At 40.2% G+C, this 1,153,433-nt stretch overlaps 3 protein-coding genes across 22 annotated transcripts; all 3 read right to left on the reverse strand.

Moving 5' to 3' along the window:
* Positions 1 to 64,715: 64,715 nt before the first annotated feature.
* UST (uronyl 2-sulfotransferase) lies at positions 64,716 to 241,386 on the reverse strand. Of its 3 annotated transcripts, none has more exons than XM_052784767.1 (11): positions 240,732 to 241,386; positions 175,193 to 175,236; positions 158,167 to 158,322; positions 150,440 to 150,519; positions 134,841 to 134,994; positions 108,216 to 108,313; positions 105,871 to 106,028; positions 75,618 to 75,897; positions 69,499 to 69,558; positions 68,395 to 68,950; positions 64,716 to 67,410 (listed from the first exon to the last, which is right to left on the reverse strand). In XM_052784767.1, the coding sequence occupies exons 1-10, from the start codon at positions 240,994 to 240,996 to the stop codon at positions 68,929 to 68,931; spliced, it is 1,317 nt and encodes a 438-aa protein (XP_052640727.1). In that variant the 5' UTR covers positions 240,997 to 241,386; the 3' UTR covers positions 64,716 to 67,410; positions 68,395 to 68,928. The 3 variants fall into 3 exon arrangements, with proteins under 3 accessions (XP_052640727.1, XP_052640729.1, XP_052640730.1); XM_052784769.1 differs by having other exon boundaries at positions 64,716 to 67,406; positions 68,391 to 68,950; XM_052784770.1 differs by lacking the exons at positions 64,716 to 67,410; positions 68,395 to 68,950; positions 69,499 to 69,558 and having other exon boundaries at positions 72,179 to 75,897.
* A 45,306-nt stretch (positions 241,387 to 286,692) lies between these two features.
* Positions 286,693 to 861,768, reverse strand: LOC128140631 (SAM and SH3 domain-containing protein 1-like). Of its 5 annotated transcripts, XM_052784771.1 has the most exons (21): positions 861,685 to 861,768; positions 860,061 to 861,210; positions 390,345 to 390,473; positions 351,601 to 351,651; positions 351,429 to 351,478; positions 339,958 to 339,998; positions 338,329 to 338,415; positions 336,873 to 336,985; positions 334,486 to 334,587; positions 319,553 to 319,685; positions 314,664 to 315,499; positions 310,634 to 310,705; positions 308,074 to 308,217; positions 305,736 to 305,871; positions 304,560 to 304,729; positions 303,240 to 303,449; positions 302,355 to 302,505; positions 299,530 to 299,643; positions 292,068 to 293,206; positions 291,363 to 291,494; positions 286,693 to 290,537 (listed from the first exon to the last, which is right to left on the reverse strand). In XM_052784771.1, the coding sequence occupies exons 2-21, from the start codon at positions 860,538 to 860,540 to the stop codon at positions 290,277 to 290,279; spliced, it is 4,551 nt and encodes a 1,516-aa protein (XP_052640731.1). In that variant the 5' UTR covers positions 860,541 to 861,210; positions 861,685 to 861,768; the 3' UTR covers positions 286,693 to 290,276. The 5 variants fall into 5 exon arrangements, with proteins under 5 accessions (XP_052640731.1, XP_052640732.1, XP_052640734.1 ...); XM_052784772.1 differs by lacking the exon at positions 861,685 to 861,768 and having other exon boundaries at positions 338,329 to 338,406; positions 860,061 to 861,318; XM_052784774.1 differs by lacking the exon at positions 861,685 to 861,768 and having other exon boundaries at positions 315,153 to 315,499; positions 860,061 to 861,314.
* Positions 861,769 to 899,372: 37,604 nt separating this feature from the next.
* Positions 899,373 to 1,023,243, reverse strand: STXBP5 (syntaxin binding protein 5). Of its 14 annotated transcripts, none has more exons than XM_052784777.1 (29): positions 1,022,710 to 1,023,243; positions 1,020,790 to 1,020,887; positions 989,873 to 989,954; positions 988,904 to 989,004; positions 976,310 to 976,444; positions 975,133 to 975,196; positions 971,554 to 971,637; positions 958,265 to 958,388; positions 956,880 to 956,958; positions 950,618 to 950,772; positions 949,481 to 949,553; positions 947,107 to 947,254; positions 946,634 to 946,701; positions 945,512 to 945,552; positions 943,196 to 943,416; positions 941,490 to 941,668; positions 938,397 to 938,522; positions 937,769 to 937,920; positions 936,177 to 936,260; positions 929,224 to 929,286; positions 925,549 to 925,608; positions 925,404 to 925,451; positions 918,191 to 918,241; positions 913,748 to 913,987; positions 911,939 to 912,308; positions 909,129 to 909,294; positions 908,203 to 908,314; positions 905,728 to 905,948; positions 899,373 to 905,019 (listed from the first exon to the last, which is right to left on the reverse strand). In XM_052784777.1, the coding sequence occupies exons 1-29, from the start codon at positions 1,022,860 to 1,022,862 to the stop codon at positions 904,978 to 904,980; spliced, it is 3,540 nt and encodes a 1,179-aa protein (XP_052640737.1). In that variant the 5' UTR covers positions 1,022,863 to 1,023,243; the 3' UTR covers positions 899,373 to 904,977. The 14 variants fall into 14 exon arrangements, with proteins under 14 accessions (XP_052640737.1, XP_052640736.1, XP_052640741.1 ...); XM_052784776.1 differs by having other exon boundaries at positions 929,224 to 929,289; XM_052784781.1 differs by lacking the exon at positions 936,177 to 936,260.
* Between the last annotated feature and the right edge of the window lie 130,190 nt (positions 1,023,244 to 1,153,433).

The following is a 1,153,433-nucleotide window of genomic DNA, read 5'->3' on the forward strand; positions in this document are numbered from 1 at the left end:
GGCGGCAGCGGCGGCGGCCCAGCATCGCGAGAGCGGGCCCGAGTGCTAACGGGATGCGGCGCCCGCCAATGGGCGCCGGGGGGGAGGTGGGCCGCGGGGGCGGGGTCTCCGCCGCCACCGCCCACAGGGTGGGGCGTCGGCGGGGGTGGGGGCTGCGCCGCGCACGGGCCGTGCCGGGCCGGGGGGGCGCGCGCGCCCTCCCCGCTACGCGGGGGCGGGCGGCCGCGCTGCACGCGGGTGGAGCGCGTGGGTTAGCGGCCGCTGCCCGGGCGACGGCGGACCCCCGCCTTCCCCCCCGGGCTGCGAGGCCACCGGAGAGCCGCGGCCCGGCCTGGCGCAGCGACCCTCGGCACCGCGGTGTGAGGAGACTTGCGCCCCGCCCCGGCCCCTTCAGCCGCTTCTCCTCCCTCGCCCCTTCTTGCCCCACCGGCTGGCTGCCGCCCTCCTCCCCCGCTGGCTGCGGCCACCGCTCCGCCGGGCCCGGCGCCAGCGGAGGGAGGCGGTGGCAGGAGAGGGGGCGGGGGGGTAGGTGGGCCGCCCGGCGGGGAAAGGGGAGGGCGGCGGGAAACGAAGCAGGGTTTAAGAGAGCTGAGGGAGGAAGGGCAGCCACCACAGAGGGTAGCGTCTGCAGGGGGAAAAAGAGACTAAGGCAGGCAGGGTTAATTAAAAAAACACCCCTATATCCGAAACAGTTGTTCTGAGGGGGAATTGCCAGGCGATTTCTGTCAGAAATAACTGGGGCTCGCTCTAAATTTCTTCATGCTTTAAACAGAGTACGTGATTTCCATCATCCCTCTGAGGTATAGCTCGGCTTAATCCTCCTTCCAAAATGCTTACTGGCGAGCGGGGACCCGTACGCTGGCCAGTGAAGCCCTCTTGCCCGCTCAGCTCGGTGGCCGCCAGCACCTGCAGAAGGGATCCCCGACCCAGTCCGCGGGGCCAGCGAGGCCACAATCCGTAGGTGGGGAGCCTTGCCAGCCTCAGGGCAGGAGGCCCCGTGGGTCCTAACGCGCAGACTTGAAAATAGGGATCAAATTCCTCCTACGATAGAAAGGCGGGCATCCTTGGTTTTAGCAGGACGTTCAAGGAGGTCTTTGTATTTCCATAATTCAGCAAGTTTCATCTTAAATGAAAAGACAAGTTTTAGATGAGTTTGTAAAATCATCCAGTAAATCAGTTGGGTTTTGGGGGTGTGATACCTTACGCCACTTACTCTTTATCACTCTTCCTGAATTTCCTTTCTTCCTGCATCTCTTGGATCCTCCTTCCTCCCTGTAGTGAGCGGGTGCTGCCCGTGCTGTCTTGCAACACACAGTCCATCCATCCATTCTTGGGTAATGCTACTCTGCAAAATACAGTCAGAAACAGAAACAATTTAAAAGTAATCTTTATTGCCTGTAGCGGAAGGAACCTGTCTGAAGCCTTGCAACTTAGAATGGGGCCTGGCGAGGAAGGGGATGTGGTGGGCCTTTCAGATCTCCCCATACAGCAGTAGTACTGGGCTGAAGAAATCAGTAGAGAGAAAGATTTTTTTTTTTCCCCCACCCTAACTCCCAGAGGCACCAGTGATTTCCATCACGCTCTAGTGTATGAAAGGAACTACAAAACTGCCAGGCCATAGTAATCTCAAACCTTAAAATCTGCGCTATTCATTGCAATGGTGTGATGAGAGAGGGTCGTACTTCTTCACAAGACATCAGCTGTCAGACTAGCCAATTGACAACTGTGAGATAAAATGACATAAACTAACAAAGAACTAACACGCGCTAGGTGGGAACTAAATTATTTGTGACAATTTAGGCTAAGTGTTCTTTGCCATTGCAAGAATGGATGTTTTCAGAAATGATTGAAAATGTTTTCCAAATGAAAGTATTAACAAGTGAAAAAATACCCCTCAACTGCGTTTAGTTAAACAGAATCCCAGGGTAAGCAACTGCAGAGACTAGCTTTGCTTGTAGTAGGCAGGGGGAGAAAGAGCACAACACCAATGAGTCTAATAGTGAGTTGTTATGCTGGGAGGAAGAAAAAAGCAAAAAGGGAAAAAGGAAGACAGTTTTTTTTCCCTCACAAAGTGTGGAAATGTAGGTGTGTGTATATACATTCCAGTAAAAATCAGTCATTTTCATAAGCTACAACAGAGAAGTCTGCAGTTCTTTTGTATATCGGCAGCACGGTGCATGAAACGCATGTGTCCAAAGTTTATTACTCAGCCTATCTTGAGTCAAGGTTATACAGGGCTGGGAATCTGCTGAAATTTGTTTGTTTATTGTAAACAAAATAGTATTTCCCCAAACCCAGCCAGAAATTAATATAGTCCCTTACAAAAATGGGTAATGGGGCATCTGGAAAGAAGACGCAATGGAAACATCAGATCACAGAGAGCTGTACTGGGGTTGCTCCACTGTAATTGTTCAGGTACATTAATCAAACCTTTCTCTTTTGCGACCCATGCTGTAGACAATTCATGATCTGCCCAGTCATCCGCTCAAGCACACTGCTGTTCAACTCTTCCAGCATAACTGTTTCAAACTTTGCTAAGCCATACCTGACCTTTTAGACAGATAGGATAGTATGCTTACATGAATACATTTTGTGCACTGGAAACTGAGTTTATTTTGCTAAGTTTAATACCAAGTTAAATATTTGACCCTTTTGCCTACAGTTGCTAAAACAGGGATTTGCCACAGGAAAGTGAAAGACCACCTCTCACTGCTCCATCAGCAGTATTTACTGCAGTGCTTAAGCACTGGGATCATGGGAGTGAGCTGCACGGTCCTTTCCTCCCTCTCCCAGACTCTCCACACTGCATCTATGCCTGAGCCCGTTGCTAAAGTTGCTCTTCTCTCCTTTATAGCAGCTAATTTTGAATAATTTTTGAACACCTTTCCAAAGTCAAGGAACAATGTATTTAGGAAAATAGTTCTGTGTACTGAGAATTCAGGAAAGGACTCTTTTCCTATGTATCTGTAACAAGACCTAGGAGGGTCTATCTAATATTAAAATCTGGATGTAACTCTTATCGTGGTGCAAATCAAGGCTTCAGTGACCAGTGAGGCACAGGAAGCTGCCTGCCCAGCAGTCCTGTCGATTCAGAGCCTTTCTTCTTCCCCTGCAGATTTTAGATATTACCCATTTTTTTGGCCATACAAGGTATGAGTTCATGTTTTTAAAACCTTCATCAGACTGTTTATATTCTTCACTGCTAGAAAGTGAAATTATAAATAGGGTTGAGGAACTATTATAAACATATTGTACGGGGAAAACTGTTTCTGCAAGTACAGTCAATTTTGTCAGCTTGGTACTGACACTTCTGATGCTGAAGTTTTCTGAGAATGCTTTTTAGAAAGGGTAAGAGAACAAGTCCAGATAAAACCAATCCACAACAACTGGCATCATTATTTCTGAAATTCAGTTTAAAATTAGTTTTCCGCAGTGGAAAAAGGTGGCATTGGCAGCTTTAAAAACACCACTTTTCCCTTGAACATTCACCCGGCAATTTCTTTTTCATTCTTCTAGACAGAAGGTCTGTCAGTCTTCAGGTTGACAAAACCAGAGGTAGCATTCACTGGTCAAAGGACAGTCCTTGGAAGCTCCCAGTCTGAGGTTACATTCACAGCTTCTCCTAATAACGTGACAAGGAAATACAGAAATTCACCTTATTTCACAAGATTCATGCACTGTCCTTTTCCTGTTCTATCTAGAAGTTACCAGCTGTGTGCCATAGTACAATAATTTGACCAGCCCTGTGTAGAGAAGTGGATAATGCTGGATTTGGAAGTAAATTCAACTGCAGAAACTCAGCATAAAGCCAAAGCTGTGATCAATACGCAGCATAGCTTTGCTCAAGTGAAGGTTCTCAGCATCTCAGCACTTGTCTCCCCCACCCCGCTATGAGTGCTTATACTATGTAATAGCTTTAAAAAAACCCTTTTTGTTTCCACTGTAGGAGTAGTCCAGCTATTGATGTTTATTTGGAGGAGTGCATTGGAAACTGCAGTGTCAATATTCTAGTTTACTGTCTTTTCCTTCTGTTTCAAATGTCAGCGTAATTCTAAGTCTGGTTTAAAAAACAAACCCAACCCAAAACACTCTTCTTTAATCAGAAACATCAGCTCTAGGAGCTCAGTATTTATGAACAATCCTAAAATAACAAACAAGTATAATCATTCAAGTTGAAGAAAATGTTTTGGTAAAGAAAGGGGTTTCAGGTCAAATTATTCAAAGACTACAGTGAACTGCAGTTGCTTAGATTGCATGTGTGCAGTTACAAAAAGCTGTTGTGCCCTGATGTTTTTCTTTTCAATCCATGGTACACAAACAGCTCCGCTATCACTGTTGAGACTCCCTCGTTTTCCAGGTTGCTCCCTTCCTTTCTTCAAGATAGCACCAGCTTTTTTACTTCCTAACAGCTCATCTATTCAGGAGTAGAGAGCAAACATGACATTTGAGATAAGGATATGATTAGAGGTGCCTTAGTGGTTCATGAGTTCTAGCAGCCTCACAAGATTTGAATAAGGCCTTTGCATAAGGGAAATACATTGAGAGAGACAGCCTACCCTGGCATTTCAATTTTAAAAGCATAGTGAGCCGTGTTACAGTGGAGTGTTATTGTAGGCTATGCATTAATCTGTCATACCAAAATAATATGTTTTTGGAGACTTGGTAAGACCTTTTTTTTCCCCCCAATATCTTAAAAAACCCATTCATTTATATTGATCTTGAGTGTCTTAGAAGAATGTTTACACTTGAAGGAAAATAGCTTAGCTTAGCCAAAGCAATTCCAAAGTTTTTTAAATAATTGTTTTCCAACTGGGAAAGGCTGCCGTATTAAATCAATCTTTTGACTAAGTCGGAAAAAGTGCATTGTTGAGACCATCAACAATTTACAGATCTTTCAGTGCTCTGAATAAGTGAGTTAAAAATGTATGAATAAAAGCTTATATATGTTCACATAACATATGGTTGAGTCAATACCTACTAGGGAGACAAATTTAGTATTATTTAATGCCACCATATGCCTCTTTTATGAAACTATATTTTGATAACTCAGTGACATAAAATATAGAAAGCCAAGCCCATCTGAGGCTCCAGGATACTTCAGAAGAAGTATTGGTTATGTTTCTTCCCAAATCCACTGTTTCCTATGCTTTGTGGGAAATTCAGCAGAAAGTAATGATAAAAATAGATTTCTGCTTTTCTTAAGATTTATATAATACTGGTATATATTCACTGCATGTCTTTAGAGTCTTGATTCAGCAAAACACCTAGTCTCTTGCTAAAGTCCATCTTTATTCAGGATACCTTTCAACCACTTGCTTAAACTTTATGCTGTGTTGAAACCTGTGGCAAAGAATGGGCTTAAGTGTTTTTCTGGACAGGTATAACTTGCTGATTTGAGACAGGAAACCTACCTTGAAGTCCAAACAAATGACTTTCCTGTTCCAGATTCAAATCAGGCATGAATGTTTTCATAGTAAAAACTCTTGCAGAATGTCTTACAGCTCTTTCATTTTCCAGCTACTGATTTTAACCTCTTCTGTCTCATTGACTTCAGCCAAATCCTTTTCCTTTACACACTTAGTAAATGTGAGAGTGCAAACTGCAATATACTTAATCTTATTATACATGTTAACACACAAGGTGCAATTGTTATATTGTGTTTAAATTCCCCCAAATGTGGAGGAGGTTATTGGTAGGTAGCTAGTACATTTTAAAAAAATAACCCAAAGTACTCTCTAAACCTAAATGGTTCATGGTATTAGATTTCTCCATCATCTTCTGGCCTTCTGCCCCACTGCTGTAATTACCTTAACTCCTCACCCAGTAATAAAACTCTCTGAACAAATCCTGTGCCTGCTATTAAGTAAAATTAAAGCTTAGCACAAATTCTCTGCATTCCTTCTTCTCTTCAGCTGTGGTGCTTGACAGCTTGCATGGTACAGATGAAACACACAAAGCCTTTAAGCCATCCCATATTAAAAAAAAAAAAAAAGTAACTCAGAGCTTTCTAATGCTGATGTGTATTAGAAACAGTAAATTTTGATGAAGAGTGGCACCGGATTCTCCATTTCTGTGGAAAACTCACTGGTGTAACAAACCAGAATCAGTCATGTAAGCTTATATACGCACTGTACTGGTTTGTTTCCTCCTGGATCTCATGCAAGCCCTTGTAAGGAGAAGGCAGCTCAGATTCCAGGTCCACTCTGTCCTGGGTCTGGCTGAGATTGCCAGCAGGAGCGAAAATAGCAGGAAGACTTTTCGCTATGTAACCAGCTATCCTCTAGCTACTGCATCAAAATCACCAAGTTCCTGTTCTACCTGTGTGACTTTCATGTTCAAAGTTGAGCTATGTTTCATTCATCATCTCTCAAGGTTTTTACCATTTCTGTGGGAAAAGATCACTTGTATGTACCCACAGTTAAAAATGTTTCAGTATCACAGAGCAAAATATTAAGAAATACTGAACTTCTATCTCATCAGCTCACTAGAATTAAGAAAGGTCATGTCATCTCCAAGCTAAAATACTCAATACAACTAGGAAAACCAATACAGCAAATTTTGGTGGTCATTCATGAAAACAGTCAGCTAGTATTTATCATCTCAGCTGTTTTCAGCTACTACAATATCACGTAGAGGTAGAAGAGGAAATTGTGGGAAGTTTGTTAGGAGTTGCATAACATATGTATTAAGGAATACATTAATGTCCAAAAATTTTAGTGTTTGCTTGTTGGCACTTTTTTCTTCTCAAGATCTTCTGATTAATAAAAAAATACCTTAAAAACCCATGAAAGTCTGTTCTTCCATTAGGAGAATGCCCATTCTGCAAAATACACACAATCCTCAAGAACATAACCCAGGAACTATAACCCCAGCTAAGCCAAATGCAAATTTGTGCTTAAATATAGGCATAGTAGAGTTCTGTTGGTTTTACTCACATGCTTAAAATTAAGCATATGTTTTAACACTTTACTGGATTAGGGCCCATGTCAGCAAAATAAATTTCTTGGGAAGAAGTAATAAAAACGTAGCTTGCAGTGAGGACAGCAGAGCCATTCACAGCTACAGAAGCTTTAAAACACTAGCTGGTATTTATATATTTAAAGAAGAAATCAGGTGTTAAACAAAACATTTATTTTAGATAGCTATCTAATTAGTCTGCTACAGAAGCACCTTCATTTCTCTTAACTTGATGAAAAACATTTTTTGCGTCCTTGCATCCCCAAAAGCAAATTAATCTACACATCAAGGAAAAAATGTCTTGCAAGGACAAGCTTCAGAAGCAATTTTGCTACTGTTTGGTAACAGCCTGGCTGTTCCAGAGATACCATTGCATTCCTTGAAGAAGGGGACAGACAGGAGGCCAGGCTTTTTAAACACTGAGTTTCATTATACACATGCACCTGAATTTGCTCATTCAGGTGTATGTAATTGTATATAATTGCATATATACAATAAATGTCAGCTAACTAATTCTCTTGTATGCATTGTGCACTGATGTGTATTTATTTTTAATGCTAAGAACCTCTCTAAATATTTGGTATTGTACATCTAGCCTTTAAAGAGAACTTACATCATTTGCAAAACCAGAATGGATACAATTCTACTAGACCGTGTCTATGTTAATTTTATTTTTTCCAGCAAAAACTTTCTGTTGCTAACAAAAGTGCAGCAAAGTATGAATTCTAGTGTAGATATAGCTCCTTTGGTGTTCTAAGTGCAGTGCTATCTGGCCCCCTTCAGAACAGCTCTGTCTTGTATATTGAGATGCCAGTGCTCACAGCAGCTTACTCTGCACTAGTGCTTTGGCTCTTCCCGGTAGCGGCGGAGCTGTACCAATGGCAATCCTCTCACTAATATCCTTACACAGAAAATGTGTTAAAACTCTTTCACAATAACAGCATCATTTATTCCTTTAGCATTACTTCACACCTGAATCACCAGACAATGCGTGTGCATTGTATTTTCTGCATTTTCAAAAGGAAAATCCTTCATTCAAAAGACAAGACATAATAATTTGTTTTCAAGTTAGCTTTTTCTCCCATCTTTAGTAGCCCTCTCCTTATAGCCAATTTTCCGAAAGGGACAAGGTTGCTGAGTACACAGCCTGCAGGTGTTTGTGCTCATCCCTCATTCCCAGCCACAATCTCTGAGCCCATTCGACAGTTACAGACAGACACATTTGTAATTCTCAAGTTTTTCTGAATATAAGTGTCTGGGGTGCAAAGAGAGAGACAGTAGTGTCCCTGCAAAAGGGAAGAATAAAGGTGGGTCTTCTCTCACCCTGATGACATGAGAGAATCCACTGGAAGCCCCAGCCTTGAGACACAGAAAAAACAGGTTTCCAAGACTCCACTGTTACCAAATTCCTGATTTCATTGAGATTCAAAGCTCAGGATCCTCAGTCCTGTTTTCATACTTATTTGCACAGTCCACTGCTCAGTGAAGACCTGGTCAAGGTCCCAGTGCCCTACAGTACAAACAAACATTAAACAGTAAATTTATTGACTGCATAAAACATATGAGATCACAGATGGGAATTAAAATGGTTCCAAGAGAATGTTTTCTCTGGTAATTCTTATGGACAGTTATGGGACTCTAATTAGCAGGGTTTGTAAAAAAAAAAAATCTGTTCTTCTTTCTACCTCATGTCAGAGGTTGCCTTTTCTTCAAAATTCATCCGTTTACCAACACTTCTGAGGTCCCGTTTTGATTTCTGCAGTGATGGCAGTGATGTATACGGATACCATTAATCAGGTTAAAGTTTTTAATCGTATTTTAAATTGCACACTTCTAGTAAACCACTGTGCTACCTGTTCAGCTGGAAATAAGCACTGTGGAGCTCATAGCACCTACTTCATCTTACCTCCATTGCCTGTCATCTTCCACTTATGGGCAGGACACCTGAGCACAAATTGAAATTGTGTTGTGCTGCATGTGTGCGGGTTTTGTGTCAAGACAGTGCTGCAAAGAAGCCTTAGCACTCACCTGCACATTGAACAGAAGTGTGGGAGAAAGAAAAGTTTGATTTATTGACAATAGCAGCAAGGTTGGGGCTAAGTCAAGCTGGCCAGCTAAGCCGAGATGTGCTAATCTGTATGAAGAAAACAGCCCCATATACCAGGCTAAGATATGAGATGGCCAGAATGACAGTTCAGATTCGCCAACAGTTAACTCAGTGCTGTGCCTTTAAATAGCTGTAGTAATGGAACCATAAAAACTCCCACCAGGTTGAGGTCTCCAGTTTGGGAGCTTTTTCCTAATGTACTACATATTTTAAAGCTTAATCATCAGCCCTTCTCCAAGCAAAACTCCTACCAGTTTCAGTTAATCTTTGTCAGAATCAGTGCCGGTACTGAGTAACAGGCTGCAGTTAAAGTAGAAATTCAGAACAAGTTTCTAATCACAGAAATAACATTCTGAAATAGTCTTCTAACAGTAATGGGGAGTGAAAACCAGTTTCAAAATGGAATAAAAATGTATTATTGCAGCTTCATGGAACTTTGTTCAATGAACCATAGAGGTCTCATGTGGTTCAATTTCCTAGCTATCAAAATCCGATACCTGGTAGTCATCTGAAACTTGTACATGCATTGAACTGTTACTGATTAAAATAATTGTTGCTGAGTATTTATTTTACTGAGACCATCACCCTCAGAAAAACAGAAGATTTAAACCACTATTAGTAACTGGTTTTTTATAATAAGCCCCTTGTCAGCTCCCTTGTAAATACCTGATGCCCAACAGCATAAACAGACTTAGTTTTTAATTTGGAGAGTTTCAGTTTTATTTTTAGGAGTAATATTTCTATCCAGAAATATTGCTACAGTATTATGCACAGATTTTTGTTCCAAATAATGAAGGTCTACAAAGGCAATGCATATATTAAATTACAAAAGCACCTGTACATTTCCAAGGTGATAAATATTCAAGTAGTAAGTGTGTTTCAAGTATGATTAGTCTTCTTAGGAACTTTGGGGTTAGATACCAGTACTTTTAAATCTAAACTAGCTGCTACCCATCGGCTTATATAGGAGAGAAAAAAAACCCCAAATAACATACAACAAAGGACCCAGAAAAGAAAGTTAGATTTTGGTTATTATTTTGATTATAATTATCCTAACCCTGAAAAAACAAAGGAAGATCACAATGAAAGAAAAACAGACGTGGAAAACAATTAAGACACAGCTGCAGCTGAGACTTATAAGGTACCTGTATAAAGAACAAGTAAAAACAGCATGCTGCACAAGAGGAGGTCAGATTTTGAAGTGTCTAAGTCAAGGTGCCCTAGATAACAGGTTTACTTTTGGTTGTTCATCTGTGATAAATCATTAATTTAATCTATCCAACTTTTAGGTTAAGAATGTATAAGCCATTCATTTTGAGTCACGATTCCGTCTACTTTAATCTACAGCCTTTATTTCTCATACCTGTAGCATAAGTAAATTTGTAGTTTGCAGCCATGTAACTGGGCAATGTAACTACAAGCGCTTTCTGTTTCCTTTAGAGGTATGATGAGTTGTGCAGGAAAATTATATATATGTAGTCACCCTGAAGCAATGTAGGGATGAAAAAACAGTACCTGGTATCATTTCAGAATGGAATCAAATAGAAATGTTGTAAAAGGGAGGGGAAAAAAGTTGCAGTACTGTGTGTAATTTTCTGCTGAAATGAAAGGACATACTGTCATAGATGATGCAATAAAATAATAGTGTACAACATTAAAACACAATGCATTGCAATAAAGGAGTTGGCTTGCAGAAAGTACACCTACATTTCTTGTAAGGTGTTTCATATTGCTGTTGTCTCACTAAAATGAAGAACTCTTTCATGAATATCATGGGGCAAACATTGCCTCTTACTCGTATTGATTTGTAACAATTCCTAGAAATTGCTCTAACCATCTTATAATAGAGAAACAATAAAAAGTGGATAATTTTGAAACAGCAATAATTTGATACAACTTTTAAGAAAAAATGTGTATATTACTTTGGGAAGCACTTCTAGCAGTACTGTGGTGGTACCACTTCTAGGCACTGAAATTAAGCTGAAAATAGCTATTGAAATATAGGAGAGCTGCAGTATCCGTATCAGTTTATGTCTTCTTGAGATAATCTAGTGCCCTGCTTTAAATATGCAGATTGGATAATCAGAGTGTTCAAACATACACTTAAAACGTTTTGCTGAGCACAGCTCCAGTGTCGCTGTAATGTAGCTGGCAGAGATTCTTTCTGTTCTGGTTACCTGGCCAAGCATTAAGTTAAAACACCTTTTAATCTTTGTATTTAAGGAAAAGATCAGTAGTTAAAAAGAACTTGTTTAACAAATCATTTATGTATTATAAGAGGCCTCATTACTGTGTTTTTGGTACAAATAATACATATTTTAAACTCCACAAAATCTGTGGTGCTGTGAGCATTAACTCCTGCTTTAGTACTACCTAGGAGAGCATTTCAGATGTAAATCTGAAGGTTTTTGGTCATTGACCTTGTGCAGCTGGCTAGTGTAGATTGTAGTGAGGTCCTGTGTTCGTGGCATAACTCCAGGTAATATTAGGCAAAATTGTTTGGAGCGTCATACCGGCAGCAATGTGTGCTATGTCAAATCATTCTATGCAAGCAGAAAATCTCCCATCTGGCTTATAACAACGTATGCAGAAGTAGAGGGAGGAACACAAGGCTGCAGAAAGTGCCAGGCAGCGGTTTGTGGCACACAGCTACAACCCCAGGTGGCTCTGCAGCCCATCTCGAAATAGACCCCTTATTAATCAAGATACTTTCATGAGCAGAGTTCTTTAATGTCACTACTTAACACACGGTACCTGAACCGTGGTGGCAACACGTGCCTTCAAGTTGCCCTGCTTAAGAGTGCGTAATCAACAGATACTGAAAGCTGTACGATGTGTCTTTTAATCACATCGCATAATGCAGAGCAGTTGTTCACATGTGCTCTAAAGCAAGTACTGTTTATATTGCTACCCTGGCAAAGTAAAGGGGAGCGGGGGGAGATGTAATGCTGTCATCTTATTTTTATGGGAAAAACAGAGAATAAGAAGTGAGCAAGAGGTTCCTGTCAGGACTAATGCCTGAAACGCTGTTAATAAAGACATTTGTTGAGCACTGTAATTCCGAACATTTTAATTCTGTGGAAAGATGCTCACCTGTAAAATATTTATTTCCTTGTGTGGTAAGAAAAAAAATAAATAAGGTGCCATCCACCTAACTCTGGAGACATTACAAGTGTCTTAATTAAAAGGCAAACATGTAGGACAGCACAGCAACAAACAGATTTGTAACAACCAAACCTACATGTAGAGAAACCTCTCCAAAAACACAAAGAGCAGCAGAATTACCTGGGCAAAGGATGGGTCCTTCTCCCTAGTGCAGAACAGGTTCCTTGGCACACGGGAAGGAAACCCAGGCTGAATGGAGGCACACTGGGAGCATGGAGCCATTGGCATTTGGCATGTGTACAGCACAAACCAACCTGAAAACACAGAACTCCCTCACCCCGACAACAGCAAAAGCTGGGAAATAAATCAAATGCATCACTGAATTATTTCAAAGTACAGAACAGTTCCATTATATGAATACTTTTTCTCTTCCGTGATACTCTCAGCATAACATTTCTGCCTTGTATTAGATACAATTCTAACCATTATTAGAATTCCTTTAGTTTCCAACATGCTTAAAGCAAAAGAAATTAAAATTTCTACTGATGTTTACAGGTTCATTTCTACCAGTGTATTCTCCCTTGGCAAAGTTCTACAATTCTTAGACTGAAACTTATGAACAAGCAACTCTCCTTGTTATTTGTGCTTATGTGTTTCCTTCTAAAACTCAAAACCTATGCCTTTTAGTTGTGTGGGTTTTTTTTTCCTTATTTGCAGCTTATTAAAAACATTTCTGCGAAGAGCCAGTTCTTGGTCATCATTCACATTAGTTTCAGTTCTTTTTTTTGAAAGTGTCTGGCTGACACGTGTTCTCACCTTCATGAAATGATCCTTTTTTAAAACAGGAAGAACTTCCAAGTAAACAATGTCATATTAGGCTTTATAAACAAGAGTAAAGTCAGCAAGTTACAGAAAGTAATCTTGCCCTACTCAGCACTGGCTTTCACAGTTCAGTATGGCTTTAGATCAGTTTTATTGAAACCAGAGAAGAGCAACAAGGAAGGATTAGAAGTCAGAAAAATGCAACCTATGAGGAAAAAGATTGAAAGAACTGGTGCTGTTTGATCAAGAGAAGAAAAGGCTGAAGGCAGATAAAATTACAATCTTCAAATATGGAACAATTGTTAAAAAAAAAAAAGTTTCAATTTCTGCAAGGTTTGTGGCTAGACCTTAAGCGAACCTTTCCAAACAGTGAGTGCAACAAAAGCATTGCAATAGCTATGGGAGTTCACACAGTTCTGTCACTTTGGAGATTTCTACAACCAGGTTAACCTATAAACATCTGTCAGGAATGCTGTAGGGTATAGTTCATCCCGCAGGGGATGGATTAAATTACTTCTTGAAGTCCCTCCCCAGGCCTATTTCTACTATACATGATTCTGGTTATACAATAAAAATTTGTAATTAAGATACAAACATTTTTGTTAACGTATCACAATTTTTTACCATTGTGATCAACTCCTTTATCAATGTAAAACTCTACCATGTTAGACACATGCAAAACAATGTTGTTCAATGTAAACAGAAAAAAGATCTGCATTTTTACAACTTCTTATGGTTCACAAAAGGCTATGCCTCTCTTTTTCACCTCTTCCCTCAGATGATAAGGGAACAAGTCACTTTTTATTTAATGCTGTTTGGTGTTAAAAATGTTCATCTCATGCATTATCAGTAAGAAGACTGGTCCACAAATATTCCAGCTCCTGTTTTCCAAATTGTATACAAAGGATTGGAAAGAATCCCCTGGGTCATCAAGCCCAGGTCCCTGTTATCAGAGTCAGCCCCGTAGTCTGTAATTTATCAAGCTTAAATTTGTTTGCAAAGTTCTGTCTTAAAACGCTGCTTCCATTATACTGGCTGGGCAGCTGTTCCAGACCTCTATCCTCTGATGTTTCAAAACTTCTTAAGTTTTCAATGTAAACTTAATTAGGGCAGTTTATACTACTTTGCTCTTGTGCCAGCACTGATTTTTACCTTAAATATCTCCTTTCTGTCCCCCAGTGACAGCAATCTTATCCCCTCTTGGTTTTTAGGTTAAATTTTTTTTGTCTTTTTAGCTGGTCCCTTAGCCACCTTTCATTTTCTCCTACTAATTTTCATTTTTGCTACATTAACTCTTGTTTTCCCTGATGTGTTTCTTTGACATCCAGATGAATTGGATCCAATGCTTTCCTTGTCAGCCAGAAGATCCATTGGTAAAGACGTGTACCTCATCAGTATGGCATAATCTATTCCTGAAGTATATGATGTATTTTAACTTATTTTTAATTTTTCTCAATATCTTCGATATCTTGCATAGTGTTGGGATATGATCAATGGATCCAACTGCTTATGTTGTAGTCTTGCTTCATCCTAATCATAGGCACAATATTTGCTGTTTATGTCCTTTCCTCACTATCTGGCCAAGACATAGCTATTTATTCAAAATCTTTACTTCTGGATTCCATTTCACATGCTAGTTCTTCCAATATACTGGTTATTTTAAAGTGTTATCTCTGTCCCACCCTTCAAATGAGCACACTCTGGTCTTTCAACTTTGCTGCCATCTCAGGTATGCTCATTTCCATTTCTCGGTGTTAAACACCCTTCTCCTGAAACTGCGTATTCCTCAGTAACTTAGAGGCAATACCATTTTCTACCTATGGTTTCACTCCCTTTACTTGTTTCCATGCTCCATCTTTCATCAAATGGTTGGTTATTGGCACTTATTTAAACCAGAGGACACCAGTCAATATTCTCACCAGCTACATTTTGCATGGTAACCTACAGCACTTGCCAGAAAGGAGACAACTAGGATTTGGCATCCTCTTCGACCAGAGAGGGTCCAAGTCATTCCTTCACACATGCTCTGCTCACCCACCCCACTACAGGCAATTCTCATGTAGGGCCTCCCGCATCCCATCTGTTAGCCTGACTTACTGCATAGTTCAGATAAAAAAAACCTCTTGGGGCAAAAGTGGAAGGAGGAAGAGCTTGTGTCTGCAGCCCAGTGTCAGGGTTTTGGGCAGAGGTGACTCCTGAGATGTAGTCCCCAGGCTGTTAGTGCTTTTCACTCAGAGGTGGTGTAGTGCACAGCACTCGCTGTCCGCACCAGCTCTCCGTGGATCTGATGCAGAGGTGGGTGCTCCAAGATGAGATTCACAACAAAATCACCCTAAGCAAGTGGGAAATCCTGCGTCTCATTCACGTTTCAGTGCCTGCTGATGGTGCAGGAGAGAGAAACCTGCCGCTGTGGTGTGAATTAGCATGCCTTTGGATGGAGAGGCAGGTCAGGAAGCAGGCTGGGTGTTTTGCAGGCTGCATGGCTACAGTTAGGCACCTAAATTCCATTTTAATCCAAATGTAAGCACTTTGGTGCTTACAAAGTTACTTATTTATCAACAATTTGCTGATAAAACCTGAGTCCAACAGAAATTAAAGAGAAGCTTTATGGCTGTGGACTACCTGACTTTTCTAACTACTTCAAACTCCCTAACCTCAGCAGCTTGAGGGTCTGTAAAGGAGCAGTAACACCATAGCAGAGTATATGTAACTGCTACTCAGTATTGCATTAAGCTTCCTCTATCTGACATGTAAAACTTCCACCTGCTCAGTCACCCAAGTCCTGACTTGAACTAACGACTCTTGATACTACAGTGCTATATTTGCTCCCAGCAGGCTGATAACAAAGTGTACGAAGGAGCGCCTGATCCAATCTATGCTATAGCCTGAGACGATAATTGTTTTACGCTGGCTGTTATCACCTAGCAGCAGGATCAGTCTAAGTTTGTTGCTCTCCAGAGAAGAAGGAAACCGCAAATAGTGAGAAATCCATGCGCTGTGGTGTTTTAAAATGTCAGAGAGCCACTGCTGTATCATTAACTATAATTCTAAGCTTTGACAATGCTGTCAATGAACCTTGTATTTTGTCATTGCTGTACTATTTGTAAAAATCTGTTTCTCTCCATTGGCTTCTTCTTTCATCTCTGCGGTTGGCAGCCTTGTTATTTGTTTTTCTGTCTAATGGAAGTTCTGGAACTACTGGTAGAAAGAAAAGTGTTGCTATGAAAAACACATGATAAACATGCCCCCCCCCCAATACCTCTTTCTTTCTCTCTGTTTAAAAATGAATACTTTACAATGTAAATGAATACTGTTTCCTCCCCCTCCCAATTTGTTCCAAAGGCAGCAGGAGCTTTTAAAAAGCTGTTTCTCTCTAAGCTTCCCACTGAGATAATTCTGAGTTACTGTGAAAAGTTTGTTTCTGTCCACCCCCTTCCCTTTTACATAGAGACATTTTCACAAATCTCCTCTTATCAGGCAGTGCTGAGAGTAGAGCAACTGTGGAGTCTCTAAAATGCCAGCAAAGATGATTGAGTTTGCAGTGATAAAGTGCAGGAATAAACAAAACATTGTAGCATGCTTTAAAGATTCAATCCTGCTCTTCATTTGAGCATTTTCTTTGCCTCATCCACACAAAATAAATATTAAAAAAGGCCAGCAAACACAAAATAAGCCTCTGTGTTCCACTACAGCAGAAAAAAGCAGCTCATAGGCTTTCTGTTTAAACAACTTTGTAAAGCTCTGGTTATCAGCGAGGCTTCCAGACTTCTAAATCTGGCAATTTTGGTTACTACCTTTATGCTTATTTACAGGTCTTCTACCTCCAATTCAGCGTACCCTTATGAAAACAAGGCTGTTGGATGATCAGGGATACTTACTTGGTGAATTCAGGTTGTGGTTAGGTGGAAGCAGCAGTGGAGATGTTCAGCTACACCAAAGGGCAGCCATCCTGAGCAGGTGTCAGCAGAACCTGAGGGTATACAGAAAACTAGAAATGCCTAGGGCTCCTCAGGTGCTAAAAAGCAAGGTGTGTTTTGTGGATGGCTCATTAAATTCCACTTCAGTCCTGGTTTAGATTTTCTTTTTGTATGTGGCATTGGTCCAAAGGAGCAGCAGTTTTTACCTAGTCTGAGAACTGCAGGAGAGAGGTGAGGTAGAAGGTGGTAGCATCACTCTGGCTTGTTCTGCCTCACAGGTCATTTACTGCTGTGCACTCAGGGGGAATTTTAGCCCCAGGTGGTGCCACAAGTGCAGCAGTCCCGTCCCCAGTGGATACCCTAAACTCAGCTCTTCCAAAGAGCAACTGGAGACTTCAGTTCTGACCCACAGCTAAGCACAGAAACCTTGCAGGTGGTTTTAAACCTGTCCTGGGGACTTTGGTGTAACCATTGGCATAGAGGCATCAACGTGAGCAGAACACATCGAGATGCCTCAGGGAGGTCGGATGTCTCGGACACAGCGTCTCTGCTTATTGCTGAGTGCTTATAAGCTTCTGTGTGTCTGTGAAAGAAATTGTCATCATTGTAAGGCCAATAAGCCTCTCTGTCTCCGAGGTTTCTTCTGCCTCTAAAATCCATCACAGTAGCTCTATTCTGATGCCGACATTTGGTGGAAAACCTTCCCCTTTGCAAGAGAAACCTTCCTCAAATTGTGAGAGAAACTAGCTCTAAAGGCTTTATTCAGCCCCTGCGCTTATATAATATAATAAAGCATCTGTTCATTACATTTTCACTCTCAATTTGAATGATCAAACATGAGTTTTTAAAATGGGGGGTGGGGGTGGGGACACGGGCAGGAAAGCAAAGGATTGAACTTCTTGATTCATCCAGTGCCTCAAGAAGGTGTTCACCACAGTGTAGCCAAGCATTGCCATTATCAACAGACAGCTCTACCTCTTCCAGGGTGCAAGTGATGAGGGACGCATATGCAAGGTGGGTTGTGAAAATGTCCAAGAAAATTCAGAAGACAGAAGTTCAGGAAAAATGAGAAGGCACGTGCAGAAAATGACACAAAATGCCTGAGTGCTGGATTTCAGCTTCAGAGCTCCAATTTAGGTTATGAGTTTGGTGATACCCTACGTAACCACACAATCTTCTGTTGGGAAGCGTATGAACAACTAGCAGATAGGATTAAAACAAGTGATCTGTAATGAAGTGCCAACTTACTCTGTTGGCATTAGCAAGGACTTAATAAAGAAAGATTTTATCTTGTTAGAAGAAGAGTTTTGTGCCCAAGTTACTTCTAAAGCGTGAAATGTATCTATATCTCATACTGAATGTGTGTGTCTGTAACCAAAGGCCAGAATGAGTATTTAAGAGAGAAAAACATAAATGCAGCAGTTTGAAAAAAGGGACTGAGGAATTAGAGTTTGCTTTCCTTTTCTAGAGGCACAATGAAACTAAGTGCTTTGCATGAGCTACCCTGTCAATAGCTTAAAAAGATTAGGAGAGGGGCATTCTTTTCGTGCACACGACCTTTTCAGCAGCATGGCAAATAAAATAAATAAAGAGAATAGGCCAATGCCAGAGGTGGGTTTATATTTAAACACAAAGTTTACATTCAAGTTTCCAGGAGGAGTTGGAACAATGTGGAGTAAGCTTGGATCTTCTCATTCTCTTAAGATCAAATTGCATAGTATTTTTAGATTTTAGTACTATACATGTTTTGACCCAAAATGTAGTTAAAGTCTTCTTTTGTCTTGGATCTATTGTGAATTATTAGCACTTGACATTCTATAAACTGGGGCTGGCATAGACTTTCATAGACATAAACCCAGAATCGGAGTGGGGCTGTTGGGTTGGGTTTTTTTTCTTTTCAGTAAACACAGATTTATAATGTGCCAAAAACTCTACAGATCCCTTCAATCAGAAATCAAGGGGGAGGCTTTCAAAACATTCTAGGCTTTTTTATTTGAGCTACCTCATAGCTTTTTGTGCAGGCATTCCTTCCCAGCAAATAGCACAAGAGCTAACATGCTGAACAAATAAATATACAAAGGTTACTGAATGTATAACCCTTTCCCTCCAAGCAACCTCCTTCTACCTTGCATGCACACACTACAGGTTTAAATCGCAAGCATAATTTAATTCCCTCAAACCAAACCAAACCAAACCAAAAAAACCCTGTAAGGATTCAGAAAAAAAGATTATTGAGTCATGGCAACTTGTTTCATGTGTGAGCTTACTGAAGACCAAACACCTCCAAAAGTAATTTGTTTGTTGAAACATTTGTTTAGCCCTCACCTTAACATTGATGAGGGGCTCCTGTGCATCCCGACCCCTCCACACAGACACGTGAAGATTACTGTTGAGAAACACCAAATTCATCTTCTTGTGACATTTTCTGACTTGTAGCAAGTTTCTAATAACTGTACCTAGCCCTAATGGCATCTTGTTCAGTGTTCAGGTTATATGCATGGGATAAACATGACTTAATAAGGCAAATAGTCCATGCAATAAGGTAAGTTTTTTTCCTAATCTTAAATACATAAGGCGGACTTCATGTCTTTAAAAGTGAAAAAACCAAACAGCTCTCATGAAAGAGTTGCTTTGAAAATGCTTTTTGCTAGTGTACCTCAGGCTTCACTTACAGTGTTACAAAGCCGCACCTCTCAGTCTCAAAACCAAGCTACCTTTTTCATAAGTAGCCATCTCTGAAGCAGGTAAACACACCCAAGGAATTAAAATCACCTGCTAGTTACCATAAGTGGACTGGTTCACTCTAGTTGAAAGATGAATTTTTGTGCCATAACATTTATATACTTTGGGGCTCCCAAGGACTACACCAGCATTCACCAGCTTAAAAAAAAAAAAGAGAAAGAAATAAATAGAAACACCCTCACCACAGTATTTCACAACACAAGGTTCATAGCCAGTCCAAGTCCAATGGTAAGGGGTGAGTGGTAGCGTGCTCTGCATCATCATGCAGCCAAAGCCACTTCCCCGTGTGCGTGCCCGCAGCCAGGCCAGCTGCTTCTCCTGCAGTGAGCCCTGTCCCAGCTTGCATAGGAAGGGAGGTGAATGGGTTAAGCCTCTATTTCCACGGCTACTCTTCAGGTCATACGAAGGCTGAACGTCTTAATGAAGTTTTTCTAAGGTTTTATGTCAGATCTTGGCTTCTTTTTTACATTGTTTACAAATAGAATTAAATCTTTAGAAAAGATATTTTTATAAAGCTTAAAACACACGGTTAGAAGAATCTGACCCAGAATTTAATGTTTCATGTAGAACTGATAAAAGCAGACTCTTTTTTGCCTTTTCTTCCTTCTATGAAGGTGGCATTAGGGATGCATTACATGTGAAGAGGTGATAAAGATCCTTTATCTACTACCTAAAGCACATTCACTATCTCCTCTTTCTCCAAGGAGGGCAGTACCATTCCCTCCTCATGTCCACTTGTTTGGATGGTGGACATCACTGACAGGGCAGGCGTGACTGGCAGAGGAAATTCTCTATTACAGCAGTCACCCGATGCAATACACCCTGTGATTGCCTTGGGGGGGATGGCTGTATGCACAGGAAATCCTTAGTGTTTAGGGTTTGTCGTTACATTTTCCCATGAAACCAGAACTGAAAGAAGCCCCAGTTATCAGGAACCTTTCAAAGTTGACCTTATGATCTAGTAAGTCAAGCATTTCTCTGGGACTTGAAAAGCATTATAATGCATCAGGCAATATATAAAGGTATATAAATAAAGCCTACACTTTACTTATCTCTATATTCACTCTTACACTGCAACTTTTTCAGAGTAAGGACTGGTAGGGGCTTGCCATAGTACAGCACAGCCATTTAGAAAAAGTGGTAGCAAAAGTTAAGGGCGATAAGGATGTAAAATCAAACCCATTTTTCACCTGTCAGCTAAGAGAAAATACTGCCACTAGCATCTTGGGATGGATTTCTCATCTCCTTTGCCACGTTAGTGTTGTTCACTGATTTCTTGCACTACTTTCCTTACGTAAGTTTTCTGTTTCATTTATTCTCTCACCTTGTATATTTGCCAAGGCTCAAGCTGTTTATTCTTCCTTTAACCAACAAAAATATTAACTTTATTTTCATTTTCCATTCTCACTCCATTTGTCTTCTGTTCACAAGTTCATTTCTTGCTTCTGAGTTCTCTACTTCCCATTTCTGTATCTCAGTTCCTGGCCTTTGTTTCTGTCTCATCTTGGTCTGTAATCTTGGCTTCTTTTCCTTCTCTCACCTCTTGTTTTCAGAGCCTCTCTTCTTGATGTTAGCGCAGTCCTGTGTCACTACAAATAGCCTGCTAAACTCTTGGTAGCTGTGTGGTTTTGCATGAGGGGACACTCCCCTTTACTAATTGCCTTTGGGCTATCTTGGGGGTCTCCCCCATTCTCCATGACTAATTCAACTGCACAGTCACTTTGGGACTCTTAAATATGCTAAGGAGGCTGGTTCTGAGAGTGCCCATAATAAAAAAATCCTTCAGCTTTTCCCCTTCCACAGAACACAGTTTTTTGCCTGTCAGAGCCATCTTTAAATCTGTGGGTGCCCAGACGGCCTGCTCCCTGATCTCCTGTACTGTGCTGGTACAAGTCTCTCCTCAAATGCTACCTGTACATGGTACCCACCTTCAAAGGAACGTATGAGAAACACACACTTGCTTCTCAGCTGAGTTTATCTGGGGTTTCTGATCCATGCAGACTAAGGAGTAGCTGTGAAACAGTCTAGTCCACAGTTCACATCAGTTCTCTCCCTCTGAAATCCTCCAAGTCGTCTATTTGGGTTTGTCCACCTGCTGTCTCGCTGTGGAGCCCTGGACTCCCTGGGAAAGGCTGCGCGGTGCCTGGCCACAGCCAGCTCCCAATCCCCCTGGGCTCCCAGACACCCCCGCACTGGGAGCATCCCTACTGCTATGATTAGAAATGCCCGTCACTATTTTGTCACCACGTTCATCTCAGCTATTCAGAAATGAAGGCCACCCCAAGAAGAATCGCTAGGTCCCCATTCAATCCTTTGAACTCAGCGTAAATACAGCCCGGTTGGAGTGAGAGCTGGATCTAGTCCTTAATCAGGCAGTAGTATGGCTAAGTATAGTAACCACTTAGTTTACAGTACAGTGACCCAATAATTATGCAAGATAATACCATACGCACTTAGCTCGCCTGTACCATTCAGAGCACTTGCCAATAATACACGAGCGCATTTCATTATCTTCTTCCCCAACTCAGGGCTCTTTATAAATGGTCTGTTTTCTTCTGAGATCTCTACGGCTATGGCACGGAGGACTGTCTAGGTATATTTAACCCCACGGATCATTCCAACATGCTTCTTTAAAAGAAGATCATATTGTTTTTCCTGCTTTCCATTTTTGAAAGGCTAGGCTTTGGCCAGAGGGTACTTTACATATCTGGCTGCAAATAGACTGCTTGGAGCCAAGCAATGCGGTGCCTTGACTAATTTCAGCATTCACTTAAGCTAAATTATTTATGATACTCTCTGCACAGGCCTTTCTCTGTTGTTGTTGTTTTAATGTTGTAATCTCAGCCAGAATAAAAGGATAATTTGCATGCATTTTCAGCTACTGCAGTAGCTCACACATGGCTCTGAAGACTGAAGCCAACTGCAATATATTCAAAGTTTGAACTGAGTGGCCAGAAAAGGGAAATTTTGATGTGCCAGTAAATCATGTCCCTAATGGTGAGAAAGCTTAACGTTTTTACATAAGCAGCTGAAACAACATCAGAAACATTTTCCAATGATACAGTTATTCACTTGTATCAAAAGCTCATCACCTTTGCTGCAGTAACATAAATCAGGAGGATGTTAAGCTGAGAATGGTCTATTTTCACCTCCGAGCTGGTGTTATGAGTCCAAGTTCATTGCCAGCAGAGCGTGGCTCCATCATCGTGAGAAGGTAAAACGCCACGCAGATAGAGGGAAGAAATACAACGGTGTTTTTAAGGAGCCTTCTAGTTTCCAGCCGGCACAAGGCACAAGAGATAAGAAACAGAATTAAATTTACAAGGCAATGCAGAGCAGAGAGGTACCCCCCGCTTCACTGGCTGGTGGCTTGCCAAAGAAAACAACAGAAGTGGGGATTAGAGGTTGTGACGTGTGCATTAGAGCAGGACTACCTATTCCCTGCCTTTTCTCCTCTGAAAAGCTGCCATGTGAGGAGAAACATTCCTTTTATTATTTATGGGGACAGCCACTCTTGTTTATTATGCTCATGTTACTATGCTACATGCCAAGTACAAGCCCTCTTTTTCATAGAGAGGTTTTTCTTTGTACAGAGGGGAAAAAAAAAGAAAAAAAAAAAACCCAAACCCACAACCTCTGTTTGCAGGATTAGTGAGGAAATTAAAGCCAGGATAGAGAAAGGAGGTCTTTCTACAGAGCTGTGATTTTGCTCAGAAAGGTGGTAGGAGCAGAGCACTGCAGTGCCCCCGACACCATGGTGCTCCAAGGGATTAGCAGGAGATCTGCCTCGGGAGCGTTCCTGCTTGCCCCAGCACCACTCAGGCACCCACATCCCTTAGCAGCCCAAGGAGTGGAGAACTCCCAGCGGAAGACAGATTAAACAACCGATAATCTGAACATCAGTATTTGTGCAGCTTGTAGGAGATGGGCATTTTTCCCCCTCTGGGTTTGGAACAATGTTGATAGGAAGGAAAGAAAAACAACTTTATTCCTCCTCCCCCCCCCCCCCTTTTTTTTTTCAAGGCAGCTGAAGGACAGCTGACCTATTTTCTGAGCTCAGCAACACAGGAGGCTCCCCAGCACCTGATCACTTCTTTGTCCCTGTCCCCTGAAGCATGTTTAATACTGAACGGACTGGCCCTGGTCAGCGACTGCAAAGGAGGAAACCCTCAGCTGCTCTTGGACCGCAGCCTTTGTACCGAGTGCAGGCAAGGATTTGAAACAATCTGCTGAATGCAAAGCAAATCCCAAGGCAGAGGGAAGGGAAACCAGGCAACAGTACTTTCTGTGGTAGATGGCAGTGGATTTACCACCTGGCAGTTCACAAACTGCCTACAGCTGGGGGAAATTGCTAGTTCAATTCTCCCACGTTTAATGCGATTACTGGTACTAGTTCATAGGCTTAATTTCATTCCTTTGAATTCCTCTCCACTAACAAAAACAAAACAATCAAACAGAAAAAAGTGCAATAAAAATCTCTTCCAAAAATACAGAATATAAAATGCATTTTTCAAACCAGGAACCTTCACTCATTCTGTCTTCAGAAGAAATTATTTTATTTTTAACCAAATTATACACAAAAAGAGCTTATTCTGGAAAATTAATATGCATGTTGTATGGGAGGAAGAGAACTCTTTCTCCTTTCCCAATGGAGTTTTTAAAGATGACCCTGACTAATGCTCCTTGAGTGTATAATCTAGGAATTAAAAATTTGGATATGGGAGAAAGCAAAAAGACAATAGATTTGCAGGGGCCACGTGAAAACTTGCCTCAGTTGGATGGTGAGACGGTACAGCTCTCCCCAGCTAGAAGACTGGGATAAGTACGAAGCTCCAGACTTCAGCATTGTAGCTCCCACACAGAGGCTTGGTTCTGCCAGGAGGGTATAAGAGAGTGAACACGTTAAAAGAACAAAAAGACTCCTATCTCACACATAATTTTTCAGATTCTAGCCTTAAAATACAGGCTACAGCAACTTAGTTCCGTTTCAGAAACCACTTATTGCTTCACGATGTCCTTACAACAAAATGCTGAGCAAACATTTTCCTGTTTATCTGCAACACAAATACCATGTGACAACAGCAATACTTCAGGTAGAGTCTTTTCTTTATCAGCATGATCTGAGTTACAGGGCAATTCCCAACAGCCAAAAGAAACATACCATAACAAAATGTATTCCAACAAATTGCATTTTTCACAGTGCGAGCCTGCTAATACAAACACTGTGAGTTTGTGCCAGGTTTAACATACCAATTTACCCTTGCTTGCAGTAAATTGCTGAGCTTACTCAGATTTCATCCTTAATGTAGTATTAATAGTTGTTGCAAATAATTTAATACATGCCCAAGGCAGGTATCTCCAGATCATTGAATCAAAAAGAATGATAACTTGCCATGCTCTTTCAGACTTGCCTTGGTGAATTTTGCAGATATGGTTTCTTTCATGGACTGAACATGGATGTTTTAGTTTTCATTTTTCTCCTAAAGAGGCAGAAATCATGGCTATGTTATAAACAAAACATCTGATACATGGCAATGCAATACTGCTCTCCTAGTCCCTGTATTATCTTATTATTCTGAGTCCACTGCAGAACGTTTTTGTTTGCTGATTTTACTACCTGTTAAATATATCTTCTCTGTCACTAAGACTGTCCATTTAACTTAATTTACATCTTGCTCTGCAACTACTACATTATTTAAACATTTACAATCATGCTTGCCAATGATTGTCTCTAATTTGTTAATTAACATTTATTGCATATCTGATTATATTTTACTCATTGTTGGCTTAATTTATGTTGAATAAGCCATAAACAGTTCTTACCAGTTATTATCAGTTTTGCTCGTTACAGGATTAGTGTTATGCCATTGTTGACATCATAAAACTACAGTTAATAATTCACTTCATTCCCTTCAGCCTCAGCACCATGGCAGCCACGGAGTTATTCTCCTGCTGTTGGTACCCCTGACTGCATGGCCCTGCCCAAGCCAGACATTATCCAGCAGGTTTAGAGATGAGTTATGTTCCAGAGCTCTCTTTTGCATCATCTTCGTCATCTTCTTTCATCCCCTCGCTGTCCTCACTTACTGAATGCCAAACCGAGTCCATTAGCTTCAAGGGAATTACTTTTATTTATGGCGGGAGATGGCCGGGCTTAGTGAGCTCTACCCACCTGCATATCCCAACAGACACATCTCACTCCAGTACCCTAGCAGCCTTAGTTTCTTTACTCCTTCATTTTCTTGTACTTCAGGCTTACTTCTGGCTTCCTCCCCTTGTTGTTAGTTCAGCCCTCCCAGTCCCACCCAGCACTTCTTTTACTGCAAAGCCATCGATGCCCTCTGTGCTACTCACTCCTGAACATTTCCACCTGCATTCCTTCCGCTTGACAACTTTATAACATTTTTAGCCACTATCATCTAATAGAGGGTGTCTGCAGCCTCCTTATGCCTTCCTCCCAATCTCTGTGTATTTACAAAACCCACAGGTTTCAATTCTGGTGTACTACCTGAGATGATTATTTTCCTTCCAAGTGACTAGACTGCTCCCAGCACGGTGGCTGTACCTTGTCCTGCCCACCTAGGGCCCTGTCCCTGGGGAGGGGGTGACACGCTGTGGGGTGGCCATCAAACTTAGCACCTGCAGCTGCCAGGCCCCAAACTGGGGCTGCTGGGGACCCGCTCACGCACTCCAGACCCGCAGTCTGAAGGTACAGGATAAGCCCTCTCCAGAATCCAGTTACTGGCCATTTCTGGAGGATGAACAAAAGCCTTTATTTTGTCTGAGAAATGCCCCTTCCTCTTCTAAGAAGGTTGGATATACCGGTGTCCACAGCATGCAGATCTGAGTCCCCCAAACTGTCTTTGCCTGCAGTCGTTCAAAATCCTCCCTGCTCACGACATGCACCCCAAAGCCTGGATGCGATTTTATTGTATCGCTCTTCTTGGCTCCAGGTCGGTTGACTGTGTGCTGGGAGCGTAAAGTCTTGGTGGGAGAAACGGTATCAACTCATCTGTTTGTAAATCATGCTGCAAAGTGTAGTTATGATCGTCATGGGGAGGCTCTGAGCACCACTACTGTACTAATAAATGGTCGGTAATAATAAAAATAAAGGAATAAACTAAAACCAAATAGCAGCAGCAGGAGCTGGCAAGAGCCAAGAGACTCGGCTGTTTTCTTTTCTTTGACTTTTTATTAAATTTAGTCAAAAATTCATATATGAGAAGTTTTTTCCAGCAGAAAATGCCTCTTTCCCCCCCCCAAGTGAAAACTCACCAACAGAAACACAGAAGTTTCTGTACCACCATAGTCAAATTTACTCAATCCACAGGTATGTTCATTTACTGAAACAAACCATTTCAGGCAAATGCAAACATTTGATAGAAATTCAAAGAGGACTCTAAAAATGTTTAATAAAAATGACGGAAATGCTGAAGAAACCTCAAAACTGAATAATTTTGAATACTGTCACACAGATCCAGTTGCACAATTTCTGCTAAAAAATTGCAACCTATTTGAATATAATGAATACATAAGTGTGTGTGCATGTATTCTTATATGTGTATAAATACATACAAATACCTATATGTGCTTCACCATTTAATGGCCTTAGAAAAATGTCATGACCCTCCCAGGTGCCCATTCACTGCGCTTGCTCCGAAGCAAAGTTTCTGGAAAGACAGTACTTGCTAGGCAGTTGTACCATGGCTATCAGGGGTACACAGAGCCCAAATGGGTTGTTATTTGTCAAAAGTTCATCTGTCTTGAAACAGAAATAGGAAATGCTTTGCTACATTGAAACAAAAGCTACTGGTTTTCCACTCTGTTTCTGAAAGTGCCTCAGTTTCCTTTGCTTGGGAGCTTTTCTTGCAGCAAAACCCTGTGAGGGCCACCCAGCAGCCAGTCTCTGCTCTATTAGAGTGGTGCTTTTGCTCCTGAAGTGCAATAGGTCACCGGCTTTAAAAAGTTTCACATTCCCACCTTGAGTGAAGCAATGACTTTTCCTTGTTATAAATAATGTCATTGTAATTTCGGTGTAAATTAAGGACCCTGATGATTAGTTTCTAATATTTGTTCTGCATCCCCAAAGGAAAAAAAGAACCTGGTAAGGAAAACAGGTATCCAATGAATCACTCTTCTGTTGATTGAATGAGGTTACTATTATTTCTAAAGACTTTAAAAAACATGACCTGTGCTTCTATGTTTAATTTTGTTATTCCTGACACTTCTGGTCAACTTAATGCAATGTTAAGGCCTGCTGATTCTTTGGAAAAGAGTTCTTATAAATAATGTTCACTTTCTGATTACATTCTGGAGTGTTACTTAGCTCACATAATCGGTGCAAGCCTGGACAGTATGAGTATCTGTACCAGTTGGTCTGATCCAGTATCCTGTTTCTTATCGTGGACCATAGCAGATGCCTAGAGACAGAGCAGTAGTATGGACAGGGTGATCCTTTCTCCCATACACCTTTCCAGCTTCCAGCAGTCAGCAGGTAGGGGATTTCTGGAGCAGGAGATGGCATCTGGATTGTTGCATCAATAGGTCTTGATTGAGCTATTCCTTATAAATTTCCCAATATTTTCTTTTGAATTAATTTATTCTTTTGGCTGCTGGGGTATCCTGCGGGAATGAACTCCACAGCATAATTGTGCTCTGTGTGTATTGACTTAAACCTGATGCCTGATCATTCAGATGACACCTAGTTTTTCTGACGTAAGACATAATGAAAAAGTGTTTCCTATGTATCTTCTCTGCCTTCTCTGGTTTATAGCTATTATGTCTCCTCACAATTATCTCTTTTTCCAGGCTAAAAAATGGCAACCTCTTTAGTTTCCCCCCCCCATTCCATACCTCTGAGCATCCTGTGTCTCTTTCCTAACCTTCCTCTCATTCGACCAGCTCTTTCTGAGACAGGGCAACAGAACTGCCTGCAATAACCACAGTGTAGGTGGATGATAAATTTACACAGTGAAACAATGATGTTTTCTGTTTCACTCTCCTTTCCTTTCTTAGAGACTTTTTGACTCTTTCTGAGTCTAATGCAACCATTTTCAGAGAATTAGCCACAGCGACTCCAAGGTCCCCTTCCTAAGCAGCAGTAAGTAATTTAGTACCCAGCATTCTGCATAGGTAGCTCAATTTCTCATTCCCTGCATGCTCTGGTTTGTATTTCTCATCACTAAGTTTCATCTGCCACTTTACCCCCATCATTCAGTGCACTCTGTACATGAAAGAGTTAATCCTGGATACATGGAATGGGAAAGAACAAATAGTACGTGCATTTCTGATGTGCGCACGTATGCATCTTGTCTTTTAATTCAAACTCGGTTTGAACAACGTACTCCCCCCCCTTGCTAAAAAAGCCACGCTGATCTCTCACTGCCATCCCCAAATCAGAAGGAATTGCTTTGTTTTGTGCCGCATAGACTGCACAGCCCATTACAAGCTCTACTATGAACAACTTGCTGTTTATTCTGTCTGGGAAGTAACCTATTGTTTGAATATCTGTACTGATGTTTTATTGATAGGACAGAAAATGTCTAGTACATTCTGATTAACATTGCTCAGTTAGTTTTCCATCTGAAACAGGTAAGACTTGGACCTGTTATCATAGCCAAATAATGTACAATATTTTTAGCATCGTCTTAGAGTTATGAGATCTATATCATGATGACCTGCTTTTTATTCCATATTTTTAAAACTTTAGTGTTGGATACCTGTTCCATGCAATGTTAAACAAGAACAGTAATAATTTATTGATTGGGTATTAACCAGTTGAACTAGTGGGCATGGACTTCACCCTGTTTGAATGCTTTCCCTGCAGGCTATCGGCAGCACATAAATCTCAAAGCACCCTTAGGTGACTACTTCAGCTTGTGTCCGAGCTTTGTTTGGAAGGTCGTCTCCAGAAAAATCCCACATGAATAATTTTCTGTTGCCAGTTATACATTGTTAGATATACCATGTTTTCTACCAAAGCACTCTTCCTAGTTTTATTCTGTCCTTGTCTTTCCTTTGTGTGTCCCTATGGGATAACTTAATTCTTATTCAGAATTCTGCACACCAAGGAAAAAGTTATGAGAGTGAAAAAGTAAACATTAAATTTGTAACAAGAGGACATAGACCCAGGCAGTAAAACCAAAATGCCAGCCAAAATTAGGAGTAAAATCCTGGTAAAGAATAAAATTGTTAGGCAAACTGCTTCCTAAGTAATTTCCTTCTTTTATTACAGCACAACCACCACAGATCTTCAAATCTGAGGGATCTTTGGGAATTCCTGTGGCTGAAGGACTTTCCTGGCATAAGCTCGTATCTCTGCGCTAGGTGTGTTACCTCCCTGGCTCCTTCACCACGTACCCCTTTAGAGTTGAGCTGCTTCCCTAATACCTGTTTGCAGCACCTGACTATTTTCTGCACAGCTGCAGCGAAATGACACATTGCACCCCTCAGTTATACCTCTTGCCTCACATATAGTTTTTGGCCCTTGTAGAGGGTTAAGAGATCTGTGAGGAAAGAGTGATCTCAGCAGCCACTACTCAAGAATTTAGGTGACAAATGAACATGATCTGGAAAATTGGTTTCAAAACCCACCTCCCTTCTTTGGTACATATTATGAAAATACAAATAAAAAATATAAAAAAACGTAATCCCAGAACTAGTGGCTATGGATAGCTGCAAGCTGAGATGACCTGAGGCAACCCCCAGAGCTGGAGGTGTATGCAAAGTGTCAGTGTCCGAGGGCTGGGATCCCCAGGTGTCGAGTTTTGGGGAAATCCCTCCTGCAGGCACAGACCAGGTCCTCCTCAGCAGTTAGCAAGCAGTAGTTCGCAAGCAGGGAAACCAGGTTGCCACATATTCTAAATATATATTTTAAAAGGGGTTTTTTAAGGGTATACCCTCATTTTTGGATAGTTAAAGCATAAGACTAAGGGGTAAGACCTAATTATCATAATTATTATGTGGCTTAGTTTCTTGTAACCATTTCTTTAAACAGGAACCCCTGAGACTGTTTTTGAAGGAATTTCTCACTGGGTAATTTGTCAGGACATCAGGTTATTTCAGAGACTTTGAACTCAAAAAAGTTACCCCTTGTTGTGGTTTAATCCCAGCTGGGATTTAATCTCCCAGCTGGCAACTGGGGAGAGAATCGGAAGGGTAAAAGTAAGAAAACTCGTGGGCTGAGATAAAGACAGGTTGATAGGTAAAGCAAAAGCCACATGTGCAAGCAAAGCAAAACAGGGGATTCATTCACCACTTCCCATCGGCAGGCAGCCATTCAGCCATCTCCAGGAAAGCAGGGCTCCACGCGTAACGGGTACTTGGGAAGACAAACGCCATCACTCTGAACGTCCCCCCCTTCCTTCTTCTTCCCCCAGCTTTATATGCTGAGCGTGATGTCATATGGTCTCGGATATCCCTTTGGTCAGTTAGGGTCAGCTGTCCCAGCTGTATCCCCTCCAAATTTCTTGAGCACCCCCAGCCTACTCGCTAAGGTGAGAAAGAAAAGCTAAGTTTCACAGCCATGGTTATCCTACATGGGACCTAGAGGAAACCCAGACCAAAGGCAGTAGTACAGCATGGATGCAGCCACCCCACTCCAGGGCAGACAAACCTCGAGCAGTGTGAATTTGAGCCGGTCTTTACCACTTGGCTGTGGAATTATAATCTGGAGTTAAGGTTATTACAGTATTTGTACATAACAAGAAGATATGTTTTGTGTCTTTACAGCCTTTCAGGAAAGACTCTTAAAGCAATTTATGAACACTGAGTTTCCAGGGAGCCCAGTGAAATTCCTGTTAAGAGTTTTGGAGATGAATGAAGCAATGTCCTGTAAGTTTAAAGTACTCATTCATCATCACACAAGTTATTTAGCAGCAGAAACCCAGAAGCCTTTCTGATGCTTGGTAAGCCCATAATAAATGTTATGAGATGACAGAGGGTTCCCAAGGCAGAGGCCAAGACTGATAAGGCAAGAGTTGCATTCCAGCCTCCTATCTCATGTTTATTTCAATCTGATCACTGGGCAGCATTCTTTCCAGTGGAAGGAATAAAGCGGGAATCTCCTTCTTTCCTTCCTTCTGAAGGGCTAGGCTCCATTTCTGGGCAGACCATGAAGGTTTACCTTATCAGGAGAAATTCCTGCATGGCACAGCCTGACAAACAGCTCAGCTGTGTGCAACATGCATTCACGTGCTGCAGCGAGAGGAAGAGCTGGCGGAAGGTGCACTGCTCTGCAATATCTTGCGGACAGCTAATACTGTAACGACAACACGATCAAGTCTGAATGGTCTGGGAGCTTTAATGAGTTGTAACAGGGCTCTCCTGTTGGGATGATGTGGTGACAGAGGTTGCATGGTCTGCACAGTTCAGACCATTCCCCAGTACCTCAGCCTGTGCCAGGCAAACAACGCAAGTTTTAAACACTCTAGAAAGTCCTTCCCATGTCAAAGTCACCGGCCAGGGTTTCCCGCTCTGTTGTTTGAACACAGGAAGGGATGGCAGCTGCTGCTGATAGCAGGAATAAGTCTTGGCTTTATGAGGAACTGTTTTTCTCAGAGCTGTCAGGAAATCCTAGCAAAGGCATCAGCAGCGTGGCACCCTAGAAAGGCCCAAGGCAAAGGACGTGCTGCTGCTAATGTGTTCAGACAGACAGTGCCAGGCCCTCACAGTGCGGGAGGTGCTGAGTGTCTCAGGACATCAGTAAGAGGACAGGCTCCCACCAGCTGAAACACAGCCCATGACCGTGGGGACCTGTGGCCAGGACCGCTGCACCTACACGCTGCCTTGTCACCTGGGTGAGTTGGGTCAGCAGCTATGGTATTAGTGTCATCGGCACCTGTCTGCTTCATCTGGTGCTCTTGTTGACAGCATCCTGAGGGGGAATAAGGAAATAAAGGCACCTTCAAGCTTTACTTTTCCTTTTCCCTCAGAGGTGAAGCCCTGCAAGATCCAAATATCCACTGGCAGGGCAGCTTGGGGAAGCTTCTCTCACAGCTATGCTTGCTATATATGCCCTGGGGATGCCCAAAGGATTTCAGTCTCCCTCTGGCTCCTTTAATAAACATTACTTCCAATGCAAACAATTTAGAAGAAAAATTTTTGGACCGCAGGCTCAGCTTACTGGGGAGGAACAACATGCTCAAACGGAGGGGGAGTCCTGGGATGCGCTCTGCATGCAGTGGATCCAGCTGGTTTGGTTGATCTCACTCTAGCCATAATCTACAAGGGCTTTTGCTCAGCTGGGAGGAAACAATCCTGCTTGAAGCTCTGTTCCAGCTGCTTTTTAGGACCAGCACTGGAAGAGCCCCTGTCTGCATCACGCCACACTGCAGAGTCACTTACATCTGCCCACTCTGTATCCAATTAAATCCCTGTATCAACTACTATGTCCCAGTCAGAAAGGAATGATGTTTTCGTTTAATGAATGCATGTTTTTACTACTCTCTCTGGATTTTTTTGTCAGTTTGGGGGGTGGGGGTGCGGAAAGGACTAAATTTTCACCTGTATTTGAGACTGTGCAAAGATTAGACTTGATTTCAGCAGGAGCCTGTGGGCTCATGTAACGCTGATAATAAATAATTGGGCACATTGGGAAGGGCAAATAACAGCAGTTTTCTCTCAGGTTGTACAGTGGTATCTGTCAGGCAGGTAGGATCTTTTCCGGATGTAGAGCATTTTTGTCTACAGGTGGGATGCTCTACAAACAGTAACAACTGCATATTCCTAATACCTTTTGCAAAAGTCTCCAATATCATCTGTTAAAAAGCATCTGGAAAATCCACCTTAAAAAAACCCACACCAATGAAATGGCCTGCCAAGCTGCAGCTTTCTGATCCTTCCATTATAAAGAAATTTGCTTATGGTGCAATTTATGTAGGCTCCATATTCCAGCAAAAATACATCAAGTGGTATCAGGTTACCAGAATCAGTCCTAAAGCAACTGTTTCCTAGAGGGGAGGAAAAAAAAAAAAGCAGCAGCAGCAGCTTGCTTCACATTCAGTAAGTCGTTGTGACACAGAGCTCTCAGGAAAGTTAACAGGAACATGAGAAACGAGGGGGGGGGTGTTCTTATGAAAACCTAATATGGTAACTAAAAGCAGAGGAAACACCCACTTTTCAAAACTGAACCATAATCAATTTTCCAGCAAGGACAGTGTCTCCAGACAGCAGTCTAGCTGCTACAACAGAACCACAACAACAATATCCCTCCCTCTTCTTTGAGAAATTTCTTGGAAAAAACATTTTTATCTCTAAATCTTCAAATGCTGTAAACCCCCTTGTTTGGGGGGTTTGATGGCCAAAATGCTTTGACCCTCTATTTGGGGTCAAAGAGTCTTCCTGAAAGAAGATCTAATACTACAACCTCCCACTCACTACAGATAAGCTTGTGTTCCATTTTCCAGCAGAAACTCACGTTTCAAAGACATGATTTGGAATAAAAATAAAGGGTTTTCATCTTTTGCTGAACTGCTTAGGTTTTGCTGTAAGGGAAGCAGATATTAGCAGAAGCCAATGCAGCTGCTACAGAGGTGGTTTTTTTGTTTTGTGTTTTTTTTTAAAGAAGCTACATAGCTACATGAAACCACATGTTCAATTAGTGGGAGTTAGAATAATTTCTCTAGAATCCACAATCATACATTCATTAGCTGAAAACACCAATTTTTACACAGGGATTTTCTCCTTACTTTTGCCCACTTATCTGGAGCAGCAATGGCAAGCACACAAGGAAACTTGAGCCCAGACAGTTCCTTATTTCAGACGTTAACCTGACTACTAGAAGAGCACTTTTACACAAAGTGGAAGTGACCTATTTAATGACTGTGACTCATTTTCCTCTTTTTTTAGGCTGGTAGTTAGCTGCCATGCCCCCGTTCCTCTCACCCCCAGAGGAAGGGATCTTGTTTTGCTGAGCATATGTGTGTAGCTTTAACTGTGAAGTATTGCAAAATGTGCTCTGGAGGTGAGGGTGAGCCTGAAGGACCAGGATCTACATAAAACTTCAGCTTTACAGAAGTCTTATTTTGGCAAGCAGTAATCCTGTAGTTACACAGCTGGGTATTGTCTTACAGGGTACATCCAGGCAGGCACATGCTTGTTTAGAACATTTTAAAAAATCAGAACTGCAGAAGATACTGGCTTGTCTACTTACTCAGCTGATGTGATCACCTGCTCCCATTGCTTCACTTGGAGCCATAAGAACAAGGTGATCCTGAAGAGGTGACACCCATGTGAGGTATTTTGCTTACATACTGGCAACAGCAATTGAACTTTTAGAGCTGATGCTGCTTTATGAGTTTGGATAAATGAGAGTAGGAGTGCAACACTGAGTATGTGATCTTTTAAGTTTCTTTTTGGAAAATGTGAACAAGGCTGCATCTTGGTCTTGCTATCCAAGCTTGCCTGTGACTTTTATTCATGTAGCCATGAGATCCTAAACATGCCGTTTAGTTTCAGGGCACTTTAGAGTAATCCTCTCATGAATAGTCACTATGCATGCAGAAGAAGAGATTAAAACTCAAATGGTTGACTCATGCCAATCTAAAGACTGGCACACTGCAGACTCATTAAGGAATAGCTCTCTGAGCTTCCTACACACATACTTGCCGTGTGACGCTGCCCTTTCTGGGGCTCCAACCTGCCCCTGTGACTAGCAGCTGGGTGCTGTGCTCTCCTCTCGCACTCAGACCTTCCTCCCAGTATAAACTGCCGGGAACCCACCATCTCCCTAGCCTGACCAGGTCTTTGTCTTGCCACCAGAGCCACTGGTGGTGTGGCATGTATTCTGGTGGGCTGTACAGCCACAGATCTGTTATTGCTAGCGGACTCAGAGATGGGCCTGGGTTCTCCTTTGCACGGCTGGCTGTGGCTCCGAGTGGAATGACCAAAATACCTGCACCATTTTCTATGCACACAGTCCTTTTAAAAGCAAAAGAATAGAAAGGTATTTGTATTTTTTTTCCTCTCTGTCCATCTGGGAACCATTGCTTTAAATAGGTATTGTTAGAGTCTTTGATAGTTTAGTTTCACAATTCCGGATTAAAAATAGGTAAGAGCCAAAACAGGGGCTAGACCAGCCTTATGACAACCAGTGGCATTACATGGCATTAAACTGAAGGAACTAAATCTTTGAAAAACATCTGTATGCCTCTTGCAGTTTTCCATTAAAAAAAAAATTGCCTGTGAGCAAAGCTACTTTCTTATTTTAACTTACATTTACCAGATAACTTTCTTTCCTACATGCAACTTACCTTGCTAGAAGAGCCTACGTACAACACAGGGTGAAATTTCTTATGGTATTTACAATATTACTACAAAACAACATCTTATCATATGGTAAAATAATCTCTCCGTTTTAGTTTCTCTTTCTGCTAGTGCTTGATACTTCTCCACCTCTTGTAGCTTTTCTTACCTTGTCTCCTATAGCCCTTTCTGAAGATCTTCATTATTCTGCCCTTCTCTGACAACCACAGCAATCTCCTCTATGGGCCAGTTCTTCCAATCATGCCATGTGCAATTTATATGGCATTAAGCATCAAAGCTAAAGAAAAAAGCAACAAAGAAACCAGCCCTAAAAACTTGGCCAGAGACTTTTTAAATGGTGTTCTTTCACCACATATGTTCAGTGCCAAGCTGGTCTTAAAATAAACTTCCTTTGACAGTTTATATCCTCCAACCTCCTCCCACCCTCACCAGATAGTTCCCCTCTTACCAGCCTCTTTCATTTTTCAGGTGAGTTTTTAGATACTGTATAACCTAAGAATCCAATTAAATAGCAATCAAATTAAAATACTTCATCACTGAGTAAAATGTGTAAGGACTCATGCTGAGGGTGTGAGGAGAACTCAGCAAGCACAGAGCAGAGACTGGCAAAATGCTCAGAAGAGCAGACACACAACCAGGCGTTGGTGATGGGGCGGAAGATACCTCCTAGAGTTTCAAAGAAGGTCTTCTCAGAGGAGATTTTGTTGCAATACAGAAAGTTCCTGACTGCTGAACTGAGAGGAAGCCTGAAAAAAAGGACCCTTCCTGCCAGGACATAGTGGGCAAGAAGGAATTCAGTTTCCAAATGCTTTCATTTCTGTTTTGTCTCACTCTAAGTTTTATCTGTTTTAAAGCTTTGGGAATCTAGTTTCTGTTAAAATAAAACTTGGGTTTGAGTTTAAAAGGTCTTTTGCAGTCTTGGGAATGCTCAACTTAAGAAAAAACTTTGGCAGATCTGCCTTAACGTTCTGGTCAACTTGGAGTCTCATCACACCACCTTAGGTTGTGAAGAACACACCCATTTCAGTAGTGAGTAACAAGAAATAAGCATTTCAAAATGCCACACTTTGTCAAAATGCCTTGCAATATTGTGACAGACACCTACGTCCTGCCTTCAAAGATCTGCATGTTATTTTTACTTGGGGAAGAGACGTTTGCTTCCTCTAGTAAAACAGAACACAGAATCTGTCTCAAAACTTTCAGAATAACTAAGATGTAACACTGTACAAAGCACACAACCTTCTGGTCTGCATTGACTTGCATGACTCTTGCTGATCTTTGCTGTCATATGAGATTTATATCTCGATTGTGTTACAGTGGGGAATCAGAATAAGCTCCATAGGAAAAAAGGTCATTGGAAGAATGAACAGATGAATCAAATGGCTTATTCAGACAGTTAAAGAAAATGGAAGGGACTGGGTCTTGCAATACCATTTTTGCACAGAAGGGCAAAAGGATGATTACTGTTACCTGATACACTACACAATTCCTTGCTTTGCAAACACAGAGTCATTGGTACTGGGCTTATCGCCATCATACTTGAATATCAGACAGACTTTTCTTTTTAACTGGCAGCAGCATATCCAGTTCAAACAATGGCTGGGAGTCTTCAATTTGTTAACTGAAAAGAATAAACCTTTTTAATACGTACGCATTAAGGCACAGCATAAACATAAAAAAACCAGAATAATTTAGGTTGGAAGGCACCTCTGTACCACCCCACCTTTGCTGCACAAAGCAGGCATAACTTTCAGGTTGCTCAAAGCTTCATCCAGTTAAGTTTGGAAAACCTCAAAGGATGCGTTTTATTTCAGTCAGGAGTTCCCTGTTCCCAAGCCAGTCCCCTGCCAGGACGGCTCATTTCCTTGCCCACTGGAATGGACCATTCTGGTGCTCCAAGGAGACTCTTCTTGAAGATCAAACAAATGTGAACCTCCTTCACACTGCACTATGGCAGCCTCCTGTGGTATCCTGAAGAAGATGGAATCTGCTCTCCTCAAGTCCAGGATTATCACCCTGCCTTCCTTTCTTTCCTTGGGAGCTTAAATTTTATCATCTCACGGTCACAGTAGTGTCAAATTGTGATCTAAAGGCAGGTTGTCAGGTAAACAGCAGAACAGTCAGAATATCAGCTTATTTAATAGCAAATAGTTTCAGTGCAATCCTTTATAATGCAAATATGAAGCTCAGATAAAAATGTTACTGTGATGTGAGGCCAAAATGAAATGCCAGTGAGAGTGGCTAGTGTATATCTTCCTATTACTCATCATTTTAGTTTTTCCTTGCAAGTTTTACCCAGCAATGAAATAACAACATGAAACTGTATATTGCTGCATGACTTAAGCAATAACATGCCACTAAAATGAATGGCAAAAGTTCAGATCTCTGAAGATCTTGCTCTGCCTGCCTGTGGACACCTTTGTATTGCTTATCTTTAGCTTACATTTTCAAAACCATCCCTACAGCCATTTGAGGCCCAGCAGGATGTTTGTAAAACATTAAAGCCGGGGGACAGAGCACAAAGTGGCATCCTCTGCGAGGCAGACTCGCCTTGTACTGCCTGTGAGCCAGCTCAAACTGCCCACACAGTATGTGTCCACATGATTTGTATGCTTCTCCTGGGTCATATACTCCCTTCCTCCTCCCTTTGTCTTCTGTATCTTTTCATAATTACTTTAAGAACCCTTCGTGCAGACGGAACAGCAGAAAAGGAACACTTAGAATTGACATGGCCTTATCTCACTTGTAAAAATAAACACGTGTATATGTATGTGCATGCATGTATGCTTGTATGTGTACACACATTAGAGTTTAGTTTAGTGTTTCTTGTTTTTCTGCCTTCCCATTCCTGCCTTCTTGACATCCAGAAAGAAGTTGCCATTAACAATAGTTTGGAAACTAGTGAGCATGAATTTATGAATAGAATTTCATTTGCTGTGCTATTTTGTCAGTCATTAGTACTTCATTTTACATGCCATCCATAACATCCCAAACCAGAATCTCATTGACTTAATATGTTTTGGCTTCAGCTAATAATAACTATTCTATTTTAGAGACATAAACCATTGCTGCTAAAGTGTGGTCCTAATGAGGAGTTTGTGTTGAGGAAATCAAGGTCTCGATTTGACCATGGCAGAGAGTTACAGCCAAAACACTTTTAATCTTTTATTCAGTCTGCCAAACAAGATGTCGCTGTATTTAGGCAGCCAGGCAAAGAAACCTCTAGAATTTCAAGTTACTTCCGATGCATATACCACATATAAACCAGAATGCAGATATTATGCTACAGTAAATAAAAGCATGAGAAATTCCCAATAGCGCTAACATCCTGAAAAATATTGACAGCTCAGCCTTTCATGGATCCTCTCAAAACAGATGAAGAGCAGTCTGTCGAGAAGCAGCTTAGTAGACCGCCAGCTCCTTTTCTGTCTCTCCAGATTGTAGCCAAGATCCTAAAAGTTATTCAGCCACCTGGCTCTCACTTGAACAGCTTTGGGGGTCTGGGCCTCAATGTCTTCTGTCAGGGTCATGCAGATCTCTTTAGAGTTCCCTTTACTCTGGGCTCCCCTTTTTCTTTTCTTTTTTTTTTCCCCTTCTTTGTTTCCTATTAGAGTTAATTACTATTACGTTTATCACAGCAGCATTTAGGTTAGTCAGTGCAGAGCTCTACTGAATATAAAGATACAGGTTCACCTTCTTTCCTCATCCAGCCTGTGACTAATAGTGCTGCTCCTGCACCCTTCCCAAGTCCCGCGGTAGTCATGGATGGATTGAAAGCCCTCACTTTAATGAGGTGTCAGCTGCCCCCACAGCCCACCTCTGTCAATGCAATAATCTGGACCTGCTTTGCTCCCAGCAGCTCACAAAGTACTTCATCTATATCATCGGCTCTCATCTGCAGAATGGCTCACAGTGTAAGCTTTCAAATCTATTATTGTAATACGATCCTTCTAGCAATTGCTATTGCTTTTAAAACCAATTTGTTCTGCACTCAAAGGCCTCTAAGCTCCCATAATGTTAGGATTGGTGCCTGCACACTAAACTCTGCTTGCTAACAGAGGTCTCAGAAAACTATCTGGTTACATATCAGGCTGATGCGGAAACAGTGAAAAGAGAAAAGGAGAGAGACACATTTAAATTACACTTACTAGTCTTTCTTCCAGAATTGCAAAATTCCCTCTGTTCTAAATTAATGATGAGCAGTTCTCTACATACTTGTGCAGTGTAATAGCTGTTTGAAAGCTCTTTCTTATCATAACCCAGTGTAAAATGCTGATCTTGCACAGTAGTTCTGAAAGCAGAAGGTAGAAAGCTGTCATTTAAAAATATTTTTAAATACACTTAATACGCTGTTACAGTTGTTGCTGGATGAATTTGAACTAAACAATGAGGAAGGTAAAATAACTCCACTCCTTGAGCACTTCAATCTCACTTAATAATGCAAGAGTTCAGAGGAACGAGAGGTTATGCAAAGCCCATCTATCTATCAATCAATCAGCCCTTTCCCCAGGTACTCTTGAACCCAGTGGCCAGTTTCAATCATGTTTGAGAGTGCAGCAGCCTCTTAATGTTTCACATTTCACAGAAATCCATGAGGGAAGAGGAGGGGGGAAAATAGAGAAACCTAAACTAGTGCCCTTCCCAAGGGAAGGGCAGCCACTACCTGTGGCTTTGGTGGGCATGCAGCTCTAGCCTTGTCCTTGCACACACAGCCTCTTGCTCACCTACCAGGCAAAAATGGTGGATGGTGAAAATATGAGGAAATATTTGAGTTGAGGAGGAGGATGGAGTTATCACTGTAAAGGAAAATGCTGAGGACATGGGATGAAGCAGAGTCTTAAGGGAATCAGAGAAGGAATTATTCTAGGGACATGGGAAGAGCCTCGGGACATTGTTATGAGGAAGCCTTAAGAGACCAAGAAGAAGATGTGGTTATTTTGGTGGAGACCATAGGAGACAGGGGATGCAGATACATGGGAAACCAGAGCTTCCTATTTATCCCTCTTATGGGTCAGCGTGGCGTATACTAACGTGCTACACGAGTCTAGAGATTACTTTTACGAAGTCCAAAGCTTTCAGTAGAAAGGATTCAAAGCTATCACTCATATGGCATTTCAATGTCTTAGAAATGGGACTGATTTCCAAAGCTAGACCTAAATGTATAACTACACTGATAGAGAGGCTTGGCCTTGACATTACTTTTAACCAAATGGCCCGAACTGCAGTTCTGCACCCCATCACACTGCATTGTTCAACCCAAACTATCCACACGGCGGGCCTCATTTGCAAACCAGAATCTCTCTGGAAATCTCTCTAAGGTTTACTTGCCCTTCCTGACAAGTTAGTGTTTAGTGGTGGGCCTTAGAAAGAAATAACACAGTGAAAAGGAATGAGAGGGCAATACAAATGGACTGCTGCTGACAACTTCTCCTGTTCAAGGCCAGCAGTTATCAGTGGACACGCACTGGGAAGTAAGTTTGAGTAACAATGGGAGGAAACTGGGGAGCTTCCAAGGTGACCCAGGATATTGCCAGTGGCAAGCTCAAGGACTGCTGGCAGAGCTGGCCACCAGCCCACAGACTGACCATAAGGGTCAACACTGGCATGGACTGGTGTGCCTGAACTTTGAGCTTTAGCATAAAGGTATTACCTCTGGCTCAGGAGGTTCCTCAGACAACGGCTGATGAAATTTGGCAGCATAGGCCACTTACACTCTTCTGTAAGCATTGCCTACCAGCTACCGTGTGACAAGAATACTGCACTGGAGGACTCTTGTTCAGATCTTCTTAGCCATTTTTATGCTCCTATAAACCTAAAAGTAGGTCTCAGTGTCATGGCACCACACAGGCCAGCTGCTCCCTAAAGCAAGGTGAGCCAGGAGGTGATGGGACCCCAGGGCCAGCAGTGCCTGACCTCCCCCAACCAGGGCCCATCCAACAGTATCTGAATGAGGTAAGCAGGGCAAACCTGGAGATGATTGCCAGAACCAGCCGAGAGTCCAGATCATAAGGCAATGCAACAGGTCTGAGGTCAAGCTGGAAATTCCATCTGTATGTCAGGGTTAAGACCAGGTCTAGTGATGGCTGGGAAGGTCCACAACAACAAGGCTTGGCTGAGGTCTAGCTAGGATGTCAATCTGCAGGTTGAAGTCTGGAACAACAAGGCCCATGGTGAAACAAAAGTACGGACATGGACGTGGACAAGCTGGAGAGCAGCACTCCTCCAATACAGCTCAGCCAGGGACCAATAGCCCTGGGCTGTGCTGAAATGGGGCTTCTGGGCCCATGGGTGTGGGTGGAAGCCTCAGCTGAGGCTAATCAAGGCCATTAAGGCTTATTAGTGCACTCAGCGGCCTGACTTATACAAACTTGATAAAGAAGATGGGGTGTGGCTCAAAACAGTCCTATGGGATATCTGAATCTATTCAGCAGTAACAAAGAGCCTGTGACAATATCCCAGCAGCAGCAAATACGTACTTTATTCTGGCCCAGAGGCTGGTGTGGCTAGGCTAAAAACATGCACTGAGGATGGCTTGCTGCAGGGGTGGGAGTTGCATTCCCTTGCCCATGCTATTGTTGTTGTCTTTGCATTTCACCTGTAAAAACATACTGGGAAAAACAGGGCTAGCATCTTGTTAGCTTTAAGACTTCCTCAGACCCACCTGAATTTAACTGAGGAAAAAAAAAAACCAACAGTCACCTTGAAAGGGCCAATGTGCTGAAAACACATACATACAACATACACATGCACTCACTTTTTATTGAACTTAGATCTACAAATCTTATGTTAGGCAAAGCAGACAAGTGTCTCTTTGCGGGACTGCTTTTCTATCGCAATTAATTTTGGCATCTACTGAAAGGATAAGAATTATATTAGTACTATGAGAGTGATTATGCCAGCCAGTTGATTATACGAAAGCGACTATGTTAAAGCTTTTGGTAGGCCACTGAGCATTCCTAGTATGAGCTCCAGAAACATGAGCAAATTCAGGCTCAGATGAATTGCTGATTCCATTATTAAAACTGCAGTGCCTCCGTGTCAGCCAAACTTTGTGCTTAGCAGAGTGTTCACCATCTGCCCCCCGTGCAATATTCATAAATGTTGCAATCAATACACAATTTGGGAGGTGTGGGCAATGCTGGAAGGTAACAATATTCTTTCTTTGCCAGATACATGTTAATTGGTGATTTCATTTTGCACATACGGGACAGTAAAATGTATTTGTTTTCTTGCCAATAAAGGAACATTTTCCTAACTCTCCTTAGCCACATTGTATCTACAAAAGGAGAAGGCTCTGATATTTCCTGTTGGGTTTATGGTTTACATTACAATTCATACACAAATGCTTTTTGGCATCTAAATCTTGAGCTAGATGTATTTTTAAAATTATGTCCTGAAATAGGAACTTCAGAACACTGTGTCGGCATCTGGCAGATATCTCAAGAGTGTCATGAACTGTTACTGCTTGAGGAACTTGGCAGGCACTCCATGAGCCCTGTGCATACCTTAGAAGTGTGTAGGAGTCCACTAACGGCATAATTGTTGAGCATCTGTATAGCTAGTCTCTGTAATGGGCATATGTCCACCCACCAACCTCAAAACCATGTGGTGGTCTGTACATGATATATCTGAGCTGCTGAGCAATGAAGGCTACTCAAACACAAGTGACAGCAGCCCACTATTTTATAAAAGCAAGCATTTCCTCACTAATCAATCTCACTGCTTGAAAAATTTGGCATGTGTGTTTCCATCCCTGTGTGTTTTACAAAGTGCTGATATGCATGCTAAAGCTGAAATCACTTTATAAAGTGTTTGGGCTCTCAGGTACAATAGTGTTTCCTGGTAGGAGAGCACAGGGAGCATTGCTGAGGCCCTAGGTGAGGGACAGTGGTGAAGCCAGTGGGCCCCAGAGTATGAACACGTGGCTGGCCATGACCACCATTGTTGCCCCAGGATGGAAAAGATAACCACTCCTGGTACAAAGCGGTGCCACATTGGGACCTACGGGATGCTTGGTCATTTTGTAGGACTTTGCCCCTAACCTAATTGACATTGTAGCCATGCTTTGTGACTGCTCAAGAACAGTAGCAGCTGTGCTTGTAGACTGAAGTTTGCCTGGAAAGCAGATTTCGTATCTGTTTGCTTAGCTAGGTCTTTGCAGATGTCTTTTGGTGGGAGTTGTATACGTGATGTCCTTCAGAACATCCCTGGTCTGCAAACATGCTCTTTCTGGTCAAACTTTTGCTGCTTTAAGAAGACACACATGTACCATACACTTCCCTATGGTTAATGACAAGGCAAAACTTTTGCCATTTTTGAGGGTCTTCATGGAAAAAGTTGCATAAGTCTACACAAAAATGTTAGTATTTTTTCATGGTTTACTTACAGTTCTGGCACAGAAACCGCATAGTAGCTCCAGCACAAAAAACAATGGCTTTGGCACTGTGTGAGCCAAGGAACTCATGGCTGGAAATCCAGGAGCCCTACTGGGTCGAGCGGCAACATCAGGGACCTAGGAAAGGGAGCTGAGGCAGATGACCATTTTTAACCTGGGCATGCATGCCACAATGAAGTGTAAGACAGCTTTTCTCAGATGCCTTAGAGACACTTAATTCCTTTGCCTCCTGTTTTTTAACAGAGCAGAGAAATCCCCCAGACTGGGAAGACTGCAGAGAGAGGTGCAAAGATCAAAGTAAAGACCATGGAGTAAGTCAGTCCCCCAGCCCACCTCCCGCATGGAGCAGGAGAGAAGTAAAAAACCGGAGTGTCAGAAGAATAGGGCCTGAGGTGAGAGGCAAGTGCTCCTTTGAGGCCTGTGCCACGTGTGCTTATTTAAGACACCAGCTTTCCTAGAGCTGAGCTCCTTGTCAGACCCGTCCTCTCTAACAGTAGCTGGTATCTGCCCTGGGGCTGTTAAATTTTTACAATAGTTGAAATGAACCAGAATGCTCCTGCTGTCTATCTCTGGGCCTGAGCTGCTGGGACCAGGCAGGAGAACTCGTCCCCCTGGGCCCTTGGCTCCAGTATTTATTGCTTCTTGCCACGCAGTTTGGACAGTTGTAGAATGTGTCACAAGACGAAACTTTTAACTCTGGCCTTTATTTAATTTGACACTGGGTGAGGCCTTTATTCTACATCTTTCTTTAGTGGATAGAAATGTGTTTGGTCTATATTAATTTTTTGTTCTTTACCAATGGTTGGCATTGATTGGTTTCAGCTTTTTTGCACTATAAATGTTAAAATAAACAAACCAAGGTCCCAAGTGGTGGTCAGGGATTTTGCCAGACCATGGGAAGTAGTGGGTCCCGAGAGACTCTGAAAACCACCCAGAGAAATACAGTACAGAAAATCTGCACCGAGCAGGGATAATAATCTGTTCCAGAAGCTAGAAAATATTTTCCAGGAGACTTGGCAATTGTGGCTTGAGATGGAGAAAGAGAGAAAGAGAGAGATGGATAGAGAGAAACTGCCCCTTTTCCAGGAAAAATGGAAAAGTCTGAGAAAAGAAAAGCCCCTGCTATTGCAGGGTACTTAGCTACAAGGAGAGATTCACTCAGAAGAAGGTTTGCAGCTCCAGAGATACAGAGACAGTTCTTCACCCACCCATAGAGTCCAGACAGGTGAAAGCTGCCAGAAGTCTTTGTTTATGAGAGAGATGACAAATAAGGCCGGTAGATAAGAATAAAAAATTTAAACTAACCTGTACCAGTCTCTTAGACCTACAAAATGAGGGCTAGAGAGGTCAATAACTCATCTGGTCTGAGCCTCCCAAAGCCAGTTAAGTCTCAAGTTAAGTCCTTAGGATGAGCCATTAGGTTTTGGACAGTCATTCTCATAAGGAGCCCAATGGCTTGTCTAACAGAAACTCATCATTTAGAAAGGCCTGGAGCTTTGATGTGACGATAACTTGACATGAAGAACTGACCTCTTTCTTTGGCAATTTGTTTTAATGCTTACTCGCACTGTTAAACATTTCTGATTATTTTCTCATTTGAATTTGCCAGCCTTCCCCTTTCAGCTCTTGGCTTTTGTTGCGCATTTCTCTGCTAGATTAAGAGTTCTTTAGTCCATGACATTTTCCGCCAGGAGGGAAGCATCCTCTGTAATCGAGTCATTTCTCATTATTTACAAGTCTTTATTAAACTCAACAGACTGACTTCTTCAAGTCTTTGCTATGGCCTTTTTCTCTAGACCTTGCATAATTTTTGTGGCTGTTTTCTGCACCCACTCCAATATTTCAACAACCTTCTGAAACTGTGGGCATTGAAACAATCTCCCTAATACTGTACACAGCGATAAAAGCACATCCCTGCTCAAACTGGATTGGGGTAGTAAAATTTTCTGTTTCTTATTCTGAGGTGATTTTTTTCAGTCGCTACCAGAAGCTGACCTGGATTCCAGTCACTAATGAGGTCCCACTCCCTTAGGAGCTTTGCTGGTGTCTCTTGCTCACATGCTCAAAGTCATACTGATCACCTGACTTGGCTTCGAAAGGTCAAATCATCAAGGACCTTTGTGAAGTTTTCACCTCTTTTTTATAGCAGAGATCAGCCATGCATCTCTCACCTGAACAGTTCCTTGCCAATGTGGCAAGATAGATTCTACCTCGCTTTTACCTGTGACCCACAGCTGATGACTGAGATGCTGTAGTCAAACTACAATATAACTGCTTGTTGGTTCCGCCTGGTCATATCTAAGCAGCATTGAATAACCTGCTGTATATGGATAGCTATCTGAAGGGAGCCAGCTAATGAGCTCTTTGGAGTGGCTTCAAGCCCTATGTTAATTCTTTTGGAAGAAACCACACAGACATTGTATGTCATTAGTTTCTTACAAGAATGCTATGTTGTAAACCAGTGTAGACTTCTAGTGACTGTGTTCCCATCTAATTTCATTAACAATTCATTTTTCTGCTGCCTATGATCCTTCATTAGGCAAACTAAGCTGCAGTACTGTCAAGTGTGCTGGTGACCTACTGTGACATTGGCTGAACACTCTGCATTGTTCTAGTGTCCTTCTGGTGTTTCAAGATTCACTAAAAATTAGTATTTCTAGGCCAGAATCTTCTCCATCATCTCTGTAGGTCTGTTGACTGCAAGTTTTCTAGGTCTGCTGATTTTCAAAATATTAATTCTGAGTCAGTGTGGTTTAATATAGTTCTCTTTTACGTGTGGAAAGAAGGCATTTATGCTCATTAGTGTTCTGGCTTTCAAATACAGATAAGAATGGAATAAGTCTATCTTTTCTACATGACCATTGATAATTTTATAATTTTTACCTATCAAGGGACCAATTCCTTGCGTCAAAGCGGTCATATTGTTGCTTATGACACAAACACATCTGCCCCATTTTTACCTGTCTTCAGCTGCTTTTTACGTCTTCCATGTTACTAAAGCTCCAAACTTTTTTTTCTCTCTTATTAATACATAGTTAATTTCACTTGAATACTGCTCCTGCTGACTGGAGACAATTTTCTGAGAGACACTAAAATATTCATATGGTCTGAAGTTTTGGCATCTGGGTCATTCTCTAGAAGAATCTATCTCATCTCCTGCAGTAAGGAATTCAGGCTCTTTTGTGATGTGCTTTGAATTTCTAAATTTTGAAAACTTGAATGAGGGTGAACGTTGCAACTGTGTGGATCACTTTAGATCAGCTTTTACTTCCTTTTAACTCAAGCTTTCTTTTTCTCTTCAGTTTTACCAAATTACTAAATCAGTTTTATACAAGTGTCGAATACATTTGTCTCTAAGTTAATAATCATTAGTCTTCTACCTACTTTTTTTCTCCCAATGCCTTTCAGTTCCGGGAAACTCTTTTTATGAAAATATGTCTACGACTTGTCAGCAGTGTCTTCCATTTGCCCCTACTGACTCTCATGCTGCTACAGGCAGGCTACTATCAAGTTTCAGTCCAGTGCCTAATTATCTTTATCTAGTATGAAGAAAACCAAAAGATTTACCTCTATGGGCACAATACCCTTTTGTTAGAAATTCTTTTCAGACAAGGATTATCTTGTAAGGGAATCTTACCTCTTCAGAATTGTTTTAAAAATAAAGCAGTTAGTTAGTCTTATCTGCTCCTCCCCAGCCCTCCCAAAGTCTCCATCTGTGGCCTTGTGCTCGAAACAAGAGCAAAATGGGAGGAGGGCTAGAGGCAGACAGACAGAGTAAGGCTGACTGAGAGGTAGGCAAATCAGTGAACTTACTTCATGGACACTCTTCTCAACCCTAATCTATTTCCACTGTATTAAGCAGTGTATTTTATTTTGATCTCTGGAATGCCTCTGCCTCTTTTCTACTTAATGAGACATAATTAACCAATAGCTGTATTTACCCTAACCCCTTTTTATTTGACACTCCGTTATTAAAATCTTGAAGCAGTATTCCTTAGAGTATTTTCAGTGTTGAGAGTATTTCTTCCAGTGTACAAAACTCTAATACTGGTGCAATTAGACATCATGTGGAATGCAGTATTCCGATTATAACCCCCCACCCCAATTTACCTATGTGTAGTGTTTTTAGTTTTGTTTGTCCTGTAACAATATATTCTTATCAGAATGGGGAGAGCTTAAAAAAAAGTTGCTGTTTACTTGTGTCTGAGTTTTAAGTCCCCATTCTGGAAAGCAGAAGAAATAGAACATGCTGTTTGATGGCAAGAAATGACAAATGGAGTTCATCTATTTTTTTGTGTGAATAGACAGAGCTGGTCAGTGATGCCTCTGGCTGAATAGTTTTCTTAGTTTCTGTTGAAATTGAACATAAAATTGTCTCCTGTACCTTGTGTATCAATATTTTTTCTACCGTGGTGATGATAGTTAGGGAGTCATTAAATTTGAAAACAGGAACATAACTGGATAAATAAACCTAAGGGATCCCAACCCATAGAGGATTGGTATCCAGGTATTCAGCCAACCCAAACTGAAAATGTTTATGTAAGAAAAGGACTTGTATTTCCTGTTCTGCGCCAGGGCCCTCAGTAATTAATGTTCCAATATAAAACTCTTCATTCACCAACGCCATGCACACATTGTGTGGAGCTCTTGCAAAAGTCCTGAGCAGTCCCGAGCTCAGTAACAAGCATAAGCTGGAGTTGTCCGAAGCAGGTTTAGCCGGAGCCAGAAGAAGCAGGAATGGATAGGTAGTAGAAAAGGGAAGGGAGACAGTACAAAATGTACGGTTCAGGTATGAGGCAGCTGAAAGTAAAGAGCCTGTAGCTAACCCAAAGCAACAAAAACCATTAAATCCTGGCACAAGGTCGTCTCCAAAGGAGCGGACTGTGTTCCACACACTTGCTGATTAACAGTTCACACTGAAAAGGCCAGGGAAGACCACTCAAACACTCACACCCAGACAACAGGCTGGTTGACAGGACTCCACAAAGGAGAAATCAAAGCCGGGAATCCCAATGCCAACTGCAGATGTACATTTGCATTCTTCCTCCAGCCTCCGTCCTAAATCCTGAAGGCAGCAGATCGGATGGTCTGGCAACACCAGAGAGCACCATCCGAGATGGTTGTTCTATTGCTGAAAAACTGAATGGTATTTTGAAACAAAGCTTTTGTTTTGTCCTAGCCAAAACTGAAGGCACTGAGAAGACTTGTCAGAGCCAAGGAAACTCTGTCACAATCCCTTATGCCAAGTACTTTGCACATCCAAAGTAATCACAGTGCTGTATCCGTAAACACACATGGAGGGTGTGCAGGGCCTCGGGGCGGGAATAAGGAAGGAAGGGAAAGTCACTTACTGTGTGACCAACAGTGCTTGCTGTCTGGCAGATATAGTCTAAAACAATCCTGGAATTGAGAAATTTATCTATTGTGCCTTTTTTGTTTGTTTTAAGAAGCTTTTGCCAAAGAAGATGCCACGTTACCAGGAAATGACTTTTTGATGTGCTACCATATTTTCTGCTGAGTTGTTCTGGACAAGTGACTGGACTGAATGCCTAGCTCCATGAAAACAGTTCAGATCAGGCCTCCTGATACATGGGAGCTGTTTTCCATTGACACAGGCTGCTTTTTAAAAATATTTATGAAGGTGCAGTAAGCATAAGCGACGCTGGAAAGACTGGTGCCATGAACGTTTCTAACCTGTGTTGGTATGCTTTTCTCAACATAAACTTCTTCATCGCATCCCGAAGCAAAGGTGATGTGGGAACAACCATTCTCTCTCCTCATTTCACATGAAGTTGCTCTCTGAGCTAGACCCCAGGCACAGGGTGGTACTAGCAAGACCCTGATCAGAAGACCTCTCCACACTGCACTTTGGGCAGAATTTGGCCCATTGAGTAGGGAGGGAGCAAGATGGGCAGGCACCTAGGCACATCTTCGCTTGGTGTTTTAATTTGGCCAGTCCCTCAGATGAATGTAAACAATCACTAGCCAAGATGAGCCACGGAAAGAAGAAACATGCTGACAGGAACGTGGCTTTATCTAGGCTGCCTGTAAAGGGAGGCAACGTGACCGTTTTCAGTATCAGATTTGTTTACTTCCACCTTGTGTGGGTGAGCCAGCGAGCCCCGGCTGTGCTTGCAGAGACAGTCCCACACCGGGCACGTGGATGGGACCCACACTGTGCTGCTTGTGGAAATACTGCCTCACAGGCACCACATCAGCCTCCTCCCATGTCTGCTGTGGCTGAATCCCAAAGCACGTAACAATCCCCTGGTTCATGGGCAAAATCCAGCCATTCCTGTGGGAACATGGTCCACCTGCAAGCTACCATCCACAGGGAGGGAAAGACACTTGCTCTGTAAAGGAGTGAAAAATACGTTTGTCTCTCCTTTAAAGATAAAATACTGACTTATTAGCAAAGTATTCGTAAAAAGATTTTGTTGATCACTGCTTTGCAAAACATGAACTGAGTTTCAGTAAAAATTTTCATAGGATCCATTTGGGGCACATCTATCACATTTTCAGTAAGTTATTAAAGAGATATCTATTCAGCGCAGAGGTTGGTTCTGACACAGTTTGCTTCCCACAGATCAGCCATCACTTGGAAAAAAAAAAAGCCAACCCTAAAAATCTCTTTTCAAGATTAGTGCAGTCATGATGCCCATCAAGGGAGCAACAAGGGGAAAGCTTTAAGGAGATGGGAGTTTGAATTGGCATATACTAACAGTAAGACTGACTGTAGTTGTGTATCTTTTGTATCTTTGCAGTGAAAGAAAAGTTATTTGAGTGCTTTGCTGTGTTTCACCATAACTTCATAGATTTTGAAGTTGAAAGAGATGGTTAGTTTTGACCTGCTCCATCAGGAGTCAGCTATTTCTGAAAAATTTCTTTGGATAGCTTGCTCCAGTAGCTTATTTGGCTCACTACAAAAAAGGATCATTTACACATGAACTTGGCAAATGTCAATTGCTTCCATTCCAGTTTGGGAGGTTTTATTGCACTCTTTTGAGAAGAGTGACAGTTGTGTAAATGAGGCCTTTTTAAGTCCCATTGGCAGCACAGAAGGGGCTAAATTTGCCCTGTTACAAAGAGCAGCAATTTTCATGATTCTTAGAAGCAGATCTGTCCTCAGTCTTGCAGGCATATCCAAGAAGTCCTGCTGGGCTATTATTTCCAGATTCTGAGATAATAGCTTTGAGGAGGTGACAAGTGCCTGCTGGTCTGGAGCATCAACCAGCAGTGCGTGGCCGGAGTGGTGTAGGTTGGGCAGGTAGAGCCGGACACGTGCCGCGGGCTCCAGAGGCGAGGGGGTGCAGGCACGGGAGCATGAGTGAGAAAAGGGTGGCAGGGACACACACCTCCATCTGATCAGCAAAGAGATCAGCTGCAGATGATCATGGGCTGGTATAGTCTGTCTCATCTGTTAACTGTTTTTTTCTGAGCTAAACATGGTGCTGGCGGACAAATAAGAGCCCCTGGAGCAATGGAGAGAAAAGCCTCACTGGACATTAGAAGTTGGCTTTCAACCACTGTGCACAGTGAGATTTTTTTCCTGATACTAATTTAACAACTCAGGAAACGTAAAGCCAATGAACAGATGAAATATGACAAATTTCCTAGACTAGCTAGAAGTGAAACGCAAGCAGTAGTGTCTGCGGTGTAGGAAGCAACCCTCTATTGTAGCAGCTCCTGCAATTCGGTTAATGTTTGTGGGGGGCTCCAGTCCAAACCCTGCTCTGTCATACCTGGGTTTACTGGCACGTCCGAGATGTCCTAACCATCACAGCAGTGAAGAGCTCACAGGCCAGATCCCAGCCCTAGGACTGCTTCTAACTTCCAGCAATTTCTTGTTATTGATAGGAGCCAGAGCAGCAATACAAACCATTGTGGCTCTGAGAATGAGAAAAATGTTCACACAACAATGGTAGAAAAATATTTTGGATTCCAGCAACAACTATGAGAATATGAGTTTTCTAGGGGCATAAATTTGTTAGTCCTCTAGGATAAGTATGCCATGATAAAATACAGCGATAAAAAATTACTGACTGCATTGCTCAGGATGGCGCATGGAGAAGGGGGAAGGCAGGAGAAGTAATGTTAATAAATCATTGCCCTGTCCAGCGGGCTTCCATTATTGAGAGAGAAGGGCAATTACCAAGGCATACCGCTGCCCCACTTTCAAAGTTTAACATTCCTGTTTGATATCTGATCTAGCAAACAGTGTTAGGAGGTATCCAAGCAGCATGCACAGCACTTTAAATGATTAAGGGAGTAGGGTGCTTGAGCACGTTGGCATTCTAGGCCATAGCTCTCCAGCAATTAAAGACATACATACATACGCACCTCCTTAGATACTTACTGATACAGCCCAAATTTGGTTTCACTGAGAAGGGGAAACCAAATTCTAGGCTCAGTCTCACCTGTGTGATATCTGAGGCTGCTGCATCCCTGAAGCAGGTGGGCTTATGCTGCCAAAATCAGAAGCAGCCTCTACTTCTTTCCTTTCTAAAGCGATGGTTGTGCTCCCACTGGACTCCAGCTCTCCACTTCCAGAGAAAGGTCACAGAAGTGTTGGCAAGATCGGGTGGGCAGTTCAGACACAGCCACTTCTTTGCCCTCCCCAAATAACAGGCTGGCTGGCTCCAGATCCAGTGACTCCTATTCCACTGAACAGACTCAAACCTAGAGATAATTTGTGCTCAACTCAGTGAGTGTAATGCCTACCCTTGAAAATAAACCACAAAGCTACAAACTTGCTTCAGCACAAAATTGCAAATAATTCCATTTCTGCATTTGCGTTTATCCCCTCCTACCTCCAGTGATCATTGGGGGACTGACTATGAATTAAGGAAACAAAAATCTTTCATCTGATTGCATGTTTGTCTGTCACAACCTTGCTGCCACCTTCCACAATGGTCCCAGTAACCTCTGATAAATTGGAGAATGCTGTGCCATGGGTTGGGGTGTTAATTCCTACCTGGGGGCACTCACTGACCTCTTGTCTGAGCCTGGCACCCCACCTTGACTCTGAAGCCCAGCTACAAAATAGGGCTAATGAGACTGACCTGGCTCACTCAGGTGGGGGCTGTGTGTGTGTGTGTGTGTGTGTGTGTGTGTGTGAACACAAGGCTAAGGACTGCAAATGAGATGCAGCAACACTAGAGTTAACATCTTCTGGTGTTGTACATTGAGAAGAGAGAAAGGAGTTAGATGGACTAATTGAGGCAAATTTTTATAAATATCCACTGGACACAGAGTCCAACTGAGTGTACAGCCCGGTATGACCTGGGTGTTGAAATATCAGTTTGGCTTGCTTGACCTTTAGACTCGCATCTTTATTTATGGTTTGAACCACCCTCGCCTCCCCCGAGTACAGTCAGGGTTTAATCATTTGGAAGAAGAGGGAGGCAGCACTAGGAATAGCTCTAGCAGTGATGGGGTGAGGATAAAAGCCAAGCAAGCTTTGCAGGGAGAGCTACTTACTATGTGTATTTGCTTTTGAATCATGCTTCAACTTTCCATGCCACTTCTGTGTCAATTATCAAGCCTCTTGTAGGTTCAAAACTAATTTACAGAGCAGGGAGGAAGCTTACTGGAGCCAGCATCTCTATACTGCAGGTAAAATGCTCCGTTGTTTTCACTCTGCTTGGTCAGTAGCACAGCCCTCCCCTTGCTGCTGTGCTGTACAAGGGAACCTGGAGTGGAAATATGCAGAGGGATAGGCAGGGTTGCAGCCTGCTAACCCTCAACTAGTTAAAGCTGACATATGCCTTTCATAGTACTTCACATCAGCTTGGGTTATCAAGTTCACAGGCTAAAAGTTGTCATTTGTTCCCTGACCAAGATACCCATTTCATTCAGGTGCTACGGCTTTCTTGTGGCTTTTAGGGACGACCCACAGAAAAGCTTCTTTCCTGTGGAAAGACCCACTGATGTACCCGACCTATGTTGATTCCCCATAGCCTGTCTGTTGTGGATCTCCTCTCCTCAAGATTTTAGTACAAGAAAGCATGGGACTGACTCCTCTGCTCCTGCTGACACAAATGTTGATGGTTTGTAACTCCAGGGACTGCACAGAACTGCATGGGTGACTGCCAGGCCCCAGTACAAATGAGTCTCCACCTTCCTTCAGCTGCCAGGCCACAGGCTGCTTACTGAACATGATGGTCACAAACAGGCAGGTGTCCTGGCAGCATTTCCTCCTTCCTCTGGGTAGCATTTGCTCTGTAAGTTTATAATGGTGGTCCTCATCTCAGTAGTTACTGTCTTATGGGCTGTAACATTCTGGCATTCAGAAGAGAGATGCTTTCATTTTCAGCAGAGAAAAATACACTGGATCAAGGCAATATTTGGTCAGCAATCTGCCATCTTCATCCTCTCAACCATCCTCCCGTCTTCCTTGAAGAAGTTCTAGTAGCGAACGCATCTATCTGGGTGGTTTGTGATGGATCCGAATATCCCACCAAAGAGACTCCCAGAAACCAACTCTTTACAAAGAGAAGCAGCGCACAACTCCTGTTAGTACCACTATTACCTCTGAGCTACAACAGCAGACCTTGCAAATGTGATCCTTAGCTCCTCTCCAATTTTTTTGCCACCTACCTCAAGTGGCATTTTGTTGCAAGCAGATGTGAAAGGCTTTTGAACAACACATGGCGCAGTCCAACAATCCCAGTGGATTTGCCTGCACACCACTCAGGAGGCTGGGGAGCGTTCTGGTCCGAGGTCTTATCCCTACTAGCAACATCCAAGGGTGGAGATCAGTGGATCAGGATGCCAACAGAGCCCATATCTTTTGCATTTGCACCTACTGATGACTGTGTTAGTGCCAGCTGGAACTTGTGGCTGAGCTATCAAGGGGAAGGACTGACATGCAGCACCTGAAGGGAAAGGTTTCATGATCCTAACGACAAAACCATGAGTACAGCATCTCATATCCAGATGGGGTATGCAGTCTAACCCAAAGCAACCTTGAAATATGGACCGTCCAGGTCAAACCTTTATGTCCAGTGGAGACATTCATGAAATCACATGTCCATGCACCCCCACACTACTAATAAAACAGCATTAGTTCTCAGATAAAACACTACGCTGAAGGAGCACCCTTTCATTATGCTTAGGCTCAGAATGCTAAAAACTCCCCAAAAGACTTAAATGTGACTCATAAACTGTTCAAGATCAGTTATCTTGTCATTGGCTATTTCTGTGTTGTAGTGGTGGTACCACTGTTGCCACTGTGCGGTGCACAGTGCAATAGCTGAAGACCTCTTCTATGCTGCTGTGAATTGTAGATGTTCTGTGCTTGGGAGCTCACTTGCTAGGGCATGCTGCTGAGCCCTGGCCACCGAACCACCCAACAGAACTGCATGGATTTTAACAGAAGGCAAACTGTTCAAGCTCTTGAGTTATCCTCTCTCTTTTGTGCCCCAGGAAAAAGTGCTGGTTTATATCTCATTTTCTCCAGTCGAAGAGTGTGTTCTGCAAACTAGCCTCCGAGCACTTCTGTTTTAACCACTGCTGACCTCCAAACCCCAAAGTATTCACTCAATGGATATTTGAAATGCTTAAGTGAACTGCACCTAGGAGGAATGCAGGTATGGGCACTATATTCCAGGCTACAGAATATTAACTGGTTTTACCCAGCTGCCACTGGCTATTTGGTTTTCATCACTCAACATCTTTGCCTCAGAAGAACAAATGCACAAATTGAATTTTGGCAATGTGCACCAGAGCCCCATTCTAGAAGACGTTTATTAGCTATCTTACCAGCAAAAGAGCAGAAAGAGGCTTTTCAGAGCGGTTGCATCCTGTCCTCTTGAGCAATCCTTGAGTCATTATCTCAGGATCTCACATTTCAAATACTATACTAAATGAAACCATTCATTAGGAAACTGGCAGTCCATGGTCACCTTCTGATATGTCTAACAGGATTCTCAGAGTGGGCAGGCTTAGTGAGTCTGTGGTTTAGATGGGGGAACCTTTTTCCACAGTTGTAATAGACCCATTCTGATAGTGAAGATCTGTCTGGACTGCCAGTATTTTCTTGGAGATACAGGCTCAATATTTTCCTTACAGTAGTGAAGAATTCCCTGTTAAAGATTTGGAAAGTCCTCTCTCTCTAACATCCTGGAGGCTGGACTCCCCTAATCCACCTTTACCTTGGATGGCCTTACCACAGTCTGGTGAAGTGCCACCACCTGACCAGAGTTTCGCAGGCACAGGGGAAAGCTCATCTTGTCCCAGTGCTAGCAGACCATTTATCCTGGAGTGACCTGGGGAGGAAGGAGAGGCCTGCAGTGCCCTAAACCTACCGCTCTTGTCAGAGATGTACTTGCGAACCTGAAGCCTGAGAGACATCTGGGTCTGTCAACCTGCAATGAGTAGTGATGTTCTGAGCTGCAGAGATAGCTCCCATTTCTCTATACAGCAACATAAACTACTAGGAAAAACTGGCCACTCACCACAGCACCGCATGCGCTTTAAGAACTGACCTGCCACATGCATTGAACAGCTTTGTCACTCCACTGCCAGCCACCACCCTCCCAGCTGGGCACATGTCAAATTGTTTCTGATGTGAAAATTTTTCTCTTTAACTCCTCCTTATCATCCCCATCCAAGCCTGTGGTCACACCATGCCTTTTGTCATCAGCTTTGGGAGAAAACGTGGCAAGGTAAGGGAGATCAGTGGGAGCTGACGTCCTGGCTCCTGGATTACCTGGAGTGTGCAGCTTGGTGCAAGGAAGGACTTTGTGTCTTCCTTCTAACTAGGCAAAAATCCTACCTACTGTAAAAGTAGCTGCAAGTGAAGAAGTGCTCAGGTGAGAGGCAGTGCTACTCTACTACTGCTCCTGTGCCAGGGACAGCAGCGGGCTGAGGGCACGGGGAGAGCAATGGGAGCTGCCAGCACGCTGCATCATTTTCAGCTGAGGAGGTCTCTTCCTCAGGTCCTGCACAGCGATCTCTTTGTTTCCAGAGTAGGTGCAAAAGTCATCATATTTTCTTAGCACTGATTTTCATAAGGAAAGGGCTTTATGGAAACCACATGCAGTTGACTTAAAGACTGATGCTACCAACACCTGCCATTCCTATTTATGTCTATTTTTAATATCTCTTCACAGAATGCTGATGCAGCACAATCTCTATTCTATAATATCCTTCCTAAAAGCTGAATTTTGCCAAGAAATTTCACACAACCACATGTAGAAATAACCAGATTAAACCTCCAGCAGAAATGGAGGAAGCCTTCTGTGTACTTTTTGGTGGCTTGAAAGGTTCTATCTGACCTTAACCCCTACAGGTGTGCCAGCATCTTATGAAAAGAGAGGAAAGCTCACAACATATCGTCTGCCCATGGGCACACTCTGATGCATAGAGCATGCCCAAGCCTCTGACCACTGCAGCTCCTTGCAGCGAACGACAGATTTAACTGCTTGGGAATGTGCTGAATTTCTCTGTACTGATCAATTACATCCCACGTGCTGTGAATGACCAACCTCTTGAGCCATTAGATGCAGGACTGCCCTGTTTTCCTGCAAAGGTCAACACTAATTCTTTTTCCCAACCTGAATTCCAAATCTTGACTACTAGCCTACACTAATTTATAGTAACCTAAATAGCAGGACTCACAAGAGTGTTACTTTTAAATTAAAAAATTTAAATGTGCGTGAAATAACCTGTATTTGAGCTACAGTGAAACTAGCAGCTTATTAATGCTACGTGAATGAGATCCTTGCAATGCATGCAAGTAATCTGCCTCTTTCTTCCTGAGAAAGCAGCTTTAATACATTCTTGTTAGGTACTTGTTGAAGACGAGACTTAAAAAAACCCTGAGCTATTTGGATCATCTGCCTCAGTACATCTGAACTATGTGATTCCCCTTTCCTGCTCCTGACAATGGAATCTCTTTTGCTTGTTACCCTCACTTTGTTGCCACAGATAATTCTATGTAGCTTTTGGATATCAACTGTGTAAACCATGCCAGCTTCTCCAAAGTAGGTTTTGTTGGTAGCTTGTCACAATTCACTGGTGACACAAAGCTCAGTTTCATTCCTGCATTTTGGAGCAAGTTAAAACACTATTTGATATTTAAGGGGCCTTTGTTCTTTAACACATAGCTGTTTGCCATTGTACTTTGGCAGCTTCTTTGGACACCAGCACAAGAGGGTTGTTTCTGTGGAAGGCTTAAAGTCCTGAATTCCTGCTGCTTGTTTCTGCCGTGCCGTGGTGGAAGATGCTGTTGGGCCTTGCCATGTCTGGGTGAATCCGACACTTGCTAGGAGCTCTGGCTCTCTAGCTGCTGCAAGCACATGCCCTTCTTTCCAAAGTCCTTTCCAATCCTTTTCCCCCTGTGCTTCTGGCCCATGTTCAGACTCCTTCATATATCGCCCATGTCCAAGAGCACTTTTTAAGCAGCACCCAGGTGACCCAGGCCCCCAGCTGCCTCTAAGGTCTGTAGAGAGGCTGGTGTGACAGCCCTATACCTCTTGGTTTAGTTTCTCTCTCCCACCTTCAAAATTCAAGCAGTCCTGCTCACCCCTCTCTTTCTTGTGGTCACCTATCCCCACCTCAGGCACATCATGCTGCTTCCATGCTCATGGTCTCTGAAAGGACTGGTAGCAGAAGTGCATTGCAGGGTGTGCTCCCAGCAAACAAGAGAGCTGATCCCACAGGGCATCCCTCCCACCACGTGGATCAGATGACAAGAAAGAAAAACAAAACCAAACCCCCACCTCTTTAAGACCTGCACCCTGCAGAGACAGACCCTACCCAGGTCCTCCCTCCTGTCATTCCTGCAGGCATGGAGACATGCTTCCATGTAGAGAAGTGGGAGATAGGGGCTAATGGAGAAGGAGAATCAAAGCCCTCTCCTCCTGCTCAGGAAATTAATCCTGTGTATCACGGAGGCCATGAAATACGTGCCTCTCAAAGGCAGACATTGCTAACACATTCATGCCTAAATCATGTCCCATTACCATACACCAGATCTTTCTGATATTCAATATATTGTACCAGCTTCTGCTTCAATAGGGCTCTCTGAGGTCTCAGATGCTGGCAAGTTGCTCTTTAGTACTCGGTGCCATTGATGCTTACCATAGTGTGAGAGATGAGTGGCTGCTCTACCCAGATCCCACCTCACTTGCATTTCCATAGCCACGTCAGGAAAATTACAAGCAAAACAGAACACCTTTCAGCACAAATTCCTTTTGTTAACAGGCGACCGTAGTCTTCCCGTAATGTCTGAGCAAGAGACGATCACTGCCACAACTGCTTGGGTGTTGCCTCTGGAATTTGGAAGGATGAAATCATCACACGTCCCACCACCCCACTCACTTTGAGACATTTCTGACTAGGCTCATATGATGTGGTTGCCTCCAATTAGAAGGGACCGGGATCAGTGATTCAGGAGGTCACATCCAGTCCTGCAGCCCTTAAATAGTATGGAAAGAGTTAGTCTGAGGTTGCCAGTAGAAGGCAACAATAATTGTTAAAAATGGCTCAGGGCCTGGTAGTGTGTGACTAGGGCAGGAGAGGGGAGATTCTGGTCCCAGCTGTTGCTTAACTCAATTCATGAGTTTTGGCAAATCTTTAATCCCACTGTCCTTTATGTTCCAAGTAACTTTGTCGTCTGGGAGAAATGGCTCTTCCCAGACTCTGTAAGGCCCTGTGATCTGTGTGTATCATTGACTCATGCTGGCTACTGACAGTCAGTCTGGTTCGGCAGCAATATACTGATTGACAGAATGATTCAGTGTCATTAGAAGTGGCCGGCATACAGTGTTGTACTATATACAGTTTTGCATCAGTTGTACCTACATGGAGATGGATGTACTCATCGCGTACGTAACTATCCCTTTCCTGCACTTGAATTCTGTCCTGGGAACGTCTCTTTGGAGGATGCAACAGGCACCGTTGCATCTGCTGGTCCCACCCTCTGCAGGGCAGTTACCGATTCAGGAGTATGCTTTTATAATGCAGCTAATTGTTTGGGAAGGCTGCTTTAAGACCCTTTGCTCCTTTAAAAAAACAAAAGTCAAGCAGTCTAACTGACTACCACAAAATAAAGCCCTTCCTTTCTTTCCCATGTGGGAAACATTAAATAACATCCTCTTGTCCAAACTGGGACAGACCCTTGCACACCGAGAGCCTCAAAGGAACTTTCTTACACAGGGTGTTAGACCCAAAATATTTATGCAGAAATATGTTTATGGATTTGTTTATATTCACACATAATTATGCAGCAGCGAGGCATTTTACAGGCTTGCCCTCTCTCTATCTCCAACAAAGATTGTCTTTAACGTCTCAGTGATGTACCAATTCAATGTTTACATCCCTTTTTATTGTGAAAGCAATTGTATGGTGTTTGACAGCAATATTTCCTGTCTGTTATAAGCAGCACCAACAACTGATTTTCATTTCCTTAAAGAAGAAACCCACATTTGTGTTCTCTGAAGGCAAAAAAATGTATAAAACGTGTTTCCTGAGGAATAATTTCTGGGCATGATGCTATGCCAGTCTCGAGCCCTGATGCTGAAAATTGTTGTTCTGTAAGTTATTACTGCTAGTTCCTCCTTTAGCCCGCAGATGAGAGTGCACGTACTAATAACTCAGCAGAATAATACATGTGGTAAGATATTCAGTAATATTCAGCTTTACCCATGCATTCTTTCTCCTCTGTTTTCGTACAGAGTTCCCCTTCTTCTTACAGTTAAGCCTGGACATATTTTTCTATTTTAAATTTTCCAATGATTTGTACAAGAGAGTATTAAATTGCTAAAGGGCATATTAAGTATTACAGCTCTGTTAAACTTGAATGAAGCAATGCAAGTCTGGAACGCATTTAATAAATCTGCAGCTTGATAAGCAAACTTTCTTTGCCGAATCTGACATTCCTTTGCACTAATCACCTACGTGAAAGAGCTGCCTGTAATTCTTTTATTCTTTTAACTTTCTTACCCCAGGACTAAAACCAGCTGCAGGCCTCCCCTTCTCTTGGCACCATATAATTTAAAACCCTTTCCATAGCCTTCAGAGGAAGGTGTGCAGGAGCCGGGTGCTGCAGAGCTGTCCACACAGCCTCGCTGGAGCACCCCTCGCTTACATTTTTCCAGCCTTTTTTTTTTTTTTTTTTTAAGTTGGAGAATGAACACATAGCATGCTCAGCTCTGAGGAGGACTCACAGTGAGTGTGTGGAAGCTGTATCAAGAAAACACCTATGTCAGCGAATGCAGCGGGAAGAGATCAAACCAGGCCACCCAGAATTGCCTGGGAAAGCTTGGAGACTTAAGACTGAATTTGTTTTTTAACCTTTTTTTTTCTTTCACTTAAAAAGCCCACATGTCATCTCCAGGGTGATTCACCTCCTTAATTTCAGCCACGGGGCCAGTGGCCATTGGATTAGGCTCCGTGAGGAAAAGCTTGCGAAATGTGAAACCATTACAGTGGCGACGTAAGGTGGCAAATCAGTCTGATGGATGACAACTCTTCTAGAAGGCTTTGCATTTCAGTTTCTGCTGGTGGTGTATCCCCCCTGCGTGTCTCCTTCTCACTTGCTGTACCTTCTCGCCTCACAGAGTTGTTCTGGCCTATTTGCTGTGTGCTACGCTTACGTTGACCATATTAAATGAATTAAGTCGGGAGGATTATGAAACCCACTTCAACAGAGATTTCACCCCTTATGAGGAGTCTGTATAAACTCTCAGACCTGTTGATAAAACTGTAAAGAGAAAAACCTCCAGGCCTGTATGATGAAAGCTTCTGCTTTCTCGTATCGTATGATAAATAGCCTTATTATAGTCAACACTTCTTGCCTGTGATAGCCTCTTGCACAGCCCTAGACTCACTCTTGATCCTAAACTGGAGGGGAAGGCTGATAATGGCAGAGCATGTACACAGCTACAGTGCTGCCGTGCTCCTGGAAGAGCTCCTGACAACTGCTTTATCCTTAGAGCTGCACCTGTGGCAAGTCAGTGAGCTGAGAAATTCTCTGATGAGATTTAATTCCTCTATTTAACGTCCCCCTTTGCAACATCTCGTAGTAGCTTCATTTTAAGTGATGTGAAGAATGACAATAAAACACGTGAGCACTCTTTTTTCTGGCCCTCCAGCCAACAACGCTTCACAAAACAGAAGCACTTTTCTTTGTGGAAGTCTGTCTGCTAGAAGATGCTGCAATGGCTGATGTTGCAGGGCTGGCAAACTCAAGGAGAGTTTCTTAAGTCCCTTGACAGCCGTCAATCAGGACAGCAAAATTCATGGCTACTGCCTGGGGTGCAGCATGGTGCAGTCGTGTCTGCAGGGACTCCCAGCTCCTCCTCACCGGGCTGTTAGCAGAATGACGTTTGTGCAACAGCCATTTCTCACTGCTCATCCACTTGACAGTCTGCCCAGCTGTGAGTCACCGTACCCAGGTACAAGCACAAGCACTCAGCTTCATGCCCAGGAGGAGCCGGGAAACAAGGGAGGAGGGTGAACAGGCAGAGGAGATGATGGGGTGCCTGCCAGGTAGCAGGCAGGATAGGACACAACCTTTTATACAGGAGGAGAGAAGGACAAATGGCGATGGCAAAATGGTAGCTGCAGGATTGATGGTTGAGTCCTTGAGCTTAGCGAGAGGAAACTGGGTGTCCTTCTCCTTTAACATGAATGTACAGTAAAGGGCCAGGACAGAAAAGGAAAGCCGGTCTGTGTGAAGAGGGCAAGTACTGTATTGACAGTGGGAGCACAAGGCTCCTCATGCTTTTCTGATGACACGTTTCAACCCAGATCAAGCTCTTTAGGAGCGAGCTGCCTCATGTGTCACAGCCCTCAAATCCTTGGCCTCTGCACTGAGACTACCAACGAGAATGCCAGCTATGATGGTGGGTTTATTTTCACCAGACTGAATGGACTTCCCTCTCATTCCACAGAGAGCACGAGACAGCTGTAAGTTAGCAACAGCTTTTCCTTGGAGAGGGGCCCGAGGCATAAGATTTAAACCACCTAATCTCTCTCTGTGCCCGTGGCCCAGGATCTATGTTCTGTCCGGACCAAAATAGCGAACAAGGAACCACGGGCGAGTTCACCTAATGATAATTGCCTGTACCCTGTATGGTGCCGCTTGCTGGAGGAGAGGCAATAGGAAGGGGTGAAAGTATGGGGGGACAGGACACACGGACACACACAGGCTCCTGTTTAAAGCAAGGTGCTAGGAAGAGACCTAGGCTCCCGTTCCTAAGTGTGAGACAGGGTAAGCCATGTGCTTCTAAACGTGCCTGGCAAAGCTGGGATTATAATAGTGAACGATCTCTCGAGAGAGCGATAGGGTTTAGGCTATTCATCTTTTCTGAGCTTTGATGTCACCAGTAGAAAGGTACCATCTGTGCAGATGTTTAACTTGTTCTTCCCACTGCCAAAAGTCAACGGGAATATGTTTTTGCAGGTCTGACGTTTGTTCAGCAAAGATTGTTACAGCCCCAGCCTGGAAAGGACGTTTCACATACTTGGTTTCTTTGGTTGGCTCTTAAAAGCGAGCTGTATATTATCATTTCAGTATGCAGCAAGGCGCTTCCTCTCTCCTCCAGCAGCGAGCCCGTCCTTGCTGCCATCTCCAGAGACGCGGCCACTCCCTGGCTTTCCTCTTCTAACACCCTGCCACATTTCACATCGTCTCCCGCCTGTAACCTCTTGCCTTTCTCGGTGCCTGGATGCTCGCTGCCTTCCAGAACCGTTTGTTTGGCAGCCCCGGCTCCGTCCGCGCTCTCTCAGGCTTCTTCTGCCGACAAGCCGGTCCTCCTCCTCCTCCTCGCCGGCTGCCCCAGGCTTGCCGCGGCCCTGCAGGTACCCGGGGCCCGGCAGCTGCAAGCGGGAGGGAACGAAGCAAGCCGGGGGTGCTGCCGGCCCCGAGCCACAGCCGAATAAAAGCGCTAATCCGAAGCGAAACCGCGCAGCCAGCTCCGGCAGCGAACTTCCCGAGGTTGTTTGGTGACCGGGAGCCAGCCCCGGTGCTGCTCCCCCGGCTCGGGGGCCGGGGCCGGGCGGCGGCGGGGGCTCGCCGGGAGCGGGGAGGGCCGCGGCCGCCGCTCCGGCTCCCTCTAGTGCCCGCCCGGCTCCGGGCCGGGGGAAAGGCCCCGACTGAGCCGGTACGGCTCCCCAGGAGAGCCCCCTCCGAGCCGGCTGCCGTTCTCTCGGGCTGCGGCTCGGCAGGCGGAGGGCACTGCCGGGCCTGGGCCGAGAGCGCGGCGGGGTTTGTCCCCTGTTCTCTCCGGGCGGGAACTCCGGGGAAAAAGTAAGGGTTCACCCCCAAACCAGAAAAGAGGCCAAGGGGGAAAGGAAGACCTTTGCCCCTGGCACGAAGAATCATTTGTTCACTTTCCCCCCGCTTCTCATTATAGAAGCTGTTCTTCCTAAAACAGGATGTTGGGCCGGGGAGAGGTAATATAAACAGATGCATTCTTTGAAAGCTTGCCGCCCATATTTGCGGAGCACAGACTCCCCTTTGAAATGCGGAGAGCCATGAGGTGTGGGAACAAGGGACCGCAGCAGCAGGAGGAGGAAAAACCCTTCCTCTGAGAAAACTGAGCCAGCCCAGAGCCTCCCTTGACTTTAGCACTCCTTTTTGGAGAAGCAGAGGGCACAAAGTTGAGATTGAGAGGTGAAGAAAACCCTTAAACAAACCTGATATTGACCAGTTGCTAGAAGAAAGCGTGGAAAAGTATTACAGGCAGACTTGCTTCCTTTCATAAATGTGCAGTATTAGTTAATTTGCACCAGCAGTGGCCTTCGCTGATGAGAACCAAAAGGAAGAAAGGATCCTGTCTCTACTCACCTCCCCTCAGATTGGCTCCAGCACCTGAAAGGCAGTGGCTTCCAGGGTTATTAAGCAGTTTCACCTGGAACCCATCACTAGGTCTGGACCCAGGTTGAATCCTTTCCCTGTTGCTGTGTGCTCCTGTCTTTTATCAGACGTGGGCTTTTCATGAAGCGTGCCTACAGCAGAGGGGCAGGGAGAGCGGAGCCAGAGAGGCTGTGACTGGCCTTTCTGCCAGCTCCCTTATGGATATCCAGCTGCTTAATAATACCTGCACTGGGATTATCTATCCTTGCCTTCCCTTGAACAGCATTCTGCTCCTTACACTTTGCCATGCATCTCACCTCTTTTCTGGTTTCTCTGCTCTGGTCTCCAAACTTCTTTCAAACTTTACAGAAGCAAAACCCTTCTGCGTTTCCTGTCTAAAAACCCTGTGGAGCTCCAGAGGGCCATAGTTAAGTGTTTTGAAGCTATATGCACACACCTGCGTATGTTCCTATACAGTGCAGAAACCTAACACATGCTAACTGCATGTAACTGTAGTGCTACGGTGGGAACTTGCCATGGCTGCGTGTGCCAGCCCGGTTTTGCTCCACTTGGTTATTTCAGATTGCAGTTCCCTTTAGGGTGGCACCTTCACGCAGGCTCCGTTGGCCCTGAGCAAATAGCAACAACCATTTACACAGTCTCCAAGCCTGAAGTCCCAACAGCTAATGTGGCGCTTCCCCAAGAATGAGCTACCAAGTCCCCATACAAGCTCCAGGGCTTGTGCACATCGTTTCTCTGCCAGGTCTCCTCTTGAGCAATGCAAATGGGAATGATGAGTAAGGGAGCAGTACCTTTTGACTCACTGGACTAAAGCAAACTGCTTTTGGAGCGACGGGGTGGAGAAAGCAATGGATACTTGGGTTTGGCTTGGCTTACTACTTTTTCTAAAAGGCTGTTCAATCTAAACTGAAATGACTGGCATGCACTAGAGGGCAAGGAAGAAGAAAAAGCTAGCTACGCCCAGCCGTCGAGCACTGCAGTCTAGGCTGCCTCAGCAAGAGGCTCCTGCAGTTTAAGCTGCACTCATCCACTTCTTGCATAAGGTTTCCTCTGCATATGAAGCATTTTTTTGGTTGGTTTCAATTGCAGCATCTACTACTCAGTTGAACATTAACACTGTGAGGTAAACACATTATTATCATTACTATTAGTCATTACTATTACTGTTTGATCCTAAATGTTGACTGTAAGAGGAGTCTTCCAGGATACGACATGACACTGCTGGCTTCACAGTACATCAGGCCTGGCCAAAACCTGAAGGGATATTTGGGGGAAGGTGGGGATTACCTGTCCTGCTTCAAATTACTTTTCGCAGCTCACCATCTGGCAGGAAAATGAGGAGGTTTTCCCCATGGAAAATTTCCCCAGGGAAATTCTCAGCGCCTCCTTTTTATTTCCAGAGGAATATAAACTAGTGCAAAGTCCCCAAGTGGTTTAGAGAGCTACATCCCGCTGCCTTCCAGTGGTACCTGGGCTCCTTGCTGGTGCCCGGGACTGACACAGAAGGAGGGAGGTGGAGGCTGAAGCACGCTGGGCAGTTGCACCTCAGCTGGATTTTGAGTGGTCTGGGGCACTTGCCGCTGGGATCGGTGGGAGGCAGAGGAGCGCAATTCCTGCCTGTAGAGACTGCATGTAAATCAGGCAAACAGCGCAGGCGTTTGGGTTTGCGAAGTCTGGCTCCACCGCAGCTATTGTGATCCCTGTTATTCAGGAATTCTACAAAACCGTACCAATTCTCATAAAAGTTTTGCAGAGTAGATAAATACTACACTCCGGCCTTCGCGGCAAAGGGAAAAGGAAAGCTTTAAGCAATTAGGCCAGGCCACACAGCGATTCGGCAGCAAGCCGGGCCGCCTGCTGTGCGGGGCTCCCGAGGCAGCCGGGCCGCTGCGTCCTCTTCTGCCGCCGGCGACAGCACCGGCACGGCTGCGGCAGCCCAGGCAGCAGCCGTGAAGGGGGCCGGGGTGGGGGACCACGTACATTTTTTAAGGAAAGAAAGGGCCTGACCTTCCTCATGTTAGCAAGGAGCAGCAGCTTGCTTAAAAGATGCTGACCTGCGGCTAGATGCGTTTTCCCTGGATTGCTCCAGTGAGCTTTGCTATCTATTTTGCGCTTTTCTATCTGTTTTGCAGAGAAGTTAGAAGCTCTTAACTTCGGTCAGAGCTGTTCTTGGCCAAGGTTTTGGCGACGCCTCCGTTCCCTTTCCCGTCAGAGAAATGGGTTGGGTCTCATCTCGCCTTCCTTGCAGGAGCCGGCTGCCATGGTGCTCTACCTACAAAAGATGAAAATGCTTTAGGCTCCTTTGGGGTGACTGGTACCTGCCCATGAGGGATCAGAGTAAGTTTGAGAAGAGCCCCCTTCCCCCAGGCAAAAAGAGGACATTCTCTTTTCTTTCTGAGAAGCAAAAAGCTGTTTTCCTTTGACTCAAAAGATACTGTTTTGGAAAATCAGAGCTGACCACATAATAATTCCATCTCCTTCTCCCAGTTTTGGAGTGATAAGACATGCACGATGCTGCTTGACACTGTGATATTTAAAAGACAAAGTAGGGGTCAAATTTGCTGAACGTTTTCCAAATTCCAGTGACGTTTATCACAAAGAGCCCCATGCACGGACCCAACTGGCGTGACTGACAAGGGCTGGATTGTGGAGTCACTAGAAAGCTCAGTTTCCAGCCAACGCTGATGGGCCAAATCACGTTCTTTGGGGCAAAACCTGCTGGAAAGCTACAATTATGCAGAGACCCCAGGGAGTTTTCACAGCAGAGTTTCTGACAAGAAACCCCATTGTGAGGAGCTGGGTTTTCATGCTTCAAGGAGCAACTAACTGTCCTCTATCAGCACCGTCCTGCCTGGGTCTGGTGAGAAACAGCCCGGAGCTCAGCCCTCCCATGGGGCAGGCAGGCAGGCAGGCAGGCAGGAGGCTGCCGCTCTCCCTCCCTTGCACCCTGACATCTCCCCTGGATTCCTCCAGCCTCCTTGGAAGAGGCGCTGCCGGGCTCTCCTTGTCAGCTTTCTGTCCCAAGAAGCACAGGAAGAAAGGTTTTTCCCACAGCAAGTGCTGACAGGACTAGCACGAACTTGTCCAAGGGAGATTTGGCAGAAATGCCCACCAGCTAGCTACGACTGAGAAACTGGCTCCATTTCTCTCGCCCCGCTCAGACACTGGCCTCCGGGGCTGCTGCTGACACGGAGCGTCTCTGCTCAGGTCGGAGGACTGACACTGCGGAGACTTCTTTGCACCCTGATGCACTCACCTGCCAGCGCATTTCAGCCTCCTGGCCCGAAGCCAAAGGGGACGGATTTGGCATTGCTAAGCCTCAGTTATTTCAACAGACACAGGCCGGGACTCGCCCTAATACTCAGAGCAGAAACTAGATCTGGAGCAGGAACGAAGCTGACACCTGCAAGGTGGGCTCAACCTCAAGAGGCTTCCCCCAGTATCAAAGTTTAAAGCAAGGCTCAGCCGCTCATGCTCCTCCACAAAGCACGGGCACTCGGACAGAGGAGTTTGGATTATGTCCACGTTTGCTCAGTCTTCCTTAAGATGCTCCCCAGAAGACGTAGGCAAACGCTTCAACAGTGTGTACTGTCCAGGTAAGGGAGGGACTGGGAGGAGATGACGGGAAAGCACCAGATCTCTCAGCTGAGAGACATATACCCCTGCCTGACAGCTGGAGAAGCCTTCTGGTTTATGGATACACCAGACAAAACCAACTACTTGGTGAGCTGAGCAAGAACTGTCTTTTCACTCCGTGTTGGCGTAGGTTGCTGAACAGTAAGGCATTGCTTCATGTTGTGGGTTTCCAAGCACTGTGGAAAACCAAAGGAGAACACAACTTAGACCACATACATGAACACTGGTTTGATGACTTTTCAGGTAGTCTACAAGCACCGCATATTGCAGGAGAAAATGTGACCATATTCTTGCGAATAGCTAAATTTGCAAGATGTGACTTCAGCTACCCATCTATCTGCTTATCTGCTCTTACTGCTACAGAATCACCTTTCCCAAACACAAATCTGCCTTGCAGCCATGCCATTTCTGCAGGTGTTCATTATGCAACTAAACAGGTAAGACTAGGAATTAATCTTTTTCCCAAAGGGACAAAAATGGTCTGCTGAAGGGCTAGAAAGTCATTCATATCGAGGAAGTTACCTGAAAAGTCTGCAGAGTTTTAGGAAAAGATAAGGGGAGACAACTCCATGTAACTAAAATTTTCCATGGTACTTATTTTGCCTTCTAAAATCTAGGACTGATTTTAGAGCAGGAAAGGAAGTTCAAGGATTAAGACACTTTGCTAAATTATAATCAGTGCTTTTTCACAACCTTCCTGTGTGACATTGGGAATATCACTTACCCACTTGCTGTATCCATTCCCAATGTATGAAATGGGGATAACAGCACTTCTTTACCTCCACTGTGGATCAAAAGGATAAATATATTAAATCATCTTCCAAGATGCTCAGACAATATGGTTAGTGAAGAAATGCCCTACACAGATTGACCTTGGGAAACACACCAAATATGGCCTATGGTTTGTTCAAATACAAACAAATGGAGAAAGTGAAAATGAAAAAGGCTCGCGGCTCTTCAGTGAGGCATAGGTGCCTCATTGCCTGCTGCTTCTTCTAGCACATCTCTCCAGCATGATCTTGGGAATCTTGTTGTCTTTGGGCAATCAGAGACTAACGACTACAGTTGATTTGCCCTCCCTGAGCTTACCACCACACAAACTAAATCGGAGGCTCCAAGAAGAGAAATTCCCATGTGCCGTGGGAAGCCATACCCTGGACTGTTGCTCTTGTGTCTGCCACAGACTCTAACCGCCTCTGTTTCTCTCCTGCACCAAACTGGAGAGAATCACAAGTTCAAAACTGGGAGATGCAACTGGCCTTTGCTACCTGACAATGATCCCATGAGCCCTGAGGTTATCCAAAGTCTCCTGTATCGCCCTGGCAAATGAAAACTGCAGGAATGCTTTCCCTTGTGGCACAGGAACTAAAAATTACTCGGCCCAGTAGCAGCACCGCCGTGCTGAGAAGGATTCGTTTCACTCGGCTCATTACTTGCACTCAACCTGGAGAGAGGTTGGCTGAAGGATCAAATCTATGTCTCAGATCAGCTCCTGCACATCAGGTACAGGTATAGGCTGTATGCTTACACTCTGCCAGGTTTCTGAGATAGAGTAGCAATTTGGAAGTGCATGGATAAAGCCCCCCAAATGCTAACTTAATACAAAACACAAATCTGAAGCAGCATTTGATTTTGAAGCATGGTCTCAAGTTTTCCAGATGAGCCAAAGCCATAAAGAGAGTGAGCAGTCTGTGTAACGCTTCTGCTGGGTGCTCTATATTATCCTAGTGTTTAGACCATTATTCTTAACCCTGAACAGCATTGCCTCCATGTACTCCTGCTAATCTCTACTTTTCTACCAATTCCCCTGTGGTGTAGCAGAATTCTTTGCCACCAGCCTTTTTGCCCATCGGATCCAAAGAAGGGAACAGGATGGCAAAAGTTTGCATAAAGCACACTCCTACCATGCCTGCCTGACAGCAGTGGCATTAACTTACCCTTTCAGCCACAATCAGTTAAATACTAACCCAGACTTGCATTCTTCCTTTACATACTCAGAAAAGGAAATCCACGTTTATATTCAAAACCCACATTCAAATATACCACTGGTCAAATCTTACCATCTTACGGTGTCTGACAGGCCCAAACTGTCTTTGCAGAAAACCTCCCCCCTTCCCCATCCCCTGTTGCCCCTAGAACAACCTTCCACCCCATCTCCAGGCTCTTCTAATATGACAGCATCAGACATCGGTGCTGGGACGCAACTGTTACGGTGTGCTGGTGCTTCCATTACACACAGCTATTTTCTAAAGCTTACAACTGAGCTTTGAAGTTCACTTCATGCTGCAGCTTGGCATCCAGTACCATTTCTGGGCAAACCGAAGAAAAGGTATGACAGTTTTTCAGTCGCAAGTGACACATCAGCAACTGAGTTATGCGGTTGAGATTTAACTTTTGACCTTCAAAATAAGATCCCTTCCATCCACTTCCAACATTTTGCAGGGGATTTTTTCACCCCCCAATGCCTGTTTCTCATGGAGCTGCCTTCCAGCACCCTTCCCCCCATACCTGTGGGCACCTAAGCAGAGCCTGACTTTGCAAACGCTCCCTTGGGACAGACAGACCCTGCAAAAGTGGTCCCAGTGATTCCAACACCACTAGACAGGCACTTCTTGGTACCACGCTTGGTAACACCTTTCTTGTTTTTCCCACAGTCTGTGTATGGAGGTCTATACGTAACAACGCTCAGTTCTCTTCTCTGGTCTTGGCTCATGCAAGCAGATTGATCAACAGTGTTTTATATGTTTGCTGAGCTCTTTGCAATAAAGGCTGATTCCTTAAAAATAAAACAGAAGGAATGCTGTGGTATTGTATTACAGTATTCTAGCTCTCAAAAATGCTGCTGTGTTGTTTTAGGCTATGGTCTAACGTCACAGATGTTCCCTTTCTGAAAATGGAGGGAAAGATCAAAGCACCATTACCCTTAACTGGGAATTACAGGCCTTTATTTTTTAAGAGGATGTAGAGCTTTATTCTTTGGTGGACAATGTTTTTTCATTTGATAAGAGGACCCAAGTTGGCGTGCAGTGTGGTTTCCTTTGTTAGTCAAAACAATCTACCTTTAGATTAAATATTTTTATTACATGAAGAATTGAAAGGAGGAAGAATTTAACAGCTGGAATCCACAGATCTGTTCTCCAATATTTAGAATTTGTGGTTTTGTTTGTGTCTTTATGATACTACGTACCATTCTATATTATAACATTAAAACAATTCATCAAAGGTCCTATGATAAAGAATCGCAAACAAATTGAAATGCTTCAAATATACCATCAGTTCTGCTGAGCTACTTCTCTACATATAGGTAGAGAACATTTCAGATACTCAGACTTAGCCTTGCATCATCAGCACAATTTATATAGAAGAGAACTAAACAGGAACAAAAAACCCGCACCATTTGTCACTGTCACTTGAAACTTAAGACTAAAATTTATTTTTTCCAGAATGCTGCATTGTAACAATGGTTGATTCTCTCTTTAATGTGAGAGCACTGACGTTTCACTTACTTACATTACAACATCACTCTCGGCTATTGGAGCTTTTATACCTGGCCATCAAATACCACACCTAGTAAAATGCAGTGTATGGGGACCATGCCATTTCTCTCCTGGATAAAACTTCTTTCCACTTAGCAGCCACAAAGCACATGAGACAATGTACTTCAGGATACTTACTGCACATCTCAGGTGAGTAAAATAATTCTGCCTTCACTCTCACACCTCCAGACAGTTCAGGACATAGAATAACCCAGGAACAACCTGCCCAATCTTGCTGCTAAAGTATGACTTTCAGATGATAAACTGCTGTATGCAATCCTGTTCTGCTAGGTGCAACTCCAACATCTTACCCACAGCTGCTGTACCCAGGCAAGAAAACTAGTGTAAGCAAGTGGACTATGGTGCTAGGAAGAAATGCACAAGTTTTATTTTTTAAACATCACTGGACTGAAAAATAAAGAGTCATATGGCTTATTTATATTTCAGGAGATGGTAGTGAATAAGTTAAAGAATATTTCATCCCAAAACATACGTTGCTTTCATTTATAGCTAAGCTAATGTACACATACGTTTTCTTATTTTCATAATTGTCAAGCACTCACCTTTTCCCCCCCACAAAGATTTACAAGTACATGCATGGCACTTCCTACAAAGCTGTCGTGGGCTAAAGGCTTACAAATGATTTTTTTTTTTTTTGAATAAGAAATATCCGTCAGACCAATAGATAATCATTTAAATCCAACTTCTTCCTGAGCAACTTAAAATTTGGAATGTGCTGAAAAGTTTCAATAAATAAGTCAAAGATTAACCAGCTTAAAACGTACCTTTTAACAATTAAGTAAAATATATTTCGTGACAGACAAATAGGCCATAGGACCAGGAATCTTAGATGCTATGTGCCAGATAAATTTATGAAGTACCATTCAAGGAGGAGAGGCCAGGTTGATTGTTAACAAAAATACAACAACATTAAAACCTAGCGAGTAAATCATTAAACAGGTTTTGTATTTAGGTTATAAGTAGTGATGGCTGAAGATACCATTAAATAAACAGATAAAAATAGACTTTACGGTAAGCGGCAGTGAACTTGCAGGAAGGGTGAATGTGTTAAGTGTCTGATTATTCTGTTACAACGTTGGCAACAAGGATTTAAACAGAATTTCAGAAAGGTGAGAATATTAGTTTTCTTTCCAAAATATAACAGCTCCACAGTGTGTAAACTAATCATTACTCTTTCAGTGTAATTTCATAGAAACCACTTAAAATATACAATGCAGCAGATTCGTATTTTAGCTAATATGTTAGTTGTTATCTGTGCCATTTTCAGCTTTCTTTAATGTGCTCCCCCACGGTAGTGCATTGCTACCACCAACCTGGCATGTTAATAATGAGAACAGAATCTTCTACATAATATTTTCTGTAAGTTAACATCTTGTCTTAACACGATTACGCTTCTTTATTTTCGTTCTCTGCATGTAGGTACAGTAAAGACTAACTGGTGATGAAAATGGACCATAATGTTTATTGGCTCTCAGCAGCCTCATGGAAGAGGAAACCCTTGGAAAGCACATTCGAGCTTAGCCCGAGTTTATATGCCTCGTCCATCACAAAATAACTTTTGCTTGTTATTGCAAAAAGAAGTATGACCTTGCAGATGGCAGACACGCTACTGAGGGAGCCACAGAATAGGAAGCAAAAATTGCCTGGTAGATGTTTGAGACAGGACACGAGTTAGACAGAGGTGCATTGCCCCTGATGTGGTACTGGGACTCATCCTGGGAAGGAGCTGCAACTCCTCAGCCCTGCTTCTTGCCTGTGCTCTAGGACAGGAATTTATTGCTATTATCCTCTACTAGTCCAGCCTCCTCTGGCAACAACGGTGCACAAGAGGCCAAAGCCGCATCAAGACCCCCAAATCCCCCCCATTCTGCAGATGGCCAAACAGCTCTGCCCATTGCTGCCCGCAGGTCTGTCACTTCTGCACCACCAGTCCTGGCAGGCTGTTGAGTAGCCGGCAAGCCTGCACGTCACAGGGAACCCCAGGGACACCCACCTTAAAGACAACACCATGTCACATATTGGAGCTATTGTCCCTTCCTCTCCCAGCCTCCACCCATCCCCTTTCTAGTGTTTGCTGATAATACGTGTAGTGATTGACAAGGGTAACTTTCACAGTGACTCTCTTAATAACGTATCATTGAATGGGCTTTGGTTTCACAGAGCATACCTTCTTTTCTTTGTTTTATCATTCTGAAATATTGCAACTAGAGAAGTTGTGTATGTCCATATTGTTAATTTTACTTCTAGCCATGCTAAAGGCAGGCATCTGGTGTTTGCGATGGTGGCGCAGCTGCGTTCAGCTTCAAATGTGAACAACTAAATTCTGTGATTGCAGAAAAACAGGTCATGCTTAAAAGGAGTTCCAGATCATCTATGTTTTTTCATGAATGACTTCTTCTGTATCTCTTTGGATTTGTGACCCATAAGAAGAATAAAAATCTACAAATACCCCTCCTGAACATAAAACCCATACGCTGCACCTTTTCCTTCAGAGTGTAATAGAGATGTACTCAACTGCAGAAACCAAACTCTACCATTTAGGTAGCCCTGCCTTGCACTTTTCATCTGTTGTGGCCATTCACTGACTTGGTAACTTTTTCCACTCTATGAACTAGAACGGTTTACCAAAACCATCTGGTTCTTGTACCTTGCCTTATGTCCACTAATATTAATTTGCCAGAATAGCAGCCTCGCTCCTCCCACAGAGGGTAATTCAGAAGCCATTATCTAGGCCCTTTCTGAGCCTGTTATCCTTGGATGTGCACAGACACAGCAATGGCTCTGACCATACCACTGGCATACCAGTGCGCTCTGGGCAGAAAGAGGCACTCTTCCCAAATGGCTCACTGCCCGCAGTTCACATTGCCGGTAGGTAATGCCGCAGTGTTATGCAATGAGGACTTGTTTCTGGAGAAGGAGAGAGACGAGAGTCTGTAAAATTCACTTTTCAAGACCGCCTAATCTACTCTCTTACATTCTGCAGGTTCCCAGAGGACTACTGTATATTCCAAAAGTTATTTTGTGATAGACAGTAGATAGATACTTCTCTCTTGAACTATGCTATAGTAAGGATGCTATAGAGCCAACACCGTATACTGAATCAAACCTGCAAAACCAGGTATCTCCCCATGGCCCCAGCACGTGGGAATGGTCTCTTCTGTTCTGTTTCAAATGCTGCTGCGCATTAACTCAGTTCCTTAAGGAATTACTTTTAATAATAATTAAAAAAATCTTAAAAAGCTGGAGGGGTCACCAGAAGAGACAGGATAGCTCTTCCATCCATCACCTTTTATAGATATCCTCTAGCCACTTTTCATCATCTTCTTCCTCATCATCTATTGGTTCCTCTGTTTCCAGGGGAGAAGGAATGAAAAACTCAGGTCTGGGACGTGGTTTCCTGATATGAGACTTCAGTCCAAACTTGCGCTTCAGCAGGTGGAACTGTTCTTTGACATAGTAATAAAACTCATATTCGTATCTCATGCGTTGGTAGAGGATCTGTATTGCTTCTGGAGAGGGGACGGTCTTTTTCACTGTCACAGTCAGATTGCCAAGTTTCCTATGTTCTGTAAAAAAGAAAACAAGCAACATGGTGGGTGCTGATTAATGAGACCAGACCTAAACTGTTTTTTAAAAGATTAAGGCATGGCCCTACTGCATTACTGATACAAAAGAGCTCAATCTGCCTCCTTAATAATGGATTTACTTTTAACAAGAGATGAAAAAATATAGATGTTTGAAGTTAGACTTGCATATTTAAATATGGCTAGTTCATACACGGCATTTGGCATTGCATGTAGTCACTGAGAATCTTAACTGGCAATGGTTATCTGAAAATGCAAATTAGGTCATACCAATTATGAGCATAAACTACACGTACAGAAACCCATAACCTTGCCTAGCTTTGGAAATTTTGCCTGATGCATGTGAAGCATATATCCAGCACACAGCTGAGCTGAACTAATCAATTATTTCCTGTGTGGCATACTACGCTGTGGCTTTATTATTGTTCAAATCTAAACAGAAATTTATCAACCTGAATCCATCCCAGGCTAGCACCGAAGCATTTTTGGCATCGCCACATGACACCTCAAGACTGAATGTGCCCATTGACTTTCTCATCCCGTTATACCTGTTAATTAAATTAGACTCATCTTCCTGTTGTGCCCTGGGACTGGAAGATTTCAGTATGTTTTTCTTCACCTGACAACTTTTGCTTTGGTAAACTGAAATAAAACACCTTTATTGTTGATAAAGAATTAGAGTTACTAACAAAAATACTGAATTGCCTCTTTGCCTCCTCTCTCAATAGATTATTCTACCATTGGAGATGAATGTATTTGAACAAGATGTAAAGCAAACTCTCAAGGCAATCATTTTGCTGTTTTCTACCAGATGTCAACAGGCTGCCAGAGCATCCTAAGAATTTTCTTCTTCTCCAAGACAGAAACGTAACTGAAAGTCAACTGTGAAGAAAACAACAGAAAAAGCTGGAAGTATTGACCTGTAGCATCGCTGTATCCCCCCTAACAACTGCAGCTTCTAGGAGAAGTGGAGATGAACATTACACTGATGAAGTACTAGCTTCTATAAACAGGTTTTCTGAAAGCTCAGTGCTCCAATCCAGTAAGCATCATGTGTTACTCTGAGAGAACGTGATGCTCATGGAACTGACTGTAATAGCCTTGGAATACACCTGGGTCCAGACACGGCAAGATGAATGGGCTTGCATGGAAGCAAGGAGATGCCAGTTAGACGTCAGTAAAAAACCTTTTTCATGGCAAGGATAGTTAGGCAGTGCAGTAGAGCATACAAGTTAGAAAAGCTGTATCTCTGGAGGATTTTAAGAGCAAATTAATTGATTCTCTCCTGAGGGAAGCCACTTGACTAAGGGGCATCTTAAGGACATCTTCCATGACTCTAAAACCAATAGATGAATTTTAATCTTGCCAGTCCTTACTTCACTTCCTTGCTCTTTGCTACAACAGCAAGGTCTGCAGGAGAACTGTGTTTTTTTGTTCCAGGATAATGTCTTGGCTTCTGCTGCTCATTCTTTCCTTAATATTTATATCCTCTATTTGTGCTGCCTCAAATGCCAAACAGAAATCCCTGTATTCTGCATGACCACACAGATAAACTGTTGCAGTGAAGAAGAGCTCGATTTTGATATAGAAACCTAATTCTTATTGCAACAGCAGTTCTGCAGGTTCGAGGATTTCAAAAGGGTCAGGCCATGAAGCACGGCAATAAAAAAAACTTACAAGGAGGAAGCAGACAACAAAGACCATTTCATGTTTCCAGCTGGTTCCCAGAGGCAGCAACCACCCTTGCTTCCAGAGGGAGTCCCTGAATCAAAATGGGGTTTTACCACGGGCAGAGTTTTGCTCACGTGAACAGTCCAAACTGAAGTCTTCTGAAGCACGTGCCAGCAAGGCTAAACACATGCTTAGCAGATCTACAAAGAAACACATTTTCACAATTGCTTACGCGTAAGGCTAAGGGATGGATCAATGGTTCCTAGTAGCAAAAGTGAGCTGTTCTTGGGAGTCCACAAGCAATACGTTCATCCAAGAGAAATAATCAAGAATAACTTTTTAGGGAAGAGAGGAATTTTAAGCAATGGCAAACCCATTTATTTCAAAAGGTAATAAAAGATGAGTAAGTCCAGCTAGCAAACACAACAGCACTGATCTTTAGACAAAAAGTTGGTATTATGCAAGATTTGAAATCTTGAGAAGTATGACAGGACGGTAGAGCACAGCTATGTGTACATGAACGGCTTGCTTTACATTTTAAAAGATTGATGTTCATATAGCTTAGGGTATCCACACCTATAAACACTGCAATTTTCAGACAATGGACACACCTTTTCCTACTTCAGAGTAAAGGAATTAAAGAAGAACAACTGAGAACCACACATTTTAGTAACACTACATGAGACAGCAAGTGCTGCTGCGCTGGACATTCTCATGTTCATTTGACTCCATTGCGTCACATACATCTGGTGCAGAAGAAAAGATTTGTATCTGAAAGAGGTATTCTCCCTCTCAGTTTTGCTTACCAATTACAGCAGAGTAATCTGAAATGTAGGAAGAATATGATACAAAGAGAATAGGTTGACTAGCTTACCAAACGTAATGCTGTTCTAAATCACAAAAAAATTATTTAAAGCATTAATTCTATTTTGAATTTGTACTTTTACTTCCTTCTCTAATGGAGGACTGGTTTTCATTAGTTGGTAAAAATTAAAACATGCTGCTCTGTAATTAAATGGAGCTTTTACACCAAACTTTGTAGTTCTTTACACTGAAATCTATTTCTACTCATATATCTACGTAATTAAACAACTTGGTACACAGAGTTCTTTGTTCTTTAATTTTAGCGATGTATGGCGATATATGCTCTATACTTACTGACTGTTCACAGTTTATCATTTTATAGTTTTGTTTAGACAGGAGTAAAATGATGAAAACATACAAAAAATGAATTAAAAATAAAGAAGCAATCTTTAGCATGCTGTCTAGCAAAAGGGTAGAGGAAGGATCATGAAATGCTTGGATTTAAAATAGACATCAGCATAGAAAGCACTACCTGTAGCTAGTGAATGGTGTGAAATATTTTTGGTGAAAATATTTGGGTTCCCAAGAGCTTATTCTCTTCTACACCACCTTTAGCCATAGACTGGAATAGATTAACAAATGTCTCATCTTTTTAAATTTTCAGTCAGTTGTTCCAGTTGCCATTGATGGGTATTAGATGAATACACTCCAGGAAGGACCCTGTACTGGGTCTGTCCTTGGGTGAGAAGGCAACTGCTGCCTCACGATTATTGAGCACTTCAAGACATTCCTCTTTCTGGTGCTTAGTTGGTAGCTCCCACCAGCTTTGCAGTCTGGTTTTCTTTACAAACTCAGCAGCAAACGTACACTACTAAATATTGCATTTATTAAGCCTAAGCCTTTATACTGCTTGCCAACTTCATTTTTATTTTACATAGGTTATTTCTGTTACAGAAAACTCCATTTACATTGCTGGAAAAAGCCCTTTACTTATATGATCCCTCCAGGACTCTAAGCGGGAAAAGCCACTTCTTACAGCTCCAGCTCCCTTTGGTGGCTGCTCCTCCCAGCAGAGAGGGGCACTTGTGTTTAGCCCAGGAGCGCTGCCAACGATGACAAGGTGAAAAGCGCTAGACTGTTTTCTTGGGGGGGCGGTCAGTGGGGGGCAAGACCAGCCAAAGGGGAATTTACTGGTGGTGGGCCAGGCAGGGAGCAGCCCGCTGGCACCCCATCTGCCAAACTGGCCAGGTCCTGCACGCCACCCTCGTGGCGGGCGGCGAGAAAGCAGCAAAATACTCTCCTCCTCTGAATTTGCAGTAGTCATGGCATAGAGGACTCCTGGATGCGTGCAATTCCTCGCTCTACGCAGACACCTATGTCTATAGTTGTATACATACGTACAGATAGAAACACCCACACTCTGGAAGGCTACGGGGAGCAAGGTAGATTTTCTGGCTTCCGTTGGTTTGCCTCGCAGTATAAGCATCAGTAACTGCAGTGCGTAAATAGCTGTGAGGTGCTGGTTGTCAGATGGCACGAGTTGGGGCTCTGTGCCTGGCGGCAGGCTCAGCCTTTTGGTAAAACAAGTGAACTCGCCTTCTTTGCACTTGAATTTTTAGACCGGTTTCTAATCTTAAATACTCTTAAAAGGCTCTTTAATACAAATATGAATGAAATCACAGAACTGTCGCTTCAAGTCACCTTAACCACCTCTCCTCATCATGGAAGCAAAATGGAAAAATTAGGTAGATCTGGCTTAAAGCCAAAATAACAATCTGCATATGCTACATAAACCCAGCTGCCCCACCAAAGGACCCCCATTTTATGACCTTTGAGACAGCTAACCATATGGAGGGCAACAAACCACACCATTTACTTTTTAGGGTTATTTTTTTTAAACTGTGTTTGCTTTGGCATTCTTTTAAATTACTAAAAAGAATGTCCTATAGAGTAACCCAACCTCCCAGTGCAGCCTGCTCATGCCTTGAATTAAGACTAAATTGGTATGCAGATATGGATGAAGAAAATTAAATTCTTTGGGTTACCAGGTGATGAATATTTACAATGACTTTCCCCACTCTCACTTTTTTCTTTTCTTTTTTTCTTTTTTTTGAACTAAGAAATCAGCATTACTCACTGTAGCCATCCAAGCCATAGGGAAAAGTGGGTTTTATACTTTGTGGCTCAAAAAACCTTGGATTGCCATATTTAGACAAAATGATCCTAAAGGCATTCTCCACCTCAGAAGAGAATTTCGGAGAGACGCCCTCTCCAGCGCCCCACCGTTTCGGCGGGTACGACGCAGAGGCTTGCTCCCCAGCGCTGCTCCGCTGCTCCTGGACGAAGCCGCAGGGAGCCCAGCGTCCTCGGGGATCCGGCGGGGAGAGGTGAGCCAGGCTGGAGCCAGCACAGGACGGCTGCAGGCGAGCGTAACCGTGGGCTTGCCCGGCTAACGCTCACGGTGGAAAAACTGCACGCCGAGCTCTGCTGCTCTAAGGCTGTGTGAACATGATGGCTGTCACAGATACAGTAAACTCATTTCCTGGAACTACACGGGGAGGCCCCGCATTTCAATCGTACGCAGCTGAGCTGCGGCACATACCTACTTCTCCACAGTTTTAAATGGAAATAAATGTATGTCACTGTGGTTAGACGTGACGTACGAATCGGCGAGGGTCTCTGCTTGATATGCCACTCAGACGATTGCTGCGGTGCTAAAACAGGGCTCTGATGGCTATGCTAGAAATGCTCTCCCCCCAGAATATCTAACTGCAGCTCAGCAGAAAATTCTCTGGCACAATTGCTCTGCTTTTCAAACTTGAAATTTTTAGCCAGGCTCTTGAAGGATATCTGGGAAAGGACGGGTTTGGGAGAACAGATGAGACGCCGATGTGTTTGGCTCGCGTGCCATCTTTTCGACAGCCATGGGGCTGCTACCGCTCAGGAGCATGCTGGGCCCGGGGCAGGTCCCAGGTCCCCGGAGGGAGGAGGGATGGGGCACCGTGCCCGTACCGCACGACTGAGCACCTCGTGTAGGCCCACGTTTGCTAAAGGACAGCAGGGTCGGTGGAGAAAACCTAAGAGAGTCACCGACCGGGAAGAAGTGTATTAAAAACCAAAGTTGATGAAGAAGTAGGTGGTAATTTGTCCCATAGCATCTACTAGCTTTGTCTGTCTGAAATACTATGAATCCCAATTATGAACCTCCTTACTGCTAGTTTACTCTCAGTTATTCGCATCCACAAAATAAGGTGCAACTTTTAACAACGTGTAGATAAAGATGAGACGCTCATGCGCATGCCGAAGACTCACTAGCAATGCTTGCGTTGTTTTAGCATTTCTGTCCTGAATTATTGTGCTGCTTTGATGACACGGAACAACTCCCAACTCCAGGAGATTAGGAGAACTCTAGCCCACTGGCACACAGCAATGTCCCTTCTCCTGAAGGTCAGATACAGATCTCTCTGAAAGGACAGCTCTCCAGCGGTCACGGAAACACCCAGAACTCGAGAGACCTGCAATCGTAGGCAAATCGGATGTCCTATTTGTCAAACAGGGATCTTGGGAGCAAATACATCAGACCGTAATTAGCATGGACACTGCAAAACCATGGTTGCCAATGACAGCGACTGAACTAGGTGAGACAGTTACAGCAATGCTCTTTCTTTTTTCTTACCACTACAATGAATAAGGAAACCAGAGAGAAGAATAATGTCACTGTTAACCTAATATAATTTCATTATTAACATTAACATGGGCAAAATGCAGGGAGCTCAGAGAATGATAACCTGGCAGAGAAAAACGGAGGGATGCCAAAACAGACATTAGCCAGGAAGAGCTCACAGAGATAATCTGTAAGACACATAATCAAACAACTACTAATGCTCAAGGATGTAAACACCAAGGAGGCATGGCACAAATTCAGAACAAGGAAGAAACATGAGGGGAAAAAAAAAAGAAAGAATAATGTCAGTAATAAATGTAAGTAGTACCTTGGGCCAATAAGGCTGAAAATAACAAAAGAAACATCTTCCTACAGCATGCAAGTTAACATATGTTGTGAATATATTGCAGAGGTCAACACTGCACTGGTCTGGCTGTCAACTGGACAGTGTAACAGTGATATGCATTCAACAGTGCTCTGAAATACTACTTAAGCTATTAAAGGCATCATATCGCTATTATGAAGCGCTCACCTTATAACACACTCAGCAATGCAAATATATAACTTTCTTCATACTTTGTAAACAGCTACCACCTTCTGAGGTCTCTTCTCCAGCCAGTAAGTATTTATCATGAAACATCCAACTCTCCTCTTGGAAACTTCACAGTGTTATACCTTTGCTCCTACCAGTTCAGAGCTGTGGATCCAACAATGTGGATTTCGAGCCGCATGGGACACCTCAGCTGACCCTCCTGTACCACACACTGCCTCTGCTGCTGCCCCAGCCAGCCTGGAAACATGCTGTATCTCACGCATGATCAGATAACAAATCTCAACAGGATCTTCTAAAAGACTCCTCTATTTGGTGCACTTTAATGTTGCATTCCCAGTTAAGGTAAGTTAACACAGAAGGAAAAAAAAAGCTGAAAATTAACCCACATTGGTGGAGCAAAAAGGCGGATTCTTACGAGAATGTGGTCAGGTACTTTCATTGCTGTTAAGCAACTTCTAAGTTGAACTAGACAGAGTTGGAGGTGCCAAAACCAAAGTCATCTGCAAAGGAAATGCCAGGATTCTCTAGTTCGGGTTGCCGAAAGAATTGCTATGGTTGCAGTTCATATGCAATTTCTAACCTATCTTTTCTAGATGCGTAAGTATTATTGAATGGATCCAGTAAAATCTGGATCTGACAAAACCACAATTTAAAAATAGGTTCTTACAGATCGCTTGTGAACAGTGTTGCATAGTAGGTTATGCAGATACTATTACTTTTTTGCAGAGAGAAGAGAAAGTTGCAGTGATCGAGACAAATTTCAGCAGCGCCCACAAGCAGGAAAAGCTTCACCACAGGTATGTTATGCAGAAAATCTGCAGAGATCTAGCCTGGGACTGGAGAACCTAGAGCAGGCATCTTGCCTTTGTGCTTTGAGTCACAGTAGACTGCTATCTGTGATTTTTGTCCACAAAAAGGAAGCAATGGAAGAGACGTGCTGTGCAAGCTTAAGATGTCTAAGAGGGATGGAGCGAGGTGGAGGTGTCTTTATTTCCATATATAGTATTGATGAGTGCAACACTGGCACATAGCATCCAGTTTTGTAACCACATCCTAAATCAGACAGGGTATGAAAACAGCCTCAGAATGAATACTGGGGTTGGAAGGGACACTTTAGAAAAAGATGATAAATTCATTCTGGTCAGCTTACCAAAAAAAGAAGATTGAGAGGTGACTTGTTTACAGCATCTGCATATTTTCATGGTGAGAAAACTATGGATACTGAAGGGTTGGAAGCAGAAACCAGAGAAATGAGGACTGGAAGTAAGGCACAGCTTTTTAAAGTGGTGAAGATGATTAATCACTAGAACAAACCAAAAAGAGTTGATTTGCTTTCACTTGATATTTTTACGTCAATGCTGGATAACTTAACCAACTCCTGTAGCATACAAGAAGCCAAGCTGAATGACCCAATGGTCCATTTAAGTCTTTCATAGATGAAAGTTCCAAACGTCTTGCAGGTGTTAGCTTCCAAGTCGGGAGCACCAGTAGCGAAAGCCTTTTTGTCAGTGCCTTTGAGATACCTCAGTGTGAATGTCATTTTTGGAAGATGTCTGAACACATAATTTGCTACTCTTTCCAGTCGTTGGCTGTTCAAACCTAGTGGTCACCACCCTGCAGTATCAGGCCTTGCAGGAATGTGAAGTAACATTACATTTTTAAAAAAAAGTGTGAGAACAAAAAAAAAAAAAAAAAAAGGCGTGAGAACAAAAATTGTTAATGCTAAGTGCTGCCTCTTCCTGTCTTCCTAGAGCGTACACATGACTGCTTATTGCTTTATATAAGAATAACTACTGAAATGAGAAATGAAAGCAAAAATACTAGCTAGGACTAAAGTAACGGCCAGTAATAAAATTTATGCACTGCCAAGGTAAAACCGCTACTGATAGGGTATACAGGACTGGAAAGATGTACATTATTGTATGAAAGCTGCTATTAAAATGGAGGAAAAAAAAAAAGCTATCAGTTCTCTTCTCCCTTGTGAGAAAGTTGCCAGTTCTAAGAAAATTTTCTCCCAACTATGTCTGCACAGACAACTGAAAGCCCTGAAATTGTTTTATTTCTTATTATTGCAAGTTACAGGCGGCCAAGAGAAAATTCTCTCTTTTGCCCTTAGGTTCTTTTGTGTATAATGAGCGACTGAAGGCGGCCAGGGGCTGAGGCACTGGTGAAGAAGGAAGAATGCTACCAGAGCAGAAACAACACACTGTTCCTTTCAAGTTCACCCCCTCCTGGCCCACAGCCCGACTGCCTTGGCCAGCTGCCAGGGTATCAGGACAAAGGCTTCCTCCTCTGGCCAAAATCGAGGAAAAGGGTCCGTTGTTTAACACAGGCAGACTTGTTTCAGCAAGAGAAAAAACTAAAAAGAAGGGGAATTATGTTAACTAGAAGTCCTGGGAGAGGAGAGTAATCTCCTAGTGTGGCTAATGCAATTCTCACCCCATGCTTTTACTGGAGAGGGAATGTCTTGATTCTCTACCGTTCAGGCTAGAAGGCAAAATATAATGTCTCAACAGGGCTAAGCCCTAAGGCTGCCAGCGTCTTTGCGTCCACCGAGGTTACTATGAACTAGAAACAAGAATGCATCTTTCCTCCTTGCAGGAAGCCCCCGGCGACCCACTGCTCCCCTCCATGCCTGCCCTAATAAGTTCGCATGGAGGGCGAGCATCCTCACTCATAAAAAGACAGAAATTTCCATGCACCTAGCAGACCTTGAAGAGTCTGACAGATGGATAAGCCAAACATTTAGCTATCTCAGGACTTCACAGTGACTCCTGCTGGATTTCCACAAAGTCATTAAGCCCCAATTCAATTCACACCTGGGCTTTTTGCCGTCTCTGTAACAGAGCCTGCAGCCCTGGTCTGCGATGGGGACACTTGGGACACTTGGGGTTCGCTGTAAGCTGAGAGGTCATGGCCCTCCCTGAAACCTCCGAGGCAGATGCTGTTGCAGAGGTTACACAGAGATGCAGTGGCTCTTCATGCCAACCTCATCACTTTTTTAGCAGCACAGCCACAGGTGAGGGATGAGGACTTGAAAATCCCTAGGTCTGGTGTGACCCACTTGACTCTGAGCACTGAAGTGCTTGGGTGAGGTGAGCTACCTCAGAGGCTGTATCGCAGGATGTAGTGAGCTGTGGCAGGAGACTTCCCCTAGGAATTATTTATGTGTCTGAGAGTTTTCAGAAGGAGGCCCCAGTTCAAGGAGAAGTGTGATTTTAACCTGCTCGGGTTAATATAAATGAATACAGGACATTTTTAGGTGCTTAGATACTGTTCAAACACCATCGAGATTTACACATGTATGTACTTGCTCTGTATTCGAGGCAATAGATTCTTCCTCCTGAAGGAGGGGGCAAACGGTATTTCTGACACATACTTATGAGACCAAGATCTTTGTAGACGAAGGCCTCCCTATGAACCCCACGCATCTGTACCAGCCAGCAGCAAAGACAGCCTCCCCGTAGTACCTCATCTGTCTTCAGTGACTTACATGATCAGCTCCAGCACACCTTGACCATTCTCGCTCATGCGTCAGCACCAAGAGCAATCCATTGAGGAAACAGAGTTTGCTCAACGATCCTTTTTAATTCAACTCGCATTTAACATTACTGTGCTGACAGGGAAGAGATACATGGGCACATCGTTCTGTCATCTATCACCTTGTTTACAGGAAGTATATTCTCAGTAGCCTTAACTCTATTGCAGGTTAAAGGAATTAGCAGAGTACTGTGAAAACACCCATGAATCAGGACAGGAGATTTACAGGGTATGAAAAGCCACTGCTCCTGCACTTAGTCCTGCAAATTGTCTTACGTCTGCAGTGTCTCAATCAGTAGTTTCATTTCAGTGTTAGAGAGACTGGCTAGTATCAAAGTTTCCAGGATGACTGCACTGTTTTGATTTAACGACAATATTAGCCCTGACATAACAGCTACCGTGCTTCAAGGTTATACTGCACAAAACCTTCCCTTGTGCTTAAGAAAACAGGAGATAAAATGACCTGCTGCCTTTTTCCATTTCAGTATTTATGGGCACACATAAACATTAACACCTCTGAATGAGGATAAAATGGGACAGAAACCGGGAAGGATGTGACAGCAATTAGGAAGAGCTCTTCAAGAAAAATCCATTTTGGAAGGGAGCAAGGTTACTAAAAAGAACACTAAACCTGCAACAAAACAGGCTTTTGTTGGAAGAACATTGCAATTTTCCACTCTGCCATCTTCAGGAGTGGTGAAATAAAGGCCCCCAACATTATTCAGGAGACATGCAACATTAAGACTTGCATCAAGATAAAGAGAGAAATCCTGTTGTGGTGGGTTGACCCCAGCCAGCAGTCACTTGCTCACTCCCCCTTCCCCCACAATGGGACGAGGGAGAGAACAGGAAGAATGAAAGTGAGAAAACTCGTGGGTGGACATAAGGACAGTTTAATAGGTGGCGGGGGAAAAAAAGCAGTACAAAGGAAATCCCTCACTACCTCCCACAGAGAGACCAATGCCCACCCAGTCTCCGAGCAATGGTCACCTTGGAAGCCAAACCTGCTGTTCTTCCTCCTCCACCCCTGCTTTTATTGCTGAGCATGACGTTATATGGTATGGACTATCCTTTTGACCAATTTGGGTCAGCTGTCCTGGCTGCCTCCCCTCCCAAGCTCTTGCCCATCCCCAGACTACTGACAGAGAGGGCACCGCGAGAAGCAGAGAAGGTCTTGACGCTGTGGGTGCTCTGCTGAGCAACAACCAAAATACTGGTGTGTTGTCAGCTTTGTTTTAGTCACAAGTCCAAAACACAGCTCTATATAGGCTGCTATAAAGAAAATTAGCTCGAACCCATCCAGAGCCAGCAGAGTAAAAATAGCTGCTGTCAGGGCTGGGCAAACCTGTCACACCTGTCTCTAGGAAGTTTAAAATATACACACAAAATACATACATAATGCATATAACAGGCACAACGGATCCGATGAAGTACCCACTTAGTCACTATACTGAGTATTTGAATGGTGGCCAGTAGTGGATGCTTGGAGGAGGAGTGGCAGAGGCACAGACCGTGTCCTCCCCCAGTGCCGTCTCGCAGCTTCTGGTGCTCAGCAGCCGCGCACCCCTCGAGCCAGAAGCTGCATGGGTGGCTACTAAATGTAGTGACACAATGAACTTCTCCATGAATGCAGCAGTTCTGCAATCCTACCAAGGTTTTGGTCATCAGCATGGTGTGTTGCAGGGAGTTCCACACTATAGTTATTTATTGGTTTAAAACCCCAAACCCACAACTAACACCACCCAACACTTTATATCTATTTTAAACTTTTAAAAACTGATTGTCCCTGAGAAATTAAGACTAATCATTCTGCATTCAATCTCTCTGCATGGCTCATTTTTTGTTTCTAGCATATCCCACTTCAGTTGCCTCTTTTCCAAACTCAGAGGTCTATTTATTAAATTTCTTTTCCTATGAAAGCCATTCCATGCCCCTGACCATATCCCTTGCTCCTGCTTTGCACCTTTTCTGTTAGATCCTTTTTGAGATGGTGTGATTAGAGTTACAAATAATTAATGGAAAACACTGCAATTTGCAGTTAAAAAGCCATACAACATAACTAATTTTAACTTTTTTTCATACTTAAGAATCAGAAGTAAATGATAACCTATGTGCCTTTACCACAGATTTGAACTGTTGCTTGTCCCAAAGCACAGACTGAGAATACTTCTTTAACAAAAAAGGCAATTCACTGCAAGAGATTTCTGCAACTTCATAGGCTAATTCTAAAAGCAAGAGGGGAACCTATAAGTAAATGTCTTATCTGGTAAAGTAACACAGAAAATATAATTAAGAACCAAGAGTTAACATTTCAGTGCCCAATTTCAACAGATATTCCTCAAAACAACAAATCTGATACTGAATCTATGAAACCCTATTCAATTTGCTAAGCTTACCAGAAGAATAAATGCCTAAATTTCACTCCTGCCCAACAGTTCAAAGAAATCCTGAAACCATAAATGATCAGCTTTTTAAAATCTGCAGACAGAATGCACTACTGAATATATATTTTTTTTTTTTTTTTAAAATGGAATATTTTAATGAAGTTCTGTGGAAAACTTGATGAAAAAGTTATCTGAGAGAATGGTACATTCAGGGTTTCCATAGTAACCAAAACAATGAGGGGAAAAAAAAAAAATCAAGGGAGCTTTGTAAAGGCCTGTCCAAAAAATCAAAAATTCATCTCTGGGAGGCTTGGCGTACGTTTACGTAGAAGGGACACATACCGCGATGGATGTGTGTATGCACTTACAGATGCCAACAGGGCCTTAAGGTGCATGTTTTGACCTAGGCTCAGCACTCATTGGGAGACCAATGCATGCAATCAGGTTTTGTCTTAATGCTGAGTATACTGGTCCCAGAACTCAGTTCAGTGTCTAGATGGAGCCCAAGTTCTCCTGTAAGTCCACAGGTGCTGGCAATACGAAATTGTGACTCCGAGCTCTTTAAAACCACATTCCTCACAGGCTACTTTGGTGTGGCCAGTGACTATGGTCATCAGTTTCTAAACAAACGCAGTAACCCGGGCATATCACGTTCCGCTGAAACTTCATCCATCTGCTTGCCACAGTGGTTGACAGCATTTCTGGCACATTCCCAGAGCATTTAATTTTGTTAAGTACATTTATTGAAGAAACAAAACCCCCTAAACTGAGCAAATATAGAGTCCTCATAAATATAACTGCTTCTTTTTTTTTTTTTTTTTTTCCATTTGGTCTGAATAACAGTGGGAAATGAAAAACCACAAGGCTGAAGGAAGTGAAGGGACTATTTATGTAGCATGGGAAAAATTAAACTGAGATTCAACACTTTAAAGTGGGTGACACCTGTTTATCAAAATACTTTTGTTGTATCTCTTTTGCCTTTGATTATCCAGTCTGTCTGCTAAGACTCAGAAGCAGGGATGCAGTGCTAGATTCGTCCTTTGATTTTAGTGGCAATCTGTGTAAGTTCTGTCACTATTTTGAAATCAAAATGTTGGTCTGGCATTGCCAATTGCTAATAAAATATACCAATGTATCATGTGCCATTTCTTCACAAAATTACTCACACATGTGTGTACAATATGAAAAGATGTGTGGGACTTGGAGTTTTTCCCTTTCTGCACGTGAGATACAAAGTGTCCACGCACTAACTTTTTATTTCCATTAAAACAAAACCTGTTGAACAAGTGGGATGTATACCAAGATGTGGTCTGGAAGGGTAACAGGAGCAGCCTGTGAATTGAATAGCTGAATTAAGCAGGAACTCAAACCATTGATTTCTACAAGTAGCTTGCAAAAACATGCACCAAGGAAAATAATTCTCAGCGATTCAAAGCAGAACCTTTGGCTAAGCAGTGAGTCTGCCCTTAAAATAGCTAAATAATGTGTTCTGCAACTGCATAAAGTACTGGAGCCTGCCAGGGACCCCATGCTATATTCCACCAGCAGCGGAAAGCAGTGCCAAGTAAATGCTGAAACTCTATACACGGACAAATATACTTTGCAATTTCATTGCTCTTCTGTTAGTAAAAGTTCTAGATGAACTGGGCTGACATTTTTGATAAGCTGTTTGCTAAAGTATAAGACGACAGACTGAGGTTTCTTGCTATCAGCCACCTGCATTGGCATAGCTGCACCAAACAGGCAAAGTTGTACAAGCTGTAATTTGTTCCTGTTATTTTCAGCTAATAAGAGCTGAAAACAGTTGACTACAAAAAGGGTTTGCAGTGCCACGGGAGCTGTTCTTGGTATATCAGGATGTATATATAAGTGTATCAGGATGTGTGTGTATATGTGTGTATACATATATATATATATATATATGCGCCTATCAGGATAATGTCTTTCTTTCAAGGGCTTAGACACCAATAGCCCTCATCTCACCCTTTTTCACCATGCTGACTGGGAAGAACAATTTGCCATTTTCAAACAAAACAAAACAACCTTAACAAGAGAAATCTGTTTCATTGTGCTTAAAAAGAGTATACATCTGCCCATACTAAGCATCTCACCTGGTCATTAAAGAAAATCAATTGGTTTAACACTCAAAATCATCAGCTAAACTATGTACTCAAAACCAGGAAAGACCATGACTTCTTCAAAGTGCTATTTGGCATCCAGGATTCCCAGATTATACCCTGTCTCTAATGATTTTTAATTGCCATCACAGGCACTCAAAATTTACCACTGAATTTACCACTTACTGAACTAAATTAAGAATGGGAATGGGTAGGGTAAGAATCTAGAGGGAAAAAACTCCCCACACCTGAAAGATCCACAAATCCTGAAATAATAACCCTAAGGAAGACATGGAAAGCACTACTACCTGATACCTTTATGGTGAAACTGGACAAACACTAGTCCCTGTGATTCAGTGCAGAATCAGAACAGATTGAGGACTTCTCAAACACTGAAACATAAGCTGTGGACAGTGCAAGACCAGAGACTCACCTCACATGCGCTGCATCCAAAAAACCTTGGCGAGAACATGGAGTAAGCAACTGGTGAAATTCCCTTGCTGCCAAATACCTGAGCAGGTTTGTTTGACCACCATCCCCTACCCCAGCTGGTCCTGCCATGCTTCGCCCTTTTCAAGATCCCTTCATAGTTTTACTATCCAAACTTCTTCCCCAGGTTTCCTGTCTTCTATAGTTCATTTGCTCTAAGCACTCGTCTAGCAGCTGCTTTGGTCACCACGCAGGGGTTTCTCGAGAGTTTATTAGAATAGATCTTCCTCTTCATTCATCTCCTTTGCTCTTGGCAAGGAAGTCCTGGGCTTCTGCTGTGTTTCTATGCCCCACAAGGAACTATGTCATAGACTTTGCTCCTGGAAACACCGCAGGAAAAGACACTACCAAGGGTGCTCAAAAACCCCAAACCACCCCCCTGCCAAAACCCCAAACAATTCCACCAAAAGCTTAGCCCAAATAGCACTCAATGATGCACAGATCTATGTATTGCATAGACAAGGTGAGCACTAAGAAGTCATGATAAAAACTTTGGTTTTATATGCATACTTCATCCTTGCTCCTACAAACACTATTCCATGCCAACTCCTTGACAACATCCATCCCTACCCAACTGTATACCAGTATACAGCACAAGTGAGAAATATTCCTGCTGCTGAACTCCAGGCAGCCACTCAGGGCATCAAACAAACCCCCAGAGAGCTAAACAGCCATTTACCTCTCTTCACTGATCATGCAGAGAGTTCAGATTCCCTGGTACGTAACTTAAGCACCTGACATTAAGTAAAACAGGTTTGTCAGCTGCCTGAAGACCCTTCAAAGATCAGTCACAGCTACTTTGAAACTGGCAGAGCACTTACAGGGACAGTGAAGAGTGGAAGAAAACTTAAAATAAGACTTCAATGCCCAGCAAAATATTTAGCGGTATTTAGGCTAAAACAGAGTTCTGTGAATATTTTCATTCAACATTTTAAATAAATTTGCTTTGGCTACACTCTCATTCCTGTCATGTCCAATTTCCACTAGCTTTTAGGAGATGTATATTATATATCAGCCACACATTAATCCCCCCACTCTCACTTTATGTAACAGAAAAAGCACATGTTCTTGCCCAAGCAGCAAACTTCCTAACATCCTGAAAGCCCTGAGAGCACAGCTCTGTAAAACACCGGGGGCTCTGGCCAGACTGCGCACGCACATGCTCCTTGCAAGGCAGGCATACACCAAATACTCTGCTGCAGCAATGTCAGCGTGCTTCACGTCTTCCCTCAACACAGGCACAACAGAACCAGCCACTGGGCTCTCCCAGAAAGTTGTGTTGTACTTTTTTCTGGCTAGAAACAAGCAAACCACGAAACAATCCACCCCCTCTCTCCTCTTTTTTGGCTAGGTCCAGCAGTGCTCTTTATCCATCTCCTTTTCCCCCTTCCACTCCACAAAAAGCAAGAAATCAAATAACGTAGCTGATTGTTTGGAAATCAATCAAAGCAGTCAAGCAGCAGGAGAAACAAAGACTGAGACAAGCATACAGATTTTGTTCTAAGCCCCGCATTTGCATGCTCTATAATACCAAAGATGTAATACTCATAATGACTTACAGGTATGTGTGTACCCTAAGTACAGCAATACATCACACAGTAACACAACTTCATAGACCCTCCAAAACTCAACTGAAAGAAACACCATGGAAGAAGACAGACCACTACAACTACCTCGTTTAAGATTTTCACTACACGAAAAGTATGAGATGGAATCATACTGCAAAAGGCATAGGAACAGGCTATATTGTTTTATCATTGATCTGGCAGATCACAAGAAATAAGGTTTCTTCCTATAGTGGATGCACAGAGCTGATTAATCCCATAGTTACAGGGAAGCCAGACCAGAGGAGTCAAAGCAAGCCATGGGGAAAGCAAACCAATTGTGAAGAGAGAATATTTCAGGGCCTGAAAACAGAGCAGGAGCGCTTGCGTGGGCAGACAACAGATGCTGCTCCAGACTTTCAGCAAGCAGCAAAGCAGGGAGGGAAGGGTAAATGCTGGGGTTTACTTTTTGTTTTAACTTGAGCAATTGGAGGAAGATGACAATTTAAGGCAGTACCCCCTGGATAGCTCTTCTATTTCTCCTGAATCTCCAATTATTATATTTTTCTTTCTCTTCAATACCCTCATTTCCCCTGAGTATGCACTCATCAGCAAGTTGCATTCCCCAGAAATCCTCCCACCAGCTATCTGGAAAGACATTCATGCTAGAGGGCATAACACTCTTCTAACATGTAGATGCCTTTAAAACCACAAGTCATCTTCAGAAACCAAATTGCACAGAGGTGCATGAAGAATTCCTCCAAGACCTATTTTGGAGGCAAGTGAATTCAGCCAACTCACAATCAGCAGTAATTTCAATCCAGTAAGCATGTTTGGTATTCTCAAAGCCTTCCCCCAAACCACACACCTCTTTGCACGTGCACTTCTTTTAAAAATATTTTTTTCTTGGTCTGTTTTTATGCTCACTTTTTGCCCTCAGCCTGTATGATAAAAATGTTTTCTGGGCGAGCCCTGGAGAACCAAGCAGACCAAACAGTAATGCTCATATGGAATTTATTTAGAGGGGGGGAAAAATCCCTTAAGTTGAGTAGTTATGTTATTTTGAACTGGTTTTATATTTTATGCGTACATAGTGGAGCTGGAATTTCAGGGCTGGCTTTTGTTTGCATTCATCATGAAACATTTGTTATATGAGCTGCTGCTACTGCTACCAAAACAGCTGCTGCTCACTGCTAGAAAACCAGAGACCAACTCAACAGTTTCTTTCTTCCTCTGGTAAGTCTAGCTGGCAAACGAGGCCTGGTGTTTCTACAGAAAATTACCTTTGTTTGGCTTCACTGTCACCCTTGCCACCTTTTGCCCACCCAGAACACGGACTTGAAAGAGAACTGATAAATCAGAGCTGAATCACCTACAATTAAACGTGGATCAGAACTACAGCTGTATGAACTCCCTGCTTTGCAGCTAGGGCAGCACCTCAAATGTGAACGTCTTTCCTTCAGCTGCTCTTGAGATTTAGCCAGGATTTAGCCTTTCTGTCCTGCGTCATCATTTTCCGCCATCTGGAAAAACTGAGCCATGGCTTGATCTAGCTTCTCATAAAAATTTCTTCTGTAGGGCACTGCTTCCCTGCACAGAAAAGAATACCCACCCATCTGACAATCTGTGCACTTTCCTACCAACCTGGACACAGACCAGGACCCAGAGCATCAGTGTACTGCAGTCCTGAGTGCCGAGGACAGACCTTCTCAACTGCACAGAAGCTGAATTTTAATGCGTTGCTTTGTTACGATTACTAAAACACTTCAGTGTTGTTCTTGTTGCTTCCTGGTAATTTCATATTGACAGTGACCTCTCTCACCTCAGTCTCATCTTTTTAAGAGAACGTTTATCCCAGGCTGGAACACAGTCCCTGCAGGACTCCTGTGCTTGTTTAAAGTAAGGGGAGGGTACCAAACAACTAAAGCCTACCTCTTCAACCAATTTCATCCTGCAGGAGAACATTCTCTCCCATATCCTGACAACTTATTTTCTTTAAGAGCTTTTGGACAGAGATCCTGCTGAAAATCACACCTGTACCATCTCATATCCCTGTGCTTGCTGTCTCCTTCAAGGAACTAGTTGATTTGTGAGGCTCTACAAACACCATACTGACTTTTCCCAACTGTCTATTAATCCCATTCTTTATTATAGTTCCTACCAGTACATAAATTGGATGCTTTCATCTGTTGCTGTTCAGGGGACCACTGCAGCCCTTTAAAAGCTTGGAGTCATGTCAACTACCTTCCATTCTTCCAAAATAGCTGCTGATTGAACGACAGGACACACCGCAGAGTTGGCAATTTCAGTTTCAAAGACATCCTTGGTGAATACTAGCTCTGACAGCAGCACTCCTGACATTGCCAAGGAGTAAAGATCACTGAGGAGAAAAAACCACCACACCCTAACACCAAATCTGTTATCTGTATTATAGATGGCATCTGCAAGTAACTGAGAAGTTATTCAAATTGAGTCCAAACAGTACAACTCAAAAGATGAGATTTATAAAGTGCAGTAACAATTGTGCAAATGTTGGGAGAGAGAAAAAGCAGCCCAACTGGAAAGAAGATACTAATTAAAGAACACAATGGGAATGCAATTTGGAAGAAAGGGAGGAGACAGGGAAGATGAGCCTAGAGAGCAGCGGAGGGGAGGACACTCTTTCTTACCACACTTGTGAATTTGTGATTCCACTTCAAGAACAGAGAAAAAGCAGAAAAAAAAGGAATCTTCCTAGCCATATTTAGTAAAACCCTCTTCTCTTGCCATAGCTTCTTGGAGAGCAAGTTTTCAAGAGGGACAGATCAAAAAGCCTGGGAAATTCCAACCGGGAAAGGAAATAGGGACCATAAACTCTAAGAAAGACTCACTCTTGGAAGAGCAAGGGGTCAGCTCTCCAGCGCCACAAACTGCCTCCAGGGCAGGTAAAGCAAAGGGGCTCGGAGGAAGGAGCACAGCCATGGTGTGAAGCTATGCTCAAGTGAGCAGATTACCGCCTCAGGAGTGACGGCTGGGAGACATACCAAAAGGACTCCTGTGTAGCAGCTGAGAGCTATGCTGCTAACGTATTTCCTTCACTTTAATTCTTGTAACTTTGTAATCAAGGGCCAACCCTTGCACTTTGCGGAAATTTGTTCTAGTAATTCTTTCCCTTCTTTTCTAATAGTAATAACAGTGGTCTTAAGATGACTTGGAGCGCAATACACTGTGTCCCCTGGGAGTAACTGGTCTATTTACAGATGTACTCTGGGGATGTCTCTTCCCTGGGAGTGTCTCCCTGCCACCTCTCCCAGCTACCCACTGTCTCCCTCTCCCCAACTCTCTGGCAGGCCACCTAGTTCTGATGTGGTTGAAAAAAACCCTTTTGGTATTAGCTTCAATGCCTTTAGCAAGCTGCATGCCAGAAAGCGCCTTGCTATAATTTCACACCTAACTTGTCAGAATTTATGCTCTTTCCTGTTTTCCTCATTTTAATTATTACAGCATTTTAATTATTATAGCAGCTCATTTGTATCACCGTAAAAACTCAATTTTAAATTGCAATGCTTATGTGAAAACCCAAGTAATTCCTTAGGAATGGCTGCTCATCTCTACTGTACAAAAATCACAGGTAAAAGTGTTTTTATAACTAAATTTCTTTTCTGTAGTTATTTTACCTTTAGTATTTTTCAAAACATTTCTGAGCCATCAAAGATTCTGTCTCACAGTACTCGCATTGCTCTTGCAAGATGCCTCAGGGATAAGAATAACCAGTTTAACCTGTAGCCTATTCTATCACTGATACAATGGGCAGGACTTACGATTAGTCTGAGGGAAAAATACAATAGCCTCCTTTGAAGACTAAAAATGTGATTATGCTCCTAAAAGCAAAGTGAATAGTCAGCTCTGGCATTTGCACGATATTGTTCCTGTGTCTTCAATGCCAAATATGCTCAGTCTTCAGTTAAAAGATGCTTCTCCCCAAACACTGACCCTGAAAACATACTGTGGGACACAATGATAACCGAGCTAAATTCTCAGTTGTTTTGGTCCTATTATTAACGAAAGTTTTTCAGCCTCAGCCACCTTGTGCAACTTGCTTGTTTCCATGTAGGTGAAATGAAGACCTGTGCAAATGTACTGGAGCTGCAGCTGGGAATGGAACTGGGATTTACTGGCCATCTGCCTCCTCCTCTATGCCTTCTGTTGCCTGAATAGAGGTCAAAGTTGTCAAAGAAGCAATTTGCATAATCTGTTACTGCTATAATTTTTATTCAAATGCTATTTTTAAAGCAGAAGCAGTAACAGAGGTTTAGTTGGAATGTTACTGATTAAAATAGCATTATGATTTTAGCTAGTAATTTAGTCAAGAAGGAATGAACTGTCGTTGCAAACTTTAATTGTCTGTCATTAAAATGTTTGTGGTGTTTTGACCCTGGATTATTTATGAGATATAGCTAATGCTGTATCTGAATGCAGCTTTCCCTCTGTGCCAGAGCTTTAACAAAGCTGCTTGCCCATGGGTTTTTTGTTATACTAGGAACAGGAAACATTTAAAAGATGCATCAGGGAATCAACCTCAGATGAATAGCAGGAGCACTGTTATAAACCATAACATCTTTAGTGACTGATATGCTTACTAGATAAACATGACAATTGCTTGAAAGATACCAGCATCAACCCTTCAAAATGATCTCCTGACACACACACACACAAAAAAAATACACATGAACTCTTGATACATGGGATGCAAGGGTTTGGCTGACTAGCCCCTTGGGATTTAGACCACAAATAAGTTTTATTTTTACTGCAACAAAGTATGAAATTACATCTGTGTGGGTTTAGTCCAAAACCAGACAGCCCACCAATAGATCTGATGAAAGGAAATTGAAACAATGCAAGCATAATGAAGATGTGGGATGAAATGCAAAATCTGGAGGCTGAAGTCTTTTGGAATTGCACTGAGAGGAAGACAATGCCATAGGTGGTCTCAGCCTTCATAATCCTACAGGTATAAATGCATTACACAGAAAGTTTAGAGAGGGGAAACTCTCCTCATGATGGAGAGACTCAGACAAGAGCATGCAAAAAAGTAAAGTGTGTTTGGCTTCAGGCAAAGACCTTGCCTGTTGATGGGAAAGAGCCATATGAAAAAGGTGGTGGAAACGAATAGGAAAAGGGTAGCAGACTGCAGAACACAAGCTCTGTATATACCATGTGTATTACAGCACAAAGAAAGGAAAAATTCAGTAATTTATGAAAAAAATACTTAGCCTATCTCTACAATACATTGTAGGTTGTCAGAGCCAGACTGTGAGCTTACGTGTCCAGAAACTTTAGTAGAAGAGAAACATTTGATCTAGGTTTTTTAAAGGATGATTTAAGGGAACATGGACTTCACCTTCCACTACAACTCATTCTAAGCAAAGCCTTTACAAATTCAACTCCCATGAAAATCCAAGCCTAAAATAAGGATTTAAAAATCTGCATTGTAACTGGCAAGCAGAGGAACTGTATCCCCTTCTTTGCCATATTCAGTGGTGAGACCGGGAAGGTGGCCAACTTTCTCAAATGCCAGAAGCGCTGGGCAGGGACACTGCGGATCAACACTGGCCCTCCTCATTCCTCCAGTTCATGAACCATGCCCACCATCCCAACCTGCCAATATGAAATACATCAATTTCTCACCTGATATAAGCAATTATTGTTGGTCCTGCTGTACTTACAAAGTCAACCACTCATCCTGAGAAAGCAGAACCATATTAATATGCTTGGCAGATGGACTTGTAAATCACACTTGCCTGCACTATAAGCTCAGGGAGCAGATTTACCCGGAGTGACTGTCATTGTCATGTCAGGCTGTCAGCTACCTCACTTTTTGTATCAAAATGCGTCATTCATTTTGGGTCACAAAATGTATTTATAGGCAAATGCTCTGCTGCGTAACCACGCACATATGAGCTAACTCCAATCTAACAAGTACATGCTAGCAGGGAACAGTAAATACAGCAGACTTGAGCTTGGATGCGTACAAGCTCCACGTGGGCTTGGAAAGCCACACCAAACTCTCTTGCCACACCTTTACTGTTGCTCGTAGTTTAGCAATGAGACTGATACTATCTTGGATAAATCTTTTGGTGCCACAGTTATGTCCCTCATGCAACGCACACATAGTCTGGAGTGGCTCCACCTTCCTCAGCAGAACGAGAACCACAGCTGTTATAAGCTGCCAATCTTTGCTGCAGAATTTGCCACAGAGAAATTTAGCTTCTGAGACAAATCTTCCAAAGACCTGGCGGATCTTTTGAAAAAGAGAGTCATGAGAAAGCCCAGAAGTGCTCAAATCCTTCCAAGAGCTCATACGCTTAAAACTGCTTAGTTTATTCACAATGGGATTTGAAACCTCTGAAAGACAGAAAACAACGTATCTTCCTTTTATTGAATTGGAAAAAAAGGATATTTCCACTGATTGCATTTATCGCTGATTGGTGCATCCGCTAACTTCAAGGTATCCCAGATCAGGCAGTCCAGTTTTGTCCCTGCTCTCCAAACCTTGTATTTTCATGGCTGAAGAGCTAAATAATGTATCTACAGCTTTTGATACTACCTTCAGCTTTATAAAACAAACCAAGAAGCAGATGAGTTGTGCAGAGTGTCCTAGACGCTATCAACCTAATTGGGAACAAACGTCCTCAGGGATATGCACTGTGACTCTTCTCTTTCCCTGCCTTTCTTGCACACAGAGAACTGGGAATTTGTTTTACAAGAAACAAAAATACAGTTAAACACTCCTCCTAGAGCTTAAACTGCCTGTTTTAGCTACCCATTGTTTTAGAGTGTTCTTCTATGTAATTTTGAAAGATCAGACTTCGGAGGGAGAAGAAAGGAACAGTTTGTTCACACTTCCTATTTTTATTTTCTATTTTCAGAACAGGATGTTGGGTGATAAAGAAGAAAATGCCACCCAGGCAGAATGTAAATTCACATGTGCTATTACCACTGGCACGATGTTCCAGTCCCCTGCAAGTCCTGAACAAGCAGGGAGATTACACCACCTCCTGGACAAAACTTTTTAAGTCGCACATACAGTTGGCTTCACATAATGGATGGGAACGTGCCACGGATGCATTACGCAGTTAATAACTTCCCAAGTCCAACCTCATGTTCTACCTCCACATAAAATTTAGAATTTTCCTCTTCTGTAGAAAACTTTCATACACGGTGATTCCTCTCAAAAGTATTATTTAGGGAAAGCACAAAGCTGTTTTAGAGGCAAAAGAAAAGACAGCATGTTTGGAGTCTCCAAAGTTCTTGAACATCTGAATGTGTTCCAAGTTTTCCCAAATTCTGTTTTAAGAAAGTAGCAGATGCAAAGAAGTGAGGCAAAAAAGTCTCAGCATTGGAATTGAATCTAATCCAGGCTGCTTTTATTCTCACATCAAGAGTGCAGATGCTTGTAGGAGAGAGAAGGGTTGTGCATTTGTGCGCAAGAGATGAGCCAATATATTCCCTCTCCCCATACCAGTCACAACCCTCTCCAGAAAGTACAGCTCACGAGAAGCAGGCAGACTATTAGAAGCTGCAGATCACTTGTCCTAATTTTTTCTTTCATTTCATTTTGTGCTGAACAAAGGCAGAATATAAGATGATCACTGCTTAAGACTGCACAAAAAGCACTGCCTCCTTCCATCAGATTTCTTTCAACATTTTTTACCGAGAGTTTTTGCTCTTGGAGGTTGTGCCTGCAGACATCCATTCCAGTTTCTCAGAGGGAAAAAAGAACAATGGGATCTTCCCACCCTCCCTTTGCTTTCTTCATATCACAGCAACTTTTCCAGCAATGACCCTCAGTTCCTGAACATTTCCAAATGCATAGCATCCACATCTTGCCAGAGCAGCCCAAGAACAGGGTGGGACAAAGGCTGCCACAAGAATTTAGTACTAAAGTAGCAGCCAGACCATGGGGAGCACCGCTAACAAACTGATGGCCTGGAAGGTGGGATAAGGAAAGAAAGAAAAGCCTCTCTCAGCCTTCTCCACTTGCGAAGAGTTTTATTTTGACAAGGAGTGGGGAAAATGGTCTTTTCCACTTCCAGTGCAGGAACCATCTGAAGGCATGCCCCACCTTCAGGGCTGCCCTGGCACAGGAGCAATCTTCAGCATGGTGCAAAGACTTCCAGGGTTGATCCCACCTTTCTCCTAACTCCATCAAAAAAGGCTTCATCATCTGCCTCATGGGACCTCAGCCTTGCAATCAAGATAAATGGCAGCATCTCCCTCCTTACTGGGTTTAAAGAGAAGGGGAAGCTTATAAATTGAAAACGTCAAGACCGGGTCACTAGCATTCATGAACAGAATGGATTTAAAAAATCAGGAGGTTTATATTACCTGGGATAATACTACTACTACAGTTTAAAATATTCCCTGTAAATGTGATTCTTAAGGAGAATCACATTTTCGTTGCATTTTCAAAAAAAGCACATTTTACAGTTTACCTGAACAATCTATTTTCTTCCAGCTGACAGCATGAGTAATTTCACTGCACTCAATAAAATTCACTGTTTGAAAAGCTTAAGTCAGTCCTCTTGCTTTAGAGCAAGATCTACACATTCTCCACGCAAAATGTAACTTCAGGAAACAAAGATTTTTTTTTTTTTTCCTGATATTGGGAAGAAGTGTTTTTATAGGGCTTCTGGTGCCAAAGAAAATTTATGAACTCCTGCAGAAAGGTGAGAGGATATGGCCTATTTCTGAGGTGCTAAAAAACATTTTATTACCTATTCTTTTACATTAGATGCTGTTAACTTTTATCCCATGACACAGAAGGTGACAAGGCAGAAGAAAATTCTATGTTTTGCTGTATATAGTGTGTATTTTCTGCCTCTTAAAAACACCAAAGAAGTGAAACCCACACATGCCCATTTCAAAAGAAACTCTGTAAGTATTCTCTGCCAGGCTACGGAAGTGAGCTGTAGCCAGCAAAAATGAACAGGACTGACCAATTATTTTTCCTTCAGTTGTGCTCCTGAGAGTGAGGAGAAATTTTACATGTAAAGTTACGCTATAGGTATTTCAGGCCTTTCAAAGAGTTAAGAAATACTTCCAAATTTTGAAGCAAATACAATCCAAGGCTCTGCAGTTGGACCCTATCTGCTCCAATACGGGGGAAAAAAGGACAAAATTTTTAGCAAATTTTACTGTGTTAGCAAAGAAATTTAGTAAACACGGTAAATTTTTTTTTTTTTAATTTATTCTACCCATCTATTGATCTGTCTATCTATTCCACAATCCGTTCGCTGCCACCACCTGCCCCTGCCCTTCCCTTTTGATCTCTTGTCAAAGGCAGTCCTGGCTGTCAAGGCAGGAAGAGTTTGTCACTTTGGACAAGACAGGCATCAAAAAAGAGAATCCTTTCGCAATTCCTTGACTTGGTATCAATGTTAAGAAAATACTTTTTTTCAAGGAGAGAGTGGAAAAGGAGAAAACCAGGAAACCTGTAGCTCTAAAGTATTCTACAAGATAAAACCAGATTGGTTCCAATGAAAACTTTAGCACCACAAAGAGCTTTCGCATTTTGTTGCACATTGTTATAAAACACACAAGTCAAAATATTTGGCATATGGATTAGCTGAAGGCAACATTTTTATTAATGCAATGAAGAGAATTATCCTCCTAGTGTCCTCTGACCCTAAAATTTCCTGTCATGCAGAATTGCCAAGTGTTTTAAACTCACAAAATTTGAGAAAAATTGGAGTGCATTTCAAAATGTGACACCGTCTAAAAGAAAAAAAAAAGCCAGCACGGAACAAATACATAGCAGCTGGCAAGCAAAATATATTAAAAATCTCAATAACCAACTGTTAGTGATAGTGTCTGAAGAAGTCAACTGCATTTCACTCTTTTTTTTATATTTTACCTTTCTTCACAGTTTCCTTCTGCCAGCTTATGTAAAACAAATCATTAGCATCACTGACAAAAGCACTCAAGTCATACTGCATTAAGCAGTTATCTGTGTCATTACATATACAGACAGACACCCGCACTCACATTTCTGTCCTCTCTGATGTAAACCTCCCCCTATCTACCTGATCAATAGAGCCACAGTTTTACCAATCTTCTGCTTCAGAACAATAGCAGCAAAGTGTTTTTGAAGGTAAAAAGGCTACAGGCTTTGTATTCTAGCTAGGAGGAGGACACTGAGCAAGAGTTCCTCAAAAAATGTTGTTATATGCTGTCTCAGATGAGAAATTTTACTACAGACACAGAAGAAACAAAGAAGCTTGAATACAGCTTGCACGGTTAAAAGAAACAGAGATCAGACAAAGCTTCCAGATTTCCTGATTTCTATTAGCATCAAGCTATACTGAAGGCTCCTGAAAATAAGAAGTGTGCTTGGATGGGAGCTATAGTGATCTGGTGCCCACCCAAAGCACCTGTAATGAGGGAGGAGCATCCCAACTTTGGGAAGAAGAAGTGGTTTAACCCAGAATTCCTGCAGACGTATCTTAAATGCACATGTGATTTTATTGGTTTGATAACATCCAGCAGTTTGCTTCCTACAGCAAGAGGTAGGTGCTTTTAATTTGGTTTAGATTATGACGTTAGTGGGACAGCAATCACCAGCTTCCTACTCTGCTTTCTAATCTACGTAATCCACTAAAGCAACACTGGATGGAAATTGCCTGCCTTCAGTTACTTTCTGCTTCAAAGCAGCTCTACAAATCCAGTTTTTGAATTGTGTCTAATCCAGAACCGCTTACTGCAGTAGACTCTGGCGCAGAGATTCACTGACGTGGAAGTGAATCACCTTTCTGTACACGGTCCTTCACTGTGTTCTTCTCATCTCAATATATTCAACTGATAAAAGATAAGTTCTGGAAAAGCTTTACTTTCTTTATACAAAAAGAGGAAAGACTGCGATAAGAGTATCGCAGGTGGAGCAGCAGGTCAGCAGACAAAACTGTGAAGTGTACAGATTTAATCTGCATGCGTTAGTTGCAACAGAAGTTCAGTTTTGGCCCAAAGCATCTGCTGCTTTGTGGGATCACCACACAGCTGGGCAGAGTAACATCTCTTCTTCCCAGCATTTCATGATGCAACAGCAGAGGGTGTTGCAGATCAGGTCTAAGGTGCCCTGAGGAGAACGATGTAGGATTTCTTACACAGCACTTGAATTTTTTTTTTTTTTTTTTTTTTTCCTTTCTGGCTGAGTCTGTTTATTATTTTGTAAGCATTAGCACCAACTCAGAAATAACCTGAAAAAATTATGATTGGAAAAAACCCCCAAACATATGCATGCATGAAAGGAGGAGGAGAGAGTTAACACAAGGAAACTGTTTCCTTTCTATTCTTCCTTGTCAATAAGTGAACTGGAAAAATGAAACAAAAATTTAATCCTCACGGGGAATACTGAAGGAAAGAGGTGAATCTTCAGACATGACACAAGACCAGCCTTACACATGAAATCCTAGAGGAAATCACTGTCCTGAAATAGGGGATCAAATCTCCCCCAGATACTGGAATATACACAGAGAAGAAAAAGATTATCCAGCATGTAACAATTCTGGGAGATTGCTTATTTCACACCTGACTAATTCTAGGGCACCCCAGTGAAAATTGAGACCCTCTGTGCTGTTCATTAGCTTCCCCCATTGTAAGAGAAGTGAAAAATCGATGGTGCACAGAACAGCTGAGGAAGTGCTACTGATTCCCAAAGAAAAGTCTGCTCATCGCAAAGAGAGCATCATTCTATTGATCCCCAGCTTCCCTCTTGTCTAACATCCCCATGGGAAAACCTTGGAGACTGAATTGTGCAAACATTTAGGAAGACCTCCACATACTACAAACATATGTCTTTTTAGTTTTTAATTTACAAAGAGAAATAACTGATCCAAAATTGGGCCCTGCTCTCATGTCAATACCATACCACGCTCTCCTTATGTCTGTTATTGAGCAAATTAGCTCTATGTCTGGATATAGTACCACAACAAATTAACACTCATACCTTCTAAAGAGCTGCCTTAACTGCCTTATTGCAAGCAGGTAATGACCTACTGAAATCATGTTCAGAGGAGGAATGCCACACTTTCCCTATAATATCTGTATCATCACTAAATACAAAATTTTCAAAGATGCATCCTGCAAGCAGGGATTGGTGCACAGTCACCCGTAATTCCTGGCTACGGACAGAAACCCGTAATTTCTCCAAAGTGACTGATTACTGTGATAGCTGCTCTCAGTCAAAAGCCAGCCATCAGCTGCATGCATTACAAACAAAATTCAATCTTTGATCCACGTGTTTTTAATATACAACTTGGTACAAAACACACATTTCAGTGGCTGTAGGCGTTTCACACTGACATGAACGTAACCGAGTCACCAAGCAATAAGGGAAGTTTTACCCCTCCCTGGTTCACATGATGCTGATGGCCCAGCCAAATATGAGCAGGAAATCAGTTCTGCTGGAATGACATGCACAGCCCCACAGAAGCATCATATGTCTTGGTTTAGGCATAGGACACAAGACTGCCTCCTAAAGAAGTTAGCAATAAATAAGCGTTGGGAGGGATGGACTGATGTAGAGAAGAGAGAACCCTTTCAGATTGACTGTGGGGTGCAAATTAAGGGGTAGATTAAGAGCTCTCTGTTTTCATTTCTCTACTCAAGTCTCCCAAGCTTTTTTCCTCAGCATGCTTTGTACTTAAAGTGCTGTAAATACATGTTCTTATTTGTACTTTACCTAAACTCAGTTTAACTGAATGTTGATTTCATTTCAACTCTTAGTTAAGGCTGAGGGAAAAGAAATATCCTGGTACTGGAGAATCTCCAAAGCATTCAGCTCCCCAAACCATTTCTTGAAGGTTTACTTAGGCAGATATTACTGACACCATTTTGAGAATATTTTGACAGTATTATTTGAGAGCTGAGTATGACAGAATTAAAAGAAGAAAAGGCCACTCCGGTGGTAAACGGGAAGCCTTCTGGCATGTGGCAAGACCACTGGAGCACCAAGTGCTTGCCCAGGAATGAAAACTACACAGTAACATTAAGAATAAAAGCAGAATAAGTAGCCTTCCCCATCAATCAAATCTGCTCCCCAAAAGGGAGATAAATCTCTTCATTGAATAAGCAAGACAACACGTACCTTTCAGCAGCCATGCAGATTTTGCCAAAGTTTCTGTAAGAATAGCTTTTTAATGGAAAAAGTTACCTGGGTTTTTGTAGATGCTAAGCACATCCTTGAAATAATGAGGTAAGAATCTTTCTAATAAAAGCAGCACATCCTCCAACTCCTCCAGAATGCCCACAAGCAGAAAATTTTCATTAACGTTCAGCTTCGCTCTTTCAAGGGCCCATTCACCAGGCTCCCTGTATGACATTAATGGAGGGAGAGAGAGAGGGAGGAGAGAAAAAAAAAAGTTTAAAGATGCATTTACTTCAGAAATTCAAGCCAAGAACACAACTGAATCAAAAAATATTCAGTGCTGTACTTCTAACAGAACATAAACCCCCCCCCCCAAACCCGAGTGGCTTACTGAGCTTTTCCACACAACATCTAGAATTGGTTTGGCATGTAAAAACAAGATCGCATTAAAAGGAAGTGAATCACTGCATGGAAGTACTCCGTTCTGAAGACGTCTTTCACCAAGTTATTTATAAGCTCAAACTTGTGAACTTCTGTATTTCGACTTGGAAGCCATGACCTGTCTCACGGGAGGAATGACATCCTTGGGTGATGAAGGGTGCTAAGGGGTGGCAGTGTCCTTGAACCACCTCAGGAGAACTGCTGCAAGCAATCATTGCTTGCTGTTACCCAGCGAATACCACACAGGAGGCTACCAGGCTGTTTCCCACCTTGTCCTTCATTTTAACTTTTGCCAAAGTCTCCATGAGCTTCCCCTTCCCTGCCATCACCCCTGACTGCCCTGCGGCTCTGCTACAGGACTTGCATTTGTTTGTTCTGACTGACACTGGTTTTGAAGATCAGTTTAGGGTTACTCTATCTTTTCCCCCAGTGGGAGAAGCTGGCAGGACACCAGTACATCTTTATGCTTCTCTCATAGTTTCTTAGAAGCACAATTTAGTTAGACGAGCATATGAATCCTAAATCCCTTAGACTAACTCATGTTAATTATGTCCTGGGAGCAGCAGTCAGCATTCGTATTGATAGGGGATATAATGCCAGTGCCCCAAACTAAAGGAAATCAGCTTTTTCACAGGCTCCAGCTGGTATGATGAACATCTGAGTCACACATGCTACCTGAGAGTGGCTGGTGATCACACCTCTTCCCTAACTCCATTAGGCTATTGCAAACTCTATGCAACAGGGAATTCAACAACATTTGTCAGAAGCTCTTTTGGTGATGTGGAAAAACTTATTGCTTTACACACCTACTAGAGCAGACTTGGAGCAGGTTTTTCATTCTCTTCCACCTTCTGTGCAGTGATCCATTTTCTGGAAGAGCAAAGTGTCCTAACAAATACTACAAACCTCCTTGCAGCTCCTTGTGTGACTTGGAATTAGCTGAAGGAAGTGCAAGGGCATGATAGGAGACAGATCTATAACAAGCTACAAAACACTACTTCAATATACTGCTTGGGAACCTCGTAGAGGTATGTTGTGGAAGTATTCAGGTATGTGAGTGTTGTTAATGGGATTACTCATGACACAAGTTCAATGTGCAACCATAAGCATTTGCAAATGAGGCCAAAATACATTAAGAAAAAAATGTGTAATGAAAATGAAGTCATGAATCTGTTTTGCTTCTTAATCATAACTTCGCTTATGTCAAAAAACTAAAGCAGGATTTTACAGCAAAGATACTTAGAGATGTAAGAAGGAAGACACTTTCACTTGTTATTACTGCTACAAAGAAGTATGGCTTTAGAAAGAAATTTTTGAAAACATGTGCAGTTGTTCCACTATGGAGAAGCAGTAACAATAAATAAATAGAATACCTTGAAGTTGAACAAACCTAATAAAGAACATGCTGTGACCAACAATACAAAAGTATTTGAAAACAAGAAGGTATTTAAAATTATTCAGACATGTACGAGAATGGTGTAGACAGACACATTTAAAATGAGCTAGCTCAATTACAGAGTAGGAAGCTGCACTTTACATAGTTCTAAGCATGATTAGTATTTCTTACATGGACATAGAAACCTGGAATTCCTCATGTATAGACCTGATACGAGCATCTGAGCAGAGCTAAAACACGTATTACAAAATTACAGTGAGGTAAAACGAGTAACAAGCACATATGGTCACTGCAATTCTCACCTTGCCAACCCAGAAAAAAAAAGAATCCACGTAAACACATCCAGATTTGAGGAATTATTCACGTATTAAATCAAGAAAAAAGAATAGTACTACATTTGCCCTACCCTCCTTATTCCAAACTATATGCATGCAGTTACCACATACAGTGCTACACTTGTACTTACACTTTTCTCTTGTACTTCAAACAACTGCTGCCTCTTTATTACCAGGTTCTGACAAATTGTTGGCAATAGCTATTGCTGAACAAATTGGGATACCTTGTATATATTTACCTGCATCTTGGATGCTGTCCACAGAAATACGGTATGATGTAAAATAACCTGGGATTGGAACATTCAGGGTAGTTTTCAAGGATACATACATTAATGTCCTGTGGGGGAGGAAAGAAAAAAAAAAAAAAAAAAAGAAAGAGGTTTAATAATGCATTTTCCTTTCTCTATTAACAAGTTTTTTTCTTTATCTCATATTTTATACAGTCATCTCAGAGACAAAGAATTGTGCTGAGGCTATAACAAATACTTTAAAAGTCATCTACAGGTTCATCTATGCACTTCTAAATATCATTAGAAAGTTTCGGGGTGGGGGGGGGTGGGGTGGGAAGCCATTTTGTCCTAGCATGCAAAAAACCATTTTTTTTTTCCTTGCTGCAAATAACACAATTCTTATATTGAGATTACTGCATGATTCAAAGCGGGACACGTGGATCAACTTGCATACTGAGTTACATTTGAAATATTCAGGAGATTATTTTCAGACTCTTCTTTCTTCTAAATACACCCTGGGGGAAACCTGAAGTAGCCAGAATAAATGAAATTGAGACAACAATTATTTTATTTTTTTTTTTATTCTGCTTCATTCAATGACTGGAATGAACAAACATAAGCTCTAACTCGCACAGCTTACACTTGATATAAAAACATACATCACTTTTGATTACAATTCTGTACATTCCTCAGATGTTCAGAATTGAGCCTGTTGTGTAAACTCCCACTGAGAAAAGGGCTTATTAGAAAGTATTTATCATTTTCCTGATTTGTTGTTCATCTAATTAGGAGCTATTTATCATTTTTCAAAGACTAGGCATAGCTACTGAACCCCAAGGAACTATATTCCATTTCTAGCTTTACTCTAGCACAATAATAAATGTACCTGCAAGCGGGATTGAATTCCACTATCCTTATCTAGTCTAACAGACCCTTACTCTGCAAGCAGACCCACTGACTCTGAAGAGACATACAGGGCAAAAAAAAAACCAACGCAAGACAACATAAGCAAAGATGAAAGGAGCTCATCTTTGCAAAGCAATCTTCATTCTCATTTAAAGACGCGTGCTTTTATAATGCAATAGGCTTGATGCACATCAATATCAAATCAATGACTAATCAAATCCATACTTCATCAAGTAAATAAAATGCAATGGAGAACACTTCAGTGGGCAACGTGCCCCTGGCAAGACAGAAGTGCTCAGCAGCGGGGGAGACATGGAGAGCATCCCCTGCTCTCCTGGGGCCGCGTGGGGTACCGGCCTCCAGCTGCAGCATCCGCTTCTGAGACCTCAGTGCAGAAAAGCTCTTCCCACAAGTGTCACATTTGGGTCCATAAGCCTTTTAAAGTACATTCCTGTTTCCTCGTCTGTCTTACACTTATGTGATTCAGATTTTATAAGCACATCAGAAGATCCTGGGCTGGGAAGTAAATCACATGGTGAGGAACCATCAAAGAAAACAACATAAAAATTGCCAATTGGGATACAAAGAACCCATCTCCCCTGCTCCCCCGTGTATTCAAGCATACTGAGAAGGGCTTGCCTTAAATACATACCAGAAGATTTATGGTCAAGACCTGAATTTTGACATTCAAGCTTCTGAGCTGAAGCTAACCAGCCCCCCATTCTCAATGCTATGAATATTACTAAGAAATCTACTGGTGGGACAGTAAGGTGGCACAGGCAACGTGTCCCTCCTATCACCCCAATAAGGGTTTTTTAACATGAATTAAAAATTGCACTTCTTTAAAGGTTTATTGTACTTTTACTATAGACACCACCAGAGATGTTTTCAGGGATACATATTTTTGGTTTCTGTAAGAACCTGCAGAGACCTGCAATGAATTCATAAATTGCTTGGATTTTAAAAAATCTGAAATATTGTCCTGGCAATACTTTAAATTATGTCTAAGCCAGCTTGCACTTGATTGACGGATTGAGAGGCAGAAACACCTACGTAAGATTTAAAAACAATTAGTAACACCCAACCAAGAACCATTCCTCTTTTCTTACTCCCATACAAAGATGAACAGACATTACCTCACAACAAAGAAACTTATAGTTTCTTTGCAAGAATAATGAATGCAGTGAGTCAGAAAATATTCCCTGAGATAAGTAAGTATCAATACCCAACACAGAAGTGTAAAAGAGACCTTCTTGTCATTCAGAAAACAATATTTGATTAATATGGTCCGAGAAACATCCACACAATAAAAGCAATGTAAATTCACGTGGAAAATCCTGCAGCTTTAACTAGTGATCAGCTTATATTTAGTCAAAAAGAGATTTTTAGTATTCCTTTTTAGGGTAGACTGTTGTAGGATCACTGAAACAACTGGGGCAGCACTAGTCTAAACTATCGAGTGGCAATTCCATTCGAATTTGATTTATGGAAGGAATGCCGAAGGGTGAGAGGGAAAAATCTTTCCCTTCCTTGCTGATACACTCAAGGTTTAAGATAAAAGCCAGGTATGCTTTCATACAAACCTACAATTTTTCACCACACAAGGGCACACATTTCACGTTCCTGACATCAGAAGCACCAGGTTTTCTCCACGGTAAAAGCACTGCCCCTTTCCAGTCTCCGTTTACCACCACTGCTGTGATTTGTATTACTGCTGCTGGAGGGTCCTGATGCATTTGCAGCACCTGCTTGCCTTTCTTATTTTACCATATTCATAATCTGTGAAATAAATCACCAGCCACCATTCACCCCCTCAGAGAAGATTTTACTTGATGATAATTATGCAGCTCCATGAGATGTGAAATCAGTTTTTAACCAAGAGGTGGGGCGAAAGAAAGGTTGGCCTGAGGTGTGCTAGTCATTACAAAACTTAAACATACCTACAGGAAGCTGCTCTCTGGTTGCTAGCAGGACTTACAGGAATTTCTGGTTTTTTTCTGAGCACGGAAAGCTAAGGTGAAATGACATTATTCTAGGCGGTGTTATTCTGTTATCCTAAGCAACATTAATGCCACATTCCCCAGTAAGAGCATGTTTTCCCAGCAGGACACAGATCTTTCAGGGCAGAAAGGTTTTTATGTGAGACAAAAAATTGCAAGGTGACAGATGACAGCCTTGCTCATTTAAATCACTGGAGTGATTTACGCTGGAGTGTAAAAAAAATTATATTCTAACACAGCCAGGAAAGATACAGAAAGAAACACACACAGCTACTTTGATCATACCCCTCCACAATAAAGAAAGAGGAATTTTATATTATTCCTCAGCTGCTGGCTACGATCCACACTGCTCATGTCCCGCTGGGCTTCTGTCTCCAGCAGGGCAGAGGGACACACAGGAACCGGCCCTGGGGCTGCAACTAACAACAGAAACCATCTTTCTTTTTAATAGTACTATATTTTTCTGTTGTTGTTAATAATTTTAGCTGAAATGGTAAATTGGTAATGTCTACTATCTTCTTGTGTAAAATTGTCTTTTACATAAAAATCACAATGTGCCCTAATCTATTAATCTGTCAACGAGCCAGACTACTGATCTATCAGAAATATACCAAAGGTGTGTTATTAATATATTTTTTTAGAGTTAATAACAAACTGTTTCATTTGCCATAGTGAGTTCATACATGTCATAAGAGGCAGTTGGCACATGATTAAAAAAATTTCATGGATATGAAATTCCTTTGGGAATTTTAATGCTATCACAAAAAGAGTGAACTTTAAAGTATTTTTTGTAGAACAATAAACAATTTACTTAAGTTAATGTCTTTAACTCATGGCAAATACTGTACCATATACAAAAAGATGTGACCTTAGATTTGAGAGCTTGATTTTATTTCCCCCTCCTAATATAAAATCTTAAGAGTACTAGGGGAATTAATAACTTTTTTGTCCAGCAGAAGGAACACCTAAGTTTTTTAAAAGAAGAGATAACTCTTGGGCTTCAAAGCATTCCCTTTTTCTTAATCCTCAACAGAAACACCAGATTCTGCCACAGATGTACGGCAATTCTTAGTATCCCTAACAATTTAAAATGAGGAATCGTAACTCAAATACATACATGCCTTGCAAATATTTTTCCATTAATCATCCATTAATCTATGGAAAGCCATAAAAATGGCCTTTCTCTCACAATCAAAATGAAAAATACAACATGTTGTCTTTCCATGCCCTGCCCTTGTGGGATACTGCAACTTCTGTGAAATCAGGAGACCCTGCTTACAGCCCAGCCATGGTGCATGCTCCTTCCTTAAGTCTGAAGGTTGCAGATGTGAAGTTGAAGGGTGTCATGAAGGCTACAGAGGAAGTAGTAACCTAAATAAATATCTTTCAAGTTTCCATAAAATGAAATGAGATAAAACGATGTGGAAAAAACAGTGAGTGAGCCCAGTCTGTGGTGACTTTTGCTGTTTACAAGGCTGTTCTTCATACGCTGCTACGGTCAGCGGCACAGTCTAGTCCTCACTGTCGCCGGCCAAGGAAAATTATTCTGCTCTGCTGAGAGCCCCCAAGAATCCTCTCGTGGCTTGTAAAATGTTTTCTCACATATTTGCTCAGTGTTTGTAAGGAGGTCAAACTGACCGTTACATCCTGAGGACAGCATTGCATCATACAAACTAAATACCACCACACTGGAAAAAAAAAAAAGAAAAAAAATCCACCGCTTTCTCTGACCCCACTAGGGAGCTCTGGGTGGCCACAGAGAGAAGGGAAAGAAAATGTAAACATGATGGCTCAGAAAAGGGCTCACGAGCATAAATATGACATGAAAGATGGAAAAGCACAACTTTCTACTTTGTAAGGCTCCAGAAAGACATTGAAAAGTCAAAGTATAGTTGGCATGAAGGTTTTCAAGTACCATGACTTACTAAATCTCATTTAGAAGCACTAATTATTTACATATTTTTATGGAAAATAAACTATAACGCAATGTATTTTAAAGCCTAATTAGAGAGGTTTTTACTTCATCAGGTGACATTTAATGTTTCTATTCAATCTCAACCAAGTATTTGGGTAACTAGAACCACACAGCAGCAAGATGACCTCTTTCTTTCAAATTCTGGTGGCATTTGGTACTTCTTCGTGCACCTATGCTAACGGCACTGGCAGCAGATTGCTGTGGGGTGAGTGGGTGCTGGGCATCACTTCCCAGACCAGCACTTGACAACACAGCCAAAGCCAAGTGTTTCCCAGCCCATGCTATTGTGGTACCGAGCCCCTCCAAGCAGGGCTGCCAGGTGGGGTGGATTGTGCCAACCTGGGTGGGGTGATGGTCCTCTGGAGATGACAGCGAGCTGGACAAGTCTATTGGGACACCAGTGGCAGGCTGCACAGCGAGCAGTGGGCACTTTGGGGAGAAGCTCCATGAGATGGCAGAGCTGATCTAGCTAACTGAAACACGGGTTTCTGTCCCCAAACAACCCCTGCACCAGCTGTGATTGCCCCTTCACTCCTGTGCAGGCTCCGCCAGCTCAAAAAGCAACAGAAACCCTTTTCTTTCCCTCCGTTGCCTTCTCGTCTTCTACCAGAAGAGTGAACAACACGGGGCTTGCTCATGGAAATGCCACGATGCCACTGCTGCTGCACTCCAGCTGTGCAGGGCAGGTCCTCAGGGTGACAAAGGCCATGTTTAATGACTTCAGTTGCCACGTTCGTTTCTTTTAGTCATTTTGCCAACATGGTCATTGCAACAACTGGGAAACAGTCACTAGAGCGTGCGGCCATTTCACCCCAGCACCGACTGTCCCCCTACGCCCAAATGCTGCTGCTGCCGCAAGAGCCACCCATGCTCCCAGCATCATCTTCTGTGGCACTGTGAAATCCACGGGTGCCAGGGACTTCTCTATTTTTAGCTACCTAGCAGATCTTGTGTAGTTACTGATGAGACAGCAGAGGCAGGCTTCATGTTTCATCCTGAAGAGGATCTCAACTGCTGCGAAAGAGACGACCACAGCTATGAGAGCCATCCAGTAAAGGCTAATCCTCTGGTGGGTCCATGCAACAGGTTTAGGTCTGCCCTGTGAAGACAGATGCTACAGCAGACTGGAGCACGAAACAGGGAAGTGCCTGGGGCACCAAAGAGCTTGGGCTGTGCTCCCCAAAGACAACCCCTTCTAGCTGGCTTTAACCATCACTTTCCTGCTTAAAGGTCAAGAGGTATCTTGCTTTACCTTCGACAAATAGTACATTTGAAAGCTGAGCTAAGGTTTGCATTTTAAAACTAGTTTTCAGTCACAGATAACATTCCTTTCAACTCTTTCTCGCTTGGCATGTCTGTTTTTGAAGAGATACACTTCTGAAGGCTTTTGTACAGCTCTTCAAAGGCTGCACAGACATTTCACACCTTTGCAGGTATTCAAGTTTCTTTCCTCCACAAAATTGTCAGGAGTTGAAACGTGCTTTTAAAAAAAAAAAAAATCCTTGATCTCTAATTCCCAGAAAACCCTCATTACCATTTCTTCAACAAAATGCTCTTTGCCTTCAGCTAAATCATGTATTTGATAAAAAGCAGCAGCAAAAGCAACTGGAGAATGAAGAGAAGAAAAGAGCCCTCTCATCACCCATACTTCTGTGAGGCCCAGTGCACTACTAGAGGAGACAGTGTAACAGCCTACGCAGGAGACCAGAAGAATATCCTTTAGAAAGTTTCAGGGACTCCTAGCAGCAGCGTGTTGGATGAGCAAAATCACCTCGTAGAGCCAGCTCATTTGATTCAAGCTGCTGTCCTCCAGCTTTCTTATTTAAAGAAGCTGTCCTGTAAAACAAAGCAGTGTGCTCTTATAAATGCATTGGGGTTTTTTGCCCCCGAATAATTTTTTGCTTCATATTATCTGGAAACAGACTCTCTTCCCTTCTCTTTTCCGATTCTTCAGATGCTTTCTACAACCACCTCTTCTGTCAGCAAATCATTAGTCAGCCACTCGCTTTGACACGTGGGGGTGTTTACCTATGAGTTCCGATAAAGTCTCTCTCTTGCAGATGACTGGCTTTCCTGCAGGCGAACGAAAGTCCCAGGGACTGAGCACGCTGTCAGTAGCCAAGGGCTACAAAGGCCAACCCGGCGTCTTGCAGAAAGCCCCCAGGGAGTCCCCGAGGAAGCAATGAGGACAACTGGGAGGACTGGATCCTGCTATGTTTTCCTGATTGTTCACTGGGCTATTTTTGAAAGGACTCTTATCAAAAGTTAACACATACACAGTTGTCCTGGGGAAACAACAGACACCTAAGGACAGAGGCAACTTTCGAGTGCCCATACGTCAGCTCTTCTCCGTATCAGCCATCTAGCTAGGCTACTGCAAGCCAAAGGGCTCCAAAGACATTTTGTTCCCTCTCTGAGGGCAAGCTCCCTCTCTGGCATTGCTGGTCTGGGTAGCAAGTCACACCAATATGTTGGCTTGAAGCCAGTCAACCATGTATACAAGAAAAAAATATATTAAAAATGTGGGGAACATAAAGGTCTCTGCTTTGAAAAATCTTTCTTAAAAGAAAAATGCACTTTAGAAACTTGAAAAAACCCCTAGTTCTCCAATGTTTAACCTAAATAAAATTAAAGGAAAAGAAGCATTTTTGTTCATTCTCTAGCACGGCACTCTCTCTCATGAGCAGGACTGCTACACTTACCTCTTATGAGTCTCCAGCTCAGAGACCTGATGGATGGAGAAGACAGGCTAGAGAGTTCTCCTTCCCTCCAGGCAGGGGTAAGTCCACCAGCCATCTTGAGAAAGGGTGGAGGGAGCTGCCTGCAGGTGCTTATTTGACTTGAGAAAATAAAATTTAAAAGTATTTCTGGTACTTGCGATAAAACATTGGAAAGCCTGGAAATATATGGGTTTTTTTCAATTTCATCTCCAGGGAATGAGTTTTCACCAATTAACTTGTTTAGATGGAAACTGAACTTACCTCTGTACCCAAAACAGCATCCAAACTTAAAGGTTTGAGTAGATGTGACTGCTGTTCTCACAGACAAAAATGGCTTTAATCTAAACACATACGGTCACCTCCTTGCTGCCCCGTTTCTTTGGGGTGTGCAAAGCACACCACCACACTGCACCACCGAGTAGCAGCAATGCCATAAATCCCCATAGCTTTCTGCTAAGCTTTCTTCACCTATGGTTACAAGGACAGCTTACAGACTTATACTAAATATTTCTATTTCACACGCTCCAGGGTAGCACATTAATGCTGCATTTGAGAGAGGGGATGGGAAGCTTACAGAACCCTTGGCAACTATGGATGACCTGAGATCAACCCTAAATATCAGCAGAGAGAGTATAATAAGGAATATATACATCCTCTATTCCTCTCCGCAAAGCTTGATACTTTCCCCGAGTAACTGCATCAGTAGCCTAGACTTTTATACTTGCAAGTTAATGAAACTTCATTTTGTTTCATAGTATGAGATATTTTTTCTATAATTAAAAAAGCCCATACTGTAAGAGTACGATTATTCAAGAGAAAATTCTATTATGAAAATCTGGAGAAAAAGATAAAAAAGTATTTTCAAATGTTAGGATACAAAGGCTGGTTCAGTTAAGTCTTCTTTTAATTGTGCTCTAATGAGGAAACTTGACTTTTTAAAGCTAGGTTAGGGTAGCCTATGGCTTGCTTAGATTCAGTTTGTGCTGTCCTGACATCAGCATAGATTTCCTTGGGTTTTGGGTTTTTTTTTCGGTGGAGGATAATTCTGGGGGTTTTTTTTGAATTGACTTTCCACTTTTTTCTGGCAAAATACGTGTTTTTCATTTTTTCCCCCAGAGCACATAAGCAAATAGCCTGCCAAGTTTAATTCCCACTTTTTTCTTTTTGACGGACTCTTTTGGCTGGGCTAATTTGCCTGGCTTTTCTGCCAACAATGTATTCAGCTCTTCTTCCTGGCATCTTAGCAAGTGAAGCAGCGGCTAACAAAACAGCATCTTCTGCTAACCGTCGACATTTTCATTTAGTGCAGGCATAAATTGTTCATTCATATACAAACTTTTGCTGGCATTAACATAGCAGAGGTGATGAACTATACCCACAATGCTACTATTTAGATGTGACAAACATTAAACACATTTGCAGATCCCAATTTTCTAACTTATAATGATGTACCACATCAAAGAAATAGGTAGGTAGATATATTTCTCTCTGTTATCAGAAATCCTATTAGACCAGTTTTACCAATTAGAATGCAAACACTTCATAGTTGTAAGTAGGCACCTTCTCCTATCTTTCTTTTCCATCACTTTTGTATTTTTCACCTCAAACCATCTTAGTATGGAAAATATATGAAAAAAAATAGAAAGAAATTATGCCAAAAAAAGGGAGAGTGCCTGCCAGCTGGAAGAAGTGTATAAGCATTAAATAACCATCCTGTTAGAGAGGGCACAGATCCAAGGAAGACCAAAAATACAGACCATTATACTGCAATCAAGAATGAATCCCAGTGGCAACTAACAGCAGGGAGACAGTGCATCTGTTAATTCTGTTTACTAACACCTTTCCATAAAAGAACCTGGAAAATTAGTCTGCTCAGTTGATGACCCTTAATAAAGTCAATTAGGGATGGCATATATTCAATTCTGCAAACGCTGAGCAGGAAATACCCCCCACCTCAAGGATTTCTCAGCCCTCCGTAATGCAGTGCTGCTGTACCCTAGCTAACAGATGCCTGTGAGAAAAGCAGCGAGTCAACAGATAACTTCCAGCAATTTATGCTCACAAAAGGTAGCTCTGGAGCACAGATAAAGTTATTCTCCAACAGATGACAGCCTCAGCCTGGAGCTGACTACGAGGCTGAGGTCAGCGGGCTGGAAGTGGACAGAGACGCAGCTGGTGGGTGAGGGTTCTCCTGGCAGGGTGGTCTCACCATACCTGGTGGTACAGCGCAGCCATGGCTGCTGCCCATCCCGGCAAGAAAGGCTGCTACAGAAGACCCAGGGCATCGAGAAGCATTTTAGTCCATCCTTTGCTAAGGGAGTACCAAGTTTATCTAAACCAGGGCTGCCATTTGTCCAATCTGTTCATAAAAATATTCATATCCACTCTAATTCGTAGTAGTGCTTTACTGCTCCTATTGTCATAAAACCTTTACTAGCATCTGATACGAAAACACCTTAATGTAATTTAAGGAAACTCCTTTTTTGTCTTAACCTTGGTGAACACACGGAGTAACTGCAGGGCATCTTTTCATAGCACATTTTTACTCGTCTGAAGACTTACATTTCCCTACAGTATTTGCTTTTTAAGACTGTCTTCTGGACTCTCTTCAATTTCTTAGAAGTCCTAAAACAGAACAGTTTTTAACCTAGGCTTTTTCAGCTCCAAGAAAAGCAGAAAAGACCCTGCTGGTGCCTTATGTAAGTTCTCATCTGAACAAGAGAGCGCCATGGAGGGAATTAAGAAATAATTTCATGTCCCTGGCTCCTGGAACCCAGCATCTTCTGTTTGATTTGAAATGCTGGATCCCAGAAACTATTTCTGCTACACATTTTTTAAAAACCAAACTGGAGAAGATACAGAGGAAATAATCGTGTAACACTGCAGATCATCACCTCTCTAATACACCACTCTTAACGTTAAAAGACTCGCTGTCCAGCCAAGCACGTTATAATACTAAGACTCAGCGTGTCCTGTATTGAGAGCAAGTCCTGCTCACAACTGAGCAGTGATATGCATTACAGATTGCTCAGAATGGAAAATCATGTCACAAAAAATACCATAGGAGATCTGGGATGCTTTCACATACAGAAAAGGTCCCTCTAGAGAGCACGTAAGTCAAGAAAAAAAAGAGTCTCGAACTGAAGTGACAAAGACACTTTAGGAAAAATGGATAAAATGAACAGAAGACTGCCAGAACCAGCTAGTGTTAGACGACTCTGTAATGAAGAACACAACCAGCAAGGGGAAGAATCATCATCAAAGCAAGCTGTGCCTCTCCAACTTCCAACAGGTCTTTGATTCAGTCACTAAGGATGTGATAAACGCAGTCCTGTGCTCCTAAATTCTCAGGGGAAAAAAAAAAAATATATAGGAGAGGCTGATAAAGTATAGGAAGCTAAGGACAGGAATAAAATGGCTAGTTTTCTTAGTCAAATGAGACACTGAGTAGGGTTGCACAGCATCTGTGCTGAGACATCTCTTGTGCATAACAAAGAAGCGTTAACAGTGAAGTAGCAAATTTTTCAGGGAATATTAATGAGAGCAGATAAGAAATCTGACCTCAAGGAGTTATAGAAGGACCCTATAATGCTGATTAGGCAAAAAAATGCTGGAAAAAATTCAGTGCTGGTAAATGCATAGGTCCTTGCAATAGGATACTCTGGATGACAAAGGTGTAACAGGGTTTAAAAAAAAATCCCAAAAGCATAATAAAAAAAAGAAAATAAAGAAGATGTATTCATAGAAGAAAGGTCTATCAAGTGCTACTAAACACAGATATGGAAGCAATGTCTGGCTCAGGAAACTGGTAAGCTGAAGAACATTGGAAGGCGAGAGGACACTGGAGGGGAAGCAACCCTTTAGCCTGTCCACAGCTTGTACTGTCTTCCCCACCATCTTGGGCTGGATGGTGCTCATGTCTCAAGAAGGGTTTAAGGCAGAAAGTTCACACCTTTACACATGACACAATGTCATCTGCAGAGATATCACAGGATTTAAATGTTTCAAAATATTGTTTCGTTGCTACAATACAGGAAAGCCTATTTTAGTAACAAGACATTTCTGTAGTTCACATTTTTCTCATGTTTTCTTTCCCAGGTCAAACGTTCTCATTCCTTTAAAGCTTGACTGCATGCACAGAACTTATGCTCAGCAGATTTTAGCCCAAACCTCAAAAACGCATACAGTAACAGAAACACATTTAAGTTCTATGAATGCCACAACATCTTGAAGCTAGCAATATGCTTTTTAGTAGAGGTCCACAAAAAATAGTTTTAACAATACAAAAGTTTGAGAAGCTTATTAAAACAAGTATCAGTGTTCTGAATGTTAAACATGTCATCAGAGAGAAGCAATCCATGAATCAAAAGGAAATTTATTTCATTAGCAATGAACATTAAATATTATTGCTCTCATATATCCCATCATGAGAGAGAAAAAACAAACAAGAGAGATCATTCCTTTTGCATGTTTTTTACAGAACTTCACGTGACAAGAATTAGGGAGGAAAATGCTTACTTTCTTCAATATAAATCCTCAAAATAAAAGAGTATATACATGAAGAAGGGAAGATATGCCACAATAAAAAATCACTGCAAGCTTCACAAAAGCAGTATTTCTTTTAATTATTAAGCCTCTCTCATCTGCAGATGTAGCAAAAATTTCACTAAAGACAATGAACACCAGCTAGCTGATGCATCTTAAAAGTTTTATTTCAACATACTGCTCAGTTATAGCTTAGACTACCTGCTTTTGTGAATTCCAGTGATACAATTCCCTTTCACTGATGCTAAAGGGAGAGGGACTGTGTCCAACAGCTCGTGATGTGCACCTGAAATAATCCAGTCACATCAAGTACACTGCCTAGCAGAAAAGAAAAAGAAACCTGCTGCTGACCTCTCCATTAAAAAAGAGAAAATATATGATGATCATCATACAGTACAGGTTATAGATTTCTTTGGTTTTGCCCATTTTTTTAAGTTAGATGATAAATCTTAAAAGCACAGTACTGACTTTTAAGACACAAATAACTGGCTTCCTCATAGCAGCAAGGTCTAAATGTCTTTTATGTCCCCTTGACCTACCACATTTGTGGTGCCACTTTACCACAAGCCTAGAAGTGCTAGAAGAGCTTCTAGCCTAAAAGAGCTAGAACTGAGAGTTGTGTACTAATTCTGCTTTCTTATCAGCCTTCTGCCCAGCATCAACTGACTTTGAATCTCTCCCTTCATCTCTCAGGGCTGAAACGCAAAAGGAACTGCAGAGAAGAAAAACCACACTGCTGCTGCATGTGGCTTCCCTGCTGCTGCAACTAGGGATGGTTTCTGCTCTGCTGCCCCTGTCCAATTTCCCTAGTTATAGTCTTCCCCCTGCTGAAAAGCTCTAATGCTTTTCTGGAAAATTACTACTACTTTGCATCATTCATAGCACTACCATTCTGAATAGCAGTCACAAAATGGAACAAACATATTGATTCCACTTTTCAGTTTGATAAGACTATCACTGTATTGACAACTCCAAGTATTTAAAAACTCCTACAATTACAAGGTTCAGAGGCATAATTAATGTTCCTATTTGCCTCTTTTTTATTTTTTGAACCTTGAGTCATGTGCTGAAGTTCTTTTCTACAACTGTGCAAAACAAACGCATGCCTCCCTCCCCCCACAGAAACCCAGAATCTCTCAATCCCCTCATCTCAGGTGCTATGGCATCAAAAAGATCAATTATAAAATCATAGAAGTTAATAACCTTGCTAGAAGGAGGGGAAAAGTGTAAAATCTGCTTTTTAATTTCCTGTTTATCAAAAACATCATCTCTTTGGATTATGTTCTGAAGAAATTTTTGTTTTTTTCCTTCAACCACTGATGAGCACTTTAGTTTTGGTTTTTCCTTTTAAAGACAACAGAAAATTAATTTCTAAAAAAAATTATCTCATTTAGCAATCAATATTCACCATGGCAAATTTCCTATTTGCCACTGGTTAGTGGATTTTTCCCCAAGAAAAAGGAAATTACTCTTGACAAGCTCAGTTATGAACAGTGGCTGGCTTTGCTTGGATCAGAGTTCATAGGAAAAAGTTGTGCTCAAGGTAACCTGACTAGACTGTGTTTCAATAATTCACTGAGCAGTAGGTAGCTTTGCTGAAACAATGGCAGTCCATTTACCAGAGTCCAGAACAACAAATAAGCAGCTAAACACCCTTTGTTGGGGTTGTTTTGGTGTTTTGGTTTTGATTTTATGTAAAGCAACTATAGTTACAAGTGAGAGAAGAGCTTTGAAAATACTAGTCAACAAGAAAAAAAAAGAAAAGAACGCTTAGAATAAAAATCAGAAAAAGTGAACACTGCTTTTACTTCAAAGCAGAATTTCCCTACCTTGTTCATGGGCAATGTATTTTCTCAACTGACACTGAAAGTCTACTGCTTATTCTGAAAGATGGAATTACCTTTTCATTCAAGACAGGCCCTCCCCACCCCCGTGACAGCTCACGACCATACAATATCATCAGCCAACTGGTGAGGGATGCGTGTATTTTTTAATAAGGTTATGCGACTTTAAAAAGTCATCTTAAAGGGGGGTGGGGGGAAGTGCATTTGAAACAGCTGGTGTCTGTTTCTTGTTTTCTCTCATTTCTTCCTTTAAATAAGGTGGAATTTTAAGACAGACCAAAAAAAAGAAGAGTTCCTGGCAGCAACACCCTTCCTCGCTTGACCCACTGTAAGGAAACAATGGCCAAATGCCCTAAACCCCAACTCAATGTCAACAAATACAGGTTTGCAATTTGTCACAGTCTGCTCCCTCACGTTTTCTTCTGGCAACATCATCTCACCAAGTTATGAAAAACTGGTTTTATTTCTTCTTTTGAATTCAAGTAAAATCCACCACAAAAAAGCTGAAGGAATCAGGGTGTGCATAGCTTTCTGAAAGACTCCCTGTGACCACCAGTATCCCTCAGATGCTTGGATTTATTTCCACTGGGTTTCCATTTCATTAAGGTGCCAAGATGCTTTAGAGCATGTGGTTTGAATCCGTCCTCATCTCAGGGCACAGAAGCCACTAGTCTTCCCAAAGCTACTGCATGAAGCAGCAAAACTTGCCAACTGCTCTTTTGATTGCAATTGCTTATCAGTTTGGCAATGAAGCCAATCCGTCGTCTCATTGTCTGAAGTCCCTCATCCTTTCATATCCCTACAGGAAAAAAATGAGAATGGAGGACACCTAATACGAGTCTGGAGCCTCCATACTAAAAAAAGTCATTTAACTGAAGCTATTAGTACGCTGATAACCTCATCACACAAATTACACTCTTGCAAGAAAAAAAAAATCTCTAAGAAAAAAAAAAAGAAAAAGAACATCTGTAGCAATACCCTTTATGCCAAGATGGAAAATCTGATTCCTGGAATATCTGACACCTGAAGAGCACTCCTGTGGGAAAGCACACCAGCTACTTGCCAGGCAGAGCCAAGCAACTGGAGAGAACAACATCCCAATCCAGTTGCCAACACAAACCTATGGCATTTGGTTGTTGCTTTGTAGAAACACAAATGCACATTTCTATATCACAGGAGCATACTGAAACAGAGCAAGACTAAACAGCCAGCACCTGTTTTTTGGCAAGATTATTCCCCAGTTCAGATCTGTTAATTCTGTAATGAGACAGAAACAAAAACTAAATTCACACCTCTGTGCTTCAGTTTCACTACTGTACAAAGGGTTCTTTCCTTTATTTGCATGTGGTTATTCAGTCAAGAATTATAGTAAATTTTATTCTTAAATGAACAGAGAGACCCTACTCAGCATGCAATGCCTTGTGTTCACAATGTTGTGAATGCAACACCCTTACAACTTAAATAATCTTTGTTACGTTTACTTACCACTAACACTACATAGGCTTCATTTGACAAAGGAGGATGCTGATACTTGACACTGCAGAGAAACCCGTGCCTGTCCTTCTCTACTCATGAGAGACAGAGAGGACTGATCACAGCGGTGCACAGGGAGGTGTCTTGCACAGGGAAATACTCCCTGTCCTGACAGGTTCCAGTGTGATACTCAGGGTAAAGACTGTGGGTCTAAAATAGGAATTGTTTCTCTGAGAAGACAAGTAAGTCTGAACAGTGGCTATGGATGCCCTCAAATCTCACATGGTAAGATTTTTATTGTTGAATCAAACATTCCTGCTGTGATTGTTGACATTAGTCTTTTAATTCAAGTAGCCTTTCTTTTTTTTGTCCCTTTCTCCATTTAACAAGAAAGACCTGAATAAATAGGAACACCATCCTGGAAAACATTGTGATCCCTGCACTAAGGACATGCATTTGAGACCTCCTCCCATTCCCACCAGCAGCTCCCCCTCTTCTCTTCTCCTTCTCCTTCTCTTCCTCTTCTCTATCCACTCCTCCAGCTCCTTCTTGTTCTTCTTGGTCCTAAGCTCACATGATGTCCTAACTTGAAAGATTACACTGTCAAACTGAGCAGGGCTGGCATCTTTTCCGTGGCGCTCCAGGCTGTTCTTTATTGAGAAGCCAAACCTTAAAGCCCTGGTCTGACAATGTCCAAATGGACAGTACTGGATAGGGGTTGCCCCAGCAGAAGACCTATTGGTCACAGGCAGTAGTAGTTTTATTTATTCTGCCTGGGCAGACAACAATATATCAGCTTTAGCACCTGAAAGAAACCTCAGCAGTGACCCTTCAGCACCAGACACCTGCGGTGTCTGGGGAAGGCAGCAACGCAAGAAGCTGTGGAGGCTCAGCAGGCTCTGCCCGGTGGGCTGGCTGGGAAGTGCCTCCCCCCCCTGCCCCCAGCATGTACGTGCATCCCAGCTGTGTCCCATGAGACATTCAGGCATCCCGTGTGCGCCCTGGCTCCAGGGATGTGAGCTTGGGTGCTGACCAGAAAGGAGCACCCTGTGCTCCAACTGGCCCCAGGGTCCGTGTGAGCTGGGACCAGGACAAGGCACAAGATTTTACTCTGTAGCCTAGACAAAACCTTAGAGACTTCAGAAGAACTAGGATAAACTAAGTCTTGAGTACACCTGGGCACTGAACGTCCCTTTTTTCTGCAACATGTCATCTCCACTTCCATGTGGTTTCAACATAAACTACTTCAGAGTCTTAAAAATACAGAATTCACAAGTGTGACCCAGTCACTCTGCAATCAACAGAAGAGTTGACACCACCACCAAATTACACGATAGGAAAATATTTTGTTGACGACAAACACCTAAAGCCCAGGACAGCCTTGGATGCTTTTATAAAAACACGGCTATCCCTCACCACGTCAGCTGCATGCCACGGGCAGGAGGTTCTCCTAACCCCACCACCCTGAATTCTCCCTGCCATCCACCACCTCAGAGCTTCAGTTTTGCTTTAGCTAATAAGTTTTAGAGATCAGGATTTCAGTTTATTTCACTTCACTGGTAGTGCTGACAGCCAGAAAACTTATGTATGAACTAGAAAAACGAAAGAGGGAGGAGAATGACAGACAAGGAATAAAATGGGCTAACAAATTCAGTTTTATTCTCATGGGTTGTCAGTTCCTGCAGGTTTTGACACCTACAGAGTGAAGTGAATATCTGACTGCTTGAAATCACATTATCATGCCACAGCCTGAACACGTTCAATATATTGGCAGTAAGGGGAGAGCTGCCTCTCTCTGCCCTTCCTCTGTCATGAGGACTGAAAGGTTCTGCAGTTTCCCTCCCCATCACACTGCCAATAAAACAGTTTTCATTTAAGGTGGTTAGAGCATAAAGCAACCAGAAAAAGGGAACAGGTCTACTCCTAGCAAGAAGTGTACTTAGGAGGGTATCTAGCAGGGTTTTCTAGGGAAGGATACCATGATTTCATTAGACAAGACTTCAAAACATTTTTTAATTAAACATGAACACAATACTAAACATTTCAAAACGTCAGACTTCTGAATACACACACACACATATATGATTACATCATATTTTTAAAACAGACTATTTGCTGGTCAATGCCCCATCTCTATTATTTAGGCCATGTATAAAATGTAACTTTAAAAAGATTAATTTTAAAATTTATACTAACAGAAATGGAAGCATTCTTTTCTTCTGGATGATAAAACACTGCAGTTCTAAACATCATTCTATTCCAACTTTAGACAAAATATCAATCAATAATTAGTTTTACTTGATGACTACTAAAGACTATTCTCCAGCTTCACAATGCACACAATGTTGGACTACGCACTGAAGGTAACATTCACATCACACACAGATTCTCTTGTTTCCATTCTCCTGCAATGGTTACTCGCCAGCTAATTATCATTAAGTCATCACTTACTGGGAACCATTTAAGTGTCTCCGTAGATGTGTCTTCCTGTTGCTTTCACATTAACAAAATAAATGAGAACTGAAAATGCAAATACTCAAATTGAGGCTTACAAAAATTATCAAAACACCTGAAACTCATCTATACTGAAACTACTGTACATCAAAACCAAGAGACTTCTATTTTCTGGAAAGCATGCACTGAAAAAAAATGTTTAAACCCACTATCTTCAGGATTTTCACATCTTCTGTTTTGGTACCTTTACTATTAGCTGTGCATAATGTAAACTTGTGGTTGCATTTCATACTTTAAATGTATTCGTATCTTAGCTTCTTAAGATAAATTTGAGAGTAGTCACGACAGTGTTAACAATTAGGAGCTTCAGCGTCAGTTCGGAAATTACAAAAATTCATTTGATCGGCAGAGCTGTAAGACAACAAAACCTTAGCTACTATGGCATAAACCCAAGAACACTCAATTGTTTTAAAGTCAAGATACAATACATTCAGCTGGAGATGACCATAATGGTAACTTATATAAATCACCTAGTAGTAGAATTAATTTGCAAGCATGTAATTACAAAGTTTGCTTTTGAGTTACCCAGAGCAGCCACTAATTTCAGAAAACCAGCATGGGCTATGAGGAACATCTACCATATGCACAGGACCCTTTTCCTGGGTACCCCCGAGGCTCCAGCTACATACTTATCAGATTTTCTGATGAAGAGACTTTACTTTGGTAATTAATAGCCCTTGAGGGCTACATATTTACTCTTTTTAAACAGAACAGAATAGAATAGAGTAGAATACAATATTTCAGTTGCAAGGGACCTACAACGATCTCTAGTCCAGCTGCCTGACCAATTCAGGGCTGACCAAAAGTTAAAGCATGTTATTAAGAGCATTGCCCAAATGCCTCTTAAACACTGACAGGCTTAGGGCATCAACCACCTCTCTAGGAAGCCTATTCCAGTGTTTGACCACCTACTCTGTAAAGAAATGTTTCCTAAAATGTTTCTTTTTTGAATACATTTAAACTGTTATCCACAACAATGTCCAGCAAGGACTTCCACAGCTTAATTATATATTGTCCAGATCTTCACATCTTTCTGCTCTTTCCTGGATCTGGCAACTGCCCATTCCATTTGGGATCTTCTAAGTCTCACACTGAAACAGCCCACAAGCAATCATCCTTGTTGCAACTTTTCCATGCCTCCTGCAAATTTGTCTTCTCATATCCTTTCCCTTGTTTACTTCTTCCTCATCTGAAGAGTCCTAATCTTTATCATTCCTTGTATGGAAATTATTCCATCCTTTCATTGTTGCTCCTACCCATTTCTGAGTATTTTCCAGTTCTTCCAAACCCATTTAGGGAATGGGAGGTCACAAATGTCAAATACAGGAAGTCAAATGCAGCCACACTACAGATTTATACACAATGAGGTCCTTTGTTCTCTATTCCTTTGGATTTGCCTTTTTTTGACTGCTACTGAGAACTGAGCTGAAGCTATGGTAGAACCATCCACCACAAACACAAGATCTCATTCCTGAATGGTTAACAGTCTGCTGAGAACCCATCATTTGCTATGTGAAATAAGGATAATCCTCCACCCAAACCTCTTTCCCACCTTTGCTGAAGGCAAGGCTGGCTGTTATCCCCGGGCTACACAAGAATGCTCCTTTCTGTTCTTGTTTCAATCTCCAAAATTTATCTCCCAAAACTATAACAAGGACATACCCTCTTCTCTTATATGGCCTTAGAAGGCCAGCATCAATATAGTAGACTCTGTTCTGCGTTTAGGATTTTCCACTCTACAAACAATAGCTTCCTACAGAGAAGCTGGAGAAAACTAGTTCCCCAGGCAACCACAACACATAAAACCCCCCAAAGAACACAAAAGAGAACATCAAGAGCTATCCTGTATTCATGCTGAGAAAGGCACAAATAACAAACTTGGCAAAATCACCATAAAAATGAAGATTCATCATTCTCAGCTTAATACAGCTAGGTCCTTAAATAAAAAACCATAAAATACTATATATATATATATATGTATATGAATGTCTTAAATACCATATACTGCTTATTGGTGGTACTAAGACCTTGTAATAAGTTTAAATAAGATTGTGGGTACTTAGTGCTTGGGACTCTTTTGCTACTTGGCTTCTGGTTTCTCCTGTAGTTTCTTAACATTTACAACAGCCAGAAATTTTCAGATCAGTACAACATTGCATGAAAAAATACCTCACGTTTACGTTCTGAAGCAAAATATTGTGGTTATCCTGTATCCTCCCTCTATAAAAAGGAATGCAATACAGCATGGTATCATTAAAATAAAAGCATGATATTAATAAAATCCAGATCTTTTTATCTTTGCTATTAAGGTAAGTATGTATTATGAATTACATGAAAGATTTTAGTGCTGCAATCTTAACCAATGGTATATTGCTTATTTATTATGTGCAGTTAACTCAGACTAGTAAATGAAAACAGATTAGGAAGTCACATTTTCTTGCTCTTGTATAATTGCATAATGCTCCAATGTTTGGAATGCAAACTCCACAGGGGAACGTTAAAAAATATTGGTTTGTAAATTAAAATCACTGAAAAGTAAATGTCAGTCGTGAAAACATTTCCTTTAATATTACATTTTATAAGTTGTTTAATCAGTCCCTCCTCCAGCTGAGGTTTGGATTATCATTAACTTTGTGGTTCAATGAATTATTAAAACAAAATGGGAGAATCTAAAGGAAAGATGGTGCTTTAGAGCATACAGAGCAGATGATGAGTTACAAAAACAGGCCAGAAATTTTGCTGTGAAGAGTTAATGCAGTAAAAGGGAACAGCTGGAGACTATTAAATGCACTCATTAGAGGGAAGAAGCAGCAAACTGTTCTAATTGGGTCAGCTGACAGGTGCCTGCGCTTCAGCCATGCCCTCCCGGCAGCCCAGTCCCAGCCGCAGAGATTGATGCTACTGTATGATCCTCCAACCAGAGCTACAGCTGCAAAGCTGCGCTGCAGCTCAGGACACCTTGTGGGACGTCCAGTGACCAGTTCAAAGCATCTCAGCACTGAGTTAGAACACAGGGACCAAAATGAGTACTGCACGTATGGGGGTAACTTAGGGAAAACACTAAGGGTGCATAAAAGGTTTAGTCTCTTAACTACAGCTCAGAAGCCAGTAACTGAAAAATGTACTTTTTTATTTCTATACTTAACTCCCTAATATCTGGTATGCACTGCACAGCTGTAGGCAAATCATTTTAACCTCTGCATGCCTCAGATTTCCAATCTAAATAATGTTAACCAAGTTCACCAGACCTACCCTAAAAGTTCCAAGGTTCAATCAATGGACACGTGTAGCCCCTTGTGAGGTCCTCAGCGGAAATATCCCATATAGAAATGAACGCTCTACTCCCTGCCCCTGCCCCCCCCCCCCCCCCAAACCTGCAGGCAGGCAACTCTCCCACTGCCTTTTTTGATACAGAAACACATTCATCAGAGTGACAGTCAGGGCGTGGAGGCATGGGCTCCATATCATGGTCTCTCCTGGAGGCCATATCTGTGGCAGACTGAAAAGCTTCAAGAAACATATCTAAAGTCACGAAGGAGAAAGCTCAGTGTGTTATTACTGATGCCAATTCACAATACAATTGGCCATTGTTAAATATTCCTATTATCCAGATAAAGACAGGAACTAAGACAGCTAGCTGCTGTCAGAAAACGAGTGCAATTGGTAAAAGAATGTTTTTCATTGTAGATAGAAATTTGGGGATGTAAATAATAAAATTGGTTAAATGTATTTAGCGAATATGCTTATCTTAATGAAAAACAATGTAGTCATAAAAGGAAATTCTCAAAATTCAGGAATACAAAGAATTGTTCTATGGAGTTTAACCGTTCAGCTTTTTCTCTAATTTTGTTTCAACTTTATGAAATAACCTAAACAACATTAGTTTAAATATTTAGCAAGAAACGCCAATCTTTGTCACAGGAGAGGTCCCTATTATAAGAAATTTGACCTGAAAGTTCCCTGATGTCCTTTGAATTTTACTTCCCTCCTTTGCAGTAATCCTAACACACTTTTTACAAATATTTTAACATCTAATTTAAATGACAAAAAGACAGTTTCTCTTTTATGGGATTACTTGCATGAGTAATCTTTAGCATAACTGAAGCTGAATATTGTTAGAATATTCTTATTTTTAGCTGAGAAAAGCATATGTATTTTCAGAGATGAAGTTGAAAGACTATGCTGAGCCTGACAGAGATGTGCTGCAAACTTAACCAGTAACTATAACGAAAATCTGAAACGTCCTATAGGAAGGTGACAAGTTCTTAACTTACTGAATGATCTTTTTTATACAAAACCTCTCTCTTCCAACAAATTAGCTCAAAGATGTTTAGATCTTATACTTCAGTGAGTTAGGAGCCATGCTATTTGTGAGCCTAGCAGAGATCAGAATTGCATATAACCAGACTTCCCAAATTTGCAATTCAGGCAACAATACACAGCCTGCACCACTTCACAGGCTCATTCAGCCTTAGCTGTCTTAGATTAAAGTTTAGCAAGTATTAAGGAAAGATAAAAAACCCATACATACCTTTTATATTTGATGTCTCATGCTGCACTTGTAATAAATACTAGGTAATTACTAACAAACCTTCTTGAAAGGACAATTTTAATACAAAGCTTTCAATATTTATTGTAGTCCCTCTCTTTATCAGGAGTGCTTCCTACCTTCTGCAGTTTCAAGCCTTAAACTAAATCATCTGGTTCTGTATTTTTCTTTTGCTTGTTACCAGCAGCACTCACAGCTGCACTGATAAGGGGCTACTTGCTTTATTGAGGTGTATTTACTCTAAGAACTCTAGTTCAACCTGAAACACATTCATTATGATGGATTAAATTAATTTTTGTGAATTTATCTCATCTTACAGGACCATAAGTTAGGGCAGCTCTTGCATGAGTGTGCTTGAAACTTGACCTGAGGTGCTCACCACCATTTCAGACCATTACCTCTCTGCCATATTCCACACTAACGCATTGCCACTATTTATTTTGGGGAAGCTTGCAAGTGATCTCTGTAGGTGGCTGACAGTAACTCACTCTAGCAGAGAAAGCACCAGGTCAGGGCAAGGAGCTGGCTGATCTGGATGGAAAGTCTCACATAGCAGCAGCTGCCTCTGCCGTATCTGACTCGTGAATAAAGGACTTGTTTTCTATCCTGGCTTTCAATTAAATTTTGGTAAACACAGACATCTACCGAAACGTTTAAAATAATTTATCTGACTTGTGAATGAATGGTTGTTTTCTCTGGAACAGAGTCAAAGCCTGAAGCTCTATTCAGAGAAAATTTCAAATGATCAGTGAACAGTGGCAATTTCTGTCTCTGTTTCTGATCTTTGCAATGACAGCAGTTCAGATTTTCAAAGTTAAAAAAACAGCACCCAAGGTATTATAAGACTTCAAGGTTGTGGCGCTTTTTTTTTTTTCCCCCGACCCCCTTTTTTTCTTAAGGATTAGAATTGAGGGGAGGGAATGCCTCCATTAAGGATATCACAGCCCAGTGGCCAAGCAGGTGTTCATCAGAAACAAAACCTGATCTTCAAATGCTTTTCCTCCCTTAAGAGCCAGCTTTATAGAGGTGCTGAGCTCCCACGCTTTCACAATGCAGTTTGAGAGAAAATGCATGCTGGCCTCAGCTCTTCAAGGGAGAAGGCCAGTGTTGGCAGCTATTGACCAAGATGCCAGGATGTCCTGGAAAGATTCCCAGTTGCCCACAACACCTTCCGAGAGATGGGAAGCCAGGAACACCATGGTTGAGAAAAGCACAATTAGCCCCTAATACCCCAGTTTGAAAAGATGTACATCTTTCCGCAGGCAAACCTGTCTCTCCTGGTAAAACAGAGGAATTACATTGAGAGCTTCTCCAGTCCTTTTTGTAAGTCTGTAACTGTTGTCAACAGAAGGCTTCTCAGGCTCTTCAGCAATGAGCTCAACGTTGTGGAGCAATCAGCAGTTTTGCATTTGCCTAGCTGTTGATTTGAGGCATGATGGAAGAAGAAAAGTAAAGCTTCTTGTATCCTCCCCCCGCTTTCACGTACCTGCTCACAGTCAGGCACACCTCATCTCAAATGACTTGGGTTTAATACTGTTATCAATATGGAAACTATTTAATATGCTAAATCTAAGCTTATCCTTCAAATAGTCCCCTGTAAAAAAGCAATGCTTTATGGTGAGTTTTCAGTTAAAAAAAAAAAAGGAAAAAAAAGTTAGGGAAGAATTGCAAAAGGTATGAGGTCAGCAGTCAGGCCAGCCATCAGTCCTGTGCTAAAGGGCCGCACTGGCTCATGCTCAGAGGTAAAACTGGCTGCTTACTTTCTTCACAGCTAGATCAGGCAATTGATTTAGCAGACTTCTGAAGCTACCATTCCACAAAATCCATTACCTGAGTTTTAAAAAATATGCCAGCAGATCTCCTTGCACCACTGAGGAAAAAATTAAAATGCAGTCATGCAGTATATTATGTGGTTGGATAGCACAAGTCTTAAAAATGCTTAAAATGCAGAATACGTGAGCGGCTTTTGTTAAAATGAACTTCACTGGTGGGTGGCCTATACGTTACTGTGACAGTAGCAACTGCCCTCTTTGAGCAGTGCAAGTGACAGCCAATGTCTGCCAAGGAGGGATGGAGAACAGATTCCAAAAACGTTTCCAGGATTCTAACTCCGAATTACCAACACAGAAGATCAAAATGAAAAAGCAAAAATAGTTCTTATAAAGGATGCTGATAGTGTCTCAGATTGACAAACGGCCTTTTAAACAAAATGACTACTGACCTCAGATGGCCTCTTTTTATTTCCTTTTCATTATAGCTTTTGTACTGATCTGTGTATGTACACATATGTCCGTGTGCATATAAATAATTAATTTCTTAAAGAACACCCCAACGAAAATGAAAATGCAAGGTGATTTCTTTCTATTAGCTTTCAAACCAACACAAACTACAGGAATTAGATCTATTCATTTCAGTTCTGCTTGAAGTAAAATTTCACTGGCTGTACATATCGCATTTTAAACTGCACAGGCGGTACTGAATTAACACCAGCTTTTACAGCGTCAGTCAGTCACGAGACGTGCCAATCACTGCATGTTCCACTTCAAGTGAGAAGTAGAGGCACTCAGAGTGAAGTACAGACTGTACCGCTCATTTTTAAGATTTTCAAAAAAGAAACCATGACAGTGCTAACAAAATAATAATGTAGTAGAAAACCCACCCTGCATGCATTTCTGCAACCCCCCCGTCCCATTCACAGACAAGGAAACCAAAGTCCATGCACACAGCACACAGCATGCAAAGCTGTTGGGACTGCCTTCCAACTCTGCACACCAGGAGGTCAAAACCTGCACAGCTGACGCAGGGACCTCTTTGGTATCTCTAGACATATAGCAAACGAGAAACCCTTTGCAACACTATTGAAATGAGTTCATATCTGTATAGCAGATGTCATGGAAGTTTAAAGCTACATACAATTACACTGATAACCCACCCCCCCTTCGATTATTCATAATTCATAAGCTTACCTGTTCACAGGGCTTTGCATGACAAACAACAGTAGCAAAGCTCAAAAGACATCAACATAGCCCTGTCACACGGAAAAAACCTCAGCCTTCCTTGGATTCATGTGACCTCAGCTAGGACCGAAACGTGTTGTGTGGCAGTCATTCAGAGCTGTTTTGTCTATGGCTCATCCGCACCACGTCTTGTACTCTACTGCCGCTCCAAAACATCATCGAAACATCCTCTTTGTTCTCCAAAACCCACAGCCTTCTCTTGTTTTGACCTTATGTCTGACCTGCAACATCTCACAGCAGACCATCAAGCTGTCCTGTCACCGCTGTGTCATTGAACCCTCTGCAGGTTCAAGTGTGGCTGAAGGCTGAGTCAAATCAAACTGGATCTCCATTATAGAGAGGGTAAGAATTAATTCCACCGTTTTATCTTCTTAGGGAGGTGTCAGTGTGCATGCAAAGAGATCAGTATCAAACAAACTGACCACCTCCCCAGCTTCTGTGTTTCTCATTCAGCATTTGTACAACACCTACTGTCATGGGACCTTGGTCTGTGACAAAGACTGACAGGCATTATGACAGTTCAGCAGTGGCACAAAATTAGAACTTATTATGAACAGCTTATCCAGCATTATTGCCACCTTCTTAATACAAAAAAGGCAACGAAACCAAACCAAGAATTGAGATCAGAGCCCTGGTATAAAGAACACTATGCACAACTTACCAGCAAGAACGTTAGATGCTTGGGCTCCCTGAATTGCTCTGTTTCCCAATTTTCCTCTGAGGCTGCACAGTTACAGACATAGTTTCAACCTAAAAATCTGTCTGAATATTCACAGTGATAAATATAGGCAGAATTATTATGCCTAACCACTATACAGTGCAAATCTAACTCAGTGAAAGGACCGTAATTCAATGGTGGCAGTCTGGGACTTGCTGTCAGCTTATACAAGATCAAACTGGATCACTGAATCCATCAGCAACACTCTACACACTAAAGCTGACCAAACCAAGTAGCAGCCAAGACAAAGACAGACGAAAAAATGCAAGATGGAAGATGCCTCAGTCTCCCACTTTTCAAGCACACAGTTTGAACATCAACATTGTGTGACGATCTGGGAAACTGGTAATCAGAGCCTTTTATTTAAACATACCAGGTATCTTTCCTCCTGCCTCATGCTGGGGGTACGGATCATGTGATTCTGTTCTCCTCTCCAGTCTCCAAAACGTCGAAAAAAATAATTGGATAAAAATCGATTGACAGGATCTCTAATGATATTGATGTACACCGGTTGGTCTCCTCCAAACCTGGTAGGAAAAAAAATGGGTGAATCTCATCAGAAGGTTCCACACAGGCACAGGTATCCATCTTTCATCTGAATGTTTTCAAATTACTCCCTACAGAGGTTCAGAGCTTTTACAAAGTTAGGAATGAAACCGAGAAGCTTACAACTAGTTACCAAAACTTTGTAAAAGCATGTAAGATCTCTTAAGGATGAACGGTAAATATGGTATCACATTAAGCTCCATGTGTACTACAAACAGTTTAAGACCATTTTTTCCACTGTGTCAACAGTTTTGCTTCCTGAGTTTTCTCCTTGCTGCTTTCAGATGAAGAACCTTCTGCAGCTGAATCCAAGAATGAGCATTTCTTCTTCTCAGCACGTTTCCCATCTGGGAAGCCATCGCAGAGCAGGGACCACCTAACACTAACTGCTATAAGGCAGCCTTGGCTCACCTTCACCTGTACAGTAAGTGTAGTAATGTGCAAAGGATGTTGCAACACTCAAGCTTATTTCAAAAGGCTTCCTTTGGATGAAATGACAGATATGCATGGTATTTCCATCTTTATATTTGCTGGAACTTGTGCAGATCTTCCTTCCCTCACCCCCAGCCTGCACCACCGGCTGGATTTGAGGTTATTTCATGGTTATGCAACGCCTTATCCTTGTACTACACACTTCGTGAAGATTTTTTTAAAAAGTCAATATGAAAATTCCTTCTTCAAAAAAGAAATAAGTATCGATTTCAAGTACATGCAAGTCCAAGGAAAAGGGAAGAGTAAAACCAGCTGTGACCAGGCTCTGCACAAAAGCAAAATGCTGCATAGGTACCTGCAATTTAGAGATGAGAAGATAAACCAGAGCAACCTCATCAGCTGGGCTTTACCCTCTTGTACGCCTCCTCCTGGTAGTTAACGACAAACATCTTCAGTTTAATAGGTGGTATACAAAAAAAGAGGAAAGGAGAAAAAGGGAGCTCGAGAAGGTCTGTGATAATACTGTATTTTCACAGTGTTAAAATACTGACTGCGTATTTTATGTTGATACACAGCATCAGGAGAACAGGCCTAACTGGAAGAAAAAAAGGAAAGTTGCTTACACTCTCCCATGGTCAAAACTGAAGAATGGACATTGACGCTATGGAACACTTATGGACTACAAATGCTGGGAGATAAAGAACAAAATAAAGCCTTTTTGGATTGAGAAGTTCATAGGATAAATTCAACTTGGAATTTGCCTGATCTAAGAACATGAATTATGTTTCTCCCTTCTGTTTCCCTAATTTAGGAGAACAATTCTTACTCAGGCATGAGCTTACGCTTTATTTTTGGGAGCTTGAGGACATAGCCATATTTAAGTATTTAAATACTGTTCTGATGATTTTCTGAGTCACAATTTATATATTTTCTTTTAATATGTAAAATGTAAGAAGAGAGAAAACTGAAGACACCCTTTAGATTAAAAAAACCCCTCTCGGCTTCTCATCATCTCTTAAGTCAGATGAATAATTGAATATGTATAATAAAAGACCAGGGCTCCTCATAAATATTAAAGAGCCAGCAAAATTGTTTAAAAATACGAGTTCTAGTAGAAGATAAGAGAAAAATCCCATACAGCTTCAACTTGATTTTTATTCTGTGGGATTCCCCAGACCACTAAATACAGTCTGCAAGGGCTTGTCTCATGAGTAACTATGCATATCAGTAATTTCACTGACCTCAGTGTTGCAGGATCACTGCCATAATTTGAAATTGCACAGACAGCATAAAACTTTGAAACAATCCAATTAAGAAGGCAGATGCTCCTTGCTTCCTGATTAGTGCATAGCCCAGTTTGGACATGGGTGTGCAAGGGAAGTATCCATCCTCAATTCAGTACCCTGAATTCTTCTCTGAGCTTGTCTTTGCTGCTTTTTGTCTTCATACAGAAATAAAACCTACATTAAAAAAAAGTATTCCTGCAAATACCTTAGAACGATGAGGGCATAAAGCTTTGACAATATTTATTCAAATAGAAAGCTTTTGGTGAATGCCATGGCTGGTAGCCATGAAAACTACATTTTTCAAGGGAGGTTGCTGGCAAGAATAGGTTGCACCTAAATTACTGAACACAATATCTTCCTGCTGCTTGATGCAGATCAGCAATAATCTAAAGACAGAAGGGAGCGGAGAAGAGCAAAGAAAAGGGGAAGCAATGAAGACAGTAAGGAGCCATGTCAGCAGCAAGCTGTCTTAAGACAGAGACAGAAAGATTACAAGATTCAGAGAAGCAAGAGAGCAGGGATACCCTGCCCTGGGTTTTGTAGAGGACACTAAGCCTAAAGGCTCCTCAGAAGAGAGAAAAATCAAAAGCAGGCAGCTATTAGTTGTCTAGATAGAAATATTCAACACATATTGGCTTTTCTGAAGTAAAAGGAGGGGTCAGATTGCATAACCAACCCACCAAAGTGTCAGAGCCCACCCTTTTGCTAGTAAGGTCATGTCCCTGAACACATGAACTGTAAACTCAGTACCAACAGCTCTGAGAGAAGAGGCACATGCAAGCTTGTTCGTCCCAACAGGACAGCTGAGATGGGAGGTCACTCTTTCACAAAGAGCTACAGAGGAACTTCTTATTTCTGAAATGTAGACTGTGACCCCCCAAAACACAGAACAGCCCAGATTTCTGATTTTCTGCACACTGTAACTAGCCTGGTATACATCCAGCTGCAGTTGCTCCACCAGGCTACAAGCAGGGAATTTTTAGAAAAATTAAGTCTGTTCTGGCTCTTATTCAAATCTGCATTTTTGTTTTTAAACATAGTTTATAATACTTCAAATTCCAACCATTTGTTTCTATGGACTGTACTGGGACTCTTTTATGGAAGCTAAGCAGCACTGGCATGGCATAAAAAATCCTACTGGTTAAAAAAAATCAATAACCTTAATCTATTCAGAGAAAAAAAAGGGCAAATCAATGCTCCATTTGTTCAAGTATGTTCTCCATATTTTTAGGTACCTATCAATCACAAGATACTAAATATTACTTAGCTCTCCAGAGGGAAACTTTTCAAATTAACACCACCCACATGAAAGTGCTCTTGCAAACAACAACATACTGTGCTCTCATTATACATCGTGTCACTTTATTTATACTCAAATACCTATTATGAAGGATTCAAAAAGGGACACAATCATATTTTTCTAGGCCTGAGCAGAAGGCTTACCTTCCCTGAGTGGGATCAAGATTGGATCCTGCATGATGAAGGTACCTGATAATTGTCACGCCCAGCATCACATCACTGCAACTGGGTAGCGTGGACCAGGACACCACCACGCCAGCAGAGCACTGAAAATGCATACACTGATCCTCTGCAGTGCTCCTACTGTACTTAACTTCTCCTGATTTATTTAGTATATACTATTACATCCTATTAGTTTTAACTGCTCTGTTGTGACAGGTATATTTTTGGAGTCCTCACCAAAATAACTAGAATATTTGCAGGCTTCAATCTTAGGTTCATTAATAATATATTCCTCCAACACTTTTTTAATAAAAGCAAAAAAAAAAGGCCTGAGACGTATGCCAGATATTGCAAGTCTGCCCCTTAGAAAAATGTCTCTGATGAATTCCAATTTTATTATTTACATGAGCAAAATCTTTGCAAAACCATTTACAAACCCCTTATAAGATGAGTTTAAAAAAGAAATAAAAGAATTTTAAAAATTCGACCAAAATTATTTGCTTGGCTTTAAAATGGAGGATCTCTCAGCTCCTACTATTTTTCATTTCACTTCACTTCAGGAGGCCGCTGCATTTCCGTTCAGCACAAAACTCTTTGCACAAGCAGAAGCAGGCTTCTTCATCCCTGCAGGCAAACCACACTCCTCGAGGAAGACTCCCACCCTATTCTCTGTAAGAACTTTGGCTGCCTCTTACTCTTTTAACATAAAACGTCTCCCCTTAAACAAATGAGGTGGTTGCTAGAAATTCAATATAACTGAAGCAAACAAGAACTGACAGTCACCTAATAGTAACAGGGACAGGCACATTGTGTCCTTAGAAACACGATTTCCTTTTACAGCTTCATACAACTGAGAATCACACATGGAGAGCACAACTGCCCAGCAAGCTTTACTCATCAATTATGTTACAGCTCCATTACCTGCTCTGCAGCACAGCTTCACGGGGAGGTTACGTAAAAGCACTAACATACAACTTTCACCTCTTCAGGACTTCACTAAGATGCAGTTACATCAAAATCTATCTTCTGAAAAATGTATCTTGAAATGAAAAGTTATTGTAACATCTTGTATTAGCATGCTCTTATGCAAAGCAACACTCTTCTGCACATGAGGCACCAGGCACCTCCGGGATGCTCCAATGAGCCTTCTCAAGGGTGAGCTGCAAAGATTCCCAGAGGAGTGGGCTGAGGTACCACCTGCCTGGGACTACATGGTACTGCCAGCCTCCAAAATCAAGTTTATCTTCTTGGTTTTGTCCGTAGTGCCTCGCTTCCAGCTTTTGTGCTTCCACCCTACGCTGTGGTCATGTTTCCAAGCTTTTCTTTGGAATTAGGAGGGAAAAAAAAGAAAGTGAGTTGAGATTAATCTTTTCATTTCAAAACTGCGTCCTTGGCTGGCCTGGCCTTGAATGGGAGGTCTGTGTGGGGATCCAAACTGCCCAGTGGTTCAAGGTTAGCAGTAAAATAGTGCAAACTGGCACACTCCATTCATTAATGACCCTTTCTGGAGCTGTGATTTCAATGGTAGAAATTTCAGCTTCTGAAGTGATGTGGCTGAGTAATGTCATTGTAAAAATCACAACCGAGTCCTCTGGGAATTGCTTAGTAAACTGCCTCAGACGAGCAAATGGCTAAAAGATTACAGTATAAAGCCTTGTATTTCTCTATTTCACTACCCTGTAAATCTCCCAGAATATTTTATGTTGTATTGCTGTCAATCTTTTACATTCAGCCAAGCTAAACAATAAGGTTTTTTTCATTATGCTCAGGATATCAAAGTAGTTTAATACGTAAATTTATAATGAACAGCGCCAACACTGATACAAATCCTGCCTGGGTCTGTATAGCATCCCCAAGTCAAGTAAAGGCAACACTTGAGAAGGAAATACTAATTGTGTTTTCATTTATGTAATGTAAAGTTACAGCTGGAAACAAGTAAGAGAGAAAACACTAATTCCCCACAAAGCACTAACAGCAGCTATAGTCAAACGGCATTATTTAAAATCACTTAATTCCAGATACCTTGCATTCAAGACTTCCAAAGGTCTGGCTCAGGATCTCTCTGGACCTCTGATTAACATTTCATTGTAATTCAGAGATGCAAATGTTGCACATTATATAGAGGAAGAGAAAAACTAATTACAAATTATTACAATAAATTTCCCGCAAATGGCAGAATAGCTGATACAGCTCTTTGGAAAGTATTAAATCAACAAACGTGGTGTGTAGAAAAGATACATCTTCAAAATTGGATGAGACCACAGATTTGGCTGAGGTAGTTATGTTCACATAAAATCTCAGGACTCGACTTCTTAGGAAGCTTATAATGCAAAGGATGTTGCAATGTACTCGGTACTGCATACTCAACTTCTCGCATGAATACATTATCAGGAGTGTCATAGGTGATTCCAGCTGTCCTGTGGAAATGGCTGTCGCAGAGAACTACTCAAGATAATGCTAAGAATGTCTATATGGAAACTGAAATACAGTGAACTGGGTATAATAAAAAAAATCACTGTAAATGGGCAGTATGTATCATGTATACAATGTATAGAATATAAAAATCAATGTAACTGAAATTGAAAACATGGCTACCCTGTCCCAGATGTGAAATTCTACATAATCACCATCACATAGAGCAAGCTGTGGATATCATCATGCTTGAGGCTTTGAATCTACACAGTTTAACACGATAATCTGTGATTCAGAAGATAAGTGCAAAACTACTGATAACATTTTCAGATAACAAAGTTGCAAAAGCAGAGAATAATGAAGGGAGCAGTTTGCTGATAAAGAGCCAACTGAGCCACAAGGCAAGCAAGACATAAGCAAACATCATGCACTGTAGTACGGCAAATAAAACCCAAAGCATCTAGAACCAGAAGCAAAGGACACCCACAGCGAAGGAGCAGTTCTGGCAAGGACTTGCACGCCTCCACAGATTATCAGCAGCATGTGAGACCTTACAGGCCAGAATAATCCTAGTTTCCCTTTTTCTGAGAAGCAAAAGCAGGAGCAGAGAGGAGCAAAGACTTGGCACAGCACCAATGTGACCACTAACAGAGTCCATTTTAAGCAAAGCATGCACAAAGTTCACTGCAGAGTCACATGAAGGATGAAAAAAAATGCCTTGCAATTGAAAAATGTCAAAAACCTGAAAACCTTCAGCTTGAAAAGAAAATGAGAAGAGAAAACAATAGAGAGAAGGCTGAGAGGTGACTGCACGACGGAGTGTAAGAAATTACATATGAAAGCTTACATAGGGGAAAAATTTGATAAAAGAAGTCTTTACATAGTGGGCAAATGTACTCTGAGATCCAAGGAAAAGGAGTCAATTGGATTTCTCAGAAAAACTAAGAGGAAAAATAACTCACTATTTATAATCCGAGAGAACAATTCAGTATTGGAAGAATTTACCAAGGGCAGCAGATTCTCTAGTACTGGTGATTTTTGAATGAAGACTTAAATTTCCTTCCTGAAAGATGAAAGCTTAGGTTCAAACCTAAATAGCCTGCATTGTGCATTACACAAGGATAAGAAAGACTGGAAATTACTTGGGACTGCCACAATCCATCTTTTTGCTTGAAGGCAGGATCAGCTATGTAATTGCCACTAGCAGCTCCAAAATCCTCAAGTACAGTCTACTCCGTTGCTTCGCTGACCTTGTTGTTCAAGCCTTTTCCTAAACGTCTGATCTAGAACTCTGTTGATGCAATTTAAGACCACCACTTCTGCTATCAATACTCATAAGGAACCATATAGTCCTTTTATCTCTGCAGAACCTTTTTAATATAAAATTCAAAAGTGTTATCACAGTCCCCTCTTTCCCAGTCTTCTCTATTGTTTTTTCTTTCTCTGCCCTTTCAATCTTTCCTCACAGGTCAATTTTTTATCTCTGATCATTCTCTTTATTCTCTTTTGGAGTAATCAACGTCTTTCTTAAATTAAGTTACTCCTGAATGGGTAATATAATCTACAGTGTGAACATGAGCACAGAAATCAAACAACAGTAAAAAAGGCATAATTTAGCTGTTATGCTTGATCCCACCTTCAGTAACTAAATTTCAAGCAACCACCTCCATTCTGAGAATATCGTATTACCAGCTGAATGAAAGCTAAAAAGTCTATTATGCAAAGAACACAGGAAATCTAGGGAAATAAATTTTAAATCAGATAATCTTAAAATCTGTGGAAAAACTCACCATAGAGCAATGTTGTTTAAAAAAATAAACCTGAAAAAAACCCTCAGACCATACAAAGGTCAAACTGCATGTTAAATTTGTGCTTAGCCTTCCATCAAGTCACAGTCAAAAAAAATCATTACACACTCACATCATTAAAAAAATGTAGTATAAAAAAGGAAAAAAAGATGTAGGAGGGATTACAGCACCATGTGGCCATTCATGAAATGTGTACTTTACAAGGCAGACCTCACATGATGGTAGAAAGTGTTTCATGATGTGTTAGCAAAAAGTATAGATTATAATGAACACACATAAAGACACAGTGTTAAGGCCGTGCACGTAAGTTTAGCTGACATTTCCCTACTTTTAAGAGCTTACCCAGAGGGTAATGATTTTTTTGTTACCATATTTTTAATGACATTTCCTAGGTGTGGATGATTTTTTTAAAGGAGAAAAAAATCCACAACATGAAACTACTTTAGTAGCTAATCTTAGGCTGCAATCATTGTTTCAAGATGTTGATTCGAGGAGGCGTTCAAAGAGCCCAATCCCTCCCACAGCTGAGCTGTACAGAATCAGTGGGAGCTGACTGAACTACTGCTGTTCATACATAGTTTACCTGAGATTGCATTCATAGGGTCATGGACGTTCAGCATCTTGTTACGTCAGCTCCACACATTTGCCCAGCACACTATTTTCAAAGGTAGTAGAGCACGGTTAAAACACATAACAGGCATGTATTACTTGTTCCAGAGAAAGGGAGAAACAAGAATCCTAACGTTATTAATAAATCTAAGTGTTGCGACAAATATCCCATGACTCTCTTAAGTCAATGAAAACAGCATCACAGAATCACCCTGGTTTTACCGACCTCTTACCAGTCTATAAAAAATTTAAAAGTGAAATTCTATTTCCAAATCAGTGGACCAAAGACACATACATAGGTTAAGTCATGGCAAAGTGAGATATTTGCCATAAAAAATTGTAAATCACCCAACCCTTACAAACGATCAACTAACTAACATGCAAGGCTTTCAGACACCACGCTGTCAGCGCAGAGCATGCTCCTGCTTTCAAACATGCAGCTTATTTGCATGACATCTAGTCAAGTTAATTCTTCATGATTTACCTCCTTTTTGTTTGTTGGCTACAGACACATTTTACAGAGCCCAAGAACAGGGAATGCTGTAATGTCAAATTGCTGTGTTAAACTGCAATTTTTAGAGCTGCTTCTGCATGAGAAAAAACACAAAACTGATGAATAACAAAAAAACCCGAACAATATTCAGAAACTAAGTTTATTTTTGGGCTTATCCAGACTGAATCTCTCTTTGTCTATCTCTGCCTTCATTCAATATGTGATTTACTGCTACCCGTAATTCAGAATTCAGGTCAGAGTTGAAGGAAAGTGTCCAAACTGATCAGCACTGCTGGCTGTGACACTGTCTGCCACTACAGCAGCCTGATTTACTCATTTTTATTAGTTAGTGTTGGCCATTGTGTCTGTTTAAAAAAGTATTATTAAAAAAAATAAAAATCAGCAATGCTGATACAGACTGTCTACCAAAAAAGACTTTTTTAAGAAAAACAAGAACTTTACACATTAACTCTGCTAATGAATAACAGAAAAACAAAAATATTTCTTACATTGATTCTGAGGACTAAAGGCAATACCTTCCCAAGCAGAAGACCCAACAGATCTTTCTCTCCTCCCCAAAACCTGTCCCCCCACACCCCTCATGCACTGAGCAAGAGGGACACTGGAGAGCTGGGGCTGGCATCCAAGCAGGGCACAGGGAGGGGGTGGCTGCTGGCTGTGGCCCAGCAGAAGGTCCAGCAGCTCTGTTTTGCTTGGCTTTCCCTTCAGCAGATGTACCTGCAGCAGCATGATTGTCTCCAAGTCTTCTACTGGCCTTCCAAATTTGGTTTGAAACTGGCCAACGGGTTCAGAAATTATTTAGGCGTGGGGGGAAACTGGAAAGACACGCACAACAGCTGGAACTGCTGTATGAGTCTTATTGCCTTAGAAAATTATGCTAAAAGGAAAGTGGTGTCCTCTCCCCTCGAGCACATACACACGTATGCTAAATAGATGCTGCAGATATTAAACTGCAGCTGAAAAGAAGAAGAGGGCAGCAGCCCAACAGTGCAGAAAGGATGACTCCTCACATACTAATGCTGGGTGATAATTCATCCTGGCTTTGAACAAATAAGATATACTGAACTGAATTATAAGGGCTAATTAAAATGTAAGATTAAAATTTAGTCCATGCTTTATCTCTGCATCTCCTTACCACATCATAGGAAACTTTAAAGGCGATCATTCCCCAGTGGCCTATAACTACTGCAGAAAGTAAAGAATTCATGGCTCCAGTGAGAGATTAAAAAGCCTATTTCTCTCTCTGGGTGGTCTTTTTAATGCTTCTCCCTCCTATGACTTTACCCTGACCTAATCAGCCAGCCTTTAAACAAGCAAAAGTCACTTACCAGTCACTGACAGAGGCACGTCTTTAGGTTTTTACATGTTGCCCTGTAACATTCATTTACCCCAAGACAGGAGGGAGCAGCCAAGCTTCTCGCTCAGCCTGGGGTCGGTAAGTACGTGCTCGAAGATAACAGTGTCGGAGGGAAGAAAGCTGCCTTCCTGCATCCAAAATGGGAGTTGCGCAATTCTGCCCACCCCTGATTCATCCTGACCCTAAACTGTGGCCTCATTATCCCCTGTGCATTCCTGCAAATGTTATTTCTGCTTCTCTGAAACCTGTGACACTTGGGAGCACACACAAGGCATCTTGAGTAGCTGCCCAAAGACTGTTACAGTTACTTAATTCAGCAGATTACCAAGAGGTCAAGTGGGGCTTTTGCACAAACTTGAAGCTTCTTCCTGCTTCATTTTTTCTCAGGCTAAATAAATAGATGACAAGCAGCATAAAGCACAGTGAACAACCTGCAGCTATCCTGAAACAGCTTTTTGTCTCTCTGCAGGTTATTCCAGTTCTTCACAGCTTCTGCACTCTAACAGTGTATTGCTTAGATCTACCAATAACACCTGCAATCTCAGCAAATGTATCAGCATGTATATCTTTACCTGCTTAGAGTAGGGACATTCTTTAATATTTTCTTCTGATTAACATTTTGGATGCTTTTCCCAGCAACCTTAGTATATAAACTTGAATTCAGAAAGAGACAAAAAAATTTATCAGTAATTTAACGGCTCCCATAATTCTTTTTAAATACATGCAGCATTGACTTTGAAAAGGAATTGGGATATGACAAAGATAAATGATAGCTGTCATCCTGGTCCTGCAATGTGCCCTTTTCGGGCACACATACCTGTGTGGAGGCAAACCTCCCGAGTTCCGCACAAATGGAGGGGGGTGCCTCTGCCCCGTGCATCTCAGACCACACCACAGGTTATGACTGACAACTTCTAGAGCTCCTTGGGCAAATGAGAAAAAAAGTTCTTTGGTTTTCTTCCTGTTTTTTTAACATAGGCCAACAGATCTCCGCATTCTAAGAGTACATATAAATATCAAGGGAGATTTTCTTTTTTTCTTTTTTTTTTTTTATTCAAAGAATTTTCTACTTCACGACATCCACTGCAGTACGACAGAAGCTAGTAATTTCGCATGCTTCATGTCGCTCACTTTTTTCCCCTTGGTTAACACATGTAAGAATACGGAATGAAGGCCACTTCTACAGAATGGGAAATGGCAGCCTGGTAAACAGTGACTAAGAAAGGATCTAGGAAACACACTGCAAAAACAACTCGCCCTGAAAGCCCAGATTACTCTGGCACAACTGTAGCTTTAGAAGGTATAAGCATGGCGACTGCAAAGAGGTTTTTTTTCTACCATGTACAGCATTAGTGAAGCTGATACAGGTCCAGACTACAGTTTTGATGCTTACACCTAATAAAGACTATGGAACTACTGGAGAAGTTTCAGAGAAGAGTCACAGAGTTATTAAATGGACGAGGAAAACACCCGCTGGCAAGAGGTTTGAGAGTACCTGTGATCAAAAGGAAGTGTGAAAGGTGTTTGGAGACGGCAGTGGCAGGCAGATGCATGGGGAGAAACACCAGAGAACAAAAAAAGCATTTCAGTCAATAAGGAGCAAAACCCAGAGAAATTCACATTAGAAATTAGCCACAAAAATTTGTGACAGTAAAGCTGACAGACAACTGGAACCAAGTGCCCAAGGAAATGGCAGAGGCGGTGTAACATGATGCCTTCAAATGCAGCTTGGATGCTTTCATGGAAGACTTCTGAGAAATACTCTCTTTTTCCAATCAAAAGCAAGGAAATCCCATGCTGGGCTAGCCCCAGTAGCAACAGGCAGTATGAAACCAAAAAGCACCTGAACATTTACCTCTGTGTATAAGAACATTTCCAAGTAGGGTTATTAGAAGAAAGCCACGTATGGAGAGGTCAGTCCAGAATTTAGGATGAAATGAGCAGGACAATGACAACAGAGCCATAATGAAAAACCTCACTCAGGAATCACAAGTAAAGGAGAATTCAATAAACAGTACCACCTTCCCCAAAAGAAATGGTCTCGAAATGAACTGGAGTAGCCACCCTCCCAAGGCACGGGGTCATCTCCTAAAGCTAGCCCTAGCTGCACTGGAGAGACTGGGAACAGAAGCTGCAAACCACTGGGAATAAAAGCTTCTCCTGTGACAAGTGCTATGTAGAAATTCACTCACATCAAGAAAGAGCAAGAAACTTAGTTTTTTATCTTCTGTTTGAAGCTGCAATTAATTAGATTTATGCCTGTAAAAATTCACATAAGATTTGCTTTAATATGTCCTTTTAAGATTTTTCTTTTTGTCTACCTCTTTGCACTACTCTGGATAGAGAAAATGTAGTACTGAATTAAAAGATGAAGACATAGGCGAGTAAATGAGGATTCATTTGCTCAGCTGAACCAGCAGGCACTCTTAAAACTGTTCAAAAATGAGGGGAAACCAGCCCTGGCAAGTATTCAGGTCAGGATGAGATTTTCAAGTTTTTAGAAATTTGTTCAGCAAAACTAATGGTGCCTCAGAAACATGCATGTGCTCATATTCACCACGGAAGGCTTAGTTCACTTCCACTAGAGATTTTTTCTGGAAAGAAGATACAGTCCCTTTTATTTCAGTTGGAAACAATCATAAGTAAATGCCGTGATGCTTTTCTGAATAATCAGAGACCTTTAAGTGCTGACAGGTTTATAAGCAGGTGCAGGGTGCAAAGGGGGGAAATCCAAGTGATTTGTCATTGCTGCTATACACATCAGTGAAGTTAAATGAAAATCAAGTTTATTTTTCTTACTACTGTTTGGGAGCTGAGAAGCACCAATAAGCGAAAGCAAAGCAGGCTCCCGTTTTGCATGCCTCTGCTTACATTTTCTCTGCTTCTCTAGTACCTTGGCAAGATGGACTAAACAGCCTAATGCAATCCCTACAGATCTTGAAAGCACTCAAGCAGAGAAGTGCAAGGCGAGTGGAAGAGACTCCTTTTGTTCCAACAGCGACCTTCGAGCTTACCAAAAGAGTAGCAAAGATAACATGCCTTCTATCTCCTACCTGTCTGTCAGCTCGATACACACAGTAGGAAGGAGAATAAAGCATTCCTTATCCCTTCCTGCAAACAAAAGCTTGGTTTCAAAGGTATAAGATGCCAAACAAGAGAAGCGAGTTTGGTCGCTGGACTAATGCCCAGGATGGCTGCCCCTGCAAAAATTCATGATTTCCAGTAAGAGCTCTGCTACAACAGCATGTAGAAAGCCTCATCCCTTGCCTTAGGAAGGAGCAAGGGGTTTCACCAAAGTAGGGTTCTTCAATCTTCAGGCTGAACTTTGAGCCTTTCATACACCTGAAGCTGCCCTAAGCCTGCGGTCAGGCGTCGTTTGTCTCCTACCTGTCCCTGCGCATGTGTCCCGCTCCCCACAGCGCTGGCTGCTCACGGTGAGCTGCTGTCTAAGGTCTTCAGCTGTCAGCCAGAAAACACCACATCGATACTTTAACACTCATTTTTTTAGTTTCTGGGGTACTGCACAGCTTTTATGCTGAGCTGGCAGAAAAGCTAGGGCAAACAGGAGACAATTTGAGTTCAGCTCTCTACTAGAGACAGTCTATAAAGGAATAGTTTCAAAAAAATCAAGCAAAACTAAAATGCTTTCACAATATTGTAATACTTATAATGTGTATTTAAATCACATTCTTGAAATTTCTGCAAAATCCATACTTGACACTCCAGTTCCTAATGAAATCGGTTTAAAAAAAAAAAAATCACCGTGGAATTAAGGAACAGAGAGAATTTTCAACATGCTACTTCACTGTTAAGGGTAACACTACCAATGAATTTTGAAACTAAAGACTAAAACTGTCAAAAATTTTTAATTACTCAGAAAACACTAGGAAATGCTAAACCAATAGTAAGCAATGTTGATGCACTTCAATGGTGTCTCATTTAAAAGACTCATCAGCCTTTTCACCACTTTACAGCTACTAGTTAAACCAAGCGTCCTCTCAATAAAAAGAAAAATATGTTTTTCAGGTTTGCAAGGAGCAGCCAAAAAGGAAGCTACAAATACTTTTACACATCTTATATAATTTTTATGTATTTTCACAAATTTCTACTGGAAGAAAAATGTAGAGAGATTTAATCTCATGGATGGGCTACAGAAGAAACATGTTACTTACATGGCAAGGATGTACTATATGTATAGAAAATGGGATCTTGGGAGGAGCAAGAGGTAATGATGTTCATCGTTTTCTCACGTACCTAATGTTGCATACCATCTCTGAAAAATCAGTTTAATCAAGAAATATCCCTTTGACCCCCAGGTGTGGCTACTTGTTTGATCTTGCATTTTGGCAGAGAGAAGAGATCATTTATCAAAGATGTGAAGTCCTATTCTAATGAGTTTTATTCTTTAAAGGTAATACATTAGAAATGGAACTCTCATAGAAACAGATTAGAGAACACAGAAAATCAGAATTTTGTTTAACTCTTCTTGTTTTCACGTAACAAAATCATGCTCATAGTTATGTTATGTATCAAGTGAATTTCCAATTGCTCAAAATATTTTATTTTTGAAAAAACCAAAACTAAACAACAGCCCCCCCAATTTTATAATTTCTTACTACACTGTCTACCCACGCTGGAAGCCATACATTCAAAAGACATACACGAACATTACCAAATGTAATCAAAATGCTGGGAAGCTAGGCAAGCCATTGCAAAGATTTACAGAAATTCACACTTGTACAGAAATTTTTTAATCTAAATGTGAGGAGTCCAACCTAGTGGCACAGGTTTCCAAATATAATTTCCAAATTAAATTTACAGCCTAGGCAATAACCATCCGCAGTCAGCTTTAACCTCTGTGTCCTGGCTAAATGCTAACTGGCAACACTCATTCGCATCCTTCCAAAAATTCCTCAGAACTTTCATCCAAGTTCAATTTTCTTCACATTCCATGCTATAAATGTCTCTAGAGTCTTGGTGCATACTTTCAAATAGCTGCCAGAAGGGACTGCACTCCCATGATACAAAGCATAATCCGTTTCCATGGTTTATAAATACTTCCATACCCTGTGGAATGGGGACTATTTTGTCAGAACGAAATTAAATTGGTTAAATTGGTGAAGAGTCATTCCAGGTACAAAATTAATTAATTCAGTGGAGTTTTCAGTTTTGTATTAGTATCTGGCTATACAGAGATGAAACATTCACAACAGTGTGCTGCCACTTTTAAAACACAAATGCACAGTTTAAAGACCCAAGTTACCATCTCATGCATTTTGTCTGGAAATGTAAACCAAGATCATCTCAGAGGCAAAGGCATGCAATAACATCCTAGCTTTTCACAAACATACTGTACATAACTATCTTGTAGCAAAGAGAGCGCAGAACCGCCCCCCCCCCAACTTTTGAATGTGACTTCCAGTGCCAGAAAGGAGGAAAAAAGAAGTACATTGTATTGTTTCTATGTAAAAAATGAGGGAAAATGTTCTATGTATTACAATTAATAGAAATCAATGAAAAAGACTTTTAACTGAAAAAATGCCTTACCTTGAGAAGTTGAGGAAATGAACATGTCTAGTGAATAAATAGGGCTGCTCAGCAGTGCTTATGTTTTTAATCAATTCCATCTAAAAAGAATTAACAAATCAAATTTTCCATGTTATGTCAATGCACATTTTGAGACAAATATAACTCTCAAACAACATATGATGACGTAATTTTCAAGTCTGAATCACTCAGGAACTCCTTCCCCACTATCCCTCCCAAACACTGTCATCAAGATAGCACAACTACTATTTCATGCCTGAGCAAGAAAGGTTAAGCCGCAGACACCATCCTGCTATCATGGAGCTTATGTACTTCCAAAAGTGGGTATCAGTTTAAGCAAAGGCATAAACTAAAGGAAAAATCTAACCCCTGCCTAAATCTGCATCAGGGCTTTGCAAGTGGTGGCTGCCCTCTGAAGACACTGGCTCTATTCAGCAGAATGCCAAAATGTAAAATGTCTGAAAATGTATCAGAAAGTGGGAGCTGAGCCAATGACCATTTTCATGTAACAATTGCCAACATGGCCAAAACACTTGATTGATTTGCCTGTTTAAATATAGAAAACAGCACTTGCTGTTCCTTTTACTATTTCAGCAAATTAAGAGTACAAATTAAATGGGCACTTTCAGAAAGATGAAGCTAAGTTCTAGTTCAGGCACATTCACACAATTTTAATTTTTTTAAAAAAATAAATCATTTAAATTTTCAGATCATTAAAATGGAATAATGTAAACAGCATATATTGAAGACTGCTCACTACGGATATGAGTATCTATGTTGTGTAAGCTGAGCTCTAGCTATGATCTAGAGGAAACTGAAAGTGTCTAATGGAGCATCATGCTAGAGAGTCGAGACATCCTGGTTAATTTTGTTTCCTTACTATTAATTTCCTAAGATTTATTTTCAGATTTTCTGTCCTGGGCTCAAATGCAGGCTATATTACGGACACTGAACACAAATGCATTTGAAACGACAGTGTTTTTTTCCTTCTATTTCCCAGTTTCGATATACTGATATTTTGCCATGGTTTTTACACTGTGTGTCACATTTTACTGCTTCTCATCCATCTTTCGTTCTCCATTTTTTCCTAGGACACATAACCTGCCTTCTTCTTTCAGACAACACAAACTATAGCCATTTAACTTCTAGGACTGAGTAAAAAAAATGCACACACTAATATGCTTTTCCCTACTTTTCCTCTGCCTTCAACAATTTTATATGCATACATGTACGATCAGCACTGAAGCAAACAGTTCAGGTTGTCTGTCTTCTCAGGATGGGCCTTCTCCTGTCAAACTAGTTCGAGTACATCAAGGCATATTAGGTATAGACCTTGTATATCAAGGCATATTAGTATATCAAGGTGCATGATGTCTGAGAAAGGCTGTAAACCCAAGGGTATGGAACATAAAGAAGAGGAGACCACCAAAAGAAAGACAATATGAAAGGAAAAGAGACACAAGAGAAAACAGAGAGAAGATGTGTGATTTAAAAAAAAAAAAAGAGGCAGGAAAGGAATAGCCCCCCTGCTTTAGTTAGTCATATATGGACTCTGGACTGTTTGATTCAAGTACAAACAGGTCTTTATACAGCTCCTTCAGTATGATATAAATGCTATGAGCAAGAAATTAATAAATCTGAAGAGCAGAGCTTGCCCAGGCCAGAATTAGAAAGCCCAGGAAACTTTGCAATAATTAGCACAAAATAATTGAGTATTGTTTGTTAATGCTCTGAAGAGACAAAGGCTTTCCTAGCGAACCAAGCAAGCCGACATTTCTTTAGGACTGGTAACTTTCTCTACCAAAAAATTATATTCATTCACCTTGCAGAATGAAACAAGGGGAGACTCTAGAGGCTGGGTATCAGGTGTCTCAATTGGCTTCTTTCTTTGGTTTTACACAGACAAGTTACAGAACTGAAATTCTCAGACCTGTATGAAGCTTTTTGTTAAATTGACATTTTATGTGTGTTACTCTATCTGCATGAATGAAGGAAGGAAGATGGCAAAAGGAAGTTACTGGTATGGAATAAACACTCTATTCATGCCACTATGGTCAGCACTATAATTTCACCTTGGAATAAATGAAAAACCACCATTAGAGTATAAACATGGAGATGTAAAGATAGTATACCCATACAAAGTAATCCCACTGAGTTTAAAAAGACAGGCAGCTTTAATATAATACTGCTAGATAAATGTGTGTGGGGGTATATGTGAGTGTTACAAAGTACCACGCAAGCCTCCCTTGCGCCTCAGCTCTCCCTGGGGCTGGTACCAATTTGCTGGTGCCAGGCAGATTGACATTACACCACCACCACATTTCCCATTGCACTTCACCTGATGTCACTTCAGTGTCAGGCTCGTGTCAGCCTGCTGCTGGACCAGCACAGGCACTTCGGCCTCAGAAGCAAAGGGAGTCTGGAAAGACGCATGGAGAGCAGGACAGCATCTGGCTCCTGGCTTTTTTTTAATCTCTTGCTACCAAACTCCATCTCTTTAGCTATGATAATAGCTTACTCCAAAGCAGACACAGAATTTTGTTTTGATTGAAAGTACCTTCATATTTAGACACTTAATGATCAACTGGACTTGTAAAAGCAGACGTGGATAAAGCTACAACGGGTGTATGAAAAAACAAGCAAAAAACATTCTTTTAAAAACCCGGCCAAAAGGGTAAGTAAGGCTCAACAGAAACAACACACAGATGTCAGGAGGGAAAAATAAGTAACTGTAATGGCTCACGGCCACATGCAAATTGTGGCCATATTTCCCATGGGCCTCTCTCTCTGATCCCACAGTGTTGAACTGATTTCAGTCGAACAAGCCAAATGTATTGCTCAGGAATACCTAGTGATCTGCCCCTCCTTTTAAGATGATGTTAGAAGAAAAAAAAAAGTAAAGAAAAATCTTCCAATGTCTCCCAGAAGAGTAAGGTCTTTAGTGGTTGGTTGGTTTGTTTGTTTTGTTTGCCTTTTTTTCCACGACAATTAGTGTAGAGGACCCACAGAGAGCAAGAGTGAAGAGAGGAAAGCAAGTACCTTTGGATGGAACAAGTGATGAAGGAGAGATACATACAAGCAGAGATGATCTAGGAGATGGTCTTAAACCAACCTAAGTTTGAAAAGAGATGAAAAGGCACAAGCAGTAGAAGATAAAACTACCCTGGCAAACACTGTTAGGGGAGAGAGGAACCAGAACGCATCCGTGTTTGAAGGGAGAAGCTGTAAAAATATCTGGAGGAAGCCTGAAAGGAGCACATGCCTGCTAGGATAAGGGCCCATCAAGAGCCATTCCTCTCTCTTGCTGCTGCCTGTGCTCTCCTGTGGGAGTTAGGCTCTTTCAGTGAAACAGTGCTGAAAAAGACAGTTATTTACTTTTGAAATTAACTGAATTGCACCAGCGTGTTAATGCTGCTAAACAAGGATGGAGGCAGTAGGAAATGCCAGGACGCAAAGAGCCTGTGGGGAGAGGCAGGCAGTAGCACCCTGTGCCTGTGTGCTCAGCGGAGCCCGCGGCATGGCCCAGCCACATCAGCTCCATGGCCTGGCAAAGGCGAACCCAAAGCACTGGGTGCGCTGTGCTTCCCGAGGAAAGGGGAGCGTGCATACCGCAGGACAGGAGCCTGCAGAGATGCTAAACCACAGCAAGCAGTTGCTAAGACCTCTGTGGTGTGGTCAACACATTTGCTGTCATTCCACCCCTCTCCCTCAAACACCAATTAATTGGAAGGAGCAGAGCCTTTAGGCTAAATGCTGATTTGCTCCGTAGCGTAACATCTATGAACTGTGACTCCTTGCTCAAGCTTTTATTTTAAATTTTTCTCCAAAATTCATTTTCTGTGCTGACTTTTAAATAGGACCTTTAAAGAAGACCAGATCCGCAAACAGAGGCAATCCTGTAAATCACAAGCTATTTTTGAACCTTAAAGCCCACCTGAGCAAGAACACCAAGAGGCAATACTCCAAGGGGAAAGGTTTTTTCCTTAGTCTACTGTCCTACACTACCACTGTGGGATCTCAGTTGGCTGTACGGCAGAAATCAAACCGTACTGGCTCAGCATCATCTGTGTATTTGTACTCGGCTGTTGCTGCATTGTAAATAACAATCCAGCAGATGGCACAGTGAAATGACTGACAGAGACTGGATGGAACCCTCCCTGAAAAGCGAGAAACGTGGAGGATGGCTTTGCTCCAGCCACAGCCTTGTTCCTGCACAAAATCTCAACCCAGGCTTGTGAGAGAGGACACCTTCTTCCCCTCTTCTGGAAACAGCCAGCCTGCCACGCTAACTGCTCAGAGCAGTCCTGTTTGGTTTGAGATTTGCAATCAGTAAAATCTACTGGGAACAAAAAGAAATAATCAGATAATAAGCCTGCCCAGACAACAGCCAATATGTTACTACTTTTTTTAAGCTGCTGTATTTCACTGGGAGAATTCGAGGTCAAAATGTATAAAAATGGTGAGGCAACTGGGATTTTTCAAGTGAGGTCAGCTGGATCACACGACGGTCTCCACTAACATCGATACAAACAGAACAACAAGAAAAATCTCTGTCTGTCTTGTGAGTTCTTTACCTTTTTCTACTGTTTTCAGTCTCTACTGAAGGCATGTAGGGTCCAGGAGGCACAAGTATCTACAGGTATTTGGTGTATCACTTTCATCTTGGTATTCATTTCAATAAACAACTTGCAACTCACAGGAATGTGACTAGATCTTCATTTTCAGCTCTCAAAATCTGGAATGGTTTCAAGAATTTCTGCAGCTCCCCAAGCTGCTATGACCAATTTTCTCTCTTCAAAAGAATTTAAGAAAAATTAGTGATGGATTTTTAGTGTGTTAAACTGGAATTATGTATAAAGCTGGCTGTAAAGCCATAAGGATGGGCGGTAGAAGGAAATGATATGAAGATAAACTATCAGTTACTCCCATAGGTGATTGGTATTTGTATATCTATAAGCATACTCATTCTTACTTCTCCGAATGCAAAAAAAATGGGGGTGGGGGAGGAAGTCAGGGAAGGGGAAGAATTCATTTTGCAACAGTTTGTGTGTCATTTTAAAGCCACATCAATTAGATTGACTTTGTATACATGAATACTACATATTATTTTCTGTATTTAATTTACTTGGAAATATTATGGCAAATGGTAAGGCACAGATTAACTCATCTGTTTCTAGAACTTACTCCCTTATGCCCATAGATGTTCAAAGGCTGCAATTCTAATTGCTGGCAGGCTCACATAATTTGGGAAAATTTCTTAGTAGGACAGAGACTGGTAAAAGGCAATGAGAATATGGATTCCAGTTATGTGCAATCCCTGCAGTCATTAAGAACACCTACGTGCTTAACTTTATTTAACCACAGCAGACTGCATAAGCTAAATATTTACAGAAAAGTCTTGGCTGGATCAGGGCTTTAACCAAACACAGGACAGACAAATGACAGAAGGAAGAGAGACGTATCATCTTGAGTGAGAAGCCCATGCTCATGCTGGGAGCCTACAGCCCAGCCCAGCTCTCTTTTCTCTCATTCCAATGCCTGGAGCCTGAGACCATCCATTCTCTTAACTTCCTCTTGTGTACACCACATTAAAGGTGAGAGAAATAATTTATTTTTTCATATTCTGCTCATAAAAAATGAGAAGACAACTAAAAATACTTTGAACAACAGAACTGTTACTGTCTCCAGGCATGTTTCCTGGTGATCAAAGGCACTTTTCAGCAAAAGTACTAATTAAATTATGAACCTATTGTAACTACGTAAATTAGCCATAAATTAAAATAAAGAGAGTCAAGTTATAGTAGGGCAATCTATAGAGTAAATCATCAGCTCTGTAGCGATACATCCAGCACCATCTCTGTTCCAGCACATTCTCTGTCTAGTAACCTAACAGCTTCTGAAGTGCAAAAAGTAATGCAGGTATTTATTCCCTGTCAGCATTTTGGTTGCATCAAAAGTAAGTCTGGGCCTCTGGAATCTCCACATGCTGGACTAAAGCACCAAAGACTGTTGAGATGCGATCTTGTATCACGTTTAACAAAGGACAATCCACCTACCAGAGGAAGGCAGAACACAACTGAAACAAAGTAGACGATGAGGGTGAAAGCTGGTGATTATTAATACCTGAAAGGTTTTTAGGTTTTATGATGTATCTCCCAATCAGCAATGAAACTCGATGAAGGACATGGTTAAAACAAAACCCAAACAGCCCGAAACACAAAAGCAGTCATACCCACAGAAATCCCTTATCCCATATCCAACAGTTAAGCAGAAAAACTAACCAGGCAGGCTCTGTAGCACAGCATAGTTTGACCCCGACCTGATGGGACCATTTTGCGAACTCCCCAGCCTCCACGGTGCTGCCGGTGGAATACACAGAGGGATGCTGTGGCAGCTGCAGCCCAGGGCTCTGCCCCTTCCCTCGGCCACAGGCAGGGGCAGTGGGGGCACACTGTCCTCCCCCCCAGCCTTTCACTGGGGTGTTGCACCCAGCCATGCACAGAAGCCTTTGGGCTGGCATGGCAGCCCTGGCCAGCTGGTCCCCGCCTCGGGCTGAACTTGGGCGCATGTGAGGTTAGGTGAGGGCTGCCGGTGGGACCCTGATGGCCACCTTGGAAGGGAGGAAGGTGCTCTTAGACCTGCAGGAGCAATACGTGCTCCCAAATTTCCATTTGGAATGAACTGCTGTATCTAAAATAACAAAAATAAGCTACAAATAAACCACCCCCAAACACAGCACAATGCCAGTGGCAGGCCCAGGTTCATATTTTGATCATCGCATACATCCTTTTGTGGTTTGCAGGCTCCTATTCCTAGAAGTGACACAGGCATTTACCTGATCAGCAGATCAAAATAGCAACTGTGGGCAATGTGTGCCACAGTCACGTGTACAGCATCTGACTACATCCGTACACTTTGGAGTCTGAGGTTTTTTGTATTACTTGCAGCAATACCTACTGATGGCAGTGATACTCACAGAGGGCACGTGGTTACGCTAAATACAAGGGAATTTAAATAACTGGATCTTTTGTGGAATCAAAGCTGCAAAAATAATGCCCTCTACAACTGTATGGGAACATGAAAAGGTGTGTCCTGGTAAAGAGGTTTCATGTGGTATTTTTACTTGCTTTGGTGAGGGTTGTGCGATAACATGAAAAAGACAGATGAGCAAGAGGCTAAGATAGGATCAGGGGCATGTCAGATTATAGCAACATGTGTTAGCATGGCCCTGGGAAACAACTTTTTGAAGCAAGTGATTACTAGCAGTGAATTAAGAAGTGAGCTAAAAAAACCCTGTTGGCCATTATTTACTCCTGCTCTGCTTAAGGAGACCCAAGCTAGGTCTGAATAAGCTGGCCTGCTTATATGATAAACGGCTGTGCCCTGCAGATACATTAATACAGGTTCCAGAAGCTGTTAGCACCTAACTTCACTTGTACTAATCCTTCTTGCCCCACTGCTGGACTAACTGCTAGGCTGACTAAATTCAAGAGCTGGCTCACTGGAAGTTAGTTTTTCTGGTTAGCTTCCACATGATGTTGCTCTTGGCTCTACCATCCATCACTCCTATTAACTGAAGCCACTTAGAGGATGATGAATTCTGGCTGATTACTCAGGTCAAAGTAGCGTACATGATTCAATACCATTTCTGCTAGCATATGCCTTTGTTTCTTAGTTTCACAAACATAATAAGGAAACAGGATCTAAGATGAGCAGGAGTATCTTACCTGTTCATTTTTGGTCAGTCTTGTTTTGTTATGGATGTCAGATGTAACCAGGTTGAATCCATGTTTCTCTGATAAAATTCTCAAAAGCAAAACCACAGTTCGACTCCCACACTTTCCAACTCTGTTGTAGACCACCTGGCTGGGGAAAGGAAGCACCTAAATAAAGATTGAAAAAAATGGAGTTAGTATATTGGTATTTTTGTCTCTGTGTACCTCTGAATCACAGCATGTTTTGACCATAAGCCAATAGATACCTACAGGAGAATTTTTAGGGCCCTGCCCAGGTCAGAAGCATTCACTTCCACCAGCAAGCTAGAAGCTCTTTAGAATAGAAACACATGGCTCAGGAGGTGGCAAGCTGAGACTTCCCCGCCATGATCCAGTTTAATGTAACAGTGCAGATTGGTAGCTACTCCAGAAACACTAAGCCACTGCTGGTATCTTCTAGTGAAGATGATGATGGGCTTAAACTTGCTGCTTGTAACCTCAATGCAAACAGTCAGCTTTACTTGGCCACCTCCCATACAAAGAATGAAGAGGAGTGAATTTGCACTACAGTTTGGCAACTCCAAGTGAAGTTGACATAATGCAAGAGGAATGCTCGAATTGCAAAACTTCAGCTTAAAAAGAAAAAAAAAAAACAAAACAACCACCTATAGTATAGAATTAAAATTAATCAACTGTTTCAATTTCAAATATAAACATGATCTTCCAAAGAGACTCAGAGAGCAAATCATGCCTCTGGCTAGGTATCTACTTGTGGAATAAACAATGCTGGTGCCACAGGTGGCCTGGAGGCAAACTGGCACAGCCTGGTCACCTCTGTACAGGTAATGTTCACTAAACCTCAAAACAAAACAGCCACATCCAACTTGCCCACTGGGAACAGTCTCCAGGCCACGCTAACTCTTGCACCATGCTCTCCTCCCCAGGAAACCAGAACAAGCGCGTAGTAATTCAGAGTCTTGAAGCCCATTGGATGCAGCCTTGTTTGTCCCTGGACAATGCCCATGGGCCGTTCTTTCAGTAAAAGGCATTCTGAATTCACACTATCACACTAGACAAGTATTTGGTGTATAGCATATAGCAGCAGCATCTGGTAATATAGGCCAAGAGGCATCTGTTTTCAAGCCTTCTGAAGTGGCTAACATAGTCAGGAGCTCACAGTTTCATTCACAGCAGTGCATATACAGCACTCACTTATGGAAAGCTCATTTTTCTATTAAGACGATGGCACAAAATGTTTCCTGACCCAGGGCCTGCACTCAGGTTCCAGGCGACATGTGTTTAGCGCAAGGAACGGTTCACGTGCCAAAGTGATGGTGTGTATCAACCTATAGTTAGTTCTGCTGTTGATGCAATCATGTCCTCCCAGCAGAAGGATTTCTAACATAAAAGCAGTCAGATGAGGCACATGGGCTTCTGGCACTTCTCATGGTATTTGAACAGCTAATAGATCTTCATCAGGGAAGCAAAATGATTCCTCAGGCAACCCTTCAGATTACTTTCAAAGAGGAGAGGACTGCAAACTAGAATAAAAGAAAATAAAAGGAAAAATCTGGATTCCCTTACATATAAAGGGAACATACTGGCACTTTGCTATCAAGGCTACACTTCATGACCAAAAGAACATTGCTGTTGTTACTGACTGCAATGTTTAGGATATCCTTCACTGCAACATAAACATGGAAGCTGTCATTCTCCAGATTACCTGGGGAAGGGGTAGGTATTTGGTGGTCGTGGCCTCAGTTAAGCTTTCCAAGTTCCAGGACACCACATCTGCTGATTCAGCAAGTAAACATGGGCCTCCCAAGGCTCAAACAAAACCCACATAACACACCAAGTCTTACTATTTTGTAACATTTTTCTAGTTTTCTATGAGAAACCTAGCCCCCTTATTCCTTATCAATCTTTCCTTTAGAAGCCTTGCTTCCTATGAAATGCAAAATCCCAGCCTCAATGATCAGAGAACTCCAAAGGTGATGAATTTAACATCTCTATGCTACAGCTGTAGCTAACCTTTTCCAAAACAACCGCTAATTATATCTGAAAGGTTAACATCTGAACACATATTATTACGTTGATTATAACACTAGGGACACCATCATCAAAGTTTTTCCTCATGCAAGAACACATACGAGCCATATTCTGGATTGTCCCCTTTTTGATTCATTTCTTCGTTTAACAAAAACCAGCATCAGTATTTGCCACAGCCCTTCCACACTATCCACACAACAACTACCTTGTGGGAGTTTCTCCTCTGCTCAGACATACACTTTTGGCATACTTTGCTGTGCAAGTATGTGAAAGTCTTCAAGAGAAATGCTAAGTAGATGCTGACAAATACCAGTGAAGGAGCAAGAGCATACGTAGCATTTGTTTGCCTAGCATCCTGGAATTGTGATAAATGACTGGAGTTTGCAGGGCTAAGGAAATGTTTAAAAATGCTTCATAATTATTAACTGGTTTATTTTCATAGCAAAGTTGCACTTTGCAATATAGAGTGCAAAATTTTTTCTTCATTGGTACATTTCAAGCAGAATTTTGCTGCACCGAGATTACATTCAAGTTCTAATTAAATCCCTGACTTGATTAGCCAGTAATTTTGGGTGGATCTTATTACTATCATTCTTTAAAAATGAAAAAAAAATTAAAGCAGGCCTTTATAAAGTCTCTATTCCGTGCAAACAACTTTACCAGCTAAAATAATGACAGTTGCTACCAAGCTTGGCCAGTTCTCACCTTTGTTTCTGAAATTCACCTTCCCACATAGCACAATTCTGTTCTGCACACAGATGGTAACCATGGCAACCTCCAAAAGAATCCATAAGCAAATACTCACCGCAGACAGAGAAAACTGAAATAAAGGGCTATTATTTTCAGACAACTGTTTAGCTTAAAGGAGGCCAATATATCAATGCCTTGATTCAGTAAACATCTGAATGCACTTAGGTAAAATAAGACCAGATTCAAGATAAACGCTACAGCTCCAAGCTCACTTCAGAAGAACACAGTCATTAATGGTAATCAAAACTTCACTTGCAGCACTGCTGAATGTGGCTAGCTTTAGGGATGTACCGCTGAAGCTTTGCTCATGTTTCATCTGTTTACGTCACCATTTCACTTAAACACCTAAACACCCCAGAGGGTGTGCCCAGTGCACAAAGCCATGCAGTACACAGGCTTTTGGTACATAAGCAAGCATTTGTTTAATGTGACCAGTTCCCTCAGAATGCTGCAAATCTGCTTTGTGCATTTTAGCAAATGTCTAAGTAATTTCTTAGAAGAAATACTTTTTCCAGAAACCTGAGCTTGTATCAGGCAAATCTCGAAATGCAAGAAATTGAAAACTTTTTCAGAGACCAACTTCTTTCTTTTCCCCCTCCGATACTCACAACAGACTCAGACAACGTAAGAGATGGTGGCAGAGGAGTCACTTGAAAAGAAGGCTCTTATTATATTAGCGGAAACAAGATGGAAAACAGCAGCTGGAGGTTTACAAACACTAATTGGATTACATTTTATTTACAATGAGAGTATGTATCATGTAGACTGACTAACTGCTGAGGTGATGCTCTGGCAACATGATATCCATGTAACAATATACACAACTTCAAAATAATTACAGAGTGACTTTATTGAGCACTGCATCAAAGCCCAGACATAATATAAACAATTCAAACATGTAATTCACTTTGGAGTTAAATGAATTAGTACTTACAGCTATAAAAAAAGTAAACCCCACAGTATAATTACAACAGCTCTCTCCAAGGGTGTGGAAAGTTACATAACAATTCACTTGTCAGTTCAAACTGAGTTTCTTTTCTTTTGTTCCACAGTTAAAGATGTGGATTTCATTGTGAATGAAATCAAGGAGAAGAAAAAGCAAGTTTAACCCAAAATGAATTTGCATTATGGACGACGACTGTCAAGTAGTTCAGCAGGGTAGGTCTGCCAGTCTCAGGAGGGGAGCCCTTTCTCAGATAGCCTGACAAAAGCCCAGACTTCCATATTCAGTGGTGGCTTTGTCTCCAGGTAAACCTTTGCATCATTTAATGAAAATTAGGCTGGATAATTACTGGCAGTGCGAACAATTTAGGGATCCACCCAAGGGCCTAAATAATTCCACCTTTACTGAGCCAAATCCAGTATAATTTTGCTCATTTGCCAAAAATTTCCCAGCCCAGGTACAATTTGCCCAAACAAATAACTCATGTCAGAGATACATGTTCCCAGAAAACAATCCATTATCTTCACAACTTCTGCAAATAAGTGACCCCTGTACTTACTCACGAAAGGGGCCAGAAGTGGGTGCCAGAACTGGCTTCTCCTTTCCGAGCAGACACTAACCTGCAGTCAGATAGCGCTCCATGTTACCAGGTGAATGAGGCCAACCAACACAGACAGAACTGGGAAGATCCTGAAAGCAATGTAATATTTTCTGACATCACACATCTCTATATAGCATCACATTTTTCCAGTGCAACCTCTCAATTTTTTTCCTGTCCAAGTGAGACAGAGTTATAAGAAATCAAAAAATGGCTTACTGGGTCAAAGCAATAGCCCATTTGGCTCATGAATGGTGGAAGGTGCTCGTTAGGCACCTGCAAACTTGAGTGCTGTCAGCAGTCCATTTCTCTCTAGTATCTCTCCTCCTCCTCCAATGCCCCCAAAGATTGCATATGGGATGTTAGAAGGCACAGCCTTGCCTGTTGCCTGAAAAACTTCTTACACAACCTGCTATACCAACAAATTCCAGAATTTTGTTACCCACCATGCATTTCATTTTTAGCTCATCTTCTACCATTTCCAGAGAATAACCGCTCTCACATTGTGGGTTACATGAAGACAGATCAGATAATTCAATCACGTGCTTTGAGATCTTCCTAGATCCATTGGATGTCTCTTTTTAATTGAGGTTTGTCAGAAGCCTGCCACAGCCTATTTAAAGACAAACTCCAAGGCCACTAAGAGATAACGTATTGCAAACCTAACTTCAGGAACTGCTGCACAAAATCACATTCCAAACAAATATCAACTTATTCTTACTCACTTTTAAAGCAATTACAACGAAGAATTGCTAACACAAAGATAGGTCAGCAGAAAACATGACTGAAAGATGAAAAAGAGAGAAAACGAAATAAATTACTAGTTAGCCTCCTTCCTTCCCAGCTAAACCACACAGATTTCAGTTATGTCAACATCCACCTGTAGAGTGTAGTGACACTGGACAGAGACAAGCTTTTAGAATTAACCAACTCTGAAGCACACCAGACAGCATGATCTTCTCTATGGGTCACTGAAAATACACTAGAAACCACAAGAAAGGTAAGGGTGAAATTTGTTTGTTTTCAAAGTTTGAAAGCCATATAGCTGCAGTGGAGCACTGAAAATAAGGCAGAAGAAGAAACAGAAGACTCTTCTGTTGCATTTTCATTGAGCAACTAATTTAATTGAAAAAGGATGACTTCCCCCTCGCCCCGCTCCCCCGCCCCAAACAATGTATTTCATCTGTTTAGCAGCTGACAAATTTGGAAGAGTAAGTTAAAATGTGCTCTCTAATGATTCAACATCCCTAAGTACCAAAATAAATTGGAAACATAAGCATAGAGCACAAACAGCAAAAGGAGACTGGTTGTAGACACAGTCCTCAAACTTCTTAAGACCAAATAAAAGCATTACTATGAAGTGTCTGCCAAAGCTAATGGTTCCTGATGTGTCCCACAAAACAGATCTGTATAGCCAATATGAAAACTTTCAAGAATTTTTCTGTGAAGAAATACTGCACCCGTACAAATTTAAAAAGAGCTCAGTCCAAAGCATATTAAAGTCTCCCTGTTAAGTCTCAGATCAGGTCCTATTACAACATACTATGCCTATACATACAGCAAATGGAAACTATGATAATATCAATAGCAACCTGGGAAAATTACAAAGAAAAGGTCAAAGATCAAGTTTTCAAAGTTTTGGCCACATCCTGTCAACATATTTCGTTTTGCTCCTTTTATTACCTTACATTTGATTTACCTTCCTGTAACAGCAGCTCACAGCTGAACAACTATTTCTACTTCTGCAATCTGCTGCACAAGATTCCCTGCCAAATAGAGTGCAGAACCAGGTTTATTTCAGGTATGTGAAGTTACAGCAATGTTCAAATCCAGTACAAGTATGCAAAGACTCAAGGAGGTTGGTAAAGAGCAGATGCTCTGTTCATTCAGGCGGTCACTGATGTTAGGCAGCCTCTGGAGGCGTGAGCAGGACTCCTGGCTCTCATCGCTCAGCAACACTCGCTGCATGCAAGTTATAGCATCTCTGGCTCCTCTCAGGAATGAAGGAGGTGAGAGGGAATCACCCTACCAAACAGATAATTGCCTGGGGAGGGGGTTACAACCAACACCTGCTAGATTAATCAAATCCTTTCACCGTTTCTTAACATAGCATGCTTTTCAACCTCCTCTTCATTCTTCTCTCTTTCCTCTGTAGTTTGCAACTTGTTCACTTCTTCTGGGACCAAAATTAGATATAGTGCTGTATCTTGTCACCGTAGTGCCAAGGAGAACTGAACAGTTATCCTTCCTATCTTGCAGATGTCCCTTTTTAATATATCTCAGGATGGCATTTAGAAGAATCAAAGCATATGGGACTGTTGCTAGTATAGAGAGGGGTGCAGAACAGAAAGACATCACTCTTTTTCTTCTTTACCCTACATGAGTGTATGCAAATTACAACAGAAAAAGAACAGGAAGACCTTCATTAGTTTTTTGTTGAAAAGCAGTATTTTCATCTCTTCTAAAGTTCATCACATTGTGGAAGTTGCCTTACTGGTATGCACTTATCTCATAACAAGATAAAGGAGATAAACGATGTAAGGACACAGTTCACTGATGCTGGTATTCATTGAGGGAACTAGCATGAATTCAGATAGGTTAAAAATTATGGTGTCACTTTAATTACCCAGTTTTCCACATAATATCAAAACCCCCTTAAGCTGCAGAATTTGTGCAAGCCAGATTTTAACTCCAGAGCAGCTTCATATTATATGTATATATATCTTGGAATTGTAAGTTTAAAACTACTGTTTTTCCTCCTGAGCCCAGGGTTTTGTACACTGTGATGTGCTCAGAACACACTGGCACAGTTATTCTCTGTTTAAGCAGTAAATCCTATCCCATCCAACCCACATGTTTATATTGGATACTTACAAAATGAGAGATATTAAGTAGCTAAGCCTGGGTTTAAAACTTTTTATAATACGTCATGGCACTAGTGCTCCCTTAAGTAACCTAACTACCTTACACTAGTTCCTAGCCTTCCAATGCAATATTCATGAATTCACCCCGAGAGCCAATAATACTGGATTTAAATGTGGTGAGTGGTAGACTAAATAATTTATTCCTCTGTATGCACTTGTCTTTCTTCACATTAAGGTTTAACCCTTTTGCACTGATTGTGGTTGACTATCTATTAGGCTGCAGCTAGTGCAACAACTCATGGTTTCTCCATTGCCAAGGCTCTGTCATACTGTGTTTCAGTTTGCCCTCCTGCCCTTTACTTTAGGCCCCCTTCAGTAGTTTCACATTTTATTTTAACATCTTTAGCATGCTTGTCTTTCCCACTGCACTTTGCACAGGCACTTTATAAGTCAATTGCAGTATGAAATAGAGGTGGTTTATAGCTGTAACTGCATTTTAATTAGTAAAACAGGCCAGTTCTGCTGGACTGTAACCCACACGTTCATTACTGATGAGCTGGCTCCGCCATGTTCTTGCTCTGCATGCTCAGAGGAACAAAAAAGGACTGAATTTCCATCACTGCTTCTGCAAGTAAGAGATTCAAATCTAGTTCCTGATGACATGTCACCACCTGGAAGGAGCAACGCCAAGAAGCACCTACAGGAAGGACAACATGCTGCTGGCCAACTCTTCCAGCAGAGCCAGAACACAGCAGAAATCCCAGTACCATCTAAAATTACTCAAAGGCCCAGAATACCTTCCCCGACTGACCACAGTCCACATCCAAGTCACAAGTGGATCCTGTGGTGTTGGAGATGACACATGTCGGAGGCAATAATGGACGAGGCCCAGCATCAAGTGCTCCCATTTCACCCTTCTGCAACCTGAAATGATTAATCTGGCTTGCTCAGGCAAACCAAACCTCATTCCTGCTGACCAAGGCAGGATTCCTTTCCATTTCAACAGAGGGAGCTTCTCCCTGCATCTACTCAAAATTCCCAATGGTACCAGCAGCAAAGGCCTCCACACTCCGCCAGGACACTGGGGTGTCACGGGTGCTGTACCGAGAATTACTTATTTATACCTGCACTGCCCTATCCTTACATTACCTGCCCAAAGCCCTCCTTTGCCTGAATTACCATGATACCACCACTCTCACACAGACCCCTTCAGCCCAGTCAAGACACCCTGTCCTCTTTGACTCTACTGTTGACCACTCATAGGCAAGTCTACAATCTCATTTTTGATTAGAGCTCACAGCCCTTATTAGAGTACTTCACCACTATTTACTGTTTCCTGAACTACACTTGATAGTTTTGTAAAGCCTGAGTAGAAGACTGCCAGGACCTACCAGCTCTTCTTCAAAATCATGAAGCTTTCAAAATAATTCTAGAATTCTTATTTGGGGTTTTTTTTCAGTTTTGCAAGCCTCTACAGCATCCCAAGTTCCATGTTTTCAAGTTTTTTTCTTCAAACATCGTACCTAGAAAAAACTCTTTTTTTTCCGGCCAACTGAGATTCTTTCAGAACTGTTTAATACTAACAGTTCAGGATTTAAGAACAGTATCAACAAATATAAGACTGGTGGTAAAATCACGAGTGTTACTCAACTGAGTCACAAGGCTTAGCAACATCAACCAAATCAGTTTATCATGCTAGCCCTATCCAGAATGGCAGATTTTTGTTTTTCCTCTGATGGTTTAGGTCATCCAGACCCAGCTGTAATTGGACTTCAGCATTATAATCCATCACTTCCTAATAAAAAGATAATGCAAGCAGCCATGATTGAGTGGTTGTGGTGGGTTGACCCTGGCTGGACGTCAGGTGCCCACCAAAGCTGCTCTATCACTTCCCCCCTCAGCTGGACAGGGGAGAGAAAATAAAACAAAAAGCTCGTGGGTCGAGATAAGGACAGGGAGAGATCACACACCATTTACCATCACAGGCAAAACAGACTCAACTTGGGGGAAATTAAATTAATTTATTGCCAATCAACCAGAGTAGGATAATGAGAAATAAACCTGAATCTTAAAAACACCTTCCTCCCCCACTCCTCCCGTATTCCCAGGCTTAACTTTACTCCCAGTTTTCTCTACCTCCCCCCTGCCCCAGCAGCGCAGGGTGATGGGGAATGGGGGTTGGGGTCAGTTCATCACACGTTGTCTCTGCTCTGCCGCTCCTTCCTCCTCAGGGGCAGGACTCCTCGCTTTCCCCCTGCTCCACTGTGGGGTCCCGCCCACAGGAGACAGTCCTCCACAAACTTCTCCAACGTGAGTCCTTCCCACAGGCTGCAGTCCTTCAGGCACAGACTGCTCCAGCGTGGGTCCCCCACAGGGTCACAAGTCCTGCCAGAAAACCTGCTCCGTGGGCTCCTCTCTCCACAGATCTGCAGGTCCTGCCAGGAGCCTGCTCCAGCACGGGATTCCCACGGGGTCACAGCCTCCTTCGGGAACCCACCTGCTCCGGCGTGGGGTCCTCCCCGGGCTGCAGGTGGATCTCTGCTCCACCGTGGACCTCCATGGACTGCAGGGGGACAGCCTGCCTCACCATGGTCTTCCCCACGGGCTGCAGGGGAATCTCTGCTCCGGTGCCTGGAGCATCTCCTCCCCCTCCTTCTGCACTGACCTGGGGGTCTGCAGGGTTGTTTCTCTTACGTGTTCTCTCTCCTCTCTCCAGCTGCACTTGCTGTTGTGCAGGTTTTTTTTCCCCTTCTTAAATCTGTTATCCCAGAGCTGCTACCACTGTTGCTGATGGGCTCGGCCTGGGCCAGTGGCGTCTCCATCTTGGAGCCGGCTGGCATTGGCTCTGTCGGACATAGGGGAAGCTTCTAGCAACTGCTCACAGAAGCCACCCCTGTAGCCCCCCTGCTACCAAAACCTTGCCATGCAAACCCAATACAGTGCTTATTACCTCATCCTACGCTATGTTAGTTTATGAATACCTTCCTATCATGGAAAGAAGGCGAAGAAGAGGGGAATGTATTGGACAGCTGGAAATTTAAAACCGTAATCTGTAAGAGATATTCACATGCTGTGAAATAATCTGCATGGATGCTTTGCAGGTGAACAAAAAACTCAGAATGGATTATGTCCTAAATTTCAGTGAAGACACAGAGCTCTACTAGCTTTGGAAGTGGGGATACTAATGCCTTGGACAGTTTTTTAGCAATGGTAAGCAAAATTCACCTTTAATTATGCACACTGCCTGACAAAGTACAAACCAAAAGATGAAATACTTTCCAAGCGTCTTTGAAATTAAATGGATGAAAACCACAGACTACTGTCATTCACAAAACCTGCATCCCCACAAGACCAGTCTCCCAAAGTCTTTCAAAATTGAGAGGCTGAAAATGTCAGGCCCAGTAGAAAGCCAATCCACTACTGTTCAAATTTTTGCAGGGTGTCAGCATGCACAGTATACCTCACACATTTATCTCCTTATGACAGGCAGTCTGGCTTTAATTTCCCAAGTCTCTTTGTACTGTCCATTTACTATCAGTCAGCCTCCCCATATCAACACCTTTCTGATATACTATAAACTGAAGAAATATTAAAAAAATAAGTAATCATCTTCTCTATTTTGGTAAATAAGAGAATAAAATAATTTCTTGTCCTGAAGAAAAACAAACAGAAATTAGTACTCCAGTACTATTGAAATATTTTTATGACGCATTTCACACTTAATAGTACAGATTCAATTCTAGCTTTTGGCAATATCTCTGTAATACTAGTGTGCTATATCATTCACCACTTGTAGTTTCAGCAGGACTCCAACCGATTATAAATAACAGACAATGGGGAAATCTGGAAAAATCAGATTTGTCTTCCCTTGAGATACTGTTAGTTATTAAGGAAGGAGAACACAATTTAAAAAGAACATAAAACAATTATTCCCAATATTTCTACCATTATTTTACATTGCCTTTAATAAACTGAGGGAAGTGGAGAAATATTTTGTTTTTTAAAATCACAGTATTTTATTGACTGTACTAGGCTCAAATGATCAGTTATACAGTAAAACAGTACTTCAAACTATAAAGTGGATCTTTGTGGTTAAGGCACTTACTGAATTCTCTTAATATTTTGATTTTATCGGCCATGCGTTGAGTCTGGTAACCACAGGAAATTACTTACTCTATTTTAGCGTTTCTAAATTCTGACAATTTTTGCTAGCTGAAAACTTTTGCACTGCATGATCATCTTATAAACAACTCTTCATTTTACAAGCAGTATAGAGCTTTTTTAATCACTGAAATCTCCTCCCACCCTGCCCTGCATAGATTGCTTCAAAGATTATCCACTGTTTGTTTCAAACCAGCTAAACAGAGAATTTCAACTCTATCAAAAACACACATGCTACTATTCATGCTCTTAAAATCCCTGATAAGCATGTACCTAATAGGAAACAAATCTTGTTTTTTGGTTTTGTGTTTTTTAAAATCAAGCACTTCATCCCTAAAAAATCAATCACTTAAGACTGTAGAGCGCTGAAGGGGTAAAACCATGTTCTCAGAAAAGATGGCTAGAACTAAAACACAAGTTCCAATGAAACAGGAAGTATCCACTAAAAAAAAAAAAAATAAAGCAAAACTAAAAGAAAAATGCACAGCTCTTGGCTGTTATCTTAGTACTGTTACCAAAAGAATTGGAAATAATAAAGCTGACACAAACCTGATGAACCTAAAACCTCAGTGTAATGGGGGCAATGCTGACATCAACTTTTAGTAAGATTTAAAGTCAAATAAAATAAAAAAAAAACCTACTTGACAACAGAGGGTGACAAGTATATACATACCAAAGGCCACGTAAGGATTCTGCTATCTTTTCCCACAGTCTTGATCCATAAGGAATACATGAACAATTATCTACATAAGTACTAGGTAAGAACTGAAAGAACGGTGAAAAGTGTATTTATCCACGTTCCAGCTTCAAACCAATAAAATCAGATCAAACTTACTTTGTGTATGCATTTTATTTCTTTTCATTTTGACCTCATCCTGACCCACATCCATTTTTGTATTCACTTAAAGCTTTGAAGCACTGTCACACACATGCTAAGCCTAGGGCTTTGCTGACACCTAAACAGCTGCCAGAATATACTGGGTCCGTGACAGGCATCCCATGGGAAAACCGTCAAGAAAAGGAGGATAGACCACTTGAATGTAATTTATCTGTCATCTATGTGCACAGCTCCTTTACACATATATATCAGCTGCACCAAAAGACGGACATATCCTGATGCTCTTGCCAAGTTCTCAGGGGAAAAGCTTTCAATCAATAACAACAGTAGGTTTGATAAAGATCGCATCGTTTGTCCTCAAAGGTCAGCTTCTCCACGTTGGATGCAGGAAAAAAACTCAGGAAGTTTTGCTAAAGAAATAGCCAGCCTAAGTACTGGAACAAAATACACCCGTTTTATTTGCTGAAATGCTCAGACATGAAATATATCAACTGAACACCATCAGTCACTAAGGAACACCAATTTCACAGGTGTTTTTTAAAAACAGAGTAGCATCATCTATAGGCATCATTTAGAGTCCAATCTACAGAGAAAGGATAAACAAATGATCACTTTGCAAAAACCTTAAAATTTATATTTTTCAGATGTGTATAAAAAACCCAAGGAGGTAGAGATTTGAACTAGGAAATTCAAGTGCTTTAACTTGAAGAGTTAGTTTTTACTGACCGGGTAGGAGGTTACATTTGGCTCAACTATATTCTCTTTTTAATCTGTCACATACTAACACTAGCAAGACCAGAGCTGTGCTAGGGTTAGCGGAGGTTGCATCTACCCGCAGAGAAGCACATAGAGATCTGTCTTAGAACTCGTGAAAATCTAGGATTAGTCAATCTCTGGTCAAGTCTTTGGTGCCTAAGGACCGAAGAGTGGCCTATGGCAGACACAGTACCTTCATACCACTGGCAAGGATAACCACTGCTAACCTTTAACAGTCAAGTAAACCTTTACTGGGGGAAGACTTGAAAAGCTGGCTCAACTGGCCTTAAAGGGAGAACAAGAACCATGCCAGCAATGTTAATGTACAGCAGTGAGCAAAGCTTTCCTTCTCTACTTGCACTGAGAAAATTGCTGCTGTCACCTTCATTTGAAAATACAGCCCAGTACCCTGATCTCCTGAAATGTGATGATGCTATTCCTTGTTCAGAGAACAAGTGCTATTTTCAGTTCTTCCACTGGGAGAAAAACCCCACAGTATTCAACAAAACCAGTTCTGGCACCTAGCCATGACGAAAAGCCAAAACTAATACGATTTCCAACAAAACACTGGAATGTACTCTGCAAAACAGCTACAGTCCAGTGCATATCAACTGTTGGTGGCCTTCCACTACAGCTAACTACATACCGCCAATATTAGCTATCAGTCATTTCAACCCCGGGCAATGCACTGTTGTTCATTATCTCAATTTCCACCTTTTAAGCATTTTTAAGCAGACACATAAAATTAGAATCCTTTTGACTCTAAAACTTACTTCCTAAACCTACCAAATCCCCCTCTCATGTTTTCATTTCATTCAGGGCATGCTGTAAATCCCTCTGATGAATACAGCAGGCATTAGGAAAATGCTGGAGAGCTTCACATAATAGTGCCACATAGGACCGACCACAGTTGAATGCAGCAGGGCAAGGGTATGCTTCCCAGGGTAAGTGACTGCCAGGATTGAAAGAAACAAACTGAGGGCTTTTTCATCTGTGCATTACACATGCTACTAAAAAAGGTGCATCATTTCGTCTGTGCTTTGTGAAGATCACAACTGAAAATACTACTTGTAATGAAATATTTTAAGTGTTGGATTCAGGATTAATTTCTTCTGACACCTTTTCGTAAGTCAAATTAAACCACTCATTGACCTTAACGATCTAGTAGTTTAAATGTAGACAGTTACCTAGTCATATGACTAGAGGCTACCTGAAAGATGATGACAATTACAGTGAATTTAGTTTCACTCACACAGGCAGAGTTCACAGTTCAGAGCTGAAGCTGTAGGAGGGTAAATAATTGCACTTAGCCAATAATGCAATCCGTGAGATTTACAAAGCAAGAGCATCTCCGTGCAAAACATGACCCTAAGCAAATACCAGGAATTATCTGCCCTTTTACCAATCCCCGCCCACGTTTTGATTAGGAGAATGAAAAACAAAACAAAAAACCCCACCCAAGAACAAGCAGGCTTGCCCACATGTTGTCCAAGGGATGATCAAAATGTGTGCACCCATCTTTTATCAATGTTTCTAAACACAGACAGATACTTCAAAAAGCAAAATACCTGTACCTTATACGAGGCTATAGCCTGTTATTTCACTGAGCTATTCACCAAGCTTTCAGGAGTGAGGATGATTACAGAGGAAGCCCCAAAAACTTTACTAAGTAGGTAATCAAAGACTACCTATACAACCAATCAATCAATCGTGTAGCTACCTAACCAGCTGACCTTTCTACAGACAGCTGAGCTGTAGCTGGATGAAGCTGTGTGAACATAGCCCAAAATTACATGTTTAGATAGGCAAAAGAAATTTTCATAATGTAAACAGGAAAGTGTCTGGGTTAGATAAATCTGTCCAACTGCTACTCCCATTGGAGTACAGCTCCCATCTACAGCACCATTAATTGGTAACACAAAATTCCTGAAGTAAAAGGACCAAAATCTGAATAAAGTTTTCAAGGTTAGAAACTCTTATCTAGATTACAGCCTTTTCCTTAGTGGCACAGCTAAGCATTTCTGAATGGTAATGCAAGCATGAAAAATACAGGTCCAGAATAAGCACTGCTTTACTCTTCTGAGCTGAGTATTCACTGTGGAGACCTGAAAAACATAATGCTTTACTCCACGCAAGCTGCTGTACTTCTGGGCAAGAGAAGCAGATGGTACCCAAATAACAAAAAAGTATCTTTCAAGAGCACAAGAGGGTACTAAATAAATTTTAAGTGTGAAACGTTCATTTAGCCTTAGATTACCCCCCGTCCCATCTCAGTAATGATGAACTTAACATGTTGATTTTGTCATTTCTGTCTACATCTGTTTGTTTTTGTAACTGTGCATGCAGAAAAAGTGAGTAATTTGTGTTGAGAGGAAGAAAATCAGATGTACATCATCCCTCTGAGCTGTCTGAACTTTAAGAGTGTAACAAATTTCCACATATCAGCTGAAAATTACAGATCTCGTGCACACAGAGTTTGCAGCAAAAAGGTTAAGAAACCCAGATTATTGTAGCTTGCTTTCACTGATAATTAAGCTAAGCCGAATCGCTTTCCACATTACCCTCCTTCCGCTGACCAAAAGCCAACTGTTTCACCACAGTGATGCACACACATGATTGAGCATTTAAACTCAAGGCCTGGTGGCTCAAGGTGTGATTTCAGTCAGTTTGAACAGAGAGGAGTGAGGACTACCATCAGAGATAGTAGCTTCTCGCCTCCACCCCATCTCTAACTACTCACTCTCACCTGCTCCACTAGCATTCACAGTGGGCCACATCAGTGAAATAATCTGTCTGAAAACTAAACTAGAAGACAGACATGTTTTCAGTAGCTGCTCTAGCCCATGCACATCAGCCCAGTGGGAATCCTGCACTGCTGAGGAAAAAATGACCCTTTCATCAGCAGACTACACTTTTTGGCTAGAAGTGACCACGGAATCTCACCCTTTCATGCGGAGTTCTTAAAACAGGTAAAATTTCTACTTAAATTCCAATAGGGCTTACAAAAGCATTCAGGCATCTAAGTTCCATTAAAACAATACTATTTGAAAAGTTTTATATAAAAGAAAGCCATAGGCTATATTATATAAAATTAGCCTATAGCTAATTATTATTATATACATAATCACAGTATCTCCCACCCCCTTTCTGCTTTGGTATTTTACAAGTAACAGTAAGAATTTTGCATAATTTGGAAAGGAAACTTTCAGAAAAGCTGCACCTTCAAGTGTTGCCGCTGCACAGCATAAAGACTTCAAAACCACTACAGTTAGTTCTACCCAAATACCTCAGTAAGATACTACACTGTACCTACAGAAATAAAAGTGAGTCTGGAGAAATTAGAACATGGCAAGATAACAGTTGTCTTTTTTTTTTTTTTTTTAAAAAGCTACTATACAGAAGGAATTATAATAGCCACCTTGTATAGAAAGACAAAACACAAGATAGTAGCAAATCATGTTTTAGAGAATAAACCAACAGACAGTAAAACAAAAGTAAACAAAACAAGAGACTCTAAATGCCTGCTTCCACTTTTTCCTCTTGAAGAAACCATCACGATGCTGGTCCTCACCTGAAATGTCATAAGGTGCCATGATGACAGTGAAGGCGAAGTCAGTGCTGCACAGTCATACGTGATGGGAACAGCGTACCCTATCCCTATAAAAAGACTCATTACGCACATTCATTAAACATATCCTACTGCTCTGATTGAAAGCATTACACCTGCAGCACAGCCCACGTTGTAGGAACTGCTGCCAGCAAAAAAGCCATCTTCATTTGCCTTATTAGCTCCAACTGCAGTGTCTTGTTTTTGCATGAATGAGCTGACAGACAAAACATCACTAAAATCCTGCCTCCCCTTGACTTGATGACAAAAATGTCATTAGTTTAATCACACAGAGATTTAACCCAAGTTACTTACAAATGCCTGAAAACACTGGGGGGAAAAAGTCAGAAAGGCCAAGTGCTGTTGATGTAAACTCAGCAGAGTTGCTCTGCACACAAGTAAACATACAATTAGTTAAACACCCAAACCAAAAAAGCAAGAAGAAATCAAACACCAAACAACAGCAGCTCACCTTTTGAGGGGGTGGTCCATGGTCATCCAAATAAGTGGAATTTCCTACAAAAAGAAGAAAGATGGAGATAAACAAAAGTCATCCAATACAACTTTAAAACTTGCCAATTCATGGAACCAGTGTAAATCTATCCCACTGGTTCTGTGGTGTCAAATAATTCGAGGAAAATAAATACCCTCTGCTTTAATTTTTGACTAACAAGAGAAAAAAACCCTAATTTGTTTTGGCTACATTTTTGATAAAAGATTAGATGCACATTGTCATTTTAGCATAAAACTAAATGGGCCAAGGCAGCTTTAATTAATCAATCATGGCATTCAATTATTTGCATGACAAAAACTGTCAGCTGCATCCTTGTACATTTTAAGCAAGTGAGCACAATTAACCTCAAAAAGATTTCTTAAATAATAAAGTATCAAAGACCTTCATCAGATTTTGGTCTGATGGAGTTGACAAGCATTCACCTATCTCTCTTCTAACATGGGTTTTCCCCAACCTCCAAGCTACCTTTTTGTTCCCAAACAGTATTGACTGAATGGGAGTTGTATTCTGATGTAATTACACTTGCTCTTTCAAGATGCTCTTTTAATTCAGATGAAAAGCTTCAGAAAAAAAAAAAAAGCTTCTAAAATTTTTCAGTGCTCCCTTTTTAGTTAGCTACAATTTAAAAAGGCAACAATTTCAGACTTTTTACCCATTACTTACAAGCACACACTGATATATAAAATATGCCCTCTGATGCACACCCATAGGCTGTCTTCCCTGCAACTGTCCTTCCTGAACCCTTCTTCCAAAGGATTAACCAGGAGCTTTCCCAACATGTCCCAGCAGAAGATGAAACCTTGCAGCAAGTCTATAAGTTCCCCCTGGGCCACACATGCCTCTCCTCTCAGTCATCCTCGTACCAAAGACAGCAAAAATACCTCCACTCCAACCTTACATCAGTACGGCGTATCAGAATCATTTTTACAAGTGCCTACAAGGTATGCATATGTCACATGGAGGAGGACTGTAAAAAGCATGTCCCACTCGTGAGCATCTCTGTTCCTGGCGTGTTGAATGGGCAGCAGATACTGCCTCTGGGGCAATGCAGGCTAGTGGGAATAAAACACAATTTGGCACCAAAGAGCTCTTCTCTTGTCAATCCGGCCAAAAGGACACTGTGTCACATTGTTTTTCGGAGTGCCAGAAAAAAACCAGAGATTTCTGGATCCAGGAGGCAGGAAGGAGAAGTTTGTGTGTGAGAGTGTGATGAATTTCCATGTACAATAAAAAGTCAGGATTACTTAGCAGAAGTGTTTTGTCTTCTGTTTTTTCTATGCTTTTCTAGCATAGGTTATGAAGTTATGAAAACTTGAGTCAAAAGGCTTCCAATTCATCTAAAGGTTACTCCTAATACCCCAAATTTGTTCTTGTATGTACCGCAATCTTGCAAGAGTTCGCACAACTACAAAAGCCTGAACAGTAACTTTTCTATGGCCAACTAAATCACCTTCTGGAGCATACCAGAAACTCATCTTTCTATCCATTTGACACAAATACCCATCCTTTGAACGACCAAATTGATTACTTCAATGCCATAATTTGGCTGATTCCCTATATTCAGGATAATTTCTATTATCCATTCCTCTGATCTGATTCCAATTGCCAGGGAAGTAATTCAGTTCACAGATTAGTAACAGAGTTGTGTATGGCTTTCCAATAAAGTAGCTATTCCATATCCAGTGAGATGGACTTGAAAATAAGCATTTCAGGTAAACCCAGGGTTACCCCGGGAGAGGAGCAAGGAAAGCTCTGTTAGTGCCTCTCTATCCACACTGATTTAGGATTTAACGTTCCTGTAGGATCAGGCTCTTACTACATAGTTCACAGCAACTGTCTCTTCTTTGTAATTAATTAAGCTGAAACACTGCCACTGTTGTTGATAAAAATAAATCTTAAGGTTTTTCTCATTGTGTCAGGAAAAATGTTTCATTTTGATCCATGCTAAAACAGGTGGTGTTTGCTAAAAAGCACTTTCTGTTGTCTAAACAAATTAACACATGAGAAATGCCATAAACATTATATGAAAACTACTAATTTGTTCAAAAGCAGGAGTAACAAAACTTTAGACTTTTATAATTGGTATTAAGAAGGATACGTTAACAGTCATATATATTTCTCGCCTCCCCAAAATATTGGCAAAATTTTACCCAAATAAAAAGGAATATTAACTACATATATATTAACTATATCTTTAGCATATCATAGCCCATTTTGCTCTAGAGAAGATTTGAATTACCACCTTCTCTTGAGAAAGCACATCATTACAGTCAGAGTTTATACAGTATCTTACAGAGCAGCATCAAGAGTGTCTAAGGTATATTATGGAAACTTTTTTGAGACATTCTTTAAAATTAAGGAGCCAATAACTTAACCAATTTCACCTTTCTGTATCAGTAATCTATGTTCTTAGTATGCATACTGCATTTTCCTTCCTTTGTAATTTTTTAATGATTAAAATTACACCAAAATATCCCTGGCTTTGGACATACATCCTGCAGGTTTGATTTCTGTTCTCAGAATGTTGTTTTTTTACAGCACAGTCTAGTTACTACTGTATCCACTTAATAGTACAATTTTGGCCCATATTATAAAGGTCTTTTTCACAGCAGTTGCTTGCTCAAATCCAGAAGCAACTAACAGTGATAGAAACCGATTGCCAGACACAAGTGATCAAGGAAGTTAAGAGTACTGATTTGAAACCAAGCCAGAACAACTTACAAATGAAGAGCAGCAGAAGGAAAGCTGCAGACACTCCCCACTGCCTTACACTGCCCCAAACGCCACGTGCTGAGCCAGCTCCCTCCTCCTGCGAGATCTCCTACTTCTGCTCCTCAGTATGAACCAGAGCCGATCTCAGCATTCGCAGCACGCCACATCAATTCAATAGTCTGAATTCTTTTGGGTTCAAGTTTAAAATGAGTATTTGTTTTCAGTAATAAAAGTGAAACCTTCTGCTGTATGATTCATTCCATACCCTAAGTAAAAAACACTAAAATAACTCAACAAACGCAGCTGTGATGGAGTGGAGCGGGCAGGCTCTGGGGTACGCCGGCCAGTTCCTTAACCCTGCGAAGCCCTGCACATGCTCTCACTGACCATCATATCATAGAATTGGGCTTGCTTCCTTTCTGCTTGCAAAACAGAGGCCACACTACAGGAGCCTTAATGTATGCAGAAACGTGCTAAAAAACGTGTGCCTAGGTCAGAATATTTCTGCAGAAAACCCGAAGGAAAGATGATGATTTTCTAACACAGGAAGAGGCCATGAAAAGCTTGTTAAGCATGACTCCCACATTGGGCATTTAGAAGTCTTCTGAATTTGAGAGAGGATGCTGCTTTCACACATAGGGCCACTTTTCAGGACTACATATCAGACTAGGTTAGTTGAAAAACAAAAGAAAAATTCAGCATTATAAATATTGCAACAATGGAGAAATACCAAGGTAAAGCCAATCTATGAACTATTGTCTACTAAGAAATGACAAAGCAGTACAAAAAGGAGAGTTGCACAGTAAAATATCAGGGACTTAGGAATAAGTACCATAAACACTGAAACCACTGTTCATAAGCTCAAGTGTTTACTCTAACTACATCAACACAACAGGCTTATCTAAGGTACAGAACATTATTATGCAGCTTTCATATGCTCTAGCACAGACAACAAGTGTTTGACATCACTAAGTGCCACAAGAAGAGAAGATACTTTCTGTGGTGGAAATGATAAAATGATTGAAGAGGAGGTCATCTTTCCTCAGTAAGAATCTAGTCCATTGCTCCAAAGCAACCTGTGTCTTCCTAAAGGAGGGGGGCAGTGGAGGGAAAGGTGCTGATCTCCTCTGTCTGGTGACCCGTGGCAGGACACAAGGACATGGAATGAAGCTGCGTCAGGGGAAGTTCAGACTGGACATTAGGAAAAGTTTCTTCACTGAGAGGGGGGTCAACCACTGGAGTAGGCTCCCCACAGCACCAAGCCTGTCAGAGTTCAAGGAGCGTCTTAGTCGTATGATATAGTGTTAGGTAGTCCTGCAAAGAGCAGGGACTTGGACTCGATGATCCTTATGGGTCCCTTCCAACTCGAGATATTCTATGATTCTATGCCATTAAATTATTAGGATGACTTCTCTGAAGTCCTTTAATAAAACTTTACTGAAGACATCACTGCTCTTGTCTGTTGCCCAACAAGACACTTCTAGATTTTTTTTTTTCCTGAAGAGGAGTATTTGTTCTTTAAGAACAAAATTTTCTGCCTTACAATATATTCTGCTTTCATGTAATAGCATGCAAGTCTAAGGCATTAGAAACAAGTCGGACAGAATAATCAAGTCTCAAAACAGTGGTATTATGCATTCCACAAACATGCTTAACAGCACACTTGAGCTGACTGAACACTGTTTCCTCCAGTCTCTGTCAGAAAAAAAAAAAAAAAAAAAAAAAGGATTCAGCTTTATTACAGAACATGGTGAATACATGGAAGGAGTCCAAATTTTTCCATAATTTATTATCCTTGAGGTTAAGTGAATCAGCTGTATTCAAAATCTTCAGGGAAACCTTGTGGTTATGTTCCTTTTTTCTTGGAATCACTGAAGTGTGGGGGTTTTGCTTGAAGCAAGCCAAGTTTATACAGAGAAAGATGGTCAGTCCCCAGGATTAAGGACAAATATTACTGTTATCAGTTCAGAACCACAGAAAACAAGAATAACCGCAATCCTGACAAAAAGGTTTCCAAAAAATGACCACGAAGTACGGGAAGAGGTGGTAAATGGGCTTATGTATGAACTGAAGACCCTTTGATAGCAACCGAAACAGGATCACTCTATTTGAACAATTTAGATATCATGCGGAAAGAATTGAGTAGAGATGAACGGAGAAAGCCAACATGGAAAATGTCGAGTTTTGACTATTTTCCTGGAGCAGGGTTTTCCCTTGGTGGGAATCACAAGCAGCAGTCTAAGGGAGCTGGGATCCAGCTACTGCCAAATTTAATGTGTCTTGTGAAAATCCTGCTTTGTTCTCTTCACTTGGTCACCGTCTTAAACTTCCAGGCGCCAATACAACCTTTACTGGCATACCACCCCTTAGATCATCTGACGGCTAAAGGAAAGGAACAGTTTAATAGTTGTCTGATGAGTCTTCTGGTCTGGAAATCAAGGCTTTGAAGAATGACTCCCCCACCAAGCACCCCTAATCATTAAGAATTGCACCTTCAAAATAAATGAAAGTGCCAGTGAGTAATCAGAAGAGGATCAGTTCTGTTCCGCTTCCAGTCAAAAAATTATTTAAGCAAGAAACTGGAAAGCCACCTGCAAATCAAAATCAGTTCATGGCTCCCCAGTGCCAGTTATCATTTTATTCTGTGCAATTTCCTCACTCTTTTCTTTCCACCACGAAAAATTTCCCACTACAGAAAACACTGGGGAGGCTCCACCAGTAGAAGCGTTACCTCAAACAGGATGCCCGTGGATGGCAGCACATACCCAGGCCAGACAGAACTGCCAGAAACAATAGGCTGGGGGTGGTTTCTGCGGTTTATTCTCAGCCTCCTGCATTTTATAGGTGTCTCTCTCTTCTCTCTCTTTTCTCCCCCCCCCCCCCCCCCCTTATTTTTTTTTCCTCTCCCAGTGGAGCAGTGAGCATCCTTGGATTCTTCATAGACTTTTACACATCTGAAATAATAAGATGTTCTTAGTCATCATGTCGTAGAGGCCATTGTGGTCCAAAGGCAGGAAGGGGGCTAGGGACTACAACCTAAAAACTAGCAGCTTAGCAGAATGCTGCCCAGCTCAAATCCAACCTAAAAGGAAAACTCTGCTGTTGCTGAGGTCAGCATAGCCACACCAGCTTTAACTGAGGGAACTTTTTCAGAGGTGTGCAAAGAAGATTAACATAGCAAAACATAGCAAAACCCCACTGACCAGTCTGCACTGGAATACAAAGTGAATTACTGCAATTTCTTCCATCATATGTAAAAGGCTCTGTACCTACAACTGGTTTCCTCTGTGCAAGACTAACATCCTGTCAAAATTTTGACCATGAAAAAAATGTAGAGTAAGCATTTTCTTTTTTTTTTTTTTTAAAAAACATTTCAAAATGGATTTTTCTACTTCCTTTCTTGCCTTTCAAAACATTTTGGTTACTCCTTATTTATTAAATCACCAAAATACCCCCACACCAAACCCATACATTTAATTCACTCTACATCACTGCATGCAATGAAGCAAAGAAGCCGGACCATGATAAAAATACCTATTTGGCTTTATTATCCAGTGAACCGAATCCTGGAAACTTCATTAAGATATAATTCAGATTTGTTTTCCTACCAGTTTCATACTTCTAACACAATTAGGAGAGAAACTGGCACACATAACTACAGTTTTTGAAAACTTACTGGTAGTTCTGCATATATAATATATATAAAAGTACCACTGGAATACAGATACGAAGGATTTGGATAATGGTAGGTTCTAAACCAATGCAGAATATACATGAGAGAAAGATTCTAAATGAAGAAAAATACCTTTATGAAAACAACTATTAAAGAATACTGACTTTCTGTATACTATCAGCTTGTCCAAATCTGTTAGTGTTTATATTTATATGGTTGCCTTTTAACATACTCAAGACTAGAGTGTTAACTTGTTCCATAGATCAGGAAAATCTTAGGAAAAATGTCCACATTAACTGTATTTGTTACATTCAAACATACTGAAATGTATAATTATAATTAATGAATAAGAAATTCAAAACTTTCAGTGGTTTAGTTCAAATAAAAAAAAAAAAATCAAAGTTCTGATATGATGCCATCTATCCAAATTATGAGATCTACAGTAAGCACTACAATGGAAATATCACAGACATTGGGTCTATTGGTGATATTTCTGGCGCTTTTTGCTTTTGCTTCTACCCTCTAATGACAGACTTTCCAGCCTATAATTCTACAAGATGAAAGACCCATTTTAATGAATGTTTAAAAACGTTGGCTAGATGAAATTGAATCTGAATATTCAGTAATGAAAACTCTTGGCTAAACCTGCTCTCAAATAAGGAGAAAAAACCTTCCATCTTACAAACTCACAGGTCTAGATGGTCTGACATGAAAAAAATCATAATCTTCCTACTACAAGCACCCACATTGTGTATCTGTCCTATATACATATCAAGCAGTTGAATATTTTGCTCCGAGACTCTTGCTGGGAGACTTTTCCTAACCCCCAAGGGTTAGACACTTGCATCTAATCTTCACTCTGGAAGTCTTACAGGACCAGTTCACACCAACTTTTTTCTTGTACTGGCCTTTAGCACTCAGAAGTCTTCATACACCAATATATACTGGCCCCAGCCCAACATACCCGCAAACAGCAGTCTTATCCTCTGCATTGCTAGTTCTCAGCCACTTTCTACTCCTCCAAGATCCTCCTTGCCCTTCTCTGAGATCTTTACAGGTTCAGTCATCCTTTCTGCACCCAACAGCAGCACACTGCCTGCCCAGTTAGTTACCTGTGGTGAGAGGCTGACTGCTCTCCTCCTGGTTTTGGCACATGCAGCAGAGAGGTGAGGGCAGGACAGGGGAAGGTGCATGCTAGGCATGGCCCTCCTCTTGCAAAGAGAGGAGACCCCAGAAGGCAAAACTACTCCAAAATCACAGATCCTCTCCAAATTGTGTGCTTAAGTCTTGCTTCAACACACCTTATACAGAAAGGTAACAAGCATTTCAAAATGTACAGACAGGTGTTTCATTTTATTGTTTGTTTTGTCAATAAACTGCTTTATTACTACTGGGGGCAGGGAGAGGGATAAAAAAAATACAACCAAATCACGTAATAAAACCAGCCCCAACAGGTATTTTCCTGCACTCAAAGAAAAGTAGATATGCGGCTTTCTATCAAGACAGTGCAGAGAAAACCTAATGATCAAAAAAATAAGGTGCCATTAAGCCAAACTATTTTGATTTTTTTGAATGTGTTTTACTATGAGAACAAAGACTGCAATCTCTCTCTGTGGCCAGGTAGCTCTTTACTAAATGCACTTCAAAGTTCCATTAATCTGTTCTTCATCTTCACTCTACTTTTCAGCTGGTTCTCAAGTCCTGCTTTCGGGTATCACATAGCAAGTGCACACTGATTAAACGGGGGGGGGGGGGTGGGTGGGTTGTTTGCCTTTTTTTTTTCAAGGAAGATTTTTATCCTACCTTCATTCACAAAGTGTGCCAGGTATTTTGTAATGACTTTTATTGTTTTCTTAATTTCCTTAGCAAGATTTACCCTAACAAAAATGCAGAGTCAGTTCTACAAATACACACAGTACTATGTTTTTTGGTGCCTTTTGGGGCATCCCTGGGAAAAATTCTCCTCCCAAAATGTGTGGTCAAGCAATACTGAAAGCTAGGCAACTACAAACGAAGCTGTTCAAAATTTAAGGGGCAAGCTGGGAAAAGCTCACAGTTTGACAGCTGAACTGCCACCCACTGAAATCACACAAAGATGTCTCCTACTTCATTTCCTAACTGGCTAACATGAGAATAGTGGAAACTGTGTCAAATTACTATGGCTGAATACAAAAAGGATTGGTGTAGCATAGAAACTAGCAAGTTAGAGAGTAGTTAGAAACATCTAACAGTGGAAATGAGCTAGAATTAATGACATTCAGGTAGCATACTTTGGAAACTGCCTGTGGCAGGCTGCATTAACAACTATCTCTGAGAATTAATCGAGAATGAATGAGTGAAAATCTGGCTGAAAGACAATACTCTTGAAGTAGCTATCAAAACCCGACACTCTTGAACTGGAAACAGAAAAATGTTGCAGTAAGTCAGGGGGATGTGGACTGGCCACCACTGGAGATCTCCAGGAACAGACTAGGCAGGCATCTGCCAGGAGCAACCCAGGTGTTGCCATGCTGCTTTAGACCCAACAGGCAAATTAAACCAGCTCCTATTCCAGCCCTATTTCTTTTTAATGATTTTTTTTTTTTTTTTTTTTTTAAATAAAGCATATTTTCCCTGGGTGTTGTTCTGGGTCCTATCACTCAATATTCTCATTCATGACTTGAAAAAATGCATTAAGGAGCACTAGTATTAAATTTGATAACAATACCAAATGAAGGGATTTGACATCTGCTGAAACTCCTGTGTGAACACAGAAAGATACTGATCAGTTAAAGGAGTGGTCTGAAAACACAGGATACAATTCAGTAAAAACAAGCATAAAATTTGCAACTTGGATAAGAGCAACATCTTCATAAAAGAACGTAAACAAAGGGGAAATTGCAGAAAGGAGTGTGGGGAGAGATGATAGGAGATGAATACCAATTCCCTTCCTTTAGATCTCTTTGAGCACTCTGTGAAAACTTTTCAGGAAGATCTTTCCACTCCAGGTGAATGTACAGTGATAGTCTCACTAGCTTGGCAAGAAGTCTGTTTTAACTGATTGTCATATGAAGAAACTTTTTAAGGCTTACAGTTACTCTGTTTCCCCCTTTTCCTCCTGAGTGATAGATAGATGTGAGAATATTTGCAGGCCACTTGCCTTCATCAGAGCAAATGTTTTTACCTCTACCCTGCAGACTGCATGACGCACAGGAAGAAGTTCTGTGGGACAAAAGATGGTGGCAGGGCCATGACCCTTCCCCTTTCAATGCGCACGCTCTCCCCTGCACGGAGAGCAGCACACCAAACACAGAAAACCGCCCTCTGAGCATTTGAAGTACAGGACTGAAACTCCACAGATAAACCTTCTCTCTACAAGGCTCTCCTTACCCAAGTGACGACAATTTAAAGGTGAGGTTGAGGGCTGAACAAAGGACACAATGATGAAGCTTCAACGAAGACCCTGTCACACGTGAGGCCTCTTAGTCTCACTTCACTCTGCCATTCAGGCTACGAACTCCAGGGAATCCGTATCTGACCAGACACCTTCTCAGATGATACCAGTCTCAAGAGTTTCCTATTACATCAACACCAGACATCAGCTCTGCTCTTTTGCATGACGTTTTTCCAGAGACAAGGATTTTATTATTTAAACTTAACCCAACTTGCAAGTTTTATTCCTGTTCATTGCATTTATGCAGATATTTTCAGATACACATCTCTCTCTTTTCCCCCTGCACAGGCAATCTTGGAAAACAGCAAGTCAATGAGTTTGGAAAACACCCAACTGGCAAGTCACCAGTTATTCAAGGAAGACTTTTATTACTATTATTAGTATTATTAAGTACTATGCTGCAAATGCTGTCCAGAATGGGTTGTTTGTTGGGCGTTTGGTTTGATGTTCCTGTCCCTGGAGACACATTTCTGAGAAGCTGCCTAGGTCTGTGGCCTGACCCCAGTGGCACTTTCCTAGCGCAGAAGAAATGAACACACTTCACAGACAATTGGTCACATAAAGCTCTAAAGAATTACTCATATTTTTATAATGCTAAAGCCAAATGAGTTTTCCTTGCATGTGCTTTTCACATCTCTCGAGTCATAGGGTTGCGATGATTTTGTCACACTTCTTTACAGAGACAGCTACATTTAGGATAATGGACCCCCCATATGAGGTAGCATGCAGGATTGAGCTGTACGTCTGCATGGTTTTCCACTTTCTTCACAGTTCAGGTTCTCTTTCTATCTGATCTCAAGAAGTATGACTGAAAAATGAAAAAAAAAAGAGCCTTTTTACAAGTCTGTCTCCTCTTCCTCCTCTCTACTGTTTTTTTTTGTGCCACGAGAGAATCACTGTAGAACTCTTCCCTATACTTATGCCTCTCTTGAAAAGCAAGAGCACTCTATGTAAGAAGTGGCTACCATTGTATTGCTTTCTTCTCTGAAAATAAATTTTTTTAAAAATTACAAATTGTTTAACCTTTATTAGCTTCCCATCCTCAAAAGGCTTAACAGGCACAAAATTGGAAGTAGCTTTTCTTGCCAAGTCTGTTAGAAGCCTATAACTGCAAAACAGAATATGTAAGTAGGTCAGATAAGGAACATACTGTACCTAAATGAGCTATTACTTTTTTATGACACATTAGCATAAAGTTTTATTAATCTCTATTACAAAAAATACTAAAGCTTCAGATGGTTTTCTAGACTTCAATATGATTTAATACAAATATTTTCCATTACTATAAATGCTTTGGCCAAACTGCTCAATTTTCACACTATCCAGCTACTGGCTTCTGTTCACGAAGACATTTTAACTCCTTTCTACCCGTCTCAGACAGTTGCATTCGAGTGACAAAAAGACTTCTCAGCGAAAGTGTTTTGTATTTTAGGAACTTCTATATAGAAATTGCATCTTTAAAAATAAGAGGCAAGATTTAGCAACCACAGAGCACTGGACTTGGCTTAAACCTGCCTTTCCATTTCAGCACCCTTTCATCTTCTGCAACTGTAAAAGGATGGGATTAACCCCATTCCTGTCATTCCAACCCCTTGCAATACATACCTTCCACTTCAGATTTCAGCCTTTATTGAGAAAAGAGTCATTTTAGTACATGGAATAGATAACTTAAAACTCAATGTTTCTGAAGGAATTTTCTTCTTCAAAGCACTGCAAGTGCCCAGCACAAACATCATGATTTCTAGAAAGATGACTTTTCCTGCCTTCTGCCTCATTCCTCATGATCTTAAACAAGATTTGTACCCATGTTTGTACGAGCACATGATTTGTTAGATTGATTCATAAACATTCTGTAGGATGCCCTATGAAATAATAATTGTATAATAATGTATTGTTATAAAAAACTTTTGCTCTTCAAAATCTAAGGCTTCAGTAATAAGGACAGCATAAGACCCATGCAATGCATATACAAGGCTTACCTGTATGACAGAGACAACACAACCCTCATGACTTTCACCAATTCATAAACGTATCCAGCAGTAAATATAAACATGTACTGATGTTTTTTCCCAGATTGTAAACAGCAAATATTTGGCTATCAATTATCAAGTGTTTAGTATGCTTTCAATTTGCAAAAGTTTGAGCGAAAACATTTGGAAGACAACAGACACATGAAGATTTTTCAGATGTATTGATTAATTCTTGCAGCCTTAAGCTCTCCAATTACTAAAACAGTGTCTCAAAACTGTCAGCAATGACAGGTTCTGCATTAACATCTTTATGTTAAAAAGGTAACTACACTGAATGCAGTGTCATACAACAACACAAGCAGTCCAGGTTTCATCAACCTCAGCCAAAGTCTTCATATTGGCATTATTTCTCTTGTGCTCTCCACTTGTCCCAGAAAGATTTGCACTTTCTATATATATTACTAACGTAACTGGTGAGGAGTTCAACTCGATGAAGGTACTAAGAAGGTCTAAAATGCATTTTGACTCACTTGGATAACTATTTATTTAGGACTGCTCTTGGGTGCTTTGACCACACTTATGAACTCTGACTACTGGCAACAATTACCTAGGCGTGCTCTTTCTTTTTATATCATTTTCCTGTGTTTTATTTAGCTTGGAGAACCACATCAGGATGTCACCACTAAGATGTGGTAGTTTAACAGACCTCCAGCTGCCACTCACGAGCCCTCCTGCAGACCATGCTTCTTACAAGAGACATCTTAAAGTATACAAAAAACATCTGTGCCATGTAGACTATCACAATATAGCAATTATCTAAATCCAGGTTCTCAGTGTACACATGCATTAAGAGAATTTTTTTTACTTTATCTACATATAACTATATAAATATATATCAGCAACAATCTCTGTTTTGCTTGAATGGTTGGGAAACTCCTAACCAATATGAAATTAGTTGTTTAAAAAAGTTAAAACAAAGGTAATTCATATTGGCACATAGTACAGGACAGTATAACTTAGATGTATTATTACATTATATTACTAGGTGGTGTATTATTTTTAGGACATGCCTGTCAGCCTTCTTTGAAAGAGTAATAATGTTTTTTTAATGCCAGAGCTTTACGGCAATAATTTTAAACTTTTGCTGAAAGGTGAGAATAGGCTTTTTGTTCTAATCATACAGCAGGCAGAGTGGTGTAATTCTACAACATTTCACAGGGTCATTTCAGCGACAGTATTTTACTTCCACAAATTTCCATTGAGCTTGGCTGAGATACAGAGTAAAGAAATTGCAGTGTACTGAAATTAACATTCAGATACATGAAAAAGGCAATTCTTCATCCTTTGTTCTGTATTAGATTCTAGGTTTCTCAGAAAGATGACATCTGGACACCAATAATGATAGAGAAATCTACCTAGAGAAAACTAATCTAGAGAATTATTTATTGTTTTACATAAAAAAAAAAAAGCTTGAAGACCCTCTAGAGCTGAGCCAAGCTACTCTTTAATGTTCTCTCGCAGCAGCACTTGTTACCATGATTTTACGAAAAGTTCACGATTAACTACTAAACATGGGTTCTTCTCATTTTCTTATACCTGAGAAAGCAAGAATACAAAAAAAATTCATCTTATACAAATGTAATACATAAGAATTATCTTCTCCCCTATTACACAGTTTATAGTGTTGTGGTTTTCTGTGTATTAGAAGCTTAAATACTAACTTATGTACAATTATAGCTCAGTTTACTCTTACATGCTGTATGTCTCTCTAAGTAAAAACATTCTTACAAGGCAAGATCATCCAGATCTCACTCATTAATTTTCTTATGGCTTTGTCTTTCTTCACGTGGGAGTTCTGTCCCTTTACAGCAGAGGTTCTCTCAGTACAGTAATTCTGAAGTTAAATTATTGAGTTCCCCAGTCAGCAACGTATAGCAAAACTCACTTCTCTTAAGTGAGGCCCATTTAGCATGATGGGCAGTCTTTACTCAGGAGATCTATAATGGAGATGTGTTCACACAAGCACCACAGAAACAAAAATCAAATCTCATTCTGCATATTGAAGTGTTCACTGCTCACGGATTTTTGTTTTGGGTTAATGGTTTTGGGGTTTTGGGGGAGTGGTTTTTTTGCTGGTTTGTTTGTTTGTTTGGCTGGTTGGGTTTTTTTAATGCTTATGTTTTAAAGCTATGTAACAGACTGGATACCCTTGCATCTTGAAAGAGGCCAGTTTCAAAGGGTAAATGCTCAGATTTTTCTGAAGGCAGGTACCTAAAAATTAAGGAACCCAACATCTCCAGACAAAGAAACAATGGTTCACAGTGTAAAAATCATCAGGACAGACAGACAACTATGTGGATGGTGCCTGCAGTACCGATACTAGTTACTCACGGAGAATTTAACACTTCTGTGGATTGTCCTGACCTCTGATCCAAAGACAGAAGGTACTTTCTGATGAATACTGACCCTCCTTCGAATAGACTGTTGTGGGAAAGGGATTCTATTTCAAACAACACCCAAAAAACAGTATAATGCCAACACCAAATTTGTTTCAATCTGAATGCAGCCTTAACACTTTAAAGGAGTGCATTCAACTGGACTGCACTGCCACAGCAGCACGCACACTCAATTTACTACCCTGCTACGAACGTGAAATAACCTTTTGGCAACGGTTGTAGCAGATTGCTCAGGGCTTCAGTGTCTTTGGCCTGACAATGCTCTAGGCTTTGGGACACGTGTCAGGACTTTTGTGGCGTTATTTTCCTCTCTAGCCCTCAAAAACTAATCTCAGACTTCCTACCACAAGTCATTTTGTTCCAGGTCTTGACATCCTTATGGATCTGCTATCAGCAGCTCTCATGCTATGGTCAGGCAGAGTGTCAGCTCCTCAGCTCTCCTAACTCCAAACAAAATACAGCTGTGAAAATACCTCCTCTCCGCTGCCGCTGCAACTTCACACAAGCCATTTAAGAGGTCTCCACTGTTTTCTTCTTGTTTCCCACAGCAGTTTCCACTGTATTATTTACCAACCAAGAGCCCTCCAGAACTTATTTTTGTCAAACACTAACAATGTAATTCCCCTAGCTGCTTTCTAAAAAATAGTACATTATTTTTTACTCAAATTAAAACAAATAGTTAAGAAAAAAAATAAAATCAGCCTGAGACAGACTTCTGGCACTGAAAATATACCAGCCCAAACTGTTGAAAATTAGGAAGCTGAAAATGGCACCTTAAGGAGGTACAACTGGGGTAGAAAACTTGACAAAATGCTGTGGCACTGGGATTACCAATATTCGTATTTCAGAAGACACCAGTGTATTTACTCAGGCTGAAATGTGAGTTCGCAGCCAAGGCACAAGCAATAAAGTGCTTCAAATGACTCAACTGGGCTCAGAGCTCCTACTCCCATGCCAGGCAGTTTTCCTCCCTTCTTTGCAATCCTTCTTTAAAGTAAGACAAAACAGTGTCACCTCAAACATCTTGAACAGCCATTTTTTCTTCAGAGTCATCTCAAAATCCAAATCATTGACATATTTTGTAAGAGCCATTATAGAAGTAAACTGATCTAAAAGCCCTGCAAAGGGTTACTTTAGTATGGTAGTTATTGGAAAGCCATGAGAGCAACCGATGAACTACGTTTTACACCAGTAACACTTGCAGGATTGAGCCTTCAGATTAGGACCTCTTTGGAAAGAAGATACAGCGTTCTGACATGCTCATGGAAGGCCCAGCACTCACTAACTTCACAATTAACTAAAACACATCAGGTTTCCAACATCCATAAGAGTTTATTATTCATTTAAGTCCAGGACTTTACATACTCTTACACTTTTTATTCTTTCTTTGGTATGTAAACAAGCATTGCATTTACCTCCTAAGAAACCCTGAAATATGCTGCCACCATTTTAGTTAATGGAAACTTAAAGGAAGAGGCATAAATACGGTGCCATCAGCTGGAACTTGCGGCAAGTGAGCACAAACAGGATTTTGCACAGGCAGCTATACGAGGCTCATATAAAACTACACAATTTTACAGCAAGACAGAGACTCCCACATACCACCCTGAGTGGAAAGCAGGGTAGTCAGGTTGCTTTTCTTTTCTTTTTAAAACAAATGGCCTGGCGCACGAATCACATCAGGAAACCAGTGCGCACACACACCCCCCGCCTCCCCAAATAAAACCCCAAAGCCTAAAGCTCAACAGCAGAACCAGGAAGGCCAGATTTGCCCTCATATACCCTTTTCGGTTTTGAGTTGTTCATTGCTTCTCTCCTTCCCCCTCACCCACTACTTTAGAAGTGTGTCTTTATTGTAATGGAATCATAGATAATTCTACATATAATCTCCATGGGAAGAAAAGCAACTTTGCACTTGATCTATCATGTCATATTAAGCTACTATATTTCTGCTTGGGCTGGGAAGGATGCCAGCAGGCTCAGCGCACCCTCTTCCGCCACCTTCAGTCAAGGAAAAGATTTCAGGGGCTTCTGCTTCTTTCTAGCACTCAACAAACCGTAGCTCTGATATTCTCCCTTTTCATAATGCAGTTGAATGACAGGATACATTTTCACCATGTGTTCTCATGGCACTTGCTGCATGTTTAGTCAAATTTCAAGTACCATGACTGAAAGCTACTAAGTAACAGAAGTCATCCCTTATGAATTCCCCAGGAGAAGAAAAAACAAACAAACAGAAACATGGATATCAGCACCTCATCACTGACATTGCGAGGTCTCAGGCCTACGCTGCAGCCTCCTGGGCTACTCTGGCAGCTAGGCTGCTGCAGGTACACGGACCCAAAGAAAAGCCCAGACTCCAAGCAAAATGCCAGCCTTGCTTCAAGGGGTTGGGCCACATCCTCAACCTCTTCCACCATCACTGCTGAGTTGGGGAGCACTACCAGCAACAGCGGGACCACTTCTTTCAAGTTAAACGTCTACAGAGTCTGAGAGACAGTGTTCACAACTGCCAACGTCCACAGCTCCCAGGAATCGCAAGCCTTGGTTTAGAGTGTAGAATCATAGAATGATTTAGGTTGGAAAAGACCTTTAAGATCATCAAGTCCAACTGTAAACCTAATGCTGCCAAGTCCACTGCTAAACCATGTCCCTAAGCACCACATCAACAAGTCTTTTAAATACCTCCAGGGATGGTGACTCAACCGCTTCCCTGGACACCCTGTTCCAGTGCTTGAGAACCCTTCCGGTGAAGAAATTTTTCCTAGTATCCAATCTATACCTTCCCTGGCACAACTTGAGGCCATTTCCTCTCATCCTATCACTAGTTACTTGATAGAAGAGACCAGCACCCACCTCACTACAACCCCCGTTAAGGGAGTTGTAGAGAGCGATAAGGTCTCCCCTCAGCCTCCTTTTCTCCAGGCTAAACAACCCCAGTTCCCTCAGCCGCTCCTCATAAGACTTGTGCTCCAGACCCTTCAACAGCTTCGTTGCTCTTCTTTGGACATGTAATTTGGACACATTTGCATGTAAACATATTCAAAGTTACTGTGGGAGCTAAGACAGAAAAAAGGCAGTGCGTGAGTCCCAAGAAATGTGGAGCAAAACATTAGGCCATCAGGTGGATTCCTCTCCTCTTTTACAAAAAATGAACTGGAAAACAAATATTAGTAAGCTGAACAGTTGTTAAGGAGTTTTTGGGACTTCTGTAGTTGTTTCTCCAACTTGTGGATTCAACAGAGCCGACCCAATACATTGACCAACACCAGTACCATTGCTGGGGCTAAGGCAGACAATGCATGAGAAGCAATTAGGTTATACCATCAATTTGTTAATGGTGCTCTAGCCACAAACCACAAGAAAAAAAAACAACAACAAAGAGACAAAATAAAACAAACCCACCATTTACCTAGGGACTCCTGATGTTCATTTCTCAACCACTCTGCAAAACAGATACTCAGGTCATCAGAACCCAAATGAACTTTTAAAATCATTTCTGCTGGAAGCCAGTGCTGAAATCAGTGGAAACTTCCAGCTACTTAAGTTTTGGTTACGCAGAATAGTTTCTCCTCTGAAGGAAAGAGGGATTTCCTGCACAGACCCAAGCTGTTGTGAGGTGGACATTTCTGACACTTCACTTTCTGTGCAATATTCCGACAATATTAACAGAAAAATACCAGACAGTCAAAGTACCCTTTCCAAAGCATGCATGCATCCATCCATAAGAGCACAACATGCAAGTAAAAAGCAACTCTGAAGCTTCAAGAACTTTAAGATGTTTATATTAGTCTATATGACATTGCTGGTCAGCAATGGCTTCGGCCAGATGGAATAGGACAGCAATGTATGTCAGAAGTAGTTAGGGTAGGTTGGAAATGGGATTTCATAGTATAACTAAGATCTAGGAATAATTTAGTCACTCAAAGATCACAAAGGGGAAAGCAGTTTTACTCCTCCCAGCTGCTGACCAATATCCTGGAGGAGCTACGGTTTCTGTTAAAACGATCACAGAGAAACAAGCATTTTACAGTTTCAGAATTTGTTTTCAGTACAGAAATAAGTGAAAGCAGTTCACACTTTTCAGGAAACTCATAAAGGCAGCACAGAAATGTCAGAAACCCAGTTACAGTGTCTTCAGTGATTAGGAAATTTCTGCCATTACAAATGGAAGAATATCTTCACGTCTAACATAACACTGTTTTCACACAGCTGAAATTATAGTCTTTTTTATTTCTTTGCAATCTGGCATGCAACCTGGTTTTAACTTGACTTCCGTTGTTAGTATGCTATTTAGTACTCAGAACATTATGCGATTTTGCTATTTTAACTACTTTTCTGCAATTATACCAGTTCCATATTTTTCCACAAGTGACCTGTTATTTACTGTCAACCTAATTTTTCTAGATTGTTCTGAAATGTATCTCTGCCCTTACTGGCTTTTACAATATCTTTACTTCAGAATCATCTGCAAATATAATCAAAACGTTAACTCTCCACTTTCTAAGCATTAAAGCAGACGTTGCACAAAACCAGAGTACTGATCCTTAGCAGACACCTTTCTTAATGAGTACATATGCCATTATAGCACTGTGGTATAAGAAAAATATTATACTCATTACTATTATTCTCACCAATAAAGACTATGGGCTAATGGAGAGTGCAGGTTAAATGAAGCAAAGAAAATTTGCTTCTATAAAACATTATCAGGTTTCTGATTGTAATTGCAGTGTTGCACTCTAGCACACCCCGAGTAACACACAACCACATCCAGCAACCAGACCCTATTCCAAACCAGCAGCATCCTCAGCACCGCAAGAGACCATTGCAACCAGCACATCGTCATCCGTCTGCCTTCTGCAAACCTGCCCTGAGCTGTACCTGGGCACGAACGTGGCGCCTGCATCACTGAGCCCCCAGTGCCACCCCGCAGCGGCCTGACTGATGGCCCGGCAGCAGCCTCCCTCCACCTCGCCCAGCCACAGCAGCTGGACCGGACCTGCACCTCAGCTGTGTCACCGTCTCTTCCGAGCAGGGCCGGGAATTGTCGCACCACCTGCTCCGCGAGCAGCTTTCAACAAGACCTCCGAGCGCTGAACCATGGCAGCAAGACCGTTGTTCCCAGCACACAGCAGTTGCCCCTCAGGCTTCTCCATGCATTGTGTAAAGCGCTTGAACAGTAACGTTTTTACGGCTGATAGCAAATTGTGTGACACTGCACACGATGGATGGTGTTTTTAAGCTTGAATTAGTCTGTGACTGAATCAGCAAATGCAGCTTTGAATGCTCCAAAACTACAATGTGGCATGTATGAAATTACTCATTGAGATACAATTCTTTACTGTATTTTCATTTCTACCAGCCCTGAATTGAAACCATGCATTTTGGAAGTAGGATCCCTAATAAGCGGTTACTTCGCAAACTTCTGGTTAAATGTTAAAGCGAGAAAGGAGACAGGAATTACAAGCTGTTTTGAGATCTTTTTTTCTCTCTTTGTTTCTATGGAAACCGAAACCTGTTTGCTTTCTCTTCCTACTGCTGCTTTCAGAAAAACTCAACTACATTCACGTTTTCATTTAATCTCTTGCTTTTACTTCAGCAGAAATCCCCATTCTGCAAAATACTTAAAAAAAAAAAAAAAAAAAAAAAGTACTTCTGGTGCGATGAGAGCATCCTGTACCAAAGAGTGGGAGAGCTGTGCTTCGGCTACTGACCCACTTCTTCCCAAACTCCTCCTGATTCAGTCATTCACCTGATCAGCAACAACAGGGGAAAACAGTACAGAGAGAAAAAACATTCTAAGTGACAGCTGAATAACCCACTACCACTCCACAATATTTGAGATTTTGCCAAATTCAGGCGGCCAGCTAAATTGCTCTTCCAGTATAGTCCATCACATGTTTACATTTCCTGTAAACACTTTAACCATGACAATTCTGCACTTTCTTCAATGGTTAGGAATGCCGTTTTAATGCAATAACAACAAAGAAAAGCCCCAAACCACAACCACAACCATACAATATTTAAGAATGACAGCTTTCACTCAAGCACTATACAAACACACTTTACTTGCGATACGAACAGAACTAAACGTCCTGACAGCCTCTCGCCACAAGTCATGGCAAGCAGACAATGCAAGCCAAGTGGGCATCAATTCAGCCTTACAGTCCCATCAGCACTTCAACTACCATCCTACTCAACACAGAAACTGGTCTCTGGCTGAGCTGAGCCATCATGCTCTCCTCCAAAGGGCCTGTTACAGCTTCCCGACCGGCTCCTATGTGAGCCAAACCCTGCGGGGCCCTGGCTGGCAGCCCCACAGCAGTGTTTTGCAAGCCTGGCCGCGAGGGACCCTTGTGCAAGGCCACCATGGAAAACCTAATGTTCCCCACACCCACAGGCACCCAGCAGGAATTTCTGCCTCACACAGAGACACCACGGTCCTATAGTAACTCTCAGACCTGCGGCCACGGTGAGTTTGCCACAGCCACACAGGCAGCCACAGCCACACAGGCAGCCACAACAGTAATTAATCTGAGGAAGGCTCTTCAGGGCAACAAGCCCTCTTGCTAGTAGGACTGGCCAAGGTACACATGCTACTGAAGAGCATTAGCAAGCATGTAATGCATGTACACAGCAGCTGCTGGAGTTGTGGAGCAGCCCATAAAAAAACCTCCCCGCGCATAGGGCAGACAAGCATCCTGCTTGAACTGCAGCTGGTGTCATTTGCACACCTTCCAGAAATCTGACTGAAACATTTTCCTTTCAGTGCCCAGAAGGCAAGGAATACTCAGTCTGCAATCACCTGCAAACGTGTTGACCCAACCGAGCTGCCCACTGGAGCACCCGCTGCAAAGGCATGAATGAATGCCAGCCTCCAGCGGGGCACTGATGCCACTGGCAGGAGGCTTTCCACTCCCACTCTACCACTTTCTGCCTCATTTGGGACCACTCTTACACTGGCACCTGATGAAACCAAGGGCAGCCTGTCTCCCTGCATCCCTGATGCAACACAGAATCCTGCACCCATTCTCCAGCTTCCCTACTTTACGCTCCTTGGTCTCTATCACCAACACTTCCAATATATTGCTGTCTGCTGACTTTCCTTCCTTGGTCCTTGGCAGTGGTCCTGATGGCACACCACGCTGCCCAGTGACTGCCTGGGTGGGCACAGGAGATCTGCTCTTGTTGACCTTCCCAGGTTGACAACAGAACAACTAATTAAGAAGGGTGACTACTTTTCATGAAAATGGCGAGGGAAACATACCAATTTTTTAACTATCAGATGTCTGGAGCTTCACATGGCACTATTGCAACTAAACACACTCACTTTTACGCACCTCCTTCCCCCAGCCAAACCATGATTTTCATACTGTGATATCATTTCTGGCATCAAGTCACGTTAAAAACAAGGTTAAATTGAATTTTTATAAATGGTATTATTTTCTTCAATCTAAAGATGGCAGAATGTGTGAACAACTTTGAGTATTTCCTTCTAAAGTCTTATAATTTAAAAAGACTTGTAAAACAGTGAGTATCTAGCTTGAGAGTCTGTTTCAAAATAGACATAGAAATTACAGCTGGAAACACAACCTGGTTTTTAACTGAGCAGAAGAAAAGGAAAGCAAGACAATACATACAGACAAAAGTTTGATACTGCACTATCCAGACAGTTTTCAGTACACATAAGAAGCAAGAAACACTATACAACAAGAAACAAAGAAATTAAAACTAAAACAAACCCCTTTTTGCTGAACCAAAAAGTATCTTACTTTTGTGTTTAATTGAATGTTCTCCAGACAAGACATCTGAATTCAATTAACAGAAGTTTTGTTTTGGGGGTTGCATTTTTTTTTTTTTTTTACTGGTTTTGTTTTGTTATTTTAAGTACTGAAAATTTAACTAAGTGAACTCATTATTGCTGAATGTCAGGATCATGGGATGGTAAAAGCATAATCCAAGTTTTGAATAGCTCCTTAGGATAAGTTGCATGCAAATAAATGTGGAGTGTGATCACACTGAAATACTGCAGTGAGATGTGCAACAGTCATGCCATTACTAATTCATATATTCTGAATTTCGGTAGGTGTTTATCCTCAAAGTCTTGAGCATACAGATGATGTCTAATTTGTTCCCAACTGTCTCATTTTAATGACTTTTCTTCAGAAGATATATTGAGGTTCTTTTATTCCTGGTAATATAAAGGCCACTGAAATAAATCAGTAAACTTGAAAAATGCATGAATTTGGAGTTCTTTTTCGCTTCATATTTCCAGATATTGTTTTGTACCTGATATGCAGAGATTGATACACAGAAAGTTCTGATGCAACAATGCAGAAATAGCCAGTAGTTTCTTTATGCTGTCACTCATGACAGTTTGGGTTTCTCTGGAAGCACAGCCCTGGCGTCAGCTTTCCAATTTTTACTTGAAGTGTGTCTCATAGGCAACCTATAGGCTGGACTTGACCTACAGGAGGCTTCCTTTGCCTTCCTTTAAGAGGTGTGAATGACCACCCAAACTTACACAATTCCCCCTCCAAAACCTGCTATGATCCTGATCCCGATTACACCTGGGACAGAGTGTTGCTGTTACAAGACACTGAGGAGCAGCGTGGTCTATCAGGTCTCTGAGAACATGCACCGAAAGAGATGAAATCCTGAACACCCAGAAAACCCCACAGCAGTATTAGACACAGCACATGGGAGGAAGATGGAACAGTCTTGCTAAAATATATTAAAATGGAGGCAGGCTGCTACTACCAATGAGAGAGAGAAGCAGTTTGGGGAGGGAGTGTGGATTTTAGCTGCTGATAAAAGTCAAACCATTCAATAGTTAAAATATCAATTTCAGACATTTTCAGATACTGATCAGTTTGTTAACAGATCACAACAGACTCTTCTCCCAGTCTCTTTGGGAGTGCTATCCTAGCTGACGTGCTATATAATATTCTGCATCATGAGATCCCTTCCTCTTCCAGAGGCTGTACATACAGAGATGTCTCAGGCTGTTGTACCTTGCACAGGAGCCATGACTATTCTTTTCTTATAAAAAGAAAAAAAAAATCACCATTCTCCTTTCTAATGTCTGAGAAAAATATACAAAAAGATCTGTTTGCACCAGATCCACCATCTTTTCTAGAAGTATTTGTTCAAAAACAAGAGCTGAGGCAGAAGTACAGATCTCAGCAAGCAGAGGGTGAGAGCAAGAAGCCTTCCAGCACTGTCCACGTGAATACTTTCCTTTGCACAGCTTGAGCCCATTAGCTTCTTTTGTTGTCTCTACACTGTCCAATAAAAGTAACTAAATCCAGCCTCATTTGTATTATCCCATTATTTAAATGCAAGCATTTATGTCTCTCTTTCCTCCAGCTTTAACGTGGCAAGTTTCCTTGGATTAATAAACTGGTCATACTATTAGATCTCCAGCTTTATGGGAGTAAAAGGCTGGGTTATTACAAGGGTGGGGATGTGCATCTTGTGACCTGAGAGTCCTCTGTGAAATTGTAAATACATCAAAGTCCACAACAAAATACTCAAACCACACAACAATATCACAATACCTATTGGCCAGGGTAAATCCAATCCTAATTTTAAGGCATTATTTTTTCTCCACAGTAACAAATGTCAGTTTCAAAATAAACAGATTCAAAATTTGAGAAACCAGTTCATGCTCTCCGTAACCAAAGCATGTACATTCGAATGAGATGACCAAGCACTACAGAACATCATTAACTTCCATGTAAAGCTGCGAAGAAACACTACACCATTTCTTTTGGGGTGTTTGTGTGAGAAGCAACTGCCATCTCTAAGTTCAGAAAAATAATTTCTGTGCCTTGGGTCACATAGTTTCAAATGACAAAACATTTCTTTCCAAATTGTTACCTTTTACATCTGACTTAACAGCACATTCACAAGAACAAGTGTGTCTGTTTTTCTAATTTTTTTTTCTAAATTTTTCTATATATAAAATTAGCTTGTTTAGTGACATTCTGGTGGTGATCCTAAGCAAAAACGCTCTTCTAGTCTATCTTCGAGCAGATTACCAGCTCACAGCTAACACTGGTAATGCTGGGCATATGCATGTTACTCCAGACACATGAAAGCCTAGGACTAACTGCAATACTGAGGAAGAGCAGCTGGGATTATTCAGTTATGATAGAGGGCTAGTCTCCTACTTTCCTACTATGTTACACTAAGGAATATAGGAGGAAAGAATCATCACTCAGAATCTTTAGTCCTGTTGTTCAAAACATTAAGAACAGAAGTATAAAAGGCTCAGCTACCATTAGGAGAAAAGTCTGACTGCCATCCATTTGAAGAGAGCCCAAGTATTGCAAGGTCAATGCAGAAACAGGGCACTAACACTGATGCTGATATTTGGCACTGGCTTAGAATTGTTTGGCAATATGCAGTGTTTTGGGGAGGTATATAATATTAAACTGGACATCTGCTTTTAAGCCACAAAAATTCGTGTGCTTTGCTTTTTGATTTCCAACTTCACTTTTTCAGGAGGTCAAACTCCAAATTCGATCTGATGCTAACCCTCTTGTTGTTTTCTACGAAAAGCGCAAGACAGAGATCCAAGAAAAACACAAGCAAAGGTTTCTCCTGGCATGTACGAAAATTTCCCAGGAGCAGCTATGATTGTTTCACTGGTCACTTGGCTCTGTTTCTGGGACAGTCCCACTCCACTGCCACTGTCAGCTGCGAGACCTGGCTGGCGGGTGCGGCCAAAGGCAGCCCTTGCTTGCTGGCCGTGCTCTGCAGCACCTCTGCCAGCCTGCCTCCCTGGCTCTCACTGCCTCATCCCCAGCCCGCTGCCTCTGTCTGCCTGTATTTGCAAAACGCAACCTGGCTCCATCAGGTTCAGGTTCAGTGAGGCATCCTCCCTTGCCCCCAAGTCTCCTAAGTCATGTTGCGCCTGCAACTTTTCTTCCTCCCTTGCAGTCAAAAGAGATGACGATGTTGAAGGGAGATAGTGTGGGAGAAAAACCAGATAGGAAACCATTCTTGTTGAAAAACTTGCTCAGTGAAAACTTACACATCTTGTTCGGAGAGCTCATGGGGAACTCCTTTTCATGACAACTTTGTAGGTCTGCTGGTGACAAAGTCTGCTAGAGCCCAGGAGCTCTCCTCTCTCTGGCTCCCACGCAAGCTACTTGTTCAAGGCCATGTCATGACTAAGCTATAATCTGCAGTTTATAATACCAAGCCTCGCAGCGCCCGTATTTTGTAAAGGGACAAGTATCCAGCTCAAGCAGAGTTTAACCCTTGGGCAAAGTATGTAGAGTGAACAAACACGGCCAAAAATGCCGCATAAAGTTCAGATTCTTCCCTGAAATCAGAAAGCATCTCCCTTCTCTCCTCTCCCAAAGGCCAGAAGAGGTTATTCTCACATTACAGTCCTGTACAACAGGTTAGGGAATTTTACCCCTCAATTACTGCCTTGTTCTCCCACCCATAGAGTATTTACAAAGTATTTACAGAGTCCACCTGCTTTCAGTGAGAGCTGCCATTTTTGAAGGCAGAAGCAAAGCAGTTGATACTGCTCAAAACAGCTCAAGTCCATTTTGACAAAGACTGTCACAGCCAGTTTTATTTAAAAACTAAAGTGGCACGATGAGGTTGTAAAAAAATGACTTATTTTTGGAGTCCTGAGTATTACAACTCTAGCATTCACCAAAGAAATCAGCAGAACATTTTCTTTTTTTTTTTTCCTTCAGAAAAGACATCTTTGAGTCCTTGCCACAAGAAATGTTTTTGTCCTACATTTTTGATAACCTCCCAGAACATTCTTCTCCTCCCTTAATTAAAAAATGTGGGGTTTTTTTCCATAGCTTCTACACAAACAGCATAGGAAAGCCAAAATGTTTCTCATAATATAACTTTTAATGAAGAACTTGCTACTGACACTGACCTTGTTACAGCCAGATTCTCCACAATAGATTTTTCTCTTGACATACCTTATGGTTGTCCCCAGTCCTCCACATAATCGCATTATTGTTGCTATTTCCAATTCAAATTTATCTGACTGCAGCTTCCAGCTATTGCTTCCTGTTATGACTTTCTCACGTACTGTAATTTCCTTGGTATTTTCTCCCTGCAAAGGTACTTGACTGCTGTGATCAAGTTATGTCCCAGTCTTCTTTATGCTAAACCAATACCAAGTTTCCCATTGCAAGGTATTTTTTCCAGCCCTCAAATAATTTTTTGAGTTTTTTTTCCCAGTACTCTCTCCAATTTGGTTTTTCCTCCTAAAAAATGTGGTTGTTCAAAACTATACTGTGCACGGAGATAAATGCCTTCTCACTGTTCTTCTGTTCACATGTATCAGGAGCAAATCACTCCTTTATTACTACAGCATCAGTCTGAAGCGCATGTTGACACATAAGAAAATTATATATAACACAAGCTTAAATTTGAATATTGACCTACACAATTGAGTAATTTTATGTATTTAAGTATTTGCAAGGATTCTAAATCTGGATGGCACAAACATTATACTAGTGAGGTAGCAACTGCTGCTTAGGCCAAAATTAACAGATATTTAAATATATAAAATACTGGTCTATCTCTCTGCAAGACTGAGAGGATTTTTTAACAAGTTTTAACAAGTTTTACTCCTTAAATGACTATACTTGATACTGGCAACACTAATAGCCAAGAAAAGCTGAACAGGACAATGCTTTTTATTAAATAGAGTTTACAAGTATTACTTGTCCAACTCATTTTCAGGATTAGTCTTTAAAAATTCTGCCTTTGACCTATGGATTGGGACTAATTTCCCTTTGGTCACAGACACAATACTTAACATCAAATATTTCAGTCATAAAGACAGCGGGTACTGACCAATTCTAAATAGACACCAGCAACTTATCTCTGTAGCAAGTTAATAATAGTTATAATTTAAAACTGCTATTTTGTTAATAGCCATTGAACTAGACCTCATATCAGTCACTGTCATTAAATATTTCTGAAGCAAAATACCACATCTACATTCAAAAAATTAAGTCTACAGCAGCAGAAGTCCAAGTGTGACTTCTAATGAAATTTGTTATCTTTGGTCATCATATAGACATCATGTTTTGTATGAAAACACTGTTTTACAGAAGGACTGGATATGTCTTCCCCCCCTATATATATTTATATTTCTGCAGAATTTATCTTCATGATTTTTGAAGAGTCTTCCTTTCTTATGGAGGAAATATTTGACTGGACACAGCCAAAAAAGGCTACAATGTCTTAAACCCCGAAGAACTTTATTTGTTACACTTAATTTCTTTGAGCATTCTGTAGATTTTTTCCCCTCTTTTTTCCATAAGTAGAGGCAACTTCCTAAGCTATCATGGTGATTTAGACAGATCTACACAAGTGCACAGGCACTTCCTGCCTTTGCCTGGGCTTAGCTTTTAAAATGAGGCAAGAAATATAAATACTTAGCATCTGCCCTTTCAAAACATAAACAACAAAAGACAAAGCCCAGAGAATTTTTAGAAGATTCTTAGGTCTTTCAGTTCGCCCTTTGTATTTAAGTATCACAGATTTTACATTTCAGATTATTCTTAAAGACAGATCAAGTGAATTTGAAACAGCAATTTCACATCTGAATCCCTCCAAATGTTAGCATATGCCTCTGCAAGCACCAATTCCTCACTGATTTGCTGGCAGACCTTTAAAATTTGAAGCTCTGCTAGTACCAGAAACAAAAAAAAACATTTTTTCCAGAGGTCTCCAGTAGTTTTTTTTCACATTCCATTGCCATTAGAAGTTCTTTCTTCAAAACAGCATTTCTCTCCTGTGCCTGTTGAACCGCCCTCATGTTGACAAGTTTCTCTCGTAATAGATGATGAGCATCACTAGAGCTGGCCATAAAGCTGGTGGAAAGCAAGAAAACACTTAAACATACTAATTTTTAGATTTTGCTAAAATACGCACCGATGACAACATGAAGCATGAAACTGTGGACACCTCTGTGACCCACAGTGGGTGGTGCAGATAGGAAAGCCACACCTGGAAACAGAAAGACCGTATCACCTCGACGGTGGGCCGGCACTCAGGCTAAAACGCTATAAAGCCAGAGTGCACCAGGGCACGCCACGCTGCCGATGTGACGGCCTTGTCTGGTGACACACTCCTGCTGCCCTGGCCCCATACGTGGGGAACCCCTGCCCTCGGCAGGCATGGACATCTCTGCGCCCTTAGTGGTGTCCCAGCACCCCACGTGTGGCCTTGTACCACCGCTTGGCTCTGACCGGAGGAGACTGCCACGTGGCCTTCAGCTGGTCTCCCTCAGGCTTGCAGCAATGGCAGCTGGGGACAGGCTGGTAGCTGTACCTACTACCAATGGCACCACTCATCTCCTGTCGCAAGGTCCCATTTCCACTTGCTTAGAAACTAAAAGAGCTTTGGCCATTTCGACCAGTATTTTCCACATCAAATCTTTCTGTCTTGTGCTGTAGGCTTTCAGGAAGTAACACCCAATGTATGCAAAAAAGGAAGTCTTCTCTTATCAAATATGCAAACAATAGCAATTAATGACTACCTGAGAGAGAAAGTACTTGTTTACCTCATTGTGAAGAATTTGCCAGCAGTAGATGGCATAAACCTTACTGAGGCACGCACACGCTTCACGAGAGCAAGCCAGGACATACTGTTCAGTGTAGTACCCTACTGACCCTGTGGATTAAATGAGGGGGTTACGTACAAGCTGCAGAGCAAAGAAAACAGATCTCTGAGGTACAGGAGAAGAGAAATACTGAGTACATCTGCACAACTAATGAGATATCCTGCTCTCACAAACTAGTTATCTCAGCTAGCAAACATCTTTTACAGAGAAGTTAATTCCCCCCCCCCCCAGTCCTAACAGTTATCTAATAAAAACAAACCTTAGCCCTCTTCCCATAATGCTCAACTTCATCAATCCTGTGGCAGAAATGGAACATTTTTTCATCTCTTGAAGGCAGAAGAGTTCCAGTACTTCTGCGTGAACATGGCAGAAGTGTCACTGATGCACAAACACATGGCTTCTACCTGACATCAATACTCATTAGAGCACTATGGATTTCACCCCTTTCATTTTCAGGGCAACTCTCTCAGATACAGTATCCACAGTTAAGACAGTACAAGATATGAGACACAATAACTTTCAGATTTGCAAACAAAAATCATTTCAATACTTATGCATTTGCATTTTTATTTTGTTAATGTTAGACTTCAGAGACAAGAATGCTTACAAGAACGTGTGTATACATGAAGCATCTAGCAGAGAAAGCAAAACTTAAAACCAAACAGTACCTAAATCTGTGGTATGACTGAGCAACCTGTTTCTAACAGTTATAAATGTGTGCACCTTTTTAAAGAAACTGCAAAGACGTACCTATAACAAGATAAGTGACTCAAAGGCAGTAACCAGAAGCCAGTGCGACAAACATACCCAGCTCCTTCCCACCACACCATTTTCCAGGCCCCATCAAGTGGCTCTCACTGCCTCCAGAACTGGCTTGAGCCTACACAGAAAACTCTCAGCATCCCCCAGACAAGGGACTTGAGATATCTGTGGTGAAAATATCAAAAGGCTCAACTTGTCTTCACTTGCAAACCTATCAATCACTTTTCTAAGACTTTTTTTTTTTTTTTTTTTTTTTGAAGAAGGCAAAGTAAAAAAGTTCAAAAGGTCCTTTCTTTCTTGACTTCAACTGATCATTTCTCCTCTCTCATCTTTTGGCTTATACAAGAAAGGATGGGACAATTGTAAAGGCTTCTCTTTCCTCTCAGTTTCTCAGGTTATTACCTACCATCTCCTTTTCCATCCCTCTAAACTGAAAGTGACTGTTTTATAAGTATTCCTAACCATTTCCAATGGCTAAAACCACTCACATCCTTCCCCAGAGCCTGTACCTGTACAACAGTAGCGGCCATGAGATAACCACCATGACGGCCCTCAAAGTAACTCTGTCGCTGTGAGTAAAATTACTCGCGTAAACAAAGAGTGTAGGCAGGAGGTGTGGGAAGGGAAGGAAGGTATTACACCTCCTGAGAAGACCTGCCACAACTGCAAGTATCACATCGTCCATTGCTCGGTCTCCCGGCATCTCCTTCTGCATCTGTGTGAGCTCTCTCCTGCAACGGCCACTTCAACCCCCTCTTCCCCCCACCTCCTGAATACAAGAGTTTGATGGCATTATTATTGAAATAGGTATTCCCTAAATAAAGGATTCAAATTTTTCTTCCTCCTAGGAAACATTAACTAAAGTAATATCTTTCATTATTATACAATCCCTATGTTTTAGGCAAATTATTTGAATCTACAATAAGACCTTCAAACACATGCATGAAATCCCACAGCCTGGGGATTCCAGCATGCGGCACAGTCTATTGCCTCTTTGTTGCTATTGTAATTCTTACTTAATCACCTAACTATGAAAAGGCCAACATACATCTCTCATCTTTTTGTCTATCTTCAAACCCCTTTGACCTACTTCACAAACAACTAACTGCAGCCAGCACACTAATAGCAGAAAAGCTTTCTACCAGCTTCATACAGTAATAATTTCCAGAGAAACAGCAGTAAAGGTAATTGCTCTCAAAGCCCCCCGCCCCCCCCCATTTTCTGGAATAAACACGCCACTCAAAACAAGAAAAACTAATTACAAAGAAATAACAACTTTCAAAGAGAAGAAATCTTGTTTCAAGAGAGGAGGCCTTCACCTGTTTGACAGAAGCATCACCTCTGATGCAGATTCACTGCTGTTTAAATCCTTCCCCCTGCATGTAAGGAAGCAAGAATGCAAAAGCAAAAGTTGCATATACTCAAACACTTTAAAGATTGTTACAATGAGGACCAAACTGCTACTGTGTTCTCTACCTACTGGAGTACCAATTTCTGCAAGTCCAAGTAACTCCACATACAATAATTTTTAAACGTTAATTTGCCTGTGTCATGAATACAGATATGCAAACCTTTTAAGTTTTTTTGCACAAGAAGTGCTATCTGGTCTGAGGGAGAACTATTTGATATGAGGGAGAAGGATTTAAGATCACAGGCTCTTTCCAAGGAGCAGCAGTGGATAAATGCTAAAAAACTCAACTGCTTTCCATCATTCCCTTTAACTGAATGAGTTATAAAGAGAGACCCAAACAGCCACTTCCATTAGCCATTGTGAAGGCTGGATTTGCAGACTATGGCCATGATAAAGATATTTCTCATTCCAGCAAAATCAAACATACAGCCAAAGAAAGGCAGACTGTACCTAGGACAAACTAAACACAATACCGTTTTTTCCTATGTGATGATTGCTGCACTCACCAGAACTGAGATGCAGCCTGGCCATACAACCAGAAAGCTCTCAGGTCACATTTGCACTACCCAGTGAAGTCCTGCAGGAGACATCCAGCTAGTCCTGGAAACAAGCCACTCTGATATTGCATCTGTCTCATTGCACTAGCACAGTACTCTGCTTGAGCTCATTATCCTGATTAGTACATGAATGACTAAATTAACTAAAGAAAGCTTAAGGAGACTACAGATTATTCTCTTATTCTTCTTATCTTCAGTAGAATTGTAGCATTCTGCCACTCCAGTAGCCTTTTTACATGACAAACGTACTTGCTCATATTTAGACCAGTATAGCCATGTTTTTTCCCTTTCCTGAATGACAGTGGATCTCCTTGGAGACCCTTAAAACCCAGAATCTTGCTATTACTTTCTCTCACTTTCACTGCATGCCTAAGTCTTCCTTGCAGCATGGTATGAACCACACAGCTTTACAATATTTCTGTCTGAACTTTCAAGTTTAGACACCCACAGTGCTTGCAAGTACTGGAACAAAGCTTTCCACCCAGCTTCATCAATCAAAACAAAATTATCCATTTCCCTATGAGCTAAAACTGCACAGTCAGTCACCACTGTGTAAGGAAGGCTGTCTTGGCAATTCCTCAAAATCCATCCATATGTGTTGAGTTTGAGATGCATCTAATCACCTGAGTCATATGGCATACACATGACAACACAAGATCTAAGAACCAGCAGATCCTATCCTGAATATCCTACTGTTTCAGTCATTTTTGTTAACCTTAAGCATTAAAGATATCCACAGGTTTTGATTCAGATGCATCCTGAAAGATGCATACAGATGGGGGTGTTATGCAATAAAAAACACTATTTTCCTCTATCTGTCCTATCAGTTAATTAGTAAAACAGTGACTCTCCCTGGTTCTTATTGTTTAAGCTGTGGAGCCATCTCCTCTGTCTTGTACTCCTGAAGTTCTGATATGTAACACAATCAGTTCATATTGCTCCCCATTACACCCTCTAAACAAAATCTAAATACAAGGGCAAATATAGGGCTTTTCATTGTTTTTACTGACTTAGCTGAGGAAGAAGTCTCTAGACTAAGTATTTTTCCAGTTACCATTTTCCATTAACCTTACCACACATTTTGAGCAACGCTTCCTCATGACCCTCCCTGAGAAAGGACTGCCTCCGTTTAATTTCTTGATATCCTACCGCATCTTAATCCTTAACAGGCCAATTACTCAGGTGTATCAAAGAGGACAAACTGTTACTGTCTAAAGCGTTAACCCAATTTCCTATTGTATTATAAAGCAAAGACACATTACTTGGGAACAAACTATACCTTCCATAAGGTTAGGTGAAGAGGCAAGAAGCTGACTTGACCTCCAGTGCTGTACCTCGGCAGCAAAATGTCAGTCAGGTTTCTTAGGGAGGAACTGTAACACTTTTACTCCCCTCAGCTCTGAGCTTTGAGAAGTATCGTGAAAGTTATTGGAATTCTACTTCAATGCAACTTCAAATAAAAGAATTTGAAGTATGACACATTGCCATCTTTCACAATTTGCTTAGCTCTATCAGTTTCAGGCTAGAATAAAATGAAGAATTTGAGATACAAGATGGCTGGCCTCTCCTGCATTGCTTAACAAAGACAACTACATATTAAGCCATTTTAGATGGAAAAAAATTTACCCAGGAGCATCAGCAAAATCCACCAATGCTAAGGAAGCTCACTGTAGGACAGGATCACTCCTCCGATTTCTATACCACCTTGAGTTTCAATCTGCCACCCACTCTCTTCAAGGCAGGCGCTTGATGGCCATCCATGCACAGCAACAGTTAAGAAGATGACCAGAGAGAATAAAAAGGCCATGGTATTAATACATGCTGTCCTCCCTTTACTTTGTGGACCTGCTTTACTCCGCTCAGCCTCCTAGAGAGAGTCCTGGCACAGGGCTCTCCTGCACTGCAGCAGCAGAACCCAAAGGCAGCAATAATCAAAACCCAGGGCACCAGACTAAAACCCAACCCCAATCCCCTCCAGCCCTCATCAGTGAAGGGGCACAGTACAGAACTGAAGTGGGAATCCGCTCACTGGAACTCCTGGCAAACAAGGACTTTATTTCCAGAGGCAAAATACACCAAGTGCCATCCATCACACTGGCTGTACGCACAGGTCTCATTGCAATTAGATTCTCACAAAGAAGTTGCTTCTTGAATTCTGTAACTGCCAAAAAACTTTTGCCTGACATTCATTTTCTATGCATCCGTGATCATCTTAGGAATACAGATTGTTCATGTAAGTGACTACTTCTTTCAAAATGGCTTAAATTGACTTCCTAACAAAATTCCCTGCATCACCTAAGACACTACCAGCTGGTCTAACCACCTGTTCAGGACTGAGGGCAGGAGCACCTGATCAGACAAACCTGCAGCTCAGTTTCAGCAGTACTGACCAGATTGCTCAAGTACTTCAAAACCCTTAGTGCACTTCTCGGCATCTAGACAACCTTTTTGGCATTTAACAGATAGAAACAATCGCTGTAAGAAAGCAAAACCAAAATACTTACGGCATTCTAGAAAGTTTCCAGACAGCAGATGTTACTTTCCAAGCAGCCCATTGCCATGTTATCAGTTGCTTAATTCAATAGGAGGAACAAGGGCTGATACAGCCACTCCAGGGCTACATCCCGATTAGGGCAATTTACACCAATCTTGCACAAAACCTATTTGCAGGTCTTTTTAGCAGGGCTTTCTTGCTCCAGCATGAAACTCAACCTAGTTGCCTCTCTACCTCCAAATTCAGGGGCAAACACTGCCTATTTCCAGCACAAGAAAACATCAGAAAGCTTTCCTTTGCAATAAAACACTCAGGTACTTTGACAACCTTGGAAAACTTGGGAAAACAGACCACCCACACGTTAAAGCTCTACACAATGTTTCTCTTGGAGATGTGCAGTCCTTCTTTTGCTTAATAGATCAGATCTCACAGGTTTTACAAGGTAGAAACATCTATCCTCATTGTGACAGTTCATTTGCTTTAGCAGACATACAAAAATATAGGAGGAGACAGAGGTCAACAGTTAGAAGTATATCTCATTTTTAAATGATGGAAAGAAAGATACTCTGGTATCTCACATAAATGACTCCATATGTTTTTCTGAAAAGAAAGTCTTCTGAAGGAAGCCAATAATATCCAGAGTCAAATGCATTATATCGGGCACAAGGAAAGGGAAAGGTAAGCAGCTTACACTTAACACACTAAGATTTTACTTGTGGTATTTATTCATAAAATAAGTCAATAAATTCACAGATCTTATAGCAACTGTTGAAGTGGCTCCGTACCGCCAAGACGACTTTTCAGCACACTATGGTACAAAACTTTTCAACCCTATCTCTAAACCCAAACCAGTTAGTTCTGCAATCTTATTCTTTATCATGATCTTGTAAGATTGTGGACTACAAAACTAAGCTACCTTCAATAGAGATTTGTCAAAAATATCACTTTAATATTTTTTAAATTGAATCAGAAAAAAACATTAAATACCTGTAGTTCACTGATTTATTAAATTTTTCCAATAAAAAAATAACAATGTTGGGCATTTCCAAATATTTCATGTTACTACTCAAGAAATAAATAATTAATGAGTTGACAAGTCTTTTAAGATCCAGTCAGAGCAATCACCCATGCATCAATCTCATCCTTTTGTCTTGAATTTCATGTCCTGCGAGCTCTGCCAGGGTTGTAGAAGGAACGTACTGGACCTTACACATAAGCTGCCACAGAGCATCTTCAGGTACAGGGCAGAACACATACACAAAATAGAGGGGGGAACATTAACAGTTATCCAGTTCTAATTAGTAATCTTAGTGTTCCTTGCTACCACCCATCTCAGACTTACATAATTTCCAACTGCGTGTTCATATTTTACAAATAAATTCAAAGTTATAAGGAACTGAAATGGCACATTCAGAGGGAAGGGCTTGTTTGATCCTAGTCTGATACTTGAAGAAATGCAGAATTGTTACAGTTTCACATGACTGTAGATCAACACCAAATGAAAACACAACAGAATTTGGCCCTCTGCTCTGAACTTAATCATTTCCGCCTGAGAAAGACAGAAAATAAATTTGTAACTGTATAATAAGAACCAGAAGTTGCACAAACCTTACTTTGGACATGCTGCAGTCTATAATCAGAATGGCATAATTTTGGTAACTACTTTGGGACAAAGGTTAGGAGAGCTATAATGAAGCTTCCTAGTGACATGAAGCTGGAAGGAACCATCAGCAGAGAAGTATTACAACTTGGTCTGTGGAGAACTGCTGTAATGCTGAGGATTAGAATAACAGAGATGAGGTGAAATTAAATAGTACAAACCCACACGCTGAGGGACCCTCCCTAATAGGACAGGAGCTTTTTCACCTAGAAACAATGGATATCAATTAACATGACCATATCTGTAAAAAGATGATAATGAATGTTAAGAAAGGCAAACAGGAGCATAGTGTGCATCAGGAAAGTTATGCCCAGTAGAGGAAAGGAACCAGTGAACAAAGTCTTGCATGATACTGTATATAAAATAACATGTACCATTCTTGTCCATTTTGTTCCAGAAAGAGTAATTCACCCTGTAACAGGTGCAAGAAGTGTTACTAGCACCATCAGAAGAAAGGAGGGAGTCCTGCCAGAAACTGAAAGTGCTGGTTTTCTTTACAGGAAAGGGCTATGTTAGCTTTCACAGGCTCAGAGGAACAAGAGCTATTTAAACTACAAAAAGACTGTGGCACAAGAACAAAGATGAATAAAGATGCCAGAGTGAAAAGTTTCAGCTGGAAATGAGAGGAATATTATAAACATCAGAGCAGTGTTGTCTGGTAACAAGCTTTCAGAAGGAATGCAAAAGTAAACAAACCTAACTAGTTTTAAAACGTTTTTTAAATGGCTTATAGGAGGTAGTTGCTTAGAGTAGCAGGGGATTGGATTGAACAGTCCTTCCCTCCCGTGTTCCTAGCTTTGATTTCTGTATTACATAGCTCACAACTCTCTAGCTCTCCTCAAGAGAAAGAAAAGAGCACTTGAAATTTCTTCAGGTAGCGTTCTGCAATTTTCTCCTTTGCAGTCTGGCAGCCTGACAACCTAGCCGATATTACCTGTTATTTTTTCCCCAGTATAGCTGGTGTCCATAAAAGCGTCCTCGAACACAGCATTTATGAGCAAACCTGTAATCTTTATTTGTTTATGGATTCATTCATATTCTTAGAAGAAAACACAAGGGCAGGGATTTCAGCTGCTGGGCAACACCCACCCCCTCCAACTCCTTCCCCATAATCTCATGTTGTTGCCAGAGTATGCAAGTTGGGATCAGAAACTCTCCAAAAGGAGGTAAGCTTTCAAAGCATCCCTGGAGGCAGAGGGAACATGAAGGAGAAAGTTCACTGAAGCAGGATGCCCAAGAACAGTGCTCAGCCCTTAGCTCACATTGCTAGAGCTGGATCTTTAAGGATACCTCAGTACATTATCTTAAAAACATCCCTTTGCAGTTTCAAGCCTATTTGCAAGCTCAGCTATCTAAAAAAAAAATCAGTGATCCATGATTAGAAAAAAATATTTGCTAAGAAGGAGGGGAGAGTTCTCACCTCAGCTAACTGTAGGAATTGAAATATTTGCACCCAAAAGTTTCAATACTATTACTGTTGCCACTTGTGTTCACAGCTTACTGCCGCAGCGACATGTCTGAAGAGACAGAGCAGAGATTCAGCACAAGATCATTCACCACACAAATCCAGTCCTTCACCTTACAGCTCAATCAACACACAGAGGCATCAATTGGTATGAAACACACCGCGGAGCCACAGCTACCAGAGAGCTAGAGACACTAATCTTCATTTCTACAAAACCTATTTCAGATACTTCCAAAATATTTACCACCATTTTTTTCTCTCTAACTTGCACTTCCTCTTTATTCTTTTCAATCTGTAGCAAATGATGTATGGTGATCTGCATTTAAAAAAAAATGATCGCTTGTAACAAGAAAATATTACAAGCTAGACCATTTCTAATAATTGGGCTTAATCCACAAACACTCAATAGAGGAACTGAATTTCTTCACTGCGGACTTCTGGCAAACAGCGGCTTCTGCACTCTGTTGCTGATGGCCAGCGTCCCCACAAGAGGCGTGGAATGTCTCTTCAAACACGGTGCCTCATTTATGCCGCTGAACATACAAATCAAATTTGGAAGTGGTTCAGAATCATAATTTTTTTTGGCTTATTTGCAACTTTCCACTCTTGACAACGCAACAAGACCTAACAAACAGAAAAAAACACACCCTCATGTTTTCAGCAAATTATGCGACATCATCTGGAAGTTTCAGTTGAATTTTAAAATTCAAGTGTAAGAGAGAAAGTCAACAATTTCTGAACAGGCAGTTTCGCTAGTATGTGCTATTAAAAGCTTCTCATTTCAGTCCAACTCAGACAACGCCAAAAGAGTAGGTTTGATTATGTTCAGCGTCTTTCCAGTAATTACACATCCAGAACCACCACAGTGTGGCTTACTATTCAGAAACAGCTTAGTCCATATGCTTATCGAAAGGGAAAATAAAGGTAAGCTATTTTAAACAACATACCAAATATATCCAGTAGTAGAAGCATATATAGAATGTAGGTTGTCTCCTTCATCCCAAGCCTTTAATCATGTTTTCCTCCGCTGAATTGTTGCCACAAAAATTCCTAAAATGTCAACAGCTCTAACATACAGGAAAAAATTGAACCAAAATATCTTAACCACAGTATTGCACAGGTTCTTGGCATCTGGGGAAGATGCACATGACAGAACAGTGTTTTCACTCTTAGCTTTATGCTACAAATGCTTCCCTAAATCTACCGCTTGATGCATGTATTTTCCAACGCTTCCATATAACGCAGTAAAGAAATGTCTGACATCTGTGAAGTTCAAAAGACAAAAGCAGCACTCCCGGGGAACTTGGCAGTGCTCAAATTAAGAAGTTTGCTGCAATCAGTTTTCAACAGACCTAAAAAGCATCTCCAAAATCTAATCCAGTGTATCATCTCCAGCTTTTGTAAATGCCATTCTCCAAGATCTGCAGAAAGGGTTCAGTCATTTAACATAACTAATTTCTTGAATTTCAAATACACAGTTTTATTATCATCACACAAAACAAACTAGCAAACATTTACTTTCCCATTCAAGTGTTAACACAATTTGAAGCAGCATGATGAAACCAGCTAGGACAGATGGGATCTGGTATCATAATCAAGGCCGGAGTGCCCCTTTTGACAGGCAGGAGATTAATTGTTTAGAAATTTCACAAGTGCAGCCTCCCAACATTTACATCTAAATCCAAAGACAAAGTTAAACATAAGTAAATACAGTTTACATATGCTTAATTTAGCCAATACATAGTTTATTTCCATATCTCTCAAAGTAAACCAGCAAATTTGTTCAGTTTATCAGTTTCCCACTCGTAGCTCTATGACTTAGGATGGGAAAAGAGGACACATGCCTAAGGGTGTGTTTCAGGACCGGTGCAGGCATCCAGGTGCTGCACAAAGCAGCACCCTCTTCAACATCTGCACCCCCATGGCCTTGTCCACAGCTTCTAGATTCACTGCAATACATGACAATTTATTCTAACACATCCCCCCAAAAAGCTAACGTAGAGCTACAGGGCGCTGGTCCAAATGTAGTCAGTGCTATTGCAAGAGGTACTGGCTGGCCATCTAGCCCCTTAGTCAGAGCCCAGAGCAGACTGGGAACCTTGCAGAGGGGGGTTCATGGGTTTTTTTGGAGGAAGGCAAGGATTTTGCAGGTAACTTAGGTCCCCTGTTGATAAGACTGAATGAATGCCTTCTGCTCAATAAGCCACAAAGCCCTTATGCCTTTACTCCCACAACCTTCAAGCCGTTTTCAATCTTGATAGCATTCAACAGTGTAAGACCTACACACAGCCTACTACGGCATCTCCTGTCATTCTGCGACGGTCAGCATAGATGATTCAGCATCCATCCAACTAGTATTACTCAGCTAATATAATTCAGTATTTTAACAGATAATACTGACTATGCTATTCCTAAGTAAGTCATTGGCACCACCAGAAATTCACAGCTCTGGCCGGGCGACCTCCCCAGCCCAACACACACCACTGGCGTACCCTGAGGGAAGCCAGCTTTGCTTCACACCCTTCACTCCACTTCCAGCTCTACAGGAGATGTTCGTCAGCCAACATGACCAGGACATGACCTGCAATTACCAGAAAACATGGCTACAGCATGCCCAAAACAGTATTCTCCTGCATCTGCTCTGTTTATTTTGGTTTTTAAACATTCATAATTTTTTCCAGCTGTTCAGTATTACTAGAAGCTTTAATAAAAAAATGTGTATTACATTCTTGATATCATTTCACAAAATTTAAGAGCTTTCTAATTCGTCAAAGATGTGCCTATCCCAGGAGCCATCAGATTTCCAGAATGTCACAAGAAAACAACTGAGTGCATGCTAAAACCCAAGTACAGACAAAATGCACGAACTACTACGGTTCCAGAACTCTGAAGCAACAGGAAAAGATTGTGTACTAAAATATGAATAAAGCTAAAATGCTACAATTTCTGAAAAACCTTCAAAGCTTTACCTTGCTACTGCCAAGGTTCTCTTTTCTTCAACCTTACTTGTGTGTGGCCACCACCACCACACTTGTCATTGTAACATTTTTAAATGCTTTTCACAGAAAACTAAAGTGGCCAGTAAGTATCGGGCTCTTTTTTTTCCCCCTGTGACTAGAATAAAAAGAAAAAAAAGAAAAAAGTGACTCACCTTTGTTCTTCAGAGAAGCAACTTCTCTATTTATGGAATAAATCTCATATGAGCTATATAACTAAAAACCAATTAATAGTTTTGTGCCTTCCGTAATTGTTTTTTTTCCTCTCTTCCTAAACAATGTTATTGCAACCACCAAAGATGGTGTTAATTAAAAATAAGTTTACTTTGAGTATTCATTTTGTCCCAAAACTACATAATGTGACCTGACAAGAATCACTTAGGACACTATCAATTGAAATACACTTTCAATTAAGTATGTTTTTTTTCCTCTCTTCCTAAACAATGTTATTGCAACCACCAAAGATGGTGTTAATTAAAAATAAGTTTACTTTGAGTATTCATTTTGTCCCAAAACTACATAATGTGACCTGACAAGAATCACTTAGGACACTATCAATTGAAATACACTTTCAATTAAGTATATTAATGTATCATAATGTTCACAGAAGCCGTTACTAGATCAGATACCTGTTTTGCCATGTCCTCTACAAGATTTGTTACCAAGGGCCATGTTAGCACTATTTCTCCATCTGTTGAGGAACATTTATGTTGGTACGTCAGACAAACCATGCTCAAAACTACACCCAGTGATGAGGGCCACTATTCTGACCAGAGGGTGCCCCATGGCCAGTGAGGTGACGGACCCCGGGGCAGCAAGGCCAGGGAAAGATTCTGCCTGCCACCTTCCCAGCAAGAAAAAACTTTCCAGGAGCAAGGTGTCAGTGAAGGAGCAGACAGACAGATCCTGGCTGCGTGTTATGTCCCTGTCAAAAACCAATGTAAAACATTACTTTGTATGCTTGGCAACAGTAGCACCCAAGTTTCTAAAAACAGTAAACAAGTTGCAATTGTCTTGCCCTTGAAAATTACCAGGTTTTATGCAGAAAACAAAATACCATACTCTCCTGGGAGGAGTAGCCCTACCCTCAGTAAACCAGAACTTTGTAACATGAACCCAGAAACAAGTTACCTCTTCAGGAATTAAGACAATCTACATAATTTTTTTCCTGCATGACAAATTACGTTCACGCTACCTAGAAAATGCCAGCATTACACCCTTTCTAAAATACAGCGCATTGGCTAAAACATAACAAACAGGAAATAAATGCTCTTTTGGCTTGGAGCAAATAAAGCATTAAGCTTATTTTTGTGGAGTTCAAAAATAAGATGCTGTATCCTGTGGCATCTGGAACAAAACACACAATAGCAATGGAGACAAAATACTGTCAGTTCTCAGGAATAACTGATGGACATAATACTACATAAAAACTTGGAGTCACTTAAAGCAGTCATTGGAAGTCAGATTTTATGGCAGTTTTGAATTTATATTCACTAGAAGATGGTTAGTCAAGAGTTTCTAGTTTATGAAAAACTTCCTTCCATGCGACAAGCTCTGAGTACCTTTCAGTGAGATAGAGTGTGATATTTGGCACACCACGATGCATACAAAAAGCTGCATGAATGCACACCTTCATACTTGTCACTCTTTATACTCACCGCTTTAGTTTTTTCCTGATAGTGTAGCTTCCCTAATTTTAGCCACAACTTAACTCTCATTTTAAATCTGCCATGTGCAGGTTCAGCTGCAGTCTTAACTGAAACGTGACACACACTATTTGCTCCTTAACAAAGTGGCCACACTTCCCAGGACACAGAGGCCCAGCAAGTAGAAATATTCTATTAGGCCACCACCACCTATCTTTAGATGATATTCCTCATAATCCAGGTGAACCAGGCATAAGGCCTTTTTGGCCAACACACGCTCACCAAGCAGCTTCAGAGATGCTAACTACAGAATACTGGACCTACAATCCTTATCTGACAAACACAGACTGCCACAAATGTGTAAGAAATGCTACAAGCACAAAGGTAAGAAAAAACAGGATGAGGTTACTCTAAAAAAAAAAAAAAAAAGTAACAATATGTTTGGTTTAAGGTGAGAAATCTTTAACCCTACAGATCACCTAGAAAAGCTTACTTGAATATGTAAAGTTACCCCAAAATAGGTAATTCTAGCCTGAAACCAAACACCAGAGGGGCTGAGGCGGGCACTGCTGCTTTTGAGTTATGCTATTTTTCAGAGCGCAGCTGTTCCCTCTCTCGGTTCTGTTTGTACATTAGCTGGCAGCTACAGACGGCTGCATTTTTCTGAGAGAAGGATTTTGATGCAAGTCCAACAGTAAGCAGTGGTTATTTGTTCTCTTTAGATCGTGGGGTTTTCTTAACTGTTAGTAGTAAATTTCAGCTATGTGATGACAATTACAATATATTTTAAAATTTATAGACCATATTGATATTCACTTTCAGAAAGCCAGATTCAAATGTACATCCAAGTTAGTTCTTTAAGAGAAAAGCTAAAAGAGACATTCAGAAATTCCTGCAATTTCAACCATTCCTCCTTGAAGCTTAAAACACTGCTAACTTTCTGGAATACCATCTGGTTCCTGATTGCTTCTAGATACTTGTGCATGCGGTGCAGAGAATGGCACACTGACAGAAATAAGCTTAAAACTCATGTAATTTCTGATTCCTCCCTATAGCTATAAAAGGTTCCTTCTTTGTAAATTCTTGTCTATCTAAATCAAAGTTTGTATTTCATGAAGTTTACTTTGTATTTAATAATAACAAACACCGTCTCCTAGACTGTTTCCTCCTTCTGGCCTCAAACATTCTTTTTAAGATATCTGTGCTGGGTTTTTAGTGTTAGTTTCTGGTAGGCACTGTTTCTACAACCTCGCACCAATTACCTAGATTTTTAACTTCAAAACTTCTCTGTTTAGTTCATAAGGAAATTACAATCCAACCAGGGCACAACTTAAAAAAAAAATTAAAAAAATAATTAATCTCCTACATGTAAGAACAAGAGATCACAATCATTTTTCCAAATAGTAAAACTAAGTCACAGTGTAAGGTATTGTATGTATTTTAAGGCGATAAATTTTACTTTCCAATGCAACTTCAGAAGAAATATTTTGTGCTATTACTTACACTCCTGCCTTTCCAAGAAAAGGTAGACTAGAAGAGCAAACACAGTGGATAAGGGAATGCCGGCTGCCAGCATATCATAAAGTAGCCATCTCAACAAAGGGCTGTGAAACCACTCTTACCCAAAGGTTACTTAAGGGAAATTTCCTATTCCTTGCAACAGCATGTACTGTTCTGCAGAGCAACAAAGTGTAGCTTTGTAAAAATGGCATACGAATCTACCATAATAAAGCAGGACTGAATATTCACTTTACATTATCAATGCTTATCTGTATTCCCAACTCTCTTTATTGCCACTGTTTATTTCTCAGAGCAGAGAATCATCAGCTTTAAATGAGCACTGGAGAAGACCCTCTTGCCTGGCTTGTGCTTGCAGTCTGGGTGCTAGCATCCACCAACGACGTCACCGAGTCCAGTTTACATCAAAGAGTCAGATGAATTGGCAATGAACAGCAGAAAAGGTTTTCACTTCTTTCTTAAACAACCCAACCCACCTCACTACAGGAAACAGATCTTTTGCATGGCCTGCAACTCACAGGGCACATCGCCACTCCCAGAGTGTCAAATCATTTGCCAATTTTAAGGGACAATTACACAGGCCTGTTATCCGAGAATTGCTGCCCTCTTGTTTTACCTACTTGAGTAATTAAAATTTTAACAGACAGGTATCCTTCCACAAAGGTCACAAGTCATCTTTTAAGTGTTTAATCCTTCTCATTTTCCTTTGTTTCCTAGTTTTGGGGTGTTGGGTTTTTTCAGAAGTGTCCTTCACCTCTCACCCAATGGTGATTCAGCAGCAGACTCCCATGTTAAAGGCTGAGAAGTCACTGTTAGCTGGTTTGTCCTTTTCCTGCTACTCAAACTCAAATATTCAGAGTTTTAGGCAATCAGTAGGCAACCCAGTGGGGAAAGCTACAGAGAATAAAAAGACAAAGGAAAGCCTTTTAAAAGAGGAAAGTACTTTGCATCTGTTTAAATGGAGAACATCAGAAGAAAGACTTCTACAGTCTGTAAGACATTTGAGGAAAAGGAAGTGGGCAAAAAAAAGAAGAAAAATCAATTAAATGCAATAATACACCTAAATTCTATCATTTGAATTATTCAAATGAATTCTTTGTCAACTTGCAACATCACTGCATCCATTGAACCTCTGCAAAGATACCAGAGCCTGCCCTGATGAGACAGCACCAATCCTTTCAGTCTTGACCCTTTAAAGGTTTCCTTTAAAACTTCCTCAGAATCTCTTAGCCAGTTAACTACATCTAGTTAACACATGCAGTTACAGGGGGACTGTAGGAAAAGGGATGCAAACGTACTCAAATTGCTCTTCCTTCACTCCAGGAAACAGAAAAAGTTCTGCAAAAAACCCAAGAAAAATTCCTTCAGATAGGAATGCTTACCAGTGCCAAATATGAATGTCATGTGTGTGAAGGAAAATCTCAGAATATTACTGCTCATCTCAGTAAATAAATTAACACAATAGCAATTCTGCTTTCAATCCACATGTATTTTTCAGCTAAGCTTGCTATAATTTTTTTGAAAATTAAACTATAATTGAAAAAATTCTCTGTTTTCTTTTTTCTCCATAAACTTCAAGACTCCCATCCTTGGCACAGCCATCTGAATTAGATCCAACTTGCCAGTGGTATCAATTTCACTGAAAAATCTGCTTCAATATTTTTCACTTGAAAGAACTAGACCCTGCCTTTAGCTAGGAGACTGAAGCATCGTATCTTTTGAAGTTACTATGTCCTAGAGGCACAACGGATTTACTGTACTACTTCCCCCTTCTAAGAAATTGCTCTCCTACTGACCCAAGAGGAAAAAACACACAAAGTAAGAAGGGGAAAAAAGTGATTGTGGCAAAAGTGGTCAATGATAACTGAAATCACTAAGGAGCATTCCCTTCCCAACATGATCATATACAACCTCTCTTGTATTTCCTATCCATACTCTTTCTCCCTCACACTCTGACACACACATTATCTAAGACTCTTTTTTGGAAAAACTTAATTTTGTAGAAAGCATACAGATGCTAATCAAACAATACTTCTAAAATATTTTCAGCTACTGTAAATTGTAGGTCTAAATTATTTTGATTCCTAGGCTCAAGTCCAACTGGATATTTAACTGTGTGTAAAACACAAACCCAAGTTTACTACTAAAGTCACTACTTATTTTTCTCTTTAATCACTCACTACATCCTTCTTTGAGAATGACATGGTGCAAGATGACAGGTAGATTTCACATAGCTACTAAAAGAAACCTATGCAAGGAACACCATGATCAAAAAAAGTTTGCAGCAGCATATTCCACCTTCCAGCTTAAAGGAATGAGTAAGTAAGACTTGAAGTGTCTAAAGTTAAGTAGTTAGCAGTCAAGTAGTTTGTCCTTCCCTTTGTAACACAAAAATTACATTCTTCCATGTTCAATTAATCAATTCCTAGAAAATAATTTTCCAGAGTCCTGAAAAAGAATTCAAGTCTTAGAAGTGATTCATGAATGTGACATGCAATTTTGACATATCACTCTCCTTTAGGCTGAGACTGATACTAGGACCCAAGCTCTGTTCCCAGACCTGCCACTAATCAGCAACATGTCTATCATGTCCATCTTCCTTAATGCATGCATACATTAGAGAGTAAACAGCTCCACATAAAGTATGGTACCACAAATAGTGAAAACTGGCTACATGGACTGGAATCTCTTCTCATGGTGTTCAAAGTCTTAATTTTACAAAATCTCATTTACAGCGAGAAATACAGAGTAGTATGATGAATGCTTTTTCTATGCCCTTTCATTTCCTAGCACCAGAGAGGAAGCATTTCCTCTGTGCTTCACACTGGAGCTGACTTTTCACTCCTACTCCTAACCAAGTTTCTGAAGGGTCAGCACACACCACTAGATTCCAGGAGCACAGCCCCATGGCATGGTGGGGCGGGAAGGCACCTCAGCAGAGCCTCTTGTCCACTCTGCCCCCCTGCTCAGAGTGGGGCCAGCTGGAGCAGGCTGCTCAGGGCTGGGTTTTGAGTATCTCGGGGCAACCTGTGCCAGTGTTCAATCACCCTCACATAAAAAAAAAAAAAAAAAAAAAGTGGTTTATTATGTTTAAATGGAATTTCCTGTATTTCAGTCTGCCTCTTGTCCTGTCACTGGGTATTACTGGGAAGAGCCCAGCTCCATCTTTACTCTCCCCACGAGGTATCCGTACACATTGGTAAGATCTTCTCCAGGCTGAACAGTCCCAGCTCTCTCAGCCCCTCCTCACATGACACATGCTCCAGTCCCACCATCATCTTGGTGGCCCTACACTGGATTCACTCCACTAAGCTAAGCCCATACCTTTCTTACACTTGGTGAAGGTGCACTCTTTCCCATCATTCAGGCCATTAATGACAATGTTGAACAGTGCTGGTGGTCCCAGAATATGCCACTCGTGACTGCCTCTGTCTGGACTTCATGCTGCTGACCACAACCCTTTGAGCCTGGCAGTTCAGACAGTTGCCAGTCAACCTCACTGTCCGCACTTCATCTGTTTGTCTGTCAGGATGCCAGTGGAGACGAGAGTTAAAGGCTTTGCCAATGCTGAGACAAACAACATCCGCTGTTCTCCCCTCATCCACTGATACAGTCATCTCACTGCAGAAAGCCATCAGGTTGGTCAGACCTGATTTCCCCTTCATAAATTGATGCTGACTATTGCAAATCACCTTCTTGTCCTTCATATGTTTGGAAATGGTTTGCAGGATTATTTGCTCCATCAAGGTGAGGTTGACTGGCTGTTCTTGCCTTTCTTAAAAATAAGATTGACTTTTGCTTCTTCCAGCCCTCGGGAACCTTCCCCAATCACCACAACCTTTCAACAGATAACCAAGAGTGGCCTTGCAGTGACACCGGCCAGCTCCCTCAGCACTCATGGGGACAGCCCACCAGGCCGCACAGACTCATGTATGTCCAGTTTGTTTTAGTGTTCCCTAACCTGATCTTCTGCATCCGAGGGCAAGTCTTCCTTGCCCAGGATTCCTGAAGGCAAATCTCACCAGTAAAGACTGAGGTGAAGATACCTTTAAGTACATCAGCCTCTTCTGTCCCCATTCAGCAGTAGACCCTCTTTTTCCCTGCTCTTCCTTTTGCTGCTGATATGCCTGCAGAAGCCCTTTTTGTTCCCTTTCACGTCCTTCGCTAGATTCAACTGCAGGTGGGCTTTGGCCTTCCTAACCCCATCCCTGCCTGCTCAAACAGCTTCTCTGTACTTCTCCTAGGAAGGATTCAATACACATCTTACCAGAAAGTCATCAGCGAGTTCACTTGCAGTAACTTATGAAAATATTTAAGAAGTTTGAAGTATAAAGCAACTTTTTACAGGAGCAAGACACACTCATTGCTGTCTAATCTCCTGAATTCCAAGAGGAGAGCACCCAGACAAACCAAAGTTACTTTCAACAGCACCTCAGACCAATTTCTTCATAGGCACATTGGTGTCTACATTCACAGGCAGCCTGGCCATTTTCATCTTGAGAAGAATTTGTATGAAACAGATAAATATAGAGAGTATTTGGGATCAATCTACTGGGTTATTTAACCCTTTTTATACACAAAACTTACTAACTTAAGCAATCCTTGCTTAATACCAGCTGCCTATTACCACGAATGTAAGAGATATATCATCAAACATTTCTCACCTGACCCTCCAAAGAGGAGGTCCAGCAGTAAGTGTTTTAACTGTTTATATCCATTCCTTATTCATTTTTACTTCAGAAGGAGGACACAAGTACTGACAACTAGCAAGGCAAAGAAGAAAGCATGGGTTTAAACAATGTATTACACATGCTTCAGCTTTACATTGTGCATGAACAGCAGCATCCTCTTCATGTTAATTAAACTGTGTGTAACCTAGAATACGATTTCTATTTTCATACATATATTCAAACACGTGTATTATTGATCTTGTTTTTTCCAGAAGCAGACTGTCTTACTTCTATTACAGAAAAAGTCCTGTAACCCAGCATCTAAGCTTTGCACCGCCTCTACACTCAAAAACACGCAGGAAAAAATTACTATTGAAGAAACAATCCAGCAGACCTTCCTCCTAAAAAAGAAAATATGGCACTACAGACTGAACTCCAAATAAAACAAACTGAAGATAGAGTTGCATAAACAAAATAATATTAAATAATGAAATGTAAATTCTAAGAAATTTCAATATATGCCAGTATAATAAACCTACTTTGGTCACACACTCTATGTTGTTTCTAGTTAAAGAAAATAAATATCAGGCCCTACTGAACTGTAATTATCAGCAGGAGCTTAACTTTTGTGTCATAGATAGACTGAAGCTGGAAAAACTCATATAAGAACCATTAATGCAAACTCTGACTTTTTAGTTGCCTAATACAAACTTTCCCAATTCTAAACTCCTTTTCTTTCCAGGATTTTTAAGCTGATAAAGTGATTTTTTTTTTTTGGTCACAGAAATTGCAATGTATTCAAGAGCACACAAAAGAACGTTTCACAAGTTTATACTTTCTATAAACTGTTCTTTGTGGTTCACAAAGAAATACAGCTGCAGGAGTCAGAAGACATTAAGTCTCACATTAGTGCTAACATCACTTTGTTGTAGTGTCCAAAAACAGTGAAGGAAGGAAAGAGAAAGAACACTTACAATTTTCCTCCTCCTTGTTCTTCCCTCCAACCTTCTTTCCCAGTTGAGCAGGAGCATTTGCCAAACTATAGGTGTGACCAGCACAGTATTATAAGCCTCTGTGCGATATGACTAAATGCAATATACAGGTTTGTCCTAAGAAATCTACCTAGTCAAGTGGCATCAGGAACTAAAAGTCCTCCATTCTGCAATTCATGAACCACTCCCTGCACCAGCATGCCACTAAAGCAAATAAAAGAGATTTACTGAAAATAAGAGAGATGCCTGGCCAGTGAGCAAGACCCAGTGCAGTCAGAGATCAGGAGTGCAAACAGTCTAGAACAGAAGAGAAGCATAGGTGTTTGGAGAAAAAGAGTGTAAACCATACTTATGATGTTATTTGTAGAGTACGAGTAAGGAAATATTTTTAACCAGGGCTGTATTACAACTGAATAGCTAAACCTGCCATTTTTAACTCGGACTTAACTATATATTGAATTACTGTGGGTTTCTTATTTTCTTTGATGTTGACCATATTCACAAAGGAATAGTCTGAGACCACCACATCTATTTCTTACAGAAACGACATTTCAAGCTTAAACGAGGATCCAGAGTACTCTGCCTGAAAACAGAAAATTTTCGTACTTTGTGAGCCAAAACATACTCATGCTGCAAAGGTGAAGATCTAGAGCATAAACCATTCAACTGATCTGCCTTAAAGTTTCATAATTATTTTGTGCTCATGACACAGTAATGATTCTGTTAGAATGACCAAAAAAAAGTTCTCTGGTCGTTTTTCTCATACAATGCAACCATTACCTCAGAGTTAAGGAAAACTCTGAGTCTAAAATTTTAGCCAAAAATAGCCAGAGGGCCTAACAGATGGATAAAATTTGCATGAGCCTCTCATCGACTCTCTTGCATCATGAGCCCCTTTGTATTAAAAATATTTGTCTTCAGAATAAATAAGTTAAAGAAACACTTCTGAAGCTGGCTATACAGGTTTTAAGCTGTGTTGGCTACATAAAGCAGCTGTTTTAACATCTACCTATGCCACAAATACAACTTTTTCCACCCACAGTTGAGGCTTTTGTGAGCGAATTCCACAGAGGTGTTGAAGACAGCTGCAGAAAGCAGCAAGAAATACTTTTCAGTGGGAATAGGCTCCTTAGCATGCTGTTTATCACTGGTCTGCTCCCCCAGTACTATTCCTGTCTCTTGCAGGCTCATTTTAAGCAGAATACATTAAAAGGTATGCTGTTCTAGCTTAAATCGGGAACGTTTTACCCAGCAACCTGTCCTTCTCTCACCCCACTTTCTTCTCCCAGCTATCACTCCCTCCTACATGCTTCCATGTCATTTTGAGAGTCCCAAGCCCGATGTACAGCTCTGCAGTAGCCAGCTTCCCTGCCAATGGGAACAGGGTGAGGAAAGACTCTAAAAAGCTGCTGCTCGCAGACAGGAAAATGTGAGTTTCATACCTATGCTGGATGGGGGCTCTGCTGGGTAGAAGCTGCTCCACACTTCAGTGGACCTGGTTTCACACGTCCCTGAACCATCCTGTGCTTCAGAAGCCCCATCAGAAAAACAACTTCACTACTTTTCAGGAACGTTGTGCAGATATGAGCCCCATAGACTGTACAAACTCAAATCACCCCAGCCAGAAATGGCAGGTAAGCGTTGAGATAAGGGCAAGCAGCAGAGTTTCCTTATTGCTGAGCATCAGTGTTTTGCCAGACACACTGCACATGTTTCCAGGCAAACCCCTGCCCTTAGAAGAACGCAGGGAATCATGGCCCTATTCTTGATACTGCTACTGATCAGCCAAATGACACCAAGCAAGGCACATGGCCTCTCTGTGCCCTTTAAATAAAATAAGTATTAAAATTTACCTTCCTTTTTTTTTTTTTTTTTTTTTTTTTAAGGAATAAATTTATCATTGGTACATGCCTTAACTGCTCCAAACAAACACCTCTAACTATGGAGCAGGGTAGTACAAAGAAATCCACTACACAGGCACAACTCTTACCTTGCAGACAGTTAGGTCCACGCCCCTCACAAGCTTTATAACCCTCAGTAACATCTTTCTGAATCTCATTTGCCTCTTGCACTAAGCATGGACAGTGCATACACCAGCACCAAGCCCAGCACCACAGCACACAGAAACAGGGATGAAAGTGTACCAGCCCATTGGGATTCCCATCACATAAAACCCACCGGATCCTCCACTGCTGCTATATGCTCCCATGCTGGCCTGACATGCTGTATCCTTGAGCCAGTGGAGTGAGGAGGAGTGGCAGTGTCAGCAATGGTATCACAACAGCTTACACAATGAACTTACTGCACCTGAGTCACTGAACTCCTCAGCACAGTAATAAGATCCAGTTACTGTCAACCTCAGCTGTATTTGAGCTGGGGTCAGAAGGTGAAAGACACTACATGCTATTTAAAAATCTTCCAGCTTCTAATATTCATAACCAAAATGTTCCAGGGAAAAATCCTGAAGCTGTCAGCTGTTTCCATGCAGCATAGTGCAAAAACGAGACAACCACTGAGATATAAGGAATCCCAGAGCTTTGCCAAAATTTGCCTCATTGATTAGATGAGACAAGTATCAGATTCAAAACCAGAGAGGGAAAAATGCAACAGGCTTAATAGGGTAAGGGTGTTTATCACAAGATTAAATAACTCACGCCAAATTCGACTGACTTGCCAGAAAAATATTCTTGAATGGATGAAATTAAGTGATTGGTTTTGTTTATTACTAGTGAGGCAATGTAGAGAGCTCACAAAGAAAGAAGCAAGTACTACTGCAGCTTTCATTTAATCACACTTCTGAGAATGGCTACTTCACATGCAAGAGAGTGGTAATGTTATCCAGTTCTTAACATGAACTTCCACCAGCTCAAAAGTGATTTAAGAAACAAATCTGCAACAGAAAGACAATATGCAAATACATGGTATTTACTCAGATTCCTCTCTCCCTCTTCTATGTGCTGAAAAAGACCTCCTAAGAAGCCCCTGCTTTGCAAAGAGCTTTCCTCACACATTCTCAAACAACGTTCCCTTGTTCAGAAGGTGAGGCCACACCTGGACTACTCTGTGTCCAGTTCTGGGCTCCTCAGTACAAGAGACATGGACATACTGGAGAGAGTCCAGCGAAGGGCCACAAAGGTGATGAAGGGACTGCAGCACCTCACACATGAGGAAAGGCTGAGAGAGCGGGGACTGCTCGGCCCGGAGGAGAGAAGGCTGAGGAGGATCTTACCAATGTGTATAAATAAAACGTGTATAAATACAAGGGTACAAAGAGGACAGAGCCAGGCTCTTTTCAGTGGTGCCCACTGACAGGGCCAGAGGCAACAGGCACAAACTAAAACACGGGAGGTTCCCCCTGAACGTAAGGAAACACTTTTTTCCTGTGAGGGTGACGAAGCACCAGCATAGGTTGCCCATGGAGGTTGCAAAGTCTCCATCATTGGTGATATTCAAAAGCCACCTGGACGTGGTCCTGGGCGAGCAGCCCTAGGTGGCTCTGCCTGAGCACGGGGGGTCAGACCAGATGAACTCCAGAGGTCCCTTGCAACCTCAGCCCTTCTGGGATTCTGTGAGGGTGGTTGAAAATCATTTAGTTCCGTCAGAAAATTAAATTGGTTAGGAAATACTCAACAATCAGGGGATGTGTATCTACAGCAGCTACTCCCGGATTTTCGTAAAACATCAAACTTCTCTTTCCTCCCAAATTGTCTCTGGTTTCAACACTTCCTCAGCCAGTAAGTGGCAGCACATCCACAGATCCACTGCATCTCTCCTGCCTCCATGCCTGTTCCTAATGGTAGCCTACACATTTGCTACTATTCATTTATATATACAGCTACCTCTATTTGCCTGTTGCACAGATAACAGTGATGACCAAAATGACACAACCAGCAAAAAACAAACCCAAACAAAACAAAACACAAAGAATGCCCAAAAAACTCAACCAACCACAGGTGGTAGGGTTTAGGACCTGTTATTGTGTTATTCATCTTAATTTACTTATTGTGATATCTCCCAGCGGGCAGCATAAAAGAAATCTGTAGATTTGCATGGGAAGTTCTGCTAGGAAAGAACAATCAGCTGTGCATATGAAAGGAACTGAGAAGTCAGCAATTTCACAGCCTTTGCCTTACAATATCTGCTGCAACATTTCAGATTATACCAAAGCTGTTGTTGTACACCCTTTTCATGGAACTGCAAGACTTAGGGAGAAACAAACACGGCATCAAATCCATGCATCAAGCAGGGACAGATATCCCCTGCAGCGCTATTTTTCCATTGCTTTATGTAGTCTTTAATTTTAGGGATCCTAAGCACTCAGGTTTCAATGATCCACTGGCACGAAGCGACCTATCAATCTAAAAATCTTGCTAGTGTAACTTCCAGGCTCCTCTCCCTGCTCTTCCTCCTCCTCCTCCTCCTCCTCCTCCTCCTCTTTGGAAGCCTTCCACTGGCCATCAAAAAATGTTTCTAAGAATAAATACCATGACGACCCAGATTCTTCCCACCAAACTTCAAGTATTTCTCTGTGCACAAGTGAGGGGCTCTGCTGTCATAAAGACACAGCTAGCCTGAGTTGCTCTTTGGAGATATCTCTGCCTCTCCCTGCTGACTTCAGAGGGAACCTCTGAAAAAAGGAGTCAGGGCCTTACAGGCAAGCCATTCAAAGTCTAAATCTTGCGTAACTTTCTCTGATCATCAAGACACCTGTCTGTCCCCTCTTCCCCCGAACAGTTCTCTCCCATTTAAAAATCTCTTCTTGGCACTGTACTGCCCAATCTGAATGCAATTTCTGCCTGTAATCTCATCAAACTTGTACAGAAGAGGTCTATCAACATCCCAACTCCAATATCTTTCTGTGTATTTCAAAGTACCTCATTAGCATTTTTCCTCACTGTTATGAGTTTGTGAGGCATGGGTTTTTTTGGTAGCAGGGAGGGGGCCGCAGGGGTGGCTCCTGTGAGAAGCTGCTAGAAGCTCCCCCGGCTCCAAGTCAGACCCGCCTCTGGCCCAGGCCGAGCCCAATCAGTGACAGTGGTAGTGCCTCTGGGAGAACAGATTTCAGAAGGGGAACCTGCAGCGAGTAGTGGGATTGGAATGTGAGAGGAACCCCTCTGTAGATACCGAGGTCAGTGAGGAAGGAGGGGGAGGAGGTGCGCCAGAGGAGGGGATGCCCCTGCAGCCCGTGGTGAGATGGCAGGCTGTCCCCCCCCAGCCCGTGGAGGTGAATGATGGAGCGGAGGCCCCCGCAGATGGCCGTGACTCCATGGGAAAGCCCGCGCTGGAGCAGTTTGTGACTGAAGATTGGCCTGCGAAAAGGACCCACGCCAGGGAAGTTTGTGAGGAACTGCAGCCCATGGAAATGACTCACGTCGGAGAAGTTCGTGAAGGACTGTCTCCTATGGGAGGGACCCCACGGTGGAGCAGGGCATGAGTGAGGAGTCCTCCTCCTGAGGAGGAAGGAGCGGCAGAGACAATGTGTGAGGAACCTACTCCAACCCCCATTCCCTGTCCCCCTGCGCCGCCGGGGGGAAGATGTAGAGAGAACCGGGACTGGGGTTGAGCCGGGAAGGAGGGAGGGGTGGGGGGAAGGTGTTCTAAGGTTTGGTTTTACTTCCTAATATCCTTTTTCTTGTTTTGATTTGTAGTAAATTAGATTTTGTTTCTTCTCCAAGTTGAGCCTGTCTTTTGCCTGTGACCATAAGTGGAGAGTGATCCCTCCCAGTCCTTATCTCGACTCACGAGCCTGCCTTTATATGTTCTCCTCATCCCACCATGGCCGGGGCGGGGGGGCAGTGAGCAAGTGGCTGTGCAGTGCTTTGTTACTGGCTGGGCTTAAACCACGACACTTACCTTTTAAGAACGCAAAGGCACAGGCTACTCATGGGACACTTCTTCTAAAACCCCACTTCTGATTTTCAACACACAGATCCAGATGGCTCTTCTCTAGATGTAGGTCAGACAAAAGAGGCAAGAGTATTTGCTTTATAATGCAAGCCACTGAGGAGGGAACTTGGCTGAAGGAAGTAGGACCACCAGCAAGACACTATTTGGAAACCACCATCTGCTAAACATGAGCTGGTGTTGTACAGGAACAGATTAATAAGAAGACTGAGCAACTACCTGTAAATACAAGAGGAGTGGAAGGAAAAGAATGTGCTCACATCTTGGAAGGCAATAAGAAAACACATGAGAGGAAATGAGACCGAAGAAAAAGACTACATCGATACTGTATTTAACTCCTTTCTGACACAAAAAAAAAGAAGGCAGCAGGGTGGAGGGGGGAGCAGAAAAAGTAGCCACACTTAATGCTATCTCCTGCTAATTGCCATGAGGTAAACAAAGTCATAATAATACTAATCAACTACTGTAGGCATTCACAAAATTGAAGCTGAAACTGGTATATTGCGAAACAATTATCAAATGCTTTCTGAAACAACATCATAAGGCTTGGTTTCTTCTCACATCTCCCCATCCGCCCCAACCCCTTCAGGTCTCGTGTCTGTTTCAACACAAGTCACTGCCATGGAGCAAAAGTATACAACTTCATATTCTGAATAGACAATTAAAAAACAAAACAAAAAAATCTATTCAGAAAAACAATGCAAGTTCTAATCTGCACAAGAATTCCCAAAGTTTAGGAGATCTGACAAGGTAAAAAGACACAGAACTGGAATTTAGATTTCTAGAGCAAGCTTTGAATTCTGGGCCAAAACATCATGTAAAATTCTTTGAGGCAATCATAGTTTCCTCCAAAGTAACCTGCAGTTCTGATCAAAAACCAAGCAACAACAGAGACTTCACAATAGTCCCTAGTAGTAATTAGGCAAAAGCTATGAAACGTTCACTTATTTGTTACAAATTTGTCATCTGTATTTTAGAAACACCTATTGTTAAACTACAAGGACAGTTGTAAGGAGCACCTCCTCCTCCCTAAATGTCCAGGACTTTCCAAATTGAAAATAAAAAGTGGAAACAGTAAGTCAAATCCTCTTGACTATCAGCTTTTAATCCAGCCACTGGCAGCTCATCTCACAGATTTGTCACTTGCTAGCAGTTTGGTGACTTTGTATGAGTACAATGTTATGTTGTCATCCTCTCTCTGGGGCAGATATATTAAACTGAACCAACCATACACTTGACCAGTAGAGGTTTTTAAAATAAACATTCTCAGGGGTGCTAAAACATACTATTTACATATGGCAGAGATGCACTGCTTCTTTACTCAAACCACCATGGGCTCCATGATCTCCATCACAGCCTCCTGATGACTTCTACCCTGAATCATTAAGCGTGATAAGAAGCAAGCCTTGGCAAGCATCCAAATGTCTGTTTCTAAAGCGTTAGTACTCAGAAACCATAATACAAACCTAATCATCCTGCTTCCATGCTTACAAACAAAGCCAAACATCTATTTTCCACACAAGTGGCTCTGCTTCCCTCAATGCAGTTCTAAAGAGCAAGAGTAAAATAAATTTCAGCCAAATAATTGCTCTCCACTTCCTATCCACCCCTCCAGTCTCCAAACATCCTCTAACCCAGATTCTAAAACAAAGAAAAACAAATGCCTCATTATACAAACATAAGTTATGTTTGAAAATCTACTTGCCTGCTCACCAATAATGGTGGTGAAACTTTCCTTGGTGAAAAGTCATGTGTCATCATTTTCCACAGCTTTCGCTTGAAAGTTAAAATAATAATAAAATAAAAAAAACCCACAAGATTTTAGTCTATGCTTTTGAGCCGCTGCTGCACTGATCAGAGTAAGTCTTACAGGCAAACACCTCCACTGCCCAGGGAAAGGCAATAGTGGCTAAGGCAGCGGCAGCATACTCAAGCCTGGTGTTCCCTTCCAAGTTAATTGCAACAGGCTACAGACGACTGACATCTCTGAAAAGGGCTGATCCTACTTGCATCATATGTCTATCATAAACTGTAATGACCTGGAAGTGGCTGTCTCCCCTCACTGATAAGACAGGAAATCCAGATAAATTTGAGTGATACAAATCTTACAGCGAGATCCAAAGAGGAACCTAATTTACACCAATTTCAAAAGGATTCTTGTCCCTTTCTTGCCCCCATGGTAAGAACGAGCAGCCTCTACACCCTTGCAAGCCCTGGCTCCAAAACCTACTGCTCCAAAAGCACAACAGCACAGAAGGGGACTAGGGGGACCTCCCCCATCCACCCAGTTCTTCAGGAAAGGCAATCCAATTAGAAAGGGCTGTGAACGCATCCTTACAATTATCTACCCTGAATAACAATGCAGTAGTTTATTTTGGTAAGTGTGTTCATACACACTCACATGAGCACACAGAGTGGCTATTCACCCCCTTGGCTGTACTCGTAACAGCGGAAGCACACAGGGCTTCCTTTCACAGCGCTGCAATTTAAAACCATGCTCGCAGGGGGTCAGCAGCAGGTGCAAAGTCACAACTTCCAAAAAAAACTATAAACAGACTTTTTTGTCCAGTCCAAGATGAAAATGTAAACTCTTACATCTCACCTACAAACTATGAGACCAAAATAACCAGCGCTGCTCTTCTTGAATGGGTTACACGAGCCAGAAGCTAACAATGTGCAAGTACTTTCACACAAGGCTAAGACAGCAACCCAGAAAGAAGGGCTCTCTTAAGTGCCCAAAACTTGTGCCCAAAAAAATGGGGTGATAATCATATAAAACACACTCAATCAATTTCAGTAGTTCATTTCTTGCTAGACACAAAAGACATTAGAAACTCTCTCTTGTTATTAATATATGAATTTAAATTATGGGATCCAAAGAGGATGGCGGAGAAAGAATCGATTACCAGCTGGAAACAGGGTAGAAGAGGATAGCAGAAAAATATGAGATATGAAAAATAAATGTGGTATTCTTTTTCTTTTTATCCCATTGTATTTACTGTTTCAAGCTTTTGTGTCGGAACAGTCCTAGGACCTTATATTTGACCTGTTCAACCATTTTACAGAGTGTTCCCACCAAAAATCACACCAAAATCAAGTCCCTCCATTATACGTTCTTCATATGTTCTACAAATTTTGACAATATAGACCTATACTTAAATAGTAAATGAAAAATTTCCCACTTACTGTCACTGCTGATTATGACATGCACGCTATAGATTTCAAAATAGCTTTATCAGGAATCAGTGCAGTAGAGCTAGCATACATGTTAATCTCAGTTCCTTTACTAGAGTTAAGGAAAAAAAGAAAAATTAGACAGCCTTTGTTTTCTTCACAGAGCATAAAGTGTTAAAGCTTTTGTATGAGTTACTTTTGCTAGAGAGTATCTCTTTCTGGCAGCCTTCAATGCTTATTGTTCTTCGTCAAACCCTAAGCAAAAGCAATCTCCCTAATTTCGTGTGAAAATACGAGAACCACTGCATCAACCACCTTTTTACTCCCATGACAGCCAAGATTCATTTTGGCTGAGTATTCTCTGATAGAGCACAAAGTGCTTGCTGTTCACTTTAGGTGAACAAAGCTTCAAGAAACTATGTTTTTACTTTCATTTTTGCAAATCAAGTTTAAGCAGCACCACTGGAAACAAGAAGTAAGTGACCCGGTTACATTCTCCAGGACATAAAGTCTTCTATATGAGGACACATATAAGAACCAATGCCCTTTAATGAGACTCTGGAAACCAATTATAGCAATAACTCCTGGAAGTAAAACTGTACAGAGACTGTGTTAATGAACAGTGGCGATACCCTTGAAAGAGAAGTAGCTGGACTACTGACTTGCTTCAGCCTACAGAAAAGCTCCCTTGTAACACTATCTATCTGCCTTATCTCTTTGACACAACCAAAATCCCTCCACAACAAAAGGATTTATCACAAGTATCTTTTCCCTGAAAGTATTTTTATGGCTACGATCACTGTAATATCTGAGAATATCATATTCTGTTACACATTTATCTTCCAAATGTCCTTTGGACAAAAGGGGATTAAATGCAGACAGAATTAACAGACAACTTGTTCAACATCACATGAAGTCTGTCAGGCAGGGAACTGAAGCCTCCCTCATTTCCCCAAGCCCAAGTGGAGCATCCCATTTAATCAGTAGACTTGTCCTCTCACAGGTGTATATACCACACTACCACATAACCTGAAAGTAAATCAAAACCAAACACATTTTTGAAAAAGCTGTAGTAACATTCCGTCTCATCAGGAACAGAATTAATCCTTTAAATCCCTTGTCAACAGAGTTGACAATATGAAACAGAAAAATGTACACAACTGCATACATGCAATACCTGATTCCCAGACTGGATTTTGAAAGCAGAAAATACATCTCTGAATAAATGCTGTCCAATTTTCCAGATATATTTAGAATATCATCACAGCACATTCACACAGTCTTAAACATTTTTTGCTATGACTTCACTGTATGCGGTGTTTTATGGTCAGCCAGGATAATGTAGTCCAGTGACCACTTCATCTTTTTGAAAGGAAAAGGCTTGAGTCTGTCATAATATGAGGTGCATTCTGGTTCTCCATAGAGTATTCCTTGACAGCATCATGCATTAGGTAGAGCCTTGTTAATCTTACAATCAGACAAGCTGTGAGTGATGAGCAAGTCATGCAGCCTTTTAACAAGAGCTTCTTGGAGATGAGGCACATCTTTTGTCTTCCAAAAAAGCTCACTTGTAACTTCAGTACTTACCAAATAAGTGGAAGTCCAAACATATTTTATCTAAAGGATAATACGTATCACGTTCACAATAGCAAAATGAGGAAGTCCGAAGAGGACAGAAAAGTTGAGAAAGATATAGCTACAGACTTGTCATTTTGGTTCAGACCATCTCTTTTCAAGGCTTTAGGAAGCAACTTCTGAACTGACCTTTCAGTTCCTTACAACGTTAACGAATTTTAAAATGTAGTAAATTCCAAGTGCAATGGAATTAAACAATCCACTGAAAAGCCAGCAAAAAAATCAAAACGCTTTCAAGTACAGAAGAAAACTTTTGTTCTCTTTTGAGAACACTACACATTCTTGAAAACAATTAGAAAAAAATTGTCACTAAGACCATAACCAGGGCCCTGTTAAAAGCATATTCATTTCAGAAACAGGTATTGTGTCACCACACAGTAAACCTCATCCATAAACCTGACTCTCTTTCCTTGAGCGTGTTTCTTCTACTCACACACCTGAAGGGCCTTCAAAACTGTAAGACTCATGATCTGTTTGCAAAACAAAACTGGATGAGACAACCATTTTTGGCCATAAAAAAAGCAGCATGCCATCTACCTACAATGGAGCATGCTAGGTGCTTTTATTGTTTAGAAAAGCTTGCCCTGAAGAATTCTGTGCTTTCCATCACTTTAGATATAAATGCAGTATTACCAGAATAAAAAACCCAAACCAACCCCTCAAAAAAACCCCAACTCTTGTTCCCCCCGCCTCTTCTACAGCTTAGGAATAAAATTTGTATACAAAACAATGTCAGTCACTTTTATTGTTTGCTTTGGATAGCCAGGTTTCTTAACACGTTAACAGGAAAAAGCCAGACACTTCAGGAAAACAACAACAACAAAACAACCCCAAAACACCCTACCAAAATAAAGCCAATTCATACTACCTCAATTAAAAAAAGTTTCACTTTGGTTTTAAATATTTTGAAGATTTTTGTTACAAACTCCCCAAATACTCAGATTTCTTTCTGCTTCTTCTATTTGACAAAATTAGGGTTATATTCCCCCATGTGTCCAAAACAAACATAACTGTTGTTGTGACAACTTTAAGCCTACTAAGCACATCTCACCAAAATACCTGAGAGCTTCCAGTGGCATGAAGAGTGAGAGTAGGGAGCAATTCAGAGATTGTTTGAAGAACACAACTGGCCACTTAAGTCTTTTCTCTTGCATAGGAAGCCACAGCACAGGCAACTTCCACATGCAATCAAACCACTGTACTTGTTGGCAGGCTCCTGGGGAGTTCAGCAGGGGAAATGTTTTGACATGAACAACAAGTTTGCACTGCAAATACTGAAGATCAAAAGGTTGGGTTTTTTTATTGGCCATTAGAGGGTTGCTGCCAGCTCTTGGAAATACTCATTTCTGTATTTTGAAGCATGTAGATATCACAAGTCAAAGCAGGGAAGAATAAAGCAATGCAAAACCACTGCAGTTGCAGGGGAATGGAGTCCCCAGTGCATTCCCCAAAAGCCACAGGGCTGTCCAAGATTTACGATTTCTGTCTTACTCATCTAAGGGAAGACTCTTCTCACTTCCTCCCACTGCTGGAGTTGGTTTTTGATTACTGAGCCAGGATTACCTTGGCAGAATCAACAAGCAAGACCTCATTTGTGCAAATCCCAATACTCCAGTTTGTTACTGGAAAGCTGGGCAGTTTTTAAATTTTCTTGGGTTTTGGAGTTCATAGATGGTCCAGGACTGGTATGCACCCTCATACAGCAAATTTAAGTCTACTGGCAACAGACGGCTTTAAAGTATCTTCCACGGATTCTTTAGAAATAACCCACTAATGTCCACACCTCCACTGATTACATGCTGAAAACCAGGGCTCTAGATCCATCTGGATGGGATGACTACAGTGTGAAACTTGAGCCGTGTTATCATGAACCACAGCCAGAACAGACAGCAGAAACCATTAGCTTTCCACAGACCCTTCTGTCCTCTGAACTGTTAATGAGCTTCAAGTCAGAATGGGATAAATAACAAAGTACAGCCTCGTATCTACTACTCTACTCTCATTTGCTCCATATGACTCTGGTAGAGTTTTATAAAAGAGAAGAGATGGCGATGCAAAGTGGTAATACTGAATATAGCTACCTTCTTCCCTACAAAATGCCATAACGTCTTCCCAAGATTCTCCCCAATCAGTACGGCAATCAAACAAAAAGGGAGAGGCATATGGACAAGACATCAGAGAAGCTGGTCCAGGAGAAAAAAAAATTTACTAATAGCCTGAATATTCTGAAAATACACTTATCCCCACCACCACCAAAGGAAAGTTCATAGAAGTAGCAAATCTTCACACTTAATTCCTTTGAAAGTAAACTTATACATCCTCCTCCTCCACGGTGTATGATGCAGGCCTAAGAACAAAATGAAAGTTTTTCAAACCCAGTGTTTTCACACTGCCTTGATTTTCTTTTATGCACACACCTGCCTGATGCAGGTGTGATTTCTACACTGATCGCTGTTGAAGTTTTGTGTTGTTACTTAAGAACATCCTTTCAAGTTCTGAGGTAAAAAACATCCAAACATTCCCTCCAGAGTAATGTAACTAACCACGAACAACGTACCAAAATTTGCAATGAAAATAAAAAACCCAAAGCCAGACAAGATGACCCCTCCCCATGCTGTGGAGGCCACAAAGTAGTTAAACAGAAATCAGTTTTCCCTTTAGCCTAGTCCTTCTTGGTTCTTATAGATTTAAATGCAATAAGGGCGATTGCAAAATTCACACATTGCAAACATGGTTTGCAAACTAGCTGATGCTTTTTGTTTGGGGATTTAAATTTTAACACCATAAATTGTGGGTTTGAAGGACTGGAAGGAAAGAGTTTCTTGTATACTGGATCTGTGGCTTCAGGGGGAAAAAAAAAAAAAGTAATTTTTTTAATGTCATGAAACTTGACTAGTCCAACGGTAATATAAAACACACACGTACGTATGTAGGGCTTTGGTAGTTAGCAGGACTGGATGTCCAATACCTATTCCTCCAAGCAGTTCTGTTAGTTCCCTGGAAGACAACGAGACTACTGTTTACAAAAAAATTGTTCATAATTTGCAAAACTTCCCAGTTGGATACCTCAAGGAGTATGCACCACTCTCGCAAAATCTACACTCAGTACGAAAAAAAATAATCTTTAGCAATGTCATCCACATGGTTCAACTTTCACAACCCAAGTGATACTGTACACCAACGAAGTGTAAAATAACTTTAGAAAGCAGCATGCAAACAGGTACCTTGGCATCCAGACAAAGTATGTTCCATGTCTCTGCAAAGGCAGCAGCACAGCTTGCTTAGTGGGTACTAGGACTCCAGCCACAAGGACTTTGCTTCCCGCTCAACCACTGGCCTGCTGCAGGATGTTAGACAAGTCCTTGTCTCCTCAACACCACAGGTGACCCACGCACAGAGAGGAAATTCCTACACTAACTGATATAACAAGTGCAGAAGTTCATTAACAGATCTGTCTCCTTTATCCCACGAGAATCCAAAACTTCAAAAAAAACCCCTAAACCATTTTCAAATAAGACTGCACTCCTTCCCCAGAGGCTCATCACATTCAGGCATACACAATAAAGGCTTTTCTGCACTTGCTGAGCGCCTCACTAAAATTATCATGACTTATTCACCAAGACACAGTGGTTTCCAAGCCTTTCATCTGCAGGTCTCAGAAGATTTTCCAGCAGAGACACAACTACTGGCTAGAGTGGTTAGGGTAGTAGATCCTAGCTTTATTTCCCAGATCCCTCAAAAACAGGCAAAAGGCCACAAAGTGAGAAGCTGCGTAACCCTGTTTCTCACAGTCTATTCTCACACAAGCCAAGCAACGCTCACCCTTGATGAAGATTAAAATTTTAAAAATTGACATCAACTTTTCTCTGAAAACAAGAGATCTGACTTTTTAATGGGATCAAGCACAATCAACTGTAAGCAAAATCTGCTTCTACCTTGGCAGAAAATTTGTCCGTTTCCTCTTCAGTGGAGGAATTTCTTCCCAATTGTAACATTAAAGGAAGGAAAAAAAAAAAATTGTTAAAACTCAAGCCAAAAAGGCAATACTCTGTTGTGTTTGGGAAGCAATACTCAAAGTGTTTCTTCTACTGTTTTCACTTGAATTTTCACCGATTTTTTTTCTCCGGTTACAGTAGAATCACAGAGTAACACGAACCGGAAGTGACTTCTGTTCACCTGGCCCTATTCCCCCAACAAAACAGGGACAAATTGACTTCGATTGCTCAGGACCTTGTCCAGCTGAGTTCTGAATATCTGCAAGGACATCCCAACCTCCCTGGGTAGCCTGTTCCAATGTCTGACCACCCTCACGTTGAAAATTTTTTTCCTAATATCTCATTGGAATTTCCCTTGTTGCAACTTGTGACTGTTGCCTCTTGTCCTACTGCCGTGCACCTCCCAGAAGAGCCTGGCTGTGTCCTCTCCATACCCTCTCATCTGTTAACTGAAGACATGGGATAGTTCTCCCTTAAAGAAAAGCAACATACACACACACCTCCTGAGTTGTATTCCCAAGATGTTCATAAAATATGTACACACAGATATGGATTTTCAGCTTATTTCTCTGAAACACAAGTCCCGTATTTTTGTTTGCAACCTAACACTGTCTCTTATGGACAGCCCTTCTGCAGGGTGTACCACCAAAGGCTTACCTTCACAGCCAAGCAACACAGAGTAGCTAATGGGGTAAAAATTCACAGCGCAAATTATTCTGTAGTAATCTTCCCACACAGAGAAACGCTTAATTTTTGTTCCCTATCTGAACTAGTCCTGCCAGTCCGAGGTACTTACATGACCTCATGATACACTCTGCTCTTCACAACTTCTCCGTTAAGCAGGGAAGTGACATGTAGCAATGTGGAAACCGGGCACAAAGGAAAACCAAGTGCGAACTTGCGGCCAAGCTGAGGATGAAGATACAGGCCACACCGCGGGGCTCGTACCCGCTCTGCCGGGGCAGCCCCTCCGGGCTCACGCAGGCTGTGCCATAGCACCAGAGTGAGCTCCTGCGCTCGGGCGCTGCTGCTCCGACCCTGCCAGCCCACCTTTCTCTCCAGAAGCGAGCCAGCTGCACACGGAGGGATGCTCGGTTCACCGAGTCTATGCGTTTGCCTTTTTTGTTTGGGGGTTTTCTCTTTGCTTGGTTGTTTTTTTACAACCACGAGCCGTTGGTAATCCCCGCCCCCCCTCCCCGGGCACAGCACACACCCCCCCTCCCCGCGCGCACCTGCCCGGGGTGGGGAGGCGCTGACAGGACTGCCACGCCCCCGCTCCCCCCCGGCCCCTGCCATCCTCGGTGCGCGACCCGCGGGCAGCGCGCGCTGCCCTCCCCTCAGCTGCCGCCTCAGACCCGACCTGACGGCAAGAGGGAGCCGGCAGACCGCGCTCTGCCACGGTCACCCGGCAGACAAAGAGCCGCCCCCGGCCACGGATCTGTCTCGGGGCTGAGGGAGGGTCTCAAGGAGACCCTACCTTTCGCCAGAATTAACTTCCGAGAGGGCGCACCCCCGCTCCCAGGGCGCCGTCGGTCCTTCCCACCTCGGTGTCAGACCTCACCGCCCTGCGTCCCGCCTGCCCGCCCCGCCCGGGCAGCCCCGGCACCGCTCCCGCCGCCCGGGAAGCCGGGGGGCCCCGCGGCCGGCGCCCCCCACCCCCCCCGGCGTCGAAGGGAGGCCCCAGCCCAGCCGCCACGGGGGGCGAGGAGGAGCCGCAACAAGTCCCCGCCGCCGCTAGCCGCCCTTACCCAGATAGTGCCGCAGGTCCAGCAGAAAGTGCGGGGGCCCCCCGTTGAGCTGGTAGAAAAGGGATCCCAGGCAGAAGAGCAGCAGGGCGGCCATACAGAAGCCGTAGTCGCGCAGCGAGAGGAAGGGCAGCGGCGAGAGGGGCCGCCGCCTCTTCCAGCCCCCGCCCTGGCCCGGGCCCGGGCCCCCTCCCGCCGCCGCCGCCGCCGCGGGGAGCCGGGGCGCCGGGCAGTCCCCGCCGCCGCCGTGCTGCTGCTTCTTCTTCATCCTCCCCTTCGCCGCCGCCGGGTCACGCAGCCCGCCAGGCAAAGCGCATCCTCCATCCGCCTGCTCGGCTCTGGCTGCCCGCGGCGGGGAAAGTTCCCAGGAGCTCAGGGGACCCGTCCCGTCCCCATCGCCGGCTGCCCCCCCAGCCCCGCGGCAGGCGAGAGTCCCCGGCGCTGCGGCGGCGGCGGCTGCTGCTGCTGCGGAGCGCCGCTAAGGGGAGGGGAAGGAGGTGGTCACCATCCCGCTCCCTGGGGCTCCTCTCCTCCTCCGCCGCCGCGCTCGCTCCCTCTCTCCGCTCGGCCTCTCGCTCCGGTGTCAAGTTACAGCCAGTGCTGCTCCGCCACCGACCGCCGGCAACTCGCGGCCGACTTGTGCGCGCCGCCCGGCCCCGCCGCCCGCCCACCCCGGCCCGCCCCGGCCTCCGGTCCCCGCGACGCGCCCGTTGCCTCCGCGCGAGCGACCCCTGCGGGCGCCGCCGCCCCACCGGCTCGGCTGCGGCGGGGCCCGGCCCGCCCCGGCCGACCTAAGCCACCTGCCCCGGCCCGCCCTTGCCGCCGCGGGCAGCCCCTCGGGGCCGTGGGGCTGCGCGGGGAGCGGGGCCGGTACCCGTGGGGCAGGGGCCGTGACAGGGCTTCTCGCTGTGCCCGGCCGCGGGGCTCTGCCCTCGCAGCCGTCCCCGCGGGGAGCGGCGGTCGGGCCTGAGCTGCCTTAAACACCGCCACGGCCCCCTGCCCGCGCCTCTGCCGCTGGGGCAGGCCTCGGGACGCTTCTCCGGGGCCTGGACGAGGGGTCTCATCTCACCAGGGCCCCAGTGGCCCACAGACGCTACGTTAGGACTGCCATATCTTTCCTTACAGTGATAGCAGTGAAAAGGCTTAATATTGTGGTGATTTAGACAAGCCGTAACACAGCATTAAGGTCCGGCACCTTTATAGTCACGTAACATCGTTCGTGAGGGAAGAGAGGGATCGCTCTTCTCGTTGCGGCTTACCTGGGACAATTAAAGTGGGGTGTTTTCTACTGGGGACAAGGCTTTAGACAAGTACAGAAATTACAAAATTAAAACTGCTCGTGCAACCTTAATTTGACCCCCTTGTACATATGGCTTATGATACAGCCTCTAATTACTCAATCATACTCTCTTTCCTAGAGGACCGCTTCCCACCACGCGTAGGGTAAATGGCGTTCACTCAGCGCTGAGCTGTTTTAATAGCTTCATCCTCTTTATACAACATATGTCCCCAATATGTCCTGATGGCTTATTTGGAGCTATTCTTGTCCTTGGGCATTGTGTGAAGTAGAAATATATTTCATTCCCTCGTGTGGCTGCATTGCCAGCGCAGCAGTGGAGGGAGGAGGGCTTGGGGTGGTATTGTCAGTTCACCGTTTCGTTTTATGGACCTGGCTGGAAGGAGGGGCTTTGCCAAGATCCTGCTCATGGGATCCCACGAGACTTCATTTCTAAGCAATAGCAAGTTCTATCCACCATGGTTTGGGAGGAAAGTAGGAAATCATGATCCGAGTGCAATTTGCCAGGTCAGAAATTAAAAAGCAATCACCCTTTTCCTTTTTAGGCTTAAAAAATGCATCCTGATTTAGGGGGCCTGACTCATAATCTTTGCGCACTTGCAGCTGGAAATTTTGATTGGGAGACTGCATTCAGATGTTTTTGCCACTTACACTGAAAGGCTTGGGTAAGTGCCTGAACCTTACCTACACTACTGGCTTCGTTTTGTTGCTGGCATCCACCAGCAAAGGGCATCTGCTGAAATATGGAAATTAATCATGCTGGTGTGGACAAGAGCACAAAGCCAGAATCTGACAATAAATAACCAATCCCATTGCATTCCTTGATAAAAAATATCCACATACTGGCTGAAAGAGCAGACCTTCTTAGTTTGGAGAGGAATCTCCTGGTTTTAGTTACACAGTTCTGTGGCATCACAGCACGGATCCTTCACAATCTTACACAAAACCTGTAGCAAAGACAAAGTTAGGAATGACACCTCATTTTTGAAAAAAAGAAAAACAGTATAATACAAAAAATAAGTCTGCTTTGAGCTAGTGTTTAAGCACCAAAAAAAAAAAAAAAAAAAGGCAGCAAATGGTAAATCTTCAGGACTGCAGTTCACTTTAAACAGAAATATCCAACACCTTTCGCCAGATAAAGTCCTAAGTCTAATTGCACGGTTAAACTACCACTTCTTAATTCTCATGAATGTTGCTTTGAAACACTCAGGAAGTATTGGGGGCTTACTTAACATGTGCTGCTGCCATGGTTGTTTTGTCTTGCACTGCTTCCATGGATGTTTTACATTGTTTTATATTCTTTTGAATACTTCCATATCTACTGGCTTGTTTGAATGACCACACTGCAGATTTGTTTAATAGTGCTAGTTGCTGTTGCAGATGAGAAACAGGTAAGCACTTACACAGAATGTTTGAGAAAAATGGATGCTTTGATGAGAAGACAGACAACACCTGTAACGTGAATCAATAAATCTTTATTTTTCTGGTTGCAAAGAATGTCTTTGATCTCTAGGAAGAGATTTTTTTTTTTTTTAAAAGAAAAGATGGAAAACCAGACCAATCAATGGAGTAAAATTTAAGTGGGAAGACTGCACTGTTGAGAGAGTTCTTGCTGTATTTCTAGGCATTGACAGGTAAAAAATTCTCTTGGGAGGAAGAAGAAATAGAAATATTTGTTTCTGGAACATATACTTAAATGTATAAATTTGCTGTAATTTCACATTACTTTCACATATATGAACTATCATCACACCTATGTTATGCTATCAGTTAGAATGCCTAAATCAAACTAGGGCAACGAGCAGGACAATAAATACTATTTACTTGGTGCTATAGCTTGATACAGTGCAACTGTTTTCCTATTTTTAATTCCCCTGTTACTCAGCTACTTTAACAAAAGCAGTATGATTTTGCATGCACAGCATAAAGCAATTAAAATACATACATCCTTAACTTATTACACTCCCATTCACACAAAAAACCCCAAAGAATCCAAAACTCAAACCCCACATTAAAAGAATATTACAGTTGAAAAGCCAAGTTCCGACACTTTACGATAATCCAAAGGTAAGATTTTTCGGACAAACTTGTTTTGACTTGTAGAGGATATGACTTAAAATTTAGCCTTCAACTGTGTGATGATATTGTTTTGCTCAGAGGACTACTGCCTTGCACAGTGCATGGGACAGACACTGTTCACTGAACGTGCAGCTTTTCAGTTTATTTTTAATCTCTTTGTTCAACATATGTCCTCAGGCTTTGTTTAAAGCTATTTAAATCCTGCTTGTAATGTGGAATTATTAACATCATACAGGCTTTTCTACAGCATTCATTGTTACCGTACCTTGAGCATATGATGAATGCTTATGAATTACTTTCATGAGATGTAGCTAATATCACCATTTTATTGATTGGGAAATGAGACACGGAAAGATTGAGGTTAAATGCATCTATTAATTTTGGTTGCCAGCCTTGAGATGACTGGGGTTTGCCTTGTTGAAATAGTTAGCATTATGCAGCACTTTGTATGTTCGAAGCATAGCTCCCTTTGACTTCAGGCGCAGCTGTGAATGCTAACTACTCCTACAAATCAGACCCCAGGCTCTCAAACCGAACACCAAGCATAAAAAGAGCACTTGGTGGCCACCTGTAGTTCAGTAATCTGCCTGACATCATATAGGAGTGCTCTGGTGCTAGCAGACACAGAATCAATCATTTTCAGAGCGGCGTTCACCGCAGCAGTCCTCATCCTCTGCCTGCCTCGACCTTGTCCCACTCTTCTTTTTCCTCCTCTCCTAGATCTAGTCTCAGCTCCAGGATATTTGTCCAAATCTGTTTCCTTCCATGACCTCATCCCGTCTTGGTCCAGCTTTTGCTCAGACTGAATGCGCCTCCCGGCTGCAATGGTTCCAGAAAGAAGGACGTTGCGAGTACAGAGGTGCTTCCCCAGGGCTGGAAGAAGGTGCTCTGTACAATCAAAGGAGCAGAGAACATAGCTGCTGAAAATTTCAAAGCGGATCCACATTGGTGCTGTGCAAGAGATTCCTGAGCTGAATCGTAAGTCCAAATGCATGGATTCAGAAACAAGTTCAATAAGTGAGATAAAGAGCGCATGAGGTTTTGTGTCTGGCAGTATTCGTCAGAGAGACTCGTTTGGCTCCATCAGCATGGGTTACCCACTGGCTAGTCAGTTCTGCTACTCAGCCAGCCTGGACGTAACGTCTTGCCAGCTGGGCTGTGCGCTCGTGATTCTGAGCCTATGTCGTTAGTATCTTGTTTGAGAATGTCTGCACCAGGTTGCTGGGGTGCTGCCGCTCTCTGTTACTGACCACACATAATCTGAGGTTACAGAGAGATCTCTAGTCTTCCATGGGAATAGCAAAACCCACATGCCCAAAAAACAAAGACCAATGCTCCAAGGAACAGATGCACTAAAATTTCCCGTTTTTGCAGCAGTAGGATTTTGTTTCTAACACAGGCAAAACATCTTTCCCTTATTCTTAGAAACATCTGAACATTTTTTTTGAAATTTTCTAAATAAATTCTCTAAATAAATTCTCATTAAGCAAAATTCCCCAGCTGGGATATTTCAGAATAGACAGTTTGCAAAGGTATAAATAACTAGAAAGGGATAAGATAAAGCCTGGGCCCTAATTTTCGTAAGACAGTAAGGATAGAGGAAATTTAGATGCAAGGCTTCACTGAGTAAAGTTTCACTGGTATAACAGAATAACATAACGTAATGTCATCTGAGAAGCACCCGTGAAAGATCACAGTTTTAGATTCCTCCAGCGCTCTCTGCGATTCAGAAAGGGTTCAGAGCATAACAGAGTAATTGATGGCAACTGTGCAGGCTTTATTTTGCTTTGTTCAGCAACAGTTGATAATTTGATGGAGATGAAATAAGGGCGCACCATACCCTTTCATTTCATGCATATAGAATGCTTGCAAGTTTCATTTGCCGTGACTGAACTGGAATTGCAACCCTGTGCTGGCTGGTTGTATTCATTTCTGTCCTTTGTGGAAGGTTCAGGAATATATCCCTGGGAAAAATATGACAGCAAATATCTGAAGACAGGGAAATGAACTTGTGTGCCAAATGGATACAACTTAGTGACACTCTGATGGAGCAGGTTCACTTCAGAACAGGTATTTATAATTTGTAATTGAAATGGTACTTGGAATTACATGAGCATGTTCTATTGACATCACTTGGAGTGTGATGGATTTATCAAAAGAAATTTATATTAATCCCTTGGCATTGCTGGCTATTTCCAGCAAAGTGCTACTCACAGGGCTATTCTAACTCCTGATACCACTGTGTGTATTTGTTTGCTTAATTTTCCTAGAAAATGAGTAACAAGAGAATTCAGCCAGGATGCCTTCTTTTTTAATCAGCATGCACATCATTCAGAAGAGGCAATTGAAGCTAGAGGTAAAAGAGGATGTTGTATAATGTATAGTCTTGATGATCAATCCTTTCCTCTCATAAATATCCACTCAGAACCCCCCAACTGAGTTCCCTTTGACTTTGTGTCCTCTTTGTATTGATTTTCCGATAGCAGTCTCATTCCTGCATTTGTCTGCAGAACTACTAATAGAAAGGCAGAAGTTTCAATGTATAAACATGAGTTTTCACACAGCAGACCCATTAAAAGCTATATTTGTTTAGACAGTTAACAGAGTAACACCATATGATGTACTGGACAGATTTAGACATGTAAAGATGGAGACAGTCACATGGGGAAAACACAGTACTGGTGCTAATTAGGCACTAATTAAAGTAGATAGTTAGGCACTTACGTCTAAATCCAGGAAACGCAAAAATATGTTAGAAACATGCAGCTACCTCCAAAGTAGCTGGTGCATGCATGCAACCCCATGCAGAGCTATGCCATTGTAATACCAGGGAGCAGCAGAGCCAGGTTAGCGCAGGGCTCTCAGCAGGTTTAGCCAGGGTGGGCAGAGAGCCATCCTGGCACTGGTTTACCTCGGCCAGTCCCAGAGACATTTTACAGCTCCCTGTAGCTCACTGCATTCTGTAGCATAGGGAAAAACTTCAGGGAGAAGTAAGCTAATGCACCAAGATGTGCATTGGTGTTGCAGCTGGGATCACTATAGGAAGAAAAAACAGCCATCTAGTCTTGTCTGTAAGAAACCTCAATTCACATCTCTAAAACTACTCTAGAAATTAATATTCTAACTCCTAATATTCTACTAATACTAATGCCACCACCACTGTCTTATAAATAAGGCAGACCTACAAATGAGGTCTCTTTCCCACAGATGAGGGCTCCAACAAGTAGGAAAAGACTCTCCAACTTGTTTGGGTTTTGGTTTTAGGGCTTTTGGGATGGAGGGGAGGTGAGGGAGAAGGAAGGTGAAAAGCCAAAGTGAGAAGAAATTTAAAAAAGAAGTGAGAAGCAGGTTCATATGAGGGACTGGAAGAGTGTGGTGCACCAATGGTGAAGACAGAGAAGATCCTACACCTAGTGTGGCGTGCAAGATGGAGAGGTGATTTGTACTTACAGGGGAGAAGAAGGAAATTCTTTCCTAGTGGGGTGGGGAAAACAACACCTGATGTGGTGCATTTAATACTTGGCAGTCTCAGTTTCCAGGTGGGATTTTCAAAAGCAACTGTCTGAATAACTGGGGGTCTAAATCCCTCAGTAAATTTGGCCCTGTGTTTTTTCAGCTCGTCTCAGACCTTATATATGAAACAATTCACAAGCTAGAAGTTACTTTACTGAATTATTCATAGGCAGATTGCATGTAATCAAATTATTTCAGAAAAACTCTTTGTTTGCATATCAAAAAGCCAGCAAACGTCAAGCTCTTCGGCATGGATCCCTCACTTGGTGAAGTGGTATTCTCCAAAACCAGTTATGCATTGGCTGCTTTTGTATAATCTGCCACAGGGTGTCATTACATGTTAGGTCAAATTTTGGAAAAAGCAATGTACAACAAAGAGACTGCCCACAAGATAAAATTTACTGTAAAGTCTGTAAATCAGGTCGCTTCATCTTCTAACCTCCCACGAGTGGTGGCCCCACAGCACATGTGCTGCATGAAACTGCTGTTGCTCTTCCTTTAGCTACCAATGCCCTGCTGCTTCCAACCCCAAAACAGAAGTACACCATATTTCAGGTGATACAACCTTTACTCATTAACTACAGTGGAGGGAACGTCCTTCAGAACTGTTTGCGTTTGCTCTGTAGGTAACTTGATCTTTTAGGCACTCAGTTTTATCAGCCAACTTTTAACTGTAGAGTGGTGATACATTGCTGAGAATTGAAATGGAAGGTCAAAATGTAAAAACCTCAAGCCAACAGAGTAATATGCAAATTGCTAGACCAATATCTGATAATTCTCCCCTTGTATGAGGGACTGAAAAGAGTGGTGCACCAAAGATGAAGATGCTGTCCTGCATACAAGTATGCACACAGACATATATGGGGTAGCCATAGGTGTAAAATGCTGACTTAACACTAGTTCAGGCAGCTTATTGCAACAGCTCAGAGAGTTCTTTTTCTAACTTAGTTTTGACTCATTTCCCAGACAGTTACATATATAACCTTGGCTTCCTATCATTTCCTTGACACATGCACATATAAACCTGAAAGATTTTAAGTTGTATGTAAAGTTTCATTTTCATTCTATACAGTCAGATTAGGAGTTTTCAGTGTCACCTTGCAGAATAACTTTGGGAAATATGGAACCTTTTAATTTTTTAATTCAGTAAGAAAGTCTCTCATTTAAATAATTCATTCTTGTTACTCTTGCAGTTTCTTGTTGCTGTTAAAATGTGAAATATGCAAAGCAGCAAGTAGATCTGCATAGCGTAAACTATTTCCCCCACTTTTAAATTAGATTCTTTGGAAACAGTATTTTTGGCATGCAGTATGGATTTCTTTTAAACCTATACAAAATACATCTGGAAGATAATGCCTACGAAAATGCCTGTTGAAAAAGTAGACTATATAAATCAATTGTTTGGGATCTCTAAAGTAGAGCAATAAAATCTATAAAATTAATATAAAAAGATGAAATGCAATTAACATAGTCATGGATGTTTACACAAAAATAGCAGCCAAGCATTTGCAAGAGGAGAAAGAATGTAATTCATTTATAATGAATTAAGGCAAATAAATCAAAGGCTCCTTGCTCAATTTATTGAGTTTTACTCAACATCAAGTCTTCCTCTGGACCAATTTGATTTTTCTGCAGTCTTTGTCCAGAGCCACATGACTGGAGCAAAACTATGAATTGCTTTAAGCACTCCCAGATGCTGGGGTTGTCCGTCTTAGATCATAATATTTCCAATTCTTGTGGAAAAAGAAAGCATATATTCTCATTATACTGGGCCTTCAACTGAGTAATCTCCTGATTGAGAGACTCGAGTTTAAAAACCAGAGCAACAATTATGATCAACTGGTCTGATTTCTGTTGCTTGATGAAATAAAAATTGACTCTGTTGTTGCTGCTGCTATTATTTTGTCTCCACTATATTTTCCTTCCCTGCCTTTTGCTGCAGCGACCTTAGCTGTTTCAGTGGGGCTGTGTGTGTGCTGCTGATTGAGCTAAGCCAGACTTCAACATCACACCTTGTAAAGACAGCCTCTATTGCCCTTATGGGAGGCTCTTTCAAAAGATGTCACCTTTTTTTCCCTTTCTTTTTATCTCAAATTAACACAAGCAGGCTCAACCATATGCCATTTGCATTTCAGAGAACAGTACACCGTGTCTTTTGAAGATCTGCTTAAAGTGTTCTTGCCTTTTCATATTAAACAGCACAAAGCCAAAAGGCTGTATGTTTGTAATGTTATGAAAAATGTTTGTTAATTTACTGTAAAAGAAAGATTATATTGCCTTCTCCCCAGCCTTGCCTTTTTATTTCACAACCACATTTATCCATGGGCAGAAGACTGTTGCAAGGGCTGTGTATGACAGTCTGTGCTTACACCCTCAGATGAGTTACAGACCTCTTACATTTGTAGAGTCTTACGTTGGCCAAAGGATGGAGATGACAGATGTGCACCTGGGTAGGAAATCTCACCCTGAATTGCATAACGGAAACCTCCAAATACATACGGAGGTCATGTGGTATGTAAATCCCTCTTTCCTTTAGGACAGATAACCAGAGAAGGGTGGCAGGACAAGGCTATTGCTCCAAAATCTGCACATTGCACCAGCTGCATCTCCACTCTTCTGGACCTCAGCCTAGGTTCCTTGTGCCAAGCACAGCGTGATGAAGAATTATTCCTCCTGCAATCATCTGTGTCTGATCCCAGGTCAGGAAAAAACTACAACACTATGCTGCAAATGTATGAATTGCAAGTGCTGTGGAAGGAATTATGATACGGGGTCCAAAGTGTGATTCTCCCACTGAATTCAGAGAATTGATTGGCTTGTTGGTCTCTGCAAGGGGTGAATTTCACCCCAGGAGGATATTTTAACCAATACTTTAATTGTTACTTGCTTGAGCGTTACGCCATCAGCATCCACTTAGTTATGGATCATAGCAGTTAAAGGATAAACTGCACCTTTTTTCCTCATTCAAGCTCCCCTTCCAAATGACAGCCTTATGCCTCTAACTCTTCTCAAGATGGAAAGCTAAAATTTTCCCACTCTTCATTACCACATGTATTGCTCACACAAGTGCCCAAAATGTCTCTGTCTTCACAAATGTAGTATGTTTGTTCAAGCCAGGAGAGGTAGGTGCAAAACTGAACACCAAGGTTTTCAAAATTCTCCTTTTAACCAGAAACATAAATATTAGATGGAAATAAATCATGACTAGACCAAGCCCTCAGCCAAAACCAAAGGAGAAAGTTTGTTGTAATGATGAGATACTATTTTAGAAAAATAGGGATGTCAAAAGTTTGTTGTTTTTTTTAAATTCCTGATGCCTTAAATTTAAGCTTCAGACATGTGGAAATGGCTTCATTTTTAGCCTTTAGACTTACACCAGACATGATCCCCCACAAGGACAAGTGACTGTGTATTGTATATGTATACAATGGACTAACTGTTAGACTAATGGGGGGCTGCAGGAGGTTTCTGGGGCCCCTTCATTAAACTAATGACAAACATTCATCTCTTATTACAGAGGATACATTCTCTCCTATATCCCTTTTGCAACTCACTGTATTTTCTCTTTTTAAAAAGGCTTTTCAGTTGTGTTCTCTGAATTCTTAAAAGAATATAAGATGAGTATAAGAATTTTATTACCTATTAATTACCAATTGCATTTACTAATACTAATAGGCAGCTGAGGTTCTTGTAACTGCAACTCATATCTGAGACATTTCAACTTCTCTGAGCTTGTGGACATGGAAGTCTAATCCATTTTCTATGTGTTTTTCCTGCTATCCTGGTTTCGGCTGGGATAGAGTTAATTTTCTTTCTAGTAGCTGGTATAGTGTTATGTTTTGGATTTATTATGAGAATAATGTTGATAGCACACTGATGTTTTCAGTTGTTGCTGAGTCGTGTTTAGACTAAGTCAGTCAAGGATTTTTCAACTTCTCATGCCCAGCCAGCAAGAAGGCTGGAGGGGCACAAGAACTTGGGAGGGGATGCAGCCAGGACAGCTGACCCAGACTGGCCAAAGGGATATTCCATACCATGTGACGTTATGCCCAGTATATAAGCTGGGGGGAGTTGGCTGGGGTGGGGGGTGTGGTGGACTGCTGCTCAGGAACTAACTGGGTATCGGTCAGTGAGTGGTGAGCAATTGTATTGTGCATCACTTGTTTTGTATATTCCAATCCTTTTATTATTATTATTATTATTGTCATTTTATTATTATTATCATTATTATGCTCTTCCCTTCTGTCCTTTTAAACTGTCTTTATCTCAGCCCATGAGTTTTACTTTTTTTTTCCCTGAGTCTCTTCCCCCATCCCACTGGGCGGGGAGGAAGTGAGTGAGCGGCTGCATGGTGCTTAGTTGCTGGCTGGGGTTAAACCACGACGGATGCATAAGAACTACAAGCCCAGATATTTCCTATAGTGTTGAAATGGCAAGCAGTAAGTTTTATTATTTATATATCACTTTTTTTTATATAAAAAGCAAGAATACTGAGGATTCAGTGCACGAGTTTAGTGTGCCATCTACAGCATGAGTCAATTAAATAAGATACTTGGTCTGGTGGTCTCTGTGCTCTTTAAAGGTCTTTTTTGTAGTATTTCCAGCTTATAATCTCCCTGCTCCTATATCTTTTGCCTTCTGAAGCCTGGTTTTATTGCCCTGCATACTGAACGTCAGGGTTCTTGTTGCCCTTGCTTGTAAGGAAGCAACATACCTTCCTCTTCTAATAGCCACACCTGTCTCCTGATGATATACAGAAAGCCAAAATCTTGAGTGGCACAATTACTTAATTAATCAATCTTCTCATGTAAGTTTCTTTCCAGCCTCTGCAAAAATGAGCTACCAAATGCCCACATAGTATGAGCCTCCAGGTCTTTGCTTTATTTCTAAATATTTGAAAGGATAACCCCTTCCTACAAGAGTATAGATAAGTGAATCCTGGCTTATGAGCTGTATAGGCTGCTTTCCCAAGTCTTTCCCTTTCCTCAGGGAACCCATCTGCTGTTGGGGCAGAGCCACAACTCACCCGAGGACAGTCCCCCATATTTCCTGAATCTCAACCAGACGGATGTTCCTTCCACTGGGTTTTGTTTGATAAATGACAGGTGACAAAATGAAAATCCAGTCATTCCTCCTTACTACCTGCAACCCCTAGGATGCCTCTACTTCTCATCCCCTGGCTCTACTTTAAAGGTCTTTTCCATCCAATTGATGGAATATAACTAAGCAACCAAAACTAGGAGGGGGTGATGGTGGTCATTTTACAGGAGCTTTATGGCTGGGAAAACTCTGAGAAGCAAACAAATCAATATAATTTCAGAGGAGTTTGGATAACATTGCTTAATGGTGGGACTTATTAATGGGGAATGGTGAAGGCACGAGTACCCCACGTGCTGTTTTTCTGCATAGCTCAAGACTTCTGTAAATTAAAACAGGGCTGGAAGATCCCAAAGAAGTTTGGCAGAGAGGCTGTGAAACATTTTATAACATTTACATCATTGTCTTATGTTTTTCAAGGGAAATTACTCATAGTGTGATTTCTACTGTGAGTAGAAATCTACTCCCTCCTGCAACACTGCACGCTAACTTGCAGAGAGGCAAGGATTAGCTGATGATAGCAAGGTGAGAATTCCCAAAGTTTGTCCAGTGTCTCCTAATTTAAACTCTAACTGTCCTTTACTAAGTGAATATGAAAATATAGTAATGCATTGTGGACGTCTGCAGTGAGAAGCTGAGATGGGACACTGAACATACTGTGTACAGCTCAGTTTTTTGCTTCAGAGAAGCTGCCAGATGTTTGCACTTTGAGCATGCTTTGTAACATAGTCTCCAAAAGGAATAATCACATACCTGCTTTGGCAGTGCGTCCAGCTAGAAGGAATTGTAAAAGGAGTTGCTTCATGGACAGCAATGCTTCAAAGAAAAGTTTCTGAGGAAGTTAAGATGCAAAAAATATCAGAAGTCTTGAAGTTTGCAGAGCACATCTGTAACAACAACAGAATGGGACAAGCTGTATTCCTGCGAGCAGATACAGTTCTAGCTGAATGAAAGCAAACTATAGGAAGGAGATGCTGAACAGGAAAAGAATGCAAAAAAAGCCCTACAGGAGAGAAATTTCCAAATTCAGAGTAAAAAAAAAAAAATTTCCATTGCCACTATTTTCCAACAGTCTACATTTTGGTAAATGTGAAATACACATGTCACTTTATCTTTTAAAGAAGACATTGCCTATCAAATAAACCTAAGCTGCCACTGCAGAGTTCAGTTTTAGGCTGTGACTGCTGTGTGATGTTCCTTTTGCATTTAAAAATGGTAGTACTAGACTTGCCAAGAATGAAGGACTGGATCTTATACTGAAAGCAAGTGGTACATTAAGAGGTAAGGTAAAGCCTATAGGAATTCTGTTGTGTTTTCTTTATGTTATGCTCTAGAAAATGAGAAGAAACTGCTGTCATTGAAACTGTCAAGTCCTGTTGGGATTTGGCTGACTGGGAAACGAAGAATGCAAATAACTGAGAATAGGAGAGTGTTTTAAGAAGTTGCAAAAGCATCATGTTCAGAATATGTGCAATTTTTGCAAAAGGCAGACACAGACAATCTGACACTGTCCCCAAACACGAGTCCTCTGGCTGGCGGGGTGGTAAATTTGCTGCAAAGGCAGCTGTAGAGTATGTTCTGATTTAAAAAAGGGCCACATATGGAGACCACCTTGCTGTACCTTAGTGCTGCTTTTTAATTTTCACTTGAAACCACCCTTTAAAATAATTTTAACTTTGTATTTGTTATTATGTGGACTTTCCAAACATGTAATTATTACATTCTGTATTACAGTGGTAGAATCTGCAGCAGTCCCTCATGCTGACACTTTAATCACTAGTACTTACTATTGCAAAACTTCTCATGGGCAGAACTGATTTGTAAAATCAAATCTTACATCATTTACGAGGTTTGACATATTACATAGTTAACTAATTTACTATACACTATAGGTCATTGATTTTTCCATGGAAAAAAAAAGAAGTTAGACTGAAACTTGCATCTATTATTTTCTTCCAAGGAATCATTCCACCTACTATAAATGTTCCTTTTTTTTATCCATTGTCATTTCTGTGAGAGAAATTTTATTACTTAGATAAATGTGTCACTGTCTTGCAGTCTGGTTATCAAGATATTTCTCTTTTTAGAAGTGCAGTTTTTGTTTCTGAATGTGGTTGAAGTAGTTAGCCCCCAAAACCTATCTGACAAAAGGACACTTTATATCTTCTCATTTCAGCCTTTCCATAAAAATCAATATTCTCTTTCCATATGAATTATAACTAGCTTACTGAATAACCTACCTTACATAACAAGTTTTTCTTACTCCTTACTATTATTAGTAATAGAAGCAAAAAGGGAAGAGAAAAAGACAATAGTGTTTTATGTCATCTATTCATTGTATAATATTAATGTAGCTGAATGACTGGATGGATTTTTCAACTGAAGTTGCAGAGTTAGTGTGTTGGAAGCAAACAGTTTTATACATGATGGACATCTAAATATTATGCATTGCATTTTAATTTGCTCTACACTACAAAAAGGTAGCTTGGTTATCCCCTTTTAGTTTATCAGTTCTCCCTTTCAGATAATGCATAGTTAGTTGGATATAATCTAGCTGACTAAAGATGTATCAGCTTACAGGAGTACAATTCCTTTGGTGTTTTGATGTTACAGATATACCTACCATGTAAAAGGTTTCTGAACTGTGATGGAAAAGGACTCAACTGCAAGGTTCAAGCAAACGACTTGAACTTCACTTGCAGACTTAACTGCAAGGTTCAGGCAAACGACTTGAACTTCACTTGCAGACTTAACTCCAAGGTTCAAGCAAACAACTTATTTGAACTTCACTTACAGACTTAACACACCACTATTGCAGGTTTTACAGATACAATGGAGGAATGCACTATTGCAATTTTTTAAGGCAAGAGTAGTACATTATTACAACCACAAGCGATTCACAGACAACCACAAATGCATTTACAAACTTAAAGCATAAAGAGTAAGGGCTCTCAATCCCAGGGAAGTTACCTTGACTGGCATCCCGATCAAGGGGGGGAAGGGTTTGCTTCACAAGCCAACTGTATAGTTAGAGAAGTAACTCCCCCCATTTCCAACCTGAATCTTAGAGTTTTTATCCCCTGACTTGTGGAATGGTGTGTATGACTATGTCTGAGTGGATTATGATATATGCCAAAATGGATTATGTATATCTGAGTGGAATTTCCCCTTATCTTTCCTTCATTGGTCTGTGGTTGTTTGAATACACAAGGTTGTCATTTGAAACTGAAGCTGAAACCCTCCAGGTCTTGGTTTTTTTTTTACCTTGCTTCCTCAGCAACTGGATAGTGGTTGGACTGAGACTCAGGGCATACTATTTGTTAAGGGATTTCAAGGCTCAGTTCGGGTTTTGGTTCTTTGAATGGTGCAGCCACTGCCCTGTTTACTTTAGGGTTTATCAGACAACCCAGGGCTAAGCTGTCTACACAGCTCCCCGTGAGTCGTCTCTGCAGAGAGACGGGGCCTCAAGGCAACCCAAGGCTGGGTCACTTTTGTAACCCCCCATGAGTCACCTGTGTGCACTAGACATGGTGAAACTCGTTTGTGAACTATGAGCCGGACAATCCACACATGAACATAGAAGAATGAATACATTAATAGGTGATAAGCAAAACTTTTCTTGTACATCAGTCGGGGATGCAGTTTAAACTGTAAAACTTAGCTTTGACGTGGGGCCTTTCCTGTGGGGGTCAGAAGTGATTTAGAAACACTAACTGTTCTTTTAAGGGTTTAGAACACCTAGGTTCTTGCTTACAGAACAGGCAGGCTGCTCTTGACAAGGTTTCAGATGCCCATTTCCTTAATTCAAAGCTGCGTGCAGAACTTCTTCCTCAGCGACCAGTCAGGTGCTGTGGTCACTGCTGACTCTGCCCAAAGCCAGGTCCTCCCCGGCTTCCACAACAGGCTTTGGTTCCTTCCTCTCCCTCCTGCCCACTCCTTCGGAGGAGCCTTGCTGTCCTCTGCAGCTTTCTGTGGGCACTGTCATTCTCTTCTCCCACCACACCTTATTTCTGGGCAATATGAGCTATGAATGCAAATGCAGTTATTGTCAGTTTGTTGTCTTGCAGATTCACTTCAGATCCGTCTCCTGTCCAAGCTAAAGTTGCAGCCTGTCTCCCTTGCACTTCATGGGGTTTTAGCTGTTAATACAGTAGAAAAAGAACTCAGTCTTCATCTACATGTTCTTTTGCTGTTTTCTTCTTCATGCATTTAGCCATCCTGCCAGTCTCTCATCCTTGACACCTGGGTGTTACCTCCATGTTGCACCTCTCCCCCGTTCTACAAACCAGGCTATATCTAAACATTACCAATTCACTGTAACCTACTCTGCCTACCCATTCATTCAGCTTAAACTGCTCCAGGCACTTATTTTGCATCTCAGTTTTGGTAATATTTATTTCTCTGTCCTTCTCTAATCACAGCTTAAGCAGAACATGGGAGAAGGCTTTAACTATGGAGTTAAGTCCATTTTCATCCCTTTGGAAATATAGAACCATAGAATGAATCATAGAATGGTTTGGGTTGGAAGGGACCTTAAAGATCTGGTTCCAACCCCCCCCCTGCCATGGGCAGCAACACCTTCCACTAGACCAGGTTGCTCAAAGCCCCATCCAGCCTGGCCTTGAACACTGCCAGGGCCCCCTCCATCCACAGCCTCTCCGGGCAACCTGTTCCACCACCTCACCACTCTCACAGTGAAGAACTCCTTCCTAATATCTAATCTAAATCTACCCTCTTTCAGTTTAAAAGTGTTACCCCTCATCCTATCAGTACACTCCCTGATAAAGAGTCCCTCCCCATCTTTCCTGTAGGCCCCCTTTGGCTACTGGCAGGCTGCTGTAAGGTCTCCCCAGAGCCTTCTCTTCTCCAGGCTGAACAACCCCAACTCTCTCAGCCTGTCTTCATAGGAGAGGTGCTCCAGCCCTCTGATCATCCTCGTGACCCTCCTCTGGACTTGTTCCAACAGGTCCATGTCCTTCTTACGCTGGGGGCCCCAGAGCTGAATGCAGTACTGCAGGTCGGGTCTCTCGAGAGCAGAGGGGCAGAATCGCCTCCCTCAACCTGCTGGTCATGCTTCTTTTGATGCAGCCCAGGATGCGATTGGCTTTTTGGGCTGCGAGCGCACATTGCTGGCTCATATTCAGTTTTTCATCCACTAATACTCCCAAGCCTTTCTCCTCAGGGCTGCTCTCAATCCACTCGTGGCCCAGCCTGTGTTTGTGCTTGGGATTGCCCCAACCCACGTGCAGGACCTTGCACTTGGCCTTGTTGAACTTCATGAGGTTCTCATGGGCCCACCTCTCAAGCCTGTCAAAGTCCCTCTGGATAGCATCCCTTCCCTACAGCGTGTCGACCACACCACACAGCTTGGTGTCGTCGGCACCAAGTTAATGGGAGACAAGAAAAGAAAGAGCTTTTGGAAAGAAGACCAGAAATGAAATCTGTTGAAACAAAATACTATTTTTAGACTTTTACTTTAGGTCATCGAGCCAGCAGGACTCTGCCCCAAGAGATTTCCCTTTGGGTGGGCCAGAGCTCCATGTGAAGACCCAGGGTCCCATCAGTGCTCAGCAGTCCTAATGAAATGCTCAGGTGGAGTACAGTGTGCTCATCTCACAAGCTTCATGGCCCAGTTACTAGTTTTAACCCTGGTCAGAGCTCTTGTGCATAATGCTGTTGATCTTTCCTGGTCACACCTTCCAAGCATAGCATTTGGGAGATGTATGCCTTTCTGTGGCCAAGATCTGAGTTGGTACTTTTTAATGTGTCCTTTGCCCTCACTGTGGAGTTTCTGATCCTACTGAAGCCTCAAATTTAAAACCCTGGAGAGTATAGCAGTGTGAGGAGGTGACTGTATCAGACGATATATATTAATAAACAACTTGAACAGCAAAAGGCATAAGTGAAAACCAGCAATAATAACAAAAGTAAAAAGGGTGCCTATCTGTGCACTTACTAAGGAACAGACATTTCAAGGGACAGAAGCAAGCTGTGGCTATGATATGGACTAAGGTAGTTAGAGAGTTTAAGATAATTTAAGAGTTTTGATCTTAATCTAAGATGATCTGAAATGAGAAGGAATCATAGAATCAGAGAGAACAATCAAGGACATTGAAATTAAAAAGGGGACAGTATGGCAGAGGAGACAATGTGCTAAATGATGAATTGAAAGTCACCAGTGGTTAACAGAAGATCTTCCAAATGTAAATGACTGAGTCAGCTGGACCAGGCAGCCTGCAATAAGCATAGCAGGACCTGAAAGAGGAAAGAGTGCAGACTGGAGGTATATAAGTAGATTGGAAGAAAATAAAGCTGCTGTTCTCTGTACTGTGCATTTTCACATTATTTTCTGCACTTAGGAGGTATTCAAGTTTTGCCAGGGAGCACTATACTTCTCAGCTCCGTAATTATGAACCAGCAAAGTCTAACGGCATTGCAGTTGTGATTCAGCAAGGCTCATGCCTGAGTGTGTTCAGGTATCAAAACTAAATGGATTCCAAAAAACATGTGTACACATTTTGCTGAATAGATATTCATCTCGTTACTTTAAAAATTTCTCTCCTGTAGACTTTAACATGAAAGGCCAAGAGACTTTAATTACAGAGGTAGGAAAAGTTTTCACCCCTTTGAATAAGCTTGAAGGTGGTGTGGACTGACTCCAAGAACAATCCCAGCCAATTATGGAATCCGAAGGACATAACAGAAAAAGGCCGTGCTGTAGTTGTGGTTTCTGCCATTACCTTCAGTGAAAAAAAAACCCTATATGCAATGGGTACAGCTATATATCATTCACTTTTTGCTTCTGCGGCCAAGATCATAAACATGAAAAACACTTTCCAGAAAGGAAGGCATGTTTTTGCTTATGTAAAACACATCTCTTTCCAAGTTACTGTGGTGAAGATGGAGCATCAAGAGATTTTTTTTTCCCCCCTCAAAGGTAAAGCAATTTTCTAGGACTATGTAGAAGGTGAGAAGGGGTAGAAATTATGGATCCAGACAACATTTGGCTAAACCATTGCTCAGGAGCCTTACAGCATGAGGTTCCCTATATTATTTGTGACCTCAGGCGAGAACAGCATTAGCAAACAAAAAAGGGATTTTTTTTTTTTTACAAGTGTAATACTACATAGTAGCTAAAGAGAGCTGTGTTTTGTTTTGTTTTATGAGTAGTATAATGATGGAAGTAGGTCCACAATGGACCTTGGTAGGTCATTTAGCACATCTACCTCTCCCAGGGTAGAACTGGCTATGCCGGCTATGCCTAGACTGCCTCAACAGATGTTTGTACTTAAAACATCTGAAGAGATGTTCTTAAAACCTCTGACAACAAAGAGCCTACCACCTCACCAGACACACAATTCCAGTCCTTTGCTATTCTGGTGATATCTCAGCTACATCTCACTTGATGCAGTTTAAGATCATTACTTTTTGTCCTATTCACAGAGATCACGGAAAAGTTTGGGGTTTTGTTTTTTTTTGTTTGGGTTGGTTTGTTTTTTTTTTTCTTCTTCCCCTGGTGGCCTGCAGCATTTCTGAGGATTGTTATTACCATACTTCTAAGTCACCTTTTCTCCAAGCTAAACAAACCAAATTCCTGTGAGTTCTGTCACTGGTCACATATTTCCTCTCCTCAAGCTCTGCTCACTGCTGTTGCTGTCCATGACTCTTCAGTTGTTTAATACCCTTTTTATACATACCCTATTTATATCCAGTGCTGAAAAGCAGAGGCAGTGCTATGGTTTGACGATCTCTCACCAAGGCAGGCAGTTCTACCTTTCGCCATTTAAGTCTGCTCTCTGGAACCCAAACTTCTCATTTTCACAGACAATGGGAATAGCAAAGTGATGAAGCGAGAGTCCTAATTAAGAGAATTATCTTTGAAAGTTGGACACCAACCAATAATCTTCCAACTAGCATTTTTCCTGAAACGTAACAGAAGAAGTCTAAATTCTTTTCTCTTAGAGATACAGGGGTGTTAATCATAGTTCTGACTTCTTAGGGAACCTTTCTTATTCCCCACAACAAATGACAGACTATGCAAACCTTTAACTTAAGCTGTTCTTTAACTAAGCTGTTATTTTCTAAGAAAGTTAGCTAATTAGAAAATGGGAGGGGGATGTTACTTTCTGCAACATCTGAGTGACTTAGGAGCTTAATTATCTATGAAAGGTTATTAGATTAGTTTTTTGAAATCTGCTTTTGAAAATGTGGCCCAGACTTAAATGACAATGTAAACGCTGAAATGTTTATTTTGAATGTATGTTTACATTATGTTTAATGTATGTTTACATATTTTAATGTATGTTTACCTCCTAATCCTTCTTTGTATGTCCTGCTCTAGTCTCAATTTGTTTTGGTTTTATTCACTGATTAATTTTTTTTAGAGACAGATATTCCCTAGATGTATTTTATTCCTCTTGACCATTAAAGCCATATTAAATGTACATATTTTTAGAAAGTTGCAAGTCATCTCTGTTCCAATTTTTCCAAGCAAATAGCATCCTATGCCTCAAGCAAACAGCCCTTACATAAGCTGGGAAGCAAAATGCCTTGGGCAGTCTGTTTTCCCTCATTACAGTCTACCTCTGCAAGGACAGAAATTGTAGCTCCTGGCCTCTGCCGAGATTCATTGAGCACATCCCTACTGCTAAATTAAAACAAAACGGCCATGCAACAAGCGTTAGCACCACGGCTTGGATGAGGTATATTGCTCTGTTGCTAGTGAGTTCCCTGTTGTGGGCTAGAGCTGATAACCTTCTCCAGGAGGTCAGCAAGTACAGTTCTGGAAATATTTCACTCCATGAATTGTTTCCAAAGGGCAATATGGGCATGGCTGCCCCGAGTTTGGCTTTCTTCACCGAGCACAGGTTTCTGACATTATTCTAGCAGGCTTTGTACTACAAAACGATTCCGACATGACACCACAACACGTGACAATACCCGCAGTTTCATGCTGTAAAACCATCAACACTGTGGGCTGTAATGCAGCCCAGATTGCTTCAGATGCTGTGAAGTGGAAAAAAAGCCCAAATCCAGAGCTCCTGAACACCCAACTGTCACCTCCTAGGGCCTCGGTGCAGCAGATGAGGCCCCAGGGAGGTGCAGGGCCGAGCGCTGTGCAGGACTCACGGGCACATTCTGCTCAGGGGAGCCAGGCACCGGGATGACCAACGGGACGCATCCTGCACCACTCGGCCATGTATTGCTTCCTGCCGTGGTTTATTTAGCAGGACAGACCTACCCAACGAGGCTTGCTCAGAAGCAGCTAAGAAGAGCTATTTGATTGTAAATACAATTTCACACACATAATCCTCTCGGTACTTCTTAGGGGAAAAATATGTCACAGTATTCACAGTTTGTGGGTGTAGTTTAAACTGCATTGTAATAAATATCCATTCTCTTTCGACTGACAATAACTTCCTCAGAACTCTCAGGTGCCAGATAGACATGCAAAGAGGTTTTGTTTCCACTGACAATTTCTATCAGCCTGTTCAGGGCACAGAGAAAATGGGACATGAGGACTCGGCTCCCTCTCACCCACAGGTGAGCGTCCTACCCAGGGACCTACTGGGCAGGGGCAGACAGCCCCACGCTGGCCCTGTTTAAAGATGCTCCACTTTGCATAAAGACTTGAAGGTCCCTTGGCCCAGGAGTGGAGAAGAGCAGCCCCTGAAGGAGGGAGCTTTGCAGAAGAGTGGCAGATCCAAGTTTAAATAGTTTGAGGCAAGAGGAAGACTCAACACTCATCTCCTACACCCTGCACGGAAGGGCCATGCTTGCCTTTAAATCAAGTGTTGCAGTGTTAAGACCACTACATCCTTTTGTAAATTTAACTACAAATGAGAAATTGTTTGGCAGTAGATTTAGGGACAAGGAAACAGATTTTAAACTGGGAAAACCTCTGGCAAATGATTAGGTTGTAACCATGCCTTGTTACAGGTAAACATACAGAATTGTGAATCGCATCAAGAGTAGAAAGATGCAAAATACATTTATTACTGCAGGGAAATAAACTGCTCAGCTAGGTGAATGGTCCCCAAATCACACATTTTTCTCTTGTTATGTAACGTAAACCACTTTCTATTCCACCAGAAACATAGACTTTTGCTGACAAAACTTTTCAAGTTTTCAAGTCCCTCACAAGCACCTTTAATTAATACCTGAGCAGACCAAGCAGGAGCATGCCTGTAAGGCTTGTGCAAACACATCCTGCTACTTAATTCCGTTAAGATGTAAACAAAAGCCATACCCCTCAGGATATAAGAATATAAGAAACAGCAATAAATATTTCACAGAGATGGAAATAAACAGGCAGGAGGAGTTGAGAGATGATAGCTGGCGTTAGCTTACTGCGTGCTATGTAAATGAATACCAACCTGAACTTAGGTATGACAGGGAGAAAGCAAGAAGGTGGAAGGACGAAGGGCATGTTCAATTGAATTCTTGTGCTTCTGAAATTTCTTGTGCTGCATTCACACAAGACTTTATGTCGTTATTAAATCTGTTAACAAGCTGGTGCTCTGAAGTCTCACATCCCATTTAAAATAAAATTATGTTCCTCAGTCATGGCTGTGAAGAAATCCTTGAAGACATGAATCAAACAGAACTGATGCAGTCTTATCTTCAAGAGACCAAAGACAATCAAAAGAATAATTTTCAATTGGTATGACCCGTTCATCCCTGTACAGTAGTGACTCTGAAGATGACAGACTAAATGTTAACATTGTTAACTGTTATACTGCTGTTCATTTTAGTAGAAAGTTAGCTAATGCAGAAAACATACTTAAAGACAAAGAATATGTTTATGTTCCACTTAGAGCACTGAATCAGCCTGATTGTACAATCACACTGATTGTACTTGGTATTTCTGAACAGAAATAAATCTCACAAAAATATGTTCATAAATTATTCTTTTCTGTATATTTGTGATGAGCTCAGCAATTTTTCAAGGGCATCTAGAAAAAAATTCTAGAGTCAGGAGCTGAAAATCGATTCACCTATCCCAAAATGAAAGGTGATTTTTTTTTTTTTTAAAGGTTTATTATTATTTAGTCAGCACTCTTGTGTGAATCAGCTGGTCCTTGGGTTTCAATATAGTCAATATCAGTCAAAATAGCTCCTAACCCATTGCTCCCCATGGCTGGGCCTCTCCTTCCCAAATTATGGTGGTATGCACAGAAGACAGGAAGCAGACTTTGCCCATGAAAACAGCAGACCCCCCCCCCCCCCAAGTGCTTCAGTCTTCACATCAGCAGTCTAGGTAGATGAGTGCAAGCATAACAACTTGTTGTTATTGACCCGGAACTACAAACATAGAATGCTAGGTAAATGTTTAGGTTTTACGTAAAATAAGCATTGATGCAAGAGAGGACCAGATGGGAGATGAAGGACAGAGTGCCAAAGTGAAAAGTTTCCACCTGGAATTTTAGACCAGCAACAACAGTGCGAGTGGTCAAACCCAGTACCTGAAGACCCTGTAATGCAGCCGTAAGAGCTGTACTTAAGACCTTTACATTTTAAGGTAGGAAAGCTTTAGGTGGCTGGAACTTTTGTGGCCAGCAATCCCTCTTCCTTGACCGCCAGGCTCCTAATGCTTCATCCCACAGCAGAGTGGCAGCATCATATGTGGTTTTCTCCAGAGGGCATCCAGAGCCTGGAGTTGGAGCCAGAACTTCTGAGCTAGCTGCGTTGTCCTCTCCAACTCAGAGATTTCAGTGCCAACATTTACATCTATATAATTGTTTTCCAAACTTCTAAGACATTCTCTCCTCCTGGAAATGTAAGGAGAAAAAAAAAACCCAAAGGCTGGGTGGAAATCACCACTCTTAATTATGCAAAAATGGCAGTAATATCTCTTGAACTGCTGTGGAGGTCAGCAGGTCAGCAGCTCAGTTTTACTGTTTCACTCTGAAAATGGTACCTTTCAGCGCTGAGACAGAGCATGTGCTCCGTTCTGAGTGGGAAATGACATCTAGTGAGTTACTGGGAGAAACACAGTGCTTACATGTTTTTCTGATGCCTCCTGCCCAGCTTGCATCTGCAGTTTTTTAGCTGATGAGACTTGACACCACCACTTAAAAAGGCTGGCAATCTCCACCTGCTGAAGACAGTTTTTCACTGTGTGATTTTGACCATCTGGATACAGCATCCTTACTTTATTTCTTTTTTTGAAATACCTCTTTTCATGAATTCCCAGGAAATTGTGTTTCACTCTTCTGCTTGATTCAAGCTGACAAAATCATCTGTTGTTTTCTTCCAACTAGTTATGCTTTTTTCTTCAAATTCTTTTGGCTTTGGGACAGATCATTCATCCCAGATTTTACTGGGTCTCTCCTCAATAATCTATAACCTGCCTTTGAAATAAGTTTCCAACACTTTCTCTGCAGGCTACCTCCTTCCTACATAGTAGGTTTAATAAAAAAGAATGCAAAAGTGTTTTTTGTTTACTTAACCTAAGTTGTCACATACTTTCTGAACAGAATGCACAGCCCTATTGCTTACAATGCCAAAAGTTACTGTGAATGAGTTTGGCATTTAGCACTTGAGCCTTAAAAAAACATTTTTATCACTAAAAACACCATGAGGAACATTATTTCTCTTGGCAATAAATGTTATAGTATATACTGTGAGCTTCAGTGATGAAGAAAATGTAAAGACATACCAAGAAGCAGTAAGGCACACGTGGGAGGTGGAGCTTACATAAGTTGCCTAGGTCACTAACGGAAAATTATCCAAACTTAAAGTGCCAAACTACATGTAGGAATGTATATGTATAATATGCATGTAGTATATATGTATTCTATATTGGACTATGCCATCTCCTTTCTAATGAAAAAAATTGCTAATTACAAAAGTGCGCTAGACTCCTATGTCAGCTTTTTATTTGCACGTGTCACTGATTTTTATATTTTTTTTAAGGTCTGTCTCAAGTTTTAAATGGGGATGGAAAAAACATTCAGCCACAACAAACCAGAAAGATTCTTTTCAGAAAAGTATCTAAACATAAACCGGGCCAACAGGTAGTACTCACAGCAACTCTATTTGTCATCCTACTCCATAGATTTTCCTGCATTATTTTCCTTAAAGCTAGCATGCTGCTAGTTGTTCTGAACCCTTACCTGCTTTTCCACTGGGAGAAAAACAAATCCAACAATCAAAATTTGTGTTGATTTTACTGAAGGTTTCCTGAACCTGGCTTTGAATCTGGCTTTACTCCTATACAGCATACAAAACTCTGCAACCTCAGTGGTATTAACCTCGATTTGATCCAGATGAAATATACTCTGCAGATGTTTTGCCTTTTTACCAGGGCATGTCTAATCAACAATATGTCTAGGTAGGTTCATTTTCAAATATTGGGCATGGTGACCTGGATTTGCATTGCAATATTGCTCCATAATTTCTCTTTATCTAGATACAGCGGTACTGGGGATGAAGGACCTCTTCTCAGGGGACCCGAATATGTGGTTTTCTCTGAGCTGGGAGTCTGTTTCTGCACCTCTTCTTTCACAGAGTGTATAAAGCATTTACTCAGGTAAGGGGAAGAATGGAGTGGCCTCCAGCAAATGCTGGATCACGTGGGAACACCAAGGGAATTCCTGCAGCATTTACAATGTAGAACTGGCAGTCAAGAAAGGTAGAGACGGACACTTGCAAACATCAATCTGAAAATATCACAGGTAGCGTTTCGGTCTCTACATTTAGACTCAGGTGCTCAGGTACACCACATGATAAAGATCATGGATTAAATCTCTTGTTCAGTTTGCTATACTGTATGGTATCTTGCATATGTTGTTAACTTGTAAATATGGTTCCTCAAGCTCTGTTATATCCACCACACAACTATAAGCATTACAGAAACTATGCATTAGATGTGCAAATCGAGTAATGTGCAGACATTTCATAGCTGAGTTCTACCCTGTGAAATCTGGGCAGCAGGTCACAACACCACCATTTAGTGTATATATATGTTGATCTGTACATTCAAAAATTCATGAATTCCCAGCGGGCTTGAGCCTGGTATTGAGATGAAAAGTCACTATGATGATAACAGACAGTTCAGTACTTTTAGAAGAGTAGCAATCAACACCCTAAAGACCGAATTCCTGTGGTTTTCCATATCCAAGTGCTGGATGGTGTCATTCCCTCCAGCTGCCCCACTAACACAGCACCGCTCGGCTTTGGAGAGACCCTGGGCAAGAGTCCTGGGCAAAAAAGTTATCAGCACAACACAGGCACTTGGGACCGCGACACAGAGACAACCCAGTAGCTCAGGTCAGGACTCGGCCAGGAGCTGGTACACCCAGTGCAGAGCCAGACCAGAGCCAAACAACTTGCCCAGTGCTCTGGGATGGCACCTTTGCTGGGCTTCGCTCAGCTCTCCAGCTCTGGGGAGGCTCCTGCTGTGGTGCAGAGCATGGCGTGACTCTCTGGAGCCTGTCGGAGTAGGATGCTGAGCACCCGAGCAGGAGAGCCTTCTGGGGGTGGCACAGCAGCACAGCACAGAGCAGCCTGAGCAGCTCTGCACCCCAACCACGGGTCCAGGCTAAGCACCAGGGTGCCCGCTTGTAGGGCTCTTCGCCCGCAGTTCAGTGCCAGCTACCCTCCTAGAAAAGCCTCCTGGATGCCTGCCTGTGCAAAATGCTCTTGCTATTGTCCATGCTTTTTCATCATGCCAGTCTCTTCTACTCTGGGTGGAGTACAGGTAGCTGTGTATGGAAGTCACTTAGACATCGTACATGTAATGGTGCACAAACACAGCGTCTTGCATTCTTCTGTCAGGCCCTGGTGGAAGGAGAGGACCATGAAGTGCACTAGAAAACACCTAATTATTCAAATGAGTACTGACTAGCTCCTAGATATTACAGGAGTCTGTTGTCCCTGGTGTTATGCCCTTTGTTACTAACATGTGCACTTAAAACAACAAAAAAACCACCCCTACCCCAAAACCCCACCAAGCATAAGTCCTATGGTAAAGTTCAATAAACTCCAAGCCAAGACATGCACATTTCGTGTCTTGATACTAGAAGACTGTTGTGCGTCTTCTGTATTCTTATGAAAGGATTTTTTCACAATACAGAAAATTAATAAAATATTCTTTCATAGAAATAACTAAATGAAAGCTGTTGTGTGTTGGCTTATTGTGTGTGTGTGTGTGTCCAAAATCTTCAGTGAGAGATATAGAAAATTCAGCAGGTCTGTTCCGCATTCCATAAAAAGAGCTGCTTGAAATGTCATAAGGTTCATGAAACATGATGATAAGTGACAGAGGAATGATCTTGTTGGTTGCCAGTAGAAGACTGCACTTTCCTGAAGTGGGAAAGAAACCTTTGATACTTTCAGATTTTTTGACCAGATTAAATTCTGAACAAGTCTGCTAGAGTTGAAAGCGAGGGGAGAAGAGACCATCATTTTAACACAGTTCTTTACTCAACATGCCCATATGTGAGAAAGGACTTTTTTTTTTTCAAGAAAAAAAAGGAACAAGGAAACCTGCTTTCCTCTCTATTTTTAAAGAAGTATCTTCTTAAAATATGTTAAATTGGTTCCCAGCATTGAGGCTGTTGAGCATGTCCTGAAGAGTGCTGGCATGCAGGATGGGATTCATGGTACTTTGGCGGGGAGTGGGGATATCACTGGAGCAGCTGAAGTGCTGTCTATCCAGGTAGTTGGCAGCACATGTGAGGGTTGACTGTTGGTGGGGCTAGCATCTGTGAGTGCTGGCAGAAGTTGAAGCTGGATGCAGCTCCATCCCCAGAGGACTGTACCCATCTCCAGGGAGCATTCTGGCTCTACCAGACTGATCCTTTCATACCCTAGACCAGGTCTTGTCAAGCAGCATATTCTGGTTTTAATCAGACCTTGGTAGATGCTTTTGTGAAAAGGTAAATGTAGGCGGCACTGGAGGAGTGTATTTGCTGGAGAGCTTTGGAGATACAGTCAGTGTTGCAGAGGGGAACAGAGTGAGCGTGCAGCACTGATACTTCTGTGGAGGAGACTGCTACAGTTCCCCCTGCTTTTCATTCCCTTCTTATGTTCCAGCCTCTTGTTTCAGCAAATGCGGTGGTTAAGCATATCACTGAAAGGGCAATGCAAACAGCGCCTTTGCTATATTAGCCACAAAGCTGTCCCACTGAAAGTCAAGCTGTTGCAGGGCAGGATGAAGGTTAGTCTCTCTAGTCCCTCTGCTCTTGCTGGATTCCTGCAGCCGCCTGCTACCAGGCAGATATTACCCTCCAACAGCACTCTATGTAGGACGAGTAATTCCCACAGGTAGTTCATCATCATCTGTTTACAAGTACTGTCACTTCTGTGCAGTGACTTAGAGAAATGATGCTCTGGTAAATCTTCCTAAGACAAGGGATGGTAGAAATTACAGCCACCAATAGCTCAGGTTAGGCTGAAGTCAATGGTCTAGTGCTCCCTTGAGCTACAACAGTCATAAAAAACCCGACAATGAGTAGCATAGTCTTCATCCATTTTGTGACATTCATTTTCCCCCCTCTCCTTTGAAAAAACCTCCTCTGATTTCCACAGCACAGAGAGAATTAGTTGCTGGCACTTGGTGGGAACTAAACCTCTTCTCCCCTTGTGCTGTTGGTGAGGGTGAGAGGCTGGCCCCCCATACCTCACAGCCATGTGCTTTATCCTAATTAGAAGGCATGACCTTTTCTTTAGTGCTGTGAACTATCCTAGTCTCTCTTGCCTTCTGCCATAGCTGCCAAAATGATTTTTATTGTTGTAAGCATAACCCTGTTTACTGAGATTTAAGGGAACCGGAAACAATATATGTATATGTGTATTCCTTAGACCCATGATAAAGTTCAGTTGCCTCTTAGCCTCAAAATAAAAATGAAAAAACTCCCTACAGGTTCAGCATTGTGCAAAAAGTGTGCTTACATCACCACAGACCATCATGAACTCTCACACCCTGAAGCTGTAGTGGTTGATAAACAATACCTTCCTTCCAAGGGGAGGAGGGAGGGAATGGTTTAATTTTTATAGCTTAAAGATGATAATGCATTTATTAGTCACACAGTGATTCTTTACATTGGCTTTGCCACTTAAAAACAATTTGTGATAACACTCCAATGGCCTATACCAGGCAGACTTTACCTCCTCCAATAAAAGACCTCACCCATTTAAAAGCATAACTGCACTGACATTGATTTAATAAATGAAACAGCTGCCAACTTTTTTCCTCTTTAAAGTGGACTGCTTGAAAATAGATGGGCAGTTACTCAGCAAAATAGTTTATCATTCTGCTAAGTGAAAGCACAGATCAAGCTGGTTCAGAGTAGGAACATTTATGCATGTTTGTAATGCAAAGAAAATCACCTTGTGTTGCAAAGCATTGAACCCCATTATTAGTATATGCAAAGTCACACATGTATAGATGAGAGAGAAAAACTGCCACTGAAGGGGAAAAGCAGATCTGGAAGACAGAAACTTAGTAGGAGAGAGCATAGACAAGAGGAAGAGGTTGTTCAAAGAATTACACAAGTGAAATATAAACAAGTTACAAAGGGAGAGGAAAACATGCTAAGAGCTCTCCACCACTGCTTGGACAACCAGAAGGACTTAAATTACAGTGAATGATTAAAGCTGAATGACAATCCATTAGCTTAAGGAGTCAAAGGACAAGGTGGGAGGGAGACCTATAAAAAAAAAAGAGGGAGAAAAAGGGAAGGAACAATCCTTCTGGAGACACAGGTTGAGGACGCACCCACAGGGAAGAGGGCCAGCAATCGGTCACCCCTTGCAGCACACCTCGCATCAAGCACATTAACACAACTGCAGCCCACACACTCCCTCGGCTCACCCTTTGCTTCCTGACAAAACACAATTTCATTTTTTCAAGGGCAAAATACAAAAGTTCCCCCAAGAAATACAACTGAGCACAGATAACCATTGCTCCTGCAGCCACAGCAGTTGGTGAACACCTGGGGAACATTTGGTTTGGGGAAGAAGATTTAGCATGACCCAGACCTGGCTGCTTTGGAGTCACATCACGTGCCTGCCCCCCTGATAGTACTCACCCTGCCCCAAAGCAGAGATCCCCATTGCACAGCCCCTGCACTAACTTAGACTGCAGGTTTGAATAGTGGTGCAGAGCTTACCTTAGCAAAACCAGCTCAGGGCTCCCTCCCTACTTCTGACAGAACCTCTGAAGTCCCTGCAAGCAAGACCTAATTAACAATTATCAGATGAGCCACACCCCCACCCACCTATTTTTTTCTTTTCCTCTCTCTCTCTCCTTGTTTGGGGTTTTTTTTTTCTTAAATTGAGCCCAGCCTAGCTACAGGTGCAGCTATACTTGTGTCCCTCTGCTTGGCTCCTGGGGCTTGCTTCAGCCTTCACCCTCGCTGCTCCATGCTCCTGCCTCTGTGTCCAGCACAGGCTTGGCGTTCCCCACAAATGTTTTAGTGTCTCCCCAACCTCTCTGGTGCCAAAGCCCGGGTATTTCCTGCAGATAGGCCTGGCGGTTGGCGGTGTTGGGGCTGGGTCGGCGGCTCCCTCGATAGCACATCCTCCCCACAGCCCTGGGCTCAGCAGTTCCCCGGGGAGCTGTGCCGCCGTGCGGGGTCCTTGCGTTTTCCTGGTGCTCCAGAAAGCTATGGGGAATTTGTCTTCTGAGATGACTTGCAATTATAAGTTTATGAAACCACATTAAAAAGAAAAAAAATAGAGTGACTTAAACTACCCCTGCAGACCATTTCTTCCCTCCGGTAGGATTTTGTGGTTGATGTTAACATAACTGCGCTGTCCCTCCCGAGAAGCGCATTGGAGAGAAAGCCAGAAATGTTGTGAGGAAGCTGGTCCACCTTATTAACGGAAGACTAGTGACCTTTTCCACTGACTACATGATGAACACACACCACCTCTCACCTCTGCGTTCGGGGTATTCAGCACAACCTCAGGTGATTTCTGGAATGTTTCAGCTGACCAGCGGATTGGATACATTCAACTTATAAGTAAAAAAAAGATGTTTTATAAGGCTGCCAGCCCCGCACACCCTCTCAGGGCTGTGAAAGACAAGCTGTGTTCTTCCTGGCACTGACGGCCTCATCCGTAATCCCAGCCCAGCGAGATGCCTTGCAGGCGCAGTTAAGGTGCAGCTGAAGTCTATGAGAGATGATTTGTGAGCCAGGTGCAGTTTAAGCACTGGCAGCTAGAAAAAAACCATCTCTTTTTATTTTTAAATGAGCAGATCTGACGTTTGAGTGACTGAGAATCAATAAATATGGATGTGGGTTTTTTACAGAGTATCTTTTCAGAGTAGAGCTGGAGTTGGAGCTCTTAACCTCAGAAGCTGGGATGGAGCCATACCATATATGTTTATGTGGCAGTACAGGAAGAAAGGTTATCATGTTTTAGTTAGCTAAAAGAAGTTTAGTCTGAAATGTTAACTTTCTGCTAAAACCAAGCCTCAGCTCCCTCCCCTCCCCTCCCTTTAGATTGTAAAGCAATTTCACACCATAAAAGTGAATTTTGAAAACACAGCTGCTTGCCCTAACTCCTTGGTCAGAGAAAAAGCGAGCAAAAAAAAAAATCTGGAGGAATTTAAAAGCTATCTTTCTTCCTATTGAAAATTTCACTGGGTAATCTACCAGAGTCCTAACTGACCTCCAGAGGCAGCGTCTGATTGTGGCTGTCCATTTGTCCCCCTCACTCTCTGTTTTACCGCAGGCATCGTTTTCACAATCATCTCCTTTGGCTCACAGGGATCGCTGGTAATGCTGCTCTGGGAACTGCACGTTCCCGACAGCAAATCCACGAATGTCTTTTATCTGGACACAGATGTCTTCCTCCCCAGCTATTTACAGAATCCCAAGAAGTGTTAATCAGGAAGTTTCAAATAGTAAAGTACTTCCAGCTAAAAGCAGCCTTGCCCTGAGGGGTAACTGTTCCAACTTTGGGACCATCAACCTGCGAGCTCAGTGTTGGAGTGAGCACAAATAACCCGTTAGCACATTTAGATCATCTCTGTCATCCTCAAAACTCAGTGGTATGGGATCTTTTAAAAAGAATACATCATCAAATTTTACCAAGATCTTGTGAGATAAAGATTATTAAAACTGAGAGATGATTCTTGTGGTAGCTTGTTACAATTCAACTGTTTGGGGCTATCAAGTTTATGTTTTTTCTGGAGGTCTTTCAAACTCCATAGGGTATGGGGTTCCATAATATCAGGTATCATATAATAAATTTCATATATTTCATCCTTATTTCTATATGACTTTGTTAGAATCACAGTTTTACAGACTATTTGGTGCAGAACTCCTTCCAGCTTTTCTCTATTTTCTGAACCTGCCACGCAGGAGTAATCCAGCTGATGAGAGGAGTCGAAGGCAAGTTGTGTTATGGTTCCTCAGGTACAAATTCTTGCATCAGCTCAGCTTTGATAAGCTCTCTCCTGAAAGCTGAAGAGTGCAGGACTCCAAGACACAAGTGTGTTGTTCAGACAGCAATGAGCAAGATATCAATGCTACGGAACAAAGTTTGTTTGGCATCTGTCCTGACACTGGCAGTTTGAGCAATAATTTCCTCCCCAGATGCTGTGCAGTTTGAGAGAGTTTGGCTCAAGAGGTTAAAAAAATAATGGTCTGGCAGTAAACAGCTTTTTAGAAATATTAATTGGAGACTTAAACTTGTGCAATGCTTTGCCTACAGTAATATGAATCGCAGCAAGTAAAGGTATTAGGTACACAATATGTATCTTTAAATGATCTACCTGAAAGAGAGAGCCCTGCTGGACTTTGAAAACTTTATCTTAGGACATAACCTTTTCAGCTTCTTTCTCTTTATCCTGCTTGAATCAGCGGATAACGTGAGTCAAACACCCACAAACTTTGGGAAAACTTGAATCTGGGTCTACATGTCAGGTTTTGGTTCTGTTCTACATATCTGCGAATTTATTTGCCTACAAAGAAATCTCACAGCTAATAAATAAAAGGAAGAAATGCTTAATGATCCTCAGAGCAATAAACAGCAACCAGCTCCATTTCCTTCTTTCCAATTGAATTGAGTCACTATTTAAAAACTAGTTTCTTTAAAGTCAATCAGTAAGAGGCAGGCTTTTCCCCCGTGAAGATGAACTATTACTCAGCCTGATATTTAGCCTAACACTTGGCCCTAGCCGCTCTGCGTTTCAGAGGCGACAGCGGGGGCTGAAGCATTTTTCAGCTCCTTGAGGGGTCCAGACCACTGAAAAGGTCAAATAAACAAAGTTAAAGTAACCATGAGACTTGCTGCCCAGCCAGCGCTCTGGGTCCAAGATCAGCGGTACTGCTGCTTGGTGACTAATGCAATTAAATCAGCTCTCGGTCCCATACTGCAGAAACAAACCTTATAGCGTTGCGTACTGCTGCCAGATGGATTGCTCAAGCTTGGAAAGCTCCCTCATGCGCACATACTTAATCACGACAGGCCCTATTCGTGGAAAAACATGGCACCGACGGAGGGATTTTTAGCCACTTTCCTGTAGAAAACAACAGCGGGGAGCAGACTTCAACGCGCAAGCTGTGGGTGGCGACCATGGGCTTTGTGGGTCCCCAAAAGCCCTTTATTTGTCGGGAATGGCAGTAAAGTGGAGCCTGGAGGACCGTGTGCCGGGACGACTGGCTGGAGCACGGGCCAGTGAGCACTGCAGGGTGGCCACCGGCCGCGGGGGTGCTCTGCCAGGCTCTCCCTCGCCCAGCCGTGGCAGTCCCCGGCTTCTCCCAGAGACGGGTGCTGGAGGTCTGGCAGCGGCTGCTGCAGTTGTTTCTCTGGTTTGTGCGGTCGCTTCGACCTTGAAAAATTAGTAATTGGAATAACAGTGAGAAAGTAGATGTCTGGAATTTGTCTGGACTAAATGGGATGGATAGTTTCTCTGCTTCCCGCTTTGCGAGGCATTAGTGGAGAGCTGGAAGGAAAGGACAGGAGGGCAAAGATAGTGTCCGAGCCACGTTTATGTCACCCCCTGCATGGCTGCTTAATTCACCAAAGTCTTCCCATGGTGACCCTTGCAATGAAAACACTTCTGCTTCCTTTCCTCCTCATCAGGTACCCCTGGCTTTGACACAAGCTTCATTATCATGTGGAAGGAGAAAAGCAGCATCTGTTTAAGGCCATATAGTAACACTAAGCTCCATAAATTGTATATGAAAACGGACTGTCAGCCAGGAGAGATCATTCCTCAGCTGCTGCTGTTGGCATCAGTTGACGTTTGAGAAGTCCTGTGGAGTAACACAGTAGCGAGTTACTCCGTTTTTAATGGAAAGGCCCTTTCCTATTTCATTTGAATCCTCACAGGCTTCTGGGCAATTAAACTGGGGTTTGAGGTACTGCAGATTGCTCTTAGCCAAAGGAAAAGTGATCTCATATTTGACCACTGTGGCTAAATCCATGTTGTTACCGCTAGTCCGGACTATGGAAAAAATGAGATACAAGGAGGAAGGCACAAGCTGCACCTTCCAGTCTACCAATAAGTCTCCCAAATGCGTTAGCATAGGAACAGTTGTGTTAGGTCAGAATAAGGGTTTATTCATCTTGGTACCTTCCCTTCAGATGCATCCTAAACTATGTTTGTGGAAAGAGTATGAGACCTTTTCCCCTGCACGCTCTCCCAGCTGTCTGTAGTTTAAATGTGTCCTGATGTGAAGCCTGCATTCACACCATAATCTTTTTAGCAGCCATAAATGAAGCTATATTCCACAATCTCTCCAATTCCTTAATTCTTGTGGCCTCTGAAGCAGCTTGCTGTAAGGAACACCACAATTTAACACCACGGTCATGAAGAATTATTTCCTCTTGCTGATCAGTGGTTCACTGTGTTGTGAAGACCCTGAGCAAACTGTTCTCCATTCACATTTTCCCTGGCCATCGTCATTTCACTGGCCTTCATGCTATCCTGCCTCAGTCTCTCCCTTCAGACCTCAGAGCTATTTAGTCTCTCTTCATATGAAAGCTGTGCTGCACTGAACATCCCTGTCCTCATCCTACACCGCATATAATTCTAACACATCGCTTTCTGAGGTAGCAGTGACCTTAATGACATCCAGTAGGTAAGATACAGATAAACACATAAACTCCACAGCTATTAAGTTAGGAAAGAAGTTATTCAATTAAATATTACTCAGATAATTGCACGGAAAGAACAGAGTCCCCCCTGCTTCACTGGGACCCACATTTCCCTTACCGCAAGCCCAGAAGTGTCCTCTTGGACTCTTTCGATTGCACCAAGGCACTCCTAGACTTGCCTTAGCACAGAGCGAGGTTTGCCCGAAAAACGTGCCACCCTAAAGAGGTGCCCCTCCAACGGCACCAGGGCTAGCCTGCTACAGAGGGGCTGTTATCAGGGGCAGCAACTTCGGGTGGTTAATTTTTAAGACAGTGGAGGCTAAAATAGGGTTAATATTGTGAAGAGAAAGTACTGAGGGAGGGGGTAATGATAGTAGCAGGAAAGAAAGCGGGTAGGGTCATTGAAGCCCCTGGAAGAATTAGACAGGGCAGCGTACAGGGCAGTACTGTATTTGTGGATAAGGAAGGCTGAACACATATTTTGGGAAGGAAAAGTCTGTCTTTTTGTCCTCAAGACACAGCACTGAAGGCAAAGGATCCACAGAATAAATAAATAAATACACAAACCCATCTTTGGGTGACTATATAAAGCTATATGCTAGACTTCATTATGGCACCAGGGCCACCAATAGGTTGGTTTATCATTTTGATCACTCAAGATGGGCAGGAGCAAGCGCCTTAGTTCAGGGCAGCCCATGGAAGTATATTGCAGAATATCACTATGTTTTGTTGTTGTAAAGAGAAAGTAACAAAACTTAAAGGCAATAACATGTAAGCTTGGCTGTGGTCTCCAAATAAGATTATTAAAAGGTTTTGCAAAAAACAGTTCACAGACTTCTCATTCTCCCATTCCCTCCGCAAAAGGCTTCAGCTTCTACAAGACACAGCTGGCTATCCAGGCTAATTGCTTTCCTATCTATACTACAGATGGAGGTACGAGCTGATTCAGGATGAGGCAGTGGAAACAGGAACACTCATTTTCAGACAAGTATAAAGTAGCCACTGGCAGCAAGACACAAAATCAAGTCGGTGCTAATTTGCTGTTAAGCCCGGATTTCTAGATCTGAGGAGGACAGGGCAACGTTCAAGCAGACGTGGGACTTTCCCCCGTTTGGCACCTGCACGTCAAACCTGGGGGTTGGCTGGGCTCTGGCTGAGCCACGACCACGGGTGGGCAGGGGGAGAGCTGCCAGCTGTGGCACATCCTCACCCGGACCGCCGGCTGGGAGGGGGTCACAGTGGCACGGGCCGTGGGGCCAGCTAACATGTGGTATCGGCTCTCGTAGGGGCTACAAGGAGCAAATAAAAGGGCATGGCACAGAGCTCCATGAAATGTGATTGAACGACAGCGAGTCGCAGAGCTTTTTTGCTTTTGATGCCACTCAGGAAGTTTATTGGACAAAAGAAATGGGCTATTATTTCTTAAGTTTCTGTCTCTTGCACACCATCTCTCAGAGCTCTGCTTGGAAACTTCCCCAGCTCCCCACCCTATTTGGCTTTTTCTCTTTGTTTTCAAGAAATATAGTCTCGTCAAAATGGAAAAATATCCAACTGCTGCACAGAAAATTGAACCAATAGACTGATCTCCTGACTTGGAGCCTGGAGGATAACTGTACCCATAGCAAAGTGATTTTCTTTTCCTCCCAGTCATACATTGCTTAGCACTGAGATTTGCCTCTGTCTTAAGGGTTACTACAAAGTGGAATACGATCAAAGTCAGATGGTGTGGTAGATTTTCTTCAGAGAGAGACCGCATGCCCTGTGTGAGAGGCAGAGAATAAAACCCATATGCTTTGTGTTCAAGGAAAGGAGATCAGCAGAAAAGGACTTTCTCCTGAAAAGGAACCCCCCAAATTAATGTGATAAACACTATTCTAATAAGTATTAGTGTCCAGCCCTGGGAGGGTGGACTCCCCTGGTTATGCTGCAGACTGATTTGCTTTCTCCCCTAAGAAAGATCACTCAACCATTTAAGAATGATATAACAACAACAACAACCCCTCAACTGTACTTACTTCTCTTTTGTCACTGAGCACTTGCTGCTTCATTGCTTTAGGATCATGGCTATTGACAAAGTCTCGGTCTCATCACTTCTGTGATTTTTGTAAAAATATAACAGTTAAATGATGAGATTTTTTTCATGTTTGCCCTGAAAATAGGCCAGCTTAAAGCAAGTCTTAATGCTGGCCACAGCCACTGCACACCACACAAATCTGTTCAGCAGATTTGCCATTAATACTGCAGGATCTGAACAGGACGTTCCCCAAAATGCCTTTCTCCTGCTGCACCAGCTGAGCCTCAGCAGCAATGAGTGAATAAGTTGTCTTGAGTGAAATACTCACAGCTGTGGTACTCAGCAGAGAGAAATAGGCTGGAACAAGTACCTCAACAGATGAACTAATGACAAGGTAAGCAAGGAGAGGTGATGAGGAGAAAAGGGGGAGTGAAAATACAGGACTGGCAGAGGACAGACATAAAGAAAGATGGGGAGGGGGCAGGGGTGCAGGTGGGCAGAAGAACTCAGAAGAGCTGTGGTGGCTGGAGCACGTTCTTCTTGAAACACAGCCAACTTTTCAATAATCTTCATCTGTCTTTTTAAACAAAGTATCTGTTTTTTCATATTTTCTGTGTTACGGGCATGACTCAAGCCAGCCTCAACTGACAGAGCCAAGAAACCATTCTTTCTGTTACTGTACACATCTGCCTCATTTCATATATGCCCCAAACTTCCTCAGTAATGCAGTCCACAGTCCTATGGATTTATTTTTTACTCTTCTTTTAAATCTGCCACCTGGACAGTCTCTTAATGCAGCATCAGGTTCTGCAGCGATTGGGAGGAGTGTCCTGTAGGAAACATGTTCAGCCCATCAAAGGCAGTTGTAGAGCACTTGGTAGGGTGAGCTGAGGCTGTACCACAAATTTTACTTCTGCTTCTTCCTATCTTCTAAGAACATTCGACCTTATGGTCTTTTTCTAAAAAAAATAATTGGAAGGCAGCAAGAGATTACTGTATATTAATGGGCTTAAGTGCACAGATGCATTACACAGGGAAAAGGAGACGGGCAGAGGGAGAAAGCTTTAGGTATTTCATTTTAATTTGCCTTTGGCATAAATCCTGTTAGTAATAATTTTATCACTCAATAGTAATACTATTTAGCTATCCAGTAGCCATTCTTACAACTGTTAGACCACAAAGGTCACACAAATTCAGAAGTCCAGGACTAAGAAAGCTTTAATCCTTAGCAACATTCTTTTCTGGCTGCTTCTCTAGTAATTCCAGCTCTAAATGGACCATATATGCACATTTTGAAGAAAGTTTTTTTAAAAAAATGTTTTAAGTGCCTCACTCTAATAGTAGTATTTATGTGGTCTAACATTGAAGATAGTGAAGACCAGAAGTGGTTTACCATAACAGAGAAACCATTTTATAGGCCATCACAGACTTGGGTTAATTGTGTAGAAGCAGGGAAAGTTAAAGCCAAAAATGCACAGGCAACATAGTTCCCTTACTATGCAAAATCTGTTTATTGGATTTTATTTCTTTACTCTCCAGTAGATGGCAATCCAGTACTTGGCCAACAAAACAATCATGTGAAGAGACTTCTCTGTATACAAGTCTGTGGGGGCTTTAGTTATATATTCAAAGTGCAACTTTGGACCTCAAACGTTATCCAAGTGAATCATTTGACTGGTGTTTTATTATATTGCTGGCCAGCATGAGGCAACGCCAGAACAAATAAGACTTGAGAAGTGTGTGTGGAAATGGCAGTGCCTTTCAGCAAAGGGGAAGATTTTAATGTCTTTAAAGGCTGCTGGTTGTTTTAGTGATGACAGTCTCTTACACTGATGTTTTTAGAAGACTTGGGAGGTAAAAATGTAAATTTTGGTGTCTACTCGTTTGGAATTTTATTCCTCTTGGAGTAGTGTAAATTCATTTCTTGTGTTTAAGAAAAAAATTGCACAGAACTCCCTGAATCCTTTCCCTTCTGTTTGATCTTCTCCCCAGACCGTGGCTGTGTGTCATACGAGGGTCCGTGCCTCTTCTGCTTCTTTACATTGCTCCAGGGCCATTTCTGGGATTGTCACTGTAAGATCAAACCCACAGAATACGTCAGATTTGGCATGGACGATAGCTGACATAGCTGATAGCATAGCTATTCACCTATCCCACGTGCCCAGGTCCCCAGAGCCTTCAGCAGAGTTTGGGGTGGGTGAGAGCGGTGGGATTTCCCTCCAGAGCAGGGAGCTGGGGGAGGTATGGATTTAGGGGCACCGAAGGGAGGTCAGGGGGGTTGGCACCAGCTGCGCGTTGCGTGACGCAGTGATGGCTGAAGTGCTCCGCGTCATCCCACGGTGTGTCCCGGCTCAGGGCTGCACAGGCAGGGAGAGCCGTAGTCCACCTAGGTTACCTGAAGAGAGGTACGACAAGTCCTTCTGTTAAAAAAGGCGACAAGTCAGTAAGCAACAAAGTGAAGGGAAGGCAGTGAACCAATACCAGGTTCAAGTGTATTTTGCTAATATTAAATAACCTTTCCCATCTCTAAGGCCTCATAGGTTTTCTTCATTGTTTTGTTTATACATTTGTTTTGAAGCTTTGTGATCTCTAAAAGTATGGATTGATAGAGGCAAAAATAGCCTTTTGTCAAATACTGGACCCTTCCATAACAGAGGTGAAAGCAGCAGCACTTGCAGAACAGTTCACATTTTCAGAGCCTTGTACTAACATCAGTTACTGTTTGCATTCCACTTTGGATCGAAGAAGAGCTGGAAGCAAACTGTAGGTTTGCATGGGACGCAGATGACGGCACCAAGTGGCAGAGTTTTTATGCAAATGTGGTTCAGAGATACTCACACTGGTTTTTGGCTAATTGGCTCATTAGCAACAAGTGTGGGGTTGCAGATTTGGTGTGCTCTCATCGTTTGGATTCTGTTTGGTTTTTAAAAAGCCCTTGGGCTTTAGAGGTAGTTAACACAAGGTGATGACAAACCTTGTACCTGCTACTTTCCTTGTAAGTCAAGCCAGTGAGCAGAAACTATGTGTCGGGGAAAACTAACATTCTATTTTGTGTTCCCACTGCTATTTGTGAGAAAGGATGAATCAGACGCTGTTGTAATTCGGAGTTAGTGACAGCCTGCTCAGAACAACGCAGAAACAGAGAACAGCAGTCCATGCTGAGAGCCTGATGTCTTGCCTTGTCTGGTAGTAATTGTCCTACACCATGAGATGCCTTTTCTGGGGGATAACAGCATGTAGTTCCCACAAGTGTTTAGAAATAAATGAGAACTTTCTTCTTCTTCGTCAATTCTTTATATATTTTTAGGTAGTTTGTCTCTGAAAAACATCTTCTTAAACTAACTAATTAAATGCATGGCACAGCCTTGTCTAATACACACCAAATATACATCTGAGACCGTGAGACCTCTGTGTTCCCAGAAGGTAGAAATGCTGCTCTTATTTTTCTGACATTCATCAGCTTTCCACTAGTTTCTTCATCCAGCCCTTCCTTCTTTCCCTCCTCTCTCTCCCAGTAATCCTCACTACCACCTCAGCTGTTCCATGAGCTGGTTGATCCATTTTCCTCCCTCCTGTGCCCCTGTTGCGGCTTAACCCCAGCCAGCAACCAGGCACCACACAGCTGCTCGCTCACTCCCTACCCCTTCCGTGGGATGGGGAGGAGAATTGGGAAAAAAAAGTGAAATTTGTGGGTTGAGACAAGAATGATTTACTAACTAAAGTAAAATAAAACGTAATACTAACAATAATAATAATAATAAAATAATAATTGTTATCAAAAGGAATAAATTTTTTTAAAAATGAACCCCAAGAAAAGACAAGTGATGCACAATGCAACTGCTCACCACCCACTGACCGATGCCCAAGCAGCGATCCGTCCCTCCCGGCCAACTCCCCCCAGTTTATATACTGAGCATGACGTCCTATGGTATGGAATATCCTTTTGGCTAGCTCGGGTCAGCTGCCCTGGCCATGCTCCCTCCCAGCTTCTTGTGCCCCTCCTCACTGGCAGACCATAGGAAACTGAAAAAGCCTTAACTTAGGATAAGAACTACTTCGCAACAACTGGAGCATCAGTGTGTTAGCAACATTATTCTCACACTAAATTCAGAACACAGCACTGTACCAGCTACTAAGAAGAAAATTAACTCTGTCCCAGCTGAAACCAGGACAGCCCCTAACGCAGCCAGAGCAAACCCATGCCAGGAATACTCCAGAGCTGGTTTTTCACTTGGGCTGCTCAGAGGGACTGCTGTGCTTTTGTGGCTCAGGCACACCTTGACAGGCACGAAGGAAGAAGAGAGGTGCAGCCTGTAAATGTTATTCCCACAGCAGACACAGGATTGAACACTATCAGGGAGGATATTGGAAATAACAGAAAACAAGTAACAGAAATCAAATGTTTCCTACTCTGGCACTGCAAACCTTGCACAAGCCTCAGGGTGCAACCTGACAGATCTTTGCAGTTTGCTCTAAATAGGATTTATCTAGATTTACTTCACTTCACGTATCAAGAAGACGGTGTCTGTGGGATCTCACTGTTACCCACCGTACCTTCCTGCTCCCCTGGGCCTCTCATTGCTTGTTCCTCGGGATCCAACGCTCCTGGTAAAAGTGGCATTACTCAGAATTAAAGAGTGCATCTGTCTTGGATGCTTCTCTCACTTATGCAATTGAACTGAATTTCTCTTCTCCAAATAGCATCTTGACCTCACAGAACTTTACGCGAGCGCTCAGCAAAGCAGATATACACCTGGAAAAATGAGCAGAAATAGTTATCAGCTTGGAAGGCCTCCAGCTGTTTGGTTTGTTTTCTCACCTCTGTTTCCCATTTGAATGTGGGATTTTTGTGAGGCCCTGACGAGGTATTCACCAAATCCATGTCGTGTTAGCTGCATTTTCCCCATGACACTTTATACCTCTGGTGCTGCTTGCACGAGGGATCGGAGAGCCACTTTTGATCCTGCACACACCGAAGTGAGCACTGAACGACGAGCTGTAGACCAGAACTTGACAAAACCTTGGCTTTTGTCTTCTCACAGGCAGAACAACTAACATGACAGTAGGATGCAGCTTGCAAAGATGCAAGGAGTGAGGCTGAACCTTGGCCTACTATCTACGCAGACAAGCACAGACAAATGTGTTTCTTTTATGTGTTCCTGGGCATGAAATATCTATGGTTGGGAAGCTTTGCCTGCGAGGTTAAACACTGTGTGTTGCAGACACTTGTCTGCTCCGGGGGAGGCATATCTACACACTGATAGGTATTGCATGGGAGCTTGGGCCATTGCTTTTAATGTTAACTTGCATGAATCCCCATAGACTCAGGTAGAAGCCTCCCATATTCAGGAAGCAAGACACAACTGACCAAATTGCCAAAATACACACAAAAGAGAAAAGTAGTAAGTTTTTGAGCACCTTCTATAGGTTTTGCTCTGCAGCAAAAGGCAAATTTTTGACTCACACTCACATGTGTATTAGAAAGCAGCCTGAAACCCTCTCCTACTTTGTCATCAGGTTGCAGAGGAGAAAACTGAGAAGGCAGCAATTGGTCCCAAGGCATGTTCTAAATCCAGCCCTTGGGGATAAAAAAGAGTCATTCTCAAAGGGAAGAGGCTTAATGAATTGAGAGCCTCTCATCCCATTTCATTAGATGACTTTATTAAGCACTTAAGTGCTTATTTGTGTAATTGAATTAATCTAAGCTATTCTTCTGCTCTTCAGAAACGGCACTGCTCCAAATCCAAAGCACCTTCTATGATGCTCATACTTTGATGCTCACAAGCAAGTGCAGCCTGTGCTGCTCTCTAACAGCGGCAGACCTGAAGCGGTGAGCAGGCATCGCGGTGGGAGGCAGGAGGGGAGCAGTCCTGCTTGTGACTATCAGCAAATACAGTCTTCCTCATGCAGCAGCTCCTGTGGATGGCAGGCAATTCGGTGCTGCTAAAAGAAAACAAAAATGTATATAATGTTTGCCTATAGTTTTAGTGTGCTCGGCAGCATCACTAATCTTGCTTTCAGATAGCCATTGTAACCTATAAAATTGCTCACGCCTCAGGGTGTAGTAGGTGGTCCACAATATTGCCAATTCTTTTTTTTATTTGGCTTCGTAGAATTGCTAAGACCTGAATAGACCTGGAAGTTGAACTAGCCTCAGCTCTCGGTATCAAGCTAGTTCCAGTGGGGACTCTGGCATACGGACATCAGAGTGAAAGATGGGTTATTGTAACACTGCTGGTACTGTACGGGAATGGCTTGCCGTATGCTTGAGGTGGCGTTGCATTTTGTTTTTAATCAACATGGAACTTGCAAGAGAAGCAATTCAGTTTCATTCTTTGAGGCAGAGAACTGGTCATAGGTGGTGGGGTTTTTGTTTGGCTAACTGCAAATGAGCCACTTAAATCAGAACTTTAAAAGTGAATGCTAGTATTAGGTAACAGCTTACCCACATTTTGGTAAAACATAAAAAATTGTAACTTTTAATACCTGGTGAGTATATATTCAGTATCATAGGAGTCAGCAGAGCCAAAGAGCAAAACAAATAGTAGCAGACTGATAGTCTAATTCTCAAGTGTGTCCCCTTATGGCAGGATTTATGGACATAAATACGGGTCATGTTTTCATGAACTTGCACAGCTGTATACGCTTTTTGTGGCTAAGCAGAGAAATACAACTCATGGGACTGTCAGAATAGCATACGCCAATATAAAGAATGTAGAACTTGTCAGGGACACAAAGGGCTCTGCCTACCTGGGATGAGATCCGCCTTGGAAGAGCCAAGTCTAGAACCTCCAAGCCTCTGCAGTACTTGTCTCAGAGATGGTGAAGTTAAAAGGCTGGATTCAATAAACAACAAAGCTGTTTGAAGTGCAAAATTGTAATCCCAACTCACCTTTTTCTCCTACTCAAACCTGTCTAGTCTTGGAAGCAACTAATCCCACCAGGCGTCTTTCTGTTTGACCTTAGGCACCTAGAGCTTTTATGAACTCCAACCACAGCAGCCTAAGCAACAAGGTTCCTGTGAAATAAGATCTATGGCTTTGTTCTAGTCTGAGTCTTTTTGGAAGCATTCTCATTCCATCATAAATGTCCTGAAAAGTTTTTAAAGAGGGCTTTTTTTTTTTTGGTGTAGAATATTGTAAGTTCAAATTATGCCCATTCGTGCAATGAAAGACTGCAGTACCTGCAAAAGGGCAAATTTAAGAGCTAATAAGACTTTTGCTTTATATTACTTCCTGAATGTTAAATGATTAACATTTAGTACTTTCATGAGGTAGCTCTGGTGGTATATGTAACATTACATTCATAGCTTTTAAGTCTCCATGGGCTTACATGTGAACGTTCTGCTCAGGCATAAAGTTTCCTTTATAAGTACTAGGAGCAAGAATTTTAACATGTTTCTCCCGTGCCTCTTTTTCTGGTGCAAACACTTCCTTGCGGAGAGAGAACTTTTCGAATAAGGCTAGATATACATGTGTCGGGGGGGCAGTGGAGTTTGGTTTTGGCAGCGGCTATGGTGGTTAGCACACATTTGGATCAAACACCCCTGTAAAATGCTGAGAGCAATAGATAGGGGCTTTGTGTTTCAGCTGCTCCCAAAGCAATCCTGGACCATAGCAGTCTTGGAAGGGAAGCAATACTCCTTCCAGCTGCAGAAATGGCAAGTACTCTGGCTTTTCATGTTGCACAGTGTTTGTTTTGTTTTTATTTCTGTTTTGTTACTTGAGAGACTCTTGGAAACAGCCTGTACTGGAGCCAGCGGCAGTCCCCCGAGGCTGGCTGGATGCTCTCCTCCGGCCAGCAGAGCAGTGCCCTCTGGTGCACATGCACAGCAGCAGCCTGGTCCTCAGCTGAACCCAAAAGAGATTAATAGAGGAAGAAAATTAAAAGTTCACATCTGACACGCTACCTCATTCCCACGAACTGTTTGCCACGTCGTACAGTTCTGACAGGAGTGTTGCCTGAGGGGAACAGAAGATTCAGCTGTCTGGATTCAACCCAAATGATAGAGTTTTTGTTTTCTCTTTATGTCATTTCCAGAGTTAAGCTTCTGGTTGACGACAACTAATGCAGGCACAGTCCACCCTTGTTACTTAGGGCTAAATCCACAAAGGATTAACTTCTAGCTATGGCGCACTGTTGCCATGTGGGCCTGCCAGCCCAGTGCTCTGGTTAGGTAGTTAAGCATACCCATTAATTACACAGCAAATTTAACTAGACCAACAAATGCAACACACCAAGCAAGAAGTCACTCAAGTGAGCTAGAAGGAAGTGCCGAGAGTCATGTCCTAAGGCTCCATTGCCCTAAAATCTGGACATTGGCATCTTATTACAGACTGCAGAGATTACCTGACTGCTCAGGAGTCACAGCTGCCCTCTCCAGAATGAGGCATCTCGCCAGCCCAATGAAGCGGAGCTGCATTCGAAAACCAGGTTTGAAATCGCTTCTTGCAGGCAAGAGCTGTAACTGCAACTCCAGAGCATTACACTCATATACTCTTTCTCTGGTTACACCAATTTTTAATTATTCCATTGCAAAGTGGAAAAGCTCCCAAGGGGAGACCTGGGAGACCCCTCGCACACATCTCCCTGAGTCCAGCAGCTGGACAGTCATGGGATACAAGAGACAAAGTTTGGACAGTCACGATCCACATCCGATGCAATCATATTTTGAGGGCTGCTTCTAGTCCTGGATTATCAGGGCTTTTAATCTCTTTTTTTAAACGTTTTTCTCCTGCTGTAGATACATGTTGAGAGTGCTTACAAGGTGAGGAACTACAGGCTTGGTAAGCTGCAGGGAGAGGGCCTGAGATACAAGCCAAGAAATTAAATAGCTGGACACTGCTACCAGACCAGTAAATAGAAGACCTGTTAGATAAATTAAAAAAGGACCAAAAAAAGAGAGAGACCAAAGAAATTTATTTACTTTTTATCTATGAACAGTATGACTTATAATTATAGACAAGTTTTGATACACAGGAAAACCCTTTTGTCAACCATTTTTTTTGCTAAATGAAAACAGCACAATAATCTTTACACATTCATATTTTGTTTTTTCTTTTTTTTTTTTTCTTTACAATACACAGCTTTCTTGGGTTGAAGCAAACTGCAGGACATTGAGTACTGGTATATTACAGCTACTTACATCATTTAAGAACAGCAAATGGAGAAAAATAAGTTATTTAAATATTGATTTCATATACAGAAAGTGCAACTTTGTTAGTTGTTACATAACTTGCTTGACAGTTTTGATTCCTCAGAGGGTGTCAATTAAAGATAAAAGTATCTTGGACCAAAAGTATTATTTATTCTAAAAATAATACAGTACAACTGCACAGCTGTGACTTGGTGAATCGACCACTGTTGCTGCTCTTAGAGATGATGACCTGTTTGAATAATGCAATGTTTAATGCTTCTGATCGTGCCCCCAGTTTGCATTCAAAGCCACGGTCGTAAGAGAGCACAGGGAACTACAGGCATCATTGCCACCTGGGTAGTAACAGAGGGTTATTGATCAAAGCTTATGGTTATGACGGCATTCAGTAATATTTTGGGCTTGCTGCTTCTATTGTTAAATAGCTGTTTGAGTTACAACAGTACGATGGATAGATACTTAACATCGTTAGCCTGAGCAGAGGAGATTAGGATTCCAGCAGCAGGTTTCTTTCGTGCTTCCCAAGAGTTAACAAGTCAACTTTTGCTTAGAGCACTGAATGGTTGCAAGAAAATGTAAGAGGTTATGGCTCTCATACCGCTCCGCCTCACCTGCTCGGGGAATGCCACAGGTCACTGAAACCACAGCAGGGAAGCTCAAACACTGAGAAGCTTAAGGCTTTTTTTAGATTAAAATATAAACTAAAATTGTAATTCAAGTAAGACCACAGAGCAGAGTCTTAAAAAGAAAAACAAAGCAACTATTAAAACTCACAAATCTCAAACTGCTCACTCTAGTCCTGATGGATGTGATTTGGTTTCCCTGGGCTACACGATCATTTAGAAATTACTGATTTACAAAGAGCATTTGGCACACAGGTTCAGCTTATTTCTGTAATTCTTCTTCTGTCATTAAGAGAGGGGAAGGTAATTAGTACAGGAGAGCTGTATTATGTGACTTGTCTTCCCTGCAATACGAGGAAATTTGTCTCCTTTTTTATTGCATATAGCCAGCTTGGACTTTTCTCTTGCTCCAATATAGCTGCTGTCTACTTACTTCTACTCAGTTCTGGCCCCTGCCAGAAATCCCAGGAAGTCTCAATACTCTTTCCATCTCCTGCTTACTGATAGTCGCCATGTAAGCCTCAGAGAGGAACAACAGACAAATCACCATTATTAAAAAAAAAACACTTGATTTTTTTTCCCATTTTTTTCTTTTTTTTTAGATTTTCACCAGCTGTGCAAAACACCTATGCTGTATGTTTCCTGATGCTGTCATATTAGAACATGCTGATTATCCACACACCAAGGAGAACATTACAGAAACAGATCCGGAGGAGCTTTGCTTGAGAACAATTTCAAGTTACATTAGTGAATTACTTGCCTTCACATGATGGTGTGCAGTAGACAGCGGTGAAATATGAAACAAGGAAAGCAAACCTCACACCTACCAATTCCACCAGGAGCCAAATTAATTATCATCTGTAGTAAAACGCATAGTTCATCTGACTTAAAACATGACCATGAAAGGACCATATATAGTAAGGAATCATGGAGTAACCACAATTTTTCATTCATCAGTCTGAGAGCATTTTATCACAAAAAGTGTCATTAGTTCAGTATGAGGCTGGGATAACTGAGGCACCCAATAGTGAAGTGCCTTGTCTGGTTTTACACAAGAAGTTGATGTCAGAACTGATATTGGAAACAGCCACACATGCTGGCCTGTGCCCAGGTTTCTATACTATCTCCCTTTACGTGCTGGAGTACGCTTGCTCTGTCTTCCATGGAGCGTTTGCACTACAAGAAGCTGAAAGACACACCATATAGACCCCAAAGAAAAAGCTAGTTATGTGCTATTCATGATAATCTGTATTTGGTATATAAAATGTGTACCCATATAGAAAAATAACATCTGTCATTAGCCACATATGCAAATGGAACGTTTTACATGGATTTAGGCAGAAAAATACCATTACATAATGGAAAAATGGTTCACCACATATGCCAGAACAATGCTCTCTTCCAGTGAGAGTGTAACATTAACACAGTCATGAGGGATATCAACTGTTGTAAAATCACAATGTAATTCATAAGACTATATAGGATTTTTTTCATCCATGTAATGGATGTGATGATTTCTATGGGACACAATTTGCTTTTTCAATGCATTTGATCTCCCACAAGTGAATTTTCATTTGCAGAAACCCACTGTTTGGAATCGATATGGTCAGGATACCAAGTCAAAGCTGCAGCGTAATGATTGACAATATAACACAGTACACAGAATATGATTAAAATGAAAAGCAGTTACATATATACAAGGCAGTATATCTTGGAACAGTTTAGTAACAACAGTAAATGCAGACTGTAGTGAACAAGAAGTTAGCCTGACAACCAAAACCTAGCATAAACCTGCATTTGTAAAAGCATCTCTACAACACAGAAGTTGTTATGATGAGGCATTTTATAGAAGCTACTTCAGCTGGAAATCACCCTAAGTGCAGCTTAAGGGTGACAGGTTGAAACAAGGCTTGGGAAACATGAATACAGGTAAATGAACACTAGGTAACTGCTTAAAAGCTTATTTTAAGGCAAATAAAAAGCTGATTGCTAGAAAGCAGTTATAAAAATGACCTCAGCTCTGTACAAATAAAAGGAAGCCTTCTGACTCTCCACAGGTAAGTTGCACTGGAGTGACAGAGACAGACCATACTGAAAACTAATTCCAGTCCATTAACTTTGGCCTAGCTAAAGGCTTTGTGGCATACTGGGACCTATACCAAGCAACAGCGAAGATGACCAGGGTGGGGGTTGTGTTTAGCTCTAGACTGCTAAAATAAACAAAAGGCATTTGCCAAACAGCTTCTACTGGAATTTGCACCTTGGCTTATACCTGGTCTTTAGGACTGACTCCAGGTACCTGGAACCTGATGTACAGAAGACCCCCAGCCTAAGAAGCTCTCCACAGAAACACGGCCTATTACTGGTATTACTTTCACAAACTTGAGGAAAATGTGTAAGGGTCCCTTAATTCTGTGAAGCTGTCTGATTCTCAGGCCAACCCTGTGCACTTTATGAAATAAGAATACTTTACGGGGGAACGAGGGGGGAGGGAAGTACCACATCTGTGTTACCTGGTGGTTGCTTCTCTTCTCCTTCAGCTGCCAAAGACAGCAATAGAAACATTTCATATCCTTTGAAAAAGATATCTGCCTGTCCTTGGAAGCCACTTCCTTGATCCCTTTAGCTATGTGAAGTAATTAGAGCAACATTGGTGCAGGAAGAAGCAGTGGATTCTCGACCAGGCAATGCCACACTATGGAGCATGTTAAATTGCCTCTGGATCAAGGGGTTTGAAGAGTCTTGCCGCTGCCAGGAGCTTGCTTATGTGCCTTTCCTCTGTAATGCCAGCTTCTTGAAGGCAAGTTTGTGACAGAGAAGGCACTTTTCTCAGTGTATTGAATCCTGCTTCTGTGAGCAGGCTGGAATACATAGGTAGACCAATGGAAATCAGCCAGTCAGATACAGAGGTGATAAGTCCTGGGGATACAGGTTTTCGGCAAATTTCAGTGAGCCCTCCACTTGGAATCTGGACAGTAAAGAAAAAAGAAAGAAAAGAACCTTTAATGTTAAACTTAATGGCTTGTTTCACAGCAAGTTTTCTTTTGTTTTTTTTTTTTCTTCCGAACTGGTAGAATTTCATAGCAGATGTTTCAACTTTTCTCATGTCACATTTGTCAGTATGAGAGCGGTGTGGGTTGAAAGGCTAAGATTACTTGGCACAGGAGCAACAGCAAGAAATTTGGCAATGCAGATGCAGTGGGAAGTATCCAGCTGCTTGGGCAACCATCATGTGCCATTCTGAATTAGTTTGACATCAGTAAAAAATACCCAGTGACAAGACTTTCCAGGGGGATCTATTAATTTCTCAGTAAGGCAAGAGAAGACCAGTTTTGCCTATTACCTCCCCAGACAGACCAAGTTCTCTTATAAAAAGCCATGAAAGCTTTTGACTGTTTCCCCCTCCTGCTTTTGCTAAGGAGGAGTGGTCAATAGTATAGTTTAAGAAATGAAAAAGGAGTGTAAAATCTTTCAATACAGAAGCATTTAATACATGCTACCCTTAGTGAGCAAGTGTCTGTTACCACTGCTTGCAGTCTGCTTAGACTTTCAAGACTACTTACTATTCAGTCAAGAGAGAGGGCTATCTGCTCTCCTTTCCACTACTAACTGTCCTCCTTTGGGACAGGGGGAGGTACCTCCTGCCCCTGTAGTACCCCCACCTACGTCATACCTGCTGGGTGAACACAGGGAGCAATTTTGTACCAGGACTTCGCAGGTATCTCCCTTTACCAGCAGTCAGTCCTTTTTAAACGTCAGCTCATAAGAAAATTGGGTTTATGGAAATACTCACTGCCATGCGATGCTGCTTCCTCAGCTGCTTTACACGGATTTGGTCCATGTTTGTGGCAACATCCTTTTCAGGCTGGTCTAAGTCTTCAGAGTACCTCTGTACCAAAGCCTCAGGAATGCCACAGCGACCATGCTGAATGTTCCCAGCCAGACACAAAGGAGAGAGGATAGATGAACAAAGTGTATCAATACAGACCAATCAATGCAAACATAAAGAGAAGTGCAGGATGGGAGCAAGAAGGAGCTTTCCTTGAGATTCCACGGAAACTGAAAAAGCAATCCCTAAAGGAAGGACTAGACCTTAGGACTCCTTCCTTCCCCAAAAGATGTCCTAATCACTGTGCTATCAATTCAGATTTCCTTGGATGCATAAAATCTAATCATGACTTCCTTTTTCAGCTCTAATACCCCACACTAGCAGAGAAAGACACATTTCCATGCCCAGTACCACCGAGGTACTAGTGGCCTGAAAAGATGAAGGTTTGGAATAAGTCTGGGATTTCTCAGTTCCCCCGCAACACAAGAGTTACTTTAGGCATAAGGCCTGATAGTAAAGATGAACATAGTTACAGAATGTCTAATGTCCCAATGATATATGGTTTATCTAGGCTGGTTACTCACAAAAATAAAACAGATACAATAAATGAAAGACTATCCCTTGGAATGCTAGTAGAAGAAAAACGCTGAAGCAGTGTACTCCACTTACCTTGTCAGAGTACGGTTCTTCAGTAAGATCAATGTCTTCAGACTGCAACTTGTTTTCTATTACCATTTCCAGATCCATTCCCCTGCTACAAGAGACTTTCCTCGCTGAAGCAGGACCTAGCTTTATCACATGCTGCTGAACACTAGCAGTCTCTGGGAGCTCCGACAGCCAGGGTGGCAGTGGGCTAGGAGGGGTACTGGGCTCCTGTTCTGAAGATGTCCTATGGACAGGTACTCCATGACACTCAATGGGAGTGGATGAGCTGGTCTTTTTTACTGGCAAACATGGTGCTTCTGGACTTGAGTGGTTCTCACTTGCCGTCACGGGAGGATGATATAATCCATTAGAAAGGCGTTCTCGGCATTTTTTGGCAGGGACAGGTGGCGGCTGAGAAGGATTTTTTGGTTGCATTCTTGCCTCATTTGCGCCTTTTTGCTCAGCTTCTAGACCTCCCTTGAGGACTGGAGCATAATCAGCCCGTGCAAGGTCATGAAAGCCTTTACTTTGCATTTCCAGAGGCGTCCTTGTTGCAAGATGCGTCACTAAGGCAGGCTGAGCTTCACAGTTTTTCAGGGGGAACGGAGCAGGCCTTCCACCTGCAGTCTCCATTACAGAGCAGTCCAATTCCTTAGCTCTTCCCTTCTGAGAACTAGCAGCCCCTTTACCCTGCTTAGCCATCAAGTCATCTGCCATACAGCTGCCTCCATGAGACTGAGGCAGCAGGGCAGAGCCAGTTGCCTTTTTTGCTCTATCCAGTGAATCCTGAGGAAAAGAACCTACTTCCTTGCTAGCGTCCTGTAGGTTAACATTGGATTCTCCCTGGAGATCATCCAGCGAGTGAGATCTTGGCCATGCATCTACACCCTGCGGGCCATCCAGAGTTTCATAGCTCCGACAGACGGCAACCGGTAAACTTCTACGGTTCTTCTTCAGACCCGTAACAGCTGGAGGTTTGACAGAGCTCTTCAGAGCATGATGGGCACAACTCAGCCGGCTTTCTTTTTCCCCTTGCTGTAGAGTTTCTATTGACTTGGTCAGTGGAAGCGTAGGATAATTTGATAGCTGGTTTCTGCTGAAGTCCTTAAAGCTATGCTCACTTGCTGATTTTGAGGGCAGAAGACAGGTCCTTCGAGTTTTACCTAGAAGCAAATAAATCACAATCCACCATTTAAAAAAAAAAAAAATCTGCAATGCATCTAATAGATCACTTCTAAATGCCTTTGAAACAAAATGATTTACTCTCTTTTTGTTAATCCTAAATGTAGAAGAACTCAGTGCCATTTTAAGTATATGAATTTGTGAGCTTCAGCTTTATTAATGAGGAAATGGTAAATGTGACCGTGTAAGGAAAATACATTTAAAATACTTAGTATCCTTCCTACTCCCCAGTTTGCAGAGATTCGAGGTTTAGCTCATTTAAACCTTTTTCAGTGTAGAAATATTCTAGTTAGAACTGATACGCTATACCCACTGTATGAACTGGTTTGACTCCACACAGACATAACTCAAAAGACCTACCATTTTTTCCTACTTTTCTAATTTGCTTAGGATATTGATAATTATGTTCACCTTCTAATGAAGTTTACTAGATTGCTCAGGAAAGGTTTTTTGTTTGTTTGTTTGTTTTAAAAAAGACCCTGTTTATTCATTTTAATTACAAAGTGTGCCAATAGTGTTATTTCATTTTTTAAATAAGCAGCAAACTATTCACAATGGTGAACCAGAGAGCAAAAAAGCGTTGGAAGACTGGTTTTGCACCAGTCCCTTTATAAAGTTACTTTTAGGGACAGCAGAGTTTTATGGGAAAAGGTCTTATGCTATGAGACGGAGAAGTGTTTCAGAAGGCAGTTTCAAGTGTGACTAATCTTAGTGTTATTCCCATGCCATAGTGTTTTATTGAAGTGGAAGGTCTTAGAGACATGGTGTTTTATTATAACCACTTAAGATGAGATAACATGAATCAATATGAACACATGTTCTTTGTAAGCTTTATTTGATATTTTTATGAGATATGCACCACTGATTTTAAATAGTGAAGTCCATCAGACAGAAAAATTCTGATCAAAGGGACTGAGCTCACTAGAGTATTCATTAGTATGAAATGCAAGGTCATTTCTCAAATACTGCATAGATTTTTTTAAAATTTTCTTTTTAACGAGACAGAAGTAAAGTTGTCTCAAAGCAGATGACCTCTCAGAATACAGTGCACATCCTGAATAGTTATTGTTTTCAGGGTGACAGGGATACTTTCCCCCATGTACAGTAAGCTTTCTAAAATCAGGATAGATAAATAAAGCTTGAAATTTCTTTTTCCAATGGAAAAAAAACAAACAAAAAAACCCCACCAAAACCCCCAAACCAACAGGTTTGGCTAAATGGTATCGAAAGTCTGTAATAACAGGCAATTGATAGCTGCCAATTAAAGAACCAGTTACTTTTAGAGATCTAAGAAGTTTTGCTAACTTCATTGGAACTAAGTGAATCTGGTGTACTTTTAAGCAATAGATGCTTTCTTCTCATACAGCTTGCCTTCAAATCTTTATCCTGAAAGAAGCTCAATGCTTGGCTTTTGAATAACATACACTGCTCGCTTTGAATATGAATGAAAGAACCTGTTTAACCTAAAAGAGAAATAGCTTGCTTGCTCTCTCTTGCCTCTCTCTCTACTCAAGGAGTTTAAAAAACAAAGTATCCAGAAAACTAGGAAAGAAAATGGAGGTTATATTTAGAGAGAAATAAGGAAAACATTCCCCTCAAAAAAAGTTGGTTGCATTTACTGGTATGCCAGAAAGGTTATTCCATCTAAAATCAAGGCGTGCCTACAAGGATGAATGCAAGCATACAGGAACTCCTTTCTCAGAACCTGTATGGTTCACAGTCCAACTCAAGCTAATAAAGAGACATCACACATTAAGTTGGCTTCCTTGAGTTCAGGTAGCTCAGAGAAGTAGCAGGAAGACTCCTCTGCCTGCATCTTTCCATGGAGCTAGGCCACCACCACCTGAAAATAACTTTCAACCACATTAAAAAGACATGTGTAAGAAATGTTACATTCATTTGTTAGTGCCTTCAGGCACTAATGTCAATATGTAATGAGTATGGAAAGGAGTGTTCTCTTTTCATTATTCATATTTGCTAGTACATGTCTGACTTGTGCAGTAATTCACCATATTGTCTGGGGCTTGCTGTCACAGCTCACATAACAAAATCCATGTATGTTCTTTTCAATCTGAAATATTGATCAGGGGTTATACTGGTTTTAGGAAAACACACTCGGGAACCTCAACACTGAAAGAAAAGTTGCAAGAAATGCTACTACTGTGCAATATAAGCTCTTACTGAGGCCATAAGGGTATCTAGTAAACAACATTTCATTTCTTTAGAAATGGGCTATGTCTGTGTAAGGCCAGTAGCCTGGGAATGGAAAAAAGAAGAAATGGGAAATAGGAAAAGGAAGAAGCAAATACCAAGAAAAACAAGAAAAGAAAAATTGGGGAAAGTAAAATCAAATCTTGAGTTTGTTCCAGCCCTGTTTTGCATAAAACAAACAAATGTGGAAAGAATGGGAGAAAGTTCAAAACATTTTGTCTACAAAATACATAACCGAACATGCACTCTTTAAGATCTCTGCTTCAAAATGGTTTAGAAAAAGTGCTGGGTTCAATGCTACTGCTTTGTACAAAGGACAGGGCTTCAGAATGTGATTTCTCTTACATAGATTTAAGTCAAGAGCAGTATCAGGAGGGCAGCTGTGATTTCTCTTCTTCTAGCTATTCCTTCCCTCCTCCTGACTGCCAGGTGTTAACTTCATTGTGCTTCTGAGACATTAAGAAAGGAGGGTAATATTTCCTGAAAATAGACTTCTAAATATGTTTTTAAGTTGTATTCTAAAGTGAACAGCTATATAAACAATGTCCACAAATGTAATATTCCATCCCTATCTCGGAAAAAACCCTGAAAAAATCTACAAGGGTTAAAGTGTATAGCTAGCAAGGTTTAACACACGTTTTTAATGTTAGCATTTTTGATAATAATTCATTCTTATGATTCCCTGGTACAGCTAAGCAGTCTAATGCCTTTCATAGTGCTGTCAAACACAGCAGCATCTCTAATTTAAATGTGAGCAGAAGGACACAGGTGTCTGGGTGAAAACTAAGATAACAAAGGTGGTCCTTACACAAAACAAATAGAAAGTTTATATTGTTTCCAGGTTCAGTTCAAGCTACAGGCATACTTCAACTCTTTTGTTTAACGTTACGGTGCAGTTTTTATTAGACAAAGCACTGTCCACCTCTCATGATACTTCTTGTTGTTAGAATACAGATAAAGAAGTTTTCAATTCCCTGTCATTATCCGCCTCAGAAGAAATGAGATTATCTTGGGGAATATTTCCAGAGGTACCAGAGCTACAGCAACAAATTTTCAGTGTTTGTCTTGAGTACTTTTTTCTGTATGGAAGATCATCCTCAGAAATTTAAGTACTCAAAACCAGACACAGAATGCATTCAGTGGCCTGTCCAGATCCCAGATTTTAACAACTTCATTTCGGCATTGCTTTCTGTGGCTATATTTTGCATGTATTTCAAACAGCTCTGTTGACACAACAAAGATGATGGCACAGTAGACAATCCCAGCCTCAGTGCTTTTTTTACTGACTACAAACTAGTGGAAATGCACATTACATTAGGCAATGTGGCCACCTGTTCTGTTGCTTCCTTTTCTGACTAATTAGCACTGAACGCTTAAGTGCTTAGGATGCCTACTTGGCACTCTGGGCTTCAGTTTCTGAACAAATCAGAGAACACCCTTATCCCACCTGATGAAGCCATGGTTTGTCTGCTGCTTCAGCTCTGTGCATTGCGTGTGCAATTCTGATCTCTTCACATCCCCTCTCTCCTTAAAAAAGCTATACAGCACAACAAGAAAAGGTTCAAAGAAGCCAGGCATGATCAGGGACATGAATGACCTATAAGGAATAATTAACAGGCCTTCTCAGACTAGAAAAGAGATGACTTGGGAAGGAGTATGACGGAGGTCTATACATAGACACTGCTAGGTATGGAGGTTCTAAGGAAGACCAGGGTTGTTCATAAAGAGAAACAGTTTCAGGAAAATGGATGAATGCCAGGAAACAGTACCCAATTTTTGAAGTCCTTAAGTCCTTAAATGATTCATTCCCCAAGAGTACCCTGGGAAGCATCCAATATGCTTGCTCTGTTCCTATAATGTTCTCTAGCTATCTGCTTTTGGCCAGTCCTGTGAGAACTAGATTTCTGGTAACGTTTCCAAATGCGTCTCAGACAGATGATGCTTGCAGGCAAAACAAGCCCAATAACTGCACCGTTGTCAGAAGTCTAAAGGAGAGCTTGCTCTCTCCGCCTTCTTTCAAAATGAGGACTGGACTATATGGACTAATGGTCGGATCATGGATGGTTGCTTTCTGCTCTTATGTTCTTCCTGTCTAACACTGAATAGTTCACAAACTGTATGCTCCTTGCTCTCTATAAATCAGAATAAAATCACAGTGCTGCTGTAAGTACATTGTGGATACCTATGAGAATACCCAAATATTTCTGCAGTGGGACCCTGAGAAGTACCTATAAAAGATACATCTGTACCACTACCACAGTACATAGCAAACCATTTTCTAGCCAAAATCTAAGAGCATCTCTGAAATCTTGAACTGATGCCAAAAGGTCCAGTACCAGCCCAAAAGAGGACACTATACTAGTCATCAAAATATTATCTATAACCATTCCCCAGAAAATCTGAAGACCAATTTCTTCTCAGAATGCATTTCCCCTTTATGAAGTGTTTATACTAGACAAATGATTATCCTTATTTTAATAGATGAGAATCCAATGTGTTTTGAAAACAACATGCATATAAACAACTATGGTCCATGAACTTTGCAAAGAGGGTGGAGCACATTTGAGATTAACCAGCCCTGACAAAATCTCTGAATGAATCCCATACCAAATGTTCTTTTCATAATGGTTTTCAAAACAAGCACTAAATGCATTTGTGAGCAAAAATGATGCAGAAATGCAGCAAGCCATACATGAAAAGCAATATAAAAAATAATCAGTGGTATTTCACATTCTGCAAAACTCACATAGAAATATTAGTTTAAATGTAAGTATCTAAGCAGACAGGCAATGACAATTGCTTTCTAAAGATTTTATTATGTTGTTAAAATAAGGAAAATGTACAGGCAGCAATTTAACTTCAGTGCTACAGCTATCATTATGATGGCACTTAGAAATAAAAAGGAAAGCAAATTGTCACATATGCCATATATTTAGCTATGATTATATTCCAGCATGCTTACTGTATTGGGATTCATAGTCAAGAAAAAAAAAAAAATCTCTGCTTTCAGGAATTTAGTGTACTGCTGATTTCAGGTATTCAGCTTCAAAGCAAATTGCAATTTTCTTCAATAAATGGTTATTTCTGAGTGGCAGACTGACAGAAGGTGCACATACTTAGAGAAAGATCTTTAGCTCATATTTTAAATTGGAAAAACAGCCACTACAAGGGGTGTACAGTATCTCTATTTATTCTGTTCTTGGTTTCCTGTTTATGCTGGATGTTAGCGATGAAACCAGGCGGTCTGAGGCCAAGCCATGGCTCAAATGCTTGGAGTGATAATGCCAAACTCAAGCCAATTTCATATTTTAATATTTCATCCCTAATGACAAGTTTACACGATCCCTCAAGTAAAGCATGCTCCATCAGCACAACCACCTGATTTCTTCAGAACAGAGCAATCTCTATTATCATGTGTCTTGGTAATTTTTCAGTGCATCACCTTTCACTGATGCAAGCTAAGGTAATGAGAATTGAGATCATAAGCATTTTTTTTTCATAGTTTATTTCCTTACCAACTTCTCAAATAATTTAACTTGCTAGTCTTCATATACTAAAAAGTCCTACATCTCTGCAGTTGGCTTCTGATCAGGGGAGAATGCAACATTCAACCTAAGCAAACACAAAAATATGGCCTAAAACAGAGAACACTTTCTAAATGGTTTTTGTATGGGTTTAGAAGAAATCCTCCTAATCTCAGTGGTGCTCAGTGACTTCTCCATTGTCAGTGGTCCCTTAGACATGGGCTGTTGGAATATAAGTAGTGCAAGCCTCATGAGGCACGGCTGCACAAGAATATGATAGGGAGTGGAGAAGGCAGGGAATGGCAGTGAGAGTGTCTGCTGCCTTAGATCACAAAAGAATGATGATTTGTGAAATGTGATCTATTTCTTACCAACACAAATAAATAAATTAGAAACAGTAGCAATGAAAACCAATGGCTCAAGCCAAGACGGAAAGAGGCAATCAGAGCAAAGGAGCAAGTCAAGTATGAAGTAGCTTGTGTTAGCTAGGAACAGGAGCAGAACGTATATGAAGTTATCTACTGAAAAAAGGCTGCAGGGATAATAAGGCTCGTTGCTGTGACCATTACCATTCTCCAGGTTTTCACTGCTTTCGTAGCAGCCAGAATCCCGAGGAGAGCATCCGGTTAGGCCTTGGCCTTCAATGAGAAGTTTCTCCTGAGATCCTGACTGGTCGCTGTTACCTAGAGGATGTGAGAATACAGTGAAAAACAGGCAAACAGAAAATCCAGCTGAACTTCTCAACCTTCCATTTCCAACACCATTATCTTGTGTGTCCAAAGAAGGGCAACGAAGCTCGTGAAGGGTCTGGAACACAAGTCTTATGAGGAGTGGCTGAGGGAACTAGGTTTTTTTAGCCTGGAGAAAAGGAGGCTGAGGGGAGACCTTATTGCTCTCTACAACTACCTGAAAGGAGGTTGTAGTGAGGTGGGGGTCAGTCTTTTCTCCAAAGTAACAAGCGATAAGACAAGATGAAATAGCCTCAAGTTGTGCCAGGGGAGGTTTGGACTGGATATTAGGAAAAATTTCTTCACCGAAAGGGGCGTCAAGCACTGGAACAGGCTGCCCTGGGAAACAGTTGAGTCACCATCCCTGGAGGTATTTAAAAGACATGTAGATGTGGCGCTTAGGGACATGGTTTAGTGGTGGACTTGGCAGTGTTAGGTTAATGGTTGGACTTGATGATCTTAAAGGTCTTTTCCAACCTAAACTATTCTATGATCTTCACTGTTGTATTAATTGTATCACACCACTGTTTTAGAAAAGAGTGAGCATTAGGAACAGCCATCACAAATGTTGGAAACATTCATCCCGTTTGGTAAAGGATGAAGCAACAGCCTCAGCATGAGTGTGAGGGAGCAGTGTGATACATAATGAAAGCAGAATGGACCGCCTGTGCACCTCAACTGCCTTGGGGCCAAGTCCTGCAACTTACAACCATGGAAATTTATTTAAAATGATGGTGTCAAGTTCTTCCTAAGACTTAAACCTCCCCCCCCAACACCCAAAACAAAAGCAAAAAGCACCAAAAAGAACAAATCAAGTGAAAAAAGAGTAAAATCCTAACCCTGACCTACTTTCCAGAAGGGACCGAGAGGAAGGATCAGGAGTGGGTCTGGCAAAGTAAGATACTGTCCCCTAACAAAGGGGGAAGGGACAAGGGAGAGACTAGTGCTAAAAATTCCTTCCTTCCTTCCTTGGTCTGTGCAACAGGCCAACACTCAAGTGTGGTCCATCCAGGCTGCACAGGCTGGATTCCAGGAATTTACCCAGAATGTTTGGTCAGAAATCATATTTTGTAAAGAAACTAAATCTGGAGCTGAAGATACAGAAAACCAACTTCATGATGGAAGAATACAGTCTATGCTCTGTCTTTTTTCCCTGCAATAAAATCTCAGAAATGGTTATTCCAATTCCTATTCTCAGCACATGAAAGGTAATTATGGGGTGGAACTAAGTGCTGTTGTCCCTCCCAGGTTCCAGCTGTCTGATCCCCACTTCTCCTTCTCCTCATCACCCTGACTTGGAGCTGGAATTTATACTTTCCAACCACCACATCACATAGTTCCTCAAGTTTTCAAACCAAAATTGAAGAGCCCTAAAAAAAAAATATTACTTCAGGGAAGTGAGCATTCTAAATAGGTCTGCAAATAATGAAAAGGAGCTCATATTAGGTGATGAAAAGCTACTCTGATATAAGTGAAAAGAATCTAATTTTGAAACTGCAGTTTTACTAGGGGGTAGAGGAGGGCGGAGAAAGTGTGGATGCCTCTTTGGGAAACGAAATGAAATGAAGAAAGCTACGTGTCAGTGAAAGCTCAGACCACACAGCACTATCTAGAGATACTAACCACACATCTCTCTAACAGAATTAAGCACTGCCCACTTAATAAGCAGCTCTTTAAATGGCTGCTATAGCAATTTAAGCTAAAAGATAGGATTTTGCACAGAAACAGCTGAGAAAGCCCTCATACAATCCGTTCCACTGATTCTGCTTGGTGGGATACTAAACTTCTGCTAAGACTTAGGGACAAAGGGGAAATTCAGTGCTGTCTTAGGTTGCTGCAACTAGGTATTAAGCGCATCTAAATTCCTGTCTCAAGCTACACTTGCTTTACAAATGATTCTACTCTACCATGACCACTGCGTGGATGGTACAGCCCTGCTTCCTCCTGTGCGGCAAAAACGCCATTGAATTTGAATGCCATGGCTTACTCTGCTTTCCCTCATCTTTGCAATCACTTGCCTGAGACCATCTGTACAACAGGCAGAACTGCACTGCTGCACCTTAGATCGGTGGGTCACTGCCTTTCACTCCTTGCACTTGACTGATGTATTTTCTCCCTTTGAAAATTGCTGTGTTGTCATGTGTACAGCCTGAAGCTACCTGTACAATCCTGCAAGTCACAGTTCAAGAATTGTATGCATGTGCAGGTAAAATAAGAGAAAGTTTAATTCATATTACCCTTCTCCACAGCCCTCTGGGCTTTGAATTTTTTCTTACCCTTGATAACCTCAATCTCTTCCCTCTAGTCTAGAAGTTTCTTCTTTCCTGTTCTCCATGCCTCAGCTTCTTATTTTTAGTACATTACCTCAGGATTCATTCCTGAACATCAGTATTCTAAAGGGTATGTGTTGTACACTTGACATCACTTGAATAAGTTGGGTAGCAGGGCTTACATGAACAAAAGAATTGTGGCAGAAAAAATGCAGGTCTTAAGTCACTCCTCAAAAATCTACATGTTGTGACACAGGATTACCCTGGAAACAACTGGATTAGGAAAAAAAAAAAAAAAAAAAATCAAAATCCTGGAACCAGTTTTCTGCTTTAAGGGGTTCACAAGGTTCTTGGCAGAGCTCTAGTAAAACTGAAAACCTCAAACATCCCACGTACTATCATATTCCTGCAGAAGTTCCACTGCTGTGAGGAGAACAGCTCTGTGCTCAGGATCTCGGATGTTCAGTTCATCCAAATCTTCTTCTTCTAATAGCTTAAAGGTATCCAGATCTTCATAACCATTGAACAGAAAAGTAGGCATGTGCTCCTGCATGAAAGGAAAGGAAAAAAAAAAAGAAAAAAAAAGAAAAAAAAAAAGCAGCTGTGAGACAATATATTTATTTCAACTTATTCTGTCAATAAAGATACCAGAAGAGATTTTTCACAACCAGCAAAAAAAGCAGTAGCTTAGCAAATGCAAACCACTGTATAACAGCAAAATTATAGGATTATAGTTTGTATAAACATTGGTCAGAATTCAGGGAGGTAGCTGTGCCAGAACTAGAATGCTGCACATATATTTGTATTTGTAACACACTGTATTAAATGGCCTGGGTAGCATGCTACCTGGATGCACAATAAGGCACAGCTCTGTATGAAGAGAGAAGCACAAAGGGTGAACAACAGCTGCACCAGTTTATCCCTAGCTCTTCTGAACAGAAATGTGGAAAAAACCTTCCTCTTTAAAGACAGGATAACTATTGTTATTTTACACTTTTTGCTTGCTTTTGAAGTGTGTTAGCTAGTAGCCATACTATGCAACGATTTACAGTCTCTGAGTGCATACAACTTGCAGCCTGCAGCACTTCATTAAGCCTGACAGGCAGTTCTGCCTGGCCTCAGCTATTTTCACTCTGCAGCTAAGACCTGATTCTGCTAAATGGTATCACGATCCTTAGGATTATGTATCTGGTGTGCAGCTTTCAAAACTAACAACTCCAAAGGTGTGGCCCCCTTCCCACAAGGAAAACTGAAGGGTAAACAGAATGAGAGAATTTGGACCTTTAAGTTGATGCGATCCAAGAGATCCTCAACTGACTTGGGCTGGGGTGGTCTGCTTTTGCGGCGTCTCCTGGTGGGCCGCTTCGGCTTCTCTTCCTCTTCATTTAACACGTCCACATAGATAAATTTGAAAGTGCCAACTTTGTTGTTCAACAGGCCCATCCAAGTGCCCATAGGGGGTTTGCTGATTATATCAATGATGTCACCTTTCTGCAGACCAAAGAAGCAAGAAAGGCATTTAGGTATGCTTTCTGACGGATATTCAAGCAAACACACCCACTTTCTCTTAGATTTTCATGTACATAGAATGGACAACACTCTTTAGGTTTCAAAAGGTTAACCACAGCTCTTGCAAAAATGTCTGATTATACTTGTTTTACAAATGGAAGAAAGGGGAATTAAGTGACATGCCTAAGACCACAGAGCAAGTCAACAAAAGAACCTGGAATGGACCCCAACTGTCCAGATTCACAAACCTGCTTACACCCCAGTAGTGCATCACTGCTGTTTTGTACAAATGTCTCTCAGCTGGGCAACTATCTGAAATTGGTGCAAATGAGAACACGCTCAGTGTATACGGGCACAATCGCACATCAGATCTCCTGCGGAAAGGAGGTGTATGCAGAAGGAACCATGCAAGACTGTTGCTTTTCCTAATGTGCTCCTAACCATAACAAAGAAACGGATGCACAACTGGTTTTGTATCCTTAAAGAGATTACCTTACATACATCTGCTTTAATAGGAGTTAGCTGCCCTCGGAATTTTAAGTAATGAATATAAGGAGTCAGATAGTTTGAATTGAATATTGCACAACTAAAAATAACAAAAGCTGATATCCAGAAAAATTAAAGGGGGGATGGCAACTCACAGTCAGCAAAGTAATTAAATATTAACTCAAAACAAGTTATATTAACTGAAATGCCTTTAAGAGATACTATGTGCAGGTGAATCCACATTTCTTTCAAGGATTTTGAAAATTTTTCCATTGATGGATTAATTCATTGTGTATTTTTCCAATCTTTCAAACAAAATCCTTGCAAAATAGAAATGAATTTGTGGCACATTTTTTTCAGAAACTGAAGACACAAGTGTCTTTCCCTGGACATGGAGAAATACTAATACTTACTTATGTTCTATAACATTTTGCTATAATTCAAGCAAATCTTAAATGTATCAGAATAAGACAGGTCACAGGGCTTCAAAAAACACATGTAAACTCATAAAAAGACTAAGAACTGTATAGTTCTTGAAGAGAGCTCTTAATTAAGACTTTTGCCAAAATAAATGTTTGTCCCCTTAAAAACAGATATAGCTGGTACCTTGAGCTTCAGAGAGTCTGTATCATAAGGACTTGGAGTAAAATCAGTGTGAACCCTGGCTCTTCCACAAAAAGGTCCTCTGTAAGGAGGCTCTTCATCATCACCATCTTCTGATTTCACGCTCTCCCTGTTGCTGGTAGAGGAGTCTGTTGTGCTCACCGTCTGACCACCTGTGTGAGAGACATAGTATCAGTCCACAGAAAAGAATCTCTTTGTGAAGAACGTTCAGAAACAGAGGCAAGACAGAAAATGGGTCTTCCTTCTACAAAACATAGTAATCAAAGTTAAGTCCTTAAATGCTGCTACTTCTTATATACACATGATGGGAGAGTTAATCTACTTTGCACTCCTGTTCTCCCAAATTCAGCTCCACAATATTTAACTGAGAAGCTGTTTAACTAGTGTCTCATCTATAGTACATCACAGGAGATGACATCTTTCTGGGAAGTTTTGCCCACAAAAAGTGTAGTGGTGTGGGGAAAATAAGCTCTGAATCCTGCTTGAGGGTCCCAGAATCCCCCTCACATCCAGAAATTTAGTATTACGGCAACACTTTGTATTGATATTACAAAAAAAAAAAAAAAAAAAAAAAGCAGACGATTTTCAGAACACACTTTCAGTCACTTAAAATGGAGTTTTCTCTTCAGTTTTTTTTCCCTTGGTTTCTATTGGTCAATAATTCATAGTGAAGCGAGTTCACACGATCTGTGTCCCACTTTATCTCTACACAAAACAGAGCTTATCTTAACCAAAGAGGTTTTAAATAATACTCCTCTAAGTAGTTAACGAGAGAACCTCAAGGTCTCTCTGGAGTGGGGGGGTGGGAAGGCCATCAGAAGTGCCCAGGAGAAATCTAGTGTAAAGATGAGCTGTTTACTACTGGCCAAGGATTGTAGTTCTCACTCCAATCATTTATATCGTAACAGCAGGACCCAGCAGACCCAGCCAGAAAGCAGGATTTTACTTTTTCAGGGCTCTGTATAAACACAAAGCAAAAAAGATCGTCCCTGCATCAAAGAATTTACAGTTCTTTGTAAACCCTTAATGACTAACCCATCAGCCTTTCTACTTTTTAACCACTGCTTCTGCTTTGACTTTCTCTGATTCTGCTTACTGTGGAGATCTCCGCTCCCTGAAGCCACGGAAATGGAGCAACGCAATTACAGTCAAACTTACTCATTGAGCTCTGACCGCTTAAGGAACTCCTCAGGCTCTCTACTGAGCCACCGGCTTTCAGCTTGGGTTTGTCCAGGGAGTCAGTGTCCGGCGGTGGTGACTGTGGAGAACCTGGCATGACCCCAGGGCTGGACTCCTGAAAGGGATTGAACCATTTCAGTTTGGTAAACAAACACAGGCACTGACAGGAGCTGCTCGTTCATCTCCAAGGAAAGAGATTCTGTTTTCCTGCTCTCTACCAGACAGGATGAAACCTTCTGTGTTTTATCTACTCATTTAATGGTACTCAGCTGTGGCGGAAACCCCACTTTATTAGGCATGATAGCGGGGGCAGGAGCAAACAGTCCAGTCTGAAAGAGCCAGCATTGTAAGTAGAAAGAAACATTACACAAAACTCCTAATTCAAAGGTTTTAATGACACATGGTATTTTTGCCAGCAGTACTTGCAAAACAGCTAACGCCAAATTCAGCTTTCTGAATCAGGATTTTGTACAAAGATGAATACAAACAAATCAGACAATGCAAGTGAGACACACAGCAATGTACATTTTTTTTTGCAGTGAATTGTTGATATCTTTGCTCATTTACCTTGAAGAAAAAAAGAATTAACTAGAAAATGCAGCCTGTGTATAGCATAAATACTCATAAACATAAATGCATAAATATAAAAAAAATTGCTACATGTGCAATAGGTGAGGCAATTTCTCTTCTCCCTCAGTCATGCATTACAGGAAATCAAAAAGGGTCTTTCCTAAATTGAAATTCTGTCAGCCTCTGTGAAGTAGTTAAAACAAAGCAGCAGATACTTGTGGCCAGAATAGCTTTTGCTTGTTTTTTTCAATGCAGAGATACTGGCACACAGTTTCAGTCATGACGACAGGAAAGTACAAATATTCTAAAATGACTATACCACAAAGTTTGGAAAAAAAAAAAAAAAAAAAGAACTCTAGCTTGCATACAAGAAGAGTTTTTGTGGAGAGGTGTGGTCAGAAAACTTTTAGATGAAAGCTATTATTTGCATGCTGCAGAATCATCAGGAAAAAAAGTCATCCCAGCTTATGACTTCAGAGGTCAAGTCAATTTTGGAGAGAGCTACAGAGCAGAAGTATTGCTAACTCACTGTCAACCGATTTCTCAAAGCATCCCTTTCTTAGGCAGGCTTTGCAGAGGGGCACTGTAAGGCCAGTCAGACACCAAAGCATCTCCTTATCGGTATCAAATCATGTTAGACCTTAAAACGTTTTAACTGTAAATTTAAATTAAAGAACCGTAACTGTAGCACTGCCCCTGCTTATGAATAAGTATGGCTAATAGTCCTACAGGAAAGGGGTTTTAATGTTGCAAAGCATTGCATAAAACTGGTCACCTTTCTGCCTCTCTATACCGTCTCCAGATTCTGCAGTTGGGGGTTGTTATTTTGAATGTTACGAACTGCTCCTTTCACAGGCACTAAGGCTCTGCATTAACACCAAAAGGCCGATCTGGTGGGGCAGGACTCCTTTCCCTTTCCCCTTCCTTCTCCTTTCCCTATGGCTGCAAGCAGCCCCGGCCATCCAGTGGCCAATACGAGGCCACTTGGTGGCAATATCAGCCAGAGAGAGCTCTGCCTCCCCAGCCGCTTTCCAAGCTCTTCCTTACACATTTCAAGGGGCAAGACTGGTTTTAAAAAAATGCCAAAGGATTTTTGACACTCCACCAAAGCAAAGAACACAAAGCATACTGAAAGGGAAAAAGACGGCAATTGTTCCTAGGCCACTGCAATTCAAAGCCGAATTTACAACTAATGTACTTCAGCTTTGCCTTTAAGAATAAGCTATAAAAATCTGTAATGAAAGTATAATAGGAAAATCTTCAGTGGGATGCCCCTTTCTGACTACATTGTGCATCTGTTTTAATGGGTTGCTGCAGTGGGCAAGCTATGATGGAGAAAAAAACCTGTAACAGCAGAGAGGAACCCTGTATGTGAAGTTATGCTGGGAATTTAAACTAAGGTGTAAATTGCAGATTAAATATACTATTGTGACCCTGTGTCACAGACCAGTTCCCTTAATAAATAATGATGATAGATAAAGAAATGGAAATACAGAGCGAGATGTGTAATGCCATCAACCACAGGCTTTTGCTGATGAGCTATTTGAATGAAAATCTGAAAATGCATTTTCATGGTTTAGCATCTATAGGAAGCCATTTCACAGTGAGGGATTTTATAAGAACATAGGAGTAAGCCACATGACATAGTCTTGTTAGAAATTTCTTCAGAGATGCCTTGAAGCGTAGGAATCAATATTGATTATCACTTCTACGCTATTAAGTGGATTCCATTGCAGACCTTACATACCTGCTCAGACAGAGAGCTGCTGTATTTTTTAGACATCCTTTTCTTCATGGTTTCTTTTACAGACTTCACCTTTTTGCCCAGAGATATACGGGAGGCAGAGGGCGATTTGATCACTTCTTTATAAACAAAGTCTCCTTCTTTGCCCTGCAAAATAAAACAGGGTTTAAACCTATAAAATAGAAGAGCCATATTTTTCCTCATTCAGCAGTCTGCAGGCATCCAGGCAGACACAGGATGGCAGCATGGTGTCCTGTTTACTGCTCTAAATTCACTGTTGAGACCTTGTGCAAAACCACTGTAGCAGTCCACTGTACCTTACTCCTAAGGCCTGACTGGTAACCTTTACTGCAGGTACTGTGTGTAGATGTGCTGGCATCTGTTAGGATGCCTTCATCTCTTTGAGTTTCAGGTAAGTATTTGACCAGATAGAAAACTCCATGGTTTCAGGCTAAGCCCTCCTGACAGGACATGCAACAGTAGTTGTGGCTCATGTTGGTCAATACTACATGTAGTTTTAACAGGAGTAAAGGTACCTCTGAGATCCTAGCTAAATACGTACCTGTGTGTGTATATATATGGATACCTACATTTGGCTACCAAACTTTACTTTTTATTTTCAGACAGGCATTCAGTTAACCTCTCTTGATGACCGTCTCTGTGGTTTTACTGTGGATTGTTTATAAAAAAAATGAAAAAAAAGCTACTAAATCCATCAACCATGGTAGAAGGTTACACTTGCACAGCTATTCTTAAGACACACAACAAGATACTGCCGAACTAAATTAGCTGGTCCATATATAGCGGATGAGAAAGGCCAGCTGCTTTCAATGCATTTAACCTTTTCTAAACCAGTTTAAGATACCTAGCATTTACTTATGCTACAAGCACATGTGAAGAATTAACACGGATCAGTTGACATTTTGCCAAACTTCTATGACTCAGCCCTTACTCAAGATTGTCCAGGCAGCACACTGAACATGGTCTTTTGTTCTACAGTGTGTCAGGAAACCACAGCAAAGCAGCTCTATTAGAGCTACCACCAGCACCCTCCATTGGCAAGGGTGCACCAAAAATCACAAGACAAAAAGGACCAAAATCTGTTTGGCCAAATAGATTGACTACTGAAGTTGGTCTCCAACTTGGTTCAATAATCCTTCTGAGGACCATTTAGGTACATAAGATAACAAACCCTAAAATAAGCGTACACTATATTCTACATGAAAGATTTATCTTTTTTTCTAAATTTATGTATGTTTGCTACCTTACTAATGTTCTCCTCAAAAGTTTTCCTGAAATCCAGCTGATACTTCATTTCTGACAATTCTATATTTTTTCCTTTACAAGTTGTTTGTGATTACAACTTGTTTGGTAACTTTTGGTCTTTTAGCAGAAATTAAGGACAGCTCTTTGCCTTATCTTTTTGGAAGAAAACCTTCCACTTAATGGACTTAAAAGTTTTCAAGAAAAAAACCTTGATCTGCATACATTATTCTGGTGCACTGCATCTCTCCCATTACTGATGCTAGTAGGCAAAAACGTAACATCTAGATTTCACGCTTTCCTGTATCAAAACCAATCTGAACAAGAGATGCCAAAGTATCTATGTTTAAAGATAAACACTGTAAGTTTGGAAGTTAACTTTTTTACTGAGTTGAAAATTGATGAATAAAATAACCATCCCCAGTTTTGGCCAACTTAGGGGTAATTTATAATGTTAAAAAAAAAAATCAGAAAAACAAAAACAACCCCCAAAATCCCAGCTGACATGAAAAATAATATAATACTGGCATACAAAATATTTCACAATTTAGACTTGATTTAACTGAACAGAGAAGTTATCAGAGCCAATGTTGAAACAGAAAAGAGAAACATATATGGACAAAAGGAAAAAATGCGTTGGCAGTTTCATTTGATATAATGTTCTGGCTCATTTCTGTTTTGTTATTTTTGGCCACAGACTGACCAAAAGTAACACCGGGATCAACATAAGTAACATAAAATGGAATTAATTCTCAGGGGAGGTGGATTTTTTTATTTTTAAACACAAAGAGCTCTCAGATCAATTGTGCAGCACGCAGCACAACGGGACCCTGGTCTACTCCAGAGCTCTTAGATACAATAAGAAAACAAATAATAAATCTCTTACATAACAACTTCCACCCAAGCAACCTGTAGATCTTCTGCAAATGAAAGTGTGCCTCATCATTCCAAATAGTAAATATTTTTACCAAGAAAGGATAGTAATCCTATGTTTTGCCTGGGGTGATGCTCTGAGGAAGTCAGACATAAGAATAGCCCACAGATGTGCCCCCAGATCTGTGCTTTGATCACTTGTTCCTGCCTCTTTACACATACGGTATATAAATACTTATACACACATGGATATGGGTGGGTATGTTATTCTCAAAGCTAAGGAAGTTTGAGGTTAACAAAGATACTCTGTTTTCTTGGATCCCCAAACTGTTATTACAGACCTAAATTACACTTCGGTCTATTATAACTCTATTGCACATTTCATTTTATGCTATTTCAAGTCTGTGCCTTCTTGTCTTAAACTCACCATTTGGTCAGAACTATTTCCAATATGAAGGGAACGATTTGTCAAGTCGAATCCTCCAAAGCTACAGGTTCTCTGCAAAAAAAAAGGATGGATACAGTTCTATCACAATGATTAGCTCACTCAAAACATCTGTGATTCGGAAAACAGCAGTGAAAACACAAATGTCTGCAAAAATGGAAACAAACAAACAAAAGGATGGGAGATAATAAATCAAGAAATCTGTTATAAAGCAATTTGAGTCATTTGGCTTTTCCAGAGACAACTCCTTGGCCTAAGGTCTGCTGCTGTTGAGTCATCTATTGCCTACTCTTTAAAAAGAAAAAAGACTTTTTGGTCCGAGGGAACTGTTGATCTTATGGATCAAGTTTTCCAGGGTGCTGGCAACTCCACCTCAGCGCTCCCACCTGCCTTCATAAATAAGTCCACAGTAGCACTGAAACAGAGAACCACCAATCTTTTAAAGCATTGAATAACCTACCTTCTGGGAATAGCTGCATAGACTCCATTTCCACTGAAATACAGGGATACACTAGAGGCCTTGTAGGGCAAGCCCTTGATAAGACAAGGGAAAAACCAGCCCAGCTATCCATAAGTCTTGTGTCCCCAGAGACTCAGCAAGCCCTGACTCCAGATTAGGTATTTACCATCACACCTATGGTGGTACATAGCAGCTCAGCTACTTCTGGGAGAAAATACGCTATGTTTACAGTGCCACAATCACCTAGTAGAATGACTCGGTTTTGGCTGAATGCACAGATGCAGTTTATCATAATCATCCTGAATAAAAAAGAACATCAGCACTATGACACTGCTTCCCTCCCAAGAGCAGAGAGCAACCAAACTCAGTACAGTTGCATTCCCACAGCCAACCACTGTTTAACTGTGGCAGATGAGTCTCTGCTAAAGCTTTGGTATCACTTGAAAAAAGACCAGACACTTAGGGGGCTCAGAGAGAATCCAGCTTTTACTTTGCAATCCAAAAGGTAAAACCTTTGACTTTTTATTTGGCCACTGAACAACCAGCTGCACAGTACTCAAGTACCTGGCCCTGACAGCAGTCTCACAAGGCAATCCAGGGAAATGAAGGCATGGCAGTTACAATTTACTTCCCCAACTTCAACTCGGGGCTCTGAGTGTGGGTTGTGAGACAGGCAGATGTCTATTGTAAGTATTCTCTTCAGAGTTAGAGTTGAGACAAACAGGAGGCAGAAGATCAACCACCTGTGAACCGTAAGTTTTTAGGGCCTGAACTACCCAACAGAGTAACTCCGAACACACCTTAAGACTCAGCTAAGCATCAGATCATACCTACAAAGGACTGCCCAATCAGTACAGTGAGTGTGTACTTGGGAGTCAGTGAAGACCCACCACCTGAGAACTACCAGTCTGCTTCGACACTCTTAGGAAGAAGCAAGCTCTATAAACTGTGCCACTTAATAAACAATTATATCAATTAGTTCTATTAAAGTAAACATTCCTCCTGCCTTGTTCACTGCTAATCAGCATGCATATTAACAGCTTTTAAAAAGTCTTCTTTTCTAGCTTTTATGTTAGGTGCTGTGCACCTACAGTGCTTGGATGACAGTTTTTGTACACACCACAACTACTAGAACTCAAAGCCAGCTTTGTCTAGGCCCCCCACACATGAAAAAGAGTGCTGTGATGTAGAATTTTTTTTAAGTGTTTTTTTCCAGAATGCAACGTGACTATGGCATAGCTTTTAAAATTGTTTTTGGAAAGCATTTGAGACCAACCACAAGTAATAAGATCAGTTTTTAAAGCACAGCACGTTTAGCTATGAGTAATGTCGTCCTTCTGTGAAGAGTCCATTCTAACTAATCCTACAGCATATGGTAATCCCAGCAACGAAGAGAAGACATCTGGAACTGCTCTGAGCAAACTTGTCTGTCAAACCAGCCAGAGCTCCTCCTAAAGCAGTCTTCTCAGAGAGCAAAATATCTGTTGGTTAAAAGCTTCTGAACAAACATACCATATTAATGATGCTTATTGTTTCATTATGGACCTCCCCATATATTTAAATTTGACTTCCGCCTTTGGATTCTAGTAGTGACCCTGGCAATACTGTACCAAACAAAAGGTCTGTGGATGAGGAGAGGGATATTCAATGGAATGGCCATGCAATTAAAAGTATTATCATTTTGGAAGAAAAGAAAAACTGATGTGATTTGAAAATTTCATGCATGTCCAGGTCACTGAAACAAATATAAATGACAAAAATGAATGGCAAGGCAAGACAGAGTGACCAGTTCCACTGAATACATAGGCATTGCAATTTCCCTGAGGTTGCAGCAAACAAACATTAAGTGTTTCTAGGAACAAGGAGTGGCATTAGTTGAAGTTTGCCAGCTTTTGGCAGTCTCAGGAAGAAGTGTGCTGAAAAAGCTAGTAAAAGCAGCATGTCTCCACCATTTATCCCATTCAAACGAAGATGGAGGAACAGTTGACCAAGTTCCTCAAAAACAACAAAACGCTATCCATTTCTTCTCTGTTTGTATCTCTATGAATAAGCCAAAATCAGTCCAGATGGTTTTCATAATGAAATTACTATGGCGACACTACTTATTAGAACTGAAAACCTTGTTTCTGTCATCTATATTTACAAAGACAGTTAACGGTATTTTTAATTATGGGGCATCTCTAGCATGTACGAGTATGCTCTCTTGCCTGAGATACCCCTATTATTCAACCCACAGAAGGATGAGTAAGGTTTCAAGGTTTCTCTTATCATTGTAATATCCTCACGGGAAAACGTCTTTTGAGTACAATGTCTATGAAAATAAACAGTACTCTCTGAGTGGCAGGGCAAGCAGTCAATGCAGAAGAAATAGTGAAGCTGCCAAGACAGAATGGTGGTATTGGGTAGAAAAAAACCTATCTGTTTTGTGGCCAAAGAACAAAAAGTGAACCATGAAGGCTTGCTCACCTCCCACAGGTTATTCAAGGAGACTAAGGCTTTGAATCTTATATCGAGACTACCTCACACCTGAAGAAATAGAAGCAGAGACCTCTCAAAATAAAATCTGTAGTTCAAGAGAAAAAGCTGTTTCTACCATATTGTTCCCTGGAATATCTTGCTTAATGTAATGGGTGCACTGCTGTTTCCACCCACTGAAGTAGGGAACATATCTACATTGTCAACTAGACAACAGACTAGCTGGCTCAGCTTTGGAGATCTGGCTGGCCCCAAAGGCAAGCTCCTAGGAAACTCAGCATCATGGTTAAGGGAACTGTCAAAACTGGGTCATATAATCAGGAAGCATCTTTGGATCCGTCTGAAGTACTCAAATCACTTAATTTCCCATTGTAAAGCACAATTTCCTTTTTTGGCTACCCCTTGTTGCCTTTCCACAACGCTCTGAGGGAAGGTATCACCTTCACCCCATGCTAGAAAGAAGGAGCAGTGGCTGGGGACAGAGCAGAAGGGGCACGTCTGGTGGTGGTGTGCAGCAAGCAGGAGGGCAGTGTCCGCATAATGTAAAACCCCCTGTCTTTCTGCAGCTGTGTGTGTAACAGAGAATACAGAGCTGGGTGGGTGAATTGATGAGATGCAAACTGAGAAGGGAAGGGCCAATATGAGGCAATGACAGCAGGAGAGAAACAGAGCACAGTTGACTAAGGATGCTCTAATCCTCTGAAAATTTTGTTCATCTCTCAGTATCCCTTTAAGAGAATACTGACTCCCAAAGCATCACAAAGAACATGTTTATAGCATCTCAAAGCTCCTCTGTTCACCAGCGATCTCAATTTCTGCACTAGATGAATTTAAAAAGCAGCATTTTGTCGTATTTGCGCTCTCTCATTGAGTTACTCTGTACACATCAAAACTGCAAACTCAACAAAACTCTTCTCTGACGGGATTATATCAAACTCTTCCCTTACAGCTGAATTACAGTGCTTAAGAGTTTCTAAGCAGAAGCACTGGATTTTAGTTAAAAGTATAAAGCAGAAAGTGTTGACTGCAACCTCACAGAAACTGGAAGACCACCTTCATGGCAACTCTTTGACTCACAGACTTTTGGTGGATTCTCAAGAGAACCCTTTTAGTACAGCGATCCACTGTGGCAGCCCACTTCCTCTTGGCCTCCTCATCCTCCTCCAGCAGGCATCTCCTCAGGTCCTGCTTGTCAGCCTTGCTCAGGGTCCTGTCAGTAACGGGACGCACCAGCTGTGAGAGGTTGAGGTGACTGTACAGGCTTCTCTCCACCACATAGGTAATATTGAACTCGCTGACAGAAGTGCGCCCTCGTAGCCTTCTGTTTGGGAAGCCACAACCTCCACCCCCTTTCGTTTTGTGCCGCAGTAATTGTAGGTCGCAAGTTGCGGGGGATGCTCCTTTCCTAGCAGGGCGCTGGCAAAGAAAAGCTCTGGAACAGGAATAGTTAGTATCCATTTTCTTCAATCGGATCTGCTTCCTTACACTCTGAATCTCCTCCAGGGACACCAGAAGATGGTGCTTGTGCCTGTTGCTGTCATAAAAGCAAATGCTTTCTGTACTTACCCCATGGCTCAGCGAGCCGAGGCTCTTCTTCATTTCCCCATCTGTCAAGGAGCGGCAAACTTTCTGGGTCTTCTCCTCTTCTGGGTAAGAGAAAAATGTCCCGAGTTTCTTGGGAGGCTTGATAAGGCCACGGCTATCAGTTTTGCTGAAGGTCTTCACCAGCTTCCGGTTAGCTCCCCACGTATCAAGACTGCTGGATGAAGGAGAAGTAGTAAGTGAGTCCGAGTCGTCCTCTGGCTGCTTTTCACAGGAACTGTCAAAGTAGAATTGCTTCTTGTGAACTCCAGAATAAAGTGCCGATCTGTCATCCAGTATAGGAGAGTTGTCAAGTGAGTGCTCTTCCACACCTACAGGGGACAAAAGCAGCACAATGCATGTCATCGTTCATAATTCTCCAAGATGTTTCCCTGTAGAGCCTTATTGTATTTACTTAAGATATCATCCACTTAAAATGGAAGAAAACTCTTCCTGATATAAGCAGCCCAGAAGGTATTTGTGAGTGGATAAATCTGAAGCAGTTCCTTCCTTCCATTTGTGAAGTGAGAGTTCTGGGATGAGTTAACAGTAGAGAGATGACAGCATCCTGTAAGTAAACTCATCGTTATTTTAAGTTTCTCTTTTATCTGCAGCTAAGTAAGACCACAGATGCTCTCACTAAGAACATCCTTAAAAGCTGGAACTGGGATCTGTTTCTCATGTTTTTCTTCTGATACTTGCAAATGATGCTCAGCTCTAGTGAGATTACAATAGGTCAGAAGTATATCCAGGTATTAAAACCCAAACAAGTATCTCTCAGATCCAGTTTTCCAATACCCAGTGTTGTTGCTGCTGCAGAAAGCAGTATTTTTCCCAGAAAGTTATGGAGCTGAGCTCCAGGATGAAATTAAAAGTTTGAGGTTTTCGATAGATGAAGAGGCACCAATTTTAATCACACAGAATTTACTTAAACAGATGTAAAGAAAAAAAAGGTAGGTCAAATTGTGGGTGTGCCAATTTCAACAGTGTCCTGGTAATGACAGAAACACTTGGTTTTCACCAAATATATATTTCACAGAAAGGGAAGAAGACTTTTTGCAATGCAAGTACTGGAGGTGGGCAAACAGCCAGGTCTCCTTTTTGGAGTGGAGAGAATGGAATAAAGGACCTGAAATTGCAAGTCCTTTTCACATTTATCTTTCAAGAAACTTTTCTCTGGTGTTTTCTTCTGAGCAAAGTATAGGCTCAGGTATTAGATGCAGTAACAAGGAAAGAGTCAAACAAGAGCACACATCCTCCTCAGTCCTGCCTGACAAATTTCACAGCATTCATAGGTATGTATCAGAAACACACAAAGAAATGTGACTATCTATTTCTTGTCTGACCCAACTTTGCCTTCATCTTTGATTGCTTTCATGGTCTTACAGCAGAGCTAAATTTGAACCATTACCAAAATACCTATGATTTACTAAACTCGCTCATTCAGTAACAGGGGACACATTTCAAGGTGAAAGAACAATAGTTGCCCTGTACAGGCTTCCTCTCCCAGCTTCAGTTCACTCTGTTGGCAAAACATATTTGACCTATATTTGCTGAAATCTAAGATGCTATTTTACCAAGATAAAAACTCGCTGTGACAGTGAAGGGATAGTGGATCACATCTGACACACAACTTTCACTCTTGAGAATTTTTCTGGGGTGGGTCTGTAGACTGGAGACTGATTTTGACACCACTTTCACTGGACTGTCCAACTTGCTCTTTTTCCCCTCTACTTCTCGATTTGAACAGAAAGTAGACATTCTCCTGGGACTGAATATGTGCTGATAAACAATTTTAGTCCACTGAGTAAATATGTTTTTAAACAGCTTGTAAAATATGCATTGTGTGTCAACACTGTAACAGATGTTATTTGGAGTGAGTCCATGACACAAAGCCATAACGACACAGATGTAGATGTGATTTGTTTTTAAATGCTATATAAGAATGCTACCCAGGAATTAGGAAGCTTCAGTTATTTAGCTTACTAGGAGCAGACTAATACAAAAGACACATGGATTCAGATATTGGCACATTCTAGTATCAGATCATCCAGATGTATATTTAGTGTGATAACAGAGTCAACAGTAGAAATGTGGGAGAAGGATCTGGGACTAGTGTACTTTTCTTTAAAAACAGGAATGTGTAAGGGAAATTTGGCAAAGTTGTTCTTTGTGAAGAATTTTTGAGGTGGATTATGACGAATCTTTCTTCTGAGGAACTGCACGTCAGTTTTCAAACCAAGCCTACTCTCACACTTTGTTAAAGGCTGTTGAACACTGATGAATTTATTGGAATTTTACTGATGTTGCTCAAATTTTATAGCCAACTCCCCAAAACCTAGCCATGTCGGATTTCACATTACTTCACATTCATAACACGGGTTCTAGGAACAGCAGCAAGCAGCTCAAGAACCGATCCAGTCAACCACAGGTAACTTGGAAGGCCAGACAGCAATCCCCAAATCTGACCACAGCACTTTTTGTAATCTTGCAGAGCCCTCTGACATATCCAAATGGGAATACAGACCTACATTATGAGATACAGGATGGACAGCATTTATGAAGCACTTCTAATTTGCCACATGAAAACTTGGGTGTGGGTAGAAATTACTGAAAGAAGAGTCATAGATATCTGCTCCTAATGCAGACTTGGCTACTTAAGGGGCCTTCTACTTACGTAGAAGTTATAGAGAAGTAATCCATGTTGTTATTTAGCAATAACTGGTTTTGCTACAGTTTCTCAAGAGCCAATCTACAAAGTGTTAGATAAAGTGCAAACTCAGAGTTACGGATAATTCATTCAGAAAAGCCTGGAGTTAAAACAGAGAAGACAGGCAGGAGATGGAGAAAAAAGGAAGCAGAGCAAATTTTTTTTTGAAACAATTGTTAATTCAGTGATTTTTCTGTGGGGGGCAGACGTGGAAAACTGTGGACAAAAAAAAACCTGGAAGGAACTGGGACACTTAAGTGAAAGACTGAAAGAGAAAAGGAAATACAGCGGTGAAGCGCTGTAAGAGAGGGAATAGAGAGCAACACAGACAGTTAACATGCTGATGAGAAAGTCTGGTCACACTGCAGGAAGGCATCTGCACGCCCAGCGGCCCCTGGGCTGCCTGCTCCTGCAGCTGCTCCCACCCCGGCCTCCGGCTGATTGCTCCCTGCAGCTTTTCCCAGGCCCACAGGGAGGAAGGGGGTAGGAAAGGCCTCTCTGGGGTCCCTTCCTCAGAGTCGGGGAAAAATGGCGCTGTTTTGTTTGCCCTTTCTCATAAACCATGGTTTTGCTTCCAAGGTAACTCAGCTTTATGCTCACCCTATGAGGTGACAAAACCTTTTCAGAGCAAGACAGCTGCCCAGTCCAGAGCTCTAGACTGGCCGTGCCTTTCACACCAGCCCGTAAAACCATCATCACGCAGGAGAGACACAGGCTAGATCATAAATCTGCCAACAGCTTCCTGCCACATACCCAAGAAGATGCACACATTCTCCTTAAATGCACTAGGAAGGAATCATAATACGGCTCAGGTCACTGCAAAGCTGAGGGGAATTGGCATAAGAACCCGGGAAGGCCACTAACATAGACGGGTGCCCACAATTCCAGTGAGGACTCAACCAGGGCTGTCCAGAGAGGCTCCTGAGGCTCAGGAGCCGTTAATCTGGGTGCTCACACACAGATACCGGTCATCTGGAGTTAATTCTGCAGTATGCCATTCCCAGGGCCTGAACTCTGCTTCCCGTTTCCCCACCCTCCTCCTCCTCCCCCCTCCTCTCCCCCTCTCTCTTGGCAGCAGGGCTCATTCAGGAGCCAAACTGCAAGCAGGCTCCCCCAGAAGTAGGAGTTAATATTACACGAGGCAGTCGCTATCCCACAAGAATGTCTGATAGAGTTTCTGTACTTTTGCCACAGGATGATGCCATGTGGTGCAACCATACCACCAACCAGCTGCTACCCTCCCAGAACTAGCAAGAGCTTCACCTGTGTGCTGTTCCAGGCCTTGGAGGAGGGAGCAACGTGGTGGTCGCTCTTCTTAGCTCCTTGCTGAGCCTGTGGGGCAGCCGGCTGGGATTGCTCCTTGTCTCATTCCCTCCCCAGCATGGGGCATAAAACATGAACCAAGTTCTAATCTCTTAATGAGGGACTCTCCAGCACTGCTCTGGGAATACCAGGAGATCAGCAGTAACCACATCCTAGGCTGTCACTTTCCTCCTTCCACAGTCTCAAAATGCAATTACTTGGGTAAGGCATGCACCATAAACAAGGCAGTCTTTCCTATCATCCCTTAAGAACACTCCACCCCTCCCTCCTCCAGCTCTCCACTTTCTGTCCCCTCTCAACAGAAACATGTATTCACACACGCAGTTTTAACCATATGCATGTTGCATTTTACCTTCTGTGCTGGGTTTTTTCATTTCTTCCACTCTTATGAGTTTCTTCCTGACTCTGCGAGTAGAATTCACCAGCTTGTGCAACCTCTTAAACTTCACCGATTCCTCTGTTTCATCATCGGATTGTTCTCTTGACTGGCAAAGAAACAAAGGGAATATTAATAAAATAGTAGTTCCATGGCTTGCTCCTTGAAGTCAAGTTAACCCAGCTCATCTGCTGCGCTGTGTCAATGCAGCTCTGTAACTGGTGTTATATTTTCAGCTCAGGTCAGACAGAAACATTTAAATTACTGAGGGTTTTCTTTTTTTCTTTTTTTTTTTTCTTTTTCTTTTTCTGAAAGCATGACATACCATTTTGATTTCTAAATCTGTGCAATGTAAGATCCTAGGCATTAAAATGCATTCCTTCCCTTGTCTTTCTTCCCATGCATTGTGTAATAACTACTTCCACGTCCTCTCTCAGTACGTTTCAGGCAGGGCTCTTTCCCAGGGCTCTTCTTACCATACCAGTTATGCTCCTGTGGTTTGGGTCAGTCACTGGTCTGTCTGGCATCTCAGAACTTGCTGTTTAAACCTGGTTATAAACAGCTTCTCCAAACTGATGCTGTGTCATTGACGACTTGCTTTTTTCCCCCCAGTCTTCCCAGAAAATCAAAAACAGCAGCACAAGAAAGGGACGGGAAGGAAAAGGAAGGAGGAGACCTCATCTGCCTCGCTCACCAACTGCCACAGCTACAAAATATTCCTTTCCTCCTCCCTGCTCCCTACACTCCTCCTGAAGGCTCTTGAGGCTGGAATTAAGATGGACACAGCATTCCTCCAGCACTGACCAAGGGAAAACTCTGACCTTTTCAGATATACAGTGCAGTCCATATTCCCCAGCATCCCGTTTCGTTTCGCATCTGATCCAGTATGCTTGGTTCCAGCTGTTTTCCCTCAAGTATCAAACATTACAGAGACAAAAAAAAATTCCCCTCTCTCCAGCAGCAGTGACACAACAAGCTGAAACAATCCATTCCTTGTGAACAAGAAGACGACTTCGATTTTCGAGCCAGATCCAACGTTCGATGTGCTACTTCCTCTGTTTTAATCAGTTCAGAATGTGGAAGGCGGCGGGGGGAAGGGAAGGGAAGGGAAGGGGAGAGGAGGCCAGCAGGGCTCTCTGGCTCGGCCAGGACAGCCCTGGCACTGTGCACCGCTGCACATTCCTGTGCGCAGCGCGGGCTCCAGCTGGAGCGTGGTATGGATCATATACCTTACTTTGTTTTCACCCGCGGTCCCAGCTAATTCGCCGCATTCCTAATGGTTAGTTCTAAAAACCCTCATGCAACTTCCTGTCGGCACAGCTATCTGGGTTTCCACTGCACGCTCATCCTTTTGCCTCCTTCTCCTTAATTAAACTTTTTAAAAAAGAAAAATCCCCAACAAACGCAAGCCAAAAAACCAAACAAACAAAAAAACCCCCACCCTCTCGTCTTCCTCAGCAAAAACGCTGTCTGCTTATCTGAAGGCTGAATAAAAGACAGGCCAAATATAAGAACGCTTCTGCTTTTCTAATACACTTAAATATCAGGATGTGGCAATAACGGCAGATGCCACAGGGCAGGACACCAATTAGCAGTTGCACGGGTACACTTTCAAAGGCACAAGAGTGCCTGAAGGAGCCGGGGCAGCTCTGAAAGCCTACCTCGCAGGCACGTACCTCACAAGGCCAGCAGAACCATACCAGAGCAACCTTTCAGCCACTTTCTACAAGGGCACTGTCAATTACTGATTTCCCACAAACTTCATGTTACTCCAAAACAAGAAGAAATACCAAATGGACCACATATGGCAGAAGGAATTGCCATTCTGCCATCTGAAAGCTGCAGGAGTGCGTTTATTATGGGTACAGGCTGGCTAGGTAATTAATAATCTTCCTTCAGGAAAAATAGGGCTGTAAAGAGGAGTACCAGACTTGTTTATATCAAGATAAATTAAACAGCAAGTTAGGCATTAATTCAGAGATTATGGCTGGGACAATTTAATGACATGTCAAACAACGAGACAGACATATTTAGATATGATGACAAATGGATTATTGACTGTAATCAAGAAGTTCAGTCAAGACTTCTTAGGCCGTTAAGCGCATCCTGGCAAGCAACCATCATGCGTACCCTGCAGTCAAGATGTGTTTAAATGTTTAAATGCAATTGCTCTAAGTCACTGCCTGCCTTCATTACTTTTCGTATACCCTTGGTTTGCAAGACTACTGTTTGTAAAATTGTGAGCTCTATGAGACTTAGAGAACAGCTCATACCTGGTCCTCCCGGTCAGAATTTCATCAAAGAATAAACAACTAGTCTTACTTTTGTACCACTGGTACCCAATAAAGAACTGTCCCCCTCAGAGTTAAGAAGACTCAACAATGACAACAAAAGCTTTTACGATGTTTGACATTTGCATTCATGACTACCACTGCGAAAGTGAGCGCCAAAATAGCCTCAGCACAAGGTACTGACATCAAACCCGAGTGGGTGGTACAGGGAGTCCCCACCACACTTCAAAATAAATAAAGTCCCATCGTAATCCAGTGCCAGCTGGTCTTCCCTGCTGCTTCAGGACTCCCGGCACCCTTTGAGCCAGGGTCCTCTGCAGGCAGTGACAGACCCTTCCCAGTGCCAGTGCTTGGCTGAGAAAGGCAAGAAAAGCTCATGTTTAACAACAGGAGCCGCCGGATTATGGGTTGACTAAAAACAAAGTCAGTCCCTCTACAGCAACCTATTTCCTATCATATCGGGTAGCATGTGGCACGGAAAATCTTCTGTAAAGGAAAAGGATGGCTAATAAGTTCATGCAAAAAGGCCTAAAAACGTCGGTGACTACGCCAGTGGTGCCGCTCAGGAAACTTTCTTGTCAAATAATGCTGATTCCTTGAAAATGAAACCGTTTTGAAAAAGGACTGCTTTAGATTCGCTTCCTGTTTTTGAAACAATTTTTAAAAAAAAGGCCTTGAAATTATCAAAAGTTTCCATTTTGGCACATGGGAAACAGAGCTTAATTTTCCAGCTCAAGCAATGCTTTCTTTTACAGCCAATATCAAACAGAAAGCAGAAATGTAAAGCATTCAGGCTGTAAGCGACATATTTGGAAATCACCGAACTTTGATGCTTTGACTTCCTTGACCCACTCTACCCGCTCTCCCCCCGCACTTCCACAGTGACCGAATTGCTTTTTTTGGTGGCTTTCCCTGACTTCAGATGAGAAAAATCACCCCAATCTCCCCAACGCGTGGCGGGCTGGGCAAATGTCTTCCTGGACAGCTCTAGCAGCCAGGCCTTGGCACGGGGCTTCAACGCAGCTGGCTGCCAGCCCCCCTCTTGCCCTCTCCCCCTTTAACAAGTGCTTCAGTGCACTGCAGCACTGCAAAAGGGGTAGACATAGTCTATTAAAGAGGGAACGATGCGTCTGCAAGAGGCTAGGCCGGAGGCTCTCCGGCACAGGAGGCGGCCACGCTGCGCACCCCTCCGCCAATGCCTCCCCCAGCCCCTGGCACATGGCCGTCTTCATTAGGCCAAGCCTCGGCGTCATTAACGCGCCGGTGAAACAGCCGGGGCCCCTCCATCTCCCCGTCTCCCCCACGCACCGCCGGAGCAGGCCTCTCCCCACACACCAAGGGGAAAACAAACGGATTTGCAGTACTGCAAATAGGAACAACTTAACTTCCATCTCCTCCGCTCCAAATTTTTCCATCTGAAAGCCCATATGGCTCAACTTTTAATTATTTTGGCTAATGCTGTATGTAGTAATTCTGTGGTGAATGCTTAAGTGTTTCATTTCTGGTTTCCAGGACAACATTACATCAGATTGCAGACAGCTGGCTCCACAGCCTTAAACCATAACAAATTGTCCAAAGCTGACACACAAAAAAATCGCGCTTCCTTTAAAGAGAGCGCGGGGCTCGGCCGGGCTGCCGGGGACCCGGCGAAGCCTGCGGGGCCCCCTTGGCGGGGCTGGCCGGGCGGAGCCGCCTCTCCCCGCGCCGCTTGGAGCAAGTGCATCCCCGACACATCTGCAATGCTCTCACGGTGCGGAAACCCGCCAGCTTGGAAGAGCTCGGCTGCACAAACGCGCGAAGGACTACAGGGAAACAGGGACTAAATTAACAGCATCTGGAAATACCAAGGACTGCATGCGGAGGACTGCAGCCACCACGTACCACATGGCTGGAAAATTACGCAGAGGCCAAGGCCCATCCCCACCACCCAGCTCTTCGCCGCTAACAAATGTGGCCACAAACCTCTGAAGGTGCTCTCAAATCCAGGAGAGATCAATTCCCTCTGCCACCTCTAGCGTCTTCTCTCCTTGGAAAACTTTTCCTACTCGTGCACCTCTAAAGGCCACGCTTTGCATCATCTCGTATGTAAGATCAAAGTGAAAAGCCTTGCATCCAGGAACAAATAGGAAATCAGCACGCATACTTTGATATTCAAGGAGCTATCTACGGTTCTGCTCCCGGCGCCCTCTTTGCTTTCTCTCCCACTTTTCTCACGCAGGCTCTTTGCCGCTGCCTGCTCTGGAGGCAGGGCACACACCTTGCTCTGCTGCTCTCTAACATCCAGCCCATTTCACACGCCATAGAAATAACAATCCTAACCTCCCCCTTCGAATTAGTGCTTCACACACACGCACACACACAGAGAAACCTAACATTTATTAGGGTACTTGGAATTAATCGGCAAAATGTAAACCAGAAGTAAGTAGCTAGCTTTTGGCAGGACTATGTTTGGAAACACTTCAGGATTATAGCAGCAGCCCTTAAAAAACACAAGATAGGCAAAGCCTGCTAGCCACGTCCTAATAAAAATGTTTAAGAAACACAGAACAATATCCAGTTAAAGCTATCATAACTGATTAATCTGTTTCAGCTCCATAAACAAAAACATAACGTGATTTTTACATGAGCTGTGTGAAGCCATTTAGAGAGATGTTACAATTTTACAATTCGCTTTATGCCCAGTAATAGTTCAGCCCCAAACTGAAATCTCTAGGAAGCCCCCCATCTAAGAAACAAGCAAATCTCTTAATAGCTGATTAAGCCCAAGCTGCAATTATTTTTGGCTATCAGACAATTCTTGTTCAGCAAAGTGGGGCAAAAAGCCACAATCAGACTTGTGGGCATATCACATCACATCCCCCAGCCCTGGCTAGCTCACTTCAGAACTACAAGCTCTACAGTAAATGCAAAGAGATTTTGCTGTTCCCTTTAGGAGACGTGGCTACACGTGTCCTTTCTTCTTTCTCTCTAACAGGCTTTACATCTGCCAAAAAAACCAACCATTCTAACTTTTTAAAAATTTTTATTAAAGATGCCTGGATAAAGTCAGAGACAGGAAAATAGAACAGAAAAGAACTTAAAAGCCCAAGGAAACGAAGAGGAGAACCGAGAAAAGCTATGCATGCTGTGCTGTGCCTAAGAATAACCACAAAAGCCTTTTCTCTTTCTCCCTCTCTGAAACAGGAGGCACATCCTCTCCACATCACGCTACATGCTCAGTGACTTACCAGCTTCGGCATTTATAGGCCTAAAGCTCAGTTTCGAGTAATTCCCCCTGAGTCCTCAACTGCTGTCAGCTTCGTAACCCTAAAATTCAGCAGTAGACCCTTCTTCTCAAGTATTGTATTCGCTCCGAATCCTGTGCACAAAATGCCTCTTCTGTGGAGTTACATTATCAGACACCAAACTGGCTCCGATTCCAGCACTGAATATGTAAAGAAGAAAAAAGCGTGATGCTGGACTCAATTAGCTGTTTTCTGCTCACTGATTGATTCCCCCAGTTACTCGCTAGCTGCATAACTTGCAAGAAAGGCATAAGTCATCAGCTCTAAGCAAATCTTCTATTCACCACAAGGAAAAAAGGGAGTGTTGTACATGGCAAACAATCCCTGTTTTCACTGACGAAGGCTTGCTGACCTCTTGCTGGCCTCCAGTTCCTTAATTACTGTCTATGGAATTTCAGTGAAAGAAAAAAATACAGAGAATCTCTGCAAAGCCAGGACGAAGACTGACCCTCAGACACGACCGCTAGAGTGGAGGCTGTGTCTATAGGAAATATAACTTAGGCCCTTTACCAGGCTTTTTTTATTTTCACTTTTTAATTCTTTTGACAAAAAGCCCCCCTGAGAATCTCCCTTTATAAAGGGCTAATTTGACAGAAAAATAAACCTTGCTTAATGTTTTTTAAATTAGTGAACTTAAGATACTTTTTTTTTTTTCTTTCCCTTTGGTTTCAGTGCTATAAAAAAAGAACATCACTAAGAACTGGAAAGGCAAATTATGTTTAATTCAGAAATATCAGACTGGCCTAGAATTAGCCACATTGCGGCTTTATGAAGCATTGTAGCGTGACTTCCAACTTCTCCTCCTAGGCTGGGCTCAGACCTCCCTTCCTAAGAAACAGACGCTGAGATGCTCAAGTAAACTGGCGCTCCTCTTATAGTCAACCATACCTAATCTCAAACCTTGGGACAAATCCAGAATTTGGACAATTCTTCTCAGAGCACAAGAAAACACAGACCAAAACCTCTGCTAATTAGGAGCACTGCTATCCAGTGGTGGAAAGCAGTAGCAAAGGCATACCACAACAGCACCCTCTTTAAGCTCAGAAAAGACTCCCCTTACTCAGGACCATACCATCAATGGCCAGTTAATCTGGATTCACTGCAGATCAATCACACAGTGAAATCACAACAGGGCTAAACATCTACTTCCTTGGATGACTGGCTGATTTTAATGAGCCACCTAGCCAAATGTCCTTTTTCAATTTCTCCATCTTTGTACTAGTGACCGTACACAGCTTTTCTACTCCCTAGTGGTCATGTAAACTAGATTTACTGGTGTGTTGTAGCTGGGTTCTTACCATTGAATTACTTCAGCCCCAAAACTCTGATGTAAAGCCCTATGGAAAATTCTAAGCTTCAGATAAAACCAGCTAGTGTTCTCCAATTTCAATAACATACCAGCCCACATCAAGTGAAACATGACAGCAACTTCCTTGAAATGTATCCCAGATTCCCTTAAAAGTTCATGGCCATGAGTGAAACTGATCTAAGTTTGGGGTTTTGCAACTTGAGTTTTGAAGGTTTTGGGTTTCATTAAGAAAGTTTCGCAAACCTCTAATCCTTGCAGAGGCTGTTTATAGAAAACTGTGTGAAGCTCAGATGTGATAATCCACATCATATCCTGAGGTTACAAATAATGGTCTCCAAAATTTTTAAGAAAATTAACAGAGGTCATAAATGTTTTTGCCACTTCACATAATTAACTGCAAGAGCATGAATTGCAAGGGCTGTGTAAGTCTAAAACGTGCAGTGGAAGTGTCAGCCCCCCCAGGTAACCATGTCTGGGGTCGGTCTGTGATTACTTACAAGGAAATCAAAGGAGCATCCAACGGCTACTTTGGTGAAAGATATATTGCACATTAGCTGGTGACGACACTGCTTGCTGAAATTAGTGGGAAATATTTGTCATAAGTAACGAGAGCACGCAAATTTAATTCTCCCAGGAGGTCTGTCTTGATACTAGAATAGCTGCTTAGGCAAATTCCTAGATGTTAACTGTTTCCAGGTTTTAGTTAAGTAATTTTGAGAAGCACACTGCTGACGTTTGCATCTGCAAGCCAGACACATTTCCTCATGGCAAAGTGTTTCTCTCCCTGATTAGCATAATTAATTTTAATGACATTACAGCTGTACTCATGTACCACTTGTCATAGGTATATGTGGCAGAATGAAGCTCTGCATTACATTATTCTGTATCTGTTACAATACAGCATTCCTTTCCAATTCTCCTGCAGACTCCTCTACACATGGGAAAGAGAGTCTCTAACAAGGAGGTCTCAACTGCATCTTGTGTTTTGGCAAGGTTAAGAAGGCCTGGGGAGAATCCCTTTTCTTTGGTGTAGCCTGTACTATTAATGAATGGAGTCCACCACTGGCACTGGAAACCAACCTCCCGGCACTTCGGAAAACCAAGGGTGGAACAGCAATACATGAAATACAGTGAAAGTCATACTGGAGAAAAAAAAAGAAAAAAAAAATAAAAAGAAGAGAATGAGCTCCCTTTAGTGAAGGGTGTAGTAATTTAAATTACATTCTTATAGTATTTTCAAACAATATTAATGTTACCGTGCTAAGTGCGAGGAAGGAAACACTAGCAATGGGGAGGGGAAGCAAGTGGTAGCCGACAGGAGCGCAATTAAAATTTTCTATTGTACCACAAGTAAAGATTATTCAGCCTGGGTCTGCCAAATAGGGCAGTGAAACACATGGCTTTTGAGATTCCTAATTCTTGAACTGAGCAAGGCTTTGTTCCAATTTAATAGGCTTGGTCTCAAAAAAGATGGGGGCAGGGAAACCACATTATGGATTACAGCATCTCCTGCTGGCTGATGCATACAGGGAGAATAGAAAAAAGCTGTTACCGCTGTCCCCCACCCTCTAGGTAATAAGCAGAGAAATTAGGCATCTGCCCAAGGGCAAAAAGGTAAGCCAAGTCATGTGTTAGAATGAATATTAAATTAATTTGCCTTCCCACCTCCCACCCTCCCCAAATACATGGCCAAACATTTTGCGGTAAAGTAAGTCAATAGGGCTTGTGTGAATGCAGTCAAAACAGAAGTGGTTAGTAAGTCAACAGGGCTTGTGTGAATGCAGTCAAAACAGAAGTGGTTAAGAACATGCTTAATTACAGTCACTGCCTGCGTGTTAGTGTAAGCTCTCTTCTCTGAGTCATGATAGCAGGAAGATTTTTCTGAAAGACCTTACAACAGACTAATTACATCCAGTCTTCACATCTGCAGGAGCAACTCCTACTGGCAGTGAGCAGGAGGTTTACTTGGACTATATTACTGCCAACTGCTCAGTACAATCCTGTGGTGACAGCGTTCAGGCCCACTAGGGACACACACCTAGTCAAGTTGTATCCGATGACAACATGGGCAGGTCTTGCACGGTAAATAATACTTAAAGAAGTGATACAGTTTTATTCGTAAATAAATGCGTTTCTCCTGCAAATTCCAAAGGGTTCTGGAAAATTTCAGACCAAATAGGTAAAAAACTCCTTACAGTGTTCTGCAAAACCAAATATAACCACATCAATGGTCTCTCACTCTGCTATCATCACTCCACAGCGCTGACCTTACTTAAAACTTTGTGTTGTGTCCTGGGAACTGTAATGATGGTTTGCGTTTCTCTCATGAAGGTTTTTGTATTACTATACCAATGGGAAACCCTGCTCTTATGCATGGATAGAGAGGGGGGACGTTCGTAAAAAAATATGCTGTAAATCTGCTGCTGCTAGCTTTCACCAAGAGGTGCTGGACACTGTCCCTGAGATCAGTGGAAAGGGAGGGCAGCCAGCAGCTCCCAGGACAGGTCCCTGTGTTAGGCACATAGTGTGGGAATTCAGTACTATCATTTTAAGCCATTTCTTATTATAGGCTCTTTCTTCATCATAACTGTTACTAAGCACTGACAATATTACAGGAACTTGGATAGTAATAATAAATATACCATCCAACACAATGAGGCACATCAGTGCCTTTCACGAAATCTTAACAGAAATTGGGTCACTAGACTCTTCGAAGCAAAGATCAAAGCCCTGCGTTCATTCATAGCCATGCTCAACATCAGCTCCCCCCCATTACTTCAAAGAGCATGCAAGGACTGGAGGTGGCAACAAGTTCTCCAAGAACTGAAACACAGAAGCATCCTCTTCCCCGCTTTAGCCTTTCATGGAGAAAAAAAAAAAACAAACCCAAAACCCAACCTTAGAAAAAATGGTTAAGTTCTGTGATAACAGCAAAAACGGGGCTACCATAGCGCACAGCTTTCAAAATGCTCAAAGTATCTGTGTTGCCTCAGCTTAAACACTACTGTTTAAATTAAAAAAAGTCATCATACCCTAGTCGCCATTGATACCCAATGCTGATTCACAATATGCATCAACTTTGAGCTTAGTTCTAACAAGTTAAACTGACTGTACCAAAGGAAGGGCTTTTTCCTGTTTACTCTAACAGTCCTGTAGTATAAGCAATAATAATGTTAACAAATGGTTAAACATTTAAAGAATCCATCAGTAATATGAATAAAAATCAATTTAAAAATCACTGTATTTAGAAAGCATCCACAATCTGAACCACTGAAATGCAGTATAACTCTGAATAATGTGGATTTGCTGTAGTTAAACTTAGATTTACTCTCAAGGTAGCTGGTGCTACAGAAGTTATACTGTAATTATTTCTTTTCTTCCTACTCTTCACACTTACCGAACAACACAGTAATGACTGTCGTGAGCCAGAGATAATTCTATCAGACTTCATCTTTTGTCGGTCAGCTTTGTACCATAGGTAATACAATCCTGATTCAAGAGCTTCAGCATCTCTCGGATTGAAACGAATACAACCCAAAGTCCATTCTCGTCTGTTATTCTGCCTTTGACACTGGTAGTAGACACAAACCCTATGCTGCACACTCTTTCAGCTTTTAGCCCCATTTAATGACTTGGTAAATAAAAATGTCCTCAGGAAATAATATGAAGAACAGGAGCAACAAAGATTATCTCACTCCAGCTAGAGCTGTTGCTGTAGGGACTCGATTTGCTGCCGTCTGTTACAAAGAGGATCGATAGAAATCAGAAAGAGCAGCAATGCAAGGGGGAGTTTTCCCCAGCACCGGCCTCGTGGCAGATGCAGGTGTGCACAGCACGCCTCAAGGTCTGCACAACCACTGCCACCCTCCTCTGCAAAAACAAACGGGGCACCAGTTTCCTACTGGTAATGGTGCCATGTTGACAGTCCTGGGTAAAGCAGTGTTGGGAGGGCAGGGAGGTAAAACAGCACTGCAGGCCTCCAGCGGGCCCACCTGCGGGCCATGCTTTTGGAGGGAGATGCTGGTTTTGTTCGCCCCACTCATAAATTCTATGGCCTCTCTCCCGAGGCTGCTAAGGCCACATGTGGCAGGTGGGGAGCCCGGCACAGCTCACTGCAGCACCCTTCAAACGAAGGCCGGCTATGCTACCTGGAAGCTTGCATTAATGAGTTCTGGATGGCTGACCATTATCCGCTGATCAAAACCGAAACACAGAAGCCCGATGAGACCAACAAAACAGTTCAGTCCAGAGATAATTACGACTTCATTTAACTTGCATCTACAGAAACCGTCAGCAAAGTTAATTAGTGGTTTGTTTCAGCAGCAGCACACGTATGATACACACTTCTATCACAACCTCCCTCCTGCTTCTCTCCTTTCCCCGACTCCTGCATCAAACATGGCAACTGGTACCAATTAGCAGTCTTTCAGCAGAGGGCACAGGAAAGGATTTATACTGGTTTCTCCTAATGCTGGTCCTCCGAGCTGGGCTGGAGCTGTACCAGTGGGGCTCTGGGGATGAAGCAGCCCTGTTCTAGATGAACTGAGAATTTCAGCCCCCAAAAGTTATCAAATGAGCTTCTATCTTTAAGAAGCATAAAAGGCACCTCAGTGTAAAGAAAGAATGTGGTACAATTTTGAAGTCCTCTCTTTCCCTGGACTTTCTGACTCCTGAGGACAAATAGGCCCTTATCTAAAATCCAGAAAGAGATCCATTTGCAATCTGCACCTGCTTTACATCCCAAAGCATGGCACAAGGCAATGAAAGCTTGTCTAGTGTTACTGTGAGCAGCCTTCATTCCAACAGAGATGAAACATAAATACTCAGAAAGAAATTGGTAAAAAAATGATGAGGCGTTTTAGACTTTTGATACATCTGACTAAAAAGAAAAACAGTTTCAACTGCATTCCCACATTAGCAATTAAATAACACGCACACTTTGTTGTGAAACAAAGGGACCACAGTAGTGAGACTGAAAGCTACAAACTTCTCTAAAGTGGAAGAGAACCAAGTCACCTACTGACGTGGCAAGGCCTTCGGTTGGTTGGTTGTTTCTTAAGAGCAAACAAACTGGACATACAATTAACCACACAGCAATGACATTGGGCTGCCTGCCTTCAGATGCTGAGATGATGACCATTCAATCCTTTGTGGTTCGTGTTTAGGGTTTAGTTTTGTAAGGGCACAAAATGCAAGTTTCCATTTCCTGGCATAGTAATTTAAAAGAGGAGGAGCTGGGAAAAAGAATCCCTAAATCAATCTTTAAAATGAGTTAAGGATCAACACCAGTGATGTTAGTCATAAACATATAATAGCTATACAAGTTTAAAAAAACAAGTGGTCTCTCCCCCCCCCCCCCCCCCCCGCCCCCAAAAAGGAAAACAACAACTAATGATATTTGCCCTTTAGATGTTAGTTTGTAGGTGGCTGTTCTTATGCTGTGGGCAGAGCTGACTTGAAAGCAATGGAGTACTTAAACCCTTAGAACACTCCAGACATTCTGCCTCCATTTTTAGATTCTCTCTTTGCTTAGATTCTACTTTTTTTTTTTTTTTTTCTTTCCTGAAATGTAGTCTCTGGGCAAAGCTAGACCAAGATTCTCCACAAAAAACTAGTGACCCATCCTCCTAAGTCCTCCTAACTAGCAGCAGGTCTTTCTACCTGCAAACATAAAACGAGAAGGTTAAAAAAAAAAAAAAGCCATTATACTAGTGTCTTGACATCTCTTAAATCCCCAAGGTTACCAAACAAATGTATAGCAAGTAAACTAAAAATTATTCTTTTTCTAAATTCCCTCAATCTGCAATTATTCTGCAATTCGCTTTTATCATTTGTGTGTATAAAATGTTTACAAAATGATCAAATATGATCACAATGTTCCACTAAAAACTGCCTAGTAACAATTTGGCCATGAAACTAAAAAAAAAAAAAGAAATCGGAAGAAATGCCAACAGAACCAGAAGAGCCATTGCCCAGGGAGTTTTAATTCAAACCAGAAACTTCAATTTCAGTGACTCATATTTTCAATTACTTTCTGAGGTTAGAAGGCAGTGGGCTATTTAACAGAATGTTTTTAATATATGGAGAAACATCTTTGCTTCATGGCCTCTATAAAATGAGTGGAGTAGTTTTAAGTTGAGATTCCAAATTCACGGAGTACAAATCACACAAATAGCACTGAAAGTCACACTATTTGGCAAAGAAAGGACTTGAAAACAGAATCAACTTTGCACATCTAAAAAGCTGGTCATTTTAGATTAATAGAGATGTCCTCTGGCAAAACAATCTGGGTGAACACACACTCTATCTTTAGACGTATCTGATACTTTGCACTGTTTTTTGCTCTTGCATGTCAATTATAGCCCAAAGTCTTTCACCCCAGTTAACCCTAGTTTCTTTCTTGTCCACAAAAGAAGAAGCCAAGCTGACTTTTGTTCTAGCGTGAAGTTTCGTTTCTGCAGATGATCTGCTCTACCCTTGAAGGCAAACAGTTTCACAGCTTCTGTTAAACGTAACCAGGATAAAAATTAGGAGCAAGGGCAAGAATCTTGAGAGGTATCTACAATAATGGAATAGAGATCCCCCACTGATGTTAGCAGGAGGATGGTTCAAATCCTACCAGAACAGCAGAGAGAGGCCACAGAGTTGTTGGCTCAAAGTGCAAAGATGGCTTAGGAAAATAATTTTAGAGAAAACGTGCCAAGTCGTTCCATTAGGGAGGAAATACTGAGTCACGTTCGGTCCTCAGAGGTATACACAGCTTTCAGTAACTTCAACAGAAGTGCAAACCTCTATCAGAAGATTTAAGAGAGAAATTCAGTATCCTTCTGAGATTTGAGCATGGTAAACGAGAGTTTTGAGGCTTTCATGCTATAGGTACCTTAGCCAAAGACCTCGAGAAGGGAAAGTTCAGGCTATAAATACTAATGAGGAAAAGATCAAGACATCTTTCAACCGGCTAAACAATCAGTGCAGAAAAGTCAGTCTCTATTCTTTGCACGTTTCTGATATATCAGAACAGACTATAAGGCAACATCAGTCCCCGCTCTGCTCCCATTTAACTAAAGATGGGCATATTTTTTTTTAATACAAACAAGAAAATCTTTCTCCACCACAAAATATTTTAAACATCCCATAAAATGACATAGCATTCCTCTTTTCATTTAGGGAGGAGAAGCTAAGTGTCTGCTGCAGTTAGCAGGAAATTCCAGTGACAATAAAATAAATAAATCAATCAATGGTCTCAAAAGCCTATGATTCAATTATATGGGTTACAAAGAGCTTGGATTTGACAGCCGAATGTGGTGTTCTCCAAGATTTATCTGTGAACTTTCAATTAGAGAAATGAAGTGGAATAAACTACTCAGTGAAAATGAAGATATTTGGAAGGAAAAATTAATTAATTCAGTATGGCATGACACAAAGACTGTCTGGTGCCCATAAAAACAACAGAAGCTACACAGCTCAGAAATAAAAATGACGGAGGAAAGCTGCCTTACTGCTTATGGGTCTGGCAAAAGCTGCAAACTCTCTCGGCTGACAGTTAGCAAATGCAGAGATAGAACTACTTGAAAGCACCAGGCAGCTAGGATTTAGCCAGACCCTCATCTAGAATGTATCAACAAGGGCTAGGAAGGCCTGAGAAACTCTACTTCTCAGTTACTGTGAATCAACAAAGAGAAACAGTTCCCTCGAAAAAACCTTTTCTGTGCGTTCTGGAACACAGGCATTTTTGCCTGAGATCACTTGTTCTTCAAAAGCTCAGTGACAAAGGGCAAGATTAAAAAAATGAAAAAAGAAAAGAGAGGTTATACAATAAGACTGTTAAAGTCTATGACAACAGACCTTGAAGATCTAAAATCTATGTTAAAGATTTTTTGCAGACAGCACATAGCATCACAAGGTCAAATGACACATTTCCTATTAAGGAAATCACCGGGTGAATCAGGATATTTCTGTACTGCAATAAAAGCATTTAAATATCAAATGATAGTGGGGAGCTGTATCAGAATGACAGGTACTTACATTACAATTGGAAGACCCATCAAACGTTGAGTAAGATCCATCGGGCCATTCTGTAGCATCTACAGTGCTTGATTGCCTGTGCTGGGCTTCATACTCCTTCAGCTGAAATTTGAAAAGACAGAACATCTTCCAGCGAGAAGCAGCTACCAATTTTTATTAAAATAGCAAGAGTTTATGTCCTTTCAGATTTTTACCGTGTACCACTGTGAACTGGGAAAAGCAGAACTTCTGCATTGCATGTCTCACTTGTTTAAAATAAATTAATTTGGTTTAGAATCAGAAGTTTTAGTGATGAGGTTTGTTTTTTTTTTTTCCTTAAAAGGAAGTGATCTGTAAATACTGAATTTTGATGAACTGTCATTGGTAAAATATGAATTATACATCCCCATCTCAGAGGCACAGTTTACAGGGGACAGACTAAATCACAATAGCCTGCCAACTTCCTTCACAAAGAAAATGATCCACAGTAAAGACTAGGAACCACCTTTTATAATTTTAAAACAAAAGACCATCTTTCCCATTTTCCAATAAAAGGCTTAAGACATAAAACCAATCCTACTGGAGTCAAACTGTTGAGAGGATCATCAAGAACAGATAAGAAAAAAAAAAAAAGTTGCTGCTAGTAGCTCAGACCACTAGAGGGAAACAGTACCAGTATATATATGAACCATACAGATCAGGTACAACACCCCCCCCCCCCCAAATTTTTAACAGCAGAGAAGTAAAATAATTCCCAGTATTACCAACTGGTAATTTTAAAATGTTGTTTTTTTTTTTTTTATGATACGATTCCCAGCAAAGTAGTATTTTCCTCAGACAATAACATAACTTTATATTCTAGGATAATCTATTTCAAGGTGCAGTATGTCAGTATAGAAATTTACCTGAGTGCCAATTCTTGATCTAAATCATGTTTTCTGCACCTCTAATGGAGCCCATGCAGAATACCCTGTGTTCCATCACAGTATTTTGCACAAGGGTACAAAATCAGAAGTGGTGTGGGAACTTCAGCACTGACCTTTTGGCTCCTGAGAAATTAAAATCTCAGCCCTATTGCTACACAAATACAATACCTATCAGTTATTTTTCTTGTGGTTTATTAATATTTAGATTTTGTACAGAAGCACTTGTGACAGCCACTATACTTATCAAAAAATACATCCATGTTGATTTTAATATCAAATGCCAAAAACGGCTGAATATGTTTTCTTGAAGGCTACTAAAACAAAACATCACCTTTTTGGCTAAGAAACAAGCAGAAGTAATTTTAGCTTAAACGTTAATATTTTTTTAAGTTCTAATTGCTGAAAATGGAAGCCTTCAATCAAACTGCCTGTCCTGGTTTCAGCTGGGATAGAGTTAACTGTCTTCCTAGTAGCTGGTACAGTGCTATGTTTTGAGTTCAGAGCGAAGAATGTTGATAACACTGATGTTTTCAGTTGTTGCTCAGTAGTGTTTAGACTAATGTCAAGGATTTTTCAGCTTCTCATGCCCAGCCAGTGAGAAAGCTGGAGGGGCACAAGAAGTTGGCACAGGACACAGCCAGGGCACCTGACCCAAACTGGCCAACGGTGTATTCCATACCATGGGACGTCCCATCCAGTTTAGGAACGGGGAAGTGGGGGGGGGCAGGGATTCACCGCTCGGGGACTGGCTGGGTGTCGGTCGGCGGGTGGTGAGCAATTGCACTGTGCATCATTTGTACATTCCAATCCTTTCATTATTGCTGTTGTCATTTTATTAGTGTTATCATTACCATTATTAGTTTCTTCTTTTCTGTTCTATTAAACCGTTCTTATCTCAACCCACGGGTTTTGCTTCTTTTCCCGATTTTCTCCCCCATCCCACTGAGTGGGGGGGAGTGAGTGAGCGGCTGCGTGGTGTTTAGTTGCTGGCTGGGGTTAAACCACGACACTGCCCTTCAGCCATTAGCAGCAGGAAAATAAGAAATATATGTGTTCTGAAACAAATAAGGCAAGCTCAGCAAAACCTGAACCATTCCTTTCGTACTTAAACAAACCCATGAACATACATGATAAATAAGGCCTAGTACAGGTCAGATTCCTCTCCCTTACTTTAGACAGCTGCAATGAAAATGTCTACACTTGAGCTTTTCTCTGATTAGCATCCTTTATTGCCATGGCGAGAAGCAAACGCTTTTAGGACTCAATTTACCATGCACTGGACATCTATTTTTGGTTGAGCTAAATCTCACTTTTCCCCATTAACAAAGGAATTGCTATCTAATTTATGCTACCTAGCGCGATGAGACAAACAGGCACGCTTTCTCCCCCTTCTGTTTTCTGAGCAAATGAAAACTCTAAATTGGTATATCCCACATCCTAAAACATGTTTCTTAAGGAAACTGAAGTATGTACATATCATACCCTAGCAAGTGCTTCCTCAATGGTGATCATCTTCTCTTTGACCATCATCATCAGCTGGATCCGTTCCTCATCACTCATTGTGATCTCACTGGCCACGTACCCTACATCCTCTCCTGCAGGAAAAAGCACAGAGATAACAAGCACGTGTAAGAGGTCATGCATAGAGCAGGGTACATGGAAACTGGATTTTACCCAGTGCTCTGAAATCTGGTTGCCACGTCGATCTGGCTGGCCAGAAACAGACGCTCCCCAGAGCAGGCTCACACTATGATTTCAAAGGACTGAATGATTTGGAAGTAACTGAGCAAGAAAAGGAAGTAAATTAGGGTGATAAAACTAAGTCTACTTTGACACTGAAAGCAAGAGAATATGACAAGGAGAAATAAAAAGTGACTGTCATCACTCAGTTATTGACCCTGAAAGACAAGAATCAAAAGTGAAAGTGCTAATGGCAGAAAAGTCCTGCACTCAGCCCTGAGGAATACTGCAGTCAGCTGGCAGAGCGGATGGGAAGCCTCTTCATGAACGGTGTGCTGGGCCCTTGCAGCTCTCTGCTGCGGACTGGCCACATCCCCCAATCTATCCAGGCTATCTAATCAGCCCCTGAGCTGGCACACGGTGCTGGATGTATTGGGGCTGTCAACTCCAGGACCTCTCCTTTGGGTATGTGCTTGACATGTCAGCATGGGCAATTAGAACTTTGCCTTGAGAGCCAGCAGGGACCTACTCTTAACTGAGAGTGTAAATGTGCCCCTTTTTGACTTCCTAAGCAGGCTGCTGTCATCTTTCACAATCCATCTGAATACAGACATAGCGACGTGGAGAAGCATCTGCAACACAAGAATCTAACAGATACACATGGGGAAACAGGAATTTTCTCTGTGAAGATAAATACTTAAAGCAATGCACAGCTGCATCTTTTGGACAAGAACTAGAGAAAGACACCTGACAGTTTAAGTGGAATCGATCCTACATTTGCACTAGTCACCAGATGCACTTTTACTTCTCCCTTCTTGTAGTGTCTTCTCCTACAATGCGAGGTTGGATTCAAGCCTAAAGCAAACAGGTCAAAGTAACCAAATACCAAAGAAAGGAGAAAGATCTTTCAATTAAAACACATCAGTATTTCTCTCATCAAGTCAGGATCAGGGAAAAAAAAAAAAAAAAAAAGCATCTTGCTCTTTTACAGATATTACTTGTAAATATATATTAACCACATCACTTTGCATGTGTGACATCATGGACAGTCAGGACCGAAGGTGTCCCAGCCTCCTACCTGCAGTCTCACAGAATATGACTTGTCTTATGAGCCCTTGTCATGATGAACCAAACCTGCAACATTTCCAGATCCACAGGCCCCCAACTGCCACGCTGTTGCAAATCAATTTTACTCCTTTGTGATGCTGGCTCCTTCTATTTTATACGGATAGGCTGTGTGTCCTTAAAAAAGATTTACCTTTTGAAGTCTGCCTCATTAGTCCTTTCTGGTTCTTTCGGAAATTCTGCCAAAAAAACTTATTTTTCTTTTTCCAGTCTGCTTTCCCTAAAAGGAAAGTGGGGAGGGAGGATGAGGGGAAAGGGAAAAAGAATTTCAGAAAAAAAAATTAGTTAGTAAATGCTAGAGAAACCTTCAAGCATTAAGTTGTATTTTCTAAGACAAAGACAAGAATAAAAAAACCTAAAATTTTCTGGTTTTCTTGATTTATTCTGTACTAGAACTGTGCTGATGTAACTATTTCAGGGAAATGCACATTCTTTTATAATTGCCAATGCTATAGAGGACTGAGATAAGCCAGTAACTTACATATTTTGAATTATAAACAGAATATATTTTACATTCATTTTGATATCTGTTGAGTTGTTAACGTCAAGTCTGGAAGTGTTTTTGAAGCATTTTGTTGGTTTATTCTCTTTAACTGAACGACAATTATGCAACCTGAGGCACACCTCAGGTAAGTAATTTTCTAATATGTGTGTGCACATCTATACAGAAAAGAAATACTTTACATATATATAAATGCACACACACATATGCATAAACGCACATGCATATTCTACTACTTGGCATGAGAAATTTTATGAGACCATCAGCTACATCTGACTCTTGCTCTCTGTATGCCTGGACTGTACAAGGATGGGGTGTCCATGCCCATTCAGATCTGCATATGGCTTGATGACCCAGAAGTAAATCATTTCTTCTAAAAAAGAAATAGGATCCGGCTCAAGGTAGGGCATGTAAATTAGTTCTGTTGAATTAACCAGGGCACATGCTATAAAGTTTATGCCACCTGCAAGAGAACATACTGTGCCTGATCTGGCAGAAACACTACTGATAAAGAGCTACTTCATCCCTCTGCTTTTGAAAAATTCGATGGAACACAGTTTATACTGAGTTTCAGCATATGACTATAGTATTTTGGACCTCACCCTAGAAGACCTAGAGCTGGGTTTACAGACTCTCTGAAACACAGCTTAAATTTAGACTGTGTGGAAATGTCCCTAGAAAAACATTAAAAAAAAACAAACAAAAAAACCTCCCAGTTTTTCTTTTCCTCTCCAGTAAGCAATATAAAATTTGTCCAGAATTGTATCAGCTGAACTAACAAGTTAGGATAGCAATAAGAACTAATTATAGTAAGTTTAAAAAAAAAAAAAGAAAAAGTGAAAGACAACGGAAAACGAATACATATTTAAGAAGGCAAAATATTCCAGAAACAAAGCAAGAGACTCTGGTATGACATTAACAAACATGACAAGAAACCCTGTTATTCACTGGTGGTGGTCATTTTCACAATACAAACATATAGGCTAGCAGTGATCTAACATGCAGACATTTGAAATTCAATATAACAAGTCAAAAGATGCATATTTATCACATGACAATACTGGTTGGGCAGTCTCAGTGATCACTGAGACACCCAGCATCTAACTTAAAGCTGCTGAGACTCGCCCTCCCCACACACACAAATGCTGCTGACTTCTGCCAGCATTGTGTTTACTCAGCTCTTCACATCCCAGCACAAGCAAAACTCAAAACCTGTTTAAGAATTCCATAGGAGTATCGAATAAAATGAAATATACTGACCTACAGAGCCTTCTTCCGAACTTGATTTATGAATGGAGAGCCTAGGACAAAAAAGAGAAATGAACTTATTGATGCAGGCTTCTCACATTTCATGGGAGCTGTCTGATTACAGTAAATTATAGTTGCCAAACAATATATCATGAGCTGTTTTCTCTTCCCTTTTCTTCCCAACACAGCAAGTTGGAAACAAAAACTGAACCCACTGGTCTGACCACAGTAACTGAGTTCCCCTCTTAAACATGCCTTTTGTGACCAGCATAGAAAAATATATACTGACAGAAACCTATGGTTAAGGCAAAGGAGTCTAGGGATCCCTCAGAAAAACACTTTTTCACATACTTTCCCCCTTTCCATTTGTAAAACAGTAATTCGGCTGCCTTAGAAACTGCAGCACTGGGATGCTGTATTTGTTTAGCTGTGTAACAGTTGTCGGCCTATTTGCCTTTTATCTGAAAATGCTTTATAAATATGCACTCATTAAACTTTCAGAATCCACTGTGTGGAAGAGAGGAGTAGAGGTGTAAAGACAAGGTGAAGAAAACTTGTCCAGACCCTTTGAAGTGTGACCATAGATAACCGGAGACTACAACTTCTTTCTCCCCGAGTCCCTTCTGTGTGCTTTCCCACCAGTGCATGCTCCCTCCCTCAAAAGCTGGCTGGAGAGACTCATTTTAACAGAACATGGACTTTACAAACAACCCCCTAAACCAGCAAGTAAATCTTTTGTTCTCGGTCTTTATGTTTGTTGAGCCAGTTTTCCATAATGGATTCCAACTGAGCGCCAATGGTTCAATGTCGGATCTCTGATGAGACACCACCACCCCGCTTCATTGCCTTTTTTTTCCTTGTCTGTATAAACGGAGCTAATAGAAATTACCAAATCTTGTGCTATTCTTTGAAGCCTTCCTATGGGAATCGCTATTTAACCATGCTGCGCCAAGCCAGCGAAATGACTTCTGCCAGCTTCAATGGCTTTGCTGGAGGCTCCAAGTGCAAAGCATTACTGCAGCGTCTTTGCCGAGAGCTCGGCCCCGCCGCATGACAATGCCCTATTGTGCGGTGGCTGTACTGCAGCCATGCAGAATGGAAACATGCGTACCCCAGCATACCAAGACGACCTCAAACCAAATCGTTCTTTGAATGAGGCCATACAATAATACACGCATGCTGTACTCTTGTTGCTGTCCACAGTGTTTGCGCAGGCTCCTTGTGTTTTCTTAGACCCCCAGAAGAGGGCAATGAAGAGTTTTTGATCAATTCAGTAAACCACTTGAAGGAAAATTTCAGTTCAAGCCGGTTCACAGTTTAGAAGATGCAAGCTATTACTGGCCAACGTTTTGTAAGCACAAAAAACATGCTCACCAATTTGCAAAGACATCGTTAAATGGGAAATGAGACAGTATGAAGTTTCAGTTTGATTTAGTAACTCATGTAGACAAGGAGGGTTTGGCACAGCGAAGCTCTGAAATGTAACTTACTTCAACCTCAGACTGATCCAGCACAAACTGCAAACTAATTGAAGCAACCAAATTTCAGATTTGTAGTGCACCAGGCAGAGGGAGACATTTATTGTTTTCCCTTGCTGATAAAGTTTACCCTTGAAGGGGAGAAGTTAATGATACAGGTGATATGCCACCAAATGCTTAGTTTTTAAGAAGCCTGAATAACAAATGCAGGAGAAAAATACAAACCCCATACTTTCTGGGCAAAAACTCCAGAAAAGCCAGTGTCAAAATCTGAAGGCTTTCAATAGGGCCAGGATTTCATCCAGACACTTAAAAGTAAAGTTGTCAGTGAGTATTTTTCTAAATAAAGGTAAATCAGATAAAAAGTGTGTGGACCTGTATATGGAGACAACCAAGTAAAAAGAAAGCCAAGTTCTGTTGGAACTGACAGAATTAATCCACTGTATGTTTTGCACCCGAGCATGGACCTCACCCGTCAAGCAGTTATTCTGTTTAACTTAACTAAATTTAGTATCCATGAAATGCACCAAATCACCATCCTTAGAAAATGAAATCTGTTCATGATCAGAACTCTGCCTCACTAGTGAAATCAGCCTCAAAGTGGAGAGGCAGTCTCTCGTGCTCTTCAGCCTCCAAATCCATTTTAATCCTTTTCTTCTCTTGCGCAGTTGCCAACAACGATGCAAGTAAGTAGCAGGTGCAGCGGCAATGTTTGTGATGTGGACATCTGTTCACTGGGAATTAGCCTGAGGCCACCAACTCGTTGCACGCTGGCCTCCAAAGAAGGGGAAGAGCAGCAGGAGCAAACTTCTGACACACCTGAGCTAGAGGGGGTGAGGACAAGAGTACAATCCACAGCAAGCAGACCACCTTCTCATTTGTAACTGATTTAAGAACTATGCTGAGTTTCATCAGAGGATGCAGATTCCAATTATCATTTCATGCATTCCCTAAAGAGGAGATCTTCCATGCCTGGCCTGACCTTGAAAATGCTAACAGCTGGTCTGAAGAGATGGAAATGCTGACAAAACTTACCACATAGAGCCTGATAAGTCACTTGCTTTTTAGTTCCACCAGACAACTCTGACACTTAAAAAACCTCAGTGAAATCAATCAAGCGTTTTACTTCCTAGATGTCTGGTGAAAAATTTGAGTACCTCGGAGTCGCTGTATGTTTGATTTGCCAATTACACTCCCTTACTCTGTTAAATCTGCAGCTCCTCTGTGAACGTGCACTGAAAGTGATTTGTGTTCTTCCATTCATAGACTGATAACTTGTACTGAAAGTTAATGATGCAGTGACACTTGGCAGAAGTTTCAGCACTGCATGTCTGAAAGGGAGCCAAATGCCATTACTCCACTGTGGAGGCCTTCATTTTTGTTGTGGTCTGATGTACAACTTCATTAGCAAGCTTTCACGTGAAATGTACTCTGTCACAGCGTATAGCAGAAGAAACGTATGGGTATATGTTCAGACAAGAAAGAAGAAAAAAAGATTTATGGCCAGAGGGAAGGAGTACTTTCTTATCAACCCATAATCTCTGGAAGCAGGCTGCAGAAGGGGTCGAAACTTTAATCCATTAATCTCACAAATTCAAAACCATCTCTAGGCTGATACTTCAGGCCTCTTGGAGCCAAACTGCTGAAATAAACAAATGGGGGGGGGGGGGGGGAGCACAATAGATAATCTAAAAATGGAGCTACTTTGGGGAGTAACCAAATATTAGTGCCTTAGAGAGATGATGCATTTTAGCAGATATTACACCAGGCCACTCAGTGATCAGTGACAAAAAATTTAGTAGCAACAGCCAGAGCAGAGACCCTGGACCAGGAATTAGCTGATTAGAAAGACTGGCTTAACAGAAATGAGTTTACATTCAACACTAAAATGTGCAAGTACACAAACAGGACTGGCACGGAAGTCAGTCTTTCAAATGCTAGAGGTTTGCAAATGACAGAGTACCTGGGGATACCAGCTGAAAAAGGGTGACTGAGGAAAATCCAACACGTTAATCCTAACAGGCGTAAGGATGGGAAATTCCAATGGCAGTACAAAGAATGAATATATATGGGAACAGCTGTACAACCATCATTACTCATGCTCAAGAAAGATGAATTCAAACCAGAAATGGTAAAGAAAAAAGCTGTTAGAATAGTCAAGGAACCAGACAGCTTATCTTACCAGAAAAAGCTAGAAAAGTTTTGCCTGTTCAGTCTGTCAAAATTGAAAGCTGCAAGAAGATTAATTTACTGCCTATGAATAAATCAGACACAAGAACAAGTAGATATAAGCTGGAAAAAATTAGCAAGGAGGAGTTAACATTTCCTAACTATTAAGACAACCTATTTGGACAAAATTCTAGCAGTAGGTAGAGAAAGGGAGGGCAGCTTTAAAAACTAACTGCTTTTAAGAGGGTGCTTGAAAGATAAGAGACCAGACCAGACGTCTCTGACAACAAAGATCTGGACATGAGGACTGCCTCTGGAGGGCACTTCTGGTTCTTCTTTTGCAGCCTGTGGGTTTTGTAAGAACAATGGCAAAGCCAGGCATCCAGAACAGTCTATCTTTCCATCAAAGTGCTGCAGTGGGGATGACCTTGCTATACCTAAGCAATCCCTCCCTTTTATAAATTAACCCTTGAATCCTGGAGGTGGGCTCCAAAACTTTGAGTGCAAGGAAGAACCAATGCACACGTTTGCATCATAAGCTAACTGAGACTGTATCTGATTATTAAGACAGGTTTTAACTAGGCTGCATCGAGCTACTAGGCTACAGCTTTCCCTGTTAACTCTGGACTGATTCTGATCTCAGACAGAAAAAAGCCAGGGCTTCTCTCACATACAGAGTGGTTGGTTTTACAAGAGATAGTCATACGTGCCCCACGATGTGAATGTGCTGGTACACCGCAGAACTAGGAAAGGAAACAAATGACACCATGTGCTGCTTTCATGAATGCGCCTGTTGATTTTTGAAAGCTCATCATTCTCGAAACAGAACAAACATGGGAACTGAGAATGACAGGATTCTGATGGGTTTTTGTTTCAACACTAAGTATTTTAAATGCAGATGTTCTTTAACACATGGCTGCATCTCATTTATGGACCATAAAATCCACAGGTGCATAGCACCATCTGATAATGAAACCACTACTGTTATGATCTTCAATAAACTGATAGTAGCCCTCTTATTCCTTCCCAATGACTATTTATAGCCCATCGAGGAAAATGCTTTGGATGGGATTTTCAATCTACAAATATTATGCACATTCATAGTGGTGAATAAACCGATGCGAAAGCCCACACTGGCTGTGCTGCAAAGCCATTTAGTTATCCGTGTGCATTAAAAATGGCCCAGTCACATAATTAGTATGAAAAACTGACAGACTTGTAACTGCTCCTGACTGAATACGAGATAATTTATCTAACCGGAGCTGGCACAGGGAAGAAAACAGGCCTTTGGTATTTTTATCAAATTTGCATGAACCTGAAGAGAAAGCAGGCCTGCAAGATTCTGACCTTGCTGGCACCAGTGTGAGAAATGGATGGAAAGCAAAGACGTTTCATTCAATTATCTTCTCATTAGGTTTCCATAGCAATAGCTCTTTAAGCAGGTCAAAACTTTCTCAGTGGAAACAAACACTGAGCTGCTTGTGGGCCGTGTGTGCCTATGTGTACTTTCTACCACCACCAGCACGGAAGCCACCACATTGGTCCCACGGGCTCGGTCTGGTGACTGGCAGCAGGCAGATGGGGCTACGTCACGTATTTAATAACCGACTGGTTGGTCCTAGCCAGGAGGCAGAGAACTGCCAGCTAAAAACTCTTCAACAGCAAAGAGCAAGGCCCAACATACTGCATGCAATGCACCCCTGTTCTGCGCGCATTTTTCACTACGTGCCCTGTCAACTAGCTGCGACAAGTCAGACTTTCTCGTGAAAGGCACCCTTCATGCTTCCTCGTACAAAATTACTATGCTTGAAATCTTCTTCCAGCTGCTCAAAGGCACACTGGTTTCCCTCCTCACGTGTCCCGGGCGGCGTTTGGCTGGCCTCTCGCTCCCATTGTGTGGGTTATTGTGGGAGTTTCCTGCCCTACTTCTCTTGAGGAGGCTGTTTAAAGGCAGCATGAATAATTTGGCTTTGACTAAATCAGGCCTCAAACAAGTGAAAACAGGGCCGTTCACATTCACTAATTCTTTTCAATTCCTGCAAGCACAGGGTATAAAAAAAAGTATCTTTAATGTAGACATCTGAAGTACAGCAAGCTCTTACTTCTTTTTCTTCCAGTATTCCTTTCCATTTTTAAACTACGCAAAAGGAACAATTTATTTTGTTAGTAATTAAGTGCAGCCTTTAGCATCCCCAGTTTGAGGGATTTTTTTTTTTCTGCTTTGTTCTACTCAGTTTCTGCCCTCTCTCTGCCTCACGTCCTCGGTCAAACCCACACTCCTGTTTCTTTGCAGACGAGCTTACAAATACCTGCCAAAGTTAATTTGGGCACCTTGAGAAGTTGCCAGAATCAAATGTGATAGAATTTAAGCCTCCCCATCCATGACCTGGAGGCATGATTTAATAACCTCCTCCATTCAAAGCTTGACCTGCAGCTTGGATGCTGCAGGGGAAGAGGATTAGGAAATCTAGTGTTAAAAACTACTGGCAAAGGCCAGTAGATTAGCGTACCAAAGGGGGCAGAATCGAGGCTTGCAAGAACCCTTTTGCAAAACGAAAGCCGTTTATTAAAGAGACTGCTGCTTTCACTGAAAATCACTGTGAAAGATGGGAACACTGAACTGCAGGCACTCTCCCAGCCTTAGGCTGATTTGGAGTTCAAGTTTATACCACAGGACACCACAGTGACTGGCTTTACTATGGCACATCCATTGCAGAAAATCCTTAAACCAGATTCAGTCAATAGTCTCTCCTGCAGAGACAATAGCATGCAGATAGCAGCCACTTCTGTTAGGGCCTCACTGGTTGCCTGCTAACAACCTCAGAGAAAGCCGTAATGCCCGAGCAGCCTACAACTCCTCCTCTGACATTCCCAACAAGCCATCAGAGATCGGGCCAAACTGTATGAATTCAACGTGTGAGGGGCTCAGTTTAAGATGTACGTCCTGTGCACACAGAGAGGATGACAAAGGCATTCACTCTTGGGAGCAGCTGAAGTGAGGAGCTGAGGACACAGCTGCCAGAGGCACACAGCAGGTCCCCCATGCTGGGGGAATGTAAAGCCCCCGAGCAATGCTGCCCTGTGCTGCCCGCACCCCACACGTGCATGCTTTTGTCCAGCACCTTCCGCTCGACAGGTCTGTTTCTGCTCAGCTCCTTGCTCTGACAGAATCTGGGATTTAGGTCCTGGGGATCACAGGGTTGAGAACACTTGAACTGTACTGTGCCGCAGGCTGAGGAGTACAGCAGGATGAATTGTGGCGCTTAATATGAAGTATGACCATTTACTTGGTCAGGAATGTGCTTCAGTGGTACAGTTCAAGAAACAGCTGGCAATTCACATAGGAGCTGACAATTTGTAACACCCGCTGCCACACGAAGGTGGTGGGAATGCCTGTGAAACACCACATACAGCCACAACTGTTACCTCATGCGTTGTTTTTTGTCCTTCCTTTCTCTAGCAGCTGCAAAGAAAAAAAATTAGTATATAGGAGTGACTGTACCTCACCCTATCTGTATGCAGTGCTCTTGGGTCTCTCACCCACTTCCTTCTCTTTCCTGGCAGTTCTCCGATACACCACATTTGAAACTTGCCCAGAGGCCACTGGAGCGAACAACAACAGCAAACAGATCTATTTCCCAAGAGGGAAAATACACAACTTCCCCTCTGCAACATTCCCAGTTCTTCTAAAAACAGGATGGAGTCAGGATGCAGAAGCCTGAGTTCAGGGGACTGGGTTTAACCTGGATTTCCTGGCAAACGTGCAGAGCTCATCAGTCTGCATGTAGACTTGTATGTTCAAAAATGGGAACAGGCTAAAAGTTGGATTACATTGTTTTAAATGCTCTGTTTACAATTATGAGAAAACCCTGCTCAGTCTCCTGCCTGAGTAAACATCCTTGGGGTGTTGCCATCACTTGGAAATAATAGGGATTGTATATACAGTGCATCCCCAGACCAATGTGGTATGGGGACAAAGAAGCAATAGTAACTGCTAAGAACACATTTACTGCATATTTGTCACACTGATGATTCTTCTAGCAAAAGCAGAAGTCAGTGTGTCTATATAGGAGCACCTGCAGTTCTGCAGAGATTTTTGTTTAAAATGAGTAATATCACTGTTAAAGATGCTACAGCCACTTTGCTGAAGGGATGCTGAGAATCTGCAAAGTTCCACTAGCACCACAACAGACAGCAAGACTGCAGTTTAAAAGATGGGAATCTTGGAAAGAACAGAGGTAAATGAAATTTATTATTAAGAGAAGAAAGCTACAAACATCTCATTCCATGGTTTGCATTATTTGCTAAACATTATATGACTTGGAAGCCTGACCAACTGTTTCAATTTACAGAAGGAACTCCAGTATAGCCAAAAAATCAGAGCAATTGTGAGGCGAAGCTTGAACAAACATGACTTTGTTTTCCGTTGTTTACGGATAGCTTTTCAGGCCACATCAGTACCCTTGCTGTTATTCACATAAATCTCAGAGGCCTTTGCTGCAGTGATGATTCTTCTCCCTTTGTCAGAATCAATCGAAGGAAAGCCATCTTTGGTAGGGCATTTATAATGCATGGAGCAGGTTCATATGCGCAGTCTTTTTTTGTAGCTTCATCTAATTAACAGGAATAGTGTTGTCAGCAACAGAAGAAAGTAGTAGTGCCCCAAATGCCTTTTGGAAGGACATGACTTGAAGTGACAAGCAGCTCTGCCTCTAGGCCCGTTTAACCCCTTTTGCCTCCCTCCAGGCACTACAGCTGCTCTTCTGTGTTGCTGCACATCACCTGCTCGACAGATACTTGTTGAGCAACTTGCTGGACTGAGGGCACCGACTAATTTCATGCTGGCTTTGAACAGACTGGGCAGCAGGGTTAGTAAGTCTCAAGGCAAGACTGAACATACACTGCTTGTCCACACAAACAGGATTTTTTCCTACCATGGAGCACCAAGGCTAATCTGTTTTCAATGCGGTGTACAGTGGAGCCTGTCAGGCTCTCTCTTCAGTTGGGCACCACAGAAAAGGAAAACCAAACCAGGTTAAAACAAACATAGCTTCTTCCAGACTCCCTCAAAGCCTCTTTCTGTCTGGAATCTCTCAACTGGCAAATTAAACAACCATCCAGGTGTGTTACTTTAAAACTTTAGACCTTGGTAGCGTTAAGCTGTGGGGTGTACAGGCAGCAGCGCTGGGCGAGGGAGGTACCGAGAGCGACCACGTTCCAGCCAGCTGCTTGCTCTCTCCTCCCTATCCCAGCACGGGTTTTTCCTTGGGACTACTTTTACTTCTGAAGCAATCCGCTCGGAACACCAGACCAGAAACAACTCGGCTCACCTCACTCTGGGAAAATGTTTGTATTTTCAATATGTAGAAATATAACTTTTCTTGGGCAAGCTTTTACTTGGGCTTTGGAAGAGTACTCACAACAACAGATTTTTTTAGCTCCTGAAAATCTGGATGGCTATTTTGGGACAAATCTTTCCTTTTGCCCCTCAGGTCTCTTTGTAAATGTAAGAAACCAATGCACATCTGCATCGAGTTTCAGGTTTGGCAAACTGGAGTTTTCTCACAACAAAAGAAGTTTTGTAAAAGGTTTACCCCAGATCTTTCATGCAGCATGAGAGGGCCACAAAAGCAGTGTCCCCAGAGGGACAAGCTTTCCTGTCTTGTGGCATGCCCACACAGCAAATTCAGATGAAAACCATAAACTAAACACTGAACTCAATAACACCCGCTAGGGGCAACATGCCGTCCTCCCCCGAAAAACATCCAATTCAACACATTAGTAGCAAGTACAGACCTATCGGATGGCCTTGAAGTCATCATTTTCCTGCAGATCAATTTTATAAACTCTGCCTCCCTGGAAGAGGCATTCCCGTGACAATTCAGCCCTCCAAGCTAGAGGGATGAAACCAGCATTGATGTGGCAGGCTGTCACTAATAGGCACAGGCCTGCATAATTTCAGTTTGGAATAATTTGTGTAGTATCAAGTAGATATTTATTATTTTCAACACCTTGCCCAATTAGCACGCATCACATTGCCTTGTTTATTGCACAAATATTTGACACAACCTGCCCTGTACCAGTTTCATATATCTGATCACATTAATCCACACGCCCTTCAACTGACAGACAAATCCTCAAACAGGACACTTCCATTCTTGAAAGGTCCACAAAAAACACAGGTCCCTTCCATCTGAACTAAGATAACAAGGTTAATTTCCTTTCAGTGAGGTAAATGGGCTCTCAGAACAGAGTCACTCAGAAGATGTTTCTGTAGGTAACGCCTTCTCACTCAGTTACTTGTGGTACAACACCTACACAGAGACACAATTTAGGAAGCTGGTTAGAACTTGTAAGAGGAGTTTATTCCCAGTTTTGTGCTGTCCTCCTGCGAGATCTTTATCTCATTACTACCCTGAGGTGGGGTGATGATATTTACCCATGGGGAAAGCGCTTTGAGACTGAGAGAAAAGTATTATGATTATAGGATAACCTTGGAGGCTTACTTCCCAGATTACAGTTCTCATAACGTTCCCATCCACTTGGCACTTCTGGTTTCATTATAATGTTAGACAGGGAGGTATCCTTGAAGAAAACTTTTCCATGTTTCAGTATCTGAAGCACCACTTTTAAACTCTAAGCTTTCTAGGCTTTCTCTGTTAACAGCATGTAACACAGGAGCAGTGATGGAAGCCAAGGTAAAATTCACCTTATCTGTCTTAAGCTGTTTTGAAAATGAGCATCTGCCTCAAGCAAACCATCACTGTTTTCTCTCTGAGTGATAAAGAGAGACAAGGCACCTCTAAAAGATAACTTACTGCCTTCCAAGACCTTTAGGATGAACCAGCTTTCAGACAATCCCACAGGAAGCCCCTAAGCAGCTGTTCCCTACCGTACACTTGACTTCTACATGGCCAATGCTCAGGCAAGTGCCATACCCCACATCCACCACAGCTCCCGCTGGGACTGACGCTCCTTCAGCTGAACTTAGCAAGAGCAAGGGCGGCAATTTCTTAAAACCTTCCCGTTACCACCCGGTGTTGAATCACTAGAAGATATTCAAATGTGGGACTGTAAAACCTTACGAAAGCGCTTCACATCACAACTGGATTCCACTTACTCCCTCTGAACCAGTCCAGCTGGCACTATCCCATGAACTGCAGGCAATTGGAAATACAGTGTCAGTTGTCTTCATGCACTGCTGCACGTTACCCTTAGCAGTAGGGATCCAAGATCTTGGGATCAAAGGAAGGAGGCGCAGAAAACAAGCACACACGTTGCAGCAGGAGGTGACAGTAAACAGAAACTCTCTCAGTCCTCACAGAGAGGTTTTTATTAAGGACTGCTAAAATTAAAGCTCCTTTTAACTTGGTTTTAAATACTTCATCCCCTTGGCACCTTCTTCAAAAGCACAGTTACAAACCCAGGAGTGCACAGGAAAAGCAAAGTGATTTAAGACTGTAACTCTCCTTTCCCCTCGCCTATCTCTTTCTGGCTGCATTTAGGTCTAGTCACAGAAAAGTATTTTTCAAGCAGGTTTAATTTGCAGAGAATGTGAAATCAGTGACATTCCTCAAAAATGACTACCAGTCGTCTTGGTGCATGCACACCCCAAGTGCTCACAGAGTGAAGAAAAGATAACCCTCCCTTGATCTAAAAAACAAAATAATAAAAGGCCAAAAGAGAGTGAGCAGGTTCCAAAACAGGTTTCCTTAATAGTGGCTGGATCTGAAATCTTGAAGCACCAACACAATCTAAAATGAATTTACTCCAACGAAAAACAAAACGTACCAAATTCCCCCTCCCTCCTTTCTCACCTCCTATGCCTTCACTTACTTCCTTTCAGTGTCAGGTGTTGATGAGGTGCTGCTGAGACCAAGTGACTCCTGCAAGAGAAGACACATAGCAGTGAGAGCAGACATGACAGCAGCCTTTTACCCGATTTATGCAGAATAATGAAAGAACAAACAAACAAACAAAAATGGATTATCAAAATCAAAGTGCTTACCTCAATCTGGGATCGCAGCTGTAGAGATGTGGGGCTGGCATCAGGTTTCTCCTAAAACAGAACAAATGTCAGGTTAATGAAATATCCAAACACTAGAAAGAAGAAATCTGAAGGGGAGAAAAAGGGAGGAAGAAACAGGGTAACAGAACCTAGGACTACCTCAAAACCATTCAGATGGGAAACATTAATCTCTCCAGAAGGAATCACTTTCATGATAAATTCTGAAATACTCCAGTAAAACAGCTAATTCCATCCTTACCACTGGACACTATAGAAGAAGGTGAAATTGGCAGATAGAGGTGACTCAAAATAGAAAGAGGATTGCATTATTTTCACTAGATCATCACACAATTTGTTAGGTAAGTTCAAGTGCAATTTCCCAAAATTTACCTTCAGGAAGAATATACAGCAAAAATCTAGCATTAAAAAGAGTGTTCTCTGAGCTAAAAATACCAAGAGGATTAGGATACATTTCAACAAGGCCAGTTTCTCGCACAGAAAATTTTCAACAAGACAGAGTTCAAATCACCTTCCTTCCAAAATCTAGGATATAAACATCTACTCCAGGACTCGGTCATCCAGGCTCCCTTTGCAATTGATGGAGAGAGACAGGAACTCTTACAGAACAGCTCGTCCGACGGGTTTCAGCTGCCTCAAGTTAGATGAGGCAAGTCCCACTGGTGGTATCTAATTTAAGATTGCAAGCCAGCTGCCTAAAAGGCACGTACTATTAACCAGTCTAGCTGAAGTCAGTAGGAAAACTCCAATTAGAATGGAGGTAGAAATTACAGTTGTCAGTACCGAGAACTACGCTTTGCTCGTTGATCTGCGTGTGAAACTATGGGGGAACCTACTTATGCCTATTTTATTCTCAGCCAGTCCTACCCCTGGTTAAGTTATTGCAAAGTGAGTACTGTAATTGAAAGGCCGTCATAGCTGAGTAAGCAACCACAGTAGTGTACATGCTCCAAAAAAATAAAAAAAGGACGTGGATTTATTTCTCAATACTGGAGGTCTTTTTGTTCACGCATTCCTCAGCCTACATATAAATCTCTTATCTCTGTGAAATTGTACTTCCTATGCCCTTTGTCTACAGAAAGGGTGACAAAACGTTCTTAAGATTTAATACAAAAAAAGAAAACCAGACGCAATTTTCTGGAAATGCAGCCTTTTAATACTAAACGGGAAATTACCGCTGGCTGCCATGAAGCGGTGTTGGATTAGCCCGCCCAGAAACTTTGCAAGATCTGGAGTAGAGAAGAACCTACTCTGCCGCCACATGACTGAGTCAGCTTGCATTGCAGGCTACAGCAGCCAGGAGGGCACAGGACGGCTCACGGCCATGTGCTTGCTAGGAAACAAGGCTGACACAGGGTCATTGCCCAACTGGGGGATTTTGCCTGACCATGCATGGTCTGCGTATCTCCTTTTGCTGATTTTATAGCACAAAAGGGGAAATGAAGTCCTTGAGTGGAAGTCGGCATGAAAAGGCAACCACATTCACTTACTGACAGATCCAACAGACCTCCTCTAGTCAAGCAGAACCTGTACCGAGCCCAGCGAAATTCCAGAGACGTTCACAGATCAGGAAAGTGAAATTAGCTATTATTATATATTATTATATATTATTATTATAATATATTAGCCACCAAGCATCTCTCTCTTTCGCCATTAGCTCTGTCAAAATGGAATCCAAGTAGGTTTTGCATCTGGAAAGGTCTGTAGGCACATCGCTCCGAATCCTCCTCGGGCACTCTCCCACCCCGACCTAGCAGTCCACAAAGAGGGAGGGAAAGACGAGCCCCATGGTCCAAACGTTTCCCATTCATGAGCACCTCATTTATCCACACACTGCTGCAGAGGTGAAAAAAGGAGCACTTTATCAGCTATCCCATCTTAAAGTTTCAGTATGCCAGCCAGAAGAATCCACTGTGTCCCCAACGTGCCTTTAGATCCCAACTTCATGATGATTTATCTGTTGCCCTAAAAAGCTGCTTGCTACAAGTGTTTTTTTTTTTTAAAATATGCTAGTTTTTGTAAACTATCATTTATAAGATGCTATCTGGGTTCCCAAGGTTTTATATAAGTCTTTTGCTTGAGAAGCTGGTTGTGAAGTTGTAGCCTGAGATTGCAGTTAGATGGAAAGTTACCACTTTCAGCCTAAAACTATTGTATTGGCTTTGTGTGGCAAGGTTTTGGTAGCGGAGGGGGTTACAGGGGTGGCTTCTGTAAGAAGCTGCTGGAAGCTTCCCCTGTGTCCGACAGAGCCAATACCAGCCGGCTCTAAGACGGACCCGCTGCCGGCCAAGGCCGAGCCCATCAGCGATGGTGGTAATGCCTCTGTGGTAACACTTTTAAGAAGGAAAAAAAAGTTGCTGGGACAGATAGAAACGGCAGCTGGAGAGAGGAGTGAGAACATGTAAGAGAAACAACCCTGCAGACACCAAGGTCAGTGAAGGAGGGGGAGGAGGTGCTCCAGGCGCCGGAGCAGAGATTCCCCGGCAGCCCATGGGGAAGACCATGGTAAGGCAGGCTGTCCCCCTGCAGCCCAGGGAGGTCCACGGTGGAGCAGATATCCACCTGCAGCCCGTGGAGGACCCCATGCCGGAGCAGGTGGGTTCCCGAAGGAGGCTGTGACCCCGTGGGAATCCCGTGCTGGAGCAGGCTCCTGGCAGGACCTGCGGATCTGTGGAGAGAGGAGCCCACGGAGCAGGTTTTCTGGCAGGACTTGTGACCCCGTGGGGGACCCACGCTGGAGCAGTGTGCTCCTGAAGGACTGCACACCGTGGAAAGGACCCATGCTGGAGCAGTTCGTGAAGAACTGCAGCCCGTGGGAAGGACCCACGTTGGAGAAGTTGGTGGAGGACTGTCTCCCGTGGGAGGGACCCCACGCTGGAGCAGGGGAAGAGTGTGATGAGTCCTGCCCCTGAGGAGGATGAAGCAGCAGAAATAACGTGTGATGAACTGACCGTAAACCCCATTCCCCATCCCCCTGTGCCGCTGGGGGTGGTTGGTAGAGAATCTGAGAGTGAAGTTGTGCCCAGGAAGAAGGGAGGGGTGGAGGGAAGGTGTTCTGAGATTTGGTTTTATTTCTCATTACCCTACTCTGGTTGATTTGTAATAAATTGAGTTAATTTTCCCCAAGCTGAGTCTGTTTTGCCCGTGACGGTAATTGGTGAGTGATCTCTCCTGTCCTTATCTCGACCCACAAGCCCTTTGTTATATTTTCTCTCCCCTGTCCAGCTGAGGAGGGGGAGCGATAGAACAGCTTTGGTGGGCACCTGGCGTCTAGCCAGGGTCAACCCACCACAACTATTCAGCTGAAGTCAGCTGCATCCCATGTAACAAAATCCTAAAAAAGCTGACTGTATTTGCTTTCTTTTTTCTCATTTACTGTCAAGCCCACCCTGTTAGAACAGGAGCAGTTTTACAGGATCAGGATGACTGTGGAGGACAAGTAGCAAGAACAACCCTCCTCTCCCTCCTCTAACGCTCTACTTCGGAATGCTGGAATGCAAAACACCTGATAGTTCTGTACTGTTGTGATTACTATTCCTACCCGCCTTTCCAGCAGAATGATATTTTTCCTATTGCTATTTAGACAAGAAACCAAAGGAAAATACTACTCTAAACTGAACTTCTGGCATAGATCTATATCACAGAACTTTTACCAGCCTTGAGCAATTCTATTTATTTAGGTTAAAATTCATTAAACCTCAGGTTAAACCTCACATTAAAATCCACAGGTTGTGTTGACTTTAATCCAGCAAGATCAGGGCCTTTTTTATACCAATGACTAATTCTAGAAGGTTGAGCAAATGTTGTACCCTTGGCATGCTCTCAAGCACGCTATAACATCTTTTCAAAAAATATTTTCAAAGAGTAGTTTCATGAAAGTACATCTTTCATCCTTCTGAACCAAACCTTTAAAATGAAACAGAGGAGAGTTTGGGTTTACAGAAACAGTGGCTGCAGTAACAGACATCCCTAGCCTGCATTTCCAGGACTCTGGTTGAGACAAAGCAGGTGTCAGAGTGATAGGTATTTTCTGTCCTAGCAGTCTGCTGCCCCAGGTTACTGTCCTCCATGTGTGCCCATAAAGCTTGTCTGAGGTGTACCAGACATTCATGCCAACTACACACCATGTAGTGTTGGTGCAAGAAACCCAAGGATCTGAGAAAGTACCCGATCAAGTGTAGAATCCTTAAGCTACATGACTAAGTCCAGTGTTTCCCAGAAGCGTCTGATTTACTTGCATGGTTTCCAGATTTAAGGGGCCCTGCCTAAGTTACCCATCCTGTACCCAGACACTATTGGTGCATATCACACACATCCAATATGCTGTTAAATCACAGCAACAAAGATCTGAAGATTCTGCAGAAATGGAGATATTCATCAATCGCATCCAACCCCCAGGGAACACCTAAAAGGGAGGGCAAACGGTGGCTTAGCACCAGCTTGTCCAGCTCCCCTCAAGATCCAAGGTTAGCGCAGCACAGAATCTCAAATACTGATAATAAAGCCAGAGGGAGCTGTTAAAAATTAGTAATGCTAATATCCTGGAGAGCAAAGGCTGCTGAATTTAAACTCAGGATTCCTCCATCAGGCCGCCTATGACCAATTTAAAACAATCTCAACTTGCAGAAACATTTTGTTCTCCCAGCTTTAAAGCCATATTCTTAGCAGTCCTATTTCCTTCCTGTCCCCTCCTTTACCCAAAGCTGATGCCACCAAGAGATGGCCACAGGACAAGGCCCCGAGGTCCTGGCTGAAGCTGTGATCCAGCGGCTGGAGGAAGGGAAGGTCCGCAGGCATGGCACTGCCTAGGTACTGCCCGGTATCACCAACCCTTCTGCGCTGCAGAAAGCGACTGTGGAGCTGAACCGATATGGCTCAGGAGCTCTGGTGCAGAAGCGCAAATCAGTGAAGTGCTTCTTGCAAATCTCTCATTTTGAAAGAAAACACATGTTGTAAGCTTAACAAGCAGGATTTGCGGCTTATGCTTCAAGCCTTAAGTTGTTCGCCTCAGCACTCAAGGAAGAAGCTTCCTTCACAGGTAGCTTTTCTGCTTATTTTGTACACTGTGATTTATGTGATCGTTTGGATACATTTTCTTTTCAAATTATTGCAGGTTTCTAAATATTGTGATTTTGGTTTTCTATACTACCTTCCTCGTAAAAATCCTGAAAACAGTTTTACAATCATTTATGAGCTAAGCCTGAAAAATGCATATGGGAAAAAAGTACAAAGCACAAAATACACTGGGAAGAAGCTGGAAACCCATTTCCTGACTGGAATGGCAGGTTTTGAATTCATGAGGGACTTTTTCTCCCGTGCTAACTTCAGTTCAGTTGTTCTGCATGTAACACAACAGATAAGGGATATCTCTGCCTATCTGAAGGCATTGCTGTTCTGCTCCTGAAATAGACAAGCATGGTAAAGAAGAGCATCCAAAAGGAAACGTGGTTATCCAGAGTAAGGCTCACACATTCTAGGGGGAATGTGCATATTTTAATTACCTAAACATTGAGCTTCATCTATGCTCCACACCACAATTTAGTTCAGGAAATTATATTCATGGAATGAATCCCTTCTAATTAGAAATTCATGAACCTCTTCACAGTTTCTGCCACAGGAGCTGTATCCATTTGAATCATAAATTTAAACACTACTCTGCAGATCCCAAGACAGGATTAATCTCACTCTGCAGACAGCAACTGTGCAGAAGTGAGACCCAGATGAGTGCTGAGAAAATTCAGTGACATAACCATTGGAAAAGGAGATGGCTAAAATGCTCATAAATTTATAAATGATTTTATGAAACCATTTCAGCAGGTGTAAATAGGGCACCTACAGCAGAAAACTTCTGTGAGAAAATTCTGCCAGTCTCTTCCCCCAAACATTTTCCCTGTTCACTCTGAACAGGCACTGCATGTTCTAGTCTAGCTTCTGAAATGATTAAACAAAGCTATATCTGAAAGATAGCCAGAGCACCAAAGGTCTCTAAGAGTTTGGTTTACTTTGAAAGCAATCGTTCTGCCCAGAGTCCTCCACCACACACCATATTTCAGCCTTTGCAAAAGTTCTGGAGAAGGTGAAGGGAAGCCCCTGTGCAGAGACAGAGCAGGTACACAGGTGTGTAATGGAAATTGCCTGTAAGTCACTAGCTATGGGTCACAGGTCAGAATAAAGAAATAAAAAAGACCTATTCCTGTGGCAACCACCTCAGCAAGCGTTTGAGGGAATTAACCAGCTCAGTGAGTTTCCAGTGGTACAGATTAGTAAAAGTCCCATTTTGAGTCTCAAACCGCAACCTCTGGACTATCCCCTTGGCCGTTTCAGCGAAGAGCGAAGGCTTTCTGCTCCATTACTCTTGCACATTAGAGCCAGAGCTGATACATGCTAAATGATAACATCCTGCAGCAGCAGCAAAACTCTCAATCAAGGAAATAAGCTATGCGGGATGAACGGTTAAAAAAATGGGATTTCAAACAATAAATACTTCTACACATGAATTAACAGTCCAAGTGTCTCAGCGCCTCATACAGCAGTGCAGACACAGGTAAACACTTAGCTTAACTACTGATGAAATGCAGCTTCAGAGAGAACACGCTGCTACAGCACTCATGTCTGCTTTTAGTATTAGGTAGGGAAGAAAAATCATGCCTCTCAGCTTGATGCAAATGCTGGTATCTACTGAATGTAACACGTCACGGGGGGAAGCGTTTGACACTCTCCCCTCTGCCAACAATAAGAACAGAAGGGTTTTTTTGTCCATCTCAAATACATTGCATTCAGCACTAAGGCTGGAAGCCACAGGGGCTGAAAAACATTCCATGATGATTTTGAAAAACATAATTCATTAGCAATTACAAATAAACTGCAGCTTTTGTAAAGCCCTGTAACAATGAAAAGCAAGGCCGTGCTAACTCATAAATCCACTTGTAACAAATGGAGGCTGAATCCAGTGAAATTATGGCACAAAGACAAAAAACCAACAGCAACGGGCTTCAGAGAAAGTCAATACGGGACTGCAGCAGGGAAATCAAATACCTTCTGATCAATTTTCTAAACAAGATGAAGCAAGCCCAGAACTATGGTAGCTGTCTCTGTGCTAAAAACATATTAATATAAAGGCGTATATATGCAATTGGGACACAGCAGGTCTTTGATTGATTTATTTTACACCCATTACCCAAATGGTAAAATAGTAAAGCACTCTTGTGCTGGCATAACTGCATCTATACTAGAGCTCTTGCTGGTATAAACTGGATGAGTAAGACCTGCCGTCTTTGCCTAAAACTCCACAGGTCTGTCAGCATCAACTTTTATTGTACAGGTAAGGCCAAAAAGAACTTTTGAGAGGAGAAATAATAATGGAAAACACAGCAGAAGATGTGGGTTTCCAGGGAGGACTTTAAGATAGTGAGGGTGTTTGTGGCATCAGGAAGAGCTGTAATGTTTCAGAGGGATGGAAAAAGCCAAACAAACCACATCAAGAATGGTTAAATGTGAAGCGGGAGAGCGCTCAGGATGTGATGCAGGCAAGGGAGGCGTGAGGCAAAGCCCAACTGGACACTGCCCAGAGCAAGGGCCCTTCTCATGCGGGAGCTGACAAGGGGGGGCCCAGGGAAGAGTCACCCCCTCCCCCAGGGAGGGGGTTTTGGCCTGTGGGAAAACAACACAAAGAAGGGAGAAAATAAATGAATAAACAAACAAACAACAGTTTGTTAGTGTACTTTGGGGTAGGAACAGTCTGGTCAGCCAAGTACAGACTCCTCGCCCAGCTGCTGGCCCTCCAGTGAGGATGGCTATGGCAGCATGTGGGTACCTCAGCCTCGGTCACCACCTGAACCAATACCCTCAAATAATTAGGAAGTCAACACCTCCATGAATAACATATTCCCACCACCACCCTGCACCTTGCTTTCCTGCAACTGCGGGGCCAGGAATTTAGAGTGGTTTTGAAGTGAAGCACTCATAGCATCACCGGTAAGATGAAAATAATCACAAGCAGCTCCTCGCCTTGAAAGCCATGGCAGAATATGCCAAACTTCTTTCTGAATATCGACGGTCCTGATCTGTTTTTATGTGCTCTTCAAATTCAGGATACCCATTCCTCGGGGTCAGTGATGTTCTCCATTTCCCTCTGTGAAACACTTTTCAGATCTTACCAATTTTTCATGTACACTAAGCTGTACTACATTTGTATTAAGCTTATTTGTCATTTTCTCAATTTCTCTTCAATACTTTCAAGAACAACAAAAGATGTATTTTCTTTCTGAAAAGTGGCAAGGAAAGAGAAGGTGAAGCCCAGGCTAAGACCAATGCCTCCAGGAAACTTCTACAGCCATGCTATAAATCCTTTCAGACATACCACGGAAACATAGGCTAACACAAGTCCACTATATGTCGTATTTGTATTGATACTATATTTCTGAACCTACAGGCCAATATCCATGCCTCCAGCACATGAAATTTCAGATGAGCTACACTGCAAATGAATGGAAGCTTTTGTGCTGAATCAATCAATATGCTCAAGGCTCAGGGGTTCTTGTGAAATGGGTTGTTACTGTCATACTGATGAACTCTTGCAAGTATACTCCCTGTCATGTTGTCGTGGTTTAACCCCAACCAACAACTAAGCACCACACCGCTGCTCACTCACTATTCCCCCACCCCTGGCAGGATGGGGAAGAGAATTGGAAATGGGAAAAAAAGGTAAAACTTGTGGGTTGAGATAAGAAGAGTTTAATAATAGAAATATAGTAATAACAACAACAACAACAACAATAATAGTAATGAAAAGGAAGATAACGAAAAGAGAGAGAGAAATAAAACCCAAGAAAGACAAGTGATGCACAATGCAATTGCTCACCACCCACTGACCAATGCCCAGTTAGTTCCTGAGAAATCATCGGCACCTCCTGGCCAACTCCCCCCAGTTTATATACTGAGCATGATGTCCTATGGTATGGAATACCCTTTGGCTAGCTCGGGTCAGCTGCCCCGGCCATGCTCCCTCCCAGCTTCTTGTGCCCCTCCTCACTGGCAGAGCATAGGAAACTGAAAAAGCCTTAACTTAGGATAAGCACTACTTCACAACAAATAAAACATCAGAGTGCTATCAACATTATTCTAATACTAAATTCAGAACACAGCACTGTACCAGCTACTATGAAGAAAATGGACTCTGTTCCAGCCAAAGCCAGGACACACATCATCTTTTATTGTGCTAACTAACATTTAAGAACTCTACGTTGTTTTTACTTTATGTTGTACCAAACAATAAGTTACCAATGAACTATTCAGAAGATCTGTAGCAGAAAACACAAACTACAGTTGACTTCGAGTTACTAAGGCCTTAAAAACCCTGGTGAAATTCAGGAGTAGGTAAATCAGAAGAAAGCACTACTCATTAAGAAATCCACAAAGGGGTTCTTTTTATTGCCACAGATGCATGGGGTACCAGCAATGAAGTCCCTCATTTCGGGGCAGGGGGGAAATACTTTGCATTAATTTCATTCTGGGAAAGCAGTGATTTATTCTACTTTGTTAAAAAGAAGACGGATTAAAAAAAAAAAAACTTACAAAAGTTATCTAGTGGAAAACAAAGTATATTTTAGTTTAAAACTTCCCCCCCACACTTCCCCCCCCCCCCAATTTATGTCAACCTGATAACTTGCAATGCATTTTGTGTCAGAAACTTCCAAACTTCCATCATTGCAGTCATTGTAATGCACAGACTGGCTACAGCAGTAAAATTAGACAGTTCTCTCCATTTCTTTTCCTTGAGACACCTCATATTACAAAGACTCAAAACAAAACCCAAATACATATGAAAGAGATCCAACTCTTTCTGTTGGGTCCTTTAGCTGTGGTGGGCAAAACCAAAATTCAGAACTTCACAGCATTGTGGGCAGTGGAAGAAAGCACCAATTCAGAGAAACCTGGCACCACCCTTGTTTCTACAACTGCTACCCTTTGGGCTGCCTGTTGCTGCTATCAGGCCGTGTTCTTCTGAGCTCATGACCTCCTCTTGGCTTCATAAGCCTCTGGGAAAATCTGCACCTTTATCCAAGTTTCCAATTTTAAAAAGTCTGTATGTATAGAGGCACATATACCTACCCTGTGTTTTCTTTTAAACGTGAAATCAAACCTTTCAGAACAGGACTAAAGGCTTTATTTAATTGAAGAAAATCTACCAGATTTAAGACTTTCTCACACCCAGCACAGAATTTCTGAAAGTTTTAGTGCTACTGCTCAGGAAATGAATTTTTCTTTTAAATTTTTAGAGAAGTGAAAGAATCCAGTAAAAAACAGGAAACAGAGGCAACAGAACCATGTAACAGAGTTGAGCTGAGCCAGGACCTGAGCTGCATTATCCCACATCCCTGGCAAGTAGTTTTATCATGAGGCTGTGCCCACATGCACATTTACTGGTTTTCTCATCTTCCCACGAAGAAATTCAAACAGCCTCCTGTTGCACCCTTTCATTCAAGAAGAATTATGTTAAAACTTTAAACATTTGGACAAAATGGATCCTTGCTTTCCAACTGAGAGTAAAACTGTACCTTTTTTCCTCTTTCAGAGGTTAAGAACATCAACAGCTGCAAGCTCAAACATACAGACATCCTGAACTCAGGTCTTTGTCAGCAGAAAGCCTTGCAGCCCTAGCTTTCAATCCATCCATTCTCAGTGTTTTAGACTTGGTAGGCCTTTTCTGCTGATTTACACTTTCAGTTTAATGTTTTCAATCAAGTTTAGTTCCCCCTTAGTGACTCCTATATTCATTATTTCATGAGAAGACCCCAGTCAGAAAGCTGTAACGTGAGATATGCTGTATATTTCATGACATAAACATGATGGGCTGGTGGGGTCTGACCCCCATTTCAGCCACTCTGACAGTGGAAACATCAGGAGTACAGATAAGAAAAGGTTTTGAAAAAACTTTCTATCAGACAAACTTGTGTCAGCACATGGGGAATGACTCTTTGCTAACATTTTTTATTACAATAAACTCATTTGAAGAAGCAGTTTCTTTCAGGATCCTTTTTAAGAAGGTACGCTTGAAGCAGGAAAGAAACTGGTCCTATTGGGAAAAGTTTTAATACATATTTTTAAAAATCTGACTTTTATAACCATTTAAAAAGCAGAATCAATGTTTAACTTGAAATCAAACTGGTTTTGTTTACTATGTAGGTATGTGAAACTGAACACCTGAAAATTAAGATGGATAATATGAATTCATTCCCTAGAGCTAGGCACTGAACTGCTCGCTCTCAACCTGCATAAACGCACTCCAGGAATGTGAGGGGGTGAGGGAAGAGAGACAAAGGTTGATAGTTGGATGCTAACTTCAAAGGCTCCTAGAAAGTGAGGGAGAAATTAATTTCTTGAATAAGAGTACTGAAAACAAATTAACCATATTAATGCAAAAAGGATTAGCCCAAAAATTGCTAGTCTGTATTTATACATCCTCCCTGCTATAAAAACTGTCTTTGATAAAGAGACTTCTAAATTAGCCATTCTCTCTCTACTTTTGAAATTGAAGCCTATATTTGATGGATGCTTTGGGCCAGATCCTTACTTATTTAAGTCTTCATCACTGGCGATCACATGATGACTATTATAAAACTGAATTTCAAATCAGCTCTGATGCATTGTATTGTATTATTTAGGCCGAAAGATGACAAGGAAGATCATTCCCATCAGAAGGAAGAATTATTATTGAAGGCCATTATACCATTTGGCACAATTCTGTGTATTTACAAAGAAGATACACAGCATCCTTGTTTGATAATATTAAGGAGTAATTATTGCCTTCTACACATTCATGATAGAAACCTGTATCTACACAACTATTCATAGAAATATTCTTCATTTTCTATTTACATTTAAAGTAAGACCTGACTAGAAACCCTTATGCCATAGATGGAGTAGTTAACAGTAACGGTCCCAAATGGTGGTGCAGCAAATGGAAGCTGTGCTCTATGGGATTACTGCTGCAGCAAGCTTTGCTTTGAAGGGTAATGGTGCAACAGTGACATCTGACAGCTAATCAGCACAACGGCTGTTAAGGGGTTAAATTAAAGCCTTCAATCACACCATTAACAGCTCCCACTGTTGGGCCAGGCTCCAGCCCAGCTGCATAGCTCCAGCCAGGTCCTGCAAAGCTCAGCTGTTCAGCTGAAAAGGCATAAGTGGGCTCTTGCCACATAACCAGCACTCGGGATAGAAGGTGGGTTTTGCCCTGGCACACCAGCCAGGCAGCAGAAAAGTGGTTAACACAGGTTTCAGTGATTCTTAAATTTAAAGGGCAACAAATTTGAATTCTGAGGATCTGTCAAATGGCTGTAAAGCGCTCATGCTTCCCTTTGTTCAAAGCAGGAGGCTCAGAGATTTTGCCCCAGGAGAGGACAGTGGGGACCAGAACCCTCTCCCCAGGGCCACAGCAGCCTCCTGGTGAGATCAGGCTTGTGTGATCCCCGGGGCTGACTCCGGCTCCCTCCAGCCCAGGGGCATCGCACCACTTTGAGGCTAGCGCAGGACGGCGATGCACAATTTTGCTTTGCCTCATTGTGTTTTTATGCGACGTGGTTATCCTATCACAGACTGAGTTGGGGGTCTTTTCCAAACAAGAGGCCAATATCTGAACAATGAACAAACCTAGTACCAAGAACGTCTGCAGAGAAAATGTAATTATGACGCTGTTATGTGTTGCTTACAGACAAAGCATTTGAACCTCAGCAAACAGATGTCCTTCAGTAATCATAGAAAACTCAGACCTGAGGAATCTGCAAAGAAAGCTGCCACTGCTGCTCCAAGCAAATAATCTGCAATCATCATCCACAACTATTCACCAGAGAATTAAGAGTGCTCCAGTAAATCCTTACAGATGACTCTCTCATGTAACATTTTCTCCCTGTGCAGTTAGACTCCATACTCACAATTCAGCTACTTAGACCATTTTATTCCTGAAGTGGCAACTACAATGAGCTTCTTCCCAAGTTCCACTTGCAACTTCAGCCCTTCCCTCCACCAGACTGTGGGTCACACTTGACTAAGAAGGACGCACAGAACGGGCAATGCAAAAACAAATGAAGCACAAGTGCAGAGCAGACTTGCACTCCAAGAGCCACCCACAGTTTTTCAGTGACGCAGTATGTATGAGTAGCACATACACTTCATTCCAGAAAAGCCTGTACAGCTTTGCACTCCCTCATGCACCTTCTTATTCACACTATCCACTTGGCACCGTATTTTACCATTAAAGGTATATTGCAGTCACAGGTAATCAAATTATGGCATTAAAAATGCTGGCATGCATTGCTTTGAATTTCTATAACTTTTCTTCAAAACATACATAGAATGAAACAGAGCCCTCAGCAACCAATAACTATCTTTGTTCAGAGGTCCATTCAAAACCCAGCCCCTTTGCCAGCAGTGCAAAATAGTGTGCTTATGCAGGCTACCCAGCAGCACAAGAGTTGGCCGTAAGTTCCAGGGATGTCCTGACGAACCAGGTAAAACTAACCAATTAAGTGACTATGCCTCATCTGTACTGCTGCAGAGGAGGCTCAGCCCTCCACATGCCTCAGCAGAATTGTAAAACTAAATGATTGGAAGGAGATCACTTACAACGGTAAATGCAAGAAATGCCTTTGCAACCCTGGAGGCCAGCTAGAGCAAGCATGCTCCACATTAAACACAGTTGATTTAAGGACAATATAAAGGCCATCTTTTACCCTCTTGCTGTAGAAACTTGGGGCTTCATTATGACTCCTACTTCACATAACTAAGCCTTCCCATCATCTTCTAACAGGTGTGTACATTGAACAGAAATAGACCAAACCCAACCAAACAAAAACCCAGAAGATAAATTAAAACAAAGCACGAGACTAGAAGCGACAAAGAAAATGTTGACAGCTGGGATGCATGTATAGTAAGAGAAAGAGCAAAGCAGACTGTACAATGCAGTCCTCAAAAGTAAGAAGTGTTGAGCCAGACCTGATCCTGGAGACAGATAAAATACCTGGAATAAAGAACCATCAGCAAAACAATTAAAAAATCCCACCAGCTGCACAAACCCCACAAAGAGAAAGGCAGTAGCAGAGGTACAAAAGAAACATGAAACTCACAAACACCTAGTACATCAGACCTACAAGTCCAGAGACCTTGGTGCCTTTTAACGCCTTTTAACGACACTGCAGTATTGCTATGAGTGATAACAGCTGAATTACAATCTAAACTGAATGGCACTCAAAAGCTTTAGACTGGGAAAGATCTATTGAAGTCAAATCATTTCAGTTAATAATTTGCTGCCAAGCGCGCTCAGTGCTGCTTCATCATTGCTGGCAAGCCCACGGAGCAAGTGCACTGCAAGCTGCCTGCCTGCAACAAGCAAAGGGGTTTGCTACGGAAAGGGAGCGTGCTGTGTCTTGTCTCCTCTTCCCTCCAGCAAATATAAATTACGCATGCAAAACCCAGCGAACAAATGACCAAACACCCCATCTTTGCAAATGTCTTTGTGTAAGCATTATGACTCACTTTGCTGGTAGGCTCTCCAACTAAATCAATTTACTGTGGTAAGGAAAATCTGAGCAAAGTAAAATTTAAGCTGTACAAACACCTGCAAGAGTTTCTAAGTGCCTGGGTTTTGGCAGCCACGACCTGCTTGTTTGGGCAGGTGCTGCCACTGTTATGGGAGTGTCCATGGTACAAATTCCTCTGCTCAGCTGTCTTCAGGAGGGAAAGTTGCCCTGGCTTCTTGGAACAAGTCTGCTCTAATCATGACACCAACAAAATGTCTTAACCAAAAGCTTCATTTTTTTCTGCTCAGACTCCCCTGGTTTTTTCCAGGTTATGGCCCTAACAGGGTTTAGTTACAACAGCTTGAGGCTCTCATCAGTGCATTTCTTTAAAAGTTTTTCTTGTTTTATTTCCAGTTCTAACACAAACTGCTCCTCAATAATACCGTCTCTTATTCAATGTTATGCGCACTCTGTGAATAAGTGCATGCCAATGGATACAGAATGAGTTTTCAATTACATGAGATTTTGTTAAAGACAAGTGAAATATAAATAGTACATTAGTAATCGTAGCTGAAACTACAGAACAATCTCCCATATGCTACACTAGACTTTCACAGATACCAACAGGTCCAGCTATACGAATTAGATCAAGTGTATTGCAATGTGCTCAGGGTGCTCCTTACTTCTATAAAGAAACTATGGCTTTATGTACTTTCACTGGCTTTCAAACCAGAGAGAGACACACAGTGCAGTTATCGGCATTGAGTTATCTTCCCTGTCTTTCTAGTCTGCTCTTCATTTAGCTTAATCTATGATCATTCTTATATATATATATATATTTTAATATCATCTTTCAGAGATATTGAGGGGTTAGGAAAACAAAGTATTTAAGCACATGCCTGGCAACAGTACTCATATGTTTAAACTCTGGCACGTTTTTGCATGCTTTACTGGATGGAGCCCTGATCCCACAGGACAGGGTACAAGCAGTAAGAGAAACCAGTAAATAATGCAGGATACCTTCATTTTTCATTGCACGGAATTGCAGTTCCTGTAGAAACTGCAGCTTTCACGTTTCACAATGCATAACCTGCAGTTTCTACACAACTAACCAAGCCTTTAGAGGATAGACAGATCTTTTTAAATCTGGAAAAGGAGTAAGTCACTCACTGTCCAAGCATATCCAGAGGCTGCTCTTTGTCAGTTCATCCAATCACAGGAGGAAAGAAGACAAGAAGGTGGAAACTGGTCAGTGCCAGGAAAGAGCAGGGGCTACAGCAACGACAGGGAGATTACCTGAAGCCAGTTTCATTATTCACCATTCCTCACAAATGCATGCAACTCCTCACACCTAGGTATACTCCTCACACACTGAAATTCTGTGAGGGCTCCTATGACTGCTAAATTGCAAAAGCAGATGAAACAGAACTCCTTAGATGTCAAAGACCTACTGGTACTATGCACTTCTGAAAACAAGCTCCAAATCTTGATGAAATTGCAATGCCAAAACCAAATTCATTTCTGATTTGAAGCAATGCTTCAAATAGAGAAGAAAAAAAAGTCTGAAAATCAATCCACCAGTTGTTTGCTGTTAACTTTTGTCAAAGTACATGATGACACTAGACCAGATAAGTTACACTTGTATCCATAACTGATTTCTTTCTTGTGTTTCCCTGTCCTTGACAAGTACTCAATTCTAGCTCCCTGTAAAAAATGCATGGCAAATGTATATACTGAAAGAGGCCTCTTTTCAAATCACAAGTAGCTCGCTAGAACTGCCAAAATTTAAGCTTAAGGTGAGAGCATTGATTTGACATGATCTTTATCTTTACACTTTTTCAACAATAACTAAATTGCCTCCCAGCTGTCAGCTTGAATTAGTATTAATTACATAAACTCAATTATTAGCCTTTTATATTAACAGTTTTGTTTGCTCATTCCTTCAGCACACTTCAGATCTAATGAAGAAAAAACTTTTAACAACACAATGCTGCATGTTTCAGAAGGCTTGGATTGAATGGATTCTCGCAACTCTTCTGCAGCTGCCCCCCTCAACAAGGCCTTGAAGTGCCTGCAAAGATTCAAACGCTGCTACTGTTGTTTAGGTACTAAAATGTGAGGTTCTATCAGTAGATCACTCCCACTCCAGTCCCTTTGCTGGCTATGCAATATATCTGCTGTAAAAACTGTTCTTCATGGCCTTTGCCTATTTGCTACTGAATTAATCTGTTTTCTTTGCACGTCCTTGGCTTCTCTAGCACTGGCAAATGCTCGTCTTTTATACCATCCCTTTCTGTCAGTTCAAGTCTCAGTGTTAGAGGACAAAAAGACATTTTGCAGTTTACTGAAAGAAAGAAAAATGTTAAACAGTCACAATGAAAAATGAATGATCTGTTTACTTTAATATCTTGAAAAATCAGCTTCTTGGTAGCTATAAACGTGCTTGTAATCATTATTTTCAACAAGCTTGAAAATAATAAAACTGTTTTGGCTAGCAGTCCATGTAAAATAGGAGGAGTTAGAGAAAGAAGACCACTGTAGTTTTAGAGGCTGGCATGCAAAGCTAATTTGAGCCTGTTCCTCTCTTTCCAACTGCATGTCCCATCTCTCTAATTCCGGGCATACTGCAAGCCATAAATTTTGATGTCCTTGACACCAGGGACAGGGGAAGTAGAAGTCTTTAAAGCGGATAAAAGTCTCCTCCAAAGTTTTCTTCTGTGTATTTTACACTTTGTACTGCCTGAAGCAAAAAACTTGCTTTTTAGAGCTGTTTTTACTATATGGTGTCCTAGTCTATGGGACCAGCTCCCAAGGGATTTTTTCCACAGCTACACACTTAGAGAAGTGATTTATGTGGTGCCCATGAAACACACAATGCACCACTATTCCCAGGAAGAGAAAAACTAAACCAAAACCTACTCAACTTCGAGACTATACCTCCCACCAGGACAGCTGCTGGGTTCCCGTCTGTCATACTCCTTTGAACTCTCTCATTCGTACTGCTGAACAGCAGATCTGCAGCTCCATAGGCAAAATTAGGAAGAGCACGGTGTGATGGTCAGAAGAGAACACAGTGCCAAGGCCAAACACACAGAAGACTACTTCAGAAGATGGTGCTCCTTGGGGGGAAACAGCTTGAGACAAAATTAGTAGCACAGTGCTGATATATCTGTAGGTTACACTTGATGTTACTCAGACTGCTGTGGTCTTCCAATGGACAGCAAGGCTCCTCACACCTACTGCTCCTCCTGCAATAAACTAGCTCAATGCAGCACTGAGTGACTCTATGGTAGGTCTACCCAGTGAACCTAAAAAGAAAAAAAATTCCTCTTCATTATTTTCGTGTGCTCTGGCTGCGAATACTCTGAACAAGCCTCTCTAGGATTTAGGAGCCTGAACTGGAATGACCCAGGCTATCAGATCAAAAAAATAAAAGGTAGCTATTACTGGTGCCTGTTCTGCCTCAAATTGCCAAAACCTTTTATAACATGCCTCCTACAATGCCCAAAGACAACACGGAGAATCATTTGTTACCAAGATAAGAAGCACATCTTCTGCGGGGTGGGAACCCAAACAAAAAAACCCAAACCCACTACAAACACAGCACAGAAACTAGTGTTTCCCTTCTCACCTTCTGTGAATAGCATTCCCAAAACAGTAAGAGAGACATCTAGATGTTAAAAATACTCAGTCCCTCTTCCAGTTCTGCTACTGGCTATCTGTATTATCTCAAGGGAGTTATTTAAACCCTTTGTGTCTCAATATATTTGTCTGGAAAAAGAATTCTTACCTACTGTAGTTCACAGCTTTTTGTGAAGCTGTGTGAACACCTCAGAAAAGACATATGGAGGTATAAATAACTGGAATTACAGCATCTCCTTTCCTTGGTGCCCTGCATTTGCAGCCCTCAACACCTGCAGTCTCAACTTAGACCATGGTGCGCATCCGGCTACCCAAAGAGGACTCTGCTACTGCAACCACCCCATTGCCAAAACCAGCCTTGAAAACCATCAGCGAGATGATCATCTGAGAAAATAACCACAAAACACTCTGCGACTGTCTCCCACTCAGTCCCAAACAAACCTCTTGCTCCATATTCTTATAGGGATGTGTATATGATATTTCTGCTTGTGTTTTTTTTTTATTAGACAGACTAGATTTTAATTAGACTTGATCACTAAAGGCAGGGGTAGCTATCTCTAGGTGTCCAGGAAAGCAGAAAGAGACAGTGCAGGCAGACAGGAGCTATTTTACAAACAGCCTTTGTGAAAGCAAAGTTGGCAAAGGCCCCAGCAAACAGATAGTCTTGTTGAGTAGGTTACATAGTTCACCCTACCTTACATAACTGCATGGTTATTGTCAGGTCTTTAATTTTTAGAGTAAATAACCATTCTGAAAAAATAAAGGGGAGGGGGGAACAAGAGAGTATAACTGGGTTTTTATGACAAGCCAATTCCCTGAAAACTCATTCTTCTCAATTTGCCACTTTATTAAAAGCATGCGTGCCAAGATGAGAGAACATCTCTTCCTGTTATAATTTTGATCTATGCAGCAATTCATGATTTGCTCTTTGTCAACTCTGGCTCTGATTCTGGATGCACACACACGAGCAGCCCTGCAGACTTCATGGACTGTGACTATACTTCCACCACTCACATAAAAAACGCAACTGAATTATCCAACTTAATTTGCCTCCTCAAACTTCCTGTTTTGAAAAAAACATTTAGTAATCGTGCTCTGAAAGCAGACTTTGAGATGAATGTGTCAGCAGTTAGCACTGTGCCCCTAATTAAACCAACATATTTATGGTCTCCATAAATTCTCTCTGTAGCCATAATGTAATTGTTTCTGTATGCCGATGTCACAGTATACACAAACGTTTTCATATTATCAGCACTGCCTTGCTGACTGCTTAAGATAAGGTCCTCATCTAGCAATGCAAAGGAGACTTAAGCTCTGTCTGCCACATATTAATGAGAAATGGGAACCATCCACAAAGAGCCTTCTGCTCCTCCAGAAAAATCTCTCCTGACTGCACAAGAATATAACCTTTCCTAGATTATTTAAAGGGACAACATTATGAGTATCAGGGTTTTCTCCCTTCTTCTTCCCTCTAGCATCTCTTAAACAGAATGTCCTTAATTTTTGTTGCAACTCCTTCAAATGCTAATTTATGTTCCTTTGGTGACTGTTGCTTTCTGCACTTGGAGAGCCTTTCACATACATCTGAATGAACGTCCTGAAATTTCTATCTAGTTCAGAGAATGAACATTGCTGCATTCAACACTTAAAAGCTTAATTTATTTTCTTGCAATTTTGAGAAAATTTACCTTGGCAAATGAAAATCCAGAAACGGCCCACAACCAAAGGTCAAGAACACATGGAAACCAAAAGCAGCAGAACATCCTGTATGCCAAACACCAGGAACACCCGTTTGCTGTGTTATTTCTCAGTGTTGCTGAAGAGGCATCATTTGTCATTAGTCAAATCCGGTCACCATCCCATCACAGGCTTGATCCACACCCATCCAGAGAATGGACTTTGTCAATAGGCACCAGATGAAAACCAAATACTTTCAACAAATTATTTAACTTCTGTATGCCTCTGTTTAACCATCTGTAAAATGGGTATTTTAGCATCCACCTTTGTGCAATGCACGGATGCAAATAATATGTAACAATATCCTGTCTGCATACACAGTAATACCATGGCACAATGAAAGTAACTCCTCACAGTGCTGTAAGAGACAGTCTGTCCTCTTCAGGGCAGTCATAATCCACTACCTGAAAATGTGTTTTCAGAAAGAGATGTCATGATGTTGGTGAAGAACAGAAGCTATTTTACATTATATGCCCTTACACTTCTAAAATGATTTTTTACAGACAAGTCAAGTGGGCACCGCAGAAGTCTCCCTTTCTGCATGGTTTTAAACTTTTTTTGATGAAGAAGGGTCTTTCCCACAAGAAAGGGCGGGGAGTGGTGGGGGGGCAGGGGACATGAAAGTAATTTCAGCAGGAGTGTTTGTGAATAGGATACTATTTCATATAATGAAAACCAGATCATAAAATAGTCTGTGAATTAAGAAAGTGGCAGACAAACACCTATATTAAAAACAATAGTTTTCCCCATCATAACACGTTCAGGATATTGTTTTTGAAACAATAAAAACTAAATCAGGATTTTAAAATACAATTCTACAGAACAACAAAATGTCCAACAATGGGAAACAAGTTGTACAAATAATTTTGTTTCACAAAGCAATTATATAATTTTAAATCTATGCAATATAGTTTATTTGATTTCAAAGTCACCAGGCACACAAGGACTGCAACTATTTAGTCTGCAAACATCTCAAGAAAATTTAAAAAAAACATATACAAAATAGCAGGTATAAATATTACATTAAATTGAGAAAAAACAATAAACACTTATTTTTACAGCTCTGTTCTACTGAAAGGAAGGTTGGATAGCAGTTATGTTACAGCCTGAGTTGACCTCTTTTTTTTTCTTTACTGCAGCAAGCAATAAATAAGGCCTTCAGGGTTCAAGATCAAGTAATTCATTACTAAATTTATGGAAGACTCCGCTACAGAAATCAATAAATAGTGACTAAAGAAGGCATTATGAATAAAACAACTTCATAATACTGGTAACTCCACTTGAGAGGGTGGCAAAAATTTTCTACATAGTAAGTATATACCAAATCAATCCATGGAATATAATTTGCATTGAATAAACTATTTAACATTTGGCACGTGACCTCAGTGTTGACATAGGTTAAGTTCTCTCCCATCTTTTTGCAAGGTCACATGCAAATACAGGGGGTTCTCTGGACCCTTCGCTGTCACTCTTACTTACAGACTGACCCTTTCCTACAAATACCCACAGTAGCACGTGCTTTTCAGAAGGAGTTGAAAAGAGATCTACATCAATTACGAAGACTAAGAGAGCACATAATGGGACTGCTCAATTAAAAACTGCCACCCCAGAACCTTGCCTAATTTTTGCCAAAGCTAGCATGATCTATATAAATATACACATATATATATTTTATATATATACACAGGTGCAAAGAGAGACTGTTGTCTACTTCTATTACCAAGGAGCAAAGGGCTAGAAGGTACTGTCATTATCCATTACATAGACAAGGTTGTTTTCATATAAGGCTCCTTTCTAGAAAAACAAACATGTCAAGCCACCATCACTGCTAGGGAAATAACTGATGAAAAAGCAGGTTACTCTGGCCTAATGTTTGGAAATCAGATCCTATTCAATATAGAGAACTGAAAGGTACTGCATTTAAACAGAACTACCCAGACAAAGAGATCCAGGGTGGGGAAGATCTGGAGAGCTAACAAGTTGGCAGAAAAGGATGTAGGGATTACCGTGAATCATAAACTAAGCCTAAGTCTTAGTGTCATGCTGTTGTGTAAAGAACCACCATTGTATTACAAGTATAAACAAGATAATGGTGTGCTACCAACCCTCGTGCTCTAGTTAGTCCTGCTAAGACCTCAGGTGCAATCACATGCTCAGTTTTTGGTAGTGTTGTTCAAAAAAGAGGCAGCAAGTTGATCACAGTCCAGAAAAAGAAACAGCAATATTTGTGAATGGTCTACAAAAAGGTGGTGTTGGAAGTTAGCAGTTTAACCTGTGGGAAGAAAAAAGGGAGGAAAAAAAAGGGGGGGGAGGGGGGAACATAATGCCCTTCATAAATACAAAACGAGTTGCTGTAAAGAACATTTCTGGCATCCATGGAAGACAGCAAAAGTTAGAGAGAGATGTCTGTAAGATACCAATAAAAACCACTCCGTGGTAAGGACTATGTACACTAGAATAATTTGCCTAGGGAGACAGTGGAATTAACATGCTGGGACAGTTTTAAGGACAGGTCAGATCAACATCTGTCAAGAATGATAAGCAGAGCTGAATGTGTCTTGTGGCAAAGGATGCACCAGGTGATTTCTCAAAATTATAAAATGAAGCCAAGGTAAATTCCATCAAGTACAACAGTATTAAAAAAACAGAATATGTTTGGTAACCCATCTTCAACCACAACAAAAAAAATTCAGATCTTGCTATAATTGTGTTTCACTTCTGGTTTATACATTTCACACATAACTACAAAGAGAATTTCCACTCCTCCATTTGTAATAATAGGCAACTTTATCCCAGAGCAGATGTTGCAACCTTAATGTGGTGTGCTTGAGACACAGACTGTTTATGGTGATGTCTAATCCAAAATGGGAAGAAGAGAAGCTAAATACACCAGCTTAATTTTTCATTTATTTTGTGTTTCAAGAGACATTTTACTTTTGCACCATTCTCAACTCATGAGTCTTCAAGGGAATGTTTTTGCACAGATTTCTGATCTTTTACATTCCTTCTATTGCTATTCTGCAGAAGTAGCATAGCTGCTTTCACAAAGCTCCTGCTCTCCATGAGGTAACAATACCCAAGTCAGGAAGGTAAGTATGAGAAAGAACAAGGAATATGGAAAGGTGGAATTAAAGTATGGTGGAGGAGGCACTCAAAGAAAAGAGAAAATGAAGCATGCAGAACAAAGTGAATGGAATAAGGGTGCTGCAAGGACTCTTCTACTCTGAGTACTGAAGAGAGTAGGTTGTGAAGCTTTGAAAAGATGCATGGGTGGAGTGAAATGAGGAAGGCAGGAGAGCATAGGCTGAGCTGCTAAGGGAAAGGATGGAAGAGGAAGATGACAGGGACTAGTAAGAAGAAGAACAGCCTTGAGAATAAAGACGGTGTCATGGAAGGAGAGTTACTACAGATAAAAGATGGAGGCTTCTCCCATAGCTTTGAGTCTCCTGTAACAAGGCAGTACAGAGGCACTATCTGAACTATCACTGATGGATAGACATGGTAATTCTAGAACACCACAGCTTCCTCAGGTATTTTATCCTACCTCTGCTCTGGGAAAGAAGCTGACAAATCCAGTGTTGGTAATCAAAACCTTTCACCTGCCACTTAGCAGCTCTGTAAGAGCAGTAGAAACAAAGGTCTTACGCTCAAACCCAGAGATAAAAATAATTAGAACAGTAAAAATGCCTAACACTTGGTAATAGTCCATGACATTCTCCATTTTGAACATCTCACCACTCAACATAACTGCATCCAAGTCACTCTGAAGCTGCTGGTAACAGAAGGGGTACAAAGATTTACATGCTTATGTTTCAAGAAACTTTTTTTTTTTTTGTGAAACCTGTTTCTGCAGACTTATAAGTTCTTACTCAAATGGGTTTACCATGTTCTGAAGGTAATGAACCAGGTTAAGAAACAGGTCCAACTTCTGTAAGCCTTGCTCACCTATCCAGTCCTCCAATGAGCAACAGCACCCACTGACACCAGGATAAGTGGTGTGATTCATGCCAAGTTAATTTCCTTAGTATGATACATAAGATGAATTTTTGCACACCCTTATTATAGATACGAAACTCCACCCAAGCTGGAGACATGGACAGTCAATAGGTTCCTTAAAAACTTCTAATAGGCCACTTTTTATTAAAAGAGCTATTAAAATTACATTAAATACTCATGAGTCACACTTGTTCACAAGAAGCCTCAATTTCATTTTCATTCTACTTATCAGACAGCTGAGAGAGAAATTTATGCAAGACACCCTTTTAGCTTTCCAAACCTCCTTTGGTGTTTCTATTAGCTGTTAAGTGAAATGTGCCATTTTCCTCTGGTTAGAGAGGTGAGACAGGACACAGCTCATCTTGTATCGTTCCATTTTGGGTGGGTTTGGGGTATGAACAATGCAAGATTCTACGTGCTATGGGGTCAGCATTTCTGCACTACAGGTATTATGTTACCTAAAGCATTGCCACGATAGAATACGTGTTCATATAGAAAAGGAATTACATGAACGTTGCCACCAAATTTTTAGGTTAAACTCATTGACAAAGTGTCTCTCCCTGCAAGTAAATGAAACCAATAACTTTCAAGGTGACCGTCAGGTAACAGAGATTAACCAGAGAGAATTGCATTAACAGTAAGAAACAGAACGGCCCTGTTTTATGTAAAAGATTAAATTCAGATTTATTTTTTTTTAAGAATGAAATTGTTAGGCCTCAGGTCCTGGAAAACTGTTATGATCTCATACAGAAAATACTATACTCCTGTTTTCAAGTCCACGAGAGGGTGAAAAACAACGATGGTCATAAAATGATAAAGGGAAATGGGTGTTAAAAAAAACCCAAACCCAAAACTAAACAAAGACCAAACAAACCCAAAACCCCACACCCAGAGATCATGAAAAAAATTTCAAGAATGCTAACTTTTTAAGAGTCCATAAGCTTATAGGTAGAGATTTGAAAATTGCTATAATAACCTCTTATGAAAGCTTTCATACTTGAAGCACAGTTCAAGACCTGCTACTGTGTAACTAGAAACATCCTTTCAAAGGAATCACCTCAAACTACCTCAAAGATAATGATAAAATATTCTTCAGTGCTAGGAGGACCCCAAGATTGAATAGAGAAGATTTAAAGAAGCCATTTATGTCAAAGGCTGAAAGGAAACACAACAGGTAGTTTACTATAAGCCAAACAATCTTAGAGCCAATTGCAATGTCTTGCCCTATACTCCTTTTACTGTCAACAAAGGCCACTATTGACTAATTCTTGTTTTAGAAATATGAATAATTTCAGTCAGAAGAATCTCAATGCATCACTACTAAGAAGAGAAGATCAATTGTTTTTGCACTATTCAGAGAAAACAATAAGTATTTCCTGTCCCATGTAGCATGGACATAGAAGAAAACACAAAGAGTGTTTCCTACCATACTTTGCTATGCTTCCCATGAAAGTGACTTTTGGCAAAATGCCCATCTCCTTAAACTTCATTACAGACCTTAGATTCTTTTACATCACTCTGCTAAAATGCCTTCCTGCTTTCTTCTGCATTCGCTGGCTGAACTATGGTCAGGAAGACATTTCTATTTTTGTAATTTTTTAAGAGTAGATGAAATGCATTAAAGTTGCAAACCCTCGGGATATTCATGCCCTGCCATTGCTCCAAATGAGGCTACAATGCAATAAATACCTTTTGTATTCCAGGATCTTCCTAGGTTTTCACCAAACTTGTGCAGTTTGTTCTTAAAAGTTAACAGTTTTTAAGTCCTCCTGTTATTTTGTGAAGCTGGACTAAGATATGGCTAACTTCAATCCCTGCCTGCCCCCCCCCCCCCCCCCCCCAGTGCTTTCAGGTGTATAAAACACTCTATGAAGAAACTGTTCAACCTTTCTATTACTTTCTTTTTCAATCCTTTCACTTCACTTTTCTCATTCATTTCATCTTGGAGCTTGCAAAGTTTCAGAGCAACCTATCGTAGTGGGAATCAGAGCCTTGACTGTGGCTCACCACTTCTCCTGCAATACCTATAATGAAAAGGTCAGAACTGCTATTCAAATTCTCCTTCTCTGACCTCATGCCTCATCAAATTGAGCCTGCATTATGGTCAGGGACCATGACAGATTCACAGAAGAGTGTGCCACTAAGTGATGATGTTTCTGACAATCCATTCTAGCTGTAACTCTTAACAGAATTGAAACATTTTTTAAAAGTGCCTTAAAATAACTAAAGTTGTGCTACATTACTGGGGTTTTTTGGTTATTACTTATTACCATACTTTAAAATACATTATACTATTACGGTATCCTGATCAATGCAGACAGTTCAGGGCTCACGTAAGCAAAAATAGCTTGCTGCTTTGTGGCATTTTTTTTTCCCTTGCAGCCAAAGTGCATCACCTGTTTTTCTTTACTCCAGCTTAGTTTTCTAGTGACCTACTCACTGAACCTCCTAGCATTTCACTCCTCACCCTTGTGAGCAAGCAATGACCAAATTCCCTTCTTCCCTCTTCTTCCACCTGACTAACGCAGTGAGAGGTCCCAGCTCCTGGGGCACCTGCTCCAGACTCTCTTGGATTCCTTATTCTTCCCTCACTGCCCCAAAGCTGAGGCTCCTTCCTTCAACACTCATCACCTCCTGTGCCTGAAAAGTCTAAGTATCCCAACAAAACTGACAAGAGTGGAAAAAATGAGCAGGAAGCTCCAAAGAGCATGTCCAATTACCCAAAATTTATGTTCACCTTTCTTTCCTCCTAACCTCCTTTACTCCCTTTAGACCACAAATTCGGTAAGAAAAATTCATGGCTACTTAAATTCTGTAATAACTGTTTATCTTAGCCAAACTGTAGAACACTGAGAAGAATGTATTTAATTTGTTTTTCTACATTTTTTTAACAACATGTGTTCCATACCTAACTACCCCTATGTCATTCAGTCATGGAAAGCTTCCTGAGATATTTCATATTTCCACTTTACCAGAAAAGTCTAAGAGTTGATGCAAATCATGGTGTTTTTCCCTTTCCACTGTTTAAAGAAATTTTGAACATTAACATTTCTTAGCAAATTAGGATGACTGCTACAAGACATCTATATATTTCAAGAGCAAAGGTATAAGCTGTCGTGGTTTAACCCCAGCCAGCAACTAGGCACCACACAGCCGCTCACTCACTTCCTCCCCACCCAGTGGGATGGGGAAGAGATTCGGGGGGGGGAGTAAAATGATTCTTAGCTCAACCCACGAGTTTAATAACTAAAGTAAAATAAAACATAATACTAACAATAATAAAATACAATAATAATAATAATAGTAATGAAAAGGAATATAATAAAATTTTTTTAAAAAGCCACAAGAAAAGACAAGTGATGCACAATGTAATTGCTCACCACCCGCTGACCAATGCCCAAGCAGCGATCCGTCCCTCCCGGCCAACTCCCCCCAGTTTATATACTGAGCAAGACGTCCTATGGTATGGAATATCCCTTTGGCTAGTTCGGGTCAGCTGCCCTGGCCATGCTCCCTCTCAGCTTCTTGTGCCCCTCCTCACTGGCAGAGCAGGGGAAACTGAAAAAGCCTTAACTTAGGATAAGCACTACTTCGCAACAACTAAAACATCAGTGTGTTACCAACATTATTATCACACTAAATCCAAAACACAGCACTGAACCAGCTACTAGGAAGAAAATTAACTCTACCCCAGCTGAAACCAGGACAAAGTTTGCATGTACCACCTGCAATTCAATAGCCACAACAAAACTAATCCGCTAAGGCTAAACATAACTCAGTTCAAAGGAAGAAAAACAAAGTTACCAAGTCCCCCAAAATGCTCATCCAGCCTAGCGTTGAGGTAAGTTCTAGTCCTGTTGTTAACTTGGGAGGCTACTCATAAACAAAGACATCAAGGGAGATAATTTGCCTGCTATTGTCTAGCCTACAAACAAAAAGTTTCCAAACTAGTTACGCAGTCAAAAACAGCAATCAAGAAAAATAAGCTTGAATTTTGCTAGAGGGTCAGCAGCTTGGCTCCTTTTTAGAGTACCATTCCAACGTGAAGTAACCAAAACACATAAAATAATAAAAAAGGAGCCAAAAAACCATTAGGCTGAGATTCATATTCCTACTCCATTCCTAATAAAGCTGTTGAACCCTGTTTAAAATATTTAAATTATTTAACCTGCAAGTGAAGAAGAAAAGATTCACTAACTTTGTAGAGAAGATGCCTACCTGGAAGATGAGACACTGGTATTCCCATTGCTACACCAGGAACTGTTTATATATGCGAATAGGGTTGATCACCAGATAAGGTTAAAACAACTACAGAATATTAAATTGCAGAGCACTCTGCTTCAAGATAGGAGATAAGAGTTCAAGTTTCCTCAGGCAGAGGAGAGAACCAAACTTTGATTTTCTACACTGCTGGATCAAACCACCACCTCCTACTACTTTGCACACCATGCCTTTCATTTCTCATACTTTCCCACAGGTGTTCAAAATGAAATACTTAAGTTTGGAGCTTCATGAAATAGCATTTTTTTCAGCCATCACCAACTGACATTATGCCAGTGAAACTAATGCATTGTTCAAGAAACGAGAGCCTGCTCCACAGTGAAGTAACAGCTCTCTGCCTCTGTATTAACATCTCTGCCATACATCGGACAATTATTTAAAGTAGAGGCAGGATGGTATAAAGAAGAGATGGTTGGCAGTGAGCTACTGACCAGTAGAGCTAGACTTTTCACCAGACCACCATACACCACAGGAAAATAGGACAGTTCTCTGAAAGATGCTAGATCAGGAACACTGTAATAGTCCGGCACAATTTTAAGATACATCTGACTCTTGTTTTTTTAAAGTGTGGTCTAGTGGACTGGACTTTAGGCTTGAGCCACAGGTCACCTAGATTATCTGTCACTCACTGCCCATTCACTGCTTAATTAGCTCTTGTGGCTGGTATTTGTTTACAGCTACACTGGGGGAGACCCAGACTAATGCCATTGTCTGTTATTAAGTTGTAACTTACTATAAATTTCGTGCTACTCTCTTGCAAGTTGAGTTACAGATGAGAAATCTGGGAATTACATAGGTAAATCTTCATCAGCAGCTGAATCTCAGGGAGGCAAGGCCTAAATAGGGATAATGGTACTAAAATTACCAACCTCAAAGGATGCAACAAAGGCTAATTAATGTTTTTGAAGGGTTTCGAGGGTGGAAAGTGCTACACAAAGGAGAAATAAAACTATTTTGTGAGCTTCTGTGTAGGCTAGCAACTGAAAGCTCCAATTATGTGGCTTTCAATAGTTAACCACATGAATATAATAAAGCTACTCCGATGACTGACTTCCTTCTTACTTCTCATTTGCATGACTTTCAGCACCTCTCATATGCTGCAAAACTTTAAAAGCTCTCTCTTTTGTCAAAATGGACTTGAACTATGGCTTAACCTTTGCTGGGATACCAGAACAAGGAGAAACATGAACGGGTCTGTGGATGCACCAAGACAGAAAGCTGACTGAAGCCTGAAACGTGTGCCCTTGGAGGTGAAGGGGAGATGGACTTCTTTCAAATACTGTTTAATTTATCAGCCTAGTTTGTCTTAAAGGAAGCTTCCAAATTCTGATTTTTCTTTTGCTAGCTTTTTTTAATCTTCCTAATTTATCTGGATGGCTTGTGAGTAAAGCCTTATACAATGAAAAGCTTGTCTATTTTTCCACACCTTCATCCATCGATTTAATAAGACAGTACTCCTGCAAACACTGCCTTCTTTACATCCTTAAATGAGCCTGGGTACACAACCATACCGCCACTATTTTCACATAGTGCCTAAACCAAATTATAACAACTGTGGTCTTATCAGGGACTTCAACAGCAACAGGCAAGACACAGACATAAACAAAAAATTACCAGTACGTGTTTCATAAGGAACTTATGAATTCCAAATTTTGCTAATCATTTCAAGTCTTTCTTCTTTCATTAGTTTCTAATCCATGACTGATTTTGTTCATCATGCCCAGCAACACAAGAAATTCACCCCTCTGATAAGGTACTGAAATTGAATCCTTTTGCAAAATATTACCCATTCATCTTCATACATATATTTTTACAGGATTATTGCCTTCCCCAACTCAGTTTGCTTGAACAGCCAAAAAAACCTTGGAGTCAGGGAAAATCTGGATGTAGTAATCCCAAATTACTTTGTTCCCTTATGTAAGATACAGCTGCAACCTAAACTGTTGGGGAAAACTTACAAATATAAATCAAGAGGGATATGACATATGGGAGTCAGGAAGAAGGGTTTCCAGCTGATAGCCATTCCTTTTCATTATTTTGTGGAAAACAGATTGATCAATCACCAAAGAAATCACATCTCTTCGAACTGCTTGAGTTCTCCTTCAAACACACAATTCACAGACCATCTTGTTTGAAACAGAGCATTTCTCTGCGTGCTTCAGGCAACACTGCTGAAACAGGAAACCTACACAACACCGAAAGAAGATAAAGCACGGAGAGATCAAAAGAGAGTAGCTGTGCAGCATCAGAACCTACATCATGAAGAGCAGGGCCAGGCTGGGAAAAAAAAAAAAACCAAACAAAAACCAAAACAAAACCAAAAAACCAACCCCTTTGAATTTGCAGATGGAGGCTTGCCATCTGCCTTCCGCCTTCCTCTGGGCATCTTTGTTGGAGGAGCGTCCTTCTGCTGCGGAGAAACAGACGTTCCAAAGCACATCCAGATGTGCACAAATACTCGTGATGTGTTTCTCATTCTCATCACAACATGCTCTTGATTTATTCTTGATTAAGACCTGTTTGTTTTCCCTGATGACCTGTAAGGCTGTTATGGTTCTTACAAGTGCGGTTTTTGAATACCTCACTAGCGTCAAGATTTCTGTCTTGAGCAATAGCCTTACTATTCCTTGAGGACCCGTGGTGGTGTTCCTCAACCCAAGGACTTAGAAGAAGTGCAAGCTAGCGCAACAATTAGTTGACCTCTGAAGTTGCTGTCAGCTGTCTTCAGCACACATAGACGGACTGGAGAGCAGTGGTTGGGGGACGGAAGGAGAGTACACAGAGGCTGCCTGCGGAGTCAAGCTGAAGCTATACACGGACAAAGAGGAGACGTCTAAATACGAGACATTACACCTTCTAGGATCGTTCTTCTGTTGGTTTAGTTGCTACCACATTACAAAAGTCTGACACTCTTCTGACCCAGCCAATACACATTGCTGTTCTTCCCAGAGCAATGCCATTCAGCTGGGTATTTTGGAATTCTTCTAGTAAAACGGGAATGGCAAGCTGGGCTGCACGCCACAGAAACTGTTCACCACAGAGTTTGGGGGTTGGTTGGTTTGTTTGTTGGTTTTGTTATTTCTGGTTTTTTGTTGGTTTTTTTTTCTCAGATATGCACCTTCTTAAGTGACAATTTAATTTGCTTTCTTTTTTAACAATCGTATCCTTTGCAATGAAATTTACCTAACGGTCCAGATAGCATGATGCTGTACATTTTCATTTTTGCTGTCATTTTTAAATTCAGAGGGGAGAAAGGAAAAAAAAAAAAAATACACAAAGGGAGCTGAAGTTAGTCAACCAATTCCCCCCTCCCCCCAAAGTCCTCAGGCTCCGATGAGATTAAATCACAGAGTTAATACAAATCTAGTCTGTCAGTTCCAGCAAATATGCACTGCTTCTAGGATAAAAGAACAGCACAGTAAGAATATATTCAACTGATCTCAGGTTCAAAGTAAAAGTCCTGCTGAATGTAAAGGGACAAGAAAATCACTACAGATGATGCTAAAAGATTAAGAATAGCTAGAAATACATTTATAACACTAAGGAGAATTTCTCCCCTCCACAATTATCCATCAGACTACCAGAAGTGAGTTATCGTTTCTATTTATAACATAAATATTATTTTATTCATAACAGTATTACCAGTTCAGAAAAAATAACAATTACCTTTGACAACCTGTTCTTCCCATAACACTGATATTGCCAAAAATACAAACATTTTCAGAAGACCAGAAGTGTTAAACTGAAGATCCTGCTCCAAAAAGCAAGGACCCTCCGAAAGTATGGAAAAGATAAGGTTACCCAAACCACCATAGCTGTGCAGTCTGCTGAGTCTCCAGCCCATAAACTCTTGCCTATAAATAGACAGATTTTGCTTAAGGGATTATTCATAAATGGGCTTCCAACAAAAACAGTGGTGAGACTGCAGGAGATCATTAGCTTACAGAAAGTTAAGAGATTTTTACTTAGTCTGCTAGTACTAAGTGGACTAAGAACTGTTTAAGAATGGTATTCACTTTGCTGAGTATGGAACAAGCCTTGCTTTATTTTCATGCTTAATGCTAGCTCTGTATTTAAATGCCTTTGCTGTCTTGGTGTGTGATACATGAGACACTAAAAATAGCCCATCTGTTCCAGAATTTCCATTGTCTCTACCTTTGAAAAGCTCCATTAACGATGAAAAAATTACTATGTATTGAACTTATGAAGATAAAGCCTAAAATGTTGAGAGACTGAGACTGCACACATAGTAAATCTCTATTATATATTTTCTATGTAAATCTACTTTATGCACCTCATATTCAGGCAAAACCTCCTCTATTTCAAGCTATACTGGAGAAAAAAATAAATAATGCTTGAAAGTCCAGGTCTTTCACTGCTACTTTTTCTTTTGTGTGTCTGCCTGATAAGGCCTGGAAACTCTCCAAAATTTAGTAAGTCTTATCTGTGTGTTCTCCAGCTTTTTCTGTGCTGTAGATACCTTTTTAATCCAACTCAGATGTTGTTTATACTTTGGAGGGCCCTTTGCAGCCAGCAAGACAAAACAAAACAGTGAGATCCTGTTCCAGCAAGATATAGAGGTGTCCTCTCAGGACAAAGGTAAAAGCAGCCAGTATTGCATTTGCAAAGCAGAGCTGATCATTTCATGGCAGGGAATAAGCAGTCTATTTTAGGATCCTGAGATTTTAATGTACGTAAGATGCAAAGAATAGCGATGTGGCTAGAGCCACCTACAGAGCAGGGACAGGAGACTCCACAAAGATGTCCAGCATCCCAACTCCAGCTTCGGTGGCTAACTCCCACAGTGATTTCTTAAATACACATCAATCACTGACTGCAACAGTTCTGGGTACTTTAGTCTCCTTCAGTGAAGGTTGGCTAGTTTTTCAAGTAGTCTTATGATATCACCAACCAGCAGTACCGTATCAACCAAATACACCTCCAAAAACGTTAAAGCCTAATTCCTCTATGACTCAAATTACTCTATTTTTGCCACTTTTCCTCCACTCTGCCTTGCTAGACTCATGCCATTTATACATGATGACATTATCTAGATGGTCAGCCCCATTTGTAATCAAACAACTGGTTGCTGAGTGTCTTTCAAAACCATGCACAGCCAAGACTTATGAGGACTACATACCTGTTGGGCAGCAAGGCAAGAAACTTATGTTGGTTTTACATTCATTTCTGTTTTCTGACTTTGAATGTGTATATGTGCAGGTACTGTAAAAACACACGGGATTAAGCAAGTTAATTTGTCAAAAAACATGCACTGTACTTTACCACCATGTATACAGAGGGATTCTGAACACTTCCCCTTTTGCACATCAAAATGAATTAAATGAACGGGGGGAAAAAAGGGTATACTTGTGTGCCTTATAGCCGTCCAGTGGCATTCATTTTAAATTTATGTAATTTACAAGTCAAAAGATTAGTGCAACTTTTCAGTGCCACAACCGTAGCTGTCAGAGTCCATCAGAAAAACCTCAAGCTGTTCTTTGACTTCATCAGCTACAATACAGACCTTGGCAGCAGCAGTCAGCTGGCCGCTCTCAGTGATGGACGAGTCAGCAGAATGCAGTTTGCTCTTTCACAGCTATATCAATGTCGTCCTGCCCTGCTGACAGGCAAGGCGAACCTGGTTTTGTCAGTGAGCCAGGCAGATATGATCCTGAAGACGCAAAGGAAGCAGATAGGAGCAGTAACAAGGTGCCATCCTCACAGAGTCACTTTGCTGGCCGTAACTGCGTTTTAGCAGATGCCCAGCTCAATATTACCAGTGATACATCCATTATGGGCCTGAAAATCTACTATATCTACTCCAACTGCAGTTTTTCCTCAGCCAAAAAACCACATGGTGCGCAGGAATAGGCCAAATGCTAGGAAACGTGGGCAACTCCCATGCTGTTCACAAACATTAATGTCCAAACCCAAGCACATTCTCTATTACGAAAACAGAGGCAAAATTCCAAACGCAGAAAGCGGTTATCGTGGTTAGGGACAACTAACAATCCTTGACGGCACTACCATTTGGAAAAATACTCTGTTCAGCTCCATCTGCAGCTACTGTTTTGTTACAAGATATGCTGCTCTCCCAAACAATTTTACCAAGTGATTTTTTAAAAAATTCAACTCCAGAGCAGGATATCTAGACCGAAATGGCCGTGGTCTGATAGGAAAGGCTGGAGAGCTGATTAGAAAGTACAATATACAATCAAGATATCAGCACTTGCTCCCAAACAGCTTAAAATTATTTCAAAGTGTACAGAAGCAGCAATAAACAGTTCATATTTCTGTCCTTCCAGTGGACACACTACAAAGGGCAATCTGGGCGAGCCGGCGCTAAATACATGTTCCTGGCAGAGCTCTGCCAGCTCAGGCACTTCTTTGTTCTTACACTGCTCCTCCTGACACAGCCTCTCCGTGCAACTTTTAGAGGATGTTTCCATCCCTGGGGTGACCCACTCTTTCTCTCTGTTCAGAGCATTCAGTAAAAGCAGCTCCAAACCTAACTTTGGCCTTTCATGTTCCTGCTATGTATCATTTATCACTCATACTGCATTTCAGAGGAAGACATCAGAACTGCCATCCAAAAATCAAGCTGCAGTCTCCCAGCTATACCACAGCTGCTGATTGCCTCACCTTTCATGATTATAAAATCTAAAGATGTATCCCAATACCTTTTGCTTTATGAAATTTTTGCACACAGCATCTGTAGCTTTGAGATAGCTGTCAACAGAGACTCTCCCCCTTGCCCCCTTATTCCTCATTTAGACCTGATCTCAGTGCAGGGGTTGGGTTTATCCTATGGTGGTAAGCCCTTCTCATGATTCAGTAGCCTCCACTCCAGCAAACCCCTGGAAATTTGCACTAGCACTATATGCATATCAGCTCTGCTCTGTTCTAGCACTTTGCTAAAGAGAGCAAAAAGACAGGGGCAGGGAGAAGTACCGCCCATCCCCAGCTCTGGGGCAACCCCACCGCTGGGAAGAGAGGGTATATAGACAGCACTGTTCCTCCTCACCCATGCTAGGAGAGCAATGTACAGCAGAGCAAAGCCAGGCTAGACTAACATGTACCAATATTATTGGTGCATGATAATTTTGGGGCTGCATATATTTGCTATCATAGCACATCTGGGATATGCTACGAAGCTGGCATTTCCCCTGGCATTACTGCCCATTCACTATGCCAAAACCTCTGCAAATACACTACCCTTCCTCAAGCTGTAAAGAGAGGAAAACCATCACAACAAACGAGTTGCTCTTCTGTGCTGTCTTTCACATTAGTACTTTTGCAGTCACCTCAGCAGCTCTACTGTTTAAACCAACTCCTGTTTCTACAGCAGATTATAAACAGGCATGCCCCTTTACCACACTGAAAATGCATTCTAGTCAACATGGCCATTTCCCACTCCCTGTGTACCTAAGTCAAGCCTGCCTACTTATTAATGATAGCAAGTTTCAGCTGCAGTCAGCGCTGTTTGGGTGCTGTTGTTGTGGAAGTGAGCTAGTATCTATAGTCTCATGTGTTATCAGCAGAATGGCTATCTGATGTCCAGAAACTGTATTATAGTGGTGACAGACATAGCAAAAATTGACCACTAATGTCATTTTCAATTGCAATATCTTTTCTCTGACGTGACAGTTCAAGAAGTCATCAATGGACTACTAGAGTGAGCAAACTCAGTATGAGAGCCACTGAAGAGGAATCTCCAGGATGTCTTTTACACAGCCACTTTCTCTGACTACAGCTTCTCTCAAGCAGAATGAGGTAGTGAATCACTCACTGGTCTGTCTTGGGTTAGCTCACATCTATTTAAACCAGCATAAAGCTCTGCACCTTTGATGTGAGTTAATTAAGCTCACATGGCTTTCCCCAGCCTGGCTTCTGCAGCTTCAGAAGTGAATGAAGCCAAATTAGGCCCATCTGTCTAAATGGAAGGGAGTCCTCTCCCACCATAAGGCACACTACATTACCCAGCACAGGAGCTGCCTTCCAAGAGCACCAGGAAAGGGGGTTTCATTGCTGCCAACAGCTACCCAGAATACCAGCCATTCCGAGCGTGGGGGTTTTCAGGAGAACCAGGATTCTGTGCCATCAGCTTCTTTGCAGAAGCCTCAAGGGTCTGTCTACAAACAGATTTCCTGCAATAACCTTTTGTTTAACACTTGGAACTTCTTGGCAGCAACAGATCTGCAAAATACATTTGATTTTTTTTTCATTTAAAAATAAAGAAGGAACTAGTAAACTTCAGTGGGGCTGAGGAGATGACTCTCTTTGCCTTGATCCTGCAGCTGTTCATTGTGTAACCGAAGTTCGTAGTCCATACAAGCTCTGGAAGCCTCTCAGTTGCTAAATTGGAATCCCAAGAAGAAAGTAGCCTTAAGTAATCCACATCATCAGGTACAGCTGCTAGAGAAAGGACACAAACCACTCCCTGCTGCTAGTCAGTGCTAGGATCTGGGGAAGCAAAGGCAGAAGACACAATTCTAGAACTTCAGCTCCCAAATTTGTCTTAAAGGATTTGACGTTGTAGAGGAACTGTAGAACTGTGATCAGATCCCATGCCGGCTCTGTCACAGTGCTGTGCCTCAGTAGAGGTATTAACTATACTTTGGTTACGAGTTTCTGTTTGTTATACAAAAATTACCACCACAGCAAAACCACAAGTGACAAAAAAAATTAATTCCTTCAATAACCTGTTTTTCTGCAAGACAAGACTTGAAGGAAATATCTGTAAGTCTGTATGTAAAAGTCTATGATACTGTTGGGAAACACAAACTTAACACTGAAGATCTAACAAAGCAGACAAAGTTTTTTTCTCTGTCACAGGTGATCTGTATGAATGTTATGAAAACTAACAAAGGAGTTTACAATGCAAAAAGCACAGCAATCAGTAATACATACCCTAAGCAGCGACAAACATTTACTGATGTTACAGGACAGTAAGGAAATCGTCCAACAAGTGAAAACACAATACGTTTTTGTGATAGGCCTCCTAAAAGGTTCCTTCTTAAACCTAACAAAAACGAGGTATGGAGATGACCTGCATATAGATTAGTTTCAGCTAAAGTGGGACTCCCCAGGGAGTCTACACAACTGAATGGCTGAAAAACTGGCTAGCTGGGCTTTAAGAGTAGCATTTAATGTGCCGTACTTGGAGGTCAGTTACAAGCAGAGTAGTGCAGGGGCCTATCCTGTTAGATACCTGAGGAGGAAACAGAAGGCACCCCTGTCGAGGTAACAGATGATGCCCACCTCAGGCTGCAGTCAATACGCTTGAGGGCAGGTCTGCCATTCAGAGTGGCCTGGCAGGAACCTCATGAAATTCAACTCAGACAAATGCAAAGTCTTGCTCCTGAGGAGGAGCGAGCCCATGCACTGGCACAGGCTGGGGACCGACTGGCTGGGCCAGCTTGCTCTGCAGAAAAGGCCTGGGGGACAGTAGCCTTAGCACGAGCCAGCAGCATGCCCAGGCAGCAATGACAGCCAGCAGCACCCCACACCGTGTCAGCAGCAGGGTAGCCAGGAGATCAAGAGAAGCGATTCTTCCCCCTTCCCTGGCATCTGTCAGGCCATTCTTGGACCACTACCTCTGGCTCTGCAGTCCTGCGTGCTAGGCAGGCATTGATAAACTTGAATAAGTCCAGGGGAGGGCCACCAAGGTGCTCAAGGACTTGAGCCCTTGCCCTGCAAGAAGAGCTGGGAGATTCAGCTTGGAGAAAAGACAGCTTTGAAGAGACCTACTGGCAGCCTGCTGGTACCTATGGGGAGGTTATCAAAAGATGGAGCCTGGCTCTTCACAGTGGTGCATGGCATGAGAAGGAGAGACAATGGGTATAAATTGCCATGGGAGGTATCTCAGAGTATCAGGAAAAAAAGAAAAGTTCGCTATGAAGACAGTGAAGCAGTACAACAGGTTGCTTGGAGAGGCTGCAAAGCCTCCATCCTTGGAGGTCTTCAAACCCAATCAGATAAAGCCCTGAGCAATCTGGTTTGAATTCAATGTTGACACTGCTTTCAGCCAAAGGTTGGATTAGAGACCTCCTGAGGTCCCTTCCAGCCTGAAGGACTCAGTGACTCAATGTCCCCCGCTACAGGTTCTGTGACACGTAATAATGGAAAAGGGTTCACAAAATTGAAGACTGCTTACATTTGGGAGCCTGAAACCAGTGTTTGCACCTTGGAGTGCAAAAGACAGCACACGGTTTCATTGTGCTCACGCTGGGAGCGTTTTGTAGCAAGGAAACAATGCTTTTGTCAGACCCTATCTTGCCTCCAAGAGTTGAGGTTTGCAAGCAAGTGTGCGCAAGTAAAAAGTACTCTAATTAAAGAGGAACTAAGAAATGCAGACTCCAGGCTTAATGAATCATAACAAATAACTAGAAAAAAACTAATCCTGCTAATTTCCAAGTGTTTAATTGAGTTGGCTGAAACGTTTGTGTGCGTGAACACAATCACATACAGTTATTTCCCTGGGTAGAAACTGATTCTTCATCTGGGACATGAATGGCAATCATTTGTTAATATAGTCATAACTTCTCTACATACCATATCAAGGTCTTGGGAAACCCTCCGTTTGCGCAGCTCTTCCATCCTCTCACACACATCCGTGAAGCAGGTGTTGTAGTAGTCTGCATATTGCTGTGCCAGGTCATCAATATTTCCCAGTGACCCATCCTATGGTGGAGACAAAGTAAAAAGAAAAGAGGTTAATCAGTTTTAAAATTCTAATTTAAAGGTAACACCACAACTCTGAGGGAGACCCCCTCCCTGCAGCACACCCAGCACACAGCTCTTGGGTCATCCTCTCAATTCCTAGCCCCGAGCATGCTAACACTCAAGAAAAGTTGGGAACTGCAGTACCACAGTAGCTCCTCAGAATCAGGTGGGACCTTGCTAATTCCTACACAAAGAGAGAAGACAGAGACAGCAACGCACAGCGGTGGAACAACATATCCCCGGGCACTATCTGCCTCAATTCCCTCCCACCTACATATATTCATATTCCATCTGGTTCTCCCAAGCAGCTGCCCACTCATCCAATAACCAGTCATTACATACGTTTCACTGACCTTATTTACTTGGGAGTAGTCCTGCTTTCCTTGACAATGACTAACAGCTATTTAAAACATTAAACTTCTTGCTTATAAGCACAATCAGCCAGACTGCAAACAATTCCAGCCAAATGACTTTAACAGGCCAGTTTATGCCACCCACAAAGACACTCTGCCAGTTGCTCTTTTAAGATATACTGGAGGAGGAAACATGGTTTGCTCAGTCCTAGATGTCTGCTTTGCTAGACAGGATTGCTACCCTGTTAATGAAATGGCTATAGCCAGGAATCTAATTGTAATCATTTGTTAATTACAGTCAAAATTCATACTTTTAAAATGACAGATAAATAAGGAAAAAACCAAACCAAACCAAAAAACTGGCTGGATTTTAAGTGACATGAGAAACCCTTCTAAACTTCAGATATGTATGCCATAGAGGGCTGGGCAAGGGGGTGGGCAGGGTGAATTAACAATTTCTTTGGTAAAATATGCACGCACTTAAAATAGGTCCAAAAGATGGGATGGAGTAATTTTGTTTCTCTGTCTAATTTATGAAAGAGCATATATGTTATTGTATACATTCTTTAAAGGGCAAAAATCTACACTTTGTGCATATTCTGAGAGAAGAACAAGAATACACCGCAGTGTTATTTCATTGTTGCTGTGAATAGATGCAACAGATAAATATAAAACTATGTCTTGAATATTAAGAAAAAACTAAGCAATCGAGAAATCATTTAAAAATAATTGTGCTAATAATATACATAACTTGCAATGCAGAATTTTAGCACACAAGCTAGGAAGAAATCTTTTAAATTAGAAACCACACATTACTGAAGCTCTTGCCATTTGGAAATAAGCATGTGGTCCTGCTTATTTCTTGACTATGCTGAAGAGGCAGATCTGTTCTAATGAAGCATCGCTTCCACAGAATCGGAAAAAACATTCCAGTTTAAATCGGAGCGAAAGCCTATTAAACCGCAGACTCTGTGAAACACACTCTCTACTTTTTTAAAGTGCAATTCCACATGCGCAACAGGTATCTCAAATTCCCCAGGAAGTTTTGTAGAGCTCACATTCCCAAAATTCAGAACAGCTTGCAGTTTCTTAAAACTACTGTGTACAGTACAGGTGGAAAACAATTTGCATGTCACCTGTTGGAGCAGCAGGAGCAAAATAACTACAGTAAATACATCTATACACACACCCTCTGCTATATATACACCTATGTACTTCCTATCTCTCAACCTGCCAAAGATCTCAAACAGGAGACGTTTCAAACGTTAAAAGACTGAATTCCTTAGTGCAAATACACTTCTGGGAACTTCAAACTTTCCAGAACTAGAACAACTTTCCACACCGCTAAGCAAGTGCATAGTTTACAAGGACAAGACGACAGCATCTTTGAGAGTGTGACAGTGCTACCCTGCCTTTCTACTGGAGCAGCAGCTCTACCCGTTCAGCAGGCAGAGAGCACATGCCTTCCTCCAGCCACCTCCTTGCCATCTATTGCTTCCCAACAAGCTGGGGAAGAAACTTTGACTCTCTACCTGTGCCACAAGCTCCACACATCTGCCTGTGCAAGTGGACACTCCTGCGGTGGCTGAGGGCACACTTGCTGATCGCACGCGCACAACGAGCTGCTTTCGCAAGGTTTGCGCGCTCGGTGGGGATAATGACTGCTGCAGTGCTAGGGAGAAAAATGAACACCAAACAGAAAAAGCAACCCCAAAACTTAACCAAAACTTAATCTTCATTTGCTCGCTGTTGCGGGCAGTAAGAAAACCTGTATGACTTCCAAAGAGACGACATGACATCTGAATCCCAGCCACTCCATCATAACAAACATCCCTCTCCAAGGGTTACCAAAAATCCCCACTTTGGAGTATCTTCCCGAGCCAGAGTTTGTTTATTCCTTGATAAGCTTTGCTAGTTAGGAGTATAGGAGCTGGAAACAGTAATGATAGAAGGGCAAGACGGGAAACCATCATTTTATTTGAACAATATGAATCTGCCTATTTACTTTATCAGTCCATCTCCTCTCTCAATTCTGGAAACTGTTAAATTTCATATAATACACCTGCTTGGAAATAGGTGTGACTCATGAAGGTAAAGTCATAACTCCAAAACTGAGTGAAATATTCCAAAGCCAAACATATCAAGTGAACACTGGCTTAGCTGAGAGCCGGGTGGAGCCGAGGTGAGGATCACAGCATGCTCCAGAGCTCCTCCATGCACCTTCCTGGACCTCCTCAGGTCCACGGTCACAGACCGCTCGCAGGATAGCAATGGTGCTGCACAACAGATCAAACAAAGCTGAACAAGCGCTCATTTTTCACTTATGTTGGCGTGCTGTTCACTGCACTTTTCTAAAAGGTGGTCTCTACAAGGCTGAAGGCTTGTGACTGTCCCTAGAGCAAAATTAGCTCGATTGCAGCACCCCAATTAAAGCCCACAGAACACGGGTGGCCCCACCGCTAGCGAGCACGTGGCTGCAAAGAAAGGCCTATTCACAAGCGACCCAGTCCGCCAGTGCCGCACCGTCCAGAGAAGTTGAGCTGCAGGCACCAGCCTGCCTGGCTGACAGAAGGGATCGTTGTCAATGCTCGGGACTCACGTTAGGGGCTGTGCTCCAAATACAGCTCATACCAGCTCTCGGGGAAGACTAGTCCTGAGTGAAAGCAAGCTTAACATCCAAAAATAGATGAAGGAACAGAAAAAACACAAGATCCTAGAGATGAGAATTGATAACTGAAACATATACTCATTGCAACTCTGCCATACACTTTTGCTGGGTTACCAGGCCAAGGGCGGGTAGCTTTACAAGTTGGCCACTCCACAAAAGCAGCACACAACCTCCTAACTACATGCGGACAGCTTGGGGTTTGAAGTCTTTAGCTTCAAAAAATGAGAACAAAAATACAAATATTTGCATTTACATCTCAGCTTGCCAGGAAATTGCAGTGGAAGATGCCAACTAGATCATTTGTCTCTGTGGCAAAGAGCTTCTTTTATGAATTTATGCGTACGGGTGTCCAGAAAGCACTGCTTTTGTCAAAAGAAATACAGATACACAAATCAAGCCAAGCCAAAGATAGCAAGTATTTCATACCCCACAGCATCCTCTCATGTTACATGTAAGGAAATAACGTCATAACTTAACAAAGGATCATATATCTGACTGATATTACCCCAAATTTTATCCCTACATATAGTTATCTCCATCCTCCTCCTTTATTCTTCAAGTACTATTAAAAACATGGCAAAACTAAAAAAGAGAAGATGCTTCATTTTTCTACTGCACTGATAACGGCCAAGACAACCTACTTTAGGTATCAACAAACAGCAAGTACAACTAATCAGAAGATGAATTTTGAACTGTGGCATTTTGTCTATTCATTATATTGATCCTCCAACTTCTCCAAACAGTTCTAAACTGTCTCACACAAAATCACCACCAGTGTGCTTTGTATTTCTATTTTGTTTTCAAGTTGAGTATTTTAAAAATATTCATATGCAAAACAGTAGCTCCAGCTTGAGAAGTCATTCATTCTCTTACAAAGAGAGTCAAAGGAATTGTCCAAAATGTTTTAAAAAAATCCCTAGCATTATTAAAAAAACAGAACAATAAAAGCATTCATAACTAATAATATTTTAAAAACATTTCACTCTGATGTATAAAGAATAAGAGCCAATGTTAATTTTCATAAGTTCCTTTTACTTTCTTGCTTTCATATGCAAGCCAAAACCTAGATGATTTTTAAGATAATAGAAATAAAAGTCTAAACCCATCAGTTTTTTCATTCCTCTTCTTCCTCATTAACAGCTCTACGTTGTGGGCTTGATTCCAATACTACAACAGGGTCTAAACAAACATGGACTGCCATTTTAGTTTCACAGGTAGGAAAAAGCATACAGCTATTTGATACCAAAAATAATAAGCCACTGCAATTCATAATAAGCCTTATGTACCACTATGTCCCATTTTGACAGACGGGCCCGTATTTGAAACAGCTTATATGAGTGATGAATAAAGACACACCTTTCAAATTTATTCTTACTGATTATCTGTAATTCAGTAGCCACTGATGTACTCATAACTGCTTTAGTTCAGTAAGGTTTTTAAAACCAAGACCTCGCAATAAACTCTCTCACTTTGTTACAAATTTAACAGTTAAGCAAAGCCCTACCATGAAGACTGCTTTGCACCAATTGTGTTTATTGCCATACAAACTGCAATGTTCCAGCTATGTAGTCCCACAGATCTTCTCTGGTGGAAAAAATCTGTAAGCAACACAAATATTGAGCAGAAATACCATTCCTGAAATGCTTTAATTTATTTGTAAAAAGTTACAACATGTTTCTCCTAAGACTTCACTACTGCCTGAGACCTTTCCATAAAAAAGTCTGATAGCCAGGAAAGTAAACAACCCACTAGTTTTAAAGGGTTAAACATAACATGAAGATTTAATAAAATATTCTAATGAAAACAGAAGTTATCTCACATTTTTATTTTTGGTTGTTAAATATGCTCCTAAATTTCCATCCTATAGTGTATGCATGCAACTTTTTTTGGCATCATAAAACACAGAGTAAATGATGAATTGCCCTGGAATTCCCAGAGAATTAGTTCCGATATGCATGTGAATACCAAAGGAATCCATTGGGATTCCTGTTAATGGAGTGACTACAAAGAAAAGTTGGACCGATTTGACACTTATTATAAAGTTAGGATTTCTCGGTCACTGCACATCAGTTGGTTTAACGCGCTGGCATAATCCTTTGTATTTGACATCTGAAAGTGTAAAGGAGAAAAACGTTTTGTCAGAGATCTCTGCTAGCAATAAAATTAAATAAAAATACATTCACATATTAATAATACTAATAAAATAAAACCACCATTAGCTAAGGAGGAATAATGGACTTTGCTAAGAAACACATACATTTCATGAACCTGCATCTGAACCTAAATACTAGGCACTGGCACAGCATACATACTTTCTGCATAAATTTCCATGCAGAATAAGAGTTTTAGAAAAAGCTACCAAAAATACAACTATTTGAATTTGTACATTCCAATCTCAGATTCTGAAAAATGTATTACAAAACTGCATACTCCAGCATATCCTCCTCCTCCTATTCCAGCAGATGTTAGGAATGTCAGGGAAGAGGTCTTGATTATCAGATATATGTGCTCACCCTCCAAGCCACTGAGTGAAATTCATGTAACTGCATGAATCTCAAAAATGTAAAAAAGATGTGCACGCTACAAGACTGTTTGGTCAGCAAGACAGACGGGTCTCCATCTGTACACGGCAATGCAGACTACAGCACACAATGCAACTATACAAGTTCCTAACTTAAAAACCACTCCAGCTATGGCCACAGCACTTGCATAAACTGGGAGGTTAGGAACAGGTCAGAAACTGGGAGGAAAAAAAAAAAATCTGACTTTTTCCTATTAAAGTATAAATTATGCAGAGGGCACAGACGAAGGGAAGATGCTCTTTCACAACGCTTTGCAATCATGCCCTGGCAAAGGCGTGTTTTTGACCTTCACAGCCCAAGATGAGAAAAATCCATTTCTGTGCCTGAAACACAGGACTACTGTGTGGAGAGTCACTGTAAACATTAGCAGCTTATTTCTGGCAGTTGGATCTTAACAGGGACGCCTACCAAAAATCTGTGGAACATGACCCTGCGTTTCAATAATACCTTTGGTTTGGATAGCTGTAAGAAGTACGTAAATGAAAGCCAGAACACAGGCCAGAGCAAACAGGCTTTTTGGGGGAAAGGAGAGGGGTAAGAGGGAGAAGGGACCAAAAAAGTGGTGAAATGAGAACATCTGCTGAAGGGAAACATTTTTGTGCCGAATAAACACACGGTTTTCAACAGGACTTCATCTATATACCACATATCCTACGAGATGTTTAAAGTTAAGCACAACTAGCTTACCTAGAAAGCAAGGGATGCTCAGATTTTCATGGGACAACTTTGAATAAGATACCAGCCCTTTTTAGATATTTTTCTTAATGCAGGCTCACAGAAGCTCGAGAAACTTGTGCATCCTTCACTAGGCAACCTTGGACTGGCAGTGTACCTCCCTGCACTGCAAAATATACTAATACATGAATTCAGGCTACAGGTGATTAATCTGAGAGACACACTGTATTTCACGTTCCCCCACAGTTCTTTCTAAGGAGGCAGATATAAACCATATCCAAACCTTCTCAAAACAGAAGAGTTAAACCTGTGTGCACCTTTCTGGCTAGGGCTTGCGTCTCAGTTTGCTACAGTAACACAGGCTTGCACCATGAGGACAGGCAGCTGTAGGAAAACCTGCAGAGCTTCAGCATAATTTTATGTTACACATTTCTGACCCTCTTACCTGTCCCTTGCTAGCAATGTATTTCTGCCAGGAATAAGGCTGATGTTTTGCCTTCTGGCTTAGCTTCAAAATGGTTGCCATTAAAAATAAACCCAACAAGCTGCTAGAGAAACGTTCCCTTCTTTTCCTAGGGCTCAGAAAGGACAATCTTCCATTCAGCAGAACTAACAATTCCACTATCCATGAAGTGACAGGTTCAAAGTCTGTCTTGACAGTCAGCGGGGTCAGAAATGTGAATGAGAGAGAAGCGCGAGGCCACGCAGTCCAGCGCTTGCCTTGATATTCAGGGGAAGGCATAAAATACTCAGTGTCGAAGTCATGACATTTTTATATTGAGAACAGCTATTTTAGAGGATGCTGAAGGGTTGTCATGGTTCCTTTGACCTCTCTATAGCAGGACTGCGAGAACAAAGAGAACATACAGATCAGACCGATTCAATAGAAGACTTTCCATTAATTTTTATGGCATCTGAGGGTTGAGTCATTAAGCTATGCGGCTTTACAGACAGAGTTACAAAAATAGATCTAATAAAACTGTGTCAAGCTCTCTGCAGCACAGTTAAAACAGTTCTAGATTCTGTACAATAAGCAGAATGCACAATGGTAGTTTGATATAAAAGCTTTTGCAGCAGTTATCTGAAATAACTGATACAGCCCACTGAGTTCAGAGCACAGTCACCCTAGACCCAGAACTTTATATTAAACTACAGAGCTATGTAAGCTTTTTCTAATATATATATGAAACCTTGCCCTATCTTTACATCAAAACAAACTATTGCCCTTTTCAAAATTGTGCAAATGAAGTGTTTCCTTCACCATCAGCACCATAATCCTTTTCCCCTTCACTTTTCACTGTAAAGCCCTGAAGCCTTTGTCAAGAAGATGTAACAAAGCATCTGTGGAAAAGCGTTCTGAATGTGTTTTACGTTTTTCCCCTCTGTAAATTAAAAGCAATTTGAAAGCACACTACTGGGATCCCTCTCTCTGGCATGCAACCAAGGAAGTCCTCTATGTAAAAAATAAAAATATGTGTGTGTATATATATGCATGCTAACGAAAAAGTTGTACCTATGCAAATGTACATTCCAACATACTTAAAAAGTAGGTATTTATCACAAGTAGAACCAGCTCTTTCACATGCTCATTATCTTGACAGACAAGATTACATGCAAATTTATTCATGAAAAGTTACTTCAAAGCACCCTTACTGTCCAGCTTGCCTAATAACAGCATATTATCTTCTGTCCTCCTTTCCCCAAGGTGATCTCCACTAAGCTCATCAAAATGTAACTCAAAACTCTTGTCTGCTCTGATACCTGCCAGGCCACCATTACCCACCAGGCTGGTCAGCAGTCAGGCACAGGTTATCATTACCAGCTTGTAAAGCAGAATAAGTTAACAACTCCTTAAGCCATGTAATAGCTGCACCTGACATCACCTCTCATTAGTTTTGTTTCCCTTGCTCTTACTGCCGCCTCCTTTTGCACACTGTGTTTGCTGAGGCTTTTTCCTCAAACTGAGTGGAAACGTGTCTTTTCACGCACACCAGCTGCAGTGGGCTTCTACCCTGACACTTGGTGCAGAAACAAATGGCAAGACTTAAGCAATGAACATATATGTGATTAAAGCACCATTAAGGAGATGGAGACATATTTGTTTCAGAATTGGGAAGTTTAGCATATGTTATGGGGTGGCTTCATGTTTGAGTTAAGTTAGAATCTAATGAAATAGATATGCAAAACCCAAACATCTGAAGTAGATGATAAAGTAAATCTCAGTGAGCTGGCCATATCAACTGCAATAGCGAAGGAGGTCTCATTAAAATTTGTATCCTTTCTTTATACTTAGTAGTAACACAGTAGGACAAAAACAAATCTGTGACATTTGGGTCTACATAACTGGGGTGTGAGCAAATCTTTAAAACAGTAGCCTGAAAAAAAACTAAACAGAAAACATGTCAAGAAAAAAAAAGGGGGGGGGGATATTTAAAGTCAAAACAAACTGAGAAGACATTATCTCAGGACAACTGCGTAAGCTCAGCAAGTCTGGTTTACAGTGTTTCCCAAGGTCTTAAAGTCACATGGTAGATTCAGAGAAAGCAAACTTTGGTCATGTTTATGTCCAAGTTTTACTACAAAAAGCATAGTCTAAACTGATTTCTACCTCATACCAGTAATCACTATGGGGCATTCCCTTATAGATAGATGTATTGGTGAAACACAATAAAACAGTAAAACGCCCTAATCTAAGTCACTGAGATCCTAACAATATTCCACTGTATGAAATAATGGTGTCACTTTCAACTGAGGGAAAAAAAAAAGTCAGAAACTACCATAAAATAAAGGGTTTCACCATAAACATACTCCTAGGAGTATGCTGAGAAGTATTTGAAGCGTGATTTTATTTTAGGAATAGGAAATTATTTCTCTACTGGTTTTGCAACTCTATTTATTTGTCTGTAAATCAACCTCCATTCACAAACAACATCCAGAATATTAATACTATCTACTGGTACACTAATATTCTGCTCCTATATGGGATTTTATTCTAACCTAATCCTTTTATCCTGTAAATGAAGTATCTTATCAACATCATAAAAAAAGCATAAAAAAAGAAAGCACTTACTAAACTTTGGATTTGTGAATCTCTATTGCATCAACACATGGCAGTAAAATCTTCATAGTACCCTATACCTTACATATTTACTGCTCAAGCTAATTCTTCCCTGAGACACAACATACACTGGTTCCTAACAGGTACATGCATAAGGGGCATAACAATAATATCAAATATAATTGTCACCATGCTACCCAAGGCAAGACAATTGCTTGTTTACTAAAATAGTTCTTTATCCAATTTGGTGGTCCTTAAATAGTTTCTCCAAATAAAATGCACTATATTTGTTTTGGCCCATGGAATGCTTTTTTTCTCCCCCCCCTGCCCCCGACACTAAGAAGCTCTTACAATCTGTAGTTTCTTTGTGGAAGAAATGGTATTTCATTCTGCCTTGTGCTAGGTGCTGTATAAAAGCACCAGTGACAGTGACAAGTACCTACTCTGACCTTTGCTCCTCTCTACTCATTTATTTTTCCAAGTGTCATGGTAGTAGAGAATAACCATCTTTATCTTAAACTTTTTACCAGGACAGTTTGGCACAAGCAGGACATACCTTGCCCAGAAAAAAGACAGTTCACTCAAAAAAACCTTCTTATCCTTCTTTCTGTTCCCCCTGCCCCTTTCCCTTGCTTCTTCGGTGCACCATTGTGTGCTCCTTGCCCCTTTATTTCTACTTCTCTGGGTTTGGGGTTCCCTCCCCGGCCTTTTCGAGAGGCAGGACTGAGATCCTGACTGGGTCTCCTGCCTGGCCCTCCCAAAGGACCACAGCTTCCCCCAGCCCACTGAAACCTGGTGGTACTGGTTTCGGGGATGCACCAATAAAGGAGGAGAGCCCTCCATGCCTTCCCTAATTTCTCACCACCTCGGCAGCCAAACCGTGCACTGGACCTTCCCCCCAGCTACAATTAGCGGAGAGTGGAGGAGAAAGCCCAGCCCTCTCCCGCTCCGCAGGGAAGCCAGTGCCCAGGAAAGCCCAGCGGGGATGTGGTCGCCCCAGGTCTCTTCTGCCTGGACAAGCCTATCGCCTCATCTGCACTTACATGGCAAGAACTACAGGGCAGCACTGCGCCTTTATTCACGCGGCACCCAGCTCAGCGATGAGCATTCCAACGTTTAGAAATGCTACTACGCTATTATGAAGTTGGGTGTGACAGTAAGCACAATTACTTATCCCTCCCTGTGCCATTTAAGAGGCTTACTTCCAAGAGACAGGCACTCTCCTGCTACCCATGTGAAGGTTTTGGTAAGGGGGAAAGGGAATCTTGGAGTATCTGCCTTTACCCCAAAATCCAGCTTCACAAAGCATGAAAAAAATACTGTTCTGCACACCAAAGCCCAATAGGGATGTCTCTTCTGTTTTGGGAGTAGATATGGAAGTTGGCTATCCTGGTTGCTGTGGCCAGCGGTACAGGGTACACAGCCCTTGATTTACTGCTGCAAGCGCAGAGGGCAGCCTAGCTGTCAGCTGTGGAAAACCAGAATGTCGACATTTAAACCGCTTTCTCAAACTCTGCTATTTTTCTATTTTTTCCTGCTAGAAATTCAGCAGCTTGCAGCCTGGAGGATACACCCAATGCTTCTGCGAACCCAGGGACTAACCTCGCCTTCACTCCTACCGCTTCCTGACGGGCCGTCTCTTATCAGGAAAGGAAACAACCGTAATTGAGCATGGCAGCAATCCATGTTTCCCCACATAATCTTAGCAACAGAAGAAATGGTTTCCTGTAGCTGCTGTAAGCAAGCTGCGCCCAGGCCCCCCCTCACTGATGCCGCCCATCCCGCCTGCCCATGCTCCCCCCGCAAACCCCCGCTTCTGCAGGGACCGGGTGCCCACCGCTGGCATAGGTGCAGAGGGGTTCCCAGTCTTTGGTGGCATTAATAAGCTAGCTTAAATAGACACCCTGCATTCATACAAATAACGTAAAACCAGAAAGACAACTCTGCCCTGAAGCACTTCAGCAAAGCCTCGGCTTTTGACTCTAGCAGGGCTACGGCGCTGTTAACACACACTCTCAACCACTGTAGGTAGCAATACAGATGAACTAAATATAAAGCTGCTCACGCAAAACTTCATGGCAGTGGGCTCAGGTTTTTTATCGCCTTAACTAAGTATCTTGAAGTCTCTTTGGAGAGTGTTTTATTTAGGAGCAGTAATGCATAGTCATCCGGGGGTTTCAGTTCATTTAATTAAGTTGAATACAATTACACTCCAGTGGGTCTTAAAAATGCAAGAATCTATTTAAATATTATTTAGATGCATATCTTTTAACTACCAGATTGCACAGGGCTTCATGTTTATATCAATTAGGGATATCAACCTAGCAATAAGAACTCTACCTCTTGCCAGCTTATAATCCTTTCTACTCTGGGATCTCGTATTTTATTTGCTCATTTCCCTTTATCTGTGTACAGTGAAGATGGGCTTTTTGCGTTCCTGTGTGCTCATATTGCTTTATCATTGCAAAAGCACTTCCTAATTAGGCTAAATAGGCCTCTTACCCAAATAAAAGAGAAGTATTTCTGCTTACCTACAGAGCAAATCCTAGAGTCTGGGCTTGAATAAGTGTGTGGTTGCCTTATCTCCCAGATGTTTCAAGCACACATTTCTTTGAAGGGGCAACATGCACTTTATTACTTACAGGAACTCCCCAGTAAGCAGGATGCCATGCGCTTGTTCCAAGGGAGTGCTTAAGCCTGTGGGTGCTGTCAGTCCAGTGGCTCTGCCCACTGATGACAGACACGAGGACACGGAATGAAGCTGCATTAGGCAAAGTTCAGCTTGGACATTAGGAAAAGGTTCTTCACCGAGAGAGGGGTCGGTCACTGGAACAGGTGCCCCAGGGAAGCAGTCACAGCACCAAGCCTGTCAGAGTTCAAGGAGCATCTTAGTCATACGATTTAGTGTTAGATAGTCCTGCGAGCAGCAGGGAATTAGACTCAATGATCCTTATGGGCTCCTTCCAACTCAAGATATTCTATGATTCTATGTTGCTTTTACTGGAGACTGAATGCATTACTCAAGTGCTGCACATCACAGAGAGACACCCCAAACTGAAGCATGAAGCAATTTGAAGAGCTCCATGTGGCTAAAGAGATCATAAAAAGCAGAAGCTGGCAGAACCCCAGTGTCAATAAAGCTTGCAAAATTTGTGTGTCTCTACAAAACCCAGTAGCTTGACTCTGACCGACCCAAGGCCCTGAACCCCAGGTTGAAAGACAACAACTGTACATAAAGACACTTGGACTTGGAAAGTAAGCTAAGTTCTCACTTGAGCAACTTCCCTATGCATAGCAACTTGAAACATCAAAAGGAGAGCATCCCGCTAACTAACCATTTGTCAGGGGAGTTGCCATGCCAAAGAAAAACATCTCACCTAGTTGTAAAAGTGACTGTAACACAAGAAAGTCTCAGATGGAAGGAGTTTCCTCACAGACTCTGCTTCTGAGATGAAAGAAGAGATTGCAGTCTCAGGGAACACCAAACCATGAACTCAGAAGAGTGGCAGGACAACCTATGTACCAGGATACATCTGAAGCACCACAAAACCAGCAGGGAGCTCTCTGCGCAAAAGGAAGATGTTACACACTTTTCACAGTATGCACCATTATCAGTTTCAAATGAAAGCATGTACAGTAAATAAGCTGCCTCATGCATAAAGTATCAGGACTTGAAGGGAAACAAAGATTTTGCTGTATGACTCTCTCAAGGAGAAAGGAGAATCACACATCTTCAGATGTGGCGATCTCTCCAAAGCTTGAGAGGTACAACCCGAAATGCGAAGGCTGGTTCAGAAAGAGTTACATGTGAACAGGGAGTCAGGGCATCAGACTGTCTCTAGTGAAATGGTAAATCTCACTCTCATCCTCAGCCTGTTGTAGCTAACCAGCCCTCTGCTACAAATCACCCATTCGAAGCATCTGCTGGTAATACCTGAATGGCATAATTTTACATGACTCATACGCACATCAATGGTTACCCACCTATAGTCTGTATTTGTTTTCAAGCAAAATCAAAACAAGGGGCAAGACATGAAGGCTTACTTTGCTCTCTGACATCCCTACTCAGCACCTGGAGTGAGCCCTGTCATTTCTGAACCAGGCTTAGAACTCCATTATTTACTTCCCACATGCTCCCAGCCCATCCACACTGTTCAGCCACCTCCTCTGGGCCTCCCCGAAGCCAGCCTGTGTGCTGACCTTCCCCTGCCAAGGTCCCTGTGTGTACTCCAGCCATTTCCTGCCGTGAAAGCGGCAATTCTTCCTCTCACATGATACCCCTAAATCCCTCTTCCTAGCAGTTGCAAGTCACCCTTCTCAGCTGGGACTCTCTTTTCACCTTTCTAGCCACAGAAATACAATTCTGGACACTGAGTCACTGCACCTCCATCCTTTGTCATCCTCCGTTTCCTCTTTATATGAGAGGTATTTTCCTGAGAGAGGCATGAGACTGGAGAAGAAAAAAAAAAAACCTCATTGCTTTTTTTTTTTTTTTTTTAAACTGCTCAAACCCATATACCAACATCTACCTAAGAAAGGCAGAAGGGCCAGAGAGGAGCTAACATACCTTTTTACCCCCCTCCCCTCTCTTTTTCGTGGCAGTTTACAAAATAAACAACTATCTGTAAGCATTTTGCAGTAGTTGTAATTAGGTTTGGCAGATGAAAAATGAAAATTTTTACAATCTTTTCTATTCTAAGTATATTTGAGACGAGGATTAAAAACCAGAAGTAACTTGGCAAAGATTACTCGAAGAATGTACTGTTCCATCAGAGAGAAAAAGCAACACTGAGAACATCCACCTCTTTCTTTTCTTTCAATTTTGGTAATTAGGAACTGAACCTCCACACTGACCAAACCCAATGAGACTCATCATGAGTAGGTCTGTAACAAGGATATGCAGAAGCATCCCTTTCCCTTCTCATTCATGCATGAACAAGCACCATATGCGGTATGAAGCTAGCTATTCTTCACCGTCATGCCAATATTTTAAGTCCTTGACCTTATGTTCTCTGTTAACTTCCTGAGTTTAGATAGCTATCATGCAAAGCTTAGGTTTTACAAAGTTTATCCATCTGCACGTATATACTCACTCCCGGACACAAAATCTAAACAACACATTGCTGGATCTGGGCTGAGCAAGAAACAATATAGCCCACTGAGCCAACACATCCCAGTATCCCTTCAATTCGGTACACAACAGAACACACCACCACAGTGGAGGGGGATGACACAGGATTACACTCCATTTCATGCCTCATTACAAAATGCTCAGAATAAAGGTAGCTGTAATTAAAGAAGAAAACAGAATTCTTAAGGACTGAGAACCATCTTGCACTACTTACAACTGAGCAGTCTCCACTGATGAAACAAGAAATAAAATAGACCTTTCCCCCAAACCTCTGCAAAAAACGAACCGGACACATCATCACAAAATGAAATATAACAGAAAATATGCATCTTTCAATTTGTATTTGTACAGTGCACAGCAAGCAAGGTAGGAACTTCCACATACAAGCTGCAACACTGACAGAGAAATTTGGATAATCAAGAAGAGACACCAGGAATTTGCCATTTTCCTCTATAAGGAAAACACAACCTCAGAGAAACTGAAAGCATGGTATGTAAAAACAGAGGAAAACGTCCAAAGAATTTGCCATGTACAAAGATTCACAACATGCCCCACCAGCAGAAAATCTGCCTTTTCTCAGCCCTTTTTCTCCAGAGAAATGAAAACAGACTGACCTAAGGAAACACATCCAGCGGGGGAAGAGAGATGCCTGCTATTGCAGCCACACCAGTGCTCCAGCTGCGCAGGGACGCCCTCACTGCGGTACCTGGAGCTACCACTGCTGTCAACATTTTTCAAGGGATATAAGCAGCCTGCACACAGCCTGATCTTACTTCCACCAAAATCAGGGGGAAATTGCAAGTGACCTCAAGGAAAGCAGGAACACAAACAGCTTCTGTGGTGGAGATCCCTCATCGTGTTTGCTATGCTGAAAAAACCCCACATTTATATGCAAGAGATAGCAAAAAGCAAATACCTGTTCTGAGCCTATTTAGTCCTCAGTCTGACATGAAGCATCATGTAAATCCAATGAAGAACAGGTCAGAAATCAGCCAACATGGCTTAGTGCCACAGGCCCTAGCATCCCTGCTCCACTGCCCATCAACTGCTCTATTTCTTGGTATCCCCAATGCGACGGTTGACCGTGAGCTTTTGATTGCTTGCTCAACTAGAGATTTCCTCACCTTACCAGTTTTTTTGGTTTTGAAATACAGGCTCTTTATTACTTTATTATCAGCTTACATAACTGATAAAATGTTGCACATGGAAATTGTTCTCCCCAACTTTTGTATAAAACACGACATTCCCGCAACACACACTGAAGCGTTGAGTTTTTGAAGCGTAAACATATAATCATCTTGAAGTTGGAAACGTGAAGACAGAAACCACAACTGACATACAACATGCAGCCTGCCCATGCCTTTTTCTGTTTTACAATGGTTATTTATGAATTCTAAGGTGGGAAAGGAGCCTAATAATGGAGTGGAAATCACAACGTGCAAGTTGTGGTGTATATTATGTATGAATACAAATACTTCTGTATAAAACAGGAGTTTTCTTATTTTCATCCTCACAGAGTATACATTTCAGTTTAAATGCAAAGCATTTATTGTCAGTTTTTGTCCTGGTTTCAGCTAGGATAGAGTTAACTGTCTTCCTAGTAGCTGGTACAGTGCTATGTTTTGAGTTCAGTATAAGAAGAATGTTGATAACACTGATGTCTTCAGTTGTTGCTCAGTAGTGTTTAGACTAAAGTCAAGGATTTTTCAGCTTCTCATGCCCAGCCAGCGAGAAAGCTGGAGGGGCACAAGAAGTTGGCACAGGACACAGCCAGGGCACCTGACCCAAACTGGCCAACGGGGTATTCCATACCATGGGACGTCCCATCCAGTATAGGAACGGGGAAGTGGGGGCAGGGATTCGCCGCTCGGGGGACTGGCTGGGTGTCGGTCGGCGGGTGGTGAGCAATTGCACTGCGCATCATTTGTACATTCCAATCCTTTCATTATTGCTGTTGTCATTTTATTAGTGTTATCATTATCATTATTAGTTTCTTCTTTTCTGTTCTATTAAACCGTTCTTATCTCAACCCACGGGTTTTGCTTCTTTTCCCGATTTTCTCCCCCATCCCACTGGGGGGGGGGGGGAGCGAGTGAGCGGCTGCGTGGTGTTTAGTTGCTGGCTGGGGTTAAACCACGACAGTTTTCAGAGCTACTGCACTAAGCTGGCCAAACACTGAAAGCTCCAAAACTCACACGTATTAAAAATTATTCTGTATAACTGAAGGCTACATTTAAGTCTATGCAGTGATATTGATAACTATGAAATATGTCTAACAGGGATGGTGAAAAGAGATGAGCCTCAATTTAGCAGTAGAAAGTATCTTCAATTTGCATTCCATCCCTAGGATTGCACTAGAAATTGCTGGTGTAAAAAACCCTTTCAGCTGAGTTGGAATACACGGGAAGCTCCTGCTGGAAGACTGCAAGCACAAAATCTGAAGAGGATGAATGTGTTTCAGAACTGTAACAGATACAGATAAACAGAGATTATAGACAGAACACAAACACCCAAACATCTTCCCAGTTGTAAGTGCATAAAAACCAGATTCTAGAGAAATGACATATCACATCTAGAGGTATATATTATGACCGTTAAGATATTATTCTGGCAAGCAAAATACCTTAACATTCCAAAATGCCTTTTTCCTGAAGTGCAATGTAATGCTATGCAATCAGCCCTAGCACATGTTTTCACCCAAGCTCCAGCTGTGGATGTACACTCACTGAAAGGACTATTAACAGCGCCACCGTGGTGCAATGAGCTCTCATGGTAAGTGTTCTCAAATCCATTTTTTCCTCCGTCGAGTTAGACTGGGGTTACAGTCGAGCAGAGAACCAGCTCTGCACAGCAGGGTTGACTTGGTGCTGGCATTGGAAGGACCAGGAGGCTCAACTCATCCAAACTTGTGAAGGAATGACAAAAGTTTTTTCCTTTCTTGTTGAAAACCTACGGGGCCATACTCTGCTCCAGTATAAATAAACTTTGGCCCTTAGGCTCATGAAGTTTTTATGTAAACAGGGCAGAAATTAGACCCTTTATCTTTTGTTCTTTTCTTCATCTTTTGTTTCCATCATACCCATCAGCACTGCACAAAGCATCTTCAGTTCCAAGCAAAAGGGTTAGGAGCATCGCGCAATCAAGAGATTGCTCGTGTACTCTCGATTTAATATTGTAACAAGCATGGTACTGTTTTCACTACCATCTACTGACTCTCGTCACACTCGCTGCAAAGCTTTCAAAGTACTGCTTTTATTATTGCATTAAATAGTTACCTAATCTCCTTTATGCACACACTCCCACACACAGAGAATATACTGAAGGTGGAGAACGCTGTGTTATAAAATTTTAGCATGCGGTTACCAAAGAGCAAAAAGCATTGTATTACCACCATAAATACAGTGACAATAATGAAACAGAAAAGGATGTATTTATGTTCGTGATAATTATATTACCGTGCTTGTAAGCGTCAATGTGTGTGTTTACCCATGCACAGAAGAACCACCATTTTTTTTTCCACCTGGAGGTCTGATCACGTAAACTGATCTCAATAGCATATCCCCATGTTCATGCAGGGCCACAGGCAAATCAAATCACCAAAATCTAATGGGCTTGTTGTGGCAGAGCAGACCCACAAGAGGACTCCAACCAGATCGCGACACAGATATTAGGAACCAGTTCTCCAATGTATTGTATGACTTTCCATAAAAAAGCCTGAAAGTGTGATTTATAAATCATTGTTTTATTATATTCTTAAGCTTGTGCATCTAATTTTCCAGTTATACCCTGCTTAAAACTGTTTTCCAGACAGGTTATACAACCCTCAATCTCAAACTCTTCAGAGGAAATGTGCCTCTAAAACTAGTATGTAGCTCAAAAATGCTTATCCAGGTGTCATCAAAACTTAAACCGTTAAGTACTCTATTATACTAATCTTAGTTCAAATAAAAATAGTACATTATAACTTTGTGCTTCAAAACATGGCAGTAGACACGAAAGGTCTGCTATTACCGTAAGCCAGGAAAAATGTTCCCCTCACCTCAAGAGGATCAAAGCAGAGCCAGCGTGCCCACACCCGACCCACACCACAGCTACTGCAGTGTGGTAGGGGCTGCTCCTTTTATTTTTGGAGTAGTTACTTTCCATAATGGAAATCTGTGTTGTGAACTCCTGGGTTCGAATGTGTTTCAGTGAACTATGTGGTAATTTTTTTCCTGACAATGGGGACAGTTAAGTCTCTTTATGACAGTGAGAAATAAAAGCCCTTCATATCTCTTTATCTAATCACACAACATGCATCTACGGAGAATACGCTTTTACAGTAGAAACTTAATTTTTATGGACTCGCACATATTAAACCCAGTTCCTTCTTTTTGTTCATTTCCTCACGAAAAACCTGGAATCCAAATTCCTGCAAAGCCACCTCAGCATTCCCACAGTCACAACCACCACCTTCCTCCTCCCACCGCCAATAATGGCAACAGACAAAGCAGTAGGTTCATTAGCAATCGCCTGCATCATGCAATCACAAACTGGAAAATTATTAGCAGCGCTTTATGTTAAAACAGGTATTGTGACACATCTCTTTGCTGGGTCACTGCAAAGTAGCTCTTATGCATCCTGTGTTACTGAACCTCCTAAAGCCTGAGCACAACATGGGCTCTACAATCATTAACATTGTGACAATGGGGTTAGTAGAAAAGGAGAAAGCCTGTGCTGCTGCATGAAGGAAAGCTACAACCAGAGACTCCAAACGATGGAGGGAAACCCGGGAAGGCACAGGCAGCAGGGCTGGGTGCACCAGCACCCTCTCCTCCACCATGCCACCTCTGGAAGGCAAAAAGTCCTGAAGGAGCCGAGCCCAGGGCCAAAGCTGGAGCAGTTCAACTGGGGTCTGGAAGGACAGGGAAGTCCTTTCTCCCCTTGGACTCAAACTCCCTTGCCCTGGACACTGCCCCTTTCATCCGTCCCTCGGCCCTGCACCATGTCCAGCAGTGACCCCACTCTGCTGCACCCCGCTCCCTCCACTTAGCTCACATGGCTTAATTTCTATGCTCCTCCATTTGCACAGCATCTCGTGCAATCACTGCTAATTTACATTGCTTTCTAGACAGCATCAGAATAAGTTAATCATTATCTAGTCCTGTAAAACGTCAGTTGCTCCAAGATACGCACTAAAAATAAGAGCTTTTCACCCGACTACGGAAAATGGTAACCAACGTGTGTAGCATAATACATTGCATTCCACATAATAAAATTTCTTGAAGTGCTCATTGTCCTGCATGTGCAACACTTTTCCATTTTCCACACCAACTTTGACATTTTCTTTCTGATTAGAGACTGCCATTTTTTCATATCCGCAAAAGGAAGGAGGCATCATTACAGGCAAACTCTGGCAATGTGGTATTCCACTGCTCTTAAAACACTGAGAGCTTGGTTGATTGACTTTCAAAATGTGAGTAAATATGAGGAAGAAGAGTATTTCCACATATTGATAATGGAGCTGGTATTCACAGCAAACCAGCAACACAGTGGAATAAAATGTTATCACCAAGATTCAAGTTTACCTTAAATTTATGGTTATACCCTAGTAAACAGCAGTTCATAGCAGACATAGAACAGGTATATAAAAATCTTCCCTACTTCTTCCTCTGCAATTCAAAGGCCAGGGAAACCTCGAGTTTGTTTTCAAGAACGAACGAAGAGGGCATCAGAACCAAAACCTCTTATCATTCCTGACTGCTGTCCTGGTTTCAGCTGGGATAGAGTTAACTGTCTTCCTAGTAGCTGGTACAGTGCTATGTTTTGAGTTCAGAGCAAAGAATGTTGATAACACTGATGTTTTCAGTTGTTGCTCAGTAGTGTTTAGACTAAAGTCAAGGATTTTTCAGCTTCTCATGCCCAGCCAGCGAGAAAGCTGGAGGGACACAAGAAGTTGGCACAGGACACAGCCAGGGCACCTGACCCAAACTGGCCAACGGGGTATTCCATACCATGGGACGTCCCATCCAGTATAGGAACGGGGAAGTGGGGGGCAGGGATTCGCCGCTCGGGGGACTGGCTGGGTGTCGGTCGGCGGGTGGTGAGCAATTGCACTGCGCATCATTTGTACATTCCAATCCTTTCATTATTGCTGTTGTCATTTTATTAGTGTAATCATTATCATTATTAGTTTCTTCTTTTCTGTTCTATTAAACCGTTCTTATCTCAACCCACGGGTTTTGCTTCTTTTCCCGATTTTCTCCCCCATCCCACTGGGGGTGGGGGGGGAGTGAGTGAGCGGCTGCGTGGTGTTTAGTTGCTGGCTGGGGTTAAACCACGACAACTGCATAGGGTCCTGTGGGGACTAAGCTCTCTGATGGAGACATCTGTTTTATGTGGCCTGACATGCAAGAAAAAGCCTAGACCAAAGGTTATCTCTATGAGCTGTCTTTCTTCATAAAAGCATTAGCATTGCTAGGCGCAACATTGCATGGAGATGAGAGGGAAAGGAGATGCAACAGGTTAAGTTTAAAATATAAAATTGAATCCAACACCTAAACTGACAGTCACTCTCCGTTTTGATTTCTTTATTTGAAAGGAAAATACACTCCATGGTTTTGTAAAATAGAAAAAACAATACCTGCTAGTTTGAAAAGCAGAGGCCAGGCCTTCTAGGTTTATCCTTACTGTTGCAACTGGGATATGCTTTAAAAATGCACTCCAAATTAGAAGTCGGAACAAAAATGTTTTGAATCAGAATGTCCCAAAGTGCTTTTTGAGCTAATTACACAGTGCCACAGCCATTTTGCCGACACGTCAATAAAAATCAGAAAAAAACGAGTACATTGCATTTTCAAAAGCACATTCTACCTGGAGTAGCTAGTTGGTTGCCTGTGCTTTTCCACAGAACCATGCTGAGCACCGATGGCTTCAGCTGGAGCGGCCTCTCGGTGCCAAGCAGACATCAGAGAAACAGAGTCACCTGAAGGAGACACTGGGAGAGCAATGGAGTACAGAAATTTCCACCGGAGGTCACAGAGAACTAACAATGGTTTAAGGAAGAGCAACCCTGGGAGAAATCTGCAGCTGGTGTGAGCTGCCACAGTTCCTCCTGGCAGTCCTCCGACTGCTTTTATCGGTCAGAGATCTACTTCCCCGATCTCTCCAGATATCCAGGCTCCCTAGCTTAACATCAAATGCCTCTCCCCAAAGTATGTTAGCCAGTATGTAATTACATGTTATCACAGTAGTATTATCAGCTGGCGTCTTTCTCTCTTTCAGTTTGTTTCTTTATTACTTTGATAAGAAATTCAAATAGTCACTGAAACACGGAGAGCAAGATAGGTTATATATGTAAATATTAGGGCTCCCAGTACAAACCCAAGTGAGCTTTATTGTCCTCAAAATACTCTGTTCTCTTTAGCTAACAGCAGACAGTGGGAAAGCACTGTTTTCTCTTAGTATAACTGCAAAATATTATCGAAAAATAAAGAATTTTCTTTTTTTCAGCTCTTATAATTGATTCAAGTTTGAAACAAGAAACTATCTATCACTTTGAAATAAAAAGCCGGAAAGACTTCTAATTTCATTCCGTCTCTTGCAAGTTCCTCTATCTTTTGCATCTTGGCCACTGAAGACAAAAACGCTTCACACAAATAGTTTTCTTTAGTGAAATCCCTGCTCTATCAACACTGACCAGAGTTTTGCCAGTAATTTCATTAACGTCAAGATTTGACCCAGATACCTGTTCCAGCCATGCTATGCAAGAAGGAAGAACATCCCATAAACAAGACAGACACTAGAGTGTCTTCCCTGTACTAAGGTCAATAGCCCATGCTTCGAAAGCACATCTTTAAAAGAATAAAGTTCATGATTTTCACTTCGTATTACGATTTGTTCTCAGATCTGATCACATACAAACCTTCAGACTCTTAGCAGCAAAGAGCTTGCTATCATTGCATCAATACGTGATGCTATGTCAAAAATATCCCTTTTTATGGCATTGAGTCTGGGGGATGCAGAGGATTTCTATATTACTACTCATGATCCACCTACTGCAATCTCTCTCTAAAACCTTAATAGACTTCTACCATCCATTGCTGCTTCAAACACTACAAATTGTAATTAACCAGTACATTCCAACATGTGCTTGCTACAGACTAAGCAAAAGCTTTTAAGTATAATTATGTTATCTGCTGAGCTCCATTAACAGCACAAATAGCTTTGAGGTGCTTATACCACAGCTGCACCTATGAAATATTTCATTAGAATAAGTGCAAAAGGGAAAAGTCGCATTTACTTCAGCAAAACCCCAGTACAGCTGCAAGTACACTCAGTATTTGTCAAGTATAGAGAGAGTTATTATGTGACTTCAAAGTCCGTAAAATATACTGCTTACAAGCAGCACTTGAAAAGTATTTGCTTCCCCTCCGGACCTGGGATCTGCCATCACAGGTTCCTGCTAACGAGGTCCTATTTTAAGGAACTTAACTGAATGTACACAAACAATAAAATATATTTATCCACTAAGCGAGAGGGGCTCTATTTATATTTTAAGTAACTACAGTACCAAAATACCAGCTGGCCTGAATTCCATGGCCTCTCCTCCTAAACCTACACCTAGAGGAGACACCACCATGGCCACCACCATGCCCTGCAAGGCTTCCAGCAGGGCCAGTGGGAGGAAGGCAACACGTTCCCCTCCTCCTCCCCACTGTTGTAACTCCTCAGCGTGAGGAGGACAGAATCAGGCATTTCATCATTTTTACAAAGAACATCTTTTTCACCATAAGGACGGCAAAGCTGTGGAACAGGCTGCACAGAGAGGTTATGCAGTTTCTGTCCCTGGAGGTTTTCAACACCCGACTGGATAAAGCCCCAAGCAACCTCACCTGGCCTCAGCGCTCCCCCTGCTTCAGCTCTCCCTGCTTCAGCTCAAGGTCAGGCTAGATGCCGCCTGAGGTCTTTTCTAACCTGCATCATCCTACGATCATTGCTTAAGAATGCAATTTTCTCTCTCTCATTCAATCAACAAACTTTTGATGATCACCTTTCTTCATTTCATTGTAGTTTTCCCCTCCCAAGATCCTGGCTCTCCTCTCCTGCCTCTTCCCCCCGATAGTGCATTCCTTTGGTTGCACGGCCAACTTAGCCAACCTACTGCTGCACCGACTTCTTCGTTCATAGAGCCGTTCCCAGTGAATCACTCCAGTGTCTACCTCTGTGCTCCCTATATGTTTTGCATTGTGAATTACTGTAAATCCCAGGAATTTAAGACTCATACTCTCGCTTCATTGACAACACCGAAGAAGTAAGCCAGCTCTGCAGGCCGCTGTCGTGGCCTCATGGACCATGAGCAACCATCCACAGACTTCCATTTGGAAGCCACAAATCTAGTTTACTGTTTGTTTGCCTGTCGCAGCACAGGTTTGAAAGGGACAAAGCTCTATGTACCGCAAAGATGAGCGGTGAAAAAGGCACTGGAGCTACCTCTTCCTCACCTTCAGACAAGGACAGAGCACTAAATAAGTTTATATTCTTCATATTAGGACATATTTTGCAGCCACAAAGACTAGGAACTCTTTAAAAAAACCTAAATCTGAAGAAAGCTGACAACTTGCAGTGAGAAGAGCTTCTGTCCTCCCTCAGATAAATTATAATTTGAGACCCAACACAAGGTTATCTTTTCATATTTTAACTGTGTTGCAACACAAAACACTGCAGTAAGAAAACATACTAGTGCTGGGTGATATTTGCAACCAATATAAACTAGCAACTAGTTACAAGATGCTTCCTTCCTGTAAAGCAGACCAACTCTAAGACAAATGACTTTAGCTTAGTTTTATTAGAAGACAAATAATTAAATAGCTCTGTTTTCCCAGGAAGGAAACTAGCTTGTACAGCCAGAAGAAACCTATTCAAATTATTAGTGGTGAGAATCGGATCTTTTTCTGCACTGAGCTCCAGCGTGCTAGGCTGTTGGTCTGGCCTCCTCAAACACTTCTTCCCAGGCATCCAATAGCACTTTCCTCTTACTAAATGCAGTACTGAAACCTGCCAGAAAGAGAGAGAAAGAGACTGTTCATAAAGTACCAACTGTGTGCTTCCTACAAACTGGCAGAACTGACTCTGCTTGCATTCTTAGATTAAAATCATTAACAGTGAAAGAGTGTATGCAGCCGGGTGCTATTAAACCAAATGCCATGTCAACAGAGAATTTCTACGAAGAACAGGAATGAGGCAGGTTTTTTAATCTTACTTTGAGTACTCACAATAAAGTCCATGTGGAGAAAAAATTGCAGCATAAAACGCTAATTAAATTATCTCTTCAATTCTATAACACTTCTGAGTTTTCCAAAAGGCATTTCTAACAATATTCTTTAACGTCTACCGGTTAAATGTTAACGACAAAAATTAATACACATCAAGCCTATTCATTTGCTTTTAAAATGAATAAACAGGCACTCCACTGTTGATTACCACGTTCCTTATCACTGGAAAACTGCCAGCTCCAGTACATATATAACATTAGTATTTGGTTTTTTGCTGAGTGGCAGTCCTGTGTGGTAATTATCATCTTCCACCTAAAGTAAATATTATTCTCTCGCTGCAAGTAGAAATAAAGAATTGACTCTCCCTGTATTTTTACTGTTTGCCGTCCAGTCCATCCTGTCGGTACGCTACGTGCCCACCAAATATAATTCCTTGAGCCCTTGTTACTGGGGCCATCTCTTTTGTTTGTAACCAGTGAATTACGAGGATTAGTCCCTCCTCAGAAGATCACCAGCGCAGAAACTCCACGGGCCGTAACCGAGCAACTCGCTTCCAAAAAACCATCGCGAATAAGAGCTCCAAAACCGGCACCCGGGAGCACAACCGGGCAGCACCGCGGGCCGGGTGGCCCTGCCCCGGGGGACACGGGGCTTCACCCGAGCCTGGCGCCGGGACGCCGAAAACACGTGCGTGGAATGCAAACGCAGCAAGAGACCAGCCTTTCGCCCGAATTTAACTGAATCTGCCAGCGTGCCGGAGCAACAGGAAACAATGCGCCCATTGATCAGCCTGAACAAGCGCTTCTGGGCGTGTAAGCAGACGCGGGGTCCGGTCCGGTCCGGTAAACAACCCCGACCCCAACCCCGGCTCCCCAGCGGGGCTCCGCGCCGTGCTGGCGCCTCTCCTACACTGACAGCCCAGAAAACTTTCCGCCGAAGCCCTGACGAAAGCGGTCGCCGATACGACACGATACTTGGTTTCGCCCTCGGAAGCACTCTTCCTGGGACGTCCGAGCCCGCACGGCGGGAACACTCGCCAGCTGGGGCAGACGCCGCAGCAGGTGCCGGGGAGACCCGCCGTCCCGGCCAGGGCTTCGCCGCCCGCCACCCCCGCCACAGAGGGGCGGACGGGGGGGGCAGTGCTGGGGAGCGGCGCTCCGCGGCCCGCCCCGTCCCACGGCAGGCTGCCCCCGAGCCCGATGCCGCCCCGGCCCCACTCACCAGGATGCCCATCACGTCGGCCCACAGCTGGGCGAACGCCTCCGACGTGCCGCTCTCCGCCGGGGCGGCGGGGCCGCCCGCCCGCTCCCCCTCCATGCCCCGGCCAGGCCGCCGGATCAACGCCGGCTCCCCGCCGCCGCCGCCGGCCCGCCCCGCCCCGCCATGCCTCGCCCGCCCCGCTCGGCTCCCGGCCCGCCCCGGGACACCGCGGGCCGTCCCTGCCGCCGCCGCCCCCCCCTCAAACTTTCGGCCCAGCGACAGGGCGGCCGGCGGTGCCACTGCGGCGCGGCGGGGGCGCCCACCCGGCGGCAAAGCCCCTCCCCCTCCTCCGCCCCCCGCCGCCACCGCCGGCCGGCCTCGCATCCCCCGCCCGCCGGTGGGCTCGCCCGGCGCACGTGGCCGCCCCGGGGCGGCAACAAAGGGCCCCGGCGCCGCCGCGGCCGGGTGCCGGGTCCCCGCGGCTGCCCCCAGCCCGAGAGCCGGGGCCGCGCCCGGCGGGGGCCGTGTGCTCGCCGGGGGAGGGCTTGTTGCTGACCGGCCCTCACCCCGTGCCAGCGCCTCACCTGAACGCCGGCAGCTCCGGCGGCAAGCAAAGTCAACAGCGTCGTCTTAGCGACGCGGGAAGAGTAGTCGGGCGGCGGTGCCAGCCGCTCTCGTTACGTGGCCGGCATGGGAAGAGGCGCCCGGTTAACTCAGATTTTTAGTTTAAGTACCGGGATCCCATCATTCTCCTGAGGAGAGGAGAGATCCGTCGCCGAGTGTATCGTAAAAGGCAAAGCTCTCCTTGGGGAGGCACTGTGGAAACCCTTCCTCCTTCCTATTACTTTACACCCCCCCCCCCCATATTATAATGAAATTAAATAATCACTAATTACAGACACCAATGGGGATGCTCCCACTTCTAGGAAACAGCTGAGCGGCCATGCACACAGACACACGAGCATACTTGTTGGGGAAAGTAGCGTAAATAAGGGTGCCCAAACCGCACTGCCCGCGGGGTGGAAGGAGCGGGAGGATGACCTGAAGGGATGGGGTGCTTCTCCCGGCCTGCCCACTGCCTCACTCCCGGCTCCCGCTGGCACCACCAGCAAGGAAATCCTTCACTCCTCTGTGTCTCGGTGCTCATCCTTAAGCTTTGAAATGGTTAGATGCATCTTGGAACACTACTGTTTCAAGCTGTTGTTTATTGGAGGCACCTGTCTGCACAGGGTGGGGGGGGAAGTGACTTATTTAATGGATACACAGCTCTCATGCACTGGCCAAGCACTTTAAGAGCTCATATCATCAAGCAGTTAGTAGCTTCTCCAGCATCCCACCAGCCCCACTTGCTGCCAGGCTGGATGTTACATGCCCTGCACCACCCAAACACAACCCAGGGCTTGGCCTGGCACCTGTGCTCCCCTCCCAGGCTCCCTGGTCAGCACCGGGCTCCCCCCAGCCCCACAGCTGACAAGGCTCGCACCGATCGCACAGCACCAGCGGCCTGGAGCAACAAATGATACCATTTGCTAACAGGGCTAAAAATAGTTCTGGAGAAGGCATAAATCAGAAGAGGGGTGACTGCACTCCTCTTCTCTCCACAGTCCCAGCGATGCTCTTTTTTTGTCCTCAAAGCTAAGATTGCTCCTTTTACTTTGTAGGCTGGCACCAGAGAGAAAAGCTGGTCAAAATGCTTCCTTTCTCAGCAACTGGTATGCAAAGAAAGGGACGAGACTTTTCTAAGCACTGTGTTAACTATGGCTTTTGCTGGAGTGGTAAACAGCACATGCAGAACAGAGAAAAGGAGGTGGGGAGCACAGGTAGAAAATCTGAAAGAGAATTATGCTGAAAGTGGTAAAGAAACCACCGAAGATGTAGAAATACGCACATTTTTATTGACCCTTCTTTAGGATTCACATGTAGGATACACACTATGTAATTCATCGTATTATTGACTAGTAATGAGAAATAATGAAAGGCCCAAACCAGTTATGAAATCTCTACTAATTGACCTTTAAATTGTATGCAACTATAAGCCAATGAAGTACGAGGATAAAGGCGTGCCAGTGAAGTCTCTCAGTACTCTGAGATGGCTTGCATAACTCAAAACTGGTTTAATTAGTCAGGTGTAATTTACTTAGTGCCCCTCTGAAATCCATGTTGAACCACTTAACAATAGTAATGTCAGCCTACTTTCAAAATATCTGAACAAGGCACACTGTTGATCTCAGGATTTAAATATTCTGGACCCCTCTTGTGCACAGTCTTCTGTTCACTGTCTTTTTTATAGTTTGGAGGCATATTTAAAAAAAAAAAAACAACAAAACAAAACCAAACCAACAACTCTGCAGCACAAAGTCTAAAAACCCCTCATTGTTCTGACTCAGGCAGCAATAGATTAAGATCAAATAGGTGCAAGGGGCAGCACTCCCACTTGCCTTGCCCTTCCCTGCCAATGGAGGTCATTGCTCCCGTGCAAGGATGACTACACTACTTACAGAAGCAGGTCCTGAATATCTGCACTTTTCAGCCTTGCAGTACAGGTAACAGAAACTAGATTATAAATTGTGGTGGTCCAAGAGCTGCTTCCTGAGCCATGATGTCACCTCTTTTGTGGAGGCAGCAACTTTCATCAGAGGAACATGATGCATGGCTGCAGCACTCTTCCCCTCAGCCAGTTGACTTTATCTGAGACACAGAGCCTTTGATTTAAAAAAAGGGTCGTAAGGCAAAAAGATCTTGCAAAATCACTTGACTCCAGGAGCAGTTGCTTTAAGAAACAAATTGACATGAGAGAAACACAACAAACTCACGGCAGTTTACAATAGCTACCATCTTCTATGGTCTTGCAATTATAGTATCTATTCATCTTCAGACATTCACAAGATGCCATTTCCCCAAGACATTCAATGACTATGGCATGCTAAAATACTGCCTCCTCTCCTTCCCTCAAATAGATCCCCTTCCTAGATATCACGGGGTTCCTCTATTTTAATGATGCCAATGTCCTGCAGTAAGAAATCCCAGGGGCATTTTACAAAAACCAGCTGCAACAAGAGTATGGGAGTTTTAGAACAAGCAGAAACTCAGACCTTACATGGGTTTTGAAGCCCAGCTATGACTGCAGTGTTTGGTTTGTGTTACAGCCGCTACTACACAATTACAAAGTAATTGAAATTTTGCATGTTAGAATACAATTTTTGTTTGCATTTTTATCTGTAGTTGTCTAGACGATAACTCAAGCATCCACAAAAGACCATGTTCTAGAAGCATGTTGTACTGGACCTCTATATGCTACTGGGAAGAAATAAATCTGGTCAATTTTCTGAGACTTTTGGGACATCTCACAGGAGCTCTGACCAGGCACTTAACATTTGGAAATCCTGGAAAATGCTCAATGTGCAGTTACGGGGCAGCACTAGGCAGTGAGGCAGCGATCCTGATACGATTCCCCAGTGTGTGGCACCCGCAGGGCATGGGCTTATGGTTGCTCTCACACACACTCCAATGCACTCTGAACGGAAAGTCCCTCCACAGAGCAGCTACGAAGCTCCCCGCGGTTGCTCTCCTGCAAATCTCTATACAGGAGATGGAAATGGTCAACACGTATGTGGTGAATCTAGTTTCACCCAGTTACGGCAGATGCACTGTGCATGTGAATGTATCCTCCTATCACACCATCAGCTACATGTGGGTGTGCAGTTAATAAGTTTCCCACATCTACACACCAGGCAGGATTAACCAACTTGGAGAGCACTCTTCTGTATTCAACAGAGATGGACTTTCTTCTCGAGGGATACTCAGAGCAGGACCCTAGCTCCAGCTTAAGGGGGCCATAGAGAAGCTCATCTCACTCCTTTCTGTACTAAGGGTTTAGGGGGACCGCCTTCACCAGGCCAAACTCTTTCTCTGTGAAAAGCACAAACCTCAGATGCAAACCTCTGAGTTATTAAGACAAAAGATGACAATCTTTCTGTCCCAAAGTAGCATGTATCATCTCACCACAGTATCACACAAAAGTGACACAATGGTTTCAACAAAGCATTTAATAATGAAAAATTGAAATATGCATCAAAATGAACTGGAAAAGCTGATGTGCACCATCAGAACCAAATTATCACAACTGCTGGCAACCACATAAAAAGCATTTGATCCAAGAAATCTATACCACTTTGATATCAATTTTAAACTACATGCAAGAGGTTGGGAGAGATCGGGTTGCCTTGGGAAGCGGATCGTGCCCCACAGTGTAAAGGGCACCAAACTTCATAGGTTCCCGATAGATGACCTGAGGGAAATGGCTTCCTACTCGGACGCCCGGCAATTAACTCTGCGTGCGTGAACAAAACACAGGAGGTTTCTCAACATCACTAACAACACCCAGCCCAGCCCCGGAACATCAAAGCTTCACAGAAATAAATAAGCAAGCCATTGTATGCACAGAGGGTGCAGGGGAAGGGAGAAATAAAAATTCCAGCTAGCCTCTACAGGTGACCCGCAAAAGCCCTAAAACTCTTAACACAAGCAAATTACAATGCAACACACTATTAGGAATGATTGTATCTCCTTTCAGCTCTCTCCCTCTTTCCCCTTGGTAAAGGTCATCAAATTAAAACACACAGTTTCACATCACAGCCTTTGATTGGAATTGCAACCCTTACTGGTTGCAGGCTCCATCCCATCAAGTTATCACACTCCATCTTGGAACAATTTTATCTCATTCTCCTCACTATGTTTTTTTGAAAGTCCTCCTAAAACATAATTTCTTTTAATTCTGACCTGTTAGTTCATTTTTAAAGTATTTTCCTTAAGAATTATTTAAGTATGATTATTATTTCTGGTCACGGGGTCCCTCAGAGTGGGTTCTCTGCATCACCCATACCAGCCAAAGGAGACAGCAGCTGCTCTCCAGCAGAAAGCAGACATGCCAGCGGCCACTCCAGAAAGCCTCTAGCATGGGACAGGATGGGGACCCACACATCCAACCCATCAGCCATTCTGCTAAACAGGCTGTCACTGTCTCAGACACCCTTAGTACATACAGGCATAAACTGTAAGAGAGCGCTAGATCCATCGTGTGCATTTGCACATCAGACCGCTATATATTCCTGAAATGATCAAGTTTCAGCATCGACTGCCAGTTAGATAACTACGGAAAATATTCCTGATTTTAAAAGCAGTGCAAGCAATACTTATCCAGCGACTTTAAAAGAGACAGTATTTAGACCATATACTCTTTGCTGTACAGTCAGTAATCATTATTTATTCTTTTAGAGGCTTAGCTGTCAGCTCCCTGTCTTATTGCCAGCCTTATGACCAGAGTATCACATCACAGCGAGAGCAGTACACTAATATGCCCAACACGAACCAGATGGAGTTAAGTCTGTTTAATTCTATCAGCAGAAAGCAGTTAGGAACAACGAATTGCTTTATGCTGATGAAGTCTGAACTCTCTGCATTACATCCAATCCATCGTTCCCTTGGATATCAGTACCAAACTAGATTAAAAAATAAGGAGGAGGGAGAGACACATGCCCAGGAAAATCATTCCAGTAGTCTCAATGCTTCGGGCTAGCACCACGCTCGGTAGACATACAAATACGGCTAAGCTTGGCAGGCTTCAGTTAAAATACGGTGGCTGTGACTTTACATGAGAAATCATATAAGGAAAAGAAATCCAAACACAGCGAGTATCGCAGCCCTTCTGGAAGGATACCTTTTGACTCATAAGGAGAAAGGAAAGGTTCATATCCTCCCTTCCTGCCCTCAGATGTGCTCCACAAAGGCCTCTCGTATCCTGCCCAGTTCCTCTCCCCACTGCGGAGCACAGCACCGTGTTTCTTAACCTGGGAGGCAGCAGCACTAGCTCATCCAGTGGCAGGGCTCCAAGAGCCCAAGCGTGACCAGCGAGGAGCACACATCCCTGGGGACACCACAGCCACGATCCTGCTTAGGTGCACAGCATGCTGCTCCAAAACCACCCGCAGATCAGGACTCCATCTGCCTCCTGCGATGTCAGGCACTCTTGCTTCTTCATGTTACTTACTTCTGCCTTCTCCACCCAAACACAGCACCCTCTTGTCTCTAGCTGCATGGCAAAGCCAGCTTTGATGCCGTGTTATTTCCTGTCAACATTTAAATAGTTAGCATTCATTTTCTATTAGCTTTCTGCAGCACTTCTTACAAAATGTTTTATAAACCTTAATTAATTTTTCAGACAGGAGTTTAGCATCCTTTGGGATGTCTAGGGGTAGTCTCTACACTGCCGTTCACAGCAGCTTGCTCAACTTCTTATATTCTTTTTGTAAGCGTCTGCTAGAAAGGATGCATACAAATCTTTTTTGTAAGAGACTTAAAAAATCCACGGAGACAGAACTATTTAGCTTAGCATCCTTTGGCTGCTCCTACCCCAAATAATTTTAGAACTGTGGAAGTGAAAAAGGCGAAAAGCAAGCCTCAGAACTGGGAATAGGACTTCAGCCTCTCCTTTTTCCAAATGCGGTATCCTTTGATTCCTTTGTTGAAACTCTTAGTAAATTACTAATGAAAAGGAGTCTGATGATCTCATCCCAAAGCACATCATAAAACCAGCCAAGAACAAGGTACAACTTAGTAGCGTGTGATAGCCATGTATTTCAGAGATGCTCAGTGCTGATGTAAGTATCATGCCAAGTTGGCTGTAGTAAGGTGGGCAGAGCACCAACAGAGATGGCCAAGATCACATAGTGACTGTTTTATTACTACTGACTCCATGACGAGCTCAAATTTTTAAAATAAGAATGGATACACCTCAGAGAAGATCTTCATTGCATCTCCTTTTGAAAGGGAAACTACTTTTCCTAAAAGTAATACTTTCTTGAAAAAGAAACCTAAGAGCTTTCATTAATTGTATCTTTGCAAAAGCAACCGATTATGAAATGCAAATGTAGATCTTAAAAAAAAAAAAAGTTATCTGCTTGCTATCAATGGAGAGATAAAAATTCACAGAGCTGCCCTTGGCAAAATACTACAGCAAAGTACGTGTGACACAAACATGCCAATGGTAGAGACTTACAAGAAAACAAAAGAGGAAGAATTGCTTAGCTTCTCTTCCAGAACAGACCACTTCCACCCAAAAGTCACCTCCTCCACACTCCACCTAACACCCAGCACCCAATTTACCAATTAAATATTGTCCCAAAACATAACAGAACACAAATTATTTCCTTAACTTTCTCTAAAAGTTAATACCCCACCCTTCTGAACAAGCAGCAAACAGACCCTATCAAAGCCTGACTTTCAGTCCTACGAGGACTCAGTACTGAGCTCAGACTTTGCACTTTTCAAGCCTGTGTCCCAAGTCACATAGATGTATTATTAGTGAAGGAGTAGGTGGGCCTACTTAATGCAGAAGCCAAGCAACCAAAGAAACCTGCCTGATGATCTCAGCTAGCCACAGGTGAAGATAATAGACCAGACGTGATTATTTGTTGTTTGCTTGCAGATCATGTCAGCCCAGGGTCAATTCTCCCTACTGCAGCCCCTTCAGAAGAACATACCAGCTTCAGCCTCTTCTTTCAGATCACTTTCTGCTGGGCTAACTCCTGCTCCATCGCCGGAGCTTCTCCTCGTGCCTCCAACCCTGGAAACAGCTCTCATCAGCGGGCTCTGATAGATGCAGAGCACCCAGTCTTCTCTCACTTTCCAAACAGCTGCCCTGCCTTTCCTTGTAAATGCTTCCTGCCCACTCCCCAGAGTACCAGATCAGACCAAAACACAGGTGTCCTCCCCATCTCAGAGTTGTGCCCCTGGGTTAGCTGACCTGTGCACCACCCAGCAAGCCCAGACACGTACATTAAGAGATAATTTAGGGAAAAACAAACAGCAGTTGACTAGCAGTTGTGTTACACGTGGTGTTGCAATTTCTGCTGTAATGATAAGTGTTCAAAGCTCACAGATGTCAGGCACCTGAAAATTACCCTTGCATTAAAATATAATGGAATTTTTAAAGTAAGACTTTTGGAGTGCTTCAGCTTCAATTGTCTGAGTCATCAGGGTGCACTTAGGTCACATTTTCATGCTTTTATTGGAAAATAAAAGCCAGAATTTACATTTCCATTATTTAAAAAACAGCAGCAAATTGAGATTTTTACATCACTTGGCTCCAGGTGGTAGGATGTTAAATAAATCATCAAGCTAGTGATGAAATCAGGAGCATTCACAAGACTGTGACAATGTAGTCAAGATGATAAGTATTCATTTCAGCTGTGGCTGTAAACACAGGCATGAGCTTGATTCACAGAGCCTGTGCTCTTCTGGAGAATCCTTACTCTTCACTACCTTGGCAAGCTGTACAATCATTCAAGGCTCTCTCTCAAATCAGAGTTTCAAATTGCCATGGAAAAATATCTTAAAACCTGCTCTACGCTCACTAACAAGAGTTAAGAAGGAAGCGGAGAAACATATCCAATCTGTACATTTCATATTCCCTATATTGTTAATGACATGTTTCACTTCATAAAACTTTGTTAATTAATAAAGAAAGGAGAGAAACATCTCTTTGCAGCCAGGCACACCTTAAGCCTTGGAACTGTGCATTTGATGTCCATAAATTCATTGAAGGGGCACAAGATACTACTTCTATAACACAGCGAGGAGGGGGAGTAATTCCAAAGAGCAGCTGCTTCCAGTTAGGGCAACTCAGCTGGAAAGCAGAGGTGCCTGTCAAACTAATTAAAGCAAGGAGAAGCTGTCTCTCTGAAACTCCAGCTTTTAAGCACTGGCCGACCCACTCCCAAAATGTAATTAAAAAAAAAAGAGGGGGGCAAGCAAGAGAGACAAGTGAAAACAGGCTTAAGCATTGCTGAAAACATACCTCCAAGCTATTCTCTCAATAAATATTTTGGGAAGTTTGTGAACAGAAGGATTATTGTGACTGCGGTGGTGTGAGTGGGAGGAATTAACCCTCCACAACTCAACCAACTGCATCGATGATGATACAACAGCCCTCGAGGGCAATGAGCTAACTGCACTGGCTCCATGTTGATGAAGTTTTACAAGGAAGTCATTTTGTTTAGGTATATGTAGAGTAGGCTGGTATCTCCAGTTCTCGGAAAAATGAATCTTCATCTGCAAGGATTTAATAATTAGGCAATTCTGTTTGAATGGCCAAATACACTTCTTCAGTACAATGTGTATCCTGTAGCAACATATGCCTAACAAAAAGTAATTGAGATTTGGGGTTTTGAAAGTTACTAATACACTTGATCCCAGAAGTGCATCACACGTTCCTTTTGACTTCTGTGGGAAGATGTGATTTATGAGAATAAATTTAAACAAACAACTGTTGCTAGGCTAGATGAAGGTTAAAGGGACTGGAAAGGATGCAGTGATTATCTGAAAGCATGAAGGGTGTGTAAACACCAAGGGGAAACTCAGATTGCTGAAGAAAGCTCAAGAGGGTGTAACTCAGGGCAATGAGATAAATGTATGTGTTTTTAAGCCCTGAAATACTGGCTCCTAAAACGATGACATTATTTGTGTATACAAAAGAAGCTCTGGTCATTTCAGAAGTCCTCGCTATTTGTCATTGAGGACAAAATATGTGAAAGTGGACTAAAAGGAATGAAAGAAATTTGCTATATTCATGAGGGGAATATGAGAAATAGCAGCAGTAACTCTGTGTCTTGGGGGCAAGCCAGGTGACCTTCTGGAGTCACTTTATATTATTTGCCATCTCCACCACTGAGGAGGCAGCAGCAGGGGTGGATGGTGAGCCCACAAGGCTCTGGGCTAGATACAATCCATGACAATTTCACATGGCTTGCAGCTACATGAATTGTTTTGGGTGGTTTTAATGAGTAATTCTAAGGGGTATGCTACCTGGGCAATTGCCTAAGAAGTCTGAAAAGCCTACGTGGCCCTTAGGTTCCCTATGATTACACATGCGGCATTTAGGGAATATATAAGCATGTGGTAAGATGCCAGCAAGGTATTGGGCCTCATTTAGATGATTTTCATTACTCACCAACTTTCAGGTTTTTATATAGAAATTTAAAACTCCTGGAGATAAAAATAATTATTATATTTATTGTTTATTATTATTTATTATATTTGTATACGTAAACTGCACGAGCAGACAGAGCTAAGAAAACATTGCATTTAACTTGTCAAAAAGACAAATTCCTTACTTCCTAAAAGCATTCCCCAAATGTCATGATACCTTTTTATCTCCTAGCATTTTCCAGGTAACATTATACTAACAGACATGGACTTCTTATGTTAGAAAGAAAATACAGTTGTTCTCTTGCGTAGTTACTTAAAGTAGCTTTCAATGTATTAAACATGATTTAAACTTATGCCTTCTATTGCCTGTACTTGCCCAGCTATTGTTCATGTTTGTCTGCAACCAGAAAGGAATTCAAAGGACCTAGTTATTCACAGCACCCCCAAACACGCACAATATTATCCTGATCTCTAATGAGTTCAAATGCATCCAAAGATTTTGGCAAGGGAGAAACAGTTTTAAAATATTTTAGCACCTACTATTTCCCAAAGAAGCGTGTGTATATATAGGTAACAGAGGTTAAATAGCTGAATTGTTTTTATATGGATGTATGAGAAATGACTGTAACGCATGACACAATTCATGTCAGTGTCAAAGGGCTAAACAGTATTAGAGGCTACTTAGTGTGCCTGGTGGTTTCAAAAAAGCTTAACCTGTTCACGTTTGTCCAAGAATGCCCAGGCTTGGCTTTAAGATACAAAGATTTTGGCAGTAATAATGACCGCTGCCTCCAGCTCTTGTTCTCACTCCTGCACCGTGGTAATTACAAATGAGGACTCATGAAGAGGGGAGTTCAAGAATGCTAAGGGACAGCAAGCACAGGGCTGGAAAGATACACGGACAAGTTATATAACGTTTCTTTTTCCACCTGACTATCCTGTAAAAGTATAGAACAGCCAAATGGATTTGTCATTAATTAATTGTGTCAAATCAATCTAATTTCCTTCCTTGGAGGATAATTGGTACTGGATAAGAAGTAGCAGCAGATGGAGTACATATGGAATTTAATAAAGTTTCTACCTTATTCAACACAATCAGCTGATACCATTATAAAGTGGTACACAACTGGTTGAAAAAAACACTTTCAGAGATTACTTTTCAGTGGTTGGCAGCCAAAGTGAAAGAATATATTGAGTGGAGTTTTGCAGGGATCTGTTCTTCAATACTTTAATTAATAGCTTGGCTGGTAGAATAGAGAATATGCTCACTAAATTTACAGGTGACAGAATGCTCAGAGAGCTTGAAAATAACTACTGAACATGAATCAAACAAGTCATCTTGTTGCAGAGCAGCAAGTTTCATGGTAAGACATACTCAGTACAGCCAGTAGGATACACAACCACACGCAAGACGTGTAGCAATCTATATGCTGCTCACCAAGCCCAAGCCCTCAGCTGGAGTACTGGGTTGTGTTTTGACCCAGCATGCCCTAGACCTCAAGACAGACATGGACTAATGGAAGAAAATGGAGAAAACAACTACATGAATGAGATGTTTACGAGCAGAGATTGAAAGGACGAGGATGCTTTATCCAAGACAAAAGAAGATTGCCACAGAATAGGATAATAATTTCAAATATGTAAAAGCTTTGCTTCGCTAAGAAAAATAAACTTCTCTATCTACTGAGGACAGGGCAAGAATGAACAGGTTTAATTGCAGCAGGGGTGATGTTGGGTTAAATACTAGAAAAAGCTTTCTAACAGCAAGGTTGGTAAAAGTGGTGGAATTGATTGCCTGGGGTCAGTGTGGTGCCTTCATCGCTGTCTAACCTGTTCTTGAGAGCCTCCCAACATCCCATTATTTTGGTACAACTGATTCTGCTCTGGGGTTTGGGGTTGGCTAAATAACCTCTTAAGATTATTTCTAGTCTTTTTTTAAAATACTTTTTTGTGTTTTAATTCTTTAAAACCAGACTGTGAAAGCCCTATGTACAGCAGCCAGCATCTATCCCAAAGGATATCTGAATGGCATTCATGCCAAAAGGCCAGCATACAATGCTGCAAGTTAGAATTAGAGCTTACAGGTATCAAGTATACCACAAAGGGCGTTGAAATGCCAGTGCCACAGAAACACCTATTGACACCTGGAGAAATGGAGAATTTTTATACAGGTTATTTGTAAATCCTGTGATTTTGATAGTGACCTGAAGATCTAGCCCAGAGTTTGCTACCACCTGGCCTGCTTTTAATATTAACATTTGCACAAGATGTTTGAGTGGCTGTGGCAGCATGTAACTGATATGACTGAAGATGACAGTTGCCAGAGAGACAGGCTGCTGCACAAGGAAGCCAAGAATCTCAAACTCAATATGCTTCGTAAGAATAATCCTAAAAATTACAGCTGCTCAAGGGCAAGGGGCTTCTTAGTTCATTTATACTCCAACTGAAATGCATTAAATATTTGTTTGGGTATCCCTACCCCTCTTGGCTATATCCAATGACAATCACCATAAAATACAGTCTAGCTACCTTTCCAAAAGTGAAATCATCGCCTGCGTTCTTCAAAGAAGAAATTTCTAGGGAAGCATATGTGTCTATCGGGATTTAAATGATGGAAGCACATTGCAAATGTGGTTTTCTTGTGTAAACCAGACCTGCCAAGGAGTGTACAACCTTTAGCAGAAGTTACACTCAAAACAGTTATTCTGTGTTTTTCCTGTAAGACATACGTATGTGCAAGAACTGAGTATGAAGGTGGCATGCCAAGATTAGCAGAAATGATTGGGGCAGCTACATTCTTCTCTGAGACCTTCACAGGCACCAGCCTTTTGGAAATCAGACCCTCACCGTGTCTGGAATCCCAAAACCGGACATTCGCAAAACCCCTCCTTTGGGAGCCTGAGAGGGGGAGGAGGCATGGAGAGACGTGTGCATTCACACATCCACAGAGACAGCATTTCACAGACATCTTCATGTATTCTACACATATTCAATTACATGTGTCATTATGTGATTGCATAGACAGACAACACTGCTATTTACATTAAAATATATGCACACAATAACATCTGTGGCTGCAGATAAGCATAATACAATGTACGGTAGCCAAGTCAACAGCCAAGTGACCAACCAGCCAAAATGGCAAATTCAGCAGCAAGAAATCATTTCCCTGGGTTATGAATTCCCAAGAGGCTTCACAGGCCAGTTAGCAAGTTATCGCTCTCACTCTTCACCTGGCAGTAAGTGAGTTAAGCAAGCTGCTGATGAGGAAAAAGTGCTCCCTAAGACTCCACAGCCCACACTTTCCGAGGCAGGATGCATGGAGAGAGTTAGTAAGGTTCTGTCAATTAGATACAACAGTAAAATGGCATCCCATCTGCTCTACAAATGTCAAAGAGCTTCACAGCACCTGTCCGGGGGGGAAAAAATGAGCAAGAGTTTACCACAGGTTTGGATACTCCTGTGAAACAAAGGACTCTTTGTACTAGTGCTTTCCGCAGCAAAAGTCCTTTGGAAAAGTTTGGAATATTTTTTGCAGTAGTATTTTATATCAGAGGGTGAAAGAAAAAGAAAACATATACACACCCTTTCCACACTAAATGCCTCACCACAAAAGTCAGAGTGAGTTTTGTTTTAACTTTGAAGGTGCAATAACTGTAGCTAATGACTCCACTGGTAGGAAAACCCTCCCTCCCTTCAAACGCAAAAGTTGAAAGAGGAATGAAGCCGGCAACTTACACTTTAAGTATCTCATTTCTCTTCCAGAAGGGTCTAACCCCATTCCTAGTAAATTCTACATTTGCACATTGCAAAAGGTACAATGCCAATCGTAAATCTCCCACTCACTTCCCCTGGAACAAGAGCAGTTTCTGGAAAGGAGCAGCAAAAAGTTTCCTTTCTCCTTCGTAATCCAGGCAGGACTGGGCAGAGCCAGTCCGTTCTCCCTGTTGCACTGAACAGAGACAAGGTCTCCCCTGAAATCCCAGCACTCCCTTCCTGCAGCCTCTTTGCACTAGCCACTTACGCTTGCTTTAAAATGTCTGAAAACTAATCCAATTTGCACAAAACCCAGAAAATGAACGTTGACATGGATATAAAGCATTAACCGCAGCTTCTGAAAAGAGCTTTCTTCCCTTGGTATGCCTATCTGCCATGTTAAAAACCAAACTCAATCTAAAATCATCAGTGCTTGGACTTTACCATAGCTGAAAACTACCTTGACAGCTGTGAAAGGGAGCTCCCTCTCTTCTAAGCAACTTGCACCTTACTGCCTGAACTGCCATGATGCCAGCCATCCACAATTCAAGATATTATAATTCTTGCAGTAGTAAGTAACAATGTTACCAAAGTTAGAGTTACCAAAGTCAGAGGAACATATGAAGTAAAATAGGAGCTTTTGTCTACACATAAGGTTCTGGGAAGTCTAGAAATAAATAATGCAGGAATAAATTCAGGAGCAGGAAATGACAGGTAGCGGGACCATGATGAAAATTTGCCTGACAAGTGTTTGCCCAAATAGGTCTTTGAAGTTGTTGCAATTTCTGAACATGTTTTGTTACTTCTTCAAATATTGTTTAGCATTTAGCATGTATTTTAATGTTTATTACAGAAGCATGTAGACACCTCACCTAAAGAACAAGATCTTTCTTATTATACTAAACACTGCATATAGATTAAGGGCATCTTCACTCTACATCTGAGTCAGAAATAGAGGGTGAAGATGCACAAAGATGAAGTTACTTGCACTGAGAAACACAGTAAATAAGTAATAGAGCCAAAAAGGAGATCAGGGTCTTCCTGCGTTGCAGTCCAGGGCACTGCCAACTGGACCACGCTGTACTCCTCATGCTGTAAATAATCATGCACCCATCCACGCTACACATCACATGCTCCATGACTCTAAGAAAGCAAAGATATCTCAGGAAATTATCTGTTTTGCTGGACACCTTTTATACAATGAAGTGTAACAGAAATAAACCTGTTAAAAACATTACAGCAACAACCACAGAAAATACACAGCTGAAAGCAGACACTTAGTCTTGTAACCAGGAAGGGGAAACGCTCTGTAATAAAGGCCCAAACCATGTGAAGACGTGGGAGCATTTGCTGGAAACTAATACTTCTGTACCACAAAGTGCATGGAAAATGCAGTTTCACAAGAAACTGAACTGAAATACCAAATATTTTTAAAGTCAAATCTTTTTGCAAGGAAACTTGGTATGTTAGAACTAAAAGCATTATAGTCATCTGGAGAACTTTATCAGCACCGTGATCTTTCTGGAATGTAGCACAGTGACAGGCAGTCATATTTCAGTTGTATTTTCTATAATTATTATTACTATAATTTTACATGGAAGTAGCAGACACTATATCATAATGACCCACGGTCGTCATTTGCTGACACAGTCCTGAAGGTGAAGAATCATGGAGTATTCAACTACAACCGTACTAATCTAGGTTTATAAGAATCATAGCGATAGTTTTCTCTCTTCATTTCAGGCTCCTGCATCTTTCTGGATTTCATGTTACCTCCCCATAGTGAAAACTATACACCAATATGGTGAAAGGGGAGAAAGAGAAATGAGACATTTAGAATAATCTAGCTCCTGAAGTCCTTTCCACGTTGGTAGCAGTGGAGTAAACTAATTACTTTTGAAACCTCTACTGCTAATCTTCACTGCTTAAATACATAGCAGATGCCTTCCTCTTGTTTACTAGCAGCAACGCAGGTAACAAACACTGTGAATTCACCATTAATTCCTAATATATTGTTTCTGAAGCTGTGGTTTTCAGCTTGTGCTTCACGGACTCCTGAGGCCCTTACTAAGTATCTGAATGAAGTCCTTATAAAGTAATGAAGAAAATTTCTTAGTTTTTAATAGCCTTAAATTCACCACACCAATTTGCATCTATGCCTAGACATCTTTAGGAATACAGAAAAGTTGCAAATCACTTTTGCTGAGTTTCAACCAGAGTCTGAAAATAACTAGGTAAGTTACAGTACCAGATTAATGGTTAAACATGCAGAATATGCCATTAAATGATGGTATGTACTAACAGAAGTCACAGCTAATGTGTAGGAATGGTTGCAAGCAAAAAGTATGCAAGATAATTAGTTATTTGGGGGCAGTTTAGTAGTCAGTTCAACACAGCAATGTCCTAGCAGTTAGGTGACTAAGTAGCATAGAGGGCCTCAAATATATGTAGACTGCACTAAAATGCATGGTCTTTAAAGGAAGGAGAAAGAAGCAGTGAAAAGGAGGAGGTGGCCGCGATGTTTTCAAGGAAATTACAAACTCTCTTTTAAGACATCTAAGCCCTTAGGTATGCAGGATTTTTCTCCCAAGTTTTTTTTAAAAACCTGTTCAGAAGTTTGTTTCCCTTTGTTAGGGTCTTGAGCCTCTTCCTTTGCCTGTTGTTTGCCCTTCAATTTATCAGGAGCCCAGGCACCCCCAGCCCGCGTGGGAAGCACTCCTGCTCCTCTCTAGGTGCTTACGCACCTTAGTGACCTCCCTCCATCCATAGTTCTGGCCTCTTTCAGGAGGGGCAAAAAGCTTCTCTTACTTCAAAAAACCAGAGCAGGAAATGCACAGAAACAAAACCATGGATTCCTAGGGAAAGCGGGACAAATTTAGACAATAATTGGGCTAAGGGAGAAGGGGCTCCCTAAGCGTCACCTTAGACCACACCAAACTAGTGCAAAAGACCAGGCAGAGGAGAGGGGCACACGTGGACGTGCGTGCATACGTGCGCACACGCACACGTTGGGGCTGGAGGCAGAGGATACTGCCAAGAGTGCTTTGACTTCTTTGATCATGGGATAATGGCTCCACGACAGATTCCCTGCTCTTCTGCTGTTATCCATCTAGTGAAGAAAGACAGAAAACAACAAAGTGAACTAAATTCTCCCCTCTCAACCAAAACAATGCAGACAACGGTCAAAACCCAAGGAAGTAATGGAAAGGAGGAAAAAAAAAGAGCACAAACTCTGAAGAGGGGAAGAGGGGAAAAGAGATACTGGGGTTCACTCTAAGGTCACAAGAGGAACAGGAACAGATAGCAGCTCAGTCTGGCAAACGTATTAAAAGCCTATGTGCTAATAAAAGAGCTATGAGGAATAAAACAGGAGGAATGCATAGGAATAACAGGAAGTCTTAATGCATAATAAAGTATGAGATTTAACTGGCATAACAGAAACTTGCTGAGAATTCACACAACTGAAATTCCAACATAGAAAAGGTACAGTTTGTTTGGGAATGATAGGCAAGAGAGAGGCCTGCATCTGTATTTCAAAGGTAACGTATGCTTGTTCCAAACTCTGGAAAGACAGAGCAGAAAGCCCTGTTGAGAGTTTTGGGGCATTAATAAGAGGAAAAAATAACAAAAGGTCTGGTACTGTTGAACACCTACAATAGATGACTACATCTAGTATAAAGTGGGTTGAATAAGGATTATTTCTGAATAGTATCACACAAAGCAGAACCTGCTGGTAAGCAGAAAGATTTAACTACGCAAATGCTGCTGAGACACAAACCCCACAGGCCACTAAGCGTGTCTTTGGTACTTAGGTGAGAGAAAGTGGCTAGAGGTGGTCACGGCAGATGCAGCCTGGGCATGAAACAGGGAGAGAAACTGAGCCTTATCCACCCCCAGAGAGGGCACCGGAGCAGTCTGGGTCCCCGCAGGCTCGCCGGCCCCTTGCAGGGCTGCCCCACGCAGCCGCCCTGCCCCACACCACCTCTGCCCTCCGGCTGCCTCAGCCACGGACACCAAAATCTTCCTGGCACCCAAGTCTGGCGAGGCCAATAGGATAGATGCAGGCACAACAATACAGACGGTTAATGTTATTGCAGAAGACAGAAAAAAGGCAAGTAAATGCTCATCTTTATGAGCCAAAAGTAGGTTTCACAGGGGCCCCACTGACCTTTCAGTCTGACCTAAATTTACAGGAAAAAATGCTCAGGAACAAAGAATCACACACGCTATTTGTAAGCACGTAAAGATTTCAAGGTCATGTGCCTTTGTGAGAAACAATGTAAATTATTGTCAAATAGAGCTAATTTTTGTTCAATAGTACAATGAGATACCTTACAAGTAAGAAGGAAGCAGATGAGATATATCTCCATTTTCATATGGTTCCCAATGCTGCTTCACGTGGCATATTCATGAAGAGAATGGTCTACGTGAAATTGTCAGTGAATGTCAGTGCACGACAGGGACACTACATCAGAGTATTTATCAGTGGTTCCTCATCAAATTGGAAAGATGCATCAAGGCATTTTGACACTACTCAATGTTTTTACAGCATACTCGTTTAGGGGCTGTTCGCATTTTGAGAGTTGTGACCAAGACATCCGTTTTGAGGCTCTTCCAGGGCCAATAACCAGCCTCACCAGATCACGATGCTCAGCAGCAAACTGCAAGAAGTGCTTGAACCTGCAGAGGCCAACAGAAAGTCCTGAAAACCATGAGTGAGTAAGAGAGGACCATGTCATAGGCTAGCCTCCGATGCGGATGATGCAATCAGATTTCTGAGTTTTCAGATTGCACAAAGCTAGAAGGAGCTGCAGGCATACCGGAGAGCACGATTAAATACACAGATGGATATGGAAATTGGAGAAACGGGCTAAGGCAAACAGGAGGCAGTATGCAAAAAGGACATATTGTTGCAAAATACTTCACTTGGGAAGACATAAGTTAGGAGGATGAGCAGGAGATGGGAGACAGCTGGCCCTGAGGCAGTTCTCACAAAAGGATCTGCAGGCTGCAGGCTGAACATGAGTCAACTTCTTTCTTGCCGTCATAGAAAAGCAGCCATCATATAAAGATTCACTAACAGACAGCGTGTAAAATAAATCTCTTGCTCTCCTCAGCATTGCAAGACCTCCATCAGGTGGGCTATGAGACTCATTGCTGACACTGCACTTCAAAAAAGATCTGAATCAATTAAGAGTCCAGAGAACACCTTAAATAACCTAGAGACCTAGTTGTTAGATCTGCAAAACATGTCCTTCAAAAAAACCCCAGCTGCTTGGGAGTTAGTGCTAGCTCAGTTGGAAGATCTTCAACCTAAGAATTTATGACAGCTGGCACTTCCTTGCCCCTCTACAAACACACAAAGTTATGTGGACACAATTTTTTTTTTTTTTAATGGAAATGGAGATTAGGAGAAGAAAGCAGGGATTTTTAACCCTCTTGATTTTACAGTGCATCAAAATACAATTTCAGCATATTTCAAATACTGAAGAAATATCACCTGACATAATAAGATACCAAAAATATATTGGGGAGAATTTCCGAAAGAAGAATTCCCATTATTCAGAAAGCCTAACCTAAGCTTGAGCAGCTGAGATCAAGAATACTGCCTATTTACAACAGACTATAAGAAGAAGAAAATTGAAAGTATTAAAATAAGAGGTTCTTCATATTTTATGAAGAAAAGAGAATAAAGCCCAGTTTCTTTAATTTTTTATTATTTTCTCTTAAAATAGACAATCTGCACTTAGAGATATATAATCGTCCCTCCATAGTAGTATCTTCCCATAAAGTTCCAGTGGTATCTTTCAAATTCATTTAAACCAAATGTATAGCGCCACTACATTGTATTTCCTTTTTATTCACCTTGTCTACTTTCTTTGTTCAGAGAAATACAAATTTAGCTGCAGTCCATTTAGGGTGCAGTAGTTCCCGCTGATACAGCGAGGGATGCAAACAGCCAAGTCTTCTCCAACCAGAATGACTCAAGTCCTGTTTTTGTCACCATCATTTTTCCTAATGAGTCTTCTGAAACTGTAGGGACTTTGAAAATATATTTTTAGTACTTCTCAATAGGGATGTGTTCTATATTTATCACCACTGAAGGAACAGTGAAACTGAACAGTCCAGATTTTTTTTTTCTTTCATTTTAAATTCTTATGTACTAGTATAATACTACAATATGTGAGATAATTACACTTGTGGAAACCTGCTTATGTAGTTGGAACAAGAGTCTCTGCTGGAACTTTTAAAATAACTTGGTTCAGTTCTACACATGATTCTAGGAATTAAGAATCTTAAGCTCGATTTTATACCGTCTGCTATGAAGTGTATATACTGTAAAGTACTTTATAGATTTAAAATTTTTATTATTCATTTTGCTGAAGCGTAGTCTGCAATTTTTTTGGAAACTAGGCATATAATTGAACAGCTTCTGAGTTAAAGTTACAACTCGCTTATATAAAAGGCACTGACACGAAAAAAGTGACAACTCCTCATTTCAGTGCCAACAAAGAACCATATTTTTGCAAGCTTTCACACAGAAAATTTGTAAGCCATGTAAAAGTTCCAACTGAAAACGAAACATTTTCTGATTTTATTTTCCTAAAGCCCTTTGGTTTGACACCTAATTTAATTCCCAGAGAGTGAGAAGGGAATATGCTGCTTTACTGTGCTCTGGTATCTTAAAGCTCAGCATGTTGCTAACATCCGTGCATCATTGGAAACAGGCCTTGCATGCCCCCAGGCACTTTTTTTTCACATCTTGACTGCATTTTCTCAACTGAATTACCCCCACCCATTTGGCAGACAAAAGGCTCAGAGGTACACTCTGATTCAAAGGCTTTACTTTGTAAGGGAAAGTCACTCTTAATTGAGTTTTCATTTCTTGTGCCATCCTTGGGAAGTACTAACAGCTTCAGTCACCCAATGAATCACTGAAGTGTTATGTTCTCTGATACGGGGGCCCTGAACAGAAAATTATATCTAGACCAAGTGAATACATAGGAGCAACATTTAGTTTCTGTTGACTCTAAAACAATGTGAGTAGGTGAGTAACTAGAGTATGTAGCAAGTGAGAAACAATCTGAATTCAAGCTAAATTCAAGAAGCGAGTTTTCACTAATATTTAAAGCAGAGAGAGAAAAAAAACCTCACACAACTAACATTTATCCACATCCTGTTGCTCCACATTTGTATGTATTGGTCTCTTCCCTTTCAATTTAAACATTCCTCACCTTCATATTTATCCACAAACTTTATTTAAAGAGAGAAATCAAAAATATAAACCAACACTAAAATCTTACCTGTAATTATAACTAACTTCATTTCTTACCTTTCTGCGATAGGAAGACAGCAAGCAGCAGAACTGTTCACAAACAGTAATATCAGAAGTAATGCTTCTATTTCTCAGGGTGAAACCAGTTTGAAAGTAACTGTTTATTTTCAATCAAACATACCATGCCAGTAACTATTAAATTCAGCTACAATTAACCATATGATAGCTTTGTAAAAAGCATCAGTGTAATCTGAATGTAGTTTGGAAATACAGGTACATAGCTATAGAAATATAAGAGGATGGAGTGATTTAAATGACTTACCATCTGACATCAATGAATAGCAACTTTCTCAATAGGGATTAAGTTAATTCTTCTTTAAAGCACAGGCTGTTCTTCAAAGCATCTGTGCCACTCAATTCTGCACCAACTTCCAGACCCAGCAAGGGGAAAAAACCCATTGGCCATCAAAACAGCACTTCATGCTCCAGATGAAAAGTATCAGCAAGCCAAACAGTCCCACTCCTAAAGAAGAGCCATGCCTCCTAAAAATGCTGGGTAACCACTCCCTAAAATATTAAAAAGTGTATAGACGGGTACATACAAAGGCTCAGAGGAGCTGAGCCAAAGGCCTTGCTGACTCCCCGGCACTACATTTCAAACAAAGGCAGAGCCGCCCAGCTGCAGTTGTCCAGCTGCTGGCCTTCCTTTGACAAACACCTTTTTCCCTTTCTGCTAGACGTGTGTCATTTCCACCGCTGCGCGCCAGCTACCCGCTAACGCCGACTGCCAACACACTGCTGCAGCGGGGCTGTGCCCGCAAGGCAAGGGCTCTCTGGCTTGCGAGGGGAGCAGCCAGCCCCAGCACCACCCCAGCATCACCCCAGCATCGCAGTGGGGGTGTCCCTCACCCACAGGTCACGGTCTCGGCCCCGGTGCCCAGCCCAGGCTGGTCCCTTCGCAGCTTCCCCTCCAGCCTGGACCAACCCGAATCTCGCCAGTTATGAAAACCACTGATAGGGATTGCACCACCAATTTGTCATGGCCTTCTGAATCTTATCTAGGACTAAATACAACAAAAGCTTTGTAACTGCACAAACGAAAGTGAACTTGGAGTGCAGAAAGCAAGCAAATGTGTTGAAAAATTGGCTTGTTCCTATATATACACACACAAATTTCTCTTAGACATATGCACGCACACACTCATGGAAGACTTTAAATGTTAGGCCTTTAGAAAGTCCCTGTGTATAATTTTCTAAAATACCTTTTTAGCTCTACTTGGAAGCAAGTTAAAAAATAAAGTACTCTATCAAGGACATACATCACTATGAGTTCAAAAGGGATAAAATGATTCTGAGATGGAGAGCCATATAAGAAGTCCCTCTGCACTGTTGTAAGTGACTGATGTTCTTAGACTTTCCCTTTTCACGTTAAAAATGTCTTGATTTCTTTCTCATATGAGCAAAAGTGTCATTGCTGTTTTGGAGTACCGGAAGGGCAGAAGCCCATTTTCTGCAGATGATGGTGATTGTGGTGATTTTAAATAATTTCCCCATACTCCATTACTTTCATTAGCTCACCATTGCAGCTTCAGCGACTCCTGCGTTTGCAAAGCAAAGCTGCACTCTGGCAGCAGCAGCAGCTCTTTGCAGTCGCTAATAGGTGGCATTTCCATCTGCAGCTATTAAATCGGCCAATTCCTGGAGGGTCTGCTTCTCCTACGCTCCCAGGAGGAGAAAGAGGGCCCGACCTCAATATTACAGGGACAAACAGTGTGGGCTAGAGCTGCACACCATCCCGACCCCACCAACCATCCCTGCTTGCTGTGGAAAGAGGAATGAGGGCTGAGACTAAGTGAGATGTATATAACAAACAGCCACAGTCCTCGGGCTCCGGGACAGGGATTTACACCCGCATTTACACCCAGTGGCAGTGGCAGTGGCCTTGGGACCAAAGTGAGCAGGAGCAGCCTTAGCCCATCTGAGCACAACACTGACCGTCCAAGGGGGGCGAGGCAGAAGCACTGAGGGAAAGGGCTGAAGGGGGGTGCAGGAGGGTCGGGGGCTGTGCCCAACAGCTGAGGATCCCTGGCAGGAACAAGACGGGAAGGAAGCGGGAAACATGCTGTTGCCTATTCTCAGGATTTCATTTCAAGTCTTGAGAATCTCCTGTTTTCATTAAAAGAAAAGGAAAGAAAATCCCCTGTTTACTCCTGGTTCAGAGAAAAAGATTAAAGTGAGAAAATTTTAAATGCTTCCTTACGCCTCCACAGGGTTTAAAATTTAGAAAGTAAATACAAAGACTTTACCGATCTATTTTTAACCTTGTGATTCAGTCTGATTCAAGTATTTCAAATGTTTGTATATGGCCATGGAGGGAATAACTCCTTCTTAACAAAACTTCCATATGCTTAATGTGTGTGTGTGTGTGAATTTTACGTACGTTTAATGACAAATGTCCAATTAGACATATGCATGCATTCAAAAACATGGCACAACTACCCCACACTAGGAAATCAATAGCAGAAAAGGGGCAAAAAGACAGTATACACTGCAGAATTCATAAGACAGTATCAGACAGAGAGAATTTTTGGTTTTCAAGTTGATCAATTTCCCCACTGAAAGCTGAGCTTTACAACCTCTGCTGAACAGTCACAATGCCAGAAAAAAGGCTTAAGCTTCCAAATTTAAAGTATGAGCGGGGAGTAAGCCAGCGAATTACCTTTGGCTGTCTCTCCCACCTTATACCCATTGAAAATAACAGATGCACAATATATTTCCCGAGGAAATTTTATTGCTGTCAATCTTGTGAAGTGTACTGCTGAGGACAGTCTCACTGCATATGCTGCCTCTGTAGGCATCAAACAATAAAGATGTGGGGAGAACTGGCCTGAACTTCTCCCAGGGCCGCACAAGACATTCCTGCAGGTGACCATGGTGTCCCTGTGCCAGCAATTCTGCATGTACCCAATGTCCTCCCAGCGTGGGCTTCTCTAATCCCTCCATGCCATCTGCCTCCCTGTGTCTCAGGTACCTGGGTCTGTAAGCACGAGACATTAACCCACATGTGATCCCTTTCCCTCTGTTGTGCCTCCATCCCTTGACCCTCACTGGATGCCACAGCCTGTACCAGATACAACATTTGTGTGTCCCCTCATCTTCCCCCTCCACATCTCCTGACCAGGATGCTTTCATGTCCTCCTGTACCAGGACCCCTGCTCCCATTTACATCTCTTGCTGGATGCCTGTCAGCTCTCGCTTCCGCATTTTTCCATGTCTCTCAGTCAAAGATTTTTTTAATGCATCTGACTTGCCTACCAGAGTTCCTCATGACTACTCCTTCCCTCATGCACCCTGTTCTCCTTGCTGCTTGTCCTCCCCATTTTCCCACCTCCTGCTGCAAGAGAACAGCAGTCCTGGGTTTCTGGGCATCAGCTTCTCAAACTGTATCAGGACAGGAAGTGGGGAAGCTGGTTTGCTGGTTGCTGTTAATGGATACAACTCTCAGCCACTTATTTATTTATCTGTCAATAAAGTTATTCTGTTATCTGTTACCTGTCAGAGAGATGTTCTGTGGTTCCCTTTAATTCCTCCACTGTTGCTTGCTTCAGGCCAAAACCCCCAATTATATATGTTTAAGACCATGAACTGAGGTGGTCATGCAATGTTTATGCATTTAAACATAAATTTATGCATTGTTTATGCATTTAAACATAAACGCATTAAATGTTAAATGCATTTAAACATTGCATTTAAACATTGCATTTAAACAATCCTGCAATATTTAAATGCTACAGATGTATAAACAGAAACGGCATCTAGTTGAATGAAAGATCTTCCAGACTGCCCAATTAAAATGGGGTTTACACACAGTCTTGAAAGTCGAATAAGGATTTACTCCACGTGTCCCCCTGGGAAATCACAAGTGCAGAGATTAAAACAAAAATGGCATGGAACAACCCAAGAGATTACGGCTCTAATACATGCAATCAGTAACTAACAATTTTTAAACATACAGCAATTTTCTACTTAATGTTCCTGATGGGCTCTTTCCAGGAGTGGGCTCGGGATAGCTAATTTGATTATGGTAACAGCGCGTCTCATTTCAGTGATGACGGCTTTATTGCTTGTCCCTTGTTATGACTGCCCAGATCCAAAAAAGTCAGTGCGAGGAGAGTGTGAGGGTTTCAAGAGGCCCTCCCTCATCTCTCCCACAGGCAGGGCTTCTCCGCAGCCATATGTACCCCAGCCGGAGGAACGCCCCAGAAGTCTTCCTCGGCCAGGTGAGGAGGTTACCATGCAGACCAGACAAACCCATTACCCCTTGGCAGGGAGCCTGTGTGCTTTTAGGAGTGCATAAATCCATATTCTCTTGATGTAGCTTGGAAATGTCTCCACCCTTGATGCTTCAGCAAGCTCAAGGGCTGTTTCTCAGGTATAGCCAGCCTCTGCTGGAATAAGGAGAAAAAGGTTTTTTCCCAGAATCCATGCTGGCTTTTCTGTGTCCAGCAGACAGCATCGATTTCCAGTTCAAATGACCAGAAAGGGCTCAAAATTTATCTAACGCAAACTTTTTCATAGAATTATAGAATCGTTTCGGTTGGAAAAGACCTTTAAGATCATTGAGTCCAACCATCAACCCAACACCACCATGCCCACTAAACCATGTCCTGAAGTGCCATGTTTACACATTTTTTTGAACACCTCCAGGGATGGTGACTCCACCACTTCCCTGGGCAGCCTGTTCCAATGCCTGACAACCCTTTCAGTTGAACCCTTTTTTTGAAGCCTTACTGAGTGTGAGCCTTGCAACAAACCACTGTCCAAAAGCCCTGACAGCTTCATGCACCTTTCCAGCAGCCCTGTGGCCGTGGGCTCCCTCCAGGCCCCTCTGCCCAGCAGGAATGGCCAGGGCAGAACCCAACCTGGCAGCCAGCCACAGAGAGGGCTCACCGCTTAGCATGCCCACGTGCAGCAGCGTGCATCCCTGCTGCAGCCCACCAAGCATCCTCTGGCCTAAATCCCACCTGGGGCTGAAATGGATAGAGCAGTAAATACACGAATGCACGCACACACATGCGCTACTCTATATGACTGTGTGAGCCCCATTGTCCAGCTAAGGAAAACTCTGCATGTTGAATGATCAGTGAATCAGTCTTGCTAAATGACTGCTTACCGCATCTTGGTTATCAGTCTGCATAAAAGTCCTGGGCGAATCAATCGTGCAAACACATAAGACTTTAGGGCCTGACTGCTTTAAAAATACAGCTGGGTTCAGGGACCTGGTTACAAAATGGCTCCAATTTGTAGCGCCCGACAGGACCTTAATAGTATCCTATCGGCAAGCACAAGCCCTAGGCTGTCTCATTTGTATTATTCCTTGTTCTGCTTTCTCTTTCTTTTTAAATAAGGAACAATACAAAGAATGAGAACTCAAAATCCAAGTCATGCTGTCAGGAAGAATAATGGATCTATTCTGTACAAAAATGCCTGTATTGTTGGTTTGTTTACTTCAGCTGTTTCATGGCCATGCTGCTGTCAGAGCTCTGGAGACAAAGCCCCAGCTCTGAGCCTGCTTCCGAGTGCTGGGCAGGGAGATCTTCCCCCTCTGCTGCTTCCACCCGGGTGGCAACAGAAGTTGGTGTCAGAGCAGCATATTCCACCCACCCCCACAAGCAACGCTGAGGACAGGAGCTGTGAGATATATCGGAGACATCCAGGCTTCCTATTAAATCCAGCCCTTCTACAAAGATCCAATCTCTCAATCTCTGGCACACGGGGATTTATAGGCAAAAAGCCTATTAAGCATGCAAGGGAGTTAGGCATGGCTAGTACAGCTCTGCACATCTGTGAGGAGGCTTAAACCTCAGTGTCTTTGACTGGAAGGGCGTCTCCGAACACTATACTCTGCTTCATGTCACCCCAGTAATGACTCATAGACTGTCAGAATGTCTCTATTAGATTGATGACAAGGAGGGGGTTTTAGAGAGTCCCAATTCAAATAAATAACTCAACAAAAATAGTCTGTTCCCATATGGCTATAGCAACCACAATCTGCTAGGAACTTTCGAAACAAAATAGAGAGTTACAGTCCTACAAGAAATCTAAACAAGGATCTAAATAAGAAAACAAAGACAATGGGTAAAGGAAGGGGTAGATTGCACAACCTACAAAGAATCAGCACGGTGGACTGACATGCATATTAATGGCTGCATATTTTTGTTTTTGTGGGTTCTGATCTCTTCTAAAATCTATTTTTAAGCAGCTTTCTCAGTTTCTGGAATGATGACTTAAAAAAAAAAAAAAAAAAAGAAGAAGTAGTTCCAGTCATGGGTTACAAAACTACAAGAAGAATAATTACATCTGACTGGCAAGTTAAATCCCAGAATGGAGAAAGCAATTTCCAAATCTTGGAAGAAACAATCCTGCTACTTTAGTGTGATAATTTTTAAAGAAGACATTCTCATTGTAGTTTAGCAATCTGAGCTTCTTAAAGAAATAGCATCATAGCAGGCCATTTTGACTAAACCAGTAATAAGTGCATTTTCATAATCAGTTTCTTTAATTGCCGAGAAAAAGTCTAAATCTCCTCCCCGCTCAGTGCCAGTGAATTAGCTGTGTTGCTGCCACGTTTGTGAAACAACGTGTCAATAGAGAGGATGGAGATGCTCTGCAACATAGAGCGTAACACAGCGGAGCTGTAAACAAGGCAGGGACCCAAAACAAAAACACCAAACATTTTGATGGTAAATTTGATTTAGTTGAGCCAGCTTCACGCAATGTTATTTTAATTCAGTGTTACAAAACTACGCCTTCATGTGAAGTATTTTCAAACGCCTGTGACAACGTTAGTGTGAAAATTTCTTTAACTCATCCAGTTCATTCCTAGATAATGTTTCCTGCCAGCTACATTCACCACAAATGCTGTCTGGTAAATAGCAGCTGCAAAGGAAGGATAAGGATGCCAGGGTACACTTCAATAAACACTCTTTCTCAGTAGCTCACTATATCCTGGGCCAAGCAAGCTAATATACATTCACAGCCGTGTTTAAAAATCCTCAGACACAGTAGGACTTTGCTTTTGTAACTCCCCCAAAGGTGAGGATAGGAAATCAAGATTAAGGGCACGCCTGTACTTAGCGCTGCCTTTGTGTAAAGGGACTCAGCCAGGCGCAGCAAGTTGGGCCGGCAGCCCGCCCGTACCACGCCGTCGCTCAGAAGGGGTTTGCCTCAGCTGGGTTTGCACAACGACCGCGGTTGTGCTCGCAGCACGTTCCTGCGGCAGCACGTTGCACGCTGGCCGCACACCCGGGGTGGGCACGCTCCCTTGCCACCCGTCCCGGGCTGTGCAGGCTGCGCCCCGCGTTTTGACTGGCAGCACTGAAACGCGAAGGCCTGGAATCAAACCGACCTACTCTCATGCCTCTTCTTGTTTCCTCACCTAGCCTGTCTGGTTTTTGCGGGCCGACACCTTTCCCCACAGGCTGCCAGGCAGCAGGGAGGAAACGGGGGTGAAGGCCGTCATCTGCCACAGCCAGGCTGGCTCAGCACGTACCCCCTCGGCAGGGCCACAACGGCACCTGCGAAGGACAAGGCTGCTGTTGAGCAACACTTCCCTGAGACCTTGTTCAGAAGTGGCTCCCCGGGGAGGACCGCTGGAGCTGGACAAGCCGCGGTGACCGGCTTGGGATACTATTTTAGGCACCAAAAACCAGAAGGAGAGGCCGGGTCTCCAGGAGCTGGGAGCCACACCTGTGGGGATGAACGCACGCGCAGGGCAGGCAGCTCTCCTTGGGGAAAAGATTACTGCCCGCTGGCGTCACTGCCTCTCTGCCAGAAGTTATCAGTCTCGCAAAGGCACTAAGGAAACTGCCGGTGTGAATGGCCCTAATCTGCTGCTTCTGCAGCTCCTGATAACCAGGGGAGCAGCCAGGCAAACAGCGTGCTCGCCCAGCGCCACGAGGAGCTGAGGCAAAACCACCTTTCACCAGTGCGGAGGATGCAAAAGAGCGGGATCTGCCCATAGCTGGATGCAAAGTTATCCTAGAACTACTGTCACCGACCTCCCTGCGGAGCACTTGCTTAATGCGCGAGTACAACCCCCTCACCCCCCCCCGCAGTGTTTTTAGCTGACCCCAAGTTAGGCAGGAGCCAGCCGAGGGGATGCTAGCAGGCGTGCAGTGCTATCCAGGAGCTTATTCCTCCCACATTGCTACTGACTTTACGCTGGTGAAACCTCCCCTGCCTTCTCCTTGGTATCTTCAGTTATACAATTGTTTCCCAAGATGGCTGTATGCCAATTTGTTTGATTAACCAGTCAGTGAACAGGGTAAGAAAATTGTGGACTGCATAGAGAAGAGACAGAAAACGTAAAGAGAAACAGCATCATCAGAATGTCAGATGACAGCTTCTGTCACACAAAAGGAGACAGTTTGGAGTAGGCGGAGGGCCTGGTCTGTAACAGTAGCAGAGAAATGAAAAGAAATTTGAAAAATTTTAAAAATGAAATTAAAAAAAATTAAAATTTTTTTACTGCCTCTCCTCCTCTTCTCCCATCTCTCCCCCCAGAAAAAATGACGGGGAGAGAAGCAGAAGCATCAGCAACACTTCCAGAAATTCACTGGAAGGAGAGCACACCGAACCTCCTTCTCCCAGCATGGCTGTAACCAAGGGAAGTACACAGGGAGGGAGAACAAACGGCAAAAATTGACATTGCAGCTTGATGAACGTTTGCTCCAGAGAACCCTGGTGCATCAAACCTAATGCTGAGTGAACATCGCCAGCTCCACCTTCCCAGCAACAGTCTTGGACAATAAACAGGAGGTGTCAAAGGAGACCCTGTGGTTGCGAGTACAGCACCAGTGTCTGTATGGCCTGAAGTACCCTGGTCATCAGTATTGCACTCCATTAATTAAACAACCTAAACTCATATACAAAAGAAACCCACACTCCATGGCTTAGAAGCTTTTTAGCAGTGATAGCCATAGTTATCACTGGCACTACTTCAATAGTACCTTGTGACAGAGATTTTAAAAGTAATTGACAAAAAATAGCTAAATAACACAAAAGCTCTGTAAATAAGAGCACATATAGCAAAGCAAGACTCTCACTGATAGGTACTGGGGGAAAGGAGAGGGAAAAATGTGATGATATCATCCCATAAAATAAAATTACTTCTACGCTGCAAAACTTCCAAGATTTTTTTTTCTCTCTTTCTAGCTATCTCTCATATTTTAGGTTGCATTACTTAGATGGCTGAACCCACTAAGGACTCCATTTCTAGCCATGTCACCTTCTCCAATAGTTTACTAACATTTATTACCTAAAATATAAAAGTCCAAACAGCTCAAAACAAGGAAAACACAGGTCAGGAGAGCTGAACAAAACCAAGTGTGGGAGGAAAACAGTCCTGTGAAAAGCTGCTTTGGCACTAGACAAAATCCCCTCTCTCTGGATACAAAGACATAATTCTTATTTATGGGAATGGGAAACATGCTCATGCACTGATGGGGGGAATAACTACATAGATCAGCAGAAGGACTGCACTGGAGATAGCAAAGACCAGACTACATGTGCAATGAATATGAAAACCATTTCAGCCATCTGGGCTATGTAATTTTTCACAGATGCTTTTGGAGCTGGATGGACCTTGTTGCCTCTCTTTTCCCTGACATTTCTCCAACATTTGCAAATTGCTTTCTGTGACCTGTAGGATGGTATTCCATAAAAATTTAGTCTGTTCCTTTCTGCCATCATCCCAAGTGTTCAAATGGACCTCCATAGCCAGTTTTCCTTCCAGAAGGATTCTGTGAAACGCCCTGTTCGGTTGGATGCAGTCACCTGGCAGGTATTCAGTCTAGTTAATACGTCCACACAGACTGCGGGACAACCATCTCCAGAGATGGCTTCAAAAACCTCAAACTGCAAACAGCTTAACTCATTGTGTAAAAAGCTTTTGCTTGGGTAAGTAAAAAACACACACCCCCACTGACTCATTAAGATATAGGGATGCTGCTCACAGTTGCTATGGCTACCAAAATTAACCATCTCCTCCTCTGTAAAAGAGGACCACCACAAAAACAAAACAAGAAACTCTTAATACTTCTCATTCAGCTACCTCAGAACAGTTTTGCAAGTCTGAGGCATTAAAAAAAGTAGAGAACACTGCATGCTAGACTTCATAAGCTACTGGTGGTTTAGAGTTTGTTAGCTGGATTTTAACCAACTGGAGTTAGCTGGGGAGATTCTATGATTTTTATTTTTTTTTCATTCCTTTTGTAGCTCTTGTGCGGAATATCAGGTTGTTGTTACACGATGTGGTAACTCTGGTTCTAGGGCACATAGTACCAAATAAAATAAAATCTAGCTATTTGACATAAAATGCTGAACCTGCCCAAAGCTACATTTCTGGTTCTAATTTGCTTTAAAGTATTTCTGAAGGATAACTTTTGTTCTGGCAGGCATTACTCCTGACTAGGAACTGTCTGTCCTCTGAATCCAGCATAAACAGAAGTCTGAAATACATGCTGTTTTGCAGGCTCAGGCTAATTGAGTAACCATGTGCCGAAGTCTGAGTCAGGACACATCTATGTTGCCAAGTGATCTGGGTCTAGTGTTGCACAGACCTGATCTTAATGGCAAGGCAGGTAAGGAGGATGGGTGGCTGTGGGACCACAGCGCTGGCACCACCCATTCCGATGGTCACTTTTATTCACATCTGGAGGTTGCTTTTTTAGAGGCACGAAGCTACTTCTGGGTGGTATCCAACAACATAATGTTGAACAACCATAACCAGCGTGGATCATCACAACTGCACACTGAGAACAGTCCACACAGAAGAAACAGGTGAGGGTGTCTCATATTTGTATGCAATGGCTTCCCAATTTTGTAGGGGTTCTTCGTGAACACAGAAAGCAGCTGGAAATCTAGACCTGTGCTTTTGCATTTCATGCAGCTGGGACTGTGGTTCTTGGAGCACTTCTCTGATGGCAAGGATAATTTAAACAGCCCTGGCTCCCCTTCTTCTTCGGACATTGGTACCCACCCCACTCCTCTCCCTGTGCTCTGCCAAAGCCAACTATTTGTGCAGCTGTGTGGTGAAATGTATCAAGGAGTTGATCCGGGCGGGGAGAAAAGAAACCTGAAATAAAATTCTAGGCTATTTTTCCAGCCAGATCACTTCTGCGATCAGGTACATCAGGAAGCCACATAAACGCTTTTGTTGGCATATAGCCTGGGGTGGGAGAGAGGAAAGAGGGAAGGCTGCTTTATGGGAGGTGTTATTCAAACAGTGCTGCTCCTGGATGTGGAGCCATAGCCAAAGCACCCTCCTACATCCCCGAGAACTGGGATTTGTGTGCACAGTTCAGGCATTCATTAGTAATGGCTGGGCCCCTTTCTAAACTTTCCCTCCTTCTTACGGGGGTGTGGGGGGAAACAGGCTCATGTGGTTCTGCTAGAATGAAGTTAAAGCCTTGTAAAGCTAAATAAAGCTAGGCACCGGTTTTATAAGCTTGGTAATAGTGCCCTGTGGAAACAGGCCATGATTACAACCACGGCAGTTTCTAACTGCATCTTTAAGCGGCGTCCCAGGTCTGTCACACTGATATTTTTGAAGGGCTTTGAAGCAAGAATGATCAGTGTTGTTAAGATTAGGCAGTTTTATATCTTTTAAACTCCAGCCATCAATGAGACAAAACTAGGTAAGCATTTTACATAAATCTGCAGGAAACTGAAGAAATTGAGGCTTGCTCTGTGACCTATCACAGTTACTATTAATCTTAACACACCAAAACAACTACATGTAACAGGCAAGCCTGACTCCTTGCATTCTCTCCCTTCACCCCAGAAAACTGTCTTGTGTCTACTGTTACGCACAGAAAAACTAGAGACTGCCAAAGAAAGAAGAAATCTTCACCTCCAACTCTAAAACCTCAACTTCCAAATCACTTATTTGAAATAAGTAAAGCTTATCAGGAATAAGGCTGCCTGTGACTCCTGAAGTTAGCCAAGCTCCAAGAAGCTTCATTTCAAGCCTCTTCTCCCGCCATGGGGAATACTGCTGACTAAAATTTCCCGGTGTCTCCTTGAAGAAGGGCTGTCTCAATGACAGGAACTGTTAAAAGGACGGGGTGCTTTTCTTGTACAGTATCAGAGTAAACATGACCAAGTACAGCTGAAACCTAAGCAACAAAAAGAAAAGGCGGAAATCCAAACTTCCCTTCATTTGTGATATGGAAACACACTTTATTTAAAGGAAGCAAGAGGTGTTAGACAGTCCAAATGTTTTACAGCTAACTGAATTGGCTGCTCTCACCCTTCGCAACATGGATCAGTTTTGCAGAGAGGACCTGAAAGGCTATGGGAAGAGACATGCACCCTAATGTGACGGAGATCAGGAATCGCCCAAGAGGTGCACTACAACTGTTTTGAAACCTGCTAAGCAACAAGACCGTATAAACCCAGAGAACTAAATACTCGCTTTCCTCATTCTACCACAGTTCACAAACAGAAAATAATTCACAAACACTGCAAGCTCCTGCTGGGTCATTTTTAACTTGATTTTTTTTTTTTTTTTCAGTCCGGAAACAATCACAAACATGCAAACAGAACACACACAAAATTCATTGCTCTCATGTGTTGGCTCTCTTCTTATTTGGAAGTAAAATACTTCTCTCTAAATAAACCATCACTCCTACAATAATCCTTGATTTGTTGTAGCATTTAAGGACTTCTGAAGGAGTTTAAAGACAACATATAAACTGACATTTATGTATGATAAAGTGAGAACACTGCAATTCAGCACTGAAACCTAATCCTCTCTAGGGCAGAATGCAGCAACTCTTTCCCAGCCGGAGCATCATTATGCTGGTCCTGATCAGCACAGAGGTAAAAGCAAGCAGCGACCGCTTGGAAGCGTGCACGACTTGGGCAGGAGGTCTCTAGCCCTGCGATACTTTATTTAATGGGGAGCAGCAAAGTGTGGTTTCACAGTGCTTGCAGCAGCACAACCCCCGGCTTGCAGATGGTGAGTGGGAGGGAGCATCACTTTTGGCCGCGCAGGGCCCCCTGGAGCATGGGTTCAGAATTGGGACAGAGGAATATTGCTGCCCTGCTCCCTGCTGTGGGCCGGTAATGCCTGCTCCGGTTCAGATCAACACCATTTCTTGAAGAATTTGACCGGATTGTTGAAACTGCCTTGCTCACAAACTGGCCGTGCTCACCCACATCACTCACTGCGTGGAGCCTGCGTTTTAAGATTGATTTTTTGGTCTTGTTTTAGTCCTAGCAATGCAAACAGATACGACCTCAACTACATTATCTTCCCTTCTAAATCTTACCGGCTTAACATTTAAAAGTTTGAATTCTTCCATTTCTGAACACAGCACCACTTTCTGATTTTCCAAGCTACTTTAAAAGAGCAGGAGGATGCTGCATATCACTTTTAACATGCATCTGGTGTTATCTGGAAGTGCCTGGTCCCCCAGTGACTTCATCTGTTCCCCCTCCCTGGGCAAAAGAGGTTTTGCATACACACAGTGAGTTGGCTACTGCTGGGTTTTGTGCTACTCTCAGAAGCTAGCAAGGAACAACTGGTGTTTAATGCGTATACCCTAGATTGTGGGCATCCCACTCTCAAATACCGTAGCTTGCACTCCCCAATGTCCTACAGTGGCTTAAATTCATGCGTAAGAGGCAGATCTGAGGGCTCTTTTTCCATTCAGAGTTTCACACCTCCAGAGTGTATGTTTTCAAAGTCTTTTCAACAGCAAGGGCTGAATTTTACCACTGATGCCACTTCCCATTTATTTTAATGAAAGCTGTCTTTCTCATGTGATCACTTTATTCAGTAACTAGGGATTAGCAAAAGTACCAAATATCATGAGAAATCTAATAAAACGAAAAGAGACAACAATATTCACCACTTGTTTTACGCTCCCACTATTGCTCTTGCCAGTGGATCTGGGCCAACAGTTTAGATAATGGAAAACATTTGCAAAGAGGTCTTCATGTGTAAAGAACACTTAACTTTTCATATAATGGAATTCAGCAAGATTTTCCTGACAGTATGGGGCAGTGCTTCTCCAGTGAGGTTTGCTCTGAGTGCTTGCACAACCTTATGTGACTGACAGAAGACCTGCTGGCTTAGAAAACTACCGCAGTAGCCAAGTTAATCCACTGCATTTTTGCACAACGGGTAGGAACAACTGTTCAAAAGAAGATTTTTTTTTTCTTAGGGATGTAATTTCCAGTCCTCTAAGAATAAAGAGGAGTATCAACCATTTCAGAAAGAAACCATGTTTTTTCCTGGATTCCTTACAGAATACCTTTAGAAAATTATCTTGCGAGATAAAGTTTGATATGTGAAGAACAACAGTAAATAATCACGTAACCCAGGCAAAAGTGGAAAGCTGTATTTTTTTTTTAAGCAAGTTTCAGAGACCCATCAGTTAAAATGTAAGTTACTCTATGGAATAATTACTGGCTTAAGTCTGGGCAAATACCTTCCCTGTACTTACGTATCTTCTACTTGAATCTAAGTGCAACCTGAGCTGTAAACTTCCTGTGTTTGGAGGCCTAACAAGAAAGTACAGTAGATTAACTGTAGGGACCAGGAAACGCTTTGATCCACAGTTCAAGAGGAACGTAAAGCAAACATGCACTACAGAGACCGCAAACGCATTTAAAGATTTTGTTGTTTCTATTTCACTAACAATGTTAACTGTTATCAGGTGTCTAACACCATTAACATGAGTGACAAAGGGGTGAGAATTCAGGTCAGATTAGGAAAAAGAAGAGGTTACAGAGTACTTAGACAAATTGCTTGTTTTCAAACAAGCTAGTTCAGGTTGAAATTTACCCTAAGGAAGCCAGAGAATTGTCTGAAGGGATCTCAACGTTGTTAGCCCTGCCGCTGGGCCCTCCTGAGTGGAGGCTGGCATTCCAGAGACTGTGAAAAGGCAAACACAGCGCCTCATTTTGGTGCCTTCCCTTTAGACAGCACTTTATTATCTGTCTTTCTGTCATAAACTGTAAAATGTCACCAGTAATTCCTTTCAAAACTATCAAATTTAAATTACCCTTGGGTTTGATACTCTGAAAAAATTACACCTCTTGCAGACCATGGAATTTTTGATTTTGACAAAGCAGTAATTGCAAGGATGCTCACAATAATGGTAAGAGAGAATAAATGTGACTTATTATATTCTATGTGCATGCCCAAATGTAAGTACATTATGAACTTTAAAAAATTGATGTATTGCCAAGCAAGCCGAGGTTTAAAATACAAGACTCAAAGCATTGCAGAATACAATAGAGTGTTTAATTTACACCTGAGTTCTTGACACTTATGTGTCCTTCATGTCATATGGTCTATAACTGCATAAATTAAGAAAACCTTTCTGATAGCTGCCTCTAAGGTACTAACCTGCTTGCAAATCATTTGGCATAGCTGCTAACTAATAAAAACATATAGAGTATTAATCAATACACATCATCCATTTCCCTTTAGAAACGCTGAGATGATAGAAAACCTTCAAAAATTATAAATGACATACATATCTACTCCTGAAATTAATGCATGAAAAAATAAGCATGCAGACCATATGTCTTAATATAAAATAAATATTTCCCTTTGAAAATGAGGATCTTATTTTTTCAGAAAAAACTTTGATAATAAAATCAGTATTCCAGATATGGATATGCATTGATATACAGGATATAGAAAGTTTTGGTGATATGGTCAATAAAAAGTCATGATCTGGTTTATTATCCTTATTCTTCTATGTTACATTCCCCAGTCAAAACCAGAAAGCTACTCTTTGTTGAGTATCAACTTTTTGGCAAGTTGAGAGAATGTACATTGTTAGTACTGGCAATGTTACCTCTGGCTGTGGAAAGAACTCCATTGCTGAGGATGGTTACAAACAGAATTAAACTTCAGGGATATTCCTTAGCCACTGTAATGGTGGTTCAACACGCATGAAACAAAAATTCCTTCAACCAGCCAACCAACCAAATAAGAAATAAAAGCCCCATAACGGTGGACAAAACCAGTAGTCTTATAGCTGGATGTCCCAATATGGTTACAAGTGTAGTGTAGACATACCCATACATGGCTTATATTACTTCATTTTGCCGAATAATAAAACAGTGTCTTGCTCTGACAAGATATTGGAAAGCGCTGTGGTGTCAGTCCAACATGACAATTATACATGTGTTTAAGAATAAAAATGTGGGTCATCTCAATTCAACTATTTACGTGATTACAGTTAAACTCATGCTTAAATGCCATATCTTGCAAGATTGTGTTCTAGTTATGTTAGAACAGGAAATAAGAGTCACTTGAGTACGTGATGTAACACTGAGCAAATCAGCTGGTAGCATCCACGGCAGATTTATCAGGGCTTGCAATAGGCCATTCACCACTGCACCCTGGGCACAGCTGGTGCAGCCAGCTCACTACCACTAAGCAAAAATTCTGTAAAAGTTGATGTATTTTTCCACACCAAAGCTTAATTATCTAATCTAATAGATGACAAATGCAGATTTCTCAGGGAGAACCTAAGGAGACAGTGCCCTTCCCTGATCTTACAGATACCCAGTAACAACAGCTCACATGATGGCACAGCAGCCACATAGTTGCATTGTTCCTTCTTCTTCCACTAATCTATATGGCACTTTCATTTAGTCTGTTTCTGGACCATATTTCATGTTAATAATTCATACCTTAATAATTTAGTAAAATAATACTTACACTTTTGGCTATTTGTCTGCTGACTATTTCTTCTGGTCTCTGATTACAGAATAGAGATGACTAATGCCTGATGACAGTCTGCAAAGCATGCAAGGCCAGGAATAACTTGGGACATTTGGGGGATTTTGCAAATATTTTAAGTCAAATTCCATGAATACCAGGTAATCTTACACACACACACAAGTTAACTGTAAAGAGAAAAAACAAAATCAATGTAGAGCAATTAGTTAATTTTTTTCTCACAAATGTTGTCATGTTTCTTCAGTAAAAGCATACACCTAAGCCTAAATTAATAGTAATGGTGGAGTAGATTTTCTGTAAAACCCCAGCTTGTGCAGTGGTAAAACATACAAGTAACATTTTTCTTCCTTTTACACAAGTAATGCAGGAAGACTTATCTGAGCATAAACAGCATGTCCCTATTTCACCCCCAAGACAGCATGCCCTGTCCTTTGTGCTCCTCTGCCATGAGATTGTCAGCAGCAGTGCCAGTGAGTCAAAAACAAGGAATGTGTACTTAACTTTGATTAAAAAATGAATTTAAGGACAAGATGAATACAACCATCGAAAGATAACTTTCCATTCCTATTGATATGGAGCGATCTGGATTTTCAGAGATGGAAGAGTTATCCACTAATCTACTTCCTTAACTGACTCTCAACGACCCACTACTCAAACAGTTTAAGCTATTGGTAATCTGTTAATTCTACCAAACAGCTTTTTTGGTCCTTCAATATTAGGTGAAGACAAATAAGCCACCAAAAAAGCAAATAAAAAATCTGGCTGATCATAAGGCAAAGATGGTCCCATGGCAGTCTGTAGTCATTTTTGGCACACACAAAAATCTGACATAATTTAAGGGATGCTGGCACGTTCTCAAAACACAACAAAATTTTGGATCCTCTAAAGAAAACATCACCTCCTGGCCAATATATCGTTACTTCAGTTATGGGAATCTCGTGTAACATAAATTCTCTTAACACCATCACAATATTTATGATCAATGGACTTAGAAAAAAGAAAGTGGTAGCTGACTAGATCAGATTTTGCTCCCACTTTTTCAACAGCTCTGAAAGAAAGAAAGGAAGAAAGTTTCCCAGTGACTCTTACCCCAGCTTTCCAAAATCTTTTTAGCTTTCATTATTTCTCCTATAATGAATCAACAAAGATCCTTCTTTCCATTTTTGTCAGCTATTTGGCTCCCTATCTTTCACATGGTTTTAGTCACTGGATGTAACTCATACCTCCTGCAGGGAGTCAATCTTTGATTCACAGCCTCATTTCCTTAAAAATTGGGCCTATTGCCTCCCACGGTCTTGTCCTGTCCCCAGCAGACAGTCCAAAAGCAATCAACAAGGTGGTTGTCCCATCTCTCTTTGTGCTAACCGCTACTTGAACTCAACATATATCTAGATGATTCAATTTTAATTTTTGTCACTGCTGTCCCAGATGCCAAGAAGAGACTTCATTTTACATGCAAATGCCAAAGCAATGAACTAAAATAGCAAAGCAGTGTAACTTTATTATTAACTTTTTTAAGGGAGGTGAAACAGTCAAGGGCAGCTTCAAAGTGAATGACTAGCTATAGCAAAATGCTCCATGCTTTGCTCAGTCACCTCTGGCATAAGCTGGTCCTTAAATACATCAAACTGCTGAGAAGCAAAATAAATGAAGAAGTAGAAAAGTCAAAGGACTTAGATAATAATTATAGTATGGTTTATATACTTTTCAAATTTTCAGATACTGACATATTGCATTTTAATTTGCTAAAATGAGGTTTTCTCTGGTGAAAAAATTTACATCAATCACACATGTTTAAAATAGAAAGCATTATGAAAAAGCTGCCTTGTTTTTTAATAAATTTTGTAGCTACGAAAAAGCAGTACTAACTAGTGTGTTCTCCTCATTACAAGAGAGAGGTAAAAATGCCCATAATGTAAGTAATTTTTTTTGGTTTGTACCAAAGACAGATCAACCTGAGTAAGAACTGCACTGTATGAATTACAACTACGTGTTGGCTCTACAGACCTGTAGTCTCTTGCACAGTCAGAGCAAATCTAAAACACATATTAGAGCCTGATATGAGGCTAATGAGGCACCAGCATGATTAGAGACATTAGGCCATATTTTCAGCTGAAGGAGGAAGCAGTGATGACCATTTAACTGAGTGAACATCTACAGCTTACATGGGTGAGGCTGAAGTGAACAGTCCTTGATGCTGTGCAGCACGTATTTCCTTGCTACCTATATAGTCCACTCTTTAAGCACATTATTCCTATCCTACTCTCTAACTAACAGTGGGAGGTATTTTTAAAGAACAGAACGTGTATCTTCTATCTCTCTGTTACTCCAAGGAAGAATTTAATTGCTTGTAATTCCATCATATTTTATTTGAAAATGTACTTCCCAACTGACTCATTTCTAGCATATCAACAATACTGATGTAATGCTTTTTAATGTGGATCTGTTTTCAATTCAGGACAGATGCAGGCTATTTTTTTGCAGCCACAGGGATAATCAAATCACTCTTAGCATGGCGTATAAAACAGAGGAATTGATTCCGGAGGCTTACTTAGGATTCCATCAAACTGTCAGTAAGCATGCAGAAAAATTAAGGCTTACATAACTAACCAATTTTAAAGAAAAAAGATGGGGTTTGCAATGTATACTCTTAAGAAATAAACAAAATGTTAAGCTCTACCATTAGGTGCCAGCCATGCTATACATTTTAAACGTGTTCTAACCAGATGCTGTGATTCTGTTTTAGTGTAGTTGAAAGGCAACAGATTTCTGAAGCACTTATATGGTCTTGCAACCCAAGTCCCATTTTCAAAATCAATTTAAACATTAAGTGCTTGAGTTTTGAAAATCAGGAACAGAGCTCCAAAGGCACTCAAATCCTGTTCAGCAGTATAACCGCTCTTAGGTTTCTCTCTTGAATAAAAGCCAATGGCTCTGAAATCCCATTTATGAAAACTGAAAAGTGTTACATATTTAAGAATTCCCTTGCAGTAATAAATATACAAATACCGACTTTGTACTCCTACAAGAGCATCCAGGTGTGCCTTCTGCCTTCCTCCTGTATAGGAATAGGCAGCATGCCTCATAGTAAAATATGTGTAAAAAAAGAAAGTTTTGTGAAAAATGATCAGAACTTCTGAAATGTTGCATAATACTTTCTGACTTTTTAAAAGCAAAATAAACAAATCACTAATAACTGGTATACACTGATAAAAAACACACACAAGGGAATATAAAATTGAAGATGGGTCCATTTATCTTTCTCTAATATGTAAAAAATCAGCATTATAAAACTAGCTATTTAATTGACTTTCTGTGCTTAAAAATAAAACAATGAATGTATTTATTAGGGCAAGATTAAATGAATAATTGAAAAAAATGACCAATTTATTCTGAAATTGTGAGCAATGTCCACCCAGTTCTTTTTCTTAAAAAACCAAACACCCCAAAATCCCCAAAGCCCCCAAGTTGAAGAGGAATTCTGATCTCTGTACTTAAGCCTGTGATTTTTGAAGCCCCATTCCCCCTGGAGCGCAGAGGCAGGAGCAGGCTACAGGAGCGCTCACCAGATGGCTTCAAGACACGCTCACTTTTCGGAGGCTCAGAGGGGCTGCAGAGCTTCCAGGAGGAAAGAGTTTGCACCTGTATCTTACACCTCACTGATGCACATGACAAAGTTTGTTTCTTTCTTGAGATAGTCTCCTCTGCACCAGAGCTGGCCTTGGTCTTAAATTTGCTATTTGTGAAGCCCTTCATTAGCGAAACCAGGATGTCCCTGGATAAAAGAAGTATAAATAAAAAAAAAAAATCTTAGATTATTATCAAATCTGTGCTAGCTTATGTTCCACAGGGTTGGATTGTGGCCTTGAGGAACCTGGTCCTCAAATATTCATGGACTACATCAAAGGAAACATGGACTTTGCGAAGTGCAAATTTTAATGTGGTCCAGCCACAAAACCCTCAGTGTTTATGCACTGAAACAAAAGAGAACGGCTCTGAGCCAAAGACTGGAAAAGAAAGCAATTCCAATATCTGCATTGTTACATTGCAGATTGCTGTTACTCTATCATTCACCTTTTCGAAAACACTGACTGCTGCCAGATCTTGATGCCCAGCATCCAATTTTTCTACTTTGAAAGGCTTTTGCCTGTACTGGAATTTGCAGCTGGGAGGAACAGCCCATGAACTAAGTCCATACGGCGAACTTTGGCATAAAGCAAAGGCAGGAACATCTGCTGCCATCATGAACAGCTTGTTGGCTGAGTTCAGCCGCAAAGGAGTGCCAAGCAACTGATCTGCTTTCCCACCTCTCTGGTTTGGCTGGTAGGCCCCATGTGAATTAATCTAAAACACTCAATACGCTGAGCACAGTCTACTTGCTCTGGGAAGGACTGATCACAAAGGGATTACTTAGATCGATTACTCCAGAAAGTGAAGATTTAAGGATCTGTCTTTGCATTCTGAGGACCACATTCCTCAAATCACAGCCGCCTTCTCTCAGTCTTTTAACTTCAGATTTACTGCTCATTTCACTGCAGTTTGATTTTTTTTTTAATATACTTTTGAGGGGTTTTGTTCCTGTAAATTGTAGTCATTCTAACACTGAAAGCCAAATCCTACTTTCATTTGCGGAAATGGAAAACTTTTTTGGATTTTCTGGCATTTTATAGGTATATCCTGTCCTAAACATTTTTTTTAAGGCAGAAATAGGAACCATTTGGTTAACTCATAACTTAAATATGCAAAACACTCATGCATTCCTCAAAACATCTTCAAATCATTTTTACTAAAAGTCTAAAGATACTAGATTTAAAATACACGTATAGCATAGCTTAGGTGATTGAGATGGCTACATCACTAAGGAGAGGGATTGGAGAGTTTTCCTTTTGGCTCACTTAATGACTTACTGCATGGATCTCTGGAAGAAAGCTGAATCATTGTGCCTCAGTTTTCCTGTTCCCTATATGGTGGTCGTAATGTTTATCCCCCTACCTTCCTGAAGTATTTGGAGGAATGCTTAAATAGCATACCCCTGTGCTGTGCTTTAGGTAACGTACATGGAAAGGATGCTTAGCATGTTTTACTCATCTGTATAAGAGACAAATTTTATGGATGATGAAACTTTATACCTATGTGTTAAACAGTTATACAAACAATGAATACAACTTACAGGTGAGGTTACCCTCTTCCATTGATTGCATCAATTCCACAGACTATATGGGAACTAATTTTCCTGTCTATCCTCACATCTCCATTGCTTCTTAAGTAAAAGTATGTGGAAATCTCAGAATGTTTCCTTTTTTTAAAAAAACAACCCAAAACTAAAAAAATCACCCATCAATATACTGAGAGACCAAAGGCGGCACTGATATAGCCTGACCTGCCCGGCTAGCTAGCAGCCTTGCAGAAAAGCACTGGGACATCAAGTTGAATGTGGGCCAGTGATGCACCCTTGCAGTGACAGAGACTAGCTGTATACCAGGTTGCATGAGCAAGATAATAACCAGCAGGTCTAGGGAAAAAGGTATTTCTCTTTTCTCCAGCACCTGAAACCACATCCAAAGCACTGTGGCCAATTTGGCCACCCAGCACGAGAGAAATACTGATAGATTAGAGAGAAATGTAGCGGAGGCCAAAGAGTTGTGAGGTTGGACCCAACCAAAATACTGACATGTTTGCTTACCCTGGAGAAAAGAAGGCAGAAGGGCAACATAACTAGTCTTCACCTACCAAAAGCAGGGTCATAGAGAAGACAGAGCCAAACTTTTCTCAGAGAGGCATGACAACAGGAAAAGAGCCAACAGTCACAAATTGCAACAAGAGAAATTCTGATTAGACACAAGGACAAAATTCTTCACAGCGAGAGTGGTTCAGCACTGGAAGGGGCGCCCGGGCAGTTAGAAGAATCAGCATCTCTGAAGACAGCCAAAAGTTGACAGGACCTGATCTACCTTTGAAGTTAGCCATGCCTCAAGCAGGCGGTTGGGACTAGATGGTCTCCATAAACCCCTGTCAACTTAAATTATTATGTGATTCTATAATTTATGACTAACAAGAGGCATAATTAATGTTCCCATTATTTGCTCTTTCCTCTCTCTCTCTCTCCCACCCCCTCCTTTCCCTAAGGGGGACATTGGCTCGCCAAGATGCATATAATTGTCTAAGAATATTCTCAAAAGTACATACTGTCCATGTAAGGTGTCAAGTATGAAACATTGGTGTTGGAAAAGAGCCAGATGCCAAAATATAAACTTCTAGAGCTCAGCTGGATTTTTTACTTGTCAGATCTGTGTCATAATTGCTGTTTATCCACATTCTTCTTTGCTGACATGTATTTGCAGTCTTGCGGTCCCACTGATTTAGCTGGTCATTTTGTGTCTGTAAGGAATTGTATAATTAAATATTGTGATTTAAACCCTTCAAACACATTAATGTTACTTGCCAGTAAAGTTAAGCACGGGAAAGATGACTTTTCAGGCTCTGTATTTATGCCTTAGCTTTGCATGTTTAAATGATTCTAAGTGTCTTTTAGGGCCTGTCTCCGCTGGCAACTATATTTAAATTGAACATGATTCAGGAATAACTCAGTAGAAAAATTTATATTCCAATATCAGAATACCTAAGTTTTGGAAATTACTTAAATGCACTCCCAAAGTATGAAAACTTAGTATGATAGATGATATTCTTACTTTGAAATAAGCATGTCTACCTGCAGAAAGTTAACCAGGAATATTTTATCTGAAATAATTATTCCTTAATTATTACTGAGACAATTATTATCCAGATAAAACTATTGTACAGCCTAAACATGCAATTCAAGCAAAAAAAGCCAAAGTTCAATTACAAATAAGATAATCATATTCCTGTATTTTAGAACAATGCCCAATTTTAAAGTTTGAAAGCCTGATTTAGTTCCTCTCAGGGCAGATGGGGGGGATGCCTCCTCCAATGGACTCCCAAGACTTTTCAGGCATTTCTAGCTCTCCCATTCCAGCCTAGGAAGACACATGACTTTTTTGGCATCTTATGATTACCAGATAAATGCCATTGCACTGTTAACAAAGCACAAGATTGCCTCAGAAAAAAGTGAAAGATAGACCTGTAATAGTTATGTTGCTTTGAAGAAACCCCAGTCTAATATTTTGTATTCAAGTTTCAGCTCAGAAGTAGGCAAACTTTTATGGCCAAGTTATTAACTCTTGAAAATAGAGCTCTGTAATAGAAATGCTGACAGACACTTTAGTACAACAGTGCTATTGGGCACTGCTATAGTCATCAGTTTTAATGAGAACTGTTAATATCACCTCAATCAAAATGGTTGCCCTGGGCTGATGTCTCGGGCTGTGCACAGGTGCTCTCAGCCAAAAATGTAATGAAGGTTATTACATTATCAATGAGGCACAGATGTACATCCCGTCTGAACTCAAGGTGGTGTTACTGCCAAGCAGGATCTCTTTCAGCAGGTCCCAGGTCTGTTTATATCAATATGCTGTTCTAGCTCAGTGAACCCAAGCACAACCTTCTGCTTCTGCAAGGCATCGCCAGTGGCAGAAGGAGCAACTTTTAAGAACGTGAGAAGGATTTACCCCTGACGTGCAGGTGGATCACAAAAAATAAAATCAAACACCACCAACCCTGGATTGGTTTGTGATAGTCTTTGAACTCGGAATTAATGCATTTGGATCTGGACTGCTTCAGCATTTCAGAACAGTTCCTCCTTTTCACCAAGCACAGTAACAATATTGGCTTCAGGGAAAACTCTCTCTCACATCTGTGTTCCCTCTTCTTTGTCTCGTCTAAAATCTGACATACTTTTCATTGGATTTGCATGCTTTCCAAGCCATGCTTCACACTTTGCTCATTAGTGCTCATGTTCACTTCACTATACAAATCACACAGGTAAGTCACATTTCTATTTTTTTAAAGCATCTCTTGCTTTTATAGTAAATATACACAAAATTTTCAGGCAAATCCTGAGTAATGGGATATATACTGGCAGACGTGGATACTAGAACAGGTTACATTTCTAGTGAGGTAACACCTGGGCATTCAGAAGCCAATTTGAAATGAGCCATAACCTCCGCTGAAGCCATCCTTCTTCCTTTGCCCTCCTAGGACCCCAGCCTGAGGGATGCAGTCCTGCAAGAGGGCTGATGTAAATGAGAAATGGCATCTCATCAGAACAAAGAGCATACTTGCTTTAGCAGAGGAGGGCAACTGCTCACAGATCTCAGCTGGCACAGTGATGTTACTGTGCTCCCAGAAGCATATGTTATACCTGGAAGGACTGACATGTAGGTAAAGGAGCCAAGCAAGCATCACAAATTCTGTTGTATCAAAGACTGAGGGTGTGTATGCATTTGTGTATGTGTGCACATATACATACGTGCGCAGGCACACAGGAAAGAGACAGAGCTGGCCAAGGCAGCCACTATTGCTCAGGCATAGTAAATGTAATTTTTGATGGATTCTGCCTGGAGGACGATGAATGTGCTGCCTTCCCCCTAGCCTTTCTCTTCATCTTTGTCCACTTCAGACTTTACTAATCAATGCAAATCAAAGTGCTGAAGTCAAGCTATTTATGGTTTCACAACTGTCCCTCCATAACTTAAGGGACAGACAAAGATGAACCCCTTCCACCAGACTGTATCTGGGATCCCTAGCACTGATCCAACATAAATGATAGGTTGAATGGGCTCCATGCTGAAATCCCTGGCACTGTATTGTGCAGGTGATACCAGTGATTCTCTTGCATTAAAATCTGTGCTCTAGAACCACGCTGGAAGCTGAGTCACTGCAACGAGAGGACAACATGGAGCTGAACAGTGAAGGCAATCAAAGCAGAGCACAGGCAGCAGTGTGACAGCTAAAGGTAGACATAGGTACCCGAGAGATAGAGGTAGTGGTAAAAATATGACTGGATCATTCATCTCTGGTCCTGGACACTGCAGGTGCAAATTAAGCTCTGGTTCCCCAATATGCCCCAACACAATGCTTGGAAGTGATCTGACAAGTCAACCTGGAAATGCAGCAAGAGAAGAAATCAATGAATTTGAAATAGAACGGCTTTAGATAATTATTTTCCTTAAAAAATACCAGCCTTGTTTTTGTAAAGGATTAGATGACTGTGATAAGCAAAGCTATATTTAGGTGAGCGATACTAAAACTAGAAGGAATCAAGACAGGAGCTATCGCTCCAGCCAAGCAGAAGTGATACTGCCACAGAGCACTGTTTTTACATCAGGAGATGTGGGCTAGGGCTGTTTTATTTCCAGCAAGAGTAAAGCTGCACTCCCTTATGCCTCCTTAGTTAAATGCCTAAGTGGAGAAATGTTACATGAATAGAGATGCTCTTGTTCTGCATTTCTCAGCAGCAAGTGTAGAGTAATCTAGTTTCAATTTATTCTGGCTACCTTAGCATGCTCCTGTATTCTAGTTACTGTCCAAGTGGAAAGAAGTCAATCTGTCTTAGTATGCACAGACCTCCCCTCTGCCAGCAGGCAGTCTATGTACGCAGGGCTACATGCCTTAAGCCCTGCCTCTGCGAGCACATACGCACAAATACTGATCTAACCCTGAAAGCAGTTCCCCACAAGACTTTAATGTTCTTGACCCATTTATACATTTCAAGCAAGACTTCATAGCAGACAGATAGCAAAACCCACTGCAAGTGACCCAATTATATCCTGGAGGAAGCTTATGTTGAGAGCAATTGCTACAGAGGAAATGTTCAGCTATCATGGTCTGAGTAACTTTCAACCTGGGGCTGAAGGGATAAGGGCAGACCTTTGCTGCTGGTGCTTCTCCACAGCTGCCACTTTTATTTGCTCTCTGGTCTTTCGACCACCACAAATCCTGCACAGTGTCCCAGGAGGTGGCCAGCAAGGGGTGTGACAGCAGAGTCTGGTTCAGGAGGAAAATCATAAAAACTTTCTAAAGCGCCTTTTCTCTGATTATTACATGCATGTGAAACAGGCAACCCCAAACTTCATAGCAAATGCAGACAAGCACTTTAAAACAAGAGTTGCAGCAGCAGCAGTTACAGCTCCCTCCCCACCCCAATATAATAGATTGCTTAGCAGGAAATTAGACTGTGATTTCCTTAAATGAAACATAATACCCTGATTAGCAAAGAACGCTCAGTTTAAAAATGGGGGGTTTCCAGCTCAGTTTTCTTCAGAAATAATAATGAATGCTGTAAGATGATGATACCACATAGTAATGTCAAGGAAAGTAAAACTCCTGATGTTGCACAAGGAAACATTTCCTGGGGGGGGGTAGGAGGTGGACTGACTTTCCTAAAACTTTGACATATTTATTTCCTTCCACCTCTCATGTGCATGTCCTTCCTCTAATAGTTTAAAAATAAAGGATGCAATCTGTATTCCAGACAGATCGCATGAATAATTTTCTCTTATCACAGACCAGCCACAACTGTCCTTGGGTAGCTAACAAGAAACTACAGGAATTGCTCCAGCTCCCAGCTGGAGGAAGCATTAGGTTTATAAATACATTTTAGCATTTAAAATCAACTGCACTACAGCCTCTCTTTTGCACCAAGGCATTTAAAAGCAGCAGTATGTTCATCTGTATGTTGAAATAAGACAAAAGGCACCACATTCCTCAAGGATTTAGATCTGTGCTGTCACACAGTAGACTGGTTTCTACAAGTATCCCACTGGCATCAGGAATGTCTTTCCTGTGCTAACTCCTCTGCTTCCTAAACACGGTGCTTTTGCTGGGAGCCCAGGCATGCCCCTGGGGGACTTCACTCCGCACGGGGCTTGAAATGCAGAACGATGCTGGAGTCTCCTCCTTCACCCCCCTGCAGCTCCTCGGGATCTGTGCCAGTAACCTCACTGCTGCGGGTGTGCTCTGGCATTTTACTGGGAACAGAAAGGGGTGCCCCTGGACAGAGGGAATGGAAGGAAAGTGGGGCTGCCCTCAAGTCTCCCTCAGGAGCAGGGGCTACCCTCACCTCCCCAGAAGGAATAGTCAGGTTGGCACTGGTAGCGCCATCCTACGTTGGGAGCAGAGGACAGCAAAAGAAAAGGCACGGGGGGGGAAAATGTGTAATTCACTGATTTTTTAGTTTTGTGAATACCACGACAATATTGGCAACTCTTAGTTTCAATGCCGTCTACTAGCCGAGTCACAATGCTGCCACAATATTGATGCATGTCCGTCAAACAAGTGTCAGGCTCTCCCGCTTGGGTAGTCCACAATGGTTCATTAGGAGATGACTTCTCCTGGGTGCCCTGGACCTGACAGCTGCCAGAGAAACAAACTTTGTTGTCAGTCCTGAAAGAAACAGCCATGACTTTCAGCTGTATAGACTAAAACTGGTAACTTTCACATTACTATAGAGATTCTTGAAATAAACAGCTCTATGTAGCTATATCAATAGTGGCTGAGAAACAGCTTTTTCCTGAACTGTGGTCCAGGAAGGCATCAAGAGTAATACTAGCCATCGTATTTGATGAGTTCCAAGTTGACACTGCATTTGTTTGTGGTAGTGAAATAAAAAAGAGCAAGACAGAGAGAAAGATTGACATCCATGGAAATTCAAGAGAGATAGCTATCATGAAATCTAGCCACCCAAAGAGGGAGTACAGGCATATCCACATACAGACTACATACTTAAGGTACTAATATTTTGCCTTGTATTTCCTTGTCAACTTCTGGGATCTTCCAGTTACACTTTCCCTTAAAAAATACATGTATTTCTCCTACCCCACTGTTATCTGAAAGACCTATATAACCCAAGACCTAACAACCATTTCAACAGCGCTATGTCATGAAATGTGAGGCCTTTTACAGATCCATGTAAGAGTGGTTTAAATTAGCTGGCAACTGTTTTAGTTGCTGGGAGTTAATACTGTATTAATCCTATGAAAAAAATAATTGTTTAAGTACGAATTAGCTATCCAAGAAAATCTGTAATTCTTTGTCATTTTTGATAGATTATGGCCAAAACAAATTTACCTTTCTTCACAAAACCTTTCTAGTGCTGTTGACAATACCACTCCTCTTTCTATTGCTCCAGCCCACATTTGGGGGTTGTGTTTGGTTCCTTCCCCCTTAGCCACATCCAAACCATCTCCAAGTCACAACACTTACCTCTTGAGCATCTTCAAAATCCACCCTTTCATCTCCATCCTTAGAGTGCAATCTTTTGCTCCATCTCTCACACATATCCCATTTTCATCACCACAGCCTCCATTCGTCCTTTCTGGCTTCCCGTGTGCACAAAGGCATACAAATCAAAGTGCTGCCAAATAAACATGTGTTTCTTGCCTGGAAGTTTGATCACCTCTTTTCCTTCCTCTCCCCCCATCCCTTTCTTAGCTTCACTGTTGGCTTCCCTCCAAAATCATAACAGATGTCAGCACCTTCCAAGCTCAATGTAATTCTGGGTCCTTTTAATTTATCTTCCCCTTGTTAAGCTTTATCTTAACTTCTTCTTCCCTGCCCCTTTCCTCTCAGCCCTCCTGCCTGCCAAGTTTTCAGAGTTTCCTTGTCTTTTGCCCCATATCACATCTTCTGCTCAAATTTCTGCAAAAGCTCTGCTTTACCTGAACCTGGCAGATCCACTTGTGACATGCTGCTTATGAAAATACGTTGATTTTTAAGCTGCGTAATGTTATTTCTTTTTGCCTTACCAGTTGTCCAGGCTGCCATCCTCAAGTGCTTAGACAGTGCCAAGCACACAGCTGTCACTCCTGCAAACAGCATTGACCCAGGCACAACACTGAAAACTGATTAAATGATATGCTAGGGGATACAGCAAACACAGCTATCCTCAAAATGCTGTCAAATGCGTGAAGCAAGAAAGTTGGAAGAAATGAATAGAAGAAAAAGTACTTCATATCCATTTACTTACAGGAACTGTGGCTTCTATTTTTATGAAGAATTGCTCTTTCTTTTTCTAAAGAGTATGAATGTCATCTCTACCTCCTCTGTTTATCTAGCAAATATCACAGCAATTCATTTCTCTTTCATGTCTTAACCGCCCTTCTTCAGGTACCCGTTCCCCTTTACATTCTGGTAAAATCTATGCTAAAGCCACTGTGTCAAGGGAGTTACTCTGGATTTACAGCACTGCAAGTGTTAACACAAGCCAAACCATACTCTCATGGGAATGGGAGAATATGTCTATGACTCAAAATACCTACCCAACACTATTTAACAATTAACATTAATCTGCTGCAAGTCCAACTCAGAAGTTGCCTGTTTACATCAGTACATGCATGAACATATCCATGCATGTGGCCATTCAGACTTCAGCCTCTCTGCCAGACTCCTGTAAGGCTGCTGCTTCTGTCTGTGAGTAATCACTAGGAGTCAGCCCTATACCAGACAAATTTTTGACTGTCCCTTCCAAAGGCATTATAGTAAGAACTTCAGCCATCGTAGGAGAGAAAGCCCCACACTTCTTATTTTTACAGCTATTTAGGGTCTCAAAGGGGCAAAAAATAAGACTTGGTAAATGATCTATCTATTCTCCTAACTACTGGTGGACACTTCAAAAATCCCACTAAGGAACCACCTTTAGATGAACAAGCTTAAGGTACCTTAGATTTGAAAATCTGAGCCCATGTGCCAATATCACATCACTTCCATCCTTTTTTCAACATAGCTTTTCAAATCCTGTTAAGCTACATGATTTAATACCAAAGAGCTGTCCACTTTAAGACCATGGAGAGCCCACACAAAATACCATCCTTTATTCAAGAAAACAAAAAAGTTTAGGGTAGTTCTTCAGCCCCTGACTGTGGCAAGAGATGAGTTAAACACTGTTTGTGTTGCCAAAGGGGAGAAATTGCATCAGTCCCCCAGATTTAAAATCTCAGGAGCTTTCAGTATTTCTTCTCTTAAGCACGAGGCAGCTGTTTCTCCTGGGAAGGTTTCTGGAAGACATCTAAGATGAATGCAGGAGGCTGGAATGTGGGATGGACGAAGAAACGCCAGGACAGGACTTCCACTCTCAGGCAATACCCCCAGCTCTCCATTTAACAGCTTTCACAGCCCTGCCAGCTGCTCAGCTTCAGCCCTTCTGCACCCCCCACTCCCCAGCAAATTAGGAATACAGCTAATCCTCCTCTCAAGGGGCAGAGCCCTTCAGCACGCACCTTCCTCCAGAGGCCGATGGGCACACATGGAAGGGTGGAAGGAGGCCAGCCTTGGCAAGAGCCCTGCTCTGACACGTCCTCACATGGTCACCTGCTGCAAAGCAACCACCCGAGGCTTCCACTAGGACCCACGCAGAGGGGGTTTTTACAATGAACTCAAGATACTCACTTCAGAAGGTTCAGGCGTAGAGTTTATATGCAGGGACACGTATCCCTGCATGTACATGAAACAGCTACGCTGTTGAAAAGCCATAGTACGCATTCTCAGGTGTGTTTAGAGTTAGGATTCCTTTAAAACGTATCTAGAACGACTTAGAAGGATAAAAGACACAATTAGTGAATTGGGATTAAAATACAGCATTTTATCCTCACAGCATGCCTCATGCTCTGAGCAGATCCTGCTGGAAAAGAGGACCATAAAAGAGAAGTATGTGCTTTATAGCAGTGGTATGTAGCTGTAGGTCATTGAGTTGCAGGGGGGAAAAAAAGGAAATCTATGAAAGGATATGACGACATGACTGGAAAATACAGTATTTAAAAGAGGAACAACTGCTTATAAACTTGCATCCTAAAATGCGACTCAAATGTTTGCTGCCCAGTTCCATAAGCAAGGAGCTCGCTTGCTCTGCTCTGCAGCAGCTCCTGCAGGAACACAGCAGCACTCCCCCTCTGCTCCACTGCTAGAGGGGAACGCCAGAGAGCGTCTGATTAAAACAGATCACGCTCCGACAAATAATAAAAAAGCCCTGAGCCAATTTTTCTTTTCTTTTTTTTAATACAGGTGGGAAAAAAGTAATCCTTTCTACCTTTTTGTTCCTTTGCATTCTTTTTTTTTTTGTATGTTTTTAAGCATCACATGGTCACAACAATAAGATTTTATTTACATGGCACACTGATAGTCTAGAGTGGTCCACAGAACAGGTCTCCTCCCTTATCCCCCTTCCACACCAAGGAGAAAAAGTCTTCATCAGAGGGGTCTGATATCAACTGCTGCCAGACACATAGCCTAGAATTGAATGTTTAGGGCTGATTTGGGTTGGCAAAACTCTGTAATTAAAGCTGTTTCACATTTTTTTCCCCCTGCAAAGCAAAGCATTCTTCCACATCTGAACTGATGGATTGTGCTGGCAGAGGGATGGGGGGAAGATCCAAAGAGCCCACTGGAGGCATGGAGATGGGAATGTGTGTACAAAAATGACTTCACAAGAAATTGCTTCATTGTCTCATATAACACATGTAAGAAATTCCTCCTTCAGCTTTAATGATGGAGTGGGAAGCTAAACCCCTTAGGAGTTCCTCCCTCTATTTACCAGAAAGGCAAGATATGGGCTCCAGTGATGAAGTGTTCCATTAATATTAGTGCTAGAGGAAATAAAGTCACTTAATTGTAAACTAACGACCTCATCTTAATAACCAAATTCTAAACAGAAAAGGCGAGAAAAAACCCCTACTTTCACCCATGCTGCCAACTCATAAATTAAGCAAATGACATTGGGATATAATTATACTAATTAGTACTGATGCCATGCAAAGACTATTTATGGATATGCATGCACCCCATTTCTAACCCTAGAGCCTAAATCTGAAATAGTAGCTCAATCAGAGCACAGTTTGGAAATTCAGTGTTATTGTTTATGCCGTTGTGGATCTAATTTAATCAATACCATATTCTCATTAAATGCAAGGTCTGTTAAAGATGTTCCTTTCACAAGCCCCACAAATGAACTCTATTGGATTCGTCTCATTACAGTATTGCTCTGGGCTTAACTATGCATCATTAACGGAAATAATATACAAGTTAAGTACAAGGCTCTATAGATCACCTTAAAACGACAGTTACACATGATTATGGTCATAAGTGATTGGACTGATAAAAGCTGGCATCTGCAGTGACTCTCAGATGCTCGTTGGCTCCTTCACATCATAAAGGATATCCAAATTCCTGGTGACCTTTGTAGTGCCAAAGGGAAGCTAACGGAGATGGGCTCCTTGTTTCCCAGATGCCATACTACATGGGTTGAATTTTTTTTGTTTCCTGCTGCCACTAGAGAACTCTGAGAATGCCATTTCTTACCCTGAATTTACCCTGCAGCTTTTCGTGTTTCAGTCACAAAGAAAGGACTGTAGCACTCTGGTGCAGCGGGTTTTAAGTGGTCAACACAAGGTATCTCTATCACAATATTCTGAAGAGATCAGCAAGCTCTATATCTTGAACTACAAGAAGCAAGTAGACTGATTTCTTCTCTTACTCCTTCCTAATTAATACCAAGATGCATATTATACACATGAAGAGTGTACCAGCATTATTTAGCTTTGTGGGCTGCCTCCCTATTTTTTCTTGCTTTTAGATATGACCGTACAACTGTATTTGCCTACCACTACTCTGTTAGTCTGTGTGCTGTTCCATGGCAGAGTATCATATACAGGACACACAGGCCTGCCTGCTTTACATCTGAAATAACGATGCATAGAAGAGCTGCTAAGACAATTTTTCATTCATTTTGTTATGGTATTAAGAGAGATTATTAAAGCTTGCACTGCCTTGCCAGCATCCATTCACTTAAGTACTGCGCTGGTTTTGACTGGGATAGAGTTAAATTTTTCCATATTAGCTTGTATGGGGCTATGTTTTGGATTTGTGCTGAAAACAGGGTTGATAATTCAGGGATGTTTTTGTTACTGCTGAGCAGTAACATGCTTACACAGAGCCAAGAGCTTTTCTGCTTCTCACCCCACCCCACCAGCGAGTAGGCTGGGGGTGCACAAGAAGTTGCGAGGGGACACAGCTGTGACAGCTGACCCCAACTGACCCAAGGGATATTCCAGACCATGTGATGATGTCATGCTCAGCAACAAAAAGCTGGGGGAAGGAGGCAGCAGGGGGGATGTTCAGAGTGATGGCATTTGTCTTCCCAAGTCACTGTTACACGTGATGGAGCCCTGCTTTCCTGGAGATGGCTGAACACCTGCCTGCCGATGGGAAGTGGTGAATGAATTCCTTGTTTTGCTTTGCTTGCATGTGCAGGTTTTGCTTCACCTGTTAAACTTCTTTATCTCAACCCACGAGTTTTCTCACTTTTACTCTTCTGCTTCTCTCCCCCATCCCACCAGGGGAGGAGTGAATGAGCGGCTCTGTGGGGCTGAGCTGCTGGCTGGGGTTAAACCACAACAAGTATGCACTTAGTTGCAAGCCTCTAGCAACTTCATTGACTTCACCAGGTTTAGGGTTTTTTGTTTGTTTCATTTTGGTTTGGTTTTTTCCTTTCTTTTTCTTTTCCTAAAACTGGCCAACAATGCCTGTGATTGTCATTTAATTGTTTAATGGAAACATATATATGTATATACAGAGAGCGAGCGCACGCAGAAAACATCAGAAAATTCTTCCTGGTCTAAATTCTTTCCTTAATACTTCTGCCGACCATTTCCATGTAGAGTTCTTCACTGATTGTAATTGCTAGAAAATTGCATGTTTTTGCTTTTCCCTTTGGACAAATGGGCTGAAAGTAGTGGTTGCACAGATCTGCAGTTGACTCATTACAACATAAAGCAGCCGACTATGGGGCTTGGGGTTTTTTTAGATCTGTTATTTTAGGATGGAAATTGCTGAGTTGGCAGGCAGTCTGACCATATAAATCAAACAGCAACTGCATACTTTTAAAATGACATGGTGCATAATCAATTTAATATGTGATGTTTGAGGGAAAATAGCTTTATTGGGGAAGTACTGCTAATAAAAATTCAACCTATGGTACCTCTTAGGTCACTAAGGGCAAAGCCATAGGCCAGTATTTATAACACCAGACAACTGGCTCTTTCTTACTCAGCCTGCCTTTCTTTGCGTTGCTTCTGGATGAACAATAGCACCTAACAGGATTGATATAAGTAACAGAAAGAGTCCACTGGTATCTAATGGAGTTATTGCTTTCATCAGCACCCAAGGAAGAACATGAATATCATTAGAGTGCAAAACCAGCACAGATAGTTCTGCTGTTACACTTCCCTGAAGATCTTTCCTCCACTTTGCAACAAGAAGTCATGAACACCTCTACAGCATCATCCCCCAAGTCTTCTGGTTCCAAGGCAGCTTTTTGATTAAAGCCTTAAGGAGAAGCAGAAAGCCTGGATGGAACACACATCATTCCCTTCTCCCTGTGGTGGAGTGGCATGAACTGCAACTTCTCTTTCTGGAGGCATCCTGAGAAGAGGAGGACTTGAGGGAAGTCCTGTTCATGGAGTCAAGGTATCACATCACACTAAGGAACAGCAATTGTCAAGTCATGTCTTGGGACAAGTTCACAACGTTTTATGTGTGGGGAAAAGTTCAAGCCTCGCTTTCACACAGGATACTCTAGGGCAGAACTGATATAAATCTTCTTAGGGTGGTACCTTCAGGAGGGTGGAGTAGGGGATGGTTGGAACCAACACACTCAAAGATAGTGGACAATTTTGACAGCTATGGATGCCGAGACGCTTTCTAAGGATAGGAATTTTCAGATGGAAAGTTACAAAGATAAGGGAACCAGGCGGGGGGACTGCATAATGGGACCCACAGGTCTTTCACTGCCATTACCTGGAACGGCTCATGTCCAGTAGGGCTCGTGAAGCTCCCATCGTCTGTCTTGCTATCTGGCCCTGTATTCAACAGCTGATTAATGGAATTGCTGATACTTATGTTGCAAACAGCAAAGCAAAAATCTGCTCATATATAATATTCAGTTATTTCATAGATCTTGACAAACATAACTGGAAAAATAAACCCAAAATATTATTTTTCAAGTATGATTGAAATTAGCAAAGTGGTCTAAAATTTGCCAAAGAAAAAGAGCAGAGAGTTAACATGGTAAAAATTTTTGTTCAGCAAATTGTTTTTTGAAAACAGAACTGATCAATTTAAAAATTTGTTTTCTATTAATCATGCATTATGGAAAACATAGGGGCAGATACAAGATAACACAAAACTGGCTTCTCACCTTGAAGAGCCCAAGGTGGTGTTCAGTGCATCCCACTTTGGTTTTGACATCAGAGGCATCAAAACTGAACAGATTAGATGCAACCTGTTTCTTGAATTCAAATATTGGAGCTTAGAAACAAGACAAAAACCTTGCAGTTGTCAACATATTTGACTGAGATGCTGCAAAGGTTTTACGGAGGGGGAGAGGAAAGAAAAATTGAGGGACCCAGATTCCTGATAGGAACAGAATAAGTGTGCCTGAATTAAAAGGGACAAAATAAAATTGTTAGATTTTATATTTTAGAGTATCTTCTAGAGTAATTTGTTTATTTCTAACACTGATTTAACAGTAACAAATAAACATTCAAATACATGGAGGTGTTTTTTAGGAGTCCTCTGGAAAAGCAAAAGATACTGGGAAAAACAAAGAAACAGGAAACCAACAACCCATTTAGCTTGAATAACTAATACCTGCTGTAAAAAAAAAAAAAAAAAGAAAAATCCTCACTTTTAAGCAAATGAAAGTCCTCCTGAGAATCAACTATTTGCTTTAATTCTCCAGAGGGCCTCATAAAAAAGGCACAAAGTATATTTCAAAGAGGAAAAAAGGTTTCTTTCTAAAATATAATTCCCACTTTGGCATTCATTTTTAGTGTAGGTAATGGACATAAAACAAATGAAATGTTTGGAAAATGGCTTCTAAAAATAAAGTGCTTGTGCACCATTTTCTACTGGTTTTGCATTAACAAGACTATTCTCTGTTAACCAGAGGCAAAACAATTTTAATATAAGGGGCTTCATTCATATCTAAAACTTAAAGGAAGATTTAAGGGAAGATTTTCCAAATGCTGTGGGAATACAGCTCTGACTGATTTAATGAAAAATGCGTAGTTAGTAGCCTTTAGAATGGTTTGATGACATATCCCCTGAATAGGATGTGATTATTGACATACCACTGATATCCAGGAAAACAACTGTCACCACAGACAAATTCTAAGTCTGTGCAAGAGCTACTCATTTCTCTATTTCTTTTTCCAGCACTCAACAGTATGGGCTTTTAAAACCATATTATCTTGTCATAGCAGTTGTTTTGCAATGTCTATTGCTACAGTGAATATGTACCGTGAAAAAAACTGAATTGGTAAAATGAATAAACTTTAAGAATCCAATGCATGCATATCTTGTTCTTAGAACTGGTTTGATCTCAGTTATTTTAAATCAAAACTTCAGAAAGACGGAGTAAGCAGTACCTGTTGATCAACATTTGCTGACTCTATGAATTGCAGTGGAAATTCCTATGTGTTTGTCACAAACTTGACACTCCAGTTCTAGGACTGTAATTAAACCTGTTATTTAAATTACACTTGCTCAGTACATCAGCTCAGTTTCTGCCCACTCTACAGGACCAGACATGTATATGTACAAGCAAGAAAGTAGCTGGCTCTTGCTCACCTAGGTGGAGAACATTTTTCTCTAAGTTCAAAGGAGAAACTCAGGCAAATCATACTTGTTGTACCAGCTTTTTGATGAGATTCCCCCCCCCCCCCCGCCCCCAAACTGTTGCACTGATGATAGATGCAGAATTCTTATTTGCTACAGTTGTAACTCAACATTCACAGATTTTTTCAAAACCTCTCAATTGAGTTCTCAGGATTTCTGGATTCAGTAGGACCGGTTTTACAGTAACTGAATGTATATATCCAAACCCATGTATTCAGCCATAGGCATCTGTTACAGAGGGAAGAATAGCAACTATCATGTTGCATGAATATCTCTAGCGGATCCTCTTGATTTGCATACCTTTACAGCTCCAATTAATTTTACTTTCTAGACTCACATCATCTGTATTTCTTGTTCTTGGAGGATGAATTTTCCAGAGTTCAAACATTTTGGAGAACTATGAAAACTTAAATGTTATTTTCATAATTTCTACCATTTCTTAAAAAGAGTTTCCATCCCCAAATACCTAGCAGGAGAAGAAAAATATTTGATACCAAAATATTATATAAGGAGCAATAAGACGCAACTTTCAGTTCTCTGGTGAAAAAAGATTTTGTCTTGTCTAAGTTTCAGATTTCAAACGTACGTAGCGGTGCAGCATGCAGGCCACCAGCTGCACTGGTGAAAATGCCCTGTGTGATGTTTTCTCATTGAGCAGACTCAAGTAACGCAGCTCAGAAGGTGCTCAGGGGAAGCAGCCTCTGTCATAAGCCTAGCATGGTGTGTTGGGATATATCTTTCTCAAGGCTTTTCCCACCCACACTAAGGACTGTGAATTTTCCACTCCCTTGAAAAATGAGTTTTAAAAGATCTGAAAGGAATGTATCTATGCAGTTTAAAAGGTGTGTTTGGCTGAGATGAGACTGTCGCGGGGGGGGGGTGATTTCAAGGGGGAAGAGCTGGAGAGAGAGGAAAGGGAAAGAAAAAGTTCTCTGGGTCCCTCCTCTTTCTTCTCTAAGGGCCCCAGATTGTGGCTGGCTGTAAGAGGAAGGCAATTCCTGGCTTCAGTCTATAAATTCAGAGAATAAAAAAAATCCACAGAAACTGAAAAGTGTAACCCAGCTGGATACATACCCAGTGTATTGGTTTTGTGTGGCAAGGTTTTGGTAGCGGGGGGGGTTACAGGGGTGGCTTCTGTAAGAAGCTGCTGGAAGCTTCCCCTGTGTTTGAGAGAGCCCATACCAGCCGGCTCTAAGACGGACCCGCCGCCGGCCAAGGCCGAGCCAATCAGTGATAGTGGTAACGCCTCTGTGATAACATTTTTAAGAAGGAAAAAAAGTTGGGACGGCGGTATTCGGCAGCCGGAGAGAGGAGTAAGAGAAACAACCCTGCGGACACCAAGGTCAGTGAAGAAGGAGGGGGAGGAGATGCTCCAGGTGCCGGAGCAGAGATTCCCCTGCAGCCCGTGGGGAAGACCATGGTGAGGCAGGCTGTCCCCCTGCAGCCCATGGAGGTCCACGGTGGAGCAGATATCCACCTGCAGCCCGGGGAGGACCCCATGCCGGAGCAGGTGGGTTCCCGAAGGAGGCTGTGACCCCGTGGGAACCCCGCGCTGGAGGAGGCTCCTGGCAGGACCTGCGGATCTGTGGAGAGAGGAGCCCACGGAGCAGGTTTTCTGGCAGGGCTTGTGACCCCGTGGGGGGCCCACGCTGGAGCAGTCTGTGCCTGAAGGACTGCACACTGTGGAAAGGACCCATGCTGGAGCAGTTTGTGAAGAACTGCAGCCCGTGGGAAGGACCCACGTTGGAGAAGTTGGTGGAGGACTGTCTCCCATGGGTGGGACCCCACGCTGGAGCAGGGGAAGAGTGTGATGAGTCCTCCCCCTGAGGAGGATGAAGCGGCAGAAAATAACGTGTGATGAACTGACCGTAAACCCCATCCCCGTCCCCCTGTGCCGCTGGGGGGTTGGTAGAGAATCCGGGAGTGAAGTTGTGCCTGGGAAGAAGGGAGGGGTGGAGGGAAGGTGTTCTGAGATTTGGTTTTATTTCTCATTACCCTACTCCGGTTGATTTGTAATAAATCGAGTTATTTTTTCCCCAAACTGAGTCTGTTTTGCCCGTGACGGTAATTGGTGAGTGATCTCTCCTGTCCTTATCTCGACCCACAAGCTCTTTGTTATATTTTCTCTCCCCTGTCCAGCTGAGAAGGAGGGGGAGTGATAGAACGGCTCTGGTGGGCACCTGGCGTCCAGCCAGGGTTAACCCATCACACCCAGTTTCTTAGGCCTTGAAGGAAATAGTAGGAGGTAGCTCTCCCTCCTTTTTTCATCACTATTGGTATAAATATGGAAGAGAAAAAAAAGCTGAGGTGTGCGGGGAAGAGGAGTGTAAGGGATGGGAAAGGAAAACTGGACTTATCCTTGCATGCACCAAGGAGCACATACAGCCTCTGTAAGTCAGGAATTATAGTGTCATGGCAAGCATCCCAGCATCAGACAAGAGACTTACAGTATTGGGGGAAAAAACCAAATATTGACCAAAACTGATGTGTGAAAATCCATCAGGGTTAACTATTTCAGCTCCTCAGTCAAAGAGCTGATTCCTTCCTTGTGCTTTTCTGTTTGGTGAAACAAAACAGGTCCAAATCATTACGCTGATTTAAATAGAACGAGGATGTTGTGGTTTGTTTTTTCTAAAGTATTATTAACTAATAAATTTCTGGTATATGTTGTGATACAGCAATCTGAGGCAATATTTTTGCTCTCAAAAGAAAAAGAGGGACCACATTTAAAAATTTACAAATTCAACAACAACAAAGCAATTAAGAAATTTTAAAGCACTGGCATGGGGAAAAAGAAGAAAACCAACAAAACAGATTTTCAGCTATGCTTTGAAATTAGATGGTGAACAGATGCCTCAGAAAGATAAAGGAGGGCTCCTTTCAGGCAGCACAAGATTTAGGCAGCCTTTGGCAGCACCAAAAGGCCTCTGATGCTAGATAAGAGAGGTGAGATCAGACAAAAGCTGTGCAAAAGCAAGGAGACTTTGAAAATGAGGGCCTTGCAGGAGAAAGAGAAATCTTTTGAGAGAGTTGCCATACATCTGTCCTGTTTACATAGAACCACCTGCTTCCCACTACCACCTCCTACAACTGCTAGCAAAGGCGTAGATGGGGAATCTTTGTCTTCCTCTGGCAGAAACCTTTAACTATCCTGTGTTTCCATCATCTCCACCCTGACAGCTCCCTGTGCTCCACAGGAATCATATCAGAAAGGCCCTTTTTTTGTCAGTTGCTCGTGACAAAACCTTCCCAATAAGCCAAAGCGATCTGGCACACGTCTCGCTGGAGCACAGGCAGTGAACACCACACGTCAGCTTCCAGAGCGTATGTGCAGGGCTCCACTCTGCTTGACTGGTGTTCAGGCTAAAAACATCTGCTTGAAATTTTTGCACGCTGCATCCAAGATCTAAAATTTAAATACAGCTTTCTGGAGGTTTGAAAGCTAAATAAAACTGCCAGAAAGCCTGTAAAGATGAAAAAAACCCAAACCCTCTTGAACTGATGACAATTCCTTCTCTTACTTTTCATTATACCGTTATGTTGCAACTAATGAACTTTATTGCTAAAAGATACCCAACAGCAAAGAAATGCTAGGAAGAAGCAACCTAAGTCTATTCAGCTGTTTGCAGGAGGTGGATTTTATAATTAGTTCAGAGCAAAAAATCCCCTTTATTAGCATATTAATCTTGTTGAACGGTATTCATCTTTTCCACATCATTTTATAGTGTGCTATTCCTTTATCAGTCATTCAATTATAACACAGTGAGATTATTGGAGTTCAATCTAGGCACTTAACACAAGGTTTCTTTCCTCTTCCTTTCCCTTCAGACAGGGAATTTAGAAGACTTTGGGCCACATGCTATACAAATCAATGCCGTTGCTCAACCCAGATTATACTGTAGTCCAGTCAACGTAACAGGTTTTCATCTTGCGTCCTGAGCCCACGGGACGCAGACTCCTTAACCATAGTCCAGGGGAAGGGACTACTAAGGGGGATTTTATCTGCATTTTGCATGGATTTGAAGGGACTACTTTCACGAGTAGAGTTGAGTCAACTGCAAATTTTTTCAATAAACACATTCTATCTTTATAAAAATTTTTATTTGCCAACAACAAAACTGAGTGCAAAAGGTTGTATTTTCTATGGCAGCATTTTTGTTGTTGTTGTTTTGAAGGATTAGTAATGAGTAAAAAACCTGGCAAAACAAGGTGCAAAATGGGAGGGAAAGGGACAGAAAACAGAGAGATGTTGCTATTCACTTTTTATTTAATTCTTTTTAGTTTGTGAATTTATGGTGCTTCCCAGGATTTAGGCTTTCCATCCTACTTTGAGAATGAAAAATGTGTTGAAATACTATAAATTCTCACTGCATTAAAGGATTACTTCTCTACCATGTCCAGTCAGGAAAATACCTTTCTAAGTTCAGAAAGCTCTAAGGGTTCGCCTGTGTTGCAGCAACACATTAATGCAAACCTTGCCTTATTTTGGGGTATTAGTAAGAGGATCAGCCCTTCTTCTGATTCTTTACCAAGTACTTCTCTCCCAGTGGTTTTTGGAAGGACCCTCAGGACCACACTGCCGGCTTCTCTTTCCATTTCCCAAGGGAACCCTAAGCCTTGGCTTCGCTTCGGTCCTTCGCTTTGGCAAATGTTTTAGGTAAGCATGCCATCACATCTTTTGAATAAAGATGCCAACCACGCCTAAGGGTGGCCAGATATGCCGTGTTAAATGCAGCTGAGAAGTTATAAAGGGCTGGGCAAGATTTAATACAAGCTGTGACTTCACCCATTAAGCCGACAGTGAGGAGCAACCAGTACGCGTGGTGACAGAGTGGTTCTGTCACCCTTGGCTTTGGCTTTGTAACAGACCAATTTGGAGAGAAATACTAAATGAAGTCTAAAGGCAGGGTATGTCTAAGAAGGCAGAGATACTATTTTGATTTAGAGATAAGAAGGACAGCATGACATCTTGTTCTCTGCTTGAGTTTCAAATGCAGTACATCACTGTAGGGGGATGGGTGCTTAGATGATGTTTCATCTCTGCATCTCTGAAGATAATACATACAGACCTGGAAATGGATAAGAAGACAGTTCTTTCTTTTTTGCTTTGTGTGGCAATAATAAAAGGTATCGCAGAGTTCCCTATGATGTAAAAATTTACATGAGGGATGGGGTACCTTCACTGAAGATAGCACAGAAATTCAGCAGCTGTGTGGGATCACCACTCTGGTTTGTGCAGGGATTGCTGTTAAACAGTTAAGCACGTGCAAGTGGTAGTATGTCTTCTCACAGAAAAATGTCTGCTGCAGCTAAAAGAAATTAACTGACTTATCCCAGCACTTTCTTACATGTCAATGTCTTAACTTTTTAATCACAACCACCCTGTGTAATATGGAAATTAATACCACCATCATTTTCCAGTAATTACCAGAAACATACACATTTTCCAACAAGGTGACATTATGTCATGAATTCCCTTGTCAAGAGGAAAAAAAGACAAAACATATCATACTTGTTCGAGAAGGCAAAGTGATAGATTTGTCATGAGGCTAATCATCTATAAAAAAAAAAAAAATCCACTATTATCAACTTCCTGAATTTCTGAAAAGGGATTCATTTTCTGCCTGAGCTAATAATGAACATTTTTCTTCTATTCATCATCTTCAGTTATCTTCTCTCTCGAGATTCATTTATCACTAACTACTGAACCCAAGAAATAAAAAATAGGCAACATCCCCCTTTGAAGTAATAGCTTAGAAGGCTATTAAATCAAGAGGCAAAAGATGGATTTCAAAGATATACATTAGAAATTCTTGTAACAGCTGGAGGTTTTTCACAGGGGATATGCACCGCCAGTTTAGTAAAGGTATTGGGGAAAGTAAGTTCATCCTGTGACAGCAGAAAGTGGTGAACAGTAAATCAGTAAATTGTTCAGGGGTTTTGGGTTTGGTGGGGTTGTTTTTGGTTTTTTTTGGTTGTTTTTTTTTTGTTTTGGTCCCCCGCCCCAGACAACACTCACAATAAAAGGAATGAAATTGTAGAAATAATGAGATCAATGGCACTATAAAGTGCAATTCATGTTGCAGGAATTAGTCTAGGATGACAGTTCAGGCACATTTTAAATCTAAAATAGCCTGTGTTAAAGCAGATCATGCAGATGCTTGAAGCCTTGCCAACCCTTCTGCCCATGCACAACTCCCAGCCTGTCAGAACCTAGCTTGGGGCACCGATTGACTCTTTTGCACTCTCAAGGTATGGAGTGACAGCCACGCGGGTGGGAACGGCCTGAAATGCTTTTCCTGTGGTACAGTGGGCCCTGAGGCTCCCCCGAGGATCTCGGAGTTGCAGCGGTGCTGAGATGTCCCTGCTGCTGGCAGCCCCGCTCTTTGGCAGAGCTAAGAAATGGGGCATTTCTGGAGAGGAAAGGAGGAAGACACAGGATTTGCACTTCAATTCTTCTCTTGTAAGATTCTGTTATTGCATTTTCTTGTTATCCGCTACCTTGTATTTTCAAATAAAATGAGGCCTCATACTATCAGCCTGTGGAAACACAGGAGAGAAGATCCCTTACAGACAGGAGATGGAAGAAGCAGGATTTTCTTCTTTACTTTTGAGTAAGACGGAGAGAAGACCTCCCCAAATTCCCTCTTACCTCATCCCTTGCTCAATGTTTTCTGGCACACCAAGTAAGAACCATACGAACAATCGCTATTGGAGGTGCTTGCCTGATGCTAATGGACACACTTTCGCAAGGTTATTGTGTAAGCACATTCAGATCACTCACTTGGGTCCTAGCAAAGGTCTCTGGGCAAATCAGTGAGTTTAACTTCCAGAAGGAGAGTTCTGAGAGGTGTGCTTCAGCAGTTCCAGGACACTAGGATTCACATTAAGGTACAGGTTCCTGACATTAATTAGTTCCATACTTTCTACGCTGTCTCACTGGGATGCTGTCCAAACAAAGCTTCTTGCTCTAACTTGCTATGCTAAAGCAAGCGTATGAGATGTGAGAGATTACTCTCTTAGATTCTAGCCTGTTGGTCTGAAGCCAAAATGCAGACAACACCTATGAAGTCCCAAAGCTAAGCAATTTTAATATGCAAGGCTGCCTCTGTGCAGGAGACGCTCAATTTCACTGGTTTGCAAAGCTGATAGCAATAAGCTGATAGCTGATAAGCTCTGTGACTTATTTCTACAGTGTTTCCAAAGCCATGGGGCAGCAGGAAGGGATGGTGTAAATTCAGTCTTCGCATTTGGACAGTGTGACAACATGCTTTTTGTTTTTATGAAGTCAACAGCCCATATGGATGTTCCCTTAGTTAAGCCAATACAGCAGCTTTCCTCTACAGATGAAGCTCATGGATTCCCTGCTTAGGAAGCAGAGACAGCTTTCAATAGCAAATTCTCATCTCAGTGTTGTATGAACTAAGAGCAGGACTGGAGGAGGAGCAGAGGCTTCAACATCTGGTATTAATGGCATCAAATCATGTCACAGGTCAGCAAAACAATTTTATTCACTAGGTGATTTCTTGACACTGATTGCTCTAACGCAGAGTTGCCAACAAGCCCAGCTATCCCTAGGCAGCACCCTAGAAGTAAATAATCACAGCTGTTTCTAGAATTTTGCATAGTGGGTACTGAAATGGATTCTCTGCTTAACATAGCAGACAGCTAGCAAGAACAAAGCATGAAATCAAATTCCATCAATCCCATAAATTTGTTTATGCAACCCATTGTTACTGCTCACAGAACAGCTTTGGCAGGCAAAGGCCATGACAAAATGTAGCCTTAGTTTATACAGAGCAATTTTTCCCATCTGCCATTTTTGTTGTCAGTTGTTTTATATTGATTTCTCTCCATGCAGTTCCAAGTTTAACCTGGGCACAGCTGCATTGATCCAAGAAAGCTGAAGTAATTTGTCTCTTCTAGTGAAGCAGAAATGGGGCTTCACCATTTTTCTAGTAGGAATATGTTAGAAGCTCTTTCCCGCAGCACTGATGTAGATTAAGCCTGTACTTATGACTTTTCATACAAATATTTCTGGTAATTCCATTTTATCTCTGGCAAGTGAGATGAAATTCATACTGAGGCACATGTTCCCAAGTAACTCCTTCCATCATGTGGGAATGAGCTGACTCAGCACATGAATTATGGAATCACAACTATGTGGTGCCATATCACAGCCCTTAGATTTATAAAGGAGATTTTTCATTAACTATAAGCAGGATTGCTTAGGCTCTACAATAAAGGGATTTGACCTGTATCTACCTGGAGCCTCACTTTATTTATTTGCTGAACGGGCACATGGGACGTGCCCTACAGGTCATTCTCAGTAGTCACAAGTGCCTATGCATTTCTGTGGGGTCCCTTCTTCAAAACCCTTCTGGTCACTGCACAGTCATGAATGAGAAATTGTAAGCAGGCAGCGAAATCATGGCAACAGAGCATCTATCGTATGTGAGGAGAGGAGCAGAGGCCATTGACCTTAGTAAAGCAGAGTCTGAGATGGAGACCTGCTCACACCAAGCAGAGGGAAGAAAACTATTTAAGTTAAAAATATCTCTCTGTAAGATGACCACAAGGGCATCCAAATTAAAGGGTTGTCAAGGCAGTGAGGTTCGGGGCTGCCAGCCTAACTACCAGTAAGGCTCAGAAAGTTCCTCTTAGTCCTTTTGTTTCTATGGTAGCTGTAGCCCTGACATGAAAAATTCCCAGTGGCACGGGAGTACTACAGATACATTTAAAAAGATAAAATGTAAATGATAGAACTCATTATATATGCTGTCAAGGAATTAATCTGCCTTAATTTTAAGGCTTTTCAATGAGAAGGCTCCACTGTAACAGTAAATGCTGTTAGAAACTGTGATCACTTCTATTCATAGCCACCTTTCAATGCACTCTGAAGTCGGAGGAAATCCAGTGGGTTTTATTTACCAGCAAAAGCTTCATGGCAGATAAAGCATCAACTGCAAGAAACCTGCAATTCTTTTTTTTGCTAACGAGCATTGTTAGATTATTGCGTGACAGGAAGAATATACCTGGGGAATACCCCCCCGAACATTTCATTCTCCCTGGAATATGCTTTTGTAAGATAAGCCATAATAAATATAATGTGCCAATTGTCTAACCTATTGGGAAAGAGCAGGTACATGAACAAGTTGGTGCAAATATGAGAACCTACTGACAGGCACAGACATGGTTTAAATGCCATTTCCAATCAGAGCACTGTAGGTAAAGGCCAGGCATGTAGCCCAATTGTATAATATCTGGAAATTATCCTCTTGCTGTTGACAGGAATGACTGACAATGGTAAGTCACCTCTTACAGTGCCTGATACAAAAATTCAGGAATTATCGAAATGGCCAGTAGAAAACTGCAGAAAAAAAGAGGCTCAAACAGGCAACTGATAGGAGCCCCAAATGACTGATACTGGCTGAGAAATCCAAAATGTGTCTTTGTAATATGGAATTCCAAACTTCAGGCATGCCATCAATGAAGGGCATGAAGTGACCCACATTTTAAAGGTCTAAAGACTGCCTGGCTTATTCTTCCAGCTAGAAACTTCTATTTATTGAGTCAACTGCTTTTTCTTTGAAAGGGGTTAAGAGCATGATTCACATTTTCATTTTGTTGAGCACCCAACCAGGTGCTCCTTCCCTTCTCCTATTTGGATAGCTATCATCGGACACAGCTTCTCTACCTGCTCCCAAACTCCCAAAACAAGCTGTCAAAGCTCTCCCCATTAGCTAAGCATATAAGAAAAAAAGCTCCAGCAGTTTCCAAGAGGAGAATGATAGACAGGATGTTGAGTGGTAAATGAGGATATTTGGAATACATCTGTGGATGTATACTTTGTCATTCACTACTCAGCCCATCTCCTGCTCAGAGGAATGGATTCTCTTACTCAGCAGCAGCTGTTATTGTTTGGATTGTAAATAGTCATAAGCCATATGGTGTGGCAGAAGAAAAAAACTTCACACTTTCTCACATGGACAAATATTATTATTGCAAAGCATAAACACATCAATATATGTGTCTTTTCTCTGGGGAAGCATATAGCCTCCAACCTGATTCTAAAAAAATTACCGGCTTCCAGATGAGCAGATTACCTGTAAATGTTGGGTTTGGATTTTTAGAATTTGGATGACTTGACAGAAAACAAATGCAGGCATGCAGTAGATACAGTGCTTTCAGTTCCATAGATGGGATGAAAAAGAAACACAAAATATAAATTGAGGTTGAAAAATGGGAATGAAAATTAGGAGGAAGGGAGAAAAAAGTCATTTTATATGCAACTACTATGAAAAAATATATTTCAGTATCTTTTGCTATCTACTATCTAACTACACAAAAAGCAGTGGGACTGTGGCATATCATGCAAATGGATCAGCAGTTTCTTCACACATGTGAATTGGAACTTTCCACCTGGTCAGTGATGGGTAAAGCATTTCAGATGTTGGTGGACTGTATGCAGACAAGAGCAGGCCTCTCAAAAATGGTGGGACCTCTGCTTGGCAAGGGAAGCTGGCTACAATCAGTGTTTCCAGAATTTGGAACAAGGAGAAGATGCAGCCCACTCCCTTGCTGCGCCCGAGCTTACAAACGAGGCTTTCCCCCCCTACACCTGAGACTGCAGAAGACCTGCTGAGTTCAGAAGAAGGGTTGCTTTCTTCTTAAATGATTACTTCTTCAGTGTTCATGTTTAAAACCTACTAGTGCTTTTATTTATGTTATTGCTGAAGTACTTTTTAGCTTATCTTTTTACTTTAAGCACTTCAATTAAAGCGTGATCACCCTTTCCATTGTATGGTGAAGCTGGCACCACACACAGTTCATTTACAGTTTTGCAGAGCCAAGTTTCTGAACTACATCCCCAAAATCTTAGCAGAGTGACCCTGAACTTGCCAATAGCAAACACTGGCACATCCTATTCCTGTGGTTAGACAGACCCCATGAACCCATGACCTGGCAATTAACAGTTCTTCTCTTATACTCTCCTTCTCTCAGCCCATTTTAAACACTGCATTGACACCAACTGTCACACCACAGCAGTTCTGAATTTATACGAAGAAAGCCCCCTTCACTAAGAGATTTTGTTCGTGACTAGCTGCACCCCAAATTAAATGGTCCAGCAGCTGATAAGGATGGCAGGGCACCCCTGAGCCTGCAAGAGTGATGCTTGGGCTCAGGACGCTGGCAGCCACGAAGGGGAGTCAAGAGACCTTCCACATTCATCTGCCCTTGTTGAGAGTCACAGTTCAAACTTGACTCATAGAAACAAACAAACAAAAAAGGCAGCAAACCAGCGTCTAATAGGAACTGAGGAAAAAAAAAATCCCAATCTTTCCACAGGATTTGGTTGCAGCCATTTTGCTCTAATGACCTTTCTCACTCCCCAGTTTTCAGCGTAAGATGACTATAGGATTAAACACTTTTCTACCACTGTTACACTTCCTATACTGATGTCATTAGCCATATTCTGGTTATCATGTATTTCTTTACCAAAACTCAAAACTGGAACTGAGGTAAGCAAAATGCCTGTGATCAGGAGAATGGGTCCACTACTGCCTTTGAAGCATTAGCATGCCTCAAAGTGTTTTCTTCTTTTTATCTTTGACAAGGGACGTGACTGAGTCCAGTGATCCCATATGGACCAGCTATCCTGACTCACTCTCAGCCAAGTTGGCTAGATAACCCCATCCTCAAGACACACGGGGAACCAGCTCACCAGCTTCCAGCATTGAGATACTCTGCAGAGTGACTTGAGAATCCCCTCCAGATCTCAGCTCAGCACAGCAGTGTTACTGCAAACCTCGCTTAACAATGTGGACACCGGCATATTGTCTTCGTGACAATTAGCTGGCTTCTTCCACAGGAATGCAATGCATTTGCTGTTTTATTTTGAAATTACAACCAATGTTTCCAGGCTCTTTTCTTTTAAAATCCTTCCTGAAAATTACAGTGTTCACACAACCATAGCCCTATTTTTCAAAAGTCATTTTTGTTCCTTTGGACATTTTAAATTATTAAGCTGTGTTCAAGTGCAATAAACAATGAAGAAAATTGCATTGTCCTACAAGCAATGCTCTGTGACAGGAAAACATTAGGACACATGGGCACTTATTTGAAAATTTGATTTCAAGAGATGGGAAATCCCGTAGACAGGAGTTTTCATTGCGTCTTCTTCATGTAGTGTTTACAAAGCTCAGCTTTGAGCTCAGGGCTCTGCTCTTGGCAAAGAGAGCTCACCTGAGAGGAGAGTACAGTCAAGTGAAGATGGAAATGCTACTGTTCTGGGAGAACAGCAGTAACAAAAACCCCGTCACTGCAAAAAAAGAACAAGCTGAGCTGCTCTCTCAGTTTTATTTTTTAAGAAATATTTAAACCAGTTAGCAAATCATGAAGGAGACACATGCCCAAAGCCATCACTGGACACAAGCTTGCCTGAAATAACTAAATTGCAAAGGTAACTTCCACACAGGGGAACCCACTCAATATATATGTTCAGACAACCACAGAGGTTGTCTTTACCCACAAAACTCTTGGTTTACAACCAGATTGCATGATCATGGCCTAAAGGTTCAACAGGACGATCATTTCCACTTGCAAACCTGCTGTCATGAGCTAATGACGTTTGTACAAATCGTATATACAAGACAGCAAAATTAAGAACTACGTAGCTTGCAAACTTGAACTAAATTATATGGAAAAAGATTAGCTTAACTCATACATCTTCAGAATGCAGGTTGGTTACGTACTCCTGTATTTTCAGCAGTTGGACAGCCAAACAGTTACTTTAGTTGTCTTTTTTAAAACAAGGAAATAAAAAGAAGTCCTTGCAAATTTGAACAAGTTTTATATTAATCACTCCCCCTCAACTGCAGTGCTGCCTGTGGAGGAAAGACCTGGAGATGTCTGAAACGGTGTCATCAAAGACTAAATACACCAATGGAGTAAGAGTCATAGCAGCCCTGTGAAGGAGACAAAAATCACTGGTATTTTAAAAATATGTAAACCGAAAGATTTTGCTGGCACACCTTACTACATGAACAAAGTACAATTCACTTTGTAAGCAAGTGTAGTAACATTGGTTGTACGGTGGCTTCCTCAAACTCATCTAAGGCTGCCCGTGGCAGTGCCTGAGACGATAAGCCAGACACGCTGATTATACGTTTTACCAGCTAGATCATGCCTCTCTCCCTCAGAAGAAAAAGTATTCCTTAAGTTACTTTAGAAATCCTCTAGTTGATTTTTTTCTTTTCATCAGGCTAATATGAATGTCCTGATTACCATCAGCAACAAGAGAAGGCACAATAAAGTTTACTTGTCCTAACCTGCAGCTATGCGTATGGTTACCTCCCTATACTTAAGCAGCATTATTTTGTCTGGTCTTTTAACTCTTATGGGCGAAACTTGGACTTAAAAACACCCACCCTCTCTCTTGGATGAAATCGATAATTCAATGACTGAAGTATTATTTGCATTTTGATGGCAAAAAAAAAAGAGAAAAAAGAAACAAAAGAAAATGGCTACTTACAGAACATGCAGAATACAATGAATACAGAGAATGCAGTTCCCAGAAAAAGAACAATCATAATCAGTCATTTTAAAAGTTTCTCCTTATGTGAAATAAAATTAGGCTTTGGTTTTATTTTTCCTTTTTTAAAAGTAAAAAAAAAAAAAGCCCACTTCAAATATCTAGATAGCAATCTCACAAATTATTTTGAAAATCTAGGTTACTATTACGTTAAAAGCAGCTGCTTAGACAAAAATGCATCTATTTAATGAGCTGACATGTTTCCCTTTCAGAAGAAGTCAGATGAACTAACTGTGAATCAGATTTGTATCTTGATATTAAAAGAGAAATCACATTCCACTTTCCCATGGAACACGACAGCAAGCATGCCTGTTACTGTCTCACCCCTTTTTTAATCATTATATTATGTTTTCCGCTTAATAAAAACCATATAACCCTGCAGTCAGAATACCAAAATCACTTCCATCTTAGTTTTCAGAAACTGCTGAATAAAACTCAGAACAAAAATAATCCGTCCTTCCCCACTCACATGGTTTACTTACCATCACTTTATTCCAAAACTCAGTTTCACGTGAAAAATGATCCATAACAATGAAATTATTTCTTCCTTGTCAAAAGTATTGCTCCAATCATTTAAATTACGGAATGAAGAAAAGGAAACATTGTGCTCCACAGAGCACTCTAAACATGCACTGTTGTTTTCGCTGATGCAATGAGGCTTCTAAGCAAACGAGTTTGCAAGCAAGCTGGGTAGTGGCATTTTCCTTATGATTCAAAAGCAAAGTATGCCTCAGCTAACTGAATGCTTGCACAACGTATAATAAAGGAACTCAAGGATTCATACATGTCTCTAACATAATCATTTGTAAAACTTCAACTCATATTACCATCTATAACTCTGCCACACCTCAAAAATGACGTGCCAGATACAAACTTTTACTGGGTGCTATGTGCAGCCAAGAGAAAGATAGCTTCAAGCCAGAGGCTTGTATTTAAAAGCCTCTGAAGTGTAAGTCCCTAAGGTGTATGAAGTTACATTCTGTGTATGGAACGTAACTGTGGATTCCTGCTTGCTACGTATATAAATATCATAAAGTTCATCATAAACCACACATTACAAACATCTAGGCTGCCACAATGCATTACTGGATTAATGTACAAAACTATTGCGATAGGAAGAAGTTACAAAAACATATTTAAATGTGCTTATAATTGCCACTTTTAACAATTGAAAAAAAAAAAAATCCCAAACTCCAAGAAAACACAGAAGAATTTGCAGTGCGTTTTTGGAGACATGGGGATAAAAAGATCCAGGGACAATCTAAACACTGCGTCTTCTTCTCCATAGGCATGCAGACCTGTCTGTGCTCCAAGAATAGAGGCTGAGGAATTTAGTAACAACTCTCTGCAGTAAACTGAAAAGGGGGGGAAATACCTAACAACTTAATGACCGCCTGTTAGTTAGGAGACTCCAGTGCAAGATTTGTCATTTATTTCATCTGCCTATCTTTAAAGCTTTTGGTCAGCTGCCTTCACAGGTAAACCTTGTGAAGGTTCAAAATCTTTCCAGTCCCACACTAAAAGTATCATTCCAAGCAAATCAATGCTGTTGCAGACCTTTACATGACCATCGAGCCCTCACCAGACTGATCAGATAACCTTTTTTTTATTTGCAAGCTTTTGCTTTTTCTGACACATTGAGGTCTGAGGTAGTACTCACTCTGCACCTCTTGACATTTCCTAATGAGCTGGGACACTGCAGGTGCTGTGGCTTGGAAATTGCTAAGACAATCTAGATGAAAGTTGACCACAGCTCCAAGCATTAACATTTAGAAGCTTACATTTTCTGCCAAGCTCCCATCTTTAACAACATCCTCCTGTCTTTAACATCTTCCTCTGACGCCCTTGCTGTGCCTGCTGGCTCTTGTAACTATGAGAAGTGGACAGGCAAAGCCAAGTAAGAATGTGGATGGCAGCGGGGAGCAGTCCCAGGGGAGCCTGAGCAGCTTCTGGTGGGGATGCACGGCTGGAGTGAGCCCTCAACAGCTGGGCTGTGAAACACCTACCCGGTGGTTTTCCCTGGGTAAGAAGTAGTAATGCTATCACCCCGTTAAGTCATTAAAAATGTAAGAAAAGCCTTACACCTTCTTACAGCTTTGGAAATTCTACCTATATATATGATACCTAATAATACAATATACGTATAATAGCATAATATCTACGGTATTACAACCTGAACGAGTTACACACTTTCGGGCAGCATTTAATTAGATCAACGGGACAAAATGAAAAGGAGAATGAAAATGCCAAGTTTACACCCAATAGTGTTGCCCAGGCTAGTAAAACATCCATACCAGACTCTGACTGCACACTTTGGCCTGGAATATACTTGCACTGTTTAACACACCTGTCAACATTTACAATCCAATGATCTGACTTCAGATTTCCCGAGTCTATGTCATGCCCAAACAATGTGGGATAAAATTAGATGCACCTTTAATCAGCACTTATTCCCAGTTAATCACTTCAGTGTTCTACTTATACAAACAAAATGAAATAAACCAGGATGCTGATCATCCTGTGTCTGTCCAGAAATAAATAATCACAAAGGATGTTGTTCAGCAATGAATCTATTATTAGTGCTTTTCAAGCTCTTTGATTTGCAAAAATTACTAAACTGTTCTTTATTGGCATGTATGTTTTTCCTGCTTTATTCTGTGAATCCTGCAACTTGGCAAATGAATATAATTCTTCTGGCATTTTGTGGAATGCAGACATCTTTGTCCTATTGCAAAAGATCCTTAAGCCTCTGGGCTTTCCAGCTACAACCACGAAGTCTCCAATACTTTATCTGTTGTTTTGAACCATGTACATTGAACCCAGCGGGTTGGAAATACGTCCTGTCGCTGAGCTCCACTGTAAGCTCTAAGGAATTTTTGTAGATCCATTACTTTACCATGATAATGTTACTTTATTTTACTTAGTCATTTTATTTTGAGGAGCATTTGAATTTGTGTTATGAAATATAATTTACATGGAAAATTACCTCAGATCAGTTATTTCAAAAACTAGAAAACAATTTCAACAGTTAGAAATACTGCGGTGAAAATGCTAAGTGACCAAATTCTTGGTTTCAAACTAATATTTGGAGGGGGTGGGTGAAAAAGAAGAGCAAAGGGCAAGTGATGGCAGCTTGCGCACTACTTGATCCTATAAGCAGGAACTTGGAATAGAGATGGCAAGGAAAACCACAGAAGTGAAATGGCACACAGTAGAAACCATCTTTAAAAGTCTATTTTTTCTTTTTTTCTCCCTTGATTCTTGTGCTACACAGCATAAAATGTTCCATCAGGATCATCATAAACATCTATCAAAGGTCTTTCTCTGCTACCTTAACAGAAGGCCAAATAATTCAGAGACCAGTTGAAGTTCAATTACATTTTTCTGCAGTAAGCCAGAAAAAGGTGAAAAGTAAATCACCTTTATGGACCCTTCTTGAAGTTCTTTTATATTGATCCCCCCCCATATATGGTTTGAACATTTTCACATGTCCATCATCGAGCTCCATGCTTTTGCCTGTACCAGGCAGACCCCCCCCCAACTTTGTATTTTAATTTCAATACCTATGTAAATAGCTACACGTTAAAATCAGGCACTTGTACTAATTTCTTACAAATATTTTTCCTTAGCACTTCAGCACATTTTACCTGCTTTAATTTGCAGAAAGATGTCTGAGGTTTGGTTGCTGTAGCAAGTGCAAGTGTACTCTGTTTTTAATGACCTATTTGTGAAGCAGACCTCGGTACCATAGTCACAGACAAATTTCTCTCTCAGCTGTGGAAGTGCAGCAACGCACCCCAGCGAGGGGCCTTTGTCACCTCCTGGTGTCACACTGCAGGTCGCCCTTATCCTCTGGGTGATTAAGACAGCCCACTGCGATACTACTGTGCCCAATACAACATGCACACGTTTCTTTGTCCCGAAATTTCAACCACATTATTCTCCAGCATCTTCACTCCGATCTGACAAGGCAGAGGAAGATTGCATGTCTGGTTTACAGGGTGTGGTCTGGCTTTTGCAACATGAAATAAGGTTGCAGATGGACTTCTATTGACTGACAAAGTCTTACACTGGCACAGAAGTCCATCAGCCTGAAGGTTAGGATCTCAAGTGAAATTCTTCTAGCTGCTGGCACAAGTATATGCATTGATTAATATGACAGTTAATAATTTTGGACTTCACTAAAAACAAATTACGTGCTCCTGGAAGGCAAGCAGCTGACCTGCAGCAGAGGTCTATGTCCCCTGCAGCTTCTTGGAGAAAAACCCTGATCACCAATGAAACTATATTTAACTGCTCCTTAGGATTAACAAAACTGAGATTATCACTGTAGAAAGTATCCTGTCTCCTATTCCTACACCACCGTGGCCTCTGCATTTGCTCACTCAAAGTCGTGATCAAGTATAGGTTTTAAACTGGTGGCAACTGGCACCACGAATATTTCTAGATTCAGTCAAGCTGAACACTGATTTTAAAAAACTTAACCCCACATGTTATTGCATGTACCAACCCAACCGCGCTCATGTCCTGGGCACAGGCAGAGCCTCTAGTGCACAGGGCAACACTGAACACCGTCACTAAAACCAGCTGGACCAGAGCTTTGCTATACGCATGTGACCTGCCAGCATCTTGCTTCCCACTTGCAATTGCCTGTTTTATGACTGCTGATCACACCCCCTGAACAGGGCTTGAGGAAGTAATTCCAGGACGTGGCATCAGCAGTTTGATATTCTTTGTCTTCATGGCCTTCAGCGACTTCCAAGCTAAGGAGCACTGTGTGCCAGGAGTCTGACTCGAATGAGCAGCATCAGAAACCTGGCATACTCCTTCTCCCACTTTATGCACGAATAAGCGCTGTCAAGTCAAAGCCTTATCTGCAGCGATGCAGGGTGCATCTCACTACGTGATGCAGAAAGCAATATGAGGCACATTGTGGCCCTCACTTCACTCAGGTTTGTAAGAAATGCCACTTCATAGAAGAAGAGATTACAGATTTGGAAATCATATAAAGTGGCTGAACCCTTCCAACATACACGTTAGGGGAACTATAAACATAAATACAGAATATTGCAGAGTAAGAAGTGAAAGCACAACTAAAAGATTCACAGCCTGTAATAGTAATTTAATAATCAAGACCTTATAAAATAACATCTAACACCAGCTGACACTGGGAGCTGACAGTACCTTCCCAATCAGTGCTAAATAATGCATCCATAACAATTGCCTCTCACTTGGTTATGTTAATGTGGTTGATACTAGATGCAATTCAAAGATTATTGAAGTCAATAAGTGTTCTTCATTAATGCCAATGGAATCTGGATCAGACTCATCAAGTTAAAATATAAGAGAGGAGCTAGACGTGTAGTAGAGGCATAAGCAGCAATGGTGGTTCTAGACCTTGGATATTGAAAATTATTGTATGCTATGTACCACACTAGAAGATACTTGAAAATAATTATTTTGGATTGTTTGAGACAAAGGTAAGTGGTCAAACACAACTGTGCTATAAATCCCCACTGTTATCTGTGCACGTGATCTCCTTCGACACTCCAAAATACCCTTTGGGTCACAAAATACCAAGAGAGTTTTGATCATAAAATCCTACAGTTCTGAACTCTAACTAAACTCTCTAATACTGGATTCAATTTTACACTTGAGAATTATTACATGAAATGGTAACAGTTCTAACTACAAAGTCTGAGGGGCGAGAGGAGTTCTTTTCCGTGTTTATTACAGAGCAGTACATGAGAATACAACAGAAAGGACTCTGGTAATTGATAAAGAGGAAATGGGGCAGAAAGGTCTCCAACATCTCTAACAGTGACTCCAGATACAAACTATATAGTAAATTAGTAAATCTGGACATAGCTGTGCTAAGGGAACCCTAATTTTACCAGTCACCCTTGCTTGTTACTCTACAGAGATTTGTAAGGGTCAGGACAAAATTTGGCTAGGAAAAACTTTATCACCCCTTTACTGCATTTTCTTCAGTCCTCTTCTTCATTAATTTACAACACAGTGAGAGCATGGAGTCTTCAGAGGGCTTGGGACACTAAGTGAGGTTGGTAAAGTTCATGGCAGGTTTGGGAATTCAAAGCACAGGTCAGCATCCTCACCCTCCACAAACCTGTACACAGGTATTCAGCATCAACGAGTACTCAAACTTTGTCACATTCCCAGATACTCATGCCAAAATGGAGGAGCAAGGAAATGCTGCTTTTAGTCTTCTAACTATTTATGCTTTCTTTCCTTCTCCTTTTTTCTCCCTGTAGGAAAAAATGCTGCTTTTTGAAATCGGGGTGCTGACAGGAAGAGTTCCCATTGCTCTTTTCCTCTTTATAGATCCTGTAGCAGAAAACCATGGTATGAATAAAAATTTGCAGTAGCAGGTGTCCTTTCACTGCTGCAACGAAGCTGGGACATCAAGATCAACTCCTATGTGAGGTGTGATAAATGTTTTAGAAATATTGCAAGCAGAGGAGCACAAAGTCATTCCTGTAGATCAGATCTATGGCCTTTGGGGCCGCGAGTTAGAGGTAGCAGATGGCGTTGCTCTCCATCTAGAGCCAGTCTAACTGAAGACATTTATCTGTGCTCACAGGTCCCATGCACAGATCATGACACTTGGACACTAACACAAGTAAAACAAGGGGTTGTGTGGAATGAAGGAGTGCACAATAAAATATTCACTGTTTTAAAAATGCATTTTTAGCTACTTTCCAAGGAAATGGCTCAGTATTTCTTCCTTAGCAGAGTTCACCAGCTTGGACCGACTAACAACAGCAATTTTAAGCTTAGTTAAAGATCAAATCAAATCAGAACAAAAAAATTTCTTTTGAAAATACCTGATGTCTGCTAGCTGCCTTACTTTCATCTGATCCAAGTTTTGTGTACTTAGGTTGTTGACAATATACGCTGTGCTGTATGTTGCAGGCAGTGTACACACAGTGCTGCCACTCCAGAGGGGGAAGAGAAAACCCTTAGGCAGCTCCGCTACCTCCAGAGGAGTGATGCCAGCAATCTCTGTGAAAAGTGGGTTTGTGCTTACATGAATTTCTTATACAGTACATTATTCTACAATTTGCCCATGCTAGAAGGTGGAACAGAAAGCCACTAATGCCCTTTGTTCGGTCAGGCCTAGCCACATATGAACATTATGTGGTTTTTTGGAAACAATGCAGTAAAAGTTGATAGCGATTTTTAAAAAAAGTTATCATCTCATTTACCAAAAAAGACAGAAAGAGAGAGGAAAAAGTCATCCTACTCTGAACTTTCCAGTGGCTTCGTAAATTGCATCGTTCATGTTGCCAGCTTCCTACACAACTTTCTTGCCCATTATTAGGAGGCTGCTACCAATTGTTGGAATTACTATCCTAAACCCTAGAAGCTAAAGTAGTTTTCAGCCAACAGATCTTGACCAGAAACAAAAAGAAGTTGATTTGTTCTTGTATAAAGTCCCCCCCAGTAAACAACACACTTCCTCTCTCCTGTTCAGACTTGCAAACAGTGATTTTTGAACATCATTTTCTCATGCAGCATCATTTTCTCTCCGTCTGTGGCAGACAGTCCCTGTGTTCAACTTAACGTAGCAACCGGGCACCATGAGAAAAACATTTATAGCCTAAGCTAGGTTGCAGCAAAGACTGATATGATTACCTGTCAAAAATAAGCCAGAATTACATAAAGTATATGAATAATCAGCAAGGTATTTATCAAACTTCTTGACAGTACTCTATGAAGGATAAGTCAGGGTTTGATAGTTGATGGGAAAAAAATGTCCAAGGCTAGAAGTCAGTATAGTCCCGACCTGGCTCTTAGCAAAAACGGTGGTTGTATCCCCGTCCCTCCCCCAGCATCTGGCTTTAATAGAACAGTATGTAGCAGTATTGTTAGTCAGTCTCACTCCTGATTATCTATAAACAATATCCATAGATGCTTTGATAACTAAAAATGACACACAAAACCCCCAAACAACAATGCTATCATTTAGTTAACATAACTTCCATAATTTTGAGCTCTCTCAAAGGTATATAACCATAGCTTTCTTCTTAAAGCTTCAGCTGCTGGAATCATGTTATTTATGAGAAGCTTAGTTTTGTTGAAGAATATCATGATGTTTTAAGTACTCACGGTCACAGAGAAGGGACATGAAGTCTAATGCCTAAAAGACATAAATGCAATAAGGTAAATAAACCTTTTTTTTTGTTTTTAAATGTCTGGCATTAGCAACAGGGAAATCAAAATCTCTTAGCACCAATGGAATCCCGTAGCATTTTGTTTATATCCACAGTTCTCCATCATAAACCACAATGGACTCAGTTGCCTCATCTATTTCTGTCCAGAATATCATAAACATCCCCAAATTTCCTCTCTCTTCCAGTGTGCTTGGTTCCATTGATTTCAGAAAGGTAGCGTGGCATAGCAGGAAAGGACACAATGAAACAACTTTTCTGTGCTATAAACAGACTAGTGATCTTGCAGTGGTCAATACCAAAATACAATGCAAATGCTAGCAACCTTACAGTAGTGATTTTTGATGCGAAGTGGCTGTAAATGGCAAATAAATCTGTAGTTTGAAATCTAGGCCTTGAAAAAAGCCAAAGGCAGAACTTCATTTCAATTAATAGATGCCAGATAATTTGAAAGAAAAGCTCAAATGGCTAAATTATTTAAGCCACACCATCATCCTTATCAGAACTATTTCATTTTTGGAAAAAAAAGTCCCAAGTAAAGTTATGATTATTAAGTCAGGACAAAATATCAGCTTTTTCCTCTATATCATGTTTAAGTTGCGATCTTGTACATAAGCAAATCATGCTTTCCCTTCTTCTTTGGCCTGTTTAAGTTAAGCTGTCCTATGGTTTTCTTCCTTTTTCCTTCATTTTGTTGGGGTTTTGGGGGGGCGTGGGGGGGAAGGAAGAGGCTGTTTGGCATGGACTTTTTCAGCAGACACAGGGTATTCCTTCAACAAACGTTTACTTCTTTTGAAACACAAAAGCAAATGACAATGCCGATTCCTTCTCTGCTACTGATGTTGCGGGACCCCCCCAAAGCCCCAGATCCCACCCCACAGCGGGTAGCCGGCTTCTCTGGGCAGCCCAGAGAGCGCACCCCAACACCCACCCCAGCGCACCCACAGACCCCCGAGAGCCGCAACGAGGGCTGTGCCCAACCCAAGCCAGCACGCACCGGGGAAATGCCGGGCAGGTGCAGGATTCAGCGCTGCGCTGGCTTTCCCCTCCCCAGGCAACTGATAACGAAGACCCCCCCAACCCAGCCACAGCCCCAAAGCTCTACCATTTAAATGCAAAGGACATTTTTTAGGTTTTCTTTGCTTTTTTGGGGGGGGGTGGTTCGGGTTTTTTTTTGGGGGGGGTGGACTTTGGCTTTTTGGGGGTTTGCTTTTTTTTTTTTTTTTTTTAATTAAAGTGACGAGGTGTGCCGGCACGGGCAGAGCGAAACCCAGCGAGCACCTCGGCCAGCGCCGGGTCCCCCCCTCCGCCTCCCAAACCGGTCCGGGCCCGGGGCGGCGGCGGCCGGCGGCCGCTAGGTGTCAGCCCGCGCTCGTGAAGCCGCCCGGCCGGGGAGGGGGGGGGGGGGGGGGCGCGGAAAGGACCTTCCCTCTGCCCGGCAGGGACAAGGACCTTCTCTGGATAAACTCCTCCCCGAGGGTATAGGTACGGCGGACTGAGCACACGTAGTCATCTCCGCAGAGGACGCGTTCGGAGAAAACTTGCTGCAAAACTTACCAGCGGTCTCAAAGGTGACTATTCATACCCGATACGGCTGTAGAAATACCGTGTTTGTGGTTTGGGTTGGTTTTTTTTTTAATTTAGCAAAGCAAGTTTTGAACAAAAGATCCCCACCATCGCTGTTTAGCCCAACACAGAGACCAAGCAAGCAAGCTCCATCACCGATGAAAGTGCATAGAGACAAACCCCACGAAGCATTGAATATATCGTGAGCTTTCCCCTAAATAGCTATGATTGCAAAAGCATCTCAGATTTTAGGCACATTTCAATAGCGCCTATTGCACCGGAGGCCCCGTCTGACTTTGCCACCCTGGGTTGCCTCCTCACAAAAAAGCAACAAAAGATCCGCCAGCAATCTGAAAGGACACAGCACTGGTTTGCTTTGCATGTTGAAAGAAACAAGAAGAATGAAAATAATTCTCTGCAGAGAAAGAATAATAGTAAAAAAAGATATGAAAGGGATACTCAACCAGAGACAGCTTTTAAGAGAAAACAGGGGTGGGTGAATTCCGACTGAGTGCTGCCACCCCCAAGCTGTTCACTAACCCGGGGAGGGCAGGAAAGCCAGCCAAAGCCTGGGTGAGGGAAGGGACTGGACCCAGCAGTTCCAATCCACTAAGCACATCTCCATCACCCCATCCACTATTCTGACCAAGGATCAGACGGGAGAGCTAGCACGATCCGTTTGCTGTTAAAAAGCTACGGTTTGTCTCTCCCATGGCCAGACATCTAATGCTGAAAACGTGGTATGGCTAGAAGAGGGAACACAGAGGACTAGAGATAAAATATTAGCCTATCCCTTCATTTTTATGTCAGGGATATTGTATGCCTACAGTTACACAAGTAAACACAAATTCTGAAACACCGAAGGTACATTTAACATCAGCATGTACGTTCATAAAGATCTCTTTCTTTCTAGAGTCTACAAACCACAGTAGAGCACTTCCAAGGCTGTTGTAGGCCAGGGAAATGGCTGCCAGATTACACTGTAGAAATAAATTGCCATCTAACTTTCAATGTTGTGTTTGGATGCCTTTTTTGCAGTTCTTTATGACACAAATTTGAGGCTATATAAAGACGTTTGATTACCCTCATTGTATATCCTTGAGCTAAACTCACAATCTGAACTGTCCCATTTGAAATGAAGTAGAGAAAAGACTGAATAGTAGGATTCAAACAGCTGCTTTTAACAACTGTATAATAGATTTCCCACATAAGATATGCGCTTTTTTCCCCCTCAGACAGAGACTGGTGTAAGACAAGTAGGAGCAAATTATGCAAGCTGATGAACACACAAAATATTCAGCAGTTCAGCAACACCCTGCAAAAAACCCTAACCAAATAACAACTCCAGTCCAGACAAGGCCAAGCATGGGAGGCTACAAATGGATGATGAAGACATGAAGAGCAACCTAGCTTTAGCTCACATTTAATGGTGGTCCCCCCGTGCTTTTTTCTTTTTTTTTTCTTTCTCTTTTTCAGTAGCCAACATTAACATCCAGTGCTGCCAATTTTTCTGAACCTGTTGTTAGCAAACATTGACAGTAATAGCAGAGCTTGTCCCATAATGAACTGTGATATCTTGTACATTGAAAAGTCAACTTCTTTAGAACATCTCTCTCTGAATGAGGTTTGTCTTTCTCCAGCCAAATCTTCGTAAGACAAATGACCTGAGAAGTGTTATGAACCTTCCTGCTTTAAAATCAATTATTTCTTCAGGTTGTAATAATCAGGGGTCACAAGGGGTTTCAAGGGGATTTATCCCTGTTCAGAAAGATATTTTTAGTGCATTAAGACAAACGGAAATGTGCTTTAGGCAGTTAAGGCTCTGCAAGACTGCTCAGTAAGGGAAGAGGAGGGAAGGCAACACGGCTTTGCTCCAGAAAAGCAGCCTGGCTTGGGAATGAACAACTTTTCAGTCCCTATCTCCCAGGAAATGCAATGCAGCTGAGATACTGACCCGACCTCTCAGCCTGCCCAGCCTGTGCAACTCATCTTCTCTGACGTGGTTATCACAACTCCCAACTCTTCCTGGAGTCGCGAACATGCCGCTCCTCACCTTCGCAGGGCAGAAATCGAACCGCAGAGAGATTGTCTTACCCAAGACCATACGGAAAGTCTGCAGCAAAGCAAGGACTCGAAGCCAGGTCACCCACGCCTCCAGCTAGTCACCTCATCCCTTTCCTAGCCTTTCCCTCAGTCAGGAATCACTCTGCAGTCACGGGCAGGGTGGAGAAAAAGAGGGGTGGTAGGAAAGTGGGGTGGTGAGAAACTGGGTTAAGGATGCAACATCAGAAGCCTGCTAAATATTAACAGTTAAACTCATCTTTTTGTCAAATGGAACTGTGAAAGAAAGCTGCGATAGGAGGTTTTCAAAGGAGCTTATATACATAGGGAAATGATTTGACTTATGACTTAAAATGTTTATTTTCAGGGCGTTGATGGGAATGTGTGTCCTGCCTAAGGCCCTGGCACAGCTCAGCAATTTTTTTCACCATGAGCAATGCTGTCCTGAGCATCTCAGATGGCAACCACCTGGCACGCACCAGCTGGCAAATGGCCGCGCTGTACTCGTATGGCAGCACACTGCCGTGGTTACTCTGCTATAAACTGCCTGCCTGGGTGCTCCTCCTGAAACAAGAGTGACCGAACAAGGAGTTACACCTGTGTAACTAGAGCAGTTTAATTACACTGGCAAATTTTCCCTGCAGACAAGCACTGAGAGCTAATTCAGACTCTTATCCAGGACAAATTCACCCCAGATGTCTCTGCACCCTTGCGAAGTCTGTGAGTGCTTACAGTGCCTTCACCCATAGCAGGAATAACCTGCAACCCTGGACTTTCCAGTTCCTACCGTTTTGGTTCAGAATACCTGAGATTCCTGTGCTCCCACTTCTGCAGTAAGTATTCTGTATCTCTCAGAATACTGCTTAAGAAATTATAATAAAAAAGATTAAAAGAAGTAAAGACACTCTCCCTCCCCAAATACTAGTACATCAAACCCCCAGCACTACACAGTTTGAGAAATTAATGTCATTTTTTCACTATTGTTGTAAAAGGCTTAATTTTATTACCTATTAAAGCTTTTCAGTTCTCCTTTGAGAATTTCAGGAAACCGATAAAGAAACTAAGCAAACTGACCAGAAAAAAAGAAACTGCACGGTACCAACGAGGAGTGTGCATGCAGCTTATTAACAGCATACTTGATGAAATGCACCCCCAACTTCTTCTCTTCCAGCCTGGCACTAGTCCAGAGCAGACTCAACCGCAGCAGCATGGGCCAAGCTGTGCCACAAGCTCATTACAACATCTCAGACAGGTGACCCCCTGACACTTCCACTTGTTCCTGCTGCTTTGGAGGCAAGACACTGAACACATACCCCCAGACCTTGTGCTTGAGACTGTTCAGCATCTTCCTTCAGGATTTCAGAAGCAGCCCAAGCCAGACCTGAAGAAACTTAATGCTGGATGTCTCACTGACACTAGCATTTGGGTTACGACCTAGGTTTTGACAGCTCCCCAGTCAGCAGCTTTCAAGCAGTACTGGGCTTACCCAAAACCGTGAACTTCTCAAATTAGGCACACTGAATGTATCAAAGACCAAATTTGATCCAATCCCATCAGATCAGATCTCATCTAATCCCATACAAATATGTGAAAAATTCACTTGCTCCTATAGTTGCAACTTGTTATTAATCAACTCTAAATAGCTAGTAAAGTCTGAGGGAAGGGAAGGTATCAGGTTTTACACGCAATACTCTCTCAACTGAAATTCAAAGTATGAACCCTTGATCATGAATACATGCAACGCTTGGACTACTTATCTCAAGTAACAGAGGTATTTGTGGGGGAGAAAAGTGCTGATTCCCACATGGCATAAAAGTTTGAGCAAGTAAACTGCTTATTCAAGGATCAGAGACTGCTGGCACTATTCCTGGTTTGAGATGGTGGTTTCTGTGCTATGAAAACGTGAGTAGTATTTCTTTTCTCTGGAAACTAGTTAGGGTTTGTTGACAGTCCGGTTTAAGGGACCATTATGGGATCCTTTTCCCTGTCTCTGTGTTCCTTCACAGGTGAAGGAAAAACCTGCCACCACTCAGCCCCAAAAGCCCATTTAGAAAATACTGGAAACAAGTGTGAATAGGGCAGTGGCAGCACTGCCTGCACGCGCTGTATGCTGACAAAATTACAAGGGCCTTACATGGAATTACCAAAAACTGCAGAAGTACTCAGACTTGGGGCCAAACCATGATTTATACTACAGTAATTCTACTCGTTTCATTGGATCATTCCAGTTCCAAAAAAAGTTTATTTTAAGGTTTTTACATTTCTCCCCATCATTATAACTTTCATGCATCTTCCATATAACAGCAACAACTTTAGACAAAAGTCTTAAAGTTCTCAACTCTCTGACATTTTCTTTTCAGAATAAAAACTATTTTGGCAAGAGTAAAAGGAGCTGAGATTTACGAACACAAAGCAATGCCAAGTAAATATCATCTTCTTACGATGGAAAGTCATTTTTCATGGTGAACAATGGTCAAACTAGACGTTCACCTAATATTTGCCTTCCCAGGACCAGATGTTCTTGACTTTCTCACAGAGGTTCACTGACAAATACAATTTTCAAGATGATGACATTACAGAGAAATGCAAAGTAATTAATGCTTTTGAACATCCTTCGGCTGGTTTTGGCTTTGAACTGGAAGATTCAAAGATTCACCTTGTGACAGCAAGATGAACAGAGAATGCATGTGCCTGCAGCAGGGAAGAGAAGCAGAAGGGCTGCAACTATGACCTCTCAGATGCCCCTTTGAATTGGGGAAGGAGTTGCCAAAAAGGAGTAAACAGGCTTAAAACTAACAAGCTGTTGCTGCTGCCACTACACCCTCCACACAAAGATGGGCAACAGATCCTTGTTAGCAGGTTTAGCAAGGGGTGCCTAAAGCTGCTGGAAGGAGCCCAGCGTGAACACGGTCCAAGGGGCTGTCCCAGAGGGCAGCCGGACAGCCTGCCAGCTGGGAGCATTGTCACATGCAGCTACAAAGCCTATAAATTAGGATTGCTGAGCCTGGAGTTAATATGTGCACGACTCGCAAATCTTTATTAGGGAGGAAGGAGTGACATCTCCAAGAGAGCTCAAAGCTTTTTTTTGGGGGGGGGGGCGGGGGGGAAGGTACTGAAGTTTTGTGGAGTGTCAAAAAGGAGCTTGTGCTTCTCACTGCTCATGGGGACGGTAACACCAAAGTAACATCTTGGTTTAGTTTCTTCAGTGTTTCACCTTTTCATCCAGTATCACTTTTATGTTTACTCATTTTCACCCACAGCCTGATTTCATGCAGAGATTTTAACATGTTAGGCGCAGAGAAGATTCCTGTCATTTGGGAATATGCCATTAAATATATGCGGGACTGTTTGTGTGATTTGTGATACTTTTATGAGTATATCATTGGCAGTTGAGAACAAGTTTTTTTTACTAATTCTCCCAGTATGTGTGTAGCAAAATTAAAGAGGGAATGATTTGATTCTACATAGATTGCCTCCATTTCAGAGTTACCGTTCACCCTCTGCAATCAGACCGCTCAGTTGTTTGAGCATGCACTTGTCAGTCTGCTGAGTTTATTCTAGATCAGAAGAGCTTACAAATGTATAATCCTATTTATTGGAGGTGTTTCAGTGACAAGTTGAAGCAGAATTTCCTTCCCTTTTCAACAGTGTTAAAAGTCTATCCATTAGCTAAAGATGGAGAATGAGATCCCAGCTCCACTCTTTCCTCATCAAAGTCAGCTGGAGTTTTACTATCACTCAGATTCAATAAAGCTTCTTTACTATCAGGTAACAATTTTATTCACATGACTGATTGTACAGCAGAGCTACAGCCCAAATGTTTTGTGCATTCTTCATGGGCTGATCTCAGTTAATGACTAGCAGAGATTACATAGGCATTTAATTGGAGAGTGTTTGAAATGGAGGAATTATTTGCAGTTCTTTAATTTTCCTTTTTCATTGTTCTTCTAACATTGCATTTCATACTTCAAAGACTTTTTAATAATAATTTAAATAGTGTCTATTTTAATGGGGGTCTAGTGTTTTTAGACAGCTGGCCCTGCGTATCAATGCATTGTCACCATGCCCTGGTCTAGACTGTTACCTAAAGTAACACTTGTATTTCTCAGATACATCTAACCACCCACCCAGCAGTCCCCACTCATTTATGACACTTTTGGGGTTGGTTTTTTTTTGTTTTGTTTTGGGTTTTTTTGTTTGTTTGTTTGGGTTTTTTTAATCAAGCCTGCAGCCACTCCACAAATACAGTAAGAACTATAGTAACAACTTCATTCCTAAATTGGGGAATCTACAAAAAGTTGCTTACAATATACATCATTGGACAATAACTTTTTTTCTGTGACCTCTTTACCTTTGTTGCAGTGGAGCAGAGGGACAACAGATAGGAAAGACTTAAAACATGAGAAATCAACAGCTCCAGCCCGTGCCCACCTGAACCACGCTGCAGTGGTGTGCTCTTTCTTCCACAGTTGCGCCAATTCATCCTTACACCTCTGATATTCCCAGTATAGCTTCAGGAGTTCATCAGCACTTTGCCCCCCACCCCATTTTATTTGCATTACACGTCCTAACTGGTTAGTAGATTTAATGTCTGGAAGAAAGACGGTAAACAGAAAACGGTTTGTAACTACCCTTTCCTTGCTAAAACCACCTCAACTATTACAACAGATATTCTCTAGACAGACTATGTCTCTGTTCTCTCTACTAATGCTTTTAACCTTGTCTGCCCTACCAAAAACTGCCATTAAGTTAGTCCCATTCAGTTTGTTAAAAGAGCATATATATCAACTTCGGAAACTCTGACTTAATTCACTGTAAAAAAAGGAATTATTTTCTATTAAGAAAAGAAATCCATTTTACTGAGATAAAACTAAAGGCTGAGTACTTAGAATAGTTTTAGAAATCATTTTCATTTTCAGCATTTGCAGGAGCAGAGTTGCTATATTTCTTTCCCCAAATCACTGTAACAGCACAGTCTTTGACAATGTTGGAACTACCTTCTCTTTCAAGAGGTTTCTTCCTGCACATCATACTGTCATATCATCAATCACAGAATGGTTTGGTTGGAAGCAACCGTTAAAGATCATCTAGTCCAACTCCTCATCTTATGAGACGCTTTGTATCCTCTACCAGAAGTACTTCAAAGCACTTCCAATAACATTGTGCACAATGCAAAACACATCTGCAGCATGAATAATAAAGTTGCCACTGTAAAGCAAGGACTTGAGGTGCCTGCATTTGCAGTAACCTCCGTGAGCACATAAAATGTCTGCAGCTCCCAGTACAGTAAGTGCGCCCTTCGAACACCACCAGTGCCAGTGCTCTGGATTAGCCTGGCTTTAGCTCTCCTGCACTGAGACCTCGATGTGTCCTTCTCTGCAAGCTATCTCGCTGCTCAAGGCAAACCATCTTCAAATACAGAGTACTGTAAGCAGTTAAATGGTCTGGCTAGACATAGGTAGATCTGTGAAAGATATAAAAATGTATAGCTTTTCTTCATCCCAGCTTAAATGTTTTGCAGCCTGGGAATTAAAAAGAACTGATTTACTATATCTAATATTGGAATTAGCATCGATAACAGTATTAACAAAAAAAAAGCCCAGTGAAAACCTTTAATCCAAACCTTCTCAACTTCATTGCTCTGAAAGTTCAAATAAAAACAAAACAAGGAGTTTTTGCAAAACCAAACCCTGACTGGCAAGGTTTTACGAACATGAAAGCTCCCTTGGGCCATCTTTAAGTGCTCTGATTTATTACAGCTTTGTAGCTAATAATTACTTTCAGAGGGAAAAAGAAAAGGTAGTTCCAATTTGTAAATTGTTGCTTCATGATGTAGAAGGATAGCAATAGCCAATATGCCTCACTGAGGTGTACTGCTTTAATAATTGGCAAAGTTAGGAGCTATAAGGGAACAGCTTAAACCCCGAGCAAAGCCCTCAGACCCCAGACAGCCACTGCATGACCAACAGCAATACTGCATGCCTCACCAGGGATGAATGCTTGTGGGTAGGGCTGACAGCAAGCCACAAAACGGAGAATAAAAATTACAGGTGCTAAAGGGATCCATCCAGTTGATATACTTCTAATAATTCCTGAAACCGTAGTGCAGGCCATAGACATAAAAACTGCATCCAGATCATTTTCTCAAATAAGGCCTTGAGAAACATGATTTGATAGTCAACATCTAGACACTAAACATAGTAAAAACACAGGCAGGGGAAATGCAGTGTTGTTAAATGAATTTGACCTTCCTTCCCCACATCAAAATAAATCATGTTCCTGAATAATAGCTACGGAGTTCGCAAGGTTTTGTACTTGGTCATCAAACGTATCATGAAAGAAAACGGCATATGAAGAGCTCTTTGCAAACACTGTTTTGCTTTGGGCAATCATTCATTCTCCTTTATTATGAGAGTGATGATTACCCAGTCAGAACCATTAACGATATCATATGTATGGGAGCTTGACTGCAACCCTACCACCAGTACAGAGCCACTGACAAATACAGTATTTGTGATTTTCTTCTGGTATATATAACTTGCTGATTTTAGAATAACTGAATGTAATGCTTTGTAACACCCGTTACAGAGGCTGTTGAAGAGTGGTGCCTGACTAATGGATTTATGGAAAGGCAAATGCAAGAATACAGACACCACTGTAGGCAGCAGCCTGTTGTTTGGTGCTTGTACATCTAAATAGTTTTAAATTGCAGGAACTAAAATAAGATCATTTAACGTCTCCCCCCCCCGCCCCAAGTTGTAAGAACATTTATATTCTTGATTTACTGTTTCTGAAAACATGAGATTTTATTTCTGTGTGAAAATACTTCAAAAGGTTTATAGCTTTATACTTTCTGTAATGGCTCTTGATATAACCTGTCTGCTACCCATGAGAACATGGTCACAGAGAATATTCCCGAATCATTGGGCAGCCTGTGTATATGTTAAGACAATACTGAGCTGCCTAATTGGATTCACTTCAGCAGTTTCCAGTAACTAGAATAAGAAAGTGAAGTAAAACTTACTACCACTAAAGTAAATATTTCCTTCCACAAAATGCAAAGCAATCATCTAATCACTCTAAGGAGAGTAACTGTTCCTAAATAATGCTTGTTCCCTTATTCCTTACTAATAAGCTGTTTATATTGCACTAGAAAGAGGTTCTAATTCTTTTCAGATAGAGAATTCTTACAGATCCTCTCTCAAAACGCTTGTGATCATTATTAATTTGCTTACAAACAAGATTAGAAACATTAGACAAAAAAAGCAAATCAACATTCCCTTCCACAGAAAAAAAGAAGAAAAAGTCCAACCAGACCAAGTAGATGAAAATGTGATGAGAAAAGAATAAATATCCCATGGGAAACATACCACCATTTTATCTTTTGCCCTTCCTTCAAAGACTGCAACTACGTACATTTTAAAATTTTCCCTTACATACAGAAAGCAACTAATTCTAGGACATACCATAATACACCACAAATAAAGTTCTAAGACTTTGCTATGGGCCATCTGTTTGCAGTTGGTATTCCTAAAGGAATTATACCAATCCAACCAGTAGATAGAAATGAGGTATGTTTATATGATCGATGACTACTAGCTAATAAAGCCTGCAGACTGAATAGCAAATATTTTATAATCACAAATTGCATGCAATCCGAAGAGTAAAAAATAAAACAAAACCCCAAACAGTACAGCAATTCTAAAGAATAACCAAATTTACAGAAATTACAATATGTTTGAAGACATTTGGTGAGCAGACACAGAGGCTAAATTCAACAAGAAAATTATTCACTCTGTATTAGCATTACAGCTGTGTTTTGCCTCCCAAGACTTTTGCCTTTATTTGCAATTGTGTTGATTATGCATATGCAAAATATTTTATCTATTCTGTCTATCCCTTTTCCCTCTAAACGATGCACTAATCTGTAATGACAAGCATGGCGCTGCACATGGAAAACTCATCTTCAGGGCACGCAAGTACAGTTGGTGCGTACCTAGCAACTTCCAAAAATCTGAATGTGGAATGAAATTGATATAAATCTTCTCTAACAATATAAATGTGCCGTGTTATACAAGAATGATGCTCTGGTTTCAAGAAACAGTTGTGGTATGTCAGCTGAATTCAGCACTGATTATTCTGAAAGCATGACTGCGGCAGCAAACCAGCACTTCAATTTTAATTTGTGAGCCTTGTACTGGGTGACAGGCATTTGCATAAGAGTGACAGTAACTTTAATCCCCCTATATCCTTGACTTGCGTCTTGGTTTCTTTGAATGCATTTCTAAATCAGCAAAGCTTCAGTCAATTAGGAATTATAATACTTCTTGAGAAAGAAAAAACATTTTCAATCCCAATACAATTTCCCTGAAATAAATTATTTGCATACAGCACAGGCAGTGCTGGTAACTGTATTAAAATGCCACCGCTAATTAAATTGTATCCTTTAAAGCCTGACAGTTTTGAGCACTAAAGGAGGGGAAAGTGTTAAATATATGTATAATTTCCAGCAGTATTCTAAACACACGTTACTTGACAAATATTTGCTGAATATTTCCTGACTAAAATGCATAGTGATAGCTATTTTCCTATTCCCTCATACAAAAGGGCAAGATGACAAAAGCAGCTGTCTGATTAGGGGCACTGTTGTCCTGAATCAATTACATCCCTGCAGCAGACAGCTCCACTTATGCACCTGTTTTTAAATAGAAAGCTTCTGTAGCTCCCAAGCCTTGTACAAGGGAGACTGAGGGAGAAACCATGAGTGAAAGAAACAATAATTCTTCTGAAGGTCAGCCGGGGCGTCCTGCATCCCTCGCTCTCCACACTCACTGATTGCCTCTGAATAGGAAATCCGCCCAAATCTTCTGTTATGATCAAGAAGGGGGGGAGGAGATCCGTGTTGAACATGTGCCACTTCCACTCACTTTTGAAGGAATGTAATTATTCCGTTTAATTCCAACTGACGTCTCTCTTTCTCAGAGCTTTTTGAGCTGAAGGGTGGCAGAGCTGAGGAGCCTGCGAACTGGCTGCTCATCCTGATGGCAGTGTCCCTCCTCCCCGCTCCCTTTCTCTCTTACCCTCCTGGGCCAGGGCTGCTGCTGCAAACTCTGCTCACAGCAGAGGTACCCAGGTCCTCGCCTGCCTCTCTGCGCTGTGTGCTGACACAGGTGGTTCTTGTTTACCTTCCAGCCTTAGGTGCTGTGCCCTGAAAAATAGCTGCAGACTGAGAGCCCACTATCTGGCTATTTTAATGAGCTCAAATCCCAAACAAGGACCTTTATTTAATTTATCCTCTCCCATAGCTTCTGGTAGACACCTTTCTACAAGAAATTCACTACCACTAACCACCCGGAATAAAAAAGAAACTGTTTATGCAGTCTTTTACTACATGCATAAAGATTTCCACATAATATGAAATATTTCTCTGGAGTATTTCCACTTACTACCTCTGACCTGTCTAGGCACACTTTTTTTCCTTTAATATTAATAAAGTCTTAGTCTTTGCTTCATACATATTTCTTCTTTAACAGGATGAAGAAATTAGAACACATTGTTTTCTTATTATCTGGACGCATGAAGAAAAATGTACTTGAACTGATGAAACAGTGGGCTTTCGCCAGGACAGCTGCTCTGCAGTTTGTGCATCCATTTTGGTTTTGTTTCCACCATTGAAATGAAAAGTACACAAGCTCCCATTTCCTTGTGTACATAGCAGAAGACAACTAGATAGTTATCTTCATGAAAACTGCTGTACAAATACTACAGAAGGAAACCCCCCCTCCCAAATATACATAGAAGTATGTTTTAACATAATTTACAAATGCTTTTCATTTTTCCATTTTGTTTTTACACGCAAAAAGGAGTCTGCGAAGTCTTTCAGATTTAAAGGCCAGCCTTATGGGCTTTGCAATAAATATGGACAATAAAACTCAGGGCTGAAAAATTCTTAAACACCATTTTATAAGCGCTTTTAAGAGTTTGATTTTTCAGGCCTTAGATATTAAATTATTAAGTAGATACAATCATGTTATTTAGGCCCAAATATATTTAATCATGACAGTACTAGACAATCTAAAATTGTACAGGGCACAAGCAGTCCGGAAGGTATCTGGATTGCATTGAAGAATTCACTGTGTGCTGGATCTGTCTCTTTCTACTGATGATTGATTGGGGGAATCTAGGATACTCTATTTGACTACGTGCTTAAGATGACTAAAGTTGAGATAGGTAAAGCATGATGAAGATAGATACCCAGATGCTTTTAACAATCCTACTGCTTGCATAAATCCTTTGGTACCTAGGCAGCTTTAGAAACACAACCTGCAGTATCTGCCATATGGGAAAATGGAATTCAGGTTCTTCAGTATTTTGGTCTCAAAGACGCAAGTTTTTGTGCACGCGCATACAGACATAGCGGAGTTCCTTACCTGCAAAGATTACATTCAGATCTCTAAACTGTGATAGTTTAGGGACTGCAACCACTTAGAAATGACTTTTGTATTCTAATAGGACTTACCTGGACAGGCTATCTGTAAGAATGCATTTAAAAATCAGCCTAAACAGAATCTGCCTGAAGGCAGTTTCTGAGGCTGAAGGATGACCTTTTTGAAAGATACTGCTGTGAAAACAAAGCTTTCCACTAGACTGTATTATAAGTTGTCTTTAAAATTACTAGAAATCATTTCCACTACAGATATACATTTTTAAAAAGCCTAAAAGAGAGCCTGGCACAGCAAATTATTACTCATTGAACAAACTATAATGTTTTAGTATTCCTTTCCTTAATAGTCTCCACTACTTCTTTTATTAAATGACAAATATCACTCATTCTGATTTTTACTCAATAAAACGAAAGCGAAAGGCCACTCGTGAACTCGTGAAAAGAAGAGATTCTGGTCCAGTCAGTCAAAAGAGTTGCTTCAAAAATTTCCAAAGAACAGGAATAAACGGTATCAGCAAAAAGCACTTAAAATAAGGGAAACAATACAGATGCTTTAGAAGTAAAAGGCCAAACAAGGAAACAAGCGGGCACATTTGACTTCAGCAAGGCTTTCAACACATCTCCCACAATATTCTTGAATCCAAGTTAGGGTGTTACAGCCTATGTGGGTACAAAATTGGCTGGCCGGTTGGGCTCAGGGGGTGAGGGTCAACGGGTGGTGGTCTGCCCGGAGGCTGGTTACAAGCAGAGCACTGCAGGGGTCTGGTCCTGGGACCCGTCCTGGTTAACATCTTTATCAGTGACCCAGAGGAGGTGGCAGAGCTCATTGTCATCAGGTTTGCAGCTCGCTCCAAAATGGTGAGAACCGCTGATATGCTTGGGAGCAGAGCTGCCGTTCAGGGGGACCTAGACAGGCTGAAGGAGAGAGCTGACAAGAGCCTTATGAAACTCAACAAGGACAAACACAAAATCCTGCACCTGGGGAGGAATAACACCTACAACAACACTGGCTGGGGAGCAGCTCTGAGGACATTGCCCAGTGGGTGTGAGCAGATACGAGCTGAGCAGAAGCCAGCAGTGGTCCTGGCAGCAAAGACAGCCAGCGGCACCCTGGGCTGCATGAACAGGAGCCCCTTGGCCACAGCTCCCCTCTACTCAGCACTTCCTAGACCACAGTTTTAGGCCCTCCAATACACAAAAGACACTGATAAACTGAACCAGTTTCAGAAGAGAGCTACCAACATGGTCAGGGCCCGGAACACTTGCCTCATGAGGGGAGACTGAAGGAGCCAGGCATGTTCAGTCTAGAGAAGAGACAGCTTTGGTAAGACCTGACAGCAGCTCCTGGTACCTACAAGGAAGTTACTGAGAAGGTGGAGCCAGCTCTTCACAGTGGTGCCTGGCAGGAGAAGGGGAGACAACAGGCGTTAAGTTGAAATGGGAAGTCCAGACTGGATATCAGACAAAGGCTTTTTTCACTGCTTGGACAGTGAAGCAGTGGAACAGATTGCCCAGAGAGGCTGGGCAGTCTCCATCCTTGGAGGATTTCAGGACCGACTGGACAAAACCCTGAGCAACCTCATAGCTCACCCTACTTTGAGCAGGAGGCTGGAGTAGATGCCTCCTGATCTTTCTTCAAACCTGAATTATGCTGTGATATGTTCAAACTGCAATAAAGGAAAATGAGACCAATCTATTCTTGAATATTAAACCAATCTAAATTCTCTAAACTAATGATAATAACCATATAATTTTATATTCAAATCTCTTGTTGATTATATTCGCCAAGAAATTAGGCACCTTGCTAACTTCACACCAACTGCCACGCGAAACCTCACATCTTATTGAGAACATGGATAACTTAGGCCAACAGGCAAGACAAATGCACTACTTGGAAGGAAGAATGCATATTGGCTTCTCCAAAGACTCATGATGAGATTATTTTATTCATCGTTCTTTGGCTAGCAAAACTCAGTAAGACTGAGACCTTTAGTGTGTTTTAAGTGCCACATATTATAAATTTGTGCCGCATATACAAACTACATGTCAAATTAAATTACAGTAGGTTTCTCAAAGCTCCCATTATATTAAATGCAAATTGAAAGAGGGGAAAATCTGCTTGACTAAACAATAATAAACAAAGTATAAAACCCTATGCTTTTATACAGCCTGAAACTTCTTTTAAAAAACCCAAACTGTAAGCATTTTGCCCTGCAAAAGATTTAAAATATTCTTCACGTTACGTTTCTATGCAAGATTTTGTTTTGTGGAGTGGGTGTTGAGCTTATTTTGTCATTTGGTAAGTCAACCTCAAATGTTGAAAGTTATGGGTTTGATACTACCAGGCAGCATACAGCCAAGAGCAATATGCACAGATCAGAGATAGCTCAAATATTGTATCGCTCACTCTCCCACAGACATGTCTAAGAGGTAATTTGTACTGCCCCTATTTTAATATGGATGATATCACAACACTGCTGTATTTAGACATAATAATTTAGACATAATGTCCCACTGCAAGCTAAGTCCCTAAATCAGTTAAAATCTAGAACTGTACTTCAAGAATAATACATATTTGTAGCATTCAGTCACTGCAAAATGAGCAGCTTTGTAGCTCTCTTTGTAAAGGGAGACTTCCAGTTGCCTATTTAGACAACTTGAGCATCAATCTTCCCAGCAGATCATAACTAACACTCGGTACTAACCTCGGCAGTCTAAATTAGAAACCCGAGAGATTATATTTCCAAGAAGATTATTATATATTCTGTTTATCTGTATACAGCAGTTATAACCCATATATACTTTCAAGAACAGATCAAATGATTGAGAAATCTGTAAAAAAAACTTCTAGGGATTTGGAGGTCTGTGATATTTTGCAAAATCTATTCACACCAATCCTTAGATGAAAGGATCCCCATGATGCAATACCCTAGGTATTATTACAGTTTTCTAACTGGGACACATCGCTTGTATTTCTTTATGGCATCTGTCAAGTGAGCAGCTAACACAATCAGGATGTACATCTTAAACTGTAAGTGGCATTCGAGATGTTCGATGACTTCATTAATGACTTCCTTTAGTGAAAGGAAATGAGTAGAATAATATTTTTCTATTTTAATTATCTGTATACAGTAACTATTATAGCAACTCCACTACTATTTACTTTCATGGTAACAATGACGAAATACGTCACAATGAAATGGAAATAAAATTAGCTAAAATAAGATAGAGAAGAAATAGGGGAAATAACCCTTGAAATTGCAGCTTGAAAAAAATACCTAAAAAGTCAATACCTAAGAAGTCATTCTCCCAGCCAGGGGCTCTGAAGCTGGGTGCACACCAATGGCAGTATGTGCATCACACCTGCTGGTCTCTGCACTTTTAAGGTTTGCTTGACCTGATGAGGTTGCAGCAGTATCTGTATTTGACCTGCAAGAAAACTGTGCAGGTGCATCCAGCATTTCTTTGCTCTGAGACAGCCAGTATGATAGCCTTTCTTTTTAATTTCAAGTGTTCCTTTATGGGAAATTATGCCTAGTCACAAAATAAATTGGGCAGCCTGGTAGCAGGTCTTTGCCAAGGGGCAAATTAACATGAATAGAGAGTTAGTAAGATTTAATATTGCCCTTTTATTAAGCCTATACCACAAGCCTGTGGAATTTCACTTGAATATGAGATATGTCCACCCATGTTACAGTATAATTAGTTGCAGTCAAGTGAGCATTAATGGAATCGGGAAGCTGGGACGATTAGCTAGCCAGCGCTACCTGGCCACAGCAGCAAATGGCTGAGCACGGTCTAAACGGCGTGTCTCCCAGAGCAGGCTCCCTGGGGGGGCACCTGCCCCCAGGGCTCGCAGCCCAGCAGGTCTGCCACCCACCCAGCCACCCCGATGGAGGGGCGAAGCTGCCGTGCAGACACCAGAGAGGTCAGGCCGGGCCCACCATCAGAACAGGCCTTGTGGCTTGGCAGAGGTGTGCCCAGCAAGGGCTTACAAACTACAGCTACAGAAACAAAACCCAGAAATGGACAGGTTGGGATTCACTGCTGAAGACGAGACCCTCTGCAGCCTGAAGACCCGTTCCCCGGCTGAATGCTTTTTCTCCTCTCAGACTGCTCTGGTGGATAAATACTACCATGCTCAGGGACCATCTACACCTATTTTTCACAACTTCTCCCAGACAACACATCTCTTCTTTCAGTGATATATGGGGATGGAAAACATCAGCAATAAAAGATGATAACCACAATGTCTCAGCCCTGACACGGTTACGTGTTTTCAGCGATTCACACCGTTCCCGTGGGAGCCCAAAGCAGCTCATGCCGTTGTATCTCCTTTCCTTCTAGAAGCAGCGCACAAGTCAGGCGGCTGCCTCCAAAGTCTGAGTTCAGTTTCAAAGCTCCTCTTCTCCTGTTCTCCATGTAAATATGTTATGCCCTGTAACTCTCTGTACTCTCCTCAGCTCTGCCGGTTGCAGCTCCATTATCTCTGGAACTTACTTTAACACCTGCCTCCTGTGCCAGCCAAAACAACACCATCTGTTGCGCAGCCTGTAAGGTCTATGAGCCACAGTGTTTTCTGATTTGCCTAAAATATAGTGACTCCTTTCTCTCTGAACATGCCAGGCCCAGCAGCCCTTCTGGGGCTCTGCCGGGCACTTGTTTTGCTCCCCTAGCTCCCTTTGTTCCCACCCGAGCACGGGGACCAGCCCCACGCCAGCTCACGGCGCTCACTGCCTGAGAGGTCAGAACAAAACCTCCCCGAAAATGGCTTGCAAATGTGTGCCAAATCCACAGCCACGGCTGCATGAGGTTTCTAATTGTGGTCTGTCGGACAGAGCGTGATGTTTCAGACTCCTTGTTACTCTCCGATTTGTTTTTTCAACAGATGTCAGGGAGCAGGTTAGTGGCAGGTCAGATCTCACTGTTAGCAGAAAGCACGGGCAGGACTTGGGGCCAAGGCTCACCTGCACTGCTCTGCGTTCCCATTCACCCCGTGCTCTGCCCCACTCCTGAGCCTGTCCGTTTCCTTTCCAGTCCTTCCCCTCTCTCCTGCAGTATGTCAGACCTCTTGCCTCTTCTCACCTTAAGACTGATTAGCACTGGAGTAATTAATTCATTTATCAAGGCAATAAAAAAGGATGGGGGCAGGATGAGGGAGTTGACACTTTCAAGCACTATGCTACAGACCATCAGGAAGAGGATCCTGAACTCTTGTCTCAGGATTGTCCTTGTATTACCTGAATATCATCCTTTGCCTTACCTTAAAATTTGCACTTGTCTTGCCTTCAGATTTGGGAAGTTTAAGTTCAGATTTCCTAGCAGTCTGAGAAATGGTACTATTCTGTGGAATATAAAGGTTCATACAAACCACCTGGATATTGAGGAGTGAGAAGTCTGATCCATTTCCATTAGCGTGTCTCTATGGATATTTTTATTTGTTGTCTTATCTGCCTATTCACCTCAGACTAAGGAGGAGAGGAGAACTGGAAGCCAGCCAGCCAAATGGCCAGCCCGACTGCCTACACTTTGTTTCCTTGGAGGAAGGAGTGGGGGGAAGGGAGCGGTCTAAGCAAAACTGGAAAAAGCTCAGTCAATTCTGAAAGGAAACAATAATTTTGCATGTTCTAATGCTCATTTGAATTTAGTGACTTATCTAAATCTCAAATATTACATTTAATAGGAACAAAAATTAGCTTTCTGGCATTCAGCTTGGCATAAAACAACATAAAAACAAGGCTTGTCAGAAATTAGCAGTACTTTCAAAGGAACTGGGAGTCAGAGTGCTCAGATGAAAATGAATAGTCACGAGCACTTCTTCCAATAAACAGACTTTTCTGCTTCATCGCTGGCTAACACACATTTCTTGTCTGAAAGCGCAGGATTGTGAAACTTTCCATCCTTGCCATGATGAAGAAAGCTCCCAGCTGCATATAAGAGACAGTAATCCTTAAACACCTACAATTATCAAGGAGGTAATGCTGCTGTCATGTACCATTACTTCTACCTGTAATCTTCAGACTTTACATTAAACACAAAAGGAGACCGTTGAAAGCTGCAGGACTCCTCACAAAGACCATGCAATTTCTGTGCGTTGGTACTTCAGGATGAGGAAGTTGGTGTGGAGACATTTGTCGCTTATGGAAGCTTCTGACATGTCCAGCTGGCATGGTTCAGAGGTAACGGGGAAGGCTCTGCTTCAGTCTTAGACAAATTACTCTTTTATAAGACTAAGGCTCCAGTTTACTTTACATCTAGCCCTGATTCTCTACTGCTACCCACATAGGTGAAATTTAAACATCTTTCTCACCGCAGCTTTATGCATCATCTGTGATTAGTAAACAGCAATATTTTTTAATGTTCTTTGGAAAATGTTTTGGCTGCATTTCAAGCATTTTTATTTATTCTCATCATGATCTTTTTCTGTAATTAAATTTAAGATAATTAACATTTTCCTTACAGTCTGTATCTGCACATCTTTTTACCCATGTTCCAGAACATTAAATTGCATTTAGTAAAACCTTCATTGTACCCTGGAAAACAACTGAATCACTGAAGGTCAAAGTCTTATTTTTATTCCATGTAAATAATAAATGATAGTGCATACAATAATGCTATATTTACTCCAAATTCTCAAATGGCATTTGACTGGAAATTGGTTTTATATAGCTATTCGCTTCCCTTAATATCTAAGATGTACCAAATGTACTTTATAAATACTAAAGGTGAGGTGAGTCACTAGTTCAATCCACTGTGGATTCGAAGATAATGCAACTAACTCTGGTACGGCTGTATTTTTTCTTTTTTTTTTAAAGTGTTAAAAGATCAGAAGAGGAAAATTTGGTGTCATCAAAAAATCAATAGACACATCAGGAAAAACAAAAAATGCAATTACAGGCTCCAGCATTTGCATACTTCAGGCTTAATATTTATCTAATACATATTTAATATGTGTATTTTAATGTAATTTCAGCTTTAACAGATTGCAGCATTTCCAAAAGAACTACCATGAATTGTCTTTGTTGAAGGAAAGCTTAATTCCTGTATCAGTATTTAAATTCACAGTCTTCACCCCTATATTTACAAGTCTTGTAAACTAATTCTCAATATAATGTTCCGTTTGCATTCAGCAAAACACTAAAGCAAACAGAAAAATTTCTAGTAGTAACTTTAAGAATAAAAAGTTTATAAATGTGATATATTTTTAAAAGAAATTAACAATTTCGTAGTGCTGCTAAGATTATGCAAGGAAATAATTTTTATAAATGTCACTGATAATAGCTGAGATACATTCTGAGAAATTTGTATCAAAAGAAAAATAACCTGAAATGATTTCAAATAGCTAATGCTGCAGAAGAAGCTTTATTAAAGAGCCTTCAGTCAAAGTGATTATAGCCAGGATCAAAATTAAATGCACAAAAATTCGACTTCTCTGTGATAACAGGATAACTCAAATATTTTTCCAAACTTTTCCACAATTTTTAAACAATATACAATCCTTACAAATATTTTAAACATTGAAAAATAGCCAATAGAAACTTCTTTTTTGCCCCTAGGAAGGTAGATTGATGCTTCTTTTCATACCAATAATTCAAGAACTTCTGGATTCTCCTCAAAATTCTGCATTTCAGTTTATAACCAGAACTTTAGTCATGCTGATTTTATTTTTTTAAAAGTCATGAAAAGGAGGATATAATTTGTGCTGGTGTCCTTTATTGAGCAGAATATGCTCTAAAAATTGCTTAGTAACTTCAAACTGGGTAAAAGACCAACTATTAAGTATAACACTCCCTATATATTACAAAGTAAGAAGTACTTATATTTAATAAACTACAAGGCACATTAAAAATATGGAAAATCTAAAAAATGCACTATAACTGCATTGGTCCCTCTATTACTCTTCTGCTGAAGGTTAACCATTACTAGAGTTACGGAAATAATTTTCCAATCTGTTTTCTAAATAGTGTGACAACCATCATCTGAATTTATATGAATTCAGTGAATGAATATTCAAAGCAAGCTGTCTAAACCCAGAACATCTTCTAGGAATTTTACACACCACCAGCAGCACAGCAAACCCACCCTTTATCAGCCTTTATAGGCTGAGCAGCAGTACAGCCAGAAATTCCAATTGTATTTTCATTGAGAAAAGGCTCATCTTTCAATCCTTTACTTTCCAAACACTCAAAGGTGATTTATTTACAGGCCCCATACCCTGCTACCTCTTTGAACTCACAAATGTTACTTGATGTGTAATTATTTAAATAACTAATCTACGGTAGATAAATATGTAATTGAGAAAAGTTCCAAGTCACTAAGCATACTTAGCTATAGCTCCAGTGGTTCCTCTAAAATGGACACCATATAATGTTTTCTTTAAACGTTTACATCCATGTAAAGTGCAAATCATTCCATGAGCTCTCTAACGCTATCATAGCTGTTCATAATGCTGAAGTATTCATTCTCCTGTCTTTTTATGTCCCTCCCCTTTCATTTTGAAGATGATTATTTTTTTCCCCAAAGTTGTAGGCATTTGTAATGTCAGCAGGAACTCAGTGGAAGATGGATGTCTCTCTCTTCCCCAAGCTAACATTAAGCCTACCCTGCCTTTGTGAACACAGCAAAAATCACAGTAGAGCCTGCTGATGAGTTGATTGAAGGTGCCTTAGCCCTGGGTGAGATACAGGCAGGGCTTGTGCAGAGCCTAAAACTCTTCCCATGCATGTAATCCCGTCCAGAGCACCGGTTCATACCATTCAACCAAGTCCCATGCAAACTGCAGGTGAGATAGAAAGCTAAATGCAACACAACAGAAGTTTGTACAAAATACTCAACTTCCATCCTCCTCTTTGTAAAACTTATGTATTCCTCCTGATTAATAAATAAAATGTAGCTGTGGTATTGAGACAGAGTTGAGACAGCACCTGTCATAACAACCTGCAATTGATTTCTGTTTCCTAGTATTTGCTGATTTAATGTTTATGCCAACGCTCTCTTTCAGTACTCAGTTGGTTGCAACATTTAATACTGCTGTAATTCATCATGGGTTAACATGAGCCTGTTTCAATGCATCTTTAATGTAGAAATATTTTTGATGTTTTCTGCCATATGGTCTCTTTCTGACCCCAGAATTTTCACTTCTCCATCTCTGTGGGACATGAAGATGTCCTTGAAGGTTTATTTGTTCTATGCCATCCAAAACATCCCCCCACCCCACAAGCTTCCAGTGTTACGTCCTCATCTAGCAAATGTGTCCAAAATTTTTAAGAAAACTATCAACTCATACAAGACAGCCTCTTTACACTAATAAAAATAAAGGCCTTACTTTTAAATATGTGGAACATTCAGCAGCTTTCACTAAATGCATGGCACTGAAAAAGGATCCTGCTACTTAGAAACCTATCTAAGATTAGCCTTTAAAAGCTTATTTTAAGCATAAGACAACACCTTTCTGAAGGACAGACTTCTTATGAGAGTAAATTAAGAGCATGTCTGCAAAATCAAGGCTTTTAAATAATGCAAGATGCAGTGAGTCAGTAAAAAGCAGGAGTACTGAGGCAAGGTGCAAACACTGCTCATAAGCAGGTGTGCTTGGGTTGCACCTCTGTCAGTCAAACTCTGTATGAAGATACATCATGAATCCAGCTGTTGAAAAACCCCAAAGACTAAAAACAATCCCAACAAGATTAGGGACTTTTTTTTTTCCTTAAGTGAAAATGCTATATTAATTGGTTTTTAATTTCCGTATTTACAAAGCAATTTAAATGGGTTCCTGCTAAGCAGCAGGCTGGCATTGCCCTTGACAAATGGTGTCCATGGGTAGAGGTCACTCAGAGCAGAACCTTGAGTGGGGTCTGCTGGGAATTGCTCTGTGATGCTGAGCATGACACTGTATGACAGCAAGATAATAAATGGATCAGAGATGTTCCACATTTGGATCCTGTTTTACTTGCTTAAAATAAAGTTACTATCTGAGCTTGAAGCAAAAGCAGAGACCTGTCTTTCTGAACAAGCTAGACTCCCAAGGAGAAGTAAACTACAAAGAAAAGCATTATGTTCATGAACTTTGATCATGATTCTTTGGTTCCTAAATCATCTATGCTTACCTGAGTCTTCCTTCTTAACAAAAAGGTGGGGATGAACAGAAACCTTCCACTGATATCGTGTGACAACTTCAGCCATTACGACACTTCTAAAGAGGTAAAAAGTTGCCCCAAAGAATCCACACGGTGTTCTGGAGGAAGACTCATTTCATCAGCCTGAGGGGTCACTACTAATCTTCAGACAGCTGGGCCACAGGAATCAGTTCTCAGGAGGAGAATGTTCCAAACAGATGTGTCCTCTAACACTGTTCCTGCAACACCAAGCAAAGGACTTGGTCTGACCTAGCAGCCTCTTCCATGAAGAGCAGTTTGATCAATCTGTGATACCAGAAATTGCATGACAGAAATGATCTTTCTTGCAAATCAGTGATAAAGACTTCCCCCCCCCCCCCCCCCCCCCAAGCTTGCTGTGTGCTCAGTTACTTGACTGAGGATATTTTTTCCTACACATATTTTGCTATGGAAACAAATAAACCAGTAGTACTAGCAGCAGCAGCTTGCCATCTGCTGACACATTTTCATCTGACACCGTCCTTTGCACTACACATTTCATCTTTGCATTTTTATAGAAACATCTAACCATCCCCCTGCTAGACCTAGTATGACAGTTTCATGAATCTGCCTGTATGCAATGTATGAAGTGCGGCAATAAGTACTCCTTTAGCAATGCCTTGGTGCACGTGCAGTCAATCACATACTCTTGGGATTCTACCACATATTTTTTCTGGCTGGAGAAAGCAAAAGGTCACTGAAGCTGCAGAGCCATCACTTGAGCTGAAATGCCCTACTGTAAGATCAGAATGATTGAGCTACAGCCAAAGTGAAGTGTTTGGAAGACAAGGGGGAAGGAGGGAGATTCTGATGTTTGGAGCAGTGGAATATATTCAGAATAATACAAAGCAGTAGTTCTTAGTAGTAGACTTAAAAAAGAAGATCCAAGAGTTGCTAAGAGGACTCACAGACACATGCCATTCAGGGAAGGAAAACTAAGGAGTGACGTTTTAATAGCAGAAAAAAGCAGCAAATTGGCTGTACGTAGGCAAGAGCAAGAAATTAAAGACACACTCTATGGCCTGGATGAAAAGGCAGGTGCAGAAGTCCTATCTAAATGGTCTGTACCTGGCTCACGTTGCTCTTCGCAGCTCTGCTGATGTCTCACAAGAAAGGAGTTCACAGTCTCCCCTTAGCACAAAAGCTGAAGAACTACTGACTTGTTTCTGCTATGGCATGGATACAACCTCTGAGACTGCAAAAACCCCTTAGGAATGTGTTATAGTGGGATCGTAACACGATAACTGAGTAACTGTTCAGCTGGGGGAATTTTAACAAGGCTGTAATAAAGCTTTTACTATTGTTCAGTCTGATCTATTAGAGACTCTTTTCTACATCCAGCTTCATTTAAGCTTTTTCCTCCCTGCCCCTCCACCCCTCTGTCCCCAAGCAAATCCAATTAACTAAGTAGCCATTTAGTTAAAATCCTCTCAGGGTCAGAGCCCTCAATTCCTTCAGGACTCTTACAGTCCTATCATCATTTCTTCAACTCTGTTTTTCTAGATCATTGATTTTTTTTTTTTTTTTCTTTTTCCCAGGGCTGTTTGAAACTGCTCCTCTGGTAGCATTTGTGTAATAGCCCGTTGTGTGGCCAGCACAGCCCAGGTCTGACACACACAGTTCCACACCAGAGTGTGCCTCTGACAGTCCATTAGAACCAACCTCCACTGCGGAGAGAACTACATCAATTTTGATTGTTTTATTTAAATTTTTTTTCCACCTTTGACACAGAGAGTAATGCTGTAATTCTCTGAAGTCTGTTGAATAGCCTGGAGAATGCACGTGGGTCTAGCTGCTATCTTATAGCTGACAATTGACTCTCACAGTAATGCAGTGTGAAACAGGAGGGCCCACTTAGCAGAAATTCACACAGATGTTTCTGGCACTTCAGTATATCTTGGATCTGCACAAATATCTGATCTAAAACATGGGCTGAGGAAAAATTCTCTCAATAGCTATTACATTTTGCTCAACTGAAAACCGCAAGGCATGCACTGCTGGAAACCAACATCAGACCCAGCCAGGACTTGGCAGTAGCTAAGGAGAGAGAGAAGGCAAAAGCCAATACCATGTGGTTCCTGAAGGCTGCCATGAAAACAACAAGCATATACGATGGGAAGCTATGACCACAGATAGCAGGACAACACAAGAAGTAGGTAGCATCGCATGAAGTGGTCAACCAAGATAGGCACTTTTTATACAGAAGTTGGTGGTATCTTTACCACATCCCAGAAGAGTGGGATGCTGTTTTGCTCCAGAAAGTCTCAGGTAAGAACCACAGCAGGTGAAACCACTGAGATTGAGACACAAGCAGAATTACCACAGTTAAGACTGCTTACGCTCTGGTTTTTCTTCAGGGTAGCCCTATCAAGTCAACACAAAACAGCGCAGGACCCCTCAGTAACTGATTATATATTGCCATTTAGTTAGAACTGATGGATTGATTGTAATTGTTTTCTTGTGTTTTCCAGTGGTATTACTGTTGTGTTTGGCTGGGAAATAAAAATTAGAGAAAGTGCTGTTAATAGGTCCTGGCATGAGCTAATTGGAATAACATGTTATACAATACTGCTTATTACGCTGCACTGCTCAGCTTGATTTTCTGGTATGGCACAAAGTATATCTGCCAAGCACCTTGGTTCCAAGTAATTATCCCCTAGCATGAGAACAAGAGTAGCCACAGCAGAATTTGATAGGCTTTAGCACACTTGTAACTCCAAATAACCCTCTCCACTTCAGCTACACTTCTGGAGCAGCATTAAACGATGAGCTACAGGTTGAACTTTTGTCCTCTCTCAGAGCGCAAGAGATTGAAAACATCTATGTTAACAGAAATGGTGTTTTACCATTGTAATTTAATTTTCCAGTATTGCTGGGGTAGTGACGATAGGCAATTGGAACAGTCTGAAAGGCAACCTTTAAAAACCAAATTGCCTTAATGCAGTCCTTAATTTGGGATGTTAATAAAGTTGATTAATTTTCACAAACTCACATGAGGAAAAGAGTAGCTGAAAATGCTGTTTTAAAAGCATGGATACTATCATTCTGGCTGCATGGCCATGTACAGATATACTCAGAAGTATCAGGTTGCTGAAATTTACTGCCCATTACTTCTTTCCTGTCTTGAGTATACTGCATTTAAATGCAACAATGAGCTAACATCTGTATATTCCACAAAGGAGAAGGCTGATAAATATTAATGAAATTTGCTCCTCATGTATCTTATGAATTTTTATGTATTCTTTCATCTAGGGGCATCATTGTACAACTTTCACATAAATGATTGCAGAGATCCCATTTCAACCTTGAATTTCCACTTTGCACACAGGCCCCTGCAGAGGGAAAGCCAACAGAGCGCTCACTCGGCTGACAACTCTGACTATTGAAAAGCCTCTAACCCTTGCAGAAGAGGCCTTTTCTTGTCTGTTTAAAGAACAGTGGTAAGATGAATTCTCTCCCTAAACAGATTAATTTTAACTCAGCAGCAGTGGAATGAGTCCTTACTAGACTGCCGTCAGGTAGGCACATTGCCCCCTGCACCTAACCATGCAGCTAGCCACCATAAAACGATCAACAGTATTAAGCTACATTTCATGGTGCATAAGAGGAAAGGAAGTAGAAAATCTCTACTGGTAAATAAGACCATCCTTGAATACATCAATCTCTCTCAAATGCAAAATGCTTACTCTTCTCCTCCTTTTCTGTATTTTTCCCCATTCCAAATTCATGCTGTAGACTCAGCGCTCATAAGCCTTTTTACACAAAAATGGCAAAAAGCCCTTTTGATAAATGCAACCCACTCCAGAATACTGTGGCTGTCTGACCCCTGCAGAGGGTTCTTTGACCAAAGGCAACCAAAGGCTTGTGGTTTTTGCTCTAGGCATCCAAGGTTCACTCCCCACAGATCAACAGTTTCATTAGCCAAGAAAGTATGGGGTTTTTTTAAGCTTCTAAGTTCTTATAATTAATAAAGAGGAAAGAAGAAAAGATTCACTCTATAAAATACAGAAACTATCTTGTGACAATTTCTGCAGTGTCTTCTGAAGTTACAAACCGATCTTAGCATTTCATGCATTAAAATATGCAATTTTAAAATGACTCTATACAAACATATATGCATCCCTCAAGAATTATTCCACCAAATATTGTTTGCTGTTTCCAATCTCTCCTTGCCATAAGTTAATCATGACAGTTGAATTCTTTAACCCTAGGGATCAGAACTTGTTTTGGAGTGACACTAAGCACAAAATGGCCCCAACATGCACCACCTCACCCTTCAACTTCAGTGATTCCTTGGGATTCGGCCCTTTCATAGCCAGGTGAACCACTCGATGCACATGAGGGAATCATGTTTCTCTGTTCATTTACTTGAAGCTCCATTGTATTTGCTTACATTATTGCTTTGCTATTAACAAAATCATTGTTTATCCAAAATCAAGCTAAGGTCCTGAACAAAATCTCAGTCATGCTGACCTGCACCAAAATAGCTCAAATACAAAACTTGGAAAACAGCACAAACACACTAGAAAAATCAAGTAAAGCCTACAGTAAAAGGCCACTCATGAAGGTAATCACTCAACTTCGGACATCAGGAGCAGATCCAGTGAGCATGGAGGAGTCAGAGCAGACAACGGGGAACCTCTGTAAAGGCATCTGCAGATGGGTGAGGAAGATCACGAGTGTGATCACACATCTCTAAAATACATGCACTTGTATAGAACTTGCCAGCTCAAAATGATGTTATTGTACCATGGTGTTTTCAAAGGCACAATGAGCCTGAAGAAAGTCTAGTGGAAGCCAAACATTTTTTTAAAAACCATGCCAATAGCTATAGAACAGAAAGGTTTCTTACACAGTCATGACCTTACAGCTGGTTAAACAACTTATAGCCAGATTAAATACTTAGGCTGTTGGATGATTTCTCTTTTGATACTGAACTCTGCCTCTTCTAAAAATGCGATTTAATGCAACTGTTAAAAATTGCACTGATCTTCACCCCTGAAACATATTCCTCCTTTCAATGGAGATACACGAGAAAAAGAACAGTTGACTTACTGCAGTATTCACTCACTCCTCCACTATAAACAAACAATTTACTGAAAATGATCAGCACATAGGCAAAACCCATCAAAAGCCTTTCAGCAAATTCTACCTAAGATATTTTGATCTTTAATTCTTTCAAACTGACAAAAGATACTATCACAGTCCTTGTGCAGATATTGTAGTAATAAAAAAGAAATTGCATGAATTTTCAGCAATGGCATCATCATAAGGGCTGAAGTCTGCCATATCGAGGAGATGACCTTTTTTTGTAAAGTATTGGCTGTACAGTTGACATTGTCACCTCTCTCAAGGAAGAAGGAAAAAAAGTGATACATTGATATGTTTCTGCATGACTTCCAGTAATGGCTGGATGGTATGCTGGGAAAGCATAAGGACTAAGTCACTTATACTTCCATGCACAAGATGCAGGCAAACCCAGGACTGCTCTCACCTATAGCAGAGATGGGGTATTTCTTTTTCTTCTTTCATTACCTTGCTCTCTAGAGTAACTGAGAACAGAGAGGTTACTGTCAGCTATTGTCTTTTTCCTACTATCACTGATGCGTGCCGCTGAACTGAACCTCTAAATATCCCTCAGTTGCCATGGAAGCTGTGCGAAGAGCAATATTACCCCAATACACTTAAGGGACCTGATAACCAAAGGCCCTAATAATGGACTTTCTATCTGCTTTGAATGATTGAGCAAGTCAGATTGAGAGAAAACATCAAACTGCTCAAACATTCCTATCTGCCAACATTTTCCAGTACAGATTCTCTAGTTAAAGTTGTATCCAGATTTTTCAGTGAAAACCTGATTTTGCCTGAAGGCTGCTAAAATGTTTCCATTTGTTTTGCATTGATTTTGGTTTTTTTTTTTTTTAAAGCTTTAGATTCACAATTACTTTGGTATTGTGTTACCATAGAAGATTTTTGGTAGGCTGATTATTCAGCTGGAAAAGGCATTTTAGAGATGAGTTTGACTTTGAAAAGCAAACTCATTTCAGAGTTGAAAGGCCACAAACTTTATACAGCCTTCACAAGGGCTGAGAAATCATCACCACAGACCCAGTCCTACTAGCTATGAATCTGTCAGATAGCACACAGCCTGCACAATAGACAGCATGTTCAGAAGATGAGTATGAGAGAACCGCATTTTTGCATAAGACCAGTGTGTAACAGCTGATCTAAACATACTTACAGTATGGATAGGTCTGTTAGGAACATATTTGTGTTTCATAATGAAGAGAAAATAGGTTTCCTAATATAGAACACATATTGTCCAGTTCTTTCCTTATGCTGCTACATATTCCTGAGAAAACAGTACCAGCACTACCCTATCAGAGTAAAAATTGTGTTAGAAAAATCAAATCTACAGCATCTAAACTATTCAGTGTAACCTTAGAATATTAAATCTTAGATAAAAATGGATGATGGTATTTTTCACCACCTAATGGTACAACATAGGTCTCGCTGGTAAGATCATTAAAACCTTAAACACCACACCCCATCCCAGTCCTGGAAAAGTGAAGCCAATGTAATTGTATTTTAAAAGATTGCTTGTGTTTGACACCATTATACAAGTTAAACAGTCTTTCAGGCATGCATTCATATTAGAATTCTACGTAGGATTTAGCCTTGGAAACTGTGCCCAGTTCCTGCCAGTTCAGAATCTGTGGGAAGTCAGACAAAAATTAATACTCCCACAGTGTGCCCCTACATTGTCTAATCCAAGATGACTACTAAACTAGAATCCTAGTAAATTAAATAATGTCAGCATTATAAAACATATAATTTATATCCATTTGAACTTATGATACCCTTTTGATTAATCATTCCTGATATATTGTACATCAATAATTAAATGTCTTCCAGAAATGTCAATGCTTATCAGAAAACGACTTAGTTGGGAACACATTAGCCTTATAATTTACCTAATATTTATCTTTAATACCTGAATTTATGATCCTATTTCTTACAAAGATTAGTAGTCTATTACATATTTAAAACTTAGATCATGAACCTCCAGGAAAAAAAAAAAAAAGGCGTAGGATGCTCTGAAGACCATCTGAGGTATGTTTCAAAGGATTATGGAATGAGCATTATACAAAGAATTATAGGAATAACTAGAACAGACAAATAAAAAATAACAACATTAAAAAGAAGTCTCAAGAATATTCTAGCAGCAACATCATTTATTCAGTTGCCTACAACCAGGGTGAATAATCATTCTTGTCTTTCAACTGGAATGTATCAGGCTAGTCGTGAAGAGAAATATGTTTATGAATTATCAGTTAGATCTTGTCCTGCTTTGAAAACAGAAAGAATCTCTTTTTATTTTTTTAAAGATTAATTTCTACTTCTTTTGAACAGCCACTGTGCAGAATTGACTTTTAAAAGAAATAATCTTGCAGAAGGATTAATAAAGGGATTTGGCATTTATAGGACTAATATGAAGATCTACAATTACATTAAACAGAACAGAAATACTTCAAGGCATCCTGGGGTCAGGAAGGAACTTTTCCTTAGAGCAGCTTATTCCATAATTGTCCACTGTGGGAGTTTTAGCACTTTTCTCTGTGATCTAATACTCTCCACTGCTGGAGACAGAAACACTGGGACAGATATATAATTGTGCGGCTCAAATTTGGAAATACTTTTTTTCAAATGGTAAAGGCTTGTCTATCCACTAAATTTTTTTGCAAAAATTGCTCATACTTATTTTGAGGACTCAGACCAAATAGCTACTCGGCACTGCTGAGAAAGTTGTAGGCGTAGCTGTCCTCCTGGCCACTGCCATTAATTGAAGCCACTTGTCAGCCAACTCTCCATAAAACGGTTCCATTCAACACGTTGTTTAAAACAAATGGCACCGGTTGTAGCTGGTCTATACCATTTACACACAGAGCAGATGAAGCTTTAAAAATACAGTGGCTCTCATTCATGTTTCATGGGGAGAACATGTAAACTAGTTATGTAGAAAAGTATTTTTAAAAACTGGGAAAGAGGATATACAAATAGTATATGCTGAAGGGAGAGAGTATCTCTGAGAATATAAATAATTTTCTGCTCCTTTATTTCTCAAGTGTATTTTTAATTATATTAATCACTTGGAAGCAGACCCCAATACTGCCACAATCGATATACTTTTGGAATATTCTTTTTTCTCCTTCCCTGTTTCTCAACCTGCTAAGAAACCTCAAGTGCAGTCAGTATTTTTTTGCTGCTGCTGCTGATATTCTAGGGGATATTCATCAGAAAATGTCAACACAGACAGAGATGTAGCTAATAAAAATGGAAGTTATTATTGTCTTGTCTGTATTCTCCTCCTCCTCCTCAAAAAAAATCTAACGCAAGCATCCCTATTTTGTAAAAGGGAACCCAAAACATGAAAATCATCTGAGAAATAAATACAGATATAAACCCTTCACCTCCTAGCCCTGGGGATTAAATATTCTGATGCTTGCTGGGAGCACATTGCCATTTTCTCAATTCTGAGCATGAAGTACTGCAGGCACTGAACCACCTTTATTAAAAAAAAAAAAAAAAAAAAAATCACACAGCATAGCTGCCATCCACAGCCCTGGTGAAGGCTCAGGAGACTGCAGAACTAAGGCTTGTTTTCAAGAGGACCATGCAAGGAGTGCAAGTAAAATGTAGAGTGAAGGAATGGGCTTCAGGAGTGATTACTAAAAAACCCCACATTTAATTAAAGTAGTAAGTGTAACATAAAGCTTTATCTACCTTTATGTTACTGCTAGGGCAGTCTAATGCTAACACTTCAAACCTAACACTAGCATAGACCTGTTTATCAAGTAGGAACTGTGACAGGTCTGAAAAAGGGATGAGGATGACCAGAGATTAGAAATGCTCTCTGTTCTGCTTTGTCCTCTAAGACAGCAGTTTCAAAGCCCAGGAAAATCAAATAATTGCTCTCACATTTTATACTATTTTTGCACTCAGTCCAAACCCAGTCAGGATCTTCACATCACTGTCCCCGATATACAGTACAGACTCTGTGCCTAGCAGAAAGAGAAACTGCTAGAGAGTCTGGAAATACAGCAAAAGGCGTTATTCCATAATATAAAGAATGTACATAACAGAATTAAAGAGAAAGGTGGGGCATGTATTATGTATGATTTTAAAAAGACTTTCATGTGAGGCTACAAGGAACCACACACACTCCTCGATTTGCTCACCTATCAAAAGTTTGTTTTGGTAAAGAAAAACCTGATCAGCCCAAGACTCAAAAAGTATAAGGATAGGTGAAATTACTTGTCTAACCTCGTCATACAGGGAAGTCTCAGGGCTTTATATTGAACAGCAAGGCATTCACTCTGCCTGATAAGAACAAAATACTCGTGTGAAAGAGGGCTCTTCATGAAAATGGCTGACAAGACAGAGGAATGGAGGGATTAAAAGGAGTTTGTCAGCCATGCAGAGCTTTTCAACAAATGGCCGAACTGTTGTTTAAAGGCTGAAGGAAAAGTTTTTCTAGAGGCAAGGAAAAACTTCAGCAAATTTCACAATTAAATGCCATGTAACTTGGAAGTTGCAGACAATTGCCCAAGTATTTTACAAATGGAGCAAAGATGAAGACGTCTGGTGTGGAGAAAAAACACAACATTATGAGACTAAGAACTCTGTAAAATACACTGCTCCCTTCCCTCCATAATGCGGGTGGCAGATTCACAACCTATGGAATTACTTACTGCTGGGCTGCTGACAAAGGTATGGCTGTTGGTTTGGCACAGCTAGGTGAGAGACCAGGTGCAACCCAAAGACCTGCACAAGGGTGGTAAAGTGTGTACCCACAAGAGAGGGAAGCTGAATCCACACCCCCACCATGACACTGACCGGAGATGCCCATGGAAATGCTTGCAGCCTTTTGAAAAGCTGAATACCTCTTGAGGTTTGCTGTACATGTGACTAATCTTACTTTGTACCAGGACCCTCTCAAAAAAAAGAGATGCCAGTCTGAGGCCCGTCTGACTCTCAATCAACCCATCAAGATCACGTGGATCAGCCTGAGCATTACTGAAAGTAGTAAACCTCATCCCTGGTTTGGAGTGCTCAAAAGTGATGAGAAGCACTTGAAACCTAAGAAAGAAAACGCTAAGCAAGTACTTCACACTGAATTGCAACGTCTTCACAGTTCAGAAAGACTGCAAATGTACACGCAATAGGATTCTGCAGGCACCTGCTCAGGAAGGGATGTTTCAAATGTGTACTCTCCTCTCCTAACTTTATGTACACAGCAAAATACAGTCCCAAGGCAGCCCAATTCCTTTGCTTCTTTTCTAAAAAAGGAAGTCGCTAACAGTTTGGATATGATCTGACGTTTGAAAGCTTGGCATTTCTCCTTGAAGTTTCAGAGGTAATGAAAAAGCTGGGGTTTTGTTTTAAGTTATGCTATTTAACTGACTCTTCTTTTACATTATAAAGGAACTAAGCTGCAGGAGCTATACTGTAACTTGTTTGTGCAATTTCTTATTTGGCTGAAGCATGATTTTTTCCCAACATATATTATTTTATATTTATCAGCAAAAGGATTTTAGCATTCTCTACCCCTGCAGAGTAAAAAACCCTATATTGAATACTGTCCCTTTACTGTTCTATTCCTTTTTAACCAACTATCATTCATTGTCCTCAGGGTGCTCATTAATTCTGAAGTTTAAAAGATATCCATCAGCAGTATCATAAATTCATAGATAGCTACAACAGAAATGTCTGTCTCCCTAAGCATGAATTTTCTTTTATAGTTTAACCTCTGTGATTAACTCATACTTTTGTGTCTTGTAGCATCTTTTATGCAAATGGCAGAATTTCATATAGAAAGACCTTTTCTTAATATTTAACACATCCTTCCTTGTCTCTCATCTCCAGAGCACAGAGAAACCACATTGTCTAACTGGTAGCACAGTAACTGTGCATGTGAATGGCTAGTAAAACATGTAAAGGTGCTTATATATTGGTGAAGTTCCAGTGCCATGTCTGGATTAAGTAGGGTAGGAGAAGGTTAAAGCTTTCCAAAAACAGTCTGCGAAGTTTTAATTAACCCTTGTTTTCAAGCCATCAGATTGTGACGTAAGTAGAGATGTAATTACTATTTGGACCGCTAATGTAATTTTTCCCCCAACTTGAAAAAATGGTTTATATAGGAGACTATAATAAGGAAGATTAGAATGATTCAAATGGCAATCTAATAAAAAAAAAGATAAAACATTCCATAGTTTTGTAGACATCTGTTAAGTTTCCGCTCCTCTATCCCCAACTAAAACCCTGTCCCCAAGTCACAGCCCAAGCCTCTTGCAGACAGAAGGAGCTTTCTGAGTACTTGGTGCTTACCGTCACTCACTGCAGGTGAGCCCAAACTGCAACCCCAAACCATTTGTCTCCAACATCTGCCAAATTCAAGTAGCACGTGTCAAACAGTGGCATTCAATATAAGCAATCTACAAACTGCATAATCACCAATCCATTTACAGATACTGTAAAATAAGCTTGCTTTTCCTGTCAGTTGAGCCACAATTTCAAATCCTTGTTAGAAGAGATTACAGATGGTGGAGCAATAATGGTATAGTGTAACTGTAAACGAAAGGTGTAGCAACATGATTACAAAAGCTACAACCAGCATCTATGTTTTAGCGGCACTAATGGTATCTAAATAAAAGTGCAATTCCAAGTCAGGTAACTGTTAAGGGCCCATTCAACAGAAGCTAAGCATATGAAGGGGCGGGAGAAACAATTCCACAAGGCTCATCCGTGTTTCAAAATTAACAGTATGCCATTTTCCCCCTCTCAGTGCTGTAATGCTTTACTACATACCATTGATGAAAATTGTTAAAGAACATGAAGGACTAGCTCAGGTACAGTGAGGAACTACTGAAGGCAGTGGTGTAGCTGCATAGCCAAAGCTGCACAGATTTCCCCTACCTTTTGTGTTTACTCGCAACTTAATTTTGGAATGTTAAATTCTTTTGAAATACCCACACATGACATACACAGCTTTCCCAGCTTGAGACCTTAGGCTGAACAGCTTGCTTCGGTTCAATTATTATTCAAGCACTGATAGCCAGCATTATCCTAGATGAAATGCAAACCAAGTGAGAAACAGATTCCGCATATAAAAGCTCGCGAGCTAAAAGAAAATGAAATCAATCCTCAGCCTTTTCAACTCCTTAAAGTGATAGGCAATAACAGGGCTGCCAAACCAGAGTAAACCTGAAAAGAAACATTTTGCGGCCCATGATTGAAAGAGAACATAAAAGGATGTCAGGTAGATGGATGCTTTATTGCTATTTTATATTTGAAACCAGCAAACAAGGCCAGGTTGTAGCTGAAGACATGAAATTGCAACTCTTCCATCTATTTTAGGAGACCTGGCTGATATTGCTAACCTTGTTGTCTGATCATGATCACACCCCTTCATCTTTCCTATACATTGATCAGCTGTTTCCTTTGAGAGCAGCTTGTCACTAACACCTCTAGAGATTTATATTTATACACATGTCTTTTTCTCCCCATTATATTTTTATTGCAAACAACCTATGAATACAACAAGTGTGTTAGCAGTAAATATAGCTGCATAGCAGGGAGGAGCTGATAGCAAGTTCTTATCTCCAACAGGAAAGACTTGGCCTTTTTCATTGTCTCCAGAGTTAATCATCACAGACTGTGGTGGGCTGGTGCCATCTCGCAGCTAAGCCCCCATCCAGTCCACTCACTCCCCCACAGTGGGATGGGGGAGAGAATCGGAAGGGCAAAAGCAAGAAAAACTTGCTCTCCCTCTTGCTGTCAAGATAAAGACAGTCTAATAAGTGAAGAAAAAAAACCAATCAAGTGATAGGAAGGCAATCACTCACCACCTCCCACCAGCAGCCTGATGCCCAGCCAGCCTCTGAGCAACGTCTACTTTGGAAAAACTACCCACCCCCATATTATTGCCGTGCATGATGTTGTATGGGCTGCAGTAGCTCTTTGCTCAGTTCAGGTCAGCTGTCCTGGCTCCCCCCCCCCCCAGCCTTTTGCCCACTTCCAGCCTACTCTCTGGGGCAGCAGAGTGAGAAACAGAGAAGGCCTTGAAGCTGTGCAAGCTCTGCTCAGCAACAGCTAAAACGTTGGTGTGTTATCCACGTTGTTTTGGCCACAAATCTAAAGCACAGCACCGTACAGGCTGCTCTGAAGAAAATTAACTCCATCCCAACCAGACCCAATACAAAGATCCATCCTGCAGCATCCTCATCGTCTGGTTGCCCTCTCCCTCAGCTCTTTCAGGAGAACAGATATCCAGACAACTCTCTGCTATGTTTTCCCAATTCTAACTTGGATTTCTCCAACCAGTTACATGTTTTGGTTTTTTTTTCGTTTTCCTGAAAACCACTGTGCTTTAGTATTTCAAACACATCTAATTTTAATTTAATATGAAAAAAATTAATAAAATTCACAAAAAAGAAAGGAGAAAAAGATGCATGTTCCTGACTGCATCAAAAAGCAGCCTGCTGAGTGGGTCTACAAAAACATCTAGTACATTGCCCTGTGATCTCTCCCATTTAACTGAAAAGCCAAATACATCAATACTTTTCCAGTTCAGTTCCATACTGAATTAATCAGGGAATTAATCACTTATCTGCACCAGAACTTCAAATTCAGTGAAAGGGAAACAGTGTAATCCAAGCTTTTTCCTTTTTGACCTCCCTTAGTGGAAACGGGACAGAAACATTGACACAGAATAAACGGTCCACATGTGATTTGGCAACAAAGGCTAAGAAACCACAAACTCTGAACTCAGCCACAAATGCCACTTCCCTTTGACCAAGGGATGGATTCTCATACATTACAGACTGATTGCTGTCTCAAATGCCTCTGAGTGGCTCAGCAAGGACAAAAAAAAAATGAAATCCTCTGCTCCTTGAGACCACCATATGAAGAAGCTTTTTCCCCCTGAAGAGAAACAAGCACTCTTTCTTGAACAAAAGCAGGCATGCCTCTGGCTGCACACATCTGGTCTTCCTCTTTGCTGATGAATAAGAGGTATGACCAGAAAATTGGCTGACCTGAGCAATAATGGAGGTGTGAATTACATCTGTGTCCACGTGGGTAACTCGTGACCATGCTGACCTGTTCCTTTTATCGGTGCTTCCTCAGAGCATCTGTGGTAACACGAGAACCTTCCAGTGCTGCAGAAAGGCCTTTGCAAGGATCTTACCATGAGTACAAATGGACTGACCTCTACTAATGACATATGACTGCATTAACAATCGCTATCACAGGTTGCACAAAGAGCTGTATTGTGCTATCATACTGTATTTTGTCATACCCTGACTGTATTCTGCCTTTTAACCTAGGGAGTAAAAAACCCATTTTTTCTTTTACGCAGTCTTTAATACTGACCATTTCTAAAGACAAGATATAGATGCCTGCTTTGATATGTGTGGCATGCAGTTTTGTGATCAGCATAAATCCCGAGAGCAGTCCATCACATGTTCAGGATGTCCTTCTCATGCTTGGGAACATAGCACTGAAAACCATTAGCTCCTTTTTTTTTTAGGAAAAGAAGCCAAGTTATCAGATATGAAACTTTCAATTTTGTTTAATGTTTCCTTTTTCCTTTCTCTAGATGACTCTCAGCTCAGCATACTGGAGAACTGCTTCACTTTCAAAGCTTAGCATTTCTCACTGTCAAGTAAATATCTCTACCACTTGGTGATACATTCAACAAAGTGTTATCCATTGTTTTCACTGGGAAAAAAAAATTTTCACTTTCTCTCTTCAGCATACTGCCCAACTAGTAATGTGAAAAACAAACACAACTTCAAAGATAAAAGAAAAGACATGGAAAAGGGTAAAACAATAAAAAAGGAGAAAAAATTTGGGAGAAATGGAAATTAACATTTTAGTTTGGAAATTTTGCAAGCCTTTTTAATGAAGATTCCTTTTCAGAAAGAGGTAAACCTTTTCCAGAGAAGAGCTCTGAACAAGTACAAACTACCTTTTATAAGGAATCACCAAAAAGAGCCTCTCTTGACAGTTTAGGAAGCCCCAGATCAAGCTTTCAGACAATAGACTAGGAAGGAAAAAGCTAAGCATGGCAGGATATCACATCCTTTATTTTACTCATCTAAGGCAAGTAGAGAACAGCCAGTGAGTTTCCACAATTGGATTGAGACTTGGACTGGATTTCTAATGCTAAATTGATAGGTGTTCAGATACTAGTGTGATAAGTAGGCTATAAATACACAGAGGCTGACAGCTTGAATAGTTTGCTAAAATAGACAGCTCTAAGAGCTATTCTAGATAACCGTTTATCTATCCATCCATCCAAACTCACTCTTTAAGCTGTCGGTCTGAGTTTTCAGACAGGATATTTTAGCAGGATAGCTTGTTGAAATATAGCTATAGTAGCTATAATAGAGAGATAGATAGCTAAAACAGATATGAAAGCTGAATTAGATACTCGGTAATACAGAAAGAGCTCCAGGAATTGGAGGAGCATGGGGTGGGGTGGGGTGTGTGTGTGGAAAAAGAAGGTGAATATGGTCGACTGAAGAACAAGTTTGCACCTTACAAAAGAAATAGATATAAAAATCATGCTGATGGCAACTACATTTTCTCATAGCTTTCCGCTTTGGAAAGAAGGTGCCTTAAAAACCCACATTCAAAATCACCCCAATCCAGTTTTCTCAGTAGTGACTGCAGTGCAGATAAATCATTCCCACCAGCAGTGTAGAGTGCGCATGGGTTTGTACGGGCTGTACACCTCCACTGGTGTTCTGAGTGACAGGGAAAAATCATTATCTCAGTTATTCCCCTGCTTTAAATGTTCAACATGGCCTTCAGCCCCAAAATTTATTTTTTTCCTTTCAACTATATTTTTCTGCAGTTTGCTGTATCTTATCCTTCTTCAATATTTGGCATGGGGCTTCCCACTCACTAATGACTGCATTTGCACTGTCTGGTTAAACATTCCCGCCACAGTTAGGAAAATGAATTTCCAGAACACAGTCCGCCCCCCCAGCCCTTGTTTCAGCTCTTCACAGACTCATATCCCCTTGGAAACCTTAAAACAATTAAAGCCATAACTGGACTTTACCAGCTAATTGGAGTTCTGGGTCTTGAATAATTTTGTGCATTCAATAGCTACATTTTTAAGGAAATCACACTACATCACAGCTAGATAGCCGAAGACATTTAAAGGTCTTTTATATAACAAGTTGCTAGTTGCCAGCTGTTTTTCTGATCTTTATGGTAAATCCTGCATTGAAAGATTGCTGCCTAGAAGGCAGGAGCTGACAATGATTTGAATCTACTAGCCATGTCTGTAGATCAGATGCCATTATTACCAGTGGAATCAGTATTCCATTCACACGCTCTTATTTTCCCCTCTTGGAAAATGCTTTACAAGAAATAATATGGAAATATATATATTGATAGACTATGGTTACATAGGCTGTGTTCATCCATTTACATGTTTCAGCATAGCTTTCTACTGGACTGTATATAGTATGCATACACACTCTGTATCCTACCATAACACATACGTTTTAATATACCTATCTTTCACCTAAATGATACAATAAAGGTGTTCATTTAGTGGATAAATACTGGTATAGTCACTGGAATTTTGCTCCTCTTTTAGCGTTTCTTTATTATTTTAAATATAGAAGAGCATTATAAATATAAAATATATCTAAAGTAATAGCTATTCTGGTACAACGTTGATACTTAAGTTTTATTATTATCCTATACAAATCAATTCTGAGACAGAAAGTTTATGGATTTGCTCTGCAAAAAACAGAACAGCAAGAAACAGAAGATCTGTCTCTGTCTGCTTAGTATAGATAACAAAACAGATAAAATTTTTCTTAAGCTCCTATTATTAATTGGGGATGACATATCAAGCAAAATAGAGGTTTTTAATTAGAAAAAGACCAATAAACAATTTTGTCATTTCTTTTGACATGCCAAATTGCACCACAAAACATTATGTTCAATATCTTGACTACCCATGTCAGTGAAATGGAAATATGGAGGTGCTGACCAAATGAACATCTTAGTTGGAGGTCAAAATTTTGGAATTAGCCATTGTAGCTAGATAAAATAAAAAAAAAAAAAAAATTATCTGATCACTATCCAGGCATAAGGCAAAGATCTATGCATTTACACAGCCCAACATAAAAAAGACTTAATGTGATACGCACATAGTTCAGAGTGTGTCAATGTGTTTCAGTTCTCAGCTAAGGCTTTTAACTAGAGCATCTTGAGATAGCAAAGCATGTGTGCTTAGACATAAATAGCCAACATTATATATATATATATAAATGTTTAAAAAAACCAACAGGGAAAGGTGGTAAAAAATATGAAGCGAACAATACAATGTTCAGATCAGATTTGTTAAAAATGAATCTGGCAACATTAAAAGAAAAACAAGTCACAGGAAAAAAGAAACCAACCTCTTGAAGACAGCAAATCATTACAGGGTGCTAAAGATTTCCTAGTATATTAGCCCACCCTCAGGTCTTGAACATAATCCATTTCAATAACTATTCTCTTCGCCATTTTCTAGCACAAACAACATTGCAGTTTAGATCAAGCCAATTCTTATGGTAGTAGTATTGTTCTGCCAATACCCACTAAGGGTTATAGCTTGAGAGGAGGGGTGAATTACAGATACATCGCACAACTTGCTCGTGAATTTTGCCATCTATGGTTTAATCTAAGGTTACATTATGCATGCAACAGTGAAAGAATGACAAAGCTACAGGTTAGGTGCAGCATTTAACACATCATAAGATCAATATTGTCTACTGGAGGCAGTGGAATTTCCAAACCCAGAAGTATTTAACATGCTTCCTGCCCACCTGAGTGACTCCTGATCAACACCTTTAATTTTGCCTTCAAGTTATCAAAAACTTGGCATCTCAGGTCTATTGCACTAGGGCACTGCATTGCTCACATCACTATCTGTTTGCATCATGTTCATGCTCGAGTACACTTAAGAACTCTGCTGCTCCTGCCTTGACTGCTGTCCTGCGGCACCACATCATTCCCCATCTTGTCTTCTTTCAGTAATTCTAGACTTTGCTGTGCTTCTCATACATACTTTGTGCTTCGCGTTCTTACTGTCCCTCACGTATGAGGTGCCTTTCCTGAGTTTAACTATAGGACCACAGATTGTCTTCCTGCAAAGCCCACTCCATCATGCCAACATGTGGCTGTAAGGTGAAAGAGATGGCTAGCACTGAGATGAAACCTTATTTCTGTGTTTCAGGTTACTTATAAAAGTGGTTTAACAAGGTACAAGGCATCCAAGAGCCTGAAACTAATATTAATAATGCTATGCGTATTTGGGTACAGGATGTGGTGAACAACAAGGTTGGAGGGAAAATGGTGTTTCTGAAAGGGAAGCTGTCCCCCGAGCTGGACTTCACTCAACTGCAAAGCCTGAAACTTGTCACCTGCAGAGAAGACATCTACAGAAAGGGTTGTGGAACAGCATTATAAAACCAGCAGTACTTCCTTTCAGAGACATCTGCAGCTACTACTCTTTCTCTAGAAACCGGACTTTCTAAAAAATGTTTAGCAGGAAACTACAAGCTGGAAAGCTTCAATTGGTCTGTACGTATTCCAGAAATTAGAGATGGAAAGGCATATTATGTCAATCTTCCATTCTGTGGCCACTGGTAGATTATTCCCTATTACATACTCCTGAGCTCTTTGTCCACTGTAGTTTTAAATGACTCAAGTGCTTGGACTTCTACCACTTCCCTTGGGAGACTTACCTGTTCTACAGTCTAATAGATCTCACTGTCAGGAAATGGCCTCCATTTGCCTTTGCTCAATCTTATCCCATTACTCCTAGTTATGGTAGTTTTTTCCTGTTGTGCTCTGAAACACCCTTATAATGGCTCTTACCCCAGAATCAGAGTAGAATAACAGCCATAAATGGAAAGCTCTTGCCTTCCATTAAGTGGTCCCTCATCCCTTTGCTCCCGCAGCCTGGCACAACACACCGGTAAGAGACAGGAGCAGTAGCAGCGAGCAGGTCCTGGACTAATGCCACCCGAGACAGGCCACTGCACAAGGCTTAGCTGTAATTATAGCACAACGGGACAGAGGGAACAGTGCGGGATAAAAGCAGTGTCAGTGGGCAGCAACACTTCCTTTTAACCCAGGCAGTCTTTAAGTTACATGTTCAATTTTGTAAATAGCCCAATTTTGTAAATGGGCATTAATCATCTTAGTGAAACGTCTCATCAGCATCAGCGCTCCCACGTGGTGTGCTTGTCTTGCTGCCTCGCTCCTCCCCTCTCATCTTTTTGCTGAACTGTAGCCAAACATTATGCTGCAAACTCTATGACTAAACTTTTACTATCTTAGGAGCTTCCGAGAGACTGAATCCAAATTCCAGCACCGCTCACTTTTCAGCATGGCAAAGCTGAAGGTGTGCATTAAAGCACCTTCCCAGTTTTACATGGCTGAGATATGTGTTTGTGTTAGTTAATGATCACACTTTGATTTAAAGATATGTCGTTTGCTTTAATCTGTTCTTGGTTTTGAACAGTAATGACAGCAATAGCAATACAGAGACAATGGTGGATGGCTACTAGCGCATAGAAAGCCCCCAAACCAGTGGAGAAAAGCTCAAAAACATTGCCAGATGAAGAAAAGAATGGTGTACTGTAACAGATATAAGCCCTTCATCATCATGTGAGATGAAGATACGGTATCACCCAGGTAACAAAGATGTAAGAAGTTGGTATCAGCCAATCCAGAATTTAACTACCAGTTCATGTCTTCTCCTAGACTGATTTTAGGCAGCAGACTAGACACAAGTCATTTTATTTATGCCACACAAGAAACCATCAGAGAAAAAGGAACTTCACACAGATTTCTCAAGAAATTCAGACACAGACAACTCCAGTTCCTTTGTGTTTTTCTAATTTAAGACCGCTTCAGTCACTTCTGCTGCTCATCTCTTTCATTCATTACGTTCCTTTTAAGTGTTTTGCTGAGATTATCTAACTCTGAAGCTTGGTTATTTTCAAGGGTATTTTTTGGAGCAGTTTTGTTTGGTTTGATTATGCCCTACCATAGCCCATTTTGATTTCTCTGCAAATTTCCTTGTGGTGTCCTTAGAAATACTCAATCTGTATATTATAATCTGGGGACTGACAGAGTAAAAGAAAACATAAATATCAGTGCTGAGTTGTCTGTAACATATTATGCCCTTTTTACAGACCTGTCTTTTATTAACTCCTGCACTACTTTGCTGTTTCATGTAAGAAAAATGAAGTAGCCAAGGGAGAGCTACTGGAAAATATATCTTCAAGTTATATTTTTTCCCTGAATGAAAACTATCAAAGCAAACAGTGTATGTAAGGGTGCGCTCTCTCTCATACACAAAGAAATGCACATTCTTTCCAACTAACTTATTTCCCATCCACCGGAAGGTGCACAAAATCTTTGAGTAGCAGGGCAGATACCAAGTTATTAATTAAAAAAGGCCTCAAAATCTTTAAAGATGACCCAAAAAAGCACCTAAAATGCATAAAGAAATAAAAGTCAGAATGGTCCAGGCCAAGATGTCTTGCACTTGAAATGCTGTGCAGGCAAAGAAAAGCAATACCCCCACACTCCACATTCCTGAATATTTTCTTAGGTACGTTAAGAGACAATCGAAACAAAAGTAAAAATGTTTTCTGCTCTTTCTTACCCTATTTCATGGAAAACAAGGAGTGACTGCAGATAGAAGTAGTCAAGAAAAAGTCCCAAAAGAATTATTAACATAGAGCCACAAAACCCCCACTGTAATAACCTCTCCTAATAAGTGGCACAAATGACTGGAAATATGAGTAATTCAGTTCCTTATTAAGATGAACCTTTTTACAGCTACATATTTCACATCATGGTGGTGTTCACTGACGGTCTGAAGGCCTGAAGCAGCACATGTTCTTTCCTCCTCCACGCATATGAAAACCCTTAGTTTTCTTGCAGAGAAAGGTGACGCTTGTTCCTACCTGAATCCAACCACTAAACTCCCATTATTTTCACTTGGCATAAGGTCAGGCCCTTAAGAGGCAACAAGCAAATCCTGATGTTGTATTAGAAGAAAGATGCAGCGTGACTGCTTTACTTAGCTTAGCGTGTCTGGAGGGCACAGCTTCACAACTGCTCTCTTCTTGTTTTCATTCATTTACAGCCTTGCAGGCCAGAAAAGTGATAATGTTGTTGTTTGGGCACCCTGTTCTGCTTCTCTGAAGCACATAATAAGGAATAAATACAATCCTGGTCATCCATATATTTCTAACTGCTGCAAACACTTTTGGTATATACCAAATGTACTTCAGGTAGCATTGTCTTGCTTCTCTTTGCTCATCACTCCACAAAAATTTGGGGTTACCCAAGCTCCATGCCCGGCCCCCCAAGGCAGGATTACCTTGTAGGGTGGGATCTGCACTTACACTGAGGCTGTGCCACTGCAGAAAGTGAAGCCATTAAATTAGCAGCTAACTACCCCTTTGAGGATTTGAGGATTTGATGTGTGAATTGTCTGTCACACCGTTCACCTAGTATTTGCAAACTGGCTGTCTGTTTTTGACAAGAAAAACTGGGAGTGTAGTCCAAACTGACAGGAGAAGTGTAATTTTCTTTTTTTTTAAATCATCATTTTTTACATTTAGTTGATATGTATAAATAAACATGAAGAGAACATTGTGGCAGACTTCATTATTAGTCTAGCAGAAAGTACTGTATTGCAAATGTAAACTTCTTTGGGGAGATTGCTCCTGACTGGCCAGCAAACCCAATCAAAATACAACTTTGCTTCAGCTTAACTGTATTATACACTTTATCACCCAGTGTCTTGTGTAATAAATGTTACTGAAAAGACTAATTTAGGATCTGAATTTATTTTAATTAGTCCTTGTAATACTGCAGCAGATGTTAGCCTGTATAAAAGCAAACCTGCACTTGTGAGGAATCTCAATGAGAAGGCCCCCAACATTTGATATTCTCAGACATGCTGCCTCAGATTGCAATAGCAGACAGGAGGGGAGAAAGGAAACTAAAGAACGAACAAGAATTGGGAGGGTGAGGAGAAAAGGTGGCAGAGATTCATTTTGTTATAAACATGTCCTGTTATCAGTCACAGCACTGTAAAGGTGAGGCTGCAGAGCACCATTAATAACTGACAGTTGTTGTTAACTACCAGGGAACACCAGATAACCTTCCTGAGAATATCTATACCCCCATCTTGGGCAGCAAAGTAATGAGTCCCAGTGGAAAGCAAGCACTGGCCGTCTTTGTTGTAGCTATTGATCTCCTGATGTGATTTAGATAAGGGAGGAAGAGATAATGGCATTGATTATTCTATTTAGGAGCCAGACCGAGACTAAACTCAAGTATAATACATAAAGAGGAAAAATGCACACTCAATCACTCCTTGTCTGTTCTCTGCAGTTCAAGGCAATGCTAGGTGGTCACGGCAACGGGGACACACATCTTAATAAACGTGGGGTTTGGTTTCAGGGACAATTTGGTGTAAACGAATATATGATGGAGGGTTTTGTTTTGTTTCTCCTTCCTTATTTTAATAAGCATGCATTGTTTTTAGAAAGCAAAGCACGGGCAGAATAGGTTGTTTTCCTGCCAAGGAGGTTGACAGAAGTCAATGATGGAGATCTCGGGCTGACAGCAGGACGTGCATAGCTAATTTTACTTTACGCTCCTCTCCCCCATTGTGAAGGGTAGTCAGCTCAGATCAGGTAGTTTACAGGGAAGAATCTTAAAAAAGACAAAGAATGCTTATGCCCATCCACAGCAAGATGTAATTATTCTGACAAGCCTTAACTGCAGGTCACCTGGAGACATGGATTAGAGCCTCAGGCCTCGCCTCAGAGTTAAAAAGAATCCATGTTGCATGTAAGAGCAGACACCAGTGAGATTTAGAAGTACCTTAAAAAAGAGGGAGAAAAAAAAAAAAAAAGAAAACCATTTCCAATCTTTTTAAGGCTGCTGAGCTTAAACTACCTCTGAATATGTTAACAGGTTACAGAAGCCACTGTTCTACCAAGCGAACCCAGTGAGGGGTAGGATGGATTGACAGCCATACTCTGTTTTATATTCTCTTCCATACTCCCCCATATTCTTTGGAATATTGTCCTAGACCTGAAAACCAACATAAACTTCTACTTTTACTTCTGTCCCCAGTGGAGGTTTTCAAATGCCACTTTGAGGTTCTCTTAAAACCATGTACATTTAGACTAACTACAAATTATTCATCTTTTATTGGTGTGATTGATAGATATGCTTTTTAAAATATAAAAGGAAAACCAGATAAATAAAGTATAAGAGCAAAAAATAAAATAAAAGCCTGTGTTCAGTTCTTCGATGTCACCATAAAGTTTCTGCATATGAAGACGACAGTACTTTCACCTCTTTGGGCCCCTGCCCTTGCCAGTGTCAGAGAACTGCAAGTCACATCAAGCAGAACTGGCCAGAAGATTTTTCAGAGAAGCACAACTTATTTTTTAAAAATGAAATTTTAAAAAGTCAATCTTTATAGTCTATTTACTGTATTTTGTTGGGGTTTTGGTTTTGTTTGTTTGTTTGGATTTTTGTTTGGTGGATTTTTTTTATGTTTTGGGTTTCTTGAACACAAGGCTGTTTAAGGGAAGTGTGCCTGGCTTCCTTATAGGTTTCCCTGGGCTAGCTGGGGAGAAAGATGCTGGAGCTTCCTGCACCTGCTATACTAAATTGATGTGTTACGGAGTGGCTAAAGAGTGGATTTGAAGCATCCAAGCCCAATTTGACCTAAGGCAAATTTGAGGTACAAATTGAAGTTGCCCACAAACTAGAAACTTTGTTTTTCTGACAGTTTTAGAGCAAACCTCTAAGATCTCATGTCTTAATAAGACTGCAAAAGATTATTGTACAAAATCACAAAGCACTGCAACTTCTTTATGTATTGCGCTACCGCTTTTTCACTGGGTCTCAGCAAGCTAAACGCAAATGACACGCAGCTCAGACACAGACTGGCATCACTATGGAGAGCACTCAAAACCTGCTCTTTACTGCGTCAACACACAACAAAGTATCACCGGTTGCACAGAGCACTGCACAACCAGTGCAAATCTATGCGGAAGGTCCTTGAATCACTGTGAAATAAGAGAGCAGAAGTAGCGAGAACAACCAACCTCATGTAGGCAGAAGCACAAACTGCAGTGCTAAAAACAGTCCTTGAAGGATTAATTGCAGTATGCATACCTCAAACATGAACTTCAGAGCAAACAGTCTGTGTAGGTCTAGTTGGTTTATGGGAAAAAAATCCCTCTAAATCCATTGCCTATATATCACAGTAGAAATACTGACATATTGTCTGAAGGTAAAAGCAGCACAGGTTTTCCCTTTCAAAAGGAAATTGATTGAGCCATGCAGGAAGGATGGATTTACTCATTTCCTTAACACAGAAAATAGGATCAGTAGTGTTAGTGTTTGAAATAAAAAGCACTTCTGTACATTTCCCTGGACTCCAGGGGTTGTGCTGAAGAACAACGGAAGATTTAATGGCAGGGGGAGGAAATGCCTAGTGTGAAAAAAATACAACTTGGAATTTCATTACTGTAAATGACAAGAAGAAAATACACAAAATCATTGGCACAAATCCTTGTTTTTCCCATGTATAGCCATAAAATACTATGACCGAAAAGTGATTTATGAATAGTGCATCCAGGATTTAGATGCCAGCTGAGGTGGCCCCAAAATCAGAAGTCATATTCTATAGTTCTTGTGAAAGATCACTAGGATAAGCCAAAATCCCAGGCATAAACCCCACCAAAATTTGGTAGGAACTTGAATATCTTAAACTAAATAGTTTTAGTTCTGAGTAAGATGGAACCCTGATTTCAGGGTATCTTTAGAGTAACATTACAGCATCTGTATTTGTCCAAGCAACTCAAATCTGGTCTGCTGAAGCTTTTAATTTTAGCCTTACTTTTCTTCTGATACAGAAATTTATTTTCAGGTGAAAGTTGCCTTTAAATGGTCTTTGTGCTTCCAGCAATTTGGAAGATGATTTTCTAAAGTGTTAAAATGAAGCTGTGGCAGTTGACCTGTCTGTCAGCAGACATAAACCAAACCAAGTCATTAGATTAAACCAAAATCCTCCCCAGTGGCATCTTTAACTCCATTTGATTTTATTCTTGCTCTAAGGCTATTTGTGAGTGTTTTGACTGCATCACCACTTCTTTTTCTTTTGCTGTTTGACAGTTCTTCCAGAGTTAGGTGAATTATTAAAGAGATAATAATTAAAAATATTTCAGAATCGCTAAAGAAAAAGGTGAATTTCTTTACTACTTGTCGTGCTTTAACCCTAGCCGCTCGCTCGCTCACTCCTCTCCAGCAGGATGGGGGAGAGAATTGGAATGGTAAAAGTAAGAAAACTTGTGGGCTGAGATAAAGACAGTTTAATAGGTAAAGCAAAAGCTGCATGTGCAAGCAAAGCAAAACAAGGAATTCATTCACCACTTCCCATCGGCAGGCAGGTGTTCAGCCATCTCCAGGAAAGCAGGGCTCCATCACGTGTAACAGTGACTTGGGAAGACAAACACCGTAACTCCGAACGTCCCCCCTTCTTTCTTCTTCCCCCAGCTTTATAGGCTGAGCATGACGTCATACGGTCTGGAATATCCCTTGGGTCAGTCGGGGTCAGCTGTGCTGGCTGTGTCCCCTCCCAGCTCCTTGTGCCCCCCCAGCCTCCTCACTGGTCAGGTGGGGTAAGAAGCAGAAAAGGCCTTGACTCTGTGTGAGCACTTCTCAGCAGTAACAAAAACATCGCTGAATTATCAGCACTGTTTCCAGCACAAATCCAAAGCATAGCCCTATACGAGCTACTATGAAGAAGATTAACTTTATTCCAGCACACTACTGTTTTAGAAATGGATTCATACCTTGCAGCTATAGGCATGAGAAATTCTAATACAGATTACCTATTTATACCATGATCCTCAGCCACCTCTAAGTCAAGTTGCTGTTTTCAGTACAAACTGTCAAAATAACACAGACAAATCCTAGTGGAAGCGATTACAATTCTAGCAATATCTTTTGGGAATTATATTGTAACATGTCTTTTGTTTCACAAGGAATATTTCTCCTCCCCCGCCCCTTCTAATTTTGCAGTTCTTTAGCAAGAACTCTCAGGTATATGGATAAACACAAATTGGAGTTAAGCTTCAGTAAAGAAAATTAACAGATGCTCTGTCTTCTGCTTAATTGCCAGTTAGGCTCAGTATCAGTTCTTCCAACTTCTACTTCATGCTACTGAAGTGATACTGAATGGTCCTGTCTGATGATAATTAACCAGTCTGGATAAGTCTTTCAATTAGTTATGGAGATAGTTAACATGTAGAAAATACTTTTGTTGCCAGACAAATGATGAAGAGTTACACAGGAGCTTCCTAGTCCAGTTTGGTTGTAGTTTTTGAGCAAACAGTGGAAATGCTATGTTACCAGGCACCTTTACTAGCAGTTGGGTTTAATTGGCAAACGCCCTTTAGATCAATTCCTTTTGTTTAATGTTCCAGCCCTGTCTGGTTTCTAGGCAAGCTGAACAAACACTGAATCCAGCACTAGAAATGTGCTTTCATGCAATTCCCTTGGGCCTGCCCTCAAGCTAGCTAAAGTCCATGGAAACAGCTGTTCAGTGCTCACCTGAGAAAAGGTTCTGACCACAATGCTACTAGACGATGGCACTCATTTTTAAACGCCTGGTTTGTTTTCAGAAAACATACGTCAGTTGTCCTAGAGTCATTTCAATGGGACATGAGGGAAGTCATAATGCTATGTAAAATAAACCAAAAACTTGAGAGATTAGTGTTTATGTTGAAGAGAAACAAAAGTACATGTTTCTCACTAAGAATTTCTGAGAGGGAGGGAAATTGTGCTAGAAGTAAGTATATTCTTTCCACTTCTTAATCATTCTTTGTGGTAGATACCTGCCTGCATATAGAGAGGATGAAAATAACCAGAGAACAGACATTTAGTTTCCAAAGGAACCATATTTTTAGTTTATCATAAAATGATGACCAAATAATTGCAATGCTAACATTTCTTGAAACTTAAAGCCCATACAAATAACTAGCCCTATAGAGAATATTCCACACATTATATATGCATGTGGTAAGGGCAATTGCAAGAGAAGATCACAAGGCACCATGTCTTAAGTTTAATAACCCATTTAATATTGCCTTTCAATTCCATTTCATGCTCAGTAAAGCAAGAATAACTGAACCTTTCACTGATGTTGGCCTTAGATGAACAGCTTTTGTTTTGAGGGCTTTGGTTGCAATGCCTTATCATGGTTGACAATTAAGGCCTTGCAGCAAGTACCAGTGATAGTGTTAGAGGAACTGCTTCTGCACCTGAAAAAGGATACTACTTTAATAGGCTATTTTTCTTAACTAGAGTCACACTAGCTACTCGTGTGCCTAGGGAAAAGGTATGGCACACACTGCCTTTGTCCGTTCCCCACCACATTCCCCCATCCTTCTTGTAATGAAATACAGTGCCTGCAAATGGGCAAGGGGTGAAAACGTGCGTGACATGCTGAAGTAAGCAAAACACAGCGCACTGTCCCATCAGAAAGGTTAATGGTGAAAAGAAGCAAGACATCCAAACTCATGACATGCTAAAAAGCCACTTTAAAAAGGTTAATGGTTATTGCTCCCAGTGCTTGCTTAAAGAACAAACTGTGTTGGGACTCAGCCAACCGAGAGGGAAGAATATAAAAAGAATGAGCAATGGCTTGAATCAAAGATTACAAATTGAACCCCTACCAGAGCAGACAGCAAATGTCTATAGCTCAGTTACACACAGAGTACAACATACCATTATCTTATATTGTTCATAAACAAAATGATTTGATCAGTAGATTAGGGAAATTGTACAGAATTTTGTATTTTGGGTGTATCCGTCCAGCATAAGCAAGATGACAAGTCACTAATTCATCAGGAAATTCATAGCACGTGGTTTGGTATTTGCAGTATAAACTAGCTCCAGCCGTGCTACTCTAAAGCCTTTATAGAACAGCAGGTGCCATATTTGCTTTCGCCTTTGCATAACGTACTGAGAAATCCCATGTTTCACATTGGAAAAAGCAATATATGTCAGTAAAATTAAGATAATGTAATATTATAACAGTGTCTTAGCCATCCCATGCTAACCTTATTACAACCAACTCAAAACGGAAAATTAAAAAGACTCGGTGAAGTTTACTATAAACAACTACTAGAAATACAAAAAATTATTTCCCTGTAGACATGCAGCCTAGCTACAGATTTCAGCAGTTTAGAGACTTTGCGTTAAAGGTGTACTAGGACAGAGGGTTCACCTACCTGCTTTGTAAAAGGCTGAAATTCTTAAGTGTCATGTGTACCTCAGTAATTCACAGTTCTGCCGTGGTTACATCAGATACACACAGACTCCAGAGCAGTGCAGAGAAGTCGAAGTAGTCTCAGAGAAAACAATTCCCCATTATCACCCCAGACAGATAAACATTTGTCTTTAATTTTCATGGAATTTTTACTTGTATAGTTTGTGGGTTTTTTTAATCCCCACTACCTTCACAAAAAAAAGGAATAACTTTTTGACTATATCTGTACTTATTATAGTGCTTTTTCCCTTTTTCTGGCACAGCTCTCCTCAATGCCTTTCCCATAGACATTGCTTCCCCCTCTCCTCCTACAGAGTTTCACATTCCTTTGCACTCCTAGGACCTTCTGAGGAGACAACAGTTAATCTAACCGTGTGTTCACATTTCCTCAAAATGTGATGGTCCACTCAGCCACAACGCGATAGTGCAATACTGCCACAAACTCCCCAGAAATTAGCGTGCAGACTCGTAGATGCAATCTCTGCCAAAGGACTGTAGAGGCCATAGAGAATCATCAGCTAAAAAAAGATGAGCATCCATCAAGTCAGAAGGAAAGGGAGGAAGATTATCAAAACAGAAAGTAATCAAACTAGACTTCACTATACACTCATTTACCCTAGGTTCTGTTACCTCTTCTTTTTCATACAATCGCCTGTGCTATGCTCTGCACTGTGACAAATATACCACATTAAGGGGGAAAACTATGTTTGTGAAACTGTCTTTAAAATATGAAGTACAATATTTGGCATACTTAAAAAGGGGTATATCCTATAAAATTTAGTTTGGAAAACATATACTAATTCACATGAAAAAACATGCTGTTTGAGTCTACAGATGAAGTGGCAACTAGTTCCTTCCTGCTGTGCTAGTACTGTCTTTATTAGCAGAAGACCTGAGTTCTAGGAGAGGTGCCACCTTGAAACCTCCCAAGTAGCACAGGGCAGACAGAGTTTAAAAAGCTGTTGTAATTCTGTAAGCTTTTTTATGCAGCTTTTTATACTTTAGCTTCTTGTTATTCTTTTATGTTGCAACCCTAATCTCTATAAATTGCTTCAAATCACGTAAGACCAACTATCTCAACTTTTGAATAACATATAAACCACATCATGTGTGGAAAAAAAATTAAAATACCAACTGATATGATCCTGTAACATGATAAATCTCCCTGATCTAATCGGTGCTTTTGAGAAGTACTTGACAATTCTTATTTGCTCTGAAGTAAAGCAATCTTCCAACTAATTTGTGGGAGCAAAAGGAAGATTACGGGAAGGGATTTTGCTGCCTGATTTTATGGAACCATTAATACTTTACGTCCCCTCACATTATACGGAAACTGTTTTGCAACCCCAACTATATCGGATGTGACAAAGCGCCTATTCTTAACACTGTCTGCCTCCTTTGATAAAAGGCTTAGACTTCTCAGAAAAAAGGTGACCTGATATTTTATTAAAGCCCTCTCACCTCAAATTAGTGACAAATTTGAAATTAAAGCAGTTGAGAAGAAAGGACAAACTTAAAACTTATCTTCTTCCTCAACCCCATCAGTATCTCCATTTTGTTAAAATGCCTTTTCAGTAACTGGTTTGTCACAAAATTGAATTCAACTCCTGTGCAGTGCTATTACATCCACTGCTGTGTGATTGTAGGTCTTCCTGTCTTTTTTGTTTGTTTGTTATACCCGCCTTGAAAAAATGAAAATATGTAATTTAATGTATGGCTACATTTTGTGAACTTTCCTATTTTTCTTCAGAAATTTACTAGCTTATACATTTGATGTTATATATTTTTCCAAGTCAACAGATTAAACCAAAACTTCCACAATAAGATGATTGCCGTTTACTTTGTAAATTGGAAAGAAAAGCTATTAATGCTGATAATGTCAACAGGTAAAGAAAATGCCATGGTTGAAAGAGGAAAACAAAGAAGAGCTCAGCAAGAGGATCATTTAAAAGAACTATCTGAAATCATGCAATAGTTTGGGAAATAAAAAAAATGTGTTTATATATATATTCAGACAGAGCTTCTTCAGATTTGTAAGATCAGTTATAAATTCAGAAAGAAGTCAAAACTAATCTTGTGCAAAGGGATTTTCATGGCCATTTCCTGCTTCTGCACCATTAGTTACGTACTGTACACTTCACAAAGGACCAGAAATTACTGTACAACCACACAGTCACAAAGTCATGCTGTTTCTATGTTAAACTGTTCACTGCAGAAATTGTGAATTTTGAGTAGTTCTGCTGTCCAACCCTGCACACAGGGAGCATCCATGTGCCAGATCTCAGCTGGGTCCCATGTCGTCCCCAGGAGGAATTGTGAGGGGGGGTCCCTCCCACCACAGGCAGCAGGACAGCCAAGCAGCATTCCTGGCTTCCCCCCACCCCCCTTTCTGCTTTGAAGAACACAATCCAAGACAAAAAAACCCCGATGGAAATAAACTTTAGGTATAATCAATGCAGAGGGTCTTTTTAAAATAAAAATTACTTTTTCCACAACACAATAAATGGGCTCAAAATAAATCAGGTTATTAAGGACCATGTTTTTGATTTTTTTACCTAAATTGCACACTAGAGCACTGTTTTCTTTCAGGTGTTATAAAACATGGTCTCTTCAACAGACCGCAGTCCTATGCAGCCCATTAGACCTACCTATTTTAAAATATAATTTGGAAACAAGACTTATCTGTGAATTCAGAAGTTCCTGTGGACACATGTAAGTGTTGTCTGGTTATTTTTCAATAATAAAAATTAAATTCTATTGCTGAAAATGAGCCCAACTTTTCAAGAGAAAACAACCCATTTCAAAAAGCATATGAAATAGCACAGAAACAGGCAAGTGCCTTTCATGGAGACCCAAAGACTATGAGACGTATGATAACGTGGATGTGGCTATTTATACTGACTTTCCCCTCAGTTGTTTTTTCTCAATGTTTTGATATTTCTTGGAAGTATAATATGAAGCTGAGATCTTCAGGGAAAACATGCATCATCAAGCGTAATTATATTGACTTATGGTTTTGGCTGGTAACGAGATTTATTAACCTTTGAGATATAATAATGTCATGGATTTGCTGAAGTCAATATCTCTCGTGCCAATAAATCTTGATATTGGCAAGAGAAGTCAATGCCTACTTAGGATTTTTCCAACCGTTGACAAAGCATCCTGTTAATATCAGATCTGCAATCATGCAATAAGCCATTCCTCTGATACTGCATTCTGGCAATGCAATCTGTTTTACTCAAAAAGCAAATTTCTTCCCAAGTCCCATCACTTGCTTAGCTGGTGATCAGCTTTCAAGCATACAGTCAAGCAGAGAGGGACACAAAAAAAAGCATTGCTTTTGTACCTGGACAGGGGATGAATGGTACATTCTTGTGCTTAAGCAAGGTGGATAGTACATGATGGTATGTAATTCTTGGCAGTTCCTTACAAGCCTAGCTTAGTGAGACATTTTTTGAGACAGCTACTTAGCCTCTTGGTATATAAAAATATGAATTTTTCAGCAGGATGTTTTGAATGTGGAATACTCTTGTAAAGACTTGGAAAATAAAATTTATCCAGGTAAAACAGCCAAAAACTGGAAGAGCAAATAAAAGCTCTTTTTATTTGATAATAGTCAAATCTGAAACTCCCAGAAATACTTTTGTTGAAGTCATACTTGTTTGTTACAATTACATTTGCTTCAACAATGCTGTACTGTCCTTCCCCAATGCCGACAGTGGTATCTTTGATGTGAAATAAAATAACAACTATAATAATTGGAATCTTTAATTTTAAAGCAACTTCTCTAACTTATTTGTTCACACTTTCTATTCCACTCCTGCAAGGTTATTCCTTCATATAACTGGTCATATCTTAAATTCTCCCTTATCATCCAATCTGTTGTACCTCTTCCTGACAAAATAACCTCTTCAGAAGAAGGGAATACTTTTTAAATATAAAATCTTAACTTTGTTAAAAACTAAAAAATACCAAACTTGTCAAAACACTTCAAATATTCCAACACTGGTTTTTAATTTAATTCTACACTTACTAATCCATGCAACAACATACAGTGAAAGTCAATGTCTTGATGGATCACTCATGGAAAACTGAAGTAATTACCCTCATTCTAATATTCCTATTTAAATGCATGGAAAAATGATTAGCTGAAAGTTCTTTCTGTAGCACAAATGGCATCTCCTTAATATTTATGCTAATGTGAAATACCTTTTACCCTAAAGGTTAGGGGTGGTGCATGAATGAAAAATGAAACCAAATAAAACCAAAACAAATAAAATTCCTGCTACATAATGCCACTTTTTTTTTTTTTTTCCCCTATAGCACCAATTCAGCATTCTTTCTTGGGCATAACTCAGTTTCTTGGAGGTTTCTTTTGCTGATAGAAGCAGAATCCTACGAAGATGCACTTTAGGGCATATTCAAATGCATTCCACATATGAGCGTGAGGCAAGAAATGGCTAACATTACCTGAGTATTGGATAACTCTCTACCTGTTCCCCATAACACAAGCTCAACAAAGGGACCAAGAACTACACCAGCATTTTGTCTGTCCCATGTCTATCCTGGCTCATCCAAGGACTTGCACTTCAACAAACAGTCCTGAATCATTTCACTCTTCTTTTATAGATTGTAATAGCAAAGTATAAAAATGCTCACTTAAAAGTGTTAAGGACCTGTCTGCCAGTCATTACAATTGGTAGGGTGTTCTCTTCCTCCCTCCTTCTCCCCTCTTTAACTCATTATAAAAAGGTAAAATAAATGAAGAAAAAAGTATTAAAACTGACAACTTGATTCTAGTTTTCAAACAAATGTTTGACAGCTTAAAATGAGAATCTTACTTGTTGAATTTTAAACCAAAAATATTTAAGAGGTGCAGGGAGAGGACAAGAATGTAGTCAAGAGTTAGAAGACTCCCTCCCTCTCCTTCTCCCTAAGCAAAATATTGGAGATAGGGCCACTTCAGTTGCTCTCATTCCTTGATCTCTGGTGTCCCTTCCCTTTGCTCACAAATGACCCAGGACTTTTTTTTCTTTTCTTTTTTTTTTTTTTCTTTTAAGATAAGCACACTATTCCTACTGTTTTGTTTGATAATGAAGTTACAAATGGATTAAAACAACTTCTCTAAACATAGCATCCCTTTAAGGGCAATATAGTTATTGCACATAACAACAAAGTGGATTACAACTAACAGAACTGAATTGAAGGCCATGAATACTTTGCCATGAGACCAACTTGTTTATTCTCATCCACAGTAGGAAAGGAACATGATCCAGCCCCAAAGTTCACTTCCAGTCCCAGCCTTCCCTAGTCCAGGGCTCTGGAGGGGTTTGGGAGGTGGGAAGAGAGACAGGTTACAACTTTGGATGCAAGAACAGGCCAACACCTCATGGAAAATTTAAACAGTTATGAGGACAGTGAAATAAAGTAAGACTCAAAAAAGTTTATTGAAAGAATAATAATTTTTGAAAGACAAGTAAGTCTGCCTTAAACTAGAGTTCTCTTTCAGCAATGCAAATATACTGAGAAGATTTTGCACGTATTTTCATTCCAATTTTCTATATTGTATTCTCAGTTTATACAAGGTATTATTTCATGAGAAAAAAGGTGTGAGTTTTACTTCACACTACAGGAATTGACATTTTCTTCTTTCAATTCATCATATTTTTGACAGTAGGAACTTTTTTCCATTTTAATGCTGTTTCAATTTATGTGCATTTCTTTACTAAGAAAAATAAACAAACTAAGAAAAAGTTTTCTTTTTCCTCACCAGCCATTGAATACTTTCTATTTTGGGGGAGAAAGTGGGGTGAAAGGTTAAAATATTAATTAGCAATGGAACAAGAATATATTCCTACAAGACCCAACTAGAAAACACTCCCGTGGGAATAATCCTCTGTTTACACATAGCGGTTTTCAAACCTATTCTGTGTATATCATATTAATTTTGAACTTTCAACCATGTGATTTCAAATCAAATGCCATGTAGAAGATTTAATACTGAATCATAAAATCACCAAATAATTTAGGCTGGGAGCAACATCTGAAGGTGACCAGGTCCAACCATCTGCCCAAAGTAGGGACGACTTCCAAGTTTAGATGCAATTTCAAAGCTAATGAAGTTGCAAAGGGCCTTGTCCAGCCAAGTTTTGAAAATCTTTAAGGGTGGAGAGATGACCACCTCCCTGGTCCTCTCTTCCAGTGCTGAACCCTCACGGTGAAGATTTTTTTTCACTCGTATGTCCAACCAAGTGCCTGCTGCCACTTGTCCTTTCTCTGTGCACCTCCAAGAGGAATGCAATTTCTTTCGCTAAAACCCTCCTCCCCCCCCAAGTTAACTGAAAATTGCAGTTAAATCCCCGATTATCTTTCTCTTCTTCAGGCTGTAAAACCACGTCTCTCAGCCTCTCTTCCTATGTTATACACGCCAGCTCCCTAACCATTTTAATCATCCTCTGCTTTTTTGAGCTTTTCAGTATTATTCTTGTTTCATCTTTGAGGTAGAGTGTGATTAACAAGGCCATGGCTGACTTCTGCTCAGCAAATACCTCTGAAGTTGCTCTTTGAAATTCAGTATCCTAGAAGCAGAGCCCTGAAGGGCAGAACTGTTTGCTCTCCATAACTAGTGAATCTCCCTGTAGAAATCTTAAGTAACATGTACTCATCTACCGACTCTACTGAAAAAAAAAAAATCCTTGTGCAAAGCTTCAAGATCCAGAAATGAGCAACTGGGCTCAGAAAGAATGAAAACTCAGTAATTTTCTAAAATATCACAGGACTGAGAGCCTCACTATGCACTAAGTCAAGATGAGTTGGGCCATAACTTATAGTGAGTACATTGAAGAACACTGCATGAAATTTGGGTGGTGGGAGCAAGAGTTATACAAGGCTGGAAAAGGAAAACATGACAATTTTTTTGGCTAAGCTTAAGCTAATGAGTAACACACATTGATGAGACTACAGAAGATTTCATGACAGAATCAGATAATGACTAGAAACAAAGATATAAAAAAGCTACTGAAAAGCTTGGAAAATCTAGAATTGGGAAAAAATATGGAGATGTATGCAGTCCTTCAGAAAGAAGGAAAAATGCATGAAGTCTCTGTATATGTGATAACTAAATATTGAACCTTTACAATATTTCGAGACCTAACATTTACATACCACCAACTGCAAGCTTGTGAAGAAAAAAAACTACATAGAAAAAAGTTCAGTAAAACTGAGGGTGCCTAGTGGGGAACTAACATCTGCTGAATCACTGTATGACCATGACTTGAAAATTAAAAGGAACCAGTAGAATATTTATTACTGCTCAGTACTATACAGAGTTTTAAAAATACCAACAGATACATATACCTTAAACAATCCATTGAGTGTCTTACAGGAATTAAAAAATTCAGAGAAGAAACAGTGCTGGCACATAAGATAATGTTGAAGATATCATCTGAAGCAGGCATTAATATTTACACACAGAGGTTACATTTTACTATTAAATTATTACTTATATTTCCAGAGATTGCAGTAAAGGGAAATCTCACATAAAAATATATCACAGCATGCATTAGATCTGTATATGATCAGTGAGCTAGAAATAGTAGTACCTGATAATGGCTTTAAGCTCAAATGACCAGGACTTACAGCAATTTGCAATTTTAACCTTCACCATCAAGTCCCAGACAGCTTCGTTCAAAAGGTCTGAGGCATAATGGAGCTTAAACTATTTTTGAAACTGCTAATAAATAAAAGATTTGAAATCCAATGACAGACCCATGTTTGGCTGTACTTGACATACAGTAGTGTCTTTAGAACAGACTGTCAACAGCCAAAATTTCACTTTAATCTTAATTAAAAGTCCAAATTTCTGCTGAAGCTTATTAGAGACTGTCAGAAAGAGCTCTTGGACGTTATAGAAGTGTCTTATTTTCAAAAAACGTAACACTCCCCTGAAAACACCAAAAAAAGAACAAAACACATTCCCCCTGCCCCACCCCACAGCTAACCACTAGTTTTTATACAACCTTCTTTCTTCAAAGTTTTGCTTCTGCACATGCTTTAAAAGCACTAAGTCCTTTATCAGAGCTAGTACAGTGGTTTTAAAAAGCACAACAAAAACCAAAACAAAACAGAAAATCCTTCCAAATCTTTATTTGTATTTCTTCAAAACTTCTTTCTCTTTGATTTTCTTGATAACTTATTTTCATCTGGTGAAACTGGTCTCTTTCAATACTTAGAATTAAGTCCAAGCCACTAACAGCACATGACAAGTTTAACTGTACGCACACCTAATTATCACTAATTTTTTGTAAGGTGATCAATTTTTTTCAATTTCTTGTTTGCTAAAATGAGATTTTGGATGGACTTTATTGTTAGGTACAACACTGAATTTTAGTACTGGAAATCAAACCCTGTAATTTTTAGAAATAATGTTTAACACTATTTAAATAACAGCAACCACATTCCCTCTGAAGTGAAACAGTCACAGTTGCTAGCTAGCAGCTGTAATAGAACTGAAATATATAGCTCTGTAGAATATAAGCAAAATGGATTAATATTTCATTTCCTCATGGAGGAAAGAATTCACACAGTAACAAGCATCCCTAAAACGGATTCCGCCCACTGGGAAATACCTTCACAGTTCCCAAGGGAGGTTCAGTGTTTTTGAATTATGAGAAGTTATCTCACTTCCAAATCCTGGGTGTGCCCTTTAGGTCACCTCTTTCTAATCCTTTCCGTTTGATGTGAGCAGGCAATAATCTCGTAGATTTAATACCGACACTATAGTGGTAGGTCATGTCAATCATTATGTCTGTTGCACTGAAGAATTCTAAAAATCTGCATTTTTAAATTCAAGTCTGCAATCTGACAAAATGATTGTATTTATCATAGAGTGTTTCTGTCAGCCACTGAATTATGAGGGCCCCTTATCACATATATTCTACCACAGGCAGGTTTTTGAAGGGTTAAAAAGGCTTTCATATAGGTGAGGATGTTGCTCTATGAACTGTAAAATCAGTATTGAAAGCAACTTGGCAAAGGATCTTAGGCCCTGGCTTAATTAAAGTTGAGCTTGTTGTGCAAGTAAACGGCACACAGTTGGGATTTGCTCTCTGCATAATTTACACATCCCTTGTTGGCTTGCTCTCAAAGCAACAGAGACTAATTCTAAGGCAAGCCTTGCCTGATTTGATTCAGGGGTCATGTCATTGGAATAAAAAGAAAGAAATATCATGCACTGATATGTTTAGGAAAGCTTAGCTCAAAGTTTCAAAGGCCTGCACATTGTTAATCATAGCATGCAGAAGAAATGACATTTGGTTTGATAGTCTGCAGTAGAAGAGTTCAAGATTCTGCACACAAAACAGTACAAGTGAAAGATTTATAATGGTCTCACTCAATTCAATAATACAGTACTCTGTATCAGGGATTCTTAGAGTGAAGTATTGTAACTACTTATTTTTAAATTATTATGGTTATAGATCCTTGAGAGATCATCTGAATGTAAAAGAAAGCTACTGCAAATACATTCTTATATTAAAAACTGTACACATCCAACCATACCTTTCACATTTTGTGTGTCAAATGAGATCTTAGATTCCAATTTCCCTAGCAAAAAAAAATTTTATCATTCTATGTGCTCTTGGGCCCACGTATCAGACAGTTTGATGTTTTTTGGCTTTCTACCGAGATAGTAAAGTTATTATGCTCTCCATCTGTCGTTCCTTACACTGCTGAAGTTTGGTAACTGGCAACCCTCTTAAATACATGGGGTATTTAAATACAGAGGGTCTGTAAGCTATCTGCACTTGCTGGCAGAGAAAAATATTTTCAAGTACTTCAAGCACAGATGAAAAAACTTGGGGCGTAAATTGAGCTCATGTCATGTAAAGGAAAGTTACAAGTCTGTAATGTCATCACGTTTTAGACCAGAACTGTACTTTTAAATCATTTGAGAGTCAGTGAAAATGAAGTTTTCACAAAGCCTGCAAACAGCTATATCCTTTGCTTACAAAGGACTAAATTCTACATTTGATACAAAACCCAAGGGAGAAACACGTAGTTGCAGTTGTATCCGGCAGCAACTCCAAGGCAAGGGACATAACCGGTGACAGCTTTATGGCGGTCCAGATCATTCCCACCTCTGTCTCGGCTCAGGCACACTAACTAGCAGCAAAGGAGCAGTGAGGAAGGGTGTCCACCTCATTTCTCATCCATGCTTAGCAGCACTGGTTTGCTCCCCACTGGGCTGTAACTTATAAGCCCAGGCCAGTGGTGCAGAAGACTTAGGGGGATGCTTTATATGATTCTTCCTCTAGCAATAGGTGTCAGCCACAGTCTGGGTCAGAAATGAGCAAGGTGATACTTCACTAAGTCTTGTGTTTGAAACATTAATGCATGAATGCAAATGTAAGATTCTATAAAGAACAAAAGAAAAAGAAAAGCTTTCCTTTGTCTTTTAAAGGTTTCAGTGCTGTAAAATAGATACTGTGAAAATATACAAGCAAGATGTAAAAACTATTTAAACTCAGATAAAGAACAAAGCAGTAAAGCAATTTAACTGTATAAGAAGGAGGCCATAAAAAGAAAACACCACTGAAAAAGATGAATTTTTTCTACTACATGCTGATCACAATCACAGAATGAATCATGATTTATAACACAATCTTTGCAAATAGACTTTGTGCACTGGATTTTTCTAAGAGGTCATGTTTTTTTATATGACTTCAGAATCCTCCTTTCATAATGACAAAACTTAATGTACAGACCTTGAGATTACTACTTGGTCGTAAAACAAGGTGATTCCTCTTGCTTAAAATGAATTAATCTTAGAAAGTCATTCTCCTCAAGATATAAGATATACTATTGGCATAGATCCTACTGCTCATTCTTTTGCCCTTTTCTCTGCAGGTCATTGCTCAGATGGAATTTTTGTTTTCATACAAAGTGACTGACATGAACATATTCACAGGCAACTTTTAAAATATATTTTTCACGTGGCAGCAAGGGACACACTGGGAACTGCATGTAGACCAAGTAGTATCTTAAAGGAAAACACCACAGAAAATGCCACATAACAATAGCTCTCACCTTGGAAAATCTGCCTCAATATACAGTAATAACATCATATATATTGGCATCAAATTGTGGATTATTTTCCATAAGCAACATACTAGACTTTAATGACCAGTATATTTTCTATTTTTGTTTTGTAAGTACCTATTCATATAAAAAAAAAAAGAAAAATAATGAAATGGTCAGATATATTAATACACTTGAAATATTTTTCAAGTAGCAATTTTGACCAAAGATCTTAACAGACTTTTTTGTTTACCCTTATTCAATCCTAAACCCATACAAAAATCCAAATTTACTGTTTATCCCATAATAGCTTCTAATTTCAGCAACAGCTCTGCTCTTAAAATAAAAATGGGAAATGCAGTGGAGACTAAAAAAAAAAAAAAAAAGAAAAAACCCAAACCAAACCAAAATAAAAAAGCTTTCTTAGTTTTGTAAAAACATTCATAAGTTTTACTTTGCTAAAATTTGACAACATGCACTGATACTCCCCCTTGGGAATATCTATCTAGATTTAGATCCCTATTTTAGATACTAAAACAAGCCCTAGATGTTTGAAATTAATAGAACTAGATGTGAAATCTCGTTAGTACCTTGATTCCGTCAGTTATAGTATTTCTAATGCAAAGCTTTTTATTAATACCCAGTGTTGGACATTAATGGTTTCTGCCATCCAAAGTTACAATTTCATTGTTACAGATGGCACACATCATTGATTCCATCCCTAATAATTCTCAGGTTAACAGTCATCAACTGCATTAGCTTGGGAAGAACAATAATAATCAGAGTGATGGAATTTTTTTACCAATACAGTCACTCCTGGATTTTTAAAGGCATATAGAATAGACTATTAGTCTCAATAGTGTGGAAGACATTGGAGAGAGAGAGAGAGAGAGAGATATATATATATATATAAAAACCAAACAAAAAACCCCACAAAAAAACCAAACCCAATGACCCATCAGGTTATAAGTTTTTTGGAACTAGTCCAGCACAAGCTATCATGATTTTCTATCTTAATTTACCACATTTATTAATCTTTCTTTGTAGGCCACTACTTACGTGTCATTACAGGGAACGATCAGACTGAAATGAAGTCATTCCAGCCGACAGAAAGAATTGTAAGGATACATGTACACCACCAAGTAACACAGGTTTCTAGTTTGATCATGGGCCATGTCCCACTGACTGTCTATACCTCTTTCTTTGAGGAACAAGAAAATACTCAGACACAACTGATATAAGCTTGTGGGGCACTTGCTTCAGCTTCTCCTTCCAAGGGGCAGTATGAAGGAGGCAGCACCACTTAACGTCACCGTCTGCCAGGACCAGCTCTCCTGTTGGAGAAGTTGACTACTGCTGTCTGTCACGTCCTTGACATTATGCCATAAACCACCACCCTGGTGGGCTGTGACAGCCTTCTCTCTATTTAAGGTTACAAACTGAACTTCTTCCCTTCTGTCCCATACCCAATGTTCATATAAAGCATGTCTGGGAGTGCCCCATGTAGACCAGAGGAGACCAATGTGGACATGGTGGGAACCCCATCAAGTCAGTCTAGAGGGGATTAATGTGAATGCTGTGGACTTGAGGCACTCTGGACCTCTTTATTGTGCAAGGCAGAGATCAGTCTCTAACCAAAGATTTACTACCATAGGTTCAACTTTTGATTTTCTCTTTGTAATACCAAGTGGTCCCGCTTTGACGCTGTTGCACCAGATCTTGATAGCTCTAAACTATATCCTTACTACGAAAAGAGATACCCCCACGACAAGATTTCTTTTTAAACTAAAACCGCATCTGTTTTTTTTTACCTATGCCATATAACAAATCTAAATTTGTTATTGTCTGTCTGTATCAGTAGTCGCTTTGTGTTCCATTTCTTATTTTCTCTTCCAGTTTAGTGTAATCAACATGTTTTATAAATATGTGGCCTTTTTCCCAAGAAATTACTACTGAAACTCTTCAGTCAGCATAAGCAGGGCTACCAACAACTGGTGATGCCCTCAGTAGATCCTCCTTCCTATGGTCAGTGCACTGTCCTTGATCATTCAGTAGTTTGGGGTTACTGCCTGTCAGTTTTTCATCCATCAAAGGGTATTTAAATTTAAGTCAACTGGAAATATATTTCCAAGTAACATTTCATATGATCTCATAGCAAATAAAAATTTATTAAATCTAGATAGCTTTGTCTCCTAACTACAATGATGTGATCAAATGAAAGAATGTCACAAAATAGAGGCTACTGCTCTCCCTCTGGGTGGTTCCCCTAGCTTGTTGGTGACTGAACAGATTAATTCCTTTCAAGCTTATGACTTCATCATCCTAAGAACTAACTTTAAATTTCTGGAAATAACATTAAACATAATGTAATATTTGGTAACTTGTGACTTCTTAGTTACTTCTTACATTATCCAAACACAAGACTGCAGCATTAATTTTATTGAAATGTTCACCTTGTTAAAAGCATGCAAGAGTTCACAAAATTTTAACAGTAAGGTCACCAATTCAAACCAAATTTATTTCCAATAATCCAGTCTTATAATTATAGGTGTATGTAATACTTGTAAACCTTGTTCAGTGCAAAGAGTTTATACCTGCGGTCTCAAGTTTCACTTTTAATGTGGTGAAAAAAATGTCCTAAGACAGAGATCAAGCATGGAAAACTCCAAACCAGAAATTTAAGTCTGGTAAAACTATAAGCTACAGGAAGCAGGCTTTAATAATGGAAAGCATTAGGCAACCTTATTTCCTTGCTAGTTTGCCTAAAATTATTCTGTCAGAAGCAATTTGCCTATTTCCCCTTCAATACATATACTTTAGGGAAGAAGGAACAATTATTTTATAAAACGCAATAACACCAGACCATATTTTGGGAGAGGATGTGATTACACTGTTTTACAAGAATTTCAATATAGTCAGAGGACAATTACATAAAGTCAAACCTGGTCTGGACATCACTAGTTGTCACTTCTGAAAGCAACTTATGAAAGGTGAAATAGAATGTCAAAACTTTAAGTGACCAAACCTCAGATTTACAACTTTTCCAAGAGAATAAGCTTTATGTAATGTTCTCTTAAAGCAATCGTTTATCTATCCCCCTTTGCCTTCACCAACCAGTCCTATGAATCGCCTCAAGCTCCTGATAGATTTACCAACCAAGCATTGACCAGCCTTCACTGTGCCTTGTCCTTTATCACAGTGAGAGAAGATAACAAAACATTATGGCTATAATATGCTATATTTTTCTGTAATGTTAACACTGACCAGTAATATTCAAAGAGCAGTCCTCTGACCAGTAATTGAAGAACAATATATCTGCCTCATATACAGCAGGCACTCAAACATCTCACAAAAGTAAGAGGCTTGTAATACTACATTCCTTTACCCTCATTTAAGAGAGAAAAAGTGCCATAAAAAGACATGTGGCAATGCCCCTCTAACCTCTTGAGCTGCCCAGCTGCTCCCTCATTCTGGATTCCTGTAAGCCATAGCTCTGGATACAGAGCAAAGTGTTTGCTCTTGTTTTGCAACCCCTCTTGCCCTGCCCTGGTACAGTGCCATTTAAACATATTTCTTTGAAACTGTTCCCATTGTCCTAGTCTGTTTTTTCTGAAAGTGCTCCTTCAGTAAAATGTTTTGGCTTGGAGACAGGTATGTATCTGCTCTTCTTCTGCAATTACCCCTATTTATAACCCAGGTGTTAGCAGCTGTGTTCTTGGAGTCATCAGCCACAGCTACCTTAAATAATCTGCAGGTCTGAAAAAATATTGCTTCAATGAATTTGCTGGCGAGGGGAGACTGATGGTAGGGTGGACAGTCAGTGCAAGTGCTTTATTTCAGACTTGCTCTGTTTTACCTACTAATTCTTTTTTCTTATATCCTGTCTCCACAGAGGAATAAAATGCAAATCATTTCTTCTATAGACTGGTGATGCTGCAACAGGAAAAAAATTTTCCTATTGTGACCAAGTACAATAATTGGAATGATCTCTAGAAGTTAATTTATATAGGAGATGAATTTCTTTTAACTTGTAAAGGCCCACCTAACTGGGAAAAAATAATAAATAAAAAGATCCAAGAGCTGGCTTCAGGTTGTCAGCTAAATTTACAACTTCCTTTTACAAAATCAAGTTCTATATATATACTAGAATTTTAATTAAACCCAAATATGTTTTGTAATATCAGTTAATGATATATGAGTATCTACAACACTTAGAAAATCTGACGGATTTATTATTTGCTGTTTAACGATCACTTGGTGATCCATCTCCAGATTTATAATTTGCTGTTTAATGATCACTTGGTGATCCATCTCCAGGTATATCAGTTCTCTTAAAATGCTGGCTGTTAGATATAAGGTCTATAAGGGAAATACTTAAATACTGGTATAAAAATGTCTGTGATAAAACTAGCAGCTCTGAATTTTGTGGTACTTTAATGCTGCCTCTGAAGTAATGGAAAAGCCATTTTCCAGCACTTGCTTCAAGGACTCTACTAATAACATTTTTCACAAAGGACCCATCTTTTCTTAAATAAGTTATTGTGAAGTTATTCTAAAGTATTTAAAATCATGCAACTAAATTTGATCAGAACTTCTCAGCCTTTTAATTATGTTTAATGAAAGATTTCTTCAGTGATTTTTAATCATAGTTTCTATTGCAACTTGATATGCAGTCCAATAACAAGAATAGTATTACCAAGTTATTGCTTTAATATCATCTATGACTCTTCTGTACTACTTACTCAGCCAGTCTATCACCTTGAGCTAGTTTAAAAATCCATTTCTGGCCAAAGCTGAAAACTGATTTGGTGGCTTCAGACAAATCACTGTCATCTAACCTTCATTGCAGAAAACCATTGTGCTACTTGATGTTTAGCGGCTCTTGCAAAGAAATAAGCAGGGCTTGCATAGTGACAGAATATGCTGACAGAGCTGTGCGTGAAAACACATACAAATATTCAGTGCTTGCCTGGAATATAGACAGGAAGAAAACAAGTATTATAATGGAAAGTGCAGCAGCTCTTGTCAGCAGCAATATGTATGTCCTGATAGCTCTGCATAGAGGATACACCCCGCTCCCCGTCTTATCACTGAAAGAGTCATGCTGCAACTGCGTAAGAGTCTGCTCACTTTCAGCAGCCAATTAACTAAACCAAGTTTTATTTTGGAGACAGCAGTGAAGATTATGCTGAATTAATTTTTCTTTTTTTAAAATGTAGACTAGAAATATAATTAAAGGGATTCTTCAACAAATGCTGACTTTCCTTTTTCAAGAGACAGCAATTTCTTTTAATTTCTAGCACTGAATACGTAAATTTATTTTGAGTGCAACCCATGAGGCCTGAATCTAATCAAGATTTAAAGTCTTTGGGCCTAAGGACTGTGCTTTCTCAAAAATTATTTGATGCAAAATTATTCACAAGCTACCCTAACTGCTTTCAAAGACACGAGATCCAGACTCTGTTCTGTCTTCCAGGAATTTTAACTGAAGCTTAAGGGCCTCTGGATCTCCCTCATTCAATCTACCCAAAGAATTTAAATCTGTGCTGCTCCCTCTTCTGATTTGCAACCCATAACTGCATAGGTAAAGGCACCTTCAAATGTACTCTTCCAAATCCAAGCCTTGTATCAGTGGACATAAAGGAGAAAACCGCAGAAGCCTACATTTGCTTGCCTCCTGCCAAGTGCGCTCTCTCCACTTAGCTTCCTTCCCTCCAGCCCACAGAAGAGTGTTTCCTTGACAAAAGAAAGAGGTGCAGCTTTTCTCCTGCTCTGGGGTGCCAGGACATCCATTCCCTGCATATTTTTAGCTCCTTTAGTCCAAGAGGCTTAAAAAGGGAAATTATCTTGAAGTCGCCTGAGACGCCAAAAGGCAAGTTTCCTTTAAACTCCTCTGCTTGTTTATCTGGCTGAAAAGACCCCAAAACGTTAAAAACCCATCCCCAGATGAAAATAAACATCTATTTTTTTTAAATAAAGTTTCAGAAAGTCTGGAATTTAAACCCTGCATTGAGACCTCTTTCTACCAACAGAATACTCAGATACAACATTTTCATGAGTTTATTCAGTTTTCAAGTTGAAGAGCAATTGAACTAATTTCTGATTTGCTAGGTAACAGGTTTACTAACTATAAACGTAATCAGCATTGGCCATAAAACTGGAGAAAGACAAAATGACCATTTTCAAAGGGAAAAAAGTTATTTTACTGAGATTAATATCTGTATATGTTATCAGTTGCCCAGAAGCCCACCACCAACCTTCCATGACTCCACACCTTACCATCTTGTCCAAAGGAGACAAGGTCGATATGAAACAGAGTACAGCAAAGGTACCGTGTTCAAGTTGAGAAAAATACCTCTCCAGCTGTTAAAAATATAATTCAAGATCTAATGTATTAAGGCTACCAGTGAAATGTTGGGGACTGAAGTGAGTTGGCCAGTCCTCCAGTTCATTACTGAATAGCTTGACAGGTATAAAAATCTTTGCTATCTTGGGCTGGAGTGGTTCAAACTGATGACTGTTAAATGGTCAACAACCCACAAAATGATAAAGCATTACAACATTATCTTCTGATTATTTCTTAATTCTGTATACTTGCTTCAGATGCATTTATTTTTATTTTTTTTCCTTCATATAATTCAGTAGCAAAACTATTAAATGATATGAGCAAGTGTTCAGAGTTTCAAATGCAAAATATTTCCCCCAATAAGCTAAAGTTCAGAAATACTGAAGCATGATATCATTTCTCCAGATATAGTCAGTCATATTCATAGAATTTTTAAAAATTACATCTACATTTAATTGTATTGAATATGTAATAATATATATTTGTAATATCTAGATCTATTTATCTATCTAAATATCTAGATATATTTTGTTAGCCTCATTTTGAATGAAGAGGTGAAACAGAGGTCACATTGTTGGTACTAGAATTATATGGACAACATGAGAAAAGAGCCATAACATTTTTTATGGAATCTAAATCCACAATGAACTGATTAAAAAAGTCATAGAATTTTCTAGCTTTGCTTATGAATAGAAAAATTACAGTTATTTCATTTCTTCATGACAAAGCATACTGATGTAATACAAAGGCTAAATTATTTCTTACTTGCACAGCCACTAGCAATATTAGCTTAAAGCGTACATGATTTTCAGCTTAAAATGTAATATACATATTCATCACAGGATACTGGCCTGAATTATCTCGGCATAGCATGGGTACCTTTGAACTTAGGGCCTTTGAGGGCTGTGTTTAGAATACAGACTTATCCTTGACATGCAATTCACTAAATTCACATGGCATTCCTGCAAAAACTTTCTTATGCTCCTGATTAATGAGAGATTAAAAGCCCTGAACCCACGTTTCCAACATTATCAAAGAGAAAAGTAACATGTTCCTGAAGTTTTTATGCTTGTAGGCAAATGAAATACTAAGGAATTATCTAAGGACACAAAATAGATTTACATATAGATGTCAGACAGGGACAGCAAGGCAATACACACAGACCTTCAGTGTAACTATATGTTGCAAAAGATAAATCTGAGAACAAGCATTTCTCTGCTGCAGTCCCAGCGCTGTTAGAATGTCCCTCCTGCCTGGCTACACTTCCTAAATCTTTAAATTGCTCTGGCAGATCCATCATATCCTCACCAATTCAGAAATGGGCAACACTTGGTAGCAACATGACAGATGCAGGGAAAGGTCCAAGATGGATAGTTAGCTGTATTTTTGGTGCTAGTAAGATAAACTGATCTTGCAGTTACCAAAATGTTTTCTTATCAAAATGCCACCAAGGAGTACCTGACCTTTAAGGGGCATGTCTTTTGCTACATAAAAGAAAACAACAACAACAACAAAACCCACAAAACCACAGAAAACCTTTTATTTTAAGGTTGACATTATTAACATTTTCTATTTAACATACTACCTTATGACAAGAGGAAATTTCCTTGCCATCTAAATGATCACACTAACAATGATGTGTTCAGTCTGATAAAATGACCTTTTTGAATGGGGCAGAGCAAGAGCTGAACAACTGTATGTTTCCTACAGACAGTGGGTGTTCACATGGCTCCATCGGCAGCTGGGGCCGGTGATAATTGCAATTACAATCGGTGATCTTCTGTACTTACTTACTTTGGGAAAACTCTAAAAGCAAGTGCTATATTAAAAAAATCTGTGAATATTGGCTGTACAAGTGTTTTGACATACCATATTAACAACAAAATGAGTTCCTTTAGCCCTGAACAGACAGCCTGTAGCTCCAGTTACAGAAAGGAACAGCCTTGTCAAAGCTTGCCCTTGACCTAACTGGAAGTCATAGACAGAAGGACACAAATACATGACATGAGAGAAAATACCAGCCAACAGAAGAGCGCATCCCCCCAAAGCTCACTGCTGGCAGAGGTGTGCCCTGGAGATCAGAAAAATCATTTCTTACGGCCTTTCCAGGCTACTCATATACTGAAATGACAGTGTAACACCTACACAAAATGAAAGGTGCAATTTATATATCTAAATATTACACTTATTGCTAGAACATGGGAAATGCCTCATTTGACTAATAACGCCCCACTGCAGATCAGCTATCCAACAGTATTCGGAGTACTTAAAAAGATTATTAAAATAGTCTGAATGCTTTAACATTTTTATAGCACACAGCAAGCAAAGAAGGAAGAAACACATGAATGGAACATAACATAATCCAAAGAGAGAAAATATCTGAGTAGCAACATATACATATTAGAATTTATTTTTAAGGAATATAATTGATTTTCAGACAGCTCTGTGAGATGGTTTCTCTACACTTGCTGCTCTCCAGCACTATCATACTACATTTAGGGCTGCCCTTAGAATGTGAGGGAGGACCGAGAATTTCCAAATTGTCAAGTTAAATAGTGCTGATAAAGGAAAATATTTAATATCATAAGGAAACCAGTAGTTATCAGGTTTCTTAAAAGATATTCCACATAAAGTTCACATTATAATAATTGCTATTTTGGGAGGAAATTTCTGAGCAGAAAGTCAGATGTCACAAAATACAAATTAATCCATGGAAAATACCAACAGATTTGATTGCTGTTTTCAAATATTTGCTGGAAGCTGTTTATAGACTGAAGATGCTTCATTAATATAAACAAACATTGCAACTGCAGTTCATCATTAATAATATAGACAGAATCAATTCATCCAGAAATTTAAAGTTTCACGCAATTGATTATTATTTAAAAATACTGGAAATGAAACATCCTTTAATACATACACAGTATTTGAAGTAGTCTTCAGATGTATCCCACATTCTCGCTAATTCTGTGCTATGTATAGAGAAGAATCTATTTTAGTGTTGATTTCTATTTTTCAGATCTGGTAATCACGCTTAGTTTAGCCCAACTTATGATTTCTTGTACCTACTCAAGAGTCACCAGGGTGACTTGGAAACAAATTATGATATTAAAGATACACTCAGAGTTTACATACTTTTTTTTTTTTTTAGTGTTTTTGTTATATTTAGTTTCAGAGAAGAAGCTTTAAAACTTTCATTATGCGCTACCAAAATTTGATTTCTTCTTAAAATGGAAGACAATATACTCATATGGACAAATTAAATTAGGATACAGGCTATTCAAAAAAGCCTTCTAGCTGTAAGGCTGAGCAACTGTCTTCTGTACTGTGCTTCAAGAAGAAAAAACCCAAACCACCACAAAAAACCAAAACCCCAAACCCCCCAACCCAAAACCAAGACCCACCCCCACCGATCCTTCAGTATCTTCCCTTCAACCTAAAGAAAAATACCTTTCCGTTACTGTTGGGTGTTCTCTTAACTCAGTCATCATTTGCAAGTAGTCCTACAGTTTCCATTCCTAACAATGACATAAGGCAGATAAACAAGATGTGTCACATTGGCTGCTAACTGCATTATATATCTTTAAAATTGACCAGACACTGTTTTTCTTCACTCCATATGCGACATGGGCTTCGGATATCATGTACCTCCCCTCAGGGATACGTAAAGATTACTAACACCCACAAGATTCTTGTGTCATTTGTTTCAGGCTTGGGGGTCCCCCTGCCCCCTGCTCCCCCCCCCCAAGCTGGATAGATACTGCAGAGGGAAAAAAAAAAAAAAAATTAAAAAAATCGCATCTTAAGGATGTTGCCATGGTGAATTTAATTTTGCATTTACATATTCACTGTGTGTGAAGTCAGCATACTGGACAAATCAGAACCTTAACTTTCATAGATGGTTAAATGTTTGTGTTTCACATTGTCTATGTTCTCAGCTGAAGAGTCTGGTTCTTATTTGTAGAAGTGATGTAGGTCCAAAATTCTTAACTGCAGATCCAAGCAGGAGCTGTATTTTGAACCAAACAGTACCCTGAGAAGAATTAACCCAGACATCTCAGATCAGGTAAATAAACTTGATTGCTATTTTTAACCGTAATCTATTTGCCTCAGTTCTAGACTACTCGTAAACCAGCAGTTTTGATGCTTTCTATGATAAAACACTGGAAAAACTAATCTTTAAAAGAGGATAACGATACCAATACCATTTCACAATAGTATTGTTGACAGGTCTATTAACATTTAAATGTTTGGACTGTGTAATGATAAAACACCTTAGAAAACTCACAAGGGTATAAACCATTCTATTTGAACAGGAAATGAATAACATGCAGTAAAGCAGGTATAGGGACAGTACACAAAGAATGAACAGGAGAGGGGAAGAAAAAAGGAACAATCCTTGCTGAATGAATTAAGAACTTAGAGGTGAAAAAAAACAGTGTATGCAATATAATTACAATGTATACGCACAAGATTAGATGGAGACCATGAAGAAAACCTTCACAACAACATCTCCTAGCTCCTGAAAGCTAAATTTTATGACCTTAATAAGGCTACTTTAACACTGCTTTTGTGTATGATATTATATAATCATGGTTTATTTATGACTTATGTGATGTCTACACGCACACATACATTCCCCAACAAACACACCCTCACGTTATTATTTCATAGTGCATATTTTTTTATTTCTCTTTCACTGACACCTAGAATATTTTAGCTTATGCATCTACCAGGTACAAGATGAACAGCAGATTACAACACACAGTAGTATCACTGCATTTAAAGCCAGCTCATGTGTTTTTATACTACACTGCATTAGGGGTATATATAACAGAAGTAGTACAATTCAGTATAGTATCAATGCTCTTGTAGGAAGCCTTTATTGTCACCATTTTCTCCTCCTTCAGCTCACCTCAAGCTGCTGCTGCTGTTGCCCCATTCATTTCCACAAAGCTATGCAGACAGGGCAGAGTTTGATCCAAGGAGTCCAGCAGAGTTTATGAGCTCTGGTAGCCCCCCCGATACCCCCAAATGCTGCTGTGCTGGGACTAGCACACCGGTGGGGATGCGGGTGCTGTGCTGGGTCCTACTCTCTGTAATATTGCATTTTTTCCCAGCTCTGCATTGGATCTATGAATGACCTTGGGCACCTCCTTTCAGCTTACCACAACACTGGTTTTACTTACAGTCTTTGCCTGGCCTATTTGGGAATTTTTGAAAGACAGATGCTCATTAACATGTATAACATCAAATATGATAAAGCTGATTTTGAAAGGAGCCTCTAGGTGCTACTGTAATACAAAAAATAAATCATTTTTTGTCTATTCTTGATAAAGATAGGTCAGAGCTGTTGATGCTTTATATGCAAAGCCCCAGAGAATTTAATATATCAAATCAATTCCCCTCCTTTACTACTATTGCTAAAGAGCGGTTTGGGGGTTTTTTTATGTCTTTCCCTTTAACGACAACATCAAAGAACTAAGGGAAACAAATTTTGCATTAGGAAGGCTGTGTCAAAAAACATTTCACTTCAAACAAAGCACCACACATAAAGCTGACAAGATGAGAGATTTAAACACTAATTAGCATCAATTTCTTTATTGAGTTATGATTTAAAGAAAATGTTGTGTGACCCTCTGATTTAAATACTGTTTTCCCTTCAAACATATTTTTCATTGCCAATATGGGTTCTTAGATTTATAAGCATGGATCATACATTTTGAAAGTTTGATTTTTACAGATTAGCCCATGTTTTCACATTTATAACCAAAGGATGTGAGGACTGTATTAATCACAGCATGCATATTCAAGATCAGAACTGTTACAGAGTATGCAAGAAAGTGTGTCTACATCACATTTCTATGTGAGAAACAACTTCTTCATATGCACTGAATGGGCAACAGAAAAGATGTAGTCTTAACTCTCTCATAATTACCACTCTCTCTTAACTACAAGTCCCACCTGATGAGCAGACAAACATGCTCCGGATTCCAAACTTCTCCAAGAAGGCTCTACAGCAATGGCAAAACTGCATGTAAGTGGCTTCTCTTTCCTACAAACTTATCACAATCACCCGTTTGTCTCAATGATCACACAGATGTAGAGGTTTGCAAAAGCATTACAGGTTAATTCACATCTACCTCATGTAACTCCTTTTCTTTAAAATTCATGTGTGAAAAACAGATTTCATGGATGAATGAACTTAAGGAGAAGCAGGAGCTATGAATGCTTCTTTCTGTACAGCTTTCCCACATGTAACAAGAAAGGAGATTTACACAGGGAGATGAAAACTGACCTAAAACAATTTCATGATAGGGGGCCATACACAGAGTGAATGCTGGAAGTCTCAATTAATAAGGATTATAAGCAGGTGTGTTGACTGAGATGCCAGAACATCAGAAAGACACCCAGGGGACTAGCTCACCTCTATCCTAATGAGGTTTTCTTGACAAAGGAGAAGTATGATGATACAAGCCGTCTATATATAATTTATGAATTCTTGGCACCATTATAATGTTGACATGTAATTGCTTTAAGGAGGAGTGTGTGTCTGTGGGAAAGGGGACTGTAACACGCCTCTGTGGGAAGCAGGATCAGGTGAAGTGGTTAACATTGCTGCCCTGACCCAAGAGTGGGCAGGCTAAGCAAGCTGCCTAGATGGGCAACCAGCTTGTCAAAGGCTCTGTGCAAAGGGGTGCTGGAGTGGTCAATGAAGAAGTCGCTGGTACACAGCAAAGGAACTGAGCCCATAAAAAGCATTGGCACAATACAGAAAGTGAAAAAGCCTGCTTTCTTAGCAGGAGGAGTCCCATCCAAGTAGTGTCACACAAAGGGCGAAAGCAAGTGGGTTTAAAACATGACAAAGGTTCTGAAGGACCTTGAGGCAACTGAGAAAATATACTAAAGGGGTTCCTATTTTTACATTTCTTGTGCAAGTTAAGAAAAAGTTACATTCTAATCCTATGCAACACAAACTTATAGATAAGTTATAGCCTACCACACACCTTGGAACTGATAAATTGTAAACACAGAGCACTCAGGGGAAGAGTACTAGAGCATGTGAGTGATTTCCAGGTCAGCCTGAAGGCACAGTTCTCATGAAGGGAAGGCAAGAACTTTTACTCAGCAAACATGCAACCACAAAAACAACAAAAAGCAAACCTGTCACTTCATATGCCAAGAGAAAATTCAGAGCACAAGAGTCCAGTAGGTGAAGACCCAAACAAACAAACTAATGGTGTGGAGTTGCTACAGGATTGTGAGAACTCCTAAACTTTGATGGCACAATATAGTGCCTCTGCCAGGAAACAGTAGCAACTAGGATAAGAAATCAAACTCACAGTCATAACTAGCTTTCAAAACACATACAAACTGTTTTCCTGCATGAATACTGGGCCAACTTTTAGATCTCAATGGCTTTAAGGAAAGGAAAAGTAACAAATACAGTATAAGCCAAAAACCAGGATGTAAGGTCCTAGTTGATCTTCCCGTGTGCTAAAGTGAATGTTTAAAGTTTACAGAAGAAAGTCAGAGAATCATAGAATGGTTTGGGTTGGAAAGGATCTTAAATATAATCTAGTTCCAGCCCCCCTGCCATGGGCAGGGACACCTTCCACTAGACCAGGTTGCTCAAAGCCCCATCCAGCCTGGCCTCGAACACTTCCAGGGAGGGGGCATCCACAGCCTCTCTGGGCAACCTGTTGCAGTGTCTCACCACCCTCACAGTAAAGAATTTCTTCCTGTAGGCCCCCTTAAAGTACTGGGAGGCTGCTATAAGCTGTCCTCAGAGCCTTTTCTTCTCCAGGCTGAACAAACCCCAACCCTCTCAGCCTGTCTTCATAGAAGAGGTGCTCCAGCCCTCTGATCATCTTTGTGGCCCTCCTCTGGACTTGTTCCAACAGGTCCATGCCCTTCTTATGTTGGGGGCCCCAGAGCTGACTGCAGTACTCCAGGTGGGTTCTCACAAGAGCGGAGCAGAGGGGCAGAATCCCTTCCCTTAACCTGCTGGCCACACTTCTTTTGATGCAGCCCAGGATACGGTTGGCTTTCTGGGCTGCAAGTGCACATTGCTGGCTCATATTCAGTTTTTCATCCACTAATACCCCCAAGTCCTTCTCCTCAGGGCTGCTCTCAATCCACTCATGGCCCAGCCTGTATTTGTGCTTGGGATTGCCCTGACCTATTGCAGGACCTTGCACTTGGCCTTGTTGAACTTCATGAGGTTCACATGGGCCCACTTCTCAAGCCTGTGAAAGTCCCTCTGGATGGCATCCCTTCCCTACAGCATATCAATCACATCACACAGCTTGGTAAACTTGCCGAGGGTGCACTCAATCCCACTGTCCATGTTGCTGACAAAGATGTTAAACTGCGCTGGTCTCAGTACCAACCCCTGAAGAACTCCACTTGTCACTGGTGGGTTTACTCTCTACATTTCCATTGCAGAAAATTAACTTTCAAAATAAACCACTTTATGTATTTCATATATAATAAGCAGCAAATTCTGAGCTGAATTATACCAGCACACCCTAGTATGTTTATCCAGAGGCACTAGAATTTCTCCCTATATTGATATTCAGAGTAATATATGTAGAGACATACTGAGGATTTCTGTGATACCTTCCCTACTCCACTTGCCTTACCAGTCAGTATTGTTACGTGCTTGCTGCTCAATGTCTTTTAATCACAGAATGGCTGTTTTCTATCCTGTGTAGAAGGTGTGCCTGGCTTTTTAAACTAAAAATCTGCAAAAACAATTAGAACACTGTTTACCAGATCACACAAAATACTCAAATGATACAGCACATCGATGCAAAGCACAGGCCTTAGAGATAAAAGGATTATTTCAAATTAAACAATCATGATTCTTTCTCTGCAATTTGTATCACTGCGTGTTAGAATATTGAAAGCCTGCTTCACTCCTTTGGTCACAATGAGCTTTAGGACATCTCAAGGGACACATCTGTGACTTGTTTCAAAATATACAGGTTCTAGTTTGCTGAATGATACCATGGTTTTGTCTTCTGGTTCATTAGGAGGCAATGAAAAAAAGACAGAGAAAAATGTTTTGAATAATTTCAAGCACAAAGGAACAGATAAAAAAAATAATCAGATGGCATAATGGCACAATTGTTTCAGAGGACCTGTCCTTCTGAAATGATCATAGATGTCTAGACTTGCAAGGAGACCGTCTATTATAAAAATAAAATATATCAGGAGTGTGAATGGCCTCGATCCATTTAAAGTGTTTTTCAACTAACAGTTGAAATGTATGCTGAAAAGTCAAAGTTGTTACAGCAAATCAACCTGATTTTCAAAACACATTCAAAGTCCCAACCTGCTCTTGTTTTTCAGGGAAGGAAAAAAAAAAATAAAATCACAAACATCTCTGTGTGTGTCTTACGGAGGGTGATTTTAGTGTTGTGGACTGCTGAGACAAATAAGCAGCTAAATGCAGGCATTTAGCCTATATGAAGCTAAATGCACACTATTGACGTTCACCTTTCACTGAAGCTCTAACAGATTTGAAAACTAAAGTTGCCCAATTTATCCCAGAAATCCCAAGTGACAGTACTATCATTTAGTGAGCAAGAACTCAGCAACCTAAGAAATGCTCCTACCATGTCCTCATGGAGCGGTACCACAGTTTGAGGAAATTAACGTGGAAAGCTTAGGACTACATTCACTCTTACTTTTCAGAGCTAGTTTATACCCCTCAGAGAGTATAAAGCCCAATATTCTAGCCCTACATGACAAAAAAACATCCAAGGAAGGTGGCTTTTTTGCACTACTACAAAGTGGTGTAGTTGACCACCGTATTACTTAACCTGTGTAATGGAAATGGATGGTGAGAGACTGTACATCATCATAGCTGGAGAAGACAGGTCAGGCCGTCAACAGGGTAAAATACAGCTACATGTTGTGAATTCTCAGTACCTAGGACTGTAGATGAATAATAAGGCTCAGCTATGCACACACAATCTCCGATTCCTTTTCTCTTCCCACTGGCATACAAATCAGGTGGAAATTTCTTAGAATTACTGTAGTTTTTCTGATTCTTAAGACTGCCTTTGTGGTATTGTAAAGCCTATGTGGCCTGCTCAGTAGAAACACTTACATTTATTTTTTGGTTCTGATGGCTGTGCTTTATTTTTTTTTTTTTTAATTTAAGAAAGTACAGTCAGCCATACAACAAAACTCATTTGATTTAACCCAGATGATGGGTAAGTATGAGGAATATATCAAGATGATCTGCTTTCAGAACTGCCAACGCAAGTAAATGAACACTTTATGTGGTATTTTGCTTTCATATGTTAATTTCAGATTCACAGTTGATACCATATATTTGAAACTTAAATAAAGCATAAAAAGGTTAAAAAATACAGACTCCACTGAATAAAAGCCAACGTATCTATCTAGTTAAGCTATATGAGATAATAAAAAAAAAAAATTGACATCAAAGCAACTACCTCATTCAGGCCTTTCAAAATACTTGTCATTAAAAGATGGTTTGTTGAAACTTCAGACAGGCTAAATGTATGCCACATTTTGAGTGAAAGAATTACCTTTCCAGGGTTGCAATTACAACTGTACTTAGTTGTCATGGCAACCTGGCAACATATAGATGTTGTCAGATGAAGACGTCAAGGGGCAGACAACAATTTTCAAATCACCGCATGCCAAGTGTCATTTTTCACGGGTATATCTGTGCTCAGTTAGGAAAAGAGAGATTAAAAAATTGAAAATTAGCATTTTAAAACAATGTTTAAATAGCATTCACTTTGCAACACCAATACCCCATGTTGCTGAGCTATTTTAGTATTCTTTGATCAGTCTGCTTTTTCTTCTTTTTTCCAGTTAACATGTTCGCAAAATATAAGCAAGACATGGGGAGTTGAAAGGCAAAGAGGTCAGGCTCAGCTACAAAGGTTACCATGCTTTGGTGATTGCTTAAGTCCTGCTATTATCCCCTGCCTTTTTCTTCCTGTTTTAATTGTTCTGCTATCTTGACTTGGGTATTTTCAGTTAGATGCTCTTTTTGACCTGTACTTCTATTCCTTTTGAGACAGCAAAAGGAAAAACGGATCTATACTAAAAGCCAGTGTTGAGCATGCCCCAATGATGTGTAGTTCTGCAAATACTCCAGCTGCGATCTATTTGTAAAGGTTGAGGCAGAATCCAGAAAACATCCACTGCAAACACAGCTTTCAGTTCTCTTCAACAGGCAGCTCATACTGTGGTGCTGTCATCTATACTGCTCTTTTTAATTCTACTGACCAAGGTGGCTTTGCTCTGTTTTATATTAAGGGTTCCAACAAAAGTTTTCTGAGTTGGTGTTCAGTTTATTTACATGGCCTTCTCATACCATGATGCCGTACTCATTAATGTCACACCATACGGTACCAGTTTGAAATGGATCAAGCCTGAAGATATGCTTGTGCATCCTTCCGTCTAACCAGAGTGCATGCAGGTGTTCATGCTGTAGCAAGACAGATGCACCATTCCAGCATAAAGTTTGCCTGAATACCAAATAGTGTAAGCAAGCAGAAAGCACTCAATACAATCTGAATCTTCGTTGGACAAAGCTATTCTTTCAGAGCTTTTAAACAAATTAGAACTGGAATAAATTCTTCACCATTTACATGGTTGAGATGTTTTTGATCTAGTACTAAACCACCCCAAACTCACCACCTTATCAATCCCCACCTTACTATAAATCTGCCTGGCTCATTGAAATACCCACACAGTACAAAACTAGACACTGAAAACGCAGAGCAGAAGCAAAAATCTGTTTAACTCATTAGTTAAGTATAATTCAAAGTTACTACACTTAATGTGTAAGGATTTGTTAAGACAAATGTCAACATGAGTTTATTTGGTTTGATTTGATTGTTTGGGTTTTTAAAAATAAACTCAAAAGCATTTTATTCTGTTACTCCTAAACACCTTCAGTAACCCGAATGATTTAACAGAACACTTTTTCTCTTCTCCGTAGGAAGAGACAGTGCCTACAGCAAAGAGTTAAATAATAAAAAGATAATACAAATTTAAGTAAAAATTTAAGTAAAATGGATATAAGTACACACTGGAAAACAATTTCTTTTAATGGGAAAGAGTTTTAGTTAGTATTTGTAACAAAAGCTTAAATTGTTCAAAGTATCTAGAAATTTCTCCATAAAATTATTTGCTGATTTACATAGTGAGATGACTGGATTTGTGCTGTCAGATTTTCACTGTTAGAGTGCTGAAGAAGGATCATCAAGAAAAGTAAGCAGCGCTCCACCATATGTCTTTTCAGAATTATGACTCTATTTTTCTTGTCTTTATTCCCTTAACAAATGTTTTAGAAAAAGACACTACTCTTATTGTTGAATTCTATCACCTCCCAAGCTTGTAGAAATGAAAACATTGATAAATTGAAATAGTGAACATTTTTTCTTCTCTTGTGGAAAGACAGACAATCTTAGTTCAGCTTCACACAAGAGAAGAAAAAAAAAAAAGTAATCTAAGGAAACCCCCAGAGCTCAGATATCGCACTGTGTGGTAATTATCATCAGAAAACAGAACTTAGTCCATTCCTTAGCAAACACTGCATAAGAGAAAAAAGAACAAGCACTGGATGTATGCATATATGTACAAAGAAAGAAGCAGAGGTCTTTTATTAGTGCTAGTTCTATATTTGGCCTGCAGTGACATTTGAAATTTCCCTTTAAAATTAAAATATATTAGAGATTTTCCTGACACTCAGCAAATTAAATACAAAATCTAGTCAATAATTTGAAACTCCAGTCTGAAAGGTCCTTCTGTTTTTCATTAAGGAATGCTGATCAAGTCAGATGTCTATATATATTTTTAAAAATATTTTTCTGGAACTCATACCTGTATCAGTTCTCATCTTGTATTCCTGATTTGCAACAAAATAAAAGAAAAAAATAAATAAATATTTGGTTTGGCCAAAGAATGGAGTATGCCTTTATTTATGATCTTAACATGAAGACAGTTCACATCAATCCTGGCTGAGTTGTACCTTTGCCAATAAAAGAATCTACAGAGATATAGGAGTCTGTCAACTCAAGTTTAGCCTGAAAGAGCCACCTCATTTTATACAAGCCTCCAAACATCCATCAGACTATAATGGCCCTCAGTTACTACTAACTACAGTAGGCTACAAGTTGCCTCTGTATGGAATCAGTTATTAAGACTTCATGTGCTTCCATGGTCAATCAAAGGTCATTGTTAACGTGTAGGTCACCTGGGATTGCATTTATTGCTTACATCATCTGAAGCACTGTAATTTTCCCAGCAGGTAAAATAGCATTTCTAAAAACTTATCAATCTTTCTTAATTTCTCTCCATCAGGAATTTTGAGAGGTGACACCAATATTTTTGAAAACAAGGAACCTAAGCATGCTAGCACATTTTAGCCACAGTCTAAGACTTCAGGTACAAAACAAGTAGAAGAAACATCAGACCTACCAGAAAACTTGTTCCCTAGCTGGAAGACACAGATGAAAATACAGCTGATTAAGAGGGACCTATACTTTCCAAGCAGGATCAAAAATTATCCTCCTGTACCAACAGGGAAGAGTAACTGCAGGTAAAACATTGCTCAACTCCCCTAAGTTTTCTGAAATTAATAGGTGACAAAAAGATACAGATCCAAAATTGAAACAGAAATTACTAAGGGCCAGCCAGAGTACAGGCTAACTTTCTAGGAAGGAAGCAGAAACAGAAGGCCTCTCCCCCTGCCACTCCATCCATTTGCATAAATAAGAAAAAGGACACCGAAACCTGCTTAATTACAAAACAAGCTAAGATTTTAGTGAACTTTATGTGCTCTTTCTCTCAGAAATAGTCTTCCCCTTCAGTCTGACTTCAGAATCAAGCATTGCTATAAAAGAGCACAGAATGTTACATGAAATCAGAACACAAAGTACCAAAAGAATTTGCAAAAGATGTTTAAAACTTAAAAATCCTACTTTCTAAAACTTTTTTCTGCTAGAAAAAAAAATCAGTATCTTTGACATTCAAGTGCTATTCATTTTGGATATAATTTAATAGGTCAGTCTTAAAATGTTGAGACCAGCTTTGACAGTAAACACTTCAGAAGAAACTATAAGATTAGGATACCTACAAAGAAGGTCACATAGTGAGTTATGGCAGTACTGTTCCCAGCCTTAATACATACATACAAACATATATGCATGGGAATATTTTCACATAGAGAAGGAAACTTTTCCAGAATTGATTAAAACCAAACACCTGTTCTATAAAACAGTTTTTAGTCAGGCCAAACAGATGTGACCTCTCAGGTCCCTAACAAGCTGTTCCCACAAAGGAGAAGAATCAGTCAGTTGTTACTAGATCACAGCAAATTAAGTTCTACCCAGTTATCCCAGTATGGAGCCAGGCATCTTGCATTTGACTTAAAGCATGCTCTGGAAGTATGAAAAAAATTTAAGAAGTCATTTTAGCTTATATACCACCAAGATGTCCTTCACCTGTGGGTGCTGCCCTGAATTTCAACCTGCAGGATCCTGCAGAAAACTAAAAAGCTCTTTATAAACAGGGAGGGGATTGAAACAGGGGACTCTGGAATTTCCAGCTCCTGAGATTGAGCCTTGGAAATGACACTTAACTTTATGCTATGTTTCCCCCTTCTTCCCTCTGTAACAATATCACACTTGCCATCTCAGAGCTGCAAACAAGATTAACTAAATGCTTTTAAAGTATATTCAGGGTGAAATGAAATTGATTTTTACATGTGTAATTATTTTTTTTTTTTAAAACATGATCTCCCCACTTCCTTCATGCATCAGAAACATCCACAACTTTCATCTTTTCTCTAAATATTGGAGAGATCGAATACATTACCATGTCAAGAGGAGTTGTGAATAATTCAAGTCCCTGTGTCAAGTCTAAACTTCTCTTTCAAGGCAGAGGTGGTGTTGGGACGAGCCAAACTCAAGAGTCTGAAGTATCACTTGAGGAACAATAGTAGTGCAGGGAGAAGCAACAACAGAAATGAGACTTATGAGGAGGAGATTCAAATTAGGACCCAGGTACTTGGCAGAAGAGAGAACTAGTCTAATAACTCCAGGTGAAAGCAGCACATACTGCCATGAGTAGGAAGAACTAGCAAGAGAAAAAGACATCTCTTTCCTCAAGATGCATTTAGAAAATTAAGGTGTTGAAATTCTGTTAATACTTTTTCTCTCAGCATGTTTCTTCAGCTTGCATTCCTTTCCCCTTCCAAGCCACACTGTGGCTTTGGAAGGCATAGGGGCCTCTGTTGTGATTTACAAAGACATCTTGGTATAGGAAGTTACAAATCACCTACACAGAACACAGAAGTACTTACAAGAAGCAGAGGAACTTACTAGGCAATCTCTCAATCCATTTGTCAAAGCACCTGCAGGACTCATTTAAAGGCAGGTGAACTAATAAACCACAGCAAAGCAGCCACCAAGAGAGCATTCTGTTTTACTAAAAGGATTTTTAGCCTTTCCTCCCATCCCATCCCCCATCAGAACATACACACTTTTACTTACTGGCTCTTATCTCACTCTCTACTATAAATCAGAGGTTGGAAAAGCTAGTGGAGAGCAGAACAATGGGGTTGGAAACCATGACCTTTGTGTGTCGTAACTGAAAACCCGCAGAGAGTTCAGAGTGTAGAATGGACTTCTGGACACATCTACCCCGGGAGCTTTGAAGCTCAAAATTATCCACTGTTGTAACTCTAGGCTTCCATAGCAGCATTGTCAAACTGTAAACTGGGGGTGGGTTAAATAATTATAGTTCACAGCATTAGTAGGTAATTACAGAATCAAAAATACTATACAGATACACTATTATCTTATTTACAATAGCATATTTTTTTCTTCTCCTGGGACAGCCAATGTTGGTACAACCTGTTAGGATGTATCAGTTGTAGAATGTACAGAGCAGCTACTGAGATAGCGGTGTCTGTAAATAGCTTCAGAGAGCAGCTGTGTCTTTCCATACCAATGCTTCTACCATTATACTCTTCAGACAGAAATAACATTGGAAAGATTTAAAAAAAAAAGTCCAAGTGTAGTTAAGGACCAGGGTAACAATCAGGGTATTTAAAACATAATTCTCTGTTACCACCTGTGGCAGTATTGTGGCAGCATGGTGGCATCCATAACACCACCTCACCCTCTCTAACTTTATTCACCAGAAACTACTGTACAATTCCCCAGGCACAGTTTACATCACTCAGCTGTAAAAACACTCTTGACACTGCAACTTCTACATTTGCCACCATAAGAGAAACAACAGCAGCAGCTTCTGACTCAACTCACTAATGTATTCCATAAGGTCCTTATTCTTCACCTTCAGATCACTCAAGTTTAAAAACCCCATAATTTTCTTGGCAATCTCGCAATTAGAGCCTTACAATCCCTTTGCCTGCTACACCTTTCAGTATCAATATTTTAACAATGCCTTTGTCTTTGGAAGAAGTGTTGTCTGACTGCAAGGAGATCGTTTATCACCAAAAGGCTGAATACCTTTTGATTTTTCAATAATAATAAATTTCCTTCAATTGAAAAGACACTGTCTCCATAGGCAAATGAAATGCTCCTGGGGAAGACTTCTGTCTTCCATGCTGTTCACCAGGAGGGTACTGAATTTGGTACCTGGACACCTCTATATGAAGCAATGCTAACCTCCAGTTTCTAAAGACTTTAAAAAAATTAAATTAAAATCCATTAAATTACAAACACACTGCAAGGGAATGAAAAGGCCAATAAATAAATATAAACAAAAAATATAAAAGAAAACATTTCAGAACTAGATTACTAAATCAAAATGTTAAGCACAGTAAAAGAATAAATCTGAAGCCACAACTTTTCAGAGCAAAACAAAATAAGTTTGATTTTAATAACTGCATTATTACAATTTTAGTGGAAATGAACATCCCACCTGCAATACCCCCCCCCTTTTTTTTTAAACACATAACTTTTCAGGAACAGTTTGAGGATGCTGCCACATCACACAATATTGTCATAGCCTACCACCACCTAGTTAAGAGCTTAATTAACACATCAATAGAACAACATCTTAGCCTGTGTTAGAAACCCATTTAAGTTGGGTTTGTCTGAAATTGTTGCAAATCAATGCTAGCACCACTAAAGTCAGTGCTAGATTTTGAATTCTGTAAACTAAATAGAGAGACGGTGTTAGACAAAGGTAATGAATAAGGCTTACAGCCACCTGCAGAAGTAAAAAAATCACACCCAACCTCTTCAACCACAGACTGCAATATTTCTCTTCATCATTCTGCACCACGAAACACAATCATACTTATCTCCATTACCTTTCTTTTCCTTGGCATCTTCAACAGGAATTATCTTCCTCTTCCTGGGGAAACGCTTCTTCCCCCATCTTAGCCTTTCCAAGTAAAAGCCAACAAGCCCATCTATCCCAAGTACGTCACCTTCTCCACTTATCCGTTCTTATCTCAACCCACGGGTTTTGCTTCTTTTCACGATTTTCTCCCCCATCCCACTGGGTGGGGGGGTGTCGTGGTTTAACCCCAGCCAGCAATTAAGCACCACGCAGCCGCTCACTCACTCCCCCCCCACCCCCAGTGGGATGGGGGAGAAAATCAGGAAAAGCAGCAAAACCCGTGGGTTGAGATAAGAACAGTTAAATAGAACAGAAAAGAAGAAACTAATAATGATAACACTAATAAAATAACAGCAATAATGAAAGGATTGGAATGTACAAATGATGCGCAGTGCAATTGCTCACCACCCGCCGATTGACACCCAGCCAGTCCCCCAAGCAGTGATTCCCCCCCCCCTTCCCAGTTCCTATACTGGATGGGATGTCCCATGGTATGGAATACCCTGTTGGCCAGTTTGGGTCAGCTGCCCTGGCTGTGTCCTGCGCCAACTTCTTGTGCCTCTCCAGCTTTCTCACTGGCTGGGCATGAGAAGCTGAAAAATCCTTGACTTTAGTCTAAACACTACTGAGCAACAACTGAAAACATCAGTGTTATCAACGTTCTTCGCATACTGAACTCAAAACATAGCACCATACCAGCTACTAGGAAGACAGTTAACTCTATCCCAGCTGAAACCAGGACAGGGGGCAAGTGAGTGAGCAGCTGCGTGGTGCTTAGTTGCTGACTGGGGTTAAGCCACAACAAAAGAAAAGTTTGTTTTAAAACTGGAATCAGAACTTTTGTCTTTATATCCTGATATCTGTATACAGGTCCTTCAGACTGATGTTCAAAATTATATTTCCATTAAAATTTTAACAGACTCTTTTTCAAGGTGATACACGAGGAAATAAATTACACCTGCATCCTCCGAACAGCATATTATTCACAGCAGCATTTTATTATGCTTTTAAAGACTTATCTAATATTTGTATTTTATTGCTCTGGGAAAAAAGTAGAACAAAAATAAGAAAAATACAAGTCCCCTAACTCAATTTTAATTTGAAGCAAAACAACCCTTTTGATCTTAAAATCCTTAGCAGAACTGCAGTGTTTCAGAACAATGAAACCATCAGGAACAGAACTGTACAAATATGCTGCTGATCCTCTTCAGATGCATCTGCAAATTTACTTTTGACAGACAGAGCTGATTTCATTTCTCTCCATGCTCTGCTTATGCATAGCAGTATTTGTTACATGTGAAGGCTACAGTATAGCGTAGGCTTCTATCATGTCAGCCCCAGATAACACATAGCTGTCTCCACATTACCATCTTAGCACCAATAGTTTTATGCTTTAAGACCTAAGAGCAGGCTCTAAATCAGGCTGTACTTCCATACTTCCTATACTTAACAGTTGCATTCAATGTTTCTTGCTAAATCATCTGAAGCAATTTTGATTACAAATGATTATACAATGTAGTGCCAGACTAGAGTGTAATGTCTGTAAAAGTGTAGCATGTCTATGCAAACCTTGTGAGCAACAGGAAAGCTGGAAAACTACAGAAATAAAAAAAACCCCTTAAGTACTGAACCTGGGTGGGCTCATTTCTATTAGTACAAAAACCAGAATAAAATAAAACCAGCAAGAAATCACAAATTGGTTTGTAAAGGGTAAAAAAAAAAAAATAAAGAGGAAAGAATGTCAAAGGAAAAATAATCTAGATTTAAAGACAGAATTCAGCATATAAGCTGGGCCCCCAACTGCAGCAGGTAGGCACACAAGTAAAGGGCAGTTGTCAAAACCCTCACATCAAAGTAGGGAAAGAAATCCAGAAATCCTGTGTTTAGAAATGTCATTGATACAGTCTCCATATCATATTTTATACACATTTTAAGATATGCCACACAAGTTTAAAAAGAAAAAAGCAGCTACATGCAGTGGCCCAAACTGATATGGGACAGGCAGCAAGGAATCAAGTTCCCTGTGGCATGCAATTTGAGAAGACATAATTATTATAGAACAGATACTAGAGTATGTTACTTCCTCAGACTTACGAATCCAGTTCTGCCACACTTTCCCCCAGACCTTTGTCAGCCTCTCCCACAATTTAAAAAGCTTTGGAAGAACCATCCATGGTTCTGCTCTTCAGGAAGTACACAGTACTGCATCTGTAGTGGAGCCAGCCATGTTTTGTGGGGATCTGATCAGGTATTTGAAACACAAGATAACTATTTTTGAAGGAGCAGGCCTGTGCAATGCAAAACAGAATGAAAGCAAAAATGGTTCGAAATGCAGGTGTTGAGGGTTCAGCTTGCTAGAAGATTCAGTCTTGTGCTTGGGTCAGTTGCAAGCCATTTGAAAAAAGGCAGCGTTGCTTTCTGCCATTTTATTCCCATTGATAAGGAAACAGGTTGCCCCATGTAATGACAACAATATGAATTGTAGTGAAATTAGAAGAAACTAGAGTTCAAACAGAAGAGTTTAAACAAATACAGTGATGATGCATCTGAACAGGCATTTTAGCAATAGGCTATGTTGACTGATAGCTGAAGAACACAGCAGAGGAAAAACAAGCAAGCAGGTAGCAGCAAACTCTACATCCCTATTTTCCAGCTGCAAAAGCAGCTTTATCAGCAGTTCAGCAGAAGGCTGGGCAGCATGAACTGAAGCAGCCACACACTACATTCACATCGAGTACTTGGCACAAGGCTTCTCTCTGGATTCAGATAGGTGTGCAAGAGTTTGCAGGGTTTAAGACAGACCAGGGAACTGGAAGAGCTGAGGATCTGTCATGAAGCCCATGCTTTGAGGGAGGCATATGCAAAGGCCAGGACAAGTAGCAGGGTCACTGAAGGGCAGCTCTGCTGGTGCTTCTGCAGGATGTGAGGGAGTATTTCCTCTGCCCTTCCAAAAGAAATCCCTCCCTTACTTGAGCCAAATGCCACAAATCAGGAGTCTGCTACTTAAAATGCCAACTGGAACAGAAATATATCCTTGACTTCACTCTTATTTGTTTTTAACTCAAACATTTTTTTTTTCCCAGAAGACGACATACTGGAATGCTGAAAGATTATCATGTTATTCACTGACAGCTAAGTGAGGGAATTTCTATTCTACTTGGCATGTACAGCAACTGACACAAACCACAGGGGGTTTGTTCTTTTTTAGTTTTTTTTTTTTTTGTTAAGTTTCACCTGGTACATGTTAAGCTACCAAACATTTATATACATGCACATACACTTACAGAAATTCTTCTTGAGATCGACTGTAACACTGTTCAAATTTAATATTCCAAACGGTATTGAAGAGAAATGTGAGATAACCCTCAAGATCAGGTTCTAATGTATTTGATAAACTTGATTATTACTAACAGATTTTCAATGTATGTTTTTAAAAGTAGCAATTTGACCATCTTTTAAAGTATTCCTGTTCTGCTATCACTGACAATGGATTCCCTATTGATGAAATGATAATAACTGACAGTGTACAGTCACTTCACTAAATGTTATATAGAACAAAATTCTGTTATACTGAAAATCACCAACCCCCACAGATGAAGCTACAGGTATCAGATGAATTTTAGAAGAAAAGGCCCAGAGTTTGTGTGAACCATAAAGTCTACCGTGTACATGATCTCGTTTGATCTTCCACAAATATTCTTTTCTTTTCCCATGATCAAATAATACATCTGAGAGCACTGAAAACATGTTGCTGCTCTCAAACAACAAATTATTTTTACACATTTACAACAATTTTCTGTATTTCTCTATCATGTTACAATTTGACCTATTATCAGCTCCAAACCAGATTATTCTGTTATAGAATCTTACATCATTCCTTATAGCTTCATTTTATTTAAAATTACATGATGTGATTATTCTAAATACGAAGGCAAGTAGGTTAATTACAGGGCTTCAAATGTGGAAGCTTGCACTTTAGAGACATTCAGTGCATTGTTGGTTTTAACAAGCATTAAGTAATACATTAAGCTTAATTTAACATATCATTCATACTTTAATAAATACACAAGCAAATATATTTTAAGAGCCCAGCTCAAGATATTACAAAACAAAATAAAGATCTTGGGATAACTCACCTACTTTTTTTTTTTTTCCTTTTTGAGGAAGGTAATTGAGAGATATCTAATAAAACAAAATTCAACCAGACTTTAAAGTGGAAAGCAATCTGCTATTTCCACTTCATTTCTATTTGGTATCACAAGTTTTGCTGTTTCAAGCTCTACTCCTCTTAACTTTCCTTAGCCCAAAGGGAGCAAGGGTAAGAACAACCTGGCCTGCTGCTATGTGACCTACTACTTTCCTTTAGAGGAGATGATGAATAGCTGATGGGAAAGCTCATGTTGCACAGTTAAACAAACATCTCCATGAGGCATATATATATTAGCAGACATGTAATACCTGAGCTGCCACCATGGCCACACAGGAGGCAAAGTAATGTCAAAGGCATTCCACTTCATCAACATACAGAGTCCAACAAAGTGCCAGAAGCACACCAACATGGCAAAGTAGGTGGAAATCAGGATCCTGCTACTGTAGCCCCTAGCCCACCTTAAGAAATCATCCATGTGGTTTTTAGGATCTACTGCTGTTTCCAGGGCCAATTCTGCACTGTGTAACAAATTCTCAGGTTGTCTTGGGGATTACTAGAGCATCAAGTACCTAGCATTCTAAAGCACACTTTGGCAAAAAAAAGATACTTACCTGCAACAAACTTGCTTCTTAGAAGAGAGCACAACAGTAATTGCAAAGATGTATGTGCAATAGCATCGGGATGTCCCACTGCTTATACAAATATGCATTCATCACACTTAAACGAAATGTCAGCCATGTTGATAACAGATGAAACTTTTTGTAAATAATTTTTTATTTTTTGCAACACATTCCAGTCGCTTCCTAAGTGTGCAATGCATTTCCCTGTGAGAAACGTAAATAAATGTCTGACAGGGAAGATTCAGTCAGCTATCACTTCAATTCTCGGGACTAAAGCATACCAAAGATCATTTTGTTAGATTTCTGAGTGAAGTATGAATATAACTTCATTTTCAGTGATACACATCTGCTGAGCAAACACATTCAATGGAGGTGAGTTTTGTTATCAGCTTTCTGGTGGTGTCTGTTAGTCAACTACATCATTGCTGCTAAAGGCCAACATCTTTGACTCAGGAAAGAAACTACAGTTTTGAGCACATTACATAATATATACCTTATTGCTAAAATGCTGTGCTGTTTCTGTGTTTGGCCTTCTTTTGAAAAAAGTTTACTAGAAAGGAATAATAAAAGTTTGAGGGTTTTATGATACTTAGAACACGGAATAGGAAGAATCTCAGCAAACAGGCAACTTCCTTGACTAGCAAGGTAGAATACAGGCTGAAAGGATGCACAGTCTTTACACAACTCCTAGACAACTCAAAATGTAAACATATACATATTAATTCTAGCTGTTGTTGCATTTCTGTTGGTCAGAGCATTTCCCTCAGGAGTAAAGTTTATAAACCTGCTGAGCAGTTTCCAGAACTCCTATGAAGCAAAAGGAAGTAATTTTCAAAGCATTATATGCTTTCTAGCTTCTTCAGTTTGTTGTATTACTTTTTACCAATATCATTCATTTGTTCAAGGTCAGTGTGGAAAGGGCTCTGCTATCTTCCACAGTCAGAAATCTTATGCAGGCTGCTAAGGCTAGGATTAGGACTTTGATCCCTTCTCAAATCAAATTCTCTATACAATTAGAGATGACATACATTTTACCTTTACAACATATTCTTAATAGTCTTCAGATTACTTTAAGAACACATTGCTCGTTAACTTTCTGTTGTGAACTCTTCCCGAGTTCGTATATCAGCCCAGAGAGGGGGAAGGAATGCACCACCACACCTTCAAAGACATGTTTAATTTCAAATCACTTCCCTAACACTACATAGTTTCACTCTATTAAAAATACAGATCTATTACTTACTAATAATTAAAACTTGAAAACAAACAAATTTAATTTGTCAGTAAAAAGAGCTGACAGTCTTGTACATTTGAATCCTACAAATATACAAGTTTTCCCATCTCTTTTTGAGTACACTCCTGTGGCAGGCAAAAACTAGTCCAATAGTCAGGCTTCAGCCTCATCTAGCAAATGCATTCACTAGAAACCTTTTTAGGACTGAATCTTTACTTCACTGAAATCAGAAAGGGCAGCATAGTTTCAAGAAAGATTTATTCTAAGTCACATGACCAAGGCACACAAATACCAAGCAGATGAGATTTCTGCCTGAAAGAGACTATAGGCTGTACCAGCACTATCAGTGACTCACTCAGAATAAGGTTAGTTAGATATCTTAGTCCTTTTTAGTCAGAATTCTTTTCATGTGGATTGTCTTGTCAAGTTACACAAGATTTCAGCCTACTCTTAAAACAAAAAATCTTATAAGTTTGCAATTTTAGTTCTATCAGGAGAAGAAAGTATAGAGTATATTTAATTTACATAGATTTCTTTGAATAATAGCAATATAATTATGTACTTGATGAAATGTAGAAGTACTGAATCACTTCAAAATTTCAGCTGGATAGCTCCAAAGACTACGAACAGGTACTAATGGCTTCAAAGCTGACGCTTGAAACTGGTGTCCTTAAAGGGCACTGAACATCACTAATGTTGATCCTTTGTACAGTTTGAACAACAATCTTTGCAGAAAAGCAGGGACATTTGAATCATTTACTACTTCTTCCATACAAATTAATCATATCTTGGTAAAAATAAACTCAGGAGGAGTAGATGCATAAACATCTCTGATGATGATGATCAATAAAGCAGGATACAAAACAGTAAAAGTTGCCAGTAAAAATGCACAGTAAAAAAATGCAAGTATTAATTTTCATTTGTGCACCTTCAGGTGCTTCATACTACATGCTTAAAATAAAAAAAAAAAAAAAAAAAGAGAAGTCTCTTAGTCACCATCTTCTTGATGGAAATAACTGACAAGCAACCAATCTCCAAATACACTTTAAGCTCCCTTATCCACTTTCTACATGTAAGAGTGTGCAGCAGCATAGCAGATGGCTATCAAGGAAATGAAGCTGAGTGCAAACTGGTTGTAGATGTTTGTGAAGTTTGAGAAGTCACTTTATCTTCCACAAAATTTATTCAAGTTTTCTATACTGAAACCCATAGAAGTTGGTCTTATAAATAACTTCAAGAATCTGGGCTTTAATGAGTAACCAACACATTATTTGCAGATAATGCTAATTGGTAACAGGTGCAGCAAGTGATCAGGAAAGTAATTTCTGAACTCCTGAAAAAATCCTCACTACCAGCTGTCCTCACTGAGTGCCAGTAGAGAAGCCCACCTTGCCACCCTGGGCACCCTCAGAAAGCCTAGCACTTGCCAGGCAATGGGAAGGTCCCCAAGCATCCCCCCAAGCCATGACCAGAGGGAGGTTCTTCTAGAGGGAAAACAGGGGGAGCAGAAGCCTAGGGACAGCTACAAAGGGCGACCAAAGTGGTAGTTAGTTTATGCGAACTTTTCTCTGTCTAAACACCAAGTCAGTGTCCTATTACCTTAAAAAAAAAAAACCAAAACCAAAACAAAAACTCATCAGTACAACCAAATCCTGAAAGGAGGAGGAGGGAAAGAAAAGTCAAGATTGTTTTATAGGACATGCTTTGATATATGACAAGAATAAACATCCTAATAAAAGGAGATGTGCTTTCTGAGCTGTGGACTGTCTTCAGCCAAGGAAGCTTTGTTAGATTTAAAAAAAAACAGCCCCCCAAAAACTTGTATGTACCAGTTCAGTCTCTACCATGTTGTTATGATTAAAAAACCCCAAGTACCTACACATTTTCCATGACCAGCAAAACCACTAGAAAATCATGTATGCTCACACAAAGTGCTAGAGGTAGGTAGATTCAGTTTAGCTAAGACAAGTCTAGTCACTGGGTACAGGTAAAAGCATTGTGAGGGGGAAGGGGGACCTAGATGAAAACTATCATTCCTGAAAGTGAGGCTCAGGGTGACAAATGAGTCACAGAGAGGTTTGACAGAGGCTTCCCTCATTCCTCAAGCCCACAGCCTCGCTTCCTTCACAAATGGCTTCTCTCACACCGGTGAGTTTGTAAAAGTATTTCTAGATCACCCTCAAAGAATTCAACCAGAAAACTGGAAAAAGCCTAGGACTGATAAACTGGCATTTTACCTACTGTGTTTTATCTCTATATAGAAGCGACAGGAGTTGAAGTATGAGCAGCTGGTTGCCTCCATTTGATCCAATTAATATCCAACACTGCAGTGAGGCAAACAGCATTTCAAGATAGCAAGAAGTGCTCACAAAATTCCAAGCCTGAGACCCCGACCTCCTAAAAAAAGAAAAAACCAACCAAACACCCCCCCCCCCCTCCTTTTAATCTTCCAAACTATTACTCTGCAACAGAAATTACAGACCACAGAAGTAGAGAGGCAGACTTGGAAGTTTTGCTTCTTGCTTTTCAGTAAACTGCAGGTTGAATCAAAGATGCAGAACTGTTCATAAGTAAACAAGTTGAGAGAGGAAAGGTCAGATCGCTAGAGAACAAACCTGCTGAGACTTTTCGTTGTCATTGAGATTCAGTAGAGAGCTTTATATTTTGGGAATGCAAGAATATATAATCACAGATGGGAAATCTACCAAGAACAGTCAAGAGGAAGGGAAAAAGAGGAGATAGTCACCAATTTTGCTTGCTGCTTTTGTTTATTGTTTTATTTTAGTTAAAAATAACTAGAAAATTTGATTTTGTCACAATATAATATCTCTATATGGGGACATTAGCCAAAGGTAGTTTACATTATTTTGGCTAATATTAATATCTTTTTTCTATGTGCCGTTCTTGTTTTGAATGTTATTGATTCAGAAAATAATTACTAAAAAAATCTGCCTGAGCATGAAAATAAGTGTTTATTCAGTATTACGAACTTTCTAGTTTCCAAGTCAAAGAAATAGAAGCAGAATTCTCCAAAAGACCTACTTATTCTTCTAATGTCTTTTAAGTCCTGATATTTTACATATAAAGAGTCAGTGACCTGAGGTAAGCACCGTTAACTAAGCAAAAAGGCACATACACCCCGTCACTTTATTTTATGTTGGGGTTGCATAAAACCCCATATATTAAATAAGCATACAAAGAAACCTATAAACATAGATTGCTTTAAATATTAAAGCCAGGAATGTTCTTCCTCGTTGCCAGATCTTCCTGAAGCCTACCCGCAGAAGAAGGGCTGGGGAGGGGGAAAGAGGAAGCATGATGAGATCAGGGCAGCCTTGTTTTGCCCTTTACCCCATATGAACAATACGCAGTTTCTCCGCTCTTTAATGCTTCTGCTTCCTACAGCAACACTTCTAGAAGTGAAGCTGAGAAGGAAGAATGAATGTGGAAGGAATTAGCCTGTTTAGGGCTCGATTAAATCTCATAGAGGGAAGGTAGGAAAATATGAGGTGATGGTCACCTACCTACTTTTTCACATCACTTCATGCGCGTAAGGACCTGTAACTTGTAACTAAGACAGATACTGACAGGTTTGAGGCAATCCACTGTCATCAGTACTGTTGCTCCATCTAATTTCAAAAGGCAAATAAGGCAGCTGGGTAACAATCTTATCAGTTATTCACAAAACTGAGTAATAAGAATCATGTAGTCTTCTGGTGAATGGTGCTACATATTAAAGATGATAATAATTTATTTGAAGAAAGATAGCAGATGAGTGGTAGTGTTTCTTTTATTGGAGGTGTTTGGATAATTGGTCATTTCCAGCAATTAACCCAGAAATGTCCTATTTTTCAATTAGACAAGAATCTCATTTGCGTGTTCTCAAAGACAACAGGATATTCTGCTCCCTGTGGCTTTTAAATGGTGCAAAGTTACCTTATTTGTCCCTGCAAAAATATTTCACTTGCATTTTCAAACAAGTTGCCAAAACTTCCCTGCAATGGAACAAGGTAAAAATATGTCAGATACAGGAGGAGAGATGATTGCAATCTCTAGTCCTGCACTGAATTTAATTTCCTGCCACAGCTGCACAAGAGTATTGGGATGGGGGCGGGGAGCGCAAAGGTTTAGAGTTTCATGGAAAGAAAAATCTATCCAGTATCCAACTTTTGCTTATAAATACATGCACATAAAGCTTCATATTTTATACCTAAAATTCAGGATTTCAAATGTAATAGCTTCCTCTGACAAAAAGAAATTCTGTGTATGTTACTGGAGTAGTATTTTCAGATCACAAAAACTTTAAATAATGTTTAGCCCTCCCAAAGCCTACGGCAGCTCTAACTCCATCATCATGCTCCTTCTTGTGCTTGCAGTAAACCAGATCACGTGCCTCAAAATTTCCCTCCTCTAAATAGCACATTTGAAATACATGTGGCAGAAGGATGAATCAACAGGAAATTCCCCTGCCTCCCCTTTGCTAAGACTTAGACCAAAAAAACCCAAAACAAAACAAAACACGCTTTCCTGGGGAGATCCAGAAACCGCTTGAACTTACCTCAAGTTCAAGCTTGAACTTACCTCATTCAAGATGCCCTTGTATTCCATTCTAAAGATCACGTGAATCAGAGACCCAGAGCTGTGCAAGAATTTCTCTTTTTCTTTTTTAATCTCATTAGCATTGTTCACCATCTCTCTGAGGTGCTACCCTAGTTCTCTCAGGTCTGCTTCAACTCTTTCTTACAATGCTCTGCTTTGAGTGGAAGCATTAACAACAGTAGTTATTCATTGCATTCAAAATATCTGGTTATGTCATGTTTAAATACGTTGTTTGATTCTCCCATTATGCAAAATTACTGGGTAAATGGGAGGGAAAGAGGGGGGCATCACTGCGGAATTGTCATGTAGGTGTTGAAAAAACCCCATGATCGTAAGGCCCAACAGGTTTTCATTCTGCTGAACTGGGACCTATTTAAAACAAAATGATACATTTAAAATGATTTCCTAGTGGATTCGATTAGAGAAATAAATTAATGACTGCTATTAAATAAAACATTTTGGCACTGAATATTATGGTAACTTAATTTGCATAATTTAACAGTTGCAGGGACTTCGGGAAATAACAATGTAAATGAGCGCTGAAAGTGTGCAGTAATGAAGGAGTAGATTTTACCATGCATAAGACTCTCCCCCATGATTTTATTTTAAGGTTATCTTTTCAGTTTTTAATTACATTTGTAAATAAAGCTTAAAACAATATGTTGTTAACACCTCTGCTGTCATTCCATTCTGGTGGTGTTACAGATATTTACAAGTTTCTCTCCCCATCTCTTTTCCATAAAGAAAAAATTAAGTTCTGAATATGGAAGAATGAGAGATAAATCCTCACAGCTGGCAAAATATATATTAAAAAAAAATATAAAAGAAGCCATTACTAACAAGCTGTAAAATAGCATTTTACTGTTTCCTGTCAGCAAACCCTGAGGAAAACAAGTATTTCATGTAATTAGGAAAGCACTCATTCAAATAATAATCACAAAATAACAAATGCTTCACTTAAATATTTCATAAATAATTTTCAAAAAAATATGGATTTCAGTTGCAGTTCATAAATTCCACTTTGTTTCAAAAAGAATTTCATGGTAGTAAAATGCATAGATCAATACTTATGTGGCAGTCCACGATATGATTGTTAATTTTCACGTGTTCACAGCAATTAAATACTCTGGAGTTATTCTCCTCCATAAACAATATTATGATTCTTTTTTAACATACAATTTTGACACACACCAGCAGATAATTTGACTTTCAGTTTGTCCTCGCTAGCTGATAGAAAAAAAGCACAAAAATATCAAGTTATTTTCAAGGCTTCATAAAATGTTTAAGGCTAGCCGACTGCCCCATTAATGCGTAAACTAGCAGATGCTTAGTTTCAATGTCCTGTGTTGACTAGCATAAATAAGGGCAGGTGAACATTGAGGTAAGTGCTTTCAACAGGATCGCAGTCAAATCTGAGCGCTCCAATTTAACAAGACAATGTGCCACCTCTAACTTGCTGCATGCTGGGTTTGTACAAGGGATATTGAGCAAGCCAAGTAAACCAAGTAATCTGAAACCATATCACACAGAAGCTCACTATTATTGCTGCCCATAGTGGTTCTACTCACTCTAGCATAAAGAAACGAATCCGGCTATGGAGGATCGTGCGCATCTTCTGGGACTATACTGATTATTTCCATACGAATTCACCCCTCACTTTCAAAATTAAGAAACCAAAGACCAAAAAAAGCTGCAGCTACAAGCTTATTATTAAGACTTTCAAATTAAATTTAATAGACTAAAAAGTACAATGATAAGCTTCTGACCACAATCCCTCTGGACTGGATTTCTGAATTAATGCAACTAAGGCGCTTTTTGCTTTATGGAATGCGATTCAGACTAATCCCACCAAAAACGTGGTAAGGTGAAGGTGAGGTCATGGACTACAAGAGATCACAATGCAATACAAAGTGTCTGCGTACAAAGTCAGAAAAAAAGTAATGTAGTTCTGATCATCAAAACAACAAATTGGAAAGTATAATCTAGCTAGATTGGTATTATAAACCTGTTTTCTTGCATGTTTACACATACATGCATTCATATGTATACAGTTTCAAAACTCTTAGATTATTATTTTAGTGGTTTAGTTCAATGAAAGGCAGTGGGTCTTTCTCAGTGGAGGTTAAGTTTCTTTCACAGATAACCTTAACCAGCCTGCTGTAGAAATAAGGCTGCTTAGAAAAATCTCAATAGTATAATCATGAAAAGCAAAGTCAGATGTTACTTAACAGATTAACGCAGTGGAAGTAAATTTATTAGAAGCAATCTGTCATTGCAAATTTCACATCTGTTCCAAAGACAAGACAGAGTGTTTTGGGGTTTTTTTTGCACCTTGTACTGTCAGAAGACTGAGATCTTATTTGCTTAATTCTTGCTCATGAAACATCTTGAAATGCAATGATTTATCCTTTAAGATAAAAGCTTAAGAAAGCACTTTCTGGAATCAAATATTTAAAAAAAATCAATTTTGTTAATAAATATACAAACATTTTTAAAAAATATTTTGAGAAACGTAGCAAGTGGAAAAAACAAACAAACAAGCCAACCAATGAAACAACACACCACCACAAGAAAAACCCCAATACTCCCCACCCCTAAAAGGTTATCAATCCAGGATTCTTTCTGAAAGGAAGTGTATCCTATTAGCCAGACGGAGAAACTTAACAATAGCCTTCATCCACCTAGGAATACATGCACTCCAGCCATGCCTCAAAATCATGTTCAGCTGAAGTAACCTGCTGTGCTGTTCAGAAATGCTTTCCCCTCCAATACATACGTAACAAACTTCACAGGTCTAAATTATTATGAATACCAAATCCAACATTTACTCAAACTGTTATTTTGAATAGCTATCTTGAAATATAAGATTTTTAGTGTTTACAAGTTTTTGATAGTGTAATTTTACATTTGGTCTCCTTTGAGCAGGAGCAAAAGGCACAGCTGTTTCTTTTGATGTTTTGCCTTTACTGTAGCCTTTAACTTAGTTATTAATGCAAGAGAACATGCAACATGGTAATACAAGTTGTAAGCTAAAGGTTTTAAAAAAACTTATTTGATTTCTGAAAATAAAACCAAACTTGGTCAGTAAGAATGTAACAAGTGATTGAATATTAAGAAGTGACACTAGAAACATTTACAACCCAAAATAATGATGACCGAGAAAGACTCCAAAGCCAGGCTAATTAAAGTGTTTGCTGCATATAAAGGATTCAAGATTTACTTTCCCCAGTTTCTACAATAGAGTTTTGTTTTATTAAGGTTTCTCTACAGAAATTTGAAAGCAACCTGAACTGCAAAATGAATTGGAAAATTTTGAATATCTGCATTAATCCCAAATTCAGTTCTTAATATTTTGAAGATTGCTGAAGTACGATGCAAACTAAGAATACCTATCACTTAAAAAAAAAAAAAAGCTTCACACATAATGATGTTGAGTACAAATGAGGATCGCTGGGGGTAAGCAGTATTAAAAAAAAAAAGAAAACAAACTATGACACATTGTTAACTGTAGTTTTTACAGTGAGCAACTTCAGGTGTCAAGAACCAGCACCCTCAAATCAAATGCAAAAGAAAAAAAGAAAAGACAGGGATATCAGTATACCATTAACACTTGGAATGGGGTGCAGCTGTCAAGCTGCTGGACTGTATACAGTCACAAAAAGCCACAGCACAGGTTTGCCCTGATACTGGTGTGATTTGCTCTGACCAACCTCCTTCGAGGTAGCTCTTCAAATAACATCCGGATTTGCACACCTCTCATTCTTAAAAGGGTTCAAAGCACAAGTATGAAAAAAGCCTACGCAAGCACAAAACCTGACCTTCTTCACCTTCCCGTTTTTCTATTTTCTGATCTTTCTAGTCCTGCTTCTTTAATAGAAAACTATAGCAGGGTTGGAAACAGCATGGGGCATGGACCTCGATGTAGTATCTAAAGTAAAATCTGCTGTCCTTAGTACATTTCAAGAAAAAAATTATTTGTCTGCCAGGAATTCATTTGTAAGTGTTCCTGCCCAACAAGGAGATAAAATTTAAGAGCTGAAAAATAATATGTAACTAGGCTTGACACTGATATAACTACATTCTCAAGCACACAGTTTTCTTCACATATAGACCACTGTCAACTCATCAGCAGATAGTTTGTATATAATGTGTAACATTATATACACACGCATGGCTTCCTCCCCCATTATGATGGGTATCACTGGCAGGATAGTTTCTGGTCTTTCTAACCACACAGCCAACACTCAACTAAAGCAACAGGGGTGACAATTTCCATGCGTTTGTTTATTCAACTTTGGCATGAAACATTCTTTCATTTGGACATTTTCTACTTCTTAGAGTTGTCAGTTTTCTACTCTACATCACCAGGCAATAAGATGTTATTTGTGTTGGTAAGGGGTGATTAGATTTTTTTTTTTAGTTATTTTGAATATTATTATGAATATGTTATTTGAATTTTTCTACCTGTCTTGTTGGACAACAATCTTTTTTTGACAAGACCTCAGGAAAAAAAAAAAAAAGTGTTTTAGCAAGCATTCAGTGAAAAAGAGTAGGTGGGAGAAAGGACATTTGAAGCAAATAAGTACTTTCCCATTCTAAATTCAGAATTTTTGAAACAAGAAGTAAACATTCTTTATCAGGTCACTGAATTAAAAAAAAAAAAAAATAATTTGAACACAACCTAGTTAAGACTTATATATTATTGAAACCTTTGTTTTAGTTTTTGTGGTTTTTTTTTAAGTTACTTTAAGCACTAGAAGACTTTTGAATCATTGGACAACATCTTTAAATAAAAAGTTCATATATTTATATATGTACATAATCACACATATGTTGTGATTTTGTCTGCTATACTAGCTTCTCCTTCACCCCAGTATTAGCTCTGCAGTTGCAATAATCTATAGCCTTTAAAAATATATATAGCCAATTTTGATCTGGGCATAGTATTGAGTAAATGTTTCCCTTAAGAAAAAAAAAAAAAACAAAACCCCAACCAAACAAACAACAAAACCAAAAAAAAAAAGCACAGCTGGGTATCCTCCAGCTAATTCACAAATGCCTTGAGTAAAACCTGAATTTTACAAGTACAGGCTTAACTGTACAATGATCTTTTTCCACAGAATATAGACATGCCAGTGTAGATGGACTGTGCCAAGCCTTTGTATGATCATTCTGAAGCAGGACACCACTTCCATATTTAATAACCGATTATTTAAAAATTAAGATAAGTATCACCATTGTTATCTTTTTGATAAAGCAACAAAAGATAATCACAATGAAAATAAATTAATCTCATTTGGTTAAAAAGGTGAACTGTAATTTTTTGTTATAGTGTACAAACTGCATACATCTTTAAAAAACCTACTAGAAAAAAAAGCCATTTTAATGAAGTTAAGAGCTATTCTACACTAGCATAACCTTCTTTACTTGCATCCAAAAATACCATCAATAGAAATAATGCTGTTGGCAAAGGCTAAGTGTGCTGGATATGCTTAAAATACTACTGCCATAAGTAATGCATTCTTTAATCCAATATATAAACAAAAAACACATAGAATAAAGATTTATGGTTACAAAACCTCCAAACCCCTCCAAAAGAAACCAAAAATCAAGCAGGGTCATAAAATTTCATTTCAAAGCCACGACTGAACAGATGATGCTAGAATGGGAGATTGCAGTCCTTTCAACAGGAGGATTACATACATATTGCCCTTCCCAGGACAATGCCAAAAACACAAAAGGAGGTTTTTCTCTCTCCTGCAGTCCACTGCCTCGTTCATCATACACCTGCTTAGACGAAAAAACCCGTGGAAGCTGCATGTCCCAAAGAGAAGATTCCCCCCTTACCATTAAAAGCTAAGTTCCTAAAAAATAGTCTGTCCTTCCCTTTCACCCAGCTATAGTATATCAGGAACAGTTAGTGCACAAAAGCAAATTCAAGCATTCATTTTTACTCTGAAAGAACTCATGGCTAGGTGTTCAATTTTTTTTTTTCCTTTTATACACACACGCAATTCATAAAGTAATTTGCAATTAAAAAAAACACATACAGCAATAAGTCTGAGCCACTAACAACCAGAACTGTGCTACTGCAAAACAGCGTGAAATAATGCTAAAGGAGACGAGGAAAACAACATTTATTACTATAACCGAACACATTAAATTTGGAGGACAAGTAGCCAAAACAGAAACATAGGTAAACCGCTTCAGATAACAAGCTTCTGTATTGTAAGACCAAACACAACATAACAAGCTAATGCTAAACCAAGTTACATGAATAAAAATGACTGAGGATACCTACAAGCTGTACAACTGAGCAGATCTGCAGAAAACAGACCATCTGTATTCAAAGATACCAACAACTTATGTAGGAGGAGCAGCATGTGTATATATATGCAGCCCTCTAAAAACCATCAGCTGCCAGTTGTGAAGCCAACTTACGGTGTTAATTTACACACAGCTGATCCCTATATTCATGTGATGGAGAACACTTACCACACAGCAATTAAACCAGTCCCTGAGTCATGAAGAGAAAGTTTCCACTTACCTAAAATAAAAAAAGCAAAAAGATGAAAATAATATATCAGGAAATCTATGTTACAGATCTGACATTTAGGGGAGGGAAAGAAGTTTTACTTCATTCAGTTTCGATTCTCCCTTCTTCCCCCTCCTCCCACAATAAAAAAGATAAGAGATGTTTTGCAGGGGATAAGAAACTACAGTAGTCTGCATGTGTACTACAACCAGCACATACATTTAATCAACACACATCATCATCAATATGCTTCTTATCAAAAATGGTGCAGAAATTCAGAATACTGGGAAATCGATATATAATTTAGGGTGACAGAGAGAATTCAGGAGGGGAGACGAACCCTGTCTGGCAGGGATGGATGGAACAGCTGCTCTGGGCAATTCCCTGGTTAGGGGGCCAGCCCCCCAGCTCACCCCCTCCCCGGGCAGCATCAGGACTAATTCTTCTGCCTGGAGCTACAGCCAAAGGGTCACTCAGTGAAGGCACACCTGAGGCAGCTCTACCCCTTCTGAATGGGTTTGATTGATTTCAGTGGCCTTACTTGAGAGCACATGAAAACTAAATTAATAGATTATTATAAAACCAACAACTAAACAGCTATACAACTGGCATAGTGTTTAATCCGGTTTGCGTAAAATAGTCCTTAATAAATGGAGTGGTGTTAGATCAGAAGTCCTCCATAATTCATTAGTTTTGTAAGCAAAAATTGTGATAATAAACATGAATTTAGTAGGTACTATCTAAAAGTTACTGGAACATGGGATTTTAAAAAATAGCACATATTGTCTCCACTATAAATGTGTATACAGACATTCAAAGCCCTTCTAATTACCAGCACGTATTATCAAAGAAGGGGTAGTTTGAGAATACACCACTGTTCAACCACGTGAAATGCTTAATGCATAAGGACACTTAAAAGAGCGGTTAGGAGGAGAGAAAAAGGGAAAGAACAAAGCCCCTCATTTACAATTGATACCACCTTTGAACTACACTGCTCCTTTTCTAAATTTGCCATCATAGGAAGCGTTTGAATCATTTAAAATATGATGTTATGCATTTAAATAAGGAACCTTGAAAGCCTGTTAAAGAGAAACAAAGGATTTCCTACAGAGTATAGCTGACTATATAATAAACCTCTAATTCTCAGAAGATTTTAAATAGTTTGTATGCAGTTGTGCCCTTCCAACATATATTTAAAGTGAATCCTTTTTTTTTTTTTTTTAACACAGCAAGAATGTTCCTATTATTTTGGAGACACAGATGCCATCTAGTTAGCACAAGGCTGTGTCATACAGCATAGTTGCAGAGCCCCTTTCATCATAAAGCTACAGAGAAAAATGGATGATGTGCCACCTCCTGGTCCAGAGGGACTGAGCTCCCCCTCACCAGACCAGACTACTTGCTCAGCAGCTCCATAGTGGACTGCTCCTCCACTGGGATCTCCTGGCTGGGCATGACAGTTTTCTACTCATAGCCAGCATTCAGCAGATTTCACCTGTTACCCCCCCCTCCTTTAACCTAAGGTGGGGGGAATAGAACATGGCGGGATGACGCAGCACCAAACCCTCTGTCAATCTATGTAAAGCACTTCGTTAACTTTCATTTTTTCTAAAACTCGTCTCATCTCTAACTAAACTAAGACCTTTTGAGGAATACATTTCTCTTCAGCCTTTCACTTAATGTTTGCATATTACTCATAGCTAAGACACTGCTTTTCTGTGTCCTTTCAGCCAGCCGGACACTTTGCAGGGAAGTACTCAAAATGGGCCCTAAACAAATGCTCATATTTGGACAAGAAAATTCAGATTCACGATACATTTGACGAACCAGGATTGGGGACATTGAACACAGGTCAGATACTGTTTCTAAGGTACCTCTTATTTCTACCACTATCTTACCGCTACAGGATAGTTAGAAACACAGAACAGTTGACATTTAACAAACATATATAAGCATTAAGAGTTACTAAACTGTAAGGAGCAATCCTGGAAAGAATTACCACAATGTTTAACTTGCGTGGCTGTCAGAATGATGGGGCAGCATCTGATAGAGTTAAGAATTATCTTACAATTCTGCTGCTGCTGCTCCTCCTGGGCAGTGCTGCACAGCAAGCTGTGCTTTCCCCCTCCACATCACCGCACTGTTAGGTCACCTAATGTGCTATTAGAAAAATCCCACATTTCAGTTTTAATTAAAGTAAGAAAATTAACAAAAGCAAAAAAGCAAAAGCATCTACTTTCTACACATTTAGTTCTAGTAGTTCATTATGAAGCTTATTAAGACTCTGTCCTCCTTCCAAACGATGACACACCGTGTATTTTACTCCTACGCAAAATATCCTGTTACTACATATATTTAACATATAGACTACTCTTTATGAGACCTTGTATCACCATCCTATTCATGATTCTATTATTTAAAAAACCCCACAAACCAAACCCACAGCGCATAGATATTGAAGGTGCTACCATCAAATTCATTAATACTAACAGGTATAGCTGTATCCAGAAGAGAGAAGCTGTGCTGCAAGATAAGCCTTTGGCATGAATGGCTTTCTGCCAAGTTTCCAGACTTCAGTCTCAGAGGAAGATAAGGACACCTTGAAATCCCAGATCAGAAAAACTTGTGTGTAAAAGTTAACCTTGCTTCAGAGTCACTTCAGCTTCAAGTCTGCATGCTTTACCAAACCGAGATTTTAGAAAAACAAAACCTTAGTATGCTATGCAATGAAAGCTATCTTTTATTTAATTCTACTTAAAAAGAAAGCTAAATCACAGAGAGTTATGGCTATTGCACATATGCAAACACGGTTAGTTTTAGTCTGGAACCAAAATAGTGCAAGCAATAAACAGGAAAGTTTTTCTTGCCTTAAAATTGTTTCTGTTCTACTGCCTGTAACACAGCTAAACCTGTCAGCATCTACACATATTTTATTTTAAATAACAATTTAAGTATCCTGAAGTCAGACCATTCCTCTTCTGCCACTTCAATCCTGAGCAGTCTAGGCATCAACACATAGGACACTGTCTTGCTGCAAAATACTGCACATAAGGAAAACAACACAAACAACAGTCTTTCTTTCTAGCAAGCGTCGTCAAGAATATCTATAAATCCTTCGTCTGTACTGTAACCATCCATTTTTATTCTCCTTCATTAGATTCAGTTTAAAGGGATTTGTTTCTGCACCAACTGTGGTGAACTCACAAAAAATGCCTGTAAGATGGAGATAAGCTATGACCACTGTTGCTGCTCTATTAGTTTGCTTGCATGGTGGATGTTTTTGTGATTATAGTTACTCCATGATTTAACGGTAGGAGGCTAATGGAAATGTTACTTGCTATGGTAGCAGGCTAAATCAGTTGGGGAAAGAAAAAGAAATATGTTTACACTTGAAGATGTCACATAAAACAGTGGGAAGCTCCCACCCCTGACACCAGAACTGGCATACTCATTCAAGGACTCATCTACATTATTACATGCTCCTTCACACTTAGAAATCTATTAATTTACAATTAGTTGTATTGATTTTGTAGCAGATTTGTAAGTTCTGTAATAATTTACGGACTACTGAAGAAATTAACTATGCCCCTTCCAAAGACAAGCATTATTGATAAAGAGGACTTGGCACTAGTTACTGAACATATCACTGACAGTCTGGATTTTCTGCTGTAAATTCTACATTAATTACAGCAGAACTGCTTGGTAGATTCTATCTGTCCCACCAAGAGTTTCTTCCCTCACTCCTGACAGAAATCCACCAGCAGGAAATGTAATCAGCCACTGGAGATAATGTCAGCTCAGCCTCTGATGACTTGTTAAGTTAAAGAGATTTAAAATAGTGTAGTTATTGCATATACCATCTCACTGGCAAGGGCACTGTGTTCTCAAAAAAACCCAAACCAACCAAAAGCCAAAAAAGAAAATCTGAAAGGAAATGCTGCATAAACTACAATTTCATCATATTTTGAGAGCTGTATCTACTGTGGCACTGAAAAAATTGACAGAGGCCCAGCGATTGAGAATGAACTACTTCTAGAACATATACTGTATAAAACATGAGAATATATTTCCCAGAACAATGCCTGTTGCTTATCATTTTATAAAGTTTATTTATTTTGTAAAGTTGTGTGGGGTGTCTATATTATTTTAATAAAATAGTAAGCCATTTTATAAAATAGGCTTGTGCATATTAGTTCTGGCATGTTTTTGCAAGTCCTCCATACAAATATGAAAAAATTTACTTCCAATAAAAATCAAATATCTCATTTTTCTGCTTTTCTCAGTACTTCACTCAGTGACAGTGTGAACAGAATTCATTACAATGTTGGGTGAATCCCTTTCAATATAAAGCTGGTCACTATATAAACCACTTAAGGCCTGATTCATAAAACCATGCTACAGAAACACCGTATCAGTGCTAAACATAAAATCTCTGCCAAACATTGCCCATCTTTGAGAAACCTTTTGGTTCTGTGTATATCTTCTTTAAAATAAAAATTCTTCTTTTCACTGACAGGCCTTCAGTAAGTTACTGAGCATAACTTGGTAAACTCTCTGCATCTGGTATCTTGGCACCTAAATTATCTATTAATACATATAAATAGAAACCCCCAAATAAATACCAAGTGGATAAAACTTGCATACATAAATATATTTCACAACAGTAAAAGTATTAGTTGTGCAATGTTGGTGCTGAAACTTTTATCTCTGTGCAGCACCTGCTCGGTGGACAGTCAGACTTTATCTTTGTGAAATTGTGTGTTAGCTCAAGTTGTATTTATGGCACGGCAACAAAATCCTGGCAAAATTGTTAAATTGTACATGGTTAGTTATACACTCTTCGATCACAGCAGAATCTGAGTGATGTACAAACTCTGATGAACTTACCTTTGAACAATTCTAATGGGATATATATACACACACACCCCCAAGGTAGTTGTGCAGTTGGAGGCATTAAAACCATGCATATGGGGTGTCAAACTTCTAAATACAAGAACAAACAAGGCAAATGATCTACTGTCAATGGCATTAGTTCTCCATATAGCACTTATCAAGATCTTGAGTACTAGATGAGGCAGTGGCTTTCAGGGAGCAGGAAAAAAGTAGGGAATACAATGCCATAAATTCTCATAGACCAAGGAGGTGGCTGTATTAATTCACAGCCTAGGCAGCTGCACTTTTAACTTCTGAGCCTCTGACTTCGCAATCTCACTATGTTCTTTTAAACAGACTTTGTAAAGCTTTAGAGGCAGGGACGAACTTTTTGTTAAAATGTAGTAATGTATTAGCTCACTGGGGCCTTAGAAATACTGTACAGTGCAAATAGTGACCAAAACAGTATCTTTTCCAATCACCTTAGTATTCCTTAAAGCTAAGTATCACAAGAAGTCCCGTGCTGTAAAACTGAGAGCTGCTTGAAGATGACTGTGGTGGGTTGACCCTGGCTGGATGACAGGTGCCCACCAAAACTGTTCTATCACTCCCCCTCCTCAGCTGGACAGGGGAGAGGAAATATAACAAAGGGCTTGTGGGTCAAGATAAGGACAGGAGAGATCACTCACCAATTACCATCACAGGCAAAACAGACTCAGCTTGGGGAAAATTAACTCAGTTTATTACCAATCAACCAGAGTAGGGTAATGAGAAATAAAACCAAATCTCAGAACACCTTCCCTCCACCCCTCCCTTCTTCCCAGGCACAACTTCACTCCCGGATTCTCTACCTACCCCCGCCAGCGGTGCAGGGGGACGGGGAATGGGGTTTATGGTCAGTTCATCACACATTATTTTCTGCCGCTTCATCATCCTCAGGGGCAGGACTGGAGCAGAGGAAGAGTGTGGGATCCCTCACACAGGAGACAGTCCTCCACCAACTTCCCTGGCATGGGTCCTTCCCACAGGCTGCAGTCCTTCAGGAGCACACTGCTCCAGTGTGGGTCCCCTGTGGGGTCACAAGTCCTGCCAGAAAACCTGCTCCAGCGTGGGCTCCTCTCTCCACAGGGCCACAGGTCATGCCAGGAGCCTGCTCCAGCATGGGCTTCCCACGGGGTCACAGCCTCCTTCGGGAACCCACCTGCTCCGGCGTGGGGTCCTCCACGGGCTGCAGGTGGATATCTGCTCCACCGTGGACCTCCCTGGGCTGCAGGGGGACAGCCTGCCTCACCATGGTCTTCCCCACGGGCTGCAGGGGAATCTCTGCTCCGGCACCTGGAGCACCTTCTCCCCCTCCTTCACTGACCTTGGTGTCTGCAGGATTGTTTCTCTTACATGTTCTCACTCCTCTCTCCGGCTGCCTTTTCCGTCTGTCCCAACTTTTTTTTCCTTCTTAAAAATGTTATCACAGAGGCGTTACCACTATCGCTGATGGGCTTGGCCTTGGCCGGCGGCGGGTCCGTCTTAGCGCCGGCTGGTAGTGGCTCTGTCAGACACAGGGGAAGCTTCCAGCAGCTTCTTACAAAAGCCACCCCTGTAACCCCGCCCTGCTACCAAAACCTTGCCGCACAAAGCCAACACAATGACAAAATGAAGGTCCTGAGTTACAAAATAATTTTTCCTGCAATATTTAGGAGCTTACCAATTAGCAATGTAACCCAGACCTTGACTGTCACTTGTGTTTCAAATGCAGTCCCACCTGTCCCCATGTGCCTTCTTTTAGCATATCTTTACCATAAGCAGGTGAGCAAACTAATAAAATAAACATGATAGAAGAGTGGAGGGAAGAGATCACTTGCTTTTGATAGACCATGTCAATGTGCTAGATAGAACATCAGAATTTGTACAATCCCAAGATGATGTCATCAAGAGTAGGAAGAGAAATCAAAGGAAATGTTACAGACAAGCCAAATGAACAACGTCTAACTGGACATCAGATACTATTTCCATTTGATGAAGCAGCCAATTTTAACACAGATGGTCTTTTGACACAGTCTACAGCTGTAGACTGAGTGCACCTATAGGCAGTTTGTAAATACCTTTTATTGAAAGCATTTTCAATTTTCTCTAATTTTTATTAGAGACATTGCCTAAAAGATTTATTTGAATAGTGTAGGCATAGACACTCAGTTACCCAGTACTAACACATTCCAAGTGCTACCAGATAATGCCAGGCACTTGCTGTATACCAGCCTTGTAAACTCTCAGACTATATTTCGTGTCTGAAAATTTGTGAAGTGTAATATTATTTGACTGTCTCATTTCTTAGCAGCACACACCCCTGCTTTCCTCCATCATCACCTGTTGCCATACTCTCACCTATCTCAATAACAAATGAGCCCTCGGTGTTTATTCTGATCAAAATTCATAGCTACAGCTAACTGCTGTGGTTCTGCACTCATCTACAGGAGTAAAACAGGCTGTAGGTCTGATTAGTGATCAGCTGGGCTATACATTGGCAGTAAAAAAATTCCATTTTGCTACTGACAGTCACAGTTCATTTACACCTCATTGTGATAGGTGCACAGACAGTCATGAAGAGAAAGTCGGGAGCCACTTAGACATACTTAGACCATTAAAATGGGCAGTGTGAACCTCTATAGGTAAATCACATAGAAATGCAGTGGACAAGCAGTATCACAAAACACTGGGTTTACTATGTGGTAAAACATTACCACGTGTCAAGGCCATCACACTTAAGACAGTCTCATAGAGACTGACTAGATCAGCACAGAGACAGACAAACACACAGTCAAGGTGTTTGGTCTGTACAGGGGAGCTAGAAGTGACCTAATAGCCATAATCTACTCAAGGCAGGAGATGTTTGCTTGGCAGGGGTGCTCAGGGACATGCTGTCTGCTGTTGCAGTTCCTCCTGACCACCCTACTAGGAGCTACTTAAAATTTTGGCCATCCTAAGTAATTTCATCCATTGCTGTTGAAGGACGCATCCCCTTACTGGTTTTGTGACATAGGTCATAGAGTTTATTTAACTATCTGCACTGGTTTTCACTGGGATAGAGTTAATTTTCTTCATATGCACACATAGCTAGTATGGGGCTGTGTTTTGGATTTGTGCTGAAAACAGTGTTGATAACACAGGGATGTTTTAGCTAGTGCTGAGCGGTGCTTACGCAGCATCAAGGCCTTTTCTGCTTCTCACCCCACGCCACCAGTGAGCAGGCTGGGGGGGCACAAGGAGCTGGGAGGGGACACAGCTGGGACAGCTGACCCCAACTGACTCAAGGGATATTCCAGACCATATGACGTCGTGCTCAGCATGGAAAGCTGGGGGAAGAAGAAGGAAGGGGAGGATGTTCGGAGTGATAGCATTTGTCTTCCCAAGTCACCATAACACGTGATGGAGCCCTGCTTTCCTGGAGATGGCTGAACACCTGCCTGCCGATGGGAAGTGGTGAATGAATTCCTTGTTTTGCTTTGCTTGCACATGCAGCTTTTGCTTTAGCTGTTAAACTGTCTTAAACTCAGCCTATGAGTTTTCTTCAGATTCTCTCCCCCATCCCACTGTGGGAGGCGGAGTGAGCGAGCGGCTGTGTGGGGCTGAGCTGCTGGCTGATGTTAAACCACAACACTATCCTAATTTAAAACTCAGTCATGGGGGTCTTCTAATGGAAAACAGAGCTACCTTGTGGTCAGAAAGGTGCCTAGAAGTGGTACAGGGTGTTGCACAAAAAGACAAGGAGGTGGATGAGAAGTCTGAATCTCTCAGAAATATATTTCCAGGATATGTTGGGTTTGGAGGGAGGAACAAAACACAGAGATTTAGGAAGGAAGGAATGCAAGTGCTCCTTGCATATAGGACTTGTTCTTTGCATATAAATAATGATAGAAAATTCAAGAACATAAGCAGTTACATAATGAAGAAAGTTCAACCTTTAGGAGAAAAACCACATGGCACAGTAGTTAGGATCAGGAAAGAGCTGGAAGGCTGGATCAGTAGAATATTGTTTTCAGTGCAGGGAGCTATTTACACACATCACATCAGACTGTGATGTTATCTGTGAAATGGCAGATAGCCATGGCAGCAATGACCACACGACGCTCTATTAATACAAACGCCTGCTCAGCTCTGTGTGGGCCCAGATGTAACAGCTCTGCCCAGAGGGAACAGACCAATTTATGGAACCAATGTTTAATGTGTATCTAGGGAGGGCAATATTGAGCTTCACTGTAAATATCACAAAGATCACTTAAATGGTTTCTTGCAATGGGACTGGAATGAAGATCACGAAAAAGGAGGAAGAGCTGACTCTGACATGAAGAAAACTTACGATCATCAAGTTGCTGAGCGTTGTGGAAGAACAAACAAACAAAAGACCCCAACCCCACCTCTAAGAAGGTATCACAAATTTCCTTTTCAAGGAAAAGTCTGTCACCTCTGTCACTTGTCCAATTTAAAACTACAGACCAGCTCATTAATTGCCTCAGCTCTACTCTCAGAACAATAAATCTGCATGTAAATGGAAAGCACCTATAAGAAATTATAAATTACAGAAACCCTTAGATGTATTGCAGCTCCCTTCTTTTGTGTAACTTCTGTGTAGTATTAATATGCTCCAAACACTGTTAGTTGAACCCCAAACGCAGCTCGTGGAATGCCAAAGGGCAGATGTCTGCAGAGGAAAACCTGCACAACTCTAAGGTTTTATTGTCAGGAACCTCCACTGAAGTTATCCTCTGTAAATGTAAGAGCATTATACATATTGAAGCTTGGTATTTGACAAATTAGTGTGTGCATGCATATACATACACACAAAACCACAAAAAGTTATTTCATTTCCTCACTTTTTTTTTTTTTTTAAGAATTAAACTAACTTTCTACAAATTATACCTAAATGTTTAGGTATAAGCATAGGTATAAGAGTAAAAATATTGAAAGATCAAGAGACCATACAGTCAAGAAAATGTCCTAATTTTATAGAGAATCACACTATGTTTCTGAATATTCACAGTTGCAATTGGTGTTTCTTTGAAAAGCATTCTAGATTAAATAAATGAAGCCACATGAGTCCTGTATGTCAAAATGCACAGAGCTGAGATAAACAGCTTCTCACTGAAGATTGTTAAAGCCATAAATTTGGAATAAAGGAAAGCGATATACAGGGATTCATTATATTTTTTTTCCCCATAAACTTCAGTTTAGAGAAAACTAAACACATAAAACAAGAATACAATTTTACAACTGTAGTATATACTATAAATTAAATCCTTGGAGCTCCTTCTCTTTTTCCTTATTCTGTCAGCATATGCATGCAGACTATAATACCAAACAATCGAGGCATATGAATTCTCTATCAGTCAGTACAGTAGCAACTTATTTTGGAAATACTGTTTTCCAAAAGCAGATGTTTTAAGCCCACCTTTGCTGGTTAATACTTCACAGTAAACCTCCTCCAGAAACTATTCTTTTACAGCTGATAAAAGATTTTAACCCACCAGTTATCATCTATGTGCCTGGAGTATCACTTTGGAAATGGTACAAGTACCTTGATGGCAGGAGGGATAAGAAAAAAGTGTACCAAGTAACTTGCAGATGTACAAATAGTGAGGGCTACAGACAAGAAAATAGGGAAACAAAAAAATGGGGCTGATAAAATGCTGGGTAAGACAACAATGACGACAACAACAACAAGAACAACAAAAAACCCCTAAACCCTTACCACACCCTCACCACTCCCCATAATCAAGGCTCAAACATGTTGAAAGCTACTATTCAGCAGTATACTCAATTACCAGCACGCTTTTGGGATTTAGTGTTCATTTGGCATGATTTTGGTTTGCATTGTCCCATCTCTGAGACAAAAACCTCTATAAAGAAAATAGTTGGGTTTGCTCTGCAACTTCTTTGTTAATGACAGCGAGGTTTGCCTAAGGAAACACAAGAGGAACCATGCAGTGTTGCAACCATATTTCACAGTGAAGAACCTCCAAACATCAAAATGAAAGTCCCAGTGCCAACCAAAAAATAGTATTTAGGTACCCGCAATGCAGAAGCAACACTATTCCTACTAAAATACTCCCAGCTTTATATCATAACACACAGCAAATGTTGAAAAAGAACGTTGTTTTCCTAATAGTTGATGCACATAAAGAATTTGCCTTTACATGACACATCACAAATGTGTCTTAAGACTTTTTAAAAAATGTTTGTACAACTTCTGGATGAAGGACGATACAAATTTAGTGATATTGTTTATTTTAATAAAATATATTGTTCTTTTGCATAAATAATGAAAAACTGCTTTGGCACTAAAGTTCTAAGTGATCTTTAAGACAGAGATAACACAACTTATCTCTGCTTTTGAAAAGCCAAGGCAATGAAATTCTTTCCTGCACAGGAAGACGCTGTTAGCACATAAGGTCACACTGCTTACAAAGCGATTTATGCCAGGAACTCAGTTCAGTCTTCTAATATGCCAGTCACTTGATGACTAACTTAAGGTATCTACGTGGAGTGGGGTGAGCAAGAAGAAGGTTTATTGTCTTCGCTCAAGGAGCTTCAAAGCAAAGAGGAGGCAAGTAAGTTGCTAAAGTTGCTAAAGGCCATACAAAGCTGAGAACAGAACTGCAAATTCCCCGCATTCTCATGGTGCATTGCCTGCAAAATTCTACAACAAAGGCTCTATCAAGGAGATATCATGATTTCAGGGCTGTGCACATACTGGGAAACAGAACTCTTCTGATGGGTGTTAGAAGGTGCTGGCATAATGAATTAAGGTATCAGTTTATATCAGAACATGATTATTTCCCACATGAGTAGGCTAAGAAAAGGTGTGATTTTAAAACATGATTATACAAAGAATTTTGTAGGGCATATCAGCAACAAGAATTAAATCTTTACAGAATGGACTCTACAGGAGCATTTTCCAATTGAGATGCCCACTGTGATTCAAATAAGAACTTCTAAACTTGCATTTAGAATTTTCTCAATGTTACACCTTTAAATATAGTAAATAAAACCTGCCAAATAAAACAGCTCATTGCAAGAATAAAAAGCCACATTTTCCTAAGCTGTTTATCTAAGAACCATGAGGCATAGTTTTATGAATTATCATGGAGCCCTATAAATTATAATATTATGAGAGTTTAAAATTGCAAAAAACCAAGATTTGAATTGACAAGCCAAGTCATATTAAAGTGTAAGTGGCAATAGTCCTGAGGCATTATATTAAAATTGATAAACACTGCTGACTCATATAGTAGAAGCCAGTATCTTCAACAAAACCCACTGGAGCAGCAAGTATAAGAATTTGTACTAGATGGTTAGACTCTATCTAGTCAAGGGTATATTGTCTGCTAAGGCAAAATAAAGCAACTGCAAAGCTGGCTTCATGCTTTTCATCTAAATTTTGTTAGTCTGTCTTGCCCTGGTCTCTCGGATTTGTTGCTTTTGAACAATGTGTTTTAATCATCATCTAGAAACCACCTCAGAAACGTTAATGTGCAAGGAATAATCAGGAGAAAATAATAGCATGCTTTACATATCTGCTTGTTAAAACACAACATTTAGGATGCTGGGGAAGTATCCCTTCAGCAGAGCACTCTGGAATGATACAGCACTTTGGAACAGAGTGCAGCAGTAATAAACAATTCTACAGTAATGAAAAAAATAACTGAGGTAATTTATAAGGAGTTCACAAGAACTTCAAACAATGACATTCCAGTTCACGTCTGTTCTCCAGTCAAGAGCACTCATAATCAGTTATTCCTACAGTCATTTCCACATTTTCCTGTCTAAAATCTTGTCCTCAGTGGTTCCTGTTTTCCAGTAACTCAGTCAAATAAATATACAAGGACAGCAGATATGCAAAGGTGATGAGTATATGACTTCCTCCAGCCTTACCCAGTTTTCTGATAGCTTGGCTTGATCTCAATAGAGCCAAGTCTTCAGCTCTTTGTATTCCTTCGGAGAAAGAAAACTGGATAAACTCTTCCTAATTTGCTACTTAGTTGTTAAATATTTCATGATAGATATTCACAATGTATATAAAACACACAAAAAATATGTGCTATATTGTTTCACTTTGATATTGATGTAATGGGAACAGAATTGGGAAGTATTTCAGAAATTTCATGTCAGATCTTCCATAAGGGGAAAACAAAGTAAAAATGTGATTATTAAAGTAACCTAGCTGAAAGAGATACTAGGAAGGAGAGGGGAAAAATAGGGAGCCACTTGCCACCTCTACCAGCTTTAAAGATCAATATTTCTTATGAAAAATCTCATTGCCAAATCTGTAATGTGACATTCATGTACACTGAAACACATTCTTTAGGTCCACTGTAATTAGACCTCTTCCACAAGCTTTAATTTAGAGCTTAAATTGTTTGGGTTCACTGGCATTGAAATGCTATTGCTAAGTATATGTTACTCAAGGCCTTCTTTGAGGTTTTTTTCGCATTTTCCTATTTACATTTTTTCCCCTCCTTTCTGAAACACTGTCACTTCTAAAGGGTATTTTACAGAACTTGACTAGATTAAAAAATCATAGAGGTTAACTTTTTCTATCAATCGTAGAAAATGTTGTTTGTATGCAATTTCTAGCATGCCTGTTGCAAATTGAGGCCTTTCAACAATATTTCCCTTTCCTCATATGTTTTGCAGTTACTTAAGGAGCAATTCATTGTGTTCTCTGGTTTGATTCAATAGTTTGTGATGTGTCCCAGCAGTACTCCTTCTTGAGCTTTAGTAGCCAGCACACTGATATATTTGCATTCAAAAACTGCTTCCAAGCAGTTATCAAAGTTGCTTCCAAGTTATCAAAACTTGTAGTTACAACATCTGATGTAGAGCATGTAAATGATGCCTAAAACGTTGTTTTTAGGGACAGGAATAATTATCTTATGTCAGGAGTGATTTCTCTTTGTTTTAAAAAAAAAGGAAATGTAAAGATGGAAGGGGCAAAGATAAAGATCTGTTTTCATTAACTTTTCAAGAATAGAAAGAATTTTGTTGGTTTATTTACATTTGTCAAACCTTTTGTCCTTCAAGTAGAAGTATAGCAACTACCTAGTACGAAGGTGATTTAACATTTTCAGAGTGCTTTGACCCGTTAAGTACAAAACATCTAGTTCTCACTTTCAAATATGCCTTCAACCAGTTGGTTCTTATCTACAAGGATAACCAGTATACAGCATTGTGTTGTAACAGTCTTGCATTCAGCTTAATTTCCTAATGTATCCAGGGTCAAATCAATCATAACCTTTTTTCCAGTTCCTCAGTCCTCAGTGCAGAAGTCATCAGATTTTTCCCTCCTCTTACTTTTTATCAGTTATTTAAGTCAAGCCTAGGGGTAAAATCATTCCCTTTGTTATTTCCATTTGTACAGCTTTATAGCATCAGTGCATGTTTGGAGGACATGCACAAAATCCTGTCATGGTCTACCCTCTTATTTTCTTGTTTATTGCTAAGGATATCTCTTTCAGTGCTTTTAGCAAACATGTGCTGGCCTCAAATTCTATTTTCATTTCTGTATTTCACTCTGTGGTGCTGATATGTGTCACCAACACTGACGGCAATATACTTATAAGGAACTAAAAAAGACCCCAACAACCTACAGCCCTGAATAGGATGAATACATCCTAGTTAGAATTCCTAAGGGATGACAAAGGAAATACTGCCTAACTTGAGTGCTTAAATGGGGACTTTTTCTTTCAGGTGAAAAAAACCTGCATAAATTGAGCTGTAACAGCTGCATTTTAATGTCTCTTGCTGCTGGATCCAAACTACAAAAGCACACATTCTAAAAAATGACTTTTTTTCTGACAGCACCATAAATAGGTGGGATTGATGTGAATGAAAAAAATCAGTTAGTATTTTGACCTTGTTCCTGCTTTGCTGCTAATTATGATTAATTATTCTGAATGGTGATTCTCTTTGAGAAATAATACACATACACAATGCAGCATGACACAGCCCTTTCACAGGATCAGTGGTTGTAATATAATAAAGTAGGCTGCTGCAGCTTAGACTGTCCTTCCCATGGCTCACATTGTACAGGAGGAAACTACAAACTCAAGTATAACCATACGGTTTCAAAAAGAAATTTTAAACTATCCATAGCTGCACACATGTGAAGTCCTTAACAGAGCTATATAAAACACAGGCATTTATGAATGAATGAGGAAGGAAGTGCATGAAAGAAAGAAGATTCTCAAATATTTTCAAATTAAGTATGTGCAAAGTACTACAGTTACTCTACTACATTGTATTGTATGGTGTAACACTTAATTGTTGAAAATGTAGTCAACCTTCACTCATTATCTCATATACTGAAAAACATCTGATGGTGTTTTGCTAATTAGGAATAATGTAATTGTACTAACACTTTACATATAAGTCATAAGCCAAACATCTAAACAATTGCATAGTGCAAGGAAAGAAGAATTTTATTATCAAATCAAATGTATTTGGGTATTTTCCTCCACAAATGGATTTTTGATGTAACTGTCTAACTTCCCTCATATTTTATTCTTTTCTGTTGGTTCTATGCACATAAAAGGGTTTCACAGAAGTTATGAACGTTTCAACATCACTTCAAAACAAGGATTTAACTGAAAAGGTGTTTTTAACCAGGGCTTTTATAGGTGCTTTACTGTAATACTTGCAACAAATTACCAGTATCTTATTGAAGGTAACTTAATGAACATTACTTCAGAACATTCCTACTAGCATCTGTGTACAGTTCCTTTGAACACAGTGAACTGAATTAAATCCTGTATTATGCATCCTCTGATAGCCCTGAGCAAAGATTCAGTCAGGCCACCAGAATCTCCTACTAGTAGGTGTGCTAGTTTCCACTCTATGTCTTTTCCAGTTCAAGCTTGCTTATAGCTCTTAGTGCTCAGCAGCCAAAAGAGAAGTTTTCAAAGTATGAAGAGCTGTTTTCACACAGTAGCATGGAAGAACTAAAAGAGCATATACAATTTACACTGATGTTGCTGGCTTTAATCTCCCAGATTAGCTGCCTGGATACTCAAAAGTATCCACAAGAGTAACAAGAAACTTTCTCATGCCAACTTAAGGAACAATAAATAATTACTTCAGTGGTCATAAAAGTGAACTACTAATGCAGACGACTACTAAATCCTATGAGATCAGTGAGGCTGATGTGTTGAATAAATCAATAACTCCCTTTCCCCCCTCCCCAAGCATGTCTAGAGAGGCATCTTGTCTTCAAAAGCATAGCTGTGGAATTCTGCATGGGGAAGGAGGAAAAGGTTCAAGAGGAGAAAAATTGTTCTTGAACTCTTCACACAAATGTACTTCGAAAAGAAGTGATGAGAGAACATTGTGCAGTGAAGATGTATCCAGCTATTGTATTGAATGTACCTTTCAACAGCAAGAAATTACCTTATAGGGTAAATCCAAACAGCTGCCTTTGTGGCAACCTATTTTGCAGCTGAATTCTGCACTCGCTTTTCAGATTTAAAAGCTTCTTAAACTAAACTAAATTTGCAATAATACCATCTACTGTGGCATTCCTTCTCTCTTCCCTGGCAGGAAGAGTTCAGTTCATAGGGTATTTGTACCTCTCTTTTTATCCAGATTTTCCTCTCTGCCGTCACCTGCCATTAAATCTGTCCTGGTTTCAGCTGGGATAGAGTTAATTATCTTCCTAGTAGCTGGTACAGTGCTATGTTTTGAGTTCAGTATGCGAAGAATGTTAATAACACTGGTGTTTTCAGTTGTTGCTAAGTAGTGTTTAGACTAAAGTCAAGGAGTTTTCAGCTTCTCATGCCCAGCCAGCGAGAAAGCTGGAGGGACACAAGAAGTTGGCACAGGACACAGCCAGGGCACCTGACCCAAACTGGCCAACGGGGTATTCCATACCATGTGACGTCACATCTAGTATAGGAACTGGGGAGTGGGGGCAGGGAATCACCGCTCGGGGACTGGCTGGGTGTCAATCGGCGGGTGGTGAGCAATTGCACTGCGCATCATTTGTACATTCCAAGCCTTTTATTATTGCTGTTGTCATTTTATTAGTGTTATCATTATCATTATTAGCTTCTTCTTTTCTGTTCTATTAAACCGTTCTTATCTCAACCTACGAGTTTTACTTCTTTTCGCAATTTTCCCCCCATCCCACTGGGTGTGTGGGGGAGTGAGTGAGCGGCTGCGTGGTGCTTAGTTGCTGGCTGGGGTTAAACCACGACAAATCTTAAAGGTGCAAAACAATTTTCAGTGTATGAGACAATAAGAAAATTTTTCTAAGTTACAGAAATGGCTTAAAAGCTGAAAGTTCCCATCACTTTCAGCGTGCCTAAGGTCACAGTATGGTCAAACTGTTAGGTAGCTGCATCCTTACATAGACTCTTCCCTCCACATTGAGTTTCAGGAGCTACCCCACAGATCAACAACATTCAGATGCACGTGACTCCAAAATCCTGCCAGGTGTCACCGCATCTTTAGGCACCCCACACATTTAGAAATCTTGTCCTAATTGCTTAAGCTAGTTTTTAAGAGGGATGTGGAAATGCTAAGGGTGACCCTTAAAATACACAATCCTTCTGGATGTAAATTACAATCAAGTAAAGTTGATTTAAATTTCATCCAATGTAGCCAGCATCCTGTTTTTAGAATTTGCCTATAATTCAGCAGTAAAACAGTTTCTTCTACAATGCACTTAAAAACATTGTCAGTTCTCATATACAACAAATTAGCTTAAGTTACAGTATAGCAGCACTTCTAAAGCTACCGAATATGAAACCCACTGAAATTTAAAGGTTTTGGAGATGAAGGACAACATTTCTAGCTCTCTACCAGCAAACCTTAATTCTGATGCTTTATATTTCCATTTTTTTCTTTAAATTCCAGCCTATTCTCAGTAATAGGTAAGAAGATGTAAGTAACTTAAGAATACCTTGCTTCTCTGTCCAGATCTGGACAGATACACTTTTTTTTACATTATATTGATGAGGATTGCCACCTGCTTTGAAGGTACACACAGATTGTCTACTTAGAGGACAAATAGATATTTGCGTTTCAAAATTGAGACACATTTTCCTAAGCATAGATTTATACACTTTATACAGCATATGCAAATTAATGCAGGAATGTTATAAAGACATCGGACCATCTTTAAAGAAGTGTGATTCCCTACTGTTTTATCTGTGTAAGAGAACACAGTTTTTCTTGGCACATATTTCTTTGAAATTCTAAACATCAGCATGAAAAACTGGCTACAACAAGCACAATTAGGAAAGCTGCTTTGCATCTGCTGGACCACCACCCAAAGCCACTCAGTCAGTGTGGGGGCAAGCCTGTGAATTTTATTCCATCAGACAATACAGAAACCTTACATCAATCTCTCGCTATTCCTCTTCCAAATGAAGTATCTCTTTACTCACATTTTCTTCCCAAGGTCAAATGGAATTTAATGAAAGCAATTTACATTAACCAGAAAAAAAACCCAAACAAACAAACAAAATTTGAAGAGCTCCTGTTGAAAAAACACAAAGATCACTCAAAAATCAAAAGACAAAAAGGTTTTTTCTAGCAGCAGCTCCCTTATGCTGTACGTTTAGCACTACAAACCTCACTAACAAAATACTGCATATCAATACAGGATAGGAAAAGTGACAGAGATCACAAGGACCCTACTTTTTATTTTCCTGACCTCTGTGGATTTACATTTTTATCCATATCCTAATGTTTGTTTCCATAAAATGGAATGTAGCTTTCATAAAATGAATCAGAGAGAGAGAGGGAAAGATATGAGGAGTAATTCAATCAGAACAGAAAAAAAAAAAAATCCTGCTTTGATTCATGTTAACACATCTTTGTGCACCAGTTAATAATTGAATAGATTTTGCAATACTGAAAAAAATGTATTTATGTTGCACAATTAGAGAGAAGGAACTGTATTCCATAGATTTTTAAGGCATGAATATTCAGATAACCAGTTTAGATCACTTAAGATTTGTCAGTTCCCCAGTTGTTAGCACTCATTCTCCATAAAAGGTCTCCTTACATAACCTCAGCTCAAGGATTAGAAAAGGCAATTCCCCAAAGCATTAGTCACTTCCAAAAATTTAGGTCAGAGAAGATTTCTACACTTCAACATCAAAATGATATTTCCCTGAAAACCTACAGGGATTTGATTCTATTTCCTTGAAAAGTTCCACTGAATACAACAGAAAGCAAAGCACAATCATCAAACCTTTACCAGAGCCTTGTGCCTGCACGTCAGAGAAAAAGCACAGAGAGAACTCTGGAAGCATGAGACCTCTCAGGTGATGTGTGTGAAGTGAGGAAAAGCATCGTACCGATTTTCATCAACTAGACTCCATGAGTACTTTCTTTAATTGCTGAGCATCTCCTGTCCACTTTCCACCTTAGAAAAGCTATAGCTGATTTGATAGTTGGCTGAAGCACGGTTTCTAAGAGAGTGTTAGAAATGCATGTGAATAAAACCAAAAATACCCCTCCCAGCCCTCTGGGTCATGGAAATTATCTTATGCATTACATATGTTATAAGCAAGTGACCCTTGTCTGTTAAACCTCTCTTCTAAATTAAGTGAAAGTTAGATATAGAAGCATAGAGGGGGAAAAGCTAGGTTCATAGAACTCTATGATAAGTGTATCACTGCAAAGTTCCTGCTAGTAATGTACAACTAGCAAACCACATCATTGAAGAAAAAAAAAAAAACAAACCCAAACAAAAACCCCCAGAAGGTTGACACTAATTGCACAACCTAGTGCTGTGGCTTCATGCAACTCAGCTTTTATATCCTTTCTCCCTCTACCAAATAAAGCAATGCTATCTATACGTGCTCCCTGCTCTAGCAATACATGGAAAGGTCCTAGTCAGGCATTTTTCTCCCAGCCAGTTGTACTCCTCTTCCCAACATGGGCTGGAGCAGAGCAGGAAAACCAAGACTGCAGGTCCCAGGAGGACAGCAGCTGAAGGGAGGAACTGTTAGGGAACAGGGTTTGGGGACTGTCAGCACTACCTGATAGCGAAGTTTTCACCACGTGTCTAAGTTCCCCATGAACATGTCTGGCTTCAAAAGTAAACCCAAACTGGCCAAGAAGCAGGGGAATGATGAGGGCATATCAGTCCCCTTTGAATGCTCTCAAAACTGTCCTACAGAAAGCAGAAATATTGCACACCATACGCTGCAGTGTGCTCATTAGTGATATCATCATGAAAGATAATTTATAGTTCCCACTAACTGCAGAATGTGAGGACTGCGGCCATCGTAGAGCCACGGGGAGAACGTAGAGCTCTCCTGGCCACTTGCAACTGCAAAGGTAGGAAGGAAGTATGTTCTTTCCAATGCTGTGGGTCTAAAACATATCCATTATGTTCCCAGGGGGAGATCTGGTTTTTATATGTGATACTAGAGACAGTTACCACTATGTTTTGAAATTGGCAACGCTCATTTTAAGCACAGAAAAGAGCTGACTCTTCATCATGTCTTTTAGCAAAAATACTCACCCCAAAATAGATATATACACACTCCCCCCCCACCCCCCGTTAAACATACCAAAGAACCCCAAACAGTACAATAAGGACCTCAGATACACCAAAAATTTTAGGCTGCTTCGTATGGAGCTTATGTGATTTGACACAACGGTCTCCTGGCCTTTAGGCAAGCAAGAAGCAAGTGTCTGTAACCAACATTACAAATTGGAGGTGTTACTAAAGCCAGAACAAAGAAAATTGTTTAAATTAACAAATTTAAATAAACAATATGTTTTGTTGATGTTAAGTGCTGAAATGCGGTCTTCAAACTTTTGCCACAAGGAATCACAAAGATACTTAGAGAAGAAAGAAATATTGTAGGAACTCTTAACTAGAAGACACTTCTTTATTTATGCCAGTTGCAACTGTGTAGCTGAAGTTATAATGAAAATCTCTCTATAATTTTCAGCTGAGTTCTGTAACTCTCATAATCTCATCTGGCACTCTTTTAAATATGGATGCATTATTTCATCATTAGCTACAAACCAAACTTGAAACAAACCAACAAGCAAAAAAACCCCACTTTGAATCCTGTAGCCTTCAACTTTATTTCTACCTCTACAGTCTAAGAAGTGCTAATTTAAAGAAGTGAGGGGAAGTGTGGAAGTGTCATGATTGCCACCTTTAAAAATCTATTCTCTCACTAGCAGTTTGCTAGCTTTGCTACTAAGAAATAAGACCCAGAAAAGGTTTTTCAAAGTCTAGGTTTTAGTGCAGATTTTAGAATCCTTTGTTAGGACTTCAGCTGAGACTTTTGCTGTCAGACAGAAATTTCACTATCCATCTATGACTGTTTCTAGCTTGAGAAAGATCAGCAGAGATTAAATGAAGGTTAGCCTACTCGGTTATATAATTACTTAAGGGAAATTATATTATAAAGACAACTGAGAAAAAAGAATTCTATCAAAAAAGCGAGTAAAAAGCCCAAATAATTGTTCATTTTAAAGCCCCTCTCTGGAGATGCACTTACATAATCATAAAATGTATAAATTTAAAAAATAGTGTCAGTAGATCAGAACTGAGTTTTAAAAGGCATTTGCACACTAGAGATACTGGAAGTATTTAACTATGACTTTAGTACTTCTGCTTAAAAAACTGTGGAAGAAAGATGTGCTTCCTCACATGGTTTGTAATGCCCACAGAATGCAACTGTGGAGATTACAGCTTCTCCTTGTAAACTTTTAAAGGAGCCAGGAATGCAATATTAATAACCTTTTTTTTTTTTTTAAGAACTACTGAGGGAGCAAAAGAAGGTTTGCAGATTAATATGCCATTTGAAAGTGAATGTGCTTTTAAAAATGAAAATGTTATATGTAAAATATACATTAAAATATATATACTATATATGCATTTTTTAAATATATATATATATATACACACATAACATAGTTGCAAGTCTGTGAGAAACTCCTGATGAAGTTCACATAGTTTGAAAATTGATCCTTCTTTGTCTGGTACCAGCACCCTTGCATATTATTTCCTGAACCCAATGAATTTTTCTCCCACCCTTGTGCTACTTGAATTGAGGCATCTTATCAGTGGGTCACTAAATTCCAGGCTTACTTTTAATTTCCACTTGTTCCAATCAGTTAACTGTGCATAAAAACAACAGCCTTTATTTAGCGTGGAGTTTCCATTTTCTGCCTCCTTGAATTTTTATCTGCATAAAGTCAGAAATTCACCTAAATAACTAAATTATCCTACCCATTCATGGATTCACATATCTGAGTAAATTAAGAGCAAACTGAAGTATTTTTCTACTCTTATTCTCCTTTGGTCTTTGCATTTGAAGGAGGAAAACAATTTCCAAGTGTTGTGTTTTCCTCCTCAGAGTTAAAGTACACTACTATCAGACTGCTCTTCCTTCATACAATTCACTGACACTATATATATAACTTCTATATCCAAGTTGTGATGTTCAAGTTTAGAGCCACCCTAGAATCTTCAAATGATGCCCTAGGAGGTTACAAACACCACTAATAAGTACCGGTCCCGGTAGCTCTCGTGGTTTATAACATGACACTGCATGCAAAAATTAACAGCTCCCTTTTGTACATTGGAGTTACTTTGATGAAAACTTTTCTTTGCTATTTTTCTTTTTAAGGCATAACTAAAAAGTGCAATAGTTTTACTATAGAGCTTGCACAATATTAATTGTTTCTAGAAGTAAAACATACTCGAAGTAAAGAAATGCTTTGAACTTCCATTGTGTCTCTATCAAAACTTTCCTACACTAAGTCTTTGAGACAGTAGTATCTGTAATGATAACATCAACTAAATTCAGTGTTTTATGTGAGAGGTAATCTGGTAAATTTTCCTGTAAATAAGTGTTTCCACAAAACACATCAGCCTCTCAGACAATAAGTTCTTTTTTAATTTTAGGATACTGTGGCTAATTATACTGCATTGAAAACAATTTCCTTATGTAAAAGCATTGAGATGTACAGCCTGAATTCCGCTCTTTTTTTGTATTATATATGTATGGATAACTTTATATGGTAGAAAAATATAGTTAGTTCATAGTTTGTGCTCCATATACCCCTCAAATGATTTAAAACATTTACCTGTGGAGGTAATATGCCTGTTTGTCCAATACATACATATCAGAAATCTTTCTTTATTAAAAAAGTTTTTCTCTGTCTTCTAGGAGACTTTTGTGTCCACACAACCAAATTTAAACAGGCCTTTTTAAAAAAACCAGTTTCTTTCATTTGATACTTTGTCACATTAAACAAACACAGAAGCTTGTCTTTTATAATTCCAAGAAGCTTGTATACCATTGACATTAGCACAAAGGTTGTATTCTTCTGTCAGGTCATCAAGCAATTAGGGCATAAAATATGAGCTTTCTCCAAATCTATTATAGTTCTTTGAAACCGCAGACAGAGGTATTCCACAAAATCTTAGGTAAAGCTGACACCAGTAAGGTCCTCCATGAAGCCTCCTGAGAAGCAGTGTGGAAAATTATGAGCCTCTGCCAGTCTCCTGCACAGGAACAGAACAAAAGTCACTGTCTACTTTGTGCCCCCCGCAGCAGCATGATACAGGCACAGCTTATGATGAATCACAGCAAAAAATGTTATGTGGTAAGTACCTACAGAATAAATTGCATTTTTTGTGCAGTAAAACCACTTGATAAATTGCTTTTACTGTGTCCCTCTGGCTATCTTCACCTGCCCTCTGCCCACAAATTCATCTCTCTCTCTCCTATTTCTGACATCCCAAGGTATCAAGCCATATGGCACAGCTACTATTTAAAAATTATTACCCGTCTAAAAGCAAATCCTTGTTTTCTCAAACCCCCAAATTTTTCTTCCAAAAGAACCTAAAAACCACACAGCAATTAACTTGAACACATGGAGGCGTTACTGATCCCCAGTAAGCAATGCTCTCAAACTCTGTATCTCTGTGCACTTTCCACAGTTGTGGGAATGGTTGATAGAAATGTCACTTAACTTTACATGTCTAGAGAATGACGACTTCTAGATGACTTTTATTGTCAGTGCAGAGAAACAGACACTTCTGTTGTATTTTTGGCACTAACCTTAGGATGATCTCGGCCACATCCTAGAAAGGCCTTTTTCTCTTCACTGACTACAAAGGGAGGGTCTACACCACTGGTTCACATGTGGATGCCTATGTTAGGAATGTTTTAAGTTAAGGAAGATGTACCCTACCCTTGGCGTAAAACAATGAGGCAGCTCAGTCCTGTTTAGCATTGCTGTAAGTTACATAATACAGAAGAGTATATGGATAAAATGCTTTGCTTAGCAACAGATAGAGGAACATAATTCCCATACTATGGCTGTAACATACAAAACACTTGGTGTGTCTGGAAAGGAGTCTTACAATGACTGATTATTGAAAAACTACAGCTGGAAAAAACCAAAACTCAAATCTTCAACAAGAGTGTTATTTCCACTTTCAAACAAAAAGGAGAAACTGATTGTCCTGGTTTTGGCTGGGATAGAGTTGGTTGTCTTCCTAGTAGCTGGTGCGGTGTTATGTTTTCAGTTCGGTATGAGAAGAATGTTGATAACGCTGATGTTTTCAGTTGTTGCTAAGTAGTGTTTAGTCTGGGGTCAGGGATTTTTCAGCTTCTCATGCCCAGCCAGCGAGAAGGCTGGAAGGGCACAAGAAGTTGGCACAGGACACAGCCAGGGCACCTGACCCAAACTGGCCAACGGGGTATTCCATACCATGTGATGTCACATCTAGTATATAAACTGGGGGGAGTGGGGGCGGGGGATCGCTGCTCGGGGACTGGCTGGGTGTCGGTCGGCGGGTGGTGAGCAATTGCACTGCGCATCATTTGTACATTCCAATCCTTTCATTATTGCTGTTGTCATTTTATTAGTGTTATCATTATCATTGTTAGCTTCTTCTTTTCTGTTCTATTAAACCGTTCTCATCTCAACCCATGAGTTTTACTTCTTTTACCGATCTTCTCCCCCATCCCACTGGGTGAGTGGGGAGTGAGTGAGCGGCTGCGTGGTGCTTAATTGCTGGCTGGGGTTAAACCACAACACTGATCTACAGAAAAAACAGATGCTTAAGTACCTTCAAATGCTGCAGGAAAATATGCAATATTAAATGGTTTGTAGCAAAAGCCAATATTCTAAGATAATAACTCCTTACCATGATCATTAACAACAACAAAAAAACAAACCACAAAAAAGCAATGTTGGACAAGTATAAAAATTCTGCTCTGAAAAACGTATCACTGAGCAGAAAAAAGAAACATAGAAGACAGCAGGTGAAAGCATTTCTCAAATAGCACCTAACTTCTATAATTTCTCTCTCCCTCTTTCAAATGTCAGCATGGTTAGATCCTTGTTTGTACTCCCCATGTTGTTTAGCAGGATGAGAAAGGCTCAGAAAGGAGCCAGAATTTTAATATAAAAATGTAATTACTAGAAAACAACTAGTAATAGAACTAGAATGGCGATAAGAATCAAACTTGAAAATAGCAAGTTTACGTTCTCTAAAAGAACTTAATTCAAACAAAATCATCTTATTCAACATCTAAAGATAACATTATGCACTACGTCATGCAATAAAGCTGCTGCATAATCTTCAGGGGTCACTCTTTTACCTAAAAAACCCTCTTATCCATCTTCTTTATGCCCAGAATGTAAGCAGAGCGAAGGCTTTGTAAAGCTGACTTAATAACATGCAGCAGAGACAGAAAGACCAGGAAGAATGAGCCAAAATATAAGAGAGACACCCCCCCCCCCCCCTTCCCCAAAATCTTATTAAGCAGCCAGCTGTCTGTAATAAGGGTTGTAAAGAGCAAATGAACTGAAGATCATCTTTGTGGAACAGCAAGCTTGCGCCAGCACAAAAGCTTCAGTTTAATGTGTTGTAAAGCTAGCTCCCCAATAAATGTAAGAAAAGGTCATTTTTGATTGAAAACTGCATTTTGATAATAAGAATTATCTAATCAACTTATGAACATGCTTTTCTTTTATTACCAAGATGTAATAAGCAAAGGACCATTTGTGGAATGGAGGTTTCCATTTAAGAGATTTTTTCATAAGTTATATTCAAGGAAGTGATCCAGCATGGTTTTTCCTGCCTTCTGTTATGGAGTATATGGCAGAGCTTTGACTGACAAGTAGTGAAACCTAAGGAAACATTTTCATTTTACATGCATTTACTATCTGTAAAACCTGAAAGTGATATATTATGTACTGCATCTCACCAGTTCCCTTCCCTTTCCCACAAATTTATCACCTTTTACCAATACTTAAAATAGCACAGTGTAGTATATAATACAATTATTCGCATTCACCCAGAAAAGTCTGCAATACATAAAAAGAACCATTAAAAGAGAAAAGCTACCACACCAAATCCAGCATATTCTTTAGGTTTTGACAGCTGGTTCCAGCAGACACCACAGCCAGTTTTCCAAGTCACCTGCTAAAGACTGTGTTTTGCAAACCCAGCTCCTTGCTCATGCTCCTTTCTTTCTCCCACACAGATTTCACAGCTGTTTCTCTTTGAGACTTCCGTGAAAAAGTCTCTGCCCTGCTTACATGTTAGGGATCCCAGGCCATATTGGACCTCTGCCTTTTGGCTCTGACCACACAAACATCTGGTATTTCTCCAGTGCCATTGAATTAATATCACAGAGGCATAAAAAGAAATACTTCAGTGTAAGAAAGATCTACATACGTAGTCTTGTAACATAAATGATAAGTTATTTAGAGGGATTGATTACCTGAATATTACAACAGAATATACTGTTAAGGAAGCATTAGAAGTTACAAAATTAGCAATTTCACTCAATATTAATGTTAGCATGGGACAAATTCAATCTACATTTCACACAGTTATGCTTATACCAAGGGACAGGGAGAGTTTTCTGCACCAAAACTAGGCCCAGGCACATGCCACTTATATGGAGGAAGCCCAAACAATGCAGGCCTGAAGAGAGTTGCAGACTATTTCAAATCAGAGACTGCTGAATGTTTCATAGACATTTCAAAGTAATTTTTTTTTAGTTGCATTTTGAATAAAAGTTCATTTTACAAGCCAGTCAAAGGAGGTTGTTCTGTACACTGAAGCAAACTTCATATCCCTCTCCCCTCATTTCCAACTAATATTTTCACGGAGTTTCCTCTGCCAGCACCTCCCAGTGTATTTAATGACAGAGGCCAAAGAGGGACAAAAGATCCCTATGCAAAGTTATAAACAAATACTGTGGAGAGAAATATTAGTGGCTGAAGAATTATAGTGTTAGAATATCTGGGGTAAGGTCATATCAAACAAAGGGGAGGTAAATGGCTTTCCTGGTGGGAAGAGGATATGGATTGCACAGGAGACTTCCCATTAAGTCTTTACTGTACATTTTCCAATACTCCTTACGTCTTTTCCTGGGAATTCTCATGAAGGTCTGTATGGATGACACCATCTCAGAGAGACACAGTTTGAGCACACTAAAGGCACTGAAGAAGAACTCTCAGTACATAGAAGGTAGTCTAAGATACTGGCACTTGGATAAAGGGAACAGAGGCATTAGTTGTTTGTTTGTTTGTTTTTTACAGCTGAATTTTTTAAACAAAGTTCAGGAAGATTCCTAAAGGTTAGAGTCACTACTGGATGACTGCCATCATGTAGCAGAGACCAGGCATGTAACTGTGCCTAATTACAGACCAAGTTTAGTCCACCAGATGATCTGGCTGTGCAGAAGTCTGGCAGAAGCCATCAAGAAACATCACCTTGAGGGGCTCGGTACAGGCAGGCTTCAAAAGCTTTATTTCACTTTTGAAACATTTCTGCAAGTGCACCAAAAGGCAGTTTAAAAATTAGCTCTGTTTTCCACTCTAATTAAGCTTTTAAAACACTGAATATTGGTGAGCAAATTCAGCACATACCCAGAGCCAAGGAGCTACCATATGCTACCTAATGATGTCAATGTGTCTTCTGAACATGACCATTACTTTGCTGGATTACTTTATTATGCAGGTGTTTTACACAGTATCTCTTGTCTTTGACAACCAGCAGTAAATGAAGGCAGAGTCAAGAGTTTCTGGAACAGAGTGAATTATTTCCTTAAGTACCAGTAATCACGGATACTGTATTTCCACAAAAGCAGCATTAGCACTTGATCTATTTCTATCCAAAAGTTTATGCAGTGTTATAGCAAGGAAGCCTAAGAGACAACCTTTCAAACTGCTCTCCACACTATAACCAGGATGAAGTGAAAACACCACAGATCAGGTAACAGCAATGGTTATCTATTTGCTAATTTGGTGTTTTTCAGCCTTTTCTGATTCATAGATACAGAAGAGTTTTCCATGGAAGATACAGCTCCTTTTAAAAGATTAATAAACACAAATCTCTGAGTGCACTATGTTCATTTGAGTTTTGTATTTCCCAACACACAGGCTCCAAAAGCAGCACAAGGACCCCCGCGAGGCTGGGGACGCCAGGCATATCAACATCAACAAAGACATAAACTGCACAAACAGCACCCCCCCCCCCCCGCCCCGTACCTGAAATGCCATACCTGCGAGGTGGCACAGCGTGCACACTTCAGCAGAGTGTGAGTGCTCCTGCATGTCACAGCCTCTCTTTTTTTTTTTTCTCATTGCCAGATTTTACATCTTTTGCAACTCCCAGCATTTAAATAGCTGTTTTTGCAAACAGCCAAATATGCAAACCCTACTTGAGTTATACAATATCTCTGCATTTTAATATCCATCCATGACTGCAGTGTACACTTAGGATGGTTGTATGCATCTAAGTAATGATTTGAGAAACAAGAGAAATGCAAAATATTATTTAAGTAGCTTGAGAGATGGTCAGTATTCTTCATTTTAGTAACGTTCTTAGTAAGAATGACCAAGAAATACATGTTCGGGTTTTTTTTCCAAACACAAAGTAAAATAACTGAATGGTATCTATTTTATCCAGTTGTAAGAATTGCTCTGAAAAACCATAAATCATACAAGTCAGCTTAACTTACTTTCAGACAATTTCACAGGCTGAATTCACCTATGATATAAGCAGAGATTAACCTCTCTGAGTGGCATCAGTGCAGGATTTTATCATTTGTTATCTTGGTAGCTTCTCCAACCAGGCAAACCGACCACCTGTTCTGCCCCCGAAAAATCTATGCAGCAAACTGAGATGCATTAACACTAGACTAATACACAAAAAGCTTTATAATGAAAAGCTCTTCAGAAAATGACAGAGGCAATCTAGCCCTGGAAGGACACCTATCTCAGGTTTTATGGACTGTATTGTAGGGAAGGAAACTTGGACTGCGTCTGTCACTGCCTGAGGTTGGCTCTCAGCAGCCAGGCTCTGATGAGATAGATCACACTGACTTCTACTGGCACTGGTGCCCCTGCCCTGCGTCCCTCACATGTAATGGGTCATCTTGGCAGAGGATGCCATTCTGCTAGTCTCCATATTCAAACTCCTCCACTGACCTTTCAATTTATCTTGAGAGACTCACTTTACCATTTTTTTTTCTTCTTTATTTCGATTTTAAGACTTTAGGCAGAGACTATTTTGGTGCCATCTTAGCATGTGTGGTTTAATGCCACATCTACTGGTGCTGCTCCTACTGCCAGAGACACAGGAGCAACCATCACTTCTATCGATCTGTTCCTTCAGAACAAACTCAAAACAGCAGAGTGGACTGCAGCAGGGTCACAAAGCTTCACTCAGAAAGCAGATCAGCCCCTGCAAGGCCAACAGCTCATGTTTTGTTCGGGTGGACCGGGAGGAGCCACGCTGACAGCATAGGCTAATTCAAAACCCAGGCTCAGCTTTAGGCAGGCACTGGGGCTGTGGATGCTGGAGGGAGAGAGTGTGCTCCTGTGATTCTGTCCAGTGGTGCTGCTGGAGTTGCTCAGGGCGCTGACCTCTCACGCTGAGGAGGGCAGCAGCCAACTAAAGCCTGTCTGCAGGGCTTTGCCTCAGCAGCATATGACAGCTACTGACAGCTAAGCTGTTTTCTGACATCTTTCTCACTCAGCTGCACTTTTCATACTTCTCTTTATGTAGGCTGTTTTGTTTTTTCTACAATGTTGAATATTTTAGCTGGGCTCCTTAAATAAACTTTCATCACATGGATGCAAAGAGGGGAAATTGAATGAAACTTAAAAGAAACATGAGATTTTGCAAGTAGCTTTGATGTTCTCTAGCGTTTTATTTATAGAATATGGATTAACTTCCTTTTGTTAACATCTATTGTTGTTTTATAATGGGTGCTGCAAATGCTTTGATAAATGAATTGAAAGAGTTTGCTGCAGCTCCTGCTAAGTGCCCTGACTTGCTAAAAAGTGGGTTCTGTAAAAATGTGTTTCTGACTGAAAAATGGAACAAGCAAATTTCATCTGATTTTGGATGGTTATGAAATAAAGAAATTGCTTTGAAGCTGTGAAATGCAATTTCTTTACTCACATGTAACCCATAAAATTCAGCCTCAACCTAACCCACATATCTGGGACAATATGGGACAAACATAATCAGTAAGTCTACTCTTTAGCTATTTACCCTTCTTTATATAACTACACTGTATTGCTGAGACCCTACATATCCCTTTTCTTCTGCTTCTTGCACCTCTTTTATCAGTACCGCTTTATAATACATTGGGGTATTTCACTTCTGAGGTGGATGTCAGAGTCTTTCTTCATTAAACATGGGCCTGTTTGAAATTTTCTACAGATGTCTAGAATCATCCCAAAGGTGGCAAATATTCTGAGGCTTCCTAGGATCATTAGAAATAATTAGTAGTGAAATCTATTATGAATGAGGCTAGGTATGTGCATGCTAGCGGTAGTGGCTACTGGGTGGCTACTGCTATTTCCCTTCTTATTTCCATTCAGCCTCCTCATGTTGTTTTCTGTTGCTGTCCTCAGTGCCACAGTTCCTAATACCAGTGCTTTGGTCAGAAGATGTTTTCAATTCAGTACTTTCACAAAGAGACAGATAACCTGAAACTCAAGTGACAAAGGTCTAAAACAGCACAAGTGCTGAGGCACCTAACGTGCAGTTTAAGTGGAAGAGAGTGGCCCAGACCCATGGAGAATGTTTCATAAACTTCCAGCTGCCCCCACAAGCCATATCCATATCAGCAAATTAAACAGGCATAACCTCAAGGTCTACTGGTAGGTATGTAGTAGTTATTAACAGCAAAAAGTCAGAAAGCAGTTGTAGATAAAACCTGTATGGTGTTCAGACTTCTATTTCCCCTCATGTAGCCTGCAAATGACTTATCTTTTCCATCACTCTCCCTTTTGATTGCTCATTTTCTGGTCTCCCACAGCCACATTCAGCACAATGGTGCAGCTCCTTTTACCGAACCCAGATGTCCTCTTGTGAGGTAGCAATGCGCATTTGAGTCTTCTCAGGCCATAGAGGAAACTGAAGTCAGAACTTGAGAGTGCTGGATGAGTGATCCAACTGTGAGGCTACATGTAAAGGTTAGGAACTTGACTGTGTAAAAGAAAAAATTAGGTATTTGTCCATACTCAAAAGGACCATTTTCAGGGATTAATTCCAGATTTGGGGTTATGAATTTCAATCTTTTAGAGTTCCCAACTCAAGTGTTCAAGCAGGTATCTAATTTGTAAAAAATACCCTCCTCCACAGCATAAATTGGTAAATATTCTTATAAAAATGATTTTTTTTCCTCAGATTTATATGGTCATATGACTATAACCCTTTGCTATTTGCTCTTCCCACTAGCTGTAAATGCAAAAGCAGTGTAATTCACCGCTTCATCATATGAAGATACCACTTAATGACATATACTAAACCTTGTGTTATTACAACATCCAGCTTATTTCCCACGGTTTTTTTGAAAAAAGAATCTCTCATGCCAGTCCAGTAAATTATCTTCATGTAGTTGATTTCATCTGCAAGGTGATTTCAGAATAGAAGAATATCTCGCCTGTTTTTTCATTTGTTTGTAGGGTCTTTAAACTATTCACGGCTCCTTTGTCAGCACCCCCTTCCATCTAATTGGCCAGATGAGTAAAAGGCACTCAAGTAATTAGCACAATCCTTTTATTCAAATTTAAAACCATGTCATTTTCAGTATTTAATGATTTCCAGCTCAGTTTTGCAAAAATAATATTTGGGGAATTGGACACACTGGTTAGCTGCTATTCCTCTCTTTCAGCTGCTTCCTGCTCTTTTCTGCAAGCAGAATGCTCTCTTTTCATCTCAGCTTTTTAACCCCAAGGACTTGAACTCTATTTTTGGCCTTCGCATGAATTTCCAATCTAATGCATTTCAAGAACCTATCACAGATGTCTAAAACCTTGGAAGTAATTAATTAAGTCCTGCTATTTCCAGACTACACCAAAACAATTTGTCATTGCATGTAAAATGGTATAATCGAGTAGTATAAATGTTTGCAGGCCAAGTCTTGCTATGAATTATTTAGTTCATCTCTCCTAATTAAAGACCTATTGGAGGATTAACATCTCATAACCTGACAGACTACTTTACTAAGTAACAAATTATCCATATAATGACCTCAAACTAAATTTATATAACTCGAGTAGTAATTTGCATAAGTATACAAAATCCATTGAAATAGAGAGTATTCCTAGATACTCAAAACATAGATTTTCAATCTACATTCAAGAAAGGAATTTGGACCAAATGTAAATCTATACTGGAAAAAATAATTCACTGGATGTCTGGTTTTTTCACTATTTACATAAATATCAGTTTATAAGGACTGCTTCTAGAAATATAGGAAGATAACATAGTTATGCTGTGAAGCGAAAGCACAGATGACCTCCTGGAAATGTGACTTATTTTCCTTTGTAATGGATGCAACATATATTTCCTGATTATAGAATTTGTATTATAAACATACAGCGTATGCTATGCACCTGAAAGTGGTTGTGAAAAGAAAACAATGTCAATGGTTCAAAAGGGTAGTGAAAGATGAAATAGGTGAATATAGAAATATAGGTCAAGGTAGAAAGATGAGATAATGGGTCAGTATAGAACAACTGCCTATATTGATGTAAGGAGGAAATCAGGATGCAGTGCTATGCTTCCACAAACAAAATGTTCAGAACTGTTTAGTTGCCAAAAATTGATAAAGCTAAATATTAACAGTAAAAATAAAATAGGCTGTAGTAAAAACAGACAGCGATGCTTTATAAGCTCCCCCTCCGTCTCCTAGGGCCCTGGCCGTCTGTGTTTCCAGGACTGGAGGCCCAGCTCTGATCCAGCCCAACTATGTAACTGTGCCGCTGGTTTCTGAGAAAATTACTAAGTTGGGAGAAAGAGCTGTGTGAAAGAGTAGAAAGACAAGAAAAGAAAAATTACAAATAGGGTACAGGTGTTGAGATGGGGCTTATTAGTAGCTCAGGGATTCAAGAGGGAAAGGTGCACCAACATGTAAAGGTATAAAATCCTGAAGGGAAAAGCCATGGATGCTGGTCAAGCGAGTTGGGAATCATCAGGTCACACGTCTGAGCTGCCAGTGACAGCAGTGATGACAGAGCTGGTGGCAGACGGCAGCTCAGCAGCACTGCGGAGCCAGTGCCGGGGGCTGCAGAGGCTGACCCTTCCCTGCTGGGCTCATGCTGGCCGGAGGTGCTGCAGGCTTAGCCTAATAGCTAATGCTAATGCTTATGGACTGATGCTTAGCCTGATAGCTCATTAAATCCTACCTATCTTCTGCATGCTAGTTAGACAATAATTGCTTTATACTTTGTGCTACATTATATCCTGTATCCTACATCTTTTTGTACCGGCTAACAATACCTGAACAAACTGATCCAAGCTGGCAAAAATACCTGCCGCTTTTATATTTCTTGCCCCGAATACATGACCTATTTCTGTTAAGCACAGCAGATCAGGCTATGACTGGACAACTTCTGAGTCCCAGGTTTTCAGACTCTAAGCCCAATTACACCTTATTTCTGGTTTCTTTTCATCCTGCTTTTACCAGGCCACAGTTCTCCCTCAAAGTTTTTAGCAAAATGAAAAACAAATGTCAACTCTTCTTGTCTCCCTTTAGAATTTGCAGAAGAAATTACAATCAACATACATGTTCCAGTCTGACTGGAGACACGTAAGTCCTTAGAGTACATAGAGAAAAGAATGCATTAAGTCTCTCTGGTACCACAAACTCTACTATAATGCATGTAATTATAACAGACAACGCTGAGCAAAAAAACCTGCACTCTTATATACACCAAATGCCCACAAGAAAGATGAAAAATAGCCAGTCAGAACATCTTTCTTAGTTCGTAAATAGAAAGGGACACGTGAATTTGGAGATGACTTCTGTAGTTTTGGGGAGAGCACATGAAGAAACATGTTTTACTGAAGAACCCATAGCAGGGAAGGTTACCAAATGCCCCAAATCCATAACAAACATGGTTTGAGTACTCATCCAAATCCAAAAGTAAAACAGAGAAAAAATCCAAAACAGAGTGAAATTTAAAACAGAAAAACAGTCCTCCCTGACCACGTGTTTAACAAGTCTCTGAATGACCTAACCTTACAAAATTGCTTCTTAGGAGGGAAAAGCCCTTCAGGTAATAACACAGATGCCTCTGAAAATCAGGCAATAGTTAAAATGCATAAATGTTAGCAAACGTAACAGAACAGTCTTTAGGGTTTGGTTTGTTGTACTCTTGGAATACAGCATGTCATAACTTCCAATACATAATATTGGATTTTCAAAATTCCTGTATGAAAAATGGAAGAGAAGAAAAATAAAACACCTGTACCATATTCTAGACATCTTAAAAAAATATTACAGGCTGTTAAAACTACTGGAGAAGTCTATTTTTAAAAGTCGGAATAATCACAATGCAAAATACGCTGCAATGTCTCTTTGAGTTAATGCTCAATAAAATGTAGAGAATAACATGGAAAATATAGTGCCTTCAAATCAATTATAACTGTCTTTGTATTATTCATTCCCTATTTAGGAATGTCTATGCTTCTATAAAAATAACCCTCCATCTTTAGAATTCAGGAAGCATCCGCTTCACTGTAGGTCTGTATTCTGTCTTTTGTATAAGCTACATATGCACACAAGCCCTTCTGCAGAGTTGATGGAAAAAAAATCAGTTTTGCAGGGTTCACTTTTCTCAGAGTCCTGGTCTTTATATATCTCCTATACAGCTTGTCCTCTATACCAGCTAGTTGTTATAAGACCCAGTGGCTGATCTGTGTGCCCTTCAGTTTGGCTGAACGCAGTGATAAAATGCACACCTGCTTCTTCAACTGCCAGTTAAAACCTACTTATGATAGACACTGCTCTATCTAGACTCCTTCTGCCATATCCCAATAACCCCCACTACCAAGTTCAGCTTGGCACACAGCACAGCACCTTCCTAGACAGAAATTTAGGGAGACTTGAGGTTAGCAAATAGTGCAAATGAGGACTGAAGAATTAATTTTGATGGACTTCTGTATTATTTTAACTATTTCCAGAAGCAGCACATTGAGTTGTGTAATTGGTTACCTTTAATACAGAGATTGCATTTGAAATATTTCCATGGTGTGTTTTGGATATATTTTTGAAGGTTTGCTCCTACAATTCTGGGGGGCACAACAACTTCTTGAAAACAGCAGGGGAAAAAAGTGACAAGGCAAACTCCTGTGTTTTCTACTGGGAGTTGCAAGGTCAATGCTGATTTAATTGAGATCTGGGGAGCACAGCTTTACCCAGAGGTATAAAGGAGAAAGATGCTACAAGGAGATTTCTTCTCATGAAAGTTTCAATTCAATCAATATGAAAGCTACACATTTGGATCAAAAATGGCAGGGAATCCTCAAGGACTCTTCTTACAAAGAGCTCACATAATCTTAAAGCAGCCTTTGATAGCCTGAGAGAGATCATTTTGTGGCTTTGAAAATGTTGAAACATCTGAAAAAAAAAATCAATGTTGCAGGGATCTTTACTTTAAAATTAATGTCAGGCAGTGACATTTCTAACTTTTTTGAGTGCTTCCATGCTAATTTATTTCTTCACCAATAAGGCTTTTCCTAGGAATGCCATGAGTTCTCCAAGTCCTAATGAGGATACTTAAAGAAACACGAGGCAGAGGTGGAGGACCACCCTAGGACAAGTCAATATATTATCTTGATTAAAAGTTTGTGCTAGAAAAATGTTTAACATCCCAGTATGTTTAGTGTCTCTGTTTCTCTGCATGTCTGTGTGTGTGTCTGTCTCCATTTTGTTTTGCAATATATATCTTAAAGAAAGTCCTGACTGATTTTTGTCCTTCAAAGGCTAAATTACAAAGAAATAAATACAAGCAAACATTACTTAGGTACCCTATTATAGTTGCTCTATTGAAATATTTCCATCTATAGTATCACCTCAGTTGGATGTGTTTTCATATGAACTTACACTAACACCAAAGCTGTTTCCTCCTAGCCCCCTTTTAGACCAAATTATACAGGTCTGGATCAAAGCAGGCCTCATATTAGTAGGTGAGATGATCTGAATATTGGAAATTTTATTTGAATTTGCATTGCAGTTTTTTGAATCAGCTTACAGTAAGTGAAAATATGTATATAGTGTATGCAATATTTTATTACATTTTTATTAAATGCACTGTGTATATTTACATTTATAGTTTATATTCTAGTTATTTATTACATTGTTAAATATGAAAAAGTGAAGAAAACACCTAGAAAATAAAGGAAAGGTGTTTAAAATTATCTGAGATTTGTGAACTACAACATTAATTACATTTAAATTTTGTTACTGAAACATTTTTACTTTGCTTTATTTATATCACAGTTTATTTTGGAATGCAGCAGCACTGATAATCTCTTTGAAGAAATATGTACTCAAAATCTATGACTCAGAACCCAAACCATTTAAAATTAAATAACTAACAGGGGGCATGTGTAATAAAGTGAACATTAAAAAAATTCTAAGCTGATTCTAAGCTTATTTATGCATTTTCTTCCCTTGTGTGGAATAAATGGATATGCAATTTGCTTTGGATTTATGTTTAGATTTAATCTACATCTGAAAAAAGGTTGCTCAATGGATTTCTGGGATAACTATAAAATAAGACCAAATTAAACCACTCATTGGTCTTATCACATTTGTCTACTCTTTATACATATATATGCACACACAGACACAGTTATATATAAACCTTCCGACTCGTCACTCACTCTGCTTTCTTCCCTCATGACACTATCATTTCTGGGTCCCACAGAATGGGGCTATTGCACCTTCCCTACAGGACTGCAATATAGTCACCATTGGCCAGATCATCATCACCAGTTACAAAATTTAAATTTTTTTTAAAAGGACTGTATTTTGTCAGAAAAAGCATCTTATAAGTGGTAAATAACTCATACAGCATAGTAGTATTTCCAGCTAGCTAAGTTAAAATAATACAGCTCACATGCCAGGGGAGAATAAAACAGGAGGTACATGGAAGATCTGGGAAGCTGTTACTTCAGATACAAGTATTTGTGATGTCATTTTTTTTTCAGGCTCTAACATTTCTGACTGCTGTTGATTTAGAGGTGACTAGTAAGGCTGGAACTTGTATGGCAGGCTTGAATCTGAGAGTATACACAGCACCAAAACTTATGAATCTGACTGAAGTAAAGCAGATACTGTGATGGGGCACAGACCTAATATACTTAATTAAATAATAAAGAAGAAAAACCCCAAATAAGCCTTTGGACTTAAACTTTGGTCAAGGTTTAAGAGTCATTGACCATTAGAGATCAAAAGTATTACTGAAAGATAGTAGGACAAGACAGATAAACAATATAGATGGTGTGAGATTTTAATTTGACTGACTGACTGCTTCAATGAAATCGTTAACACTTTGTCACTGTGACAGAAGACATAAAAGCTCAAGCCTTGACTATGACAGAAAATATAGCTACAACCTGAAATGCCAATTAAAAGGGGAAAAAGTGCCTTTGCTTGTAATGGCATGGAAAGTAGTTCCCCCAAAGCATCACCAGATTTAAAATATGACTAGCAGTAAGTGACCTACCTTTTATTTTAACTATCAACTGAACCTTTTCACAGTCCCAGAGGCTAAGCATGAACTTTCATGCAACCAGAACCGAGTGCATCGCACACACTTCCCATAAGGCAGTTGCATAAAAAGATAAGTAATGACCACACTAAAAACCACTACAGACTTTCCTTCCCCAAGAAAAAAAAAATTAACCTTGTTCTGCACTGTAATCTTTACACGAGACCAGTTTTTGCTACCAGTCAGTCAGATCCAGGCCTTTCTCATCCTTTTTCCTGTCCTTCCAGATGTATCAATTCAGTAATTTGAAAGGTTTATGAATTAAGTGGTTTGTTCAGTCAATCCCAGTCTCAAATAACCTTCCTGTAGAGGCTAGGACCAGTAAGTGTCATGTGAAAAAGCTGTATCTGTTCTGCAGAAGCAACAGAAATAACTGAGATTCAGAAAAATTAATCTCCTCCCTTTACTTCTCTGTAGGCATGAAGTCATGCACAGTCTGTGTCAGCCAGAAAGCCAGGCCACTTGGGTCAACTTGATGTCTCAAAAATCTCATTTTGAGGAATATTCACTTTAACATTAGCATGGGACAATGGGCTGGTAGAAGGATTAAGAAGCAGGGAAGACTAAGGCAGATACCCCTTGTAATGACTTCTGAGAGTCAACCAGGAGTCATGAAATCATATACATAATTTCAACAGCCATATTAACAGTAAAGTATTCGTTGTCCACTACAGAACTGGTTAAGATTTAAACTTTTGTAACTAAAATCTAGTGAAGGAGCTGAAGCATCTGCAGATCTTGGATTTTTGATGCTGGACAAGACGAATAGCAGCAGTTTAGAGGAATATTCTCCTTCCTACTAACATCATTTTAAGTTTCTTACATTGAACAAAGACTCCCTGGACACCTCCGATGTTTCATTGCCTCTGGTGGCTCTGCCAGCCTGCGCCTCCTCATTTGCTCTCAGAATTGTGCCCATCCATGTTAGTGGTGCAGGGGGGAGAAGGGTAAATACCTCTAGTCATTCAAGTGTGCCTCCTCTCCTGGTCCTGCACTGGTAGAATAAGCTAAATCACAAAAGAACTGAGAATTGGTAATCAGTGCACTCTCTCTCTCACGTATCCATCTTTTTTGTGCCTAAGCTCTGCTGAATGGAGAAATGTCCCTTCCTGACCTGTCACATGTCTTTTCAGTCTGTAAAGACTCAAGATTTTCTTTTTGAATTTAGTAAGTATGTGAAATTACACAAGAGCTATAGCAGGAGAACATTAAACACAGAGAAAAATTGGAAGTGAAACATGTAGAAATAGGGAGCAGGTCATTGCCTTGATCCTTAATCTCTAATTGAACCTTACTACTACCCCTAAAAACAATGTTAAGTCATGTAGAATATTATAGGAATGTCACCTAATAAAAAATAAAATCCCTTTAAGAATTCAAATGGCAAGAGCCTTGAGCAGTTGACAATAGGTTTCTCCCAGAGAAACAACTCATCTAGACAGAGGAGTCAGGATTGCTGGAGCTAGCTGTCATGCAGCTCTGTGAACTTTCTACATTTCTGTTAGCTGAGGGTATTGGCCCGTGCTGACCTTCTGTACTCTGCTTGAGGCAATCACATCAAACTCCCTTTCTGATGAGCCAATGTGAATGGCACTCTGCTAATGACTCTTCCTGCTACATTTCAAGATTCATGACAGTTACATCCAAAGGAATTATGGACTCCATATCTTTTGCCGGCAATTAATGAAATCCTTTCAGTCCAAAGACCCTTAACTTTAATGCTAATTCAAAGGATATCAAAGTAATTGATAGTCTGCATGTATAAATCTGTGTACTTTAAAATACTTCATCTTCAAAAAACCCATCAATTTGTAATCATGGTGCCTTAAAATGGTGAAATCACTAATCAGAACAAATTCCTGAGAATTACACATACAGTTGGTTAACGTATATTAGGAAAAGGAGTTAATTTCCTTAACAACTGATTTCATAGAGGAAACTCAAAACAGCAAGTAACTACATCCTGCTTCTTCTATACAGGAACTCTTACTTGACCTCTGCTCAGAAAATTTCTGCTCAATGCCAGTTCCATAGCTGGCATTTCCAGTGCACCTGATTAGAAAAATCCGAACTAATTAGCATGTAACAACCAACATTAACAACATATGCTGGGACTTAAATGAACTTCTAATTTGTAAAATGTTCTCAAGGATGCTGTATTATTGATTAAAAATTAACATTTTCTCTTGCTCTAGAGCAATTAGTGAAAATGTAAGGTAATGAATATTTATAAAGCTAAGGTAAAAACTTGATCATACCGTAAGACATCAATTTTGTGCTTAATATCAGCCAGCAAACTGATGGCAAGCAGACCTTATGTATTAGGTTTTCAGGGCAGAAAACTCAGCTGGAGCTGAGAATGCAAGAAAAGGGCAATTTTCCTCACAAAAACCAAAAGGCAGCAGCAATAGCACCAAAGCAGAAAAAGTCAAGTCAAGCTAACTTCTAGTGCATATTCCCAAGTGTTTGTCATCAGAAGAGAAAGGTCAAACTGTCAAGTGAGCTAACACCTTCCATAAAGTCAACAGTAATGCTAGTTACAGCTTTACAGTTTCAGTTCAGAAAAACAGTATATGCATGCTGCATTGCACTCATTTGCTAGGACTCCTTTGATGGAGTACAAGGCCATAGCTAGACACCTTTACTGTCCCGGCAAAAGTAAGATTTGGCCTGTCCTTCTGTCTTAGTAACCACAGCTTATTTTTATGAGCTGTTCAGCCAGCTATGTACTTCACTCTACACTCATCACAACGATTATAGCTATTAGCACTTTGTCTTAATATCAACTTTCCTTCCCTACAAGATTTAATCCTTCCATAGCCCAGTGTGGGTTGTCAACAAAACCTTCTTACTTTGTATTTTCTGGTTTGGGTTCTCTTAACCCCGCAGATTTCACATGTACTAAAAAATGTTTTATACTTATTAAAGAGATTGCTCCTGGACTTGCCATACCCGAGGTGATAAAACAAAGGTGTAAAACCCTGAAGGTATATGTATTTCCCATATATTCAACACTCAAAAATGAGTTACATTGGAAGAAACACTTCAAAGTAGTTGCTAATGCTAGAGGTGCTAACTTCTGGGAATTACAACAGAAGAAAAATACAAAGGAACAGCTGTCACTGCGGCTTTTCCTCAAGATCAAGAGCAACATTATTGTTGTGTAGCCCATGGTCTTTAGAAACACAGAGATATATTAGATGGTCACCAGGCAGGGAAAAATCTGCCTGTAAAGGATGCCATATCCCTTCAAAATATAAACATATCGCTAGCAACCCCTCATCTCCAGCCTGAATGGAAACCTTGGTGTACAGGCAGACAGGTGAGTATTAAATTTCTTGCTTTCTGCTTTTTCTGGACCAGATGGGAAATCAAACTCTTCTTGAGAATTGCCGTCTCAATCTTTCCATAGGCAACTGGGACTTCATGTGTCGTGCTGAAAGCTCAAGGTATTAAGTTCTTCATCAAAAAAGATGCTTTTCTCTTTGAAGAAGAGTCTTACTTACATAATAGCTGTGGCAGCAGAATCTGCTGATCACAGCTGTGGCTGCAATACTCATCTAGCTGCAACCTTCACAGAAATGCTTCTGACAGTGAGGGAAAGGTTGTTGAAAGCTGTGTCTGTCACAAACTGAAGCACCATAGAAAGAGGGGGTTTATTATAGCTTGAATGTTTCTGGAGCTATTAGAGCTATTTTTGGGTTTTGGGGTGGTGGTTGGTTTTTTTGTGGGTTTTTTTTTCCTATAATGAATAGGTTTTATCTATAAAAATAGAATGAAAAAGCATCCTAAAATTAGCCTGCAATGTTATCTCTCCTCCTTATTTGCTAACTCCATAGCCCTGCTCATCTCAGGTGAAGCCACAGGTTCATAGTAATTAAAATATTAACACCTGACAAAAAGGAAAGATTCAGTGCTTTTATAATGTAACCCAGAAAAAAACTTGTATCAGCACTTTTTTTGCTAGTTAACTTTTTGAAGTATTAATAATGTAAGTTAATATGAAGGTTTTAAATTAAGTCCTTGACTGCAGAAGTTCTGACTGTAGCATTACTAATCACAAATGAAATGCTGAGTGACAGAAGCTCACTATGTCGTATGCACTTCCTCTTGTCAACTTCAGTAGATGTGACCTAGCAAAGGATATTGCTTCGTATTTCCTTATTCTCAAGGAAACATCCAAACCTGTTCTTCATGGACTATAGTTTTAGCAGGGAAGATTTCTTGCTTTTTTTACTTATTTTTTATCACAAACCCAGTGAACTCAAAATTAGGAAGCAACGTCTCATGCTGTACTTGATTTGGATAGAGGAAATCTGAAAAGTTGTAAAGCAAGGCTGAGCACCCACGTGCTCCAGGATGAGAAGTGAAACCTCCTGTTAAAACTGCTGGAGACCTCACCTGTGAATTATGTGTCTGTTGTAATTCTGAGCAGGTCAGAGATGATACTCAGCCACCAATTGTTGTGTGGGGGAAAGAAGTGAAGCTGTTCAAGATGAAACACGAAAGCTGCTTGAGGAGACCCACACGGCATATCCCGATACAGGCAGAAACACTGTAGGCTCCCATGGTCTCTAGAGAGGGAACTGGAATTGGGTGAAGAAGGGAACTCCCCAACATTGCCCTGCGTCTCCAGCTTGGAGGAATCGTGCCCCTACTCCTCCAAGTGGGTATGTAGTGTTGTGCTGCAGTGAACTGAAGACCCTCTGTTTTTTGTCTGGTCCTCCCACAAACTCAAAAGTCCTCCCAAATATTATTTTGTTTTACTCTTCTCTGGTGCTAGGGGTTGTATTATAGTTAATTACTTTCTACCCTGCACCCATGCTAGTTTTGTCGCAAATGGAAAAAAAAAACCCCACCCTTTCACTTGCAATCAGGCAAGCCTCAAGGGACTATCTGATTGACATTCAAGCCACAAAAGTTTTGTTAGGATAATTGAACAGTTTTGGAGAAGGAGTTGTTACCTGGAGCTCTTCTGCCTAGTTCAATTAATTTTATTGAATGATTATCCTCCGAACACATTGCTTGCTTCTTTTATCCACCTGTTCTTGTCAGGCACTTGTATAATTTTTCTAGGACATTCTCTAATTTCTGATCATATTAACTGTTACAAATGAACATCAACCAAAATCCACGGTTCTAACATAGCATAGAGATGAGTAAGGTAAATATATTCTTGAATTACAAATCAGAAGCTAAGGGACTTAAAGGAAAAGTATATCCTGTGATTTTTCTCATGTTGGAATGCAAAATTACATGTTCAAAATCATATAACCAAAGAAAAAGAATTATAATTTAACTTCATAAGAATTACAGATAAAATTAATTACAATGATAACTTGTAAGGGACAATTCAATTCCTGATATATCTGTCTATTCCAGATTAGGTAAACATAAGAATTTTTATTAATGCTATCTTTATAAACTTCTTACAGTTTAGAGTACTATTTACTTAAGCATAAAACCAGCAAAACCAAGAGATATGTAGCCCTGCTGCCAGCAGCTGTTACTCTTCAGTGTTCCTGATGTAGTTACATGATAGGTGAATCCTTCATTGTGGTTTCCAATAGCCTATAAATTGCTGTGCTACTAGGCTAAATTTTTAGCTATGTCCCATAGGAAACAAACAGGATAACTCCAGAGTGGAGAACCGATTTCTGCAGCTCTCGCCTCCGGAGGTTACCCAAGCAGGTGTGTTCCCACAATCTGAGGCTCACTTTGGCACCTAGACCTTGGCACCACAAAGGAGGACTGCTTTCTGCTGCAGTCATGTCAAGGTGGCAGGTTTAGGATTTCACATGGGAACAGCAGAAATTTGTTTTGTTGCACCTCCATTCCCAAATTTTCTCTTCTTCATGATCTCATTACAGGTTCCAAAGTTTCTTAATCTTATTGTTCTACACAACATATACTATTGCCATTTAATTTGTAAAACTGTTTACTAAAAAACTTCAGATATTCATAGGTAATAGACTTACAAAAAAAGACTATAATTTTTCTTAAATTTGAGCGTCTAACATGCCTGTAAAACATTCAGCACATACTTTTTATCCATCTCTTCAATTTTTTCAAATTTGCTCTTACATTTTCTGTCTTCAGTTGTCCTACTCATTATGAGAATTTTTAATCTCTGTACTATTTCTTTTGATTTCCAATAGACTACTCATAATCTGTCTACAGTTTCTTTTTAGATATTTTAGATTCTCATTTCAGATGTTTCATTCTTAAATGAAATTATTAAAAAGAAGATGTCATAGAAACCAGAGGAATGTCTGCAAATTGCCTACTGTTCTAATTCACCATAGCTTTATATTTGAACTTTTAATTTAATAGATTTAGTGTGTGTCACAGTATTATTGTTACTTAACCAAGTTATGTGATGACTATTAAGATATAATGGAATATTAAACACAGATAATAGACACCCAAATCTTTTTTAGCATTTAACTCAGAAAAATGGGGGAAACACATAAGGGACAAGCATTTTTCATCCAGAGGATTTCTGCTATAAAAATGTTTTTTATATCTTTGGTGACTTTTGTGGTAAAAGACCTTTCATACACTTATGCTTAGTTTCAGCTGTGCGAACTACACTGCTAATTTGAACAATTAATCTTAAAGCAGTATGGATCAGCAAAAATCTTTTGCCAATATTAAATAATGGTAGAAAAATAAAGATTAACAACTTCCATTAAGCATTTTAAGCTCTAGTGTAATGCAGTACTGATAGCACTAACACATGGCCTTTGCTATCATGTCTAAATTAATCAGAGCCCATGTTCTTAGCGTTCCTTTCAGTTTAAAGAAAGAGGTTTTATGGTTTCTTTTCCTTTAAAATCTTGGTGATTTTAACACAAAAATAAGGAGCCAGGAAAGGAGGGTGTTTATCACAAACAAAACAAGAACACACTCTAGGCAACAGGTGAACAGTCGAACAGTCAAGTGGTTCAAGACATGAATTGCCACTGTGGTAAATAACATCATTACAACCAAGTCAGGTATAAAGCTGAGGCAACTCTGTAAATATTCTAAGATGGACCAAACTGAGTTGTGATTGTACCAACTACTGTTCTTCAATATTGCTCCTCAATTACCAGGATACACAGCCACAATTTTGGTTTGTTTTTGAAAGGAGCTGAGTATACATATAAGCTACTGACAATCCATGACTCCAGTCCTCTGCAGCTCCCTGTGAATTTTGATGAAATCGGGAACACCGTGCACCTTGAAAAAGCATTACCTAGCTGGCAAGTTAAAGCTTCTGTTTTTAGAAGTGCTCAATACAAACCATCAGGGACAGAGTTGCAATTAACTGGTAAATTTGCAGGCCTCTCTTTTTCAGATTCAGTTATGAACTACTAACCTAGAGAAATTCAGTGCTGTATTTCAATTTCCATAAGCTGTAATCTATTGTGTTACGAGTTTCCAGGCAATACAACTTAGACTGTTGCTTCTTAGTTTAAAATAATCAAACACAAGTGTCAAACTAAAACAGAATCTGTGCAAGTTTTCAGGAAAGCTGACTTGTTATATTTCAACTATATTTTACATCAGCATTGCCCAGGATGACTCAGCCCAAGGGTTTTGCTGTCTGACTCGGACTGGAATTACTATTTTCTTTACTAATTCATGCCTAGAAACCTTCTGAATGAATTACTCTCTGGCCAGTGTCAAAGGTGCCATATAATATAAACACTTGCTCAGAGTTATCACTATTATACTCAATTTATTGAGATAAATAAGGAATCCCTTGGCACAACTAGTATTTTACACCATAAAGAGCAAGCTATTTTGACAACAGACAGCATTATGGGTTCACGAGTAATTACTGACATAAATCAATAGATGCTGGAAATATTGATTATACATTCACTGTTAATTTTCTGGCACCGTATCTCTAGGATATGACCATCACATCTTCCACTTAAGTCTTCCAAAAAAACCTAGATATAAATACAGAATTTCAGGCCCTGGCAAAGATTAAATAATCAGTTAATGACTCTTCAGAGAAAACCTTTGTATGTCACAGCATCATCATACTTTGAACGATCCATGAAGTAATTTATTACCTCTTCCTCAATTAGTGTAAGATGTTAATATGGGTTAAAGGGAACTTTCCAACAAAATGAGAGAAATATAACTGCATAGGGTTTCCTGGTTGCACTTTTCCCAGTTCTGGTGAATGGAAGTTAAATGTCATCTCCACCTTTAATGTGTTCTGCTTTGATTGAATTGGGCAGCAGGAATATGTTCAAAGATCAGCGTTTTATATTGCTTCACAAGGAGAGGTTTTTAGCCTGAGTTCCTAGCACTAGGCAGTATAATTTCAGAAAGCTTGAATGGGAAAGAGGAGGATTTAATTGTAAAGGATAAGAGTACAGTAATTAATTATAGTGGGGTACTTTGTGAATTAGGGTATATGCACATATGTTTATGTCGAGGAAAATTCTGCCAGATGAGGAAGGTAGAAGCTAGACTGGACATACAAATAATATAAGGAACCAGAGAGACACTTGGGCACACAGACACTAGGGAAGAGCAAAAGACATCAAAGCAAACTGGTCATGTTGGCAAGAGAAAAACTAAGTATAAGCTAACTAAAACTAAATTTAGTCTGGGAATTAAAAGGAAATTACTAGTCTGTATAAGCAAGGGAGGCAACTGTTCTAATTAGTTTTCAAATGGAACTTGATGAATTTATTACCAATAATCCAAGCTGTACCTGTAATCACTGGAAACTGAAAGCAGTTTTTCCCTGCTAAAGTACATCCCCTGAGCTTGCCTTCCCCAAGCACACTGGTCTCCTGGATTTTTCACCCTGAAAATATGTAGTTACATTTTGTGTAACTGCAAGCACCATCAACCCTCTTTCCCTACTGAGAATTCTCTTAGAGAATTTCTTAGCCTTTTCTATGAAACACCAGCTGTATTTGCATTGTTACTGTTCCAGCCTCTGCCCTAGTCAGGCACACACATTTCTGCAGAACAGCCATCCATTTCAGAGCAGCATTTCTTAGCAAGGCTGCATCAGGACCACCTCAACAGGACACTTTTGATTAGACCTAATAGAGAATCAAACTGCTGATAACTGAAATTTTAGTACTATAAACACTTTGCTTAGTAGGACAAGACCCAGGGGCCTTCCACAGTCACTTCTCACTTAAAGAGATCCTGATGCAGCCCCAAGGTGGGGCATTTTCTTAGTACAAAGTGTTTATTTACAAAAAGTTATTTACAAACTCCCCCTTCCTCAAGCAGAGAGGTCTTATACTTAGGATGTACATAAATGTAAATGTGCTGGTGCAGGAATATCCCCTTGTGCTTCCTCTCTAATTTTCACAAGGCTATTAAATAGTGTTTACCCCACAAAGAGAGAGGTCACTCTCTTCATCGTTTTAAGAAAGCTGTGATGATCACTGCCCTGGTAAGACGATGGAGAGTAATGCAATACCAGTTATATTAAAAGTCACTCAGGTCTGTGTGTAGCACAACACAAATTAAACTTCCCATTTAATTCATGCAATGACCAGGCAGACAAGAGCCTTTAGACTGAAAATAGGACCTATAAGATTTGTCTGAATCTGAATCATGAATGTGCTATGTAATGCATAGAGTCACATGCCTCAGTTTAAAATATAGTCAGATTGCATATTAATTTTACCAGATTGATTTCACTCATTTTAAAGAACCGTATACTCATCTCTGCCACAAAGTGTACATCTTCTTGAGCTGTATTGTACATGCTTTAAAAGTAATAACATTGAACTGCAGATTATCTCTTTTTGATTCTATTGATTCATTCTTAAATCTGGGAAAAACACATTGTATAAAGTTTTACGTCTGCACTTTGAAATGATGACTTTCAATACCTTTTTGTCTGTGCATTAAAATAAATGAAATTTTAACAGTAGACCAAAACTGACTGATGCAATCCAGTTCATTTTAAAATGCAAGTAAATGCAAGTAAATCAAGTTCATTCCAGATGGCAGCCTGATTTGCTGTCTCTCCCTTGTATCACAGTTTTGCTCTACTTCACACTGAATATGGTGGTGTATCCTTTTTAACTATGGAAGTAGATGACACCTGTATTTTGTAGAATTTACCTCTGGTCAAATACCATTACACCTGCTTTTGGCAATGTCATCGACTACAGTGACAGTCAAAGGTCTGTTCAGAGAGGGATGGCAGCAGCCCCACAACACCAGCTCTGATCTTCCAAAGGCAACTAGACCTGGATGGAAGGAGGACAGCTTGAGACATGAATTATTTTGTACACTTGCACATGCACCAACCTTCCAATCACCAGCTTTCCTGTTTGATGCTGGAACCAGACTAGAATTGAAAAGCAGTTAGCTGGCTATTTATAATAGCCTATTGTACGAGACAGCCTATTTTTACACATGCCAAGTACATCAACAGGCTTTTATGGCCTCTCAAATGCTAAAGAAGGCTTTGGGCACTGTCTTTGCAACTATGTTTTTTACCAAAGATGAAGCAATCCTTTAAATCCAGGTAAAAGATGTGCCATGTGCATATACGCTCATGTTTTACTTCATAACAGAACCTCTGTAAAAGAGGCAGCATCTGCATAATCAGCAGCTGTTCACAAAGTCGTCCTTGCTCTTGCAACAGATGGGACTGCTAATGACAGTGAGCATGACCCATGCTGAAGAATCCCTCCTCCAAAAATGCTTATTTTAAAAAGGCACCTTTTAGACTTTTCAAATCAAAAGGTACAACACAGAAGTTACTTTGCAATTCTTGCTTTGCAGTTAAATTTTGGTCTTCCTGCATACAGCCTGCCCAAGAAAACTTTTTTTTCCTTTTTTAACAAAATATATAATGTGTTTGGTGTTCATACTCTGTTCTTAAATTACAGGTGGCCTTTAAATTACACCTTTGGAGAAAGCAAAAATATCAACATGGGCTGTTTCAAAAAAAGCTATTACTGGTTTGTTTTGCTTTTTTTTTTTTTTTTTTACAAATTTAAATGCAAAATAAGAATGTCTATCAAACTATTAGTTAGTTATAAAATGCCTACACAACTGCTGGAGTCTTATGACTCCACGGAACCTCTGCAAAATTCACAGTGTCTCACGTGCTGCTCATTTCTGAAATACTCCACCATAAAATGCTTTCAGAGAAAGAATGGGGTCCTAGGCAGCAGATTCAATCCAGCTCCAGAATGTTTTGAATTCTTCTTTTGTGATCATAAATAAAGTTGATGCTGGGAATTGAAAAATCGTTGATACATAATTTGTCTCTAAGATGCATTGTGAACTGACTCAGCTGTTGCAGCCACAAAACAATAAAACATTCTGATGTAACCTACCCTGCTTTCGGCATCATGTTTCATACCTCCCTTTAGAAAATCTCACTTAAATCTAAGATGTTTGTGGATTTTCTTCCTTCCCGACATGGGAGAAACATCCTTTTCCCACTAGTCCCAACCTCAGATCAGTTTAAAATCTGGAACAGAAACCACAGACCTCACTTTAATGAGGAAATCTAGTCCAATTTCTATTTAGACGTAGTGCACTGGCTATATTCCCATCTTGTTAACCACCCTATTCATCTATATCCATCAATCTCAATGGATGAAACAAGTACTGACACTAATAACTTTGCTTCCAGTTTCTGAATGCTGCTGAATGGAAGGAGAGTAAATGCAGCTGAACTCTTTTACAGAATGTGGGCTTTATCCTGTTCTCCTCCCCTGCAAATATTTTACAGTGTTTTCGAAAGAAAGATTCTGAAGATGCTGCACTGATGTTATTTAATATTAGGCATTATTATCACCTGTGTTCTCAGAAATTTTCTGATACCCATTTCTATAGAACTTGGCATTGCGCAGGCTTCTTGAAATCAGCAGAAGAGGCTGTTCTGACCTGCAAGGTGACACCTTCTGAAACATCTTCTGAAAGTCCTGCCTAGAAAGCTTGAGGTCAGTTCTTATGCACTTTGCAAAAAGACTAACTGCTATATTAATATATTATGAAGAAGTGGAAGATTGAGTTCCCACCTTGCTGTACCCTCAGTCATATTATTAACAGTTCATTCTTTTAACACTGGCAATATCAAATCTAACTACTTCCATCTTCCCATTATATCGTATATACAATATAATATGTATATTATATATGTAATATTGTATCCTATGTACACTTACATACATCCTATAAATACTGGTTAATCCCTATCCTTGGCCGTCTCCCATATATCCTGCCTACTGTTACAACCTTACAAGGCTCAAATGCTGGTTGTAACATTAATTACCATTTTTTTCAGTCACAGATCAACCACTAACAAAGTCTAACTGCTTTCCTATACCAGCTGAGTGAGACCTGATTAAACAAGGAACATAACTTTGGGCAAAAAAATTGCATTTGCTAATAAAGTATGGGCATTAGACTATCTCATTTAGCAGAATCTGGGCATTATCTGTCTCCCTCTGTAAATTACAATATTTGGTCTTTGCCAAAAGCAGAAGTACACAGTTTAATGTGATAATATAGGACCTGTTGTGAGGTAACACAGTCAAAAAAAATTGTAACCAGGTCATAAATGTTAAAATGCAAAAGGAAGGAAATGCCTGTTATTCATCTTCCAGGGAGTATTCAGACATTCATGAAATTGAAAGTTAATGTACCAGGGACTTTCATTATCTGACCCATTCTATACTATCCATTAGAATCCCATAGTACTGGAGACAGAGGACCAATATGTCACTAATACAAGACGGAAAAGGTCACAAAAACTAAGCATCAATAAGACATTACTTCTCTATTAAATTTCATAACACTCAGCAGAAAACACACTTGCTGAAACCAGAATATTTTATTATGTAATGCAGCTAAACTGAGAGAAATATCTGTTTACCAAGGCGAGGGCATAATGATTAGTTGTCGAGTGAAAATAATGACTTTTTTTTCTCCATTTCCTCATTAAAGACATTTTGTTTGTTTAAAGAAAAAGAAAAACATTGCATGGTTTGTTTTGCTTTTTAGGGCTATTTCTTACAATAGAAGTATCTTATTCCTTTGGCTATAGCAAAGGTTTCCTTTCACACACTGAAAATACAATATTTATTGGTATGTTGTGAAGTCAAAACAAATTTGCTTTCCATTTCCTCTAGTGGAATATTTCATTTCTTTAGAATAGCTTTCAGTGAGAACAATATCACTACTACTGCAGCATCACTTTCATGTAGAAAGATGATGTAGTGATTCCCTTGAGCTTTCCCCATCCCGTTTCTCCCCTAACATTGTTGCCCAAGCCCCTCTGTACACATTGCTCTTACTACACAACTGAGAAAAATGCACAGCAGAAACTGTGATGTGTGATTATATTATTATGAAGTAACTTACAAAACCACTCTAACTTTACCATTTACTATTACAGAAAATATGTGAACATTCAGAATATTTATTTTAAGTGCTAGAACTAGTTTGTTTGTGAGGCAAAGCTTGCTGTCAAAGATCTTGGGACTCACTCAGACAATAACCTCTTTCCTCATGCTACTCTATCCAGTAACGGTTAAAGAGGAGGACTTCTCAGAGTAGACCACTCATCCATGTAAATGAAAAGCAGGCAGGCAGGTGGTTACATGCTGGTGGACATTGGGTCACAGGATTTCATTCACCACTTTGTGACTTCTGGGGAATGCCACAGGAACAAATGGTTACAGGTGGCCAAGTTCTATCTTGATACATTGGTTTAATGGTGCTATGATTTTACAGTATCACCAATAAACACCTGGAGACTGGGATAAAACTTCTATTATTTAAATGTAAACAAACACACCCAAACAATCTCTATTAAAATTATTTGAAAAGGTATAAAAGCAGCCTGTAGACTTACTAGAGTACTTAAGCTGTTATAAAGGAGATGCAAAAATGAAAATACGATGACATTAAGGAAAGGAGATCATAGAAAGGAAATTTTCATTTGGGATTCCTAACAGTAGACCGGACAAACTGACACAATGTACTACAGCATGCGTGATTTTAAGAGCAACTCTAAACTGGGTGGATAAGAGACACAATAGATCAATACCATCTCCCTGTCTGACCCCCCTACCCTTTTCTGTCAGGGTGGTTTGAATTTCAGGTTAATGGTGCAAACCAGAGAGTGGCTGAAGGAAAAGCCTGACATAATTTCAAGTCAGCTGGAGCCCTAGGATACAACTGCCTCCCTCTCTCTTTCAAGCATCCTTAAAGACACCAAATATTTGCAGTCTTTAATGCAGTCTCTAAGACTTTTATTTTTTTGAAAACCAGAAGAATTACTAGAAAAAGATAATGGCAGCTAAAGAAATTCAGAACTGCTGAGTGACAAAAAGTAAACAAAAGGGCTTGAAGAAAAACTATTGCCTTGCCTTCAGCTCAGTGACTCTCAGTGTCTAGGTTTAAACTCCTTGCCATCATATCAGAGGGCATGGGAAAGCCCCTCTTCTTTTCATCAGCTCAGGGACTGGGCTTCCCAGTGCCCATAGCTTCCAGCTTTGCCCGGGTCTCCCCGGCTATGCCGCAGCTGAAGGCTCCTGCTGGCTGACCTGCTCTACTCTGCCGTGAGTGACAAAAGTGGAAGCTCGATGGCTCTTGGGAAAGTGAAACCTCCAGCATCCTCTCCAGAAGTCTAAATCCAAGGAGTGGTGACCAGGTCAAACGGAGATCCATCATCCCTCTCTCCTGTCTTTCCTTAATGATTTAAAATCCAATATTTAACCAATAAATATGAACAAACATCTAAAAAGTTCTGCTGCTTACCAAAGAACACTATATCCAATTACGGTATGAATTGTAGGGCACATTTAAAGCACCTGCATTTATTTAAAATTAATCCCACTGTTTAAGGAGACAGAAGGGCATGTTTTAGATATTTTTTACTTTTGCTTTGGTAAACACTTTGCAATGGACTGTGACACAATTTTTATTTAGAAAGTTGTCTTTTTAACTGTGCCTGAAAGACAGAATCAATAGTAACACAGACAAGGTTAGCAGTTACTGGCTAACCTCTATCCAAGCTAGCAGGCCCCTAAGGCACATGGAATTTATGCAAAATCAAAGTTAATAGTGCTGAAAAAATAAATAAATCCCTGAATCCCTTCTACTTGATCTTGCCTCCTATCCAATGCGCTCAATGTGTTTGAGATAACAGAGAAGATAACCCAACAGTCCTTTCCCATCCTAATCTCCTGATCACCTTTTTTTTTTTTGGCAACACAACATATAACTGAAAGCCAAAATCACAGAAAGAAATTATGACTAAATTTTGTTAAAATTAGCTTGTAAAAGACAAGAAAGAAATATATAATTTTTTTTTTTTACATTATTGGAATTCCATGAATTAAAATATCTGGATAAAATGGTAGTTGCATCCCTGTGCCCACTAACTTTTAATAAGGGCTAGATTGAACTGGAGCATTAGAAGACATGACTGCTCCTCCTTAAGAACCAGTCTGAAGTTTTCAACTCTCCTTTGAAATAAGGTTGTTTTTCACATGACATCTTCTGCCTACACGTGTGCTATTCTGGAGTGACCCCAACACATAAAACCAGAAGACACTGAATTGCAATCTGAAGATTTTATAGTTTGGTAATATGATTCCTTACTAATTTATTCAGCCTCTGCTCACAATGAACTTAGAAAACCAAGACAACATTTCCAAACACTGCAATACTAAAAGAGTTGCTTCTGTCTTAGTAGATTACAATGAACCCACCCCATATGTCTTTACATAAAGAGATCAGTATTATGGTACTAAGCATTAGAACCCAGAATCTGTATTTTCCAAAAGAAAATGACAGCTAAGATAACTCAGTCAGCTACACTTCAATAATAGGGCAGGCCATATTGTTGTTTTACTTGGAAGAAAGTACATGACAAGTAAAGCTTTGGTTTAGATTTAATGTGACTGTACCCCCCAAACCAGTTAACCACCACCATAAAAAAAAAAAATCTCTTAAAATACCAAGTCACTACACAACATGCAAAATAGAGCACTGCACAATATTACAGCTTGAACAGGCTATGAAAAACATTCAATAAAGTCTCTCAAGATACCTATTTATTTATTTGACATGCTTCCATGTATTACTGTCACCATTTACTACTATTTACTTTAATTAGATCCTCCTGCCAAATTTCATTATAGAAGAATCTGGTACAATAAAGAATAATAAATTCTGTTCATTCATATGTTTTTAAATTATTTTGCACCTATAGAACAAAAACGGTATTTCCTACCTTTGCTGCTAGTTAAGAGAGTACAAAAACAGTCACAACAATTCTTTCAAAATCTTGTGTCAATCATAACTGAGTACATGATCTACTGCTAGAGTTTCATTTAACATAGCTGCACAGGATACCCAAACCGTAACTGAGTGCTGTATTACTGAACCCTATATATCTTATTATGAGTGCCACTGAGACAGACACCCCCCCCAGCCAAGCCCCACCGCCAAATAACATCACTGCAAGAAATGTGAAAAGCTCCAAACTTTGAGCTGTGCTTAATTACCTGGTTTAAGGACTTGGAAAGAGAAAGTCTCAGCCTAGTGGCTAGAGAATTTGCCCAGGAAGTAGGAGACCTGGATTTAATTCTCTCTCCGTCTAGAGCAATTTCAAGGTAATTGCATTAACAGCAGGTTTAGGGACCACTTTCTACCTAACTTGTCAAAGGAATGGTACCATGAAAATATCAAAAAGCTTATGACTAGTTTTGCCAAGCTACTAGGTACATATGAGTATATCCATATTCATCCCAACTAGCAATTAATTGTTGAACACACATAAACAATATATGTGTCATCAGTCTGTTATTTCACATAAATGAGAACTAGAAACAAAAGAAAGGATGGTCAAAATAAAAGTGTATTGATGGAAAAATCTACCATCAAATTACAACGCTAACTCTTATCAATTACTGCGTTACAAATCTTCATTACAACACATTTTTATAAATTAGCACTATAAAAATTAAATACTTAACAAGTATTTAACAAGAAAAATGCTCATTCTCCCACATTAGCCTACCTGAAATTTTTTTTTCTTTCTTGTTTAGATACAAATGAATACACATCCTCCTCTTCTTAAGGAATATTGTCTTCAGGCAAATATTATCTAATTCCTGTCCTTTTTTTGGTGAGGAAGGAAGGAAGGAAGAGAGGAATTCTCAGTCCTGTAGAAAATCTAACCCATTTTGAAGCTGATGGAAATTCTTAGACAGATTTCACTGAAGGATCCAAACCCAAATGTATAATGGAAACTTCTACTTTAATTATGGAGCAAATACTGATGCCACAAGAGAAGGTTCATTATTGGAATATTTCTTGGGTTACCCTAGCTCTCAGTGATATCCAGGGTGATACTGTTTCAACTTTCTCACCAAAATTCCACAAGGATTAAATGGAAATATTACCAAAATTTTCAAGGAGGTTAGAGGAGATGCTGAGCAAAGACATGAATCTCCTTTTCTGTCTGAAACTAGACCCTTACTCCAAATTCAATCCTGCAGGAAAGGTCAGGATCCCATGGTGCAGGCTCCAGCCCAGAGCACTTATGGGACTCTCTCTACATTCTCCCTTTTCCTCAGGTACAGGATTGCCTCCCTGTGCCAGTTCCCCCCTTATGACAGGACAAAAATGACAGCTCTCTTCTGGTACTTCAAGGGATAAGGAAAACCTGCTACTGGCTAAGGAAAAATGGAGAGGAATATGGGTCATCTCTAGACCCTCTCTCCCTCCATTTCTGTAAAACCACTCAGCTCCTAGGACACAAGCAGAGCTGTGCAATCTCAAGGGAGAATTCCCTGCATGCCAAATCGCACGTTTCATACCACACTGCTTATTTAACTTTATCATTGTCTTCGAATACCATGGAAAAAAACACGAAACAAAACATCAAGACTTCTTTTTCCTGCAAGTCATGAAAAAACTAAAATGCCTTGCTATCCTTCTGCATGATCTCTGTCTTCCATCAGTAGGCTGCATTCCAAGAGCAACAAGCATGGGTAGGAAGAGAGAATCAAGGTACAAAAAAAGAGCAATACAGCTGCTGCTACAGTTAGAAGTTAAAGGAAGAGAAGAAGGAAGAAGTGAGGAAACAGCTATATTCTCACAGTCTACAAGATGAGAACAAGGTTTATACTAACCTTCGTGCCTCATCCTTCTTCCTAGGCATGGAAAGGCAGTATCAAATAGTTTCTGAACTGCTGAGAAGAGGGAGCAGCATGCTTAAGTAAAGAGAAATATATGGTACCCTGAAAGCCTGCTACTTATCCAGGGTGCAGTTTCGTATAACAGCAGAGAAGACCTGAGGAAGGAGTGGAGGCCAGCATGAATTAATCTGATTTGGCCAAGATACTAGAATTAACTGACTTCATTTGGCTGGGCACAATTCAATTACAAAAGGGTTAAACTGATTATTTCGAACACAAAAATGATTTATTTCAGCAAAGTAAAGATTTATGGATGGAAATGAACCAAAGAAATGCAGGAGGGGGAACAAGTAGCATCGCAGCATTTCTCATCCCTTATCACATAAACTGACTTAACATTTTAACTCTTGGGGTCTGGAAGATTTGCCTCTAGGAAAAATCCTTACCAAACAGCATCCATAAGTATTTGGCTTGCTTAAAGTCTTGGCAAAACACTTTTCTAAACAATACAGCTAAGTAAACAAATGTTCCAATTTTGAGTCTGAAACTGAGCACCAAGCAGTACACATAAGGACCAAATGATTGAGTACATAGTCACCTAACTTATGCATGGCAATGAATGCTTGTTAAAAAGCATTTTTATTATTTTTATTAAATTTTTTTATTTTATTTTATTAAATTGTTAAAAATTTATTTTATTATTTTTATTAAATTACTTTAATAATTTCAGATGCCTCACTGAGACCCTTCTGAAAATATGGCTTCCATATTTTATTGAATTGCTTATTTTTCCATGTAGAAGATTTAATGCCAGATAAAGTCACGTGTGCATGAATTTTTCACTTGTAAAGCTTCTAACTGCATAGCACCTATTTTATAAAGCAGAATAAAGTAATGGTGTCTTGAATGAAATAATCCAAATGCCAACAGGTTGGATGGAAATAATTTCCTCTCCCCTTTTTGTGCTTTTACATGGCAAAGATAAAATTAGCATCAATCATACGCTGGCAAACAGCTCAGAGTATTTAGTTTGAGCATACTGATGGGACTCATCTCAAGTGGATGTGGAGCTAAGTGCACCAGCAGTGAATGAGACTCTGGAGTCTTGGCAAGTGAGCACGAGGGATGCTGGCAGCCTCCTCTGTGGTGGCAGTATGTGTAAGGTGGCAGGCAGTATTAATTCTACAGGGTGTGACTCTGTTTCTCACTTTCAGAATTTGCATTTTATCCAACTTCTGTGTGAGAACAGCTGCTCCTTACACAAGAAGGCTGTATATAGAAGAAGCTTCCACAGTGTTAACTTCAGACTCTATTTTCAGTTTGGGGTTAATGCCAGAAGAAAAAGCTAACATTGGTTCTAAATATACCTTCCCTCACGTTAAACTTGAAGACTCTGATCCTTACGCTGCCGAGAACCAATTCATTTCACCCAAACAAATCAATCTATCTGCAGTCTGAGCTAATTTGTCACAAATGAATTCACAAAATGCCTTTATTTGTCCTAATTCTTTTAGCTCATCGCATTTTCTCAACTACACCTTTCCCTGGCCAAGGAAGATGATCTAAAACTCCTGTTAGGACAGTGTTGGCTGAAGCCGCCTTTTGTACCCTTGCCAGCAGGGAATAGTTGACATTAGTAACAACCCATATTGTAGCTAGTCCCAATGGTGAAAGCAAAGCAATGGCTGATGCAAAGCCAGGACCAACATTTTGAAACAGGCAGGGAAACAAAATGGGCCCACATACCTGGCAGCAATAAGAGTCCCTTCAGTGATGGATAGGAATAAATATAAAGGCTGATAGCACAGTAACAAAACAATGATGATAACCCAAAATTATTTATTACAAGGCAAGAATGCTGCTGCCTGCTCAGGCTCTGCTGTAAATGGAAGCCGACATCAATGGATGACTCTCAGCGAGAAAACATGGCACATTTTAATTTGGGAAGTGTCATGTCATTTTTTAAGGTGAAAGCCATTATCAGAGGTGACAATGATCTATAATGAATCAAAAGAAACAAACCCCCATACTTAACCCCTCAGTCCAGTACATTTGCTACAGATAGTGACTTCCTTACAAACACCAAAACGACATCTTACGAAGTTGAAAAACACCAACAACACCTTCTTGGAAATCAAAAGACCTACTGGGTTTATTAAAGAAGGACCAGAAGTGATACTGATATAATATTTTCTTTGACAATAGTACAATGAGCCAATATTATTCAGAGAATGACTACCATTGAAAAATAGGGCACCCCATTAGAAATAATGAAAGAGCACAGAATAAAAACCTGGAATAAAGTAAAATTCTGATGAATTGTGTTCAATAACCCCTAGAGAGTCCAGTCTCCAAGGGAAACATTTCTTCTCACTATTACCTGCCTTAATATAGCTAAGCCTACATTGACATATTTAAGACAGATAATGTGCAAAAGAAGCCTTATGGCACACCCGTATAAGTTCTATGGCCTCCAGTAAAATGTTACCATAGAAACACCTTTGCCACAAGGAAGGTGTACTTCTGTAAGACGTGGGGGTAAACATTCAGATTCCCATGGCAACTGTTGTGTCCAAAGACTGAAGTAGCATGTGTCAGTGTCTTTTGGAGTAGCATGCAGGAGAAAAAAGAAAAAGAAGAAAAAAGCTACCCAATATTTTCTCTACTGGAACTGGTAATCATAGCTGATAATTGTTCAAGGCACCTACCTGAAGGTGGAATAGCTACAGACAGTATTTTGAGTTAAAAACTGTGTGAGTGGGATAATAAAGCAATGGAAAAATAAAGGAGAAAAGTAATATTGACTAAAATGGCAGTGAATCATCTGATACACTCTCAGTGAATAACACCTATTGGGGCTTTATGTTTTTTAAAGTTAGAAGAGGGTCTCAAAATTCCCCAGACATGCTTAATACAAAGAGAACTACAGTACCAAAAATATCAAGAGTCTTTTTACCCATCAGATTTTATACTTCCTAAGACAATAAATTACTTTATTTTCCTGTCATGCATTCAACCACCACCACCACTTGCTGGGAACAGATCTCACCTGGAGAAGACACTCCTTGACAAAGGTGAAGAGTAAGACTATGCTGAAGGAGGGATACACATTTCTCATAGTTCAGGAACTTTCCTATCAGCTAATCTAGAGCAGCCCTGTGGAAATCCTAACAGCCAGCAAACATTTATTAAAAGCAGACTGCCAGATAGTACTTCTATTTTTAAATGACGTTAGTCCTCCTCCCTTCTACTGACAAACAGAAGATATTTTTGAGAACGATCTCTCTTGCCATCCTGCCACTTCTTCTTCCCTAAACTACTTCCCCAAAGATTGCTTCTGTCATCTTTCACATCTTACAGTTTTGTGTTGTAGATTTCAGGTTCAAGTCAACCAAAATTATCAACCCTCCTCCCATGAAATCTAAGAAGTCAAAATGATCTACGTTTCATGTTCTGCTAAATAGGTCTTCCCATGGGACCCATTTAATTATTTTTTTATCCCCCCCCCAGTTAGCTATGCATCTGGAGTATTTTTAATAATTATCTAACAAATTGTTCTAGATATTCTCTTGTTAAAAAGCATGCTGAACAAGGAAGGGTATTTCCTTCACTAACGTGCATACAGTGCTCCATGATCCTTTACAGTGGGTCAAACCTTACATCTTGGAGTAAAAAAATAGAAATGAGGGAAAAGGATAGATTTTTTTTTTCTTTTGTTAGTGCCTTATGTGATCCCTGGCTTGCCTTTTTTTTTTATTTCCTCTGTCTTGAACCTTTTTAAATATGATTGAATGTTTTAGTATTCTATGTTTAAATGTTTTAACCATGCTTTAAAGGGAGTGAAGTTCTTATATATCACCTGAGTAGCGGAGTAAGACTCATGTAAGTGTCTCCTTTTTTCTGAAAGTAGAGGTAGAAAGAACATTTTGCTCATTTTAAGCAGCAGAAATCAGATAGGCAACCAGTATGTCAAGAACTCAAAGCCAGTCCCAGCAGCAGATTGACTCCTGCCCAGCTGGGAAGATAGCGAATGCTAGAGGAGAGGAAGAACTGGTAGAGAAGTCTGGGAGAGCAGATGCAGGAAGACAGGGATTGTGAGGATGCAATAGTGCCATTTATTGAACAACTCATATTTTTCTTCTCTTCCCTTTTCTTAAGTGCCAAGTGCAGAAATGCACTGAAAATATGGAAACCAAGCAGCAAATTGATAAAATTGAAAAGTTGCTCTTCTTTGCCCAAGAAGCAGCCCTGTTCTTTAAGTGAGCAAGGATAACCTTTTATGAAGCATTACCTGCACTCAGAAACGTTTTAGGTATATAGACTGAAAGTAGCGGACAGTGGTTAGTAGTGCCTACTAGCTGTAATTTTTCTCTTCAGTGATAACTGTTGCATTAATTTGTTTGTGTCAATCAAAATTGCAGTCAACTAGTTCAGTTGTGAAAATCCTAGAACAGAGAGAGACAGGTAGAATTTTTTTTTAATTCCAACCAAACTTTTTAGAGGCTAGAAAATCCTGCTTTTGGCCTGAGAGCCACAGTATACAAAGAAAAAATGCACACATAAGGATTCCAGATGCATAAGCTGTCAATACATACTAACTCTGTGGGCCTGCTATAACTGCTAATAGGAAATGTTTGAATACAAATTTCTTTTTTAAAACAGTCTCCCATCTGTAAAGTTATCAGGGTTCAGGGAATAATGAGAGTGAAATGATTAAATACAGTATTTTCCTGCTGGAATTCTCTATTCTTGCAGACTTAGTTTAAGAATTTGGAAAATTAGAACATGCTGGGGAAAAGATCCAGAACTGGAAGGAAAATTAAAGAATGCTTCTTCCACTGAAACCCAAAACTTTAGAAAATTAGGATATGGGTATAATTAACAGTACAGGAACACTAATGTATTCCTGAGCTGAATTTTGAAATCTTGTCCCTTCTGGATCACAATAAAGGTCAAGTTCTTTAATGAATGCCCAAGTCAAAAAATGTGTATATTTTCTAAGGTTGACTGAGAAATACAAAGACGCTTATTGTCTGGAAGGTAAATCCCTCAGTTTCTTGTCCTGAAGCCTAAGATATGAATGCCTAGGAATCTGAGAGAAAATTGCTTGTGGATGCTGCATTGGTATCTGTTAAAACTCTGATGGTAACTGAATTATTACCTTTCTGTGAACTGTCTAGGGATTCTGTTACTCTCATTCTCACGAATCCTATTGGATCCAGTAAAACCACTGACCTTTTTGTTCAGATGTAGGCACTTGTAATAATTAGATGCCTGTTTTTGGAGGTCTTTGAAATGATCTTTAATGAGAACTTGGAAAGTAACCAGCATTATATCTGGTCACTGTCAAAGTAATTGGAGTTCCTTGAGAGCAAATACTTAGAAATTCTTAGAAAAAAAGCAAAGGGAATTTTTTCTTTGGTATCTGAAATAAAACTAGGAAAATTTTTTTAGAAGAGCCAAACCTGGGCTGAGAATAAAGGAACCCTTCTGGCAAAATGATGAAAAAGCTGGAAAGTGTCTTCAGCTGAAAGATTCTGTCACTACACACAGATGTTATCATTATCAACATGATAAAGTTGCTTATGCATTTCCTGTCACAATCCAGACACACGTTGCAGACAGAAAAAACCCAAAGAGGATGAACAGGCATTGTCTGGAATCAGTCTACACTGTGGCAAAGTTCAAGAAGGACTGGTGACTCAGAGAAACTAACACAGAAGGGCAAGCTTCCTTTTAGGATGTTGAAAAATCATGAAACTCCAGGACGTAAATATTTTTATTCCCAAACCAGGGAGGCCCAGATTCTGCGAATAAAAGGTTCTTCCAGTCAACTGGGAAGAGTCAGTATTGTGCAAAACTCTTCTTCTGTTACAAAGAAACTTAAACACAACCCTCCAGAATCCCTTATGGAAAAAAAAAAAAGAGGTAAATATTTCTGGCAAAAGCGATTCACAACTCTATCATTCACTGCCTCTTTTGTCGAGGTTAAATAGTTGTGAGAATGCATCTCTCTGACGTGGATTATTAAATTTTATTTTCAATGCTTGAAAACTTAAGAGCTCTCTTCAAGGGGAAAACGTATACTCCAAGCAATTGCATGCCACCAAATCTAGTCCCCTGCTATACCAGACAAGCAGTTGTGTCACATAATCCTGTTTATAGCTTTATCAAATGTCATCTTAAATCTGGTTAGATTTCCTATTCCCACTGGAAAGCTAGTGCAGTGGTTGTCTCAGTACTTAACAGAAATTGTCTAGGCAAGAGGTATGCACAACTGGCTGATATCTATTTGTTCTTGAACAAACATGTCCTTTCCTTGATAATCTGCAATCCTAGGAGTCCTTATTTGCAGTGATTTCAATATAATTTTCATCCTTTGTGAAGACAGACATGTCCATGGCATTTCAGAAGGAACCCATCAACATTTTAAATAGTTGATACTACTCAGTACAAGGGCTAGAAATACCTTATCATATAGCTCTCACTATTGTGTGTTTTGCACAGCCAAATCTCATCAGTATTTCGTAAACATCCTGACTGCCTAATGCATTTAAGTCTTTTTTATTCTAACTGATGAGAGCTCAGAATATAGCAGAAATTATTACTTGCTTCTGATGCATGGCTTTGTCTTTTCTACTATTAAAATCCACCTCTTTTTATTCATTTCAGCTCTCAATATTACCCAGTTCATCCTACTTGTTATTCAACTCCTCTGCATTGAGATTGACCCCATCTCTGCTTTATCAGCAAATTTCATTTGTGAGTCAAGGTCATTAAGGAGAATATTAAATAAGATTGTTCACTTGATGAACTCCTCTAATATCCTTTTTCCCTGAAATACTTCCACTTTCAAGATAACCCATCATCCTGGGTAGATAAGGAGCATACATGTAATAGACAAAGGGTCAGGAATGAACTCAATTGCTTGGAGCCTCTTCCTGGAACAGCAATAAACTGAAACCTGTTAGTATTATCACAGGGATTACATATTAATGTTACTGTGATATTGGTGGTACCAGTGTCTCGTTCTGTAGTCCCACAAGTGGTCTGGGCCTTCGCTAAGTCACCACATCTTGTTATTCCAAACTCATCCCAGCCTGGGCCAAACATGGGCACAGCACTGCAAGCATGGCTTGTGCATGCTAGCAAAAGGGACTTCTACCAGCACAATGCCATGTGTGGGGTCAGGGGCTGCTGGAGGGACCTGGAGGGAAGCTGCGGTGGCCACTGATGAGGGAGAGAGTGCCCTCACAAGCTGCAGCAAAAGAGCTGGTAATATAAGGCAAAATCTCCTGGAGAAATGTCCTCATGTCTACAATAAAACCAAGACCGTCTGGAAGACAGAGTGTTAGTGAGGAAAGAGAGAGACGCCCAGACTCTTAAAACATAACCTAAATAGTTTCATAGCATCACATATTTTGCAGTATCGTCATTCTTACTTTTTAGTATCAATATTGTGAAAGGTTCAGATGACATTATGCATCCTTGTACAATAACGTTCTGCAATTCTTACAGCTTTGCTGAAGTGGTTTTATAGCTGTGCAACAGAATATTGCCCTCTTGTCCTTTAGTGCTGACAGGTTCACAACCATTTAGTCAGTCCACTGGAGCTGGCAGGCCAATGGGGCGAGAAATTAGACACGCTCTGCAACGTTGCTTAGATAAAAGCCATTGCTAGGCTTAGTAAGATTGCAGGCTAAGCCAATCTGGCACGAATATAGAGAAACAAGAAAGAAAGAAAGAAAGAAAGAAACAAAGAAACAAAGAAAAGCTTAATTGAACCTCTTCAAGCACTTTCCAGTTACTTTTGCGCCTGTTGGCCTATGCAGACTGGTAGTGCAGGTAATGGCAGTAAAAGCAGGTGTGGAGACAAGATGGTCCCTGAGCAGAAGAGAGGACAAATGGCAGCCATGCAGGCTCACAGACTGTGCTAGAGCTTTCTGGACTGTAGTTGAACCATGAGGCAGAAAATGAAGGAGGGAAAAGAGGAGAAAGCAAAGGTAAAACGGAGAACTGAGACTGATCGCATCTGAGTGACCTTGATTCAAGCACACTGCCTCATGATATGCGGACGTACAAATTGACTTTTGAAGTACGTTGGTCTATTTTATAAGGATTTATTTTCAGAAATTGTGTTTTGGTTGCAACTAGGTTACAGGAGTTCATACAGAAATTTGGTAAAAGCAAGTAAATTCTTGAATTCCTATTGCTCCTCTGCTGAAGCACAGAAGCCCTCAGTTGGCTTATACAGATACATCCCAAACACAGCTGGATTGGCAGCTTACTTACAGAAAGCTAACTCATGGAACAGCCTGATGGTAAGCTTTTCCTCTGTAGGTATCACTCAGTTTTTTGGGTCAGTCTGAGGAATTTACAATTTTGAGTTAGAGTTAAGCTTTATAGAATAGTTATGAATTGAGTTTTAAAAGCCCTTACAAGTACCTCTAAGAAAGATACCCATAAAATCCCTTTAAACACAATTTAATTTATTTGAAGATAGAGGCTAATAGTATAATGGAAAAAGAGCTGTGCAGTCAATAGCCAAATGAATCAAGAATTAATCTGGGATTTCCACAGAACCTGTAAGAATTAGGCGAGCCTCTGAAAATCCCTTTCTTAGAAAAATAGGTAAGACTTAGGACTTCAAACAAAAGTCAGTTGTCAATCAGTCTCCAAGAGTAGATGTTGCATGCAAAGACAAGATGTCAGAATTCAAGGTCATGGTTTTAACTAGGTAGAATCTCTTTTATTAGCTATTTTCCTTGCATATTAATCAACGTGAGAAAGCAATAGCAGCAGTCTAGAAATTATCAAAGTGTGATCTGAAAGAAGTTTTTAACGACAGCATCAAGAACTGTATCGGCACTGATACGGTACTTGAGTATAAAATCCTTATGCAAGGCAACTTTAGATTTAAGAATACTCAGTGATTAAGGATTATACCAAAAACCTGCAAGAGCAGGTTATAAAAATATGCAACATCTCTCAGTAATTTCATTGTTTTAAAAACTATTATACTGATGCCCCTTTCTTTGTGCCTTCATTGGTTACATATTAGTACTATGAAATAGATAAAACTGAGAAAAGTTCTCTGTTTGGTTTCTAATGTAGTCTTGCACAAGTTTCTTAGAACACTCTGGCTAGAAAATATTGTATGTATAAAAAAGAACAACCCTCACCCATCAAAAAAACAGGAGACGTAATTCGCAGGAGGGGGAAGGTATTAGGTGCTTTTTAGAAATGGATATGGCTTATTGGCTGTTTTAAAGGAGGTCACATCATCTTACAAAGCAGGACACAGTTAAAAGAATCCTTTCTTTTCACCTGCCTCATCCTGCATTGCAGTACAACGGTGAGGACCCGTAGCTGTTCAAGTATGCAAAAATCAGTCATAACAGGGAAATCACGTTTGGATCCCATAAAGTAGAGGCAGAGAAAGAAAGGCTGGAAACTATGCCTCCCTAACAGATGTAATCAGCTTCTAACAGAGGGAAACTAAAATGTTCTGCTGTAAGAATAATTATCGGTTCTGCAACATAGCATTCAAGACATAATATTCTCTCTGTGTACTATTCTTATTTAAGTTCTTCCTGCAACTGAATTAAAGAAATCAAAGCATGATTTTATTAATCAACATTTTAATTTCATATGCTGAGACCTGTTGCAGAGACCTATTGCTGAGACCTATTTTAGAGCAAACTACTCTTCCATAGTAGGCACCATTCTTCAAGTTTTACAAATTTCCTTTCCTATGTCTGCTATTTTTACCATCTACATAAATGAAGTTACAAGCACACAATCTATTGACCTCTTCATGAGAAAAATCTAATGTGTAAATTAGTAAGACATCCTAAGGTTTAGTAAGTAAAAGTGACATGAAATTCCGTTTTGCTTTTTAAGCTAATTACCTAATTGATGCATTTGCTTCATTAAGCTTTAGGTTTTTTTCTTTTTCCAAGTAGCAAAATGCTAGCTGCCATGCATTTTAAAAAGGTATCACTTTTAACTGAATGGTTTAAGGCACATTTTAAAGTGATGTTTCTCAGAACCTTTCAGCAAATAAGGGTTCGATTGTGATTTATCACAATGGCATACAGATCAACGTTTAAAAAGTTGCACGAATACTATTCAGAAGAACATGAACTGTATTATTCGCCTTCAATATCTTGACACTAGCTGTGCACAAGAGAAGTTCTTTTCCTGTGGCAAGAAGTATGGACTTTTAAAGAACAGCTTTACAGAGTTAAGAAAGGAGGTAATTCAAGTTAATATACATACACAAAAATTACTAAACACGTTTTTGCAAAGGAGAAAAATTAGTACCAGATAAATGTAATTATCAAAGACAGTAAAAGAAATTGAACCATATGTGAAAAGCTATTTGCTTGTAACAGGTGAAAAGTCTTTTCAACATGAATTAAAGTTAATCATATCAGGATATGACACATTCAATAGAATAATGGTTACTTCCTTATTTGACCTGTCGTAAGTGATATTACTGCTTTTCCACAACACTGTTCTTTTTGTTGAACTTTATAAATAATAGTATTGAATGCAATCATTAAAAATCATTAAATTTTCTAGTAGCACCACACAGACTATTGAATCTGCTAGCTAAAAAATGGATTTAACCTTAGCAAAGAACAAAGCGTCAACACTGTTTTACATAGGCTTGGAGAGGTATTCTGTCTGTTCTACATGCAATTCACTATCCACTCTGCCTGTATCATTAAAGAGGATTATGGCTACTTTTCATTGAAGTTTCTGTTTCAGAAGCAGATTAGAACACAGAATAGACTGTAAAATATCTTAGGTTTGTGGAGAGAAAAATACTCACATGTAATTAATGGATTTCTCAGCTAGCCTTGGGTAACTGCTAGTAAGGCCTACCTATATTGAGGCAGACAGGCTTCCAGCTACAACTGCTTTTTCCAGTTTCCATAAGAAAAACATGATCACACAGGATGGAACCAAGTGTCACTGCTATATTAAAGTAGCTGGAGAGGTAAGAGAGGTGCTAAAAGATGTCAGAATGCAAAGGAATACTATTTTGGAGATGTGACAAAAAGAAAGACCGTCTATTGGAAAGCTGCATTAACTGTTGAGCAAAACCTACAGGCAATGGGACAAAAATCTGTTTTAAATCTCGCTCTTGTCAAATATCTTCTTTTCATCTACATGCACATGTCTTTGAAGTGTCAGGGCGAAAGGCAAAACCCCTATCTCTTTGGTGTGCAGACCAGAGCCCATTCAGGAAGATGGGTGTTCAATCCACAACATCCTTCCAGCCACGGTGTGGATGGACCCATTGCCTGGTTAGAGATCTGTGTGAAGCCTTCTTTGAGGGATCTATCTTATTAGTAGAAATTAGACTTCTATTGTGAAGTGTTCTTACACTGATTCAAGTTTCCTTAATAGGTCATGTGCTATGGCAACAAATCTGAAATCCATGTAGGTAAACTTGCTGATTTATTCATAGCTGATTTATGGATTTTACTTTGAGGGTCCAGAGGAATTCCATTACATCCATCATCTGTTTTACCAGATTTGACTATGTCAATGACTCTGTCGCCTCTCCTTCACCTCGTTTGATTTCACAGGCAGAATGAGCAGAGAGTATATGGAAAGGAGTATGTAACTGAAATGTCCAAGTTTCTGCCTCTGCAGACTTCCAAATTCAACCTCAAAAAACAAACTTGAAGGGCATTTTTATGTTAAAAAATATACATGCTAATAGGATGCTCCAGCACATGGCTTTTGAAAAAGTTACCATAGTGTTAAAACGTGTGGTGTTGAAAGAACATAAAATTCACCAGATATGTCATTATCTTGACTGTTCTCTTTCTGTAGTGAGAGCAGATGGGCATAATTGTCCACCTTTCTGGGGCGCTTCTCAAGTATATATTATAGACTGGGAACACTATTTGTCTGGATTACAAGGGGGAATGATATCATTGGGAGTTCAGTGAGCTACTGTGCAGGAGGTTTCTGCTATATCTGAATAAATTATCAAAAGTGCAGGAGTATTTCTGCCCTGCATTGCAGCCTCCTTTCCTGTCTCATCTAAAACCCCCAGCATCTACACAGTCATACAAAATAGAACTAGGTTTTGCTACTATATTGAGTAACTAGAGAAGTAAGAAGGGTCCTAAAAGATGTCAGAACATAACAAAAATTTATTTTGTTTGGAAGATTGGATGCCTGATAAAAGCTTGCACTTCATTTGAGTGGGTGGCTAAATCTGTGTTATCCTTAGGAGAGCAGAACATTCAGAAAAGCCTAAGAATGACACACAGAAAAGACACAATAACAAAACCAAAAATAAATAAATAAAAAATCTGGATTTCCCTCTATGCTTTGTGGCTGTTATTAAGATAACAGGTTCCAGGATACACAGATCCACTTCTGAAAAGAAATTCTCAGTCTGTGAGACCCAAGAGCTAAGCCTTTAGTCTATATCAGCACCTATTTTGTACATGACCTTTTGCTCAGGGCTTCAGCTTTCCTAAACCCATCCCTGTGGACATGGACAGTGTCTCTATATCTCTCCTTAGTCACCTACCCCTGCTTCCACCTCTTGTCTGCTACCCTTTTTGTGTTTGGGTTCTGTCAGGACTTCCTTGTTCATCCACACAGACCTCCTGCTAATGTTGCCTGACTTCCTGCACATCAGGCTAGGCCATTATGGACCTTGGAAGAGGAGGTCCTTGAAAATCAATCAGTTCTCCTGGACTCTTCTTCTCTCCAGGGCCATATCCCATGGGATCCTTCCAAGCAGGTCCCTCAACAGGTGAAAGCCTGTTCTCCTGAAGCCTAGTGTTGTGATCCTGCTTTTTGCCTTATTACCTCCTTGCAGAATCCTGAACTTCTCCATTTCATGATCACTGCAGCCAAGACTGCCCCCAGCCTTCAAATTCCCAACCAATTCATCCTTGTTTGTAAGTATGTGGTCCAGCAGAGTGCTCTCCTTTGTTGGCTCATTGATTACTTGTGTCATAAATTAATCTCTTTTTTTCCTTCAATTCACCCCTTTTTCCGTCACGATGTTGTCTCTGCTCAGGAAAGCTTGCAAGGCAAAACTAGCAGAATCATAAAGAATGAGAACCAGAGGACAATAAGAATTATAAAGCAACAGTCAGTGGTGTGGTTTCCCATTTGAGCATTCATGCAGCTCTTACAGAAACAGCATATATTAAAATGCAGTCAGGTATTTCCTTGGAGAAACTAAGGCAATGGACAAGTTAATCTCCAGCTGTCCAGCAGTCTTAAGGTAATTTTTTCTAGCATCTCCTGTGGCAGGTACACTGGTGGTATGCTTAAATTAAGAAATAATGCAATGGGAGGTCCAGTGGTCTGCTTATCTAACATGACATTGCATGGTGAAGGTGTTTGTCTCCTTGTTCTGTGTGACAGGAGCATTCTTTCTTTGCCCTATCTCTAGGACAAGTTTAGGAAGTTGGCTGTGAAACTCATTGGCACTCAGTCAAATTCTGCAGTGGACCAGACAGCAAAAAATAGTTCAGAATTCAGGAAGGTTTGCAGTCTGCAGGTTTAACTGCACAGTGGCACATGCCATACTGTGTCACTGTGCTCAGCAAACCACTTTTAATGGTCCATTCAGACTGCCATTACATTTCTCATTTTGATTCTGCACTTACAATACCTTCACTTACAGTCCAAATTATGCAATGCATTAAAACATCTTGAAAGTGGGAAACAAACAGGCACCAAAAATTAGTTTCAGTAACCCTTGCTGTGTGGAAATTGAATGATAATACCACCTGCAGGGGTGCAGAGATTTACAACTAATCATATCTGTTCATACCAACCATTCAGATCCTGGACAATATGTAAATACCAGGCTCCCTATAGTGTATCTAATAATTCGCCTGTGCTCACTTTCAGCTAATAATTTTTTCCTCCCCAAAACAATTTTATAAGCTGCAAAAGTTTGGTTCAAATCAGATTTGAAGCTTTGTGGATAAAAAGACAGAGGATTTGGGGTTTAGCCCTACACACAACATAACTAAGTACTTAAAATGATCTCTTAATTAAAACCAAATCAAAACAGAGAGAAAACCTGTACTACACAGCATGAAAGCCTTTAAAAATTCATTAATCTATCATATAACATTGCTGTATGTGATTCCTTCTGACAAACATGAATTTAATAACAGAAAACTTGAGAAGAATTTGGGGCTTTGAAGGATTTTCACATTGCTACATCATGCAATGCCTCCCATACATGGCATGATGGTAGGTTGTGGGTGCTAAGATCAGATAGAGGTTTGTAGTTCAAGAGTTGCGTGTGTACAAGAAGTGTATCTATTTTATTGCTGTGGTAGAGAGAAAAGAGGCAGTTACCGTTAACCCTTCACCTATCCCTTTGTAACTTTAAATCTCTCAGACTAATACATAATGATAGAAACTCCAACAGATTTTTCCTTTTTTCCTCTCTTTTTTCCTGGCATCTCAACTATTGATAACTTCCATGGCTTTTTGTTCACTGTAGATAAAATACAGTTTTAGCAACTTTGCCTTAGAAAGAAGCAGATCTAACAATCAAAAATACACTACTTAAAACAAAGCCCCCCCCCCCGCCAAGATGCAGCCACTGCATCTCATCCACACATGAACAACCCTGTAATGACCAGCTTGCTCACTTGCAACTTCTCCTGGTTTCTAGCTTCTCCAACTTCCAGGGGAGATGTTTCATGCTATGCTTTCACACAGGAAAAGAACTTCTATACATCTTTCAGGTTTCCTTTGAAAGATTCCTCATCTTTCACTGACTGAGTCAACATAAAGCTTTTCTTGGAAACATTGCAGCCTTTATTCCTGCTGGCTCCATCTCCCCTCTGCCTACTCACTGCTAAACACCAGCACTTCCAGGTAAGTTTGAGAAAGTGAAAATAAAGTAAACTCGCATGTTGGTGTGCTGTATATCACTTTTACTATGCAAATGATTGTTTAGAGAAGAATAAAAGGCTGTAAATATTTTGAGAAGTAGGCCCCCAGTGCCTCTTCAGTATGCCAAATGGCACTGTGTGCTTCGTAATTATGTAATATAGAGAATACCAGCTGGTTTGAATCATTCTCAGGGGCTTTGGATGATATCGAAATGCTCGGCTCCCCCAGTGAGAGCCATAATCAAGCAAGTAATACCGTAAAGTCAGACCAAATTGACATTGAGTTGTTGGCTCTTAATACACTTTAAACCAGATGTTAATGCTGTACACTGTGATTTTAAAGTTTTGGGGGCTTTTTTTCTTAGATAAAGCATTATTTCTCTGACAAAGTAATGCTCTGGTATGTAGACACTCTCTCAGAAGTTGCATTTTATATTTTCTGAAGAGACAGATAGCCAGATGTTTATTTTCCACTGCTATGGCAAAGAATGGAAGGGGTACTTGTTTTGCTGTCACAAAGTAGTGCAGGGAGGCAGCCAACACACACATTGTTATGTATGTGGCATGACAATTGCTTAAGCAAAGTCTTGGGAGCAAACTTGTCAATTCTTACAGTGGCACTAACTGAGAAGAAGTGGTAACTGCTTTCTGTTAACATGTAAAAATAGGCAAGCATCTCCATTTACAAAATTTTTGCAATTGGTTCTCTAGTGTTTTACAAAGCAACAACCACCTAGAATTTCTCCAGAGCTCATGGTCCTTAGCTCTTTACAAAAATGTAGTATGAAACTAATCACAGAACTAGAGTCTATAATATTATATTCATTTTGCGCAATCTAATATAGAAGCTGAGAAAGCTCTCAAGCTGTTGGAACAACTACACGCCTCCTGAAGCATCACAATTAAACCACTCTCTTTCCACAGAGATTATGTCTTCCTTCATCATATTCTTAATTTTTTACAGCCATGCTGAGACAACTTTCAGTTTTTACAACAGGGCAAAGAGCTCCTTCCCTTTACATACCACAGCCTTCCAAGTCAAAGACCTGTAAGCCAAAGAATGAACCATGTACTATTCACCATGTTTTCTATGCCTACAACTGTAAGTGGAGCTGAACATAACCGGAGAGGCTGCTCTTCTTTCTGTTTACACTAGCAAGTGAAAAAAACATCCTGCCTCCTACAGGCATCTAACCCAATAGTAGGATTGTCCTAACAGAAAAGTCCACTTTGCAATATGAACTGGAGGCCCAGCAATCAGGGTGTAGCTCACTGCCCGGGTGCTCAATAGCCAATCCTCCTGCACAACCAACAAATATTTTACACAATGCCCACACAAATCCTATTCACAATTATAATTTTCTCACGGTATTAGCCAAAAATCTGCCAAGTCTGAAGGACCAAGGACCGAAGCACGGCTGCCATGTGTCACACATGATCATGACATCAGTCCATGTTCCTCTTCATCCTTCCTCCCCTCCTCATAGCCTTACCAGTTTGCCACTCTGATCACTTGACAGCCATTCTGCTGGTTTTAAGCTGCTTTGCATGCTGCCGTCTGATCCGAGATGTGGGAAACAAAGAGTGCTAGGAGATTACAGGTGCTGTTAAACAAAGCTACTGTGTAAGGGATAGAGTTCAGCAACTGCTTGGCTGAAAGAAAATGAGAGGAATGCAAAAATGTACTGACTGCCTACTGTGTATTATAATATCCCAAGGTGAACCATAGTGACATTTCCTCCCTGAGACACTAATATAGCACAGACTTTGTATAAATACGTAGTAATTCATCACCAAAAATCAGTATAATACCCTTTTATCCTCTTGAATAAGCACTAAAAGATGTTTTACATATTATCAGTAGCCTCCTTCCAGATAGCTATGTTAAAACAGAAAATAGACAAGCCCTTAGGTAATAGGAATAAGCACAAGCAATTATGTTATCAATTATTCAGATGGATAACTACTTTAAAGAAGACAACACAGCTGCTTTAATAATTAATAATATTTAGGACACTAACAAACTACAATGTCACTTAAAAAGATTTTTATGGTCTATTGGACAAATATTTTTTGGAGGAACACAGGAAAGTAAAGGAGCATTTGAGAGACTTCTACTTGGGTTATAGAAAGATTGTATCAGCATTTCAGGTTAGAATGCACTTTTAAAGTTACTTTCCACAACAATCTTCTATCCCAAATAAACTCTTCTAAAAATAATGTGGTAGTCTTGTGCTTCAGTAGTTAATATTTTGTTTTCTATTGAGTCTATCTTTTTGAGATTCTTTTTTCTTGTCAGTTACATTATTTTCAAGATATCAAAAACTGACTTTCAATTCTTCTTTTCCCAATGAAAGTCCATAAAGAATCCATATCAAAATGAAAATTTGTTGGGAATGGGTGCTGAGATAAACCTCTTGCTTGGAGTTCACTGGAATTTTAAGAAAATAAGAACAAGAAAATATCCAATCAGCTCTTGTATTCATAAAAAAAGTTCCTTTTGAGGAGCTTAAGAAAAATGTATGCAATTGCATTTTTGTACCTAGGTTACTAATTCCACTTTCCTTATCTGTTTTATTAGTTTTTCTTAGTTCCATTTACCCAAGACAGAGGAGGGAATAGAGATTTTTGCCCTGAAGAGCACTCAGAATTTTCTTTACAGGAGTGCCTAAAGATAGACTCCTAAATCTATACTTAGGTATCTAAGACATTTGGCTTTTTGGCATGAATAACAAACAGCTCTCTTTGAAGGCATTCACCACCTTTTAAAATAACTGAAGGTAGGTTTTTGTTCAATGTCTATTAAAGAATGGATGAATCTCTAATTTAGTAGGACAATTATTGTATCATTTAAGATTAAAATCATTACTACAGACCTGTGCCTTTTCAAGACCAAGATCCTGTGGGAGGTTCAATACACATAATTTCAAGAATTAATCTGAAGCTGACTGTGGGATCAGAGCTATAGTTCTATTGCTTACATTTGTCCCTCTAAAAGGTAGTTATCCCCCAGGTTTCTTTCCCAGAATTGTCTCCTAGAACCATGCTTCACTGATTGCTTATGATTCAAGGACATGACTGTGCAGGAAATTCGTCACAGCAGGCTGGAGGGGTGTTCCATTTATGTTCGAAAAACTGCAGGCTCCATGGTAATATGTCTTCAGACTTGCTCCAGCACAGTAACTACAGAGCAAACAGCTTCTCAGAAAACATCAACACCTGACTTCCAGAGGGAGCAAAAAGCAACGTGATTTTTGATTCACGACGTGATGCCTGGCCTACTGACACAGGCATATTTAGAAAAGGATTTGCACATGGAAGCAATTTAACTACACTGAAGTTTAAGGTAACGAAAGCTTGTTTCAAAAGATACATGCAATTTCTATGTCAGACCTTAACTATCTGCAAAAGCAATGTGTGATTTCTTTGGCTAAACTGATAAATAGGGTTGCTTTGCTAAATTTTATTTTCCATCTATTTTTGATATTAAAAAAAAAATCCTTTACTTTGGGATTATTTATTGGAGCTGCTTCTCCCATAATTTTTAGAAGCTCATTTAATATTAATTAGAAAATTCTATGCAAACAACAAAATATTAAATATGTCACTGCTTTGGTAAACCTAAAAATAAGCAAAGATGATCTTTATTCAAGCACAACTATACAGGGACTGAACTGGAATGAATCATAGGATTCAACTGGTTGGTATTTCTACCTTTCTACCCCTACCTCCCCAAAGGCTGTAGCTAATGCCAAATTGACACCAGAGATTTTTGGCTTGGAGAATAATAAAATAAGGGGGAAATTATTTAGCTATCATTACCAGTGGGATGGTTGTTATCAGAAATATGGGGATGAGATCTAAGATCAACCAGAATCAAATCAGAGATGACAGGTATACAGCCATTACAAAAAAGGCTTTAAAATATAGCAACAGGAAAAGACTTAGCAATAGTAAAAACTTCAACTATGGACAGAAATTATAAAACTTCATAACATGCCAATGAGGCTCAAGTATTCAAATAATACTTGTATTTGCAAAAAGCAGAATGTGGTACTCATGGCATGAGAATGATGAAAGATTTTTTCATCATAAGAGTAACATAAGTGGATAAATACCTAACATGGACTAGGGATAAGGTTTACTATATCAGCTTCTTTTTTATAATGACATCCCAAAGCTCTATGGAGATGGCTGGAGAGCTATTTCAACCACTATTACCAGTTTTTATATAAGCCTTGTAATACTCAGGAAACTTAAGAAATTTGTAAGCATGCTAACATTTCAGTATGCAACGAAGGCAAACAAAGAAGTATGAATGCTGTGCATGATAAAAGAAAAGATTTCCAAAGATTTGCTTTTGAGAGGATGGGAATACAATTAAACACTATATTTGGGGTTACACAATGGAAGTCTTGGCAGCCATACCAAGTTCTAGTATTTTAGGCAGTTATAAATTGGTAACTATGAAGTTGGGATATTCTTAGAATTTTGTACTGGTTCACTTAGAACCACCTTAACTACTACTTAGAAAATAGCGCAACACTGGACAATACCAGTAAAGCGTACATTCAGAACACTAAGTGATCTAAAATTATCTAATACTGAATCATTCTCAAAATGCTGAAAGTGTGATTTTGTAACGTTGAGTACTAGAGACAATCCCATTAAGCATTTTAAAAAATAATCTAGGAGTAAATAAATAAAAAAAACATTGCTGATTTTTCAAATTACACAAAAGACTGCTAGTAAACTGATATGGAGAAGGAAATAGTGCGTGAAAGGCAAGCACACGTAGGAACTGCAAACACAGGCTACACTAACAGAACAGGAGGTTTGAACCCTGGAAAATGGTGAAGCTGAAAAAGATTCAGAGAGAACATGAACTCCCAGGATGGTTTAATGACAAGAGGCACTAATGAAATCCTTGGGCATGAGCAAGGAGGATTAAGCAGAAATAATGACTTCAACACAGTGCTAAACTGACATGAGAGCATTTCACATGTGTTTGGCATCCATAATCCAAAAATTATTTTCAGAAACTGAAGAAATTTCAGGGACAACTCAAAAATAATTCAGTTAAGATATCTCTGTGTAAAATATTCAGAAGAGACCTGTATATATCACACATCAAGAAAATGATTGCAAGATGATCAGATAAGCAGCTTTTTGTTTTTTCCTTATCCTCCCCCAGTGCCTCTATCCCATCCCATGCCTGAAAGGCACCACTGCCTCACTCAGCAGTTCTGCAGGCAGGAATCACCCCACAAATGGTGGGCCGCATCCCCCCATATGTATTCTCTGTCCCCCTGTATGAAAAGGGAGAACACAGACTGGACCCCTCTGCTGGAAACCCCCTGGGTCAGGTTGCAATGACCAGTGCTAGCCCCTGAAAGAAGAAAGGGATAGCTGGAGCTGGAACCGGCCAGCTCTCATGAGAAACGGGCATGATGTTTTAACTGGGTATGTGCAGGTACCACACAGTCAGCCCAGGTGTCTGGCACTTCGGTCTTCCTGGGTTTGCCCAGTGAATGGCATCTTGATCTGGAAGCAGCAGCAAGGGCAGCTTGAGAGAGTGCCGCTGTGTGTTTGCAGGACCTATCCGCACTTGCTTTTCGTGATTAGGAAATTCAATATTAGCTGCTCTGGAGAAACAGATGTTCAGCTAATTGACCAAATTCAGGTAAAAACCTTACAAGGCAAAAACTAGTTGAAAATTAGCAATGTTTTACAGGCCTTCTTTTCAAATTTTATTTCTGAAGTGGGAGGAATTAGATTGGGAATATGGAAGATTTTAAAAGATGAAAGGAAAAACATGTTTAGGTATTTCTATAATTAATGTAAGACATTAAGCATTTGCCTTACAGATTGCCTGGAAATATAACAGTAACCTTCCAGCACCATTGTGTACATGACAAGTGAAGTCACCAACGCGTCCCATGTGACTGCAGATTGTGCGAACTATTAAGACCATGAAAGCCAAGGAAATTCCCCCTCGGAAACAGAATACTTACACACCTATTCCTAAATCATATACAGACAATGTCATATAGAAGATACTTGCTTGATTAGCACTGAGATAGCAATTTTTTCCTCTCTATATTTGTCCCTCTGTTAGTAAGTGCTTTTAGATTCACCCAACTACAAACGCCACAGAAGTTTAGAAACTTCTAAAGATTTACCCATTAGAAGAGTTGTTTTCAGTCAGAACCATTATCACTGGAAGAAATAATCCATTCTGATTAGCCATTTAGATATATTTTCAGAAAAAAAAATTGCAAGTATTTAAAATCTATTAGGTGAACAGACTGTGAATGAGGCTTCTGTTGTTTGCAGTCTTATTAAAAGTTAGAAAACACTGCATTTTTATGAAAAAAGCTAAATGCAGATGGGTTGATAGGGAACAGACTGTGACTGTTTATAAATTGAATTTAATTCTGAGCTAGCATCCATTTTAAAGTTTGTCTTCCACTTTAATCTGTTTCTCCTTTTGCACGCAGAAAGCTTGGTGAATGTTGGAGGAATTGAAAGAAACTGGCACAATACACATTCATCTCAGACTCCTGTATGCAATAATCTTTCCTCCCACTCCTGCTCAGAGATCATACTGCTCAAAAAGCAGGATTTTACAGGTTTTGACAGCTGATATTTTAGATGTTAGGCACCTAATATCTTTTGAGTATCTGGCAGAGAAGTTTAAACTCTTGGCCAATCATTTTTATGTCTACCTGTCCTACAGATTCAGCAATCTAGTTGTGCACTGTTGGAAGCAATATCAGAACATTTCTGTGGCAATTTTTTGTTGTAAAGGCTTTATTTATTAATGTTTACAAAGATAATTTTGCTCCAGTTATAAATGAGGTTAGCCAAAGTCCAAAGAACTCATCTCACAGTAAGAAATGGTCAAGATTAACCTTCTGGGCCATGAGCTGGTCTTGTGGCTGGGCACTTACTGCAGCACATACAGACCTGGCTTTTCAGAAGTGCAGTTCCACTTACAGCAAGGCACTAAACAGGCACCTACACTTTCGAGAGAGATCAGGAATGTCCTTTCATGCCAGCAATACAGAATATGAAAGCCACAAAGGAGAATGAGGAAATACTGGTCTCGCTTTTACAGCACTGCTGTGAAAAACATCATTTACTATAGCTTACATTCTGGGTGACTGAGAGAGGAAGCAAAAAAGAGAGTGAGATGTAAAAAAAAGAGCTAGCAGAGGGATTCTTAACAGACAGTTAGAAGGTCTCTTTAAGGAGGAGTGCCCCCTCAACCACAGAGAAGAGTACAAGGGTTAGAAAAGAAGAAATCCTGGTGAGATGAGGCTGAGGGTTACAGATGCAATACATGGAAGCAAAGCAAGCAGGTCACTTTTACAAGAGAATAGATCTTGAACAGTTAAAATATAACAATATATGTATGACAGGCAAAAGGAGGGGTATATATATTGGGTAGCCATGAGATTTGGAAAGTAGAAAGACATAGGAGCTTGCAAGAAGGAGAGGATAAAGAAAGGGTCCACCTCTTAGAAGGCAGATGGGGAGCAATATTTTGAAGTAGAATGTATCTAGGGATGGTGTGAAGGATGATTTGGAGGAAAAATATCAGGAGGCTTCAGGCAACAGAAAAATAGAATTTTAGCTTGACGAGGAATGAAATAGATGCTTGGTAGAAGTTTGGTTTTTTTGGTTTTTTTTAAAGGAGCTTCAGAGTTAAATGGTTAATAAAGAGAAAGGACCATTGATAGAAAGATGGTATGGAAAATATGGGTAGCTTAAGGAAGAAAATCCAAGGAATCGGTATTGGATGGGATTTTTCCACTTTAAAAGGCTGACCATCTACTCAAGAGAGATGCCTAAGGTACACAAGATACAGATAGAATTTGAGTTGGCCTCAAGAAAGATCAGAAGCTAAATCAAAGATGCAGTAAGTAGAGAGAAGTAAATAAGTGTTGGCAACCAGAGATACAAAGACTACCTGCATCCATGACAAATGGCAGAACAAACATTAATCAATTTAAGCATCCTAAACAAGCAAATAATTAATCAAGGCAGCATATAAAGAAATCATATTTAACAATAGTTGAAACCACATGTTTTCTCAGGATAGAGAGCCATGAGTTTCATCAATTTCCAGAGGTCTTCAGCATTCCCACCTGCTATATTCTATTTTTTTTTCATATGCTGTACACCTGCAAGCTAAAGGACATATTAACAGCACTTAAGTATGTACAGCTCTCTCCAAATACTCATCTCAAATTGATTACTGGAGTATATATTTACTGCCTGTCTAAGCTGCAACTGAAATTACTGAAGGACTCAAAACAATCTTAGAAGACGACGATAAGTAACGTTACACAACAAGCACTTATTATTGTTTTCAGCCCTGCCAGAAAGTAGACATGCACTGTGATATTGATATGAAAAGATCAGTTACTTATTTCCATTGAATTAACAAGAAATGACTTGACAAAGTAAAAGGAAGAAAAAGCACTATGTTTTTTTCCTCTTCTAGGTGTGCACTTGTAAAGCTGTCACATCTTGTCATGATCAGAAAGAAAAAACCTCACAAACTTTTTGCAAGAAATTTTTTCCAATCTACTTAATCAAATATGCCTAAAACGTGTAGAAGTACTCATTCTGGCAGAGGTCTGAAAAGTTACTCAAGCCTATGAATCAGAAACTGAGATAGTGTTACTGTTGGTAAGTCAGGCAGCTTCTGGGATTCTCTAGCAGGGAGCTATTATTGCACTTTGCCCACAGGTATCCATCAACCTCAACCGCCTTTGCTGGTGCATTTCTCATATTTTTAACTCCTCCATTTCACTTTATCCTGTCTCAGCTTTTGGGTCCAGGAGTTCAGAAATGCAATTTCTCTCTTTCACCACTTCAAAAGCATCCTGTTTGTTCAGCTGTCCCCATCATCTGCGAGTGCTTCAACCTTAGTGTTTTAGGCTTTTTTCTCACCGAGGACAGCACAGTACCTGTGGGATTTGTCCTTTGTATCTTCACAAGACTGAAAACAGTACCAGTGAAGCAACACATCACAGATTTGTCAGTATTACTATATGGCTGCTTGTGAAAGGTGCTGGCAGCAGGACAGTTCAGAAGCTCTGTCTGCCAGCCAAAGAAGGTTATTATTTGTTATCATCTGCTAGTACCAATATAAGCCATGTTATGGGACTATCATAGAGAGAACTGTCCTTGAAATAATTTTTAGGGCCATTTTAGCTCCTTGGCTTTAAAATCTAAGACCTTGGGCCAGAGCAAAGTTTTGTTCTGTGTCAAGGAGTTCCATGACTGGTGAGAAGCTGTACACTTTTACTGTTCCAAACCTGCCTTCTGCCAGCTTCAGTTCAGCTCCCTCTTACTTATAGAGAAAGATGCGATCAGCCTGTCCAGGCCACTCTTGGTTCTCCTGAGTATTAATGGTGAGCTCAATGCCATCATTATCTGTGTGAAGTTCGGACTTTTTTCTACATGCATCACTTTGTATCTATTTACATTGCATTTCATCTGTCATTTCACTGCTCAGTCACTGATTCTTATAAGTTCATCTTGTAGTTTGTTATTGATGAACCTTGTCTTTACGATGCTAAGTTAATTTTAATATCATCAACAGACTTGGTCACATCTATATTCATTCTATTATTTCTGTTCCTTGTTTTCTGTCTTTTGATCCACTATCTGTCTATGCAAGGAACTGTATAGGCAGCAATCCTGTAGTCACTTAAATTTCCTTAAAACTTTTGGGAAAGAAGCTTGTTGAAGGCCACCTGGAAATTCTGACAATCTCCTTTACCCATGTACTTGCTGACAACTTTGAAGAATTCCAGTGGCTGTGTGAGTCCAGCACTCCATTTAAAAAGCCACCGTGAATGTTCATCGTATTTATCCATGTGTCCATTAATTCTACTTTTACCACAGTTTTTATTCATTTCCCTGAAAATTATATTTGTCTGTTACAGACTAACACCTGTATAGATTATAGGTCTATGTTAACCCTGACTTCCCAGAAAGCCTGTTTAAAAGCTGGTGTCACATTTGCCACCTTCCATCCTCACGTACCAGAGTGGTTTATGTGATGAATTATAGGCTGCTGTTAGTTACACAACAATGATGAATAAACACCTTTTAAAACCAAACCAAAACAAGTCATTTTCAGCTAATGATGTGTCTAAAGGATTTAGAGCTGTTGCTCTACTTTCTCTCAACTGCACCTGACTGCTTATGTACTTTATCCACTTAAAATTGAAAGTACTATCCCTCTCAATTATCCAAAGAGAGAAATTTTCTGATCTATTGATAACGCCCAGAAACTGGTTTGTATGCAGTACCTGCTAGTATGTCTCTATCACTACTGGCAAAAGCAACCACAAGAACACAAACCTTAAATGGCATCCTTCCTAAGAATTCCTGCTTAAAATTAATTGGATATGATGACTTCCTGTTGTTTCCAGACTTTGGTGTAATTAGGTTCATGTTTAATTATAATTGAAAACAGCTAAACTTCCATCAGAGGGCTGTTCAGTTGTGAACTTTTGTCATCTTAACGGCCTCAAATGAAAGACTGCAATGGATTTAACAAAACTGAATAACTCTGATGCAGATACCTGTCATCTATGTCAGTGCTTCTCAATAAACCCATCTCAACAATTTTGTTCTCCTGTCTCACCAGCAACTGAAGTGGTCAGGCCGTTGGATTAGTGGATCGTTATAGGTCCCTTCCAACTGAAATTTTCTATTCTGTTCTATTCTATTCAACCATTGCTACTTGGGGTTACTTCTAAGAAATACAAATTTAAATTATGTACAGAAAACATGCACTAGCCATAATGCAATGCTATCTACAAATGTTCATACTAGGTTAGCTTACTAGGCTATTTGTTCTACTGTGCGATAAATGAGGAAAACATTACTGTAGGTAATACATCCACATAAATGACAAAATGATATTTAATATATTGAAAATAGTCTGTACATACACAGTCTCATTTTATTCCAGTTACAAAAGTTGTGTCTAATAAAGACACAATAAATGGCACATGACTGAAACACCAACACATTTTCTTCCAGCCTTGATTTGAGGAGGGTTCTCTATGCTTCACCAAGCAGAGAAAGATGGTTTTCTTCCTTGCATCAGACACAAGCAAGTAGAAGCTTTTGTATATTTGTCTCATGACAACATTTCATCTTAATACAATCTGGTCACAGCAGCTACTGCAGAAAATTGCTCGCAGTTTGCTGGCACCATGGGAAACCATCATTACTGACAAGATTGAGAAACCCATCAATGACAATTCAGGACTCAATCTAACTGTGGCACCCAAGTGCTGTGCTTTTTTATTAGGGCTATTTTCTTGCATCTCTTTAATTCTTATTCATGTCCGTTGGTCCTTGACTCACATTGCGATTCAATGCAATAAAGGCTTCAGCTCAACTGAATTCAATCTCAGAAATCATCAAAAAGTAAGATCTATGTAGTAGTTTTTAGAAAACCTTATGACAGCCACCAATTCAGGTGAGGAGACGTAAGCTCTTCTTCAACAGTATTACAAAGATGTTCACCTATCTCCTTCACAAAGGAATCACACAGGGCAGCCTGTTCTGTATCATGTTGTGATGACATAATTCACTTTCTCTGTGGATGTTTGGCAGAAACCAGTTACCACCTGTGCCAGCAACTTTGTTTAATAGGTTTGTTTGGTTGAAACTCATCTATCAAATGGTAGTTTTTTTACAGAAAAAAATAAATTCACCTTTCAGTCTCACGATCACTCACCCCAAATTAGACTAAAGCCATCACTGCTCTTAAAAATTAGTTAAATAGGGTGCAGAACTATGCTTTTGAAAATATATGACTTCCTGAGCTTGCAAATGTCACACAACAACCAGTAGAAAACAAGAACCAAAACCCACAGGTCTATTTTTGGCTTCCTTGTACTGCAAATAGTATAGCTATGTGAGCAAGGGAGAGAGACGCTAAAATTCTAGAAACAGGACAAAAATACATCCTTTGGCGTAAGACACAAAGATTCATACTGTCTTCAGCTGAAGTTGATGCACCTGTCATTCCTTTGCTGCACCAGTTCTCTGGTCTTCATCTGCAGTACAAATCTCTTGTTTCATACAAATCTACTATTCCATACAGTGGCAAAAATTTACAGCTATCTTTTCCGAAAGTAGAGTTAATCAAACCTGTAATCAGAATCTCATTTGTGGGGGGTGGGGGGAGTGGGATTCTTCTTATTTCTTCTTTTCTTATAGTAACCTTCAGTCCCTATCTGGAAGACCTCTCAAAAAACTACATCCCCGATCTCTCACTGGTAAGTGGTAGGGTATTCTAGCTTTTGATTTTCATCAGTTATTGAAAACCAATCTTGAAATAAACTCAAAGCACCTTCTTTCCAAATTTAGTACAGATTCTCAATTTCTGAATATCCAATTTGGAGAATAACTCTGGGGGGGTTGTGGATTTGGGGGTTTTTTTGATGTTATACAGTCAGGCACAGAAAAGAGGTTAGGCACAAAGTATACCACTGCAGGAGGGTGCTGAAGATAGCTCATGAGATTTTTCAAGGTATTAAAGAAAAAAAAAAATTATCTGGCTGGCCTTGTTTTGTAGCCTAAGGCTGGTTCCATCCCAAGTGAAGTCATCACCGACTAGCTTCGTTATGGACATCACATTAAGCTATCATGTCATTAAACAAGCAGAGTGAATTAGGTCAATGCTAAGAAACAATTCCTCTCTCCCTTTCATCATTACATTACACAGATCCAAAAAGAGACACCAGATAGATCATGGTCCAAAGCTAGTATTGGCAATAACACTAGCAACCCAGCAAGACACAGCCAAACTTTCATCTGGGAAAGTGATACTGTGCAAATGGAAAAAAACATCTGTGTGCTAGGGTATGCTGACCTGTTCTGAACCATATGTTCAAATTACTCTCAAACAAAGCAGGTGGCAAGACCTATTCATTCTTTACATAAGTAAAATAAATGTAAAAAACACAACAAATAAAAACATATCCGACACTTAATTACAGTCAGGAAATAGGATAAGTAGACACACAGTTAAAAAGCCAGGATGTTTTTTTACCCAAATTAATTTCCTTATATGATTTTTTTCTTTTTCTAGCCCCCATCTGTTTTTAATCTTTAGACTGTGAACTGTTCTTTTGCCTCTTTACATTCTTCACTATGATCTTTTCTTCACTGAAATCTTTGAGTCATATAGTGGGATAATTATTACTAACAATATACCTAGGATTTTTTTTACCAGCTGGTACTTCTAACTATTAAATTTTTATTAATTCTTAGGATGTGTTTTCAATATTCATGTGTTTATTTTTTTTTGTGAAAAAAATTATTCTGGGCAAAGATAATTCCACTTTAGCTTACAGGTTCCTTCCTATCAGGTACATTTAAACTTGCACTGAACAGTACTTACACTGAAACGGTAGAAAATACAGTATATAAATATTACTATTTGTATTGAGTTTTGAAGCCTCAGATCTGAGTGTAAACTAAGGTAAATTGTCAGCTACACATACATATGCATACATGCACACACACATTTTTCATTGTTTTACTTGAAACATCTTAAAGATATAAAAGTCTATTCAGAAGACTTTAGGTTATTGTTGAATGAAACCACAATGTTTTAATTCATCCCTGTAATTTCTCTCTCTGAATTTACTCCATAATGGTTGCTACTTTCTTCTTTACATGCAATCTGATTTTGAATAAAATTTAGTTGCAATAAGGCTTACACTGTGGAGGACCAGTACTCTATGGAGAAGATAAAAAATCTTAACACTAATCCTAGAGAAAACAGTGTCAGTAGGATCCAACCTCTTTACCTGCTTCTTCTCTCAAGGTCCCCACAAGACAGCAGTTCCATTTTTTTCTGTCATCTAACTTGATCACCCGTTCCAATCACCCTGTCCTAGGAGTACATTATTTATACTCCAGGAAACATATTAATTTTTATAATTGGGAGAATATTTATTCAGCACAGAACAGTAAAGTGTGAGTCTTTTATACCTTCTACAACAGAAATAGCCTCATGAAATAAGGTATCACTCTATGGTCCAAGGAATGGGATCTCATAGTTACAGACTATACACAGTCTTAAAGTAAAATCATTCTAAGAGTTACTAGGAAGATCAGACTTCTGTAAGGGATATTTTTCCTAGGGTTAAAGCCTACAAACTGTGATTAAAATCAGGGGCATTAGAATTTAGAATTTAATCTGTAGATTCTACAGGTCTTCATTAGGTGAACACATAGCAATCAAATCAAAAAGGAAAAGAAAAACATTTTTCCTTTAAAAAGAAGCTTGAAAATTATGTTATTAATGCTTGTATCCTATGTTCACACAAGGATTTGCAAAGTAGAATGAGCTTACTCTTGTCCTAACCAATTTTACATCCAGTTTTCAAATAGGAAGCAGTGGACTCCACAGGCTAAATGTGATGATACTTTTTTAAATATGAAAAAAAAAAAAAAATCAATGGACTGAAAAAAAATCTATTCAACTCCAAACTTACAAAATTAACTGTTCCTTAACCTGAGGTACAATGGAACTCTATGAATTTCCCCACTGGAAAGACCTACTATTTTTTTTTTAGTGTGAGATATGTCTTTGTATGGCACTCTGTTGAGAGAAAAGCACTGACGGAAGCCAGTCACAGAGAAGGATGACGCTAGCTGTGGTAACAGTGGCTTTAGATAGCAAATGTACTACCTATGATGCAAAAACACATTTACCCTGCATTCATTGCAGCAAATACTGTATTTATAAAATAATCAGATTGCACAACAAATCTGTACAGAAATACTACAAGTCTCTTCCACAATACAGTTCAACACACTTTGATTCTCTTCCCCAAAACCACTCTATAGCACTGGGATATGCACATGTGCTTAATCACAGATATGCAGAAGTTCACATATGCTCAGCCTAATCAACTATTCCTGGACACAGGAAAATAGTGATACAACCTAAGCGGTTCGGGCTGCACAAATAACTTGTGTAGAAGGTTAACAAAACACTGGAATATATTAGGTACTTGTGGAGTCAAAGCTAAAACTGGATTGCTTAAGAACCTTTTCCATACATTCAGAATATGAATAGAAAAGAATTTCCTGTCCTTACATGTCTCTAACTGCTCACTCTTCCTCATGGCAACAAAAACTACCCATGTGCAGGACTTTTTTCCTCATTATGTCAATCCTTTCTAGTCAAAACAAAAGCTCTGGAAAAATTTTGTCTAAAGCAAATGTCTACTAAGAATTGCCCTGCCCACATATGGAGGAATTAACTGAAAGGAAAATTATTTGATTGGTGAAGCTATCCTAAGTTTTAGGTAAACGGGCATCCTAAGTTCATTCACTGTTCAGGTGTTCCTGGGGTCAGTAGTTTATTCCCATCTACTACCTGTGAGATCAGAATCACATCAGTGTCATGCCTCTATTGCTTGATGCTAATTTTGGTTGTCTTTTTATAACGTGGAAAAGATAATAAATAATCACACATACAATTAGGGCAGTGAGAGACTGCCATTAAAAGTATTCAACATATGTCTAGTTGCTCAACTAGGACGAAGGCAGTCCCTCTTTAACACAAATCTAATTAAAAACAGCTTACATACAGTGTCTCCAGAGTATGCTGAGACAATATGGAAAATATGCATATTTAAAATCCCTGGATTTAAATTTAGCATAGCAAAGAATGCAAAGAATGTAGAAGGAGTACTTTCAATGAAATTTAGAATCCCAAGCATTTTTTTCTCTTTTGCAGGTAGGATCTTAGGTTATTTGGGCACATTTGACAATTTTATCTTTGGTCTATAAGACAGGTTTTCCAGCTGGGTCTCAGATTCTGTAAACACCCCAGATGAGTTACCTGGCTGATATCAGCACAGATATTATTTGATAGAAGTACTGGAGCTTTACATAATTCTGCTCATTCTTTGGAAGACCCAGGAAGATCTCATGAAGAAGCATATTCTCCATTAAGCAGAAGTGACTGAAAACGCACCCCTAAATAAGGGTCTCTCTCCCAAGCACTGTGGTCCAAAGCAATTTCTGAACAGCAGCTAGCACCAGGAAGAAAACGAAATTACAGAAAATAATCTGAGCAGGAAAGATGGAAACATCTGGATATATGGAAGGCAATTGCAAGAGATCTAAACCACATAATGTATTTTGAGGAGTGGATGCTGGTGAAAAGAAAAACATGCAGAGAATAGTCTGATAGCAGCAGATTCCTGTGTTCTTGATGTGTTTTGGTTGGCAATCACGCAGAGGGAGCTAACTGTGCAAGTGCATTGCATGTAGCTACAGAGAGTCATACCTCATGTAAGACCGACACATTTGTTTTAAAACATGTATGTTTTAAGCTTGAGGACAGAAAATAAATTAAACCTTGAGAAAGGTTTGTGGCTGATCTAAGGCTGAAAAGCTGTTTGCAACTCTGAGAGGATTAGCTGAGATAAAAGACCAACTCTTGATCAGACTACAGGACAGAAATCTCAGAGGGAGACTTTGAGGAGACTTAGAATTAGTCCTTTACAAGGTGATTCTCATTTTCCCAGCAACAGCTACCATATTGACCAGGCTGAAGTTTCTGACCCCATAGGCAAGACTAAAAATGCAAAGGTATCACAAGGAATGGCTGGAAGCAAAAAGCAAGTAGAGCTGGTTCAATGTATATTTAATAATACCTGAAGCTTGCACAAAGTGCTAAAATAAGGATAATATAATGAAGCAAAAAACCCCAAGGGATGCTGTTTATTTTTAAGAAAGGATAACAATATGCAGAATCAGCTGACATACAGAAGTAGTGGTAGCAGCACTGTGACTGTATGACACCATACACCAATTGCCTACAGTCCATTAGGAACCCAAAATAGACATGCTTGGACTGTTTACTCTTACGCCCATTCTTCATTTTCAGAAATGCACAGTCAAGAAACATTTTCATTTCAATTTCCTAGCAACAAAATAGGTATCTTTGCATATGGAGAAGCACTTTAGGCTGTGGAGAGGTGTCTGTCATCTAAGCTCCAGCGTACCTACCTCCACCTACACTCCCCAAAGAAATAAAGTCAGTAGATGTGTTCAGAACAAATCATCCACAAATGACTATGGCAGCCTGCACTGACTGAAACGGGAAGCTCACACTGGGCAGACGAAGCCATGCCTACCTCTGTGGGGCATCCAGTAGTTAGCACAGTTGCTGGTAGAGGCAGGACCCAGGCATTCCCAGCCTGAGAGTATTTGAACCCCACTGCTCAGGAGTGCCCTACTCATCTGATAAGAGGCAGGACTGAGAGGGAACTGCGTCCGCTTGGAGCTGGGAAACCAAGAATGGAAGAGGTGAAGGGCTGAAGAGAGAATGGGTGTGAGAAAGGCTGATACAGTAGCTCTGTTCCCATTCAAGGATCATTGCATACACCTCAAAATGGTTTTGAGAACAGGGACCAGCATCCTGAACTCCCAGCGGAGTTTGCTTTTCACTAGGCTTTGTGTGTGTTGACATTTAACTTTAAATTTAATAGCCTACTATTACCGTAGACTATAGTTTGCAATTTGCAACTACAATTTCCTAGGAAACCAATAACCTACAGAAGCCTAAGAGCAGGTTAAAGTGCTCACAGTCTGGTCTGCCTGAATGCTTGACTATACCAATGAAAAACCAGCAATTTATGAATGCTTAAATTACATAGGTAGGAGAGGATGGGTCAAGGTCATGCTTCTGTACTTTGCATGTCTGATTTTATACAGAAGCAAAATATGCAGGGCAGCTCTCCAAAGTTTTACATGTCATTCAATTCTGCTGCTGACCTGCTTAAAAACTTGAACTTTATTCTCATGGAATGACAGAGAAAACAGTGTGAAGCTGCATTTTCCTTGATAGTTCAGATCTCATCAGGAAATGTCCAGTTGCTGAGTCAGTAAGTTTTTTAAAAAGCTTCTCCATAAAGCAGCTCTAATACTGGATTACTTCCAGCCTACTTTTTGTCCCCTTGTTGAATTATGGGGGATGGATTTTTCAAACAAAGCCCTTGCTGCCTGCCATTAATCCTTTTGGGTAAGCAAATCAGCAAGCCTTTTAATCACTGGGATAGATACAACCACTCCTAGCAAAGCATCACAAACCATCTGCCAATTTCACAACTATCAGATCCATGAGTGAATGAAAGTACAAGATAAACAGCATGGTATGGAATGCCACAGCTGAATAAAAAATTAGAACCAGCACAGGGGAGACGGATTACTGCTTTATTGTACTACAATCCACAGAGCAGTTAAATCTCAACATATCATTCCTATTATGGTAGTCTTTGCTCCAAACTGCAAGTCTAAGCATAAACATGTTTCTATGTATTATGAGAACAGAAGAATGCAGTTACATACCTAACAAATATGAACATAATGTACATTTTCACAGGCTAACTTGTTCCCATTGCCTACAATCATGCTATATCCACAACAGCACTTCAAAATAAATAAAAGTCTTTGAACCCTTCTCTCTCACAAATGTTGCAATTTGTGTCCTATATCATTATATAAAACCAAAACTGCTCAATGGGATATGAAATACTCCTTCAAAATGCTGCCAGGCCAATCTCACAACAGTAGTTGCTAAAACTAGGTGCAAAACAAAACCCAGGGCAGGTCTCTTTTTCAAAAGAGTTGAATATGGAGGGTTGCAGGGGAGGGGAGGAAGGGTCACAGTCCTCCCTCTGCACGTTTGGATTGGAATAATTTATCCATTGATTTGTTTAACATACCTAATCCTTCTAGAGAAAATAATGAAGGAGAAAAATCCCTAAACTATGTTGAAACCTGAAATCACTGAAGAAAAAAGATTATGTCTAACCACCATCACAACTCATAAGAATCAATGCTGGCTCCAAGCAGAACAAAGGAAACAGCTTGGAGCTCAGCTCAAAAGTGCTGGCAACCAGTCCTCCGGGGCCCCTTCTGAGCTTCCCCAAACCATGCAAAGATCAAAATACTCACCTCAAGCCTTTCCAGTGTAAGTTCAAAACTCAGAGAGCCAACTACTTAACAGTTACAACCAGAAAAAAAGGCCAGGAGTAAATACAAACTGTAAAAATTATAACTGATGTTTCCCTTCCCCTTCTTCCGGGCAGAGATTTCCACCTCCATAGGCAGCAGCTGCATTGAAAGTTTAGAAACAGGAGTTGATTGGGCATTAACCAGAGATTACAACCGAGAGGCATAAACTTCCAGTGGGAAGAGAAGACAGTCAGAAGGGAGAGACTCTCCTGCACTAGTCTGGCTGCCTCTCCCCAGCCTTTTGTGCCACAAAAAGCAGCCGCTCACCACCTCGGCTGGGCAGGCTCACCCCCAGTGCTGTTCCTCAGGGCTGAGGAAAAAGCCATCACTGGCAGGGCAGAAGCAGGTGAGAATCGCTTAAACTGATGCTCAACCAATTACAGCTTATGAAAATGAGAATAAATAAGGAAGCTACTGGTGAAGAGCTCTGCCTGAATGTTGGGAAGGGAGTCAACTTGGACCCGCAACTCCTGGATGCGTTCATAAGGCTAAGGCAATCGGTAGAAAGGCAGAAGATGACACAGACCTGTAGCCCAGTCTCCACCAGCAGCATGTGATAGCTGGAGCCACACTCCATGAGGAGCTCTGCTGGCCATCACCTCTTTGGGATCTTCTGAGGCACTCAGCTGATCAGGACCCTCTGAATATTCAGGGAGAGGATGGCCTGCTTTCTGGATCCTGACTTGGAACACCAGATGAATTGCAAGCACAGGTTACCTCCATGATGCTGAAGACAGGATGGCCACAAACTAACTGCTCTATTCATGTTCACATTGCTCAGGACCCTCCACCACAGCTGTGTCTGGGGAAGAGCTAACTGGAGAGGCCAAAACAATGCCTGAGGCTGTTCCTAGGAGAAGTGTGGAGGCCCTTAGCTGAGATCATGACCTTTATTATCTGTATTGATGCATCCACAGAGAGCACAAGGGACGTTCTTACTGAGAAAAAAACCCAAAACATTAAAACCGAATTTTTTTGTTTGCATTTTTTCCTAAAAAGCACCAAACCATTGTTGGCATGATGTAAAAGTTTGGTCAGTGCTTTCAAATTTGGATGGCCAAGTTGTATAAAAATGGAAGTGGCCTGATTTACAGAAATGTAATTAATTAAATTTCTACAATTTGGAACCTTTGGCAAGCAACTTAAGTGTTTATTTCTGATGTGTAAACATGGACTGACATACCTTACTTAAGTATCCCAGTAAGAAAATGCCAGCATGACTATTCAATGTCCAAACAGGAGGTCTTCATTAAAATTAGTTTATCTAATTCCAATTATTGAAGGAAATTTATCTGCAGAACACTTGCAAAACCTATTCCCATTAAAAATTGGTGATATCCACTTAAAAAACATCTGTTACTTCAATGGCAGAAGTGATTCAGCAGGCTAAGTGGCAACTTTAGTACAAGAGAAAGTTATCCAGAAAGGTATTTATTGGCAACTGTGTCTGAGAAATTGGAGCAAATCAATCAAGAGGAGAGAGTTACTAGATGCTGACTGTCTAATACTGTTGAATCTATTTATTGCACATGACTACAATTTTTAATAACAGTTTGTTATATTTTAAGTTTAAGGCATACTTGGTTTACATTATTTATTTATTATCTGAGGAGTCATTACTGGACGCATCAGGCACTTCCTGGAAATTAATGACCAATGAGATAAACAGAGACTACAGTGAGGTATAACCTTTCCAGATGACAGAAGTACCCCTTTGAAGTAATTTATAGAAATTTCACTGCCATAAGAAGTTCAGAAATAATAATTTTCTGCTTTTTAGCACAAATATTTTTGAGAAGAGCTACCATTTTGTTTGTTGCAACCCTTTCCTAAAGCCTTTGAAAGACCTTCCCGGTGTGCTGGGTCTTTCTGAAGGCTTTATGCTCTGAAATTTGGCACATTCAGCCTCAATTACAATTTCTAATGTTCTGCCAACGGAACCTGCAGTTTTAAGCATCAGGGGGGAATATATGCTTTGTTAAATTGGGTCAGCTGGCCTGCTCCTACTGCAGCAAAGGCTTCAGTATATTCATGGAAGGACCAAGCTATGATCTGGCTTCAGGTTTGCTATTATCTCTTGCATCTTAGAAGTCATCATTATTGTTAGATTCTGTGAAATATTTATTTAAGTAAACCCAGAAAGGTACAGTCTCCTACAGGCAGAACCTCCCAAACTTCCAGAATGGTCCTTCTACTTTCTACATATTCTACCTTTTTGACATTTTCTCAGTGCCTTTTATCTTCCACATCCCCTACTCAACCACCGTCTCTTATCCTTCCTGCAAAACAATAATGGAGCCATTTTCACACTTCATTATTTGAATTTTCATAGTTTTAACATATTTCTTATTTAAGACTCCTGTTAAGCATGGGGAAAAAATGAATATGCATTGCAGAGTTCAAGTTCTGAAGCACAGAACAGTTGAAGGCCAAATCAGCTAATATCCAAATCAAAAGAAGACTGATTACCTTTGTAGACATGGACCAAAAATGTATTGCTTTCACATGAATATTGAGGCATTGCTCTAACAGTGGAATCCAGGCTGCAGAATACGGTGGTTTGCTCTACAGTGATTACAATAGTTATATAAATTGCAGAGGCACTAACCTTGTTCTACTCTTAACCCATACCTCAACTGAGCCTTGTCCTCAACTCTGACAATAAGAAGGGGAGACAGGTACTCAGTGTAGTCTATACCAGGTTAAATCTGCTCTGCCACCCAAAGAAGCACGCCTGCCCTCCCCACACATCTGCATTCCTGTTTCCCCTCCTTTCCTTGAATCAGCATATAATTTTTGCAAAGGTACTAAAACTCTTGGAAATAAACAAACAAACAAAGACATAACAGTAATTCTGATCCAACTTGAGAGACTAGAAAAACTGGAGGAAGAGCATCAATTAATGTGAGCATATTTGCTGGATGGTTTCTGTAAAATCCCTACATAGTCCAGGAAGCAAGGAGCAGAACAAGGAGCAGAACCAGAGTAAGGATGTGCAGGTAGCTGCCCAGGACAGCTCATGCTTGCAACCAGCATCCTGGTCTCTGTCACTTGTGGTCTCAGTACTTTCTTAAACTGATCTACATCCATGCCAATCCTGAAAAGGGCAGCTCCTCTCTTCTCTGCACTCTCTGCTTAGTGTTTCCACCCTCCACCTCCAGTCAGTCTCAGAGCTTGGGCAATAGCCTACAGATTTTGAAGGGGCAGGGAGATTTTCACCAGATCAAGTCTTGAAGCATTCACCTAAACAAAAGTCATTGCTGTTACATGAGGTTATTTGTGATTTACTTGAAAGATGCAGGATAATTCCAGGCACCTAAATAAAAATAATACATATAGTTTGATATTCTTAGTTCTTGTAGTGAACCACTACAAAACTGTGATTTACAATCAATGTCTTCACATCTCAAGAGAGGGCTATGCCTTTTACTGGTGATTACTACTGAATAAAGTTACTTAGATGCTGAAAGGATGCATAAAAACCAATACAGTTGCTTTGTGAAGTCTGAAGCCCTATTGTAAAACCATGAAATACATTTCCCTACAGTTATTGTGAATATACTTGAAAAGAACACAGTCTATTTTTTTATGATAGAGTATTCCATGCCAGAAATAAGGAAGTGAAGATGAAAATTGCTATCAGATTAGAATCCCCACAATCAAGCACTCATTAGAAACTCAAAGGTACCCTATATGCAGACATACATGTATATTTCCTACATTTTACATCTTAAAGACTACTCAGAGGGTGAATTTTGTGTATTAACTTCGAATCCTTCGAAAACTTTCAAACATACCCTTACAGTAATTGTATGACCTTGTAGGTTTGTTCCATTCTACCTTACAGTCACTTACGATTGAAGATTAGACTGAGTGAAAGTCAGTGCAATTTTAGAGCATTTTAGAGCATTACATAAGCAAGAGTAAACCTGCTCCTTTCATTATGTGAACATGAATAAGAAGTGACACTGTGCCAGCTGCAGTATACCTCCTTTACCTTCTTCATCAAGGCTTCTTCTCAGCTTTTCTCCATCACTTGTGTTACTTGCATAGGCTTTTAAGCAAGCTATTGTAAAAACATGGAAATGACCTAGGCAGTCCTGTCTTGGATGGACATGCCTCTAACACATGGCCACACCTGTTGCCTCCCACGTGATGTAAAGCCCACTGAGTCTGTCTAATGACTAATGATGTCTTGTGGTCCTAGAGCTCTCAAATGCACTATCCTTTCTGGCATCCCAGAAATGAGGGTGATCAGTCATCTTTATAAGTCCAGCCAGAGTATACCCTACTTTGTCACTTCAGATATTTAGATACATTCCCCCCAAATGTAGGGATAATAGGTCTGGGAATAGGCTCCAGCACCACTCAGTGATCACTTATTTTCAAAGTTGTAATTAATACCTTGTCTGGTGCTTTTGGCTCACACCAGATAGCACTGGTGTGACTGGGTAACAGCCTGGTTGTAGCAGAGCCCAGGGACTGTTGTGAAAAGGCTGTGCGGATGAGGCCAAGATATTTTTTGGAGGAAAAAATTTAGCCATATGGGTGTGAACTTTGTTGTGCTACTTGAGCTTTGCCCGTAGACACTGCCGCTACATAATCTACTTCTCTGCAGATGTGCTAAACCTCTTGAAGAAACATGGCAAGGCGGCAAAGAATTGAGTCTCTGCGACCACGTTTCTTAACTTTATAACACCACTGTCTGAATAAAATATACTGGAGAGTTATCAGACTGACAAAGAGCCATGAAAAGAGTATATTCCTTACGTGGCACTGATCCCTTTGCTAACAAGTTTCAATGGGCTGTGCAGCTAAGCCTGCCTACAAGGATCTGGCTAACTATGATTACTTCTCACTGGAGAACTTCAGGGCTTTGCCTTCTCCATATTCCCTTCCGTCAAACACCCACACGTACATATTCGCCTTTATTTTCTGTAAAGAGTGAATAATAGACGAGCAACTATCATTGTAATAGGGAAATACCTTTCAGTCAAAGGCCTTTTGTTGCACAGTGACCACTTGGAGCCTGTCACTCGACCAGCTGTCAAGCATCTCTGACAAAATTGTTGCTGTAACACACTCCAACAGACAGTGAAGATGACACTGCAAAGGGAAGTCTGCTATGCAGAGCTAAGCCCTTGAGATAAAATGGCAGTTTACCAACCTGACACATTCTGATTACAATAGGGTATTACTTTTTCATATTATTGAAGTTTTTTGTTCAGAATGTTGTTTTCTTGACCTAAGATTCAAATTTTTTAAAGGAAAGTACTGCATTTTCTTCCTTATCCTTTCTTGATACATCTCCCTGCTCAAACGCATGATTGTGGATGGTTAATTGAGAACCTTGCAGATGGGTGGCATACACTATCCTCTTCCTTTTTGTTATGCTTTATTTAATAGACAATCTTAAGATACTCTCTAGAAGAACCAATAACAAAGAACCATGCCATATCAGTATGTATGAGCATGACAGAAGCCAGTAACAGTATATTGGTGTGGTCAGAAAGAGCTCTCAGGATTGGGTTTCTGTTTTAAAAAGTCCTCCCAGTTTCTTCTTTACCTTTTTCATCTTCTATTATACTTCTAAATAACCCCTTCTAATCAACACATCACTCTTGCATATGAAAAACTACACATCAGCTGTCAAGGAAAACACTTGTCAGAGTGCTTAAAATCCTCATTCTAGAGCAGCTAGATTTCTGAAAGTATGCATATACACTAACCTAATAGCATGAGCAAAGAAAAAGACAATGTAACTTCAAAAATTAACCCTTCTTTAAAAAAAGGAAATGAAAAATCAAGCTCATATGCAAAGATCCAATTATTAAACTATGTACTGTAACTCAGGGAAAGGCTGTCAGGAATCCTTGTCTTCATTAAATGAATACAGATTTTAAGGATCAGATGTATATTTTGCCTAGCAAGCACCCACAGTAATTGAAGATGCTGCTGTTCCACAGCAATGTGTTACTGCCTTGATGCTGGAGGTTACTGCATTGACCTGCATTCTTCAGCCACTTAGTGTGAAATCCAGCATCTTAGCCCAAGCCACATTTCCATGACAGTATAAAATAAAACCACTTAACTTTGGACTGTTTGAGAAACTCTCACATGGCCTGTTGACGCAGCTGTCCAGCAGTAGCAGGCAATTGGTAGGTTGTTCTTAAGCTTTTGCAGCTGATTGCCATGTGACATGCACTTAAGACTTTAATTGTAAAAAGCTGAGAATTAAATACAAGCTTAAAATTTGTACCCCTAATTTACTCCTTCAGAAGCCAGGCTGCTCTCCGGAGCACTTTTTTGTCTAGTTTGCAAGTAGGGCTGCTCACAAGTCTAGAATTGGTGTTTCAGACCTTTCTACAACTAGCCCAAAATTAATACACAGGTTCAGATCTTCCAAGGAGAAAAAAGTTTTTTTAAATACAGTCAGGGTATGGATTTCATTACTCAGTCTCTTCCTGCTACACACTCTAAACAAGCTAATTTAAACAAGGAAACTTGACAGTTATGGAGGCAAAAGCCCCAAGGAGGTACAGGTTGCAGAACTAAAGCTTTAACAATCTGTACAACATACATAGCTGTAAAAAAAAAAGTGATGGAGTGAAATCATCGAGAATCTGAAAAGAAAAAATAAAACTCTATTCTCTACATCAGAAGTTATCAGTACAGTACTACCAGTATACAAATCTTACATGATTGAGTTAAGCACATATCACATTCAGACTGATGGAAATGAAGATGCTTGTAACCATGTTCTGTCTTGTCTGAACAGTAGCTTCAGACATGTTTTTTCTAACAGTCAGAGTGGAGACATGTGCTAGTGGCAGGGGAACTGAGGAAAAAATGCCATTTTCTATTATTTATTTGGTCAGCTCCTACACTACACAGCATAATCACTTCTATAAATTATGAAAACTTTACTCTTGTTGTAATGACTTGGTAATAAGTCCAGATGCATTGGAGCATGATATAATATCCAAACCATTATAGGAAGTGTAAAAGATCATTACCTGGTTCAGAAATTATTATTGTAAATAACATCTTGTACAACCAATTAACAATCTCCATTGCATTTGTAAAATGACAAGTCACTTTTGCTTCTCTAACATTTGTGTATTATTGTGAACCAAAGACATCTTTATAGTTAGAGCCAAAACTCTTGAAAATTTGGAATGTATGTGTTCGAGGAAGAGAGAATGTGGATATCTTTTCTGAATGTTGTCTGTTTGTAGTATGTGCTGAACCTCAGACACTCTCTGAACTGGATATACATTTGATAATTTTCTGCTTAGCAGAAAGTAGTCTAGATGTACGTCCCAGCTATCATATGCTATCCATATGCTTCTTATCTATAATCAAAACATAATAAACTTGCTTCATCATAAAATAAACTTGTGGAATTTGGGGAAAAACTCTTTTAGATCAGTGCATAATAAAAGCTGCCTTCTCTGCCCTCTTCCTCAGGGGCACAGGACAATTTCAGTTTTGAATACCACACAGGTGGAAAGTTTCTTATAAGTTTTCTGAGAGCACAAGATCCATTTTTATTTTGATACTTTATGGTTTTGGATCCTAAACCAGCAATGTTACTGGTTTTAGTGAAAATGTAACATGATTACCATGACAGTGTCCAACTGATGACAGCGTGGCCCTCTATTTCCAAAAGAGACTGCCCTCTTTTTAAGCTCATTTATGAAGTGAGACATTAAAAAAGCTAGCATTTTGCAACCCTTTTATGTTGAGCCCTTTACCATCATAAAGTAACCAAAGTGACAGTTCTAACCTCCCGTACTTCACCAGAGCACCTCATTAATAAGAAACAGGAAAGGATTTTCGCCAACTGGAAAAAAACCTACAGCAAGTTCTCCTTTCCTTGTCCTAAGTCCAGGAATGCATTACCCAGGGGATACTGCATAGGTGCTCATTACACTGTTAACAGCATTTTAACAAGTTTCAGTAGCCTCTTGGTTTACATTACTTACTTTTCTACCCCTTCCTTTCTCATCTCTCTCCATTTTTACTCTCAGTGTACAGAAAACACACTAAATGCAATTACACTGACTCTTGAGTTTTTGTTCTGTATTTCAAGATTTGGGTACATGTCTGTTTCTGAAACAGAATCTTGGCACTCTAATTATAGCCACGATCAGGGGATATTACCTTATTTCTTTAAATAAATTCATTCATGTTGCCATATTTTATAAGTTGGACACAAAATGCAGATCGGGGTTCCTAAAGAAAAATGGGGTGTTTATATATCTATATATGTATATGAGAAGTATAACCCACTGCTTTTTAGATCTTCATAATACATAACATACAGAAATAACATGAAATCAGATGAGCAGGAAAACCAGTCTTGACAACAGAAACTATGTTTTCTTTCCACTGCCTCTTTATCCAAAATCCAAATCACAGTCAAACCAAACATTTTTTGAACTTTGAAAAACTTAGCCAGTTTTTTTTCCATCAGCATTTTCTTTTTCTATGATCTCCAGATCACAGGAATATCAGACAAAATGCAGCTCTTGTGGTCAGACTGATGAGAAGCAGAGAAGGTTTCTTTCCACTTGTGCTGGACTGGTTTGTGGAGTCAGTACATTCAGTGACTGAATGCAGATTTCTGCAAACATATTCAAATTGTTTGAGATTCTTCCAGAAGTAATACTAGGAAAGGCAACACTTACATTCTAGCAAGTACCACTTTTATTAGCTAACAGCTCCATACAAAAACTATGAAGAACAACATGAGCTGTTACATACAAATCCACAGCCCAAACCACTACCTGCTTTGCTTTTTTTCTTTCTTTCTTTTTTTTCCAGCAGCTATTCCAGAGACTTAACCAGCCTTTTTAGTATGTAACATGACTGTTACCAAGACTGGGTCAAAGCCCCCTTATTGTCTTTAAGGTATTTCTGACCAGCTAGTTCCTACCCATATTGAGTAAATACTGCAGTACAGCTGAACAGTTACTGGAGGTGCAATCTGGGAAGCTGTTCATTTACAACCATAGCCTTAAAATCCCTCTGACAGGGCCACACGAGATGCGTGTGGGATACCAGACACATTCAGTATGCTTTAGGCAGTGAGATTTCATGAGAAAGTATGTGATTGAACTACATCCCAAAACAGAGATTCGCTAAAGCAAAGTTGTGAAGCTTTGATGTGTAGCTGATACATACAATCGAGTCAGGAAGTTTTCCAGATTCTCCTTTCAGAGTGAGTGCTGAAAGCTTGAGTGCCTTCTTCAGTGACAGCAAATAGAAAAATACTCAAGATCCCAGCGTGATCCTGTGTACAGATAAGCTGGATAATGTACCACCTCATACACAATCATTATTCTTCTACTCTATGGATCTACAATTGTAGGTGTCTTCTGAATCACATACCATGCTGTAATTTAAATGACAAACTGTCCACACCATATAGCTCATTAGTAAAAGAGCAAAGCTGAACTCTCTCCAACTTACTCTATTTCCTTAATTAGCGCAAAATCTGCTCTCTCTCGCTGCTATAATGTATATTAATGAGATATATTTCATTCATCTGCTAATTTATTATAAGATTTTTACTTCAAAAACTGGATTCTGAAAGGAAGATTCATGGTTACTGTTCCTTTCACAATTCAGTTTTTTGATCATCTGATAGTTAGAAACACAGTAGGAGATGCCTTGTATCAGGAACGTAACAAGGGACTTACCAAATCAGAGGATTTATCTGTAGTTAGTTGCGCTATCAATAAAACAACAGAGTTCCTGCTAAGGAAGCAGTTTGTTGGGGGCATATAGCACAGTAGGAACACCATGTCTGTCTTTAAAGGTGACCTGAAAAAAATTATGTGATACTGCTGAGCTGTTTATTATGCAGCCTGTTCATTTTACAGCAGAAAACGTGTCACACTCAAAAATGACTCCAAAATGTTACTCCAAAAATCCTTGTTTGAGAAAACCTGCAGGAAGTGCATCCCATTACACAAAGAGAGAGGGTCAGTAGACATACACAGTAATGATGTAAGCCAGACACAGTACAAGCTTACACACTGATGGACGACAAACATTTACCAGGGAACAATATCACTAATCTTTTGCTACGCCCTTCATTGCTTCAGTAGTGACGCATTTTATCAGGGCCTGGTGCGATAGGATGAGGGGTAATGGCTTTAAACTAAAAGAAGGTAGATTCAGACTAGATATAAGGAAGAAATCTTTTACAACGATGGTGGTGAAACACTGGAACAGGTTGCCCGGAGAGGTGGTAGATGCCCCATCCCTGGAAACATGCAAGGTCAGGCTGGACGGGGCTCTGAGCAACCTGATCTAGTGGAAGGTGTCCCTGCTCATTGCAGGGGGGTTGGACTAGATGAGCTTTAAAGGTCCCTTCCAACCCAAACTATTCTATGATTCTATGATTTCATAATTCTATTTTTATTACCTTTCGGAAGATACAGAACAAATCTTACTTCCCCCCCCCCCCCCCATTGACCACTGTATCTCAAAATATAACCAGCTCAGGCTGTTGAATGACTCTAGATGTGGTTCAGGTGTCAGAGGATAGAGGTTCAATTCCACAGTCCACATCACTTTAACTTTACTTTCTCTTGTCTTTACACCATATGACCTTTACACCCTTTACCCTGCTCTTTGGCAGGGAGATCATCTTTTTCTAAACATATGCAACCTATATGGGTGTTGAAACACCATTCTTGGTGCATCTCAGGGATATGACTGAGGGAGATAAATAGGCCTTGTAGGCCAATAGCAGTTACCTCGATTGTATAAATTGTATCAACTGTATAAGTTACTCAACTATATTAATTCACAAAACATCTCCCTCATGTTTTTTAACTATGCTAGTTGCCTCCCACTGACATAATAGGTGAGAAGACAGTAGCTTTTGTAAATAAAGAATACAGTAAACTACACAAATAACTATAATTCATCTATCTTAATTTGCTATCCAGCTCTTCATTAGTTTAAATTCATACTAATCTGTTCTTAGGCTAAAGAGAATCTTCATCATTTCAGCCTTTAATTTGTTCAATATCTACTGTCTTCTCCCATTCAATGGGAATGAAAATGTGATTACTATCTTTAATATAGTTATGTATGTAAAAAAAAATCCTCTCTCGATTGTATGGGCAGATTGCCTAAATGGCAGCTAAGCTACGTTACATCCCCAACTGATGTTTGTGCAGCCTAAGTTCCATATTTTACATTTGTCCTTTTGGAGGGTTGTTTTGTTTTTGTTGTTGTTGTTACTTCATTCTGTTCAGCCCAAGTACTCATGACCCTAACAATCAAAGAGTTACCAGAACGTTGGTCTTTATAGCTATGTTAAACGTATATTGACCTTTAATTTGTGCTGGCTTCAGTGACATTACAAATGACCATAAGGTATCTATTACAGAGAGACAGATAATCTTAACACACTGGTGCAATACATATTTAATTGCCACAAAATGTAAGGATAAATACAATATGATTTTACCAGGAGCTACAATGCGTGCCTTTAACTTTGTATTTTGGCAAAAATGTCATCTGTCTTTGAAATGGAAAAATAAAACTGTCTGATGAGACCATATGCCTCCCAGAATGTGGCCCTCTGCACCAAGGTCATACAGTTATGAAGATGTTTTTCCTCCATTAGAGCGCAGTGCCATTATGATTTATGACTGCAAAAACCTTTTCAAATTGAGATTTGTTTGATTGTCTCTTTCTATTAAGGGTATCATAATAATATTTTCCCCTTTTCCAAACAAATGTTCTACACAGCCTAGCATCCACAAGACATGCACAAGGATGTGACAGTGATTAATTTCTGTTGCTGAATTCTTTATTTCCAATAACAAATTTAAGATAGTCACCAATTTTTAATAACTAAAAGATATAAATTCTGGAGGGTATTTTTGCTTAGGTAATTGATAAAACATCTTCATATTAATGACTGTAAATTATGACTGTATTATATAAATCTGTCTTCTCAGAATTCTCCTGTAGAACACAGCAATATAGGCGCTGCTGTGCACCGAGGTATAAAATGTATTCTATGAAAAAGAACATATCACCACAATGCCAGAAGCTGTCTGAACAAATATAAATAAAAATATTTTTTTCTGCTTGAATTTTATCTGGATGATAAACTTCTGATGACATCATATGTAATTGAAATAAATTATATATATGGTTGTTGAGACTCATTGAATATCATCTTCCCATAGGAAATAGCAAAAGCACAATTTAGTTTGGGTTTTTAAAAGCAAATTAGACAAACCACTGGAAACCTGCCTGTGAAGAACAATGGTGCACTGGCAGACAGAAGGACAGGTAACTTAACAAAACTTCCCTAGTATCTAAGAATTTCTCAACCTCTGGTCCCTTCCTTAGGTAAAACTATAATCAAACATAAATTTGCATGCAATTGCAAAAATAAATGGTAAACTAACTTTCCATTCTTAAAGCAAGCTCATAAAAATTTATCCTTGCTTCCACAGGATCCTTTCTTAAAGCTGAGGCCCACATTAGAAGATTAGGAAATTTTCTTGTGTGGTACCATACGTTACACATGCTTAAAAACACCTCAATGTTTAGAATAGAATTTGGTCCTATGAATGAATGAATTTGGTCCTGTGATTTCTATTTTTTAAGAAGCTATGTGAAGTTTTTCCAGGCAATGATGAACCCCAGTCACAGTACAGATGGACAATCAGACTTCTAATGAGAGAAGCTAACAGTTTGGTTCCACCATTTCATTCATCTGTAAACCACTAAATCCTCCAGAAATTATCTGGCAGCAGTCAAAATATGCTGATATTTCATCCAATATTAAGATCTATAGGTACTTATTCAATTTTATTGCATCTTACAGAAAATTATAGTCCAAATCTTTGGGTTAATAAAGGTCAAGATGATTTCCCATAGCGAACCTAAGCCTGACAGAAAGACATGTTGAACAGAAACCTACTCTTCTGAAATATTTTGTCAAATATTTTCTGCTAAGAACATGTCTTTGAGCATTTGACCAGACCACAGAGGGGAGTAAAGAAAAGTTCTTCAGATACTCAACAGCTGTTTCTTGTGTATTTTACTGGGATTCAAAGACGACAGTATTTCCGTAATGTATGTAATCACAGGTATTGTATCTATACAAAGTGAAGGCAGGGTCATCATTTATTCGTACTGCACTATCTTTGGTTATATTGCAGCTATCCTTTATAGTTGCACAGAAACAACAGGAGCTATGGAAGATACAAGGACACTGACACAGTCACTTCATCATACCATACTTGGACACCTGTATTATACTGGTTATTAAAATCTCTCTAGACTTTCTATCCAAGAAACTTACATCCCTTCTATTCATGCTAGTACCTGCCATTTTTTTTGTGTGTGTATAGGATTTTATGGTTTATAAAAAAAAAAACCACTAAGAAGTTCCTGCCAAACAGCTCCTCTCGGACAATACGCAGGGCAGCAGAGACCTTGTGTGTGAATATGCAGCCGAATTTTAACTGCCCTGGAAGACATAACAGAGAAAGGCTTGCAAAAGGAAGAGGACTCTTAGTCTATAGGCTAGTATACAAAAATCTTATCCTCCAAACATGTAAGTGTTTCTCAGACATGTTTTTAATAGCATTATTGTGTTAGTCAAATTTAACAAGAAAGAGAATTGAGCGGATGCTGTGAGGAGAGACAAGTTACTATATTTTAGCATTCTGTCCTTTTAGCAATATCATGGGATTTATTTAGTGCTAGTCAGTCACGTCTTTCAAGGACTGAAAGTCTTCCTGGAAGTGACAAAGGCATTGTGTTACATTATTTTTGTACTGTAAAGCAATTTACCAGGCATGGAGCAGCATAGTAAAAGAAAATTACAGTAATTCTCAAATTGACAGGGATGAACGTGCTCCTACCTTAAATACACACTGAGTATCACTGAAAGGAGAGCTCTGAATTCCAAACCAACCTTGACGTGCCTCAGCCTGCAGCTGAACACACCCTCCTTCCTCTTTGCTCTTACTCAAAGGTGCTATTCTGGAGTTACCCCAGGCTAAACGCTTTGCTGGGGTCAATTTTGTCTTACTCCAACAAGGCTATAATGTAGGAAAATTTTAGTTTTCAAATTGCTGCAAGTATAAACACCGCCCCGTTTTTGCAAACAATAATGTAATTAGACACTATTATAAAATAATCAACTCTGAACCATAATTTTGCATGTTTTCACTAAAAATGCACAGACTGTCATTTTTAGGTACTGTAATTATTGCTTTTATCATTCAAGTAACGTTTCATGGAAAAGCTTCACTAGAAGCAGATTCTGAAAGACCCAATACCTTGAACCTGCCTGTACCTTAAGATTTTACAAAAGAAATGTGCTAAAAGCCTTGAAAAAGACACAGATGGTGTTTCATATCAGTATGACTCAGAAAAAAAACTAAAAAAAAAAAAGAAAAAAAAAAGAAAAAAACCCATAGGCTAAGGAGTCATTTTAGGCAAGGAACAAGGCTGCTTACACTGGTAATAACAGACATCTTTTAACAGTTTCTCTCAAGCAAAACCTTTGGGTTGGCAGTGGACAAAACTGTGAGTATGTCATATGATACAGAGGATCCAAATTAGTGAAAACTTTCTGACAGACCAATCTTTAAAATATGTAAATGTATGTTAATGTATGCCATAATTTACTTTTGCTTGTAAGAATTTGACAATGGACTTTATCTCAACACCTTCTTTTCTTGGACAATCCAATACTGAAAATACAATGGAACATATGTACCTATTCCAAATCCAAGGACTTAACTGGAATGAAACTTGAGGCCTGAAAGGTATCTACAGCTGAGGAATGAAGCAGCTACACAAAATATCAGATGGAAGGAAATACTATCAAAATATGAAGTTTCATAAAATCACTAGAAATTAGCAAATTCTGAATCCTTCACTTTCTGGGAAAGCCTAACAAAGATACTCAAGTATCCTATAATTTGCACCTATAACTTAATCTAAATTTAAATATAATCTACACTTACCTTAAAGATTGTATCTTTAATTTTAATGTACAAATAGCAAAGCAGTCCAGAAAAGTACTACTCCACAGTTAAACCCTAAGCCTTCTGCTTTTAAGTGAGAATTGAATAGATGAGAACCACAGTCTCAGAATCCTATGGCCCAAGGCAGATCTCCCCAGGAAATAATTGCCACAGGTTTTCCTCATGCTGACAAGTGGCCAAGAGAATATAGTCACTGTGAATAACTGGAAATGGATTTGAGATTTAAAGGAAAGATTCATGAAATACTTGTACATTTTATACTTACAAAGGTACCACATGCATTGAAAATAATTTAAAAACACGTAAGCAAAACTACAGAAGGTAGATTTGAGAAATATGACAGTGATAACTATGAAGATTTGAAGGGAGTTTTGCCATTAACTTCCATGAAACTGAAGATTTTATTGAATTAAATTTATAAATGTTCCCTTTATTCCTCTATTGAGATCAAAAGTACATCACAGGATAACTGTTTTCCATCTCTTTTTAGTAGCAATATCTGGCAGCAGCATGAAGAGGATATTTTGCCACAACACTAGGCTTAATTTATTTAATAACAAAGTAACTTGTCCATAAGTATCTCATATTGTGACCAAAAAAGCTGGACCTCTTGCTTACTTCTGACAATGAATTTCCTTCAAAATCTAGAAAAAACAGAAGACATGAAGTTTCCCATGTCTGAGCACTCACCTATTAAAGCAGTGAGCCTGTTGTTCACCATCCATGCAATGGCTACCTACGTATAGCACAGGGCAATCTTGAAGCTGATAAGACAGCTGAGTCTGCCTAATCCTCGTACAGCAAGATGAGTTCTTACAATATTTTGATTTGTATGTCTGATGGCAGCAAACAGAGGAACTATCAAAGCAGCAAAAGAAAACACTGTGTTAGGCTACTACAGTGCACTGACCTTCTATGCGGCAGTAAAAAGTGGGTTTAATGCCTTGCTGTGCTTTGTTTTAATAGTCATTGGGAACACTTCATAACCAGTAATTTGATTTTAAAATCCTAACACTTTATGCATTTATGATGTACAGATCTTAATTAATATCCTTGATTTAATTAAAAGCCTGGCCAAAAGATAAGTTTTCAGTACAACTACACACTTGGCTGCTGACACTATCCAATCTATGGCCACATGGAAAGAACCAAGCATAGAGTAAACAACACACCTGCACTCTCTTCCTCCTGAAAAGGACATTACAGCATGACGTGGTGCACGCACACAGTGACATATTGCATCTGCTATTATCCTGTTCCTCTTGCTTATTATGCCCTTTCTCTGCCTTGACTTTTTCTGGTCAATAGTGCAAGCTCTGAAGGGACCTTCTACCAAAGTGTCTGCAATGAAGCTTTTGCCAAGAAGACTGCACTGATTCCGCATTTGGTTTGACCTTAAATGCAACTTTGTCAAGGAGAAACCTGATCACCAGGCAGGTAGAAGAATTTGTTTAGAACAGAAATTAAAACTGGGCAATGCAGAACAGCTGCCCCACATCTTCTACAAATACTGCCACTGCTCTTAGGTCTTTATGTGTATCCACACATTCCAATTCAACTTGCCACAAGCTTTTTCCTTTTTTTCTTAAGAACCATTATAGTTGAGCTGGTCATTAAACTATTTTTACATAAAATGTGGGGGAAAAAAAAATTGTGTTTAATTTCCCGCACATTCCATTTATTTTTCTCTTTTTCATATCTATCTTATTAGAAATCTTTCTCCATTCTAACTATATTATTTCCTTTTCTTCTTATTTTCCTTTGTTACACAATCCTTTATTGCTCCCAACTACCATTGTTTCCCTATGTTGCAGTTGCTGTGCCTATCACTAAAGCTATTTCAATCTCACTCTGTGTCTTTCCTGAACATCCCTTTTCTCTCATCCAGCATGCATATGGTCGGAGTCCTTCCTTTCTTCCATTAGTATTTCCTCCTAACACTCTGAAAATGTGATCCCACTTTCACATTATCATGTATTTTTCCTACTTTTCAGTTCTCCCAAATCTAAACCAAACAATTCTAGCAAACTTCAAAATAATCCCTGAATTTCTTGTTTGTACTTATACCTGCCCTTACCACGTGCTAGAATTTAACTCTCTTCCTATATCACTCACATGGTGGCTACAGCACCAAAGAAGAAAAGCACCACAGGAATCCCTCAGGAAAAGTACAGATCTCCTTAGCAGAGTCAAGAAGAGAAAGGCTGAATGAGCCCTTCTCTCACCATGCTATGCTACAGCACATCCTGTGATATCCCATGGGGGCACAGATAATTAAAGCAACAGACAATTCAGTAGGACACAACAGGGAGCAAATAAAGTAGCATGCATATCACTCAGCAGGCATTACTGAGTGAGCCACAGAGAAAGTATTTTGGGATACAGAAAGAAAACAAAAAGGGGACACCCTCCGTTGTACACAGAGAAAGAATTTATTTGAATATGAGGGTGTCTTCTTCCAGTTGTGGAACATGACATGACACTAATGGGCAAGAGCAAACCCTGTCCTTGTCAGATTTCCAAACTAAAGGAAGAAAAAGAGCTTTCACTTTTGTTACTGCTTTTACTGCACTGACCATCACTGACATAATTTGGAAAAGGACAACTTGTGAGGGCAGTGTCCTGCTATATTTTAACTGCTGTTCTCATGTGGCTGATGAGAATAATTTCCTAGAGACACAATTGAAGATATTTTCAGAATTATTTGAGTAAGATGCTGCTGCCCATACAATTCTCTCTCCCAATTCAGAGCATGAGCAAAGTCCCTTGAGATCAGCTCAGAGAAAACACAACGTTCCCAGAGTTCACCTTGTGGTCTGGCAGAGAGTTAAAATTTGCTACGCTTGCTGTAAGGAGTTTACAACTGTCGTTTAATAGTTTCCATATTTCAGTTTCTACTATACAAAGGGAAAACATCAAAATTAAGGATAAATTTGGGGTTTTTACATGCTTTTCAGATTATGAATTGTTTCCAGTGTTTCTAGAAATGCATACTTATCTATGGCAAATACCCGTCTTTCCTCTCATCTCCCTTCATATATATAATTGAGGAGGAATATATGTTTCTGCTGCTAAATCTTTTAAGTACTTGTGAATAAAAACCTTTCAAATGCTATAACACAATACATGGCTACAAGGCACTGTAGCCTTAGAACACATGACAAGCCAAGCAGAAGGAAATTTGGGTTGGAGTTTGGCTTTTTGTTTTGTTCAAAGGACAAGCATAGGAATATTTACAGGTTGGGCCATTGGACTTAATTTCATTTCTTGTTGGCTAGAAAGAGAAAATTGCTTTATTTCATTTCATTTTCAGCAACCTAGCATTTATTCAGAAGATCATAGAAGAGCTGCAGCACATTCAAAGACAAGCCTTCAGCCTCTAAAGTGAGGTCTAAAAGTGTGAGTCTTCCATTGTAATGAATTTATATTCTCATTTTTTAGTAACTAGCACCACCACAAGAGACTATATAATACACAGTTGCATCAGAAAAGCATCAGGATTATTTCCTTTCATAACTTATTTCAGGTAAATATTAATGGACATGTGTAAAAAAAAAAAGTTTAAGATTCTGGTTCAAAACAGAGCTGCGCTGTGATACAGTCTGCGTGCACATGACTATGAGAAAACAAGCATGCAAAACCCCCCAGATATGGGTATCCAAGCCAATAAGAAAAGACATGCATCCCGGTGAGCACCAGCAATAACATTCATATGTACAAAGTGTAAAATGTTCATTATATAACAATGTGTTGCACAGTCAACTTAATAGATAGGGGGTTTTTTTCATTTATGTGTCACATTATTTGCATACAATATTAATAATATTTATTTTACAAATTCAACTTTTATAAAGGGCCTCCAGGAGAAAGTCAGATTTACAGTCTAAGACCTTGAGCACTAGCTACCTCACTTTTGGATATTAGCCTTTGAATAGATTTTACAGCCAAAACAATTCCATTTCTCTGCATTCTTGTGTCAAGGATTCTTGTCTCTCTGCCTTGTGTCAGATTTAGTGAATTATGCAACTACGTGGTGAGTTAGTTCAGTTGACTCATCCTGTGGAAAACTAACTCTGCCAACACAGAAAAATAGAAGGAAAGTTTTCTGATGAAGTATCAACAAGATATATCAACTCACCTTCTAGCGATACAATCACTCGATCCAGCGCAAAGTAGAGAAGTGGGAACACAGTGTTGGGGTAGGAGAGCAAAAAGACTGTTCCTTTAGTAGCCGCTTACCATAGGGTCAGCTGAACCATAACACCCTCCACGTGTCCCCACTGTATGGGTCATTCCTTAGATTTTACCATCCAAGATTTCTTCCTTGGCTATGACCTAGCAGTACTTTCATACTCCTTTTTCTGGGGAAGGTGAGATTGTGCCCAATGACCTCAGTATGCCTAGAGCACTCTTTGTGAATGGATGAGTTTTTCTAATGCTGTTGTGTGTATGTTATTAAAAAAGTTGGGATACCTCTTCCAAGTTATCCATGATTACTTATCTTTGCAACTTATCCTTTGATAAGTTCTTAAACCATATCTTAGGAGGTGGACTAAGTGTGGAAAGCACCTGATGAGTAGTGCCTCATAAATTTGGAGAGGCACTATTATTAAAAGAGGTCTTCCTGAAGTACTCCTTGCCTTCTAGTGACTGACACTGAAAAAATAGAGGTACGAAAGGCAACCATGTACTCCAATTCCTCTGAGAGAGACCTTGGAACAATAGGATCATTTAAAAGAACCTTTTTTGAAAGACATTCACAATCCAGTGAGACTTAGACATTCAAGGCCTACAGGGCTCCTGAAGAACACAGGACACTGAGAATAGATGATCTGTTGCTGTAAGGAAAACATCCCCTTTTTGACTCTCTGAAAATGGCTCAATGTATTGCCTCCTTCTATGAGATCTGTGATGGAGAAGTGACTGGAGAGAGCACCCTGGCTTCTTTTCAAAGAGACAGATGAAACAGAGACAAAATCATCCACTGAGGGCCTGGATCTGCAGAGTGCCAATTTCACCTCATACTGTTTTAAATGGAATTGGAGCTGGCAACTACCTGAATATCGTATCTTTCATGAAGTTTAGTAGTACAGATTTCAACACTGAACTAACTCATAAACTTGGACAATGTCCTGAGCAGCCTCAGTGACGAGATGTTCAGTGCTGAGCTATGTGGCCTGATGAGAGGTGACTGGTGCTAACACCAAACTTGTGGAAATCACAGGTGTCTGTGTCTGAGATGCGGCAGAGGAGAAGATACCAGAGGCATCATAGTCCTTCAAGAAACAGAAAACATTCATGCTTACAGGCACAGGCCTTGGAATAATGAGCCTAGGATCAAGAACAACAGCCCTTGACAATACCAACCTTGAAGTTTTTCCTGGTTTCTCAGAAACAGTTGATTTGGGGCCTCGAGCAGCAATAGCTTCATTGTTCAACTGTCTCCAGAGTTTATGAAGCCACAAGAGTGTGTGTGGGCTAAAGAACATCGCAGGCAGGCCTAAAAGCCAGGGGACTAGTGATCTGCCACAATGACTAAAGCAGCCTCTTGAAAAGGGCAGTTAGTAGGGAGAAACTAGGTGTACAGATAAATGTAAAGTTACTTTTTTTCCTTCCAAAGACCAAATTTATAAAAGCTCAACGAATAGGAGAAATAAAATCCAATCACAAAATGAGAATGCAACTGCCCTTCACATAAGTAAGCTCTGTCATAGAAGAGATGGAGCACGTGGCCAGCATTTGGTCTCACACTAAGCTTGACTGTTGGTCTTTTGTTGTGGTCAACAACCATTTCTTCACTGTGATGTACTCTCACAGTCTATGTGAACATTCATGTGAGAACAGACAGACATTTGAGGAACACACAGAGTTATGAGTCAACTAAGCAAATTAACACAACTGAAAGGTGGTGACTAATTCTCTTTGAAGTTCTTCTCTCTCCTGAATGTATACTTCACCACAAACACTACGGTAGTCTCGTAATTGATTTGTTTTCTCAGCTCAAAGCCTTTGGTTAGTATATACTGAGACTGATTTAACAGGTTTAACTCAAGGGGGCATTTTAGGATCTTCTTAAAATATTTTGTAGTCTTCCCTGCAGGACTACTTTTAATTATGCTGTCCTTGCATAACTTCCTCTTCTGAACTGATCGAATACCTCTAGCTCCTCTTTTGTTGCTCAGGTAACTGGCAGCAAAAGTCCCATTTGAGAATCCTTCTTCTGTGTGTACTCAGCCCAATGCAAATGAAACCCTCAATTACATCCAGTACTGAGGAACATCTCAGTATGCCCTCAGCATTTGACATGTTCATGACAGTGAAACTCCAGAATCCAGCACAGGTTGTGCTACTCCAACAGCTCAAGGTGTTGAATATGGTGACTGTACAGAATCCGAGACTCAGGGAGAAATTCAATTCAGAAAGTATAGTATCATTGCACTTCAAGTGAAGTGAAAATCAGATCTGTATTTTTCCTCACAACTAAAAGATGAATTCTCTTTGAAAGTGAGAAGACAGATTTCATTGTCGTTTGCTACTGATCTGAGAAGAGGGCAACCAACATAGATAAAGCTGGCGACCATTTTGATCCTTTTTCTGTTAACTAGCATTGGGACAGCTGACCTGGGGAGGTTGAAATATGACCTCAGCTTCTCTGGCCATGAGACTGAAGTCATTGGACAATGCTGATAAGTGGTTGAAGATATGCTGCACATTTTCTGTGGGGTGTGCAGCAATTCCACAATCTCCAGACCATCTCTGGATTTAGATTTGTCTTCTCATGTTGGATGTTCACTTCCAATGACCAGTGTACATTCCTTTTCACAGCCTGAGAAGGCTGAGGGCAGCATCACTAAGAAGGGCAGAGAGAAAGGAACAGAGGACTGCCTATGAGAAAGTTCTCTGGATTTGACTATGTGATTATACGAGCACCTATGGTCACTGAGGTAGCAGATGAGATGATAGGATAGTGCAGATGAGGACAGACCAGTTTTTTGAGGATCTGAGACGCTGTACCTTCTGTCAAAATGCCGAGCTAGGACTATCTTATCAACGACTTTGCAGCCAGCACATAACTACATTTGCTCTGAGTATTTTGTCAACAGAAAGCAAGTTTTTAGATAAGCAAGGGTAATCTTATGCCAGGAATTTTCAACAACAGTAGCATCCACAGCCACAATATTTACAGTAGTACTCAAAATAAATCTAGTCTCATGTACATGAGTCACACATGAACCAAATATAGAATCTTTGCAGACATTCATTCAAAGAAGAAACAATGGAAGAACTGAGTTACCCATATAAATAGAGAAACATCAGTCATTGGTTCTTGATGCTAAGAAAAGAATTAATTCATACTTTCTCCAAAAAACGGAATATTAAAAATAGCCCCCAAATGTAAAAGTATAACAACAAAATCTACAAGTTTAAAATAAAAAGCTATAAAAAATTTGGATTGAATATTCAAGAATAATTTTTCATTCAAAAATACCACAGGGCTGCCACAATGCTGCCATAGACATTAGCATTAATGCATGGATATACTGCATATTCTGACCTTTAAATTTAAAATTACCTAAATCATTGCTGATTGTATAATTTCTACAGGATGCTCCTTTTCCCATCCTACTATGAAATTTAAAGTAAAGAAAAACTAAAAAAAAAGGGAGCAGGAGTTAGACTTGGTAATTTTGCTTGCTATTGGTCTTTTTCATACTTCCTTCCATGCTCATTTTTTAGTATCTGCATTTTGGATATTTTAGATATGCAATCTCAGCAGATCTCCTGAAAGCAGGGGAAAGAATTATGGAAAGGAGAGCAAATTACACGAAGAGCAGAGCTATACCCAATAGTTAAGGGAAGAACAAACATTGTAATGATACTACATATTATTGTGAAACTAGACAGAAAAAAATCACCAAGTAATTTTCCATTATATCAAAGAAAGCATCTACTTTCTATACAATAATTATGTTTTTTATTCAGAACTCTCTCTCCTGAAAAAACCTGAACTTTTTAACAAATCATACACAATTTCCACAGGAAACAAAAATCTATGGTTTTGACCAGTTCTAGAACTAATTACTCAGTGCTGCTGCGGAACAGCAGCAGAGACTACCTGTATCCCCAACAGTTTGAAAGGGCACTGCTGTCATTCCCCTCATGCCTCATAAAAGAAATACTAGATGAGTACTGCAGGTAACACCATTAGATAAAACACAGGGTAGTTTTCCTGTTGTAGCCCAAGTACTACAGTGCTGAAGTTCTGGTTTTTAGGTGGCAATATCTAACTATGAAGGAGGTGAGGGTAATGGAATAATATGACTAAATAACGTAGATATTGTAGGGGTTTTTTGTTTTGAAAGCCCACAATATTCAGCAGAGGAACAACACACTTATGGAGAGAAAATTCTGTTCATAAGAAATGTCAATACATCTTATTACAGTGACAGTGCAATAGCATGGCTTTGATATTATTAAATTCACAGCTTTGATAAACAGCCTACAAATTACCTCTTGAAGGGAGCTGCATAATAATACCTGAAGCGTAACGAGAGGAAATGGAGTTTAATTAAGTGTTGCCCAGCTAAATCACACCAAGAAAAGTGTAGGGAGGTGGGAAGAATACTGAGGACTTCAGCTCTGCATGGAGGTGGTAAGACAGAGTGGTCAGGCAAAAAGCTGTATCTGAAAACATGTTGAAGCTAGAGTGGGTTACACATCAGTAGTTTCTGATGAGCAAAAGCACCGATTCTCACTCCTCTCTATGTAATCCCTTTCAACATGCAACATCCATTTTCTCCCCTTGTACACAGAGCGAGAAAAGCAGTATCTTAAAACAAGGAAAAATGAGCAAGGCTGAAATGCATGTGTTCTATTTCATATTTAATACTTAAAAAAATACAAAGCTGTAGTGCAATGTGCATTTAGTAGCCCAGCAGGAAAGTCCTGGGGACCTCCCCCCCCCAAAAAAAAACCCCACAAAAAGGCAGATGGAGCCATTGCAGAGAAAAGCTGCCAGTGTTATACTGAGGTTGGAAAGTGATGGTACTCAAACACCTTTTGCAGAATTGCTGGCTGTTTTAAAAGAAATAGTCAGGATTGGCATGATGCTAAATACTAGCATTGTACACTGTTCTCCTTAGGTATCGCAATTAATTCTCCAAGAGTACCACCCATCATCTAGAACTATCTAGCTGCCCGCTAAAATCAAAAGCAATGTACCCTAATACATTTGGAAAGTATACATTATTATCTTTCATTTTTTAGAAGTCCAGCTTCTGTAGGAACAGGTAGATGCACCAAAAGCATGTTGCTGCAGTGCTCCAGTACTTACTGACATCTCACAGATTAAAATGAGCTTGCATTCAACTTTGTCTCTCTACTAACAGTCCTTGACTCAGACCATTTCATTTTGCATTAATGCTCTATTGCTCTAAGTAAATGAACTTTCAGAAGCATACAACAGATTAACAGTGTCCTAAATTTAGTGGCATTTTTAAAAATTACTTTCGTAAGCAACAATTCAGCCATTTGATAGGATATAAACTTCTAGACATTTATGACTGTGAGAAATAATTCCAGCTCTTGTTTTTCCCTACTCTGATCATGTGCTTTCAATATATGCGAGTGTGCATACAATGCCTAATAGTTTGAAAGTGGAGTCCAGACATGAATTTAATATGTAGCTAACTTCATAGAAAGACCATCCCTATTGCAATGCACACTAATAATCCCAGCAAGCTTGCACTGAAGTCAAGGAATGTTTTGCAGCTGACTCCAAAGCAATGCACTTGCCCTTTACAAACAAGCACAGGCAGATATTTTAACATCTCTTGCAGTTTTGCCTTTGCTTAATTAATGAATAATTGCTCTTTAAAGTGTTTTATGCAACATAATCCCACAGAAATATTTCTTCACAGAAATTTCATATTTCTTGAGAGTTTCGATTGGCCAAATGCTAACCTAAAGCTCTGAGAAGGCAACCGTTATACTGCTTGTGCTTCTGCAGTGATACTAACTCTTAACGGGAAACTGAGCAGTCAGAAAAGTTCAGCAGCAAATTACCTGTGCTAATAATAGAGACAAGGCATCATCTACTAATTAACACACCAATAATTGAATATTGATTAGAGTTTGTCACTTTTAAAATAATTGAATCCATCTCGCTTCTAACAGCAAAGAGACTGTTAAGTATTTGTAATAAACAAAGGATCTTCAATTCAGGAATGCTTTGTCAGCTTTCCTATTGTGTTCTGTACACTGAAAGACGTATTCAAAATATCTCCTCCTATTTGATAATTTTCCCTATTTTTCAGTTACCAGAGAGAAAACACTTTGGATATCCCAAGTGCATAAAATTAATGCATACCATCTTGTTCCCATGTACAAAAGTAGATGCAAGTGCAAAGGATTTAAGAGAAGTAAGACCTGGTGATACTTCTAAATGTTACATCACTTACTGGAAATTTAGGATGAAATTATAAGGGTTGCACAGCAGCTATGAAAGGTCAGTAACACAAAACAAGGGCTTTTTCTGTTGGTTCCCCCCCCACCCCGGTTATTTTTTTTGGAGGCTGAATTTTCAGAGATGGCTAAAGTATAAATTGTGCATCTACCAGAAGCTTTTATGTGATTCCATGGAGCCATCGAATCCTGAGAAATGGCAGCACTTGAGATAAACTGGAAGAATAATGTCTGGGAAGGTATCTGCACAGTTAACAACGGTAACGAGTTAAGGGTATAATCCTGTTCCCTGCCTGGGAACAGAAAGGCCATTAATCTTCAAATGTTTTCTTCCTGGGAGTAAGAAGAATGTAAGGATATGAGGCCAAAACCCAAGCCCAAACAGGAGAAATGACAGTAAATGGAATACTATTCAGAAATATCTCCTTTGAGTGTTTTTAACTCTTCATGAGTTCCCTCAGTTTCAAGTGTCTGTAGTCCTTAAGAGTAAGGCCTCACAAAACATAAAAACAGTTATAAAACAGTTGCTTTTAAAATAAGAACAACGACCTTACTATATTCTATCTGTTTTTTACCATTTCATGTTTTCAAGAGAGGTTACTTTCTTTGTAAGTTAAAACTTCACATGTGAGAATATATATGTCATATATATATACACACACACGTGATTTGCCAAGATAATTTTAAAAGGGATAGATATTAATTTAATATTAATTTAATTTAAGTTTATAAAAAAATTGAGTTTTTTCTACAACAGGGATTCAAGAAATGCATTTATTTAAAAAAAAAAAAAACCCTCATCCTGATTCTACCCTTTTATATTAAACCAAATCATTTTGTGATATTTGCTTCCCAGATGTTGAAGTACAGGGAACCTGATAACTGAAACTGCCTGTTTACACAAGTGACTTCTCAGATCTGTATTCTCCAACCTGAAAGAAGTGCAAGGGCTTAACCAAACCATAAAGCACAAAAAGCAATTTCTATGGTTAAACAGTACTTTAGGTGTAACAAAATGTGGTGTTACTGGTCAAATAAATAAATAAATTTATTTTAGCATGTTTAACTAATGGGTCAGTCCATAGGTATTCCTTTGCTATTCCACGTTTCTTCCAATACTGAAGTGAGGGGCCCTCTGCAACTTACGCAGCAGCTGGGGAGACGTGGTGACGTATATCCCACCAAATACCCCTTTTTCCCCTCACAGAAGGTTTCTTCTGTGCATGGATTTTGGGGGAGAACAGTCTGGATGAAAAAGTCAATTTTTCATTAAAAGTCACTGAAGCTCATCTTTCAATTGGTGCCAAACCCAGCTCTTGCATTGCAACCTTTTGTGTCCAGATTCATCACATAGAATTTTTACAGCAAATTCTACATCTCCTGCAAAGCATGGTTTAAAATGGAAGCTCCAACACAACATTAGCAATAGCCATGCTATGATAAGAGAGAAGAGAATACAATAATTGTTACAGTTAGCTAAGCTCCACCTGGAGGACCTGGTGGCTAAACAGATTACTCGCTGACTTTTCACCTCCGGGATTCCAGCCCTGACTGGAGTGACTGAAAATCATTCTGATCAGTCAAGTGAAAAACGACCAAAGTGAAATTAGACTGGTGGTTTCAGCTCAGTTCCCTCAGTGCTGTACTTCCAAATCACAAAACCACAGCACGTTGAACACTGCTAGCAGGGGAGAAAGTGAGAAGCTTTGAGGCTTAATGAGCATGAATCCAGCTGCCTATCCAGCTCACAAACACCTTAACATAGACTATAACCACCCCATACAAACAGGCGCAAAGTAGAATAAATGACTGGATTACCATACAAATTAATCAGAAGCAATGCCTTGTGAATATGTATTGAAATGTCGGTATTGCATAACACAATAATATAATTGTTAATCATATTAGATTAACTCTGACAGCCAGATGATACTTTAGTAAATGTTTAAAGAAAGTCTCTAAAAGTATTTATTTCTATTAAAAAATATATGCCTTTCTATTTTCATTATACTCACAAACACTAAATAATCCTAGCATATCCCATGACCTATGTGTGTAAGAATTATTTCAATTTAAAAATGGAGAGACTGGGGAACAGAGAGGTTGAAGTACTTTATCCATGGAATTTTAAGGCCAGAAAAGGACATTACGATCATCTAATCTGACATTACACTTCCCACCGTCTCTGTGCAAAGCTCAACAGTGAGAATCAATAAAGAGAACTGCTGTCAGCATGCAGGAATTCAAGATTTCAACCCCCAAGCTCAATTCCCTGTTAATTTATAGAACTAGGCGTAGAAAATTTGCCTCAAAGCCAGTGTTTTACTGCAGATAAAACAGACTTGCCCTGTGCTCCTGTCTTTAGCTGTAGCTCAGCCAGCAAAGACAGACAAAATCCTGCTTCCTCCAGTGAGACAATTTAAATGGGAAAGAGAGCTGGCATACATTAAATGTGTATGGAAACTACCTCATTAAATTACTGCTTGGAACCAATCAGGAGAAAGACCTCTATCATAGTTTGAATAATTCAAGGTTAGGGGTTTTTTTGGTTGTTTTTTTCCCTTGTCTAAAATAATTTTATAAGACCACTTCTTTATGGCAGAACCAGTAGAAAATACTCATTTGCTACGTGAACATGAAAGACAGCATAGGTATGGAAGAAACTGTGATTTTGTAGGCTGGAGTTAAGATGTCTCAAAAATAAGTCTCATAAAGAATGCTGCCTATAAAAATGAACATTTTTATTTATGAGATTATTATTTGGGGGTATCTAGCACATTGTCATGATTTTCATTGAATGAAAAATCAATTGAGGAAAAAACAGAGCCTGTGAATTTCTCTAGGGAATGGGGTATTGTTCCTCACTCAAAAGCGATGTTGGTTTTGCACCTTGGAGCTTTCTCAATTCTCACATCAGAGCAACAAACAGAACAGGAGTTCTCATAAAGCAGCCACAGCAGCTGAACTTCTGCTTACAGAAGTCTCTGACATTATTGTCCTCCCATACCAACTATCCATCTTCCATGCTCTGTTTAATGAGATTAGGAAATATTAGCAAATATGCGACATTGTACTGTTGTGAAAATGTGTGAGAAAAATTTAGAAGTCGATTGAAACATCCTGTGTATGTGGAGAGTTTTCAAGTATGGCTTACTGCAGAAGACTTGATTAGCTAGATATGATTGCAATCACTAATTCTCTTCTTTAGGGTCATATGACTGCTCTGATGCCCAGGAAATTTCAATTACAAAGCAAATAGGCTGTGTGTGCTCCATGACTTTTACTAACCTAATACTAAATAGCCTTCTTAAATACTGTATTTGCCCATAGCTCATACAAGGAATTTCATGCTTTAGAACTATTTGTCTTTATTTATTAATAATTGCTTTATAGGATTTTTCTTGGTTTATTTTAAAATGACATACAGTATAAAACTGCTTGTAGAACTTTTGTAAAACTTACATTTAATGAAACAGTATGCCAAAAGACCTTCTAGAAACCTGGAAACAATTAACCTGATAGCTACTTGGTTATTGGCAAAATACACATTTTTCAAAATTAATTTATTTCTGTATTGCATATACCTCATACTGCAAGGCCTCTACATGTCTACTTTTCCGCTCACTGCCGTTTATGCTGTTGAAAGGAGACTGTATCCATATAGCGGACTTTCTTTTTTTGGATCAGTCTTTGACAACTGGGACCTGGATTACTTACTATAGTTTATTGAGTTAGGCTGCGACTGAAAACCATGTGACATTATTGTTTTCTGGCAAGACATACACATTATAATAAAATCTGGTTCAGTGAGAACCTGGGTAAAAACTAGTCTGAAATTAATTGGTCTCCATACAGACACTAATATGAGACAAAAGGACCTGATACACTCTATCATAAAGGAAAGATCAGATTTGCTAATGGCATTTACTGCTGTGCAAAATTAAGGAGTTAGATACAAGTTAATTGCATCTGATGTTCCATCTATTTCATCGTAGAAACTCTTCATGTGTTCTGCCTTAGAAAAGCACCACTATAGAAAATTATGTTATCTTTCTTTTGATGTATCACCAGAAATTGAAAACAGCTTTTTAAAGAGTCTGTTGGGGAAGCAACATATTTTCCACAATTTTTTCAACCTTTATTTCCCCAAAATAGATTTTCTTATTGATTTTGGAGCTATCATACATTTTAGTTCACAGTAGCCTGGCACACTGAAACGTTGCTGGGCACATCTATTTCTTTTGCTCTCTGCTATTTAGATTTTGCATTATATAGTCATTCATCTCCCAGTGTGGAAGTCTGCATCATTTCCATCTCTAAAATCTATTAATAATTTTTAGCTATACTGTCACATCAACCCTTTTTCTTACCAAGGTCAGTAAATCTTAATTAAAAATAAAAATCTAAAAATCTACTCAAGATTGTTTTAAGTAAGCCTATAACATTTTGTTTCATGTCAAGAGGAACATACTCGTTTAATTCCTATTTTCCTACTTTACACTTGCAGCAGTATCCAACAAAATACTGCTGCTCCAACAAAACACAGCTAATAAAAAAAAAGTTCTTCAAAAATATTTCTTCCAAACACAATCCCTCTTCAGAATGGCTATCAAGTCCAGTTTCATTCAAGAGCTAGTAATGAGTCAGATACATTTTTCTCATTTAAATGCACGCTTGTATAAAGAATCATTATCTGTCTACATTTGTACAGAAAATGTAATTCTCAGGGCATGAACAACCTGAGCTGTGAGCTACTGCCTGTGAATCAGATGGAAGGGTTTACCTTAGAATGGGCTAACGCTGCTGCAGGGTATTGCAAAAATGTTGAGACCTAGCTGCACATTCTTCTCCCTGCCTGGATGTGAGATTACAACCTGATACCACATCCAGGTTTGCATTTCTAGAAGTTAGACATTGCATTCAGTAGTCCTTCAGTGATATTGTTAAGGCATTCTGAATGACTGTCTTCCTCTTCGGCAGAAGAGCCATGGAGGGAAGAGAATGCAATAGCATTCTTGGCACCTTAGGCAGGTTTGGGCATGTAACAAGACCTGCATCTTCAAATCAGGGCTCTACTGAGCAAAAAAAGGTGTAGGAGAAAGAGTCTGTATTAAGATTGGAGCCCAGCTGTGATGTCACACAAGTGTCCTACAATGTGTAACACGATGTAGCAGAGAGAAAAGTATTTCAAATGAGTTAATCAAAAGAATAGAAAGATATGAGCTTGATTTTCCTGTATTTTGCAATCTCAAATTCTAATACATATTTACTGTGGTCTAAGTATTAACATCTTAATTTTATGTGAACATTCATCTTTCTTTAAGGACTTTTTTTATTCATCCTTCCATACCTGCAGCTGTGGTTAGCTGGGGAAACAACAGCTATCACAGTCCCCAACACCAAAGTACAGTAGTCAAAAGCAGTAGGCAGTGCAGGAGGGCTCCTGCGCAGAGCTGCAGCGGCTGATGTGGCAACAGGTAACTCAAGGCATCATTCAGAACAAAATGCCTTCCAACAACCAGCCTCAGTTACAGAGTCCTTAGCGAGCAGGGAGAGTGGGAGAACGCCTAAACCCCTGTGTTTGTAGCAATACCATAACATTTTTCCTAAGGGAGCCTTTCAGTTTATTTACAATTCTTTGCGATATATATTAGCTTTTCTCCAGCTTCTTTGCACAGTGGGGACTGTAGGCAACCAATGGTTAGAAGCTCCCGTTCCCTCAATCTCTCACAACTATGATGAGGTGCTTCAAGTAGAGGCATAAAAGTTAGCCCCATCATGCTGCAGTGTCACTCCCACTGGGTTTTTGAGAGGTGTAATTATCCTCTCTCACAAAAAACCCCACCCCAATAAAACACATTTAATATGCCAAGAGACCATCTCCCTACCAGCTATCTTTACTACAAGGGCCCTTGAGCACCCTTGAGTTCATTTATGCTGCTGATATTGGCAAGGCTTTGTTTTCCTCTTACTGGTGATTGTTGCTATTTTAGGGGAAATGCTGTTCGAAACAAAAGCACCTGTAATCACTGACACTTCATAAAGTGCCCTCAGGCACAAAGGCAGCTGAACAATGGATGCCGCCTCATACATTTGCATATATTGGGTCTCTTTATTCAGGGGAAAAGTTATTAGACACACATAATGTTTGAGAATGCCAATATATAAAGCTAATTGCATGATATATTTAGTCTTCCCCCCCAGTAATACTGCTTAGAATGGGTATTTTTAATATAGCACAAACAGAAATTTCAACAAGACTAGGCTGTGATGAACAACTGAGATTACAGCAGCATATCCTATAAATAACAGCTCAGGCTGGTAGATGTCCAGACATGGTCCCTAACCGATCAACTTTTCCACCACTGGTAACACTGGATGTACAGCCCCAGACCCCAGGTGCTACCCTGAAAACTCTGAAGTCTCTCTCACTAAAATAACAAATTTTTTTTATTTTTTTATTTATTTTTTTTAAATAATAGCAACTTCTTTTTTTTTTCCTGAGGAACAATACATTTTTTACTCTGTTACTGACCTTCTCCCTCTAGAAGTTGCCCAGTTATCATCAGATCATTGTACAGGAAAAGGAGACCATAACTGGTCACAAATTCCCTAAAAGCAAGTGTTCCTAAATTCTCACCTTCCCCAAATAATATCTCCAAGAGCTGCAAAAGGTAGCAACACCCAAAATAAGACTGCCAAATTAATTGTGGTGTTGAGTATTATCTCACTACTAGAAGTTGGGAAATACTTTTATTTGGTAAACTTTGGCTAACCTAATATTATTCTTTTTATACCTGTATGAACTTCAGAAATCACAATCCCCAGAACTACTGTAAGATTAAATAAAAAGGTGAGGGGGGAAATACAGCATTAAATATTATTATGTATTAAATAGGCTATCTTAAAAGAACACTCTAATTAGAAATACACAAAATATTAACTTAAAAAAAAAGGAAAATTGTAGCCAATTTATAACATAGATCTCATACAGCCTATACAAGCATTACCATTTTGTAGTTGTAATTAAGAGCATATAGGTTTTATGCAATTAATTTCACTGTGAACACACAAAGAATTTGTATTTTTCTTTAGGAAGATAAGCTCATGCTATACCCAAGTTAAAATGAAAAAAACATGAGTCCATGGGAATATTACTGGTTTCCCCTGGTATGAAAACAAATAAGCCTAGCTTTATTTCAAAACTACATTTCATCTTTGAAAAGGGTTGGCAATAAAAGTGGGAAAACACTGGCATTTTATAGAAGGTACTTTGCGTCACTCAAACTTGATTTTTAAATCACAAAGATTTAATTAATAATTAAATATAAAAAAAGGTTCTTTGCATTGTTTTCACATCATTTGTTCAATCTGATGTACACATAGATTTTATTCTTTAGCACTAGAGGATCACTGAGTGTTTGCAGCTTCTTTCCAGTACAGCTTAACCTGAGAAAACTAAAGACTACTGTCAGTATTGTCCTGAATGCGCTTAATGTTCAAGCTTATTTTTCTTTGAATAGCCAAATAGTTTTACACATTCTTCTAGACAAAAGTAAGATAAACCTGGAAGGGACAGCCCAGGGAGTGCAAGCAATTCCATCTTTTAAACTTCTGCGCTGATCACCAGTCCTTTCACAGGTCACCACTGATCCATTGTAAAACTAACCAGTTTTTTTGCTCCCTCTGCTGCTTTTGGCAGGTTGCTCCAGAACCCTCTCTGTCTCGTGGTGAGATATCTCCCAAGCCAAACATATTCAGGGACAGTTACATTCATTTTGCTCTTGTGCTACCTCTGCCCTTTAGCTGAAACAGTTATTTCACTTCCTTCTCTGGTGCCTGCCCCTGAAGGAGTAATCACACTCCTCAGCCTTAATTGTACTACATTTAACAAGCCAAGCTCTTTTTGTCCCCTCTGCATGGCAGGCTTTCTATTTCCTTAATTACCCTAGCTCCAGCTGTCCCAGTTCAAATTCATTTTCCATGAATGTGGCTAAACAAAACTGTCAGGGGAGGTCTCTCCACTGTCCTGCACAACATCATGAATGCTCTTCTCTCTCTACCAAAATGCACTGTTTACTACTGGCTAATGCCACAGCCTGATTTATGGACTCGGCATGCAAGTACCTCTGGTACATGGGGTCCTTGCAGGTCTTTTTTTCTTACTTGTTAATCTGTGATTGAAGGGAGCACCTCAGTGCAGAAACTGGTAGCCTGAAAGGCTAAAGAAAACAAGTCCCAGGACTTCACTATCCCTAAAGCCACATACACACTACACAGCATTAGAATCTAAGACTGGGCATCTTTTGTGCCTCTTGGACCCAAGGACATGATGACGATGACAATGACTACCATTGTTACTATTAGTATTATTACTATTGTTGTGGGGGTTTTTTCCAGTTCAAAATACCTGAAATAATGAGAACCCACGTTGTAGCCCACCACTGTAGCATTTTTATGCCACAAAATGGAGGTTATGTATAATGTGCAGCACAAGGGTGCAGTATGAAAGCATATGGGAACATTTGAAAGTGCAAAGCCTGTGAGCATTAGGTGATGCCAACACTGATATTGTCTTGTCTAAACTGGCTGTCAGGAATGGTGTTTAGAGCACACTATTCCCTGAACCATTCCTGACCATTGTCTTGAAGAGGGCTAGCTGGCATGGCCTAAAACCACATCAGGGAGCATGCTAAAAATTAGGGACCATGCTAAAAATTAAGCAGTACAATCTGTAGTCACTACCTGATCTCATGACTTATTCTCCATTTTATTTAGCAGTCTACATGTAATCTACAGGAATGATCCTGCATTTTCTAAAACTGAATTTCATTACATTTCTGCTATTGTAATCTTCAAGTTCATCTGTTTGTTTCCATCCCACTATCTCAAACCTCTTTCTCTGTGGACAGTCCCTCTTAAATTTATATCAACTTCAACAGCAGAGCACTACAACTTGCCACAATATTACTAATGAAAATACCACTAACTCCAATAACTTCTTAGTCTTTGGGAAATTCCACTGCTTTTTCCCCCTCAAGCCAGTACTTTCTTTTACAATACAATCCACTGTCATGTCCCATTAGTCAGCTCTTCTGCTTCCTAATATTTCACATACTAACTCCCATCTTCCTCAGTTTTGTAAATAGTTTTTGTCATTCCTCGCAAAATAATTTGCTATGCTTCAATATTACTCCTGTCATTGTAGATTCCTTCAAAATTATTAATTCCAAACTGACAATCTTATTTGCAGATTTCCTCAGAAATCTGGGGTATAAACTATGCAGTTCTGTAGAACTGAGCCCATTAAGCTCCGGAAATTCAGATGCAGTAATTCGCATTCTCACGCAGTCACTCCACAGCTTCTTGTGCTTAAGCTTAGTGCAGCCTCACAGTGTAGAAAATCCAATTCTTCATTACTGCTTTATTTACAGAGTTAAAAAACTTATTTCTAAAGTTTTATAAGGATTTAAAAGTAGTGTAAAGGTGCCAAAATGAGTCTTTTACAGTACTACGATTTCACTTTTATTACACCTTCATGGCAGAGTGTCTTCAGTGCTGTCTTAATACTCTTCAATTAAATAGTTATTTAAACATATGCTTTTGTTCAGAACCTCACAATAATGGTAATGCAGGTTCACAGCAATACCAAATGAAACTTTGAGATTTTCAAATCCTGACCCTACTGATGAGCTGCTAATGAATCCAAATCGTACTGTTAAAATAATAACAGAATTTAACTTGGTTTTAACTTTACATTTATATTGATATTATTTTAAGCATGCCTTAATGAAACAGCTATAATACCTAGTAGCAAGAAAGTATTTAGGTTTAAGAATTCTTGATTCGATTAAAAGTGTTCTGTCCCTTAAAAGTAAATGATATCAAACATCATGCTATCGATTCTTTATAGCCTGGAACTGAAAGGCAGATTATTTTCTTTCCATCAGTTAGGTTTTGAACAATTAGATGATTACAGTATTCTTTTTTAAATAAGCATTCTACTTTGGAACAAACTTCTCAGCTATTCTCCCCAGCTACTTCCAAAAGCTCCTAAATTTGACATATCTCTAATACAAGTAATTGAAAAAATGAAAGGTGAAATACAGCTTCTTATCAGAGGGAGAGAGCAGATATGGTCATATACTGATATAGATGTTTTACTATTTTACATCTGTGAGCTTTCCAAAGATCACTGGCTACAATGAAGTGGTGAGCTCCTGATTCATTCCAGGATGAACTCCACTTTCTGGCAGTTCAGACAGGTTATTTTTTTCAGTTATTTGCTTTGTGGAAAAAAAATCATATTTGTTCCATTTTTCCTGAGAGGAATGGGTTCAATGGTGGCATGTCTCCAAGAAGTACTACTGCTCTCCTCCAGCAACTCTCAAACTGGGACACCAGATTCAGTGAAACTTTCTTACTATCCTAAGTGCATTTGTGCCAGACACATTCCAAAACAGACTATACAAAGGTGAATTTAAAGAGTTTTATGCCTCTAGTTATGTGGTGGGGCTTTGGGGTTGGTTTTTTTTTCCTAACAAGAGGAGAGGATTTGCTTTTTCTTCATTCATTGAGTTGTATAAAAATCCCTCTAAGAATATTTTTTTTCTTCACCTCTTGTTCTCTCAATTAAAAGACACAGTTTAACAAAAAGCATATTCTGATTAGTATTCCACAAAATAACCAACCCCCTGTGCTTATTCTCCTCTCAACAGCTGAAAGAAAAAGATAGGAGCTAGAGCCTTTTTATCATAAAAAGCTGTCTTTCTGTGCAATCTAAGGGGCAGTTTATTTATTATTTGTACACTCTTCCATTCATTCCAGCAGCCCCTTTGACCATAAGAATTACTTACACCTGCAAGATTAACACAAAAGCTGACGTTTAAAATTTGTTCTTGGTCCCTCCTTTGCCAGTACCTCTTGACCCAGCTTCCTCTGTCTCTCTGGAATTAAATGAAAGCCATATGCTGAAAACACGCAACTTGAACACTCTTCCAACGTTAGCAACCTTATGACTTGCACTGACAGAACAATGCTTAAAGGGAAAACCAGCTACTGCAGTATCACCTTCTCAGAAGCACTGCACACATCCTGACCTACTGCTAGTATGTAGAAACACAGAAAAATTGGTTTTGGAGACAGACCTACCAAGTAATCTGACGGATGTTCCTCCCGCTCTCCCAAAGACAGCTAATTGTAGGATCTTTTTGAAGAAGAAAAAAATATTCCCACGTTTATATAGAGAGAGGTGAAAACATAGTTTATTTATGGTCTGACTGACAATATCCATCTAGACAGAAAGACATACTGGACCTTGCCAGATTTATTTTCTGACATCAGATGCAAAGAAATGATGTGTGAGCATGCAGTTTGCACAGGAGGAATGCTTTAATAGAAAAGAACAACCAAAAAATGCTTCAGCATGCTCCATCTCAGCAATACAGTCCAACAGCACAATGATTTCTGAGAAGTATAAATGCATTCTCACCCAAAAGGACTGAGGAAACTGAACCTTTTATACCAGAAAGCTCTGGCCAAACTCAAATCCCTCATTTGCAGGATGGATTCAATCATAAACAAACTCCTAAAGAGAAGTCATACAAGAGTGAGTTGTGGCTTACAGAATATTTCTTTCCTACTTTAGCAGACAGCCATTTTAGGTCTGCTCCGTATATCATAAAATTAAATACAATTTTTTAAAAAGTCATATTATTCTACAGAAAATGGAAATTGAACTCCTACCAGGTGCATGAACACTTATTCTTTTGAAGTGTCGTTTCCTAAAGTGAAGATTTGCACATAACCTCCACTTCTACTAGAGGTGGTAGTAACGCTGGTGATACCTCTCAAAAGTTTCATCATCCGCATCTATTTTTAAAGAACATTAACAACTTCCATATTATGTAACTCCAACAAGTAAACATATTTTAAAAAAAACCCCATTTTTTGCCTAAAGATATGACTAGAGAAAATTAGAGCTTCCTTATATAGGTTGGTGTTAATGAATTTGCATAAATATCTGGTCATTATCACCTACAATTCTTCCTTTGTGGTTCACTGTATTTTAGCTACAGTTCCCAGCCTGCTGAGAATGGATGCAGGTTCCCTTCCCCAGAAGGTGATCCAAACATCTAATTTTCTTTCAGTGAGAGCTTTTCTCACAAATGACTTTTTGCCTGAATGCCCTTCTCTAAAATCTCAATAAAGCTTTTCACAGGCAAAATTATCTTTACCATCTATAGTTTCTTTTCTTTTAATTAATAACCCAGGACATAATTGCAATACGACATTTCAGAGAGCGCAATTATAGTTTAATAAACCACGCAGGGCATTTAAAGGCAAAGTGTCCTAGGTTTTCAAGTACTCTGCATTATTTGCATACTCTTTGACATGCTTTGTGGCTTAGTCTGATGTGGCTTTTCTAATTAGAAATAAACTGAAGTTAATCATTCAGGAGGCACTGGGAAGGGGAGAGTCAGAAAAATATACCTATTTTGCAGTTACATTTTAATTCCATTCAGTAATTTAGACATAATTTATCCCTTTTTTTTTTTTTTCCCCCAAATAGACTGAAGAATTAGAGTGAGATTGACAAGGGGAAAAAAACCCAACAGATAATTTACAAAGGTTAAGGCAGAAAAAAAGTTCTGTTAATATTTATTTAAGAGTTTATATATCACCTCTGTCCACACTGGGTTTGTTGAGCAACAACTTGTAGTGTTGTTCCACAGGGAACAATAAACACAATTAGTGAAGCAGATGATTCAGAAAAGAAGAATTTGATAAGAATATCACCCAAGTCGTAAACGGAATCTGCATGACTCATTTGTCACATAAGAAAGTCTATGGTATCATTCCATTACTCATTTCCTAATATTTTGGGACTGTCTAACTCCAGTGAGGATAATTACTTGTGGAAAAAAGTACAACCAAATTATCTAGGACCAAGGTCAGATATCCATACAACCCAAAGACTTTATTAAATAAAACAAGTGTTCAGCTGCTGCCTTGAGGAAGCTCGGAAAAGATAAGGAAGTTGTGTGCATGCGAAGATATTGACACACTTCATAGTACTGAGTAGGAAACACTTAAAATAGTCATCCCAGTAAATAAATTCTGGTTTAAGGTATGTAATTTCGCCCCCACTTTCAAACTGTGCTATTTTCCAAAATAAGTCACGACCAGAACTGTCAAGGTCTTTGGGTGCTCACTGCTATGGACAGGCATCTCAGGACCTTCTCAAAATTACTAACTTTGATAACAAGTCCTCCTGAAAATATGATCTTTTCCTACTTTGGACTACTTCTGAAGTCAGCTATTTTTACAACAAATATTTTTTGTGATGAATTATGCTCTGAATGAGGAGAAAATGAAGAAACAGGATCAAGTCACTAAGGAAAATCATCAGGAATCTGATCAAAAAGAGAAAAAATGTTATTTTTATTATTATAGTAAAGACAGGATAGGAAACTATATATTATCTATTTTTTGCAGTTCTCTACTTACCCTTTTTGTAAAAGCTTACCTTCAAATATTGATTTTCAACTATTATCCAAATAAATTTCTGTTCTTACTAAATGTGGGTAAATTAGCAAGCTAAGGGTTCTGTGAAGCCTGCAGTGTGTCTTCATTCTTGCTGTACATATATTCCAGGTGCATTAACTTTTACTTATTTGACTATTACTTTCTTTTTCTTTTTGTGTATTTAGTATTGTGTGTGCTTAAGTGTTTTGCTAGAATGGGCCCCCAAGAAATAACAATTATTCACTTGGGCCTTCAACATTCTCACTACTAATTCAGTAATCTCAAAACAGAGAATTGCAAGGTACGGTTAGTTATGTTCAGCACTACGCGTATTATTCCATCTAAAGAAACCTCATAGTAAATATACCAGAGCCTTGAAAGAGCTTTGTTTCACTTTTTTTTTTTTTTGCTTTGTTTTGTTACTCTCATTTAATAAAGAACCTTTCAAATGCAGCGACTTTAAATCCACAGCTGCTAGGAGGACTATAGAAGAGCCCCTGACCACCAGCTGCCTACCTTATGCTTGAACTGGGAGACTTTCTTTTGCTAAATTCCCATGGAACTTTTAATGAAATATTTTGATTCAGAACGTAGTTGGAAGTGGTTGGCATTTTTATAATGAGAGAACAACCCCCAGTTCCAGTAAATGGAAACTATTCGCTATATGTGCTCATCTTCCCAGCACCTGTGGGAGCTGCTACCAAAGCAGATGGCCAAGAGGAGGATGAAAAGAAGACGGATGAAGGAAAGAAGGAACCAGACGGACAAGCCAGGATGGTATTCATCTAACTCTTCCCAGTTCTTTTTTCCTGTTTCCTCCCTTCTGTCTCTCTGTCTGTTCCAGTCTGAAAATCAGTTGCCCTTCTTCAGGACATTTTACAATTTTACAGGCAAACTAAACAAACATACTAATTCTGTTTTTACAGGAATCCAAATAGTGAGCAAAATAAATGTTCATTTATAGTGGCAAAAATGCTAAACAAAACATGCGTTACACCTGCAATAAAATGGTTTTCTGATTATGTGACTCTCCCATCATATAAGCAAAAACTTGTTTCACAACAATTCAAAGACATTTCTAAATCTATCTTCCTCAATTCCTGATTGCCCCTACATTTTACCTCCGTTTCCCAACCTCCTTACTCCATTCCTGAAAACTCTTCTAATACACACATAAACCATTACTAAAAAGCATATAATTAGACTTAAATCAATAGCTGGATATCTGGGTTGTGCAGTGGCAAAAGTCAGGCAATTCCACAGAAATAGCCCCTGAGGAATATCCTCTGCTGCTCTACGAGGTTTTAGATTTTACTTTCTGCATTTTGACTGATTAATGTAAAATGTACCTTGGCATTTTTGCTGCTTATAATGCAAAAGGTTTGCAACATTCAGCAAGATACACTTACATTTGCCCAATATTTCTAATACAAACACAGCCTTAAATTTTCTGAATTACAGCAGCAGATTTATATTAGGCTTTTTTTCCTCTGTTGGTAAAAGCAGTAGCTATTTAATGTTTTTTAATGAGAATTAAAAATCTGTTTATTTGATTTAATCAGCTCATTGAGCATTCTCTTTGTACCTCTAATCCCTTGAATGGGGATGTCAAGGCATGTGGTAGCACATAGCTGTAACAATAATCTCAGGAGGTTTTCCATTGCTGCCATTTATAATAAGTAATGTGCTTCAGTGCTAAAGAGACAGCTATATTTGTTATAGGGGAAATCTGCTCCTCCCTATGCGTAAGAGCAGCAGGAGCAGCTGGCTTTAGGCAAGGAATTATGGAGGCCTTCAAGGTACAGAACCCATTTCCAAAGCAGGAGCTGGCTCTGTAGCCCTCTGCAAAGGCCCTGCCACTCCATCACCTCTTTTCCTTCAGCCTCTAGACTAAGGAGCAAATGATAGTTACCGCTTACTCAGTTTACCTCCAGAGCTTCCTTCTGTTATACCACATTCAGAGGCTGCCATGGACCCACCACTCTATCACCCAACAGGAAAAAGAGCCTTCCATATCCAGTTATGGATAGCTTTCAGCATATACATGCACGTGGTATATATAGCATTAGACTCTGAATGAATGGCTCTGTGCATAAAAAACACACCTATTTTTACCTCAGAATTGAGCACCTTCAATTAGCCATCCCTGCAAAAGAAACTCTTTTCAGAGGTGTTAGGTAATGGCTCTAGCAAAGGCTGCCAGAGCCTCAGTCAGAAAAAAAACTATTTTAGCTGTTTTAATATGATTTTAGTTTCTTGCACTGAAAATTGAATATTGTTGGCCACAAACTGTAGATACACATATCCACGAGCTAGGTTAGAGAAAAATATGCTGCAACAGCAAGGAGAATATTTCATCTGGAGACAAAAACTTGACTGTCCCACTTATCTTATTATGTACAAAATGTTTTTTTTTTTTTAACAGTATCCACCTGCTCCAGTCTTCCATTCACTATAATCATTCTTCCTGATACTCACTCTGCTTCTCTTTACAAACTCATCAGTGCCTGAAGTTGTACTTCACGATGAAAAAAAAAAAAAAAAAATCAGCGACATGCTTCAAAGGATTGTGCAATGCTGACTAGCATTCATTTGAATGACATGTCCACTCAACAAGGCAGGTAAAATAAGTCAATAAGGTTATCATGATTGCTCAGTCATTCTGTCTCTGGAAAACTACACAATCATTTCAAGTAAGGCAATTTTTGCCTCTTTTCTTAACTTACTGATGAGCCATTACCCCTTTTACTTCAAAGAGAGAAGATGACTTGGTTTTCCCACTAAATTGCAGCTCCAAACTTTCAAAGAACAATGAAAAACCAGACTGCTAGTGATAGCATAGAAGGACTGTTAAGTCTCTCAGGGTTTACCACTGTCAGGTTTGAACTGCATTTTGTTATTTTTTTCAAATACAACAGTTACTTGCATTTGTAACACTTTTATATTCTTTTACACTTTGTCTTATGTGGGACATGTTGTTGCCTTTAACTACACAACTGAAAATGCTTCTGGGATATCTACTGGAGCTTAAGTCTGCTGCCGTTATTTGAACATGCATATTTATGTTTAAGCTTTACAGCTGCAGAAACACTGTGAATATCAATCACAAAATTCCCATCTCAAAGCAGCAGCACAATATAACCTCTGTGAAGTGACTAGATCCTTACTAATTGTCAGCTTGAGGTAGCAGGACAAGTTCTGTTCAGCTATGTGTAGAGGAACAATAAATTCCTTAAATGCAGCAGTTACCCAAGAGTCCTACTCAGTGACACTGAGATCAGAACACAACCATAAATAGCAGCAGATGAGACAGCATAGTATATGCAGTGATGCTTCACTTTTTGCACTAGAGTTGACTCTTATGTAAAAGATGTATTAGTCCAGAACTGAAGAACTAAGTCCGAAGAACTATATCTAAATTCCCATTGACCTCTCCTATAGATATATCTCAAAGGCTGCAGAACCAGACTCACTTTTTTTATGCAATAAATGGATGTTTTTAAGCCTTCATTTGCTAGCCACATGATCACATAGCCCAAAGAAGCAACCAAGGATACTACAAAGTATTTTACAAGGAAAGGATAATTTCCATACTATGTTTTTTGAGTGACATTTAATGGCTGCTCAGTCATCAGGCTGAAACTTGACTTTGATCTGATGTCCACTCCAGGGAAAGCATTTTTGAGAGTGCATCCCCTTCCCTCTGCACAGGTGATTGCACTGACTAGAAAAAACTGTAACTCCCCACCAGAGCTGGTTCAGGAATTCATTCACTATATTGAGAGAGGTAGGTTTGAAATCAGCCTGGGACCCTGACTCACTCCGCTAACTAAAGTTAAGACACCTCCTGGTAAAATATTCAGAGCTTCTTGAGCAAACAGAGAAAAATTATGAAAGCAACTAAAGACAGCTCCAATGTCAAGTTAACCATGATGCAGTCTAGTAAGAATGGAGTATCTCACAGATACCTGTTGTACCCCCTCAAAAGAACCCACATGCATGAGAAAGCTTAAGGTAACAAATTCAGGTGGGTAAAAGTGATAGACATCACTGTTGCCTTGTGCAGTGAAGCATGCAGAGAGAAGGAGCTTTTTCCACCAGCTGTAATGAATTCTGTGTAAGCACATTAACAAGCCGCTTGCTTCTATTCTGATTTATCTTTGCCATCAATTAGATAACTTTTATTTATGCCTTAGGGCTGTGCTGTGTTGGCACTTGCTGTGCACTGTTCCCCCAGTGAATTTATTAGCCAAAGATGTAATTTAATCAGTGATTTCAATTTACCACCAGCAAATCACATTTACCATCATTATTTCCAATAATATTGTTTTTAAACAATGTGGTGCTTTGTTGTGTCTCACTTTTAAATAGTGTCTTCAGTATTGTCAATCTGGTCACATTAGGCCTGCAAAACCTGCAAAAAAGAATGTGCTAGTTCCTCTGAGAAGTAATTCTATTTTTCCACAGCATACCACATGTCAAAAATATAATCAAAATTTAAACTAATGCCTCAGGATGGTTGCTTGTCTACCTTTTCCTGCACTGTTCCCATATATCCTAAAAAGCACTCAGATGCAAAAGATTGAATCAGAGCGTCATATATGCACTGATGATTAAACTACTTTCATACCTCAGTTACGGTTCTGTTACTTTCTGGATACTGATCCCGATCGTCTGAACAAAATAACTCAAGAGAAAGCAAACCACCAGATCAACTAAACCTGTGTGACTATGGTAAGAGTGACAAGAGCTAGAGGAGCCACTGCTCTGTTTGAGCTCTTCCTCAGGCACCTTTTATCATTACTTTGTGATATTAACATTGCTTGTCAGCCATGGGCATGTTTAGGACAGGAGCTGAAATAGCCAAGGAGCAGTTACAGTAATAATTATACTATCTGATTTCCACAGATATCCAAGCTGATTATTCCAAAGAGCCCCTCAAGTGGCTTATATCTTAGAGTAGCTACAGTAGGAAAGATTTCGTGAGGCTCCCACCTACTGATGCTGCTAGAAACCTACCACGAGGAATGGACTGCAAAAAGTGAGAAAGGCCCCAAAGTCACAACAAAAGAAGTCCCTACTACGGATCGTACATGCTCTTCAAAAATGGAAACACTACTTCCTCAGAGATTTTCTTGGCCTATAAAACTGAAGACCTGTGTTTGCGCCTTAAGGGTAATTCCTTGCCATCCTTAAGGCCTTAATTCCTTCGTTACCTGCTTTTCTGTGGCGTGGGGAAACAAGGATCATTATGATTTTTTTTATACATAAATAAAACAAAACCAAGGGAAGACTGAAGAGCTTCCTCCAAATGTGACGTACATAATTTTTAAAATGCAGGCCAATCTGAATATCTGACAGTTTTGCATAAAAGCTCAAGGCACTGATCAAAAAGGTGCTGCAACAATGGTCTTCAAAAGAAAAGAAAGAAAAAAGACAAAATGAATGGTCAAAGATGAACAAGTAACGAATTAATTAGCACTTAAAAGATGTACTCACTTATTAAAAATAGGTTCTCTCATTCCAACCATTCATGATTCTCTTTAGCTGATATTAAAATGAAACCATTAATTACAGATTATTATTTCTAGATAATTTGGTATGTGTATAAACTCTATAATTCAGATGTCAAACATCAGGCTGTTACTGAACAGTATTTTGTGCTTTATTGGTTGTGTAAACATAAATTTTACTGTGGTTTTGTATACTCTGTATAGGGTTAAAAGTTAACATTTTCTCATTCAGTACTAGGGAACGTGGACTTCCTTAAAATTACTGGCTGATATGGTTAATGGGTCTCAAAAACCTCACATGAGAAATAAGCCTCTGTGAATAGCAGGATTTTATACCCTTTTTTTTAATGAGTAAAGACTGTTAATAGCAGCACTGAACTCAATGAGCAAAAGTATTTGTAAGTATTAGTCTCCATTTGTTCTACAATTTAGTTCTTCACATGTATATTTATAATTAGCAAGAATGATGGAAAGCAAAGAAAATCTAACGCCTTAAGTATCACTGAACTGGAATATGCTTTTGCTGAGGTTCAAAAGGCTTCTTAACATGGTACAAATAGGTGAGGACTAAAAATCCCAATTCTTCAAACTAAAGAGATGTTCAAATTAATTTAGGGAATGTGCATGTTTCCTGTAAATAGGATTTGAAATGTGAAAAGTTCCCCCACCTACTGCAGGTCTCCACTCTTTCAAGTATATGCACTCACACCCCAAGAGCTTCACAAGGCTCAGTCTTATTACTTTAAATAACCCGGGTCAAATCCTCAGATGCAACAACCTGCCTTTTTGGCAGGTCAATAGGGACAGATTGTAGGCAGATCGTCCTACCTGGCATATCTAACCTTTACGTGTCTATCACTAAATATAACAAATATGTTAAAGGAAATAAGATACTATAGTCAGGGCTCTGTTTTACTAAGTATTGTAGTCAATTTATACACAGAACAGACTGAAAAAAAGACCATACTAGGCCCACATTGGTGCGGACTTTCATCAGAATCAGGAACTGCAGCCAAGCATTTCTGAGCAGCCAGAAATCCAGGCCACTGTCTTTACTTGTCTTTGTAAGTGGCTTTGTGTCCTGGTTTCGGCTGGGATAGAGCTAATTTTCTTCCTAGTAGCTGGTATAGTGTTGTGTTTTGGATTTAGTATGAGAAGAATGTTGATGACACACTGATGTTTTCAGTTGTTGCTAAGTAGTGTTTAGACTAAAGTCAAGGATTTTTCAGCTTCTCATGCCCAGCCAGCAAGAAGGCTGGAGGGGCACAAGAAGTTGGGAGGGGACACAGCCAGGGCAGCTGACCCAAACTGGCCAAGGGCATATTCCATACCATGTGACATCATGCCCAGTATATAAACTGGGGAGAAGGCTGTCCAGGGGCCACTGCTTGCAAACTGACTGGGCATCAGTCGAGGAGTGGTAAGCAATTACATTGTGCATCACTTGTTTTGTATATTCTAATTCTTTTTTATTATTATCATCATTATTATTGTTTTCTTCTTTTTCTGTCCTATTAATCTGTCTTTATCTCAACCCACAAGTTTTACTTTTTTTTGATTCTCTCCCCCATCCCACTGGGTGGGGGGAGTGAGCAAGACACTGCATGGTGCCTAGTTGCCAGCTGGGGTTAAACCATGACACTTCAGTTATCTGCCTGCTGTCATCACCAACCTGCAGCATGTTCACAAAATGAATTAAGGTCCCAGGTTATCATTCTGTGCAATAATAGAGTAAAATGAGCTTTCCTGTGAAAGATCCTTTAAAGTGAACTAAACCCAATGGGGCAAGAATAAAAAACCTTACAAGCCCAAAGAGGACAAACAGTGATACTTTCTGAAGCTAACTCCTTAGTTTACAGCATACAGAATAGTGTAATGGACTTGTGCCTGATTTGCTACAAATTTATTTCCTTACTTGACCTTTTCTTTCATCTGTAACACAAGAATAAATTTCTTTACATTATATTTAATTTGTGCTAGCACTCATCTTCCTATTGAAAAACTAAATAATTTGTTTCTAAGTTAACCTAAGCTTGAGTCTTGCTGCATTTAAAGAAGAAACACTGAATTAAAACAAACAAACAAACAAACAAAAAACCCAACAAAAAACCCCAGCCCCAGAACTTTCCAGATATCAAGATGGGACTATCAGTTGGGCAGGAAATGTTCCTGCATTACGTGCCTTCAAATGTCAGAAGACAAAGGCATACTACCACACAGTATAGCCTGAATCATCTCAGTGCTAACAAATAATAAAGATTGGGCATTAGAGATTTCAGAGGTATTATCACAAAAAATAACCCTTTGTGCTTCATCACTACACTGAAAATAACATTTATAGAGATAATTTAGGTCTGCAGCTCTCAGAGGAGTGAAAACAATTTATATTCCATTCTCAGGAAAATTTGGCCAAGAGTCCAGTGTTGATCAAAGGTCCTATGTATGTAGGGTTTGCATATACATTATGAGTTATCTGAGGGAGCTGCATTCAATACCGGTTAGGCCAATAAAGTGTGGACTAGTATAAGGTTACCCACTTCGATACTTAAAAAAAGAAAATGGTTTAATCAGAAGTCATCAAAAGGCAAAGCTAACACTACGACTCAGCAGCTAAATAGTTCATGACTTCCATCTCTATGCTGCCTTTTAACTTATCCATTTCTAGTACAATTATTAGAATAATAATACATTGCAAGGCAGCACAAACCTTTCAAGGGCATGAAGAGCCGTTATCTCCCAGTGAGGACACTGTGAGGTGGCAGTGCTCTGCACCTTGCAGGGTCACGCCTGGAACTTTCACTTAAAGCCAATGAGAACGGGACTGTCCTAAGACACTCCTCCTTAGATAGTTAAAATACAAAGGCATCTTTGGATAGCCATGCAGTGAAAAAGCTCAGATCCTTTTTTGATGAGAGGAATGAGGGGAAATGAAGGGAAGCATCTGTTCAGATGAAGACCAAACACACTCAAAATACATAGTCTCAGTCTGCCAGAAACAAAGAATATATGAAGACAGCATGCTGGCTTCTAGATTACTTTTTGAATACGTTACTGCAAAATGAAAAACTCCACAAATTAATTTCCTTGAAGGGTATCCAAAAACTTGGGCTCCCAAAGGGTAAGATCTACAAAACAATAAATGTTCTTTTTACAAAGTGCTTTGTAAAGATGTATGAAAAGGAAGCTCAGCTTAATTCACCATTTAGACGGTTAAGGAGTGATTCTTCCAGCACTCCTCTGTGGCCTGTGTCAACCTCATTATTCTTAATAAGATAAGGATGCCTTGATACATGTTTCATTTTCTGTAATAGTCAAAATTGGTGATGCTGGAAAAGCTTTTCAGGCACATGACCTTCCTCTACATAACTGCAAGTCAGCTCTTGTTTACAAGTGCTGGTATTGTGTTACGCTCGTATCATTATCTATATTACCTGCTGCATAAATTGCATTATAGATCTCATTATTTAATAACTTATTTTTTGGATGAAAATTCTGTTTGCGTGATACCACAAAAAACTCTCCAGGTAAAACAATACTGGCAGTTTTTAATTTTTCCATTAAATTTTTCCATTCCAAAATTTTTAATTTTAATTTTTAACTTCATAATTCTGCCACAAGTCATCTGCTGGTACCCAAGTGCTATATAAAAAACAGTAATTAATTAGGTTTCTCAACATGCTAGTGAGGTATCATGGCTATTATTTTCATCATACCAAGAGATTAAATGACTTGTTCAAGGATGCAGAAACAAATCAGAGATTCAGACAGAAGGTTTGAATCCTAGGTTCCTGCTTTTAATGGTGACCAACACTTCCTTTCCTTTCACTGAAGAGAAGCCACGACAAAAATTTTAATGAGTAATCTGTTAAACATCTAATACTGCATTATGCAGACTATCAGTATCAGTGCACATAAATACATGGTCTCCAAGTGTTTAATCTTCATTCCAAGACAAATAACTTCAACAATAATGAAAAAGGAGAAGTATCAGAAAAAGAGATCAGAGGTTAATTGTTATCCCATTAAACTCTAAAAATGTGCTCCCCTTTAACACCTTATGACAGATGCCAGAAAAGCAGACAGAATCTGTCACAAGGGAATAAAAGGTGTTAATTTGCAGATAAGTCAACTATAGTCTACAGTAATAAAGTCAGTTCTTGTTGTTTCTTAATAATGAGCTGTCAGACGGCAGGATTATAGTGGTTTGACACCAAGCTACTTCTCAGAGAGCCACAGCATTGTGATGATGCTCACCTCCTTCACTCTGCTGGGATATTTCAATTCCATTACTTATAAAACGGAACCCAATTTCCTACGTAGTACAAACCAACTTTGAAACCCTTAACGTAATTCTGTGGGGCGGGTGGGCATGAGGGAAACCACTTCATAGGCAAACAAAATCACATTACTAGATTATAATTTCTCACAAATAGACTCCCTACCCTGCCTGGTACCCTCTCTCTTTTTCCCCTTGCCCCAGGGCACAACACAGTACTGTGCAGCATATTGCCTTATGAATCTTCTTCAAGTACCCAATTATCCTGGTGCACCAGACTTGTCATTACCATGACAGCTGCGTGCAGTATGCAGTACATGCTGTCAGAGGTGAAAGATTGTACACAGGCATCATGCATTTCCATTACAATGTGGAAAGTGAAGGGGAAGGAAGAGACAGACACAAACAAACACACCCCCTCAACAAACAACTTTGCTAAAGATGCTGATTAAAAGCAGAGGTTAAGATCATTTTTTTAAGTGGTAATATAATTACCAAACATTCTGGTGCTGTCTCTGCCTCCAGCAAAATTCCTCCTGTGTATTTTTTGTCATGATAATCAATGGGGTGGTATAAGTACATTTTGAGCACTTTTAACAGAGTTGAACAAAACAGTCCATCACCCCGCAGTTTCTCCAGAAGGAGAATTAAGCTTTGTATTTTCTTCCTCTGAGCAGTCTCCTTCTTTTTAAAAAGTAAACATCCCATCACCACTCATACACAGACCGCCACCCATCCACCAAACTCTGAGGGCTGTCACAACAGCAACTGAGCTGTGCTGGCTCAAATAGGCTCCCAGGCATAGGAAGGGGTACAGAAGTGATACAGAACGCTCACCCTCTAGGTGAACAATACTGGCTGAGCACAGAGATCTGACCCAGGACACATCTGGGAAACTGCATTGTGATGGATCAAAGCTGGCATTCACATGGCGGGAGGTATCTGATGTTATCCCTCTGAGCATATGTTCATACAAGGTGACATATGCCCTCAGTTCCCACTAATATCAACAAGAACTGCACCCTGCAAGCATCACGTTCAATATCTCGCAGGATCAGGCCTTTAAGGACAAATACGCAATGCAGATGAGTGGTCACAGTTCATAAGAACATGCTGCAGATTTTCTAATTACACACAGTGTTCGGCACTTATGTTCTGTGTCTCACTTCCTCCTTCCTGAATTATCCCCAGCAGGCCTCTACCAAATCTTCATGTGATCATGCAGTTCATTACAGCTGTAAATATAAACATCCTTTTCTCACAACCTACCATTATTAGGAAACCAGATGGGAAAAAAATATCCAGATTATCAGTAGACATACTGAGATTTCTTCTTCCCTTAGTAATGCATTTTCTATTTTAAACTAATGATTAATAAGCTTGTAGAAAACAATAATTACAGTATGTATAGCTAAGATAGTTAAGGATTCTGTCTAAAAACAAGCTGGCAGAAAAGGCCATGTAATTGAAATAACTCATCATTCAAAATTAATTTCACCTACATCAACAGAGACAAATGGAAGCAACCTGAAACCTCTGGTCAAGTATTCTAAAATCAGCGCTCAAGGAGATATATCTTCACAGTCGGAAAGGGAGAAGGGGAACAGCTGCAGAGAGAGAAGGGAAGAAAACAGAGAACTCCCACCTCTCCTTTGCAAACTAGGAATGAGGTATTTATTACTCAGCATCAGCTGCTTGCTTTTCATAGGATGATGTAATACATGAAGCTCCTGAACAAGATCTAGAGTTAATACCCTGTGCAGACACTCAGCACATTTGTCTAGCTAGAGGACCTGAGAAGTTGAGATTATGGGGAGTCAGTGGAGCCTAGAGACACACCTTTTGCTCAGCTCTATGTATATATAAAGGACAAACTTTGGTTCCTTGAAAGAACTATATGAAAGACTGCTCTCTGAAATCAGCATCCTACCATAAATCATGATAGTAGCAGTGGTGTGTTTCGAAAATGCCACTGCTTACAGGACAATAAGCAATCAGATAAGCAATCTCACTCTTATTTCAGTTAACACAGAAGACATAAAAAATGGGTAGACAGGGCATAAGCACTGAGAGGTAAGGATTCAGAGGAATGTTAAAAAAAAAGGAATTAAAACACTTACTCTTTAATATCAAACATTTACTCTTTCATAACTTTGCTCCACTGCAAAGGCCCAGGAGCATCACTCTATCTATCACCTTCTTAATGGTGTACTCACACCAGTTTCAACAACAGACTTAAGTCTGTTTGAAAAAAGATCTTTGGAGATGGAGTAGGAATGATTACAGTGAAATAAGGGAGTGGAAAAGGGGGAAAAAAGGAAAGAATAATAACAGTAGCAATAACTGAATGAGTTTTAAAAAGATGAACTTAATATTTGTATCTTGTCTTGTAACAGCAGCTCTGACAAAAACCAAACTCAGCAGTTAATCTGACAAATATAAAATATGCATAATTTCTACCAGTTATGAAAAGTGCAGCTGTTTTATAGCAGAAGGTTATAAATTTCCATATGGTTTAGATTATTATAATTTCTTTAAAAGTCTACAGCAAACTAACAACCAAGTGTAATTCTCATCTCTTTGATAATGACATTTTTCTATGTAAAGTGAATTGCTTTTGCTTTAAATGAAGCACTATCATTTTTTTCACAAAGACTAATACTTATAAAAATTTACAAATATGTGGTTTATCACACATTCCTAAAGTAAACATCCTCTTATGAAGCTGCAGGGTCAGAGGCATAAAATGCATACACGACCATGTTAGTGTAAGAAGGGGCTATAAATGTCTTAAGTAATTTTATTACTAATCTTCCTCCCAAGCTCCCTTCAATTTGTTAAAGTTACTGAATCTTCTTCACATTGCTGAAGCTTTGCAAATGGGAGCACTACATAGCCAGAGGACGTGACAACTTTTCAGTCATAAGGATATGCTTTGTAATACCTGGACAGCACCTATGCACTTGAGGAAAGGCAGAAAGCTCTAGTCTTCAGCTTTTTAAGGTCATTTAGTGTGACTAAGTTCTAGTTCATCTTAGCTCTACAAAAAGACTCTCATGCTTAATTTTTTTTTTTTTTAACATCTATTTTCCTTCTTGGCATTTCGGTACTTCTGAATGTTAAATCATTTGCAATTTTGGCTGTCAAAAATAATTTTGATAGCCTGGGATTAATAGTCTTGAATGACATTGTGCACTTTGCTAAATACGTACAAATCTCTTCCTAATATGCTATGTAGGAAACCAGAAGTGCTAAATGCAGCTCCCATTCTGAAAAGCAACACTGTAAAATTAGGGTATACATGTCCAAGTCTTTCTGAAAGGCAAAAATAATGTACTATCTTGATTAACAGAATGACAAATTCAGAAATCACTTGGTAATAAAAAGATTGATTTCCTTGAAAGGACAAGGAAATTGCTCACTGGATGTTTAGTCCCTTGCCTCTCTGCACACACTTATACGCCCAACAACAGAAATTAAAGATACGACTCTGGGACATGAAGACTTCAAGTTACCAGAACTCGTGGGACCATTTCCAGCCCATGAACCACTGATATCAGCAGGCTCTCCACATGTACACCAATGAAGATGTATCACAGCTCCCTTTCGATAAGTTTTCTTATTTTAATTCTGATTAAAATCGAGCCTTCGATTTTGAAGGCAAGCATATTATCCCAAACCTGCACTTCCATTACTATTACCATCATTCAAATTACTACTGAAATTTCAAGATCTAAAGTTATTCTTAAAGTATACTTTAAAATCATTTAATACAACAAAAGCAGTTCAGCAATGGAAAATATCACCTTTTTGATTTGAATAAGGAAGGAAAAAAAAGCATGTATGATTAAATTAAAAAATATCTAAAACAGTGTTCCCCCATTATCTCAGTACACCTGTAGGACTATGTTGTATTCATATCTTAAGTTAGCTATAATTATTATTTCTGTCAATATAAAAAATTACAAAACCCCCTAATAGTGGTTAGTGAAAGAAGACAAAAAAATTGTAACCAAGATGTTCTACTTCAGTGAAACTGATAGTGAATACCCTGCTTGCATAGAGAATTAGTTTGAGCCTTTCAAAATCCTTCTGTAGAACATGCAATGCTGGCAGACTGTGGTGCTACTCAGTGCGAGATGTCAGCTGTTCCAGCTGATCTTGTACTTCAACAACAGAAATGGCTACCTTTTGTTGACTTCCAATTTCTTTTCCTTTAATCTGCTGTTATGTTTTATTTCCATATTAGGCCTCCCCTACACAAACCCACCCAACTGATACCTGTAGGTCACACTCAGGAGACTGGGAAATAGCCCAAGGAGTGTTTCTAGAACCAACTATTCTAATAAACTGTGTATATACAAGTGATAAATTCTGGCTGATTTATCAAACTGTCAGAAAATGCCTCACCATACCTGGAATCCATCATCTGTTGTCTAAATAGTAAAATTCATCTCCCATAGCAAACACAACAGAGAATCATTAATTTCCGAAGATGATGTTTGCACACCTAGAATGTATTTGAGGAACCAGCAATAGTTTGGGGGACTAGCATGGCCAAATTGCAGAAGTACCTACTGCCATGGAGGACTAATAGGTGGAGAGCCTTCACCACCATCATATGCCACTGAGCCCAAACAAAGCAATAACAATGCAAACTACTTCTATTAAGGGAAGGTTCAAAACATGGAGTTTAGTGGGTTAGGACTCAGCCAGAGCTGCTATCTGAGCATTCAATAGAAGGAGCTCTATACTGTGACAGTACATGCCTTCAAATTGAGGTATCCATCTTGTACTACAGAAATAGGAAGATTTTGTTCACTAAACCTATGGTGAAACGTACCTGAGGGTCAAAGCCTTAAAAAAAATTATTTATATACCTGTAGGGGAAACACTGCTGCTACTTACTCTTGGGATAACATCAGGCACTGAAACAGTCTTCATTTTTTCATCATAATATGGTATCAATTTGAATTGGCAGAAGTTTAAAAAAAATGCCAAATGCGGCATCATATTAGAAAGATTTGAATGTATTAGCAATGTAAGTCTTCTGGAAAATTGACTTCATGCATCGACAGTCTTGTAATTTCCAGCTTTTCTGTTCTTCTCTTATGTGCCTTTTAATAATGTGGCATATTTAAACTGCCACAGGACAAAAACATTTATTAGCAGAAATACTTGATAGTAATAAAGCTAGGATGAAAGTTATCTTCCTTCCTTAACTGTGTTGCAGAGCAGCAGCCCCTTGGTCTCTCCCATGCCCCAACTCTGTAGAATGGCTGCTAAATTTTTGTAGGAGCAGACCTACCAGTTTTCTTGATCTTCTCCTGCTCATTGTGACCTCCATCTCAAACCCTGCTCTATGGGATTGCACAGACATGTCTGAAAAGATGGTCTGTTCCTTGCAGGGATGCTCTGCATAAGCTTCCCAAAATATTTTAATCTTCCAATGCAGGAGCATAATATAGACCCTTATCAACACACCTGAATCAGGGGCTGTGGAAGAAAAAGAAGAAATTGCTCTATCTGCAGTAAAATTTCACTCTCCAGGCTACATCTATGCTCTCAACAATGTTTCAAAGTTTTTTAGTACATCCTTCTGAGCAAAGATATTCTGCATTTGTTTCTATCAGTCTGACATTTAAGAACACTTACAGAGGCAAAAAATGCAACCCTGTTTGATGCAACTAATAGGCAATAAAAGTAAAGATCATTTATGAATTTTGAATCTAATCACAGGAAATTGCTAAGATGACTGACAAAGTAGGACATAGCTTGCTTGGCTTTTTAAGATTTTTTTCCACCCCATTTACAGTAAACAGCAAAAATGTCTTTAGCATTTAAGGAACACTAAGGTTGTCTGGGAAACTGTTCTCAATTTAAATTCTATTGCCATTATAAAAGGAGAGGTGGGGGTAGAAGATGAATTCTCCATATCAGTGGAATTACATCCAACAAACGGCAAAACAAATTGTGACATGTAGCACACGTTGCCCAATTGCTTTTCAGTCACGGCCTGGGGCCAAGCATCGCTTGTCTATTTGTTTCGCACTAACAGCTGGACACACTTATCCATGGTAAAATGCCTTCCTAATGAATTACGTTTAACACCACAAATTATAGATCTTTTCCAAAGCCAAAATAGAGACGCTACAGAAACTTGAGATGCATTACAGGCAGAGACCAAATTTCTCTTCTTCCAAGGGCCCACACAATGGAGGTGTGCGCAGTGAGTACTGGCCACGTAAGAGCAGATGGGCTGTGCCAGTCCTCTCCAAACGTGGGGAGGGAAGACAAGAAGCCTTCTAGCAGGACTTTCTTCAGCATGGGGCTACGCTAGGAATCACACACACTGCAGTACAGTGCAGCAGTCTCCGAGATAAGAGGCAAATGTATGAGCTTCTCTCTCTGGTATGTGGGGTCACAGACTGAAAGGAAGGCCAGTGCCATCCTTCAAACCTGCAGGACACCATCCTAGCTTGGGAGAAGCTGGACACAGAAGCACATCCCACATGTACTAGGTTGGGCAGGACTGAGATGAAGCTGTGCATTTAAAACAGTTTGCAGCTGATGCAGAAATGGTGCTGCAGACATCTCATCACAGTGCCTATGCACTGTATGTGTCTTAGGCACAGCTCTGAGTGATGTTGCTTCTGGTATGCAGTTCCCCTTGGGGGTCTAATACCCCTTCTCTCCCCTCATGTCCATGCATGCTCCTACTTCACTGCAGTCTATAATTTAAAGATATACTTCAGGACATAATATCTGAGTGTAGAAGAATATGGCAACTATTCAGCTTTCCCAAATATATTCTTCACATTTCAGAACTTAAATTCAGTTATACACTGGGAGCTGGGATGTAGCTTCTACTCTTTCGCAAGAAAGACTTTATTAATTTGCAACAGTAATTGTTATGGGGTTTTTAGTTAATAATTTTAAGGACATCATAAAAAGATAGCATAAAAATGGAGACCATTATTGTCAAAAGAACCTGAAGTTGTCAAGGTTTCTTTATTGGTTGCTTCTGAGTACTCAACTCTGAGACCTTTAAAAAAATTCAATACAATGCATTAGCTATCTACTAGATAGCAATGTTGGAAAGTTCGCATAGCTCAAAATCTCCAAAGAGGATGACTTTTTTTTTTTTTTTTAAACAATGTGCACAGTGATACATGAGTTCTAGTCTGTGTGTGTGCTCTGAAAAGGGGTAACACTCAGTGAGGACGTCTCTTTTTCTGAGCAATATTCTCTAAAAATAACACAGAACAGAGAGAGAGCAGTAGCCTAAAGAAGACTTACTAGAAGTACTCCTTGGTTACACCTACAATAGTAAATTTTACAGTGCCAAGGAATGTTCCTGGGTACTAAACCTTAGTTGTCTCTACTATTAAATCACTAGAATATGATTTTGGGCTGTGATGACCAGTGTGCTCCCTAACAATTTCCTGCCATGGTTCAGGGGTTAGTATACACTAGAGACTGTTCCTAATAGGCAGTCTGCCTACAGCCATGCTGCCTCTGCTTTGGAGGACATGAAAAGAGTGTGAAAATGTATTATGAGTGTATGGATATGCCATAACAGTTCTTGGCATGTTTAATTTATTAATGACAGTGTGCGTCAGTTATAGCAGATCCCAGAGGTTGATTCAAATACGTTCAGAGCAAGCTGTTAATAGATACTATGTTCAGCAAAAGAGAAATGTTTTAATTTTTTAAAGTACATGTTTACCTTTGCACAGCTGGTGTGTCTAAATGGCTGCCATAAATGAAAACAGGAGACACAAACCATTACTAGAGAAGTAAAAATTACCCCAAATTTACATAAAATTTAGAGAAATACCAAGTGCATTAAACTACGTTTCTGGGCTCAGCCAGTGAAGTTTTATTTGCAAATATAGTTAAGTTACTACAGTGGGAAAACATCATTTTGGAGTAAAGATCTTTGTTAACAGAAAGAAGGTTCCTACAGTAGCAATCTTTGTATATTGTGGATACACAAACTGAGAAAAAAGTGCATTGTGCCCATCTGGAATAAACCAACTAGTGTAATACAGTGATTGCCACAAACTTTTTAAGGTCACTACTTTCTGAGCACTGAGGGAAAATAACCAGTGTAAAAACAGATTCAAGTAGTGTGCAACTCTCTGCTGCTACCAGATGTATACTGTCTGCGTTGTTTTTACTTGTTTAGGATATAAAGGAACTTTTGTTCTTCAGAAGAAAAGAAAATTGGCAACATTCCACCAAACACTCTTATGTGCTGCACCTCAGGGGTCCAGCCAGTAACTTTATTTTGCTTTTGTTTTGTCTTTACATAAGGGCCTCCATATGCTTTACCAACATATCCATATGCCTTTTCTTTGTGCCTCCGAATAAAGAATTTGGGGTTTTCTTTTTTAACTAACAAAGATTTTGTTAACATTTACCTGATGTGAAATGAAAGCATGGAATGGAAATTAAAAAAAAATTAAAAAAATCTAACAAGCTTTCTTTTCACCTCTGGAAGCCCACAAATGGCTAATCTTTTGCTACTGTTCTCAATACTCAGAAGTCAGTTCTAATACTTGGAATGTAGCACATGATCATGTATTTTAGGGAATTTGGGACAGAGCCTTCTAAACAGTATCTCCTCAAAACATATGGCTAAATTCCTCTTCCAATAACATGCAACAATTTGAAAAAAGCATATATGTCAGAAAAAATACAGTATACAATTTTGCTTGAATGTCTATCTTTATACATATTGGTTTTGCTAAAACTTTAAAAGCAACGGTCTTAAAAAGTTACCACGAACTACTATAATGTGGTTTATTACATGCAAGTGTACTTTTTTCCAGGTCATGGATCTGCTATTCCTCTTTTTTTTTTTTTTTTGTAGATTTGCAGACTACTACTACGTAAAAAGATGCAACAGAATAATCGCAAGTAAAATTCCTTCCTCTTTCAAGGTCTCTTTTTACTGCTGCCTCTTACTTAAGTCCATTCAAATAATACTAGTTTGGACACAGAGAAGGAACTGTCAAGTGTTTACCAGAATATACAAATGATTGGAGATTTTAGAATTTAATATGGAAAATAAAGATGCAAGTCTGGGCAGACAGGCCTCCTTGTATGGAATAACTTCTCATTGTATAATTTGGGTTTCGTGTTTTCCACATCTCTAAAGTCCTTTCTAATATATCACCTCCTGGTTTCTACCCTTTGTGGGTTTAGGGTTTTTTTGTTTGGTTTTTGGTTGGTTGGGTTGGGTTTTGGTTTTGTTTTTGTTTTTTTTACAATTCCTATAAACACAGCATTTAGCCATCTTATTATCCAGTGACATTTCATATATTTATGTATATACGTGCATAGCCACTGAAAGAGATAGATATTATGTAAAGATTGCCTTACTCATATGTGGTGAACATCTGAAGCTGATCACCCATACACTTAACAGCAGTAACTCTTGTAGACAGAGAAGTTAAAATACTGTATTAGCTTTGTGTGGCAAGGTTTTGGTAGCAGGGGGGTTACAGGGGTGGCTTCTGTAAGAAGCTGCTGGAAGCTTCCCCTGTGTCTGACAGAGCCAATGCCAGCCAGGCTCTAAGACAGACCCACCACAGGCCAAGGCCAAGCCCATCAGCGATGGTGGTAACGCCTCTGTGATAACATTTTTAAGAAGGAAAAAAAAGTTGCGGGACAGACACAGAAACAGCAGCCAGAGAGAAGAGTGAGAACATGTAAGAGAAACAACCCTGCAGACCCCAAGGTCAGTGCAGAAGGAGGGGGAGGAGGTGCTCCAGGTGCCGGAGCAGAGATTCCCCTGCAGCCCGTGGGGAAGACCTTGGTGAGGCAGGCTGTCCCCCTGCAGTCCATGGAGGTTCACGGTGGAGCAGATATCCACCTGCAGCCTGGGGAGGACCCCACGCCGGAGCAGGTGGGTTCCCGAAGGAGGCTGTGACCCCGTGGGAAGCCCGCGCTGGAGCAGGCTCCTGGCAGGACCTGCGGATCTGTGGAGAGAGGAGCCCACGGAGCAGGTTTTCTGGCAGGACTTGTGACCCCGTGGGGGACCCACGCTGGAGCAGTCTGTGCCTGAAGGACTGCACAGCATGGAAGGGACCCATGCTGGAGCAGTTCGTGAAGAACTGCAGCCCATGGGAAGGACCCACGTTGGAGAAGTTGGTGGAGGACTGTCTCCCGTGGGAGGGACCCCATGCTGGAGCAGGGGAAGAGTGTGATGAGTCCTGCCCCTGAGGAGGATGAAGCGGCAGAAATAATGTGTGATGAACTGACCGTAAACCCCGTTCCCCATCCCCCTGTGCCGCTGGGGGGGGTAGGTAGAGAATCCGGGAGTGAAGTTGTGCCTGGGAAGAAGGGAGGGGTGGAGGGAAGGTGTTCTGAGATTTGGTTTTATTTCTCATTACCCTACTCTGGTTGATTGGTAATAAACTGAGTTAATTTTCCCCAAGCTGAGTCTGTTTTGCCTGTGATGGTAATTGGTGAGTGATCTCTCCTGTCCTTATCTTGACCCACAAGCCCTTTGTTATATTTTCTCTCCCCTGTCCAGCTGAGGAGGGGGGAGTGATAGAACAGCTTTGGTGGGCACCTGGCATTCAGCCAGGGTCAACCCACCACAAATATCAAGGGTTTTCCTCTTGAATCATAATAATATCTGATCTTTGCTATTTTAGACAAGCTCCTACATTACATACCGCTGTTTCAGTCTGTCTGCATTTTAAACATTTTCTTTTCAAAGGTTAAAACCCCTGCATATTACATTTACTTTGTAGCAAAATGCAAATATATAAGTACACAGAATATGACTTAGTGTGACAGATAGATACTTACTTTATTCTGAACATACAGCCATTTCCTTGTGAGTTTTCCCTTCCCATGTTGTCCTTTCCAAAATGCTCCCATGGAAAGGGAATATAAACCCTACAAAGACATCGTCACTGAGTAACATGACTTTGTAAACTGAAAGCTGGATCATGTAATCAGGTAGCCACACTGAGAGATAAGAAAAAGAACAAGTGAGTTAATAATACCTAGAAATCTTCACTGCATGAGTTTGAAAGTAAGGAAATCACCACCACAAGGAAGCACCTGCAAAGCTACATCATTCTTGCAATGAAAACACATAGTGTATCTGTATAAATGCTTTAAGCTCTGTTTCCCCTTAAAACGTAGTTGATGGATGCTGGCAAAGTCTCTGCAACTTTATCAAAATAAAAATGCAAACAAACATAAGTCAATACAGCTCCTGCCCACTAATTTTATTTGCAGTAACTGCCAATGACTCCCAGGAAGCCTGTGATTTCTATCATGACAATGATGATAAGTTACCTCTCTTCCCTCTACCTTTATGCATCAGATACTCTGTCTTAAAGAAAGTTTTCTCTTAGCCCTGTCCCACTGGCCACTAATTCCTGTAAAAAACTAGCACTTTCTGGTCACCACGAGCAAGTGCAACATGAAATATAATGCTGCTTGTGCCATTACAGTAGCAAAGGGGCTATCTGCCTCTTCCATTACGCTACCTTAAGGGTTATGTTTGTGAAGTAATGCAAACTTTTCTAATTCTTAAAGCAGCAATCCATAAACACCCAAGACAGCCAGAGAGAACTGCAGCACATTTCACTATGAGAGCTCAGACAAGAGATATTCTGCAATAAGAGGAGAATTAAAAGCCTGCGTGAAAGCCCACAGTAGAGGAGAACATATTTCACTCTAGTCTGACATTCAGCCACCATGTTATTCGGATGGTAATATAAAATAAAATTAAAATAAATGTCTTTCATAAAGCTCAAGACTAAGAAAATAATCATGGAAGAGACAGGCTGGCAGATCATAATTTTTTGTTATGCTGTGAGACTGGTTAAAATCAACAGTGCCTGGCTTTCCATATATTCTTATGCTGGCAACAATTTTAGAGTATCTTTAAGTGCTATCTGACTGTTAATTTGATTTTTGTAGGTTTCTTTTTCTGTCTTTCTTACTTTTTTTTTTTCATAACATGCACAATTATAACCTGCAATTTTTGTCACACACTTCATATCCTGTAAGTTAAGCAAGCAGGAAAAAAGTATATGGAGAAATCTAGAGAAAACAAATGCTTCACAATTTTCAAATATTCCTGTGACATCAGCCAGGAAGAAATAGTCCCTTAAACTTCAGAAGAGCTAAGAGGTGAGATACAGACTGATGAAATGGGCATCTTCTCCATAGGTACTGTCTAATAATGAGATGCCTGCCCAAAGACAACCCTTCTGAAGTAATTTGGTTAGAAAACTCTCCTGATAAGAGTTGTGGCTTTGAATCCCAGTCTTTAGGATGCTTCCAAAAAAATCTCCTTAAGACTCAATTCCCCACACCCAAACAAAACAAAACAAAAACCTAGGGAAAAAAAAAATATCAACTACAAGCAACAAGAAAAAACAACTTTTAAAATTACTACACTGCTGTGATTTGTGCCAGCTCTTTGTGTTTGATTAGGGTTTTGCTCCTCCGAAAAGGGTGCTTCTGGCTGCACATGGAAGACAACGGAAATATTTTAGAACTTGACATGAGATATTAAAATAGTTTTGCTTGACTTTGAGTTTTCTATAGCCCTTTCTTCAGCCAGAGAGCCTAGATTTCACTTGAACACAGCTTCTCTCTATCTCACTGACTTCTGAGACTTGAACTTTTTCCCATCAGCAAAATTCATGTGGCTTTGCTCTGAGAAGTTTTTAATTCAGTTCATGGTGAATTAAATTTTCTTTCTCTAAACTCCTCCCGTGTTTTCCACAGTGTACACAGTTCTGCTCTGCACTGTTGATGACTTCCACAGAGTAGAAGATTTGCCTTGTGTCTCTGTCCTATAGCCTGGAAAACTGAAGTGAAAGACATGCACTTCCAATTTTATTTTTCAATGGTCCAGTAACAAAGTACATGGATATTATATAACAGTGCCACAACAGTATCCACATCTTTCCTTACAAAGACTTTGGTTTTGCTTTTCCACTTCTTTATGAAAGATGACTACTCAACTGATTTCACCACGGCTTATACTTACAATCTGAAGAGTTAATTTTCACTTTGCTCTTTCCTCTACCACGTGGCTGAGTAACACTCCAATTTTACTGCTACTTCATTCTCAACATCTCCAAGATCCTGCTTGTGTTTCCCATAGACATGTCTCTTACTCTGACCCTCATTATATCCCACCTTCAGCACTGGTAAATCCTGTTCCTTGACTTGCTAAAAGACTCCCCTCATTCCATGCAAAACACAGCTGCAACAGCCATCTTCCTCACCTGTCGATTTGATCATGTCAAGTCACTCCCTCTTTGAAGCCTTCCACTTCTATCACATCAAATTTAAGCTTCTTGTCATCACTTTCAAAGCTTTAAATTGCCTGTCACTGTCCCTCCGTTCCCTTGACCGGTTTTCCTTATGCTGCGAGTTCCCTAGAGCAAAGAACATCCTCCTTGAACACTTGTAAAGTGATTAGTTGTGTGACAGAGGCTATTACCACAAATAAATCACAAACAATAAAGATCGCACCAAACCTCATTTTTTATTTCACTGTTAACCTCACAAGCTAATTCCTACAGCTCAGACAATAGTAAGATAAATTTCACTTTCTGGATGACATCTGCAGAATTTCTAAGTTATTGGCCTCAAGAAGTCTGTTCCCCAGAGTAACAGAGAAAATTGCAGCGTAGAGAGAGAAACAGAGAAACGTGCAGAATGCACAGAAATTTTTTCACTGACAAAATTGAGAACAAAAGAACCAATATAAATTCTCCTCAAAGGAGGCTTACGCAACAAACAAATGCTCTTTTACTTCTAAATAAAACACTACAGAAGGGTTTTATGACTCTGTATGCACATTACATTACACTATGAACTAATTGCTTTCCTACATGCCACTCTGCAGAGTAGCCCTCTGTTTCTCAGGTGTGTCAAACATGGAAGAAAATTTCACACCTGCTTTCACTGCTTTATAAGATTATTCTGCAGAGTAATATAGCTACTTTATGTGCTTTCTCATCTACTTTAATATAAAATTCATATCTAAGTAGTCCATATATGGTAGTAGTACACTTGCATGGTGCTTGGCTGATTGGAAGGAAAGACTTCAGAACTGGAAAAGCTGTGAATCTCCTTGCTGTTTCTTCACCAGTTTTGATTCCCAGTTTCCCCAACAGTTTGCTACGGATATTAGGAACAACAACGTTTTTACAAATGGGCTTTTTGTGGATAACCAGATTCCTTAACCTTAAATGCTGAAAAAATTAGAGAGAATTGTGCTTCACCATTGAACTCTTCTGTCCAAAGGTATGTTGTTCTGAATTTTAGATGAAAGCAAGCTGGCTAACTAGCTGAAAGATCCCATATCTGCTCTGAAGAACTTTCCTCTTTATATGTATTCTAGCTTTCTGAGTGTTAATTAAGACAAGCTAGATTTCCACTTGAGCTAGCTGCAATATGTCAACATCTGTAACAGATTTAATCCCTTTTTCTGTAGCTGCCATTACGTCAAATGCATGCTATATTTTGATCAATTCCCTGCTTGCTCATGACAGATTTAAACACCCATGACAGCTCAGCACAAAGGGAGGATTCGGGCTTTTGAGAATTCCAGCAAGTGCCACTGGGAAACCTTCTTAGGCCACCACACTGTCTGTCCTACAGCCTTCACATTTCCTCTGTGTCAGTGAAAATACCTGTTGTTCTTACCACTACACACTCCCCTCCTTTTATTCTTAAATATTTCATTTGCACACTGAAATTAGCCTGTAACATTTCTAGTGCATAAAAAAACCCCAACTCATCAGTATCTTTTATATTCATGTAAATATTTCAGGGAAGGCAGTGGGATTCAAATGGTAAAACACCCAATAATATCTATTGTGCTTTTTTTGTGCAACAGCTGTAATTTTCAAAACCCTGCCACAAGTTCAAAAAGATTATAAAAAAGCACGATGACAGCACAGCCTCTTGGTTGCAGGGCTCCTGACCTAATTCCCAGCTCTCTGGTGCTACTGGCTTCTCTGCACCTCTGTTTCCTGGCCTTGGCTTTACCTGCTCCTCTGGTTATGATGGTGGGGAGAAGTGACACATTATGACCCAAGCTGATGTAAAGTATGCTGCTACTGAAGAAGGAGTTCCCAGTGTTGCCAACTCTTCTGCCATTTCCCCCCTTGATCCCAGTCACTTCATCTGCCCCTCATCTTCCTTTGCACCACATCAAGCGCTCGTCCAATTTTGCACCAGGTAGAGTCATTCATCAGAAAAGAAGCCTGAGAAAAGGAACTGAAGAACTTTCTGCTGAATTAGCAAGTTAAATGAATTAAATGAAAAGTTGGTGAGAACCAAAGCTGTGGCAAAGGAGATGGGTAGAACCCTGTGGTTAGCAGCAGACAAGAGGAGCAAGGGAGGACGCCTCTCTACACCTCTTGATGAGCGCAGCTGTAACATGTAACCGTACCTCGAGGCTGAGGCTCTACAGCAGGCTAAACTAAACCAGCTACTGCCTACTTCGACCAGTGTTTTACTGGTGTGGTGTGGTGAAATGCAGGTTTGATGGATACCAGAACTGGCACAAGTGAGTGGGATGAGACCATGCATCAGACAAAGGAGAAGAGTGGGACTATGCAGCCAGATGTGAGATCAACTTAAATTCTCATTAGGTGCTTAGAAGAACTTCAGTTACTTTTCTGAGACAGGAACTTGTCTCATCTGCATCAATACAATACAAATTCAAACTCAATGAGGCCATTAAGTGCAGTCACACTGGAAAAATACAATAAAATAGAAGATGTCAAAGTGAACTTGTCACTTGTAATGTTTGCTGAACTGGCCATATTCTTAGTGAGTGATAGCATCAGATGCATCACAGATTTTGCCTGGAAAATGCCTCAGTGTATTTGACAGACCTCCTACAGACATTCAAAATGACAGAGTCCAACGTGAAGTGCTTTCATTTTGGAAGATCTATGGGCATCAGAGAGCGAGCCATAAATCCTTTATTTTTTGTTTCCAGACTATTTTTTGTAAGACAAGTAGGAAAGATGTATCAACTTAAATATACTGCACTAATGCAGCAATGTGTGGGACCTTGTTTAGCAAACTGATGCTCTTTCTGCGTCGATTTCTAACCCTTTTTAAAGGCTCTTCAAAGCTTAAATAAAATCTGACAGTTTTCTTCCTACCATATGTAGAGGTAATGAATCTATCAAGTCTCTTGAGGCAGCCAGCAATTATCTCTGACATTAGATACAACACACTTCCATTTACCCACACAAGCATAATTTTAACTATGGGCAAGAATAATTAAAACTTTGGAAGCTACTATGAAGTAAGGACAGAACAGCTGGTGAAATGAAAGAGCACTGCAAATAGATTTAAAAACTGCAATGTGCTGAATTTCTCCTGATGGCATTTGTGGCAGTTAAGGATGTCCATCAAACGAAGTTCCATGTGACAGTTTGGGCCAGTCCACTGCTGAACAGTTAAAGCATCTGCAGACCCCCTAACTCTTAATAGATCCAACTCTCTCCTGGTCTGACATATACCTCTTCTGAATATTTTGGTGCCCCTTTAAACTCACTCTTCCTCTGTCCTTGCCCTGACTGGAGGTTCCTCTTGTTCCTAGTTTTACCAATTCTGTCTAATAGAGGGGAATTATTTAATCACAGCCACTATACTCTACTAGAATTTCCAAACCCTTTAAAGTACTGGGCTTGCCCACTCTTGTCTCATCTCACTCTTTCCTGAGTCTGAAAATTTCTAATGTTCTGGGGCAGGCAGAGTATCTCTTGTTTTCTTGTTCTCCAGTCATCTTTGCACAGGTATGATCAACAAACCCTTGAATGCACTGTCTCTCTCTGCCACGTAGGAAGGCTGAGAAGTGTCAGGTGTTATTAGTTATTCAGTGATGCTTCCACAGAAAATTCACTGTCCCTGCTAGCTGGGCCAACTTTTGAGCAACAAGCCAAACTGATGTCCAGGATCACCTTGCCAAGGCTTTCAGGGACAAGCCGTCAAGTGCCCTTGTCAGCAGGTAAAATATCTGCAGTACACTGTCTTGGGCAAGGCTAGATGTGTTCTTGCTGTAATACAGGATGGAAATCCTAATACAAGATGGAGTGACAGTTTGACACAGATGTATCTTACTGCCGTTCTTGGAAATTGGTAGTTTCAGTCCTATGCAAGTAATAGCTAGACAGTGATTTCCACTATGCAACCCAGTGAGAAGCTTCTCATCTCTTCCTTTTCATCTTTATCTGGGCTATCAAGTCCTTAAGCCTAAATCACAGGAGAAACTTGAACTGCTTTCTCCTCATTCTTCTCAGAGTAGATGGTTACTGCAGATAAACAGAACTTTGTTTCCAGGCGGCTGCACATACTAGCCAGACTTGCTTAGTGACTAGCATATATGCTGTTTGCATAGGTCAGCAACTACCTGTGAGCAAACAGAAAGCTAAGTATAAAATGCAGCTATTGATGTGCCTGTTCCTGCTCACGTCACCTCTGGCGTCCTTCAGCAGTGGTACAAGTCAAGCACTAGACCTCTCCCGCAGCAGTGCTCAATCCTGCAATGAAGTGCTGAGTATGCATATAGGACAGTAAAGTCCATTTTCACTGTAGTGTTCTCATGTCTATATGGAAACATTATGCCTTCGGACATACAGGGTCTGCTGTATAGGACATACAGATCAGGAGCCTGGCATTGCAACTGGGCAGGGGGAGAAAAAAAGGAGAAAAAAATCCACCAAAAACCAGTAACAGAGTGACTATTTTCATGAGACAGCATGTCTATGCTACAGCCGAGAAACACGGCTCTATTTTTAAATTACTTTTAATTTCCTTCACTCACTGCCTGGAACTCATGAATGCTAGAGACCCCTGAAGTCAGAGTTTCCTGGCACTGAACATCAAGCGTGCTTGGGTTATGCTCACTTTGGAAAGTCCCTGTTGTCAGCACCATGGGAGTTTTTCAGGCTTGCTTGAAAAATGTTGCTTTTAGTCTCAGCTCTACAAGATGGACTGACTTCCCCCCTCCAACCTTTCCACAGTTATAATTATAAACCCACCATATGTTTGAAATAGACACGTGTAAATTAACATTTGCTTCATAAGCTTACTAAGCCTTCAGAATGGCTATAGTTAAAATTATTTTGATCACCTCTACAGCTTTCCATTGTGAGGGTATGATGAAAATTAACAGATTTGATGTGTACTATGGAGGTGCATGTTAACTTTTGCGCCTACCTGACACAGCAACTGGAGGAAGAAGCAGAATGACAATTAACAAACTATCTGGATGTTGTGGCAGTCTTAATTAGATACTGCAAAAGCTGATTTAGCTCCACAACAATTTTCACTGAGGTAGTCACTTCAAGCACTTCTTTAGGGGTCTTTCTGTCAATCATATGAAAAGATTCCTGTTTTGCCTTTTTTTTTTCCCTAAACTGTCATAACGTACTTAAAAACTTGGCACACAAAAGAATAAAGATCAAACTATGCCTCATCTCATTTTCTCTGCAATCAAAACAAACTCAATACTTGACAAGTCAGGCTTATTTAACTTGTGTAGAATATGTCCCAGTGTAGCCATATTTAACTGTGGAATGATTTAACATACTAGGCCACAGGGCAAAACAAGAGTTCAGTCACTACTTCCACTCTATTCCTCAGAGGTGATCTATGTAAAAACCAAAAGTTTTTATGAAATCTACATATTTTCCACTGGAAGAGAAAAGGAGGCAGATCTAAGCAAGCAAGACAGATTTCTGTGGGGGAATAAAACTGTCAGGCTTGTAGACTAATGTACCAAGCACACAAGATATGTCATGTCCACAAATTGTTGCACTTGTAGCTGGCATTTTAGAATGAATTAGGTGGGTGGATGGTTAAATGACAACAAGTACTGTATATCTTTAGCCCTCGAGGAAGAGAGTACTTCGGATCCCCTTACATATCTCTTTTTCCTTCTTTTAGGTAATAAATTTTTCTAGGAAAAGGTCAGGACAGTGTGACAGAAAATCATTCTGATTTGAAGGCTGTTAGGAGTCATGAAAGTAACACATCCTGCTATACTCAGCCTGGCTGGACATGTGCAGAAACCTGCACAACACAAAAACATGGAGCGGGGAGGGGGGAAGAGAGAAAAACAAAGCAAAGAAAGTTTTATCAAAAATACAACCAACAAAGGGAGGAAAGAGAGACAACAGTACTTGCTTTTGAATGCAAAGCCTCCTATATCTCTTCTAGCCCCATTTTCTACCATTTTTTTCCACACAAAAATAGCTATTTCTTCAGAGTATTTTGGAACAAGTTGGGCTAAATGCATTCTTGAACAGCAGTAAAGCTTTCAAAAAGCATAGAGGGCCCAACTGGGAGGTGACTTGAATCTCTCCCTTTAAAATGTGTTGACCAGAAGAGGTGAGCTAATGCAGAGGGGAGATAAGCAGTGGCAGGTTTAAAGCTCGTGATAACACAGTGAGCTAGCTCCCAGACACATACAACAAAGCTTCTTCGAAGACTTATTTCACTGCATTCTTTACCACACAAGGAAACCTCCTCTGATCTGCAAGTAAAGGAAATGACAAATGTGAACAAAAAAAATGAGATGGTTACAGACTATTCAACCTTAGATTATATTACACTGAACTGTTAATTAAACTCTTTTTATAACTCTCTCCTGAGTCTGCCTAGGGCTATACCTTTAAATTACCTTTTAATGGGAAATTGATGTGAACAGCATGCAGCCGCAAGACCAGGGAAATATGTCCCCATTCTTAGGATGTCTGCTGTACACATCAATGGACATGAGGGGTCCAGGTAGAACTGCTACCTCTATTCTTGGCTGCGAGAAGACCTAGCCGATTAATTGGCTGTCAGGAAACGCATACAGCACTATAACACTCAGACAGAAAATGAGAAGGAGCATACAAATCAGAGAAAAGAATACAAGATAAGCAGGTCAACTATCACAAAAGTGTGAAAAGGAAAAATAGATACTGGAAATACATGAACACAGTGGCTCATACTTCCAGTTCACTACAGTTATACTGAGGTAAGCTTGGCCAACATATTTATACAATGACATATATAACACTGTGATATATTCTGGAATATTTCCAAAAGCTTGATTTACACTTAAAAGATAACCCCTGGTAGCACATGTCAGTTGAATGGTGTAAATGAGATTATTGATATGATAAACCGTTACAAAAGAAAACTGAGAGAAATAGCAATGGGTTTATTTTATAGTTTTAAGTTAGGAATGCAGGGTAATGCTAAAGGTTTGATGGACTTTTGTTTCATTATTATGGCTGCCTCATTTTGCAGAAAATATAGGTCTGATACAGGCAGTAGCTTTAGCATGTTAAAGCTCTTTTATCATAGACAGCATTTTTCACTAGGTCTATCCTGAGAAAATCCAGATGAAATACGTAAATATAAGACATGAGGTATGAATTTATATCTATAAAAAGGCAAACTGCAAACTGTGTCAAATAGGTCACTATTAGAATGAAATGAATTCAAGCTAAGTTCTGCCCTCATGTTGCATCATAGAAAAATCAGCTTTCACACAGTGTACAAATGCATTCAGCGGAACACTAACTCAGAACAACAGGACTGGCAGAAAACATTAAGAATTCTACAATTCACAGTAAGTTAACAGTCACCTTTTTGAACAAAAGAAAAACTACTTGAAAAAAATCACTACATGACATATAAATGGTTGAGGTCTTGGTTGAACTTCAGCAGTGATATAAATCAGAATAGCTATGATGGGACCTGAATTCAAGACAGAATTACAGGTCAGGTCAGTGCCCCACTGCTCAGACATTCCCAGGACTGGGGAAGCAAAAATAAAATATTTTCAAAGAATAATTACTGAAAACAGTCATTTTTTTAATATATATTCAGCTACATGAAATTCTCCTATCCTTACCTGATAAACTAGTATACAGTATAAAAAACAAAAGCCAATGCATTTTTTCAGAATTGCAGGGCAGACTTTACCCTTTACTAATAAACCAAAACTATAAATCTAAAAATCTTGTTAAAGTTTGAATCCCATAGCAGTTGATGTTTAGACAAATTATAGTTATAAGTCTAACTGCATTAGTGCAGCATCATACTGTGCACTTCTGTTCTTAGCCATTTCTAAATGAACATCACAATTTTAACTAAGCACAAAGCTAATTGTATGCAATAGAGCAGAAACAGGCCTAAGATCACAAGTCTGAGCATCTTGGTTCTGCAACAGCAATGGTTATAAGACATCGTTAAGGATAGATTACAATAAAGAGACTACTTCATTAAACATTTCTGAAATAGCACCCATATCTTCGGTTTGAATACACAGGGGCTGATCATCAGATAAAAAAAAAGGAGATAATTCAGCATTTCATATTCAAAAGCTTATCCTCCTTTTTTCCCCTCCTTAAGCAGAGCCAGCAGGAGGGGGAGTAATAATTGGCTATTCCAACAGGTTATCAGCTAATTGCTATAGTTTTAGAGGGAAGAAGCAACAAGGAGGGAACTGTAGCAATGGGCCACATCCTGCTGACTCAACGCAGCTTGAAGAAAAAACCCTTTATTTGAAGCAGGAATGCAAATGCTCATGATAGATAAATTCCTTCCCATTTCCTCAAAGAAAAGAAATGTGATATTCGCATGCAAACGGCATCCTCGTGAATGATCATTTCCATACTGTATTTCAGGATGTTGACATGTTACCTGATCTTTAAAATTCCTGAATATGACTCTGTTGAACCATATTTGTCTCTACTGACATTATACTGCAATTGCTAAGAAACAGCATTTCTCTTGAGAGAACCTCAGCAAAGGTAATCATGTAGCACACAATAAAATGTTAGGGGCTAAGTTCCCCTCCTAGGAAAGATGTGCCCTTCTTGAGAAGGTCAGTGACCACCCAAAAAACCACAATAAAATATAGACTCAGTTGGCTAAGGGTCTAGCCTACCTAGTAATTTGAAGCAGATAAGTGGAACATTTTACTGCACAAAATCTACAATGCACAGCTGGAAACAAAAGAGTAAGTGCACAGCATTTAAACTTCCAAGTGGTTAAAGGCATATGGAGACATCAAACAGGATGTAAACATATCTTGTCAGAATTTAAGAGAGGTAATCTAAGAAGCATCCTTTTCATGGAGGGGTTATCTGTAGTGGAGTCTAGCTCTTAAACAACATGATTTTGCTGTTTACTGTCATACCCACTAACGCTGATTACATGCCACCACAAGGAGAAAAGGAATCTTTACAGCAGGCAAATGGCTTTGCCAATGGCAACGCTGAGAAAGTAACTTTTAATAGACAATCAGTTATAATTGTAACAAGTTACTGGATTTTTTTTTTTCTCAGCTCTAGTTTCAGACTACTTTAAAATGTAACCAAGCATATTTAATTACTTTCAGTTACTTTTTCTTACCCTGTGTATTGGTACATGTTGATAAGAAAGATTGCTAAAACACGTGGACACTTCCTCACTCCCTCCCCCTGGGAAAGAGGAAAATTCAAGGATCCAGGAAAGAAGAGAGGCTGCTGCTGGCTGCTATTTCGAATTGCACTGTATCACTCTTCCATTCAGCTGTATAAATGCAAGCTACAGAATGAAAAGTATTGTTGATATTCCCAGTGCACCTAAGTAGAATATGCATTTTACTTGTAAACATTTTTCTTGGGTTTGAATGCTGATGTCAACAGAGCCTTTACAATAGATTTTCCATTTGTTTTCCTTGTGGGGAGAAAGATTGAAGGAAGGAAAAGGAGGGAAAAGGGACACACAGACTACCTACAGAAATAACAGACCCCCCCCTCAAACTAAAAGCTCACCATTTCAGACAGCTTTTAGTCAGGATAAATACAAAGCACAAGAATATTCACTCACCATCATACTTGGAAGAATTTTCTTCAGAAACCCCTACCTATTCTCTTCCCTCAAATCTCCTCAAAACACTCTGCTGTCACATCTACCAGAGCTCGATAATGGTGTAGGCAATGCATTACTGCAGTAATATTCATAACCTTGGATTTTACAATTTATCATGGAACGTTGCTAGGAATATACATTGATTCGTACATATTTTTTCCTACGCATACTATTTCTAACATAATTTTTTTTAAGCATGATTTACAGATACACACAAAACTGTAGAATGCGTATTTTTAAAAATAACATTTAAAAAATTTAGAACGCACACAGTGTAGAAAGGCTGCCTTCAGAAAGAACTGTGTGCTGGGATGAATGCAGCCACAGCCTAACAAGCAAGGAGGATATGCATCTTCAGGCATCTCATGTGGCATACGAATATATTCTGTTCTCCCCTCTCCTGCTACCAGATACTAGCATAGATGCCCACAGCTTACGCTTTCTTACTAAACTGGTGTATGGCTGTCTAGATAGTTCAGCCATGTCTTCTTTCTACATCATAACAGTGATGTTATATACTGGCTTACAACGCATCATATAACTTTAGTCTGCTACCTTCAATAGCCATATTAAAACTATCAGCTAGCAAAAATATCAAAAAGGGAACAATGACCTGAATTTGAGATTAGTATCCAGGTACTTTGAGTCCCTTGTGTTTGATGTACGCAATGAACCCTCCTTATGTTCAGAAATGCTCACAAGTACCATCGTTTTCCCAGATGACATTTAATTTGAAGAAACAGTTTGCTGACCTGATAGGCTATAAAAAACCCTTTACATTAATTAAAATAATATATTTAGATTAACTTTCCCATATGTTTTATCCTAATGCATTATCTGACTCCCTCTGCTACACACAAGGCGAAAGATGCAGGAGGCATGCAATACCAAAGGGTTTATCCCCATTTCATATTACCTATTTTAAGATTCATACCTGAGGGACTCAAGTGACTGGATAGTGAGACATGGCAGAAAGCCTAACAAAGCTATTGACATTACCAGAAAATAGTCTTAGGCACTAGAGGGAGCATCTGCCTTTACAGTCACTGAACCAAAGTTTCTATGTGCCTACAACATATTCCATATAATATGCAAAAAATATTTTGCATATTATATATAAGGTACAAGTCCTACTTTTCTCACCAAAATCAAATGAATAAAGGAAATACCAATATTACTTAACCATCATTTTAAATAAATGCCCTTTCTCATCTATTTAACTTACTCAGCCAACATTTTAAGTGATTTTCTTAAAGTTCAGACTCTGAAAGTAAACTTTTTTGTGCAATTATATAAATAGCCTAATAGTGTTAGAATGCCATAGCTTGCATTGTTCAGGAAATGAAAGCAATGACATTTTATTTTAAGGACACAGCTTCAGACTTCTGCAACGCAGACATCCACGTCTTGGCTAGCTGCCTAGACTCACCATGAGAGAAGGGCATTTCTGGGCTGTGATTCACCTGACCAGCTCTAGACATCTGTCAGAGGATGAATGTGTGAATCATTTTCTCCAAGTGCCACTTCTACGAACTGCAACGGTAGCTGAATTCACATGTGGATGTATACACCACAGATGATTAGGTCACAGGATCCCCACCCAAAAACATAAAGAGAACATACTAAGCAAAAATATGTGTAACATTAGTGAATATAAATGGGGGGGGGGGCGCGGTGGGCAGGGAGTGTGAGAGCGCATATAATATTATGGCCATTAAGACTCACTACCCTTGCTGAATTACCAAGACTAAGGTGAATCGTTTAAAATGGGAATGAGTTCCCTCTAGTACTGCTACTATGACAGAGTCACAAAGCCTTAAAAAACCACAGTGGCAACCAAAGAGTATAATTCTCAGCAGGGGATTGTATTGGCTGGTTACCTGGAGTGTGCTGGCACCATAAACTCATTATACATTTTCTAGTACTATAAAACTCTTCATTCTTGCTACATGCAACAGATTCACTTAAAGTGAACAGAAGAGACAAAGGCCAGAAATCCCTTATTACAGCCTGTAAGAAACAAGAGAACCTGAACACCTACCAAGCTTATGTACAGAAACATTAACAGTATTTTTTCCTCTGAAAAATCATAGGAAACAAAAAGTATCTGCCACCTATATTTCTCTTTAATGCCTCAGCCTTGCTATGAGTTCCCTTGCTGACTTGCAGGTATACACGCTCACTTCAAGATAGCCCTCAGCTCTCTGCCTGTCTGGATGCTGATACCTGAAACGCTGCTGAGAATCATAGCTTAGTTTACCTTATGCAGTTTAGTAGCCATGGTTTTAATATCAGGCATTATGCTCCCAGACTGCATGCCAAGCCCTGAGACAGGAAATTCCATTTTCAGATCCATCAAATTGGTACCGCTGCAGTCAAGGATATTAAATTATGTAGTTTTGGTTTGTTGTGTGGTTTCTTACTTTTGTCCACAATTATCAGCAACATAAGACAGGCTGTAAATTTTGGGAAGAAATATTATCTCCACTTACATCCTCTGAACAAAGTACAGTGAATGTGGTTCTCTGGAATTTTCATTAGAAAGCTCCTTCTTCCGCTCAGCATGAAGGTCCTTGCTCATTTCTAGACAATGAGGACTGTGCAGTGCAAAGGCAAAACCGCAATGGTATCTTCAGTTATCCTCCCGAATTAGCAAAGCAAAGTGATGTCCACATATGACTTTTACTGAAACAGCGTAAGATACCAGCAGTCTCCAAAATCTTAATTTTCTAATACTGCTAAGTACATTCAAAGCTGGAAGATCTTGCAAACCCCCTAGTTTGAACCTTGATAAAGCTGAATAGAAATTATTTTACCAAAAGGATTCTGGGCACCTGTAAATTTTAGATCTTTTTTAAAGCATTTCTCTTTGTATTTCGAACATTTTTGCAGTAGTGTAGCAAAGCCTCCACAAAACTAATATAAGCACTTATCATTAAAGTAATAATAAAAAGAATACAGAAAAAAAAAATCACAAAAATAGAGCTTAAAAGGTTAAATTTTCATGATATAGCAGATATACAAGGTTTCAGAATATAAAAAAATATCTCTATATATAACAAAATTTGCCTTGTAGTCCTATGGCTAGCTCCTTTGGTGCTGCAATAACAAGGCAGCTGGAGATTCCCATCTGCACTGGGGCTTGTTAGTCACAAAGACTGTGTCTGAACTGCAGGGCACCTGACCTGAGCATGTGTGGGTGCAGGGAAAAGATGAAAAAAAAAAAAGGGGGGGGGTAAGAGAAGTAGGAGGAATTACTGTGTGGTCTAGACTTGTCCCAACATGAAGCTGGGACATTACAAGACTCATAATTTAGAGATGAGCAGAGGTGAAGAAACAGGCTTTCATCTTTCTCACTTTCTCCATTCACTCAGTATGAGCTTCAGCACAAACAGAAGTGCCCAGTTCCCTCAAGTTATGTATGCAATATATTCCTCATCCTGCAAGAGGAAAAGCTGTTTTTGAAGTGCTATGTGAACTTAGATTCATTTGACAGAAGATGTGTATTCTGAGCAACTAAGACCTGCATTAATCCAATCTTTGATTAACTCCTATGTACGTGGGAGACATGCTGTTGGCCACTGAACCGAGCCCCGAGGCAGAGATGATCACTCTACAAGCATGAATCAACTGAGGAATCAGACAACCCCATTTTTTGACTTTTGGAAGTGAAACACAAAAGTTACAGTGATCAGTAATACTACACTATGAAGGCAGAACATTTTAAGTCTAGGAAATGACTCCTTCCCATTGCTATCTGCTTTTAAAAAGCAGGCACAACTCCTTCCTGTAACAACTTCCTAGGGACTTGCATATTTTGTTCTCCAGTAATTTTTTGTCCAACTCTTTCTAAAATATGCTAATTTTAAGAAAGCAGCCACAAAGACTTATATCAAAAGTAACTGGTTCTGATTCACAAGCTTAGTTCTGCTGGGTGAATTAAGAAGTACAGCAGAGTAGACTCAGTCCAGCAGAGTTAAGAAGCAAAAGTCACCTTTATGTCTCCTAGATGTATTAAACTGCTTCGTAACCCACATCAGCTCCTTCCCCCAACTACCAGAGGACAGCTTCATACCCCAAAACAGCCAGACCAATGTTTGTTTGGTCCATAGGCTTCCTCCCAAACACAATGGATTGTACTACATGTTGTGAGTGGGAAGGCTACAGATTACCTACATCACTCCTTCTCCATTCCTTGTGCTTTAGGGAGACAGGGGAAAAAGAATAAAAAGAAAAATGTTTCAGGGCAACTGCATTCCTGCCATGTTTCAAAAGCAAAGCCTTGGTAGCTATACAGGCATGCTCTAAATTTTTTTAATTTAACAGTGAAATCTGCTAAGGCTGTATCTCTTCAAAAGAAGGTTACAGATACTGTTATTTTTCCGCGAGCTCTGAAAATTACATAGTAGAGCCCTGTGAACCATTTTCTATACAAACTGTGGAATACTTGCTGTCTTAGAAGCAATCCATAAATATGTATTACTAGTTTATAAATATGTATTGTATTACAAATGAAGAAAACAACTGAATAGAAGACCTCATAATTGGTATGATCCTTTATTTAAAAATAAAAAAAAAATTACATAATTCCACAGAGAATTACTTTTCGTGTAAGCATGGAAAGATAGTATAGCAAAATAGTTTCTAGTTCTTTGTACTTGAATGTAGCATTTGTGGGTTTGGAGGTTTTTTTGTTTGGTTTGGTTTTGTGTTTTGTTTTGGGTTTAGTTCTGTGACTCACAAACTGAGGCACTAGTGCAAGTAAAAGGAGACAGAGTGAGCTGTCAGGGTTGTTGGGAGAAGGAAGGAAGATAGGGCTGTTTTGTATCCATCCACATGGCTACAATGCTCATGCAAGCCCGCAGCATCTTGCATCTTGATTATTGTACTATTGTTCTTTCTAAGGCTGGTAAATGTAACAGTGCTCAGTTGTGACCATTTCCTCAAGCCATTGCTTTGAGTATGCCATCCACATACTGCATCTCTCATTTTCTATTGCATTGAAAGAAGCAAGTGTGGAAACATGACTGTAATTTTATGCAAGTTCTTCCTATCAAGCAAGCTGATCAGCTATTTGAAGTCTGGCCATATACTTTGAAATTCATAAATACAAGAGAAAAAAATTAGTTGGTTGAACTTCCCTTAGAAAAATATGTATTTTGCCGAAACTATTCTGTCCATCTAAAATGTTCCAAATTTAAAAAGATATCCACAGATCAGCCAGGTACTGCACACTCCTCAGAAAATGCTGGACAGAGTCACTGCTGAAAGAATCCCCAACTGCTCAGCACTCACCTGACTGGGTACTGATGTCAGCTGTTGGAAGACACACACACAGGTCCATTAGTTTAGGCTGTTGAATCCTGGATGTTAAGTGAAAACATCAGGAACTTGAATCAACCAGAGAGGAAGAAAAAGTCTGAAGCCAAAGACTAGCCATCTAGAAAACTCAGCTTACCAACATTCTGTTTTACTGCAGTATTAAGAGGCATAAGAATGGACTGTGTATAATTTTTAAACAAAATTAAACAGTGATAATAACAGTAAATATGGCAATTCTTTCTTATTTTTAAGAATAGAGAGAATAAACAAATTAGGATTATAATGATTGAAGGAGGCTCATTATTCACTGGGAATATCACCGGTACCTCAGTTTATCTATTAGACATTATCCAACTGTATGGAGCTATAGCAAAAGCATGCTTTATAGATATTGAAGATCTCTAACCAATTGTTACCAGACGTGTTGCAGGCTGGTTTTCCAAAGGTCAGAGTGTAAGACTAAAATCCATAATATAAGCATGGTACATAGATGGGGATTTAATGAGAATCACCTCCGTGCCCAAGGACATGATCTTCAGACTCTTTACCGTGTGCCTTTCACGTCATTTGTAAAGGTAATTTTACTTCCATTCCCAGGGTTAAGCCTGAAGAATTTCAAACCCACAAGGCAAGTTTTGAGCAAATATGATGCTGCAGCCTGATGATCCAGCTCAAAGTGAGCTGCTCTACTCTGGAAAGAGAACCAGAAAAAAGCCAATCATTTGAATCACAGGAGAACTTCTAAGTTGTCCCAATGTCCTTGTACCCAAATCATCTCGTGTCCATGTAGCTTTATGTATGAAAGGTGAAATTTCAGAGACAGAAAGAGATCTCTAATACTTCCATAGCATCCATTACACTTTCATTATTTTTCCACACAAAAAATTAATCCGGACTAGGGAGCTTTTCAGAAAAGCATGCTAAAGACCAGCTAGGCTATGGAGAAGGGCCATCACCTAGAATGTTACAAAAAGTGACGCGGTCACGGACTGTGACCATAGCTTTCATGTAAGACAATACAAGAGTTTAAAGGAAGCAGGCGGCCAGGGCTGAGTGAGACCCTGTCTTTCTATGGGACCATCTATTCTTTTGTGGCAGAGGAAGATTTGGGTCTTGGGCTGTGTGTCTTCTATTTTCAGGAGAAAAATGGCACTGCCACCTGAGTATAACATACCACTGTTTAATGTTCTGCAATTTAAATGAAAACAAAAGCAGACTTCACGATTCAGTAACTTGAAGTTCTGAATTAATGAAAGTGAGATGATGAGAGGTGAATATAAATGAAAGGGCTCAGCACTAGAATACCCAGAAACAAAGATCCAAAGATTTGTGAGAAAATTTCCAAAAACATCTGATTATTTCACTGTTATCCTTCAGTAAGGACTAGAAATATAGTGTCATTTTCTGGCAATCCCCTGATGTATATCTTTATTGAAACTAAGTATTTTATTACAAAATGAAAAAATAATTTACTAGGAGTTTATGAGTAAGAAATTATTTTACACTTTCTAATCTCCCTCCCACCCAAATACCATAAACGTCTCATTGTTCTCCCAAGAGCACCTCTCTGGTGGAATATAAAGATGGTGCTTACAGCAGCATTTTGAGACAGTTAGTAGCTAATCATATGTAAAACTGTTAAGAACTAGGGGACCAAATAATTTTTAAGCCTCCCTCATGCATTCTGTAATTGTACCATGGGAGTCTGATAGCCTGATGAATGCTGGGACAAAGTTTTGCAGAATGCAGAGTGTTTAGGTGACTGAGTAGGTAACAGAGTAGTAACAGCATGGAAATTACAGGGGAAAAAAGGCTTAAAAAAAAAACAACTACAGGAAATGTAGACACGTTTAAGCATGTCCCTCAGCCAGCAAGCAGAACCAAGGGTTCTAATAATCAAATGTCTGGTGAGCCTCGCAGAACACAAGAAGGGCAAGCACAGTATGTTGGATTTAATATACTTCCTTACTGTCATATTGAAATGGGATGCAAGAGTTGTCTCCAACATCTCATGAGATTTAAGCCCTTCCTCCATTTCTCTTTTTCCTGTTCATCTATCGGGACTGACTGCCACTTCATTTTTGGATTCTTTGGATTCCCATTTCATTCTTGTTTTGGGCTGATGTTCATACCATTCAAATACATGCAGCACAGCCTGCAGTTCTTATGTATTCAAACCCTATTAAAAAACCAAACTAAGTGAGTAGAAGGGAAGGCATTCTTTCATAGGAGCACATGTACTATGTTGACCAGAGGACCCATGTCAATTATCATTAAAGGATGACCTCTGTTCTGAACAAAACCTCTGGATTTTGTCCCACATGGAGTCCATTATGAAGGGTTTTTACCATTTCCCTCTTTTAAGTAATGGCTTTAGGGACTCACCCATTCTTAGACTCAACAGGAAGGCAGGAGACAAGGAACCTGGCATTAGCCCTATCGTCGTGTCATGAAAGATGTTGCTCATCATATAATCTGCTGTAGGGGAGGGAAATCCCTCAACTGATGATCCCGCATTTCATTAAAAAACAAAACAAAAACCCAACAACAACAAAAAACCCACCCCCAAAACAAAAACCAAAACCCCACCAAAGGAACAAAAACCCAGACTCATCTTCCTACAATAGGGTAACAATCCACAAAAGGAGGGGGGAAAAAAATAGCACCAAAGTCCAAGTATGCAAGCTTCATGGGTGGTGAAAATGATTGGAGTGCCACAGAACAGGAGCTACATTGACCTTTCTTTGGAAAAAAAAAAAAAAAAAAAATGCTGCAAAGCCTCACATTTTGGACTCTATGCCTATTTCCACTGGGAAAAACCAGGAGAGGATGGGTTTTGTTGGTTTGCTTCTAGCACACCACAGTTAGCAGTGCAGCTCCATCAGCTCACTGTGAGCAACCTTTGACTTCTTGGCTACCTGCTCCTTTCAGACATGAAAAGAATTGTATGATTTCAACAATCAAAAAAGCCTTTGAAAGCCACACTGATTCCCCTACCACATCAGGCAATAAAAGATACCTCAGCCTCCTCTTGACATCACTTATATTTGAGCACAATTTGTTTCTAACTTGTTTTCTGTGACTAACTTGTTGAAATCAAAATTCCAACATTTTAGTATGAGTTACCTATAGAGACTGTGAACCACATTCACTGACTTGCCAAAGAAGGAACAAGGGACAAAAAGAAGCCTAAAATCAAAACTAATTCACTTGGAGTGTTGGAAGTCCTGTCAACATTACAATGTGAGGTTTTGCAACTGAATAACATGGCTATACACATAAAGCCATACAAATGTCTTTTTCTTTTTTCCATATTATATAATAATATTTTTAAATGTGTAGCAAACATCAAATTATTCTTCCTGGACATTCAGTATGTCTCATCATCTTTGCACGGTACCTGGCTATTAAGTGTGGAAACTCCCTTTTCATCTTGTACAGCTCTGAAAAAATTGTTAACGCCATTTATTCTTTACTTTTCACATTTTGGGACTAAAAGGAAGGAAAACTATGAATAATAATATTCAGAACAGCATATTCAGTACTTTGGAAATGCAAAAGAGAACAGCTCTAAAATCTGACCATGTCACACAGAAGTGAAAAACGTGTCTATACTTACTACTCAGCTGGCAAAGAAGCTGCTTGTGTGAATGCCAAAGAAAATTAAATAATATTCATTTGGAAGCCATTCAGGGTTTAGTTTCACATGATTATAATGTATTAAATGCAGCCAGGATTCACAGCATCAAAGCACTCAATCAAAATAAAACAATGAGAAAATAGGCAAGCAAGCTTGATGATTTAAATATGAACAATTATATCACAGAGCAAATCATTTTCAGTGACACAGCCGGAGGAAAATAGGTAAGCCCCCTACATTATGCATTTTGCCTTTTGGTATTTTTGCACCCACTGTAGAATGAACACCATTTGTCTGAAAATATATAATACTACATTAAAAAGTGAAACAGACTTGATTGACAGAGAGGGACAGGGATTAAAATCCCCAAGGTTTACTAGCCTAAAGGCAGCCATGACAAACTGCTGCCAGTTGCCCAAAGCCTGCACAGCTACTCGAGCACACAATCCTCAAAATAGTCATATGTGGCTGAGGACAATCCCTGCTGTGCAGAGCTGAATTTCAAACTGGGCTCAAGAGAAGGGAAAACATCAACACAATCACACACCAGTCACTCACATCTTACATTCATTATCAGGTTTTTCAAAGGAATCCCCATGGCAGCTATATTTCACAGAATTGAAGATTTAAAATAAAAGAATAAGAAAACCAAAGCAACTCCCTCTACTCAAAACTGTATTTATGCTAGTTTATAAACCCACAATAAAACATATGAAATAAAATTGCTCAAGTAGATTTTAAGACAAAAATAGTTTTTGGAAAGGGAAAAATAAGTACTAAGAGTGTAGGTAACAGGAATAATACTGCTACCAGGCAATTGAATGTCATCCAGTATATAGATTCTTGGCCGAATGCTATATATTTATCAGAACCTTACTTTCCAGGTAAACCTGCAAAGAGATTTTGATTTGCTGTACAGAAATCATAGCTACCTATCTTGCCCTTTCCTTTGTGAAAATTCTATGTATCACTGCAAGTAAATATAATGTATCAGCAGTAGGATGTGATATGTTAATGTGCTCTAATTTCCATTACTTCAGCAGAACTGATGTGTGAAGAAATTTAAAGTCTGTGCATTAGAGGGATTAATAGAGTCTAGGAATGAATAAAATACGCAATTACAAAATTCTGTTTAAATTAAGAAGAGAATTTGCAGAAAGGAAGGCACATTACATTTATGTGAATGGTAATCTACTGAATTTTTCTGTGCTTTCTGGTGTCAGACTGAAATTTTCCTTACTAGGGTACCCTGAAAAGAAAAGGGTGGGAAGAGATTAATAAAGACTTCAGAAGGATTTATGTATATTTTATTGATGTGGGTATAACACACTTCTTCAAGAAAGCCAGTAGTCATCAAAAATAAGGCAACATTTACCAGTAGCTCCTGCAGATAGTAAGAAATTGTGAGTGAGCGAGCGGCTGCATGGTGCTTAGTTGCTGGCTGGGGTTAAACCACAACAGTAATCCAAACAAACATGCATGTCTTATTGATACATTACATGTATAGATGAGAATGTTAAGTACAGTCTGGGAGTTGCTGGTTGTTTTTCTGTTTTACTGCGAGACATCCGTAGCCCACGTACAGCACTGCACTGTCCTAGTGAGAACCCTTCTTCCACATTGCCCTTTTTGACTAGTGGGAAGTATTTAATAAAAAAACCCTGAGATTAAACAGATCAGAGCAGTTAGTGAGACTGACTGCAGCCAGTGAAGTCTTGTCATTACCCTATTCTATGAATTGCCCATCACTCTCACAAAGGAAATGTGGCAACCGGCAAACCCTGTTTGTGTCAGGCACAGATGGGAAAGCTCCCTCCGCCTGTTAATTGACTGGGAAAAAAACTCATTAAATAGCGTTTTTCACCTGTCACAGTCCAAGAGCAAACTCAGCAGCCCTCTCAGCTGCCCACCTGTTGGGGAAGGCATAGCTGATACTACACTGGATTCTCTTCTGCTCCTAAACAAATGCCCTGTTGCTTGACACAAAAGAGCAACAGATCATCCCTCTGACAATTAAGCTTCTGTAAACCACAACGTCATATGTGTCATTAAGTTCCATCTCCACCCCAAAAAAATATTCTAATCCCTGATTTTCATAGGCAGTAAATAACAAATAAGCTAGAGGATGAGTTCTGTATTTTGTTAGGGCTTTTTCCCTCCCTTTTGAAGCACTGTCAGAACAATGAAGCTTTATGAAAAGACATTTTGATTAAAAAAAATAAGAAAAATGCATGAATTTTTTTCATGTGACTTTTCCTTTTTTCATAAAACAGGCCCATCACTATTATTTACACTTATTAGAAAAGAATGTAAAAAATAATACCGAGATATTTTATTTCTGCTTTGTCCTCTATTTTATTAGTATGCTTAATTTAATAGCAGCATAATTTTGCAAAGTCCAAAGAACTGAAGGCATCTACAGCATTACTGTAAATCCATGCTAGACCAGCAAATCCTTAACTTCTGTGTTACACTGGTATAAAACAGAACAGGATTTGGCTTGTGGCATTTGCTGGAATAGTTAAAATAGTTCCTAGACACCTGTACTACTTCACTGGGTTGTGAAATTTGCCAGTGGATTTAAAGATCAACATGCTTAAATACCGCACCTAAAAATTAATATACGATTGTAATGTTAGGATCAAACGGAGCGGATATTGACACTCTATAAAGGAAGAACCTACTGTAATGATGTATACTCATATATAGACAACACTAGGGAAAAAGAAAAAAAAAAAAAAAACCACAACACAACCCCAAAACCAGAGCTATAAATCTCACAAGAAATAATACATACAGTTACTTCAGAGTACAACAGCAATCAGCAAGAATGTGCAGTTCTCATTGAGGGACCAGTGAAGAAAGGATAGTGAAGGGTTTTAGCAGACGGCTTTGGTGCAACCTCAGAAGCACATGGAGTGCCACATCCCCAAAATACAGTTTTGAAGGGAGTTCCACCAGTTTCCTGTCAACCAGATCAGCAAAGTGGGAGAGTGGGCATAAGTCGAATCTATAATCAAAATTTCTCCCACTGCTGCTCTTCCCCCACCTTTCCCACCCCAAAGAAAACCCCACTAATGCTTATCTGTACTGCTATATATCATGGCTGGTCTCTCCTGCACACAAGCCTGCCCTTGTATGTTAAATGAACAGGGTTGCAGGAGGAACAGAATTTTACTTCAAAGCAGTGCTGCTTTCAAGAGCTGCTTAACTACCAGTCTGTTTTAATTTTAAGATTTGCATGCCAACTCTAAACCACAAAATAATTTTCTCTCATGAGCACTGGAGATAGATATTTCAGGGTGCTGACACTGAAATTGGATGAACAATTAAGAAAAACAGTCCTGAAATAAATCCTATTGCAAGGAACGGTACCATGTGGCATTGGTTCTAAAAGGACTGGTCCTGATACCTCAGCCACTCTTCTAATTTAGTGCTTTTTCTGAGTGTTGTTCTCCCTATCCTTCCATTGTGTCCTTCCTTAATGCAACATGCTAACGAATACAAGTAAGATGACTTACTTTCTGCCTTAACCACGGATCAAGATTTCACTGTTGCAGAAAACAGAATGAAGAACAAATGGATAGTCCTTCCTTTTAATAAAATATTATCCATAGGGAAGGAGGGGAGATGGATTTGGAGAGGTGGAAGTCCACTAAAACAAAAAGTGGGAGCAGTGCAGGTCAGCCCAACAGCCACATGCAAAGTCTGTTTTCCATAGCCCTCATCTTGGGGGACAGTTTAAAGGAAGGACATGAAGGAAAGCAATGAAGTAGTTCTGCAGATCTTCACGACAAGCTCCAGCCAAGTACAGAAAGCTGCATGTGAGACACTGCAATGGGTGCTCATTTCAGAATCTCTTTAGTAGGCAATAGAGACAGAGATCATAGAATGATACAAGAGAGAAGATGATGTCCCCAAGAGCAGTTTCATGTTAGACCTATTGTGTGCAAGAGCAGGCTGCTGCCAAAAGGGAACAGAACACAAATAACAAGCAATGACAAGTATCTATGTAGTAAAAAAGAAGCAGCAAGTCCACAGACTCAAAAAGTGGCACAGTCAATGCAACAGGCCAGGAAAAGGACATACCATGCACCAACCTGAAATGAGGTAAGACAAGCAAGCTTCATTTACAGTGGCAAAGAGAAGGATGAGTGCCTACAGAAGAGACAGGATGAACGCTAAGTTTGTCCTCCTTTCTTCTGCCAGCTCCAGGAGCTGTTGAAGAAGTGATGAATAGAAAATAAATAAGTAAAATATGAAGAGATATTCCCCCAAATGTCATTTTCAGATTCACAATTCACACTTTACTGTTTACCCACAGGGTAGAATCCAGGACTAAGCTGCTTTCTCTCTTCTTAAATTTCTTTCCATAAGATGTGATCGACAATCATCAGGTTAGACCAAATTTGCTGCATAGACTAGATTTGCCTGTTTTTCTACTTTGTGTCCTACTTTAACTGACAATACTCCAAACAAAACTATTGTGTAAGCTCTTTGGTTTGGTTGGGTTTTGTCAAGATTACCACAATGTTATAAAAGATCTAAAAGAATGCAAATAAAAACCCATATTGTGAAAAGTTATTTGGTCACTGCCATCCTATTTGAAATGCTTTTTTTGTTCCTTCCTTGCTTCAGATGGAGTGGCCCCATTATATTTTCAGATGTCAGACATGGTTACTGAACACAATGCTGTCAAACTATAATGGACAAAGATTTTTTTTTTTTTTCCATAATGTGTTTTGTTTGTATGAAGAACTGTGCCAAGGATCTGCTAAGTTATATCATTTCCTTCAATGAAGCTAATTTACAAGAAAAATGAATCATGGGAAAGGCAAAGAAGATATCAACTACTCTATACCCACCCTGTTCCTTCCTGTATCTGTGCCTAGAAAAACCAAGCAACAGAAGCACAATAGACTAAACTCAGATCTGGTGCAATGCCATCGATGTTACAGCATAAATGAATTTGGCATAGTATCAATTTAATTTTTAGCAATGCTGAAGCCAATCCTAGCATGTAAAGGTTTGCCAATTACTTGACTATATGAAGGTAACTTCTGTGTTAAAAGCACAATATGCTGCATCCATTCTAACTGGGAATTTGCAGGTAAGCAGGATGCATACCGTATACTTAGAGCTAAGTTAATGCTGCACGAGAACAACAGAATAACTAGTCTAATAACCTGCATGAAGGATTAGCAGTAATGGCAGCAGTGTATTGCCACAACCAAACAAAATCCAATCTTGTTTGCTACATCCAGTACACAGATTTTGGGATCAGAGGGACAATGTCATAGCTATGATTGAGAAGTAATTTTTATCATAAGTCCCTATGTCAGGCATTTGCATAAATTTTCTTAGGAAGGTCATCCTTCGGGACAAAATTTCTTATGCTTGATTTGTTCCCATGATTTCTGAGGGTATTTGTCATTCTTGTAAAATTGCATATTAAAAAACCAACGAAACAAAACCAACCAACCAACCAAAAAACAAACCTCAAAAACCACACACAACACCCAAGCATAAAAATCCTCTATCACCAATTTAAGGATTATACAGATGCTTTGTTCTCCCTACTTCAGTATCTCAAACATGAAATTATTTTTAAACTGAAATTTACCACCTATTTGATCTTTGTTACAAAAGATGAACCATGTACCAAAAGCCTGTATAATGACTCTTCGATTTGTATTTTCTCCACAGTGTCTCACTAGTAAAATGCACGCTGCCACTGAAGTCAATGATTCTCCATAGCTCATGAGAAGGCATGGGTAGAGAGGGTACAAACGCTGTTGCAAAGAGAGAAGATAAGAAGTGTATGTAGGCCTGGATTAAAAGTCTTTTTACTTATTTTGGAATTACTTAAAGATTTTCAAAGTGCATTCTCGTGACGAGCAAGCAATAAGACTAGTTTTGGTTTTGTTGGGGTTTTTTTACATCAGTGAAGAATACATGGTTTCCCAGTCCCCCATCCACTGCTCTTCACATTCCCTTTTGCAAGATACTGAATAAACTCCATCCCCACATAGATGATACCCACCACTTCAATTCGGTTTCAGAACAATTGCATGTCACCTGCCTTCAAAGCCATATAAATCTAAATGCCCATTTAAAGCACCTCTGAAAATCTTGTTCAAGTACTGCCATTATTTAATGTGTGCTCATAGGGCTGTAGTGGGATGCAATGTTACATCCCTGGATTGCCCTCCCTGAACAGTGTCGCATGGCAAACACCTCTCTTGTCTGAGCTGAAGCAACTGTGTTTGCCACTGCTATCTAGAGCTTAAAATCACACAATACATAGAAACTTCTACTCCACCTTCTAAAATTAAGCTTTTATATCCTTATTCTTGAAAACTGATTTTATATTAAGAATGTTTAAGCATAAAGACTATTATGGAAAACCATCAACCTTTGTCAAACTGTAAAAAAGTTTTAAAATTAAACTAACAGATAAGGGAGAAACAGAGGTGGATCAGGTACAATATAAAACCGAAAGACTAAAAGCATAAAACAATGACTGATTCCAGAACATAGACGTATATTTAACAGCATTAAAGAAAGAAAAAAAAATCTTTCCTAACATAACAGGAACAAACAGACCATTCACACAGTGCTCTTGTGTCCAAAGAGCACTTGAATCAATCGCACTTTCATTGACAACAGATGGGCCAAACAGAAGGTAATGGCCTACTGTACTGCATGTTGGGCTGATGCTCTGTAGAATAAGACTTGCCAATGCCTCACTGATCTAGACATATAACTTTGTCACCTTGTGCCTCAATTTCCCAATCTTCAAAACAAAGGCCAATGGCAGTAACCTTACTGAAGTGCTTTCAGATTTCCTCTGGACAAGCACTACAAATGCTAGGAGCTGGGTGTTGTTGCAATTAGCAATATGTCACATGCTTTCAATCACACAAGCTTTATCACTTAGGACTAAAATACAGCCTTGTGCAGGGGAGTTCTGCAAATAAAACTGCTCTGGTCCCTGTTAAGTGCCTAAAATGGCTTTTTTCTAAATTTGCAGTCAATGCAGGTCACAAGCAAATAGGACGCAGTTGTGCAGTCTCAGAAACAGTCTAACAGGGAGACTGACTGAGTTTGTATTCCTCTCCTCCTCATGCTCCAGAAGAGCATAAAGCATACCAAGTCTGTATTGTTGCAATATATGTTCCCTAATGCTCCTCTGATGCATTGCATTGAGGGGAGCACAGCACAAACTCAAGTGAAAGTATGTGCTATATTATTGAATTCCTTAGGTGGAGGGCTGCCTTCTTTTGTAGGTCCAGTTTCTATCCTTGTTTTCCTACCAGCAACTCAAGTAAGTGACAGTCAGCTGTAAAAGGACACCTCTATCCCTTTCCCAAGAAGCCATTCTGTATTTCCGAGGGTTGTTTGCACCGTCTCAAAAAACAAATCTGAGCCATGCAATGAGTGTGTAACAAGGGCTGTAGTCCATCACTTTGCTTACTATGATACAATAAAATTTAGTGATTGTACTTCAAGCAAAGGACTGAATCTAAAGATTGTACCTAAAAAACAGAAAGCAAACCCTGAGGAAGGGAAATAGAAGAAATTAAAGAAATACATACAAAAGCGAGGAATAAACCGGAATAGTTATGGTTCCAGATATTTTTCAGGGACTGCCAAATAAAAAAAAAAGTAGGAAAAAAAATGGTTTTTAAATTGATTTCATATATATAATGTGACAAAGTATACTATATTGCCAATTAAAAAAGGCTACAGCTTAATTAAAATAATAGTAAATATACTCCTTTCAAGTCTCTGCTAAAACAATGTTTGAGCTACAACAGCACAATTCCAAGTATAGCACTATTTGTCCAGAAACTTATCACAGGCACAGACATAAAGAAATGAAGGCAGACAGCCAACATTTACTGAAGGGAAATAAATAACAGTATCTAAACTGACTCCAAATATACACAACCATATAGCCATCTATTTAGGAAAAAAAAGTAGCTAATCAACACTTACAGACAGCTTCAGCTGGAAATCTTGGTGTTTACTTTTTACCCATATAACATTTGCATATGTGCACATGCAAAATAGTGAGTAGTACTGAAGATACATTATGTTTTCTTCAACTTGCACAGTAACATACAGTACCATCTTAATCATTCCCTAGGTACGTCGGCAGCAGGGCAACACAAGTAGGAGTTGCAATTGAATTTTCTTCTGTAAAGACCAAATCAGCTTTTAAAGGTTTAGAAAGGAAAAGTCCTGAAGCAGCTTATTATGTATGAAACCATTTGTTCTTCAACAGAAAACAAAACAAGTTCCTTTTTATTTAGAGGCCATTAAGGAACACAACTTATTAATTAAAGTAATTGTTTAGAGGCTTAAATTTAATTAAAATACTCTCTTAAATATTGCCTAATGGTGATTTTTGCTGCATTATAAGCATTGAGTTCACTTTGCTGAAATGAAGCATATACATATGCTGAGGTGATAACAAGAATACATATATCCCCCCCGTCCCCCTCCCCCCACATTGAAGTAGTTACGTATTCCTCACTAGATTTTTTCTCCCCAGAAGAACACACACAGAGTGAACATTTACCTCTCTGAACTCCCTTCTATATCCTTTTAACACCATTCTAGGTTACCAGAATGATGCATTTCTCATATTTATTGTACCTATACTTGTTAAGTTTAGGAAATTAGCATTATTGAACACTATATAGAACATTGTCATGTAGTATATTAGGCATAAAGCCAACATCTACCTACTTGCAGGTGACTGAAAACCACTAGCAAAATTGTATTATCTTTAGTCTAAGACAGTCATCCAGAGAAATAATTTTGACCCGCTAACTCAATCCTCATCAGCCTTACTGCTCAATTCTTTCATATTGGACCAAACCGGAATGTTTAAGAGGTATTTCCTACAGTATAATGCCCTGCTATGTAGACTTATTGCAATTAGCTCTAAAAACACAAAAGGTCTCATTGACTGCAGTTCAGGGGTAAGCACCTGCACTGCTCCATATTGTTAATTACTCCACACCGACAGATGCACAGCCTTACTGTAAGTTGCCATCGATCCGGGAGAGACTCCCACCATTGTAAAAAAATATAATACATTTTGAAAACAAGCCCTTCCAGACTTGCTTGGCTTTTGATGACAGATCAAATTATTTCACTTTTACCCCCCACTTCCCCCTCCCTCCCGCAAAAGCAAGGAGGTGGTCTGCTTAAAATATAGCTACTTAAAATAGGCTATGGTTTCCTTCCCCTCCAAGACCATCCAGATTTTCAATACCGAGTCATCTTTGCACTAGACAGATTAGACTACTACCACAGCTCTCTGTACAAAGACCTGCTACTCTGCAATATATTTATCACTATTTACCACCATCACTGCATAAACAGAGCATACTGTGCTGGCTAAATGCATACACATAAGGAGACAGTAAAAGTTAGGGGGGGGGAAAAAAGTGAAATCTTTGGCATTTGGGAAGAGCCATGACTAAGGCCCTCTTCAAAGCTCAAGAGTTTATGTTTAAAAATAGGCTTTCTTTTAGAGACTTTATGTAAAAGCCTTTATTTTCTCTATATATTTAGAGCTTTGAGTCTTACATCTTCAAGCTGGGGGTTTAATTAAAATTTAAAAAGGGAATGGAAGTTATCGCATAATAACCTAATTCCAAGCTCTAGCATTTCTTGAAAAAAAGAAAAAAAAAATCCCTAAAGGACTCACATTACAGTGTGTCCTAGAGGTTAGGGCAGTACATGGGGAATTTGAAAATACAGATTCTAATTATGGTTTTCTTGTTATCTGCTTCTACTCTCAGCTTATGATGCTTCTAGTTTCCCACCCAGAAACTGGTATACTGCTACTAGTCTCCACTGCGTTTTCAAATCCACAAATAAGAAGTAGAAGTTATGAAAAGAACTACGTTATTACGAAAATGAAGCTGGGAATCACACAAGAGATAGACACTGCTTAGGGGCAGGATTTATCTATCTAGTTTTGGTCAGCTTAAAAAAAAAAAAAAAAAAGGAATCCAAGCACGTAGTCTTCTTTTGTCTAAGGAAAGAGTAGAGAGCATCTTTGGAGATAGACAAGAAAAAAATAAAAACATCACAGTGTGGAGATGCCCAAGATTTGTGCCTTTCCAGACAGCTAGATTTAGGTGACTTGAAACTCATCCTAGGCAACAAAATAAAGCAAAATTATATGCATGAAAAACTTGTCAGGCATTTGTCCTTGGCCCATCAAAGCACCATACTGGCACCAGTGTTGTACTGTATTTTATCACATTTAGCATAATCAATCTTAACTGTGATCAACTGTACATATTCTTTAGTAATCATGAACTTGCCACCCCACACTTTATGTAACTGACACAGAAACTATCCTATAAATCACAGTAGCTGCTCAACAGTGAAGTGGGGCAGGCAAAGGACTTTCTAAGAGGATGATCAAGGGAGGGCACTTCTTTCTGCTATGATATGTACCAAGGAGCATGTGAAGAAAAAATTACGTTTGAACTGAAGACATGTCATTATTAAATCTAATTAACTAGTATCAATACAGAGGTAGACCGGAAATCATAAAAAGGAAGAAAGGTGTACACTGGACTCCTGTCAGTAATAACATGTAGAGTCTATCTGGATGTGGGTTATATTGTAAATACCATTAAGATATGCATTTTTTTAAACCAGGAAAAAAAATGGATAGAAAATTATTGCTCTGTTGCTACTGATATTTAGTATGACACATAAGCAAAATGCTGCACTTTAGATATTGGGTTTGCGCTCTTAATTTCTCATTCTGGGTCCCTGCAAAACTATGTAAGTCGGAATGTGCAGCTCCTCTTGGAAACAAGACTGCTTGTTCTTTCTTTCCATTACAGTCAGCATAGATATGATAACACGGCAATGTAAGCTAGCTAAACTGGGGGGGGGGGGGGGGGGGAAGTTCTCAGAAGCGTACAGGGACAGGATGAGTGACATTGACATGGGCTGTAATACAGGAAATTCCAGTGAGGTATTAGGAAATCAGTTTTCACAATGCAACAGTCGAGCACTGGAACAGGGGCCCAGTCAAGCTGTTGAATGCTCATCTTTGGAGATAATCAAAACTGGGTTGGATGAGGCCCTGGGCTGCCTGCTGTAGTTCATCCTGCTTGCAGTGGAGGGCTGGACTTGAGTCTCCAGAGGTCCCTTCCAACCTAGACTACTCTGATTCTAAACCACCTTGAAATATCTTTGCTTTTTAAATGGCTACTATTTCTAAGCCATTTAAAATTACTACAGTTAACAACAAGGTACTATTGTCAGTGTTTCCATCAGGTGTATTTCCCTAGCAGGTGTATTTCTGCTTCTCAGGTGGGCAAACAATCCATGCACCAGTAACCTGGGAGGCTGCCTTGAACATTTCAAACTTGCTCAACAAAAAGTGATTTCTTTCTCGCAGTCTTGGCATGCTTCCTTTCCCCTCCATCCTTACCCCCAGCTGTGGCCTATAACTAGTTTTCTGCCTGCAAAATAATCAGTGGCATTAGTTCTCTGTGATAACTACATCACACTTCTGCCAAGCTGCGATTTTTAACAAGGTTTGCCGTTGCCCGTTTCCAGCCTGGGCTTTGAATCCCTCCACACGCAGACAAAGAAAAATATTGTTTGCAACTCAAGTTTAAACTGCCCTGAAATAAGTTATTCATTGGGATGAGCTGTTCCCCAAAAGAGATGTCTCAAAATATATTAGCATATAGCTAAGGAGGAGGTGGTTGATTGGCTTTCTACCACTCTGATGGCTACACTTGCTCATACTAACACTCCAATAAAATCATCCAGAATCTATGCAAAATTTCAAAACAACAGTATAGTTTCTGGGGTAGACAGTTGTTCCTCTTCTCCACTTTAGTACCAATATAACTTCACAAAAATCATCCCAGCAGTAAAAGGTCAAATGGCAACAGGTATTTCACAAAGTTGGAAAATATGAGTGAAAATGTTCCCACCATTTTTTGCCAACTCTCAATTTGCTCCTAACTTGGTAATATGGAAAGAAGAACAACCTCATAGGCATCTGACATTGACAACTGCATCAGATTAGGCTTGGGACAGAGTAATAAATTAGTCTTCATTATCATCATGATTGCTACTATGCTGTATATTCATCAGCTACTGAGCTTTTGCACATTTCAGGTCAGCAAGAATAGCTGTAATATTACAAATACCAAACCCATCTGCACGAGCAAGAAGACATAAAAGGAGCAAAAAGGGAAAACAGAGATATTTAAACTGTATGAGAAAATGCTCAGGTGGAGTGGTGGCAGTTGCTTTCAAAATATTTTAAGGCTAGAGCATATACAAACATATTCATATATTTATGACATTGATTTTGTCAATTGAAGGTTAGCAGTTTTTTCATGTCATTCGTAATGATTTCTTCTTATGTCTAAGAAATATAGCCTTCCATATTTTTTCCTCCATTCATAGTTTCCAATATGAAAAGCTAGCTTTAACACAATATTAATGCTAGACCAGAATAGAAGCTGTTTTGCTGTCACAGAAAATTTCAAATTTTTTTTTTCTAACTATGAATAAAAAGTCAAAAATCCAAACATGGCCTCAAGCCAAAAGTAATCCTAAATCAATTGAAATGTTTTATTTTGTCGGCTACATTTTTTTTGTCTTACTGTAAATTATTACAGCTTTTGAAATAAGCACCAAAGAATAAAGCAGAACTATTTAATTAAAACAGTGTTAAATTAGAATGTCACAACAATTTCAAAACTCCATGAAAAACATTCAAAGCAGGAAATTCCTGACCACTTCCTATTAAGGCTGAAGCCAGGGAAATTCTGGTGCAGTTTGCTGCTTAGCCTGGCCTTCGTGTGGATGACATGAAGTATTTCTACTACAGAACTACAGTAAAGAGATAGCATTCCAAACTCAACCATTTTAGAAATTGGAGTGAACTGTGAGGTGCGTTGTATAAACATAAACGAATTGTCACTGAATCAGAAGAGCTTAAGTAAGGAATAAAAGAAAAAAAAGAAACTGCCTGCATGTAGCTATAAGAAGCAATATTACAGTATCTTATGCTTTGATTTTTAATTCATTGCTTTTATTGGAGCAAGAAGTATTTGAAAAATGAGTGAAAAGCTAATAAGCTTCTGTTGTATACTCTGTGTAGTGAGTCAATCTCACACACTAAACCATCCACAGGCATCACGAAATACAACAAAAAGGGATGCTGTAGATACGTGGCTCAGCATTGAATGAATTATTCTGTCCCTGGATCACCACATTTAATCATCAGATGTGTTACAGCTGGTCTCAAGATTTACTGTTAATTCTTCAGATGTACAGGATTTAAGAGTGTTGCTATGTTTTAGAGAAGACTATCTGGAAAAAGTAAAATCTTTGGCTCTTCAGCTACCATGTTATATGTGGACATGCTTAGCACATGCTGCCTCCTTTGTCCTGGTACAAACTTTTTGCGGTTTCTGATGGGGAAATGGCCTGGGTTAATGCTAATCATGAAGTTGCAGTGTTTAGGTAGGCTGCAAATCCTGACTTACAAAGGAAGTTCACAGGTTATTTTCTCTTGGACAGAGGATACAACTTGATAAATACCTTCTCTGGGGAGAGACACAGCCCCTGCGCAGCTGAGCTACCTGCTGCCTAGATTTCATTGCCAAATTTCCAGGCACTGTCCTTACAGTCCTGAGCTGAGTACCTGTACACAGCGCTCTGCATTCACAGGGAAAGGAGGTGCCTCCCAGGGCACCCTCAGAAACCAGCGACCTGCCCAGGGAGATGATGAAGTTGGCTGATGGAAACCATAAATGCTAGTGGGGAACCTAACAGTGCATCTTCAACCCAACTGCCCCTGTAGCACAAGCAGCAATGTGCCCATTTAAACAGCTTTGAATGTAGTCCAAGAGTTAGATACATAAACATTAAAAAAAATTTAAACTCTTGGTTATTGTTTTTAGATAGGTCTCGCATCTTTTTGTGTGCAAAAAGCTGTTTCAACTGAGGACTGTCCCTCAGTCCAGATGAATGTCATCTGCAAGGCAGCATACTTTCCTGAGTCTCTGGGTTTGCACATTCCCAGATGGAAGACAGAAATGATCTTCAATCTTCTGCATCCTTGCCGAACTCTCTAAAACAGACATGGGAAGGCTGCTCCTCCCTCACGTTTTGGGGTGGGGGTTTTTTTCCCCTCTTTTGCAGCCCCATTGTGATTTTTCAGTGTAGCAAAGTGACAGGAATACTCACATGGATACAGCAGACACTAATGCCTAGGCAGAAACAGACCTTCCAGCTCTCAGAAAATTTTAATAATGAAAATCAGAGGACTGATTAACTTAAGACATGTGTGTGATTAGACATATCTTAAGAATGTATTTAGGCTTCTAAATTTCTTTTTCTATCTAGTTTTGGGGCCAGTGGGGCTTGGGTCCCGGTACTTCACAGGAATGCATGAAAATGGAAACAGAAGGAGCAAGGCAGCAGAAAGGAGTTTGTCAGTTAACACTTCGCAAGTATGTACGGAGTGCAAGATGCTCTGCAATGTCCAAGAGTAACAAAGGACATCTTCTGTTGCATCACATCCCAGAGCAGAATCTTTTACATATTTAAAGTGTTCAGCACTATGTATGCTTCAGTGATTCCCAAACACAAATGCTTTCACTTGCAGCCTGACACAGTCCTGAAACACTGGGAAATGGAGGCCCAGGACTGCACGACTTTCAAAAGTCCTGTCACAGAACTAGGACATCATTCACATCTTAAACCTTCCTTAACAATCCTCAGGTGATGTCTAAGGTATTAGGTGGTTTTAGAGAATTCATAATGTCTTAGTTGTTTAATACTTAACAGATTTATTAGAACAAGAGCAAACAACAGCTTTTTAAGAAACTTCATGTTCTGGAGAAAACAGCATTCTTCATACTTGACAGATCTCTGATATTTGTTTTCATTTGCTTCATATTGTCAAAGAAGTTGCTACTTTCTGGGCATCTTTTAGTGCTAAGGGGAGTAGTTGAGACATTAACTTTAGTTGTCTCAAGCTACGAGTAATGAACTTCAATCCCACCTAGTTTTATAGCAGAACAAGAACAGCACTGATGGCTACAGGAATTTACTGCAATAGAAACACATTGCTGGGGCGTTCACAGACACTAACACACTGTGCTCCTACTATTTTCCCAGAAAGTTACTCCCTTATTAGAAATAAACAAACAGACAAACCAACGACCTATTCCATATTTCTGGAACTGCTGGGGGGCAGGGGTGTTTTTGTTTGGGGTTTGTTTCATTTTGTTTGTTGTTTTTTTTTTTTCCCCTCCTAGGTCATGTTTTGGGGAGCTCTTCCCCCTTGTTTAACTACTGCAAGGATGAAATAGGTAGTTTAAACTGCTGAATAGCAATTCCAACAGAATTGCCGGTTCATGTAAATTACCTACCCCCTGTGGTATGTTTACTAACCAATCAAAATATCTTCTTCAGACAAAGCACTGCAATAAATTTAAATGAAAATAAGGACAACCGCAACACAAGACACATAATGAGAGATTTGTGCACAGCATGGAAAGTATCTTATAAGTAAGAAAATTATGTTCATGCTTTACAGTGCAGAATTTTCAGAATAATATAGCATATTTGTCATTTGCTGCAGTACAGTTATTTTCAACAACTTAATGAAAAAACTCCAGTTATAAGTTGCTATTTGACTCACTGGGAATAAAAAAATTAATCTGAGCAAAGCATTTGAAAAACCATGCACATTGTATCAGACCAGATCTTTTATCACAGTCTTTACTATAAAGAACACTTACTGAAACATACATTGCAACCCTGCAAGAAAATTCAGTCCGATGATTTCTGGGGTCCATCACAAGTGTAGATGGAGTATAACACAGCTTTCACCAAAAATTATGGTACAAGGCACAAATACCAGCTGAACAGAAAGGATTTATAAATACCCTGCAAAATAACTTCACATCCCTTCAACAGACCGATGTTAAAGACCCTCATTGCTAGCAAGCTCAGAAAGTCTTTCTCTTGGTTTTCTTCCACTTACTACAGAAATGCCACACCCACAACGGCATACGGAACTTCACCTTCAGAAAATGACATCTATCCCAACATGGGGTAGAAAGTATTGCATAAAATACCTCTGCATCTTCTTTTAAGGGGTACAGTCCTTTGGTCTGCTTTGGTCTGTGAATGACAGTCCCAGCATCTTTCTGCGCAGCTTTTCCCTTTGGCTTAATTACTATTTCATATAAAAGAACTTGTACTGACATTCTGAATCAAGATACAATAAAGTTTCATGCTTCTTCACATCCAGTTTTCCAATATGTTGGAATTTGGCAGGACTCACCTGCTGCCACAGTGCAAGGCTGCCTCTTTTCAGACTTCTCGGCGCAGGATCCTCTGAGTTGTGCAGCTGACGTAGACAATTGCCTACAGCAGTAGATTGCTGGGGGCACAAAAATAGCCCTGTCCCTGCTACCTGCTTTCCTGTGACAGATCTCTGAGGAGCCAGTGATGCCGAGGAAGGGTGTAAGGCATGGCAGCGAGTCCTGCCTGGGGGAGAAAGAGCTAGCCCCGCCCTCCTGGGCAGCCAGCCTGCCCCAGCTCCCTTGTCTCTCTCTGCCTCTCCAGCACATCCCCTCACCTTCAGAGAGGAAAAGTTCAGTTTTGCTTGGAGGGATGATCCAGTTAGACCTGGAGACCTGCGGCCTTTGCAGGCCTTATGGCAGAGCCTGGCAAGCCCCCCACCTCACAGCCCCTGCCGCTTCCCAGCCTGCCCACTCTGTGCCTCTGACAGGCCCCGGCACAGCTGGGTCTGTCAGGCTGGGCCTCCAGCCGTCTGTGACAAGCCACCAGCTGCAAAGCCATCTTCAAACACAAGTAGCATTCACATTGCCTCTAGAAAAAAAGGCATTTCTATGTGAAACTGTTGATAACACAAAGACTGACCATTGTCTGCAGGTAATCTAGGAAAGGGCTCAGACAAGTCCAGCCAGCATTCTAGCTTGATTCTCTGCTTTCCCTCACCAAAAAGGTCATACTCTCTCCCAAGCAGGTCCCTTCCCTCAGCTTGCCACCACATCACCACCTGTCCCCATCCTGTCTCTTGCCACTAATGGTTCTCAGACATTTGTCCAGAAGCAGTTTACCTTCAGATACTCATTTTCACTACTAATTTTTCCTCCAACAGCTCCCTGCTAAACTGAAGCTGCATATTCAAACAGTAAACATATCAACAATATGCCAATGTACTTAGTTATGCAATCCAGGCTCACTGGAGAGCAGCTTAAATTCATCACCCCTCTATCACATCTGTGCTATGAAAATGAGTACACTGTGAAAGAGTAAATTGCCACAAGTAGCTGACAGGCAAGATACAGAAGCCAGCTGGCCCAGCAATTCCCAGCCACCTCCATTACGTGTCCAGCCAGAGTGCTCATGCACCCAGCTGCTCCACCTCTTGCCCAGAGAAGGCCAAAGGTTTGAGATATTTTAAAATACAGAGGACATAATGGAACTAGTGGGGACAACGCGGAGGCAAATAAGAGGCATGTGCAGCTGGGAGTAATAAGAAGGGAAAAAGGGAGAGGCTGTACACACAGGGAAATGATCTGCCACGGTCCATCCGCCAACCTGACCTGTACCATTCTGATCTAGAGAAATGAGAAAACCTGGTAGCATGAAACTGGAGAGACTGCAGTTTTAAGTCTTTTTACTTTGCTCAAGCAAAAGAATAAGAACAGCTAGGATATAAAAGTAACATAGCAATTGTGTAGAGAAGTTAGAATCAGAGTCTCACAATACAACAACAAGGAGTCATGCAATGAAACTGAAGGCAGAGAAATTCAGAAATAAAGTGATCAGTAGTGTTTTACAGAAATAAAAATTCAAAATAAGAGCAAGGATATATCTAAAGTTTTGACAGCCATGCATAACTTGCACAGCTGCCAAGGGTACTCAGATTTTGTGAAACCAACTTAACATTTTGAAAGGCTATCAAAGTCTCATGTTTTATGGTTTTAAACCTGTCTTTAAATATCTGTAATCAGGGTGAAAACAGTTGTGAAGAAGAAATTATCTGCCTACTGTGCCATTTTTACAACTTCAGTTATCTGATGCTGTCAAATGCACTGTCAGAGCCAGGACACCAGCCCAGGCAGCACTGGGAACTGGTATTCCTGCAGACAAAGGGCTCATTCCTCATTACTGAGGTTTCCCATAGCCATGGTTCTGCAAACTCAGTGGTTCTGAAACAAATCAGGGTTCACAGACCTAAGGAGCAACTGGAAAAAAATCTGTGATGCTGGAACTGGATTCACAAGCAGCAGAAAATTGGAAACCACTGATCTGCATGCTGTACTTCATTAAGTGTGCTGGATTTTGGTTAAAAGTTTAAACATGAAATTATGGTATACAGAACATAGAAAGGATATATTTTGGAAAAAAAAACCAACCTTATGTTTTTAATTTACTCTCCCTTATTTATTCCCCCCCCCCCGAACCAGGGAACATTTAAAAAAAATTGTATACAACATCTTTGGCTTAAATAACTATTACAACATCATGACAGCTCTAGCTATTCAGTTAAAACAAGAGCTGTATCATCCAAAGTGAAAATCAAGCCCAGAGCTGAACTGAAGAATTCTGCCTTGGAATAATAAGAAGAAAAACAAAAACATTGACTCCTGTCAGGTCCTGAGGTTTTTATTTTTTTAATATTATTAGTTTGTATGGAAACTTACAATTACTCCAAGCTGCTTTTAATGCACAAACAAATTTCAGTCTTTATCTCCAACTACAGATACAAGAACAACCATTTCAGTCCAGAAAGTTAATGAAAAATAAAGTTAGCCCTGTCCTTTTTGTATTATCAATAGTTCAGGTTTTTTTACTGAATCTTGGCTGAAACCTCCTCACCTCCACAAAGACAAAAGGTTAACTTGAGTCTGGATATCTTGAATCCTGACTAGCTAGCACAGATGACAGTGTGGCTTAGAGCCCAGGATCTAGTTTAAACCAAGTTAGCACTTGCCCATTTTGCAGAGAGAATACAAATAAAATAACAGTGAGAATCCTCCAGTGCCCCTCCTGCAGTCCCTGTTTCCCAGTAAGAAAGGCTAGTTTTCCACATCTGGCTGGGATAACCTTAGGGCATTTCAGGTCTGTGGGACATACTTGCAGACGTGTGCTCAGTCCACACTGTTCATCAACCAGTGCAATAGCTACATTTAAAAAAAAAAGATAAACTAAAGCTTCAGGTTACAAGCACAAACTTACAGTACCTGAAATCTGTGTTTCCCAGTCCCTATTACCTTGGATGAACTAGTTTGGCTATCTGTATATGAAAGTGTTTCTGATCAACCCCATGCATAGGCATCCCTATTGCTAGGGTCTGGATGTGGAGCTGATCACACACAGCTATTACACTCTAAACTCACACTCTGCTATAATGAGAAACATTTGGGAGGGGAGCTAAAGCTGAATTTTCAGAAGTATTGAGACCTGAGGTGGCTGACAGCTGCGATATGACTGAGATCAGCCAGCAGGAGCTCCACAGCTTTGAAAGCTGCAGTAGGTGGCCAGCTGTTTCTGCAGACATGGAAGTGGGCTGACTGGTCAGTAAGTGGAGATCCTACACAGCCTTTCCCATCTCACATGGGCAAGACAGGGGAATTTGGGGCAGTGCTGGGGAAGCAGCAACGCTTGTCCACTTGAGAAAATCCATGCCTGCCTAGAGGCTTGCCAAAATGGGCACCTGAATTTGCATATAGGTCCATTCCTCATCTGTGGAGCTCTGTGTAGTGCTTGTAGTGTTCAGCTTTATTAAAGAAATAGAAGTAAGGTGGATTCAGTCTGTATCTTTTCACTTTCCTTTTATTGACACTGTTTAGGATTGTACATGTTCCTATTTCAAGCCCTCCAGTGGCTTTTGAGGGGTAAACACAGGAAAAAAACCTGACCACTTACAGCACTACATTAACTTTAAGAGGGGACTGAAATCATACAAACTATAAATAGAAAATGTAAAACCTAAGAAAATATATAAAATCTCAACCATTTTTATTGTTTAATATGCTTATTAAAATAAGTCATATACAGTAGCTTCTAGTTTTCATACCAGTATTTACAAATTACTTTTCACCTTCCATTCCCTTGCCATGTTTTAATCTCTAGTTAAGTACAGCATCTCATAAACTTCAGTAAACTTTTCCTTCCAGATATCTGTCAGGCAGGGAAGTGCTATTCTCCCATGCTTCATAAATGTGGTTCCTGGAAACTCATTATTAAAACCATTTTTGTGAATGCTCCAGTTCTAATTCATGACTTCTCTGAACTATTTAATGAAACCAAGATGTCTGATAGTCAAGAAAGTTCTTCCAATGGGCATGAGCAACAGATCTTTCACAACCTGTTAGAAGATGTGCCAAGACTAGTTCCTTTCCTGTGTAATAGAAGCCACAGGAATCAAAGTTTCTGATCAAAGTCCAACACCTCAGCACTGCCAAAAGCTGACAAGCCCTTTTCCCCCCCTCTTTCCTGAAAACAGCTCTGTAATCACACTGGATTTTAATAGGATAACTATCTCTTGGACTCAGGCTGAACTTGGTTGTATTAAACTATGATTAAACCATATGACAGTTGCTACATATAGCATTACTTCATATATTTATTTTTAAAGTGTGCTGAGATTCTTATGCAACCAACTACCACACTCCAGGGTGGTTTTTTAACACAAAGAAATGGTCCCTCTGTCAGGGACATTGTATTAAGCATGGAATAAAATATTCAAGCAGTAAAGTGACAATTCTGCTGTATTTGCTGAATACCAGTCCTGAATATATATGCTGGATTTGATGAAGCTATTCTGTTTTGACCAGAATAACTGAAGAGATTTTAACACTTGGAAACAAATTATCTTGTGCATTTTTTCACGCTGTGGAGCAGTACAGAATAACCTCTCCTAACCTTTCCAAAGCCACAGCTCTTGGGAAATTGTCATGGCTACAAAATTCCCACACCAAGATTTAGGGACTGAAATAAAAAACTGACCATGCAGAAAACCAGTACAGGTCTAGCAAAGTTTATCTGTTCATATTTTGCATTGCAGCTCACAGACAATATATTTCCAGCTCACCAGTGAGGCATACCCCACTGGTGGGGGATGTAACCTGAGACCATGTGAAGTCTTTAAAATGTGAAAGTGGTGTAAAATTGTTCCCGAGTAAGAACCAGCCTTAACAAGGTCTCATGTAGAAAACAGAAAGGAGATTTAAATGTAATATTCTGTACAGCCATTTCATACTCAAGCCAGAGCAGGGTGTGGGGAGGAGGAAGGACATTGAGAACTATGCACACGGCTTTGCACAGCTATGCTGATGCAGTACTTCCCTCAGAGCGGAGGCACAACCACACACGCAGACTGAGCAACTCGAGCCTTCACTGAGGAACTCATGTGGACAAGTGCCACTCCAGCCAGCCAATGTCCTGCATCAGCAACACATCCGATTTTCTTAACTAATTTCATGCCACTGAGATCCTTTAAAAATGTAAGGCTTCTGTCAGTTGTTCTCATACAAACTGTTAAAACTGCTTACCAGTTTTGGATGTACAGTTAACCTTCAGATGTTATTTAATTAGATGTATTGGAGGAAGTAGTAGTTCAATAGTAACGTATGGCACTCTGGACTTCTTATCTCATGTATTACTGACTTAATGCGCAGCCACGGCAATACCGCAGAGATTCTTGGTGCTTCACTTACCAGGAGAAAAAGTAAAACACTGACCCAAAAGGTCTAATTGTCCTCCAAAGGAAGGACAGTAATCATAACATGTAGCATAAGCCTAAGATGAAAAGTCTGAAGGACTTTAGTACACACAAAACTGCTCTTTTCCTCAGGGGGCAAAGAAACAGTTCCAGTTCTTCTGTTTGAGTCAAATCACTGTTAAACGCCTGTGCCAATGACCTAATTTTGTTTTCTAAAGATGTATTACTTACGCAAGAGAGACGATAACAACCTCTTCACAACTATTCCCAGTCAATTGCGGAGTTACATATTTGCAATACATACACTGCATAGTGAAACTTAACAGTGAGAAAACACGCAGAACCCAATTTAGCAGAGGGATTATAACAAGTTAATAGAGCCTCAGTTACATCTCAATTCAGTAAAAACAAATCTATCAGATTTCATGCCACACATTTATGGAAATTTTAGCACCTACAGAGAAGTGAGTTAGCTTCCTGAGGCACTGATATTTTCAAATTTAAGATGTTATGGAAGCATAAAAATACCATCAATAAAGGATAACATAAACCTCTAATTTAGCGTCATTTTTTTTTTAAACCTACCAGATGGGGAGAGAACCTATTTTCTCTCACAGCTCTCTCCACTCAATACTTACTTATATGCCCACAATATTCGACTAAATAGGAGCTAACAACTTATAATAGTGGAATCATCATAGTTAATATTTTGAGAGAGTTTCTATAGGAAACTTAATTTTCACTGTATGCTTGGACTTGTATTAAGAACACTTCTTGTGAGTCTAATGTTTTGTGTTGATTCAGCTGCAAAATGCTGACATAAAACATAACAGCTTGCTACACTAGCTAAATTCTCACCAAGGACTAAATCACACCGAGGTGTAACAGGTTTGGCTATGACATACCATCCTCTTGAATTGTGATTTTGCGGCAGACCTGGTAAAACTGTCATTGCGACGAAACCTAAAGATAACCAGTGTTTTTATGCCTGCTTACACCTACCCATGAGTTGCTTCTTATGGGCAGGAATGATGTGAACATGCAAGAGACTCCTCTGCATCTGGTGATATTTAGGTCTGTTTGGAGCAGTTCCAGTCAGCCCAGGGCTTACCAGCGTGGGGCTGACACATACAACCTCCCAGCAGTCATCATGTGAGAAAATGCCGTGGGCTTGGGCACAAGTGGAACCAGCTTGGTGTCAGAGCATGGTTCATTTTTTCCTACCCATTATTAGTCCGATATTCTTCCCAGTCAAGTTCATGAGGTTTTTCCTACTGATTTCAGCAAGAGGAGAATTTTAATCACAAAATACTCTCATTATTTTAAAAAACCTTCACATAAAGGTAAAACACCCAAGCATCATAAAACTGGAAAAAGGGGTATTTCTCACTCTTCTCTAAATGCAGAAACCTTATATGAACAGAAACAATTTGAAAAAAAGCCCAACACTCTGAAAGTTACCATTTTCAATGAAAAAGCTAATGTATATTGCAAACCTGAATGGGTTTTACTCTGCACGTTATATCTAAAATGTAGCTGTTCACATCCTGGCACAACCCAACCAGCCAGAAAAATGTCTGTGCTTGGCTGTTCTGCCAACAGTTACTTTACAGCTTGAGCAGGTATTTAAGTTGCTTCTTATTAGCTCGAGTGCTAATTTAGCTGAAAAACCCAGCAGACCAAACTCTTCTCTTGGTGAAATGGTCTTTACTCACCCCACCACCACACATACACACACGCACCCGCTCCTTTCCCCTTCCATGTGATGGCTTGGAAATTCTTCCCAGTGTAATCCTAGTGTGAGAGAAGCAAAGCGGATCCCTCTGCCAGCATTGCTGCTTGGCCAGTGTGCAGGAAACGGTTAGTTCCCTTCGCAGTGCTTAAGACGAGGCAGTTTATCTCATGTTATTGCCAAATGGGGGAAGTTAAAGTCACAACAAGTGATCATGTGCTTGATAATGTTTGTACACATGATGATCACACTTCCTAGTAAACTAATTAGGGTATTTTGGCATGCTTATATCCATAAATGTGTCACAAGACATCTATGCTTAGAGATTTATAAGAGAAATTACCTGCCATCATGAAAAAACACATACAGCTAGAAAGAATTGAGGAGACAGGGACCAGTTTTCCAAGTTATTGCCATTAAGAAACAAAAAGGTTAAAAAGAAGAGCTAAAAGTTTAGGTACGCCTTGCTACATACTTGCTTTACAGCCAGGCAGGAATCATTTAGTAACCTAGCAGACAATGTAATCCTGTAATCCCTGTGCTGCAACCCAAACCCAAAGTGCCAACAAAAGTACATAGCTAACTCAGAACAGAGGACCGCTTGGTTTTCCACAAGACCAGACATTTAATGTCAGTGCTGGATCTTCCTAACTACTACTTTGTTGCAGTTTACTAAAATAATGTTTGAAAATGAGATGTGAAAATAAAGACTTTTTAAAATTCTCATATCAAGTGTTAAAAGCCCAGACACACTCATTCATCATGCCTTGGAATTAAAGCTACCATTATTTATGAGGGTTCAAACAGGAAAGTACACTGGTACAGTAATGAACATGAAAGTGGATAAAGACTGCTTATTTGATGTACACAAGCAAAAATAGTGAAATTGGTATTGTGGAATAAAAAGTGATTAAAACTGTTTTCCTGCATTTTTCTTCAATTGCACGATGGGAAGAATAGCAAAAAAAAAAAAAAAGGGTTGAAAAGAAATGGGGGTTTTTTTGCCAATGCTAGAGACCAATATACCCTAAAAATATCTCCACACGTTTAGGCAAAATTCTGCAAATGCCAAACCCTAATATGTTGTTTTCCTTATCTCTTGCTGGAAGACACACAAATTTATGGTGAGCAGGAAATGTTTACTGTATCTCATATTGCCTAGTTCTGAGATTTGATAGGGGAGTGAAGGAATATTCATTCATGGTTACAGTTTTCTTGAAACCTTACTGCCCCATAAAGCAGCAGCAGCACTGCAGTACGTCTTTCCTCACACATAAATATTAAAAACTTCCAGATATAGAGACATGAGCTCATTAACAAACTGAAGACAAGTAAGATGAAGCATCCCAAACTGCTTGTTTTCCCATTAATTGTTTTGACATTACAAGATAAAAATCTGTGAAGAGACTTTCACAGCAAAGCAGTGTCTGTAAAGCATTTTGTAAAGATAGCAAGTCTTTACACGTCAGATTTTGGTCTGGTTCTCCAAGATGCCACCTATTTCACTTTGTCAAATAAAAATAGATAACTAAATAGCTAAGAAATTAAATCAGCATTAGTGTATGCTTAAATTTTTAAGCTCTGAGAATTGTTATAGATGTAATGTCAACCATATGCTTAGTATCTAGCTGAATTATTATCAGTTTATCTAATGGTAATTAAGAATTCCCATGTACATGTTGAAGATATCTAACTATTTGCATATCGCATAAACCATAGTGCATTATGGCTTAATCAAAAAAAGAAAACCCCACGCATTCCTTTTTTCCTATCTAAACAGAATTAGGCTTCTTTAAAGAGAAATGATTTCATATCATACAGCTTTTTACCTTACATCAAATATGTCATAATATGCCTCATTAAAATATCAAGGAGTGTTTATATTTCATTGTCCAATCATTCTAATTTCTTATTTCCTCTATCAAGAACAATCAATAATTCATTGCAAAAATGTGCGCTTCATATTTGTTTCCAGTAGTCATTCCACTGCCATTTAACTAACACAGAGATGGCCATAATCCAGTCTTGACAAGTACTCATCTCATTAATGCCTTTTTAATCATCAAGGATGACATCCCTGTCAAGTTCTAGATAAATTATGTCAAAGAACGTTCAACATACAAAAGCATCATTCTCTCATACATTTGAGTCTAAATGGGTTTATTATGGAAATATGAAATTTAAAAGCAGTGGGCAACAATACAGGAAAAAAGTAAAAGAAAACATATAAAAGCAAGGGCTTTAGAGCCATATTGAAGAACCGAGGGGTTTTTGTTTGGGTTGGTTTGTTATTGTTGTTTGTTTGCTTTAGGTTTGCTGGGGGTTTGTTTTGCTTTTCCTCCATTCCCTGTCTTCCCCCGTGTCACAAAAAAGATATGAACTATCAGGATTACTATTTCTTTTTCCTCCCACTGCTGCTGTTCCACTGCCACTGAAACGCTTCAGCCCTGCTCCTTTCCTCTTGCTTTGCACGCTCCCATCTGACAGCTTCTTCCACAGCATTGCCTTAGGGCCAGCATGGGGTTCACCAAGAGCACAGCAAGATAGCGACTATGATTTCAGTTTCAGTGCTAGTTCTTCAGCCAGGAGCAGCAATTGCAGTAAAATGAATCCAACTTTAATGATGTAGCTCCAGGCTAAAGTGTGTTAAGTATCTCAGGGGCATTGATATGAGCACAGACTGGTCAGCACTAGCAGAACTAAAAGGTGCAGCAAAATGCTCACACACAACTTCAGAGAATTCAAGAAACCTTAAAAGGAATATTCACCAAGGCTAACTTCAGTCAACTGAGTTTTCTCTCCCTTGACTTCCTCCAGAAGTAATGAAGGAAGAGAGCAACTCAGCAGGAACCTAACTTTGATCCTTTGAATCAGCCCTGGAAGAACTTGTCTGCTATTAACTACAGAGAAGATCAGCCTTTTTCAATACCTCCCTTTTGTCTCTATTCAGCCCATGCAAGCATACTTTAAAAGTTTATAATTTGGCAAATGAATAACGAAAGACATAGCCCTGACAAAAAGGCCACCTGCTCCTAAATTTCAAGGCTATGCTCCCAAAGTCAGTTATGGAAGTCAATAGATAAAGTTAATAATAATAAAAGCTGCGGGAATTATCTTAAGTGTAAAACATTTTTTCTCCTCATCTCAATTCCAGAAACTATGCAACCATTTTGTCCAAAACTTTTAAAAATACTAAAAATAAAAATTCAGCTACAATGGAAAATTTAAAACACACGTGTGTACAAATGTGGTGCTCAGTCCCATCAAAAATATTATGCCTTGGCTCCCATAGGTTATTCTGGTGAGGTACAAAATTGTCTCAGGTCAAACAATGGCAAATTACTTTACCTCCAAACACATGCCATATTGGGGAGGGGGGGGAACCAACCTACAGGGATTTACTGAGGATTATTACATACTAAATTATAACACCACGCAACAGCGAGGAGTCGTGCGGAACAATCCATTCACAGGGGTCAGTTTGCAGCCCTATTAAATGTTACTGTCACTAAGCTCATAGAATATTTTTTGACCCAGACCCTTATCTTCAGAAAGGAAACTAAAAAATGTGAAGGCTGAAAGCTCTGCTAAATGTCCATCCTCAAGATTTGTCCCAATAAAACCATGTTCTTCCCCATCAAAAAAAGCACCTCCCATAAAGCCCCCAAACCTACCCCCTCCTCACTTGCCCCCTGCCCCAAGAAAAGGGAATAGCATTGCAGGAATAAATACTAATTTAGATGCATTTCACCAGATGCTTTTCAGGTAAAAATTTGTAGCTTGATTACTGCTGTTATCACAAAATGAGACCATAAATATATTCAGACCATAAAAAATTATTACTCAATCCTTAATTTCAGCAGTTTCTGTATTCAAAAGTTTAACCAAGTGCATTTTATGAAGACATGCTTTTTACTGTTTTTCTAAATGGATTAACTGACCACATTGAAAATACATTTTTAAGATCTTAAAATGTTAAGAGACTTTTATGATGAAAATTTTACAAAAAGCTGTCTAGACTAGTCAAGGTAAAGCAAGACAACAAACACACAACTGAAGGAAATTTCACATAGTGTTTTCAATCCTTTTCTATATGCCACTTGTTTCAATAAAGTGCAGCTAAGACATAATTTGACTTTTCTGATAATACCTGATAAAACAAACTTTCTTGCTATTATCTGTGGCTGGCATTTGGAAAAGTTCATGGGGGAGCCAATGGCCAAGTGGTAGCTTTAATGTATTTTATTTTTTGAAACATTAAGAAGAATAACATCGTTCATACATTCATATTCACTGAAAGGTTTCTAGGCATGCCTTTGAAATAAGGTTTTGAACATCTGTCAGACAAGTAAAATTGCCTATCTTCGCATCATCTCATCTGACTCATACTGGTTATGCATCTACTCTTCTCACTAACACTGTAACTGGAATGCTACCACTCAGGAATTATCATCCATAACTCTCCCTTCCCTCCCCAAGAGATTATAACCCTTTCTTACACACAAGTTTTTCAAAATAGAAAATATTATTTTCTTATATTTCACAAAGATCAGGAGAAAAAGAAAATCCAGTTAAATATGTTGATACTAAAAAAAATAAATCGACTCTAAAGAATTCCTGCTTTTCCAGATATCACCCCTTTTGATGTTTATTAGGTTCTGTCCACTGAACTTAATGGCATTGCACGAATGTATCTCAGAAGAGAATTTGGCTAAGAGTGGTTAGAAAGTATGGCAGTGGGTCAATACTTACACTTCTCTGCCAAGGGCAACAGTGTGTTGAATATTATAAACATTCTGCTGGGCTTCAGTGTTGCCGTATGCCAAGTTGTTCGTGTCCCACATATGGGCCATAAACCCCTGGAAGCAGAGGCGTCAATCTGGGGCTTTAAAGCAGCTTACGACAGTTAGCCACTGAATGCCCCATTGACTGGGCAATTAATTCCTTTTACTCCCTCTAAAAAGCTCAGCTTTCTTGCAGTCTCCTAGCATAATAGGTGCCATACACAGAAAATAATGTTCCCATACATCAGATTTCTAAAGTTATTCAGCTGTCTCAGTGCCTAATGGGATTTTCAAAAGCACTAAGTAATTTAACATTTATTGATTTCAATAGAGGTAAGCATTCACATGATTACCTGCAGCTGTAAGTATACTAACATCTATAATTTAACTGGACTTATAATGAGATCACCTAATTGGATACTCCAATTTTGTCATTGCTAGTGGTGTGACTTCCAAAGATGCTGAGTCTTTGCAAATCCAGGTGACTCAGAGCTTTGTAAATGCTCAGCACTTCTGAAAAGGCAGGCTCTAAGCACACCTGCCTTAATCAGAAATGGAAGGCTACCTTTGATCAAGTATGCCTGACACAGCATGTTTATTTAAAGTGCTGAAGTATCATGCACCATATACTGAGAGAGTCTGCCTAAACAGGAGACTAAGGGGCCCTTCCGCTTTCATTCAAAACTGACTTGACATTCCAGGAGCTGTGTTTAGGTAAGCTGGAAGAACAAAAAGCTATTCATATTTCAAGGATCCTTACCACATACATCAAAAACCAGAAGGTTCAAACTAAGTTGCCTTTAAAAACCTCTTTGTCAAACATAGTAGGACAGCACGGAGGCTACACTCTTTGAAGAAATGGGACCAAAGGTACAAATCCATTTCTGTGAAATCTACTTTGGAATTTATTTATACCTGCTTGGAAAGTTGGCTGGCACATCACTGTCTCCCAGCTTTCAAAAGGATCTTGTTATTTGCATAGCAAGAATCTACTGTACTCGAGATCATCCTGAGGAAGTAAAAGTGTCTCTAAATACTACAAATAGCTAGTGTCAAAGGAATGAAACAGAGCAAGGTGGTGAGAAACTCAAGCACACAGAAGAGTTTGGCAGGGAGGTAAAGACTACCATTTCTTGAAATAATCTCACCTTGGAGGTATGCTTTTGACCTATGCTCTTCAGGGAGTGCTCAACCCTAGCCAAAAGTAGAGCTCATTGCAACAAATTACCTACTTGGTCCATCCTAGGAGGAAGTTTCTCATTAAGTTGTGGGGATCACAAAACCATGTTTCTTCAGTACTTAATGTGGAAATCTATAATAGAGAACAGATATAAAAAAGATGGGGAAAAGGTTCTGTCTCATTAAAGTAGTCTTTATTAGTGCTAGTGTAAGGTGCAGAATGATATAGCAGCAATAGCTTTGTGGTGCTTTTTTTGTAAGTAGGCTAGAAAGGCTGGAGTAAATATTATAAATATAGCTTTGGTTAGGACACAAAAAGGGGAAATCAAGATATTAATAGAGCCAAGACTGAAAAATGGACCTTTTGATTTCACTGCCAGGAAACAATTTCAAAGGCACAAAATACAATTATGTGCTCCAAACTGTCTTGTAGGTCAGCATAACTTGTGCACATCTTAATTCTGCCTCTGAAAACTTCTAGACCCAGGTTTTGGACCTCATTGGTTATCCTTGAATTCGAATCTATGAAAACATTGAGGCTGAAGTTGGATTGCAGGATTTCTCAAATGCTTTTATATTGTACACTATGTCTTAACATAATTCTTAAACATATATCCTTCCTTTCATAGGCACAGACAATTTTCCTTTTCCATTCACAAGTCATATAATATCTTTTCAATGACTATATAAATTGCTTACATAGGAGAGCAATATTGGCAATGTGGTTCTGTCTTCCTTTTAATGCAATTTTAAAATTGAAAATGAACAGGACAGTTAAAACCACATGATTAGCTAGCTCTCTAAGGATCAAATACTTGCCATATACTTCCCAGACCACCAATAACTAGTGAACCACAGAGTGAAAAAACCTTTATGACATAGTGGAAATTCAAGATAAAAGTAGGCAAACAGTGAGTTTTGCTCATTTCAGTTTACTACTCAAACAATTCTTAGCACTGTTGCCTTAAATCCACAGAAAATACAAGTACTAATACAACAGCAAGTGACTATAAAATTCTAAAACTAGGTAATGAATCGAGCTGGCGGGGGGGGAGAGCAGGGAGGGGAGTGGCTGTGTGTGAAAGACAGAAACTGTTTTCCGGTTTCTGATTAGCCAGATTCCAAAGATTATTTAGTCAGAGAAAATATTTAAGATGCAACTATACAAACCTTTCCAACAACACTAACCACCCCTAAAACATATGATACTCTTTTCTATTAAAAGCTTACATAGTTACAGTTTTGTTGTCAGGGTTTTTGGGGGGAAAGGGGTTGTTTGGTTTTTTTAAAACACTTATTTAAAAATATAATCACGGAATGATTTTCACATTTACAGGAATAAAAAAATATATAAATTACAAGAAAAAAACCCCAAATACTACCTGTTCAGCTGCCACTGAAAGGTTTTCAATTAATGATAGGTCAGATTCATCTTTCAAATCCCAGCAAAAGAATTCAGAGGAACAGGAATACTGAAGATTCTTAGCGATGATCTAAATAAAGCTTTTGCCCTTGAAGCAGATTGAGGCTCTTCCTAATTCAGAAGAGTTTTATAGAGCTAGGTTTTCTATTTTCTTCCTTTAATAGATTCAGGATTTATTTCCTTGGTTGTTCAGCATTCTTTCTATTTTCCAGTTAGTCCTCTTTGCTTGGTTAGCCACACGCAGACAGCTATTGATATAGTGCAACTATAGGTTTCTGCACAACATAGTCCAGACAATAAACACTTAACAGTTATCTCTAGCTCAGCCTATAGCTAGAAACAGAATTATACCCCTGCTTGGTCTTCAGTTCCCCTCAGCTGCAAACTGAGCCAATGTAGTCTCAAAGCTCCCTAAAATATCCATGTTAACAATAAATTAGATGGACAAAAGCTGAAGGAACCCAAACAAGATGTTTCCCGAGTAAAGCCAGTTTCACTCAGGTCTGATCTGCTGCAAGTTTTATTCAAAGTAGTTGTTCCTTGTTGCCAATAGTTTGCCTAAGTTTGATGCCAGCTGGCAAAACCTAGCCTGTCACCTCAGTAAAACTACCTTCCCAAACAGCACAAGCCTCCAGCAAAACGTCACTACGGACAAACTCCAGTTGAGAACATATGCCCTTAGCTCCTCTGACATCATCCTTTCCCAGTATAGCACCTTTCTCGGCATAGACGCATGGCAGCGGGAAAAGCAGCCAACTCTGCATATGTTCCAATAATACAGCAACGTTGGCAGCTGTGGGCTGGCAAGTTTTGGAGTCTCGTGCACACCAACACAGGAATAGGTGTGGATTGCATTCTAGGATTTTAATTAAAACGAATACAGTTTGCTTGAGGCTTACATTCCTTCTCCTTACCTTCTTTTGTACCTGATAAATGAAAAGGGAAGGAATTTTAAGAGGAAGGAGTGAGAGGAGAAATAAAATTGGTCCTTGTCTCCGAGGGAGACAATGTGCTAGCAAAAATGCAGCCATGGCAGCTTCGCAGTTACATTCTAGCCTGTTGTACGATAATTAGAACTGACGAGGTAATTTATACCTTGGCTTCTACAGAACAGAGAGGGAAGCATGATCACTGGTTTCATTACTTTTAGATGACTAAGATTTCATTACTGAATAATCTGAGAACTGTTTTAGTTGTGATACAAGAGATGCTAAAATACCAATATATAATATTTAATTTTGGAAACCTCACTTTTTCAAAAGAAATTACAAACCAGGCAAACCAGCACAAACATGCACGTATATCCTATATATTTCAGTATGCAGACAAACTTTTTTTGTCAAACCTGTGCACGTAAAGATATGCAGAGTGTGTGGTCAAAGTGCTTGCCATTCCTGTGGGATAAACAGTACCAGTCAAATGAAACCAAACTTTGCCAGACTTGACCCAAACAGCCACCCATTTTCAAGCTGCACTGTGAGGCAGCACACTGCAGATAAGAACACACCTTTGGGAATGATACAGCGCACACTGCTTTCACACAGGTTGGTCTCCTTCTACGAAAGACCGAGAAGGACAACACTGAAGTCTCTAGGTGAAAGCAGGCATAATAACTTCCTTGCACATGTATAATTCGAAAGGGGGAAGAGATGAGCATGTGGGAGGGCAGCAGGCAGGTTCACCAGATCTTTAGTAATGGCTTATTACCCAAAAGTTTTGAACAAAATAGCGACCTTGGGCTCAGCATGCGTGTTCCCATTGAGCATTAAGGAAAACACCAAACACACCCCCATAAATGCGAGTTCAGCAGCAGTATTGTGGTAAGATCATGACTTACTGGCACAAGGCAAGTAGGTTTTTGAAATTGAAAGCAATTAAGCTATCTGCATGTTTATATGGTAGCATTCATTTTTGCACGAGCTTTTTCTGGGTCGCTGCAAAGGAGGCATTTGAATAACAACCCCTTAAATTTTAATCACACATTATCTATTCACAAGTATGTCAGGTGGCTGAATGGAAAAAATAACCAATGATAATTAAAAATAGATTTTTACTCAGAGAAACAGAGGAAAAGATACAAGTCTTGTACCTTAATAAATCCAGCTCCTGTTTAATACACAACCAAGCAAATGAAAGATTCTAGTTCTTGGTTTACAAAAATCCAACAACTAATATTGCTGCTCAAGGGACAGTATCTCACTAGACATCTGGAGAACCTAGTGATTAATTAATAGATTTATTAATTAAACAGCTGTAGTGTTAGAAGAGAATTTAATTGTTTGGATTAATAACCCTACTAATTAGTCCTAAAGAAGATCATCAACAACCTATAGAGTTGAGAAAACGCTGACTTCCTAAATGCCCATCTGCATGATTAACGTCACATTTCTAGAACACGTTAGCTAACTACTGACTTACAAGACCATATGTGTGTGCTGTGGGAACATACAGAGCAACTACAAAAGTGGTGATATTTCTGGTCTCCAGCATATATACCACTGGAGACAAATGCTATTAAAAATCATTCACCTATTTCTTGATTCTGAAGTATGGCACCAGCATGGGAATTTGAGAAAAACAATTATAACCACCAAGCCTGTGAGAATACATAAATCATGAGGCAGCCTATGAATATTACTTAATTTAAAACTCATCAAGGTATGCAAGTGATACACAAAAGCAAAGAGAAGCCTATGCAAAACCATGACAGGGCTGCAGTGTTTGTGAATAACCTTATTTGTCTTGTCTCACCAAGAAGATGGACATATCTCTTTCTACAAAAGAAATATTGTAATTATATGAGGTATTTCATATGAACCATAATCATCTACAATGTGTGACAGCCAGCTTAGAGTGGTGTCTAACAACGAGCTAAAGACCTCATTGCAGAATGTTCCTGTCGTCATAGTTGAATCTGACAGTACGTCTATATGATGTTAAATATGCTAAAAATTCTGATACTGGTTTTCCTCCTTTATATCTAAGTTACCCAAATGTATAATGGAGATAGTACATCAAGGGATATTGTGAAAAAAAAAAACCAACAAAAAAACAAACAAAAAAAACCTTTGTGAAGCACAAAGATGCTTCACTGACATCCACCTTAAAAGCCCACAGAGAAATGAATAATTTTGCATTAAACATAGTTTAATTAGCATACAAAAATGTACTAGGGATATAGTGAAGAAAAAGTAACATTTTGCACATCACATATCCCGTGGGATGAAAAAAGTTTATGACTAGTTGGAAAAAAAAATTATCTATGAAATAACATATACATGGAAGAAGGGAAAGGGTAAAGAATTTAAAATTGCACAGATAGCCACAACTTGATTTCTTCTCTGTTCTGAGTGCTTGTTTTTGCAGCCATAATATTGTCCTCCTGCAATCCTGAATTCTTTAGCTTAAGTCTTTGCATGCTGTTTATTTTTGGAAAACTAGTTGCATTGGCAAAGCCCGAGACTGAAAGAAACCACTCCACATCAAACTCTAAAAGCTACTTAGTTAAACAAAAATTCACAGAGGTACCTGGTAGAATCTCAATAGTGAAAAGATACCAAGGATGTTTTTAAAATCCTACTGCATCACTTTATGCCCAACTCCCTCTGGCCCAGGAAGTCAAAGAAATCTCTTGATAAATGTGTGTCACATTATTATAATAGACTACAGGACAACAGGAAAGAAACTTAATTTATAAGTCAAGTGAAACTATCACTTACAGAAATATATAGGATACTTGTCATTGTAAGTTTTGTTCAGGGTATTTATTTTACCTGCAATGTAATGCTTAGATATTACTATCAAAACCAAAATTCCTTCTCACAAATGCCTAAAAATTCTGCAGTTGTATGACAAATCAGAAGTTTAAGAGAATATTGATCCAGTAAGTTCAGCTGATACTTGCCACTAACTTCAGTCCTACCAAGCTGCTGCACACTTGTGTACCATAAGCCCAGTGCTTCCAAAACACATTACGTCTCACCAAGAACACAATCTGCAGAGTGAGAACTGAGTAGACAGTGGGAGGAATGTTTAGAGAAACCTTCAGAGGCTGCTTGCGTGAAGATGGAATAAAAGGAAGTTGTGGTGGGTTGACCCTGGCTGGATACCAGGTGCCCACCAAAGCCACTCTATCACTCCCCTCCTCAGCTGGACAGGGGAGAGGAAATCAAACAAAAGGCTCATGGGTCAAGATAAGTACAGGGAAAGATTACTCACCAATTATCATCACAGCCAAAATAGACTCAACTTGGCAAAATTAGTTTAATTTATTACCCAGAAAATCAGAGTAGGATAATAAGAAATAAACCCGAATCTTAAAAACACCTTCCCCCCACCCCTCCCTTCTTCCGAGGCACGGTTTCACTCCCGAATTCTCTACCTCCTCCCCCGCAGCAGCGTAGGGGGATGGGGAATGGGGGTTGGGGTCAGTTCATCACACGTTGTCTCTGCCGCTCCTTCCTCTTCAGGGGCAGGACTCCCCACACTCTTCCTCTGCTCCAGTGTGGGGTCCCTCACACAGGAGACAGTCCTCCACAAACTTCCCTGGCATGGGTCCTTCCCACAGGCTGCAGTCCTTCAGGAGCACACTGCTCCAGCGTGGGTCCCCCACGGGGTCACAAGTCCTGCCAGAAAACCCACTCCAGCCTGGGCTGCTCTCTCTACGGGGCCACAGGTCCTGCCAGGAACCTGCTCCAGCATGGGCTTCCTGCGGGGTCACAGCCTCCTTTGGGCATCCCCCTGCTCTGACGTGGGGTCCTCCCCGGGCTGCAGGTGGATATCTGCTCCACCATGGACCTCCCTGGGCTGCAGGGGGACAGCCTGCCTCACCATGGTCTTCACCACGGGCTGCAGAGGAATCTCTGCTCCGCTGCCTGGAGCACCTCCTCCCACTCCTTCTTCACTGACCTTGGGGGTCTGCAGAGTTGTTTCTCTCACATGTTGTTCTCACTCCTCTCTCCAGCTGCACTCGCTTTTGTGCAGGGGTTTTTTCCCCTACTTATATCTATTATCCCAGAGGTGCTACCACCATTGTCGATGGGCTCAGCCTTGGCCAGCGGCAGCTCCATCTTGGAGCCGGCTGGCATTGGCTCTGTCAGACGTAGGGGAAGCTTCTAGCAGCTTCTCACAGAAGCCACCCCTGTAGCCCACCCCGCTACCAAAACCTTGCCACACAAACCCAATACAGAAGTGTTCAAGTTGTGCAAAAACTGAAAATCAATAATGGTAGTAGTAATATAGAGGTTTGGTAGGAAAGTGGTTTTGGTGGAAAAAGTGGTCAATATACAGCTACAGTTGCAAGATTAGAGAGTAGAATGGGCAGTAGATGACCTGTGACATCTGAGATCTCACACACAGAAAGTATACCCTTCCCTGCCACTCATATGTAATACATGGTCTATCTTCTAGTTTCTTCCCTGCCTGGGTCTGTTAAAAAGGTAATTGAAGAGCCTTAACTAGTGATGAAGAACCTGGTGCTATCTCTGCACTCTCCACCCTCCCATGTGTCTCACCTCCCAAAAGCACGTGCTAATAATAAAATTATAGGCCAGACCAAGTTAGAGCACTTTCTGTCCCCTGTTGAACTCTGCAATGCTTGTCTGTACAATGACACAATTTCTTAGGGTTACAAAGAAAGGGGGGGGGGCGCACGCTGGAAAAGTAAGTAACTCCACAGTCTGTGACAAAGGCATCCATCCACTGTTCTACCAATACCTTTTCCTAAACAGAATTATCTGTTTTATCCAATTATTGTTTCATACAAAATAAAGACACAGGTAGCAGAATAGAGACCACAATACTGAGGACTTGCCCATTAAAACTAATTGTCTACTTGATTTAGCAATTTGCTTTAATTTTATTGCACAGTTCTCAGAACAACTAGAACTATTTGAAGAAGTCCTCTGGATAACCTGGAAAGAAGAAAAATGAATCAAAGAAAATGAGATGGGTCATGCACTGGAATGAAGGAAAAAAACCCATTATTCCAGGCTTCTTTTATACCACATTTATAGAAAACAGTACATGACTGTTTTTACTGACAGAAAAAGAACAAAATTCTATATATGAATTCTAAGAAACAAGTCCGAAATATAGCAAAATATGTTCAAAGGAACTTTGTGTCACAGGAAACCACCTTCCTGCCTTCTGTAAGTATTCCAAAAGTTAAGAAAAACACTCTAGACAAAAACAAACATTAAAACCTACGGTAGGAAAAATTCTCTAAGTAGATTTACTTCACGGATAAAACCCACAAATTCCTATTACATGGTGTTAGGGAAAGACAGATATCTATTTAGATTGCTGTGGCTGCAGTCAATAAATGTATTTCATCACTGCTGCTGCCAAAACAGTCTGTACAGAAATGTGTCTGACAAGCGTAAAGAGAACTAAGAGAAATTGAATGACTTATTGTTTGCATTACATTAATAACTGAAGTGTCTGGAGAAAGATGGACCAAGGGGGATCAACTGGTTAAGAATAAATCATCGATATTGCATTTTTAAAAATAACCTTTATCCATAACTTATATTGTGACTTTTCATATTACTTTTTCCTCTGCATTTGATACCTTCTTAAATAGGCATCAGGGGGAAAGGGTATCACGTACAGTCAATGATTCTGTTTACCTGACACGCACAAAAAAAATCCCTAATGTAACAGTTACCAAATCATACATTTAAATTGCAAACATCAGCTAAAAGTAGGTTATTTTCTGAGCATGGAAGAGCCTAACTGAACAGAAAAGTAATTTAAAGGAGAATGTATTGAACCAAACTACTGGAATTAAACAAATAGCACAGGAACACTATTGGTAACTTAAGTAGCACCTCTATGGTCCTTTCGCTTTCCCTTTTTCCTCCTGTTTTTTTAACATTTTAAAAAAATATATAAATCAAACTATGTAATTATTTAGTGTGGTACAGATTAAGTCAATTAAGAGACTTTTTTCCCCCCCTTCAACTGAAGTATCGGGAGAGGAAACTTGAATTTCTAGCTATGTTGAAACATAACTGCATTCAGCCTTCAGAAACTGGTCAGCATCAGCAGATGACAGGTGATCTGTCAACCAGTAGATTAAAGTAAAGCTAAATGTCCCTGCTACTATTGCAAACACTTTGTGTAATGGCCCTTTTTTTAAAAACATATATAGAAAATATTGTTACTGCTACAGTTGAAGTTATTGGAATACCTCTTGTAGCTGAAGTAATTATTATTAAAACACACTCTCCTTAAATTGCTTGCGTTATTATGCTGTATTGAGAATAAGAAAGTGCAATAAAACCCAATTCACCAACCCAAGAAACATGTATTTGTTTTCAGAGAGGCTAATTTTTATGATGATAGAATATACAAGAAAAGAAAGGAAGTTTCTACAGGGGAAAACAATGCTCACATAAAATAAAAATTTTAAAAGAGAGAACAATTTGGAAACACAAAACTGAGGATTGGAGTCCTACTGTGTGGGAAAAGGGAAATCAGGGACAATAAGTTTTTATACCTGTGCTCAACCATAACAGAAGTCTGGTGACACCAGTATATTTAAATGCGATTCTCACTTCTTTGTTTAGATACTAGTAGTGGAAAAAATAGGGAGTTGTGGGGGTTTTTTTCTTGTTTTTTTGTTTTTAATATGCATGTCAGCCAAATAATTTAGAGTGTCAAAATATAAGTGTCAAAGTCAGCCTGCCTTCTCTGTCAAGAACACAGAGAGGATATGAGCATGTTGCCAACTTCTACAACACTGTCAGAAGTTCTATCAGCGCTTTTCTTTTTTTTCCTGAGGCATATGGTTAAGTGACAATCCAATGAGCATCCACTCGTTAATAATGTGTTCTTTGTAGCTGGGTGAAAAGCTTAAAAAGCACAAAAGCAAAAACAACAGACAAAAATTAATTTCAGAAGAACTGAAAGAATCTGAATCAATCTCATGATTTTCAGTCTGTTTCCTTATTTCTTTTTTGAGTGGTAATACAGCTGTGGTGGCCTGGAAGAGTGAATAAACGGCTGCCACACTCTCAGTAAGATCTGTGGATGGCAGTGCCCTAAACCCAGTCAGGTAGAAGTTGAAGTAATGAAGAGCCACCATAAGGGGACATGTACCACTGAGGTGAACATGGCATCAAAGTCTCCAGTATGTGTCCCTTGTGCAGATGGAAAAACACGACAGCTCCTCACCCCATCCAGCACAAAAGAGATGTACTGCAGAATCCACTACATCCCTTGTAGGTTAGAACGAGGGTGATGAAACAAGTCAGGTTTTCATGCAGATATCTAAATAGGCCTCTGCAGCAAATACCTTCCACTGCCTAGAACCAGGTTAAATTATGCCCACTGCTGGACCAGCACTCCTATTCCTGAGAACACAACTGAGATTTTCTGGCATGAGCATGTGACAATTTAGCAATATTATTGTTCACAACCATTTAGAGGGAGATCTATTACACATACCTACATATGCGATACTTTTTCTTTTTTCTTCTGTTTTTTAAAAGAACATAGTTGTACTCACTAGCATTACACAGTTCCTGGTTCCCAAAGAGACCATGGAGAAAAGAATTGAAACACCATCAGTAAGTTATAAGAATAGCATCCTTCCTCCCCATCCACATCCTCCTCCTCATGGCATGAATTCTCTGTGTTCTGGGCAACAAATCTGGCCCTACTGAAAAACAATACACATTTCCACTTCTTTATACATACTGTATATGAGGCATTTAACTCAACTACCTCCTGGGTTTTGATAAATAAAGATTTAGAAAGAATGTCACTGCTCTGCCATGGATTCTTATCTCAGAAGTCCCATGTCTTTCCATGGGACTTTCTGTCAAGGTATGTCAATTGAAAAGAAATAAAACTGCACCATAAACAAACACATCTACATCTCCACAGTGCACAGGGTTCATTTAATGCGCACATCAAGTATAACTACGCTTTCACTGCCTGCTCCACCTTCAGATCACAAATGCATGAAAATATTAAAAACTATCATAAAAACTAACAATTACGGTTCTTTAATGCTTGCATTTCTCATTTTCAAGGTGTGGGGGGGCAGCCTGCATTGGCACTTTCCTGAAACAGAGCAGCATTTTCCATGGCTCTGCAGTATGCTGTATTGCAGAGTGTGTTATACTAGATCTTATAAATCAAATCAAGAAAATGTGTACATCAGTGTAATATAGATACAATTCCTTTGGGGTTAATCTCCACCATGTAAGAGTGTCTTTGCATATCTTCACTGTGCATTACTTAAAAAAAACCAAACGAACCAACCAACAACAACAAAAAAACCCACTACCAAAAAACCTGCCACCACAACAGGTTGGCTTTTATGAATAAAGCAGATGTTCTAATAAGGGTCACAAATATCCAACATTTAATTCTTCATTCCCTTTTTAATGGCCTCAAGTTACATGATTCTTGATAAATAAGTAGTAATAAAAATAAAGGAAAACAACACATTGGAGAGAAAAGGTATTGCAATAAAAAAAGTTCTGAAGCAACTATTATATTTAAATGCAGTTGCTCTGGATTTATTTCAATTCAGCTGTGGATAGTGTTAAGCCCACTGGAGTCCTCTACTTCTTGCCATAAATTTCAGTCTCTACATCTGCAAATCAGCTTGCTGCTGGAAGTACAAATAATGAAATTTATGGTACATGGGAAAATAGCAACAAACATCTCCAAGGCCCTTGAATCAGCAAAACTCTTCTCTTTTTTTTTTCAGGAGCTACTAAATGATATAATGAAAAGGAATGGAAGACATCTTTCTGAGTATAATTCCAGCCATTTACATCTCACAACTAAGAATTTGGCAGACAATTTCTTTCCATTCGGGCAGTGGATAGATAATACACATAAATCTTTCACAATACTTTTTATTTTATTTGCACCAAAATATTATATTACTCCAAACGCTGTGACACTTAACCCATGATAATATACTGTATCATAAGGGATTAGTGAGTGTAGCCACCTTAGGGTATTTTTCTCCCTCTCAGCAAACCATTGTTTTCCATTTGATGTTATCTCTCTGTAGGACACCACATTGTTCTGGAAATGGTAGCCCAGGATGGTCCCAGGTTCTGCTCCAACTCCTCTCGTTAGAGCTCCTTAGTGTTTTCTACACTCATGCACAGACTGTTGTTCATGCAGCTCTGTACTGCCCAGAGTCAAAAGATACTCCTCAAATCACACATACAAACAAACCACAGACAAAACCCCCCGACCCAACAAAACACCTCATGCATTCTTACAGCTCCATGTTCTAGGTTTTGTTTTGCTCCATTTACTTCTGTTTTTTTCTCTCCCCTTCATTTTGTGCTTCTCATGTTTTGGAAAAGCACGAGGCAAAGCCTATTTTGTCAGGAATTCTTAAATCCTCTTAAAATTTTAACCTCTCTCTTCCTCCTGCCCTGGCAATCCTTTCCCCCCTGAAGTAGGGTGATGGCTGTTCTTCATATTGCAGTATGCAGCAGGGAAAAGGATGGATTTACAGAGAAATCATTCTATTGCTGTACTACAGGTTCCCATTGTATAAGTTATTGCAATAATTTATTCCTGGAAGCAGCAACTCACAGATTAAATGAATAGATACACACAGTCGATCCCAGGTAAAATACAGTATGTAGATTTTAAGTAGTTTGGAACTAAAATTTAAGGTGCTCTGTATCCCTCTGAGCTGATTTGTGATGACATGGGAAAGTAGGTCCAAACCAGGAAGCATGTCCAAAATCAAAGCAACGTGCCACTGTGTTAAGTGCTGCCAACACTGGCTGCAAAAGCGTCTATGCAGCACTCATAGGATTTCTGTGTAAACAACCAAGGCATGTGCCCTCTCTCAACTGAGCTGGCTCATAAGCATCTGACTGACAGCTTGCTGCCTTTAATGAACTGAAAACTACGTTTCCCGCCTCTGCAGATTTGCACAAGTTCAGCTCAGAAATCACGAGCTGCTTTCCTTACTTTTGCCCCCTCCATCATCCCACTCCTTTCAACAGCCCACTCTGGGTAATTAAAAGCATAAAGGCTTGGTCTGCATTTTGACATGTTTTCTTGACTCCTAAGGCCTATCACTTTATCTTCCCTGTAGCTTTGTGTCATTCAGACAGAAGATTCAGATACATTTGGAAGCTACAAGGCCTCATGGACAAAAGCTTTTATTCCCAAATGAAACGGGGTCTTCCTTTTTCTTCTTAATATATGTTTGTATTCATTAGCAAGGTGACATTTTTCCACAAAACTGCATCTACTGAATGGAGCACATCACATTCATGACATGAATACCCTACAAATAACCATGCTGACTCAGGACTGCTGGAGCCAATATTCATACAGTATGTAAAAAAAAAAAAAAAAACCAAAAACCCCACAGCTAACATTTTTGCACATTACAGAATAAAGATAAAATTAGGTGATAGACAACTCAGTTAACTCCAACTTTTTTTTTATTTTTTCCCCTTGTTATGGTTATTAGAACTAGGAAAGGCATTTTGATTTAAAAAAAAAAAAGGCAGGGGGGTGATAGGAAAGCTGTTTCCTGAGTAAGGCACTGCTAGGCAGGATGTGGAGGTTGCTGCAATTCTTCCTTGCTGTGAAATTAAATTAGTCTCAATTTAGAGCTGACTAAATGCTGCAACTGGTACCACTTAACTGCGCAACAAATCTAAAGTTCGTATCCCATTCTACCTTTTCGTAATGCTGCTTTTAATTTCTATTCTTCATCCTTCCTTTATTTCAGCAGTTTTCTCCAGCCCAGAAAACGTTTCCAGATAGCTGTGCCCCATTTCCTTCTGGCAGCTCCTCCAAGGAGCACATCTCTGCAGTGGTCAGAGTAAGGTTTTTCCTCACAAGGCAGGGGAATCTGCTTCTGACACTCCTCTTAAAGATGGAGCACTTTGCACAAGAGCTTGCAGAGGGCCACTGCAATCCTTGCAGACAGTTTCATAGCTGCCAAAGGAGGAGAAATACTCTTTGTGATGAAGGTTTCTGAATTTGGGCCCTGACACAAGAATAAAAGTAGAACCTGCCACTCTTAATAGCTGCAATCTCAAAGCCTTTGAGTTCTAGCTCACTGGACCTCAGGCTACATAACTCTAGATTCCCCCCTCCCTTTCAGTAGTTTTCTAATGCTGTTGGTGCGTGGAACAGCCATTCCCTCCAGAGGCCCCCTTTGACATCTGTTGAAACATCTGCTTCATTTTCTATTCTGTAAAATATCCACAAAAAAGCACTCAAAAAAACCAACCCACAAAAATTTGCATTTTTTTTACACTTAAAACATAAAAGCACACAGCATTTGTAGAACTTTTAACAACTTGTTCTCATTTTGAGTAACATAGAAACGTGTTTTACAGGGAGAGGAGGGTGCACTTAAACACCACTCTGCCCAGTGTATCCTTTGACATTTACTTTTCTCTATCAGTTCCAAAGAAAACAAGTACATATACACTATGCAACAGAAAGTGGGAAAATGTATATCTCATCATGAGTCTACATGTGTGACACTGCCAAACTAAACATAATCAAGGGTAACTGAACACTACTTCTTTCATCATAACCCAACTTTCTTAGAATCATAGAATCATTTAGGTTGGAAAAGACCTTCAAGATCATCGAGTCCAACCATCAACCATGCCCACTAAACCATGTCCTGAAGTACCCTGTCCACTCGCTTTTTGAATACCTCCAGGGATGGTGACTCAACTGTTTCCCTGGGCAGCCCATTCCAATGTTTGACAACCCTCTCAGTAAAAAAATTTTTCCTAATATCTAACCTAAATCTCCCTTGCCACAACTTGAGGCCATTTCCTCTTGTCCTATCTCCAGCCACCTGACAGAAGAGACCAACACCCACCTCACTACAACCTCCTTTCAGGTAGTTGTAGAGAGCGATAAGGTCTCCCCTCAGCCTCCTCTTTTCTAGACTAAACAGCCCCAGTTCCCTCAGCCACTCCTCATAAGACTTGTGCTCCAGGCCCCTCACCAACTTGGTTGCTCTCCTCTGGACACGCTCCAGCACCTCAATGTCTTTCCTGTAGTGAGGGGCCCAAAACTGAACACAGTACTCGAGGTGCAGCCTCACCAGTGCCGAATACAGGGGAACAACCACCTCCCTGCTCCTGCTGGCCACACTATTTCTGATGCAGACCAGGATGCTGTTGGCTGCCTTGGCCACCTGGGCACACTGCTGGCTCATATTCAGCCGGCTGTCAACCAGCACCCCCAGGTCTTTCTCTGCTGGGCAGCTTTCCAGCCACTCTTCCCCAAGCCTGTAGCGCTGCATGGGGTTGCCGTGACCGAAGTGCAGGACCCAGCACTTGGCCTTGTTGGACTTCATACAATTGGCCTCAGCCCATCGATCCAGCCTGTCCAGATCTCTCTGTAGATCCTCCCTACCCTCAAGCAGATCGACCCTGCCTCCCAACTTGGTGTCGTCTGCAAACTTGCTGAGGGTGCACTCAATCCCCTCATCCAAATCATCGATAAAGATATTAAACAGAACAGGGCCCAACACCAAGCCCTGAGGAACACCACTTGTGACCTGCCGCCAACTGGATTTAACTCCATTCACCACAACCCTCTGGGCTCGGCCATCCAGCCAGTTTTTCACCCAGTGAAGAGTACACTTGTCCAAGCCACGAGACGCCAGCTTCTCAAGGAGTATGCCATGAGAGACAGTGTCAAAGGCCTTGCTGAAGTCAAGGAAGATAACATTCACAGCCTTTCCCTCATCCACTAAGCAGGTCACCTGGTCATAGAAGGAGATCAGGTTGGTCAAGCAGGACCTGCCTTTCGTAAACCCATGCTGACTGGGCCTGATCCCCCTCTTATCCTGGAGTTGCCATGTGAGTGCACTCAAGACAAACCGTTCCATAATCTTCCCCGGTACCGAGGTCAGGCTGACAGGCCTGTAGTTCCCCGGATCCTCCCTCACTTCTTCCCTCACTTGTCCTTATTCCTTCAGCCCACGCAAGGACAAGAACTCAAGGATTTTTCAGCAAAGGTCTGTAGCTTGCTGTGCTCTGCTTCACCAATAGAAATAAAATCAAACCAATCAGTATGCTTATTACACATTTATAAGTCATTTTAGAAGCGATTCCTGTTTGTGAAATTTTAGAAGTAATGCACCAATGGGAAATCGTATCTACTGATGCATTTTAATGTAAGAGTCATAAGTAAATTTCACAACTGAGGAAGTAAAGGGTTTGTTCTTGTTCTTATAAAAATATTTTCTAATAATGAATTTACTACTTAGAAAAGATGTGGGGTTTGCAGTTTTAAAAACAGTCTATTTATCCAGGGGAAAAAGAGAATGTAGACAAATGATGCACATTTTTAAACTCAGTCCATCCTAGTGCAGAAGGATCACGCCTAGGCTGTGAAGAGAAGTGAGATTTGGTTTTTTTACTCTATGGATGAAGGCTACTAAAAACGTTACTGAGATCCCACATCCTAGTCACACAGTTCCTCAAACGTGACCCTGTCTACCAGTACTGACATAGGACAAAGTTGAACTTGTGACCTAGAGGTTAAAAAACTTCCTGATTGTTGACAAACCCTTGCTTCACCTATGCACATAAAGAGAAAATGGGAACAGTGTAACCTGGCATAAGAAGGTTAGATGAAGAAACAGCTTCTCAGTAAAACAAAGAAATGTTTTAAGGATAGAAATTACTCTTAAGAAAACACTGTTCAAATGAAGTTTAGCACAGCGGAGCTTAGGAAAACAATGCCTCCTGCAGCTAAACATGTTTTTATACTGTCTTCCAAATTACACTCTTGCTTTTCTATACCTGCCAAATGACCAAGTTTGACCTGGACCACATAGGTTTCAGGGAGCTTTTCAGGTACCCAAAGTAAGCACAATCCATTAAAACCCCATATGTGCTGCACTTGCATCACCTGAACACAGCCTCTTTTGACAGCATCACACCAGGGGATGGTCTCCAAATACTGTAGCTACCTCAGCAGCTGCAGTTGAAAACAGTCTGAGGATTTCTGGGCACTGCACAGAACAACTTTGGTACAGACCACAAGCCAGGCTTCCCAAAGCACAGCTTGCAGCACAAGACATAGCCTGATGCTACTTGGATGTGGGTCCACACAGATCCAGAAGGTCTATTCCTTTGCACCGCCTCACCTAGTTCATGTTACTTCACTAGTCAGCGTTTCAAACCCTTCACCCTCCCAGAACGCTATTTTGAAGAACATATGGTTCAATGCAAGGGGTGTAAGGCGGACTCTTCTCCACACTGATCGGCATTGTGCTATATAGGAAATTTAAATAACAAGAAAAGTGAGAAACATGATCTGCTAGGAAAGCTCAGCCCTTTTCAAGCAGCCCAAAGGGCTTCTACTTTAAAAGTTAGCCAATGTTATAGCCCTTCTCCTGATTTTTAAAACAGGACATTTTGAAACAGCCTCAGGAAAAGCAAGTTACAGCCAGCATAAGGAAATTAGTCATAAGCATGTAACTACGCACTATTACATCCTTGTAAGTGTATACACGTGTTTTTTTCCCCAAATTCCCAATGAAACTCATTTGCAAGTGCTAGCGCTCTCTTCCGAAACAATATTTCCTACTAAAGAGCATATTGATTTTCAACAATGAGAAGAAAAAGAAGGGAGAAGTAGTTTTGTTATTTTTCAAGTTCTCAGAAAAATTTTGAAGAGTAAAACCTGATGAGCCATACCTCATTTCTAATGTATCTACCCTTATTAAATGGATGCAGGTGTTAAGTAGCTGTTTTATTCCCAAGCAACTGTTGATCCCGAGCAAATCATGGGCTTACCATACTAAATCATTTAACACAGCTTTTCATTTTCTAAATTAACATTCTTTATTAACTTCATTGAAACAAACTGGATTTTTTCCCCTTAAAGAAAAAATTAGATTTAACTATTAAACAACACATGTAAAGCATCATAATACAACATGAAATAAAATATTTATATTGCAAGCTTCCCTAATAGTTATTGTCAACAAATCCTTAAACTAACTTAGCAAGATTCTGAAGTCTTTAACAAAGGCAAATGCCAATGACTACATTTTGGCAAGCGGTAGACTGGAAGACGACCATTCTGAAATACTGTGAGAAATAAGAGACCACATAGACTGTTGTGTAAATAGCTGTATTTCAGAATGCTTTACATAGTAAAGGGCTGTCAAATGCACAGATTATCTCTTGAAATACCATCTATTTAATAGAACTATTAGTTTGATGCATTTGATTTTTGCAATAATTTACTTAATATTGCTGTACAGATCTCAAGGGTCTCTCTGTTCTGGGCTATTTGTACACAGCACAAGAAAATTTTAAATTAACTTCTGGTTTAGACATTTCCTTTTAACATACATCTATGCATGTTACATTCATTTTGCACTGCAGCTTGACATGACATTCCATTTGCTTTTTTTTCTATTATCTAAAAAGGGCCTTTTTATCAAAGTTGTTGCCTCGATTTTTAATGAAGTGTACAGTTCAAGAAGCAGTAAAATACAGGGTTCGCAAAGAGTCCAAGTCATTGTTCAACTAGATTTTCTTCACTTGACATATTTTGTCTGTGCACACAAGGGGGAGGATTGAAGTAGGAAAGACTTTTTCTTATTTTTATAGTTTAATTACAGAATATTCAGCCACTGTTTTTAATATCATTCAGAATGACACTTTAGGCAACTGCAGTTGTCATGTTCAATTGCATCCTGCTTTCTGGGATGGATTTAAGTTCAATCACACAATTTTTATTTCAAATTTTCTATTAAATTTGCTCTTATTTTTAAACTACAAGAAAACAAAGAACTATGATGAGCTTATTCGGGGGAATACAGTGTTAGAGACACCCACTAGAGTGTTTTTGAATATATTTGCAATATTACAGCTCAGTGGAAACATTGAGCAAAATGGTTGTATGTTATATGCATTGAAGCAGACATGGCTTGGTATTAAAACTTATGAGCCTGAATAAAATCTTCAGAGACAGCAAATACAGAAGAGACTTCTGGATGAACTGAGGGAAAAGATACAATTAACAATATAATAGTAAGTAGAAGAGCTAAAAGTGCAAGGTAAAATAATGGCAGAGGAAAGCGTACAGTATCCATGCCACAAATTGATCAGCGAGACACAGGGATGACCTACAGTAACACAAGACAACCCAATTTAACTGTTCTTAACATACACCAGGAGCCTGAGAAAAGATCTAGTTACACCAATTGTGCTACACAATTGGTTTGGAAGAGCTGGTGTCTTTCATGATAAACACTGGATGCTAGGATGGCTGAACCTCCAACACACAAAAGTTCCCTTCCGAAGTGAGAGGACAAAGATCTTCACGAAGGTAAAACCCCACAGAATATTCATTTTGTACTTTTTTTTTTTTATTTTTGACAAACTCTCATTTCAAGTTTAGAGTCATTCACTTTTCCTTTTTTTCATTTTTTCCTACATTTGTAGGTTACCGAGTTTTTCACACCATGAATAACAGAGGGGAAAAAACCCAGATCAAGCTACTTTATGCAAGAGAGATTACGCAACACAGGAAGGTGTAAATGGAAAAGCCAAGAGGCACCTGGGCAGAGCAGTCCCCAACAGCAGCCCAGGGTGGCAGAGCCCACCCTGCCTACTGCCAGCAAGTCCATCTGCCCCTGTGGTTGAGTTAATCTCAAAACTGGATAATCTGCCCTGGGTTAATCAAAAACAGACCATAGCAAACCGAGCCATACAAACACCAGTTTATTTCATTCAAAACCTGGGTAGAGAGAGGCAAGGATTGAGTGGGGGAGGGGAAGACTTTCAAGAACAGTCAGCATACAATATTTAAACTTTTCTTTTAGTAATCTAACATCTGAACAGAAGTAACATTTTCTTCTCCAGAAAGCCATGACCCAGTTCCTGAACACCACCTGAAACTGGTCTTTAACGACTATCATCTTTTACCTAGTATTTATAGACAGCATTACACCAAAACTTTTTTGTAAAAATAAAATGTCTCCATTACCTTAGAAGTTTTGGGTTTTTTCATTAAAGCCACTGAAAATAACATAAGCAACAATTATTTGATATTTGAATTTGATACAATAACTTCATGTGTGTAGTCCAGTTCAGGAAAAAAAATGAACGCAGCTTCACAAAGACAGTATTAAGACATTGATACATTTTTCTTCTATGTTTGTGCTGGTTAAATGTACACCCTTAATTACAGAAATGCATACTGCCCCTAGGCAACCTGAAAAATGATTGATAATCACATTTACATTTGTTCAAGGCTTCTCCTTTATAATTAACCTTCTTACAGAAAGTAGAATACGTTAGACACGTAGTAGCACGATATTTGCTTTGACTTGGATGAGGCCAGACCTTAAATTATCTCTGACACAAGATTATGTAAACCAGTGCATTCTGCAAAACATTATTTTTCTCTGAAATATTTAAAAAACAAACAAACAAAACCCCAAAAACAAACTACCAAGTAACATGATTTGTAAACCTCTATTAACAATCATCAAGGTAACTACTACTACTTCCACAGAGACACCTAAAAATTTTATAAGTTGTTTTTATTTTATGCTTACAATTCATGGAACAGTCAAATTATGATCAACTAATATGACCAAGTGATTAGAATTTGGTATTTATAGAAGTTACTTGTTTTAGAAACTGAATTCGTAAATTTAACTGAAAAACTTGAATTTCATCTAGCTAGTGAAGGATGTACTTAGTATGGCTAATATGGAACAAGCAAGACTAATTTAGGTTATTTTAAAGAAGAGCATCCAATCTAGTGGAAGAATTTTCAGGATGGGAGCAGAAGGGTGTAAAGATGCTAACTCAACTCCTAAAACTTAAAATCAGTCACATCCTAGTACATGCGTTTTGAGAACATTAACAAGTTAAACCCATGCAAAACCCCCTGTGCCAAGTTTCAGATCTTTTTGATTAAATTCTTATCTCACCAAGTAACACGTACTCTTTACAGTTTGTCATGGAGTGCTTCAGCTTGTTTCTACAGCCAGATTTTTTTCCTCTCATCCATTTTGTACACTGGAAAGGGATGGGAAAGTAGGTGGCATGTGGAACAAATATTTGAATAAGACTGAATTTATTTCTAAGTTACTTTAATCTTCTACTCCAATTAACAGTAATTTGACTAGATAGCAAAATAAATTCATATATTCTTCAGCACATGTTCAAATTTATTGAATGCATAGCTATTTTCTCCCCTTAGTTAACACACTCCCTATGGAAAATACTTTAGGTTTTGTTATTTTGCATATTGCCTTCCATACTTCTCCTTTCTGGGGCTTTTAGATGCAACTCTCCATGCTCTTCTCCCCTCAATCTCTACCCCTTCCATTCGGAAGGCTGAGAATACATTTGCCTGCCATTTTTCCAGGGGCACAGACTCTTCAGGTTATTGAAAATATTTAGATGTTTTGTTTTGTTTTTAAATTTTGGTAACTTTTGTTTTTTTAAGATTTTGGTATTTTCTAGTTTTCAACCTAGTGAGGCTTCTGGCACCACAGAAGGATCCACAGATGAATACGGTTTGCTAAAATGTGGCATCAAGTAATCAGCTAGTTTAAAAATCAGATATTTTAAATTTTTTTTTTTCAGTTTCACAATGGACTCTACATGCCTGTGGTTCACCTTGTCTAGTCAAGATTTTAAATGTTAATTTTAACATTTGATGAATTATACCTTTTTCTTAATAAACACAAGGCCTCCCACATCACTGTTGGCTGGAACTGGCATATAGCTACAGACCATTGTCACCAGCCTATCCCTGCTCTGCTCACACCTAGTCACAAGCATAATTTGCTTTCAATGACAATCCAATGAATATTCAAGAGAAAACAGCAATAATAATCACCAAACACTTTTCTTCTTTCAGAATGTGCCCATCGTCCAAAATTTGGAAACCAAATTTCTATATACAATTATCTCCCTGTTCATTGAATATACAGATGTCTGAGAGCTGCCCAAAGCATGCAGGTTTATTCCAAGGAATAGAGAGGGAGAATTGCTGCCACCATTGGATGAATTTGTTGATCTTGCAAGAATAAAAACAAGCTATGTATTTCTGCAAGTCACAGTAAGTCTAAACAATTATCCAAACTATATGGAAAATTGTGCTTCTTACTTGTGTTGGTTTCTCTAGAAGGACCAAGTTTCGAGATCCTTATTCTTATGAGTAGCAGCTTACACATGGAGTTTGGAAATACTTCAAAGATAAGGTGTTATTCAACGGAAATAACGGCATCAAGTATAGTTCTAGTGCAACAATAGCTTTAAGTAAAGAGACAGAAAGGAAAAAAACCCCAACATTTATGCTGTCTGAAAAGAATAAACAAACTGCTTCAGAGTTACAGGTCCAACCAAAAAAAAAAAAAACCAAACCCCAACAGGGAAATACTTTTAGGAAAATATTTAAATAAAACTGAAGACCCCACACACTCTTATGTAAGCACTTACATTGTTGAACAAGCCCCAGAATGATTTTTCAGGGACTGGGTAGATATCCATATTCTTAAAGGATTTTACTGAATTAAGCCATTAGTATATGAACTAGTTGCTAAGAATGTTAAACACTGAGAACCATTAAAACAAATACAGAAAACAGTGACATGCCTGACATTTGGTCCCAGGGATGTGCTGTTTCATCCTGTACATATTTGAAGGGCTGTTTCATTTTTGAAATAATAAATGTTGTTGTTTTTATAAAAAGTCATGATACAAAATACAACCATAAAAGATTTTTCCGGTCTTAAATTATGTTTAAAAGTTTATTTCCTTCCTAATGTTCCAGTGGAACGACTTTTTGGCAGAACTAACTGGAAAGTAGAAACCAGATCTAAATGCAGAGTTTAACCCATTTATTTCTGATCTGAAGTTAACACTAAGATTTATATAATTTTGAAATCTTCCCAAAGCTGTAAGTTACAGACATAATCCTTTTTTATTCACTTTACCTGATCTGCCTTTTGATATTTATTCTCCTGAGAAATTCAGGGGAGATTACATGAGAAACTAACTGAAAAGTCCAACTTTCCTTCTTTTTCTTCAACTGGTTGACTTGTTTCTTTGTATGACTCTCAATAGCCCTTTCCAGTGGGAAAAATTACGACTATCTTGATTCTGTAGTGCAGGTGAATGTGCACTATCCACTGCAGCCCTGTAGTATTTCATCTTAAGAACTGCAGAAACAGGAGTTAGAATTAAATATATGCATTTATCAAACACTCATATAAAATACTCCCTATTCCATAATTTGAGCTGATCACTGACTATGGCATGCAGCTATTGGCCCAAGCCCAAAGTAGAAAAAATTGAGATTAACTAATATTGTTCAGTTTGGTATCACACCCCACAACAATAGGGAAGATGCCTGAGGCTTGAATGAAAAAGAAGTGTCAGTAAAGCATGTGAAACACATTAAATAGAGATGCTCACAAGAGTATAAAAACACACACACACACAAAAAAAAGCAAAACCCAAACCCAACCCTCCCACAAACCACCACCCCCAAAAACAACCCCCAAAATTTTGGTCAAATCTTCTTTTCTCTTCAGAAGCATTCTTTCTTGTGGGATATGCAAAACTCTAATAATGCCAGTTTTATACTAACTCCCAGAAAACAACCTCCACGGGATTAACACTTCAAACATTTGAATGTTTCCTTAACTATAGACATGAGTGAGAAGTACTTTTTCTCTGAGCGGAACAGCTAATTTTTATAAAACTAAGCTAGTGTCATTAATGTTCACAGACCCTTATTCTACAAAGCCAGTTAACTGCTCAGTGTATCAGTTTTATTAGTGCACAGCAACTTTATCTATATCCTTTGCTAGCTATATTCATTCCCACAGTGGTGTATTTTACTGTTAAGTCCCTTACAAATTTCCAAAAACCAATGCATCCCTCCTCCTAACCAACTCTTCTTTCTACATTACAAAGGAGTAAATAATACAATTTTTTAAAAAAAAAAATCCATTTTATATGCAAGTAATAGCTGAAGTGCACCCAGGATTTTGCAGTTTTACACAGAGGTCCTGCAGCATTTCATTGGACTGTTAACACAGGGATCTCCAATTCTAAGCATATACTTTGGTATTAAAAATTAAGCCAGAGCTCTACTCTACAGCTTCATCATACAGAGTTGTCACTTGTTTATTTTGAATTAAATGCTGTAGTTTGTACAAAACCAGATGTCTTTTCTTTCTGTAGAAATAGTATTGAAAGAGAAAGATAGAAGTAGCAATAATGAGCTTCCACAGAGACTATGAGACAGTATCAGTCAGGTTGTTGTATGGTATATAACTATTCACAGTAACTATCACCTTTTCTGCCCTCAAAGTAATCTGGGGAGAGGGGAGCCAAGTTTTTTCCCCCATGTAGATTTAACTTGGACACTTTTGCTATGTCAGAAAGTTGAAAGTGAAATTCTTTTCTGAATTGCACCTTCAAGGAAGTACATAAAATGGGTTATTGCCTTCATAGCTGATGTAAATTCTCCCCAGTTTCATTTGTTCTTTTTTATGCATTCCCAAAACAACATGACCTACGAAGAGCATCACAAGCTCAACAAGTGGGTTCACGTATGCTACTGATGAATTTCAGTTTGCATCCCATTGTTAAACTTGGCTCTACTGTTTTAACTAATAATATACTAAATACTCTACCGCTTGAGGATGGACAACAAAGCACACACCTCTTTGAAGGAGGTGAAGATGTTTGAGGATAAACAAGTCATTTTTTTACAGAAAAATTCATTCTTGGCAGAAACTCTATTATCTTACAGTTCTATAAATACCGTGGGTATGTGTGGATATGTGTATGGACTAGTGTTCGTAATAATAATTACTGAACACTTCTAGAGCACCCATGTGGTTTCTACAATGAAAGTCATGTGTTATATCATTCTAAATCCCTCCTATCATATAGGGTCATGTAATTAAAAAGCTCAAGCCACTTCAATTGCAATAGGTAAATAAAAAGGAAATCACACAGAATACTCCATGGCTAGTGGCAGCTGTAAGTATCTTCAAACAATACTCTATTCTAGTTAAAGCCACACACGCTGACAGAAAACAAATTATTTCTGTATGCATGATTCTCAGCAATGACTTCACACATTTCATGATCATTTCTCTGTTTAATTACTTTCCTTGGGGATTACTTTATGCTACAATACTTTGTACTCTATTTCATTTTAAAGGATTTTGAAAGCCAGGCCTCTTCCATCATTAGGTTTCCTGCTTTTACTCCTCCTAAAAGAGCCTTACCAAGGGCTCATTCTTTCTTCCCTCCTTCCCATCCCCCCAAAAAGGAAAATGACTTAAATACAAAGACTTTTCTTCTAGGTAAATAAACAAGTATCACAAACATTACTAACTGGTAATGAAATTTGCTTCTACATTGCACTCAATTAAAAGCAGCTAAGCTAGTGAAAAACACAAGAATCCACCATATCGTATTTTATCACCAAAACCTACCATGGGAACACTGAGCATGTACTGGAAGGTGTGTATATAAGTTACATAAAATTATGTGCTGCATTATCATGGCATATTTATCCATGGCACTGTAATTAATAACCAGCTGTCAACATCCTGGAGTGGTTTTGGAACACATTAAACATAGGATGCTTAAATACTTTTAACTTTTTTGTTAACTTGCTTCTTTGAACATGCAGATTTTTTTTTACATAAGCACATAGTACGAATGCCTGAATAGGATTAAGAGGCTTTCTTGAAATGCAGAGACCCAGTGGATTTCATCTGCTATGTGGGAAGCCAGTGCTGCTCGTGGGCTTCTCAGGTTTCTATTACGTTCATTATCTTCAAGCACTGTTAGGTGTTGACAGTTTTAACTGCCTTCTTTGGAACGACGGCCCCTGCAACACTGAACACGAGCAGAATTAACGACTTACCGCCCCATCTGTCAAGGCTGAAAGTCAGCCCTTCAGAAATGTGTGTCACGGCGCGTCTCCCCCGACTCTCCTGGGGGAGATGCGAGTGGAGGGTCAGGGCCAGGAGCGGGAGGGGAAGGGGGCTGGGGGGAGGACCCCGGCACTCCCTGCGAGCTTTAACCAAACGGCCACACTCACCTTGCTGCAAGAGACCACACAGCCTCCCAGGCGCCACCAAAAATCGTACCGAGAGGCTTACATATAGTTTAAATGGCATATAAGTCTGTGCCTCAACCTGCTGTTCTGGAGAAGTCAGCATGAGCATGTCCTTTCATAAAGATTTCCAAGAGTACAGAGACAAGAGGTGAAATTGGGAGAGATCCCTTGGTCAGTGACATGAAGATGTTGACATTATCTCATGCTCTGTTACTATCCTAAAACCCAGGATCACCTTCCCCTTATTTTACTATTAAAAGCAATCCAACATATTCTGAAGTACTCTTAGACTTTTTTAATTTTCCCCTTCATCAAGAACATAAGCTTTCTCTATAGACCACATCAGTTTTTTTCAGATATTAAAAGCATATTTTTATCATAATTTTTTTCGTTATACTACTAGTGTAGGTTGCATTAAACCAACCAACAATTTTTAGGGATTGGGAAAAAAGTCACACTTCAAATAATTGCCTGCTGGTGCCAGTATGTTAATTATGAGGCTGTTATTAATTGATTTGGTATCCTACCAAATTATGTAGTGCAACCACAAAATGCTAGATGGATTACACAGAGAATTTTGTTCATGCATCTCTTCAAGCTACTGCTTATGGTGTTAAAAGAAAATTATAGCTTAAAATACTGAACTAAGGAAATTAAGAAATAAAAAGGAAAAAATAAATGTTTTGATACAATACAAAAATGGCATTGTGTTGTTCCATACCAAAACCCCCCACTATCCATCTTTTACATCTTTGACAAAGGATAACCTTTAAACCACACACAAAACCAAGAATGTTTTATCTTATGTCAAGTTGATAGTGAGAGAGAAAAGTCAAATGCTGACAAGCAAAACCTTTCAAGAAATTCTAGCAGAAGTCTGTAACACGCATTGTTGTATTTAATTTCTTAAAACAGGTAAGTCAAATATAAAAAAATAAAGCCCTGATGTTCATTCTTGAAGATAACCCTTTGAAAGGCCCTCTAGTCCCTTGGAACTCTTCTCCAACCCTATTCTATTCTGTTACAATCTTAGAAAGAAAACTCCCACACAAAAGTACACAAGGTAAGTAGCTTTGAAGTCAAACCAACAAGTCATAGGCATTTTAAGCATTTAAGTAACTGATGATGAGGAACCCAGAAATATGATCCTGCAAAGGCTTATACTTATGCTTAAGTTTCCATAACAAACATACTCCTACTGCTGGGCTTCTCACAGCACGCATCAAGTCAAACATTCACACAGAGTATCACCAAAATTTTGCTGTATCAAATTCATCTTAAATACAAATCTGAAGCTATGAATGAAGAGCAGTGTTTTACTGAAGAAGCCACAAATACACTGTTATCTCAGTAACTGAATCTACCACATAGAAATTAATGAAAAAAAGGGAACTAATAACAGCAAGGCTTAGCGGCTGCTGGGAAAGGTAGAAAATGGATTATTTTCATCAGTCACTAAAAAAAGTTTTGGGAAGATGGTGTTTAATTTTTGAGATGTGGACCAAAACCTACTTTGGCTCAGTTTTCAATAGCAGAGGATACGCAACATGAGGGCAGGAGACATGAACAAGAGAGGACTGAGCTCTTAGATTAATCGAGGCAGAGGTTTACACTTGATTTTGGAGATGTAGATGATCTGCATTCCATAACTGTGAGCGGGAAAGAAAGTCATCAGGTCAGTGGGGAGATTTTTTGCACAAACCTAACAGATCACTTGTTACAGAACAAGAAAAATGTCCCAGTGCTTCAGACCACTGGTCTGTTCAAGCCCATGTTCTGCCCCAAGCAGCAGCAGCAATGGGAAAGGGATACTGAAGGAGCAGGCACAGGAAGAGCCACTTTCTGTTCATCTCCCTCCCTGTTGTAAGGGCAGGCAGTTTTACAAGTTTCCTACTCGCTGTGTCAGGAACGCTTTCTTTATCCATTTTACACCCATATCCTACAAGTTTTGAGTCCACTGTCGTTTTCCTGTCACAAGATTTGGCAAATAGCAAATCCACTCTGCCATGTTGTGATGCTCCTGAATTCAAACTGGCACTTCCAAGTTCAGAAACATGTAGGCCTGGTTCCCCTCAATGCACTACTTATGTATTTTTTTTTCTACACTAAAGCTGTTTCCTTTTTGCCTACTTGGTTTTGTGAAGCTCCTCCTGCAGTTCCAACATCACTACAGCATTTGACCACTCAAAAAAAAAAAAAAAAAACCACCACACACACCACCACCACCAAAAAAGCAGCTCAACATCATCCATAGGATTAGGGATTTTACTGTTTCAGCTCTTCTTCACACCACTGACGAAGATACAGATCAAAACCTGTCCCAGCATAAATCCCAGTGGGAATCCCGGTGCTAACTCTTCTCCAACCTGAAAATTGACTATTAACCCCCAACCATTTCCTTCCTGCCCCTTAACCCATGAAAGGGCCTTTCTTCCCATTTCAGGGCAATTTGACTTCTTTAACAGTGTTTGGTGTGGAACCACAGAGTCTTTCTGAAAATCCAATAAACTTATGTTCAGGGGATCCCCTTCCCTCCTTCACACACCATGTACACATTCGAAATCCTTGCTGGATTTCCCTTTACTGAAGCCACACTCACCCTCTCCCAAAAGCATTTAGCCATCTTCTTGCTGATCTTACCCTTTATCATAGGCTCTACCATTGTATTATGGATACAAGTCAGACTTACTGGTCCCTAGTTTCCAGGGTGGCCACTTAAGCTCTTTTTTTGTAGATGGGAGCCATACTAGCAATCTGCATGGTGGCCATCTGAAATGGGAGGTTACTCAACTCAGCCAGCAGCTCAGCAATTTTGCATGTCACAGTTGAGTCCCTTCAGTCCCCTTTGGTAAATGGCATCTGGTCCTGGTGAACTGTTAACCCCTCATCTGTTCTGTCTCACATTTTCTCCATATTTACATCACATTTGCCTAGTTTTCTACAGGGACAGCAGGGTGATTAGTACATGAATTTGAAAGCAGTCAGAGATGTAGCTAGGTTATAATGAAGAGGGAACTATGCAATGTAAACAAGGTTGTTGCTGGTGTTCTTCAATGATCAGTCCCAAGACTGATCTTATTTAGTGTTTTACCTGACATGAAAAAAGGAGCAAGTGGCATTTGTGAATGTCACAAAGCAGGGGAGGTTCACCACCACACAGGAGGGCCGGTCTCACAGAGACCTGAATGATCTCAAGGACTACTGTATGGAAAAGAGACAGCTATAACACTTCAGAGTGCAAGGTCAGTTTATATCAAAACATTAGAGGAGGAAAGACCTGAGTATATAGATGAAACTGAATTAGCTGTGAGTGTCAGCCTGACAACACTGCCCATAGGAAAAGCAGATATAATTCAGTGATGGATCAGCGAGGTATATACAGTGGAAATATTCCATTTCAGCTGAAATAAATCCAAGTTATGCATATGGGGCATTTATGTTAATGATAGAAATAAAAGTTTAATCCCACTTCAGAATGACTTCCTTTGTTCTGTGCTGGAGGCCAAGAATAACCAGTCTTACAGCTTTTTCAAAAAAGCAATACTGATTTTCAATCTTAGAAAAAAACAAAACAAAAAACCCCACTGAACAGACAAAAAAACCCAAAAAACAAACTGCAAACTTTATAGAAGAGATAAGTCTCACTTTATACAACAAACAGATCTCCCTCTTTTTTTTTTATTCTTTTAAACCATAAAGATTGATGCTGTCATTGGAGAAAAGACAGATTTGACTGAATTTAAAAATTATATTAATATTGAAGATAATTAGGAATATTAATGATACATAATAAAATATAACCTTGCAGATAATTAGAATAATCAGTGTTTGTAAAGACCCATGAGTAGGCAAGCACTATATATAGCACTATATGCACACACATATGCTACCTGTTACTATTTTCAGTAACTGCCAGCTACTCTTTTCAGGAAAAACCCTGAAATTTCAGGAAAAAAAAAACCTTGGCTGCACAATGAGGTATTTTTTTATTGGAAAGAAAACAAGAGAGTGGCACAAGAAAATTGTGTTTTATTCCCAGATCTTCACCTGATCTAATGAGCACATTTGGATGATTTATTTTGCTACTATTCATAAGTTTCATCACCTGTCAAATGGTACTTATTTCCATTGTAAAACACTTGAGATCTGCTGATGAAGACCTCTACATAATGTAGTACTTTTATTTTTCAGTTCACTAAGTAGGCATCTAGGTCAAGAGATTACAGAACCTACAGATTAAATGAACAAAAAAAAATTATCACATGCAATATTAAAAAGTATTCCCACAGCCTTGACAGTATCACTGCCGAGATAATACAGATTAAAAAAATCCAAAGCCCTACTAAAATAATTGTTCCCACTTTGTAAGAAAAGCATTTTGTTGGAAAGCGATTAATTTATTCCAAAAGTCACCTATAGCCCTCTTGAAAAAGAAAATTAATCTCTCAAGTCAGCTAAAACAAATATTAATTTAGACTTGTATATGTTTTTCTACTTCAGAAATATGACTGCACTGGCTGGAAAACCAAGAAAATTGTTAACTATGAACTGGCCCTTTCTCAACTCCCATGAAACCCAAACTGCTGGAACGTTAAACGCTAACTTGAAACCATTGATACTGAGCAACAATGTTGTTTAAAAAAAAACAAACAAGACTGTTTATCAGAAACAAAAGCCAACAGTAGCACAGAGGAAAGTCATTTGTAATTATGTTTTACAGAACTGTCTTCTCATCACTCGGGAGATATTACGAAGCCTTTTCTTACTTGAAAACATAAACATAACAAAGGCATTTTTGCCGATTATATCATTTTATTTATGCTCAGGTTACTCTATCACTGAAGATATTGTGTATAACACTCCAAAACGTTACATTTGTTAAGTGAGAAAAATAGCTTTGTCATTGAGAGGGTTGGAAACATAAAGCAAACCAACAGTGTTTATGGGGTGAAAAGTAGAAGCAGATAGGAACTGGGAGGCTGCCAGCCAGCTCCTCCAGCCATCATTGCTACCTACCTGAAAGGGGAAACAGGAAAAATTCTTGTGTTGTTTTGGTATACTCCAAGCAAGATTAAAAAAAAAAAAAATCACGTCACTTGGCACAAAGGCAGCACCAGATCACCAAACGCAGACTATGTCCTATCACAAGCAATCAGAGTTCATACATTAAGAATCAGCCACAAAGAAGAGTCCCAGAAGAAAACTGCAGGCCTGCTGAACCAAGGACAGGAGTAGTTAGGAGAAAGGTCACCATTTCCTTTTATAAATAGTCAGCATAGCTTTGAAGACAGGTTATCAACCTGGAAAATCTAGTCCCAGTTCTTGTATGCATCAGCTCTACCCTTCACCTTTTTTTCCTGTTTCATAGTTCATCTTGCCTATTCACATGGTAAGTCCAAGTGACAGTCTCCTCAACATGTTTGTAAAGCAGCATGGCAGCAAGTGCTAACCTGGTACAAAGATAATTCTCATTAACAAATACAACACTCGGTACCAAACCAGAGATTTTTTTTAGCCTGCCACCTCAGGTCACAGATCCCATAGGCTCAACTGGAGCCCGGGTGATACCTGGGTATTGAATAATAAATTCAGCCACTCTCCATTAGCTTGCAGGTCAGTTCTTTACCAGTAGTCTCCCAAACCACTCACTGTTGACTGAACTTGGTACATTTAAATTATAAAGGATATGAGAACTATCTAAGATTTACTGCAATAAAACACTCGCCTGCAATAATGCTACATTGACTAATGCTGGGGTTTGGGTTATTTCCTTGTTGTTTGGTTGTTTTAAATAGCACTTGACTCCCTTTCACATTGATCACTTAGTTCAAGATCAGAACATAACCCATTTCTCCCCAGAAAGTTTCCCATGAACAGCTGGTCCACACTTTAGCCTCTAGTTCCTCCTTCCACCATCCTCAAAAATTTCTTACCTTCTGAGAGCTGCTGTTTCTCATTGGAAAGCCAACACAGGATGTACAGAACAATCTGGTGCAGACGATAGCATAAATTCTGTGCACTGATTAGCTCTGTGAAGCCCTGGGACTGAAGTAGTGCAAAAGAAAGTAAAAGAATGCACACAAACCCACATTACACAAATAGCTATTAAACATCCCATTCAGCTGCAACCATGTATCTGTTTGCCTGACTCCAGGCAGTTTAAAGATGAACACTGCGGTGCCTTTTAATTATCTAATGAAACCTGAAACACTTAGAAGTAAAGAATAATAGTTAAAAAAGAAAAGCAATGTCCACTTCAGTAAACATTTCTCGTGTTGGGCTTTAAAACTCAAGAAACAATTTTAATTCCCAAATGCCTTGCTTTTTCACATATAAGGCAATGAGTTCAACCAAGTCTGCTATTGAGAATTTTTTTTTTTTTAGTGTAGAATTTAACTGCATCCATTTATCTCTGTTACAGCCCTTCTGCCATCTGTGACATATCATATTTCTTGATTTCATCATCAGGAGATGACTTGTTTCATATGTTACCTCTTTATGCTGCCGTACATGCATTCCAATCACTGATATTTTACCACTAGGAAAAGAATCTTCTGATTTCAAGACACAGAGGGAGACTAATGACAGAGCCCTCAGCAGGAGACTGCATCTCCTCGACACCAATCAGAGATTACATTTCCTCCCTCCAACTGCAGCAGGAAAGCACCGGCTGAGCAGTTCAGAGTTGATCCAAACAGCTTAGAAAAAAACCCCAGAGCCAATCACAACTGCCTACTGGACACAGCAGTTGCAAAGAACTGGATTCGTATGCAGAGCAGGAAGAAGATGCAAGTTAATAAATAACTCAGTCATCTGGGTGCCTTATTAAACAACTGAAGAGGCAAGAGACAGAATATGATAACAATAGTGTTAGAAAGACAAAAATCCCCCTCTCCTATGACAAAGACTAAATTCATTGGCACAACTATTCAAATATCAGTGCTCTTAGACTAGTGATACAACTCCTCTGCTGTCTTATCTCCACACAGATTTCTTAGAGGGCCAGAAGGATCCAACAGTCAGCTCCCTTCCCAAGTATGCCACCCTACACAGAAAGGAAAATGTTGGACAGACTAGGGCGTGAGACCCTCAGCCAAACAGCCTCCTGAACCAGAAAAGGTTGTCATCTTGTCTGGACAAATGGAAATCTTGAGAGAGGTGTCATTTTTAGGTTGGGCTGTACTTCTTCATAGCGCGTCAACAACAACAACAATAAACATCTGCAACAAATTATCAAAATTAGCATATATAAAATGGGAGAATCTCATTCCTGAAACAATCGAGATGAGGAGGAGCAACATGTAGAGATTCTCTGCACATCACCTACAGACGTCAGCTTGACTGTATAAAGAAAACCAAAGTTAGCAGTATAACTTTAAATGTAATGTAAATTTAATGTAATAACTAGAATAATTTGATTAGGATGGAAATCTCATTATTTGAGATCCCATACAGCAGTCAAGGTCTGATTTAATTTCAGAGTTGTACAAACATAACAAGAACAGTTCTGTGCAAACTTTGTGTGATGCGCTGTATGTGCTAGCTGCAGTAGAGACCTAGTTTGTGGTGTATGAAGGAAGAAAGACAATGGGGAAAAAAGTTACTATTGGTCATCACAGATTGGAAGAGGATCTGTAAGCAATCAATTGCATCAAATCGTGATCAAAAGGGGTTTAGGTTGTCAGAGAGACTACCAGTTATGTATAGGTTCTCAGCAGAGAGACAACCAGTCATGCAATGCCAAGACCCAAGTTTATTTTGGAATAGTGCTGTGCAAACCTTAAGGGTAGGAACAAGCACACAGAGCACGTAGATGTGCTTTAGAAGATCCCAGTTATGTAAAGCAAGTCAAATAGTCACTTTCTTATCTGGCAGCATTTAGCTATCACTGTTCAAACATGCAGCAAGGATAACAGTATCAGGTTATATGGCAGGCCACAGCTTTATTTAATTCATATTTTATTTAATATGAAACAAACTCTCCCCAAAAGCAACCATCATCAGGCACACACTAGGTTTGGTACTTTGGCATAGGACAGCTACACTAACCTATACATCCATCTCAACCTTCTTTGTATTCCTTTTGCTCTGCAACATTTCCTTCTCAGTTTCCAAAAAGAGAAGGAAAAAACTCGTTAACAACTCTTCTGGGTGGCCTTCGCTCCATCACATCCCTTACTTCCATCTCCCACATTCCTTAGCTTGCACATCTTGCATCAGCACCAACTATTTTTTTTATTTCGAAGGAAAAAACTATCACTTCCATTTTCCAGAAGAGAATCTCATCATTTCCATAGGAGGTAAAAACAAAACAAACCCCCAAACACACCACATTCCTTTGATGTACAGACTTCTTTAAATAAAATTAAGTATTCTAAATTGACCATTTAAAACACTTTTAAAAACCATAATGAATGTTGCTGTTTCTTGTGAAAAACTGAAACATTAAAAAAATGCTGTAGTATCAAATCTCACATACTTAATGAAAAAATACTGCTCCACTAAAATATTGTCAGAAAAAAAATTCAACCAGCTCTCCTGTCCAATTAAGTATAACAACAGCTGGTTTTAAAACTTGGACAAGGGAAGGCACAGGCTTCTGAAGTTTTAGCATTATAATCAGGTGCAGAAAACTCTGTCTAAAGAACAAACGGGGGATGCAAACTCCAAAGAGCTTATTTGGGTATCAGTGACAACTAGCAGGACAAATAAAACTTAGCTGCTCACAGCAATATACATTTGCCACAACAACAAAAAACCAAACACAATGTCTTCCCTAGTCCTTGTGAGGCAGAATATCCTGTTTGTAGCACTCTTCTTCCTCATTTATATTTGGGACAAGAGAATATTAAAGTTGCTGTCTGCTCCCCCCCCCCCCCCCCCAGTTAATGTATTGCCTCTCTGCACACTCATGAGATGTCCTTGGCAACTAATAATCTACCCCACCTGTTCCAGGAACAAGCTGATTGTAATAAATTACTCTGGCTTTCAACACTACTTCTCCATCCATATGGCCCCTAGCGTACACTCATCACTTATCTACAAGGTTTTCTGAAACAAGTGGTGCTGGTGAAGGAAATGCTCACACAGTAAAGTAACATTTCCATTTATTTAGAAGAGGCAAGATTTTGAATGAATAGTAAGCGTTCAAGCTAAGCTTCAATACTGAATGTGTCCTAGGACTGATCAGTCACAAGTGTCTGGTTCCAACCGAGCCTCTAAAATTGTGCCTTTCAAAATTATTTTTAGGCTGATCACTGAAATAAAAGTGTCTACTACATATTATTTCACAGACAAGTGACAGCACTATTGCTATAGGAACCAATACACCAGGCATTAATAATGTAGATGCCTACTATGATCCCAAGACAATTTCAATTTCACACTTGAAATTATGTAAGTCCATACCAGCTGCTGCCATTTCTCACATGTCCTCTTCATTGCTCAATTTCCCTATTTTAATAATTTTTTATAACTTGTAAGTAGAGCACAATGCCTTACCTCCCTTTCACTCCTTTGCCATATAAGCCTCAGTATTTTGGTTGCTGGTGTAGGGCATTGCATGCTTTGGTACTGCATGCTTACTGAGGAACGTACAGTACTGTTCATCCAGCTACTAAAACTACTGTTTTAGTTTGAAAAGACACACAAGACAAAACATACCAGATTCAACTCTGCAGTGACTCCACAAAAGTTTTATACATCAGGGACAAATCTCACCCCTCAAGTTTTGTGAGCAGTCAAGCAAAACAACCCAACCCTACCTACCGTCAGCCTGACAGGCAAGCAGACAGGATACATCTACAACTCTCCAGAAACAACCCAACCTAGAAAAAAGCACCAATCCCTTGGACAGTCTGAGAAGGTTAGCATGCACTTGCACGTGGTCACGGCAGCCTGTTGCCTACCTGTTTTGCACAGGTACTTGCTGTGAAAGGGCACAGAGCCCAGCACGGTCCCAGGCTGTGGAGAGCAGGGTACCAAAGCACTCTGACTGCCTCAGGTGTGCTGCTCTCAGCCATCAGAGAGGAGATGCTCCTCTCCCATCAGCAGACTGAGTCTGCCCAGACACCCGAAATGGTAGTGAATGTGGCAGCTTCCACTGCTGGTGCTCCTCAGGGCCCTGACGGCCTTTCGCAGGCACCTAACAAAGCTCCCAAGCAACCTATATGGAATTTATAATCTAAAAAGTCGATACAAGTGACTGGACCTTTTGTTGATAATTTATATTAAACTATCCCAACAAGTTATGCTCCAATCTCATATACAGTCGCTGTAACATAGTTCAAACTCATGTTTTATATTTGCCACAAGAAAAACTGTTCAAATAAAGTTCATGTAAGTCTTCATACAAGAAGACTCTACATCCTAGCAGACTTAAAGACCTCCTTTATACGTGAAGACTAACCCCACCAGTGCCTTCAGTACATTCCATATCATCTTTTATTATTTCTGAGATTAATAAATAGTCAGTTCATCCCTGTCTACCCTAGTTTAGCCCAGGTACTTCAAATACCCTTTTTGAGCCCAAAGACTTACCCAGCAGTCTAACTCTGCAGAACAATGAAGCTGTAGCTAATTATGCTAATTAATTAAACTAATTAGGTCGCTTCAGCTAATGCATGTAAATGCAGCTGGTTTCAGAATATTCCATCTTAAAAGGCTAACATAATTCAGCATGACTGAAGGCAAACAGTCACTTTTATAGTTAAGTGTTAACAAACAGCAGTAGCGGGTTGTTTTGCACAGGAAACTGTTGCTGTCTTATACTCCCACAGAGAGAAATGCTCAGGGGACTCAACAGTACTCAACAAATCGAAAAGACTAAGCTCAACTCAAGGACAGCTTTAGTGTAACTTGCACATCTACCTACCGTATGTGCCTTGCTGTCCAGAAAATTCCCACCAGAATTTCACAGTCGACACTGAAGTCTAAACTGGGATATTACTGTTATCATCTAGCTAGCTTTAACCTGAAGAAGTTTGATTTTTGCCTTTGTACAGGCAGAGGTTGTGATTGTAACAGTCATGGGCCTATTTTGCCTCACAGACCACAAATACCTCATTCAAGCTTCACAAGCTAAATGTTCAATATGGAATTAGCACGATGTAATACACTTTTGGCTTACCTATTCAATCCATTTTAGAGTAGAATATTCTAAGTACTGCAGTGTTAAAAATGTATTAACATGTCTTTGATTTTGCTAACATAAAGATTAGCTATGGATTACTACTGTCCCTTCAAGGTCCAAAGGCCTCAAATGTAATTTCTATTGCTAGGCTGAGCTTCAAGTAACAGATTCATTTGAAGTCTGTCCATTTTACACTTTGGTAAGCCATTTGCATTTGCAAAGTATACCTTGTCCTCATCTTGCTGCACAAAAGCACTCATTAAGATGACATTAAAAAAAAAAATCAATATTAGGGTGGACGAGTACAAGGCTAGAGAAAATGGAAGTGCCAGAAGGAACATCCAAACTGAAACTCTGACCTATATTCACTTTGGGTAATTACTAGAAGGACGAAAGGCCAACAGTCTTTAAAACTAGTACTTGAGACCATGTATTTTGGTAGAAAAAAGGTACTGAGATCTTAGTAAGAAAGGATTCAACATGACAAGTGACAGTTATGATTAAATAAAACTAAGAGCAGCAGCATACTGTCAGTCTATCCCATTTTTACTTGCTGTTTATCTTCTTTCCTTGTCATTAAGGAAATACCTCTTTTCCCTACATGGGGCTGTAGTGACATTTGACAAAGTAATTAAGAGAAGGATGATCATGATCAGCTGCCTTTGCCCTGTTACCAAACACAGTAAATACACAGTTCATGACTCCAGCAGATGTTCGCACTTTACAGACTTACTGGGAACTTAAGGTCTTACTTTTTCTGTCCTTCCTGTATTACATGGAAAACAGAGTCCAAACAGAAAAACCACTGAATTATTAGCAGCAAGTATTAACCCATCCAGCACAAGCTACTATACAAATTGACAAAAAATAACCTCTGCCCAACAGTTTTATTTCTGCAAATCCAGAGCTATTTTGAAACAGGCAGGCTTGAACTCTCTTGACAAACAGAAGCTATTTTGAGTAAAGGACTCTGTCAGGGCTGTTTGCTACTTATCCATCACTCCCTACCCCTTCCAGTTAATACTTGGCTGAGATAATCTTGCTCAAAAAATACAAATCTACACTGCACAGGACGGAGGGTCACATATTTTAAGGAGGCAGAGGCAAACCCTGACTCTGAAGAAGCATTCATGAATTCCCCCCATCCCTCATGTCTCTGCCTCTACTCTGTCTCCTAATGCTCCTTATGCCACCTGTCTTTGCATGATCATGGACTTGCCCATATCACTGGACTAATCCAAAACTAATCCTTCTCACAGAAGGAACTCAGGAGTTTGTGTGCGTGCTCATACAAGAGGAAGGTAGCACAGATTTAAAGTAAAAAAAAAAAAAAGGCACCTTTTTTAGGCAGGTAAACACAACCAGTTTAAACTGCTTGTAAAATGAGAGTCTAATACTGGTACAGGCTATTTCAGCTAACTCAGTGAAAGTACAGTAGTTAAAACTTGATTTGGCAAAAGGCATCTTTAGTCATGCAAGAATGCAATCTCACTGAGCAGCTGTGAGTGCTTGCAGGATATATGGCTCCTGGGCAAACTCCTCCTCACCCTGACAATCAGTTTCTGGACTTCACACACTGGAGTGTTGGCTACACAACAGAAACCCACCTGGGCTTCACAAATATATCGGAGATTGGCTGCAGAAACTGGGGCCAGATGCCAGCTAGGGATTCTCAGGTCCTCTAGTGAGGAAGAGGATGAGAAGGAGAAATGAACAGGTGAAGCTTTGCAGACCAGAGAGATTCTGCTGGAAGCCTGGGCCAAGTTTCATCAGAAACCGAAAGTTCACTCAGCCTGGAAGAACCCAAATGAAACATTCCAGACTTTTAATTTTAATCAAAAGGTATCCAACAATCTCTAGACCTGAATGCACCATGGGGAAAAAAACCCAAACCAACCAAACCAAAACTCTTTTCGGGTGAGGGTTTGCATTTTGTCTCTCCTGCTTGTATTTAGAAATGGTTAAGTCCTTAACCATGATAAAATAAAGTCAAAATCTTGCTATTCTATTTTTCCAATGCACCCGTCTCACATTATCATAACCACCTAAACAAGGTACTCACTGGATCTGCCAGAGTGTGCGAACCCTAAAGCAACTAGTACTGAGGTGGTCTCCGCTACATTTCAAAACCCTTTTTCAGATGAAGAATTTTGACAAGGAGAATTTCTAAAGGCCAGCACTTCAGGATATTTTGCAAACAGTAAGATGAATACAACTGTTAATGCAAGATAGTGATTGAAACCTTAGTCAACTATGGATTCCACATAAAACACAAGCTAAAATAAAGTACTGTAAGTTTATTCTAGTAACACTATTGGTCAAAAAATAATAGGGACACTCTTTCCATGAGAGCTTGTAGAAACAAACCATTGTCATCCAACAGTTCAGAAACTTCACTAGCTTTGAGTTTTTCAGTCAGTATTTCTAACAAACAGCTATATAATCAGTAACTATGCCAGTATATTTTACATCGTGACTTGACTGCTAATGTACCTGATCACTATCTTATCTTAGTTAAAATCCAGGTTTAATAAGAAGGGGAAAGTGCTGTTTATGCTAATGCTTGAGAATGTTCTAAAGAAACACGTTACTGTTACAATAGCTTTAACTCTTACAGTTCCCAACTGCAAAGCCCAATTCAGAAATAATACTTCTTACAGGTAGTAATCTGTTCTCCTTGAGTTTTGATGCATGAAAAAAGAGGAAATATTCAGGAAAGGAAGAAAATGGACAGAAAGGAGAGATGAGAGCAAATCCCCTCCATATTCTTACCTTACTCCAAAGGTACTTAAAAATAACTTGCAGGTAAAATAGGTCTTCCTTCATTCTGTATAATTTTAAATGCTCGCAATTTCAGTATATTAACTGCATTTTAATAACTCATATATACCTAGATATGCATTTGGGGGATGGGGAGTGGTGAAGAAAAGGACTTATTTACATTACTTGCTAGACAGAAATTAGTCTGGCAGCTAACCTTAAAATTCTTGGACCATAATAGAAACTAAGAGAAAAAAAAAAAATAACTCTGGCTGTTGTAGTCCAACTACTTCATTTTAGTTGTAATTGATTTCCAGCAACGAAAGAAGATACAAAGGGCTACATATGTATTCTTTAATGTACAAGATTATAATTAATATAACATCTGTTTTAAATTTACTGTTATCATCTATTAAAGAATAACTAATTTTACAGCTTTCTAACGTGTAGCTCTTAAGCTCTAAATCACTGACCATAACTAATAAGCAGTGTAATAGCATGAGTATCTGAAGTAAAACCACAGACTGCAATTTTGTTGATTGTAAATCATCATCATTTTTTAATGCAAAAGCAACAGCAAATCTGTGTAATTACTGGGTGCATTTTGAATCACTTTTATGATTACTGCTCTATACCCATTAAAAATCCAAAACACTGAACTGCACAGGGTATAAAACTAGAATTATGATACACTACAGGCTATAATTGAAATCCATAAATTTCCTTACTAGTGTTTGAAATTATTTTGTTACCAAGAATTGCAGCTCTACAGAATTGACTTTAAAAACATTTACTTTATCTAAGAAAGTGGTAGTGGCAGGGACAGTAGTAGTTGCTTTGGGGTATTAAAAAAAAGTTAAAAGTGTCAAGGATCAGATTTGGCACTCCCACTTGTTAGTGTAATACATGTGGTGATCAAAACCACCAATTAAAAAAAAAAATCTGCTCTAAGTGCTATACGTAAAAACTGAAAAGGCCAGCAGTGGTATATATGCAATTTGGACCTGTAATTAAAAACTTCAAGACACAACTTATAACACCTGGTATGACTTACCACCTACAGCACTGCCCAAGAACATTCCACAGAGTAGTAAAACATGGTATATAGATCTATTAAAAAAAAAAAAGAAAGAAAGAAAGAAGAAAAAGTGCCCACACACTACTTGACCAATCTACTGCATTTCTTTGGCAATAAAAAGAAAATTGGCTTCTAGAAATATGTGTTTTCTAGGAGGGGTGGAAAGGAAATCAGAAAAATTAAATACCTCATAACAGGAAAAGGCTTTAATGTTTCTAGATATATGAAAGTGTATGCTAGCTAGATATCTCATAGAATACTAGAATAAAAATTCATCTGGAATAAACCCACATTCCAAAAAAAATGGATAATACAAACTTAGATGGGTGCAGAAAACGGATATCAGGATGTTCAGAGATTTGGATGGCCCAATTTACAAGGAGAGACTGAAAGAGCTTTCCTTGTTTCAGCTATCAGAACAAAGACATTGAAGAGATATGACTGTTCTCATCATGCTGGTGAATCTGGAGTATTCCTTGAATGGGAACTACTGTTGCAATTAATCTGTGCACACAAGGAGATAAACCTCTATTTGAGATTATGCACAGGTAGACTATGCACTGTGGTGATGGGTTTTTTTTGTTTTTGTTTTCTTTTTTTTTTTTAAACACAGTAACCTACTTAAACTAAAAGTCATCATGATTTAAAAAAAAAAAACACAAATCACTAATAAATGTGGGTTGGGAATTAGAAAACGGTTCCTATTTAAAAAGAAAAGAAAAGAAAAAACCACAAAACCACAGTTTTAGGGATCTTGAAGTGCTTCTACTAGGATGAATGATAGGAATAAACCAGTTTCCTAAATCAAAAAGATTATTCCACACCTACATACTGATGTCATTGTCTGCTTCCACTGGTCACCAAAGTTTATTTTAGTGTAGGTAAAAATTGTTTTACATTCTGGTGGGGTTTTCCTAAATTAAGGACACTGAAAAAAAAAAAAAATCAGTAAGAGAGAATTTGCAGATCCATCCTGCAGAATCTCCAGGGACAGAATTTGTACAGAACAAGGTAAAAAGTACACTTCATCCTTTCCTTTCCTCCCCCCACCTATCCCTGCCCCCCTCCCCAACTTTAACACAGAAATTTCTACATGACCAGATTATAACATCCTATTATGAGCCACAGTCATGGTTGAAGCAGCATTCTTTAATCTAAAAGTCCCTTTTCACTGATTTATAGCTTCCCCTAAATTATTTCCTAATTTTTCCCAAAGCTCCAGGCTGGGAGCAACCATGCAAAATATTTCCCCTAAAAGCAATATATTGAACTGTTTGTTTTCAGGAACAGCGTGCTGAAAGTAGGCAACATCACCATTATTTAAGAATGTTTTCAGCTATTTAAAAATAAACCATTGAAAATGCCAAACTTTGCATAAGTATATGTAGATGAATGTGAGGTTCAGTAATTAAGTATAATCTGCAGTATGCTGCAGCTTGCCCCCTTCACCTCAAGATCAGCATTTGTGAATCAAAACATATTCAGTCCATTAGAACGATAATACCGACAACACTTAAAGACACTAAATGGGTTCCCACTGCATTAACCAGAAGATCTGCTGATTATACAAGTAGGGAGTAAGATAAACAGCACTAGAGAGAAGCAGGCATGGGGATGCAGATGCTGCTTTTCCTCATTTACCCCTTCCCTTGCTAAGGCTTAAGGAAACACGAGAATCACTTGGCTCTGGTTTTCTCGTGCCTGTAGATTTAAGCTCTCCAGGGCTTTTCCATGAACTTGATTCCTTTCAGCAGCACATCCCTCCCCATGGTTACATTACTGTGCTGTGTTTCAGGATGCTGCGTGTGTGACTGAGCACTTGTTTTAGTCAGGAAAAGATTTCTTCTCATTAGGCCAAATGCTTAAGGTATGATAGTCAACTGCTCTTGCTTCTGTCTTTTGCAACATCACAGCAGGTAGATCCTCACAAGATATGGCCATCATGCAGTGCAATTAATAGAGGAAGAGCCGTTTTTCCAGAGATAATGGTATCAGAGATTTCATTACTGGACCACTATTGACAAAAGAAGAGATTTACAATAAGCCCGCTGTGGCTCTCCCATGTAAGGGACAGGTTAGGTGGGTTTAAAAAGGGATGAAGATCCTAGGCATTAGAAACATGAATGATGAATTCCTTGCAAAAACAACAGCTAGATGCACAAGGAGGAGAGAAAGGAGAAGGCACCTTTTCTCCACACAGAATGAAGGACAGTTGCGGTATGCGCTGTAAGTCTGTTCCTGTGTCAGTCATTCAATTGCTCATACTTGTACAGCAGGCTACTGCCAGGCTTTTGTCCCTGGTGTGTTGTTTGAACTGGAGCAAACTAATCAACTGGTTTCTGGTTTTGTTTGGCTGGTTTTTAGTCTACCCTCTCTAAAGAACAAAGCCCCAAACCCACAAGGTGCAGGGCACTTATCTGCCCATTGCCAGACCTACAAAAAAGTCTATGAAACTTTTTGAGGTCTTGGTGCAAGAGGAAAGATGTAGAATTACAGCGATTCCTTGGGAAGAACCAATCCACCAGTTTATCCAGCGAGAGAAGGAGGGAGGGAGATATCCTTGCAAGTATGCAGTAAAATCACAAAGGCCTGCAATCACATTAGTCCTACCCCTAGCGACCCTGAATCGGGTCAGTATGTCTGCAGGGACAGGCAGAATAGACACATTTATTTTTACATGAGATGCCCAGTAGGAAAAGTGTTTCCTACAGTTTATATTTTTGAGTCAGACTAACACATAATAAAGATACGTCTGAGGGTTGAGAAATTTAGTCATGATTAACGCGCAACCCAGACACGTTGCTGTTTTTGTCAGCTACATCCTGAACGACAGAACGGATGCCGCGGAGCATTCAATACACATCAGGCCAGATCCTTGGCAGTGGCCAAAATGCACACAGCACTCCCCAGGAGATGATTTACACAAGTGCCTCAAGGCCTTCCTTTGCAGACCCTGTTTTTGTACACGCACATTGCTGTAGTGCCTACGGACAAAGTCTCCTCAGGCACAAAGTGCTAAAGTGCAGCACAGAGTTATCCTCAGTTCCCTCTACCCACTAGAAAACTAGCATGAGCCAAAATGCAGAGGACATATAGGTGTCTGTGCCTGACAGACATCATATACATAGGGACAAACGGCTCTACAGAGGAGTTCACCTACTAGGTTAGGTTTACGATCACAACTAGACTGGTAGCATAGGGAAAAAACTGGACTGTGCGCAAGGAGATGGTCTGCTGTGTACCAAGAGAACGTGCTATCCTCTCCCAAAACCAGCGGTGTAAGTGACCAAGAGCTGTTACTTTTTGGGTAAAGGAAGATAACAGAAACAAACCTGTATTTGTTGGAACAACATTATTATGCTGTATAGGAAAAACCTTATTGATCCTCCCCCACAAAAACGCTTTTGTTTCACGAATCAAGAATTGACAAGATGTTTAACAGTCAACATAGACTCATCAAGAACTAATTATGTCACATCAGCCTAATCTCTTTGTATATCAGACAACAAACCTCCAGGAAAAAAAGGAAGTAGATGCCAAAAATCTTGACTTTATTACATCTTTTGATACTGTTTAACAAGACATTTGTATTAACAAACTGGGGAAGCACAGCCTAAATCAAAATGAGTACAAAACATGAGGAAAAACATATTTACAAACTGTCTATGCCAAAATTTGAAGAGGTATCAAGAGAAGTTTTGCAGGGGGCTGTCCTCACTACAGCAATAATCATTATTTTTAGTACTGATTTGGGTAGTGAAACAGAGAATTTTTTTTATATCAGCAGGCCACATTCAACTGGTTGGAGCATTAGTGCACAGGCAGCCAGGCTTAGACTTCAAAATGGCCTTAAACTGGAGGGAGAGCCTGGTAAATACAGGGAATGTTATTCATCAGGGACAACAGCAAGAAAGCGCACCTGACTATGAATCATTACATACACCAGTAATGGGAAACAAATGGCTCTCGTTGCTACCTAAAGGTCTCAGGGCCTCCTGTGGATCCAAGGCATGAGTCAGTAATATCATAACATTACAAAAAGGGTAACAGCCCCATATGGGGGCAAACCAACCAAATTATCAACTGCAAAGACAGAATAACGTACATTCTGCCCAACATCAGCAAGGCCCCCACTGGGATACCATGCCCAGACACCTTCCAACCAATGAGGGAGAGAATACAGAAGGGACCAACTTCAAAGAATGAGAATTGGTCTAGAAAGTGTAACCTAAAAGGAGGATTAATGAACAATCTTCTTCTCTATTTTAGCAGACACATTTAGGTAGGATTTAGCAGTAGCCTCAGGTAGCTAAAGCTTGCTGCCAGAGGGAAAGAAAAAAACCTCTATTTTCCATGCTCCTGGCAGACATGGCAAAAAGTAACAAGCTAAAAATCACTGCATGGAAGATTTACGTAAAGTACTAGGAAAAAAATTCTAATGGCAAAGACAGCTTAGCATTGTAAAAAAATTAATAGCCAAGATTAAGATCGCCAGTAATGCAGCCTCTGTAAAGTTAAACAACTGCTTGTCAATCAGTAGTTTCAAAATCCAGCTCACACTTGAGAAAAACACTTGCCACTATGTCACCTCTATTCAGAGGTACTGGACAAGTACTTCAATCACAAAAATTACTAAGGGTTGGTACTACCAATTAGCCAAACAGCAGAAGGACATTTAACTCCCAGTATGGATCTGATGTCACATAAACAGAATTATTTTTACAACTTTGGCAATATTAATTTAGTCAAACCTTAGATATATTGAAAGGGAACACATGGAAAACTGCTGCATCAATTGCACTGCTTTTTCTGCTCTTTAGAGACATACAGTTGCTTCAGTTCCATGAAGCACTACCACTTATTTGTACAGTGGAAAAGAAGCTTGCATAAAACTGCAGGAGTCTTTTTCTAAACATATTCTTCAGCTGCAAGCTGTCTAAACAACATCCAGAGCTGTGATTTAAACATGAACCTATTAAAAAAAAAAAAAAGCTTTTCTCTTCCAACTTTTTCTTGTATTTAAGAGACACTGACAGTATTTGGAAACCCAGAGTTTAAGTATTCTTTATACGCAGTTCTGGGAATATAGAAAGAAAACCCCCTTAGAGTGTTATTCACATACCTTTTCAGGCTTTTTTTTTTTTAACCCCAGGCTGACAAAATGGTCTACATGGGCATAAGCGATGGGCTAACAGGTCTAAAAACATGTGTGTTTATCAGGAAGGGGAGCAGAAACCAGAGATTCTGAAGAAAGTGAGGGAGCATATGGGCAGACAGCCAGCAACTCCTCTGAACACATCACTTTTAGAAAAGAACAGAAAATTAGTTACATCTGCCAAATTTCCACCTTTAGGATTGACCAAACATGTAAGTAAACCAATCTACCCATCTGCAAACAAATCCTGCCATTTCACCAAAGTCAAAGCAATCTCCTCCTTGGGGCATATAGTTCCAAAACAACGTGATAGAAACTCGCAGCCTAAAAATTTTTTTTCCTCAACCTGGCTGCTCTTGAGATTTCTTTACTACAGGCTCCTACCTCCTTTCCAAGTTTAGCTCCTCCCAGGCAGTTTAAGTCCAGTAAGGCACCAATAATTAACATATAGGATTACTCCTCTTAAATAGGCTAAAATCCTTTTGAAAGGGCTATACAGCCTCAGTAAATAATTATAGCACAATTATAATTTTTTTTTTCCATTTCTTGCCTTCTAAATATTTTTCAGGTACCAAAAAGCATCTCATTCTTACTGATGACGTTTTCTATTCCCTTACTTTTAGCTGAAAAATTGAAAACCATCCAGAAATTCAGCACACTGTTTGACAGGCTAGGACTTACTTCACAAGTCTCCAAACTGGAAAAAACAAAAAAATGGGGAGGGATGAGGGGGATGAGAGGGAAAAAAACTAAGAGAGAAAAAAGGTACAGATCAATTTAATGGTATTTGAATGGCAACATTAACCAAGGGTAGGGGGAGACATTCGCAATCTCAGCAACCCATTCCAAAGAGAAAGGACTTTTACCAGTTCATGAAAATAACAGCTAATAGAAATATGTTTAAAAAGTCATTTAGATCAAAGGCAAGGTTTCAACCAGAAACCATAGTGGTTACATTTTCCGATTCAGTACTTTGAAAGCAGAAATGTTGGTCCTTGGCAAAAGTCTCAGTCTGTTCCCAACAAAATCAGTAGCAAAATTTCCACCGACTTTCATGATAGGGTGTAACAGGGTCAGAGCCTACATACCTGACAGATCTATTGTAAACATGCTTTTACTTTTGAAAAATCCTACTATAGAAAAGGCAACTGATAACACTTGCTGCTTAAACTGCAGAAGTTTCCTCTTATATCAAAGGTCTATTTACGTACCAACGTACATCTTTCAGTTACATATTCTGCACATCTTGCAAGCAGCTAGCAAACAGACTGCAGGAAAATACACAAAGACAAAAATTCAGTGCTGCAGTCTGTTTAGAAAGCATTACAAAATCCCTAAAACCTAAATATTCATGCATGCCCCTAAAAGCATGTAATATAAAAACAGTAAATATTGCTCTGTTAGAATATTATTCCTTGTCTGTGCGGTATACATAATCGCCAATAGATAATTACTATTCAGGTAACTATCTGAAAGGGTCTACAGAAAAGTTTGGTGGTTTTTTTTGTAAATGCAACACTTTGCAAGACAAACCCGCACTAAAATAAAGAGGGACTGGTCAAAAGCAATGCTATTTAGAATGGAATTTTTTATCTTTTGTCAGCAGGAGCCAGAGAAGTAAAACAATATATCAGCAAATAATAAGGGGGGGGAAGGGGGAAAGGCAGAAAATTAAAAAAAATAATTAAAAAAATTATAAAATTATAAAAAAGAGCAGCAAGCTTTTACTACTGAAGAGCCAAGATAAGTTCTGGGAGGGACTGTCTAAAAAAGTGAGGTGTTAGTGAGAATACCTGAATCATTCTGAAAGTCATTCTTATGACACCACCTCTAAAAGTTCATAACATAATTTAAATACCATGTTTAATTTGAAGGAAAAACAATGCTACCACTTCAGTTAAAAATAGCACACCTTGAAAATTTAAAATTAGACACTTATAAACTGAAAACTGTCAAGTACATGAAGCGTATATTCATACTACACAAACTGTCAGTGAAAACAACAAAAAAAGGAAGATTATGGAGTTAGAATGTGCTAAGTAAAAGGATGAAATTGGTTTTGCCCAGTTACTGTACAGTAAATTCAAATTAGAGAAAGACATTTTTCCATGGTAAATATGATAAGAGAGGCAAGAAGAAGAAAAGGAAAATAAGCCCTTGAAATTCCTTCACTACCTTCGCCTTGAATTTAATTCATATTCATTCTAAGTATGAAGCTATTTCTTATTAAGAAAATGATACTCATTTCCTTATCCCTGTAGGAAGAAGTCTGCTCAGCACAAAGGAATTTCTGCCTTATTTTCCAAGTCTAGATCAATACTATTAACTATTGCATCAATTTCAGCCACTGAAAGATCTATAAAACAAGTTCTATAAAACAATTAGTTCTCCTGGACAAATCTGTGCTCCTTTCAAAACCAAAACCATCACACTCACACACACAGATGAGGGACATACTGCAACAGCTTAGTTCCTGTTAGACACCATAGGAATCAATTTAATGAATCCAATGGTTGCATAAGCCATTCTTTTTACTAAAGTTTAGAACATAAATTCTCTTTTAAGTAAGTTTCCAGCTCTAAGATGAAATAATTCCTTAGGGAAACACCTCAATCCTTTACCACTTTCTATATAGGTGAATTAATACCTGCTACTGAAGGCTCATACAAAAACCACCTAATTTTGTAAGCGATGTAACATTTTATAAAGTGCACAGCACCCACGCTATCACATACTTGCTACAGCACCAGCATGAGCCAACTTCAAAAAGAGATTCAGACTAGCTCTAACAATTACAATCTCTGCTTTTGTTGATATGCATAAAACTTACCTATGAGAAGTGGTATTTCAGATTAGCTAAACTCCATTGGGAAAAATACCCCAAACTGGTTCAATCCTCCGCAGTGCTACTCCTACTTATGGAAGTAAATGAGCACTGAGGGCACTAGCCCGGGAGTACCCAGGAGCAAGCCTGGCTCACCTGATTTCCATTGCTGCCTGATAGCAATTAAATTAGTTCCCTTCCTTTCAGTTTGCAGCAGGTGCATGCCTTTCTATCAAAAAGAATAAAATCATTTTCCTGGGGAATTATTGTATCAGGAGCCAAAGTATTACCGAGAGGTGAATTTTTCAACATTGCTTCAAACACGGAATTTTTAGATCACAAATCTGGGAAATAAAGTCAACTTTTTAGGAGAATTTTGCCATAACCTTTGCTAGGGATACTGATGTTACTTCTTCAAGAGATTCAAAATGAGTGACTGGGTTTTTTTGTTTGGTTTTGACATTATCGGCAATGACACACACACACATTTTATTACTTCTATTCACTGACTGCATGAAGTATGTCCTTACTGCATGTAATTTTTAGAGCTGGACAGAAACAAGCTAGTGCTATTCTTGTCAAACTTCCTCTTGCCCCATCCTACTCCACAGAGCTACAGAGCATTATTTCTGCCACTGTGTAAATACCAAGTGTATGTGAAAATCCTCTCTCTGAAATACTCTCTTGGCAAAATCTTATTTAGAAGTTATCATAGGAAAGTCCAATACATTTTCTTCACATGAAAATAACAAAGCAGGTAAAATCAAAATGACTCTTTTTCCAGATCTCTTGGTATAGTTTCAGTCACATTTCCTTATTTTCTGTTTTTCTCCATTTTTGAATGTTAACACTTTAAAATGAACAAACCTTCTTGGTTAGTAATTTCCACAGTTCTCTTTATTAACCCTTCAGTTTCTTTAGGTTAGTGTTTTAAAATGAGATTTCCTTGTGATGTTTGGTCTGATACGAGAGAGAATGTAGACTCAGAGGCTGAAATAGTCACCCGTTCTTATCTTTAGGTTGAAATTTTTAGCCTAGGAACTAGCCCATGAAGATCTGTGACAGACCTTCTCAAGGGCAAATTCGATTCTTGATGTTTCTTTATTCTGGTACTTCTCATTCCCTAGCTATGGAAAAACGTCTGCTAAACTAATAGCTGGATATTTAGGCGGAAACCTTAACTACGAAGTATACAAAAAATCAGAGATGCATTTGTATAAAAATTCTCAATGCAGTACAACGCAAGCAGTTATTACTAGAACAGGTTTAAACAAAATTTGAAGAAAAACATTTTGGCAACCACTAAACAATCGGACAAGAATTCAGACATGCTGCAATTAGAAGCAATTATCATGATCACATGGTTAGCCCTAAAAAACTATGCCAAGAAAATCTTGCAACATTTTTGCATTGAACTCATAACTTTTGATGAGGTTACAACTTATTTTTTTAACAATACATTTGGTCTTGCTTCGAAAAGACCGAGTCAGTCCCATATATATGTTCCACAGCTATAATACAACCTCCTTTTCCTAGATCAATCCCTTCTTTCTGCCACAGAACTGGGACTGGAGGGACTTTGGATAACTGCAGCTTGTGGCAGTTTTAAGACTGAAATTTTTAAGATTGAAGTCTGGAGCTTTAGTTTTATGAGAACAACTTGCGCTCAGCCACCCACGTTGGTCAATGGGAAGGCAGCTGGGGGCACTGAGTGCAAAGGAGAGAGAAGGGACGGCCCCACTCTCCCAACTGGGAGAGAAAGCTTCTCTTCGCATCGGGGAGGAGACAGAAGGAGCCAAATTACAGCCTGAGACTCTGGGGCAGCAGGAGAGAGAGATGGAATAAAACTCATACAGGACTTGGGGTGAGATGGGATGGGGTGGGATGGCGTCAAGTGAGAAAGACACAGCATTGTCTCAAGCTGTACAAAAAGGTATCGCTGCATCAGTTCTGTCTTTCCGCCCAAACAGATCACAGTTAACACTCCTCAACTTTGTTGAGTGAATGTAGATTGGAGAGAAAAAGATCAGGGAGACTTAAGGCAAAAGATGTACATTCTTGGATGGGAAAGAGACTGCTCTTAGGGAAGAAGATAGTGTGCCTGGAGGCAGACTTAGGGGAGATGATTTAGGAGAGGTCAGGGAATGGGCTCTGGGACAGCAGGGTTGGGAGATGCAGAGCCCAAGGGACAGGAGCTTGCTAGTGCAGAAGAGTCACTCCCAGCAAACATCTCTATCCCCAAACCAAGGGCACTGATGCAGAACTGGCGCCCACTCCTACTTTTGAGTTTTGAAGTTTTATTTTTCTCTATGGAATATTGACTTATTAAGTTCTTGGTTTACACTGGCTTTTGGCCTTCTTCACAGCATGAATAGCCTAGCTCAGCTCTCAGCCACTGAAGTTCTCAATGCCTTTTTCTGCTAATAAAAATATTTCCTTCCGTGCATGTGAGAGCATGGCCAAGTGGCCACTTAACTAACTCCGGGAAAAAAACAGTACAAGCTTTTCTTAGTCCCTGACTGGAAGGCAAGTTTTTTTCCAGCTTTTTAACTCTTTTCTTAACCACACCAAATTTATCATGTGGTTTCTGAGGCACAGACATCAGAACCGGACTTAATTTCCCCCTGAAGTTCCGACTGACATCATACACAGTGATAACACCACATCCCTGCTTCAGGGTGTGGATCTTCAAAACCAACTTCTTGGAAAAAAAGAACTTGTAGAAGACATACATTTGTACCCAGTTGTAAGTTTTATTTGCTATATATTATTGCCATTTCTCCCCAGTTTTAAGTTACAGAGAGGACAGCTGTAAACAACTATGTGTACTTGATTCCAGCCTATATACGTTAGTGGAGACTTTAGAGAATATTTACCAAACATTTATTCCAGCACAAACCTATGTTCAGAAGTCTGCCTTGCTGCTGATCAAGCTGCTAACGGTGATATTTAAAGCTCTGAAAAGTTCTGACTTCTTTTTTTTGCATGCTACTACCGTATTTATCGTTCTCATCTCATCCTGTTCTCACCCACCACAACAATTACAGTTGGTAAGGGTGTGCTTGTTAGCCAATTTAAATTCGAACACTTCACGCCAAACCCAGCATCAAATGAAATCATTGGCAAAACCCCCACTGACTTCACTGGGAATGAGACCAACTGGAAGAGCAAGGCTCCCGTGAGAGGCATGCATCACTGTCATTCACATCCTGCTGAGTTTGTGAGAACCAGGATGAGATACTATTTGAAGGCCCTTCTACTCCTGTTTCATGTGACACACCACTTCTCTTTCGTTTTGCAAAATCGCAAGAAAAGTTTTTTACTATCTGCAAGTAACAAACCGAAGAGGCTGGATGAGTCACTGGAGACGGTTTTGGGCCAGCTCAGCTCGCAGACTGCCAGTGTCAGGGAAGGTTCACCCGATCCTCCCCTTCCTGCTGCACAGCCGGTCCCAAAATAACGTGGCAGTGCTAAACATAGAGCCGCTGTGCTCTTTTAATAAATGACAATTCCTGCAGCGTGTACAAGCCACCACATTTGTCAAGATAAGCGCATGGATATGAGATGTCATAGTAGCCTAGACAAAGAGATTGAACTAGATAACTTCGTCAAACACCAAGCAAAGGGGCTTATTCAAACTGACAAAGCAAGAAATTTAAAAGTTGAACCTACCAACCTAGTCTTAACTCATTCTGTCCTCTCCCACTTTGGAAGAGTCTCAAACCAGTAAGTGAGCTCCTGTAAGTGATACAATAAATTAATTCCTAATCTGCAATAACAATATTCCTGTCACTTCAAACCCTTCTGCTGCACTATTCATAAATTCTACGATAGCCGTTAGCATGTTTCAGATCATACATATGGGTCTATATACCTCAGTCCTCAGTGAATAGGGACTCTTCCTAATGACATGTACGCACAGGGTATAACTGACAGGCAAAATTAACAGGCATAACGAATTGCCATACAGCCAAGTTACTGGTTGCTCCTTGATCACTTTTCTGTTACATGTAGGGAAGTTTATACTTAAGCATAAGGTAATGGACAAAGACACTGCAGTAGTGGGTCCCAACACTTCATCCGCCTAAGATTTTTCATGACTTTAGGCAAATTCTTCAATGTCACATCTGAAATCAGGGAGACAGATGCCCTATATATTATGGCATATGTGAAATAAAAGTGATATCAGTTGTAAACAAAACTAGAAACATGGTTCCCAAGATTACTTTGTTGGTAAGAAATTACCTTAGTTTCTTTGCCAGTGACTCCTCACACATGGTTGTGTGTACAAGCTTCATCATCCTACATACGGTGGAGACAGAAGCTCTGAGGGTGGGGGTATCAACAGAAACATTTTCGTTTCTTCTCAGAAAGACTTATGATCACAAACTTACTTAAAACAAGACAGGTTTATTGGTGTGTGGGCGTGAAACTGGTAGTTAGACTTTTGCCAGACCACTGGTGGTGTCCCTGTGGAGGTGTGGTTCGCCACCCCCCCCCCCCCCCCCCCCGCAAAACTTTATGTGAGAAAATTCAGTTCAGCTTTGCACCACAGAGGTCCGACTGAATCATGTCCTTTAGGGGGGGAAAAAAGCCTTCAGGGAACTACAAGAGGCCAGGCATTTCTCTTTTTTGCCAGGGACCTGTAAGTTTAGCTCTTCTTTCCAACTTGGAGCGGTGTGGGGGACGAAGGAAGGCTCCCGCACTGAGGGCAGTGGCAGGGGCTCGGTCCCTCACAGTTCCTTCGAGCTGGGAGCCACGCGCTTCCCCTGCTCCTCTGTCAGCCCCCACCGTGACCAGGACTGAGAAAATACACTGCATGCCATTGTAGAAAGGGGGCCAGAAGGCTGTGGAGTTGATACTATCCTCTCTCAGGACTCCACCTTTAATACACCCTAATGGGCTCTTCCTCCCCTCAAAACTGAGAGATAATGAAACCCAGGAAGATTTACATTAACATTTCCAGAGGAGACTGAATACACTTTAAAATATTCAGGAACAATTCAAATGCAAATACAGCACAGTACTGTATTATTCATATTCTGCAATATTTTGCCTTAATGGTCTGATCAGAAGATCTTTTCCAGTTTGTTTTCGGTGGGTTTAATAAACCGGGACTGTGAAACAACTGCCCAATATATGAGGTGCTATATTTTCTTTAAAAGAAAACAGAGTTATGAAATCAAAGGCAAATTCAGTGATTTCTTATATAAAATACCTTTTCACTTCCTGAACATTGCCTGTAGCTTTGCTAATTTATTGCCATGAAAATATTGTTACTACTTAATGCACTAGTACTTTTGTCAATAGGCAGCTTTCCCCAAGGCATATTTGAGAACGCTCTGCTAATCAGAGTTGATGCAGTTCTTCCAAAGCAGCCAGGTCTTTAGAAAAAGGTTCATGTTTAATTCTAGTATGAGTGAGTGTTGCCATTTCTTCAAAACACCATATTTTTAATTCACTGAATTCACTTCTGTAGATATCTAAAGCGCTGACTACACTATCCAGCCCCAGACTCAGCTTGAACCAGTGTATTTCAAAGCAGTATTACTGGCATCTTTACCTCTTAACATTTAAATTATGTGAAATATTCCTCATTTTGTAGTGGCAAGGATTAAACAAAGATTTAATCAGAACCACAAATCTCTGCTATATCAGCAGCACAGAACTTAAAAAAATGTGGTTGGGTGTTTAAGCAGATACTTGGATCTGACTTCTTACTTTTCTACATCTGCTTGAACTCTTGAGATTATGACCTCAAATGCAGCTGAATTTTTAGTGTTTGTTTTTCAGGCATGCTGATAATCATGAACAGCACAGTGAGTGACAATGAGGTCACGTATGCATACATATGTCACACTACAGTTTTACTCTCTCTAACAAGTACTGAAATCTACATGAATATAACTTTACTGAGGCTAAGCAAATCAACTGGTGTGGGAGCTTTTAATGCATCTACATTTTTAGTGATTTTTAATGTATTTGCAATTCTCTGGAGATGAAAAATTGAATAAAGCTCCTCAAGAAATAAGTCAGGCCATTTATTTCAATTAGAAATAGTAATGAAATTCCAGTAAACTATTAAATGTCACTTAATCTATATTCGAGATAAATAGGATACTTAATTTCTCTTGGCACTTTCCACAAGGAGGTACCCTGCTTGTCTTTATATTGACAAAATTGGTGCGCCTCTGCTTTCCCTACCATGGTGACATTTAGTGACATTACTCCTGCTCAAACCCAGCATGGACATAATCCATTTTGCAACAAGCCCACCAAGGCAAGAAGTGTCTCCGGATGGAGGTAAAGGCTCTGTTCCTCCGATCCAGCTGGTTCAGGTCAGTGCTGTGCTTCCCTTCATTCATCTTCACTGGAACCCAGGGGGGCTGCTCATTTTGGTTTCCTTCTGCCATCAGTGCATCCTCCAAAATGTCTACACGGCAAAAGAATATTAATACTATTCCTAAACTGGGCATAATTAAGTTCCTAATTAAGGACAGAATTACAACCATCAAGGATAATTTTTTAAAGCAGCTAGATATTTTGAGATGACACAGATGTTTCACTTCACTCAGAGAGGTACCACGGGTTCTTCTTTGAAGGGCATTTAAGCCCATCAACTCCACAAGAAGTTTCTTAGATAAATGAGACTTCTAGGGCTATCAGCCAGCAACAGCAGGCATGAAACTAAAACAGGAGGCTTTGACTATCAAATAGCATTACCAACATGGAACAAGATCTGACTTCAGTCGAGTTCTTCTCAGTTACAGTTATATTGGTTTATACCTGAAAAATATGTAAGATGCAATTTGAGGAGGTGAGGCCTTGTTCTAATTCTCCATGGAAATAATCAAGATGGCTTGTGATAATTCTCCATGTCTGAAGTCGCCCACACACATGGCTTCAATTCAAAGTTTGCATGTCTTTAAGAGATTTATATTAAGCTTTGCTAAGTAGTTGTTAGTCATTTCTGCTGACTGTAATCAAGCTAAGTTAAACTAAAATTTACCGTGCCAATACATTTCTATCCTTCCCACTCTGCTGTTTCACCCTTCATCTGAAAATACAGCACCAACACTGGAAGGACCACAAAAGGATGCTTTTAACATCTCCACGGCCACATCCAATACTCAGTTTTGATCTTTTGACACGTCTAGAGCTCTGGCAGCTGGCAAAAGGCTACAAACAAGACAAAAGAGCAGCACTTCCAGTTCTCAGGGATGTTTTCCAATAAAACTCCAAAATTGTCGGAGAACTACATAACTGAACACATGAAGTATTCTTCAGGAAACAAGTAAAATGCATATACATATATGTATACAAAAGCATGCTCCTCTATTCATAGATACTACTTGCCATTCACAGATATTAAGAGGAAAAGATGATGGCATTCTCCACAGAAGCCATGGAGGGAAGTAGAAGGCTAGCTAGCAGCTCAGCAGCACCAGAAATGCGAATGGATGTCAAACAGGTCAGTGTCTAGTGCCCTGCTCCAGAATATCCACATGACCATCTGTAGATGGACATGTGATAAATGTATACAAAAAACTTGACACAAACCTCAAGCTGATTCTTTAATCCTGTGCACAGCAGAGAATACATCCAGTTTCTTTTGACATGCAGAAGTCTGTACACTGCATATTCTATATAAAAAGTATAATACAGGTTGCTTAAATTATATCCACAATTTTCTTTTTTTTTTTTTTTTTAGAAAAAAGAGACGCTGTTATAATATGGCTCTTTCCCAAATGAAAGAATACAGTATTTCATTTTTCTTGCTCTAAACAACATCCAATGAATAATGTACAGTGACGTGATCTTTTGCTATTCCCTTTAAGCTGTTTTGGAGATGGATTGCTACAGTGGGTGGCATTCAGAATAACACATGTTGAGCAACACACACTCAAATCTTGCCAGCTTTATGGTTTCTTACAACATGCTATGATGTGAAGTGATTCACACTGAGGAGATGGAGAAAGTTTTTCTATTACTGTAAAAAAATGATGTTATATGCATTTATCATCCAAAATAAATACATTGACACCACAGGCTGAAATAAAACTAGGTAAGTGAGCTTGGTTCCTCTTTCTATTTCAAAATATTGCATTTAGATTTAAACCAATTAAAGCTGAGTGACTCTTTCTGTGTAAGATGAGCTTGCCCTGACAGTTAATCCACACTATTATCAGACCCATCAAATTAAAATAAGGTGAGCTAAAGAAGAAATCAACGCCAAAGATTTGAATTTCCTTGATGTCATATGCTGGCATCTTAGAAATTTTACAATTCCTATGGACGAGGTATAGAAGAGAGAAGGGAGAGGATCCACTTGGTAAGACGGAATTGGTCACTGTGAACATACACAAAGACAAAAGGAAGAAGCGAAACGTAGCTATGGAGGTGAGTAATGTGCTGCAGCTACACTGGTAAGCCAGAAGTTCTTTTATATAAGACATGTAATGGTAATTTCAGAAGGGTGTCAGTCCAACGATGGATCACTTCCAAGGGAGGGGAAAAAAAAAAATCTCTCCGAAATGATACAGTAACTTTTGGAAGATGCTGTACTTAGACTAGATGTTCATGGATGTTTCGTTAGATTTGGCTACTGTCTTATCAGATTTGATACACTGTCTCTGACAATGTCATCAGCCAGATGTTTCAGGAAAAGAGAACAAATAAACACCTCAAACTAGCCAACTGCGCTGCACTTGAGAAGTGACTAGCGGCCCTCTATCACCAAGCTGTTAAAAAACTGGAGTCCTGAAACTTACTGTCCTATCAGTTTTATTATCTGCACCTCTGCATTGTTGTCCAAGTTAAATTTTACTCATTATCCTCACACCCAGGTCCCCTACAGCAGATAATTCAATCTTAATTCCTCACATTTCTGTAAACCCAGACCTGCAGACTTCCCCATCACCTTGCTTCCATACCTTCGTAAGCTTTTCAGAGGTAAAAGGTACCCACAATTTGAAGGTCAACTGCAATTGCTCAGTCTTTGCGAAAAATCAGACTTCAAATCATTAAAGAAAATACAGGCAACTTGGATCATCGAACAACTTTGAAGCAATTAATTCTGAACTCTGAAGCAACCGTGCATTACAACACCTTATTTTCTTTCACAAATCATTTTCTCCTCCATGGTATTATCCATTTAATTCTATCATTTTACTTATTCTGCATATGACGTTTTCAGCAGGAAACCTACTGAGAACTTCAGACAAAACTCTTTCTGTCTTCCAAACCACATTAATCTTACGTTTTAACCTTTTCAAAAGATAAGAATTCGGTAAATATTGGGGTTTCGTCAAACTGGAATGTACTCTTCTGAGACCTGCACTTTTCTGGCCTTTCAGCAAACCACGTGTCCAGGAGATAGACCGGCCTGTGCTGGAGCAGCTGATGAATAGTTTTGACATTCACCAGTCATTACCATCCTCCAGTAAATAAATCCAGGCAATGGAAAGAGTGGTTCCTCTAGCCAGATTACCACTTGCTTCACGAGCCATTTACGCCAACAGAAACTGACACTAAAATACGACCTTTAACAAAAGATGAGAGAAGCCATCACTCTCTGACACAAGAGAAAAGTTTCACCGAAAAGAAAACCAAACAAACCCCCAAGCCATTAAGACCACCCTGACAATTTCTGCCTTCACGCCCCGAACTAGACTGGGCTAAAAGGCAAAAAACAGAGAGAGGCAAAACCGAAACCCAAGCGCCATGCTGCACCACCCTGTATGTCCACATCAGGCCAACAAGCGTTGGCGGAGCTGACCTGCGTTGGCCCCGCTCCTCTTCACACCTGCCTGGTGCCAGGTCCTGACCACCTTTCCCTCCGAAAATGCTACTGGCACAGCGGGAGATGCTCAGCGCCAGCGCACGGCAGAGGCGGGCCCCCCCCTCTCCAGCTGCCGCCGCTGCCCCACCGCACCGGGGAGCCCCGGCCCCCCCCCCCCCTCCGGGGGGCAGCGGCCGGTTCTTACCTTGTTGGAGTAGGGGGGTTTACTCAGGTTGATGCCGTCGCGGACCAGCTTGTCCCGGATCATGATCTTCAGCTTCAACCTGGGGTAGGCGGCCAAGCCCCCGCCGCCGGCCGCCCCCCGCCGCCCTCCGGCCCGGTACCGGGGGGCCGCCCCCCTCCGGGCCTCCTCCAGCCCCGCCGGCCGGCGGGGCCAGCGCCCGGCGGCGGGCGGGACCGGCCGCGGGGGGGGCGGCGGAGGGGGCGGCTGGGGCTCCAGGGTGAAGTAGAGCCCCGCCGCCGTCTCGTCCGCCTCCTTCAGCCGCCGCACGGCTTCGTGGATCCGGCGCCGGTGGTGGGGCACGGCAACGCCGATGGCATCCAGGTCCGGGTCCCCGATCTGCTTGCAGACCTCCAGGTCGTCGTAGCCATTATCGACGAAGGACTCCGCGTACTGGGGGAGCTGCAGGGTCTTCAGCCACTCGTAGACTATGTTGGTGCACATGCTGGCTCCAGAATAATAACGACTGCAACTTTCAGCACCGAAGCCAGCCTCCCCCTTTCCACTCCTCGCCAAAGGACAGAAAAACACAACCCCAAAACTGCGATGCAACTAAAAGGTCTCAAAATCAAGGTCAAGAAACCAACATCCACCAGGGGGGAAAAAAAAAATTAAAAAAAAAAAAATCCTTAAAGCAGATCAGTGGGGCATCGCAAGCACTGCCGAACGAACCCCTCCTGTTTATTCCTCGTCCTGTTTTCCTACCACCAAGTACAGCCGCTTTCTGCCACCGGAGAAGGGAGACTCGGACTAGGGAGAAGCAAAATGTAAGGGTGCATCCCCTAAAATCCCAAGTCGCTGCTGCACAACATCCACCCACTTTCTCTGGAAGTAATCCGCAGCCGCTGTCTTTTCCCCCCCCCCCCTCTTCCTTTCAGCGTTAGTTTCTGTTTCTGCTTCTGTCTCGCCTTCCTAGGCTCTGTCGCATGATGAATCTGTTTACTATGTGTAGCTGCTTTGGTACACGATCATGTTGGGGGAGACCCGAGCGCAGGATCCCGCACCCTCGCCCAGCACAGGCGGGGGTGCCAGCGAGTGTGCAGTGCCCTCCTCTCCCGTATCTCTCCCGGCAGCGGGCGCACACGGCGGCTTTTGCTTTCCTTTTAAACGGGTCCTTTCGGATTAGGAGGAAAAAAAGAAGGAAAAAAAAAGATAAGAATCCCACTCACTTTTCCGAGTTACTTTCCCGGTTCCCCTTCATCCCTGAGATGATGGTTAAATGCGCTTCGCCGGCAGCGAGCCCAGAAACTGCTTTCCAACCCCACTTTCTCGGCCCTGATGCCGGCGGTGCCCTCCCGCCCCCCCTCCGGGGCGCGCAGCCCAACTTTCCCCGCTTTCCCCTATCCCTGCTGGCCCTCCCGCCGCTCCCCACAGCCGCCCTCGGGAGGAGGAGGCGGCGGCGGCGGCGGGGCCGTGCGGGCAGCCGGCGCTCCGTGCATCCTCCGGCGGCGGCGGAGCCGATCCGCGACAGGTCACCGGCGCTCCCCCCCACCTCCTCCTCCCCCGGCTGGTGGCGGTGCTTTCCCCCTCCCTGCCAGCGGTACCCCGGAGCGGTGCTTCCCCTCCCGGGTCCTCCTTCCTCCCCTACCCCTGAGGCGCCTGACGCGCCGCCAGCAGATTTCCTCCGGCTCCTCCCGGTGCTCCGGTGCGGCTTCTCCCCGCTCCTCCTCCGCGCCCGTCACCCCGCTGCCAGCCCCCTGCCCCGGCTCTCCCCAAGGCCTTTTCAACTTTCCCCGCCGGCAAACCCGCGGTCTCCCCCGCCGACCGCCCCCCTGCCCGACCCGCCGGTGAGGGGGGAGGGGTTGGCGCGGGGAGGTGGCGTGCGGCCGGCCGGGGGGCAAGGCAGCCCGGCCGGGCAGCGGCGGGGGGCTGCCTCCGCTCCGCAAGCTAGCCGGCGGGCTTGCCCGTCCCCGTTCCCCCCCGCCCCCGGCAAGGCAGAGGCACCGCGCCGAGGGGGCACGGCCCGGGGAGCTGTCCCCCAGCGCCCTTGGGACAGCCGGACCGACGGCGGCGGCGGCGGCTCCCCCGCGGGGGGCACCGAGCCCCTTGGCGGCCGAAGGGCGACCCTTCGTGGGCGGGTAAGAGCGGGGGCTGTCGGAGGGGGCGAGCGTCCCCCCGCGCCTCCGGGAAGCGGTGGAGACAGGCGGGAGGCGCTGGCCCCGCTCTCCCAGCCGCCGCCGCGGGCTGCCCGGGGCCGGCGGAGACGCCGCACGCTGCCCGCCGCGCTCGCCCCGCAACGCCGGGCTCGCAGCGCCCCCGCCAGGCCGCTGCGGAAAGCGCAGCCCAGCCCGGGCCCGGCCCGGCCCCCGCCGCCCCACCCGGCCCGGCGGGTGGCGGAGCGGGGTGGCCGGGGCTCCCCGCTCCCCTTGCCGACCCCCGGGGAAGGCGGGGGGGATGCTGAGGCGCGGACCCCGCTGCCATTTTAATTTAAAACAGGTTGAAATTTGTTTTCTTACGCAAATGCCTCTCCCTCAGCAGACCCTTCAGCCCCACGCGTGGGGTCCTGAGGGAGTCAGATCATTTCGGGCTGGCCCTGCCTGTCGGGTCCCGTCAGAAGGGACGGGGGCAGCCACAGCCCTACAGGGGCTGGGGGCATCCACCCTGCCTCCCGCAGCACAGGGATTGCCAGAGGAGGGACACGCTCCCTTTTGTAATTTGGTGGGGTTTATTTGTAACAGATAGGCCCACGTTTGTCCTCGGGACTTTGTGGTAGTTCGCCACAGGATTGTGTAGCATAGCAGCGTTCTCACAAAGAGCATTACATTGCAAGGTGTTTTGAAAAGGTTGGATATTTACAAGTGGTTAAAACACAGCCTCTGGGTAAAAAGCCTAGAGATCACAGATTCATGCACTAAAAGGGGAAGAAGGGAGGAACAGCATTCTATTCCTTTTAAAATCTCCTGCCATCCCTCTTCTTTTTCTGCATCTGATTTTCCTTCCAGGCCACATAATATTTCAAACCCTCTTCTCAGGCCAGAGACAGAGATTGAAGCAGCAATTATCTTCTCTTCACAGACCGGGTGAAAGGCTGACAACGCCAGAGAAATTAGCAAGGTGGTTCTGTGAACTGGAGCTGGAATTGATGGTGTGAGAGATAGGAAAAACTGACTGGTACAGCCCATCTTCATCAGGCTTATTGACAGTACATACAGAATTATATCATTTTTATGTGTGTATTTTGGAAGGGTCTTGGAAGGCTTTTAAGGTATTGCAAATGTTATGATTCAGATGTGCTTGGTAAACTGCAGGTCTCCTACCTGTAAAAGGGTAGGATCCGTAGCTTCTGGCAGGACAGCAGAAGTGGTGCACCCCCATGGGAGCATGGAGTGTGGCAGCAGGTTACAACATTGTGAAGCTCGCTCTGGTTGTGTTTGGCATTGATTTTAGTTTCACAAAATGAGTTCACCTGATAGCAAATACAGCAGTTCTATGTGACTTTGAAATACAAAAATAAACAACAAATAAAAAGAAAATGTTATGTCCACCTTTAAAAAAGACAATCAGAAGTCCAGGGAACAAAAGACCAGTCCACCTCACAGCAGTCCCCAGGAAAACTTTGGTGCAAGCCTTTGTGAAGACTTAGATGACATTTGGGTGGGTAGTTAAAAGGGGTTGATACTGGGGCCAGCACTGTACAACATCTTCGCTGATGCTCTCAGTGGCAAGGTGGAATGAATGCATCCTCAGCAAGTTCCCAGATGACACCAAATTGGGAGGTGCAGTCAATATGCTGGGAAGCTAATTTGAGAGTGGAAAAGGAGGAAGGTCACAGAGTGGCAGAGCAGGAAATGGAGGCATGTTTTGAGTGATAACAGCAAACTCGGTTTGAAAACCTCCTTTATGTGCTTTTTATTTTTTTTTTATTAAGTGCAAAGTTATGATTAAAAATTAGTAAATGCAAAAAATGTTAATTTCTGAGACATTGAACTGTAGTTTCAATCCAGCTGAGAGTGTGCTTGCTGACTGTAAGTCCCCGCCTATCATACATATTGTATCTACAGAACTATTAAATCAATAGGGTAGTATCATTCTAAACAGTATTTCTTACAGTATTTGCAGATTAATTTCAGTGGTGGAATACAGATCCTGTATTTCACCTTAAATTTAGCTTATCTCTGCAGTACACTATTTATACTCATATTATATACACATACTAATTAAGGTGTTTATATGTTACAGGGTGGGAGAAGCTTTCCCTGAATGCATAGGGTTTCCTGACACATGCTGGAAATAGGTTGTGCCTAAACAAAGAGCTGGAGCATGAGCAATTTGTAAATGAAAGGAGCACAAGCAGACTTCTAATATGGGTGAGATAAAGCACGTACAGGTAAGTCTGCCTTTGAGTTCCAGGATAAACAGAAGAACAAACTATGATGAGTTAAAAAGTAAATATATTAGTGCCATGCATCCTGGCTTCCTTCATCTAGTATCATACCCTGCTCTCATCATGCAAATAATCCTTCTCTTTTCTAGAATTACCTAAGCCCATGCACAGGCTATGGAACAGTCTGTCACCTCTGACCTTGCTGATGGACTACGTAAGAAAGGATGAGCCTCCCAGAGGAAACCTGAACTGCATTGTCCTAGGAGATACATGCAGCATGTAATAAATATTTTCTTACCTGTTATAAACAGGTAAGAAAAGGACACTTCTCCATGCTTTCCCTACTTTGTCCTTCAAATAAAGACCACTTCTTTCCAAGCTTACCTGATCTTAAATTAATCAATCTGCAGTTTGATTGAAATTTATTTGAATTGTGGGGGCTGTTGAATATTTGACACAATGGGCTTAATTTCTGAAGTGCTCAGTATTACTAGATTGTCTCCAGTATTTCCAGACTCAATCTTGACTTTTGTTTTCAAATTCAGCAGATAATAAAAGCGGGAAGATGTATTAGAAGTCGCACCAACAATACAGGATTGCTACGTTGCAGCCACAATATACGTACACACATATGGAGAGCAAGTACAGAAATGTTTGCTATGAAGTTGCTGGTAGACTTTTTACATGTAAGAAGTTTGGTAGTGGAGGATAAGGACCAGATTTTTTGCATTTAAGGGTAGCTTCCAGCAAAATGGGTAAAAGTTATTTCTAACGTGTATTCAGAAGAACCAAGCCCAAAGGAGATGCATGGCAGAAAAAAATACTATTTTTCCTGTGGATTTTTTTCTGCTCTGTAAGCTGTGCAGGCCCACTATGAGGAAAAACTAAGATTCCTGGTAGGTTTTACCATGTCAGACTATATCGTTCATGTAATACAACGTAAATGTGATTGATATCGCCAAAAAGGATACAGCATAGCAATGACAGATTTGCTTAGCAAATGTAAAGGCTATTTTAACTGAATTGTTGATTTAGGTATCCTTTAAACAGAGGGCACCCTGCATTTATGCAGTGTACCAAGGAATGAAAAGGTTTCATCCTTGAACTTCTGTTCTGAAGGATATTCTATTAAAATGTATGATTATCTATTGGATTACGTTATCTGACAATAGTATATGATAGATTTTGCAAAGCTATGGTCACACATTTTCTATACCATGAGATGTTGTATATAGTCATTTTGTTTGGGATGAGTGTGATGGGTTAACCCTGGCTGGACGCCAGGTGCCCACCAGAGCTGTTCTATCACTCCCCCTCCTTCTCAGCTGGACAGGGGAGAGAAAATATAACAAAGAGCTTGTGGGTCGAGATAAGGATAGGAGAGATCACTCACCAATTACCGTCACGGGCAAAACAGACTCAGTTTGGGGAAAATTAACTTGATTTATTACCAATCAACCAGAGTAGGGTAATGAGAAATAAAACCAAATCTCAGAACACCTTCTCTCCACCCCTGCCTTCTTCCCGGGCACAACTTCACTCCCGGATTCTCTACCAACCCCCCAGCGGCACAGGGGGACGGGGATGGGGTTTACGGTCAGTTCATCACACGTTATTTTCTGCCGCTTCATCCTCCTCAGGGGGAGGACTCATCACACTCTTCCCCTGCTCCAGCGTGGGGTCCCACCCACGGGAGACAGTCCTCCACGAACTTCTCCAACGTGGGTCCTTCCCACAGGCTGCAGTTCTTCATGAACTGCTCCAGCATGGGTCCTTTCCACGGTGTGAAGTCCTTCAGGAGCACACTGCTCCAGCGTGGGTCCCCCACGGGGTCACAAGTCCTGCCAGAAAACCTGCTCTGTGGGCTCCTCTCTCCACGGGTCCACAGGTCCTGCCAGGAGCCTGCTCCAGCGCGGGGTTCCCACGGGGTCACAGCCTCCTTCGGGAACCCACCTGCTCCAGCGTGGGGTCCTCCCCGGGCTGCAGGTGGATATCTGCTCCACCGTGGACCTCCCTGGGCTGCAGGGGGACAGCCTGCCTCACCATGGTCTTCACCACGGGCTGCAGGGGAATCTCTGCTCTGGCGCCTGGAGCATCTCCTCCCCCTCCTTCTTCACTGACCTTGGTGTCCGCAGGGTTGTTTCTCTTACATGTTCTCACTCCTCTCTCCGGCTGCCGAAAACCTCCATCCCAACTTTTTTTCCTTCTTAAAAATGTTATCACAGAGGCGTTACCACTATCGCTGATTGGCTCGGCCTTGGCTGGCGGCGGGTCCGTCTTAGAGCCGGCTGGTATTGGCTCTGTCGGACACAGGGGAAGCTTCCAGCAGCTTCTTACAAAAGCCACCCCTGTAACCCCCCCCGCTACCAAAAACCTTGCCACACAAAACCAATACAATGAGATAAATAAAAATGTAGCTGAACGCTAACTTTACACCTAGATATAAAATATATTCAGGAATCCTTAGAGCTCTTTCTTTTTTCTACCTTTATCAGGACTTACTCGATTTTTGACACATTAAGGTAACAGTGTGGACCTTTGGATACCTAAATACTTTTTAGTGTTTTGAACCATACACTGATGTATTTGATGGTTGAAACAAAGCTAGACGAGAACACAAATGCTTAGAAGAGTAATCACATAGTGCATGAATGTGAGGAAGACTCTGAAATGAATACAGTTCCATTAAGATATTAGTGAAGTTGTTCAGCTAGAAAAGGAAACTCAGATTCACACATAGAGTGAGGGAGTACCACATGATTACGTTGCAATGAATAATGTGCAATGAATGAGTGCAAGCTAATACTTCTGTACTTTTCTAAAACAACAGAAGCAGATTCTCAAATACTTTTCTAGGGTTTCCACTAGGGCACAAGGTGAATAATTCACTAAAATGAATGCAACTGCTCATACACGATGGCAGTTATTTGCAGAACCAGGCTATTAGTTCACATAAATGGAGCTATTTATACTTCTGTGTAAAATGTTGCAATTATTTGACTGTACCTGGAGTGCATTGGCAAAGAATCCAGAGGAAAATAATGATAACGGTGAGAGAAGGTTTGAAAACATCCTATGTCTTATCTAAAGCGTCAATCCTAAAGAATATATAGCAACAAAACTCAACAGCTAAAGGAAGATTTGCTCATGTAAACTCTGCAGACAGATAAGCTGATGTATAAAGCTTAGAACTTCAAACATTGGTGCACATCATGTCAACTCCCATGAGCTGTACTAACTCTAATGAATATTACTGGCTGTTAAGCACTCTGGAGGTTGACTTTTCCTCATTAAAAAACCCCCGATGACCGTTACTTTAAGTACTCTTTCATAGAAGGTTAGGAAAATTTAGATTGGAAAGGATCCCTGGGCATCACCCACTCAGAGCAGGGCTAATTGCAAACTCAGATCAGGTTGCAGATGGCTTTGCCCTGTTGACTTCTGAAAATCTGCAGGCATGGAGGTTCCCCAGCCTCTCTGGGTGGTCTCCTCCAGCACTGACACACTCTCATCATGAAGAATTTCTTCCTTTTACCTAGTCAAAGCAATTGTGACCTTTGTCTCATGTCCTCTTGCTGAGCACTTCTAAGAAGGGTTTGGCTCTGTTTTCTCTATGGCTTTCCCCATAGATAGAGAAAGACTGCAGTTTGGTTCCCTTTGCTTTTTCATCTCTAGGCTAAACAAACCAAGTTCTCCTAGCCTCTCCTCATATTTTGTCAGCAGACAAAAACTTGAAAAGATGCTCCTTGTGAGAAGTGAAGGGTTATTTTAGCAAAAGCTCTATCACAGAAAAGAAAAAAGAAAAAAGGAGACTAATGAGAACATTGCAATAAGGAATTTATATGAAATTTAAGTGTAAAAATAGAATTGTTTACAAAAACAAATTTATCACATAGTATTTTATATAAACAAAGCAATGTTTTAATTTTAAAGGAAACTTTAAAATATACAAAAACATGAGCCCCTGCTCTAAATTTACTGACTATGTTTGTAATAATTCAATGCTCACTAGGACTATCTGACTGGGAATGTAAAAGGATTTAGCTGATGAAACATCCATTTTTCTGTGTCATGAAGATAAAATTATTTTGGATTTGAGAGTGCATTTGAAATAGAGCAGCTACTTTATTTACTATGATGCTCCTTTCCCATAAAAATTTACAGGCATTAATTTAAGATCAAGTCTGTGATAACTAGAAGATCACTTTCTGAATGCAATAGAGAAGAAAATTGAATAGAAATGGGAATAGATATCCAAATCTAGGCTGCTGTTTTCCTCAGACCAAGTTCTGTAACCAGAATTCAGTCTAAAAATTTAGCCTCTTTTTCCTCAGTAACAGAAGAAGAAAGTATAAGAGATCACCTTCTTCCATGGACTACCCAATTCTCTATTAACCAGTCAACCTCTAACATTTTTTTTGTATGTCACTGTCAATGAGAAGGTAAAATGGGCTTGCACAAGTACTACCTTCTTGGCCTTTTGTGGCAAAGACTATCCTGAAAGCAAACAAAATTATCCTAAAACAAAACAAAACCACACTTTATCCCTAGAAATATATCGTGACTGCTATTTTACCAGCTGCTAACAGACAACTATTTTCATAAAGAAAATGTTCCCTACAATAATTCAGGGTAGGTTTGTCTTTACAAACTTAAACCACTGACCCACTCTCTTTACTGTTGGCTTTGAGCCAGAAGATAATGCCAATACGGTGTGCACGCGGTTGAATTTTACCTGTACTAAAAACATTTTGCTTCACACTGAATGCTGTTTAAGTGAACTATTTATTGCAGGTAAATACAAGAAGAAATCCTAAATTATTACTAATGGTAGTGTTCTTGCTACTATTTAAGTTGTGGAAGTCCCTAGAAATACCAGCTGAATATCAGCACAGTGGGTAGAGAACTAATAAATATTTACATCCTCACAATTTACAGTCTAGCACTTCCATGTGATACCGTCTTGGAATCATAAGAATGAAAAGCTGAAAACTTTGATCACTTGGACATTTACTGTGAGCTTCTGTTTCCTTTTTTCTATGAACTTCCACATAGTCCTCTTCTCTTCATCAAGAAGCGCTTCTTCATCAGACACATGTACAAACCATGAAACAACAATCTTTATGCAGCTTTCAAGTTGTTGGTTGTTGGGCTTTTTTTCAGTGAGAAACTGAATTTAGAGGATACAGCTACTGCCTAATAAAATTGAACTCACTTACAGTCAGCATAGTCATATGTCTTAAACAAATACATTATGAAAATCTGCAAACATCAGGCACCAGTTTTCCAGGACACCAAAGCATTTTGTAGAGGGGGAAAAAAAAAAGGGGGTTTAATAAAATGGGCAAAAATGGATCCATCATTTCTAACTAGCCTGTGCATCTTGCCCTAAAGATTGTGGCACCAGCTGTAATTACTGTGGGACAGAAAGCCTATGTCAGGGAAGGGGAGAACCCTTCAACCCTTCAGAAATTATCCTCTCCATTCCAAAAGGGTTCTCCAATGTCCTAAGACCACAAGGTAGTACCCTGACCCCAGGGGAAATCAGGGAAAAAAACCCTGCCATTCAGTTCAGAACAGCTGAGGCTTCTGTGCACTCCTGGAGCAGTGTCACCCATTCGTTTTACAGAGCTGTCAGAAAAGCTGACATATGACAACCAGGTCCTTGTTTCTCCCATGTTTGTTTTCACTCTGCCTCTCTTCAGCGGCATATAGGCAAAGGCCCGGATTTATAAGGTATTTAGAGGAAGATAGATAGAAAATTGTGAAATTTTCAAAATTACTCAAAACCCAGACTCTCTTAAGTATATAGGCAATAAAACTCTGTTCTGAAACTCTTTTCCATTATGTACATAGCTGACAGTAGAGACTGGCTGTTCTTACTACCCGCTGGCATATGCTCAGTTCCCTTATTCCATGGGCTCTTACTGCTCCATTCATCCATCCTTCCTCCATGTCTATTACCCCAACCAATTTCCTGCAGCTCTGTCTGCCTCATGGACCGCATTTTTCATCATCTCCTATTTCCACAACTCCTACCCTTTTCCTTCATGACTTCTCTGCTGAATGGCTTTTTTGTTAACACTCTTCTCTTTCAGTTATATTCTTCTTCTCTTGCTATGTCCAGATCTGATTCTTTCCCCCAGCCTCTCCAACAAAAATAGTTAAGTTGGAAAATTTCCTTATAATGTTTGCCCTGTTCATATACTTATTTTTTGCTTAGGCACCTGCTACCTAGACAGGATATTGAGCTGGAGGGACTTCTTGTCTGATTCAGCAAGGCCATTGCTATGTATGGTTTTCATGAGGGGAAAACGCACTATCCTAGCTTTCTCTTTCTCTCTTGAGCTCAGCTGCTGTAGATGTTATAAACACACAGGCACCTGAGACACAAGGCATAAAAGCCGGAGCCATGCAAGGTAGAAATCAGCAAGAGTAAAGTAGCAAATGCTAATTCTATTCCTTGAGGGTCATCAAACATAAAGTGCTTCCTTGCAAGAAGAAGTCAAGATTATTATCCAGGTGGCTATCAGGTAAAAATTCCTGGAGCCAAGCAGCACCACAGGTTAGCAGTCATGATTTTTTTCTCTTGTGGACCTGAGCCCAACACATCAGCAGGACCAAGAGTCCTAGAGGAGGAGGAGGAGAAGGAACCATCTGGCATGAAAGGGTACAGCATGACCCAAGTAAGTTAGACCTTCTGAAGCAGCTAAGGATTTGGCTCCTGGCTTTGAAATAAAGAGTCCTGATAGTGCTGAGACTGAAGAACCTCCACCAAGAAATTAGAAAACTCCCTCTGTGCCATTTCAAAACAAAGACAGGATAAAGTGTTTGGATTTACGCAAAAGCTTTTCTCCAAATAATCGATGTTTGAAAGAATCAAATATTTCCCTGAATTCCCCCCAGACAGCCCCATTCTGGATGAGTAACAAGAAATTAATCATCCTGTCAGAATAAATGCTGTGAGACCTTTTACTCATGCTCGCCCCTTTCTCCCTAATAGATTTTTGTCAGTCATTCAGCTAGGTCTCCCAAAAGACAGCGCTGCATCCCAGCTCCCGCCTTTTCTGTGATCTTTTTTTCCAGCTGGGACTTGTTCTGCCATTCCTGGGCATGTCAGGAGTCAATCACGCGTCACCGGAGCCCAACCCATCACGCCCACCCTGCCTCTGCCAACTGCCACACTGCCGCACGGCACCAACTCTTCATTTAATCAGGGTTGACTCCAGTCTTCCTGCAGCTGATACCCACTATCTTCCTGACACACACAGTCACAGCTGGCGCATCTGTGGGGTTTTAACTGTTCAAATGGATAAATATGAGACTAGCAGAATATTATAAGGTCAGGGAATTAACAAACAAAAGTTCTCACAATCATATGAATTCATTTACACCACACATTTCTGCTAAAGTTGATATAACAGCACAATTAGAAATGCAAGGAAGAAAAAGGAAGACATAACATGTGTTTTCTGTCCTTCCAAGACCATTTTTCCTTGTTATAAAGAGTCATGCCAGCTAAAAGAACACGGAGTTTTTACATAGATACAAAATTGGGACGATGGGTTTTATCTCCAGGGAACATATCCAATTTTACATTTTTGATATATTATATTTTAATTTATTTTTCAACAACCAGTAACTCAACAGAAATATTTTTCTATGTCTTCATTTCTCTATAGCATGCATGCAGTTTTCATTCATTTACAAACACTTTCATTTGAGTGAACCCTCATCCATCTTTATTTATCAGGTTACATTTGAAGTGAATCTGGGAAGACTGCTGAGGGGTACAGACCCTGGCTGCAGAAAGATAGACAGATCTGTGGGTTAACCTCTGCACCTCTGGTGGGAGAAGACAGGAGAAAGATGAGTTATAAAGCAAATAACTCTCAAATTTCAAAAATACCATACGTGCAGATCGCTGATGCTTGTTAACCCTGGATGTGTTGGTAGGGGGAGGAAGAAATGTTTTCTTCCCTTCCAGGCTTCTGCAGGCTTTCATGTCTCACCCACTTCAGCTGAGTATGCAATATAGGAGTGGACTGTTGTGTAAGTGGAAAAGGGGCTGCACATGTGAGATGATCCAAGCTGTGGCACCAACTCTGATTTAGGCATGGGTCAAACCTAGCCCAGAAACGGCCTCATTGACAACACCTTGGCATTTGTCAACACCCTGATTTGCCATTTCAGGTTGCCAGATTCAGAAGGTGCAGTTTTAAGTCTATAGCTCTGCCTTTTGAGCATCAGACAAAGGCTGTATCTCAGCTTCGTGGACCAAGGATATTTCTAAGCTCCCAGGTGTCCAGGTGACTTCTTCAGCTGTGTCACAACCTCTTACCAGAGTAGAATTCGAGGATCCAGGTATTTATCTTTGTATTAACTCGTATAGTAAGAACAGCAGTCGCACAGCCTGGAAGACAGCTATTGCTCACGTCAACCAAAACCTTGGTTAAGATGGTTGAGACAGCATGACTCAGAAGTGTGCCATGAAGCACACCCACCTTTCCATCTAACTGCAGCCTCTGGGTTTCAGTCTTGCTAACGATTTGAGACAGGTCAAGTCATGTCCTCATCAAGTTCAAGACTGATTTGGAATTAAGATCCAAGGTTTGATCTAAATCTAACATTAATAAAATAAAGATGAATTAGCCTAATTTGGATTAGTCGAATATTAGGGCAATTCCTGTTTAATTCAAGCCCAATTGAAGACCCAGGTAGAAGATTAATACATCTTTATCTCTGACCACTCTTGGCCTCATAAAATCAGCATTGGTTCAGACTGGTCAGCTGAAGTGTCAGAATTATTCTTCAGAGATGTGCTGTAATGAATTATTTTTTCCTCTCTCCAGATAATATAAAAAGCAAACTCTTTCTAGTCATGCCAGTCAGTAAATCTATGAGGCAATCTGTAGTTTACCTTTCCATTAGCAGTCATATAAGCTACTGTTGCAGCCATCCCCTGTCTTTTTATAGTAAAATCTCACCTTTCTTATGGCAGCAAAAATCAAACCAAACAAATCTTCATCAGCTCCAGGCTGTGCAAAATGCCCAAAGTCCAGTGCAGGGCTCACGGGTGTTGTGTTACAAGCTTTTAACAAAATTCCATCTCACCCAAATGAGCTCTTTTACCTTCAGAAAAAGATAGTCCTCTACAGATGCTTTCAATCAGAGCTTTTAAATGCCTGAAGTCCCTATTTCATAGATGTCTTCTCCCTTACCCACAGCTATGCCGAACTATGCACCTCATGTCTATTCTAATTGTAGGAGGGATCATTGGAAGTGACACGTAGTTGAAGTTAAGTAAGAGCAAGAGAGATGCTAAAGATTTTTGTGAATTCGGTAAGGAATACAAAATGGAAGGTCGTATCGTGGAGATGAAAGAAAACTGTAGAAGTGAAACATATATGTCTCTGTTGTCTGCCTAGTAATTCAGCCTTTACACACATGAATGTAATTTTTAATGAATAATTTTAAATGAAATTTTGAAGGCACTTTGTGCAAAGCATGTGCATAAACCTTTGCTATGCTAGAAGACTTCACTGAACTTCTAGAATAAACTAAATTCGAACACTAGCTTACTCCTAATTGTGGTTTATAGCAATGAACAGTATTTATAGATGCCAGGCCAAGGATGTTAGGAGTTTCAGAGCTCTGAAAAGTAGTGATGGAACGCCATATTATCTTCATTTTGCCTCAAGTACAAATAGAAAACTGTGTCTTTTTCCGCTTGTCGTGGTTTAACCCCAGCCAGCAACTAAACACCACGCAGCCGCTCAATCACCCCCCCCCCCCAGTGGGATGGGGGAGAAAATCGGGAAAAGAAGCAAAACCCGTGGGTTGAGATAAGAACGGTTTAATAGAACAGAAAAGAAGAAACTAATAATGATAATGATAACACTAATAAAATGACAACAGCAATAATGAAAGGATTGGAATGTACAAATGATGCGCAGTGCAATTGCTCACCACCCGCCGACCGACACCCAGCCAGTCCCCGAGCGGCGAATCCCTGCCCACCCCTTCCCCGTTCCTATACTGGATGGGACGTCCCATGGTATGGAATACCCCGTTGGCCAGTTTGGGTCAGCTGCCCTGGCTGTGTCCTGGGCCAACTTCTTGTGCCCCTCCAGCTTTCTCGCTGGCTGGGCATGAGAAGCTGAAAAATCCTTGACTTTAGTCTAAACACTACTGAGCAACAACTGAAAACATCAGCGTTATCAACATTCTTCTTATACTGAACTCAAAAAATAGCACTGTACCAGCTACTAGGAAGACAGTTAACTCTATCCCAGCTGAAACCAGGACACCGCTGCAAACCAAAGATATTTAGTGCTGGTCTTTTAATATTGGCTGATCCGACCTATGCTCCAATATTCTCTGCAGTTCCCCTGAGATGTAACACCCCTAAAATATTGCAGAAGTTACCAGTCAAATATGTGGTTTCTAAAGTGCTAATTCTGATTTTTGTTTAAAGGAAGATTAAAAAAAAAATCACAACTGCTTGTCAGACATGTTTTTGGTTTGTTTTTTTTTTTAAATATGCTAAAATAAATATAAAGAAGGACATGTTGCTTTATTTACTTACCTTCCCCTCAAGGAGTGGCAGACACCTCGAACTCATGGAATTGCACTTCTATTGGAAGTCTTCCCGCAGAGATGGTGGCAGTATATGTGGTACCTGTCTACTTGCATTTAATGTAATTTTATTAAAAGATGGCTGTAGCAAGATCTTATTACAAAAAAAAAAAAGCAACAGTATACTTACTATAATTTTGGCAGTGCACAGTTCAACTTAATTTTGGAGACTTTAATTTCATGAGGGAGAATGGAGAAGCTTCCTTATTTCCTCAGATTTTCACTCCTAGAATGAACAAGGAAGAGAGAGGACTTGCAGCAATCATTCTTGACAGCAGCACTGTGAAAATGATAATAATACTTAGAAACTGGTAATGGCAATATTGTTTTATGTTTTACAATGGGAACACGACAAATACATCTGCCATAGTCAGCTATGCTAGTGAACCAAAGCAAGTGACTGACAAATGTAGCATTCTGAAGATCACTGAAATGAGTTAAGCATTATAAACTGGATTCTGCTTTGCTTCAAATAATTTTCTTTTCTCTCTCAAAAATATTTTTCCATTTTTTAAAGGGGGAATCTAGCAGTTTAGTTAATTTTATTTTCCTTGTTAATTTCCAGAACTTGCTCTTGCAGACTGAGCTGCCTAACCCGATATCGTCAACAAATTATCTCAAGCACATCTTGAGCAGTTCTGCATATTTCAGCACAAGTTTTCTTTGAAAAGATCATTCATGTAGATTCATCTGTGAGAAGAGGCTCCTTTTGGGAGTTTTACTTTAACAGACACTTAAATGTCTTGCAAAATAGAGGCAGAATCTGAACGTGAAAGAATTTTCTTTTAAAATGCTGCTAGAGGGTTTTTACTGAGGAGAGAAGGAAGGAGGAGTAAAGCATGCCTGGAAAACATTACTGCTGGTCACTGGTCTGAACTACTTTGAGAAGAATTTTTTCACTCACTTGTGCAGATCTTTTTCTCCAAGTCTTCTAGAGATCATACAGATTTCAAGCACTTTCAGATCAAGTTTTTGGCTCTGTTTAGCCATTTCCATTTTTTCAACATAACATTCACACCGCTACATACAGCTTTACTAGAGACCACAAATAATTATTATTCATGGTTTTGACAAGTTGAAGAGTAATTACTTAGGAGATTGAACTTCTTAAGTGAACTGCCTAATATTCTTTGCTTCTGTAGCAACCAATGTGTTTTCAATCCAGAATATTCAGAAATCATGAACTAGGTCTGATGTTTGATGACATTAATTTTATTTTCATGACAGATGGGTTTTTTTGGCAGGGGGGCAGCTGAGGGTGTGTGGAGTGTGTGTGGGAACTTTTCTTTGTTTTAAAAAAAAAAAAGCAAGGTGAGATTTTCACATAATCACTTGCTTTGGGGATTTGGAGTTGTAGTAAACTTTGCACTGGATGCTTTGTCTAGCATCCAGTGGGCATCCAGTTCAACCTTATGCCTACTGTGCTCTTGAAAGAAATACTGTCTGTCGGACAGCACATGGTAGCTGAATTCCTCCTACCTCACCTGCATGTGGCTAATTGTATCAGTCATTATCGCCTTGTCCAAGTTGGAAAAGAGGGGCAAGACCTAAGACACTGAATTAGTTTATTTAGTTCTGATGTGTCTTTTTGGGCTTAATATCTCCTGCCTGTGAATGGTTAGAAGATATGGACAGGTACATTAACAGTGAGCTGCCACCGTAGTCAATGTACCCCAAACCTGGCATGCACCCCCTCCTTCCCCGAACTTGAGTAAAATGTCAGGTGATGAGAAGAGTTTGGTAGCATGGTGGTAGCACATCCAGCAATATCAAAACACTTAATAAACATAGATGAACTGAACTTTAGCATCCTATTGCTGTATTCACTAGAACAGTTAGATATTACTAGATTAGCAATTGTTTCTGGACTTCCTTGTTTCCCATTCAAATGCCATAACAAACACCCAGAGATCCAAAAAAGCTGCAGGAGCAAAACTCTCTGGAAGTTTGATCCTGTCCATGGCAGTGGCAGGCTGCGCTAAGCCAAGGCTACCCAGTGGCTTCACTCCTCTTGCAGCTCTCAGCACAGGCATGGGGCTTTGCCTGCGTAACTGTTCCTGGGAAAGGATGGAAATAAGCATTACTGCTTCCCTGCCTTCCCTCCATCATGAACAGCCCAGCAGCCATCTGAGTAGCAAGGACTTGTCATGCCTGCCTTCATCAATAGCGAAATGGAAATCTTGATTGCTATTAAAGAAACTTTTTTACATTTTTTGCTAGGCTGTAACAAGCATTTCAACTGTTCATTTGTGTTAACATTGCAAGATAGGGTGTAACCTGTAGACTAACTAATTAAATGCTCTTTGATTTTGAGTGAAGTGTTTGGTACAGTTTAGACAACAGAGTCTAATTAGCGCTGGATGTTTAATGGAACTAAAGACCCATGAAAAGCAAAAGGTGCTGAAATAAAAAGTCAGTGAGAGAGATGTGAAGAAAAATGAGAGTAAAATAAGGAAAAGAAAATAACCCTTTGATGTGCTAGAAATACCATTCGCTCAGAAAAAACTATATTAATTATGAAAAATAGATAAAATCTCTTGAACTCAAATGTCCAGCTGTTTAGGGTAGTATAACGGAAAGCTATCCAAAGCACATTATGTCAGCAAGCAACAGATCAAGGTATTTCACACTATCTCACCGCATTTCATTTCTTCCAGGCAATAAATTCACCCTCATATTTTTACAATAGAATAAAACCTCTGTACGTATTGCTTTGTGCACTATGATTCACAGCTTCTCAGCAGGAAATAGAATGTTTGCCTTAGCAGCACCTTCTTCTGTCAGTAAATGTAGCCAATTTATGGTTTTCCTTGGCAGAGAAAAATGTGTATGTGCCTTTCTACCAGTATGTAGCTAAGTCTGTAAACTTAAAAAACAAAATAAAAATCTCAATAGATGGGTCTGCAGCATAGCTTTAAAACAATAAACTTTTATTCAATGCATGTGTCTTCTCTAAGAAGGGATTACGCTGAATGGTTTAGGAATAACAAAGTCTAGATTGCATCCCCAGCTCTGAACTAATTCCTTGGTACTACCATCTGCTGAAAACCTGGGAGAAAGGTGTACCAAATCAGTGCTAAAAGCCATGGCCCGTTTAGTTTTTCAGCACCTCTGGTTCCTAGGCACCACCTTTTTTTGCAATGGGGAGTTAGTTTTAGGTTTAGGTTAGGTTTTGGTTTGGTGGGGCTCTTGGTTTTTTTGTCTTTTCTTTTAGGGCTTTTCAATTTATTTATTATGTATTTGCAATTTATTTATTCTGAAGGAAAGAAGGTGACAATGAAGTCAGGAGGCTGGTAATACATTGTATGTTTATACTACCACCACTAGTCCCTGAATAAGGGTCATTTCAAAAAAAAGCACCCAGAGTAACTGCAGTACAGACACAGTTGCCTTAATCCCGCAGCAGCAACATGTCAGTGAACATAGAATCCAGCCCTTGCTTTTTAAGAAACAACATTTGTGTAATGATGTGCAGCATCCCTATCCAGTGGCGTGTGGTAGGGCAAGGATGCCTACGAGGGCAAAGCTTCCCGAGGAGGGACGCGTGCCCCGTGCTCTGCAGCAGGCTGCCGGGGAGCGTAGCTGCGCTACGGGTCGATGTAACGCAGAAGTGGTGCCTGGTCCCTGTCAGACATGTGGGCTGGTAGCTTGAGCTGCTCAGACCTTATGTGTAGCTGTCATGGGGCAGGAATAAAAATGGTCCAGTGGTTCTGGAAGGCTCTCCCTGCCTCCGAGCCCTGTGGCCTGTCTCCTCACACCTCACTGCCCACATACAGCATCAGACAATGTTTGCTTTCTACTCACAGCTGCTGTACCCTCTTCTTTCTCCTCAAAACACAGAAACCAGGACAAAATATTCCCCAGGGCTGGACTCCTGTGCAGCAGGAAGGCATTGCCACCCTGCACTGTTAGAGTGAAAGCCAGCATCAAGCAGTTGCTGAGCTGCCTTCTTATATTGCTGCTTGAAGCAAAGTCCAAGTCACAACAACTGCAAACTAGAGCGTTGAAGTCACCGAACCCCTGTGTCCTTTGGCCATTGGTACAGAATTGACTGGCTGCTTCACAGCCCACCACAGGCAACTTTTTACAGCACGATGTCCATGTGTGTCATATGAAGACTTGTATGTGGCTTATGAGTGAGAGAGGCCACAAAGGTTTCTGGGATATTTTTGGAAGATTATGTCAGTCCTAGAAAGCCAAACAGTTTTGTTTACATCTGCATTGCATCTACAGGCATGGAGCTTGGCATTTAGCAGCCCTCTCATCACACCCATGTTTTTTTGCTGAAGGAAACGGCTAGTTTAAACCCACTTCAAAGCCAGGGCATGAATTAACAATTCACACTTTGGACATCTGCAGGAAAATGAACTGCGTATTAGATCACACACGGGGCATTGCTGGTACAGATGAGAAGTTTGGCATGCATAGAGTGTGCTTACATTTATTATCTCCCAACTTTTCCTGCTAACCGCTTTGATAAACTTGGTAGAGATCAGCAAATGCTTGGTGAGCATCACAGAGCAGCCTTGGAGCACAGGAGCTGGTTTCCTTCTGATCAAAAGTAAACAAAAATACACATGCAATCTGCTTCATCTGTGTATTAGGGTTCAGTCCAGGGGACCAGAATCGACCTAGTCCAAAGCAACCTTCCTGACTTGGGTATAGTCCGAAAGTCGGATCTTTAACACTGAGTGTTTCTACAAATATCTTTCTATTGGGCAATACTATCCTCTAATGCAGCTGTAGCCGCAGTGCTCTGACACTGGGTTAAGTGTTTTCACCTTGGCTACTTGTCAGTCTTGGAGCTACTGCTATCGAGGAGGAAAGGGAAGAACTGACTCAGCAGTTACAGCAGCAGGTTTTTATACAGATCAGCACAGCACGCAAGGTGGCACCATATGTTCCTGCCCTTCAGCATCTAACAAATATCAATTAATTCCAGCAGGCACCAACACAGAAGCAAATGCTAATTAGCGATTTGGAGATAGGGGTGGTATTAGCAATCTAAATATTGGGGAAAATTCATGCTATGCTTAGAGGCACTTGAAGGAGAACAAACTGAAGGTCATTTGCATATTTGCATTAAAAAAGCTGTGATAGCAGCCAGCCACCCCCACCCCCCAACATTCTAAGCCAGAGCTAGCTTGGTCAGAGCTAAATCACAGGAGATTTGGAAAACAGGCTTAGAAGCTCATATTCAGTACAAAGAAGAACAGCAAATCATTGAAGGCTCACATGTGAGTGGCTAAAATGAACGAAACACTGAGCTACAAGAAAGATACCTTTCCTCTGGAGTTTTGTAAATGTCACAGAGCACCTTGGTGCTACTGATACATAACTAACGCAATAACAAACAATGATTTCTTCAAAAGTACAAATTTATGTAATGTTAATTATTTTGCGGAATCCATCACTAGTTATAAGTATACTAAATTTTAACTTGGATTTACTGCAGTCTTTATAAGGCATTTATTCTTAGTGGCTGGCAAGCTTACATGGTCACAAGGAAGAAGGTTTGTTTTCAGGTTTAAGAGCTCCTACATTCTCTGGATAGTGACAAAGCAGAGTTGTATCCTATTTTCTTTTTTTAGGGGCCATTTGTTACATATACAAGCAAAATCTGCTGATTTCTTTAAAGTCTTTTAAGTACTGTGACTTGATGACAGGACTGCTGCCAAGACGAGAGTGGAAGTTGCAGCTAGGTGCTCTGTTTAGGTGGGTCCTAGCAGTGGATGGAAACACTGTAAGGCCAGAGTTCAGCTTTAAGAGGCTGGGTACCCAAGCTCTTTCAAAGATCCCAGCCCAGAGAATTAGAATATCATCAGCAGTGACATCCTCTTCAATCTGTGCAGCTTATTTAAAAAAACCAAACCAAAAACAAAGAAAAAAAACCCCAACACAGGTTTAAATGCAAGTCCATATTTTGAAAGGCAGCAAGAGGAAGAAGGGCCAGAGTGCCCAAAGCCATGGAAAAGGGGCTTTCATAACAGTAACTACAACTTAACAAAGTCCTCAACTCTTGTGAACTTCCCCACCACCACCTGCGACCTGTCAGACCATTTCTATTGCAATGTACGCTGGCAACCATAATTATTTGCACAGAAGAAAATAGAGTAAGAAATAATTACTGAATTGCCAGGTGTATTTTCATAGAACTCAGAGGGTTTTTTTTCCTCCAGTGCCAACACCAGTGAAGTTTCTGGAGACCAACAATACAAGTATTTCTTTTGGAGCAGAGGAAAGTCATGCCACTGGTGGCATGCCCTTCTCCATCAACTATTCTTTGTTTTCTAAGTTTTTCTGTTTTTTCTGTGGAATCTTTGTTGGTGCTAGAAGGGAAATGATGAAGAGCTAGTTCAAGCTGAGAGGATAAGAAATGTGGAAAACTTTACTCCAAGGCTGATTTTCATGATTGATTAACTAGAAACAACTGGAGTAACAAGACTACTGCTAGGTCTGCATGTCATCTGCTATTCATGTGGATTAGTGCTGAGAATGAAGAAATTAAATGGATGAAGCTCAGAAATGTAGGCAGTACCCTGGAACACTGCTCATGTAATTAGTTGAAATGAAACTCCTCAAACTTGAATTAATATCTGGTGTTGGGTGTTGTTTCTGAAGTCACAGCTGTTGCTTTATGAGAAGGGAGGTGAGGGGAGGGGGACATCAGCACTACTGTTTGTGCTTAACTTGCTGCAGTAATACCAGATCTCTGAAATTAAATCACAGCTCCAAAGTATGGCCTTTTCACTGTCCATCAATTCATATTGCTTTGAAGACTGGGAATGGCACAAGGTCACCAACTTCAAAAAGCACACAAAACACCCTTTAAATGCTTATGAGAGAGAAAGCACTGAGGTTTGGGAGAGAAACTTTTGCACCAAGAAGGGCATTCACAAGAACACACCACCTCCTAATCCTAAAAAATTGAAGGCCATGTGAGACATGGCTTCAGGCCAGTTTAGTAGTTAGACAAAAATGAAGGCAAAATAGCAAAACAAATAGTCATTATACTCAACATGGACTACAGTTGCCAGTGCTTGCTTTTTTTTTTTTTCCCCTCCCCCCTTGGCTTTCTCAGCCCAGTGGCTCCTTGAAGGCTTTACACATCAAATCATCTACCTTAAAGGCAGGTAGGGCCTGACTTTGTGTCACTGTCACCACCAGCAGTTTTCCTATTCACTCTAACAGCCCAGCACTGACTTTCTTCTAGCTCAGGTCTTTCCTTTGATCCAAGGACTCTAAAATTCCCTGCACTAAGCTTTGTTGGTCTTTTGAAAGAGCAGGTAATACTCAGGTGGTTTACTGACCCCAACCCTGCTGTCTAGAAGAAAAGACAATACTCACAGGATGGCCAGAGCCCATTTTCCCTTCAGGAGAACATTTTACTCATGACCTAGACCAAGGAAAAGTCTGAAACCTTCAGGGAAGGTTAAGTCCCTAGGCTTACAGATAGCTGAGAAGTTTTGTGTGTCATATGAAAACAAATCTAGAAGACAGTAATGGATGCTAACCATGCAGTACAAACCAGTAAGTACACTTGCAGTCATGCATTTTGGTGTTCTAAACACCTAAAAAATTCAGTTTTCAATTCACATTGCAAACCTCCCTGGGCGGGGTTAAAAAATCCTAACCTCCAAGCCTGGCCTCCAGGCATGTTTTGTTCTTGGTGGAAGACACTGGAGGTGCTTGAACTGTCAAAAGACTGAAGCAGCCAATGCAAAAATTTCATTTGTGTGGATATCCTGCTCTCAGGAGGGTGAAATTCAATAGCAGAAAGTAAGTGTTTTGTATTTTTTTCCTTTCTGAAAAGGCTAATCATTTGTGATAGAAACTCTAAAATACTTAATCTTAATTTTGATATGACTCTATGCTATTTGGTAAATATGTGATACAGAAAGAAATGGCAATACTGCATTACTTGTCCAGAAAAATTCTTAAGATACTCTTCAGGCTTTGAAAGAGTCTCACAGGAGAGTTTGGTAGAAAGGAGAATGATGCTCTCTTGAGCCAGCTGACAGCTGGATAGGCAGCAGCAAGTTTCTTGTTGAATTCAGACTGCTGTATGATACACGCTGTTTTAAACTGAAAGCTTGAAATACGAATGTAAATTGTTTGCGTCAAGAAAAGCATTGCTGACCAAAGGACACGTGCTAGGCAGCACCGGTTATCAAAATGATATCACTCCTGCCCTGCTGTCTTTAGCAATTCTGTATCTAACAACAAATCAAAGGAAAGGTTTGAGTTGTGAACAAATTGCAATTTGTATTTGCATAGTCCAACGGATTATGGAATTGGGATTTGTAATTGGATCAGAACAAGGAGCTCTCACCTCTGCGGCAGTGGCACCGGGGGAGTGCCCATGTTTCCTTTCGCTTCCTTGTCAGTTGGTTCAAGAGTCTGAGGTTTGTAGCTCGCTACAAAATGGTCCTGAGATGAGCACAACATCTGCCATATTCAGGGCTAAATACACAAGCCACTTCTTTGACCTCCTGTCTGGAGAAAGAGGTAAATGCAACTTTTCCACACTCAGTAGTGCTGGGACATTAATCATCTGTATAAGGACCTCAATCAGTAAATTGCAAGACAAAGGCAAAAAGGGAAAAAAAAACAACAACCTAGCACAGAAAGCTCTGCTGAGGCTGCACTCAAGGTGCTTTTGTAACAAATAACAAAAGCAATTTTATGGCTTGGTGACTGAAAGAACGTGGCTATATGGGCCATTATTAAAGTGGACAAAAAGCAGATTTTCCTACAGAGGCCAGCTTAGACCCATCTCTAGGGCTGTGCAAAGCTGTGGGGTAGAGGAGGGGACAGAGCATTTTACACCCGGCAGCAGGCTCTCCGGTGAAAGGAAGGCTCCTGGTCTTCAGAGAGAGCCTTAGTCATTATTCTTGGTGTTCAAAGGTGGGGAATGCTGAGGGAATCAGTGAAAGTAAAATAATTTGCTAAACCTTGTCTATTCAATTCAGCAAATGCTTATCAAGGTTTGTTTATTTTCAGGCAGAAAATTATTGGTTCAGCCCTTTTGGGGTTGAAGGATGGTTAGCTGGGGCTGGGAAGCCAACACCAGACTATGAAACTGGAGACAAAACCTGAATACAGCAGGATCTGAAGAAAGTCAGGTTGGCAGAAACTGTAAAAGGGTGACAGGGTAGGAGGCTAGAGAGGGAGCAGACTAGCTAGGATACAGACGGTGAAGATTTGGGGATAATCAGCAAAGCAGGGCTAGTAGGAAGCTTCTAGGGTCCTCCTGGCATGAAGGCAGGAGAGAGGAGGGCATGGCTGAAAGGTGTGAGGTGCTGCAGGGCTGGCTGGTGAGATGAGCTGCAGGGCAGAAGGAACAGCAGGATGGGTATGGTGGGGACAAACCCCTGCTCCGGTGGGGGCCTGCAGTCGCCAGCAGTACCCAGACAGCCAGTCCAGGTGTCCTGGTTTCAGCTGGGATAGAGTTAACTGTCTTCCTAGTAGGTGGTACAGTGCTTTGTTTTTGAGTTAAGTATGAGAAGAATGTTGATAACACTGGTATTTTCAGTTGTTGCTAAGTAATGTTTAGTTTAAAGTCAAGGATTTTTCAGCTTCTCATGCCCAGCCAGCGAGAAGGCTGGAGGCGCACAAGAAATTGGGAGGGAACACAGCCAGGGCACCTGACCCAAACTGGCCAACGGTGTATTCCATACCATGTGACGTCACATCTAGTATAGAAACTGGGGGGAGTGGGGGTGGGGGGATCACCACTCAGGGACTAACTGGGCATCGATCGGCAGGTGGTGAGCAATTGCACTGTGCATCACTTGTATATTCTAATCCTTTTATTATTACTATTGTCATTTTATTAGTGTTATCATTATTAGTTTCTTCTTTTCTGTTCCATTAAACCGTTCTTATCTCAACCCACAAGTTTTACTTCTTTTCCCAATTCTCTCCCCCATCCCACTGGGTGGGGGGGGAAGTGAGTGAGCAGCTGCGCAGTGCTTAGTTGCTGGCTGGGGTTAAACCACGACACCAGGGCACTGGGGCAGGCTGGGGCAGCGGTAGTGGGGATGGGCACTGGCAAGAAACCTGGTGTGTAGGAACAGGGGCAAGGAGAAAAGGTCTGCCTTGTAACCAGAACTGTTCCTACAACGTACATACAAAGCAAAGCTCTTTTGTCTTAAGCACCTTAAAATTTTCACTGTTCAAAATAGGAATGCAATCTGTTCTGGCCTGTTTGCTATGTTTCAGGTTAGCATGAAAACATATAAATCTTATATGCATAAAGTATAAAGGATTAGCATAATTTATCATCTGAAGTTCAACTTTCCATCATAGCTGGCTGTATTTCTGTTCTAGATTTGAAAGGAAAAAAAAAAATACCACTCTTTGTTTTAAGCCAGTTTGTTTTCCTTCAAAGGATTTCCTTCAGCATAAGCCGTGCTGACCCATCTGCCCATCGATCTCTGTGGCCTGAAGTGGATTAACATTCTACCTGCCATTGTGTCAGCATTTACTAAATTTCCTAGAAATTTTTAAAAGCAGAGAAAAAAGAAACGGCAACTAGGAATCCTCCAAGCTCTTACCCTGGATTAATAGATTCTGGGGGGAGTTTGATGGAAAATGGACAGCAGGCACAGCTTCTCTATCAACGTGGGTTTTTCCTTCTTTGGCTTTTAATTTGGTACAAATTTTGTCAAACATTAGTTACCATTAGTCCTACTTGTGAAGATCCAAACTACATGTGTACACTCCTAATAGCTGAATAAGTAATTATAAGTAAAATAAATAGTACACAAGCTTGGGCATGGCAACCAGGTCATAGCAACACAAATTGATAAGAAGGACTGCGAACCCTTCAGCCTGACACAAGAAACTTTGCTGATGAGTGTGACAAGAAGGGTCATGAGTGAAGTGAATTGGATCCAGACTGCCTGTCTCTGTTTTGCAGAAATCTGAAGTAGCTTGTCAGATGGAAACCATTAGGAGACGGTACGATCGTAACACTACTTTGAAGACAACTCTAAGGAAAAAAACCTCTCCTCATACAACCAACACATTCAACTCTCGGGTTGTCACTCATAAATACTAACTGCAAAGCAGCTGTATAAGACCCCCCACAACACCACAGGTTGACGAACTTTACTTACCCTGGGGAAAACTGTATTTTGCAGAGCTGGTCCTACCAGGGGTGTATACTCCAGCATGGAGTACAGCATTTATGCCACCATGCCACAGAGGTCTTGCTCTGAAACGCCGAGAAAGCACAAATGAAAACATCAAATGTCTGTACAGTCGTTATCCCAGGGTCACAAACATTTGCTTTGCTTGACAGGTAGTGCCTCAAGTCCAGAGAAAGAAAAGAAATGGAGGCTACACAGCGGCATTGCTGGAACCTGTCTGAAAACAGTTCCCAATTCTGTTTTTGCTTTTCAGTAACGGCCTTTGATTAATTTATTGCGGTTTTTAAAATTATTTTTTTCTTTGCTTATAATAGCTGTGATTATACCACAACAGGGAGGAAAACCAGCCACGTGTGGCACGGGCTGTGCTGTCCTTGGCTGGAGGAGGAGGAGCAGGGCCGAGCTGGCGGTGGCCCTGCCATCCTCACCTGTGTGGGGTCCAGTCCTCCTGCCCCACTCCCCTCCTCCTTGCCTGCCCTTCTCCTCCAGGAAGGGAAATGGAGCACCTCAGCCTGACCAAACCATCCCGTGTCACCCCACGGAGCTGGCTCCGTCGCTGCCTGGCTCCCATTGGGACGGCATCTACCATTTCAAATCGCAGCTGTGCTGGCGCTGCAGTTTAAGCATGCAATTAAATTGTGGGTTGAGGTCTTTTACGAAAAATGCCATGGGATTATGAATGATCACAAGCAATCAAATAAAACAGGACATCTCTAGCTCAAGAGGGCTGCTGCTGCTTGTTGGTGTGTCAGGGAAATTGTTCAAGTACTTATCAGCTGTGATACCGTTTACTTGTTGTGATTTAATGAGATCATAGCTCCACAGGCAGGAGTCTTAGTGATATGTAGATACCTAAGCATGTGGATAGGAACCCAAAAGCAATGCTCAAACCCCTAGGTTCACAGATCCCAGAGAAAGCTGTGAAAATTTGGTGCTTAAGTGCTTCTGAAAATTCCCCAAGAAGCAAAGCTTTACAAGTAAGCACGGCCTGATTTCCTCTAATTTCAAAGAGCATCAAGCAGCCAAATATCTTTGAGGATCTGGTCCCAACTGCTATATGACACGGGGCCACAGGATAAGATGGAGCCAGACTCTAAGCTTGTGCTGCTTTGTGTTTTCATTAGCAGTTACTAGTTGTTTTACTGGGGTACACAGGAGTGCTAACAGGCAAACTCCATAATGATTTACATGTGGCCAAATGTTACTGTATTGGTTTTGTGTGGCAAGGTTTTGGTAGCGGGGGGGTTACAGGGGTGGCTTCTGTAAGAAGCTGCTTCCCCTGTGTTCGAGAGAGCCCATACCAGCCGGCTCTAAGACGGACCCGCCGCCGGCCAAGGCCGAGCCAATCAGCGATAGTGGTAACGCCTCTGTGATAACATTTTTAAGAAGGAAAAAAAGTTGGGATGGAGGTTTTCGGCAGCTGGAGAGAGGAGTGAGAACATGTAAGAGAAACAACCCCGCGGACACCAAGGTCAGTGAAGAAGGAGGGGGAGGAGATGCTCCAGGCGCCGGAGCAGAGATTCCCCTGCAGCCCGTGGTGAAGACCATGGTGAGGCAGGCTGTCCCCCTGCAGCCCAGGGAGGTCCACGGTGGAGCAGATATCCACCTGCAGCCCGGGGAGGACCCCATGCTGGAGCAGGTGGGTTCCCGAAGGAGGCTGTGACCCCGTGGGAACCCCGCGCTGGAGCAGGCTCCTGGCAGGACCTGCGGATCTGTGGAGAGAGGAGCCCACAGAGCAGGTTTTCTGGCAGGACTTGTGACCCCGTGGGGGACCCACGCTGGAGCAGTCTGTGCCTGAAGGACTGCACACCGTGGAAAGGACCCATGCTGGAGCAGTTCGTGAAGAACTGCAGCCTGTGGGAAGGACCCACGTTGGAGAAGTTCGTGGAGAACTGTCTCCCGTGGGTGGGACCCCACGCTGGAGCAGGGGAAGAGTGTGATGAGTCCTCCCCCTGAGGATGATGAAGCGGCAGAAAATAACGTGTGATGAACTGACCGTAAACCCCATCCCCGTCCCCCTGTGCTGCTGGGGGGTTGGTAGAGAATCCGGGAGTGAAGTTGTGCCTGGGAAGAAGGGAGGGGTGGAGGGAAGGTGTTCTGAGATTTGGTTTTATTTCTCATTACCCTACTCCGGTTGATTGGTAATAAATCAAGTTAATTTTCCCCAAACTGAGTCTGTTTTGCCCGTGACGGTAATTGGTGAGTGATCTCTCCTATCCTTATCTCGACCCACAAGCCCTTTGTTATATTTTCTCTCCCCTGTCCAGCTGAGAAGGAGGGGGAGTGATAGAACGGCTCTGGTGGGCACCTGGCGTCCAGCCAGGGTTAACCCATCACAGTTACGTAGACCACACTTGGATTGACTGGCACGCTTTTCTTGTATTTGTGATTTTTTTGTCGCAGAATTTGAAGAATTTGCAATGTTCACTCTCTATCACATCTGATCTTGAAGAGAAACATCTAAAACTTTTTTTTACGTACCAAAAGAATTGAAACTATCAAGTTGCTGCTTTGCTGGCTAGCCTTAATGAATCTACACCCTGTATGTCTTCTACCAGCCAAGAAGCTCTGCCATAATGCACAAAACTATGGAAATGAGGTTGCGGTTGCACAGGGACACTCTGAAATAAAAACACAAGCAGCTCTGCAAGAACATGGTCTGTTCTAGGGACACCGTGTTAGCAAATGGGAACTGCAGCCCAAGGAAAATGCCTGAGTAGACTGAAGCAAGGATGAGACATGATACAAACCCCACTGGGCTCTGACTGTCCCAGGGGACAAAACATGATTTGTTAACACCCACAGTAGCTGCTTGTGGCAGAAATATGTCAATGAGTATATGGAAAGTCAACAGAACTCCTGTCTCAGCAAAATCATTTGAGAATAGGGTTTATTATAAGCTGCTGATATTACACACTATCATATCAAGGTGTTGAAAGACATTAATTTTTTTTTTCTTTAGAACAGCTGCAGGAGACACACCTGATGGGTCGATGGCCTCACTACATGAGGGAAAAAAAATCCATGTGCCTCTCTTGTCAGGAATGCATAAGTAATTATTTGCACTTGTTCATTCTGGAAGAGAGAAATTGTTTGCATGCGAGCAATAATAAATCAGGCATTTTAAATATTTGATCCTCTGCTGTCAGAAAAATGTCAATACAAAAGCAGTTTCCAGTAGCTAAGATTTGTAATAGAAATTCAAGCCCTTTGTGGAAAAGGCCTTGGATTTAAGGATCTCATCTTTTTCTGTAGTGGAAAAATAAGTAAGAACATTGTCTATTTAGGTGAATCTATATGCTTGATAAAAACTTTATAGGTTTTTCAAATGGCTATTAGATTTAGAATGAACCCATTTAGACATTGTTATTCTTCCCCTTATTCTTAGCTGAAATGCTGGATTTTGCTAATGCACGTGGCTGGTTAATGGGATCACTGCAATATTGAAAGAATAATTGTCAGAAACAGGGTAAATTGTTTTCTGTGTAGTTTATTGTTACCATTACTGTTTTGAGATGTATATCAAACAAAGTTAGCTAAATTGCCTCTGAGAACCTCATTGCAACATGATGGATTCCTACAATTTAGCTGGAAGAACAGATTGTCTTGTGGTCCTAACACACTGCTCTGTTCCCCCCCCCCAGTTCAATAGACATTTTGGTTTAGTTTCTGAATAAAAAGTTACAGTTGTGCTACTTCACCTTCATCACAGTGCTGTGACTATAAGCACTTCAAGCAGACTTTCTATATTTTTTAATAATTTCCCAGGGCAAGAATAATTATGCAGGATATAATCATAGTTTCTACAAAATAAGTTATAGTAAGAGTATATAACCCTTATGAAGAGGGTATCTGTGTAAAACTAAATGAAAAGGAAAATATGCAAGACTTGGTTGAGTCCTGCAGTGAAAACTTAAAGAATCTTTCTTCTGGAACGCAGTTATGTAAAAATGACTTCTGATTTCCGACTGAACAGCTTCTTACAATATCCAGTCACATCTGCTTAGTTGTTTGACAGAAATTACTTTTATTGCCTCTTCCCCTTGAGATACAGTACGTACCAATGCCATTCTAAAAGTCTCCTTTCAGTGGAGAACCATGTCTCGCAGTCAGAAAGAGACAAAGACTCCAGCAAGCCCTTTCAGACCAGCCCGGCTCTCCTCTCCTCCCGCCCGGGCACACACACTATAAAGATGGTCTTTCTCTAATTTTCTTTTTTTTGTTGTACAACTTGTAATTTATTGCAAGTATCCAGAGAGGTAAATTGACAGGCAGCTGCATATTAGGGTGATATTTCTCTCCTAACAACACTAGATGGACCCAGACATAGGAAACAATGTGGTATCATGAGATATTTTTGCTGAATATGATGCTTTCAACTGAGCATCTTCAAGACTGCTTCACCTTTAAATCTGAATTTTCCAGATATGACAAGGATTTGATGTTGACCCTTCACCTGACAGTAATACATTTTTTATCTTTTAATAACATACAGAAGTGCTGCGTTGTGATTTCAGGAAGCTCTTTGAGTAAACAAATCATATTCATGGCTTAGAGACTAACATGCCTTCCCAGACTCTATAAAGATGAGAGATAAGCTGAAAGATAGGCTTGGAAAAGTTTTCAGCCAGCTAACAGAATTTTTTTTAGGAGTACATTGCTGCACCAGTTAGAAATTAATATTTGAAGCGATATTTTTTAAGGTAGGGTTGTTTATATGATTTCTTGAATTGATTTCTCAATGCTGTTTGATCCTAATGTACTGAGGGTTTCTAACCAGGTCTTTAGCCCAGTTTCTCAGAAAAACAAGTTTTATGTGCTCATATAGTCTGGGTGCCTATGCCGAGCAAATTCTTTTTGAACTTAAACTTCAATTTACAATTTCACTTAAATTTCACATCATGCTAAAAGCAATCCCCTCCAAATTCTGATTCATTCCCTGGTCATCAGCAGTTAGAATGAGAAAAGCAGATGTACTGGTACTATCACACCCCCCACCCCATGGCAGAAATGCTGAGCTATGGATAGTTTTTGGTCCAGACTGGGCAGAAATGAGTGAGGGTGGTGAAGGTCAGTATTACAGTGAAATAAATCTATTAGACAGGGATGCTTTTAAACAGAAAATGAAGACTGCACTGATAAAATTGAGGAATTTTGTTCTAAAGGCAGTCTTGCAATAGGTTTTCAGGGGAAATCGGCACTGCAGAGCGAAACCAACACAGCCATCAAATGCTGCACGTACCTCTGGGTCCTCCCAGCAGAGAGCAGCACGGACTTTCCTCCAGATCCAATTTTGGATGACAGCTGCCACTTAGAGGGAACTTCACTTGGCATCTGGTGGTAGGAATGAAATGTGTCCAGCACAGTAGGACAACAAAAAATTAATTAACTGTGGGCTAGCTTGGGAAATTAGCTGGTGGAAGGGAAGCAGCAAGATTTGTCTGAAGTTTGAGGAATAACACCAGTGAAATATTCTAGAATATAGAGGGGGGGCATGAGCATACTGGCCAACCGAGAAGGGTTTTCAAGTATGCATTTGGAAAGTGAAGGCAGAAAGACACACACGCAACACTGAGGACTGAGCATCACCCACATTGTCTACATAAATGTCTTGAAATTTCTAAATGAGAGTTTTGAAACTGTGTTCAAACTGGAAAGGAATATTTTTATGTAACACAGTGGAGAATAATTACTGACGGATTGAAACGAACAGCACGCGTATTATTTATTTTATCAGTTGAATTCTATGATTTGTTCCTCATCCTACAGCCTTGTAATGGCATTAAGTGATGATTGTGTGCTAGCACGGGTAATCAGAATGAAAATTAGCCTTTTTCAGTTGAATTAATTGTGTCTATTTATTCTGCTTCCAATTCAGTTTTTAGCTATTATTTATAGTCTATTTAAGAAAGATTGCATCTCTTCTGCAAAACCACTGTCTTCAGCAAAACCACTGTCAGAAATAAGAGCAGTTTTACAAAAACTGAAATAACACAGCATTTCTCATTTCAGTCGGATGTGCCTTCCACACTTAGTTTTTGGCTTGAAAAGAAAGCCATTATATTCAGATAATAGTTTTCCCAGCCAAAAGCATGTGGTCATATGGAAAAGATTGACTGTTAAACTCTAGCAAAATCTGTAATCTATGCACAATGACATTTTATAATAGCAGCCTACGCTAAGTAAAGGCATTTTGTTTTTATTTTTAAAAACTCCTGAGAAACCACAGGGTTGATCTATCTGAACCCAGACCAGGAGCCGAATGTCTTATTGTGCTTTTGACAAAAGTTGATTTGTTCAGCGCTAGAAAAGACAGGGACGGTTGTATCAGAGTTGTTGCAATATGACAAGGGTTGCTATCTGTAAAACCCTCATCTTGTATAGGAGCTAGGTACATTAATTTATGAAGTGCTTATTATGAATCAACCGTAATAATGGCTAAATGACCCAAGGCTCACTTCATTAGTCAGGGCTAGGTAAAAATCCACACTGTTGCCTTCATTATGTATTTTGAGGCAAATTTTTCCCCTTGCTCCAACCCTCAGTGCCCCAGACAGGCAGTAATCACAAGCCTGTGTAAAGCATCCTCTAAGAAACAAGAATTTCCTAGCAAACATGAGTTAGAGGTGAGTAGGATTACACAGGGTGCAGCATCCCGAAGTGTTTGATTCAGTCACATTTTGGGTGACTCACATGCTAGTGCCGCTGCTCCTGTCCTTGGGGGATTTTCTCAAAGCTTAAGAGAGGTAAAAGGCTGTGTGCATAGCTGGTCCCTCTCTTACACTCTGTTGGTTAGAGGATGAGTTTAAACTGAAAACTAATAGTGTGAGTTGGAAGAATCAGAGAAGCCAAGCTGCTTCTGACAGGTCTCCAGTGATGCCTAACATCTGCAAAGCAGGAGGCTAAGTCCTGACAAGCAAAGCCTGGTTCTGCTGTGCAGTCGGAGTAGCGACTCTCCCCACACAGACCTTTCCCTTCGTGCCGTCCTTGGCCCACCTCCTCCATCTCCAAACTTGCCAGCTGCCCGCCCTTGTGTTGGCAATCCACAGGCTTTGCTGCTTCTCCCAGTGTAAACACCATGCTTTCCACCCACCTGAGGGGAAAAGGGCAGCCATTCACGAAGCAGCAAAGCCTTGGAGGAGCTTTCCTCTTCCACAAGGCACGTCTGCTGTGCCTCCGCTCCTGTGGCCCGACAATATTTACTTGCCTGGCACAGCAAGCAAGGAAAAACCTCCACAATGAGCTGCTGGGCTACTCCACAAAAAACTGGGGATAGGTTTGGGGAAAGCTTTTCCTGTAGCTCATACACAGGTAGGAACAGTTAAAAAAAAAAAAAAAAAAAGGCTGAGTGTGTGATTCTTAAGTGACCCTATCAAAGCAAAAGTTTCTAGAGACCCATATTTTAGTTATATGGGAACCTTTTATGGGAAGTTTTCCTACAGCATATACTAGTTACTGTATTACTGAGGTGTGCAAAGGACTAAAGGATAACGCTATCGGGAAGACATACAACTCCCAATTGCCTACACAGTAAATCTTCCAGTGGAGGGGAAGAAGAGCCTGCAATTTCAGTCATCCTTAATGCCCTGTGATGTACCATCACAGCTTTTAATTAAAACTACGGAGCAGGAGGGGTTTTTATTTCACTCCAGAGCAGGACGGGTGGTAACAATGAGATGGGGATGCGTCTTTACTTATTAATTTGCAATATTACTAGTACTCCTCCCATGAACTCCATCTGGTGCCCAAAAGCCACAGGGCTTATTACTTACAGGGCACGTTTGCTGCCGAGCCTGTGAGTTTCCTGCAGATCCCACTCACAGCAACTGGCAGTGAAGCTCAGGAATTGGCATGCCCAGGAAACCCTGTCTCATGAGCCTTCAGCCAAAATGTGACACTTCACTGTAAGCTCTGGGAATAAATGAAAAAATCTGCTCCTGTGTCATGTGCATTGCCTTCAGGGAACAAGAGTCTCAAGGTAAGGCAGGCCTGCAGAACAGCAGCTGTAAAGCCAAAAGGTACTTGAAGCAACTACTTGAAGTAGGCAACTACTAATTTCTTCACACAAGAGGGTGCTTGCACCTGCAATGCCCTGTGGACAGATGTGGCCACACGTCAGTGCACCAAAGGAAGCTGCGCACATTGCGCCTTAGTTACATTAAGCAACATTGCCAGTCCATTTGGCCCAGAACAGTAGGGGTTTTTTGTTTGTTTGTTTGTTTTTTTAAAGAAAAAGATCTAGAAAATCAAAGGCTGATTCATTTTTACCTTCCCTGCTAAAGAAAAGAAATCCTGTCTTTTTATGTTCGGTTCAGAGCCACCTTGGAAAACCTCAGGGGTCAAAGCCCTGGTGTCAGCATCAGAGCAGTCAGCAGGACTGCTCGAGGGGTCCCTGAGTCACCTCCTACCAACTGTGAAGGGCAAGAAGCCCACTTGGATCACTTTGAGGATGACAGAGATCCTGGTCTGGATGCTGGGAAGGAGGCAGCAGTGTCAGACTCTTGCTCTCAGTTTCCTCGCTGCTGGCAGAAGAGCCCTTGGGTCAGTGCTCTCCTCGCCCTGGCTGCCAGACAAATTTGAGGCCCGTCACTCCTGGGCTGTCACAAGCCACAGTGCTGCTCCAGGTGTGACCGTGTTTGGAAACACATGGCCTATATCTGGTGTTGTCTGTATGTGAAGTGATGCCTGGGATAATGTGGGTCCTCTGTTTGGTCAAGCAGGTGTCTCCTCAGGCATCATTTCCAGCTACTCTCCCCAGGTGCTGATGAGGGGGCTGCCTGCTGCCTCACAGGCCCTTTTTTGTGCATCGCTTCTGAAGCAAAACCTGTCACATACATCCATGTGACAAAGCTTCACACCAGTGCTCCTTAGATCCTGTCCTCTGGTTCTGACAAATGCCATCCTGCACAACACAGCCGCAAAGATCATTTCGAAGCCTGCTGCATCGTTCTTGTTGCCTTCCCCTGTGCTGCCTTCCCCCTTCTTGACAGCAGCAAACACGAGCAGTTTGTCTCCGTGTTTATTGCCTTCTCAGCACCCTGTCCCCTCCAGAGCTATCATTGCTCCTTCAGTGGGATGCCAGATCTCTCATGATTGGTGAACTATGCCAAACACTATGAATCCTGGTTAGATTTTTCAAACAGTCCCGCTTCACTTTTTTCCACGCTGTTGTTTATGTTGGAGCAGCTCCCTGTAAAAGCCAAAACAGCCACTTTTTCTCATTTTCAGTGCATTCTTAAAAGCTTTTCTTTGCCACAATAGGTGCAAAAATGTGGCAAGAAGAGAATGGGTGTTGTGCCAACCAGTTCAGCCAAACCTTGTCTTCTTGTTTCTGCCCCCTTGTCTCTCTGACCTACATCAGTCGTTCTTTTACCAGGCTGAAGCCTACGGGGCCAGGCTCAGATCAATATTTTTTTCCATGTTTTTACACCACCTGTGATAATCAGGTAATAGACTATGAGTAGGCCTCTCAACAATACAGCAATACACACAGCTCATGCGCTGACTGAGAACAAATCACAACCTTACTGTTGGTAATTCAAATGTAAAGAAATTCCTTTCAACAGCTACAGAAGAAATTTTAGATTATTGCTTGCCATCAGTCCGACAGAGGACTATGGCAAACAGCCATTATTCACATCAGCTTTGCCTTTTCCCCAGGTTAAATCACAAGGAGCCGGGTTTTCAGGCTTGAAATTGGCTCTCCAGGATGTGGTACCTGGCCAATCCCTGCCACTGTTTATATTTTGGAAGACCACATCTATTCTTTGCTTGAAGCTCTGTATTAATGCCCTCGGTAAACTCTGCATCCACTTCAGACTGACAGCCACTCACATTCCCAGTATTGAAATACAGTGAGAGAGTGACAGGCCTCAGACGCCATGCTCCCTGGTTCCGACACGGTATGCGTCCCAAGGCCTTGCACTGTGCCCCGCAGAGCGCACAAGGAGAGATTTTTGGTTGTCCCTTAGGACATAATCTGCTAAATACATTCAAGTAGTTGTGATACTGGTATCAGAGCCTCCTAGCCAGCAACGTTTAGGTATTTTTCAGTTCTCCTTTACCTACAGGAAGAGAAAGTTTGCATCGGTGACTACTTGCCAAAATTGGTGCACGCAGCATGACCAGACTACTGGAGAGGAAGCAGCTGCTTCCAGAAGAATCCTAATAAGAACAAGCAGTTGTGTGTTTGACATTTAAAGCCAAACCAACTACTGGCCTTTTACAACCAAAGGAAAGCTCTAGAGGTCAATGCAGCTTCCATGGATCCTGCTCTGGCAACAAATTATATTTAAAAATGTATTAAAAAAAGTTTTCTACGGGGGTTTAACTGGAACAGTAGAATAAAGGAATTGATTTCTATCTTCCCAGGTGCTTCACAGATTTCTTTTAAGAGACACTGGAAACTCTAAAGCGCAACCAGAAACTGCTGTGCTTGAAAACAAAATGGGAACTAGGGACCTCCTAAGTTCACTTCTAGAATTGACTCCGAGTTTGAGCATATTAAAGAGAAATACAATGACCTTGATTAATCCTTTTTTTTACTGAATTTTGTCTAACCCTTTCATAGAAGATAGGTTTTAAAAAACCAGTCCTTCCTCATATGAATTAGTATTAAGTTGTGATACATCTTGAACGACAAGCATCTGCATACTCAGTCTAAAGAGAGTAACTGTAATGAAGAGAAAGCTTCATGAGGGCCTGGCCCACTGTGCTATGTATTTTGAGATCCCAGAAGAAAAAGCACCGTAGTCAGTAGGTGACACTGACATTCAGATAAAAGGTACTTACTGAGGTGGTGCTAAGAGACTTGCGGGTGCCCAAGAGAATTAGGAGATACCAGCTTGAAATTGTTTTCTGTTCACTCCCACAGAGGAGACTGCATTCCACATTATTCTTCCCAGGAGTCTCTTGCGCCACAGAAATCAGTTATATAAAATTTCTCATTAGGTCTGCTTAATGAGGCAGACAAGTTGGTAAACTTATCAAAACATAAGCACAGTCTGACATTTTGATTGCAAAGCCCTTCAAACAATCAACTCTCTCTGAAGCCCTGCTCACACTGTGACTGCAGCAAGATGCAGAAACGCTGTTAACTGCTCCACAACACAACATAAATCTTCCTATTTTTCCTCAGCTATGGCTTTGCTACAGTCCCCTATCACCTCTTCTGAGTAGTTTGAGTCAAACAGCTCTAAATGAATGTTGGAGGCTAAAGGAGTGCTCCCCATGTCTCAGCCAGCCAGGGGGTACAGCTCCGTCCCTTCCGAGCAGCTAGTGCACAAGCCTCAGCCCAGGCTGTCTCCCGTGGCTGAAAAATACAGAAAACGGCTACAACAACTGAGCCGAACTCTGCTACTATAATGAGTCACATATGCAAGCCCCCAAGCCCTTACTAAGGGAGCATTAATTATGCATTGTGAAAAAATCAGCCAGCAAACTAGAAGGTGAGAATCTGGTTGCTGACATACTGCCCTTGTGGGTTTATCTCAGTGCAGGACCAAGGGAAGACATCCTATTTCCTTAGGCCAGACTGGGATGCCTCCAGCAAGGCTGCTACCTTTTCTCCTAAGAGAGAGGAAACTGCCAGTGCCTCTTGCCTGGCCAACCCATGGCCAAGGGACCAGCCCAGGTGCACCAGGGCAGGAGGAGGGAGCAGGCAAGATCAGGGCTAAGATGCCACCAAGTACCCACAGGCCAGTGGGCAACACGGAAGAGCTGGTTCAGTGATGCAGCCTAGATGAAAAGACTGCCGCTAAAAGCTGGGACCCGAGCCTGGTCCCTGCATCTGTACTCAGTCCCTTAGCACTGCCCAATTTACGGTCCCTCCATACTGGACCTCGGATGCCCACTGCCATGTCCTTACAGGTATTCCCAGCCTCCTCCCAGGCAGAGCTGGCCAGGGACCATTCCCAATAAAGAATTTGGATAAGGAAAAGTTGTGGAGGGTGGCACAGTTTAATACTAATGGGCGTACCAGCATGTGTCTGTAGGTTCTAGATGCAGTTAATTTACAGTATGTTGGCACCAGAACTGTCGTAACACATGATGCGCAAAGGGGCCATTTTATGTAGGTCTCATCAAATCCTGGCTTCTACTAAATCAAAGTGTTTCACTTTGCAACCTCAGTCTGACATTGCCCTCCTCTTGTCAGTCCATTGATGCTCTGTGGAGCCCCACAGTCCCCATCAGGAGGGAGCTATTCTTGCTGTGTTACTGGTGATGGCAGAGATTTCAGTTTAATTGGGCTGAAGATAAAACAATTTTTTATTCCAATGCATCATCCTATTTATAACTCCATGTGCTTCAGTGCTTAAATTTCAGAATACATAACTATCAGATACCGGGGGGGGGGGGGGGGAAGGCAGGCAGGAGAGGCCTGGAACCAGCAGACTTTTCCCACAGATGAAACTGCATCCTCACTACATCAATCGCATACTAAAACAACCAGCACTCAAATGTTTTACTATTTGACATCGTGAGATTCCAAAAATTTCACTGAGGTACAGCAATTTCACTTCAGAATTACTGCCCCAGCCTCTCTTCAGATTCAGTATTTCTGCATCATTCAGAGCATGTTTACAAAGGTGGTTCCCCCTCACCCAACAGCAGAAGACAGAAAATTTAATAGACTGCAAGCTGGAAATTGGTTGGTGGCAAAGCTGAGCCTCAACCAAAGAAAATAATACATCTGCTGTGCCATAAATATGGCAAAGGAAAAAAAAAAAAAAAAAGATCAGCTTCATCTCTTCTCCCCATGCACCCTGGATTCTTAAATTAATAAACACTGTCAAAATGCAGCTACAGAAAATACTTTGCTTTACTGAGTCTGTAAAATGAACAACCTTAACTTTTCTGATAGCTTAAAAGGATAACAGGACTTCACATCGTCGCCATCGAGATGTGTGTTTCAGAATGTTTTTAGACCTGCTTGGGAACACCACCACAGACAAACCATTTTGCCTTTTGTGCTCCTTAGGGGCTACTCACTGTCAGCCTCGCTGCCAGTGCTTCAAGCACACACCGCTCTGCTAGTCGTAAGGCGCATCCCACAAAAACTTAAGCAAAATGAAACAGCCTTTTTTGGCAAGGAGTCACTGTATGCTCCAGCCAGCAGGAAAAGAACTGGTTAGGAAGAAAAGGAGTAAGCTCCACTCATTTCAGGAGAGATTTGAATAGTTTATTTTGCCCAGTCAAGAGCCCTTCAGCATAATGACACATTCATATACACATATATGAACATTTTTTCTGAAACATTAATGTATAATACATTTTAAATTTAAAATACCAGCTGCACAGGTATTTTTATTTACAAAAATATTCCATACTTAATTTTTTAACTTTGTTATGATGACATAGTTCAAGTACATGTAAGTAAAATAACTCTATGCAATCTAACATAGTTGTGTTTGTAACAGTACAGTTTGCAGTTCATATGAAACTATATTTGTAGACAGATGGATTTGCAACCCTACCTAAAATGCATATTCCAGTAATCACCCTCAGAAGAGCTAGTGGGGCTCAGCAAGACTTAACTGAAGAATAAGTTGCAATGAACAAAAAGAAAAAAAGAAAACACACATGTACACACTAAGATATACATAAACGAGAACTGCTACACATCAAGCATGCTTACCCACAACGGGGCAATGTTAGAAAAATTTACTGATGTTTTTTTATTTTTCCCCCATGGTGCAGGTACAAGGAAGCAGTAGCATAACTAGAAAGCAGCATGTTTTCCTAGTTCTAACCACTACAGATAGCAGAGCTCAGGTCTAAAATAACACAGTACTGCTTATTTACAATTCTGTTTTAAAAGGGAATATTTAAAACATGTTCCCACCCCTCTCCCTTTGCATCACCTATTACTGAATGGTAGTGGTAATCCACATACAACTCCCTACATGTTTTCAACTGAAACAGTTTAACTTCTAGTTATTATTTGCCTGGTAGTATGTAACTTAGGTACTAACAAAAAGAAGTACAAGTGTCAAAGTAACCTACAGCTGTATGATTTAAACATTTCTAGGCGCTTTACATGGAAAACTAAAAGGAATACTGATTGACACCTTTCATTTGATTGTTCTATGTTTCTCTTCCCCCCCCGCCCCTTTTTCTTTTTAAAAAATGAACACCCACATCTTTAAGTGTAAAAGAACCCAGAAACACAGTACACTCATCTGGCTTGAAACAGTAATAAAGTAGATGATTTACAGCACATCTCTATAACATGTATAAGAAGAAATTGGCCCAGCTTAATTTAGCTTTTCAATGAAAACTGAAATAAAATCGGTTTAGCTGATTCGCCTACACTACACATCTTTTTTCTGTTTTACTTACTTCCTTCCCCCCAAACATCATTAATTTCTGTCTACAAAGTATTTGAAGGTTTTGTGATAGTAGCAAAACTATCAACATCCACCAAAAAGATTCACAGAAATCATATAGGAAATTGGCTAGAATGAGAAAAGGTTCAACCAAGAAGTTACCCTGCAACTTGGAGAGGGAGGCAAGGCACTGCACTCCTTCCCCGCACACCAAACATGCTATCCATGCCTGCCCGGGTATGTTAAACCATGATGAGAAAGAAGAGGGCACTTCAGCCACAGGCTGTAAGTTTTTCACACATGTTTGGTATACAACACCCCCCTCCCCCCCAATTTACATGTAAAGAGCTGATGTATAATCAAGATTCATACATTACTCAAAGAAAATATTTATTGGACAAACCTCACTTAAATTTTGGGGAATTTTAAGAGGCCAAGGAATAAAGCTGAAAAAAGTCTTTCATGCGTATACGTGGAAAAAAAAAAAATCAAATCATAGAAAGCCAGTCAGCCACAAACTGCAGCTATTGAGAAAACTTTGACATTAGGTTAGTTTTCTGAATGCACTATCTTCCCTCTCCATACTTAGGGAATTGTTTAAGAATGTTTATAATGAGAAGTAAAAATAAGTATGATTATTTTCTGCAAAGCAAAATGGGCTATTTGTTTTCATTGCTTAGTAATTGTATCATCTCGATATGAGATATGAATGTATTCATAAGCTTAAAACAACTTCTTCTATGGATAATATACATACTTTAAGTACTTTGACTTAAAAATTGAACATAAGTATTTTTAAAATTAAAGGTAGAAGTGTACATATAAAAATTATTTAAAACTAAAAGTATATTCTTAAGCAGTATGTATAAATATAACAGATTTTATTGTATTATCTAGTAACAAATCTGAAAGTGTTGCAGAAATTTATAAACTGAATGCTGACACAGGATACGTGCCTTTCATTAGATTCTATATTGTATATACTTGTATATACATATTTTGCTAAGAAAACACACATTTGAAATGATAGTCACATAATTAGCAAGTGTGCCTGAAAGTAATCTGTTCTAAAGTCTTATTGAACATGTGTGTTTATATACAGATAATGAACCTGAACTGCACAAATGTAGAAACAAAATTAAGGAATAAAATACCATGATTGAATTAAAGTGCAGGAAAAATTCAAGTTTAGAAGTTCAGGTAAGATCAGTGCCATTAATTAAGCAAAAAAAAAAAAAAAAACCCAAACGCAAAACGGAAAAGAGAAAAAGAAAGCAAAAAGGAAAAAAAGGAAATGAACTTGCTTCCAAAAATCCTCCTTTGGATGTAGCTTTCCAACATCACCTGCCATAGAAGTACCACCTCAGGCAAAAATCTCTGCATAAAGACAGACAAGGAACACAGCTATATATTACTATAATTTATAACTGAACTGTTTGCTGAAGAACAAATCACTGGAGATGCCTGTGGTGTAACACTTTCAGACTTATTTGGAATACACGCATATTTACACATATCAACATTCAAAAGTTACAATTTGGCAGGACTAAGGTGAAGAAAAGCTTCTTCAGTTTACAGTTCCTAATGAGACACACTACACATAAACAGATAGGTAGCAGCAGTTTCTTACACTTCCATCAAAAAAAATAAAAAAGTAATAGCTCAATTGTATTTTATAGTTTTCCAGACACTCTAAAAAAGTTTCACACAACTAAAATGCTAGCAAAAAACCCAGGGGTGCTTACCCTAAGGATTTCAATATACTTTGCTGTACAAAAGGTGCACCACCAATAGCAGAATAAGATGCAATGATGTATGATCAACTTCCTTCCACAGAGAAGGAAAAAGGAACGCTTTAGACTAAAATTGTACATAGCCCCTTTTATTGACCAAGAACCATTTGTGTATTCATCTCATGAGTAATCATTTCATTAGTTTTCATGAACATTCTAGAAGCATGCTCTGAACATATGCAACAGAAAAAAAGATTCAGCTATGATAAATTCTATAATACCAAATAAGCCACTACTCTTCTTGTACTGGCAGATGGTCTCTCATTGCCTCTTTTTTTGCTTGCTGGTGGTTGTCAAATGTTTATTGATGAGAAAGTTAAGCAGGCTTTCCTTTCACACCAAGGTCATCCTCCATTGAATTGATACCATGATTTGCTGAAGAGTACTTTTGCCATCCTCTCCCACAGAGCCTGACCAGACTAATTTTCCAGGATTCTGTAGCTCTGAAATATAGTTCATTTTCACCAGGTCTAATAATAATCAGTCATCTCAATTTGTAAATGTGAGATAAGGAAGGGGACAAGTGTCACTAGGGTGTTTTATTTTTGGAAATGGTATGGATAGTAGTTTATCTAGTTTTCTTCTACCTGAATTTTTAACAAAATAGTGTTAATTTAATTACGCATTAATTGGACACTAGAAAAGGAATTAACATGCAGAGGCAAAAACTGTGTGGCAAGCTGAGTTAAGTTATGATTGACTCAGTAGGTATGGGACAGAACCATCAAGAAATCAAAGCTACTTGTTCAAATTGTCATGTTCTCATTTGCTAAGTTCTTTGAACAGTGGACATGGTACGGCATGCCCTCACACTGGCAACAGAATTCACTTGTCTTTTTAAATTGTTACTATACATAAAATCAGAAAATTTATCAATTTGTGCTACAAAGCCCAAACATATTTGCCTTTCATTTGAAAAATGAATTAAGAACCATCAGTAACTTCAATAATTTGCATGCTTTAAGTGTTTTGTAAGGTTGCCTCATCTATGTACCTGCAACATCACTTCACAATACAAATATAACCAAGGTTTTGCTTTGAGAACATTCAGAAAGTGTGCAAAAACACCACACAGAATGTGATGCTTGGAGAAGCAAACCCAAATGATTAATTTCAGACAATGTAGACCTATCAGCTTGTAAGTACTCCCTTTTATAAAACAAAATCAGTCAGTAACTATTCCTACTTTGAGGAAGAAAGTCTAAATAAATTTTTGAAATACAAACATTTATTTTAAGGAATCCTCTCTTTTTAAAAGAGCTCTGGTCATTCCCACTGTTACAGCTTTAGTGCAGCAGCCATTAACAAGTTAGCTCAGCTATATTATTTACCTCACCCAAACTGAACATTATTTCACCAGTTCCTGAAGTTTTAGTGGACACTTACCACTGCCCACATTGAAAACACTGCTTTAGAGACTAAATCCAAACTTTAGGCCTTTAGTGCTGGGTGGGGCTGAGATAGGTACTTGTAAAATACCTCTACTAGCAGGATTTAGAAATTTGCTAAACAATATACTGACAATTATTAAATATTAGATGCTTGCCATTATTCATGCATCAGCACCTCCACAGAGTGTAAAACTGTTTGAAAACCTGAGTCCAAGATTATCTGATTTCACAGTAAAGGACTAGAGGGGCATCTAGAACTTAAGTTTTGCTCAAAACTATCTCAGCTATTTTAATTAATGGCTGTAAAGATACATTCTGTTAAACATTTATAAAAGTTCACAGCATGAATGGAACCCACAGCCAATTCTAAATGTTACACAAACTGAACCAATAACTATTTTTGGCAAAAAAATAATATTTAACTGAACAGAAGTTGAAGTATTCTTACCACAATGAAGATGTTACCACATTTCACATTGCACAGCTATAACACAAATGAAAACTCCCAGCATGACACATTCCAGTCATATTATTCACTTGACTTTTTTAATGCAAAAATTGTGTATTCTCTTGTTTTGCACTTCACAGAATATGATGTGAATACAAGAATACTAGATCAGGGGTCCAAGAAAAGACTATGCACAGGTCAACTATGTATACAATTTTCAACAAGAAATCTTCCAAGCTTCCAGCTTTTCCGATGAAAGAAGTGACAGCAAACTTGAACTCTTCTTCAACAATAATGGTAAATATAGTGAGTCTTAGAGAGGGTAAGTGTAAGTCAGCTACCGTCCAGCAAGACAGACAACTTTATTCCAGCTCTTGGACCCCTGATTTATTGCCTCTCCTCACAGGAGGGTGTAACACTGGCAGCAATTACAATAGCACAAAAACTTCTGGCATATGAAATATTAACACAGGATTGACCCTGCATTGCCCCTGCCCATCTCACACTACGTTTTCCCTTTACCCTCTTTTCCACATGTTCCAGTTACCTTCTTTGTTCCAACTCTCAGCTAACCAACAGCTAAGAAACACTCAAGTTTGATTTTTTTGTGTGTGTTTCTTTTAAATATAAAGCTCCTCAGTTAAAGCCACGACTGAGGTAAAACAGTGTGTGATTTGTGCTAGGAAACAACAGTATCCAATGGTAAATACTCCTTTGAATTTTGAAGGTCCTGCCAAAATTAATGAAAAACCAAGATTTTTTTTCATCACGACAAAATTAAACAGATGTAATTGATGAGCATCATCAGAATTGGTACCACTTCTTGTCTTTGTACTTCAACATCATCTAGAAAAACAAAAAACAATTTCTAATTACTGTTTCTATAACGAACCAATGATATAAACAAATTATATGCTTACAAAGCAGCATGAGAAAGAGGGACCTTAGTAAGGCTTCTCAAAACTGCAACAACAACATTGCTGAACAGCAAGGTTTTAGCATGATGAATTTTCTAATGGTAGCAACACTGCTGATGATCTGGCCTCAGATAGAAAAAGATGTTTTTGGGACAATGGAAAGGTTGCACAGGAGTTTAGGGGATGGAAAGAGATCTGGATGAACACAGAAGAGAACAGCCAACCTATGTAGTTACTGAGGAAAAAAAAAAAAAAATAACTTGGACTCACGGGGTTTGCATACAACAATTGGGTCTTTCTTAAGAACCACAGGAATCTCACACAGAGCAATACTCTTATCTAACTCAGTGACAAATTCTTTAAGTAATGTGAACTGAGCTGCACTTTTGGCAGTCCACATGCCACTCAGGCAGAGGGTATGCTCTAGACCAATGTGCCACAAGACAAAACTGTTTACATTAATACTTAATTATTAGGAGTAATGATTGATAGATAAAAGGGAAGTGTCCTTTTTCAGTGATATTGCATTCCCTTTAGATACCTCTAACATGCCTTTGCAGAAGCCAGTTACTTGCAAAACTTGCAATTTTTGCTAGAGTATCAGTTTAATGTTCAGTTTAACATGTAACAGACTCACCTCATGAGCGTGTTTAGAGAAAGAATCAGCACTGTAAAGCATAGCTGCAGTTTTTTCTTCCAGTTCTCCTAGTTTCTGTCCTCTTTCATCTAGCGCCAACCGGGCTCGTGCTAGTTCACCAACTACACCAGATGCTGCTCCTTTGACACCTTCAATACCCCCAGGCCCTGGAATATGCTGGGCAAGACTCCTTGATGCCTTCCCAGATGCTGATTCTCCAACTGGAAGCATTTGCAAAGCAGCAAAAACAGAACAGTAAGGTTTTCTATCACTATCACATAAATACCAATGTAAGTTTGAGGTGTCATTTCTTTGCATGGACACCAAACACCTAATCATAGGCATGACTATGAGCAATACTCACTACTCAATGTTTCTAGATGTTACTATTCAATAAAATTGAGATTTTCAAACATATTTCCAAATTTCCAGGCAGGTTACAAAATTATAACCTTTTCACAGCTCAAGTGTGAAATTAAAACTCTCTCAACAGTGCCAGCATCGTGGTCATCAACAGAATTGTGCTGGTGAAGTGGTTTTTAACAATATAGCTTACTTCACAGGGAAGGTGTTGGGAGTTCAGCAGACAAAGGAGGAGAATTTTGAAAATACAAGCCGTGGTCAGTTCTGGAAGTGCTTTGCTGGTGTAGCTAGCCAGTATGACTCCACCAGCAGAAGTTTCCTTTGATGGAAGTTCAGTTTTAGATGCAGACACCTGAAGATTAGGTGTTTATGCTCTCATTATTGTAAAAATCTTGTAAAAAAGAGAGTCATGTAAGTCATGAAAAGGCAGTACAGCTGTAAGAACAAATCAGCTCATCCTGAAGTAAACACCCATGAATGGCCAGCTGAACAGCTCTCTAGACTCCAGTGACTGCATTGACTACATCTCCTTTGCTCATAATGGGACATCAGCCACCTAGTTCAGTCTAGACACCTAATGGACATGTCAATCTCATGCTGAATTGTATACTCTACAAAAATTTGAGTTAAGGCCAAAACATTTTTGGATGCTGAAGTCAAACCAAATAATCTGTAACTTTTTTTTTTTCTAAACAATGAAATTATGGTTTAAACATTTTTTTTTTTTTCACTTCTGGGAAAAATAATATTAACATATTTAAAAAGTTTTGCTGCAGTATTTCAAGATTTTATGATTTGATTTTATGCTTCTAGGAAGAATGATTTAGATTTCAACTAACACTATAAACTTCTTTCTGTGAATTCCCAAGAATAAAAAAAAAAGGAATCATTTCACTTATTACAGATTCTGCTGTGACCCTCATGTTAAATATGACTATTTTAAAGAGACTTCCAGATGTCTTTTGCATTGTCATTGAACTCACTTTCAGGCTGCAATTAATTCATTGGGCTTTTTTCTCCCACTCAGTACTATTTTCGTTCTGAAGATTTAAGCCAAAACTTGATGGTGGAAAATTGAAATGATGTAAAAAGATAGCTTCTAAAGTTACAAGAGTGCTTTTCTGTTGCCACAAAAAGCCATTTTTTTCCTGTCCCAGTCATACTAATTAAACATATAATTTGTGCACACAAATTTCTCTAATAAAATACCTGACCAACCTTTCAAAGTATTACACATATATAAATACAAATGGAATTTTTAATGCAGAAAGTGACCTCTAAATATTTGATATTTGTTCAAAATGTACAGGCACAAATAGTAAAGACTAATTTAATTTTTATTGGATAGATCAAAAGAACCAATAAAAAAATAAAGGATTGCCAGGGAGCCTTGCCTGTTAAGAGCTATGTTTCATGTTAAAAAGGAAACAGTTCTTACAAATAAACTTGCATAATATAGTGTTCCATCTAGCAAATATCTGAATAAGTGGAAGTTATTTTCTTTAAATATACCAAAAAGCTGCATGCTACCACAGTAAAAAAAAAAAGCTGTAATCAAAAAACAATGAAAAAATGATAAAGCAATAAAAACTTTGCCAAATCTGAATTTTACTGTCCTATGAACAGAGCACCAAATTGAACTACCATACAGTTCTGTCCTTGCTCTCATTCCTAAGGCATCTCTGCACAAGTCAAATGAGGAAAAAGAATCTAGCAAACTGAAGTAGAATGGAGTTTTAATTTTCTCACTGTCCAGAATAGTGTTCTCCAAAACCAGCCCCCTTCAGTTTAACACCATTAAGAAAAACATGGTCAGTACTACACACTTCATAAAGATGAATAAAAATAAGATCAATTGTCCCATTTCTTGTTTTATAATCTACTCCTGAATAAATGAGGTAAAGGATCCTGTGAGAAAACAGCACCAGGGTTTTTTGATCTTGTTGGTAAGGTGTACAACACGTAAAAGATATGAAAAAGTATTTGTCATTCCCTTTTTTACTTTCCTCTTTGCAAATATAATGTTCTATTAACACAGGTAATACATTTCTCAAGGATCACTGGCTTTCTTGGGTAGAAATACCAGAAAAATAACGAATACTAAAAACTTACAGAGTTCTTCTCTGTCAAGTGACTGTGCCCCACCTCCAAACAGGCCTTTAAAGAACCCCCTGTTTGGTGCTTCTGGTGTTTCTACAGGAGTGAAGAGCTCACCCAACATTTCCTTTGCAATGAAGAGGAGACACAACAAGGCATACATTATTTCACATGCAAATTAATGGAATATTCTTTCACTTTAAGGATTTATTTTGTGGATTTGAATTTAAAAATGAATATGCTTTAATAGGCATCTGCCTTTGCAAAGCAACTTAGGAAATAAAAAATAAAAACATATTAAGAAATCTGTCCAAACCATTTGTTCTGATAGTTGAAAGCTTATAGCTCATGAAATTCAGTAGCAAAGAAACGGGTTCAAGTAAAGCTGCATTTGCCCCTCAACAACTTGGACAACACCCCTGATTTTGTTCTGGTGAAACTATATCTACAAATACCCATATCCATGCATGGTACCAAAGTAGAGCTTACAGCCTGCATCTCTGCTATTTCAGTATTCTATACAACTTCTAAGCTGAAGTATGACTGAGAATCTTTTCAAGCTGTTAATACTCCTGAAACATAATAGCTTTCTTCAATTATCTTAAGTTAGTATTCCCCGCTTAGGTCAGCATGCACCTTTACCAGCATCAACTGAACAAGGGAGTTTTGTTAACTGCACATGTTAAACAAGGAAATATCCTATCAATCAAAAAGGAAATTAAGTAAGAAACTGTTTCAAATACAAGAGGATGGATGAAACAGTAAAATTTAAGAGTAGGAGTGATTCACCCTGAATCAGGCTCTACAGTGAGAAAAATCAAAGCACGAAAGCCAAAGTGCTTGGCTTTATGACAAACAATTACTGTAAGCATCACGAATCTAGAACCAAGAACCTCAGAATATATCTAGGAAAACAGTAATTATTTTTTGTAATTCATTACCTGAAGATTTTCACATGTTTCTTGACTGTAGGTGAGCCTCTGTATTTCAGTTGGTGAGACAAGATAGAGTGCTTGTCCGTTGTTGGTGAAGCAGAATGTTCTGGCTATCCGCATATTGGTGAGTGGCAGGTAATATACATCCAACAACGGCCTTAAACTTGGCAAACTTAAGAAAAAAAATTAAAAAACCTGATTAAATATAGCAGGATTGTCTATTATTGATCAAATATCTCATTTTTAGACTGCAATACATTATTTTTCTCTTCACCATCTACATAATTACCACATAAACAGGGTATCATTTAATACAATTGCAAAATCTCAAAACATAAATATGAATTTTTTCAAGTTAGTGCCTCAAAAGTGAAATTTAAACATCTGCATCACAGATGCATTTAAAAGCATCCCTTAAATGATACTCTGAGCATGTAAATCTCAGATTCACTTAAAGCATTATTCAGTAATTACTAACAAAGTATTTTGATAAGTATCTACCAAAAGTTTACAACTAAACATCCTGCCCCTTCTCTTGGGTGAAGAATTTCTCCTTGACTAAAAATACAAGTCTAAAAGATCTCTCCTCATGAACACTTAGAAATATGCAGGGGTGTGCTTTCAAAGGAAAACAGAATTCAGTAGCCTCAAACGATCTTATGAATTATGTCCAACTTTTCTGTCTGACTGCATAATTAAGAGGAAGTCCTCTTAGAGCAAAGTTTACTTACCTTGCATTTTCTGATTCTGCACATGTAATTGCAGTACTTTTGCATCAAGCTACTGAAGAACAGATGCAACACACTCAGGCTGTAACAATGCTCTTGCTACCAAACACTCCTCTCCCTCAAAGTAATAATAAATGCAAGTAAGAAGTGACTGAACACCTGATGTCTTGATAAACAGAACCCAAAATAAACTGCTGTCTCAAAAACATTCCCTCTGAAATTTTTGTAAAAGCATAATTTACATAAGATGTTAGCTGCAAATGTACCAACAATATATTAAGCAGCTTCTGCTGCAGATACCATCTGTATAGGATTATTATTTCTAGAAACTAAAAAAGCAGTAAAGGTGCAAAGTAAAGCCAAAAGCAATGAAAAAGAAAGATGTAGTAACTACAACAGTAAGTGTTGGGGTGTTTTTTTATATGATACTGAGATTTCTAAACATTAAGCTTGCATTTTGCAGACTGTGGATTGTCTCTTAGCAGATTTAATTTATGACAAACAAAAGGAAGGAGAACTGGTAACATGACTTTGGAGGCAAGTTCTACACGTAAGAAATAAAAACCAATGTTCTCTTATAAGCACACCAGCCAGAAATGACACTTCTGCCATGCACGTATCTAAACCAAGAATATTCCTACGAGTGAGTTAGTAACAGAGAAGTGTCTTGCTTCAGACTGATGGAAGCATAAAACATCATTACAGCTTCAAGACAAAATACAAAAACATTAGATCAGATAGGACAAGCATGACATCCATGATAGCATTTTCAGAGTTTCAAACAAATCTGTAACAGAATTGTAAGCCCTATCTAAGTTTTTATCAGTAGGTAAGTATTGGCCATCTTGGGAATGATACAATGCTTTGACAACTTTACACAAACAGCATTTTTTTTTTTTTTTTTTTTTTTTTAACATTAAGTCCACTTCCCAACAGGAATTCATGCTTATGGAATGGAGTTAATCCTTGGGAATTCAACTTCCCTACACAATGTAACAATTCAATATTTATAATTTAGCACCTACCTCTATGCAAAGTTCATTAGAAAACAAAACAAATCCTGGGGAAAACAGGATGTTTCAATATATGGTACTTAAACATTATTTATTAAGTTCAGTTTTCATTAGGGGAAAAAACAGTGCTTGCCCTAAAAGGTGAGCAGCATTTTGTAGAGATGCTTAGAATATATGTTGGGATATATATCAATGGAGTTAAAAGACTTAATCAAAACTTATTTTTTAATTGTAGTATGCATCAGCTTTGGTTTTATTCCTAACAACTTCCTGAAGAAGTATCTTTTTAGAGAATTTCCCAAGCTGAAAGCTTGTTTTCACAACCTTAAAAATAATGTTTTAGGAATTTTACCAGCACAATTTTAAAATGCCATGTTCCACGTTCATCTTGGCATTAGCTGTGACCAAAATGTAGGTGGCAAGGGTATAGGTATACACACACTGCTGTTCAGAATAAAACACCATTTGAAAATGCTCAAGAAAAAGGACATGTTAAAATTACATAAGTGAAATGTAAGTACATTCAAACATTACTTCTACACATGTTTAAACTCATAACTTAAACCCTTTATTTCAGATGACTTATGTCTTAAAGGCCTTAAACTCGGGCTATAAAGGCAAGATTAATTGCTAGTCGTTGTAGTATAGAAATGAGCAAGCTACACAACAAAATGGTAAGTTTGAGGCATGAATGTGATGCAAACAGCTGCACAAAGATATGCAGAGTTGTGGTCAGGTACCAGCTGAAGGTCTGACTCAAGGCAGTTTTCTCCATCAGGGAGTAAATTCAACTTTGAGACAAACTTCATCAACTCATGGACCGGTATCACATGTTTGGAACCATTTGTTGAATTGGGATAGCTTGAGCTAAACTAGTAAACTTTTTCATGTGTTAAGGGCATAACTAATAGGAATGCATAATCAAAATTATCCAGGCCCAAGTGTTAGAGGTTCATGAATACTGAGTGAATGTCCATTTTTTTTTATTTCATATTTGTATGGAAAAGGAAACTTTTTATCTAGCAGAAGACTATTTTTTCTTTTTATGTTTAAGTTACTGTCAAACAGGTCTTACCTAAAAGTCATAATATGTCCATTGGCACAGAAACATGCAAGGCAGATACTGTTACTCAATGACACTATGTCTCCACGAAGAACAAAAGAAGTCTCTGTTATGTTTTGCTTATAAATACAGTTCTGGGATGGCAGTGAGATAACTTTTGCTTGCTTTTCTGAACATATCACTGCATATTGGTTTTCACTGATTTCCTGAGAGGAAGAGGGGGACACTGAGACAGGTCGTCGCTTTTTCGATTTATCTTTTTCATCTTTATCTTCAGGAACATTGAGTTCTCTCCAGGGTTCATGTGCTGGTGGGACCAAAGATCCTGTGGTATCCAGAAAAGCCATTCTCAAGATTGCCCCTTTTAGCCTCAGGATGGTTCCTAGGAAAAAAACAATTGAGCACATTTCTAAAACAGTTTTCCTAAATTGTCTTTCAAGCTACAAAATACTCCTTTCAGAAGCTAGCACAATGAAAAGAAAACTAGAACTTAGGCTTGCCTCTGTAGCAACACAGATGTACCAAAACCTTTGGATGTTTATCTAAAAATCAATGAAACATGTGCAAGAGCACATACGTATTCAAGAAAATGTTAAACCTGTTTTCAGGGATTAAGTGTATGCATACTCTTCCATTAACTTAAATGGAAATGTATACATTTATTAAGAGAGCCAAGCTGGAATGCACATGTGTATTCAAGTTCAGTGTCACAAATGCAACTCATTTCATTCTCTCCTGAGAAGTACACAGTGTGCTTAATGTCAACAATAAATATTAGTCAAAGGTGAGCACCTCCTTTCTTCCCCTGCAGTTCATACTTGAATGCAATTCCTTAGCATAAAATGAAAGAAGAAAAGTTTTCCCTCCCCACTGTTTAAATCACTATCTCTGTATGCCAGATCTCAAGCTAATACATTTTTTATATTACTTATATTTATTCACACATAAGTAAAAACATGAACATTTGCTAAGTACACAAAAAACCCCATACACATGGCAGTGTCTTTTAAGGCTTATGCTGCAGATACAGTGATTAAACATACTGCCTAGTCTGCAGTCTTGCCTTTATGATCAAATGTTACCAAATCTGAATACTGCTGCCAATACCATACTTCACAAGCACAAATCACATATATGGTCTAGAGGTCACGCTATTCCTAATAACTATTTCAATGAAATAGCATTGCAATTCACGTGTCCTGATACCAGCTGTGTGAGCAAAGTGGAGCAGAGCAGCATGTTCTGCATGAGACAGTGGTAGCAGGAAAGCTAAATCTATACCTAACAACATATTCAGCAAACCATTAATATATAATTACAACAAAATCGGTTGCTGTGTATCAGAAAAACAAGATACAAGACCTCTCACAGCAATCCCAATGAATATTTTATCGCTAATATTTAAACCTTGTTGTTCAATATACAACCCTTAATTTGTATTCCCTTTTCATGATGCAGGAAAACTGAAAGTTTCCCACCTCATGACTGAAAAAAAAATTTTGAGCATTTGAAATACTCATCTCTTCTGCTATCTCTGTTTAACAATTGCCAGGTACTACATTAAGCTCAGCAAACGTGTTTCTCAGCAAGTATACATTAAAGTGGTGTTTTTATATTACACGAGATCATATTTTCAACTTTGCAACTTTAAAACTCTGGTAATGAAGTAACCAAGCTAGATCATTAACCGTAGTAGCTAAATCAATGGAATATATATTAATTTAACTAATCCATAACTGAGAAAAACAGTTTCTTTAAAAAAATATGAATTAGAACAATACTTTATCAAAGTATGCTTTAGCCCATCTGCTTTGTACATACCACTAGGAGAAACAATTACTGGCTGAAGAAGTCTTTGCTCTCCTCCTGGGGGTAAATTCAGTACAATGACAAGCACTGTACCCAGCGTGGTCCCAACCCACAGGCATGGGGAAGGCGATGTATCAGTCTTTCTTGTGAAAGTCTCACAAAAATGAAGAGCTGAAATTGCCTCGCGTGACTCTTTATCAATGCTAGTTACACTAGAACTCCGGGATCGACTGAAAGAGTTGTCTTTGACATCTGAAAATAAATCAGTTTAATTAAAAAGAATAGCAAAATGCAGGGATCAAGAGAATTTGGATTTTTTTTTTGTTCTTTAGCATGAAGTATATACTAACTACCATGCCATTGATTATTACTCCTGTATTCTTCCTTAGTCATATTTTCTTTTAGCCCAGTTTTCAACACTGTATTCTGAACAAAGTGCCCAATCTTGTTTTGCAGACGTTGCTATTAGGTAATTGTCATGAACACTTGTTATGCATATTTCTGTCTTCTTAGGACAGAGAATAACAGTCATCATCAAACAGGACTCTTCCTTTAAAAAAAAAAATTGAATTACAAACCTCTCTGCAAATTAGTTCATTGATCAGATGAAAAAAATCTTGGCTTCCATGGAACACAGTTTAATAATCTTATGAAGTTGCAACTAATTTACTTTAAGAACTGCAGTGACATCCAGACAGCATGATACCATGTAACCTGTAAGGACTCACAATAATATTGTCCCACTTCAGGAAACTGTATGGAGGAGGTCTAACAGGCTATTTACATACACCCAAACTTTTAGCAAGAGAAACATCAAATGCTACCAAATGCCACCTGGCACTGGTATGCAAAGCTGAAGACTTCCATTTTGAATACTATACTGTGGTGCCAGAAACAGCACTAAAACTTTTCAGGCCATCTTGCTCACTGCTTGGCAAATAAGGTTCTCTTAACGGAGAATGAATTCCAATATTAACAAAAGCTCAAACCAGTAAACTTGCTGCTCCATTCTAGCTGTGCACTATCTGCACGTGTGGTGATACTTAACACATCAGCACATCTGAATTTATCTGTGCATTCACAAATTAATGCTTTACTTTCTTAACTCATCATTCCAAAATTTTAGCACAAGACAAAACTTACTAGTAAAAGGTTGATGCAATTTATATCATGACTTTTGAAAAATTAAGGTATTGTTTTGGATCTTTGGGTAGGATATAGATGCAACTAGCACCTTTAAGCACATACTTTCTGGAAGTATCACTATGCTAATTTCATTAAATTATTGCAAAACTTTCTACAAAGAACATCTAACATGCATTTGAAAAGCATACAAACTAGTTTTCAACTGACTAAATACAGACATCTACTCAACACAAACAGTGAATCTTCTCAGGAGATATTTGTGTCATTCCAGCAAGGATAGAAAAATTATTGTCCTGCTGAATTCTGGCTAAGTCAAATGTAAAACATGGATTACAGAAAGAAACTAGGTCAACCACTCAGATGTTGACATGCTAAGTTTTCACATTTAAAAAAATCAAATCCAGAGTAAACCAGTGAAAACAATTATTTGTTTTTTATAGTTCTTCTAATGACCACAACCTCTTAAGATGCTTGTTTCTTCAGGCTTGAATATTTACTAACAATGTTTTTTCAACTCTAACATGGATTAATCAGTCTGAATATAATCATACATTAACTGCAACAGGCATAAAATTAAATGTGCATTTGCTGAGCTGCATCTGGTTGAATATTTGAAGAGCATGTGTACAAATTCCAGAAGCATTGGAATGGACAGGAAAAAGCCCCATAAAAATTAACTTGCCAGACAATACAGGCATTGTGGAGAGTGGCCAACTCGTTCAGAAGAGAAAACCAAGGGTAAAGAGTTTAACTGCCTTAGTGCATATTATTTATCCCGAAGTCAAGGAAGAATCTATGGTTTGTTAATAGATTAGTTTCAGATGAAGAGGAAGGAACAACAGTGCGATGATCCACTACACACCACTTCATCAGAAGGATGGAAAGATGAGACTCTCTTGAGCAACTAAACCGAAGGATAGGACCTTGTGGCAATGGTACCTAAATCATTTGGATTACAACATTGAAAAGCAATGCTATAATGCAGACTAGAGTATGTTCAAGATAACTTCTGCTTTAGAAAGTGGAGGATAAGCACATAAGAAGCACATACTTTAGATTTTGTTATGGCTATTTAGGGAGGAAAAGGGGTAGGTTAAAGATCTAAAGACAAAAAAGTAATTTGAAAGAACAAGATCACGGAAGAGTAGGTTTCAAGAAGCCACGGAAAGAAAGGAGAGAAAGTGATAGGCATAATGAGCTTGGGAGAAAGGCATTTCAGCTGTCTCCTAGAGCCAGTAGATACGGCCACATAAGTGACAAAAAAAAATACAAGCAAGTTGACAATCTTTGAAGAACACTATGCAAAAGCTATCCCACTAGGAGAAAAGATAGAAGTAAAAATAAAAAAAGATTATAATTGCCTAAGGAAGTTATTTACAGACCTGAAAACCTAAAAGAATTTTACACAGAACAAAACGAGGCACCTAAGTGCAGATATCCACACATATGCAAAGCCAAGCAAAACCAAAGGCTATTACAATTCAGAAGGTACAAACTATTTTATGAGTATACCAGAAGTGAGATGACAAAAAAATTCCATTATTTCAGCAGAAAGAACAGCAAGTATTAAGTGATGTAGAAAATGCTGAAACTCTTTCAGGATCAGAAAGCGCTGAAAGACTTTAAGCATTCTCTTTTCTCCAGTCTTCATTAAAAAAACCCCACAACACATTTAAGTACTTATTGCTATCAAAGAACTGGGAGGAGTAAAACAACAGTAGAATCAGAATTAATTAGATAATATTTAAATACAAATGTGTTCCAGTTTGCAAAGTATGACAAAAGTCACCCTAAACTGAAATCATCCCTAATGAATTAGTAAACATAGTAAGGAAGAACAGAAACAGACTGAAAAGACAAATCAAATTTTTCTGCTCTTTCGTGCCAACAAGGCCAGTTAAATCCCTCTAGTTCTGGGCACAAGAGCTTTAGAAAGATGAAGAAAAATTCCAAGTTCAGAGGAGATTAACAGAAGCCATTCTAGATTTAGACAACATAACCTAAAAAAGGAGAAGGAACTGAATTTTGTAAAAAAAAAAAAAATCTGTAAAAAAATGAAGATTAGAGATATGATGACAGCTTTCAACAGCATAAAAGATGGCTAACAAAAAGATAGGGAGCACTTGTTATCCCTGTTCATTGTGGAAAGGACAAGAAAAAGTTAATATGGAAGCAAGGAAGTTTGATTAAATAACAGGAAATTTGTCTGAATATAAAACATTGGAACTTTCTGTCTGGGAATTTTTCTAAAAACTTATTTATTGGAGGCTCATGAATAGATGAGAGGTTAAATTGTCAGACATCTGGATCCTTGCCATAGAAATGGATTAAAGGATCTCTGAGGGTTCCTTCCAACACTTCTCCGAGTAGAGCGAGCTGTAATTGTAAATCAGGGTGGTCCAGCTCAGTTTCAGGATATCCCAGTGCCATGGACTCCTTCCTTGCTGATAGCAACAGTTGCCAAATACACAGTTTTGCAGCTGCCAGTCTGATCCTGGTCTGTCTTCTGCTGGGGTTGTGGTAGCAATTCTGCTGCAGGAGGGGGAGCAAGCTGTGGCAGTCAGAAGACAGCTTTCACATTCAGGCTACATTCTACTGCTGTAGGTCTACAGCTGTCCCCCATCATCTTTAGAGAACAAGGCAGGAGAGTTGGATCTGATCTACAAGCTGGCAAAGTACTAAAAAAATAATAAATCTACTCATTTGTATGATGTTTTAGTTATCCAATACAATGACCTTTAGTACTAAAAACCTCAACTGAACTGCTTCTTATATAAAAGAAAGTTACTGTGCTTTTTCAAGAAAAAATAAATTCTCAGACTGGTCATCCATCCAAACAGCTGTATATTATTTTCATTTAGAGAGAGTGGTCACAAGACAACATTTGTAAAACTATGTCCAATTATTTGTTGAGTGGACCTCAACATATCCTGTTATTCTTAAGATATTTCATTTTTCAATTTAAAATGTATCAGATGGTTCAAAACAGGAAGCAATTTTCCCTACATTACCTGCTTATTCACACTTTTGCTATCACAGCACTACCGATAAAGTGAGTGACAGATGCCTAAAAATTATGACGAAAGTGCGATAAGCCACATACAAGATTTGCAGGCTTACCTTATGATGACAGCAATGACATTTTGTGCCTGAGAGCCCCCAAAAAGAGTGGAATTAAAATTTTAGTTCTAGACTTCAGATAAATGCAACAAAGTCATGATAGTTTACATAATTTAGGACTCTCACTTTAATGTACTCACATTCTGTAAAACAGTTTTAGTAAAAATAAAATCAACTATGTAAACTTACCTAAATCAGGCTTTAACTCAGTTGGCAAACTTAGCTTCCTGGACATCTTTGCTGAAAAGTGAAGTATATCTTTTTTTTAAAAGAAATAAACATGATTCTGCTGGCCTTTATTTGCTTCTTTCCCAATATTTAATATATCATTGTTTATTACATTAATTGCAGTACTTAACAGGATTTCTGCTAAAGCACAGCCTCACTTCCACAAGGGAGGGGTGCAAAGTAAAACGTGGCAGATACCAAAATCCCCAAAATACAGCACTTTGACTTTTGCCAAGCTTCATTTCTCCTCAGGCTTCAGGCAGAACTTGATGGATTGCATGGATTTTGCTTTGGCTCAACCTCAAGTTTTATCTCCTCCGGTGAGAGGACAGAACACAGACTCTTGGCTATTGCAAGAATGTGCACTGAAGTTTACATAAAGTTAGCATCCCATCCCCTCTTCTTCTGCCCTACTTCCTGATCAAACCCAAGATATTTAAAACAGAGAAAAGATGAACTTTTAATTACACTAAAACATTAATGCACATGTGTAAAAAGCTAGTAATCTGAGATGCAATCCGTAACCATGAAAACGTTACAGAGAATAATTATAAAATCAGCAGCATACAAACACTTGCAGCACTGTCAAACAAAAGGTAGTATAATTTTGATTATATTGCTGAAGTCAAAACCAGCACTTGAACTCATCCCTGACTTGGAAAATTCTCTTTATAGGAATGGAAATCTTGCAGTCCATTTAAAATGCAGTACAGTATTAACAAATGCTGCTATAATAAAAGTCACTAGTAAATTAGTAGCCATACATCCCTCTTCCAGCTTTCAACAATTACTGGAGAAGGAATAATTTTGATGTAGCTTAACTATTAGACCAGGGCTAGACTCTGAATTTATTTCCCAGCCACACGCTTGAATTCTGATATATCATTTAATTCTTTACCGTCTTGTAAAGGTAATACTTCTCTACCTAAAGCAGATGTTGACAATAGCCTTATCATTCTAGGAGTACCTTGTAATGGATACCAGTCATAAAGCAGCCTGAACCTTGCTGCTTCTCTCAGCTAAAAATAGTTAATTTATTCTAATTATCATTTTAATAGAAATCATTCCGTTTTCTACATATCCTGAAAAACAGCATGTGATTTAAAGTTACTTCCACTCCTTCAGAAAGTGAAATACTTCATTGTATCATCAATTATGCTCATCAATATTGCAAATGCTAGTTATCTGAATAGTTGAACAGTTTTATTCCTGTCATACATTACAAAAATTTGAGAACAAGACTCCAGAAATAATCTTCTAATTTCCTTCATGTGTCAATGTTACAAAGTATGTCCTATTCAAATTAAATTGAAATTACTTACTCTCAGAATGAAATGCTAGTCACTTTATTTTAGCGCAGGCTGAAACTGAAAAGGGCAGTCCGACTACATGTTTTCTACCCTCATCCTTGCATTGGCACTGGCATCTGCCTAGCTTAATGGGGAGGCCAAAACTCATTTAAATGAAACTTCTGCCAAGGGTTGTTTTTAACAAGATCAACTCCTGTTCCAGATCAGAGCTCAGCTATACAAGCAGAAAAGCACGGTACAAAACAGCACTAGTGACCAGGAGGTCATCTTTTTGCTGTCAGCTTGAACTTACATCAGCTTGAAAGGAGATCATGAAACCTCACCTGGAATTGTGAGTTACAAGATGGGCATTCCTCATCGTAAAACTTGTTTTCTGTGTTAGACATGTAAATCATAAAAGCTGAGATACTGAACAAAAGCTCAAGTATGCACACAGAAAATCAACTTGAGTTATTTTTGGCTTTTCACAGCTTTTACCATGTGTGAATACCAGCAATGATTAATTAGTCACTTTGAAGACCAGAGCAGTCACTTTTGGCTTTTCAAATAGAAGTGTTTAACACATGATTTTAAAAACTTGGAGAAAACTGACCAAAAAAAAAAAAAAAAAAAAAAAGATACTAGGTAACAGGTAATATAGTAGGTAATAACCAGTACAGGCAAGTGTGTTAGATTCTAAGAGTCAGTCCCCCAGTTTTAGCTTTTTGCTCCTTAGAAAAAGGCCAGCTGTGTGAACTAGTTTGATAAGGTAAAACAAATTTGTTAGACATCATTTTCTACAAACACTGATCTATGCCTCATAAATAGGACAAGAGAATACACAAATTGTTAAAACGGATGTCATTGCTAGAAAATGTGCATTAATGTGCTATGCAAAAAAATACATTTCAAAACATACATTAACGTGTCAAACCCCTCAATAATTCAAATGTAAATAGGAGACAATAAACTATTTAAATAGCAGTACTGCCATCTTGTGTTTAAAGAAAAAAGTGCCTAAAGATGCAATAAGAAAATAGGAGTATTTTGCCAGCTAAGCCATTTTTAACTAACATTACTTAGTATAAAAGAAACCTGCTTGTATTCATATCTGGCTTATAGTTTACAATAGTTTTGGAAAATTCAGTTTTGCTATGCCCCAGATGAAAACCAGCAACATGATAGACAACTTCTATGACACAAAAGATACAAGTCAGAGAAATGGAAGAGATACGATGGAGATCTACAGAGAAAGTGCTCAATGTCAGGCTTTTTACTCCAGTTGTACAACAGGGCAAAGGTGACGGTGACTGCTCCTGCTGGGTGTAGCTGACCTCAAGTAGTAGCTGTCATATCAGAGTTTAATACCTCTCTTGGTGGTGGCGGTGGTCACTGAAGTGTTTACAGCCAAGACTACCCTTCTGTGGCTGGTGTGCACCAAGGAAACAGAGACAGGGGAGACATTTTGCTCCTCCTGGCACATTGCTGCTCAAGGCAACAATGACTATTTTGCCTGTGTTTAGACCTACATTTAATACTCCTCTAAATAAGAAAACCTAGAGTCATACACACGCACACACACACCCTTTCTGTTGCTAATATGTATAACATGAAAGTATGATGTTAGAGAACTGTCCAAAACCAATATTCAAGATTCTTGGAGATTTCTCATAGGTGAGGCTTGAGGGGGCAAGGTGTTAAAATACAAAAGGTTGCCTTGGCATAGTGTGTTGTATTTCAGCATAGGAGTCTCAAGCAATTTAATGAAGAAAAACTGAAGGCTGAGACATGACTGAACTATCAATAGGAAGCTGTGGCTTAAAAGTAATAGTCACATTTTATTTGCAGTGGGTTATCCTGAGCTGATACTTTAGAATGTATAAGCACATCAGTTTGAAAGCTATAGAGTGATTACTCACACATTCCTTATTTAAGGAAACAGTCTAAACACTTTAAAAAAAAATTCTAAAGATTATAAAGGAGACAAGTGCCTTGGTGTTTTTACAGACAAAAGAACAGTTTACATAAAGCCTATTTCATTTAACATTTCATGAGAAATAACTAAGCAGCTTAGAATTTGTTAGACATACCAAAGTTCCCAAATTATTCTATATCTGGCAACTACACAGATGTGAAAGATTAACATTACCAATTTCAAGATGCTTAAAGAATTGAATACTGCACTGGTGACAGTACAATAGAGAAATAGATTATCAATGCTGAAATCTCTAAATTTGATATCAGAGTACTAAAGCCATTTTACAAGAGAACGTAAGAAAAGGTGTACTTGATATATCCAAAATTAGATCAAAGTACTAAAAACACATTCAAAGAAACAGTCTTGCTCTGACATTAAGGCAAATAGAGAACTTATTATGAGCATCTTAAGATTTGATTCCATGAAAACAGCATTAACAGTCAATGACTTTAGCACTGTTTGAAAAATTTAGGTGTACACTTAGATTGTAACAAATGTGAGAAGCCTTATATCAATAGTAACAGCAGGGATTACAGAAGTTTGGAATTAAAGCTGCTCTGCTTATACCTGCCTACAAATATTGTTCGCAATTGTTTTTAAATGTATAAACTGCAAAAATAAATCAAACCAATTTTCCTGAAAAGTATTTGATGTGTAGCCTACTGGAACAGTTATGAAGGTCTGAGAGTCTACAGTATTTTGCATGTACCTTTATTAAAGCTTCTTCCAGAAATGGATGTTACAATACCCCTTAACTTCTGACCTGATTTGTAACTGTATATTTAATTGCATATATCTCTTCATGCCAGATAATTAACTGACCAAAGTATGAGTAAAACAGCTTAAGATTTTGCTTCCACTGAAGTTGGATCACAAAGCCTTTCTATAAAAATGACATGGCCTTAGAAATTAAATACTTCCTACCAATTCTTCTTCCTGTAAGTTCATCTACATTTGATATACTTCTCTGTACTACTTCACAGCACATTATTTATACTTTCAAATATTTGCCATTCCCAAGAGAAATGGCTGTTTTTAATAATGGCCACAGTATTTTCTATAGTTTCTAGAAATGGTTAGTTAAACCAAGTATCTCCACATATCCAAGGTAATTGCAACTTTTCCAAAGTTCACCTCTGATGCAAATAAAAGGGAAATGTGACCCAAAAGCAACATACTCACGATAGGTCTTTAACTTGAGTTACTATCCATTCCTTAGCACGGAACATTCACAACTGAGTATTCAGAAAAAAACCAGACCAACTGATCTTAACAGTATATATGGGAAAGCTGAAGTGTTGGTACACGAAGCATTTACATTTTGGTTTATTTATGCTATTTTTGCAGTCTTAGATGGTTTTTGATCCTTTAACAAAGCAAGAATCCTTGTCTGACACTGTCAGTAATGACAGAAATCTGTAGAAATTAAGATGTCTTTACATAAATTCCAATAAAGTGATTAAATTGATAATGGCTTCAGATTTCTAAATGCACGTGTATTATGTTACTACCTTACAGCCCTATCACTGAAATGAAATTACTTTGCACTTCGCAAGCAGTATTGCCTTACTTATTGTTCCCATGTGACAAAACCCACAAGAGTGATATTAAAAGCAACTGAAATTATCAATGTAAATAATTCTTGTTCTGTTTCACAATCCATTTGACAGGTTATATTTCACATATTGACAAAGAATGGAAAGAACTTGAACTGACTGCACTATATGCCAGTGCGAAGAGCTACAACTGTCCTACGTACAAATTCATCCATGTGAACACAGTTGATGGTAAACAGTATTTCATACAACACGAAGTTAACAACAGTAAGTGACACTCACATTTTACAAAACTCATTGTCCATTCACATTTAGTTGGTAATTCAGATTAAAACAATGAAATGCAAAACCATGCAACTATTAACACCGAAGAAGAGGTGTTTTACTTATATGGAAGAGCTTAGAATGTAAGTTAAGAAAGAGCCATGCAGAGTAAACATGCTAGATAAGGTATAGAAAACATGGCAGTGAAAAAAACCATTCAGTGCACAGCATCGAACCACTCAGAAGTCTAACAGAATGCAGATGAAATAATTAAGTCCCTTCAAACTTCCAATAAACTGTGCAAGTTACACAAATCACAATATGGGCTGACTGGGAGACGCTTATGAATTACATGTCAAATGCATTATTGTCTCAATTAACTCTGTGTTTAACTTATGCCCTGAAGAATGCATTACTTGTAAATAAATGTTTTGCTTTTTGAGCTGTGAAAAACATTCACAATACTTTCAGTTGAAAGGCTTCAAGCTGAAGCAGATGTCAACAGTTCTACAGAATTCATTAGCATGATTTATTAATACTGTAACTTTACTCCGAAAAAAGTAAAAAAAAAAATGAAGTCGCACTCAAACATACTATGTTTTTTGCACAAGATAAGTTGTCTTAAGTTCAGAAGAGACTGCTTTAGGACAAAGTGGAAACATTACATCATCAACAGGCATTGATACAACATGTACAAGATTAAGCATTGCTGTTCTTGTTAGAAGAACTGAACGTAAGTTTCTAGTTAGCCTGAATTTCCTTTAGGAGAACATATTAATCAATACTCATGTAAATGATACTCAGTTTTTAATAATTAGAGATGACTTGACATATTATTGACAGCCATTTGCTTTCTTGAATTATATTCAGGCTTCCACTGTCTCAGAACTCATCTTCCATAACATTTCTGTTACCACTGCAAGGAGGGCTCAATGTAGTACTAAAAAAAGGGCATATTCTTACTCTTCCTCATTCTGTACCTCAGATTCCAAAGAGAACTTCATCATACTCATATTTATCTCACTGAATTTTAAATGATTCTTATTCTCAATTATGGAATTGTGATGAAAGAGATTAATGGTTTAGGATAAAAGTTAAATTCCCAAACAGCAAATCCAAGGGAGACTACCGGAAAAGAAATCTCTTCCTCCCTATTCTTAACCTATGGTTCCACACAACCTATGGAATAGTAATTTAGCAAACAGTTTTACTATATAAAGTAGTTTCAACCTTTTGATCTGACTAAAGAGATCAAGTGAAATCCTCCTACAAGGATATACTAACATACTAAATGAAAACAAAATGAACCATTAACACAGTGATTCTGAAATGAAAATAACCATATCCCAGTTATGGAAGAAGAGTCCCTTCCCCAAAATTAAATCATACAGCTTCTCGCCTTCATTTATGTAATGGCCCAGTTGTCAGAAGCAGAGTTAATTTCCATTCCAATCATAAAAGGGTTCAATCTACCTCCATACAACATATTCCAACACAATTTTGTCACCAAATTTTTTAGACACAAGTCTGGAGATGGTAGAGTATTGTGTCACTGATGGATGCAGAAAAGTAAATACAGTTCTGGAACAGTAACGGGGGGGTACTTATATATGACCAAGTCCTCTTCCAGACAATTAAATGAAAACATGATACTACCTCTATCTTGACCATAGTCATATGGAAATCTGACCATATGGCTATGAATGCAACACATAAAAAGAAACTAAATCAGCCACATGTTCTCAAAGAGAGTGTACCTTTGCAAAAGTAGTGGAATAATGTTGTCACTCGCATAGACTGAACTCTTAGTACAGATTAGAATTTCACCCATCCAGAAAATAGAGAAGTGCAATTGTAAAGTCAGAGAATTTAAACCACCAATATAATTGATTTTTTAGAAATTATTGTGCCCAGTGTATTTAGTACAGAAGCAGCCCACAGAATTACCAATTAGCATAAAGGATGAAAAATTAAATAACTTAATGCATTGAAATTTGAATTTTATTTTGTTTTTTTTGCTGCTGGGTTAGTGTTGCATAGAGTAAGGCACTGGATTAGGAAGAGAGCAGAATTTTTCTAGTTCCTACCTATGTCATTGGCTACCATCTTGGAAAACTTTCTGCTTTTGGTCTTCACTGTAAATAATATTTTAATAAAAAAGATCAATCTAAGTGTATCAAAGGATGAACTGAAGAAATAAAAATAAGATTATAGAAAAGAAAAATACTGTACCCTTTTCTATAAAATTATTCATTTTTTGATCATCATCAGAATTGTTTGGTGAACCAGAACCTATGAGTGAAGACAGAATGAAATGGATATACAAAGATATGTGTTTGACACAAAACCAATGTATTAATACAAGCTTTGAGTTTAAGGAAAATACAAAGATGTATTAAAATATCAAATACTGTTACTGGTATTCTCTGTAGCTGTACTAGACACTATAAAGTCCAAATTATTTTGGTATGACAGGAATTCTGCGATATTGAGATTAACCACAAAAATTACAATGCAAGGTAAAATGTTGGAGAGTACAAATTTATTGCTAGAAATATTTCCCTCATTGAACAAAATGCTTACGTTTAATAACTAGATTGCTGTTCTAATCATGGTTCCAGACACAAAGATTAACCTAAATTATGATTCACAGAACACTGCCGCAACAATAAGCTCAAGTTTGAAAATCTGTTTTTTTTTCCAATGCAGTAATTCACTTTTGGGTCACAGTTCTTCAACTGTTCTGCAGCCAACTCAGAGCCAATGCTGCCACCTCAGATTTTTCTGAATCCTTAATACTGAAAAACCAGTGGTGGCTATAGGCCACAACTTGAGGCTTACGATTGTCATGAAATTAAAGCTCTGTTCAACTAAAAAATGCCAAATGTCATTGGATTTTCTGTTCTTATTTTACATTTTCACAATATAATGCAAATATTTTGACACTCATGAACACAAAAACTTGACAGTTTACAACACTATGCAATGTTTTATGGCTCAGATAAATGCCACTGGAGCCTAAGCTTATTACATTTTAACTTCTGTAGGAAAAAGCAGGAGATAAAGTTATTATTTCTCTTGCATTTTCACAGTATTTCCATAGTACTGTGTTATTAAAACTGCAGGACACTCTCCTAACTTGCATAGGCAGGTAGTCCCTTTCACAGTCCTCTGAACTGTATAACCACCCACTGGAGGAAGTCTAATAGATGTTAGCTTCCGCTTCTCTTCACCTGGGCACGGAAAGGTGGAAGAGGTGGAAGATTTAGATCACTTGAGCAAATGAAGACTTCAGCCCAGACAGTGACTGGTCTGTTTTACAGATCATATTCTAACAGTCAAAGCCAATAATGCACTTAATTGCAAATCCATCCTCCAATCTTAAAGCTAGTAACAAGCAAACTTTTTGTGCTAGTGTATTTTTCTCTTAACTAGAGAGCCTCTAGCCTGGAAAAAGTTCATTTAAATCTGGCCTCTGTCCTGCATCTCAAGCTCAGCAATTCTGTGCAGCTGATTTCTCCAAAATGTCCTCTCTTACCTCTCTGAAAACTGTATGCCATTTTCAAGCTTCCTTTCAGTCTTGTGCTCTTGCCCAGAAAAGATATAAAACTTAAACCAAACCTAAGGAACTGCAGCTCTTCTGTCTTCACAAACACCACCAAATGATCTCCCTACCAGGGAGGTGCCTCCCTCCAAGTACATTTCTCAAAGGAAAACTGGAGAAGCCTGCCATGAACCTTATCTCATTCACCAAGAGCTGGGAGGAAAGGACAGAACTGAGGGAAGCAAGGCACAGTCCAACCTTGCTACTTCAAGATTCTATTTTACAGGGGAACACAACAGTGGCTTTCCCCCTCCATCTTTTGTCCCTTCACTATTTTTGGTACTTTAGACTTATTTCTCTTCAGTATTGTGTGTGTACCTAAGACATTATATACTCTTTTCACAGAATAGTCAGTTCTCCAAACTTCTAGATTTTATTCTAATATGAACTAACTTCAAAATAGTCTTCTCAGATAGTCAACTCAAATTGGAGATTGATTTCTACCTCTGCAGGATTAGGAATTTACCCCTAATTCTGTTTCCTTTCAGGAATTCATCTGAATCCATCTATTCTAAGTGGCTGCCTTTTTTGATCCTCTTAAAGAAATATCCAGATTGCATTAGTTTTTAACCTACTTCAGCAAACACAACTCAGGAGGGAGTGAGGTAGGTGAACACAGAGGGAAGGGAGGCAAATTGTTAAATTTAGGATTTTTCCATATAAACCTTGATTCAGGCTTGCTTTCACTGCACTGTTAGTGGAAATGGTGAATTGAGTTTTACTCTAGTTCAACTCTAAATTAGGAAAGAAACCCTCTAATTCAAGTTAAATAGTGTTTTAAGTTTTAGCAGTACCAGTTGGAAGTGGTTTGGGCTGACGTTTGAGTGATGCTGGAAAAAGGGGAAAAAAGGATACAGATTAAGGGTTACAACTCATTGGCTGTTCGTTGTACACATTTTATAGCAGTCTATCAGAAAGCAGACTGGACTTTTTAAGTGGGTCAAATTTGAATACCTTACTAAGAACAATAATTTTCCTCAACCTTGAGAGTGAAAGTGATTTACTGCAACTGCAGCACTGCACAACAAGGTATTTGCAGACATTGGTCTTGATATTTAAAAACAAAATAGGAAAGATTCGCTTTATTCTAAACACCACCATTAAAAATGATGCGGAAGTTGACTACTTCAGCATGCCAATACTTAGCATTACGCAGGTTTGTCATGAAATCACACCTTCAGTTAAGACTTTTTAATTAAAAATTTCCAGCCAAATTTTACTTTAATTATAAATAAATCTGTTACTAAGAAAGGGTTAGCAAAAAAGAAAATTACATTGACTGATCCAGATGAGTTTTGCACAACTTAAAATTGACATCAAAAGACTGCACTTGTCAAATCAGAAATTAAAATTTATGTTAAAATTTCTACTTGAGGTACAAACAGGATATTTTGTTTTGTTATGCTTTCAACTTGGCTTTGAATGGTACAGGCTACAATAGAAAAGGAATCTATCTTTACGTTCCTATACTGATTACCATTTTGTACTACATTGCAAAGAACACACAGACTACTTTAGTTACTTGAGTAAACCTGCAATTTTGTCCTTTACTCTAACTTTGAATGAAACAGATAAAGTGACATATTACCTTCAAAAGTTTTCTCACAGTAATAGTGAAGATAAGCGACAAGTTTTAGCTAGTACATGAAACATTCATCTTGAATACTATATATTGACATGTACTATCGAGAATTTACATGGCTATAACCTCAACTAGGCAATATTAAACAAAATACTAAATAGTATTACATATTGCTGAAGCTGTCATTTAAAATATTCTCATACAGCACTGGCAACTGAGGAAACAAAAAAAAGGGAGGGGGAAGCGTGAAGTAGGGAACTCCTACTTTGTAAGGATGCCAGTTTCTGAAGACCTCTGATTCCAAAGAAAAATAGTAATTTACCACTTATGAGGAAGCAGAAGTAAACTAGCTCTTTTTACAGAAATAATCTTTACCCCTTTTGAGGACTCCGAAACACAATCACATGGACTATTACAGGAACTTGTGCATCTCTTATCAATGTTTCAAAATTCCATTGTGCAGTATGTTCCCTGAAGCATAAGTATTTCAGATTATATCTCTCTTCACTCATCTTTATGACATATTCCTATTGCATCTCTTAAATCATCCTTGTTTTAAAAATGCAGCTGTGCAACACAGCAAAATTCATGACAGCTCAAACAGTTTGTGAGAAGACAACAGGTTTGATTTTATATAATTACTTAACTAGTAAGTGTTGACTTAAAGCATACCATCTTCTGGGCAAATCAGAAGCTGAAGATCAGAGAAAGTTACGATTACCTGAAGTAGGTGATTTGCAGCGGTCTTCTGGCACCATCGTACCTTCATTAATATCACAAAGACCTGCTGGAACACAAAACCAGTATATAATAAATACAGCTGCTATTTTATACCTTCTTCCGCTACAGTTAGGAACTTCATTTCTTACTGGCTACAAACCAGCCAGTTGTGATAGAATTTCTGTCATGTATTACTTTTTTTTTTTTTTTTTTAAATTGAACATTACCCACAGTGACTGTAAAGTCACTTCTTCCTACTAAAGCTTTCTTTACAAAATATGCTTCCTCATTACATTTCAGTGAAAACCACCATATTTTCAGCAAGTCAAGACTTACCAGAACAGTTATTTACACGCTATAGATATATATTAAGTACAAATATTTCTGTTTTGAAAAAATCCTAGAGTTATATTAAAAATATAATTGCAAAAGAAAGTCAGATGAAAGAGGATCTTGAAGATTATAACCATGTGTGCAGTATGATGCGTGAAACTACAGTGCATTTTTTTCAAATTATTTTCCCACTGTTACAGTGATACACTTTGTATTTGCTGTTGCATTGCCAAATTTGTTTTCCAGCAAAACTCCCTATTGATGTCACTTACAGAATTTAGGTTCTAGGGTGCTTACAAAAATGTTCTTTCTTGTATGGAGGAAATCCACTAAATTCTTACATTGTCAAATCTGATCATTTGAATAACCGTAATATGTTAATATCTAAAAGCTCATTCCTTCCGTTCCAGTGAAGGAAATAAAGCATAGGAGTCCACAATCAGATGCTAAAGATGGAAGTTGCCTCATAAGGGTCCTAAATATTATTCCCTAAGACTAACTAGAAGTATACAAGGTATTTTTCTATTTTCCTTTTTGACCAGAACTTGCTGTCAAGACTGCCCACGATTAAGAAAAGTGAATTTTATTGATATTTTAAGTCTAGTAAAGCATCTTCAGGTTTATATATTAAAGTTTTCCTTCAGAAATGTCGTGATGCGATACTAATGCCAACAAGCATGTAATGCTTAACACTAATAGTTAAGAAATATTTGTTAAAATGAAAGGTTTTTGCATGCACACAAGTATTTCAAATAGTCAAAAAGCTTGAGAAGTGTAATGGTAATGGCTAAGGCAACAAGGGCTTGCACATGCAAAGCCTGTCTATACAGCTGTATACTGCACATTCACTAATGCATCTGTACATACCTGTTAGACGACAACAAAAAGAAATGGGAACAGCACTACTCTTCTATCAAAGCTTTAAAATTTCCAAATACTAAACCAGAAGTTAATAATTTAAAAGGAAAAAAAGTTCTCCTGAAATACCGTATCCATGTGGAACACATTAAAAGTATGTTGCCCTCACACACAGTTTCATTTATGCAAAACAGTCTTTTTTAAGATTACTAAGAGCATGTACAGCTTGAACCTCAAAACTCAAAGGCTAGGACTGATGTGAAATTGTCAAATGATCTTCAGGCTTGGTTAAGCCTATACTGAACAACAGTCCGGGAACTGATTTAAATTCTAAAATGTATGGTGAAATCCCAGGTGGAAGCTATACCTTTCCACTACACAGAAGAAAGAATAAAGCAATTCATTTATTTATCTATCAGTAAATCAATGAACACTCTGGGATAATTGTGGTACATATTCTCTAACAAAGTATGATTTGACATCTGAAAGCACCAGAGTTTTAAACATGCATGGGGGTCTAAATGTTTCGTACTAGACAGGGTAGTGTAAAAAGATTTTTTTTCAAAAATCCAGGTGCTGCTCTCCCAACAAGCAATACAAGTTTTAGATAGTAGCAGTGCTGGGAGGACAAACCTGTACTGTGCTTTTAGAAGTAGTTGTGTTTCTAGATCATGCTCTTTCAGGAACCAAACTGAACAAATCCAAACATGCACTTCAGGAACTTTCCTGTAAATATTTTAATTCTTTATCTTCATAGGAAGAGTTTAACTTCTCACACTAGTTTTCCTATGAAAATTCCTGCATTGACAGGAATAGTCTTTAGCCAAGAATGAAGTCACACACCTGCATGCTTGATTTCTTTGTAAGAAGTCTTGAGGCTATAATTCGATCAATATACATCTTAATAACTCAGATCAATTGATCGAACAGAAAACCCCCAAAACATTCTCTCATCATAAACCTGTGCACTAATTTTATGCATTAGGTAGGATTTATCCCACTAAAGAGTAAGTGAGCATAATGGCAATCATTATGGCACATAAACCTTGGAAATCTAAGCATAGTCATCACTGCTATTATTTAAAACAGAGAAGAAGGAACAGAAATAGATAAAAAGTAATTTTACCTATGACTGTATTAGTATTTAAACTAAGCAGAGAATAACAAGAATGATTTAAGTCTGTGAACTATGAGGGTTTGTCTGTGACCAATGAGAAGAAACTGGTGTAACAATCGTTATTGCTGTTCATCTTAAAACCCCAGGTACCCTGATAGAAGCAGTGTGTACACTGGCAGTAAGGCAGCTCTCCTGGAAAAGTTTTCTGGTTTCAGGGTTACAGCATATGTGCAAATTGCTATGGATTACAAAAGCAAATTAATCCAAGAGTTTCCATTTCAGAACTGTAAAGATCACAAGCTGCTAGAACACAAATATATGGAAAAGTGACCTTCTAATAAGCTTTTAGCTTATCTCTCTCTGAACTCTAGTAGCAAGAAACTTGAAACCCCCCCAAATGAATGACCCCAAAAAAAAAAAAAAAGAAATCAAATAATGTCATTCATTAAAGACATAAAAATTACTATGCAGCATTAAAAACTCCCTAGACTTACAACTGAAATTAACTGATGTATAAAGTAAGTTTCATGAGACATTTGCCAGCTTTTCCACATAAGCTTTAGGCAGATATATCTCTGAAGAAACTACAACTTGACTGGAAACCAGCCTAATGAAAAATTACAACTAGAAGTAGCTTGATATGAAGATGTAAAAGTGTAGTGGGTTGACCCTGGCTGGATGCCAGGTGCCCAGCAAAGCCGCTCTATCACTCCCCCTTCTCAGCTGGACAGGGGGGAGAAAATATAACAAAAGGCTCGTGGGTCAAGATAAGGACAGTTTAATAAAGTGAAAGCCAAGGTTGCCCGTGAAAGCAAAGAAAAACAAATGATATTATTCTCTACTTCCCATCAGCAGGCAATGTCTAGCCACTTCCTGGGAAGCAGGGCTTCAGTACGCGTAGTGGTTGCTCCAGAAGACAAAAATGCCCCCCTTCCATCTCCCTTTACTTAGCTTTTATATCTGAGCTGACGTCATATGGTATGGAATATCTGTTTGGTTAGTTTAGGTCAGCTGTCCTGGTTATGTCCCCTCGCGAGATCTTGCCCTGCCCCAGCCTGCCATTGGGGGGGGGGGGGGGGGGGGGCAAAAATGTTGGGGAGACAGCCTTGATGCTGTGCCAGCACTGCTCAGCAGTAGCCAAAACACTGGTGTGTTATCAACACCTTTCTAGCTACTGCAGAGCACAGTGCTATGAGGGCTGCTATGGGGAGAATTAACTCCATCTCAGCCAGACCCAATACAAAAAGTTAGAATTAAAAACAATTAACCTGAAAAACAAAGTCAAAAAAATCGCCAAACCCAACAAATTAACTTTCTGATTCAGTTCTGGACTTGGCTTAGCCACAGCTGATGTCGGTTCGGTTTAGTTGATGTTCAAGTTAAAAATGCACACAGCTCATGTCCACATCCACTTCAAGGAGAAAGGGAATAGGGAAAACAACTAGAACAAGCAACCCCAGAAGAGTTCTAGGCATGTATTTTCTTCAGGTTTGACTCAACCCCAGTTCTGAATCCCTTGTAGATCACATTCAAAAAAAGGTTTTTTGATGTATAATAAAAATTTTTTAAAGTCACATGCATACAAAAAACTGCTTCTATTTTGTCAGAATCCTAAACTGCCTCTGGTATAGCTAAGAAATACTAACTTATAAAAAGTTGTATTATATCGTACTAGTCGAGAAATCATATAAAATCTTGTAACTCCCACCAATAGTAAGTTAAGAGTTAAGATTGGTGTCCTATGTGAACTTAATTATGTAACTTAGCATAGAAAAATAACAGCTGTCCATAAGTTTTGGTGTTTAGTCATAAAATTACCAATTGTTTGATAATTTGGTACCAATATTGACTTTCTTAATGGCTCCTGTCACATTTAGCAAACAGTATATCAAGCAAAGGTCTCTAAACAGTATAAGCCTCCACTGTGTATGGTTTTCATCACACTATAAAGCTTTTACTTACACCTTTTATGTCTTCCAGCACATGGCCAAAGTTGGTTTCTCCCCCCACCCCCAATACTATGATCTCAAGGCAAAGGTTGACTTTGTTTTTATCCTTGACAAGTACCTGATGACACTGTCTAGCAGGCCTTCACAAAACACATATACTGCATGCTTCACAAACTATAAATTGTCACCCAAAACATGTGAGTAATATACCTGGTTATGAATCACTGATAAATTCCAAAACACGATCCCAACTGGGAGCTTGTATCTGTTGAGCTAGCCTGAAAAGACAGTTTACAGTCTAGCTAGTGTAGAGAGCCTTGTCTCTAAATAGATGCTGCTTTAAGACGGGAATCTGAATTTCTTTTCTGAGTAGAAAAAAATAAGATGACAGAAACATACATCATATTCTTGCAACAGAACTGAAGGGAAAAATCTTGCATTTCCATTCATATTTTAGAAGATATGTAACTCTTACTCTATGAACTTTTTTAAAAAAAAAGTATTTTTAAATTTTCAATTGGTTTACTCAGGACATGCCATTTACTAAATTACAAATATGTACACAGATACTGATGATCTATTACATAGACATTTTATGCTGGAACATACAGAATAGCAGGGTTCTTGCCGCTTTTTTGGGCAAAACCTATGGAAGTGGTTGAGTAAGAGAGAATAATGTTTTCTTACTCCTTTCTATACTGAAATAATTTAATTTTTGGTTCTATCAATCTTGGGCTACAATATACAGTAACAATATGCTGCTCTGCTGCATGCTGTCTGAACCTGAACTTAATGTAACTAATTAAGAACTTGTCCGAATGCATGCACAGGTTAGTATGATTTTTATTTTTTTTAAATACATTGTGGTTGTCTCAGAGAGAATGGGAAATATACTCAGTTTCTCCAAAACAACCACATAAAATACATAAGCACTTTTTCTAGGAAAATTTAGAAATTAAGTACTAGTACTCCCTAGGTTATTAGAGCTGTACAATAGTTGAAAATGTCTTTATTCATAGAAAAATAAATTTAAAAGTATTAAAATACAAATGTTTTAACAATAAAGAATTCAATGAAGGCATATCTTTCAAAACAAAACCAAGGAAACATTAGTTCCTTGCATTTTTTAAGACACTAAATGCAGATATTAATGTTCAAGAAAGGGAGAATGCAAAATCCAAATCTTATAGTTCCAATCCTATAAATATAGGAAAGGATAGTTCTTTAATGTAACAGACTTATTTGTGAAAAATTACATAGCAATAATGCTTTATTATTTAAGCTATTGAAGTCTGGGCAACATACAATGAAAGAAGTACAAATAATGAGAAATAGTAAGTGATAACTCTAGAGAAGTTATTTTCAGTTTTTAGAAAGACTGTAGCTCCAGCTGACCAAGAAACTGGCAGGAGAGTGGAGGGAAAGAGAATTAACTACATGGTTAAGAAATTAACTCTTTTGTACAAAACCTGCTTTAACATATTCCTAAATCAAATAGTCCAGGTAAATTCAGCTTTACAATCGTTGGCTTCAGAAACCAGTTTTGGCACTTCTGCCCATCTTTTACTTTCCTTAACAGTAATAAATCAGTGGCAGATCCTGGTTTTCAGTTCTGTATCATCTTAAGGTGGAGGCATTTCTTTTATGCCTAGCTCCCTTTGTCCCTTGGCAGCAAAGGATAGAAGACTATACAGAAAGCAGTATTTGGCTATTGAGCCTACCTACCCCTCTCTGCCTGTCTGAAAGATTTTTTTCTTCTTGTTAGGGAAAGAAATTTCCCAGAACTAAGAGAATTGGACCACAATCTCAAGGCGTGTTTTTAGTTTTGGTAGGGGGTTTTTTGTTTGTTTTGTTTTGGTTTTTTTTGTTTTGTTTTGTGGGTTTTTTTAAATTTTTTTTTTACTCCAGGTCATTCTTCCCTTAGCTTAGTTTTATTCCACTCTCCTTCATTAAAAAATGGGATGAGATTACCTACCTCTGCCCAAGGGCTGGAGAAAACTGGCATCCTAGGGAAAGGAACAATGTTACGCTTTTAAAAATCAGCTTTATGTTATGTTCTCCAAATTCTTGGATGCTGTGAATGATGAAATAAGTCAGAGAAGCCCTCAGGTTAATCATGGTTCTGATGGGCTACCTCCCTCACATAGGCACCCCACAGGGCTGTCCAATACACAAACACCTCCACTCTTAATCCCTACGAACATCATCTTTGTAGAAGTAAATTTTCATTTGTAACAGACAAATCACTGTCTTTTACGATGTTAAATATTATTATTATTATTATTAATTATAATAATAATCTAACACTAGAGTTCTGAAGCTTTTTCTGCCAGAAAGGGGACCAAGCAATGGAAGCATCTAGCCTCAGATCTCAAAAGAACACTAATTTTGGCGAGTAAGATCTCAGGTCTGTAGACATCAGTAACTTCTGAGACAGCATCTCCTTTTGCTTTTGATATTTATTTATTAAAAAAACGCAAAATACAGATACTATTACGGTTGGTTTTTTCCCTTCAAGTTTCTTTTAAAGATGCCATGAACAAGAAACACAATAGATGTGTGATGGATTAAAATTGGTTTCTAGAAGTAAAACAATTACTTAAAATGAACTAACAAAATATTTAAGGTGAGTGAACAAGTAAAAAAAAAATCAAGTTCAGATGTTCAAAAATATTTTATTGCCATGAGATGACTTACTTAAATAAGACGTGCGAAGCTTTTTCACAGACTCTGAATATAAGTTAGAAAGGCCGCACATGCAAGAAGCCACAGTCAGCATACCTTTATGAAGCAATGAGAAAAGGAAAGACGGAGACACTAACAGTACATTTGAGACAGAAAAGCCAGCAGAATAACTTGTATCACCAGGTTTATAAAATGCTCTTGCCATGCAGATTGTTAGTATTAAAATGTAAGATGAAAATACATGATTTCATGTAACAGTTACATTCATGAAGAGACACAGTTGTAACTCGGAGTTATGCAGATCCAATACATTAAAATAACAAAAGCCAAGAAAACAAAGCAAGTAATGTTCAATACTCCAAAAGGCAGTTTATAGTCTAAATGCATGAAGTGGAATTTAAGCTCTTTATTTCCAAGAGGAATTAACAGAGTCAACCAGTAAAGTTACTTCTTTCTCTCTTAAAAAGTAATTTTTTAAATAAAGTTTTTATATATTAGAAGAAAATATTTTACCTGACAGGTTACCAGCTGTGTATGTTCTGCTCTACGTTAATGATTTTTAGACCAGTTTCCTCAGTTGAAATAAGCTGACTGGTGTTAACTGGATCTCTGTCAAACCAATGATTTACTAAAATACATCTTACAGCATCCACTTCAATTTGAATAAAATATTTCCTAAAGAACTTACCTGGACTTTATTCTGGATCTCTTAAAATAAAGCAACCAACACTAGACCATGAAGTTTTTTGAACAGTTTATTTCCTATGGGAAAATAATAATTTGGTGCAGCAGTGACGTTGTTTATCATTCTGTGTTCAGCTGTTTTCCAAACTAACTTAAAACTATCCACTACATAACAAAGAGAGGAAAATAATTTAAAAATACTAAATTTTCCTTTTGGCAATAAAAAGCTTGGCATTTTGACTCAAAAGTCACTTTCCTCCTCAGCTGCAAAGGAACACCCTTCTTGAGTATATTTTTAAATCAAAGTCCTTTTTTCAAAAAAGATTTAATTTACCATTTTGTATTTGGAAGTTTCTTTTGTTCATTTAAATCGAAGGCTTCCTCTCAAGCATAACATAACAGCATATGCAATGTAATGTTTTATCTTATCAGGGATATTTCTAGTCAAAGTTTAAAACAGGAGGCAAGAAGATCCCAGCAGATACACTGGCTATCTGCAAACATTAATGGGTTTATATAAGCATGTGATATGGGTACAAGGTTTATCAGAAATACCAGGATACTTCTACTACTTCATGCTGTGTAAAGTTAAAATCTTGTAAGCTGCGTAAATCCATTGTACATTTATACTTATATCTATTCACACAGATAATGTTTTCCCATCTGCTTTTTCTTAAAACATACATGCCACTGAAAAATAAGTAATGATATCAAGCATAAGTAGATTCCACTAAGCAACAGTTTTGAAGGAAACATGAAGTAACAAACCTGCAATAGTGACATTAGGGACACATCAAGAAGAAAGGATGAAACTAAAAAAATGGAGAAAAGTATGCTTGTATTCAAAGAATATACAATATTAGTCCAGATAAGCTCAGAAGAAAGGCACAGTTGGTTAAAACAAGTTTTGGGTTACTCACCTCCAGACGGTTGCCGAGTTTTTCGGGGAGATCGTGGCTCCCTGCGATAAGGATCATTGGAGCCATACAGTTCAATAGTGCCTAGATTCAAGAGCACTGTCTTCTGGAGGTAATCAACCATTGCAATACCATTACAGTTTCCAAAAACTACTCTGGAAAAAGAGAAGTGGAAGGAAAGATAGTGCTAATCAATATTGGTAAAGTTTTATATTGGTCTTTGCTGCTGTTCAGCATTTTAAGACTTCTAATTTTTATGAATTACACTAAATTATGCATATTTATAAATTACTATTTTAGAATGCAGTATTGTTTAATTGTTGTCTTGTAAAAACATGAGTAGAACAGATCACCATCATTGTACTTGCCAACCTATCTAACAGTGCCTTAAATGACACTTACTCTTGGCTATAAAGTGCCAGGTAAGGAAGAGTGATACTGATTCGTTTCTGATGTTAACATCATCAGGATCTGCCATGACCCAAAAGGAATTATCTTTTAAGCACGGGAGACTGACTGCCTCTCGTGTTGCTGTGCAGCTTATGTGAACGCACATGGAGACCTGATTTTTAATAGATAATTTTAAACCTCTTTAACAGAACAATGAAAAAACTTTGTCAAATATACTTACAGGCCATACGCCGAGTTTACTGCTAAGCTGGTTATCTGTTGAGGAGGTTCTCCACTCACCCATACTAGCTGGATAACTAGCTCAATTTGGTAGCCTGGAGACTGCTTGAGAGGAGAATTTTTAACTCTGCAAAGTAAGCAAAACATGGTATCTTTTTATGACTCTCCACAGTCTCCATTTTTTCCTTATGGGCTCAGAATTCATTAAATTCTACACCACACTAGAGTTCAGAAAGTTGGAAATTGCAAAATATCAACACAAGCAAACAGAAAAAAACCACATTGGAATTGGTCATTCACTTCTTTAAGGGCTCTTTTTATTCATTACCTAATTGAAACTTAATTGAGCAATGACCACAAATACTTCATTTCTCCCCTCTTCAGAGCAAGGCATAACAGTGTTAACATGCTATATTGACTTGAACAGATATAGGCATTCAGTGTCTAAAAGGAAGGTGTTACCCATTCTTTTCAGAGTTCCCAGAAGAACTCTGATTTAGAGAATGGAAGGGGGTGAGGGGTGCATGTGGAAAAAGTGTACTGAAAAAGGAAACGAAAGCACAATGTACTGAGACAAATGCAAACAAAAAGCTGATGATATGGTAGAAAAAAGTGAAAGCAAGGTAAATTATTATAATGGTAGCCCAGTTGTATGGAATGAACCTGGGAATGGGGGAATTGAAGCTCCTGGAAAGATTTTGTTTGCATGCTGATGAACAAACTTATGAATGTCCTCCAGGAAGGATTAGGTCTTTCTCATCTTTTAAGGTGAAAAAAAGTTACACAGAACATAAGCTCCTCTGGTTCCTGAATTCCTCTTATTTTAACCCATTCATTCTCTTTAATGCATATTTTGGTTTGCCAATATTTTACAGAAATTCAAAATTTTCCAATTTCTCTACTCTGTCCAGTTTTCTTTAGAAAGACACTTCTGCAACTCTGTACAACCAATAATATATGAAAACACCCACCCAGAGAAAATAACCCCATCAGAATTAGTTATTTTCTAGAGGGATGCACTCAAAGAATTAAAATCCAAGTTGGGACCTTAAAGCTTCAGAAAACAAAAAGTACATACATTTCTTCATTTTATATCTGAAAATGAAGTTCAATGTATATTCTGTAAGGAAAAGGTGATGGCACAGAGGCCTCATAATGAACTCTTGTAGAAGAGTAAAATAAAATTGTTGTCTTTTACTCATTTGAGAAATGAAAGCTAAAAGTTCACACACAAAGAACCTTAAGGAAAAAACTCCCAATTTAAAAAAATCTGAAAATTGGTCAAAGACCTTGTATTGGCTTTGTGTGGCAAGGTTTTGGTAGCGGGGGGGGTTACAGGGGTGGCTTCTGTAAGAAGCTGCTGGAAGCTTCCCCTGTGTCTGACAGAGCCAATACCAGCCGGCTCTAAGATGGACCCACCACTGGCCAAGGCCAAGCCCATCAGTAATAGTGGTAATGCCTCTGTGATAACATTTTGAAGAAGGGAAAAAAAGTTGGGACAGACAGGATTCGGCAGCCGGAGAGAGGAGTGAGAACATGTAAGAGAAACAACCCTGCGGACACCAAGGTCAGTGAAGAAGGAGGGGGAGATGCTCCAGGCGCGGGAGCAGAGATTCCCCTGCAGCCCGTGATGAAGAACATGGTGAGGCAGGCTGTCCCCCTGCAGCCCAGGGAGGTCCACGGTGGAGCAGATATCCACCTGCAGCCCGGGGAGGACCCCACGCCGGAGCAGGTGGGTTCCCGAAGGAGGCTGTGACCCCGTGGGAACCCCGCGCTGGAGCAGGCTCCTGGCAGGACCTGCGGATCTGTGGAGAGAGGAGCCCACGGAGCAGATTTTCTGGCAGGACTTGTGACCCCGTGGGGGACCCACGCTGGAGCAGTGTGCTCCTGAAGGACTGCACGCCATGGAAAGGACCCATGCTGGAGCAGTTCGTGAAGAACTGCAGCCCGTGGGAAGGACCCACGTTGGAGAAGTTCGTGGAGAACTGTCTCCCATGGGAGGGACCCCACGCTGGAGCAGGGGAAGAGTGTGATGAGTCCTCCCCCTGAGGAGGATGAAGCGGCAGAAAATAACATGTGATGAACTGACCGTAAACCCCATTCCCTGTCCCCCTGTGCCGCTGCCGGGGGTAGGTAGAGAATCCGGGAGTGAAGTTGTGCCTGGGAAGAAGGGAGGGGTGGAGGGAAGGTGTTCTGAGATTTGGTTTTATTTCTCATTACCCTACTCTGGTTGATTGGTAATAAATCGAGTTAATTTTCCTCAAGCTGAGTCTGTTTTGCCTGTGACGGGAATTGGTGAGTGATCTCTCCTGTCCTTATCTTGACCCACAAGCCCTTTGTTATATTTTCTCTCCCCTGTCCAGCTGAGGAAGGGGAGTGATAGAATGGCTTTGGTGGGCACCTGGCATCCAGCCGGGGTCAACCCACCACCGACATACACTGTGAGCACTATGAGGCATCATGCAAAATGAAGATCCACGAGAATGGGACATCTATTTAATTCTGTTTCCTGTTCCCAAAATACAAAAGTAGTTCCCTTGGAGTTATGAAAAAAAAAAATATTTATAACCATAGAGTTACCTTTAAATTAGTTATTTGTAAGTATTTTCATTGCTTTTGATTTGGCTCTAAAAACCTAAGGCTCTGGAAAACTAACAGGTAAAATCTCTTCAGACATAATTGGCCTAAAGTTAAGGAGAGCCACAAAACATTAATTTGCCTATTAATTTCAATGGACAATAAAATTTCAAAGTAACTATATGTTGCTGCTATTGAAAATGTTTGCTCTAAAGCATGAGCATCTCTAATTATACTAACATCTACCCCAAAGTTTCCTAAAGCAGGCATCAGTCATAAGGTAAAAGTTTTCAGATTTTTTTTTTTTTAAATCAACTTATGAAATTTAAAGAAACTAAGATTGTAACAATTTCTTAGAACAGATCTCAACATTCAGATATTTGGAAAACGTTGCTCAAAGAAATAAAACATTTTCGCCAACTATGACATTTCTGTAATGATATCAAAGTACATATATTTTCATCACATCTTCTTGTAAAGTTTTACACTCAACAAAAGTATAACAGAATATACTTACTTTAAACATGGGACATTATCACGAAGTCCATCAGATGAACTGCTACTAGTAGATGGATGAGACTGGGGAACAATGGACTGAGGATTGGAACCTGTGCCTGGAGTTGGTAAAGGTGGCACCTGCTCGCCATCTGGAGATTCAACATCATTTATTTCATATAACAGACGTACTTCCAGCATCTGTAAATTAAAGTAAAAAAAATTATCAATAAACTTTGCCTTTCAAAAAACTATATATGAAATAAATGAAGCGCAACTGAAGATACTAGCGATGAAAGTGGCATCCAGGACTTTTCCATCTTTTAAAAGATAACAGTAGTTTAATAAACACTGCAACCTAAACACACACATGTAGTCTTTGGAAATCCAGAGTCATACTAACTACTACAGACTGAATATCCGAAGATTGCTAAAACTTGACAATCTAACCTATTTCCCAATGTTTAAAAGTTTGATGCTTAATGTTGGAAAGAAATTAAATATTGGATACGAGACCCATTTAATTATCATTCTGTGCACATAAAATTCTCATTTATGAAGAGGACTTGTTTTATGTAGTTCAGGAACGCTAAACCTAAGATGAGCTGAAGGCATACAAACAGCTACACTTTATACTGTTGTAGCACTGTACACATGGGACTTAGTTCAATGTTTGATGCTGCATTGAACTAAACCATACATTTTAAAGAACTGTAGAGTTCATCGTGACTTCAGATTTCCTTCTGCTGGATCTATAAAAATATTAGTATTAATTGCAGTGCAGTGTAAAGAGAGTTTTCCACTGTTTTATTCTCATCATCTGGAAAGTATAACTTAACTCATGGACTGAAAAAAAACCCTACACACTATTGTTTCTAAAGCATTCCTAGTATTGAAGAATAGTTTGCTAGGGGCTGATTTGTAAAAATCATGTAGAAAAACCTATTCCCTCAGAAGGGAATGTACTTGTACATAAGTAAACACCAGAAGGAAAAAAAATATGCCTCACCTCCTCCAACTGAGACTTATCTGAAGGGGGCAAAATAAGGGACGGGGGATGGGACCCAACTACATTATGATTAATGCTTTACTTGGAACATACAACATTTTATAATTAAATGGCTTCAAGTTAGCTTTCAGCTCATACATTCAGATGAAGTTGCATGTGTGTGTCTGATTTAACAAAGGACTTCTCAAACTCTTGTAATAGAACTCATCATTGTATTTTATACAGAATAAAACACTGACACTGCAAAGTCCTTAAGAGACCTTAGGGCATGTCCGGCACGCTTTTGCTCTTCCAGCTCTGCATACTGCAGAAGTTTTGCCAAGACAAGTGGTAAGTACTATGAATCAAGGAAAAAAAAGGAATTAACTCCCTAAAAGCTTTGAAAATTCTCCAACTCGACATCTCATTCACTTGTTTTCATTTTACCCTGGATACAGCCAAGTTTTGATTCACTATTTGCTTTGATAAATAGAACAAAGAACTATTATTGGCTGCAAAAGCTGAAAAAGCTAATGAAAACCAAAATCTTGGTGTGCAATTTTCACTTTTTGCCAAATTTCATAATTTATTATTTTTCCTCCACAAAAATACATCTCACTTTGAGGCAATTGTGTTTGTCCATTTCACTAATACAACGAAAGACAATGAAGAAGTAAATTGCTACAACAGTATTCTTATAGCTAAATCCTACAAAGTCAAAAAATGGTTATACTAGTTACCGGAATGACTTCTGTTGTCACTTCCTGCTTGCTGAACCTGTAAATAATGACATGTGCAGAAACTCCAGCTATGCACAGCATTCTACTTTCTGGACACCATGAGATGATCTGAATAGCATATGGATCTTCATCTACTATATCTGTGTTTGGCCTGTCATCTTTATTCCGGGATTTTTCAAATACTTTGGCTGTTTTTAGCTTATAGAGTACTTGCAGTGTTACTAGGAACAAACCAGAAAAGAAAAAAAATTAGTTTTGATCTAAACAGGTATTTTTCTCTTGTTAATTTTTTTTTTTTAATTTAGAAACTTCCCTTCATAGATAAAGCCACTATTTTCAACAAAAGAGGGCAGAGTAGAAGCATTGAATACCTGTGTTGACTCTGCCCATGCAGTGCACCACTTGCCTAATGCAGGATCAGTTAGTATAAAATAAAACCCCGCTACAGCATCACTTTTCCTGATAGACACGTACTAAGCTTCAGTTATAAACTAAGCCCTCACAGCTTCTCAAGGCTTAACTATACTTAAGCATCTCTTTGTAACAATAACATCTAGTTACAAGTACCATACCCACAACTTAAGTTTATCTATGGCAGAGAAAGTGAAGCTCTTTTCCTTTCTCCTTACAGTATTTCAAATCCACGGCCTCTCACCTGTCTTCTCAGACTTAACAGCCCCAGTTCCTGCAATTTTTATTTTGTCCTGTCTGATCATTCAAAAGTGGTGCCCTCTGATCAGTCCATATTTTTCTTGATAGCATGTTTCCTAGAACTGTTCTAGTGAGGCCTTGTCACAGTTTAAAATTGTGAAAGAATTACTCCATGTTGGTTTTACAGATATTCCCACTTATTTATCCCAATGATTATTTTTTTGTGCAACACTGACACTACAATCCATTAGATCTCCGATTTTTTTCTTTTTTTCCCCAGAACAAGTTTTGAGTGTAAATCATTGATCCTATATTCATACAAATTGTCTTGGATGCTATTCAGTGATTAACAAAATCATTCTCAATTGTAATTCTAATTCTTTCTTACATTTTCTTTCAACTGCCTTGGTGTTGCTTTCAGACTTCACAGACATATTCTCTAGTCAATGGCCCAAATCACTGCTACAAATACCAATCATATCATTAGGAAAACTTAATTTATAGCATCCTTTCTCCTCTTCCATATTTCAGTGCTTTTACCAGAATCACACTTCCCTAGCTCATCTGTAAGACTGTGCTATTGAGATTTAAAAGTTTTAAAATCAAGATACAGGATACTTGCAGTTTCTCCCTTAACAGGTTTATTTATCTGTTTTAGAAAGAAACTAAGTGCCTTTAACAGGATCTTTTTGACAGATCTATGCTGAATAGAATTTTTAAGCACAGAGAATCAATCAGGATTGTCCCCGTCCCCCCCCCCAGGTTCCACCCCCACCCTAAAGTGAAATTAAAGATCTATAAAACTCCAAATACTCCTCCTCCTAGTTTTTAAACATATACATTGCATCTGTTCCCTCCCACACGCACACACGCCTTAGCATTTTGGAATCTCACCAGTCTTCCACAAGTTTTCAAAGACAACTGATAATGATTCCAAGATTGCTTCAGACAGCTTTTAAGTACCAAGAGTAAGGTTAGTCAGAACTAGATTAATTAAAACATCTAACTCTCTCCAGTCCATTCTAATTTGAATTCTTACTGCATTTCTCACTGTTAGCTGTGTAGACCATCAGATGCAACTGACTCTTTAACTGAATAGAAATGTAAAATGGTATCAGACTCCTCAGACCTGTTCAGTGTTCCACCAAAGAAAAGTGTTTGTCTTTACTGTTCTGCCTTTCTTCACAAATGCCTAGATCATTTTATTAGCACAAACTACTACTGATTCCAATTCTCATTTTTAGATACTGTAATTTATGGGGAGCTGATATCTTATAAATACATGCCTCTCTCCTGTCTAAAAAGACAGAAGTAACTTACTGAAATTCAATTGTACTAAAAAGGAATACATTTGCCCATCATGCGTCTCTATGCTCAATAATGTGCTTCTGAAGGTGCTTCTAAAAAATTTTAGAACTCTTCCATTCTAGCAGGTCCTTGGACTACCACCAGTGCATTTTCACTGAGGTGGTAAAAACAGTGAATTAACTAAGAAATAATGCGAACTTTATTTAATTTTAAATCAGTTTCCTATGGAGTTACTGACTTTACATGAGGCAGGAAATAATGAGAATGACTAATCTGCAATTACATTCCATTAGAGAAATCAGTAAGTTTAGAAAACTCCTACTGCACAGGAAAAAAATCTCTACTGAAAACACTTACTTGCTGAGGCATCCCAAAACTTGATTGACCCATCAGCATGCCTATGAAATATTAAAAAATTAATAAGATGGTAAAATGGTTAGTTGGAGTGTTAGACCTCTGTGCTACTGATTAGAAAATATATAGCTAGCATTATGGTTTTTTTAGTATTCTTAGTGACACTATTTTCACAATTTATTGGAAGCAGATATTTTGCAAACATGCACCCCAATTACTTCGGACAGAAGGGATTAAAAAAACCTTTGGAGGCTAACTGCCTGAAATTCCTCTGTACTAATATTAATTTACTATTTTAAATACTGATTTCAGATACCTGCATATCCCTTAAACAGTTTGGTATACTTTGCCATGTGTTGTTTCTTAAAAGATGCCATTTATTTGGAGTTACACTTGTAAAGGAGATGCCTAAATGTACTGTATTTCAGTGTAAATGAGTCACCCAACTTGTTTATTTATCCTTGAAATTGAGAATCAGATGACTAGATTTTTTTTCAGGACTGTCTCTCAATGTTTCTCCAATGTGTAGCATAAAGTGACAGTAATCTTCATTAGGGTTAATGGGCTGCTCTAAAAAAAACTTTAGTAGTGCTCTCACTTTCAGTGATGCACTGCATGGTTACAAATTATATTTGGTTTATGCTCCTTAGAGCAGTATTAGAAGGATCAGTCTCAAAAAGAGATCAAAACAAACAGATTTAAGTATTTGGTTGTCCTTTTTGAAATAAAAAAATTGGCTTCCCTTTGAGAACTGAACTCAATAACTATTTAATGGACTTCCTCTGCTTTAAAACACTACTCAACTCTTTTCCAAAAGTTAAAGAATAAAAGGTAAGTTTCATCCAGCATATATTGATAGCAAGCAGACATAATCACAATACCACATCATAATAATAATCCCTGTAAAACACCTGCTATCATTTTGTTCCTACCTTCTCCTCCACATTTTGCTTTACTTTCCTGTTAACACCTCAGGAAGATTAGGCAAATGACTTGTCTGGTGAACATAATTTTTTAAATCATTCAAACCACTCTTAGAGCATTGTTTTCTACAAGAGGCGCAAAATATTCTCACTTCTACTTAATCAGCTAAGAAAGTTATTACTACGCTATGGTGTCACTTACCCTGTAATAATTATCTCTGGATAACTCTGAGTGATCAAACCCCAGTTGCCTCCACTGATAGGCCATTCCTGGAAGATTAACAAATACACTGAGGAAGAAAATATCATACAGTGCAAAGTTAAGCCATTGAAATTACTGCAGATACTGCAGATTCCAGTATTTCACAACTTCAAAAAGTAATTAGACATATCGACTGCAGAGAAAAAAAAATAATCAAGGGCTATAAACAACACCCCTGCTCCAGGAAGTCCCTTAGCTTCCAGTGATACGGCAATCAATGGGAACACATCAGGAAAGCATGACTATAGGCTTGACATATGCTATATCCTCCCTAGACATCTGCTATTAGCCACTGTCAAAGACAGGATAACAAGTCAGATGGATCTTTGGTCTTAGTATGGCCACTCTTATGTTGTTTAGAGCTGTTGATTTTCAGTATTTTCAAATACATATGTATGTAGTAGATGTTGTACCTTCTTACTGTAACCTTGACGTTTCTGTCGAGCGCCAACTGAATAGAGTGCAGGTATGAGGTCCACAGGACAATCGGCAAAATATTCACAACAGGTAACCGGAGATTCATGTATAGTCAAAGGATAGGGATTCTCAAATATAGGGTACCTTTAATGGATGAAAGAGGAAGACTGTTAATCTAAGAAAAACTATTTTTTTTTTAATGCAGAACACAAGTAAAACACTAAAGACTAAGTTTGCGTTCTTTTCATATAGAGGAAAATAAATGCATATCAAATTAGATTATGAACAAATATACTATGCAGCTTTACTGCTCATCCAGTCTGCTATCAAGGTACTGCAGTACTCTAGACAGAACCTAAAGTTTTTACTGTTTCTAGAATATTTCTAGAACACTGCTATTCCCTATAGTTTCCCATTTTTAAAAGCTTACTATCTTAATTGCCTGTGGAAAAACTGAAGTTACCAAGTTCTAGTTGTAGTAATGTGCAGCTACGTAATTATTTCTAACTCTTCAGTCTATTCTTCCAGGGAGAAAGATGGGAAGACTCCACTTCCTACTTTGTATTATTATACTGTTCTTGGACAAAGTCTTCCAGCACTTTTCATAACCTACTTGCAACTCCAAGATCACCTTCTGAAAGTTATAGATAGCAACACTCCATTACCAATTAGAAGCACACACACACACACACACACATATACTCCCCACCATCACCTCCATCAGAAAAGTCACAGAGCCTTAATGAGGAAAAAAAGCCACTAATAATAAGAGGTAAATACATCTATGTTCCAAGAAATTTATCTCCAGAGAAATGCATACTATCCATATGCTTCCTCCCTGCTTTTTTTTTTTTTTTTTTTTTTGAAGGGGGCCAGAAGGGACACAGCCTCTTAACTCATCTAAAGGAAAAATTATCAACAACAGATGAAAATAGTCTGCATATCAATAACTTTATACAGAGCTATCTGGAAAGCTAAAACAATATTCTAAAAATCAAATGGAAAAGAGGCTTAATTTTAACAAAACATGATAAATCCATATGACACAGGGCAAAAGGAAACCTCCTGTAGCAAAAAAACTATTAATTGCTTTTCAGGTGTGAAACAACTAATACTTTGCAAGTCAATTGTAACAAAGACCATCGTAAGTCTTCTAAAAACATAACTGCTGAAGATTTTTTAACATGAAATGGAACAAGCCTTAACATAACTTCAAATTTCAGGCACTGCAAACTTTCACTTAAGAAAAAAAGCCTTATACAAACCTTTTTATTTCAAGCTCTTTAAAACTTGTTTTATTCATCTTTCAACATACGAATGTTGGAAGCTTAATGCCATTGGTATATCAGAAACAAGTTTTGGATACAGCATATGGCCATGTAACATTGGGAAAAACTAAATGAAATTGCTCTGTAGCTGCAGAGATATTAGTACTAAACTTGACCTTCTTCCAAATTCAATAGAGTCTTCATTAGCTAAGGTATCACCATTGACTCTGAGGATACATATTTACAGGTTTTTGTTTTGCCCTAGAAGGATGTTCTTCACAAGGATTTTTTTAATTCATTGACCACTGGTGACTTTTAATCAGGAACACTACAAAGATCTTATACATCTGGTTCCTCTGCTACTAATCCCTTAATAGTTAGTTTTTACTGCCTATACTAATTTCAAAATCCTTGATAGAAAAATTTGTAGGATCCAGAATTTTTAATCACCACTTAGAGTATAAGGACTGTTCCATGGACAAAGTAACAGGAGACTCAAAATGGGTTAGACAAGTATTAGTTGTGAAAACTGTAATAGGATACTACTTTTAAGCAACCTCTTACCACTTTAATAAACCAGGAAGTAGATGTTACCATTCTCATTTTACATATATGATATTTATTGCATCAGTATTGAGTTACTTTAAGCAAAACAGATAGCAATGCATTTGGCAATAAAATCAGCAAGTATTTATGTGGTAACAACAACACTCAGAGTCAGCCAAAATTACCTGCCTTATCTGAATAGTTGTTTCCCCTGCTCCCTTCCCCAAAATTCTGAGCTCCCCTCATAGCACTAAGGAATCAACTTCAAAATAAACTGTGATAATTAAAAAGCAGCAGCGATCAGTAATTTCTGTCAGTCAATCAAGCCTGGAAAAAGTCACATAATATTCTACTCATCTACTACATATTAACCTGAGAAAAGTTGATCTATAAAGATACTCAGTTCTGCTGAAGAAACCTTATATTTAATATTCAAAATTTTATGTTCTGGACAGAGAGGTATTACAGTAGATTAAAAAGCTATAGAGCAGAACAACAGAGAACAACAGGCTGATCACTGCAGGCAACCATTAAAGAGACTACACAAGATTCTTACCCATTTTGTGCAAGGTCAATCAGTACTAAGTCCTTTTCTAGAAGAACAACTACAGCGTATGGTTCCTGAAAGTCTGAAAACAAGAAAGAAAAAAGTTACTTATTGGTAAATGTAGTTCTTGCATGCACAGCCCCAAGAATGTGATCAGGCCTTGCACTCTTATCACTGAGGAGTAGAAAAGCCACTTAGATGACTATAGTTTCTGGAGATATTTTATACACTCACCCCCCTGAATACTCCAAGTTAAGTTTGGAGAAGCCATAGTCTCCCTTTAATTCAATATTTTCAACTCTCTTCCAGTTTGCTAGAACCATTTAAATAGCTCAAATAACAGGAAAAGGAACATGCAGAGGAACTTGTATAAGCAGTATTCTTGAGAAAGAGCCAATTACTGAACAATAACATCCTCCCCCCCAACCGCCTTTCCTCTTATTCAGTGGGGTTTAAATTCTAATTGCTTACAAAATGGATTGAAAGACAGCTGACTTGACACTAAAATAAGAAAATTGAAAGAGTTTCCAAAGTCTACCTTTCCCTCTTTCAGGCAGACCTCAATTCTGAGCTAAGCAGTTTTATATACTCTGCTGGAAGTTGACAGCTAAAAACATTGAAGTCATCGGCACTATTAAACTGGGACAACTACCTAAACTGTGATAAAAAAAAATCCCCTTCTACAGAAGAGAGATTACAGGTTAGTCATGAACTTCATGTGAGTACTGGAATGAATAAAGTCACTAAAAGTTAAGAGTACTACACAAATGCTAATCAAGATTTAGCATTGACTGGAAAGGTCTTATGTGCTCAAATAAATATTAATGAACACATCCGCTGCAGTAACTATGGCTTGAAATTGTAATGCTACTTTTTGTCTGCATGTGCTTTCGGGATTAAAAAAAGGAAAAACCATGGAACCAGTAATTGGCATTCTTCTAGAAGCAAAATAGGTTTTATAATAAACTATTGTATTATGATGCTTCGGGAATAAAACATACTTCAGACAATGGGGATAACAGATGTTGCTGCTGCCATCTGATCCCCAGAGATAAAACAGAAAGGCAATAGTAAAGAATATTCTGATGGGATAAAACTCCAAAGAGAACAGGTCAAAGTACTGAGAAAAATCTTTACAGAGCCTACCATTAGGATATGGTGTTTCACAGAGGGTTAGAAAATCAACAATAGAATAATCCATTTCTAGCACAGCAGTACTTTTCCCATGCATAACTGTTAAACAGGGTCGTCTTCCTACAGTGTCATATGACAAGCCTCCTGAGAGAATGATGAAAGGCTCCCTGGAATAAAGCAGAGGCATTTAGGATCACACCAAGATAATACATTAAAAGAGGCAGGGCGGGTTTTGTAACCTTATTATAAGGTTCAATGAGATATCATTAAGCAGAGATACATTAAGAATAATGCAAACCAGCTCTCCATGCAATTTGTGGCTTGGGTATGTGTTTCAAAACCTAAAACCTGAGATTTAGAAGACTATAATTCGTCAGACATCTCTTCCAGACCTTTTGTTCTATATTGCTTATTTAACCAATCTTTGCAACTACTTCCAAAGATGAGATTTTTTTATTTAGTTAAACTTCAGAATTGTTTCTTTTCTACTGAACTGCAGATTCAGATTTGCCAACAGCCCCATTTATCCATACTATAAAATATTCTAGCAGGATCAGGAAGAAATAGTCCCATTTTCTTCCTGTACAGAATCATCCTAAATTTTGAAGGATCAACAATTTTGTAAACAGTGTAAAGTAATTTTGCAGTCACAATAATATGACTGTCTTGAAAAAGCAACCGGCTGCTTGATAAGCTTCAAAGACCTAACGTCTTTTAAGAAGCAAAGACATAAATAAATGCCCATAGTTATCTCATTACACACTTACTTTAGACATTTTATACATTCCCCCCGCCCCCAACACCACACACAAAATTCAAGGAACTACTCTGCCATAGACTACTCCTCCTGCATAATTAAATGGCTGAGTATAGCAAAGCAAAAATATTTCTTCTAGTCTTGAAAAAAGGTTAGAGGCTTCCCTTAAAATTTTTTTAAAGTCTTTACAGAAACATACTTTTAAACACATCCACATTTTCTCTAATATGTACATAATATATGTTTTAGTATTTAATTATTGAAAAACAAGATGAATATATTTGTTTTGCTAGGTATTTTCTTCTTTCCTGATTATCAAAAGTCATCACTCATTTTAATACTATATATGTTTAAAATAGGGCATAATACCTTTTAAAGAGCAGACTGTTTATAAGTACACAGCTCAAGAAATTCCACCCATTATTGACTATTGCCTCAAATTCCAGGTTATATTTCTGGAGGAAAAATAGGCACTTAGAGTGTGAAATTCCTCTGATCTATGTTTATGCTTACTTTAGGTAAGAATCCTTTGTTTATGTCTACCTTGGAAGCAGCTACTATGTCAGTATCTGGAAAAAATTTGTAGGGGAAAAAAAAAAACCAACATCCTGACACATTGTGAAAAAGAAGCTGAAGAGATCTTGAATTTTTGGTCTTTTTCTATAACACCGTATTTCCCATACTGTCTAAACTGCCTTCACTAGTTAGCATTTGAAACACAAATGTGACAGATTAGGTACATCTTTCTTCTTCAAAACTGCGTATGAAGGGTTTAGTTTATGCACATGCTGCCCTTCATGAGTTTAAGGCTTGGCTGAAATGTGCTCTGTGTTTGTAGCATTGAAGGCAAACCAGACCGAGATAAGCTTTCAATTTCTACAATTATTGCACAATCTGCCTGATCCTTCAGAAAGCCCTATGACTGAAGAGTTGATAGCATCAAAGAGTTCTGCTGGCTGAGGAAGAGACCTCAAAGGAATGGCCATAAATTAGACCATGGGTCCACCGAGTTCAATATCCTGCCTCCAACAGTAGCCCAAAGTTTATTTCTAGAAAAGGAGTAAGTTTTCTCCAAGTTTTCATTTAATCTCAATTCTTCATACTGGAACTTCAGACAATCTTTTATGGTCAGGTCCATGAAGTAATTTCAGGGAAAGGACAAACTTTAATTTAAGCCACTATTTTTCAGGATGCCAATGAAGAAAAAAATACTGGTGTGATATACTTGCAGTATCTCATTGTGCGGGAATGATTTTTTGCAGTATTTTTTGTCTACACAAAATCATTAGTTTTTTTTAAACAATAATGCTGCCAGGACAATTTGTAGTAATTATTAGATTTGCGGGTTCACCAAGATCAACTGACAACGAAGTGACAAATTTCAGTTTCTAAGTTTCATACATCACAGTGAAAACTGCATGCTGGTTTCTCCTGGTTTTATTTCTCAAGGTAATCACATTGCTTTGGGCAGGCTTGCCAGAGTCTGTATCCTTATGAAGCAAAGAATGGAAGAGCTAAAAACAGATCACACGGATCTGTCACACGGATTTTTCACAGATGAATCAAAGATTAAAGTTGACTTTAGTCTGCCAGAAAGACTAATACAGGTTTGTGTATGAACTTTTAATATTTTTATGAAACCATGGATTTACCATGAACACAAGCTGTGTGTTTTCTAATTAAATATTTAGTGTTGTCCTTCAGTTGTGCACTAACCTTTTAATATGTATCACATGTTAAATAGAAAGACATTATTTAAAAGAAAAAAAAATTGTACTGTACATAATAGATGAGATTGCTCCAACTTTGATAGTTACATTTTACCTATGTGAAACAGTAGAAAACATTTAACAAAAAGCAGTGCTCAGCTCTTAGAGAACTGCTATATAGCATTTTTAGCAGCTGATAATACAGAGATTCTTCTTTGAAACAGTTCTGCTTCAGCAGGTTTGGAAGCAATCCCTTTACATTAATTTCCTCATCAGTTAAACCTGTAAAATCACTTGGGGAACACTATAAAAAAAATTCACTACATGGGAGGCAATGTTTCATTGAAAAGAATTTCAGAGAACACAGTATTAGGTCTTGCAGCATATGAAAACATAATACAACTGAGAGCTGAGTGGCTCACAAGCCTGGAGGAGGTTTCTGCTCAATTTTAAAAGTAAACTGTCAAATGTTGGGCAGTTTCTAGCAATCTGGATGTGAGCCAGAACAGTATATACAGAAGCCAGGCCATTGGTACCAGTTGGCTTACTTTTCAAACCATGGGTGAATTTGTCAAGTTAATCCCTAGTAGTAAAAGTAGAAAAGACTTCAAGAGTTAGTTTAGCTTAAGACTAGAAATCTTGAAGTAGTAGTGAAGATAAATTACAAATTCATTTTGGGAATTGTGCTTTTGAACCAACAAGCTCACACAAAAAAATAGTGCTGTTCAAACTAAACTAACAGATCAAGAACTTTTACTTATCTGGAGACCTTGTTGTTATTATTATTGTAACCCCTGGTTCCCAATTATATACATCCATCTTGCTAAGAGGTACTGCTCTACAGTTAGTCAATGACAGCTGCATTAGCTACCAAGACGATACCTTTTTTTTTTTTTTTTTTTTATGTTTTACAGGGACACTTTTGAACTCTAATTTCTACCCAAAGCTCTAGTAGCAAAGAATAAGCTTGGGCAATTTTACCATAATCTTAATATCAACCAGAGTAAATACTGTAAGGGACTGAATCTGGAGGAGTGGGAAATGGCATTAGGAAGCTCAAGAGCTTCTCTAGTTTCGCTTTAGACAGAAAAGTATGCATAAAAGGCAACATGGAAACCATATCAGGAAGCTCAAAAGGTAAACTACCTTTGGAACTCACTGCTTCAAAAAGGGATAGAGTATTTTAGATGAACTTAAATGGCTGGAGAATAATGACATTATGCTGTGGGATTAGAAAATTATGCCAGTTTGCTCAAGGAATATATCAAGAACTTGCCTTTTCTACTCCATAGCCCACATACAGGACTGTCAATATTAAATAGCCAGAAATAAAGGTACAGACATACTATTGTTGTAGGGTAAACAACTTTGGCTTTGGAGACTTCACAGGCACTATCTGCAGTAGACTTAAAAAACCCCCAAAACCTAGCAACAGAAAAACCACAGACTGCAAAGATAAATAGGTAGTCTGTAAGAACCAGAAAAAGCCTCACACTGTCCTGTTTCCCCAACTCCAGCTTCATAATATGGAGAACTTAACGGAGGAAAAAAGTGAGAAAAGATTAATAAGAGCTGCAAAAGTAGAAAGAATAGTGTCTGTAGCCCCTACTACAGGTTGCAATCAGTTATGTTCCTTCCTTCTGTGTGGTTCTGGACACCTTTTCTCAAAAAACCAGTTTATTAGAATTAGAACCAGTAAAGAAAACAAGTAAGATCACATCAATGAATTGTTTTCTGCATGAGGAGATATTGAAACAAATCTAGATCCTAGACCACTCTGGATAAGGAAGGAGCAAGAAAGAAGAGGTGACAAAGATGTTAGAGTTCCATACAGAGCACGGAAAATGTGAACATGGAATGGTTACTCACTGTTTTTCACAATAAAGAAGTTAGGTGAAATAACTTGAATATACATTAAACAGTACCTCTCAAAGATGTTGTAAGCTTTTTTGTTTTCTTTTCTTTTGTGGGTTTTTTTTGGTTTGTTTTTGAAGAACCGTTAGAGCAGACTGTTACAGAAGCAAGTTTGATTAGTTTCTTATATTCTTTCAGTATCTAGAAAAAATTTGGTCCTGTGCAGAAATTATTCTCCTCTGCACTACAGAAATTAAACCATGAACAACAAATGATAGTGCTTTACCTAAAAGTCAAAATTGTATCATGTTCATACCTAACCAATTTCAATTGGTAAAGAGAAAAACTCAAAATTTTAAGCATTGAAAGGTAGTTCTGCCTTGCCTTAAAATTCTTGTAAGACTACAATTGAAACCGAAAATTCAAGTATGAACTGAAGTACATGTAGAAGTTAACGAATGGAGATTTTCAGTGCACTGCTTCACCACCAGTGCAGATTGTGGTTTTTGTGGGTTTTTTCTTTTTTTTTTCTTTTTAATTAAAGTTCTGGAAGAGTATCACAACAGTTACAGATTTATAAGTGCACTGAAGATGAAGAAAATATTAGAGAGAAAATACTAAACTGAAATGCATCAAAACATTCAGTTTGGATGAACACTGGAAAATGAGAGGTGTAACAAAAGCCCACACTAGGAAGAAGTCTCCCCATAGAGCTATGTATTCTTAGAAATTATACTAGAATAAGCTCCTCTCTAAACTGTGTGAAAAGTCAACTAGTTTTCACATTGTAATGTTATAATTACATAGAACAAGCTTCAAACTAATCTTTTCCTTCAGAATGACTATTCATAACAGAAGGCTTTTGATTGCAGAAATTGTAACTTGCTGAAGCTGAGACTACTTTTGCTTATCTGTATCTTTCTTTAGATCAGCTTTTGACATTTCAGTTGGAAAAGAATATGCAGACAGATGTAGACTGCTACAAGTAAAATATGGCTTTCCAATTGATCATAGATGTTCATACATCTGGGAGTTAGCCACAGTCTTAAATTTCTGTTTACCTCATATTAGCAAACAATAAAAATACACAAAGCCACTGATACTGTATGTATGGGTATACTAACATATAGTAGAAAACTACATTACATCAAGTAACAATCTTCTATAGATTTGAATGTCTGGAAAGCAAATTAAAACAATACATAAATCTCCCCAAGTAAAAGAAAATTTTAAAAATAAAAAATCAACCTTTACAAATAGCTGAGCAGGTTTCATTTATATTTTATCTTTATATTGCACTTTTTACTCAAACTCTTCAAACCACTTCAGAACCATAAATAAAAGAAATTCCACACAGTTTTTGAAATCCTTCAATCCTAATGGCAGTGTTGGTAACAAAACATGCTACTCAAGACACTGTAACTCCATCTGAGCCTCTTGTTGCAATTACTGCTTCGTTACATTCTCAATGTGCATAATTAGGCACAATTCACTGCATAAATTACAGCACTCTACCAGAAAAGCTTCTGTCAGTAACATTTTTAGGGGAGGAACACATATTCAGAATTTAGAATATTTGCATCAGGCTACTATTTGTCAAAGTTCAGTTTTTCAGGTCTGTGCTTTAGTGTCTTCTGTGCTTCAGGAGCCTTTTTTTCTTTAATATTCTCAAAAGATTGAGCAAAAATACACGAGTTTAGTAGCATGGAAGAAGCATGTAGATAACGCACTAGCAGTATCTTTACCCAAGTTAAGGTTTGTATAAAGTAGTTTGTTCACACATGTTTTTGTAGTTTATTCAGCAATTTACCTGATTTACCAAAACTATTTCAGCTGTTTTACCATAGCTTAGCACCATCAAGATATGTATCCCAACAACTGGAAAACAAAGTACATTCCCAGAGAGCTGCATTTATTTTACATATGTTAATTTTGCATACAAAACAAGTCTTACCCAGCTCTAGTTGTTTTATATTCCACCTTAAGAATAGGTTTGCAGGGTTCTGGCTTCTTTCCATCCTTCAGCTGCTTTCCTAAAGTAAATTATTTTCTTATATTAGACTTACAGTTCCATAACATCATGACAAATTATGAAATTCACTATGCAACTTGCAGAGTAGAACATTCATACAAACATATATTCAATACCTCTGACAATTACGGACTATGCCTTGGAATAATATCATTAAAGATTTGTTAAAACTCAATACAACAACCTAGAATATTTAGGTCTAGGGTTTTTTTCATTGGTGGGGTTTTTTTGTTTGTCTGGGTTTGGGTTTTTTGGGTTTTTGTTTGTTTGTTGGGGTTTTTTTTTTTGAAGTGTTGTAGAATATTTGTTTTCAAAACCAAAACAACTTTTTTAGGGGAGGATTATAAGTAGCACTAAGATTTAAAATTTATCTCGTGTCTACCATTTTGCAATCAAAATTGGTCAGCTTACAAGTAAAAAGAGGTTTATTCTGAGTGTTATCCTTAAAGGCTAAGACCTGAATTTGAACATGAAGGCCTGCTCTCTCAGCTGTGCACTATTAGCAACTAAAGCTTCTACAGATACAATTTCCCACGGAGTCAGTAGAAATTAAGAGTACGGTGTAAATATGCATCTTTTCTATCTGAACTTTAATAGAAATGTGAGCCTCTGGACTTGCTAGAGGCTCAGAGAGGCAAACCAGGATGCTCAACTATAGCATCTTGTACTACAGCTGTAACCTCACAGATTATCCTATTACATTCACACTTAAGTATCTGAGGTAAATAAGTTCCTAAGACATGACTTAGACACATACACACCATGCAAACCTGGCATTTGTATAGAACTTTTTTTGAAGAGCAGCAGCATATTTCACAGAAGAACAACATGTAACGTTAATTTCCTAGATTAACATTAATGCAAGACTTCTGAGAAGAGGGAACATCTTACCAGATGCTAGTCTTACTCTGTTACAAATCCTTCCAAGAATTTATCTGGTAATCTACACATTAATACATGAAACAGATGCTTGCTTATATGTATTTTAAACAACATATGGGACTGTAATGTCAAGCAAAAAGCAAGCCCTGCAAAATATGCATTAGTTAATTTTGAGTTCAATGCCATTGTGTGAAAGGTGAGCTTAAAGTTCAGAGATTTAGACAGAACTGCAGTGATTTGGATTCTTATTTCATAAAGACTTTTTTTTAATGAAATCTATGGGAATTTGGTATGACAGAGAAAGTTTTTTTACTTGCACTGCAAGTGTATTTCTAATACTTGGTTTTGCAAAACACACTTCTATTAAAAATAAGCTCTCTGTTTTAAGAGCTGTCAAACACAGTGGGTATCCATTTTCATCTTACCGTGTGGAGTGATTGTCTGGAAAGGTTTGGTAGGAGATTTTACATTCCATATGGTCAAGGTACCATCTGAATGGCTACAAATAAATTGTTTTCCTTCATGATGCCAAGCCACAGAGTGGATAGCCTATGCAAGAAAAGAGAAAAACCAGAACACTGTACGTTGAGTATCTTAGTATCATTTTATCCTTACTCCTTCCTCAATGACATTAGACAGCAAAAGGAAATTAGAGAAAGTACTAATTAAATCATACTGCTTTTAGTACATCTTAATTTACCCATGGTAAGTTTTTGGTTCGTAAGTACTTCTTTCAGATATACCTTATCCATAAACATGTCACTACAATGAAGACAGTATTTTTCAAGGGGAACAAAATCCTCCTCAGTGTAATATTAACATATTTTTCAATGGATAGCATGCACAGAATAACTGCAAGCACTTATTTGAGCTTTCTAACCAAAATCTTTTTTTATCAGGAAAAATACACTGTCCATACAAAAAAAAAAAACCCAAAAAACCCCAAACCACCAAAAAGAAACCAACTATCTACTTCATGGGATTATTAGGTCAAAGTTTTAAATGGCATTTTGAGATGTCTATGTGGATATGCACAAGAGGCAAGCATGGGCTGAGAACCTAAGTAAAACAAGAATTGAAGTAATGATAAGATGTTTTGGAAATGATGAGGAATAATGATAAAAACAAAATATTAGCTTGAATAAGCATTCTAATGTTGCAATGGCAGTATTGAGGTACAAGAAAGTGTAGGAATCTACTAGTAAATCTTTCCATGAATACAGAAACACCTTTATATTCATAAAATTAGGAATGGAATGATTAAGCCATGCCACGTAAAATCTTACTGCAGAAAAAAAGCTGACTAAATGAAATCTAGTCGCTGCCTTAAGGTAAGAGAAGAGTAAACAATGAAGCAGAGAGTACAAATAAGGCAAATAGATTAACTAGTAAGAAAAGATTGGTGCCATTTTTGTTTCCAGTATCTCTCTTAGTACACGGAAACATTATGAAACCATTAGGTGATGTGTGAGGGAATTTTAGTTATAGCATGAAAATATCAATAAACAATGAAAACCCAAAGTATTTCTCTACTACCCAAAAGGTGCAGAAAGAAGTATTACCTGCTAGAAGTATGGAACTTTGATATTTCTGACAAGGTAGATTTGCTTATTACTTATGGTAAAGACATTACTCCAGAAAAACTGAAAGCAGGACCTGAATATGTGAAAGCTGATGGGCTGTACAATACCATCTTTTGAGTGGACACACTCAGAGATTTTGTCTGTAAGCAGGGCTTACACTCACCCCAGCTTCTCGGGTACATAGGGATTTCCTCTGTGAGGAAACCCAGGTGCGTGAGTAGTAAGGAACCCTAACTAGCAGTGAAAGCTTAGGCAGTAAATTACTAGGTGAAGAGCAAATCACATAGAACAGATATAAGCTAGCTTTGCCTAATTGATTATACACAGATCAGATCTTCACATTTTATGAGATTATACAGAAAACCAAGACAGTTTCCAGCAATGTGATTGGGAGAATCCAGAGATTAAACACAGACAGAGGAAAATTACTACACCACATGAGTGTAGAGTCTCTGGTAATAACTTTTCCAACTTAAAGCAGTAGAAGATCTGGATATCTGTAAACTACAGATTAACTAAGTTTAGTATTTCTTAGTGAAATTTAATCTTGTTCCCTATGTAGTGTGGAATCACTACAGATTTTGTTAGAAGACAGATTCAGTGTACCAGTATCACATCTATACCTATGTAGCTCAGAAACCTAGACATCTCACATGAAGTCTCCTAGAGTCAAAGTGAAATAGTCTTGCTCGTTCTAGCTGTAAAATAAATTTTTATTTAGCAAATAAAAGCGGGTATTATGAAAGAAATTTTGCATAAATATTGAAAATTTGTTTTTATTTACCAACATAGTACCAAAGTCAGGGATCAGCAAGTTTTAAAATGCAGACTCAGTAAAGCAAAGGTTGCATTTCAAAAAGCTCTTTTCACTAAGAAAAGAAATTATCTGTACTATGACTAGCAATACAATGTAATAAGTATGTTTTAAATACTCTCCCATGTGGAGTCTAACCCTGACAACAGTAGGCAGCACATAGTGTAAATAAACGGAACAGGTTTTGATACACATTTATGTAGAAATAGGTCTTAAGAACCAGTAAGAAAGCAAGCTTTATAGAAGGATAAATCTAAGAAATGAACACTTTTTCCTTTTCTTGAAAAAGAAGGTCAAGAGGAAGGAAATGCAACACCCCATTACTGTTGAAACTGCATTAATGCCTAAGAACATAGAAAGATCTGATAAACTGAGCACAAAGGAGAAGGGTGACTGCTATCACTTGATTTCTGCAAGGAACCTGATGAGATGGAAAGAACACTCAAAGAGAATAATGAGGTCTTTGGCTTTATAGCTATTTATTGTCTAGTTTTAGAGAGCATCTGGTTACTTTTAGCAATGCAGCTAAATATCACTTAAAGCATAACAAAAATACATGTTTTATGTAGTTTTAAAATAATCTAACTAACAATTCTGTGGGCTGCATGTGATAAGCTTTGGTACAGAGCACTATCCTTTGCTGTTACACAATTCACAACTTTTTGTAAGCCTGAAAAATAAAACCAGACCTGTAAGTAGCTGTAGCATAATCTCTAGGTATGCAACAGGCTAGCATATCTACAGTGACAAGTCAGTTACAATGAAAAAAGTACAGTAACTTTAGGTGGCACCAGTTGGTTGATATCAATAGCCTCAATCACCAAAACAAAACTGATAACTGAAAAATCATCCCAATACTCAAGAGCAAAAGTTTTGACATTTTTTCCAGGGTTAATATTAGTGCTAGAAGGAAAGCATAACATCCAAGATAGAAAAATCAGTCAGAAACCACTGAGGCTGCAAATCTATACATAGATTCTTAGACACTAAAAAGCCCCTAGGAGTAATATATTTTTCCAATATTTTACACAAAACTTACTGATCCAGAATAAAACTCTCAGTTTTAATCATAATTCTCATCTTGACTTAAAACTTCAACAGGTACTCTTTTCGTACCATAATGCAGCAATGTGCTTAAATCAGCTAGTGCCAATTCAATCATCTCAAATATTTTTGTGGAATATATCACTGGTCATACGGATCCCAAACAGACAGTAATCCCTTATGACAAGATCATGCACTAGTACCACAGAGGACTGTTACTGTATTTAAGGCACAAGGTGTTTGTATCCTTAAGAGGAGTTGTTTGCACAGGTAACTCAAGTCCTGACCTCACTAACATTCTGAATCCTTCTATTTACAAACACGCACCGAATAAAGGGAATCTTTACAAGAACTTACACAGAGAATGCTCTCTAAAAAAAAAAAAACCAAAACCAAAACCAACTATCTAAATAAATCTTTACTTAATTATAACTAACGGTTTCTTATTAAAATTATTCCTACTATCCCCTTCACTTTGATTCGAAGTTAAGGTAGCTGTTCTGGACTATATTGAAGTTTGTTTTAAAACTTCTGAACTTCTGAGACAATTATGTGTTGGGGTTTTTTTGGCAGGGGTGTGTGTGGATATCAAATCTTACTGTTTTGAATAACAAGCACAGCATGATTGACTGCGCTGTCCTACATATGCCAAAACTTAACCAGAAACATATAAATAAACCATCCTAGAGTATTAAGTGGAGACAGGCTGTGCACAAAGGAAGCCTCACTTTCACCATCTGTTCCAGAAGGATTATCCCATGTGGAAAAATGACTGCTATGCTGCCTGCAAAGAAGGTGAACATATCTGATTTTCAGAAGGAAACATTCCTGCAGCGACTGCAACAGTTACCTGAGGGAGACTGTAGGACTGTGAAGTGCAATCACAAACAAGAAACTGAAAAAGTCTGAGGAACAAAATTAAAAGCATTTATACGCAAGTCTCCTACAGAAATATCTTAAGTAGATCACTAGCTTTTTAAAGGGATTAATGAATGTTTAAAAACATTTTATTAAATTCAATTTTACTGCTGCAATAGCTTGTCGATATCCCTAGAAATCACTATTATTTCTTGGTTCTTTAAAGAGGCAGAAAAATTAATAATTCCAAATACAGCCCTACAATTTAAGAGACAAGTTCATCAATAAAGACCCAAGTTTTGATTGTATTTTTCCACCAAGGGATTTAACTGTTTCAATTCATAAAATACTTATACAAAAAATCCGTTTCTTTTCAATTCCTACAGACTTATTTTAACCCTACAGCTCATTATATGCATACCATTTCAGAACAGTTTGAGACCAGTCTTCATATCCTATCTTCCTGCAAGACAAGATACATGCAGAAATTTACTGATACTTTGATGTGAACACAAAACCTGTTAATTTAAGCAGTTTTTCCTGTTTCTAAGACTTTTTTTAACCCATTTTTCTAATACCAAGTTTAGACTACTGCAAATACAGTTGCTACAACTCAGAAAAGAAAAAAAAGATCTAGACTAAACTGGCTTTTTTTTTTTTTAAAAAGTATGCACCTCCTTGCTTGTTTTTCAAGTATAATACAATCTTTGGCAAAATGTTTCTGCATACTTTCCCACAGGAATGCACCAGAATCATGGAGAATTCCTTTCATCATTCTTCAGATTTGACCATGATCAATTACTCTTTTGTGCCATTAATTGAGCCATCATACTGTGCATGACTTGTAAGGTCCATGACATGAGATTAGTTATTCTGTAAACCAGACTATTTACCATAGCCTATTCAGATTTCACTGCCCTATTATGATAGTCCTCCATTTCCATGGACATGGACGGTATTTTCTGGTAAACTTGAATGGATGATGACACTGACTTCTCTTCTACAGGTTTTCCAAAATATTCGAAGCAAGCATAGCGACTTGAGAGTACCTACGCTAACTCTCTCGTCAACAGCCTAAGAAAAAAAAGGAAAAAAATGCTGCAAGAAAAACAAAAAATGAATGTAGCTACTGAGATTTAAATGGTAATATATAATGAATATTGTTTTGATGCAATAAAATATGCAAGTGCCTAATGACTGCGATGTACTCAAGAAATGATGTACTTAAGTAGACCACAAAGGTGTTGTGAAATAAGATACCCTTTGTATACACAAGGCATGCCTTGCTAAAGACTGTGCCCCTGAAGAAGAAGAAATAAAAGACTGATAAGAAGGGAACATCCTACCCCAGGAGGCACCGAAAAGTTGTATAATTGCTAATAGGCATGAAGTCCACAAAAATCTTTGATAACTGAAGGAAAGGTAAAGGCGGCAGGAGGAGATCACAACCACCGACTCAATTCAAGACCAAAAGACCTACCCTGCCCACTCTCCTTGAGCACGTGCTGTAGAATAAAAGAACACTGTACCTTTAATTTGAAGCTGGGAAACTTTAACCCAATAGAAACTGTGCTAGATAAGCAACTACCAGTAATAGTTTTGGGGAAGAACTTTGGAAATTGAATACGTATAACTGAACTGTATAAATTGCTTGCCCATTTAAGCATGAGCTGTGCTAGCTTTGTGGATTACCACCTAGTCCCCATCTTTGCACAAACATGAACTGGAATAAAATACCTCTGCTCTGTGTGTATATTGGTGTTTCACGCACCGGGTAAACGACCCCACTTGTGGGACAACTGCATTGACATGCTTTGGTTTCTGGCAAGTCACATATCAGGGTTGCTTTTTTTTATTTTCCCTCCTCTTAATCCCACAGGCTACTTTGACATGGTTTTAAATGCTGTAAAATAATCTCTTACACTCAGCCGCGTACCAGAATATTGAGGCTAAAAATAGTAACCTATAATACATTTGCTGAGTTAACGCTATCAAAGCTTACTTTAAATCAGAACAAATGACATACTACTTGAAGAATGGACTTTAGTAAAAAACTAGCTTTAGTTTTCAGAAGTTACACTTCAATTTTTTAGAAACAAAACTGATAGTTGAGAAATTTGTTTTATTTCTTTCACAGATGAAAACATAGTATGGGAAATGTTTGCAGTATAAACCGTATTCCACATAAGAAATGCGTAACTTTTTTTTTTTTTAAATCCTCACTGTTTGAGCATAAAAGGCTTGAGAATGATGCAAAAAGAATTTACAGACTTATTTTTCCACTGAGCCTGCCCAAGACAAAAAGAATGTTTTGAGGAGAGGGTTTAAAAGAAACTTTCTAAGGAAAAGTTCGTTCACAACTGCAGTTCCATTATGCCAAAGATAATTTCCTCCAAATTCTCTGAAAAAGAATTTTACATTTGTGCATTCTTCTAACTCTAAACATGCAACATACTACTGTACTAATAAAAAGTATAAAGTACTGGAAGTTCAGGATCTCATTTGTAATATAGAAAAATCAAGAACAAATTCTAACTAAATTCCCTGTTAAGAACTAGAACATTGTCGAGGAAAGAATACGCCAGCAATCAGCACTAATACTAATCACGACCTAGAGCTGCCTCCCCCAGCCATGGTTAAGCAGAAATATGATTACAAAGGTTTTAGGGGTGGTGGTGTTGCCTACCCTATAAGCATTCCTGTCCTAGGGATGAGTGCTCCTAGTGTTCTTGTGCTGCAAATATCAGAGCAGGATACTGGGCAGGCACACATGTTCAGACAGGAAGAAAGCATGGATAGTGTTCCACTGACCTAGCTTTCAGGCAACAAATGAGACTGTCCCACCACAACATGGGAATTTGCTTCAAGAAAGCTTCCTAAAGGTCAGGTAATTTGGAATGAAACCTAGCAGGAAAATACAAAAAGATATAATAGGACTCAGCTTCTTCCCTGAGGAAATTGCACAGGTATCTTTCCATAAACCTCTGATCATTCAGGAAGTTTGACCCTCATTGTTCCTTAGCAGAGGAAGATCATTGTCATGGTTTCAGCCCAGCCAGTAACAAAGCACCGCGCAGCCGCTCGCTCACTCCCCACCCCCGCCGACCACGGTGGGATGAGGAGAAAATATAAAGGCAGGCTCGTGGGTCGAGATAAGGACTGGGAGGGATCACTCTCCACTTATGGTCACAGGCAAAAGACAGGCTCAACTTGGAGAAGAAACAAAATCAATTTAATTTACTACAAATCAAAACAAGAAAAAGGATATTAGGAAGTAAAACCAAACCTTAGAACACCTTCCCCCCACCCCTCCCTCCTTCCCGGCTCAACCCCAGTCCCGGTTCTCTCTACATCTTCCCCCCCAGCGGCGCAGTGGGACAGGGAATGGGGGTTGGAGTAGGTTCTTCACACATTGTCTCTGCTGCTCCTTCCTCCTCAGGGGGAGGACTCCTCACTCATGCCCTGCTCCACCGTGGGGTCCCTCCCATAGGAGACAGTCCTTCACGAACTTCTCCAACGTGAGTCATTTCCACGGGCTGCAGTTCCTCACAAACTTCCCTGGCATGGGTCCTTTTCACAGGCCAATCTTCAGTCACAAACTGCTCCAGCACGGGCTTTCCCATGGAGTCACGGCCATCTGCGGGGGCCTCCGCTCCATCATTCACCTCCACGGGCTGGGGGGGGACAGCCCGCCACCTCACCACGGGCTGCAGGGGCATCCCCTCCTCCGGCGCACCTCCTCCCCCTCCTTCCTCACTGACCTCGGTATCTACAGAGGGGTTCCTCTCACATTCCAATCCCACTACTCGCTGCAGGTTCCCCTTCTGAAATCTGTACTCCCAGAGGCACTACCACTGTCACTGATTGGGCTCGGCCTGGGCCAGAGGCGGGTCTGACTTGGAGCCGGGGGAGCTTCTAGCAGCTTCTCACAGGAGCCACCCCTGCGGCCCCCTCCCTGCTACCAAAAAAACTGCACCACGCAAACCCATAGCAATCGTAAAGGATGACATCTGGATCCCTTCACACATCTGAAGTTTTGAGTCAAAAAAAAAAAGAGTTGCATCAAATGATGGTGGTAGACTGCAAAGCCCCTCAAGTTACATGTTTTAAGACCAACATCAACTACAAAGTGATGAGTGAGGAAGAGACTAATCCAAAGGCACAGTTTCTAACAAACAGTCTTTATGGTATCAGTGTGCCTAACCAACCTGTTCATGATGCCTGATGAAGCCTGGTCACCCATTAACAGCGACCATCACTCAAACAAAACAGAAAAGTGTGTTTCACAGCCCTGCTACAGGAAGAAGACTGCACAGCTGGAGAGGATCCAGGTCCATGGTCCTGACAGCGACATCTTGTGCCTCGATGTTATGCAGAACTGCTGCTGTGCCATAGCGCCAAGCTCTGCTGACGTCAATCCTACAACTACCAGCAGCAACGAAGCTCACACCCCAGGTAGAGCACAGCAGTTTCTAACAGCACAGAATCAGTCATCACCTTTGCAATGACTGGTGATGGATTTTATGAGACTGATGGGACTACACAGTTAACCAGTACCAGAAGAATTATTTGTTTTCAATAGTGTTAGAGCCAGAGAATGCTTCCCCAGTGCTAATAAGTAGGCCTCATTCACCAAACAAGATCCTTCTGCGACCACCCCTGCTACACTTCAGCAGTCCGAGATGGCACAGTCAGGGAAGAAGAAGGGAGACCAGACAGCATTTCCTGTGTCTGATGAGCAGCTCTGCACCACATCTCAAGGGTGACAAGATTGGGCTAAGTTGCTCTCTTCTTACAGGTTGTCAACTCCACACTCAGAAGAGCTCTCATCAAGAAAAACTGGAGAACGAAGAACATAAATCCTGAGGTTTAAAATCCTGCTCCTGCTACAGGGCAGAATGTCACTTGCATTACCCTCTGTGAGAGAAGAGGTGAAACACATTCATGGACGGGATACAGCCCTTACAGTCAGCATATGAAAGAAACCTCTGGCAAAGCCACCAAACCAGGAAATCAACAAGAAACAAGAGCTAGAAAGATTCTGTGCACAGAAATATTCAAATTTACAAGGTTTGCTAGCAGGAAATAAAATGGCAGAGAGCTTTCTCCGCTCTGTGCCACACTTACCAGAAGCAGAGGAGATCTCATGAGATAAGGCATTATTCTACCACTGCTAGACTCTGTGTGTACACTCTCTTGAGCAAGACAACCACTACATTGCCAGAAAGTCTGACGATTTTCCTCAAACCTTAAGTCTTCATGTGCAATGGGGTCTTTCCAACTGATACTTTTATTGGGTGTACAGGAAGAGGGAAAAGAGTTAATTATACTGTGACTTGCTGTACTGTCACGCAGCCACAACTAGTTATGGAAAGCCACTGCTAGGGTGGTCAGGGTAAGACTGCCTTTTTGGGGAACAATACTATCTTAGATTAGACTAAGCTAGTCAAAAGTCTTGGCAAGACATTACAGTATTTTAATAATTATGATATGTCACCCTAATTATTTGTTATTGGGGATAGAGGGGAGAGGGAGCTAAATAAGGAATGAATATGGCCACCAATTTTTTAGGCTCCTTTATTACAAAGGGAGCAGATGTCTTACTGCTTCAGTCAACGAGAAAAGATACTCCACAAAACCATTCAGGAGCAAGCTTAACTCTAAAAGTTACAAATTGCATTACATCCTGGCTAAAACATCCTTGTAAAAACACTTTGGTTACTTCTATTACATATCTTAAAAATCAGATTGTGTTGCATCTTCTTGACCAAAGTTTTTCAACTCTGAAGTCAGTATTACATGTTAAGAGAACAAAATTAGTATCAGTCTCAAATGTGGAAAAAAAAAAAAATCAAGGTACATCATTCAAATTTAGAATGGACACACATTAAGTTATTTCTGCCTAGAACTGTCTACTAGTTACTCTTCTCTTACCCAAAACTGTGGTTAGGTGTACCCTTTCTGTGTCCTGCTCAATTCAGTTTCCCTGGTTTCTGATTTTCCATTCTACTTTAAAATCAACACAACCATACTAGCCTGCCACTGAAAAGAATTATTTACTTACTATAGATATATAGATATTTCATTTTTGGCTAAGTATTTCAAGTTATTCAACTAGAATGAACAGGTTACCTTATTATCAGAATTCCAACAATGCCAGTCAGCATTTTTCATACTATCAGTTATGGTGTTACTTTTCTGAGACTCAAAAAGTTACCCACCTTTCCACAGTAACCTCTTTCAGCATTAAGCAAGTGAGAATACTTTTCTCTTTTCTGTTAAGGAAGCTGCTCATAGAAACTAGCGAAGTTTTTATTATTTGGCAATATCATTTTATTCTTGCAAAATACAATAAAAACCCCTGTTTCTTCTGCATTTCTTAACATTTACGTTCACTTACTTGAAGCTGCTAGCTGAAAAACAGCAAGAACAGTATATTTATATAGGCCACTAGTTAGTCAGCACTGATCATAATATGATTAGATAAATAATACTTGGAGTTCAATATTCCTTTCACTCACAAATTGAGAGAGATTCTCCATTTTCGCAGCTAAATACAAAACTGAGAGGAACTGAAGAATAGAATGAAAGAAGGATACAGAAGAAGCCCCACCTTCACCTGACACACAAAAAAAGGACAGATATATATAGCATACATATAATCATCCACTTTCTGCAGCTTTCTATTCATTATTTTTCCTGTATCTGATAGGATCTTCTCTCAAGACCATTGGTCCAGAAACAATTACAGAACTCTCTGCAATGCCACCTTTCAAGAAACACATATTTTTCAATTCTGCTAGACAAAATTAATCATTTTATTTCTATGCCATTCAGGCCAGAATCCAGAAGAACTTGAAACTGCCTAACTGTATCAAATCCAAATTCAAAAATGGGACATTATTCTATTCTGCCTTCCCCCTTAGAAGATTAGATCTAAATAACTTGCCCATTGAAGAAGAAATTCCTTGTCATAGAATGTTAAATGGATGAGAACCAACAAATTATTACTGCATATAGTCATTCTTTTTCCAAAGAGATTTTTCTTAAAGGGCAATCTGAACTCACAGAAAAAGCATACTTCAACTTTTAAGACCTGAATAGCCAGTATTTTTTTTAAGCAACTTTATGTATGTTGATTCTCACTGATGAGAACAGTGAAACTCATCAAGTTCACTCTACAGACCTTAATTTTTTTTTTTCTCCTTCCTATCCATTCCCAGCTTATGATAATGCACATTCCTTTACCAAAGGATCTGACCTGAGGTATTTCATTACCTCTTCTGCAATCAAAAACCAAACTGAACAATCAGATGCATTCATTTATAAATCCTAAAGGAAATCAAAGATGAAACAGCTGAACTATTCACTGCTGTTTGCAACCTCTCAAACCAGGGTTGGTTCAAGAAGACGACAAGTATACAGTAAATTTTTAAACAAATGGACCACAAAATCCAAAGAAAAACAGAATAAGCAGCATAGTGTCTACCCTCGGTAAGTTTCTAGAAACTGCCACAAAACTTCATTAAAGAACAGAATTAATCAACATATGGATGAATATAATATACCAGGTACGAGAAGTCAACATGCTTTTGTAAAAGGAAATCATATCCAACAAACCTCTGAAAATGTTAACAAGCATGTGCCTAATGGAAACATCAATTAAGCTGTCTACACAATTTTCAAAGTCTTTCAACAACATCTCTCAAAGGAAACTAAAAACAAACAGACTAGAGATCCTTGAACAGATGAATAATTGGTTAAGGTATCAGGAAGTAAAGCAAGCTAGAATAAAGACAGGCTGGCAGTAATTGATTAGTTCATGGGTGAGGGTAATTGGCAGAGACCCTCAGGGATCTGTGCTGCTGAGTTTATTCATAAATAACATGGAAAATTAGAACAAGAATATTAAGGTGATAAGTGTGCTGACAGTACCAAAGCTGACACTACCAAAGGTAGAAATTAGGATTCCAGTGAAGAACTACAGAAAGACTTACAATTTTTATTGTCCAACTATGTAAATGTGAAGCGATACATAAACACAATGGACTTTGAGCTGACAATTAACACTGAAGAATGAGACTCTAGTTTCATAGTAGGTTGTTCCAAGGAAGTATCTGCTTAACGCTTGCAGCATCAAAAGACTAATCCAGTATGAAGATCAGAGAAAGAAAACAAAACCAAACATAATTATTCCACATCATAAATACAGCATACCCACATCTTGAATATACTACGTTGTTGTGTTTCTCTTTTATAAAAGAAAGATTAAATAGAATGGTTAAAAAAATAAAGTTAGAGAAGAGCAAGAAGAATACGAGGTACAGGAAGAACTTGATTAAGACTAGAAAAAGATGGAGATATGAATAAGTTTATGAAACAAAGAAACAGAGGGAATTAATTAGGTGAATGCAATGGAACTGGAAGGTAGAAAATTCTTCTTCACATAACACACTTTGAGGCTTATACAGACATTTCTGAACACACAAAGAAACCTCATTCCACTCTGATGTTCTAATACAGCTCTGATGATCTAAGGCTTAGACTACTTCAGAGACTACCCCTTCAAAGAAACTCTTCATTGGTAGAACCAACACATAAGCATGAATACTGAGCCAGAATCACCACATAAACCCCCAAATCCTGTCTTGTGAAGAGTTCAGCACAGAGCTAAGGAAAATACACCCACTGTGATACAAGAAACAGTCCCAGCTGGTACTGAACAATGGTACAGACATTTTACAATCAATGAAATGTAATCAAGACTAATTTTATGTTATTTTAAATAAAATACATCAACTCGCATATTATGTTGAATGATTTTTCTTAATCTCAGTCATTCAAAAAGCCTGTATTCTCTCAAGAATCAAGTTTGAAAGAAGTGTCATTCGATACCATTGGTTTTTTTAAACCTCTTCCAGTTTTATTTCAAACCTTGATCCTACAAAAAAAGGGTGTATTTACAGAAATGTCCTAGTGAGGCTATTTAGCAGTTTCTTCCCACCCCCCCACCACTTTTCAGAATATGAGAGATTCAATATTACAGAAATTGCTAAACCATCCTGTTTCAACTTATGACTCAAGCTCTTAACACAGGTGAAAGTCACACTACTCAATAACAGAAAAAATCTGAAAGCTTCCCCCTCAGCCCCCCAAATTAGCAAAGAAATCCAATCCATGCCACCATTCATTGCTTCACAAATTTCAAATCAGTGAACACTTATTCAGTCCAAAGTTTCTATTATTCAAACTCTATGGCTCTTTTAGAGAAAACTTCAAGTACTTGCAATTTCAGAGAGACCTATTTATTGATCCACTGGTGACAGAAGCAGAAGAAATGAAAAAAATAATAAAAATCACTATTAGAATGGCAAATCGTATTCTCATAGCAAGAAATGCAGATGAAATATGTTACCTCATCATGTGTGTATCTGTAATCTGCCTTCTTTGACTTCAGATCCCATAATACCACTGTTCCAGACTCAAAGCCAATCAGAAGCTGCAATAATAAGCAGATATATTAAGTCTTTATAAGGATAAGCAAAATAATACCATTTCAAATGCCTGTAGTTTTTGCCCTGAAGAGATGCAGCATAATACTACATGTAGTAACTGCAAGTAGTTATGAAGACAAAAATTAGTGAGAAGCAGTGAAGACCTCAATGTTAGAGAGGTTTACTTTGTACTTGTTGCCATCCTCCTAAACTTCCTGCTGATACAACTGGCATTCATGCAAAGTTAGAAAAAAAAAAAAAAGCATTCCTCTGAAGAATCCTTGGAAATCCCTTTGAGCTCCAGAAAGGTCAACATTAAACTTTCCTAAGTATATTCCTTCCTGAGTGAAAATGGGGGGGCTGGAAAAGAGAACTTTTTATTGTGCATTTTCCTCACTGGAATTTGTTCTGCTTAGATTTGCTGGAAGAACACACTTTCCTTCCTAAAGTTCTAGGTAATGGTTCATTGCCTATAAAGAAACTATGTAATATAAGCTTTCTCCAGATGTTAATCACAACTGAGATAACTGGCTAAAGGAACACCAAGAAAATTAGTTATTAAGAAAAGGAAAGCTAGAGAGAAATTAAACAAGATAATTTTGCAAATAATCTTTTTGCTAGAAGCAATATTAAACCACTTCTGAAGGAAGTGAAGATTCAAATTGCTCATAATAATTGGTCTAACACACTGAGTATCTAAGTGCTTTGCTGTCCTATCTTAAGTGACGCTTCTCTTAATGAAACCAAAACAAGGCCAACATAAGGCAGTAGTAACAGTCTTGGCACTTGATATATAGGAGGCAATGCAGCTTCATCTTTCATAGTTGCTGGACCTACTGTGAGATCTTTCCTTTGAGCAATGTTGCTACAGGAGAAGCAGCTCCTAGCGTTAAGAAGCACGCCTTCACTCTCACTTCTTTCTCCCAGTGTGGACATACAAAAAGGAGTAGTTGGCTGCTGGGATTTACTCACTGTTGAAACAGCCTATTTCCTGTGAGCAAACAGAAGTGCCCTGAGGAATGTCCCTCATATTACAAGTTAGAAAACACTGCCTTCACACGCATGCCATTGTAGTCAAGGACAGAGATCTAAATCAATATGGCCTATTGCTGTACCTAGAGGTTTTGCCCAGACAGACTTTTCAGCTTAAGATTTTCAAGGTGTACAGTTATTTCCAGTATGAAAAACAACAGAGGATCTCCTACCAGCTTACAGATAAAATATTTGATCTATTTCAATGCTATACGACACAAAAATACCCTAAAAATATTATAACATTTGGTCTAGCAAAAATGAATATTAGAATTTTTTTCTCACTAGTGTCACGTATACTATTATTTTAAATTATCTTGCTTATTATAAGCCATATTTTATAGTTTTTCTATTTTAACTTTAAACATTAGAAAAAATCACAGTGATTAGAAGGCTAAAAGCATGAACAAATTTTAAAAGTGAGTACACAGGAGGTTCTTGCAACTGCACAGGTTTTTTTCAGCAATATTTTTCTTATGAGAAAGAAGAGGAGTGTAAGATCAGATTCTAAAGCACCGATTGATAGCATGATTGATAAAAACAGTAATTCTTAAACTTTAATTGACAATAATTAAATGTGGGGTGGGGGTGGAATACACCAGAATAAATAGATCATTTGTCTTTCCTGAAGTTACCATAGCTTAATTGCATTCGTATTCTAGGGTCAATGATTCTGGAACACAATTCAAACTTAATTCTACAGAGAAACTCATTAGTTACGCACTTATGGCAGTAAGCTTCATCCCCATGAAAAAAAACTGTATACATGAAATTCTCCCTGATGGACTGAAACCTCAGGTGTCTAGGATACAAGCTTATAACTAGCATGGTATTAAAACATTCAAACCGCTGCTGAGACAATAGTGTCATTCCCTCTCTCCAGTTTTATCCACCACTAACATGTCAAATGAAAAGCAAGTAAACCAAAAAATAATATTTCTCCTGCATATGTGGAACAGTAGTACAAAAGATTATTTTCTCTCTTTGAAGATTCTTCACAAATGGAAGTTCAAAACTCTAGGATATTTTAGACATTACACTGACAAAAATAATAATTCAAAGTTTAATTCAACAATTACTCAATCACCTATGCCTGATTAATTTAGAGCAAAGTCATTAACGAAAATGTGTTTCAAGTGGCATCAAGGTGTCTCTGGTTAAGTTATAACCACACTTTTGGAAAAGATGCATGCAAGTCTGCTGTTTTCAAATCCTTCTTTCCTATTTTGCTTTATTCCTATTGTCAAAATTAAGGAACCCCCTGCCTGCTTACTTTTCAGTGTGGACCAAGGGATCTGAACAAAAGTTGCAGCAGACCACAAAGATTTTCTAAATAACCGTATGAGGCACACAAGCTAAAGAGGCTGAAGATCCCTCATGGAGTGGATGAGTCATGTGATCCCATCCCAAGACTTGTAGAAGAGGTCTGTTACAGACTTAGTCTTGCAACCATGACTTAAGTGGGGAATGTATGATTTGGTATTACAGTAATTGCTGTCACCTAGAGAATGCATATTAACATTTTAACTCCTTGCTTTCTCTTTTAATTCATGAAGTCTTCACTGTGAACTGAAGTTATGTGTTCTGTGTTGTTTTTGCATGAGCCTCATAACAGATATCCCAAAGCAAAGGGTAATACCTGTAGAATTAATTTAATAATACAGAAGGAACTCATGACCATTGAGTTCATAACTTAAGTTCTCCTTTGTGGCTGCTATGTCACAGGACATAAAAATTACTGTCTTGCAAGGGCTTCAAGAATGTGTACTGTAAAACTTTTTGTCAAGGTAAAAAGATGATTATGTTAATATTATCTCAAAAGAAGGAAAAGACAAGTCTAATACATAGCTCTTTCTTACATGTTTTAGTTGAGTTGACTGTCTAGTTGCACTACAGCCCAGTTAGGTTTTAAGAAGTTTTTTATAATCACTAGATGCTGTCTGCTAAACGAGAGGATGTCGGTTAGACCTCAAATCCCATAAAAACTGCTGCCTTGTATTAGCTAAACTAAAGACAAAGTACACAGTATTCTATATAAATATGCTATACAAATACATATTTTAAAGTTGTGAAACAGTAACACCAAAGACCTTTGTAAAGTTTATTTAATTTCCACCCCACTCAAGTTATGATTGGGTTTTTTTGGTAACATCTTAATTTTTACCACCATAAGTAAAATTCTTTGGTATTGTTTTCAAGAATTTTTGCAATTAAACATTTTCAGCTGTGTTTTCAAATGTTTCTGATTACAAGATGCATTCAATTATTCCAGTAATGTGTCCTACAGCCATGTCTGTACCTTGCTTCATATTATTTTCCGAGCCTAAAACCTTGATTTAGCCTTCCTTTATGCTTTCAACATTGTCCTCATCTACTTAATCCTTCCTTAAAAAGCAGTGGCATCTTACTTTAAAAAAAAAGTCTTGCTTAAAGAATATTGTATTGAATGGTCTTTAAACATATCCTACCTTTCCTTCATCCATTGGATTGTCACTAATGTGGACAATAGGTCCTGGGTGAGATTTGGACGACCTAAACAAAAAAATATTTCAATTAAAAAAAAAAATTTCCCCTGCCAGAACTGCATCTCAAAATGATTGCAAGTAATACAGATTCTACAGATGTAGACTCCATGTAAGCAAGCTATTGACATTTCAGCATGGAGTCACTTTTACTTTTATCTTCAAGCCCATAAATACTTTCTGTCTATTTTTAGGCACTTAATTTCTGTCTTTTAATAAGTAAAGACTTATTTACTGCTTATTTGCAACACAGAAAAAAATTGTCAGTAGCTTTACAATATCTGTCTTAATGTTTGTTGTTACAGAATTGACACAGTTGGATAAAATGTTTATTTTTATGCTGGAAAAGAGGTCTTGCCATTATTCACAAACTGCCCAAGCTGGGTATTGTTAAAACAACAGAGTTAAGACTTTATGTTGACTTCTTGCTATTGAAGAAGATGGACTAATGAAGAGCTATGTTTTTTTCAACAGCCTTTGGCAAGTGATGGACTTAATGTATGTTTTGAAGATATACATAGCATTCTGGGAACAAAATAACAGCACAGGAACAGCAGCACACAAGTATATGTTTTCACCCACAAAACACTATATTTGCATACACAAGTTCATTATTAAAAAAGGAGAAGCAATAACAATAGCTGTAAAATATACTTCGCTCTTGGAATAGGCTTATTTAAATTTACATTGTCAGCCAGTAATTTTATACTCAGTATGCATCAGCCCTCTTACAATGCCTATCTTTATACTTTGGCTTTAACCCCAAAACTGTAGAAGTGACATACCTGCCCAAGTACCAGCCACATCATATTTTAACATGTATTATTTTTCTAGTTCTTTATCACCACAGATAATGATTTTTATGTCTATTTTTATGTCTATTCCAGGTACTATAATAAAATAGTGTTATAGGCAGAAACATATATATTAACATTAACACTTCACATTTATGAGAATAAAAAGTATTTACATGATTATTTACATATTTTGATCATGTATTTGGTGTAGTGAGACTAATATGGAGGCCACTGTAGGTAACAATGACATTTCTGCAACTGATATTAATAACATCTGGGACACTTCCGTTCCCTCCCATCAACAGACAATACTTGATTAAACTCACAGTTCAATGGCTTTATTCCACATGATGACATAGCCTGAGAGAGTAAATGATTCCACATTGACAATGTGAATGTTTCCTCTTTCGGTGCCCACATATAGCCATTTACTTTGGAAAGGCAGATGACAAAATGTTATCCTGAAAGAGAAAGCCACCAAAAAAGGAATTAAAGAAAAGTCTATCAGATATCCTACACTTCAAGGTCTACATTGCCAAAAAATAGAAGAAAAACAATAGGCAAACAGGAAGAAATAAGACAAGTTACAGGCAGAGAAAAGTAGCAAAGCCAGTACATAACAAAAGCAAGAAATCCACAGACAATGTAAAAACTTAAACAAAAAATAGGAAACAAGGTATTCTAAAACTATTAAGTCATTCAGATAAAAATCACTCAGCCACCTTTGAAAGTTATCATACTGAATGTATTTGCTCAAGATTGCTGTCATTTTAAACTTAAAATACAATACTCCTATGTTATAATCTACAAATCTCCCTTTGAAATCTATCTAATTTCAAGTTTTAAAGAACAAAGGATTTTTAGAAGTAGCCTTATGCAGATTATGCTGGTTTCAAGTGAGGGGACAAAGGCAGAAAATAAAGCATAAGAAATGTAAGTTTATATGTAACCCAAAATATCCCCTACAGAGCAAACCTAAACCCAATCCTAAACAATTATAAAAGTCATTTTAAAAGTAGTTTAAATTTGGGGCTACTATTTTACTTAAACCACATTTTAATTTTCTGCCTTATAGTTTTCTTTTCTGCTAGAAGGAAGTACCTGAAAAAAATGCAAAAGCTAATGAGGTTTGTACCAGCAGAGAACTCTTCTTTGACCATAGCTCCAGTGCAAATATTAGTATTTGAAAACTTGGTTATTTCTGTCCTCTTGGGTCCTGCTTATTGTTTACTGTTTCTTCAAAATTGATAAGGAAATAATGTCTGTAGGAACTGAAGCTTCTAAAGTATCTGATTTTTCTATACAACAGAAATACTAACTTGAAATTAGAGTCTAGAAACTTTCTGGAAACTGTAAACTCTAAACCATTTTAATCTGACAGGGTCCAATATTGAAAGAAATTGCCAAGCTACTTGGACTATCAAACTTGGGCTTTCAGAAATGTTTCAGTGATAAGGTAAAATAATTATTCAGTGGAAATTTGTTCTGTCAGCTCTAATCCTTAGCTTTACAGATTTTTTTATTCTTGTTTTCTCCCAGTTGGGCTCCCTTCTTGCCACATCCATGCATCACTTCACAAACCTGTTAATAAGTATTTATGCAAAGAACAGCTTTAGATCCTTTGCATTAGATGCTGTATATACACACTTAGCCTTTGCTTCTGTGCTGAAGTTAACAGCAGCAATGAAAAATAATTGCTAACAGCTGAAAAGATATTAATTTGTATTACAGGTTTCAAAAGTTAAAGCTTCTGTAGTAATACTACCTGGATCAAAAGTGTACCTCTTTACTTTTTATATCACTAATTTCCTTCTAGTTAGGGAATACAGCTTGCTCAAGCAAATCTTTAATTTATCCATTTTCTAACTTTCTTGATTTTTTGTGCTTAAATATTTAAGCCAAAAGGCTGCACTAACTTACTTTACTGAAGTTTCAGAGAAAAAGGACTACATACAAGATTTAAAATGCTTTTCCAACTCATTGAACTTTCAGAGGTTGTAGCATTTTTACTAAGCATAGTGATCTGCTGTCCTGGTTTCAGCTGGGATAGAGTTAATTGTGTTCCTAGTAGCTGGTACAGTGCTATATTTTGAGTTCAGTATGAGAAGAATGTTGATAACACTGATGTTTTCAGTTGTTGCTCAGTAGTGTTTAGACTAATGTCAAGGATTTTTCAGCTTCTCATGCCCAGCCAGTGAGAAAGCTGGAGGGGCACAAGAAGTTGGCCCAGGACACAGCCAGGGCAGCTGACCCAAACTGGCCAACGGGGTATTCCATACCATGTGATGCCACATCTAGTGTATAAACTGGGGGGAGTGGGGGCAGGGGATCGCCACTCGGGGACTAGCTGGGTGTTGATTGGTGGGTGGTGAGCAATTGCACTGTGCATAATTTGTACATTCCAATCCTTTTATTATTACTGTTGTCATTTTATTAGTGTTATCTTTATCATTATTAGTTTCTTCTTTTCTGTTCTATTAAACCATTCTTATCTCAACCCACGAGTTTTACTTCTTTTCCCGATTTTTACCCCCATCCCACTGGGTGAGGGGGGAGTGAGTGAGCGGCTGCGTGGTGCTTAGTTGCTGGCTGGGGTTAAACCACGACATCTGCAAACACCACAGGTTAAGAGACAGGTTAAGAGACTTGACTTTCCCCAATGTCCTTGAAAAAAAATATTTTACTGGAAGCTAAATCACATACATCTGTACACACGCTTCCTAGGCATGCCCCAAAACCTTACTGCCCAGTAACAGAGCTCTCCCACTACAAGCAGGTCATGGGGAAGGAGAAAGAGATGCAGCATGAAAACATAAAACCCTGCAACACCACAGCTTCTTTTTGTGCCAGGACTCCATGTGCCAGCAGCAGCTGACAGCCAGATCAGTTGGATCTAAAAACATGGCCTAGCAGCCAGAAATAATATTCAGGAGCAGGGTCATGAGCCTATCTGTCTTGATCTGAGAGTTAATATTGTCAGTTACAGTTGTCCAACACTTTCATTACAGAACCTGATCTATTTCATGTCATTTAAAGGTGGGCAAAAATATAAGTTGGGGCTGCAACTTTGACTGCTATAGCAAAAAGGCAACACTTAAAGAAGTGTCCAACTCCAATACTCTTGATACACTATTTGAATATGCAGCCATATTCAATTTGTCTCCTCTGTGCAAGTAAGATTAATTTTGTCAAGAGTTAGCAAGCAATGAAATGATTCCACACCAAAAATAAATTGAGTTCAACTAGTAACTTCACAAAATGATTACAAACTCTCAAAGGCAGGAGGTTGAAGAGACTTCAAAATTGTTAAGTGTAGGCACATATAAAACAGGTTTCTTAACCTTATCCTTCAAAGTGTGCTTTTACCAGTCTTCTACAATCAGAAAAAAAGTCTTGTATGATTTTTATATAACCTAAAAAATATTCTTAGAACTTATGTTTCACAGAACGACTGATGACTACTTAAATTCAAAAAGGAATCTGTCATGCTGATCCTGCTATAATGAAAGAAGCCCCATTTCACCTTGAATGTGGCAAACGTTTCTCCATTTGCAAACATAACTTTATTTGCTATTTATTTTCTTAATAGAAAAAGTATGTCTTCCAACTTTCAGAAATTCAACTATATTTTTGTCTAAAGTGATTCATTTCAGATAACTGCATTTATTTCAGCAATTTACAGAATAACACTTCCAACGTTGAAGTCCATGTACTGAGCTTCTCTCTCTTCAATGATTAAGGCTTCACCTTAAACTATGCAGTTTTTAAACAACATTGGAAATGTTATAGCCCTAAAAACTAAAATTCAGTGACGCTGTGACCATCTGAAGGACCAATGACAACATACTAGCACGTCAACATACAGGCTACATTCAGTGGCCTCACTTGCTCCATTGAAAATTGGACTGAGGATTACAGGGATTCAAACTTGTTTTCGAGGATGGAAACAAAAGGTCAGGGTCGTCTTGGTGGTGAGGCAATACTTGCCGATTTAACACTTGGCCAAGGACAGCATATATATTTTTCTGAAAAATGCAGATTTTCCTTTCAGAAACCTATCTTTCTGCCACCACAAGATTAGAATAATATACTCCATCCATAACATACTTTAAGATCAACAGAAGTGGAAGTTGCCATGTAATGCTCTGGCCATTTCTACAACTCAGGCATTCTTCCCCCTCTCTCCTACCCACAAATGGATACATACATAAATGTGGAAAATACAATCAATTGTTGGGAACAGCAAAAAGACTACAGATACACTGAACCCAAGTAAAAGATTTTTGCAAGTCTTTCTTGTGCATAAACCCCAACTGCCTGAAAAAAATGTATCAGTAAAAAGCAGAGTACCATACTCTTCCTCTCCTGTATCAAGCCATTCTGGTCAAAAATACTAGAACAGAAGCATCTATAAAAAAAATAATAGACCAGTTTTGTGCATCTAAGGAGACAGGCTGGGACTGTCTCAGCCAGTGATCACAGAAAGCAGGCTTTTGCAGGTAGCTCTTTCACGGCACAACAGATTCCTCACATTATCTCCAAGGAAATTTCAGCTACGTCAGTAAGTATAGTACATTTTGCGAAGCAGATTGAACTTTTAGCATAATGCAAGTATTGTGCACAGCACTTTATTCCAAATATTTCACTTCCCTATACCTGTCAAAAGAAAAAATCCCTTTATAGAAAAAAAAAGCAATGCTTTAAAGAGTTGTTTGGTTTTTTTAATCTGAAATCTACAGTATGATTTTAATATATGCTAACATCACTGCTAAAATGAGGTACTGTTATGGAACCCCAAAACAGTCAGGGTAGTTCCAAACTCTACTGTAGCTGTTCTTTTCCCTAAGCATAAAATCTCCTCACTGCATACATATTTGCAAAGCCACTCCTTCCCCTGTTGCCCTCTTCCAAAAAAAAAAAAAAAAAAAAAAGAGAAGAGAGAAATTTCAATTTTCTGTGAAATGAATTTGTAAGAGTTGAACCAATAGTTCAAGAAAACAAAATTATATACAGAAAACCCAGTGGTACACTAGCAGTGGAAAACATTGATAAGAAAAGCCCTCACAAAATATTTCTTGTTCTTACTGTACTTAAAATACAGTTTGTGCTGTTGCTTATGGGAGAGTATTAGCAGTGACAGGAGAGTCTTTAAGAAGTCATTTGTAAACCTACTGAAAGGATTTCCTTTCTTAACCACAGACCATGTGTCTTTTCTGATAATCTGTCAAAGTCAGTTAAGAAAAATCTTAATTGTGGTTATTTCACAACATATATCAAAATAGTTATTATAGCAAGTGATAGTATTCCTTAAAGGAATTTCATTACAGAAATATCAAAGAATACAATTTATTAAATTAATGTAAGTCGAAGAATTAGGCATTTAAGGGAAATGTTAAGTAAAAATGGCAGGCTGTTATTCTGAGTGTATTATTATGACAACAGAAATCCTTCTAAATTAATCTTTACCTTTCCTTAGTCTACTGCATTATGAAGTATTCTATGTTCTTCAGAATTTTCCATTGTTTTAACAAAGCACAGTGACAAATACTTTGATGAATGACAAACACTGATTTTATTTTTAAGTCACTGAAACTATTTCTAGAACCTCAGGCTATCATTATAGGTCTGCAGTTACAGTAATTACACTAGCTGCTCAGATCATTATTGTATAGATAAAATAAGTTTTCTTAAAAGAAAAGTGTTAAGCTACCAAAGTTGAAATTCTGCCTACCTCTACCTTCAATCTTTCATGCATGAGATAGCTTCTGAATTTTACATGGTGGCTGAAAAGTTTAATTTTTATGTTAGCCTAGACTCCATGTCCACAATCTCTTGTCAAGTCTTCAATAGGCATAAAGAGTCAAGAGCCAGTGTCAGAATGACATACTCATGGAAGCAATCAGTGGCTATGATTTTACCAGACTGCTGCAAGGGGTCTATTTCCAGACCTGGTAACTGCAATAAGCTTAAAATACCTACCTGTGCAAAAAAGGCCTGAAGGCACAGAAGGCACATGCAGAGGAAGAATTCCTCTTCAATGCATCCCAAAGTTGTCCCCCCAAAAGACTATGTGGATAAATGCAGTATATTATAGAAACTGGATCAGGTACTTCAATTCCATTTAGATACCATAACAGCACTCCAAATAATGTTTCTCAAAATACAATCACTTGAAGGGCTGCCTCTAAAGGCAGCTGAGAAGTACATATGTTCAGTACCTGAGCTGTGGTATACACTAGTGGTGTCAAGATGGAGTAATAGGGAAGCAAGAGCCAAGAACAGAAATAAAGTTGTCACCGCTGATGTGATCAATACTAGGGCCATATAGATCATTTTCCAGAAGGCGGCTCCAGTTTAGAGGTTTCTTAGGTTACTGCAGTTATTTGTATTTTTACATGTTCCTAATATATTTCACAGCTTACATGTTCTTTCCTTTATGGAGTCATATATCACCTCTCTTTTAAGATGGCTTTTCAAGCTTCAGTTGTACTTTACTCAGAAGGGGACTCCACATTTTTATTTATACACAAACAGAAAAGGGCTGCTTCACTGCTTGTAGTGATGACAAAAGACCAAAGCACACGTTCCTTTTGAGTTGATTTGAAAACTAAGAAAATTTTTCAACACTGAAGAAATGCCCACCAAATACCCTAAAGATCTGAGGATCTCTTACCACTGAAAATCCTCTGCACTACGTATTTGTGAACTCCTGTTGGTATATCTGACATGACTCAAAAAGTAACCAGACTTTTGGCATAAGAAAAAACTTGGGTAGCTTGCTCTAACACACACAGTTCAGGCTGAACGTTTCATCTGGGAAGTCACATACCACAACATAAAAAAAACTGGCCATGTGAGAGATGCAGCTTTCCCACAGGAGATGGAAAAATTATGCCCATCACTGATGGAGAAAAGTCTGTCAGACAGGCTGGACTTAAAGACTAGAGGTCAAATTCTGCCCTGGAACATGGCAGTTGGCCATTATGTGCCTCATACCACTGTGAAAGTCATCAGTGTGCAAGGAAAACAGCTAACAGGACAATGGAGACAGTTTTTTAAAAACTGTTTCTTAGAAACCAGAAATCTCAGAGTAATAGGACTCAGCACTTCAGTTCTGCCTCAGTGCCAAAGGCAGCAGAAGGCAACTGATGAAACTGCAGTTCCTTCAACTGCACTGACACATGGGGCTTCACATGCATGCACAGCCTCAAGAAAATGTTTTTCAAAGGAATCTGATCTTGCATGAAAGATGTTCACACCTGCAGCAAATCCAGACAGTCAAGAAGTTCATTTTCTCCTGCTAACTTCTTGAAACAAGATAAAACTTCTTCTAATTACATCATCTAGTGGATCACCACCAAGTAACATTTTTAAGCCCACCAGGTGAAGGAAAGCTTTATATGACACCATAAAGGCAAGCAGACCCAGTGATCATTTCCTTTTACTCGCAAGAAGAAAGCCAGTTTAAAAAGTGTAAAAAACCCACCAAACTTAGTTATGTGTGAAAAACTTAGTTGTGTCGTATATTAAACTTGTACTTGGTGTATCACTGATGCTGCAAAGGGTCCAAATATTTAACTTCTCAGAAGTATGGTTTGATATGTATCTGTAATCCTTCTGTTAGTTATACTATAATCCTACCCCAAAATGCACAGGTCAAAGGGTATAAAGGCAGCCCTCAAACAAAGGCTGAAAGTGAAACACTGATATTGATACACAGAAAGTGGAGGAAAAAAACATGAACAATATCTATCATCACCTGTTCTCACAGGCAAGAAAACCTGTATGTCCTTCTGCTATCCACAAAGTGGCAGAATTGGTCAGTTTATATATTCAGTGAGGTAGAAGGAAAAAAAAAAAAAAAAACAACTATCTCACAACCAATGTCTGCTAATGCACAGGCTGGGTACAAAGTTACTGTATCTAACAAGGTAAGGTATGTGTCATAATAAAAGTTAAAAGTCTTGTCTATTAATAAGTAGTAAATACAAGTGGGATTTTTCACTCACTATAGACAGAGTTTGTGTTTTAAACACAATGCTACAGTTGCTGTTTACAGCAGGGTACAAAACCAGCAACATTTAAAGCATAATTTTGTAACTTTGAATTGTGCAGTTTCACACTGAGGAAAACTATTTAAATACCACAGCACAAAATTTGACATATTAAAAATTAAACTGCTATCAATCCATTCAGTGATCAATATGCAAAGCACACACACACACTAAACACTCGGTTCTATTTTGATGCTATGATTCTGGTTCTTGTCTTTATGCTAAGTCACAAAGCAAGTAAACTAGTTCTTTTGGCATTAGAACAGGGAATCTTAGCTCAGTAAGGATGCAAGTCTTAGATAACTAAACAAATTTTTTCATACTTGTACGTAAAGCTGATTGGTTTGGGTTTGGTTTGCAGCAAAGGAGACAAATTTGTCATCCCACACCACTTTTTTTTCCTTTTTTTTTTTTCTTTTTTAATCAAGTTAGTCTGTCACTTGACCCTCTCAAATTGGTTCTGTGAAAGTCCCTGGCTCATTAGTGATGTGTGTTTGACCTTTCACACCCGACCTTAGATCAGCACAAAGATTAATAGTTGTTGCATGACAAGGAAACTAAAGCCAGATTGGATATCCATCTCACAACATGCTTTCAATAAGAAGTGTTAACTATGCTCATTTCAGAGTTAATCTAGCCTAACGTTAACATTTGCTATGAAGTCAAAACACATTTGACATGAGGCTTGCATTACATGTGAGCACACAACAATTTTATTACATGTAGGATATTTATACAGGTATGTAGATGACAGAGAAACTACATTGTGATTCACTGAAGGAGTCTTAGAGAAGTACAAAACCTAGGATACTAAATATGTTCACACACTGAATTGTGCGTTCTGCAAAGAGGTGCTACACTTTTAACTTGCATGACAAGTCATGCAAGTAACCCCTCCCATGTAAACATCATGCATTTTTTTTCCTGGTCCCTAAACACTGCTTCCCACAGTAAAGGAACAGTGGCCAAGCTTAGTATGACATTGGTTTAATATCTTCTAACTTTTATTTGGTAACTAGAACATGAAGCAGCTGCAAAACCCACACAAATGCAACAGGAACAAAAGGCTAGAAAACTTGCAAAACAAGCTAGTTTTGCACTGTGCTTCTGACATCCATCAGTAATTTCAAATAACAGATTTGTTATACATTAAAAACTTCATCAATCACCAGTTCAGAAGACTTGCTTCAAATTACTAACCATCACTGGTACAAAAGGCAGTCAAGAGCTATGAATCTATTAAATGGCCAGTTTCTTATCTACAGATCCTTATTTAAAGATTCAACAGAAAGCAGCATCTTTAAAGACTCTTGGCCACTACTTTTAAAGAAAAGTTTTGCTCATATCTAAGAAGCTGCAAGTTACCCAATGAAGATGCTTTCCACAGCTCACAACAAAGTCTGTAATGGGCATAGAATTATTTTAAAAGAAAAAGCAACTCTTTCTCACCACTCTGTTCTTAAAATTCATGAGTAGAAAAGCAAGAATTCACAACACTTTCCAGTCATATACTAGAGACTGCATTCTGAATTAATTTACAGGTAATTTAATACTCCAATTTTCAGGTTAGTATACAAAATACTTAAACACGACACAAGCATTTATACACAAGCTATGTCTAGTTTTTATTCCTTATTTGAAAGATGTTCAAAACAGGCCTGAAAGCAAGCTAGCCAAACTAGATTACCAATAGAAGAAACAAATATGAAATCTAGAAATTGTGTTGTTAACTATTGGGCAGTAATTCTTCCACATGGCTAAAAGCAGGGAATTTGCCAGAGCTGGTAAAAGGCTGTGCCAGGACACTACAGAATTCATTAACAAGTTATAGCCTTATTTATTTTTTCAAAAAAAATTTTTTTTTTTAAAAAACATAGTTCAAGAATAGTTTAAGACCAGAATGTCCTTTAATCCGGGTAGCTAACTGCTACAGTTAGCTCTCTGTGCTACAAACAACCTTCTAGCTCACATTTAATCCTTACATGTTAAACTCTGATTTGGAAACAAAACCTGAATACAAATTGGTCTGTGACATGTTGAGCTCAACTCGTATTAAAGAGGACACAAATACCACTTTTCCGCAGTGTCAACACACTTCCAGGTAATCCCAATTCGGTATATAATTTTAAAACTTAGCATCTACAGAGTCCTAGAGCAAATAATGAATAACTGGAATAGTTGCTTCCGTCACATAGTAAGATTTGGGTTTGGTTCCCCTCCAAGGACTTTTTTTCCATTTTAACTTATTTATTTTTTACCCAAACTAATTTCCAAGATATTGAAGTTCCCTACACAAGCTGGCAAATTAAACTATTATTAGAGAAGATATTGCTACAAGGCTTTGTTGTAGTATTTAATATTTAAGTAATTCCTGTTTGAGAAGTTAGTTATCCTTATGCGCAACTCTTAATCGCACAACATAAATTATTTAAAAGGTTTTATTAATTAGGTATCTAACAACTTAGCACTTGTAAATTGAGAAGATCAAGTTTTATTCATGAATGCTTTTCTCAATAAACTTAGTAGTTAATATACATCATGCAACTGACCTAAGCAAAGCCCAATTACTTCAGATTCACATAACATATCAAACCTATTAGGTATAATTCATTACTAAGAACTCTTCATGTTAAAGACACCTATTCAGAATTATTCAACAGTGAATTCGTGCAATTCTCTAAAGTTCAAAATCAAAATAATTCCCTAGTAATGAGATTACACTTTATTTTATAAAGCTTTATTTTATAAACTAGTCAAAAGAAAACAGAATATTTGAAAACATTTATCAGTCATCCAGCATGACTTAATAAGTGGCTATGACAATGTATGGTTCTGGGATCTTAAGTGTTCTGGCTACTTCTGTATGCTATTATAATGGATACTTTAATATTAAAATTACCAGAAGAACAAGCCCTTGTCTCAAACTGTACCTTCACCACTCTTGGTAACTATGGTGCTCTCATTACCTATCTCAGCACAGCACAGGTTTTCCTGGAAAAATCAGTACTCTGTCCAAAATTAATAACAAATACAACTGCTGAAGTGACATGAGTGACCTTGACTCCTTTCCACCTCCACCCCTCTTTCTGGTAAGAGTACACACATTGAACTCCCTGTGACTGGTTTTGCTAGTGGGAACACCACATTTAGAAGAAAAGCATGGTTTAAAACTTCCACTCTTTTTACCAAAGATATCCATATACCTAAGACTCTAAGCCAGCTTCCAACAGATTTGCACACAATCAGAACCACCTCAGATATCTATTTTAAAGCATTAGCTAGAAGCCAATGTCCAAGTGTGGTTTCAGGCTGCAAATCTGAATTTTAAATTGACACTTAAATAGGTGCTGAGGTAAAAGAAAACTCATTTAAGAAAGAAGGGGGAAGAAAGAGGGAGAAAATTTGGTTTGGATACACCACTGCATTCTATAGTTGGACAATCCTAGCTGAACTAGAGGTTGTGAATTGCATTTCTTTCCATTTGACTTTTATGCTGCATAAAGGAACGCCATCACTCCCTTGGGGCAGAGAATTCTGCTCTGTCAGAGCTTTCTGTTTTCTGCATAACGGTTTAGAATCACAGAATGGTTTGTGACTGAAAGGGCCTTTAAAGACCATTTAGTCCAATCCACCTGCTGTGGGCAGGGACATCTTTCACCACCTCAGGTTGCTCAAAGCCTCATCCAACCTGACCTTGAACACTTCCAGGGATAGGGCATCCACAACTTCTCTGGGCAACCTGTTCCAGTGCCTCACCACCCTCATAGAGAAGAATTTCTTCCTTCTATCTAATCTAAACTTACCCACTTTCAGTTTAAAACCACTACCCCTTGTCCTATCCTTACAGGCCCTGGTAAAAAGTTTATGCACAGCAATCATAGTAACAACCTCAAAAGGGACTTAGAATCACTTAGTACTCTACCCCCCCCCAAAAACCAATAATCTGCATTTATGTAATCCTGACAAATTTGTTTATAACCTGCTCTTTAAAACCACAGGGTTACTCCATAACACACCCAACAGTCTGTTTAGCACTTTGTATGACACTACATTAGAAGATTTTACATAAATATTTAACTTACCTCTTTGTATTGCTACCTGTTACTTAAAGCTTATTACTTCCTGCCCTATTCAGAGGTACAAGTCACAGATTATTCTGTGTTCTTGGAGTATCCTTTGAGCTCCCCAAGCAGTCCATTTCTGAAGCACACTGCTCTAAAGCAGACATAGCATTCCAGTTGAGACTTCACCCGTACTGGAAAAGAAGGGCTACTTCCCAAAGGGGAAGGATTACTTATTATTTAAAAAAAAAGGACACTTTTTTTGCAGAAATTTAGTCAACTGACTTTTAGATTAAATTTCTAAAACATCTCCCTAGCTTGCTTACAATGCTCTTACTTGAGTCTCAAAATTGTTAGTTAAAAATGCATATTTTTTTCTGCTTCTGATACATACAGGGGCTCTAACACTGCAGAATTCTGATTTGTCATCAAGGGGAGAAAAACTTCCAATTAAAAAATTGAACTAGTTTTCCTGTTGTCTTGTTGGTGCACACACATACACTTTCTTCTGTTCCAAAATTCCTTTGGAGACTTACACTGAAGGTCTTCTTATCCCTCCACGTTTTAAAGATGGGAAAATTGATGTTCAGCAATGCAATATGCAAAGTGATAGAAAAGTCATTTCAGTTTAGGTCACTAGTGTGTCTGCTCACAAGGACTTTGGTCCTAACAGCCTGCAACTCAAATCCAATGTAAATCCAGTTTTAATTATTTAACAAGTTATGAATTGGACTACATCAATAAATCTGATCTTACAGTAGCACACAGATGGTAAGGGGCAAAGCAATAATAATCCAATCCCTACCGTTCTCGGTTAAATTTGAGTGAATGAAGTATAGCAGGTCTCTTCTGACGCAAGTTCCAGAGGTGTAAGGTATCATCAGCCAAGGCACTCACAAGAGCTCCCTATAAGAAAGAAAAAGTTTTAGTCAACTTATTTTCATAACCCTAGTAACAGCATATCATCATTATAATGGCAATATATTACATATTTGCTACCAGGATTGAAAAAAAAAAATATTTATAAGCATGCGCATCAACACCATAGCACAGATAAGTTCTAAGTAGTAGTAATGAGTTAAGTGATGTCATTCAGCTTGCCCACATTTGGTTCAGTGCTATACTGAGGGGTAATGGGGAAGAAGCAGCTTTTTCCAGCGTAGGCATGTTAGTTCCCTCATGCCCACCTCTGTAGAGAAATTAAGCAATGAACTCAACTGCTAATATCTACGTGCTGACAAAACTAGTGAAGTTTGACTTCACCATTCCTCTGAGCTAGAAGTCCCTTTACAAATCTGGCCCCAGCTAGCTCAAGAACAGCACTGCTGTCAGATCTTAGCTGCTACATCCCTAGAAAAAACACACCTGAAATTACTGAGGGATCAGATTAGAGATCGTTCTTCCCCACTCACACCTAAAACAGTAACTCTATCAAAATAAAATTAACTACCTACTGAAACTGTTAGTACTATTGAAAACATACTTTACTACTTCAAAAGATAACTTGATGTTCAATGACATGAATAAATATTCCAAGGAAAAAAGTTCTTGCTTATAGCAAAGGAGTACTCTAGAGACAAAGATACGTTCAGCAGTTAGTCAAGCATTTTCTAAAATTAAAAAAGTTAATTTATTTATAATTGTTATCACTGTGCACCATTCATGCTAAGAGTCACTTGTGTTAGCTGATTTTGATGCTTGCTTAACGAGAAATTGAAAAAAATACACTCTGTATCTTCTCTGAATTATGGAATACGTACATCCTTTTACTAACCTCGTTAATCAGGAACTGAAGCTGGATTACTGCAGCTCCACTGTCATGTTGACAGTAGCATTCAACTCCTGGCCGACCAAAGCTGGAATTGGTACCATTAAGGAATAATTGTTGTATGTAACAGGAAAAAAAACAACCACTAATCACCATAACCATCATTGTCACTATAACTAATACCACATTCAAACAGGTTAACATCCTGCTTCTAGCTAGTACATTCAACGTATCTAACCACATAGATCTGATTGATCACCAAAAAAAGTCTTTTATAAACACCACAAAGTAACACAAAGAAGTTAAAAGGTCCATCTTATTTTTCCCAATGGAATACAAAAATTGTGTGTAACTGCTTAACTTATAGTTATTTAAGGGATTCTTCATCAATGAGAACGTAATGGAGAATGATGAAGCAGTTATTTTAGTAGTGTTAAATATCAGGACTAGTATAGATGGAAGTTAATCTAAATAAGCATCATAATCAAATTATCACATTTTTCAAGTGCTAAAGGAGCTTTTTCTCCTTTTTAAACACTACTTAACAGATGAAAAGAGCTGAATAAGGCAAGGCATGTTAAAAAAAATCTGCTGTGACAGAGATAAAAAGATCCGTAGCCAAAATACAGAGGAGTCAATGGGAAATTATGTATAATGTAAATTTCCAGGATCTCTGTATCAAGACTTCCTGGTTTCACACCAACTATGAGATAACAAAAGCTTGTTCATTTTCCCCTCTCACACATAAATTAGTCCTATACTTCCATAATGAATATCAAAGAGAAGCAGAAGCAACACAGATTCTTTCAGTTCTCCATAGCCGATTCATTTATTAGTTGCAAAGATTCTGCATTTCAAACACGGTTTTCCCCTTTCTTCTGATACAAAATTAAGGAAATTCTCCAACCTCTATGAGACAGAGCAGAAATAACACAAGTCCAGATGAATTATGCAAAGCAGTCACTATTTCATCATTATAGTACGCCCAGGGTTTCTGGAATACACTTTGTCAAAGAGCTGAACACCTCTTGTTTTAAAGAGGCACCTTAGTTTTTGGAAGAAAGGAAATCATTCCAAGCATGCATGCAAAACAGGGAATACAGAGTACAATTTGTTCTCTCAGTATACACTAGAAATTAATAAAACAGTACAATTCTCACCCATTCTGCAAGTTTTCCATTTACTGAGAAATTGTTGATCAAAACCAAAGTGGACACAAATACTCTTAAAAAATATATGCATTCACACTAGAGACAGTTGAAAGGCTGAAGAGACTTAATAGGTTGCATGAAAATCAAGACTCAAACACATCTCCTGCTCAACCTCTAAGCTGGCAAGATAAAATGTAAGTAGAACTACAATGAGAACAAGTCTGCTTCAACATACCGCAATATTTTAACTTTTCAATCACATTCTTCTCCTAGACTAACAAATCTGCATAACATCCAGCTAAGTGATAAGATATATACTAAACAGATATATACTAAACAGATGTTGAATAATCCAGCAAACTTAATACCAGCTTTCTTCCTTAAACAGAATTAGCAATTTAATTTTGTTCTGGTATGGAAGGGCTTAAAGAGCCAGCTTGCCTCACCTGTTTTTTCCTTGCATTTTAAATTCTTATCAATATGTTTCCTGTACAAAGCCATCTGTATTCCACCGAGTTTATAGCTCTTAAAAAAAAAAAAGCTTACAACTTGGGGGGAGGGTGGGGGTGGTGTTTGTCCCCATAAATGACACCTTCCTACACAGATTCAGAATACTTTTAATGTAAAATCATTGCTTTTGCATTAACTATGGATTGACTACACAAATTGCCAGATTGGAAAAAATGTCCCCACAAGGAATACCAGACATTTCAGAGCAGACTTGCTTCAGCCTTGCTCATGCTTTTGCATTCACTTGAATTAATAATTATTTGCAGAAATAGCCAAGAAGCAATTTCTGAAAGTGAAATTCAGATGTTTATAGAAACTGAATTTTAAAACTTGTTATTAATCTGCACTGACACAGACAGTTTTCTAACAAAAGAAGATTTCTCCAGCTCCTCCCCTGAACATCAGCTTCCAAAATAATTAAATGTAACCCTTGTTCATTCACCCACCCAGAGTTTATTTGGAATTGAGGCTTTACATCTATCTTGCCTCAAAACAAGAGTATGACCCAGAAAAACAGAAACCCATGGATTCCTTAAGTTACTCCACCCTTCAGATTCTATCCCTCAAATGTTTTCTTTAAGCACTTCTGATGCAAATATTTCTGGAAGCACTGTTACAACTAGTCAGTAAAAATTTCAATATTAAGAATACTTGAACATTTCTTTAAACAAAAAAAATCCTTCTGCATTTTCCAGGACACCTGAACCAGTTCTCTCTCCAGAAATCAGTAAATATGAAGCACTGGGAATAAGTTTACACAAGCTTTAAACATTCAGAGCAAGTTTCTTCTTTTTGACAGATTAGTGGAAGCCTCATGTGTAGATCTGAAAATAGAGTTCAGCCTCCTATAGTGCTTACAGTTATCAAAAAAATAAAAATAGTCCTTGCAACTAGTCCCATTTAGTTTCTTTACCCAAGGATGATGTCGTCTTTGCTTTTTCACCTAGCAGCTAAAATTATTCTTCTCATTTCAAATTAATATCATCCTTCTAACTAGCATTAATCTTCTTTTCTAAAGAAATGCAAAGCCTCCCAGTTTTGCAGGGTATGCCAAGTTGAAAAAGCACGTCACTTAAATACTGACTGTAGAAGGATAATAATAAATGCCCATTTCAGTACATGTTAAGTATTTCTCAACCACACAAAACAGGCAGCATCCCAGGGAATGCAGTTTGTTCAAGTCCTCTATACTTGCGTATGTGTGCTTAAGGCAAAAGAGCTCACTGCACTAAGCAGTGATCATCTACCACATAGTAGTCCCCAAAACAGGCAAAAATTATAATGAATAATGACAAGATGGGCAAAGCATTTTAATTTTGTAGACAGGAAAAACTCTCTGCCAAAGACCTAGGGTAGCTCTAGAGGAAACAGTCTGCTCTGAGCTGTTTTCTAACTAAAGACCCATCCTTCTTCCTTCATTTCCAAGCATTTCTCTCTACTATTCCTGCTTCATCCCCTATTCCAAATATTAACAAATTGGATAAATTAATAGCTTCTCAGCTGTACCTTTGAATATTGCTTCTGCATTCCCCACAACCATTAGGAAATTAACCCTGTATAACACTGGTATCTCATTGTCTTCACTGCATGTTTTTTGAAAAAGCAAGTAAGAGACAAAATCTGTGGCTGAGAGAAGGAAGAGATAACATACTCATGTCCTAACATCAGTGTTCATTTTCATAACTGCTAGAAGTGCAGGTCATACATAAGGAAAGCACAGTATCACTCTGATTTAATACTGCATAATGACACTGATTTTACTTTGGTTTGTGAGAAAAGGCAACAGTTCCAAAAGATATTTTTTCCAAACAAGCTTCATACCTAAGCTTTCTCTTTTTTTCCAGGCAAAATTAAAGCATTTCAATTAGTGATATTTGAGTTCTCTCTGCAAAATATTCTTTTTTAAAATTATTACTATTATTTATAGCTTATCTACATAGGGGCAACCCAGTACACATCTGCCCTTAGAAGTCATATTTTGAAAGGGAAAACTAATTCCAGAATATTTATGAAAGCCTCAGAAGAGCAGGTTGGTTTTTTTTTTTTTTTTTTAATTCTTTAATTTAAGTTACTCTAAGTAGACCTAGGGAATATTGGGTTCTTCTTCACCTGGGGTTGACCCTTCTGACATAGGCGACAGTTGCAAAAACTGTAACTATCAATTCAATTCCTAGCATAAGTCAGTTACACATACAGAGACACATTTATAATATAAATTACTTTCCAAGTTATCACCACATGGATATTTGCATCTTCATGTCACTACACTGCTATAGAAAGTTTCAATAGTACAGCAGAAGATATGGAACATGTTCCTGTATCAGATTTGCCACTGTTACAATAGCTAGCGATTTTTAAGACACATCTGAAACTGTGGCAGCTTTTAAAATTCATTCCTAGATACTTCTTAAAACTGCAGCTGTAACACCTCACAGTATTTAAATATTTGACAATTTTGATGCAAAAAAATAGATCTCCAACTAGAAGAAAACACATACCACTGATCTGAATTACATATAAAACACTAAGGGCAGTAGAGTACTCACAGTATTCTTATGTATACCAGTCTGTAGCTTATAGCTCTCCAGGACTGCATACTATACCTGCATGTTTTACTATAGTCATTGCTATGCAGCAGTTTTCCACCTTATTTAATCAGACCCCAAATTATTTGTATAGGCAAAGCCACCACTTATTTTGCACACATTTCTGTATGTGCTTTGATTGTGGTCCCCAAGAATCATCACAACATAGAAAAAACACAAAATGACAGTGAGACCTCCAAATAGTATTTTAAGTATATAAAGATTAAAAGTCTGTCTGGTATTACTCACCATTGCCAAGTTTGGATACAGTCCAAAACCAGATAAAAACCAAAGACTTAATTTACATCGAGTTACAGAGTACCACAAAGTCCTAGTGATACATCTAAGCAGGACTAAAGCAGTACAAGAACAGCTTCACACAACTTTCTTGTTTGTCAATCTTAGACCTAATCAGTACTATTAATTGCACATACAAAAGCATGATCTCTCACAGAAACAATCTCAAAGAACAATCTATCAAGACACACAGCTATTTAGCAAGAAAGAATTATTTAAAAAGTTGGAAAGTACTACAGTCACCACAGTCTACAAAACACTTTGACCTTTCACATCTATCTATTACCAAACAAGATAAAATAAAAATCCACAAAACACTTTTGGGATAGTTTTAGACATTAGGTACGGTATCATATCACTATTTTTCAACAACTTTAGGATTATAGAGTTTCCTGCTAAAGCTTTAGGTCTGCATAGCTTCTTGCTGTGTTTATATCACTCAGTTAAGCAGGTCTTTATCCCTGCCCATGTCTCAGCACTTATGTTTGCAGAAGTATACAATAATATTTGTTGACACTTCAGATCCACTCTCCTATATGTAAATCACAGCACCAAGCAAAAACAAACTAGGGCTTTAAAACTGTCACTAAAGTTCATCAAGTAGCAATACTATCAAATTACTGGTAACAATTCACTCTGGGAATTCCTGCCAGACTGTTGTCATGCATTCTCCTTCTGCCAGCTAAGGAGAGTGAGAAGGCAAGAAAACTGACAGTAAGGAAACAGGATAAGGAAAAGGAAGACATCTGATACAGACAGTCAGAAGACAGCGGCTGCAACTTCTGTGCAAATACAGCACTTGCAAATTAGCCAATACCTAGATACAGTTTGACCTCATTACTTGGACAGAAAAAAGTCAACATTACCTATTATACATAAATCAAGTGTCCCTAGAGAGTAAAGAACTATAACTTCCAGGCAATTTAAAAAAAAAAAAAAACCCACACACAACAAACAACAAAACCAAACCAAACCATGTTCAGCTTCATTGTTAGTCATAAGGATGAAAACAATGCAGGGTACAAAGATGAAGAGGCTAGGACGTCAGTCCTGCAAGGTTACCAAAAAGCTCTTCCCTAAAGGTCTTCCCTTCTCTTTGAGAAGGAGGTGGGGAAGACAGGAAGATAAATTGGAAGAGATCATTTACAGGCCAAAATATTGGAAAATGCATTATTTTTCTCATTTTCTAGCAATCTTAACATTGTACAATGTTCCCAAATATTTTTGAGCACAACAGTATTGACTGTTCACTGTTTTATTTTTTTAAGTAACAGTGAAGGCTGAGAAGCTGCATTCACACAGTTTATATTTGTCAAAAAAAGTATATGAGAGGCATTATCATGAAATTATTTAATACCATTTGAGTTCAGCAGTTTTTACATCTCCTGACACTCATAAAAGTTCATGATTTCCTGAGGAGGGGGTGAGCATATCATTCGTGCTTTTTCTGTCAGGTGGAAGAGGGCAACAACGGGTATGGTATTTAAACAGTTGATGTTAGATCTTATTACAAATATCATATTAGCTTAACAGGTTACAGCAAACTACTACTGCTGTTTGCTACTGCAACTTTAGAAATTCCAGTGAAGTGGTGACTACACAACTGCCTGGAAGCTGAATTTCTCAACTTCCAAACCAGCTACCAATAACATTAGTTCCTGCATAAATGCAGATCAACTTCCATAAGTATTCACTTTGTTTATAAAACAATGCTCAGCTCCTTTAAACATCAGAAGCCAACTGATTCAATGTTAACTAAAAAAAAAAAACAAACCACAACTTAGACTGACAAGGTGAAAAAGGAGCTCTGTTTTGAAAAATACCAAAGTACAGAGATCTCAGTTAAAGTTCATTAACTAGTTTCTGTATTGCAGCAATTTTAAAGCACAAACTTTTTCTTTCTTACATTAGTGTGAGTTACATATTCTAAAATTAAACAACTATTGAACTAGTTCGCATAGAAACTGATAGGAAATGGATAGTGAGTATTTATTTATATCTGATCCATTTTCTAACTACAGTAATAGCTAGGAGTCAAAGTACATCTTAACCTTCAAAGTTGCTTACATAAATATGCACAAATACAGTATTTCCCAGACAGCTATGAAAAGTGCCAGCAAGTTTTCTGTAAAGGCTGTATTTGGTAGAATTTTCTCATAGCTGCCAGAGAGGCAATCTTTCATTAGAACAAGATGTAATTAAGTAGTACAAATGCAAACAGGACTAAAAATCTGTGATTTAAAATCAAAGAAGAAACAAAATTGTTTTTAATGATAAGTTTCTACATACACAATTCACAGATAGCAAAGCATGCTGTTAAATGAAGAGGTAAAAACATCAATTTAGACTAAACAACACAGTATTTTCAAAAAACTAACAAGGCTACAAGCTTTCCTTGATTTTACTCACTTTGTTTTCTGATCCAGGTTCTACTACTAAGAGGTTCTACTACTTTAGTCTAAAAGCTGTATTTCAGCACTAACAATGTAAAAAAGGTGACTAATCTAGTACTTTTTTGGGTGGGATGGAAGGGAAGGAGAAGGGTAGAAAACAAGGGGTAAGAGTAGGAAATCGCTACAAATACATTTGCATAATGGTTCCTCTGACTACACAGGATGCTGTGAAATGGGTGGTAACTGCTAACTCATTGAAGTTTTTCCAAAGACTATATACAGAAGAGTAAATCCAGGAAATAATTATATATTTTGAAATATCATCACCAAAGTTCAGAGGCAAAATCTTTGTATTCTGTTGCATGCTTCCAAGTCCTGCTCATCTGTCATCCATTTAAACCAGTCTAATTTTAATGTCAAATTTTAACATGTTATTACAGATATCCTACCTCATCCATCTTTTTGGTAGCACATATTGTATCATAATATTAATATTAACAAGGCTTTTCCTCTTATGTCCATAGCTTCTTGTCCAAGACTAAAGGCAGGGCCATTCTATGCTCCCAGACCTGAGGAATACTTGAAGAATGACGTCTCTTCCCAGTGTCCAAATATTTTGTACAGACATTGCCAACAGCAGCATTAACAAATGTAATGTTCTGAATTAGATGTTAAGTGAATTTATATACCTATTTAGTTTAACTTATGAAAGCATAAAGAACCATAGATACTATCTAATAAGAAGGACAATTTAACACTTTCAAAGAACATAGCCAATCCTTACCCAATCAATTATTGTCCATCAACAGTGACTTCTGACTGCAAAGCAATTCTTTGCTAGGTCCAGAAGTCTCTCTCCATTCACACAGTATGACCTAAAATACTTCCCTTAACTCTTGCCTGCCAAACAAGTCCTTGTCACTTATTTTCAAGTCACTGACTACTGGATATTCATGACAGAAGACACTAACTAATCACTAGCCACTTCATCTCAACTTTGTTCAAATACAAGCCCATTCCTCAATCCCCTCCCTACAAACTGAGTAGTAGCTAGTCTAGTCTGCTGAGTCCCAGTTTCACTTGTATCTCATTAACGCTTTACATCATTTGGGGGTTATATAGCATAAGACCACGGGTATTGTTACAACTTACATAACCTACACTGTTTTTTTCCCCCGATCCTCTGCTATCACTCAGTTAATATCTCTCCTTTTACAAAAATTGTTATTCTCACATCATCTTTCCTTTTGGCATGAACACCTTGCTTCTCAAATCAACTATTAACCCTTTTTAATTCTTCTCTTATCCCAAACAAGATTTTGCCCCATCCTTCATCTTTGCTATTCAATTTATCACTTTTCATATATCAACTTTTAGTCACCTGCTTTGAGAAAGAAGGCATGAAAAGCAGATGACTAAAGCAGACCAAACTAAAAACATTATCAACAGAGTGCTGGTAGATCTGGATGAGGAAAAGGTCTTAAAGACTACCTTAAGTTAAATTTTAAGTTGGTCACATGTATGAACTTCTCCCCGAGATTTTGCTGTGGTCTATCTCTCAGTACTGATATTAGCTCCTCCCTTTCGACACAGTCCTGCAACACTTAACTTGTGGATGAGCCTTAAATCCACCCTTCTGCTTCCCACACCGTTTTGCCTCGTACCAGTGACGGAAATAACTCCCTCTTCCAAACACCCTTTTGGAGAAAGTTTAGTTCATCACTAGGAGTTTTATCAAACAGTGATCGAGGTACAGCATGTTTTTTGCTTATGTAGCCTTTTGAAGTACTTACCAGCAAAGTTACTTGCTGAAGTGCTAAGAGGGTCACAGATTTGAAGTACCAACACTTCCATTATATAGACAAAAAGTAGAACTTAGACCCCAAATCAAGGTGGTAGATACAAGTTTACCTCTCTGTCTATACCAACTTGACATGACAATCTGTTTCCAGACTCATATTGGTAATGGTCACAAGCTGGAAGATCTTCCAGATATCCAAAGTGATGTTCACAACCAGTACTGCTGCTATTGCTTTTTAAATATTTCAGCTAACAGCATCTAAATCCTAGTTCACACATAATGCAATAAATGGGTCTCAGGAGAGAGTTTCCCTGAAGTCTGCTCAAAGGCATAAGTAGAGAGACATCTTAAATCTTCTCCATTCAAAATGACACTTAAGATTTTTAAAATTAGCCTCAAACATATATGAACCACCAATAACTATGCTCTCATTGCTACTAAAAGTATTTTGCAATATAGTCTAAGAACAGTGTTTTCAATTTTATTTTAAGCCTCCTCAGGTTCCACTATAGCATAATTTCTAGTTTTGCAAATCACCAAATGAACTGACAAACCTACTATTTCACGACTATCAAAGTAGTTGTGACAATTTTATAGAAGGTTTGCTCAAAATTACCACCACAAATGAAAAACTAAGGTACAATTCAAGCAGTGCAGTAGATGGCACTCTTCCACCAAAATCAAAAGAGGAGACTATGTCATCAAGTAAACAAGGGGTACCTTGGAGCTGGAATTCTTATTTTTAATATGCAAAACCAGTTCCTACTCATTAGAGTGTTTCTTGATTTTTTTTTTTGTGCTTTTCATAGAACTTGGAAAAATAATTTATTACATACCAAAATATGAAGAGGGATCACTGTTTTGTTGAAATACCTGGAATTTTACTTAGCTATTTTGTCTAGACATTTGTGCTATTACACATAGTTGCATTTCACACCACAAAAATAGCTACATATCAGTGTTGCATGAAGTGGTACTTTTGTGGCTTGTGTTTACCCTCTATTAAAATGTTGACATTGTCCCTAGAAGTTGCTTATACAACCTTAATTCATACCTCCTCAAATGTATTATATTTTTAAAAGTTTATGCACTCTTTCAATATCACTAGTAAGCATTTTGCATTATTTAGCTTAAATTTTATTTTAAAATAGTGTCAAAAAGAGATAAATGGTCATTAGAAAAACCTAAATTACCAGATAAAAAAACTGGCATTAAAACATGCAGTTCTTCAATATTATTAAAATGCAACACATAGCATTAAAAAAAAAAAATAAGCCTACCTATTCTATCTTAACTCTTTTTTAAAATTGTTGCAGATGCCACCTTGGATCCTGTAGCTTGCTCTCAGTGTCCTTCAGGACTACAGATGGGTCCTTTCTTTGGCCCTAAGAAATGCACCACTTGACAGTGCTAAAGAGTTCCCATGAGAGTATAAACACAGACCTGCTGTTCTGTACAGGATGTGGATGTCAAACAAATAGCTTTTATTAGCACTGGGAAGGCAATAATTCAGACAGTATTATGAGATTTCCAAGTACCCACAGCCCAGTTTAAGACTGCAAAAGGATAGAAAACAGATCATCAACAGCAAAGCACAGTCCAAGGTAGTTCTCCTATGCATCTTTCCTGCAGTTCTTCTGGTAGGCACTTTAAACTATTAGATAGAGGGAAGATATTACCTTGCAAATCTAGCTTCGGCAAGATTTCTTTCTTTTGATACTTTAGAGAATCTGCTCATCTTTTAGCCTTGTGCACTTCCAGTTCCTGTCAGATTCCAAGTAATGTCTGGTACTTCAGGCAGTGCTTATCTGCCCTGCTATTACAAGAATGTTTGTTTTGCTTCTTTGTCCTCTGCTAGTAATTTCTGAGGCTGAAGAGCTATTTTGATCAACTTTGACAGAAGGGAAGTCTTATAGATCATACTTTGCTGTAAATTTTATGAAAATAGGAAGCTGATACGAGAAACCCAGATTAGGGCCATATCCCATCAAAAGGAGAAAGGTGGCAGCATTACCTCAACATCCTAAAATAGAGGCTCTGTATAAAATGCTGCAGTCACAGGAAACATTTCAAAAGTTACAACACACAGGTAGTTACACTACAAGATAGAGCCATGTGATAGCAGGTTTCACAAATGTCTGGTTCTTTCCTCTAGATAAAAGTATCCAAAATAATGAACGTCTATATATTACAACTCACTTCCTATAACTGAAACTGTTCCAGTTCCAAGGGAAGGGGAAACCCCATTCTCTTCATATGATGGCTTGAAGGAAGTATTATATATGACAAATCACTGTTTTGAGCCCTTCAAAGGTGCAGAACTACACCCATTTATGCTGCTCAGCATTTCCAAGGTTCCTCCACAATCCTGTAGCTTAACTGAAATATCTAGCAATAGTTCTGCAAGAATGAGATTGTCTTAAAAAAATACACACTGGAATTTAATAGTTTGACGTCTCATTTATTAGGAGCAAGGAAACAGGCGGGGCTGGGGGGTGGGTGGGTAAAGGAAGTTGAGCATAGTCAAGGAAAGGCTGCAGAAACAGAGTAGAGGTTTTCCTTTCCACACAGTGCTGGTGTCTCTTTCACTACCACCCTACTCCCCAAATGCCAGGAGAAGACATTGACATTTCCACTGTTTCTCCCCCTTTTTTTAAATGGTAAAAAGGTGGCAAGGTAAAGACCAAGTCTGCACAGAGATGTGCTTGAAGACAAATACAGCCAGATTTCTCAGAAAATTACCACCTTCAAAATGACAGTTGCTAAAGTACAAAACTAAGAAAGTTCAGACTTTTGGGGGTTTTTTAAGCAATTTGGTTCCCATTGGAATCCTCAGCAACTTATTTACACAAGAACCACTCCAAGAGTGAAAAGGCTGCTGCTTAGTTAAAAGATAAAAAGTATTTTAAAACCTAGCAATCATACATCTTCCAAAAAAGTAACCTCTATCATCATCTCTAGTCACAGTACTACCCCCGCAAATAAAATTTTAAAAAGGCATTAAAAAAGAAATCAAACACTCACTGTTTGAGGCAGACTATCAACACAGTCCAGAGCTTTACTGAGGTTTTAATGTCAAAGACTGAAGTTAGTGTCAAATAGACAGGGTTTCCCACTTTCTCTAGGGAAGTTTCCAGCTGTGAAAAACAGTGCTTCAGAAATGCTGTAACATGAAAATATCCAGGGGCTCAGACAAAAGAAAGTATTGTCTGAAACAGGACTCTGCATCCAACCTCAAGATGGTTTCTAAGCAGCAAATCCAGATCATTAAAAATTAACATGGCATTGTAGCCTATTCAGTTCAGACCTGCCTTGAGTCAGGACAACCTGCACTGACACAGTGTAATTCACTGCTTAAAACATTTGTTTTAATGTTTTGAATGTCAGACAGCTTTCTCAACTCAGCAACAGAGAAAGTGATATTAATTAGTTTTGAAAGTTCACTTCTGTAACAGCTTCCATCAAAAAATACAGCAGGAAACAAGCGAAATAACTCTCAGCCAGCTACTGCAACTGACTAGAAGCTGCAACGTGGAAGTTTGACATATGCTCTGCATGGTGAGGAGTAAAAACACAGGAGGCTCAGATATAAACTGAAATAGCAAGGATTTAAGTTGATATCTGACAGACTAAATCACCTGTGATGTTCCTCTAAACATTTACTAGAAAGAAAAAAAAAACAACAAAAACACAGGGGAAAACTATTGTTTCCAAGATTTGGCTAGAAAAGTTTGAAGAGAATAAATACCATCTCTACAAGGTACCATTCAAAGTTTATTTCTTCTTTCAAATGTTAGCATAGCAGAATGGCAAACAGGAACAAATAATCACATTGTATATTTATAGTGGTCAGTACCTCTGTGTGAATAAAAAAAGATTTAAGAAATTCATTAGACTTCCTGATGGTAAGGAATTCCACTGAAGCTAAATTCAAGTCACATATGTATTAAGAGAAAAAGCCAAGTTTATTTTTGCTTACAAAAAGAGAAACTTCATTGGCCAACTGCATGCAGATTCACTTTAATTCTTTGAAGAATTACGTGTCTGGAAGTGTTTTGCTTGCAAATTATCCCAACTTCTTTTGCAACAAAGGACTATAAAAAAAAAAACTAGCTAGCACTGCAACCTTAAGTCTGATTACTACTCATTTTTCCCCATGAATGCCCAGGTTCCCAACTTCAGCCTCCAGGAAAGGCTGAAAGACAGGCTGTTTAATCAAGAATCCCCTACAAATCCCTACACATTCCGAGTCTGTTTGACTCTCTAAACTTGGCGAGTCTGCAGAGAACAGGTAGTATTCAAATCCACTGTGTGGTAACAAGGCTGCACAATCAGGACAATGAAACTTTTCAACAGAATCAAGCCTTATCCCTCCTCACAAGCCACATATATACACAAACTTGATACTCTTGAAGCAGAGGAAAAAGAGGAAAGAGTTAAATCATTCACCCCAAGCCACCTCCAGGATGGATACATTATTAGAAACTGTTCACGGACAAGAGCTACAATTAACTCTTGCAGAAGCACCACTGTACTAAAGCACACCTGGAAACAGTATTTTTGAAGAATCGTTTAGTGAGAAAATCAATTGCATACAGACACTGAAAATTGCATATGTTTAAGATACAGACATACTAACTAGGTTTCAAAAGACAAGCAGAGATTATTTCTATTAACCAATAATTCAATAACTTCCAATAATTCAAAATAGCAACTATAAAAGGAACAATCTCTTCATATAATCTCCTCAAATACAAGTGAAAAAAAGGAACATCAACTAGTGGCTTGTTGTAAAAACCCAGGGTGAAATCTGTTTTACTAAAAACCACCATGATGGACCAATACATGCATTCCAGTCAAACATCAACAAAAATAGTATGCTGAATGGCATTTATTAGTAGTCCTTTAAAATAAAAAAAAAAAAAAAGATAACCAGATAACTAACATACCAAATAATAGCTGTGACCAGCACTGAGCTAAGACTTCAGATTACAAAATTTTTAAAAGTTCTTATTAGAAGCTGAAAATAATATATTTATGATTCAGTATCACTCATACAGAATGCACTTACACTGATCATTTTTAAAGATTCTCCATTAGTACACTAAGACAACACTAACAAGTATCCCCAGCTGAGTTTAATTTCAGAAGTGAACTCCCCCCAAATTAAGTACATTTGTATAATTTATAATTATATGCTTTTAATTTACTATAGCAGACAATGAGAAGTTTCAGAATACAGAGGATTCTCTACTTTTAGAGGGCTTTTTTTGTAGAACAAACTATGCGGACAAAGTTTTCAAACTATGTTTTTATGTATATTACCTGTTTTGTAACTGAAATCTGCTAATTTTAAGTTGGACACTAAATATAATTTCATTAATATTTTACAAGAACAGTCGTTTTTAATGAGCCTTCCTACAGCAGCTGAAATTATATTCCTAAAACTGTCAATCCATTATTCTGTAGATTAGAACAGCAAGCATTAGTAGCATCTTCTTTGTCAAACTGGATAGAACTACTGTAATAGCATATTATGACATTTGAAGAATGGCACAGAGTAGTTTTCCCCCCCTTTAAAAACTTAAAGCCATTGTTTCCTGAACTTGCCCAGCACTCTGTTCTAATTGCAACAGTAACCTCCACTGCAGACAAAAAAGCCAAGGCAGAGAACATTATCAGATCACGGCGTGATTAACACACAGTTTTCATGCCAGCTTACTTGATGTTAAAACTCACCACTACACTACACCAACCCTCTCGGCACTTTATGTTTTACCATACCATAGAAACTGTTTCATCAACTGTTCAGGCATCTGATAAATTTTGCTTAAGCAGCAAAGATTATTTCCTTGCTAACAAACCACAGAAACTGAGAAAATTTTAAGTTGTGTTTATAAAAATGATTACAATGTGAAGTACTGAGTTGAAATGAAGAAGCTTGTGCAATCATACTGTGGAACAACTATCATAGTTAAGGAATTCTTCCCTCTGACAGGAGTCAGCCAGACTAAGAGCACAGGAGCCACCTGTGATGGGTTAACCCTGGCTGGATGCCAGGTGCCCACCAGAGCTGTTCTATCACTCCCCCTCCTTCTCAACTGGACAGGGGAGAGAAAATATAACAAAGAGCTTGTGGGTCGAGATAAGGATAGGAGAGATCACTCACCAATTACCATCACGGGCAAAACAGACTCAGTTTGGGGAAAAATTAACTTGATTTATTACAAATCAACCGGAGTAGGGTAATGAGAAATAAAACCAAATCTCAGAACACCTTCCCTCCACCCCTCCCTTCTTCCCGGGCACAACTTCACTCCCGGATTCTCTACCACCCCCCCCCAGCGGCACAGGGGGACGGGGATGGGGTTTACGGTCAGTTCATCACACGTTATTTTCTGCCGCTTCATCCTCCTCAGGGGGAGGACTCATCACACTCTTCCCCTGCTCCAGCGTGGGGTCCCACCCACGGGAGACAGTCCTCCACGAACTTCTCCAACGTGGGTCCTTCCCACGGGCTGCAGTTCTTCACGAACTGCTCCAGCATGGGTCCTTTCCACAGTGTGCAGTCCTTCAGGCACAGACTGCTCCAGCGTGAGCCCCCCACGGGGTCACAAGTCCTGCCAGAAAACCTGCTCTGTGGGCTCCTCTCTCCACAGATCCGCAGGTCCTGCCAGGAGCCTGCTCCAGCGCGGGGTTCCCACGGGGTCACAGCCTCCTTCGGGAACCCACCTGCTCCGGCGTGGGGTCCTCCACGGGCTGCAGGTGGATATCTGCTCCACTGTGGACCTCCATGGACTGCAGGGGGACAGCCTGCCTCACCATGGTCTTCACCACGGGCTGCAGGGGAATCTCTGCTCCGGCGCCTGGAGCATCTCCTCCCCCTCCTTCTTCACTGACCTTGGTGTCCGCAGGGTTGTTTCTCTTACATGTTCTCACTCCTCTCTCCGGCTGCCGAATACCGCCGTCCCAACTTTTTTTCCTTCTTAAAAATGTTATCACAGAGGCGTTACCACTATCGCTGATTGGCTTGGCCTTGGCCGGCGGCGGGTCTGTCTTAGAGCCGGCTGGTATGGGCTCTCTCGAACACAGGGGAAGCTTCCAGCAGCTTCTTACAGAAGCCACCCCTGTAACCCCACCCGCTACCAAAACCTTGCCACACAAAACCAATACACCACCACACTGACTCAAGCCAGAGTTCCATGCAGCCCAGCACTGTCTCTCCTACAACAGCAAATCAACATTATTTAAGAAGACCACACTAGCCTGGCCACTTTTTGTAGCTTATTCCCTTCTCACTCCCAAACCAAACTTTCCTAGTGGATTAAGTATGTTAGAGGACAAATCCTAGTCCAGTCCCTTTAGCATCTGCTTATTGAGCCGTTGTCTGACAGTTTGTCCATTCCCCTCTGGAATACAGTAGTACAGCCTGCCGACACCACCTCCCACACCCACAAATTCTAGAATTTCACTACTCATTGTATTCAAACTAAAAATTGCTTTTTATCTCTTTTAAATCAGTCTAATAGTATTTTAGGGAATGCCCCCTAGTTTTTGCACTGCAAATTTGCTATGTGACAGCGCAGCATGCATTTTAACCAGTGTCCTCTTGATTTTATAACCCTTGATCATATTTACCCCTTCTCCTCCTCTCTAAACTGAGGAATCCAAGCACTGTTAATCCTCTTGTAAGGCAGCTACTCTGTTCTCAATAATTCTAGCTTCCCTCCTCTAAACCAATGCCACTTAAGATGCAGAAACCAGAAAAACATAGGACTCAAAATCTGGACACACTACTGTTCTATATGACAGCAAAATTATGATTTTTTTTTTTTTTCCTCACCATGGTCTTCCAAGTTTGTTGGGCAGATTTGGTAACAGCAAATCAAAAAGCCAAGTTTCAGTAGTCAGTTCAGAGAAAGTATGTATCCACTTATCCACCAATTGGAAGCTTTGTACTTTGACTGGTGTGATCTGTCTCAAACACCTACTTTAAGCCAATCCTATTTTTCTTTAATATATTTTATATAGTACATATAATACAGTACACTAAATAGATTTATATTTATACAACACACTAAGTATTACATATAATCTCAAGTAAGTATCAGCTTGAATTCAGACAGGTGAATTACTATGAAATCATATACAAAACTTATGAACTAAACATTTAAGTAGTATTCTTGGAATTGAAGTAGTGTCTCCCAAGTTTCTGCAGCCTAACTAGGAATTGACTTCCACTGCCCACCCCCATCCTACCCCCCCAGGTCAATCTTGAAAATAGAGGAAGACTAAATTTGTAAAGGAAAACCCAACTTTAACTGAGTTATGAAACACTAGGTAGGCAACAACCAAATACTTCCCTCCTCCTGGTTTTAGAAACTATCCTTCTTTAAAAGGGTTTCACTAAGGTAACAATTGAAGTCTGTAAGTATTCTGCCCAGGCCAGGGTACACTAGACACAGATAAGTTAAGGTCACTTTTGAGCACTTAAGGGAGAAGAGCCTGTCCATAACCTTAACAAAATAGCAAGGATCTCCACAACTTTTGTCTACTGAAATGAAATGCAGGCAGCTCCTATTTACCAGAGGAACTGGTGACAGTGATCACCTCTAGTGCTTATTATGCCAAGACAGATGACTTTACCCTCAGGTGCAAGAGTAATAACAGCCTCATTTTTTAGCTATTTTATAATGGAAAAAACTCATCAAGAAATTTTTTTTAGTGACTACCATATACTTACATTTAAATCACACACTATCACATTTCTGGCCCCTTTAGAATTGTAATTTCTGGTACTAAAATAGAGCTAGCTTTAAATAAAGTCTGCTACAAATAAAAGTCAGTTCTGCTGCAAGGTAGGGGACCAGATACTGATGCATTCAAATATTGATCACTTAGCTCTCCAATTACAGCTATGCACCAGCTGTGATGTTGTCCTGGTTTCAGCTGGGATAGAGTTAACTGTCTTCCTAGTAGCTGGTACAGTGCTATGTTTTGAGTTCAGTATAAGAAGAATGTTGATAACACTGATGTTTTCAGTTGTTGCTCAGTAGTGTTTAGACTAATGTCAAGGATTTTTCAGCTTCTCATGCCCAGCCAGTGAGAAAGCTGGAGGGGCACAAGAAGTTGGCACAGGACACAGCCAGGGCAGCTGACCCAAACTGGCCAACGGTGTATTCCATACCATGGGACGTCCCATCCAGTATAGGAACGGGGAAGTGGGGGGCAGGGATTCGCCGCTCGGGGACTGGCTGGGTGTCGGTCGGCGGGTGGTGAGCAATTGCACTGCGCATCATTTGTACATTCCAATCCTTTCATTATTGCTGTTGTCATTTTATTAGTGTTATCATTATCATTATTAGTTTCTTCTTTTCTGTTCTATTAAACCGTTCTTATCTCAACCCACGGGTTTTGCTTCTTTTCCCGATTTTCTCCCCCATCCCACTGGGGGGGGGAGTGAGTGAGCGGCTGCGTGGTGTTTAGTTGCTGGCTGGGGTTAAACCACGACAGATGTCTATGTACTTGCAGATCTGTAGAAGTTAGGTTTTTATTTCTGTAGAGATGTATTTGCAAACTGCCATAACAGGGGCCTTTACGGCTGTTAGCACTAATACTACACTGAATGCGTTACAGGTAACTTTCCTGCATTCGAAGAGATGTGTTTAAGTTTCAGTCAGTTTATCTATAGAAAGCTACGGGAGGTAAAAGAGGCTGCACAAACGTCATCAAAAAACCTGGTCTGGAAATAACAGAATGCACTGTTAGTTATGCACAACATGACTATTGCAAAGTAGTAGAACTGCTTCTGGTTATGATACACTAAAATGCAAAACTGCAGTTCCTAAATATTTTGTAACCAAACTTCACTTTAGCACCTTCTGATGTGCTGCTTCTCCCACTGGGAACTGCCAGCAGAAAGAACAGATCACCAAAAGTCAGTAAAGTTTGCTCAGGAAATGCCACCTCCTTCCCACTTTTTTTTTTTTTTCTTTTTACTCAGAACAGCATTTATTTGATCTGGAGATTATTGGCACAGTGTTCATATGGAAAAAAACACAAAACAGATCAAAACCCAACAAACCCACAGTGATTTCAAATTGCTATAGTTCAAGAGTCAAGTAGTTTTTGTCCTTTGCTACTCAAGAAAAGAAACAATATTACAAAAGTTAACTCCTGCTACCTCTTCCTCACAGCATCCTCTAAAGCACATATAAATCCCATTCTATTTTTTTTTTTTTTTTACTATCCCTTTGACTATTAATATAATTGGGACTATATTCGCAGTACTTCCATGGGCAATGTCAAAGAAAACAAGGGCAACAATCAAGTCCTAGGCAGCCACATATACTGGGGGTAATTGAAAAAAGTTTATGGACCTATGTTTTTGTTTAGTTTTTTTTAACTGAAAGATAGAGAAGTATGTACAAAAAAATTTAAGAAAATGGTAGTATTCTTTGTGAGTGGCTGCTATTTGAATATTATTTCCTTTGGCCAGCAGCCTTTATGACAGCATGGGGACATTACTCACAGACTGTGTATTTTAAAGAGATAGGCTACCTGATCTCTTTTTTTCCAGGTTAGTAACTCACCAGGATTTCTTTCCAAAGTGTTATGTTTCCCACCTAATTATTTTAAAGAATGAGGGGATATTCACCATGCCAGCAAGAAATCTGATTACATTTAGTCACTTAAATACAATTTTATTAGGGGCTTTTTTTGGTGACTTTCCTTTTTATCTGACATTTAAGGGAAGCTGTGAAGCTAATCTCACTACACCAGTTTACTGCACAAGTTTGGAACACATATAAAAAGGAATGCCAGGCAAGTTATTGCTTTGCAGCCCATTCTCCATATTAATAAGAATCACTAAAGCTTAGTAACTGTACTTTTAATATCAACACTACAAAGTTCAGTCAAGAATGTTTTTCAACTGTGAAGATGAACATCTGCTCTGTTTAACAAGGTAGTAAGACTGGATAGAGCATATGCTAAAAAGAATACAAGCTTGCTAATCCTATCAATTTAACATTAAGCGATCACCAAAAAATTAGCATTCTATTCTTTTTGCCTAATAAGCAAGTAGACAAATGCAAATTGCTTTTGTCCATCTGCTGCTGCTGACTATGAGTTGCTGTTACTAGGTGGGAAAGAGGCAGGACCCTTAGTAGAAAAGGTTATAAAAAAAACATTGGATACCGGCTGGATTACCTCTTTAGCCAGCTACTCTTGAAGTGTTAAATACATCGTCTTAACATGAACCGAAGATCTAATAGCGTTTATCAAACACATACAGAGTACAAGCCTGGCAGCAGCTTCAAGAGGCTATGCAATGCAATCCCCTCCTTGAAATGGCATGAATCACACAAAATAAAGCAGTAGCTCAGTAAACAGAAGTATAAAGGCCTTGCTTCCTCTGGATCTGCATCCTTCCTTTAGCTCCCTGGTTTCCAAAGTTAAAACAGCTCCTGTGAAGACTTTTCACAAGAATATAGCAGCAGGAGGAAACAATTAGTTCTTGAAGAATCCATGGGAGATACCTCATAAAAGGGCGAGTTTGGTCTATAGCCTTCTTGCTGGAGAACCTAACCTCCTCTCTCCACCAGTATTGCTCTTACAAACACTGTCTGGTTTGAGCGGGACAGGCTAAGACTTATTCTGGACATGGAAGCAGTGGTCACTGCAATTATATTATCTCAATTTTAGAAGGAAATAAAGTTTCAAGTAGTCCAAACAGAAAACTGGTTTTGTTACTACCTTTTTAAGGCACTTATGAAAAAATCCCATGACATTCAGTAAAATGAATAAAGTAGCCTTTAGTTATTTCTATCAAGCTATAAACTTCTCTGTAGAACAGCAATCAAGCAGTTGATTTTTGCAAACTACAACACTTCAGACTGCAATTTCAAGTATTGCAAGATCAGCATCATTGTACTACAAAAAATTTCAGTTTCACATGTTTTAATTAGCTCAATCAGCATAAACCAGCACTCCTCAAAGCATTTAATCTTGCACTGTTTTCTATACTAGCAGACACACATTTCAAGTTTCATCTACTTTCACTATTCTTGACACTTAAGATAAAATTCAAAGCAAATGAAAAATGTGTAAGTACAGAACCACTGATGCAGAGTAGAACTGCTGTGGACACATGACTAGGGAAGATCTATTCCTGAACTTCAGTGAAAAAATTTTACCAATACAGTATTAAAATCAATTTTACTTCAGCAATTGATAGAGCTGCCTCAATACGAACACTGTCAGTAACTAGATTTTTTTATTTATTTAGGAGAAGCTTAGGGATTCAAAATAGACTAAGTCTTTGCAGGAAGTGATTTAAGTTAGAACAACTAGTACACAGCCAAGGCTGTTATCAAGTTGTACAGATCTCAGACATAAAAGCAGTTTTGGAATCTCTTACCAAAGAGAGATTTTCATTGTAAGACGAAATGGTTCTCATTTGTGGCAGAATCTTAAACAGAACATCATGTCAGATCAGGCTAAATGATAGCCACAGAAAAAGTAATTTCACAAAAGCATTGTAAAAATCAAGATGAATCAGGATTGAGTATATGTCTCCAGAGGCTGACAGAATTGCTACATATTTTAGAAATCTACTAAATAAGGAATTATACCACTCTACCACAGTCCTCCCTAGTGAAATATTTCAGTTTTAGCTATTTCCAAGACCTTCATTATTTTAAACTGTGCCTAAATTCAGTGATACAAATATCACTGCCTGAGATTTAACTTATGTCTTTAGACCTTCACTGTATTTGCGCTGGAAGTCAAAAGAAGTAGTAACTTAGTGCTCCCTTTCATAAACATGTAAGCTGATTATCAAGTGCCTATGATAGAAGTGCTGACATGAAAAAGGTCACCCAAGTTATCACCAATTGAATAACAAGAGGCTATGCTTGGTTAGTATTCAAGTACCAGCTACAATACCATAATTTAAGCTTACAGTTCAGCAAAATAAGGTAACTTCAAAAGCTGCTGAAAGACAGCATACTGGCAGTGGGTAAGCAATGCACTCTCGTATGCTGTTTTGGTTCACAAGTACCACAAACTTCTTCCTCAGGCCAGCAAACAAGTAAATACACTTCATGTCAAAGAATTAGATCTCTGGAAAAGTAGACTCTTGTCTACTTAACCAGATGTACTTTGCAGGATTAAGAACCTGCATTTTTCAAAAAAATTATAATGATCAGTTTGATGGTACACTTCAGGATGGGCCACACCAAGACTAGCAAGAGGAAAAGAGAAGACCCAAGAGATTAAAGATAAAGACCTACCACAGTATTAACTTTCAAAAGTGCTACGGACTCTATTTTTTCAAAATGTGAAACCTTTACCAGTTAGCTAAGATTAAGGACAAAGTGAACTGTTCCCAAAATCCACATCCTCCGGTTTTGTTTAACTTCATATAGAATGTAATAATTTACAAGTTTTATTCTGTTTTTCACTGAGCTTCTACATAGATAACCCTAAAAAAAAAAAAGGCCAGATGTGCTATGGGAACCCTCATAAATAATGTGGGTTTTTACTGTTCCATTAAACTAAGAAACAAAAAACAGTTCTAAAAAAGTCACCTTAAAGGTAATGCGTAAGAACACTTACATTTGCCTTGTGAAACCTTTGTGAAAGTAGAGACCTGGACACTTAGAAGTAGTCTAATGCAGTTAGAAAACTTCTGCCAAACAGGAAGTTTTGTTAGGAAGGGTTTGCAATCTTGGTTTGTGCTTTCAAGCTTTCTTTATCACATCTCAAATCATGAGCTGTTTCTACTTTTCCAGACATGACTTTAATGAAACTGCTCATTTCTTCTTCTGCAGCAATAACGCTACTTCAGTTCTAAAAGCCCTTCCACAGTGACTGAGAAAGAACAAAGCCAGTAAAATGTTGAATTAAGAGGCTAGCAAATTAGGCTTTCAGACTTTTGGTACAGTGCTCAAGCTGGGTCCCAGCTGTCCAATTCCCTGTTACATTTCACCCCAACATCATCAGATCACACAATCCATACCACCGCAGTGTTTCACAAATAGCTAGGAGGTACAAGGAAACAGGCTATGCTAGTGCTACAGTAATGCCAGCAGCCTGGCAAACTTTCCATGCTTTCCAAAGACATTTCCTTCCCCAAGCTCAGAATGACCCAGCAAGTTTGAAGCTACAAGGCTATATCCATTAGGTTTCTACTTTGTCAGTAAAATACCTACATGAAAGAAGAGTTTTCATTCTAAAGTTTGTTTTTGTAAGTTACAGTATGAGATTTAATGCAGTTATACTTCAGGTATTTTTGAACAGAAGCAATTACTACTAAAAGCTGTTTAGTAGAGTTACAGTATATGCAATAATACTTCAAATCAAAGACCTGCTGCCGCATAGACTTATCCACAGCCACAATCACTTTGAGGTGCACCTGCTCCAGCATGGCCTTATCTATGGGCCACAGTGCCTTCAGAGATATACCTGCTCCAGCGTGGCCTTACCCACAGCCACAGTCCCTTCAAAAGTAAACCTGCTCCAGCGTGGCCTTACCCATGGCTGCAGTCCCTCCAGGGGCATACCTGCTCTGTCGTGGGCTTATCCATGGCCACACGCTTTGAGATGCTCCAGCATGACCTCATGCACAGCCACCGATGCTTCAAGGTGTACTTCTACAGCAAGGACTTATCCTTGGGCCACAATCCCTTCACAGAGGTATATCTGCTGTGGCACAGACATAACCACAGCCACAGCCACGTCAAGATATACCTGCTCTGGCGTGGGCTTATCCACATCCACAGATGCTTCAGGGTGTCCTGCTCGTGCATGGACTCATCCACCTGTCAGAGTGCCTTTGACTCGAGTTCACACTGGAGTTCCAGCCTGTCCAGCACAGCAGCACAGAAACACCAGCGATGCCCTGGCCATCTGCCAGCCCAGGCGCATCGCTGTTGCTGTTATCAAAATGTTCCCAGGCACAGCAGAGTAAGACGATAAGCAGTACAGCAAGCAGTGAAAGCAAAAAGCAGCCACTAATGAGCACTAGACTCCAATACACAGTAAAGCAAGCAAGCCCCATAATTGGCAGGCTTCTGTGCTTGCTAAGAGCTAAACAGCAATAACAGCTATAAATTCAATCTAGCACATTCCAATCAAATCTGTTGTTATTTCAAACCCTTTGAGCCCCACATTGGGCACCAAAAAGAACTGTTGTGGTTTAACCCCAGCCGGCAACTAAGCGCCATGCAGCCGCTCACTCAGCCCTCCCCAGTGGGATGGGGGAGAGAATTGGAAGGGTAAAAGTGAGAAAACTCATGGGCTGAGATAAAGACAGTTTAATAGGTAAAGCAAAAGCCATGCATGCAAGCAAAGCAAAACAGGGAATTCATTCACTGCTTCCCACCAGCAGGCAGGTGTTCAGCCATCTCCAGGAAAGCAGGGCTCCATCACACATAACGGGTACTTGGGAAGACAAATGCCATAACTCCAAACATCCTCCCCTTCCTTCTTCTTCCCCCACCTTTATAGGCTGAGCATGACATCATATGGTCTGGGATATCCCTTTGGTCAGTTGGGATCAGCTGTCCCAGCTGTGTCCCCTCCCAGCTCCTTGTGCACCCCCAGCCTGGTCACCGGTGGGGTAGGGTGAAAAGCAGAAAATGCCTTGACTCTGTGTAAGCACTGCTTAACAATAACTAAAATATCCCTGTGTTATATCAACACTGTTTCTAGCACAAATCCAAAACACAGCCCCATACTAGTTACTATGAAGTAACTATTAACTCTATCCCAGCTAAAACCAGCACACCAAGTCTCCCAACAAGTGTAACCATGGATTTAGAAAGTACACCATCCTATTTCTTATGAAGAATTCAGTCATAGCTTTCTCTGTGTAGGACTAACTTGCTATAATTCCATACATTTTTAAGGGTTACATGTCTAATCATGGCATTTTGGCCTTATTTCATTTCAGAATATCCAAAGGTAGCTGATTTTCTTCATTTAGGGATGGGGATTTTTCATTGAAACAAAGATGCAAGAGAGCTAATGATACCCATGTGAACTACATGCTGGAAGATACAACAAGAAGTGTGGTAGCCTTAAAAGAAACAGAAACGTGATAAGATTAATGTATGTTTTAAGCAAAGTAGTTTTCTCATTTAAACTACTTTATGTCAACTGGGTGGCAAGGTAGCCAATAAACATTTCCTTTTTAACAGATAATCACAGAGTGTCTCTGGCATGACACTATTGCAATATTTTTTAGTAGCTTTACCAATGTACTCTTCCGAAAACAGGAAGATTTGTTCAAAGTCCAGAAGAACGTTGGCAAAGGTTGGGACTATTCTCTTCAGTGTACAAATGCCAAAAAAACCTGACAATCCACAAAACAGTAGTTTAGTTCAACTTTGGCATATTCACAGAACAGACAGAATCACAGAATAATTTAGGTTGGAAAGGACCTCCCAAGTTCATCTGGTCCAGTCTCCCACCTGAAGCTGTGCCAACTTCACAGTGAGATGCTTGGTTCGAAAAACTGAAATCTTTGCTCTGTATACTGCAAACACAACTCCAGCCATTGCCCTACTGCCCTTTCTCTGGAAGAGAGAAAGAACAGGTATAGAGCTACTTAAAAAAAAAACCAAAACCAAACAACAACAAAAAAAGAAACCCCAAACACACAACATCAAGCTGATACTTCCATGAGAGGGGGAAAAAAAAACCCCCACAGTCATACTGCCAGACTGCCTTGCATAGTCTGAATGATCCAAAGGAAAAGTATTTTTAATGGATATAATCACATCACAAGTTTGAAATGGGATTTTGTTAGAGCTTCAGAGAATTCACTAAATTGCTTGAATTTTTTGGTATACATCTACAGCAAAACTATCCAGATGCTGCAACACAAACACTTCATCAGAAACTGACTGCATGGAACCACACATTCAGGCTTTGAGCTATTTTGATCAAAGAATAACAGTTGCGAGTTCTTCTCACAAAAGCCAGAGAATGGAAGTCACAGAAAGCAAGTTTTATACACTCCAAATACATGAAAACTTCAGCCATTTTCTTACATAAAAGTCATCTTTGCTGAAAAGAATGGGGGGAAATGAACAGATGCTGACATTCAGAATGATTGGGATCTTCAGATATTTAATGACAGAATGACAAACAACCTAATTTTTCTCCTTCCTGTGAACTGGGTTTGCAACAGAAAAAAAAACCCCAAACTTTAATTAAAGATCCTGTTCTGCTTGGGAATAAAGAGTCCTAGGCACAGTTTGGTCTGTATGGAAGAGACACCACTTATTCTACAGGTATCTCCTTTATTGTCAAGAATTTCTACTGGAAATGGTCTTGCTTTTTAGAATTCCCTCTGTCAAGAGAGAAGCTGATCTTCAAGCTGCAAATGAGTATTTTTAAGGCATGAAGCACCAATAAAGATACTGCATTCATGTTGGCAGACAATCAAACTACGTCTCATTTGATATACTGTCCTAGTTTTGCTATTGAGACATTAAAGCACAGAAAACTGAAGAAACTTGTTTAAGATGGAGCAGTTAAACAGCAGGGAGCAGAAGAATTCCTTCAATTTTTCTGCTTTAGCTTCAAAGCTTATTCTACCGCCTATAAAAAGCAAACAAAAAAGCTCAGCTGACTATTAAGTCCAGAGCCCTGTACAATTAGTAATTCAAAGTTCTGAGGAAACAACATCCTAAAGACAGACAAATCCTGACAAAGTCCATTTTGCCTTTCTCAAACCTCTTTACAGTTTAAATGCTACCCTGTTCAGATTACATTCGACTTCTAGAGAGACTTGTAAACAGAGGAGTGAAAACAACGGACAGCACAGAAGCAGGGCTATTACCTATGACACTGAACACTGTCAGGATGTCACAGGGTGAAGTCTACCCAATTACAGCATTCAGATAAGTTAAACCTTGAGTACATATATTCAACTCTAACTCATTAGAAGGTTATGATATCTGCTGGGAAAACAAAGCACAGCCAATTACGCACAAAACTTCCTAAAGACTATGGATTACGTGTCCTGCTGTAATGGTTTGGGTATGCACAGGAAAGAAGCAAAGCACAGATGAACTTTTAACTGCTTGATATCTAACACATTTGGGACAGGAGATCAAAAGGTGAAAGCCACCCTGATAACAACAGCTAAATTCCTTTAAGTATGGGGAAAGTCAAAGATATTGGCCTGCAGTGACAAATGAGGCCACCAGCAGCTTAAGCTGACCATTGCAGTTTGAAATCAATAGTGAGCACAATTGCTCCTTCCGGAGAACACATCCACAAGCATCCAGCACTGTGCAGAAGGGTGAGCCTGAGGCGGAATTGCCATGCGTAAGAGCCAGGCCACCAGCCAAGACTCAAACACCTCAAGCAGCTAGAATGAGTGTCCTCTGATCAGCACCACAAACTCAGAAGAACAACTGGATCAGTGTGAGCAGATGAGTGTGGGTGTATGTGAGAAATAAATTTAAGATTTTATGTCACTCAGTGCTGTGCTTCTGCTTTTGTGCCTGCCTCATCACTCAACTTCCCCTGCAATACAGAAAACAGAATCAAAGGGCTTAACTATTGTCAACAGATCCTAATGTTAGGGAGAAGATCACATCAGCTGGCTGTTCTATAGTCAAGAGTAGAGGGTCCAGCATCTGACCTCTCTCCAGGGTCTGTATTCTACTAAACCATACACTTTGTAACTTTTCCTCATATATAGTAAAGGAACCAAGTTGTTGTCCATAGCTGAAAACAGAGCACAGCCTTTGTTATTAATTGCTCAAAATGTTCCTTTCTACAGTGGGCACAAAATACTTCTCTAATTAAGGATAATACCTGAGCAATATCAGTCTGCCTCAGAAACACTTGCTTTTAAGTATCCTAGCTAAATCAGAGTTAGAAATATTTCTAAGTAAATCTGGAAACAGAATCAAGTTGGTGATTTGTTTGTTTTTTTTTTTTTCTTTAAAGGAAGGAATACAAGGGATACACCGCTCAAGTTAAGCTAGTGAATAACCCCAAGCTGTAACTTCGGTGACTCATAAGGTTAAGTTTTACACTAAAAGCAGTCTCCTCCTAATATTTTTATGGACTTTCCTCCCTCTTGAAACTGCAAGATCTAGAATCAACTGCTGCTTACGGGCACGGAATGGCAAAGTCCTGCCTCTGGCACACTAAGTCACCAACTCCACAATGCCCTCCTCCAGTCTTAATCCTTCAAGCCTAAGACCAGGGACAAAGAATATTAGCAGAGTAGGAATACTAATTCTAATCTAATTAGTGAAACATGCTACCTATAGTTTAGATATTTCCATTTTCACAATTACTTTGTGGATTCAGAAAATTCAATACAGGGTTGATGTTATTTTGTCTTTATTTATCTCTAATTGATAAATATACTAAGTCAGTGAACTCCCAGTATATTTGTATCCACAGATTTTGGTTCTTCAGAAAATGCTTTAATTCTATTTTTACATGTCACTGTACCAATACTAGAGACAACATTTAGTATTTATATATTAGAATTCTCTCTGTTCCTCTACTAGCGGTTACAGAGTCCTCAAAGAAGAATGAGATGGGAGTATGGTCAAGAAAATTCCTGCTCACATTAAGCTGTTCTAATCAACACTGGTTTTGAAGTTAAAATACCCAAACTGCAGACTGCTTATACACAGGGAGCATGTTCTGTAAAGGGGCTAGCTTATAAATGGCCCAAAGTCAATCAGGACTGTAATATTAATTTCTTCACATATTAACAAAACCAAGAACAGGTTAGCTCATTTCTTGATTTAAGAATATTTTAACTTTAATACCCTTTCTAAAAAAAAAAAAAAAAAACTTGCTTCACAATTCCTCAGATCACTTACTTGCAATAGGAAGGAAGTGAAAGCTTGACAAGATGCACCTATACTTGAAGATGCAAGGAAAACACTAATATCCAGCTCCCATCTGCTGCTAGGCAATGAAAGATGCATTATGATTCCTTTACTTCTATACTCTCACAACATGAATGCAGAAGAAAATGAGGATTGACTTTTCTCCCACTTTTAGGATTTACTTCTCAATGAATACCTCTTTACTGACTCTCAGTCTTTCTAGTCCAACCTCGTTCCAACTAAAAACACTTCTGCAGCTCCAAAGAGTAAGTGGCTCCCACTTTAATGAATCCTTGCACATAATTTATTGTTCGTAAAAACCTTAGCAGGTAAAGCATCCTGTAGGTCAACAAGCAGTTTTGGGGTATGTTTTTATCTTTGAGCAATAGAATGAAATAAGCACTTCTTGCAAGTTCCACTCCTTCCCAAAGAGTGCTTTGCAAACCAGTTTCACTAGGCAGAAAGTGACAGGCTGGTTTTACATTGGGAGTGTGTCTGAGTCTACCCCTTCTGCCTGCACTCGTCCATCCCAAAGAGCAAGTAATCACAGGAGATGGAACTTCTGCAGGGTTGCTGGGTTAACAACTTTCAGCTGAGGTTGAGGGCTTTTAGCCAGTTCTTCCAAGAATCAAGATATCTGTCAAGGTACAGAGAAGCATATTCATCTTCATCGAGTTAGGGGAGCACCAGCATTTCAGCCTCTGCATGAAACTTCTTCCCTTCCCTTTAGAAATACATTTTCTGTCAATGTTACTGCTTCCTCTTACAGTAACTGTTTCTTCCCTCACAATCTTGCAATACTTCTCTCAATTATTTAGAAAGCAATTCACACTCTGAGAATTCACAGGTGTAGTCATGGATGAGTGCCAGTGAACAGGTTTTATCAAGTCATCACTACCCAAACTGCAGCATCATGTTGCCCAAAGTTACAGGTGAGTAAGCTCTGAACAGGTGCATTTTGATAACTGCTTTTCCTCCAACCTAAATCCTTAGTTTTAGGTCTGTTTTTGTTTTCTCATCTATTCTACCAATATGGTGTAATTAACAGCATCACTCACATTTCATTCTTCATTGAAGTCAACTTTATCACCTTTTTAAACCCAAAATTTATAGAGTTAAAGGTAGTTTCAAATACAGCATTAAGAGCACTGCATGGTCATTACTGTTGCTCATACTCTGAATTAAGAGATCTTGGGAGTTCAGAAAAATAGATATTGTTATAGATACCACACAAGCCACTTCAGCCTCTTCTTAAAGCCTCAGATTTAATACTGAAGTTCTAATTTTTCAACTTGTAAAAGGCAAGCCTCTCTAAGGCAATTAACCTTACAGAGTAGTGATGCTACAGAAGGAAACAAACAAAAAAAAAAGTCGACTTGCAGACTAATATAAGTAGCAAAGGAAAAGATGAGATTTACCTACAGTTTAAAGAGGATTAAGTCAATTTTTCTAGCAAGATGGCCTAAACCTTCCCCAAAAAGGTCAGAGTTCAGTCAATTTCAGCACAACAGAGAATTCAATTCATTCTCTTCTGATGAAAAGTAAGGTTTGGGCAATGGCAGTGTGGATTAAAGAATCTACAGGGCATCTTATTTTAAAAATAAAAGTTTAAACACATATGTTGTTACATGGCTTGGATAGTACCATATGGCTATGGTACCATATGGCTATGAACGTATGGGTAGTTCACTTTTTAGTGAAAAAAAAAAAAAAAGCAGGGTTACTGGTGCTTTATTCCACACATTCATTCTGTTCATCTCAGTCACTTGGAAACTATTAGTGAGATACAATTCCTGTACCCTTTAGTGTCCCCACCTGAAACCATCTTTTGGCAACACAGAAGCAGTAGCAGGTAACTGCAGTATTACAAAGCTTATCAAGAACAAGACAAAAAAAAAACAACCCCAAAACCAACCAACAAAAAGAAAACCCCACCAAGCAGCATGGAATTTTTCAAATCCCCGAGGATGCAGCAGAAGAATGAAACAGAGCTCAGCCCAGGTCTCTCTTTAGATTTGCAGTCAGCTGCTATAAACTGTCAGCACACTAGTAACCCTCTACAAAATGTATATATTAACTTGAGATAATGGGGACTGAGCAGCCATACCTCACATCATTAACACAACTTGAACTGACACAAAGAACAACCAGAACAGCCAGGCCACCCACCAGCAGGAAACAGAGCTTTTTTTTCTCCCTTCCTGCATACCTGGTTCCCACCACACTTCTGAATCAAAAACAGCAGCTGAATCAAAACATCACTTGCATGAGGTGCACTAAATCCACTTCATAATATGAAAGGATACAGCCTTAGTGCTCCAGTTTGAGTCCCGATGGCCAGTATTTTCTGAACAGGATCAAATGCCAAGGCTGAAGGTTGATAGGGGAAACCATGGCGTACAGTCTAACAAGTCAGAGCATCACAGTAATGACGGGTCAAGCAGCAGACCAAAAATAAACAGAACCAATATCGTATGTTAGGAAACAGGATTCGGTGTTAATCACAATTAAGAAAGGAACTACAAAGCATTTTAACAGACTGAGAAAAATCAGCTGTCTTACATGAACCAATTATAAAAGATTTTTTTTAGTCATAATTACTCATTCATCCTTGATCAAGTGACAACCATACTTACTGAAACTTAATTTGAATCTTACATTTCTTCTGTACAAAGACTGTATCAACTCAGCATTTTATTTTTTCATCTACCTCATTCTCCACAGAATCTTATTTTCAGCTCTAGCAAAGGCACTAAACTATTAAGATCTGAGATGTTCCTAGGAAGTTTGGCAACAAAGTCAGACCTGTCATTAGAACTATTACAAATTACTAGACCTGCTTGTCTGACAATCACTTCAATTTCAATCCAACAGGCCCCACATGACAGTGCAACCTCTCTCAGCACATTAAGAAAATAAAAACAACCCAAGCTCCACAAAACCAATCTCTCACCCTCTGCTTCCCCCAAAGAGAAAAAACAGCCCCCGAAACAGACAAAAACAAAAAACATCCCACCAAACAAAGCACCCCCCTTCCCCCCCCAACCATGGAATTCTTTAATATGAAGCTACTGGCACATTTAGCTTTTTGGTTAGCCAAGACTAATTTGGTAATTGACCTAGCGATAACTCCATTATACTTCTCAGGCTGCAATTAATCAGAATCAAGAACATAAGAGTGTCACTTACTCTTATTTCCCTTATAAACGTACACAACATAAGCCAGCTTTTCCATTTCAAAACCTTTAGTTTAAAGGAGAGTTATTTTAGGACCTCATAAATGCATAGCAAACTTCCGATGTACTTTTACTTCACTGAAGTTGCAGGCATACCCTGCAACTCTCAGTATTTCACAGTGAATAAAATCTAACTGGTAACAGCTCTGCTCTTTTCCATGTCCTTCCTGAACAACTTGCAAAAGTGGCAGAAACGCCTGCAATACTAGATAAAACAAGGAAGAGAATCCACAAACAAGCTCATCCATATCAAGCTAGGCCATGGGTGCATTGTAAAGATAAAAATGGGTATTGATATTCAAATCAGTTTTTATTCCTCTTGGTACAGCTGGTGGATTAATTCGCTGCATCATTTTCTGAAGTGTGCAGACACAAACTGCAGTTATCGTTATCACGCACAAGCAAATAAAAAAAACCAGGAACTCTTCCTCTGTCTCTGGAGAAGATTTGCGATAGCGGCATAGGCAACTTGGCAACACACTGCAGCAAAACCACCACAAACGTCTACAGCCTTTTTCAGGCACAAAGGAACGGGATAAATGCATTTCCAAATAATGCAGAGAGACAGATCCCCTGTCCTTCGGGCCCATTAGCAGAGGCTTCTACTCAAATGCTGCGATAATCAGATCTGCACTACAGCTAGGTATCACTCCTTCCCCCATCCATCCCACTCCTTCTACGAAGCCTTCATGAACACAGTCAACATTACACGCATGAAAGAGCCTAGAAGACGACAAACCCTGAAACTCTCCAGGAAGGGTGACTACAGAAATCCAACGAGACCTGTACAGCTACACCCACCGCTTCCTTCCCTTCTCCGCCCCCCCCCGGCAAAAAAAAAAAAAAAAAAAAAAAATCCAAACAAGTAAACAGGAGCGGCGGGCAGGCTCGGCGAGGCCGGTACCGAGCAGCAATGCCCGCAGAGCCCATCGCGGCGGCGCGCCCCCTTCCCCGGCCGCCAGCCGGCTCGGGGCTGCAGCATTCATTCACCTTGCAGAGCTGGAAGTGCTCGGACTGGAGCGTCTCCTGGATTTCGGTCTCCCGGTTCCCCGCCTGCTGCTGCTGCGCGGCGGACGACGCCGAGGCGGCGGAGGAGACCGCCGTCAGGCCGTCCAGCACCTTCCTGATGTTAAATTTCCTCATGGTCTTCGGCGGCGGCGCTCCCCGCTCCCCCGGCCTCGCCGCCGCCGCGCTGTCACCGCCGCGCCGCGCCGACCGCCCCGCAGGCGGCAGACGAGCCCCCGCCGGGGAGGGCGGTGCAGGGGCGGCCCGCGATCAGGGGCGCCGCGCTCTCCGCCGCCGGGCAGCGCTCCTCGTCCGCGGGGAGGGCGGCGAGGCGTCAGTCCGGCAGCGCAGGGGCGCTCCTCATCGGGGCCCGCGGGCTCGGAGACGGGAGACTGGAGCCAAGCAAACAGGAGCCGGTCAGCCCACCAGCGCCGCCACCGCCGGTCCCAGACTCACCGCCCGCGGCCGCTCCGCGCCCCGCGCCCTGCCCGCCGGGGCGCACGGCTCGCCCCGGGCCCGGCCGGCCCCGCCCCGGCCCAGCCCAGCCGCCCCTCCCGCCGCCGGGGGTGTGCGGGCTGCCTCTCCTCTCCGCGGAGCCCCCGCTTCCCCCCGCGCAGCCCGCCTCACATCGTGGCAGCCGCGGCCGCCGCTGTCATCCGTCTCTGCGTGCGTGTGTGCGTGCGTGTGCCGGTCCCCTCCCGCCGCCGCAGTCTCTCCCCCCTTCGCAGGCGCCCGCCCCGCGGCTCAGGCACCCTCCGCCTCCTCAGAGCTGCGTGTGCCGCCAGCCAGTCACCAGCGGGGCTTCTCCCGGCTGCTGCCAGCGGCTGCTGCCGCCGCCCGCCCCCACAACCATCCTCCTCCTCCTCCTCCTCCTCCTCCTCCTCCTGCCGCCGCCGCCGCCGCCGCGGAGGGCGCCTCCCCCGCCTCACGGTCGCTCCCCCTTGCCTGACAACGCGGAAGCGCAGCGCCCCGGGGAGGAGCAGCGGTGGCGGCAGTGACTACCGCGACGCCCTGCCTCGCAGCGGCGGCGGGGCCGCGCATGCGCGTTAAGAGAGCCGGCACCCGGATGTGGCGGTGTCCGCTCCCCCCCTGCCGCGTCGCGGTGTGAGGGGTGCGGGCGGGGCGCGGTGGCGGGAGGGTGAGCGGGGTCCGGCCCGGCCCGGCGACGAGAGCCCTGCGCCGGGCGTGAGCTGGGTTGGCCTCCGGCCAGGCCGAGGCGGGAGCAGATTACAGGTGGTGGCGGCACCCGGCGGGACCGGGGGAGCGGCGGCGGGGCTGGGGGGCGAGGCGTGGAGGAGCGTTTCCAACGGCAGTAACGGTTAACGGAGGGGTGTGATCCTCCCGTACCCCTCACCCTAAGCACCGTTCCGGGGAGAGCCGCGCAGGCGGTGCGGCCCCGGCCTGGGAGCGTTAGCCGGTCGTAGCCCAAAGCGGCTGGACCGAGGGCTAGTGCGGAGCTGGCCAACGCCGTCCGAAGAAGCCACCGCCAGCCCTCGCGCAGCAAGGCGAGCCGCTCGGCTTACCGCGGTGCTTCCCTTCGTTCTCACGGCAGCAAAACTAATGTAAGCAGGTGGCACAGAGTTAAACGTTTCTTTCGGCTAACCGCTGTTGTATAGTAGTCTGCGTTCTGCTTTTATTTTTCTTTTCCTACTGGATTGCAGTTTTGGATTATCTAGTCAGCGGTCAGGTAATAGGTAATTGCTCTTGTCTCAGTCGTCGTTATATTGCTGAAGGTAATTATTATTTGTGACTCTTTCCTGAGCTTTCTTTTCAACTAAAATGAACTGGAAGATCCATCGCCACTTTTGGAGGGAAAACTTGCACAGATGTGATTCAAGACATTGGCTCGCCTCTCCTAGCTACAGTGTGAATGCCTTAGCAGGAAAAGGCTCTGCAGACAGTAAAGTCCCTTTAAGAGGTGTTTTCAGCCTGATAGCCAGCCATGCTTTATTAGCACAGTAAATATAATAGTGCACAGAGGGACAAGCATAATCAGAATGCAGCAAAATAGTTCACGGTGCAGTCATCATCATAACCTCAAAATTAAAAATGCCACAAACTCTTCTTAGACCTGTAACCCCACGTCAATTTACAGCCATGCTGCCAGCAGGTATATGGTGTATAAGCATTTGAAATAAACCAAGGCAGTTTACATATGCTTACAAAGTGACTGAGTCATGAACTTGCATAGCTGTTCCCCTGTGTTACCAGGACTGTCGGAGACTTCCTCAAATCATCGTGGTAAAATGTGAAAGAATGCTTGCAGAGATGGCAAAAGTCCTAGGAATAAGTAAACTTAAATAAGGATCAGTAAATATTTGATATAAAAATTAATTTTAAGAGAGCAATGTTTGCGTGTTCAGTATGTCTTTATCCATTACATATTTTAGCTAACAGTTCATAAGTTACAGAAATAATGTCTAATTTGTCCATCTATTAACACATGCTTATTGTAACACACTAAACTGGGAAGAAAATGTGTAGAACTTGGCCATGTTTGACTAAATGGAAAACACAGATGGTTACAGGTAAAGGTGTGTACAAGTATAACTCTAAGAATATAAGTTATAGTCCGTTTGAGTTCTGTTCTCAGTATATGTTAGGCCAGGCCCTGCAAACACTTCTAGTTATAACTTTCATAGCACAACTAGCCTCATTATTTATAGTAATATTAGACACAAAAAAACCCAAACCTCAAAACTGGATGAAGAATTAAAGGACTTTAAAAGCACTCTTTTTGCATACTACAGTCACTTTCCTATTCTTATCTTCTATGTACTTGGCCCTTGAATCCATTCTTTAACTGGACTATACGTTTTTAGAGGAGAGATTGGATTTCATTTTCTGTTTACTTTAGCATCTAACACCGGGACAACCTCATTCATTATTGCAACATTGTACCAATACTTGCAAACATTTAGGCAAATCATATACACGAGGTTGAGACAACAGCAGTTCTCTTCCCTCACACTTTCTAGTTGATGCCATTCAACAAATCAATGCTTTCTGGGACTTCAACTCTTCCTTTAAAAAATTAGTGGCAACCTTCCCTCTCACTGGGACTTCAGTAGGCCATTTAATTTTGTAGTTCAGTGAACATCCCCATTATCTCTCAGGATTTAGCTGCTGTATTTCAGAGCTTCTTTGGGGCCTCCAGCTCTTACCCAATAACCACATCCTGTTTACAAACGAGACCAATTCTGCTTAACCTCCTTACTTCATGTTGCCCACTCAGACCTTCTGGCCTCTGATGTCTGAAATCTCTTGCCAGTGTTTTATACTCCAGTCCAAAGCCTGACTGTCTTGCACAGCTGGGGAAGAAGCAAGCAGACCCAACTAGTTTGCAACATCTTTGCACTCACCTGTGACCGAGTCCAGCTGTGACAGAGCCACTGTTAAATGTTCATGAGTCACTTGGCCCCAGCTGTGCATCTTCATTGGCCACACAAATGCCTGCCACCAAATAAATCCACTTGGCTTTGGTCTTCTTTGCCCACCTTCTCTTACTGATCCTGTTATTTACTGCTCCTAGAAAAGGAGAGAGAGGATCACCTGCTCATTTCTTGATCAGTATTCTACAGATACCACATAAGCAACCACTATTCCTAACAGGTATTTGAGGCAATGGGGCATGTAGTGTTGGCCTCCCTACCACTGTGTTCCTACAGACCTTTAGTTGGTGCAGGTCAGACTTCTTGGGTCTTCTGCCTCAAAATAATCACAGTAACTTTACAGATAACTGCAGAGTGCAGCCATCACTGTGTTTATGGGCTTTTCTTTTTTCTTCTTTTTTTTTGTGGGGTAGTGTACCACCAGTGTTGGCGTGAAGAAGAAAGAGAATTATGGTAGCCCTGCACGAGCCAGAATGAGTAAAAGCCCATCCAGTTATAATGTATGCTAAGATTTGGTGGAACAATACCAGAGCAGTGGGTAGGTAGTGAAGTGACAGGTCCACTCACGGTGTTTGTCCTTATTTTGTATGTAAGCCCCAAAAGTGTTACCGGTTGTATCCAGAGAAGGCAGTGTAGTCCAGGTGATTTGCACACCATAATAATTATTGTACTATGCAGCACGGATGAGAAAAGGACCATCAGAAGTGACCTCAAGATCTCTGCTTGGCCTCTAACTGCACTAAAGGTTTTGACAGTCAGTCAATCCAGGCTCTGAAGACTAAGATGCTTAGCTTTCCTGAGAACTTCTTAATGGTGCTTAGTCACTCACACTGCAGAGTCAGGATTGACTGAGCCCTAGCCAAACATTTCCTTGCCATAAATAGAAAGAAGCTGGGAAACATTTCTGAACTAATCCTATTCAGGTTGTTCTACTCAAATGTATTGGACAGGGCTGTGTAGCCACAGCTCCAAGTGAGTTTTGGAATCTTTCCTGGCTGCTGGGAAACTGCTCAAGCTTTCTAGACTAAGAGCTGTTGCCAAACAAACATCTGTGATTTTTTTTTTTCCCCAATAATCTGCATTGGTGACAAATCCTAAGGAGGGCTTCCAGCTATAGGTGAACTTTTTGATATTTCTGCAGCTTAATTTGAATAAGCCGTAAACAAGAAGGAAATGAAGAGCATGTGTCAATTAGCTGGTCAGCTCCTGGAAAAAAGCGATGCTAGTACTTGCCATAACCTCAACTGGAGATGAACTGTCTACTGTTTGTAAATTCACCCATTTCAGAAACATCCTGATTGACCAGGCCTGTACTGATATGATGAGTTCCTGCATCTGGAAGCCTGTGTGGTCTTTGGCAGGCTCACAGATCATGGGCATCTTTTATTAAAGGCCTATGGAACAGCGTGACTAACACCCAATGTATGGATGCCATTAGGCTGTATGGACGTGCATGGCAGAGAGAGGGCACATCCTACTGCTGCAGAGACTGCACCAAGATTCCTGCACATTCATCTCAGGTCGGCAAGCATAATGACAAGTGCATACGTTGGTTGTTGAAGTATGAACTGGAAGGGCTCTGTGGCATTGATCTACTCAACTAGTACAGATAATAATATACAAGTGCCCACGTAGCTGTTGTGTGTTGAGCTAGAGCATGGCAAAAGAAAGAGGCATGGTTGTCTTAGGAAGAATTTAAGGAATTGTTACCAGTTGACCACTGTTGGTCTCTGAATGCTGGCTGCTACCAGTGGTACGTGATGAGGTGAATAGCTACAATGCCCTAGCAAGGGAGAGTACATAAGGCAAAAGGAATGGATGACAGCAGCACTATGCGATGGAAACGTGAGACTTATGAAGGAGGTTGTGCACTGTCCTCCTTAGTAACTCACATGCTTATTTGCACCTTTGTCCCACCACTCTCATCTTGGACCAGACAAAGGCAGTGTCAGCTATCAAACTATACACAAAAATTTACTGTATCTAATGAAAATATGTTTATTGCTTATTATCTATTGACCTATTTACATATTATTCTCATATTCACTGATACACAGTCCTTTCAAAAAATGTACTTAAGCATCCGTCTGTCTTTTGCCATGAGATAAAGGCTCTTTAAATAAAAAATAAATAACACTAAAGAAATATTTAAGGAGGATGTTAACACTACATTTTTTTGTTTTCAAATTTACTTTCATTATTTTCAGCTGTGTCTTCAGTACCTAAGGTTAGGTCATCCTAGCAGCATAGCCTGGCTGATTTGGCTCCAGCCAATCCTTTCCTTTTATCACTGTCTGAAGGAGTAATTTATTTTTCTGCTTATCCAAATCTTCTGTGGCCAGTGCAGGCATTTAATTAATTTTGTTCTTAGGTTGTACTAAATATGCACAGTTCTCTTTTGTTCATGCAGTCTGTTGATTTCTTCTGCTTTCTATATCACATTTTACTTGAGCCTCGGCCAGCTCTGTGTTAAGAATAGTGGTATTTCAACCCTAGCATCTACTCTACTCTCCTGCTTCACGCTTTTAGTTACAACAGCTTCCTATTGTACCCTTGTTGCCGTGTACCCTTCTAATTAATCTCTTGTGCAATCAAAACAGGCAGTTTTGGTGGCAGAGTATTTCTTCTTTTTTGTTCATGATTTTCTAGGGTATAGTGCATAAACAGTCCTGGGAGCAGGGTTCACAATTCAGGATGCCTCCCTTCCAAGCAGATACTCTGTAAGCTGCAGAGATGATCTCCTTCTGTCACCTACTTTATTTTTGGAAAAAAATCAGTAAGTAAAGTAGAGGATAGGTTTTCCTTCTGTGACATTTTCCTCTGGATTGTGTCTACTCATTAGGTGGAAAGTGGGGTGTCTGAATTAAAATTCTCATTTTCTTGTCACAAATAAGCACCACTGGGGCTAGGCAGCCACAGAATGAGCAGTTTTGAAGTGCAGTGTTGTGCTTAGGCTCCTAAAATCCACGTCTGTTATACTGTGGTGCTGATCCTTCATCAGTTTCTTCTATTCCTAACTAATTATATTTTTATGGATACTTTCCTGTGTATGAATTAATGTCATAATGTTTATCTCTCACTTGAACGGAAGTGTTTGGGGGTTTTCAGTCTCCATATATTTATAAGAAAATCATTACTCAGATACTGCTAGTGGATTGTAACGATTTACAGGAGGAGCATGTAATATGTACATTCAACACTTAAGTTCACTTAATATGTTGTAGTTGTTCATTAGATGCCAAAGCAAAATTACAAATAATGATACTAAGGAATTTCTGATTGTAACCTGATCTATGCCATCACTTCAACATGTAATTAACCTTATGTTTCCTTCAATGCAATCATGCACCTTCTTAACACTATGTATAAGCTTAAGCTACATCGGGAGAAGACATGATTTACTCAACTGATAGTATGACATACTTGTCAACAGTACAAAACTTGCATCATCACTTGCCTTATATTGTCTTGCTTCTGCAATTTGATCTATTATAATGGATACTTGAAACATATTAATGCAGAATCATATAAGCACAGAATAACTGAGGTGAGAAGGGATCTCTGGTGGTCATGGGGTCCAATGGTCCACTCAGTCATTAACTGGATCCAACTTCAAAGTCAGATCATGTTGCTCAGGGTCATGTCTAAATTTTGCATATCTCTAAACATGGAGATTCTGTAACGTCTGGTTTTTGTGTTACTACAAAATAAAATTACAATTTCACATCCCATGTGCCGTACTTCTGTTTTCTCACTTTTACATTAATAGTAGGCCTAAGCCAGGATTAAAACCTCAGACATACAATGCTAGTACAGTCAGAACAGGTTTTAAACAAGGTAAGGCTTTTATCCATCTAGAAAAATACAGGCTGATACTTTACTGAATAATGAATATAGTTTCATATGTATTTATCACACACATTTTATGGTATTAGGTCAAGCATAATACAAGTGCTTCCTATTACAGTGCCACTTTAAGACCTGCATAACAGAGTGAAGTAAATATGAAATACAATCTGTCTCCATTAAAAGGCAGCAAAATATTACAAGTGAAATCAACACAAGCATTATAAAATAGCCAAATTAAGATAAAGTATGAGTGTCTGCCAAGTGAAGAAGGATTTTCTTGGACTAAATGAATTAAAGCTAAAATATGATGGACAAAACTAATTTATCCATTCTTAGATTTGTAGTGCTGCAATTTAAAAAATGTCTTTCAAATATAGTGATCTGTTTATGTACAGTATTTTGTACGAAGTGTAGCCTTTCAGACAGGATCTTTCATCAATGAGTCATTTTAAGTGACTGCCCACTACAAGAAAAAATAAGCTCATGTATTTTATTACTGTCACTGTAATTACAATGCATTAGCTGGAAGGGGATTCCTGTTGTACAGTAGTTCAACAATTTAGACAAGTACTCATTTAAACTAAAGAAACATTAGGCCTTTGTTAAAAATGGCTACTATTTCACTGATATTTTTTCTTCTTACTTTAAGAGCAGTGAACTACATAAACTGCAAGGCTAAGCATGCAAGCAAGCAAGCAAGCAAGCAGACAATCCCTTTAATGATGTTGAAGCTAGAAGATCCAAAACGCATCTATGCTTCATTTAATTTTAGGCTTTTTTTTCTTTAGTACATTTATTTCATTCTGTGTTACCATTTTTCTGTGAATGTAAACCCTTCTTGTAACACCAGTTCAGAAATAATAATACCAGATACATATTTAAATTTTCTGATTAGCTCAGTTGTGTGAGAAAATTTCAGATTTCAAGACAATTAAAAGATTTTCCATAAAAACAAGAGTCTGTATGGTTTTAACTTCATTCCAAGCATGGCAAACAGAACCTCTTTCCACACCTTCCCCCCTCCCTCCCAATGAGTGAAACAGGAGGTGAAATGCAAGGACAGCTGGGACTTTCCAAAGAAAATGCTAGTGCCCTGCAATTTAAGAAGAATGTAATAATTTGAAATTAACAAGGCAAATAATTGTTTCAGACAAAGTAAATAAGTAACAAGGCAAATGAGTAGGAGAAGCCTAGACTATGCAGGACAGGTTCCAATTTATTAAAGTCAAAAAGCCTGACAATTCTCATTTCTCCCATTCTTTACATTTTTTTAGATTCTGTCCCAAGACACTAGTAAGTGAGCTTCTTGAATAGGCTTTAGGTCCAGTTGGTGACTTAATCTAACCCTAATTAAGGCAATTGAACTTTGGCATGTAGTAACTGATTGAATTAAAGGCTAGAGGAAATTGTAAGCTTTAATTAGATCAGCTCAGCAAGCACTGTAGTGCATGGCATTGTCCTGACCACAATTTAGACTTATTGCTGGGATTAGGTTCAGCAACTTGATGTATTATCATGGTTTTGAGCTTTACTTTAGGCAAGGTGTGTAAGGAGTCATTAATATCTGCTCCTTCAAATCTCCCTGTGAGTCACCATCCCTTCTGCTATAGCACCCCAGTTAGGGCTGGTCACTACGCTAACGAATAGCCAACATTTATTAACTATACCTATATTTTATAGTGCATTACCATGTAGATGGTCAGGCCAAAAAGATGGTTTCTGAGAAGCAGTGGGAGAAAGACTATTGGCACAGAGGCCCACCTCTTTAGGCAAGACAGACAGGTTAATGGGAAAAAAGAGATTATCTTCATTTTAGCAATTGGAAATTGAGACACACACACAAGTAAAGCCATGCTGGTTTAGCCATGCAAAACGTATCAGTATCTGATACGATTTGTAGTACTTCATACAGCTATGCCTAAATTACAGTCTGCAGTGGAAGCTGTTTAATTTTCATTCAATTTGCATTTTTCCTCTTGCCCATAAAGCAAATAGCTTTCCTGTAACAATGTTGAGGCGTGTCCAGAGGTACAGTGGAGGCTGCAGGGACAGCTTGAGGGTACCCACAGCTCTGCCTCCCTGCCAGGTTGAGGAGATTTGTTTTCCTCTTCTCGTTCCCCAGCCAGCCACACTCCCTCTGCCCTCTCCCTCAGCACCAAGCTGCTGCTCTTCCGGAGACTGAGCAGCCCTTAGTTACAGTGTGAAGTTTTCAAGGCAAAAATGGTGGCTAAGCTTTTGAAAAGCACTCCAGCCTAACTAATAAATACTAAACTGCACTAACTCTGGGCCGTAAAGGTGGTTTGATACACATCCTGTCAGGGTACCGTGAGGGCCAGTGGTCCCTGTGTCATCCATCAGGGGCTGCCTGTGGGGGTCCATCGGGACAGGCCCTGGCAGCCAGGGCCCGTGCGGCCACCCCAGCCAGGAGCAGGCCGCCGGCAGGCCCCAGGGCAGCCCCAGCCCTGGGCGCCAGGAACCTCCCTGGGGACAGGCTGAGGCTGGGCTGGGATGTGGGCCCATGGCCGGGCAGGGCTGTGGGGAGCTGGAGACCGGCCCTGCTGCGGCATCGCTGGGGCAGGGGCTGACGGCCCCGGGGGCTGACGTGGGGTCCTGGGCCGTGGGGGAGCCCCGGGGGGCCGGCCAGGGACAGTCGGGGCTGGCGGTGCCCCTGGGGCCCTGACATTTTCATGCTGACATCTAAAGTAGCAGTTCATATCTGAAGGGCAGTCTTAATTTATGTCCCACGGAAATATTTTTCTATGTCATGATAATTTTTGTCTAGAAGTTCAGCAATTCAAAATTTTTTAAAGAGAAAAATGCATCTCATAAATAATCCTTATATCAGTTTTGAGTTATTCTCTTGACATATATTGAGTGTGGACGTGCATTCATATTTCTAGAATGATTTTGGGGGGAAAAATAGTATAAAGTTGCTCCATTCTCAAATTTAAAATTGGAAAATCTGGTAATAGTTATGTAATATGAATGATACTATTAAAGCTGTTTATTTTGTTTCACTTAATATGAAAATAAGATTTATATTGTGCAATGTCACTTACTTCCTATTACGGAAGTAAATGGAAAGATCTTCTCACTCTCAGTCTTCGAACTCCCAAGCAAGAGAGTCCATCCTTTTTGTGAGAGCTGATTTAAGAATAATCAAAAACCTGGGCTTCTCTGATCTGTGTCACTCACACTGTCTGTCTCACTTGTTGCGTATTTTCATTTGACTGCATGGGTTTTGCCACAAAATAGAGTTCTCCTGTTTATTTCCAACACTACATAGTGACTTCACAGGTGGCCATGAAAGAAAACAGGACTTGTAATTTGTCATCACAAATAACTGCAAATAAGCAGCTTGCTTTTATTTGCTATTTATTATGCACTGTAAGCCTAACATGGATTTGGAGAACTATCTGTGTGTATCTTAAAATTAAAGAACTGTTGCATTTTAGGCAGTGATTATGAAAGATTTGCAAAATCCGTTTTGCTGTTCTTGTTCTGTTGTCCACACTCTAATCAGAAATAGTGTATGGTCCCTAGCACTAGCTTTTAGTATAGTTTGTTCCCTTGAAATTGAGCAGATCCATCAGGGATTACCAATGGCTAGGCTAGGCTAGACATCAGGTTGCTTACATTTCCATCACTTACATGTTCCTCAATTCCAAACCAGGTATTTAGGAATTATCCATATATTAGATGCTATATCCATGTCTACGGACTTCCCTCTGGCTACTCCATTCAGGTTTGGAGGCACTCATAAATACACTGTATTTCAGGAATCCCCTAGAGCCACCACATACTAGAAGCCACCACATACTCAGGAGAGTTAAGAGGCTGCTCTATCTTTTGTTAGGTGCTTTGATATACCTTTGTCTATCTCCTGATCCTGCACTAAACTCAGGTTTTTAGATCCAAGAATTTAGGCCATTGAATAGTATTTTCAAGGAATTACTCTCATTTAAGCATAAATTTGGTAAAGCTGGATTCATGATGCCTGTGACTTTGGAGCCTTCAGGTGTGGACAGATGTGTTGAAAAGGTATCTTCCCAGAAAAAAAGCATATTAGAGTTATACTATGATAAAACTTCACCTCTTCCAAAATGCAACATATAAATATTAACAAACATTGCCCCCCAAAACCATGTACATAAAGCAGTTCACATAATGCTGAAGAATAATGCTTTCTTCCTCACATCTTTTGAAAGCTTGGTATCTTTGAGCTAAGCAAACGATTAAGTGAAATAAGAAGTTTACCTTGCCTCCCTATTCTGTTCTGCATAGGGTCTTACTACCACTATCACCGCTGTAGCTGTTGAGTGAACATCAGTTCAGCATTATAACTCTCATCTGTCATACGCAGCTTGTTTTCTCTCAGTCTCTAAGAAGAATTATGTGAGCAGTATAATGTTTCCCTTTGGTAGTTTTCTTTGAGGTGGAGAGTTGGTTGCACATACGTGCTGCTGTATTTTTATGCAAGAGAGAGTATGATCAAAGAAATGTGCCTTACACTTCAAGCAGAAAATGATAATGTTTGTGACAATCCATATTTCATCAAAACTGTAAATTAAATTTAGTGAAAAAATAAAACTTTATTTAAACAATAAAGAAAAAGCTTTCATAAAGGTGAAAGCAGAGAGAAATATTTATTCTAAGAACATCAATAGAATAAGTAAATAGTTAAAAAACAGGAATGTTTTTTAAACAAAATTTCCCCACAGAGCTCTTGCTACTCAAAAACAGTAGGATAGTTCAACCAGTGAAACTAAGGCCCAGTAGCAGTAAAGCATTCTAAAATTTAATAGGAGCAAAATGTGCTCATGTATTTTCATGCTGGAAAATACCAAAATTAAACAAATTAAAGGAAGAGCATAAATAGGGAAAAGCATGATTCTGCTTTGCTTTTCATACTTTTTGAAAAAGATCATAATCTACCACTGCCTAGTATTTAATTTCTGAAGTAATTATGTGCATTGTGTAGTGTTTGTGAAATAAGCATACAACGTGAAACAGTGTTAAGGTATCACAACCTCCCCAGTGAGACCAAGCCAGACATTTCTTTTATATAATACAAAGTATGCAAGTGGGTAAAAAATAGTGTGACCCGGAGGTCAGTGACTTCCAGCTCCAGTGGATTAACAGAGAAACACATCCCAAGATTGAAGATCCTTTGGTGGAGGTCTCTTACTTCAGCTCCTGCCTGGTTGAATGTGGAATTGTGATTATGAGTGCTTCAGGTGACCTCAACTGTCGCAATGTTACATGAGTGAGAACTACGTGAAGGACAGTGTAAACCCCCCCCGCCCCCATATTTTTATGCATTTTCCTCTTAGACTTGTTTTACTCAACACTCATGCCCCTCAACTGTTCCTTTTATTGCTCTAATGTAAAGGTATCGGAAATCCAAGGGAAAAGTATTTAAGAATTACTTTCAGTTTTATGAAAATGTTTGAACCAGAAAAGATTTACTGAGATAATTTATTGTGTAGATTTGCATAAAATTTGAGAATTTTCCAGTAACAGGGTAACAAAAGATATTAAAATATTTGCTTGCTATACCACCAGATGTCAGATAATCATCAGGAGCAGTGTCAGATGTTATGTACTCTTGGCTTTTCTCCATCCTGGCTACCTCCCCATTTGGTTCGTTGTCCTTCATACCTTATTCTGGTGCATTCTGAAGGAACTTTGAACTTAACGTTTCCTGTGAGCTATCTCATCACAGTTATAGCTACTGTCTCTTGATGCTGATCTGTAAGACTGTCACCCTTCACCAAAGACATGATCCATATCTTAACTATGTCTTGGGTATCCCCTTGTTTGCCTCCAGTTAACACACAGAGAATCAGACCCCTTGGTCTTCCTCCCAGAACATTATGTTATTCACACATTGGACACAGCTCACAGTGTGAGCTCACACTACCAGCACTAAAAGTAGTGTATTTGAATTGTCCCCTGCTCCCTCTCCACAGCCATACGAGCTCCAGTGTTACTTCATCTTCTTTCTTAGTGTCACAAAGATTTCTTCTCCTCAAGGGTGTGTTCATTTCTGGGGTCCTCATCCCATAACAGCTAATGCAACATCTCTCTGGCGTCTTTAAAAACATCTTTTCACACATTTTTTTCCACGAAACACAGCAACACAAGTTACCATCCTTGCCCATCACTTACCAATATATCATTCTTTCTTTTTACCCCTACTTACTCTTCATCTGCTATTATCTCAACTTCAACCATTCTGTCAGCGTTTTCAAGTTCTGTAAGACCCTGTTCCTCCTTACATACCTAAATTAATTTCTGATACTCATATTCCTAACTTTTACTATTTGGTTGGGAGGGTCTCCTCTTTTCTTCCATGCTGCCCTACATGCATATACGTAAAGTTTCTGAAATCAATTTAAAAGGCTGAGTAAGCCTCTCAGAAAGTCCTATTCCTTTCATGCAATCTAAGTTACACTTAAAAAGGGGGAAAAAATGGGGTTTGTGTCTCTTATCATATATAATTTACCACTTTTCTCATAGGATATGAACTTCTTTTCCTTCCCACCACATAGTAAACAATGTAGAAAAAAAAAACAAAACCAAAAATCATAATAGAAATTAAAATAATGTAACTCAATTGATATACTGTCCTGGTTTCAGCTGGGAAAGAGTTAATTGTCTTCCTAGTAGGTGGTACAGTATTATGTTTTTGAGTTAGGTATGAGAAGAATGTTAATAACACTGATGTTTTCAGTTGTTGCTAAGTAATGTTTAGTCTAAAGTCAAGGATTTTTTAGCTTCTCATGCCCAGCCAGTGAGAAAGCTGGAGGGACACAAGAAGTTGGGAGGGGACACAGCCAGGGCAGCTGACCCAAACTGGCCAATGGGGTATTCCATACCATGGGACGTCACATCTATTATTGTGGTGGGTTGACCCTGGCTGGACGCCAGGTGCCCACCAAAGCTGTTCTATCACTGCCCCTCCCCAGCTGGACAGGGGAGAGAAAATATAACAAAAGGCTTGTGGGTCAAGATAAGGACGGGAGAGATCACTCACCAATTACCATCACAGGCAAAACAGACTCAGCTTGAGGAAAATTAACTCAATTTATTACCAATCAACCAGACTAGGGCAATGAGAAATAAACCCAAATCTCAGAACACCTTCCCTCCACCCCTCCCTTCTTCCCGGGCACAACTTCACTCCCGGATTCTCTACCTACCCCCCCCAGCGGCACAGGGGGACAGGGAATGGGGTTTACGGTCAGTTCATCACATGTTATTTCTGCCGCTTCATCCTCCTCAGGGGGAGGACTCATCACACTCTTCCCCTGCTCCAGCGTGGGGTCCCTCCCATGGGAGACAGTCCTCCACCAACTTCTCCAACGTGGGTCCTTCCCATGGGCTGCAGTTCTTCACGAACTGCTCCAGCATGGGTCCTTTCCACGGCGTGCAGTCCTTCAGCGTGGGTCCCCCACGGGGTCACAAGTCCTGCCAGAAAACCTGCTCTGTGGGCTCCTCTCTCCACGGGTCCACAGGTCCTGCCAGGAGCCTGCTCCAGCACGGGCTTCCCACAGGGTCACAGCCTCCTTTGGGCATCCCCCTGCTCCGGTGTGGCGTCCTCCCCGGGCTGCAGGTGGATATCTGCTCCACCGTGGACCTCCATGGACTGCAGGGGGACAGCCTGCCTCACCATGGTCTTCACCACGGGCTGCAGGGGAATCTCTGCTCCCGCGCCTGGAGCACCTCCTCCCCCTCCTTCTTCACTGACCTTGGTGTCTGCAGGGTTGTTTCTCTTCCATGTTCTCACTCTTCTCTCCGGCTGCCATTTCTGTGTGTCCTGCAACTTTTTCCCCTTCTTAAAAATGTTCTCCCAGAGGCGCTACCACTATCACTGATGGGCTCGGCCTCGGCTGGCGGTGGGTCCATCTTAGAGCCGGCTGCCATTGGCTCTGTCAGACACAGGGGAAGCTTCCAGCAGCTTCTCACTGAAGCCAACCCTGTAACCCCCTCCGCTACCAAAACCTTGCCATGCAAACCCAATACAAGTATATAAACTGGGGGGAGTGGGGGCGGAGGGGATCGCTGCTCGGGGACTAACTGGGTGTCGATCAGTGGGTGGTGAGCAATTACACTGTGCATCACTTGTATATTCCAATCCTTTTATTATTACTGTTGTCATTTTATTAGTGTTATCATTATCATTATTAGTTTCTTCTTTCCTGTTCTATTAAACCGTTCTTATCTCAACCCACGAGTTTTACTTCTTTTCCCGATTTTCTCCCCCATCCCACTGGGTGGGGAGGGGAGTGAGTGAGCGGCTGCATGGTGCTTAGTTGCTGGCTGGGGTTAAACCACGACATATACCTTATACACAGAAGTCTCAAACATCACAGGAGATTGTTTTGAAAGGAAAGAAGAGCACTGCTTCTTTTCTGAAGTGTCTTTGTTCACATAAGAATTATTTTAAGTGTCTGAGGTTTCTCTAAGACTATTTGCTTTCTTGACATTATCAGGGATGCTGAGAACAGCTTCAAGGTGGAGATGCATTTACCTTTAACAGAGAAAAAAACCCAAATAAAGCCAATAAAAGCACAATTAAAAAACCAGCTTTACTATTTTGAATATTTTAGTGAAACAAGGATTGTCAAAGGAACTATAGATAAAGGAAGACTTGGTTTGTCTTATTTAGTCTTTAATGATGTCCATCTGAACAGCTGTTATGTAAAAAAAAAAAAGTCGTTGACTAGACCTGCATAAAAGACAAAAAATGAAAGTAAAAAGAAACAGATATAAGTAATAAATTAAAAACAATAATAATGCTAACACAATATTCCAAGATATGCTTAATGTATGTATTGATATATATTTATTAATGATCTGGAAAAGACAGTTGGTGACATCTAGGTGAGAGAACTAGTCAGAAGATTTCACAAAGGTAAGAAGAGCCATATGACCAGCAAAATAAAATGCTGGTAAATATATATACAGTGAGGAAATTTCAAATATAAATATGAATATTTATTTTCACATTTTAAATTACCAGCATCATGCCTGTAGAAAGCTCAAGGAGAACCTGTGCTTGGTAAGAGCAAACAAATAAATTGTTGCTGTGCACAATCAATAGATATATTTCTAAAAAGAAACTAGTGACATATTAAATTGAGACTATATTTTGTCATTCTAAATATTAAAGTAAAATGAAAATAAGTAAGGAGAGTCCAACCTGTTTAGGAAAACTGTAACGATATTAGAGAGTAGGCCTACGTCATTCAGGAAAGAGATGACTTAAAGAAGCTTCAGTTATATACAAATAATAGTGAAAAAGAGAGGGTTATGAGGGGTTATGAGAAGGGGATGAGCCTACTTTATACTGGGTCATCCAAGAAAAAAATGACAAATACTTAACTACGAGTTAACAAATTAAAAATTGACAACAGGAAGTATCTCTTATAATACACAAAATGAAGTGTTGCAATTTAATGCAAAAAATTAGTCAGCCAAAAGCTTTGAAAGATTTTAAAAGAAGATATTTGGATTTTTAATAAGAACATCCACTGATAATTAGCTGACAGCTTTGAAAAATATTGCATATAGACATTCATTACTAAATTAATCAGAATTTAGCTGAAGTAAGGAAGGAATTTCCTCTACAGAGAGATCACTTGTATTTCTTCATTTTGGAGTTTTCTGTAACTTCCTGTAACTATCAAGTATTGTCTGCTGTCAGAAACAGGATTATATGGACCACTGATTTAATTCCATTGGTAAACTGCTGTTCTCCTCCCAACTAAGGCAGCATTTGTTTCTTTTGTGATAGCTTTTTACTTATGACTGAGTTTCTTTCTGCTTACAATATTTATAAGTATCTCACTTTCTTTATCATTAACAGTGACTGAACCTCTATGCAGGAGTCTTTCTGTTCCTGAAATTGTTCTCTGAATTCTGAAATTTACCTTCATATCCTGGAACAAGCATTTCCCACCCTCTAAACAATGTTAATGGGAAGATTCACCACTTCATAATAATATAAATAAGAAAAATTCCCTGTATTGTTTGTATGCATTTGAGAAACCATGTTAAACTTTATATATATTTGGCAAACACAGTATCTGACATTTAAAAACTTATTAATATTTGGACAAGAATCCTGGAAGACACTTGAAATTCAAGCAGCACATATGCCTGGATACCTGTAGGAAATTTTCACTGCGTACAAAGAAACTGCTTCTTCTGTGAAATGTGTGCAGTGTTTCAGGATTGAGGGAGTTACGCAGGATGTGCACTTCTAACTCGAGAAGCCTTTTAAAACGACACTGCATGTACATACAGTTCTTTAAAGATTCTTTACTGTATTATAGACTTAGCATGACCTTTCACATACATAATTTTAATACTGTGTGTCTAGTTTTCAGCTGTGTTGAGCTTTGAGGGTGAACACTGGACTGGTTATTTCACTTGTAAGTTTTCGTATTATCACAATGCTTTTTTACCCCAAAACATTGCAATGAAATTCACCCTTGAATTATTTGTTTCTAAGTATGGAAATACTAGCATTATATACATATGTATCTATATGTATATTTGTTTTTAAAATGTAATTTTTTAGCATTGGGTTTGGTGAATGTTTTTCTTGTGGAGATTAAAAATCAAAACCAGAAGGAAAAGAGTGAATCAAATATTAATCTGAAAAATCAGGGCAACATGCCCTGGAGGGTATGAGATTCAGGCCTTCAAGGGCAGCGCATCCCAATGGTAGGATGACTCAAGTGAGAAATTCCTGCCACTGGATGTGGCTGAATTCAAGATTGATATGAAGCAGGAGTAAATCCATAATTGCTCAGATACTAGAGTGGCAGAAACTCTATAAAAGTCCTAATTAGAGACATAGAAAGCTTGGTGTTTGATACACGTGTTGACTTAAGTCTGCAGCTAGCTCTGAACAATTCACTGGGAGTTGTGCTGGGGAGCCCTGCCGTTGTTGCAGGCTGCCCAGGGCTTCAGTCGTACTCAACATCAACATCGTAAAAGCAACTCCTCTCTTACCCTGCAAGTAAAACTCAGTGCGGAGGTAAAAGCTAATAACACTGTCAAAGAACTGGGCACGAAAACTTCTATCTGCTCCCCCAAATGCCTTTCTACCAACAAAGTTCACTCCTGGATTGAGCCGTCCCTTGCTGTCAGATCTGGCAAAGGAATGAGAAAATCTGAATTTGCGTTTAATGAAAGAGCATTGGAGATGATAAACTATGAAAGTAGGAATCCCCTTGAGGTTTTTGTATAACTCACCAAACAAGAGAAGGGTCACAAGAGAGTACAGTCAGTTCTTCTGGAAAGGGTTCAAGGAACAAATCAATTCTCTAGCAGTCTGGAATCCCCTACCAAAGTGAAATCCCTGAAATACATCTGTATAGGCCAGAAGTACATTATGGTCGATGGTGAGAAGACCTAAAAAATCAGGACAATTATTTCTGATTCTTGCTGGGAGGAGACCTTCCATCAAGCTTAATATTCTGTTAGTCTGTACAGTCTGATTAAGATAAAATAAAATGAAGGCTCTGTATGGGTCTATACTTAGCCACCTAACACCATTTCAGATAGCTCACTAAAAGGAACAGGTGCCAGGCAGGACAATAATTTGTGAATCTGTTGGTATCCAAAGATAGCTGGAAAGAAGATATAACCATTGCATGCTTCAGCATGGTCAGCAGCTTGTCCTTATGAAAGGAGGCATTAACAATTCTCAGCAGTAATATCTCTCTGATTATTAGTGTCTCTGCTAACTTTAGTCAGCCATGAAGAACATACTTAATGATGGTGAGATGGTGCATAATGATGTAGGTCTGAAATTTTTAATAGAAGTTCTCTGTGTGACAAATGATGTATTAACTTTAAGTTGGACTGGGTCTTTAATAACCTGCCCAGTGAAAGAATCTCAGGAGTCTTATGGGTAGGACCAATTTTACAGCCAACTTTCTCATAATATGAAAAGATGACTTAGTCTTTAGAGTTTCCTCTGTTTGGTCTTGCATCTGGTAAGGAAACTAGTTAATTTTGAGGCTGTTCAGCCTCCCAAATTTTGTGTGTATATCTTTTACTTGCCTAAATATACCAAGAGACCAGCGTAGTAATCGTCGCAGTGTCTGCACTGTAAATTGTACTTCACAGTATGTGCAGGTGAGAATAATATCAAAAAAAAACTTGTTTGCATAAGGAAACTTCCTTTCCTTACATGAAATATTAGGAGGATGCACTTAAACAGACAATGTGAACTTTACAAAACTGGTGCCTCTTAATATTCATGTGATAAAAGACATTTTTTAAGTATTGCATTTGTTAGGCTTGTTTTCAAGTTTGTTGATTCTGTTCTGAAAATTAGAATTCCATGTTTATTGACTGTGCTTTTTTGCTAATATATGCCAAGTTTATAGATAAAAAAGATTTTTCTAATTGGCAGCAAAGCATACTACTTCTGAGATGTGAAAATCAAGACTGGTGTTTTACTGACTCATGTATCATAATAATGGACCACCCCTTTGGCACCCTAAGCATATTAGAAATAGTTGTTTTGCCTCTAATTACACTGTTGTAGTCACACAGTACATAAGGAAGATGGAATAAGTGTTTTGATTATTGGCAATATAGAATCTGGATCACTTTCCCATTGTCTTGTTGGATCTGTGACAAAACTAAGAAATAAAATGTTTATTGTATGAAAATTGATGTGATATAGCTGACTAAAAGCAGAGAGCACAGTTGAAGTGATGCCCCGTGTTATGCAGCAGAATAGAGAAGAATTACACATTAAATGCAAGACCAAAATCTGAACCTAGAAAAGAAGTGTTAGTATTAGGCTGTTGCAAAAACTGAAAGTTTGAGTGTCTGTTCCACTTACTGGAAAGAATGCAGACATGCTTAAATTTACCTCTACAAGAGCAGAAGCCAAGCCTTCCCAATAATTATTTTTTAATGCTACTGCATAGAAAATATTAAGTCTGTTTTTAACTTATGCAATGTAAAAGCCAAGGTGATCTCAGTAAATGTAGGCACAATCTCACCATAGGCCATTGCCAAGCCTAATAAGAACCCTAAAGACGTCAGCCAGCATTATATGTCTATGATACACAAATTATAGGCACCAAACCCTTTCTCACTATAAAACAAATATGTTGTTTGTCTTGAGCAGATTTTAAGATGTCATAAATTTTTTTCATGCGTGTGTCTGTAAGGAAAATAGCCTAAATGCCAATGGATATAGTGTTGCATTCATCAGTGCTTTAGCCTAAAACAATAGCTGTAAAATGTGTTATTAGCTCCATTTCTCAAAACTATGTCTTATTTGTAAATACCATTATTTCAGAATACTAACATTGACAATTTTGTTAGTAGGCTCCAATTCTTACCTTATGTGGTTGGTTACCATAGCAGTTAGACAGCAGAAGCCAACAGATTAAAGGTATTCAGCTGCCCAATTTGGTGTTTTCCCTCTCTGAATTTTACTTAGCAGGTGCTGCACCGTTCTTGTGGGAGATGTCAAGGCAGGAAGAGTGGGGACAGTAGGCACAGGGGACATCTTACGTGTACTGGACAGGTTAAGCCACTTCTTGACTTTTGCCTGCTGTGAAAATACATTTCAAGCTCTCAAATATTATACTTCTGAGGGAATGGTGACTTTTGTTTGCAGCTGCCAGAAAAAAGTGCCCTTTGTTTGCAGCCTGTCAATAGAATGACCTTTCCCTCTTGCCAATTTATGCTCAAGAAATACACGTGATTGTTTTCCCTTTACTGCATGTTTCAAGAATCTTCCAAAGTTGTTTGATCAATGGTTCAGAATCTTTCAAACTGACATGAGAAAATACACATTTTTGCAGACTCATTTTAGTTGGACCTGAAGCAGCTGAAGCTAGAGATCAGCTAGAATTAATCTGTACTTAATGAAGGAAACTTGCTGAATTTCTATAACTGCTTGTCTATGACACATATCTAGAGTTACATAAGAAGTCTGCCATTTATGCAGTCTGCTTTGGCAATATTTATATTTGTATTCAAATCTTCTCCCTTGTGAAAATGAATAAATCAAAACCTTGTAATTGCTTATCAGACAATAACCTGCATTTTGGAATGCATATGGCTACCTCAAAGGCAAGAACAGGCTTCAAAAGCCACTTTCAGTTTTTTAGAGTTGGTCTAGCCAGCAATGCTTTCTTCCTGCTGTGTTCAAAGCAGATGCTGTCTTTGTATTTAATGAAACAATGCAGATGCACCATAATTTCATATAACTGCAATGAAAATTTAAAAAGTAAATTTAGATGCATTCTTGTCTGTGTGCCTATGTGGCAGGTATAGATGTACTCAAATGACTTTTGCCTGTACTCCAAGTTCTCTGGAAATCACATAGCCATGTTAGCGTGACGTTGTACCCAAGCTGCAAATCTCTGCTAAAAAGAAGCATATGTTATCCTGCGCACATGTTGCATGTTAACATTGTGATATTGCTTCTGATCTGCATCTGATCCACATGCAGCCTTCTGGGAGCAGTGTAGACCTCCTACTGATCTCTTTTGCTTCTCTGAAGGTAAATGAGATGCAAAATTGGCATCAGGTCCTCTTCTTAACTGCGCCATATTGACAGTACGTTTCACGTCAGCAGTATCAGCTTGCTACTGTTGCACTGGTTAGTGCCCGAGACTATCTACAGTGGAAGCTCAGGCATGTTATGCTCTTGCATGCAGGCAACCAGTTATGCCAGTTCTTTAAATCTTAAGGGCCTTTAAAACACAAGTCTTAGAATTGGCTGCCTACACTACCACACACGTTCTTTAGGAGACAGGAAACATGGGGTCAGGTTTTTAGGAGATTTTTCAGAAGACTGCTTGTTTCAGTGGGGCGACACCTCTCCACTAATGTGGCTGATTTCTGATGGATTTTAGCAAGTACCATGCTGGTTAGGCTCCCATGCAATGCACAGGATGGGTTACTTGCCTAATTTGCCAAGTCAGGAGCCATGTTTGCATTACAAGCATTCCATATTAATTGATCTGTACTTCCTTACTGATCTCAAATCTAAACATCTGTACTATGTAAATCTCATGAAAGCTAGGACACATGCAGAACTCATAAATGTCATTGACTCAGAGGGGATGGGTTATACATCAAAGTCAGAGCAGTGACAAACAGAGGCGAAGTCCCTCTGCCTAAGCCTCAAAGAATAAAGTTGAAGTGAATTTTAACCAAACAGTAGCACGCATGAGGAGCAAATGCAGGAACAGCTATAGCAGAGTAATTTGTTACACTGTGGTAAATTTGGATGGTGTCTCTGAGCCCTTAGTAGCCTGTGACCAGCAGCTGCATTCCTCTTGCCTTACGTGTGGTATCTCACAGAGGCACTGTGCTAACTGTGCCTCTCAGCTGTGTTTTGATGAGAGCCATACTGCCCTTCCACCCTCTGGCAGCTGCATCCAGACCTCTTCCATAAGCATCTTAAAATACCAGCTTACCCAGTAATATAGAGGTCATGGCAATGTTATTTACAGACAAGTATGTATTTTGCATATGCTAAGCTAACCTGTGCTTTCAGGCAATAACAGCTTTGATGCAGTAGCATCCTAAACTAACTCTCAGCTCTTCTTGACTGTGTCAATGGTCTTTCACTGCTGCTTCTGCCCAGTGTATTCTCAAACAACTGGTAGCCTTAGCTGCATAAACCCTTAGCTGAAATTGCTTCCGTACTGCAAGCACTTGATCATGTTGGTCCTCCATATTTGCCCTAGAACAGAAGGCAGCAAGCACTCCCACAGGCAGGGAAAGACCTTTCCTGGAAGGTGCAGGGACTACCCTTCAGCTTCTTGTTGTGGCCTCCCAGGTGAGACTGCTGCCTGAATTATGACTGTTTCTCCTTCACTGCATTTCAGTACAAAGTGCCAGTGATTTAAGGCCAACATTTGAGGGCGCAGCCCTCAAACAAACATGGCCTGTTGCATTAGGAGGTGATTCAAGAGGTTGCTCAACTGTTAGTTACTGGTTCCTGGGTGAGAACTGATAAAAGATAATGCAAGGATTTCTAGTTCCTGAAGTTGACTTTGGCTTAAACAGACTGGATTACTTGGGCAGCTACATGGAGAGGAACAGGAAGCAAAGAGGCAGTAAACATCATAAACCTAAACACCTCCTGGTTGCACTTCTCAAGATTACGGTCTTATCCCTCCCTTTCAGCATCCACATGTCAGGACGTGCATTCTTGTGGCAAGTATCGGTACATCTGCTTATTAAGGGCATTTGCATTCCTACTCAGAGTTACATGGCACCAGAGAGCTGTCATGTTTGTAGCAAGTGTCAGGCCTCGGAATGAGGCTTTGTGCCAAAATACGAGGGTATGGGGCATTCCGCAGATATTGGGTATGCCCTGTAAAATGCTCCGACCCACTCTCTCTACTAACTTAAAATCCTTTAGCATCTTCAGGGCTGTGACTTGAGCTAAGGCTCTGAGCAGCTTGCAAACTGGGAGGTGGAAGCAGCATTTAGGCTGCTAGCAGATGCCAGCAGATGGAGAAAAAGGATATGTCCATAGTGCAAAGAGGAGCATGGTCCACACTATAGTCATATCAGCACAGTGTCATCCCAAGCTCATTAGGCTTGCTGAGATGTAAAACTTATTAGTTCACACACATTGGCTTCCTTTCACAGCCAGACTGCTTCCTGAGGCTAAACTAGCATGCTGGCACATGTGCTGCACCATATTGTCTTACCAGCTCATTTGACAGAAGTTCAGATGGCTACGCACTCCTCTGCTTGAGCACTGTAGCTCTACTCTAGGTAGCTGGGAGGGTAAGTAGTGACTGAACTGTGGCTTTTGACACTAGTACTTGCATGATGCTGATAAGCATCTATGATCCCGCCCTTACTGTGTTTAAAAATCTGGCCCTAGATGTATGTAGTTTCCAGAGTTGATAGATAGCTGATAATAGCCTGATGACTGCAGGAATAGTCACTTTATTCGGTCGGTACAAGACCCATTTTTGAGGGCCACTGTTATAGCTTCTTTTACAAGATGTGAATCATTCTTTCCCAGCTCACATTGATGCTCTCAATAGAAAGGTCTAAGTGCATACATCTAGACAATGTGATCTTCCACTGACACCTCTCTTAATGGAAGACCCATATTACTGTTAGTCCTAGGACAATGGACATTTTTAGAACAATTTCTGGACCTTTACTTTCCTTTTTTTTTTATGTTTCTTTTTGACCTTGTTTGTGTTCAGTCTTAATTATGGTCAGGCTTCTTCATTTGTTAGACACCACCATTTAGAAACCCATATGACTTTAGCAACCAACTGCTTGATAACTTTCCTCTTAGGAACTAGCTAGAATACCTGCCTGTTGAGGAACAGCAGGTTCTGTTTCTACCATAGTATGTAGGCTAGGAGTGTGTTATCCTTTAAAGACCACTAGCCAAGTAAATAAAATACATAGAGTCAAAAAGCCACATACTGAGCCACTAGATGCTTTCCCATGTTTCCCAAATGCTCTCCTTCCAGTTCTCCTCTGGCACCTTGAATCCCTTCTACCCCAGCCAGATGAGTTGCACTCCTACTGCCTATTTCCCTCATTCTTCTCAAACCAGCTCCAATAGCTCCATGCCAAGATGCCATTTTACCACCCGTAAACTAAGCATCATTATTTCAAAATTTTACTTCTTAGTGCTACTGAAAATCTAGAGTTTTGGATCATGGCTAGGGTCAGGTACATGTAATCTTGTGTTTGGATCATAACAACAGTACTGGACCATGTAAATGCTTTTCATTTATTTTGTTACTTTTTGTTTTCCTCTTTTGTTCTCATTATTTGGTCTCTTTTATCTTTCCTCCTCTCATATAAAATTAAAAAAGAGATTGCTTCAGAACTTTTAGAAAACTTTGCAAAAAAACCCCCACCCTAAAAATCTTTCCATACTGTTAGTTTCACATCTGCAAAAGCAGATATGAAAAACTTCTTCCACCCACCTTTGGTCAATAAATATCGTTACTGCAAACAAGCATGAATTGTAGGAGCTGAAGAAATCAAGATGCGCTTTTGACAGGTTCGTTTGGCAGTGTAGGAGGATATTCTACAATTCTAAAAATATGTTCTATTTTCACAGACATTTTGAGATGTCTCTGTAAGTTCTCTTACAGAAGATGGCCCAGGGCCCATATGGTACAAGTCAATCTGACAGATGTTATATAATAATCTTCCTTGATTAAACTAGTACAAGACATTCTCTTCTCACCAACCAAATAACAAGCAAGAAAAACCCACCCATTCTGAAATTAGACACCACCAACTAGATAGACATGATAGAGCTAGAGACCTTGTTATAAAGAATATTGTGGTCACATTTGGGAAAACCTTGTCCCTCTGTGTCATGGGAGAAGTCCATTATCAGGTGATTATTAGTTCTAGAGCTTATGTCCATGTTATTAATTTGAAAGCCAGATTCGGGAATAGCAACATACACCAAAATAATTCTTTAAAAGGAAAGCAATAAGAAGAGAGGAAAGCATTACAGCACTGATAATAATTTAATTACTTTGCACAGAGAAACTGAAAACAACTCATTTACAGAGAAAGTTTGCATGACATTTTGTAGGAATAGAAAGGGTCTTCAAAGATTTTGTATCAGACATTGCAGGAACAGGAATCAGATATCTTTTGAGATAGGAATGTTCTATCACTTTTTTGACCATATCCATGCATATAAAGGGCACATTGGGATGTTTTCCCAAGGGAGTTTACTGAAGTGGCCTTAGGCATGCAGCATCATCTAGGAGCTCATTATGAATACCACAAAATAAAAAAAGTCCTTAAACTTTTCTTCAAGTTGCTGAAAACTGCATCCAAGTCTCCAAAATTGTTGATGAGAGGGAAAAAGATGTAATAAGACCATGCCTGTACTGTCAAAAACCATAATTTAGCTCTGAAACATCTGTGTTGATCACCTCAATTAAACATGCAAGAAAAAACCCCCAACTATAACTGTCTTTAACATGACTACGGCAGAAAAACTTATGCACATAGACATTTGATTTTCTTATACCAAATATGCTCATGGATGTTGCACTTTCTGGTTTTCCCTCATTTTTTGAGTTGCTAAAATTGCTTTAAACATTGAAATGTATTTTATGTGTGTTACATGTATTTTATATGTGGAGGGCTTCACCATATTGTGTTATGATTTGGACCTAATTTTGCAAGCCTGCTTTTTTGGTATTTTATTTATATTAGTAGTCATGTGGGGATGACTATAATTCATTACTCTCATGAATAAATCTTTACAGAATTGGATCTTTAGTCTAAATCTGGTAAAACTGAAATCAAAGGGCATTTTATACCATAATGCTTTTGCGGATCTACAACTTTGTTACATTTTAGGATTTCTTTCTCTTCTCCCTCTCAGAACAGTTAATTATCCTGTCTTGTTTAATTGCTCAAAACTGTATGTTTATGTTTACACAGCAACCTCAGAGACTGAATATAGGAAAAGAAAATCCTTTGGTCTAGTGATATAGTGCTATATCTCGTTCTGGGTTGTCAGTCAGCACTCTCAATTTCATGCTATTTATTCTGATGTAAAGGCATTTAAACATGTAGGAAGACTCCCATTCATTTTAATGGTTTTGGCATGATTGTCTGAGTCTCAGCTAAAGCAACAATCTTCTGTTCATCTTGTATGAAATTAGACTTCATCTTATTGTACCAAAACTCCTGGGAACTAATTACAAGTCTATTTTTATGGTAAAACAAGCATATTAAAAGTTTACAAATTGGGTGTATATTTACTTTCCTTAGCTCACATACTGTGCTCTGGAGTATTATTCCCATATGTAAACAACACTGCAAATATAAATTGCCGAAGTGGCTTCCCTGTTGTCGGAAACCGCTGTTCAGTGTGGTAGTTACTTCATCTTTTTTTCAAAACCAGATACTAAGCCCTCTGAACTAGTTCTCCTTCAAGTAAGTAGCAGAGTGGAATACTGTAGTAATTATTTTCTTAATTGATTTTTTTTTATTTGAAAGTAAGTGTCCATTCATAAAATGAATATATTGATGTTGATTGAGCAAAATATAAAAGCATGGGCCTAAATTTAAGCACTCAAGGGTGTGTGACACACATGTGTTTAATGCTAAGCATGTGTTTTAGTATTTTGATAAATGGAGTTCTAACACATCAGCTTTCCCTACCTCGTTGTGAATGGATGAGGATAAATTTGATTCTTTGTACTCACCGACTATGTTTTGAACCCTGAGGTATACTTTTGTCATTCTTTGAGAGGTGTGTTTTGTTTTTTTTTTTCTTTTCAAATGCAAGGGCTAGATATATTTTCATTTGTTAAAATAAAAAGAGGTACACATTTTATTTGGTAATACCAGGTGACTGGATTTAAAAGAAACACCAGACACTATAAGACTCATGCTAAAACTATGAATTTCCAGAAGGGGGGAAGGAAGTCACTGCTATGCTGCAGATAAGGGGACAGAGCAGTTGTGTGGATACTCCTTATCTGTGTGTGCAACCAGGGCAAGCACAACACACCAGTTGCACAAATGATAAAAGGCACAACTTCCCTGATGTCTTTGTACCTCTCTGGCAACACTCTAAGCCAGTAACTACTTTCGTCTCCTCTAGTGTTTGAGGCTACAAAGATAATAGACAGTATGCAAGAACCATCAGCAACCACCACCAGTAGAATATTAAGATTTAAGCACTCTAATACTCTATTATTAATCTCAAAAATCAACCTTGGCATTCTCCAGACTAATTCTGTTGTAAGAATGACTGTCTGTCCATTTTTGCTACTCTTATTTTAGCAGAAGTCTCAGCAGCTACAGGAGTAGTTTTTATCCAGGTGGGCATTTCAGAGCTGAGATGACTGAAAATGAAACATCTCACAAAGAAATGATTGAATTGATGTTAATGGGTGCATACGTGGTGATGGAATAGTCCGGTGTATATTGTAGGTACTATGACACCTATACATTGTTCTGAGCAAACTAGAAAACCTTATGTACTTTGGAACAAGTAGAATTATTAAAACATTAGAAGGATTAACCAACACGGTTGAGCAGGGCCTTCCCCTTGATATGGAGGGTGTGGTATTTAAATGTATTTAAACAGGCACTCCTTAAAAACAGTCCCAGTTGTACCTGTAGTGAACAAACAGGCTTGACTCACCATTTTTGTCAAACCTTAAAAAACTATGTCAATAGTAGCATAGATGTTGCACATGACTTTCTCAGGAGGAGAATCAATGCCAGACATCAATGTTAATTCCCTTAACTATTGTTTCCATAGACTTATAAAGATCACGTCAAGTCTGGTAAGAAAAATACATAAACAAAGTACCTGTATTTTCAAAAAGTTATTGGTAGAGGATGAGCCAGGTAGTGACCAATGGCTGAATCCAATGCAGCCTACGTAAGGTTTTCTGCTACAGGCTTAAGACAGTTGTGGAAAAGCCCATTATCCGAATGTCTGTGGCAGCTGTGTAGGCCCTGGGAGTGGTTCAGGAAGGGCCTCTGGTTTCCAGCCTGGGAAAGCAATCTGCTCCACTGTGCTCCATGGATAGTACTAGGGCTGGCCGTTACTGTGCTTCCTCCATGGCGGAGCTACACACAGAAGGAGTCTGCCTCTACAAGAAAGCAGTTCTCAGAATAAAATGCACACAATGTATTCTCTGTCCTTTTTCACTATTGTTGTTTCCAGTTCTTTATCTGGCAACATATATTTCAGGTTTTAATGCCTTTGGTTTAGAGCTCTCTTCCTTTCTGAGGAAGGGATGTGCTGTCATGTATGTTTGAAAAGGCCCTAGAGTATTGGGGCCTCCTTTATTTGGCCTCTGGTTTGGACCCTAATATATGTCTGTGTAAATAAATGAACTGAACAATAATAAATATATACAAATAAAATCATATAGACATAAATGTATTAGTATTACGTGTTATTCATAACATTAATAACACTACAAATAAGATAAACCAGTAAAATCTAACTGTTAATGTAATATTTAAAAGTTATTACTATAAATAGAGTGTACTATGTACGTGTTAGTGAAGAAATTTATGTTAATGCACAGAAAACTATAGAAAGAGAACTAGTGGAGCTGTACAGTGATCAGAATATAACTTCTGAGAGCTATGATTAGGAGACAAACCTCGATGGATGTGTCGCTCTATCCAGAAATCCACAGGACTCTTTAAAAAATGCATTTCAATGCCATCTTGGGGGATATAATATCAAACAATCAAATAAATGCTTATTCTTTTTGTTCATTAGTATGAACAATGAATTCCTAAAATGTAAGAGTATGTTCAAGAATAATTATCTTCCCCATAGCAGAGATGACTCGCAGTGGAAGTATATAGGTAACTTCAAGCATCCCCTTGCATATTTAGCAAAAATTGTGACTAGGCACTTCTGGAAGCTGCCAAGTGTAGCCCAAGCTATACTACACATCAGTTCACTGCTTTGCTCCTGAGTAACTTTATTTCATGCCATTTCCAAGCTCATTGTCTACCTCCCTCTACAGTTTCAGTTGCAGAGTTTGTTTCCAATTCTGCTCATAAAAATGTTATTGCTTACTACTGTTGACACCACGTACAGCGCTGCCAGTGCAGGAGATCGGTCATGCTCCAGGTGCTGCTGACTGGCAATTGTGAGTGAAGGACCCTCTACAGACTTTGTACAGATGCCTAAACGGACTTGCATTTTCAGAATAGAAAACCTCACTGTATACAAACCATTTTCAGTGTCTAATTACGTGGCCAGTCTGGGGAAAAGAAGCAGTATACTCAGCATAATTTATCAAGAACAATAACTTCCTTTCTGAATTATAGCTGCTTATGACCTCTTATTTTAAAGTTGGATATCTTCAAATATTAGTATGCTTTAAGATTTCAGGCTGAAAGCATGTGTGAAGATTTCAGGAGGTAAAAAACAAATAAATACTTGGGTTACAGTGGAAGCAGTTGTTTAGAGTGCTGCATTGCCTGAACATACTGCAAACAACAGGGAATGGCTTACAGCATCTCCTGCTGAAGGGGGACATGCTGCTATCCCCAAAGGAAGGAATGCACAGATGAGTTGCAGTGATCTGCCTAGAACATTTGGAGCAGAGTGAAGTGTGAAACTAAGACCTGCCAATGCTGCCCCTATCTATAGCACAGCCATACACTTGCCACTAGAGAGTCAGTGGCTAGCATGCAATGAGATGTGCACCAAGGACTGAACTGATCATTTGGGGTCTTAGGTCATAAAAGTACCAAGATGTACAATTTTAAGACCAAGACATCCAAAAGGCAAGAGCCCCTTTAAATATAAAGGTGGGACTAGGCAGCTGAAAATCAAGGAAAATTTGGAAACAATGGAAAATCACCCATGTATCACATATCCCATGTATCATAACAGATAATTTTTAATGATGAAAAGAATGGAAATCTTCTGATAGTTTTAGAGGTTTGTAAATTTTTAACATGCATTTGTCTAACATTTGACATTTTTTATAAAGAGAGCTCTTCTGGCAGTATATAAAATACAATTAGAAGGCCGAATTGTGTGTTGATGCTGTTGTGATGAGGTCTGTTTCACCTTGATATCTGTGGATGCAGAAGTGGGACAAGGTCATTGTTTTATGAACTACTACAGGTGCTTTATGGGGAGGGAAAAAAATAAAAAAAGCTGCTTTTGCTTCATTTTTCTTACAGATATCAAGCTTATGCATTCTTAGTCTGGGGCTAATGGAGGCAAACTGAGGAGGAACCAGTTTTGGTTTGGCAAAGGGATAAATCTTACGATTACATTTCTTATGCAGAGATTGATGTGGAAAAATTGCAGAGTAAAATGATAAATGCTAAACAGATCTCATTCTTCTTTCACTCAGGTCTTCCTTAAAGAAATTTCTTCCAGGGCTCTGCAAGAAATACTTGGTTTGCTATGATGATTAATTTTTTAAAGTAAAATCTGCAGAGGTTTACTGTGATTAAGGTGTGAAAGTTTTTGAAACAAAAATATTGTTAATTTTTAAATAGAAGCTCTGCCTTAACTGTTCTCATTCATAGTTACCTCAGATTTTCATAAACCATGCCTGAGACTGTCCCTAACATGTTTTTCTTCCTAATGTCTGGGAGCATTGCCTCAGACTACCTCACTGTGGCACTGACTAGGATAGCAGTGACGTGTTATTTTCCTTATGAGGTTCTGAGACAGAGCTTGGTCCTAATTTAGTGTCAGACTGCACATTTTCTCTTGTGAGGCCTAAATCTAATTGGATTGCATGCACTTCCATCCATGGAACTGATTATAATTTAATTTCTTGAAACAAAACCAGAAATTTAAACAGTCTGAGCAGAGGAAAGATGATTAGTTCATCACCACGGCAGGTGTGGATTCCTCTCTGGCTGAGACCATAGGAGAAGTAACCTTCAGTGGAGAGATGCCTGAGCAAGAACATTTCTCCAGTAACACCCAACTATTAGGATGTACCAGTCTCAGACTGGTTTATCCATGCGGTTCCATGGCCAAGCTAACAAGCTTAACCAAGCTAAGGAGCACGTCAACATACTGGAGCAATCCCACAGAGGCCTGCTGGTATGATAAGGGGGCTGGAGCACATGGTGTACAAAGGAGAGGCTGAGAGAACTGGACTTGTTCAGCCTTAAGAAGAGAAGGCTCAGGGGAGACATTTCTGCTGTCCAAAACCAGAAGCTGAGTCTTCTTAGAGGTACACAGCAGAAGAACAAGAAACAATGGACCCAAGTCAGAACAAGGGAAAATCTGACTCAATTAAAGGAAGAAAATGAACTACAAACTTCTGCAAGGAAAGAGTTTCTGTCAGTATGGTCATAGCATATGTACAGAGATACATTCAAATAAAATACAAAAAGCATTTAAGTAATTTCAGAAATGTTTTAAAGGTTGGGGGGATGGCAGCACGTGGTACCTATGCATAACATTTTAGCTTGTCTAGCATTTTAGAGAGGTTTCTGGTCACAAATATCTCTCTCATTCTGTAAGCCATATTCATTTGGAGCCAACCAAGCCCCGGAACTACCAAAACTCTCCTTTAGAGATTAATTTCTGCTACCTAGTTACTTACACTTTTATGAGGGAGGAGCACATTCCATATTTTCAAAACCCCAAAATATCTGAAAATCCATTTGCAGAAGACTTATTGTTTCTGCTTAACAACCTCTGTATGCAATTTCTGTTTGAAACACCATTTAAACTCTACTTTGTCTACCCTATATGCTCCAAGCTCAGGTACTACTTTTTAAAAAGAGTGATTCAAACGTGGCATTAGCATTAAAATATTCAGTTACAGGGTTAGACCTTTGTTTTTCCCAAACTAGTTCCAGCATTCTCTGAAATATGATGGTTTTCTGAGAATGAAATACTGCTACCTTGTGATCAAGGGTATTCAAAAGGATCGCAGGAATGTGTTTTACTGGAAGGAAAAATGAGCGATGAAGAGACCCTTTTCCACATTTTCTCCCACAGGAAAATATTGTGACTGTTTCTAGTAATGGGAAAAGTACTTTGATGTTTTTTATTGTCCCCTCATTATGCTATCTTAATTTCTATTCCTTTTCCTCAAATCTAATGCTTATTGTGCCATCCCCCTATCTTTCTGCTACCATTCTCTCTCATTCACCTACAGTCAAATGTTCTTTGAATCAATCAATAGGATTTTAAAACTGTTGTGAATTCAGGCTCAACTCGATTTTGAGTCCCTTTTACACAGTTCCTATCACAAAAGGAAAAATGAAAACTCTTATTTTATCAGGAGTTCAAGCCTTTCCTACTACTAAGGATTACTCAAGTGGTGTGGAGCTGATACAGATGCCTTCCGGATCATGTTTTCACAACAAACCCATCTTTTCAGACACATCTGATCTGGTAGGGATTGGACCAGAATACCTGCACTCTAACAAATGGCAGCTGATGTCGAAATTAAGTACACTTCAGAGTAATGCAGAAACTACTCTCCAAACTGATAGTGGTAGAGCAAGCAAGCAAAAAAAATTGCTTTAAAAGAGAGTCCTAACTAGGAATTCTCTGCCCCTTCAGCCTTGATCAACCAAAGTTGCTGTTGCAATCCGGAAAAATGATGAAACCAGAATTGCAAAGCTATTTAGGCATGCAGATGAGGGAGGTTTACAAAAGTGTCTGAGTGATTATGTAAACTTGCAGATTTCCCTGGTGCCTCTCTGCATCCAGAAGATCCTAAATAGCTTTGCTAATCTGAGTCTAAGGAACCAGTTTGCCTATTAAGCAATAGCAATAAGCAGGTGACTGTGCGATTAAAATTTCATTACTGCTTAATTTATTTCTCATTAAGTTTAAATTTTCATTCAACTTTAATGTGAGATACCTACTCTAGGCAGAATATATGTGAGCAAGTACTGTTATAAAGCATGTATTCTGGATTGCTTCATATATAGACATCAGGTGACAGCAATAAGAAGAGGTAGTAGTACTACAGGATAGTGTATGAAAGACACAGGAACTGACTGCCTTAGCAAATGATGCTAATTTTTTTTCTCATTAGGCAGCAGATGTTTTCAAAATTAACTCAGCAGAAACCAAGTAGTATCTTTATCCCATTTAAAAATTGCCTGTGCACTTATCCAGCATGTTTCAATTCATATTCTTAACCTAATAACTCTTCACAGTTACTACTATCCTCATTTAATCTTTGGACCAACTGCTCTGCTACCTCACCTGTTATATGAATGCAGAACATTTTCTCCAAGCTGGTAGTCTGAAATATAGAATTAGAAAAAGAATGTGCATGTTATTCTATTTAAAAAAAAAACATAAAAAAAAAAAATTGCTGTCAGTTGGACAGCTCTGAACTACAAATCTGAAGCATAAATAAAATTCAAACACCCCCATCTCCTCTTTATTTCAAAATCTCACACATACACATCATCTTGACCTTACTAACTTTATGAAATAATCAGTGGTGAGCTAGGCTTATAGTGTGGGGGTTCTATAGTGTGAAATTAATGAGCTGGATGGGATCCCTTATATTTGGGAGGCAGAAGGAAGTTCTGTGGGGAGGTGTGAAGTCTACTCATGTCAGTGGAAATGTGTTGTGTGGGCACTGAGGTGCCTTTAAGTGGAGTTCCGTAATCTGACATCTTCTTGCTTTCAAGAGTTTTCTCTGCATGGATGTCATACTTACTCAGCCTTAACTGATTCAAACAAAGTTCTTCTCTATGAGAATATGCACAGTGAGTAGGGACATACTCAAAGTAAGGCTGGTGAAACCAGTCACAGGTTCTGACGCCACAAGAAGCTAAATTCAGCACTGATGTGAGCAAGCTCACAACGTACCACCCTTAACCTAGTCTGAATTTGGAGCAGAAATTCCATTAGTCACCATTTGGACACAATATAGTCCCTGCTACCTGGCAGTGTAGCATAAGTGGGACTAGAAGTGTTCAAAATCCTTTATCATCATCTGAAAGCATGCAAGCCTTATCAACTAAGGTTGGGGCTTTTGGGTTTTGGTTTGTTGGGGGTATTTTGTGGGTTTTTTTTGTTTTTTGTTTTTTTTTTTTAACTTTATAGTCTGTTTTCTTACAATCTTGAACATCAACCTTACTTTGGCATAACATCCACAACACTTCAGAATAAGTGTGGGTCAGCAGCATGACTGCGTAGGTCTGTTGAGAAGTATATTTGTGCTTTCTGGATGGAAGTTCACGTAGAATTTTTTAGTTTTACTTCTTTTTTAAATTGCTGGACTTTGATGCAGACTTTATTTCAGGTGATTTATGAATGCGACACAAAGAAAAGACCAGCACAAAACCTCCTAATGAGCACCACTATAGTCAGTGCATTCCCCAGCTATCATCTCTCAACTTTCACCTTCTCTTTAACCCCCAAAAGGGAATATAATAACAAAATATGTGTTTTGAAAATAAAATACTACTGGGTACATATCAAATTAATTTTGTCTTGTTAAACTTTTCATGAGAACTGAAGGAGAATGTTTGTGCTTTTGTGCATTTCAGCTCAGTGTCTGCAGATAAGTATTGAATAGGCAGGTGCTGCAGGAATGTTTTGTACAGATGTCTGCAGCATCAGTAACCCTCCCTGACAAGGAATTTAGTAACTTTTAACACTGGGTTACAATTATACTTTGATAAAGCCTTACATTTAATTCTACCTCTCTTTCCAGTGAGCACATACCTCAGGTAATCTCACTTTCTTATACCAGCCTGTTAGTTGATTATACTGTCAACTAAAGCTTTGGTTGAGGCAGCATAATGATTTCCCTTTTCATTCAGTTATTTTCAAACTCAGAAAAAATCAACTTTTGGCTGGAGTATTCCTTGCTTGGTTTCTACCCAAAAAGAATTTTTAAAATGTTTGATCAGAAATTCATTTCAGAGTGTGAGTGTGGGAAAATAGACAGACATTTCTCATTATAAAAAAGGCACCGGTGTTATTTTGAACATCTGTACAACTGTAATGGAGAGATGTTAAAAGCTGAAATTGAGTGAAAAATTGTTTTGATTTGCTTGAGTTATAGGCTTTTGAAAACAGAACTCTGCACTTGGTCAAAGCAATTTTTTTTTTTAACTAACATAGCTTGCTGTGATGCTTTTATGGCTAATATGCTAAAAAGCCAGGGGCTGAGGGAGCATTTCTGTGCATTTTCAGCTGGAGCTGACAAAAATACCTCTGCAAAATGGAAAACGGCTTTCAACAAAAATGATTTGCCCTTCGCTGAAAAAGTTCATTGAAATAAAACAAATCCAAGTGCAATAATTTTGAATATTGAAAAAAAAAAAAAAAGAGATGCTTTGGTTTTTTGGGGGTTGGGTTTTTTTGTTGGTTTGTTTTTTTGTTTGGGGTGGGGTTTTTTTTGGCAAACATCTGAACTACTACTAAGAGAAAAAAAAATCACCATCAAAATGGAATGGGACTTCTGTACTACTTGTAATATTCCAGGAGTCCAAGAAGCAGTACTGTTACCTACAATCAATTCTTTCTGTTTAGCAAAGGTGTACACAGCTAGATCTTCCAGTAGTGCTGGCTACTATTTAGGAACATGGGATTAGTGATACTGGAGCAGATCTGAGGTGTATTGCACACAAACTTCCATCTGTCAGATGAAGTACAAAACCCACCAGAATAGGCAATTATGAAGCATCCCAGTGAAATTATAATTAGGTAACTACACGTTATGCCCAAGGTCATGCTTTTAAAGTTAGATGTAGATTGTATCACCCTTACTTCTACTGAATTTATTGAGGTGTCTGCCTTACAAAAAAGCACACAGGGAAAAATTTGGTACAACATTTATCTTGGCATAAGTAAATTAGTTTTATTCAAAAGAAGATAGAGTTGATTTGGAGAACAGAGCAAAAGACATGAAAATTTTGATCAGGATATATGAACTGGATAACAGATTGTTTTGATACCTGGCATTTTAATGAGTCATCTGCAAAGTAAACTTGTGCTAATAATACAAAAACATAATGTTGCAATCAGTGCTGACTTCAGTTGCTGTAACTTGAAGTGACTAATTTGCATAGCCAAGAAGGTTTAGGCATTGCTAGCAGTTTGCAAAATGGTTAAGATGTATATAGGACATAAATATGAGAAGCAGATAGGAGAACATAGTAAAAGCATAGTTAGGAGAAATAGTCATTGTTGGAGGAGTTAACTTTCTGTAGCATGATATGTATTGATATTAGGCTGCACTCTTAAATAAAATTCAGGAACAAGGTTTTGCACATGGAAGGATATAACAAAATGCTGACAGATTGCTATGGAGGGTTTGATGGGAGATAACTGTTGATATTTGCAATAAAAGAACATTAAACTTACCAACAGCTCTCTGAAGTAAACCTGAGAACTTGTAATTATTTGAAAAATATTCAGAGACTAATTAACAGAAAATAAAAAATACTGACTCCCATCAATTTCAGTCTAAGATGATGCTCAATCATAGAATCATAGAATAGTTTGGGTTGGAAGGGACCATTAGAGCTTATCTAGTCCAACCCCCCTGCAATGAGCAGGGACATCTTCAACTAGATCAGGTTGCTCAGAGCCCCGTCCAGCCTGACCTTGAAAAGCTTTAAAATTCTGTTTTGTTTTGTTTTTTTTCCTTAGCTTCTGGCCTCTGTAAAATTATTGAGAGTAACTCCTTTTGCTGCATTTTGTGCAAAAAAAATTCTATGGCTGGGATGGACCTGATTATAGGATGATGTTAGTATATCTTCTATATAGTTTTCCATTCCATTTTGAACACATCTTAACATTTGTTTCATTTTAAATGCATGAAGATTTCCATTGATTAATAATGTATTGTCGAAAATACACTGAAGCAAAAGCAGTCTTATGATAACTTTGATAAGTTTCTGGTTTTTTACAGATGTAACCATTTACTGTGACGAAAAACAGTTAAGTTTTAGTCTTTTCTTACTCTCTCAGTATTTCTTTCCACAATAATGTATTCACGTCTTGAAACAATTATTTCTCTTCTTTGCAGACCCAAGCAGGTTACATAGTGTCACTGCTATTTATTTCTTGTTTACTTTTAAATATAAATGACTGTCTAATAATAATGGAGTTATTTTGCCTCTCTGAGTCATGGTATCTCTTACTTCGGTAAAGGAATTTTTGTGTGACAGATGGTGGGATTACTTCCTTCATTTAAATCAAAATAAACTATTAATAATTTGTCTGAAAGACCTTTGCTTCTTCCACCTATATTTTTAGATACACCTACTTAATGTTCAGCTCTGTAACTCTCACACAAGAACACCTTCTAACTCTCATCTACAACTGCAGGAAGAAAACTAAGCTATTGGCTTCTCTCCACAGGGCCTTTAATTGCTTAGCTGCTCAGTGCATGAGAGCTTTATTACTTTATTTAAAACACAACACACCTGGAAGTAGAAGAATAACTGGGAAGGGGGTCAGAAACTTTCAAAATTATACCAGAGCGCTTTGGTAGAAAAAGTTAGGGCTGGCCAAAAAAAACCACAAAAGAGAAGAAAATCAAGTCATGAATTGTTTGTTTATAGAGGTTTCCATGAACTAAATATTCCATGTGAGGATAAAATATAATGGCTTCACTTATATATTAGGTCATCTCAGGACAATCTGTAAAGTATTGCATTCTTATTTCAACATCTTAGGCTGCTTATTCCAGTTTCTTAATGTTCATGATTACACCAAAAGAAAGCATCAACTTTATATAGGCATCTTTGAGAATGACTTTTTCATGTCTATTGTAATCAAATTAGTCTTAAAATGTACATATTATTCCTCACCATACATCCTTAAGAAAATCAAAAGGCTGTAGATTAACCAGTTTCACAGCATGCAGATACAATAAACGGCTACGATTTTTCAGGCTTCATGTTTCAGGTGGCAGTACTATCTGACCATAAAATGCCTTTATATCAGAGTATTGTTCTTTTAATTATCCAATATAGTATATAAACTCCTACAAGATTAATCTTCCCAATCACATACAAAATGTGCCCATCATTTAAAGAACTATGGCTGTAGGGTCACTAACACCATTGGATTTACAGGTATGAAATGAAATCAGGTCCCAAATCACAACTGGGTGTGAGTATTCATTGGAATTCCAAAATTCCCCTCATCTACTTTAGAAATGCACAGCTGCTTTATGAATTTTTAATTTGCTCCTTTTTATTTCAGGCTTTATTACTCTTCTAACATTAGCCAAAATACTATACAAACAGGAACAGATTACTGCAATATATTCAGCTTATCTTTAATTGGTTCATTCTGGAAATGAGCGATTCTCCAAATAAACCTGCATCATTACAAACATGACGAAGTTCATGTTTATTGCACTGACATAAAGGAAAGGAAACTACAAACTTCCCCAAACCACAAAAAAAAAGAAAAAAGCAACACCCAAACCCTTATAGGAGGAGTTTATCAGTTACCTCACTCCCTGCAAATGCAGTGCCCCAAAGCCAACAGAGACCAGAGAATTGCTCTGGCAGCAAGTCCCACAACACTTTCTAGACTTTACTAGGTTTGTCAGTTTTTAAGAACAAACCATAGAAATTGATCTCTCCCTTGAAATGGCATATGAAAGGTCTTTGATCTCAAATGAATTTTGCTCTTCTTGGGAGGGATGTATATTATTATATTGTTGTTGAGAAAACTATTCCCATGTTGTTTCCCTATTTGAATCCAGAGCAGGAGCTGATTTAATAATCATGAGTTTAGTTACATGTCATGGATAATAATAACTGCATTAGATCCTAGGCCAATATATTAGACACTCTGTGTGTAAAATAAAGATATGAACAATAAATAAGGAGGTAAGTTTGCAATAAAGTCAAGGGGGAGTCATGGAGGATAACAGGAAATTACAAAAGTTTCCAAATTCATTGTTATTCTAAATTCATGTACTGGCTGGCACAAGTGGAATTCCCTTTTGTGAGTATACAACCCCAGGAGTTGAAAGTAGGCATGGTGTACCAGCTGTTCTCCACCCTTCTTGTTCATCCAGCTCTACACATGGTTGGTTGAAACCATAATTAAAACAGGGTTTAACATAAACCTGCTAGTCCCATCAAAATTGGGGATTAGCTAATCTGCATTAGCTAACTGGTGACATGGTTACTCCTGCTTCTCCTATCTGGTGATGTCTAACCATAAGGTCTGAAACATGATTTAGAAGTTATATGTAGTATAACACTACTTACATTCTTCAAAGATTTTTCCAAGGCATCAGCAGCTTTATATAAAAGCCTTTCTGATTTCTGATAAGAGGACACCTAAATCCCATTTGTTTCTCTTACTATCTTCCTATGGCTGGCTTGAGCTGCCACTTACTCTTTTAAGATGGATCTGACACTGCTGAACAGAGGTTTTGCAATGAGTTTACAAATTATGATTAATTGATTGTGCTTTCCAGTCAAATGTGCCAAGGATTTGTGTTTGGATGTATATACACAACACACACAAATGAGTAATTATTTCATTGAGTAGAGTGTTAGATCTGTTGGCACGAATTCTCATTGTTGGTATGCATTGTTTTCATTACCGTATTACTCACGTGTTTACTGGCTGCCAACTCTATTTTTTTGGAATAGAAGAGATACTCTCATTTACAGTTTAGCATTTTTTAAACAAGTTAAAAGAGTCATCTGTAAGGACTGGTTTGTTTTTGATTTTGTTTTTGTTTTTACAAGTAAGACCATTTGGAGATGGTTGACTGCGAAAGAAGCACACCAGAATTCATGAATGAAAATAATTTTTCATACTCTGAGCTCACTCAGGAAAGGCCAAGTAGAGTTTTACCAAATTTTACAAAGCATTCACTTTTGAGCAGAGAAAACTCAGAGCAAAAAAATATTTTTCTCCCCTAAAATTATAAGGACTTAATGGCAGAGGTTTTAATGAAGACATCTCATCATCTTTTCATTGACAAACTGCTTAATGAACTCTGAAGCCATAGAACATACAAGGAACATTAAATTGAGGAAGGGTCCCTAATGATATTACAATCTCGCAATCCCCAGCTGAAGTTACGACTTTAGAAGAGATGACCTTTGATCCTTGTAAAAAGGGTTCTCAAAAGGCACTTTGGATAACTTTCTTCTGAGAAGAGTGATAAAGATGCTGATTAAATAAAGATCTGATCTCTTGAAGCAGACTACAGAGAACTTCACAAGGTTCCTTTCTGATAAGAGCATACTTGTTTTGTTCACACGTTCCAGGTGGTCACAACAGAACTTTGGTTAATTAGAAATAAATTACTTTTTCCCATAAAATCAGGTTAGACTGGCAAGCTAAAAATGAAAGGAATAAAATCAGGACTCACAAGAAATGAGCTTCTATTTGATTAAATATGATGCTAATAATCATGGATAGATTCATTAGTTGTGTCTAGGAATGGTAATTATTCTTTGGAAGAATAAAAATCTCACCTCCATTTGTACATATGAGATGTACTAACACCAAGGAAAGGAGAAAAGAAGTATAGATCTCTAGGAAGATATAACTATAGATATAGATCCATGGAGGGAGAAAGGAACCCCGGGGAGGTCCATTTAGAAAAAGGAGAGCTGAGGATAGTAAATAGGAAAAAAAACCCTCATGAGTGAAATGAGGCTGAGGACAACATTCATACAATATAAAAGGCTTATGACCTTTGAAAATGATGCATTAGCAGCAGATGGATGGTGCAGATATTTGTATTTCCTGAACGGCATTATTTCCATAACAGATTTCCCTTGCTCCTATATAAAACAAAAGACTTGCTCCATTGGTTTTATGAATGCTCTACTCAATGTGCTATGAAACATCACATTAATTTAATGTTGACTAACACAGCCCAGCAATTGGCAGCGCCTTTCTACAGGTTTTCCAGCAATCCCCTGACTGGGGCTTAGAACATGCTAATTACCTACTTACTCCAAATATAATAAAATTAAATGTATGGCTCAGGACATTCAGATTTTGAAAACAGTTGGCTAGCTGGGATAAACTGGTACATTCTGAAGACTTGGAAGTTGTACCAATTTGCACAAGCCAAGGATTTGGTCTATAGAAAGGAATAAACTTGTTCCATTTAATGTGCATTGTTTTATGTTGGTTTAGAAGTGGGGTTTTTTTTAATATAATTGTGTGTTGTGCAAGAACAGCATGGATTCTCCAGAGTAGGGCTTTTGAAATTAATTTCCAAAGATTTACATAAATTCTCTGAAGGCAAATCATTTTAATTTGAAGGTAGAGCCCTACCCAGCTGTGCTGCAGATTTTAAGTAAATAAATTTTTTCCAGGGGTAGAAAACAAACAGCTCCCAAACAAAGTTGGAGATTTAACACCACAGAACAAATACTATTTCTGAGCACTCTGATAAAGCCCCTGTCCCTATTACTTCAGAGTGAAATCTTAGAAGTCATTATAACTTTAGATATGTTTGATCAAAAGCAGAAGAGACTTGCCTACTGAGTGGGGAAATCATTGAATCTGGAGAGCTTGATAAACAAATTCCACTGTAGGCAATTATGTAGATTTAATACACATCACAGTATTAAACAGGTACAGCAAGCAGTGCTGTATTAAAAATAAGGTCAGGAAGAGCTAAACTCTATCAAGACCTATCCTCCAAATAAACTACTCTCATGGTTACATAGTTTATGATTAACACAGGCCTTGATCCAGCAAACTCTGAAGTACGTTCTTAAGTATGCGAGCAGTCATTTTAAAGTAGATGGTCCTGTAGTTAGAATGAAGAATATACTTAAATAGTTTGTTGGATCACTGTTGTTAGTAATTCCTTGTGTTGCTTGTAAGCTGGTGGGACAATAGGAAAAAAAGAAATTCTGATTTACTGGTTAGCAAGTTTTCTTCCTTCAGAAGAAAACTCTATTCTTGTCCCATCTTCTCTTGTCATTTACATTCTTCTCCATACCTACAATGTTAGAAACCACTTACCTGAATCGCCAGCCTGTCTTTCTCAGCTTCCCATATAGTTAATGGAGAGAGAAGCTCCTTCACGGAGCAATTTGCAGCAGGAGTTGTGTCTGGCTGGGGTGCCTTCTGGAATAGGGCTTTCTGCCCTCTTGCTTACAGAGGTTTAGGAGATTACCAGCTAACAAAGATGACCACACTTGAGTAGCTTAAGTATGCTCTCAACACGACTTGAAACCTCAACGAAAATTGTAAACTATTACAAAAAAAAAAAAAAAAAAGTCAGCACTCGGCAATAAGAGAATTTAACTCTTGCCTCTTTCTTGAATTACAAAATTTTATGGAGTTTTATGTAGTGCAAACCCCGTGTGAATATAACAGGACTTTTCCATTCAGTGAGTTTGTGTAGCCACATGGCTTTTATTTTAAAATCTGGTGAGTTTTGCTAGATTAAGTTTGATTTTTAAACGTATTTTTTTTATTTTGCATGTGTATGCCTCTACTACCAGGTTGAATAATATGGATTTTGGTACATTTGTGTAATATCTGCAGAGATCCACACTGCGTTCTTGTAGTTTGCAGCACCTGACACTGAGGGTACATCATATTCCCCAAAGGGGACAGAATGTGTTTCCTGAATAAGTTACACTTTGGCTATTTGCAGTATTTTCTGCCTTTGTGATGATAAGGGAGGGTTTGAAGGCTGCCTTTCCCCCTGCTGAGAAGTTCAGCCAGAATGTGTTGCTCCTTTTAGCAGTCCTCTCCACCCTTCTGCTTGCCCTCACACTGACACCAACTTTTACTTTCTCCCTTCTTTTATTTCATCACTATTAAGATACAGTGCAAGATCCCAGTCTTCCCTGACCCTCCATTACAGAGTTATGAGTCCTTTCCCTTCACTTCTGGCCATGAAGAGGACGGGTGGCCATGACCTCCCTAGGCCCCTGTGACGCTAATCTAGATGGAGAACTCACACCTTACTCTGACAAGGTATGCAGGCATGCATTTTTGGCTCTTGTTACCTCAGTTAACAGAAGGACTGCCTCAAAGATTTAGCAACTATTTAAACACAGAAGAGTATCCCCTTGCTAGCTTGTGCTGCTACCACAGGCAATTTAAAAATTGGTTCTTAATCATCAACTGGTTGGATGTTTCATTTGTTTTAGTTTATGCCCTTCTATTGCCACCAGGACCCTGGCACTCCCAGCTGTTATATTCTTAAGGCCAATGCCATGGTATCTTCTCCTTAGGCTCTAGTTTACCCCCTCAGTACTTTTTCTGTCCTGAGTACAGCTGGCTTTGTAGCAGAAGTGCATTTCCATGGGCCTCCATCAAGTAAAAATCTTGAGCAGAGGACCAGACCAGGGAGGTGTACACTTTTAGGTTAATGTAATTACCCACAGATAGACACAGCCCATCTGTTTCCCTTCCTACTGTAATTTCTTCAAGTGACTTCAGGACTTCAAGCTTAAGAAAATGGACTGAGAAAAGCTAAATGTTACTATGGGTATGTCACTGATACATGCACCCCCACAAGCTCACTCTTCATTTCTTTCCCTTTATTAGCTAGACCTTTCTTTTCATTGGTTCCAGGGTCCCAGAGATCTCAGCCTGCTTGCTCACTCTAATAACATGTACAGGGCTAGCAAAACAAATCCCTAAATCAATAAAATCACTGTTTTAGAGAAAAGCAAAGAAAAAATTGTTCTGGGAAAGCAAGCAACATTAGAGCTGGTTGGAAACACACAGGGAATATTTTTGAAATCTTGCTTGATTCAACTCTTGTTCAGCTGAGCTGAACCTGAACTAGTTACTGAACTGAATAATTTTCAAAGTATGTCAGAATATATCTTCTACGACAAACTCATATCCCTGAATGCTTTAGTCTGCAGATTGATGTAGACCCTCCAGTAGACAGAGACATAGAATTTTTAAGCAGCAAGTGGCTTGGGTCTCCAAACCCAAACTTACGTACTGAATGCAAACACTAAGTATTTAGCTATTAACCCAGTTTGCCATTTATTTGCTGGTAATATATAAAGGGTGTTTTTAGCCACCAATAAATATGAAATTATTGGACTGGTTTGCAGATATCATTAATGTTAAAAAAAATGCCTAACATAATTCATCCATGAGTCCGCAAATGCCTTTTGACCGGACCTATTTACTATCTGTATGCTAACCATCTCCAAAATTATGTGAATGACACAATGGCTCGCAGCATACTATGAAGATTTCTTGTAACATGGTTCTTCTTTCTTTTGAAAGAAAAAAAGGCCCCCAAACCCCCCCACTTGCTCATTTGGCTTGTATGGTCACTCATGATTACCTCCACTTCACCATGCAAACATTATTGGAGAGGCCATGTTTTCCAAAATGAAATATGATGTATTGCTGATAAAGTGAGATTCCCATGGTCTGAACTTCTTTGAGTTGCTACAAAACCCATTACCATATAGACAGTTTCCAAATAGTGCAGTGAAATCATATGGATGGACATGACCTTTTCTATTAAAAGCTCATATTTTTGCATGAGAACAGGACATCCATAATTTGGAACTGTTTTCACGAAGTCTGTTGCCAGACCACGGCGCTACTGAGAATCACAGCAGAATGCCAGAAAGTCAGTGTTTCTGCCATTCTGTAAGGTTATTTATGATGAAGTTAGGAAAGCTAAAGCCCAAATGGAATTGAATCTGGCCAGGGATGTCAAAGGCAACAAGAAGGGCTTCTATAAGCACATAGGTGACAAAAGAAAGGCTAGAGAAAATGTGGGCCCATTATTCAATGAGATGGGGGACCTGGTTATGCAGGACTTGAAAAAGGCTGAAGTACTGAATGCTTTCTTTGCCTCAGTCCTTACTAGCAAGTCTGGCCTTCAGGAATCCCAGGTCCCAGAGACCAGGGGGACAGGCTGGTGCAAGAAACATGTACCCTTGGTGGAAAAGGATCAGATCAGGGAATACTTAAGCAAACTGGATACACATAAATCCATGGGCCCTGATGGGATGCACCCATGAAAGCTGAGGGAACTGGCAGATATCATTGCAAGGCAAATCTTGATAATCTATAATCAGTCATGGCAACTGGGAGAAGTTCCCAAAGACTGGAGGAAAGCAAATGTCACCCCCATCTTCAAGAAGGGAGAGGAGGAGGACCCAGGGAACTACAGGTCAGTCAGCCTCACCTCAATCCCTTGGAAGATAAGGGAGTGGCTAATCCTGGAAACTATTTCCAGGCACATTAAGGCAAGAAAATCATCAGGAGTAGTCAGCACAGCTTCGCCGAGGGGAAGTCATGCTTGACCAACTTGATAAACTTCTATGATGAAGTGACTGGCCTGGCAGATGAGAGGAGAGTGGTGGATATTGTATACCTAGACTTCAGTAAGGCCTTTGACACTGTCTCCCGTAAGATCCTCATAGATAAGCTGTTGATGTATAGGCTGGATGGGTGACAGCAAAGTGGGCTGAAAACTGGCTGAATTACCAGGCCCAGAGGGTGGTGATCAGCAGCGCAAATTTTAATAGGAGGCCAGTAACTAGTGGTGTACCCCTGGGGTCAATAATGGGTCCAATCATGTTTAACATCTTCATCAATGATCTGGATGGTGGGACAGAATGTACTGTCAGCAATTTTGTTGATGACACAAAACTGGGCAGGGTGGGTGATAAACCAGAGGGTTGTCCTGCCATCCAGAGGGACCTTGACAGGCTGAAGAAATGGGCCAACAGGAACCTCACGAAGTTCAACAAGGAAAAGTGCAAAGCCCTGCATCTAGGGGAGGAACAACCCCATGCACCAATATATGCTGGAGGCCAACCAGCTGGAAAGCAGCTTGGCAGAAAATGACCTGGGGCTTCTGGTGGACACCAGGTTGAACATGAGCCAGCAATGGGTCCTTGCAGCAAAGAAGCCTAGTGGTATCGTCCATTAGACAAATTATTGCCAGCAGGTCAAGGGGAGTGATCCTTCCCATCTACTCAGCAATGGTGAGGCTACACCTGGAGCACTGTGTCCAGTTCTGGGCTCCTGGGTACGAGAGACATGGACATCCTGGAGAGAGTCCAATGAAGGGCCACAAAGATGATGAAGAGACTGGAGCATCTCACATATAAGAAAAGGCTGAGAGAGCTGGGACTGTTTAGCCTAAAGAAGAGAAGGTTCAGAAGGATCTTATCAATGTATGTAAATACCTGAAGGGAGGGCACAAATAGGAGCCAGGTGCTTTTCAGCAGTGACAGGACAAGGGGCAATGGGCACAAACTGAAACACAGGACATTCCCTTTGAACATCAGGAAACAGTTTTTCACTGTGAGGGTGACTAAGCACTAGCACAGGTTGCCCAGTGAGGTTGTGGAGTCTCCATCCCTGGAGATATGAAAAAACTGTCTGGACCCTGTCCTGGGCAACTGGCTTTAGGTGACCCTGCTTAAGTGGGGGGGGGGGGGGGGGGGGGTGGACCAGGTGACCTCCAGAGGTCCCTTCCAACCTCAGCCATTCTGTGATTCTGTGAAGTTAAGAGAGTAACAAATTGTATTTGAAGCAAAGTATCTCTGTATTGCACACAGACAGCCTAACAGAACCAGCACTGGGCAGTTTTAAACTGGGAACTTCCTGCAAGTTCCTGTGTGCTTTGGGCTCCTGCTAGCTTAGAAGGGGGGAAAGCTCTTAGCAGCTTCTGAAAACACGACTAATCCCAGAGGGCACAGATCTGAGTACCACATTTGATCTTTGGTTCTGGAAAAGCTTGCTATATTTGTATTTGTAAAGGAGAAGGAAGAGATATTTTTATGTGAACCTGTTTTAAAAAGAAAACATAGCTTGCCTTGGAAGACATTCTTGGGTTGGGATTATCAAAATAGTCGTGGAGTTTGCCTCTCCTTTTGGTTTGTGCAGGCAAAAAATTAAAAATCTAAATAAAAAAAAATGAAGATAAGATATTTTCAAGACTGCTTGAGTTTTCTGTTATGCATAAACTTTTCAAATTCAGAGAATGGTAAATTTGCAAACTCAGCATTATCACTAATGTCACTTGTGAAACATTAAATTAGTCTTCACAGTTAATGTCATCCTCAACCCAAGATGTCTTTGATCCAGTCACCTATAAACTTACACTTATCCTTCATTTACTCTCCCTTCCTATACACTAGGGTCAGGTCAGATTGTTTTTCTGCATACTGCCTGGACATGAAAGCAGAGGCAGCTGCTTTCAGTTCCTTGTACTCCCATGGCTCCCGTATTCCCATGGCTCAGGCCAGAGCCATGCATGACAGACAAAGAGCAAGTGCAGGCATTTCCCTTTGCCGAGAGTCCCGAACTGGATTTTTCTCAAGGTGACAGAATGATGGGGGTGTTTAGCTGGAATCCTCATTGTGCATTGAACATGCACATTTTGAAAGGCTTTTAATTTCTATTTGAGCAGAGTTTTCCCAAGGGACAGCTCCTTTGCTCCTGAGTTGGCTCCCTTGTCAAAGAAACACAGCAGTGTTCAAGTTCTTAACTAAATGGTTGAAAGCGTACTTTGAAAATGGTAGAGCACGACATTTTCCTTTAGTCTCAAGGTCAGAAATAGCTGATCTTTTCTTTTTCCTCCCACTAAACATTTATTCGAAAGCAGGCACCCACATTATAATATTATAGTTTAAAAGAAACAGTTTGGCATGTCCGTAAATACTTCAAGGCACAGCCCTGTTCTGGAAAGTATTGGGCAACCTTCACTTTGAGATTACTGGTAGCCTTATCTGTTATATATATATTTCATGCCAGTAGTTTATTATGTAAACACATGCTTATCTCTAAAGCCTGGAAACATTTTTAAAAAGAAATAATGACCACAGCAGTACATATTTTAAGCTTAGTGCTCTTAATTCAGTCAAAAAACAGGCAAAATACTCCTGTTAAATTACTTACATGCTTTTATCTAGTTTCTGCTAGCTATCATAGCTGTAATTTAATTTTTAATGATTTTTCATATTGACCAAAACACTATTGCAAAACAGTATTTCAGGGCCCTCCAGTGTTCCTATTGCATGAACAGACCCAGTGATTCACCCGGGCTGCAGAAGGGCTGTACGCAAAACTAGCTGTGCAGCTTATCTACCTTTACTGTATAGCTTCATACTCTGGTGCCAGGAGGTGGAAAGACTGCTGGATTGATTCTCTCATATGCAATGCCAGCATCCCTTAATACTTCTATGGAAGACCAAATTAAATGTCAGTAAATAATTAATAAAAATAAAATAGCAATTGTATTTTGATCACAGCAAGGGTTTTGTGTGCCAAAGAAAGGCACGAAGTCTCTAGGAAGAGAAGAATGCATCCTTGCTTCAGGATTGGTGGGTTTGATAGAGGTCAGCAGAGTTTTATTACTTTGCGTTTGACATGGTGAGGGGCCGGGGGGGGGCACAGGCCCTGTGCAGAAAGTCGGCTGTGTCTGAGGAGGTGGTGGTGTTGTGTAACCACACTGACAGAGTGCATCACAACGTGTGACATGTGGCAGCAGAACAGCCTTAAATAGCTCTCACCGTCTTTTCTCCTCTGGAGGTTTTGAGGAAAATTTGGTTTTCTGAGTAATGTTTTATCCTTCTTAAAATCACCTGATAATATGGCTCAAGGACATCTCCCTCAGTTGTCGGAGAGTTTTAGGGTAGAATGGGTGGGGATCTTGGTCTTTTAAGTCCTGACGCTACAAGCGTATTCCTGGGACTATGGGATGAATACATGTTCATTAATCCTGGTGTTAAAATTGATCAACGTCCCTTCGTGACCTCCGCTGTAACAGAAGCCAGGGGCTGAATTAATTCCTGCTTGCACTGAAGCCATTATTAGGAAAGTGTCTGACAATGACTAAAAATTTTCCAATGATAGAGGAACTATTACAAAATATAAAATTTTGTTTTAACAGTTAATTATCTCTTCTACTAAAATTTAAACTTTGTTCTTGAAGGTTCAGGAACTTAACTGGATTCACCACCCGCTTCAGGATTTTGTTATTCATTTGTCTGCTAGACTTCAGAGACCTTATTCCCACATTCTGTGCTCTCATACTTACAGACTGCAACCACGTCATCGTTTATCTCTGTAAGCTAAATATACTGAGTTCCTTCACTCTTTCTCTTCAGGAGTTGTTTCTGCACTATCCTCATTGCTCCAATCTCTCTCCAATTTATCTGTGTAAGTTTTTTATCTGTAACACCAAATTTGGACTAAGTATTCTAGTAGCAGCTGTGCAAATGAGGGATACTGTGGAAACATAATGTCAGTAGTGCTACTCAATATTCCCCTTTTATTCTCCCCAGAACTACAGTGGCCATGTAGGTATGCTGAGCCTTTGTGTCCTGTTCATCAGGGCCCTGAGTCCTTTTCAGAGTCACTGTGTCCTAGGACCTCCTTTCTGTAATCATGGCTTTCATTTTTCGTTTCTGGTTGAATAACTTTGCATGGGACAGTACTAAAATGCAGGCTGTTACCCATACCCAGAAGATCTGTGTTCCACTGACCTATGGCCTTTGTGCTTTGCTACACCTCAGATTTTGACATGAATTCACAGTTTCTGTAAATTGGCTTCCCTCTTGATGCGCAGAAACAGCCAATAACGTCCCCAAAGTCTGGTGGGAAGCTCAGAGCTCCTGGGGCTCAGCCCCTTTTCTGCCCGCAGAGATGCAATCCTCCTTTGTCAGAGGGAAAAACCCATTGCCCAATGCACTGCATCTCCACATCTCAGCCCGAGCCAAATTCACATTACAGATCAGCATTTATTACTGATCCTCAGCAGGAAATCTTTTTAGCTCAAAGCAAGCTTTTGCAGCTGGCCTACCAGGCCTTCTGAGACACAGCCCTGTGAAAGATATTTCACTGCTGGTTAGACCCATTCGAAGTTCATGTTTCACAAGCATGGGTCTTCTTATAATGGAACTTATTAAGCTGAGACTTAGTCTTTCTCAGCTATTTCAACATCTGACATCAGAACATGTAATACAAGTTGGATTTCTCATCCATGTTCAGCACTCAGCATTGCTGTAGATGGCAGCTAGGAAGAGAAAGGCAACTGCTGGATGGGTGACAACCATCATGAATGAAAATGTTTTAGGGGTAGCAAATCATGAACCAGTGACCACGAGCTGAGAGCAGAGACTGAGGCAGCTGCAGAGCAGAGATGAGCTTGGGCTCCCTCCCCTCCCTCCTCCTCACTTATTTTCCTTCTCTTCTAACCTGACATAAGCAACTTTTTCTCCAGGCACTCCTTGCAGACAGCATCAAAGCTGTGCATCCAGAAGGAAAAGGACTGCTGGAAACAGCTTGTAGCTAAGCTATCCTGGACAAATAAGTGTATTTTCTATGTATGCTCTGGCCATTCATCTAGGGATGGTATTTTTCTATTTCTGACTCTTTCTTTCCTTTTCCCTAAGATTGGCTTCAACACAACGCCACTGTCTTTTATAGCAAACATGAGATATATGAAATGTAACAAAGGAAAAAGAAGGCAGTATCCTCCTGTTTGCTTCCAACCCTTCCCACCACTGCCCCCCAGCTTCATTTGCCATGCAGCAGCAGTCTTTTGTAAAACTTCTCTCGGTACACTGCTCAGTGAATAAGCATTAATTAAAAGAATAAGAAGATGGAGATCAATGTTGATTTATAGACAGAAGACAGGGAGCTAAGCCTGAATGGATAAATAGCTCTGAAATTAAATCTAGATCTAGAAACTAGTTGGAAAGAAAAGAACTAAGTATCTGTCAGGTTCTTGTAGTGGAAAAGTAAGAGCCAAATTCCGCTTGGACGCAGGATTTGCATAAGTCTGATGAAAAGGACAGGCCTAGACAGCTTGCAGGATACCAGTGGCAATGATGAGCAGGATGGGGGTACATAAGGAACAGCTGGTTTCTTTCCTGGGCTACATTTTTTACTTCAAGTTAAGAAAACTTTTTCCTGCCCAGTGTGCTGTCATGCAGTCTGCAAAATGCTCCCAGTGATTTCTGAAATGTGTTCCTTGTAAGAGCTTTCTCCCCACCATTGCCCCTACAGGTTCTTCCTTTCTAACACTGAAAGAATTCTTATTTCCTGTATTCCCTTCTCATCACAAAAATATAATCTGATTCCTTCCAACTTCTCCATCCATTTCTTTTTCTTTCTATATGCCTAACAGAAAGTTAGTTTCAGAACGTGAGACATTTCCACTGTGGTATATGAATGTCATACAGAGGGCAGTGCTGCCTCTTCACAGGCTTTCCTGCTTCCAAATGTTACACCACTCTCTACGATATATTTTTTAGCAGGATTTGCTACTTTTTAAGCCAAAGAGGGATCCACTGCAGGAATGAATTTACACTAGCCTTGTGCCACCTAATCTTGAGAACTGAGACACTGAGTGTAACATTTCTGAGACAAACTGTAATGTGTTATAGGCAGTATGTAGCTTAACTTTTAAGGAGGGAGAGAAGGTGTTTGAATAGGGATGGTTTAATAGAAGCAGTATTGTAAAAAAAGACCTGGGCCAGCTGAAACAAAACCACCCCCTCTTAGAAAGCAGTGGCAAAGATTTGCTTCTTGCCTTTCAGAAAAGAGTTTTACAAATGACAAACTGTGCCAAATTCTGCTTCTCAGTCACAAAGCCCATGATTTGCACCATGATTTGACGCTTGGTGCATGAACGTCTATGAAGTAATGACTGAGCAGGCATAGCATTAAGTTCCCGTAACTCTCTTAATGTTATATAGTGCAATTTCTCCAAGGGAAGTAAGAATTTACACTATAAGGGATGCCCCAACCACTTAAACGACAGGTCACTGGAGGCCCCATTAAATTGACATTATGATGAACCTTGGGCTGTGTTGTTTTCTCCCGCAGCGCTCAGGTGTTTTGTGGCTCCTCAGCAGGCTCCCTCATTATTTTGGAGGGAAATGCAGTCAACAGATTGAAGATCAAAAAGAGTCAAAAGCAAGATGTGAAATACCAGCCGAGTCAGAATTGAGCAAATGTAATTTAATTTTCTCTGCAGAGGAAGCAGTCTAGCAACAAATATACAGCTGTGCCTACTGTTGGGCACATACTGGAAGGCGTTTGATCACTTTGGTCACCTACTTGCCCATCAGCTGTTAGATTTGTTTTCAATGCAGTGATAGGGGAGGGGGGGGGGGGTCAGTGTCACCCTGAACTGTTGCAGAGAAAGAGCAAGAGATGGACAGAGATGTTTCCCCATCTGCTGACTGTAATTGGTTTCCTCTGTTCAAAGCTAAAGTCGCTACCCTCCTTCTCCTTCCTTATATTTCCAATTGCTATCACATTATGTTCTGGTGCGCCATTCTTTTGGTGGAGTGTAAAATAGATGTTCTGGTCTGAAATTAGACAAACAAGAGAGGCGCAGCCTGCCCCATGGTTTCAGACATAGCAGAACTGGCTCTGAACAAGTCTTCAAGGGCTGTGCAGTGATAGTAAGTAAGCCCTGTCCCCAAGCTTTCGGTCCAAGCGACACCACTGTTATGGCTGTACAGGAACTCCTTATCTGCACTGACAGGAGTTTCTGATAGCTAGACGTGACCTCACTACAGAGCTGCAGCGACAGGACTAGATGATCTCCAGAGATGCCTTCCAGCCTCTGCCGTTCTGTGAGTCTGTATCCCAAAAGTGAAGCCAGACTTGGTGGGATTTACTGTTCTCAACACCCTTGAACAGATACCCAGCTTTGATAAGAGATGCTAGCAACATTTTTATAGGAACAAGTCAACAAAAACTAACTGCAAGAATCAACAGCTCGGGATTTTTAGCAGGCTTTCCCATTTAGTAATATAAGCATTTAATTTTTCTGCTTGGCAGCTTTGTACAAACAGGTGGAGAGGAAAGCTCCGGGTTGGCTTAACTTGTGTTTTTTGACACAGCCAAATGTCAATATTCAGAAGTGTGTCGTGCAAATCAAAGCCTCAGATCTGAATGGCTCCAGTCTTGAGGAAGTTTGCACAGAGATCCAGATTTTACAGATGGCTTCTATCTTTACGATGATCTGGCAAAGGCCTTGGGGCTGAACTTCAGCATAGTCTAGAGCTGCATGCTGCAGACTGAACTCATCTGAAAGCTTACGGACGATGAAAGAAAACGGTTGTTGCTCTCAAATGTAAAAATAACCTTTCCTTGCACTGAAAACTGATGGTGTCCTAGTAGCCAATTTTTCTTACAATAAAGTATGTGTTAAAATGGCTGGCAGAGCAGAAGAAAGCCATTCAGGTGTGCCCAGGACAACATGCAATGAACAAAAGGGAAGATGCCATTCCAACTTCTAGCTAGTAAAGGTTCATTGAACACTACTGATGGATTTTGAGGCATTTGGATAAGGTCATGAGCAGTCCAAGTGAAAAACAATCATAGTAATACCAAAATAATTCTCCCTGCACAGTCTCATGAGCAACACTGAAAGCAAAAGGAAGAATATAAGCTACATCAGAGGCAACTCAGAAGCTAAACCAAAAATCTAGTAGCCAGAATCTACTACAGTTTCCTGTGAAACTTTCCCATTCATCTGCCTGAACCTTTTACACAGCAGACAAATGTGAATAAGGCTTTATGGAGTTCCTGGCACCCTAAGGCCAAGCACATTAACAGCAGGCTTTGCATATGCCAAAAAAAAAAAAAAAAGAGTTTCTCTCTGTTACTGAGCTACACTTCTGCACTAAAGACTCATTCAAACACAAGGTTAGTTTCATTCCAGTTCATAGGTTTTGAAATGGATAGAGGTAAAGTAACACAAGCACACGCTAGGACACATATGTCCAGAAACAAATAATAAGGATGCAGTTACATGCCTAGATCAATAATAGCTTTTTAAAAATTCTCCCAGGCTAGGTGGTGTACTGACTTTACAGTAAGTAAATAAGCTCATCTCCACTCCTGACACTAAATACATATTCCCCTATAAGGAGATGAATACTGAGATACTGGAAATAACCAGCTAGGGAGAAAGGCTGGATCTGTAGTTAGAGCACACAACTGGGTCCAGTTCCCTTGATCCCATAATCCCCTGTGGTACCCCTAGACTAACTGTTTTAACAAAATCTTTGGGGGTATAAAGGTGCCTTTATCCTATTGATTTAATTTTTTTCACATGGGGTTAGCTGGAATTAAGTATCTAATATGTAGATCTTAGCCTTCCAATACACCATTTTCTCCACTAATAAATAAGAGTAGCAGCATTACACGTCCTTGCAGCACAGCTAGAGAGTAATTGCGTTAAAGCTTATGAGGTTCTGAGGTGGAAGTAATGGACACTGTATGGATATCACACACTGAAAATATAGTGGTGTATATTGCAACCACTTCCTACCCACACCCTGAGGGGACTTTTCACAGAGGCAGCATGGAAATTATTTCAAACCAATCAATTGCAAAAGTCTGCCCAGGCAAATTAACACATTTCCTCCTGGTGTCCAAGGAGACAGGCACAGAAATTGTTATTCTTTAATTTTGTGTATTGCAAAGCACAGCACTGAAGGTATCTTTGCAAAATCTGGGCCCTGATTGCCCATTCTTGGTGTTTTGAGGGTGGGGGGGAGGGGAGGGGGGAAGAAAAACAGTCCTCCCCAGTTTCTCCAGCTGTGAAAGTCTGTGTGGCTACAGTCACACCAAGAATTTTCTTTCCTTACTGCTACCTAGAAGTGGGTCATCACTGGCTTACAGTTTCCAATCTTTTTGTTTGCAAGTTATTTCAGCAGCTTAGAAAACCTCTGAATAAGGACATCTTGTGGCCAGCTTGGCTGAGTCCATTCCTGCTCGGCAATGCCGATTTAATTATTGCATTGCCCTGCCTCCAGGCCATCCTGCTTCTATGATGAGAAAGCCAGAAAGTGAATACTCCCTTGGCCTCTTGGTAGAGTTTCTAGTGTTTCATCATTTAGGTTCCTGTGTCATTGATCTATTCATGCATATAGATTCTAAACAAGTCAGGCCTAAGATGTGTTTGTAACCCAAATGAAACATTTTAGAAGAGCATACATTAGCTTTTAGTCACTCTGGCTATACTGTGTACAATCAATGTCACAGGGAAAACAAATCTAGTGGTTACAAATTGTGAGGTGTGACAAGCCCTCGTAAGTGTCAACAACTAAAATAATTATTTCTGTAATGAGCAAATACAGAAATTTAAAGAAACAGGGAGATTATCCTAAACAGTTTCTAATAGCAATTTCATTTTAGCCAGCATATCTGCCCTCTATTTTTCCATATATCTCATTAATTCATTTGATCATTTCTTATAGATTAAGTTTATGAATAGAAAATCCTCAGTATAGTTAGTGGGGGCAGAGTGCATTTGAAAGTGAGGGCAATGGTATAGAAAGCCTAAGAAACCTTTGTTCTTAGCTTGGATGCTTTTGTGTATCTTCCCTCACTCCCTATTGCTACATTATATTTACAAATAAACCATCAGACTGATTCTTGCTATGAGGAATAGATCCATTTTCTTTGTAACTAACCTACTTCCCTATTCTGTAATGAAAATGGATCAGTATAAATATGCTAATGGCCTTACCTGAGGCAGGCATTTCAACAAAAGATAACTGAGTGTGATGTACAGTTTGAGTTCAGAGCTTCCTGTTTCAAAGCGTGCACAGATTTCTATTTTTGTAAAGCAAAGGAAAAACTAATGAGCTTTAGACATAAAATATTTGGTACCATCATGCAGCTGCTGTATGCCAGAAATGCTGACAAACCTGTTTGTAAGTCTGCAAGAACCACATGACACACTATGATTCACATTCATGTTGACCTTTGTCTTGTTTGTGATTGAAAACAATTAAAATTACCAGAGTCAACAGAGTGCAAACTATGTAGAGTAATTGGGTTTGGTTATCTATGCCTTTAACTGTATTTCTGTGTTTCATCATTCTGGCTTTCATGTAGACAGAAGCTACTGAACCATTCATGCATGCTCATGTGGAGATGTAGATTCAGTGTGTTTGACAGCTCAGGAAAGTCATAAAGCAATGTTGTCAAACAATTGCACAGAAGATGCAAGAGGCATTAGCTAAACTGTCAATAAGCTACAACATTAATGTAAATTATCAAATTTGTTGAGGTAAACCCAGTGTAAACATGTATTTATCTTAATGGTACAGCATTTGGATATTTGATGATTAAGTTCTCTTCCAAGACAGCAGGCTAGAAGTATAAATTGTATTAATGTTTCCCTTATTAACACAGTGTCTTTAAGTATTTAGTCAGGAATTATTTGCCTAGGACACTTTATTTTTAAGGAACACCTTGATCACATGACGATTTCTTCCTTGCTCACATGATTTCCTTCAATCGGGTGTCCAACACAAATACACGGTGAGGCCTCCTGGTGCTGGTGGAAGGTGATGACATCCCCTAAGTGGGATTCAAACAGTGACATTTTTGCCAACAGGTAATGAGAATGTCTAGGTGTACATCAATGTGCATGAATTAGAACAAGTTGCTGGCATTCAGATGGCCCCAGTCATTCCTTGGTGCATCCTTTCCTTCTGTATTTGCAAGATACTCAGAAGATCCAGGGACCTATTCCTACTAGGGTTTTGCAAACTACCCTGGTACGACATATTAATAAGAATAATCATATTCTTTCAAGTGGGAGCTTATCTTCTCTCTATCAACAATGGTTTCAGGATTCAGATAGTCTCTGTTCAGGACCCTTTCTTAATTGTGGCTATTACATAATATGAAAAATGCAAGAAACAGCATGTCTGAAGTCTTGTATTTCCCTGAGCAGGGACACTGTGTTTTCCTGAGGTAAGTTCAATGCCAGAGTTTGCTGCGGTGAGTAAGCAGACAGGCAGCCTACAGTCTTTAGATATGGTAGCTCTGAGCATCATCTTACAGTGTCAGGAGTCTCAAAAGCAAAATATGCTGCTATTGCAATTACCTAGAAAATAAATAACACTGGCCACAGTCATTTATTTCAGTATGAAGGGGTTTTATTACCACTTCTTCACAGCAGATTGTCAGATTGTATGACATAGTCAAAGATAAGACCTCTAGTTCAGGAAGTCCCTAAGCTCTTCTTATCTTAATGGTCTAACCCTTCCAACGACATCATAACATGGCGAGGTTATACACATGCATTAGTCAAACAAGGTTAGAAACCTCGTGTTAGGAAAACCTAACACAAAATCAGTGTGAGGAAGATTATTGACATGTGAAAGTCCAAGAGCCATCAGCACTTCTGAAAGTATTGTTAAGGAAAGTAGCCTTACAGATTATAGGTTTCTTTCTTTTTCAATTATTTGCTTCTGCTTTGTTTTCATTGTTCTGTGCAATGACATTTCTTCATGCCTGAGTGCTTTTTAAAAGGGAGTAAATTTGCACTTAATGTTTTATATCTCTCTAGTGTATTAATTGATACTACAGTGAGTGGATTAAGAGACATAACATACTTATATTCTTCTTGTAATAGTGTCTTTAAACATAGGTTTTTAGCTTTGACTTAGAATATTTTTTCATAGCAAACCTGTCTTTTATTTGTCATTTTGTTATGTCCTTTGCTTTCAAGGATATCTCCATATATGCTGACATTTTGCATTTGTCATCCCTCAGACCTAGTACTCTCTTTATTTGCTTCCAAGTGCCACAGAGTTCATTCATATAGCCATTTCTTTTATTGCTATACACTCTCAGGCTTTTCCATCATGCTTCTCTCTGTAGCATTCCACTCACTTACAGAAAAAGAGTAGAATCTTCATTTTTACAAGAGTGTCTAAGCCATCATTGCCTTGGGTACTTTTCTCCTTTTCTGCAGGAACTAGCAATGACTATTCAGGTCATGAGTACAGTTTTAGCTTTAACTTATTGAGCTTATCCAGGTCTTTATCACTGTCTTTTTGCCATTACTCCTACTACTTTGTTGGGAATTTGTGTCCATCTTATTTCCTAATCTCTGTTCTGAAGTCAGCGACTATTTCTGATCTTTGCTTTTTCCTAATGAGAGGAGATGGGAAAAAATGATGAAATGTATAACAAAGAGTATGTTTCTGTTTTTTTTTCTTTTAGTTATCCCTCCCTCTAAAATCTCCAAAGCCGGAACTGTAGTCATACATACAAGAATTTACAGGAAGGATTGTTTTTCCTTTGAGAAAATGAGTACTTTTGGACCTTTGTGCTTCAGCATATAAACCAGTGATGAACTGATAGGATTAAACAAACATTCTATCATATTTTTTACATAACTTTCCTCTACAGAGCTTTTCTAATCTTCCCCTGAAGCAGCTGCCGGTTTTCACAGAACAAGACAAACTGAAGTCTGATGTGAAGGAGGGTTTCCTTGGGCATATAAAATAGAACTGTACAATGGGAAATCCCAGCACAAAAGTCAATCATGCTGCTTCCTTAAGGCTTTACCATGAAAATGCCCTAGAACACTTTACTTCTGAATTCAAGCTTCTAAAATCCTGTTTATCTATCTGTTTCATGGGTAGAGACCTACTCATAGGGAATACAAGTTACTATTCAGAATATTATAGCATTTAGGTGCCTAATTCATGGACAAAGACCTATTGTCCTTGGCACTGTGGAAATAGGGACCACAAGGCATCCTCTGCCTCTGAGAGAGCTTAGGCTAAGTGAGAAGACTAATAAAAGAGTAAAGAAATAGTATTTATTGATCAACATATGCTCTGAGCATGCTGTTGTCAAAAGTTTATAGGCATCAGAGCAAAGGAAAATTATAAGGAAGACAGAGAAGAAAAATAATAAGGTAGATCTGTGACTAGTCATGGACCTTTCTTTTAGAGTATGAAGGGTGCCTGAGAGAAACACGAAGACTGTGTTTGAAGGTTAACAAGAGAAGCAGAGGCTGGCATTATATCTGGTCAGAGATCAGGATTTTTGTAAGAAATGAGAATAAGTGCATATGGCCAGGATGGGTATCAGCAGTCTTACGGAAGGAAATCAAGCAGCATGGTCAGTGAAACAGAGAATGGAAGCCCAGGGATGGGGTGCACAGGGAAATTTTGACAGTCAATGGGGCATGTTAGGAAAAAGACCTTTGCAGCAGACAGGGTGGGTGGGAGTAAGGTTGAGACCGCATTTCACAAAGAAAGAGAAAAGGATGTTGCCGTAACTGACATGTGAGATAAGGGCCCTGCTTTAAGGAGGACGAGAAAGGCATTTTCTTAGAAATGTAATGTAAGAATAATTTCTAAATTTTTTATGCAAAGAAGTGTGAAAATTTTGAGAGAGCACCAAGTTGAAGATGACATACTCTTCAAAGGCCTAGAAGACAGGAACAGGGTTTTAGCCATACTAAAAAATTTAAGTAAGAAGTGGCAATTCTGTATCATGACCTGTTAGATTAACATGGACCTCTGTTGCCTGCTGCGGCTTATTTTATTTTCTATAATGTAAATTCTGTCAGCATAGTGCAAGCTAAAGGTGAAGAATGGATAATCTATTCTTTAAGGAGCATGCTTCCTAGGAAGAAGTGTTCCAGAAATTATTAGCTTGCACAGATTTAATTGTTTTGGTGCTTTATAGCTGACATTAGACAGATCTTCACATCGGTGCTGTCACACTACATTAACATCATACATTCTTTCATTGTTAGAGTTTTATATTAAATAGCTGCTTTCCTATGAATAGGCATTAATCCGTACATCTGCCCAAGCTGAGAATCTATCATGCCAGCATGTACCTTAGCTGCATACTGGTAATGCTATCAGAACATAAATGAGAACATAAATATATGTATTATAAATATATTTAAAAATATAAAATATTAAAAGACATACATTTTGACAAATTTAGAACGAACTTACTTTTTGAAGGATTATTTTTTGGCTCTCATTTAAAGTAACAAATCTATTTAGCCTGAATCTCTGATCCTGATATCATGTCCAGCTGCTTACCAAAAGACTATGTGCTTTTATTGCTGCCTCTATTTTACATCTGTTTATTGTAGAAGAGTAAGCAGGTTAATCTTTCCTTTCAAAAAGCATAACACACTCAATGCTTTTACTATAAAGTATAACAAAATAAAGAGAACATACCAATAAAACACAATGAATAACGGTAATGCAATAAACTACAAAGTAACTTTTTATTTGCTTGCATTAAGATGTAAGAACTTTAGCTAATCTTTAAATATGCACATATGCACAAAATAATTTTCTGAAATGCTGAGCCATGTGACAAAGAATTAATGGTGTCTTCCAAACAGGAATTGTCAGGATGAAATATTTTTGTTCTGACATGGCTCATTTTCTATACAGTCTTCATAAAAAAAGTTATCAGCCATTTTAATTTCTCAGAGTAAACATGTATAAAAAACCATATTTGCTACATCAGTTCAATAATTTTGTTCTGAAATCTTTAAGAAGCAAGACACTAACTGCTTTTGTCTTTCCCATGCTGTTTCTCTGGTGGCACTCATATTGTTCTCAGAAAATAGGAAGTCATCAAATGCTACCTGAAGTGTCCATAAAAGCTTCAGAAATTCTGCAGAAAGATCCTTGCAGACACTATTTCTGCAGCACTGCATTTCCTGGCAATAAAGGTCATCAGCCTCAACACGTGTGAGGTATGGATAACAACATCCCTTGCTGACTTCAGTGGGGACAGCGAGCTTTGCACTAGGTAATGAACCGGCCAACTCTAACCCTGTTTAGCTGGAAAAAAAACAATGGAAAGAATGGAGAAGAAATATGTTTTTAAAGTGTGCTTGTGGATGGGAAGAGGAGTAATGTCATGAGGAAGACGTTCTGAGTCATACCTTAATGGTATCTGTTCAGTTTTCTTCTGACAAATCAGCATTTCCTCAGCTCCACACCTTTATTATGGTAACACTTTCCCTTCAGCCATCCTTCTTGTCTATTTTAACTGGATGCCCTTCAGTGCAGAGGCTCTCCGGGGTGTTTGAGCAGCTTCCAGCTTGATGGGGGCTGCTGCTCCCCCGGGGACTCCAGGCACTGGTATAATAAGCCATTTACGTACAACTTGCCATTCAAATTGAGCTTTGTCCACGCTTGTTCTGAAATGGGCACTGAATTGGAGATGATAGTTTTACGAAAACTGTAACTGAGAATTACAGTTGACAAAAGAAAGACAAGCGGCCAGGTCTCTTCTCTGCCACTGGAGGATGTCAGGGGTAACTCAGTTAAGCATAACTGAATTACACTGAAGCAGAGGAATGGAAAATCTGGACTGATGCACGCAAAAATGAATGTTTGGCAGAGAGGCAGGGACCCAGACTGTGTCTGAACTAAAGATTGCTGGTGAGGTGGCTGTAAAATTGGTTGAGAGGGGTTGTTAAGTGCGAGATGGTCAAGCTGAATCAGCGTATTTGTAGGGAGAACATTAAATACCAGTGAAGTGGCAAGTTAAGGACAATGCAGATTAGCCTGTGGAGACAGAATTGGTTATGCTGTTTTATCTGACTTGAAAGGGTGGTGGGGGAAACGATAACACCGCATTAGTAGGACAGTGGTACCCAGGACGAGCTGTGCCCACATCACAAAATGCAGCATCTCAGACACCAAATGCAGCTTCTCAGTCAGACCTGTTGCTTCTCAAACAAGATCCCAGGGAAAGGAGAAGGAGGTCTGCTGAGGGACAACCATCTCCCATGTAAAGTTTGTTCACTTGCTTTTCTCTTTCCCTTTCTAACTAGAAACACTCCCTAATGCAGAGCTGCTATCTCAAGGGTATCTATACAGCCCCTAATCTCCCACCCTATCCCAAACACACTGTGACGGTCTGACAAATTATAGTCAATGTCTCAAACATTCGTTAAAAAACTTTGGTGGAGAAAACGGCCTCTATAAAAACACTGGAGTTTTGTGAACAGGACAATGTGGCCGGAGGAGAGGGCCCCACAGAGGGTGGGCCTGCACTTCTCCAAAGCCACAATTGCTTATCTTAAGTGACCAGGAGAAGGAGCACAGCATATGTGCCTGGAGGAGGAGGCCCCACGGAAGATGGGGCTGTGCTTCTATCTTAAGCGGTCATGCCAGCAGAAAAAGAGAGGCAACTCTGCAATAAACACCCCCCCCCAGAGCTCACCAACCGATTCCAGAGAACCCTGGGAACGTGAACTGCACATGTCGAGACCATCAACTAACACACTATAAAAGAAGGGAGTACGAGTTCTCAGTGCGCGCCCTCCGGAACTGGATCTCTACACTTGCTGGACCAACGCTGGACCCAGGACTGGTGAAACCCTTTTCTTCTCTCTTTCTTTCCTTCTCTCTCTCTTTCTCTCTCTCCCTCTTTTCCTTCTCTCTTTTCCACAGTCCCTACACCTCATCCTTTTAAACATAAACTGTTGACCAAGTCTGAGACTAGGAGTGGATCTAGCTACCCCTGGGCTCCTCTTTGAGAAGGAGTCCAGAAAGCAAGGGGGTCTGCTCTGAACCTCGTGACTCAACAGGAGGGCTCTCCTTCTGATACAGTTCCATGTTCCTTTTTCCATTTCTTTTTCTACACCTCCCTTCTCTTTTCAAACAGCGGCTTAATGACATGTTGCAAGGTTCATATTGATAAGTTCACTTGTACTTGGGCAAGGTTAGCTAGGCTGAATAAATGTTGATTGCTGTTTGAAATCCCCTGGTGTTGTTTCACTTTAATTCTGACAAAGGAAATCCACGAACCCGAGTCACTCCAAATTTGGGACGCGACACACATGCAGTGCTCATACCCTGTAATGCTACACATGTCAAACACCATGAAGTATTACTTCAGCAATAGCTTTCCTCTGATTCCCTCCATTAGGGCTGAGCCTCCGTGTCTGTGTTTGCTAGATGTTTTAATATAAACCAGGAGTTTGTTCTGTCAGCTATTTTAATGCAAATTATGGTGGCTGTCGAAGGTGCCAATTAGACTGACAAGCCTACAAGTGCAGGTCTCACTCTCCACAGTCTAGGTAGTAACATATTATTTCTGTTATTGTATGGAGGCAGCTGTCAGAAACTAATATAGCATGTGGGCCTCATCCTACTAGGTATATACCTTATATAGGAATTTAAAACCTAAGAGCAACGTAAGTGATGAAAAATGTCTGCTGAACCAGGAAAGGGAACAGAGAGATAATGATGACTCAGTACTAGTTAGCCTGAAACAAAGTAACCCCAGCTTTTCTGCTGCCTGAATTTTAATAAGCATGTGCTTTTTGTCAGCATTAAGACAAGAGACAGTTTTGAGGGAGGGGAATCTTTGGAGGCCTCTTCTTCCATGAGAGGAAAACACAAGAAGACTGGTATTATTGGCAAAGCTGAGGAAGGGGTCAACAGCAGAAACAAGGGGATAGTCTAGGCAGGTATTTCACAGCAGAGAAAGAGACAAAGGCTTTGTAGTGGATCATACCTGAAGTGACAAGCAGTGCTGTGATAACTTTTTTTTTAGATGAATAGTTCATTCTACCAGTGAGTGCAACATCTCCACCCTCCTCAAGACGGTACTGACAAGCCAGGAAAAGGATTGCTGCAGCAGCCTTCTGGTCATAGCAGGGGAATAAGGAATTTATTTGTGAGCGTGGAGAGAAAAGGTAGCCAATTTTTGGAAGGTTATGGAGGGAATAAGGGGAAAACTTTAGCTCTGATGCAGCTTTAGGATCAAGGATAGAACTATTGTAAAGAGCAAACTGGCAAGGAAGATGGAGCGGTTTCTGCAAAAGAAAGAATAGACTTGTCAGGGAAAGATTGGGAGCTCTGTTTTGTGCCTGTGGTGGCAGGACATCCATGAAGAGACTCAGACACTCAGGCCAACATTAAGACATGATGAAATAAGGAGTAATTTAGGTTAACCAAGGTAAGCAGAAGAAATTACACAAGTTAGCCCTGTGCCCAGTTTCAAGGCTGCAAGTGAGTTGAAGTGATATGAACAAGAATATTGCTGCAGTTAGCCTGTTCCGTGCCTAATTTGTCAACTGCAGTCATTACTCTCTATGGCACCATCACAACCTCCACAGCAAATGACTGCAGTGTTACAGACTGAGGTGTATATGAGGAATAAGCAACAGGAAAAGATTAATCCATCATTAATAATTTTGTCTCTTGGAGTGTGTATGCTCTGGGGGGAAAAAATTCTACTCAGAAGTTGTCTTTACATGCTGTATATTTTATATTGTCAGGAAGGTTTTGTTAATTTTTTACAGATGTTAGTGAAGATTTTATCTTTACTGCCTCTCAGTGACTTCTGTTTGACTCTGTTCTGTCAGCCCAGCAAACCTAAGCTCAAGTTGAAATCAAATTGTGTCCTCTGCGGTAATAAAGACCATCAGTTGAAGTGTAACTCTTACCCATGAATCACAGTATAGCTCAGCTCACTTTCCCATCATTACATTGGTTTTACAAATGAGAATGTTAGTAAGAGCTTTTTAGGCAGAAAAAATATGCCAATGGAAAAGACTCATTCAGCAAGGATAACAAACAAATAGTACCAATTACTTTCAGAACCATAAACAGACTCTTTGCTGTACACGTGATCAGTGCAAACACAAAAAAAAGAGAAAGTGCAAACCTTACATGGAGACTTCTGCAGTTCAGGAGTTCAAATGCCACACTAGTCCCACCATCTGAGCAGGCAGTGAAGGAAATATGATATTTTTCAGGAGAAATTTGGGAAGTCTGAAAAGTAGCTTTTGGTTTTCTGTAGGAAGTTTATTTCTTTAGAAATATTTTATGTTTGTGAATTTGTTATACACTTCAGTTTTTGTCCAACTATCACATTATGAAAGAGGAAATGAATAAAAATACATTACAATCAGCAAATGAATTCTTCTAAAAGACCTACAAAGCAGTTTTTCTTCTGTATATTCTCTAGTTAGTGAGGGACACCACTTTCAGACTTAGGTACACATTTCTGCGGAGAAGCTACCGATTAAGATGTGTGCAGCTCTCTTAATGTAACTCAGTGATTTCTATGTCCTTGAAACAAATTGTCTGGCAGCTGCTTGCGATCTAGCGAGTGTGTCAGCAAAAGTGACCCATATGTCAACCTTTCACTTTGCAATCCTCTGCTGATTGTGAAACAAGTGTGAAAAAATTCCAAAAGGTTCCAGTTCCCTCACCTGAAGTACTACCACATGTGGGTGTTTCAGATCTACAAGTTCTTGAGTTATTAAAAAAAAAAAATTTAAAAAGTGGAAATTTTCATAAGGACAAACATTTGCAAGATTTTGTATATTCTTTCTTCTGAGGAGACTAGGTGTTTCACATCAGTAACCTTAACTAAGGTACAGTGGGCATCTTTTAAAGCGTATCTCCTATCATCTCCTTCATTACTTATAATGCTTCAGGATCCCTTGTAGCTAGCAAATAACACTGAAAACTGTGATTTTCAAAGGGTGCCCTTGTACTACAGTGCTCAACTCCAGTTGAAACAGGTTCTGAGTGCCTAACGTCTTTTTGATGGTTGTACTGGCTTTTCTAATTCTAGTCCCAAGTATGACCAAGTGAAAAGATACACAGGAGCTAAGGGAGGAAAGACAAAAAAATAGAATTTATTTCTCAAAATTCAAGACCAGTTTACTTAGATTCTTTTATATACTTCTTCAAAAGTAGACGGTAAACTTTTTAAACTTTTCTGCCCTTTGACAGTAAATTATTTGGTGGTTGTAAGTAGGTAACATGGCTAGTGTCACACTAAAGTCAATGTCTCAGAATAAAACAATGCCAAAACTTAACAGAGGTCACATAAGAGCTACTTTTCTGTTGAGTAAGACAGTTTTGCAGTGTTAGTTTTCTTGAGTAATTACTGTGTTATCTTTCATTTTGAAGGCTGAAGTTCTGAAAATTTTCAAAATCTTGCTCAGCCAATTTGAATGAAATTATTCATGGCCTTGTTCTGAATCCTTAAAAACCCAGTGAGACCAGTAGGATCCTCTCCATTTCTGTGTTTCTTTCTTGGTCTATGTAGATCTTTCTTTGCACTGCATCCTGTCAGCAATGTTTCCTTGTCTCATCAGGTGAGATGGTGACACGCTGGCTGTCACACATGAACATATTGGACCAGCATTGCACGTGGGGCACCTCAAGGTAGAAACCAGACCACTGACTGAAGTAAGAAGGGGTCACTGAAATGATGCGTCAAAGATGGTAGCCCACTGCGTCCAATATATAAAACCAATCCAACATAATAACGTGCTCCTGTGATAAGACACTGTCTGTGAATTGGCACATAAAGGAGTCAAGGCAAAGTATAACTATAATTTTGGCAGCTTTGTCAAAGGTATTACTAGGACAGTGTGTATGTCTTGTTGCCTCAGTCTATGGATGGGACTTTCAGGAAAGCATATTATTTCTCATGGCATAAGCAGATGTGATCCTTACAAGTAAATGGAAGATTATTTTCTGCCAGCATGCTGACAAGCATAACTTCTCCTCCATGAACTCTGGATTCTTTCTGTGAAGCTGTGTTTTTACTAAGAATAATGCTGGATGTGGTGAGACTAAACGCAAAGCCACTGCCATAATGTATGCAAAGCGGAAAAGTTACTCTGTCCCTTTTGGGTCTTTTCTATAGCAAATAGGAGAAGCTTGATTTTTCCAAGAGATTTTATCCTTTTTTTCCCAGAGCTCTTTTTCTGGGAGCATTTATTTCCTCTGGCTGTATGATAGCAATCATTCTGCATGGATACATCTGTGACCCTATGAGTAAGGCGAGTGCAAATGGACAACCATAAATTCTATTTAAGGATCAGTAGCAAAGAATAAAATGAAAGTAACGAAACTGGCCAGAAGGCACTGACATTAGAAGAGAGTCTTAATATTCCTCCCTCCCAATCTCACTGAAGTTTTAAAGTCTTGGAAATTGTCCTTCAGGGTAAGTTTAATGTGCAGCAAATAAAGACTTATCCACATGACCCTCATTAGCATTTATGAGGAGTTGTTTTGGCTCTTGTTCTGGGAACCTTGCTGCTGGAGCCTTCAAAGCGTAGCGCTGGAGCACAATTTATGAGTTACAAGCAGAAGCTACAAGTGGAAGGATGGCAGAAGCTTCTCATTGTCTTTCACAGGAGAGAACGCTGACGGACAGGCGTGTAGGAGAAAGGTTTCCTGGAGTCACTGCCAAAGGAGCCAACATTTAGGCATTGTAGCTCTAGACTTTTTTTTTTTTTTTCTGAAGAGCAGATTACAAACCACCTGCCATTCAGAAGACAATGGAGATTTCCTAGCTACTCCCGTCAAAGATGCTACTGCAGCTCATGTAAACCATATTTGAGGTAACTACAAAAAATAAACTGCTAAGAGAACAATAATAAACATAATGCAGGATGCAGAGATCTGCTAGGTAAGTACCTGAGGATAAGCCTTGCTCTGAGCTTCAGTCCATCCTGGTAGCACTGCTACCTTCTAGGCAGTCCAGCTTGGAGTGAGGGCCAAGAGCAGGGAGAGAAAACTGCAAGGTCAGTTCAGGGCAAACCCTGGAAAGAGAAAGCAAAATGAGCCAGCAGAAACAGCATCTTCTAATGGGAAGGTAGAGGTGTTTGGCCTCTGAGATGTGTAAAGAAAAAGTTGTCCAAATACCATTCCAATTCGCCCTCTTCGTGGCAGGCGCTGTGCAGACGCCAACTGCATCGCCATTGCAGCAAGGCCTCCAGGAGGGTGACAACTATGTGCCTGCGTAACACCGCAAGGCTCTCACTCAGCATCACTACTCTTCACACCTCTTAACTAGTTTCCTTTATTCTTAAGTGGTCTTGAAATTTATAAGGTTCAGTATAGAGAAACAGACTACCTACTTTATTTGCATTCTGCTGAAGCTACAGGCTCTCACTCTGCAATGGATGAGAACAGAAGATCAAAAGTCTATTTTGAGACTGTCTGGAATTCACTCTACAGATGTTGCTCTTAACATACTGCTTTTAAATTAAATAGTTTTTTGGGTTTTTTTATTTTGTGCTCATACCACCTTGCTTCTAGAGCTTGCAAGTCACAATTCCAGCTGAACAAAAGGTACAATGCTGTATCCAGGAAAAGAAACCTTGTTTAAATTACCTTTTAAAAAGTAGATCCTGTACAACAGACTTCTTGCAGCCCAGTTTTTCTGACTAAACGCAGCTAACACATACACTTACCTGCTGAGAATTTAATAGGTGTAGGAGATACAGATACTCTGCCTTGATTCACAGGCAGCAACCGGGACAAAACTTTCCAGACTGGTTCCCTGAACTGTATAGTTCCAGGTATTTTGCGAGTACCCAGGGACATCCAAAACTTACTTACATTTTTATGCATGAAAACAAGCGACACTTTGAGATTTTCATTTGTGATTATTTGCTGTGCTTGCATATGTAGCTCTCAGTGGATGCAAATTAATTTAAAATTTCTAGGCATTATTGGGATTTTTGTTTTAAGTTTGTCCTTAAAGCCAACAAATAGCCAACTGCTTTGCAAACTCTTCATTTTTAGTGTCCCATATGCTTGTGACTCCTCGAAACCAGCTTTTTCCCCCAAGTATTTAAATATTCATTTATTTAATCTTGACTCTTCCACATAATACACTGAAGAAAGAAAATATTGCAGTCACCTTCACATAAAATGCAAATAAAAAATATTCCAAGGGACTGGAAGGTGCCTCCCTAGTTGCCCCTTAGGACTTGAGCAGTTGGGCGGTCTGCGAACTCCTTGGATGTCATAGTTTGCCATTCTGCCTGAAAAAGAAGTATTGGCAGTTTGCTATGTGACACTACAGGAGATGATACTTAGCTGCAAGGTGGCGGAGAAGTAGGAAAACCGAGGACCGTGCAAGCAGGCGTGCGGTGGGAGCAGCTCCCGCTGCGGGGGCTGGCAGGAGGGACCTGCCCGCACCCTCGCATGGAAGCAGCAGCAGCAGCAGCAGCAGCAGCAGCTCCTCTCAGGCAAAGGAGGCTGTCAGCTGGCTCGCTGGCCAGACTGCCCTGGGCTAGTGGGACAGCCTTCAAAGCCAGCGCTAGCATTTTTACCAGTTGCTGCCGGCTATATAACTGGTTGGAAAATTTCTGACAGAATAATGTTTCCATTAAAGAGACGGTTCTATTAAAATTGACACATTTCACAGAAACATGACAGCATTGATTCATTTGGACTCTTCCCATTTGAAAAATGAGCCTTCTCGTTTCAATTCTATGCTATGAAAACAGCTCATCTCAACTTTTACCGCTGTGATTTACTGTGCATTTAAATACTAAATGAGCTGTTATATACACGTAATATAGATAGATAGTATTCTGACATTAAAGCAACCTAGTGATTTAACTTTATGAAAATGGTATCAAAAGCAAACATTTTGATAGCAGATTCACACTGCAGTTTCCACAGTGTCTATTCATAGGAAGCGTGAAAGATGAAGCTTTACAAAACAAAACAAGAAATCAGATTTGCCTATGCAATGTGGCTAGTTGGGTTTCTGAACACCCCTGCATGGGAACCACTGACCAAAGCTGTTGTGTTCTGCAGGGCAGATGCTTGGAGGAGGCTGCTGATTTCCACGGGCTTGATCATTGCCCGCTGCAAAGCTAAGGAGCCAGCATGACTATTGCTTTTTTTCCTCTCCATTTGAATGAGGTGCTCCACTTGAATGACCTCTCCACTTTGAGGTGCTGGAGCATGTCCAGAGAAGGGCAACGAAGCTGGTGAGGGGCCTGGAGCACAAGTCTTATAAGGAGTGGCTGAGGAAACTGGGGTTGTTTAGTCTAGAAAAGAGGAGGCTGAGGGGAGACCTTATCGCTCTCTACAACTACCTGAAGGGGGGTTGTAGTGAGGAGGGTGTTGGTCTCTTCTGTCAGGTGGCTGGAGATAGGACAAGAGGAAATGGCCTCAAGTTGCGGCAGGGGAGGTTTAGGTTAGATATTAGGAAAAATTTCTTTACTGAAAGGGTTGTCAGGTATTGGAACAGGCTGCCCAGGGAAGTGGTTGAGTCACCATCCCTGGAGGTATTCAAAAAGCGCATAGACAAGGCACTTCAGGACATGGTTTAGTGGGCATGGTTGATGGTTGGACTCGATGATCTTGAAGGTCTTTTCCAACATAAATGACTCTGTGAATGTACTGCCAGTACACTCTGCCCTTCTCAAAAGCCAGGGAGATGCAGGACTGACCACAGCTGCTCATCAACCAGCCCTCATGTCCTTCTCCCTCTGCTGACTTTCAAACTGGGATGCAGCCTTTTAGTTAGTGGCTGGCCAAACACAGCTGTTCAAAATGTGATGTCGCAGCAAGGCTGCAGGACCCAGCGATGTGGCTGTAATTGAACAATAATGATTGAGGTGTAGGACATTTCCTGGGGAACTGATAACCAGCTGGGAGGAGTTAATGTCCTACATTGTGCTCTGGCTCATTAACCACTAGTAGCTATTAATCCCCAGAGAACATTCCTGATGGGGGCTGGTGTTGCTGTTTGAGATGAGGCGAGGCTACAGTTTGTTTTCTTTATGCCTACCTGTTTGTTTCCACTTGTGTTATGAGTTTGACGGTGATCTCTTTCTCTTTGTCAGAGAGAGCCGTAGGGGTCCTAATCTCCTCCATATGCCCTAGTAAAGGTCTTGAAGTCACCAGGTGGTAATGGGCTGTTCCTGCACAGCAGTGCCTAACTGTGTTATGGGCCAACCCCAGATTCCCTTACTGCGGCTCAGTTCCACACTGGCATGGGAGTTTTCTTTGTTTCCATAGGCAATGCAATACAGGTATGAGAAAGGGAAATGGAGAGAGAATGACTTACGATGTCTTCTAACTTATTCAGGGAAACTTCAAGGAGTCCTGTAACTTATAAGCTAGAATTAATTTTTCCTTAAAAGGAGCTGTCCCACAAACTCTTTCTGAGAAGAAAAAGATGTAAAGCAAATAAGCAGCTATTTTTAGAGGACATAAAAATATAATAGCAGAGGTTATTGATGGGCGTACCTTTGTCAGAGAAGCTCAATAACATTAACAACTAAATCACATCCCCAGTCTTTTACAGCTTCGCAACAGTAATGGAAGATAGCCTCTTATTTTTAGTTAGTCCAATAAAAGAGATTGCATACAGTTTTATGTCACTTTTTGTACATTTTAAAGTTATTTTATTTTCTACTCAGAAGGGAAATACTCCCTGGAAACATCATACTGAAAAATCAAAACTCCTCTTTCCAGCCTCTCTCTTAAAACCAACAGGGACAGCTCTGGGAATCAGCACCGATGTCAACAGCTCCTGCTGGGCCATCCACTGAGAATTACCTGAAAGTCATTTGTTGTGGAACTCCATTGACCGTGATAAAATTACACCAAGGATTAATTTGATCCTGGCTACAAGAAGGGAGAACAGACTCACTGTGGATACCATGGTACTTGCATCTGAACGTTTGGCTTACTAGTGAGTTTGGAATTGTTCTCTTTGTATCTGCACTGGCAACATGAGGGAAAATCATTAATGGCAGGAGGAATTAAAGCGACAGAGGTTAAGGGCAGCTATCCAGTGAGATTCAGCTGTTATCTACGTGCCCAGAGCACTTGCCGTGAACTCATTTAAAAAAACTGCACAGTTTTATAGCTGGTGCTCAAGAGAAATGCTCATTTGAATTACTTTACGGCAACAGTGCTTTTTATATTAAAGGTCGGACAAACTTAGGCTCCTACTGCAGAAAAAATCCACTCAATAACAGGGCTGTCTCTGAAAGACAAGGGGTTTGAGAAGGTTTTTTTGTTCAGTTTCCTTGTACTGGTAGCCTTGGTAAGAACAGAGAAATTAGGCAGGGTCGGCCTTATTCAACAAGAGCAAGGTGGTTGTGGCAAGGCTGAGTGGAATCCAGGACCCTTGACTGTGTTGGACTGGAGGGGGTATGAGCACACAGGAGAACAACCAGCCAACTTGACTGAGTCTAACCGATTCCACAAGGGAAGCTGCAGATGCACAAGGAATGTTTTATGGGTAGAGTTTTGACCCTAAATAAGCCAAGCAGTTATTAAGACTGGGACTGCGGACCACTCTGCCAATGCAATGAGTTTTGTTCACTTTTATGTATATGACTATACTGTATATTTTCCAAACAAAGTTGTTTGCCATTTCATCTTCTAAAAGACTCCCCTGTGACCTTAAAAGGTTGAAGAATACCTGGAAAGCTGCTAGAAATGTCATGGCTTCAGTCCCAGAACCATGAGAATAGATGTATTTTTGGAGAGGGAAGATTTAAAGCAAGACCACTGAGAAAACTGAGTCTGACTCTGGCAGTAACCACTGGCATCTGGTACAAAGTAACAAAATAAAAAGGGAGAGAGACTGAAACATACAACCCCAATGAAATAACTGTTCCTGTGGCATGGTGGCTGGGTGGAATAGTATGAGATAAATATACCTACAGTAAGAAAATAAAATAGATTGACCACTACTCTCAGGATGCTATAAAATGCAATAGAGTAGTAATCCTCTCTTAAACTTTGTAAGTGTATTACAAGTAGAATGAGGACAGAACTTCAACAGAATAATACGTTAAGGGGCAAATAATAAGAAATTGGTTTCTTTATTCTTTTTGTTATATTGTCTCATACCACTTTTATTGTCTCTCTTCTAAAGTGCAAGAATGCCTCAATATGTGTGCGTGATGCCAAAATACACTTTGGATTTAGAATTAATATTCTACCCTTATAGCAGAACAGTGATTCAAAAACTGTCATAAATGATATACCTAATACCATAAAGCAGTTCTGAGAGGGGGTGAAGTGAGGGCTTGAGGCTTCTTTTTCTATATTTCTTGAGTGCTTATGGGCTTCCCACTGCCACAGAATCTTAAACCTGTGACTTTAAGAACTTATTCTCCTAAGACTTAGATGTTATTAGAGAGTTGAAGGAGCAAGTCTGTGAGAAGTGACAGCTTGGAGTCCTAGAGTCTTGATGGTGCTCCTCAAGTTTTCTGCTTAGTTTTTTGAGAAAGTTAAAAAAAAAATAGATACTTTGCATTTTCACGATAAGTTCCCTGAAGTTCTGCTTCTGCTTAACTCCAGAGGAGGTTCTCCATCTCACAGGCTCAGCAAATTTATTTAACTCCCCAAACTGGACAGGGTCCTCAATTTGAATGTTTCTTGGCCATAGTGAACCAGACCTAGCAGCCATCCTCAGCACACTTTTTAGAAAACAGATACATAAGTAGGTTTGGTCCCTAGTCAAACCAGTGCTGGGAGCTGTATTCATTTAAAGCTACAAAGAAAGAGGAGAATGACATTGAGTATCCCTTCCTCACCATATGAACACGTGCATACTTACTCCCTCCAGTAGAAGGGAGTATCCGAATAATGAGTTAATTCACATTGGATTTTCTATCTCTAACCTTGGGATACACAAAACCTCTTGACCACCAGGCCTCAGCTGATGTCATACTCCCATGCTGATTCTTGAATGTGGCCCTCCATTATACAGATGTGAATTCACTGGGCAGCAAGAACACATCTAACTTTTCAAAGCCTCAAAGCATTACCTCGAGTTCAGTCCCCTAAGATGTCTTAATACTTTTCATTCACTAATTATTTGTCATCAAACACATACCAGGCTGAGGTTGGTTCATACTAGTAGGACTCTCTCAGGGATGGATGTTTTAAATAAAAAAGAATTATGCTTCCTGAGCCTTTTAGGCTCCCAGCTCTGCGAAGTGATTTGGTACTCCAGACCACTAGGCTAAGTAGTCTCAGTAACATCTGGAGTTCTCTATCAAGTGAAGTTACATGTGATTCAGGAAAAGGGTAAGATTTAAGATAAAAACTTGTGTCTGAAGCATTTCCTACTTACAAGTTCAAGGGCCGTGCTATTGGAACCATCCCACCAAAGTGGGGGACCTTGGGGGTCCAAGGCTGTTGGCAGTTTTATCACCAGATTCAAGCCTGTGGGTTCAAACCATGAACTGGAGTCATGGAATCACAGAAGGTGAGTCCTTTTGCAGCTTTAGCCCTATGTGACTTTTCAGCTGTCCCAGCTGGGTAGGGAACTAAATGAAAGGCTACATCCCAGCTACATAAACGGCTATTTTAAGACAGAGCTGGGTCATTCACTCTAAGGAAAACCACCTCATTTATGGTTAGCCACGTTCAAGTTAGATATCTGCTATTGTCATGTACATATCTCCTTAGCTGGTGGGAAGAGATAAAGGCTGAACAATTTATTCTTAAGAAGTGCCTGCATGGTTTATGGTAAGAGCCTAGGTGAATGACCTGGAATAACTTTTTGATGGCTACAGCTGGAAAAGGCAGATCCCATTTCTTTGTCATTAACATTATCAAAAGGAGATGCTAAGGCAATATTGTCAAACACCTGGTTTTCATCAAGAAGAAATCTACCATTGACACGTCAGTCATGTGTACGCTTATTTAGGCCAATAGCCAAATGGCGCAGCCATAAACTCTGAGATATCTCCCTAGCAAGAAAACAGTCTTAGTTTAGAAGTGGTGATAGGTTAGGTAATAGCACCTGGTCTGGTTGAAATCTCATTGTTTTTTTGATCAGAGGACATACAAGTCAGAAACCTGCTTTAGGGAGCTAAAGAGCATGTTAAAAAACCTTCATCTTGAAATATGTGCAATATACCCCCATGAGCCTTCACCAGACAAAAGGAGCAGGGGGAGGGCTTGTGTTGTGCTTTCACACACGGTTTGCATATAGTGTGAGAATAACTGTTGATGACAGCATTTAGCTGGTTGAAAGAATGTGTTTTTCCAGTGTCTTCTTGCAAAATTATGTTTTCCAGCAAACTCCTTAGGTACTGAGTCTCTTAGAATAGAGCAAACGGATTGCCAAAAACCATGAAAACAAAATGACTGTCACCACTCATTAATGAAAATAATATGCATGCTGGTAGGCGCACACTGCCTAATCACATTTTCCATATACAAGTCCTAATTTTATATTTACATTCAGAAATACTTATTTTGCATAAAAGGGAACAACAAAAGAAGCTAAAAGTAAATAGTCTGTGGGAGAACACAGTCTGCATCTCCTCTGCAACAGCCTGTGTCTGAACTGAAGATGTGACGGTAGCAGTCTCCAGCTGATACCAGATTCCTAGTGACTGAATGGGGTTATACAGAGAGAAGATCCTGATATTTCCTACACTTCATCACAGTCTTGAATTCTCCAGACTAGGAAAATATTGCTTTGATAAAAGTGACAGATAACAAATTGATGGAAGTTAAGCATGAGGAGGTAACTCTTTCTTTGATCTTTTCACAACATTAAACCCTCTAACTCTCTAAAATAAACACAGTCAGAAGGACAGGACTGATGTAATTCACTGCATCATGCATGTTTAGACACTACAAATTGTACCCCAAACAAATTCCAGCCACGTGCTTCCAGGTTCTCCACCTTCCTTCTTTCCTAGCAGTCTCAGCAACTTCCAAATGCTGGGCACGTCCCATCTGTAGCTAGGAAAACAACAAAAGCCATGCACACAGAACAGTGGTCATCCTCTCCTCCATCCTTTAGCCCTGGGCCCAGTTGGCACCAGCCACCTCACTGTGCAGATGGTGGCCTTCCCACTCCTCCTGTGGTCCTCTCTCTTCCTTGGCACTGAATGCCAGCTTTCTGGTGAGAATCTAAATTAATTTATCTGGTGGAGTGATGTCACCCCTTTAGTTCTATTGTGAAGCCCTGCTGAATGGAAAACAAAAGGAAAGGTGTCAAGGCTGGAGGAACATAGTGGGTTTTTTCCCTTCATTCTCCAATTTCTGCTACAAGGCTGCAGACATAACAGCTTTAGGTAAAGGGATCAGGTGTAATAAGCACCCAGCCTGCACCCAGGCTTATATTTGTATGGCACATAGCAAGTAGCCTCTTTTGTCTTTTCAGTATTTGGCTGAAACTCAGAGCATATGGAAATGACAAGTACTAATAGCCAAGCAGCCAGCACTTCCATAGGAGGCCAGACCACTCTTACATTCAAAATCTGACTTCCTTTCTCACAGTACACCTGAACCAAAACCTCAGCTCTAAACTTCCCCTTGAACTTTGCAAAGCTAAGCCTGGTGCTGAACTGTGCAGTGGCAGACCAAGGTGAGCAAACATGTTGGAAAGTCTTGTCCTGCCCTGAATGGCTAAAAATAGAGCTTTACTCTGTTTATGCAACTGCATCCAGGGAAAGCACTCAAAATAGCTCTAGGTGAGGGCCCTGGTTTTCCTGGTCGTTCTCAAGTATCTTTATCTCTTAATTACATCTAGGTAACTGGCTCTGTGAGTTAGAAAGGAATGCAAAGTTTTCCTCCACCCTTTTAAAAAACCTATGTGCACATTTAGTGTGTTTTTACCATTTGAGGAATTTATTCTTTCTCTTTGGCCCCCAGACCAGTACGGTACAGACTGCAGCTTATACCCAATCATAAACTTGACCTAAAAGAAACTCTGAGAGCACGTGATCCCTAGAAAGGCTAGTGTATTCATCCTCTGCTAGCTAGCACAGCATACCCAAAGTTTTCATGAGGAAGGTGTCTGGTTTGAGGTGGACACAAGGGGCGTGTTGCGTGGTAAGTTCAGGTGTCTTTTGGCCCCACAGCTGAGGAATGTACTCTCACTTCACATAAATATACATATACAGTCACTGCCTTCTCTTTCCAAGCATCCAGGTTGCCTGAAATCAAACTACCAAGGGAAGACCTGCATTTTTGCTATTGCTGAGCACCTGACAGTCATTTATAGCTACTCACTGCAAGCAGAAGACAAGGGTCTGCTTTTGTTACATTGCCAGCTAGTCATTGCCAGCTATTCAGCCACACAAAATATCAGCTTTGTGAGAAATTATGTAATTAAATCTCCTTTTAAATTTGCATTTACAGAAGGACTTCAATCTTCTCTGGTTTTAGTTTAAAAAAATAATTTTATATTTTGCACAGTGGTACTTCTTTTAGGATGAAATTTCTAATTTTTCTTTCTTTTTGAAAAGAGACAGGTTTTCTCCATTTCTTTGAGCTCTTCCAACTTATAAGATAAACGTTCATGGATTTACATTTCAAGTGGCAATTTTTCTTTACAATGTTTTTGACCCAGACAAAAACAGCAGAAATATTAAAGGTCTAAAGTTATTGCTAGAATTTTTCATAGGTGAGTTTCTCAAGGAAAGCCAATATCAAGTAAAGATTCTTTATTTCTAACAAAGCTTGATTTTGGAGCTGGACTCCTGACAGAAATTGTACCAAAGAAATAGCAAGAATGTTGGAAAGTGCAGCCCATAAGCAAAGGAAATAATTCAATTTTGACTAGAAAAGAGCTGGAAGAACCAGGGTCATCCAGGGAGATGAGGGTAGGAAACCTGGGAAAGACAGTGAAATGACCCCAAATTTGTCATTTTCTCTTTTGGATAGACAGCAGTTAGGAAGACAACATTGATTTGCTTTGACCTTAGAAAGAATATTGACTCTTCTTTTGCAAAGAATCAACCATTATCACTTTGTTAAAAATCTCATCAACTCAAGTACCAGCCAGCACTCTGAGGGCTGTACATGTTTAACTTCACAGCTGTTTTTAAAACAAATACTGAAGTCCCATTTTCCTCTACCTTTTGGTAAGAACTATCATTTTCCCAGAACTTAAGGTTAATGCATTTAAGTGAGAATTAGGGACCCTATATGTGCACACACCATGAGACAGAGCAGGTGGCAAAGGAGTGGGAACTGGATATGGAGGATAATTAATGGCCTGGGCTACATGTGGTCATTACATCTTCAAGGAAGAGTTTACCCAGGTTGGGAATGCTTTTTGGTTTTGGGGGGTGGTTTTTTTTAGAAGTCAGCAAACATATCCATATGGCAAAATAGAAAGTATAATGTCAAAACTTGATTTGGTTACTATAAGAAAGAGCTTCCTCTTCCTGTACAAGAAGTAGTTGGGTTTTTTTCTTTCTCCTCCTTTTTTGTCAAGAATTATTCATTTTTTTAGCTTTAGATTACACAGTCCTCTAATGCTTTGCTGGTCTTTTAATCAGTCTGTTATCACTATCTTTTAAGTAGCATTTCTGAGCAATCCTGCATGCCCTTTAATCCTGTCTGTTCAGTGTCACCTCTGTGACTTGTTTTCTATAAAAGTATTTTCCACATGAAAACCTTTCACCAACCTTTCTGTCTTAAATCATCCCTTATGCAGCAGAAAGAAGGTTTCAGCCAGTATATATAGCAATTCTAACCTTCTCAGGTATTTGTAGTCTGTGAAGTATTGCAAAACATCAAAAGCACTTGAGCAGAAATTTTAAAAGCATGGAGAGAATGCAAGCTAGTTTAAAAAGTTTGCAGTGATTGGTACATCTAACAAGCAATACCCTACCATGATATTTTAAAAGTATTGGACACCTAGTGAAAAATACCAAGCAACAAGGATGCCAATTTTTCATGTTTTTTGTGTGGCCTCTCTTTGTGAAGGAGGGAAAAAGACACGCTGTTACCTTAAAAGCATTCTGTTAAGAGGCACTCTGCAGCTGCAGTTGTGCCATGATGTCTCTGTCTAAATTAAACTGCAAATTTCTGCAATTACCTAAAGTGGTAAATGCTGAATTTTAAACCTTAGCTAGGTCTTTTGTAAACTACTTCTGTTTCTCTGCTTTCAGGGAGCTCTGGCCTCTCTGTAAGCACCAGAGCACAGAAAAAAAAGCAGACTTATAAAGGTTCCAACAACAAAGCACTACTAGAGCTGCAGCTTTTGGAAAAAGCAAACAGATGCAAGGTGAGGGGTAGGTTTATGACAATGCTTTTCCCAGGAACCTGTTTCTAGCCTTTCCGTTTGAGACTGAGCATTTGTTACTTGGGTTACTCTGGGCTCAGTTATGACTACCATAAACATCCAGACTTTGAAAAACCATTTGCACTGGGCACAGGAATTCTGAAAAAGAAAATCCCTGCAGGAGGCACAACTAGTGCAAATACTGTCTGTAACACAATGTTTGGAGCAGCCCAGGGCAATAACTCTCTAAAGCAATTAGTGTACATATATAACTGTATCTAAGTTTACATCTGACTAACCCTGGGCTTTACTTGGGGAAAAGTCTTCTGCCCTGTTGCACGCACACACACACACTGAGCCCCACAGACCATGCTTGCTGCAGGGCATCTGTAGATATGCAGGCTATAGGGGCTGCTCTATAGCTGTGGCTGCTACCCTGAGGCTGAGCTTTCCTTCCAAAAAGAGACCAGAGCCAGATGTGGGCATGGCTGTAAGGCACAGGCCTTGCTCCTACGTGGACTGGCACCTATCCTCACCAGTAAGGATGGTTTCTTCTTACTGGTTGCAGGCCCCCTCCCACATGCTCCTCTACTGCAGAAGCAGCAAACTGGTTCCTCTGCAGCTACAGCGAAGAAAGCTCTATTCTAATAACAGCCATGGAGCTAGACTGTGCTTTTAGTGGCTTGCACTTTGTTTACACACTTCTTTAGCTTGCATATATATTTTAAATGTTAACCCTCAATGATTTTTTTTTTTAAACTGTTTTATTGAAGTAGCTTCCTTCTCCACTGCTTCCGTATCAGCCGTGCAGTCGACAGTCCTTCTGCCATGCAAGCTGCATACATGGCTGGCTGTGAGGTTGTGGCCTGGGAGCTAACCTGCTTCTGACGCTCTAGAGGAATAATCTAGCAGGTCTTTGACAGTTCAAGTTGGTGTAAAGCACTGTGGTCTGACTTGCTCCAAGTTAGGGCATTCTTCCCCTTTTGAAGTCCCTAGCCTGTTTGGCCTGTATTATACATGACATGAGCACCACTGGCCTCCCCTCCAGGCAGTGCATCAGCTCAGCAGGCTGCTGGCTCTGCTTACGTCCTATGTCACATGTTTGATTTGATGCTTCGGGTCTGATCTGAGTTTAAAGTTCAGGTCCTGTGGGTTTAAGTTTAAGGCATTTTGTCGTTGTTTGTCAGGGCTGAACTCTTTTCTTTTCTGATATTCATGAGCTGACTTCTTGTCAGTGTGTTATCTCTTTATTTAAAAGCCCACAATCCCTTGCTAAAACGAGTGAGAACTGTTTAAAAACAATGCTAATACTTTTTCAGAAATATGGTGTATTTTATTCTGGATCTTTGTACGTGAGTGAAAATTCATGAAAGAAACCGATGATTTTGGATGCCGCCAATCCTTCATGCATGACTTGTCACATTAAGGAAGCTTGTTTTTTCCCCAGCATAAACACTCAGCACTTCTCGAGAAGTTAGGCATCCAGAAAACCTCTAAATACATTTTGAAAATTTAAAACTTGTTTGCATTAAGATCTCAGTCCTGCAGTTCTTTATCAGAGCTCCCTTTTGGTTTAGCCAATGTCTGATACCAAGCCCATTTTTCCTCTCCCCCTTCCAGTTTCTGCATCTATAATGATTTTAAGCTCTTTGACACAGGGTTTGTCTTTCCATACTCTTTCCGTGCTGCCTGTGGCACACTCCGAATGCTGTGGCTGTAAACAGGACCCAGGAACAGAACTACTGATCTTAGCTGTGCCTGTGTCCAACCTTCACTGGACCACTCCCAATAGCAGCACCCTGCTGCAAGGTTCAGTGCTAAAGGCACAGCTCTGACGTTGCAGGTGAACTAAGATTTTGGCAGGAGAACTACTAGCTGGAGCAAATACAAACTTGAAGAATGTGAATTATTCTCTCTCCAAATTGGTTTCCTCGGCCTGCTCTACACAGATATGGCCGTGCAGCGTAGTTCCTTACGTTAACCCCTAGTAAAGCTTTTGTGTGATGCTGTAAGTGACTGACAACAATGTCAGTGAGCAGCCAGCTGGCTTTTTCACGGTACAACTCCTTTCTCTCCTGCCACCTATATGAATGTGCTTATAGCTTCACTAGACACGCTGGTACTGAGTATCTGCAATATTACAGCAATACAGCCCCCAAAACTCCACCCCAGCTACAAAAACAAAGCTTTCGCTGTAAGAAGTGTCAAATGGAAGAAGACATACTGTCTGCTTGTTTTACAGAATTACACAAATAGACTTTTTGACAGATTTTCCCTGTGAGATCAGCGGTTCATTTAAACTGTATCCCTTTCATAGGCGCTTTATTAACACTGACGCCCAGGCTTGTTAACTTGGCATCCTGTGCTGCCTGTGCATCGAGACGTTAAGCAGGTTTCCTCTTCAGCTGTGCTACTTGTACATGTGGAGGAGCAGCAGGACCTGGATGGGGTGACATCCCCTGCCGACTGCCATAAACCAGCTCTCAGGCACTGCTGCTGCTGGGGCAGCGTGCTGTCAGTCACTGCCTGGAGACGCGCTTTTTTCTGCAGAGTCAACTCAGCAGAGCAGGGGGCAGGGAGCCAGTAGTTCAGAAATAGTAGAAACAATTGCTGCAAGAGAATTTTAAAAGCCATTGGAAACTTTTGAAGCTGGATCATGCCAAAAATAAGACAGACTAGACTAGTACCTAGAGAAGATGACTTAGAGAAAGCCTGTACCTCTCCAAAGATTTATCCCCTATTCCAATTTCATTATTTCTCTCCTTTTCCCTCAATATCTTCACAAGCCCTCCTCTTGGCAGTTTTGTGGAGATAGGCCATGACCTATGAGCATGAGACAGCAGAAAGCCTCTTCCCTTGCTAATATTGTGAGACAAATATTGGTAAGCCTTTGCTGGGTAGTTGCCACCCGTAAGCCTTCCTGCAAGTGTCGGCTGGGGGAATGCAAGAGACCCACGATGGCAGGGCATTAAAGAAGCCAGGGCTCACTTCTGTCTGAGTGCCAGAGTGCAACAACTCTTCCCTTCCAACAAGCAACTTAACTTTAAGAAAGGGGCTCTTGAGGTGCAGAGCTAGCTGACCCCTTGCCAGGGGCTGCGCTGCCCCATAGGCAGAGCCCAGGCAGAGCAGCCCCAGCCATGCAGCAGGGGAGGGCTCTGCTCACCCTCTGGCTCAGCAGGGCCATTTGCAGGGCTGCACTGGCACGTGTGACACTACCCGTGCTGCCATCGTCCTTCTCTGGACAGCCAAATGCTGTTGACAACACTTGCCAGAGGAGGGTTGCATCCTGCTGACTCAACATGGTGGGAAGGGACCTGCCATGTTACTGCTGGCACCTAAGCGTAGACACGCTATAAATGGCCTGACAAGAGTTTGGGGACCAGAGGGGAAATCTGCACTATCCTTACCCCTGCAAACCTTTTTTCCTGCTGTACCTTACAATTCCCAGAGTCAGAGAAACCAAAGTGTCATTGACTCCCATAATCAGCCTGCTTGCACAGAGCAGCTTTGCGGTGACCACTAAAGCCCCAGGAGGCTGAAGGGAGAGGAGGTCACCTGTACTTGCTGGGGCACACACGAATGCCCAGGTGCCGGTGGGAAGGAAGATGTGGCACCTGTTTGAAAAGAATCTCGTATCTAAGTCATACTTTTTTTGCAGAGAGTCCTCAGAGACTTAAGCCAACCCAAAGCTGAGTGGAATTTTCCCACTGAAGCCACAGAAAGGAGCAAAAAACTCATTTCCTATGAATTAATCTTACGAAAACCACAACTCATTATGGGATTGGAGAGGATCATTTCAGTTTAGGTACTCTTAAGAAACATTCTCTCTCTCATTTATATTTGTGTCAGATGCAGGGTGGAGAGGTAGAAACTCAGAGATGCAGCTGGTGGTCCTGCCTCAGAAAAAAAGTGACCTGTTATGAATGACCTGGTGAAACACTAGTTACCCAGAATGGTTTGAAGGTAGCCTCTTTTCCAAGTTTTATTCTGATGTTCTTTTTATCTGGGAAGCATGTCCTTCTAAGAGATCAAAGGCTATTATTCTTTCAAGCATTAAAGCGGAACTGAAAGTGAGTCAGAGTTGGGATGTTACCGGACTAAGAGAGACAATTCAAAACCAATACTAGAGATTTTTTCTGAGAAAAGGCTTAAATTTTTCTTATGAAATATGCTTTTTTTCAAGGGTGAGAAAATCCTTGTCAGGAAATCCAGTCTTTTCACCAGATATTGTGTTTGTGATCTGGTTATGTGCTGCTTTGATTTATATTGATAACGCCTGGTACACAGCGCTTGAGGTGGAAGAACGGCCACTTTCCTCCAGCTCCTCTGCATGACGCCGTGCCGAGGCAAGGCAGGAGAAGTCCTCACCAGGGACGAAGAGGCAGCGATGCTCCCAGCGCGGTGACGGGCGCCCGAATCAGCTGTCAGCCCTCAAGCCCCGAATGCAGAGCAGGTTACAGCTATGACTAAGGGTCCTTTGGGCCACAGTTTAATGATCTTTTAAGTAATTCTGGATCAGTCTCGATCATGCTTTCAGTGCTGGATACTCATCCAAGGCCTTGATCATGTTTAACTAACCATTTACCCGTTCCCACCAAAAGATGCAGATTTTCCAAGTGTTCAAATATACATACATACATCTCTGAATTGGATCGTCTTCAAATTCCCAGCTTCCTTTTTTTTTTTTAGCATGTCAACACACTGAATGTCTGTGGATGTACTCAGAAAGTTTGCTAAAGAACAGTCAATTACAGTCAATTCTGAATATAAAATGTTTCCCCTTTTGTTTGAAATGGAAAATAACCTGAAAGCCTTTCCCTGGTAGTAAACCAACCTCCGTAACATGTATTTTTAAAAGAAAAAAGAAATTATGATTTGGAGTATTCACAAAGAAAGAACCCTCATCATGGTATCATATGTAATATGTACTCCTAAGCACAGAATATAACAGTATTCTCTTTGATGAATAGGAATTGCTTCATTTTTAAGCAGGAAGCGCCTAATGAGGAGACACAGGCTGGCAAAGCAAACTCTCGGAGTATTTGCATCCCAGCCTCAAGTTGCCAGCAGGTTTTACCCACACGCTGTATTTCAATACACACTCATGATTGATAATTAGATCAAATTTCTCTCCTTGACCAGCATTTTATCCTTTTCTTCCGTATCTGTTGCCTTATTTATTTAATGGATCTTTCTTTTATTCTTAGACTGCAGTACTTAGTAGGGGGAAGAAGAATTTTGGTTTTAATTTAACAAATCAAAACAACAATCTTGCGCTAAAGTGTGGCACATTAAGAACAGCTATCTGCAGCCTTCTCCTGTTCTTTCACTCATCCTATTCTCCCTTCCAGCTCGGGAACACTTCATTTAAATTTAATCACAAAAATAACCCCCAACCCCAAACCAGAAAACACATTTTGTTAGAAAACCACTGAAGAAAATAACGTGGCCATTTAGAAGAGACTTGACTTGTGTGAGGAGTTCAGCACTCCACACAAGTAGAGGCCAGAGGTGTCTGACAACCTGCAGGCTGCTAATTTCAGCGTTACCTTTGCTTTAGAAAATTGGGTGGTCCCTTTGTATAGCATCATCAGGTTGGCTCTGCTTTCATTACTTATTCTATGAAATGCTGGTTTCTCTTAAGTGACTAGCAGTAATATGTGATTACAGCAGTCCATGGGGGTTGGGATGCGGTAGGGGAAGAGAGCTTTAGAAAACAAATCTAGACTAATTAAAAAGCTGAAACAAAAAATTCTTTGCTAATTAAACATGTCTAATATTTACTTAGTTACTAAAACTGGCTGGAAAATCTCAACACAACCAAAGAAAATCTGATTTTTTTGGATGGCGGGGTTTTAATGAAATTGGGAAAAAACCCCAATGTTTTCAAATCACAAGACTTACAGTTTCCTTAAAATGTTCATTTCAAGGCAGAGCTATTAAAAATAAATGCAAAGTTTTCTATAAAAACAACAACAGCCTCCAAGATATTTCCCTTTTCACAGCACAAGCTCAAATTCATGGCATATTGCAATTACACTAGATAGAAAAACTAAGTAGGATGTGACTCAATCAAGCATATTGTATCTATTATTCTTTACTTTTGAAATTTCTCCAGTTCCCACCTGTAACTGCTTTTAAGGCTGTAGAAGTCCTCATTCAATTTATGCGTCTTTAGAGACTTCACTGCCATACCTAATTTACACATATAATCAGCTCATACTCTGTATACAGGCTACGCCACCTTGAGAGAGGGAACTCACCGGTAATACACTGGAGGTCTGATTCATTCTTTAAAGCGAGGCTTTTTCTCCTGACTAGCTATATCAGGAGCCTGCTTCCTAACCAAGGTTGTTGTTTAGTGGATATGATTCTGCAGTTTTTCTTTTTACCAGGCTGTCAGGGAGCACTGACCTAGCAAGAGAGCCCATCCTCACCTATGCTTGGTTCAGTTCTGAGCCAGACACGCTATCTGGAGAGCGTAGACTGTGTGTGACGCAGATGATCTTCCTTACTCTTCTATGCTTTAATTATATATGCAGTTCACCAACCTCAAGATGACAAGAACACCTGAAACCAATGGCATTTTCAAGGGAATGTGATATTTGTAAGGGACGGAGACTATTATTCTTCTGAAAATTCTAAGTTAGACTGAACCAGAGGTACAAAAGAGCAAGGTAAGAATGAAATGCCTGAGCCCTAACTTATTTATATCTGAGATAAGCTTGCAAGTATTTGTATATATATCCAAGATCTTTTGATGTTATTATGCTCATTTTTAACTCCCACTATAAACAAAGATGTGATTGTCTGATCTTTCATGAACTGGAATTACTAAAGCATTTGTGCTGCCTTAGGTCAGGTTAAAATATGAGCCCTGCAGGCCATGAAGGTAAATTAAATTAATTTCTGGACTACTGCTAAACTGCTTTTTTACAGGGTTCAATTTATTTTGATTCAGCTTGAACTTCTGATTTTTCTCTCTCTCATCTTGCTACCAAAAAAGACTTCAGACACCTTATGGTTTCCCCGTCATTTTAGGTAGATCATGTCTTGGCTAAGGAAGGATGAAGGCAGTAGTCTTTTTTTGTTTGTTTGTTTGTTCACTTGTGAAGGTTAACTAAGACAGCATCCCATAACTTGTCAGTAATAAAGAACAGGAGTTCTTCCTCTCTAAAACTACAGCTCATCACACTAACTGTTTCAATGTACAGCAGTTTTTATCAGTATTATTTGAACCTCAAAACCTATGCAAAGAGGACCACCACAAAAAAGTTTAAACCCAGTTCCAGTACGAGCTCTTATCAGCTTCAAGAGCGCATTGCTTTTGTCGACTTCTAGAAATAAATGCCTGTGAAATATAGGTCAATTATTATCTGGCTTTAACAACAAAGCTATACTTCTGTTTTGCACTGAATGAAAAAGAGGGTTTCTAAACTCTTTTGAAATCCTAATATTGTCAAGGGGAATACTTTATTTTATGAAGCTTAATATTTATGAAAATGTTTTATAATGCAGCCCCAGTATCAGGCTTTTGGAAACAGTACCACATTAGGGCCAATGCGCTTTTTGTGGATGCAAATGGTTGGAGATAAAAGAGATGTCATTTTGATGCCAGGGCTATAGACATCCCAATGACACTGAGCAACTCACAGACATCAGAAGAAAATGGCATGCCTCTTTTTAAATGCATAGCCTCATAAGTAACGTGCAAATGTGAATAACAAATATTACCTTCCCCCTCAAGCACTCAGCAACTGATTTGCATAGTCAGAAAACATGTCTCCTACACCTATACACACAAAGTGTTATATTGCCCCTGTGCACACTCACCCACTTTGCACATACGGTCTGGGTTGCTGAAAGTCAAGGAAATAGATCCAGTCATAATTCCCCCATGAATGTCAAGCCAGGTGCTTTATGTCTCCACAGTTGTGAAGATCTGCCTTTATAAGGCAGATGTAAGAAGCACCTGCATGTACATCCTTTTCCAACTAATGTTCAAACAGGGGCTCGGTGAATGAAGCAGCAGTTCACCAGGAATGGCACCGTGCTGCCATCTGCACTTGCAGGGGGCTTGCAAACCCCGCTCCGTGTCTGCTCCCAAATGGGACTGCTTGGGACAAATCTTATCAGAAACCTCTCCTGATCATAGTAGCTTTTGACGTAGCTCCCTTCAGCCTTTCTGGAAAGGCCATTTTGCAATTAATTTTTAGAGTTAATTGCAGCACATGCTCAGTAACACTCAGATAAAACATTGCACCTCCAAAGCTCCCTTGAGTCTGCTTGACAGTCCCAGCACAGCTCCACAATTCAGCTAGGTTTCACCAGGAACTACAGCTTAATGCTAAGATTGGGCTAAATTTCAATGAAGCTTGACCAAGTTTTTCTGCAGTATGCTTCCAGGAACAGCTATGGTTTATGACTGAGAAGAACTGGTGACCATAGCTGGGTTTTGATGCAAGTTTTTTGAGTTTTCATACTGGGCCCTGAAAACAAAGTACAGGCTAAAATGCTTAGTGCTTCTTGAAAGCTGAGACAGCAATGTTTCTACTAGAGCTACTGTTTCTTGTAGCACATGAAAGAGACCTAATGTCAGCAGGATGCCTTCTGAGGGGCTGTGGATTAGAATAAGCCAAGTGCCCATTTCATCACACGAAGGAAAAAACATTTTCCATACATCTCCACCAAGCGTTTCTACCTTACTTGATCACCATTCAACAGAAGCATTGATGACAGCTTAAAATAAGGCTGTCTTTCTCTACCTAAGGCCTCAGAAAGAATGAACCACACAGAACATTAGGAGAAGAAATAGTAAGTAAATGTATCAGGGGAAAGTCAAGATGTTTGAGATTTTGAATGCTGCAATATTATGATTTAAAACTAACAGCGAAGTAGCTCTGTCTTATCGGGGCAAACTTTCCTCTGGACAAGTCAGACTGTCAGTATGCATCCTGCTCACCTCTCCTGCTCTGTACTTGTGTGTGTATAATTGTTGTGGCACAAATCTTGCATTTACACCTCAAGTATTACCTCTTGTGGATTGTTTTACTTTCACAGTCAGAAAGGGAAGATCTGGTGGGTCACAGTGTGAGGTTTCTTAGCTTGTTAAGTACTGATGTACTAAACCCTTACAGAAGAACAGCAAAACAATTTTTCTCTATCACATCAGAGTTCAATTTGGCCTATAAATTTCAAGTACTTTCAAGTGTACTGAACATTTTTCCTTCAAATTCAGAAAGCTCGTAGCAATTTTATATCACTGATCACGCCTTTGCAAGTTTGTTCTTATGCACATACTCCATGCAGGAATGCAGCCTTTTGCCACTTCCATTAAATTTTTCATTCCAATTTTCTACAGTGAAAGAGTATTCTGACTGTCCAGTCTGCTCAGTCAAGCAGAGTAAGCTCTCATAACTGCTGACAGAAAGGTCACTTTCCTAGCATTTTGTTATTCAGTGTCTATTCTAAGTCTCGATTTTTAACTCAACACTAAAATAAGGCATTTTGTGTTCTGCAGGTCTCAAAGGTTGCCAAACTGTTTTTGGAGTGATTAGAATAATTTATTTTGAAGGTGATGGCTGAGACTCTTTGCATGTACTGAAAATACTGGATTGTTGTTATTCTGATGTCTGCCCATGGAAGAATGTACATGCTCTCCTCTTGCTCTCATATTCGAGATACAGGTTAAGACAAAAATAAAATGGAAGGGGCTACTTTTATTATGTAAAATCAAAGCTCCCCATAGGGAACCAGAGTTTGTTCAGAACTTAGTCTTATAAATCAATCTCACGGTATTTTTCACAGAAGTAAGGTGCTACCCTCCACCACTTTGGCCAACTTCCTGGTCTTGTTGCTAATGTTTTTTTCCAACCTGTTTCTTAATTCACTTTTTATGATAAAGTCAGCCTTCACTGCCCATCCCAAACTACATTTTAGCATTGCAATTAGGCTGTTAAACAATTGCAAAATGATCTCCTCAGGCAAGGTGCACAGATCAACAGCGCAATCTGTGGTTATCGTCTTGTATATCATGCTACGTCACTGAAGCTTTTTGCTTCTGCAGAATAGAGTTTTACAGTAGGAGCCTGCAGGTCTTTTGGTTGTGCTTGCAGTACCATGAAAATAAACACGCACTGCTAGTGCTCATTTTGATGAGAAAGGAGCTCAATATTGCCCTCCCAGTAGGATGTCAGAGAGGCTGTCCCCTCCCTACACCCTTCTCCTCCAAGGCATTGTGCAAAAAACCCCAACAACTTATATTTCTTCAACAATAGTTCTTATTTATCATTTTAAATAGATTACAGGCAGGCTAAAAGCTCAATTTATCTCAGATTATTCAAGCTGAAGTAGGTTTTACAGCTTCTCGAAGTACTATGCCATACTCACATATAGCTTTTCACTATGAAGCACTGCAGACTTCTGCCCAGAACTCTGCCTGCATGAGCGGGACTTCAGAGACTAGAAAAGATACAGTCTCTACCGGTTATATGCGGGAATAGATTCCAGCTTCTGTTTATGCGATTGTGAAAAGATAGCGAACTGCAGACTTATTTTTAGTGGCACAGACGCACCTACTGTCTCTCATTGAGACTGGCACAAAGACACAGTGGCACATTCCCAAATTGAGACAGCATCTGTCTTCAAGTGTTTTTCCTCTTTAAAACAGGAGGACTCTTTCCTTCTCTATCACCCTCTGTCTTTCCTATTTTTAAGGCTGGGAAAGGTCAGCACATGGGCTCTTGCTGCCTACCAATGTAAGCAACGTTTGCCATAGGTACTCCTCTAGAACGGGGTAAAAGCAGCAGCCGATGCCAGGTTTCAGATTCAATACCTTCATTCATCTTGGAGTTGAGAAAGAAAACCTCCTCCACCTGTAAAGGCTTTCGCTGAATTCAGTTTCCTCTGGGAATCTCCTCCAAGAGACATACTATTTAAATCCACCAGCTGGGAGTCCTTCCTTCTGCTGACAGTGCCTAAGGTTGTAGCTGCTTTCCTGAGCCCTTCCAGGGCCCATCCACCCTGCCACAGAGGGACATTTAGGGTAAAGGCATTTCAACTACAGTCCCAAAACACTAAGATTTTTGGTTCAGATTTGCATTAATAAAAAGCAAGAACGGGACACACACTTAGTGTATAGAGATAAAGTACTCACCAGCCAGGTACAAGTAAAATACTTGAAGAAACTGATGCATTTGAAATGAAGGCACAGGACAATTCACTCCCCAGAGTTTTGGGGAACGCAATGGGTGATATGCCATGTTTACACGGGAAGTGGGGGTCAGCAGTGTCATCTGACTGGAGAACAGCAAACACAATGCTGATAAAGGTGCCATAAATACATTGGCAGCAATGGAGCCATTTGTTTGGCTTTGCTTTTACCAAAACTTAAGCAAATTTTAAAGAAAAGAATTGTTACAGACATGGAAGGAAATAGGTAATAGCAAATGGGACAAGACACAATGTGAATTTGCAAGCGTTAGATCAGATTAGACTGATTTCTTTCTCTGCCTAGATAATTAGTATTCACACAGGGAAATCTATGGCTGAGCTAACAGCAGAAAATTATTTAAACTGCTACCACATAGGAAGTTATAAATTAAACTAGAGAAGATAGGGTATACCTATGAGAATTGTAAGCTGCAAGAAACGGGCTGAAGATGGTGGCTTGGAAGGGAGTATCAAGCTGGAAGGAAACAAGGCAGGCACTTGCTCAGCAATTGGTCTTTTGGTCTCATCTTACATAATGTTCTTGTCAGTATTTGGAGCACGCTGATGAAGTTTGCTGACCCTGTGAAGTTGGGAGGCATACGGAGATGTAACAGGGTTAGACAATTATATTGGAAGAAATGGAAGACCTTGCAGGCTGGAGTAATAGAAATTGTACGAGAGAATGTCATTCCACATAGAAAGCTTATTCATTTCAGGACAGACAGCAAAAACTTCTGCTTTAAGGGATGGATATCAATTAGAAATGGTGGGAGAGGAGAAAGACCTGGTTGTTTTCAAGTGTGGGATAGTCACTGTCTTCCCTGACAATTAGGAAAAGCATTTCTGTAACACCATCACAGTCAAGCCATCTTTTCAGCAGGACAGTTTTTCCTGCCAGACCTTTTCCATACACTCAGAGATGCAGCACATTAGGACGCTGGCATTTAAAACACTGTGACAGGGCACTGTGATGAGTAGGGCACTCATAGCTTTGCAAAGCCATTCTCTCAGGTTCCTGAAAATGCAAGCAGACATAGCACTCCAGTGCCACTATACTGACAACACTCAGCTTTTAGAGCTCAGTGACCATATTAGAGACTATTTAAAAAGAAAGAAATCAGATTATTGGGAACAAGATATCAGTGAGAAAGAAATGCCAATATACCATTCTGTGTTAGATCAGCTGAATGTGAGCCTGCAATGAAATCATATCCAAACATTTTATACATCTGGCCAATATGCTTACCTTGGAACTACTTCTTCTTGGGTTCCTAGTTTTTTCATTTGTCCTGCTTAAACTCAGTTTAAATAAAAGCACAAAATGTCAAAGAAAGGCAAACTGCAAGACAAGACTTTATAAATTATTAAAGATAAGGGATGTCACAGCAGAAATTCTGGCTCTGTACTTTATAAGGCTGTCAGATTAAACATTATGAAGGGCCAGTCTGAAATTGGGGAACAGATTTATTCTGAAATGAAGTTCCAAGAAAAAGAAAAAAAATATGCTGCATCCAAGACAAATGGAAGGTGTGTCTCTTGAACTTGGTCTTCTGTAGCATAATCACATGGTAATACAAGTATTTATTCAAGTAAATCTAAAATACCCCCTAAAATGCCAGAGAACTTCAGACCAGAGCAGGACTCATCCGTACAAAATAAGCAGCTTCCTAAACACATTTGTGTCTCGAGGGAGGAGGTGAAAAAACAGCCACTCAATAGGGATGATCACATTGCTTAATACATTATTAAAAGGGTGCTCAAAGTGAAAACTATAGAATAAAAAACCTTCAGAACACAACCAGACACTGTATTGCCACCTGTCAGAATATGTAAAAATGGGTAAGATTGACTAAAATAGCTTTTAAAGATTAGTGAGGAAAAGCTCTTGGTTTCCTAACAGAAGGAAAAACCTGAATTATTAATGAAGCTGTGATACTGACTGCTGTTGAAATTGAAAGTAGGCCTGCAAACTCAGACATCTGGCCCTGAGTGTGGCTACACTCCAAGTTTGGGAGAAGACAAGAAGAGAGAAGCTTTGGCAAACAGACAAATATACCTTTCCTGGGAAATACTTCCACCACAGCAGAGGATCAAAAGTTCCCCAGTTCCATCTATCCCAGGGACACCCTATGATGAATGTCCCATGAATTATTGCAGGCTTCAATGCACTCCACCACTGCTAATGGATGGAGACTGGTGAACCGATCAATCAATGAAAAGATTAATCTGGTTCATAACAAGCATTCTTAAAAAAAAAAAAACAACCAAAAAACCCCCCAAGCATTCTTAAAAAAAAAAAAGAAAGAAAGAGCTGGAGAATGACCACAGCGTTTAATTACCAAACTGTTTATCTGTTAGACACGCTTTCCCCAAAACTCCCGTTCAAATTTTGCAACTTTAGCTGATCTGAGCAGATAGCAGGCTGTTCAGGCATGGCTAGAGCTGAGCTCTGCTCCTTTATCTGCTTCAAGATGGCCTTGTGGGCAGTGGGACATCACATCTCTGGGCATCAGAAGAGTACAGCTCCCCAGGCAACAGCCTGCTGGTGTGGCAAAGCTGCCTACCATTCACTGCCTGCTTTGTCATTGTGATAGCCCTGGCTGGTGGAGCTGGTATCACTTCTACTGCCAAGGGAGGGCTCAGGGCTTGTGGGTCAGGTTGTTGCTGCGGTCTGGAGCAACAGTAAACTCTCCTCTTCCCACTGAGGAGATTGAAGTAGACGGACGCCTGTAAAGTTGAAAGCAGACAACAGACAACCCTTTATTGCTGAAACACACACATACTTACAGTCACATATTCTGCAAAGTCACTGTACACGCGCACAAGCATAAAATATGATTGGTTATATCAACACTGTACACGCATAAACATAAGATATAATTGGTTATACTAACTCTGTACACGCGCATAAACATAGGACATAATTGGTTATACCAACTAAAACATGCGAAACTTGTCTCAGTCTAATTGGTCAAGATAAACTGCCGAATTGAGGTTCTTTGTGCCAAGTTCCCTTTATCATGGAATGCGCACCTGTGTTCTTCTAATTGGCACCTTTCTTTTTTTGTCTTCTTGTTTATTCTGTTCAAGGCCTTCTAAAGGCATCTGGAATGCTCTTGCGACCATTAACTAAATATGTGTCTACATCCTACATCCCTTCCTCATTCAGCCTTGAAGGAGCAGTAGGGCTACATCTCCAAGCACCCCCCACAGTCACCTTCCAGCTCAGCCTTGCTCCTCTTTAACCTCCTGCCTCCTCATCTTCTTCCTGCAGCAGTAGTGGCCTGCTCCCTGTCCCACATGCTTGTGGTAGCAAAATTCAATTTTGTCTCCTCTATCTAAAAGTCCAAATGAGCGCTGCACTCTGCAGGGCCTACAGGGTTTGGTATCAAGGACTAGTATTGGTACAGTTTGGTGATCTTTAGCATTTCAAAGGGAAAGGCATGATTTTCTGAACGTACGCAACGATAGGGTAAGATTGAGTCTTAGTGAAAGACTGCAGGAGTCTCAGATATTCCTGGGATAAGGAGGACTTGAGTCAGAGAAGCAGTCGTTGGTCCCAAAGCAGGTGGCATCTCCTCTGTGAGCTTTGTCATGGTCACTTGTGAGTACTCCAGGTGCACTTTGGGTCAGAAAAGCTAGAGGTTTCAGAGCCTAAACCACTGCTGCTCTCCGTGGGGCTATAGGGCAGGAAGGGCAAGTTTCCTTAGGTGTCCCATAGGGGGAAAAAACATGGCTATTAAAAATGATAGGGAGAGAACTAGCCTTACAGGAAGATACTGGGAACCTAAAGCATTCCTTAAAGGACTGAAAAGGTTGAGGGTAATTGGCAAGACTTCAGTTTTCAGTGAGCGAGTTTCTCCTTTGGCCTCAGCTGCAGTGCTCAGTTCCAGAAGCAGAAAGCCTCTGGAGCCCAAGTCACTGCTGCTGCGGCTTTCAAGCCTAGAGAAGCAGCATGGGAATTGGTACAAAGTTGCACTCATACAGGGCTTAAGGTATTTAGTGGTGGTCCCATGACAGATTATCTAGGGTCTGAACCACTTCTGATTTGAGCATGTCTGTATTACTATTTTGAATGCCTTGTAGCAATTAAAACAGAGATAAAAAAATATAGTCAAGCTCTAAGGTCACTTCAGTTCTAAGGTCATCCTTCCCACTCCCCAGTTGTGGTACTGCCTTCCACTTTTTGGTTATTCACTTACATGGTGCATGCCATAACTTGCAAGCTTAGGGAAAAAAAGGGCATCTAGAAAAATTAAGGTTTCTGCAAACCTCAAAAATTTTGCAAGGCATTTGCACTATTGCTGTGATTATGAAAGAGTTACTGGTCATTACATGTGGTCACTAGGAGAAAAACAGTCAGTGAAAAACCCCATTAGGGGGAAAACACAAGAGTTGAACATCAACAAAATGAACATGGAATAGTGTACAATTTCTGTCTCTAACCCTCTGCAAGGTAAACATGTTGAATAGATACATTTGTCAGATATGCTTTACTAAGTTGTCATTAAACAGAGCAACTAATTTCAGGGTTGGGTCTTGGAACCAACAGCTTCAGCTTTGTGGGCTGGCATATAGTTGTACAAGGTAGCACAAGTTGTACAACTAGCAGTTGTACAAGGTAGTGCAGAATAAAAGTAAACTGTGCCAGCTCACAGTCAAACTTCTGATCAGAATGAGGTTAAAAACTAGAATTAAAGTCAAATTAAATTTGTGCCTAAATTTCATGGAGCACGTTGAAAACTAAAACATACTGAAACAGCTCCTTTTCACCTAGAACTGAGAAAGTTGCATTCTTTTCATATACAGACATAAATGAGCATCAACATGCATGCAGAAAAAACCACCACAGTCAGCCTGAGTAAATGATGGTTTTAGGAAGCCAGGCTTCTCAGATGATTCTGAAAATCCCAATTAGCATCTACCTTCCTGTCTACGCAGCATCATGACTTTGAAATATCTGACCCCACGCCTCATTTGGGACTTAAGTACTTTGAAAGTTTTACCTCTCAGCAGCAGGTGTCAACTTCAGACTTTCCTTCTAATCCTATTCTTGCAAGTTTCACAGAAATCCTGGTATCACTGCCATTTCTGATCATGTTTGGCTTGAACTGAGCTTTTGAGTCTCCCTGTAGCTTGGCAGCAGAGCTCAGGCAGCAGAACAAGGAACACAAAGTTGATTCATGTGAATAGACATTTTTAGGAAAGGGATAAGAATACTTTACAATTCATTAGCACACTCGCCTGGATCTGGGGTTTTGATTATACTGAGATACCAAGTGATGCGAAACACAATTTGTTTCTGTTCTTTCCCCTCAGAGACCTGCACTGTGTGAGTGAGATTATAGCAAAAGGCTTGGTGTGTGAATCATTTATTTGAAGGATATCATTAGCAACTTGCTGTGTTCTCAGTCAACTGCCTGTTCCTATCCACCTCAGTATTTGTTAAGGATTGTATATTGGTTTCATTTTAGAATATTCCTTTATGTAGTTGTCTGTACGAAATGAATTTGCCATGCATGTTAGCCAGATTCTTCAGTATTAATATACATTAGTTCCAACTTCTTTTCTAAGTGAAGTGTGTCAACGGTCTTTTCTTCTCCTCCACGCTCTTTCGGGGGGGGCTAGACAATTCCCTAGTTTAACTGGATGTAATCTGTGCTTTATGATAGTTCTAATGCACAAGAAAAACCTTATACTATGCACAGCAGGTAAGAGAGCTTTTCTTGCAAGGGTCTTCAGCATTGCTGTTGTAACACAGTAGTAATATCCAAACTCTTTTTGGATTAGTTCAAACATAAACCAGTTATTTTTAAAAAAAGGTGTCATCGTCCCTCCACCCATGCCCCCTGATTGCTGTTCAGATGCAGGGTCCTAACACATCACATTTTGGTTGCTGATACAGAGAGAAGTCCCTTGGTAGTACATGACTATATTACAAAGAAAATGGGTAGCAACTCTTTAAACAGATCGCAGTTTTTCTGCCCTGCTTATCTTTTTTTTTTTTTTTAACTGAAACCATAAAAGCTAAGATAAAAGCGGTGTACAAGGGTAGCAAGATCTTGCTTATTTGCACATGGTTCATTTCTGGGTGTCTCACTACAGTGAGAACTGCAACAAAAATACCAACATAAACCCTAAAAAAAGTATATGCCTAGAGCACATTAGCACCCAGCTCTCTCAAGGTAATGTACTTTTCACAATCAGAAAAAGATCATGAAGAGGGAATGTGTAAGTCCTGAATATACCACTGCTCTAAAGTTACACCAGCTGTTTAGGCTCATATGACTGACACTGCTATCCAGCCCATACTCGCAGAGTTTACTACCAGCATACCTTAGTAGTAGTATATGGCAGGTCAGATGGCAACTGGATTCAGTTAAGCAGGTTTGAAATTCTGCTGTGAATCTCACCCCATCAGGAGGTGTAGGAGTACAACAAACATGTGCCTAGGAGTATTGCAAAAGTTTCTCTGCTGCTGGAGAATGTCAAACTTGTATATAGACACTTATGTAGCCATATGAATACTTGCAATATATCTACATAAAGCTCTAACTTTATTGCATACTAAGAGTTATTTGAATGTGTGACAACTTGCTTAGCTGGCCTTGTACCAATACAGATGCATATAGTCTTAGAAAGAATATGATTTCTGCATACAGATCACAAAGAACTTCATAAATAGCGAAGGAGTTCAACAAGGGTGTGATAAATGTGATGATATCATCATAGTGCCATCCATCTAGCATTGCCTCTATCAGTTACAATGCACACATTTCCAAAACTACACAGATATTGCATGATTATGTTTAATATATTATTTGAGCATATTTTTCTTCTATTTATAAAGAAAGGTGGGAGGAGAATACGGTACTTCAGAGGAAGAGAAATACAAATTTTCTGGAAATGTTTATGAAAGTTTTTATACCTCAATATCTTCTCTGTAAAGTGGTGAGATAAACAAAGGACACTCTTCACATACTTCCTTCATGACTGCAAAAAGAGTTGTTTAGCTTTATACAAGTGTCTCCAAAGGCAATAAATGGCTTTCAGTTTATCTAATTGTAACAACATTAGCTTTTAGGAACATGCTATTTTCCTGAATTATTATTGGATTGGATTGGACAAAGGAAAACCAAACAGATGTGTCACGCAGTACAGAAAGAAGGAAAGAACACTCCAGCGACTGCAATTCAAGAAGCCTAGCTCTGTTTTTGGACTTCCAAAGAAGGAAGCAAGACATGCTTATGTGGAAATGTACTGTTGCAGACACATTCACCATCAGCCTGATGCCAGGAGGCACGTTTGCTCCAGGAGAAGAGGCATTCAGGATCAGCTCTATCCTACAAAAACACTTTTGCTTTCAGCAGATACTATGGAAGGCAATTAAACATCTGTTTCAGTTGCACAGCGGACTAGATAGAAGTTGAAGCTCTTCCAATTGCCTTTGCTTTTCGGACTGAAGGACCAGGCCTGAAAATTTTGCGCAAATACAGGAAAGCAGAAACATTGTGTATTTAATATGGCTCTGCAAACAAGCTGTGGATCATTCATCACTACCTCAGTTTAATAAGTCATATAGGACTACCAAAGCCATACATGTATTAATTCCATCTGTGATGGACTTAAAAAAAAAATAAAGTGGAGATACTGCAAAATGAAGACAAGTAAGTCTATACGTACCAACTGAAGTAAAATTAGGGACAAATTAGATTTGTTCTATGAAACTCTTAGGGGGAACCTCTAAAACAAAAAACCCAACCCCTCTTGACCCCCTTTCTCCCTAGATATGATTTGAGCCAGTTCAGTATCTCAATTGTTAGTATAAACTGTTGGGCTGATTATATTGCTTATTACCAGTAGGTAATACATCAAAACACTCATCTGTACCCTGTCCCTTACACAGATAGTCCTTCCCTTGGGAAAATTTGGAGGAGGACACTGTTGCCTCTCAATGTCAATAGCAAAACAACCATTATCTTTGGGGGGGGGGGGGGGGGGGGGGCAGGATTTCACCAACTGTGTATCTCTTGACCTTAACTAGCCAAGACAAGGTCAACTCACAACTTCAGCTAGCCTTTGGACAAATAAATTTCTCATATAGTATTTTGTAGAAAATAACAGCTACAAAGACACAATGCATAAGAGAAGGGGGAAGAGAAATCCAACTCAGACAGACACCTTGCGCGGAAAAGACAGTCTCATCTTCACTGCACTGCTGAATACAGGGTCTGGAGTTGTGCTGAACCTTAGCTCCAAATGGGAAAGCTTTTTGCCTCTCTGTGGCAGTGATTAAGGTATTTCCAACTCTAACAGCACCTTTCTTATCAAGTGTAAGTGCCAAAAACCCCAGCAGGCTGAAGCGTGACCACTTGGAACAAATCCTGGTAAGAACCTCTGGGAATCCTAAGTGGTCTTCTGACTGTTCGTGCAAAAGAAATGAACAGCAAGTTCAGCAGAAAACTGTGCACAGGTGTCGTGGTTTAACCCCAGCCAGCAACTAAACACCACGCAGCCGCTCACTCACTCCCCCCCACCCAGTGAGATGGGGGAGAAAATCGGGAAAAGAAGCAAAACCCGTGGGTTGAGATAAGAACGGTTTAATAGAACAGAAAAGAAGAAACTAATAATGATAATGATAACACTAATAAAATGACAACAGCAATAATGAAAGGATTGGAATGTACAAATGATACGCAGTGCAATTGCTCACCACCCGCCGACCGACACCCAGCCAGTCCCCCGAGCGGCGAAACCCTGCCCCCCACCTCCCCATTTCTGTACCGGATGGGACGTCACATGGTATGGAATACACCGTTGGCCACTTTGGGTCAGCTGCCCTGGCTGTGTCCTGTGCCAACTTCTTGTGCCCCTCCAGCTTTCTCACTGGCTGGGCATGAGAAGCTGAGAAATCCTTGACATTAGTCTAAACACTACTGAGCAACAACTGAAAACATCAGTGTTATCAACATTCTTCGCTCTGAACTCAAAACATAGCACTGTACCAGCTACTAGGAAGACAGTTAACTCTATCCCAGCTGAAACCAGGACAACAGGGTGTCTGCCCATGTGCATGCTTACGCACACAGATATGTATGTATATTCCCTTAGACTACAGTTCACCTTGTTCATGACATACCTGTTTAAAAGTGATTCCTACATTATTATCATATTTCTTGATGATAGGGCTAATTTATCAGGTATGTAAACAATCTGCAAAACAAGTCAACTTGGGGACTCACCGTCCTAGTGCTAATCCCAGCAAGCTCCCAGATTGCTTCCAATTAGGAAGAATGTTGTTTGCATGGGAACACAGGATCTAGAAGACTCAAACAGGAGAGGAGCCGAGCACTGCCTCTTATTAATTGATTAGAAGCAAGCACTTGCCAGCTGAAAGAAGTCTGACTCTGTACGTACTGAGCCATCCAGAAAAAAAGCTTAAGCATAAAAGCAGCTTCGTAGAGTTCCACATTAAAATGTTAGAATTCCTCCCTATTTTTCACTTTTTTTTTGTATTGCAAAGACATGGGTATATATTTCCATTTTTAATTAATTTGAAATAGATACTTGAAAAAAGTTTCTTTTAAAAAAAATGACAACAATAAATGGTACATAATTTAATAAGCACAACAAATAACAGGGTGCTTGCACTATCTATTGTCCAAAAGCGAAACTCAAGGAGATTCACTTATTATTCTTACACAGTACACTAGTTATATATGCCATATTTTTATTACACCAATAAAGGAAGTTAAACCAGGAAAAATTAGGACATTAATATGCCACAGAAAAGTTGCCCTCTTCCCTAAAAAATGAGGAAGCTAATACACACGCATTCTTGTATTGTGTAAATATGAATAGTGTGAATAAGGCAACTTCAAAACATTACTGAAAAAATTAACTTGCTCATCAACTTAATTTTTATCCCATGAATTTCTTAAAACCATTTTCTTTTGCTTGGGTTCCCCACCCCTGCAAACTGGGTACCAGCGCTCAGGTATGGTGACTTGTGAAAGTTTTTGGTCACAAAAATCAAAGAGAGAAAGCTGTTGCATCAGGCAATATAAAGCCTGTTGTTTGAAATCAACGATGTGCACTCCACCAGATCATGACTATAGCCAGTAACAGCTAGAACGCCTAAGCCCCTCTCTGTGCAGAGTTATTTTCTGTGGCTTTCAGGTCCTCTTGCCTTTGTCACAGAGCAGCTCTGTCAGGGTTTTCCAGAACCACAAACAATTGTTATTTAATAGGGTGTCTAAGCTGGTGAAAGCGTGTATGCAAGCACTATGAGTTACAATGAGGTGAAGTCTTCCTACAACAATTTTCTTAATAAGCAAAGAGTCTGGGAGCAAACGGATGCTCTGTACAACTTAATTATGTTGCCTTGGAGCAAATGTCTTTGGGGCTGCTTTTACAGGCCGGGCTGAAGCTGCACCCTGTCCTGTCTCACAGGCTCCACTGTGATGCCACATCAGTTTGCCAGGCGGCAAATCCACTGCGATGGAGCACAATGGCAACGCATCGCTGGAGCCATCAGCCCTAATCTCAGTGCAGCAATGTTATGTACTAACTCTGGGGCAAGCGATCCCCTCATGGAGGCAAACGTGGGAAACAAACTTGTGTGCCAGGTTGCTTCAATAGGTAACCGCAGGCAGTAGGAGCAAAGATGCTATTTGAGTTACTAATTTAAAAGACATCTGGACCCACCCCCCGCCAAAAACTGGCTAATGGGGATATGTTTCCCTTACACTTAGGCTGGAAATGTTCCCATTAGACCCTAAATCCAGAAGACTCGCTGTTTCTTGTTTCATTAGAGTGATCAGGAAGGAGCCTGAAACTCTAAAAGCATATTTTTTCCCCTCCCCCTTCATTACTCTCAGATTGCCTATCTCCAGTATGCATATTAAATACAATGTGCTTTCAGATTCTGATGTAAAAGTTATTTTGTGGGTGGGTGTTCTGTGAACTTAATTAGCTGTTTACTGTATCTGGACTCAGGCCAGCCAAATCTTGTTCACCTTTTTCAAGCAAGACCATCCGAATTTGACAGGAATTAACTTGTGAAAAGTGACTAAATAAGCCAGATTTTATTCATATCAAATGTATCAAGCAGTGCATGGAAAATTAAAGGTCTTTATTACAACCCTTTTTCTGTCTTCTCAACTGTCTTGCACTTGTGACACCTATTATTTAGTTAAAATTGAAATTTTGAAATATAATTTAGATTTTTATTTTCAGTTCATGAAGTCTACTCTCTTTTCACGTCTGACTCATTCTTCCCACTTAGTAATAATCTTGCAAGAGTGGCTTGAGTGGCAACTGAAATACATTTTAATTTACATGTAAATTAAATTAAGTATAATTATGTTTCATAATTACCACTTGCAACTAAAAATGCTTCTTTCAGAAACTCAGTAGAAATAATTGCTCAGCATTTTCTTCTTTGTAATTAAGAGAGACTTGGTTAAAAAAGTAATAATCCTACTAGCTAGATATGCCTTGCAGACAGTACTTGCATATGAAGTGATATCATCTGCCACACAGTAATTTAAGTCGCACCATTCTACACTCATCTTTCTGCTTTTGAGGTTTCTCACCAGTTAATTTGCCTCAATTTTGAGATGGCTGTATACAGGAGGAGACTACAGACACTGTGTCCTGGGTTTAGGGTTTTTTTTAAACTCATTGGCAGTGCAGTCGGCCATACCAACCCCTACCCAACAGAACTACTTGGAAACGATCATTTGTTCCATAGCTGGGATTACTGAAATGAAGAAGAAAAAAAAGAAAGCATTTTCTGCTAATGATCCCTCACTTCTGTTACCACTTCAGGCCACAGTGAGTGAGTGATAGTCCCCGGAGCTGGCAGATGCTAGAAGTTATTAGATTTTTATTGCTGGAGAATGACCACTTCCTCCATTTTTCAGGTGTTCACAGTCCTTCCTAAAGGATGTATTAGTGCCACATCAAGGGCGAAGCAGGAATCACTTTGAGCACTGAAATCCCTGCTGGGAAGGTTGAAAATGTTTTCACCTTTTTGTATAACCAGGTGTAAGTGACAAGACAGATATATTCTGTCTCCTCCCTTTCCAACCTCCAAGCTTATTTGCTGCATTTTAACTTTAACGATACTCATAAAGTGATGATTTTACCACTAAATGAGTTGAGGACTGTAGGGAGAGGAGACAAAAGTATAATTGTAGAAGCAATCTATCAGGTGTTAACATTGCAGTGTCATTCAATACCAAAACGTGTTTGTATGGGAAGCTTATGGGGCAGAGACAATCAAGGTGGGAGTGTGACTCCCTCTGGTGCATTTTGTTTTTTCCTCCAGAATGCCTCCAAGATGACATAAAATGTCTTTGACCTCTTTTCCCAAGAGGCAGCCTCTAGCCATATATTTATCTCACGAGTCCACATTTTGAGAGATTGTTTCAGTTTATACGAGGTTTGGGTGTCTCCTGTGATTTTCCATCACAGCCTCTGCACACTTGCAGTCCCTTTGCTTTGTAAGGCAGAGATGTTTTTCCTAGTAATCCTAGTAGACACATGCTCAAACCTTAAGTTACTACCTCAGAAAGGCCATTCACTTGGAGAGCAGAAACTTCTTCCAGAAGCTGTTTAGCATTTTATGAAGAGACAAATGGTGCAGTCATACAACAGGAAAGCTCAGACATGATGCAGGCATATTAACATGGCTGGATGTTTTATATTCAGCAAATAATAACTGTTTGCCTGTTGATAAGGCTGACACAACAAGATGCAGCTTGTAGGGAAGTCTATTGTTGATTATACATTGAGAGCAGTGGACAACACTGGTTTTGCACAGCTCAAAAGTAAAAAGATGGCATAGCATTACCCCACGCCTGAGAAAACAGCATGGTTTAGCTAGCAAATGAAAGAATTAGAGGTCTCTTGACCTATCTGCATTGATTAATCCTACCAGAGGGCTGCTGAAGTCCTACTCCTTCAACTACATCCCTGATTTTATGCACCCAACTTAAAGCCATTTATGAGCTGGCTGTGGAGCCAAGAAAAAAGCAAGCCTGCTCCACAGGACAATCTGTCACATCCAAATGGAGGCAACCTCAGTGCATGGGAGGAATCAAGCGCTGGAAGAACTTTCCTCTGTGCATCAACTACAGATGTCCAAAACAACTTGCCTAGACTACTTTCAGAGAACAAACTTCAGGCAAAATAAATTCTACTTCACCATATTTAGTGCATTTTATAAATGAGCAGGCAAATTTAACTTCACTAAAAGTCATATTCAAGTGACTGAAAATACCATGGCAGTTTCTCATTGTTTTATCAATACCTGCAAGCCATTAAGGCATATAACACAAAATTAAACAATCTCACTGAAAAATAAACTATTACTTGCAATAGCATTTATGCTGGTATCAGAACTAGACCCCAGAAGAAATGTTAAGTTATGATTCTACCACCACTGAAAGAGATCAGAAAGTCCTTGTAAATCAACATCTGATCATGGAGAAGAAAATGAGAATAAGACAGTGATTGCAAAGTTTTCTGTGAATGCCTACACACTGTATTATATAATATAGTGTACGTACATGGAAGTGCTGGTCATATTATGTCAAGACTTATTTACAGGGAACAATAATATTCCCTTTTCTGAGATGACAGCAGTAGCTGGAGGGACTCAGGCATATTTGCTTTGGTTTGGCTCTGCTCTCAGAGGGGTGCCCGCAGTGGGTGTCCTCTGCATGACACCCTGCCTGCTATTCTGGTCACGGAACAACACAGCATTAAAAGCTTGTTCAAATACTCAACGTTAGAAATTCTATTTTCGTGTAAGAGAAGAGCTCACTGGATAAAATTGAACTAAAATGCCTCAACCTTATCGCAACTAAATAGTGTTTTGACCTTCCTGAGATTAAGCATTTCAATAAAATCCAAACAAAAAAAATTGGTTTTGGCAAATGAACCTTTTCGGACTTATTTTGTGATGCATTCTGATCACTTTTAGTGCACAGACAGGGCACAAAGGTTGCTGCTAATGGGCCAGTAGCATCAAAGCATTAGATGTCAAACTTGTCATCTCTAGGAAGATAACAATGTGTCTTCCTTTACTCATCTCATTACTAGCCATTTTTCTCATCTTTCACAGGAAGACAAAGATATATGTGTAGTACACAAGAATGTGCCCACAAGTCAGCTGGACTTGTAGCATTAGGAAAGCAGATATACAATGAGATGTTTTTAATTACTTTTAATAATTACATTTAAAACTCAGATGCAACTCTTCTGGTGTTTTAATCAGCCTTAAAGATGTAACTGCACAGGACCATTCTTGTTCAAATACATGGCAATATTTCAGGATGCCCACATGCAGAGAGCTGCTACCAGCAGATAATATAGCCTGTGTTTCTTAGTAACTGATAAAATTGTTAATTTATAAGCAGGAAGCCTCACTGAGTAGCCTTAGCCTTATGTTAAGATCCCTCCAAAGATATGCTTCAAGACGTGCCATATACAACCAGAGGAAGCAACGCTCAGGTTAGACCACTACTCTCCGTAATTGCCTGTTTTAGAACGACAAAATCAAGTAACGTCAAAGCAAATGATGCAGTTAGGGATTAAAATAATTTCTTATGTATTTTTAAGTTCTCAAATTTATCTTTTCCTTTTTACTGAAGGTCTGCTTGGTGCTTAGCAACTAAGAGCTATCTGAACAGTTCATTTCAGTCACTGCAATCCTATGAGAGAGACTTATAGAAAAACATCAAAAGGTTATGGAACAAGCTCATCAGGAACTCGTTTACTATATGAAGTCATAAAAATGATCCAGAATTAGCCAATTCATCCCATGTGGTGCTACTGATTCAGAACACAACACAAATTCCCTTTTATTCGTGTGTATGTTTATTTTATATATACATAAAATATATGTATATTTATGGGGTTTTTTTCAGTGTTCAGGGAGTGCAGAGAGGACCTAAGTGAGTACATAACTATTGCTGGTATCTAGAACAAGTTTCAAGGTAAAAAAGCAAGGAATCCCTAACCTATTCACTCAGAGATGAAAAAACGAAAACTTTTCTTACTCACAGCCGAAAAATTTATTGCAAAAAGTCAGTACTCTATGTAAAAATCAAAGAAAAACTTGCTGAAGACAAGGTATAGCTAAAAGAATTACATCCATACACTCAAAGCTCTGTGAAGCCACCATATTGAAAGTGTGGGGCAAATAAATACCATCTACTGAGAAATCCTTGAGAAAGGGAGCAATAGGAGTTCAATATTGCTACATAGTACATTATAGAGCCAGCTGTCAGAAAGCTGAATAGGTGTGTCCAAATGAGCTGAATAAAAAGGATCATGAACTTCTGCAGATTAAAATCTAAACACACAGTGAAGCAGACAAAAATACTTTGATGCACAATTGATAAAAGGTATCACTAATAAATCTACTTTTAAGTACATGAGGAGCAGAAAACCTGTCAAAGATTACAAAGAGTCAATTGATCGTAATGTAAGAACAGAAACCTATGAAGAAAAGATGTTATTTCTTGCATTGCTGTTCATTCTGGGAGAAGCTAGGAAGACTCCTATGTCAAACCAAAAAAAGGTGGGGTCTTCTGGGGGATTTTTTTTTTTTCTTTTTTTAATGAGTGACACAGAGGAGCTGTCTGAAATTGAAGTGACTGTAGAATAAGTTATGGAACAAATTGAAAAAATGAACTTAACAAATTCTCAAGACCAGATGGTATTTACCCAGGAGCTCTAAAGGAACTCAGGGATGAAATAACTGAATCACCAAGGACAGTGTGCAGCCTCTCATTGCATGGGTAACTGAAGACCATGACAAATGTGACATCAATCATTAACGAACAGTTTGAAGGGAATCCCAGACCTCTTGACCTGGTGTTTGTAGTGGGCAAGTAACTGGCAACTTCAATTAAAAAAAATAGAATTAGTACGCATCTTAATGATCAATTTCAGGAGTCAACATGGCTTTGAAAACAAGTTATGCCTTGCAAAACTATATTTTGAAGGGGGCAAGAAAGTCTATGGAAAAGAGTGATAAAGCTGATAATATCTACTTAGAAGTCCCCAAAGATATCTTATTAAAGTGGTAGAAACAAGCAACTACAGCATAAAAGAGGAAGGTGTTAGCATAGATGAATAGTCAGTTGAAAGGAGTGGAAAGAGAGGTTGGAAGTAAGTGGTCATTCCTTGCTGACTGCTGGTTCTACCTGGACTCATTCTGGTTCTCATCCTGGTGAAGGATCTGAGAGAGGCTAAACAATGCACTGAGAAAGTTTTCTTATTTTGTAAATATTAAGTTATTAAGGATTGGGGCCAACAGAAAAACAGCAGGACCAGAGAGCTGAATGGACAATAAAGGAGCAGGGGAAATTCAGTGTAGGTGATAATATAAGATGCACAGAAGAAAAAGCACAATCCCAGATTCACATGTAAATGATAACCCTTACCACTGAGCTGACCATTACCACTCAGAAGTGGTGTCTTCAGACTATAACAGAAATAACAACACAATATATAACTATATAAATGTAATAGGAAGCTCCATGAAAACACCAGCTCAATACTTTGCAATGCTTAAAAACTTAAAGTTTAGGCACTATTGGGTGATAAATAGAGAACAAAATGAGACCATCGTTATGCCATGGTTCATTTGGATCATGAATATTATGTGCAGTCGAGTCATCTCTTGTGGGAGTCTGGAATAGATTCAGAAGCGGGAAGCAACAAAGAGTAAGGATACAGGATTGGACTACTCAGTTACAAAAAAAGATGACCAAATGGGGATATGATAGAGGTCTACAAAATCATGAAGCTCAAGAATGGGTTAAAAAGGGATTGCTTCTTTGCCCTCTTTGCCAGTAAAATAAACGAGGCGTTAAAGAAAGCCATTTTGAGCCAGGTTCAGAGCAAACAAAAGGATAAGGTTCATTATACAACATTCCCTAAGACAATAATAGCTATAGCTGGGAGAATATTCAGGCTTGCCCATGTTTGCACTGTTTTCACTTTTCTACATGCCTCCATTTGTGACCACTGTAGTAGCTAGGACAGTAAGCTGGATGGATCCTTAGTCTGACCTCTAGTCTCTTTTCTATTGTCATATTAAGTTGAAGATGCATAGCACCTCACTTCTACATTAATTCAGATACATCCAAACTACAAACCCAGAACAGAAGCTTATCTGGATTTCAGGATAAATATGGACACTCTTTACCACAACCGGCAGCTTTTCAAGAAGGAGGTATCATGGATGTAAGAGATAATTGTTTCACTGTGCTTTCCTCTGCAATTAACAGATTGTCAGTAGCTAAATATTGGTAGAGCTTCTGTCATTTCACTGCAGCTCCCCAGGAACACGCAGTAAAAAGTCTCAGAAAGAGAATATGGTGCTGTCTATCCTCATTAATTAAATAATGCTTGAGATTGTTCCTAGGAATGGGGATATGATTGTCTATACTATTAAGTTGTCAGCATGGTCCTATCAAATAACACCATACGAAAAATTGATAAGCACACTTCTAAACCTAAGATGTTGCAGGGATCCTTGCCAGGTCAGATTGTATATGGACATCCTACTTTGAGGTCAAGGGAGAAGATGGGACTTTTCCACCAAAGAAAAGGGGGGGGGGGGGGGGGGGGGAGGAGGGGAAGGGAGGCAGGAAGGAGAAGGTAAAAATATTCTTTATTCTTTCCTTGCCATAAATCTGTACTCAAATTTCATGCTACTGTTGCATTTTGCGTCCCACATATTTTTCTCTTGCCTTCCTGCTTTACTATCTTGGCAAGTCTTGTTGCTCAAATCCTTTGGACTTGCCCCTCAACTGGTCTAAGGGCAGCAGCCCTGCACTTATGTATTGCTCTGCTTGAAACCCTCAGGTCCCCCTCTTTTTCCCATTGCCACATCATCTGCAGCCTCCTCAGTGTACGAAAAGCTATGGGTATATGATACAAGGCCAATTTTATTTCACTGGTGTTCCCTGTACAAAGGCTAGAAAAGCTGGCAAATTTCAGCAGTATTCTAGTATTTGTAGACATGAAGTACTAGGAAGCAATGTTTCTAAGATCAGTATCTATTTAATGAACTATGTTTTTAATTTCCTACTCTCCCTTGCATTTGAAGTAGTATGTATAGCAGAATTCTACAGTGACCTGTAGCTGGTATGCAGCCTACTCACCTTTCCAGCTGAGTACGTTTCTGGCTTGCCTTTTTCTGTCAACCTCCAAAGTAGCAAAAGACTTAACTGATTCTATTTGCTGCATAACACATGTGCTATGTGCCCAAACCTCCTGTGGCCAGGGAAAGGGTGGGTGTACAGCTGTCACCCACTCCAGGAGACAGCTATGTGGCTGTGAACGGTATGGCACTGGTATGTAGTAGAGATCAGCAGTCTCAACAGTCTGAAGTGCATTTCCTTTTGTTACAGATGAGCATTACATGATCTGTTGATATAAAGGAGATGTCTAGTGTTCCTACCACCCTCCACAATCCTCTAGAAATACCATTCATGAAATGTGTGATTCCTCCAAAGCCACTGAGAAGCTGTGGATGAGGGAAGGTGTGTTTGGCTGACTTACACTCTCCAGTGGTTTTGACAACAGATTTGATCCTACTGAAATCCTGACTGTGATGAAGACTGAAGTCTCTATGCTGTTAATATTTCTGTTGCTTATTTTGCAATGGCACAATAATAGACGAACTTTCATAAATAGATCAAAGGACAGCAAGATGTGTTCAGTCCAAGTTAATCAAGTAAACTTCAGGAATAACATCACATACCACCACATTAAGTACCTGAAGTAAAGAAATAGTTTTTGTCTCCACATACAAACTGTGAAAAATAACATCCCCCAAAACTCAATTATTGCTCCTTAAAAAAAAAGCCAGTCTAGATTCTGTGTGAGGACCCCACAATTTCCTCTCATCTCATTAGAGGACGCTAGAATTATTTCCCACATTTCAGCCATATTTATCTCAGTGCCTATTCAGGCTTCTTGGAGATCAACTCAATACTAGCCCAGCTGAGCGTTCTTTCCAGCTCTCCTGTTCTCTACTCTTGGGAAACTCCACCCAATTAATATAGCTCAGTTTATGAGCATATGAGGCCATTAAGAGTGTTGAGCTTTTTGTAGTTCTTATGCAATGTAGTCTGGCATTTACTTGTACATGATGAAAGGCCCTTTTACATACTACCTGAATACAAATATTCTAGCCAAGTCATGCAGAAAATCTATACTTTTTGAGGTACCTCAGAAATAGTATCAATTACTCGTTCACCAGGCAGTTGTAGAAGTTACACTAGCCTGAGTAAAAGTGATTTACCCTCTTCCCACATATGTCAATATATACAAATAATGTAATCCCACATGTAGGCAAGCCCTCACTCCAGTCGCTCCTTCCACTACCACAAGCAACCTGCTCTGAGCAAATCTGTTCCCTTCCTTATTCCCTCCAGCACAGAAGAGCACCTAGACTTGGAGAAGGCTGGGGGTCCATATCTAAAACAGAGTTCAGGCAAGACAGGCACTCAGAGCCTTTTCCTAACCTTGTGGCCAGGGAATTCTCTTGCTGCCAGAGGTCCTGCTTTGTGTATATACAAGTATACACCTTGGGTTATATTTTTTCTTTTTCCCCTGCTTGAGAGCTGAAGAATCCACTTCAGCCCAAACTCTTCCCACCCCAGAGACAGCCTGGCTATTCTCAGGGCAGTCTTCACACTCTATCCAGCATCTACTGTTCTTGAATAGAAAGGGGACCTCTTTGTAGATGCAGGTCTTAGTCTGTCAGTTTAAGAGAAAAAAAAGAAAACCAAAAGATTATGCTTTACCTTCTCAACAATCAAATAAATAATTTTTCTGTCAGTTTCATTATATTAAGTGGAAATGCTGAAATGGAACTGATTCAACTAGAATTGACCATGTTACGTTAGACTTCAAAATCTGTTAGCTCTGCTGTAACAGTAAGAAGCTATATATTTACCTTTGAAGGTTTTAATTTTTGTAATGTAAACAACAGTTGGGCAATTTAATTTCAAGGGAAGTGACATTGTTGTTAGTTTTTTTTTTTTTACATAGATTCCTGCAACAAACTGAAATTTAAAGTCAACATTTTCTTCTTCGCAAAATGGCCCTGGATGAAGATTCATAAAATCTGAGATAAGAATAAAATTGAGATCTCCACGGAAAAGATAATACCATTGCTTCTCAAAGAGGTTAAAGATTCCCAAATCAGAAGCAGTCTATATGTAAACAGAGATTTAGATAGGAGGGCAAGTATCTACTGTGTCCTGGGAAAGGGTTGTAAATTTCTGTTAACCAGAGACTTGATGCCAGGAAAAGACATTGTCAGTGGTGGAAGTGAGGACTGAGAAAGGATAAAAAAAATTGTTTTGAGTACAAGTGGAGACTAGGTCTTTTCTAAAAATACTTCTAAAGAGAAACAACTCACCTCCACATCAGCTGGTTAAGTCTTGAAATGATTGAACATCCCTTTTCTTTTGAGAGGAAAATGTTTTGTTTTGTGTTTTGTTTTGTTTTTAATGAAATATGTTGAGAGTTTCTGGCACGAAGTCATTCTACCATATTAACTGTACTGTAAAGTTAATGTGAAGAGACTATAAAACCACAGAGCTACGCTGAACATTAAGACAGGTCAGGGAAACCATAATTTTGGAAAAAGCAGCCCCTTCAGTAAATAAAATAATTTAAAAATAATCACAGAAAACAGCCATTGACTGGGCATCCTCTGTGATGAATGAGGTTCAGCTAGATCCACCTGTGGAGGAGGTGTCCTGGGGGAGCATGACTTAGCCCTCTGAATAATATTGTAAACATAAAGAGCTTTCTCACTACGCCATAATTTTTCAGCAGTGCACCACTTTTCTTCTTGTACATGTCAAAATCTCTCTCCTTGTTACCTCTTCCCAGCACTTGCCAAGTGTTTAAAAAGCAGAAACCTCTCACAGCGGTGCAGCACCAATGGGTTAATCACTGCGCTACCCACCTGAATCACAAGAGTTTTCATGGGAGGCCTGAGGGTTTCCAGCTTATATTCACGGGTGCAGAGAAAAGCTTAAGAAATGTTTGGGAGGAAGTTTAAGAATTAATCCCATTGCAGTGCCTTCTTAGCAAGGTGATAAAACAGGGTGTGATAATTATTCACCATTTCAAAGAAAACAATCCCCACCCCCTGCCCAAAAACTCCAATCATATCCAAGTTGCTTAGCTGCATTAGACAGCCTGGGCTTTATCTTCCAAAAGCTTTCTGGGCACAGCAGTTCACATTTAGATGCCTTTTCATTAAAGCAGCAAAGGTCTAGTAGCATATCTGTCCCACTGAGATTTTCTTTTTGCCAGAGAACAATTACCTGCCATATCTCTGAACTGTCACCCAGCCTTACAAAAACAGCCTCCCGCATGTGTCCCACAGAGATTTCTAAGGGAATAACTCAGTGTGGGGAGGTCAAGCCATCACTTCAGTAGAGGATCAATTCACTAGAATAATTATTTTCAGACAAAGTACAGAGTTCATATTCATGTCAGCCGAACTCATTGTCAGTATTACAACAGCTCCTCCTAGGACCTGCAGTCCCACTGTGCGGAATGAGGTACAGAACAAGCAAGCGAGGAAGAACACAACAAAAACGGGGTCTCTGTAAGGTGCAAGAAGCCGGGGACTGAATATAAACAGTGCATTTTTATTTTTGGCACCTTGCAACTAACTCTAAGTTGCATATATTAATGAAGTATATGATTTTGAAATGTCATACTATTGGGGTTATACTCACTAAAACAGAAAGCAAGAAGATATTAATGAGAGAGTTCACCTGCCTACACAAACAGGAATTCTGCCTGGTTTGGCCCAGTGCTATTAATGAAATCAAGACAGGAAAGACTGGAATGGCATATGGCTGACAGATGCAAGCATATAATTTGATGGTGCAGTGGAAAAAATTACTCAGTACATCATTATCAATTTAGTATTTTCCAATTTCTTAGGAGAAAAAGACCTCACTTCTGGTACAGCCATTTAGAAGCTAACCTTTCCATGAAGGCAATATGTGAGCGTTGCTTTTCAAAATGTAAGCTTTATGAATAAGTTACAGCACTATACAACAAGGTGGTTAGAAAGGACTGTATAAAGTCACATAGTGTGTGCCCAGGTCAAGCTTCAGTCTTGTAGTTTCTGACTGATGTTTGTCCAACCTGTTCTTAAAGGCCTCCACATCTTCCCAAGTCTAAGACAATATCTCATTACAGAATCATAGAATAGAATCATAGAATCGTTTATGTCAGAAAAGACCTTTAAGATTGAGTCCTACCACTAACGTACCACTGCCAAGTCTACCACTAAACCATGTCCCTAAGCACCACATCTACACATCTTTTAAATACCTCCAGGGATGGTGACTCAACTGTTTCCCTGGGCAGCCCGTTCCGATGCCTGACAACCCTTTCAGTAAAGAAATTTTTCCTAATATCCAATCTAAACTTCCCCTGCCATAACTTGAGGCCATTTCCTCCATCCTACCTCCAGCCACCTGACAGAAGAGACCAGCACCCACCTCACTACAACCTCCTTTCATGTAGTTGCAGAGAGCGATAAGGTCTCCCCTCAGCCTCCTTTTCTCCAGACTAAACAACCCCAGTTCCCTCAGCCGCTCCTCATAAGACTTGTGCTCCAGGCCCCTCACCAGCTTCGTTGCCCTTCTCTGGACATGCTCCAGCACCTCAATGTCTTTCCTGTAGTGAGGGGCCCAAAACTGAACACAGTACTCGAGGTGCGGCCTCACCAGTGTTGAGTACAGGGGAACAATCACCTCCCTGGTCCTGCTGGCCACACTATTTCTGATGCAGGCCAGGATGCCGTTGGCCTTCTTGGCCACCTGGGCACACTGCTGGCTCATATTCAACCAGCACCCCCAGGTCTTTCTCTGCCGGGCAGCTTTCCAGCCACTCTTCCCCAAGCCTGTAGCGCTGCATGGGGTTGTTGTGACACAAGTGCAGGACCCGGCACTTGGCCTTGTTGAACTTCATACGATTGGCCTCAGCCCATCGATCCAGCCTGTCCAGATCTCTCTGTAGAGCCTTCCTACCCTCAAGCAGATCAACCCTCATGCTCAACTTGGTGTTGTCTGCAAGCTTACTGAGGGTACACTCGATCCCCTCATCCAGATGATTGATAAAGATATTAAACAGAACTGGCCCCAATACTGAGCCTATTACATTATCTTTACTTTTAGATTGCTCTTTTGTTTGGGTTTGCTTTTTTTCCTAGTACCTGATCTCTACCTCTGTTGTTGCAATTAGAGCTCACTGAGCAAAATGCTTAATGAACTCAGAGGTTTTTGCTCTATTTTTGAAGTGTTGAGATCAGATTATTCCTTCATGTTTTGTAAAAAAAAAAAAAAAATAAAAACCAACCCTAAATAGCCTTTCAGACAAAGAATCCAACTTGCTATCTTCTTCTGTTTTGAAGGTGAAACATTGATAACCACATCCAGAGAGCAGGTTATCCGGACATAACAAATTTTTCACCCAATCCACTGTCCTAAAGACCATGTTTCCCCAGTTAATTCACAAGAATTTTGTGTGAAATAATGTCAAAAGATCTCTTCCCTTTTAGGGCATCATCATGCTGTCCAGCCAAAACTGTAAGTTCACAGATAAATACTTAATGCTCTAGCTAAGTTAACTGCAGGCTATGCAAGGTGGCCAATAGACCTTTCAAACTATTTTTCTTTATTAGAAATTATAGCAGTGACCCCGCATGTCTTCGCTTTCTTACTCCATCTTTGTGTTACAGGAGGCAACTCTTAGAGGAAAGCCCAGAAAGATTATGGGATGGTGGTATACAACTGAACAGGTCCCCCTCACTTTTTGGGCAGTGTATTTCAGCCCAATCCAGTCTCCTCTTTCAGATCACTGAATCTGGTACTTGACTTTCACTTGGCATTGCAAAGCAAGCAGCAGCTTGAATTCTGAGTCATCTGGCAGGGATACACTCTCCAAAACAGTAAGTTCAAAGTTTCATCCTCTCCACCTTTTCTGTATATTTTTCCATCCTTTTAAACATGGGTTGTTGTGGAAGAGTGAAAAAGGAATTCTTCTGTTCAGAAGTGAATATATGGCATACATTTTGTTTTCAGAAGAGCAGGAGCTGTACCCTACATTAACAGCTTAGATATCAATCTCAATAACTGGTATAGGTTTTCTTGCCTGGCAAAGCACATACGCCCTGGAATATTAAATTACAACAACCCGAAAGTGTAGGGAAATGGGATTTGACACCTGGAGCCGAGGTCCAGTCTTAGTTTGCTTAAATTTAAGTCACCTTAATCAATTATTTTCCAAAGACAGATTTATCACATTTAGCTGGTTTAGCTGCAAGTATTTGCTTTACTGGTAGCTAATATACAAATTTAACAATTAGAAGCAGAGCACTCTACTAGATGCTAATTACTTGGGTTTTTTTTTTCTCTGCTCCAAAATGTAGCTCTTAATCAGATATTTAGCTGTGTTTAGACCAAGCAGTTAGTGCATCCATCCAGAAGCTTACCTGTAAACAGCCGAGAGGTGATTCTGCAAGATCTGTACTTTCTGTAATTGGGAATACCTAAAGGCAGAGTTGCAGCTCACATATCCTTCCCATCCTGAGGGAACCAGCTGAGTCTCTACACAATTTTCTAGAGTGAAGTGAAATTCAAAGAAAAGCAAAGGGACACGTCTCCTGAGGATTCTTTTTTTTCTTAGCTGAACCTTTTCTAATGCAAGCAACCCTCACATATGTGCACATGCACTAGCTCAGGCATCCATACCTCTAAGGTAACTTGCCCATCCCATGTTTTTCTGCATTCTGCACCTGTTTTTTAATCTGATTTCAGAAACACAGCTTCTGTACCATGATCTCCTGTGCATTTACATAATCCCATATTACTGTATGCAAAGCCCAATGATGAGAGACTCTTTCACTAGCAATGCATCCAGCCCTTTTCAACTAGAGGGTACAACTGTGTGACCTGTAGTGATCTTCCCCTGTACGACTCACAGGCTTCATTTCCACACAGCCCCTCTCCCCCTCCCCAACAGCAAGCTTCCCCAGAGGGGAAAACTAGAGAGGGAGGAGTGGCGATGTTTCTGCCTCACTGAATTCTGCACGTGCCCTGACTCAAAAGCATTAATGGAGAAGGAGTCTGGAAAGTGCTCTTGCAAAGCTGCCTTTCTGAACTGCATTAGATTGCAGAGGGATGGGTCAGGTATTGCTCTTGTTAGCTGTTACGCTCCCCGTGCTGAAGCACAACATTTTCTGACCACTGCTTACATCTTGGCAGCTACAAAAAGAGGCTATGACGGCAGCTAATGTCTGAATCTGAGGAACAGCCTTGAAGGAATTGGCTTATTTTGCTTTCCATACAGCACATCAGATTAACTCTAGCTTTACCCTGACAATTTACATTAACGTGTCATTTGTCTACCTAACATGAAAAAATGCTCCTCAAGTTAGAAAAAGGCCATGTTTGGGGTCACTAGTTTCAAAGTCTGGAAATGAATCAGCACTTCTGAAATTACACAGACAGACCAACCAAGCACTGCAGCAAAATATGGCCCGGGACAGCTCTTCTGCTTGCCTCTCCTGTAAAAAACACCATAAGCCAAGGCTCTTGTCTAAAAAAGAATCCTTGGGTATTTCAGTAGAAAAGAAGTGATTCAGGATCACATGCTCTTAGGCTGAGGTTTGCAAAAAATCTGATGATACAATGCTGTGCCAAACAGAACGGCTGTGAACAAACCTTCCCCGGGAAGGGAAGGGGCTGAATCACAAACCAGAAATTGGATGAAACCCTGTGCCTTCATCCTAAATTTACACAATACCTCTGTGAGACATCTGGGATATTATTCAGAAAGGCTGTTCCTGAGCCATTTCCTTGGGTGAGATAGCCCTCTACTTTGCCCTGTTCCAAATAATGACATCTTTGAAATCCCAGTCAGAGATGTTGACAGGTCTCAAATCCCATGCCAGGCTTGTAAAAGGGCCACCAGTGCTTAAACAGATGTCTCTGCCAGCACAGCTTTGATGAAAATAGTCTCTGGAGACTCATGAGGCTCGCTATGCCCCCGGCTTTTACATACCCTAGACCTGGGCCTCCACAATTCACACAGGGAGCCGTATCCTTCAGTTTTGTGGTGTCCCAGTGCCTCGCCAGAAAGGACTCCCTGGACAGGAGACAACAGTCCTCCTGGCAGTATGTGACACTTCGACTCCAGCCAGCTACGGTGTGCTATCCAGGGACATTGGTGGAGAACAGCAAAATGAAGTTCAAAAGCACCGGCCCCGTTCAACCTCCTAATCAAGACTCCTCAGGCAGGCAGCTGTTGCTCAGTACAGAGACAACCCTTGCAGCTGAAGAACTGGATTCTCATTTGTATCCTCTTACATCCAAAAGCTTTGTCTTGAGCTCTTACATGATCATTTTTACACTTATTGTGTCATACCCTTATAAAGCTGAAACAATTAACTCCAAAACCAAAACATAACAAGAAGAGTGGTATACACTCCGCTGTCGCCAAATTCATAACGCTCCAGGTGATATCAAATGTCTGCTAGACAATAAGGTCATGCCATTTTTTAATCTGTTCCAAAACATAGATGGGAAGATTTAAGCATTATTACCTTACAATTCTCATCCAAATGAATACAGAAGAATCATTATCTATAATAGTACTTCACTGTAAAAATGCGTGTTTTCCCCCCACCCCTCCATATTGTGGCCTCTTCCTTTATGCACAGGAAGACTGCATTTCTTTCATCAAAAATTACTGAACCTGCCAAAATTAGATAGGAATACAAATGCAGAACGGGACATTGACTGAATAGCATTTTAAAAGGATTTTTTTTGTAGATCTTTGTTCATTGAAAGAGAAGATAGAGATGCTGAGAGTTTAAATATGTAATTGCCTAAAGGCATACGAAGGAAGCCATGCAAGTGGCTTGTTTCCAAATGATTTTACCAGGTCTTCAACCTTGCAGCTCTTATTGAACATATGCTCAGCACATTGTACAGCAGTGCTCCTCATATAATTTAGTAGTCTGTAAATAGGGATCTCTCTAGCATCCAGTTCCCACTTCTTAATGCCTTGGACATAGTTCTCTCTCATTAATTCAGCTAGTAGTTAAACAAAACTTTACGGAGAAGCTAACGTAAGAAAATATTACTTGGAGCGCAGAAACCCGTAAATAAAAATAGAAATCTATTACACACTTGTATTTTTCTTCCCTTTTGTGTATTGCAGCTCAGTCCATGTTACCAATTTCCTTCATTGTCCACCCCTGCCCTAATCAATGATGGAGCAAATATTGATTAGTACAGGCAAACCTAGGACAGATGACAAGCAAGCAACAGATTTTATTGCAAGCAGATTGAGAATATAGCCTGTGCTCCTCCTGCAGTTTTAAAGGTCTTTACTCCTTTTGATTTAATAAATTTTATACCTGATGAACAATTTGGCTGGAGAATCTAAGAAAACCCGGAGCCTAAAGCATAACATTAATCAAGTCAACCATTATAGCAGTCCTTATTTACTTTTGTCTTTTTTTTAAACGCAAAAAATATACAATAAGTCTTGCAAACTAGAGAAAACGGTGACCACTATGGTAGCAGCACAATAGATTATAAACAGACTGTTATTTTTAGAGCTCTGTGTTTCTTAATTGCCTATAAACTTAACCAGTTGTGAACACTTTGTGAAGGCTCTGAGGAAAGAATGCACTCTCCAAATTTCCAGAGGGCATAGAGACTCTACATTATATCTTGTGGATGGGATGCTGACATTAACTGACAGAAACAGAAACACAGCAAGACAGATATTTTTAAATGAGAGAGGAGAGGAAGAATGAGCCCTATTAGCTCTCCCCCCCATCAGCTCCGCTCCCCCTGGCTCACAGCTGTGAGGAGCTGAGGGTGCCCATCAGATCTCAACCCTGGCTGAATTTCAGGTTGCTTCCAGTGGGACCAGTAACCCTATGGATTTGCATGTAGCAAAGAGAATTGAAGCCAGATGGGAACATCCCAGTGAAAATTCCTAGAAGCCAGCTTTTGTCCTCACCAGGTATAGACCTTGCTGATGATTTATGCAGCCTCAGTCAAATAGTAAAATCCTTTTCACCTTAGGACTAGTTGTTCTCAGACAAAAAGTGTTGTGCGTCTGCATCTGTGTGTCTACTCATCATTAACAGACAGATTGAAGTGACTGATGCCACAATTTTAATAACAGAAGCCAGAAACGCCAGCAAAACATTGACAAGTGGAATTTGTTCGCAGAGGTTTTTACAAGACCCTTAGGAGAAAAAAACAACCTTAACGAAGACAGATGCGATTATTGAGAAAATTACTAGCTGTTATGCACTCTTTCTTTTTGTCTATAGCACCAGTGAGGTAAATACTTCAGACTGGACCAGCAGTATTCTGAGAGGTGCTGCTTCTTCTGGGGGAACAAATAACCACCGGTGAGTGACCCATGGCCTTCCCTTGCCGGCCTCCTCTGGGCACGCTTCCCTGCCCTCCTGCTGTACCTCTCACAGCCCTTCTCATTTTCCACCGGTCTTGCTGCCCCCGCGATGCTCCATGTGTTTCTACCTCGGCTTTTCAAGTGCTTTCACCGTTTTCCTGCTGGTGAGTCACCTCTTGTTTCCAAGGGCTTCTCCCTATCCTCTAAAGTTCCTCAGCTTTACCTCAACTACCCTCTTCACCCTCTTTTTGTGACCTGATGACTGTGTATTTTAAAAAAGATTTTTTTTTCTCCTAGAACTGAAGCAACCCCTTCGTTTGCATGGCTCAGGGTGCTTTGCACACATTGCGTCTTGCAGTGCCTGTCTAGCCTCTCCATCAGTGTCCATGGGCTCCGAGGTGGACACCATATGGCCCAAGCACCAGTATCCTTGAAAGCACCAACTTCCCAGCAGAGGAGAAGTCACTGACAAAAAGTATGGCTCTTTGCTTTAAAGTATTCAATTACTCCTTTTTTTTGCACCAGAGTTACTTAGACATCGTGCAAACAACCCCCTTTCTCAGGAATTTGAATAGTTCTCTAAGGCAAGATTTGTCTTAAGTATTTTCTTTGGTTTAATAGGTGAGGCAGGGAGCCAATGCCTAGGTTTTGGCCAAGGACATTTCACTAGAAAATGAGCAGCAATGCAGAATTTATTCAAAGATGTACCAAGCTTTGCACAGCTGTAAAAAGTTTTATCACTATGAGTAACAGTGCCATCTGCTGACTCCGGCTATAACCATATTGGGAGGGTTCCATAATAGATAATTAAGCAATAAATTTTTCCAAAATCCAATATCTTTTCACAGAAAACAGCTGTTGTTAGGGTTTCTTTAAGTCATCTTACAGGGTTTTGGGGTAAAAATAATTTTCAGTATGACTTCCGGACTCAAGAAATCCTCAGCTGTTTTCCTATGGACCTGAGAGAGAGCAGAGTGTTTTATTAAATATTGCTCTGACGCCTGTAGGATATTTGAATTACTTTACATTATTACACAAAGCATCAGAAAGCTTTGCATAGCTCTCCCCGACTGGCCACCTTTCTAAGTGATTTTCTGGGCCTGATGAACTGAGTGCCTACCTTTTCAGAAGGAAGCAGGACCCTTCAGGTTTGCAGACAAACTCAAAGCAGCCGTGTCTGAGCTCAGCTATTTGGAAGAGAAGCTGTTGCTTTTTGGAAAATTAAAAAAAAAAATCCTATTTTTTATGTACAGTGAGCCTGCCAGTCTCTGGAGGCTAAAACCCAATTATTGGTTGCAAGGGATCCAAAACAAAGGGGACTGATGCTTATGAGATCCATTTTAGGTGCCAGTCTCCAAAGTCCTGATCGCAGCCTTCTTCACGTTCAGGCACATTAGCTGTTTTTATTATGATTTTTAAGCTAGTGACCAGTTATTTTTCAATCAAAATGTGCTTGATGGAGCATTCCTTTCTAAATAAAGAAAATTATTTCCATAGTTGTATCATCCTTGTTCCCCATCCCAGGGAAAAGCTTTTTGTCTACTCTTCACTTTGCCACAATTAGTTTCATGCAAAAGATTTTAAAGATGAACCCCTAAGAAATACAGAAAGTAAAGAAAAAAAAAGATCCTGGTGTGGGGAAGCAGTATAGCTGCAAGACCTGCTGAGTCAACCCAAATCTTCATGCAAACAGTGCTTTATCACATATTCCTTAGCAGTCCAGAAGAATTTGCCTTTCAGCCCGCTATTGCTAGGCTGATGTGGGCTGTCTGCAAACAGAAGATGCGATTTGCTGCTTCTTCAGATGTTCCTTTCCTGCCACCCCAGATGGTTGAGTAGCGTCTACGGTTTACACACTATAGAGACCTTTGCTGTGGGGCTGGCATCACTATATAATACTATTATCAATTCTAAAACATTATCATACCATCATATCAAGTTTGCTAGACCCAAACTGGCAGAAAATGCAAGCAAAGCAGATTTACTTGTCTCATCTTTATTCTGTGTTAATATGACAAAGCTTGGATGGGCTAAGTGTATGTAAATTAAAAGGCTGAGAGAAAAAGTGCAGAAAATAAAGAGCAGAAACTGCATACAAACTCTACCTTAAAGATTAGGGATAACTTTGGGGCTTGTACAGTGTTGGGCTTTGTGAGACACAGCCAAATTCTGAAGTTAGGAGGACCATGGCAGTGACTAGGGGTGAATGTAAGAAGGTAAATAGGAAGAAAATTGCTGAGAGCTGTGGCTTGCAAGCAGGGATTTCACTGGAGGCTTTGGCAGAGTTTTTTGAGCCCTGAGATGCTGTTAGAGAGTTTATATGAAATAATTAAATAAGAGAAGACTGAAATTAATAATCCCATTGAAGAGAGGCCTTTGACTACGTAGCCATGCACACTAGCTTGCAAATACACTGGAAAAGGTTTATGCGGTAACCTCTTCTTCTGGGTTTGCTCCAGTCACTCAATGAGTGTGCTGCAATTCCTTCCAGCACGTGTAGGGCAAAACTGACACCGGGCCAACGTTCATGTGTGTATATTGCTGCTTCCAGCTGGTAACGTGAAAGGAGGGTGTCTGCTTTTCCTTCCAGACTGGAAAAGGGAACTTGGGAGGTAGATTGAACTGTCATAATCAGTTTGATGGTAAATGAAGCAATGACTATCTCTGGCTTCACTTTCTCCCTTTTCAGTACTATTATTTGCTGTGTTCAGAATTCATCTCTATTTATCAGTTTTTCTCCTCATCTGGCTTGCTCTTTCAAACAGGAGAGGAGGTAGGGTTTTGATGCTTAAATAGGCCTGGCTGAGTAAATCCTACTTGAACATCCACTGCCTATCCAGCCAAGGGTTACTTCATGTGTCTTTCAGGCTGTGGTCCAGTAAGTAAACCCCTGCATGAAATATGCTATTTTCTTTTCAGTGTGATGCTTCTGACTCCTGGTCAGATTGTTACCCTGTGAATTCACTAGTAGAATTCGTCCCTGGAAAGCTGCTACTCATGCAATTGATATGCGTTCCTGTATTTCTGCCTTGGCGCACCTTACTCTTCCATATCTCATGTCATTGTGAAGGGAGTCTTCGATTCATGTCATTTTTCAAATTAATTCTGATTTATAATCCTGTTCTCCAGCATATGCATAGTTCTTCCCAGCCTGGTGCGACCCACAAATTTAATACACTTATGATGATGTCTCCTGTGACAAGATAGATACTGCTCGAGATGTCTTCTGTGTTGGCACTTCAAAGATCCAGGCTGGACTGCCAGCCTATGAAATCACTTAGGAGGTTTGGGAAAAAACACGTAATGATAATTCTGCAGTTTGTACCCAGGCTTACTGGGTAATGAGGTCTGTTCAGCAGGAAGTAGAGGGTAGGATCCAGTTCTGCCCACGCAACCATATGATAGATACTGGTCATGGTGGGAACTGTGGCAGAGTACCTCAGCTGGTCCGTGAGAGATCCAGAAGAATGGTTCTGGAGTTCCTCGCAGGAATGTAGGAAATGCCGCATATCCGGACATCGATAAAATCCAGCCCAGACTTATTCATGAGACATATATACATCATTCTGCCCTGTATTATTCAGCAGTGACCCTGGGACCCCATAGGAGTGTGTGTGGACCAAGTGTGGGGCTGCTCTTCCAGCTATATTTGTACATGTAAGGTTCAGTATCTGCCCCAGAGGTTGGCCAAGTACCCACAGAGGCTTCCAGGGACTCTGTCAGTGGCATGAAATCTATCTCAACATCTTCATTTCTGTGATGAGCATATGATGCCTCTCATTCATAATTATAATTTTTTATATATTTTGACAGGATGAAAGACAGAGTTAAACACTTGTTAATTTAACAGCCCTCTTTTAATTCCTCACAGAAAACTCCTTACTGCTAGAGGTATTTTTAGACCAAGCAGCTTCAATGCTATCTTAGGCATGACAGAGCCATCCTCAGCAACTCCTGAAACAAAACATTTGGATCCTTGACTCTTCAGAACTTCCTTTCTATGGTAACCTTTACAGTGGTCCACTTACATGCTCATAGTGGTAAGATGTGTTCATGTCTCCTTCCTTACCAATACTCTCTTCTGCCAATCCACCCTGTCTAAAGTTGGCTCGCAGGACATCATTATATAATACATCATTTACATTAACAAGAAACTGATGAGCAGTCACAATGGTTTTAGGTACTGGTAATATTTCTTACTCATTGAAAGAGTTTCTTTTCCTTGAATAAATTATAGCTGGGATTTTATCATGATCATTATCACTTGAAAACTAATAATTCTTTTTTAACCAGAAATAGAAATCCCTGTGGACCTCCTGCTAATCTGATGACAGGACTGCTACCAGCTGCTTTGCATGAGGAGTGAAATCAGTGTAGTCATGGTACAATGTGTTCTACTACCGTAATACAAACCAGGCTCTTGTGCGGGTACCTATGTGCAGTATGAGTGACAAAATTCAGTACTGTCTGTACACAGTGGCAATTTTTCTGTGGAACTCGTATAGCAGAATAAGTCCTTCTCTGATTTCTATGCCAATCCATTTCTCCATATAGAGGCAAAAATGTGCTCAGTGAACAGGTCAGTCTTAATATCTATTGCCTAACTATCTCTATGATGGCTTTTGATCTTCAAAGTAGATAAAGACTATTAAACATACATCCTCACCTGGAAAGTCTCACCTGTACCCAAGAGCGGATCTTGGAATTTCCTTCCACAGACGTGGTCACCTCATGTGCAGTATATAGAAAAGCTAAGGCCTGGGGATGTGAAGAGGTTCAGATGTGGGGTTCCAGTCCCATCACACAATCGTACATTGATGATAGATCATAGTTTTGGCCTTCATGGAGATAAAGGAATTTGGAGCTAGATCGACAGTCGTCTTTGTTTATGATTTTTATTTTGGTGACTGACTGTGCAATTTAGGTTTATCAGCCTGAGAGGACCACAGATTCTGAGTTATGCCCCTGTGCTATTAACTGGAGTTGCCTTTTTTTTAACAGAATATTGCAGTGGAGACCATACAAAAGACAAGGCAGCAGTCTATGCTGTAGAGGTGCTATTGTTCTGGCACAAGTTTTTGTTTCATTTTTGGCTGCTCGCTGAATTCATCCTTTTGCACTTCAGATTACACAACACAGAAAGAATCAACAAACTGACATTCTTCTCTAATACCTGTGTGTGATTTTAATCCCCAAATTTCTATTCATAAAACTGAACACCACAATTTAATCAAAAAGAAGAGACTGCATCTACAAAGATTAATAAATTGTAAAACTGAACACAATTTAATCAAAAAGAATAGACTGCAGCTACACAGATTAATAAATTGTGAAAAGCTATTTCAGCTACTTTGACTAAGAAACTACTCAAGCTAGGAACTACTTAAAACTGAATCCAATGTATTTACTGCATGCACAAACCCCATTCAAGACTATAAAAACTAACTGCTTATTCTGGAGATTTTTAAAAAAACATAAAGTGAGTCAGAAATATTTGCAACCCTCTGTTGGCTCGTTACAATGCACGAGTTTGAGATTTTTTGTTCGTTGGTTCTTGTTTCTTCATGGCATGCTCTGTAGCAAACAACTTCAGATGCGGCCCTGCTCTGAGGCAGTTTGGGCCTCTATTTTTGTCCCTTTTCATTTGCTAGGGAAGTCATGAACACGAGATTATTTCTTCAGATGTCAGCAATACCCAGTGATTATTCCCTTGCTCACTTATAACTGTTTAGTAGCTGAATCACTTCCCAGCCAGCAATTGTGAGCTCAGAGATGGAGGCATCTGTTCACAGAAACTGAGGTGTGGGAACAAATTAACTCTAGGTTTGGAAAGGGGCGAGGGGGAAGGGGGAGACTCAGTTTAAATACAAGTATCTCAAGCCTAAGGCAGGCAAGACAGTACAGGAAAATGTTCCATACTGCCCTGCAGTGCTATTTGAAATAGACTTCTCAAAATCACACAGAAGCAGTTTTTGAATTTACTAATAAAAAAATCACTAACAGCAATAAAACTGCAGGGTTGCACCTTATTATTGTCTGTTGCCAGTCCGGTTCACATCTTCATTTTGTAGCTTGGTCTAAATAGTTTACCAGATTCTGTCATTATGCATGTCAGTAGGATTTGATATTTATTTTGGTGCAGAAAAGCTTCCACCAGTGTGAGCTGATTAAAGACTCATCAGTCTGGAATTGCTGGGTTCTGCTGGCTGAGGTGCCCCTAAGCCTTTGAGCCACAAAACAGAGAGCCCTGTTGTTTTTTTCATTTCTTTTGCTCTCCTATATGGCTGTTTGCTGTATTTCCTAAATGCAACAGACTGCCTCTCAGCATCCAAGCTGGCTTCCCACCCCTCCTTCTCTGATGGAAGCCTATTCAAGAACAGTACTTGCAAGCTTACCCCAAAGCTGTTACGCGGTCTTATAAAAGCTTCATGGACAAACACACAATCAGCCACTTAAAAGCATCTTTACCGGGGAACACTCTGCATTCCTGATGGCAATTTTGCTGAGGTTAATTAGAAAAGTCCAATTTTCATTGTATTTCCATCATCACAGCTTCTCTGCAAGCTGCTATAATGCAGCACAGACGTTTACAGCTCTTACCTCTCACAGTGACAGCTTTACACTTGGCAAAGGATGAGCAGGGAGGGAAAAGGAGGAGGGAAGAGGAGAGAGGAACGTGGTCAAGCCTGAAGCAGAAGCAACAGTAAGAGTTTGCAACCTTGCAGAATTCACCCAGGAGCCTTACCCCTGTAGCCTTTCACACAAAATCCTTCCCCTGTACACTAATGCACGCTCCCTTGTGCAGTCTGCAGCCAGTATTAGGTAACAAAAAAGACCGAACCCCCAAACAAACAGAACCCCTGAGGTCCGGCATAACTTGAAAATAAAAGAATGGGGCCTCAAAACCAGATTTTGCAACCTATTTCTTGCAACATGCCTTATCTGGACAGCTTCAGGCTCTTTTTGAAAGAATTGCCACATATACATGTTCAGTGCGTAATCCCCCTCACCAATGAGTATGTGTCAGCATTCCCACAATCTTTTATATCTGTGTGCATTAGCGTCAGGAGCTCTGAGGGATGGTTAACGATTTCGTGCCTCTGAATCCACAGGAACAATAAACACAGATATTTTGCAGTGTGGTTTGGGCTTAGGTTTGTACACGTGGTGCTTTGGGTCTGCGGTTAGTTAGGTTTGCTGGCCCCTGGACACCAAGAGTCAGTGCAAACTGCTGTGCTCTCGAGCACACGTGTGCTGTGATGCAATTAACAGTTACCACCTTTTTCCTTTGAGATTAAGAAGTAGAAGCAGCAAATTAAAAGTTGCTCCACTGCTGCCGTTTCTAAAACCACAGGAAAACTTGCACACGCAGCTGACTGAACGAATTTTCATTGCAGCTCCCGCAAAAGGGGAAGAGTCGGGTACTCTGTTTGTTTGTCCTGATAAGGGCTCAAGAAACAGGAGAGTTAAGCAGAGGCACAGGCCATACCGCTGCAGTTCTGCACTTTGAGGGGAAGAGAATAAGGCCTGGGGCCACTTAGATCCAAAGGAAACCCATAACGGCAGTGCTGAGAACCTTCTCATAAAGAAACCTCTGCAGGGGCCTCATTTTCAGCCCATGCTTGAAAGCAAGACAGCACAGCTGTAGGATTCAACTTTGTGCGACAGCCCTGTGAAGGACAGGCACTTGGCATACATTAGGACTGGACATGAAAAGTTACTCTGACTTACTGTCTCCCTTCTAATTAGTTGGCTGATGAGTAAAATGATGCAAAAGAAAACTCGACCCCTCTTCCCTTGCCAGCAGGTTGTACCTTCAGTAGCAGCACAAATGCCTCTTTCCCTGGCCGACAACTTTTGAAAGCACAGGGAAACTATAATTTTTGTGAGTTCCACTTTTCCAGCAAATTTGGCCAAAATTGGCCAGGTGATGAAAAGGCAATGGGCACAATCACTGGCCAACCTGCAGGCATCCAGGCCTCATCCCCACAGAAAACCAGTCTACCAATGCAAGTCTTCAGGTGAGCTCCAAAACTGAGTCAGAGCATCTGTGAGGTCACACCTGAACATCAGCCCCATCCTCCACTTTGGTTCAGAGAATTTCAGACACCCAGATGTAGGGTGACTCAGGAGTTTTGTGAACTAGATGGGCTTGAAACGACATCTTACAGAAAAGGACTTTGCAAACAGCAGCTCTGAATTCCCATCAGCTGTTGTGCATCTGCTCAAAGGTCAGACACCAGGGCAAAGTCAAGGGAGAAACACAAAACTCTTAAGAGGTTTGTCTTCAGAGTCAAAAATGTAGGTAGGGATTCACAGAGGATCAGTATAATTGTAAGCAAAAATTATTATCTTACTGGCACCTAGATACTTAGGTGTTTATTCATCTTCCACGCTTGATAAAGTTAATTAACAGATCTCAGGATAAATGGTTTAGTTATTTACTGGAGAGCTGGCTATTTATGTGATAATCACCCTCACTATTCGTATTCAGTTGATTAATCTCTAGAATAAGCTGAGGCCCTGTGTGAATTGATAACAGCAGGTCCTCATGCTGGGTGGGGTATTCGTCAGCCCAAAGTGTCAGCTGCTCTCCAACATGCCAGCAATCACCAGGTGAAAAAAAAAAAAGGGTTTAGAGAATGAGAAAGTCAATGCCTTAGCAGACTTCACAAATCTTTTTCATCAGCAAAAGAAAAACTATGGTCTTCCATTGTTATCTTTGGAAAGGTTAGCAGTTAATGAAGGCGAGCAATTTACTCTGATAAGCCGAGCTGGAACACTACAGCACTGCTACAGTCAAAAGAGCAAGAAAATTTTTATCAGTTCCCAGGAAGCCTGTTGTTTGTGAGATTGCTTTAAAAAAAAATTATATTAGAAAAGTGAACAGGAGAATTTGGGAGTTAATGCCAAAACAGAATATAAGACAACTTCCTGGCGCTCGCCTGCTCTGCAAAAATGCTGTGGTTTCCTCTGTCCAGACATAGCACAACTGCTTCAGCTGCACCTAAACCACCGCCAACAAAAAGGAACACAGAAGAAAGCTGTTCTGAAATGTCCTGGCATTTTGAGTGTGCAGTTGGAGTTGCAGGAGGTGATCACTGGCCATTTTCAACTGTTTCTGGATGAACGGTTTAAAATCTTACCTATGCAGAGTTGGGCTACAAAGTTTAATGCTGAAATATCCTGTGATGAAGAAAACTCTCAGATGATAATAAGCTGGCAATTAAATTTGTATTGATGAAATTCATATTAGATCAAATGTACATTACATACTGGTCTTCAGAGAACAATAGGGCTGAAGGGATTTAAGTCAAATTTATCAAAGTATTTTATTTCTGCATTTAACAACATTGATATTTCAATACATGGAACAAAAATATAAGCACGTACCAGGAAAACACCTCAGTTAAGAATTTATTTTAATTGTTTCCCACTGTCTTCCATTAGTCCTTTCAGGGAAATAAGGACCCTCTGGGCGCTATACAACTGAACAGACTAGTCACCATGCCACCAAACTTTCCTAGAAAAAGGAATTCCACCAGTATGGAACTGGGAAAGCCTACCTTCCCATAGATGGGTGTCAGATAACCCCTGATTGCTCTGGCCATAATAATTCTTGCTTTCTATATCTTCCCAGTGTTCCCATCATGGACCATAAATATTTCCCAGGGCCATATATATTTTCCTACTCCTTTCATGCTTCGAGATAGTCGTTTGCATCTGCCCATAAGACATTGCTCTCTGCTAACCTGGCATCAGATATCACTAGCTCTCAAAATTGCCCCAAGCAGCTAAGAGGAAACAATACTCTCCCATTCTCGCTAAGTCAAAAATACAAGTTGCATAGTAGCTACTGCAAGTCCACCTTATCATGGAATTACCACAGAGCACAAAGCATCTCCTAACTGAGTCTGAGATCACTTTTCATTGTTATAAACAAAGAAAATTATGCCAATTAGTCAAGTGTATTTTATCAAAGCAAATGGGTAAGCAGTTGAATAAAGAATTGGAAACAAAGAACATTTTAAATATAGATATTTATCCTTCCTGGGGTTTGAGTCTCAAATCTTTCCCCTCTTCTCCCTTGTTTCTCTTAAAATATATTTCCATTGCATTCCTTAGAAACAATTTGTTATGGGAAACATAAATTGTGAAAGATCTCATTTGACTCATTGCTTTTAATTCACTCTAAGTTCTTCACAGAAAATAGACCAGTTAATATCATAGGCAGACTTTTGTTCTCTGCATTGCCTCTTCTCCTCGTCACTAACTTCAGGGGCCCTGCACTCACACATACTGCAATATCCTCAGTCCTATCTGCAGTGCTTCCAGTTCCCCAGCTCCACTGCTACCGCTGCTGCAGATGTCTATGTCCCGCACCCAGCACCTCTGCCATCCCTCCATGCCCTCCTGTGTCCCCCTCCATCCCGCTGCCGTGCGCAGCCTGATCCCATCCCACTGCCTCACCTGTTCTTGGCCTCTTGATTGGACAAAAAGTGGAAAATAATTGGACAAAAAGCAGCAAATAACTGAAGCAACTGGGAGCTGTGTATGTAATGACTGGCCAGCAAGCGGCTGCCTCAAGGCTGCAAGGCGATGGCTAAAGCCTGCCTCTCCCTCAAGGCAAGCTCTAGTAGGGTCTTTCTCCTCTTTGGCAAAGACTGTAGGAGCTTAGTATCTCTGAGATATTACCCCTCAATTCCTTTGCCAAATCTGACTGAGGTGACGCAGCTGATGGAAGAGGAGAAGGGCAAGGGGAAGGAAGGAGAAGACTGGACAAAAAGAGACAGGCAGAGCTTTCACATCATCTTTGTTTTGAGAGGAAAACAGACTACAACTTCCAGCCAACTCTGAAAACACCAAGTCCTCTGATGCTGTGCTGTGTTCGGTTTGTCTTCTCCTTCCCAACAGTCTTACTGAAAGTGAATAACCAGAGGAAAAGCAGTTCAATCAGCCACACTGAGGGATGGGAAGAGAAGCCTCTCTGAAACACAAAGTATGTATGCTCCTCCATCCAGCCAACATCCATGCTGGCAGTATTTGAATGAGATGTAACAAGTGGACCTTAAAATAGTGTTCATACACACAAATTATCACAGCCTGATTCCATTCACTGCACAAGTGTTTTATAATTTGAAAACAAGCTATTTGGTGGCATGACAAATAGAAGATGTCAGATTCTGGTTGCACAGATATTCATTGTTCTGTTGCCATTAATGCTCCTAATCTATGCCAGTGGAAATTGTGTACTTCCATTAACAACACATGAACCAGGGAACTGCGAGGATTACTTCTAGCAAGGCACCCACTCCCTGCCCCTACAGAGACTTCTCCTGAGAAAGAAGTGCTCCCAGAAATGTCCTTCAAGTGTGCATAGAGGAGCTCTAACTGTGGTGTGATCTGAGGTAGAGTAGAGAGAGTGCATCCCACCATTTAACCACATTGCTCTGGGTTTTTTTCATTATGAGGAGGGATAGGTAAAGACGAAGGGAGCCAGCTAAGTTCTTCGTAGGTACATGGGAAGGGAATGCCATCATTGCCCTGCCCGGTCACTGCTCTGTGAGCAACGGGCACTGTGGCATGTGCAAAGCAGTTCTGTGCGGCTTTCCTCTCCTGTTATGGCTGGTTTTCTGTGCTTGTCTTCCAAACTTCTTCCTGTCACCCCTGGTCTGGTTCTCACTGAAAAGAATCACACA

This window comes from Harpia harpyja, chromosome 4 (assembly GCF_026419915.1).
Source record: "Harpia harpyja isolate bHarHar1 chromosome 4, bHarHar1 primary haplotype, whole genome shotgun sequence".
NCBI lineage: Eukaryota > Metazoa > Chordata > Aves > Accipitriformes > Accipitridae > Harpia > Harpia harpyja.

Bases quoted from the DNA above. Each gene is read 5' to 3' on its own strand.
- UST (XM_052784767.1), bottom strand. From the start codon at position 240,996: ATGAAGAAGAAGCAGCAGCACGGCGGCGGCGGGGACTGCCCGGCGCCC. The intron at 108,314-134,840 runs GTATGTTTAAAT...CCTCCCCCACAG, and splicing joins GGCAGGAGGAAAGATACCTG to GACATTAATGTATGTATCCT. The intron at 75,898-105,870 runs GTAACTTTTTCC...TCTTTTTTACAG, and splicing joins TAGCATCTACAAAAACCCAG to AACATAGGAAACTTGGCAAT.
- LOC128140631 (XM_052784771.1), bottom strand. From the start codon at position 860,540: ATGTGCACCAACATAGTCTACGAGTGGCTGAAGACCCTGCAGCTCCCC. The intron at 351,652-390,344 runs GTATGTAGAGAA...GTTCTGTTTTAG, and splicing joins TTTCCCAAGACCTTGATATG to GAGAAACCTGATGCCAGCCC. The intron at 302,506-303,239 runs GTCCAAATTCTC...CCTTTCATGCAG, and splicing joins TGGATCGCATCAACTTAAAG to GAGCACATGCCTACTTTTCT.
- STXBP5 (XM_052784776.1), bottom strand. From the start codon at position 1,022,862: ATGAGGAAATTTAACATCAGGAAGGTGCTGGACGGCCTGACGGCGGTC. The intron at 975,197-976,309 runs GTGAGTTTAATC...TTTTTTGTTTAG, and splicing joins TGGAATAAAGCCATTGAACT to GTCGTCCAAATCTCACCCAG. The intron at 913,988-918,190 runs GTAAGTTTACAT...ATTTATTTTCAG, and splicing joins TGAGTTAAAGCCTGATTTAG to ATGTCAAAGACAACTCTTTC.